Source organism: Schistocerca serialis, chromosome 4 (genome assembly GCF_023864345.2).
Source record: "Schistocerca serialis cubense isolate TAMUIC-IGC-003099 chromosome 4, iqSchSeri2.2, whole genome shotgun sequence".
In the NCBI taxonomy this organism is placed as follows: domain Eukaryota; kingdom Metazoa; phylum Arthropoda; class Insecta; order Orthoptera; family Acrididae; genus Schistocerca; species Schistocerca serialis.
The window spans coordinates 154913831-156030647 of record NC_064641.1 but is presented as its reverse complement, the minus strand read 5'-3'; the positions used below and the strand labels follow the sequence as shown (position 1 = coordinate 156030647).

The 1116817-nt window shown below is 43.7% G+C and overlaps 3 protein-coding genes, 1 non-coding gene and 2 pseudogenes across 4 annotated transcripts in view; 4 read left to right on the top strand and 2 right to left on the bottom strand.

The window, feature by feature from the left end:
- The window catches only part of LOC126473971 (sodium/hydrogen exchanger 8), a gene marked incomplete in the record, with an annotated part of 38660 nt that extends 3522 nt beyond the window's left edge, over window positions 1-35138 (bottom strand). Inside the window, 5 exon segments of the mRNA XM_050101356.1 lie at window positions 5436-5579; window positions 8925-9005; window positions 21171-21313; window positions 26942-27253; window positions 33764-35138. Coding sequence (XP_049957313.1) covers window positions 5436-5579; window positions 8925-9005; window positions 21171-21313; window positions 26942-27253; window positions 33764-35036 — 1953 coding nt within the window.
- A 312094-nt stretch (window positions 35139-347232) lies between these two features.
- LOC126473920 (netrin-1-like) lies at window positions 347233-896376 on the top strand. The gene is made up of 3 exons (XM_050101275.1): window positions 347233-348155; window positions 403206-403659; window positions 896258-896376. The coding sequence occupies exons 1-3, from the start codon at window positions 347361-347363 to the stop codon at window positions 896368-896370; spliced, it is 1362 nt and encodes a 453-aa protein (XP_049957232.1). The 5' UTR covers window positions 347233-347360; the 3' UTR covers window positions 896371-896376.
- On the top strand, window positions 670783-670901 carry LOC126475727 (5S ribosomal RNA; annotated as a pseudogene).
- On the top strand, window positions 774320-774437 carry LOC126475733 (5S ribosomal RNA; annotated as a pseudogene).
- Window positions 896377-957617: 61241 nt separating the features above from the next.
- LOC126474329 (trichohyalin-like) lies at window positions 957618-974015 on the bottom strand. The gene is made up of 3 exons (XM_050101796.1): window positions 973868-974015; window positions 960384-960696; window positions 957618-959574 (listed from the first exon to the last, which is right to left on the bottom strand). Exons 1-3 carry the CDS (start codon window positions 974013-974015, stop codon window positions 957618-957620), a joined length of 2418 nt encoding a protein of 805 aa, XP_049957753.1.
- Window positions 974016-1030554: 56539 nt separating this feature from the next.
- Window positions 1030555-1030629, top strand: Trnat-agu (transfer RNA threonine (anticodon AGU)). The gene has a single exon. It is a non-coding gene; the product is annotated as a tRNA-Thr (tRNA).
- The last annotated feature ends 86188 nt before the right edge of the window (window positions 1030630-1116817 follow it).

Below are 1116817 nucleotides of genomic sequence, written 5' to 3'. Positions count from 1 at the left end.
AAGGGTGGGAGTGGTAGGGAGGGTGTGGAGGGGGCAGAGAGGGAGGGGTGGATAGGGGGCAGGATGGGAGGGAGGGGTGGGAGGGAGGGGTGGGAGGGAGGGGTGGGGGCAGGGAGGGAGGGGTGGGAGGGGGCAGGGAGGGAGGGGTGGGAGGGGGTGGGGAGGTGTGAGTAGGGGATGGGGAGGGTGAGGAGGGGTGGGTGGGGGTGGGGTGGGGAGGGGGCAGGGAGGGAAGGGTGGGGAGGGGGCAGGGAGGGAAGGATGGGGAGGGGGCATGCAGGGAGGGGTGGGGAGGGGGCAGGTAAGTGGGGTGGGAGGGGACAGGGAGGGAGGGAGAGTGGAGCAGGGAAGAGTGGGGAGGGAGGTAAAGGGAGGGCGGGGTGGAGGGGGAAGAATGGGGGAGGACCGGAGGAGGAGGAGGGGTGCGCACGGGGGGGGGGGCAGGAGTGGGTGCGCACAGGGGGCGGGAGTGGGTGCGCACGAGGGGGGGGGTGGGAGAAGTAGGAGAGGAGGAAGGGGCAGTGGATTGGCGTGAGAAGAGGAGGGGTTGGTGGAGAGGGGGAGGGCGAGAGTGTGGATGGACACAGGGGGGAGAGGAGGGGTAGCCACTGCTGGCTGTGAGATTGAAACAATGCCTCATTTATTCAAGGTAAAGTGGTAATTGTTCCATTCTACAATTTTCTTTATTACTTGCAAATGATCCATGACCTCAGCAAAGCCTGATCATTAGACTGTGCATCCACTGGTTGGCAGAAACAGGAAAGCTCATCGGTTGAGTGGCTAAAAGCTATCAGATGGCAGGAGGGAAATAAAATACCTTCTGTGGATCAAGGCTGGAGGAAAAAGAAAACTTGGTTATCAAATTCAAATCGGGAGATTCTCAAACATATTCAGGGGTGAGGTTCAGGGCTGTGGTGCATGTTGTTGGGGCATGCATCCGAGACAAACAAAACTGGTCAATTGCAAGACTAGGTGTCTAAGGATTGCTACAGCAAGTTTTCAGAAAGTAATCAACTGTAAAATTGAAAGCCAAATTTTATACTAATTAAGAGACACTATATGAAAAGGAAGATTGAAAAGGCCATCACATTCCCTAAGGCAAGAATATGGATGCGATAAATGCTAGTGTGTACTTCTTAAACGATGGCAAAATGTGCAGCATTCTGTCATTACAAAAAAGTGCATATTGCTATCTGCATTATTGATACTATGATGGAATGTACTGCTGAATTAAGCATGATTATAGAAAGATGATGTAAATATATGCTGAGTACAAGTAATAAAATGAAAAGGGACTATGTAAAGGTGGACTGAGGAAAATTTCAAACTGATTTCAATGAAACAGGCAAAAGTAAAAATGAAGTCTGAATAATATTGGGCAAACACGTGAGCGATAAAGTGGTAGAAATATTCATAAAGAGTGACCTTCACAGCTGAGTAATGATGTGTCCCTTCTCTCTGGCACTAGTCATGAGGGCCACTGAGATCCTGTATGCTCCCTTGAATACATTGATTCCCTACTCATATGGCACTAGGGGTATCCTGATCAATGCAAGCAGCAATGAATTGATGTCTCAGTGGGGGTGTGGTCTTGCCACCATGCTGGTAGACGTTACTCTTTCTTACATGAAACGTAACATGGTTTTGTCACAACCAGCCAACATAAAATGCGATTTTTGAATCAGAAACCTACTGGATAATTTTCATTTACATAACGAGTGCAGATGATGTTACTTTGACCTACTTTGTGTGGTAGTTTTGGAATGCTACTTATTTGCATATCCAAGCATGTAGAACACTTGTTGCCAATTTGAGATTTGTTGCATACCACCTACGTGCTGTTTCAATTTTGGTCAACTGTGTACATGTGCCTTCGGACAGTACTTGAAATTTTGCATCCTGGTAATAAGTTTTAGCCAGCCATTCTCTCCCCTTTAATATGCATGAATGCACACATACAGGAAACTATCAGCACTGATATATGGAAATACAGAACTATTTGAAAATAATTCCACATATTGGATTGCACCTCAATAAATAGCAGTAACTGCAAAGCAAGAGGGGAAAAGTACATTTAGCTTTATTAAAGTTTAAGTCAGTTGTGTCCAAGCTACGGCCCATGGGCTGCATGCAACCCAAAGCAAGTATTAATCTGGCCCAAGAAGTGAACATCTCTCACATAACTGGTAACAAAAATAAATCCATTTAGTCAAGCTATGGTAAATTGAAACATTATCATAAAGATGGGATGAAATACACTGTCATACTTTTAGACTTGATGCAAGAACTTAAAAATTTATTTCAACATTTTTCAAAAAATACTCAAAATTTTTGTATTTAAGTGATACCTTTTACAAACAATATATCCCTCACTGCAAAGTCATGTGTTACAGATGCCATCTTTTTTTTGGAAGCACATACTTGTGTGAAGAGTTATTTTTAGGAGTAAAGCACACAAAGAGTACAAACAGAAGCAAAATCTCAGACAAACAAGTTGGGAACGCCTTGAAAATAGCAACCACTTCGATCAAACCTGATACTGATAGATTATTTTCCCAAATTCGAAGTCAAATATTACAATACTTCTATTATTTGTAATTACTTACATGTAAAATTATTAATTAAATCTCATAAATAAAATGCCAAATTAATTGCATCTTGCTTGTTTAGAATAAAGAATCATAAATTAATAAACTCTAACTTACTTAAATGTCGTAACTATATATCTCTGACCAGCCTATTTTTCTGGTTATTGTTAGTGTTAAGTATATTACGTGCAGTCCAATACTCATCTTTCAGTGTGCCTCAGGTAAGCTAAAAGGCTGGATCCGTAGGCTTAAGTATTATACCTCTGGAGTCAGTGCTACTGAAAAAGTCCAAAGAGGTAACATCTACAGTATGTAAGTGGAAACACTGGTTTATTGGGCATTCCTGGAAGATGTAACAGGGCCGGTATTTTTGGAAAATTCATATTTTTTTTAATGATTAGATGTATATTTAAAAGGTTTTCAAGCTATGTGTCTGAAACTGTGTTACTTTTCTTTCTTTTTTTATGAAGTGTGGTGATCAGGAACTATGTGACTGGATGTTTACTTTTGCAGAAACTTCGATAATTTTTTTTTTTCGAAAATGGATTTTGTTTTTTTTTCTTTCTTTTTGCTCTATTTTATTCTGCTGAGAAGCAGCAGCATTCTTGTGCAGGTGAACAGATTGCTTTGTTGATTTAAAGTGTTTTTTTTTTCTTTTTTTTTCTTTTCCTGCCCAAATCAATAATTAAAAAAATTGCAGAACATTGATATCTTCCTTTCATGGGCATTCATAACATTCCAACCCATACTCAACAACACTACTTATACAACCAATAAGGTACTTAGATGGAAGTAGAACTTAAATTACTCTATTCGCATGTTAGGGGAAGACTTTTGGTGTGATCAAAGATTGACAGGTTTTGTTACCTGGAGTTTAGTGCTGAGTGTGAACACTATAAACAGGCAATTGGCCATGAGTGTAAACAAACTAGAATTATGACCACCAGAGGAGGAGGAGGAGGAGGAGGAGCAGTGAGGGGAAACATGCCCTACCCCCTCTCATAAGATAGCCAGTCTTCACCTGTGTTGTATGTTTCTGCAAAAGAAAATTGTCAAACAGTCATAGGAATCGCAGATCCTTTCTGGTGTTTAACAATCGTAACAGAACTCTGTGATGGACCAGGATTAGTCTCTTTACTCATTTCAAAAGTGGAAAACAATGATCAATGCACAACAGAAAGCTTTCAGTAATGGCTGCCATGTAACAGCTTGCTAAGGTTGGCTCTGTCAAAAAAACGGCTCTGAGCACTATGGGACTCAACTGCTGTGGTCATAAGTCCCCTAGAACTTAGAACTACTTAAACCTAACTAACCTAAGGACATCACACACATCCATGCCCGAGGCAGGATTCGAACCTGCGACCGTAGCGGTCGTGCGGTTCCAGACTGTAGCGCCTTTAACCACTTGGCCACTCTGGCCGGCCTTGGCTCTGTCAAACATGGTAATTGAGGCCCGACCTCCACCAGTATTAGATGCACTTAAATTGAAAACACTCAACACCTAAACCTGCCATTTTAAAAGCATCCACATTATACTAACTTCTGAACTTCAGAAATCAGACAAAAGTACATGTTTCTTTATACTAAGACACTAGGTCCCATGGCAGAGTCTTATGTTACATTTGATGGAGATTATTCAGCTGGATACAACTGACTTGGCACCAAAGCATAAAACACACTGACCCATTGTTGTATATGTGCACTTTTTTTTCTGCAAACACATTCTTGTGCACATTATCTTTCCAACGTGGGCTGCACCAGATGATGTGCAATACCAGTAACTATAAATTGATCACATTTTTGATACTTATATACAGAAAATAAAGCTATTTCAGACTATCTTTGTTGAAATAGTTTGTCTGCATACATTTCTCTATGAAGTAGGTTTTATTTGGTAATTTTACATTTTGAGACAGAGTCCACATCTATATTTGCATTTATCACAAAAAGTGAATTTTTCAGATTACTAGTAATGATTATTATTGGAAAATTTACAACAGAATCTTTGAACAAAAGACGGTTCTTCGCATTAAAGTTTGTTGATTGAATTTAGACAAATGGTAGTTGAGATAGCCTATAGAATATTTTTGTTGGCTCTACAATATTCTGAAAAGGATAGTTGCTACTCACTATAAGGGTGTCCCAGCTATCTTGTCCACCCAAAATATCTCTGGAACAATAACAGCTATTGGAAAACGACTTTCACCAGTATCAATGTAGGGCTGGGGCCCATGAATGTACATATTTGGAAACATTCTAAAACGAAAGCATTTGTGTTTTTTAACAGAAAATTATGTTTTTTAAATGGACCTCCTATATTTTTTCTTCAGCAATCCATAGCATGACAAAGCACATACACAATGGCATTGATTGCATCGCAATATTCCCATTACATCCCGAGATACTGAGACACGAAGTTGACGCTTGAAACACCCGACATGCGCTGCTAGCGCACGTCCTAAGGCTGAGGCGTAAACCCCATGCTACACAACTTACCACAGTCTGTGGCAGCTGAAGTCACTAAGTCACTGCCTGAGAATGTGGTCGTGTGTTATTTTTCCATCGAGGATTTTCCATTGTTTCATTTTGTTGGCTCTATTACATATCTTGTATGGAGACAGTTAGTTAGGTTAGGACACATACAGAGGCATACAATCAGTGATTCTTAAACCATCCCATTTTCACACGGAACAAGAAAAGGGGGGAGGGAGGGAGGGAGGATGTCGCTTTGTCGACCTCCACACAGTTCGTTATTGTCTGTGCTATGATAAATCAAATTAGTACAACACATACAGGTACTATTAAGAGTTTACAATAGCAGAATAAGAATAATGTAAAAGCAATTACCTGTTGAGTGAATCTGCGGGTGAAAAATGGAATAAAATATTTTATGTCACATTTTGCAAACCCTTTTATCCTAGACTGAATGAAGCTAACTTCCATCTCTTCTTCTGTGTATTCAGATAAATGTTCTGAATCAATTGTTTGTCCCTGAAAATTTTTAAAAAGCTTAGATTATTGTTTCCAAAATACAAACACACACACACACACACACACACACACACACACACACACACACACACACTCTCTCTCTCTCTCTCTCTCTCTCTCTCTCTCTCTCTCTCTCTCTCTCTCCTGATATTTGTCACATATTTTTACATTTCATCAAATAGAGGAGATGGTTGTTTAGCAATGCCACCATACTGTTCCACAATGTATTCAAATTACTTTTATCTTATTACTTCATATTCTTTTGAGAGAAAAATTATTACTTTTTCATAGTATAATTAAATCTGCATAATTTAGAATTACCTCTTTTTATACTCAGTGAAGCTCATGTTTGGTATTAGAACAATGGAAATAACTAGACAGAAAAATTTTTCATAAACTAATGATAGACAATCACTCACTAGCAGATGAATTGTGCATGATGCATATCCACACACAGATAAGGTAAAGGCTTAAGTCATACTTATCTGATCTGTCTGCATGCTCAGTCACCACCAATGATTTACCTATGACAATTATATGGAATTTTACAAATAGCAAAAAAATTCGTTGAAGATAGTTCCACCTCATACTACTATGCCAGCTCCTTCTCCATTTCTCTCACTACACACCTGGGGCACTTTTCAAATAAATTTAACATGCTAGCTGGTTACTGTCTGTACTGTCTCTTGTCACTTATTTCCCTTGAACATCTGTGACTTAACTAAATTATCTTAATCAGTAAGCCATTATATGTGCAGCTTACTGAGTTATTAATACTGGACTTTAGAAGAAAGTATCATATGATCTGTTGCATTTATAGTAACATTAAACTAACAGTTTGTTGAAAGGTCAATTGCATTACAAGATAAACAGAAGAAGAAATTAAGTCCCACTATTAAGCGGAGAAAGGCAGGAGGGAAGGAGGGAAGATTAGTGTTTGATGTCCCATCTACAATGACGTAATCAGAGATGGAGCACAAGGTCAGATTTGTGAACAATTGGAAAGGAAATTAGTTGTTTTCTATCCTGGCATTTACCTAAAGTGATTTCTCTAAATCGTGAGAAACCTAAGTCTGGATGGAGATTTGAATGATCATCATCTTGGATGCAAGTCCAGTGTGCTAACCACTGTGCCAACTCACTAAGTCTCAGTGAAGAAAGTATCATTTCATGCTTCGGCTGACTTCATCTTATGAACCCATTGTACTCATTAATCAGTGAACTAAATCAATCTGACAGTTGTTTTTGTTAAAATGAGGCAGAATAAAAGTAGAAGACAAGACCATCCATGTGCTAACGAGATGCTACCCTACTTGAGGTAATGCAACCTATGTTTCTGATTAGAACAACAAATAAGTGCATAGATAAATATTTGAGCCAAATTTCACATATTATCTACAGTAATGACAATGAAATAAGAAAGTGAGTAACGCTTCATCTCTGACAATTAGTCATGAGCTATAAAAGATGATAAACTCTACTCTGAACACGTCACAGAAGATTATTTGCTATTTTTCCAGATAACACCATCAACATCAATACAGCAAGCAACTGTTTGATATGAAGTGCAAGCAGTTTACAAATAAATACTGCACACACATTGCTCACGTGTATGAGAATGTATACATAAATTATTAAAAGAGCACTGATTCAAAAGCTAATAAAGCCTCTGTGCTGTTACATTTTTCTATGCATCATGCATCCAGCACTGGTTCGTAAATCCACATTTTTGTGAAGGCTACAGCTGAGACTAATGTATTCACCAATTTTTAAAGATTGTTTAATTTTCACTTCTTTAATTACAAAAACCCGTCTACTGATTGTAGTAATAAAGACATGCACTAGTAAAATTAATTTTTTTCTCATAAAATTCATAATTTTTTAGAAATAAGAAATGAAGTTTGGCAACATGTATGTAACCAGCAAATCTTGAAGGGACATTTGTAGCTATTGGGATTTCAACACCTAACTTTATGGCATTTTTATTTGGAGAAATAATATCTTCACACGATTTTTCGCTGCTTGAAATATGCAACAGAAAAAACACTTCATACCGTTAGTTTGTTTTTCATTTTCCTTCATTACTTCTGATTTTCTTTCTTATAATATGCACCAGATAGTTTCTTTTTCTCAGGGATATTTTTGTCAGTTGTCAGGAGCCAACACCAATTTAAAATGACACGCGTAGCACTGAATGACATCAGACGAAAATATTTGCATCGAGCAGTGAGCCACACAAGATTTATAATTTAGTTATCACTGAACATTATAATAAAAATATATATTAGGGCAGATCACAATTAACAGAGAAAACTGACATATGAGAAAGCATATGGTAACAGAAACAACAAAGTTCTAGTAAACATGGATTTACACATGACCCATTTTTTCAAAAAATTATGACTGTGTGGCTAAGAGTCACCACATGAAATGTCCTAGTTAGAACAAATAGATTTGAAATGTAAACTTTTTTCTTAAGTCCCCATATACTGGTAATTGGGTTCAAATTTCAGCCATGGCCTATCTTACCTTGCATATCATTGTAAACTGAGTTATATGCATGATTGTGTACTGGCAAGTTTTGCTGCTGATGTAAAAAGCCAGCTAATGCAGCAATATGATCCATGATGGACATGTCAAGCACAGCCCATTCCCTGACCTCCAAAGTTACCTGACCACAGTCCTCTGGGTTTGTCTCAAAGGTGGAGTGTAATACATTTTAACAGGGGCAGTGTACACTGCAGTCTTGTCAAGATTTATGATGTAATCTGGGCTGTTTGAAAAATTCATAATGCACTGCAGAGATGAGTGCAGTAGTGCCTCCAAATGTGATAACAACACATGAAACACCTCCTTTAACAGGTGTAAGTGCACAGTAAACTGTAACATATAACATGCTGAAGTAGTATTGTACATCTTGTTGAAGTAGGCCATGGGTGAAATTGTAACCCTGTTACATTGTATTTCAAGTAAGTGTATACTAAGTAGGACAGTATTTGATACTGAAGTCAGTGCTGCCCATAACCACACACTTGATAACTTTGCAAACAGCTCATTTTTTGGACCCATGTTAAACTGAAGGTTGAGCTCCTATTATTGTATATTTTAACCCATATCAGTTGTTGGTACAACTTGTGATTTAGTCTGTAAAAAAATTTGCACTTGGACGCCTCTTGGGCCTTAAACTGGCCCTGCAAGCATCAGTCAGTAAGTGGTGAATTTACTCATTCTCTTTTAGGTTTATTTTGATTGTCTACATGCTTGAATTTCCACTAGTCCACTTCATGAGTGATTTACCATTGCCTAATATATATAAATTCAATAAAGAAAAAGAAAACAGCATACCCATTCTCTTGTTTTGCTCAAAGTAATTTCTTTTTCACGGCGTCGACGACGGCTTCGACCCTTCTTACTGGCAAGTAGTAACTGTAAAATTTAAAACAGAAATATATAACATTGAGCAAAATAATATTTCAGTAGTCTTTTATGGGTGCAGGTGAAAGGGAGTGGAAGAGTTTTCTGAGAGAGGTATTAATTATCTAGCTGAAGACACTATAGTGTTTCAGGAATAGCTTCAAACTGGGTGTATTGAAGGATTAAATAAAATTTAGTGATACTATAAAGAAGTATAATTGGAATAACTAAAAATGTGTTGTTAAATATTAGAGTGCAGGCCCAAATAGTTTCATGCTCTCGCACTCACCCATAAAATTATAAAGTGTGTATAAATATCTCTGACTGAACGATTCGATTCTGTAATATGTAACATCTTTGGAATAAATAGCATTACATTTTTTGTTGTGTTTAGCAATTCAAAAAACTTTTCTTTTCTTGCAAAAAACCACATACATTTTTTGACACATACTGCCAGAGAAAAACAAAAGCTTAATTGAAATTTAATTTATTATTACTGTATTATTATTATTATTATTATTACAAATCAAGGTAAGGAATAGCACCAGCAACAAAGGAGTACATGTACACATGTTTACTAATCAGCAAAAAGAAACAACAGGGGCATGACAAATAAAAAATTTAAAATATTTTGAATGAGAGGGAGAAGAAGTATACTGGAAACAATTCAGAAATAAAGCTGGTCAACAATCGATACCCAAATTTCATAACAGAAGGGACAGAGAGCTGTCAGATGTAATCTCTCAAAACTGAGACCTAAACTTTAAATAACTGAAGAGACATGAATGCAAAACAGAGAAAAGCAAACACAAAAAAAAAAGTTGAAAAAAGTGTAGGGTTAGGCCATTTAATGTTGAAAGCAGACCCCAAGATCATTTTGTCAATAACCTTTTTTATTCAGAAGTCGCGTATGACCAAGATTTTCACATACAAAGGGTACTATGAAAGTTTTGCAAATACAGCTTTATTTATTTAACTGTTTTGAAGTAATTCCTGCCACACTGAATACACCTCTCCATCCTCTGACACCAATCCTTCAGTCAGTTCTCCCAAGTTTCTGTAGGGAGTAAGGCACAATCATCCTAAGCCTGCAGATGGTCCTCATTGCTTGAAAACTGCATTCCTTTCAGCTTCATTTTCACATACGGGCAGGGGCGGTGGAAAGTGTGTGTGTGTGTGGGGGGGGGGGCGGTTTATGGGGGCTATAACCCCCCCCCCCCCCCCCCACCAATGGAGCATCATATTACACTGGATAAAATGACTTTAGAAATCAACGAATATATTACTTCAACAGATTAATTTTTTTATAATTATGTAGCAATATAGGTTGCAATATATTTTAAACATATTTTAACAAAAGAATAAGAGCAGCAAATAGTTTACTATCTAAACCCATAAATATCATTTAACTTAAAATGGGTGTCTTATTATTTATTAATACACATTTTTTACCCTGAACTCCAAAACCAGAAACTATCCCCTCTCCCCATTAGCTCCCCTTTGACCGACTTCTAGAATCGCCCCTGCATGTGAGAACAGTGCAATGCCACAAGGAGCAAGGTCTGGGCTGTAAGGAAGGTGCTGAAGAAGTTTCAGTTCTGTACCCCACAAATATTTGGTGCATGCTTTGGTGGGATGAGCTGGAGCATTGTTGTAATGGAGGAACCAAGGTGAATGCCTCCAATAGCATAATAAATTCCCCACTGGCCTGTGTCTGTGGTGTGGTGCGTGTTTCAAGCAGTTATTCACCTGGATAATTTTGTATCCAGGCACAACAATTGACCTGGTGTGACAGAGACATGATTCATCTGACCAGGTGACATGTTTCCACTGACCTGTGGTCCAGTCTCTATGATCCTGTGAGCACAGCAGTCATAACTGATGATGTTATTGGGTCAACATGAGAACACATAGGGGTAGTCTGCTGTGGAGTCCCATATTAAACAATGTGTGCTGAACAGCATGTTCTGAAACATTTCTGCCTATGCCAGCATTATATATTGTCATCATAACTGCTACAGACTGCTGTGTATACTGCTTTACAGGGAGAGCAAGCCTCCAACTTCCACATTCTGTGATGAGATGTGGACATCCAACATATTTCTGCCTGCTCGTGGTTTCTCTGTCCTTCAACCACTCCCACAGATGTTCATTGCACTGGGCCATAATCTGTATGAGGTGTGCTTTGTGTGTGTGTGTGTGTGTGTGTGTGTGTGTGTGTGTGTGTGTGTGTGTGTGTGTGTGTGTGTTTTCTCTCTTATAAAGGGGGCTTTGACTGAAAGCTTGTACATCTGCAACTCAAGTGTGCCATCTTTACAGTGAGTACCCATCTATCCTTTACGTAATATTGTTGCCCTTTGCCCAAGTTGCTTATGTCAGAGGATTTCCCTATTTGTGGCCTATATTGTCACTAGGATGATTCCCCATTGATCTTTGCTTTCCTTAGCATGTTTAATTCTCTCTGATGCCTCCAGGTGGCACCCACTCTTGGAGTGGGCAGTAGTCATAGTGTGTTGGCCCCTCAGTGTCTGTCTCTATTCATATACCAATTATTTTAAGTTGGCATTGAAAATTAAAAGTTGACAATAAAAAGAATTGTTTGAATGACAGAAAATTTTGCTCGATATCAACAAAAATAAGCAACAAAAATATGATTGATTAATAATCTTCAAAATGGAGGAAGGAAAATAAACTTTAAAAATTCACTTATGGAAATTGGTACCATATGTAACATTGAGTTTGTTCACTAAACTTTACGTCACATGATGTTAATGTAATGCAAGTAGGTTGATAAAAAATCTATTCACCAAGTGGCAGCAGTCACATACATACAAAAGGTATTAAAGTCTGCAAGCTGTCAGAGCCAGTGGCTCCTTGTGCTGGCAGAAGAGTTGAAGGGGAAGGAAGAGGGGTGAAGGAAAGGAACTGGTGAGGTTTAGGAAAAGGGGATAGAGTTTGGAAAAGTCACTGGTGTAAGACTTGCCCCATGCACCCTCCTATCACCACCTTTACCGGCCCTGTAACTGGCAAAACATCCACTATCAAAGGAAGAACATCCTGTGAAACAATATGTCATATACCATCTGATCAGCCTTTTACATCGGCATGACTACCATCGAGTTGTCAGTAAGGATGAATGGGTATGGACGGAGGGTGTATACTGTGATCACATAATATCCTGCTGTACAGAATGCTCTACAACATGACAGTCATGACCTTGATGCCTGTTTCACCACACATGCTACCCCCAGACATCAGTTTCTCAGAACTGTGTAGGTGGGAACTGGTGGTACAACATGTCCTTGGTTCTTGTCACCCATCTGGCCTTAATTTATGTTTATTTCTTTGGTCTCAGCAATTTTTCACAATAATTATTCATTTTTTCACTCCCTTTTAGTTTTCTACATCTTTCATTTTCTGACCTTACTATTTTTCACTGCGCCCCCCCCCCCCCCCCCCTCCATCACATACAATGCATGTAGCTTTTCACTCTTAACATCTCATGCACGAAGTTTTATCAGCAATCTCTGTCTTCCATATTACCCTATCTTCCACCTTTAAGCTCTTAGGTTTTCAAATCTCGTGAAGTAAGTCTCCCATGATCTGGAGACCTGGGTGACTTTACCGAACTCTATCCCTTTTCCTGAACCTCACCAGTCCCTTTCCTTCACCTCTCTTCCTTCCACTCCAACCCTTCTGGAAATGGAGTCACTGGCTCCAAAAGCTTACCTTTTATGTGTATGTTCTCCTGACACCACTTGATGAGTAAATTTTTTATCTATCCACTTACATTATACATTAAAATTGTTTTTTAATATGTTGTTAATGGATTTATTTTGTGTCTTCTATGTTTTTATTGCTGAATAGCATACTTAAAACTGAGGAACATGAATTATGAAAGTTTTAGGTTTATTTTGCACAAAGTGTAACCCATGATAAGGGCTCAACTAAATGAATATAGAAAAGCTCCCAAAAATACTTTTCTGGAGTAGCCACAAGTGCCAGAACGAAGAAGAAGAATGCAACACCAGAAAAGGCAGTGAAACAATGTTGGCCAATGGTGCGCTGATTAAGATCGTGCCGCACCAGGAGTGACCTCTGCAAGAAGTGAATATAAGTGCCGCTTCTGCCAGCCTTGGCCGGACATGAGTGGACAGGATTCACAGAGCATTATCAAGGCCTAACACAGAGTGCTATGAGAACAGTTGTCAGTGACATGTGTCAACTTGCAGGAACACTGTGTATAGCAAGGACTAAGATTTACGTTGTATGTTGCCCACTGCTTGTGACACCTTTGTACATTAAAGTTAAGTACTGTCAATCTGCATTATAGAAATAAAACTACTAATGTTATTTGCTTGAATTGTTGTAGAGCACTCTGAGAACGCAGCATCCCTTAGGCACCCTATACGAGACGAGTGGGCCAGACCCAACAACTGCTATGAGAATCCTCTGAACCCAGTGCCCAATGGCCATGAACTTTACATTTATATTGTGCTGGCGCCTTAGTTTTCTCTTGTCTTTACTTTGCTTTTGTCTTTACTTTGCTTTAACAGTTTCTTGTCATTTTTGATAATTTGTGTTTTCAGGTGGGTGTTTCAGAAAATTTCTTTGTATATATTTTTGTCTGTTTGTTGCATTTGTGTCTTTCAACATGAGGCTCCCCCCACCTGTCCCGCCCCCTGCTCAGGCACTGCAGCTGCAAGCATTAGTTGCCATGCAGCTAATGCAGATGTATCAGTTTCAGACACAGCAAATATCTACACTGCTCGACACGATGCAGCGACTACTGGCCGACGCTGCATGCCCAAAGAACAAGCACCACCTACTACAGCTGCTATACCACCTTTTCAACAGTTTTGTGACCAAGAAGAGGAATGGCTCAAGTGGTTATCACAGTCTGAGGCACATTTACTAGCACACAATGTTACAGATACTGTGAAACTACCATATCTATCATCCACGGTAGGAAGTGCAGTGTTCAGATTAATTCAAAAACTCTTTCCTAGTGCCACTCCAAGTGAACCAGCTTACGGCACAGTGGTAGACTCACTATCAAACTATTATGAACAGCAAGTGAATGTGGAAGCAGCTAAGTAACAATTCTTCAATCACAAAAAATGGCCAGAACAAACTTATCGGTAGTGTGTAACAGATTTGCAAGGTATGACACAGAAATGCAAATTCAAATGTACTTGCGGTGCTTTATATTCCCATGTTATGTTGCATGATGCGATTATGTACAATTTACCTGATGTCAAACTCAAGATAGCCAGCCGGAGTGGCCGTGCGGTTCTAGGCACTTCAGTCTGGAACCGCATGACCACTACGGTCGCAGGTTCGAATCCTGCCTCGGGCATGGATGTGTGTGATGTCCTTAGGTTGGTTAGGTTTAAGTAGTTCTAAGTTCTAGGGGACTGATGACCTCAGATGTTAAGTCCCATAGTGCTCAGGGCCATTTGAACCATTTTCAAACTCAGATAGCAAATTCTGAAACAGTCTGATCTACCATTTCAGCAGGTAGTGCAAATACCAGTTCAGCATGATTCTGGTGCCTTTTCGGCTCATATATCTGAGCAGCCAGCTATTTGTCTGGTCGAGTCCCTTGCTTGTGATTGCCCCATTCCACACCAGCGGCTTGTGCTAGCCACACTGAGTAAACAACATTCCATGTTGCATAAGCCGCTCGCTAATCAGGTGGCTATACAGGCGAACAGAATTAAGTCTTGCCCTTGGTGTTACTCATGGCACAAATGCCATGACTGCCCCTTCCGACAGGCTCAGTGTTACACTTGTGGTAGGAAAGCACATGTGCAATCTGTATGTTTGCAATGGAAAAAACATAAAAATTCGGCTCACTCACGAAAATCTAGTCACAAGACCCATGTCATTAATGCAGTATATTCCAAGTCTGCAGCTAGCAAGTGTGCAGTTTCTTCAGTGATACGCCAGTCAAACAAACCTTTTGTTCATTTGCTTATTTGTGAGAACTGTGTGAAATTTCAGTTGGATACAGGTGCCTCTGTCACATTGCTCAATTGTCACAAATGTGAACTGTTAGGCTCCCCACACCTGTCTAAAACTAGCATGCAACTGACGACTGATAATGGACAAGACATTCCCATTCTTGGAAAGTGTACTTTGCCTGCCATGTATCACTCACATATGCAAACAGTGATTTTCACAGTGATTCAATCACGCGACTGTGAGAATGTATTTGGTCTTGATTCTTTTGATTTGTTTGGCTTTAACATTCAGTACAGTGTGTTGTCAGTGTCTGCACTGAATGCAAAAGACAGTGCAGCTAGCTTGCTGAAAGAATTTCCAGAAATCTTTTCTGGAGGTTTAGGAAAGGCTAACAATTTTGTAGCACATATTGCTCTAAAAGACTATGATCAGCCAAAATTTTGCAGGGCCAGAATTGTTCCCATTGCATTGTGGGACAAAGTAATTACTGAACTTAAAGAATTGCAAGGTAATGGAGTTATTGCACCCATATCAGCTAGTCCCCGGCAAGTCCACTGGTTTTGCTCCCCAAACCTTCAGGTCACAGTCGCCTCTGTGTTGACTTTAAGTCTACAGTTAACCCACAAATTGTCATTGATACTTATCAATTGCCACACCCAGAGGATCCCATGAACAAATTAGGCCCTGGACACTACTTTTCAAAAATTGATTTGTGCGATGCATATCTTCAAATACCGCTCAATAAAGAATCTCAGAACATGTTTGTAGTAAATACTCACTTGGGCTTGTTTAAATATGAGGGTGGTTTGAAAAGTTCTCGAAATCACCACGAGAGATTAGCAGTAGCGCAATGAGTTGTTCATGTGATATTCATTGGACTGTTGCCTGTAAACACCTGCCACATCAGTGCTCTTGCAAGAGAGCTGTGGCGGTGATGTGGCTCTGAGGTTGTTCCTGTGTAGAGATTTGCAAAGATGGGGGGGGGGGGGGGGGGCGGAAGAGATTTGAGCAGTGATTAAGTACTTTGTAAAGAAAGGTATGAAACCAAAGGACATACATGCAAATTTCCAGAATACACTGGGAGGGTCTGTTCCTTCATATTCATCTGTTGCCAAGTGGAAAAATGAATTTAAATTTGGTTGGGAGAGCTTAGATGATGATCTGTGCAGTGGTTGGCCAAGATGTGTCACTACTCCAGAAATTGTTACAAAAGTGCACAAAATGGTCATGGAGGATCGCCGATTGAAAGAGCGAGAAATTACTCGTGCTTGCCAGATGTCATCTGGAAGTGTGTATCACATTTTAACTGAAGAATTAGAAATGGAAAAATTATCTCCAAGATGGATGCTGCAACAAGACAATGTGTGCCTGCACGTATGTGCTGTTGCCATGGCAAATTTACACAAACTAAGATATGAATTGTTGCTACACCCACCTTATTCACCTCATATGGCTCTGTCAGACTTCCATCTCCTCCAGAAACTGAAAATTTTTCTTGGTGGACAAAGATGCACTTCAAATGAAGAATTGATAGTCAGAGTTGACAACTATTTTGCAGGCCTGGAGGGAACTCATTTTAGAGATGGGATGAAGGCACTGGAACATTGTTGAACCAAGTGCATTAATCTACAAGGAGAGTACATTGAAAAATAAAAAATGTTTCAGTGATGTAAGTACTTTTTTTCTATTTCGTTCTGAGAACTTTTCAAACCACCCTAGTATGTGCATTTGCCTTTTGGCAGTGCTTCTGCACCCGCCATTTTCCAATGGTATTACGAACAGCTGACTACACAAGTGCCAAACTGTCAAACTATTTGGAAGATATTGTAGTAGCAGGTCGTACACCTGAAGAACATATTGCAAATTTACATGCTTTGTTTAGTGTGTTGTCTGATAACGGAATAAGATGTAGACTGGACAGGTGTGATTTTTTTAGACCTGGGTTGCAGTATCTTGGTCATGTCAAACAGTCAAGGTGTACATCCTCTCCAGTTGCATCTGTTAGCCATATGAGAGTTGCCAGTTCCTCGCAATGTCACAAAATTGCAGTCAGTCTTAGGGAAAATGAACTATTATATATGGTTCATACTGAATGCTGCGCAAATAGCAGCTCTATTGCATCGCTTGTGTCGCAAGAACGTCCCCTTTGTTATGATGGATGAGGGCCAAGTAGCTTTTCAAAAACTTAAAGATGCATTGCTTAGTGATTGATGCTTAGTTCACTTTGGTCCTACCAAAACAATTGTATTGCAAGTTGAACTTCATCTTAAGGAATCTGTGCCATGCTTTTGTGTATTGGTGATGAAGATAGATCTATTGCTTTTGCACCAAAAGTGTTGTCCAAAGCTCTGTGTAATTATTCATAAATTGAAATAGACACTCTGGCTACTGTGTATGGTGTCACCAAATTTCACCACTATTTGTATGGCAGAAAATTCCTTTGCAGTCCTTGTTTCATCCAACGAAACCAGTTCCTGTGCAAACTGTCCAAAAAGTGCAAAGATGGGCTTTGTTGTTGTCTCAATACCAGAACAAGATTGTATATCATCCAACAGCTCAACATGGTAATGCGGAGGCACTTTCCCATCTTCCGATTGGTCCTGATATAGACTTCGACTCTTCTGCTGCATCTTGTTGTCATACTGATGCACAGGAGTCTGAATTGCTTCAGTCTTTTCTGCTGAACTATAAGAAAATTGTTGAGACCACGGGTGCTGATCCAAATTTGAACATTTTGCTCCACTACATACACACATCTTGGCCTCCTTCCTTGCACTGCATAAAGAACTCTGTAGTGCGTCGATACTTTGCATGTTGACATAGCCTTGCTGTACAGAAAGGTGTGATTCTTGTTCAAAATGAAAGTGGACATCCATATGTGTTAACCCCTAAAGCTTTGCAAAATGAAGTGCCGCAGTTGCTTCACCAAGGACACTGGGGGGTTGTACATACGAAACAGTTAGCGTGTCAACACTGTACTTGGCAGGATGTGTACGCCCAAATAGGAAAGATAATATCACAGTGTCACACATGTGTGGAAAATCAGTCCACACCGACACAAAAGTTCTCTGCTTGGCCTAAGTCACAATCGCCATGGCAACATACGCACACAGACTTTGTGGGACCTTTTTGGAACACCTGCTGGTTGATTGGGGTTGACTCATATAGCAAGTTTCCTTTTGCAGTGCCAATGAACTCAATAACATCACATAGCACAATTCAGGTGTTGTCATAGATTTTTTGGCTAGAAGGTTTACCTGAAGTAATCATGTCCGACAGTGGACCTCAGTTCACATCAAATGAATCTGAAACGTTCTGTGAACACAATGGCATACAGCATCTCACTAGCGCACCGTTCCATCCACAGTCAAATGGCAAAGTGGAACATTTTGTCAGAACCTTCAAGCAGCAGATGGCCAAACTTCACTCCGTACACACTAGGGATCAAGCACGGCAACTTTTTCTCGCCTCATATCGTTTGCACCCACGAGATGAACCATCGCCAGCTGCCGCCATTGGACACTGCTCCACCTTCATTAGCATCCGGCACCGAAGGAAGGCTACAAGTATCGCTTTGCGCTGTATGATATTGTCTTTTACAGGGTTTTTAGTGGCAGCAGACGGTGGGCACAAGGCAAGATCTTCCGTCGATTTGGCGCTTGCATGTTTCTTATTTCAGGTCCCGATGGCTTGCAGCACTGCCATCAAAATCAACTTCGCCTCTGTCATGTAGGTGTTGATCTTTCAGTCTCTCTTCCCCCAGATTCATGGGTTCAGATGGCAGTGTGGCCACAGAGGGTATCATCATGAGACATGACACCGCGGGACGACCCCATGGACACGAGGCCTTTGTCGCCTCTTGTCCTACCAATGGAGCTGGACCCATCCACACCACAGCAGTCATTGCCTTCTTCATCTGGTTCATGGCAGCAGGAGGTGGACGCGTACCCTTCTGGTCATTTTCCATGGGACATTTCTGCCAGAATGCAGGCCAGATGGAGGGGTATGGCCGGAAGCTTGATGTCCCCTGCAGCCATAGCTTCTGGCCCGATGATGCCACCCACACTTCTGCATCCCCCGCCTTGGTCGCACTCCCTACAATGGCAGTCCGTTCCTTTGGGGGGTGGGGGGGGTGGGGTGGGGGGGGGGGTGGGGGGAAGAATGTTCTGGCGTAATCTGGAACGAAGAATAAGAACTCAAAATCAGAGAAGGTGGTGAAAAGACATCGGCCAATGTTGCGCTGATTAGGACTTCGCTGCGTCAGGAGCAACCTCTGCAAGATATGAATGTAAGCACCACTCCTGCCAGCCTTGGCTGGACATTAGTGGACAGGATTTGTGGAGTATTAGCACAGCCTAGCAGACAGTGCTACGAGAACAGTTGTCCGTGATGTGTCTCAACTTGCAGGAACATTGTGTATAGCAAGGACTTGGATTTATGTTGCATGTTGCCCATCACTTGCGACACCTTTGTACATTAAAATTAAGTATTGTCAATCTGGTTTATAGAAATAAAACTACTAATGATATTTGCTTGAACTGTTGTACAGCATTCTGAGAATGGAACATTCCTTAGGCACACTACACAAGACAATGGGCAAGATCCAACAAACACCCTTAAATTAACTGACTGACAGAACTGATTCAACAGGCTAGGACAGAACCAAGATGGACCTGTTCCCCTAATCTGACATGTCACTCTGCAGCCATGCAAACTGGGTTGCACAATTTGTAGCTGTATGATAGCAAGTTTTGCTGTGTTGAGCTGCATGAAATTCGAGACAATGCAAAGTCCTGGAATGTACACTTCTTTGAAATTTCAAAATTTTATTCTTTTTCTGTCATAAAAATTTTCTTTATAGCTGTTGTCCTGGTTCCACATGGATGAGCACACCTAGGATACAAAATGACAGAGTCATTTTGAGTCTACTAAAATTGCTCTGATACCTAAAGCTGAATATAGTCTCACCAGGCCACCACAGTTACTGTTTATGCATGGAGAAAAGAGTAACTACTGTTGTGACCAATTTGTGCAGCAGGGAGAAGGGGCATGCCCTTGTGGAAATTGCAAACAAATGACTAACAGGTAGATTATGACAATGTTTATGTTGAAATGAAAAGGGATGAAGGGAATGTCCAGTGAATTTGTAACAGATTCTGACACTCTGTAAGAGCTGTACATGAAGTGGTAGATAAAAGGTGAGTGTCACTATTTCAGAACTGTGATGTGAAAGTTCTCATCAGTATAAACTGCAAGACAATGTCAAAAATGCCGTTGTTTCAAGGAAAGATGATTACGACAGAAAGTATGATACTCCTCAACATCTAAGACACCACTCACACTTTCCCTAAAATAGATGTAGAAACTGGCTGGAAACTATTAGCCAACTATTCACATTACCACAGAAATTGTGCCCAATATTGTATGTGGGTTTAATCTAAGTACAAATAGTTGTCATGTCTCACAGGCTACAGCTCAATTCAGATTTGGGGATCCTAGAGAAAATATCTCAACTCAATTTTTATAAAATTTTATATACTGACTACTGGTGTCTTCCACAGTTGTAGTTAACTGCTACAGCCATTGTCAACTGTTATGTCTCTGATATTATCAACTTATGTAGAAAATTTGAGGCGCAAGCTTCTTTATTGCTTATCTGCAGTTGACTTTGATATCAGTATGATGGCAGAGCCACAGATATTTCTCGTTTGCTGTAAATCTACACATGACATTTCCATACATGACTTTCAGTCCAACATCAGTGCTATTGCTGGTGCAACAATATTATATAACAACCTCACAATTCAACTAATGGAATTTAAATCAGGGCTATCTTGTTCTTTGATGCAAACCACCAAACCACATCAGCAGCAAAAATATCTTTTTAAATTCTTTTCTGGGTCCTCAGCAAAAACACAATTTTCAGAAAGTGGACATTATTCGACTGCTGGCTGATTTTCTAATCTCCTTTCTTGCTACTGACAGTTTTAACTATATTAACTCATTATCTCACTTAAAACACATACCACACAACACACGAATAAAAATATATATATATAAAAAAATTCTATGAAGTTAGCAAATAATAATGGGGAATGGATAACACTTGTGAACTATGAATACACTTTGTGAAAAATACAGTATCCTATGTAGATCCGTAAAATGGACAAAAGTTATACATAAAGATATAGAAGGCTGAATGTGACTCACCTTCATTAGAGGCATAGTTGATCCTCCAAAGACAAGTGTTGTAAAGAGCACTATAATGAGAGTAGTCGTCACAATAACATGTCTAGTCTCATCACTGAACTGCAAATGTAATGAAAGTGCATATGCAATTGCACCACGTAGACCTGACAGAAATAAAACAGAAAAATAATAACAATTAAAAAAGAAATATATTAAAATGGTATGGATTTCAGCAGTTTCCATAGATAATAGTTGATTTTCGCGTAAATACAAATATTTACTTTTAAGAAAAATGTTATAAGTTCAATTAATAATGTATTAGAAGTACCATATTAGCTGTAATGATTCTCCAACAGGCATAATACATTTTTGAGATTGTTACAGTAGGAATATTTTGAAAAAAGAATAAATGTTTCCATTAGGAGCTGAAGAAGAGAAGGTTTGGGTCTGACATTCCATTACATTAAACTTGATAGAAATGAACATAAGCTTACCCAACAAGAATGAATCTGGAAACGGACATCTGAAGGACTGAACTAGGTCCTACTAGAAGTGATTTAGGGAAAATCTAACTCAGGATTGGCTACCTAGGCACCGTATCACACAAAATACTAACGAATTGATTGTAAGAATGTAATATATTTAGCGTTTTGAGGGATGAGACCAGACTGTGAGGTCATCGGTCTGTAATCTATTTACTAATGCTTTTACTAATTCAAACAATTTCAGTAGTTTAAATTAAGACACTTTTACCTTCCTCATTATGGTATGTGTCATCCCCCCCACCCCCGAATGAAACAATGAAACGTGGACTTTTTCATTGGTGGAGAGGCAATACAGATAGTCACATACTGTATACTGTAGGCATAACCACAATGGAGGGATATCTGTTGAGAAGCCAGACAAACGTGTGATCTTTGAAGAGGGGCAGCAGCCTTTTCTGTAGTTGAAAGAGCAACAGTCTGGCCTGTTTAAAATAAATAAATAAATAAATAAATAAATAAAATGGCCCTGCTGTGCTTGTACTGTGAACATCTAAAAGCAAGGAGAAACTACAGCTGTATTTTTTCCCCAGGGCATGCAACTCTACTGTAAGGCTAAATGATGATGGCGTCCTCTTGGCTAAAATAGTCCCCAATTCAGATCTCTGGGCAGGAACTACTCAGGAGGATGTCATTATCAGGAGGGGGAAAAAACATGCGTTCTATGGATCGGAGTGTGGAATGTCAGATCCCTTAATCAAGCAGGTATGTTAGAACATTTAAAAAGGGAAATGGATAGGTTAAATTTGCACACAGAGGGAATTAGTGAAGTTAGGTCGTAGGAAGGACGGGACTTCTGATCATGTGAGTACAGGGTTATAAATACAGAATCAAATAGTGGTAATGCAGGAGTTGGTTTAATAATGAATAAAAAAATAGGAATGCGAATAAGCTACTATGAACAGCATAGTGAATCCATTATTGTAGCCAAGACGGACACAAAGCCCACACCCTGCACAGCAGTACAAGTTTACGTGTCAACTATTTCCGCAGATGATGAACAGATTGAAGAAATGTATGATGAGATAAAAGAAATTATCCAGATAGTTAAGGGAGACGAAAATTAAATAGCCATGGGGGGACTGGAATTTGAAAGTAGGAAAAGGTACTTACTTACTTACTCATTCACTGGTCATACCAGACTCGAGAGTCCATTACCGCAGCAACGTATTTTCGTCATCTGTCCCTGTCTTGGGCTATTTCCTTCCATTCACCTTCAATACCTAGGCTCCTCAAATCAGCCTTCACATTGTCCTCCCATCTACGCCTCGGTCTCCCCACAGGACGTTTTCCTTCTAGGTGCCCTACCAGTACTCTGCGCGCTGCCCTGCCCTCATCCATTCGAGCTACGTGACCTCCCCATTGCAGCCTACGTGATTTAATAATACTGATTATGTCAGGGCTTGAATAGAGTTCGTGAACCTCTTCGTTATGCAGTTTTCATCACTCTCCACTAAAGTCATCCCTTTTTGCTCTGAAAATTTTCCTCAAAATTTTGTTTTCAAATACTCAAAATGGCTTTTCATTTTGCACAGTGAGAGCCCAAGTCTCACACCCATACAGCATAACCGATAGACTAATAGTTTTGTATATTCTAATCTGTAAATTCCTAGACAATATCCGTGATGAAAGTAATCTATTCAGTTAGAAGTAGCATGCATTTCCCGCCCGTAATCTCTTCTTCAGTTGGACTCTTAACATTTCCTGATCTACTGCTGTTGGCATTCTAGTAGTAACCAGATATTTGGTTTTGTCTTCACTTATCCTTAGACATACATCTTCACTAGCCTTGATTAATGCATTCGCATTTGCTGTTACAGATTCTTTCCTATCACTAATGATGTTTAGATCATCTAAAGCAGGAAAAGGTGGAGAAGGAAAAGTTGTAGGTGAATATGGACTGGGGGAAAGGAATGAAAGAGGAAGCCGCATGGTGGAATTTTGAACAGAGCATAATTTAATCATAGCAGACACTTGATTTAAGAATCATGAAAGGAGGCTGTATACATGGTAGAGTCTCGGAGACACTGGAAGGTTTCAGACTGATTATGTAATGGTAAGACAGAGATTTTGGACCCAAGTTTTAAATTGTAAGACATTTCCAGGGGCAGATGTGGACTCTCACCACAATTTATAGGTTATGAGCTGCAGACTAAAATGGAAGAAACTACAAAAGGGCAGGAATTTAAGAAGATGGGATTTGGATAAACTGAAAGAACCAGAGGTTGTAGATTGTTTCAGAGGGAGAATTAGGGAATGATTTACAAGAACAGGGGAAAGGAATACAGTAGAACAAGAATGGGTGGCTTTGAGAGTTGAAACAGTGAAGCCTGTGAAGGATCCAGCAGGTAAAAGGACGAGGGCTAAAAGAAATCCTTGGGTAACACAACAGATATCAAATTTAATCGATGAAAGGAGAAAATATCAAAATGAAGTAAAAGAAGCAGACAAAAGGGAATACAAACGTCTTAAAAACTAAATCAACAGGAAGTGCAAAAGGGCTAAGCAGCAATGGTTAGAGGACAAATGTAAGGATGTAGACGCATATATCACTAGGGTAAGATAGATGCTGCCTACAGGAAAGTTAAAGAGACCTTTCAAGAAAGAGAACTACCTGTATGAATATCAAGAGCTCAGATGGAAAACCAGTCGTAAGCAAAGAAGGGAAAGCTGAAAGGTGGAAGGAGTATATAGAGGGTCTATACAGGGGAAATGTACTTGAGAGGAAGTAGATGAAGATGAGAAGGGAGATGATATGCTGCGTGAAGAATTTGATGAAGCACTGAAAGACTTAAGTTGAAACAGGAGTAGACAACATTTCACTGGAGCTACTGATGGCCTTAGGAGAGAGAGCCGTAACAAAACTCTTCCATATGGTGAGCAAGATGTATGAGACTGGTAAAACACACTCAGACTTTAAGAAGAACATAATAATTCCAATTTAAAAAAAGGAGATGCTCACAGGTGCAAAAATTATCGAACTATCAGTTTAATAAGTCACAGTTGCAAAATATTAAGATGAATCCTTTACAGAAGGATGTAAAAGCTGGTAGAAGCTGACCTCGCAGAAGATCAGTTTGGATTCTAGAGAAATGTAGAAATACGTGAGGCAATACTGACCATACAACCTGTTGTAGAAGATAGGTTAAGGAAAGGCAACCAGACATTTATAGCACTTGTAGACTTAGAGAAAGCTTTTGACATTGCTGACTGGAATACTCCCTTTCAAATTCTGAAGGTGGCAGGGGTAAAATACAGGGAGTGAAAGGCTATTTACAATTTGTACAGAAACCAGATGGCAGTTATAAGAGTCGCGGGGTATGAAAGGGAAACAATGGCTGAGAAAGGAGTGAGACAAGGTTGTAGCCTATCCCTGATTTTATTCCATCCGCATATCGAGCATGCAGTAAAGGAAACAAAAGCAAAAATTGAAATAGGAATTAAAGTCCAAGGAGAGGAAATAAAGATTTTGAGGCTTGCTGAAGACATTGTAATTCTGTCAGAGACAGCAAAGGACTTGGAAGTGCATTTGAAAAAAAATGGACATTATCTTGAAAGGAGGACATAAGTAAAACAAAAGCAAAATGAGAGTAATCAAATGTAGTTGAACTGAATCAGGTGATGCTGAGGGAATTATATTTGGAAATGAGACACTTAAAGTAGTAGATGAGTTTTGCTATTTGGGAAGAAAAATAACTGACGATCACCAAAGTAGGAACGATATAAAATGTAGAGTGGCACTGGCAATAAAAGCATTTCTGAAGAAGAGAAATCTGTTAACATGAAGTCTAGATGTAAGTGTCAGAAAGTCCTTTCTGGAAGAATTTTTATGGAATGTAGCCATGTGTGGAAGTGAAACATGGACGATAAATAGTTTAGACACCAAGAGAATAGAAGCTTTTGAACTGTTATGCAACAGAAGAATGCTGAAGATTAGATGGGTAGATAATGTAACTAATGAGGAGGTACTGAATAGAACTGGGGGAAGAGAGATTTGTGGTACAACTTGAGTAGAAGAAGGGATCAGTTGGTAGGACACATTCTGAGACATCAAGGGATCACCAATGTAATACTGGAGGGAGGCATGTGAGGTAAAAATTGCAGAGGGAGGCCAAGAGATGAATACAATAAGCAGATTCAAACGTATGCAGATTGCAGTACTCAGAGATGAAGAGGAAAAACCAGTCTTTGGACTGAAGACCACCACAACAACAACATAGTACGTGCAATTTTTCTGAGGTTTGACTTGCACTGCCGTACTTCTTACACTGTGCAAGCCTTTCATGAACCACTACGTTAAATAATACAACCTGAGTGTTAAGTCTGAAAGCTATGTTCCGAAGTTTCAGACGAAACAGCTGTAGTTATGGGGGAAGGGGCTAGCTGTAGTCTGATCATGACTGCCCTGTATTTGTCTCTGCTTACCATCTATGATAGGTCACTGCAGAAGCTCTATCATACTGGAAGTGTTCAAGTTTGTAGCTAAAGAAATTTATAGCAATGTGTTTCAAAGTTCTTTTTCTAACAAATCTACTTACCAACATTAACTGTGTAAAACTAGGCATCACAAAACCTCAAATGTCAATCACTTTGCACCAGTCATTTAGAAGGAACCAGCTGAAAATTTCTTTAAAAGAATCATAAAGTCATTCATTCATTATGTTCTTCATATCCTGTCAAGGTGCTAATGCTGTCATGAGTGGAGTCAGCTTTACTGACTACCAGTGTCATTAAAATTAACTGGCAGTCAACAATGACATTTGGAACATTCCTGATTATTTAACTTTATCTGCTTTGCGATCCACTAATTTCAAATACTACTTTCTATTGCCAAATCTTCTAATTTATTCACTGTCTACTGACAACAAAATATTCTGTACATCATTTCTGACCAAATCACTGTTTTATATGTTGCACCCCAGCAAGAACAGTGACACAACTCAAAAAATGCAGTATTTAAGAAAACTCAGCTCATATAATTAATTCTATAAGTCTTATATTGAAATGATATATGTTTCCTTCAAATTTCAAGTAATTATTGTAGGCTGTTAATTCCATTATATTTTTAGTGGAAGTTGTGGCACTTCACATGTATTTATCAGTGACAAACTAAACATTGCCTTTTTCGACCTGTGTCATTTTTCTTGTCAGGGTGCAATGTGTGACACACATAATTCTTTCCTGCTATTTTGTCTCTACTGTTTAAGTTTTGAAGGACAAAGACTGTAACAGGCAACACACGACACTCACCACTGAACCACATAATGAACATCATCTTCTTCGTGATCTGATGTTCACGGAAACGATTGCACAATACAGCCAGGGGAAAAATATTACAAGCTCGTCCAACAAGGCAAAGCACTATGCTCCAAACGACAAGTGCAGGCTCAACACGGTGTCTGAAGCTGAATAACGCAAGACCCAGGTAAGCAAATACACATGTTTCTGCAATGAAAGCCAATGTGCGCATGGTCTGCTGCATTGTTATCTGAGTCACAGTGGACAAATTGTAGTGGGTGTAATGTGACATAACAATCCCACAGAACAGTATTGCCATTATACCTGTAAGAAAAAGTTGGAGTCAGAAAAACATTTCTTAAAGCACTTTTTTTTTGATTCTTAGAACATGCTTTGTCCTGATGATGTAGCCATCATGTATCTTAAAAAGTTTATAAGCAAAATATAAAATTACCACATTTTAAAAAACCATCTCAGATACCCAACAGAAAAACTGAAGTTTTCACCAACAAACACAAAAATCAAAATGTCAAGAACAATGAACCAGTGGCTATGCATATATTTTGCTATGCATATATGCTGGGGATCAGTAACAATTCTCAATCAAATTCTGCTGCAGAATTCTGATGGGGTAATGAAGATGTCAAAACAATATAAAATTACTTTTGAAGGGTGAAGAAGTTATTTCAGATTGTCCAAATGTTACACAAATGTCCAGAAGTACAATGGCTACAAGACACAGAATGTAATATCTGGGGCAATTCAGTTTTGCAGTTTAGTATAATGGTAGCCCTTAAAGATTAAATCTATGATTGGATTATGCTAAGTAAGAAAGTTTATTTTCAAAATTTGTAGAACTGTACACGTGCTCTCGTAAGTCCTACACTCTATCAAACTACAAGGGGAAATATAGTCCAACAACACTACAGCAATAGTATCTATCAGACACCAAATGTATCTTACAGAAAATAAAACCGAATCTCTACATCTCCTAAATGCTGAAAACAATAAAAAGTAATAACAGCCATACACACAATTGAATGCTTATATAATTATTTTTCTAACAATTTCTGGGACTATGTGCACCAAAGCAGTTCAGTCATGGAAGTAGTAATTAATCACACAATACTGATAGAAAATCAAAAGATATAAAAAAAATTAGTGAGAAAAGAAATGAAATGTATTCCATCTATATAACTGGATAACATGCTACAGAGGAACTACTGTGAGGAACTATCGTGAGAAGTGCGTCACAAGACAACTTTTTAACTTCTTGGAACTCTATGATTTATACTTCAAATTTTTCGGCTGTGGAGGAAGCCTGTCAAAAATAATACTTGCATAACTGCTCATCAAATGCAAGGTGCAGTTCTCTTTAAATGACTCTATATTATTAATCACACATCTAATGATAGAAGGCAGAATAAAAATTCAGAGGTAATTGAACAACAGCCTGCACAAAGTTTGTAAATTGACAACAAAATACTTGAACTGCCATTCTGAGGGCTAAGCACAAAGGGATCATGAGGATAAGATTAAAATAATTACTGCATGCACAGAGGCATTCAATCATTCTACCTGTGCTCCATAGGTGAATGGAACTGGAAAAAACCCTAATAACTGGTACAATGGGATGTACCCTCTGCCATATGCCTCATGGTGATTTGCAGAGTACAGATGTAGATTGTGAATGCAGATAGTTGCCCCAAAATATGTTACCATTGGACACAACAGAGTGAAAACAAGTAAAGTAAATAAGCTAAATTTAGTACTGGATGTTAGTCTACACCGGGATTTCGGTGCTGTTGGGGAGCATTTCTCTTTCTTTCATTTGGCAAGGACATTATTGACTACACATCTGCACCACAAGCATCTTGAATGAATTTCTATCTACTGCATTGGAAATTCATTTGGCATTGATATTCATCCTCGTTACATCATCCCAGAAGCTGTACTGTCATTAGCTTCTGGATCTTTCTTGTGTTCCATGTATTTTTCTAGAGAATGCTATACGGTGTATGCTACTCTCTGGTGTTCTTACCATATAAGCAACACAGCATAACTTTCTATTTTAGCAATGTGGAACTTTTCACTGTTGAATAGCTTCTGTAGTTAATCTTTTCCGATCCTCCGTTCTCTTATATCTTAATCACTTACAGATCAAAACTCTAAAGATTTGATTTCTAATATAAATAGATTTTCCTCAACTTTTTCCTGAATGTTGAAACTTCAAACTTCAGTAATACTACCATCATTACAGCAGACTGATGTAAATTAGTTTTGATGTCGGTGTTAAGCTTTATTTTTCTTAGGCTTCTAAATTTGTTATGTTAACAGCTGTAAGGTATGCATCTACACATATACACCAGTTCTGACTGAAGAGACATTAAAAGTACTTAATCAACTCTGTTGAAGGTAATTCATTTACAGCCAAGGGTGCATCAACCAGGTTTGTCTTTATTTGCCACAGATTCTGTCTTCTCTTCATTAGCACTTAGTCCTGCTTACTTAGCAAATATATAATGTAATAGTTGTGTATCATTCTGTTTATACTTGTCTTGCAATTGCCTATTCATCTTACATCCACACAGATGAGTATAATTCGTTAGTTACTTTTCCCACAGATCAAAATCACCATTAACATTATGATTTGGAATGTGCCACACACAAAACACTTATACGTAACTAAAAAAATAAAAGAAAACATTTATACTACTACAAGCTGGTGGCCATTTACAGTTTCTTTTTCTTTCTTTTCTTTTTTTAAGATCAGCTGTCTCTATTCAATAATTCCTCTATAGTTTAGAAGGAGTTGTCAAGGAGGAACATCTTTGATCTACATCTAAAAAAACTTCTGCTATCTGTCACACATTTTATTTCCATAGGTATATTCTCAGAGAGCTTTACAGCTCCATATTTTACCCCTTTCTGTGCCAAAGTTAGATTCATTAAAGGACAATGCAGATCATTTTTCCTTCTAGTGTTGTACTTGTAAATACCTCTGTTACTCTGAAGCGTAGGTGGATTGTTGATAATAAATTTCATAAGTCAATAAATGTACTGTGACACTATGGTTAAATATTATCAGCTGCGCAAAAAGATACCTGCAAGGTGTAAGTATGTGAACTCCAAACATAATTGTAATTACTTTCTTTAACAACAAAGGAAATCCCTGGACAGAAAAAGAATTGAAATTAGGGAAAAGCAACCACTTAACTACAGAGAAGCTTTTGCTATTTTTCTAGTAAGAGTACACACATTCACACACAACCACCGAGGCATGAAATGTCTGTGGGTATGCACATCTGGTGTCTCTCTGTGAGAATGTGTATACGCTTATTAGAAGAAGTACAATAATTCAGTGGCTAGTGTTAACTGTTTTCTACTACGTTTTTCTATGTGCCACATATCGGTTCTCTACAGGTAAGTAAGGTAAGTAGTTGCCTTTCTCTAATTACTTTATTCGGTGCAATGAATACATTTTGCCTAAGCAAAGAGTTACCCCAGATAATAATCCTAAAAGAAAATATGCAAAGTTCATTAACTTACTGACTTTTATATCCCCAAAGTTGAAAGTTCTCCTCATGGCAAAAGTATCTGAACCTAAATGTTTTATCAGGACTATTGTATGGTTTTTTCCTTTTTAAATTCTGGTCAATATGCTGAACCAAGACCTTACAATTTTCTATACTGTTTACATTACTGTTTGTTGGTATACTAGTATAAAAGGATGTGGGATATTTTTTGAAGATACAGAACTTGATAAACTGTATTTTTTTCATAGTTTAAAGCTAGCCCATTTGTGCAAAACCGTTCAGTAACTTTCACAAAAACATCACTTACTATTTTCTCTGTTGATGCTCTATTGCTCAGCTTCACAACAATGCTTCTATCATCTGCAAACAGGATTATTCTACCTCATGATTCAAATAAAATGTCAGATAATTAACATAAAGTGAGAACGGTAGTAGGCTAATGATCGACTCTGTGGGACTCCCATTGTAATTTCTCCCTATGCAGATGATACGGCGTTCAGGGTGAGCACAAAGTCTTGCGCTGATTATAACAATTTATTACAGAATAACCGTTTGACATAATAAGTCACATCTGATGCCATTAGATAGGTTAGTGTTACTAGTTTTTTTTTAAAGACCACTTATGTCAGTAAACCTCAACGTGTGCTCCCTTGGTAGCTCGGAGAGTATCGAGGCGGTATTCCAGTTCCCACCAGGTGTTTCGTAATGTGTTCTGTCGCAGCAGCTTGTATCCTAGCCTTCAGATCGTCGACGTCAGCAACTGTTGTGTTGAAGACTCTGTCCTTGATGTAGCCCCAGAAAAAAAGTCAAGGGGCATAATGTCTGGAGAGGGGAGTAATGTCTGGATCAGTGGATTGGAAGGAACGGTCGAACATCCTGGCCGCCCCGCTCTCCAGACATTACGGCCCTTGACTTTTTTTTCTGGGGCTACATCAAGGACAGAGTCTTCAACACAACAGTTGCTGACGTCGACGATCTGAAGGCTAGGATACAAGCTGCTATGGGTACTGTGACGGAACACATGTTAAGAAACACCTGGTGGGAACTGGAATATCCCTCGACATTCTCAGAGCTACCAAGGGAGAACACGTTGAGGTTTACTAACGTAAGTGGTCTTAAAAAAACTAGTAACACTAACCTATGTAACGGCATCAAATGTAACTTCTTATATCAAACAGTTATTCTGTTATAATTTTTTATAATCAGTGCAAGACTTTGTGCTCACCCTGTATATCTGTATTATTTGCACAGCCTAGGGTAACTTTCTGCACTCTGTTTGTAAAATAAAACTTAAACTGGGTATTTGATGAACTATTTATTCCATAAAAACTTAACTTCCATAATAGAAATTATGACTAACACAATCAAATGCCTCACAGTTGGATTCCTTTCAGGACCAGTTTTAGCAAATACTGTATCAGTCTCCTCTAAATCTAAATAACACTGATGAGATGGCAGACCCTCGTCTCAAAACAGATACACATTTGAAAAAGAAATGTAGCATTCCAAAACTAGTTATGCAACAAATGAAAACATTACTAAGTGTGGGTATTAGAAGTGAATTTATTCTAATTCCTAATACTGTAATATGACAGCAGTGTCATTAGTGTGATTATGTTAATAATATCTCAACTGCAACTCTATGAATTGAAGTGCATAGCACCAGTTTCCCAAACTTTCCAAGGACAAATAAGTATTGGTACTAAATGATGATGTTTACAGAATGCAACAAATAAAGGAGTTACAATTTCAATTAAAGCCATGACAGTGGCACAAATAGATTCTTACTATGAGAGAATTATATGAATAGTGCACTCAAACCTAGTCCACAGATTTCCTGTGCCGTATCCTCACCCTGCTCCCTCCCCAATACTGCCCCCCCCCCCCCCTCCCCAAGAATCAGCTACACATAAACAACCCTCTCACCACCCACCATCACTCTGGACTGGAATAGCTGAACTATATTCTTTGTCAGAGTTTTGATTATGTCTCCTAATGCCCTCAAATGAAGGACATCCTATCCAAGATCCTTCTCACCCCTCTTAAAGTGGTGTTCCATTATCCACCCAACTTACACAATATCCTGGTCCTTCACTATGCCACTCCCACTCCCAACCCCTTGCCAAAGGGATCTTATGCCTCTGGCAGAGCAGGGTGTAAGCCCGGCCCAGTCCACCCACCCAGCAACTATTATTCTGATCCTGTCACAGACTTATCCTACCATATCAGAGGCTGGGCTGCCTGCAAAATTACCCCTGTCATAGACCAACTCTGCTGCAAACACTGCACAGCTTTTTATTTTGGTATGATTACCAGCCAGCTGTCCATCAGGACAAACGGCCACTGCCAAACTGTTGCCAAGAGTAAAGCTGGCCAATTGTTGGCACAACATGCAGCCGAGTATAACATACTCAATTCCAATGGATGTTTCACAAGCCAGACCATCCAGCTTCTCTGAACTGCACAGATGAGAGTTACCCTTGTTACACATTCTTTGCTCTCACGACCATCCTGGCCTCAATATCCATTAACCCAATGTCTCCACACCCTCCACCTACAGTTTCTCCTTCCTCCTCCTTGTTACCTCCCCCAGTTCACACCCCCATGTCATCTCCAGCATGCACCGCTCCCCACTGTCTTTGACAACTGTGCATCAAATGCCTAGACCATGTACCTGCCACTTCTCCCTCATGCATTCCTAGCCAGCAAAGCAGCTGCCTCTCTATGAGCTGCTAACTACCCATCACCAACCCCTTTTCCTACCTCCCACCTACCAACTCCTCTCCACCCATCCCAAATAACACCGTCCCAAATGTTTGTCCAGCTGGCACCATGTATGGACATAGGCTCATGCAGGCGTGTCTCGAAAAAGGATTACTTCACAAGCTAGCACGTTCTCTCTCTCTTTCTGTGTGTGTGTGTGTGTGTGTGTGTGTGTGTGTGTGTGTGTGTGTGTGTGTGTGTGTGTGTTTGTTTTCTGCTTTCTCATTTAAAAAAGCAACCTTACACCCAGAATGCTGAACCTGTTCAGGGCAGCTTACCACAGTTCTTAGGAACTAACAAATGTAATTACAATATGCTTAGCAGTATTACCTTGGGTTATAATGTTTTATCTAATATAGCAGTTTTGCTCTGCAAAGTGAAATGTAGCTCCATACTCTCATTTATAGACGACTGCGTACAGAAATTAAAAAGATATTGTGTGATGAAATTCAATGGCAACCTGCACTCACTAATCATAATATCTAGATATTTATTTTAAAACTAGAAAAAATAGGACAAATTAACTGATACATACCTGACAAGTGAATTCCTTCAGCAAGAGCATATGGTGCATAAGTAAAAACCAACATCATTCCAAACTCAAGAGATGGGTTCTTCCGTAAATCAATATGCTTCAAGAGTAGAGCACTCACAAGTGCAAACACGACACCTATTCCTGCAGATGCAAAGAACATCAAACAAAATCTGTTGATTCCTGTTAGGACAGCTTCTGATGATGTCATTGCTGGATTGTTTGATTCCAAAATTGATGTTGTTAACACAATGGCAACAGCATCATTCAGAATACTTTCACCAAAAACCAACATGTTAAGAACAGGATCCACATCCAGTGCATGGAAAATTGCTACAGTTGCCACAGGATCCACGGCCGATATTAAAGATCCAAATGCAAAGCTTTCAACGAAGCTCAGACGGTATGCCACTTCTGCTAGTCCGAGCAAATAGACTCCTGCACCAATAACAAGTGCAGATATAGTAGTACCAAATATTGCAAAAACAAGAATGGAACCTATGTTTTGAAAGAAATTTCCTTTGTGCAAATTGTATCCTGATTCAAATATAATTGGAGGAAGTAAAACTAAAAAGAAAGCAGTTGGTGAAAATGCTTCTTCTTTTCTCCAGTTTGCAATGTTTTGATTTGACATCAGATTGATTATAAGGCCTATCAATGCCCCAAGAAATACAATAGCGACACTTTCTGGTAAGTACTGGAAGTTGAATTGCAACATAAAATGAATCAATAAAATACCTAAGGCTAGCACGCAAAGCACAAAAAATATTGACATTGAGCTGTTGTGTTCTTCCTCTGCAGAACCTTTGTCGGGGAGAACAGGTTCACCAGGCGACTCTGTGGAACTAACCGTCACATTAGTTGCATTCGTTGGTGCTTGCATGGGTGGCATCGGCGGCATACTGACATTTGCATTTGGTGGTCCCTCTGTCGAAGTAGCGTTCGAGGTTTTAGTGCCATTTGAGCTTTTAAGTAGCGTATCTCCTGAAACAGAATTTTTGTGATTCTCCGTTTTTGCCTCAGACACTGCCGGCTTCACATTACCGTCCTTCTCATCACCAGTTTCCCTTTTCCGCACCACACTAGTCTCTGTTGCCACAGACTGAACGAAAGGTACTTCACCAAATAAACAGTTTATGGTCTCACATTGATGTTTTAAATGTGTGTCCACTTTTTGTGCATCGACAGCATAACAATACAAAATCAAAATGACAGGTATAACAAACGCACGGAACAGGCTAAATGCCCTCGTGTTAAATAAACTTGTTTGCTTCATGTCTGAATACACATATTTCCACGTCACACTAAATAACAACACCAAACTGATCCCGCAGATGTGTTCCACACAGCAGACATTACGCAATTGACAACTCACATGTGTTCTGCTACGCCACAGCCTTCTAGACACATGATTTTGAGTTGTACTGTCAAGTGATGTAATCTGACGCATTCGTGACAGAACCATCGATACCTTCTGAGCTGGTGATATGAAATATAATTCTACATCTCTAAAATTTCAAACATAAAGAAGCAACTCCTTAAACGAATAAAAACACTGGCAAGTATCTGAACAGCTGTTTGCGGTGCATAAATGAAACAGACGGAACGTTAGATCATTCCATAATGAATTTCAAATGACTGCACTCTCACGAGCCGTCAACAGAACTGGACGGAACAGTACATCAACGTCATGTTTCCTCGGGAAGAAAGTTTTGACGCTGAAGGCGGATTTCCACATGCAACAAAAGTGACACCACAGCTAGTCGCATGACGCCTAATACAGCAGGGGGCCCGTGTGGTACTGTTTCCACAAGCTCCTGTTTAAATTCTTGGGACTCTATTTTTCAGGATAGCGTTAACATAGGTTATTCGTATGGACACTTATGTTGTCACTGAGGTTATGGTATTAGAAATGAACTAAGAATCCAGAAAGAAATAGAGGAAGCAGAAATGTTGGAATTGGAAGTGAATCTTATGCAGAAATAACACAGCGGCATTAAACAAACTTATAAAGGCAGCAGCACTCTTAAATCAAGACACTCGTGATTCACTTAAGAATAACAAATGCCAATTTCGAGTATTTGTAGATCTCACTACAGTCTACGTAATCGTCTTGAGAGAATTCAGCAAATATATACGAATTGATACTTAAGATAATGTTCATTTATTGTTCCATCTCAGCTGCACATTCTTTATAAAATTCGATTACATGTTTCGATCTCACTAGATCATCTTCAGATCTAAGTAATTGCATCAGCAACCCGTTTTGTCTACTCAGAACAACATGTATTCTGATATGTTATGCTATGTAGACAAGATGGGTGGCTGATGCAATTACTTAGATCTGAAGATGATCCAGTGGGATCGAAACATGATATCGAGTAAAAATGTGTGCAGCTGATATGGAACATTAAATGAGAATTATCTTAAATATCTACTTGTCGATCTGTGACTCGAGCTGTGTTAGAAAATCCGATACATTACAGATGTACTCCTGGATCGAGTGCAGCTAGAAGTGACACTACGATATTTGATATCTAGTAATTACCTGTCGACTTTCCAACGTTTATGCCGCATTATGAAAAGCACAATTTCAAAGTTCTCGTATAATGTGTTGAATACTATTTACAATGCCCTCAAGACTTGTGGAAGCAGGGTACTAAGTCACACTAGAACCACTGCCGTATGATGCACAACACAGTTACTCATGAGTCGTTCTACTGCACAGAGTGAATTTAAAGATGGTCTACACGCTTACAGCGTCCAAAACGTACTGCTAATCTCGTCTGGAGATCGTCTCCTTGGGATGTTATAGATGTTTCGACCTGTCGAAGCTTTTGATGTTCCCAAAGAACAGGGACTGCAGAGCACATTGAGTTGAGTCGATAGTTGGTCATGGGCGAGATCGCCAGACCGACCATGCTGTGGTTGACGCGTTAGCAAGACACGGTTGGACAGTTTCTCGTTGAGGTGTGTGTTGGATAGCTGCTGTATGATAGTGGGAAACTCGTTTCAGGCCTCCAGCATGTGTATGTACTTGTTGTCTGCCGTTGAGGGGGAGGAGAGTGTTGGCGAACGGTGTACAGATGACATTATGCTAGGTACTGAGGCAGCTGTCTGATGCAGCCATAACGCAATTTGAAGGTGACGTCCAGTGCAGGTGACAGCAGTGGTAAGTCTGTGAGAGGCTGACAAGGTGGTGATGGTATCTGGGTTGAGGTTGTTGGTGTCAGCATGGTCTGTATGCCTATGTTGGGATCGGGTGTCTGAAGTCTGTGAGGGCATAGTATAGTCATCCTGCAGAACACATGCAGATTTGAGCCTTGCATGGGACACTGTTGTTGGTGTGCCACACACTGATCTGTTCACTGTGAGACAACACTTTGTGAGGTCCTGTGTCAGGTGGCTGGAGAGCTGGGAATCATGTATCATTACGAACTAACAGTGGCAGAGGTCCTTAAGAACGAATACTTTCAGTTGCATGTGTGGTGATAATAGCATTATGTTCTGAATGTGTATGTGAACTCGGCCCACTAATGTTGACAGGCCAGTGTGCACTGCATTGAATATATGCTGTGCAAAGTCCATGAGAAACAATAGGGTTTCCCCATGTAGGATCTTGGCAAGTGATGCTTGGAGGTCATCTTTATATGCCAACTGAATGCACCCATGGCAGTGCCATGAATCAGGATCCACTGTGACACATTAGAGCCATCTTCACAGTCCTGTACCACCTCACAACCAACCATTTGCTTTGGGGGTGGTAAGATGTGGTGCATGTGCAATTAATGCTGCGCAGGTGGCACAGGGCTGTGAAGAGGGTTGAATTAAACAGCCAGCCCTCATCTGTGGTGATCTGTTTGGAATTCCATAGTGCAAGGTCCACATTTCTATAAATGTGCTTGCCATTGTTTCCGCTGTAATATTGTGGATAGGTGCCACCATGATTCATCTCAGTCTTCTATTGATGGCTAAAAGCAGGAACTGGAAGCCTTCTTATGGAGTAAAAGGTCCTACAACATCGATATGTACATGTCTTAAACATTCTTTGGTTGTAGGAAATTGTCTGTGGCTGTGGCTGAGTGTATTGGTTGGTTTTATTTCATTGATAGGCTAGGCAGCCCTGTACCCAGCTTCTGCAGCTTTGCTTAAACCCGTGTTTTACGAACCTGTCTGTGATAAGGCTTGTTCTGGTTTCTGGGTAGCTCAAGTTGTGTAGCCTGTTGAACACTTCCCATCACATACTGCACGGCATGATGTGGCATATCCTGTCTTGGGACATGTCACATAGCTGTGTTAGCTCAGTGTTGGATAAGGTTTGACATTCGATCCGGATTGGTCATCCAATATGTCATGAGTTCGTCGATGGAAGGGCCATTAGCTTGTTCTGTTGGCTTAAGTTCATAGCAATATTGTAACTAAAGTGCTCCAGTCCATGAGACGTAATATGTGATTAAGTTGTCTGCCCCTTGGAAGCTGCGAAAATGGCGCAGACTCACGTCTTGAGACGGGTTCTTGATTGTGCCCACAAGCAGCTTATGGTCAATGTCAACGATTACGTAGCGCCCTTCTATGTCCTCTCGAAAACGTTTGATTGCAGAGTACTTTGCAAGCAACTCATGGTCAGAGGAGACCACTTAGACGAGAGAGACGTGAGCTTCTTGGAGAACGATCTAATTTGTAAGCATAGAATTGTATCGTTGACAATCGATAGTCGCCTCTCTGCCGAGCACAGAGCAACAGTGGGGAGTCGTCGCGTAGCTTTCGTGGAACGTGGGTGGAGTGTTGTTTTGATGCCGTGGCTGCAGCACGTACCTTACGGGTTATGGTGAAGTAATTAAAAATATTTGCCACACAAGTTTTGAGTTTAATTTCGGTGTTCACGGCACAGTATCAGTGTTTATCAAAAAGGTGATGCTTCTCGGTTTCGTGTGTCATGCCAGGAGAACAACAATGGCCACGAGGAGTGGCCCAGCGGTTTGAGGCGCCATGTCAGGGATTGTGTGGCCCCTCCCCCTGGAGGTTCGAGTCCTTCCTCGGGCATGTGTATGTGTGTGTTGTTCTTAGCACAATTTAGATAAAGTTAGTTTAAGGAGTGTGTAAGTCTAGGGACCGATGACCTCACCAATTTGATCCTGTAGGAATTCACACACATTTGAACTTTTTTTTTTTTTTTTTTTTTTTTAAGAACAACAATCAAGCGCGTTGCGGCGGTTATGGAAAAATAATGCGGACTGGTATGATCCTAATTGCAAGTTCTAAGTGAAAGAAACACATATCGTTTTGACTGACTGAACATCATGATCGCAGGTACTTTCTCGTTAGTATATCGTACCTGGAATTTTATGGGGCATCCGCGTCGCGATTCGGTCACGCGTACGCTCGTGTTATAAGTTATTGAGTTTTTAGTACTGTTGGAAGAACTGTGCCAATAGTCGACTGATAATATATCCGTTGAACAGTGATTATTTTGTGTTCTATGTACTGTGTTTTTGTATTGGATGTTATCATTTCGACAGCAATCTTATACATCACAAAGGGCACGTATTTGGAGTACAAATACTGATCACGTCCATTGGGTAATAATGTTAATTGTGAAAAGTGCAGCCTCACCCTGTGCGAGTGTTAAACAGAATACAGTGTATTCTACCAGATCAACCTTGGTATTGTTGGTGTGAGTGACTTCTCTCCCTGCTAGACAATAGTTATTACAGGACACATCACAGCAGGCAGTGCAGAGAGCAGCAGATCAACTGCCGCAGGAAGGACCTGGTACATAGGTTTAGGCACACGGTCGTTAAATATCCAGTCCCATTCCTGTGTCTAGGGAGTGTTGTATAGTCTCAAGGGCTAAAGGCTAGCTTTTATTAGTACTGCATATCGAGCCCCTTTCCTCCCGGACGTGTTACACATTGTCGACGATTTACAGCAGAACTGTCGCCACTGCGATGTTGTTAGCATCTGTGGTAAGGGTGAGTCACACATTCATGTCGGGATGGGCTAGGGTGACAGCGTTAAGTAGTGGTTGTTTCGAGGTTTGGAATGTTTCTTTCAGGCTTGCCATTCGTTTGACCTTTTTCTTGCTGTGTTTGCTCTTTATAGCCATTGCATGTGTCAGCAGCAACTGTGAAGCAGCCACGTGTGGTCAGTTGCAGCAGTAAAAGTTTAGTGTGCTGAGGAAACGACGTAAGTCGTGGTATGCCTTTGATAGAGGCATGTTCTGGACCACATGTGTGCCCTCCGCCATAAGGCGAATGTCATCTGCATTCAGGGTGTGGCCCAGGAATGCGACTGAAAATTGTTGAAGTTGAGATTTAGCTTCGTTAATGATAACTCTCCCATTCATGGAGAGCACCTAAGACCTGCTGTAAGTGAACCGAGTGATCTTCGAGATTGTTGGAGTAGATCAAATTATCATCCAAATACTTGTAGCAATGCAGGAGGTGGAAGAGGAGCCTGTCGATGAATGATTGCCACGCATCTTCGAGCCAAAGTCATACACAGCTACTTGAAGAGCCCAAACAGGGCAATAATGATGGTCTTTTCAATGTAATCTTGGAGCTTTGGAATCTGCAGGTACAACCCCTTTTACAGACAATGACATTAAACACTGTGCTGCACGTAACTTGTACGTTACGAACTGGGTAGCTGTCATGGATTATCCTGGAATTAAGAAACCTGTTATCACCACTGAGCTTCAGGGTGCCATCTTTTTGGGGACAAGTTTGATCCTGGAGACCCATTGACTATCTGACAGCTGCATGATTCCCAACTGGAGCTGTTCATTAACGGCGTTCTTCATGATCTGCTGATCTGCTAGACAGAGGTGGAATGGTTTGTGATGGCTGGGTGGACCTTCTGTCATAACAATGCCATGCATTGTGCCATCTTTAACTCTGTATGTGGGTGATATGCGGTGGAAGGTGGGGATAGCGGAGGCAAGCACAGTTTGACAACACCGTATGTTGCCTTGTACTAACCTGGGTGTGACTATTGCCCAGTGGCGACAGTGTTGATGGTGGTGGGGCAGCTCCATTGTCATGAATTTAGCTGGCTGGCAGCCCATTTGATGTAACCATCTGCTGTGAGGATAGTGACCGCGGGTGGTTCTGTGTCAATGCAAGTGCTGCAACAGTGGTTTTGATATGACATGAATGTGAAGAATTCTCGCACCATAGCTTTTGTGATTGTGACTGACATTTGAGAATTTGCTGATGGGTCATTTGGATGTTTACTGTGTGAGTGCTGTCATGAAGAGTCTCTGAATATGCCTCATCGAAGATGTGATGTTCTGATAGGCTGGTTGCATCACATTAGGTCGTAGGCGGAGAGGATGCAATGGCACCACCCACACGATATCCTGTCATATGTTGTGTGAACATGGCTCACATGATGTCTGGCAAAGGTTGATTTTCATGCAGTAAGTCAATTTCCAGGACCAGCTCTGTAATGTCAGTTTCGCAGAAGTCCCACTCACATGTAATATCTGTTACTAGATGAATGGTGGTTGCCATTGTGCTGTGTACCTGGATTTCAGTGTCGGTAGCTTAGTGTAGGTATAAGGTCTACGATGAAATGATGATGTGCTACCGAAGGGTGTGAGATAATGTCTACTCTTGTATCCACTAGGAAGCACATATGGATGGTGAGGTCAAGGATGAAGAGAGAGTCATGTGGCAGTATTGGTATAGTGTCCTGTATCAGTGCGATACCAGAGTGGTATTGAGAAGTTTGGTCCGTAAACAGCTGGACGCTGTGTTGGCTATGGTCAATAGGCTCCAGGCTGTTGTCCTGCGCCACAGTGACATTGGGACACCCGAGGCTAGTGCATTGGCGCCTCTGGAACCTGTAGCATCGCCTGGGATCTCTGATACCACTGCGCCCTCGGATTCGGACGTCCTTGCCAGTCGACACTTGCTTGACGGTGATTGGCGAACCATGGCGGGGTCGCGAATCCCTGCACGGAAGGCGAAAGTTGGTTCTGGCCTCAAGGCTGTACCATTACGCCTCCATAATGGGTTTGAGGTGCAGCCCACTGCTGAAAGTACATCTGAGCCAGCAAGGGCGGCCTCGCCTGTTGCGGCAGTGGCCGGTGTTCCTGAGAGGTCTGGACAAGTGCAGAGGGTGGGATTGCTTGTCATTGGGAGATCCAATGTTAGGCAGGTGATGGAGCCCCTTAGGGATATGGCAGCTAGGGACGGGAAAAAAGCCAATGTGCACTCCGTGTGAATACCAGGGGGAATCATCCAAGATGTGGAAAGGATCGCTCCGGATGCCATTAAGGGTACAGGGTGCAGCCAACTGCAGGTGGTGACTCATGTCGGCACTAATGACGTGTGTCGCTATGGATCGGAAGGGATTCTCTCCGGTTTCCGGCCGCTGTCTGAGTTGGTGAAGACTGCCAGTCTTGCTAGCGAGATGAAGGCAGAGCTCACAATCTGCAGCTTCGTCGACAGGACAGATTGCGGATCTTTGGTACAGAGTCAAGTGGAGGGTCTGAATCAGAGGCTCAGACTGTTCTGCGACCATATAGCCTGCAGATTCCTCGACTTGCGCCATAGGGTGGTGGGGTTTCGGGTTCTGCTAAATAGGTCAGGTGTCCACTACACACAGCAGGTGGCTACATGGGTAGCAGGGGCTGTGCGGCGTGGACTGGGCGGTTTCTTAGGTTAGACAGTCTTGGGAAGGATCAAAAAGGGCTCCAGTCTAAAAGGGTGCAGGGCAAAGAAACGACGAGAATCGACCAAGCAACAGTCGGTATTGTAGTTGTAAACTGTCGTAGCTGTGTTGGAAAAGTACCAGAGCTTTAAGAAAGCACTGAAGCTGAAATCGTTATAGGAACAGAAAGCTGGCTAAAGCCGGAGCTAAATTCTGCGAAATTTTTACAGAGGCGTAATCCGCGTTCAGAAAGGATAGATTAAATAAAGTAGGTGGTGGTGAGTCTGTGTCAGTTGGTAGTAGTTTATCCTGTAGTGAAGTTGAAATAGATAGTTCCTGCGAATTACTATAGGTGGAGGTTATACTCAACAGCCGTACCAAAATAATAATTGGCTCCTTATCGCGTTCCCCTGACTCAGATGCTATAATAGCTGAACGGTTCAAAGAAAACTTTAATTTCATTACAAATAAGTACCTCACGCATACAGTTATAATTGATGGAGACTTCAATCTACCCTCGATTTGTAGGCGAAAATACATGTTCAAAGCCGCTGGTAGACGGAAAACATCTTCCGAAATTGTACTACATGCTTTCTCTGAGAATTACTTTGAACAGTTAATTCATGAGCCCACACGAATTGTAAATGGTTGCGAAAACACACTTAACCTCTTAGCCACAAATAATCCTGATCTAATAGAAAGCGTCATGATGGATACAGGGATTAGTGAACACAAGGTCATTGTAGCGAGACTCTAAACCATATCAACCGAAACCACTAAAAATAAACGCAAAATATATCTATTTAACACAGCAGATAAAAATTCGCTTGATGCCTTCTTATGAGAGAGTCTCCATTCCTTCCAAGCTAATTATGCAAGTGTGGCCCAGATATGGCTCAAATTCAAAGATACATTATCGTCAGCAACGGATAGATTCATACCGCATAAGTTAATAAGAGACGGGATGATCCGCCATGGTACACAAAACACGTCAGAACACTGTCGCAGAAGCAACGAAAAAATCATGCCAAATTCAGAAGAACGCAAAATCCCCAAGACTGGCTAAGTTTCACGGAAGCTCGAAATTTAGTGCGGACGTCAATGCGAGATGCTTTTAATAGTTCCCACAATGAAACATTGTCTCAGAATATGGTAGGAAACCCAAAGAGATTCTGGTCGTATGTAAAGTACACCAGTGGCAAAAAACAGTCAATACCGTCACTGCGCGATAGCGTTGGAAATGTTACCGATGATGGTGCCACTAAAGCAGAGTTACTAAATACAGTTTTCCGTATTTCCTCCACGGTAGAAGATGAAGTAAATATTCCAGAATTCGAAACCAGAACAGCTGTTAGCATGAGTGACGTGACATAAAAGTAGGTATCTTAGGTGTTGCGAAACAACTCAAATCACTTAAGAAAGGCAAGTCTTCTGGTCCAGATGGTATACCAATCAGGTTCCTTTCAGAGTATGCTGACACAATAGCGCCTTTCTTAGCAGTCACATACAACCGCTCACTTGACGAAAGGTCTGTTCCTAAAGACTGGAAAGTAGCACAGGTCACACCAATATTCAAGAAAGGAAATAGGAGTAACCCATTGAATTACAAACCCGTATCACTGACCTCAATTTGCAGTAGGATTTTCGAGCGTAGACTGTACTCGAACATTATGAAACACCTTGAAGAAAATGACTTATTGATACATAACCAACACAGATTCAGAAAATATCGTTCTTGAGCAACACAGCTAGCTCTTCATTCCCATTAAGTAATGAGTGCTGTCGACAAGGGATCTCAGATCGATTCCATATTCCTAGATTTCCAGAAGGCTTTTGATACCGTTCCTCACAAGCTACTATTAATCAAATTGCGTGCATATGGAGTATCGTCTCAGTTGTGTGACTGAATTCGTGATTTCCTCTCAGAGAGGTCACAGTTCGTAGTGATAGACGGTAAATCATCGAGTATAACAGAAGTGATATCTGGCGTTCTGCAAGGTAGTGTCATAGACCCTCTGCTTTTCCTGATTTACATAAATGATCTAGGTGATAATCTGGGCAGCTCCCTTAGATTGTTTGCAAATGATGCTGTAATTTACCGTCTAGTAAAGTCATTAGACGATCAATTCCAATTACAAAATGATATAGAGATAATTTCTGTATGGTGGCAATTGGCACTAAACAAAGAAAAGTGCGAGGTGATCCACATGGGTACTAAAAGAAATCCGATAAATTTTGGGTATACGATAAATCGCACAAATCTAAGGGCTGTCAATTCGACTAAATACCTAGGAATTACAATCACGATCAACTTAAATTGGAAAGACCACATAGATAATATTGTGGGGAAGGAGAAACAAAGACTGCTCTTTGTTGGCAGAACACTTAGAAGATACGACAAACCCACTAAAGAGACAGCCTACATTACACTTGTTCATCCTCTGCTGGAATATTGTTGCGCGGTGTGGGATCCTTAGCAGATAGGATTGACAGAGGACATTGAAAAAGTGCGAAGAAGGGCAGCCCGTTCCGTGTTATCGCGCAGTAGGGGTGAGAGTGTCACTGATACGATACGCGAGTTGGGGTGGCAGCCACTGAAACAAAGGCGGTTTTCTTTGCGGCGAGATCTATTTACGAAATTTCAATCACCAACTTTCTCTTCTGAACACAAAAATATTTTGTTGACACCCACCTACGTAGGGAGAAATGATCATCATTATAAAATAAGAGAAATCAGAGCTTAAACGGAAAGATTTAGGTGTTCCTTTTTCTCACGCACCGTTCGAGAGTGCAATGGTAGAGAAGTAGTATGAAAAAGATTCGATGAATCCTCTGCCAGGCACTTAAGTGTGAATTGCAGAGTAACCAAGTAGATGTAGATGTAGCATATGCTGGGCCATTTAATTCGTCCTGTGATTGGTGTTTGGGTAATATCTACAGGAGGTGGGAAGGACCTTGTGCATGGCTAACTCAAACTGGTGATGAAACCAATAGACTGAAGGTGTCTGTTGGTATGACAGCTGCATGCTGTGAAGGCGCTGGTGGTGAAGAAGGACACGGAGCCAGAGGTGGGGGCCAGGTAGCGTTGCTGTTGTCAGCCATTGTGGAAGTCTGGCACAGTTCATGTGGCATTGAATGTAGAATTTGCTGTGCCTTGTGTGTTAATGGCGTGGTGATAACTGATGGCTGAAGACAGGCAGTCTGGGATTGGGAGTCACTGCTCGAGTGGTTCAATAGCGTGTGTTATCATGGTGAGATGCAGGTCTGTCAGCAGGCTGATGAGCCATGGGGTCCACAGAGCTGTGTTGGATAGTAAGTTAGTAACAATGCTGATTCGTAGCTGGCGCCAGTACTGTGAAGATTTATCGAGTTATGAATGCTGGCTATGTTATGCATCGCAGAGTTGTTGTCCATGAGTGCAGGAAAGTCGTTGTAGCAAGGCCACTTTAGAAGCGTCGTATTTTTTCGTCTGTAGAGGTGCCAGGATGACATCACTGATCAGCTCTGCCTGTTCGCCCAGATGACAGAGGATGTTCGCTATTTTGCAGTGTTGTTGAAGTTTCTGGATGTCACTTTTAGCCATAGCAAACCACATTGTTGGGCGGTCTTTGTCGAATGGAGGCAGTTTCCTGTAGTTAACACTCCTTGAAAGTGAAACTCCTGGGACCGATGTATGTGATTTCAGTGCAAGTGACGACTTCGATGCTAGTTGTTCATACCATGTCCCCTGGTGTTGCGTTACAATATGCAGCACTCCAAGATCATGGCACAAGGATGGTATAAGCCCAGTGGGAGAAGTTTGGGCCTGTATAGCATTTGTGCGCCTTGATTGATAGAGTGGTCGCTGTCTAGTAAAACTGAAGCATACCTCGTGGATAGTCTTATCCAGAATGCGACATGGTAGGCATGGGTGGCACCAAATCAGCAGTTGCACTGAGAACTGCAGCAGAATTGATGAGTAGTGTAGCCCGGCTGATGGTAGTCCATAGTACAAAACAGGTTGGATAATAACAGGATGCGATTGTTTGTAATTTAAGTGCGGCGCAATAGATGCAGATGGTAAGACCCTAGCACATGAACTGTGTAGGATAGCATGCTGGTCGTCCCAGTGTCCAAGTGAACGTTTCCCCGGGCACTGTGTAATAAGCACAAGGCACATGGTAAGATGCCTGCCTAGTGTTCCTTCAACACATAGGGACGTTTTGGTGCAGAGTGCAGGTCCTCATATCCAGTACATGGCACGGAAGACATGGAAGGATGAGTTTTACACTTGATGTATGGTGTGCGTTAAACTGATTCAAAGTACGGTCTATCAGTGTATCCACCTTGAAGTCTTCTCAGCCGGCCGGTGTGGCCGTGCGGTTAAAGGCGCTTCAGTCTGGAACCGCGTGACCGCTACGGTCGCAGGTTCGAATCCTGCCTCGGGCATGGATGTGTGTGATGTCCTTAGGTTAGTTAGGTTTAATTAGTTCTAAGTTCTAGGCGACTGATGACCTCAGCAGTTAAGTCGCATAGTGCTCAGAGCCATTTGAACCATTTTTTTGAAGTCTTCTTAAGAAATCCATTGTCGTGATTCGTCGTTGACACTGTTTGCTGTCATGTTATCTTCATGAAGATAAACAGCGCACACAGTTTTCAGTATGTAATTAGCACAAAAACGATATTGTTCTTCATAGATTGTACGCACATTGCTGATATCATCTGGCACCAACATTATGGTTACTGTAGAATGTATTGGCCCCGTTGTCATGGTGTGATCTAACTGAAATCGTCGAACAGCGAAATGTCGCGTATTTAGACGGAATGTAGAAGTGGGGTACTAAGGAATGGCAAAACCACTACTGAATGATATAAAACACAGTTGTACATGAATCGTTTTACTACATGCAGCGAATTTGCAGAGGTTCTACAGAGTTACAACGTTCAGAATGCACTGCTAGTCTCCTCCGCAGATCCTCTCCTTGGGACATGAGAGAAGATACGATCTTTCGAAGCTCTCGATGTTCCCCAGACCAATTTAAAAGATCATACTGTCTCCCTTACGCTCCGTATTAGTCAAATAAGACACTATATTAAAGTCATAATTTGCTTGTGAAAGCGTGCTAAAAGCCACTGTCATATAGTTGGCGATTTCATTTGTGGGAACAACAATATTGCTGACCAGCGAGAGGTACGATGCTGACTCTCTCTGACCAGGTAGTTTGGTCTGTGACTTTGCAGAGCACAGCTGTTAATTGATACGTGTACCATGTCATGTTATAAAGTGATTTTTCTAGTCCATACCTATGGTGCTCTTTATTACCCATCAACATCATGTAGCAGAGTTTGACAATTGGTGACCCCATCTACTGTGTGCTGTTCATTCATGTGAATTCGTTTATTCCGGTCTGACAATGGGGCCTCCCTGCACCCACTGTGTCATGAACCTCAGGAATCATGACACTATTCCATATTCTTTGCTAACAGCAAACACGGATGGTGTGCCCTGTGCTTTATGAGTGATAAAAAGTGACAGCGACACTCCATATATCACTGTATCGCTGGAGGACGTGATTGCACAACAGTGTGAACAGTCGACAATCCTCTTACTGATTTTGCCGCAGAACGCACCTCTGGTGTGATTTCTGCAGCATAAATGAACATTCGTATTGGAAAGATCCGATTAATCTTCCAACCGCGTTTTATTTTCATTCGCATACACTGGATTCGTGCTCACTTGCCATTTTCACTGACAGTTCAACTTCACCAAACAGAAATAACATTCTTAGGCCATGCAGTAAACCGTCGGTCATTCGACACACCCCCAGTGCACCGAGTTTGTTCACTACCTACTTCCACCTACCACTTACCACGTACTTCCCTATAAATGGTAAATTTCTGCTGTTGCCATCTACAGACCCCCTCACCCAAGCTCTAAATAGCAAGGGCTTATGTAGGCGTTTGAACACATCAAGGACACCCTTCTGCATGCTATCACCTTGTTTCATCCAGTGCTTGACGCTCAGTTCTCAATTACTGCAGATGCTAGCAACCTGTCCATTAGCGCTCTTCGGCAATAGGAAGTAAACGGCTCCCAGAGGCCCTTCTCTTCTTTCCGTGCAAGTTCAAACACTCCCAGTGCAAATGGTCCCTTTATGACAGGGAGCTCTTAGCAGTTTATGAAGCTGTGAACTACTCTTGAGAGGACATTGAAGGACGTCCTCTTGTTGTGTACACTGATCACTGACCACTCGTAGATGCTATTCACAACCCTCCTGAAGACGAGTGCCTTAGGCGATACAGACATTTAGAGTACATTGTACAATACACAACCGATGTACGGCACGTAAAAGATGCAGGCAGCATTGCAACTTTCGCAATGGTACTATTTCCACTTACAATGATTACGAGGAATTTGCACAAGCACGGCACAGCGACCAACAGCTGAAAGAATTTCTTAATGATCCTATGATGAACCCTTGCATCGAACTCAGGCTCATACAAGGTGTGAATCGTCCGGTTCCCTGTGACACCTCATAGAACCTGGCTCACCCCCTTGTCCCTCAATCTTTCCATCACCTGGTCCATGAGCAGTATCACAGTGTTGCACGTCCTGGAGTGCAACTAACCACGCACCTAATCACGAAGCATTTTGTTTGGACGAACATCAAGACAGATTGTAAGCTTTGGAAAAGAGTGTGTTTTTCCTGCCAATGAAGCTAAATCTCACGACACAGCCAGCCATCTCTGGGCCACTCTGAAGTACTGAAGGGTCTGTTCCAGCGTACACAAGGTGAGGCACTTAAATCCAGGCAAATTTCAATTTGTATTTCCCACCATATCGTAGTTCCGCTGGATGCCGCGATTGGTGTTCTTGAGAGCCATAGGCACCTGGTAAACAGTCAGAACCTCAAAATGGCCGAGATGTTACGGACAAGTGTGGAGCACAACCGAAGAGCCGAGATAATCGAGAGTGTCAGCGCTGGGCGTTCGCCCACTGAAGTAGTTCGATTCTTCGGGTACCCGAGATCAATTGTTTACGATGTTGAGGCCACGTATAATGCTTCAGAGAAGTCTGAGGAAGGTTCCGCTAACCTGGCGAGGAATTCTCATTCGGGGAAACGCGTGTCATGAACTGCACCAGTCATCGAAAAGGCTCAGGCGCTAATTTCGGAGGACCCGGGGCAATCGCTCAGGAACTTGGCGTCAGTAATGAATGTCAGCGCGCGAACAATGCGTCGGATGGCAGAGGAAGACCTCATACGAACTGTTTAGTCCAAAACTGGTTCTTGGATAACGCTAACATGTTCTGCTCAAAGGAGTTCTGAGTCCTGACTAGCCTGTATTTAAACCCCCTCGACTACTATATTTGGATTGTAGTCGAAAGAGTTACCAGTAGGACGAGGCACCCTAATGTCGCATCTCTACTCACCACTATCGAAGCAGCACTAGGGGATATGGACAGCGCTGTTTTAAAGAGTGTGTGCGATCACTTCAGAACAAGACTGGATGTGGTCATTGGGGCTGAAGGGGGTTAAATCGAATAATGCTACTCCTGAAAGATATGTAAAAGAATTTTGATTTTGATTTGTATTTTGCTTTAATAAATTTGCTTTAAAAAAGATTCATTTGTTCAGATTTAAGCGCTGCACCGTGTACACGTGGACCTCATTGGGTCCCTATCTCTGTCAGTAGGCTAATGTTACATCCTGTCGGTCACTGACTACGTGACATCATGGATAGAGGTGATCCCTTCCACAGTCTGTTGTGCAGGATCTGATGTCTATTGGTTTGCTAGTTTTGGATGTCCCTTCAAAAAAAAAAAAAAAAAAATGGTTCAAATGGCTCTGAGCACTATGGGACTTAACTGCTGTGGTCATCAGTCTCCTGGAACTTAGAACTACTTAAACCTAACTAACCTAAGGACATCACACACATCCATGCCCGAGGCAGGATTCGAACCTGCGACGGTAGCAGTCGCGCGGTTCCAGACTGTAGCGCCTAGAACCGCTCGGCCGGCTTTGGATGTCCATCTTCCACCATCACACACCAAGGCAGATTGTTTTAATCTCCCTTATTCCTCGAACTTCGAAATTTGTGCAGAATCACTCACTACAGAACGACTTCATATCATCCGCAAAGCGTAGCGCTCGTTAAGAGATGGCACCATACCCTCAAGACAACCCTAATATGTCACAGAAGTGAGTGGACCGACGACCTCCCCTGGGTACTTGTTGGTTTGCTCACGCCTCATAAACGTGGACTGGAACCTCAACTTGCCTAGCTGCTTTATGGTGAGATGTTGTCATTTCCGAGAGATTTCATTTTGCGCCAACCTCCCCCCATGACAACTCCTCTGCCCACCCTCTCTGACTGAGTGAGAAAGCAGATCTCCTATCACAATATACCTTCCCCCTCCTGTCACACTACCCTGAAGGTCTTCCTGTTCAAGGAGCTTGCAAACTGCTAATTTGTCATGCTTAGTGTCAAAATGATAGGTGCAGCCCTTAATCCCCCTTTTTTCAACCCCCCCACAAATTGCTTCATCGCAGAGCTGATACATTTGATATCTTGCAACATGGTAAGCCTGTCACTGTCTCACTCAGCAGACTCAAACTGGCTTGGACACTCAATAACGAACTTGCTGCTATTGATGCCTCATCACCTGCTGCATGCCCCTTGTCTAATGTGAGACTTTTGTCAGACATTCTCACTACCCACTTTGACCTTCTCTGCTTGCTTCAGCAACGACAGCCATCTCGCCATCATTGTGTCATGCTTTCCACTCCAGGGCCACGAGCTTGCCTTGGTACCATCTGGTCCTGATGCATGTACCAACATTCCCTCTTCCCTGCCAGGCACTGCATTTTCTTGCACCAGCTGTGCTATCCATGTACCTGCATAATTATGAACTCTGTGCCTTACAGTCTACACTTACTACTTATGACGACATCTCCCAGCCATCAGCTTACCATCACTTTCTGCAATATAAACTACCATGGAGGGGGGGGGGGCTCTGTGGGAACAACAATATCGCTGACCAGTGAGAGGTACGATACAGCCTCTCTGACTGGGCAGTTCAGTCTGTTACTATTGATACTCATGTATCAAGTTGTGCTTAATAAAGTGTCTTTTGTAATCTGTACCTATAGTTCTCTTTATTATCTGACGTCATTATGTACCAAAGGTCAACACATTTATTAAAAGCTAAAGTGAAGCTGGAATTATACTGCCACCAGAAACCTCCATATTCCCTTTCTAAAAGCCACAAAGTGTTTAAGAGCATTGAAATTGTCAATACTAGACTCTGAATATACTCTCAGTATTGCATTAATTTTAACCATTTATGAAATTATGTCAGAGACAGCAAAGGACTTGGAAGAGCAGTTGAATGGAATGGACAGTATCTTGAAAGGAGGATATAAGATGAACATCAACAAAAGCAAAACAAGGATAATGGAATGTAGTCTAATTAAGTCGGGTGATGCTGAGGGAATTAGATTAGGAAATGAGGCACTTAAAGTAGTGAAGGAGTTTTGCTATTTGGGGAGCAAAATAACTGATGATGGTCGAAGTAGAGAGGATATAAAATGTAGACTGGCAATGGCAAGGAAAACGTTTCTGAAGAAGAGAAATTTGTTAACATCCAGTATTGATTTAAGTGTCAGGAAGTCATTTCTGAAAGTATTCGTATGGAGTGTAGCCATGTATGGAAGTGAAACATGGACGATAAATAGTTTGGACAAGAAGAGAATAGGAGCTTTCGAAATGTGGTGCTACAGAAGAATGTTGAAGATTAGATGGGTAGATCATGTAACTAATGAGGAAGTATTGAATAGGATTGGGGAGAAGAGAAGTTTGTGGCACAACTTGACCAGAAGAAGGGATCGGTTGGTAGGGCATGTTCTGAGGCATCAAGGGATCACCAATTTAGTATTGGAGGGCAGCGTGGAGGGTAAAAATCGTAGAGGGAGACCACGAGATGAATACACTAAGCAGATTCAGAAGGATGTAGGTTGCAGTAGGTACTGGGAGATGAAAAAGCTTGCACAGGATAGAGTAGCATGGAGAGCTGCATCAAACCAGTCTCAGGACTGAAGACCACAACAACATGAAATTAAGTGAGCTATTGTGAAATAAAGAATCGTGTTTCTCTAATTAATCAATAGTTCTTGCTTCCTCACATACAAATTTTATATATACATCATATGACACAAACACCAAATACTTTAACCACAAATTAACCATGATGTGCACATAACTACAGTGGAAAAACCTTTAATTACTAGAAACGTTAAATGCAGAAAGTTAATATAATGTTTCTGTTAAAATACAACCATGTTAAGATGGTTCGTGGCCCATACCACATAGAATAAAAAACGTACACATCATGTTCTCAGAGTTGCTTGGTATTCACCATACATAATGGAATCATACTCCACATCATTTTGTTGTCATGATAGCTGTCCACTAACCATATAGCATAACATGATCAATTTTTTGCACAGTACTAACATTGTCTTTATCGATCTTTCACAATTATCTCAACTGTATTTTTTAAGAAATGTAGAGTTTTTTCGTAAGTACACATGAAAGAAAATAATAAAGTTTTCAAGTAGTCTATATAATTTATCTCATTTACAACTATACAGTCGCTACATAATTTCCAGAACTCAGTCTTTTTGGGCGCCAGATGGACCTGCAGGTTGGACCTTTGTTGTTTCCATTGATGTAGGCTTTGTGTATGCACCTTGTTTTCACTTTTTCAACACATAAATCACAACTGTGAACGTTTTACCACATGCCAACCACAAGTTCAATCATTGCTTCTGTAGCGCTTGGTTTCAAGTTTAATTGCTCACTGTACCATTGAATAAACTGTACAGTTGATGCTAACAACTGTTTTTAGACACCATTTAGTACTGAAAAACATACATGCAACAAAATTACAAACACAGAAATCAAAATATTTCAGTGATGTTTCTAAATTTAGCTATGAGGTGGCAGTCTGATGACACTAATTGGTGGTGGGGGAAGGAAAGTGGTGTCACAAAGTTGAAGTGACTGTAGATTTTTGGCATGGCTAGAGGTGACATCACTCAAGTGGCGCACCAGGAATTTGGGTGTTTACACATCCAACTTCAGTGATGCCACTCAAGTGGAATCACTTTTGTTGCATGTGAAAACCCAGCTTGATACTGGGAGGACAGTGGTGTGTCGTCTGCTAACATCGGAAGCTAACCTATTGCCACCACACTCACTCGTGTTTAACAGTGCATCTTGTGCTTTTGTTACTTCTTAATCTTTACTTTATTGTTTGATTTGTTTTCATGACACATTGCAAAGTTCCCTTGTGGACTTGGTTATGTTTCCTATGAAGTTCGGTTCACATTTACAGAATGGAACACCAAAATATTCCACAATGCATTTTAAATCGCAGCATTCATACAGGCTGTCAACAGATTGGAATGGGACAAGACAAGATGTCAACATCAAGGTTTCTCATGAAGAACTTTTGACATTGTACTGTACTGTAGATGTACCAGTCCAAGTTAAGCACACAGAACAGATTGTTTGGGTGCATTGATTAGGTGAAAATAATGTAACATATCACCATAAGTACATAAAGGGGAAATATTATTAGCAAAAATCTGGAAATGTTCTTCACCAATTTAAATTAAATTACTACACAATACTGTAATAAATATTTGGACAGACGTACTCTATATGTTTTTTGAATAAAAAATGTACAGATTTTCTGTCAAAACCGACTGTGAAAAAGGAAATGCTGTACTATGCTTGGTGTGAAAATATGCAGTTTGTGATGTACCTTTTGCATTTCTTGCTTTTATGTTTTCGTTTTCTTTAAAGGCAAAGAGAAAATGTGAAGCAGTAGCCCAGTGTACAGCCTGCACCTACCGTCATGTATTTTTATTTTCAAGTATTAAAAATCATAAGATGCTTTTCCTGTTCCTTGTTCAGAGGAAGGTCACGCTCTCTGCTAATGAACGATGGTAGACTCACGTTATTTTAGAGCGAAATCGGCGGTAGCCATTTTGGGTATGAGAATACGAAAAAAGTCTGTATTTTTGATGTGTGTAGAAGTAATAATACAGTCATATTTCAAAAGTGAAAAATTGAGTTATTATTCCAAGTAGTACTGTAATATATAAAAACCCAGGAAGGCCACTTGTGTACTTTGGAGTTATTATGAAGATCCGATTATGAAAGGAATGATGGGCACGGTCAAGATTTTGTAGGTGGATACGTCGAACGGACGTAGTATTATTAATTGGAAAGTGTAAGTCTACAAGAGAAAGACTATTTTTTCCTTGTAGAACTAATATAAGAAAATTCTTTACCCATTTACAGGCATAGCCCAGCTTATTGTGCTTGTCTGACACATGGAAAAATTACCTCATTATTTCCATATATCTAAACCTTATTATATTTTTTATTATATTACAAAGTGGCGACCATGACAGGACTGTATACTGTCGGAAATTAGTCTCTTTATTTAGGGAGACAGTATAGGTTTCACTGTCTTCCTCACAGTCGGTTTTAATTATGATAGCAGGGCATTAAAACAATTATACAGATTGTTACTCATATACATTGTTTCTCCACATATGTAATTGTAAACAAAAATTCTTATACAACAATATGCTGTTTTGTTTTCTTCTTTGCGGTTGGTTTCAACAGAAAACCTGCATATTAGGAAAATTGTATCTAGAGGTTATTGGTTAATGATTAGAATATTACTACACAATCTGCATCATTCCAAACTTTGTAATGATATTCTTTTCCAGGTTTAACTATTACAAGTAATGTCATTGCAGCTAGTATTCTCACAGATCCAGCAGCTGGAGAGGTCTGTTTTATACCCCATATACTAGTGATCCCAACTGATTTACCAGTTAGATGTAAGCGAATCAAGGTGTTGTTTGGAATAACACAAAAAGTTGCTCAGTATTGGAAAAGGAACAATACCACACAAGCATGGCTGTATATCTGTTGATGAGAAACGTGGTAACATAATATGGACAACTGATTCTCTAATTTGTAAATTTTATCCTAACATAGATGATCTTTTACAAGATACATATAACTGGTTTTCTGAAAATTTCTGAGTCAGTAACATACAATATTATTTTGGAAAAAATAACAGTCATATGTTCAACATGGCGGCCAACGTGAAAGTTCGACCAGTTTCTTCGTGGAAAAGATTTAATTTTGCTGTTAAAATAGGCGTGTGCAAATTGTAAATATGAAATCACGAAGTTAAACAAAAGTGTGTTCAACTTATAATTTATAATCAGTGCTCTGAAAGTGGATATTTCGAATTTTCAGCTTGGAAAAAGTGAGCCTAATACTCGGCAAGTTCCGCAAAGCATAGCGCCTGCTGGCGAAAAGCTGATTAAAGTCACTTACAAAAACAACACGCAAGAACTACAAACCCTTTTGAAGTGATTTCAGCTGTAGACTGTGATATCTCAGCGAGCTGCATTGGACCACATGGAAAGAAAGACATGAGATACTAAGAATGACAGAGTCGCTTTCAGTCACAGGGGAAAAAAAAACAAAAAAACAATTCAACCGTGAGTGTAGTCGCCGACAGTGAATCTAAATCAAGTGTTCCTCAAGATGGATCATCGACTAATACACACAAAAAAGACAAAACAAACAGTGCCACCGCGCAACAAACAGTGCAACCGCGCAACATCCAAGTACCGGCAGGCCTAAAAACAGTTATCATCAACCAGCAAAAACGTGTAGAATAAACTCATTTGTAGATAGTCAAGGATGGATCATATCAGCCAAATTTCAATCTAGAAGCGGTCGCAAAATAACTAGCATAGTGAAACCTGGCACAAAATTTCAGGCAGTGACTTCCAAGAGCTATGACATGGAAACAGGAACAACAAGTAACGAATTTTTCGTGTTCTTAGCGGGAACAAACGACATAGCAAAAAATGAAACGAAAGACATAGTGATCTCACTTAAAAGAAGGCTACATGAGGTGAGAAGCTCAAACATGATCATCTTCTCTGTTCCACATCGACATATCTTGCCAGTCTGGTCGTGTGTAAATAAAGAAGTGTGAAGCGGGCAAATAAACAGATCCTAAGTAGTATAAGCACGAGATTCGAAAATGTTGCATTAGTTGCATAGGAAGAAGATTCCACACATCCCATGGCTTACATCTCAACAAGCTGGGGAAGGACTTAGTTATACAACGGTTTCAGGAAATAGTGAACATTGAACGTGCAGTGTTGTGCTACAGAGGCCATCCCTCTCAAGGACAAAAAAACGAATGCTTGGGTGAATCAACCACGAAATGCCAGGTCAGTAAAACAATACATCAGCAGGACAAGAGCGATCTTTTTTTAAGACAATAAAACTTTCCACCAGCTCAACACCAGATGCAAGTGAATGTGTTTGATATGTGCCTCAAAGAGATATTAGTCCACACGAGAATAATTTATCACTTTTGCATTATAATGCACATGGTTTAGGAAACAAAACAGATGATTTTGAATCATTTATTGCAGGACTATCTCTACAGGTAGTAATAGTTACAGAACACCAGAAAACAGTGAACAACATTCAATATTGCAAATTGGAAGGCTACAACATAGCTACATTCTACTACAGAACACACAATAAAGGTCGTGGTTCAAAATGGTTCAAATGGCTCTGAGCACTATGGGACTTAACATCTGAGGTCATCAGTCCCCTAGAACTTAGAACTACTTAAACCTAACTAACCTAAGGACATCACACACATCCATGCCCGAGGCAGGATTTGAACCTGCGACTGTAGTGGTCACGCAGTTCCAGACTGTAGCGCCTAGAACTGCTCGGCCACTCTGGCTGGCTGTAAGTTCATAACCACCATGGAAAACAATTTCATTGTTGACAAAGATTTCGAAACTGTAGTTCTTAAAATCACATTTTGCACTGTTCTTTTCTATTCCATAGGTGTGTATAGATCTCCCTGTGGAAACTTTCATGCTTTTCTGAAATCACTTGATGGAATTTTAAGTAAATTAATGTCAGGCTGTAGGAGTGTAAATCTTGTCATACTGGGAGATCTGAACATCAACACTTTACATGATGGTCAGGAAAGCAAACATTTTACAGATTGTATCCTGCCTTATGGGGCTGAAGATCTTCTTGAACCAGTAACCACCAGAATAACTAACACACATAGTAGTTTAACTGATCATGTTACCACAAATTATGACCACATCATCTCAACAGACATAATAAATGGTCACCTCTCAGATCATTTAGGCCAAACACTAGTGCTGAAATGTAACACCAAATTAAAACCAAGAAAAATGTATGAGCACAGGCGAATATTATCTGCAAACAACAGTGCTACACTAAGACATAGTTTAAGACAGGAATCATGGGAATCAGTAACGACTACCATTGGAATCAACAATAAATGTAACATGTTCACAGAAATTGTGACTGAGCACTTAAATAGAGCCATCCCATTAAAAAAGTGAGTATTCAGAAAAATCAACCTTCAAAATCAAAAATCTGTGCCATTAGATTTTAAAACAAACGATGTGAAAGAAAAAATGGAAAACATGTATAGCTTACACAGTCTGACTATCTCAGAGTTACATAAAGAACTCTGCAAGCAGTACAAGTATAAGAACCACAAAGAAGTCAGGAGTTCAAAATAAGAAAGAATCAGCCAACAGATATGAGGTTCAGATAATGTTTAAAAGACTTGCTGCTCCATTGTAAATAAAATCAGAAACAAGGAAACAGAAACTAAAATTAATAATGTACAATTAACTGTGAATGATGAAGATATATCTGATCCCCTTCTAGCAATATTTTTAATAATTACTTCATAGATACTGTTGAAAATGATGTCTCTATGAACAGGATAGACAGCACTCAGTTCAGTCCTGTACCAAACAGAACTGCAGTACATGCAGTAAGCACATATGACGTTCTTCAGCTTATTGATAATCTCAGAAACAAAAAAATCAGTAGGATTAGATGATATTTCTCCATATCTATTGAAGAAATGCAAACATGAACTAACAAAATCACTAGTTCATCTAATAAACTGTGTTCCGTGACAAGTTGAAACTTTCTGTAGTGAAACCAATACACAGAAAGAGGCAAATAAGAATGTACAGAACTTCAGATCCATTGCCTTAATCTCAACTTTCAGCAAACCGATAGAGAAAAAAATATTAAAAAATCTTGTAACATTACAACAATGCTGCCATATTAGGTGATTTCCAGCATGGTTTCAGAAGAGGTCGAAGTAGCATACCTGCAGCAGTACAATTTGTGCACAATGTACCCGAAAAAATAAATGAAAAATCCCAAGCAGGAGGAGTCTTCCTGGACCTCTCAAGGGCTTTTGATAGAGTTCACCATGACATGCTCTTACCAAAAATTGCGAAGAGTGGTGTCATTGGAAAACTCATACAATTGCTAGAAACATTATTAAAGGGTAGACAACAGTGCACGGAGATTATGTACTCTAATGGAGAAATACTGGAGAGGAGAAGGTCCATTATAAGAAATATACATTTTGGTGTTCCTCAGAGCTCCATTTTAGGTTCAGTCCTATTCGTATGCTATGTAAATGATTTCCCAAGTTCTCTTGGCAATAAGCAATTGATCACTATGTATGCAGACAATAGATCTGGTGTCTGCTAAGCAGACAATGATATCAGCCTAGTTGAAGAGATATATAACTTTACTGGAAAGGCAAGAACTCACTTTGAAAGAGAGGACCTAAAAGTAAATATAGAAAAACTAATATTATTCATTTTAAAACAAGTGGTCCAAGCAGACAAAATACTGTGATTGACGAAATTCTACCAACAACCTGTACAGATTGTAAATTCTTGGTTTTATGCATAGATGATCGACTTTCATGGGAGCAGTAAGCTGATTATGTCTGTAAAAAAATAACACCCTTTCTATATGTATTAAGAAGATTATCACTATATCTTAATTCTGAAACCCTAAGGACTGTATATATTATGGATAAGTGTTTCCATTCCGGTGTATCCTTTCTGAGTAGCTGTGATGAGTGTGTATTGTCGTTTTCAAGGTCATTTAAGTGTTACAGTAATCATAGTTCGCTTTATTACGTTTGAAATAAGTTGTTGTAGCTTTGTTTCAAGTAGTGTAAGTTGCAACACAACTTATGATGGAGCTACAACCGATTATTTCAATTGTAAAACATGTTGCGGACCAATTTTTCACCTGCATCATGCTGCAACAAGTTCGTTTTGTTGTATGTTGTGTCAAAATTGTTGAGTTTGTAATGTTCTTTTGAAAATAAAGAATGCTTTAAGATTACGTTGAATGAATGTCTGAACTGTAGAATGGATATAAAACTCGGGTTATCATGTAGGGTGTTGTAACTGCAAGTGGCGTGCTTACTCTGTGTTATTGTTAGCAAAATTTTATACGAACTGGTTGAGCAATGCAACTCCCAAACCAATAAACTAATACAGTCACTGTAAAATACATTCAGCCCCTTAGGCACTGAATCATGTGGCCCTGTTCAAAACTGATAACTTTGGTCCCTGTGCATTTAACAAATAAATTAAATTGTCTTACCTCTAGAGCAGCAATGGAGGAATGCGATATATTCTGGTCTCTCACAAGAATGTAAATATGCTAGCTACAGGTTCAGCAGTGTGCAATCCTGGCCATAATACTTGAAATACACATGGAATTCTTTTGGCAGTCTACTCCTTTCACAACTCTCCAGGGGGGTTTAACAAATTTGACACATATTTGGAAGTAATTTGTACAACAGATGTGGTGTAAATTTACCTAGCTGTATAACATAATTAATATTGAAAGAATTGATAGTGCTCAGGCTCACTAGTATAAATCATAATCTGGATATATTATGAGTAAATTGTCTCATAAACAAAGTTGCTGACAAATAAATCATCTAAAGCAGAATCAGTATACAATCCTAATTGTTAAGGTAATGGTACAGGATTAGGAAAGGGAAAGAAAGAGTCATGGTTGAACCTATGAGCATGTTGAAGTGACTGCATCTTAATGTCCATTTCTTTTTGTTTTGTGCAGGTTCAACAACTTAGTAGTGACGAATGTGTACTGCATTCAGTGTACCAATACATCTGAACTACATATTATTTCCTTCAGTAATGTGCAAAGATACAAATTGCCAATAACCATAGTTGGCGATTACCATAATATCAGTAATGTGATGAGTGGCGTCATCACTGCTCTTCATGGGAGAGATTTTTCTGAGATCCAAACAACATATATAGTCAGTTATGTCGAAGTATGAATACCAGTAGCAAATTGCTCCAATATCATGAGCAGAGTTAGGAGACTAGGTAATGGAAGGTACAAAAAAGTAGCAAACATAAGGTAATTCAACATGACCATTTCTACCTATGTCGGCATCAAGTAATCCATCTGACCAGAAAAAGTTCAGTATCCTAAAGAAGTTACAGACTGGATGAAGCAATAATGCTTTACATCAGAGTGAATAGACAAAATTGAAAGTGAACTCTGAATAAAACATCAATAAGTGTGGCATTAGGCTGCCAATTAGACATAGAATAACCTAACATGACAGAGAACATCACTAGTTCATAATATTATACTGTGGCTCTCAGTGGCCTTGTATATGCAATATTGTGATATAATTACATAAGGAAACCAAACAGTAAAATCAAGAACTGAAAGACTCCAGGTGGCCTTGTAGTTGAAATACATGCAAATCTTAACCAATAAAACAATTGTAGAGAAAATCTCAATCAGATGCTCCAACTGGCCTTTCTACATACATAATCGCTGATCTTAGTAGCCATAAAATGAGTGGGGCTTGAAGTGGCCTAGTTTTACATGAAGTAATTGCTGACCTTGATAACTAAAAGTAACAAAAAATCTTCTTTCAGGCTCTTAGTGGCCTGGTTTTACATAAAATGAATGCTAACCTTAATAGCATATGTGACAGAAAACATCTTTCTGGCTCAAGGCAGCCTAGTTTTACAAAGTATAAACATAAAGCTTAGAAAGTATCATAAAATCTCATTTACCTATAACTTTATATGGCACTCAGAGGCCTATGCATAATTCATAATGAGAATACATAACCCAGCACGTCTTTTACAAGAAAGAAGTGCATAAATAGCAGTATTATATAAAACTACAGCTCTGTATGGCCTGTATGAGTACATATTAGACAAGTAGAATCATAGGGTCACAGTATGATATCATGTGAGTAACATCACAATATTTACAGGTTGTGTAGCACCCTCAGGGCTTCATAAAATTATCTATTAAGTGACCTATAGCTCTACCAATACACATATCTACAGCAAAGGATATGGGCATGATTGATAAAGAAAATGATTAACAGTAAATCGTCATTCATCTTGAGTCAATAACTGCTATGGCCAAACCAAAGAAATAATGTGATTGTAGTATATGCAAAGACAGGAGTACTAAGTGCAATATAGCTTAGTGGCTTTAGTATTTACAGTAAATCATGAGACAAATATGCAAAGATACAAATGAATTACAGGAACAGTGAACCTGGAAATATGATTATTAACCTGAAAAAAAAGACTGTCATGCATATTAACATAAGAAGGCAGTATCATATGCGGTCTCATAAGGAATGGTGGAGAAAAAGTTTAGGTGTAAAGCTTCTCTGACACTCTCATACAAACACCTCCAATTATTTGGCACAAGGTAAGACAGATTTTCCTAGAAGGCACACGTCATACACAAAATACGTATTAACATTATACAGTAACATTATAGAAAAATCATCAATATATCAACATAATTATCATTACTGGAGGGCAGCTCATACCATGAACACTCATTAAACATCAATATTCCGTCATTATTCCAAAAATTTGGTGCAGCTCGCGGCATGAACACTCATCTAACAATACTCTTATACCTAACACAAAATATAGAGAAAAAATATCCTTATTCCTAGATCTTTACAGGCAATCAGTCTAATTTACCTAGTACATTAATAGGAAAATGGTTATAAATGCCTGCTAAGAAACAGTGTGAAAAGTGTCAATGGTATTTAATATTCCATACAAGTTGCTTATGTCATGCTTTCTATGTGCTGCATTTCCTGCTCTTCCATTTGCTTCTATTTATGAGCATAGTGTCTCATTTGGACACAATGAGACTTGGGTACATTGGTTTTGCAAAATATAGGAAATGGATGAGTATATGCAATGGACAAGAGTTACATAGTACATTGATTTCTTAAATCTACGTAGGTGAAACCAAGTAAACTAATCATCAAGTACAAGAGATATATAGCAATATAGAGCACAAGACTAGACATAAATGAAACATGGCAAATTATAAATTACAAAGACTGACTAACCCAACAAAAAATGTAGTAATAATTCATAAGACAATAGCATAAATTTAAGCATGGCGTCATAAAAGTTCAGACATACATTCAATGTAATCTTACAGCATTAATCATTTTCAAAAAAACGTTACACCACTCATAATTGATTCACAAACAGTGAGATTTAAGCAGCAGATTTTATCTACCTTCACTAATCCGACATAAATGCAAATCATCAAATTATATGTAGCTCTGTTAACAAATCTTAGAAACATTACAAAGTGAAATATCTAACTAGCCTTTTTATCAAAACGGTTCATGTACATTCTGGGGTTACTCAACAATTACAAATTATCAGCCAACTCATCTATACCAATGCACTGGCAAAAACAGAAATAATTATTACACACATCAAAAAAAGTTTTGCATCACCTTGGTTCCGAGAGTTCCGGAACCTGTACAGGAAATTGGAATAGAAATCAGCACAAACATCATTTCCGCCCTTTTATTACTCATGAAAACCACACATTGTATGTTGTACCACCATACAGTGAGACCTCCAGAGGTGGTGGTCCAGACTGCTGTACACACCAGTACCTCTAATACCCAACAGCACGTCCTCTTGCATTGATGCATGGCTGTATTCGTCGTGGCATACTATCCACAAGTTCATCAAGGCACTGTTGGTCCAGAGTGCCCCACTCCTCAACGGTGATTCGGCGTAGGTCACTGAGAGTGGTTGTTGGGTCACATCGTCCATAAACAACCCTTTTCAATCTATCCCTGGCATGTTCAGTAGGGTTCATGCCTGGAGAACATGCTAGCCACTCTAGTCGAGCGATATCATTATCCTGAAGGAAGTCATTCACATGATGTGCATGACGGGCGCGCGACTTTTCGTCCATGAAGACGAATGCCTAGCCAATATGCTGCCGATATGGTTGCACTATCGGCCGGAGGATGGCATTCACGTATCGTACAGCTGATACGGCACCTTCCATGACCACCAGCGGCGTACGTCTGCCCCACATACTGCCACCCCAAAACAACAGAGAACATCCACCTTGATGCACTCGTTGGACAGTGTGTCTAAGGCGTTCAGCCTGACCAGGTTGCCTCCAAACACGTCTCCGACGATTGTCTGGTTGAAGGCATATGCGACACACATCAGTGAAGAGAACATGATGCTAGTACTGAGCGGTCCATTCGGCATGTTACTGGATCCATGTGTACTGCGCTGCATGGTGTCGTGGTTGCAAAGATGGACCTCGTCATCGGCGTTGGGAGTGAAGTTGCGCATCATGCAGGCTATTGCGTGCAGTCTGAGCTGTAACACGACGTCCTGTGGCTGTACGAAAAACATTATTCAACAAGGTGGCGTTGCTGTCAGGGTTCCTCCGAGCCATAATCCGTAGGTATCGGTCATCCACTGCAGTAGTAGCCCTTGGGGGCCCTGAGAGAGGCATGTCATCGACAGTTCCTGTCTCTCTGTATCTCCTCCATGTCCGAACAACATCGCTTTGGTTCACCCCGAGACGCCTGGACACTTCCCTTGTTGAGAGCCCTTCCTGGCACAAAGTAACAATGCGGACGCGATCGAACCACGGTATTGCCCATCTAGGCGTCGTTGAACTACAGACAACACGAGCTGTGTACCTCCTTCCTTGTAGAATGAGTGGAACTGATCGGCTATCGGACCCTCTCCTTCTAATAGCTCATGCATGGTTGTTTACATCTTTGGGCGGTTTTAGTGACATCTCTGAACAGTCAAAGGGACTTTGTGATACAAAATCCTCAGTCAACATCTATCTTCAGGAGTTCTGGGAACCGGGGTGATGCAAAACTTTTTTGATGTGTGTATTTAACATATTTACCTTGAGTACACGAAGACTTCTGCTTCCATGTTCAATAATATTGACATACCCAAATAAATCTAACACTTGGTGGCTTCACAGAGCACACAACTAAAAACTGCTTATTTGATCGTCTTTCCCTCACAGACAGATACCTACAACTGAGCACCAAGCGCTCTTTTACTCCAACACTAGCAGTATCTCTGGGTCTGCGATATAAAGCCTATCAAAGACATACATCGATTATAGAATCGTGTTCGGGTGTCACATACCAATGTGCCCCAGTATACTACATTCAAGTTGAGTGACGCAGACATATTAAATTCAGTAATCACAGATAACACGAGACCGTGCTGAAAAGTAATGTCTCCAATTTTTTTTTGCTTAAAGCTTTTTAAATGAAACAAACGTTATTAACATTCTACATCATTATTCTTCATGTCTACATATTTGCAGGCCTCTGATGCTAGAAGGCTCCAAATTGTATCGTATAATTTGTCTGTGTATAATGTAACTATTTCGGAGCATCAGAAACGATGTTCTTTTATCGAGTTTCCAATTCGAAGAGTTCGTTCACACGTGGAGCACCCTCTCCTTCAGCCACACCACACACGAACACTGCGACGTCTGCAGCAATCTGATGCAATGGTTTCACTGTCATTGATAATCTTCCATGCAGTCCCAACTTGGTCCCATCCGATTGTGATCTGTTTCTAAAGCCTTAAGAACTTCAAGAACTTCACTTTGATAGTGATGAAGCGGTGCAAGCAGAGGTGAGGTTGTGGCTCTGTCAATTATGTCAAACATTCTACACAGCGAGGGTATCAAGAAACTTGTCTCTCATTAGGAGAAGTGAGTTCGTGATTTTGTTGAGAAATACATTTGTAGGCATGAAGAATAAAGATGAAGAATGGTAGTAATATTTGTTTTATCTAAAAAGCCTGAAGGTCATTTTGTCGAAAATTTTCAATTTTTTGTTTTTTCATGCTGAAATATTATTTTGAATTTGCTAATTAATTTGGTGTGCGATTTATTAAATTTGTTTGACTGGAAGTATTTTTAATAGTATTTAATCTAATTAGTTGCAAAGGACTTTTTTAGGATTTCGTAAAGCATTGATCAGCTAAAACCTTGTATCTCAAGAACCATAAGGTCTAGAAGGCTGTGATTTGATTTAATTTGTAGTGGAAACTTTGTTGCGTTAGTTGGTAGGACTTGCATGATGGTTGCAAGTCTTGCTTGTGTTGTGCATGCGATATTGTTGGTGTAAAGTTCGTGAGTACTTTATTCTGTTTGCTGTTGTGTTAGTTCACTCTTGATGCTGTAAGCTAATTATTACATTTGACAATGACAAGAGCAAAAAGAGTTTTCAAGACAGTAAAAAACCGAGGAAATCGGGACTGCAGAACTTATTCTCATGTACCAGAGGTTACAAGTGAGGTTAGGAATGATAGTTCAGTCAATACAGGTACAACCCTACCCACTGCTACACCCTCAAGTTCCTCTTCCAAAAAGAAACTTGCGAAATATGATGAAATGTATTCAAATAAGAGAAATGTCAATGATAAAGACGTCAACATCTTTAAAGATATCAGTATTCTCAGTTCCGTGTTCACTGAATTTACAAATTGTAGTTTACGTGGCGGAAAAATAAACGTCACTGAGGATGCCTCAAAGTGATATGGTTTAGTTTGTAGCTTGACAGTTTCATGTGAAAATTGTAAACTTCAGAAGCAATTTTTTACTTCAGAAAAGTGTCAACATAACGAATTATTTGAGACGAACAAAGGTATTTTTATGGACTGAGGTGCATTGGAAAAGGGCCTACTGCTGGGAAAGTATTATGCAGTATAATGAATCTGCCACGCCCCACTACAAGCATATCAAAACACAGAGACATTTTACTAGACGAAGTGGAAAAAGTAGCAGAGGAATCAACGGAAACCACAACACAGGAGGCAGTCGAGGAAAATAGGGACAGTGAGACACCTATAAACATAACAGTTGCATTTGATGGTACTTGGCAGAAGATGTGCCACCAGTCTCTAAACTCCTGTGCACCTGTCACAGGTATTGACACAGGTAAGATCCTAGATGTAGAAATTTTATGCAAACATTAGCATGGATGCAATATTGCTAAGTCAAATGTAGACAAAAAAGAGGCTGCACGAACGAAAGTGCATCAAGAATTATACAGACTCTAGTGGAGGAACGGACAGTACCTCAGCTGTAAACATTTTTCATCACTCTGTACAAAATCGTGGGGTTCGCTATGTGCAGTTCATTGGAGATGGTGACTGTAGCTAATTCAAATCTGTTGTTGATAGCAAACCTTAAGGCAACAATATACCAGAGAAGTTGGAGTGTGTCAACCACGCACAGAAAAGAATGGGCACACGACTTCGACGGAGGACATAGGAGTTGTTGAACACGCCACTGTCTGGTGAGAAGACTATTCGGGGCTGTATACTAGACAAAAACATCAATCAGCTATCGGAGTACTATGGTGAAGCCATAAGAAGCAATCAAAATAACCTAGATGGTATGAAAAAGGCTGTGTGGGCAATCTTTTTCCATAAAATATCAATGGATGACAATCCGATCCACAACCTTTGCTCAGGTGAGTGGTGTAAATATGAAAAATCTGAAGCAGCTGAACTTTAGATAAGTTTACCCACAGAACTCTTTACCTGAGGCTATCATGTTGGCTATAAAGCCAGTTTATAGAGATTTGGCAAATCCAGATCTATTGAAGAAATGTCTAACAGGGGAAAAAACAAAATGTGAATGAGTCATTCAACAATGTAGTGTGGACAAGAGTACCTAAAACTGTATTTGTGGGGTATCATACATTGAAGCTTGGTGTGTTTGATGCTGTTATCACATTTAATGATGGTAATGCTGGTAGACTAAAAGTCTTAGAGGAAGTGGGAGTGAAGACTGGTTGGAGTACACAAGACATACTAGAGGAACTGGACAAGCAGAGAGTCATGAACGCTGAGCTACTAGTTCAAAAAGTGTCCAAGGAGGCAAGATCTCTGAACAGGAGGAAGAGGTTGCATTCTGCCAATGTAGATGAAGATAAAGACTATAGTGCTGGTGCATTTTAGCTGCTGAGTCTATTTTAAAGCGAGTTTTATTTAAAAATAATTTTCACTTGCAGTTTCTGAAAAATAAATTTTTCTAAGACAATTGACCCGTTTTCTCAGTAACTGTAAAAGGTAGACTCTTCATCTTTTTTACAGTTAATTTGAAATACCCTTATTGTATTAGACCTCTAGAATGTTAGAGATAACTTGCACATTTCTGGCAAAATGCACAAAAATGTATAGAAAATTGTAATAAAAAAGTACAACAGAGAAAAATTTCTATATTAACTTATGTAATATATACTTCAATCAAACTAGAGGAGTAAGTACTCAGAGCATGTATAAGTAACCCACAAACGTTTCATAATGTTGCATGAAGTAGTTCTTGAGTGTCATTGTTTAGCAAATTTAACATTGGTGGGATAGGCCATTCATACTCCCCTGAAGATTTTCACATGAAAAATTCGAAGGCTTTACTTTTCAGGACACCCTCGTCTTTGTAACAGCAGGCATGATACAAAACTAGGCCATCGAGCTGCACAGGCAATCGAAGATTACATATGTCACTGCTGTAATCAACTGATTTTGCAGTGAAGTTTGCCCAGTTGGACGGGAGACTGCGTTATTTCAAAATTTTGCAATTTCATTTAAAGCAACTAAATTAATCAGCAAGTGTAAATATTTATTTCCGTGAAATATTTGATTCCTTAATAATTCAACGTAACGAAATATTATAGTTGAGTGAGTTGTCGTTGCCATTCTCGGCCGTGAGTTGCATATGTTTCCCCACATCGATTGGCACATTTTTCCCCATTTCGATTCGGCAGTATTTGGAGCCAATAGCCTTGCTTCCAAAATCCTTAGGTACATGATCACGCGGTAATGTGGTTTATCTGATCGGAGTGTGGCGAACGTTACAAGTTCCATACCAATACTTGATACGAGCAGAGACTTATTTATTAGAGAAAGCTTTTTTCACTTGCAGCTATCTGTTTCCCATAACGTCTTTGCTCCTGATATACCGTTCAATGTAGGTTTCACACAGGAGAATAATTCTATTCATTCTACCAACGTATCGTCCTAAATTTTGATTTGAAGCAACTCCTCTCGAATAGCAAAAGGAAACCGTCTATTTTAGCGTCTCTATTCTACGGCAGGATCTCCATCAATAGCTCAACATGCTCTCATTCCATCAGACAGATATCGTGGAGAAGTACTGATTTCACCCCAGGCTATTGGCGTGAAATCTGGTGATCAAGTATCTCTTTCCCTTCCTGGCCCGATTCAGGTGGTTCCAACCAGTTACCTCCTAATCGAATATCACTGCACTGCACACTGCGTTCGTGACCTCAGGCAAAAATATATTCACTGTCTGTCAGCGCCCTCAATTCACTGGAACGTTCTGAAACGCTTTTATGGCTGCGCAATTTAATCCCGTTTCTGCCATACTAATGTTTATTCCTCTTGTTACCAGTAGTTGAAGGAACTTTATCGCTGATTTACTTGAAAAGTCCTGCCAGATCGGGGCTCGAACCCGGAACCTTGCCTTTGGCTTGCAACGTTCTTACCTGCAGAGCAACCCAGGTGTGACTCACAATTCGCCCCAACAGCTTTAATTCCACCAGTACCTCTCTTCTACTTCCCGACCTCATAGTTTTGCTTATCTTGTGGGACTAGCCCTCGTGGAAAAAAGGATATTAATGTGAAGTGGCTTAGTCACAACCTTGGGTATTTGTTATAAAGTGAATCTTTCACTCAGCGTCAGAGTGGCAATAGGAAAGCTGCCCAGTGCATCAGGTCTCGAACCCGGTTTCGAATCTCATACCAGCGCAGAATTTTAATGTCAGAGAATTAGAAAACAGTGAGTACTTCGTTGTAGAGTAAGATATTAATTCTGGACTAATTTATTTGTTTCAAGCGTCAAAAACACTATTCAGGTTCAGATGTGTGTCATGGTTGAAGAAGTTCCGTAAAGTACGGTTTTCATTTCACGTTTAAAAATGAAACACGTGGCTTGATGATACTCATTTTTCTAGACGATCAGCAACTCAATGGGTCCTCCACTTGCTGGACTAGCATCAGGCACGTTGCTGTTTCATGTAATGCTCATGCCACTAGATGCAGCCACGTAACAGAGTTAACCCTCGCCAGAGTTGCCATTGTATCGTTTTAATTCTCTGTTTACACTAGTAGGTAAGAGCCGTGGGTCACCTTAGATGGTCACATTTTCATGGTACACTGTCACTAATCTAACGAAAGTAAAAAATTACAGTGCTGGAGAGCATCAGTGTTACTCAGAAAGAATGTAGGGAAAGTAAAAATAATTAATTCTTCGATGAAATGACATACACATCCCTCAATGGTATGCATTAATGGACGATCTTCATGGATTTGTTGCCTTTATGTTCGACTTGTGCCTGTGTACTCTTTCTTATTTGTCAACCAGAAGTGCTGTAGTTATTGTTTACAAAATGGAAATCTCACCGGAAGGGGAAAACTTCTGTGTGACATAATCTGCGCAAACAGAGGCGGTGTCTCAGAGTGCAGAGACATTTTTGAGCACAATTTCACAAGAGATCATGGAGTAGGGAAGACGTGACTTGTCAAAAGTATTTAAATCCAGTTCATAGTATGCTCCTCCAGAAGCCCAAGTACTGTGGTATCAGAGATCTTACTGGAATAATCACTACAGATGTGGCACATGGATGAACATTGGATCCGCTGTTGTTCTTGTTATATATAGGTGATTATGATCATGGCTAATGGAGGAAACTTTCTTGAAAATTAATAACTGATTCTTTGAATTGAAGTTATATAAACGAAATACCTTCAGTCTAGTACTGAAAAGTGCAAGCCTGATTGCACCATTATGAATAATACGCGAGGGTAAATCGATGAATGAAACGGGAATATTCTAAATACACCACTGGCTGTTAAAATTGCTACACCTAGAAGAAATGCAGATGATGAACGGGTATTCATTGGACAAATATATTATACTAGAACTGACATGTGATTACATTTTCACGCTATTTGGGTGCATAGATCCTGAGAAATCAGTACCCAGAACAACCACCTCTGGCCGTAATAACGGCCTTGATACACCTGGGCATTGAGTCAAACAGAGCTTGGATGGCGTGTACAGGTAAGGCTGCCCATGCAGCTTCAACATGATACCACAGTTCATCAAGAGTAGTGACTGGCGTATTGTGACGAAGCAGTTGCTCGGCTACATTGACCAGACGTTTTCAATTGGTGAGAGATCTGGAGAATGTGCTGGCCAGGGCAGCAGTCGAACATTTTCTGTATCCAGAAAGGCCCGTACAGAACCTGCAACATGCGGTCGTGCATAATCCTGCTAAAATGTAGGGTTTCGCAGGGATCGAATGAAGGTTAGAGCCACGGGTCGTAACACTTCTGAAATGTAAAGTCCATTGTTCAAAGTGCCGTCAATGTGAACAAGAGGTGATCGAGACGTGTAACCAATTGCACCCCATACCATAACGCCGGGTGATACGCCAGTATGGCGATAACGAATACACGCTTCCAATGTGCGTTCACCGCGATGTCGCCAAACACGGATGCGACCATCATGACGCTGTAAACAGAACCTGGATTCATCCGAAAAAATGAAGCTTCGCCATTCGTGCACCCAGGTTCGTGATTGAGTACACCATCGCAGTCGCTCCTGTCTGTGATGCAGCGTCAAGGGTAACCGCAGCCATGGTCTCCGAGCTGATAGTCCATGTTGATGGAAACGTCGTCGAACTGTTCGTGCAGATGGTTGTTGTCTTGCAAACGTCCCCATCTGTTGACTCAGGGATCGAGACGTGGCAGCACGTTCCGTTACAGCCATGCGTATAAGATGCCTGTCACCTCGACTACTAGTGATACGAAGCCGTTGGGATCCAGCACGGCGTTCCGTATTACCCTCCTGAACCCACTGATTCCATATTCTGCTAACAGTCATTGGATCTCGGCCAACGCGAGCAGCAATGTCGCGATACGATAAATCGCAATCGCGATAGGCTACAATCCGACCTTTATCAAAGTCGGAAACGTGATGGTACGCATTTCTCCTCCTTACACGAGGCATCACAACAACGTTTCACCAGGCAACGCCGGTCAACTGCTGTTTGTGTATGAGAAATCGGTTGGAAACTTTCCTCATGACAGCACGTTGTAGGTGTCGCCACCGGCGCCAACCTTGTGTGAATGCTCTGAAAAGCTAATCATTTGCATATCACAACATCTTCTTACTGTCGGTTAAATTTCGCGTCTGTAGCAAGCCATCTTCGTGGTGTAGCAATTTTAATGGGCAGTAATGTACTTTGGTGCTTCTATTCACAAGATCCTGAACTGGAAGTCGCATCTTACAGATCTTAAACGTCTATGCTCTCCAACCTTTTTGTAGATTGACTATAAAAGAGATTACTTACCTGTCCTCCTTTCATTCATTAATGTCTTACGGCATCATGTTCTACGGATAACTAACCGAGAAAGAAGGTGTTTGACAAGTGTGATAAGGATAGTATGTCGTGACCAAATAGAACTTTTTGGAGGCGGCTCTTCAAACAAGCACACTGACAACAGTGACGTTTGTTGTCAACAATCAATCACCGTTAGAAAACAACAGTAGCATTCGTAATATCTTGCAGTTCTCACCAGCAGGTAGAACGGCCACCAGGACGCATTACTGTTGCTCGCGTTTAGTACACTCCTGGAAATGGAAAAAAGAACACATTGACACCGGTGTGTCAGACCCACCATACTTGCTCCGGACACTGCGAGAGGGCTGTACAAGCAATGATCACACGCACGGCACAGCGGACACACCAGGAACCGCGGTGTTGGCCGTCGAATGGCGCTAGCTGCGCAGCATTTGTGCACCGCCGCCGTCAGTGTCAGCCAGTTTGCCGTGGCATACGGAGCTCCATCGCAGTCTTTAACACTGGTAGCATGCCGCGACAGCGTGGACGTGAACCGTATGTGCAGTTGACGGACTTTGAGCGAGGGCGTATAGTGGGCATGCGGGAGGCCGGGTGGACGTACCGCCGAATTGCTCAACACGTGGGGCGTGAGGTCTCCACAGTACATCGATGTTGTCGCCAGTGGTCGGCGGAAGGTGCACGTGCCCGTCGACCTGGGACCGGACCGCAGCGACGCACGGATGCACGCCAAGACCGTAGGATCCTACGCAGTGCCGTAGGGGACCGCACCGCCTCTTCCCAGCAAATTAGGGACACTGTTGCTCCTGGGGTATCGGCGAGGACCATTCGCAACCGTCTCCGTGATGCTGGGCTACGGTCCCGCACACCGTTAGGCCGTCTTCCGCTCACGCCCCAACATCGTGCAGCCCGCCTCCAGTGGCGTCGCGACAGGCGTGAGTGGAGGGACGAATGGAGACGTGTCGTCTTCAGCGATGAGAGTCGCTTCTGCCTTGGTGCCAATGATGGTCACATGCGTGTTTGGCGCCGTGCAGGTGAGCGCCACAATCAGGACTGCATACGACCGAGGCACACAGGGCCAACACCCGGCATCATGGTGTGGGGAGCGATCTCCTACACTGGCCGTACACCACTGGTGATCGTCGAGGGGACACTGAATAGTGCACGGTACATCCAAACCGTCATCGAACCCATCGTTCTACCATTCCTAGACCGGCAAGGGAACTTGCTGTTCCAACAGGACAATGCACGTCCGCATGTATCCCGTGCCACCCAACGTGCTCTAGAAGGTGTAAGTCAACTACCCTGGCCTGCAAGATCTCCGGATCTGTCCCCCATTGAGCATGTTTGGGACTGGATGAAGCGTCGTCTCACGCGGTCTGCACGTCCAGCACGAACGCTGGTCCAACTGAGGCGCCAGGTGGAAATGGCATGGCAAGCCGTTCCACAGGACTACATCCAGCACCTCTACGATCGTCTCCATGGGAGAATAGCAGCCTGCATTGCTGCGAAAGGTGGATATACACTGTACTAGTGCCGACATTGTGCATGCTCTGTTGCCTGTGTCTATGTGCCTGTGGTTCTGTCAGTGTGATCATGTGATGTATCTGACCCCAGGAATGTGTCAATAAAGTTTCCCCTTCCTGGTACAATGAATTCACGGTGTTCTTATTTCAATTTCCAGGAGTGTATTAACGGGTGACCGGGAAGTAAGGACGAATTTGAATTTTACGCTGTATTGTCATATGATGGTTGGCAGCCGTGATTTTTTCATGTTTGTTATCTGCGATCCTTCCCATTAGTAGCCTGATGGCTTTTGTGTAGTGAGCATTGTTGTTTGATATTTATTTTCATCCTGGAGCAGATGACTACTGAGCAACGTATCCAACTGATAAAAAGTTATTACAAAAACAGTGAAAGTTCTACGGCAAACGTTCGTGAATTGCGTATGACACTCGGACGTAACGCAGCTCCAACAGAATCATCACTTCGGAAGTTGATCCGGATGTTTGAGACCATGGGTTCTGTTTCAAACGTTACGTAAACAGGACGACCGCGTTCTGTTCGAACACAAGAAAACATTGCTAACAATGTGACCGTAAGCCCCAGAAAATCGGTTCGCCGACGAGCTCAACAATTGAATTTATCACCAAGTGCACAGCATGAAATCGTTTCAAAAGAGCCGGCCGCTGTGGCCGAGCGGCTCTAGGCGCTTCAGTCCGGAACCGCGCTGCTGCTACGGTCGCAGTTCGAATCCTGCCTCGGGCATGGATGTGTGTGATGTCCTTACGTTAGTTAGGTTTAAGTAGTTCTAAGTTCTCGGGGACTGATGACCACAGCTGTTAAGTCCCATAGTGCTCAGAGCCATTTGAGCCATTTTTTGACTGATGAACTCACATGTTAAGTCCCATAGTGCTTAAAGCCATTTGAACCATCTGAGCCTTTCAAAAGATCCGAAAATGCATGCGTACAAGGTTCAACTTACACGAGAGTTGAGGCCTGCAAACCATGAAAAAAGACATCGGTTTGCCCAATGGGTCAACAAGCGGAGAACGAGAACTTCACAAAAAGAATCATTTTTGCAGATGAGTCGCACTTCCACCTCGGTGGGTACAATAGTAAGCAGAATTGCAGAATTTGGGGTAACGAAAATCTGGGAGTAACTATGGAAGATGAGACGCATCCACAACGCACGACTGTGTGGTGTGGGTTCTGGGCAGGAGGAGTGATCGGCCCGTACTTTTTTGGACATGATGAGGGAGATGCCGCCACTGTGAACGGCGACTGTTACCGAAATACGCTTTTGTAATTGGTTTTACCCTCTTATTGATGAAAAGAAGGATTTTTGGTTTCAACAAGGCGCTGCGATAGGTCACACATCCCGCGAAACGATTGCTCGCCCGAATGAAAAGTTTTCTCAAAAAAATTACCTCTTTGCATGACAACCAGGAATGGCCTGCCAGATCACGCAACCTTACCCCTTGTGAATTTTTTTCTGTGGGGATTGTGAAGTCAAAAGTCTACGTGATCAAACCACAAATAATGCACCAATTGGAGGATGAAATTAAAAGTGTTATTAACGGCATCCCACCAAGTGTTTGTCAACGCGTCATCGATAACTTCAAGGACTGCATTGCTAGTTACCGCACGGCCTTGGGTGACAGTATGGAAGATATAATTTTTCATACATAAATGGGAGAAGTTGCTTAATGCTTCTGTAAAAAATTACATTTTCAATAAATTTTGTATGTTCTATAGAACATTAATATTCGTCCCTAACCTGTCGGACAGCCTCTATTAGCAGACGTGGCGGAGTGTACATTGTGAAGAAAAACTCCTCATATACTGGGAATAAAAAAATGTGTGTCACAAAATTTCGTCCTGCGCCTATTTCGGGAAGTAAATGGACCTTAAAGATTGGCAATCTGACAACACTGTAGTCACGTGTACGGAAACTACCTCTGTCAGCATCTGTATCAATTCTGTGCAGGTGGTGCGTTAGATAGGATTTTGGTTTAGCATGCAGAAAGTTGAGGGTTCGATTCTGGTTCGAGGCTTATTTGTTTTTATTTTTTAAAAGTAGTCTGTGTGTACGGTATCTGGCGTCTTATTCGTCGGCGCTTAGAGTGGGTCCGCTACAAAACATTTGCAGTTACGTACTACGAACACAGAAATTGAAGTACAATCCTTTTCATTAGTCACCTTTTAAGGAAGCCTTCTGCACGTCGAGGACGCGAATTGTTTCAGCCACTGCTTCTATTACACTACATTAAAATTGCTATACGAAGAAGAAATGCAGATGATAAACGGGTATTCATTGGACAAATATATTATACTAGAACTGACATGTGATTTCATTTTCACGCAATTTAGGTGCATAGATCCTGAGAAATCAGTACCCAGAACAACCACCTCTGGCCTGGGCATTCAGTCAAACAGAGATTGGATGGCGTGTACAGGTACAGCTGCCCATGCAGCTTCAACACGATACCACAGTTCATCAAGAGTGACCATTGACAAGATGTTCTCAACTGGTGAGAGATCTGGAGAATGTGCTGGCCAGGGCAGCAGTCGAACATTTCATGTATCCACAGAGGCCCGTACAGGACCTGCAACATGCTGAAATGTAGGGTTTCGCAGGGATCGAATGAAGGGTAGAAGCACGGGTCGTAACACATCTGAAATGTAACGTCCACTGTTCAAAGTGCCGTCATTGCGAACAAGAGGTGACCGAGACGTGTAACCAATGGCACCCCATACCAACACGCCGGGTGATACGCCAGTATGGCGATAACGAATACACGCTTCCAATGTGCGTTCAGCGACCATCATGACGCTGTAAACAGAACCTGGATTCATCCGAAAAAATGAAGCTTCGCCATTCGTGCACCCAGGTTCGTGGTTGAGTACACCATCGCAGGCGCTCCTGTCTGTGATGCAGCGTCAAGGGTAACCGCAGCCATGGTCTCCGAGCTGATAGTACATGCTGCTGCAAACGTCGTCGAACTATTCGTGCAGATGGTTGTTGTATTGCAAACGTCCCCATCTGTTGAGTCGGAATCGAGACGTGGCTGCAGGATCCGTTACAGCCATGCGGATAAGATGTCTGTCATCTCGACTACTAGTGATACGAAGCCGTTGGGATCCAGCACGGCGTTCCGTATTACCCTCCTGAACCCACTGATTCCATATTCTGCTAACAGTCATTGGATCTCGACCAACGCGAGCAGCAATGTCGCGATACGATAAACCGCAATCGCGATAGGCTACAATCCGACCTTTATCAAAGTCGGAAAAGTGATGGTACGCATTTCTCCTCCTTACACGAGGCATCACAACAACGTTTCACCAGGCAACGCCGGTCAACTGCTGTTTGTGAATGAGAAATCGGTTGGAAACTTTCCTCATGTCAGAACGTTGTAGGTGTCGCCACCGGCGCCAACCTTGTGTGAATGCTCTGAAAAGCTACTCATTTGCATATCACAGTATCTTCTTACTGTCGGTTAAATTTCGCGTCTGTAGCAAGCCATCTTCGTGGTGTAGCAATTTTAATGGGCAGTAGTGCAGATTCCAAGCCTGTATCTGTATGCTCTCACTCAATGATCCCATCGAAATTATTTACAAAGCACGTTGCTAGCCTTATTGATCACGTAAGGCGCTAACGAAATGTAATGTACGTGGAAGTGGCAAGAATATATTGGTATTAATCGATGGGGATCATTCGGGGAGTGTACACACAAAACGAGTTTGGAATCTGGTAGATTCAGTGGTGCGAAACAATTCGCGTCCACGACGTGCAAAAGGTTTCTTTAAAAGCTGACCAATGAAGATAATTGTATTTCCATTTCCGTGTTTGTTGAACGTAACTCTTAACGTTTTGTAGGAGAACCACAGTATCGCTATATGACGATTAAGACGCCAGATGCCGTACCACGCAGAGTACTTTTAACACATAAAAACAGATACGCATCGATCCAGAATCGAACTCTCAACCTCCTGCTTGCTATTCCAAAACGCTATTCACTGCACCAAATTGATCGTTCCCCTGCTGTATCTTGCAGAGGCAGTTACTGTACACATGATTACAGTGTTGCCAACTGACAGTTTTTAACGTTCATTTACTGCCCGAAATACGCCCAGGACGAAATTCTGTAACAGACATTTTTGTATTGCTAGCATGCAGGGAATCGCGCTGCGAAGTCCGAGTGAGTGAATTGTTCTTCACCGTGTGTAAGGGCTGCGAACAGCGTCAAATGTTGAGTGATTACTCTGAAAGACACGGAGGTGGTGTGTACTTGCGCCAGACAGCGTTATCAGCATTGGACAGAATTTGAAAGGGACGTCATTGTGGGTCTGCATTTCGTTGGCTGTTCGAATCGTGTAATATCCAGATCTATGGTGACAGTGGCCTGATGTTGGACTGCATGGGAATATGAGGGCGAGCCTACCCACCGCAAAGGTTCCCATCGACCACGTTTCATCACTACAAGGGAGGACCGCCGTATTGCGCACCAAGCCCATAGAAACCCTTTCCCACCTGTGACTGCCATTCAAGAAATGGACTCCTTGCAACATTATGTGACAACCTGCACCATTGGTGGCAGAGTAGCAGAAGCCGGACTAGCGAATTACCACCCCATATGTACGCTGTCGTTAACATCACAACGCAAACGTCAGCGCCGGCCCTGGTGGCCGAGCGGTTCTAGGCGCTTCAGTCCGGCACCACGCGGCTGCTGCGGTCGCAGACTCGAATCCTGCCTGGGACATGGATGTGTGTAATGTCCTTAGGTTAGTTAGGTTTAAGTAGTTCTTAGTCTAGGGGACTGATGACCTCAGATGTTAAGTCCCATAGTGCTTAGAGCCATTTGTACCATTCTTGAGCAAACGTCAGCGTTTGGAATGGTGCCGTGACTGGAAAGCACAGCTGTCTGATGAACGGCGTCGCACTGTGTTCAGTTCTGAATCGCTGTTGTGCACTGCCCCAGATTACCATCGACAGTATGGTGGCGATCTGGGGAGCAGCAGTGTTACTCCTGCAGTCATGGTGTGGGGAGTCATCCGATATGGCTTCAGGTAACGGTTGCTAGTGACTGAGAGAACTCTGGCGGCACAACTGTATGTCACGGACGCACTACATCTTCATATGTTACGTCTCACTTGACAGCGTCGTGGTGACATTTTCAACAGGACAATGCTCGTCCACACATGTCTCTATGAACTGTCTGCATGAAGCTGAGCTGCTCCCATGGCCATCAACAACTCCACTTCTGTCCTCAGTAGAATACGTGGGGGGGAGAGCTTGGATGTCAAATCCGTCCCAGTTGCAGTATCTTGGATACTGAGGATCAGTTAAAACAGTCATTGGCCAGCTAGCGTCAGGAGAGGATATAACATCTCTATGACTCGCTTCCATAAGGGAATGAGTGTCTGCATCCAGGTCAGAGGTGACATAACGTCACACTGAAAAGCTGACTTATACCACCAATTTGTAAGTTTGACTCGATACTGTAATCACTGGAATAACATGTCGTACCCTCTCAGTTGTGAAGAGTCAATCAGTTTCATACTCTCCTTCCAGAAGCTTCACTTATTTGGTAAGATAGTGTCTTACATACAGGTATTTGGTATGAGCTGGTATTCCAGTTGTGTTCCATTGACAATATAGTCATGGGATGCTAAGGTTTGGCGTTTTGTGAAGTGCGCCGTTTTATGTTTCTGAATTTTTGCAACGCTTTGAGATCTGGATAACCGAGAAAAATTTCACTATAACTACGTCCTCTGTAAAAAGCCTGAGCTTCTATTAATTGAGACCCTTAACAACGATCGAGATTAATTTACGGAAAACACGTGTAAGGTTGGCCCAACTTGATTCATCATTTATCATTCCCAAACAAGTATTTTTATTTAATAACAATTCAATCACGAGCCATCCAATATTATTAAAAAATACATACAATTGGTTACGACTTTTAAATTAAATTCGCAATGCATAATGACATTTACATTGCACATAAAATTACAAACAGCACTAAAAAAATATCAACTGTGCAACACAAAGGTGCTCGGGCTACAAACAGTTAATTAATTAAATAAACCTGTGGCGGCAATCTGCCCTCACAACTAGAACATAACTGTGGGCTCATCCTACAACAGGACTTGAATATACGCTATGTGGTCAAAAGTATCCGGACACCTGGCTGAAAATGACATACATGTTCGAGGTGCCCTCCAACGGTAATGCTGGAATTCAATATGGTGTTGGCTCATCTTTAGCCTTGATGACAGCTTCCACTGTCGTAGGTTCTCAGGTGCTGGAAGGTTTCTTGGGGAATGGCAACCCATTCTTCACGGAGTGCTGCACTGAGGAGAGGTATCGATGTCGGTCGGTGTGGTCTGGCACGAAGTCGGCGTTCCAAAACATCCCAAAGGTGTTCTATACGATTCAGGCCACGATTGTGTGCAGGCCAGTTCATTACAGGGATGTTATTGTAGTGTAACCACTCCGCCACATACCATGCATTATGAACAGTTGCTCGATCGTGTTAAAAGATTCAATCGCCAACCCCGAATTGATATCCAACAGTTGGAACCAAGTAGGTGATTAAAACATCGATGTAGGCTTGTGCTGTAATAGTGCCACGCAAAACAACAAGTGGTGCAAGCCCCCTCCATGAAAAAAAAACGACCACACCATAAGACAACCGCCTACGATTTTTACTTTGGCACCACACACGCTGGAAGATGACGTTCACCGGGTATTCGCCATACCCACACCCTGCCATCGGATCGCCACATTGTGTACCGTGATTCGTCACTCCACACAACGTTTTCCCACTGCTCAATCGTCCCATGTTTACGCTCTTTACGCCAAGCGAGGCGTCGTTTGGCATTCACTGGCTTATGGGCAGCCGCTCGACCATGAAATCCAAGTTTTCTCACCTCCCTACTATCTGTCATAGTACTTGCAGTGCATCCTGATGCAGTCTGGAATTACTGCGTGATGGTCTGGATAGATGTCTGCCTGTTACATATTACGATCCTCTTCAACTGTCGGCGGTCTCTGTCAATCAACAGATGAGGTCGACCTGTACGCCTTTGTGCTGTACATCTCCCTTCACGTTTCCACTTCACTATCACATCGGGAACTATGGACCTAGGGATGTTTAGGAGTGTGGAAATCTCGCGTACAGACGTGTGACACAAGCGACACCCAGTCACCCGACCAATTTGGAAGTCAGTGAGTTTTGCGGAGCACCCCATTCTGCTCTCTCACGATGTCTAATGACTGCTGAGGTCGCTGATACGGAGTACCTGGCAGCAGGTGGCACCACAAAGCATCTAATATAAAAAACGTATGTTTTTGGAGGTGTCCGGATACTTTTGATCACATAGTGTAACTTCAACAAACATTAAATAAAAGACATTACAATGCATGCATCTCCACTGGTTATTCTGCTCTCATATAAAGAACATACGGCCAAGTTGCTCAAAGGTTACTGTCAAGTAAAACCGAAACAACAGTAGTAGTTTACTGATTGCCCACAAGCCTGTTTCACATAATTCACGTCGCTGTTGTTGTGGTCTTCAGTCCAGCGGCTGGTTTGATGCAGCCCTCCATGCTACTCTATCCTGTGTAAGGTTCTTCATCTCCCAATACCTACTGCAGCCTACATCCCTTTGAATCTGCTTACAGTATTCATCTCATGGTCTCCCTCTACGATTTTTACCCTCCACGCTGCCCTCCAGTACTAACTTGGTGATCCCCCCTTGATGCCTCAGAACATGTCCTATCAATCGATCCCTTCTTCTAGTCAAGTTGTGCCACAAAATCTCTTCTCCCCAATCCTATTCAATACCTCCTCATTAGTTATATGATCTACCCATCTAATCTTCAGTATTCTTCTGTTGCACCACATTTCAAAAGCTTCTATTCTCTTCTTGTATAAACTATTTATCGTCCACGTTTCACTTCCATACATGGCTACACTCCATACAAATACTTTCAGAAACGACTTCCTGACACTTAAATCTATACTCGATGTTAACAAATTTCGCTTCTTCAGAAACGCTTTCCTTTCCATTACCAGTCTACATTTTATATCCTCACTACTTCGACCATCATCAGTTATTTTGCTCCCCAAATAGCAAAACTCATCTACTACTTTAAGTGTCTCATTTCCTAATTTAATTCCCTCAGAATCACCCGACTTAATTCGACTACATTCCATTATCCTCGTTTTGCTTTTGTTGATGTTCATCTTATATCCTCCTTTCAAGACATTATCCATTCCGTTCAACTGCTCTTCCAGGTCTTTTGCTGTCTCTGACAGAATAACAATGTCATCGGTGAACCTCAAAGTTTTTATTTCTTCTCCATGGATTTTAATTCCTACTCCGAATTTTTCTTTTGTTTCCTTTACTGCTTGCTCAATATACAGATTGAATAACATCGGGGCCCGCAGCTCGTGGTCGTGCGGTAGCGTTCTCGCTTCCCACGCCCGGGTTCCCGGGTTCGATTCCCGGCGGGGTCGGTGATTTTCTCTGCCTCGTGATGGCTGGGTGTTGTGTGATGTCCTTAGGTTAGTTAGGTTTAAGTAGTTCTAAGTTCTAGGGGACTGATGTCCATAGATGTTAAGTCCCATAGTGCTCAGAGCCATTTGAACCATTTGAATAACATCGGGGATAGGCTACAACCCTGCCTCACTCTCTTCAAAACCACTGCTTCCCTTTCATGCCCCTTTACTCTTATAACTGCCATCTGGTTTCTGTACAAATTTTAAATAGCCTTTCGCTCCCTGTATTGACCCCTGCCACCTTCAGAAATTGAAAGAGAGTATTCCAGTCAACATTGTCTAAAGCTTTCTCTAAGTCTACAAATGCTAGAAACGTAGGTTTGCCTTTCCTTAATCTATCTTCTAAGATACGTCGTAGGGTCAGTATTGCCTCACGTGTTCCAACATTTCTACGGAATCCAAACTGATCTTCCCTGAGGTCGGCTTCTACCAGTTTTTCCATTCGTCTGTAAAGAATTCCTGTTAGTATTTTGCAGCCGTGATTTATCAAACTGATAGTTCGGTAATTTTCACAGCTGTCAACACCTGCTTTCTTTGGGATTGGAATTATTATATTCTTCTTGAAGTCTGAGGGTATTTCGCCTGTCTCATACATCTTGCTCACCAGATGGTAGAGTTTTGTCAGGGCTGGCTCTCCCAAGTCTGTCAGTACCTCTAATGGAATGTTGTCTACTCCTGGGCCCTTGTTTCGACTTAGGTCTTTCAATTCTCTGTCAAACTCTTCAAGCAGCATCATATCTCCCATTTCATCTTCATCTACATCCTCTTCCATTTCCATTATATTGTCGTCAAGTACATCGCCGTTGTATAGACCCTCTATGTAATCCTTTCACCTTTCTGCTTTCCCTTCTTTGCTTATAACTGGGTTTCCATCTGAGCTCTTGATATTCATACAAGTGGTTCTCTTTTCTCGAAACGTCTCTCTAATTTTCCTGTAGGCAGTATCTACCTTACTCCTAGTGATATATGCTTCTACAGTCCTGCATTTGTCCTCTAGCTGTCTCTGCATAGCCAATTTGCACTTCCCGACGTTTTTATATTTTCTCGTTTCATCAATTAAATTCAATATCTCTTCTGTTACCCAAGGATTTCTATTAGCCCTCATCTTTTTACCTACTTGATCCTCTGCTGCCTTCACTACTTCATGTGTCAAAGCTACCCATTCTTCTTTTACTGTATTTCTTTCCCACATTCTTGTCAATCGTTCCCTAATGCTCTCCCTGAGGGTATTTCGCCTGTCTCATACAACTTGCTCACCAGATGGTAGAGTTTTGTCAGGGCTGGCTCTCCCATGTCTGTCAGTAGCTCTAATGGAATGTTGTCTACTCCTGGGCCCTTGTTTCGACTTAGGTCTTTCAGTTCTCTGTCAAACTCTTCAAGCAGCATCATATCTCCCATTTCATCTTCATCTACATCCTCTGGTTCTGACAGTTTATCCAGGTCCCATATCCTTAAATTTCCACCTTTTTGCAGTTTCTTCAGTTTTAATCTACTGTTCACAACCAATAGATTGTGGTCAGAGTCCATATCTGCCCCTGAAAATGTCTTACAATTTAAAACCTGGTTCCTAAATCTCTGACTTACCATTATATAATCTATCTGAAACCTTACAGTATCTCCAAGCCTCTTCCATGTACACAACCTACTTTCATGATTCTTGAACCGGGTGTTAGCTATGATTAAGTTATGCTCTGTGCAAAATTCTACTAGGCGGCTTCCTCTTTTATTCCTTACCCCCATTACATATTCACCTACTATGTTTCCTTCTCTTCCTTTTCCTACTATCGAATTCCAGCCAACGATGTCTATTAAAATTTCGTCTCCATTCACTATCTGAATAATTTCTTTTATCTCATCAAACGTTTCATTAGTCACGTTAAGTACTCAAATAAGCCGGCCGCGGTGGTCTCGCGGTTCTAGACGCGCAGTCCGGAACCGTGCGACTGCTACGGTAGCAGGTTCGAATCCTGCCTCGGGCATGGATGTGTGTGATGTCCTTAGGTTAGTTAGGTTTAAGTAGTTCTAAGTTCTAGGGGACTGATGACCACAGCTGTTAAGTCCCATAGTGCTCAGAGCCATTTGAACCATTTACTCAAATAAATTACTGGTCTCCTAAAACGCAATCAAAATGATAATGACAATTAGCCCCTCAATTTTTTTTTACAGAAATCGAGGAACTCAGTGCTCAGTTTATCCAAAGACTTTCATCACAGGCCCACAATGACCTTGCATTAACAGAAACCTGGAGTCAATTACTTCATAATCCATCTATACGAAACAACAAACAGCAAAAATAATTAGATGAAAAGTAACATACACAGCAATACCCAAACAGGCAATTAAAAATTCAGCTGTTAAAACTTCAGCATGGGAGCGGCCAACTCATAACACTGCAAGGTAATTTAAAAGAATAATTACATAATATACTGAAGAGCCAAGGAAACTGCTATACCTGCCTAATATCGTGTAGGGCCCCCGCGAGCACGCATAAATGCCGCATCACGACGTGGCATGGACTCGACTAATGTCTGAAGTAGTGCTGGAGGGAAAAGACAACATGACTCCTGCAGGGCCATCCGTAAATACGTAAGAGTACGACGCGGTGGAGGTCTCTTCTGAACAAGCACGCTGCAAGGCATCCTAGATATGCTCAATAATGATCATGTCTGGGGAGGTTGGTGGCCAGCAGAAGTGTTTAAACTCAGAGGACTGTTCCTGGAGCCATTCTGTACCAATTCTGGACGCATGGGGTTTGGCACCTTTCTGCTGGAATTGCCCAACTCCGCCGGAATGCATCATGGACATGAATGGATGCAGGTGATCAGTCAGGATGCTTACATGTAACCTGTCAGAGTCGTACCTAGACGTATCGGGTCCCATATCACTCCAGCTCCACACCCCCCACACCATTACAGAGCCTGCATCCTCTTGAACAGTCCCCTGCTGACATGCAGGGTCCCTGGATTCATGAGGGTGTCTCCATACCCGTAAACGTCCATCTGCTCGGTACAATTTGGAACAAGACTCGTCCCACCAGACAACATGTTGCCAGTCATCAACAGTCCAATGGCCATGTTGATGGACCCAGGCGAGGCGTAAGGCTTTGCGTCATGCAGTCATCAAGGGTACACGAGTGGGCCGTCGGTTCGAAAAGCCCACTGGCACTTGATGGTGACCCAACATTGAAATCTGCAGTAATTTGCGGAAGGGTTGCATTTCTATCTCGTTGAACGATTCGCTTCAGTCGTTGTTGGTCCCATTCTTGGAGGACCTTTTTCCGGCTGTCGGAGATTTGCTGTTTTACCGGATTCCTGATATTCACGGTACAATCGTGGATTGTTTGTACAGGAAATTTCCCACTACATCGCCATCACGGAGATGCTGTTTCCCACCGCTGATGTGCAGTCTATAACACCACGTTCAAACTCACTTAAATCTTGATATCCTGCCATTGCAGCAGCAGTAACCGATCAAGCAGCTGCACCAGACACTTGTTGTCTAAAATAGGCGTTGCCGACGGCAGCGCCATATTCTGCCTGTTTCCATATCTCTGTATTTGAATACGCATGCCTATACCAGTTTCTTTGGCGTTTCAGTGTAATTCAAACAAAAAAAAATCAAGGTATGCTTCTACTGGGGCCTCTTAGTAGCTAATAGACATTTTCATTGCGATACGCACCAAATGGTAGATGGCCGGTTATACTGTGTACCTGTTATCCAAAGGGCTCCTCAACACGGAGTAAGAGAGTGTGCAAATCCAAGCACCCACACACACATGACCCACACATGCATACCTGTAGGCTGAGTGCACACAAGTTTAGTTACAGGCCAAATCCAGTAACTCGCCCCAGGAAGGGCCATGAAGTTTACAACAAACAGATATTACAATCAGTAGTATCAAATACTGAATAACAACAAACCATGATTTCAAGTACAAGATTAACATTGCAAAGTACTAGCTTAGCACATACAGAAACCTTCAGATTGAGACTCATAGTCCCAAACGGATCACCGAGAGGCATAAAGAAACGGGATTTCTGGACAGCTCACACAGGGCGGAATTAGGTACATGCACGTGAATGGCCGGAAAAACAGTAACAATTTTCATAAAGTTTATGAGGGTCTAACTACATAATGTGAACTCTGAATGCAAAGAAATTTTAGGACAACGAAAGTGTTTTAAGGATGAAGATTTTAGTATAAGAATAATCAGAATAGCTTTGATGTAAACTGTATTATATAAACATTTATGTCGGTCAGTAATTTAAAATTTTTCCTGCAAGTCTTCGTTTGAAGTCTATATACATATTAACTACTTTTTTTAGATGCTTAAAAATTTGTGCGCCTGTTTATGGCATTGTTATCTAAAAAGTAGACTACAATCAAATAATTTCAATCAATAGTTTTTATACTATAAATACATAAATTCGACAGTCAAAATTAAGGCAACTTTTTTATAATTAATAAGGGTATATTTTTCCTCCTGGTGATAGTAAGCAGGTGTCTGTAGTCCACTTTTCTCCAAAAGGTAGCCTGAAATATCACAAAAAATTTCAGACCTCTGGCTTAAATAGTTTTTTTGCATAAAATAAACATGTCAGAAAATTTGATTCTTGGGAAATTCAGTTTAAAGGTACATTTCATCTGTTAATCACCTCTGTTGTTCTTAAAACCCTCCAGTTGCATAATATTCTTGGTTTGTGTGTTCTCCATCTTCTTTCTTCCTTTTCTTGCTCCTCTTTGCTAGTCTGGCCTCTTTAGTTGCGTCAAGAACCCATTTTTCGCCTTCGGCCACTCTCAAGGAATCAATTGCTATCAGTACTTGTCTCATATTGAAACCAGGAGCTAGTCCCAGCTACTCTAAAATATCACATCTGCTAACTGCTCCATCATTAAAGCAAATAACCGCATCTAATACACCTAATCTCATGGTATTGACCGAGCGAGGTGGCGCAGTGGTTAGACACTGGACTCTCATTCGGGAGGACGACGGTTCAATCCCGCGTCCGGCCATCCTGATTTAGGTTTTCCGTGATTTCCCTAAAACGCTCCAGGCCAATGCTGGGATGGTTCCTTTCAAAGGGCACGACCGATTTCCTTCCCCGTCCTTCCCTAATCCGATGAGACTGATGACCTCGCTGTCTGGTCTCCTTCCCCAAAACCACCACCTCATGGTATTGAAACCAACAGACATAGTTTTAAGCAGGCGTTCCCATATCACATGTTGAAACATTCATTAACATTTTGTGTCTTTCCATGTCAGCACTGTGACAACAGTTTAGTATCACTTAGGCCCCTATATATGCACTTGATTGCTTCCAATACCTCAAATGGCAGGGAGTGATGGTGCGTATAAGTCTCGCCATTTGCTATTGCTTTCTTGTATCCACACCATGTGTCTACACCACTGTCACAGAGAGCATGCTGTGGATGGTCATCTGTAGAAGCTTTATGGAAGAAGGTAGCCCATACTGCTTTCTTCATGGCCTCAATATTGTCTCGATTAAACCATAACAGAGCTGCAGTTTGTCCACCTCTTCCTTAGTAAGACGACCCGACCGACTACCAACTGGTTTGCCATTACTGAGCTTTTTCCCCTTCATATCTTCTATTAGCTTACGTAAACGTGTGCCCATCCTCTTTAGGACATGACCAACAAACTCTAACTTTTCTTTCATAAGGCTTATTTTCCAACACATTTGCAAACCCTGTGGAGTCTCCGTCTCCAAGGTACTTCACATACTTTATACCATAATTCTCTTCTGACATTTAAAATATTCTGAGAACTCCCTCTGATTCCATTCCACCACTTTACCCAGAAAAATTCTATCACCTTTCCATTTTCTAGAGATGTTGCAGTGACAACACCATTCAATAATAGCTGACCATGCTTCTGCCATGTCCCATCAAAGGCTGCAGCTGTATCAGTGTCACCTTCATTGCATAACACAGTTTCTTCTACTGCTTTCTTCATTGACGCAGCACTCACTTGATGAAGACTTTCAAGAAGTAACTGTGTGTACTTCTCAAATCTTGTAGGTGGGGGCAAATTCATCACAGCAAAAAATGTTTGAGTTGCCTTTCTACCCTTCCCAATACACCTCATTCCATATACAATTCTGATATTTGTGTTATAATCTCTTCCTTTGCACAACCCAGAAGAATACTCAGTTTTAGTTACCCCACAGAAATCACAAAACACTTGTAACTTATTAGCCACACCTTTCCTGCCTTCAAAATCTTCGACGATTTTAATACCACCTTTTCCAAAAAGCGCACACGCAGCAGCATTCTTTAGAAGCGAACATAAAGCACTCAATCCAGCAATTATGGAAACACATTCCGTTACAGTGTTTTCATCATATTTAATATAAATGTCACTCTGGGTTCTCAAATATTTTAGCTTCTGTCTTGAGGCACTTGGAGGAGACGACATAACATCCAGTTGGTATGTGGGTGTAATTACACAGTCTCTACTTTGCAACGAAGTAAACCGCTTACCATAAAACTTACGTTTTCCCGTTCCAAAACATATTCCGAGAATGACACAGCACCAACAACTCAACAATGTACAGAAGTTTGAACACAAACAACTCTCGAAAACCTTAAAGGTACAAAAGAAAACAAGGGATCATCGGAAAGCGTGTGTGCTAACAGGGCTGCCAACACAGAAAACGATTACGCAGTGTATCTTTTCGAAGCGGGAAAATAATAATGACGCCATCTGACATCCGACTGCAGCGGAAACATGGTCGTTACTGCATACCGACATATATTTAAATTTGTTTTAAAGTTTTTTCCGATGTCCGAATCGATTCATTTAACTACCATTTTGTTCACAAAACTCTAAATATTGATTAAAACGGGAAAAAATTTAAATTTTTGAAGCAGATTCACTAGCAAGTGACCTTAACAAGCTTTAACTACAATACGTACTAAACAGTCTTCACAAGGAATTTCAAACAAATGCTGAGGGGGCCAGTAGCTTCAGGACCCCAGGTAGGCACCAGATAATACTGCTCTGCTTCTCATGGCTACTAACAAGTTGTTCAGTACGTCTCGGTGTATTTAGCACACCACGGTTGACTGATGCACGTTGTAACCAAGTTGCACTCGACGAGAGCCGCTCTTTGCCCACTAAATTCGCCGGTAGCAACGGTCAACGCTGCAGGAAAACGAGGGCCCCCATAGCCCAACGGTCAACAGCGTCAACTCCCTGCAATCACCAAGACGCCTAATACTCCAGGCACACGCGTCCAGCTCGGTGTCCGACACACCACTCACCAACACAAAGCCCCAGAGGGAACCCATAAGCCAGCAAAAGATGACACAACAAGGGCCAAAGTCGATGGAACGGGCGCACAAGTGGTTCCAGCAGGATCGCGCGCGCTCCCTCACGGAAGCCGCCACGTCCCATTAATATTGTCCACCAGGTGGTCAGTGTACAATGTGAATAGAATGGGTCCGCCTACACTGACCCTGGGTTTCACACGAAGCTATTTCCACTTCCGTCAATGGTTCTCCATACAAGAGAAGATGCTAGTATTACAGGTAATTCCGAAATATTTCTGTTTGTTGATGACACTAGCTTGGGAGTAAAGGATGTTGTGTGCAACATTGGCTCTGTTTCAAATAGTGCAGTTCATGACATAAGTTCATGGCTTGTAGAAAATAAGGTGACACTAAATGACAGTAAGACTCAGTTTTTACAGTTCCTAATTCAACAAAACCTGAAGTTTTAATGTCACAGAATGGGCATATGATTAGTGAAACTGAACAGTTCAGATTTCTAGGTGTTCAAATAGTTAATTGTCGTGGAAAGCTCACGTTTAGGATCTTGTTCAATCACTTAATGCTGCCATTCTGACTATTCGAACGGTGTCTGAAGTAAGTGATAATTCGACTCGAAAATTAGTCTACTTTGCTTATTTTCATTCGCTTTTGTAATATAGGTAACTCGCCTCATTCTCAAAGGATATTTTTCGCTCAGAAACGGGCAGTTTGGGTAATAATTGTTGTAAGTTCACTAACTTCTTGTCGACTCCTTTTCACTAGTCTGGGTATTCTGACATTGCCCTCTCAATATATACATTCTTTACTGTCGTTTCTTGTTAACAATATCACCCTATTCCCAAGAATTAGCAGCTTTCTCTTAGTTCATACTAGGCAGAAATCCAATCTGCATTTTGATCGCATTTGTGTATCCATTTCCAATAAGCTCCAGCAACAATTCAAAAATCTTGGCAGTAATTCACTCGCTTTCAAATCGAAAGTGAAAGTTTCCTCATGGGTCACTCCTTCTATTCTGTCGAGGAGTTCCTTGAAAAATTAAACTGATTCCTATGTTACATTGTTCATTGCGCTTGCTTACACTTAGGGCTTGACGTTTTTGGGTTCATAAACGTTTTATTTTATTTATTATTACTTTTTTGTTGTAATTTCATTTATTGACACGTTCCATGACCTTGGAGATTTGCTCCTCAATTTGGTCCTTCGGAACTAGACATGTAAATAAAATAAAATAAAATTCTTTACCAAGAAAGCCCCAATCAAGTCACAATTTTTTTTGTAACTCTGTTTAACCATAAGTTTGATAGTGGAGGTTTGTGTGGTACCGAGTGAATTTAAGATCGAGTAATTTCGCCCCTGGACTTGATATTTGCCTGGATTCGGTTAGGAAGTCGGTCCACAAGGTTGTACAGGTACGTCCCATCCAGTTTAAGCCATTCACTGAGAATCTGATAGAGTAATTCCACCAAATTACAGGGCTGATGCTGGCAATTTTCTCGCATGTCCCACAAATTTTATGTGGGGTTCTAGTCAGGTAATTTTTCAGGCCAATCGAGATGTAATAGAGTGAGGAAATGTTCAGAAAACCAATCACATATTCTTCCATTCCGATGAATTTTTGCTATTGCCGTCTTGAAAAATAGGGGTATCAAAAGCATACACATCATCGAGATATTGACTGGAAGGTAACACCTGATCATTACAGAAAGCTTAAATAAACCTGGTGGTTCATGATAGTGGTCATCGCAGTGACCGGGCCCAATTCATGATAAGAAAAACACCACCAACATATCACAGACCCATCTCCAGCTTAATCTTGACCTTGCACACATTGAGAATGAAGTGCGTCATCTGAATATAGACAAAATGGTGATTCTTCAGATAACATTACGTTCCACCAGTCAGCTACTGATCACGTTCGATGATTTACAGCCCATTGAAGAAGCGCACCATTATGTGCCTGTGTGAACAACAGCCTCTTGCGAGGTGATCGGAGTCGGTAATTCCATGCAGTTCTAGTCGCAATCTTCTCTCGCTAACAGGTGGGGATGGAACTCCATTCACTGCCTGCGGAAATTTCTGTCGCGTCTGGAAGCGATTTTGATTCTGTGTTTCATTCAGACCTTTGCACAGTCGTTTCCTCCGTCATTGTTGGGGTTACCACGGGGTCCCAACACCTCATACTGAGTTTCGTATGATAGATTTTTCGGATTCCATGCAGATTGGCGTGGAGGAGTGACTCCGTTCGAGATACTTCATCATATTTGAGTCACAATGTGTTATAAGAATTAGTCTCAGCTGAATGTCAGTGGCAGTGAATAGTATGTTTGTGCCCGAATCTCGTGGTCGTGCGGTAGCGTTCTCGCTTCCCACGCCCGGGTTCCCGAGTTCGATTTCCGGCGGGGTCAGGGATTTTCTCTGCCTCGTGATGGCTGGGTGTTGTGTGATGTCCTTAGGTTAGTTAGGTTTAAGTAGTTCTAAGTTCTAGGGGACTGATGACCGTAGATGTTAAGTCCCATAGTGCTCAGAGCCATTTGAACCATTTTGAATAGTATGTTTGTGCATTACTTCTTTTTTCCGTTCTTGTAGACGTATATGACCTACGCTTTCTTCCACCCAGAGGGCATAGTTTATTATCCGAGGGATGTATTACAGCTAAGAGGGGGCTAACTCATTTGCGAATTCTTTATAGAATCTGACTTTGATTCCATCAGGCCTTGAGAACGTTGTAAAGTTTTAGCGGTTTCAGACCTTTTCTCAAGGCAAGGTCACAGACGTCAATACGCTGAAGCGCCAACTGGTATAGACATGTGTATTCAAATACAGGGATACATAAAAAGGCAGAATATGGCGCCGTGATCGGAAACGCCTATGTACGACAACAAATGTCAGGCGCTGTAGTTATATCGTTTACTGCTGCTACGGTGCAAGGTTATCAAGATTTAAGTGAGTTTGAACGTCGAGATATAGAAAGTGCACGAGCGATGGACGACAGCATCTCCGAGGTAGCGATGAAGTGTGGACATTCCCGTACGACCACTTCACGAGTATACCGTGAGTATCAGGAATCCGGTAAAACATCAAACCTCCGACATCGCTGCGGCCGGAATAACATCCTGCAAGAACGGGACCAGCGACTACTGAAGAGAATTGTTCAACGTGTCAGAAGTGCAACTCTTCAGCAAATTGCTGCGGATTTCAGTGCCGAGCCATCAACGAGTGTCAGCGTGCGAACCATTCATTGAAACATCATCGATATGGGTTTGATGACTGCACAACGCAAAGCTTTACGCTTCGCCTGTGCCCGTCAGTACCGACATTGGACTATTAATGTCTGGAAACATGTTGCCTGGTCGGACGAGTCTCGTTTCAAATTGTATCGAGCGGATGGACGTGTATGGGTATGGAGACAACCTCACGAATCCACGAACCCTGCACATTAGCAGGGGACTGTTAAAGCTGGTGGCGGCTCTGTAATGGTGTGGGGCGAGTGCAGTTGGAGTGATACGGGGCCCCTGATACGTCTAGATACGACTCTGACAGGTGACACGTACGTAAGCATCCTGTGTGATCACCTGCATCCATTCATGTCCATTGTGCATTCTGATGGACTTGAGTAATTCCAGCAGGAGAATGTAACACCCGAAACGCCCAGAATTGCTACAGAGAGGATCCAGGAACACTGTTCTGAGTTTAAACACTTCCGCTGGCCTCCGAAATCCCCAGACATGAGCATATCTGGAATGCCTTGCAACGTGCTATTCAGAAGAGATCATCACCCCCTCGTACTCTTACGGATTTATGGATATCCCTGCAGGATTCATGATGTCAGTTCCCTCCAGTACTACTTCAGACATTATTCGAGTACATGCCACGTCGTTTTGCGGCACTTCTGCTTGCTAGCAGTGGCACTACACCATATTAGGCAGGTGTAATTGCTAACGAGTGATGTCCTTACGTAGCCAGCGTCTTTATTCAGATAGTTATAATATTTCCAGGCGAAGAAAACAAATAGGAAATTTGTGCATTCTGTTTGAATTCACATGGAGTTTAGCTCAGTTGAGGAGATGCATTTTCGCGCCACAGCTTTAAAACAGTAGTTTCCTTGTGCCAGACATTTTAAACGTTGTGGCAATCACGAACATTCGAGAACACAAAACGTGCGAGAGCTACAGTTTGCGGTGGCTGTAAACCAGGCAGATAAGCCCGTAACGCCCTGATAAAGAGTTTACTGCGGACTTACGGCTCCGGGCAAGGAACAGTTGTCTCAAGCGAAGAAAATAGTGTTGTGAGGAGCGGCATCACGCGGATTTCCCACGAAATTCGAGCACATAGCTTCCCGCCACAGTTGGCAATCGGTGGAGGCTGTAACTTCGTTTAGACGTGGTAGATGTATCAATGCGTTTCTACGGAACCTATTTACGTTGAAAAAAAAATTAATTCCAGTTTTGGCCACCATGTGCAAATCTGGCTCTAAGAATGCACAAAAGACGTTTGTAAATGTTTCCATATGTAATGGATTAGGAACTGGGCAGAAAAAGAAAATGTTAAACAAGTGAGAAAGGCGTAATGTTGAGTTCATAACTGAACAGCGCCAATGCAGTTTGTTCAGTATGACCACCGGAGACGTGGACGACCTGCTACATCCGTAAAACGACCTAATCATCAGTTGTTCGCAGAGTTTCTGGTGGAACCTAACCAACGTGTTCCAGTATACTGGTCTTCCGGATCAGGTGGGGACCGAACGTGTTCCTGGTAACAGCGTTCATTTAGATGTCCCCAGAGCCAAAAGTCACACAGATTCAGATGAGGCCGTCTTACAGGCCAAGCGAACAAGCAGAATCTCGACCCAATAGAAGCTGCACAGGGCAACTTTTGAATCTCATTCAATTTATAGAGGATGGCTTTGAAACCCGACTAGTAACGGGCGTGGTCTTGGAGGATCTCACAGCAGCGTATGATACTGTTCATCATCGGTTACTGCATGCAAAATTATACACCAAAACCGCAGGTTTTTTGTTGAATTTCAAGGACAACGTAGGCGCTGGAGGGCGCAGAAAAATGGTCTACCTCAGGGAAGCGTCTTGGCTTCACTTCTCTTCAACATTTATACCAACGACCAGCCATTGACCCCAGGCACGGGGAGGTTCTTGTATGCAGATGACCTAGCGCTTGCTACGCAGAGCTCATGCTTTGAAACAGTGGAAAGAAACCTGACAACTGCACTTAGAACACTGTCAAGCTACTACAATACGAACCAACACAGACCAAACCCTTCGAAGACACAAGTGTGTGCTTTTCAGCTAATGAACAGGGAAGCTAGTCGTGAGCTACATGTTGAATGGTCAGGCATCCAACAGCAGCATCATCACGCCACTAAATACTTGGTAGTCACTCTCGATAGAACTCTGACATTCAAAACCCACTGCAAGAACACCAGATTGAAAATCTCCACTCGAAACAACCTAATTCTCAAACTAGCAGGGACACAGTGGGGCTCACACCCACAAACTATTCGCTCTTCTGCAATGGAACTGTGATTTTCTACTGCAGAATATGCTTCCCCAGTCTGTTACGGGTCATCTCATGTCAGAGAAGTAGACACTGCTCTCAACGAAACCTGCAGGTTGATCACAGGTTGCTTAAGACCTACCCCAACCGATAAGCTCTACTACTTGGCTGGAATAGCGCCACCATGGGTGCGCAGAGCAGTGGCTGCCAACAAGGAGAGACTGAAAGTGGTACAGAACAGAGCCCATCCACTGCACGGACATAATCCACCATAGCAACGGCTGGGATCGCGAAAGAACTTCCTAAGGACATCCGAGAAGCTCACCGTTTCACCAGAGAAGGCAAGGCTGGAGTTATGGAGGAAGTCGACGCCTCACCTGCAGACGCCAGAAGCTGATGAACTACCACCTGGACACAACGAGAGCTGGCTGGTGTGGAAATCTTTAAACAGATTACGATCAGGAGTTGGACGATCCAGAGACAACCTGAAGAGATGGGACTTCGTAACAGAAGACAGGTCCTGTGATTGTGGACAAGGACGAACTACAAGCCACATGCTTCAGTGCTCTTGGTGCCCTACATCCTCCACGAAGAATGATCTCCTGCAAGCCACTCCAAGCGCCTTGGAGGTTGCAAAGTACTGGGCACATGTAATATAAATACAACTTGTTTATACTGATGTGTATGGCTACTGTAAATTTGTATGTTTCTCACTCGAGAAAAATAATAGGCCAAGCATCCTAAAAACCTCTGTAGATAACACGTTCGTGGAAGGTTGCTTTAAGCAGATCTTTCACTGGGTGAGTGACATGAGGTGTTACTCCATTTTGTATGAAAATGGTGGTTTCCACACAGCTGCGCTCTTCTAAAACAGGAATCACATGTGTACAAGAAGGTCTCGATAACGTGCAGACGTCACGATTCACCTGACAGGTCCTCTTGACGTATTCCCTTCAAAGGAGAACGGACCGAGAATAAAGTTGCATGTGAATCCATACCACACAGTCACATACCACGAGACTAATGGCTCATCTTGCACAGTGCCCTCCAAATGCGGCATGGCTGTATTTTCATAGCGCTCTGTAATATAACTTGTGTACCCCGTCTCATCTTGGCGCTGTTTTTCATTGTGACAGTCTCCCCAGTAAACTGTTTCAAGTGTTTGTCTGCATTCCTGAGTTACCAAGAAAGCAGCCACACAACAATAAACCCTCTTGTTTGTAATGGGAATGTCTTCGCTTCGTTCATATGCCTCGAGGTGCTTTGACTTGGTGACACCAGTATTACCGTCCGTCAGGTTCCACACTGGGCTATCCTCTCTTGTGCGAGGTTAACAGTCTTGCAGAATACATGACATGGATCTTCTCCCGTGAATGCAGTTTTGATGCGACACTGTTTCCATTGCACGTCAGTTTTGGTCTTGGTAAAATTATATATGTTTTCGCCGCACTCTCAGGCACTGGTGAGTGTCCCAATACGAGCTTAGCACAAGCATTCGCCTTTTCTGCGGTCGCTGTTTTGCAACAGTCCACGCATCGCAATCCAATCTCGCATTATTGTACTCACTGGAATTACAGTCTGTCCCAAAAATATTGACTGTGGGTTCACTTCACGTTAACAATTCACATTTATAAGCAAATTCACAGTTTTTCGCGCGTAATATTGGCGTTCGGCGTCTTCACCACTGTTGAACGTTCAATACTAGCACTTCACTGTCCGTATCACAGTTTCACGTTCACAGTTTTTCACACTGCTTAAAGTAACTGTTTCGATTAGTTCACAACACTAAGGTTTTTTATTCAGTCTGAACTGGATTTTGGCTCGTGCTGGATTTTACCTGTCTCTCGCACTAATTACCTCTTTCCATTTTCCACCAGAGTCGTACTTGCCTTCAAACTTTTGACTATACAATTGTATTTCCGTCTCATCTGAGGTAAGTCCCCATGTCATGTCTACCTACTCAATTGTGTACTTGCCCTCCAGAGCCAGGCTCACTTTACAAAACTTTGCCTCTCGAATTATTTTACACATTTTGTAATCTAGGCCTAGCCTGCAAGTTCCTAGATTAGTGTTAGATTTGTGACTTTTGTTTACATGATAAATTCGTGCAAATCTCTGCCTTAGCAGATGGCATTATATTTTAACAGTGCTTCGCGTTAGTCGCGTTTACTGATTTGCTTTGTTCCTTGTCCACAACACATGAGGTACCTTGGGTGATGTACACCCTGCAGTCATGTTGTATGGTAAATTATGATTGAGCATATTTCAGGATCGGTATAGACATAAATACATGGAATAACATATACACTATAATATTGAATTTCATAAGTTTCTCTACTACTACAGTTCAAAAATATTCATGACGCACTAATGAAAAATTCTTCCATCATTACATGCTGTTGAATTTTTTGAAAATATTTTTAAAGTATTTTTTAAAAATGAAATTTGTAAAATATTCTTAAACCTACGTTCACTTTTCTTTCAAAATGCAATTGCTTTCAAATTACTGATATTCCTTAACATCTACAAAATTGAATTCTCACTAATCTTGGGCGCCTCATTGTCTTTACCTGTTACACTAAAATCTGAACATTTACACACAAAAAAATACACTATAAACTTAACCTACTACTCACATATGTAAAAGTAGCTCTACTGCGCTAACTTCTTTAAGTCTACGGGATGGTGTAGTTTGCGTGACAAAGTATCGTGAGGTACCACTTCGATGTTATAGGTGTAGCCCTCGATAACACCGGGTTTTTCCGAAAACACATTCTCATAATCTGTAAGTAGCTGAGTCAATTCGTTTTGTTGTGTTTCAGTCAAATGTTCTGACTCCTTGACTTTCATGGATATCAATTTCCTTTTTTCCTCTCTGTCTTCAGTAATAAACTCTTTATAATATGCTTGTCTCGTACTTAAGTTCAAAAAATGGCTCTGAGCACTATGGGACTTAACTTCTATGGTCATCAGTCCCCTAGAACTTATAACTACTTAAACCTAACTAACCTACGGACATCACATAACACCCAGCCATCACGAGGCAGAGAAAATCCCTGACCCCGCCGGGAATCGAACCCGGGAACCCGGGCGTGGGAAGCGAGAACGCTACCGCACGACCACGAGATGCGGGCTCGTACTTAAGTCAGAATATAAATTCATTACCTGTATTCCTTCGAATCTAGACTGAAAGCTCCGGCAATATTTACCGTGCACTTCCCGTGTCCTCAACAATGGCAAAATTACACGTGTACCCTCATTCATAAGGGTTACTTACCCCCACAAGAGGTCGATTTTTGCGTCCGTCTGGCGTAAAAATTCCATCCTCAGGATGCAAGCAACACCTAACGCCTTAACTACTAGGAAAGAGCTTTTCATTGCTTCATTTCCTACCGTAAACTCGACTTGCACCTGGTACTTTATGATATGAGATTGTGCACCTATTGCACCTGTTACACGACAATTCTTCACTGGAAATACTGGTATTCTATTATTTTGACTCAAGTACTTGTAAAGATTTGCATTCATGACACTGGTTGACGCACCGGTATCGACTATTATCTGTATTGGTGCTCCGTACATATCTGGTTGCAATATAGCCTGCACAACACTTTTGTCGGTTCGGTTACATTTCTGCGGTGTGTCTACAACTTCCTTTTCTATTTTTATTCCCTCATTGTATCTCAGCAAACAGAGTTTACGGCTGTAATCCGTGAATGTGCCCTCACTACACTATCCTGCAGCCAACAACGGAGAGCGTATTGTGGCTGTCTTTAGTTTAACGGATGAGCATTAGTGGGTTGACAGTTGTCTGTCACTTCCACTAATCTCACATTGTGGTTCTGGTTGTTATTGTTGCTACTGTTGGGTTGGCTGCCCTGCCTCCCCGATGGTGTATTTTGATATTGTGCATGGCTCTGGTTTCGCGGTGGTCGGTTGTAACTTCCTGATACGTTCTGTGATGGACCTGGATTGGTGTTCCATTGTGGCACTGTGTTTTGTTGCCACAACGATGTCGGTTCATTATAACCACGCCACTGGTTTCGACTGTTCCGCCATTGCGGATTGCCGTTACCATTATATGCACTAGTCACGCGTCCATCATGACGTCTCTTCCGATTTTGACGATTATAACCGTTGCCGTTATAACCATTGCCATTGTTTGTGCCTCGATTCTGTTACCGGTGCTCTTCCCTATTCCCGTTACCATTTGGTACTAAGTTACTGCCGTTACTGTGGCTGCCATTGTAATCAGCTTTTTGTTGATTACAGCCTGCATGGTTCCACTTGTTTTCGGTTTTCATGTCTTCGATCAATAAGTCAATAGAATCCACTATTCCCATGAATTGTTCTGTATCATATTCCCGCACATTGATGAAATATCTTTTAATTTCACTGGGCAACTTCATTTTTATTAATCTGATTATGTCACGATCGGACATTGGCTCGTCCCAGTACCTGATTTTGTTTATATACTTTTCAAAATATTTGCGTAACGTTCCCACCTTTGGATTGTACATTTCTGGACTGCACAACTCCTTGCGTAGTCTTTCTTGGACGCTTTCCGACCAGAATCTTTGCAAGAATGCTCCTTCAAACTGTTGCATCGTTAGACATTTTTCGGACACGTCGGTGGCCCACAGTGCCGCTTTACCTTGAATAAAGGAGACCACGAACTGTATTCATTGTCTTTCCGTCCACGTCCTGGGAAACATTGCTGAAGCTCTTAATGAATATCACAGGGTGGACATTTCATTTTTCGCTATTGGAGGGTTGGAATGTCCTGTGTTTCATCACATTGTCCTCCTTTTTGCGCATCTGATTGCTACTTTCTGTGGCATTCATTACTTCGTGATGTGCGCTGCACGGTATCGCATATTGTTTGTGCCCGTAATTCCCATTAGGATGCGGCTGCGCACTCGCACTCTGCATACCGTCAGCGTTATTATAGTAATCAGCACACGTAGTCGGATTCATTACCTGTCCGCCACTGTTTACATTGCTTTCCAACGCAGACAGACTCCGCGCGACCTCCTGTTGCCAATTCGGCAACTCCGCTGTCTCACGGGATTTGATCTGTGTTAATTCGGCGTGTAGTGCGGAGCGCTAGCGTCAATATTTACACTCGCGGCCGCAGTCACTTGTTCTACAGCTGTTTTTACATCGCTTGCAATCTTTGCAGACATCTCGCGATCCTTTACTTCTAGCCAATCATTAAATTCTTTTTCGACTTTTTGAGCTTGCACTTCCAAATATGTATCAATACTTTTCCGTGCATCTATCTCCACATTATCCACGCGGCTGGTTAGTCTGGACATTGTCTTCTAGCCTGGCCTGCGATATCTGTTGTTTTTGCATCTCGCCGGCTAGACTTTGAACAAGATCAGCTATTTCTTTCCAAGCGTCTCGCGTCTCGGCAAGTTCGCTTTGGATACTGTTTAGTTTCGTTTCTAATCTTTGGTCTCGCTCTGTATCTTTCTGCTCAAGCTCATGGAGCTTTTGCGTTAATTTTTTCTCCTGCTCATGTAACATTCGAGCCAGTTCCCTCTGTTCTGACATCCTTTCTTTTTCCCTTTCTTTCTGTTCTCTTTCTTGCTCTTGCTCATAGAGCATCTGAGCAAACTTCTGATCTCTCTACCTATCTCTTTCTTCTAACCTGCCCACAAATTCTGCAAATGGGTCTGCAATCGGTGAGCACACTGGTGCCCCGCTTAATCTAGCACTCGATTTGCCCCCCTGCCCAGGCAGTGGAGTTGTTATTCTATTCCCAATATGCTGTGGAGCGTCATTCACCGTCCACAGATTCTCGCCCCCCGCTCCGGGAATTATGTTATCCGAGGCGGTGGCTTGGGATTCGTTTACGTTTTCCTAATGATCCTCACTTTCCATTTAAACAGAGTTTTGTTCGTCGGATACGCATGCTTTACGTTGTCCTATCTTACCCATAATAAATTCACTTTAAGCCACTGATAAATCTTTAACACTGATACATACACGAATAACTATCCCCTCCAAAAATAAACACATGAACACACAAATGCACACAATTTAATTTGCATTTAACTTACTATTTTTTCACCGAAGGTATCTCATGTGCACATGGGCTCGATATTCCGCACAGAGCTATACAGGACGCTTGCACAATAGGCCTTACATTGTTATTTTTCTTTCATGTAATCCTTTTTCTTTTCTACACTTTTTCTTATCCAGATCTCCTCAGGGTGTGGTTTTGTTGTTGTACATGTAAAAGAACTCATATAGGTATTAATATTTTACAGCAATTAGGCACAAGCATAATCAAATTCATTACAATAGTAAGTATCATATTAATAAATCTCGCATTTTCTTTGATCGGGCCCTAGAGTTGCGGCGCCAATCTCGCGTCCGTCGGCCGTCGTAATTTAATATATTATTTATTGGTAATGTTGATTGTTGCCGACTTACGTGGTGGGCCGTAATCAAAATGATATTTCATTCAATTTTGATTTTCAATTAAACGCTTTTGCGAAGTTCTCGTTTTTTAACAATATTAATCTTCAGTATAAATTATTTGTTACGTTAATGAACGTTAGACTCGCTGAATCTTAAAAAATGAGCATTTAAGTTCAACAATGGAATAAACTTTTCATATTAATTTCCTCGGCTAGTCAGCTCACTTTAAAGCAAAAAATCTTTAGTTATTAATTACAATTGCGACCCACACACGCGCGAGAGTATTTTTTATTACCTCCGTTAACCATTGCATTGTAGTCGGAGTCCTGGCTCTGGCTCTCGGCTGTTGTACTGAAAATAAGAATCTTAAAGCTACGCATTTTCTGCAGCGTCGGGCAGCTGTGAAGAAAAATGTATATTATGTTAACAGCGGGCGAGTTTTTCGCTTCCGCTAAATTTTTTAAGTTAATATCGCAACGTAATGGCGTCGTTGGCTGCATCGGCCGCCGCGATTGTTGCACTGTAAATTACTCGAATGCAGATTAATTCAAGGAAGGCGGACATGAAATCGGGATCACCTCTTACAAATTAAAAGTGAACAATAATATTAAATCAATATATTATCTGCATAATTAGTACAAATATGCTTGCATTTGCCAGCACTCGCAGGATGTCCGTCTACACGCAACCAAGACAAGAGAAGAAAACGACTAAAGAATTAACACAAGAGCGTATCTTGTCGTCTCTTTAGATCATTTTGATCTATTTCTTTGCCCTCGAAACTTACACAGAGAAATTATTATACTACAGATACATGAGAAAAATATATATCATTCAATTTTTAAATGTCTGTTCTTTATAAATGCTGTTTTTAAGTCTTTTCCTATTATTTCACTGGGGACGCTATAAACCCCCATTTTTATTACATATTCGTGTAGTACGTAAAGAAATATGAATGGTTTAGTTGGACCACTTTTTTCGCTTTGTGATATATGGCGCTGTAATAGTCACAAACGAGTAAGTACGTGGTATCACGTAACATTCCGCCAGTGCGAACGGTATTTGCTTCGTGATACATTACCCTTTTTAAAATGGACCGTTTATCAATTACGGAAAAGGTCGATATCATGTTGACGTATGGCTATTATGATCAAAATGCCTAACGGGCGTGTGCTATGTATGCTGCTCGGTATCCTGGGCGAAATCACCCAAGTGTCCGGACCGTTCGCCGGTTAGTTACGTTATTTAAGGAAACAGGAAGTGTTCAGCCACATGTGAAACGTCAACCACGACCTGCAACAAACGATGATGCCCAAGAAGGTGTTTTAGCTGCTGTCGCGACTAATCCGCACACCAGTAGCAGACAAATTGCGCGAGAATCTGGAATCACAAAAACGTCAGTATTGAGAATGCTACATCAACATCGATTGCACCCGTACCATATTTCTATGCATCAGGAATTGCGTGGCGACGACTTTGAACGTCGTGTACAGTTCTGCAACTGGGCAGAAGAGAAATTACGGGACGATGACAGATTTTTTGCACTCGTTCTATTTAGCGACGATGCGTCATTCACCAACAGCGGTAACGTAAACCGGCATAATATGCACTATTGGGCAACGGAAAATCCAAGATGGCTGCGACAAGTGGAACATCAGTGAGCTTGGCGGGTTAATGTAGGGTGCGGATTATGGGAGGAAGGATAATTGGCCCCAATTTTATCAATGGCAACCTAAATGGTGCAATGCGTGCTCATTTCCTACGTAATGTTCTACCGATGTTACAACAAGATGTTTCACTGCATGACAGAATGGCGATGTAGTTCCAACATGATGGATGTCCGGCACATAGCTCGCGAGCGGGTGAAGCGGTATCGAATAGCATATTTCATGACAGGTGGATTGATCATCGAAGCACGTCCCCGGATTTCTTTGTGTGGGGAAGGTTGAAGGATATTTGCTATCGTGATCCACCGACAACGCCTGACAACATGCGTCAGCGCATTGTCAATGAATGTGCAAATATTACGGAAAGCGAACTACTCGCTGTTGAGAGGAATGTCGTTACACGTATTGCCAAATGCAATGAGGTTGAGGACATCATTTTGAGCATTTATTACATTAATGTGGTATTTACAGGTAATCACGCTGTAAGAGCATGCGTTCTCAGAAATGACAAGTTCACAAAGTTACATGTATCACACTGGAACAACCGAAATAAAATGTTCAAACGTACTTACGTTCTGTATTTTAATTTACAAAATCTACCTGTTACCAACTGTTCGTCTAAAACTGTGAGTCATTTGTTTGTGACTATTACAGCGCCATCCATCATTAAGCGAAAAAAGTAGTCCAACTGAAACATTCATATTTCTTTACGTACTACACGAATATGTAATAAAAATGGGGGGTCCTATTTTAAAAAACACGCAGTTGATATTCGTTTGGCCTATGGAAGCGCCATCTTGCTGGCCAACCATAGCGCCATCTGGTTTCCCCCTTCAAGCTAGACAAGTTTCGTTATTTGTAGTTTTTTTCGTTTGACGCCTATTTCGTGAGATATATGGCCCGGTCACGATCAATAGACCACCCTGTATATACACTGAAGAGCCAAAGAAATTGGTACACCTGCCTAATATCGTGTAGGTCTCCCAAGAGCACGCGGAAGTGCCGCAACACGACGTGGCATGGACTCGACTAATGTCTGAAGTAGTGCTGGAGGGAATAGTCACCATGAATCTTGCAGGGCTGTCCATAAACCTGTAAGATTACGAGGGAGTGGTGATCTCTTCTGAATAGCATGTTGCAAGACATCCCAGACATGCTCAAAATGTTCATGTCTGGGGTGTCTGATGGCCAGCTGTCTAAACTCAGAAGAGTGTTCCTGGAGCCGCTCTGTAGCAATTATGGACTTGTGGGGTGTCTCAATGTCCTGCTGGAATATTCAAGTTCGTCAGATTGCACAATGGACATGAATTGATGCAGGTGATCATATAGGATGCTTACGTACGTGTCACCTGTCATTGTCGTATCTAGACGTATCAGGAGTTCCATATCACTCCAACTGCACACGCCCCACACCATTACAGAGCCTTCACCAACTTGAACAGTCGCCTGCTAACATGAAGGGTCCATGGATTCATAACGTTGTCTCCATACCCGTACACGTCCATCCGCTCGATGCAATTTTAAACGGGACTCGTCCGACCACGCACATGTATCCAGTCATCAACAGACCAACGTCGGCGTTGACGAACCCAGGCGAGGCATAAAGCTTTGTGTCGTGGATTCTTCAAATGTAGACGAGTGGGCCTTCGGTTCCGAAAGCCCGTATCGATGACGTTTCGTTGAATGGTTCGCACGCTGACACTTGTCGATGGTTCAGCGTTGAAATCCACAGCAGTTTGCGGAACGGTTGCACTTCTGTCACGTTGAACAATTCTCTTCTCTCGTCGTTGGTCCCGTTCTTGCAGGATGTTTTTCCGGTCGCAGCGATGTCGCAGATTTGATGTTTTACCGGATTCATGATACAGTACACGCATGAAATGGTCACACGGAAAAATCCCCACTTCATCGCTACCTTAGAGATGCTATGTCCAATCACTCGTGCGCCGACTATAACACGACGTTCAAACTCACTTAAATCTTAGACAACCTGCCACTGTAGCAGCGGTAACCACTCTAACAATTGCGCGAGACACTTGTTGTCTTATGTAGTCGCTGCCGATCGCAGCGCCGTATTTTGCCTGTTTACGTATCTTTGTATTTGAATACGCACGCATATACCACTTTCTTTGGCGCTTCGGCTACCACACTCGCTTCGCTTGAAAAACTAAAGGCAGGTACACTTGTTTAGATGATACCGTAGACGACAAGAAAGGTGTTGTTTGTCTGCAGTTCGATTGAGGTACAACACAGTGATGAAGAAACACGTGAAGAATAGTCTTTTCACTTCATAAGCCATAACGAGCACAGCAGTGCCGCAAAGTAAGAGTGGCAGCAGGTACAAGCAGCACAATAAGTAGCAATTTTCCAAATTCTGACGTTCTGTATAGTGTCGAACCCCGTGGGGGGCGAGATGGGGGGGGGGGGGGGGGAGGGCAGCCTCTCGTCGACTTAATTTCATCGTCACAAATACAACACCGACTTGAAGTAATAAGCAAAAACACCTGTTTTTTTTTCATTATTAAACATGTGTTGACTAATACATGTAATCTTACTGAGAAATAACTTTCAAGCAGGCACGCCTTGTCGAACGTGAGCCATTATCAAATGAACTGTGTCAGCAGATGTGTGGTGTGGAGACTGTTGAATCTGTGCCCGCGCCCGTGTTGGCGCTTTTGCACAACCGCGGTCTACATAGAGGATCATCGGTTCGAGGGACAGGATAATTTTGGTATTGCCTCTTTACTTAATATAGAAAACGCCCAAGACGGCGAAGCTTAGCTTGGCTTCCTGGCCTTTATTTCGACTCGTCACTGAAGCCAAGCGGTGGCGTAAGCGTTCTGGGAATCCGCGCCAGTTCGGGCAATCCAACTTGAAGGCGAGAGCTCGGCCGCTGCAATGGGCCAGAAAAGCAGGAACCGTGTAATGTCCCGCTGTGTGCGAGACTGTGAAACGACTCAGAGTAATGGACCTATCCAGACTGCGTCACACTACTCTTAAGACTCCATGTTAATTGTAAATGACGCGACGGAATCGCAAGGTGGGAAATTGCCATAATCCTACCATATAGCTGTCCATTCAATTAGTTGAATAAATCAGTGACCGGAAGGGGATGTGTGCTCCTTCAAATAAAAATGCAATTGAAACATAAATTGGTTATTTTTTATATCAACCAATTACAATGTATTTTGATCAATACTCAATAAAAAACTAAGTTAACTGCTGACACAAGGTCAGCAATCGAAGGATGGCTACCGTATTCTACCTGCACATTAAATCGTTAATCCAGTACAACACAACGATTAAGTTAGAAACTCCAGTGGTCGATTGAATACGACATCAAACGATGCTAAGGCTTGAATCAGATTTAGCGGAGCTGTGGTAACGATACGCGTCATATCTAAACATTATCGTCCACCTGAGAGCTCCTGTATACTGCTGTATATTCTCATCAGTCTGCTGTGGAAGTGAGTCGGAGGACCGTCGTCGTAGTGGGGAATCGGAAATCTCTCTCGTCAGGACTCGCACACCTCCAAGCGCCGCCACATCTCCAACCAGAGACCTGTTTCCATCCACAATCAAACCCGAGCGTCCCTTTTCCTTCCTCCAGCTCCCGACTCGGCAATTTGCGCCGACCTGTCCGCAAACGCCAATCAGGAAAAACGTTACTATTTTCCACCAGTACCATGTCTGTGCTACGTTTTACAGATTCCCACTCCGTAACGTCATCAGTCGTGGGCCAATCAGAGCGCATCTTCCTCGCTAGTTTGTCCCCGAAATTCCCGTCTGACGTCCGCCGGCGATGGGTGAATCAGAGCGTTGTTGAACACTTCTGAATTTCCCGAGGTCTCTGTTCTCACCGTGGTTTTCTCCAACATTTCTGCCATATATTGTCGTGTCCAAGCAAGCACCTAAAACTGTTCCCCTCGGCCATCTCAGGAGGCGATTCGTGCCACAGGCCGCTAAACCTGACTTAGTGAAAAGGACCGATAGGTTCTGTAAAACTTCCGTCGGTGGCCAGTTGACCCGTGCAAACCAGCACAAAGCTCTGAGTGCCCACGACACACCTTCCGCATTCAGAACAGTGTGCGAGCTGCGCATTTCTGACGTATTCACAGACTGGAACTATCACACCCTTTACAGACGATCACTGCAATTTTTATAAAATGCATTTCCCTGTAATAAATCAACGTAATGAGACTTTAAGTAGATGCAATCGAATGTCCTGCCTATCGCCAGTCGTGAAAAGGGGCAGATAAATTTAGCATAAACCTTCTCGTACACCCTAGAGGTGCACTGCAGTTCTTCGACCGAGTCTGGAGAACAGCTCTCCAGCCCATTCCGTTGCAGTTACTGAAGGTGTCGACGTCGTGACGTTCATTGTGCAGCAGTCAACGTCGTTTTGTGGCGAGTGTTATCTTCCATTACCTTGGAAAACAGACATGTGCTAACCATCCGCAAGTTGCTCGGGATGTTTAGAATTACGAAGAACGCTGAAACTACGATGGTTGCTTCTGTACTGTCGTTATGTTTGCAACGCGAGGTACCGGCGCTGCAAACCGACATGTAGCGTTGTTGTAGCTCTGTTGCCCGACCCTTGTCACTATGACAGCATTCTTCACCCATGACTAACTTTTTTTGTTATATCGATTCATATTAATTCATTTGTCGCTCTCTCTCTAGGGTAGTGTTTCCCAGCCTTTCTGAGGAAATTAGCGCTGAGTGCAATCAGTTGTTGCCTAGTATACTACCCCCCCCCCGCCCCCCCGCCGCAGCAACGTGATAAAAATCAGCGCGTAACTAAATTTTAGAATGAAAAAAATTGTGTTTGAACGCTTGTATTTTTAAAATGATGGAATATAATTTCTGTAGGTGTTTTATTACGTTATGAACTAATGATTCTGATTATTTCTAACAACCTTTTTTTATAGAATAATGGAACACTTAGCAGCACACCACGAGTGCTACCTATAACTCCTCTTCAGAAAAGAAAGCTAACTGACCACACTGAGGGTAAAAACTTGTTACACTCATTCCTCTGTAGCACTACTCTCCATAGCGGTTCTTGCTTCGCCTACACTCTACACCCCCTAGCCTAATTAAAATACGTGCGCTACACTTACTGTTTGTAAATTACTTCGCTGTTGGACTCCTTACTGGCAGAAACTGGAAGACGTAAGGCTGCCAAAGTTTTATGTCTGACAACTACAACGAAACGATAACATTTTAAGGTCCTGCATCGATTTAGTAACCATTATGTAATTACTGTTGCGTCGTGCTGTCAGTTAGATTGATTATCTGTTATCAAATGAATAATGAAGCAGTTCGTAGTCTATTGCGGGGACTACCTACAACACAGAGAAGGCATTTTGACGAGGTATTAAAGCATATGTGATGTTTACGTCTGAGTTTTACTTTCATAGATGCGTGGCACAAAGTAAAACGTTTGTGTGTAAAAAATTGACTATGTGAGGAGAAGATGTTCATATATTCATTTCCTAAGCTTTAACCTCAACCAAATTGTGTCACGAGTTAAAACTCGTGTTTGGAAAAAAGGTATGGACTGATGACTTAGCAATTACTACTACAGTCTTACGAAACAGTGACAATAATAATGAACTTTAAAAAAATGATTTAGTTTCGTAACCATAACACAATCGAATTCTTTTTTTTTACCAATTATAAAATTTCATTTTACCCCTCAGGGGGTAGTCACCCCCAGGTTGGAAACGACTGCTCTAGGGACTGGTCCTTATACTGAAGACATTACTGTTTGTGTGAACTTTTTTTCCTTTTTGACTTGTCCTGCATCAAGTCCATTGTTCATCTAGGGGTTGCTTTATTGTGAGTGATACATTAGGAAACTTGCGACAGGGCTACCTTTCATTTATCTGTCCGTTCGTGAATAGATGCATTGCCATATTACACTGATTTTCATTGGTCTGTAGCATCCCTGCTGTCCCTTTAAAAAATTCGTTACTATTCGACGAAACAGCAGCTGAAAGAAACGAAGTCCGATGCTTGGGACAGAAGGTCAGCAGGTGAGTGGTCTGCTAGGGAGCAATGACAGTCGGTACATCTCCAGGGCCATTTCTTCTATCTCCCGACAGTTGTATTAATGCAGACTCTTAAGAGGGGAGATGACAGAGATACCAGCCAATCATAGCAACAGCTATTCACCCAACAATCACACACGCTACATCCAGACTATACTGATCCAGTGTATGGAATGAGAGCACTTAGAGACTTCCAACAAACTTTGCACATAATTTCAGACCTTTACGAAACTTTTCCTCGCTGTCAAATAGGACCGAAGGTGAACATGTAAAAAGGTGTAATAACAGTCGCAATGTTAAGGAAGCTGGAGTATTTAGGATGGAGGCAGTGTTGAGAAATGAAGATATGTGGAAAAATGGAGGCAGCATCAGAGAATTAGAAGAGGGAAATGGAGGCAAAGTTCTGCATCAGTCTATGCAAATTTAAGTAATTTATTTTAGCGGTAAACTTATGAGGAGAGAAATCGTACCACTTTGGCAGCACCGAATGTGAACAGTCAGAGAGTAGAAACAATATCGGCAAGAAACTGTGCAGGCAGAATGAATTTTTGTACAGAGCTGGCTGCAACAGTTCCGGCGGCGGAAGTTTTTGTGACAAGCGTACAAGGACTGAAACGTGACGCGGCAGAAAGTGAGGTAAGGCATTCAAGGTCTTTTGTGTGCTAAGGAAATATCCGCTGGACAGCAGGGTGCTGCACTGAATACTGCAACAGTCACAGTGATTGGTAGACTGGGGTCAGTTCGAAGTTATTAAGAGTCTAAACAAGGCATCCGACCGCCTCCTCACCTGACGCTCGTAGCGCATAACATCAAAACTGTGGCTTCCGAGACGTTAATATTTCTGATATAACCCACTGATATGGTTGGTACCCCTTTTCTGGCACGTCACGACAGCAAATTACGTCTCAAAACCTCCTTTTTTGAGAGTATATTAAATTGTTCACCCCATCTTCAGACGTTTATTTTTATTTACCCGACGTGAACATTGCTGCTTTCCTTAGTTTTCACAGTAGCTGTCTTAAAAACTTCCTTTGTACAACTATGCAATGTCGTTAGAAAAAAAATAACCGTTTACGACACGTAAATAAATGTAAACATCTAAATATGGGACGCCAGGCTTCGTGAAATGTCATCGTGGAAAAATAAATGCGTATAGGAGCAAATGGTTGCAGCTAATTCAACATAAATTACCTTTACTGTCAACAGTTGCAGTATTCTAATGTGTCCACAACGAACAAGCATTATTTATTAATGTTAATGTGAGAAAGGATAGCAAAACAAAATACGTCTCCACAAAATAGACAATTCCGCACGACGAGCAGTTGATTATTTGACTGTTTTCTGGAAATCGGCTTGAACGGTCAGTTATGTCATCTTATGCACATAACATGCCTTTTTCCCTGATGAATTTCAACATTTTTGTTAAAAAAAAAAAAACGGAAGTGAAAGTCAAGTAATTTGAAAGCGCGCTTAAATGCCCCATTTGAGTTATGTGATGCCTGTGACGTCACTGGTTAGCACTCTGCTCCTAATGTCTTAGAGATCATTGACAGTGATTTCTTTTTTTGAAATTTAAGTTTCGGAAAATGGGTTACGAATGGTATGTAGTACCACACTGTACTTATATTTCTATAAAACGCTTGAAATTTGTTTTTGAGTGTTCCAAAGAAGGAGAAGATGCTTAAAATGTGGTTCCAATTCGTTCGAAGAAATCCAGATGGGATAGCTAGTATGCTGGATTTCTAATACAGTGTTCGCGAGATCGATCTTCATTTGGAGCATTTTTTTTCTTTTTCCTTCTAGTCCTCTTCGCTTAATAGTACTGTTTTCTTAAGTTTATTTATAAGCAATACAATTATTTAAGAGCTTTAAATTCTGTATATTTATTACATTTTAATATCTATTTTTCATTTATTAGCTTCATTTTACATGTGACCAATTTGATCTAAATCACGAGGATGGTGGTAAGAAACTATATTTCGTGCCTGATATACCGCTTATGCTGAAGAATGTGAGAAACCATTAACTATTTCCGACCACTTTATGCTTCCCAAACAAGTCGTTGAAGACAATAATTAGCCATTACCAACTCTCTCCAATGAGGCTGCTGTAATACTCTTCGATTTTGACAAAGAGAAAAACTGAACATTGATTGGAACCCAAAAGTAAACGTAATAAGACCAGGGTAATACGATAAAATGAGAGTTGGTCCTGCTTAAATCATAGAGCTTCAGCAGCAGTTAAGTATGCAGTAGAACAGCAGATAATTTAAGGTTTCGCTGCGTCAGATGATATTTTATATATATATTATTTACCGCTGGTTCAAATTAATGACCTAGCAGAAAGGAAAAACAGAAATGTGTAAGGCTATTGAACGCAAACACGGTGATGTCCTGAAGTTCCTCACGAGTGTTCTTAACCGACCTGAGTAACCACAGCAATTAAAAATCGGAATTATCTTATGGTGGAAAAAGTTTCCGCTATGTTTTATTGTGCGGGCTTTCACAAATTGTCCTGAAAAACCCTTTCTGTTTGGTCCCAGGTTCCCCCAGCTTTGAGACAATTCTGCAACTTATTACCGGGCCACTGTACTGCCGTCCAGTCGCAATGCAATGCAGTTTTCACGTTTCTTATTTCCGGAACATAAAAATCTGGGTTGATGTTGAAGAATGAAGAGACCGTAAACGCGTCAACTTTGAGGTGGTTTCCTCTATCAGCCTTCACAAAATTCCTTTCCATTGTTGCTTAAAATAGTAAATGCCTTTTTCATCACTAAATAACAAAACCTTCTGCAGAAAAAGTGCGGAAAAACACGAGTAACTTCGTGTAACACTCCTGTAACACACGTATAGCTTCGTCTTCCTCCTAGGCTGTGAAGGCACCAGGACGTCAACCAATAACAAAGCCTTTTCGATCACGTGACCAAATCCTGAAATTTCAAGTTTTTTAAGATTCTGTCACATAAAAACAACATGTATTTTGCAAGAATATCAACTGAAAATGCTATCTGAATGCTACAGTCATTCGAAATAACAATAACCTGAAAAGTATTTTTAACATAGGAAAATAACCCATAAGAATAACCTAACGATTTTTGGTTACAGGCAGCTCAATTGAGTGTTCGAAATTTATTGTGTTAATATTCACAAAAAATTTAGCAAGCATTTTTGAAATATTTGTCCAAAAATGCTCATGATGCCTGATCGTATAGGCATGAGCTGTTTCTGTAACACTAAATAACTACAATGCGTGTGCCTCACTCTTTCGCTCCAGACTTTCTTTTGTGGGCTGGACTGAAACCAGTCGCGGTCTGGTTGGTTGGCCACCCACCATCTAAACGTTGCTGATAGCCAGCATGAAATCAAAACGTTCATTACTGTTGATAAAAATGAGCAATTTGTTGCCTTTGATTTGCACTCTGATTGGCTTAGTAAAGAGGAGTGTAGAGCCCACCTAATAAATTACGTTACTCAGGCCAGGGTAGAGAGTAGGATGTTACCACAAAGGGGGCAATTGAAAAGATTACGGTAGCCAAAAAGCCAAGCAGTTTAAACAAAAGCCATCCTGAGTTTCGTGCTGCTTTCAACCAAACATTTGGTGAAGATGATGAAGTAGAACTTCCAGGCAACGTGTTCATTAGTACATTATGCTTCGATAGTTTTAATGAAATTGACGATGATTTATTGGCTGTTGTTACACAAAGCTGAAGAAAGAGTGTCCCTAAAAGGTCCAGGCTCTTATAAGTGAGTTTCTCAATTGTGTTGCATTAGATTATTTGTCTCAGGGACTGACATGGGTTGTATCTCTGAATAGTTTTTCAGTCATTTGGATAGTAAGGATGTTGTAGTGTACCCAGTTACTAGTGATAAAATTAAAATGGCTACAGTAGACTGTTTAAGAGTGAAGCCATATTTGAAGTAAATACTGATGGAGCCATTTATGAGCACAGTTTTTTTGTCGTGCCAAATCTTTATATAAATATGTTAGTAGAAACTGATTTTCTAGCCTAGCATACAGGTGATATCAGATAGCAGCACAGATTTCTGGAGTTAAACACTGAGGTGAATCGCAGATATGTAAAGTTCATGAGGAAAGGTTGCACATAGATAGATGTCAAGTATTTTGGAGGTTTTATTTGTGTACATGTGTTTTTATGTATTTATAATTAATGCAGTGAGATAATTTTGGTGTGAAGATATGGCACTGGATTTTGCGTGTACATTAATTTCTATTAGTTCTCAGGTGTTACTTAGGTTTTTTTGTTACGCTTTGCTGTATTGTGACAGCTGATGTGTCAGTCATTTTGTTTCGTGTGCATTGCGAAGTCCTTGATTCAAGTGGGGTTCCGTTCTCTGACATTTGCAATGTTGTGGTCACTTTTTTTTCTGAGTGAAGACGCAGACACACAATCAGAAGTAAGAAACTGGAATTGTAATAGTAATAGTATTAGTTGTAGTAGTAGCTTTATTCATCTGTAGATCTCTTTTTACAAGGATATAGGACATGTCAAAGTATTTACAAGTTTAGACCAATTTAAAACAAGCAAATTCGTATGCACATATATTTGCAGACATCTAGTTAGAGACAATCATTAGACTTACTCCTGCAATACAATACTTTTTTTATGAATAACTTAATAAATAATGTAATGCCACATTGTTCAATCATATCTCACTGTCAGTCACTGCACACACTATAGACATGTTGTTTCATAACACTTCACTCACTACACACACAAACACACTCACAGACACACACGGGTGATCTATGGGCAATTTTCTGTACCACAACTTCCCATTTACTATTCTGAAAAACTGTGTCGGCATCCCACCATAATGAGTGAGATGTTGAGCTCACAAAGAGGAAGAGCTGTTAGTATTGTGTAATGCACAGCTTGGGAGGAAGTCTAGAAAATGGGAGGAAGTCTAGAAAAGGAGAAAAGAAGGAAAAAGACATAGGTGTTATGTGGAATGTTGGATGTTTTACAATCATTATTATTATTTATTTGTATAACTTTTTTTACAGAACCCCTACTCTGTGTTATCTAAGTAATCCTTCAATGTATAAAATGTATTGCATAACAGGTAGTTTTTAGCTGCCTTTTTAAATAAGTGTATTTTTGAAATTTCTTTTATCTCTTTTGGTAATTTATTGTACAGTTTTATTTCTTGTTTTAAGTTTTATGTTTATTTTTTCTTGGTTAAATATAAGCTGAGTCTAACTCTTGTTCCATGGTCATTGACAGAGCTGTTTGTGCAGTAACTGCCAATGTTATTTTTGATATATTCACATGGAGCAGTCAAAATCCCCAATGTTTTGAACAGATCTTTATAATGAGCTTGACTACCATTTTTGGTTATTATTCTTATGGCTTTTGCCTGGAGTTTGAAAATTGTGTTCATACTTCGTGCATTTGTTCCGCAAAAAAGAATGCCATAGCGAAGAACTGAGTGTGCATATGAATAGTATGTGACTAAAAGACACTGCATGTTTCACGCTGATATAGGATTCTAAGGGCATAACATGCTGATGACATTCTGTTTGCAAGTACCTTTGTGTGTTCGTACCACTTCGACTGAGAATCAATATTCATACCTAGAAATTTTGCATTTGTTACGCAGTCTATAGAGGTGATATCTACATTTAATTTAACATTGTCATTTTCCCTCTTCAAACTGAAATTCATGGCATTAGTTTTCTTTATATTCAGAGTCACTTTATTGTTTATTGACCAACTGTATACTTTCTTGAGAGTTCATTTGCTTTCTCTGCAAGGAGTTTCTTGTTTTCTCAGTGACTATAATATTGCTGTCATCAGCGAAAAGAATTTTTTCACCATGAGTAACACTACTGGCAAAGTCATTGATGTATATCAGGAACAGTATTGGTCCTAATATACTATCTTGTGTAACCCCTATATTAATGTATTTTGGTTCTGATAAGTGTTATACTAAATGTTAGTTGTATCTGAAGTATGTGTTATCATTACTCTTTGTACCCTGTCTGCTAGGTATGATCGAAACCAGTCATTAGCTACCTCTCTTATTCCTAATGCTTCTATTTTATTTAGTAGAATCTTGTGGTCAACAAAGGCCTTGGAAAGATCCAAAAATATGCCTGTGACATACTCATATTTATCAAGAGCATCATGTACAACCTTTGTGAATTTTACTATGGGTGACTCCATAGTTTTGCCACTTCGGAAACCAAACTGTGATTCGCTTAAAAGATTGTAATTATTCAGGTAATTCATTACTCTTTGATAATTGCTTCTATTATTTTTGAGAATGCTAACAGCAGGGAACTGGGCTGGTAATTTTCTATGACTTCTGCATTACCTTTCTTAAACAAAGGTACAACTCTTGCCTGTTTTAGCTGTCTGATGTGAAGGTTCCATCCATTATATTTGTTAAGGGGCCTTGTATAATCCCTATGCATTGTTTCAGTACACACATTGGTACTTCATCTAAGCCTACTGACTTTTTCTTTTTTTTGAACCTTTTATTGACTTCATTCTGCCGGCCGCGGTGGTCTAGCGGTTCAGGCGCTCAGTCCGGAACCGCACGACTACTACGGTCGCAGGTTCGAATCCTGCCTCGGGCATGGATGTGTGTGATGTCCTTAGGTTAGTTAGGTTTAAGTAGTTCTAAGTTCTAGGGGACTGATGACCACAGATGTTAAGTCCCATAGTGCTCAGAGCCATTTGAACCATTTTTTGACTTCATTCTCTGTGGTTGGAAGTAACGTGATTGTATTTAGTGCAACATTATTTACAGGTGTTATAGTTGTTTTGGGCGATTTTTGCTGTAACTTCTCTGAAATAGTCGAAAAATGCTCATTTACATATTTTGCTAAATGTTGTGGATCATTTATTATCTTGTGATTTTCAACTTCTCCCGGCGTATTTCTTGCTCGAACAGTCCACGGGTGAACTGCCGGTCCATAGTGTCCAACGGGCACAATATTTCGGCGATCACACGTGTCGCCAGCGTCAGGTGCGCTGACGAACTGAGCTCCTGAAGGCGGGCGGCCGTCCTAAATCCCCTTTCCCCTTGAGGCGTTCTCTCCGCGGTCCGTGCCCGCGGCCGCGCGTCGGCGGAACTGCCTCGTCCGCCCTAGTCGCTCGTTCGTTTTCTTTGCTGAGCCTCTTCTTAATTAGACTCAGTGCTGGTTCCCATGCCTTGCTGAGGCTATAGCCGCAATCTCTGTTGATGAGTCCGTCCCTGTTACGAATTTCGATAGCCTCTCTAACGACGCTGTCCCGGTGTTTAGATGTCTGTGCCAAGACCCTGGTATGTTGGTAGTCCATTTCGTGATATTGAGGAAACACCGAGTAGGAACTGTCTTTTGCCCACCCAATAAAACACGAGCATTATTGGGAAGTGTCAAAGACGATCTCGGTTTGCGGGAGGCCGGCAAATACCAGATTCCCTGTGAGTGTGGGAAGACTTACATTGGACAGACAGTGCGCACCATCGAAGATCGTTGCCGAGAACATCAGAGGCAGACTCGACTTATGTACCCCAACAAGTCGGCAATCGCAGAACACTGTTTATCTGAAATCACGGGGGAAGGTGATTTAGGACGGCCGCCCGCCCTCAGGAGCTCAATTCGTCAGCGCACCTGACGATGGCGACATGTCTGATCGCCGAAATATTGTGCCCGTTGGACACTATGAACCGGCAGTACACCCGTGGACTGTTCGAGCATTTATTACCTTATCCTACTCCCTTAGCAGTATATTATTCTGCATTTCTTTGCCTCTCCCCGTTTCCTTTTTTATAACATCCCAGACTGCTTTGCTTTTATTCTTTGCATTGTATATTATTTTGTCATTAAATGACTTTTTTGCAGCAGTCAGTACCTTCCTATAGATCTTTTTGTATCTATGATAGAAATTTAAGAATTCTGGATCATTGCGACTCTTGTTCAGGGAACTGTGGTATTTAAGTGTTTGGGAGGACTTCTTAATAGCTGCTGCTATTCATCTGTTTTTGTGAGATGTTGATACAGTCATGCATACTTTTGGAAATGCATTTTCAAAGTTCTATTTAAATAATGTGGAGAAATTAGAGAATTTTGTATTCACATTGGTTTACTTAAACACCTCATCCCAGCTTTGTTTTGCTAGTTCCCTTGAAAAATCTTTTATTTTGATTTCTGATAGATGTCGTTTGTAGGCTTGTAGTTCAGGGAATGATTCGAAGCCTGATTTTACTGTTGTTATTTGACAGAGATGGTCTGATAGTCCGAGATCTTTTACAGCTACATCACATTTTTTCCTGTCCATATTTGTGGCCAGATGGTCAATTACTGATGCAGTCATTGTAGTAACCCTTGTTGTACTATTGACCATTAGGGACATGCCAAAACTTCGAAGGATGTTCATGAAGGTGCTGCTGGATTGATTTATGATATTAGTGTTGATGTTAATGCCCCCACACAGAATTATGTTGACCTTTAAATCTGTGATTGTTTCAGTGTTTTTTAAAGTGCTGGAGATATTCTTTAGGCAGAGGAACCTGTTGCCTGGATTATCCTAAAAAAAGACTTACTTTTCCTACCGATGACAACAGGTATTTGACCGTGTGTGGCCCGAGATCCACCCCCTATACCTTCATGAATCAGCTGTACCAATCTTCTCTTCCCAGTCCTGTTTAGGTGTAGGCCATGCCTAGTGAAATCCCATCTGTTGATAGTCCAGACGGGCACCAGAGAAACATAAGCAAAGACGGCTGCCCTCAGAGCCATCCAAAACCCCACATTGATATGCCTCACAGCTCCATCAAGGTGTGGCCGATCACGACGCCGGAACAGCTCAACAAAGTGTATGTCTTGTTCTCAGCATAGTGGCTGCACATGCCTTTATCTCTCTATTCTAATGATTTTTCTGTCGTGTGCGATTGGTCTACCCGGGATGGATTTCCATATCACTGGTTTGCTCCAGACCAATTCATGTTATAGTGGAGTGGACTCAACATGACTCCGTATGTTCATGGTATGTTCTGTATGTTAAGCACTGATGGCATTTAATGGGGCGTATGTACGGCAGTGCAAGTTGCGAATTCTTCCTGTATGGATGGCACCTTATCATACTAGAATAATTATCAATGATGTGTGATTATTTCTCTACTATCTTCCGGGATTTGCTTTCAAATTGAAGAGTAATTAGTGGAGTCTGATGTCTTCTTTGAGAGTACTGGACACGAAACTGTGTTGTGGGCGTGTTTAAGCCAATCTTTTGAATTGTTCCTGAAGTAGGTATGTTTCAGCGAACGCTCCGCACTTACGTAAGTAAACAATATTGTTCATGTGCATAAGGGGCATGGCCAAGGGCCCGACTTCTTATAGGTGTGGATAACCGAAAGTAATAAACACCGACCTGTAAAGCTTCCGAAGCGAATTCTGATTAATTTCAGTGAGAGGGAACTACTACGGATTTGTTGCTGATGTGGCTAACGCAGTGGCCAATGCAGCGATTTTTCATTCCCTTTGGAGGGCTCGAGTTTTAATTAAAGGTGATTTAAAGGCATTGGTCAACATAAATATCATGATTATATTGCTTGACAATGGTTTACTTACGTTGTACCCATTTTTTAAAAGTAATTTCTGGTAAACTACTGATTATAAAGATCTCATTTGTTAACTTAACAGAATAAATTTCAGCAGAGTTCCTTCTCTTTTTTAAAAATTAATTCTTGTTAATTTGTGATAATAGTAAGATATAGTAATGTACGAGGGCAGTTCAATAAGTAATGCAACACTTTTTTTTCTCGGCCAATTTTGGTTGAAAAAACCGGAAATTTCTTGTGGAATATTTTCAAACATTCCCGCTTCGTCTCGTATAGTTTCATTGACTTCCGACAGGTGGCAGCGCTGTACGGAGCTGTTAAAATGGCGTCTGTAACGGATGTGCGTTGCAAACAACAGGCAGTGATCGAGTTTCTTTTGGCGGAAAACCAGGGCATCTCAGATATTCATAGGCGCTTGCAGAATGCCTACGGTGATCTGGCAGTGGACAAAAGCACGGTGAGTCGTTGGGCAAAGCGTGTGTCATCATCGCCGCAAGGTCAAGCAAGACTGTCTGATCTCCCGCGTGCGGGCCGGCCGTGCACAGCTGTGACTCCTGCAATGGCGGAGCGTGCGAACACACTCGTTCGAGATGATCGACGGATCACCATCAAACAACTCAGTGCTCAACTTGACATCTCTGTTGGTAGTGCTGTCACAATTGTTCACCAGTTGGGATATTCAAAGGGTTGTTCCCGCTGGGTCCCTCGTTGTGTAACGGAATTGCTTGCTCGTCATGTGGCTGAGGGTGACAATTTCTTGTCAAAGATTGTTACAGGCGATGAAACATGGGTTCATCACTTCGAACCTGAAACAAAACGGCAATCAATGGAGTGGCGCCACACCCACTCCCCTACCAAGAAAAAGTTTAAAGCCATACCCTCAGCCGGTAAAGTCATGGTTACAGTCTTCTGGGATGCTGAAGGGGTTATTCTGTTCGATGTCCTTCCCCATGGTCAAACGATCAACTCTGAAGTGTATTGTGCTACTCTTCAGAAATTGAAGAAACGACTTCAGCGTGTTCGTAGGCACAAAAATCTGAACGAACTTCTCCTTCTTCATGACAACACAAGACCTCACACAAGTCTTCGCACCCGAGAGGAGCTCACAAAACTTCAGTGGACTGTTCTTCCTCATGCACCCTACAGCCCCGATCTCGCACCGTCGGATTTCCATATGTTTGGCCCAGTGAAGGACGCAATCCGTGGGAGGCACTACGCGGATGATGAAGAAATTATTGATGCAGTACGACGTTGGCTCCGACATCGACCAGTGGAATGGTACCGTGCAGGCATACAGGCCCTCATTTCAAGGTGGCGTAAGGCCGTAGCATTGAATGGAGATTACGTTGAAAAATAGTGTTGTGTAGCTAAAAGATTGGGGAATAACCTGGTGTATTTCAATGCTGAATAAAACAACCCCTGTTTCAGAAAAAAAATGTGTTGCATTACTTACTGAACTGCCCTCGTACTATATAGCTGGAAGCGGTCAGATTGCTATGGTAAATTCTGCAGGAGTTGATGTCTTTGAAAAGAATAAAGAAAAGCTTAACTGTTTTCTAAAAATAAATTGTCGGAATCTTGGTTGTATGTCTATCCCTTTTCCTAATCAGCTACTGCCAATAGGGTATGGTCCCAGTAGCGTGACACAGAGTAAGATAAAAATACACAGGTAGCGGGTACTTTATTGTCTAAGCAACATAAATTTTCAATTTCCTTACAAAATGGAAAGTGCTAGAAGAAAACCAAAATTTCACAAGACTGATAGTAATAATAAAACTAATGCAAACGTAGGGGTGAGTGTTGAAGAGCTTTAAAAGAGGAAAATGTACACTCCTGGAAATTGAAATAAGAACACCGTGAATTCATTGTCCCAGGAAGGGGAAACTTTATTGACACATTCCTGGGGTCAGATACATCACATGATCACACTGACAGAACCACAGGCACATAGACACAAGCAACAGAGCATGCACAATGTCGGCACTAGTACAGTGTATATCCACCTTTCGCAGCAATGCAGGCTGCTATTCTCCCATGGAGACGATCGTAGAGATGCTGGATGTAGTCCTGTGGAACGGCTTGCCATGCCATTTCCACCTGGCGCCTCAGTTGGACCAGCGTTCGTGCTGGACGTGCAGACCGCGTGAGACGACGCTTCATCCAGTCCCAAACATGCTCAATGGGGGACAGATCCGGAGATCTTGCTGGCCAGGGTAGTTGACTTACACCTTCTAGAGCACGTTGGGTGGCACGGGATACATGCGGACATGCATTGTCCTGTTGGAACAGCAAGTTCCCTTGCCGGTCTAGGAATGGTAGAACGATGGGTTCGATGACGGTTTGGATGTACCGTGCACTATTCAGTGTCCCCTCGACGATCACCAGTGGTGTACGGCCAGTGTAGGAGATCGCTCCCCACACCATGATGCCGGGTGTTGGCCCTGTGTGCCTCGGTCGTATGCAGTCCTGATTGTGGCGCTCACCTGCACGGCGCCAAACACGCATACGATCATCATTGGCACCAAGGCAGAAGCGACTCTCATCGCTGAAGACGACACGTCTCCATTCGTCCCTCCATTCACGCCTGTCGCGACAGCACTGGAGGCGGGCTGCACGATGTTGGGGCGTGAGCGGAAGACGGCCTAACGGTGTGCGGGACCTTAGCCCAGCTTCATGGAGACGGTTGCGAATGGTCCTCGCCGATACCCCAGGAGCAACAGTGTCCCTAATTTGCTGGGAAGTGGCGGTGCGGTCCCCTACGGGCACTGCGTAGGATCCTACGGTCTTGGCGTGCATCCGTGCGTCGCTGCGGTCCGGTCCCTGGTCGACGGGCACGTGCACCTTCCGCCGACCACTGGCGACAACATCGATGTACTGTGGAGACCTCACGCCCCACGTGTTGAGCAATTCGGCGGTACGTCCACCCGGCCTCCCGCATGCCCACTATACGCCCTCGCTCAAAGTCCGTCAACTGCACATACGGTTCACGTCCACGCTGTCGCGGCACGCTACCAGTGTTAAAGACTGCGATGGAGCTCCGTATGCCACGGCAAACTGGCTGACACTGACGGCGGCGGTGCACAAATGCTGCGCAGCTAGCGCCATTCGACGGCCAACACCGCGGTTCCTGGTGTGTCCGCTGTGCCGTGCGTGTGATCATTGCTTGTACAGCCCTCTCGCAGTGTCCGGAGCAAGTATGGTGGGTCTGACACACCGGTGTCAATGTGTTCTTTTTTCCATTTCCAGGAGTGTATCATGGTACACATAGAGAGTAAAACAGAAAACTATGTTTTCATGTAAGAAATACAATAATTTCGCAAAAGATTATAATGTTACTGGTATTCATTTTAGGGAGAAATATCAAATAATTTTTCATAAGGAAAATTTTATATAGTTTCTATGCAATCAAATCAGTTGTAACTGATGTTATAAGAAGTGGTTGTAATGTACTGATTACCGAAAATCTCTAAAATATCTCGCGGCACTGGCCGCAACGACAGTTTCTTTGATGTGGTATAAGGCTCATTGTCAGAGATATAGTTGGCGGGATGCCATCGAGTGAAGCACGTATAAGGAAAGTGTGTGCTTTATCTGTTGAGTACCTGCGACATAATATGTAAAGTAAGTAGCGAATCTGTTGAGGCTTTCATGGCCACTTATTTACGTAGTTCCTGTTGGATTGCGTCTCGCGATCCTCAGCCTACGTTTCTTTAATCAGCAACCAGCAATGGCTGGTGAATGTTTGACTGTCCAGTCACTCGTGCTGACGAAACGTCGAAAAAATCATCAAACAAACGTAGACCAAAGATACCGAGGCGAAAGCCAATAAGAAAAAGGTTAATGTAATAAATGAGACGTACTCGCAACTATGCACGCGATGCGAATCACATTTCGCAATTGCACCGGAGCAAAAAGCACCTACAACAATGGCGAATTAGTTACACGATAAATAATGATTAGTAGGTCGGAGCTACATTTCAAGCTGCTGGATTTACTTTTTAGAGGTCTGAGAACCGTTATACACGATTATGTGTATGATGTAAGTGTTTCAATAAACAACCAACACTACTTGGATGTGCTGTTGGAAATCAATAATGCTTATGAGCAGGACATTGGAGGAGGTTTAAGCTTATAAAAATCAGCTGTAATGAGTTTAGGAAAAAGCTGGAACACTTTTAACTCCTAACAGTTTCGGATCAAGAGGGTGAGTGGTCAACCAGAGTTAACCATAAATCCAGTCCCAAAGTCAATATTTCTCATAAACTACCAAAAAAGAGCTTGGTTTTTATGGTGGTATGAAACACATGAAATGACAAACTTTGCTTATCAACCAGACAGGGACCCAAAAGGATGGTGCACAACCTCTTCCCTTCCCCCTCTTTCCCCAACAAAAAAAAAGATTTTCATCGTTACATACGTCAGTTTCCAAAGTTCTTAACTAACTTTCGGAGATGAGAGTAGCATGAGATGTAAGATTGTCGACAACGGCAACGAATTCTAGAAATTACAAATTATGTTCAACACAAGGCACTGTTCAGTTGCTTGTCTGACGACTTGCGATGTGGATCAGTTTGCGACCTGACTCCCTGCAGAGTACAATCCACGCAGGTTGATCATACCTGCTCTCAAGAAGAAATCCATCACAGTCCACGAATCCACAGATAGAACCGGCAAACCACAGGAAGTTGAGTAAGCTAAGACGGAGGTGGAAGGCCCTCCATAACGTAAAAATAACAGAAAACCTGACCTTTTGAACAACTTTCTGAACGTATGTAGAAACGACTGAAAGAAGATGTATTTCTCTTATTTACATGCACACAGGGCTATATATTGCAGTTGTGGGTTTACTAGCTTAGTGGCAAGTGAAATACTCATAATGGTGAGAGCACACTTCGAATTTATATTGTGTAAATTATGACCTAGTTGAAGTTGTGAGAGTGTGTTGCCGTTGTACATTTTGAACAATTACATGATACATGTACTTCTCAAATTAACAGAGGTATGCTTTAAAAATACTGTGTCTTTCTGAGCTATATTTTCTTTGAAGTAATATCAAAGGCATGTACTAAGCACTAATGTAAACAAATTATTATCACGTTAAAACATTATATAAAAGGCAGAGCCGACTACGGTGTGCCATACTTCACGCGTGAAGTTTGCGTTTGACCACGTGAGGGCCGAAGCCCGGCCTGTTACTCGGCTTTCATCGGTCGGCCTCGGAAGTACTCGGAACAGCGTGACGTCTCATTTAGCATTATGGAGCTCTGGTTCGCTCGTTACGATAATGCAGTGTGGCACTTTGCGGTCGACACAACTCTCTGAGTTCGGCAGAATAGTAGTGTCAACGCTGTTTACTCTTCACTATTTGTTCGTGGCATGAAGGACGTTCACAAATTCAGTGGCTGTTTGCAAAAACAGAGACAGTCTAGCGATCTATGGCAAAATCCTTTAAAATGAATGGGAATGGCAGAAGAGAGGGACGAGAATTCTCAGTTCGCATAAGCGACGAGTACTGCTCATTTGCTACGAAACGGCGTTATCCTACGATGCAGAAGGATTTAAAGTTTTAGATGACAATAAAAGAGCAAAAAATTACAAAGATCAACAGATGGGATTCATTTTTCTGTACATCAAGGAGAACTTTGTGCTGAATCTGCAACTATGGAGCATTTGCAGAACTTGGTGGTACAAAAAGTAAAATTTCTGAAGTAGCACCCATTCTTCCATTTTCAGTTGCGCTGGTTGTCAACGGAAGTGAACTAAGAGTATGGAGACTTCACATATTATTGCGAAGTACATTGGCGAAGTCAAGGGACATGCCTAGGACTATTTTTCGATTTAAATCTCATTATTTATGAAGGAAAAAGGAGTGCAGGGACGAAAATTAGAGAATCCAGAATGGACTGCAGCCGGCCGAAGTGGCCGTGCGGTTAAAGGCGCTGCAGTCTGGAACCGCAAGACCGCTACGGTCGCAGGTTCGAATCCTGCCTCGGGCATGGATGTTTGTGATGTCCTTAGGTTAGTTAGGTTTAACTAGTTCTAAGATCTAGGGGACTAATGACCTCAGCAGTTGAGTCCCATAGTGCTCAGAGCCATTTGAACCAATGGACTGCAGACTTCGCATTTTAAGGGGCTTGACTGCACACTGCCCATAGTAAGACATTGCAATGTAACTTCTTTCTGATTTGATGGGGATCCATTTTAAAAGAAAATTGCGTTGTAGAAAGGACACATTCTGAGAAAGACAATTCACTTTCCTAAACTCAATGACATTAAAGAAAGCGCGAGTTCTGAAGAACTGATTGTGATCTTGCAAGAATTACAATATAGTTTTATAAAGGTTTCGAGGACATCGTCAATCTTGCATCTGTTTTTCGAGCTGTGTTTCGGACCGTTTGTCATTTCAGTTGAAAGTGCTCCTGTGAATGTACAGATGTAACTGATTGACCTGAATGGTAATTCAAATTTTAATTAGAAACCCTTTTACATTAAAACTGTCTTGGAAGTCTACATTGCTTTTTTTAGGTAGGTTTTCATGTCTCCATAAGGAGGTTGCAAAAGTGCTACAAGCTTTCAATCAACATATTTGTACAAAAGACCTTCTTTTCGATTACGAAGCTAAACAAGTCACGATTACTTGGCAACTTGAGTGCGAAACTGTGTGAAATTGTCTTTGTCTGTCTGTGTGCTGACAGTTTGTATCAGATAAAAATTATATTATGTGTTCAGCGCACCAAAAATAATTAATTAATACTGAAAGCTTGTTTTGTTTGTAATCTAATTTGTTGAGAAATGTGAAACGTAAAACCAAGTCTCATGGAGTACGACTGTACTGCCGTCTTACCCCTTCTCACACTCAGACAGCGTGGCTTGACGGTGGCGGAAATGTGAAGCGAGACTGAACGCTTTGGCACTCAGGCCTGGGCAAGGCCAGCGAGCTGAAATCTTGGCCACCCCTGATATGGGATGTTTGAAAGTATTCGTGACAAACGTCTATGGGTGACAGATTACATCCTAGGGAACCTCTTTTGTTACAGACAAAGCGTTCATCAACACTTCTCAGCAACGTTAGACATCTACAGTAATTAAATACGCCCCTGCAAGGCGACAGAGCAAACACAGTCTGTAGCATTAGTATGCAGTGTGTGTTGCCTATAAGCCAGTCATCTGACCTACGTGAAAGCCGGTAGTCCGAGCTTCTAAAATGTCCATCTCCACTTAGAGACACTCATAATTAACGTTTTCTTGTAGAAAACCTCAGGTTACTGCGTAGGCAGTATGCAAATGCAGCAAAACTTGGTTAGTAGACACAGTTAGTTTAGTGACATCTCGCCGTCCCAGGGCCGGCAAAATCAATTAAACGACGCCTGGCGCCGCTGGAAAGCTTCAGTGAACATTCTGTCTCTGACAAAAGATGTCCCCCATTATGTGTTCTATCTTCCAAGACATTTGTCGCGAAGTCTTTAAAACACCATGTACATTATATTCCAATTAAAAATTTGTTACTATTATATTAAAACATCTTATAAATTTTGTTGTTATTATTGTTCAGACTGAAGGCTCTTGTGGCATATTAAAAATAATAGACACCAAGCTACAGGATGGACAAAATGCACTGAAGCGCCAAAGAAACTGGTACAGGCATGCTTATTCAAACACAGAGGTATGTAAAGAGGCAGAATACGGCCCTGCGGTCCAAATGGTTCAGATGGCTCTGAGCACTACGGGACTAAACATCTGACGTCATCAGTTTCCTAGAACTTAGAAATACTTAAACCTAACTAACCTAGTGACATCACACACATCCATGTCCGAGGCAGGATTCGAACCTGCGACCGTAGCAGTCACGCGGTTCCAGGCTGAAGCGCCTAGCACCGCTCGGCCACCGCTGCCGGCTACCCTGCGGTCCGCAATCCATGTGTAAGACAACAAGTGTCTGGCGTAGTTGTTGGTTCGTTTACTGCTGCTACAATGGCAGGTTATCAAGATTTAAGTGAGTTTGAACGTGGTGTTTTAGGTGGCGCCAGAGCGATGGGACACAGCATCTCCGAGGTACTGATGAAGTGGGATTTTTCCGTACGACCATTTCATGAGTGCACCGTGAATATCAGGAATCCGCTAGAACATTAAATCTCAGACATCGCTGTGGCTGGAAAAAGATCCTGCAAGAATGGGACCAACAACGACAGATGAGAAGCGTTCAACGTGATAGAAGTGCAACCTTTCCGCAAATTGCTGCAGATTTCAGTGCTGGGCCTTCAACAAGTGTCAGCGTGCGAACCATTCAACGGAACGTCATCGATATGGGCTTTCGGAGCCGAAGGTCCACTCATTTACTCTTGATGACTGCACAGTACAAAGCTTTACGCTTCGCCTGGGCCCGTGAACACCGACATTGGACTCGAAACATGTTGCCTGGTCGGACGAGTATCGTTTCAAATTAAATCGAGTGGATGAACGTTTATGGGTATGGACACGACCTCATGAATCCATGGATGCTGCGTGTCAGCAGGGGCTGTTCAAACTGGTGGAGGCTCTGTAACGGTGTGGGAAGTGTGGAGTTGGAGTAATATGGGACCCCTGATACGTCTAGATGCGACTCTTACAGGTGACACGTACGTAAGTATCCTGTCTGATCATTTGCACACATTCATGTCCACTGTGCATTCCGACGGACTTGGGCAATTCCAGCAGGACAATGTGACACCCTACACATCCAGAATTGCTACAGAGTGGCTCCAGGAACATTCCTCTCAGTTTAAACACTTCCGCTGGCCACCAAACTCCCCAGACATTAACATTTTTGAGCATATCTGGGATACTTTGCAACGCGCTTTCAGAAGAGATTTCCACCCCTCGTACTCTTACGGATTTATGGACAGCCCTGCAGGATTCATGGTGTCAGTTCCCTCCATCTTTGCTTCAGACATTAGTTGAGTCCATGCCACGTCGTGTTGCAGTTGTAGCAGTTTCTTTGGGTCTTCAGTGTGAATTTGACCTGGAAAAGATAAGGTAACTCAACTTGCATCATCCATCTCAGATAATATCCGGATGCGCACTAGGTAACGATAATGTTAGGTGTGAAACTTCCTGGCAGATTAAAACTGTTTGCCGGACCGAGACTTGAACTCGGGACCTTTGCCTTTCGCGGGCAAGTTGTTAGAGCACTTGCCCGCGAAAGGCAAAGGTCCCGAGTTCGAGTATCGGTCCGACACACAGTTTTAATCTGCCACGAAGTTTCATATCAGCGCACGCTCCGCTGCAGAGTGAAAATCTCATTCTGGAAACATCCCCCAGGCTGTGGCTAACCCATGTCTCCGCAGTATCCTTTCTTCCAGGAGTGCTAGTTTTGCAAGGTTCGCAGAAAAACTTCTGTGAAGTTTGTAAGGTAGGGGACGAGGTAGTGGCAGAACTGATGCTGTGGGGACGGGTCGTGAGTCGTGCTTGGGTAGCTCTGTTGGTAGAGCACTTGCCTGCGAAAGGCAAAGGTCCGGAGTTCGAGTCTCGGTCCAGCACACAGTTTTAATCTGCCAGGAAGTTTCATATCAGCGCACACTCCGCTGCATAGTGAAACTGTCATTCTGGAAAGTGTGTTGCCTATCTGAAGGTGCCTGGAATGTTTTCCAGGACAGTTTTGCTTTGCCCACACTGTGTATTTCGAGGGGGAGGGAGGGGGAAGGAAAAGACAGTAACAAAATGTGATCCTCCGCTCCAAAACTACGGCTCTGTGCCCGTTTTCAACAGGTATGTGTTGAAACGAATTACTACATTACATCAATCAGTGGAAGTGATATGCGTACTCGTTTTAGCTTCGGCAGTATAGAAACTCTGGAAATCAGGCTAATTTGTCTCGTGGTTGATTCTGTCACAGTGTCCATGCCACTGTCACAGCCAGTGCGGAACTGACTTGAAGTTGCAGCGGTGCAGGAGGGGTGGATCGTTTTCCTGCAGCCTCGTAAGGCGGCCTCTTGCACAGTAGCGATACGACGCCGCCGCCGCCGCCAGCGCTATCTGCGCGGTACTTCTTCGGCGGGGATTCCCCGGCGCGACTCGGCGGCCTGAGTAAATTCTCCTTTGCGGCGGCAGAGGTCGCGAGGAGGCGAGCAGTCGCTGCTGGCCGCGCCCGATAAAGGAACGCAATCTCAAGTTATGGCCGCACCGCGGAGCGCGGCGCCGTAATGAAGTGGTGCAGCGCCCTAATCCCGCGGGACGGCGAAGGCGCCGCCTCACGACGCCCTGAGGGCCGGCAGGCGGCACTTGCTCCAGAGCTGCAACTTTGCACTATTTGGGCCGAGCACTTCGGGCGCACCGTGTAACGAATAAAGCGATGTGCTCGCTTCTTTCTTTCATTCTTTCTCTCCCCCCTCATTACAAGCACGATGGGTAAAATACACTGCGCAACACAATCACTTTTTTGAAACCCCGTAATTGACTCTTATTGCGATCCGTAAGTTTGAAATCTGGCTCGAAGGTAGCGCTGCTACCTTCCTTTGTAATGGTGCCACAGCATGGTGTCCTGCGACGTCACCTTCTGCATCGACTACGCTTCAAACAGCAAGGTGACGACACATGCGAAGAAAAGGCCACAGCTCAGAAGTTGATGTGAGCTGTAAGGTGGGTTAATGATGTCACATTGGCACCAAATTTCACCACAATTCTCCCCAGCGCCATGTATCACACGATGGGAAGATTGTAAGACATCACCTCACATTTCACCACTACTGTTGACATCTCTGCAATGGAGGTCAGAACCGCGACATCCATTGTTGAAATCACGCAGCTTTCTCATGGACGGCCAAAGAAAACATTCCAGACAGACCGCAGCTCAGTCGACTCTAAAAGTTCTCTTTTGGTGGCATAAAGTGCGTCAATGAAACGACCACTTTCCTTGGGAAATGGTCAGATTCACACCTTACATGAGACCTTTACAAATCGCAATGAGAAGGTGAAGATGACACCTAACGTAAATCGACAGCTATGAGAACATTTGCCTATCAATATGTAATGCAAAAAGGGATGGCAGTCAATCCACGGCAATTAACACACCATTCCTATACAATGCATGTCTTTGAGTGGAAGGTAGAACATGGAACGCGAGTCGAGTCGCTTTTAGTTTTGAAAAGCCAGCTCCGCAATGGCGCACCGAAACCGCGCTGCGGGAGTTATGCCGCAGACCACTTAAGGGAGTGGCAGGAAAGAGGACAGCGACCCCGGGCCAGGTGATTCAAGCTGGAGGGCCGCCTGTAGCGAGGGCATCAGTACAAGAGCAGAGAACAAACTGCATTTCGAAATTCTAACAGGATACAAACAAAAGCAAGAACGCATTTTCGTCCAGCGAGTGCGACACATGGAAAGGTCAATGTACTTTAGGCATCTAGAACAGGCACAAAATATCCGATTGGCGGAAACTTACAAGGAAGGAGAAAACTACTCAAGTTTCGACGCAGTTTGATAAAAAATGGCTCTGAGCACTATGGGACTCAACTGCTGAGGTCATTAGTCCCCTAGAACTTAGAACTAGTTAAACCTAACTAACCTAAGGACATCACAAACATCCATGCCCGAGGCAGGATTCGAACCTGCGACCGTAGCGGTCCTGCGGTTCCAGACTGCAGCGCCTTTAACCGCACGGCCACTTCGGCCTGCCGCAGTTTGATAGAAGGGACGTTGCGATTAGTAGAGGGTGTTTCTACAATATAAGAGGAATGCTCCTATTGGTCGAAAAAAATCCGTGATGTGAAAAAGGAATCCAAGTGGAGGGAGGCAGTTCTGCCATGAGTGGGACAAGAGAGAAATTTTGTGGAGTGGACTCTTCTCTAAGGCGTTAAGTGCAGAACAGAGCACTTAACACTCCGTACGACGCTGAGAAGGAATTGGTGTGGACACTGCGTTCACAGCGGCTGCACGCCAGCTAGAAATTAGCTGTAGCAACGTTTAGCTCCAACTGTGGAGAAACGAACCAGCCATATTAGTTAATTGTTCTTGCGAGAACTGAGAGGGCACCATAATATGCACGCTGCTCCAACCATGCACGTGTGTATCGCCACACAATGAGACTAGGGCTGAGTACATGTTTTCTCGCATAACGAGAAACACAGGGAAAGTTTCTGCTGGAAAGTTCAGCAAAGGCCAGATTAGTTTTGTAGGAATTTCAGTGGGAGAGAGCAGCCTTGCAGACAGCAGCACGTAGCAGCTTAAGGTAAATACCGCGTGCAGAGGCATAAACTTTTTTGGGTCATCAGCTTGTGTCCACTGTAAACTCGAGCGGCCTAGGGTAATCTTGCGCTCAAATTTGTCACTTGACTAACCATTGACCGTAGACTTGATTGTCATCCTAAATAGCACCGAAATTTGAACCGGACTCGGACGATATTCGTAGTACTGACCAACACCATATGTGTAGGAGCTATTTTGTAAAGAAACGTCCAATTAAACTTTCATATTACTGTGCTTAGGGTTAATGTAAAGAAACTTCTAATTAAACATTCATAACATTGTGCTTAAGATTAATGTTATTTCAGAGAGTTACTATTTAACATTGTTGTGTATAAACTTACTTCACTTTTTGATGTTGGCAAGATGCGTTATCCATTGCGCTGTTTTTATGTGGGCGAGTTGACAACTGTGTGAAAAGTTGTAATTTGATGCGAAATATTGCAACATTAAACTTGCCATTTCACCTCACACTGTTGCTCTCAGTTCAATAATAAGCAAAAACAAACCCCCGAAACCTTACACGCCGATTCTAACATGTTTCGCGGTCGAAAATGACGATTCCCTGTGCGATGAGCAATAGGACAACGTTCTTAACAACTTTTGACACTGCTGTTACCTCCTGGGCGTTTCAGGCCTACTGTAAGGAAATTGTAGGAGTGTGGGGCTGCAACCCAATGAGCGTTATCTGACCTCTTTGGAGTGTAGTGCGACCACAATTTTTGATCTGTTACACAGGGTAGAACCAGTAGGAACAGTTCAAAACCATTCGATCCGCAGCAGCAAAGAGTGTTTAGTCTCCGTTGATCCGATGTGGATGGTACAGCGGCTGGTCAAGTATTTAACAATAAAATTATCCAACGGCTGTGCAGTTGAGATGTTATTTTATTTTATTTTTGCTACCAGTTTCGGCATTCCATTATGCCATCTTCAGTACCCATACGCATTTCTCAAAAATAGACGATATGGCATACTGGCATATTGATTGCAATGAAGTCTTCGAAGGATGCGCTTGGGACACGTTTTAGAATTCGCGACATCCAGGAACATATGGTCCAGTATACCGATGTCGTAGTAAAAATTAAACAAAATAACATCACAAGTGCATGGCTGTTGGCGAATTTCATTATAAAATAAAGCAGTGTTTGTGCTTTTTCAACTCTCCTGTTTCGAGTCGTCCTTAGACATGATCACGGGGGTTGGGAGTGGGGGGAGAGGGGCTACAACTTTAACACTTGCTGAATAAAACGGGAAGGGGGCTCTATAAGAACATTCCGTTCGGCAACCGCCTCTGTGCTAATGCGTGTCCCTGAGTTCTTTGGCTATAGATTCGCATCGGTAATATTTGCAGCGTTGGTTGCGCGGCTAGAGGGCGTGCGGGTTCGGGTGAGGACGGGGTTTTCAGGGCAAGAGCGGCGCGCCATAGAGGGAGGAGAAAGCACAGGGAGCAGAGGACGAGTCAGTACGCCGGCCGATGTGGCCGAGCGGTACTAGGCGCTTCAGACTGGAACCGCGCGACCGCTGCGGTCGCAGGTTCGAATCCTGCCTCGGGCATGGATGTGTGTGATGTCCGTAGGTTAGTTAGGTTTAAGTAGTTCTAGGTTCTAGGGCACTGATGACTTCAGATGTTAAGTCCTACAGTGCTCAGAGTCATTTGAACCATTTGATTTGAACGAGTCAGTACACAACACGCGATACGTCGCAGAGGAGTCTGGTTGTGGACTCGTGGACGGCGCGAGCGAACCAACCTATGTGGAGGGCAGCGGCGCTTGGCGCGGTGCTAGCATTGATAAAGAGAAAGCTGCGGAGGACTCTGAGTCGTATGTTAAGCTGACCTCGCGGATGTCGAAAGCAGAATGTTCTCATTATGAGGAGGTAATTCACTCAGGCAACGAGAGCGAAAGTGAAACCGCAGCAGAGGGGCATGCAGGATCTTCAGGCATGGCAAGACGTACTGTTAGTGAGAGTGACGGAGCAGACTCACGTACAAAACGTTACAGATCGATGGACTCGTCTATTCCTGGAGGTACCAGCGGAGGATATCAGTTTGACGCCCTCATGCGATTCAGGCAGGAAGCGGATCGGAAAAGACAGGAAGCGGAGAAGACGATGCAAGAAGCAGAGTGAAAGAGGCAATAGAGAGAGAAAATAGCTACGAAGGAGATGAGGAAATTAATCACTAACGAGACGAAGGAGATGCAGATGGTAGCTGAACAGCTTGGTGGAAGTATAGAACAGGTTAAGAAGGAAATCGCGGGTGTTAAAGAAGAGGCACAAAGCGTCAAGAAAAAGTCTATAGAGACGCAAGAGGTCACGAATGAGGCAAAATGCGATGTCAGGGCGGCAATATTAGTAGCTCAAGGTGCATGCGAGGACCCTGTGTTACCTAAAGAATGAGTAAAACAGGCCAAAACCGAAATGAGCAAAATCAAAAAAATTCTTGCCATTCTCCAAAAACAGGGAAGAAGGATCGTCCAGTAAACGCAAGAGAACGTTAGCAAGAACTTAAAGCGCTTCGAACAGATAGAGAACAAACAGACAGAAATATCAGAGGTTATAAAAGAGCCGACTCGGATCACCTCACAGCAAAACGAGGTAGCAAATGATGTCCAGCAAGCACGTCAGCAGACTGCGCAGTTGGAACGCAGTCTGGTACGGCAGCACTCCTTTGTGATCATGGAATGAGAGAAGAGCATGTATTACGACATTTAGAAACGCAATCTGAGGCTACGTCACCAGCACAAAGGCGAATGCCAAAGGCGAACGCACCAGCCGCAATAGGGCGCACGGCAGTTCGCGTGCCGTCGGTGAAGCAAAGTATGGCAGAAACCGAACCTGAACACAACTGTGTACGTCTTCGGCCGACGGAAACATTACTCCGTGAATCTCATGACACAAGAGGAGGCCTTAGCAGCGCACGAGGGACCTTTGGACAACGATTTATGGAGACGCGTGCTGCAGAAACGGCAGGAAATTCGTTCGTAGAAAATGTCGAACCGTTCGACCACAAACATTTCTTATCCATTCAAAATTTCCAAGTGTACAAAGAGAATAACAACACATTACAACCAAAAAGTTGGATAATTCAGTACGATAAAGTGCTACCGGAATCGTGACCACTGAAATATGGGCTGAAATTCATCTGCGGGTTTTTAGAGGCGGAACACATGCGCAGTGTTGCTGACTGCTGTCGCTCATGCAGAGAAACACATATTAGTCGCAGGACACGCAAGAAAGAGTCAAGCAGAAGATTATGAAGGGAAAAGACCTAGTAGGGTGAGGATTCCGTAGAAATCATGAGACACTGTTACGTCAAATTGCCTCTGCACTACCAACAACTCCTTATCAGATGGTGTAACGATTCCTCTGAATCATTCAAGCGCGCGCTACGCGAGTTAGACCATGTAAACGGAATACAAAACTCAAGAGACAGGAACAGGAACAATGACCGCAATTGGCAAGGCTCGTCAGAAAGGAACGACAGCAGATGAAATGGGGGATATTATCGACCACAGGGAAATAAAATACGAACTATAGAGGGAATAACCACCCACGGCGGGAGAGCAGAGGTAGACGAGCCAATTACAACGAACGGCAAAATGGAACTGGAGGGGACAACGAAATCCAAACCAGTTCCAGCGGGTTACTGGAGAACTACAACAGCAAATAAACGACTGGTAGAATAACAGCCCATGTGATCAGGCTAATTAACAAGATCATACTACCCCGATTAGGCCAGCCAACCCGCCTCAGGGGAAACGCAGCAGAAGTCTAAATAGAAACTGACGCTCGACTGCTGCGGATACAGTTCTAAACCAGGCTGCAGAAACTATCAGAAAGAGCAACATCAACATGCTAATATACAAAGACACAAGATTTGTAGCACAGGTGTATATAGTAGTTCATTGAGGTCAGAGTAAAAAATCAGTTAGTACATAGAACTTCAATGGATAAGCAATTTCTAGGTGATATTGTGTAGCGTAGTCTAGATTATCCGTTTATTGAATTTCTGTAATTGTGACTTATTACTTTACGGTATGACTCTTTGAGGGACGTGATCAAATGAGTTGCGTGGGTGTTACATTATCGTATCAACACGCTCAGTGCCTGCTTGAAAATCAAAGTCGTGATTGAATAGAAATTCGTCATAAGTTTCAGCTCCTAGTAAAAACTGACACATTTTTGTGGCATGATAACCAGTGCACGTTGTCTGAACAAGTTCTGGGTCCAACCAGCGTTTTATCTATGTGACATATGGCCGTTATGTCTTTGGACCGCACTGTCGTTGTCCATTTTCACGCCCCAAGGAGAACAAGAATGTTAGTCAAGAAACGATCGCATTATGAACATCTAATTCAGCTATATAACTCTCGTAATAGTGTATTCTATAATATTACTATGGTCTGTGAGATTATTTCTGATTATCTCTGTATCTGGTATCTTATATACTGCCCAAGAGGCGAGAGTGTGTTGCTTTCTGCTATTACGCAGTGACGAGATTGCGGCCATGCCACTGCGCATGTTTTCTCTATTATCGGCTGTGTTATGAATGGTATCAGGTGCACACGCATTAGGTGCGCGAAGACGCTAATTCTGCTGGGATTCTGGGCCATCGCCAATCGTGCGATGTGGCAGTTCTCGAGATCTTTGTACACTATGTGATCAAAAGTATCCGGACACTCCCAAAAACATACTTTTTCATATTAGGTGCATTGTGCTGCCACCTTCTGCCAGGTACTCCATACCAGCGACCTCTGTAGTCATTTCAGATCGTGAGAGAGCAGAATGGGGCGTACCGCAGAACTCATGGACTTCGAACGTGGTCAGGTGATTGGGTGTCAATTGTGTCATACGTCTGTACGCGAGATTTTCACATTGCGTAACATCCCTAGGCCCACTGTTTCCGTTGTGACAGTGAAGTGGAAACGTGGAGGGACACGTACAACACAAAAGCGTACTGGCCGCCATCGTCTGTTGACTGACAGAGACCGCCGACAGTTTTTTTTGTGGTAAGTTCCTATCGGACCAAACTGTTGAGGTCATCGGTCCCTAAGTTTCCGCTCTACTTAATCTAACTTAAACTAACTTACTTTAAGGGCAACACACCCACCCATGCCCGAGTGAGGACTCCAACCTCTGACAGGGGGAGCCGCGCGGACCGTGACAAGGCGCCCGAGACCGCACGGCTACCCCGCGCGGCCGTCGACAATTGAAGAGGGTCGTAATGTATAATAGACAGACATCTATCCAGACCATCACATAGTATTTCCAGACTGCAACAGGATCCACTGCAAGTACTATGACAGTTAGGCGGGAGGTGAGAAAACTTGGATTTCATGGTCGAGCGGCTGCTCACAAATCATGCAACACGCCGGTAAATGCCAAACGACGCCTCGCTTGGTGTAAGTAGCGTAAACACTGGACGACTGAACAGTGGAAAAACGTTGTGTGGAGTGACGAATCACGGTACATAATGTGGCGATCCGATGGTAGGGTGTGGGTGTGGCGAATGCCCGGTGAACTTCATCTGCCAGCATGTGTAGTGCCAACAGTAAAATTCGGAGGCGGTGGAGTTATGGTGTGGTCGTGTTTATCATGGAGGGGGCTTGCAGTCCTTTGTTGTTTTCTGTGGCACTATCACAGCACAGGCCTACATTGGTATTTTAAGCACTTCTTGCTTCCCACTGTTGAAGAGCAATTCGGCGATGGCGATTGCATCTTTCAACACGATCGAGCACCTGTTCATAATCCACGGCCTGTGATGGAGTGGTTACACGACAATAACATCCCTGTAATTGCTGTGGCCTTCTCCGCCAGACATCACGGCGCCTAGGGTGTCAGCAACCAAACTGACAGCCAGCAGCCGTGGGTTGCCCACTTTGCATGCACACCGAAGCACTACACTACTGACAGGCAATATTGATGAACGGCCACAACAACAACAACACCACAGCAAAGACACCAGCGGCCACCAGGGGCTACTACAGGCCCACATAAGGGAGAGGTCGCTGCAGATTCCGGAACTATTTTCACACGTCAAACCACGTGATGGAAAATAGTTCCGAGGTACTCATCCGCCGAAGCGTTATAAAGGCCTGCGCTCGGCCGCCCATCGGGTGCCGTCGGATTCATCAGTGTTCTGTGCGCCGTGCCAACGTGTTTTCAGTGTTGTTATCGTCACGTGTGAACGACTCCGTGTTTTTTGTGTCTCTGTGACCTCTCTCTTTTGCCCGTCACTATGTTACTTATCATTCTCCGTTCTTATACTCTTGTAAACACTATGGCTGAAGAGCGGCGTAGTGTGTCGCTGCCAGCCTACCTGATTTGTACAGGTATTAAAATAACAATAAAGTAAAAAAAAACCGCCCATCGGCAGTTCATCAACCGCCAGCAGACGTGGATATCTGCCGCCCCGGCAGCCCGGCTTGGATCTTCTCGCTGATCTCTGGATTAGGCTTGGTATATCGGAGAAGTCTCTGGCGGAGACTAGTAGGATATTATTTCAGTTGTTTTCTATATTATTCTTGCATGTAGTTGTGATTCGAAGACGGATCACTGTTTTATGGAGAATTGTTTTGGTTAATTGAACAGTCCAATAAATTGTTTTCGGACTTTGATCGTTAGTTTCTTCTGCTGACGCAGACATAACAGTAATGGACTGGTCTGTGCAGAGTCGTGACCTTAATCCTATAGAACACCTTTGGGGATCTTTAGGAACGCCGACTTCGTGTCAGGCCTCAGCGACCGCCATCAATACCTTGTAAGTAGGTTGTTTAGGTTTTTATATTGGTAACGCCACGTAGCGCTCTGTATGAAAATCACTGGCTGTGCTGTGTGCAGTCTGTGGCTGGTTAGCATTGTTGTAATATTGGCTATTGTAGAGTTGGGCAGTTGGATGTGAACAGCGCGTAACGCTGGGCAGTTGGAGGTGAGCCGCCAGCAGTGGTGGATGTGGGGAGTGAGATGGCGGATGATCTGGACGTCTGTCCATGAGAGAGAGTAAACTTGTAAGACTGGATGTCATGAACTGATTATATATATATATATATATATATATATATATATATATATATATACACTCCTGGAAATTGAAATAAGAACACCGTGAATTCATTGTCCCAGAAAGGGGAAACTTTATTGACACATTCCTGGGGTCAGATACATCACATGATCACACTGACAGAACCACAGGCACATAGACACAGGCAACAGAGCATGCACAATGTCGGCACTAGTACAGTGTATATCCACGTTTCGCAGCAATGGAGGCTGCTATTCTCCCATGGAGACGATCGTAGAGATGCTGGATGTAGTCCTGTGGAACGGCTTGCCATGCCATTTCCACCTGGCGCCTCAGTTGGACCAGCGTTCGTGCTGGACGTGCAGACCGCGTGAGACGACGCTTCATCCAGTCCCAAACATGCTCAATGGGGGACAGATCCGGAGATCTTGCTGGCCATGGTAGTTGACTTACACCTTCTAGAGCACGTTGGGTGGCACGGGATACATGCGGACGTGCATTGTCCTGTTGGAACAGCAAGTTCCCTTGCCGGTCTAGGAATGGTAGAACGATGGGTTCGATGACGGTTTGGATGTACCGTGCACTATTCAGTGTCCCCTCGACGATCACCAGTGGTGTACGGCCAGTGTAGGAGATCGCTCCCCACACCATGATGCCGGGTGTTGGCCCTGTGTGCCTCGGTCGTATGCAGTCCTGATTGTGGCGCTCACCTGCACGGCGCCAAACACGCATACGACCATCATTGGCACCAAGGCAGAAGCGAGTCACATCGCTGAAGACGACACGTCTCCATTCGTCCCTCCATTCACGCCTGTCGCGACACCACTGGAGGCGGGCTGCACGATGTTGGGGCGTGAGCGGAAGACGGCGTAACGGTGTGCGGGACTGTAGCCCAGCTTCATGGAGACGGTTGCGAATGGTCCTCGCCGATACCCCAGGAGCAACAGTGTCCCTAATTTGCTGGGAAGTGGCGGTGCGGTCCCCTACGGTACTGCGTAGGATCCTACGGTCTTGGCGTGCATCCGTGCGTCGCTGCGGTTCGGTCCCAGGTCGACGGGCACGTGCACCTTCCGCCGACCACTGGCGACAACATCGATGTACTGTGGAGACCTCACGCCCCACGTGTTGAGCAATTCGGCGGTACGTCCACCCGGCCTCCCGCATGCCCACTATATGCCCTCGCTCAAAGTCCGTCAACTGCACATACGGTTCACGTCCACGCTGTCGCGGCATGCTACCAGTGTTAAAGACTGCGATGGAGCTCCGTATGCCACGGCAAACTGGCTGACACTGACGGCGGCGGTGCACAAATGCTGCGCAGCTAGCGCCATTCGACGGCCAACACCGCGGTTCTTGGTGTGTCTGCTGTGCCGTGCGTGTGATCATTGCTTGTACAGCCCTCTCGCAGTGTCCGAAGCAAGTATGGTGGGTCTGACACACCGGTGTCAATGTGTTCTTTTTTCCATTTCCAGGAGTGTATATATATAGGGTGAGTCACCTAACATTACCGCTGGATATATATCGTAAACCACATCAAATACTGACGAATCGATTCCACAGACCGAACGTGAGGAGAGGGGCTAGTGTAATTGGTTAATACAAACCATAAAAAAATGCACGGAAGTATGTTTTTTAACACAAACCTACGTTTTTTTAAATGGAACCCCGTTAGTTTTGTTAGCACATCTGAACATATAAACAAATACGTAACCAGTGCCGTTTGTTGCATTGTAAAATGTTAATTACATCCGGAGATATTGTAACCTAAAGTTGACGCTTGAGTACCACTCCTCCGCTGTTCGATCGTGTGTATCGGAGAGCACCGAATTACGTAGGGATCCAAAGGGAACGGTGATGGACCTTAGGTACAGAAGAGACTGGAACAGCACATTACGTCCACATGCTAACACCTTTTTATTGGTCTTTTTCACTGACGCACATGTACATTACCATGAGGGGTGAGGTACACGTACACACGTGGTTTCCGTTTTCAATTACGGAGTGGACTAGAGTGTGTCCCGACATGTCAGGCCAATAGATGTTCAATGTGGTGGCCATCATTTGCTACATACAATTGCAATCTCTGGCGTAATGAATGTAGTACACGCCGCAGTACATCTGGTGTAATGTCGCCGCAGGCTGCCACAATACGTTGTTTCATATCCTCTGGGGTTGTAGGTGCATCACGGTACACTTTCTCCTTTAACGTACCCCACAGAAAGAAGTCCAGAGGTGTAAGATCAGGAGAACGGGCTAGCGAAGTTATGCTTCCTCCACGTCCTATGAAACGCCCGTCGAACATCCTGTCAAGGGTCAGCCTAGTGTTAATTGCGGAATGTGCAGGTGCACCATCATGCTGATACCACATACGTCGACGCGTTTCCAGTGGGACATTTTAGAGCAACGTTGGCAGATCATTCTGTAGAAACGCGATGTATGTTGCAGCTGTTTGGGCCCCTGCAATGAAGTGAGGACCAATGAGGTGGTCGCCAATGATTCCGCATCATCCATTTACAGTCCACGGTCGCTGTCGCTCTACCTGTCTGAGCCAGCGAGGATTGTCCACGGACCAGTAATGCATGTTCCGTAGATTCACTGTCCCGTGGTTTGTGAAACCTGCTTCATCGGTCAACAGGTACAACTGCAACGCATTCTCTGTTAATGCCCATTGACAGAATTGCACTCGATGATTAAAGTCATCACCATGTAATAGCTGATGTAGCGACACATGAATCGGGTGAAAGCGGTGACGATGCAGTATGCGCATGACACTACTTTGACTCGGTCCACTGGCTCTCGCAATGTCCCGTGTACTCATGTGTGAGTTCATGGCAACAGCAGCTAACACACCAACTGCACCCGCTTCTCCTGTGACGGGCCTGTTACGGACCCGTTTGCGTGCTACAACCATACCTGTTGCATACAGTTGGCGGTAGATGTTTTGCAATGTGCGGCACGTTGGATGCTCTCTGTCCGGGTACCGTTCTGCATACACCCTGCAGGCTTCAGCTGCATCTCGTCGACACTCGCCATAGATGAGTATCATCTCCGCCTTTTCAGAGTTCGAATACACCATGGTCAGACTTTCTACAACACTACACTATCACAGACGTCTGGTAACACGGTGTACTACAGTTGGTCTGCGTGCGGAGACGAATGCAGAATAACTATACCAGCAAGCGCTACATGCGGACATTGCGACAGCTAGACCAAACCACAACAGTGCACTACAGCCACACTCGTACACACGGTGGTCATCGTAAACATGTCCCTGCAGATGCTGCTCGCCGACCGTGGCCCGTGTTTGTTACAACACGCAACTGAACGTCGGAGGTTTCAAGCGTCAACTTTAGGTTACAATATCTCCGGATGTAATTAACATTTTACAATGCAACAAACGGCACTGATTACGTATTTGTTTATATGTTCAGATGTGCTAACAAATCTAACGTGGTTCCATTTAAAAAACGTAGGTTTGTGTTAAAAAACATACTTCCGTGCATTTTTGTATGGTTTGTATTAAACAATTACACTAGCCCCTCTCCTCACGTTCGGTATGTGGAATCGGTTCGTCAGTATTTGATGTGGTTTACGAAATATATCCAGCGGTAACATTAGGTGACTCACCCTATATATATATATATATATATATATATATATATATATATATATATATATATAATGACTTTTGAACACTATTAAGGTAAATACATTGTTTGTTCTTTATCAAAGTCTTTCATTTGCTAACTATGTCTATCAGTAGTTAGTGACTTCAGTAGTAAGAATCTTTTATTTAGCTGGCAGTATTGGCGCTCGCTGTATTGCAGTAGTTTGAGTAACGAAGATTTTTGTGAGGTAAGTGATTCATGAAAGGTATAGGTTATTGTTAGTCAGGGCCATTCTTTTGTAGGGCTTTTTGAAAGTCAGATTGCGTTGCGCTAAAAATATTGTGTTTCAGTTTAGTGTTGATCAGAATAAGTAAAGAGGGTAATGTCTGAATACGTTCAGTTCTGCTCAGCTGTTTGAAAATCAAATAACGTAAGGGGTTTACCAGCACAGCAATTCAATAATTTTCCTAAGGGGACGTTTCATAACCTCTCCTCAGTGCACCATTCCGTGATTAATAAGCTGTCATTCCCCAAGAAACCTTCCAACACCTGATTGAACGTATGCCTGCGAGAGTGGAAGCTGTCATCAAGGCTAAGGATGGGCCAAAACCATATTGAATTCCAGCATTACCGATGGAGGGCGCCACGAAGTTGTAAGTCATTTTCAGCCAGGCGTCCGGATACTTTTGATCACATATTGTATTTTGCTCGCGCCTTGAGAGAGCAGTAAACAAAATGTATCATGAGGTGTGAGCACGTACAGTGGCAGTCACGATGGTGTGTCATAATTCAGTCTTAGGTAGAGGCAAGCGGTAGTAGGAAGCGAGCCATTCGTGAGAAGGAGGATCAACCTACGTCGGACAGTAATTTACGTTTTCGTATTTTATTACAGGAGAGATCCTACAAGAGGAAGACTGGAGGCATTTTTGTAACAGTAAAGCAGCATATAAGTGGAAACTAATGACATTTATAAGTTTCAGATGTGCGATTGCAGGAACAGTTGTCATGAGACAGAGCATCTATGGAGACGAATGAGGGCGTAGTTTCAGACCACTTCGGCACTGGATGACAACGCCGCCAGAAGTACTAAGAACAGGAGGAATAAATGTAGCATAGTGATAATCTAAGAGTAGAAAGGGTTTAGAGCTAAAGTTTACATGTGTTGGGTAAACAAAATAAGCCAATACTAAGCGTTATGTGGAATGAGCTTGTTGAGTGATGATTGGATGCAGTGCCGCCTATCATAGGTGTTTGCATGACGGGAGGAACTGAAACAAGTCTCACACACACAGACTGAAACGTCCCCTTTGAACAATTATACACGACTGTGCTTAAACTGACATAAAATATTTTTAGCGCAACGCAATCTGACTATCAAAGATCCCTACAAAAGAATGGCCCTGACTAACATTAAACTATACCTTTCACAAATCACTAAATCACTTACCTCACAATAATCTTCGTTTCTCCCACTACTACAATACAGCAAGCGCCACTACTGCCAGCTAAATAAAAGATTCAAACTACTAAAGGCACTAACTACTGATAGGGATAGTTAGCAAATGAAAGATATTAATAGAGAACAAACAATGTATTTACCTTGATATCATCATATATAAATATAGCAGTTCATGACAAATTACAAATCTCCGCCATCTCTTTCCCCACATCCACCACTGCTGGCGGCTCACCTCCAACTGCGCAACGCTACGCGCTGTTCACAGCCAGCTGCCTAACACTACAATGGCGAGTATTACAACAATGCAAAGCAGCCACAGACTGCACACAGCACAGCCAGTGATTTTTCATTTTTATACAGAGAGCGCTACGTGGCGGCGGCGTTACCAATATAAGAACCTAAACAGCCTACTTACATAAAGAAAACATAAACAGCCTACTTACATAGAGAAAACATAAACAGCCTACTTACATAGAGAAAACATAAACAGCCTACTTACATAAAGAAAACATAAACAGCCTACTTACATAGCCCCCATGCTCCCCACAAAAAATTTTTTACAAATGGTGTTGGGCACTGGCCAATACAGATTTGACAAAAATTTTTCACAGTTACAGTAACAAAGATATAAAATGCACACACTTATTGATACAATGTTGGTCAAAAGCTAAAATTTTCTCACAGTCCATAAAGACAGTCCTAATCGTACATAACAGGAGAATAGCAGTGTTTTTCTCAAAGTCTGAGCAGTAAAAGAAAATGCACACGGAAGTAGTGGATTTCCATGCAGTCTTGAAGAAGTAGTGTTGTCCTTCCAATGGAAAGACAGTGCTGACTCTCGACATGCAGACAGGTAATGGGCCACAACAGAGCAAACCCACAGCAGAGTCAGTCGAAATTTTGAAGAGTATTGGTAGGTAGGTCATCACAGAGCAGACCCACTGCAGTCCTGGTAGAGATTGTGGTATTGGTGGGCCACCAGAGGTGCAGACCCACTGTAGTCCTTGTAGAGATGGCCAGCAGCCATCTGTTGCGATTGTGCAGGTGCACATTCACCATCGAAGAGTCTTGCGGAGAATATAGCAAGTCCATAAACCATCACTTGTGCACTCACAAAGTTTTTGGAATTGTCCTTAGAACCAGCAATGCTGTTATCCAGTCCTTTGCTGAATTAGTAACACACGTGCAAACACGAACAGTCCCAACTTCTCACATATTGTCCATATACTATGACCAACAGAAACGTGTGCAGTGAAATGTAACTAACAAGTTAATAATATCATGAACTGGTGACAATTACAAATTTATAACATAAGAATACAATAACAAAGGTACAAAATACATCATTAAAAACATAACAATACAGAGAACATTTGTAGTACAAGCTTTACAAAAGAATCGAACTAACATATACATCAGTGGAATTATGACATGAGTACATACATAAAAGATCACAATAACTTTTGAAACATCAACTTCACACATGAGCATTAGACAGAACAGAATTAATAATGTCTAACATCTTTACAAAGTAAATAACATATTAATAATGCCAATTATATTCGAGGATAACAGTATTCCTCATCATAGTGAATGGAGCTTAATATTAAAAAAAGAAAAAATTCTATGAAACTACACAGAGACAGGAAGAAAACAAATACTCAAGGGTACACAAACACATAGTGGGATAACACCAATGGGAAAGGACAGGGTTCGTTTTCAGTGTAACATTTGGTACTGCAGTCCAACCCAAAACTTCATATATCTTTCCTCTTATTTCATCCTTTGTTTCCACCAAAAAAATTCTATCTAAGCATGCTTTCTGTATTTATATGTTCACACATTTCTTACCTCAACATTTATTTCCAAGAAAATCCTACCTAAACCTGTTTTCTCAATGCATTTCTTCCACTTCATCGCAACTCATTCTCTTAGAGGCTACCCCCTCTTAAGCTAACTTAAATCTACTGAGCTCAGATGCTAAACTAAGGGACGAGGCAATGCAGCATCACATAACAAATCAACACAAACAGCAATGCAAAAAATGCAAATTGGCAAAGCTAGCAGCATAAATGAGCAAAAGTCAAATTCAATAACACTATGCCTGGCAAACAGCAGCAACTTATACCTAAACATGACATAGCGCAAGCAGAAAAAATATTACACTAAAATGGCCATGTCTAATACCTATGTCACATCTTAACATTAGAGTGATGCATCACAATTTATTCTACAAAAGAAATTACCAAGTACTTGAAAAGAAAATTATAGATGCAGTTACTGGTATTAGTCCCTTCTTATTGTTCTCTCCATTCCAAGAGCTCCTTTTTCGAAGAATGTGGATCAGAAAATAATTATTTAATAGATCTGTTGACAGAAAGTGTTCACATTAGCAAATGCATTTAATTTTATTTTATGAAACCAATGCTGCAACACAGCTGGAAAACAGGTATCAAATGAAATAAGCAATTATGTACAAAGCATAAAAACATCATTCAATAGCTATGTGGCATTTCGTAAGTCAGTAGCTCTCAATTCTCGTAGAGAGACACTTTCATTATCAGGTTTGCAGATGTAAGAATATTTCCGAGGATAATGGCCTCCCCTTTTTTTTGTTCTACCTGTGCCGCTCAAAAGGGCTCGCAATAATGGCTTTTTCTCCAGGCATCTGACACAGCTGGGTGCCCGCGACGCATTACGTGCAGGTGGTCACTTAACTTTCGTACGGAAATATTTACGACAGCAGTTTCTGCTACCGTGGCAGTCTCATATAAAAATATTTCACAGGTCAAGAATTTGCGTTACAAATCTGTAGAAACAAAATGCTATTGATATAACAGTGTCCAAAAAAATTTTCGTCTGCATTGTAATACATTCACGAATATACACACACATTTCATAACTCTTAAAGTACGATTCTTGGTTTCCAACATCCTTTTTCACAAATCAAGAGTCCCTAACCCCTACTCCTTATTCCTTACCTTATTACACATATACATATTCATATTCATCAACACGTCTTCAATATTTCATCATAATAGCTACATAGCATAATCAGATTCCTCATATAGCATCAGCTTATTAATCATAAACATACCTCAGCAGCATAATACACATCGTCGTCGTAAAAATAACATCATAACACCTCAGTCAAATCTCAAAATCGTCGTAACTTCCTCCAATAATTAAAAAAATTCTCTGCTCATGTCAAAAGTGTCATCTGCCTCAAACGTACTTTAAAAATCATGAATCCATACCAAATACATCATTCAAAGCTCTCATAGTATCACAATGGTTCCGAAAAAATATGAAGAGTTCACACAGTACAGACAAAATACAATTTCGTAAGTGTGAAGTTATCCAACTGTGTAATTGCGTAAACATTTGTCACTGATGTAATAAAAAAAGTTTATCTCTCAGTTAAATGATCAGATAGCTGTGTAATTTGTGTGTTAGAGAAATATGGTACCGATGTGTAAAGTTGTATAAGCAAATACCATATTAGCTAGGGTTCCTTGTGGTTGCCACACACATGGTACACAAAGTAGGCGTGTACCCCCCTGAGGATTAATGTAATTATACCCTCAGGTGTTACAGATTACAGCAATGAAATGAAATATATCACGGAAAACTTTCTTTGTAATTCAAAAATCTTTAAAAATAAATGTTCTAAGTATAAAATTAATCACTGAAATGCGTGTCCTGTAGCGCTAAATGTGCATCTTGTTGTAAGATAATCTCTGTGGAAGTGTCGTAGTTATTTTCCTCCGAAAGCTACGTTCTGCAGAAGTCAATGTACTTACCTCACGATAAACAAAAATGAAATGCTTTGCGTATAGATATCGTAGTTATTATGCTTATTGGCGTGATGAAGAAAGTACTGTACAGTAACGTATTGTTATGCCACGAAAAAGGCTGTCTCATTGTTGCTATACCACAAAAGTTACTACTAAAACATATTTTACTTTGCAGAAGAATTCAGAAAACTGTGCAGATATAAAACAGAAACACCGCAAAATCAACATTGTAAATTGTCACTCATTAGTAGCGTCGTAATAAAAATCGTGTAGCTGTCACATAAACTAACACTGTGTCATCTGGTATCTCACAGAAAGTACTTTAAATCCGGAATGTATTTTCAAGTAAACCAAAATGTTGCATTAAAATCTCATTAGCAGTACTGGTAAATGTTCTAAGTATGTGAGTCTTATAGTCGTTACGTAATCGTGCAACAAACAAGCAAGAATGTACAAATACAATACTGTGTCGTCTGTTCACTATAACAATGCATTCGTAATTTCTGTTTAAAATGTTCCCTAGGTTCTAGACTGGATATTGTACTTCAAACATTGTTGTATGTTAACAGTTTCTTAAGCATACTAGTAACGTGAAGTGAAAAGTTATATGGCAAAGACAAAGTTAAAAAGCAGATTATCTTTCAATAAACGGTTTTACATGAGAAATGTGGTGTAAACCTTTACTCTTCCTAGTACGCAGAGTTTGAACTTGAATGCAATTGTCATGCGGTATACGTCGGTAAAGAATACTGGAATTTTTCTCAAGGTTAGCGTCTATGTTATTTTTCTCTGAGCCACCTGGCGCACGCGGCTGCCTGCGGTGCGAGTCATTGTCTGTCCCTTTGTTGGCGCGCGTCGTTATTGGGATTAGGAGACCTAACTTCTACGAATTCGCCTTACCGAGAGGGCCCAGCTCTGTTTAAAGCTCGCCAGTTCTGATGGAATTCAGGTCTGTCGTTTTGTCGGTAGTTTACACAGTTTCTTTCGAGTCGGTCATGTGGTGGAGAGTTTCTCCCTGAATCGTAACTGCGCGCTGGTCCGTTGCGTCTAAAGTTATTCTGTCTCCCTTGATAATAATTATTTTGGTTCCCAAATTGTCTGTTTCTATGGTTATCTCTGTCATATTCATAATTACGGAAGTGCGATCTTTCTCTGTAACTATTACTCTGCCAGTGGTTGTCATACGGGTGGTGTCTGTTTTGGTCACGATTTACGTTGTGAGAATAGCCTTGTCGCGCCCAGTTATTATTTCTGTCGTCACGGAATTGTGACGGATGTGACCTGTAATTGTTGTGTCCTTGTTTTCGCGTTCCGCGATTATCAGTGTCAATTTCTAGTTCTTGTAACAGTCCCTGAAAAGCTTCAATGTCGTCTTTGCAACGTCCTGCTAAAATAATATGTCGTAAATGTTCAGGCAATTTCATTAAGCAAATGCGGATGAGTTCTGAGGGGCTGTATGGGTTTGACAGGTACTGATTCTTGTGCAACATGTCTTCAAAATATTTCACAAGACTGGAAAATTCAGACTGTTCGAAGTGTTTCATCATTATGATGTTATGTTTTACACGGTCCTGTGTAGCTTGAGACCAATACGCTGAGAGGAAGCCATGATAAAAATCTCCTTCACTGTGGCAATCGTGAATTACCGATCGCATTCTTACAGCTGGTTCATTCTCCAGGTAGCCACACATAAATTCTAATCTGTGTTCTAACGACCAGTTGGGAGGAAAACAATGAGAGAATTGATGGAGCCATGCTTGTGGATGAATGTCGTTGCCAGAATTCTTAAATGTTTTGAATTTACGTGTAGTAATGAACAGCTTATAGTCAAAATCATCATGTCGGCGAGTCGCATGTCGGTCATTGTTACGTCGTGTCGGCTGTTCAATCTCAAAATTCGGTGTACCTTGCCAATTTCTTTCATAATTACCGAAATGCCCTGTGTTATTATTTTGTGGCTTTTGCGTATTTCTAAGTTCCTCTTCCCGTGTTGGAGCGCGAGTGTCTTCTGAAATACGTAATTCTTGTATTACCTGTGTCAGCTGATCTTGTACTTCCCGGATTTCTCTTTGGTGTTGCGTATCAATTTGATTCAGATTTTGTTTCAGTTTCCTAATCTGTTCGCTCTGTTCTGTGTCATTAAAGACTACCGGTTTTGCGTCATTCAGATTATCATCTACCTTCGTAGATAAATTATTTAGCTGATCCGAAAGTTCAACTACTTTCTCTGATAATGAACACATTTCCTCAGTGTGTTTTTCTGAACCAAGTTTCAGAATATCTACTGTGTCCTTAAAGTTTTCCTGAGTTTTTGCAAGTTGCGTAACCGAATCGGTAGATGCAACTGAGTCAATTTTAGCCCACAAGGTCTCATGATTTTCATGAACAATGGTTTGCAGTTCTTTTATGGCTGCTTCGTGAGTCTGTAATGCATTTTCATGCCGCGAAAAAATAGGTTGAAAATGCTCACAAATTTGTGTTTTTACGTCATTACAGACTTTTTGACATTTAGATTCAATGTTATGTAACTCAGTAGTTAAATCTTCACGTGTTTGTTCAAGTGTGGTGTCTAACTTTTGAAGATTTTGTTCCATTGCGTCTAACTGTTGCTGTGTTTGTCTCTGGTGTTGTTCCATTGTGTCTAACTTTTTAAGATTTTGTTCCTTACAGACTTTTTGACATTTAGATTCAATGTTATGTAACTCAGTAGTTAAATCTTCACGTGTTTGTTCAAGTGTGGTGTCTAACTTTTGAAGATTTTGTTCCATTGCGTCTAACTGTTGCTGTGTTTGTCTCTGGTGTTGTTCCACTGTGTCTAACTGTTGCTGTGTTTGTCTCTGATGTTGTTCCATTGTGTCTAACTTTTTAAGATTTTGTTCCACTGTGTCTAACTTTCGAAGATTTTGTTCCATTGTGTCTAACTTTTGAAGCTTTTGCTGTGTTTGTCCCATTTGCTGTATTAATTGTAATAACAATGCACTGGTGTCTGGAACATGTTCCTCAGTGCTTTTCGGCAGTGAATTTGCACCGGCAACATTCACATTTTGACAAGCAGAAAATGTGTCTTGACTTATTTGAGAAAACAGTGAGGAACCAAAACCTGAATCTACAGTATTTGCGAGATTGTTTCCTGTCATTTCGGATTCCTGAGGCGAGCTGTTCCCGACCGATCGTTCGATAATGCGTCCCTCTTCACTAATTGTTTCACTGTCCACGCCATTGTTTGCCGCCCGCTCCATTTCCCTATGCACAGTTACCAAATTACTACTTTGAATGTCTGTTAATTCATTACTCTGCGGCGCTAACACACTGCTTTCGTCTTCACTGTCATTTCTCAGTTTACTTTGGAGCCTAGTATTACGTTTTTCACACGCCATTATTGTCACAATATTTCACGATAACACAGAAAAGCACAATTTGAAGAGCAAAAATAAGAGAACACATTAACATAACACTGAAAATAATATCTAGTTAATTGCAGCTGCTAAATACTTGGTGCAAATCTACATGCATGCCACAACTGTTTTACTGTACAACAATGAAAGACTGCAACTACAAAGGAGATTCTCTCTACAGTTACGTGCTAGCAATAAACAAAATCTACACTAATTACACAAACTACAAGAAAAAATCAGAAGATTCCAGTGAGGTATCCTAGGCTAAGGGTCGACATATGAAACGTCCCCTTTGAACAATTATACACGACTGTGCTTAAACTGACATAAAATATTTTTAGCGCAACGCAATCTGACTATCAAAGATCCCTACAAAAGAATGGCCCTGACTAACATTAAACTATACCTTTCACAAATCACTAAATCACTTACCTCACAATAATCTTCGTTTCTCCCACTACTGCAATACAGCAAGCGCCACTACTGCCAGCTAAATAAAAGATTCAAACTACTAAAGGCACTAACTACTGATAGGGATAGTTAGCAAATGAAAGATATTAATAGAGAACAAACAATGTATTTACCTTGATATCATCATATATAAATATAGCAGTTCATGACAAATTACAAATCTCCGCCATCTCTCTCCCCACATCCACCACTGCTGGCGGCTCACCTCCAACTGCGCAACGCTACGCGCTGTTCACAGCCAGCTGCCTAACACTACAATGGCGAGTATTACAACAATGCAAAGCAGCCACAGACTGCACACAGCACAGCCAGTGATTTTTCATTTTTATACAGAGAGCGCTACGTGGCGGCGGCGTTACCAATATAAGAACCTAAACAGCCTACTTACATAAAGAAAACATAAACAGCCTACTTACATAGAGAAAACATAAACAGCCTACTTACATAGAGAAAACATAAACAGCCTACTTACATAAAGAAAACATAAACAGCCTACTTACAAGACAAGAGACACTTCCCACATATTTGGGGATGTCATGTTTCGTCAATGCGATAACACTTATTTCCTCTCTTCATTTTATTAAAATCACTCAGATAATCATATGTGGGTTCATACTGTATTTATTAAAAAATGTTATATTTGTGTTGTTCTATTCGTAAGAAACTATTTGCAAAAAAATCTATGTAAAACCTCGGCACTGAAGCAATTATATGGAATATTGCCCTTCAGTTTCATTCGGAATTTTATAAATATACAGTGAATTTGTATGACGTAATTCTAACGTACGGAATTTTTTACTCCATGGAAATGATATCATTCGCCACCATAACGTGGACAATTTTGGCGAGTGTTGAGTTAGAACAGTGACCAATATTTTTCTATTTCAGTTAATAATATGATGGCAACATCAACAGAGCGAAGTGCACGACGTCTCTGTTTCTCTAGTGAGTGCTTACAACCAAATATTACTCAACGTTTTCATTTTTATTTATAATCTTAAGTTTACCTCACACATCAAATAGATCCGTGGAGCTCCACCTCTATGTAACCAATGAACACAAGCTAAGTGTATGAACGGAAATCGTGGATTTTTATCAAGGGAGCTAGCTTTTCATAAACTGAACGACAAAGTATAGCTAAATCTCAACGGTCAGCTGTAACAATGAAGGCGGAAACCAAAGGGCCATGGACATGGGATTTTGCAGGTGCATTATTCAAGAACGAAATACTTTTAGAAAGGAACTGTATGCTTTTAGCATGGGAAAAGAGGGTATTGTGTAGCAGCAACGAAAATTGCTAACAATTCGACTCGCAAGTCGAAGAATCTGACCTGGCCATTCACCTGCTGTTCGGTTTGCAATGATCATAATGTTGTTTTCTACAGGAGGTACCTGTTTTCCCCTGTCCCTCGCTAACTGCATCGTCAGATTATACGCCCCCCTAAACAAATCTGCGCACGACAGGAAGTTTCAACTGTTTCTGGTGAAAGCTATACGCGATTCAAAGAATTGTGTTTGAACACAGTCTGCCGACAGAAGTGAGGTTGCTGTGCATCCAGTACAGCGTGTATAATGAGAGAGCAAATTCAGAATGAGGTACAACAATTTTTTTCGAAGTGTTCGTTTCACAACCTCCACTTGTGAATTATTTTTCAATCTAAAATCATCTAATATTACTTGACGCAACAGAATGAACATGACCTGCTGTAACCTAAGCTTGTACTACGTCTCTAATAGCCACGTCGCCAACGGACGCTAAACCCACGTAATTTATCATCAGTGCAGTTAGCAGAGCACAGCGCCTGGTTGCTACGCAACTCTCACAGCAGAACTGTGTGCCCCACCGCTGCCAGCAGGCGCCGGTAAGGGACAGTTCAACGAAAAACGCGACATGTCTTCCGCCATCCTCACGCTCGCCGATTTAACATTTGTTGTACCTAAAACTCTTATTTTAACTCAATGCAAAAAATTTAGATCACCTTTGAGACCATCACTTTATAATCTTATACACTGCGTAATTGTTAATAAGTAGGCAACTTCGAGAGTTTTGAATTAGTTCAGGTGGATGAGAGACTGCAGCTGTATTTATGTAAACCATTTTATGGTGTCTGGCAGAGGTCACTTTGTGTATCACTGTTGCATTTCTCCTATCCTGTTCCAGTTGCGACTGGTCTGTGGGGACGACTGTTGGTATGCCTTCGTGTGAACTCGAATTTCACGAACTACACCTTCATGGCTTAACGGTCCCACTATATACGCCGAACATAAGTTTATTTTTGTTTCCTACCTTTTAGGGATTGCGCTAGGTGGATGCACTGAAAACCTTTGCTGAGAAATGGAAGAGGAGAGGATAGTGGGGACAATCCTTTTACTAATGTTTGTGAAAAATCTGTTTCATGTCAGGATCAAAGAGTGTACAAGAATCTACGCTGCACCTTGTACTGGGAAAAACAGAATTTAGCTGGCCAACGAGGATGCAGTGGAGACGTGAAACAAGAATCTGTGAGCAAGCAGTCGTACACAACCCGCTTGTCAATATTTTCTGCAGAATGAAAGTGTTAGTCGGTTTTGACCTGATTAACATAATGCCTTTACTTGCACTAGCTCAGAATGGACTGAATTTAAACGTGATTGAGTCCTTTAAAGAAAGTTAGTCAGGTATTACGAGGCGCACTGCGTGTAATTGTGATTTCAGAATACAGCCAAGATTTCTTTGTACAGCAGTTCATTGTTTTTTCTTTTACGTGACTAGAATATATGAGTGATTATTTGGTGACTTAACTTTTCATTTATTATTATACAGTGAAATTTCCTTTTGACTGAGAGCTTGATACGTGTAATAGGGAGAGCTGCCTACTCCTTAGAATTGTTATGCGCTCGGGGCGATCATACGTGAGAATAAGCGGTGAGATCCAAATTCAGGTCCACTGTAAAGAATTACGAAACTGCCACTGTTTTTCTGAAACTTCGCCACTGCAGCAACGCTGTCAACCGGCTAGAATGTATACAGGCTGTTACAAAAAAAAAAAAAGGTGCCGGTTGCGGTGGTCTCGCGGTTCTAGGCGCGCAGTCCGGAACCGCGCGACTGCTGCGGTCGCAGGTTCGAATCCTGCCTCGGGCATGGATGTGTGTGATGTCCTTAGGTTAGTTAGGTTTTAGTAGTTCTAAGTTCTAGGGGACTGATGACCACAGCTGTTAAGTCCCTTAGTGCTCCGAGCCATTTGAACCATTTGAACAAAAAGGTACGGCCAAACTTTCAGGAAACTTTCCTCACACACAAATAAAGAAAATATGTTATGTGGACATGTGTCCGGAAACGCTTAATTTTCATGTTAGAGCTCATTTTAGTTTCGTCAGTATGTACTGTACTTCCTCGATTCACCGCCAGTTGGCCCAATTGAAGGAAGGTAATGTTGACTTCCGTGCTTGTGTTGACATGCGACTCATTGCTCTACAGTACTAGCGTCAAGCACATCAGTACGTAGCTTCAACAGGTTAGTGTTCATCACGAACGTGGTTTTGCAGTCAGTGCAATGTTTACAAATGCGGAGTTGGCAGATGCCCGTTTGATGTATGGATTAGCACGGGGCAATAACCGTGGCGCGGTACGTTTGTATCGAGACAGATTTCCAGAACGCAGGCGTCCCGACAGGAAGACGTTCGAAGCAATTGATCGGCGTCTTAGGGAGCACGGAAAGTTCCAGCCTAAGACTCGCGACTGGGGAAGACCTAGAACGACGACGACACCTGCAATGGACGAGGCAATTCTTCGTGCAGTTGACGATAACCCTAATGTCAGCGTCAGAGAAGTTGCTGCTGTACAAGCTAACGTTGACCACGTCACTGTATGGAGAGTGCTTCGGGAGAACCAGTTGTTTCCGTAGCTTGTACAGCGTGTGCAGGCACTATCAGCCTCCACGGGTACACTTCTGCGAATGGTTTATCCAACAATGTATCAATCCTCATTTCAGTACAAATGTTCTCTTTATGGATGAGGCTTCATTCCAACGTGATCAAATTGTAAATTTTCACAATCAACATGTGTGGGCTGACGAGAATCCGCACGCAATTATGCAATCACGTCATCAACACAGATTTTCTGTGAACGTTTGTGCAGGCATTGTTGGTGATGTCTTGATTGGGCCCCATGTTCTTCCACCTACCCTCAATGGAGCACGTTATCATGATTTCATACGGGATATTCTACCTGTGCTGCTAGAACATGTGCCTTTACAAGTACGATACAACATGTGGCTCACGCACGATGGAGCGCCTGCACATTTCAGTCGAAGTGTTCGTACGCTTTCTCAACAACAGATTCGGTGACCGATGGATTGGTAGAGGCATACCAATTCCATGGCCTCCACGCTCTCCTGACCTCAACCCTCTTTACTTTCATTTATGGGGGCATTTGAAAGCTCTTGTCTACGCAACCCCGGTACCAAATGTAGAGACTCTTCGTGCTCGTATTGTGGACGGCTGTGATACAATACGCCATTCTCCAGGGCTGCATCAGCGCATCAGGGATTCCATGCGACGGAGGGTGGATGCATGTATCCTCGCTAACGGAGGACATTTTGAACATTTCCTGTAACAAAGTGTTTGAAGTCACGCTGGTACGTTCTGTTGCTGTGTGTTTAAAAAAAATGGTTCAAATGGCTCTGAAGACTATGGGACTTAACATCTGTGGTGATCAGTCCCCTAGAACTTAGAACTACTTAAACCTAACTAACCTAAGGACATCACACACATCCATGCCCGAGGCAGGATTCGAATCTGCGACCGTAGCAGTCGCGCGGTTCCGGACTGAGCGCCTAGAACCGCTAGACCACCGCGGCCGGCACTGTGTGTTTCCGTTCCATGATTAATGTGATTTGAAGAGAAGTAATAAAATGAGCTCTAAAATGGAAAGCAAGCGTTTCCGGACTTATGTCCACATAACATATTTCTCTTTCTTTGTGTGTGAGGGATGTTTCCTGAAAATTTGGCCGTACCTTATTGTAACACCCTGTATAATGCGAAACGATTACGTATTCTGTGAGAGTATGTTGTGGACAAGCACTTTCAAAATGCAAATGAGATCGTATTTCTGAGCTTGTTGTGATGTTATAAATTACAGCAGTTTCTGTTGGATTTCGCGTACGTGGTCGACTGTTATTGTTTACCATGGAGATAAAAATAGCCCAATGCGATTAATTCATGAAACCGCAGTAGTAACCGAAAGAGAACAGAAACTGCATTCCGTGCTAAATACAAAGGAAAATATGTTAGCTGTAGCTTAAGGTGGGCACATAAATAAAAAGAAAGAGTCACAGGTGAACGTGGTGTAGGACTCAATGTTACCGCCGGGACAGAGAACCTTGAAGATATACACACATTTTGATAACTGGGAAGCAGAGTAGAAAAGCATGATAGCTGCAAGCAAGGCATAAAATCAAGAACAAGGCCTGAATGGCGTTTATAAGAAGTGGCAGCGGATCTCCAAGACTGAAAAAAATTATGCCTGGTTTTGAATGTATGAAAATGAGTCTAAAACCCGCAAAGAAACTCGTGAAACGAATTACGATCGGCACAGAGCATCGGAAAGTGCTGCCAAGCAAGCGGATATATTCGTATTCAGTTCCTGAAACACATCAGGTTACAATTCATTTATCGTCTAAAAGGATTTTCGATGGTACGACTTCGACTCTGCTATTGCGAACCGTGGGTATTATTCGTACATTAACAGTAGATGGGATATTACTGTCCATATTGGAAAAATCACCGCAATATTTGATGACTAGGAAATGTGGAAGTAACAGCCATTAAAACAACCAACTTCTGTGTTTATATCACGGCAGTTTTCTGTTGCTACACGCCAGCTTCTTGGTGCACTAGCATCGCTTCAGCTATCATGTCTTTGTCCTATAGAGTTCTGCGAGCGTTTTGCGTAGACTGCGATAAGACTCTGTGTACTGGATCTGTTACTACGAGGGTTGGAACTTTAATAGTAGCAACTATTTATTCACAGCTCGTACAAAATAGATACGTGTTTCAAAGTTTTACTGACCTTCAAAGTAGTCACCAGCATTGTGTATAACCCGTTGACAGCGATGTGGAAGTCGTAGGATACTCTTAGCAGTGCCACTTGTGTTGACAGTTCGAGCGGCGCGATCTGTTGCCCGACGAATTTATAGCAGTTCTGAAGCGAATATCGTGAAGTGTTTTATTCAGTTTAGAAATCGAGTTGAACTCACGAGGGCTTAAGTCAGGGGAGTGCAGTAGGTGGTATAGCACTTAGCAGCCCCATCAGTCAAACAAATCAGTGACAGCTTGCACTGTACGTGCTTGAGCATTGTCCTGCAAAATGATGGTCAGATTCTGCAGAAAGTGTCATCACTTCTGTCTCTAAGCTGGTCGTAGGTTGTGTTCCAAAAATGAACAGTGATGAGAAGCATATGTTAGATTCTACGTTAAGATGGCATTCATGATCTTTTGGTACAAGACACATAAGTAAAGATAAAATTTTTCGCGTATTTTCAAAGTCACCATAACGATGCAGCTTCTTTTTTTTGTCATACAACAATAATAAAACCAACCCGAGGGCATGCAGCTCTACTATATGGTTAATGATGATGGCGTCCTCTTCGGTAAAATATTCCGGAGGTAAAATAGTCCCCCATTCGGATCTCCGAGCGGGAACTACTCAAGAGGACGTCGTTATCAGGAGAAAAAAAACTGGCGGTCTACGGATCAGAGCGTGGAATTTCAGATCCCTTAATCGGGCAGGTAGGTTAGAAAATTTAAAAAGGGAAATGGATAGGTTGAAGTTAGATATAGTGGGAATTAGTGAAGTTCGGTGGCAGGAGGAACAAGACTTCTGGTCAGGCGAATACAGGGTTATAAATACAAAGTCAAATAGAGGTAATGCAGGAATAGGTTTAATAATGAATAAAAAATAGGAATGCGGTTCACAGCATAGTGAACGCATTATTGTGGCCAAGATAGACACGAAGCACACGCCTACTACAGTAGTACAAGTTTATATACCAACTACTTCTGCAGATGACGAAGAAATTGAAGAAATGTGTGATGAAATAAAAGAAATTATTCAGATAGTGAAGGGAGACGAAAATTTAATAGTCATGGGTGACAGGAATTCGGTAGTAGGAAAAGGGAGAGAAGGAAACGTAGTAGGTGAATATGGATTGGGGCTAAGAAATGAAAGAGGAAGCCACCTGGTAGAATTTTGCACAGAGCACAACTTAATCATAGCTAACACTTGATTCAAGAATCATAAAGAAGGTTGTATACATGGAAGAAGCCTGGAGATACTGACAGGTTTCAGATAGATTATATAATGGTAAGACAGAGATTCAGGAACCAGGTTTTAAATTGTAAGACATGGGGCGTGGATAAACTGACTAAACCAGTGGTTGTACAGAGTTTCAGGGAGAGCATAAGGGAACAATTGACAGGAATGGGGGAAAGAAATACAGTAGAAGAAGAATGGGTAGCTTTGAGGGATGAAGTAGTGAAGACAGCAGAGGATCAAGTAGGTAAAAAGACGAGGGCTAGTAGAAATCCTTGGGTAACAGAAGAAATATGGAATTTAATTTATGAAAGGAGAAAATATAAAAATGCAGTAAATGAAGCAGGCAAAAAGGAGATTGGATATCCACTTTTTTGTCTGTTTGCTTCAACATTTTCATTTGTGCCAAATATTTCCAATTCCATCTTAAATATTTATTTTATAATGTAACTGCTATGTTTTTGAGGAATTTAATCTCGTTGGTCTGTAATCTTATTTTATCTTTCCTTCGTTACAAAATTCACTTGCATACAGCAATTACTATTATTGTTGTTGTTAGCAGCAGCATTAGTAGTAGTACTGCTGTTATTGCCGTTATTTTTCTTAGTCAGTACTGTTATTCACGTTTTCATTAAATATATTCAAATCTTGTTTCAAATCGTTTTTAATTCTAGGTCATTTCCTTACTGTGTATCCTATTACAGTTATATTCTTTTCTTACCTAATTACGAAGTGTAAAACCCTGGTCCTACGTAAGAGAAGAAGTGACGACCTTAATCTGATTACGTTATATAACTGAATGAAATTATGTTCTTTAGCCTTCCGAGTCTGTAAATGATGAGAACAAGTGATGTGCTCTTTTCTGAAATTTGGTTTAGACACAGCTGTTATCATCGTATTCTGCCAGTAAATAAGTTCCGGAAACTTCCATGTAGCAGCTGCCATGCACGAACGTCTCTGCTTCTGCAGGTTCGTCTTATTTGCCATCACGCAATATGTACTTATCGTCAACGTTAACGAAATGTGGGATTAGGTCTACCGCGTTCCAAAAATTAAACTTCGTGGCAGATTAAAACTGTGTGCCAGGCCGGGACTCCAACTTGGGACCTTTGCCTTTTGCAGACAAGTGCTATACTTCTATGAAGTTTAGAAGGTAGGAGATGAGGTACTGATGGAAGTAATAGTGTGAGGAGGGATCGTGAGACGTGCTTGGGTACCACTTGTCCGCGAAAGGCAAAGATCCCGAGTTCGAGTCTCGGTGAGACACAGAGTTTTAATCTGCCAGGAAGTTTCATATCAGCGAACCCTCTGCTGCAGAGAGAAAATTTCACTCTAGGTGAAACTTTCTGTCTGCGTACCTACATCTCATCTACATGCAACTGCTCTGTTTTACAGCTTTTTCGACGTAACGTGTCTTATATCCCTACATCATCTATACTTTGCCATCCTCTTCTTACGCAAAGTACATCTTAAAATCTATTGCAAAATTACAAGCATTTTTTGTTGTCATATATTCCAATACTTAAATTGTCGAGAGACAAAACGAAAGCTGGTATTTGATTTATTTTGTAGGCGGACTATCATTTCTGCAGCTCATTTGACATCACATGCCCAGAGGGCAGGGAACTAAAGCACTTTGTGAATTGCCACCAGTGACTATTGAATAGGACAGGCGCTTGTATATAAGGCATAAGATAGCAGGAAGAATCGCAAGCTGTTACTTGCTACGACTGGGCAACTAGTTCGATATTCATGTATTCACACAGGAATACCTTGTTGGCTTGCATGCACTGTTCAGTCGTTCTGAAACTGCTCCAGTTGCGAAATAAGAGTAAGGCAACCACACGCACCGGGTAGTTGGCACGGTTGCCTGCTGTCCAGGAGTCTTGTCGGTGCCACGAACGGCGAAAAGAGTGATCTCTTCCAGAGAAATTCGAAAAGTTTGCGGCTGAATCCAAGGACAGTCTGACAGACTTTATACTACATGCTTTCACAGCAGACTAGGAAGTAAAGTAACACCTCTTGAGCACAATATTTGGGAATGCCTTGTGGAAATGAACGTGGAGGTAGTGGAGCGACAATAACATTACGAGAAAACTTTGAGATAAGATGTCCTTTAGGCAAATGGGATGCTGCGTCATCTTTCAGGCTTCTTCCATATAACATCACACTTACTTACGTTATCATAAGTAATCTCATCAGCATGCACAGCTCAGTCTATCTCTTAACAACTGGGTTGTATTGTTTGGTGATATGCGACACTACTGACCATTAAAATTGCTACACCAAGAAGAAATGCAGATGATAAACGGGTATTCATTGGATAAATATATTATACTAGAACTGACATGTGATTACATTTTCACGCAATTTGGGTACATAGATCCTGAGAAATCAGTACCCAGAACAACCACCTCTGGCCATAATATCGGCCTTGATACGCCTGGGCATTGAGTCAAACAGAGCTTGGATAGCGTGTACAGGTACAGCTGCCCGTGCAGCTTCAACACGATACCACAGTTCATCAAGAGTAGTGACCGGCGTATTGTGACGAGCCAGTTACTCGGCCACCATTGACCAGATGTTTTTAGTTGGTGAGAAATCTGGAGAATGTGTTGGCCAGGGCAGCAGTCGAACATTTTCTGTATCCAGAAATGCCCGTACAGGACCTGCAACATGCGGTCGTGCATTATCCTGCTGAAATGTAGGGTTTCGCAGGGATCGAATGAAGGGTAGAGCCATGGGTCGTAGCACATCTTAAATGTAACGTCCACTGTTCAAAGTGCCGTCAATGCGAACAAGAGGTGACCGAGACGTGTAACCAATGGCACCCCATACCATCACGCCGGGTGATACGCCAGTATGGCGATGACGAATACACGCTTCCAATGTGCGTTCACCGCGATGTCGCCAAACACCGATGCGACCATAATGATGCTGTAAACAGAAGCTGGATTCATCCGAAAAAATGACGTTTTGCCGTTCGTGCACCCAGGTTCGACGTTGAGTACACCATCGCACGCGCTCCTGTCTGTGATGCAGCGTCAAGGGTAACCGCAGCCATGGTCTCCGAGCTGATAGTCTCTGCTACTGCAAACGTCGTCGAACTGTTCGTGCAGATGGTTGCTGTCTTGACTCAGGACTCGAGACGTGGCTGCACGATCCGTTACAGCCATGCGGATAAGATGCCTGTCATCTCGACTGCTAGTGATACGACGCCGTTGGGATCCAGCACGGCGTTCCGTATTACCCTCCTGAACCCACCGAATCCGTATTCTGCTAACAGTCATTGGATCTCGACCAACGTGAACAGCAGTGTCGCGATACGATAAACCGCAATCGCGATAGGCTACAATGCGACCTTTATCAAAGTCGGACACGTGATGGTACGCATTTCTCCTCCTTACACGAGGCATCACAAAAAACGTTTCACCAGGCGACGCCAGTCAACTACTGTTTGTGTATGAGAGATCGGTTGGACACTTTTATCATGTGAGCACGTTGTAGGTGTCGCCACCGGCGCCATCCTTGTGTCAATGCTCTGAAAAGCTAATCATTTGCATATGACAACATCTTCTTCCTGTCGGTTAAATTTTCGCATCTGTAGCACGTCATGTTCGTGGTGTAGCAGTTTTAATGGTCAGTAGTGTATTTTTAGAAAAAATCCTGTGGATCTGTAATTTTTAATATTTTAGAAAATAAGTATTCCACAGCTAGATATCTTTATTCATATATTAATAACTAATTTTGGGGCTAAAGCCTCATTATCAGCTGCACGTGCTCACGGAAAACAGACTTTATGTTGCCTCCGTATTATCCGCTTTATATAGAAGGCCGATCATAGAATTCTGATCAGATCACTCATCTAATCTGGTTCGTACATATGCTCGTAAATACCGGATAATTCTATGACCATTTATAGTTTTGTAGCTGTGGAAGATTTTTCTTTTGCATGTCTTGTATTGTTATAATAAGAGACGAATAACTTACTCAAATGCAGGCCTAATAATTAATGATCAGAAGATGTGAGCTTTGTCTCACAAAGTTATTAAATGCAAAATAGCTGAGTGACTGTTCACCAGCACGCTGATGATATCAGCGTTTCAAGGGTGCGTTCACTAGCTTGAAAGGAACTCTCCTCATTTGACATAAAATGGTTCAAAGAAATTACTTCAAGTTGTATAGGTTAAATACCGTCTTCTGCAACTGAAATGATGGTCTTATTAAGACAAATGCATTTCGCTTTAAAATAAAGCATATTCAATGGTCACTGTAACAATACGGTTTTTTAATCTTACAATGTTGCTTGCTGGGATCATGAACAGTTCGTATGCTTTAACTTACTGCTGTGAACAGTATTAATTCCTTTCGTTATTCACAGTTGTTTTGTTGTTTACGTCATTCATCCTGTTCTTCCACCAATGTGTTAGATTTTAGCATACAGCCCTTTCACTAAAACTAAACATATTCACGTTTTTGTGTTGTGAAGGATTACTGTCATCTCGCCATTTCGTGTTTTTTGTTTCGCTATTGCGGGATACGTTCGTCATTTTTTTGTTTGGTAGTGGAGGGAGCATCTGCTATTGTTCTGATTGTGTCAGTGATTATATTTTCCGCGTAGTGTGTGTGTGTGTGTATAAAGGGAGATAACATGTCTTAACTACTGCCTGTGTAAACGATTGCTTTACTCTGGTATAGTGGTGATTGATCTAGAGTGGGGATATTGCCTAGTTTGTAACATTATTTTGTGTCTCTAAAATATATTTAATTAGTTCAAATTACGTCTGGTTGCTGATGTTTGTGTTTCTTCCCTATTGCTGCTTTTTGAATTCGGCAGTTCTCTCGTAGGATTAGGAGACGTTCCTTATTACTCAATCTATTTTTATGTCCTTTTCTACTGTGGTAGGGTGTTGGCTTTAATGCCGGAGGTGCTCTACAAGTGTTAAATGTCTGGTGCCATATTTCTATGCTCTTTTATATTCTTTATACCTTATTTCAGAAGTTCTGTTCATTTGTCCTAAGTACAGAGCATCACAACAACTATTACGCTGGAGGTGGCAAACGTCATGTTTTTGGTGCATGTCAGTATGATCTTCCTTTTTGAGACATTTCTGTGTATAGTTATCACCTTTTTATGCTATTGCTATTCGTTGTTTCTTGAGGGTGCTCGCAGTCCTGTGTGTGTCAGTCTGTTTCGTCACCTAGTGAAGATATTACCCAATGTCGTAACAGAGTGGTCACTGCGTCTGACTGCCATGTGGAGTACCCGGATTCAATTTCCGCTCCCGGCAGGAATTTTTCCTTGGTGGGAGGGCAGAAACCCCCTTCGCAGTTTTCCCTAGAAACAATGGTTGCTGCCATTACCACCCAGTCTCGTGAAGCCAGCTGAATGGCGTATCACTGGCTCTGAGCACTATGGGACTCAACATCGGAGGCCATCAGTCCCCTAGAACCTAGAACTACTTAAACCTAACTAACCTAAGGACATCACACAAGTCCATGCCCGATGCAGGATTCGAACCTGCGACCGTAGCGGTCGCACGGTTCGAGACTGAAGCGCCTAGAATCGCTCGGCCACGCCGGCCGGCTGCGTATCACTAAAAGGGGATACCGCCTAAAAAGTTGAAAATGCATATGTTGTCGATTTCAGTTCTTTGAAGCTTAGATGCATCGACTGGAACTATAACGGAACACCATCATTGTCTTGCCGCTTGTACAAATGGTTCAAATGGCTCTGAGCACTATGGGACTTAACATCTGTAGTCATCAGTCCCCTAGAACTTAGAACTACTTAAACCTAACTAACCTAAAGACATCACACACATCCATGCCCGAGACAGGATTCGAACCTGCGACCGTAGCGGTCACGCGGTTCCAGACTGAAGCACCTAGAACCGCACGGCCACACCGGCCGGCCCGCTTGTACAGAGTCGATACAATTCTGTAATTGTTTTTGATAGGGGAAACTCCAGGAGTTGCCACATTTTAGAAGTAAACATGATTCATGCCTGGAGTCAACAGTCGGTGATTTTTATTGTAAACGTTTCAGCTATTCCTTAGATAATACTAATATCAGCTGCTCAGAGTTTGAAGTTCAGATGAAGGAACCAAAAGAAAGACCAGCTTGATTATTTTTCAGTGTGCTATGGGTTTTTGATTATGACATACACAACAGGAAAACAGACGAAGGTTTGTTTTATCTGAAAATAAGAACCATGGTAAGAAAGGTCTTAATGAAGTGTACACATTTCTACAACATTACGTTGAGAACATACTCCTGCAAAACGTAAGAGGACTCCACCTGTTCAGTAATGCATGGAGAGGCCGAAATAGCAACCATACGGTTATAATAACGCACTGTTCTTAAGCAGATAGTGGCAGATGTGACAATATATACCACTATTTCTTATTCTTATGTTCCACTTGTCCACGACTTTGATGCCATGAAAAGAAACTTACGCATGCTGCGGAGTGCTTATTCTAGACTGTATTGTATGGAAATGGGGACCTAGAAACGAAGGAGAGGCTTCGTCCCTGCCATAGCCTCAGTGGTTCACAGCCCCACAGCAGGTTACAGCAGTCCACTCAGCTCACCGCACCGCGGCCTCCAGTGGACCCCCCCCCCCCCCCTCCGTCCCCCCTCCCACCTTCCGGGAACGTCTCACACCTGACGAGTGTAACCCCAAATGTTTGTATGGTAGAGTAATGGTGGTGTGTGCGTACGTGGAGAGAGTGTCCGCGCACCAATTGCGAACACAGTGTAACTGTGGCGGAGTAAGGGGAATCCGCCCACATTCGCCGAGGCAGATGGAAAACCGCCTTGAAAACCATCCACAGACTGTCCGGCACACCGGACCTCGACACTAATCCGCCGGGTGGATTCGTGCCGGAGAGCGGCACGCCTTCCTGCCCGGAAAGCAGTGTGTTAGACCGCACGACTAACCGGGCGGGCTTATTCCAAATTATTATATGTCACTAATCACTGAAACCAGCCGCTTTGGTCGCTCTGAAGTTTATACAGCGAAAGAAAGCGAAGTGTTATATTTGAAATCATGGTGGATCGCTTTATCTCGCGCGAAAACATTGTCATTTCAGCTGAAATAATGAAAAGAGACACTTAGAAACAAAGTACCATTTTCTTCCCAGGAGTTTCTGTAATGTGAGCACAGTTCAGAAAACGAAGGGCAAGTTATTGTTAAGCCTATGTCAGAGGATCGGAAGTCCATGCCTTTACATTAGTGAAACCGACGACATGTTTTCCAAACAAGAATATTGGGATTCCTCAATCAGAAGCATATGATGAGAAAGTTCCCATAAAAAAGCGGAAGACACATGATATTGAGAAACTACTAACGTACATTACAAATCCACAGTGCCAAGAGTTTTACAATTGACTGGAGACGTGGTCTACAACAGATGTGGATGAAGATGGCTGAAAACTGACTACAGCCAGTCATGTTTCGGAACATAATTTATATTCGTTTTTGTGTGCACCTAGGTTAGTTTCGTGAACTCATAGAATTATGAAGTTAGTATTAAACATTGTTTAAAAACACTAACTTGTTTTGCTAACATTTAAATGTGCTTAAGCTTCTTCATCTTCCAGTACCTAGTGCAACCTACAACCTTCTGAATCTGCTTAGTCTATTCATCTCTTGGTCTTCCTCTACGATTTTTGCCCTCCACGCTGCCCTCCAATACTAAATTGGCCATCCCTTGATACCTCAGAACATGTCCTACCAACCGATCCCTTCTTCTATTCAAGTTGTCACAAATTTCTCTTCTCCCCAATTCTATTCAATACCTCCTCGTTATTTGCGTCATCTACCCATCTAATCTTCAGCATTCTTCTGTAGCACTACATTTCGAACGCTTCTATTCTCTTCTTGTCTAAGCTATTTATCGTCCATGTTTCACTTCCATATATGGCTAAACTCTACACAAATACTTCCAGAAACGACTCCCTGACATTTAAATCTGTACCCGACGTTAATAAATTTCTCTTCTTCAGAAACGCTAATAATGCCTTTCTCTGTGTAATAGTGCGCTCCAGAAAGAGAACCACAGGGCAGTATCACTTTATTGTGTATCTGATACATCGTAAGCCCTTCATATCTGTGCCAGCAATCCGAGAACAAGTAAGGAACCTCCTGCAGTGTTCTACATTATCCCACACCACTGGTCGGAGACTTGACAGCAGTGCACATGCGTAGGCTGCCGTTAACACAAATGATTTCATTGTCGTGGTGCCATGACCAGCAGCATCAACTGCCGGTAAATGACATCATATTGTGGTCAACGATTAATCGCCCTTCTGCACTACCCTGGATAACTATCTATAGCGAGTATGGCGGCCACCTAAGGAGACGTACCTGTCCGCAGCTCGTGGTCGTGCGGTAGCGTTCTCGCTTCCCACGCCCGGGTTCCCGGGTTCGATTGCCAGCGGGGTCAAGGATTTACTCTGCCGCGTGATGACTGGGTGTTGTGTGCTGTCCTTAGGTTAGTTAGGTTTAAGTAGTTGTAAGTTCTAGGGGACTAATGACCATAGATGTTAAGTCCCATGCTCAGAGCCATTTGAACCATTTTTTTTTTTAGACGTATCATCCTTCCATTGTTTTGGACGGGGCATAGTGGTGTTACTCCTGGCCACATGGTGTATTGAGCCACCGAGTATGATTTCAGGTCATGGCTGGTAGTGGTTGAGGTAACTCTGTCGGCAGGTGTCTCTAATGACCGCTCTTCCGATGGAACGTTGAACTCTTATCTTCGCTCTTCTGCCAGCATCACCGTACGTAACGAAAATCCTGCGTCCTCATGTGTTACATCTTATGTGAGAGCGTCATGGTCCCATATTTCAACAGGACAATGCTCGTCCATACATGGGACGTATATCTATGAACAGCCTGCGTGCCGTCGAGTTACTCCAGAGGCCAGCAAGATACCCACATCTGTCCCCGATAGAACATGTGCAGAACCAGCTTGAACGTAAACTCCGCCCCTGTGCCAGTGACCATGATACCGAGGACCAGCCACAACAGTTGTGAGTCAGCGTGTATCATGAGACGAAACAGCAACTTTATAACACCCTTCCCAAACGAAACAGTGCATGCTCCAGGTCAGAGTGCGACGGTACCTTATGGTTACTGGTTCAAAGGGTTCTGAGCACTAGGGGACTTAACTTCTGAGGTCAACAGTCCCCTAGAACTTAGAACTATTAAAACCTAACTAACCTAAGGACATCACACACATCCATGCCCGAGGCAGGATTCGAAGCTGCGATCGTAGCGGTCGCTCGGCTCCAAATTGTAGCGCCTAGAACCGCTCGGCCACTCAGGCCGGCCCCTTATGGTTACTGCTGAGTAGATGCCTAACAGCATCCCGTACGAGGAAACCAGTTGCGACTTTGCTTGATATTGCTCTGTTTAAAAAGAATAGCTCGATGTCGTTACAGGGTCGAGCTGTGCACGTCCGCTTTCATGCTCCGCAGCTAATTCGCTGCAAATAATAACCTGCAGCTGTGATCCTGCAGTCAGATAGTCCATCCATAGGCTAGAACTGAGAATTAATAAAATACACAGAAACAAAATAAAAGTTAAATATTTATTTTAACAAACAGTGTTCTGTTCTGACATCTGTAATTAATGTAGACGACAGAGAATTATATTGAACAATGTTTGTTCAACAAAGGATACCTAGAATAAACGGAAAGTGATCCTACAATATTCAGTTAAAAAGTAGACAGAAAATGCCCCTATCAAATGCAGTAAAGTTACTTTGAGAGCCGTACAAGGATGGTAACAAAATCCCAAAACTAAATAGTCATAAAAGACTTGTGAGAAGCAATTCCATTTCGTGATCACAACCCACGAAAGATTCAACAGCTCAAAATAGTTCAGAGATCAACATGATGATTGACAGATTATCACGTGTGATACAAAGAATAGTAACTCATACTCTCTCTCTCCTAAGTTGTCCACCCCGATAGCTGAATGGTCAGCGTGACGGACTGCTGTCCTAGGGGGCCCGGGTTCGATTCCCGACTGGTTCGGGGATTTTCTACGCTCTGGGACTGGGTGTTCTGTTGTCTTCATCATCATTTCATCTCCATCCGGCGCGCAGGTCACCGGTCACCCAATGTGGCGTCGAATGTAACGAGACCTGCACCAAGGCGGTCGGAGCTGCCCCGCTAGAGGCCTCCCAGCCAATGACGCCAAACGCTCATTTCCATTTCCCCTAAGTTCTTGATACAAGCGGAATAAGTTAGTCCTATTCTAGAGCACGTTGAGAGTTCTTGAAACATAAAGTTAAGGTATCTCAGCGGCCATTCAATGCCCCGAATGACCTATACGGCTGAATCACGCACGCTGCTTCTGGCAGGTCTGCTTTCTCCAAAAACCCTACCCAGAATCTCTCCCTTGAGCTCTTCACTCAAAAAGTCCCAGTCTCCACTTGACTCCCGCAGTATTCAGCTACTGTTTGCTTTTCCATTGGCTGAAGGCCATCACCCTCGCCCCCCCCCCCCAAAATACATAGTTCTTACATGCAATAGACATGATTTGAATCATTTCACCACTTTCCAGATTAAACTAGTGTATCACAACAACACTTAAATAAAGAAATGTATAAACAGCCTGTAACACTTACATAATTTACAATAGTTTTAAATGAAGGCTTGTCCATAAATAAATAAGCCAGTATTCTTTCGCAAGTGCCCTTACGATAAATGACGGTATATTACCCTTCTACATCGTTTAACCAATTATTTGCGCTGCTTGACAGAAGGGTATTTTGGTTCTTCGTTCAATTATAGCGTCCGCTAACACATGCAACTGATCTCTTTTAAATTAACCACAGTTTTTTTTTTATTAGCACTTGCAGTCAAGACTGAAATAAAGTTACTTGGAAAATAGTAAACTTTTCATCAAATAAATATGCAAGAATGACAAAATATGATGTATTCCTGCTGTATTCATTAGCTATGCAAATGTGGAGAATACGATGTTCCCCAAAAGATATGGTTCAGAAAAAAGTTATAAAACCTGTGATAAGCAAACATACAAAATAGATCCAGATGAGTGGCTTTCAGGTATGGTAGCTATCGAGCAGTGACGTCATATGAGATATCTGTCGAAATCGCATAAAGCAATTAAATCGGTAATTCAGAAGATCATTGTGAAAATGTTTATTCACTGTGAAATTTACTGAACAGCCAAAGAAACTAGTACACTTCACTAATATCGTTTAGGGCACCCGCTAGCACGCAAAAGTGCCGCAACACTATGTGGCATGGACTCGACAATTGTCTGAAGTAGTGCTGGAGGGAACTGACACCATGAATCCTGCAGGGCTGTCCATAAATCCGTAACAGTACGACGGGGTGGAGATCATATCTGAACAGCACGTTGCAAGGCATCCCAGATATGCTCAATAATGATCATGTAAAGGGAGTTCGGTGGCTAGTGGAAGTGTTTAAACTCAGAAGAGTGTTCCTGGAGCCACTCTGTAACAATTCTGGACGTTTGAGGTGTCGCATTGTTCTGCTGGAATTGCCAAATTCCGTTGGAATGCACAATGGGCATGAATGGATGCAAGTGATTAGACAGGACGCTTACGTACACGTAACCTGTCAGAGTCGTACCTAGCCGTATCACGGGTCCCATATCACTTCCACACCACACGCCCCACACCGTTACAGAGCCTCCATCCTCTTGGACAGTCCCCTGCTGGCATGCAGTGTCCATGGTTCATGAAATTGTCTCCATACCCGTACACGTCCATGCGCTCGATACATTTTGAACCAGGCAACATGTTTCAGTCATCAACAGTCCAATGTCGGTGTTGACCAGCCCAGCCGAGGCGTAAAGCTTTGGCTCAAATGGCTCTGAGCACTATGGGACTCAACTTCTGAGGTCATTAGTCCCGTAGAACTGAGAACTAGTTAAACCTAACTAACCTAAGGACATCACACACATCCATGCCCGAGGCAGGATTCGAACATGCGACCGTAGTGGTCCCGCGGTTCCAGACTGCAGCGCTTAGAACCGCACGACCACTTCGGCCGACGCGTAAAGCTTTGTGTCGTGCAGTCGTCAAGGGTACACGAGTGGGCCTTCGGTTCGGAAAACCCATATCGAGTATGTTTCGTTGAGTGGCTCGCACGCTCACACTTGTTGATGGTCCAGCATTGAAACCTGCAGCAATTTGCGGAAGGGCTGCATTTCGGTCACGTTGAACGATTCTCTTCTGTCATCGTTGGTCCCGTTCTTGAAGGATATTTTCCAGCCGCAGCGATGTCATAGATTTGATGTTTCACCAGGTTCCTGATATTTACGGTACACTCGTGAAATGGTCGTACGGGAAAATCGCCACGTTATCGCTACCTCGGAGAAGCTGCGTCTCATCGCTCGTGCCCCGGCTATAACACCACGTTCAAACTCGCTTAAATCCTGATAAGACGCCATTGTAGCAGCAGTAACCAATCTAACAACTGCGCCAGACACTTGTCGTGTTATATAGGCGTTGCCGACCGCATTGCCGTATTCTGCCAGTTTACGCATCTCTGTATTTGAATACGAATGCTTATATCAGTTTCTCTGGCGCTTCAGTGTGTTCTGTAGTTTTAAAGATATTGTTGTGTCATGCATGTGCTTAATTTATCTGAGTCCACCATTGGATCCAGTGTATTTGTGGGGACGGCGGATAGTCGTCTTCGGTTCATCTGTAAAGGAGACTGCTTATAAAACACTAATACGACCTATTCTTGAGTACTGCTCGAGCGTTTGGGATCCCTATCAGGTCGGATTGAGGGAGGACATAGAAGCAATTCAGAGGCGGGCTGCTAGATTTGTTACTGGTAGGTTTGATAATCACGCGAGTGTTACGGAAATGCTTCAGAAACTCGGGTGGTAGTATCTAGAGGAAATGAGGTGTTCTTTGCGTGAATGGCTACTGAGGAAATTTAGAGAACCAGCATTTGAGGCTGACTGCAGTACAATTTTACTGCCGCCAACTTACATTTCGCGGAAAGACCACAAAGATAAGATAAGAGAGATTAGGGCTCGTACAGAGGCATATAGGCAGTCATTTTTCCCTCGTTCTGTTTGGGAGTGGAACAGGGAGAAAAGATAGTTGTGGTACGAGGTACCCTCCGCCACGCACCGTATGGTGAATTGCGGAGTATGTATGTAGATGTAGAAATATATATATATATATATATATATATATATATATATATATATATATATTCAGAATCGCATTAATATTTGATATGAGTTATTGTCGAATTTCAAAGGGCTGTAACTTAGCCTTCTTTTAGCTGGTCTGATGCCTCACCATGTCTTGCAGCATTGTCACCTGCACAAAGGCCATGCGAGCGAAAGCTGTCAAAATTCCCTATAGTTGGATTTTCCCTGTTTCCAGCGACGCTGCTAATCTTTGCACCTGGATTCGCTTGTACTGGTCATCTAGCCTGAAGCCTGAATTGCTGCGGTATATCCTGAGACACGGGGCCCGCTAGCGTTCATCCGTACAAAAATTCATCTTACGTCGTAACCAATATTGGGCGGCCGATCAGCTCGCCAATATACACGTAACTTTAGGAGGCGTGTGCAGCCTCGTTCTAATAACTGGGTGCATACTGTCAAGTTCGTTGTAAATTTGACTCGATATTGTAACCACTGAAATAACATCATGTACCCTCTCAGCTCGTGAAGTTTCATTTCCTTTCCTCCTCTCGTTCCAGCTGCTTCATTGGCTTTGTTAGGCAGTGTATAAACAAAATAAATTTTTAATGTTACTTGTTCTTAAGTGTTTATCTTAATTTCATATTTCCAAATGTGTTCAGTTCAATAGTCAGTCCTGTTTTCCTGCGATTTTAATCGTTAACTATATATATATATATATATATATATATATATATATATATATATATATATATATATATATATATATATTGTTCCTATTACTGTTGGTGCCGGTGACTGAATGGTTCCTGTGCCAACCTCTCTTACACCAGTAAATGGGTTCTAACCTTCTTTAAAGTCAGTATCGCCATTAGACTGTTTTTTTATTTGCAGTGTTACATTTACACAATCATGATTTCGGCTTTAAAGTGCCATTATCAAGCATTTTAAATACGACAGTATGCCATCTTAGGCACTGTATGACATTAAAACACTTGATAATGGCACTTTAAAGCCGAAATCATGATCTTGTAAATGTAACACTAAAAATGATTCAAATGGCTCTGAGCACTATGGGACTTAACTTCTGAGGTCATCAGTCCCCTAGAACTTAGGACTACTTAAATCTAACTAACCTAAGGACATCACACACATCCATGCCCGAGGCAGGATTCGAACCTGCGACCGTAGCGGTCACGCGGTTCCCGACTGTAGCGCCTAGAACCGCTCGGCCATCCCGGCCGGCTAAGTGTAACACAGCGAATAAAAACAGTCTAATGGCGGTATTGACTTTAAATAAATATACTATGACTGTGGCCCCACATTATGAAAAAATTATTAAAGGTTTATAACCTGTTTCGGGTCCTTCTATTTCCAGACTCAAATGTCCATCGTGCGCCATGTCGGATACAGTTATAGAGGCGGCAGGGCATAGACAGCTAGCAATATAAAATTTCCGGATTCGTTTCCAGAGTTTCTTTCTCGGCTTAGACACGCACTCTTAAGGTGACAGTGACTCTGTTAGTTTACTGTGGTGTGCAGTATGCAACACAGCTGATTGGTAGACCCAGCTAGCTCGGTGATATCTCGCCGTCCCAGCGCTGCCGAATACTAGAGGACCCCTGGTATCTCGGGAGATGTCAGACCACTTTTTGTCTCCTTCAAAAGTGGTTCCCCAGGACATGATAAAGAAAATATAATTAGATAGAAAGAACATAAAACGAAGGTATGTAATATAACAAACCAAAAGAAATTCACTTCTCATGTGAATTTCCCTAGCTGAACTTCGGTTTGCAGCTACCTCCATACATCTTCGAATTTCACCTATGATGAGTGGGAAAATAGCCTATACTTCAGCCAGCTATTGATTTCCTGCACAATTATACCTAAACATTTAATCTGAAGCTTTGAAACTGTAACTATAATCTGTTGTCCAGTTGAAACTTCCCGGAAGATTAAAACTGTGTGCCGGAGCGAGACTCCAACACGGGACCTTTGCCTTTGGCGGGCAAGTGCTCTACCAAGGTTCGCAGAAGAGCTTCTGTGAAATTTGGAAGGTAGGAGACGAGGTTCTGGCAGAACTGAAGCTGTGCGGACGGGTAGTGAGTCGTGCTTGGGTAGGTCAGTTGGTAGAGCACTTTCCCGCGAAAGGCAAAGGTCCCGAGTTAGAGTCTCTGTCCGGCACAGAGTTTTAATTCGCCAGGAAGTTTCATATCAGCGCACACTCCGCTGCAGAGTGAAAATCTCATTATTGTCCATTTGTTGGGCCACTCGCCAGAATAATGGGTCATCACAGTTATTTGTAAATGACAAAATCATACTAATATTAATAACTAATGTATTTTTTATATTATTCTGAAACATCAGGTACGCCAAGACCGCTTGTAAATCTTTTTATTGATTACCAGTTACGACGTATCAGTGTTCTTATCTTCTGAACCGAGAGTTTAATAAACAAACACTCAAAGTCAGGTGGCTAATACATACATTATCTCATTTAAACACTGTACGCATTACTTAAGCTTAGAACGTACCTTGTAACACATTAACAGAAGTTCATGATCTTTACAAACTTTAAAGACATGTACTAATGTTCCGTCGTTTTACAATAAATGGTAGCAAGGAACATCAGCATGACAAACAGAAAATACCACAAATATAAGACATACAACATCTTGTGCTGAAGTTCTAGCACGCTCGATCACTTAATACCACAATGGCGACTGAGCTAGTACGATCTTTGCACAGGTAAGTCTGTATAGAGTTGTTTACATTTTGGTACTCGACAAGCGATATGCACTCGCATAAACCTCGAACTGCATGTGCCACCACTATGTCAAAAGTAGCTTTAATAAGACTGGAGTGAAGAAAGAATTTGTGTAGTGGCACATGTCGTCCGAGATTTATGCGAGTAAGCATCGATTGTCGAGTACCGCAAAGTAAATAACCGTATACAGATTTCTCTGTGAAAATGTCGAACTAGCTCATTCGCCGTCGTGGTGTTAACTGAACGAGTGTGCTAGAACATCAGCACAAGATGTTGTATGTTCGGTCCTGAGACTGGTTTGATGCAGCTCTCCATGCTACCCTATCCTGTGCAAGTTTCTTCATCTCCCAGTACCTACTGCAACCGACATCCTTCTGAATCTGCTTAGTGTATTCATCTCTTGGTCTCCCTCTACGATTTTTACCCTCCACGCTGCCCTCAAACGCTAAATTTGTGATTCCTTGATGCCTCAGAACGTGTCCTACCAAGCGGTCCCTTCTTCTCGTCAAGTTGTGCCACAAACTCCTCTTCTCCCCAATTCTATTCAATACCTCCTCATTAGTTATGTGATCTACCCATCTAATCTTCAGCATTCTTCTGTAGCACCACATTTCGAAAGCTTCTATTCTTGTCCAAACTATTTATCGGCCATGTTTCACTTCCATACATGGCTACACTCCATACAAATACTTTCAGAAACGACTTCCTTACACTTAAATCTATACTCGATGTTAACAAATTACTCTTCTTCAGAAACGCTTTCCTTGCCATTGCCAGTCTACATTTTATATCCTCTCTACTTCGACCATCATCAGTTATTTTGCTCCTAGGAAAACTCCTTTACTACTTTAAGTGTCTCATTTCCTAATCCAATTCCTTCAGCATCACCCGACTTAATTCGACTACATTCCATTACCCTCGTTTTGCTTTGTTGATGTTCATCTTATATCCTCCTTTCAAGACACTGTCCATACTATTCAACCGCTCTTCCAAGTCCTTCGCTGTCTCTGACAGAATTACAATGTCATCGGTGAACCTCAACATTTTTATTTCTTCTCCATAGATTTTAATACCTACTCCGAATTTTTCTTTTGTTTCCTTTACTGCTTGCTCAATATACAGATTGAATAAGATCGGGGAGAGGCTACAACCCTGTCTCACTCCCTTCCCAACCACTGCTTCCCTTTCATGTCTCTCGACTCTTATAACTGCCATCTTGTTTCTGTACAAATTGTAAATATCTCGCATTTATAGCTGCTTCTCTCACACAAATAATTATAAAAATTTAGAAATTCAGGGTCGCCACCAGCTCAAGCCCTTCATAATAATAAAAAAAAAACGGAGCTGGAAAATTATTAGTTTAATTACTTTAATAGTTTAATTACAAGTATGCAAATTTCTTTAAGTAACCAGATAAATAGCACTCCATGTCGTGCATGAAGCAATTGATTAATATAGCATTGGAAATCGGAGTAAGGGGGTAAGATCGACACCAAAGAATTTATCTTTCACGTAAATTATTTATTGTAACTAAACATTTGGTTGTACATCCTAACTACACATATCTGGTGCCTGACTCGAAATATTTAAGTAAGAATTACGTGAGAATGTAACAGAGCACAATTTAACTACAGCAAGAAGAAACACAGAAGACGGGGGTGGGAGACCATTAGACTGTCATCTCCTTTGCATTAATACCATAAAAATATCTAAGTGAGATTCGCATTACGATTCCACACATGCTCTATTCTGGACAGATGTTTAACCAATACACAAGGTTGTGCGATAATTATTTAAGGGGCTCCGGAACGCCCCATACTTGCAACGTTAAAATAACGCTTATAAATTACATCTTTCTTCACAAAGTATTTGAGGTAGGAAGTTGAACTTTTTACAGATTATTTATTGGAATATGGGCTACAACTTAACACAGGGATTTTACAAAATTTTAGTTCAGTTATTAAAGATTTTTTTTCAATTGTAATGAAAATTCACAACATTTTTTTGCAATTTTTATTTATATATTCAAAAATATACAGTTTTTTGGAAAAAGGCGTTGTTAAATTATGCAGAAGGTACTGTGTAACATTTACTGAAAGTTTGAAACAAATAGGTTTGGAAGATCCTTAGAAAACATGTAATTAGTATGAGAAAATAAAAGTTTTGGGAATCGAGCGACAAAGATTGGATTAACTTTTTAGTGCATTCCAGGTCCATAGGATGGATTATCTTCATCCTCTGCAAACTCCTCCTCCAGCTTCCTCTTGTTCCTCCTCCTGTTTACTCTTGCTTGTATTTCTAGACTCTTTACAGCCCTGTCTGCAGCCCTAAGGCGTTCCTTGTCTAAAGCAACCATCGCTCGTTGTTGTGTTCGTAGATTTTGCTACCATTTTCTTCAGTTGCAGTTACTGCAACACTGTTCCAAAAGGTGGTCAAGTATGAACACTTATCACATTTCAGTTGTATTTCACTAGCAAGTCCTATGTGCTTTATTATGGAGAGTTCCAGACCAACTTCACTACAATGAATACATCTTACACAGTTTGAAAAAATTCCTTTGAGAACCGACATATCAAATATTTCATTCACATCCGATTCGCCCATAAAACATTCATAGTTTTCACTCATTGAACCAAGCTTCTTCTGTGAAGTATTTTCTTTCCCACTATGACTGCTATGGGCAGGTGTACTTGAGAGGTTAGGTTCACTCACTTGGTTATCGTCTTTATTGTTTACAGTAATAACACATACCTTTGGCTTTCCAACATTTCTCCTTTTCTTAAAAGCCTTCGGAGGATTTCTAATAACTTTACTTTTACTCATTATTCTACTTCAACAAAACAGAGACTCAAGAAACAGAATTAATTACGAATATTTTCGGGATAACGACAGAGTAAATAAACATGAAACAATCGACAATCACACCAGCGATATATATTGAACCATCACAGGTTAGCCACAACACATACTTTATCTCACATCACTAAAATGTACCTGATGAACACGGACGTTAATAATAACACCATTTGACAGCAGTTTAACAGCTCCACAGTGGGTCACGCCCATGTAGAACACATTTCAAAAAACATTTAAAAATAGTTGCAGTCTTCGGAATTGAATAAATTATATATCTATTAAAAGGTAATAGTCTGCAGATTCAGAAAACGCAAAAAAGTAAAAATTGAACTTTTCATGATTTTGAGCCTTTCCGGAGCCCCTTAACATACTAACTGAGTCTGCTGCTTGCAAACGGCCGAACTAGAGCACGTGATGCATTCTGACTCAAACTGTTGTGCTGCTTTGCAGAAAGCGCGCGAAAGAACAGATATTCTTGCAGAAATTGTAGCTCATAAAACAAGCAAACTGTTAAAACAAAGCCTATTGCGGTGCCGTGGTGAACCAGAAGGGTCATTGATTACCAAACATGTGGCACAAAATCGACACACAAAGACAAAAGCAATTTCCACAAAATATAAGATTAAAAATCATTAAAAAAAATGACTCGCTTCACACGCTTCAGATAAGCTAAAGTTCTTAGGTATTTCACCAGTTAAACATAACGAAGTCCTAACTCAACCTGATTCCTATCATCTGAAACCCCCCTTAAGAGCTGCGATCCGTACTCACCAAGCGTTCGCTGAAAAGTGCCCCTTTCTCCTTCCACATTACCTAGCTCCCCGTGCAGCGGAAGCTACCAAAGGGGTAGCCCTCCATCACCAGCCTCACACACAAAAACAGCCTTCGACTAAGATGGGTAAACCTCTCTGTTCAGGTATTGGAAACGTAAGTTGGTCATTCTGTGCTTTCCTTCGAACGAGAAGCAACTCAGCGTTTCCCATAAAACAAAACCGAAACCCCACATTAAAACACACATAATATTCAATAGGCCTTATTTGAGTATTCAGTCTTTCTGGAAGAGTTCATGAATTGAGCTAAAATCAGGTAGTAAAGTGAATAAGTTGTACCGAATTTGACAAGCGTCTTATGAAACGACTTGACAGAGACGTTTCAATAATTCAACCATGTTTCACTGCAGTTGCAGTATTGTCAGTGGGGTATTATTTTATGGTTGTTAAACATAAAGGATCTTCTTTATAATTCGTACACATATAAATATTAGTTTCTAAAACCGTAATTACAAATTTTTGAGAAACCCATAAAATTATGTATTCATACCTTTTTACCACATGCTGTGGTTTTCCTGAGGTATTACGTTTTTATAGTGCCTGTTTTCTTTCACAGTTTGTCATCTGCAACCATATACAACTTAATGCAGACCCCATCCAAAAACGTGAGCAAACACAGACAAAAGAGCGTCAACCTCAAGATGATTATATATAACGTGGTCGCGCGGGATAGCAGCACGGTCTGGGGCGCCTTGTCACGATTCGCGCGACTCCCCTGTCGGGGGTTCGAGTCCTCCCTCGGGCATGGGTGTATGTGTTGTCCTTAGCGCAAGTTAGTTTAAGTTAGATTAAGTGGCGTGTAAGCCTAAGGACCGGCGACCTCAGTAGTTTGGTCCCATAGGAAATTAACACAAATTTCCAGTATGCAATGTATTTACATCAAACTGAATTACAATTACGTATTATAATATTCCAGTTGCGAATACCAGCGATGATGCGCTGCCGTACTTCGCTGCGACGACAACGCTCCTTGATGTGAAAAAAAATCTAGCCTTTTTTGCAATTCTTGGAGATAAGGAACGGCTATTGGAGATTGTTTTTTTGGGGAGGTCAGATAGGTTTGCATATAGATGTAATTTGAAGTGCAGAGGAGATAAACTTGTAATCACAGTTATCATGAATAAAAAATATCTCTTATGAAAAAGAAGGTAAATAACGTCCACAGACTTTTATTCGATGTTGGATCTCCGGACCTTCATAAAAGTATATTAGTGTGTTTAGCAATACAGTGCATAGTGATTTCTTCGCAAATTAGCAATACGAGGCGAACCTGCTACTATCATGGTCCGAATGACGCGCAATATTTCGCCGTAACTTTGTGTGTTAAAGACGTTCCTTAAGCGACCAGTTTGTTAGTCAGAAGATATCAACTGCCACTATTGTTCAACTTTCTCATTCTGAAAGTGTTTCCAGAAAATCTTACGGCGACGGTATTTTAGCTGCCACGAGAGACGGAGTCTTCATCGCGAGAACCGGAGAAACGGAAACCTCCGACCGCCAACTCATCCTGTACCTAACCCGTTTTCTCCTTACAGCAGCTACGAAGAAAACATAATCATCTACAATCAAATTTTTTCACAGATTTTTATCTTAGAGAGGTAAATTTTTTTTAAGTGTATGCATTTAGGCAAGGAAATTAAAAGAGAGTTTAAGTGCAGTACTTGTCTTATCTGTGTCAAAGTCAAAGGTCAAGTTAGTTAGCTCATTGATTTTTTTTACGATGTAGCAGCTCCTACTTGTGATTTTATCATTTCCTCTCATCGGTACTTCATATCTCCCCATCAAGTCCTTTCACTCACACCCTCTCTTCCACTAACAGCTCTTGTACATGCATGTCTGTCACTAATGCCTGCTCTGAACTTCTTAAGTTCATTCCTAGATATATCATTTGTGACTATGTCCAGTAATTTGAACGTGACAGCATTCTTAATTACGAACGTCATTTCATCCTCTGGAAGTTCATGTCTCTTTCCAAAACATTCCTCGTCAAAACTTCCCTCCCCTAGGGCGCCAGAATACCTGCTGTCTGTCTGGCTAACAACTCTGTTGCGATTTCACCTGTGGACAGAGTCGCGCTCAAAGCCGACGAGCACAGAAGAAACTTGAACACGCGCTTTATTAAACCTGTCATTCGTGTAATGTCGCTGTGAAAAACTTACTCTGGCGAACACCTGAATGGTGCGGAGGCAAAATGCAGCAGTTAGGATTCGTTTAATCTCTCGGCGCAGCGGGACGGTAGCGGCTTTGCCGCCAGGGCCTGCGGCCTGGAGGCTTAACGAATCCACTCCGGCGTGGGCCCGCGCTGTATGGCGGGCTTTGTGACCGGCTGGGGCCGTGGGAGAGGCCCTTTGTGCCGGATCTCCGCCGCCGCGTTCGCCACTGTTCCGGGGCTCTTGGCTGCCACACCTGGAAGGACGAAGGTACAGGGTAGGTGACGCACAGCACGGCTATTCAGCGCTGTTTGCGCGGATTACGCTTCTCTCAGCAGTGCCTTGAAATGTTACGAAAAGCTCCTGTCAAGCAGAGCACCCAGAATTTGACGGATCAGCATCACCTTGGTTCCAACAGCCGTCCTCGTAACTTCCGTCCGAAGTTTACCGTGTAATGACAACTGATGCGTTCGCTAGGAGATATGAGGCATAGCCATACACAGTGATGGCGCCACACGGCAAGACTAGGCACCATAGTTATGGTCACTATATTATACTTCCGCCTTAAGTAACCCACATACACTGATGGAAAAATACGTAGCACCCTCAAGGAGAAGGTCATTCTAGAATGAGATTTTCACTCTGCAGCGGTGTGTGCGCTGATATGAAACTTCCTGGCAGATTTAAACTGTGAGCCGGACCGAGATTCGAACTCGGGACCTTTGCCTTTCGCGAGCAAGTAATCTACCAACTGCGCTACCCAAGCACGACTCACGCCCAGTCCTCACAGCTTTACTTCTGCCAGTAACTCGTCTCCTACCTTCCAAACTTTACAGAAGCTCTCCTGCGAAAATCTCATTCTGGAAACATCCCCCAGGCTGTGGCTAAGCCATGTCTCCACAATATCCTTTCTTCCAGGAATGATAGTTATGCAAGGTTTGCAGGAGAGCTTCTGTAAAGTTTGGAAGGTAGGAGACGAGGTACTGGCAGAAGTAAAGCTGTGAGGACGGGGCGTGAGTCGTGCTTGGGTAGCTCAGTTGGTAGAGCACTTGCCCGCGAAGGACAAACGTCCCGAGTTTGAGTCTCGGTCGGGCACACAGTTTTAACCTGCCAGGAAGTTTCATATCAGCGCACACTCCGCTGCGGAGTGAAAATCTCATTCTGGAAACATTCCCCAGGCTGTGGCTAAGCCACGTCTCCGCAGTATCCTTTCTTTCAGGAGTGCTAGTTCTGCAAGGTTCGCAGGAGAGCTTCTGTAAAGTTTGGAAGGTAGGAGACGAGGTACTGGCAGAAGTAAAGCTGTGAGGACGGGGCGTGAGTCGTGCTTGGGTAGCTCAGTTGGTAGAGCACTTGCCCGCGAAGGACAAACGTCCCGAGTTCGAGTCTCGGTCCGGCACACAGTTTTAACCTGCCAGGAAGTTTCATATCAGCGCACACTCCGCTGCGGAGTGAAAATCTCATTCTGGAAACATTCCCCAGGCTGTGGCTAAGCCACGTCTCCGCAGTATCCTTTCTTTCAGGAGTGCTAGTTCTGCAAGGTTCGCAGGAGAGCTTCTGTAAAGTTTGGAAGGTAGGAGACGAGGTACTGGCAGAAGTAAAGCTGTGAGGACGGGGCGTGAGTCGTGCTTGGGTAGCTCAGTTAGTAGAGCACTTGCCCGCAGAAGGCAAAGGTCCCGAGTTCGAGTCTCGGTCCGGCACACAGTTTTAATCTGCCAGTAAGTTTCACCACAGTTATGATGACTATATTATGCTTCCGCCATAAGTCACCCAGATACACTGGTGGAAAAATATGCAGCACCCTCATGAGAAGGTCATTCCGTTGACAAGTGATGCGACAGGTCGTTCATGATTGCAGGAGCGCATGAGAACAAATTCAAACCAAATGAAACACATGTCACAATAAAGGGTGTCCAAACAGTGAAATAAATACACGCCACCGCAGGCGTGTGTTCTACCGTTCAAAGTTTCATAAAGGTCCGAATGGCATCCTTTGATAGACTGACCCCGTCATACTGCGCTTTTTGTTGCAATTCGGCAAGGGTTATTGCACGCTCTGGAGAACGACCAAATTCCCGCCTCATCGTGTCCCACAGGCGTTCAGTTGGTGAGAGATGTGGCGATCTTGGTGGCCAAGGCTGTTTTTTTATTACACGAAAAGCACAGCCTGTGTCGCAGCTGCCGTTTGTGGAAGTGCATTGTCCTACTGAGAATGCGCATCACCTTCCCGCCGAGGAAATGGCAGTAGCACGCTGATACGCGACAGCGAGACTGCGAAATGTATCGGGCACTAGTTACTTCAGCCTGTTGAAACACCAAATGTGACCGCAAGATGCAGCTGATGGTCCACAAACCAAGAAGAATGGACAGCTCTGCAGGTCTACTCCATAAGCGTTTACGACCATCACTCCCATACAGACAGAACCTACTCTCATCACTGACGACGTAAGAACGTTATTCCACTTTCCAGTCGACTCTTCCACCACACCAGAATATCCATGACTAGAGGGTTCGTGGTGTCAGTGGTAGCCTGACCAGAGGGGCAAGTGATCTTAGTGCTGACGCAAGCAATCGGTTCCCAATAGTTCCTGATGACACACCAGGTGCAACGTGTATCCGTATTTCAACTGTGGATGTAGTTCGTTCGACCACAGCTGCTCGCACAGTGCGTCGGTCCTGAAGTGCAACTATACTACGCGGACGAAGTCTTCCAAAGACCACTGTTGAAATGTGCCCAACAAGTGTAGCAATCTGTCGACGCTTCCATTCAAGCTTCCGGCAGATCCACAACATAATCCCATACGAAAGGCTGAAGCTGTCCAACAGGAGTACATACTCGTTAAAGGAACGTGGTTGTAGTCTAGAATGAAAGTTGCAAACACTGTTCACCTCTAGACTCAGCACAGTTACTGCTTGTAGGATCAATACAGAGGGTGGACAGACAGGCCTCCTGAGAGTCTATCTGATCGCCTATGAGTGATTAACACTGTAACCCCTCAGTACGCAAATATTATACCCAGGTCTCACTGAACACAGTCCTTAAAGGTACCGCAGTTTAATTTTTAGGGTAGTGTAATTACCGGGTGAATATCCATCTGCCAAACGTGATTACAAGCGTGTGGGCAGCTCCACTGAGACGGCGAGTGTATCAACAGTTAGTTCGACATTATCAGCACCGTGCCTCAGAACAGCATTAGGACTACCTATAATTTTCGCCCAGAAATGTCGAACTGTGCAACGGCACAGTTATAATTAGCCACCTAAAGAAATTTTCACTCACTTTGAGGGATAGCGCCTTATACCGATCCTGCCTTGGAGGCGGTTAAGTGGGGAATGGTGTCTCAGAGCTGGATAGTGACAGATGGTGACCCGAGACTGGTCGCGCACATAGTTTATGTATCAGCCGATAGAGGACAGTATTGGATAGGGGACTGTGATTTAGTTTCGATTGTGCCCACTAGAATGCACTAAAGTAATAGAATGTTTTTCATAAACTGTTCTAGTATTTTCATAAAGTGTTATTATGTCTTTTTGTGTATGTAAAATGTTGTAAATGTGTTTTAGCAGTACGAATGATGCGTGAGTGTGGTTTAAGGTTAACATGAGGACAATTGTTTAACGAGTTATGTAGTGGGATTTATTGTGGGAACATTTTGAAGAAGTATGGATGTGGACAAAGGGGATTTTTGTAGAATAGATTTGTAAAGTAAGTTTATGGTAAAGGGAAAGTTAATTCAGGTATAAATAACAATAGTGAATAACTTTATGCATAAACAAAACTTCAATATATTAGATAATTACGTCGGTAAAAATTGCAGTCGTCAGGTTTACTATATTGCGATTGGTTATTGATGAAAAGCTCGGACTGACGCGGGAGAACGTTGTTTTACTATTGGCTGTTGAGTAAACTGACCAGTGGTAAAGCAATATTCCTCGCGCGATTTCTCTGCTGGTAGAGAAGACTTAGAGTATTCTAGAGAGGAGTCGGAGCCTAGCCATGAAACAGTTCGGACGTGTGTAGTAGTAGTTACGATGGAAATGATAAATTGCCGTATCTAGCAGTGTTTCATACATCAAAAGTGTTGTAAAGTGACGGTATAATTATTCTGATGGGTGTGCAGAAATTTCGGAATTTTTAAGTGAATTTTGTGACAAGAAAAGACATAAATTCCGCGTGGCGTATTGAGCAAGTCGGTGACTACAAACTGTGGCTGCATTAGGTACCGACACACTTAATATTTGTCGAGCATTCTCAATCAAAAACAATCCGTATTTTTTTTTAGCTATTACGTTTTCGCGCAATGCGACATCATAAACTTGCTAACGTGAGTGAAAGGGATTGTGAGTGACTGTTAAGACTAGCACGGACTTGGCAGTGATACTTGTTCACCTAAGTTTCAGAATATATTAATTAAGGACAAAAATTTCCAATCTTTCATTTCGTGTGAAAACTTTCTCCTGAAACGTAGATTAGTTTAATTGCAGCCTGGCTCACGTCGAAGTACAGTAGGTTTAGCTCGGCTTCCCTACTGATGATATGCTGAGACAATGTTCACAGGTAGGTGCAGGTTGGTCGTAAAGGGTCGGAAGGAACCGCGCCGCGGCAACTTTGCGATTTCTTCTTCTGAAGTCCGGTCCACACACCTGACCTGTTAAAGAATGAGTAATGTTCGTCGGCTAGAGAAAGCTGTAGCTGAAACTAGCCGCACTACACGTCTCTAGGAGTAGCATAAAATGTTTTCTTAGTAATTGGTTAACTGAGCTATTTAACAACAGGTAGTTTGTGAGTGAAGACTTCTTCATATTGTCACTTCCTTTATACAAAACACCGACAAGTACGTGCAAGTTTGAAATTACTATTTCATCACTCACAGGTAGTCAAAATCACTTACACTGAGTTGAGAGAGACCGTGCGATAGCGATATGCACTTATACAGATGGCGGTAGTATCGTGCACACCGGTATAAAAGGGCAATGCACTGGCGGAGCTCTCATTTGTACTCAAGTGACTCATGTGAAACTGTTACCGGCGCGATTATAGCCGCAGGACGGGAATTAAGTGACTTTGAACGTGGAATGATAGTTGGAGCTTGACAAAAATGGTTCAGATGGCTCTGAGCACTATGAGACTTAACATCTGAGGTCATCAGTCCCCTAGACTTAGAACTACTTAAACCGAACTAACCTAAGGACATCACACACATCCATGCCCGAGGCAGGATTCGAACCTGCGACCGTATCAGCAACGCAGTTCCGGACTGAAGCGCCTAGAACCACTCGGCCACGGCTGGAGCTAGACGCATGGGATATTCCATTTCGAAAATCGTTAGGGAATTCAATATTCCGAGATCAACAGTGTTAAAATTGAACCGAGAATACCAAATTTCAGGTATTACCTCTCACTACAGACAACGCTGTGGTCGATGGCCTTCACTTAACGACCAAGAACAGCGGCGTTCGAGTAGAGTTGTCAGTGCTAAGAGACAAGCAATACCATATGAAATAATCGCCGAAAACCATATGAGACGTACGACAAACCTATGCATTAGGACAGTGCAGCGAAATCTGTCGTTAATGGGCTATGGTAGCAGACGACGCCCCGAGTGTCTATACGAACATCACGACATCGCCTGCAGCGCCTCACCTGGGCTCATGACCATGATGATTGGTTTTCAGACGACTGGAAAACAGTGGCCTGCTCAAGTGAGTTCCGATTTCAGTTTGTTGATGGTAGTGTGTCCTGCAGACCCCACGAAGCCATGGATTCAAGTTGTCAACACGGGACTGTGCAAGTTAGTGATGGCTCCGTAATGGTGTGGGCTGTGTTTACATGGATTGGGCTGGGTCCTCTGGTCCTTCTGAACCGATTATTAACTGGAAATCATTATTTTCAGCTACTTGCAGACCATTTTCAGACAATCATTGACTTCTTATTCCTGGACGACAATGCCCCAGGTTACTGGACAACAGTTGTTCGCGATTGGTTGGAAGAATATTCTGGACAGTTCTAGCGAATGATTTGGCCATCCAGATGGCATGACATGAATTCCATCGAACATTTATGGGACATAACTGAGAGCCGGCCGGAGTGGCCGAGCGGTTCTAGGCACTTTAGTGTGGAACCGCGCGACCGCAACGGTCGCAGGTTCGAAACCTGCCTCGGGCATGGATGTATGTGATGTCCTTAGGTTAGTTAGGTTTAAGTAGTTCTAAGTTCTAGGGGACTGATGACCTCAGATGTTGAGTCCCATAGTGCTCAGAGCCATTTGAACCATTTTTGAACATAACTGAGAAGTCAGTTCGTGCACAAAATCCTGCACAGCCAACATTTTCGCAATTGTCGACGGCTCTGGAAACAGCATGGCACAATATTTCTGCAGGGGACTCCCAATGATTTGTTGAATCCACGCCATGTCGAATTGCTGCACTACGCCGGGCAAAAAGAGGTCCGACACGGTATTCGGAGGTATCCCATAACTTTTGCGTGGCTAGCGTTGCTGCCTCTGGATTACGGTGTCCCGGCTTCGATTCCAGGCCGGGTTGGGGATTTTCTCTGCCCGGGAACTGGGCGTTTGTGTTATCCTCATAATTTCATCGTCATCATCATCATTCGTGACAGCAGCTACATCGGTGTGCGAAAAAAATTGGACTGCGTGAAAATTCGGACTTTGTATGAGCGCTGATGACCGCGAATTTGAGCGTCCCACAAACCAAACATCATCATCATCATAACTTTTGGCACCTCGGTATATAATAGCAAGCTTATGGTATTTTAACCGACAGTGTTGCGAAAAAGTTTAGAAAACTGATTGTCAGTGACAGAATGCTCGCTCGGATGCTCCACAACTCGATCCCTTTGAACATTCACTTCTCGGTCCCGACTTGCACAATATGCCAGGCGGATTTTAGTTAATTTAGAGTGACAGTTTACGCATAAAAGTCGAAATTCCCCGTGTTCGTCTTTCTCACCTCCAGAAGTTACTTTGGGGCACTCCACGGTCTAGTTTGGCTCATAGTTTCACAAAATTACCACATTTCGTCAGAGCTCCTTATAGACAAGTCTGAACATGATGAAGAGTGAGGTCCGAGTTTAGACTTTACAAAGCAATTCTTTAGCCCTCAAAATATGCGCGAACGTACTGTCCTCTGAGTGGCTGATAGAAGTCATAGCCTATCCGACATCAGTCTTAAACCACGCATTCGAGCTTCTTTTACATTTGACCAATCACATCCTAATAGCTTTTACTAACAGTTTATTAAATGAACAAATTTAGAAAATCCACAGTTATCAAAATAACTCTCTTTTTAAATAAAAGAATTATCGTAAAATTTTTCTTGTTCTCCAGTCCCATAAACTGGCCCGTTGCACTTTACAAATTTCCCCTCAGAGCTTGATCCACTCTCTCTATATAGACACAGTTCTCACACACTAACATATACTCAGTTAATGGACATAACAACATTCATTTACCTTATTACTGCGAGTTCACACCTTCAGTCACACTAATAATTAAGCTTCTTAAATCAACAACAATTACTAGAAGGCGGCCGGCCGGAGTGGCCGAGCGGTTCTAGGCGCTTCAGTCTGGAACCGCGGGACCACAACGGTCGCAGGTTCGAATCCTGCCTCGGGCGTGGATGTGTGTGATGTCCTTAGGTTAGTTAGGTTTAAGCAGTTCTAAGTTCTAGAGGACTGATGACCTCGGATGTTAAGTCCCATAGTGCTCAGAGCCATTTGACCCATTTGAACGGATAGTGCTGGTTATGGATGACGCTGGAGTCGTTGTCTGATGATGTCCCATATGTGTTCGATGTGGTTATTTAGCAGCCCAATGTAACATGTCGACACTCTGGGTTACAACGGCGGTATGTGGGCGAGCGTTATCCTATTGGAAAACTCCTCCTGGAATGCTATTCATGAATTGCAGCATAACAGATCGAATCACCAGACTGACATACAAATTTATGGTAAGAGAGCGTGGGATAACCACTAGAGTGTTCTTGCTGTCATATGAAATCGCATCCCAGACCATAACTCCAGGTGTAAGTCCAAGTGTCTATAGCACTCAACTGGACTCGTCCTAACCAACACACGGCCATGAATGAATCCGATGCAGAACAAGCTTCCACCAGAAAACATAACCGACCTCCATCCTGCCGTCCAATGAGCTCTCGCTTAACAGCACTGAAGTCGCACATGACAGTGGTACATGGTCAGTGAAATGCACGCTACAGAGAGTATGCCTCGGAGCTATTCTTGAAGTAAACGATTTGTAACAGTTTGTTGTGTCGCTATGGGTCCAATTGCTGCTCTGATCGCTGCCTTAGATGCAGTACGATGCTCCAGAGCCATCCGACGAAGTCGATGGTCTTCCCTCTCGGTAGCGCCACGTGGCCGTCCGGAACCCGGTCTTCTTGCTACCGTACATTTTTGTGACCAGCAATCATGCAGTATCGCGGAAAGAATATCCAGCTATTGAAACTCTAGTACAAGAATCGTTCAAACTCAATGAGGTGCAGATAATGGTGTCTTTGAAGTCTGAAAGGCTTTCTTCACTAACATCAAATCACCACGTCCAGTCTAAAGGGTAACTAATGCTCCCGAAAAGGAAAACTGGTGTAGCGATACTCACTGTATGACTTGAACCACACTACAGCTGGACGTAAATACACTACTGGCCATTAAAATTGCTACATCACGAAAATGACGGGCTACAGACGCGAAATTTAACCGACAGGAAGAAGATGCTGTGATATGCAAATGATTAGCTTTTCAGAGCATGCACACATGCCAGTGGCGACACCTACAACGTGCTGAAATGACGAAAGTTTCCAACCGATTTCTCATTCACAAACAGCAGTTGACCGGCGTTGCCTGGTGAAACGTTTTTTGTGATGCCTCGTGTAAGGAGGAGAAATGTGTACCATCACGTTTCCGACTTTGATAAAGGTCGGATTGTAGCCTATCGCGATAGCGGTTTATCGTATCGCGACACTGCTGTTCACGTTGGTCGAGATCCAATGACTGTTAGCAGAATATGGAATCGGTGGGTTCAGGATGGTAATAAGGAACGCCTGCTGGATCCCAACGGCCACGTATCACTAGCAGTCGAGATGACAGGCATCTTATCAGCACGGCTGTAACGGATCGTGCAGCCACTTCTCGATCCGTGAGACGTTTGCAAGACGACAACCATCTGCATGAATAGTTCGACGACGTTTGCAGCAGCATGGACTATCAGCTCGGAGGCCGTGGCTGCGGTTACCCTTGACGCTGCATCACAGACAGGAGCGCCTACGATGGTGTACTCAACGACGAACCTGGGTGCGCGAATGGCAAAACGTCATCTTTTCGGATGAATCCAGGTTCTGTTTAGAGCATCATAATGGTCGCATCCGTGTTTGGCGACATCGCGGTGAACGCACATTGGAAGCGTGTATTCGTCATCGCCATACTGGCGTTCCACCCGGCGTGATGGTATGGGGTGCCATTGGTTATACGTCTCGGTCACCTCTTGTTCGCATTGACGTCACTTTGAACAGTGGACGTTACATTTCAGATGCGTTACGACCCATGGCTCTACCCTTCATTCGATCCCTGCGAAACCCTACATTTCAGCAGGATAATGCACGACCGCATGTTACAGGTCCTGTACGGGCATTTCTGGATACAGAAAATGTTCGACTTCTGCCCTGGCCAGCACATTCTCCAGATCTCTCACCAATTGAAAACGTCTGGTCAATGGTGGCCGAGCAACTGGCTCGCACAATACGCCAGTCACTACTCTTGATGAACTGTGGTATCGTGTTGAAGCTGCATGGGCAGCTGTACCTGTACACGCCATCCAAGCTCAGTTTGACTCAATGTCCATGCGTATCAAGGCCGTTATTACGGCCAGAAGTGTTTGTTCAAAAATGGTTCAAATGGCTCTGAGCACTATGGGACTTAACATCTATGGTCATCAGTCCCCTAGAACTTAGAACTACTTAAACCTAACTACCCTAAGGACATCACACAACACCCAGTCATCACGAGGCAGAGAAAGAAGTGGTTGTTCTGGGTACTGATTTCTCAGGATATATGCACCCAAATTTGGTGAAAATGTAATCACATGTCAGTTCTAGTATAATAACTTTGTCGAATGAATACCCGTTTACCATCTGCATTTCTTCCTGGTGTAGCAATTTTAATGGCCAGTAGTGTATGTAGCACAACTTCTTCTTGATGGTGCGTCTTTTTTTCGTTAATGTACATATGCAGACTGAAGCAACTGTTGAAAATTTGTAGCAAGGCCAATTTGAACCAAGGTCTCCTGCTGATTAGGCGGATGCGCTAACCATTTGACCACCACGGCACAGTGACTTTGTATAACTGTGCGGACTGTCCTAGGAGCCTACCTCCCCAATCCAAATTCCCATTCTCGTCTCAGCCCATTGGTATTTCCCTAACTCGAACAACATTGGAATAGCACCTCAGCGTCGAACGAAACGGGGGGCCCTACCTGAAACCAAGAAATAGGTTTAATCAAATGAAACATTGTCGTGTATACTAAGAGTCCTTGCACATATGACACAATCACAAACATAGGACGTAAAGTCCTGGAAGCATAAAACCCGAACAGACTTTACAGGCACAGTGTCACCACTAAATGTTGGGGACATATTACTGGACGCTAGATGGACATCTCAAATTGCCATGCTTTGCTTATCTCTTACTATGCACAACAGACTACAGATACCTGTATGGTGTGGAGTTCAGAGTCAACGGTGATACCGAGTGGCAATCTATAGTGTAGAGTGATGAGACTCGCTTCTGTTTGTGTCGGTCTGATCGATGCCAACATGTCTGTAGACGACCTGAGGAAAAGTCACAGTATCATACATGGCTGATACAGTTCGAGTTTCGCCTTGCCCGAGGTGGGTCATCAGCATCGGGGATGTCCGAACTTTCGCTCATCCTCCCTTCAAGTCCACCCCACCTATCCACTACCCAGCCCCACCACCAAGAAGGGTACCGGCTCGGAACAACTGCCCCCTTTGTTGGACAACAGACCTTCTAACTGAAGAGCGCCTTTAGCCACCCTGTAGGGTGCCCACGGAGAACACCTGCTGACGGGGACCCTTTCGCCAGCACTATAGCAGCCGCTTACAGCATGTTCATAATTATAGGGGTGCTTCAGGGGACATCCTGTAGTCCCCAATCTGCTTTGGACCACATGCTGTCTATTACTAGTTGCCCAGGATCTTAGCCTATTTGTTACCATGAGATTGGTTGACCTTACCCTCTGACATAACCTGCTTGCCAATAGCATCCGAGAATCCTCGTAGAGTTATCATAGGCGGTTTGGAAAGGCAGCTAGACACCCTCCACATACAGCCGCAGTCCATCACGTGTCCAAGAATTTAGGGCTTTTTCGGAATCATTTGGGTCCTGTGTCATTTGTTGTGGCTCTGTCGTTAAGATGAGCTTTATTCGGTCGCTTCCTGTATGTTCAGTGACCCCTAGATGATTTTCGCTCGATGTCGTATGCAGTATTCTTGCAACTTATCTTCTGTCGAAAGCTTTCTCAGCAAATGCCTTTATTGCTAAGAAGTTCTCAGTTGTTTGTAGTAGTGTTTCCTTTCTCTGGAGGGAGTCAGGTCCTATTACCACCATAAGCTGATTTCCAGATTCAGCGTACTTGTGTGTAGGTGCACAGTGTATGAAGATTAGATGAAATCCTCTTGTTCTCCGCATCCACAACTGTCATGCCTTCTATGACCAACTCACATACCTTTCTTTTCAGGCCATGGCCTGTCAGGAGACATGTTAGGGAGTAAGGTGGAATTGTCGCCCCACACCGTTCCACCTGCCACACTTCCACGACTGGTACCCAGCTAAAAGTCTCCCTCCCGTTATTTGGCTGGTTTTACCTTTCACGCCATTCTTTCTGTAGCATCTGGTTTGTCTGCCTGCGAGTGGTAGTCTAGGTTTTTGTCCCACAGCAGCTCTTGTAGCCTGGAACCTAGCAACCAAGCCAGCCATACCACATCAGGTATGGTATAGCAAGGCGTTCTTGACTATCTCCAGGTCTAGTGGCATACACCCACTTAATATCTGCAGAGCGCCAGTTGACACAGTTCGACAGGCTCTTGTCATCTGTAAAAGAAATGGCCTTCGAATTAAGTCCAGTGTACTTATTACATGTCAGTGCATTATTCGATCTATCCATGCTGCTGCACTGCACCTGCAAACAGAGAGCATAGACCCTGATATATTACTTTTAGGCAATTATTTTGTAGACCTTACTCTTTTCGGGTTGCCCTCAAAACAGATCCTGAGATTGCATTTAACTTGCTCTGGAAATCTCTCACATGAGCTGTGACCAGAATCTCTGATCGATTGTTACGCCAAGGTACGTAAATTCCGAGACAAATTTTATACTCCCTTTCTCGAAGGTATGGTTGACGGTCTATCTCGATCGAGAGTCCCTTTGATGGTCATGCCAACAGTCTCGTGCTTCGATATTCCTAGTTTGTTCTGTCTCGTCCGTAGGTTACCTCACCTAGCGCCAGTCTAGCCCCGTCTTCTATCTGTTTCCTGCTCTGCCCCTTAATTACAATTGACAGTCGTCTTCATTGGTCACTTTTGTCCAATTCTTGCCGTCTTTTTCTATTACTACCTAATCGAACACGAGATTCCAGAGGAATGGGCCACAACTGTTGAAAGTCATAGGCAACAGCGATTGTTGAGACCCATGCCTATCAGAGATAACAACATGACTGTTTTGGTAGCTATTTAAGGAAGGCTAAATGATCACCAGTGTGTCGCAAGAATGATAAACCCGTAGTCGTACCCTTCATGACCAGCGAACCAAATGGCATATACCAGCAGGATAACTCATGAACACAAATCTGTATCATTACTCCGCAAGTCGTTTGAAGGTGTGTGGCGAACGGTGCTTTTGGTACCACTGAGCGATCTGCACTTCCCTGTTCCACTCGCGAATGGCGGGTATGGAGAATGATTGTCGGTAAAACTCTGTATCGGCTCTAATTTCTCGAATTTTCTTGTCGTGGTCATTTTTCTATATGTACACAGGTGGAAACAGTATGTTTTCCGCCTCTTCCCGGAAAGTACTCTCTCGAAATTTCAATAATAAACCTCTGCGTGATGCACAACGCCTCTTTTGCAGCGTCTGCCACTGGTGTTTGTTGAGCATTCCTGTAACGCTCTCGCGCCAATAAAACGATCCCGTGGCAAAACGCATCGCTCTTCGTTGGAACCTCTCTATCTCATCTATCAGTCCTACCCGGTGAGGGCCTCAGACTGATGAACAATACTCAAGAATTGGTCGAACAAGCGCCTTGTAAGCAATTTCCTTCGTGGATGAGTTACATTTCTTTAAGATTCCTCCTATGAATCTCCATCTGGCATCTGATTTTTTAATTGTTTATTCTATACGGTCATTCCACTTATGGTCACTCTAGAGAGTTACTGCTAGATATTTTACGAACTGTTTTTCAGCAATTTGTCATCAATAGTTTATCTCTACAGTAATGGATTTCTTTTCCTATACATGCGCAACATGTTACATTTATTTACGTTCAGGGTCAACTGCCTGAACCTGCAACATTCATCATTTCTCTGGGGATCATTCTGCAAATAGTTACTATCTACTGTCGTTTCGCCGGCCGCTGGTGGCCGAGCGGTTCTAGGTGTTTCAGTCTGGAACCGCGCGACCGCTACGGTCGCAGGTTCGAATCCTGCCTCGGGCATGGATGTGTGTGATGTCCTTAGGTTAGTTAGGTTTAAGTAGTTCTAACTTCTAGGGGACTGATGACCTCAGATGTTAAGTCCCATACTGCTCAGAGCCATTTGAACCATTTTACTGTCGTTTCTGCTTTGTTGTAGACAACCGTATCATCTGGGAACAGCCTTAGAGAGCATCCGACGCTATCTACAAGATCATTTATATATACCGTAAACAGTAACGGTCTCTTAACACCGAAAATGCACATAAAATACCTTCTGCAACATCCAACATTTTTGCCTTTTAATATTCGTTGGTAACGTGTACTGTACTTTTGATTCTGAAGCTGTATGCTATATTACAGAAACTACGTCATCGAAGTACTAGTGTATTTAATTTTGACTGTATAGAATTGACTGTAATAATTAGCAAATATTGTGAAATGCTGGGTAATAGCCAAGAGAACTTAATTTAATGTATCGATAGCAATGACGAAATGGCAGTAGCTGTGCCGTTGTTTATCTTTCGTGTGGAGAGTCTGTCGCATAGGGAGCAGAGAGGAAGCAGAGCAGCTGGACTGCTGAAAGAGGGCGGAAGTGTTTGTTGGCCGCTCCCGCCGACACGGTGTGTGCAGCTATGCTCGCGTCAGTGCAGACACTCCTGATTCGATAACCTGCGAGTATTGAGAGCTCAAAAAAAATGTTCAAATGTGTGTGAAATCTTATGGGACTTAACTGCTAAGGTCATCAGTCCCTAAGCTTACACACTACTTAACCTAAGTTATCCTAAGGACAAACACACACACCCATGCCCGAGGGAGGACTCGAACCTCTGCCGGGACCAGCCGCACAGTCCATGACTTATTGAGAGCACGGTAGGAGTGGACAGCCGGAGAAAGCTGCGATTCCAACTACTGCCTGTTTCGTAATTATCCGTGGCTCTGGAGACGACTCGGAGTTCTTCTCATCGAGCAGCAGCAGCAACAACTATGGCAACTCAGCATTGTCGTCGGCTACATTCTTCGTCACCCCACAGGTACAACATCGTAAGATTGTTAACTGATAAACAGTAATGTAGAGGCTTCTCCCAGCAACATTTCTTTCACAAAGTATGAATAACTTCAGTAATAACTTGCAGTAGTTAAAACTTGTAGGGCACCTGTGTTGTCATTGTGCTCAGAGGGTACTACCTTTCCTTTCAAAGCAATCACGGAGCTTCATATGAATGTGAAGACAGATTAAATATTTACTGCCAATTTTGTGTATTTGACATTGATCAGTTTCAGTCTAAATTTTCTGCCTCAGTAACTGTTCATTCTTGTATTGCATTACAGAGGTTACTTAAAGTAAGGTAAAATTTCACTGGCAAAACTTATAACTAAATGTTGTTGTTGTTGTGGTCTTCAGTCCTGAGATTGGTTTGATGCAGCTCTCCATGCTACTCTATCCTGTGCAAGCTTCTTTATCTCCCAGTACCTATCGCAACCTACATCCTTCTGAATCTGCTTAGTGTATTCATCTCTTGGCCTCCCTCTACGATTTTTACCTTCCACGCTGCCCTCCAGTACTAAATTGGTGATCCCTTAATGCCTCAGAACATGTCCTACAAACCGATCCCTTCTTCTATTCAAGTTGTGCCACAAACTCCTCTTGTCTCCAGTTCTATTCAGTACCTCCTCATTAGTTATGTGATCTACCCATCTAATCTTCAGCATTCTTCTGTAGCACCACATTTCGAAAGCTTCTATTCTCTTCTTGTCTAAATTATATTTCGTCCATGTTTCACTTCCATATATGGCTACACTCCATACAAATGCTTTCAGAAAAGACTTCCTGACACTTAAATCAATACTCGATGTTAACAAATTTCTCTTCTTCAGAAACGCTTTCCTTGCCATTGCCAGTCTACATTTTATATCCTCTCTACTTCGACCATCATCAGTTATTTTGCTCCCCAAATAGCAAAACTCCCTTACTACCTTAAGTGTCTCATTTCCTAATCTAATTTCCTCAGCATCACCCGACTTAATTCGATTACATTCCATGATTCTCGTTTTGCTTTTGTTGATGTTCATCTTATATCCTCCTTTCAACACACTATCCATTCCGTTCAACTGCTCATCCAAGTCCTTTGCTGTCCCTGATAGAATTACAATGTCATCGGCGAACCTGAAAGTTTTTATTTCTTCTCCATGGATTTTAATACCTAATCCGAATTTTTCTTTTGTTTCCTTCACTGCTTGCTCAATATACAGATTGAATAACATCGGGGAGAGACTACAACCCTGTCTCACTCCCTTCCCAACCACTGCTTCCCTTTCATGTCCCTCGACTCTTATAACTGCCATCAGTTTCTGTAAAAATTGTAAATAGCCTTTCGCTCCCTGTATTTTACCCCTGCCACCTTCAGAATTTGAAAGAGAGTATTCCAGTCAAACTGGAATATATAGCACAAATTAAGAGTGCGCAAATTCATTTATTCTGTATTTAGCTTAGCGAGTGACTTCTGCTGGCTTGGTATGTATTTTATTGTTGCTGATTTAAAAGTATAATCAATTGCTCATTTGCTTTAATTAAATTCAATTCAGTCTTTCAGTAATCAAAAGTAAATTGCTTGCTTTTTTCTAAATTTTGTATTACGTTATTCTGAGGTTACTGAAAGTCATTTTTTTACATAACAGACTTTAAGTTAAGCCAGTAACTCCATTTAAATTTACTTTCAAAATTTGGTATTTCAGAATAAGTAACTGCAAAGCAGTGCTTTCCGATTCATTTATTTTCGAGTGAACTGTTGTGCTGTGGAAAAGCGTGACGACCTCCTGTTGCCACGAAAGTGATTATTTGCTTAACTTTCTTTGCCATTACTTTTCTCAATATTCTGGAAATTCATTGCCCTAGTGGGCTGGCGACCGTTTAATTATCCCTTTTTTTTTTTAGCTAATCAGTGTTTTCTTTGTGTAGTAAATATTACTTGGTACCCTTTTTCCCTCTTGTTCGGTTCGTGAGCGAGTGCACTATATTCCAGCCATTTCAAAATTACCATCAGTCCGAGGGGCGTTTGAAAATTTCGTGCAAAAATAAAAACTACTTATGCGTTTGGGGTAAACCTTTCATGTGCGGCTGGTCCCGGCGGAGGTTCGAGTCCTCCCTCGGGCATGGGTGTGTGTGTTTGTCCGTAGGATAATTTAGGTTAAGTAGCGTGTAAGCTTAGGGACTGATGACCTTAGCAGTTAAGTCCCGTAAGATATCACACACATTTGAACATTTTTTAAACCTTTCATATTTTTCGACATAGTCTCCTTTTAGACTTATACACTTCGTCCAACGCTGTTCTAATTTCTTGATCCTTTCCGAATAAAAGGAATTGTCCAAGTCTGCAAAATAGCTATTAGTTGCTGCAATCATCTCCTCGTTTGAATAAAAACTTTGTCCCGGCAGCCATTTCTTCAAATTGGGGAACAAATAGCAGTCCGAGGAGCCAAGTCTGGAGAACAGGGGAGATGTGAAATGAGTTGGAATCCTATTTCCATTAATTTTGCGACCACAACTGCTGAGGTGTGTGCTGGTGCATTGTCGTGACGGAAAATGACTTTTTTGCGGTCCAATCGCCGGCGTTTTTTTGCAGCTCGGTTTTCAAACCGTCCAATAACGATAAATAATATGCACCTGTAATAGTTTTACCCTTTTCCAGATAGTCGATAAGGATTATCCCTTGTGAATCCCAAAAGACAGTCGTCATAACCTATCGGGCCGAAAAAATGGTCGCCTTTTTTGGTGCAGATTCTCTCTTGGTAACCCACTGTTTCGATTGTTCTTTGGTCTCAGGAGTATAGTAATGTATCCATGTTTCATCCACAGTGACGAAACGACGCTTAAAGTCCTGCGGATTCTTCCTGAACAGCTGAAGACCATCCTTGCAACACTTCGCACGATTCCGTTTTTGGTCAAGCGTGCGCAATCGCGGAACCCATCTTGTGGATAGCTTTCTCATGTCCAAATGTTTATGCAAAATATTAGTACCCGTTCATTCGAGATGCCCACAGCACTAGCAATCTCACGCACGTTAACTGTTCTGTCATCCATCACCATATCATGGATTTTATCAATGATTTATGGAGTCGTAACCTCCACAGGGCGTTTAGAACGTTCAGCATTACTTGTGCCCATACGGCCACCCCGAAAATTTTGAAACCACTTATAAACTGTTCTAATCGAAGGTGCAGAGCTTCTCTTTAGTCTCCTGAGGCGTTTTGCCTTTCATAAAGTAATGTTTAATCATCACACGAAATTCTTTTTTGACAATCGCTCGACTTCCTTGATTCACACGAATGCCAAACACAAATAAATAGACCAATATGGCTGAAACTTGGTGTGCGTTCATTCCAAAGCTGCTAATAACTAAACACGACCTCGATACGCGCCGGTGGTGCCATCTCTCGTACTCTGCAAGAACTTTTCAATGCCCCTCGTATTTAGCTTAAGCTTAGGATAGATTCTTCTTTCAGAAGAGTCTGTTGTACACTTTCCTCCAACTAACCGGCGTAATTTTCCTTCTGTAACGATGGCGTTACTCACTGTAAAAATTCATCAGGCATATGCGATCACGGTCAGTTATATCGCAATCCAGTAGGCCGATTAGGAAGCGGGAGGTTACAGGTCTTACCACACTTCCTTGAAGTACTCCGGAAATTACCTTTACATCTGTCGATTTTGTTCCGTTAACACCGACGTGTTGAGTTTTGTCTGCAAGAAAGTCTTAAATCTAGTCGCAAATCCGCTCCGATACTCAATAAGCTCGTATTTTTTTCACTAAACGGCGGTGCGTGACGGTATCAAATGCCTTTCTGAAGTCAAAGAACACGGATTCAACCTGATCACCGTCGTCTACAGCGCTGTGTATCACATGGAGGAACTGAGCGAGCTGAATTTCGCAAGATCACTGTTTGCGGAATCCATGTTGACTTTTATAGAGCATATTATCGTTCTCTAAAAAGTTATAATTCTTGAGCAGAAAACATATTCCATAATTCTACAACAGATTGACGTCAGTGTTATAAGTCTATAATTTTGTGCTCTGTCCTACGGCCCTCGTTGGAAACGCAGATCCCCTGCGCTTTTTCCAGTCGCTAGTTATTTTCCGTTGTTCTAGCGAACTGCAGGGTGACCCCAAAGTCCGTTAATTATTTGAAACTCTGGGTCAGTTTTTACCATAAGGGGAGCCAGAAAGGGAGCAACTTCTTTCGCGTAATCTTTGTAGAATCTTACAGATGTAAGACCTGTTGTTTTTCCGCTACTATGCGACTGTAGTTGCTTTTCTATTTCACAATCGGTTATCTTGATATATGTTATTTCGACATTAGGACGATGATTGAAAGGAGAGATATTATGATCTTTCATGGAGAAACAGTTTCGCAAGACCGAATTCAGTAATTCGGCCTTCTCATTGTTATCTTCCATTTCGAAGCCAGTATGGTCACTGAGTGACTGAATAGATAATTTCGAACCGCTTACTGATTTTACGTAAGGCCAAAACCTCTTAGGGCTTTTAGTCAGGTCGGTTGACAAAATTTCACGTTGAGAGCTGCACTTTACACCACAAACGCCTCATGGAATATATGGATCCTTGACTGGCGTGGTTGGTCCTCTGATTTGTGACACATACAGCAGATATCGGGTGTAATGGAAAGAGTGTAATGGAAAGACGAATGGCAGCATGAATTCGACAAGAAGATGTTCGAAGGTTGCCTTCGATGCCACGAAGAATAAAAGAGGTGACTGTGAGGTCATATCTTATACTGAAGTTTGTGACGGATCTCATTTTCGAGTGGAATGAAAGTTTTATGTTGTAAACCCGGCCGGCCGGAGTGGCCGTGTGGTTCTAGGCGCTACAGTCCGGAACGGCGCTGCTGCTACGGTCGCAGGTTCGAATCCTGCCTCGGGCATGGATGTGTGTGATGTCCTTAGGTTAGTTAGGTTTAATTAGTTCTACGTTCTAGGCGACTGATGACCTCAGAAGTTAAGTCGCATAGTGCTCAGAGCCATTTGAACCATTAGTAAATCCTTCCAAATATTTGGCTGTTGGTTGATGGTGTAATACTTTCCATTAATGTTAGTGTATCACAGAGACTTTTAAAGGTTCTACTCACCCTGGCCTAGGGCAGTGGTCGTCAAAGTGCGACTCGTGATCACATGAGGCTCTTTGGCCCCTAGAGTGTGAGTCTTCCACAAAATATCACATGCTGGTGCCAAAAAAATCTTTTAATGCTACTGCAACAAAATTAAGTTTTTCCCGTCAGTACTGATATTGATAACTCTTAAAATGCAGTTTCTGGAACTGGAAAACAAAGAATTTTGGAGCTCGAAATCTGAAAGCCTCTGTGCTGATTTTTAAAAATATTAGAGAAAAACACATGTGAACTTAGTTCACCGAACAAATGGTCTACTTTGAAAGAACTGGAGAAGGAAGATGTGATGGTTTTTAACACCTGAAATGGTGTTCCTGACCCACGTAATCAGTTGAGTTATTTCCTTATTCGGGCCTGCATATTCACGTTTAAGAATGATTTTCAAGCATCGGCCTCACGAAGAAAGTCGTATTCATAAAAAGCTGAAATCGCGGCGAAACTAAAAACTACAATATACAACCTACACTCACCCTAACTTTCTAAGGAGATGCAAGGCTACGGTTCACCTAAGTGTTTGTCAGTCATTGTCATGATTTAATTTTATAGATATATCACAATTTAGATTTATCAATAAATAATGTCGTTATTAAGTATAATAAAAAGTCTTATTCAGCGTACCTATTGGTTAACCAAGACCTTAAACATCAAGTAAAGTTTATTGATTTTAGGGAGCGTTGTGGAGTGAAAGAAAATTGAGAGTATTGAGAGAGATATGTTGAGAAAATTAGGACATATAGAGAGGATGAACGAAATGATACAGACGAAACAAGAGTACAAGACGAGTGTGGATGGGAGAGTTGCAAAAGGTCGACGTAAGCGAACGTTCGTCAGTGATATTGAGGCCGTTGTTAGCAAAGGATAGTTTAAGAGTAACCTAAGTTAATAACAGTTAGTCAAAGTTTAAGAAAATTTGGTTCTCAAAAGAAATTTCAGTCGTTGTAATGCAGGTATTTGGCTCTGTTGACTAAGGAGTTAGCCGATTACTGGCATAGGTGGTAGCGTCTTTTGAATAAAATCCATCAGAAAGATCTGCCGAAGACTTCCGGCGAAAGGGGGAGTTCTCGTCATTCCAACTGCTTTTTCAAAGAAGCCTAAGGAGCAGAGAAACGTTCAGGGCACCCTCTTGACCTCGGGATTGGAAACTGCCACTAAAATGAGGAAGAATCAGCAATGATCAACATCATGAGGATGATGGAAATCACTGCATTAAAGCCACGCAGTATGTATCCGTAGGACATCTGGCGTGCAATGAAAACAGTGTCATGATTATCTCCCGATTGTCACAAGATTGGATACTGTATTGTATTGTATTGTATGGAACTGGGGACCTAGAAACGGCGGAGAGGCTTCGTTCCCACCATAGCCCTCAGTGGTTCACAACCCCAAAACAGGCTACAGCAGTCCATTCACCCCACACCGAACCCAGGGTTATTGTGCAATTCGGCCCCCAGTGGACCCCCCTCTCCCGGGAACGTTTCACACCAGACGAGTGTAACCCCAATGTTTGCGTGGTAGAGTAATTATTGTGTACTCGTACGTGGACGTAGTGTTTGCGCAGCAATCGCCTACATAGTGTAACTGTGGTGGGATTAGAGGAACCAGCCCGCATTCGCCGAGGCAGACGGAAAACCGTCTTAAAATCCATCCACAGACTGGCCGGCACACAGGACTTCGACACTAATCCGCCGGGCGGAAAATTTGTAAACACAAAATTTGTATACACAAATGTTTGGCAACTATTATATACACCTTACATTGCCTCAGTGTAATGTTATGTGAGCCTGAATGCCCTTTTCTTAACGATTTTATGCCTAATTTTATTCTGAGAGTCTCAGTAATTTATGTAAATACTAAGTGAAGAGCAGCTGGACAGCTAGAAACTCTTTAGCGCGCTATCCCCGTTACGATAGTAGTTGTGAATCTTTGAGTATGGACTAAAAAAGATACAATTGATTTATTAAAAAAAGAGGACTATTAATCTGTATCTTGTGGAAAGAGGGCGTGTTGCTAGGCCGTCGCTCAGAACGTATTGTTACATTTAATGAAAATTGCTGTTTTAGTGATAAAACGAGTAAAGTATGTGTAAGAGTTGCCAAACATTTATGTATACAAATTTTCTTGAAGTGAAGAATAGAAATATCTTCTTTTAGGAAAAGGAGGTGAACACTGTCGTCACCGGCTATCAATCGACAGAATTGTAAGTGTACAAAAGTCACTAAAATACAGAAAAGAAAATGCATTCTCAATAGTTTTCATTCAATACGTAACAACCTCTCATAATTTCTTAATTGCAGTAACTGGATTATGTTCTTGTATAATAGTATGGTGCTGAACTCCACTGACCAATTTTGACGCAGCAGGACCTGTAGGTTGAAGGAAGTTTGTGTGCCAAGCAATCCCCTTTTCTCACGAAAAGCAGATTGCTGTTTGATCTTATTTACTTACAACAGTGGTCCCTTAGGTATGAAAAGCTTCGAAAACTTGGGCTCAGAGCTATCCGCAATACGACCAAGTAACCAACAGAGTCGTATTTTAAACCTTAAAGAACAATAACTTCCTCCAAATTATAATACGTCACCAACTGGTGCAGAAGCTGATCATTCAAGGAGGCAGCATCCAAAATTCAGGTACCAGTTACGACCTGAAGTAAAAATCTCAATCAAAAATCAATCTCTCTCTCTCTCTCCAAAGACATACATAAATATTCATATTATTAAGATAAAAGTCAGTTTATAAAGGCTTTCTGATGGAGTGATTGAAGAACAAATGGGAGTCGGTATGGAAGACATATGGGGTCCCGCGTAAGGCTCAGAATTTAACAGAGCTTTGGGAAACATCCTATTAAATGAAGCAGAACGATTAGGTATCATTTCTTCTGAATTTCTAAAATCATTGGGGGAAGTGGCAAGTGAAGGACTATTTAAGATGGTGTGTAGAATCTATGAGACTGCAGACATATCATCAGGCTTTTGGGAAAAATAAGATCCACACAATCCCAAAAATAGCTAGCGCAGAAAGGTGTGATAACAGCCGCACAATCAGCTTAACAGCTCATGTTTGAATCTACTGACAAGAACAATGGCAGAATATAAAAGCATATGATGATCTGTTTGGCATTCGGAAACTTAAAGAAGCCAGAGGGGTAGTTCCGACGTTCCGCTTGATAATAAAAGCAAGACATACAAAAAATCAAGATTCGTTCATAGGATTTGTCGACTTGGAAAAAGAGTCTGATTGTCTAAAATGATGCAAAACGATCGAAATTCTGAGAAAATGTGAGTAATCTAAAGGAAGAGCAAAGTAACAAGAGTATACAATACATACAAGGACCAATAGGTAAAAATAATAATGTAAACTCAAGAAAGAAGTGACCAGATTAAAAAGTGTGTAACGCACAGATGTAGTCTTTCGCCCCTACTGTTCAAATTATACATCGAAGAAGCAACGACGGAAATAGAAGAAAGGTTAAAGAGTAGGGTTAAATTCAGAGAGAAACGATATCAATAATAAAATTCGCTCATTAGATAGCTATCCTCAGTCAAAATGAAGCACAATTACAGGACCTGTTCAATGCAACGAACAGACTAATGAGCACAGAATATCGATTGAGAGTAAACAGAAGAATAACTAAAGTAATTAGGAATAGAAGAAATGAGATTATCGATAAATTTAGCATCGAAATTACGGGCCACGAAGTAGACAAACTTATGAAATTTACTAGCTTTGAAGCAAAATAACACATGACCGACGAAGCAAGGAGGATACAGAAAGCAGTTTAGCACAGGCAAAGAGGGCGTTCCTGGCCAAGAGACGTCTGCTGGTGTCAAACACAGGCCTTAATCTGAGGAAGAAATTTCTGCGAAAGTATCTTTGGAGTACAGGATTTTATAGTAGTGAATCATGAACAGTGGGAAAACCGAACAAGAAGAGAATCGAAGCGTTTAAGATGTGGTATTACAGAAGGATTTTAAAAGTAGGTGGACTGATAGAATAAGGAATCAGGTTTGTGGCAGAATGGGCAAAGAAATGGAGGTATAGAAAAGACTGACAAGAAGAAGGGAACGGATGACAGGACTAGTTAGGACATTAGGGAATAACTTCTCTAGAACTATAGCGAGCCGCGAAAGGCATGAAGTGTAGGGAAAGGCAGAGCCTGGAATACTTCCAACAAATAAGTGAGAATTTATGCGGCAAGTGGTATTCTGAGATGAAGAGATTGGCGGAGGAGAGGCATTCTTGGCGGCTGGATGAAACCAGTCAGAAGACTGATGACTCAGAAAGTTAATTTAGAAATTAGATGGACTGATGAGATAAGAGAGGCGGAGAATCCAAGAAACAAGTAACTAGAACGGACAGGACGTTAGGTCAAATTTTAATAGATCGAGGAATAATTTCCCTGGCACTAAAGGGAGCTGTAGAGCAGTGGTTTCCAATCTAGGGGTAATTATACAGTGAGGAGTAAAATGAAATTTTCTGAGGGGTAAAAACTAAACGATTCGATTCTGTTCCAGTCAAGAAACTCAATTATTTCCAAAAGACCATTACTATTATCACAAGTTTGTAAGACTCGAATACTGATTAAATAAGTTATAAATAATTACTTTTTCTCAAAAAAATGGCTCTGATTTCTATGGGACTCAACAGCTGAGGTCATCAGTTCCCTAGAACTTATAACTATTTAAACCTAACTAACCTAAGGACATCACACACATCCATGCCCGAGGCAGGACTCGAACCTGCGACCGTAGAGGTCGCGCGGTTTCAGACTGAAGCGCCTAGAACTGCTCGGCCACACCGGCCGGCAAATGCTAAATATCTCAAGAAAATGTCTTCTCCAAGCTATAGAAAGTACCTGCAGTAGTCCGTAAATTGCCTAATGACTCGCTTCGAAACAAATAAGTAAATTAACTGAAAGCACGACACAGCAGTAACTACATAAGAGCTACTATAGTGCTGTAAACAATTTTATTTTTATTGTTATTATTATTATTCGAGTGGTTAGACACAAGGCATTAACAGCCTGAAGTCGTCCATTTCCTACCAGTTCAGAAGTACGGAGTGCAGTAAAGAGCCATTTACGAATGGTAAGTATAGTGCATACGTCTGAACTTGTTTGATTTTTAATAGTGTTGCAGTGTGCAGGTCAAGCAAATGCCTCAATGGAGAGGAGTAATGCAGGGGAAGCATGATTCGTAGCAACTGTGTACCCTCACTGTGGATAGTTAGCTTTCTTTCCTGAGAAGAAGTTGTGGGTAACACATGCGATGCACCACGAATTCCTTCTCCATTGATTCTAACACACACACACACACACACACACACACACACACACACACACACAGAGAGAGAGAGAGAGAGAGAGAGAGAGAGAGAGATAGAGAGAGAGAGAGAGAGAGAGAGAGAGGGGGGGGGGGGAGAGAGAGAGAGAGAGAGAGAGCGATACACACACACAAACAAAAGATCATTTATCTTTCATCATTTTCAAAATAAAAGTGATCTAAGAAAAGTCTTTCATTCTACAGTTAAGTTAGTTGCTACAGTCGGTGATAATGTGGGGTAGTGTGTGGGGAGGGGGGGGGGGACAGATGGTAGAGGGGGGCGGGAAGGAGGGACTACTAGCTAATGTCTAATTGCAATCAGGGGCAATGGTCTAAGGAACGTTGGGAACCACTGAGAGTAGAGCGTAAAAACTGTAGAAGAAGACATTGGGGTACGTCCAACAAATAAGTGAGGAATTCGTGGGGGGGGGGGGGGGGGGGGAGAAAGAGTAATTTGTATTTTCAGATGAGGGAGCAGTGAGGCAGCATGAGACCAGCCTCAGATGTGGGGCTGTGAGTCTCCGTGGCGGCAGGCGCCGGCCGCGCGCTGTGGGGGCGGAGCGGCGAGTCACGGCCGCATTGTGATGGAAATGTCGCCGCGCGCACACGTGCACACTGGCCGCTACACCCGCTACACTGCCCTGTACGCTCGCGACACCGCCAACCCAGTACTCAGCTGTGTCCCGTTGCTAGCTGCCCAACAGTGTCTCCCTCTGCGCCCCGGCCGCTGAATTTCCTGTCAGCGTTACACGACCATTATATCACGTGTTTTCGGTCATACGTTAAGAGAAAGGGATTGTAACACTACCGCCCCTTACCAAATTGGCAATCGCCTGACCTTGACCATTTTACACAGAGTACGCGAAGAAACTTGCCCCCCTTCTTGGAGCGGTGTACCGTAGGTCTCTAGAAGAGCGTAGCGTTCCAAAGGATTGGAAAAGGGCACAGGTCATCCCCGTTTTCAAGAAGGGACGTCGAACAGCTGTGCAGACCTATAGACCTTTATCTCTAACGTCGATCAGTTGTAGAATTTTGGAACACGTATTATGTTCGAGTATAATGACTTTCCTGGAGACTAGAAATCTACTCTGTACGAATCAGCATGGGTTTCGGAAAAGACGATCGTGTGAAACCCAGCTCGCGCTATTCGTCCACGAGACTCAGACGGCCACAGACACGGGTTCCCAGCTAGATGCCGTGTTTCTTGACTTCCGCAAGGCGTTTGATACAGTTCCCCACAGTCTTTTAATGAACAAACTAAGGGCATATGGACTATCAGACCAGTTGTGTGTGGACCGAGCGAGGTGGCGCAGTGGTTACACACTGGACTCGCATTCGGAAGGACGACGGTTCAATTCCGCGTCCGGCCATCCTGATTTAGGTTTTCCGTGATTTCCCTAAATCACTCCAGGCAAATGCCGGGATGGTTCCTCTGAAAGGGCACGGCCGACTTCCTTCCCCATCCTTCCCTAATCCGATGAGACCGATGACCACGCTGTCTGGTCTCCTTCCCCAAACCAACCAACCAACCAACCAGTTGTGTGATTGGATTGAAGGGTTCCTAGATAACATAACGCAGCATGTCATTCTCAATGGAGAGAAGTCTTCGGAAGTAAGAGTGATTTCAGGTGTGCCACAGGGGAGTGTCGTAGGACCGTTGCTATTCACAATTTACATAAATGACCTTGTGGATAACATCGTAAGTTCACTGAGGTGTTTTGCGGATGATGCTGTAGTATATCGAGAGGTTGTAACAATGTAAAATTGTACTGAAATGCAGGAGGATCTGCAACGAATTGACGCATGGTGCAGGGAATGGCAATTGAATCTCAATGGAGACAGGTGTAATGTGCTGCGAATACTTAGAAAGAAAGATCCCTTACCATTTAGCTACAATATAGCAGGTCAGCAACTAGAAGCAGTTAATTCCATAAATTATCTGGGAGTAGGCATTAGGAGCGATTTAAAATGGAATGATCACGTTAAGTTCATCGTCGGTAAAGCAGATGCCAGACTGAGATTCTTTGGAAGAATCCTAAGGAAATGCAATCCGAAAACAAAGGAAGTAGGTTACAGTACACTTGTTCGCCCACTGCTTGAATACTGCTCAGCAGTGTGGGATCCGTACCAGATAGTGTTGATAGAAGAGATAGAGAAGATCCAACGGAGAGCAGCGCGCTTCGTTACAGGATCATTTAGTAATCGCGAAAGCGTTACGGAGATGGTAGATAAACTCCAGTGGAAGACTCTGCAGGAGAGACGCTCAGTAACTCGGTACTGGCTTTTGTTAAAGTTTCGAGTATATACCTTCACCGAGGAGTCAAGCAGTATATTGCTCCCTCTTACGTATATCTCGCGAAGAAACCATGAGGATAAAATCAGAGATATTAGAGCCCACACACAGGCATACCGACAATCTTTCTTTGCACGAACAGTACGAGACTGGAATACAAGGGAGAACCGATAGAGATACTCAAAGTACCCTGCTCCACACACCGTCAAGTGGTTTGCGGAGTATGGATGTAGATGTAGCTGTAGACAGAACCTAATGACAAGGAATCTGACTATAATTTTGTAATTGCGAAGTAAGTGAAATAGTAACAACAGCAGAGGACACGGGGTTTGATATGAGGTTCTACTAATACGAAATAAACTATAATTATATATACACCCGTTCTCTAGCCTAATTACGGAATGCGGTATCAAGTTTTATGACAAAGAGCAAATAAACGTCACCTAAGAAAATTAATCTGACTTGAGACCCTAACAAATCTCGTCTAACATAGTTACTTTCAACGATACATAGTAACATATCATATCAAACAACACAATAGCTAACCTTTATGGAGAATACAGAATGACCATTAAAGGCAACAATACACACTGTCTCACAATAACACTTGCAACTGGCAAAAAACTACTATGTAGTATAATTAACAAATACAGATGGACATAAGAACCTACTAACGAAGTCTACTATTATTTTAATTAATATCACAAAAAAGTCATGATTTGAAACAGTACTGACTACTATGGGCTTCAGAAATTTGCACATGAAGTTACTCTATAAAATGGGCAGTACGGCTATTATTTATAGGAAAAGTTTTGGCGCAGCATAAGTGATTGTACTGGTTGCTACACTTGCTTAGAACGAGCCTTTACTTTCAATTATCACAAGTTAAGTTGCTTCTGGGATCCCTTAAACGGGTCTGGTTTGAAGAACCATCTTCCGTTGTAAATAGTAATACAGAAAATTAAGAAAATGGCAATTACCTTTAGTAAAAACTTTAAGTTAAGTGAATAATGCAAAATTAGTTCATCAGTTAACAACGGGGCCGATCAACTAGTCTCTCATTGGACTCAAAGTCAAAGTGGCATTGTAAATGACTGCACAACTTGAAAAACCACTTTAAAACAACATATAAAAAGGAGCAAACGATTATTAGTTAAGAAACCTGTTCAAAGTTAAATAATACTGCTGTACTTTATATTTTTGTCATTGATTATTTTAATAGCACCTTTTTGTTTAATGAAAACTTTGTGAACACACTTAGGAAAATTTTAAGAGGGAAAATTATGCAGAGTAAATCATTTCCTACTGTACGGAAAACTAACCAAACTTCATATTCCACAAAGTTGGTAAAAAATGCAAAATGCTTTGCTACCAAAATAATCGGTTTAATAAAAACAGGATACTCGGAATTAATTCATTTGGAAAGAACCCTGCCTAGGAATGTGACGGGGATAATCACGGGTGTGCACACGTAATTTGAAGGTTAAACAAAAAGTTATTATTCAAAACATAACACTTGGTCTATGGGATGTACATGTTTAGACAACAATTCTGCTAAAGGTGGTAGCACTTGTCGTAAATTACAGTGGCTATAATATTGGCGGTAAAGCAACCGTTCTTCTTCATGTTAGCCACGCCCTGATATAGCCTTTCTTGACGTCGTAAATTTAACCAGACAGGGCCAATAATGGTACCATGGTCGATAGGTTACTTTACATTCCATCCGAGGCTAATTTACATGCTGGCAAGCTTTTCTTGCCTCAATTTATGCCAGAGTAGGTGACCAAGGCTCCGCTGACCACTCAGTAACACAGTCAGTACTCGATTATCCACACTCGCCACAAAGGAATCAAGCACCTTGCCCGCCAAGTCCACCTTTTCCAGTCCCGCCAAACCCGTTCCGCAGCGGCAGGGCCTTACTACAGGTTTTACATTTAACTTCCCTACTTATAGACCAACAAAATATACAGAGTTACTACAAATTAATACATTCACAGAGTATTACATTAAAACCAGAGGTTACAATGTAATTTCTTAAAACGCCAAAATAATTAATGTAATTATTACATATTTATACAACCAAATATCTTCACTAAGCAGATACAATAGTGTATAATGTCAGCAGAGAACTTACACGAAAACTTTTTTTGATGAGTGTAGTTTCAATACGGGACGCAAATACGGAAATCCACTGATATAAACGACTTGTTTTTCTATGTTGTTTATGTCAGTGGATTGCCTCATATGCGTCCCGTATCGAAACTATGAGGCAGATTGTTATGGCCCGGCACCTGGGAACGAACAACTCGGTAAAGGCGAACTGTTCAGCTGTTCGCGTGCTACTGTCGGAATCATCTGTGGAAACTGGATTATCAAGATTGTCGTCTTAGAAACATACATAAAACGCAGTTTATACAATTGTTGTTAGATCAACATAGTTTGTATAATCTTTGACCAAAATTTGGCCACTTCGAGAGTATTTTCCGTTGCCTGGTGGAGGTCATCTTCTGTGCAGTCGACACTGAAGAATCATATGTCGAACAGTCTGTTCTTCTGCGGAGTCATATCGGGTTTTCGTTTCTTCACTGTACCCCCATTTTGCCAGGTTGAACCGTGATCTGCCCACTTCAGACCTCAGCCTATTCAAGGACTTCCAGACTGATCAATTCTCATCATGACCAGGCCGTAGAGATTCTGAAAATCTTTTCCAAGAAGGAGGGTGGGATATCTCAGCCATCTATAGCTGCGGCCTGGCTTCTTCATCAGTGGTTCTTAGTTTGTCCGACGTTCTGAGGAAACTTTTCCTTGACTTTAGTCGTTGTGGGTAGGGTTGTTGCCCACGCATGGGATGCGTTTTTTTCCCGCTCCAGTTTTGTTCTTTTGCTGTTTGCTACTATTTCTCTTCGTTCTGAATTCTGACAAAGTCACAAGGTGTGGGACGTCAAAGTGTCATCACGAAACGTAGATGATGGTGGCCTGCCAGCTCTGTAAAGAAGGATAGTGGCGGTATGTGACATACCTGGCGACAGAGTGCGGGCACAAGTGTTTCGGATCTCAGTGTTCAAGGCACTTTGTCGGACATGGAGCTCCGCGGCAGACGACTCCTAGGTGTTCCAGTTCTGGCTGAACGATATCGTCGATTACTATTGCATTGGGAACGGTATCATCGAGATTGGACCGTAGCTCAATGGAAACAGCTTTCTGGTCGGCTAAGTAATGTTTCTTGTTACACCAGGTCGATGGACGTGTCCGGCTGCAGTGTCATCCAAGTGAAGGGGTGCTCGACACAATCACAGCGCTACGGACGCAGTCAGGTGAAGACCGTGTTGTGCTACTGGGAACATTTACTTGGGATTCCATGGGACCTGTCATAGTAATCGAGCGCACCAAGACAGCTCTGGACCAGGCGAACATTATAGCGGACCATCAGCATCTCTTTATGCCTGCTGTCTTCCCTGACACCAACGGCATCGTCCACCAAGATAAATGACCGCGTCACGAGACGCGGTCATTGGGGAGTTTGATAGTGAACTCACGTTGACGTCTTTGCCTCCAGATTTGTCTGATTTGAAGCCGATGGATCCCATGTGGGATGCAATCGGTTGCCAGATCCTCGCCCTCAAACCGCCGACAAGTAATTTACGGTAATTGCATGGCCTGTGAGTAGGCATTTGGTATTATATACCTCCGGAAACTAACAAAGGACGTAATATTTTATCCACCCTCAGCAGCTGTAGTTATATATGTCGAAATATTCAGCAACCAGATGCATAAAAGAAATTCAGTTTCTTTGCCAGTTTCGAGCACTTGGTGCCCTTCTTCAGAAGGTTATACCTATCGCATTATTTGCGAGTGTCAACAATAAGATTTTTTTGTGTAGGCATTGTAACACCCCACCCGTCACTTATCTGGTTTTGGTGTGTGTTCGCCCCAGGTAATTGACTAACAGATCAACAGAGAGTGCAAAACTGCCGCAATGTCGGATAACGCAAAGGAAGTAATAAAAGTAATAAGGCCCTGTGACTCCTGATTGAACTGCGGTGGCAGTGTTGACATTAATTGATTCAGGATTGATCCCTTTTAATTAAAAAGGGTCACATTGGTATTATATTCAGCTATTGAACACCAGATGCAAATGTTGAACATAAAATTAATTAAGAAAGTGACTTGGGATTTCAACTACTTGATTGAAAACAGATGCAGTCGATTAGCACAGATTTATTTTAACTCACTTCCTTCAATCATCCCATTACATGACTCTCCTAACAAGCAGTGGTAATAAATTGCGTTTGCGTGAAGTAAAGCGCGATATATCAAAGGTAATTCCTATCGACTGACCCAGGCGTAATGCGAAGTGCGAGAAGAATTCTACAATACACGGCCCATGAAACCTCGGGAAACTTTGCCGACGTGATCCAAAAAATTAATCAGTGGCCGGAGCGGGCGCAATATCACCGAATTCAGCGCGGCGGGGCGGCGTCGTTATGCGGACGTCGGCCGACCTCGTGGTGCTGCAAGGCTGCGCTCGTCTATTCACTCCTAGCTATTTTACTCAGTACATAGCTGAACGAAAACTTTCTATCTCCAAGCTCAATCGTTCCGTTTGCTAAGTCCTAAACTGCAGAGATGCTCACTCTCTCTGGCAAGCTGAGTAAAGAACGCCACGTCCACACTCTAGGCAAGCTGGGAACGGAAGACCACTATGGAGACTTCTCCCAGTCCGCTCTTCGCCTCGGTTTCCCCTCCAGCAAAAACACTTGCGCCAATTGCAGCGCAAGTCGCGTTAATTATGCGTCGCTTGCCAGCGCCGACCAATGCCTGCTCTGGGGAGGGAACAAATTCCCACAAAATTTCCCTTCTTCTCAACTTCTGCTGTTTAGCTCCTCCCAGGCCACCCATCAAGGTTAGCATCTGCACAAAACACCAATTTTTCCGGAATTCTGACTGCCAGGAGAGTACTTCAATTCCTCGGTCCTACGTTCCCGTCGGAGGCCGGCGTATTTCATTCTGTCGCTCTTCACCTGATTTACTTCAGACTTTGTGGACCGTGAATTCAGCGTGAAGTTGCTATAGTCACGAACACACATATTTTGGCCTCTGTTGACCGCTCCACCGTAGCTTTGCGCGGCTTTCTCGCATGTTTCACTGAAAACGGGACGACGGACATTTATCAACAGGCGTACAAGATCTCCGTCTGCTTCCCAGTACACCAGCATGGGGTTAACCACCCACTCACTGTCACACAGCCCGCATCTCGTGGTCGTGCGGTAGCGTTCTCGCTTCCCACGCCCGGGTTCCCGGGTTCGATTCCCGGCGGGTTAGGGATTTTCTCTGCCTCGTGATGGCTGGATGTTGTGTGCTGTCCTTAGGTTAGTTACATTTAATTAGTTCTAAGTTCTAGGCGACTGATGACCTCAGCAGTTGAGTCGCATAGTGCTCAGAGCCATTTTGAACCATTTTTTGAACTGTCACACATCTTAAGGCAGCTGGAGGCCGCGCACCGTTACCGCTTTCTCAGAGCTTGAGCCACCCTAAGCTGCCTATTGTCGCTTCTCTTCGCCGCTCCCCAGCTGGCCATGGTCAACTCTAATACTTCCCTCCAGTAAATCGACGCGTTTCCACAAAGTTTTCATGTCGTGTGAATTGCTTTAAAACCATCATCTAACATTAATTATTCCAATACGTCCATACTATACCCTCTACAAGATGCATTGTGCATTGTCAGTCATTTTTGTTCAGCCCTACTGTTCGCTCAACGTGAGTTAGGTGATATTTAATGATTTGATGTAAGGGGCATACTTCTTGCCATCTTACACTGTATGCATCTTATTTTTGACATTCGCAAATAATGCGATAGGCGTCTTTCTGAAGAAAGGAACTAAATGCCCAGAAACGGTTAACAAATTAAATTTATTTTATGCCACTGGCTGCCGATGATTTCGACATGCCGGCCGCTGTGGGCGAGCGGTTCTAGGCGCTTCCGTCCGGAACCACGCGGCTGCTGCGGTTGCAGGTTGGAATCCTGCCTCGGACGTGCATGTGTGTTGTTATATCCTTAGGTTAGATAGGTTTATGTTGTTCTAAGTCTAGAGGACTGATGACCTCAGATGATAAGTCCCATAGTGCTTAGAGCCATTTGAACCATTTGATTTTGACATAACAAAGGACTTGTCGAATGCATGCCACTCAGAACCGCTGAAGTTTTGCATTCCGAAGGTCGACCCACATGCTTTTAAGTATGTTTCGGTTTGTCAGTATACATACTATGACATGACAAAAGCCATGCGATTCCTCCTAATGTTGTGTCGGACCTCCTTTTGCCCAGCGTAGTGGAGCAGCTCGACATTCCATGGACTCAACAAGTCTTTGGAAGCCTCCTGCCTGAAATATTGAGCCATGCTGCCCGTATAGCCGTCCATAATTGCGAAAGTGTTGCCGGTGCAGTGTTTTGTGCACGAACCGACTTCTCGATTATGGCCCACAAATGTTCGATGTGATTCATGTCGGGCGATCTGGGCGGCCAAATCATTCGCTCGAAGTGTCCAGGATGTTCTTCAAACCAATAAGGATCAACTGTGGTCCAGTGACATACCGCATTGTCATGCACGAAAATTCCATCGATGATTAGCTGCAAATGATCTCCAAGTAGCCGAACATAAACATTTCTATACAACGATCTCTTCAGTTTGATCACAGGACCCAGTCCACTCCATGTAAACAGGGCCCACGCCATTATGGAGCCACCACCAGCTTCCACAGTGCCTTGTTATCAACTTGGGCCCATGGCTTGCTGGGTTCTGCACCACATTCTAACCCTACCATCAGCTCTTATCAACTGAAGTCGGGACTCATGTGACCAAGCCATGGTTTTCCAGGCATCCAGGGTCCAACCGATATGGTCACGAATCTAGGAGAGGCGCTGCAGGCGATGTCGTGCCGTTAGCAAAGGCACTAGCGTCGGTCGTCTGCTGCCATAGCCCATTAACGCCATATTTCGTGATACCGTCCTAACGGATACGTTCGTAGTACATCCCACATTAATTTGTGCGGTTATTACATGCAGAGTTGATTATCTGTTAGCACTGACAACTCAACGCGAACACCGCTGCCCTCGGTCGTTACGTGAAGGCTTTCGGCCACTGCGTTTCCGGTGCTGAGAGGTGATGTACGATATCTGGTTTTGTCGGCACACTCTTGACACAGTGGATCTCGAATACTGAATTCCCTAACGATTTCCGAAATGAAAGTCCCATGTGCCTAGTTCCGACACCCATTCTGCTTTCAAAGTCAGTTAATTGCCGTTGTGCGGCTGTACAAATCAATTCTACTTTCCTGTTTATTTCTGCAAGTATTCACTGTTTGGTGTTTTCAGTTGACCTAAACGTCAAATTAATCAGCTGTTTCTATAGCTCCATGGACAATCTCTCCTATTCTCCTATTAGTGTACTAATTGGACACTATTTTCTTCTTACTGTAATTATTCCTCAGGCATAGTATCATACATTCCTTGTTCAGTTCCTCCTTCCCTTGCTGAAATTCTCCTGGATCCGAAGAAAAGAAAATAACAGCATCTACAAATCGAAGACGGGTAAGGTAAGATGCGTTTATACCTGCTATTTCTTCATACTGTGACGTGCCCTCTCCCCTTTTGTCGTCGCTGTTGATGTTGAGCCGCTACTGCTACAGCTCGGTCGGTGGAATGGAGACGCGACGCGCAGTGATGGCTGTCCCCGTGGGATAACGTGGAACACCACCTGTAAATCTCTGAAGAAAATTGTTACTCGCGTAATGTATGAAAGTCCGTTTGCGAGACCGCACAGTCTTCTCAGCGATGCGAGCTGCTGATTTTGATTGTCTGTTATGATTTTATGATGATTTGCTATGCCCGTTTAGTTAGTTATTGCAGTATTGAGTGGATCATTCATCACCGCCGTCGTTTCACATCACTGAAGCGAGGAAAAATTCATTTGCGGTTCAGTATCAGTAGTTGTTGTTACGCCGGCCGAGGTGGCCGAACGGTTCTAGGCGCTACAGTCTGGAACCGCGTGACCGCTACGGTCGCAGGTTCGAATCCTGCCTCGGGCATGGACGTGTGTGATGTCCTTAGGTTAGTTAGGTTTAAGTAGTTCTAAGTTCTAGGGGACTGATGACCTTAGAAGTTAAGTCCCATAGTGCTCAGAACCATTTGAAGTTGTTGTTACGTTGCTAGGCAGAATTGTTCACTACGGCACGACGCAAATCCAGAGATAATCTATAATGCTATGTTACTTCGTGCGTCGTAATATTATTTCTGCAAAACACTCCTTTCAATGCTCAACGTTCATCAAGTCACTCTTTCAATTAAAATGTTCACAGTTAATTAATTCTGATCATCAACTATCACATAGTTCAATTAATGATGGAGCCAACACGTGAGATTTCTATTACTGACGAACAATTTTTATTGTTCCTTCTTAGCAGTTAGTTTATAATCATCACACCACACGCACACCGATGGATCAAATCAATTACGATTCTTTTCAGTTCGGTGATCGTGACAATTACGACAATTTTTACAATCGGCGTATTTGTATTATCTTCGTGTGGTCGTATTAATGTTTCTTACTCAAGGCTAATCAGGTATTGCAGTCTTCTATGCTATGTCCATTCTGCGTTATAACTGTTCACTTTGATGAAGGTTGAGTCCAACAAAATATCTCCAATAATTAGAGTTCATTAACTCGTCGTACACTATCAGAATATCATTTCAGTTCGAGTTCTCAAGTCAGAATAACTGAGAACAAAGTCCGCGCATCTCTATCACGCAACAGTACTTTTTTTGAATAGAAACAATCTCGTAGCGTTCCATTTGTAGTACTATAACAAACGGTGCTCTCTCACGACTTGATAGCAAGCAAGCTAGCGAGTGACTAACATTTCCGTGATCGAGCATTGTAGACGCATTGAATTTCCTTTTCGCCGCGTTTACAACTCTCTTCCACAATAAATGTTATCTCTGACCGACATATTTCTTTGGACTTAACTTTCGTCGTACTAATTTGCAGTTATTACTGAGATGTTTGATAACTAATTAAAAATAACCGTTCTTTCTTTCCACCTTCATATCAAGACATACTCAGTAATTATTGAAATTTGTGTTCATCAAAACTTTAAGGTGTTACATTATTGTCAAAGTTGTCGTACCTGTCAGGATAACACTGTTCCCTAATTTAAATTATCATGACATTCTTACTCGGGTTTTCGGGTTTCTTGGGGGTGTTACAATACCCAGTTTACTGATATGACGACCTCTTCCAAGGCCGCCGAAAATAGTTGAGGTAAAATGGAGCCCATTTGCTTAACTTACTTAACTGCTGCTACTACCTTGAATTCGTTAAAACAGCCATCAAGTCAGGCTCACGCTTGTTTACTAAACAATCTCCACTAATAGCGTCTTACAGTGACGTTCCATTAGGCCAGTATTTTTTTCAGAGATCAACACATTCCGACAACGAAGAATCCTTGGAGTTTTGGAATGGCGTCATCAGACGATCAAGTGCTGCTGTGGCAACATTTTTTTGTGTTTAAAATTAGTTGCAGTCACACATTATCATTAGGTCCACCTACACAACTATAGGTATGAAAGCATATGATCTACACCGGTGAACATATTAATAAAAAGGTGTGGTTGCTTTTGTAATGACTATAATGATGTAAATACGTACATACTATTGTAAAATAGTAAGAAAGAGCCGTCCGTTGACTTTAGACGTATAATTGAGATATGACAACTCACTGTGCTTACGATTAAATAATTTAGTTCGTTGGTATCAGACTGCAGTAGCATAAAAGATTGCGTAACCACAGACGATGAAATTACATAACGCAGCCACATGGGTTACTTCATATTCTAGGGCTAACCGCAAATCAAAAACATGTTCGTATATTAAAGTAAGGTCCAAATTTATTTTTGTTCACTTACTACTGGCTATGATTTTGTTTTCCTAATCACAGGTCACCACTATGATCAATGAACCTTGCCGCCGGTGGTGTGGCTTGCGTTGCCTCAGCGTTACAAATAGCCGTGCCGTAGGTGCAGCCACAACGCAGGGATATCTGTTGAGAGGCCAGATAAACGTGTGATTCCTGAAGAGGGGCAGTAGCCTTTCCAATAACTGCAGGGGCAACAGTCTGGATGATTGACTGATCTGGCCTTGTGACACCAACGCTAACGGCCTTCCTGTGCTGGTACTGCGAACGGCTGAAAGCAAGGGGTAACTACAACCATAGTTTTTGCCGAGAACATGCAGCTCTTCTCTACGGTTAAAGGATGATAGCAACCTCTTGGGGGTCCGCAGCTCGTGGTCGTGCGGTAGCGTTCTCGCTTCCCGCGCCCGGGTTCCCGGGTTCGATTCCCAGCGGGGTCAGGGATTTTCTCTGCCTCGTGATGACTGTGTGTTGTGTGATGTCCTTAGGTTAGTTAGGTTTAAGTAGTTCTAAGTTCTAGGGGACTGATGACCACAGATGTTAAGTCCCATAGTGCTCAGAGCCATTTGAAGCCAACCTCTTGGGTAAAACATTCCGGAGGTAATACAGTCCCCCATTCGGATCTCCGGGTAGGAACGACTCAGGACGACGTCCTCATCAAGAGAAATAAAACTGCCGTTCTACGGATCGGAGCGTAGAATGTTGGAGCCCTTAATCAGGCAGGTAGTTTAGAAAATTTAAAAAGGGAAATGGATATGTTGAAGTTATATATAGTGAGATTAGTGAAATTCGGTAACAGAAGGAATAGAACCTCTCGTCAGGTGAATACGGGGCCATAAATACAAAATAAGATGGGAGTAATGCTGGAATAGGTTTAACAATGAATAATAAAATAGGAGTGCGGGTAAGCTACTACAAACAGCATAGTGAACGCATTATTGCGGCCAAGATAGACATGAAGCCCACGCCTACTACAGTAATAAAAGTTTATATGCCAACTAGCTCCGCAGATGATGAAGAGATTGAAGAAATATATGATGAGATAAAATAAATTATTCTGATAGTTAATAGTGATGATGGATTGGAATTCCATAGTAAGCAAAGTAAAAGAATGAACAACAGTAGGTGGATAGGGAATGGGGAAAGGACTGAAGGAGGAAGCCGCTTGGTAGATTTTACACTGAGCATATTTGAATCAGAGCTATCACTTAATTGAATAATCACGAAAGAAGGTCGTAAACGTGAAAGAGACCTGGAGAAACCGGAAGGCTTTGCGTTGATTATATAATGATAACACAGAGACTTTGCGGCGCTGAGTGTCCGCGTGGTTAGAGGCGCCATGTCACGGTTCAAATGGTTCAAATGGCTCTGAGCACTATGGGACTTAACATCTGTGGTCATCAGTCCCCCAGATCTTAGAACTACTTAAACCTAACTAACCTAAGGACATCACACACATCCATGCCCGAGGCAGGATTCGAACCTACGACCGTAGCAGTCGCGCGGTTCCGGGCTGAGCGACTGAACCGCCATGTCACGGATTCCGCGATCCTCCCGCTGGAGACTCGGGTCCTCCGTCGGGCATGGGTGTGAGTGTTGTTCTTAGCATAACTTAGCAATGTGTAAGTCTAGGGACAGATCATCACAGCAGTTTGGTCCCTTAGGAATTTACACACAATTGAACATTTTGAATAGAGATTTCGGAACCAGATTTTAAACCGTAAGACATTACAAGGGCAGATGTAGATTCTGATCACAATTTATTGGTTATGAACTGTAGATTAAAACTGAAGAAATTTCTAAAATGTTGGAAATTAAGGACATTTTGTTTTTGAGTCATCAATCTTCTGACTGGTTTGATGCGGCCCGCCTCGAATTCCTCTCCTGTGTCAAACTTTTCATCTCAGAGTATCTCTTGCAACTTTCGTCCTCAGTTATTTGTTGGGTGTATTGCCAACAGTACTCGGCTGACCGGAAGCTCACCCACGGAAGTGCTAGTCCAGCCCGACAGCGCTTAACTTCGTTGATTTGGCGGGAACCGGTGCTACCACTGCGGCAAGGCCGTTGGCTCTTCGTCCCACTGTTTCCCATTTATTCCTTTCCTTTCTGATTCTGCGGAGAACCTTCTCATTACTTATCTCATTAGTCCACTTAATTTTCAACGTTCTTCTGCAGCACCACATCTCAAATGCTTCGACTCCCTTCCGTTCCTGTTTTCCTGCAGTCCATATTTCGCTACCATACAATACTGTATTCCAAATATGTATTCTCAGAAATTTCTTCCCGGAATTAAGGCCGATGTCCGATACTAGCAGGCTTCTCTTGGTCAGGAATGCCCTTTTTGCCTGCAGTTGTCTGCTTTTTATGTCCTCCTTGCTCCGTCCATCGTGCGTTATTTTGCTACCTAGGTAGCAGAATTCATTAACTTTGTCTACTTCGTGATCACCGATTTTGATGATAAGTTTCTCGCTGATCTCATTTCTTCGATTTACTCTCAATCCATACCCTGTACTTACCAGACTTTTCATTCTATTCAGTATGCGACAGTACCTATCGGTTACTGCTGGTGTACTTGCTCTTCCTAACAGAATCCCATACGAGCAAACCAGTTACATTTTTGCCTGTGTTTACTCGTACTTTAGGTACTTCGGCTGTGTACGGTTCTGTTGAACAGCAATAACTCGACGTAGTCATTGGGTAGAGCCGCGCACATCTGATTTCACGCCCCGCAGCTAACTCGCTGCACATAATAATCTGTAGCTGTGATCCTGTAGTCAAATAGTCTATGTACCGGCTAGAATTGCAAATTAATAAAATACGCGGAAATATAGAAGAAAATATAAATGAATAATTTAATAGCAACGAGTCTATTCTAACGTCTGTGATAGATGTAGACGATAGAGAATTATGGTGGACTACGTTTCTTCAAGAAAGGACATCTCAAATAAACGGGGAACGATCCTACGATTTTCAGTTAAAACAAAGACAGAAAATACCCTTATCAAATCCAGTAAAGTTATATTAAGAGCATTATGAGAATGGCACCAAATTTCCCACAGTAAATAGTCACCAAAGATATGTGAAAACTAAAACCATTTCGTGATAACATTATACGAAATATTCACCAACTCAAAATAGTTCAGAGTTCAACATGATCACTCACAAATTAACATATCCGATACAAATAATTTATGAAGATAGCATCTGTTCTTTCGGACATGTCCGAAAGAACAGATGCCATCCTCATATCGTTAAGGATAGCAGGCTGATGATCTTCTTAAGTGCGGATGCACACGAATTGAACTCTTACGGGACTCGGTGGATTATCTGCTGCGAGTAATGGGTATAATGGCAGGGACACAACGAATGTAGTGTGTGGACTATAAGTTGAGAATATGGGTCTCACGGGGAACATGTCAGTGAATAGTCCCTGCAGTCGCACTATCCTCTGTACCCTCGGTGGCTCAGATGGATAGAGCGTCTACCATGTAAGCAAGAAATATCGGGTTCGAGTCCCGATCGGCGCATACATTTTCAACTGTCCCCGTTGATGTATATTAACGCCTGTCAGCAGCTAATGGTATTGATTTAATTGTAATTACACAAATAATTTAAGTTATTCTCTGAGTGACCGATCAACCCACTACAATTCTTACGAAAAGAATCTCGTAAGCTGTTGAAGACTGATCACTACGAAGTATCTCAGGAACGCTTTAGCCACTAGAGAACTAGATTATCGATCGGCCATTTGCCGTCGGATAATTCGTCATCACTCTCTCTTGTTTGAAGCCTGAAATAAAAATCTATAAGCACAATGAATATTATTTGCATGAGAAGAATTTGGATAGGTGATGAAACTGAAATTGCAGACACGGCAATGTATCAGAAATTACAATGATTATTCAAGTAACTTAGCACACAGAGTGGAAGTTACATGTTGCATACAAAACATCGAAAAGAGAGTGATTGAAATTGGAAGGGTATACCATTAAAATAGGGTTTTCTTCAAAAACGATACAAATTTCAGTTACTTTAAAGGCTATCGACTGAGTATATCGTAACGTTGTACTTAGGGAACTACATTGGAGCGCCAAAGAAACTGGTATACGCATGCGTATTCAAATACAGAGATATGTAAACAGGCAGAATACGGAGCTGCGGTAGGTAACGCCTATATAAGACAAAAAGTTACTGGCGCATTTGTTAGATCGGCTACTGCTGCTACAATGGTATGTCATCAAGATCTAAGTGAACTTGAACGTGGTGTTATAGTCGGTGCACGTGTGATGGGACACAGCATCTCAAAGGTAGCGATTAAGAGGTCATTTCCCCGTACGACCCTTTCACGAGTGTACCGTGAATATCAGGAATTCGGTAAAACATCAAATCTGCGACGTCGCTGTGGCCGGGAAGAGATCCCGCAAGAACGGGACCTACAACAACTGAAGAGAATGATTCAATATGACACTTCTGTCATATTGAAAGAAGTGCAATCCTTCCGCAAATTGCTGCAGATTTAAATGCCGGGTCATCAAGGGTCAGCGTGCGAACCATTCAATGCAACATCATCGATATGCTCTTTCGGAGCCGAAGGCCCACTCGTGTACTTTTGATGACTGCACGACACAAAGCTTTATGACTCGCCCGGGGTCGTCAACACCATTGGACTTTTGATGACTGGAAATATGTTGCCTGGTCGGACGAGTCTCTTTTCAAGTTGTATCGAGTGGATGGCCGTGTACGGGTATGGAGACAACCTCACGAATCCGTGGACCCTGCATGTCAGCAAAGGAATGTTCAAGCTGGTGGAGGCTCTGTAATGGTGTAGGGCGTGTGCAGTTGGAGTGGGACCCCTGATACATCTAGGTACGACTCTGACAGGTGACACGTACGTCAGCATCCTGTCTGATCACCTGCATCCATTCATGTCCACTTTGCATTCCGACCGACTTGCGCAAATCCAGCAGGACAATGCGACATCCCACACGTCCATAATTGCTACAGAGTGGCTCCTGGGACACTGTTCCGAGTTTAAACACTACCGCTGGCCACCAAACTCCACAGATATGAACATTACTGAACATATCTGGGGATGCCGTGCAACGTGTTGTTCAGAAGAGATCTCCACCGCCTCGTACTCTTATGGATTTATGGACGGCCCCGCAGGATTCATGATGCCAGTTTCCTCCAGCAGTACTTCAGTCATTAGTAGAGTCCATGCTCTGTCGTGTTGCGGAACTTCTGTGTGCTCGCGGGGGCCCTACACGACATTAGGCAGGTGTACCAATTTCTTTGGCTCTTCAGTGTATTTCTATACAGAACATTCGTCTCTGAAGTGAAATTGTAATGTAGGGAACATTTTGTTAATGCTGCTGATGTAACCTGTTGTCAGTGTCGTTGAAGTGGAATGTGTACTGACATTCAAATATCCACAATTAGCATGTTTGGGCTCATGTGAATCCACGAGCTACTCTATCTCATGCTCATCGATAGCGATTCGGTGTTAATGTTTAGGTAGTGGGCCTGCATTCTTGGTGATAGGTTGACTGGACCATTCATTCTACCAATCCGCTTTAACGTACGGAGATACCGCATCTTCGTGGAACATGTGTTACCAAAAGTGCTCGAGGAAGTACCTCTGAATGTTAGGCAAAGGATGCACCTCCAGTACGATGGGGCGCCAGCCCATTTGAGCACTGCTGTCCCCTTGCAGGAATTGAGTCGTATCCTAAAAACAGAAAAGACAGTGTCACACTGATAAATGATACGACAGGAAAAGGACTAAATTCTGAGTAGGGAAACATAAAATACAACATCTCACAAGGTCCGGTTGTAGGCCAAGACCTGTTCTTGCGCAATGTAAATTATTTATAATCTAGGACAATGGAGGAATGATCAAAAGCTATGATGTTACTGATGAGGTTGATAAGGAGCCCAAAAAAATCCACACAAGACACAACCGTAAGAAAACAACTAAAAATGGTTTATAGGCACCAAAAATAGAGACCAGTCAATGATGTACACCGTGTAAAGTGGATAAGGTAACTAAAATGCCTAGTTTCGCCGGCTTCGCACATAGAAGTGTCTCTCGTTGTGTCGACTTACAGACGGCATACTTAAGAGTCAATTCTGTACTACGGCACATTCTTGTGGGACAACGCAGCTGAGATCAAAATAATATTTATTCCATGAAAGAGTTCAATAGGGAAACTTCCTGGCAGATTAAAACTGTGTGCCGTACCGAGACTCGAACTCTGGACCTTTGCCTTGCGCGGGAAAGTGTTCTACTAACATGTTTCTTTAATCTCATTTTGTTCAGTATTGATCGTTATATTTGCTCGGGGCGGAGGTCCCATGAGGCTTGTTCATCGTTGATGCATTCACTCAGTTTTTTTTTATTACAGAGGGCAGCTATTGTTCTGACCGAAAACGCAGAGCTGCCGTGCCGGCAAAACTGAGCTATCCAACCACGACTCATGAACCCTCCTCACAGCTCAACTTCCGCCAATACCTCGTCTCCTACCTTCCAAACTTCACAGAAGCTCTACTGCGAACATTGCAGAGCTAACATTCCAGAAAGAAAGGATATTGCGGAGACATGGATTAATCTGACAGGAAGTTTCATATCAGCTCACACGTGCCTGCTGAGTGAAAATTTCATTCTGGAGGCCACTAAGGATTTGTGTAAAATTGATAACTGAACTTGCTACAAAATCCTGCTCACGGTATAAGATTACTAGCTTACCTTTTAGTATTCAATAAAGTGATGCGTCATACTTCATATCTGTATGCTGGATTTATTCAAACAGAACTCTTCAATAGTCGCTATGTTACGTCGCAGATGCTCTGAGTATAAGCAATGTCATCTTTCCAGAATGAGATTTTCACTCTGCAGCAGAGTGTGCGCTGATATGAAACTTCCTGGCAGATTAAAACGGTGTGCCCGACCGATACTCGAACTCGGGAACTTTGCCTTTCGCGGGCAAGTGCTCTACCATCTGAACTACCGAAGCACGACTCACGCCCGCCCCCTCACAGCTTTACTTCTGCCAGTATCTCGTCTCCTACCTTCCAAACTTTACAGAAGCTCTCCAGAGAACCTTGCAGAACTCCTGAAAGAAAGGATACTGCGGAGACATGGCTTAGCCACAGCCTGGGGGATGTTTCCAGAATGAGATTTTCACTCTGCACCGGAGTGTGCGCTTCTGTAAAGTTTGGAAGGTAGGAGACGAGATACTGGCAGAAGTAAAGCTGTGAGGGGCGGGCGTGAGTCGTGCTTCGGTAGCTCAGATGTTAGAGCACTTGCCCGCGAAAGGCAAAGGTCCCGAGTTCGAGTCTCGGTCGGGCACACAGTTTTAATCTGCCAGGAAGTTTCAATGTCATCTTTGACTGTCAGTAACTTTGTCGTTGCGTTTGGCTTTAAACGAGAAATGAGCGATTCGAATATTGGTTACGCTAATGTTTGGTCTGGAAATCTTACAGAACACAGAGATGAAAATGCAGAGGATGCTGCGTTTTGGAAATACAAATTGATAAATATTGATTTGAGAACAGTGAAGATTTTCAAGTAATGTCGCTGAATTGCCTGCTAGCGCCTAATTTATGATGAGTTTTGAAAGGCAAATTTTCGGCGATTTTTCTCTTTATTGTTTAATTGCTCAGGCGTGATGAAACAAAGTTATCTGTTCACATTGCTTGCACTCAGAGCTATAAACTCAACACTTCTTTATTATTTCAGAGTGATACATTTTCGTATGAGTGGTTTTTGTATAGATGGTCGCCTCTGTTAAGGAATCAGAGTTTCAAATCAGTTATTGAATGCTAGTACACTACTGGCCATTAAAATTGCTACACCACGAAGATGACGTGCTACAGACGCGAAATTTAACCGACAGGAAGAAGATGCTGTGATATGCAAATGATTAGCTTTTCAGAGCATTCACACAAGGTTGGCGCCGGTGGCGACACCTACAACGTGCTGACATGACGAAAGTTTCCAACCGATTTTTCGTACACAAACAGCAGTTGACCGGCGTTGCCTGGTGAAACGTTGTTGTGATGCCTCATGTAGCATGGCTGTAACGGATCGTGCAGCCACGTCTCGATCCTTGAGTCAATTGATGGGGACGTTTTCAAGACAACAACCATCTGCACGAACAGTTCGACGACGTTTGCAGCAGCATGGACTGTCAGCTCGGAGACCATGGCTGCGGTTACCCTTGACGCTGCATCACAGACAGGAGAGCCTACGATGGTGTACTCAACGACGAACCGACGAACCTGGGTGTACGAATGGCAAAACGTCATTTTTTCGGATGAATTCAGGTTCTGTTTACAGCATCATGATGGTCGCATCCGTGTTTGGCGACATCGCGGTAAACGCACATTGGAAGCGTGTGTTCGTCATCGCCATACTGGCGTATCACCCGGCGTGATGGTATGAGGTGCCAATGGTTACACGTCTCGGTCACCTCTTGTTCGCATTGACAGCGCTTTGAACAGTAGACGTTACATTTCAGATGTGTTACGACCCGTGGCTCTACCCTTCATTCGATCCCTGCGAAACCCTACATTTCAGCAGGATAATGCTCGACCGCATGTTGCAGGTCCTGTACGGGCCTTTCTGGATGCAGAAAATGTTCGACTGCTGCCCTGGCTAGCACATTCTCCAGATCTCTCACCAATTGAAAACGTCTGATCAATGGTGGCCGACCAACTGGCTCGCCACAATACACCAGTCACAACTCTTGATGAACTGTGGTATCATGTTGAAGCTGCATGGGCAGCTGTACTTGTACACGCCATCCAAGCTTTGTTTGACTCAATGCCCAGGCGTATCAAGCCCGTTATTACGGCCAGAGGTGGTTGTTCTGGGTACTGACTTCTCAGGATCTATGCACCCAAATTGCGTGAAAATGTAATCACATGTCAGTTCTAGAATAATATATTTGTCCAATGAATACCCGTTTATCATCTGCACTTCTTCTTGGCCAGTAGTGTAGATACAATATCCTCTTCACGAAAATTTTATTTTGTAATTGTGTGACGCCACATTGCGACGTGCCAAAGGCCTTGCCGCAGGGTAACACCGGTTCCCGTCATATCACCGAACTGAAGCGCTGTCGGGCTGGGCTAGCACATGGATGGGCGACCATCCGTGTCCGCAGTGCGCTGTTGGCAAGCGGGGTGCACTCAGCCCTTGAGAGGTGTATTGAGGAGCTGCTTGACCGAGAAGTAGCAGCGCCGGTGTCCACATCTGGCAATGGACGGGAGAGCGGTATGCTGACCACATGCCTCTCCATATCCGCATCCAGCGACGTCTATCAACTGAAGGTGACACGGTGGTCGATCGCTACCGCTTGTCGGACGGAGCAAGGCACTGAGTGCATCAGAGCTGCAGAAAAGTAAAAACATGATCTGCTTAGAATAGCTGTTTTTCCCTTGCATTGCACTTGACAAGATTTTCCTTTAGCTCAGGGCCGGACAGAAATTTTGCACGCGTGCGGTGCTCCTGCACATGTGCAACTTCCGGGTCACAGCGTGCACGCCGCAGCCGTCAGCGTTCATGTAGTGCATGTTTCTACGCACAGATGTCGCTTTATCCACTTGCTGGGATACTCTGTACCGGCGCATTCTAGTGCTCTTTCCACAGCTTGCAAGCAAACCGTGGGAAGGTATTTCGCGTATTAAACGTTTAAAATACTGTCACAGTCTACTCATTGCGACGTCTACTTTTATGTTAACAATTTAACCCAGCAAGACAAGTAATACAGTTAACAACCGTGGGTTTTTATTAAGGCAGCTTGACTGAAGGCACGTAAATACGAGTCATGTTTTTGATCAAGTATTTAAGAAGAGAGCACTTAGCGGTTTCAAATAACATTAAACTAATGCAAGGTTTTCTATAACTAATTCTCGGTGCCCTCAGTTACACCCACATAATTTCTGACTCACTGACCTCTGAACAGAATGATAACCGCAGACCTCTCGATGATCACCTGTTATTTCAATACCATTATTGCTGTGTCTCTCATCAGTTACGTCTGAAATCTGCATAATAACCGACAGTTAGATGAATGTTACGTTTTATCGACTTCAGCTGAGCGTAGCCCTTCACACATTAAAAAAAACCCTAAATGTAAGTATACATTGGAACAATCGGTTTAATGACCAACTTTCCTGATAATAATGTAACATGGAGCAGAATGCGGCAATAATGCACAGTTAGTAAACAACAATTTTTAATTATGAAAGGAATAAATCCAGACACGTTTATCACTGGTCATGAGAAATGATAATTGAGGCGATGTGTCTCATCCATTTTCTTAAGGACATTTAATTTTGCTTGTCGTTCTTCACTGTTGAGTACACTACACTCGTCTTTGTGATATGTATTGTAGTGTCTTTCAATTGAAAACTTACGCTGGCCGCCTATTATTCGGCGGCATAGCAAACACTGTGAGTTTTCACCAACGGCTACAAAAAAGAATTGCAGTTCCCAGTCATTTTTAAACGACGGAGAACATAGATCTCCTGCCCTTTTCTTTTTCACAGTACCTGCCATTTCTCAGTACTTCTCTGTTAAGGTTACGGTCACCATGGGCAAACGAGACTGGGTATGTTGCGCTCTTGCTTGTACCACATAAACAGGGAAGCGGAGCCGCCGCCGTTCATTTAGGACACATGTCTAATAACAGATGTCGCTGTCGCTCGCTGTCGCACACGTGCGCACATGTGCTGCACTTCCGCACGTCTGCACACTGTGCAGCGTTTGGCCGGCCCTGCTTTAGCTGGTTTGCTGCTGCACTTGAATTTAATGTTCATCACTTACGAGGGGTACGGAGTTTCCTTTGTCACAAGTAAGCCATGAAAATTTGTTAGGACCAGTTTAACATTTCAGTCAGGACACAGTAAGATTATTCACAGTCAAGCACTGCATTTCGAAATTGTCATCGGGTTGAGGTTGGATAAAGTACAGCGCAGATTTCATTATTTTTACTCTTACAGTGCAGAGTTACATTTGCATATGTGTTACGTAATATTTGGTATTTTATTTAGTCAGTTCTCGTAAGTAAATTTACAGGTCATTTTAGGGAAAGGAGTTTGGACATTTATCACTTCAAAATTCGATTTGCGACTTTAAGTACAGTTTTTACTCTGTTTTGTATGTCGGAACCGCATATTACGCATTGTGATGTCTCGCATTGTAGGGCTTTTCACTGCGCTGGACAATAATTTCAGTTGGTTTTGGCGACTCTTTTTCTCAGATAGCGTTAACGTAATCACACCACTTGCATTGGGTTGGGTTGTTTGAGGAAGGAGACCAGACAGCGAGGTCATCGGTCTCTCGGCCGTGTCCTCTCAAAGGAACCATCCCAGCATTTGCCTGGAGCGATTTAGGGAAATCACGGAAAACCTAAATCAGGATGGCCGGACGCGGGATTGAACCGTCGTCCTCCCGAATGCGAGTCCAGTGTGCTAGCCACTGCGCCACATTGCATTATTCAGGTTAATATTCAATAGAGACATACACGAAAGTCAGAAAATAGGAACCAGTCTAGTTAGTTCAAAACAACAAGCACAAGTTACAACGAACCTAAGGACTCTTACACTTACTTGTCAGCTGAAGAATGGCTTACTCAAGTTTACTTTATGTAATCCTAATTATGATTCTCTGTCAAACTGGCACATTTATAACCCTTAAATTACTCTTCAAAAACTTCAGAAGATGTTCAACAGCCAAATTAAATTTTAATGAGGGACACACGAGGTCAAGGTTACTCAAACAGTGCATGGTTTTGAAAGTAAGAACATCGCAGTTTGGGTTCGCGATTCCGCTTTTAGACGATATGTAAGACAGATCAAGTCGTAACACGGTCAGTCTGCTTCATAGACGCGACCAGACTCTAGAAAAAACTAAGGTAAAGAGAACACTATATTCGAGTGTAGGAAAGGTGGCGATAGCGTCATTATGAGTGGCATTGTCTACAGTAGACTGACGACCATATTGTAGGTATTGGAAAACCTGTCTGGCTAAAAGTGATACCGGTATTTTAGTTCTGAATAATCTGTATTTTTCGGTATTTGTTTGGTCTCGCTTGTAAGAGCTATTTTTTTTTACTAATAATTTTGTAAAAAATAAAAATACCAATTAGTGATAGCAGCAGTGCTAAATTTTTTCGGTTTTAAATAAACCTTTGTAAAAAACGACTAATTTTTGTTAGAATAGATGCACCAAAATAGCTGCTTGTAATAATAAATCTTTATTTACGACAGAATGTTTCGGCATCTATCACCATTATCGGGTACGTGTAGACTGATGTGAGATTCATATTACGTCGTTAGTGAACTGTCTTATAACTGCCAAATTATGTTCAAAAGTTCAAATGTGTCTGAATTCCTATGGGGCCAAACTGTTGAGGTCATCGGTCCCTAAACTTACACACAACTTAAAGTAAATTACACAACACACACACCCATGGCCGAGGTGGGAGGGGCCGCGCAATCCGTGACATGGCTCCTCAAACCTCGCGTCCACTCCTCGCGACACTGTTTAATAAGATGATAAATTGCATAATACATTGAAAATAAAACATCTTTTACGGTGTGACAGTAGTTTGACAGTTCATCTCTTACTACTGTCACTCCGTAATCAATGTTTTATTTTCGATATATTACGTCATTTACCATGATATTAAGACAGTGGCAGTTATCAGACAGTTCACTAACGACTTAATATGGACACCACATCAGTCTAGACGTACTTGACAAAGGCGATAAATGCCGAAACAGACTGTCGGAAATAAAGATTTGTTATTATAAGCAGCTATTATGGTGCATCTATTCTATTAATCATACCGTTATCAGAAGTATATTATGCTGGTGGCCCTAAAGAAGAATAATTGAATAGATTGAGATTTCCACTTTGCAGCGTAGTGTGCGCTCATATGAAACTTCCTGGCGGATCAACACTATCTTCCGGATCGAGACTCGCCTCGGGACCTTTGCTTTTCGCGGGCAAGTGCTCTACCGTCTGAGCTACCCAAGCTTGACTCCCGCCTCGTTCTCACAGCTCTACTTCTCCCAGTATCTCGTCTCCTACTTTCCAAACTACACAGTAGCTCTCCTGCGAAACTTGCAGAACTAGCACTCCAGGAAGAAAGGATATTGCGGAGACATGACTTAGCCACAGCCTGTGGGATATTTCCAGAATGAGATTTCCACTCTGCAGCGGAGTGGGAATCTCATTCTCGAAACATCCCCTAGGTTGTGGCTAAACCATGTCTGCGCAATATCCTTTCTTCCTGGAATGCTAGTTCTGCAAGTTTCGCAGGAGAGCTTCTGTGAAGTTTGAAAGGTAGGAGCCGGTCGCTGTGGCCGAGCGGCTCTAGGCTCTTCAGTCCGGAACCGTGCTGGTGCTGCTGCGGCGGTCACAGTGAAACGTCCCCTTAGAAAAATTATTGAATTACTGTGCTGGTAAACCCCTTACGTTATTTGATTTTCAAACAGCTGAGCGAAACTGAACGTACTCAGACGTTTCTCTCTTTATTTATTCTGATCATCACTAAACTGACACACAATTTTTTTAGCGCAAAGCAATCTGACTTTTAATAATCCCAACAAAAGAATGGCCCTGACTAACAATAAGCTATACCTTTCATGAATCACTTACCTCACAAAAATCTTCATTACTCGAACTACTGCAATACAGTGAGCGCCAATACTGCTAGCTACGGTCGCAGGTTCGAATCCTGCCTCGGGCATGGTTGTGTGTGATGTCCTTAGGTTAGTTAGGTTTAAGTAGTTCTGAGTTCTAGGGGACTGATCACCTCAGATGTTAAGTCCCATAGTGCTTAGTGCCATTTGAACCATTTTTGAAGGTCGGAGACGAGATACTGGGAGAAGTAGAGCTGTGTGAACGGGGCGGGAGTCGTACTTGGGTAGCTCAGACGGTAGACAACTTGCCCGCGAAAAGCAAAGTTCCCGAGTTCAAGTCTCGGTCCGGAACATAGTTTTGATCTGCCAGAAAGTTTCAATAATTGAGTAATTTTTATTCGTAAAATTTGCTTTGCTTTGAAATATATCGTTATTACAGAAAATGAGAAAAGCGACCAGTGCTATTTTAATAACAATGCCGAAAACATGCGGCACAAGAATTGCCACAGTGTTGCTGAGACAATAACGTACCTGTTACGACATGGCGTGGCCTGTTAGATGGTACACAAGTACGTGCTTTGTGCAAGACTTGCCCCATCTGGTCTACATGGTAGTCTCTCGCTGTCGCCGTCGCACATCAGTTGTATTACAGAATGCCACCATCCCTAGTCTGGAAGCATTTTAAGAAGTACGTTATCAATTAAGTACAACACTCCAGTTGCTTTAAATGACTAAAATCTTGAAGAACCGCAACCGGCTTGTGACCCAACATAAGGAAAAAACGTAAAACTTAACATTTCATTAACAGTTTACAAAAAGAATTGAAAGCAGCTGATCAGCTGCCCGTGTCTAAATAGCATGTCTATCTGCTTTTAGGTCTTGAAAACGGACAAATTAACAAGAACAAACAGGGTTCTCCAACCTCGGCTTTCACCCTAAACTAATGACTATTCGTAATATCAAAATAGTGGTATGAACTCCGATTACAACATGATTTTTGATCAGAGTTTCAAAAAATTAGAATCAGTAGGAGCATACCGGTAATTTTTGTACTAGTCAACATCTAGTCACTTTTAGAGAAAAGCAGCGAAGTGTGGACGGACAAATTTTTCTTTTAATTGCATGTTTAATTTAATATTTTGAGTCTATGTATCTTGAAACTGAGGGAAAAACTTTTCAATGTTTGTTTAGTTTCTATGTTTATTACAGAAAATAACGGGAATAAGAAACCGAGAACTGATGATTTGAGAACCGATTATTTTGGGCGGGTTTAATTGTCCGGTTAAACTAGTGTTGGAAAAGACCAATGTAACCGAAAACCGGTCGTTTCAGAGAAAACCGCCGTCCCTACTGTATTGGTTTGTTCGTTTTTATTTTGGCGATCAGTGAGCACGTCCGCTAATTCAGACACGTGGTGATTTGGACTACATTTTTCAAAACCACGACATACATTACTTCGATGGTGAGTAGGGAAGAAGACAATAGTTTTCGGGAATGTATGTACATTTCGCCATCTCGTTTCGGTAATGCTTCAGACACGAATGACGTTTTTCCTACTCTACGGCGGTTCGTTGGTATACATTCTGGGTGTTCAAAAATTTTTAAATTCAGATAAATATGAGGGTGCGAAAATGTATAAAATCCCTAATTCATGTAGTAGTTTACGAATTAACTTTTGGACTGAAAATCAGGCATTCTTACATTATACCCACACAACAACTTACGCTTGTAGTCAGGCTTATTTGATTTCGTTACTTTCTCAGACCTTGGATCTGGTCCGGAACGCTCTAGGTTCTTTGCGCTCAACTTTTTCTGGTAATTTTCTTTCTGTTACTGCTTAATATAGGTACAACATGGTACATGTTGAACTCCACGGGAAAAAGATTCCTGCACAGTAGACAAACACAAACTGCCGTTTGCGGAAATGATTAAATGCAAGTAGTACTACCTACGAACAACGTCACTTTACTAGAACACAAACGAAGCGCTGAGAGCCATAAGGGCCAAAAACACACCGTTTTCGACCCTCATGTTTAAGTGAATATCAGAGAAATCATCGGGACTGCATTTCATGAATATTCAGATATACGTAAAATGTGTTCCTGCAGTACAGATAAACCTGGTCTATCCTTAAAATCAACAGGCGTCAGAAGCGTGAATAAAGGCTACAGTCTCGCAACTGACTGTGATGTACTTTATGGTTCTCAGCGCCTCAAATGGATTACTCTATGATAAAATCCAAAACTTACTGTACTATATCTCACTCAGAATACTACAAAATAAATTTTTATATCAGTATAAATATTACATATACTGATTTGCGATCTAATTTTGCAACGCAGTGAGTGAATTCGCACATCTGTGGAGTGTGCTACCGACTAGTGGGGTTTACGTCGAGCGAGTGTGCTGCTACCTGATGCCATTGACTTAAACTTGTAGTTGAGTGATAAGGGCTAGCAGTGCACGCCGTACACCGTGCACATTGTTTAAATTCAATTGTTTAAATTAATTCCGTACATATTTGGCCCATAAGGTAAATACGTCACGCCAGTTGCGAATGCACAGAAGCTGCTTAGAACGTGCACAAGTGAAGGTGTGCTCGCGACCCTGATGCCAAGTTTCACTGAGTCTAGAGTCCATCCCCGGTAGCTGAGTGGTCAGCGTGACAGGCTGTCAATCCTAAGGGTCCGGGTTCGATTCCCGGCTGGGTCGGAGATTTTCTCCGCTCAGGGACTGGGTGTTGTGTTGTCCTAATCATCATCATTTCATCCCCATCGACGTGCAGGTCGCCGAAGTGGCGTCAAATAGAAAGACCTGCACCAGGCGAACGGTCTACCTGACGGGAGGCCCTAGCCACACGATATTTCATTACTGAGTCTATAGAAGCGGTATGTAGCACAGCGCGATAGATTTAGTGGCGTTTATTTCAGATTACCACAACTACATAACAGAATTGAAAGAAAAAAAAAACAATAAATCCGCAAGGTGTCACAAATTAGGGTGTTCACGTGCTCTTACACAGCAACCGCCACTGTTCCTAACTTTAAGGCTTACTACCACATGAAATTCATAATATAACTGGTAGAATTGTGGAGGGTGAGAGAGAGAGAGAGAGAGAGAGAGAGAGAGAGAGAGAGAGAGAGAGAAGAAGTTGTGCAATTTTTGTGACTGAATCTGGAAACTAGGGCAGAGACTTAGCAGCTGAACCTGCTACGCCGTGCGCTGGCCGCCGGTCTAGTTTCTAGCCTAGAGCAGACGGGGTGGCCGGGCTGCACGCTGTGTTGCGGTCTGCGGCCGCGCCAGCAGCCCCTGTTGCGGTCGCCGCTGCTACCCGCCGAGCCGACGCGTTGCGCGTGTTGACTACACGCTAGGCGCCGACCGCTGCCCGACGCCAGCAGGTGTGCGAAAACGGAAGCCAATGACCACACGGCTGTGGCGCATGTCGGTTCGTAAGCCCACTATTATAGAACAAAAAAATTTAGTCACACAGAATATGTACGCCTGGAATTATTTGCTTTTGGAAAATACTGTCCAATGTATCAAGAGCAATGGGAGGCTGTAGTTTCTGTGTTTGGACCAATTCAGTCGAGACTGAAAAATTAATTTGGTGTGTCATGTGAAAGTCTGACATTTTGTTACATTTTACGGTGAGCGACGGCCGTAGATGTATCAGAGGCCCCATTTCATTCCATGTAAGTATCGATCACATTAATACATGCACGACCTCCATGAACAGCGCTCGTTGGACAACGATGTTGTACGGACTACTAACCATATGGCTCCACACATAAATAATTTTCTTTCGTCTTTACGACTTGTTCGCTCGATATTTACTGTGCATATGCGATGTCTAATAAATATATGCTGTCATCTGTTGACTTCTCGTAAAATACGGAAAGTTCTATTGTAAACTTCCGCATATAAATTTTAAATTTTATGTAATATTTCAGATAAAGCATTTCTGTCAGTAATATGTAAAACAATCAGTGAAAGAAATATTTATAATTATATAAGTAAATCTAAGAAATGTTAGACCTGAGTTTCTCTCAGCTTATACAATTTTCAAATAACTTACGGGAATGTAGATGGATGATGCGACACCCCCGGGATAACAAGGCCGTCCAGCAGTGTTAGCGACGTCACACTAAGCGGCCCATAGCCGACGCAGCAGTCCACGGACACCTCCGTACAGACGCGCCTGATGCTAACGATCTTCTGTCCGTCATTCAGAAAGGAGCGAACTATGATTCGAACCAAATACCAAATTATATATATTCTTGTAAACAGCATAAAGGTTCATAACGAAATACCGTTTACATATAAGGGCAGGAATAGGTTCTAGAACTCCTCTGAAATGTGTTTATCTTCAGTACCAGAATGAACATCAAATTGTCAGGTTTTCTAAATAGAAAAGCACTTTGTTAGTAACAGACAGCAATAATGAGACTTGAAGTTGGTGATTTCTACGTGGAAAAGCTGTAGAGAGATTGAAAATGGTAAGTAAAGAGAGCCTCAGCCTTTTGCTCACATTCTTACATGTAAAGCACTTGGTTGTTTTTCATTTCCTTACCTTTCATAACATTTTTAATATTGTTTCAAGAAGTGTATCTTCAATAGCAGATTGAACTTCAAATTGTCAGGCTTTTCTTAAAGGGAAGAGCAGTCCCTTAATATCACAGTGCAAGACAGAATCTTGTGTTGAGTGTTGTCTATGTTAAAAGGAGAATATTTGATATCTATCTTTCGTTTCCATTCTTTATTACTGGGGATACACTTGTAAAAATTCTTGAAAAGAGCTGTCACAATGAACATATGAGTAAATTCACAATAGTCATGTGTTTTATGAGATAAAGCGAACTCTTGTTACCTTATTGTAAACGGAAGTTGTGGGGGTTTCGCTATGTATGACAGTGTTTAAGATAATTTACTTTCAGTGTAATAGCTTGAAAATGTTAAGTCCTGCTGTCAGTTGGCATTTGTCACCACCTGTATGCAAGTTTTAAAGCTAAATAGTGTTCTGACAATTATAAAATAGTGGCAAAGTTCCTCAATCGATTAAACTTATTCCTGCCCGTATATGTAATCGGTATTTCGTTATGAACCTTTATGCTGTTTACAAGAATATGTATAATTTGGTATTTGGTTCGAATCATAGTTCGCTCCTTTCTGAATGACGGACAGAAGATCGTTAGCATCAGGCGCGTCTGTACGGAGGTGTCCGTGGACTGCTGCGTCGGCTATGGGCCGCTTAGTGTGACGTCACTAACACTGCTGGACGGCCTTGTTATCCCGGGGGTGTCGGATGATGTCGATACATAATTCGTTATTTAAAAAAATAACTACATAAACTACGTTTAGAACTGCATAGAAAGAGAAGCGCTGCTTATGGTATCCATACCGCGACTCCAGCCGGAACATAATGTCATGTTGACACAATATTTCAGTGGTCCACCTGGCCGCCATCTTCAGGTTAGTAAGCCGTCGCACTAATTCACTGGAACTGAAAGCAAACCGCAGCAGCGGCACCTTAATACTCTGGCTGTAGGTCCACCGGGCGTGAGTGAACGTAACTGCTCTCTAGCGAAAAGCACGACAGTGCACTGGTGGTGAAAACTCACCTAGACGATAAATCGAATATCAAGCACTGCTGACGCCCTTCGATAAACGATCAAAGACTTTACTTTTTAACGTCAAGCAAAACAGGGTTCGAAGTATTACTTGGCGGGTACCACTTATCTCTGTTATTGTCAGATAGCCGGATTTCAGTAGTTTCTTTCCCAATAACGCGACTCACGGGCAGCCATTTATGTCTTTATCATACAACATTTTATGTCCTTCAGTAAGACAATGTTGCACAAGCGCAGATTTTTCTGGCGAAAATAAATGCGTGTGGCGATGGTGCTTCTCGCATCGATCCTGGACAGTAAGAATTCTTTGTCCAATGTAGACTTTCTCGCAATGGCAGGGAATGTTGTAGACACCGGGCTTCCTCAAACCCAGATCATCCTTTACTGACCCAAGCAGCGCTCTTCTTAGCTGGCTGACGGAATGCACTTTTAATATCGAACCTCTTTAAAATTCTTCGTATTTTTGAAGAAATGCCTCCCGCAAGAGGAAAGCGCGCCACCGATTTGCTTGCATTTTCTGTAGAGGTACAGTCTGTAGAGCCCGACGCATCTGATTGTCAGTATAACCTTCTGCTTCAGGAGCCACCGCTGCTGTTTGATTTCAATTCCTGCGAGTTAGTGCCACTTGAAGATGGCGGCCAGATGGACCGCTGAAATATTGTGTCAAGATGACGTTATGTTCCGGCTGGAGACCCGATGTGAATGTCATCAGTTACTGCGCTGGGAGAGATTACGGAGCCCCAATGTTCCTATCTAAATAAATGTTACCTTTTCTAAAAAAAAATATTGCTTTCATTGATTAGGTTTACGATTTAAGCAGCAACCAGGTACAACAATAGTTTAAACAAGGTTTTGTAAGTCATACCATAATCGTTTTCGGATTAATTGCAAATCCATCTACAGGTGGCTGTCACAGCTTTCTTTTATTTGGTGCTGGGGCCTTTTGTTTGTTATTGGTATGGCGGATATAGAATGAAAAACTTTTTGTTTAAGTTAGTGCAGCACAGTTGTAACGAACACTACCCAAAGGCTTCAGCAAGAAAAGAAGGAAAGCTGTAAGAAGCCATCTGAAGATGTATTTATAATAAACCCGAAACTAGCAATAGTTTGAGTTGCATAAATTTGTTTAAGCTACACTTTAGCCTGGCTGTTGCTTAAATTACAAACATTGCAGTTGTGAAACTTCCTGGCACATTAAAACTGTGTGCCGGACCGAGACTCGAACTCGGGACCTTTGCCTTTCGCGGGCAAGTGCTCTACCAACTGAGCTACCCAAGCACGACTCACGCCCCGTCCTCAGAGCTTTACTTCTGCCCGCGAAAGGCAAAGGTCCCGAGTTCGAGTCTCGGTCCGGCACACAGTTGTAATCTGCCAGGAAGTTTCATATCAGCGCACACTCCGCTGCAGAGTGAAAATCTCATTCTGATTACAGTTGTATCATAGCTACGTTTCTCACCTCGTCTACTTTTGACAAGTCAGCGTATTCCGTTCACATATTTGTTTGTAAGTTACATAGATCACAATTCCTTTTACAGGTTTCCAGGCGCTGTAGATGAACTTAGTAGATAAAGTTTCGGTATGTAATCCATGTGTGGAAATGTACTATTCTGATAAAAAATAATTTTGAAAATTGGGTCACTTTCAAATCTCCCTCTTCACACTGCGGAGACAATGAGCTGTGACCTGTGTGCTCTACAGGAGCCCACGGAATGGACAGTATTTCGAGTACTCGTTGTCGGGTTCTCTCCTATGTGACGCGGGACGTCCTCTTCAAAGTCGAGAGTGTGGCGCGTCCATGGAGCACCACAGTGATCCCGCCCAGGTGTGAACTTAACAGTTTCTTGCCGTCGTTGTTACAGTCGGACGAAAATGGTATGTGATGTCGTAACTGCAACAGCGCCCTCTTTTCAGTTTGTGTGCGTATCGTGAAGCGGGAGGGATTAAAGTGATCAGCTCTTAAAACTTATGTTATATCCAAATGGTACATTATTTTGTGAGGCGTGTCAACAATTAAGTTTGAGAAGGTCTGAAATTGTGTTTAAATTTTATTGAAAGTCACCATGTGCTCTCATTCTCGAATACTGGATGAATATAATGTGGGTATATCGTGCGCTGTGAATTACGATGCGTTAAGAAGGACACATAGTTTCTACCTTCAATACTTGACTTATTGTGGTAAATCTTATCACGGTACTTTGCAGGCAGGCGTGTCAATTAGCATCATATTAATTAAAATCGGCGAAGAATTAAAAAGGGGAAAGTAATACGAAATTTTAATAACTGCAGTGTATTACTAAGAAGCAATATAATGAAAGGTAATAAAAAGCAAAGTAGCAAAGACTAAGCGGGACAGAAAGATATAGGGGCGCGTTTGTTTTTAATACATATAAAAGAACTGTAACACATTATTCAGCTCTCTACCTTCAGTTATCGCGATCGGGCCAGTCAAGCAAAAAGTGGTACGCGACTGCGAAATTCGTGAAGGAGATTATTTAAAGACTCTTCAAGCACGTTTAAAATACATTACGTGTGACGAAGTGATCACAGGCGTTTATTGTCGGGTGAAGTGAAAATGATTCCGACAACATAATTCGAACTTTGTGTTAGCTGGGAAAAATACTCTTGGGAAACTATTATGGTTGTGGAACCCACGAAAGTTGTACGCAGCGGAAAGCTATAGTTTACGTAATTCTGCATTTTATAAAATTGTAAAACGCGTGTGCGCGGAACATTAAGAGAATCTTATCCTTGGACGGTTGCGGGGTTAACTGATACAAACAACGCGCCAGCATAAAAATAGTTCGCTTATTAACTACCAGATATTAATTAACGGGGACCTAAAATACTAAAAACAGTGCATACATCGTTAAATTGAATACTGAAAAGAAGGATAGGATCATCACCTCCAATCCCGATTCATATTTCATATTTAGTTAGTGAGAAGAAAAGTGATAATAAACAAACTACATTTCGCCTATTGGCTTCTGTCTCGGGTTCTTCGGCCGACGTTCATCTAATGATTTTTCTGACGTTTCGCCAGCACGAGTGGCTGGCATTGTCAAAGCTTCACCCTCCATTGCCGGTGGTGAACTGGAGGCGAGCTCGCGGTCGCAGACTATATGTACCTGGCGCGCCAACGTCCGAGGGCTTCTCCGCGGTTATTTCCGGTGCGGTTCTCCTCTTGCTACCTGCGACGGTCGTTCGCTGCAGTACGGGCAGCCAGTATCCGTTTACCTTAAGGCTTGTTGAAAATGTTCGCGTGTTTTTGTATTTCTACAGCTTCTCTGAACAAGCGCGTGTGATAGTGCTTCTCCACAGCCAGAATTTCCGTGTCGGCGAATTGATCGTCCAGTCATTCCGACATAAACTTTTCCGCATGTGCATGGTATACGGTATATTCCCGACATTGCAAGTGGCTCTCTTTTCTCCTTCGCCGATCTAAGACACTCTTTGATCTTCCTTGTCGGTTTGAAAATCGTCTTTACGCCGTGTTTGCGCAATATACGGCCGATTCTGTCCGTCACTCCGGGGATGTATGGCAGAAAGGCCGTACCCGACATTTCTTTTTCTGGTTCCTTACTTCGCCGAGTGTTTGGCTCTGTTACACTTCTAATGTAATTTGTGGAGTACCCATATAGTCTGCGGCCGGGAGCTCGCCTCCATTTCACCGATCAATTAACACCAGGATCAAAGAGCATAAGCGACATTGCAGGTTGGGGCAGGTGGAGAAATCGGCCGTGGCAGAGCACGCACTGAATGAGACCGACCACGTAATAAAATTCGCCGACACGGAAATTCTGGCTGTAGAGAAGCACTATCACAAGCGCTTGCTCAGAGAAGCTGTAGAAATCCAAAAACACGCGAACAGTTTCAACAAGAAAGAGGAAAGCCTTAAGGTAAACGGATCCTGGCTTCCCGTACTGCAGCGAACGACCGTCGCAGGTAGCAAGAGGAGAACCGCAACGGAAATGACCGCGGAGAAGCCCTCGGACGTTGGCGCGCCAGGTACATATAGTCTGCGGCCGCGAGCTCGCCTCCGGTTCACCACCGGCAATGGAGGGTGAAGCTTTGACAATGCCAGCCACTCGTGCTGGTGAAACGTCAGAAAAATCATTAGATTAACGACGGCCGAAGAACCCGAGACAGAAGCCAATAGGCAGTTTGTCAACAAGTGGCCACGAAAGCCTTAACAATTTTGAAACTACATTTCAGTTTTATCCACGGTTTTGGCTTCATTACGTAGTCTTGACTACATGATAAACGATGTCTGTGGAAGCTGTATACAATGTATCGTCATAATATTTAGCCAACCAATATTGTGGGACACCAAAAATGTAAATGCATGATATTATTCTTACAGCGGATGTATAATGTGTGAGTGCGACGAACTATATTGAAAAACTGAACATCCATTACGTACTTGCATGTATATCGGCGAAAATGGTCCTTGTCGGTACATCAGCATAGAGTTCGAAAAAAATCGCTGGAACATTGCAAACCATTCAGATTACTCGAACATCTAAATACGCATTATGCTGGTATCACCAGGATGTGTTCCTTCTCCTCACCCCCATGGCAGTAATTGAATTAAGAGTCAGCCGGGAATAAAATTTAAATTAATTGACGACCATTGAGCTAGCGTCACGAATTTTCAAACGTCCCCTGCCATGTATGAAGGCGAGTGACACCACAAGTGTTAACGTCGATCGAGGGGTGTCGTCGTGATCGTATTGAATGACATTTAGCGGTCACAATCTTCAATGTACGATTATACTTCCTAACGAGTAGATTGTGACAACATTTCAAATTTGTAAGTTCAGTCAACAGTAAAATGAAATACTGAAAATCAAATTTTTGTTGCTCGTGGTTGAGCAACCTGCAACTTAGACTGTGATCTTGTCACCATTTTAGGCGTTTACTAATAGACATTTGACAATAGTTCAGATGCATCATTTCTGTCACATTCTATTTATTTCACTCCACATGACGTCATTCCATGAATCTGTGCAAACATTCATAAGTGTTATATTTCGTGAAGCTTACATGGTTCAGCTTAATTATGTAATTTTGGCAGCACTTTTTACTTTGGCCTTACTTATTCGTTCTTGACTAATTTTGCACGTAGATCCTGTCGCTAATTTGTTGCTGTCATAGCTATTTTTCGCGTAGACACTACGGTTACTTTTTTTCCTGCCATTACTGGTCAGTCTCAGGTTTTATAACAAGGTTTTATTTTATCTCAGACGTGCCTGCTACATTTAAATTGGAAATTTTGGAGGAATGCGGTAATTTCTGTATACACGTTACAGATCACGTAATTTACATAATTACTCACAAAATGGTAAATACAGTACAAAAAATTATGCAACATATTTTAAAAGTTTTACTTCCCTTCGTAAATGAAGATATTGTACAGAATTGGTGAATGACATCTGGACTATTTCTAAAGAAGAAATTACTCATATTAAGGGGATTTAAGGCTGATATGTCCACCTTGGGTACACGTGCATTTATCTTTTACATTTTCCTTAACATTCATCTCTCGCTAAGCGAAATATGCTGTTGAATTTAGTGAGATTAGAGCAAATGTCATTATTAATTTTGCAGATAATTTGTTGGGGAAGATTTAAAATTAACCACTTGCCATGAGCATGAACGACAAGATACTTACAAACGTTCCGTTAATGTTCAAAGGTTTTGTTGCGAGAATGGGCTGTAGTACCACATGCGTGGGATAACCGGTTCCTCTGATTATAGACCCCAGAGGCTCTACCAGAATTCATGGAACTGATTCAATTACTGTCCCCTAAGCACCGGACCTGATAACTAACTGGCAGGCAGAGTTATACCCCATCACTTAAAAGAATTAGTAATTTAAAAAAAAACACAAAAAAATAAAAGTAAAAAATAAAATGAGAGCCCGATTTAGGCTTTTCGCTTATGAATACTTTGAGCACAGAGATACACTGAAAAGTCGCCTTCTACCTGTTTGCCCTCATCCTAATTGCGTAACTAATAAGAATACGGTACAAATGTCATTAAAGTACGAGTATTCCCTATTTTTCTTGCAAAATTTTGACCCATGAAAGAACGACAATGCAATCAGCTGTCTGTAAGTGAAATGTTAGGAAGTAAGCACGTACTGATAGCGCAACGGAATATGCGAAGGGCACTCTAAGGCTAGGCGCAAATTGAGAAGCGTATAGAACGTGTGACGTGACACGACACTACAGCGCGACACGCACGTGCCGCACGGGTCGCGCGGGTGCAGCGCATATTGCGACGCGTACACCATATAGGCGGTTCCCTCTAGGGCTGCCACGCGTCAAAACCGCGCGTCAGCGGCGTGGTTGCCATGGAAACGGCGTCAGCGGCACGGCGCGGCGGGCTCTGCGTCGCGGTTTGCCCATGTCGAACCGCTTCCGCTGACGCGTGCCACGCTCCAGGTGCGCGCCGCCAATCACAGAACGCGCTGAGTGTGACGTCAGGTACGGAACCCCGGGCCACACGACCTTTCGCCGAACCGCTGGCGCGGACGCGGCGGCAGCCATGAAATACTTATCATCCGATTCCAAGGAAACGACTCGGTAGAAAAATTTGATTCTTGGGAATGTTACAGCCTGATATCTTCTCTCGATGAAGGACCGAATTTCTTTTCGTTATTCGTCGTGGTTACTTGCTGTATCGCATTTACGTAAACCTTTACACGAAATTTTAATAAGTGTGCAGAGGTAAAAACGCATTGCGTGGACTTTGCGTACAGTTCATTTTAGGTAATACATTATTGCGTATGAAATTTAGTCAACATATCGAAATTGTTTTTAAAGCTGAGAGCAGAACGGTAGCTATCACCGTTCTCGAGATATTGAATGATAGGTCGGCGGATGGGCTGTGCGGTGACCGTGCGCGGGTCGCTTGCGACGCGACCGATACTTCGTCCTGCTCGTCGTAAACCATGTGGTTGTATCAACTGCAAATTTTGTAAATGGTTCAGAAATCGAAAAGTGTTTTTTTGGAAACGATAACTTGTAAAAAGTCATGTGTTTCGTCACATGATAAGTATCCAAAATCTTTTTTATCTCCCGAGATATGAAAGAAACTACAGTTTTTTGGAAGGGATTGATGAATTTTTCTAAACGGCATTTAATAGCATGCGGAATTAGAAGTTAAACCGAGACTAATTTACTGGTATGCCATAAGATGTAATTTGCTAAGTATCTACAGCTATTGATTATTCCCTTTGGAAGTAACAAACGTTTTTTTCTTTATCCAGTGTACTTTATTGGTTCAAGACGCGTTTCGCCTTTTACTTTAAGGCATCTTCGGTGGATTCTAGAATGATTCAGTTTTGTTTTGATATGTGATACTTGCAGATTATAAAACAGTTCACATCTTTTTTACGTGAATAACTGATTACTTACAGTGAATCGAGTTATTGGCAGACATCTGCGTTTCCCCTCACCTGGTCACATGCTGTAGGTTGAACTAAAACTTAGATTATGGAACATAAGCACATTTTCATGTTCTTTTTTTTTTTCTTCTGTCACTAGCTGTAGACATTTTACAGAAAACACTGATTTGAAGTCGTAACTACAGTGTGTTCACCTCATGTCGCTTCCTGTTTGGTTTGTTTATGTACATGTTGCCAACCTAAAGAATTATATGCTGAAAACTAATGTTTGTTTATTTCTGTTCTCCTTATATCTGTATGTGTGTGTGGCTAGCCAGTGATAGTTATAGAAAGTTGAAAGTGAATGGAGTAGTTGTCAGATAGTGGTTGAAAGATTTGGTGTTCAGCTGATTTCAGTTTTGGTTTAAATGTTTTGTGGAGGAGTGCATGGAAGAGTAAATTCACTGCTTACATTAATAGATAAAATAGTAGAATAGCATTTCAACAGATGATTATTATCAGAATACTATTACCCAACCCCGTTGTCCTCACTCTTTGACACCTCATAATATGTCCTGTCAACTTACCCGTCTTGTAGTCAAAGTTGTGCCATAATTTCCTCTTCCTCCTCTATTTAATTCTGTACCTCTTCTTTAGTTACACGATCCTCATATCCAATCTTCAGCATTCTTATTGATCACCACGTTTTGAAAGCGTCCACTGTCTTCTTGACAGAACTGTTCATCGCCCACGTTTCACTTACATACAAGGCTGCACTCCACACAAATACCGAACTCCACACAAATACCTTTGTAAAATAGTACCCAGTCATTAGAATTTATATTCGATGTGAACAAATTTTCTTTTTCAGAATGCTTTTGTTGTTATTCACAGTCTTCATTTTATATCCTCTCTACTTCTGCCTTCTCAATTACTGCTTCCCTTTCAAGTCATTGAAGTCTTAGAAATGCAGTTTGGTTTCTGTACAAGTTGTAGATAATCTTGTGGCCCTGTGTTTTATCGATGACATCTCCAGAGTTTCAAAGAATGTTTTAATTAAGATTGTCAAAACCTTTCTCTAAACATGCAAATGCTATAAACACAGTTTGCAGTTCTTCAGTGTGTCTACTTAGCTAAGTTGTAGGATCAGTATTGCCTTTCGAGTTCAGACATCTCACAGGAATCTAACATTGTGCTTATGTTAGTTTGTACAACCCCTCCCCCTCTCCTCTCTACATATTCCTTCCACTTTCTAGCCTTCTCTCATTTGCTTAGTTCTGGATTTGCCAAATGAGTTCTTGACAGTTGTTTCTCCTTTGAGCAAAGTTTTCTTTGTTCTTTCTCATTTTTCATTCCCCTATGTTTTCCAAGAGCAAAATGGCATTGCAATTTTGGACTTTCTGTTAACGTCATATTTAGACATTTCTATTTCCGATGGCCTACTTTATTTGCTACTTTTTTATATTTTCCCGTGTGTCAAATTTAATATATCACGTTTTATCTAACGATTTCTACTGTACCTTCTTCCCGTTCACGTACTCTGCTGCATTCACCACTTCTTCTCTCAAAGATATCCATTCGTATTCTAGCGGATTCCTTCCTCTGTTTCAGTCAGTCGTTGCATTACAGTAACTTTAAAATTATCGAAAAACTGTGGGTCTTGACTTATTCAAGTTCCATTTCCTTAATTTGCTATCGTTTACAGTCTCTTTAGTTGTAAACCGCAGCACGTAACCAATAAATTATTGTAGGTTTGCGTCTGCACCAGGAAATGTCTTAGAATTTAAAATCTGGTTTCGAAAACTTTGTTTCAAAAATATATTATTCTTTCATGATTCTTAAGCAAGGTGCTGGCGATGATTACATTATGCTCTGTGCGAAATTCTATCAGGTGGCTTCCACTTTCATCCCTTCCCCCAAGCCTTTGTGTTCTTACTGTTTTCCTGTATATGCTACTGTATCACATTTTAAATTTTTGTCTCGCTTAACCATCTGAATAATCTCTTTTGTCATACATTGTTTCAATGTGTTAGGAGATAGTGACCAATGAACGGTAGTCATGAAATCTGTTTATGGTGAAATGAGAAAACATGAGTAATGAAATATGTGAAAGAGTACAATGTTCAGAAAATGAAAAATTGGTATGTCTTCACCAACTTCGTCTTTCCTTCATGTAGGTATAAGATATAGTTATTCAAACACACCGGTCGTTTCGGTGGGTCCCACCCCGTACCTCAGTGGCTGTCCGTCGTTGGCTACCGCTAGCGTCTGCCGCTTCCAGATGGGAACGCCAATCCCACGAGCCGCCGCGTCAACGCGGAAAACGCTTGCCGCTGCCGTTGCCGCACGCCGCGCTGCCGCGCTCTAGTGGAAGCGGCAGACGCTAGCGGTAGCCAATGACGGACAGCCACTGAGGTACGGGCTGGGACCCACTGAAACGCGCGGTGCGTTTGATTAACTGTATCTTACACCTACATGAAGGAAAGACGAAGTTGGGTGAAGACATACCAATTTTTCATTTTCTGTACAATGTACTCTTTCACATATTTCATTATTCATGTTTTCTCATTTCACCATAAACAGATTTCATGAGTACCGTTCACGATTGTTCACTATCTCCTAACACATTGAAACAATGTACGACAAAAGAAATTATTCAGATAGTTAAGCGAGACAAAAATTTAAAATGTGGTACGGTAGCAGGTACACGAAACAGTAAGAACACAAAGGTCCACTAGAGCGCGGCAGCGCGTCGTGCGTCGTGCGGCAACGGCAGCGGCAAGCGTTTTCTGCGTTGACGCGGCGGCTCGCGGAATTGGCGTTTCCATCTGGAAGCGGCAGACGCTAGCGGTAGCCAATGACGGACAGCCACTTAGGTATGGGCTGGGACCCACTGAAACGCGCGGTGCGTTTGATTAACTGTATCTTACACCTACATGAAGGAAAGACGAAGTTGGGTGAAGACATACCAATTTTTCATTTTCTGTACAATGTACTCTTTTACATATTTCATTATTCATGTTTTCTCATTTCACCATAAACAGATTTCATGAGTACCGTTCACGATTGTTCACTATCTCCTAACACATTGAAACAATGTATGACAAAAGAAATTATTCAGATAGTTAAGCGAGACAAAAATTTAAAATGTGGTACGGTAGCAGGTACACGAAACAGTAAGAACACAAAGGCTAGGTGGAAGGGATGAAAGTGGAAGCCATCTGATAGAATTTACCACAGAGCATAATGTAATCATCGCCAGCACCTTGCTTAAGATTCACGAAAGAATAATATATATTTGGAACAGTTTTCGAAACCAGATATCAAATTGTATGGCATTTCCTGGTGCAGACGCAAACCTGACTGAAGACTGTCAATAGCAAGAAAAGCGTTCTGAAAAAGAAAATTTGTTCACGCCGAATATAAATTCTAATGGTTGGATACTATTTTACAAAGGTATTTGTGTGGAGTGCAGCCTTGTATGTAAGTGAAACGTGGATGATGAACAGTTCTGTCAAAAAGACAATAGACGCTTTCAAAACATGGTGATTCATAAGAATGCTGAACATTAGATACGAGGATCGTGTGACTAAAGAAGAAGTACGGAATTAAAAAGAGGAGGAAGAGGAAATTACGGCACAACTTTGACAACAATAGAGGTTAGTTGACAGGACGTATTATGGGGCGTCAAAGAGTGAGGACAAAGGGGTTGGGTGATACTATTCTGATAATAATCATCTGTTGAAATACTATTCTACTATTTTATCTATTAATGTAAGCAGTGAATTTACTCTTCCATGCACTCCTCCACAAAACATTTAAACCAAAACTGAAATCAGCTGAACACCAAATATTTCAACCACTGTCTGACAACTACTGGATTCACTTTCAACTTTCTATAACTATCACCGGCTAGCCACACACACACATACAGATATAAGGAGAACAAAAATAAACAAACATTAGTTTTCAGCATATAATTCTGCAGTTTGGCAACATGTACATAAACAAACCAGACAGGAAGGGACATGAGGTGAACACACTGTAGTTACGACTTCAAATCAGAGTTTTCAGTAAAACATCTACTGCTAGTGACAGAAGAAAAAAGAGCGAACATGAAAATGAGCTTATGTTCCATAATCTAAGTTTTAGTTCAACCTCCAGCATGTGACCAGGTGAGGGGAAACGTATATGTCCGCCAAAAACTCGATTCACTGTAAGTAATCAGTCATTCACGTAAAAAAAGATGTGAACTGTTTTATAATCTGCAAGTATCACATATCAAAACAAAACTGAATCATTCTAGATTCCACCAAAGATGCCTTAAAGTAAAAGGCGAAACGCGTCTTGAATCAGTAAAGTACACTGGATAAAGAAAAAAGAAAGGAAATAATCAATAGCTCTACATATTTAGTAAATTACATCTTATGACATACCAGCAAATTAGTTTCAGTTTAACTTCTCATTCGGCATGCTATTAATGCCGTTTAAAAAAATTCATCTATCCCTTCTGAAAAACTGTAGTTACTTTCATATCTCGGTAGATAAACAGATTTAGGATATTTATCATGCGACGAAATACATGACTTTTCACAAGTTATCGTTTGCAAAAAAACACGTTTGGATTTCTTGAAACATTTACGAAATTTGCGGTTGATACAACCACATGGTTTACGACGAGCAGGACGAAGTACCGGTCGCGCCGCGAGCGAACCACGCGGTCACGGCACAGCCCGTCCGCCGACATATCATTCAATATCTCGAGAACGGTGATAGCTATCGATCTGCTCTCAGCTTTAAAAACAATTTCGATATGTTGACTAAATTTCATACGCAATAATGTATAACCTAAAATGAACTGTACGCAAAGTCCACGCAATGCGTTTTCACCTCTGCACACACATTAAAATTTCGTGTAAAGGTTTACGTAAATGCGATACAGCAAGTAACCACGACGAATAACGAAAAGAAATTCGGTCCTTTATCGAGAGAAGATATCAGGCTATAACATGCCCAAGAATCAAATTTTTCTACCGAATAGTTTCCTTGGAATCGGATGATATGTTTTTCATAGCTGCCGCCGCGTCCGCGCCTGCGCTTCGGCGGCAGTTCGTGTGGCCCGGGGTGCCGTACCTGACGTCACGCTCAGCGCGTTCTGTGATTGGCGGCGCGCACCTGGAGTGCGGCACGCGGCAGCGGAAGCGGTTCGACATGGGCAAACCGCGAGGCAGAGCCCGCCGCGCCGTGCCGCTGACGCCGTTTCCATGGCAACCACGCCGCTGACGCGCGGTTTTGACACGCGGCAGCCCTAGTGGGAACCGGCCTTTATTTCGCACGCGCCGACTGGCGACGTTCTGCGCTGACTGTACCGAAGCGCGCGCAACCTCTTTATCTTTCTCAAACGATTTTACAGAAACTATTCTCTGAAAATATATGATTTTTGCCTTACTTGTAGCGTTATATGTCAGCTTCGTGACGAAGTGCCGATCACCTCGCTAATGACCATTCTTACTGTGATGTACACATTTTAGTAAGACACTACGCAAAACTCAAAAAGTTTACAACGAAAATTAGGGGTCACTATGATTTTGCGTTTGGTGCGTATTACACCATATGTTGCTACGTATGAAATTTAGCCCACATGCTGAATTTTTGTTTAGACTTGGGAGGAGATCTCCATCTGCCTCCGATCTAGAGAAAGAGATTCCCATGTAGCGCGCTCACTTCCGATCTCACGCCCGCGAGAATGAAATACTCACAACATCTCTCGTATCTCCTAAACCGCTCGAGACATCGAAACAAAACTTTGGCGAATGATAGCACACAAGGAGGAGAGTGTTTTGCCAATTATGGCGGTATATCACTACTTATACTTCTTTTTTTTATTTATTTCACTCCAGTGACTGTAATTTCTTAAGAGTTATCGACAGCTAGCGAAACAAGAGCTTCCTAGTATGAAAATAAACATGAAATTTCTTCTTTTATGTTACTGCAAACCCATACTATGAGGTTTTTCGTAAGCTATTGAGCTCTGTGATTGCCAATTACTTGTTTAATGAGGCCCTCCGTTTCGGAATTCTGTCTCAATAGCTGCTGTGAGATGAGTTTGGCAAATTAAACTGTGACAAAGGAAGTAAAATTAAACCAGTCACCAAGAGCAATGTGGCCTTTACTCATAAATGGTGATGCTTCTTCGAATGAGAAAAGGTTAACAACTCACACAAAAACAGATTGGCAAGTCTGTTGGAATTTTGGTGGAATCCCCGTAACCCATCGTATTTTTAACACTGAGCGACTGGAATGGAAATTTACCAAAGGCTTTTATTCCTTCTCTTGATCTGAGCAGTATTAAAATAATGACGAACGTTCCTTCAGGCGGAATGATAGGCACATGCCAGACACTGTTTACTCACCTAGGGCTTGCCAAACTGACAATGCGTGATCGCGAATAAAATGGTTGTTAGTGAGAAAAATAAACAATTGATCTGTCGCACAACATAATGGTCAGTGTATTGTCAGCAGCGAAGGATAATGCGCGCGACAGGAATGCATAAGCTAGCCATGTGTGCCTTGTGAGATGGAGTTCGAAAAACATTGTCATGAAAGTAGATCTGCCTTTGTCAGCAGCACATTTCAACAAATTAAATATATCTTATGATAACACTGTTTTAGGATATTCCTACTTTCGTAATAATACCGACCATTTTTTTCATTTGTGTAGCCTGTTGTTGTATAATTACACTCCTGGAAATTGAAATAAGAACACCGTGAATTCATTGTCCCAGGAAGGGGAAACTTTATTGACACATTCCTGGGGTCAGATACATCACATGATCACACTGACAGAACCACAGGCACATAGACACAGGCAACAGAGCATGCACAATGTCGGCACTAGTACAGTGTATATCCACCTTTCGCAGCAATGCAGGCTGCTATTCTCCCATGGAGACGATCGTAGAGATGCTGGATGTAGTCCTGTGGAACGGCTTGCCATGCCATTTCCACCTGGCGCCTCAGTTGGACCAGCGTTCGTGCTGGACGTGCAGACCGCGTGAGACGACGCTTCATCCAGCCCCAAACATGCTCAATGGGGGACAGATCCGGAGATCTTGCTTGCCAGGGTAGTTGACTTACACCTTCTAGAGCATGTTGGGTGGCACGGGATACATGCGGACGTGCATTGTCCTGTTGGAACAGCAAGTTCCCTTGCCGGTCTAGGAATGGTAGAACGATGGGTTCGATGACGGTTTGGATGTACCGTGCACTATTCAGTGTCCCCTCGACGATCACCAGTGGTCTACGGCCAGTGTAGGAGATCGCTCCCCACACCATGATGCCGGGTGTTGGCCCTGTGTGCCTCGGTCGTATGCAGTCCTGATAGTGGCGCTCACCTGCACGGCGCCAAACACGCATACGACCATCATTGGTACCAAGGCAGAAGCGACTCTCATCGCTGAAGACGACACGTCTCCATTCGTCCCTCCATTCACGCCTGTCGCGACACCACTGGAGGCGGGCTGCACGATGTTGGGGCGTGAGCGGAAGACGGCCTAACGGTGTGCGGGACCGTAGCCCAGCTTCATGGAGACGGTTGCGAATGGTCCTCGCCGATACCCCAGGAGCAACAGTGTCCCTAATTTGCTGTGAAGTGGCGGTGCGGTCCCCTACGGCACTGCGTAGGATCCTACGGTCTTGGCGTGCATCCGTGCGTCGCTGCGGTCCGGTCCCAGGTCGACGGGCACGTGCACCTTCCGCCGACCACTGGCGACAACATCGATGTACTGTGGAGACCTCACGCCCCACGTGTTGAGCAATTCGGCGGTGCGTCCACCCGGCCTCCCGCATGCCCACTATACGCCCTCGCTCAAAGTCCGTCAACTGCACATACGGTTCACGTCCACGCTGTCGCGGCATGCTACCAGTGTTAAAGACTGCGATGGAGCTCCGTATGCCACGGCAAACTGGCTGACACTGACGGCGGCGGTGCACAAATGCTGCGCAGCTAGCGCCATTCGACGGCCAACACCGCGGTTCCTGGTGTGTCCGCTGTGCCGTGCGTGTGATCATTGCTTGTACAGCCCTCTCGCAGTGTCCGGAGCAAGTATGGTGGGTCTGACACACCGGTGTCAATGTGTTCTTTTTTCCATTTCCAGGAGTGTAGTTTATTAATGCTGATAATGTCCATGCAACAATTGAAATGCTTTTTCTCATCAAGGCGAAACAATTAAAACATTGTTATTTGTGACTGCTTTTCGACTGTTTCTAGCTTGCAGTGGAAATACGTTGTTCACATGCATGTAGTACAGTGTGTCGTATTACATTATTACATCCATATCAGAGTAATCACAGTGAAACTTCTACACTTCAGATCTTGGACGCTTTTTACCACAAGCACAAAGGGAACACACCTGTGGAGATTATCCCTTTCTAAATTTTTGTAACAGATCGTACAGATACGCTAGCTTACTAGGCAGCGAGAATATAACCTTGCTTTAGTTTCCTGCCTTGATTCTTAATCACATGATTTTATAATATTTCTTGTTTCCTTATTCACTACCCTCCGTCCGTTCTTGCGATCTGAAAACATCGCGGAGGCATATGGTGCAATTCCAGCGGCCAATGGCTCATCAGTCACTGAAGTATACATTTTTCTTGACAGAAGAAAAACAAAACAAAACTATGCAGATATAAATAACAGAAAAGTATAACGTGCTAACGAAGAAAGCTGGAGCGTTTAAATGGCGAAAAACGAAACACTACCCAAAGGCAATAAAATTCAGCACACAGTAAGGCAAATTTTATCGTATTGATAATACTACCGGCCGGCCGAAGTGGCCGTGTGGTTAAAGGCGCTGCAGTCTGGAACCGCAAGACCGCTACGGTCGCAGGTTCGAATCCTGCCTCGGGCATGGATGTTTGTGATGTCCTTAGGTTAGTTAGGTTTAACTAGTTCTAAGTTCTAGGGGACTAATGACCTCAGCAGTTGAGTCCCATAGTGCTCAGAGCCATTTGAACCATTTTTTTGATAATACTACCACTGCTCATATGCGTCGTTCCGATGTGAGCATATGGCCGAGCTACTTTTCCGCTCCCCGCCTCAAATTCCCCACGGTGCTAGCGAGGCAAGCGCGACGTGCGGCGAGAGAAACTGTGCCTCAACCACAACGCCGCGCGACCTGGCGCAGGCGCGTGTCGCGTACCAGTCGCGTCGCGTCGCAATTTGCGCGGTCCCATTTGAACCTGTGATGTTACAAAAACGCGCGCTGCGCTGCGTCGCGCCACACGCGCCATACGCGTCTCAATTTTCGCCTAGCCTAACATGTGTTAAAGTAATGCAAAATTATAACCGAAAATATTCAGTCATTCTAAGGCAATCAATAAGTGTAGGTGCGTCTCCTCTTGTGGCGAAAGCTAGTGCCACGCAGATGTAGACTGCACCTTGTATTGTCTAACTCCTGTCTGTAAGAACCATGAATATTAAGAGCACTAATTCACGATGTACTCAGTACTGCAAGATATGTCTCGATGTTCTCTGCAGCTCAAACCTAACTTGCGTTGGCTGCAAATAGCGTACAAAGAAGAAGGATACTGTACCTGCCGAAAGCAGTGTCTGGTTACATCACCTCTCTGGAGGCAGATTGTTTTCGGTGAACAATGCACGCATCAACTACAGACGTGGGCAAAAGATAAATCGGCACATGTAAATCAAGCATAAATGCCGCAAAGCTTAGAAATATCTACGGGATGAAAAATCTCAAAAGATAGACTTGATATTAATTCACATTATATTCAAGAAGTAAGGTGAAAGTTCACAGAAAAGTGGTACGTACGTCCTCCATCGGACCAAGTGCAAGCGTAGAACCAGGTATTCTTGAAAACAACAGTAAATGAACCGTTTATATTCTCAGATCCCAACAACATTATGAAACGAGTGAGAAAGTAACGTGAAATAGCACCAATATTCACGGATGACGTAATGAAAACCAGACATTGGTCCTTGTACTATGGACAAAGCCTCGATCAGAACAAAGAGATCTAAGCTCGCGTGCAATTAAAACATATTTGTGTGTCTGAAAATCGTTTGATGTACAACCACGCCGATGAAATACTAGCAAACAATACTGTCACCATCAGTCCAGAATACTGCGATTTAGAAATGCCCAGCTTAGTAATACACAAAAGCTATGTCTGAATTTAACAAATAGAATACGATATCTGCAGCAGTAGCCGACCACTCGAAGAAAAATATGGTTTGAGCAAGTACGAACGTCCAGCGCCAGAAAACGAGATACCAGGAAGAAGTCTTTCTCAACGTCCTGCGTCCACATGGATGATGCGAATTCGAAACATAGCTGCTTCACCGTCTGACGTGCCTGCCCACGATACAACGAGATGCGTGAATTAGAGATGGGAAATAATCTCTGTATACTCGCTATGAAAGCACCAGCGGGTTCTGTGACTTCGTCTCCGAACTCGCTGTGTCTGTGTGGTCTGAGACTAGACTTGAGTGTCTCCGCCGCTGCCCGTTTAACCAAAAACTTTTCACTTGAGTCCGTTGTCAGTGTAAGTGGACTATACCAGCGTAGAAAGCATAGCGACTAAACGAGTTCTCAACTACAAAAGAGAACTCGTTTGCCACTACATATGCAACTGCTGGGCATGATGATTGCTATACAGGAGAAACATTAATGAAACCGACAAACTGTGGGGGCGGATTTCTGACTGGAAATGGAGGAAAAAATGTCCTCTGATCATGTGTCCGAAATGTATCGTTGCCACGGAAGCTGGCGCTGACAACTGTAAGTTCCTCTGACCACATGCCGTGTGTTCCTTGTGTGTTGCAGGTCGTGTGATTGACGCAGCGTACTGTAAGCAGCAGAATGGTCCTGTAGTCCTGTCGGGAACATGCCACAATGGTGTTTGTGTACTGCTAAACAGGTGGAAAAATGGTTCAAATGGCTCTGAGCACTATGGGACTCAACTGCTGAGGTCATTAGTCCCCTAGAACTTAGAACTACTTAAACGTAACTAACCTAAGGACATCACACACATCCATGCCCGAGGCAGGATTCGAACCCGTAGCGGCCGCGTGGTTTCAGACTGTAGCGCCTAGAACCTCTCGGCCACACCGGCCGGCAAACAGCTGGAAATGGTCGAGAGGCAGCAGCAAAACAAGTACCCTCACAGATACCAACCACATCATACAACATTTCAAGCCCTTGTTGGGCGTTCGTGTGATCATGGGTCCTTTCAGCCAGACGAACGTGCAGGGAGGCGGTGGCCTGTGCGTACATCAGATTTGGAGGACCGAGATCTACAGGATACTGAGACGAACCCTAGCACAAGCTGCAAGCAAGTGGTCCTCCGACGTGGTGTAAGCCAAACTACGATTATGTGTATTATGAGTGACAACCGCTATTAGGCCTGTCATCTGCAACCAGTGCAAGGATTATCAGCAATGGATTTCCCTTTACGGGAAGGATGTTGTTGATGGTTTTTGCTCTAGACCATTACAATTATGGGATGTCTGTCATCAGTCCTCTTTAAAGACGAAGCAACCGTACGGATCTGGTATCATCAATCTGCATAATCGGCATCGGTGGCTACAGACACGGCATGTGGTCAGAGGAACATTCATTCATCAGCGCCGTCTACCGTAGCAACGATGCATATCCGAACACATGTTCATATGATCTTTTTTTTCCATTTCCAGTCAAGAATTCGTTTCTGCAGTTTGTTGGTTTTATTAGTGTTCACCCTGTCTATCTGTATAATGACTGATCACTTAGGAGTGAATATTGTTCTTCTTATTCATATGACTATGAATGCATTATATATATATATATATATATATATATATATATATATATGTGTGTGTGTGTGTGTGTGTGTGTGCGTGTGTGTATGTACATGTATGTACATGTACATACATATGTGTGTATGTAAGTGTATAAAACATTTTTGAAGACTTCTGTAAGATAATTTCAATATTTAATCCCAATTCAACTTTGTTAGAAACCATCTGACAATTGGTCATGCTAAGTCACGACTTACCTTACAGTGCTGCACGCTGCAGTCAGAGAGAACGAGTTGACGAGTAGGAAGCGCTGCTCCTGATAAAATATCGATATGTCGATACTTTCCCAAAAATGTCGTTACATATCGGCATATTTCTTCCCCGATATACAGGGTGTTACAAAAAGGTACGGCCAAACTTCCAGGAAACATTCCTCACACACAAAGAAAGAAAATATGTTATGTGGACATGTGTTCGGAAACGCTTACTTTCCATGTTAGAGCTCATTTTATTACTTCCCTTCAAATCACATTAATCATGGAATGGAAACACACAGCAACAGAACGTACCAGCGTGACTTCAAACACTTTGTTACATGAAATGTTCAAAATGTCCTCCGTTAGCGAGGATACATGCATCCACCCTCCGTCGCATGGAATCCCTGATGCGCTGATGCAGCCATGGAGAATGGCGTATTGTATCACAGCCGTCCACAATACGAGCACGAAGAGTCTCTACATTTGGTACCGGGGTTGCGTAGACAAGAGCTTTCAAAAGCCCCCATAAATGAAAGTCAAGAGGGTTGAGATCAGAAGAGCGTGGAGGCCATGGAATTGGTCCGCCTCTACCAATCCATGGCTCACTGAATCTGTTGTTGAGAAGTGTACGAACACTTCGACTGAAATGTGCAGGAGCTCCATCGTGCATGAGCTACATGTTGTGTCGTACTTGTAAAGGCACATGTTCTAGCAGCACAGGTAGAGTATCCCGTATGAAATCATGGTAACGTTCTCCATTGAGCGTAGGTGGAAGAACGAAACTAAAATGAGCTCTAACATGGAAATTAAGCGTTTCCGGACACATGTCCACATAACATCTTTTCTTTATTTGTGTGTGAGGAGTGTTTCCTGAAAGTTTGGCCGTACCTTTTTGTAACACCCTGTATAGATAAAAACTGCACCATAGAATGCTGATATTTTTATTTCATATTATATTTTTTCATAATTTTCGTAAAATATTTGAAGTAGTTCTTTTGAAATTGTAGTAGGACATAATTTTACTTTCACTGTGTGAAGGAGTCTTACTACTTTTTGAGCTTTCATCACGTCCAGCCTTTCTCTTTGACCGTGTGAAGCAAGTATATGTGGCACAAAAAAGAAGAAGTCAGATTCCTCGGTGCGGGTGGCGGTGCGAATGGAAAAACATGACTTTTAACGCAACTAATGTGCTATTTCTTCACATCGACGTTCTTCAAAAACAGTTGCTGAAAACTAAATGACAAGATCAGTCGTTGCAGTGGGCGAAGACGTGTGAGGGGAAATGCTGATGTAATCGGCGATCAGCGCTACCAACAGAAAATGCAAAGTTTAGCTTCACTACGCGATTTTGACACTACAACTGCTAGGCCGCTGGCGTTTGCAGAAATTAAAAAAAATAAGGAAGTAGAACTGTTCCGGAGAAATCCGATATGTGACAATCCGAACTATGGATCCAAGAGACACAGCCGTGTACCGCAAGTCTCTAGAGGAACGGAGGGTTCCAAATGATTGGAAAAGAGCACAGATAGTCCTAGTCTTCAAGAGGGGTCGTCGAGCAGATGCGCAAAACTATAGACCTATATCTCTGACGTCGATCTCTTGTAGAATTTTAGAACATGTTTTTTGCTCGCGTATCATGTCATTTCTGGAAACCCAGAATCTACTATGTAGGAATCAACATGGATTCCGGAAACAGCGATCGTGTGAGACCCAACTCGCTTTATTTGTTCATGAGACCCAGAAAATATTAGATACAGGCTCCCAGGTAGATGCTATTTTTCTTGACTTCCGGAAGGCGTTCGATACAGTTCCGCACTGTCGCCTGATAAACAAAGTAAGAGCCTACGGAATATCAGACCAGCTGTGTGGCTGGATTGAAGAGTTTTTAGCAAACAGAACACAGCATGTTGTTATCAATGGAGAGACGTCTACAGACGTCTGGCGTGCCACAGGGGAGTGTTATGGGACCATTGCTTTTCACAATATATATAAATGACCTAGTAGATAGTGTCGGAAGTTCCATGCGGCTTTTCGCGGATGATGCTGTAGTATACAGAGAAGTTGCAGCATTAGAAAACTGTAGCGAAATGCAGGAAGATCTGCAGCGGATAGGCACTTGGTGCAGGGAGTGGCAACTGACCCTTAACATAGACAAATGTAATGTATTGCGAATACATAGAAAGAAGGATCCTTTATTGTATGATTATATGATAGCGGAACAAACACTGGTAGCAGTTACTTCTGTAAAATATCTGGGAGTATGCGTGCGGAACGATTTGAAGTGGAATAATCATATAAAATTAATTGTTGGTAAGGCGGGTACCAGGTTGAGATTCATTGGGAGAGTGCTTAGAAAATGTAGTCCATCAACAAAGGAGGTGGCTTACAAAACAATCGTTCGACCTATACTTGAGTATTGCTCATCATTGTGGGATCCGTACCAGATCGGTCTGACGGAGGAGATAGAGAAGATCCAAAGAAGAGCGGCGCGTTTCGTCACAGGGTTATTTGGTAACCGTGATAGCGTTACGGAGATGTTTAATAAACTCAAGTGGCAGACTCTGCAAGAGAGGCGCTCTGCATCGCGGTGTAGCTTGCTCGCCAGGTTTCGAGAGGGTGCGTTTCTGGATGAGGTATCGAATATATTGCTTCCCCCTACTTATACCTCCCGAGGAGATCACGAATGTAAAATTAGAGAGTTTAGAGCGCGCACGGAGGCTTTCAGACAGTCGTTCTTCCCGCGAACCATACGCGACTGGAACAGGAAAGGGAGGTAATGACAGTGGCACGTAAAGTGCCCTCCGCCACACACCGTTGGGTGGCTTGCGGAGTATCAATGTAGATGTAGATGTTTACCTTTTATTGTGCCACTTACGTGCAGTTACCATTGTTAGCAAAGTGGTTATGGCCAAGCGTGAACGTGCATCGGTTTCCTTTCAGTTCTTGCTCTAGAAGGGATAGGCAGGCTGCCAGTATGTTGATTTATAGAATATCTAATAATAAATCAACACTTAAATACATAGCTCTAAAACCGGCAGTATATTTATAATGTGCAGCCGATACTTTTATAGGCAGTTAAGTCGATATTTCTTCCAGAGATGTATCGAGACATCGATACTTTTTTCGATATACCGAGAGCCGATAATGATATGTTTTAAATATCAATATACCAGAATTCCGATATTTTTAGAAATATCGACAGTCCTGGTAGGCAGCGACTGCAGCGCCACTGTTCTCTGGCTTGGAAACACAGCAGGGTGGAAGGAAACCATTATAGCACTGTCGTAAGAGCGGTGCCTTAATTTACAATGTATGCAACCCTGTACATTAGACAGCCCTGCAGGATTCATGGGCCAATTCCCTCCAGCACTACTTCAGACATTAGTCGAGTCGTTTCTGATCTATAATATGAGTCCCGCAGCAGACGAAAACAGTGAACAAATAGCTTTCACGCCTTGCTAGTGACTTGCTGCGTTTGTGACAGAAGACTTTCAACTTCTATACAGAGCATATATTTGGTAAAAACTTCAGTAACGCAGATAACGCTATTCAGTCCATTAAGTGGATGCAGTACTAGCATTCAGAACGTTCTGTAGTGCCACAAAATTGGAATTTACAATACCACAAGGCAACACTAAATTTGGAGCATCATGTACGTTAATAGTGAATAATGTTACTTTAAACCGTCTTGATTGCAAGTTGTTTTTTTTTTTTTTTTTTTTTTTTTTATTCATATGACCGGTTTCGGTTCATTCAGAACCATCTTCAGATCTGATATTTAGGTTACAGGAGTAACCCGTCCAATTCAGCAACTTTCACATGCTACGTCATATGACGTAGCATGTCTGTTTTTGCTTAATAGTGAATGATAGCTACGAAGGAAGAATAAACACAAGAGAGAGATAAGCGCGGCCGATGTGAGATGCTTGACTGATGATTTTACCTTGCCATCTTCTGAAGCATTTTCGTTGATCAATCGTGTAAGGCTATTGCATCTTCTTCTCATCTGAGTCATCAGTCTTCTGTCTGGTTCGATGCGACGGGCCACGGCTTACTCTACCTTGTCAACCTTTTCATCCCAGAGTCCTCAATTATTTATTCAAAAATGGCTCTAAGCACTATGAGACTTGACATCTGAGGTCATCAGTCCCCTAGACTTAGAACTACTTAAAACCTAACTAACCTAAGGAAATCACACACATCCATGCCCGAGGCAGAATTCGAACCTGCGACCGCAGCAGCAGCACGGTTCCGGACTGAAGCACCTAGAACCACTCGGTCACAGCGGCCGGCCAATTATTTATTCTGTGTACTCCAGTCTCTCTCTTCCCCCTATCATTTATGCGCTGGACAGCTCATTCTAGTACCTTGGACGTTATTCCCTGATGTGTTAATACATGTCCTATCGTCCCCATCTCTGCTTCTAGTCAGTGTTTTCCGCAAAGAGCAATTTTCGCCGTTTCTACAGACTCTCACCTTTCTTGATTTGTGCACTTCATTTTCTTATCCCTCTGTTTACACATTTCAAGTGTTTCAGTTTTCTCACAGTCCCTTAGTCATTTCTGTACAACGTTATGCTCCAAACGTTTACTATCGGAAATTTCTTTCTCAAATTGAGTCCTATAATTGATACTAGCAGATGTCTTTTGAACACGAATGTTCTCTTTGCCCGTATTATTTTCCTTCTAATCTCCCCTGGCTCCATCGTCCCTCTCAGTTAGGAAGCAATGTAATTAGTGAGTGTTATCATTGATATCCTCTCACCTTCAATTTGAAACACACTTCACAAACTTTATTGTATTCCTTTCATTGCTTCTTGGGTGTACAGTTTGAACCGTACAAGAGAAAGACAACGTTCCTATATTGTATCTATTTTTAATTGAAGCACTTCCGTCTTGGTCTTACAGTCTTATTGTTCCTCTTGGTCGTTCTTCTTGTGGTGTATTAACTGTTTTTTCCTGAAACATTTGCCTGTTTTTCTTAGTATTTCGAACATATTGGTCAACTTCACAATGTCGAAAGCTTTTCCCAGGTCGACGGATCCTATGGAAATGCTTGGTTTTTTTGTTAAGTTGGTTGGTTGTTGGGGAAGGAGACCAGACAGCGTGGTCATCTGTCTCATCGGATTAGGGAAGGAAGTCGGCCGTGCCCTTTCAGAGGAACCATCGCGGCATTTGCCTGGAGTGATTTAGGGAAATCACGGAAAACCTAAATCAGGATGGTCAGACGCAGGATTGAACCGTCGTCCTCCCGAATGCGAGTCCAGTGTGCTAACCACTGCGCCACCTCGCTCGGTTTTTGTTAAGTCTTGCTTCCATAGTTAAATGTAACTCCGAACTGCCACCGTGACGCTTTTATATTCCTTGGAGCCGAACTATTCATCACCTTACAGCATCTTCTTCTCTTGGGATGCAGGCAGCGTGTCCATTTGAAAGTTGGGCAGTGAACTCACGACTGAGGAAAAAACAGGAAAAAAGGGCTTTCTGCAGGCGGACGGAAAGTCACCAGGCCGGTGCGCAGACCTCATGCGACGAGCCAAAATGTGTACCGGGCTGGGACTCGAACCCGGGACCTCCTGCTTACTAGGCAGGTGTTGTAACCACTGCGCCATTGGGGACACAGCGTTATCGCAGCTGCACGGAATATCTCGGTACACCTCACGGACGATCTGCACTCCCACCGAGCGCCACCTATACGCAGTCTTTGTCCATTATACTCCCGTTCAAATGGTTCAAATGGCTCTGAGCACTATGGGACTTAACATCTGTGGTCATCAGTCCCCTAGACTTAAAACTACGTAAACCTAACTAACCTAAGGACATCACACACATCCATGCCCGAGGCAGGATTAGAGCCTGTGACCGTAGCAGCAGCGCGATTCCGGACTGAAGGGTCTAGAACAGCTCGGCCACAGCGGCCGGCATACTCCCGTTCGCTACTCAGAGATTCCTGCAGGAGGTCGGGCGTATTTGTGCATTCGTACTGAAGAAACGAGATCCATTGGTCAGCTTGGCTTATCAATTATATGAAAGCGCGGTGTCACTGAAGCGATTCCGCTTAATGTCCCGCTGCAGCTGACAGCATTGATGCCTCTTCACTTTACATATAACGTTTCACAGCCGTGGATTCTGCATGGTGTCTGTTGTCTCGCACAGACACCGCACATTCGTATAATTTTAGGTGTGTGACAAACTGTCGCCAAGTGCACAATAACCCTGGGTTTGGTTTGGGGCGGCGGTGGAGTGGGTGGACTGCTGTAGCCTGTTGTGTGGTTGTGAACCACTGAGGGCTACGGCGGGACGAAACCTCTCTGTCATTTCTAGGTCACCAGTTCAATACACACCATACACAATCTACAACATTCCTCAGATATCATAAACGGTTTGAGATATCGAAATCAAATTTTGGCAAATGATAGCACTCGGATAGGAGAGAGTTCTTCCACTGTCACAGGTTTTTTCCGATGAAAGAATGTAATTTTCAAGGGCCATCGACAGCAGGTAAAACGAGAAATGCTTTAGCTTTTGGAACATCATATGTGAAGATATTACACGTTTTCTGTACTGAGGATGTGCTTTCTCATAAGTTACTGACTTTATTTTTCCTCAGTTCCCTACTTAATGCATTTAATAAACAACTGCTTCAGAATTCTCTCGCAATTGTGTCTGCATACGTTAGTGAGGTGAGACAGTGTAAACTCCGCTGTGGGTTGGAAAAAGAAGCAAACTTTGACATGGCAACCAGAGAAATGTGTAGATTTTACTCAAAATTCGTCACTCATGACACTTCTCTGAAAGTTACAAATGGTTAAGAACCCAGGCGAAAATAAATGGCTGCATCTTCGGCGGAAATCCTTTTAGATAGTGACGAGAGCGGAGGTGACAGCAGATCTTTTTGAATAGTCACCATGCGAGCGTGGGTGTGGAGGTGCCCCAGTTAATATTAACAAGAAATGTGAGTGTAGGCTTCAGTTTATATCGGCACTTTCCCTCCATTACTTGACGTTTCCCCTACAGCGCTCTGAGAGACCCCCCCCCCCCCCCCCCTCACTGCCACTCACCCCGCACTTCCCCAGCCGACTGCACATCTAGCGGCCAGGGCATTTTGCCCATATTATAACATGGTTCAAATGGCTCTAAGCACTATGGGACTTAACATCTGAGGTCATCAGTGCCCTAGAACTTAGAACTACTTTAACGTAACTAACCTAAGGACATCAGACACATCCATACCCGAGGCAGGATTCGAACCTGCGACCGTAGTAGCAGCGCAGTTCCGGACTTAAGCGCCTAGAACCGCTCGGCAACAGCTGCCGGCTATTATAATATGGTATACCGCTCAGTTCTCTATGGACAGTGGGGTACATCGAACTGATATCGTAACATCTCTATTCGTATACTCGTCAAAGGATTCCTCACATCTTGTTCATGACCATAGCGGGTGCCAGTCAAATGTCGTACTAACCTAGTGAGGATTACTTTACAGCAAATTTATGACAAGTGTCAACTGTTTATCGTGATACCATGATCCTAGGCAGCCGCTGTCTTTGGGTGTGCTCACAAGATCTGTAGCATTCCAGTACCCCAGATCCCAAATCTTCATTTCTGTTCACTGAGCGACAGCAAGTAATACAAAAACTGCACAGGATATGCAAGTGTATAGACGGAAAACATTAGTCCTTTCATCATTCCCAAAAGAGGATGAGGCAACTTTGAAAATTACTTGTTTCACAGACCAGTATCTATATGAATACCTGCGAATACCTGATCCTGGCAACCTTCGCTGTCATGCTTCATGTTTACCAAAGCCCTTTTACCCTGTACCAAAGCTACTGGCAACATATCATTCATTGATAATTCTATTTGTGCGGACTTTACTTAAGGACACTCCACAACATCACTATTCTCTCCTTCTTTGCATGCTACAAATAACGCTAATAATTTACATAATGCGCTGCTCTGGCCTGAAAACTCCTGAAATGGGGCTGGGAACGCATTTCCTCTTCCAGAAATTTAATAAATGAATCAGGATCGCTCAAAGTTAAATTACATATTGAATTGCCAGTACTTAGGTCATGTTATTATTGGTATATCTGAACACTTCTTAAATAAGGAGATAATTCAGAGGCTTCCTTTACCAGGATACAGGTTGGCTGGCAGCTTTTCTATGAGCTCTTTGCGGTGTGGGGGAGTAGCCATGTATGTGAAAAACGGTATCCCATTTGAGTCAATTGATGTTTCAAAGTACTACACTGAAAAGGTGTTTGATTGTTGTGCAGGTGTGGTTAAATTTAGTGGAGCTAAACTTCTAACTGTTGTTATTTATAGGTCCCCAGACTCCGATTTCACAACATTTTTGCTAAAGCTAGAAGAGGTTCTTGGTTCACTTTATTGGAAATACAAAAAGTTAGTTGTATGTGGTGACTTCAATGTTAATTGTATAAGTGATTGTGCAAGGAAAAAGATGCTGGTAGACCTCCTTAATTCATATAATCTTATGCAAACCGTATTCTTTCCAACGAGAGTGCAAGGGAACAGTAGAACAACCATAGACAACATTTTTGTTCATTCCTCATTACTAGAAGGGCATTCTGTTAGCAAAAAGGTCAGATCATGATGCACAGATTTTAACTCTAAAAGACTTTTGTGCTGCAACACATGTTAAATATAGTTATCAAATTTTAGGAAAGCTGATCCAGTTGCTGTAGAGACCTTTGTAAACCTTATCAAGGAACAAGAGCGGCAAGATGTTTATAGTGCTGATACAGTAGACGATAAATATAATGCTTTTCTCAAGACTTTTCTCGTGCTCTTTGAAAGCTGCTTTCCGTTAGAACGTTCAAAACAGGGTACTAGCACAAACAGGCAGCCTGGGTGGCTGACTAGAGGGATAAGAATATCCTGTAGAACAAATACAAACTGTATTGTAAGGTGCTTAAAAAAGTTATTAGGAAGGCAAAAAGTATGTGGTATGCAGATAGAATAGCTAAGTCTCAGGATAAAATATGGTCAGTCGTAAAGGAAGTGGCTGGTCTGCAGAGACAGGTCGAGGATACAGAATCAGTGCGTAGTGGGAATGTCCGCGTTACTGTTAAATCGCATATATGTACAGTATTTAATAATCACTTTCTGAATATAGCAGGTGAACTAAATAGAAACCTAGTCCCAACAGGGAATCATATAGCGCTCGTAGAAAAAAGTGTTCCGAGACTGTTACCTGTAATTGTCCTCCATGATACTGACAAGAGGGAGATTGAGTTAATAACTAAATCACTAAAGACCAAGAACTCTCATGGATATGACGGGGTATCTAGCTGAATACTGAAGTATGTTAGCCCAGTACTTAGCCATATCTGTAACTTTTCCTTTAGGAGTGGTCGGTTTCCTGACCGATTAAAGTACTCGGTAGTGAAGCCACTTTATAAAAAGGGAGTCAGGGATAATGTTGACAATTATAGACCTATTTCTATGCCATTGTTGTTTGCTAAAGTTATCGAGAGGGTTGTATATACAAGGTTACTGGAGCATTTAAATTCACGTAATTTGCCGTCAAATGTTCAGTTTGGTTTTAGAAATGGTTTAACAGCTGAAAATGCTATATTCTCTTTTCTCTGTGAGGTTTTGGACGGATTAAGTAAAAGGTTGCGAACGCTAGGTGTTTTCTTTGATTTAACGAAGGCTTTTGACTGTGTTGACCACAAAATATTACTGCAGAAGTTGGACCATTATGGAGTAAGGGGAACAGCTTACAATTGGTTCGCCTCTTACTTTAAGAACAGAAAGCAGAAGGTAATTCTCCGCAATATTGAGGGTGGTAGTGATGTTCAGTCCCAATGGGGCACAGTTAAGTGGGGCGTTCCCCAAGGGTCGGTGCTGGGGCCGCTGCTGTTTCTTGTTTATATAAGTGATATGCCTTCTAGTATTACAGGTGATTCAAAAATATTTCTGTTTGCTCATGACACCAGCTTGGTAGTGAAGGATCTTGTGTGTTATATTGAAACAGTATCAAATAATGTAGTTCATGAAATAAGTTCGTGGCTTGTGGAAAATAATTTGATGCTAAATCACAGTAAGACTCAGTTTTTACAGTTTCTAACTCACAATTCAACAAGAACCGATATTTTGATCAGACAGAATGGGCATATTATAAGCGAGACGGAACAGTTCAAGTTCCTAGGTGTTAGGATAGATAGTAAGCTGTTGTGGAAAGTCCATGTTCAGGATCTTGTTCAGAAACTAAATGCTGCTTTATTTACCATTGGAACAGTATCTGAAATAAGTGACAGTTCAACACGAAAAGTAGTCTAGTTTGCATATTTTCATACGCTTATGTTATATGGTATTATTTTTTTGGGGTAATTCTTCTGATGCAAAAAGGGTATTTTTGGCTCAAAAACGGGCTAATCGAGCTATGTGTAGTGTAAGTTCGAGAACCTCTTGTCGACCCCTATTCATTAGTCTGGGAATTCTGACATTGCCCTCACAGTATATATTTTCTTTAATGTCGTTTGTTGTTAGCAATATTAGGCTATTCCCAAGAGTTAGCAGCTTTCACTCAGTTAATACTAGGCAGAAATCAAATCTGCATGTGGAATGCACTTCCTTGACTCTTGTGCAGAAAGGAGTGCAGTGTTCTGCTGCATCCATTTTCAATAAGCTACCACAAGAACTCAAAAATCTTAGCAGTGGCCCAAACACTTTTAAGTCTAAACTGAAGAGTTTCCTCATGGCTCACTCCCTCTATTCTGTTGACGAGCTCCTGGAAGAGCTGAAAAATTAAGCAAATTCCAGTGTTACATTGTTGATTTTCTTTATTTAAACTTACGAATTGTCGCCTGAATATGTTACTTATATTTCATTTTATCTGTTTCTACTATCGTGTTATAATTTCATGTATTGACTCGTTCCATGACCATGGAGACTTCTCCTTAATTTGGTCCCACGGAACAATAAATAAATAAATAAATAAATAAATAAAAGTTATCCTCCTCGAAGTACACGGGTACGTCTCTAGCAGCCACATCAGAAACAACACAGGAATGGAAACCGCAAATTCACACAAATTTTATTCTATTCTATAGCTACACCGCCCTCACAACACACAACGACACTCTACTACCGTTGACAGGCTAGATTTTGCAGCAGCAGTAGGCTGAGGAGTGGAACTGACTGGGAGTTTTTGGGGGTGCAAATACGAGGGCAGTTCAATAAGTAATGCAACACATTTTTTTTCTCGGCCAATTTTGGTTGAAAAAACCGGAAATTTCTTGTGGAATATTTTCAAACATTCCCGCTTCGTCTCGTATAGTTTCATTGACTTCCGACAGGTGGCAGCACTGTACAGAGCTGTTAAAATGGCGTCTGTAGCGGATGTGCGTTGCAAACAACGTGCAGTGATCGAGTTTCTTTTGGCGGAAAACCAGGGCATCTCAGATATTTATAGGCGCTTGCAGAATGTCTACGGTGATCTGGCAGTGGACAAAAGCACGGTGAGTCGTTGGGCAAAGCGTGTGTCATCATCGCCGCAGGGTCAAGCAAGACTGTCTGATCTCCCGCGTGCGGGCCGGCCGTGCACAGCTGTGACTCCTGCAATGGCGGAGCGTGCGAACACACTCGTTCGAGATGATCGACGGATCACCATCAAACAACTCAGTGCTCAACTTGACATCTCTGTTGGTAGTGCTGTCACAATTGTTCACCAGTTGGGATATTCAAAGGTTTGTTCCCGCTGGGTCCCTCGTTGTCTAGCCGAACACCATAAAGAGCAAAGGAGAACCATCTGTGCGGAATTGCTTGCTCGTCATGTGGCTGAGGGTGACAATTTCTTGTCAAAGATTGTTACAGGCGATGAAACATGGGTTCATCACTTCGAACCTGAAACAAAACGGCAATCAATGGAGTGGCGCCACACCCACTCCCCTACCAAGAAAAAGTTTAAAGCCATACCCTCAGCCGGTAAAGTCATGGTTACAGTCTTCTGGGACGCTGAAGGGGTTATTCTGTTCGATGTCCTTCCCCATGGTCAAACGATCAACTCTGAAGTGTATTGTGCTACTCTTCAGAAATTGAAGAAACGACTTCAGCGTGTTCGTAGGCACAAAAATCTGAACGAACTTCTCCTTCTTCATGACAACGCAAGACCTCACACAAGTCTTCGCACCCGAGAGGAGCTCACAAAACTTCAGTGGACTGTTCTTCCTCATGCACCCTACAGCCCCGATCTCGCACCGTCGGATTTCCATATGTTTGGCCCAATGAAGCACGCAATCCGTGGGAGGCACTACGCGGATGATGAAGAAGTTATTGATGCAGTACGATGTTGGCTCCGACATCGACCAGTGGAATGGTACCGTGCAGGCATACAGGCCCTCATTTCAAGGTGGCGTAAGGCCGTAGCATTGAATGGAGATTACGTTGAAAAATAGTGTTGTGTAGCTAAAAGATTGGGGAATAACCTGGTGTATTTCAATGCTGAATAAAACAACCCCTGTTTCAGAAAAAAAATGTGTTGCATTACTTATTGAACTGCCCTCGTATATTTTAGTAGTCAACACAACCTTATGATCAAATTCAACTGTGCTATATCTCGGATATTTTTATAAACAAGAAACACAGTAAGGGAACAATAATAAGATAAGAATAAGGCTAAATTTAGGCGAGTATACGTTTAAAAGAAAAAAAAAAAGGTTTCAAAATGTTCTGTAAATTCTACAGGAAACGAGCACTACACTACAAATGCACTGCAATGTGTGAATTAAAGTCCATAAAATTCAACATTGAAATCCGGGTGTCATTTCAGAGTCATTATAACAAAACGGTGGGATGTCAAATATGCATGTTTCACTTGGAGAGCCTTGAGTATTGGGTACACATCATAAGAGGCAGTCACTTCCATACACTCTAGCTACAGGCATCTCATTACCGGTTTAACACCAACTGGTCTCTCCTCCGTGTAGTTGGTGGCACTATATGCTTGTCATCCTCCTGCTAAGTCGCCAGCCACAAAGTATCTTCCTTTTGCCGTGTCCCACTTTTTCTACTGCTTCCAGGTGAACTACCTCAGTTGCATCTGTCACTAGATAGATCGTGGTATTGCAAACTTACTATTTTCTTTTTGAATCTGGACTTTAATAAAAATGGCAAGGTACTGTTAATCAGAACACAGGGATAAGTTGTCACCAACATGACAATAGATTTATTCATTCTTAACATCACAAGACAAAAAAAGATTAATGAACCGTCACACAAACATTTTCATGTAACAAACGCCTCCAGTAACATGGGGTCTATGGTGGACAGAGTGAGCAGCCGAGGATAGACACAAGACACTAACCAGAACGCTAATCGCTTTATCTGACTTCATACACGTGAATCTGGGTTATGGCACAAAAACTACCCCACAATCAAACATCTATACTCTACCATTTCAAAAAGAAAAATATCATTCGAAAGAACAAGGTGCTGAGAAACGTATATTGGAGCCCTACGCCGTAGCAGCGAATACTTTACCCTCCTGCTGGTCAGGGCGGCACACCACGATGCTATCAACGACTGAAGTCATGGACGGCAGCAATCTGTTATTAATGGCGCACGCCCGAACAATGCAAGTGCGCGGTCTTGCGTTCGGTTAATTCGGAATGCAGGTACTTTCCTATGAGCCTCTGAAACCCCGGTGGATTAGGTGGACCCATTTGCTGGTCTGCCAAACCAATCTGACTCTGTGCCACAACTATGTGTGACAAAATATGTCACACGTTTAGAAGGCAGACTTAAGAGAAATAAGTACACCCACGCTTCACTCGTTGTGTACGTGATGCCAGAAGCAGTACCTCTGACAGTGCAGAAGGTGACTGGCACAGCCTCTAAGTGGCCCACTAGCAAAGGACACAAGTCTCAGTGTTTAGGTAGAGACCTGTAGTTCTTTACTAGCGAAGTGTGTGTTCTTCCCTTTCTGTCTGCTTTCCTCCTCAGCTCCGTAGCAAAAGCCTATTTACGTCTTAGACTTCCCCCACTTTAACACAAGCCAATCACGAGATGGAGCACGGCACTGGAAGCTCGGAGAGCGCCCCTTGCTCTGCATACACCGATTTAACCAATCAGAGACTTTAAAGTTAATTGGGAGAAAAGGGAAAAAAGATACAGCTTCACGGCCTCTTTCCCACTCGTTTACGCCGTGTCTTTTGCTAACAAAATGACCAGGATGGAACCACAGCCCTCCATAAAAAGCCTGTTATCTCTCCTGTTCCGTCCATTTCGAAGTTCCCATAGAACGGCCATAAACTCGCTAAAACCCTCGTGCTTTCACAAATATGTTTTATTACAGACCCTGGACGTCTGGGCGCCAGTGACCTGTCCCACGGAAATTCGCAGAACGCACACAGATGTCCCGTAGGCTTCCTGCCTAACAAGGCACCATCCTCTGCTTTATTGCTGGTCTACAATGCGCTGGCCATTCCAGCGGCGACTTCTCGGCGCTAGTTAGTCTACCTGGACGTGGATGCCAACCGACTGGCCCCAACCAATGTGTCTACACAATGAGACCACAGAACTAGGCCGTCCGGAAATGTTTCCACCCAGGTTCCACAGAAACAACGCGCTTCCCTCAGCCCATTGTCGCCATGCTTTTACTGCAGTCGTTTCAAATGGCACCCTATTTGTTTGAATGCAGGTAAAGCTTACCTTATTCCTTCCCTAGAGCACGAAATGGTTCAAATGGCTCTGAGCACTATGGGACTTAACATCTATGGTCATCAGTCCCCTAGAACTTATAACTACTTAAACCTAACTAACCTAAGGACATCACACAACACCCAGTCATCACGAGGCAGAGAAAATCCCTGACCCCGCCGGGAATCGAACCCGGGAACCCGGGCGCGGGAAGCGAGAACGCTACCGCACGACCACGAGCTGCGGACCCTAGAGCACGCAGGCAAGAACATTAACTACTGCTCACCATTTCATCATGATGTATCAAGTCAAATTGCAATAAAGATCATATTCCCTAAGAACATGAAGCGGCATAACACCGAATCAGAAGTGAGAGTGCCCTGCAATCTCTCAGTATGCTTTGCCAATCCTACACCGTCGCCACCACAGCAAGAAAACTCCAACCTCGGCGCCAATTGCTGAGCGGAGGTGTATAGGAATTGTACCTCAGTAATCACCGCGTACACTGAGAAACGAGTATTTTACCTCTGTTTTTGCAGCCCTTTGAATGGCACATCTGTTGGAATTTTACTCCACTCTGAGTCAAGAATGGCGTAAACATCACATATTTGTCTCCTTGCCAGCGCTAGTTTCCACAGAGAATAGTGTAAATTTTTTAGGTGCTTTCCCTTCCCTAATTTCGCAATCGTCAAGAAAAGTTACACAAGTCAAAAAAAGGCAATTTTTAGTTTTCGTCATTGAAAAATACTTGCGAAGTGTTCCAAAATACACGGAAAGCGTCACATCTCTATCTTGCGACTTGTCCACTTCAGGGCAGTTGTATCGGTTTTGTTGTGGGCTACTTCACGATTCGCCACTGTATCACTTCAGCGTTGCTACTGTGAGGTGTGCATGGGCCATTCAAGAAGAGTAGCATGGTCTGAGTTTTTGAAACTATTCTTGTGTAAGGGAAGTTAAATGTATTTTTTAATATAACTGATTATTACAATGTATGTATTTATAAGTGTGCGTATCTTACAATAAAATGTCCTGCAGGCATGCATGCATATCTGAAGGAACATTGAAAGGGTACAGTACCGCCCGACGTTGAAAATAGGTACAACATTCTTCGTTATTCTTGTCAGAACAACGTATTTCTTCTAATAATAACTCAATTTCAATTAACACAGCGAAGCCGGATACCAGTGTGGGAAAGAATGACAATTTATTTATTTAATTGATCACATGTGCACTTCCACAAAATAAATCCCTACATCCAGTTTGGTGAGATCTGTGAAATGAATGAATGTATGGTCGTCTGCTAACCGTTGATAGTGAATGTGAATATATGATCATCTTTGAGACTGTACTTGGGTCACCTTTGGTGGGACCAAAGAGATGAAATTTACCTGAACTTTGAGCTCCTGAAATGTGGCTGACCAATACGGTAGCAAGGTGCTCCCCCACTTCGGCAGAGGTTCGAGAGGACCTGAAGAAGAGCCATGTTTCAGCACTCTGCCGCTGGATCTAGTGTTGGTAAAACCTGTCTTAGGCGTGCTCCGTAAGGACAAAAGAGTGGAGACATGGTATGCATGTGAAATACTTAAGAGTAGTTTAGAATAATAATTTCTCTATCTCAGGAACTTTTGTTGGGAGAATTAAATGTCAGGTAGGTAATATTAATGGGATCGCAGTAATCTTTGGAAGTGACCAACCGTCACAAGAAACCACGTGTAGCAATAAGTTGAAATACTTCCGAGTGCATAAGCTAAGCTGAATTACTGGCGTGTGTACTATAAGTTGGAAATATTTAAGAAATGGCGTGTGCAGGACTTGAAATTAGAGACGAGTACTTCCACGTGGTGAGTACTGTGTGAGTCTCAATCTTTGTATGAGACAAAGGATAAAGAGAAGTACTCGTCCATGGTATCAGTTGAGGACTCGCGTGTGTGATGAATATGTTCTTAATATTACTTTGCGTGTTATGCTTCCGTGTGAAGCTTGATTCAAACTATAATACTCAGAGAGAGAAGCAAGGTGAGTCAGCCGTCTATCCAGCAACGCCACTTGGCTTGCATTGCACAGGAAGACGTCCATATATCGTCCAGAGTTCGTAGTAGGAAAGAAAAGTTACGAAGTGGGTTCAAATGGTTCAAATGGCTCTGAGCACTATGGGACTCAACTGCTGAGGTCATTAGTCCCCTAGAACTTAGAACTAGTTAAACCTAACTAACCTAAGGACATCACAAACATCCATGCCCGAGGCAGGATTCGAACCTGCGACCGTAGCGGTCTTGCGGTTCCAGACTGCAGCGCCTTTAACCGCACGGCCACTTCGGCCGGCTACGAAGTGGGGCAGTGTCGTGTGAAACTGGGATGAATTTTAATTGAAGTGGGAAAGCTGAAGGTGATGGGATTATAACGTTGTGACTATTCCTTGTTTTGTATTGTATGTTGCCGGTGTGAAGTATTTCATGAAATTTAAGTATGTGTGGTTTGCATGGGAGAGTAGCAAGGTAGTTTCAGAGGTAGTGGGTCATGCATGTTCCTTTTGTACCGCCCGGTCTTGAGGAAAGTTTCGTGATGATGGTTGTGAGAGTCAAAGTGTGAGATATAGAAAAAGATCCACCATCCTATCCAGAAAGTGCACTGTAGCGTTAAATAACTGTGAGACCATAAGATAGAGAATCACCAATGTAAAGCCATGCCCACTGGGCGGAATTTCTCATGTGTTATTGTTGTAGGTTATAGAATTTGTGTGTTTAGGTTATAGAATTTATCGGAATAAATAAGATAGTGAAAAGAAAAAGACTGGTGGCCTTTTCCTTCGAATTGTATGTTGCCATGATATCCAGAATTTATAATGTGTGCGCCATTCATATTCAGTGCGATGGCCATGTGTTGATCAAAGCCGTTAAATAAAAAAGAAAATGTGGTATTGCCAGTGTGTAGTGAACAGTCAGAGTTGTGTAAATTACTAATAGTCAAATGTGCGTTTCCGTTGCGTAATATTCATACAGAAGAATAATCTGTAACTTAAATGTGAGTACTAGAGTTCATGTTACTCGATAAATAAGAATGAACCCACTCGCTTGGCAGACCACTCATCTTGCAGGCCTGACTGCTTGATGCCACAGTATGAGCAAGGCATGTGGGTGCATCTCATAATTTCGACCCTGCCAGGATATTTTGCTGTTAGGGTTTGCGGTTAAGATTTTTTTTTAATGGAATATATTGTGATAGCGCTAAGAAGTAAAATTTTTTTTGTTTGCAATTTCTTTCTCGATTGGTGAGGATCTTTTATTTTTTTTGTGTAATTAATTGCTATATCGTCCAAGGCTGGAAGATCGTTGTATAATTTTTTTTTAACGTAATGTCCATAGTAACTAGGTCGCAGTCGAAAAGTGTAGTCACCATGGAGGAGAGTGATTCTGGGGTGAACGTAGCAGTGCAGCAGGAAGTAGGTGTCGACCTTGGGTTAATGAGCGAGAACGGCAAACACTCGGGAGGAGCTGAATTGGTCAGCGGACCGTGGCGAGGTGATCCTTTAAGCGGCGGGCTTTGTCCACAATCGGGGGTTTTTCCCGACGACGCGGGCGAGCCGGGACTAGGTCAGGTATGCAGTGAAAGTGTAGCTACCCTTAGCGAAGCTACAGTTTCTCAGGCGAACGAGGTGGGAGCGCCGAAAGTAGCAAATGTCAATGTGCTACTGCAGTTTTTACAGAGGATGGATAGAGATCATAAGGAAAGATTGGAAGCGATGGATATAGATAATAAGGAGAGAGATAGGGAGACTAAGGAATGATTGGAAGCAAATAAGAAAAGATTGGAGGCAAATAAGGAAAGATTGGAGGCAATGGATAAGGGAAATAAAGAGGGTATAAGGAAGCTACACACAGTAATCGATGAGCGTCTGTCTGCAGTTAATAATCGGTTAGATGAGGGGGAGAAGAATCTGGATGCGTTGAAGCAAGTATGTGATGCCGTGAAAGAAAAAGCCAATAATTTGGAGGTACGAATAAGTGCAATAGAGATTGATATTACAGAATGTAGGGACGTGTTACCAGATGAGCGAATCAAAGAGATAGTGGAGGACTTACTTGCAGATAAACAAGGGGCATTAGACAGCGTGGAAGCTCAAGTCACCCGACAAGAAGTGGCGCTAAATAAACACAGGGATGAAGTTGCGGAGGTAGTGGTCAGAATGAATACGATTAGGGCAGATGTAGAAAAGATCAGTATAAGAGGCGAAACAGGCTCTGACAGTACGCAGCGAGAGGTTTATGCCGACCAGGAGGAGATACAATCACTATTACAGTTTAAAGAGGCACAATTAGAAACAAATAGGAAACAGGGAAGAACTAGCACAGTTGCAATTAGCGTGCAGAAGCGAAGGTGAAACACCACCAGGTAGACTGTAGAGGGAGAGTGAGATAAATTCAAAAAACGAAAATAGGCAGAAAGAGGAAGACGAACTCAGACAGTTAGAAGAACGGTTGTGTCGGGTAAAACAGGTGGCAAACCCAACTGGGTATAGTCCAAGGTCGGAAAACATAAACGCGGAAGAAGAATGTAGGAGGCACTTCGTGTCGGTACAAACGTACACTTGTTTTCCGGATCCTGATAATTACCTACATCCATGCCTGTGGCTGTCTCAAATTTCAAGATTCATTACCTTCATCGTGGGGACCGCTCCTCAAAATGAAGTTTGTGTGTAACCATTTGAGGGACGAGGCTAGAGCGAAAATGCAGGAAGTTATTAAAGACTGTAGTAGCTACAAGATATTTTGTGACAAGTTTTTAAATGAATTCTGGTCGAAAAGTAAGCAGGACCAGGTTTAGCAAAGCATATTGATGATGCCAAATTGTAACGAAAGTGGTATAAGAGATCCAGTGGCGTGCTATCAGGAAATGTTGAGACGAAATAGGTATTTGGATGTGCCATACGAAACTGGGGAGCTCATTAGGATCTGTATAACGAAGTTGCCAGTGAGATTGCGCAGAGATATAGTGATAGCAGGCAGAGGCTTAGACGATTCCGCGTCATTTCAGCACTTGTTACAGGAACTGGGTAATGAGAGCAATATTGTGAACGGCGATACGACTCATAGGTCAGACAGAGTCGAGGATAGGAACGGTAGAAACTATCAGAATGACAGGAGGGCATGGAATCAGAGGAATGACGGAAATGGAAGATGGCGAGGAAATAGGGGGCAGAATTCATGGTGATATCGACCGGCAAACCGGGAAAATAGAAGATGGGACAGAGATGGAAGAAGAAGGTAAAATGAAAATGATGGGCGAAGAGAGGATAGGCAGTCATTGGGTTCACGACAGGACAATCACTGTCACAATGACGGAGGGACAAGAAGGTGACTACATGATAGACGGGTACAAACCAGGACTATTAATGATGTAAATATTAGGTATATCGATTACGGAAAACTAAGGGAGAATCTGTTAGAGGAGGTAGGAGATGTGGGGAGTGAAGTCCACCCAATAATTAGCGTAGAAATAAATAATATAATCGTACCTTGTGTCATCGACACAGGCAGTGTAATGAGTGTTTTGACGGAAGATGTGTTTAAGTGTTGTAGTCTTACAAAACCATGGCCAACGTTGCCATTGCAAAGGACAACAGTGAGAGGGGCAGTTACAGGAAAGGGAATTGAGGTGAAGTTACAAGCGCAGGTAGACTTTGTGTGCCATGCGAAGAGGTTTAGTACAGTGTTCATGATTGTGTCATCTCTAACTGTTGAAGGGATATTAGGCGTTAATTTTTTGAACCAATATAAAGCAGTCATTAACATGAGAAATGGTTCGATGGAGTTGAAACGAGATTCGGAGGAAATTACGTTAAGATTCGACGATTGCTTATGTGCTAAAGATAACGCACACTGAGCATTATGTCTGGCGGTGAAATCCGGTAGACAGGCACACAATACGGGGTTCGAACAAGAGAAGAAGGAAATTCATACATGTTTGGAGGAGGAGATCAGGGAGAAAATCTGGCATTTACGAGGGACCACGGTCTACGGGGAATTGCAGAAAATTTTATACGAGAATAGAAAGGTATTTAAACATGCTGCGGGTACAATAAGAAATTTCGTGTATAAATTCAAGGTCAAGCCTCAGAAACAGATTAGGGCCCAAGTGTACCCGATACCTGTTGTGTACAAAGAAAGAGTGGAAGCTGAGATCGAAAGCATGCTACAACAAGGGATTATCGAACCAGCATCCAGTCCGCACAACAGCCCTTTAGTTTGTGTTGAAAAAAAGGATGAGTCAATTAGATTAGTTTTGGACGCAAGAAAGATTAATAAGATAATAGAGCCAGAGACAGATCGGCCGCTGACACTTGACGAATTGCTACTAAAGTTCCACGGGATCAGAGTTCTCAGCTCAGTTGATTTGAGAATGAGTTTCTGGCAGGTGGAGTTAGATAGGGGGTGTAGAAAATACACTGCTTTCTTGTGCTGCGGGAAATCGTATCAATTCCGGTAACTACCATTTGGGTTAAATGTATCATCCGCGGCATTTATCAGAGCGCTAAATACTGTCATTCCTAATGAAATAAAAGATAAGGTAACACAGTACGTGGATGATGTCCTGATAGCCGAAAGAAACTGGGAAGACCACAATAGAACGTTAAGCATATTGCTCGGTGCACTGGAGAGACATGGGGTAACCGTGAATTTGGGAAAGGCAGAATTTGGACGAAAAGAAATCGAGTTTCTAGGTCACATTGTGGCACCAGAGGGAATAAGACCAAATCCAGACAAACTCGAAGCAATCAGAGATTTTCCGGTGCCAAGAACAAAACGTCGGTTACGGGTTTATTTAGGATTAATCAATTTTTACAGGAGGTTCATTAAGATTGGGGGTACAGCGACACCCAGACTATGTCAGCTGACTGGAAAGAAAATGGTATGGAATTGGGACCCTGTCGCGCAGGAAGAATATGAGGCGTTAAAGAAGGCACTGCTATCGGCACCTCTTCTCGGGCATCCAGACCTAGGGAAAGAGTTTTGTATGGCCACGGACAGTTCCCGTAGTGGACTTGGGGTAACATTGTTCCAAGAGCAAGAGCAAGGAGGAGAAGTAATACAACAACCTATTGCATTTGCGAGCCGAGTGCTTAGCAAAGCTGAGAGAAATTACACGGTAACTGAGCTTGAAGCTTTGGCAATAGTATGCGGTTTTAGTAAGTTTAGATACTATTCGTATGGGAGGCATACTAAAATCTATACTGACCACAAGTCACTACAGTTTCTGATGTCGGCCAGACTTAACCATAGACGACTCGCTAGGTGGGCACTCTATTTAGAGGAGTTTCAGTTTACGGTCATGTATATTCCTGAGCCACAGAATATAGTGGCAGATGCGTTGTCAAGGAACCCAGTAGGTCATGGTCAATGCTTTGATGAGGAAGTAAACGAGAACAGATATGACATATTGTATATGCTGGGCGTGCCGTTCGAGAAATACATAGGGGCGGTACTCACAAATATCGCGAAAGAGCGGGATAAAGACGCGTCATGGAGAATGGTGAAGGACAGAGTTAGAGAGAACTTGGATGCCAATATAGCGCGCTCTTATACAATTCAAAACGGGGTCCTTTTCTACCGTAGAAATCCGAACACACAGGACTGGGTGTTGTGTATACCAAATGAAACAGTCAACAAGCTGATGTGGTACACGCACCTAAGTTACGGGCATTAGGGGGAAGGAAATGCTATAAGAATTAAGAGACTCAGTTTATTTCATTAGTATGGAGAGGAGGATCAAGAACGTGCTTGGTAGTTGCAAATTGTGCCAGAAGGCAAAATCGTAAACTATCTCATGCAAAGCACCGCTTTTTCCGATAGTGCCAGGTAGATTGAGGGAATTCGGAGCAACAGATTTGTTTGGCCCGCTACCTAAGTCAGTGCAGGGATATAGATATGTTTTAGTAGCAGTGGAATTGCTGTCAAAGTATATGACTTTTACCGCATTGAAACGTGCGACGGGAAGGACAGTAGCAGCAGCGATCGTTAAAAACTTTTTGCGAGAAGTAGGAACTGTAGAAAAGTTCATAGCTGACAATGGACCGCAATATAGATCCAGACAATGGCTAACCACACTGAAGAGAAGAAGGATAAAACCGGTGTTCATATCCCGATACCATGCTGCAAGTAACCCCAGTGAGAGAGTGGTAAAAGAACTGGGAAAATTGTGTAAGATCTATTGCCATAGGCAACACAGGAGTTGGAGTATTTTTCTCAAAGATTTTCAGGACATCCTCAATGAGCTACCACATGGAGCAACTGGTTTATCACCAGTTACGGTACTAAAGAATGAACCACCACCAGATCGAGTCAGGGAGCTGGTAGATTTTCCGCGATCAGGAAAGCAGAGGCACACAGAAATTGTCAAGGTTGCGATAGAGCGTATTAAGAAAGCAGCTAAGGGTAGGCAGGAGAAGCAGAAAGGAAAGATCCGTAAGATCGAATTGGCAGTAGGAGACAAGGTTCTAATTAAAACTCATCGATTATCAAAGAAGCACAGATTCCTAACTAGCAAATTCTTTACGGTGTATAGTGGACCATTCAGAGTGAGGCGGATTGTCCATGAAAATGCTGTACTTATTGAGACGATCAAAGGAAAACAATCTCGTGGGCTTCATCACATATCTAACATCAAAATATGGAAAAGTTAAGGATTGATTGAAAGTAGGCAATTTATGGTAGATAGTCAGTGTATTTATTTTTGGTGTGTAACGTTGTGCAGGGTCAAATCGAACATAACAATTTTCAGGCGGGATGTCAGGAAGTATGACGGAATAGACTGGTCGAATGAGTCATGAACAGGAGTCGACAGAGTGAGCCTCAGGAAGTGCGCTAGCAGCGCATGTCGGGTGTTTCAAGCGTCAACTTCGCGTCTTAATATCTCGGGATGTGATGGGAATATTGCGATGCAATCAACGCCATTGTGTGTGTGCTTTGTCATGCTATGGATTGCTGAAGAAAAAAATATAGGAAGTCCATTTTAAAAAACGTAAGTTTGTGTTAAAAAACACATATGCTTTCGTTTTAGAATGTTTCCAAATATGTACATTCATGGGCCCCAGCCCTACATTGATACCGGTGAAAGTCGTTTTCCAATAGCTGTTTTTGTTCCAGAGATATTTTGGGTGGACAAGAGAGCTGGGACACCCTGTATATATATATATATATATATATATATATATATATATATATATATATATTGTAAGTAGGCTGTTTAGGTTTTTTTATTGGTAACGCAGTCTGCAGTGTGTGTGCAGTCTGAGGCTGGTCGGCATTGTTGCAATAGTCGCTATTGTAGTGTTGGGCAGTTGGCTGTTAACAGCGCGTAGCGTTGCGCAGTTGGAGGTGAGCCGCGAGCAGTGGTGGATGTGGGGAGAGAGATTACGGCATTTTGAGAGCGGACGATCTGGACGTGTGTCCATCAGAAAGAGTAAATTTGTAATATTGAATATCATGGACTGATATATATATATATATTATGATTTTTGAACACTATTAAGGTAAATACATTGTTTGTTCTCTATCAAAATCTTTCTTATGCTAACTATGCCTATCAGTAGTTAGTGCCGTCAGTAGTTTGAATCTTCTACATAGCTGGCAGTAGTGGCGCTCGGTGTATTGCAGTAGTTCGAGTAACGAAGATTTTTGTGATGTAAGTGATTTGTGAAACGTATAGGTTAATTTAGTCATGGCCATTCTCTTGTAGGTATTATTGAAAGTCAGGTTGCGTTGCGGTAAAAAATATTGTGTGTCAGTTTAAGCACAGTTATGTATAATTTTTCAAAGGGGACGTTTCATATGTCGGCCCTTAGCCGAGGATACCTCACTGGAATCTTCTGATTTTTTCTTGTAGTTTGTGTAATTAGTGTAGCTATTGTTTATTGCTAGCGCGTAATTGTAGAGAGAATCTTCTTTGTAGTTGTAGTTTTTCATTGTTGTACAGTAAAACAGTTGTGGCATGCTTGCAGATTTGCACCAAGTATTTCGCAGCTGCGCTTGCAACTAACTAGATATTATTTTCAGTGCAATGCTAATGTTTTTTCTTATTTTGCTCTTCAAATTGTGCTTTCCTGGGTTATCGTGTGAAACATTGTGACAATAATGGCGTGTGAAAAACGTAATACTAGGCTCCAAAGTAAACTAAGAAAGGACAATGAAGACGGAATCTGTGTGTTAGAGCCACCGTGTAATGAATTAACTAATGTTCAAAGTAGTAATTTGGTAATTGTGCATAGGGAAATGGAGCGGGCTGCAAATAATGGTGCAGAGAGTGAAACAATTAGTGAACAGGGAAGCATTATCGATCGCTCGGTCGGCAACAGCTCGCCTCAGAACCCGAAATAACAGGACACGATCTTGCAAATACTGTAGTTTCAGGTTTTGAGTCCTCACCATTTTCTCAAATAAGTCAAGACATATTTTCTGCTTTTCAAAATGCGAATATTGCCGGTTCAAATGCACTGCCGAATAGCACTGAGGAACATGTTTCAGACACCAGTGCATTGTTATTACAGTTAATGCAACAAATGGGACAAAGGCTACAAAAGTTAGACACAACGCTTGAACAAAATCAGAAACAAATGGGACAAAATCTTCAAAAGCTAGACACGATGGAACAAAATCAGAGACAAACACAGCAACAGCTTCAAAAGTTAGACTCATTGGAACAAACGCATGAACAAAAACGTGAAGGTTTAACTGCTGAGTTACTTAAAATCGAATCGATATATCAAAAAGTCTGTAATGACGTAAAAACACAAATTTGTGAGCACTTTCAACCTATTTTTTTACGTCATGAAACTGCATTACAGAATCACGAACTGAAAACTATTGTTCATGAAAATCATGATACCTTGCAAGCTAAAATTGACTCAGTTGCATCTACCGATTCGGTTACGCAACTTGCAAAAACTCAGGAAAACTTAAAGGACACAGTAGATACGATTTTAACACAAATGGACACTCTGAAACTTGGTTCAGAAAAACACACTGAGGAAATCTGTTCACTATTGGAGAAAGTAGCCGGACTTTCGGATCAGTTCCCTAACTTATCTACAAAGGTAGATGATGATCTGAATGACACAAGACCCGTAGCCTTCACTGACACAGAAGAGTATGAACAAATTAGAAAATTCAAACAAAATCAAAATCAAATCAATACACAGTACAAAAGAGAAATCCGGGAAGTACAAGATCAGTTGACGCAGGTAGTACAATAATTACATATTTCAGAAGACACTCGCGCTCCAGTACAGGAAGAGGGACATAGAAATACGGAACAGCCACAAAATAATAACACGAGGCACTTCGGAAATTATGAAAGAAATTGGCAAGGTACACCGAATTTTGAGACGGAACCGCCGAAACGAAGTAACAATGACCGATATGCGACTTGCCAACATGATGATTTTGACTATAATCTGTTTATTATTACACGTAAATTCAAAACATTTAAGAATTACGGCAACGACATTCATCCACAAGCGTGGCTTCATCAGTTCTCTCATTGTTTTCCTCCCAACTGGTCATTAGAGCAGAGATTAGAATTTATGTGTGGCTATTTAGGGAACGAGCCAGCTGTAAGAATGCGATCGGTCATTCACGATTGTCACAGTGAAGGAGAATTTTATCATGCCTTCCTCTCAGCATATTGGTCTCAAGCTACACAAGACTGAGTAAAACATAGCATCATAATGATGAAACATTTCGAAAAATCTGAATTTTCCAGTCTTGCGAAATATTTTGAAGACATGTTGCACAAGAATCAGTACCTGTCAATCCCATACAGCCCCTCAGAACTCAGCCGCATTTGCTTAATCAAATTGCCTGAATATTTACGACATATTATTTTGGCAGGACGTTGCAAAGACAACATTGAAGCTTTTCAGGGACTCTTACAAGAAATGGAAATCGACACTGACAATCGAGGGACGCGAAAACAGGAACACAACAAGTACAGGTCACATCCGTCACAATTTCGCAAGGAAAGAAATAATAACTGGACAAGACAATGCTATTCTTACAAAGTAAATCGTGACCAAAACAGACACCACCCGTATGACAACCGTTGGCAGAGTAGTAATAGTTACAGAGAAAGATCACCTCTCTGTGGTAATGACTATCACAGAGACAATCAGAGAAACAGACAATATGGAAACCAAAATAGTTATTATCAAGGGAGACAGAATAAAGTCAGACGCAACGGTCCACCGCGTAGTTACGATTCCGGGAGAAATTCTCCGCCACATGACCGACAAAAAAGAAACTATGTAAACTACCGACAAAACGACAGACCTGAATTTCATCAGAACTGGCGGGATTCAAACAGGGCAGGGCCCTCTCGACAAGGTGAATTTGTAGAAGTTAGATCTCCAAATCCCAATAACGACGCGCGCCAACAAAGAGACAATAGGCAATGACTTACACCGCTGGCAGCAACAAAACGTACTTATGAAGCTGACGACGTAGCTGCCGTGGCTAGTAATTACGTAAAAATGGAAGACATTAGGGACATCTTACTCCAGGAACAGGACGTAAAACATAACAACACTGCATATCCTGTGATTCACATTACAGTAAATGACGTAAAATTTACGGCAATACTTGACTCTGGCAGTCCCATTTCAGTAATTAATGATACAGCTTTTAGCAAATGCAACAAATCGAACGATTGCCCCACACTTCCGTTACGTAAGATTAAATTACAGGGTGCAGTCGTTGGAAAAAGTGTAGATGTACGCCAACAAACCAACTTAGAATTCTTTTGTCAAAGCCACAGCTTCTCTATGAACTTCCTTATTGTTCTATTATTGTCGACGGAAATTATATTGGGAGTAGACTTTTTGAATGTATACAAAGCAATCTTAAACTTTCACGATGCTGAAATAAGTTTAGAGAAAGAAGGTAAGTCAATAGCTTTGAAATTTGAAGATTGGCTCTCAAACCATGACGAGGAAATTAATCGACTTTACCTCCTCTTAGACAACAGTTCGGAATTTTCGACAGAACTTGACACTAACAATCACTCTGCAAGTACTGACGGGGATAATATCGAGGGCGTATTTGATACTACTGAGTTAATTCAGAACAAAATTCAAACAATTGAGAATTGTAATGACACTGATAGGCAGGACATTTTGAGATTTTACAAGCACATTCCACAGTTTTTACTCACAAAACAGGAACAATCAAGGGATTTCAATACCAATTTCGTGTTCGTGAGCATACTAAATTTTGTGTTAGACCATACGTAATTCCGGCACAGTATAGGGACCTTGTTAGAACAGAAATACAATCTATGCTTGACGAGGCCGTTATTGAGCCTGCATTAAGCTCATACAACAATCCATTACATGTTGTTGAGAAAAGAAATGGATCGATGAGGCTTGTCTTAGATTCGAGACAAATCAATACTATCATTATTCCTGAAACAGACAGGCCGCAAACGTTGGAAGAAATTCTTCAAAATTTTAATGGTGTAAAAGTGTTGTCTTCCATTGATCTCAGATCCAGCTTTTATCAGATCGAACTTCATCCAGAATGTAGAAAATACACAGTCTTTCTTTGTTATCAGTTTCGGAAACTTGCTTTTGGTTTGATCGTTTCTTCGGCATCATTCATTCGCGGGCTAAATTCCATATTACCTGAGTTCTTAAAATGTCACATCACCTTATATGTGGACGATATTCTGATAGCAGAAGCCTCATGGGAACAACATAATCGCATCCTCAACAGTGTGTTACGTATTTTTGCAGAATCTGGAATTACAGTTAACTTGGAAAAGTCTGAATTCGGTAGGACAAAGGTGAAGTTTTTGGGACATATTATTTCTTCTGAAGGCATTCAGCCGGATCCTGAAAAGTTAGAAGCAATCAGAGCCATCCCAGTTCCATCCACACAAAAAAACAAGTCCGCAGTTTTCTAGGTCTCGTAAATTTTTACCGTCGTTTTCTGAATACGCAAATTCTAGTTACACCAAAACTTTATTCTCTCACTGGAAAAAATACTATTTGGAACTGGGACGAACAGGCACAGCTGCAATTCAATTCTTTGAAAGAAGCGCTATTTAACGCGCCAATACTAGCTCATCCAGATCTGTCACAAGAATTCTGCCTTAGCACGGATTCTTCTTAATTTGGCATTGGTGTCCATTTATTTCAAGAAACCATAGAAAATGACACTACTGTTCAGAAAACCATTGCTTTTGCTAGCCAAGTGCTAACAAAATCTGAAAAAAATCATTCCGTTACTGAATTAGAAGCTTTAGCTATCGTTTGGGCATTTAACAAATTCTGTTTCTTTCTTTCTGGTAAGCACGTAAAACTATACAGTGATCATCGTGCATTACAATTTCTTGTGTCTTCAAAATTAAATCATGGCAGGTTAAAACGTTGGGCATTGTTTCTGCAAGAATTCCACTTCACAATAGTCTACATTCCCGGCAAGGAGAACATTGTTGCGGACGCACTGTCACGCGCACCGGCAGGGCTTGAGAAAAGTAACACAGAAGGCAACCTCGAGAAAAATTTCAGTATTCTTCCCATTCAGAAAGTCGCCTTTGAAAACTTCATCACCACATCTTTAAAGGACATTTCTCATGAACAAGATAAAGATCCGATTTGGAAAGACATCAAAAGTAAATGGAATGAAAAGACACACACTCAGATTCGGCATTATTAACTGGTTAGAAACAACATACTCTTCAAACACTGCACTGTTGATGACAAGCTATGGGTACTTTGCATTCCAGACGATTTTGTTAATAAGCTCATTGGTACATTCATTTCAGCTACGCACATTTTGGTCCACGAAAATGTTATCATATTCTTCGGAAGACTTGTTATTTTAACAATATGGAAAAGAGAATTCGAAGAGCCTTGTCTATTTGTAAACTTTGTCAAAAGGCTAAACCATCTACTGTCTCACATCGTGCTCCGTTGTTTCCCATCATTCCTTCTAAATTAAAAGAATTTGCTGCTGTTGATCTCTTGGGACCCCTTGTCAGAACATCGAATGGATTTTCGTATGTTCTAGTCGCTGTTGAACTTACTTCAAAATTTGTTTCTTTCACACCGTTACATAAAGCCACTGGACGGTCTGTATCCAACGCCTTTGTTAAAAACTTCTTACGTGAAGTTGGACACGTTAGTTAAGTCATTTCAGATAACGGACCGCAAATCAGATCGTGTGGTTTGTCACGCATGCTTCGGAACCATAAAATCAAACCTGTTTTTATTTAATTGTACTCATCACATTGTAACCCGTCTGAACGGATTATGAAAGAAATCAATAAGCTTTGCAGACTTTATTGTCACAGAAAGCATCATCATTGGGACAGATATGTTCACTTATTTCAAAACGTGCTGAATGAAATGCCTCAAGACTCCACTGCTTTACCACCTATTCTTGTACTGAAGAATGAAGAACCACCGAACAGATTCAGAGAGATTGTATCTTTTCCGAATACACGTAAACTTCGACACAAAGACATAATTGATTTGGCTATTAAAAATATAAAATCTGCAGCAGACAAAAGGAGAAAACTACACGGTAAAGCAAATGCAAAGAAATTACATATTGGTCAGAAAGTTCTCATTAAAGCTCATTCATTGTCACATAAGAAGAAACACTTGAGTAACAAATTCTTTCTGATTTACAATGGACCTTACAGAATCCGACGTATACCACATGATAATTGCGTTGAAGTTGAATCTCTGCGTACTAGGAAGAGTAAAGGATTGCACCACATTTCACATGTAAAACCGTTTATTGAGAGATAATCTGCTTTTTAACTTAGTCTTTGCTATAAAACTTTTCACTTCACGTTACTAGTACTCTTTGTCACACTTAGAAACTGTTAACATGCAAGTATGTTCTAAAGTTAACTATCCAGTCAAGAACCTAGGGAACTTATTTAGACAAGTAATTACAAATGCATTGTTACAGTGAACAGACGACACAGTGTTATTGTGTGTGTACATTCTTGGTTGTTAGCTGCACGATTACGTAACGACTATAAAGCTCACATACTTAGAGCATGTACCGGTACTGCTAATGAGATTTTAATGCAACATTTTGGTTTACTTGAAAATACATTCTTTATTTGAAGTACTTTCTGTGAGATTAAAGATGACTTAATATTTGGTTTCTTTGACAGCTACACGTTTATATCACGACGCTACTAATGTGTGACACAATTTACATTGTTGCTTTTGTGCTGTATCTGTTTTATATCTGCACAGTTTTTCTGAATTCTTCTGGAAAGTAAAACATGTTTTAGTAGTAACTTTTGTGGTATAGCTACAATGTGACAGTCTTTTCGTAGCACAACAATACGTTACAGTATAGTACTTTCTTGATCACGGTTGTTGTTGTTGTGGTCTTCAGTCCTGAGACTGGTTTGATGCAGCTCTCCATGCTACTCTATCCTGTGCAAGCTTTTTCATCTTGTGTAATAAGGTAAGGAATAATGAGTAGTGGTTAGGGACGCTTATTTGTGAAAAAGCATGTTGGCTCTGAGCACTATGGGACTCAACATCTTAGGTCATAAGTCCCCTAGAACTTAGAACTACTTAAACCTAACTAACCTAAGGACATCACACACACCCATGCCCGAGGCAGGATTCGAACCTGCGACCGTAGCAGTCCCGCGGTTCCAGACTGCCGCGCCAGAACCGCTAGACCACCGCGGCCGGCAAAAAGCATGTTGGAACCCAAGAATCGTACTTTAAGAGTTATGAAATGTGTGTAAATGCGTTAATGTATTACAATGCCGACGAAAATTTTTTGGACACTGCTATATTTATAGGATTTTGTTTCTACACATTTGTAATGCAAATTCTCGGCCTGTGAAATTTTTTATACGAGACTGTCGCTGTAGTGCAAACTGCTGTCGTAAATATTTCGGTAAGAAAGCCAAGTGACCTTGACGTAATGCATTGTGAGCGGCCAGCTGTACCAGCTGCCTGGAGAAAAAGCCATTAGGTGGAGAAAAAAGAGGCCATTAACCTTGCTATTGACATTCCTTTGTAGAAAGCATCGCAAATATGACACGCTATAACTTGGAAACATATGATTATACTGTGGAGCACGTACTTTGTGCTACTTGCTGATATGCATATGAGTGGATGGGAAATATTCTTACATCTGCACACCTGATTATGACAAGTGTCTTTCTATGAGACTTGAGAGAATTTCTACTGACTTATGAAATGCCACATGACTATTGAATGATGTTTTTAAGCTTTGCTTTACATAGTTGCTTATTTCATTTGATATCTAGTTTTTAGCTGTGTTGCAGTATTGGTTATATAAAATAAAATTAAATGCATTTGCTAATGTGAACACTTTCTGTCAACAGATCTGTTAAATAATAATTTTATGATCCACATTCTTTGAAAAAGGAGCACTTGGAAAGGAAAGAACAACGAGAAGGGACTAATAACAGTAACTGCATATATAATTTTCTTTCCAAGTACTTGGTAATTTTTTGTAGAATAAGTTTTTGTGATGCACCACTTTAATTACATAGGCATTAAGATGTGAATATACATTTCCCTTATCTGCATTGTTATCTTTAGTGTACTATTTTTTCTGCTTGTGGGTTTGTCATGTTTAGATATATGTTATTAGATTTGCTGCTGCTGTTTGCCAGGAATAGTGCTACTGAATTTCACTTTGTATTACTCTGTTAAGCCTGTTTTACTACTGATTTATTTTTCTTTTTGCTGGACATTGGCTCACATTAGTTGTAATGTTGGATTTGCTTTGCTAATTTAGATATACTGCTACTTGCTTTGCCAATTTCCATTTTTTTGTCATTGCTGTTTGTGTTAATTGTTTTGTGCTGCTGCATTGCCTCGTCCCTTAGTTTAGCATCTGAGCTCAGTAGATTTAAGTTAGCTTAAGATGGGGTAGGCTATATAAGAGAATGAGTTGTGATGAATTGGAAGAAATGCATTGAGAAGCTATAAGAAAATGGTGTGGCCAAAAAAGTATTTTGAAAGAGGATATGACCAAAAAAGTAGGGTTTAGGAACAACAGGTTTAGGTAGGATTTTCTTGGAAATAAATGATGAGGTAAGATAATGGAAAATAAATAATGAGGTAAGAAATATGTGAACATATAAATACAGAAAGCATGCTTGGATAGGATTTTTTTGGTGGAAACAAATGTTGAAATAAGATGAAAGATCTATGGAATGAAGTTTTGGGTTGGACTGCAGTACCAAATGTCACACTAAAAACAAACCCTGTCCTTTCCTCCTGTGTTATTCTGCTATGTGTTTGTGTACTCTTGTGTATTTGTGTTTTTATCTGTCTTTATGTGTTTAGCTAATAAGATTTATGTTGTAGAATTTTTCTAGTACTAAGCTACATTCACTATGATGGGGAATACTGTTAACCTCAAATATAATTTCCATTAATAATATGTTATTTACTTTGTAAAGATGTTTAGACATTATTAATTCTGTTCTGTTTCAATGCTCATGTGTGGAATTAATGGTTCTAAAATTATTCCCATTATTTTATATATTTACTTATGTCATAATTCCTGTAACACTGATGTATATGTTTATTTCTATTCTTTTGTAAAGCCGATGTTGCTACAAATGTTATCTGTACTGTTATGTTCTTTAATGATGTATTTTGTACCTTTGCAATTGTATTCTTATGTTGTAAATTTATAATTGTATAGACACCAGTTCTCCAAATTAAGTATCATTTCACTGCACACGTTTCTGTTGGTCATAATATATGCACAGTATGTGAGAAGTTGGGACTGTTAGTCCTTGCATGTCTGTTAATAATTCAGCGAGGGACTGGTTAACAGCATTGCTGGTTCTAAGGACGTTTCAAAAAAAAAATTTTTTTGTGAGTGCACAAGTGGTGTTTCATGGACTTACTATATTGTCCGCAAGACTCTTCAATGGTGATTGTGCACCTGCACAGTCGCAACAGATGGCTGCTGGCCGTCTCTACAAGGACTGCAGTGGGTCTGCACCTCTGGTGGCCCACCAATACCGTAATCTCTAACAAGACTACAGTGGTCTGCTCTGTGATGACCTACCTACCAATATTCTTCAACTTCGACTGACTCTTCTGTGGGTTTGCTCTGTTGTGGCCCATTACCTGTCAGCATGTCAAGAGTCAGCACTGTCTTTCCGGTGGAAGGACAACACTACTTCTTCAAGACTGTATGGAAATTCACTACTTCCGTGTGCATTTTCTTTTACTGCTCAGACTTTGAGAAAAAAAAAAACACTGCAATTTTACTGTGATGAATGATCAGGACTGTCTTTATGGACTGTGAGAAAATTTTAGCTTTTGACCGACAGTGTATCAATAAGTGTGTGCATTTGATTTCTTTGTTATTGCAATTGTGAAAAAATTTTAACAAATATGTATTGGCCAGTGCACAAAACAATTTGTAAAATTTTTTGCGGAGAGCATGGGGGATATGTAAGTAGGTTCTTTAAGTTTTTCTACTGGTAACGCCATGTAGCGCTCTATATCAAAATCACTGACTGTGCTGTGGGCAGTCTGAGGCTGGTTGGCATTGTTGCAATAGTCGCTATTGTAGTGTTGGGCAGTTGGCTGTTAACAGCACGTAGCGTTGCGCAATTGGAGGTGAGCCGCGAGCAGAGGTGGATGTGGGGAGAGAGATGGCGGAATTTTGAGAGCAGACGATCTGGACGTGTGTCCATCGGAAAGAGTAAATTTGTAATATTGGATATCATGGACTGATGTATATATATATATTATGACTTTTGAACATTATTAAGGTAAATACATTGTTGGTTCTCTATCAAAATCTTTGTTTTGCTAACTATGCCTATCAGTAGTTAGTGCCTTCAGTAGTTTGAATCTTTTATTTAGCTGGCAGTAGTGTCGCCTGCTGTATTGCAGTAGTTCGAGTAACGAAGATTTTTGTGAGGTAAGTGATTTGTGAAACGTATAGGTTAATTTAGTCAGGGCCATTCTCTTGTAGGGATTATTGAAAGTCAGATTGCGTTGCGCTAAAAAATATTGTGTGTCAGTTTAAGCACAGTCATGTATAATTTTTCTAAGGGGAAGTTTCAGTATATCCCCATATATATATATATATATATATGGGAAATGAGTATAAGTCAAAAAATTACATTTTTCAGGAGACATCTTTTATTTACTTTTGTGAAATGAATAACTGGAAGAACTTTTTCCATGTTATTAATAATAATGATTTGGACTCATATAATTACCTAGAAGAGCTTTATATTCCAATTAATGTATTTAAAGTTTTATGTAACTTAGCCAATTGTGCCATACTAAGAACAGGACTTATACAACGGTGACCTTTGTCTACAATAAAATGAACATAGTTCTAAATAACGAAAATAAAAAGAAATAATTTCTCACTGAATCTACAGCTAAATGACTGACAGGTTAGCAGCATGAATTCAGTCAACATGGAATTCTTCTGTGTCAGGGTAGCTGTCCATATCCTCAGTTGTTTTGATATCTTAGTATAAGTTATGGAACTGAAGTGGGAGGATATCCAAAAGGTCTTTCTTTTCTTCTTTTGAAATTGGTAGTGTTCCATGATAACATTTTCCAAGTTGCAGTCAAACACCTATCTACTCTACGAATGAGGCTTATTAATTGAAAGGGCTCATTCTCATTGAGAATCTTTTTGAAAAACGCTGCACCATACTCTTTCGTAAAACTAAATATCCTACCACTTAATTTGATTTCCCTGTGTTTCTTTCGTTTGAAAGTCGTAAAGTGTCTTTCAGAACACCAGAAAAATCCAAGAAGTCAGTATGTGACAGTACTACAACTCCCAATTTCCTTTTCTTGACAACTGAGAGTACCACTTGATACTAGTCATATGGGTGAGCCTCTGGTACTTCCAACTTCTTCTTTTGTTTTTCGATTAGGCCAAGGTCAGCGTCACATTCTAAGTGTCTGTGGTCACTAACCATGAATCTATGATAAACTGCATTCAGATCTGGATTTTCCTGTGTGGCGAACAAGAATATTGCAACCTCGTGAGTGTTCTGTATTCTGTCCTTCGCTGGTGTCTGAGTATAGTGTCACTTGTTTCACTTCTGAAGGAATTGACATCAGTTCCTTGAAAACAAACACTGCAATCTGATTCCCACGACGAACACACTCTGCTTCATGTCACATGTAGCAAGTTACGCTGCCTGTAGTGTTTTAATGCATGGTCAAATTGTATGTAGACAGTGACCGTTTATAAAAAAGCAACTGAAGTATTCAGAAACGGTGTCGGCGGGCACTGTTATAGGTCGAAAGTATAACATAGTAACGAACTATCTCAGCTGGAAAGTTTCTAGTCTTTGTCTTTTTGAAGTTACGCGTTGTCTGCCTCAGTGTAAAGAGCAGCTAACTCGGCGTCATTTTCTTCCATAGAACCGTCTTTCAGTGATGCAGATCTCATTCTAGCATGTAGGACATCACGCTTATGACAGCTATCCACTTTAGGCAGTTTAAATGTAAGGTTCAAATTATAGAAATCTCTCGTATATTCTTCTAGAAACTGACCTATCCTTTCCACCGCAGTAGAGCTTGTACGTAGTATGCAAATACAGATACGATAGTAGACAAACTCTATTATCTTCTCTACGTGTGTAGTGCGATTTATAATGAGGAAATGATGAAATGTGATCTCTTAATTCTTTTAGTTTCTCCGGAAAGTGTTTGTTACCGGGCGGTGTTGACCCCCTGTAGTCATTACTTAACATTGCAGACAAATTAGCCTGTCCACTGGTAAGTGCAAACATTATGAACATCTGGGACTCATGAAAAGAATTCATGAAAAATCCCCTGCAAACGCGAAATGGTTCTACTTTTATTCGGAAATGAAACAAATGAGGAACCATGCGGCATTTTGTTTCTTCCGGATCCCATGTCCTTTTCCGTGATGTTGCAGGTGCTTTTGAGTCAATGAGGCTGACCACATAGCTTACTCTTTTGCCTCGATTACCAAGAGCCCAATACGCATTAAGTATTTGTGTCCCACCAACCGTGTTCTGTTCCTCACTCATTTTGTCTAGTTTTTCTTTACATTTCAAACGGCACAATTTTAGTGCTCTAGTTGTGACCTCTTTCCCTTTGGCCATTATTTATTTTTGTCCTGTTTCCCGATTTCGTTTTCATTCCTCTTTCGTTTTTAGAGAATGAATACCTTTCACAGCATTTGGTGCAGACATTTTTTTCTGGTTCAGCAGTTACATAGCCAACTTCCTGTGCAATTCTGTCGATTTTCTTCCTTTCTTAACGTCTTCCGGCGGTCACTAACTTATACACATTTGAATCCTCAGCCTCGGCTACTTTATCTTCCGGTACATAGCCTTTGTCAATGCCACAATCAACAGATATGTCTGCCAAAGTATCACTATAATTGTCTATTGCATCCTCAACATCTTGGATTACTCCTAACAGCTTCTCAGTTGGCTCAGATGACACGTGTGGAAATTTATCTTCCCGTTTTTTTTTAGGTTAGCTACCACCATTCTCCTATTAATTTCATTAAGAGCTGAAATACACTGAAACAAAAAACTTACATACACTGAAACAAGTTCTAAATGACAGGAAATTTTGACCGTGAAAGAACTACTTACGATAATACTGCTTCGTGTGTTCCATACTGAACATTATCAAGAGAACATTACTTGTTACATAATTTTTGTCCTGTGTTATAGATTTCTTTGCACGTTCTAATATTCTTAATGACCTAGCAGATATCATCAAGAGTATATGTCTTCTGTTACTATTATTCTGTCTTATTCATGTGATTTAACCACCAGATATCACTATACTGTACACTAATAATGCTGAGAATTAATACGTTATCGTACTCTGATTAAATGTTCACAACTTCAGATAGTACTCCGAGAGGTAACAATACGTCACTGACATTCTACAATGGTAGCATGCATTGCGCTAGTCATCACTTGTATCACTTTCCGTGACCAGGCCAAAGAGGATAACAAGACTTTTTGACAATTTGCTGATTTATACTCTTTTTCCCTGGTGGCCTAGATATTATTTGGGGTAAAAAAGTGGCAAAAGTATCACATGAAGGGTCATAACAAAAATAGAAAAGTTTTTAGAAAATCAGGAAAAGTTACACGACTCAGAGAATTAATTAACAATTACTTGATAACACCTCACATACGACGAGTACAGAACTACATGTCCACTTCGTATTATCGCGGAATATGGGAGAGAGTGTCACGGAAATGATACAGGATTTGGGCTGGACATCATTAAAAGAAAGGCGTTTTTCGTTGCGACGGAATCTTCTCACGAAATTCCAATCACCAACTTTCTCCTCCGAATGCGAAAATATTTTGTTGACACCGACGTCCATAGGGGGGAACGATCACCCCGATAAAATAAGGGAAAATAGAGCTCGTATGGAATGATATAGGTGTTCATTCTTTCCGCGCGCTATACGAGATTGTAATAATAGAGAATTGTGAAGGTGGTTCGATGAACCCTCTTCCAAGCACTTAAATGTGATTTGCAGAGTACCCATGTAGATGTAAATGTACTGTTGTATAAACTACAATGGAATTTACTGTCAGAATTGTTTCCTTGAAATTTAAAGAACGCTTACACTATTTCAATACTTATGTAGTTCTTTAAGTCGGCTTTTCCCAAGTACTGCATTTTTTAGTTGCGTCATTGATCTTGTTGTGATGCGATTTGATTCGAAGAAAGTATAGGAACTCTAAATCTGGATGGTCCAAAAGGAACCTGAATCAAGGGTCTCTCAAATGCAAGTCCACTGTATTATACATCTAAAAAATGTTATTATCTTTTTATTCAGTTTCTAAGCTGCCTATGTTGTTGTTGTATTAAATTACGTGGAAATGTAAACCCTATAAATATCGTGAAATGAAATGCCCTCTCATATTTAAAGTTTAGTCTTCTTTGTTAAGGAAATGTGACCATGAGAAGGACATACTTGCTCTCCGCAAAGTATTTATAATGAGCATAGAAAATAGTTAAGAGATTTACATGAACCAAATAAATTAAACAATGTAAAAAGAATTGTGCTGTAGTAGTAGTAGTAGCTGTATTCACCCGTAGATGTATTTTTACAAGGATATAGGACATGTCAAAGTATTTACAAGTTTAGACCAATTTAAAATAAGCTAATTCGTATACACATTTATTTACAGACTTCTAGTTAGAGACAATCATTAGATTTACTCCTGGTATACAATACTTTTGCTGATAGCGCAGTTCTGTTGTTGGGACATGCTGGACCCATTTTATCAACATATCCTCCGAATGCAAGACATAAAACAGGCTGCATTTAAGATTATGATGATGAACTCCCATTCTTTCAGCGACGGCAGGAACTAGCTCACTTTACATTCTGAAAAAGCATGCGTAGTATAGTGGATCATACTGCGCGACGTATTCATCGACTAGCTTAAGGATGGTCGTAAAACAGTTCAAGGTAGCTACTGCCTTTGCTGAAGGCAATAAACACCATACCTGAAATATTTTGATACCGACTGCCAAGTGCAAATCGCGCATAAAATCGTCAGAAATTATAAAAATAATGACAAGTATGTGTGAATGATTTTTAGAAAGTTTAAAGAGAACAACGTGTAATTGATCCCAAAATGCCGTCAGTCCACTACGGCATACGCAACATTTATTCTTAGGGCACGTGGTATAAAAGGCCACACTACATGAAAGACTTGAACAAAAGATAATCTATCTTTCTCATAGAATGTGAGAAAAACCTCATTACCCCCGATATTCGGATGGATTGATGGATTCTGTGAATTGCAACGAAAACAACCCACTTTACAAAGCAACGAACGTAACATCTCAACTTAGAATATAGGTTTTAAAGTTCTGAAAAGACCGTGAAAATCACCGTCTAAGCCTTATAAAAGGATTCAGAAAATAGGTACACGTTACCGCTCAGTACATGCTAGTGACCTCAACTGTACTCAGATCTTACACGAGCATGAAACATCTTAGCATATCCACTTCTCTCGAGTAACTATTCCCGACTGGAGCGTCATTGGTGCATTCAATACCGAAGCGTTCCTACGAGCCACGTGCCGCCTTCGACACTGATTGGCTACCATGATTCACCTCTTCAGAGAGCATCGTACAAGCCTCCTACTGGGCAGTGATCGATAGCTATGTACAGACTATATCTTTGTAGTGTTCTACCGATTTCAGAACAAGCAAGAGTAAGTCAGTACCAGAAGTTGTGGAAGTGACAGTCGACTTTCAAGTTTTCAGTGACTGACGTAGTAGCTGTCCTTAAAAATGTAACAATATGCTTATATGCGTCTCAAAAATGTAGGCGACGTAATTATGGTGTAAACTGAGGTTCATACTGATTGAAAGAGTATACAAATGCGATCGTGCTTTCGAATTGTGTCCGCTCGTTACAATTCCACAAGACAAGGGAGAGAGAATAAGCTTTTTTTATTTATCACTTTTCGCCTTATGTTTCGTTGATGAGAAATGAAAATGACTCGAGACCAGAGACAAAGTTTATCCAAGTAAGCTCCTAATCGATTTGCAGTAGACAAAAACAATAACATAATAAGTAAACACATTGAAGTTCCAAAACATTCTGAATACTGTTCTCGACGAGAGTTAATACTGCCCGAAACCGTTGTCAACCCAAAACCTGTTCAGACCGACGCAGAATTTTTCTGTTATTTTAATTATCTTTTGATAAAGGCGTGGTTTGTGAATATCATAAGTAAGCATTGTAATTGTAGGATTTTGCTACTGTTCGTCTGGATAGAGACGATCCTATATCCAGGCGGTTGGACACTGAGACTCAAAGCGACTATTCATGATGTATGGTCATGAACGAAATAAGACAAATTTATGTCTTTTAATATTTATTTGACATTTAGATTCACTACTTACAGAGTATTACAAATGTATGACACAAGAAAAGTACTTTCAGTCATCAATATTTCTGAAATTCTGGTAGTACATCACAATCTCTATTCAGCTGTGGAAGTCAAAGGAACATTTTCTCTCATTCGGACCATATGAACTTGATTTTAGCTACGTAGCTCTTGTTTCGGCATCTCTTCCATTTTTTTTTTTTTTTTTTGCCCGTAATTGGGCAGAGAGGAAGATGTCTACTCTCATTTTTCCTACCATCTCTGATTTCTCGATTATAAACGGTTCTGAAAGCCTGCGTCTGTGAAAACAATAGGTTTGTTTATAAAATACTCATCTGCTACCAGTCACGATTTTCTTAATTTTTATTTTTCGCACGACGCGTTTCGGGAAATGATTCCCATTTTCAAGTGCGTTTTTTGTGTTTGTTATGCCATTTCTATGTGATGATGTCGATGCCTGAGAGTCCGCTTCATTTCGTTGATTTTACTGCAATATATAAGAAAACATGCGATTTTTAGTTGGTTGTCGATCTGTTTGTGAAGTCAAGGAGCTACCTCATGAGATTCAGATTCAGAGTCTCAAGAGTAAATGTCCTGTGGTGTTGCAGTTGCCGCTGAATTCAGGTATTCACCAAAATAAACCTTTAAATCCAGTAGATCCATGACTCAAAAATGGCTCTGAGCACTATGGGACTCAACTGCTGAGGTCATTAGTCCCCTAGAACTTAGAACTAGTTAAACCTAACTAACCTAAGGACATCACAAACATCCATGCCCGAGGCAGGATTCGAACCTGCGACCGTAGCGGTCTTGCGGTTCCAGACTGCAGCGCCTTTAACCGCACGGCCACTTCGGCCGGCGATCCATGACTAATTTCTTGCTAGTACCTAGTGCCTGCTCATCCTTTCTCTACTCAGTCCATGACTTCACAATCGCCATGTCAACGAAATGGAAGAAGATTCATGCAGACCACTTCTTTGTGCCGCCATGACGCAGTGAGCGCAACATTTCAGTGTAGACAACAGCGGAAACCAAATACCACTGAGAAAAATAAATTCTGAAGACAGCTAAAATGTCCAGCGTGCTGGACACATGGTTGCATTGTAGGAGAAACTGTAATTGCACATAAAGAAAAATAAAGACTTAACGTCCAGCTGGCTGGACGCGGTGACAGAAGAAGATAAGGCGATGAGGATACGGGGCATCAGATTGGGAAATCCACTGACATAAGCGACTTTGACAAAGGACAGACTGTTATGGCCCACCAGCTGGAAACGAGGATCTCGGGAATGGACAAACTCGCTGGTTGATCACGTGCGCCGGCCGGAGTGGCCGTGCGGTTCTAGGCGCTACAGTCTGGAGCCGAGCGACCGCTACGGTTGCAGGTTCGAATCCTGCCTCGGGCATAGATGTGTGTGATGTCCTTAGGTTAGTTAGGTTTAATTAGTTCTAAGTTCTAGGCGACTGATGACCTCAGAAGTTAAGTCGCATAGTGCTCAGAGCCATTTGAACCATTTTTTTGATCACGTGCTGCCGTCGTCAGCGTCTATTAAAAGTGACTGAAGGACGCTGAAACTACGAGTAGGCGACAATGTGTTGGACGTCTACGCCTCAGCACGTTATGTGGAGGTCGGGGGCTTGCCACTCTGTAAAGTAGAACAGGTGACGATTTGCGTCAGGTATGATGACACAGTGCAGTGCAGGTATTTCGGAGCACGCCATTCAGTAATCATTGTTGAACATTGGGATCCACACCAGATGACCCCTACGTGTTCGTTTGGTGACTCAACGACTTTGTTAATTATGACTGCAGTGGTCACGGTATCAAAGAGATTGGGCGGAAGAATGAATGGATGAATCACGTTCTTTGATACGCCAGGTGGATGGTCGTGTCCAGATGAGCCTTCGTCATGGAAACGGCTGCTCGAAACATGCATCGCGCCACGGACGCAGACCGATGGAAGCAGTATTACACTAAGGGGGATGTTTACGTGAGCTTCCGTGTTGTTATATGTTGCCTTTGCTTGAAATATAGCACCATTTATCCATCATCTATCAGAGATCATTGGAACATCGGAAAGTTCCACGGGACTGGAAGAATGCCCAGGTCATAGCAATCTATAAAAAGGGTAGAAAATCGGATGCACATAAAAAGAGCGGCCTGAGCTGGCGAGGCGAGCGCATCGCTGCTGTTGCGCGCTTCGCTTACTCGGCCGTTGAGAGCTCGTGAAGAGGTTTTCTGTGCTGTGGGCGCTGCGGAGAGCAAATTGTCGTGCGTTGTTTTGACAACGCGTGCAAATTGTCGTGTTCCGCGCCTCGCAGCATGGGAAAGAAGGGTGCGCAGAGGAAACCTGCCGCTACGAAGGGTCCTTCGGTCGTGCGACTCTCTGAGTCTGCCGACCGTGCAAGGAACTCCAATGAAGACGAGTCGCGGCCTGTCCCCCCTTTGTACGTCAAGTGCAAAGGCGGGTGGACAGCGCTGTTCGACACCATGACGAATTGCGCTCGGAACGAGGTGGTCTACGAGTCTGTCGATACAGACTCGCTGATCTGCGTTCGAGCCGCAAACGTGGCCGACCACAGGGCGATCAAGGTCGCAGTGGCCGACCACATCGTCGACGCGCCGCCGGCGCGTGAGAAGGCACCTTCCCTAGGAAGGATGAAGACGACTAAGGCACTCCTCAGGGGGTTGCCTTGGTGCTGTGACGAGGCAGCGGTCCGGGAAGGGCTGTTGCGAGCCGGGTTTGGTAATGCAGCCGCAAGGTTGCACAACCGGACCAACAGGAAGAGGGCGCCGCTCTATGCCGTGACCGTGCAAACGGTCGACGGCGGGAGCGACATCTTCGACTTGCGGAAGTTGCTGGGCTTCCCGGTTACGGCGGAGGCTCTCCCGACCGCCATGGATCCTCAGCCCCAGTGCTTCAGGTGCCAGGGCGAGGGCCATGTTGCGAAGTACTGCCGCAACGCGGCGCGGTGCGTCAAGTGCTCAGGTGAGCACGACAGCCGCGCCTGCGACCGCGGCAGCAACGCTCTGCCGACTTGTGTCCGGTGTGGCGGCCCGCACGTCGCCAGTTGGCGCGGTTGTGCGGCTTTCTCTAGCCGCAATCGTGCCGGGGGCGGCGAAGCGGCCGCGGCCGCACCGACGCAGCAGCAGAAGAGAAGACGACGTCGGAAACGGCGTAGGGCGGAGAACAGCCCGGTGCAGCTGAGGGACGGCGCAGCAGCAGATCCACCTGCCAGGGGCGGGGACGGCCGCTCGGAAACGGGCAGCCAGGACGCAGCTCGCCCTCCCGCGAAGAGATGTGACCTCGAGCTCGGCATCGCCGTGAAGGAGGCCACAGCAGCCCTCAAAGCCGTCATGGCGGCGGAGAGGGCTGCCTTCGCAGCCGCCGTGGCTGCAGAGAAGGAAGAGGCCTTGAGGCAACTGCGAGCAGTCTTCGCCCAAGGCCTCAGCGCAGTCGTACCTGCGAACACTCCTGCGACCTCGCAGAAGGACGTTCTCGCGCCTGTCCCAGCGGTTGCCCCAGCAGCACCGCAGGTGAAAGGTGCAAAGAAGAAAACCGCCAGGGCAGTCTTCATCGCGCAAGCGTCGCCGCGCTGCCGCGCCGAACTTTTATGTTACAGGGAGTAAGCCACTGCGGCCGGCCCAGGAGACAACGAGGGAGCCCAGCCGCGGCACCGGACTGACCCAGCGAACGACCACGCAGTACATAGGTAACGTTGCACGATACCTCACGCTAACCCCCCTCACCTTGCATGCTCTGTCGCAGCTAGCAAACCGCTACTGCTCTTACTACCCGTCCTACTGTCGCAGAGGTTTTTTTCCCTTGGCGCTGGCCTTGGCACTTTTTTTCCTCTGCTCTTACAACCGCTACCCTTCGATCGCTTTCGACCACTTCTATCTCCTGATGGACCATGTTAATGAGTAGTCTTACCCAGACGCATGGATAACATCACAGCCTGCATCCTGTGACGCCTTGATTCAAAACTAACATGCATACGGAGGTGACAGTAGAACTTTTGTGTTGGTCACCACGTTGGTGCGGGCGTGGAGGGGCCCCATCCTTAGTGAATGCACATAATTACCGGCCAATTTCACTGTCATCGATTTGTTGTAGAATCATGGAACATATTTTGTTCTCAGACATAATGACCTTTCTACACTCTGAGAAGCTCATCTGCAGAAACCAGCACGGTTTTAGGAATTAGCGGTCATGCGAGACGCAGCTTGTCCTCTTTGTGCATGGTATACAACAGGCTCTAGATACCGGCTGCCAGGTTGAAGCCATATTTCTCGACTTTCGGAAAGGCGTTCGACTCAGTTCCGCACTGTCGCTTGCTCCAAAAAGTGCTCGCTTACGATCTATCCGATGACATATGCGGTTGGAAAGAAAGTTTTCTAACAGACAAAGAGCAGTATGTCGTCCTGAACGATTTACATAAACGATCTGGTTGATGGTATTAACAGCGGCATTAGACTGTTTGCCGATGATGCTGTAGTCTACAGGAAGGTAGTATCACAAGAAAGTTGTGAACAAATCAATGAGGATTTGCAGAAAATAAATGCTCAATATTAGTAAGTGTAACCTACTGCATATATCAAAGCGAAAATCCCCATTAATGTGCCAGCACAAAATAAATGCCCAGTCTTTGGAAGCGGCAACATCCGTCAAGTATCTGGGTGCCACTATTCGAAATAATCTCAAATGGAACGATCAGATTACACAAGTAACGGGTAAGGCGAACTCTAGATTGCGGTTTATTGGTAGAATCTTGAAGCGATGCAGTCCTTCAACAAAGGAAATTGCTTACAATACTTCAGTTCGTCCAGTCTTAGAGTATTGTTCGCTTGTATGGGACCCTTACCAGTCTCATTCAAGAGATTGAGAAGGTACAAAGAAGAGCGGCAAGATTCGTGACTGGTACATTTAGCCATCGCGAGGGCGTTACAAACCTCATAGAAAGTTTGAAGTGGGATACACTTGCAGATAGACGGCGCGCTAAACGGAAGGGACTGCTCACTAAATTCCGAAATCCGATCTTCACCGAGGATGTAGAGCATATATTATTACCTCCAACTTTCAAATCGCGCAATGTTCACCATTCAAAGATAAGGGAAATTGGAGCTAGTGCTGAGGCGTTCAGACGTTCGTTTTTCCCTCTCGCGATCTGCGAGTGGAACAGAGAGGGGGAAATATGACTTTGGCGCGAAGTGTGCCCTCCGCCACACACTTCTTGCTGGCTAGCGGAGTATATATGTAGATGTAGATAATCGAAGCCACCGAGATAGCTGTGGACTACGTAAGCATTACTGCGGAGTATCTGCAGCATTTCATGCATGAACCCTTCCTTAACGGCGATGGCATCTTCCAGCCGGGTAACAATGCGTGTTATAAGGCCAGAGTCGTGATACTCTGGTTTGAGGAGCACGGTAGTGAACTCACGTTGGTATCTTTAAATAAAAACTAAACTCCGTCCGAACAGGCTACTAAGGCCCAACGGTACCGACCGGCCGCCGTGTCATCCTCAGACCACAGGCGTCGCTGCATACGGAGATGGAGGGGCATGCGGTCAGCACTCTGCTCTCCAGACCGCTGTCAGTTTGCGAGACGAGAGCCACTACTTCCCGATCAAGTAGCTCCTCAGTTTGCCTCACAAGAGCTGAGCTCACCCCGCTTGCCAGCAGCGCTCGGCAGACCGGACGGTCCCCCATCCAAGTGCTAGCCCAGACCGACAGCGCGTCACTTCGGTGATCTGACGGGAACCGGTGTTCTCACTGCGGCAAGGCCGTTGGCCACGTTTATGTCTTGGCCTCCAATTTCACCATAGCTGAACCCGTTGGAACACGCTATCGAATGCCAGCTAGGCACCTACAAACCACTGGCTCGTAATTAAACGGAATTGCGAGGCTTTTGAATAGACATCTGGTGCCACATACCTCGAGAGACCTGCCAAGAACTTAACGATCCATATCACGCAGAATAGCTGCTTCAATTTCTTCCAAAGGCGGACAAGCTCTCTACTATCAGGTGGTCAGTATGTTTTCGAGCATCAGAAACATCGTGAAAAGCTTGTAAGGGCGTTGCTGTGTATATTGTGCTGGGAAATAATTGTTAAGAAAAAATTCAATGCTTTGCACCGTTTCTGACGTAATTAGCACTGAAGTTACCCAATCAGGCCGTTGCACGCGCAAATTCAACCGGGCCGCCAAGACTGTGTCTCCAAACTTGTTGTTCGTTCGGGTTCCTAAAACAGAACCTGAGAGCGATACTAAAATTGGATATGGGACGGTAATAAGAATCGAACCAGAGCCAAAGGCTGAGCAGTCTCGTGCGCTAACATCAACGCTGTGAGAATAACTGATCCTAATTGTGTTTGGCGAGCCTCTTGAATTTGCGCGCGCAACGGCCTGATTAGCTAACTTCAATGTTAATTAACTCGGAAACGGTGCAACGTATCGAATTTTTTTCTTAGCAATTATTTCTCTGTACAACCTACCCTGAACCGCCTTACAAGCTTTTCAGACTATTTCTGACCGCCAAACTGACGGAAATACGTTACGTCACAACTGAAGGAGTTGTAGCATTACAACTATATTAATCTTTCGATCTTTCGTGGCGCTGACTCGTTATCACCAGTGTTCTCGGGAATGAAATGAGTTCTTCGCTCTAATTATGAGGGCGAAAGTACAGAGACAGTCAAATAATCTATTCTCAAAAGCCAAGAAGAACTAATAAATGGGGAAGGTAAGAAAAGACAAGTTTCTGATACGAATGAGGTAAGGCAAGATAAATACGCACAAGAAAAAATCTGGATGATGCATTTGCCCATCAGTGGAAAAAAAATAGCACAAACCGATGTGTGTATTGTTGGTGTTATTCTGTAAAACGAGTTTCAACTGTTTATTGCATACTCCACATAACGCCGAATTCAGCGTAAAATATTCAAAGCGCTGATTTCGATACAACATGGACGACACGTTTCTGGAGTCACATACTTAACTTCAGAAAATGCACGTATCTAACAATAAGCGAGTATTTCAAAATGGCAGCACAATGCGATCGTCTTGAGAGGAAATCTTGCTTTATTCACCGTAGCGCTGTGTTTCGGCGAACAATGGTTCCAGATTCCTTTGTGAGATACCGGACATTCATCAGGCGACTTTTGCTATATCCACCAAAGTGTACAGCTTACTTTCAGTGTTTTTCTTTACGCACCTGACTGTAAAACCGAAGCCGAAGGAAAATAAGCGAGAGGTCGGTTACGTAAAAACCAGTCTTGTCCAGTGTGCGAAGCACACAGCAACCTAGTTTGCGAAGTCTTCCCTTTTTCAGAAAATATCGTGGAGCCCAAGGGCATAGCTAATGGAAGCATGAGGTAAACTGTGCGCAAGTCAAACAGTTTACTGGATCTCAAACGGGGTACATTATTAATTTATATAGTAGAAAATGCAAGGTGGTTTCTCGATGCATGGGTGACTAAGTACCAGGCTTGGTATTCAACATTTCGGAGCTCGATCTCTGGTCGGCCTTAAGATACTGTTTCTGTCACCTGTGTGAAAAATACAAGTACTGTGCTGAAGTGTAGGTCTCTCTATAAGTGTCGGGCGTTGCATCTCGTCGTACGCAGTGTCGTAGTTTTCACCTAAAATACTTCATCTTCTCCAAGTTTGTTAAACACCAAATAGACAGCAAAGAATATCGCTCAAAAAAGTTCTGCATCCTCTGTTGCATACTAAAATTCGTTACTCATTGATTTATTATTGCTTTTTATTTCGTTTCTTCCTTGTTCCTTCTTTTCTTTTCTTGCAGTATGCTTTCACCTGTTCACTGTGTTTCTTCTTTCTGCCTTCAGATAATTTTGAACCAGTCTTTTTAGTTATCCTGCCTTGGAACCCTTCCGCTCCCAATACTTTCTCCCGAAAGGCTTCTCTGTTGTTTATTTCTTCTGTTTTTATATTGTTTCTTTCTAAGTCATTTTATAGTTCGTTGACCCAGCTTGTTGTGGACTTCTTACCCCACAAATATTTGAAAAGCTTATTAGTTAGTCTGCTGTCTTGCGTTCGAAATAAATGTCCACAAGACACGAGTCTTATCTTCCTCATGACGTTTGAAATATTTTCTATATGTTGGTATATTTCAGCATTAGTTCGTAATTTCCAACTTTCTGTTGTGTTTTGTGGTCCTAATATTTTCCTTATAATTCTCCTTTTTAGTATTTCTAATTTATCTAAATTATAGTTTAATGCCAGGCATTCGCTTGCATACGTGCATTCTGGCTTCACTACTGTGTTGTAACGCCTTATTTTTGCTTTTTTGTATAGGCACTTTTTATTGTAGAGGTCTTTTTTGATACCATATGCTCTCCACATTTTATGCAACGTTTCCTCTATTGCAGATTTTCCCAAATCATTTTCTTGGGTTATCTCCCCTAGGTATTTGAATCCTTTTACCCTCTCTAATTTGCCAATATCTATTTTCAGGAGTTTTGGAGCATCCTTAATGTTTGCTACAAATTTTGTTTTTTCTGCAGAAATTCTTCATCCAGTCCTGCTGGCTATTTTTACAGGAGATTTATTTGTGTTATATCAGACGCCATTATTTCCGGAAATTATAGCAAAATCTGCAAACGCAGGACAGTTGACTCCGATTTTTTTGATCCCTCTTCCTAACCTTGTAGGCGAGATGTTGTGTTCAATAACTTTTTCGTTCCAAATTCGCACTGTTTTCTCTAACACACTATTAAAAAGTATTGGGGATAGGCCGTCACCTTGTCATACACCTATTTTTATTTTGAAAGGCTGTGAAATTTCTCTATAAATTTTACTTTACAGACTGTATCTGTGTTTTATGGATCAGGTTTGCCAGTTTAGACTTTACGTTAAATTCTCGAATTATTTTATCTATAGTTTCTCCGTCAACAGAAACAAAAGCCTTTTTGAAATCCACGAACATAACTACAATGTGCTTTGAATTAAGTAATCTGTGGCGCATTACTGACTTGAGACTAAATATTTGTTCTGAGCATGACCTTCCCTTCCTAAAACGACCTTGATATTCACCTAAATGACTCTCTAGTGCCGGCCGGGATGGCCGTGCGGTTCTAGGCGCTGCAATCTGGAACCGAGCGACCGCTACGGTCGCAGGTTCGAATCCTACCTCGGGCATGGATGTGTGTGATGTCCTTAGGTTAGTTAGCTTTAATTAGTTCTAAGTTCTAGGCGACTGATGACCTCAGATGTTAAGTCGCATAGTGCTCAGAGCCATTTGAACCATTTGACTCTCTAGTGTTGTTTATATTCTGCTTAATAAATATAATATTAATTTCCATTTTGTGGACTGCAGTTTCGGTTTTGTACTAGGGATGGGCGGTTATCGTTGAAAAACCGGTTTTCAGTTACAACGGTTCATTTCGTCCCAGTTTAACGTGGCTGTTAAAATTACTCAAAATAACCGGTTTCTGAAATAATCAACTTTAGGTTTTGGCTTTTATTTCCAGTAACGATCGTAGACTTCCAACAAAGACTGAAACATTGTAATGAAAATGAAGGAGCAGGAGCTCACGACCGATATGGTATTGAAGCTGCTGCAGAAATCGGTTCCATTGTCTCCGGCAAAGATTAAAAGATAAAGGAGACAGGTGAGGTGGCAGTGAGAGCGAAAGATCACGAGTTGATGACTTCCCTCATCGTCACCTTTTGAATGGTATCACTTTTTCACCCTGAAGCAACCACAGAATTAGGATTCACTTATTATCTCAAGTTTGTAGGAAGTCAACAAATTATAGGTATATCAATAGAATTTACCTTCTCGTCCAAGGAACTTAGTGAATGTTTTCACTTTATGTGACATACCAAATGTGTTGTGCCTCGTCCTGTTTTTAATCTTTTAAAGCAAGTGGAGTGCTTTGTTGCTACTGCACTCTGCAAAATACTTCTACGAACTAGGGACGGTGCGGTTCTGCAACAAAATGGGCACTGCACGTTCACGCGTACCGTCCTATTGGCCGCGCCACTAGGTTTGTCAGGAGACCGGCTTTAGCCGGACATGAACGACATTTTACGGTCGCGTTGACCAACTCTGTAGGCCCGTACAGCGCTTGTTAGGCGTTTTGGCGAGGAAGTAGAGAAAGTGCAGCTAACAAGGACAGGCAACCCGCGGTGCGATCAACTACTAGAAACTATCTATACGGTGATGTAGGTTAAGGTCCCAGTTATCACACACTGCAGCCGTTCATTCTGGAGGGCCCTCGTTTCCGGGTAACTGACGAAAAGAAAATTCGGAATTTTGTGTGTTACTCAATAGAGTTTAAAAAAGCAGCAATGTACGGTGTGGTTGTGTGGTGTAATCAGAGGTGTACAAATTCCTCTTGCAGCCTGCTTGCCCTTAGCTCCTCTGCAACCATTCATGCAGGTCAGCCTGCCGCGACGTAAACACAAGAGTGCGCGTGTACTGAGGCATAGTGGGCAATGCGGGCGATACGGGCTCCCGCAAGCCCGGGCTACCTGGGTTCCCACAGGCCTGCCAAGCTTCACGGGACCCGCTCAGCTTGCTGCGCCTGACAACAGGTTGTGCTGTCAAGATACCGTGACTATTGTAGCCAGGTAGTTAGGCCACAGTTCATTTATCGCAACGGTGGAGGCAGCACAATGAATAGGTCGAACTTTAGTGAGATTAAAAAAAAATTGACAACTGGCGAATACATGCTGGTAACGAAACAGAGCACAAGTGCCGCATGGGAAACGTTTTCGTGTGTTTATGAGGCCGCTTCAAATAAATCGGTAGGTGTGTCTCAATGCAAACTATGTAAAAAGCTCTTAAGTACTTATTCGGGAACCTCGAGTATGTTACGACATGTGTGAAAATTTGACAAGCAGTTCCCTCACTCCGTAAATACCTTGAAAGAGGACAAAGATTTAGTGGCCGAAAAGTGCGTCGAAATGTGTGCTAAGGACCTGAGACCATTTAGCAGTATAGAGGGAGAAGGATTTCTTAATTTAGGGCAGACACTGATCGACATAGGTAAAAAATATGGCTCAGTTGATATTAAAAATGTTATGCCTTCCCGAGTGACAGTAGCTAGGAAAGTTCAAACCTTAGCTGATAAAGTGCGCAGCAAAATGCTCCCAGATATAGTGCATGCGATTCGTTCTGGTATATGTGCCAGTACAATTGATCTATGGACAGACAATTACAAAGAGGTGCATTACATGTCCGTGACAATGCATTACATAAATTCAGACTGGCGTTTGAATAAATATGTACTGATGTGCTCTGCGTTTCCTGACTGCCCAAAAACTGGCTCGAATATTCGAAACGAGTTGGAAGATGGCTTAGAAACAATGGGTGTTTCTCGTGAAGACATTGCCAAAATTACGTTTGTCACAGACCAGGGCAGTACATTGTCAAAGCTCTCGAAATATATCAGCGTGTTCCATGCATGGCTCATAGTATAAACACAGTCTGTTCTGAGCGAACAGTTTTTGAAAGAAAATGTTCCAAATATATTAGCCATTCTTAATACAGTGCGGGCTACGGTTTCGTACTTCAAGAGAAGAGGTCTCTGTGTGAGACTGAACTCATCTTTAAAGCAGTGGGTTTCAACTCGTTGGAATAGTTATTTTGACATGCTTGTATCAGTCCATTCTCAGATTGATTCAGTGAAGGCTGTTTTACATAATGAAGGTGCCTCTGATAAAATGCTGGGTTATGACCACCATATAACTGGCCAGCTTATAGAATTTCTTAAGCCGTTTAAAGAAGCCACAGTTGATCTAGAGAGTGACAAGGATCCAACCCTACATTTAGTTCTACCGTGGTTTTATGCCTTAAAAACTCACTGTACCGTACGGGATAACGATGAAGAGGTTTGTAATTTTATTCCATCTGAATATTATAGAACCACTTGTGAAATATGTATGTTGAGAAAATGTATTTTCAGGACATGAAACCTTTGAAACAAGCCGCTGATGCCTTCCTAGAACAGAAAATGTGCGTTAGTATGTTGCATAAAATTGCAACGTTTATGGTGGCTAACTACCGCACATTAAGAAAGTTAACCGAGGATGAAAAAATTGAAGTTTACCAAGCAGCACGACAGATGTGTGCTGAAGGTAAGCTCCTAAGATAATGCATATATTCTTCATCTACATGTACATGGTTACTCTGCAAGACACACGCAAGTGCTTAGTTGAGGGTTCATCGAACCACTTTCAACTTATTTGTCTTCTTTTCTCGAATTTCGCGCGGGATAGAACACCTACAGCTCTCCGTCTGAGCGCTGCTTTTTTGTATTTTATTCTGATGATCATTTCTTCCAATGTATATGGGACTCAACAATATCTCTTCGAATTCGGAGGTGTAAGTTGGTGATCGAAATTTCATATATAGATCGCGCCACGTCAAAAAACGCCATTGTTGTAATGATTACCACCCCAACTCTTGTGTAATTTCCGCGACACTCTTTCCCCTGTTTTACGATAATACCAAACCAGCTGCCCTTAATTAGACTCTTTCGACCTCTTCCGTCAATAGTAAGGCTCTCCAACTTCGTAGCAATGCTCCAAAAGAGTGTTTTGTCATTAAAACGCCTACAGAATTTCTGTGTGTCCATTCCTATTTAAGTAGGTCGTAATTGTAAGCAGAGGTATTAAGTAGAATCTACAGCCTTTAGATTTGATTGGTTGATTTTGTAAACGAAGTTTAACGGACTTAGTTTAGTACACACAGGGATAACCTCGCTCTTGTCATTATTTATTGCCAACTGCTAATTTTCACACCAAAAATATATACCTTATTTAAATCGTCCTGCAGTTAGTTTTGATCTTCTGGTGACTTTACAGGACGATAAATGATAGCATCATCTAAAACCTATTATAATTTCAACTATGTGTAGTACGATCTTCACATTATTCTGCAAATATTAATTGGAACCTGTACAGTTTCAGTACAAGTGCCCAATCACAGCAACCAAGAAACAAATCCAGGGCCGTACAAAATGGCGAAATTTGAGGACTGGGCAGAAGAGCCTCCTCTCCTACATGATGAAGTCAGCAGATACTTGCAAGAACACTGTGTGAACGAGGGAGATATTCTACAGTGGTGGAAAAATAACTCCCAACGACTTCCTCGACTTGCGTGTGTGGCAAGAAAAATATTAAATATACCAGCCACTAGGGCGTCTAGTGAGAGAATTTTTAGTTGCGCTGGAAACCTAATTAGCTAAAAACGATCACGTCTTAATGCAGACAGACTTAACGATCTCGTCATAATTAATTCAAACACTAATCAGCAGACACATTGAAAATACAGTAGAACATTAAACAGGAAGCTGAGTTTGAGCGCAAATTTACTAATTAAGAGTGCAGATTTCTTTCTTGTGCTTTCTGGGCGTCAATTTCTGAGAAAGAAATTTTGTAATGCATACAGTTCATATTTATTTTAGACTAAACTTTTTGATTTAAATCCTCCCAAGTGACATTAATTATTGTTTGTAAACCATTTTCTGTTACTTGGGTTTGCAAAAGTAGCCAAATATTTTTAGGAGTATCTGGTTTGGCCTAAATAATACTTTCAGGGGAACTGAAGGAAAATTTGTAAAGATTTTATGTTGAAAAGTGTTCTGCAAAATAAAATATTCATTTGTGGAGTAAGGCAATACACATTATGAGTTTAAATTACAATTTATTTTGTTGAGTTCCACACACATTGCAAAATGTAATTTTATTCTTTTATTTCTATATTAAGGGGAATCCCACATGCAGAGTCAAGATGCTGAAGACCTATACACTACAAATACTTCTAAAATGAAGAGCGTCTTTTTCCATGAATGTATTGTAGTAGGAATATAATGGAAACTCTGAGCCACTCTCCACAGCGTCTATATCTGCGTCATGAGGATTCAGATTCGTCGTTTAGGTCTGTGTTATGAGGGTCTAGAGTCGTCGTTTAGATTTGCATCATGCAAGTAAACACTCGTCGTCTTAGTCTGCATCATGATGGTCCGAAATATGGTCCCTCATGATGCAGACCTATAATACAAGTATGGACTCTCATGACGCAAACGTAGGAGCCGCAAAAAATGGCTCAGGGTCGCCATTGCATTCCCAGTACTATAGTTTTTAGACGAACTGGATACGAAACAAGTCCTTCGATTTTGTTAAAATGCATTTTGGCAATTTAGAATGATTTTGCCAACTTCGAATGAATTCACAGAACCAGTAAAATACATCCTGGAAACGTAGTTAAATATTTATATAATTGGTGTCATACTTGGCTGAAACATACTAAAGTTAAAGAATCTAGACTTCCAAAATCTTAATTTGGTTCTCATTGCAGTACAGTGGTTAATAGGGGCGTAGATAATTTATTCTTCTGGGGAGGTGACCAATCTTCTTTTTGGGGGATGGAGGTTCACTTCTTTAGTACAAATATCCATCCGTTTCGGTGTTGAAAAGTGCAGCACAGACTGCATTGCGTTGCCTGGGCATTTATTTATTCCATACTCTCGTAGTCCATCTTCCCTCCCGTATTTTCTCTCTATCCATTTAGTCCTCTCCCACTATCTCTTTGATCACCCCCCCCCCTCCCCATCCCTTGGCCGGCCGAAGTCGCCAAGCAGTTCTAGGCGCTACAGTCTGGAACCGCGCGACCGCTACGGTTGCAGGTTCGAATCCTGCCTCGGGCATGGATGCGTGTGATGTCCTTAGGTTAGTTAGGTTTAAGTAGTTCTAAGTTCTAGGGGACTGATGACCTCAGAAGTTAAGTCCCATATTGCTCTGGGCCATTTGAACCATTTTTGAACCCATCCCTTGGCCCATCTCCCCCCCACCCTCTATCCTTCTCCTCGTCCTCTCTCTGTTGGATTCCGCCACCTCAGTTCATCTCCTCTTCACCTATCTATGAAAACTCATATATATCTGTGAACTTTTGTGGTGATCAGTGAATCAGTGTCAAAGTTTATTGCTAGGTAGCATTTATTGTAATACTTTTTGATACGCAGCATTGATAGTTTTGTTTTCTGGTGCGTAAACAAATGAAGTTGAAGGTGTCCCGACAGGGGAATATGCGACATACAAATAGCCATGTGAAAAACATGATTTTCAAGACTGATGCCACAAACATATAACAACTGCCCTTGCGATTTATCTATCGACATGGCAAATGTAAGCTGCACTGGAAATTATAACCGTTTAAAGTCGAATGGCATGTCGGTCGGAATCTTAGTGATACTGGAATCAAACTGTCCTCACCTTTGTACTTTCCTTTTAAAATTGTGGCTTCGATTACGTTGTTCTTTAACTTCTTCCCCGCAAGCCGGGTGCCATTACAAAGACGTGGCTGGTTTACCTTTCGCAACATGATTGCCGATCCGACTTAATTACAGATTGGGAGGCGGTAATCCGGGGAAATCCAGCGAATTTAAAAATTCCGTAGGATAGTTGAGTACATCATCTTGGTTAGTAACGGAATAAACCGACTTGTATGTCAGCAATTCGCCAGGTGTCATATTTTGAATCTGAAAATTCATTTCGTTAACATCAAGGTTTTTTGCAGCCAATATAACACGTTCACTCAACCAAAAATGGTTTGCAACTGTTAAACGACATTTGCTGTGCACGAATTGTCCAACATGATGACTGTGAATGTGTCAGACAGCTCTCAAATTTCAAAAAGATCATAGAAATTTCGTTTAAAAGAAATATATATATATATATATATATACACTCATAGACAAATACATATATATACATATACACACACACACAAACACACACACACACACACACACACACACACACACACACACACACACACACACACACACACACATATATATATATATATATATACATATATATATACGTATATATACATATATATATATACACATTCATATATATATATATATATATATATATATATATATATATATATATATATATATATGCACATGTAAATATTCAAAAACCTTCTCCATGGAAACATGCGTACATAGTGAACTTTCATGGTAACGATGTCAAAATCTTTTGTAAGGTACTCTCTTCAATGTACTGTCCGAAATTTTATGTAGGCAGTGATGTTCCTCTTGATGGTCAAGTTTGCAAAATTTCTTCAAGATCGGAATAAAATTGTAGGTTGGTGTAGAAGTGTGTAAGTAAAGTACCCTCCGCCATGCACCATTCAGAATTTTAAGCAGACAGCGCCCTTCATCCTGCTTTGAATAACAAGTGTGCCAAATTTCATCAAGATCGGAATAAATACGTACAATTTGTCGAATTCCGTTATGTAAAGGAACCTCTGCCATGCACCATATGAAATTTTATGTAGACTGTGACCTTCCTCTTGGTTTCAAGGTACAGTGTGCAAAATTTCATCAAGATTGTATGCAATACAAACACACGGACACAATGAAAACGCACTTTCAGTTTTTGTCAAATTTTCCAATTTTTCGGTCGATTTTCGAAAAATTTGTTTCATAAAAACCTTGTCCTGAGAATTACGAACACAGCAAAAAAAATTTGCCGAACTGGTCAAGGCGTTCTCGAGTTTTAAGCTTATCAACACATTTGGCAATTAATTTTTATTTATATACACTCCTGGAAATTGAAATAAGAACACCGTGAATTCATTGTCCCAGGAAGGGGAAACTTTATTGACACATTCCTGGGGTCAGATACATCACATGATCACACTGACAGAACCACAGGCACATAGACACAGGCAACGGAGCATGCACAATGTCGGCACTAGTACAGTGTATATCCACCTTTCGCAGCAATGCAGGCTGCTATTCTCCCATGGAGACGATCGTAGAGATGCTGGATGTAGTCCTGTGGAACGGCTTGCCATGCCATTTCCACCTGGCGCCTCAGTTGGACCAGCGTTCGTGCTGGACGTGCAGACCGCATGAGACGACGCTTCATCCAGTCCCAAACATGCTCAATGGGGGACAGATCCGGAGATCTCGCTGGCCAGGGTAGTTGACGTACACCTTCTAGAGCACGTTGGGTGGCACGGGATACATGCGGACGTGCATTGTCCTGTTGGAACAGCAAGTTCTCTTGCCGTTCTAGGAATGGTAGAACGATGGGTTCGATGACGGTTTGGATGTACCGTGCACTATTCAGTGTCCCCTCGACGATCACCAGTGGTGTACGGCCAGTGTAGGAGATCGCTCCCCACACCATGATGCCGGGTGTTGGCCCTGTGTGCCTCGGTCGTATGCAGTCCTGATTGTGGCGCTCACCTGCACGGCGCCAAACACGCATACGACCATCATTGGCACCAAGGCAGAAGCGACTCTCATCGCTGAAGACGACACGTCTCCATTCGTCCCTCCATTCACGCCTGTCGCGACACCACTGGAGGCGGGCTGCACGATGTTGGGGCGTGAGCGGAAGACGGCCTAACGGTGTGCGGGACCGTAGCCCAGCTTCATGGAGACGGTTGCGAATGGTCCTCGCCGATACCCCAGGAGCAACAGTGTCCCTAATTTGCTGGGAAGTGGCGGTGCGGTCCCCTACGGCACTGCGTAGGATCCTACGGTCTTGGCGTGCATCCGTGCGTCGCTGCGGTCCGGTCCCAGGTCGACGGGCACGTGCACCTTCCGCCGACCACTGGCGACAACTTCGATGTATTGTGGAGACCTCACGCCCCACGTGTTGAGCAATTCGGCGGTACGTCCACCCGGCCTCCCGCATGCCCACTATACGCCCTCGCTCAAAGTCCGTCAACTGCACATAAGGTTCACGTCCACGCTGTCGCGGCATGCTACCAGTGTTAAAGACTGCGATGGAGCTCCGTATGCCACGGCAAACTGGCTGACACTGACGGCGGCGGTGCACAAATGCTGCGCAGCTAGCGCCATTCGACGGCCAACACCGCGGTTCCTGGTGTGTCCGCTGTGCCGTGCGTGTGATCATTGCTTGTACAGCCCTCTCGCAGTGTCCGGAGCAAGTATGGTGGGTCTGACACACCGGTGTCAATGTGTTCTTTTTTCCATTTCCAGGAGTGTAGATAAGAAGCCCGAATATACGCGTAAAGGAAGAATATACAAATAAAACCAATATTTTTTTACCTGAAATTAATACATATATATAATGTTGGGGTTTGTCTTTTGGTGCTCAGGTAAAACAAAAACTTTTGATTAACGTTCATAATAATAATACGACAATGACGCGCGCAGACTAAACGGCTGCGTAGCGCAGCTCAGCAGTAATATGGGCAGGGAAGCAAGTTTCCCGCAGCCTGCCCGGGTTGGGTTCTGCTTGGCTTGGCTGGGAGTGAAGCAGCCTGCCCGTTCTGTTGACAACGAGCGGCGGCCTGCCCGCCTGGCCACCGGGCAAGCATGGGCTGGTTAAAAGCGGGACATGTACACCTCTAGGTGTAATGGATAGGATAACAGCTTTGTATGTAGGTGGTTGTGTGTTTGATTCTCGTAAATCGCACGATGAATTTTTTTTTAATTTTTAAATCTTTATCGAAACTACTTCGATCATTATTTTTATTCAATTAATTAGTTCAAATTTAATTTTTATTTTTCTGTTTCTTTGTCCCATCATTTTAACCACCGTATGAACTTTTTCATTTGTTTCATTTTTTCTTTACATCATTCCTGATCCAATGGGAATTTTTGTGAATACGAATTTAATTACTTTTATCTGTTATAATAATCAATTATTTGAAAATTGCGATGTATCAGTTAAAAAACAAAAGACGGAATAACCTATTTATATTTGTAAAATGGTGTGAAAGTGTATCTTTGTTACCAGATCCGCAATTTTTCTTTTTGCACGGCAGTAGTCATACAAACATTTAAAAAAATAACCTAAACACCTTTTGCACTATGGGCAAAATAATACAGCTGAAAATTTAAATGAAAGACACGTTTATAAGTAGAACGAAATTCAAACAAAACGAGAAACAGATATAATGAACGCAATAATGTAGACGAAAAAAACAGGGCGATAAAACAAAAAATTTAAATCGAAATTAATACAAAAAATTAGTTAAAACCCATGAACAAAGATTTAAAATGGAGAAGGAATGTCAGGAAGAAAAATGAAGAAATTGATATTATGAATAAAATTTTGTGAAAAAGGAATGGAACTAAAAAATTACCTTTAAATCAATTAATTGAGTAAAAATGATGATTAAATTAGCTCTAAATCAATTAATTAAATAAAAATGATGATTAAACTCATTTCGAGAAAGATTTAAAAATATAGGAAGTGACTTACTACACCTGATGAAATTCGTTCCCACAATCTGTTGCATGCGTAGCTATTGTCCTCTCCATTACATCCACGCAACTAGACTACATGGTGCAACTTTTCAACGCTATTACATTTCGAATTACTTTTTTCGTCAGTTACTTGCAAATGGGGGCCCACCAAGGTGAATGGCTGCAGTGTGTGATACCTGGGATCTTAACCTACATCACCGTATAGATAGTTTCAACAAGTTGATTGCACTAATGGGGACCGCTCCACGTAAGGCCCGTTTCAAGCAACTGGCATAAGCACGAGTAATAAGTAAGAGGAGGAGTAGGGGGATATATTGCAAGGAAAATATACCAACAAATGCTATTCTTACGGCACGACCTGTGGTTTCTTCGTAGGCCGAACGTGCAGAGAGAGTGAGGCGAAGTCGAATGTACCGATCAGCCGATATAAACCCGCACCGTCCCACCATTGAGCATTTATTGCATTAATGTCGTATTTACAGGTAATCACCCTGTAACAGCATGCGTTCTCAGAAATGATAAGTGCACAAAGGTACATGTATCACATTGGAATAACGGAAATAAAATGTTCAAACGTACCTACGTTCTCTATTTTAATTTAAAAAAACCTACCTGCTACCAACCGTTCGTCTAAAATTGTGAACCATATTTTTGTGACTATTACAGTGCCATCTATCACGAAGCGAAAAAAGTGGTCCAACTAAAACATTCATATTTCTTTACGTACTACACGAATATGTAATAAAAATGGGGGTTCCTTTTTAAAAAACGTAGTTGATATCCGTTTGACCTATGGCAGCGCCATCTAGCGGGCCAACCATAGCGCCATCTGGTTTCCCCCTTGAAGCTAGACAAGTTTCGGTCTTTGTAGTTTTTTCATTTGACGCTATATATGTATATATATATATATATATATATATATATATATATATATATATATATATATATATACCGACGAAAGAAAGGAGTACGTGATGTAAAACTACGTGATGTAAGACTATCAATCGATGACCAGGCAATTATAACATCTAGGAAATACGAAGCACCAATTGACCAATTGAGAATCAGTATCTGTATCGTATACCTTGCAACAGCCATCTGACATGATGCAAACACTTGATATATAACGTCCCTTTTACAGCTCGACAGGTCTCTTCTGTAATGCTCATCCAACTACCCATCCGTCATGTCCCAGGCATGTTCTCTTTGGACTCGACTGCAACACTTTCTCTTTTGTGAATCTCAGCACGATGGGGTACAGTAAACATGTTTACGTAGGTTCTCTCTTTCTCAAATGGCTCTGAGCACTATGGGACTTAACTGCTGAGGTAATCAGTCCCCTAGAACTTAGAACTACTTAAACCTAACTAACCTAAGGACATCACACACATCCATTCCCGAGGCAGGATTCGAACCTGCGACCGTAGCGGTTCCAGACTGTAGCGCCTAGAACAGCTCGGCCTCTCCGACCGGCTTCTCTTTCTCACTGAATGCTACTCTTTGATACACTCTCTCATCGTTTGCACTTCACACTTAGACATTGCTTCCATGTGTGTGTACTCGTGTACGTTACAACATTAACCATTGTTCCTTGAATCTCTCCTCACATTCACTGCTGCTGCGTTGTACATTCATGTTCAGGAAAAAACAGAACACCATGAACGACTAGATATAGGACGTTCATATTCACAGGACATGTGCATTAGTAAGTTCTGCAGAAATGATTTGCATTTCAGGCACCTGAGTTCAGCATGTATCCTATTGTCTAGTACGCACAGCGTCCGCCATAGGCCCTGGTGACCTGTTCCACGCGTGACGACATCGACGCATATAAGGCGCTAAAGGCGTCCTGTTGTATAGACATCCGTGCTGCATTCACCTGGTTCCAAAGTTCATCTGTGGTGTTTGGCGTATGCTCACAGTGCTGCACCTGTCATTTCACCACATACCACACATTTTAGATTTGCGATAAGTCTGGTGATCTGGCGGGCCAAGGCAAAAGGCTTACATCCTGTGACACCAAGAAGGCATGGGGATGCAGCATCATGTGGTCGCGCATTGTCTTGTTGAAAAATGGCATCTGCGGTGTTGTGCAGAAAGGGTATGGCTATGGATAGCAGGATGTCATTCACGTAGGTCAAACTGGTCACAGTGCGCTGGACACTCAACAACTGTGATTTGTTCAAAAATGGCTCTGATCACTCTTCTGAGGTCATCAGTCCCCTAGAAAATGTTCAGATGTGTGTGAAATCTTATGGGACTTAACTGTTAAGGTCATCAGTCCCTAAGCTTACACACTACTTAACCTAAATTATCCTAAGGACAAACACACACACCCATGCCCGAGGGAGGACTCGAACCTCCGCCGGGACCAGCCGCACAGTCTATGACTGCAGCGCCTGAGACCGCACGGTTAATCCCGCGCGGCTGTCCCCTAGAACGTAGAACTACTTATACCTAACGAACCTAAGGACATCACACACACCCATGCCCGAGGCAGGATTCGTACCTGCGATCGCAGCGGTCGCGCGGTTCCAGACTGTAGCGCCTAGAACCGCTCGGCCACTCCGGCCGGCAACTGTGATTTGTGGTTGTGCCCAACAGCACCCCACACCATAAGGTATTGAGATGGCGCTGTATGTTTTGTGTGAATGCAGTCACTGCGATGCCGCTACCCCTGTCCGGGGCGAACCAAAACGCGGCCATCAGTTTCAGACAAACAGAACCTGTCCCCAGCGACGTCGTTCCACACACCATTGCCTTGTAGCCTGTTCCTACACATTCATCAAAGATAGGTTGAGAAGTGGGCGACGCGCACGTAACCTATGCCGTAATAAATGGAGAAGGACTGTAACCACTGATAATGTGTGATGTGTCACACTGTTTCACTGTTACGCCAGAGCCAAGGAGGACTCAAATCCGTCCTGCAATGCCATTCGGATGAGGTGTCGAACTTCTGAGAGGGCCGCCTGGGTGGTGTGACCTGACCCACCTTGTCCTGTTCTGCAGCCTTCTACGGCCATCCGCAGACATAACAGTACACTGCCGAAACGCTTCGTTCCACAGGAGCAGAAATTTTCCGGATGGATGCATCACATTCTCTCATGTCAATAATGCTCTCCTTTTCGAATTCAATGATTTAACGGTACATTTCGTGCATACGTCTGCTTGGCAGACTGCACGTCTGTTCAACTCACATTCCCTCATTACCTTGGTTTATAGTGACAACGAGAGTTGCAGGCACGTTTTACCGGTAGGTGGTATTGCAACGCGATATAGATGTTGGCCTTGTACCCGCAGACTGCCATGGTTCAAACGTTAATCATTTCTGCAGAACATACTAATGTACATGTCCTGCGAATATGAACGTCCTATCTCTAGTCGTTCAAAGTTTTTTCTGAACATGAGTGTATTTATCGTTTCTCTGCTCTATGAAAAGCCTGATGTTGCTTATGTGATGCACACCAACTGACTTCTTGGAGTTAATTGCATTTGACTCATAAAAATATGCATATGTAATACATCAGATTCTTAGTGGCCTACTGTACACAGAGAAAAACTTGTGGCACAACCTCTTCTGTTTGGCAGTCGGAATTACTTGACAAATACGTGCTGCCCAACCTTATTCTTCCCCGCCCTCAGCTTCTTATCCACTCTCTTCTTCCTCTTTCTTACCACCTCCCGGATACCGATCAGTGCCTGCCTAATTAGATGTCGAAGTCGTATCCTCGGTCTCGGTGAGTAGTCAATTATTTCTCACAATTTCTCAGAAGACGTCTGATTCTTTAGAATGGTTAATCGTGGAAACAATGCTGAGTTGTGCGGTATCTCGTTAGTGACATTTTGAAATTCCCTTAACGGTATGTCACAGTGTTGTGTCTATGGTGACAGTAGATTTGGCACAAGTTACCTAGGTCCCTGCTGATGCAATCTACAGGGTTCGAACTCGGGAGGTATACTGAGATGTACGTATGCTGCATCCTGTGTCTTCAAACTGAAGTCCATTGTCTGTGATAATATTATCAACTCACCCTACCTCAGGAAGTCCTCGCACAATGCCTTTGATATGGTAAGTGCGGTAGCTCTGCGTAACGGTTTGAGTCACAAATTTTGATATGAGCTCCAGCACAACTAATACATACCGAAAGCTGTGCCGTGTTTCGAGCAATGGTCCCAGTAATACTGCTACCGCAAGGTGTCGCAATTTATTGGCCACTACTGGATACACTGGGGCCTGCATCATCTGAATACTTGGTTTCACCTTTTGGCAAGCCCTGCAGATGGAAGTTCTTCAGTTTCAGAAAATATTTATTTGGCCCAAAATGCATGTACATATCACTTCGTTTGTCAAATCTTCTGCGATACAAAGGGACCACAGTGTATCAGTAATATTCCTACAATGGAACAGAATTCTACTTCTAACCAAATAAAATTGTCTGATTGCGACTATTCCTTTACCTTCTCATTTTTCTTTCAGCTCTCTAAGTGCCAGATCCTTGTACTTCTCCTTGACTATCTCCTATAGTGACACAGCGATGTAAGGCTCAAAGGCCATTGTCCTCAGATAAACTGAAGTGATCATCCTCAACTTCCTCAGTTATCTCTTTCTTCAAGCCTACAGGTGATGGAATAAAGTATCGGTTATTATTTTTGTTACACCTGGAACATACGGCCGCGCGGATTGGCAGCGGGGTTTGAGGCGCAATGTCACGGATTGCGCGGCCCTTCTCGCCGGAGGTTCGAGTCCTCCCTCGGGCATGGGTGTGTGTGTTGTTCTTAGCATAAGATAATGTAAGTAGTGTCTAAGTCTAGGGACCAATGGCTAAACATTTGTGATTGTGAAGTCGAATTCCTGCAGAAGAAGAACCCACCGCGTCAGTCTATCGTGGGTTAATTTGGCTGTCTCCAGACACTCTTGTGCCCTGTGGTCGATATACACTCTGGTCTTGTGTCCGAAAGGGAAATAGCGAAACTTCTTAAAGCCTCGAATTCTCTAACTGGATACTTTTTCTTGCATTTCAATAGCACTCGAGTACCAAACGCTGTCGTCTTCTTTATGATCTCTCAATTTTCCTCAATCTTCTGGAAGATTATGATACTGATGCGTGTCTTCGACCTGTCAGACATCATACAGAAATCAGCTGACAAGTTGGGATGTGACAGTTTCACAGCAGTTGCCAGTGCATTGTCAGTGCCTGAAATTCACTCCTGCGTTCGCATCCTACACCCACAGTGTCTTCTCCTCTGTTAATGCTCAAAGATTCGGTGCTGCTAACATGTCCACCCTGGCACATTTTTCATAGAAATTGACGACTCCAAGAAACCCTCTCAAATCCTTTCTCGTGCAAGGTGTAGGGAACTGATCGCCTCTATCTTTTGTAGGTTCGGTATTATTCCTTCCGCTGACACAATGTCCCAAAAACTCCACCTTTACTGTGCAGAAACAAGATTTCTAGAAATTGGTGGTTACCCCTTTGTTCTTTAGAGCACAAAGCAATGCCTTAGCGCTGTTTTGTGATCTCTCGATGTCTCATTCACAATCAACAGGTCGTCAACGTAGCAGGTGATGTCTTGCTTTACTGATTTATCAAGAATTTCCCTTCACCCACGAATAAAGGCACCGAAGATATATTTAGGCTGAAGGTTAGTTCTCGAAACTGATAGCGCCGACCAAATACGAGAAAAGCAATAAACAGGATGAATCACTTAAATCCTGGACAGCAAATATTGCGGAAAGGGAAAGTACTATTTTTGTGCGGTTTTTCGCAGAACGGATTGGTAGACAGGGGCTCATATTGTTAGCCATTAAACGGGTCATAATAATACAAAGAAAGTGTATTTTTTGTGCAAACATACACTATTTAAATGGAACATTGCCTGTCGACATTAACAAACTAAAAGTAGGGTAAATTAGAATGTCAGTGGTGTTTGTTGTAGGATTTTAGCGCAAGTCGTTTACGGGATATTATATTTTGAAAAGTTTCCACATCGACACTTGTTTGTGCCATTCAACCTGCGTAGTTTCTATGTACGATGCTGTTATCTTTGGTTACAGTGTGCTTGTGTGTTCCATAAGTGCATTGCGAATAGCTAGTCAACTAATGTGTGACAGTCAAAGACGTGGGTCGTGATTGGACGATGGGATTTGCCAATGCAGAAAAAACCGACACGCTCATGGTGTATGATGAATGTAAGAAGAAAACAGTTCGTTCATGTACGGTTTATGCGGCAAGATATCACAATAGACGTCAGGCATCTCAGCAGGTATTTTATCAACCTCTTCAACTAATTACGTTAAAGTAGTAGTGTAACACACACACAACGTCATAGAATGAAACAAGTGACGACAGAAGAGAAGGAAGTTAATGTTCTTGCTGCTGTTGCGCGTTGATTCGCACGTTAGTTCGCGCGCAATCGCACGAGGAAGTGGCACGAGTCAGGTAAGTGTCCTACGCATTATCCATCAACCTAGGTTCCATCCGTATCACATCTATCTCTATCAAGAGCTGTATGGAAGCGACAATGAGAATCGTGTTAAATTCTGTACATGGGCAGTAAGACAGGAGACTTCAGATGTATTGTCCGCAGCTCGTGGTCTCGCGGTCGCTTCCCGAACACGGGGTCCCGGGTTCGATTCCCGGCGGGGTCAGGGATTTTCACCTGCCTCGAGATGACTGGGTGTTTGTGTTGTCCTCCTCATTTCGTCATCATTCATGAAAGTGGTGAGATTGGACTGGGAATTTGTACAGGCGCTGATAACCACGCAGTTGAGCACCCCACAAACCATACATCATCATCATCAGATGTATCAAGTATCTCGTTTAGTGATGAAACCTCATTTACCAATCATGGAAAGGTAAACAGCCGAAGCATGCACTATTGGTCTGTTGACAATCCCCATTGGCTTCTTCAGATGGAAGGTCAGCGTCCATGGAGCGTAAACGTGTGATGTGGGACAGAGAACCATCAGCTCGTGGGTCCGTTACTCATAGATGGAATACTGAACGCGCACAAGTGTTGCAGCCTCCTAACAGACCTTGTTCCTCGGATATTAGAAAACGTTCCTCTGCAGACTGGGAGGAACCTGTGGTACCAACACGATGGCTGTCCAGCTCATAGTGTACAAAGTACTACAGGATTTCACGAATTGTTTTCCAATTGTTTGACGCAAAAGACCTGTATCCTGCCTGGCCCGTTCCCCAGATTTGACGCGTGTAGACTTTTACCTGTGGGGAAAGTTGAAAGACGCTGTCTCTCTACAGGGACATACCAACTACACCCGATGATATGCAACGACGTATTACTGCAGCCTTTTCGGAATTCTCCACTTAAATGTTAGCATGTGTGAAGCAGTCGGTCCACACCGGACTGGAAGCATGTATTGCTGCTGCCTGTGGTCATTTTGATCACAATCTGTTAAGGTCAGCTGTTCTCATTGCTGCTCAGAATCAACACAACTAGTGTACGCACCTGTGTTGTTCTTTACTGTGTGCTACCACAGGTAGCGGGAACTTTTTAAAGTACGGTATCTTGTAAACGACTCGCACTAGAATCCTGCAACAAACACCATGACAATCTAATTAACTCTAGTTTTAGTCTGTTAATACCAATAGGCATTGTTCCATTTAAAAAAGTGTATGTTTGCACAAAAATACACTTTCTATGTATTATTACAGTCTGTTGACTGGCTAACAATACGAGCCCCTGGCTACCAACCTGTTACGTGGAAACTGTATATCAATGGCACTTTCCATTTCCACATTACTGGCTGTCCACAGTTTAGGTGATTCACCCTGTACATGCATGCAGCAAGGCAGGTGCAGCGCTATCTGCCAGAAACCCGGTCTAAGATCGATGTATGAGAAACTTTCACTCTGTAAAATCTTTGTAAGAGTTCTTTTAGTTTCTCTGGCCTGTCCATCTCCGGGCCGGCCGCTGTGGCCGAGTGGCTCTAGACGACTCAGTCCAGAACCGCGCTGCTGCTACGGTCGCATCCTATCTCGGGCATGGATATGTGTGATGTCCTTAAATTAGTTAGGTTTAAGTAGTTCTAAGTCTAGGGGACTGATAACCTCAGATTTTAAGTCGCATAGTGCTTAGAGCCATTTGACCCATCCATCCCCGGCGTGATAATAGTGTTAATCTGTCTTGAATCATATACGAGGTGTATAGACCTGTTCTTTCCGTCAACTCTGAGAGAGCTGTTATACATAGAAACTACATGTTAGATCACTTCATCTCATAACATATGTCCGATTTCTTGGCTCACTTTCGGTCTGTACACTAGTGGAATTTCATGAGGAGGTGCAATGAATTTTCAGTGGTTCAAATGGCTCTGAGCACTATGGGACTTAACTTCTGAGGCCACCAGTCCCCTAGAACTTAGGACTACTTAAACCTAACTAACCTAAGGACATAACACACATCCATGCCCGAGGCAGGACTCTAACCTGCGACCGTAGCGGTCGCACGGTTCCAGACTGTAGCGCCTAGATCCACTCGACCACCCCGGCCGGCAATTTGCAGTGGTCCTTTACGCCGAAAGCATATTGAAAATTATTAATTGTCCCAGTTTTTGGTAGAAATATAACTTGGTAGCCAAATAATATTTCTCAGACTCTTCTCAATCTTCTGCACTGATGCTTGTAATGTGTTCCACATGCTGATTGATAGCCCGACCAATTTCCTTTCTTATCGTTTATCGTCTGAACCTCTCGAACTTCTCCATTCTTGTCCTGTAATCTCCTATCTCGATACTCAGTTTCAATAAGCTTACTAGTATCTGCGCAAGGATGGTCTATTCCTCAGATCGAAAATGCATCTTCTTCCCTTTTTACAAAATCACTTCACCGTGTCATAGACCTTTTGGTGCACCGTAGTCACTGAGGAAGTGAATATCGATTATTAACTCTGTCGCCAATTTAGGAACTACAAGGAAATTTCTTATTAGAATGTGTCCTTGGCACTCCATTCCAGCCACACCTGTCTGTTTTAGTTCTATAACTTTCTCCAAGAGTGTACCCTTTACTCTAATTTTTCTTATCGAAAGTTCTGGCCAATTAAAGTTTGCTCTGCGTCTATCGAATATGGTCTATGCTATCACCAAAATTTGGCTCCCGCTGTCCACGATACCTCACAGTTCGACTTCTCCTATTGTCACATTTATCTCTGGATGGATCTCCTTCGTTCTTATTACTTCCCTCTCTCCTAGTAATAATTTCGAAATGTCATCATATTTGATCCCTTTGATAAGTCTGGTCCCAACTGATGTGACTACTGCAAAATTGGCATATCCCGTATTTTCTAGCACTCAGTGCCAAATCGGGCTGTTTCCTCCCTGGTTTTTGCCTGGGTTTGGTCCCCGAATTTCAATAACTTTGGCCCTTCCTCATTTCATATCTGCTCCTTTGTTATTCTGCACAAATCACCTGTAGTTATTCCTGTGATTATACAATCCTCCATTTTGAGGTCCATTATTATTAATTCTCTGACTGTTCGGCCCTCCATTATGTGGTCTGCAGTTGTTTCTCCTCTCATTATTCCACCATCCGTTTTATGGTCCGTGGTTACACCACCATAGATATATATACCGTATCCGCCGCATGATGCACATGGGAAATGGTACCCTCTGTTTGAGTGTCCGTTTCTGTTATTGTAGTACTTGTAGTTATTTTGACATTTCGGTCTGGAGAAGTCTCTCTCATTATCGTGCCTTCATTCTCGATTGTGCTGCTTGCTGATAGTAAACTCTAACTCGTGCAGTGTGTTGCATCTGCCTGCTAACACTTGCTAGTAATGACACAGAAACTAGTAATCTCCCATGTCTAGGACCTGGTTTTTCTTTCTCATTGTCTCAAGGAATTTCTCAGGACTTTTTAATCCTGACCCCACATTATCTCTGATTACAATCATCTCATGCTTCATTCTCTACTGTCTTTCCTTTGAACAGTAGTTCTCGAGGAATCTGTCTCTAAATTCTTTGTATGAGCAAAACGTAGTTGCTGTGCCTCTCATTTTCTCTGCTACCGTTCCTTCCCGGTGACCATAGTCAAATTCGAGCTTATACATCAGTGACCAAGATGGAGGTAACAGTACATCAAATTGCGAAATCCAATTTTTTAGATGTAGCTTGTTTCCCTTACCTTTGTAATTTTAGAATTTCCTAACTTGCAAGAAGTGCTTATAATCAATCGATACTTCGCTCACTGTGATAGTCCCGATACTCGTTTGACTCTTCTCACATCTGCTCGACTTGGTACATTGTGAGAGTGCCCACTACTGCTAAGCCCAAAGCTATATTCACTGTCACCGTGATCGTGATTTGCAACCGGTGATTTGTTATCGTCTGACTTGCTCGGTCCGGCATCCTCTCCTGATATGGCCCTGTCCTTCTTTTGCAGTTTTACGTAATTTTTCAATGCCTCTTCGATCTTCTTTTCCTGTCAGGAGTCGATAACCTCCTGTCGATTTTTGAATAGGAGAAGTGCCAATCCTTCTTCAGTTTCCGCAACAAGTATCAGGTTTGTCAAATAGGATTCCGTATTGAGTTTCTACATTTCACTTTCTACTTTACCTCAGGTTTCATTCGCTAATGTTTTGTCGCTTCTTCCAACGTCTTGTTTATATTTTTCTCTGTTTCTTCTTGTCACGTCTCCGTGCTTTCGACTCTTTTTCATGTCTTCTAGATTGCCTGATGACTTCGTCCTTCACGTCCTGTGATATTTTCTTCGTTTCTCTCTTTATATCGCTGATTTCTCCTTCCTCTCATCTCGTTATTATCTTTCACTAGCTTTTCTCCCTTGCCGTTCATTTCTTTCCTTATCTTTTTCCCATATCGTTATTTTCTTTCCTTACGTTTTCTCCAATGTCTTTATTTTCTTGCCTTGTTTTCTTTTGTAACTTTTCCCCAATCTCTTTATTTTCTTTCCTCATTGCCTTCAATTTTTTTACGATATTAAATTCTTCACCTCCTCTGTCGCAAATATGGTCTGGTGAAGCTGCACGTGATCCTATCAGAGTAACATCTATCGCTACCTGGTTCGGCTCCTTGCTCTCCTCTTCCAAAAGATTGTAAATCAGTACTGCCACTTTCACATTTTGTGGTGTGACCTCATCTTCTTCTTCACATATACTGCCATTCGCTGTACGGTCCACATTTCCTAACATTGTGGCATCTATTACACCATCTATGTGGGCGCCGCCTATTGGATTTGACTGTTCGGTGGCATGTTATCTGATACTCTCATGACTTACAAGAACCTATAGCTCTATCATGTTTCATTATGCTACCTGTTTTGTTACCATCCTGACTTAATTCAAGCCATGCTTACCTTCCTGCCAGCGTTCATAATTGACGAGATATTAATAAGTGAAACAGAAATTGACATAACTATATCACCACTGATACTTATACTCATCGTAGCCTATCATAGATTCCCTCAACAGAATACATTTCCATCTAAAACCTTGGAATGCTGATTTCCAACACAGATAAACCACCAGACTGGAGAATAATTCACTGAACCACGAGCGTAAATCTAGAGAAAAAGAATTATATGAGTTATTAATTTGCGCCAGCAGCTAGTAAAACTACTGCAGCTGATGTACTGTCTCTTGTCAAGTTATACGATGAACTCAAAATGAATGAATAAAAATAATTCTGATTGGTTCCCAGAAGATCAGAACAATTCTATCCACAGTTTCGCCAATTTATGTGTAACTCCCTGTGTTTGTAATGTTACCCTGACCCAGAAAACTAACTAAAAGCTGGATATGCCTTTAAGATCTAAGCTAAAAATTAGTATACACAACTTTAATGGAGAATAGTAGCTAAGTAGCTATAGAAGAATTTAAAGCCATTTTGTCCATTTTTCGACTTTGGATGTTTCAAGAAATGTGTAAAAGTTTTTTTTTAATTACCGCTACCAGTCACAAACTTTGTCAACGATTGTATTACTTGTTTATTTATCGACATGTTTCGAGGAAATCCCTCACCTTCAGGCTAAATGGCATTACAAAACAACTTTACAGTAAGGTCATACTGATGTTACATAGTCTTTTTGTAAATGCTGTGGTCATCTTTGTTCTTCTGGCGTGGTAGTCTCGTTGTGATGCGCTGAGCTGTTTCCATTTCCGTGATCGTGTTTCCAAGTTACTGTTATGTTAGTGACAATTTGTGAACAGTGACCAAGTGAGCCACGGAAATGGAAACAGCTCAGTGCATCACAACGAGACTGCCACGCCAGAAGAACAAAGATGACCACAGCATTTACGAAAAGACTATGTAACATCAGTATGGCCTTATCGTAAAGTTGTTTTTGTAATGCTATTTAGCCTGAAGATGAGGGATTCCCTCGAAACATGTCGCTAAATAAATAAGTAATACAATCGTTGACAAAGTTTGTGACTGGTAGCGGTAATTAAAAAAAAATAAAAAAAACCTTTACAGATCCCTAGCTATAGATCCTAAAGCGGAGGTTTAATATGAATGGTAGAGGTTTAGCGAAAACAGTCTCTCAATTAACACAGTAATTTATTTAGTAAAGATGTAATTATTCACAGAGATTATGAAACGAATGTGAAATGTTTTACAAATTCTTTATGTAAATTCTAACGAATGGATACGTTCATTTGCAGTGTTACTTGAACTAGCACGAAAATGCCCCTCTGATGCTAATGGCAGTCTGAATTTTTCTCTCAAATCTTGTTAGCCCCAAATGAAAAAAGTGACTGTTAACCGGATGGTAAATGAAAAACTCGTACGTTCTCCACAACAATGCTGAACCCGAGACAGTTGATCGTATTGACTTGTGCAAGTGCGGAGCAGGCAAACGTCCTGTCACGCCAGTGCTGCTAATTATGCTCAACAAAATTATTCACTTGAGAGCGGTGCAGAACGCCACGGTCGTGTGAATGGCTCTGCTTCCGAGGCTGAGTGTTGTGCCGCCGTCACAACAAGTCTGGACCCCGCTCGTATGCTAAGATGCGCACCGCTGTCCGTCTGCAGTGTACACTGCCGCTAAGCTCAAGATGCTCACAGTTCCAAGTCTCCGACAGAACTCTAAAGATGCGCCCACTAGTACATCTAGACACGGACTCTGATCTGCTCTCCCTCGCCTCCTTACTATTTTTAAAGCATCTTAACCCCGGCTATTGCTTCCCACTGGACCATTCATGCCCACCAATAGCAGAAAATGCATACATGGCTGTCCAATAAAGCAGTTTCTTGAAGCACACAAAATACCGGAGGGCAGTGTGTCACTATAAAATGCCAGTCACACTACACATCGCCCGTCTAGACCTAAAAAACTGCCATTTCAGTTCCTTCTGTGTTACATTACTGACAAATTTACTGGCGCATTTTCTCACCCAGCAGCTAGCTTTGAATCACGGATCCCCCGGAAAACAGAAAGTTGCTCTTGAGGCTTATCGTTATTTATAGCAAACCATGTTTCTTTTGAAAACCGTAAGATGCATACCTTCAAAAGGCTCTTTGCAAAACATGAGAAAGTGTCACTCTCCTGCTGCTGGAACCATCTCATGTCCTCAGTTCGGTCGCTGGCCAGGACCCAGTTGTAAAATACATCATGGTCTGTTCCCCCCCACCCACTGTTGGCGTCGGCATCCTGACTTCCGTTGAAACAAACCCCTGAGACTCCAATCTGGGCCGCCGGCAAAAAAGCTGCTTTTTTCACTGCATTCACTGTCCTGCCTGGGCTACTTTTTTTGCTGCACTCATTGTCCTTCCTGTACAAAACCCAGTGCACTGTGCCTTCCCATGCACACAGAAATTATCCACAAAATATCAGAGTCCAGTACCGTGTTACATGAAAGCAAATGATGCTAGAAAGAGCTCAGTACAAACAGTCTAATATCTGATATACACTACTGGCCATTAAAATTGCTACACCACGAAGATGACTTGCTACAGACGCGAAATTTAACCGACAGGAAGAAGATGCTGTGATATGCAAATGATCAGCATTTCAGAGCATTCACACAAGGCTGGCGCCGGTGGCGACACCTACAACGTGCTGACATGAGGAAAGTTTGCAACCGATTTCTCATACACAAGCAGCAGTCGACCGGCGTTGCCTGGTGAAACGTTGTTGTGAGGCCTCGTGTAAGGAGGAGAAATGCGTACCATCACTTTTCCGACTTTGATAAAGGTCGGATTGCAGCCTATCGCGATTGCGGTTTATCGTATCGTGACATTGCTGCTCGCGTTGGTCGTGATCCAATGACTGTTAGCAGAATATGGAATCGGTGGGTTCAGGAGGGTAATACGGAACGCCGTGCTGGATCCCAACGGCCTCGTATCACTAGCAGTCGAGATGACAGGCATCTTATCCGCATGGCTGTAACGGATCGTGCAGCCACGTCTCGATCCCTGAGTCAACAGATGGGGACTTTTGCAAGACAAAAACCATCTGCACGAACAGTTCGACAACGTTTGCAGCAGCATGGACTATCAGCTCGGAGACCATGGATGCGGTTACCCTTGACGCTGCATCACAGACAGGAGCGCCTGCGATGGTGTACTCAACGACGAACCTGGTTGCACGAATGGCAAAAGTCATTTTTTCCAATGAATCCAGGTTCTGTTTACAGCATCATGATGGTCGCATCCGTGTTTGGTTACATCGCAGTGAACGCACATTGGAAGCGTGTATTCGTCATCGCCATACTGGCGTATCACCCGGCGTGGTGGTGTGGGGTGTCATTGGTTACACGTCTCGGTCACCTCTTGTTCGCATTGACGGCACTTTGAGCAGTGGACGTTACATTTCAGATATGTTACGATCCGTGGCTCTACCCTTCATTCGATCCCTGCGAAACCCTAAATTGCAGCAGGATAATGCACTACTGCATGTTGCAGGTCCTGTACGGGCCTTCCTGGATACAGAAAATGTTCGACTACTGCCCTCGCCAGAACATTCTCCAGATCATTCACCAATTGAAAACGTCTGGTCAATGGCGGCCGAGTAACTGGCTCGTCACAATACGCCAGTCACTACTCTTGATGAACTGTGGTATCGCGTTGAAGCTGCATGGGCATCTGTACCTGTACACGCCATCCAAGCTCTGTTTGACTCAATTCCCAGACGTATCAAGAACGTTATTACGGCCGGAGGTGGTTATTCTGGGTACTGATTTCTCAGGATCTATGCACCCAAACTGCGTGAAAATGTAATCACATGTCAGTTCTAGTATAATATATTTGTCTGCATTTCTTCTTGGTGTAGCAATTTTAATGGCCAGTAGTGTATATAAAATAAAACATTGCCATTGAATTCCGCCCCATTGTCTCACTCCAGTATCTGAATGATACTCAAATTAAGTGAAAAAGGAAGGTGAAATGGCTGGCCATGTTTCAAGATGCAACACAGCCCCACTGTATTTTGAGAATTCAAATCTTTGTCTAATGGTAGCACACATGGAACTGTGCACAGATTCAATGGCATCAGACACTTTACGACCTGCTTTGGAATCATCTTATGGAAACTCTCTTCCAAACGTGCTCACTGGCTCCTAGCTGCTATATCTTCCGGAAGTGCAGCGGGAAACACCATGATACATAACGAGCACGACAAGAAGTGACGGTTGAGCCTGCCACCATGACACAAAATATAACAATTATCTGTTTTCGTCATATTTTTTGTTACATTCTATGCAAATCGACACAATTTGTTAATTTCACAGCCTACTGCTGAGCCATAAGTACAGACTCCTGTTTTTGTTACGTTTTATTTGTATTTAGAAGGTACTACTATCACAATTGTGTTTTAGTGTTGCATTACGTGTGCTTGGTCAGTTATTTGATAGCTTCATGGCTCCACTTCTGTATCAGAATAATTGCCTTCTTAAGTCATGAAATTATAGGTTTATTCTAAATGATGGATCCATTTTCAAAACTTCGTATTTATTCACGTACAAATACAAAATGAACAAGCTTTATACCAATGAAAAGAGCAAGTTTCAAAGTCTTTTTCTTAATGTTTGATATCGATTTCATAAATTTAGTAATTTGTAATAATTTGTAATTAATCAGTTTTTAATAATTATTTAATAATTAGAAATGCAGGGTGTACATAAAGCCCCTTTACAACTTCAAAATATTATTACAACGGCAGTTGTTGAAATATTTTAACAAAATTTCTTTTATTGTAATCGCTGTTTACCATGTTTTTATATATACCAAAATTTTGTGTTTCAGATAATCTGTTGATGAAAGCAACTGAACCTCTATAAAATGGCAGCTCCTCAAGAGAAGGCACCATGTGTGTTCTGTTTTATTGAGACAAAATCGGATGTTCAGACTCAACGAAACTTCAGAACGAAGTATGGAAGAGATCCACCACCGCGCCCTTCAATCCGTGCATGACACAAAAAATTTATGGAGACAGGGATAGTGTTGGATAAAGGGAGGAGCGGGCGACCAAGAATATCCGCGAAAAACATCGATGGCCTTTTAAACGTCTCCACTCGTTCACTTACGAAGTCCATCCGCACTACTGCCAGACAGTTGCAACTACCACGTTCAACCGTGCGTAAGATCGTCCACGAGAACTTACGGTTGTACGCTTACAAAGTGCAACTGTTACAGACACTTGAGCCAAATGACAGGCCAAACCGGTCAGAGTTTGCACTCAACATGCTGGAACGCCTTTCCGAGGACCTTTCCGAGGATGAAGCATTCCTCAAGCGAGTTTGTTTCAGTCACCAGCCAACTTTTCATGTTTCTGGGACATTAAACAGACACAATGTGAGAATCTGGGGATCTGAACAGCCCCATGTGACTAGGGAGCTTCACCAGGATAGTCCAAAAGTGAATGTGTGGTGTGGAATCATGTGCAACCGAATAATTGGTCCATTTTTCTTCATCGAGTCAAAAGTTACTGCAGATGTTTACCTCGAGCTTCTGACCGAATATATAGCACCACAACTGATTGACTTACAACCAACTATCATTTTCCAGCAAGATGGTGCACCATCGCATTGGGGACTGCATGTTCGTCCGTTTCTCAGTGAAACATTTCCAGGCAGATGGATTGGGAGGGATGGGCCATTTCCTTGGCCACAGCTTTCGCCAGATATCACCCCCTTGGACTTCTTTATGGGGGTATGTAAAAGAAATCTTGTATCAAACACAGATACGGGACTTTGCTGACTTGAAGCAAAGGATTCGTAACGCCATTTCCACCACTGATTACGTTATGCTACAGCGAACATTGCAAGAAATAGAGTACCGTCTTGATGTGCTTCGTGCAACTAAAGGCGCCACGCCCATATAGAGGTCTATTAAACACTGTCAAAAAAACTTTTATAAACACTGATTACAATAAAAGAAATGTTGTTAAAATATTTCAACAACTGCCGTTGTAATAAAATTTTGAAGTTGTAAAGGGACTTTATGGACACCCTGTATGATAAATGTTATAAATGTTCAATGTGGCCACAGTTGGCAGCACGGAAAACTTCGACGCGGTAGCCAAACTCGACCCACACGCGCAAAAGCGTATCTGCTGTTACTGAGTGCACGACAGCAGTGATCCGGTTCCGCAGAACGCTCAGAGTGGTTGATAGAGGCGGGACGTAAACAGCTTCCTTCACATAACCGCATAAGAAAAAGCCGCAGGGTGTGAGATCATATCTCGGTGGCCAGAATGCAGAGCCAGGTCCTCAAGTCCCCAGAGACCGATCCAGCGTTGAGGAAGGGAATCATCATAAAGCCTCGTACATCACGGTGCCAATGGGGCGGAGCTCCATCCTGTTGGAAAATGAAGTCATTGGAATCTTCTATAACTTGAGGGAACAGCTATTGTTCCAACTTGTCCAGGTACGTGATTCCCGTTACAGTTCTTTCCGCAAAGAAAAATGGTCCCTAAACCTTTGTACGGAATGTGGCACAGAACACGTTGAACTTTGGTGAGTGTCTTTCGTGTTGCAATGGTGAATGTGGAACATTGTGCGAACATTGTGTCTGTTCACTTTTCCACTAAGGTGGAGCGTCGCTTCATCGATAAAAATTATACGCTGCAGAAATGCGTCATTCTCCATCCTCGCAAGCACATAACCACAAAATGCGAGACGCTTCTCTTTGTCATGGGGTTGACAGCCTACACATTTAGTAATCGGTAGGGCTTGTACAGCAAATGCCGTCTCAGAACTTTCCGTACACTTGGTTGGGCTATTCCAAGTTCTCGACTGGCTCTATTGGTAGACTTACTGCGACTGTGCACAAAAATTTATTGAATCCGTCAGAGATCATCCTCTGACACACGCGGTCGGCCTGCGCTCTTTCCTTTGCATACACTCCGAGTCTGTTTAAATTGCTTAAACCAACGGCTAATGCTTTTCCGAGTTGGTGGTTGAATATCGAATTTGGTACGAAATGCCCGCTGCACTGAAATTTGAGACTCACGTTTCTCGTACTCAAGAACGCAGAAAGCCTTGTGCGCCACAGTCGCTGTCTCACTCCCCCGGTAGCTGAGTGATCCGCGCTACAGAATGTCAGTCTTAATGGCCCGGGTTCGATTACCGGCTGGGTCGGAGATTTTCTTTGCTCAGGGACTGGGTGTTGTGTTGTCCTAACCATCATCATTTCATCCCCACCGACGCACAAGACGTCGAAGTGGTGTCAAATCGAAAGACTTGCACCCGGCGAACGGTCTACCCGGCGGGAGGCCGTCGTCACACGACATTTACCACGACATGTCACTCTCAACTGACGTTGGAACGGACTGACGGCCCTATTGCCACGCGAAGTCCACCGGCCGCTTGTGAAACTATCACTGCCCGCCCGCCGCCGTCCGACAAAAACTTTGAAACTTCTTTTCATTGGCATAAAGCTTGTTCATTTTGGATTTGTACTTGAATACATACGAATTTTTGAAAATGGGTCCATCATTTCGAATAACCCTGTATTTTGTTCGGTTTTGTGTTAAGAAGACAGGGTGTCCGTTCTGTTGTAGACAATAGTTCTATGTTTAATTTATCCCTTTTAGTAGGATGTTAAACGATCAGTTTATTCCGCTGTCCTTGACGCAGAATACATGTCAAATATACCTTTCGTTCTCTGTCACGTTTGCAACTAATCCACCCGGGTAGTACGGCATTTACACTCATGACATCCCCAGCCAATGTGCTTTATTCAGTATTTTTCTAGATGTATAGATTTTCTGTTGTTTGAAGTTGTGGTCTTTTGAACTAATGCTATGTGTATTATCATTGCTTAGATATATACAAATGCAGAGCGGTTGCAATTAAACGTCGGCCGTTGTGGCCGAGCGGTTCTAGGCGCTTCAGTATGGAACCGCGCGACCGCTACGGTCTCAGGTTCGAATCCTGCCTCAGGCATGGATGTGTGCGATGTCCTTAAGTTAGTTATGTTTAAGTAGTTCTAAGTTCTAGGGGACTGATGACCTCAGATGTTAAGTCCCATAGTGCTCAGAGCCATTTGAACTATTTTTGCAATTAAACTTTCGTTATCTCAAAAGGCTCCCATAACAAACGAGAGATTGTAGAACAATGAAGCTTTGTGGAAACGTTTGTAAGGAATTGCGGATGAGAAATAACGAATAAACGATTGAAAGAAACACATTTTAATTCCCACATGAGAGGATAACATTTGTTAATTGCGCACCGTCTTTACGTTCCAAATTACAGATGTTGCTCATTGCGACGATCATCTACATCAACGACTGCCTGGAACCTCATTAGAGATTGCTCTACTGCTTCAACAGACAACAGTGGACCATGGAATGTCCACACAGTTTGTGCACTGCTTGAACATCGTACGTTGCGTCCAGCATTCTCAGCCATGGAAACAGTAACTTCTTCAACATTATGCGGCGCAATTGGCCATCGGCCTTTCTCAGGAGCAGTTCCCAAATTGCCATTTAATTAGAACTGCCGAATCATGTTCTTCAGCCTTGGTGCAGAAAGAAGACGTCTCCGTATTCTTGAAATGTGCCGATACTCGCGAAAAGTAGCTGTGCTATTGCTGTTGTTTTGATAAAACTGCTTTACGAGTAAAGTTCTGCTCATCTTGTGCAAACACATATTGACTGTCTGCAACTTAATGTAGAATGACGCTTATATTCAAATCCTACGTCACTCTACCAACTCTAGCGTCTAGCAGCAAGTCATGACTCTAACACTAACACAAATCCTGTAGCACAAACTGTGAACATCATTCCTATAGAGTGTGATACGCATACGGTAGTTAGTTTTCGTTCTACCCTGACTCAAGTAGCGAAAGTTGAATTATAACCACCCTGTGTTTTATTTCTTTCTATTCAAATATTTTCAAAATATTTAAAACTTCATTGCTGTCATCTTCCTATTCTGGCGAATCTATTTCCAGTTACACTTTGCGTTTAGCATTTAACGACTCGACATAGATTGGATTTTGCCATAAGCAAAGACTGATTGTCTTAACTGTTTCTACAGCCAGTATGAAGTTATGATGCAACTACAGTCAAATCGCTTGTATCTAAACTTTGGATATGAGGGAGCGTTGCCACTTAGGGCATATTTCGAACTTACCTTTGTAAGTAATCCATTTTAAAAACTGGACAGGGAGCTACAAGGAGAAATGGGAAAAAGTCATGATCCAGTTTTCAAAATCTTGCACGGCACTTCGAGCATGAATAAGGTCTCTCATCATTCCGCTAGGTTCCGTAACTGCTCACACTCATTCAATAAGCCAGCGGAAGCGAGGCAGCAGCGAAAATGTTGTAGCTATGTTAGGCTAATCCGTGTAACTTCTTTAGCTATCTAGCCACAAAGGCCGAGGGCTGGGTCTATCATTACGACACCGAAACATGAGAGCAAAGCAGTAAATGGGAATTTGAGGATTCACCACCGCCGAGAAAGGCGAAGGTCCAACCATCGTTGGGCTAGATGATTCCGAAAGTTTTTTGGAGAGGGGGGAGGGGGTCTGCCATACTGCAGTGCTAACAGATTATACTCGTAAGGAACATACTAACATACTACCAAAATCTCCTGGCGAGATTGCGGGTGGCTGTTAAGAGGAAGCATGGCGTGAAGCTATCTCGGTGGATGTCTTTCTCCACGATAACTTCCCCATTCATTCTGCACAGGATAATGCTACACGTGCTGCTTCTCTGGGCTGTCGGATTTATCCTCGCCCCTGTATTCTCCTTGCATGGCACCTAGTGTCAACTTCCACGTTTCTCTGATGAAGGAAGGTATTTTTGGGTTGATGACGATCCGATTTCCGAGGTGGAGTGTTTCCTGAACAGTCAAACCAATGACTTGTACAACCCAGGTCTCCGATAACTCTTTCATAATTAGGAAATACTGGGTGTACTGATGAGTGAACGGCAAGAAAGGACAAGCGGCTTCACCAAGTATCACTAATGACTACCTCTTGTGCTTGTGACTTTGGTTTTAGGAACTTGTGCTACAGACCGTTATTACATGAAGTGTACTCACTGGGTTTATCCTTAGCCTAGGCAAAAACAGAAGAGAGTGCGAGAACAGGAGACAAAGAACAGGGCCCGAACAAATCACTGTAAAGTAAGTTCTGCGAAGTCTTAAGCAACCACCACATAAGAAGGCACTTGCAGGAGACCAAAACAAAGCCGAGATGCTCAAGGAACTGCCTCAAGAAGCGACCACACACGATAACCCGCACATTCACCAACGTCATGGAGCAGAGAACATATCGCTGTGCTTGAAAGAGAATCGTTGTCATAGAAATACCAAAGTCGGGGAAAATCCCTACAGGTGCTAAAAGCCACTCTCTACGCCGAGTAAGCCGGCCGAGATGGCCGAGCGGTTCTACGCGCTACAGTCTGGAACCGCGTGACAGCTACGGTCGCAGGTTCGAATCCTGCCTCGGGCATGGATGCGTGTGCTGTCCTTAGGTTAGTTAGGTATAAGTAGTTCTAAGTTCTAGGGGACTGATGACCTCAGAAGTTAAGTCCCATAGTGCTCAGAGCCATTTGAACCATTTTCTACGCCGAGTAAGGCCTTCAAGCGGATTCAGCTGAAATGCTCAGCCTGCAGCTGATCAGCAAAACTGTGCTTCACGATGAGCAATTCGTGTCTGGTGAAGGATGTTCCACGCCTCTCTAACAGCTTCGAATGGTAGAAAAAGTCGTCCCGATGTCTGACTACACTGAGTATTGTGGAAGGATTTTAGTGGACGTCTCCAGCGGATTTGACAGGTTTGCTACCAGGGACTGATTTTAAAATTTTTGGTAATTTTTTCTGTTTTCTGTCTTTCCCTTAGTTGCTTTATATTCGTGGATGTATGTATCATCTATGCATCTATAACTACAGTTCAGCTACTCGCCAGTTACCCGGGAAGCTCTGTCACCAGGTTCCGAGACGCAGATTTTGCGTTGTCCCACCAAGTCAGCAAATACATATATGCAGACGATACCACAGTCATCTGCAGTCATAGACGACGAAATGTGACATCGAGAAGACACGAAGATGCATGCAGGGATATCGAAACATGAGTGAAATATGGGTGCACTAAGTGGCTTTAAAAGTCAGATGATTGTCTTCGATGTATAAAATGTACAGCCGGCCACCATATATAGACTGACGTGGCTTTTTTCTGTAGAGGATGTTAGGCCGCACGTTATTGGTTAACGAGTTAGAGGAAAGGGACTAGTTTTTCTGTAAGAAGCAGTGTGACGGGTCAGAGTTCAGAAGATTTGGAACCGCACCAATCAAAAGTCAATGGCAGACGCAAGAGGTGGAAATGTGCGGTTTCCTTTTAATTAACCCTCGATCAGAAATCAGATTCCGACTTCATCCCCAACCTTCGTGACGGTCCCCGCGAGTCTCTGCCACAGACTCCTACGTTGAGGGACGCTACCTGCTATCGAACCGCCAGAACTGACGCACTGGAGACTTACAAATTTTTTTGCTAATCTCAACTTATCCACTGACGAGGGTCATTGGTTCTGCCAGTTATCTATTCGACACTCTCTTTAGCCACCGCCTGCAATATTATACTGAGATCGGACTGCAACACCGAGACGATGTGTAGGGCCATTAAAATCATTTTAAAGTAATTCGATTACTTCAAGCGTCAATTTCGAGCCATGCATTTTAACTAGATGAACAGATGATTTCAACTGCGTTCACAAATATGACGTTTTGCCTTCTGTATTACTATCATGTTTCAGTTAACATTACGACAATCATTGGGCACTTCATCATTAGTTTACTAGCCAGATTATTAACATATTTTTTCCTGATCAAGTACGACCGATAAGCCAAGATTTTATTAGATAAATATCCATCACTACAATGTTCCTTGCTAATAGATCGTGATCGGTGTATAAAACTTTCTCCTAACGTTTCCTCTACGACTGCGGAAGACACCTTCAGAATTAAAGTGTCCAACTGCAACCAGAGAGAGAGAGAGAGCGTCGAATATACGGGCAGTGTAGAAGGCATTACAGTTCATCACGTGACGTCAGCTACAAGGTTATCTCTGGTAGTGCCAAAATTGTTGACTGAAAGTAATCGATCGTCATTCTTACGTTGCAATCTTGACATCCAAATTTTATCTAATTTAGCACCTTCCTCTTTTCTGTTAAAATTATTACTGTGCTTGTAAATCTCAATAGCCTCTTTATATATACGGCCATGATAATGTGATGTTTTAGATATGACACATGTCTCAGTGAATTTTATTTAATGATCACCGTCTTGCCGGCCGTGGTGGCCGAGCGGTTCTAGGCGCTACAGTCTGGAACCGCGCGACCGCTCCGGCCGCAGGTTGGAATCCTGCGTCGGGCATGGATGTGTGTGATGTCCTTAGGTTAGTTAGGTTTAAGTAGTTCTAAGTTCTATGGGACTGATAACCTCAGAAGTTAAGTCCCATTTGATCACCGTCTTGGTAAAGATGTTCCGCTACGGCCGATTTATCCGCACGTCCCAGGCAGCAATTCCTCCTGCGTTCAGCCAGACGAGTGTCAACACATCTTCTTGTGGTACCTATACAGGGTGGTCCATTGATCGTGACCGGGCCAAATATCTCACGAAATAAGCGCCAAACGAAAAAACTACAAAGAACGAAACTCGTCTAGCTTGAAGGGGGAAACCAGATGGCGCAATGGTTGGCCCGATAGATGGCGCTGCCATAGGTCAAACGGATATCAATTGAGTTTTTTAAAATAGGAACCCCCATTTTTTATTACATATTCGGGTAGTACGTAAAGAAATGTGAGTGTTTTAGTTGCACCACTTTTTTCGCTTTGTGATAGATGGCGCTGTAACAGTCACAAACATATGGCTCACAATTTTAGACGAATAGTTGGTAACAGTGTAACCACTGTGACAGATCACGTTAAAGCCTGTGCTATGGTAAGTGAGCGGGATTCACCTTATGAGAAAAGATTTTCGCATAGATATCGACCGCGTGTACCTGAATGGTGGCAAATCAGACTTACATCCACTCTGTAATGACAATGATCCGTCAGGTAAGTTCGAAATGCAATCACACGTCACGATAGGTCAAAAGCAAACCAGCAGATGCTATCAATGTGACAATACGGTCGCCAGCCTAATTAGGCATTAACTGAGTTTTTTCCCTGTACAAGTTGGTATATATTCATGCAAAACAACAAGTTGTAATACTGCATAATATAGTAGAATTTTAGAACCAGAAAATCTATTGAACTGATAGTTTCACGTTCAGTACTAATATGAAAAATCAGGAATACATAACACTGCACTATAATATTTACTACAAAACTTTATGCTGTCTATTAATCTGATTAAAATCGGCCATAGGTTACCGTAGAAATTGTACTTTCATGCCACACACAAAATGTCAATTTTGATAAAGATAAGACACTGATAAATTTTGACTTTTATATTGACTTTCACTTTTGCTGGTCAAACCAATTTAGAACGCTTCAGAATTCAAATGAATGAAGGAGGGACCCTGAAACTGTTATGATCACTGTATTGAAAAAAATGATTACTGAATTTATTATTCATTCAAGATTTCCGTTGTGTCGTGCAGTGCCCGCGTGCATTTTCCCGTGCTCGCCTGCCATCCACCTTCTACCGCTCCCTGACAGACCGGGTATTCCCCCGAGGTTTTGCATTCTACATATCTTAACACATTGCCTACGTATGGACCAGACGCACAGTTACAATTTTAAACATCTTACAACAGTTTCAACATTTGTTACATTTCAATTCTATTACTATATTACTTGACATTTGAGATAAACATTAATATTCACATTGAAACTTACACTCCTGGAAATGGAAAAAAGAACACATTGACACCGGTGTGTCACACCCACCATACTTGCTCCGGACACTGCGAGAGGGCTGTACAAGCAATGATCACACGCACGGCACAGCGGTCACACCAGGAACCGCGGTGTTGGCCGTCGAATGGCGCTAGCTGCGCAGCATTTGTGCACCGCCGCCGTCAGTGTCAGCCAGTTTGCCGTGGCATACGGAGCTCCATCGCAGTCTTTAACACTGGTAGCATGCCGCGACAGCGTGGACGTGAACCGTATGTGCAGTTGACGGACTTTGAGCGAGGGCGTATAGTGGGCATGCGAGAGGCCGGGTGGACGTACCGCCGAATTGCTCAACACGTGGGGCGTGAGGTCTCCACAGTACATCGATGTTGTCGCCAGTGGTCGGCGGAAGGTGCACGTGCCCGTCGACCTGGGACCGGACCGCAGCGACGCACGGATGCACGCCAAGACCGTAGGATCCTACACAGTGCCGTAGGGGACCGCACCGCCACTTCCCAGCAAATTAGGGACACTGTTGCTCCTGGGGTATCGGCGAGGACCATTCGCAACCGTCTCCATGAAGCTGGGCTACGGTCCCGCACACCGTTAGGCCGTCTTCCGCTCACGCCCCAACATCGTGCAGCCCGCCTCCAGTGGTGTCGCGACAGGCGTGAATGGAGGGACGAATGGAGACGTGTCGTCTTCAGCGATGAGAGTCGCTTCTGCCTTGGTGCCAATGATGGTCGTATGCGTGTTTGGCGCCGTGCAGGTGAGCGCCACAATCAGGACTGCATACGACCGAGGCACACAGGGCCAACACCCGGCATCATGGTGTGGGGAGCGATCTCCTACACTGGCCGTACACCACTGGTGATCGTCGAGGGGACACTGAATAGTGCACGGTACATCCAAACCGTCATCGAACCCGTCGTTCTACCATTCCTAGACCGGCAAGGGAACTTGCTGTTCCAACAGGACAATGCACTTCCGCATGTATCCCGTGCCACCCAACGTGCTCTAGAAGGTGTAAGTCAACTACCCTGGCCAGCAAGATCTCCGGATCTGTCCCCCATTGGGCATGTTTGGGACTGGATGAAGCGTCGTCTCACGCGGTCTGCACGTCCAGCACGAACGCTGGTCCAACTGAGGCGCCAGGTGGAAATGGCATGGCAAGCCGTTCTACAGGACTACATCCAGCATCTCTACGATCGTCTCCATGGGAGAACAGCAGCCTGCATTGCTGCGAAAGGTGGATATACACTGTACTAGTGCCGACATTGTGCATGCTCTGTTGCCTGTGTATGTGCCTGTGGTTCTGTCAGTGTGATCATGTGATGTATCTGACCCCAGGAATGTGTCAATAAAGTTTCCCCTTCATGGGACAATGAATTCACGGTGTTCTTATTTCAATTTCCAGGAGTGTATTTACAGTTTTCTTAACGCAATGGCATGAAACAAAAAGAAATGAAATCAGAACATCAATTACACAAGTTTATCGTAAAATCAAATGAAAAGAATTCCTTATATGTACAACAGTACAGAGTCGTTGTTGGTACAACAGGTACGTTTTTTTAAGTTAAAATGCAGAACGTAGGTACATTTGAACATTTTATTTCGGTTGTTCCAATGTGATACATGTACCTTTGTGAACTTATCATTTCTGAGAACGCCCAATAGTGAATTTTATGCCGGTTTACGTTACCGCTGTTGGTGAATGACGCTTCGTCGCTAAATAGAACGCGTGCAAAAAATCTGTCATCGTCCCGCAATTTCTCTTGTGCCCAGTGGCAGAACTGTAAACTATGTTCAAAATCGTCGCCATGCAATTCCTGGTGCACAGAAATATGGTACGGGTGCAATCGATGTTGATGTAGCATTCTCAACACCGACGTTTTTGAGATACCCGATTCTCGCGCAATTTGTCTGCTACTGATGTGCGGATTAGCCGCGACAGCAGCTTAAACACCTACTTGGGCATCATCATTTGTTGCAGGTTGTGGTTGACGTTTCAGTTGTGGCTGAACGCTTCCTGTTTCCTTAAATAACGTAACTATCCGGACAACAGTCCGGACACTTGGATGATGTCGTCCAGGATACCGAGCAACATACATAGCACACACCCGTTGGGCATTTTGATCACACCAACCATACATCAATACGATATCGACCTTTTCCGCAATTGGTTCAAAATGGCTCTGAGCACCATGCGACTTAACTTCTGAGGTCATCAGTCGCCTAGAACTTAGAACTAATTAAACCTAACTAACCTAAGGACATCACACAATCCATGCCTGAGGCAGGATTCGAACCCGCGACCGTAGCGGTCGCTCGGCTCCAGACTGTAGCGCCTAGAACCGCACGACCACTCCGGCCGGTCCGAAAATGGTAAACGGTCTATTTTACCACGGGTAATGTATCACGAAGCAAATACCGTCCGCACTGGCGGAATGTTACGTGATACCACGTACTTATATACGTTTGTGACTATTACAGCGCCATCTATCACAAAGCGAAAAAATTGGTCCAACTAAAACATTTATATTTCTTTACGTACTACACGAATATGTAATACAAAATGGGGGTTCCTATTTTTTAAAAAGCAGTTGATATTCGTTTGACCTATGACAGCGCCATCTAGCGGGCCAACCGTAGCGCCATCTGGTTTCCTCCTTCAAGCTAGACGAGTTTCGTTCTTTGTAGTTTTTTCGTTTGACGCTTATTTCGTGAGATATGTGGCCCGGTCACTATCAATGGACAACCCTGTATAAACCAGTCTACAAGGAATTTTATATATATACCCGTTGTAGACAAGGATTTCGTATATATTTTGGCTATCTTAATCATTCTTTTATCTTCCTGGTGGGTCTGAAGGTAGTTTCCACACCACACTTGCTCAACAGTTTCCCAATGTGATCTGTAATCGTACTGATGAACGGAAGGAATACTTTATCTTTGTGCGGCTGTCGTTTATCTTCGATTCTGATTCTCTTCTTAGGGCGAAGTTTTCGACCTATCTTCTTGTCAGAAAAACTATTCTTCTTGAATGTCGACCGTAGATGTTGAAGCTCATAAGTCGGTTCACAAATTTTGTGCCCTCTTGTAGTGTCCTCTTTTTTGTCTGTGGTGGCTATTAGAATCTTTGTACAGGTAACGGTCAGTATGCATAGCTTTGCTGTATGTACACCCTATGGCCCAATGTTCCGTCCCCTCGCATGAAAACAGACATATCCAAGAAATTCAGTTGGCAACCATTCTCCGTCTCCATAGGAAATTGTGTTTTGGATTGATACTGTTGAGATGTATCAGGGAGGCATCCAGTTACTCTGCACCGTGTGTCCATACTACGAAAGTATCATCCACATAGTGGTACCATGCGGCCCGTCTTTTACTGGTAGTCGACAACGCCTGTTGTTCAAAGTTCTCCGTAAACACATAGACCACAGCTGGACTAAGAAGACCGTCCGTAGCCACCCCGTCAATCTGTTCATAAAAGTCATTATTTTATTGAAAATAGGTCGTGCAGTGTCTGAATAACGCCACAGTATCTGCTGGAAAATATCCGCTATACGTGAGATAGCTTAGTTCACTGGAATCATGGTAAATAACGACACGACATCAAAACTAGCAGGGATACCAGGTTGGCCCACGTGCATTCCTTTTAATTTGTCAATGAAATGATATGAGTTTCTGATATGGGAGTCAGTTCCATCTACATAAGGTTGGAGCAATGAGGCAAGGTGTCTAGTTAACTCGTGGGTGGGAGACCCATTAGCTCTCATAATAGGCCTGAAAGGAATCTGTGGTTCGCGTACCTTCGGTAATCCATAGAGCGTAGGCGGATCCTCTTTCGTTCTGCAATGTGACTTCTTATCATCAAAGGAGAGTGAAGACGCTTTCACCAATGGATTACTGATTTTTAAAATCTTCGTAATCGGGTCCTTATGAAGTTTTTTTTTATAAGTGTTGCGATCGAAAATATTACTGATATTTTTATGATAGTCCTCACTCTCATCCTTGTCTGCGGTAAGAACGATAATATTTTTATCTCAATTCATATCCCTCAGAGCCATCCTTACATAGGTATCATGGAATGTTAGAATAGGTCATAATTGTGTGCGTAGGGTAGTATCTCCTCTTTATGTTCTGATCCTAATTTCACACTAATTACAAACTTTAAGACTGTCAAAAGACGCGATTGTCACTAGCCTATGTCTGGGAATTAAGTTTGTGAATTACCATTAATAATAGATATAATCTTAAATATTAATCAATATTTCATTAAATAAAGTGGCTGCTCTACGAAGTACAGGATGTTGACACGTCGTTGAAAAACAATTCAGACCTATGAGTTTGCTGGTTTGTCTATAAATTTGATTTTGACAAACATGTAAATTCTATTTCTGTGCTTTGGGCCCTTATGGTTTTCAGTGCCTCAGTTTTCCTATAATGTTACTCCTTTGACAGGAACTAAATTTCACTGTGATCGTGTATGCTAACTGATGTTATTCGGACTGCATTTAGTCACCTGAAGGTTTAAGATTTGAAAACGAGAGACTCAAACCAACGCTGTAGTTGCGCTACGTTCTCAGTTGCGAGACAAAACACGAGCTCCTTGAGACGTCCCCGAAGCTAGTCCAGGGGTCAAGATTCGGAGATCATCGGGCCAAACAGCTGGTCCTGCACGAACTGTCCAATTATTCTGATAAACAATACGAGGTACTCGCTAACCTCCTGGCTGAAATGTGCAAGAGCACCGTCGACGAAGCAGCATCAGTCGGTATGCAGGTGAACACTACACGCCAAAAGCCTGCACTGGCCCATGATGTTAGGCTTACCACAAATGACAGTACGCATCATAACTCGGAAATAAATCTGTTTCAAACAAAACTTTAATTTACATTTTACTCTTGCTTTGTTTCATACATAACTCACGAGAAGTTTGTACAGTCGCTTTTGAATCAATCCGTAGATAACCATAGTCTAACACTCATCACGGAACATTTAAAATTTGCCACAAAAACAAATCAAACAATAAAATAGATTTTAAAAAAGCCACAATGTTCACTACCACCGTCCCACCATCCTCCCCACCCCACCCCACCCCCCTATCCCGTATTGACACTATTACAGCTTTCTTCTCGAAAATCCTTGGCGTTGACACCTTCAGTAAAAGCCGTCATTCGAAATGCACTGTGGAATATTTTGCTGTTCCGTTCCGTTAAGTGTGCATCGAACGCAATTTTTGAGAACTGTTTATAACCTATAGGCACAGTGACAAAAATGTAAATTCAATAGCTGACATATGTACATATTCCAGGCCACAGATGATGCCTTGCAGAAAATAAAGGCGAAACGCGTATGGCACTAAAATTGTGTTTTATTCAGTTGCTGTCAGACGGTCCATAAGTAAAAATTATCAATATACCGTATTATTCAGAATGTTTGGTAATTAGGAGCGAAAACTGACAGGGGAGTCTAAAAACTTCTTTCCACAAATGAGTACGGACTTAGAAAGCGCTCGTGCGAAACTCAGCTCGCCCTTTTCTCGCACGATATTCTGCCAACCGTGACTGAAGACCAACAAGCAAATTCCATACTCCTAGATTTCCCGAAAGCGTCTGACGCGGTGCCCCATTGCAGTCTGTTAACGAAAGTTCGAACGCACCGAATAGATTCTCAGATATGTGAGTGGTCAAAAGACTTCTTAAGTAATAGCAGCCGGCACGGTGTCCTGAGGAAGACAGGACTACGAAAGTTCTGAATAAGTCTTGCACTTGGGCGGCTCCGATGATCCTCTCAGTTCGGCACCCGAAGCAACCGCCCATAGTATCACGTACGAAATCTTGGCGGACCTGACCCGTGAGCTGTCCACCAGCCAGGCGCCCGGTGGGTTCGGCAATCCGCAGGCGCAAGACGCTTCCGCCGCGCCGCGCCTCACCTGCGAATTCCGTGCGGAGTGTCGCGGGCGCGCGCCGAACGCCGCTATTGGCGGGCGGCGGGGCGCGGTGGAGGGGCAGCGCGGCGCGCCATTGGCTGGCCGCGGCCGGGCCGGGGCGCCGGCTCCCCGCCTGCGCGCGCCGCCCCAGTCGCCGTCGTGATGCCGCGGCGAGTGGGTACCGAGGGACAGCCGACGTCTCGCCCTCAGTAAGGCACTGGTCGCCGCGCGGACGACTGCTCGCGCGCGCCACGCTGTCTGTCGCCTACCTGCTCTTCTGTCCTGTCTTGTCGTCGCGATGCGCTCGCCGCCGCTGCTGCTGCTACTCCCGCACCTGCTGCTGCTGCTGTCGTCCTGGGCGGCAGCGGCGGTGCACCACGACTCCTACCTGGACCTGTTCGCGGCTCAGCAGGGTGCGCCCCAGGACCCCTGCTACGACGAGCACCGGCCGCGCCGCTGCATCCCCGACTTCGTGAACGCGGCGTTCGGCGCGCCGGTGCACGCGTCGAGCACTTGCGGCGTGTCGGCGCCGGTGCGCTACTGCGACGCCGACGGCGCGTGCCGCGTGTGCGACCAGGCCAAGGCGCGCCTCCGCCACCCGGCCGCCTACCTCACCGACCTCAACAACCCCAACAACGTCACCTGCTGGCGCTCCGAGCCGTCGCACCCGCCGGCCGGCTCCGCGGGCGACAACGTCACGCTGACGCTCTCGCTGGGCAAGAAGTACGAGATCACGTACGTGAGCCTGCAGTTCTGCCCGCGCGCCGCCAAGCCCGACTCGCTGGCCATCTACAAGAGCGTCGACTACGGCAAGACGTGGCAGCCCTTCCAGTTCTACTCGGGCCAGTGCCGCAAGGTGTACGGCCGGCCCAACCGGGCGACCATCACGCGCGCCAACGAGCAGGAGGCGCTGTGCACCGACGCGCACCGCTTCGGCGACGGCCTGCCCGGGGGCGGCGGAGGCAGCGCCGGGGGCGGCGGCGGCCTGGGGGCGTCGCGCATCGCCTTCAGCACGCTCGAAGGCCGGCCCAGCGCCGCCGACTTCGACAACAGCCCGGTGCTGCAGGACTGGGTCACCGCCACAGACATAAAGGTCAGTCCGACGCGCCAAGCCACGCCGCGTTGTTTGACAGCGCTGGGCGCGCTAGTTCGCTTGGCCCTGCCGTGCGCGTCCACTCGATAACTGCTAGACTTTAACGACACTCATTCTCATTAGGAGAACAGTTTAGCTTGAGCTGGATAGAGATGGTAGTACAAGAAATACGCGGTGTTCGTATCTAAACGCGCGTTTTCAAAATAGTTCCCCCTCCTCCCAGCACCGAAATCGTGTCTACGGTGAAAGACTGAACTACTGGACGGTGACGACTATGAATGAGTCACAGATCTGTGATAATTGATTGAACTATAGCATGGGTCCAAATTTTTAAGCACTTTCCCTTGCAAATAACTAAAACTGCAAGTCACATTCAGAAAGGCTAGTATTAAATAAGACAAATTTTCGGCGAGTATTTTGATGACTAGCATGTGATATAAATATCTCCCTTCCCCCAGCCCGCTGCAAACTTAGTTATCGTCACTGACTAATCTGTAGCGACGTAGCCCGAGGTGTACGTTATGCTGCAAAGTGGTACCATGATGAAAAAGACAGTTTCAGCTGTATGACAAATGTTGTCACCGGTTCGACTTCCGTCTGGGTCGTGGATTTTCTCCGTCCTGTGACTGGATGTTTGTGGTGTCCTCGTCACTTTATCATCATTCGGGAAATTGGCGAACTTGCATTGTGTACGTTGTACGGGCGCTGATAACTACGAAGTTGTGCGACCAAGAAACCAATCACCACCACCACCACAAAACATTTATTTATAATCCAACTAGTTGCGCGACATTAGACCATATCTTCAGGAATGAATGTTTATTTAATTATTTATTTCAAACGATAACTAGTAGAAGACTCGACATTCTTTGTCCCTTGTGATAAAAAAGTTCAACCGCGAAACTAAGTTATACAGTTGTCATGGTGCAGTTCTGCAGCTGTGGATCTCCACAATACAAAAATTGCTCAAAGGTGATAATTTAGTTGAGCGATGGCCAAACAAACGAATTTGAATGCCAAATGGAGATTGTGCTGACAGATAGGTCTATAGTGCAGTCAAAGTTCAACGTTCGCTCACACTTCATCATAAAAACTAAAATTGCAAGATGAATTCAGAAAACCTGTTATATAATGGACAAGTCTCAGACGAATATTTCGATGCGTGCTGTGTACATTTCAGTTACCAACTAAGAACAACGCAGGCAGGCGGGGACGGTACGCGTAACTCTTACTCCATTTGCACGGGCTAAATTTTGAGATAGTTCGTTGCTGCAATGCCCAAAAATAGCTCTTACTTATGTGTTAATGGCCCGGCCACATTATTGCAAGAAAGGTGATTATCTAACAAGGGGAGGCCACGACGTTCTCATCACTGATTGACGTCGAACTTTACGCTTTCGGTAGTCCGTTAAGACAATATAATGTGCAAGTTGAAACGCGTACTACTTAGGCGATTTCGAGAAAATCGCACGAGAAGTCTTACGCCTCGAATAAAAATTGTTTTGCGACTCCGAGCATGAGATGGCAGCGGTCATGTGGTTAGCGTTAAAGTTCCTCAATCGCTGGATCGAGTCCCGCCCATATTTTTGTTTTTTAGATGTGTCTTTCTTCAGCATTGGTCTCATTTCATATATATGACATTTGAAAGCTAGTATAATGAAAATACACGTACATTTGAATGAACTTTTGTTAGATTTCCAATGTTATTTTGCTGTTTTCGGCGTTTTCAGAAAAAACGTGATGCATTCGTTCGTTTACTTGTCCATAATTACAAGTATAATAGTCGTTGCAGCAATTAGAATCGGTAAACAATCAAATACCATCGGAAATGCAATAAAATGTCGTGCAAATACATGTATTTTTTTTATTACGACACTTATAAAATATGACCAGTGGTGGAATAAAATGTACATTTGAAAACTAAGTTCAGGAAGACGCAGTCCATCGAGCCACCGATTATGGAACTCGAGCGCTAACCGCTTAACAGCTCCCACCTCGTGCTCAGTGGCAACGCACTGGTACATGTTTGACGCTTAAAACTTCTCTTGCGGTTCTCTCGATATTGCCTAAGTAGTACGCCTTACTGTTTGTACATTACGTTGTCGTAATTGACTGCTAAAAACGTACGGAGTCTGAAGTAAAAGCATTATCTGACCATCGTGGCCAGCCATTGTAAGTTTTGCAGTTGTGCACGTGGGCTGGACGATATTTCAGGTGACTGAGCCGTACGCGTTTCTGGCTTTGTAAACGCTTCCGTCCCACCCTTTGCACCAAGGTACTTTGCTACTATTACTGTATGCGCTCAAGATTTGGAATCAAAATATTGCAGCTATGTAGATGGTTCATCCTCAGCGAGCGTGAGTCGTTTTCTGCGTCCACTCATTAAATTTTGGAATTGATCAGCGTTGACTTACATGCACATGCTTACTCTGTCACGAAGTCTGTCGCGTTACTAGAAACTTCGATGATCCACTGCGCCAACACAAAAAATAGTCACGAAAGAAACACGGGAAAGCTTGTGACATTGCAGCTTCAGCTAATTATAAAAGACGTGCAATGGTGCTGTAGCTTTTGGTTGAATATGTTCAGTATTTAAGGATACTAAGGCGCAGTACTAAAGACTTTTTCGTAAAATAGTAGTACAACGTTATTTAAAACTTGCATAAATGATTTTCGTTCTTTCACGCAGGCGTTACAAATTTCTGGCAAGAACATGTATATCGACGAACGATGCACTTTTACCGAAACGTCAAACATCTGTGTAAATCACTGGTAGCCAAAAGCCTCGTTATCGCTAATCGATTTAAGGCGTCTACAGTGCCTCATATTAGATAGGTCTTTGCACCCTTTCATTTAATGTCATGTACAAAAGAAATTCAAAAACGTGTTCAGACATTCTGAAAACGAGTTATCTAGCCTCATTTTAAAATTCTGCATTATTTTTCTTTACATTTTTTAGAAATGAGGTTGAAAAAGTATAACAGCCGCGCACCCACTTCCACCTGCTGGCTTTCGTCTATTTTCCGCCGCACTACCGTGGAAAGTTAACTCTTCTGGCCTGGAACTGCGTTGCTGCACTTATTGTCCAGCGGTGTTGCCCAACATGAGGCAACATCTCGTGTTGCACGAAATGCTGATGTCCAGTTCAAATGGTTGTGAGCACTGTGGGACTTAACTTCTGAGGTCGTCAGTCCCCTAGAACTTAGAACTACTTAAACCCAACTAATCTAAGGACATCACACACATCCGTGCCCGAGGCAGGATTCGAACCTGCGACCGTAGCGGTCGCGCGGTTCCAGACTTAAGCGCCTAGAACCGCTCGGCCACAACGGCCGGCCTGATGTCCAACTGTGCAGGGATATATTTTGAGAATTTATTTTGGCCGCATAAACGCACCGTTTTGGACAAACCCAACAACATTCATTATACATATTTCCTATAGCCCACACGAGCGAAGTGTCCCTAATACTAGGGAAATAAGTGTTCTGTTGTGTTTTGGAAGGAAACATGGAATTCGACATTTCTGTACATGGCACCGCGTTATATTGTATAAAACTACTGCTGGAGAAGACCAACGTGTCGGCCACGGTCGCAGCGGCCTTCTTCTTGGTCTAGCTACGCAGTGTCCCTTATATTTTGTTATTACTGTTCACTGCGCATGCTATTACATCATAATGTTAAAATGATAGCTCATTTCATTGGTCACTTAAGGAAGAAGGAGAGGGAACTTTATTTTAATAGGTTACTGCGGTGGAGGGCGAGCGTAACCTTTGTTGTCTATTGGCTCCTGTATTATGTACCATTATGGGTGGTCACCGGCGAATGAGAAGTTGGCTCCTGTTGGAACCTCTAATTGTTTCTGTACTCAAGAAAGAGGAAGCTATAGATTGGCCTCTACACTGTCTAATCAAAGGTGTCCCGACACCTAATAGTGGATGCTAGTATAGTATGTGTCCTCCGCCTTTATGACAGCTTGAACTCTGCTAGGGACATTCTCAGTGACGGGTGTGGGTGTCTGCGGAAGAATGACAGCTCATTGTTCTCCCAGAGGTGAAATCAGATAAGGCCGTGACGTTTGATTCTGGGATCTGGAACGAAGCCAGCGGTCGAACTCATCCCATAGGTGTTTCTTGAGGTTCAGGTCGTGGCTCTGCTGAGACCAGTCAATTCCAGAAAGGCTACTGAAAAAGTACCATTGCCTCACAGGTGATGGTTTATGGCAGAAGAGTAAATCGTCATACTGATACAATCATAATCTCCCAACTGTTCCTCTGTTGTGTCCTGTACACAGTGCTCTAAAATATTGATATCCTTCCGCATTTAGCTTTTTCGTATGCGCAGTGATGGGGAACACACCCTAACAACCCAAATACCGTAATATCAGCTCTTCCAAACTTCACTGTTGGTTCAAAATGGTTCAAATGGATCTGAGCACTATGGGACTCAACTGCTGTGGTCATAAGTCCCCTAGAACTTAGAACTACTTAAACCTAACTAACCTAAGGACAGCACACAACACCCAGCCATCACGAGGGAGAGAATTCACTGTTGGACTACACATGCTGGTAGGGAACGATTTCCAGGTATTCGTCAAACGCAAAGCCTACCATGGAATTGCCATAGGTTACAAATCATTAGTTTCTAGTCATCCACTGTCATGTGGTGTCGCTCTTTACGCCATCTCAAGAGTCAGTATTGACTGCAGGAATCAGAAACGCGTGGCTTATAAGGAGCTGCTCGACCGTTGTATTACATTCCTTTTGAAACTGTCATTGTGATGGCTGGACTGCTCGTCGCACTTTGGAACTAACGAGTGACTGATTTCACGTCATACTCAACGGTCCCTGTCCGCCTGATATTGGTCTAGTTGTAGTTGTTCCTTCACATTTCCACTTCACAATCACGTCATCAACAGTTGATTTGGGTTGAAATGTCCCTGATGGAACTGTTAGATTACAGTCAATAAATAGACCACGTTCGAAGTCAGTCTCTCATAACTCCACTCAACTATTACGGCTTTTCTACTAAAATCACAATACCCCATACCCCTCTTTGACACTGGTTGGTTCGCCTCTCGTGATATCTAATGGTCAATCCCGCTTTACACAGCGGTGAAATGAAATGAGCGCATGGCATTGTTGGCCTGGAGGCCGCATGTGGGGAAGTTCGGTCGCCGAGTGCAAGTCTTATTCCAGCCGACGCCACATTGGGCGACCTGCGTGCCGGTGATGAGGAAGAAATTATAACACAACACCCAGCGAAGAAAATCTACTTGGCCTGGAATCGAACTCTGGCCCGCTGCACGGGAGGCAAGCACGTTACCACCCAGCCAAGCAGGCGGACTACACAGCCGTGTCTGGGTACTATTGATCAAATGGCCTATATAACTTTAAAGTAAACTTCTCGACCCTGGCACAGTGAGGGAACATATAGAGATAATATTATTATATTAAATCGAACGATTACGAGAAATCGGTAGTAGAAAGGGCGAATTGAAAAACTTTAATTTTTGGGAAAATTGCGGGAAAATAAAACGCGGTATACGAGGGTCTAGGCGATAAACTCTTTGGAAGAAAGCCGTCGACGATTACGCGAAAACATGTTGAGTAAGTTTATAAATTTGTATGCGAGAGGGACAGGACAACAAGTCTCGTACCTTATTTTAGGCATCATGACAGGTTATGGAACGTGGCGCGGGATACACACATTCATATTTGTGTTCCTCTACTCCCGAAAGCCTACGTCAGGGAAAGACTAATTCTTCTAGTAAGTATTCCCCATCATACACTGAACACTGATTCCTCAAAGAAATACGTAGATATATCGTCAGGAACATTCTTCACATGACGAGAAATAAGAAGTTAAAGACCCACTCACCCTGTATTCTAAAAATGCACTTCTCCCGTTTGACTCTCTTTTCACTCAGTGTAGCTATAAACAGCAATGCGAAAGTCGTTAACACATCATAGTGTAAAAGTAAATCCTTCTATAAAGTCGCCGATTTTCTCTATTATTTTATTCCATAATTTTCTTATTACCTCGTTACATTTGTATTTCTAATATCCTGTTATCGTTCATGTTCAAATTAAGAAGTTTGCGTTATTCAGTTGAACTGTTTGGTTAATTAACTTGACGTAATATTTGTTACGCCATACAGGAATCAAGAAATTCGCTTACTTTATTACGTTCAGGGAGGACTTCTTTCAGAGCATTATGGATGCTGTTCGTTTCTGTCGTTCCACTAGGCTTGTTTTGGTACATTTGAATTACTTGCACCAGTTTCAAAATGTGCTGTTAGGCGTACATACAACGTTGTGAATTTGCATTGGAAGCTTCGATTCAGACTGTACGTTACGGAAAGGAACATAGAAACATTCCACAATGCTTCTGAAATGGCGACGTTCACAAAGGCAGGCAAGACGTTGGAACTGAACGTCGCCGTCAAGGTTTCCCACGAAGAAAGTTTCGACACTGATGTCGTCTGGCAGCATCGAAGGTTAAGCTATTCTGGCCACTCTCCATCATGTTATGGCGGTGAACTTTTCGCTTTTGGTTCATCTCAGTCACTGTTTCATCGTGTGTTGGTTTTCACGACATATTCCGAAGGTAACAAGATTGTATTTTTCCTGTTCGTGTGGTCCCTCAACCGTGACCAAATACCGGGAAACTAAAAATGAGTTAGGTTTTACAATTCAAGATAATGTAGAAATAGATAAAAGGTTTTATAACGAAAATAGATTCAACAGGCTAAATGTCAGCCCTCTAGAGGAAGAAAGTGTTTTCGAAGTTATTTGGCAATTAGAAAGAAAAGATGCAAAGAACAAAGTAGAAACGGCGTAATATATTGCCATTTAAATATTTTTAGTATGTGTACATGCATATATTTTCTCACGCAAATAAATATCGACGATCTGAAATATTTAGATGGGACTTTCCCTATTCTTTCAGTTTCTAGCAAATACCTAAAGTTTGTCAAAGGCACCCGTTAAGAGTTTTCCATTGGTCAGTAATAAACCCTATTCCGCCTTCTTGTGAGGACTACCCCTTCTTAACCCCACTTTGACCCGACAGGACAGCACAGCACTGAACGACATGCCGGTGCCGCGCGGGATTAGCCGAGCGGTCTCAGGCGCTGCAGTCATGGACTGTGCGGCTGGTCCCGGTGGAGGTTAGAGTCCTCCCTCGGGCATGGATGTGTGCATTTGTCCTTAGGATAATTTAGGTTAAGTAGTGTGTAAGCTTAGGGACGATGACCTTAGCAGTTAAGTCCCATAAGATTTCACGCACATTTGAACATTTGACATGCCGTTACGTTGACGTCCCGGCTGCTGTGAACATCCCACCGTTTAACGGTGACATTTTCTTCCGTGATTTGTGAGTAAGCCGAAGATACGAGGTGTTCAAATAGTCTCTCCGCAGTGCCGTATGATTTTTCGCCTGCCTGGGTTACTACCCTTCAAGCGGACTCTCCCAATATTCCACTGTTTCGTTTATCTCTGCCACCGTCAGTAGTATCGTTGGTGTGTGTCGTTACGTGTTGAGTTGAACGTGTAAGTTTAGTTCCTTTGTTCATTTGCTTCGTTTTTGTCACTGATAAGATGCTAACCATTGAAGAATGTGTGTATTTAGTCGAACAAGTGTTCAAAGCTGGCGGTAAAAACGAAGTTCCAGTTCGTCAAACATTTAATTCAGTTTTCCCTGAGACAACACTCCCACATCGCGAGACTGTGCGAGATCTGATGAACAAATTTCGAAGTAAGAGTTCAGTGACAGATGCACCGAGAAGTGGTCGTACTAGCGTTTTGTCTGAGGATAAACTACTTGATATTTCCGATAAAATGTCCGAGAGTCCGAACAAGTCAGTAAGAAAACTTGCCCAGAAAATCGATGTTAGTGTTGGAACGGCCCACACCGTTGTAAGGAAAAAAATTAGAACTTTTCCCATACAAAGAGGCAGTCGTGCAAGAACTGAAAAATACTGATCATGGCAAGAGACTACATTATTGTCAGTGGTTCAAAAATTTCGTTCAACAAAATGGAAGGGATATTCTTAACGAAAGCTTTTTCACTGATGTGTGATTTCGTTTATCCGGGTACGTGAATTCAAAAAATTCTCGTATATGGAGTTTTGCAAATCCATTGTGTATTCATGAGGAACCACTTCATTCTGTGAAAATAGGAGTTTGGATTGCAATTTCTAGACATCGGATTGTTGGTGCCCTATTTTGTTTTCAACGAAACAATAAACGCACAATGATACTGCAGTGATATTCTGTACGCATTCATAGGAGAAATTGTGTTAAGTGAAATACTGAACGGTTATTTTCAACAAGATGGTGCAACTCCGGATACAGCTTGCGTTTCAATGTAACTGCTTGCTGATGTTTTTGGTGATGGCATAATTTCACAGGGACTTTAGTCTCCACGATCGCCTGACCTAACACCACCTGACTTTTTCTTCTGGGGTGCAGCGAAAGCAACTGTCTATAAAAACCGTCCAAAATCCATCGACGAATTGAAAACTGCAATATCCACTTTCACTGCATCTGTTACAGAAGAAATGTTGCAGCTTGTGTTTGGAAACATGATTAGAGGAATTGAATTGGGTATTCAACAACAGGGGGGACACTTTCAGCATTTAATGTGAAAATTTGTAAGTAAAAATGAACATTCAATAAATTAATAACTTGTATTTCACTGAATTTCATTTCGGTATATTCACTGCGGCATACGTCACGCGCGGCTTACAAACATACAGCACTCCGGAGAGACTTTTTGGACGCCCCATATAATAATAATAATAATAATAATAATAATAATAATAATACACAGAATTACCTCTCACCTGACAAACCTCCACATTCTGCTGCTAAACACCTCACTGGGCTGTTGATGTATCCGGGAATGCACTATTTAACATATTTTAACCCATTTTTACCTCAGTTTTGCATTCTTTATGGAGTCACATTTTATGTACGTACAGGTTTTTTTTTTCTTCTAAGAATTCCTGTTGGTTCGGTTTAGCTTTTCTTATGTTAACAACGTGTATAGGTGTTATTCTCGATTTTTAATCTTGCAGATGCGCCTGAAGATAGGACATAGGTCGTGAAACCTGGATACGCTTTCTTTTATTAGAAATAAATAATTTTTACAACTGTAACGGATTTTATTATTAATGATGAATTCCTATCTGGTTTGAAAGCGATTGTCATTTGATGAGGCTGGACAGTCGTTTCCTGTTACTGTCGATTAGGATTCTTTTACTGTCACTGTTCTTACGGCGTGTTACACGTCTGGGAGTGCTACACCTTTCCCTGCAGAGAGGTCGGCATCGATCAACCAAAAGTTCGGACAACTTCATTCTCGGCGTGAACCTGGGCACATCCAAACATGACAGCGCCTTTACGTCATTGTCACGTCTTCATGTCTGCCTCACTTAACGAGCCGATTCCGTAAAACTGATGGCCACCTACACGTCAGTTCACTGCCACGAACCATCCAGAGTGACCACCAGTGTGCTCTTATAACGGGGTCTGTAGTCCGTTGAGGTTGATTAGTTACTAAAACAAGAGACTCGTTTCTCTTTTTGCCAGTCGTTTAATCTGAATTGAACTCTTAACTTCGTTACGACAACTACTGAAATCGAAATATGTTACAGAAGTTGGTGTTTGTTTTTTTTCCCCATATCTCCTCCTAAACCACTGGATCGATTTCAGCCAAAGATCCCGTACTGTCAGGCAAAAATCGCTGTGGGGGTAAGAACCAGATACCTATCATAGTTCAGGAGATGTGACGTCATAAAGATTGAGGTGCGTGAAAAATTGTCGCATTGTGCATGAATTGTGATTTAACCGCTGCTACTTCGCTTTGCCAGAGTCGTCTCAACTTCAGGAAATTAATGACACCTAGCAGCGCTTTTGGTAACTTTCAACTTCGAAGCGCAAACGACTATAGGTGGAAACGGTACTTTCGAATTCTGAAGAGGCGTTGCTACAGAAACATTTACAAACTCGTTATAGATAAGCGAAACAGCTGCTGCCAACGTACCGGAACTGTCCGGGACCAAGTTTCATAATTTCAAAAAATTTTCAGGAATGTATGGAAATGAATTTTTTTATACTTACTTACAAACAGTTCATTATTTGTTTTCGTTTCTAATAGAAAATTGGCAAAACGAATACCCGGACAATTCCGGGTTGCCCATCTAGTGTACGATAAATAACAAATACAGAAATTCAGAATTGTGAAAATTTTTACTGATGTTTCTGCGCTGATTTTACTGTGCGTTTTGGCTTCCGCAGGAGAAGTAATTTTATCATCAGCATATTTTCAAAATTTAGTCGTCTCTTGGAATTAAACTACCAAGCCACACACGACTCATGTGTGGAAAACGACGTCTATCCTCGCATATAATTTTGAATCTCTTGTGCAAACAAGACTGTTTTCACGATTTTTTTGGTGTACAACAGTAGGAAAAGGACGAATAGTCATGCGTTGTTTTGCCTGAAGTGTAGCTGTAGGCTAACTTGCGACTGATCCATCGCTTATGATAAGTCAATGAATGAAACTGGACTACTCAAGTGTAGTAAGTTACCAGCATACTGTTGATATCTGCAGAAAGAGAACCTCATTCAGATTTTGTTTTTGTAAGGTATGACTTTTGTGTTGAGAACACTAATAATATTTGTTGATTCTTATTAGATTATTGGTTATTTGATTGTACTGTTAAGACATCAGTAGACTAAACAGACCACACAACTGAAAAACACGTCTAAAACAACTAAAAATTTTATCTACCGATATTCTCCAGGTACAAGGGGCGTTCAAAAAGAAACGAGCCGGAGGCATAATTACAGAAATCAGTACCTGTATGTTAAAAGTATTGACCCTGGCTGTTAAGATACTTGTCCCACCGTTACAAAGGCGGTGAATGGCTGTCTCATAAAATTCCCTGAGCTGCAGTGTTAACCAGTTCCGCACCTACAGCTGGGCGTCGTCGTCAGAGTTGAATCGTTTGTCTCTCAGAGCCTTTTTAAGGGGACAAAAAATGGCATAATCACAGGGAGAGAGATCTGGACTGTATGGAGGGTGTCAGAGAACCTCCCATTGCCGCGAGTATGTTGGCCGTATGAGGCTTTGCATTGTCGTGGAGCAGAACGACCCCATGGGTGAGATTGCCTGGTCGTTGTAATTTGATCGCTTGGCGAAGGGTGGTCAAGGTTCGCGAGCAGTGCTGGGCAGTCACCATTGTCCCGTGCTGCAGGATGTGAATCAGAAGGGGGCCATCTTGGTCAAAGAAGAACGTCAACATAACCTTTCCTGCATTCGTGTGGAGGGCCTTGGCTTTTTTTGGTGGTGGTGGTGGTGGTGACCGTGGATGCTTTGTTGGAGACTTTGTCGTTTTGATTCTGGTTCGAAGTGATGACACCATGACTCATCTCCAACCACCACTCGTGCCAGGAACGCATTCCCTTCCCGACCATAGCGCTGCAGATGAGCAAGAGAGTGGACCATTCGACATCAGGAAACATGTCGAATGGTCCACTGTCTTGCTCATCTGACTGAAGACTGTGGGGCACCCATTGGGCACACAGTTTCCACATGCGCAGTCATTCCTTCATAATGGTGTGAACACTTCTGCCGGCCAGGGTGGCCGAGCGGTTCTAGCCACTACAGTCTGGAACCGGGCGACCGCTACGGCCGTAGGTTCGAATCCTGTCTCGGGCATGGGTGTGTGTGATGACCTTAGGTTAGTTAGGTTTAAGTAGTTCTAAGTCCTAGGGGACTGATGACCTCAGATGTTAACTCCCATAATGCTCAGAGCCATTTGAACCATTTTTTTTAACACTTCCGACGCTCAGTCCGACCACGGTGGCTATGGCTTTCACTGTCAGTCGGCGGTCCTGGGTAATGAGTGCATTCACCAGCTGGACGGTGTCATTGGTAATGCAGTGTGGTGCTCCAGACCGTGCATCATCGGCTAACGACTCCCGTCCTTCCCTGAAGCGATTGTGCCACGCCTTGATCCTTGCAAGGGACATACAGTGTTCGCCGTACACTTGTGACATTAGTCGATGAATGTCCGTTCCTGCTCCTCCTCCTCCTTCCGCTGTCAGAAAACGAACAACACCTCTTTGCTCTTCTTTTGACGCCTCCATGTCACTGTTCGCAATGCGACTGGCAGTGATGGACGATTGATGCGTGCTGCTTCTACCTCTGTATAGTCACGTGACGTGCACGGGTGCCATGCTCTGGTCGGAACCACACATCGTTACACATGCCACGACATTACCCTCCTGTCACCGGTTTGCGCATTCCAGACTCCGGGTCGTTTCTCTTTGAACCCCCCTTATATAATATAAAGAATAACAAATATCACTTGAAACCATTTCCTGTCATCTTACCGATATGCTCCATGAGAAATGGGGCAATATTCGGCGAATAAGGTCACTGCGATGAATGGATGCATTATGAAGCTTGAGAAGAGCGATAATATCAAAACATTTTATTTAATTAGTTCCAAATTAGCAACAAAGGCTGTTCATGTTCAGCCTGCCTGGAGCACGATAGCTGTGCCTGGTAAATGCACGTTTGTCGAAGTGTGCCACGCTACGAAAAGAACACGTAGATATGAGCCACTTCAAACGATCACAGGCAATGTAGCCCATGTACAAAAAATCTACCCGTTCTTTGTCTGGACTTGGTGCCGTTTACATAAAACGGACAAATATCTGATGCTACGACGTCTGAGCGGATTGCCAAGCTCACTGTATCGTGTCCGAATGCAGTTACGGTTTCGACATGAAATATAAATATAGTATACGTAAATTGCTGGTGGAGGGGGAGAAACGAAATCAAAGGAATTAGTCACGCCAGTTGCCTCGGGACATTACGCGGAATCAAAAAATGGCTCTGAGCACTATGGGACTCAACTGCTGAGGTCATTAGTCCCCTAGAACTTAGAACTAGTTAAACCTAACTAACCTAAGGACATCACAAACATCCATGCCCGAGGCGGTTCCAGACTGCAGCGCCTTTAACCGCACGGCCACTTCGGCCGGCTTACGCGGAATCAGTGGCGACGAGTGAAAAAGTGTACCGCACTGGGATTCGAACCTGGGACCTCCTGCTTACTACCCAGTTCCGTTAACCACTGCGCCATCCGGGGCACAGCGTCATCGCATCAGTGAGAGTCCGCACGCTTAACTGCCGACCAACATTGCCACCGAGCGCCACCTATCAGCAGTCCCTGAACTTATCCTCGATGCTCGCGACTCGGAGATTCCCGCAGAAGGTCGGACGTACTTGTGCAACCGCACTGAAGTAGGTGGATCCATAGCCCATCTAGGCACACATCAGAAAAGTTTCTGCATCACCCCGGTTCCCAGAACTCCTGAGAGAGATGTTGACATTTGAGACTGTACCACAGACACAGTCCCTTTTGTTATTCAGAGATTTCACTAAACCCGCCCAAAGGTGCATCAGCAGCTCTTATTAGACAGAGGAGGTCCGACAGCCGATCAGTTACAGTCATTCCACCGGGAAGGAGGTACACGGCTCGTGCTGTTCGTAGTTCAGCCACGCCTACACGGTCACTTCCGCGGTTCGATCGCGTCCGCATTGTTACTTCGTGCCAGGAAGGGCTCTCAACAACGGAAGTGTCTAGTCGTCTCGGAGTGAACCAAAGCAGTGTTGTTCGGAAATTGAGGAAATACAGAGGGGCAGGAATTGTCGGTGATATGCCTCGCTCAGGTCGCCCAAGGGCTACTACTACAGTGGATGACGCTACCTACGGATTAGGACTCGGAGTAACTCTGACAGCAACGCCACCATGTTGAATAATGCTGTTACAAATCAAACTGTGCAGAATAGGCTGCATGATGCGCAAATTCACCCCCAACGTCCATGGCGAGGTCCATACTCGCAACCACGACACCATGCAGCGCGGTACAGACGGGCCCAGCAACATGCCGAATGGACCGCTCAGGATTGGCATCACGTTCTCTTCACCGATGAGTGTCGGATATGCCTTCAACCAGACAATCGTCTGAGACGTGTTTGGATGTAACCCGGTCAGGCTGAACGCCTTAGACACGCTGTCCAGTGAGTGCAGCAAGGTGGAGGTTCCCTGTTGTTTTGGAGTGGCGTTTTGTGGGCCCAACGTACGCCGCTGTTGGTCATGGAAGGCGCCGTAACGACTGTACTATTCTCCGACCGATAGTGCAACAATATCCGCAGGATATTACCGAGGAATTCATCATGGTCGACAATTCGCGCCCCCATCGTGCACATCTTGTGAATGACTTCCTTCACGATAACGACACCGCTCAATTCGAGTGGCCAGCATATTCTCCGGACATGAACCCTATCGCACATGCCTGGGATAGAATGAAAAGGGCCATTTATGGGCGACGTGACCCACCAATCACTCTGAGGGATCTACGCCGAATCGCCGTCGAGTGTTGGGACAATCTGCCTTGATGAAATTGTGAATAGTATGCCACGACGAATACAGGCATGCATCACTGCAAGAGGACGTGCCACTGGGTAACGGTGGTACCGGTGTGTATAGCGATCACCACCTCTGAATGTCTCGCTGTATAGTGGTACATCATGCAACGTGTGGCTTTCATGTGCAATAAAAAGGGTGGAAATGATATTTATGTTGAGCTCTATTCCAATTTTCTGTACAGGTTGTGAAACTCTCGGAACCGAGGCGATGCAAAGCGTTTTTTGATGTGTGTATAACACAAATATATGTCTGGAAATTATGACCTGGTGCTTTTACATTCACAGTGTGCGAAGCGGTGTGGAATGCCCGGCAGAGGATACTTCCCAGCTGTATTATACATGAGGGTTTCTTCCCGTTCGATTCACGTATGGAGTGCGGTTAGAGTAAATACCTCTGTGAGAGTTGAAATAAATCTTTGTTGTGCGGCTTTCTCTTCAGACAGTACTCCATCAGCTGCGTCAACTGCAAGACTTCTGCCACGCCCCTAACATTAACTGTCAAAGATGTTTGTCCGAGATAACGTACTGCGTGCTACCTAGCAACGGAAGCCTCATTCCGGTTATAAATTTCGTTTGATAATGAATACGATAGCACTTTTATTAATAAGCGTCTGTGTGGTACTGAGTCAAAAGTTTTTCTGTCTGTATGCTTACTGATGTTGCATATTGACACAATGAGTTTTTTGAGTGAAAAAGAGAATAGAATCTTTGAAGTCTTTGTTAATAAAAGTTTATTGACCGATTCGGAAATCGTTAATAGAGTGGAAATAACAAAAGTCACGAGGTCATGGCTTGTAGAAAATAAACTAACACTAAATCACAGTAAGACTCAGTTTTTATAGTTTCTGACACACAATTCAACAAAACCCGAAGTTTTAATTTTATAGAATGGGCAGATGAGTAGTGAAACTAAACAGTTCAAATTTCTAGGTGTTCAGATTAGATAGTAAACTGTCGTGCAAAGCACACGTTCAGAATCTTGTTCAAAGGATGCAGCCGTTTTTTCTGTACGAAAGGTATCTGAAATAAATGATATTTCGACACGAAAAGTGGTCTACTTTGCTTACTTTCATTCTTTCATGATGTATGGTTTATATTTTGGGTTAAGTCTTCCCATTCTCAGTGTAGCTATTTGGTTCAGAAAAGGGCGGTTCGGGCAATAAGTGTTGTAAGTTCGCCAACCCCTTGTCGACCGCTGTTCACTAGTCTGGGTATTCTGACATTAGCCTCATATATTCTTTACTGTCGTTTCTTGTTAACAATATCAGCTTATTCCGAAGATTTAGCAGCTTTCACTCAGTTAATACTAGGCAGAAATCCAATCTGCAATTCCTTAAATCCTGTGCAGAAAGACGTGAGCATTGCTGCATCAATTTTCAATAAGCTGTCACGAGAACTTAAAAATCTTAGCAGTAATCCACGTGCGTAACAATCGAAACTGAAGTGTTTCCTCACGTGTCACTGTAGAAGAGTTCCTTGAAATGTTAAGCTGATCCCTGTGTTGTATTGTTGATTGCGTTTGCATAAACTTACGGCTTGTCTTTTTGGATTCATAAACATTTTATTTTATCTGTTATTACTTTTATGTTGTAATTTCATGCACTGAAACATTCCAAGACATTGGAGATATGCTCCTCAATTTCGTCGTACAGAACTAGACGTGTAAAATAAAATTAAACAATACAGAGAAGACTGACAGTAGCAAGATGTGGTTCATCCGATAAAAGTAAGACATGAATGTTTACGTACAGTGAACTGAAGTTACTTGTCTCTGTTGATGACTCCCATCCAAGATAGCAGGTTCCGTCCTCCCTACTAAGAAATTTTCAAGTCAGTCACAGATTTCCTTTTGTACTCCCATATGGTCGTACTTCCGTCAGTAAGAGTAACACGTAACGTTTCACAAAAAGTTGTTTAAAGTTACTCCAACCATTAGTCGATTTTTATATACTGTAAAAATAGCGACTTTTTGAAACATTGCCCGCGAACAGCGGGTGCAGATCCGATACACTTTTAATCTACCATGACGTTTCAGAACAATGCACATTCCACAGTAGAGGGAAAGACTAATTCCAAATCAATCACCGCGGAACAGGGCCGGACAGAAATTCTGCGCACGTGCGTAACTGCTGCACATGGGCAACTTCCTGGTCACAGTTTGCACACTTACCAGACGTGTAGACAGGGAATCGGAACAGTTACCGCTCATTTAGTTTTTGTCTCTCAGCACAGGTGCCGCCGCTTCGCTTTACGCACAAGCTGGGATACACTGTACCTGGTGCACTCCCATGCTCTTTTTCACAGTGTGCAATGCAGTCATGGGAAAGTATCGTGTTATTCCATAGACCTATCAGCAAACGTCACGATTCTGTCTTTACGCCCACGCCTTAGGTATCTAAATACCCTTCATCGCAAGCGTGCCAAACATTTCTCTTAATAATTAAAGGATAATTTTTAAGCATTTAACTACACCTTGAACAATTTTTTTCAGATAGCGATATTCACCGATGTAACATGGAGCAGGACGACGCACAGTTAGTAAATAACAATTATAAATTATAAAAAGAAAGAAATCCGTAACATGTTTATCATTGGTGATTAGAAACTATAAAGATATTGTCGGGCGCAAAAGGTCGGCAGATTGATAAACGCAAGCCCTTGCGAAGAGTTTCGTCACTATAGTCGATCGAAATCTTGATTAAATCGTTTTCGTTAATGAGAAAAATCTTCCACACACACACACACACACACACACACACACACACACACACACACACACACACAAGTAGATCCGAACATGGACATAACTCTCGCAGCTTCGTGATGCAGGCGTGAAAATTCTTGCTATGGAAAGTTTTCGTAAAATTCTTTTGTATTTCGTACTGAAAAGAACTTGCCTTCAGCCGTGTGTTGCACTGCAGGTCGATCAATCCTATCTGAAGATTATTCGGAGCATCTTCAACTGATGCTGAAAACGGCCGTACAAAGCAACGAATGATAGGAGACACACTCGTAGCGTCTAAAAATCGTTCTCGAAATTACTCCTTAAGTTTTACATTTATTTACACATATTCTTGAAATCTAGCGCTTACGTGGACCAAACCAAGGATAGAGAAACGTGGAGTGTTTTCAGACGTTCAGGCTGTTTAGGCTGTTCTTTTGAAAGGTAATGTCCATGAGAAATGCAAGATCTGATACCCAGTAAGGGTCTTCTAATTTCGGTTCACTCTTTCCCTTAGCATGTAAGAAATACACTGCAGCCAAATGTAAATTTAAAAAAAAATATTTTCAGCATTTTACCTCGACTGAGCCAGCATACATCGGTACAGTAAGGTATGTTTTCGTACTCCTAATTCCTCCAAGAACTGCCGAAACTGGCGATGCGTAAACCCTTGTGTCTTCATCTAGTTTAAAGTGCGCACATAAATTTTCATGACTTTTCTGACGTTTCTAATTTTCCACAAAGCGGCTCTCGATGTAGAATGTAGTGAATTCCATACAACGTCATTTTTGTGCGTCCTAGCTTTTTGCGCATCAGTGCTATGAATCATCTCTTGCGGCTTCGCATTGCACGTGCTCCAGCGGTTGTCACTTGGTCGATGAGATTGTTTCCAATCCATACCGACACCACCATTCGCTTGCTCAACAGATATGAGTAAAAGTCTACCCCGGTCGTAGTCCCGTTCATAAGTACTAAGTCCAAAACGCCTTCTGTTGTACGCAGAGCATTACCGACTCCTCGTATGTATATCACTACCTGAGGTGCATCTGTTAGATATATTGCTTCATCCAACGCAACAGAGAAAGCAAACGAAGTCCTTAGCCTTATTTATTAACCGCCTGTGCACATCGTCGGTCATAATACGTGTACGCCCTGGTCGACGGAGTTTAGTTTAGTCGACTACTCACTGTTGGTTTCGAAATGCCGATTTCTTGGTACTTGCTAACGCTCGTGGCAAATAAAAGTTCTGCAGCATCAATGAAGCAATCTTTTACAGACTGAAACGTCCCCTTTGAACAAATTATACATGACTGTGCTTAAACTGACACACAATATTTAGTTAGCGCAACGCAATCTGACTTTCAAAATTCGCTACAAAAGAATGGCCCTGACTAACATTAAACTATACCTTTCACAAATCACTTACCTCACAAAAATCTTCGCTGCTCAAGCTACTGCAATACAGCGAGCGCCACTACTGCCAGCTAAATAAAAGTTTCAAACTACTGAAGGCACTAACTACTGATAGGGATAGTTAGCAAATGAAAGATATTAATAGAGAACAAACAATGTATTTACATTGATATCATCATATATAAATATAGCAGTTCATGACAAATTACAAAACTCCGCCATCTCTCTCCCCGCATCCACCACTGCTGGCGGCTCACCTCCAACTGCGCAACGCTACGCGCTGTTAACATCCAGCTGCCCCTCTACAATGGCAGACAACAATGCAAACTAGCCACAGACTGCACACAGCACAGCCAGTGATTTCATTTTCATATTGAGCGCTACGTAACGTTGCCAATAAGAAAACATAAACAGCCTACTTACATAGAGAAAACATAAACAGCCTACTTACAAGACTCCCCTTAGGAAAACAGTTTCCCTGGTCTTGCTATTCTGAATACAATTTTGAAACTTGCTCGCAGTGCAGATGTACTGTGATTGTTATTTTGGAAAATTGGGAACAGTACGGTGTACAGTAAAATACACACATCAAAAGAAGTTTTACACCACGTCGGTTCCGAGAGTTCCGGAACCCGTACAGAAAATTGGAATATAGATCAACATAAACATGATTTCCGTCCTTTTTATTGCACATGAAAACCACACATTGCATGTCGTACCACCATACAGCGAGACATTCAGAGGTGGTGGTCCAGATTGCTGTACACACCGATGGTGACGGTCAGTGTCCTCTTGAATGCAGAATGGTTTTACGCCATTCGCAGGCTACTTCGTTCTACCATCGCGTGTCTGAAATGGAGGAGGAGATCAAGATTTACTGTCGTGAATAGAATACGAAAAAATGCTTGGTGTATCAAATCTATCATTTTATATATTGCAGTTGTGGAATGAAACTAGGTATCAGTCAGATGTGATGAGAGATAGTGGGTACACGTCTAGGAAACGATTAAAAAGGCAGCGTGTGAGGTCTCTTTGTCTTGAGCATGAAACTGAAAAAAAAAGAGCATCATCGAAACTTTTCGTGTGTTTGTCTTCTTTGCAGCATTTTTCTTTTCTGCTAATTTGCCATGGCCTCTCTGGTTAATCTGTAGCCCAAAGACCGAACTGTCGATGGAAGGATTGTATCGTGATTCAGGTGATTCCCGTCACCGAAAAATGAATCCAAGGCGAAACAAACCATGAAAGATGCATCTAGGAAATGTCTTTCGCAGAATGGATCACTATTTCAGCACTAAACGAAACAGTTCAGTTTTGATTTCGGACTTTGTCATAAACTTGCTTTACGCACGTATGTTCCTGTCGTGCATCACGCCACTTTTCTTCGCGCTCCAACCATCTACAGCTATATCGTTCTATTTGCGCATGGATCACGGGAAGACTGACTGCTTTAGTGCCTGCGCGTGTGCTGTAGACTGGTGCAATCTTGTTTTCGCAGGCCATACGAGAACGATGACTAAGGGTGGTGGTGGTGGTGGTGGTGGTGGTGGTGGTGGTGGTGAATGGTTTGTAAGGCGCTCAACTGCGCGGTCATCACCGCCCAGACAGTCACAATTTTTACACAGTCCAATTTCTTTCACTGTTCAATCTAGTCACTGTCACGAATGATGATGATACTTCGGACAACACAAACACAGTCCCCGGGCAGAGAAAATCTCCAACCCGGTCGGGAATCGAACCCGGGTCCCCGTGATCTATAGGCAGCAACACTACACCAAGAGCTTCGGACGATGCCTAAGGGTGTGCGATACATTCTACATACTCCATTTAATACTTGTTCTTGTAACTTTATAATTAGAATTTCGCGGAACAGTTGGCGTCTACCTTTACGCGTGTGCTAATTCGGGCGTTACAGCATTTCCGCCGTGAGTCGTAAAAATCTGTGACAACATTTGCTACTTGCTGCCCTTCTTTATGTTCACTGAGTATCCCCTGTTAGTCGTTTTTGGTGTGAGTCCCTCATACATGATCAATCTTCTGAAATAGGTCGCACGAGTGTTTTGTGAGTAATCTCTTTTATGGACTGAATAAAAAGTTCTCGGGTCTCCAACCGCGTCAAGTAATTAAAATTACACTAGCTTTCGGCCAAGCAATCTGTGGCCATTGTCAAGTGGCATAACTGCCAGCGGGCTGCTGGTACGCTCCTTAGATGCACTAGCTGCCGCGAGGCCATCAGAAAGACAGGCGGCGGCGCGTGCGTCACGAAGGTAGCTCTGAACTCGCTCGCTCAGCTCAGCAGACAAAATGCGTTTCTAAACCTGTTAACTCGCAGCTGGGCGTGTAAGTACTAACGAGAATTGCTTCTTCTACTGGAATCTGCTGTTACGAAGTCTCACTGATTAACAGTACAACAAGAAAATTTAATTTAAGATCAATAATCGATATAAATAGTATAAAACTTTGTTTATTGCATTTAGTCTCATCTGCTTAACAGCTGTCTTTTCATGCAGGAAGTGGTGTGTTACGCAACTGAAATGCTTCTGGCATGATTTTAATTTTATTGTACTACAGTGCAGCCGTAACAAATCATAAGTAGGCCTATGGATTTCTGATCATTGTAGGCTAATACCACTAAGACTCCATAAAAGCGGATTCCACTAGAACATGCAATTATCGGTTGTACGTACGCAACTAGTTAAGAGTTAACAGGTGTAGAAACGTAGTCTGTCTGCTGAGTTGAGCGAGCTAGCGCAGACGTACCTTCGTGACGTGCGCGCCGCGGCCTTTCTTTCTCGTAGGCCTCGTAGCTGCCGGCTGTGACGTCACTGGTGCCCGCGGCATCGCCGCGTAAGGGCATGTGCTGACTCGGCGCTCGATACCGTTCTGAACTCCAGGCCACCCTCTCTACTTAGCACATCAAATGAATTGGCAATTTCGAATAAAGACTACCATCAGCTGTGGAATGAAACGGAGACAATTAAAATTTGTGCCGGGCCGAGACTCGAACCCGGATTTCCCGCTTATCGTCAGCGGTCGCCTTATCATTGGGCTATCCGTGCACGGCTCATGGCCAGATACAAACTTCCATATGTCGTCAACCATGCGTCTACGATCTCTACTCATACATCCGTTATCACTCCACCAATAACCATTTTTATATGAGCGACAGAAGAATAAGCAATTAAAGACTCCAAATCAACCTGACAAAAACAAATAAATCTAACAAAAACCCCGTACAGGCCAGACGTTGTACTTGAAAGTAGCTTGCCCGATATCGGCTGATAAATACGATATTGCTGGGGTTGGGTTGTTTGGGGGAAGAGACCAAACAGCGAGGTCATCGGTCTCATCGGATTAGGTAAGGATGGGGAAGGAAGTCGGCCGTTCCCTTTCAAAGGAACCATCCCGCCATTAGCCTGGAGCGATTTAGGGAAATCACGGAAAACCTAACTCAGGATGGCCGGGCGCGGGATTGAATCGTCGTCCTCCCGAACGCGAGTCCAGTACCTCGCTCGGTACGATATAGCTGTCCCTGTGTTATTCTGATTACAATGCAAAGTTACTTTGGACATGCATGCATGCATGCATGCATGCATGTCGTAGACGCATGGTTGACGACGTATGGAAGTTTGGTTCTGGCCGTGAGTCGTGCACGGATAGCCAAATGGTAAAGCGACCTCTCGCGATAATCCAGGTTAGAGTCCCACTATGGCGCAAATTTTCATTCTCATTTCATTCTGCAGCTGATGGTAGTCCTGGAGCAAACGGGCTAACCATTGCAACGCCATCACTCTGATCGTGATACTAGCCGTTGTTCAGAATATAAGGAGTAAGCGTGTGCCTAGACAACTCGACCATTTAAGTTACAGGTAACTTGGATACTAGGTCCACATACTCTTCGGCAGGCATATTCGTAAACAGTGCCACCACATCGAAACTGGTCATAATGTCACTAAGTCGAAGACAGTTAATTCAGTTGATAAAATCTACTTGGTTTTTAATATGATGTTCGCAGTGTCCCGCCTGTGGAGCGATGGGACAGGCACTTCACCAGCTCGTATGTTGGTGAACTAGTGGTGGATACAGTGAAGCGGCATGGCATCCCGTCCCTGTGGATCTTCGCTACAGCATAAGCAACATGTGGTCTAGGTGCCTGTGGGAGATTATTGACCACACTGTCTTCCATCAAAGAGCGCTTGAGGAGTTGAGATGTCGTCCGTATTATTCTCGATGTTGAGTCGCGTGGGAGTTTCCGATAACTATCCTCGTCCAGTAGCGCTAATATGTTCGTATCATAGTCCGCTTATTCCACAATTACGGCTGCAAAGTTACCAGCACCCAGCATGACCAGGGCTGAGCGCAGTGGCCTGGGAGGACTACGCAATGATGAAAGCATTGTGGTCTGACAAGGGGAGGCCGCCAATTGTGAAATTCAGATTCGATTCATACTGCGCATAATAAAAGCTCATGGCCAGAGGTGTAATGTGGCAAAGCACCAAGATGCACTTCTCAGCCGCTGTCGAGAAAATCGACAGTTCAAAGAAACCGTTGCGGTGAAATACTCTCCACGATTAATAATTTTCTACAGCGTCGTGGCGCAGCGGTAAGCGCTCGGGTTCGTAATCCCTAGGTCGCCGGATCGAATCTCGCGCCATGCAACTTTTTTTTAATTATTTGTTTTTTGTAATTCAGATGTACACACACACACACACACACACACACACACACACACACACACACACATATATATATATATATCTCAAAGGCTGTCCTGGTAACCCGACATGACATGAACAAGGTGACGCATTCGTATACGGCATAATATTCAATCACGATGTCTGGACGAGTCTTGCCTCTTGTTTTCGTATCCCTCCAAGAGTCCACAGGTACGTTTGGACCCACAGTACAGAAGACAGTCGGCGAGTACGCCAAGAAGTATACCAACGTTGTTATGACATCCTCCAAATCCGGTAAACTAACAACGGGTTTGTTCATGGACTTCTTGCGTAATGCTTTGCAACCATACGTACAAAAGAAAGAATTTCTTCTTCTGATCGACTCTTGGGGTGGGCAAACGAACCCGTCGTTATACGATGAGATGTTCCAGGACGATAAGAAGTTACCAACGTGCACTATAAAAGTCATTCCTCCAAAGTGTGCTCCTCTCGTCCAACCGTGTGACGTGTATTTTTACCGGCAGGAAAAAAAATGGATCAAGCGCCTTCAAAATTGTGCTTTTTTAATCGAGCGAAACCGTGACATCAACTCCAGAGACGATTGTATACAAATCCAATCCATCGTCCACCACCAATTGTCTTATCCGATTTTTCCCGATATGATAAGATACGCGTGGTATGTATCAAACCTGACGAACGATGGAACAATTTTTCAGAATGTCAATCAGGTGTGTTTCCCAACAGATAATTTAAAAAACAATTGTTCTTGTAAAAACGCATCATTTATCAGATGTGCTCGATGTCGTGCTGCTTTCTGCTTTCCATGTTTCTATGATAACTATCACTCTGGTTCGTGCGATACTCCAGCTACTTCTGGGCACTCATTGTTAATTATGTGCGAGTGTATACCGAACTTTTCAATAAATTGTATCCACTTGAATATTATTTGTGATATTGTGTTTTATTTCAAGTGTTATTTTTCCACGACAAACGACTTTCAACAACTTATTATATGCATAATTGTGTGTATACATTTGAATTACAAAAGCAAATAATAAAAAAAAAGTTGCATGGCGCGAGATTCGATCCGGCGACCTTCGGATTACGAACCCGAGCGCTTACCGCTGCGCCACGACGCTGTAGAAAATTATTAATCGTAGAGAGTATTTCACCGCAACGGTTTCTTTGAACTGTCGATTTTCTCGACAACGGCTGAGAAGTGCATCTTGGTGCTTTGCCACATTACACCTCTGGCCGTGAGCTTTTATTATGCGCAGTATGAATCGAATCTGAATTTCACAATTGGCGGCCTCCCCTTGTGAGCCGTGGTAAAAATTGCTGTTTTGAAGAGCGCGCCGCAGCGCGTCGTGTGAAGCCGTCGCCCTCCGTTTCTGGCGGTGGCGCTGCTGTAGCAATCGGAGCTTTGGTGTCTCCCTCTGGTGGGAACGGTTGCCTGTTCGCGTGCATTTAAGGGGCGCTATGAGCTCGCCAGTCGGTCAGTCTCTCGTCCCCAGCCTGCTAGTCTGTCTCTCGTCCGCATTTGTTAGGCAGTTAGTGTCTGTCTGTCGTTCAGATCAACCTTTAAAGCCGGCAAAATGAGAGTCCTTCCACTCCACCAGTAAGAGAATTAAGCGAGTGGTCGCCCAGTCGGGGCTTAGTTCCTGCATCTGCTGACAACGACAATGCAGCCGTCATTATGGAATGCGCGGACTGTGGTAAGTAGATCTGCGCGCTTATGGACGAAGATACTTACCGCAGACTCCCACGCGACCCAGCATCGAGAATAAGAACGACATATTAACTTCTCATGCTATCTTTGGTGGAAGAATCTTCCCCCACAGGCACCTAGACGTCCTACTGCCAACGCTGTACCGAAGATGTACAGGGACCATACGCCATTCCGTTTCATCGTATCCGCAATACTTCACCAACATAAGAGCTGGGGAAGTGCTTGGCAGATTTTATCAACCAAATTAACTGTCTTCGACTTAGTGAGGGTGATATTATGGTTAGTTTTGTGACGGCGGTGCTGTTGACGAATGTGCCAGCCGAAGACTGTGTAGACCTAGTATACCAGTTCTTTGTAAGTGAAGTGTTCAAGCTATTAAAGAACACTCTTAGAACTTCTTTCTTTCTGTACAACGGCGAGTATTACTGTCAGACGGACGATACTGGATTAGGTAGCCCGTTAGCTCCAGCTGTTGAAAACATGTTCATGGAGAATTTTGAGAATATTGCCTTATACACCACACCATTACAGCCCAGTTGTTTCTTTCGATACATTGATGACACGTTCATTTGGCCCCACGGGCGTGAGAAACTTGACGAGTTCTTGAAACACCTCAATGATATTAACAGTACAATCCAGTTTACCATGGAGGTAGAAAAAGACGATGCATTGCCTTTCCTCGACGTTCTCGCCACAGAGTCTATAGAAAACCCTGTACTAGCACGCCATCAGCCGTCATCGCTCGGCACTGAAGCACACTGTTTTACAAATATTTGTACAGTGTGCAAGAATGATATCAGACGCTGATAAAATGTAGTTGAAGAAGCCATCGAAATGAAAATCGTCGATAACGCCCTAAATAGAGCCGGTGGCCTGCAGCTCATCACGGCGTGGGATCCAGCGATCGCGTGGTGGAAGCGGGCGCATCGAACGCAGAGTCAACATACGCCCGTGTATGGCGATGCTGACACCAGTGACGTCACAGCCGGCAGTTACTATATATAAGGGACGTGCCAGTAGCCCACTGGCAGTCGTACCACCTAACAATGGCCAAGGAGTACTGGGCCGAAAGCTCGTGTAATTTTAATCTCTTGACACTGTTGGAAACCCGAGAACTTTTTATTCAATGATACCGCTGCGAGACTGCATTATTATATCCTGTATAGACTGATCGCAGTTTCCCCATTAACCTACTAATGAACTGAAATGTGCCCTGATGCTTTACCTAAGACTGAACCTATCTGATCATTTCCATTTAGTACGCCCTCAAATAGTTACATCCAATTATTTGTATGATTCCAGTTGTGAGTCATTCCTATTGTTGTCAGAGGACACAACGTTTTTCGTTTTGTGAAGTGCATAATTTTCGATTTATGGACTTTATGAGCAAGTTGCGTGTCTTTGCACGACATTTAAAGATCTGATCATTTTCGCAGCTTTTTTTCTTGTAATAATGTATCATAGATAACTGCATCAACTGCAAACAGCTTTTGTTAACTGTCAACACTATCTGCCAACTTATTAATATACGAGGCGTGTTTTTTAAGCAAGGTCCGTTTGAACATAAGTACATAACGAAAGTTTATTTCAAAAAAGTAAATTTATTTTCGAAAAGTACACACTTCACTCTACTTCTCGACATAGTTGCCAAGTTTGTTGAACCACGTAACATACCTCTCAACCAATTTTAAAATACCCTCTTCATAAAAACTTGCCGGCTGCTCCGATAACTGAGAGTTCACTGCCGTTTTCACGTCGTCGTCATCATTATAACGGTTGCCACTGAGGTGTTGTTTGAGGTGGAGGAACAGATGGTAATTGCTCGGCGCAAGATCAGAACTGTACGGTGGGTGGTCTAAAACTTCCCAGCCAAAACTGTCCAATAAATCGCGGGTCTGACCTGCAATGTGAGGTCTTGCATTATCATGGAGAAGGACAATTCCCTCTCTCAGCATGTCGCGTCTTTTGTTTTGAATCGCTCTGCCTAGCTTTCTCAGGGTTTGACAGTATGCTTCTGCATTGATAGTGGTTCCTTGTTGCATGAAGTCGACCAACAAAACATCATGCCTATGCCAAAACACCGACGCCATGATTTTGCGCTGGGACGGAGTCTGTTTGGCCTTCACCTTTACAGCCGAGTGTGTGTGTCTCCATTCCATGCTCCGTTGCTTCGATTCGGGCGTGATATGCGAAACCCATGTTTCGTCTCCAGTTACGATCTGACTCAAGAAGCCGTCACCTTCGTGATAACGAGTCAAGAATTTCATGTCACAATCAAATCTTTTGTTTTTGTGGTCCTCTGTTAGGAGTTTCTGGGCCCAACGGGAGCACACTTTCCTAAACTTCAGGTGTTCAGAAACAGTGTTGTAAAGCACCGATCTCGACACGTCAGAAAATTCGTTTGAGAGACATTTTATTGTGAAGTGCCTGTTCTCACGAATCATCGCTTCAACTGAAGCCACCAAATCGTCTGTAATCAAAGAAGGGCGACCGGAGCGGTCCTCCTCATGGACGTTGTCACGGCCATCTTTGAATTCTCGTAGCCACTTACTGTACGCACTTTGATTTCACTCATAACAGTATCACCGTACACTTCGCAAATCTGTCGATGAATTTCTGCAGCAGACAGGTTACTTGCTGGCAAAAACCGTATCAACGAGCGAACCTCACACTCGGCGGACGAGCTGATAGTCTTAAACATTCTGAAAGCACAGAACAGAACCGTACAAGTTAGCTACAGAGATGAAACTGAGTACAGTTGTTCCCGAGGCATGCCGGTACATGACGCACGCGCTCGTTGCGGTATGGGCGCGAACTACTAGTGTCTAAAAAAAATCGGACCTTACTTAAAAAAACACGCCTTGTACAAGTATAACACGTCTACCAAGCGTACATCTGCCGATGACTCTCCGTCCAAAATAACTTACTGCAGCTTCGCTGCGAAGAAACCGCAGTACAGTCACTTATTTAGTTCGATACCTCTTATGATATCATTTTAGCTAATAATCGTTGCTGTTGTATTGACTCAGATACTTCGCTTCACTTACTTCACTGTGTTACAAAATGGTTCAAATGGTTCTGAGCACTATGGGACTCAACTTATGAGGTCATTAGTCCCCTAGAACTTACAACTAATTCAACCTAACTAACGGAAGGACATCACACACATCCATGCCCGAGGCAGGATTCGAACCTGCGACCGTAGCGGTTTCGCGGTTCCAGACTGCAGCGCCTAGAACCGCTCGGCCACTTTGGCCGGTCACTGCGTTACACACACATTTATTGAATGCAGAGAAATAGTCTTCGAATTTGATTGTTGATTATTTCCAAAATGGAAATGATATTAATATCTGCAAACGAGTTTGGTAATAGCATGATGAGGTTGTTCCTGAACGTGAGGATAGAAAACCGATAAATAGCAAACTGCATTCCATGTCACAACATGTGAATGTAATTCACCCATGACTAGACTTCCTGTATTGTGCATTTGTTCATTTTATCACTGACAGGATCTTCACCATTACTGCCGCGATTTTTCTCCGTTATTGACGTAATAATAGCTGGTCGGAGGAAGGGAAGAGGCAACTGCTACCCGCGAAAACCGTATCGATTACACAATTTTGCGTTCCACTTGGCTGCTTCAGCCAGCCGTCAAGTTATTCGAATTCACTTCACACGCCTGCGATGTGGCGCCGTGGTTAACACTGGATGTGTGACCGGATAGAGCCGAGAAAAAAAAATTCTAACCTCTACATCCTAATTTCGCTTATTTCTACATTCCGGATTGTTGCTTCGTCAGTGCTGGGGCTGATTCCTTCCCCATTTACTATCCAATCGGAACTTGTTCTCAGTCGCTAATGAACCCAACGTCGGCATTGCAATTGCGATCAAGACACTGGCACAATCTGTACTGATTCAGCACTGCTAATGTGTTTGGGACTGTTACCAGCTCGACATATAGGTGGATTCAATAAACAGAAAGGAGTGCCGCTATAATTGTAACAAATCTGTTTAGGCAATACGCGAGGCCAATTTACACAGTGAATGCGAGTGAATGTTGGTGTAAGCCGCATTTGGGGATTACAGGGTCGCTGTATAATGCTTTGTACGGACTGTGGCAGATGCAGTTTCGGTTTCAGCCAATGTAGACGCGTTAGGAGCGTGCTCGGAACAAAAGCCCGGAGAATCGTTGCGCCATTTGGCGTTTTAGGCTGGTGCCTGAGTATCATCCACTCACAGAACTGTGAAAAAATTCAGACTGAAACCTTGCAAAACAACGATAGTGCATCGACTGACCGGTTCATATACTTTTGCACGATGTCAGTACTAAAACTGGTCACTGCAGTCGGTGCATGATTGCCAGGTTGCTCTTGAAATTGCTCTTCTCTGGTGAAGCGTGACTGTATTTGCTGGACACACGAACTAGCAGAGCAGTCTACATTGGAGTTTTGAAAATCCTCTTCAGTTACACCAGGAGCCTCAGTCTAGTATGGAAACAGGACAGTAGTGAGCAATTGATGTAACATACCCAACCATATATTCTGTTAGCCATGAGAACAATACACTAGATATACTGGAAGCCCTTTTTTTTTTTCAGAAAAGTAACAACTCAAATTTCTTATGTTGAACTGAGGAGCGATCTCTATTACTTGGTAAAAAACTTTGTATAGCCATGATCACATAGATATTTATTTATTTTAGACGACAGGCTGTGCTGTCATCTTCAGGTCTTCAATTTCTTTTCTTTACAAAACGCGTTCATTGTGAGTTTAAACATAATACCGACTTGTATTAGTAGACAAAACGTACTAGCACATCATGCAACGGTTTGTCGAAAGTAAAACGTTCACAATCAGAAGACACCTTGTAACACTACCGCCCTGCTCGGACGTACGTTAGCTCTATAAAGCCTGTACTGTAATAAGTTCACGGGCTTCACCTTATAAACAAGGATTTTAGTACATTAGTTGACCGCGTGTACCTAATAGAAGCAAAATCGGACTTATACTCAGTCAATAACTACAGTGATGCATCAAGCAAATGTGAAGTATAACCACTCGTTCGCATGGACAATAAGTACACACAGTAGATGCTACCTATAATTAACAATTCGGTCGCCAGCCTACTTAGGCAATGAGTGAGTTTTTCCTTGTACAAGTGGGTGCATGTACAAGCATAGTAACACGTAGTAATGATGCGTTATATGGCAAAGTTTGAAACCGGAAAAATCCACTGAACTAAAGTTTTCTCCCTTTGTACTAATTTGGATGAGCTACATTTACATAACACCACACAGCAATGATTACTACGAACTACATTTTGAATATTGATCAGACTGAAATCGGGCATAGATTGCCCTAGCATTACCAATCTCGAAAGTACACACACTATGTCACTATTAAGGATGGAAAAACACTAATACACTTAGGATTAATATATAATTTAGCTTTACTGGTCAAATCTGATCAACACATTTCAAGGTTTGAAAGAATGGACAAGAGAAGGGGGGGGGGGGGCCCTGAAACTGTGATGGTCGTTATACTGAAACTATTAAGTACTGAAGGCAAATTAACACTCAAAATTATCAATCTCTGGATAACTACTCTTTTGTCTCACTTCTGAATTATTTAACTGTCATTATTTCTGTCTCAGATTAATTAAATAACATCGCTAACTCAATCCAACAAAAACTCTCTTCCAATTTAACACACTTTTGTTCTTTCTCAACATTTGCAATAACACATAGAAATTTTAGGCTCCTTTATGGCATAGATTAATCTGCTGATAATTTTCATTAACACTAACATTAAACTTTCAGTTCAGGATACTCGGATTGCACTATACGAGGTAAGGACCCTGTCTAGGTCAGTGATCAGGATCAGTAATGGCTAAGGCAATTCTGGTAAAAGTCACGTTATTATTGAACAGTCAGAAACATTTTCGACACTGGTCCACACAGATACACTTCTAAAGATGAAATAAATGTTTGACCTGTGCAAGTCGGTGCGGCGGTTGGCGGGCAGCGAGATAGCGGGCAGCACGGCACACATACAACCACGGCTAAGGCTCGCACAACATCGGCACTTTCCATCTTTTTAGCGTCGTAATCTTTCCAACTTTGTGCCTCAGAATATAGCCATGCCAAGTAGTCGTCGGAATCGGTTCATCCGAGGCTCAATGGGATCCACTTTTCCTGGGTAGCCTCCTCGGTACAGTACGTGTACTTCCGACTGTTGCTCGCCTCCCACTGTTATACTGTGCCCATTGTGCCGAACCGCGCCAGTGTGCCTTTTTCCCGCCTCGCCTGCCTCCACCTTTTCCCGCTCCCCTACAGGTAGGGTATTCACCACAGGTTTTCTACTACACATATCCTAATGCATTACCTACGTATGGACCAAGTGTATAAATTACAATTTTCACATCTTACAATAGTTTTAACATTAAATACACTTTCCTTTGATTACCACATTATTTGAAATCTAACATAAATAATAATATTCATTTCAAAAGTTACTCACAGTTTCTTTAACAAGACACGAAAAGAATCGAAAAAGAAATTCAAAACATTGCTTATATTAATTTATCTAAATTCATAAAGAAAAAAAATTATTATATGTACAGTTGTCGTTACAACCTCAGAGGCGATTAAGTCTTAAAAAAAACACAATATAAAGTAAAATTTACGTCTGTGTTAGCTTAACATGTTCCATTAATTGATGAAACACATTAGACGGCATACACAATACCACCATGCCAATACAGGGTGTTAGAAAAAGGTACGGCCAAACTTTCAGGAAACATTCCTCACACACAAAGAAAGAAAATATGTTATGTGGACATGTGTCCGGAAACGCTTACTTTCCATGTTAGAGCTCATTTTATTACTTCTCTTCAAATCACATTAATCATGGAATGGAAACACACAGCAACAGAACATTTGCACTGAAAGGAGGATTGACACATTGTTGGATGAACCATTCGCAGAAGTGGACCCGTGGAGGCCAATCAGCTGCTGATAGTGCCTGCGCACGCTGTACATGGTACGGAAACAACTGGTTCTCCCGTAGCACTCTCCATACAGTGACGTGGTCAACGTTACCTTGTACAGCATCAACTTCTCTGCCTCGTCCATTGCAGGTGTCCTCGTTGTTCTAGGTCTTCCCCAGTCGCGAGTAATAGTCTGGAATGTTCCGTGCTCCCTAAGACGCCGATCAATTGCTTCGAACGTCTTCCTGTCGAGACACCCTCGTTCTGGAAATGTCTCGATACAAACGTATTGCCCCGTGCTAATCCATACATCAAATGGGCATCTGCCAACTCCGCATTTGTAAACATTGCACTGACTGCAAAACCACGTTCGTGATGAACACTAACCTGTTGATGCTACGTACTGATGTGCTTGATGCTAGTACTGTAGAGCAATGAGTCGCATGTCAACACAAGCACCGAAGTCAACATTACCTTCCTTCAATTGGGCCAACTGGCGGTGAATCGAGGAAGTACAGTACATACTGACGAAACTAAAATGAGCTCTAACATGGAAATTAAGCGTTTCCGGACACATGTCCACATAACATCTTTCCTTTATTTGTGTGTGAGGAATGTTTCTTGAAAGTTTGGCCGTACCTTTTTGTAACACCCTGTGTACGTCGTCTAAGGTGATTCATCAATTAGTGGAATATGTCAAGCTAAGGTAAACACATGTGCTATTGTACATTTTACTGTATATTGCGTGTTATTAAGACCTAACAATCGTCTCTGAGCGCTACTGTTTTGACTGTAAACGTTTTATTTTTGACAAACAGTAGCGCAAAGTGCTATTTTTTATTTACTAATACGACAACTTGGCACAAGGTTCTAACTCGCAGTGAACACGTTTTGAAACAAAAAAATTCTTTTTTGAAGACCAGAAGAGGACAGAAAGCCCATCGAAACTAGTTGTCGAAACTAAATATCTATGCGATTTCGACTACAGGAAGTTTTTTACCGAACTAAACAGAGCTACAGTTAGTTCATGCACGGTGACTGGAACATCGCATCTTACACTTCATCTAGAGGCGCAGGAAGCGATAGAGGCAATAATCTTTCTTCGCATTGTCAACGAATTAGTGACGGGTAGCACCAAGTGATTACAGCCGGACGACTTGTCTGGAATGGCGGCAATCCCTCTTGAATCAGTGTATCTATGAGTGAAAATCGCGTCAGAATCCCTACAATAGTTCTTGAGATTAACCTTCAAACATAACTGAAAAACGCGGCGGGGGACTTAAATTTACGATATGTTAACGAACGTAGATGTAAAGACAGATAACTGTATGAAGTACCTATCGCATATAACTGCTCATTGCATTTCGGTGTCATATGTATGCATAGATGGTAGGTATCAGATCTGCTTTGAAGCCTTTGCGTTGTCGTTGTGGTGGGATGCTTGGTCCTCACTTCAAGGAAACAAGCTCCGGGAAGTAAAACCGTTCCCAACTGCTTGGACAACCTCCTCCCGACCATCTCGGCGAGAAGAGGTGCTTCTGACCAGGTTGCGGATTGGGCATTGCCGGTTTAGCCACCGCTACCTGCTCTCCGGTGACCCAGCCCCGCAGTGCCCTTGTGGTCAGGCATTAACAGTGCGCCATGTTTTATTGTCGTGTCCCCGTTTTAGTCAATCTCTTGTTGTCCTGTCTCTGCCATCTACTTTACAGGATATTTTAGCTGATGACGCTCGAGCAGCTGCTCGTGTTCTTCGTTTTATTACTTTGACTGGCTTATCCAAAGACATCTAACTCTTTCACTTATTTTATCTGCATCTATGTAAGAACTTTCTGGTGTCCCCCCCTCCTTGAGTTTTACTAGATTCTATGTGCTCTACCAATTGTGACTGGGCGCTAATGACCTCAGTAGTTGAGCGCCCTTAAACCCCCCCCCCCCCAAAAAAAAGAAGCCTTTGCGTTTCCCACCAGGTTTTGCTACATGATTACTGTGCAATTCACACTTGAGTGCTTGGCAGAGTGTTTCTAGAACCACTTTGGATATTTATGAACCTTCCCATTCTCACATACCATGTGGGTGAAATGAAATGAGCTCTGATTCCTTTCAGTTTGTCAGGATGGTCATTTTTATGTAGGTGAAGACAGTAAAATATTTTCACATTTGTAGATGAAAGTTGGTTAACCCGTTGATTTCCAACAATATTAACATATAATTAAGTATAATTATTTTAATATAATTAAAAAGTTTCACAAAATTAACCTTTACTACCATAGTAAGCAACGAGCACAAAAAGAAATGGGCAAAATGTAAAGAATCTATTGTTTTAATGCTGTGCTTTCACTTTGGAGCCACTGGGACGTATAGTTCTCAACCACCGATCATTTCATGAGAAAGCAGTTTCCCACTTTCTCTAGACACTATCCTACATCTCGAAACTTCTGTGAACTCATAATGTCAAAAACAAAATGGAGTCCTAAATAACAAGTAAATGAGACCAAAATTTAATAAATTACTATCAAAAGTTTATACTGCCCAGGAGGTGTCGTTTCGAAACTACTCATAAAAATAGAAATACAAACTCAAATTTACTTTACAGGAAGTCTAGATATACCTACTTTTACTGTCAATGAGTTCCTCAGTATGATCACCATTAAAAAAGGGCATGTCACAGCCTCCAAATGTCACGTAGCCGTATCTCCGGGCCGACTGGTGCTTTGAGCGCTGTAAATGACTACTACACAGCATTACATTCGTAGAAGCACCTCACCTCAGTGTACCACTAGATGTCTGTCTTGCAATAACATTGGTGGTTTCCTCCGAAAGGCAATAGTGCTTCAAAACAAATTCAATAAAATGCTGCTTTGAGGCAGAAATCACGTGTTGAAAGATTTAATGAAATTTCGTGAAAAAATCTGATCGCGACGTGAAAATACCGTTGTTTTAATGGCTGCCACCCGAACCTGCTTACCATATCCGTACAGTCTCTCTCATTTTTATCATAATACTAAACGACCTGCCTTTCTTTGAACTGTATTTTTGATGTCCTCCGCCGATTCTGTAAGGATCTCATACCGCGCGACAGTACTCCAGAAGAAGACCGACAAGCGTAGTGTAGGCAGTCTCTTTCGTAGATCCACTGCATCTTTTAGGTGCTCAGCGAATAAAATTCAGTCTTTGGTTTACCCTTCCCACAACATTGTCTTGTGATCGTTACAGTTGAAGTTGTTCGTAATTGTAATTCCTAGGTATTTAGTTGAACTGAGAGCATTTAAATTTGTGTGATTAATCGTGTAAAAAATTTAACGAATTTTTAGTGTTCACGTCGTTACATTTTTTATTCTTCGGGGTCCATTGCTCATGGTATAGTGCCTAGCGTTGCTGCCGCTGGATCACGGGGTCCCGTGTTCGATTCTCGGCTAGGTGAGGGATTTTCTCTGCCCAGTAACTGAGTGTTTGTGTTATCCTCATCATTTCTTCTCCACTTCTCCATCGTCATCATTCGTGACAGTGGCTAGACTGGCCTAAGTAAAAAAAAAATGGACTGTGTAAAAACTGGAACATTGTACGGGCGTTGATGACCGTGCAGTTGAGCACCCCACAAACCAAACATCATCAAGGGTCCATTCCTACTTTCCGCATGTCCAAATCATTTTGCTATTTGTTTTCATCTTCTGATGACTTTGCTAGCATCGTCTGCAAACAAGACGGCTGCTAAGATTGCGCCCTAAGCCGTTTGTTCAGAACAGTCGACGACCTGTGACGCTTCCTTGGAAAACCCCAGATGTAACTTGGAGTTCACTAGACGACTTACCGTCAACTACTACTGTGACATTCATGACAGGCAATGTGGAATAAATCCCCACAGCTGAGACGATACTGACACATACGCAATTAGCTTAGAAGCCGCTTTTGAGAAAAAGCGTGAAAAGCTTTCTGGAAATCTAGAAATATGAAATCAGCTTGAGATATCCTGTCAATAGCACTCGTTACTTAGTGTGAGTAAGGAGACAGTTTTGTTTCGCAAGAACGATATTTTCTGAATCGGTGCTGGTTGTGTGCCAATAGGTCCTGCCTGCGACCACTTGGCTATTCTGGTAGTTCTGTCGCCTTGGCTCTGTCACGGCACAGTCGCAGATTGGATCAAAGAGAGGCGGCAAGTCGACGGCGGCGCTACTTTCTCGGGGCGGCAGTTTACTGCCGCAGCTGCTGCGCCGCCTTCCCTCCGCAGGCCTCTCTCCGCCACTGTGTAACGCGCTGTCAGCTGGACAGTTCAGGGTTGCACTGGCGGTGCCAGGATTGACAGCCGCCCGCCTCTTTCGTCTACAGTTACAGCAAAAATCTACAAAGACCTTCGGCCTCTGGATAGGCATGAGAAGACGCCAGTCTGCCGGCCGAAGTGGCCGTGCGGTTAAAGGCGCTGCAGTCTGGAACCGCAAGACCGCTACGGTCGCAGGTTCGAATCCTGCCTCGGGCATGGATGTTTGTGATGTACTTAGGTTAGTTAGGTTTAACTAGTTCTAAGTTCTAGGGGACTAATGACCTCAGCAGTTGAGTCCCGTAGTGCTCAGAGCCACGCCAGTCTCAGCCGCTGTGGCAGATTTAGGTTGTCATGGAAACGGAAAATACGACACGCGTCGTGTAAAAGTAGCCGAGGCCCACGAGCAAGACAGGCCGTGGAGCGTACGTCACAGCACGTGACACTTCAGCTCTTAACCCCTTAGGCTCGATTCACACGGTGGGCAACGTCACGTCAACGTCAACGCGGGTCACGTGACGTCAAAATATTCGTCCAATGCTTTCAAATGGCGAAGTTCACACGGTGGGCAACGTCACGTCAACGTCAGTTTGCCTGCCGGCCGGTATACTTCGAAAGAATAGTTTGACGTTGACGTTGGGTGTCACGTGGTTGGCGAACTGCTTACGATTGGCTGTTACTTTTCTGTCTGTTCTGCGGCTGCTCGCATGGCACGAGTTTGATTCTGCTAACAGTGTTCTCCACATCGAAAATATCTACTGAGATTTTAGTTATAAAATGTTTTTATATAAACATGACCGACCAGAAGTTAATTGAACCTGTTCGCCAAAATGTGGAGTTGCATGACATGAGTTGCAAAAAAATACAGCGACACTTTGTTTAAAGAAGAAATATGGAAGAAAATTGGATTAGTTATCGGTCGCCCAGGTAAATAACTGTATGAATATTGTAGGCCTACTGAAGATTATATTTATTTTGTATGTAATTTATTTAGAAGTATAACATGGCACCTGCATCTATTTATGTATGTATGTACTCACGATTAGGAGGTGAAAACGCTTAGCAGAGGTTAGAGCCTTCCTGCTTTCCAATTTCACAATTATTCGCGAGTCGTGAAAGTTTATTTCGACCATGTTTATATGTAATACGTATCATTCCGAAGCAAATATGAGTATTCTACGCCACATAATCATTTTGGCTAGCAGTTTACTTCTGTATAGTATTTATTTACATACTTTCTGGTACTGAGTCTCGCTCAACATTTCGTATGGTTACAGCTTATTTGAGTACACTGCAGTAAAAGGTTCGATGTTCCACATTCATATACAGTGTGCAGTTGGTTCTCTGCAGTGCCAAAGTTCATGCAGGACGAACTGTAGCAGATTTAGATCTACGTAACAAGGGGCCATAAATTGTGAATGTTTAGCATGTAGATCAATTTGTTGATAGTGTGCAGTATTACAATAAATATTCTGTTCTATAAAATACGTAAAGGTACAGAACAGGAACCATCAAAGGAATTGGTAAAGCTGAAGCATCAGACTCACCTCAAGCAAACCATTAGTTTTTCTCGTGGAGAAATTGCACGGCGCATGTTTGTGTCTGCTTTCTTGATGCTGCTGCTTATCAAAGACAGCAAATTAAAAAATTGCTGTCTCGACATTCGTAAATATTTATAAAATGACGTCTCCTCTTCCTCCAACTCTCTATACAATGTGATATTCGCCTTCACACATTCTCTTCAAAATCATTTTCTTCACCCACGTTCGTTTTGATTGCCTTGCCAATTTCCGCTCTCTTTCCTCATCATCTAAAGCAATTGCAATCGTAGCAAGTTCATCAAGACTAAATATAATGTCCGCCATCCTCTCTCGTGAACACTTCTGCGAGTTTCCAATAACGCGCCAAAACGTGGTTGAAGTATTGCCGTCGCTTGACGTTCCGTCCAGTGTGAATGCAAGTGGATTTGCAAGTGGAATGCAAGTGGAGTAACGTTGACGTGACGTTACCCACCGTGTGAATCGAGCCTTAGCTTACAATGTCGTGTGAGAGATGTAGCGTGCCGACCTGGCCAAACATCACCTTGACGTATCAGAGACGTGGTACGTTTACCGCGCCGAACAAGTGCAAGTCGCGTGGGAGACGTTGTCTGTCATCCACGCCAAATGTAATCAGAACGTCTCTGACACGTTGCGGAGCTGATGGAGTACACGCGGCATACACGAAGTGTTCTTCGCGGCGTTCGGACCTGCCGACATTACAAAAATACTTTCACAATGTTCCCGACGTGTCGCAAACGAGTTCACGAGGTGATACGTGTTACAAACTGGACACAATGGGAAGGACCAGGCCCCTTTGCCTTTTTCTTTTATCACTCATTTATTACATCAGAGAAATACACATTTTAAGACAAAATTTAATTACATGAAATATTGCTCCTAGTAAAGGTTAACATAAGCAGTGACAAAACTTAGTTGTCTTAAGGCTTTCTGCTGGCAACAAATTTTAAGGAGGCAATGTAAGGTTTATATCAATTTAGCTCAAACACGTAGCTAGTGATTCAGTCACGACACAGACACTTCAACAATTTCGGTAACAAATAAATAGCGTGAATTTGTACTCACAGTAACCAACTAATCAACAGCCTTGCCATTGAATAAGTAGTAGGCCATTTGGAACGAATTAGCAACACCCCGCAACTAGGGGAGTTAATACCAACAGTCTTTAAATGTCTTGCTCCCCATTAAATAAACAAACTTACAGTAATTAAATGAATAACAAATCAAACACACTACGCTCCACTCAAACTCTTCAGTGGAAGCCAAGCCAAAATGAAGATTCCCTTAACTGACTAGCACTGAAGTCACACTAAAGCTCATCTCTATGTTCCCAGACACATATGGGGCAAACTTATACAAGACAAGGGAGCACATCAGTAAAAACGGTAGTGGAGCTAACTCGTGCCACTGAAAATTAAGGTACTAGACCGGGGCAAAAGGTGGTATACAATGAGGTTACCTTAGTGCTACACTGCGCTCCAAAATATTAATTCAAATGGCCAATTCAAAATTAAGTACACATAAACCAGCATTAATTAACGAGGAGTGACACCAGGTCGCTCGAAGGGATGACAACACTTAATTGAAAAGACAAATGCCGGAAGCGGCAGTAACATCAAACACCTTCTCCGAGTTTTAACCAGGAGTCACTTCCCGCTATACAAGTAAACATTTAACCAAGCACAAGGAAGGAAAACGCCAAAGAGAAAATTCAAATAAAACCTCCAAAAGATTATAAAGGACAGGGAACCTCAACTATTTAAATTTAAAAGAATTAGCTCTCCCCAAAGACAGTGTAAACGCGAAGGCCACACTTCAGAGGCCACCAAAATTGGTTACAAAAGGTCTTATACATGTGCTCCTTTTCTTTAAAGAAACGCAAGGCTGCTTAACTTCTGCTGGACGTCCGGTATGGCTCGTGTAGGATACACCAGGCAGCAACCTAAGCTAGGCGGTCGCAAGGCAAGGCGAGCCAAAATCAGGAGAGCAGACAGGCAGGCAGCCAACACATATCCTCCATGCTGAACCGGCAGACCGCGTAGAACAAACTCCACATATACTGGTTGCTTCCCACCTCGTACCTCGTACCTCGCGGCGTCTCAGCAGGTAGCCCGAGCAAACGTCAACTGCCACTCGCCCCGCGAATGCGGAAAACAACAAGGCAAGCAAAGATAAGAAATGTCGAAGGATCGATAATGGACATCCAAGAGTCTGGCGCGCCAGTAACGAGCGCTACGGCTCGCGAGGAAAGGGAGACACGTGGTGGCATAGCCACCAGTGATTTTGCAGGATATTTTGACAGCGGCAGTGACAGTGGTAGCGACGTTTTACCTCCTGTACGAAAACAGTGTTAAGTGGTTGGTGATTGAAGATGATACTGACGAAGAAGAGCAAACCTACCAGCAACAACCAGAGTCGTGGATGTGGCAAAAGGAAGTCAATGAACCAACAATCTGGACGTATACGGAAATTCCCGCAATAAAGGAAGTAGCTTTACAGCAAGTGAGTACAAGCACAAGAGAATTAGACATTTTCTATGCAATATTTAATAGTACAATTTTGGAAAACATCGTAACTGAGACGAATAGATATGCACAAGACATACTCAACAATGAACAGAAGAGACGAAAAATAGACCAAAAGTGGTCTCCTATCGGCTGTAATGAAATAAAAATATACATTGCGCTATGTATAATCATGGCTGAAGTAAGGAAACCGTCGATTCAGATGTATTGATCTAGGAGCGCCATTATAGAAACGCCAATATTTAGCAAGACGATGCCATTCAGGACATTTCTGTACATAAGTAGATTTCTGCATCAAGCGAATAACAGTTTAGCCAACACAGATAAGCTGTAGAAACTAAGGCCAGTCATAGATATGTTCAATCAAAAATTTAAGGAAGTGTACACAATGCAAGAGAATATTGCCAATGATGAATCATCAATGAAATTTAAGGGGCCCTTATCCTACAAAAAATTTAACCCCTCAAAAATAGCGAGGTTTGGTATTAAAATTCATAAATTGTGTGAGTCAAGTACAGGATACTGCTATGATTTTAAGATATACACGGGTAATTCTAGAACTATCACAGTCCGTGTTACACAAAGGGCATACTCTATATTTGGATAACTGGTATTCTTCACCGAAACTTTTCAAAACTGTCCTCACCAATAAAACTAACGTGCATCAGGTTACCCTCCATTCAGAGGCTGTTGCACGCGGCGACCGTTATTTTTGATTTGTAAATAATAGATTTCTGGTATCAGTCGTCCTTTGGAATTTTTATTGGCAAATCTAGATTTCGGCTAGCAACTAGCCATTCTCAATGCACTATGCTTTTTTTTGGTCAATGCATGTAATGCCTTTTGGTCTGGCTTTGTACACAGTGCATTGAGGATAGTGCATTGAGAATGGCTAGCTGCTAGCCGGAATCTAGATCTGCCATAAAAAATTCCAAAGGACGACTTATAGCTGAAATCTATTATTTACAAATCAAAACTAACTTGATTGGAACAGTGCACTCAAACAGAAGAAATATGCCCACAGACTTACTGAAGGCAAAATTAAAGGACGGAGAATATACAGTGAGGAGTTGTAATGGAATATTGGCACTAAAATGGAAAGATAAACGAGACGTTTACATGCTTTCCACAAAACATTCAACAGCAAAACTGATTGCCACAGACACATCCCTCCGCAATGCGTCGTGGAAACCTAAATGTGTTGTCGAATACAATAGAGGCATGATTGCAATCGATTACCAAGATCAGATGCTCGCATGCTTCCGTGTGATGAGAAAATGTATGAAAGGGTACCGCAGGATATTCTTTTACCTATTTGATGTTGTTTTATTTAACATGTACATTTTGTATTACAAAATACATTGCGGCAAACGACAGAGCTACGTAGAGTATAGGATTCACATTGCAGGGACGATTAGCATCCGACGATATACCACAAAGACTGCACGCGCAACATTGGGCATATTTTCCCAAATATATTGATCCCAAAAGTAAATCCTGCGAGAGCTTGTGTAGTGTGCAGAAAGCATAAACGACGCAGCGAAACAACGTGGGAATGCAAAAAGTGCAGGGTTGCATTACATGTGCCAGATTGTTTTGAACGATATCATACAATGGAGGACTATGAAATTCGCGTATAGTGAAGACGTTGCGTTTGGAAAAATGTTTGCCAACGTACCGGAGTAACAGGTACCAGAATGTTTTGAACAAAATATTATACAGTCTTAGATCATTGCATTGTTGTGAATATTATTATTAAGATGTATTTCATCAATGTATGTTTGCTTATAAAGGTAAATAAAACGTTTGTGAATATATCGTTGCGTTTGAGACAATTAATGTTTCGTTCCAATGGACAACTAATCGTCATTATTTATGATACCTGTAGAAATGTCACGTTACTGGTATCTCACACACGTACTTACAAATCCCGAGGGCGTGTGCACGACTTCGGACGCCACCAGCCGTAGTACACCGCAACCTTAGCGTGTGTAAGCGCCGGGAATCGTAAGGCGCATCCGTCCCTTGCAGCCACTTACGGCTCACACTAACAGAACTTAAATCGTAAGGCAAAGGGTTTGCCAGCAACCATCTCCGACGGCATGTTCGCGATAGCGATAGCACACGACAAAATTTAGACCTTTAGTGCGTACCTTTTCAGTTAAATATTGATTTCTCGTGGGCCCTGCACGGTGCCGAGCACTCCCGAAGTGTGGCGGATAAGCCTGCTGGTGTGACGTCACAAGTTCGCTGCAGGGCCTGTATATCGAGTGATTCACGAAGATATGCAAATATTTTAATATGTTATTCTACAATTAAAGTTAAAGAAAAGAGTTCATACAAACATAGGTCCACAAATATTTAGTTACGGAGTTACGGCTGATAAAAGATTTTGCATGAAATTTAGCAATTTCGCTAATATGAAGCCATCGCAAAAGTGTAAGAGGTTAAAGTAAAGCACGATTTCCATTTCTTTTGTTGTTATTGGTCTGGTGAACCTAATAAAACATGTCCTAGACGAGTACCTGCAGTAGTTCTTCAGAACATCCAGAGAAGCAAAGATTATTATACAAGTAAATTTGTTTACTTTCCATTAAGAATGTATAAACGGGTTTGTGATTATTGGCAACCGTTAATGAGTTCTTTCAGTCGTTTCCTAACCCTGAAACGAGTTAGTTTTCTGTATTGTTTAGTGAAAGAACACAATAAGTCTTTTTAAGTGATACCACTTAGTAACTGTTGTAGTTTGTACATTATTCATGAAACAAGCATGCGTTTCAAATTTACGACAGAGGAATACGCCGATATGGTGTTCATTTATGACAAATGTGATGGTAATGAGGTACGGACGAAGTCAATACATGAGGCATTACTTGCTCGCATTATGAATAGAATAGATAAAATTACGAACAACCCTGCGAAACTGATACGAGCATCAAAATCTGTTCATACACGTGCAGCTAAATGCTTTGAACTCGGTGGAGACATTTTTCAACATTTATAGTGAACGTATTGTGAAGTTGTATGTACGCTGGACAACTTCCTTAACACTGAGCTTTGTTTTTTTTTCGATTTAACATGAATTCACTTGAGCTATGGTATTAATGAAAGCAGATTATCTCACAAATTCATACAGTTTCAGTTAACGTTATTACCATCATTTTTTCCAAAATTAAACTCTCTACTACTTCTGTTGAAAACTTTGTGCAATTGTCTGGAATTTAAAAAACACATTAGGCCAAGTAATTGATAAATTAAAAGTTGTACGAAATTACGTCTTTGCTTCTCTGGATGGTCTGGAAAACTACTGCAGATACACTTCTGGGACATGTTTTATTAGATTCACCGGACCCAGCAAAATAAATGGAAATTGTTTTACTTTAACCTCGTACAGCTTTGCGATGGCTTCGTATTAGCGAAGTTGCTAAATTTCAGGCAGAATCGTTTATTAACCGTAACTAAACATTCGCGGACCTATGTTTATACGTTTTTTCTTTAGTTTTACTTGTAGAATAACATATTAAAACATTTGCACGTCTTCGTGAATCATCCCGTACGTCATTGTCCCGGAAACTAGCGCAGTAGCATCTTAAAACGGTGCCCCCCCCCCCCCCTCAAAGTTAGAGGTTGCTTATTAAGCGGTTTCCAGGGGCGACTAAAATTTGATTTTCAGCATTTCATACAATTGTTGACCGAATTTAAAAAATTTAAGTGCTGTCATAATATGTTCATTAGGAGATACAATGTCGCGTTGAAGATGTTACACAATACGTCTAGTATTACAGTCAGAAACAGTGTCTACACGTCATGACACAGTGCAGTGTAACTCACGGTAGGCAATTTACCCAGTTGTATCCACCCAGTATTTCGAATGAGAATACTTAACCGCTTTCAACAGCTTACGTGTTATTTCAGACATTTTGCAAATATTTTCTCTCTCATCTTGTGCTATTGCAGTTCTTATTTTCGTGCTTGCTGAGAAAATTAGATGAGGAACTCCGTCTTATGCAAGACACCTTTAGAGTTTTGCTTTACCCAGATATGTTTCAGAACTTTTTGTGCTGTCTTCGGAAGGTTACTTTATTTCCTTTCCGTAAAATTATTACATATTAACATTTTGGGAAAACAATTGGTACAAAATTTCTAAATTTGTGAATGAACTGATTGTTGTCAAATATTACAAGAGTACATGGTTTGTTTACATTTCAGAGCTCAGATACTCATTACTGGTCTGCTGAATTGTATGTTGTTGATTACAGTATGTCTAAATTTCTGATTTTATAGCTTATTTGGAAAAAGGGTGGATGTATGCATTAGTGGCTGTTGATCCAAACCACAATATTAGGCTATTGGGAAGACCAGCGCAACGGATTATGTGCGCAACGTATCTGCTAAAGCTCCCTATGTCATTCTTGGTAGCAGCATTTTCAATGTGTTTTCTATATGAAAGACTGCAGTCAAGGGTGACACCAAGGTACTTAAGGCACTTCTTATGGCAAAGAGGGTTTCCGTTAAGTTTCACTCTGAGCTCTGCGTTAGCCTGATGTTGTTCAAATGGAATGTTTTACTTGTACTGGGTTTAAGTTGCCACTTTCTGAAATACGAGCCTATAACGGCTAGATCTTCTGTGACAATTACCTTCGTTTGTCCGAGATCCTTGGTTCTAGAAGTAACAGCAATATCGTTCGCGTAGCAGAATTTTGTTGACCTGGTATTGGAGAGATCGGAGATATAAAAGTTGAATAAAAGGGAGGCTAAGACGGAGCCCTGTGGTACACCATTACTTAATTTCCTCTCCTTGCTCACATTTTCTCCCAGGTAAACATGAAAATACCTATTGGGTATCACGGTATTGACGAGAGTTAGTTTTTCGGCATCAGTTTGTTTTTAGTAATTTGTATATCATCACTTCCCTCCAGACTTTCATATGCCGTGGTTAGATCCACGAACGCGACAGACGTCTTCAAGTTTTCTTGGACCTCAGCCTCTATGAAAGTTTTTAGGGCCAATACCTGGTCGCAGCAACTTGGCTGAGACCTGAAACCCGCTTTCTCAGCTGGGATAAGTTCGAGAATGAAGCTGCTAATTCTGTTATGATTGAGCCTCTCTAACAGTATATAAGTACAGATCAAAATGGAAATTGGTCGGAAACTTTAAGAGTGGTCAGCTGGTTTACCTGGTCTCCCAATTTCCAGCATTTTTGTTCTCTTTAGCTTGTTGGGCAGTGATCCACTATCTAGGATGTTGGAGAAGAAATGGACCAGCCATTTTTCCCACATTACCCATGCTTATCAGGAATTCCGGGTGTACATTATCCAGACATTTGTTTCAACATGTTTAGTTTGTTTCAAGGTCTCGTCCACTGCAGTCAGTACAATTCGTGAAGAGAAATTTGATTCGTTTGGGCGCTGAGCTTTTAGAGAGGTGAGTTTTCGTTTTATTTTGGAAGTATGTTGTTCATCACTGGATGATCGGGATGTTCTAACCATATGGTTAGCGATTTATTTAACCTGAAATACCAGGCTTCTGCCCGGGTTTATTAGAGGCTCCGCCCAGCTTACGCAGAAGCTTCCATGCCTTTTTACTTGAATGTCTGAAGTTAACATTCTGCATAATCTCACACCGTCGTACTCTTCTAGTAGTGTCAAGACTTTGGAGGTAGTCGTCTGCAATACCGGTGTCAGCCAGTTTCGCTGTATTCTCCGGTGCAATAACTGGGGTACGTTAGGGATACGTGAGTCGCCGAAATGGCGTTCAATTGAAAGACTTGCACCAGGTTATTACACAATCAGAAATTATCATCATTATCTGCCTAATTAAGTTTTTACGGACTTACGGAACCCTTAGAGAGTCTTACTAGCACTTGCCGGGCCTTTTGTTCATTCTCTCACAGCTTTAGGCCATAAACCTGACAGAACATCTGACGAATTTGAGCAGCGCGCACTTCGCAAACGGCGGGAGTACAAATATTCGAAGATACCACCGTTTATCACCCAGACTCGGACGAGTGCTGAAGCAAAATGACTGCTGCTGTGGCTTAGTAAGCAGCCACTAAACTTGCCACCCCCGATTTTGTTAGTCTAACTCCCATGTATAAAACAGCTTCAGACGTCTGATTACTTTACAAATGAGTTACTGTGTTAGATATTTGACCTGAAGCATGTAAGTATCAAAACGTTTAGGGAAGATTTCAGATGTCTAAAGTTACTTAGAAGTGTCTAAGTGCTATAATTCTCAAATACTGGATGAATCAAGCTTGTGTATTTGCGCCGCTGAGTTACGATGCCTGAAGACACATACAGAGTTTATAATTGTAATATTTCTCTTAGTGTGTTACGTCTTGCCTTGTATTGTATTGTATGGAACTGGGGACCTAGAAATGTCTAGGCGTGCAGTCCGGAACCGCGCGACTGATACGGTCGCAGGTTCGAATCCTGCCTCGGGCATGGATGTATGTGATGTCCTTAGGTTAGTTAGGTATAAGTAGTTCTAAGTTCTAGGGGACTGATGACCACAGCTGTTAAGTCCCATTGTGCTCAGAGCATTTGAACCATTTTTAACCTAGAAATGACGAATACGCTTCGTCCGTGCCGTAGCCCGCAGTGGTACACAACCCCACAACAGGCTACAGCAGTCTACCCACCCCACCGCCGCCCCACACCGAACCCAGGGTATTGTGCGGTTCGGATCCCAGTGGACCCCCCACCCCCACCCCCTTCCCCCGGGAATGTCTCACACTAGACGAGTGTAACCCCAATTTTTGCGTGGTAGAGTAATTATGGTGTACACGTACGTGGAGACAGTGTCTGCGCAGCAATCGCCGACATAGTGTAACTGAGGCGGAATATGGGGAACCAGCCCGCATTCGCCAAGGCAGATGGATGACCGCCTTAAAAACCAACCATACACTCCGGACGTAGTCACTAATCCGCCGGGCGGATTCGTGCCTGGGACCATGCTGGGACCGCTTCGAAAGCAGTGCGTTAGACCGCACGACTAACCGGGGGGCGTGTTAGGTGTTAATAAGCACATTATGGTCGCATTTTAAATTATATCAGTAATTGTGTTAAAAATTGAAAATCAAATTTTTGTTAGCCCTGGAAGCTGTTAAATAGGCAGCTTGTAATTGAAACGTGCGCCATTAACAATGAACGTGGTTAGCTATGTAGTAATATACAGGGAATCCATAAATTATCTTTACAACTTAAGACTTTAATACCTTTGAAACTTAGTATATTAACAATTGTTTTTTAACATGTGGTGAGATAACCCACAAATTTTCGTTTCCTCATTTATGCAGATCAGTGTGTGCACCCTTAGTGACACTTAATATGTCTAGTCAAACTTCCATTTCTGTCCATGTAGAATTAGAGATCTGCATGGTCACATGTTCGAATGCATTTCGAATGCGTGCCTTCGAGCCCTTGGTTCGGTACACCAGACCTCTCACAAAACCCCACTGGAAGACGCCTAGTGGTGTGAGATCAGGGGACCGTGACGACCGTCGAATTGGACCATCTCCTACAAACCACCAGTCCAGAAACTTTTTTTCTAGAAATTAACGGACATTCAGGGTCCAGTGGGGGTGGCGCCCCATCGTGCTGGAATACATCAACTTGCAGATGTTCCAGTAATGGCACAGCTAACTTTTGTAACATGTTCGGGTAAAAACCACAGTTCACGGCAGACTCGATGAAAAAGAACGGAACAATGACGCCGTTTTCCCTCGGTCCACAGCAAACATTGACCTTGAGACTCTCCCTTTCCATTTGACATGTAACGTGAGGATGGTGCGAACCCCCATAGAACGTTATGACGGTTCAATTTGCCGGATGCATGAAACGTTGCCTCATCGGGGAAACAAATTTTTTCCAAATAATCATTGTTTGCGTCAATCTTGCCTAGAAAATCCACTGAAAACTATTAGCGTTGAGATTTGTCCATAGGCTTTAATGCCTGAAGCAGCTGCACTTTGTAGAGATACAGTAGTAGCCTCTTATGCAAGACATTGTGCGCTGTTGATCGTCTCATTTCCTACTCTCTGGCCGCCGTAAGCACCGATTTTGTCGGACTTATTGCAAACGCTCTGTCGTACCTCGTCCACGTTGACGTCTAAAATAGATGGGAGACCCACCCCCTTTTCATGGAGAACACTGCCTGTTTCCATAAATGGGTATGCCAAACCTGAACAGTTAGTGGGGACAGTGGTTGCTTTCCATACCGCGTTCGAAAGCTTCGTTGCACTTGGTTATCGGATGTCGCCAGTATGAACCAGGGCACACACTGAGCTTTCTCCTGTGGTGTCCACCACATTCTAACAGGCTTTTAAGTTCAGTTTTGCATCAAAATTGCGGCACCTGGAACGTAAAAAAAACTTCATGGGTTATCTCATAATAAGTTGAAAACAATTTAATATCTAGTATCGTTCTACAGTTATTTAAATCACAATTTATGGGTAAATGTAGATCAGTAGATGTCTCTGCATTCGTACAATTTCGTTCTTTGCTGTCAACAGTTAAATACTACCGAAGGGGCCCATCCTTTACGGGTACGAATCTTAAAAGACGGGTTTTCGCAGCGAACGGATTCTCTGATTCAACAGTAAGACGGCAGAAGTGGAGTGGCTTCTTCGTTGCAGCTGTACCCAGGGACCGGGGTCGATTCCCCTTCCTTTTCCTTCTCCTTCTCCTTGGGCTTCTTTCTTCTTCGTTTTGTCAAGCGAGGATGGAAATACGTTCATAAGCAACGTGCATATCGGGCGTGACTAGCACGTTGCATATGTGTCAGGCTGACTTCGTGGCTGTTGGGCTAGGAAGAGTGTTAAGACTTGCAGTGGCCCGAAGTAACAACAGAGAAAAGCAGTGTTATCACCATCATTGTTTTGTGACATGCGACAGTATTGCAATTTCATCTGTCGATATTTAATTATTATTGCCATTTCATATCCCTGCTAAAGTCTATTCGGCAAATGAAATGACTTAAAACGTTATTTTATACTACGTATCTGTTTGTAAGCTACATTTTTTTATTATCCATTTTCTCTTTCTGCCAGTCACGATTTTGTTCGATTTATTTCTTGTACGACGCGTTTCGGGAAATGATTCCCATTTTAAAGCGCGTTTTTTCGTGTGTTGACATTTACGCGTGATAGCTGCGATGTGCAAGGTGCTGCATTATTCTATTACGTTTCATCTAACGTACAAACACGTGCAATTTTGTAACAATAGATTCTGTTGTTTAACTTACGGCGAATTTTGGAAAAAAACTTTTACTCCTGATTTTCTTGTCCTCTTACGCAAAAACTGACACACATTAAACATCGCTTACACAATTCGGTGCACAGTGCACATTAAAAACGGAAAAGTTAATTATAAACAGTCGAAGGTATTTTATATAACAGAGATGACAGAGATCATGGGATAACGATATGCAAACAGAATATGGCAGTAGTATCGCATATGCAAGGTATAAAAGGGTAGTGCGTTGGCGGAACTGTCATTTGTACTTAGGTGATTTCCAACGTGATTATGGCTCCACGATGGGAATTAACAGACTTCGAATGCGGAATGGTAGTTGTAGCAGGACACATGGGACATCCCGTTTCGGAAATCGTTAGCCAATTAAATATTCCGGGACTCACGGTGTCAAGAGTGTGCCGAGAATAACAGATTTCAGGCATGACCTCTCGCTACACACATAAGACTGACCGGTGGCCTTCGCTTAACGACCGAGAGCAGCGACGTTTGCGAAGAACTGTCAGTGTTAACAGACTGAAATAACAGCAGGAAATGACTGCGGGACAAACAAGGGTATTCGTTTGGACAGTGCGGCGAAATTTGGCATTAATGGGCTAAGGCGGCAGCCGACTGACGCGAGTGCCGTGTCTAACAGCACGACATCACCGGCCGTTGTGGGCGAGCGGTTCTAGGCGCTTCAGTCCGGAACCGCGCTGCTGCTACGGTCGCAGGTTCGAATCCTGCCTCGGGCATGGCTGAGTGTGATGTCCTTCGGTTAGCTAGTTTTAAGTAGTTCTAAGATTAGGGGACTGATGACCTCAGATGTTAAGTCCCATAGTGCTCAGAGCCATTTGAGCACGACATCGCCTGCAGCGCCTCTCCCGGGCTCGTGACCATATAGGTTCGACCCCAGACGACTGGAAAACCGTGGCATGGTCAGATTGGTCACGATTTCAGTTCGTAACCTGCTGGTTGGGTTAGTGTGTGGCGCAGGTCCCATGAAGCCATGGACGGAAGTTGTCAACAAGGCACTGTGCAAGCTGCTGGTGGCTCCATAATAGTGTGGGATGTGTTTACATGGAATGGACTTGATCCCCTGGTCCAATTGAACCGATCATTGACTGGAAGTCGTTATGTTCTGCTGCTTGGAGACCATTTGCACTCGTTCATGAAATTCATGTTTCCAAACAACGATGGAATTTTTATGGATTGCAATGCGCCACGTGACCAGGCCACAATGTTCGCGATGGAATTGAAGAATATTCTAGACAGTTCGAACGAATGATTTGGCCATCTATCGAACATTTTCACAGCGATTTTCAGAGTACGGCAGACTCTTGAAGATAGACGGAATCTATGCCGAGAGAGAATATTTACAAAGTTTCAAGATCCGGCATTAAATGATGACTGTAGGAATATACTACAACCCTCTGCATATCATTCCTGTAGGGATCTTGAGGGCAAGATTAAATGAAATACACCACAGGCAGAGTAGTTCAAACAGTCTTCCAGTGCCAGAATGAGACTTTCACTGTGCAGCGGAGTGTGCGCTGATATGAAACTTCCTGGCAGATTAAAGCTGTGTGCCGGACCGAGACTCGAACTCTGGACCTTTGACTCTCGCGGTCGTGCTCTACCACTGAGCTACCCAATCACGACTCACGCCCCGTCCTCACAGCTTTACTTCTGCCAGTATCTCGTCTCCTACCTTCCAAACTTTACAGAAGCTCTCCTGCGAACTGGCAGAGCGCTTGTCCGCGAAAGGCAAAGGTCCCGAGTTCGAGTCTCGGTCCGGCATACAGTTTTAATCTGCCAGGAAGTTTCAGTCTTCCAGTGCTCCGTACGTAAATGGAATAGGAAAGTACCATAACAACTATTTTATGTATATAGGCTGAAGTGGCGAGTGAAGATCTTTCCCAAGGCCGGGAATCGAAATCGGGTCTCCTGCTTACTATTGCAGGTGCGTTAGCCACTAAGCCATCTCGGCTCACCCAACTGCTCGGATTATCCTGGCACGCCTCCCTCCTCCCTCATTCGCCGCTTCAGTCACCATACCTGTATGAGACCAGTAAAGTCTGTCAAATTGTGTCATCTCATTTGTATGAGTACTTGCACCTGGGTTTCAGGCTGGATCCCTCATTCACGTTCGACGCTGAGGTGCTATTCCAGAACATGGACAGCCTCGTCGATTCTGGTCTCGTGTAAGGGGGAATTTAAAGTAGACTGGGGTGGCAATGCGAATTTAGGTGAATGAGGGAGGCTGCCCAGGTAATCCGTGCAATTGTGCAAACTGCTGTGTCAAGGTGGCTTAATGGTTAGAGCATCTTCCTAATAAACAGGAGACCGGTTTAGATACCCGGACTTGCTACATATCTTCTCTCGCTACTTCAGTCTGTATACATAAAAATCATATCTGTATGAAGCCAGTAAAGTCTCTGAAGTTGTGATTTCACCCTTACAACTTTTATAGTAGGACGTATCCTAGGCCATACACTTCATTGGTTTGCAGAGTATACATGCAGATGTACACCGCGTAAGGGAATTAAAAGATAACGTTTTTGACTCATCTTAATTGTATTCCATTGTGACACACAAGTATGAAATTTAGTGCAAAGGCACCAACAAGCTTCTCCTGTAATTGTGCAAAAGTGTGGCGCCCCGACGAAGCTTCACACAGTGAAGTCTCAGCACATGATGAACAAAGCCCAGAGCTCAGAAGTTCATGTGACCCGTAAAGTGATTTAATGATGTCATATGGGTACAACGCCACTTTGGACCTGTCACACGATGGAAAAGTCCACACAGACCCTCTTAGCCACATTTCACCCCTTCTTTTGACGCCTCTCCGATGGAAGTCAGAACCGCGATGCCCACTGTTTTTCTTGTGTGTGGCCGCGGAAAACTTTTCAGACAGCTCGCCGATCACAACCGACACGAAAACGCCTCAGTAGGTGGCATAAAGGGCGTCAATGAAGCCAACCCTTTCATAGAGACGTGGATCCCCATTCATTTCGCGGTCAAAAATGACAGTTTGCAGTGCGATCAGCTGCAGGAAGATGTTCTTGACAGTCTTTGATGATGTTGACACCAAACCTTCTCTGAGGACATTGTGGTCTAGCAACCCCATTGAATGTGATCTCACAGCTTTGGACTGCAGTACAACGGCAATTTTTGCTCAGGTGTACAGAGTAAATTTGAACGTGACCGGAAGCAGCAAAGGGTGCGAATGCTTTCTCGACCCTCCTGTTTCAAGCACTATTGTGGCGTGATCAGAGAGGGGCGAGACATTGACACCTGCATGAATGCAATGGCAAGGTATCCCCCTGTAAGAATCCCATTTCGGCCAAACCCTCGCTGGCAGCTGTGAAGTACTCCTAGGCGCCTACAGGCAGACAACTGTCACCAGAGATGTGTCAAGTAGCTGCCCTATTGCCGGCGCCTTGTACTACTTTACTTGTTTTATTGACAAAGGCACATTTTTAAAATTCTCAATGTATATGGATGGGTGCCACCTAGAGTTTTTCCGAAGTGCAGGTTGTTAGAGGAACCCTTTGCCATTATGTTCATGCATGTATTAACGTTGCACCCCCTCTGTGATGACACCATAGGAGGATGTGAAACAGGATGGCTGAAAAAGCATAAGGACCCTTTGCTGTTTCGCCTCATGTTCAAATTTCGTCGAATGGTTTTAGATGGTCCCTAATGGTTCTACCCTTTACAACAGAGCAAACATTACGGACGCACCGCACTCCACATGAGTTGCTAGCTCACGGTGTCCTTAAAGAATGGTTATGCATTAGGTGGATGTTAGCAGCATCGAAGATTGTCAAGAAAGTCTTCATTTCGTTGATCACACTGCAAACTGTCGTTTTCGACTGCTAAACGTGTCGGAATACATATCCCAAGCAAAGGGCCGCTTTCATTGACGCCCTTTAAGCCACCCCATGAGGCTTCTTTGTGTGGATTGTCAGCGGTGGTGTGTGTGAAACGCCGTCCTCGGCCAGATATCAGGAAGCTGAGCTGGACGTCGCTATTCTGACCTCCATCGCAAAGGCGTCAGATGAAGGGGTGAAATGTGGGTGACTTGGGCGGTGACGACCTTCCCATCTTAGCCGGCCGCGGTGGCCGTGCGGTTCTAGGCGCTGCAGTCCGGAACCGCGGGACTGCTACGGTCGCAGGTTCGAATCCTGCCTCGGGCATGGATGTGTGTGATGTCCTTAGGTTAGTTAGGTTTAAGTAGTTCTAAAGTTCTAGGGAACTGATGAACTAAGATGTCAAGTATCATAGTGCTCAGAGCCATTTGAACCTTCCCATCTTGTGTCACGTCCGCGGTGGCGTTGGGAAAAATTTTGGTGAAACTTGGTGCCAATGTGACATCATTAACCCACCTTACACGTCACATGGATTTCAGAGCTGTGGCTTCTCTTTTGGTTGTGTCGACTCCTTGTTGTTAGAAGCGTCGTCGTTACAGAGAGTGAATTCGTAGGACGCCACGCTTTTGCGCCATTACAGAAGAAGGTTGTAAGCACAATTGAGCCACATTTCAAACTTACGCGTCGCAATGGGAGACAGTTACGGGGTTTCCAAAAAGTGGCACACTGACTCGCATTCGGGAGGACGACGGTTCAAACTCGCATCCGCCCATCCTGATTTAGGTTTTCTGTGATTTTCCTAAATGACTTCAGGCAAATGCCGTGATGGTTCCCTTGAAAGGGCACGGCCGACTTTCCTCCCCAGCCTTCGGTAATCCGATGAGGCCGATGACCTCGCTGTTTGCCGGCCGGAGTGGCCGAGCGGTTCTACGCGCTACAGTCTGGAACGGCGCGACCGCTACGGTCGCAGGTTCGAATCCTGCCTCGAGCATGGGTGTGTGTGATGTCCTTAGGTTAGTTAGGTTTAAGTAGTTCTAAGTTCTAGGCGATTGATGACCTCAGAAGTTGAGTTCTATAGTGCTCAGAGCCATTTTTTGAACTCGCTGTTTGTTCCCCTGCCCCAAATCAACCAACCAGCCGATCCAAAGAAACAAGAGCCCGCCTCCACGTGGCAGAAGATGGGTAACGGTATGAGTCGAGGCGGGAGCTGGGAGCTGGGATGGTATTACATAGGTATCCCAGAAGCCAGTCACGATGGCCAAGAGGCTCTTATCGACCCACCATAAGCAATTAGAATATGGGTCATTAAATAATTGGCGGCAAGTGAAGAGAAAAAATCTAAAAACTGACCCTTTAATTGTGTTCCTCAGTTCAGGTGCAGAGTGAATGTGTATTTTAATATAAGAAAAGAGTGAGTGACTGGAAGTGTGATGTTGTGTAACTTCCGATGTGTGTGCTTTATACGTATTTTAAGCACATTAATCTCCTAAGTAATATGCTGGTAGCAACGATGTTGAGCGCCGTAAGCAAAGAGAGGAGTGTGGTGACGCGGAGTCTGTTGCGTGTGGCAGGTGGTGTTCAACCGGCTGACGCTGCCGCACAGCCTGGACGAGGAGGAGGCCGCGGGGGCGGCGTCCGGGCCGGCGCCGGGCCCCGGCGGAGAGCCGTCGCCGCTGCCGCCCCCGGAGTCTCTGCCGGTGGCGGCGGCCAGCATCTCGGCCGAGCCGGGCGCCAACGGTCTGCTGGTGTACCGCGGCGGCACGCTCGCCTCGCCGCCCCCGCCGCCCCCGGGGCAGGGCGGCCCGCTGCCGGCCCACTACGCCGTCAGCGACTTCTCGGTGGGCGGCCGCTGCAAGTGCAACGGCCACTCGGCGCGCTGTGTGCCCGTGGGCCGCGACGGCGACGGCCAGCTCGCCTGCGACTGCAAGCACAACACGGCCGGCCGCGACTGCGAGCGCTGCAAGCCCTTCCACTTCGACCGGCCCTGGGGACGCGCCACCGCCACGCACGCCAACGAGTGCAAAGGTAGGCACAGTTCATTTATTTATTTCTCAAGTAGAGACCTGCTAGCCCGACCGGGTGGCCGTGCGGTCTGACGCACGGCTTTCCGGGCGGGAAGAAGCGCCTGGTCCCCGGCACGAATCCACCCGGCGTATTCGTGTCGAGGTTCGGGGAACCGGCCAGTCTGTGGCTGGTTTTTAGGCGGTTTTCCATCTGCCTCGGCGAATGCGGGCTGGTTCCCCTTATTCCGTCTCAGTTACACTATGTCGGCGATTGCTGCGCAAACCAGTTCTCCACGTACGCGTACACCACCATTACTCTACCACGCAAACATACGGGTTACACTCCTCTGGTGTGAGACGTTCCCTGGGAGGGTCCACCGGGGGCTGAACCGCACATAACCCTGGGTTCGGTGTGGGGCGGCGGAGGGGTGAAGTGCGGTAGTCGTCGTGGGGTTGTGGACCACTGCGGCTGCGGCGGGGACGAAGCGTCTCCGTCGTTTCTGGGTCCCCGGTTAACATACAATACAATACAATACAATACAATGACCTGCTACCTGTTATTACAAAGCAGGTCGTACATTGCGTGATTTTGCATGTTATATCATACAAATTCAGTTTCATTAATAGTATATATAATACGAGGTATGTCCCCAAAGTAAGTTCCGTTTGGTTATATAAAACAAACGTGTACATATAGAGAAAAAATATTTATTGTACAAAAATCTACAACAGTTAAACTATATTTCTACATAGCTACCGAAATTTTGTAGGCACTTGTCATAGCGTGGCACAAGTTTTTGTAGGCCTTCCGCCCGCCGCTGTAGCCGAGCGGTTCTAGGCGCTTCAGTCTGGAACCGCGCTGCTTCTACGGTCGCAGGTTCGAATCCTGCCTCGAGCATGGATGTGTGTGATGTCCTTAGGTTAGTTAGCTTTAAGTAATTCTAAGCCTAGGGAAGTGATGGCCTCAGATGTTAAGTCCCATAGTGCTTAGAGCCATTTGAACCATTTGTATGCCTTCTTGATAGAAGGTTGCCGCCTGTGTATTCAACGATGTGGTAACATGTTCTTTCAGCTCGTCATCATCGTTCAAGTGTTGACCACCAAGGACAGATTTTATGTGTAAGAAGAGATGAAAGTCGCTTGGAGCGAGGTCCGCCCTGTACGGAGGATGATCAAACGCGTCCCAGTGAAATTCCCGTAAGAGTTGTTTGGTCACATTCGCCGTGTGAGGTTGGGTATTATCCTTCACTGAACAGCCTGACCCATCTTCTAACCATTGAATCACTCATGGGATTTTGTCCATAAACCTTGCAGATTTGGCGATGAATTTCCTTTGGTTTAGCTTTCTTTGCATTTAGAAAACGAGTCACAGATCTTATTTCACATGCGGTGGCATTTTCAATTCCGGCTGACATTAGAAAGAAGCACTGCGAAGCACTCGTCGGCAGCAGCAATCTGAAAATGGCGTACATGTCTTCTCCTTGAGTCAGAGTAACCGCCGTGCATGGTCGGAACTTCGATCGCAGCCCTGCCGCGGTAAGAAATAGAAAGGGAACTTACCCTCGTATATACACAAAATTCTTATTTGCGTCGAGACTCTGTAGGATCACGCACTGCATTCTGCCTCATTTGAGTGTTCTTTCTAATCTTCCACACTTTGTCCCTGGTTTCTTTGGGACTCCATTCTCTGACCTCACATTCCACTTGTGCATCTTGTCCCTGTATACGGAATGATTATAATTAAAGCTCAACTTTCAAACTGCTGTAGAAATAACACCACTGGTCAGAACGACATGAAATTGCAACGGAATATTATCGGAGAAGGGGGGAAAACGTATGGCACAAGAAAAAAAGGGTGAAACTAGTAGTCTGTTTCTTGACATCGGCATTCTTCAAAAGAAGTTGTTGGAAATTATAAACAAAAATGTAACTGACGAGATTGGTTCTTACGGTGGTCGGAGACGCGCGAAGGGAAATGCTGACGTAATCGGCACTCGGTGGTACCAACAGAAACTGCAACGTTTAGCCGGCCGCGATGGTCTCGCGGTTCTAGGCGCTCAGTCCGCAACCGCGCGACTGCTACGGTCGCAGGTTCGAATCCTGCCTCGGGCAGAATTTCTAATAATAAATCAATACTTAAATATACAGGTCTAAAACCGGCAGTATTTTTACAATGTGCAGCCGATATTTTTACGGGCAGATATGTCGGTGTTTTTTTTCTGTCGATATATCGAGAGATGGTAATGATACTTACTTAAATACAGGTATATCAGCTTCTCGATAGTTTTAAAAATATCAAAAGACCTCGTGTACACACCTGCGTCTCTAATTAGTGGACGTAAATGCTACAGTTGACTTTCCAACAGTATAAAACTTGAGGCTCTTAAATCGAAAATATAAGATTTAAAATATTCACAGTATGGAACTGATTGTAAGATACACCTACCTCTAATCGTAAATGTCGACGTGCTCCAGTGAGAGTTGCAGATATTTATCAAAACAGTTCGGATACTTTTACGATCCAGACATTTCAAAACTGAGAAAGGTTCTAATTTTTTTCAGAACTGACGCTTCTTAAACTATAATTAACAAATGCAGGTCTAAAATTGAAATACACAGGTTATTGCACAATTCTTATTAAAGACTGGTGAGGGTTCTAGAGAAGACTTCGCAGGTACAGTTGATAGGGAACTTTTATCCGGAAATGTGCTGTATGGATGCAAAACAAGTTTGAAGATAGGATCAGTTTCAAATCTCCCTCTTCAGTATATGCATACATTGCAGAAAATTAACCCTTGACATGTGTCCGCATGGGACGGGCAATGTTTCGGGTAATCGTCAGGTTCTCTTCTACGTGATGAAGTATGTCCTCTTCAGAGTAGAGAAAGAGGGTAGCGTATCGCTGGAGCACCACAGACAACCACCCCACCTTCTCGCAGCCGTTCATGTAGTTGGACGGATCTGGTATATGACGTTATAACATTAAAACAGGGACTAACGACAGCGCCCTCCTGTCATTTCGTGTGCATACTGTGAAGCGGGACATTTGAAAATGATACCGTCTTCAAACTAATTTCATTACCAAACGGCACGCTTTTGGGTATAGGTACCTTACCAAAACATTAGTCACAAAGTCCCCTCTACAATCTCTAGAAGCCTGCAAAGCGACCTCTGGAACACGCTTCTTTCCTACAGTATTAATCAGAAACCATCATTGCTGTATTGATATACACTTACATTGTTAAGACTTGTTTCGTTTAAAAGACTATAATCAGGCCACACTGGCAGTATAACCTCTTGTTCTTTTGAACGCAACCGGTCTTCTCAATATAAAAGTGTATCTATACAGTTGAGGTGATTTCTTATTTCAACAGTATTACTGGTTTAGTTTCACTAGTTAGGGTGTTAGAACTACACGTATGACACAACATACGCGTAAAAGCCATGAATTGATCTTTGCTGACATTTTTTGGACTTCCCAATCTCCTCAGAAGAACCTTTGTGTTTCTCTGCTGAGTAAACAACGAAACAGCAGTCATGCAGATGAAAAGGTCATCTACACCATTAATTCTCTAATGAGGCTATGGTCAAATATTTTGCCTCATCTCTTCGTGCCTTCGTCAGATGGGTAAAAATCGTCTGTTTAGGTGTAATCGGAAATTTAAAGGTGTTTCTCAACAGGAAAATCGGGACAAACTTACCTGAATTGTGCTTACTTGGCAATCCCGGCTCCATTACCCAACTGAATGACTCCTCTGCACCTTGCTTCTCTGCAAAGACATAACCTATCTGATCAAAAGTGTTTATTGATCAGATGAAGATTCAAGAGGTAGAAGTCGAAAAAAAGGAAACCTTCATATTTGTAGATCTATATAAGAAAGAACTGCATATTGATAGTATTGAAGTTAATGTGATTTTAAAATCAGAGTTCGATGTTTTGGAGAGTGAGAAATCTGGGCTAGAGTCTCTGTCCGGTACAAATTTTCACTGATGTCATTCCATTCTACAGCTTATGGTTGTCCATATTCGCAACTGCAAATACATTTAATGTATTTCATAACGGCTGTAGTTGCAGCAGTGCATGTTCCTCTGGACTTGCATGGACATGATTGCATGTCCGCAGGAAGTTTGCATCGTAATTCAGAATTACACAGGCATCGCAATATTGAATATCGCCTTCCTAGTTGTGATATGCGGATGAGAGACATGGGTTGTAAAAAAGGCTGGACGGCGTAGCACAGATAGCTTTGGGTTATGATATTGAAGTAAGCTCCTTAAAATTCTATGGATCACAAAGAGAACGAATGGGTCAGTATTACAGTAAATAAAATCATATTGGGAGGGGCGGTACTGGAACAAAATTGGCACACTTTGGGTGTGTTACGAGAAGACACGATTCCCTGGAAAGAGAGATTATGCGGGGAAGATCAAAGACACGAGGAGAAGATGACGGCAGAGGATGAGATAGATCGGTAGCATCCCAGAACTAATGGATTCCAACCTGGGAAGCCGGCCGTTGTGGTAGAGCGGTTCTAGGCGCTTCAGTCCGGAACCGCGCTGCTGCTACGGTCGCAGGTTCGAATCCTACCTCGGGCTTGGATGTGTGTGATGTCCTTAGGTTAGTTAGATTTAAGTAGTTCTAAGTTCTAGGGGACTGATGACCTCAGAAGTTAAGTCCCATAGTGCTTAGAGCCATTTGAACCAACCTGGGAAGTCTGCGGGAGAAGGTGCAAGACAAAAGAAATTGACGTGCTTTACTTCATGGAGCCTCTGATTCAGCACTCCAATTCGCTCGATTCCACTCATCCACTGTTCGGTGTCGTCGCTGTTTACATCACCTCAAGCGTCAATTAGCATTGAGGACAGAAATGGGTGGCTTACGAGGAACTGGTCTACCATTGGACCCCGTTATTTGTAAACCACCTACGTGCAGTCACTGTGCTACCTGGCACGCTGGTAGTATTTCGGAACTCAGGAGTGATACCTATCGCTGATTTCATGTAATTTTATACAAGCACTCTCCGTAACGATCAGTGATCCCCATCCGTCAATACACGAGACCTGCTGGGTCTTGCTTCAGCTATGGTTGCACCACATCTTCCCTATCACATCACCACATCTTCCCAATCACATTACCATCAGTCAAAATGGGCTGTTTTATAAGAGTCGACATGTCCCTGATGGATGTAGTCATGCGACATCCAATGGTTAGAGCACATTCAAAGTCACTCAGCTCTCCTAACCAACGCATTCTGCTGTTACTGCTTCTATATTGACAACTCATTACTCCCCTCTTCATTTCATACTGGTGCGCCACCTGTTGTGACGTCTAGTGGTCAGATGAGAGGAGATCTGCCGAAAGGAGGAAACAAGCAAGGTAGAAACTTAGGTAGAGGGGTACACCGGCAGAGGCGGTAAACGAGTCGTCGTGCAGTAGCGACGCCCTCGCAACTTGCAGTTTGCATAAACGAGGCGCAGCGGTGCCGGAATGGACCTCCTCGTTCCGCTCGCATGTTCCTCGATAATGACGGCCAATAGCAGGTGGGGGCCGAGCCACAATGCCGCCCCCGGGGCTACCGGAGGCGGTGGGCGGCGCCTCACGCCCAGCGCTTACTCCCCGTTTGTGGCCGGCGACGCCCGCCGTAGCAGGCGCGTTACCGGACCGGCTCTCCGTCACGACTCGTTGTCTGCTCCCTGTTCCCTGCTCTCGTTGGAATCCGCTCCTCTCTGCTGTGCTTTGTTCTTCTCCGGACTCTCTCAGCCAGAGAATGGGATGGATGTATCCTCACAGCACTCTGCATTGTTACCGAAAACGCTGTGCACCGGCACTGGGCGAGCTGTTACCCAATCTGGCTCTCTCGGTTCTCAGCGAGGCGCTAGAATTCAAGGTGTACAGAAGTAAGAGATTTTTGTATGAAAACGAAGTTTTTGTAGACGTCAGTCTTGTATGAGATACACCGGTGTCCAAAACATACGCTCGATAAATCACTGCCAAAAAGCTTAACTCGATGAAACTTGGACTACGCATTAAAAGAATTGCTACAGTATGTACAAGAGCGAAGTGAAATAAATACACAATGAGACAAACAGAATAACTACACTACTGGCCATTAAAATTGCTACACAAAGAAGAAATGCAGATGATAAACGGGTATTCATTGGACAAATATATTATACTAGAGCTGACATGTGATTACGTTTTCATGCAATTTGGGTGCATAGATCCTGAGAAATGAGTACCCAGAACAACCACCTCTGGCCGTAATAACGGCCTTAATACGTCTGGGCATTAAGTCAAACAGCCCTTGGATAGCGCGTACAAGTACAGCTGCCCATGCAGCTTCAACACGATACCACAGTTCATCAAGAGTAGTGACTGGCGTATTGTGACGAGCCAGTTGTTCGGCCACCATTGACACGACGTTTTCAATTGGTGAGAGATCTGGAGAATCTGCTGTCCAGGGCAGCAGTCGAACATTTTCTGTATCCAGAAAGGCCCGTACAGGACCTGCAACATGCGGTCGTGCTATGTGATCTGAGGCTTTCCCGGCGAACGTGCTGTATCCAAAGTTCTCGGGTGTCCAGCCGGATCCGATCGTCGACGTTCCACGATATTTCGGCGAATAACCGTTCCGCCATCATCAGGTGGTGCTGATGCAATGATCTGTCTGCGCTGTGTCGGTGGTATTTATGTCCGCGGGGTCCCGAGTCGTACCCCGGCGCGGGCTGCCGGCGGGTTGCCGCGTTGTGGGAGGGGTGGGGGTAGCTGCAGCCACGCTCGGTGGTAGGCGCAGTCCATCTCCGTCCGCTGTGGCGGAAGGATCTCGCGACCGCTCGCGGCGTTGCTCTTCGATGGTGTTTAATAATGGTTTCCAGGCCTTGCTAAGTTGAAACCCGGCGTCCCTGTTGGTGAGGTTATCTGTAGTCGAATTTCTATGGCCTCTGTTACTGTTCCAGTAGGCACTTGTGGCCGTCAGGATTTTTGTCTCTTCGAATTTCGCTGTGTGTCCGGTTTCAATGCAGTGTTCTGCTAGGGCCGAATGGCTGGGTTGGCGTAAGCGAGTGTGACGTTCGTGTTCCTTTTATCGGTCCTCGACCGTGCGAACTGTTTGGCCGATATAGGATTTGCCACAGTCGAACGGGATTTTGTATACGCCCGCTTTCTTAAGGCATACGTCATCTTTTGCCGTTCGTAGTAGGTCACGAATCTTTGCTGGTGGCCGGAAGACTGTGTCAATCTTGTGTCGCCTTAACAGTCTCCCTATTTTTGACGACACGTTGCCAGCAAACGGCAGAAAGGCCAGAGCTTGCTTCTCTTATTCGAGTTGTTCATCATCTCGGTTCTTGCTGCACTTCTGTTGTCGGAAGGCCCTTTGGATTTGGCGGTTGCCATACCCATTCTTGCGGAACGCGGTCTCCAGGTGCTTGAGCTCCGTTGTCGAGTTCTGTTCATCAGAGATCGAGTGTGCTCTATGTACCAAGGTGTTGAGCATTCCATTAAGCTGCGCCGGATGGTGGCAGCTGGAGGCATGTAGGTACAGGTCAGTGTGTGTGGGCTTTCGGTACACACTGTGACCCAGTGAGCCATCAGACCTACGTTCCACTAGGACACTAAGACATCTAAATTCGGTCCACAGTAACATTGTTGACCATGGAGACTGAGAAAGATGGATAACTACCCTTTCTTGATGTCCTAGTGGAACGTACGTCTGATGGCTCACTGGGTCACGTTTCACCAGGCAACGCCGGTCAACTGCTGTTTGTGTATGAGAAATCGGTTGGAAACTTTCCTCATGCGAGCACGTTGTAGGTGTCGCCACCGGCGCCAACCCTGTGTGAATGCTCTGAAAAGCTAATCATTTGCATATGACAGCATCTTCTTCCCGTCGGTTAAATTTCGCGTCTGTCGCACGTCATCTTCGTGGTGTAGCAATTTTAACGGCCAGTAGTGTATTTTATTTAAAGACAATAATATTACTCTCAAGTCAGCGCGGTTTATGATCATTCCCTGGGCATTAAAAAGGTGGGATATGGTGCTTGGTTGGGCGTGTAATCACCACGGACAGTAATCTGTGCTCTACAATCTGTTTCCATGCTGGCCACAAGGTCGCTAAGGCGTTTGTCTTACGACGTTCTATTCCTCAACCAGCGCGGCTTAAAACTTCTGGATGGTAGCCAACTGCTGTGACCGAGCGGTTCTAGGCGCTTCAGTCCGGAACCGCGCGACCGCTATGGTCTTAGGTTCGAATCCTGCCTCGGGCATGGATATGTGTGATGTCCGTAGGTTAGTTAGGTTTAAGTAGTTCCAAGTTATAGGGGACTGATGACCTCAGAAGCTTCGTGCCATAGTGCTCAGCCATTTGAACCATTTCTAAATGGTCGTTGTTGTATGTGTACGTGCTGCAATACGTATTCTCAACGCATCCCTTACGTATTCAATGGGATTTTAGCCTTGGGGAAGGGCAGACCAATTGATTTGCCGGGTATTCCCTCGTTCCAAGAGCTGCTCCACCTACTCAGTTTGATGCGGTTGCCTATTGTCAGCCACAAAGATGAAGTCAGTGCTGAATGCACCTCTGAAAAGATCCACAAGGGGAAGGATTCAGTGTAACAACAACATTGACTGGTCACTGTACTGTCTTCATACACTACTGGCCATTAAAATTGCTACACCACGAAGATGACGTGCGAGAGACGCGAAATTTAACACACGAAGAAGATGCTGTGATACGGGCCTTTCTGGATACAAAAAAATGTTCGACTGCTGCCCTGGCCAGCACATTCTCCAGATCTCTCACCAATTGAAAACGTCTGGTCAATGGTGGCCGAGCAACAGGCTCGTCACAATACGCCAGTCACTGCTCTTGATGAACTGTGGTATCGTGTTGAAGCTGCATGGGCAGCTGTACCTGTACACGCCATCCAATCTCTGTTTGACTCAATGCCCAGGTGTATCAAGGCCGTTATTACGGCCAGAGGTGGTTGTTCTGGGTACTGATTTCTCAGGATCTATGCACCCAAATTGCGTGAAAATGTAATCACATGTTAGTTCTAATGTAATATATTTGTGCAGTGAATACCCGTTTCTCATCTGCAATTGTTCTTGGTGTAGCAATTTTAATGGCCAGTAGTGTAGTTTTGGAGATTAGTTCGCCCACGAAACAATGTGCCTCTCCACAATATATCACTTGCACCACCAAGACGATAATGCTCGACGTACCCTTATATGGGTATAGGTAAGAACATGTTATGTGGCCAGGAACGTCGTCGAACATGGTCGTTTACGTGGTGCTGGTGTTGTGATGTGGGAAGGCAAAATGTTGTCTTGGGGTACAGATCTCGAAATCTGTGAACATGGAGCACTCACTAGTCAACGTTATTGTGACACTGTACATCTTCTCCATATGCACCTTTTAAGGGGTACATTCGGCCCTGGCTTTATTTTTATGGCTGATAATACCTGACCGCGTCGTACTGTGACGGTGAAGCAGCTCTTCGAAAGGTAGGATATTCGGCAAATCGACTGGCCTACCCGTTCCTCCAGACTTCCCATCCCATCGAGCAGGTGTGGGATGGGCTGGGGAGACTCACTGCTGCACATGCAGATGCACACGCACATACGACAATGCAGCAGCCACCAGCTGCACTGGTGGAGCAATGGAACGCCCTACCACAAGAATTTATGAACCTCGTCTCGTGGCCAGCATGGGAGCGCGTTATAGAGCATACATTGTCGCCCACGGTGCTCACACGTCCTAGTAAGAACCAGGTGCCGCGCGGTTTGTGGCACCATGTCACAGATGTCGCGGCCCCTCCTGCCGGAGGTTCGAATCCTCCCTCGGGCATGGGTGTGTGCATTGTTCTTAAGGTAAGTTAGTTTAACTAGTATATAAGTCTAGGGACCGATGGCCTCAGCAGCTTGGTCCCTTAGGAATTCACATATATTTGAACAAGAAACAGGTCCCGCATTTTGAAATGTCCTGGAAACCATAATAAATCGCAATGACTACAGTGTAATTGTTGTCTTGGAGTAAGAGAAATCCGATAAATTCTGGGTGTACGATAAAACGCACAAATCTAAGAGGTGTCAATTCGACTAAATACCTAGGAAATCCAATTATGAGCATCTTAAGTTTGGAAGACCACATAGATAATACTATGGGGAAGGCGAAACAAAAACTGCACTTTGTTGGCAGAACACTTAGAAGATGCGACAAACCCACTAAAGAGACCGCCTACATTACACTTATCCGTCCTCTGCTGGAATAGTGCTGCGCGGTATGGGATCCTTACCAGGTAGGATTGATGGATAACATTGAGAGGGGGTTAAGAAGGGCAGCTCGTTTCGTGCTATCGCGTATTAGGGGTGAGAGTCTCACTGATATGATACACGAGTTGGAGTGACAGTCACTGAAGCAAAGGCGGTTTTCTATGCGGCGATATCTATTTACGAAATTTTAATCACCAACTTTCTCTTCCTAATGCGTAAATATTTTGTTGACACCCACCTACGTAGGGACAAATGATCATCTTAATAAAATACGAGAAATCAGAGCTCGAACGGAAAGATTTATGTGTTTCTTTTTCCCACGCGCCATTCTAGAGTGGAATGGTAGAGAAGTAGTACGAAAATGGTTCGATGAAGCCTCTGCCAGGCACTTAAGTGTGAATTGCAGAGTAACCATGTAGGTATAGATGTACAGTGTCATTTCTGTTTGTGTCACTGTATGTTTCTTTCAGTTACCTTCTGTAATATATTGTAGCACTTCTCTTCCTATATCATCCAAATTATATCGAACAATGTTACTTGGCAGTGACACATCATGCGGAAGTTAATTTCTTCCTTTAGTTTGCATACCAGTATGTTATCGTACTTCTTGCAGTGTAAATTCTGGGTAACACCTCGAACTTTCGACGATAACCACCATCATCCAGGACAGGAACGGTTGACTGTAGCCCCTGCTGCTGTGATGGCGATAGTAATAACAATGGGCAAGGATAACTGCAACCGGGACAGCAGATATAATCTTCATGGCGCTTGGAAGTGCGCTCTCGATGCTGAGAAGAAACAGAAATCTGCCACGTTGTTTACGCTCTATGGCAGCGGCGGCTCCAACAGAACAGACGGTGATAGCGTTTGTGGCAGTATGACGTAATTGCCGATCATCAGAAGTCATCGATGGACTGTATGAGGTTACTGAAGTAGCACATACGACAGTCAGTTGCTTCTGGAAAAGGCAATGGCGGTGATCGTCGAAAGCTTGGGTTTTTATCTCCCCGTGGACTACACGTCTGAGTCGTAATTTGGCAGCTGGCTACCTCAACACACTGCTAAAATTATGAGTCGGTGTCAAACAAATTCTGCTCTCGTTAGTGAGAAGAATCCTATGTCCTTTGTCCAGGTTCCATCCCAGGGGTTCCGTTGCCCACTTTCTAAGCGTACCACGTTGCTTGTTGTTTGTAATGGGCACCCGGAAGCCAAAGTGACCGTGTGGCTACGGCTGCGTTGTCTCCAATAAGGCAACATGCGGTTCTTTTCCTATCTGTTAGGGGTGTGTACGAGGTATAACTCGCAGACAGCTGTCACCAGCTGGTGTTGTTGATAGCAAAACACGTAAGGGCGGTGCAAAGCATTCTTTCAGCAGTTTGTAAACGATAGCTTCTTCCATTTGTTGGTAAGCACATTGGAGACTTTGTATAAGAGCTGTACTGCTATATTGTGTTTATATCGAGTGTAAACAAAAATTTACCCTTCGTACTGGTAATACACAGCGATCCAGAATGTTACGACCAACGTCCATCGCGATGGTGAATGCCGCCTGGTGGTGTTGGGGTGGTGGTGGTGGTGGTGGTGGTGGGGGGGGGGGGGGAGGCGCGGTAAAGAAAACTATATAAGCGGAGCGGAGACAAATAGGAAATCACTGTAGTGACTGTACGAGGCCTGAAAACAAGCTTCTCGGAAACAGAGAAGCTAGTTGGCTGTTTACAGTACTACTTTCGTGAGCATCTGTGGTCGGTGACTGAAGGACGCTGTAAGCAAGAGTGGCCCGCAAGGTGTTAACAGTCCACGCCTCTAACAGGTAGTGGAGGTTAGAGGTTTGCCCGCTCTGTAAGATAGGATAGGCGGCGATCTGTGGCAGTTCTGACGACAGAGTGCAATGCTGCAGAAGGCACGTGTATCTGGGAAGACACCATGCAGAGCACAATGCTGACATATCGCTCCACAGGAGACAGACGCTACGTATTCCCACGATACTCCAGTGACATCGTCAGTTATCACTGCAGGGGGGGGGGGGGCAGAATCACTGAGTTCGGATCTTTTATCGATGGAAACGTGTTGCCTCGTCGGATAACTGTCGTTTCTTCTTACACCCGGTCGATGGTCGTGTCCGGATATGCTATTATCCAGGTGGACGGCTGTTCCAAACATGCATCGCATCGAAGACGCAAGGCTGAGAGAGCGGTTTTATGCTTAGGGGACATTGGTTTGGGATTCCGGAACCTGCAGTAGTAATCGAAGACAGCACGGCAATTGTAGACTAGGTGAACATTATTGCGGATCATCTGCATCTCTCCGTGGTTGATGTCTTTCCCGACGACCGCGGCATTTTCCAGCATGTTAATTGTCCGTGTCACAACTGCAGAATCGTGTTACAGTGCTTTGAGCAGAACTGCACTGGACTAACTTCGAGATCTTGGCCACCTAATTCGTCCGATATGAACCCTATGGAACACAGTTGGCGCCCGCGGTGGCCGAGCGGTTCTAGGCGCTCAGTCCGGAACCGCGTAACTTCTACGGTCGCAGATTCGAATCCTGCCTCGGGCATGGATGTGAGTGATGTCCTTAGGTTAGTTAGGTTTAAGTAGTTCTAAGTTCTAGGGGACTGATGACCACCGATGATAAGTACCATAGTGCTCAGAGCCATTTTTGGACACAGCTGGAAAGCCATCGAGCAACACCGCGTCCAGAAACCAACGGCCCATAATTAATGGAAATTACGTGACACGTAGCGCTAAATACTTCCAGAAACCTATTAAGGGGTATTCGAAACCATGACACGTAGAATCTCTGCTGTATTACGTTGGAAACGTGGATCAGCACCGTATTACGCATGTGCTCATTATTGGTTTTCAGTGTAGTCTGCGGTTGTTTGCCACATTGGTTTTGTACGACAAAGAGGGCGACGCATTGCTAGCCACTGGATCAATCTTAAGTGTTGGTGCGCGCGTGCTTCTGTCTATTGTCCCACGCACCCACCAAGCTATCGGCCGACTGACCGAACAACCGACTTAATAAAAGCAAGTCTTCTGGTCCATACTGTATACCAATTAGGTTCCTTTCCGAGTATCCTGATGCATTAGCTCCATACTTGTCACATACAACCATTCGTAAGACGAAAGATCCGTACCCAAAGACTGGAGAGGTGCACAGGTCACACCAATATTCAAGAAAGGTAGTAGGAGTAATGGTAAACTACACGCCCATATCGTTAACGTCGATATGCAGGAAAATTTTAGAACATATATTGTGTTCGAACGTTATGAATTACCTCCAAGGAAACGGTATATTGACACAGTCAACATGGGTTTAGAAAACATCGTTCCTGTGAAACACAACTAACTCTTTATTCGCATGAAGTGCAGAGTGCTATTGACAAAGCATTTGAGATCGATTCCGTATTCCTGGATTTCCGAAAGGCTTTTGACACTGTACCACACAAGCGGCTCGTAGTGAAATTGCGTACTTATGGAATATCGTCTCAGTTATGTGACTGGATTTGCGATTTCCTGTCAGAGGGGTCACAGTTCATAGTAACTGACGGAAAGTCGTCGAGTGGAACAGAAGTGATTTCAGGCGTTCCCCAAGGTAGTGTTATAGGCCCTTTGCTGTTCCTTGTCTATATAAACGATTTGGGAGACAATCTGAGCAGCCGTCTTCGGTTGTTTGCAGATGACGCTGTCGTTTATCGATTAATAAAGTCATCAGAAGATTAAAACAAACTGCAAAACGATTTAGAAAAAATGTGAATGGTGCGAAAAGTGGCAGTTAGCCCTAAATAAAGAAAAAGTGTGAGGTCATCCGCATGAGTGCTAAAAGGAGCTCGTTAAACTTCGGTTACACGATAAATTAGTCTAATCTAAAAGCTGTAAATTCAACTAAATACCGAGGTATTACAATTACGAACAACTTAAATTGGAAAGAACACACAGAAAATGTTGTGGGGAAGTCTAACCAAAGGATACATTTTATTAACAGGACACTTGGAAAATGTAACAAACCTACTAAGGAGACTGCCTACACTACGGTTGTCCGTCCTCTTTTAGAATACTGCTGCGCGGTGTGGGATCCTTACCACATAGGATTGACGTATTACATCGAAAAAGTTCAAAGAAGGACAGCACGTTTTGTATTATCGCGAAATATGGGAGAGAGTGTCACAGAAATGATACAGGATTTGTGCTGGAAATCATTAAAAGAAAGGCGTTTTTTGTTGCGACGGAATCTTCTCTCGAAATTAGTCACCAACTTTCTTCTCTGAATGCGAAAATATTTGGTTGACACAGACGTACATAGGGAGAAGCGATCACCACGATAAAATAAGGTAAATCAGAGCTCGTACGGAAAGATATAGGTGGTCATTCTTTCCGCGCGCTATACGAGATTGGAATAATAGATAATTGTGAAGGTGGTTCGATGAACCCTCTGTCAGGCACTTAAATGTGATTTGCGGAGTATCCATGTTGATGTAGATGAACCAATTTCGTGGCAGCCTACACAGTGTCCGAACACATGCACACAGCGACTACAGTGCCGCCCTGTTCTTATCGCTAGTTGCAAACTGCTTCTTACTTTCATAGTGGTTATGTTCTACGAGACATCGATTAGTCTTACCCAGACACAAGAACTGCCTTGGCTGCTTCAGAGCTAACAAAGCCAAAAAAAGCTGAGAGAAATCTATGCTCCTGTTGTCGGGTGGTCGTTCCCAACTGAACCCTCGACAAGAAAAATCGGTCGGTCGGTCGGGCAACAAGCCTACAAATCGGCCGACAAACTGGTGCACGTGTAGTGTCGTTATCCAATACCATCGACTAATGTAACCCTGCACATCCTACGGGGATCTTAGAAGTCCTGCTAAAACATCAGAATGTAATCCGTTATTTAGAATACATCGTGTTTCGTAATATATAACGCTTTAGAATGTTGTGAGGGTTCACAATCGACATACGTCGGAAGTCTTCGGCGATGTCCGCGACTCGAGACAATGGGAGGACTGTTGCCTAGTTACGAACGATCAGCGTTGTTTCTCGAGTCGTGGTGATGTAGAAATTTCGATTAACTGGTACCCGTGATGGTGCACATCCCGCGACGTCTCCGCGGCTGAAGGTTAAACGAAACACAAGGTAACAATAGTACTTGGTATCTTGTACTTGTTTTCCTCGCCGCTCACATTTCAATTCGACGCAATTACCCCAGCTTAAGTTCGCGTCCTGCGTGTTGTGTGATGGAACAGTCTAGAAAGGATTTTTGTGACTGAAGCTCACTCCTTGTCCGCAGTTTCTTCGTAATACGTAATAAGAAAATGTGGTGCTGCCTTGAGTAAAAACTACTTCTTGTTTTACCGTCCATATATGCTTCGGAGAAGTTGCTCCACCTTCAAAAATAGATCAAATGGCTCTGAGCACTATGGGACTTAACATCTGAGGTCATCAGTCCCCTAGAATCTAGAACTACTTAAACCTAACTAACCTAAGGACATCACACACATCCATGCCCGAGGCAGGATTCGAACCTGCGACCGTAGTAGCAGCGCAGTTCCGGACTGAAGCGCCTAGAACCGCTAGGCCACAAAGGCCAGCTTCTCCAACTTCAGTGGCTTTTATTTATTATCTGTTGAACAATACACGAAGCATTTATTTGTGCATTATGAGATTTACCAGTTTTTGAGACTATAGTACTTGCAGAAATATTTACATGAAGAATGAATGTACACTCAAGCTGAGTAACTTTTTTACTTCAGTGTGTCTTCGTATCACTTACAATTTTTGTATCAAATGGCTGCTGCCCCACCTACTAACCATATTTTGTGCTAAAGGACAAATCTATTACCTCTGTGCCGGCCGGAGTGGCCGTGCGGTTCTAGGCGCTACAGTCTGGAACCGGGCGACTGCTACGGTCGCAGGTTCGAATCCTGTCTCGGGCATGGATGTGTGTGATGTCCTTAGGTTAGTTAGGTTTAATTAGTTCTAAGTTCTAGGGGACTGATGACCTCAGATGTTAAGTCGCATAGTGCTCAGAGCCATTTGAACCATTTATTACGTCTGTGACTTCTAGTCAGTATTTCAGTTGTCTTTGCAACTTTCTACAACCTGTCTGGAGAGGAGCTGTGCCGTCTTGGAACACAGTATCACCACTGGGGAACAAACAGTCTGTCATGGGATGGACGTGATGATCCAAAACGGTAACACAACCCGTTCAAGTAATGCGACCTTGCAGAGTAACCATGGGGCCCATGGAACACCACGACACGACATCCCAAATCATCACTCAACCCTCGCCATATTTCGAAAGTTAGAAACTGTGTGAAACAAGACTTATCTGACCAAATAACATTTTTCCATTGCTCCACAGTCGAGGTTTTATGGCTTCGACATCACGTTTTCCATCTACAGGAATTTCCGTCAAGGGTGAGTGGTTTTGGGATTCCAGCTCTCCGTGCAGTTCCCTGCTTACGAAGCTGCCATCGTGCTGTTTTGGTACAGACAGGACATTGAGTTCTGCAGTGACCTTTTGCAGCAGTCGTCCTCTTATTTTTCGTCACAATCCTCTTCAGTGACCATCTGTCACTATCACTCAACACAGTTTTGTCCTTGTTACAACTTAGCAGATGATGATATTCCCCTTTCCATGTATGCGGCACAGATCCTCGACGCGGTGCCTCTTGAAATACGAAACCCTTCGGCTCACTTGGTTATAGAATCACGCACCATACGAGCAGCAACTACCTGCATACGTTCGAATTCACTTGGCTCCAACATAATCCTCTCAAGACTAAATAGAAGACTGTTCTGTGCACGACTGGCTCTTGCAACGTGTTGAGTACATCGTACAGGTTCCGTTCGTGGGGAAATACAGCAGCGCAATATGGAGGTTTGGCTAGCACCTACATTTACGATCATGTATATGTTTCTCGCAATGTTTCCTTATTTTGATCCAACCCTTGTACATGGTGATCAAACAGTTCGTATAAATTTTAAAACTTAATAAACCACAGAATAATGTAGATAGAGAGGTAAAAATTGACATACATGCTTGGAATGACGTGGGGTTTTATTAGAACAAAAAAAACAAAGTTCACAAAATGTCTGACAGATGGCACGTGAAAGATCTCTTGCGCGTGTCGTTTGGTGGTGATCGTGTGCTCAGCCAATACTTTCATCATGCTTGGCCTCCCAGGTCCCCAGACCTGAGTCCGTGCGATTAATCGCTTTGGGATTACCTGACGTTGCAAGTGTATCGTGATCGACCGACATCTCTAGGGATGCTGAAAGACAACATCCGACGCCAATGTCTCACCATAACTCCGGACATGCTTTACAGTGGTGTTCGCAACATTATTCCTCGACTACAGCTATTGTTGAGGAATGATGGTGGACATATTGAGCATTTCCTGTAAAGAACACCATCTTTGCTTTGTCTTACTTTGTTATGCTAATTACTGCTATTCTGATCAGTTGAAGCGCCATCTGTCGGACATTTTTTGAATTTTTGTATTTTTTTTGGTTCTAATAAAACCCCATGTCATTCGAAGCATGTGTGTTAATTTGTACCTCTCTATCTACATTATTCCTTGATTTATTCGGTTTTCAAATTTATACTGACTTTTTGATCACCCGGTATATCCGATTCTCTAGAAGCCCAGAAGCCACACTGGATCTCTGGCATTAACTCTGCCGTTAAGGGCACAGTACGATTCGGGAGAATTAGAGTATTTGGCTTTCCCGAGTGAGACAGCAATGATATTCCACGGTATCTGTTGCCGTGTGTGCGATCTTCCTTCTTGAATTCGGAAACTACCAACTGTAACTGAAACCGTGAGGCATTTTCTCAGTATGGGTAGTAAAATTATGGTATTGAGTTGTTTAAATATTTCTTTATCAACCCTGTCCAAGTGGCACGCGGAAAATAATTGATAACGTGTTGTAATACTCACTGAAGACTCAGGCATGGGGCTTCTTGGCGAGACGAATGACACTCTGCCTCAGGACCTGTGTCGTCGTCATCTCTCTTACACCATTTGAGCTACCCAGAGATCTTCTTTGATTTTCCTGCAAGTTCTCTCAGACACTAGCGTAGAAGTGACAGACTCCAGTTGGTTCTTGCGAGTCCTGAGGAGACGATCAGCTTCCAACAGAGTTAAAGAGCTCTCCTTTCGCCGGCGCGGTCGTGTGTCGTCCTTCTGGCGGACATTATTATTCCGATGTGTGAGGGCGATAAGGCGTAAGTAAAAGACCCATCCTGCGATGGCTATCACGCGGAGACAAAAGGGCCAACACCCGAGACGCGAGCGGGGCGCCAACTAATGTGCCCACTGTAACTTCCAGCGCGCGCGCCGGCTCCGCGGGCTTTACTTACACACGATATATATGCAAATTATTTCGGTGTAAATGCATGCATTTAAACGCGGGGGTGCGGTTACTGGGGCGTGTGATCCGGTCGGGTAGTAAGGGAGGAAGAATTTGTTAAGAAATTACCGAGACACTATAAATTTAAAACTGAGATTCTTTTAATATTCGGCTGCGGTGGATAGGAAGGGAATGGAGGGGGAGGGGAGGAGATTATTCTATAGACGGACAGCAGTGAGCGTGCTGTTGTCCTCAAGGGAGTCGTCTAAAGTGTAAGTAGGCTGTTTAGGTTTTTATGTTGGTAACGTCACGTAGCGCTCTGTATGAAAATCACTGACTGTGCTGTGGCAGTCTGTGGCTGGTTGGCATTGTTGGAATATACGCTATTGTAGTGTCGGGCAGTTGGATGTGAACAGCGCGTAGCGTAGGGCAGTTGGAGGTGAGCCGCCAGCAGTGGTGGATGTGGAGAGAGAGATGCCAGAGTCTTGAGAGGTTAATATAAGCGGGCGATCTGGACGTGTGGCCGCCAGAAAAAGGAAATTTGTATGCTTGTCATGAATTGATAGATATATGAAGGACTTTTGAACGTTATTAAGATAAATACATTGTTTGTTCATTATCAAAATCTTTCATCTGCTAACTGTGCCTATCAGTAGTTTGTGCCTTCAGTAGTTAGAATCTTTTATTTAGCTGGCAGTATTGGCGCACGCTGCATTGCAACAGTTACAGTAACGAAGATTTGTGTGAGGTAAGTGATTCATGAAATGTATGGCTTATTGTTAGTCAAGGCCATTCTTTCGGAGGGATTATTGAAAGTCAGATTGCGTTGCCCTAAAAATATTGTGTGTCAGTTTAGTGATGATCAGGATAAGTAAAGAGAGAAATGTCTGAGCACGTGCAGTTTTCCTCAGTTGTTTCTGTATCAAATAACGTAGACGTTTACCAGCACAGACGTTTATAATTTTTTCAGAGGGAAGTTTCAGAAGGTAGGAATATACGAGTTGGGTCGAAGATCACAGACGAGAAATACTCACACTAATCCCGTTTCGGGGGGTGGAAGAGATAGAATGACCACAAGATAGAATTAATGGTGTTACAAAGCCTAATAGCGCATATGAGAGGGGTGAACAGCGTCAGATGTTGAGTGATCGGAGCGCCAGGCGGGGATGCCGCGTATTCGTGTAGCGACGTCGTTATCAGCTCCTGGCAGAGTCTGAATCGGGTCGCATTATGAGTCCCTCATTTGACTAGCTTGTCGAATCGAGGAATATCCACACTTGCGGAGCATTCAGATGTGGCAGAGACTCGATGTTGGCTAGCATGAGAACGTAAGGGCATGCATACTTGGCGTCTAGGTTCCAATCAGCCAAATCTACCCAGGCAACGGAGGATCTCCGAATTGTGCAGCAAGCGCATCGTTAATCCCTTCAAATATTCAGTCACCATGCGAAACAAGTAATGAACTCGCTGTAATAATGTGCCATTCCGCACCCTTGGTCGTGTTGTGGCTGTGCTCCTAATGCTTTGTGGTTCCTGGATGGATGAGGAGAGGGTGGTATGATAGGTGGGTGGCCGTTTCCTCTCACCAAAAAACACAAAATGTACACATGGTTAAAATGCACTTCATTACACGAACAAATTGAGTACTTAGCTTCAATGATGTCCAGTCTGAAGCTCTGTGGTTAACAGCAATCAAATAACATATACTACATACTGGCCATTAAAATTGCTACGCCAAGAAGATGACGTGCTACAGACGCGAAATTTAACCGACAGGAAGAAGATGTGATATGCAAATGATTGGCTTTTCAGAGCATTCACACAAAGCTGGCGCCGGTGGCGACACCTACAACGTGCTGACACGAGGAAAGTTTCCAAACGATTTCTCATACATAAACCGCAGTTGACCGGCGTTGCCCGGTTAAACGTTGTTGTTATGCCTCGTGTAAGGAGGAGAAATGCGTACCATCACGTTTCCGACTTTCATAAAGGTCGGATTGTAACCTATCGCGATTGCGGTTTATCGTATTGCGACATTGCTGCTCGCGTTGGTCGAGATCCAATGACTGTTAGCAGAATATGGAATCGGTGGGTTCAGGAGGGTAGCACGGAACGCCATGCTGGATCCTAATGGCCTCGCATCACTAACAGTCGAGATGACAGCCATCTTATCCTCATGGCTGTAACGGATCGTGCAGCCACGTCTCGATCCCTGAGTCAACAAATGGGGACGTTTGCAAGACAACAACCATATGCACGAACAGTTCGATGACGTTTGCAGCAGCATGGACTATCAGCTCGGAGACCATGGCTGCGGTTACCCTTGACGCTGCATCACAGCCAGGAGCGCCTGCGATGGTGTACTCAACGACGAACCTGGGTGCACGAATGGCAAAACGTCATTTTTTCGGATGAATCCAGATTCCGTTTACAGCTCCATGATGGTCGCATCCGTGTTTGGTCACATCGCTGTGAACGCACATTGGAAGCGTTTATTCGTCATCGCCATACTGGCGTACCACCCGGCGTGATAGTATGGGATGACATTGGTTACACGACTCGGTCACCTCTTGTTCGTATTGACGGCACTTTGAACAGTGGACGTTACATTTCAGATGTGTTACGACCCGTGGCTCTATCCTTCATTCGATCCCTGCGAAACCCTACATTTCAGCAGGATAATGCACGACCGCATGGTGCAGGTCCTGTACGGGCCTTTCTGGATACAGAAAATGTTCGACTGCTGCCCTGGCCAACACATTCTACAGATCTCTCACCAGTTGAAAACGTCTGGTCAATGGTGGCCGAGCAACTGGCTCTTCACAATACGCCACTCACTACTCTTGATCAACTGTGGTATCGTGTTGAAGCTGCGTGGGCAGCTGTACCTATACACGTCATCCAAGCTCTGTTTGACTCAATGCCCAGGTGTATCAAGGCCGTTAATACGGCCAGAAGTGTTTGTTCTGGGTACTGATTTCTCAGGATCTATGCACCCAAATTTCGTGAAAATGTAATCACATGTCAGATCTAGTATAATACATTTGTGCAATGAATACCCGTTTATCATCTGCATTTCTTCTTGGTGTAGCAATTTTAATGGCCAGTAGTGTAATTCTTGAATCTTGTCCGTGTCCATCTCACGACTATAGTCAACGACTAAGGTTCCCTCACGGCTAGCTAAGGTGCGAAGCGACGACTATCACTGTGGAAGACTAGAGTACAGTGCAACGTATTCAGGTGCAGTGCGAACTGAGTGCCGATGCGGTCCTATCACACTTCCCTGGGGCAGCCATGACCGTACCATTTTCTCTGAACTCTCGGGCCGTGGAGATCTATTGCTTAAAAAGTCTTCTAGCCACTCACGTATCTGCGAAGTTACTCCGTTTGCTCGTATCTTCGTTAACAGCCTGCTGTGGGCTAGATCGGCAGAACTGTCGCCGATAGAACGAGTATGTGACCAGCTTGGGGTCCCAGCTTCGTCGAGTGTCACTATCCGGGATATGCAGGACCAGTTAGGACAACCGTGGGTCAGCTTCCCTCAGGAGAGGATGCAACGGCTTTGAAACCCTCCACAAGTGAATCAGTTGAGGCATCCAAACCAGACATGGTGCAAAGTCGTACTGTTAAGTGGACTCATACTAGGAAATCTTTCTAAAATTGACTCGATATTGTGATCACTGAAATAACATTACATACCCTCTCAACCTGTGAAGTTTCGTTTCGTTTCCTCCTCTCTTTCTGGGTGTTACGCTTTTTTCGTCAGGCGATGTTGTTTTGTCCCTTCTAAATGAGAATAGACATGAATCTGATATTCTTTGTCCTCACCAGAGTTCGAAAAGCGACAAAACAGAATAAAACAAATATCATGAATGGCAAACAATAATTCTTGCGCGTCAAAAGGAAATAAAAAAAAATGGCCTACGAAACGTAGGCGTGCCCTGTCGTGGACACAGAGACTGTTGCGATTAATTTTCAAATAAACCGCGACCCATCGTCTATTTGGTTTATTGACTCGTTCCGCTCATCAGCCGTGGGCTTCTTTACGTATTTATTTCCCTGGTGGGAAGACGTGGACAGATTGCACTCAGATTAGTGAGGTCAGTTAACGAGCTGTTAAGGTGTGAAGTGGCGGTCCCCAAGAGAGAAAAATGGTTCAAATGGCTCTGAGCACTATAGGACTTAACATCTATGGTCATAAGTCCCCTAGAACTTAGAACTACTTAAACCTAACTAACCTAAGGACATCACACAACACCCAGGCATCACGAGGCAGAGAAAATCCCTGACCCCGCCGGGAATCGAACCCGGGAACCCGGGCGTGGGAAGCGAGAACGCTACCGCACGACCACGAGATGCGGGCGGTCCCCAAGAAACAGTGACGTGCTGAACCCTGCTCCTCTGTACTGCATCCCAGTGACGCCATTGGCAGAGGATGACGAAGCGGCCGGTCGTTACCGAGTGGCCAGTGAGAGAGTTTGATCGTCAAAGTTTCATCAACCGAACGTTGCCCTTAAGCCACGTCTTGCTACTAAGGCAACGATTACATAGAGGCCCTTTCGTCTGATGATCTAAATCGGTAAAAACAAATCAAATAATGTGCTACCTGTGGTGTCTATCTGAACACTAATCAGTTGATATTATGACTTCTAGCAGTGTTCTTTTTTAACTTCTCTGTCCATAAACCTGAAGTTAAACTGTTATGACTGAATAATATGTAGTTACCTGAATGGAAACTTTAGGGCGTGAGAAGTCTCTTACCCAGTATTTTAACGCAAGTATCTCGCACACTTCCAGGTATAAACTTAATTCCTGTTCGAATTCGCAAGTCATTCCGCATCGACCTCATTCACCTGATCTTGCGCCCTTAGATTTTCACCTTCTCCGTTCTCTGGAGAAAAACTTTCAAGGAAATTCCGTTCCGGACGAAAATGCACTCCGAACGTGGCTCTTCGAGTTCTTCGTCTCAAAACGAAGTGATTTCTACAGTCGCGGAATCGCAAAGTTACCCTACTGTTGGCAGGCTGTTGTGAACTGTCAAGGAGAACATATTATTGATGACCAGAATCTCTGTTATGTGTATCTGCTGTGTTCATTAATTTCACGAAAAACGCTACGAACCTAAGCACCAACCTAATTGACACCGCCGCCCTGGTAGATGTTGTTTTTCTTGATTTACGGAAGGCATTCTATTCATTTCTGGACTGCTGCTTAGTGAACAAAATACGGACGTACGGTGTAACGAATCAACTGTGTGGCTGGACTGAAGAGTTTCTAGCAAACAGAATGCAGTATGTCATTCGGACGCGTCTCAAGGTAGTGTTATAGGACCAGTCCTTACGAGAGTATATGTAAATGACATATTAGTCAACATCGGAAGTTCCATGTGACTTTTCGAGGATAATGCTGTTGTACTGGAAAACTGTAGAGGAATGGAGGATGACCTGCAGAGAATTGATGCTTGCTGCAGGGAGTGGCAATTAGTTAACCCGCAACATACACAAATGTAAAGTGTTGCAAACACATAGACAGAAAGACGCTTTGTTGTAAGATTACACGTTTGCAGAACAATCAATGGAAGCAGGTAGTAATGTAAAATGTCGAGGAGTACGCATTTGGAGCGATTAGAAATGGAATGACCACATATAAAAAAATGGGGGGTAAGGGTGATGATGCCTGACTGAGAGTCATTGGGAGAATAATCGGGAAACGTAGCCCATAAAACAAAGGAGTTAACATTCAAAACACTCATTCGACCAATACTTGAATATTGCTCGTCGGTCTGGAATTCGTTCCAGATAGGACCAATATAGCAAGTGCAGAGCGTTTCGTTACAGGTACATCTGGTAAGCACGAAAGCGTTACTGAGATTCTCAGCCGATTCCATTGGCTGTTTCTAGAAGAGAATCTTTGTGCTTCAGTGTGATCTACATTTAAAATTCCCTGAGCCTGCGATCCCGGAAAAGTCAACAAATATATGGTGTTTTTTGCTACGTACGGGTCCGCAGCTCGTGGTCTAGTGGCTAGCAGTGCTGACTCTGGATCATGGGATCCCGGGTTCGATTCCGGCGAGGTTGGGCATTTTATCTGCCAGGGGACTAGGTGTTTGTGTTGTCCTCATCATTTCAAATGGTTCAAATGTGACTGAGCACCATGGGACTTAACATCTGAGGTCATCTGTCCCCAAAACTTAGAGTTACTTAAACCTAACTAACCTAAGGACATCACACACATCCATGCCCGAGGCAGGATTCGCACCTGCGACCGTAGCAGTCGTGCGGTTCCGGATTGAAGCGCCTAGAACTGCTCGGCCACCGCGGCTCACCCTCATCATATCATCATCATCATCATTCGTGACTGTGGCTCAATTGGACTGCGCAAAAACAATTGAACTGTGTAAAAATTAGAATTTTGTACTGGCGTTGATGAGACCGCGCAGTTTAGCGCCCTCACAAACCAATCATCATCATCTCCTACTTACGGGACCTATTCGGAAAGTAAGATCTGATCGGTTGCAAAATAGAAATCACTGTGAAAATCAAAAATGTTTTGTTTGCGATAGTTACCTACGCCTTCCAGCCACTTCTCTACATAGTCTCCGCTCCGATTGAGACATTTGTCGTAGCGTCCTACCAACTCTCCAATACCCTCGTCATAGTAGCAAGCGGTCTGTGCCAACTCCAGGCGCTGGTCTGCAGCTATTTGTCAGTGCCAGAACGTTGTCTTCATAGCTAGCGGTTCATGTGAGCCATGATGAAACTCAGGGAGAGTCAATTACGGGCTCTATTGTGGGTGATCAAACACTTCCGATCGAAAGCGCTGCAGGAGCATCTTCATTGGCGCTTCAGAGTGCGGCCTAGAAGGAAACATGTGACAGCTACGTTATGTGGGCTGCGTGTCATCAGGCGAAATGTCTCACCAGGCTTTCGTACTTGGCGGGAGACACATCGCTCTAAGCATTTTTACTTGCTCACTGTGCGCCCAGAACTGAAAAGCGCGACATGACGCTATCGACGGGCATATTAGACACACTGCCCAACATATGTGCAAGGTTTCATCGGATTTTCATCGAGTTTTCCATTTCGCACCCTATCGGGCCTTACTTTCCAAGTAGCCCTCATAAATATCGCGAACAGACCACGAAGATAGAATTAGGGAGAGATTTGAGCTCACACGCGACTGGAACAGGAAAGGTGTGAGAGTGACACTGGTACACAAAGTACCTCCATACACCGCAAGTAGCCGGCCGCAGTGGCCGTGCGGTTCTAGGCGCTTCAGTCTGGAACCGCGCGACCGCTGCGGTCGCAGGTTCGAATCCTGCCTCGGGCATGGATGTGTGTGATGTCCTTAGGTTAGTTAGGTTTAAGTAGTTCTAAGTTCTAGGGGACTGATGACCTCAGATGTTAAGTCCCATAGTGCTCAGAGCCATTCCACACCGCAAGTAGGCATGCGCAGTGCAGATGCAGGTGTAGAATGTAAACGCCGCAGCAGGTGCTTGCGGAAGTTACGGCCACTGGGCGCACGCCTTACGGTACATGGACCGATACTCAGGTGGCGCTCCGCCGGTGACGCAGAACAGAGCCGAAGATAGCAGGCCCAGGGCGGACGCTGCTGGCGTCTTCCGCGACAGTGCGGCCACCTGCCCTGGTCTGCCGGGCCGCCCACGCGTGCTGCGCTGCGCCGCTCCGTGCCGTGCCGTGCCTGCTGCCAAGGCCACCCAGCGACCTCGCACCGCGCCCTGTCGCCTTTCTCCCCGCTTCTTCCTATCATCCTCCTCCTCCTCCTCTTGTTTGGGATCACGACCGCACCAAAAGTACAGCCGCCCCTGCCTTCTTCCGAGCGACTGCACTGGCTCGGTTTCTCTAGCGGGCTACCTTGCTGGGAACCTTGTATGATTTCCAGGATAGGTCCGGTGCTATTTTTCTTGTAAGGTTCCCTGCGTGCTGCCTGCGTTGGCCAATCATGAGACGTTTCGTTTGTAACGTCAGACGCGGAAAGCTAGGGCGGAAAGCCTTTGTTGATAGTCGCTTTTCTGCTTTTGTGAGGTGCGGTAGGGAGTTCTTATAATTATTAAATAATGGCACCGCAGTGGTCCAAGGAAGCGACTGAAGCATTGATTTGTACTTACAGGGAAGAACAGTGTCTGTACGTAGTGAAAAGCGCAAACTATTATAATAAACACTGCGTGCAGAAGCACTCGAAAGAGTTGCAAGTGCCGTGTGTCTTGTTCGACCATATACGACGAGCAAAGAGTGCTATAGCAAAATGCACAATTTACGTTAAAGTGGAGCACGCCAAAGTAAAATCATCGAAAAGCAGTGGCGCTGGGATAAACGGCGTAAGTACAAAACTGTGAATTTTGTGTTGAATGTAAAAACCTACTACTTGCAAAAATCGTACACATTGAACACTAGAATTTCCTAGAAATATCACACTGAATATTCACCCGATTTTTGAAAGCACATAATCTTGAATGGTAATGGATTACGATGTAGCTTTCCCACGAACATTTTACTATGTTAATATGAACTTACAATTTTGCGGATATACAAACCATCTTTATGGTATTATGATAAGTTACTGTTTCAGGCGGATCATTGCATGCCAAGAAAAAGCACATCGATTCCTATAAAATTTGCAAAGGATGTACCATCTTATATCCTATAAAATAAAGTCGTATATAAAAGTCATTATTGGTGTATTTAGAAAGTCAAACAGTAATGGAATGGTGATAGTTTTCAAACAAATTTAGGTGTTATGCGAACTAACCTCAACTCTTTATGAAGCATGGAGAGCACACCTTTTCCAGCGTTTCTCCTCTTAACCCAGTTTTTCGTCCATTCTTTCTTTGTTCTTCTCTCATTAGCATGCATTTCTGCATCGTTCAGCACCAAAACAGCTAATAACGCCAGTTTGCTCTGAACATCTGTACCTGAAGCAGCCATCTTCGTTCGGTACAACATGCAGCCGATCACAACACAGCTAGCTGCCGATCTTGCACCGTGGGAGAGCTTCGGCATGGAAGATAAACGGCTTCTTTCCCTGCAAGTCGGCAGGCATGCACGCCACCTCGCAAACTTGCGGCGAACCTCGCTCCGTGTGAACTTCCTGCATGTAGGAGTAGCTGTGGATCAGCAACTTCTCTTAATCAGTAGAAGGAAAAAGCAGTCTAAAGTGCAAATTTTACTTTTGTTTTATACAGTCGATGACTGCTACCAAAGACCATTAACTCAAAATTTCGCCTCGCTGTCCTAACGGATACCTTCTTCGCGCGCCCCACACGGATTTTTGTGGTTATTTCATGCAGTGTTGCTTGTCTGTTAGCACTGGCAACTCAACGCAAAAGCCTCTGCCCTCGATCGTTAATGAAGGCCGTCGGAGACGGCGTTGTCCGTGGTGAGAGGTAATGCCTGAAATATGCTGTTCTCGGTACACTCTTGACGCCGTGGATCTCGGAATATTGAATTTCCTAACCATTTCCAAGTTGGAATGTCCCATGTGTCTAGCTCCAACTACCATTCCGCATTTAAAGTCTGTTTATTCCCACCGTGCTGCCATAATCGCTTCGGTAACCTTTTCACACGCATCACCTGAGTACAACTGACAGCTCCGCCAATGCGCTGTCGTTTTATGTCTTGTGTACGCGATACTAACACCATCTGTACGCGTGCATATCGCTATACCATGAATTTTGTCATTTCAGTGTGTATCGTTAACAATCCCATCACACTGCGCGAGGATCCACGCGCCCACCACAGTCACCAGTATTACGAGCGCACAAATCCTGATCCGCGTTTCTCTCATAGTCGACAATATCTCCCATCTCCTTCTCAACGTGGTTTCCCGTTATGAGGACTACTTATATCCTAGTTGAACATTTTACTCAACTTTGATGAATTTCCTTACAAATTTTATCCCTGTGGAGGAATCGTGATAAGACAGAAAATCCGAAATTGTGGCCTGGTGTCATCCCGTAACCTAATACTGGCGCGCTTTCTTTTGTTTTCAGTTGAGTTCAACAATTGATTTCGTGCCTTACTTTTAGGTGTTTGTGTCCTTCCCATGTCACTTACTCTACGATATTTTCTGACAGAAGCACCTGCTGTGGGTTCCAACACAAATACTACCACGTTAAGATTTCCAGGTCGTCGTCTTTTAGTGTTCAACCCTGAGGTTGGTTTGCAGCAGAGCGCCATTCCTCTCCTCTGTCTGCCTTCCTCTTCATTTCCACGTATGTCTTACATCCAACGTCATTCATGATCTGTTGCATGTATGATATCCTTGGTCGCCCCCGCCGATTCCTTCTCTCAGTAGCTCCTTCTGCTATTGTTCCAATGATGATGTTGTGTGGTAGGATGTACCCTTCAAGTTTGTATCTTCTTGTTTGGATGTGACTTCACAGAGATCTGGTTTCCTGTACTCTTCTAAACTCCTCTTCATTTGTGTTACTTTGTCTCTCCAGCTGATCTTCTTCATCCTTCTACAGCACCACATCTCCAGGGCCTCTAGCCGTCTTCTCTCTTCTCTTCCAATCGTCCAAGTTTCACATCCGTATAGGGCCACACTCCAAACGAAACCTTTCATGACACGTTTCCTTATTTTCAGACTGATGTTGTTGCTGGTAAGTTCCTTCTCCGATTAAATGCCATTTTGGCCTTTTGTATTCTGGTCGTAATTTCTTTCCGGCTTCTACCATCTCTTGTGATATTGCTTCCCAGGTAAGTAAATTCCTCTATCACTTCCATCTCCTCTCTTCCAATTCTCATTCTCAAAGGGTCATATTCTGCTCCTGTACTGCATACAATCACTTCAGTCTTTTTCTTGTTAATTCTCATTCCATACTGATTACATAGAATTTTTCCTCTTGTTAAGAGGACTTCCTCTAGCTCTTCTTTCGTCTCCGTGACTACAGCAATATCATCTGCATAACGTAGCATGCCTATCTTCTGCCCATTAGTTTTTATCCCCACCTCAGTGTATTTCCAGGTAAGCTGTCATTTATCTAAGGACAGGAGTGGAAGTAGTATTTAGGGCAGCAGGTCCAGTTTAAATCTACGTCCACATGGTTACTCTGCAGATCACACTTAAGTGCCTGGCAGAAGTTTCATCGAACCACCTTCACAACAATTCTGTTATTCCACTCTGTAACAGTGACCGGAAAAAACGAACACGTGTGAGCTCTGATTTCCCTTATTTTATTATGATGATCGTTTCTCCCTATCTAATTCAGCGTCAACAAAATATTTTCGAATTCGGAGGAGGAAGCTGGTGACTGAAATTTCATGAGAAGATCCCTCCACAACGAGAAACGCGTTTGTTTTGATAATGTACACCCCAAATCCTTTATCATGTCCGTGACACCCTCTCCCCTGTTTCTCTATTATACAAAACCTGCTGGTCTCCTCTGAAATTTATCGATGTACTCCGTTAACCCCATCTGGTAAGGCTCCCATACTGCGCAGCAGCACTCCAAAAGAGGTCGGACAAGCGTAGTGTAGGCATTCTCTTCAGTAGATCTGTTGCATATTCTAAGTATTCTGCCAATAAAACTCTGTATTTGGTTCGACTTCCGCGCAACATTTTCTGTGTGTTGTTTCCAATTTCAGTTTGTCATAACACTTACGTGGATGACTTCACACTTCTCATTATCTAGTGTCAGTAGCCAATTTTCGCACCATACAGATAACCTTTCTCCATTGTTTTGCACCTGGTTTTGATCTTAGGATGATTTTAGTAGTCGATAAACGACAGCATCATTTGCAAACAGCCTAAGACGGCTGTTGAAAAAAAAAAAGTTCAAATGTGTGTGAAGTCTTACGGTACTTAACTGCCAAGGTCATCAGTCGCTAAGCTTACACTCTATTTAACCTAAATTATCCTAAGGACAAACACACACACCCATGCCCGAGGGAGGACTCGAGCCTCCACCGGGACCGGCTGCTCAAATTCTCTCTTAAATCGTTTATATAGATAATCAGCAGCAGAGGGTCTTTAACACTCCCTCGTGGAACGCCGGAAATCACGTCTGTTCCACTCGATGACTTCCCGTCAATTATTACGAACTGTGACCTCTCTGACAGGAAACCACGAATCCAGTCTCATAACCTTGCAAGGTACACTGTCGAAAGCCTTCTGGAAATCTAGAAATACGGAATCAATTTTAAATCCCTTGTCGATATCACTCAATATTTCTCGTGAGTAAATTGTTAGTTGTTTCACAAGAACGATGTTTTGTAAACCTATGTCGACTGTGTGTCGCCGGCCGGAGTGGCTGCGCGGTTAATGGCGCTTCAGTCTGGAACCGCGCGACCGCTACGGTCGCAGGTTCGAATCCTGCCTCTGGCATGGATGTGTGTGATGTCCTTAGATTAGTTAGGTTTAAGTAGTTCTAAGTTCTAGGGGACTTATGACCACAGCAGTTGAGTCCCATAGTGCCCAGAGCCATTTGAACCATTTTTCGACTGTGTGTCAATAGACCGTTCCCTTCGAGGTGATTAATAATGTTCGAACGCAATATATGTTCCAAAATCCTGCTGCATATCTACGTTAGTGATACGGGCCTGTAATTTAGTGGATTACGCCTGTTGCCTTCTTGAATATCGGTGTGACTTGTGCAACTTTCCAGTCTTTAAGTACGGATCTTTCGTCGAGCGAGCGGTTGTATATGATTGATAAGAATGGGGCTACTGCATCAGCATACTCTGAAAGAAACATAATTGGTACACAATCTGGACCGGAAGACTTACTTTTATTAAGTGACTGAAACTGATTTACTCCTCAGAGGATATCTATTTCTTAGTGACCGTAAGTATTAATTCACCATTTAATCTGACTATATCTTTGAAATCATCCTCCTGAGACACGATACTCGTCATTCAATATTAATTTAAAAGCATAATTTCTTATCAGTCGTCCAACGTTTCCTGACGTGTAGCTCCGAGACACAAAAGCTACATGTTCATTTCTCCCAACATGTCTTCCGAGACTCCTTTACGATCAGTGAGAAAGTTTCTATCGTCTGCGACCCTTAGCATCTGTATCTGTTCAGCTTACACGTTCTTTCCCTCTTCCAAAATATTATATCCCTTCCTTCACTACTGCTTCGACGTACAAGTTGAACGGCAGAAGTAACAAATTGTAACTCTGATTTACATCTTTCTTAATACTAATTCACCTTTCTTGACTTTGCGCTTTTAAAACTCTCACGTGACTTTCGCTAATTTTGTGTATTATTTGTCTCTTTGCAGACTTTTGCCCCATTCTCCCAAAAGCCAGTTAAATACCAGGAAAGCTTCCACTGCCACGCGAGAGAGACCGTCTGAACGCACCACGTGTGCCTCCCTATGCTCAGATGCGGGGGGAAAACCCAGCATCCCTGTAAGGCCACAGACAAAGGGGGTCTACCAGCTCCCTCACAGTTGGGAAACTTTTCCGGACGTTGCTCTGAGACACTCTACGCATGTACGACAAGGGTGGTCGTCGCACCGCAGTTACTGAACTGCCTCTTCTGCACGATCGACTTTGTCTCAACAGACTGCTCGTTACAAGTGAAAATACTGCAGCGCCCCTGAACTTTCTGTATTGAGTCTGTCTAGAGCAGTCGTTTTTTTCCACACGTCAGGGTCACAACTCTATTTTTCGGCATAATCTCCGTTCAGGGTGACGGCCTTACGCCATCTTGCTTGGAGGGTCTGTATGCTGGTATGGTACCACTCTACTGGTCGACCTCGGAGCCAACTTCTTCCTGCATCAATCGCCTACCAATCATCCAAGTACTGCTTCTCGCGGAGTCCATCGTTCATACGGCCAAACGTGTGGAAGTCGGAATGGGCGAGACCCGGGCTGTAGGATGGATGAGGAAGAAGTTTCGTGAGCTCCTCTAGGGTGCGTAGACTTGTGTGAGGCCTTACGTTCTACATCCACACGGATACTCTGCAAATCACACTTAAGTGCCTGGCAGAAGTTTCATCTAACCACCTTCACAAAAATTCTGTTATTCCACTCTCGAACATTGTGCGGAAATAACGAACACCTATATCTTTCTGTGCGAGCTCTGATTTCCTTTATTTTACCGTGGTGATCGATTATCCCTATGTAGGTCCGTCTCAACAAAATATTCTCGCATTTGGAGGAGAATGTTGGTGATTGGAATTTCGTGAGAAGATCCCACCGCAACGAAAAACACTTTCTTTTAATGATGTCCGGCCCAAATCCTGTTCATTTCAGTGACACTCTCTCCCATATTTCGCAATAGTACAAAACGTGCGACCCTTCATTGAAGTTTTTCGATATAATCCGTCAGTCCTATCTAGTAAGGATACCATACCACGCAGCAGTATTCTAAAAGAGGACGGACAGACCTTAGTAGGTCTGTTACATTTTGTAAGTGTCCTGCCAATAAAACGCAGTCTTTGGTTAGGCTTACCCACAGCATTTTCAGTGTGTTCCTTCCTATTTAAGTTGTTCGTAATTGTAATACCTAGGTATTAAGATTTCACACACATTTTTTGAACTCATGTGGATGACCTCTCACTTTCCGTTATTTAGGGTCAACTACCAATTTTCGCACCATTCAGATATTTTTCCTAAACCGTTTTGAAATTTTTTTATCTTCTGATGACCTTATTAATCGATAAACGACAGCGTCATATGCAAACAACCTAAGACGGCTGCTCAGATAGTCTTCCAAATCGTTTATACAGATAAGGAACAGCAAAGGGTCTATAACACTACCTTTGGGAACGCCAGAAATCACTTCTGTTTTACTCGATGACTTTCCGTCGATTACTACGAACTGTGACCTCTCTGACAGGAAGCCACAAATCCAGTCACATAACTGAGACGATGTTCCATAAGCACGCTATTTCACTACAAGCCGCTTGTGTGGTACAATGTCAAAAAGCCTTCCGGAAATACGGAATCGATCTGAAATCCCTTGTCAATAGCACTCAGCACTTCATGTGAATAAAGAGCAAGTTGTGTTTCACAAGAACGATTTTTTTCTAAACAAATTTAGACTGTGTACCACAAGACCGTTTTCTTTAAGGTAATTCAAAATGTTGGAACACAATAGATCTTTCAAAATCCTGCTGCATATCGATGTTAATGATATGGGCCTGTAATTCAGTGCATTACTCCTACCACCTTTCTTGAATACTGGTGTGACCTGTGCAACTTTCCAGTCCTTGGGTACGGATCTTTCGTCGAGCGAACGGTTGTATATGATCGTTAAGTATGGAATTAATGCATCAACATACTCTGAAAGGATCCTTATTGGTGTACAGTTTTGGACCAAAAGACTTGATTTTATTAAGTGATTTAAGTTGCTTCACTACTCCGAGCGTGAGAAAGAAATCACGTTGTCCTGGACAAGGAAAAGTCCGCTTTCATTTTTTGGCAGCGAACAATTGATGGCTTTAAGCACTATGGGACTTAACATCTGAGGTCATTAGTCCCCTAGACTTAGTACTACGTAAACCTAACTAACCTAAGGACATCACATACATCCATGCCCGAGGCAGGATTCGAACCTGCGACCGTAGCAGCAGCGCGGTTCCAGACTGAAGCGCCTAGAACCGCTCGGCTACAGCGGCCGGCCCGAACAGTTGAAGTGGTTTCTTCTATTTCTAGGGTAGCACAATAAACTTCGGAGTTGATCGATCCATCATGAAAGAGGTCATCAGACATAACATCCGTACAGATATCCAGAAAGTCGACGTCTTGACTTTGCTGGCTGAGGATGCGGCTTTGAACTTTGTCTTCGGAGGAGAGTAGGTGTGGCGCCACTCCATGGATTCCCGTTTTGTTTCCAGTTCGAAGTGATGAACCTGTGTTTCATCGCCTGTGACTCTGCCCGACAAAATATTATCACGATCAGCCTTGTAGCTCGCAAGCAACTCCGCAGAGATAGTCCTTCGTTACTCTTCATGTCTTCTGTTAGGTGGTGAGGAACACAGCGGGAACACAGCCTTGCCTTTCCGGCACAGAAAAAAACGAGTTAGTGTCCTAGTGACACGACTGGAAAAGTCGAAGGTCGAGTCATTGAGCGTGAGAAAGAAATGACGAATTTTGCCCTACTGTCGACAGTCAACAAGTCTTAGTATTCTCTCATTTTTGTAGCATGTACGGCAAGCTGGAAAAGAGAGAGAGAGAGAGAGAGAGAGAGAGAGAGAGAGAGAGAGAGAGAGAGAGAGAGAGAGAGAGAGGGGGGGGGGAGGGGGAGGGGGGGGGGAGAGAGAGAGTTAGGAGGCGTGATATATGATAAGACATTTCACTCAATAATATCTTTCTCCATAACTCCTCTGTGTTACCACAGATGACGTGTCACTGATCTCATTTGTACTAAGATCGCAGTACACGCGAGGTGCCTATTTGCTTCCACCGTCCTGGGTGGAATGCACAAGTTCTGATAAAAGTTCACCAACCTGCAGTCTGCGCAGAAAACAGTACGTAGGTCGTGAATCGATGATCTTGAGGCTGTAAGAAATTCTAGTTCTAGAAATAATTAAATTTCCAATCAGTTTGTTTATACGTGATGCCACTCGCTTTTTATTAGCAGAACATACGAAACTGCACAATTACGTTCCTTTCTTGAGCCACAAATGATTTTTATTGTCCAACAAATTAATGAACTGCATATTTCCGTAATTAGTATCACACTGTTCTCAATTGTATGTCTGAATAACCACATATTGCTAATAAAGTCTTAACTAATACTAAACGTGGCAGACCGTATGACTGTCTTCCGACACTACCGAACCAGCTCTGATTTACACACTAGACATTGCCAAGTAAGTCTTAACTGATACCGCGACGGACAACATGTTCGTGCTCAGACACTGCCGAACCAGCTCTGATCGTACAGGCGAACCACTTCGCCCGCCATCCAAGTTAGGCGCCATCCGAAGATCACCGAATTGCGTCTGCCTTTTCCTTTTGCAGTTGTTTATTATTCTGCTGGTTATTAATACTTCTCAAATAATGGAATGATAGCGCGCTATTGACATATGCTTTGATTCGAAATTCAAGCAAATACGCTGTTTAATTTTTCAAATATTAATAATAGAAGATTACTATTTTGGAGCGCAACTCTCGAACTCAGCAGCCAATCACGGACAAGGACCACAATTTAGGCGGTCTTTCTCACGATACCCGAACTGAACAAACCACCTGTCATCGGTACCTCAAACCAATTTCCGTCATTTTGCCACAGCTGCCTCCTCAACTGCTGTAAAAAGAAGTTCTTATAGCCGAGTATGATTGCCGCAAAGCCAGAAATATTACACAAGTATTGGCAAGACAGTTGAAGGTCCATATGAAATCTGTAGCATTTCTCAAGGATGGAATAGTATGAACAGTTCGGTATCAATGGGGCATGGAGAGTCGAGGAGACAGCTTTTCATACGAAAGGTATCCATAAATAAATGTTCAGAAATCTGAAAGAGTGCGTTTCACTAATCGAAATAAACTTAGTATAGTATGACTATAATTTCAGGTTGCCGCAATTGAAATCAACCAACTCCTCCAAATAAACTTTCAGACAAAGGAGAGAGAGAGAGAGAGAGAGAGAGAGAGAGAGAGAGAGAGAGAGAGAGAGAGATGCACAACGAAGAATGGGTCGGAAATCGGTAGATTTACAATTTCAGAAATGTTGGGTGATTTATGCAGGAGAAAGAGTTTCACAAAAAGGAAAAACGCATTAGTTCACCTCTGGCGCTCAGGAAAGCCGGTCGGTGTGGCCGAGCGACTCTAGGTGCTTCAGTCTGGAACCGCGCGACCGCTACGATCGCAGTTTCGAATCCTGCCTCGGGCATGGATGTGTGTGATGTCCTTAGGTTAGTAAGGTTTAAGTAGTTCTAAGTACTACAGGACTGATGACCTCAGATGTGAAGTCCTATAGTGCTTAGAGCCATTTGAACCATACTTCGGTTCATTGACAAGATACTTAGGAACCAGTAAGGAAATTGCTTACAAGTCACTTAAGCATTCAGTGCAAGAATATTGCTCTCGTGTGTGCGTGAGCGTGTGCGTGTGCGTGTGCAATTACAAATTTTCGACACCAGCTTTCAGCGATTAATCTAGGGTTATAGGACAAGTACCTGCGTATCCCTCCCGTAGGATCTACGAATGCAAAATTACACTAATTACAACGCACACAGAAGGACTGAAGCAGTCATTGGTCACACACTACATCTGGGAATGGAACGGGAAGGAGCCGTAGTAAGTGACGCAATGAGAAGTAACCTCTGCCATGGACTTCTCAAAAGTCTGCAGAGAATGGATGTAGACGGCAGTTCATGGCATTGCTGCGCGTGCACAGGTAAACTGAAACATCATACTCACATCCCACAGCTAGACTGATTGCGTCTAGTCGGACTGCGAACACTTGGCGCGGTGTGGGGTTTGTATGTATGTGTCGTGTCCGTTGTTTTGGATTTGTCCACATTCCGCCCGCCGGAGTGGGCGAGCGGTTCTAGGCGCTACAGTCTGGAACCGCGCAACCGGTACGGTCGCAGGTTCGTTTCCTGCCTCGGGCATGGATGTTTGTGATGACCTTAGGTTAGTTAGGTTTAAGTAGTTCTAAGTTCTAGGGGACTGATGACCTCAGAAGTTAAGTCCCATAGCGCTCAGAGCCATTTGAACCATTTTTGTCCACATTCCTACAATCTGATAGGCCTGGCTGGGCAATGGATCCACGTTCTTCAGTGCGGATGCACTAACACGTCCGTCCTTCTATGTGAATCTGAGAGCGAATATGGAGGAAATGGACGGATAGTGCGGATCGCCGGTGAGGCGTGACGAGATAGTCCGCGCAGTTGCAGTAACGCTGTGTCGCTCATGGCGCAGTGTTTAACGTACCATTCTAGTAAAGAGGGGATCCTGTGTTCGAATCCGGTACACGTTTTCACTCGTCGCTGCTGATCCGCGTAGTGTCCGGATGTAGCTGACGACAGTGATTCCCTTCCTTCCCTTTCCTTTCTTCCCCTCTTAACTTTCAGTTCAAATGTAGGGGTGAGGGAAGTGTGTAAAGTAGATCAGATACGCAAGGGGTATCATTCTGGCGACGATACGGGACACAAATGGAGAAGCCTACTGAGCTAAGGGACTTTGACAAAGGGCACATTGTTGAGGCCTGGCACCTGAGAACGAACGTCTCGGAAAGGGCTAAGCTGGTCAGCTGTTCACGTGCTTCTGCTGCGACGGTCTAAGAAAAGCGGCTGAAGGACGGTGAAAGCACAAGCGAGCGACAAGTTGTCGGACGTCCGCGCCTCGTCACGTAACGTGGAGATCGGAGGCGTGCCTTCTCCGTAAAGCAGGGTAGGACGGGATCTGTGGCTGATCTGGTAAGAGTACACCGCTGGTGCAGGCAAAAGTATTTCGGAGCACACCAGCACACCATTCAGCACACATTATTGTACATGGGACCCGGCAGCACGCGGCTGCCACGTGTTCCAGTGTCGAAAGAACGGTGTCGTCAATTAAGATTACAGTCGGCACCGTGTCATCTGGATTCCTGCTTGGATGAATTGGAAAGTGTTACCTGACTGAATCAATTTCATATCAACAATTGACGTAGCACGTGAACGGGGCCAGCCGCTGTCGTTGAGCGGTTCCAGGCGCTTCAGTCCGGAAGCGCGCGGCTGCTACGATCGCAGGTTCGAATCCGGTTGGTTCAAAATGGTTCAAATGGCTCTGGGCACTATAGAACTTATCTGTAGTTATCAGTCCCCTAGAACTTAGAACTACTTAAACCTAACTAACCGAAGGACATCACACACATCCATGCCCGTGGCAGGATTCGAACCTGCGACCGTAGCGGTCACGCAGTTCCAGACTGAAGCGCCTAGAACCGCACGGCCACACCAGCCGGCTTCGGATCCGGCCTCGGGCATGGATGTGTGTGATGTCTGTTAGATTAGTTCGGTTTAAATAATTCTAAGTCTAGGGGACTGATGACCTCAGATGTTAAGTCCCATAGTGCTTAGAGCCATTTGAACCATTTTGAACATGAACGGGAGTCAGTAAATAGGATAAAATGCTCCAAATGTTTGAGTATAAATACGAAGTCTGTTCAAAAACCTTTAGATCATTCGTATTGCAGCGAAATGCGGTTGGCATACCTGCACACACCTGTGTTTAATGTGTAACTCCGGGAGTTTCATTCTTGTATGTCTGTTATTGTTCAGTGCTGTATTAAGTAGAACGTTACGTCGCACTCTTTACAAATTTAGAGATGGCAGAGTTAGAGGAGCAACGGTTCTGCATCAAATTTTGGTGAAACTCAAGAAAACTTTTACAGAGACAGAAAATGCTGCAGGAGGCATGTGGCGATGAGTGCTTAAGCCGCACTCGGTGTTACGAATGGTCCACACGGTTTAAAAAGGGCCGGACGAAGGATAAAGATGACCCTCGTTCAGAACGTCAGAACACCCTTTGTTAACTACCGACTACGCTCATGTCAGGACCGCCAACGAAATTGTGGGTGCCACTGGAAGACTGACTGTCCGAGAGATTGCGGAAGAACGTTAACATTTCAGTTGGATCAACTCATGAAATCCTGACACAGCATATTGGAATGCTTTGGGTTGCCACCAAGTTCGTCGCATGACTCATGAGTCAAGACCAGAAAGATCTACGTCTCGCAATCTGTGAAGAGCTTTTGGATCGCGCAAATGATAATCATAACTGGTGATGAGACGCGGGTCTACGGTTATGATGTTGAGACCAAGGTTCAGTCTTCACAGTGGGCCGGGAAAGGCTCTCCAATATCAAGAAAGGATGGTCAGATTAGGTCAAATGTCAAAGCCATGCTGATAGTTTTGTTTTACTTAAGTATTAGTTAATCGTGAATGCGTGCATCAGAGACAAACTGTCAGTCGATGGTACTATTGGGAAGTGTTGCGACACCTGCGAGAAAATGTGGCAAGGGAACGGCTTGAAATGTGGCGAGACAAGTCACGGCTGTTGTATCACGATGACACACCCACACATTCACCCCTGTTGGTTCGTGACTGTTCAAGAAGGAAAAAAAAATCTGTGTGCTACCTCGTTCTGCGTTCTCTCCAGACCTAGCCCCTGAGGACATTTTTTTTTTTTTCAAAGTTGACAATCTCTTTGAAACGACAAAGATTTGCAACGATAGACGAGATAAAATAAAACTCACAGACGGCACTTCGCGTGATCCAGCAAGAGGCGCACCAAAACTGTTTCCGGAAGTGGAAACGGAATTTGGAGCGGAGCGGTGTATCAGTTGCGGAGGGGAGTATTTGGGAGGAGACCATGCACAATAATTAAAGCGTACGCTCAGAAAACATTTTGTGCACAAAGTTACGGAAGTTTTTGAACAGACCTCGTATTGATGAAAACTTGAAGTGGCACAAGAATATTACTGAGATGCTCATACTACTGGGTTCAGCAGCTCCTGCTCTTCGTGAAATTCCTATGTATATTTTGCGTGTTTCTACTCAATAACGTGTTACTGAACAGTTCTGTGGGATAACTGAACTCTTGCGGTGACGGTACTGATTCCATAAAAGCCAGCAGTAAGAATAATATGTGATGTTCACCGACAGGCGTCATGTAGGAACTTCAACGAGCTAGACATTTCAATTGCACCGTCACAATACAATATATTCGCTATTGAAATTAGTCATAAATAATCCATCACAATTTGAGAAAAAAAATGAGATCCGTTACTACAACACTAGAGGGGGGAAAACCTCCATTATCGCTTATCGAAGCTGTCAGTGGCTCAGTAAGGAGATCAATATGCACCAAGAAAAATCTTTGATCATTTGCCCAGAAAACATGAACTGTAGAGCAGGTAGAAAAGCAAATTTTAAATGTTATCTAAATTCATTTCTCCAGGACAATTCCTTCTATGCCCTAAATTTCTATTTAGAAACTGGGAGACTGTGAGAAGACATACTCTTTAAGTGTAGTTCTGTGAGTAGGTTTACAAAAACTGTTCATTAGTGTTAACACTAATCACGTATATATATGCTGTAAATTTACTAGCTCCACATCCATTCGATAAAAGAATCGTTCAAATGTTCTACCGAACATGTAACTATCTAATTAACTACCTAACTTCTTACACCAGATCGACGATCGTATGCAGATAAGCCGCCTATACAGGCGAAAGGGTACTCGCAACTTGTAACTACGCCGCAGAGGCAAGATGGTGAGTGACTCTACTACGCTATAGCGGACATTAACCAGAACTTTCATGGGACTTCTGGTAGTAATAGAAGGCACCACGTCACCTGTGTACAACGTGAACGTTATTTATTTATTTTTTTTATTTTGTAATGTTCCTTAGGACGAAATTGAGGAACAACTCAGCATGGTCATGGAACGAGTCAGTACATGAAATTATAACAGAAGAATAATAATAGACAAAATGTAACATATATGAACCTTACGCAGACGGCAAGCCATGAATTTAAATAAACATAATCAACAACGTAACAGGGGAATTAGCTTAATTTTTAAAATTTCCCAGGAGTTGCTCGACAGAATAGGAGTGAGCAATGAAGGAATTCTTCGGTTTAAACTTCAAAATGCATGGATTACTGCCAAGATTATTGAATTTTTGTGTCAGCTTGTTGAAAATGGATGTAGCAGAATACTACACGCCTCTGTACAAAAGGGAAGCAGGTGCGTTCCAAATACAGATTGGATTTCTGCCTCTTATTAACTGAGTGAAAGCTGCTAATTCTTAGGAAGAAGCTCATGTAGTTAACAACTACATAAAAATGTACTGAAAGGCCAATGTCAGAATTTCGAGACCACTGAACAGTGGTCAACGAGACGTTGGCGAACTTACACCACATATTGCTCGACCTGCCCGTTTCCGAGCCATATTAGAAGTGGACCACTTCTATTATTACGAACAACTTTCCTTTTTTTGTTCTTCACGTCTTCCGGGATAGAGATGGCGTATTCCAGCATGATAACTATCAGTGTCACAAGGCCAGTATCGTGATGCAGTGGTTTGAGGTGCAAGATGGTGAGCCCACATTGATGTCTTGGTCACTACATTCACCTTATGTTGCTGTGGTCTTCAGTCCAAAGACTTGCTTGATGCAGCTCTCCATGCTCCTCCATCCCGTGCAAGCCTCTTCACCTCCAAATAACTACTGGAACTTATATCATTCTGATGTGTTGGTAAATGTGCCAACACCTTGTAGATAAAGGAGGCCGAAAGGCACGCTATCTAACGCAGACGGGCGTGAATTCTGGAACAGTTTAAGTAGTGAATTCTAATAAGAAAAGTATGCAGCTCCTCGAATACTTACCTTTTATTTCTTGTTGTATACATCGTTCTTCTTGTTGAGACATTTCATACGATAACTATCAAACTATGTAAGGCTAGTGGCGCCTTGCTAGGTAGTAGCCATGGACTTAGCTGAAGGCTATTCTAACTGTCTCTCGGCAAATGAGAGAAAGGCTTCGTCAGTGTAGTCGCTAGCAAAGTCGTCGTACAAGTGGGGGGAGTGCTATTCCGTATCTCGAGACCTGCCTTGTGGTGGCGCTCGGTCTGCGATCACACAGTGGCGACACGCGGGTCCTACATGTACTAAATGGACCGCGGCCGATTTAAGCTACCACCTAGCAAGTGTGGTGTCTGGCGGTGACACCACACATTCTGAATTTGGTTCGTGTATTCATCTCTTGGTATCCCTCTTCGATTTTTACCCTCCAGCTCACCTCAAATACTAAACTGGTGATCCCTTGAACGTGTCCAATCAACCGATCCCTTCTTCTAATCAAATTTTGCCGCAAATTCCTCTTCCCACCCAACTCTATTCAATACCTCCTCATTAGTTACGTGATCTACCCATCTAATCTTCAGCATTCTTCTGTAGCACCACATTTCAAAAGCTTCTATTCTACTCTTGTCGAAACTGTTTATCGTCCATGTTTCACTTCCGAACAGGGCTACACTCCATACAAATACTGTCAGAAAAGAATTCTTGACACTTAAATATACACTCGATGTTAACAAATTTCTCTTCTTCACAAACGCTTTCCTTGCCATCGGCAGTGTAAATCCCATATCCTCTCTACTTCCACCATCATCAGTTATTTTGCTGTGTAAATGGCAAAACTCATCTACTACTTTAAGTGTCTCATTTTCTAGTCTAATTCCCTCAGCATCACCTGATTTAATTCGAATACATTCATTATCCTCGTTTTGCTTTTGTTGATGTTCATCTTATAACCTCCTTTCAAGACACTGTCCATTCCGTTCACCAGCTCTTCCAGGTCCTTTGCTGTCTCTGACAGAATTACAATGCCATCGGCAAACGTCAACGTTTTTATTTCTTCTCCCTGAATTTTAATTCCTAATCCAAATTTTTCTTTTCTTTCCTTCTTGCTCAATAAACAGGTTGAATAACGTCGGGGATAAGCTTCAACCCTGTCTCACTCCCTTCTCAATCACTGCTTCGCTTTCATGTCCCTCGACTCTTATAACTGCCATCTGGTTTTGTACAAATTGTAAATAGCCTTTCCCTCCCTGTGTTTGACCCCTGCCATGTTCAGAATTTGAAACAGAGTGTTAGTCATCATTGTCAATCGCTTTCTCTAAGTCTATAAATGTTTGTTTGTTCTTTCTTAACCTCTCTTCTAAGGTAAGTCGTAGGGTCAGAATTGCCTCGCGTGTTCCTACTTTTATACGGAATCCATACTGCTCTTTTCCCGTGGTCGGCTTCTACTAGTTTTTCCATTCGTTAGTATAGGATTAGTGTTAGTATTTTGCAAACGTGACTAATTAAACTGGTAGTTCGGTAATTTTCATAACTGTCAGCACATGCTCTCTTTGGAATTGGAATTACTATATTCTTGGTGACGTCTGACGTTACTTCGCCTGTCTCATATATCTTGTTCACCAGAGGGAAAAGTTTTGTCATGGCTGGCTCTCCCAGGGCTATCAGTAGTTCTAAAGGAATGATGTCTATTTCCGGGGTCTTGTTTCGACGCTGGTATTTCAGTGCTGTCGCCTGAGATGAACCGCATATGGGACTTTATCGGGCGTCATCTCTGCGTCGACAATCCAGCGTCTGGTAATTTACAGGTATTGCGTAACTGTGCTTAGACGTCTGTTGTCTCGTACCTCCGCTAAGGTAAACGACGACTTGTCGAATCCGTGCCAGAGAACTGCTGCTGTATTGTCTCATTGGCGGCCAGACACGCTACTAAACAGGTGGTTGTAATGTTTTGAATCCTCAGTGTCTGTCGGAGACGGGCGCCGTCGTCAGCTGGTCTCGAAACGTGAGTCGCGAGTATCGTTCAAAACAGGCGAAAGTTCTCGGCCCGTGTGGAGCCGGCTTGGGCAGCTGCTTCCGCCGTGCTGGCGGGCACGCGCCGCACCCATTGTGCTGCCGAGGTGGGGTGGGGGTCCCGCTAGGCCAGTGTGTGTGGTAAGGTGTGGTGTGGGGAAACGGCCGGTAAACAGGCGGGCGCGGCCCGGCTAATCAGCGGCCCTCTGTGGCCCCTGCCCGGCTGCCGGCTCCCTCTGTACTCTACTCAATGGTGAGCGGCGCATGGGGGGAGGAGAGGGGAGGCGAGGCGAGACCGCCTCTCAGTTTACTACACAATAATTTGATGGCAAACACCCATCTGGGGTGCTCGCCAGTCCTTGCATATCAGCCTAGCGGTCGTCACGTACTCGTTTTAAGAAGTGGCAAACTCCCAGTTGTGATACAGTTTCATAGTCGACTATCGATTATTGTTCGAGTCGATCACGACTACCTTAAAATACAATCTTTGACCCTAACCTGAATTTATACTCATTATGATGATGATGATGATGATGATGATGATCATAATCGTCATCGTCATCAGTTTTCTGTTATATTAGCAGGTCCTTTGTGTCCCTGTTTCATGCGATCCATTACATCCTTCCCAATGTCGGTGATTATGGTTCCCTCGATCACATCATCCAGAATCTGAAACCTCTTCCCTCCATCGCCTTCTCTTCCTTTCCACATACCCTTCTAAGACTGTTTTTATAACTCCTCCTCCTTTCTTAATGTGTCGTTTCCTTTTGTTTATTACTCACTCTTCTCAGTACCTCTAAATTTTTCACTTTAGCCATCCAAATTATTCTTTCCATCCTCCGCCATGTCCACATTTCGAACGCCTCCAGTATTCTTCCTCAGTCACCACGTATCAGCACAACACAGGAGGACACTGCATATAAAACATTTCATTAGCCTTTAACTTAAATTTATGTGCGTATTGCTGCAGACAATTCTCCTTTTCTTATAAAATGTCTTTTTGTCCATTACTATTCTAGTTTTAATTTCTGTGCTGCTCTTCCAGTCGGTTTGTATCTCATTTCTGAAGTATATAAAGTTTTGCTCGTGTTCTAATACTTGCCCATTCGGCATTATCTTCACGTTTTTATTTTCTTCCAGTGCCACTACCTAAGTTTTCTTTGTATTTATTTTCATTCCGTAAGTCTTTCCTTTAGCATCAATATTATCCACTACATCCCGTAATTATTTTTGACCTTTGCTAGGAGGACCATATCGTCTGCAGACCTCACACACCATAATGAAATTCTCCCTCTCTAGAAGAGTGTTCGCTGATACGAAGTTTACTAGCAGATTAATACTGTGAGCCAGGCCGAGACTCGAACTCAAGACCTTTGCCTTTGCGGGCAAGTGCTCTACCGATTGAAGTTCGGAAGATAGGAGACGAGGTCGTGGAGGAACTAAGGCTGTCAGGTCGGGTCCTGAGTCTTGCTTGGGTAGCTCAGTCGGTAGAGCACTTGCCCGCGAAAGGCAAACATCACGAGTTCGAGACTGTCAGGCGCACAGCTTTAATGTGCCAAGAAGTTCCTCAGCCACCATATTCTTTTGCTTCCAATCTTTACACCCTTGTCATCTGGTGGGCTGCGGTCAATCACGGGACCCCTATAGTTTGACGTTGCCCACCACCAATTCGTCTTTGTGCCAACCTCTTCATTTCAGACGAGCTCTTGCATCCAGCGTCCGCAGTTATTTGTTGGACACATTCCTATCGCTATCTATCACTACAAAGTTTTACCCTCAGCAGCTCCCTCAAGTAGCATGGGCATATTCTTCAAAGTCTTAACACATCTCCTGTCATACTCTTCCTTCTAATTGTCAGTGGTTTTCCTAAATTTCCTCTCCTCGAGTATTCTGTGGGCAACCACCTCATTTCTTATCTTATTTGTCCACTTGTTTTCCAGCATTCTTCTACAGCACTATTTCACAAACACTCGCCGCGCGCGATTAGCCAAGCGGTCTTAGGCGCTGCAGTCAGGGACTGAGCGGCTGGTCCCGGCGGAGGTTCGAGTCCTCCCTCGGGCGTGTGAGTGTGTGTGTGTGTGTGTGTGTGTGTGTGTGTGTGTGTGTGTGTGTGTGTGTGTGTGTGTGTGTGTGTGTGTGTGTGTGTGTGTTTGTCGTTAGGATAATTTAGGTTAAGTAGTATGTAAGCTTACGGACTGATGACCTTAGCAGTTAAGTCCCATAAGATTTCACACACATTTGAACACACAAACACTTCGATTACCTTGTTTTCCAATTGTCTCACGGCCCATGACCCATAGAACAAGACAGAAATTCCAACAGCAAATTAAACGGAAATTACTACAATATCGTCAAAATCAAAACTAAACAGAATGTGGTTGATATACATACAGACGAAAAGATGGCGTTTGATTATTGGTCAGAAATCTGGACTTTCATTTTGCCAGTGCAAAGTATTTCGTAAGTTTTCGATGCGTTTGTGTCGTTATTTAAATCAGTTACTGTTAATTACTGTATTGTCTTTCTGTTGAAACAAGTTACCTGTATCAGCGTATTTTGAACTGAATTGCTCCAGAATGCTTTTCAAAGAAAGGGTCGATATGTAAATTGAGCATTGCACTCGCGCCAATTATTGCGGGACTGGTTCATGGAAGATATCCTTACAAAACTTATTGCGTCTTGCATATAAGAAGACTTTCAGTAAATGTGATTAACGCTAGGGATAATTTCAAAAAGGGAAACAAAAGGCGAAAATTAGAATCACACGAAGAAAGCTGATATAGCATCTATAAAAAAATGTTGATATGAAAATACTGATAATTTGAAGCCATTTTATGTCGTAACAGAAAAAGTCTATGTTCCATCAGAACGAAGTTTTTTTACATAAAAATTTTGGTTACGCTGAACAATGGTCCTTAAGTCTGAAGCAATCAATTAGTTATAGTATACTACTTACAGTCGGGCTTCGATTTCCGAAAAGAACGAAGAAATATATCGCAGATACACAAAAGGAAAATTCTGATGTTGTTCCTTTTGAACTGTAGTGGGTTATTTAGAACTAACTTGACGAGAAAATGTACTGTGAAGGAATAGCCAAAATGCCGAACTTCTTAAACAGATATCTGACAGATGATAATGGGTGAGCACAACACATTATTCTTACAGCATGTTTTTGAACAACGAACACTTTCTTTCTTAAAGATGGGTTGCCCCAGAATATTAGTCCATACGACACTATTGAATGAAAATACGCAAATATGTCAACTTACTGATTCGTCTTTTCTCCAAGATTTGGAATAATTCAAACTGCTGTGTGGTTTAACTAAATTATTTTAGAAGTTTCCAAACGGATTTTCTAGTTTAAACCTTCTTAAATATCGAAACCTAATGTCTTAGAAGTTTCGATCAATCATTGAGGTGACAAGTCACGGGATAGCGTTGTGCGCATATACAGGTCGCAGCAGTATCGCGTAAACAAGGTATAAAAGGGAAGTGCATTGGTGAAGCTGTCATTTTTACTCAGGTGGTTCACGTGAAACTGTTTACATCGTGATCATGGCAGCCCGACGGGAATTAACCGACTTTGGACGCAGAATGGTAGTTGGAGGTAGATGCATGGGACATCGCATTCCGGAGATCCACAGTGTCAAGATTTTGCTGAGAATACAAAATTTCAGGCATTACCTCTCACCACGGAGAACACAATGGCCGACGGCCTTCACATAACGACCGAGAGCAGCGGTGTTTGCGAATCCTTGTCAGTACAGACAGACAAGCAGCACTGCGTGAAATAAAGGCAGAAATCAACGTGGCACGTAAGACGAAGGTATCCGTTGGGACAGTGCGGCAAAATTTGGCGTTAATGGGCTGTGGTAGCAGGCGACTGGTGCGAGTACCTTCGCTAACAGCACGACATAGCTTGCAGTGCCTCTCCTGGGATCTTGACCACATTGATTGGATCCTAGACGACTGGAAAACCGTGGTATGGTCAGATGAGTCCAGATTTCAGTTGGAAAGACGTGACGGTGAGGTTCGAGTGTGGCGTAGACCCCAAAAAGCCATAGAACCAAATTGTCAACATGCCACTGTGTAAGCTGGTGGTGGCTCCGTAATGCCGGCCGCGGTGGCCGAGCGGTTCTAGGCTCTTCAGTCCGGAACCGCGCGACTGCTACGGTCGCAGGTTCGAATCCTGCCTTTCGAACCATTTTTTGAGCCCCATAATGGTGTAGACTTGGTTTACATGGAATGGGCTGGGCCCCCTTGTCCAAATGAACTGATAATTGACTGGAAATGTTTATATTCAGCTACTTGGAGACCATCTGGAATCATTCATGGACTTCATGTTCCCAAACAACGAAGCGTCCACGTCACCAAGTGACAACTGTTCGCCATTGATTTGAACAACATTCTGGAGGATTAGAGCAAATTATTTGGCCACTTTTTTCGCCCAACACGAATGTCATCGAAAATTTATGGGGAGAGGTCAGTTCGGGCACAAAATCCTGCACCGGCATCACTTACGCAATTGTTGTCAGCTGTAGAGGTAGTGCGGTTTAGAATTTCTGCTGGGGACGTCCAACAACTTGTTGAGTCCATGCCACTTAAAGCTGCTGCACTGCGCCGGGCAAAAGCAGATCCGACACGATATTGAGAGGTATACCTATGACTTTCGTCATCTCACTGTAGTTATTTCCTTAGCATGTGTTACACGAAATGTTGGTGCGGTACCTATAGATGTGCAAAACTGAGCATGCTGTGCCTTTCTGAAATTGTGAGGGAGTCATTTGCGTAAAAGAACGCAATTATATTGTCAAGAACGGTATTTACTATTTCTTCCTGTTGCTTTATGTACGTTGGGATTGATTACAATACTAGCGTCATCCGTGAAAAGAACTAATTCTGCTTGTTGTGTATCGGGTGGAAGGTCGTTTATATGCATGAAACTGAGCCTCGTGGAACCTCACAATTGATTTTTCCTGATTCAGAAGGATCTGTACTGATTACATTGGTAGAAGTTTAATCACAGCTTTCTACATCCTTCTGGGTAGTTGGGACATCATCCATTGGTTGGATGTACTATCATTTCCATAAAGCCTCAGTTTATCCAGGGGAATATTGTGGTTCATACAGTCAAATGCCTTAGCTAGCTTACGGAAAATACGAACCGGTGCTGTTACAGGGTGACAATTACTGAATAAAACGGAAAAAAGTAAATTAGTTACAAACTACGGCGTGCACACACTTCATTCAACACGTAAACTCACTACAGGTATTCGGATTTAGGTTATGACAAGTTCGATATGCCTGCCATCAGTGGCGAAGATGTGGCGCAGACGAATAGCGAAGTTCTGCCTGCATGACCCGCTAAGGCGTCGGAACGTGAACGCTGTCGATGATCTCCTGGTTGGCTGTTTCCACGTCAGCCGTGGTTTTGGGGTTGTTGCTGTACACCTTGTCTTTAATATAGGCCCACAATCCGTCTTGCATGAACCACGTCTTGTCGAAATCAGGGCCATCAAGGAATATCGCAACGATTATTCCGTGATTGGACATTGCACACGATACAGTCACTCGTGGACGGTGAAGAGACCTCTCGATTGCGAAATGCGGATTCTCAATCCCCCAAATATCAGTTTTGATTATTGACGAACCCATTCAAATGAAAGAGGCCTTCGTCGCTAAACCAAACCATATTCACGTCAAAGTCCTATTGGTCAATTCTATGGACAATAGTGTTAGCGAAACACAATCGCTGTTCCACGGTCCTGGGGCTTAAAGGCTGATGGGTTAGAATTTTCCATGGGTCGTCAACAACAATTTGTCACAGTGTCTCCCAGCTGATTCCCACGTGTTGTGCAACTCGTCTGATCTATTTCCTGGGGCTGGTTCGAAACATAGCGCGTGTCTTCTCGATGTTTTCAGGCGTTTTCACCCTTTTTGGACGACTGACATTGCCAGAACTGTCATCAAGAACACTACCCGCTCTCTCAAACGTACGAATCTAATTCTTGATTGTTAGCACACTTGGGCCGGTTGTCTTCAGCTTGAACTCGGTCGCAAACTTCCTCCTTCCGGAGGTGCGCTGTTACTGCTCGCGTAGTAGGCCTTCACAGACACTATACGGTCACGCAGTCTGTACCGTGACATTTTCACGTCCAAATGGCCGACAGCAAAAGGCGCGTGAGCATGCACATACTAAATACCATCGTGCCTAGCGATCTACAGTGCAGTTCGAACGTCCTAACGCAAACCGTTCAGAAGTAATGACGATCTGATTTCATGTAGTTCAATTCGCCCTGTATATTAAACTTCCTGGCAGATTAAAACTGTGTGCCGGACCGAGGCTCGAACTCGTGACCTTTGCCTTTCGCGGGCAAGTGCTCTACCATCTGAGGTACCCAAGCACGACTCACGCCCCGTTTTCACAGGCTTGCTTCTGCCAGTACCTCGTCTCCAATCTTCCAAACTTTACAGAAGCTCTCCTGCGATCCTTGCAGAACTAGCACTCCTGAAAGAAAGGATACTGCGGAGACATGGCTTAGCCACAGCCTGGGGGATGTTTCCAGAATGAGATTTTCACTCTCCAGCGGAGGGTGCGCTGATACGAAACTTCCTGGCGGATTAAAACTGGCTGTGAGGACGGGGCGTGAGTCGTGCTTGGGTAGCTCAGTTGGTAGAGCACTTGTCCGCGAAAGGCAACGGTCCCTAGTTCTGGTCTCGATCCGGCACACAGTTATAATCTGCCAGGAAGTTTCATATCAGCGCACACTCCGGTGCAGAGTGAAAATCTAATTCTCGCCCTGTATGTTGTTTAACGGTTGTAAAATCTGGCGAGTGAATGAGTAAGTCAGGTTCTCACTTGAACAACTCTTCTGAAACGCGAAATGCGTTTGCTTAAGGTGTTATTGTTGCTCAGATAAGTTTCAGAGGCAGAATTCTTCGTCATAATTGGAACCCAAAATATCTTGGTGTCATGCTGGATCGTACACTATGCTTCAAACAACACCTTCTTAAATTAGCTCAAAAGCTGAGGACTCGAAACAACATCCTCCATAAGCTATGCGGAACTACCTGGGGATCTTCAGCAACCACCCTGCGATCTTCAGCTCTGGGCTTGGTGTACTCAAGTGCTGAGTACTGTGCACCTGTTTGGATGAACAGTCATCATACAAGGCTTGTTGATACCCAGCTGAATACGACAATGCGCATAATATCTGGCGCAATCAGATCTACTGCAGTTTATTGGCTTCCACTCTTAACCGGTATAATGCCTCCTGATATACGCAGATGTACTGCCCTTATGAGAGAATTCCACAAGATCTCCAGGAATTCTAACCTACCCGTGCATAGCGACCTGCCACTTTTAAATCGCAAGAGACTGAAATCACGCCATCCAACTCTGTGCGATGCTGCTGACATGGTTGCTAAGAATTTCAAACCTCTTGAAGAATGGAAAGGTCGGTGGGAAGCAGTGGCAGATGTGCGCCTGCATAACATCTTCTCAGGCGCTAAACTTCCAAGTGGATTCGACCTACCACGCGAGACCTGGACTACTCTCAACAGAATCCGTACCGGCCATGGCCGATGCAGGGATGCTCTCTTTAAGTGGAAGAAGCTGCCTGATCCAGCTTGCGACCGCGGGGCTTCATACCAGACTGTTCACCGCATTGTCAGTGAATGCAGGATTCGAGCCTATCACGGCGCCAAAGAGGACTTCCTGCTAGTAACTCCAGATGCAGTGCGCTGGATTGAAGGACTGGATATTCAGTTGTAAAGACAAACTTAAGTTTCTTGTGTGTCAATATGTACATATGTATAGGTAATTTAATTTCATGATATGTCTGTATTAACCATACGCTAAATAATAATGTTGCTCAGATGATATATTCTATAATACTTCACCTTTCTGAGGATTTCGGAAAATGTCGGCGATGAAAAGGTTCAGTAGTCATTGACATCTCTATCACCTCTCTTGTAGAGGTTGTAGAGGGTTTAACAATGGTATATTGTACAACACAGTCACATGAGGGCTAGGCAGTGCTTCACTGCAGTCTAGTTTTTGACTGGGTACCCTGATTCTTGAAGCCAGCCCCACAGGGACGGAGAGCCACAGCCGCCGGGCAGTGGTTTGATGCAGTGGCGTGCCTCCGCCTCCCAGAGGCGAAACGTGGCGGCAGCAGCAGCAGAGAACGCCTGATGTCGCGAGGCGCTGACAGAAATACGGCTGCCGGTATCGGGAGATTTGTGGAGCGGGGCGGGGCGCAAACAACACGGGGACAGAGGCGACCAGGAATAGGACGGGCGAGCCGCGGCGATTAAGAGGCGCAGGTCGAGGGCCGGCCCTTCGTTACGGCGGCCCGCAACCGGCGCTGAGACACACGCTTCTGGGAACGGGCGCCGCAGGTGCAACTCAACACCAGGCCCCGGGGGGGAACGCCTCCGGTTTACATTCCAGCCACGCACTGGGATTACAACTTGTCGTCCGGGCGCTTCATTTGTTCGAGGGAGAATTTCCTACAGTGTGACGTGACCTGTTTACCAATGTCTTCGAAGAACAGTCACAACGCTCTCTCTACTGGTGCATGCTAGCTGGTTAATACCAGTTGATGGCCTACTACTCTGACATCCGGTTTATAACAGAGATTTGGAAGACTCGCGATTAAATTAATCATGAGGGATAGATTATGTTCCTTCGAAATTTCTCAAATCATACGACCAAGCAGTTACCAAGCGACTGTTGAAACTGTCGTGTCAGATTTTCGGAAAAATAACATCCACACAATGTCAAAGATGGGTAGGCAGACGAGTGCAAGAACAATTGGACAATCAGCTTAATGGCTCATGCATCTAAATTACTGACAAGAATAATGTACAAAAGAAAAGTGAGGATCCATCATATGACATTCAGTCCAGCTTTCGGAAAGGTAAGGACACCAGAGAGACCGATCTGACATTGCACTTGTTAACGGAAGCAAGACTAAAGAAAAATCAAATCACGTTCATAGGATTTGTCGAACTACAAAAAGCTTTCTGTAATGAAAAATGGTTTCAAGAGGTTCGAAGATCTGAGAAAAATAGAAGTAAGCTATGGGGAAGGTTGGATAATACAAAATATGCACAAAAATCAAGAGATAACAATAACAATCGAAGACCAAGAATGAAGTGTTCGGATTAAAAAAGACGTAAGGCAGTGATTTAGTATTTCTACCCTGCTGTTCAATCTCTAGATCAAAGAAGCAATGACGGAAATGAAAGAAAATTCTGAAGACGTGTTTGCTTTTAGAGGCCGAACATGCTTGCAACTCCGACCGTAGAGCAAACGCACACTCTTCTTTGAGGTGTTTCATTCTTTTGTACTAAATTTCGGAAATCACAGTACGGCTTTCGTGAACGTAAATGTTTATCTAGATATGCGTTCATTTGAATCATATCCCGGATCCCTTGCCCATTTTACTGAGTTAAATTAGATCTTTGTCTAATTTCACAGTAAAAAGAACTATTTTGTTATTGTTTTAGTACGTAGCTATTTAATTATGAGAGATATAGAGAGCCGTTTTAATATATACACTTAAAGATCAAAATTTCTAAACCACCAGCCCCAACACCCCAAAAATCGGCAGCTTACTCTATCCTCAGTGAAAGTGAACAAGAATTACAGGACATGTTGCTTGGGATGAGTAGTGTAATGAGTATAAAACATGGGCTGAGAGTAAACCGAAGTAAAACGAAAGCTATGAGCTTTAGCAAAAATGTAATTAGCGCTAAACTTACCATCAAAACTGGGGACCCGAAGTTAAGAAATTCTGTTATCGTCGAAGCAGGGACGACATAAAAAGCAGTCCAGCACAGGAAAAGACTGCATTTCTGATAAAGATAAGTTTCGTGGTGCCAAGCATTGCCATTAATATGAGGAAGAAATTTCAGGGGGTGTACGTTTCGAGCGCAGCATTGTACGATAGTGAACCGTGGACAGAAGGAAAACTAGAACAGAAGGAAATCGGAGCACTTGAGAGGTGGTACTATAGAAGGATGCTGAATATTTGATGGACTGATAAGGAATGAGAAAGATCTCTGCACAATCGGCGAGGAGCTTGCAGCTAGCTGGCGAGTGGTGTTCTAGCGAAAGGGGCAGACTTTGCGAGATTTAATGGAAGCCATTAAATCAGATTTGTACCCGCGGAAATTTGAGAGCGGTTTTTTTTTTGTGTGTGGCTCTTTCCATGTTAATACAAACTGTGTTACTGTTTTGTTGTTGCGGTGATTATAGAGGGGAAATATCAGTTGCCAGTCGTAGGCGGTGTACTGAACTCGTAGTCATGAACACGTTCCACTCGAGTGCTCGCATCTCGTAATCTTGCTGCAAGTAGTTGGATCACTTCTGGGCTTTGATAATTGACGTCGGTCTAATGAGAAGCTTAAGCCTGTCTCGCGAGACTGGTGTCCCTTACTTAGAGCGATTTGATAGTTTAGCTGAAGAGAGAATTAACCCGGGACCATCAGCAAACGTTGACGATTAAATCTGCGGAGCATTGCGTCGCATATTTTGTCTAGCGCGCCGCTTACGGCCAAGAGTAAGTGGATTCTGGCAGCGGCCGCGACTGAGATTGTACGCGACGCCACAAAAGCTGAAGAGGACGGACGAAAATGAACGTTTTAGAGCTAGCAGCGACCTTACAAAGAAATCCGAGAAAATCATTGCGACATACAGAACTTCAGACTGGAGTGTCAGAAGCATCTGCTGACAGATATAGAATTATTCTATACTCAAAAGCTCCTCGTAATACCAAGGTTTCAAAAAGAATGGCCTGAGTTTGGGCGGTAATAATTACGTAACGTGGGACGCGTCGGCAAGGAAATGTCTTGTTTGAAAGGGCGTGGCCTAGAGTTTCAGGAAATTTCCGTTAGATGTCAATCAATGCGTCTTCTCAGTTTCTACATCTACATTTATACTCCGCAAGCCACCCAACGGTCTGTGGCGGAGGGCACTTTACGTGCCACTGTCATTACCTCCCTTTTGGTTCGCGGGAAGAACGACTGTCTGAAAGCCTCCGTGCGCGCTCGAATCTCTCTAATTTTACATTCGTGATCTCCTCTGGAGGTATAAGTAGGGGGAAACAATATATTAGATACCTCATCCAGAAACGCACCCTCTCGAAACCTGGCGAGCAAGCTACACCGCGATGCAGAGCGCCTCTCTTGCAGAGTCTGCCACTTGAGTTTGCTAAACATCTCCGTAACGCTATCACGGTTACCAAATAACCCTGTGACGAAACGCGCCGCTCGTCTTTGGATCTTCTCTATCTTCTCCGTCAACCAGATCTGGTACGGATCCCACACTGATGAGCAGTACTGAAATATAGGTCGAACGATTGTTTTGTAAGCCACCTCCTTTGTTGATGGACTACATTTTCTAAGGACTCTCCCAATGAATCTCAACCTGGTACCCGCCTTACCAACAATTAATTTTATATGATCATTCCACTTCAAATCGTTCCGCACGCATACTCCCAGATATTTTACAGAAGTAAGTGCTACCAGTGTTTGTTCCGCTATCATATAATCATACAATAAAGGATCCTTCTTTCTATGTATTCGCAATACATTACATTTGTCTATGTTAAGGGTCAGTTGCCACTCCCTGCACCAAGTGCCTATCCGCTGCAGCTCTTCTTGCATTTCGCTACAATTTTCTAATGCTGCAACTTCTCTGTATACTACAGCATCATCCGCGAAAAGCCGCATGGAACTTCCGACACTATCTACTAGGTCATTTATATATATTGTGAAAAGCAATGGTCCCATAACACTCCCCTGTGGCACTCCAGAGATTACTTTAACGTCTGTAGACGTCTCTCCATTGATAACAACATACTGTGTTCTGTTAGCTAAAAACTCTTCAATCCAGCCACACAGCTGGTCTGACATTCCATAGGCTCTTACTTTATCAGGGGGCAATGCGGAACTGTATCGAACGCCTTCCGGAAGTCAAGGAAAATAGCATCTACCTGGGAGCCTGTATCTAATATTTTCTGGGTCTCATGAACAAATAAAGCGAGTTGGGTCTCACACGATTGCTGTTTCTGGAATCCATGTTGATTCCTACAGAGTAGATTCTGGGTTTCCAAAAGCGACATGATACGCGAGCAGTCAGAAGTAACATGGCGTCCGGTCAACAGAAGGCGTTTTGTGCTCTGTAATTTGTAAGGAGTGAGTCAGTGATTTCAGTCCAGAGTGCTTTTCGTCAGCGTTTTGGCGTTGATCCGGTTGCACTCAACATTCGTTGTTGGTATCACCAATTTGAAGAGAGAGGATGCTTGTGCGAGGGTAGGAGTCCATGTCGACCTCACCCTTCCGATGACATGGTGGAAAGAATTCGGTAGACGTTTGAACGGAGTCCACTTGTGTTTACTCGGAGCACAAGCAGAGACTGGCAATGCCCCATACAACCGTCTGGCGGGTGTTAAGAGGTCGTTTGGTATGTAAACCATACATAGAGTACAATAGTGCTAGCTCTTCGCGTTTGCGATAAAAGGAAACTGGTAGACTTCAGCAGTGCTCCGTTAGAGGACATGGAAGACGATACATTATTACCACGGATTAATTTTCAGTGATGAAGCAGCACTTCATGTTCATACCTCGTGACATAGAAGAACAGAATAACAAAAAAAAAAAAAACTGTTCAAATAGCTCTGAGCACTGTGGGGCTTAACTTCTAAGGTCATCAGTCCCCTAGAACTTAGGACTACTTAAACCTAACTAACCTAAGGACATCACACACATCCATGCCCGAGGCAGGATTCGCACCTGCGACCGTTGCGGTCGCACGGTTCCAGACTGCAGCGTCTAGAACCGCTCGGCCACCCCGGCCGGCGAACAGAATAACAGCTGCCATAACTTCTGCAAAAGCAGATACATTGTGTAAAGCTTGTCTAGATGTTCATGCTGCTGCTGCTGGACACACACACAACGTTTGTAATAGCATAGGTAAAACTTTAAGATTTTGTGACCATTTTGCAGTTCATCCCATGTTTGTAGAATGTTTTTATCAATGAATGAGTTCGGAAATCAGGTCATTCCTTTCTAAACAACCTATACTGTCATATGCACATTGGCGTTGTGTGCACTTTCACTGTCGGGCATAAAGTAGCAATAGTTTATTAACTGAAATATAGGTGAATGTAGGTTTTCCCGGAGTATACTGCAGACGAAACTATCTCAGGCTTTTTCCAAATGGCTGCTTTGAAATTACATTTTGATGAGTGTGACTCTGATCACTTTGTGGAGAAGTGATATGATAATGCAAGTGTCCCAAATATTCTGGGTGTGTCTGGTATAGGGCAAATAATTTTATCGACTGAATACAGCATACTGAACACCACGTCCGTATTTACTCCAGTTGCAGGCTAATAATTACAGCGACCACTAGTCATATGTTTTTAGGTTGGTTAGTACCTCCAAGTACATGCGGCAACAGCAAGCCATTAACGCTTATTTTCCCCTAGGCTGCAGGTCTGATATTGAAGTCTAGACACATAACGCAAAACGGGTAGTCTATACTGATAGGCGTAGTTCACTTAATGGCGAAGTTAGGACTGAAAAAAAAAAAAAAAGCAATTCGTCAGGTATGTGAAGTGTGTGTAGGGGGCAAGAGGGGGGGGGGGGGGGGGGAGGTGATCCGCCGTTCGACTGCTGGGAATGGTCTCGGCCTGTAGCTACGAGTAACATAGGATTCTATGCCGAACTTAAAACTTCAGTTGAGCGTAAAATATTCCATGTGGACAGAGCACATCTAAAGTACATGTGAAGTACTATATTCCCAGTTCTGTGTATAAAGTTATTGAGTGGTCAATCTACAAAAAAAAATGGTTCAAATGGCTCTGAGCACTATGGGACTCAACATCTTAGGTCATAAGTCCCCTAGAACTTAGAACTACTTAAACCTACTAACCTAAGGACATCACACACACCCATGCCCGAGGCAGGATTCGAACCTGCGACCATAGCAGTCCCGCGGTTCCGCACTGCAGCGCCAGAACCGCACGGCCACCGCGGCCGGTAGGTCAATCTACAAAACTGACATGGATCTAACTGAGGTATAGCAGTTCCTCAGCATGTTACCATACCTATTGACAACAAAGATGTTGCCAGCGGCCCCAGCTTCGTCAATGAGCAATTTCACACTAGTTACCCGTAATGCATCTCCACGAGTAATGATATGGGCGTCTTCTCCTCACTTGTAAGAATCTTGATACATCCCATTTACAAAATTCTCAACACTTAGTCACACGTCTGGTCGCATTTGTTACTGTGTGACCGTCACACAGCAAATAATTATTTCAAAAGTGTCATAATACACTGTTGACCATTCGCAATGTAGGTGTTGTCTACAAGAACTTTCTAATACACTCCTGGAAATGGAAAAAAGAACACATTGACACCGGTGTATCAGACCCACCATACTTGCTCCGGACACTGCGAGAGGGCTGTACAAGCAATGATCACACGCACGGCACAGCGGACACACCAGGAACCGCGGTGTTGGCCGTCGAATGGCGCTAGCTGCGCAGCATTTGTGCACCGCCGCCGTCAGTGTCAGCCAGTTTGCCGTGGCATACGGAGCTCCATCGCAGTCTTTAACACTGGTAGCATGCCGCGACAGCGTGGACGTGAACCGTATGTGCAGTTGACGGACTTTGAGCGAGGGCGTATAGTGGGCATGCGGGAGGCCGGGTGGACGTACCGCCGAATTGTTCAACACGTGGGGCGTGAGGTCTCCACAGTACATCGATGTTGTCGCCAGTGGTCGGCGGAAGGTGCACGTGCCCGTCGACCTGGGACCGGACCGCAGCGACGCACGGATGCACGCCAAGACCGTAGGATCCTACGCAGTGCCGTAGGGGACCGCACCGCCACTTCCCAGCAAATTAGGGACACTGTTGCTCCTGGGGTATCGGCGAGGACCATTCGCAACCGTCTCCATGAAGCTGGGCTACGGTCCCGCACACCGTTAGGCCGTCTTCCGCTCACGCCCCAACATCGTGCAGCCCGCCTCCAGTGGTGTCGCGACAGGCGTGAATGGAGGGACGAATGGAGACGTGTCGTCTTCAGCAATGAGAGTCGCTTCTGCCTTGGTGCCAATGATGGTCGTACGCGTGTTCGGCGCCGTGCAGGTGAGCGCCACAATCAGGACTGCATACGACCGAGGCACACAGGGCCAACACCCGGCATCATGGTGTGGGGAGCGATCTCCTACACTGGCCGTACACAACTGGTGATCGTCGAGGGGACACTGAATAGTGCACGGTACATCCAAACCGTCATCGAACCCATCGTTCTACCATTCCTAGACCGGCAAGGGAACTTTCTGTTCCAACAGGACAATGCACGTCCGCATGTATCCCGTGCCACCCAACGTGCTCTAGAAGGTGTAAGTCAACTACCCTGGCCAGCAAGATCTCCGGATCTGTCCCCCATGGAGCATGTTTGGGACTGGATGAAGCGTCGTCTCACGCGGTCTGCACGTCTAGCACGAACGCTGGTCCAACTGAGGCGCCAGGTGGAAATGGCATGGCAAGCCGTTCCACAGGACTACATCCAGCATCTCTACGATCTTCTCCATGGGAGAATAGCAGCCTGCATTGCTGCGAAAGGTGGATATACACTGTACTAGTGCCGACATTGTGCATGCTCTGTTGCCTGTGTCTATGTGCCTGTGGTTATGTCAGTGTGATCATGTGATGAATCTGACCCCAGCAATGTGTCAATAAAGTTTCCCCTTCCTGGGACAATGAATTCACGGTGTTCTTATTTCAATTTCCAGGAGTGTATAAATGTTATCACTGATTTGCTACATTTCTGCGACAAATGGTTTACACGTATAAACGTTACACAAAAAATTAATAACATAATTTACAAAAACTTGAATTTACGCATTTCAGTCAGTTACATATACAGCCAGTAGATCGTAGCACATGAAAGGTCTCTGTTGGATTCCTTTCATGTTAATTTCTTAAATCTGTTGTCATTTACGGCATAAATTCCTCTTGTAAATTTACTGTGGCGTTTCTGAATATCTGGGAGGAGACTGAGCAGTGAAACGTTTTACTTTTACACATAAACAAGAACGATCTGCACACTACTACACTTCAAAACCCAGTTTATATGTAATTCGTGTCACAGAGTCTCATACGGAACCTACATCCGCTTTTTTATATACTGTATATGATAAGATACTGTCATCCCCCTTCCCTTCTGTGTGAAAGGATGAATGAGCAAATGTATTTCTAGTTGCATGCTTGATGGTAGCAGACAAGCCTGTCTGCTAGAGAACAGAAGGACCAACGTCGGAACAGGTAGCTACGCTTTCTAAAAGCAAAGAGGTTTCTATTCTTAGTATGGTTCTGTCCGTCCCTTGTCATGTTGGTATAGGAAGCTGCCCCTCTGGCCACTTCGTATGTATTTGTGAGCCGCCCTCAGGAAGGGACCAGAGCAGTCTGTCCGTGGCGAGCGTCTGAAGTGGTAAGATCTCCGGCTAAGCGCGTCTCTGCTAAGTCCGGAGGACAATGGATTTCTTAAGTTCAGCCTAACTGAAAATTTAATCACCTTTATTTCAGGTTTAGCTCTAAAATATCTAATGTTATCTTAAATTGCAACGCAGAGTAATTCGAGTGTGAAGTTAAGAATATCTTCCAGTAGTTGCTTTGTCACTACTTTGTGAGTAAAGTGGAACCACGTGTTGATCAGTAACTCTAACTAAGATCATCAATCTTAAATGCGAATGTGCGTGAGATTATAACGTCTCGTCTTGGCAATATTTTTCAATATAGCAAATTTTCTTTATGTTCAACCTACGTGGGGTGTACTTTGTGAGACCAGTACCACGTGCTTATACAGTTGTTTGACCCATCAGGTTAATAGTAAGACGATAGTAACCAGTTCAAGGTTTTTCTTTAGTAAAACGCGTTTCGATGTAATTTATTTTAATTATCAAAATTATTGTGGAGTTACACTCTTTGTGTAAACGAAGTTGACCACGTGAAGCATGTGGTGTAAGCATCAAATAGCCCTCAGCTATTCTTTTCGAGAAGATTTCACAGAGAGTTAATATGAATTCAGTATACCAGTGTGTGGTAATTACATGACGGACAGGATTGCGCAACGAACGTAACTTCTTTGGGTGAAAATTGAATCGGTTGGTTGTGGTTAATTTCCTCTTGCATATGTTTCAACGTTCTTCGTGTGTTATTTTATGAATGCAGTGTTGTAAGCAGTCTCCCAATCTTGGCTCCAAATTTGATGTGTTCCGTGAGATTACAAACTCACATTTTCACAGTCCTAAATAAGGCACCAGCTTAGTTATGACTCACGTTTAATATGCTGAAATTTCAATGATCAATGTTAAAATAAATTTCCAAATATAAACTGATTTTTTTCTTTTTATTTAAATTCTCTTTTTTATATATAGATCACCGGTTGTCGTATGACTATTAAAAGATTATAATTAATGTTAGTCTTGTTGGGAATTTGGTAAGCTAGACTGGATTCCTGGTGAAACAGTTGCGCAGTAATGCAAGGTTAACTTCCCCATACAGCTCACAGCTTTTAACCCGCTTTTATTGGCTATCAGCACCGCTTTCACACACCACAAATTAAAGCAACAACGTTACACACAGACCTGCCAAATCGTGTAAATGTACTACCAGTCCAGCAAAAATAGATCAGAAAAAATAAAAATGTTGTATACGTGAATAGCCTTAGTATTAGAACGTGGGAGACGTTTGCCAAGTGAATGGCGTTGGACTTCATAAACTCTACGGACAGGAACGGGCCTGAGGAAGCGAGGGAGTGCTCACATTCATACGCTACACGAGAAACCTTACCGTATGGCGCAGTATGTTCCCAATATCACCAAAATTTCGCCTATTCCTGTTCCACTCGCAAATGGAGCGTGGGACGAACAGCTGTCGATGAGTGTCTGCGCATGAGCTCTAATTTATCTCATTTTACCATCACGTTCGTCTCGCGCGAGACGTGTGTAGGAGGCATTTTTAACGCTTTCCCGGACGGTACCCTCTAAATATTACAGGCTATCCTTTCGATAAACCACGAAAACTTTCCCTCATCACATTTTTGCCTGCGAGTTCATAATATACTTTCGGTTCTAAAGCCCTGAAAACATACTTCATCTGAAATCTGGCCCATAAATGTACAAAAACCCGATCCAGCTAAATGTATTTTACATACTGTAGTGATAAAGTTCTTTTTCATAGCACAACGGAAGTATGAAAGGGGTATTTAACATATGCTAACCCAAGATAAACCGAAATCGTACAACAGATTTCATTTTGCTACTCCCCATTTGTGTTAATGAATCACTCCTAATCGTTATTTGTGCAATGTAAATGTACTTCAATACAGTATCCTACAACAGCTAATAAGATAAAATGAGCTGGTATGCTAGGTAAATATCGACGTCTCCATCAGTGCGAGGACGTGCCTTGAAGATCCACAACAACACGTACACACTTTCCAGATGAGATTTTCACTCTGCAGCGGAGTGTGTGCTGTTATGAAACTTCATGGCAGAGTAAAACTGTGTGCCGGACCGAGACTCGAACTCGGGACCCTTGCCTTTCGCGGGCAAGTGCTCTACCACTGCCGGCTGCTGTGGCCGAGTGGTTCTAGGCGCTTCAGTCTGGAACCGCGCGACCCCTACGGTCGCAGGTTCGAATCCTGCCTCGGACATGGATGTGTGTGATGTCCTTAGGTTGGATAGGTTTAAGTAGTTCTACGTTCTAGTGGACTGATGACCTCAGATGCTAAGTCCCATAGTGCTTACAGCCATTTGAGCTCTACCACTTGAGCTACCCAAGCACGACTCACGACCAGTCCTCACAGCTTCAGTTCTGCCAATACCTCGTCTCCTACCTTCGCAGATCTTCTGTGAAGTTTGGAAGGTAGGAGACGAGGTACTGGCAGAACTGTATCTGTGAGGACTGGTCGTGAGTCGTGCTTGGGTAGCTCAAGTGGTACAGCACGTGGCCGCGAAAGGCAAAGGTCCCGAGTTCGAGTCTCGGTCCGGCACACAGTTTTAATCTGCCAGGAAGTTTCACGCACACACTTCGTTAGCTGAAAATCACTGTGAAAGTATCGTCTGTTCTGAAAGCAATTTATTCTCTCTTGACTTTGAATGACGTAGTTTTTTCATGAACAGAGTTCGTATTAGAACGTGAGTGAGTATTTGAATACACCAGAGGAGTGAAAAATAACTTCGCAAGGATACAAAGTCACCTGAATACTTGAATACATCTGTGCTTATTGTGTACAAAATCTCATAAGAGTGCTCTTGAATGGAGTATCTAATTTTACAAGACGATACATTCACAAAAGACAACGGAAAGTAATAATAATCACATATTCATATTGACGGCCATAATATTATTCAGTGATTGAAGAACAATGTGAGAACCAATTTCAGCTGATGTATATTTCCATCTGTTTTAATCAAGCAGTGAACTCTAATAACTAGTGATGCCCACGTGAAATATAATCGCAAAGTATCTCATGTAAACAAATCTGGAAAACCGCGTAATGCGCAATTACGCAAATACACCGAAACAAGCAATCTTATCACCATCATCTTGGACGATGTCACTTCAGTGTGTGTATTTCAGTATCACAAGACACAGCGTCTACACTAAACAAGTCCATGCGGCAGCAAGCGGAAGAGAAGTTGGTCCATTTGTTCACGGAAAATGCTGCCCTCTCCGATTCTCCACATCAAGGAGTAAAATTTCCTGGCTAGTCTCAGGGCTTAAGCGACTTGCTTAAGGCATGCCTCTCCAGTTTATATACACTTAAGAGCCAAAGAAAGTGGTATACCTACCTAATATCGTGTAGGGCCCCCGCGAGCACCCAGAAGTGCCGCAACACGACGTGACATCGACTCGACTAATGTCTGAAGAAGTAGTGGCTGGAATTTACACCAGGAATCCTGCAGTGCTGTCCACAAATCCGTAAGAGTACGAGGGGGTGGAGATCTCTTCTGAACAGCACGCTGCAAGACATCCCAGATGAGCTCGATAATGTTCTTGTGTGGGAAGTTGGTGGTCAGTGGAAGTGTTTAAACTCAGTAGTGTGTTCCTGGAGTCACTCTGTACCAATTCTGGACGTGCGGGGTGTCGTATTGTCCTGCTGGAATTGCCCAAGTCCGTCGGAAAGCACAGTGGACATGAATGGATGCAAGTCATCAGACAGAATGCTTATGTACGTGTCACCTGTCAGAATCATATCTAGGCTATCAGGGATCCCAATCACTCCAACCGCACACGCCCTACACCATTACAGAGCCTCCACCAGCTTGAACAGTCCCCTGCTGACATGCAGTGTCATGGATTTATGAGGTTGCCTCCATACCGCTACACGTCCATCCGCTCTATACAATTTGAAACGAGACTCGTCCGACCAGGCAACATATTTCCAGTCATCAACAGTCTAATGTCGGTGCTGACGGTCCCAGGCCAGGCGTAAAGGTTTGCGTCGTGCAATCATCAAGGGTGCTTGAGTGGGCCATCTGCTCCGGAAGCCCATAGGTCTATCGATAATGTTTCGTTGAATAGTTCGCACACTGTCACATTTTGACGGTCCAGAATTGAAATATGTAGAAATTGGCGGGAAGGTTGCACTCACGTCATGTTGAACGATTCTCTTCAGTCGTCGTTGGTCCTGTTCTTGCAGGATCTTTTTACGGCCGCAGCGATGTTGGAGATTTGATGTTTACCGGATTCCTTATATTTATGATACACTCATGAAATGGTCGTACGACAAAATCCCAACTTCATCGCTACGTCGGAGATGATGTCCCATCGCTTTTGCGCCGACTATAACACCACGTTAAGATTCACTTAAATCTTGATAACCTGCAATTGTAGCAGCAGTAACGTATGTAATAACTGCGCCAGATACTTGTCTTGTATAGGCTAGCCGACCGCAGCGCCGTATTGTGCATGTTCACATCTCTCTGCATTTGAGTGCGCATGCCTATACCCGCTTCTTTGGCGCTTCAGTGCAGAACGTTGGACTTTAACGGCCTACAACAGAGCTTGAAAATATGAGTACGGTGAATTAATGCTTGTTAATTTTGGGATTGGAACTATTCGCAAAGGAATCCGAAAAACAAGACGCTGGGACGCGAGGTATATAGAAAGAACACTCACACGGATCGATTACCTCCACAAGGAATCAAACCATCATCCTAGGCAAAAAAGAGGTGTCATGAAAACCTTGGTGGACAGAGCCAACAAAATCTAAGAGCCAGCTTACTTGCAAAATAAACTAAATCACTTACGGTCAGCCTTCATGAAAAACGGATATACCAGCAAGGAAATTGATCGAACCCTCCATAAAAGAAGAAAAGAAGCCAGAATTCCAGAGCAACAACGGTCACCTACCGTTCATTAATAAAATCACGGGCCGTATCGTGAAAGTTCTGGGAAAGTATGGGATCGAAACAATCTTCAGACCCACCACGAAGATTAAGGAATATTTAAGAACTGCAAAAGACGCCCGACACCCCCTAGCAACACCTGGGGTATACAAAATTCGATGCAGTTGTGGACAAGTATATATTGGAACAACGAAAAGAAGTGTAAACACCCGCTTAGCCGAACATAAAAGAAACTGTCGCTTAGGACATATCGAAAAATCGGCCGTAGCTGGGCATGTTTTTCGAGATGGGAGCCACGAAATTAAATTTAATGAGACAAGCATTCTAGCACGTACATCCCATTATCATGCACGCATGTATAGAGAAACAATAGAGATTCACAAACACACAATAATTTTAGTAGAAAGGAAGTTTTAAAGTTGGACAAAATATGGATGCCGACGTTGCGGCAGCAGAATGACAATCGATTACTCTTAATCGAGAATGATGACGCTTTCCAAAGATAGGCATACCGTCGGCATCACGTGACGAATGGTGGTGCCCTCTATAAATGCGAGCGTACCTGGAGCCTCAGTGGCAGTAGCCGGACGACCTCAGAAGATGTCTCCCGCAGATGGAGACGAAACGTTGGGTGGAAATTTTATACATCGACCACGGCCTCTCAGCCCGGAAGTTTCAACTGAAGACAACAACGGCCATGAAAGCCTACATTGTATGATTAAACCTTTCGACTGTTTACTTGTTTGCAATGCAGAACTATCAGAAACCTCGTTGTCTGTCCCTAGGTCATTTTTCCTTCTACATTTCCCAGAGGCTAGCATATATAGCTCATGCTGTAGTTCAATATAAAAAAATTAAAGGTGACCGTGTATCTAAGAACACTATGACCAAATGTATCTGGACATCTGGCTGAAAATTACTTAAAAGTTCGTGGCGCCCTCCATTGTCACTGCTGGAATTCAATATTGTGTTGGCCCACCCTTAGCCTTGATGACAACTTCCACTCTCGCAGGTATACGTTCAATCAGGTGCTGAAAGGTTTCTTGGGGAATGACAGCTCATTCTTCACGGAGTGCTGCACTGAGGAGAGGTATCGATGTCGGTCGGTGAGGCCTTTCACGAAATCGACGTTCCAAAAAATCCCAAAGGTGTTCTGTTGCATTCAGGTCAGGACTCTGTGCAGGCCAGTCCGTTACAGGGATGTTATTGTCTTGTAACCACTCCGCCACAGACCGTGCATTATGAACAGGTGCTCGATCGTGTTGAAAGATGCAATCGCCATCCCCGAATTGCTCTTCAACAGTGCGGACCAAGAAAGTGCTTAAAACATCACTGTAGGTCTGTGCAGTGATAGTGCCACGCAAAATAACAAGGGTTGCAAACCCCCTCTATGAAAAACACGACCACACCATAGCACCACCGCCTACGAATTTTATCGTTGGCACTACACACGCTGGTAGATGGCGTTCACCGGGCATTCCCCACACCGACTCCCACACCCTGCCATCGGATCGCCACATTGTGTACCGTAATTCGTCACTCCACACACCGTTTTTCCACTGTTCAATCGTCCAATGTTTACGCTCCTTACACCAAGCGAGGCGTCGTTTGGAATTTACCGGCGTGATGTGTGGCTTATGAGCAGCCGCTCGACCATGAAATCAAGTTTACTCACCTCCCACCTAACTGTCGTAGTATTTGCAATGGATCCTGATGCAGTTCGGAATTTCTGTGTGATGGTCTGGACAGATGTCTATCACACATTACGACCCTCTTCAACTGTCGGTGGCCTGTGTCAGTCAACAGACGAGGTCGGCCTGTACGCTTTTGTGCTGTACGTGTCCCTTCGCGTTTCCACTCTCATCGGAGACAGTGGACCTAGGGATGCTTAGGAGTGTGGAAATCTCTCGTACAGACTTATGATGATACAAGTGACACCCAATCACCTGACAACGTTCAAAGTCCGTGAGTTCCGCGGAGCGCCCGTTTCTGCTCTCTCACGCTGTCTAATGACTACTGAGGTCGCTGGTATGAAGTACCTGGCAGTAGGTGGCACCACAGTGCACCTAATACGAAAAACTTGTGTCCGGATACTTTTGATGACATACCGTATGTCGTAATGGAAAAGAGGTTCTTTCTTAGCGGCACAAGCCTATCTTGCTGCACATATAACGACGCAGCATGACATTTGAGCTCTTCTTGGCGTTGTTTACAACTCAAATACACTACCAGCCATTAAAATTGCTACACCAAGAAGAGATGCAGATGATAAACGGGTATTCATTGGACAAATATATTATACTAGAACTGACATGTTATTACATTTTCACGCAATTTGGGTGCATAGGTCCTGAGAAAGCAATACCGCCTCGTGATGACTGGGTGTTGTGTGATGTCCTTAGGTTAGTTAGGTTTAAGTAGTTACAAGTTCTAGGGGACTGATGACCATTGATGTTAAGTCCCATAGTGCTCAGAGCCATTTGAACCAAAGCAGTACCCAGAACAACCACCTCTGGCCGTAATAACGGCCTTGATACGCCTTGGCATTAAGTCAAACAGAGCTTGGATGGCGTGTACACGTACAGCTGCCCATACAGCTTCAACACGATACCACAGTTCATCAAGAGTAGTGACTGGCGTATTGTGACGAGCCAGTTGCTCTGCCACCATTGACACGTTTTCAATTGGTGAGAGATCTGGAGGATGTCCCGGCCAGGGCAGCAGTCGAACATTTTCTGTATCGAGAAAGGCCCGTACAGGACCTGCAACATGCGTTCGTGCATTATCCTGCTGAAATGTACGGTTTCGCAGAGATCGAATGAAGGGTAGAGCCACGGGTCGTAAAATATCTGAAATGTAACGCCCACTGTTCAAAGTGCCCTCAATGCGAACAACAGGTGACCGAGACGTGTAACCAATAGCACCTCATACCATCACGCCGGGTGATACGCCAGTATGGCAATGACTAATACACGCCTCCAATGGGCGTTCACCGCGATGTCGCCAAACAAGGATGCGACCATCATGATGCTGTAAATAGAACCTGGATTCATCCGAAAAAATGACGTTTTGCCGTTCGTGCACCCAGGTTCGTCGTTGAGTACACCATCGCTGGCGCTCCAGTCTGTGATGCAGCGTCGAGGATAACCGCAGTCATAGTCTCTGAGCTGATAGTCCATGCTGCTGCAAACGTCGTCGAACTATTCGTGCAGATGGTTGTTGTCTTGCAAATGTCCCCATCTGTTGACTCAGGGATAGAGACGTGGCTGCACGATACGTTACAGCCATGCGGATAAGATGCGTGTCATCTCGACTGCTAGTGATACGAGGCCGTTGGGATCCAGAACGGCGTTCCATATTACTCTCCTGAACCCACCGATCCGGTATTCTGCTAACAGTCATTGGATGTCGACCAACGCGAGCAGCAATGTCGCGATACGATAAACGGCTATCGCGATTGCCTACAATCCGACCTTTATGAGAGTCGGAAACGTGATGGTACGCATTTCTCCTCTTTACACAAGGCATCACAATGACGTTTCACCAGGCAACGCCGGTCAACTGCTGTTTGTGTATGAGAAGTGGGTTGGAAACTTACGTCATGTCAGCACGTTGTAGGTGTCGCCACCGGCGCCAAGCTTGTGTGAATGCTCTGAAAAGCTAATCATTTGCATATTACAGCATTTTCTTCCTGTCGGTTAAATTTCGCGTCCGTAGCACGTCATCTTCGTGATGTAGCAATTTTAGTGGCCAGTAGTGTAGTTAACCCAAGCCGGATTGCTTTCCAGCTCAGTGAACTTCTCGAGTTTTTTTTCCGAAAGGTAACAACGTCAATGCCAACAAGCCCTATATTACTGTAATTGTGTTTGCAAGGGATACTGAATGCAGTTATGAAACGTATACAGTCCCAGTAAAACAAAACATACTTGTTTCTTTTGTGTCATCGGTAACACTGTAGAGTTTTGTTCCAGGGGAAGAAAGGGAGAGGACGTTGTTCGGTGGCCGGTATCCCCTTTCTGCAACACAGCTGCACACATGTATTAACAGGTTTCTTTATTAACAAGAACAACAAGCTACTCATCTTTAAACTAGTCCATGTGTTGTGGTACAAGCTCTTCCGTAATAGTCCATTTTGACCTCACTGCTGGTGAAGTACAAGTCCCGCTATAAACACTACACTCCCATAGCTGGTGACGTGAACTGACAAACGCCAACTAGAATAGTGACCGAGCAAGTAACTGAGCTGACTGCGAATGATTCTGTCTGTGAGTGGGTTCACTGTCTCTGACTGGGCCCTCCGGTCCCCGGCGGCGATATGAATACTGGCGGTCGAGAGTGTGTTGATGGCCCTTTGCTTGCGAGTCTGTCTTTGGCCTCTATCCTGATAGGCGAGCTTGATTCAGAGCCTATTATCGGTCTTCTTGCAAGCTCTTTGCCGACCGGTGTGCTGGTGACAGATTACGCCAGCACAGTTTCAATATGTTGGTTGATACCAGAGTTCGGAGCGTTGTCCACAGGTTACGTGCCCATCAGCATGTTATCAACTGGGGAAAACCTCGTTTCGATGTGTTGAACCGTTCATGAAATAAAAGGTGTTATGTGTTACATGGCTCATCCTATATATTCGTCTGGTCCCTACATATTTCCTCATTTTGCCAAACAGACTGAATCTCAGGATTGTACGAAGACAGGACAGGCTGTGAAAAATCTGTGTGTCCAGGAAGTTTGTCGTCTTGCTCGTGACGTGCGTGTGTCCATCATTGTTCTGAAGTTACACGAATCGTGTGAGCAGAGAGTAATTAGGGCGAACAGCTGCTGTGCATGATAGTTACAGGCCGCTCCTGTCGTACGTTTGTTGTAACTAAGAACGGTAACCCACATTCTGGTCCATCCATGTGGTGGTAAAGCAGGCTGAAGCAGGCACAATACTCAAAGGATGGGCCAGTCGGAGAACTTTCGCGTTGAACGGAATTGTTCTGTCGTTTGCTAAAACCACGCTTCGCAGATACTGAGAAAGCTCTTTCGACAAGGATACTGCAGGCTTCGTCCACCCACAATGGCTGAACTTGAACTAGCAGGGTCTCTAATGACCCTGCTGCCAGAAAGACATTAAAGCGCGACGGAAAAGAAAAAAAACAGGTTGGAAAAATCGTGTACCTAACGACTAGGGACGAAAATTTACCGTGTCACACAGCTTTGTAGCTGTTACTAAATAGTAGCTCCCGACTACAGGCTTCTATTTAAAAACATGAGTTTTAGGCAGAGCGACATTTTCGTAGCAGCGACGTAGCGACAAAAAGTAGCCAGTCTTTAATCCCTCTCTAACTTGTTCCGCTCGCTCGTCATCAGGTGTATGACACAGCAGTCGACCGCCGCTGCCACAGAGTTCTCTTCTTTTTTGATTATGCTTCTGTGAAAGTCGTCCTACAGCAGTGTCTCAGAGGAGCAGGTGCCCGCCAAAACAGCGGTGCCCTCTCGCGGCTACCATTTCGCAACAGTTAAATACCGCTCGCTCAGCGGATTCTAAGCACGTCCCTAAAAATTACTGCGGCCATCGTTCAAACGATCACAAACAGCTGATCATTTCTCACTTCCAAATACCGCCTTTCAGCCTATATGCAAATCTCAGAACCGGTTTATCTCTCTACGAAACACGTTCCTATCCTCGGGGAATATTTCAGAAATGGACTGTAAGGTAAGCGGCTTCACAAAAGAAGTCCTGACATATATCCGGTTTTCAGGTGTATATGACGCTGATAATCCATGGGTATTTCGGCGTTATGCTTCCAATGAAATTGATGTCAGTTGCACTTTTCGCAAATAACGCCACGACAGAAATTGCGGTAATGCTACATGTCATTTGATGACTTACATACATTTGATTAAATTTTATGTGCGCGTATTGCTATTTGGCGGGAACTAACGGATAGATAGCAGAATAAAACTAGAGTGAAACAAAAAGGCCGTCTTCACTCTGAAGGCTGAATCGGTCTGTAGAGTCCTTTAGTCGGCAAAATTCTGATGGAGGTGGTACACCCTTGCCTTTGTTCGACTTGATTACCGGCTCGTACCACACGTTATATGGGGAGATAAAATATAACGTGCAATCCAAACCAGTGCACACGATAATCTGAAAGGAGATTACGCAAAACCATGAATTAGATTTGTAGAAAACTAAAACCGACAATAAAAGCTTTCTCTAAATAGTACATCTTTATTATGACACACACACACTTCACTCCACTTCACTTCACTTCACTTCACTTACATGACTTACGCCGCACTGGAGCACTGACACGACCGCTTTGTACCAGTTCCGCACCGCCTGCAACACTCTAATTCGACCCTTCTGCGTTTTTAAAAGAAAGGCTAATACTTTATTAGGTGAACTTACCGATTCAATTATTGAGCCTTTCGTTACCTCTGCAATGTAAATCCTAAAATAAAATGATGATGATGATGATGATGATGATATGAAGAGAGAGCCGGCCAGTGTGGCCGAGCTGTTCTAGGCGCTTCAGTCTGGAACCGCGTGACAACTACGGTCGCAGGTTCGAAACCTGCCTCGGGCATGGATGTGTGTGATGTCCTTAGGTTAGTTAGGTTTAAGTAGTTCTAAGTTATAGGGGATTGACGACCTCAGATGTTAAGTCCCATAGTGCTTAGAGCCATATGTAGAGAGAGTTATTTACCTTATTAAATGTTCTTCCACGTAAATACTTGTAAGCCATGAGTCAGGCACTTAATTTACACGGCCCATAATCGCCACAAGGACTTTTAATAGAATCTACTGCCAACGAATAGGACTGAAAAGAGAGATTTTATGGTCCTCAGAAATGACCAAAAAATCGAAAAATTGTGTACAACGATGAAGTATAATAACCTGATCATGTTTTGAAATAAGCTCTGCAGTATCATATTTGCAAAGATAATGACTGAATGGGATTCTGTGCTTATTTTTCCTTGCTCAGACAAGCCATAATCAGAAGATCTTTACTTCATCTAATAACTGATATTTAAAACTGAATAATAACCTAACTATTGTCGTTTGCAAATTTGGCGCAAACTTAATACTTGGTTTCATCTGCACAGTATTCGTTCACTATGCGCGGTTAGCTTGCCATCACCATCGACGTGAATTTTCTGGATAGAAAACAAAAAAAAAAAACGATAAAAAATAGGCTCTTATTGTCGTAATTCATATCATAATGGTCCATTAATCACACACTACTGGATGGACAAATGCGTCCTCCAGACTTCTCTATGGTTGGCGATCTTCAACTAAATGTTTCCTCCATGTTGCTCTTGGGTGCTTTCTAAACTTATTCATCATCTTCCCTTAAATAGTTGTCTGATTTTCTCATCTCCTAGAATTCAGAAAGGTAGATCAAAGTTTTCTTATAACATGTATCCACCTAAGGTAGTCTTACTTTTGCATATAAAATAGCGCTGGAAGGTAACCACTAAGCTATGATACACTGAATAGGTCAGCTCACAGGACAGACAGGAACGGGTGTGTGCCTCAGTTACGAAACGTGGAACTAACACAGAGTGTGTATCAAAACAAAACAACTTCCTTAAATGGATTTTGCTTATACAACTAGGATTAAAACTTCTTGTGATCAGTAAAAATACCAGTAGCCAGCAATAAACAAAATAATGTGTTTATGAGCCGGCCGAAGTGGCCGAGCGGTTCTAGGCGCTACAGTCTGGAACCGCGCGACCGCTACAGTCGCAGATTCGAATCCTGCCTCGGGCATGGATGTGTGTGATGTCCTTAGGTTAGTTAGGTTTAATTAGTTCTAGGGGACTGATGACCTCAGAAGTTAAGTCCCATAGTGCTCAGAGCCATTTGAACAATTTTTTGAATGTGTTTATGTAAATGTTACTCTTCTGAAAACTTGGTTACACAAACTAAAACCATTTTAGTGAATATCATTTCTTTCTCTTTAATATTTCGCTATTGTGGCATTACACAACTTTATTTCTGGGATCATTTGGGCTATTTTCATACGCACAACATTTTTTAATCAAATTTTCGCTGCTTCCTTAAACAACAATATCGTTGTTCAAAAATGGTTCAAATGGCTCTGAGCACTATGGGACTTAACATCTATGGTCATCAGTCCCCTAGAACTTAGAACTACTTAAACCTAAATAACCTAAGGACAGCACACAACACCCAGTCATCACGAGGCAGAGAAAATCCCTGACCCCGCCGGGAATCGAACCCGGGAACCATATCGTTGTAGAAGGGAGACTATCCACGTACAACGAACAGGTGTTTTGCGGTAAAAAATAGAAATTAAGGTAAAAACAGAAGTTATAATCGCAATACTTGTAGCAAACGCTGAATGCTGATTTCTTTCTAGTAACTTCAGCAGATTTTCTATTCAAACATCCACTGTCTGACAAAAAAAGCCGGCCAGAGTGGCCGAGCGATTCTAGGCGTTTCAGTCTGGAACCGCGCGACCGCTGCGGTCGCAGGTTCGAATCCTGCCCCGGGCATGGATGTGTGTGATGTCCTTAGGTTAGTTAGGTTTAAGTAGTTCTAGGGGACTGATGACCTCAGATGTTAAGTACCATAGTGCTCAGAGCCATTTTGACAAAAAAAAAAAAAAAAGAAAAAGGGAAGCATCCAAAGGACATAGTAGAATGTCAGTCTGACTTCGTACGAGTACACATCATCGACGGGTGTGAAAGTGAATTAGGTGATTGGTTGACTTGGGGGAGAGGACCAAACAGCGAGGTCATCGGTTTCATCGCATTAGGTAAGGATGGGGAAGGAAGTCGGCAGCCCCTTTCAGAGGAATCATCCAGGCATTTGCCTAAAGCGATTTAGGGGAATAACGGAAAGACTAAACCAGGTTGGCCGGACGCGGGTTTGAACCGTCGTCCTCCCGAATGAGAGCCCATTGTGCTTACCTTTGGGCCACCTCGCTCGGTAAAATGATTAGAGTTTCAATTATTTGTGACAGGTAGACCGGCCATCAGTGTACATTGCAGTCCTCCCTGTTTAGTGTCATGAGGCCTAGTAGAATATTTAGGGGGCGTGAACAGTGTCGGATGTTGAGTGATCACTGACAGTAGTAAGCGTGGTCATGTGAGAAAGCGTTATCAGCACATGACATAGTTTGAAAGAGGCGACATTGTGGGTCTCCCTTTTGCCGACTGGTCGAATCGTGCAATACCCAGTCTTCGTCGAGGTTGTTATCGACCATGTCTGACAACCAGAATGGGTAATGGCCGCACTGCACGCCAAGCACATGCTAAGTCTTTCACATCTGCGCCTGTCATCCCAGAACATGTAATGGACATACTGCAACATTCTGTTTTATTCCCCAGCAATGATCGGAGTCCAGCAGCAATCAGACTTGAGAATTACCATCCCGTGCATATGCTGGATTAACGTCACAACGCGAACGGCTGCGTTGCGAATGGTGAGGTGACCGCGAAGTATTGGCAGCTGACACATAGCGTCGAATTGGTATCGGCGATGAATCGCGGTCTTGCGCTACCGTGCTTGACCATCACTGACGAGTATGGCGGCGAGCTGGGGAGAGGTCTCATTCTTGCAATGTTCCGGAGAATCCTCATGTGAGGAGGAACCACGGGTTACTCTCACAATACCTGTTATCTTTGTTCTGATATATTACCGCCAGGTCATCTCCATACCGGATTTTCTTGGCGTTAGTAGCTGGCCTCGGAGAAGATCAGTTTGGATTCTAGAGAAATGTAGGAACACGCGAAGCAATACTGACCCTACGGCTCTCCTTAGATGGCAGATTAAGGCAAGGAAAACCAATATTTACAGCATTTTCAGAATTGGAGAAAGCTTTTGACAATATTGGGTGGAATAATCTCTTTGAAGTTCTGAAGGTAGCATGGGTACAATACAGGGAGCGAAAAGCTATTTACAACTTGTACCAAAACCAAAGAGCCGAGAGTTAAGAGTCGAGGGACATGAAAGGGAAGCAGTGGATGGAAAGGGAGAGAGGTTTTAGCTTATCCCCGATGTTATTCCACCTGTACATTGAGCAAGCAGTAAAGGAAACAAAGGAAAAATTTGGAGTAGGAATTAAAGTCCAGGGAGAAGAAATAAAAACTTTGAGGTTTGCCGATAACATTGTAGTTCTATCAGAGACAGCAAAAGACGTGGAAGAGCAGTTGAACGGAGTGGACATTTTCTTGGAAGGAGGATATAAAGTGAACAACAACAAAGGCAAAACAAGAAGAACAGAATGTAGTCGAATTAAATCGGATGATGCTGAGGGAAGTAGATTAGGAAACGAGGCTCTGAAAACACTAGTTGAGTTTTGCTATTTGGGCAGCAAAGTAACTGCCGATGGCCGACGCACAGAGGATATAAAATGTAGGCTGGCAGTGGCAAGAATAGCATTTCTGAAGAAGAAAATTTTGTTTACATCGAGTATAGATTTAAATGTCGGGACGTCTTTTCAGAAAGTTTCGTGTGGATAGTAGCCATGTATGGAAGTAAAACATAGACTATAAACAGTTTAGACAAGAAGAGAACAGAAGCTTGTGAAATGTGGTGCTGCAGCAGAGAATGATGGAGATCAGATGGGTAGATTACGAAAGTAATGAAGAGGTACTAAATATAAGTTGGGAGCTAAGAAATTAGTGGCACAACCTGACTAGAAGAAGGGATCGCTTGATGTGACACATTGAGAGCTCAAGCGATTATCAATTTATTACTGTATGGAAGCGCGGGGGGGGGGGGGGGGGGGGGTAAAATCGTAGAGGGAGATCAAGGGATGAATATCGTAAGTAGATTCGAAAGACGTAGGCTGCAGTAGTAGCATACAGAGCTGCATCAAACCAGTCTTTGGACTGTAGACAACAAAAACAAGTAGTGGTAGCTGACATGTCGGGAACTTGCAAATGGCAGCTAGGACTGATAACCGAGACAGGTCATTGTTCTTGGTTCTGTTGTGCTTAAACTTATGATAAAATTTATTGTGAGAAATCATTTGTTACAAAATACTCCTCTGAAATCCGTGTTTTTAAGACATTGCTGTCTTGGGAACAGAAGTACTGTATTGTATTGTTATCTGTTGTATTTCTATTTGATCGAATAAATCTCACATGTGCAATACAAGAACATTAGATATTGGAAAAGTCAATACGCACAACAATACTGAATTTAAGAAGACAATTAATACAACTATAGTATTTCAAATCTCCGGTGCCGACGTGTTCCAGTGAGTTTAAAAAAAAATTCCTAGGAGGTGTCGGAAAACCGTTCCGGATAGTTCATCCTGAAATTAAGCCTCGAGGATCTTCAGCTGCTAGCTTTGCCATTCAGAAAAAAAAGGCAATCGTCGATCAGAGAACGTGTTTTGAGTAAACTAGCTAGCTTCTGTCTGTGGAATTACATCAGTATGAGACCTCCCCATATTTTATCGTAAACTGTCCCAGACCCACGAACGTTTCAGCCGATTTAAGGCATGCATCATGACTGGCAGCGTCCAGAATTCAAATAGTAGGTGGAACAGACCCTAAAGATGTCTAGCAGGCTGAAGAGTTTTTCTTCCATGACGTCACACTTACGGTGCAGCCAGAATTCGCACTCCGCTGGCGCTGTGCGGCGTGTAAGACTAGCAGTGCATGGAAACGTTTACTGGCAAACCCGACTGCACCCTCTGCACTGCTAAACTATTAAATCAGTTTAAACTGGGATCGGCAGCCTCGCTTTCACTCGCGAAAAGATCAGGACTGCCACTACTCCAATGTCAGTAATTAAAGACCTGCAGCTATCTAACGACAGAAAGATTCCAGTATCTGATCACCGGACTGGAACTGTACACCGCTATCAGCTTATACCTCAAACATCACCACCAGCTAGTCTCTAGCAAGTTCCATCGATGACCTACACAACAACAAAAGCAGGAAGGCCGTACAACCACAATAGGGAAAAGGACATGCAAAAATACCACTCTCAAATTTCTATGGAAAGAAATGGAAGTTGTTGCATCAACTAAACTTCCCAGGCTCACTCTGCTCAGTAAACATTATCATCCAGCTGGCTAATATCTCCACTCTCTCAATATATCTCCTCGTGTCGAGTATTTGAACGCTCAGTGAAAGTCAATAGTAGCCTAGATAACCGGAAGAGGACTTAAACAAAATTCCACGACCATACGCGGGAAACACAGTTTTGATGCTTGTAGTGTTCCCTTACTGGAAAAGTAGCTCCGATGATCACAAAGTATCGCGAAATCTGTAATTCAGCTACACACATTACGTTACCAACTCTGCCCTTCAGAGCCACGACTGGCCACCCCATATCCAAGCGGGCTGCTGAGAGACTCCCAAACGCTGTCGTGAGCTCCAAATCGTTCCAACCTTCGCCAAGCAGGAATCAGTAGCTGGACGCACCCAAGTTTGCTGGGCAATTCCTGTTCGTTTTAACAACAGCCCACTGCCGCTTTTGGACAGGGCCTTTCAAAACTTTATTTCCAACATTTGCTAAGAAACATCTGTTGTCCTGGAAAAATCACACACCCTTGAACCCACCTCATAGGTTTTTACCAGAAACCATCTAGCGAAATGGGGTAAAGATCGACCTATCACTACTAAGTTGTAGAAAAACTTGCTTCCCTGAGATGCTGGGAACCCAGTTCTGGTATACGTAATAGCCAAAGGACGTATACACAGGCGCGACAAGGAAATGATAATCTACTGGCCATTAAAATTGCTACACCACGAAGATGACGTGCTACAGACGCGAAATTTAACTGACATTAAGAATATACTGTAATATGCAAATGATCAGCTTTTCAGAGCTTTCACACAAGGTTGGCGCCGGTGGCGACACCTACAACGTGCTGAAATGAAGAAAGTTTCCAAGCGATTTCTCATACACGAACAGTAGTTGAACGGCGTTGCCTGGTGAAACGTTGTTGTGATGCCTCGTGTAATGAGGAGAAATGCGTAACCATCACGTTTTCGACTTTGATAAGGATAAGATTGTAGCCTATAGCGATTACGGTTTATCGTATCGCGACACTGCTGCTCGTGTTAGTCGAGATCCAATGATTGTTAGCAGAATATGGAATCGGTGTGTTCAGGAGGGTAATACGGAACGCCCGCTGGATCCCAACGGCCTCGTATCACTAGTAGTCGAGATGACAGGCATCTTATCCGCATGGCTGTAATGGATCGTGCAGCCACGTCTCGATCCCTGAGTCAACAGATGGGGACGTTTCCAAGGCGACAACCATCTGCACGAACAGTTCGACGACGTTTGCAGCAGCATGGACTACCAGCTCGGAGACCATGGCTGCGATTACCCTTGACACTGCATCACAGACAGGAGCCCCTGCGATGGTGTACTCAACAACGAATCTGGGTGCACGAATGGCAAGACGTCATTTTTTTTGGATGAATCCAGGTTTGTTTACTGCATCATGATGGTCGCATCAGTGTTTGGCGACATCGCGGTGAACGTACATTGGAAGTGTGTATTCGTCATTGCCATACTGGCGTATCACGCGGCGTGATGGTACGCGGTGGCATTGGTTACACGTCTCGGTCACCTCTTGTTCGCACTGACGGCACTTTGAACCGTGGACGTTACATTTCAGATGTGTTACGACCCGTGGCTCTACCCTTCATTCGATCCCTGCGAAACCCTACATTTCAGCAGAATAATGCACGAACGCATGTTGCAGGTCCTGTAGGGGCCTTCCTGGATACAGAAAATGTTCGACTGCTGCCCTGGCCAGCACATTATCCAGATCTCTCACCAATTGAAAACGTCTGGTCAATGGTGGCCGAGCAACTGGCTCGTCACAATACGGCAGCCACTACTCTTGATGAACTGGGGTATCTTGTTGAAGCTGCATGGGCAGGTGTACCTATACACGCCATCCAAGCTATGTTTGACTCAATGCCCAGGCGTATCAAGGCCGTTATTACGGCCAGAGGTGGTTGTTCTGGGTACTGATTTCTCAGGATCTATGCACCCACATTGCGTGAAAATGTAATCACGTGTCAGTTCTAGTATAATATATTTTTCCAATGAATTCCCGTTTATCATCTGCATTTCTTCTTGGTGTTGCAATTATAATGGCCAGTAGTGTATTTTGCAAGATGCCCAACTGATATACCTCACTCGATAAAAAAACGTTCATTCAGTACGCCAAGAAAATGTCAAGATGGACAGTTTGATCATTAAGTGATTATAATTAAAGTGCAGCTACTCACAGAGGTCCAGACTGGGCTGTAATTGTCGTGTGGCAGCGAAACTTGGTAGATATTCCAATATGTGAACGCGGAACCGATTTATGCTGGAAAAAAAATTAGTTCCAGCTTTGGCACCAGGCGCACATCTGGCGCTGTGAATTCAAGAAAGACATATAGAGTTGTTTTCCATATGCAGTGGATTAGGAACAGGAGATGGGCAGAAAAGGTCACACAAGTGAGAAAAGCATCCTTTTGGTTTTATAATTAAGCGCCACTTACACAGTTTGTTCAATATAATTACCAAACACGTCGATGAGATGCGGTACGGCGCCAGATTTGCACCTGATGCCCAGTATCGGACCTAATTTTTTTCCCAACGTAAATCGGTTCCTCATTACTGCATTAGCACATCTACCGTATTTCGATGTCATACAATAATTACAGCTCAAACTGGATCTCCACGTGTAGGTGCGCTTTCGTTACAATGGCCCGGCACTTTCTTTAGTATTTCACTCCTGTGAAGGTTGCTCAGAGAGCAGCGGAGAGATACATGTTAGGAACTATTGAAAAGGAGACAGGGAAACAAACAAATGGACCTACGAACGACCTGTGGTGAAAGACGTTATTGTGTCTGTCACGAAAGTGAAACACAGTTAGGAGAGACTTGCAGCCAGGTGAGTGGATGTAAATGGATCAATAGTAATGTTTATTGAACGCCAAAGATAACGAAAGACCAAGACGAGTACCAGACGATGACGTAAAACAATTGGCTCAGAACAGACGAAAGTAACTGAAGACATCTTTATCCCACAGTAGCTATCAAACGGCTGCTGGCAAAGACACTCGTAACGTCACCCCGTTTCTCTACCAGTCATCTGTTCGCGTGCCGGATTAAAGGAAGACATCGAAGCGGGCTGCTGGATTTGTTACCAGCAGGTTCGATCGACACGCGAATATTACGGATTTCACTGGAGGAAAGACGACAATCTTCCCTCGAAATTACTGAGAAACTTTAGAGTGCAGATCTTGCAACTGTGTGCAGAACGATTGTACTGCCAGCAACGTATATTTCACGTAATGATAGCGAATAGAAGACCAGAGAAATTAGAGACCATAGAGAGCTACATAGATTGCCGTTTTTCCCTCGCTCCGTTTGCAAGTGGAACGGGAAAGGAGCTGACAATAGCGGCCGTCACGAAAACAGGCACCTCAAGGTCATCTCGCTATCTTCCAGCATTGCCAGTTAGCGAAAAATTCAAATGTTAGTAAAACTGAAAAAATATGACACCTCTATTTTTAGTATAGAAATTTTGGTAACGCCTGCGGCGTCAATATTGTGTCGTGTGACGTATAAATTCATTTTATTTACGAGAGACTAGATGCGCGGCAGCCCTCGAGATCTACTGTGCAGCGCCAGAATTTTAGTTCTGACGACTGTACTTAATACGACCGAGACTATTCCCTACCTCCCGAAGATTTTCTGTTTAGATCTCTTTCTGACCCGTCTCCACTGCACCCATCATCCAAACCGCCGACGTACCGTATACAAAAGTGACTGTTGTTACTTTCAAGTCAATGTTTCCGTTGAATTCGAGCAAAATATATTTATCCGTACGGTCATGTGCAACCTGAGTTTTATCGAAGTGTACTACAGGATTATTGTTCTCAGCGCGCAGTAAGTGCACTGCACAGAAAACTCCGTTCTTGGTCCTGTAGCGTTCCTGTACTCCCTTAAAAATTTTCGTCCGTCATTACACTTTCTGAATCGAAAAAAAAGTTAGCAGAGAAGGCAAGGAACGGAGGCCTTTGAAGCAAAATATTTAATTTTTTCCACGCATATCATCGTGCACTTTCATAGCCCTCGTATACTCTCCTCTGTCGTCCTATCGAAGCACAGTTGTACGCAGTAATTTATTTATTTATTTATTTATTTTTGTGAAACTCGTAAAAAATTTTGTATATTTCCATTTTCATTTACATCCATTTCTTGGGGAATCAAAACCCATACCCACAGCTAGAGATTCTACCGATGTTACTGCACTGTTAATCCGGAATTCACTGTTGGCCAAACAAATAAGGAACTTCAGTACATTCGGTACGACAATTTTGAATTTTTTTCGGATGTCTTTCAGCTCTTTACGCACACTGAACGAAGCAGCACTACACGTAGACCATTGCTCCTGCATTTCGCTTGCTACCAAACGCAAGTCAACGCACCGTTCCACGGAAGACTGAACCACACGGCGAACACGCGATATAGCACGGAAACTCTGATTATTTAACTGGCGCTGGCGTATTGCACTGTGAACAGTTTGTATGTGGCAACAAAACTGAGACGGGCGAATCAAAGTGGTTGGCGCCTGAGAATTATAGGCAGCGGGTGTGACCTTTAGGTGTTCATTTCGTGACGGCCACTCTTGTGATGGCGCAAAGTACCTTCCGCCATGCACCGCATGTTGGTTTGCAGAGTATGTATGTAGACGTAGATCAACCGGTTTAGTTTCAAGAAAACGATGACAAAGAAGATATTACGAACGCGAGAGAGACCCGGTTCAAAACGCTACGCCGCTCGGGATTAGCTGAGCGGTCTACGGCGCTGCAGTCATGGACTGTGCTGCTGGTTCCGGCGGAGGTTCGAGTCCTTCCTCGGGCATGGGTGTGTGTGTTTGTCCTTAGAATAATTGAGGTTAAGTAGGGTGTAAGCTTAGGGACTGACGACCTTAGCAGTTAAGTCCCATAAGATTTCACATACAGTTGAACATTTTTCAAAACGATGCGCCGACTCTATCAACTGAATCAGTCACGCAGTTGAATAAAGTGCAGAAGGTATTTCCAGCTGACACAGACGGATGGAGAGAAAGAACACACACTTGGCTGCTGCACGAACTGGAATACAATCATTAACTACGGTCACATTGTTTGTTTCTCTGCGGCAAAACAGCGACAAACTGTCCGCAGGGTGTGGAGACGCCGTGCCACTAGTTCAGAAAGTGCCGGCTACTGGAGTTTGTTTTGACTACCTCACACGAAAGCGAAGTTTGTCCGCTTAATTTATTTCCCCTAGAGATAGGCAAAATATGGGCCGGCGGCGGCGGCGGCGCGGAGGAGTTAAAATACCCCACTTTCGAGGAGGGCCGGACGGCGGTGAAATACGGGCCGCGGCTTCGGCCAGCCTCTGGCACTGTGCGTGCCGCACGTGCGTTTGCCAGAAGCCGCCCGCCGTTTGCTCAGCCGCTCGGAGAGGCTGAGGAGTTCGCAGCAGTTCAAACGCAGCCGGCGCTGGTGCGTGAGCGCTGTGCGAAACGCGGCGTCACGAATCGTGCGCCGGGGCCAGTGGCTCTCACCTCTCCACTCATCGCCGAACGAGTCAACAACTGCTCCACGCGGCAGCCGCGCCGTTTCGCCGTGACTAGTCGATTGGTTCGGGCGATTACAGATCGGTTTCGCGTAGCCTGAGACCACTGAAGTTTCCCGGCAAACTAATGCAATATCAAACAGGAGCGTGACTGGGAACAGGAGATCAGAAATAAGCCCCGTATACTCACTTTAAACTCGCTAGCGAATCCTGTGACGTCATCTCCAAACACGCTTTCTCCGTGTGCCCGTAGACTCGGCTCGCCAGTCACCACCACAGTCCACTCGTCGCCGGCCGTTGTGGCCGAGCAGTTCTAGGCGCTTCAGTCAGGAACCGACCTGCTGCTACGGTCGCAGGTTTGAATTCTGCCTCGGGCGTGGGTGTGTGTGCTGTCCTTAGGTTAGTTAGGTTTAAGTAGTTCTAAGTTCTAGGGGACTGATGACCTCAGATGTGAAGTCCCATAGTACTCAGAGCCATTTGAACCATTTTTGAGTCCAGTCGTAACCTAAGTCTGTTGCAGGGCCAAACTAAACTAACCTCAGCCCGAACAGGTCGTGAAGGCGCAACGGTACCGACCGGCCGCCGTCTCGTTCTCAGCCCAGAGGCGTTCAGAATGGTTCAAATAGCTCTGAACACTATGGGACTTAACATCTGAGGTCATAAGTCCCCCAGGCCTAGAACTACTTAAACCTAACTAACCTAAGGACATCACACACATCCATGCCCGAGGCAGGATTCGAACCTGCGACCTTAGCGGTCGCGCGGTTCCAGACTGAAGCGCCTAGAACCGCTCGGCCACTCTGGCCGGCGCCCAGAGGCGTCACTTGATGCAGATACGGAGGGGCATGTGGTCAGCACACCGCTCTCCCAGCCGTATGCCAGTTTACGAGACCGGAGCCGCTACTTCTCGATCAAGTAGCTCCTCCGTTTGCTCACAAGGACTGAGTGCACCCCGCTTGCTAACAGCGCTCGGCATACTGGATGGTCGCCCATCCAAGTGCTAGCCCAGGTCGACAGCGCTTTACTTCGGTGATCTGACTGGAACGGGAGTTACCATTGCGCCAAGGCCCCAGTGCCCCAGGCAAGTGTGGTAGGTCCGATGTTGTTTTCTGTCTACATAAATGATCTTTTGGATAGGGTGGATAGCAATGTGCGGCTGTTTGCTGATGATGCTGTGGTGTACGGGAGCGTGTCGTCGTTGAGTGACTGTAGGAGGATACAAGATGACTTGGACAGGATTTGTGATCGGTGTAAAGAATGGCAGCTAACTCTAAATATAGATAAATGTAAATTAATGCAGATGAATAGGAAAAAGAATCCCGTAATGTTTGAATACTCCAATAGTAGTGTAGCGATTGACACAATCACGTCGATTAAATATTTGGGCGTAACATTGCAGAGCGAGATGAAGTGGGACAAGCATATAATGGCAGTTGTAGGGAAGGCGGATAGTCGTCTTCGGTTCATTGGTAGAATTTTGGGAAGATGTGGTTCATCTGTAAAGGAGACCGCTTATAAAGCACTAATACGACCTATTCTTGAGTACTGCTTGGGATCCCTATCAGGTCGGATTGAGGGAGGACATAGAAGCAACTCAGAGGCAGGCTGCTAGATTTGTTACTGGTAGGTTTGATCATCACGCGAGTGTTACGGAAATGCTTCAGGAACTCGGGTGGGAGTCTCTGGAGGAAAGGAGGCGTTCTTTTCGTGAATCGCTACTGAGGTAATTTAGAGAACCAGCATTTGAGGCTGACTGCAGTACAATTTTACTGCCGCCAACTTACATTTCGCGGAAAGACGACAAAGATAAGAGAGATTAGGGCTCGTACAGAGGCATATAGGCAGTCATTTTTCCCTCGTTCTATTTCGGAGTGGAACAGGGAGACAAGATGCTAGTTGTGGTACGAGGTACCCTCTGCCACGCACCGTATGGTGGATTGCGGAGTATGTATGTAGATGTAAATGAAGGTCGTTCACCCTCGAGAAAGGCAGGCTGTGACTAAACCACTGTATATAGCGGGCTGAACAATCCGCCATTTTGAGTCCCAATCCGAGGACAGTGTTGTACGCTTCGCGTGGCGTAGGAAAGTGAATCAGCGTGTTTTTCTGGATTTTATTGTTCCACAGCGTCAAATGGTTGGGTGTGCAGCTCCAAACTGCTAAAATAGTAGCAGACGTGGTCGCTATATTTCTATCGGTTTCCTTCAGACAGGTCGGTGTAAAAGGTGGCTTGTAAATTCAAGACGTAAAGACTGGACACGCAAATCGAAGAGCTACCTGTGTAATTGCAGAAAAAAAAGCTTTCTTTCTTCTTTTTAGAAACGTGCTCACAGAGCGGTTGCAATGATGTTACATAAGCAAGAAGTGTGTTTATTTTAATCTTGCTGCAGATTGCTGTGTTACCAGCAGAAGTTGAATGCAAGCTTGCAAACTTGCATGCACTGTGTCGCACAGGCGGATGTCAGTTGGTGGGATGTCCTTGAGTGCCTGTCGTACTTGGTTAGTCAATACATGGACGATTCATACTGTGAATCACACAGGAGTTCTCGTCCGATGATGGTCCACGTGTGCTAGACTGGAAACAGATCTGAGAGCATGCTAGGTTACAACAGCAGTACGTGAGCGAGTATTATCCTTTTCGAAAACACCCCCTGTAATGCTGTTCATGAATGGCTGCACAACAGTTACAATTGCCAGATTTATGTACAGAGATGTAGTCATGGTGCATGGGATAAGCAGCGGTTTTCATCAGAAAACACAACAGACATGGGGTTCCGCCACCCCTTTCGACCTACACCTCTTAGGTGTGGTTTGCCTTCCTGCAGACGCTAGAGCGGTCGAGAGGCTGAACGTGTGTTGAAGGTTTTGGCAGGTACATTTTTAACGTGTTTCAGAAAGGGGCTTGGGTGGCACCGAAGATGATGCCGAACTGTGGGGTCCCTTTGTCGTTTTATTCAGCAGGTCTTAATGTTGCAACCCTTAGTGACCACGCCGCAGCAGAACGCAAACTGGAGGCTGAAGAAGTACAAACACTATTTGCTACTTCGGACCGTCAAAGGGTTTTTATCAGTCCCTAGTGGTTCCATCCAGTATACAGGAGCAAGCAGAGCAGTTGCACTACACTCCAAAAGGGTCAGATCAACTTCAATGGTGTTACAGCCCCATGATGTCAGAGTAATGCTGAGACACCCAGGGGTTACAGCAGTTTCGATATCTCAAGAACGTCGTGCTATTGCTGATTGCATTGCGTATTGTCGCTTTCGACGGCGAGATGTGTTGGAATCAATTGCCCATGGGAACCGTTGGTTTTATTGACGCCCTTTGTCACCACCTGAGGTCTTCTCATGTCGATTATCGGCGCCGGTGGGTCTGAAATGTTTTCCTCGTCACCCGTAAGAAAACCGCGTCATTTCAACGCTGGGTGTAATGTGGGTAAGAGAGGGTGTGACGATCTTTGCATCATAAGTTACATCCATGGTGGCGTTGGCCAGAATTGTGGTGAAATTTGGTGCCACTATGACACCTTTAACCCACCTTTCAGCTCTCATGAACTTCTGACCTGTGGCCTTCTTTTCGCATGTTTCGACACCTTGCTGTTCGAAGCGTCGCAGAGCCCGAGGATGGTATGAAGGACGCCACGCTGTTGCATGGTTACAGAGGAAGGTTGCAGACACCGTGGAGCCAGATTTCAAACTTATACGTTGTAATAGAAGACAATTACAGCGTTTTGGGAAAGTGGTACTTTAACTGTGTTGCGCAGTGCAGATTACAGTGGACACTGGAATGAAATGTTTGGAGTGAACACCGAAGAACAGCACGGTAGCATGCCACAGGGTTACAAGTACGTGGAACACACTTGTAAAGCGGATTTCATATGTCTGTCTGATATCCAGATTGACAATATGCAGGCTTTACCACACGATAGCACCAATTCTAATTTTTTGTTAATCCACCCTTTTAGACGGGGGTTATTTTATCGATGACATCTTCGATGCGATTGAGAATTAGCCTCCCCAGTAATTTACGACGTGACGGGTAGACAGAGAAGTTGACAGGTAGCCACATCAATATCTTATTCTCCTGGTTTCGGTAACTGCGATCACTTAGCTTTCTTAAACAGTCTTTGATTTCGGAACACAACCCATTAGTTCCACCGACTTTATTACTGTTCAGGTAGCTTAGGGCTAAGTTGAGTTCATGTATATGAAATGAAATGTCATGTGCATAGTGAGTATGAGGTCCCACTAAAGACCTCTCTGCATACAGCTGTCTCATCACAATTGATGTGGCCTACCCAGTTCAGCCGATGAAACATTAGCCTGGCAGCTACTGCATTTACATCAGGGTTTGCATTTCCTCTCGGTATATGTGGATCTGTTTCCTTATGGTTCTAGCCTTTACTGCTGAAAGGCAAGAAATTCTTTCCAGATGCGGTCTTGTGGCGTTTCGCTTTTGTGTGAGAGCCTTCAGTAGATCTTCAGCTATTAAATCGATGCGTGTTTGGTGCAAACAATTAGGAAACAAGAAGAATAAAACATTTAAGAATATTACATCAGCGATAACGGGCTTTCTTCGTTCCCGCTGTACTTCCGCGAGTACGAGTCTGAGAACTGTGGCACTGCGGTTGCTTCATATGAGTACTCGTCTACTCGTTTTCTCTTACTGAAGAGGTGTAAGGCTAATTGTGACTTATTGTTAATACAGAAAATGAGTACAGGTTTTGCTGCTGGGAAGTACCACTGTCAGGGCCAAATGATGAATTGTCGGGATCAGGTGGCCTCTAAGGAAGCTGTGTTTTGTGAGACTGTGGACGATGTAAGAACAACGTTAATTGATGCGGAGTATACAACTGCAAGTGCGTTCCGTTAGAGGAGAAAAAAGTTGCGCGCTATAGTCCCCGCTTTAAAGGAAGAAGACACAAATTTCGTCCAGCGCAAATCAACAGTAGTCTTCCGTTTAACGACCGAAATTTCGTTTAAAGCTTTTGAAAACGTGGCGCGAGTCTGCAATTATACTTGAGAACTCGTGTACTCGCTCTGCTTTCTGGGCGAGTCGAATCCGCTTGTAGTTGTTAGTGTACCAGCATTTCTCAATGGCTTTGCTCGCACTGCATTAACTTGTGATTTTGCAACGAAAATCACTTAAATAATTTACCTAGACAAATGTATTCCCGATATTTCATTATTTTACATTAATTGTTACTTAGTATTAGGATTTTTTTCCCATCTGTGTATTTATACATCAGTGATACCAAAACGTGCTACTAGGACTAGGGACTGATGAAAACCCTTTGACGATCCAAAGTAGCAGAGAGTGTTTGAACTTCTTCTGCCTCCAATGTGCGTTCTCTCGAGTTATCTACTTACCTTCAGGCGAAGTGTCTGGTCCATGCCCAGTTTGTTCCTTTCTAGCTACTGGACCGCAGACACTTCTGCCAAGGGTCAAAGACGTGGGCCAGTCGCATGCCTCCGAAGAGATGTAGTGACTGGTGGTGGGTGGGAAGGAGGAAGGGTGTTCTCATGAAGGGGAGGGAACAACCTCCTAGCAGGGTGGACAGGAGCTCTGAGCTTCCAGTTTTGGTGCTGCCTGTCTATTCTGCTTGCTGCCTTCGCCGCTTTCCCATCAGTGTGTTCCTGATGTGTTTTCGCTAGCGCCACATTTCCTGCAGAGCTCCGTTGGAAACCGCTGTCCTGGTTGACAAAACTATCATGTAGTTGTTCCACTGCTTCTTTGGTGACTGAATCCCTGAACACAATGAAATGGGATAGCATCTTTACCTGTTTAAAACAAATGTGTGTCCTTCATTGACACTGTGCTCTGCCACAGGAGACTTCTCAGTTTGGCTGATGTACTGCATCCCACACTAGAAACTGATCCTATAGACGCCCAGTAGTCATAGCCATAGTTGGCCTTTGATTACCCAAGCATGTTCATTTTAACCACTGAACGGAAAATGGTTTTTATGTTGTTCTTCTACAATATCCTGACAATCTTGACTGTGGCTGTGTTCGTATCCTCTTGGGCATGCTATCCGAAAACTAGTAGATAAATTGAAACTTGAAACATCCCGGCAGATTAAAACTGTGTGCGGGGCCGAGACTCGAACTCGGGACCTTTGCCATTCACGGGTAAGTGCTCTGCCAACTGAGCTACGCAAGCACGACTCACGCCACGTCTTCACAGCTTTACTTCTGCCAGTACCTCGTCTCCTACCTTCCAAACTTCACAGAAGCTCTCTTGCGAACCCTGCAGAACTAGCCCTCCTGTGTGAAAGGATATACCGGAGACATGGCTTAGCCGCAGCCTGGGGAATGTTTCCAGAATGAGATTTTCACTCTGCAGCGGAGTGTGCGCTGATATGAAACTTCCTGGCAGATTAAAACTGTGTGCCGTACCGTAGATAAATTGTTGCTCTGTTCTGCACCGGCTTTTAGATAGCTGTCTTCCTGAGATTATCCAGTGGGGGAGAATGTGTCTGTGACGACATGCTGCAAGTTTCGAATGGTACCAAGCATTCTCAGCTGGGTCAAAGTTAGCAGACGCCTCCAGGAGGAAGATGTTAAAGGGATGTGAATGATGTGCTTGTGTTTATCGCATTGAAAGACCAACCAGTCACTGAAATGGAATGTAGACGCTAGGGCTGGGCAATAAATTGGAGGGTTCTGTCTTGTACTGCACAGCCCTCAAATTACCCTCAATACCGATGACAGGCCTCCGACATCTGTGATACCAGCCCAAAAAGTTACTGACCCACCTCACTTCTGGACCTGTGGCACTGCATGCCCGGTGTGTGTATTGTTACCTGGACACCTGCGCACATCTCTACCTCAATCGTCAGGCGTCAGAAAAACCCCGCGATCGTCAATGAAGGGAACCTGATGTCACTGACACAGGTACTGTATCAGGTGTTCGGTAGCTCATATTTTCCGTGCAGCACAGTGCTGTGAGCCATCAGATCTTGTGGCTAGTTCACTTCGGTTTGCCACGAATTTCTCTGTTACGGAACCTCTTCATCTCACAGTAGTTCCCCCGCTTTATATCTTCGGTTATTTATTGGATGTACTGTTATTATAGTCTCTGTCTTCCTTTACAGTTTTCACCCTCTGCAGCTCCCTCTAGTACCATGGTAGTTACTCACTGGTGTCGCGACACATGTCCTATCATTCCCTCTTCTTCTTGTCTCTGTTTTCCATATGTTCCTTTCTTAGTCGATTCGGTGGAGAACCTCACCACTCCGTACCAGTCTATCTAATTTCCAGCCACCTCGTATAGCACAACATTTCAAACCCCTCGATTCTCTTCTTTTCTAGCTTTCCCACAACCACGTTTCGCTGCCATACAGCTGTGCTCCAAATATACATTATAATAAATTTCTTCCTCAGATCAAAAATATTTTATACAAAAATTTTTTTTGGCCAGGAATGCCAATTCTGCCTGTGATTTTTATATCCTCCACACTCCGTCCGTCATTTATGACTTTGCTTGCAATATAACAGAATTCCTTAACTTCCTCTACTTTTTGACACCCACTTTTGATGTTTAGTTCATCGCTAACCTCATTTCTAATACTTACTATTTTCGCCTTTTTCGTTTTACTGTTAATTTACATTCTGCAGTCACTCGAATGTTCTCCATTCTCTGCATCCTGCAATACTACTTCACTTTCACTGAGAATAGCAATGTTATCACCGAATCTTATCACTGATATCCTTTAGCTCTGAATTTTAATCCCATTCGTGAACCCTTCTTTTAGTTCCGCCATTTGCTTCTTCGATATATACAAGGGCCGAAAAATTTATATTTTTCTCTCTTGATTGTTGAACATACGGAATATTACCCATATTTTGATATAGTTTACTCCTATTTCTGTGATAATTTTGAAGATTTTGCGCCATTTTACGTTGTCGAATGCATTATAGGTCGACAGATCCTAGGAACGTGTTTTGAATTTTTCTTAAATATATATTCAGTTTTTACTCGCAGCGTCAGAATTGTCTCTCTGGTGCCCTTACCTTTCTGCAAACCGAACTCATCATCATCATACAAATTCTCAACTTTTTCTTCCATTCTTCTGCTTACTATTCTTGCCACTCACTAGGATGTATGAGCCGTTAAGCTGATTGCGCGATAGTTCCCGTACTTACTTGCACTTTTCTGCCCTTGCCGTCTTGGAGTACCTTCGTCATAATTTGCAGGTAGCTACCAGCAGCTGGTGATGTTGACCGCAGGAGACCGCTAAGAGTCAAATGTTCATTGGTTCGTCTCTCACATTGACGGTTGAATGTCCGAATGATGTTGCTGCTCGCGGATGGATGTGGTGTACGCCAATTCGTCGGAATCATTCTCTTGCTGACAACTCCTCTTCCCATAACATGACAGTGGGTGCAAGGTCCAAGCCAGAAAGGATCGTTAGAAGCAACATGACAGACTGTACAGTCAGCACAAGATGCGCACAGAAATACCTCATTACACTGGTGCGTAGTGATTCCCTGTAGTCAAGAGTTGAGAAAGTTTCCGATTTAAAAAGAAAAATAAAGCATCGGACTCTGCTAGCGTGGCGCAACACGGTTTTCAATCAGTTTACTAGTAGAAAATAATCGTTATGCAAATTTAGTTTAGGATTTGTTTGCTGCCTTGATACGAAATGAACAAGGAAGCCTTGGCAGCTTGAAATCGAATCCATTCATTGTAACACTGTTTGCCTAAGAAGTATAGGTAATTGGCAGTGACACTCTCCACACACGGGGCAACTTAAATGAAACTCGGTGACGACGCGAGTTTGTAACTGGTCGCTTGCGAGTAATTTCCTTTGTGGGAGTATAGAACTCTGCAGACGAGCCTGCTTCAGCACATCGTTAGCAACGTGTTAGCAGCGACTAGGCATGCAGTTCAAATGGCAAGTATGTACCGCACTGCACATATACTGAATCTAAAAATCTGGAGTATTCTACAGCGTGACTAGCGGCGCTCATGTCGTCCTGCAAAGTTACATTATCTGTGCAAAAGAATGGTGGAAACGGCAGAAATGCCACAAATCTCCGATTTGCCTAAACACAATGATGTTGACATAAAAATGATTTAAGGAACAAAAACAACAACCACCACCACCACAATTTAGAGTACATACATTTAAAGATATCTGGGTTTTCAAACCAAGAGTAATCGGCTACACCTGATGATGATGATGATGATTACTGAAATTTCTGTGAACGGTGACGGTCAGTGAACGCGAGAGAGCTCGGTTAAAAATGCTTTACACTGGACGCTTTGTTATGACTCAGTATCAAAAATCATCAACTCACAATTGTTGTCAAACGTAACACGATAATGATAGAGAAACGTTGATTCACTGCTCGGTATCATCAATATTCCCTAATCATTCCTTCTCAGTAAACAAAACTCATTATTAGGAACACGATAAATTAGCACTGAATACCTCACTATCAGCAGCAACGGAAACAGGCAACGTCGAAAGCACAAAAGCTTAGAAGCACAAAACAAAGACAAAGTTCACATAACACAGTAGCCGGCCGGAGTGGCCGAGCGGTTCTAGGCGCTTCAGTCTGGAACTGCGCGGTCGCTACGGTCTCAGGTTCGAATCCTGCCTCGGGCATGGATGTGTGTGATGTCCTTAGGTTAGTTAGGTTTAAGTAGTTCTAAGATCTATGGGACTTATGACCTCAGAAGTTTAGTCCTATAGTGCTCAGAGCCATTTGAACCATTTGAACATAACACAGTGGAAATAAATTACGTACTAATATTTTTCCAGAGATAATGATGTAAATGATTTATATATGTATTTCTCAAAAAATGTAATGAAACTAGCTAATTTTGAAAAATTAATCTACATTGTCAGTTAAATCGTAAAACTTCACTTTTCTGTGAACTAACAAAATTTAAGGTTTGCAGTCCGGTTCTTCCGTAAATTTAAATTGGTAGTAGTTTCATTTATGCGGCTCTACGTTATTACAATTATGGTATCAGGATTCTACTGGTGGTAGTGCAACAGTCTCTTCCTTTAGTTTATGAACAAAATTAAATACTTGGGGCCATAAATACACTCGAAGCTCTTCTCAAATAATTATGGTTCAAAACATGGTTCAAATGGCTCTGAGCACTACGGGACTTCACATCTGAGGTCATCAGTCCCCTAGAACTTAGAACTACTTAAACCTAACTAACCTAAGGACATGACACACATCCATGCCCAAGGCAGGATTCGAACCTGCGACCGTAGTGGTCGCGCGGTTCCAGACTGCAGCGCCTAGAACCGTTTGGCCACACCAGCCGGCAATTACGGTTCTGTGTCTCATACTACTACTACTACTACTACTACTACTACTACTACTACTACTACTACTAGAACTACAACTACTCCTTGTTTCCACAATGCCTTGCCCGACATTTTATCACTATGAAGATCACAGACTGTTACTCGAGCGCTTACGCCATTACACACGTCCGATCTTTCTCACTGCCAACGCTATGTGCGCGGTCTCACGTACCAAAGCTGTTAGCGCCACGCCGAGATCAGCTGTGGTCACAGGTTGTTGTTGTACGTTGCGAAAACCTTGACGCTGCCAAAGTGTCTACTGTAAGGGGCAGTCAAATGAAAACGCAACAACCGGGACCATGGAATGGTTCCATTCAAAAGTAATCACCACACACGTTAGGGCATTTATCACACGGAGAGACGAGACTATGATCGGCCGCTGACGGATCCACAACCGCACCACTCTTACACTCCCTATTCCGACTGAAACAGACTTCCACGCGTGCCTCTATTCAGTTAGCTAAAGGTCTGAACATCACACGGTGAAAGATTCGGGCTGTACTGAGGATGTTGCAATGTTCCCCAACTAAATCGCTGTCGCGTAGCCCTCATGCGATAGGCAGTGGGGGGCCGACGTTATCGTGTAACAGAATGGGTCCATCCGACGGCACCTCTGAGCGTTTTGACATTATGGCGCTTCGCTGTGTCTGCAAAGGCAAAGTGTCTTCATAGCGCTGCGCATAGATTGTTATTCCACTCTCTAGGAACTCGGCGAGTAGAGGACTCCAGCATTCGAAAGTCATCATGACCTTACACGCTATCACGCTTACCAAATAACCCTGTGACGAAACGCGCCGCTCCTCTTTGGATCTTCTCTATCTCCTCTGTCAACCCGACCTGGTACGGATTCCACACTGATGAGCAATACTCATGTATAGGCCGAACGAGCGTTTTGTAAGCCACCTTTGTTGATGGATTACATTTTCTAAGGACTCTCCCAATGAATCTCAACCTGGTACCCGCCTTACCAACAATTAATTATATATGATCATTCCACTTCAAATCGTTCCGTACGCATACTCCCAGATATTTTACAGAAGTAACTGCTACCAGTGTGTGTTCCGCAATCATATAATCATACAATAAAGGATCCTTCTTTCTATGTATTCGCAATACGTTACATTTGTCTATGTTAGGGGTCAGTTGCCACTCCCTGCACCAAGTGCCTATCCGCTGCAGAACTTCCTGCATTTCGCTGCAATTTTATAATGCTGAAACTTCTCTGTATACTACAGCATCATCCGCGAAAAGCCGCATGGAACTTCCGACACTATCTACTAGGTCATTTATATATATTATATACTTTTGAATGAAACCATTCCATGGTCCCGTTGTTGTGAGTGTACGGTTTTCATCTGGCTGTTCCTCATACATTCCTTTACAGTGGTAGTTTTAAATGATTTGCAATAAATTTGCGTTACAGTACTCCAGATAATTAGTACTGACCGTAAAATGACAAAATATATACACCTATAATCTGAAATTACTACCATAAATGTGAAGATAAAGAATGTCAAAAATGACTTAAAGTTTTGTAGTGTAATAAGGCGACCGACTTCGCAGTTTCCGAGATAGTCGTTGCCAGGTGTCAGGCCTTAACAATCTGCCCGTTAGACAGTGGAGAAAAGAACAGCAATCGATCACGAAATGAGTCTTTTTTTTCAGCCGAGCTAGGTGTCAACTGTTACGTAGTCATCTTCATGTTAGACTCCTATACACTCTACACCAACCAATATTGTTTACTTCGTGACAGTCATTACTAATGTCACTATTGTTATGTGCACTGAAGATGATTCCGTAATAGTTGAAATCTAGCTTTCGCGATCGATTGCTGTTCTTTTCTCCATTATCTATATTCAACGATCGCTTCTCATGACGGGATCATACAGATTCTAATCTGATTAACTGGCCCTTTGCCAAAGTCGCTTGTGTCGGTGGATTTTCTCATTTGCGGCCATTAAAAGGCGCTAAAGTGATTACTCTTCTTCGCTGCCCCTCTTATTCTCTCTCACCTTTTAACACGCCTACAACACCTTCAGGCGGCAGTGATCATAATTCTTCGGCTCTTCAGTGTAATTTCCTAATACATTTGCAGTTGAATTAGCACAAATTCTCTTGGTTTTCTCGTTAATGTGTACTAACAAGAGTATCAAGTGTCTGTATGTCCCTCTTTTCAGAGATGGTCGCGAGATTCGGCTGTTCGTTACAGGATGTCAAATCAAATACCTTTCAACCGTCTAATTTCCACACTTATTTTATTTGGCTACCAGTTTCGGCGATTTACTACGCCATCTTCAGACTCCTGACTGACATGTAGGAAGATCTTGGTTCTGATCAAAACATGGGCCAGCATTCAAATACTGGTATCTGTAGATTTCTGCTTACTGCAGCGATCACTTCAACCATCTGCCGACTATTTATCTAACGGTCGGTTGATAATGGTTGAATTCATCGTTATAGCAAGCAGAAATCTACAAATACCAGAATGTGAACACTGGCCCCTACTTTGACCAGAAACAAGGTGGAATCTTCATAGAAGTCGGTTAGGGGTTTGAAGTTGTTGTCTCCAGTCCAGAGACTGGTTTGATGCAGCTCTCCATGCTACTCTATCCTGTACAAGCTTCTTCATCTCCCAGTACCTACTGCAACCTACATCCTTCTGAATCTGTTTGGTGTACTCATCTCTTGGTCTCCCTTTACGATTTCTACCCTCTGCGCTGCCCTCCAGTACTAAATTGGTGATCCCTTGATGCCTCAGAATATGTTATATTAATCGATCCCTTCTTCTAGTCAAGTTGTGTCACAAATTTCTCTTCTCCCCAGTTCTATTCAATACCTCCTCATTAGTTATGTGATCTACCCACCTAATCTTCAGCATCCTTCTATAGCACCATATTTCGCAAGCTTCTACTCTCTTTCTGTCTGAACTATCTATCGTCCACGTTTCACTTCCATACATGGCTACACTAAATACAAATATTTTCAGAAAAGACTTCCTGACACTTAAATCTATACTCGATGTTAAAAAATTTCTCTTCTTTAGAAACGCTTTCCTTGCCAGTGCCGGTCTACATTTTATATCCCTTCTACTCCGACCATCATCAGTTATTTTGCTCCCCAAATAGCAAAACTCATTTACTACTTTAAGCCTCTCATTTCCTAATCTAATACCGTCAGCATCACCCGATTTAATTCGACTACATTCTATTATCCTCGTTTAGCTTTTGTTGATGTTCATCTTATATCCCCCTTTCAAGACACTGTCCATTCCGTTCAGCTGCTCTTCCAGGTCATGTGCTGTCTCTGACAGAATTACAATGCCATTGGCGAACCGCAAAATTTTTATTTCTTCTGCATGGATTTTAATTTCTACTCCGAATTTTTCCTTTGTTTCCTTTACTGCTTGCTCAGTATACAGATTGAATAGCATCGGGGAGAGGCTACAACCCTGTCTCACTCGCTTCCCAACCACTGATTCCTTTTCATGTCCCTCGACTCATATAACTGCCATCTGCTTTCTGTACACATTGTAAATAGCCTTTCGCTCTCCGTATTTTACCCCTGCCGCCTTTAGAATTTGAAAGAAAGTATTCCAGTCAACATTGCCAAAAGCTTTCTCTATGTCTACAAATGCTAGAAACGTAGGTTTGCCTTTCCTTAATCTAGCTTCTAAGATAAGCCGTAGGGTCAGTATTGCCTCACGTGTTCCAACATTTCTACTGAGTCCAAACTGATCTTTCCCGAGGTCGGCTTCTACCAGTTTTTCGATTCGTCTGCAAAGAATTCGCGTTAGTATTTTGCAGCTGTGACTTACTAAACTGATAGTTCGGTAATTTTCACATATGTCAACACCTGCTTTCTTTGACTGTCTCATACATCTTGCTCGTCAGATGGTCGTTTTTTGTCAGGGCTGGCTCTCCCAGGGCTACTAGTAGTTCTATGGAATGTTGTCTACTCCCGGGGTCTGAGGATGATGTAGTAAATCGCCGAAACTGGTAGCTAAACAAAATAAGTTTGGAAATCAGACGGTTGAAAGGTGTCTGATTTGACATCCTATAGAGTATCAAGTCCCTGAGCTTGAATCTGTATCCGACGTGCCGAGTGTACCTAAAAGATGCCCAGGTGCAACAATCGATTTTCGCTCTCCTCCACGCTTGCACACGGCAACTGCAGTTTGTCAGCTCGGAGCTGCGCAGTGTGCGGATCTGCGTTGCTGATCAGTCACAGATTTAGTCGCCAGCCCGTTCCGTTCCTTTCAAGTCGCACGGCGTGCGAACGGCCTACTCTGACTGGAGTCCCCGGGAGCCGGCCGGCTTGTGCGAAGTGCGTTTGCGAGCAACGCTGGTCGGAGCCGTTGCGGTGGTGGTTGCGTCACACGGTGATTGTGGACGGCGGCTCTTCATCAGCGCTCATTGAAACAACAACGGGAGACCCTGCCTCATTAGCCGGGTTAGGGACAAGGGAGCGCGGGCACGCGCTCTGCCCACGCTCCTAGGTAATGCACCTGCTGCCGATACGACCACTAGGAGTGAACATCTCGATAGCTTATCCCGACAATCTTCCACAAAATAATGCAGCATTCTTAACTTTAATCAAATCAAACTATTTGGTTACAGAGACTTTTCAACTCTCAAACATCTATGATGTATGTACGCAGACTGAAGCGACGAATGAAAATTTGTAGCAAGGCCAGGATTCGAACTGGGGTCTCCTGTTCACTAGGCAGATGCGGTAACTACTATGCCACTCTTGACTTCTGTTGTCCTACCATCCTCAGTTGCGCCGGCTGAAGTGGCCGAGCGGTTCTAGGCGCTACAGTCTGGAACCGCGCGACCGCTACGGTTGCAGGTTCGAATCCTGCCTCGGGCATGGATGTGTGTGATGTCCTTAGGTTAGTTAGGTTTAAGTAGTTGTAAGTTCTAGGGGACTGATGACCTCAGATGTAAAGTCCCATAGTGCTCAGAGCCATTTGAACCAATCCTCAGTTGCATGCAATATTATGTTGATAATTACAACTGAATAAATAGAATGTTTCGTGCCACACGCGTTTAGACTTCATTATTTGAAAGGCATCATCAGTGGCCTGAAATATTTGGTGTTTACGCTAATTTGTTTTGTATGCTGTACATTGAGGCTGTAAAAAGTTCTGCTGCTTTCCGATTTCTTGTGACGTAATAATTATTTGTTTCTAGTTACAAAGCTTGTACTCGCTGCTCTACATACGTTCGTGTCCCAGTTATAAAACTGTTCCTCTCTTTATTACCATTCTAAATTTAGTTTGTACCGAAATAGGAACTGAACACTAATTTATTTCATGTTATGCATTTGTTGTTCCAACTAACTTAAGTCTCTCCCTCCCTCCGTGAGTGAGTGAGTGAGTGAGTGAGTGAGTGAGAGAGAGAGAGAGAGAGAGAGAGAGAGAGAGTGAGTTTACCACTCATCGAACAGACAGAGCTATTCCGGAAATGTTGATTGCGTGTTTTGCGAAATAAGAGGCGCAAGTTGCCAATTAAACTATTTATGAGAATAAAATAGCGTGGTTGCAATTTAAAATCTGTCGAAATGTGTCTTTGTGAGCTAGAATAAAATTATTACTTAACACACTTTGGAACGAATAATAACTAAATCTAAGCTTGTTGCTTGGAAAAAATTGAAACTTAGTTGGTAGGTTTGATTTCAGGAAGTATTTGTCTCGTTACCACTTATAAAATGACCCCATGATTCATATTAGAGTTATAAATTGTAAAAGTGATTAAAAGCAATATTATCGCTACATTTGTATGCTTTACTTATGAATTTTCTCTTTCGTAGGTAAGTGGCCGCTCTGTGGAAGCTGAAGCGGCTTACGAACTTCGTGGCCAACTGAACATCTTCAAAAACTAAGTATCTCTCATCTTTTTCTTTGTAAGTTATTTCAATGTTTGAGTTTTACAACTTCCGTCTAGTTACTAATATATATTCATGAACTTTTTTGAATTGATCACGTACTTAAACGTAAACTCCTCACGACGTGTGATAGCAGAAACAAAAGTAAAACAGGCTGTAGCTATTTTGAAAGTGCATATATCAGCTGCGAAGGACGTGACTGAACTGGTTGAAAACCCGTCCGACGATCAAACTACTGTGTCACACTATATCAAGAGCCCATCGTGAGATTTACGTTATGCTATGCGACAAACAGGATTAAGCTATTTATAAACTACCTGTTCACGCACGGGGAACGGATTAGGCGTAGTTAGCAATGCTTGTTCCTGAAGTAGCGACTGCGGCAACCTTTATATAACTTTTTGCTGCTTTTTTTCGTCGCCTTCGTCTCTACAAACCTGCTTTTCGATGCCAGTTTCAACCTTGAGAAGGACGTTTATGCCGGCAATCGCTTGCTGTTTCTTGTGTAGACCATCCACGCAAGCTGTGGGTTTTTTTTCCTGATGACATGAAATTTGCGGAGCGAAACAGTTTGCTGCCATAGACCTTTGAATTAATTTCTTCTTCTTCTTCTTTACTCAGAATATTCCAAGTAGACAATTTTCTTACAATGCAGATTTTGCATGGCTAGGAGATAGTATTTTACGGTAATTACATGCAGTTTTCCTTTCTCTGTTGTTTCAAGTCGTACACTAAAGATGGAGGAATTTAGTGACAGGCGCTCTGTTGTAGTCGGCATGTAGAATGATGCAGATTCTATGATCAGGAGCTTCAAGTGGAATGGTATAGCAGAGCTTGACCTTTTACGCAGCGGGTATCATATCATTCGTGTGTATTGAGGCTAGCCATGTGTCCGAAATTGCTTAAGGTACATGATGTAAGACAGGATATGGGTGATTCCTTCCCCGTCCATCTCCAACTGAGATGGTGAACTATATTTCGACGGGCCGAAGGAGAGCTCATCCATATTCCTACTGTGGCTGGTGTTGGTAGCTGTTTGTTATTAAATTTTGGGTGCTGCCTAAATTCGTAATGTCTATTTTTTCGTTGCCACTATAGTGGGTCGCTAGGACTTTCGCAATTTGTCACGGGCCTTTTGTTATCTGAAGTGTTGCACTTTAAGATACCATTTAATTTCGTAGATTTGCAAATTATTTGTTCTGTTTGTGAACTAAAGAAAACTGTATGTCAACTGAACACTTTGGATGTATACATCTTTTTTAGTTTAAGGGACGATCGAAGGCGAAGACTGAGACTCCAAACGTTTGTACTGAAAACTGATAGAATTGGGGCATATAAATACTACTACTACTACTGCTGCTATTAATAATAATAATAATAATAATAATAATAATAATAATAAAACCAGTGGAGGCCCGGGAAAAGAATAGGCCTCCGGTATGTTCTTCCAGTCGTAAAAGGCGACGAAAAGAACAAACCACAAATAGGGCTAACCCCCCTTTCAGTGTGATTAGTTGGTTCAGGACAGAACTAAAGAAGCCTCGGACAAGCGCTGTCGTGGTCGGGGACGAGGCTTGAACCCTATGCCCGTCCACAATGGTAACGACACTGCTAGCCACACGGCAAATGATTTAAATTCAAATAGAGGTGTTTTGCAGGATTTACTTCCTGCAACCACCCTAGAAGGAAAACAGACAGAGGATGAGATGGTCAGATGAAGTTAATAGACACCTCATGTTCTGTTATTACCAGGCAACAAACCTAGGAACCAACACAACTGGATACAGATCACAAGTATACACAACATTACCAGATACCCAGAATTAAAATTTTTAACAGAACAATGACTAGCTGATCAGATCCGTGTTATAATCAAAAATAACCGGATACCCTAGTCAGAATTAGAAACCATCAAACAACAAGTACAACAAATACTGGAACAAAATAATGTGCAATCAGAAGAAGAAGAAAATACAGTAATGGACTCAAACATCCCAGAGCAAACAAACAAAGAACAACACGCATCAATTAAACAATCAGAGGAAAACGAAATCTTAAGACAGCCACCAGAACAAGCACAAATAGAACACGAAGTGACACACATGTTAGATATAGAAGAAAAATTTCAGCTGACATATATAGAATACAAAGACACAAATACAGACATTCGACCATTCTTGCATAGACCGCCAAATAACCCCCAAGTCGAAACAAATATACACACTAGGCAGAGATCAGAACCAACCAACACACAGAAGAAACCCACAAAACCAGCATGGCCACACAGGCTACAGATCAGAATAGAAAAACTGAGAAAAGACGTAGGACAGCTGACACAATTTATAAGAAATGAAATGTCAGAAAAAAACTAAAAAGGTTAGGTAAAATCTCACAACAAGAAGCGATAGAGCAAAGAGATGAAAAGAAGCAGAAATTACAAGCATTGGCCAAACGACTTAGAAGATACAAAAAAAGTGAAAATAATAACAACACATAACTAAACGTTTAAAGTGTTCCGAGGTTTCAAGGGGTCAGTTTTGCTTGGGTGATTTGTCACGTTTACGAAAAATAAGTTTTGATGATCTAAAAATATAAATCCATGCCAGTCCTAGTAAGTCAGTCTGACGTGTAGTAGATGTGATAAACTGTGGCAGTAGCATTCCATAAATAAGGGTAGAAAAATCTAGTTTACAGTCACACCACTCTAAGATGATAACGAATGTTAGCAGATGAAAAACATTGCCACAGATATAAATATTGTTTGTACCTAACAGGATAGGGTCCAGTCCGTGGAGCAGTGGTGTCCACAACGCAAATCAGCTGCAGACAAATTGGACTTCGGCTAGACTGTATTCCGCACACCGGCGTTAACTCTCGGTTGGAGAGAGTGTTGATTTGGAACTAGAGTTGTATAATTACGATCCCACAAAAATTGCGGAAGTAATACAGTTATCCTACGGCAGAATATTACACATTTTTAGGCTTTTGTATACTGCATTTCTGTTGGGTCATCAGCTCTGCATATATTATTTCCCCATGAAGTCTTAACATCGTAAGAAAATTTTGTATTCGCTGGTAACTGATGCTTCTGAAGCAAGTTCTGATGGCCATCAACAGCTTGAAACCATTTTGTATGGGGACCAGTTCAGTGTTCTGTCCAGCTCAAATGGTTCAAATGGCTCCGAGCACTATGGACTTAGCATCTGAGGTCATCCGTCCCCTAGAACTTAGAACTACATAAACCTAACAAACCTAAGGACATCATACACATCCATGCCCGAGGCAGGATTCGAACTTGCGACCGTAGCGGTCGCGCGGTTCCAGATTGAAGCGCCTAGAACCGCTCGGCCACACTGGCCGCCTCTGACCAGCTATCGATGGCTGCTTCGCCAGAAGCATTTTCGTGAGATAGAATAAAGTATGGGGGTTCGCCATCCACTGTGGTGTGATTCGTAATAGTATATTACGGCAGTTGGCGTTCCTCCCATTTTCATCACTGTCCAACTCTGTCTGTGAATATTTCTGAACTTCAACGACTCTCCCAAGATAACTGTATCACTTCTCTAACAATGACTGCATCATCTGCGAGCAAACTCAGCGACTTAGTAACAGTATCTGCGATGGTGGTTTGAAGATTTCTCGGAACGGAATAGAAAAAAAGTATTTACATCACTGAAACTTTTTTAATTTTTGTATGTAATCTCCTTTCAGATTAATGCACCTTGGTCAAACGATGTTCCAGTGTCTTGACCCTATCTCGAAAATGAGTTTGCTCCAGGCCTGCAGAATAGTTGTCAACTCCGGCTATTAATTCTTCGTTTAACGTGTATCTTCATCCACCAATATAAATTTTGTGTTTCGCGAAAAGATGGAAGCTGACTTCATATCAGGTGAATAAGGTGGGTGTGGCGACAATTCGTACTTGAGTTCGTGTAATTTTGTTATGGCGACGGCACATCTTTTGATCCAGCGTCAAGAGTCACGGCACCGATCTTGCAGATAATTTTTTCATTTCTAATTCTGCAGTTAAAATGTGATACACCCTTTTAGATGACATCTGGCAAGCGTGAGCAATTTCATGCACTTCCAATAGGCAATCCTCCATGATCATTTTGTGCACTTTTGCAATGATTTCTCGAGTAGTGACACACCTTGGCCGACCACTGCGCGGATCATCATCTAAGCTCTCCCGTTCAAATTTAAATTCATTTGTCCTCTAGGCAACAGTTGAATATGAAGGAGCAAAGACTCCCAGTGTATTATGTAAATAGGCATGAGTGTCCTTTGCTTTCATACCTTTCCTTATGAACAACGTGATCACTGCTCGAATCTCGATTTTTTACATCTTCGCAAATCACTAAACGGGAACAACAACAGAACCACGTCACCGCCATAGCTCCCTTCCGAGAGCAGTGACGTGGCACGTGTTTACAGGCAACAGTCCAACGAATGTCACGTGACCATCTCGTTGCGCTAGCGCTGACCTCTCACGGTGATTCCGTGAACTTTTCAAACCACCCTCGTATTAACTCCTTTGGAACAAGGATGTTGTAAAAGTAGATGTACATTTGTATTTTGAAATAGCGCTGCAAAACAGGAAACAGTCAAGAGTATGAGAATAGTGGAGAGACTAACTTTCGACGCGTCCGCCAGTTCAGCAGTTTGCCAGTACTTTCATCACTACAGCCGTTCCTCTCTGCCTTGTTGTACTTGCGTGGAGTCCAAATTGTATTTCTATCTGCAACAGCACGCTCATTCCAAGAACATAAGCTGCTGGCAGGCATCGCCGCAAAACTAGGATGACAGTGATGGCGGACAAAGCAGTTTGTTTACCGTATTTTGCAGACTACAAGACGCACCTTCAGTTTTAAGCAATTTCTTTTTTTAAAAAAGCATTTTTACCATTTTTATTATTAGTTTGCAAAGCCAGATTAAAAAATCTCTTAGTTTATAAAATCGAAGTGACCCTTAAAATCCCTGAAAGTCGTCATCTGAACTCTCATCCTTCTTGCTCTCAATCGTCATCGCTGTCCTCTTCGTATATAAGATGGCCTTCACTTATTCCGCAGTACTTACAAGGTTTAGCAATAACGCCTTCTCTCACTCTAGACCACGACTTATTAATCAATGCCACACTTACTTGATTGTAGGTTATTTTAAAGCTTCCTTCAGCATGAATTCATATTGGGTTTCATGCATTTGCTCCATTCCTCTGTCATATACACTTTAAATGGTTTATTTATCGATACATCAGGGGGTTGCAATTATGAAGCAGGTCGTCCCGGAATAACGGCAAGCTCTGTTTCCCTGTCTCAATTTCTGTTTCACAGAATTTTTCAAATGACTGTTAAGCTCATTTAGCCCAAGAAGAGAGCTCTTCTTCAATAAGGCACCTTTCGTTCTCTCCCACATTCTTTTAATCCATAACTAACATAATTAATAAACCAACCTATTCGATCCAACCCTTGTACACTACTGACTATTAAAATTGCTACACCACGAAGATGGCGTGCTACAGACGTGAAATTTAACCGACACGAAGAAGATACTGTGATATGCAAATGATTAGCTTTTCAGAGCATTCACACAAGGTTGGCGTCTGTGGCGACACCTGCAACGTGCTGACATGCGGAAAGTTTCCAGCCGATTTCTCATACACAAACAGCAGTTAACCGGCGTTGCCTGGTGAAAAGTTGTTGTGATGCCTCGTGTAAGGAGGAGGAATGAGTACCATCACGTTTCCGACTTTGATAATGGTCAGATTGTAGCCTATCGCGATTGCGGTTTATCGTATCGTGACATTGCTGCTCGCGTTGGTCGAGATCCAATGACTGTTAGAATATGGAAAGGCCCGTACAGACCTGCAACATGCGGTCGTGCATTATCCTGCTAAAATGTAGGGTTTCGCAGGGATCGAATGAACGGTAGACTCACGGGTCGTAAGACACCTGAAATGTAACGTCCACTGTTCAAAGTGCCGTCAGTGCGAACAAGGGGTGACCGAGACGTGTAACCAATGGCACCCCATACCATCACGCCGGGTGATACGCCAGTATGGCGATGACGAATACACGCTTCCAATGTGCGTTCACCGCGATGTCGCCAAACACGGATGCGACCATCATGATGTTGTAAACAGAACGTGGATTCATCCGAAAAAATGACGTTTTGCCATTCGTGCACCAAGGTTCGTCGTTGATTACACCATCGCAGGCGCTCCTGTCTGTGATGCAGCGTCAAGGGTAACCGCAGCCGTGATCTCCGAGCTGGTAGTCCAAGATGCTGCAAACGACGTCGAACTGTTCGTGCAGATGGTTGTCGTCTTGCAAACGTCCCTATGTGTTGACTCAGGGATCTAGACGTGGCTGCACGATCCGTTACAGCCATGCGGATAAGATGCTTGTCATCTCGACTGCTAGTGATACGAGGCAGTTGGGATCCAGCACGGCGTTCCGTATTACCCTCCTGAACCCACCGATTCCATATTCTGCTAACAGTCATTGGATCTCGACCAACGCGAGCTGCAATGTCGCGATACCATAAACCGCAATCGCGATAGGCAACAATCCGACCTTTATCAAAGTCGGAAACGTGATGGTACGCATTTCTCCTCCTTACACGAGGCATCACAACAACGTTTCACCAGGCAACGCCGGTCAACTGCTGTTTGTGTATGAGAAATCGGTTGGCAACTGTCCTCGTGTCAGCACGTTGTAGATGTCGCCATCGGCGCCAACCTTGTGTGAATGCTCTGAAAAGCTAATTATTTGCGTATCGCAGCATCTTCTTCCTGTCGGTTAAATTTCGCGTCTGTAGCACGTCATCTTCGTGGTGTAACAATTTTAATGGGCAGCAGTGTATTTTATCTTCATACTCTTGTGACATTTTCTGAGATATTCTGGTTTTCATTAGCATGCTAAGTCTATGACGCTTCTTAAACCTGTAGTACCAACCAACTCCACCATCGAGGTCTGTTAGCTGCTATAGCGCTAGCTTATGTTTGTGTATCTAAATCATTTTTCTATTAATTCCAATGCCATTTTGACGGTGTCCTTGAATTCATTTCAATACATCATCTTCTAGTCATTTCAATACATAAGTTTCTAGTTTTGGCCATTTTGCATCCAGTCCTTTATTTCCAAATTTAGTCTTTCTCTTTTTTTTCATTTCCTTTTTACTAGCCCGTCTATCGCGAATGATTCTTTTCTGTTGGTGGAGGGGCGAAATGCCGCTCACTTGCTCTTTTTACGTGTTCTTCATATGCCATTACTTACAATTTATAGATCGCTTCATACGAATACCTTTTATTTTTTTCCATTACGAAACTACCTACTAACAAAAATATTGTACTGTTATCGATAACACAAATTACTTTCAAGTTCACTGGCACCATAGCCTGCACTGACGCATCACAGGCTGGACGGTATCCTGGGTTTCGATGGCGGGGAGGGAGGGAGACTCTGTTAGCAAGTTTGTGATTCACCGCACCTCATGTACGTCGCATCTGTACATTGCTGGTGCTGCCGCCGGTTGCATCCATTGTTTCCAAATTGAGAGGCATCGAATATATAGCCATTTTTAAGACTGGCGGGCCGCGCGAGATTAGCCGAGCGGTCTTAGGCGCTGCTGTCACGGACTGTACAGCTTGTCCCGGCGGAGGTTCGAGTCCTCCCTCGGGCATGGGTGTGTGTGTGTTTGTCCTTACGATAATTTAGGTTAAGTAGTGTGTAAGCTTAGGGACTGATGACCTTACCAGTTAAGTCCCATAAGATTTCACACATATTTGAACATTTTAAGACTGGCGGGAATTTTAAAGCAAACACTGGACATTTTTATATTGATTTTGAATACAAGATACATCTGAATTTCGGAGGCAATTTTTCGAAGAAAAAAGTTCGTCTTACAGTCGGTAAAATACGATAGTGTTGCACGAGAAATCAGAGGGAGTTAACACGCTCTCGTGGCATGGCACTCTGACTGGAGGTAGCCCGGATAAGTCCTAATAAGAGGTGTTAAGGCGCAATTTGTGACCACCATGCTTCTAGCCAATGTCCGAACGTCTCCGTAGTGCCTCGTGGAGAGGGCGGGGTGTATATGCGGACAAGAGAAAATAGAGATCCTGGATTTTTCTCAGATCTCGATGTTAAAAATACACCTTTTCCCGGGTAAAGGTACATTTCTCCTATGTTAGGTGAAAATATAATTTCCCTCAGAGCTGTGAAACTTTGAAAAGTAAAGATTTTATACACCGGCGTAGAGCTTCCCAGCGTTTTAGGAAGCGAAACACAGCAAAAAAAACTACGTGTTTTGGAAAGATCTTTGAACCACAACATCGCGTACGCTGCATATTTTCGTATCACGAAAGTATAAATACGAATTCCATCAAATACAGCACGGTATCTTGAAGCACTGATGTTTGTAACTGGCTGGTCTTCAAAGAGTTAAGTTTCGATTGAGAGTCAAACGCTACGTGATTTAAGAAATTCATCGCACATTATCGCATGTAACATAATTCATCTTACGCAAAAGGAAATTTACTTTGAAAGTAACGCTTCTCAAACCACCATTCGCAATACTTTCCTGCGACTTAAAAATTTAAACAGTTCTGACGTCAAGCTCGTTGAAAGCAGTTTGTTGTTACGAAGTATTGCACAGTCTTCGTTCTAAAGTTTTAAACATGTTTTTACTGTCGGCAGACTCTTGTGTGTGCACTGTGTTTTGTTGTTGCAAATGGCGCATTTTCTTTGCAGCTTACGTTTTATTTTGGTGTTATTCTCTTGTTTATGCTTCATTGATGGAGGATTATCCTACGGTAACGGGCTACAGAAAAATTCTTTGTGAGAGTCTCGGCTTCAGTTCTCACCTGTCAAAGTTTCAAAAGTTTAACAGAAAAATAAAGCAATGAAAAATTTCTGGAATTCTAAAAGTTCCCCGTGTTTTCCCAGATGAAAACTTTCCCGCCTTTTTTCCGGTGTACGCACCTGGCAGCGGATATGTCGGCCTTATGGTGTTTGGTCCGTCAGATAAGAACGCTAAAACTAGAGCGGAATAGGGATTGTGCTCGCAACGGGTATCAGATTCTTCTTTCCCTCAACGACAACACAAACTCAACAGTAAACCGTACAGACAGTACTAAGCTCTTGTGTATCATTGTAGACGAACGACGACACATCGTTTGTACTTCGCGAACAACAGATGTTTGTATGAGCGACGCAAGTCGGTGGCTAAATGACCCTTCAACTGAATCAGTAATACTGACTGATACCATTGCACTGGAAATTCTGAGTCCAGGTGGGTCATGGCTGCCAAAACGTGAATCTGGAAAATTAAAGTATCAGCTAAGGCGTAACTCGTTCCCTAGCTTTACTTTTTCACACCTCGATACGGTGTGTGGCAGTTTTTTGAAGCTTCGTTGTTCGCGAGTCTCATAAATTCCGCATCAGCATTTAGTAGTAAGATACAACCGCATCCAGGATACCATAACAGGTAGAGTTCAGCATATCGTTTTAGATTGGCAGCCTTCATCGGAAAAGAAGTTACCGTCAAATATACTTCGTGGATGTATTGTAGTACTGCCGCTGCAAAAATACTTCATAGTTATAGAATTTCTGACTAAATACTGAAAGTAATGACACACTGCGTACTGATGTTACGTGGTAATATCAAAGTACGATGTAACATACATTTTGCTATTATTAATTCTCTGTCCAAGTATTAGTCACTGAACTTCAGCACTGATTCAAGTTTTTAGTAAAGCAGTGCCACCGGAAAGCATTTTTAACCCTCAGATATCGATGTAGTCGGTGTTAAGACACGCTTCATGAATGGTTTCTTTGGTGCCATCATGTGTGTGGCTTTTACTTTCACAAACGTCTCATTTAATAACGCACCTACAAGTAAATTTCAGCAGGGGTTAAATCGCGGAATCGTCGTGACAGTTCACATGAGACACGTGTACCTATTCATTTACAGCGCACGCCCGCATCTCGTGGTCGTGCGGTAGCGTTATCGCTTCCCACGCCCGGGTTCCCGGGTTCGATTCCCGGCGGGGTCAGGGATTTTCTCTGCCTCGTGATGGCTGGGTGTTGTGTGATGTCCTTAGGTTAGTTAGGTTTAAGTAGTTCTAAGTTCTAGGGGACTGATGACCATAGATGTTAAGTCCCATAGTGCTCAGAGCCATTTACTGCGCAATTCTCACCCAAACAAATCACACATAGGATGAGCATAATCGAAAGATCATCCCTCTTTGTCAAAATAGAAACCCTCTCTGTCTTGAAGCGTAGGTACACATCGAAACATAATTTTCAGCTTCGTCCAGCAAGAAAGAAGTGTTTTATAAATAGTTGTTATGTTTGATTAAATTATTGTTCGGTATTGTAAAGGGAGATTTTCCGTTGGATCATAAAGGCGACAGTGTTTGAGTTCGAAAGTTGTTTTGACGAACAGAACTTTTTAGAATAACGCCATCACCTCGAGCGAGTTCTTTTAAACATTAGTCTACAGAACTGGCCATGATGAGGACGATCAATTTTTTGGTCGATACATAATTACTGCATGATGTGTGTCGACACATGGACGTTATATCACCGTGCCACATAATTTGCGTTCAAGTCACCATGCCCTCCTACTCGAATTTTAGCTGGTTCTCCGCACCAAACATGAAGCCACTTAGACCAAATTTGTCACTTAATCACAAATAGCGAGCTTGATTCGCAGACGTCTCACAAGTTAGTCACTGCCCTTATCCCATACTCTTACACTGTTTGTTGTCCAATGCTCTTTCACAAAACAAATATCATAATTTATAACATATTTATCTTGTACAACAGGAAGACTGTAAAGGAACAAAAGAAACTACTTAGAAAAGCATGCATATCTACTCTTAAGTCCTAAAGAAACTGTTATAGGCATGCATATTCAAATACAGGGACATGTCAACACAGAATACGGCACTGCGGTCGGCAACGCATGTATAAGACAAGTGTCTGGCGCAGTTGTTAGATCTGTTACTGCTGCTACAATGGGACATAATCAAGATTTTAGTCAGTTTGAACGTCGCTTTATAGTCGGCGCACTAGCGATGGGGTACAGCATCTCCGAGGTAGCGATGAAGTGGTGATTTTCCCGTACGACCGTTTCACAAGTGTACCGTGAATGTCAGGAATCCGGTAAGACACCAAATCTCAGACGTCGCTGCGGCCGGAAAAAGATCCTGCAAGAATGGAACCAATGACGACTAAAGATAACCATCCAACGTGACAGAAGTGCAACCCTTCCGCAAATTGCTGCAGATTTCAATGCTGGGCTATCAGCAGGTGTCAACGTGCGAATCATTTAACGCCACACTATCGATATGGGCTTTCGGAGCGAATGGCCCACGCGTGTACCCTTTACGACAGTGTGACACAAAGCTTTACGCCTCGCCTGGGCCCGTCAACACCGACATTGGACTGTTGATGACTGGAAACATGTTGCCTGGTCGGACGAGTCTCGTTTCAAATTGTATCGAGTGGATGGACGTGCACGGGTATGGAGACAACTTCATGAATCCATGGACACTGCATGTCAGCAGGGGCTGTTGAAGCTGGTGGAGGCTCTGTAATGGTGTGGGGCGTGTGCAGCTGGAGTGATATGGGGGACCTCTAGATACGACTCTGACAGGTGACACGCACGTAAGCATTCTGTCTGATCACCTGCAGCCATTCATATCCATTGTGCATTCCGACTGACTTGGGCAATTCCAGGAGGACAATGCGACATCCCACGCGTCAGAGTTGCTACAGAGTGGCTCCAGGAACACTCTTCTTGGTTTAAACACTTCCCTGGCTACCAAACTACCCAGACATGAACATTATTGCCTTACAATGGGCTGTTCTCTACATCCTCGTACTCTTACGGATTTATGGACAGCCTTGCAGGATTTATGATGTCAATTCACTCCAGCACTACTTAAGACAATAGTCGAGTCCTTACCACGTCGTGCTGCGACGCTTCTGCGTGCTCGTAGGGTCCTACACGATATTAGGCAGGTGTGCCACTTTCTTTGGCTCTTCAGTGTAAATACGCAGGTATTCATTTCCTTTAACGGCAGACCTGTGTAAAAGACTTAATAATTAGCGTCGTTAACTCTGTAGGATTCGCCGCAGACGATGGCATTTTTTAGAATCGTTACCTAGTGAGAGTTGTTGAAATTCAGGAATTTTGACAGAAAATTAGGTGCAGCAACTGGTAGTTGGTTCAAAACGTATGCGGAAGTGGCTTAAGTTGCGTAAGTAACCTTACATTTCTCGAATGGAGGAATCGTTCGTGATCTACTTCACTTGTCTCACAAATACTCAAAAGAAATAGAAGTTATGTCTTAAATTTTGGATTCATATTGCTTACGTCATTTTGCGGTAGAATTTTGGAATATATATTGTGTTCTAACATCACGAATTACCTCGAAGAAAACTAACAGCTGGTACGGATTCAGAAACAAAACTAGTTCTTGATTCGACGAAGTAATGAGTGCTATCGACAAGGGATCTCAAGTTGGTTCTAGATTTTTAGATTTCCAGAAGATTTTTGATACCGTTCCTCAAAAGAGACTCCTAATCAAATTGCTTGCCCCTGGGGTATCGTCTGCCAGCCGCGGTGGCGGAGCGGTTCTAAGCGCTTCAGTCCAGAACCGCGCGACTGCTACGGTCGCAGGTTCGAATCCTGCCTCGGGCATGAATGTGTGTGATGTCCTTAGGTTAGTTAGGTTTAAGTAGTTCTAAGTTCTAGGGGACTGATGACCACAGATGTTAAGTCGCATAGTCCTCAGAGCCATTTGAACCATTTTTGGGATATCGTTTCAGTTACACGACTGGATTCGTGATATCTCAAATGTTCAAATGTGTGTGAAATCTTACGGGACTTAACTGCTAAAGTCATCAGTCCCTAAGCTTACACACTACTTAAACTAAATTATCTTAAGAACAAACACACACACACACACACACACACACACACACACACACACCCATGCCCGAGGGAGGACTCGAACCTCCGCTGGTACCAGCCGCACAGTCCGTAACTGCAGGGCCTTAGACCGCTCGGCTAATCCCGCGCGGCGTGTGATATCTCACGAGAAAGATCACTGTTCGTAGTAATCTACGGAAAGTCATCGAGTAAACCAGAAGTGATATCCGAAGAAAAAAAATCAGAACTCGTACAGAAAGACTTAAGTGTACATTTTCCCCAACCTCTGGTCAGGAGAGGAACGGCAGAGAAACAGTCTGAAGGTGGTTTGATGCAGTCGCTGCCGGGCACTTCAGTGTTAATTGCCTAGTACTTACGTAGATGTAGGATAGGACGATCGCTGTGTCTTGAGATCAATGAGACATCACTACATTTCAATGGGAGGACGATCTTGCTTTACAGGTAGACAAATAGCCATTGAACACTCGCCTAATCTATCCTGAAGTAATGTTCACGTTTTCTGAGAACTTCGACAGATCGAAACGAGTGAAGAAATGAGAGAAGCTGGTTGCGGAGCTGCAAGTCAATAAGGAATTTTCACGATTTACGCAAGAATGTTACAGAAGTTCACCTATCTGCCGCAGGAGGCTGCAGGAAAGACAATATACTATATGCCGCAATTGTATAAAGTATTTTGTTCAGTCTTACATTGACTACAGCAGTTGTTTAATTTATACTTCACGAAGATATTCGGCGTTGATCATAAGATACAGTGGCGGAAGGCGCGTTTCGGAACAAGCTCGTAGCCAACCGCCGCGCTGACGATCGCGAGTCGTGTTTTGCAATCGAATGGAGCTTTCGAATCGTGTGACATGCAATGGAAGGTATGTCTCACATAGGCGCGCTCTAAAAGGCAGTGACGTTGGTGGACCATCTTTGGAGTGGCTGTATAAAGTCGAGCCCGCACGAAGTAGCAACCAGGGTGACGGAGCAAAGTGTAACAGGCGCGAAGGTCACGAATTAGTCGGCACGCCGGATACTTCGGTGGCAAAGGCTGATTGAAGCACGACGTATTACAAGAAATGTTGCATTCCAGATTCTTAATTATTCAATGAAGTCTCTCACGACCGGATGTGTTACCTGCTGGTGAATTTTCGGTGTTACATCGTCGTGCTTCATGAAACTTTTTCTTTCCTGACATTTCATACACAGCTGCGCTAGACATCTTCACAAATGCTCTCGATTCCGCTGAGTGTTGCAGACAGACGGTTAGGATATCGGAGAGGCAGTTAAATACTACGAAAATAGAGCGTAGTAGAAGTTTGTGTGAGCGACGGAGATAATCCTTATCAGAAACAAAAATTAACTCTCGAAATGCCTTCGGTCAAAGATAAGAATTTCGATAGTTTCTCTTTGAAACTTGATTTTTGGACGGTAAATGCACGGAAAGAAATATCAGTGTAGCAGGATCTAATAAAAATGTAATTATAAAAAATGAGCACTAAAGAGATGTTACTTAATTATATAAAGGAGAGTATACGTCGGTATTTAAATTTGTTGAATTGGAAGTTGTGATACCTGTAGATACAGGCCTACAGTACCATCATTCAGTCCTCAGACGCTGCGTAGTTAAACCGAATTCCTACAGAGTATGTTTTTTACACAGAACCGTTCTCTACTGTCATAAGTTTTTCTAATCAGTCGTGACAGTACCTCGTATCTCCTATTTCGTGTACGAGGTGGTGATGTAACTGTGATCAAAAGTATCCGGACACCCGACTAAAAATGACTTAAAAGTTCGTGGCGCCCTTCATCGGTAATGCTGGAATTCAGTATGGTGTTGGCCCACACTTAGTTAGCCCCGATGACAGCTTCCACTGTCCAGGCATACGTTCAATCAGGTGCTGGAAGGTTTCTTGGGGAATGACAGCCCATGCTTCACGGAGTGTTGCACTGAGGAGAGGTATCGACGTCGGTCGGTGAGGCCTGGCGCAAAGTCGGCGTTCCAAAACATCCTAAAGGTGGTCTATAGGATTCAGGTCAGAACTCTGCAAGCCAGTCCACTACAGGGATGTTATTGTCGTGCAAGCACTCCGCCACAGGCCGTACATTATGAACAGGTGCTCAATCGTGTTGAAAGATGCAAAGAACAAGGGGTGCAAGCCCCCTCCATGAAAAACATGACCACACCATAACACAATCGCCTCCGAATTTTTCTGTTGGCACTACACACGCTGGCAGATGACACTCACCGGGCATTCACCATACCGACAACCTGCCATCGGATCGCCACATTGTGTACCGTGATTCGTCACTCCACACAACGATTTTCCACTGTTCAATCGTCCAATGTTTAAGCTCCTTACATCAAGCGAGGCGTCGTTTGACATTTACCGGCGCTATGTATGGCTTATGAGCAGCCGCTCGACCATGAAATCCAAGTTTTCTCACCTCCCGTCTAACTGGCACTGTACTTGAAGTGGATCTTGATGCAGTTTCGACTTCATGTGTGATGGTCTGGAATAGATCTCTGCCTTTTACACATTAGACCCCCCTTCAACTGTCGGCGGTCTCTGTCAGTCAACAGATGAGGTGGGCCTGTACGCTTTTGTGCTGTACTTGTCCCTTCACGTTTCCACTTCACTATCACATCGGAAACAGTGTACCTAGGGATGTTCAGAAGTGTGGAAATCTCGTGTACAGACGTATGACACAAGTGACACCCTATCACCTGACCACGTTCGAAGTCCGTAAGTTCCGCGGAGCGCCCGATTCTGCTCTCTCACGATGTCTAAATGACTACTGAGGTCGCTGATATGGAGTGGCTGGCAGTATGTGGCAGAAAAATGCATCTAATATGTAAAACGCATGTTTCTGGGGGTGTCCGAATACTTTTGATCACACAGTGGATTAATTGTTCACCAGATCCTGTGTAGAAGTTCAGTCGTCGTGAAGTTATATGGACTTCATTTCCTTTGTCCAGAATTCGTTTACTGTAAGGCTCTTTTGTGACACAACTTGAAACAATATCTGATACGCATTTTTTATCGTCTGTAACTCACTTATTATTTCACTTCATGGAAGTACACACTTTTAACATTAACTTCAGAACAGAACGCGCAATTTCAAGTATACATAATACTAGGTGACATTACCTCCCATGTCCCCTTAACTGGCAACTGATGACTGACAGTCCATGACGTCTGCCTGTGCTCAACAACCTCAAGAAGAAGAGCTCACTGCAGAGCTATACCTATCTTATTAAAAGATTACCCGTAATTCGTTCTTAATCCGTGACAGCTTGCTTGCTTTTCTCTGGCGTCGTAACGTTCAGGTTGAATATACCTATATACGATTTCAGATTATTTAATTTAACTAGATGTCATTGATAAAATAAAGCCGGCCGGAGTGGCCGAGTGGTTGTAGGCGCTTCAGTCTGGAACCGCGCGACCGCTGCGGTCGCAGGTTCGAATACTGCCTCTGGCATGGATGTGTGTGATGTCCTTAGGTTAGTTAGGTTCAAGTAGTTCTAAGTTCTAGGTGACTGATTACGTCAGATGTTAAGTCCCATAGTGCTCAGAGCCATTTTTTTATAAAAGGAAAGTAATTAAAGGAAGAATTGCGTAGACAATTTATCCTTTAGGTCCAGATAATTATTTCTTGTCATTGAGACCTAAAGTCCCACTTCATCAGTTTTATCTTTGACAGACAACAGTTCTGTAGTTAAGTTTTATCTACGCCGATCCCGTGCAAACTTCTACCATGCCCCTTTTTTACAGTTTTTATGTCGCTATCCAACGTCCAGTCGGTCAGTCGGCAACATTCAGCGCAACCAAGAGCACCTTTGAACACACTCAGCACAGTTCTGGACGGAACGTCACGAACGGAAAAGCTACACTGACCATGATCATACATCCCGTAAGATTCACCAGCAGCTACAATTATTATTATTATTATTATTATTATTATTATTATTATTACACAACTCTGTTTTACTGATTTATGGGTCTAAGGGGGTTGCCATGCTTCTGTGATTTCCCTTCGCTGTGAAAGAGTGCTTTCATAGAATACATGCTGAACGGTGAGTAACATGAAATTGTAACTATCCCAACTCCGACAATTCGTTTTCACGTTTATCCCATGACTGACGTTTTATTGTCACAGAAAATGTCGGAAGCTGCTCAGAGATACTTCCCGACTATTATGGTATACAGGGTGTTGCAAACAATACTTCGAGTGATTCTTGAATCTGCCGATACATTTGTATAAGGGAGCAGTGCACTCTGGTGGCTAGCTACGTAGTAATTGTATTTCGTTTGATTTCTTACTTCCCTTTACCTTTGTATCTGTGATACACTGAAAATTGTGTGCAAGAGTGCAAATGCGGACAAAAACAAACTTACCCCATTCACCCACGGTCCCTGTTGTTGAGAACAATAATGAGCACTTTACTCTTCGCCGCCCCCCCCCCCCCCCTCCCCAGCTTGATTTTCAGCTCTACTTGCTACTTGGGTATATCTCGGTCCTGTTTTTCCGGCAATGATGATGTACGTTAAAAGTAATGGAAAGCAATACTTCGAGTGGTGGTAGTATTCATCAAAACAAAAACACGTTCAATAGGTATGGATCCGGAAATGGATACTATCTGCGATAAACATATGTTTACAGATGGTGTTCAACGTGGCGTCCATTCATAACAACGCAACCCTCTGCCCTTCCAGCGTAAGGAATGACGCATCCTTTGAAGTATACCCGGCTGTTGCATTATCTGCTGGCATGCATTGAAGATGCGAGCCTGCAGTGTTCCCATATCGTTGATTGACGTGCCATAGATTAATTCCTTAAAGTGTCTCCATAACCGGAAGTCCAGGGTATTGAGGTCTTGGGTGTGCCGTCTCCCCCTCCCCCCCCCCCTCCCCCACCCTTCCAACCAATCCAGCGGTCCTGAAGTGTCTGCTTTCAAAAGTTTGCGCACATTGTGACGAAAGTGTGCTGGTGCGACATCATGCTTGAACTACATTTGAATTTGTTGCTGCAATGGCGAAGCCTCCAGCAAGGTAGACAGTACATTAATGAGAGAGTCCGGATAATGCGCTCCAGTTAACCTTTGTGGTATCACGTATGGCCGTATTAATCTATCGCGAAGTGCGCTTGCCTACACGTTGATAGACAGTTTTGGTGATGTCCTCTTCTCTGAATTGCTTGGGGATTTACAACTGGCCATACATGTTGGTTATGGAAATCCACACCATCTCTTGTGAATCCTGTCTCATCTCTAAATAAAATCTTGGATGTGAAGAATGGATCTACGGCACACTTCTACAACAGCCACTGACAGAACGCCGTCTGTCATGAAGATCATGTAGCCTTAGGGCCTGAACGCGTTGTAGATGATTTGGGTACATCAATTGTTTATGAAGTAACCCCCCCCCCCTGCCCAGATAAGATAGTGAGATAAGCCTCCTGTCGCTGCTAATCGTCACACATTGGTCAAAGGAGTTTCTTCTACCGAACGTACCACACGCTCCTCCGTTCAGGCGTGCGGACAGTGGGGGGCCTTCCACTATCAGTTTTCCGTGGTGCGAGGCTACCTGTGTCCCTCAGACGCTGGAAAAGTCTCCGAACAGCTTATCAGAGGGCATTCTGTGCTGTGGATATTTTTCAGCGTAGAGGGCACGAGCTCGCAGGCTACGCCCATTTGCTAAACCATAGCAGAATATCATATCCATCATTTCACTTGTCCAGTAGTAGGCTTCCACTGCTAACAAGAGATGGAAGAGAGAGAATGTAAATGTACTACTCCCTTTGTAAGTAGAAACAACGCAATAACAGTAAACACACAAAAGTGAATCCGCATTTTAAAGAAGGTAACACACTATGATACGTACCCAGGGTTGACAGTATTGTACAACAAGGCAAACAAGCACTACGAAAACTAATGTAACCTACAAGACGACTCGAACCACAGAACTGACTAAAGATCACCTAGTGATACAGTACTAAGAGTAAGACGACATAATAAACTGCCGATACATTTGTATAAGGGAGCTGTGCACTCTGGCGGCTAGTTACGGAGTAATTGTATTTCGTTTGATTTCTTACTTCCCTTTACCTTTGTATCTGTGATACACTGAAAATTGTGAGCAAGAGTGCAAATGCCGACAAAAATAAACTTACCCCATTCACCCACGGTACCTGTTGTTGAGAACAATAATGACCACTTTACTCTTCGTCCCCGCTAGCTTGATTTTCAGCTGTACTTGGTTATCTCGGTCCTGTTTTTCCGGCAATGATGACGTACGTTAAAAGTGATAAATAGCAATACTGTAGATTGATTTATTAATGATAAGTTGGGGGATATGCAGCTGGGTGCTGGGATCTCTGGATGAAGTGGCACAGCCACAAGACGCCCCTATGCTGAGCTGTCCCCCCATTAGCATTACTTTGTGTTTTCTGTTGTATATGGTTTATGATTTAACATGAGTTTGACAATCTTTGTGTTGGCTCCCCCCCACCCCCCCCCCACCCCCTCCTCACCCTTTAGACAATTTCTTGCCAATGGTTAAGATAAATATTTATTCCACTTTCATTTGCTTACCGCCTAAGTTCTTGATGTACGGTTTCGTGTCAAGGATTTCTTTTTTCTGTTCAGTATTCTGTTCGGTTTTTTTATGTCGGAACCCAGCGCTCGCTGTCGTTCAGATGTACGTACAGGTGGACTCAGAAGTTAATGAAGCTTTATTCTTGTCTCCTTTAGCTTGCAATGGATAGTACTACAGATACATTCAATCTCCGCCAGTTTCGTGTCAATACGTTTGTGGCTATCACGGCCCACTTTAGATGCTAGAATTTCGCATCGAAGAACATGAAATTGAGATTCGTGTAAATTAACGATAAACTGCCATTCGAAATTGGAGACCTATGTCTTCTAATAATCACGGCAACAAACTGATATAAAAGTGATAGATGACTTGTTTTATTGTGAAACCATATATAATGTGTGTCTCAGACTGTCCAAAATTCCGGTGTAGAGATAGATGGCAAAGTGAAAGTATCTAGAAAAAGTTTCATCTAAGATTAACTTAATTTCGGCTGCTTTTTCTTCGGGCACCTCTGTCCATTATTAACAATTTTTTAGCTTATTTATTGCACACATGGTTGTTTGAATAGATCTGCTTATTTTTATTTGGCGTAGGGCTACTAACACATCAGAAACTTAACCTATGTAACAGCTTTTCCAAGACGTTAGAATTCACAGAGTTAACATATGCGTGTCTTCCACAGACTTCTCCTTTCTCTTCAATATAGACCAAATCTTTAGTGGTTTCTCAAGCGCTAAAGGACGTACAGAGATCACAGGCATATTGAGCTGTTCTGTCGCTGCTTTATGCCGGCAAATTCTGTCCCTCGTTCACGATTCGAAATAATCTGCAAATGGTCGACACATAATCCTGGTTAAATAAGAACTATGTTAAATAAATTGCAAATGAGACTGTCTCGTGTCGTTACTACATATCTCCCAACTGACAAATAGAATAGGAAGTTAACTAAATAGTACTTACCCTCTTCCTCACAACGTGGCAAACAGTTCTGCGATTATTTAATGCCGGCCGCGGTGGTCTAGCGGTTCTAGGCGCTCAGTCCGGAACCGCGCGACAGCTACGGTCGCAGGTTCGAATCTTGCCTCGGGCATGGATGTGTGTGATGTCCTTAGGTTAGTTAGGTTCAAGTAGTTCTACGTTCTAGGGGACTGATGACCACAGAAGTCAAGTCCCATAGTGCTCAGAACCATTTTTTTAAATTATTTAATGTGTCTGTTGGTGCCCTGATCTATATTTCATTTCAACAAATGACGTATCGTTATACTGCTAATTTCTGTCTTACGCTTTACGAATGAACCGCTTTCATATCGAAAAATGAAAGTATAATTTCCAAATTGTTGCCACAACGTGGGCAACAGAGAATTGTTATTATCGAATGGACTTTAACATCTATATACCGAAGAATATAACCAGTACGCGAATACATCATCGCGAATATTGAACCAGTACCACAATGCGTCTTGCGGCAGGTTTTTTATGGGATCCTTGTGCTCATGTAAACAATATGTATATGACATATGCCGGAGCCATATACATATTACTCGACAAAGCGAACCGTAGAACCCACGGTAGTGCGAATTAACTTTTCACGTCAGTCGATACAGCCACGTTTCAGTTCAAAGTAATGGACGTTGTTACCTCACCTAAAGGAAAGTGATAGCGAACAATGTCTTCGCTGTCATTCCTACAACTTTCTGTTAACGTCACTAAGTTTACTGACGATGCGACCGAGAAGAGAGTGACTGTGCTGATAGGAAGGTTACCGGGACGTGGAAGAAAACTGTTGTAGTTGAGTGAGTCGAAATTACCACTGGAGGAGCGCAAATGCATAGTGCGATGGGATTCAGATATTTACCCCAGTGAAGATACAGTATGGTGCACACAAAAAATATTCCCCTGAGGGTCTCGAAAAAGCTAGAAATTTATTTGATATTATAAAAATACAAGGAAATAACAAGCCTGCGAGCTTTTGTAGCTCATAACTGGCTTTCAAGGCTAGCAAAGAAGCACGAGAGAAACTGTTCTGTCTCTGGAACTGGATTTATAATGTCCCAGAATGAACGAATAATTATATATATATATATATATATATATATATATATATATATATATATATATATAGAGAGAGAGAGAGAGAGAGAGAGAGAGAGAGCTTTCTGTAGGGTTTCCTTTTCGTGTACTAGGTCCGATAATACGCCAAAAGGTAACCGTAGAAAAAGCTATGCGCAGACGTGTTCGAGAGACAGACGGACAAGAACTTGCGCATAAACAGATAAAGTGCAGCAGATTTTTTTCGAAGCATAAGAATTAAAGCATAAGAATTAAAGTGTTTAGTTGTTAATAGAAACGGCATTGGCTTACAGACGTGATCGCATTTCACTTGTAAGGATACTGGAGGGTGCACTATTACTACTTCCCGCTTCCGATTTCTCGACTATACTGCAACCCTGACCAGATCTTCAACTCGCTTTATCAGGTACTACGCGATAACACCACAAACTGTCGCTCCAGCGATCACGCTGTGTTTCCGAACCCACTATGCCCCGTTGTAATGGGTGACGAGCCTGCACCTGGATGACCCTGGCTTTTATGTGTGATCTGTGCCCATGGAATCCAAATGTCTGACATATTACGAGGAATTACACGAATAATGGGTACACTTTCACACGCCAGTCGAAAGCTGCTGGCGTCGGTTTCTAACGAAGTTTTGCCGCTTTGATTTCAACACACGTCGAAGGCCTGTGCTCATGATTTCCAGCGAAGCGTGTTGTTGTGGCTTCAGCACACGTCGAAAGATATTGCCGGTAGCTGCTGCCAGTGTTTTAGAGTTTCCTAGTCAAAATTCAGACTTCATAACATTTCGCCAATATGTCACTGACTGTTGAGAGTGGAATGTGAAATCTATCAAAGTCACCGATGTGGGTGGAATGTGTCTGAGAGCAGCTATGATCATTCCAGTATCATCCACACTCGCCTCTGCTTTGTAAAGCAAATGTCATGGTTCTTGTCCGACCTCTGCATAAGTTTGGATCTGATAGGTGAGTTCTTTGAGGTGCACGCTGCGAACGTGTATGTGGGGATTACATATGAAATAAAGACAAGAATTGGAACAAAACATGGCTAGGTGAGATGTCTAAGTGCAAACGGCCAATAGTTTAAGACGAATAACAAATTGTCGGCGCGCTCAGGAGCGTTAACGCAGTATAGTAATGGGTTTTGTGCTTCTGAGCCTTCTTAATCTTTATTTTACATGTTGATCTGTTTCTGTCACATTTAGCGAAGGTTGCACGTGATATTTTTCTTTAGTACTGTACCACCAGTTGACCAAAAATCCGAATACAAAAAGTGATTTAGATTCCACAATATCTGGCAAAAGAAAAAGCCTACACTGTGCTTAAATAAGAAGATAATTAGCTAAAAATATATGTTATTGGATATTGTCTAAACTGTAATAATTGTCTGAATGAAAAATTTTAATGTAACTGTTTTTAAAACGGACTAAAAGGTATAAAATAATTTCTCCTAAGCCCCATATGACTCACTGAAAATCTATGGTTGTGAATTTTTAATAGGTATGGCAATATTTGTAAAATTCAAAACGACAAAGCGTGAGGCGTCTGCAACAGAAAATGATACGGAACGTAGAGAGTAGCTGTCGTCAAAAAAAGTCACAATAACAGTACGTATCATTTGCTTTGCAATAAAATTCTTTAGTGACTTAGGTGAACTATTCATGCAGCAATTATCAGTTGCATTCGCCCCGTGTTTTTCGTTTTAAATTTTACAACTATTGTCACAGCTATTAAACAGTTACAAGCACAAATTTTCAAGACTGTGTAGGGATAGGAATGTACATGAGGCTAGGATACATTATTTTATGCGCTTTAGTCCGTTTTAAAAACGCGTTATATTAGAAAGTTTTTCATTTAAATAATTATTTTCTGTATTTTAGACTTGCGTGTTTGAAATTTCTCAATAGATTTCAAATATTTGTATCAGATTACAATAGACATGTGTGGCAAATTTCAGGTAAATTCCAGTTTCTCTTCACCTGAGTCAATCAATATATTGGTTTCGTGTGTTTCGCAAAAAGACGGCACAACTGGAATAGAAAAATAGGAAAATAACAATTTTACAGATAGGACACCCCGTCGCACACCGGACAAAGCGAGTTAATATCGCATTATCATTCAGTTCTGAGCCAAATTGAAAAGTTTACAGACTTGATTTTCTGGGAAGTTAGCTTAAAATCAATTACAAAATTTTTTACCGAACAGGAAAAGAGCCAAGAAAGCGACCTAACAAAAATGTGTTTAATAAGTCAACTACTGTGAAGAAGAAAGAATTGTTTTTTGACGTTAGTTGGCAGAAAGAAAAAGAACGACACACACAGTATGATGCAAAAAGGCTATGTAAACTGTGGGAGTGGGGGGGGGGGGGGGTGGAAGTCAGTTCTAAACACACTCTGTCTGTAGTATCTCCTGCTGATAGAAATTGGAAACATTCTACTGCTTACTGTTAGTTCCTGGCAGACAAATGGTATTGCAGACCAGGGGCGATAGGAAAATACCGACCTGTAGTCCCGAAAGTCGCTTGTAGTATTCCACTACACAACAGAGTCGAGGTTTTCCGTACTGTAAAACATTGTGTATGTTTTTAAATGAAATCATTCCCCTTTAGTTTGTTAAAATATTATTCACTGCTGTTCCAGATTCAGCACGTGGTCATTTTCAAGCATTCTGAAAGCAATCAGTCGTCAGATGTAATACACATAACTATGAAACTGACAAATGTTAAAGTGAAGGTTTCGAAGCTACTTACATGGGAGGATAAAACTTAAACTGAACTGACAGTCAGGTTAAAGAGATCGTCATTCCTGCTACTAGTAAACTCTTATTCCTTCTGACACCCCACTCCTTTTTCACGTTTGTCAGACATCAGCAAAAACACCCTGTGAGTACGTTAGCGTCATTAGAATAAATGACTGTGGTTAGGAGTGGACCCTTATTCTGTGACAACACATTTGTGTTCAACTGTATACATTTGTTTAATTTCAGAATTATTGTCAAAGAAGTACACAAATTTAAATAGATTGTGACATAACAGTGTCAGGACAGTTGTCAAGATAATGCATTACGTCCTGTTCAGCAGACATAACACTGAACGCAACAATATCAAATTTAAGTAGAAGGTTCTCTACAAGATTTTTCTTACTCATAAACCGTAAAGTTGGCCAATATTACGACAAATCATCCGATTCCGGCTCTAAGTTCGGTGCTATTTAGGATGACAATAAAGTCTGCGGAGGATGGTTAGTTTTTGTGACAAGATGAGCAAAAGATTACTCAAGGTTGCTCGAGTTCACAATGGACGCAAGCTGGTGAACCAACAAATTTACGCCTCTGCCAGCGGCACTTACCGTTTAGTTGCAATGTGCTGTCGGCTGCATGGCTGCTCTTGCCCTCTGAAGACCCTATAAGAAGCTAATCAAAATCTTTACTGATTTTATCAGCAGAAACTGTCCTATTTTTCTAGTTAGGCGAGAAAACATGCACTCATCCCAAGTTTGGAAAATGTGGCAATATACATCTGCGTAGATAGTGCGGTGTGTATTCTTCAATGCCCTCTCAGTTCTCACTAGAACAATTAACTATGTGGCTGTTCCGTTTCTCTACTTTTGGATCTCAACGACTCTTCAGCTAATTTCTAGCTGAATGTCAGCCAAAGTAACGCAGTGTTCACACAAAATTCCATTTTTGGCGTGGTAAAGAGGCGTGATGCGCTCTGTTCTACACTTGACGCTGGTTCAAAGGAGAGTCCCCGAAGTTTTCAGTCTTGTGTCTTTCATAGCAAACTGTCCCCCATCTGTGACCTTTCGTGCTTCATGTCGTGGCTTTTTCAGACCAATGCGAGCGTTTCTTTCATCTTGTGGAAACTACCTCTACCAATCGCAAAGGGCCTACCTTTAAATTGCGTCGAAATATCGCCCATTTCTTCTCCTTCTGAGTTTATTTCACCCAACAGGACATTTTGTGCTCGCTTCTGATTCCTAAAAGTTACATGCATACATCACGAGCGTACCATGGGCATTTCACGTGATCAGCTGCGTCGCTGGTCTGTTAATAACTTTCATGTGTACAATTCCTTTCCTTGACATTTGTTTAAACTATAAAACAAAACCATATGTTGTATTATAAGATTCCTACGAAAACTTCAACCATATGCTGTCTTCTGTCGCGAAGAAACTATACAGTTACAATATATAAAACAACTTAGTTACCTTAAAATCTGCCTGTTTGACCTACTTCTGTTATATATAATATCGTTTTCTTTCTTCAAAACATATTAGCACAAAATCATTTTTAAATGATGCTGCCTCCACTAAATGGTGGCCCAACTTCCATCCTTTTCAAACCAAGTACATTTCCAGACTGTCTAACACACACTACACTCTGTTATTCTCATGAAAAGAAGGAACCTCTCTGACCAACATCTGTGGTCTCAAGAACAGATTTACAAAGAATATGGTTATAACGACATTACAAATGTTGAGTACATTTACCAAATTCACAATTTCCTTTAAATGTATGGTCAAAACTTCTTGGCAATGGCAATGACAAATAAGACGGCTACCTTTCAGAGTGGCTCAGAAAGAGCGCAGGTCACGCCGGCTTAAAAAAAAGGGAAAAATACTGGATTTACACAATTGCAGGGCAGTGTCATTGACGTCCACCCATTGCAGGTCCATAGAGCTCATTCTAAGCGCAAACATTATGATGACACTGCACAGAAACAAGCTTCTCAAAGAATCAGCGCGCATTCACTCGAAGTGAACCATGGTTGCTTCATTCTTACATTGTGTGTTCCAAACAATGGAAGTAGGTGAAGGGTAAATTCCGTCGTCTTACATTTTCGAAAGGCGTTAGACACTTAGCTGCACCATCGGCTACTAAAAATGGCACATATCTTCGCAGATACGTCATTTGTTCTAGATCTATTTCGCTGATAGGACCCAGCATGTTATATTTCCGACGGTGGATGTCCCACCGAAACGAAAGTACCATCTGGTGTGATCCAAAAATGTATAATAGGATATCTAATGTTCACAACACACACTGTGTCATCAGAAGTGTCCGAACACTCCTATGAAATGTGGAACTGGCCATTAGATGTCACGAGAGGCGGGCCCGCCAGAATAAAAGGTGATGTTGGAGTATTGTGTTACAGTACAGTAGAGAAGCGGCAACATATCGTTGTGGATAGCTCAAGGACTTCGAGTGTGGACTAGTCACCTGACAAGGGAAACACACTATCGCACATCCTTCAGATTTAGTGGTAAGAGGGCCCAGTGGACAGCCGGTCAAAATCTGAACACAGAACAAGAACGAAAACAGCAAGAAGGTGCAGTGAACTCAAAGAAACAGTGAACGGTCCTGTAACCTCCCCACAGGTAAATCATACGTCTAATAACCTCCCAACAGTAAAAATTTCGTAACCTCCCAACAGTAAAATTTAATTACTTATATAATTCACGTTCAGCGTAACCTCCCAATAAAAAAAAATTCCGTAACCTACCAATAATACAATGTGACTAATCTCTCAGTAGAATTGTGGCTCACTTATAACCTTTCAATAGTTGACTGTGAATTTAAACTGGTAAATTTTGGACGTCAGCAGTGCTGCGTCATGGCCCTGAAAGATCATTCTGAATAAATTGAAAATTCTTACCTCAATAAGGTCGCCGGATAACGCATATATATCTGCTCCTATAAGAAATTTTTTCTGGCACAGCCGAGTGCAATGCTGGCCGATAGATTTGTCATGGATAAAAAGAAACAACTGATTTTTCTTTTCAGTAATCGGGATGACCAAGGATTGGAGAATTAGTAAATTCCTTAAATTGAAATGAATGATCGTCAAAAGTTAAATTTTATAAAAAGGATTATTAATAAGAGATTTTTTTTAAACATTTAGTTGGGACTTGGTATAACAATACTACATACGCGCGAGGCTGCTTTTACCTTACACTACAACGGTCAGGCACCGCCATCGCTCCCCCACGACCGGCCCAGCCAACTCCATACACACGACTGCCAGCTACTACTTGCTCCTGCTGCTACAGACACTGCTCTTACTGCATACAACACTGCTCTCTGGTCTGAGATTCTCTTACAGCTTACATATTTCAGGCAGCGCGTGAGCAATACATCGAAATTACGTCTGCTCGAGTGCACTAGCAACAAATTCCTTAATCATGGACCTCTTACAGTCCAAAGGCAAGAAGTAAAATACAGAGCAGGCGGCAAGGGAAATGGCGTCGTGGTTAAGTGGTTATGGTTCTGCACTGCAAGTGGGTGAGATGTGTTTAAATATCTCCCGTACCAATTTTTTTCCGCTGTTCGTTTTATTCAAATTTATGCCTGTATCATGGTGCAACGTCCGTTAACAAGAGCGAGGTTTAAGATAGGACCTATGACAGCTGATTCTGAGCAACTACTTTATTAGCAGCCGAAAGGAAGTGGCTTTCGAATGGGAAACTCAAAAGTTTGATGACGAGGCTACAAGTCAACCGAATCTTCCACCGGAAAACACGTGTGCTGTGTCATACACAGGATTACTGACAGTACGTTTGTCATATGAGGAATCTCTTATCGACGCACCTAATTTATACGACTGGGAAGTGAGAGAGATATGCCTCCTTGCCCGATTTAGGTGTTCGTTTGAATGTGATACTGATCACTATCAAGGACATGATAACATAATAGTTCGTCACATAAGCTGCAACAAATGAACGCAACAGTTTCACAATCACATAGTTTCTCTGTGCTCTGTCAAAACATACGTTTTTACGTTTTTTGTGGTGTTACCGCCAGACACCACACTTGCTAGGTGATAGCCTTTAAATCGGCCGCGGTCCGTTGGCATACGTCGGACCCGCGTGTCGCCACTATCAGTGATTGCAGACCGAGCGCCGCCACACGGCAGGTCTAGTCTCGAGAGACTGCCTAGCACTCGCCCCAGTTGTACAGCCGACTTTGCTAGCGATGGTTCACTGTCTACATACGCTCTTATTTGCAGAGACGACAGTTTAGCATAGCCTTCAGCAAGGTCATTTGCTACGACCTAGCAAGGCGCCATATTCAGTTACTTTAATTACTTCAAGAATGTATTCTGAACAGATAATATTGTGAATCATGTACCGTCAAGAGCGACGTTCATGATTAACGGATTACAGTTAAGTATCAAACTAATTACGTCCGCTTTCTGAACCTCACGTCAGTATGGTTCTTCCCTTCTCAGGCCAGCCTGCGTGAGCTAAAACGCGTGCATTTCGGCCTCCACTCGTAACACGGTGTTGGCTCTTCTGCTAACACAAAATTTTTGAAGTTGCGTTCCGTTTTGGAGATGTTGACTCTTGAATTGCTTTGTTCTAACATGATTCACCCCCGTTTATTTGTTGTTTTCATTTCTGTGGGACGTCAATGTGGTATCTCTCCTGCTCTCTCTATCAATCACCTGTACTTGCGACGGTAACATATTCTTACCACATGGCTCATATTCTACACACACCAAAAAAAGTTCTGCATCACCGCAGTTCCCAGAACATCTGAAGATAGACATTGACTGTCAATATTGTATCACAGACACAGTCCCTTTGACTTTTCAGAGATGTCACTAAAACCGCCCAAAGATGTAAACAACCATGCATGAGCAGCGCCTATTAGACAGAGGGGGTCCAACAGCCAATCAGTTCGTCATTCCACCAGGAAGGAGGTACACGGCTCGTGTTGTCTCTATTTCAACCATGCTTAGACGATCAATACCGCGGTTCGGTCGTGTCCGCATTGTTACTTTCTGCCAGGAAGGGCTCCCAACAAGGGAAGTGTCGAGGCGTCTCGGAGTGAACAAAAGCGATGTTGTTCGCACGTGGAGATGGTACAGAGAGATAGGAAGTGTCGATGACGCCTCGCTCAGGCCGCCCAAAGGCTACTACTGAAGTGGATGACCGCCGCCTACGGGTTATGGCTCGGAGGAACCCTGACAACAATGCCACCATGTTGAATAATGCTTTTCGTGCAGCCACAAGACTTCGTGTTACGACTCAAACTGTGCGCAATATGCTGCATGATGCGCAACTTCACTCCCGAAGTCCATGGCGAGGTCCGTCTTTGCAACCACGACACCATGCAGAACGATACAGATGGGTCCAGCAACATGCCGAATGGACCGCTCAGGATTGGTGTCACGTTCTCTTCACCGTTGAGTGTCGCATATGCCTTCAACCAGACAATCGTCGGAGACGTGTTTCGAGGCAACGCCTTAGACACACTGTCCAGCGAGTGCAGCAATGTAGGGGTTCCCTGATGTTTTAGGGTGGCATTATGTGGGCCGGACGTACGCCACTGGTGGTTATGGAAGGCGCCCTAACTACTGTACGATACGTGAATGCCATCCTCTGACCGATAGTACAACCATATCGGCACCATATTGGCGAGGCCTTCATCTTCATGGACGACAATTCGCGTCTCCGTCGTGTACGTCTTGTGAATGACTTCCTTCAAGATAACGACATCGCTCGACTAGAGTGGCCGGCATATTCTCCAGACATGAACCCTTTCGAAATGCCTTGGATAGATTGAAAACGGCTGTTTATGGACGACGTGACCCACCAACCACTCTGAGGGATCTACGCCGAATCGGCGTTGAAGGGTGGGACTGGACCATCAGTGCCTTAATGTACTTGTGGATAGTATGCCAAGACGAATACAGGCATGCATCAATGCAAGAGGACGTGCTACTGGGTATTACAGGTACTGGTGTTTACAGCAGTATGGACCACCACCTCTGAAGGTCTCGCTGTATGGTGGTACAACATGCAATGTGTGGTTTTCATGAGTAGTAAAAAGGGCGGAAATGATGTTTATGTTGATCTCTGTTCCAGTTATCTGTACAGGTTCCGGAACTCTCGGAACAGAGATGATGCAAAACTTGTTTTGATGTGTGTATAATCAGTGTAGTGTATCACAACTGCCAAGACTGGAGAAAGGGAACAAACATTTCAGTGACCGGACGGACAGTTCATACTGTTGTGGAAAATAAATAAATGGCACTAAGTAATTCGGAACACGATTCGCCCGCTTGGCAGTCCAACACCATAACAGCTTACCCACGACGCCGTTGCTATTTTACGCTGCTCTTTATTGCTCCTCTTGTAATTGGACCGTTCACTTTTTCACTTTTCTGTTTTGCTTTTTTTCAAAATCCAGTCCACCTTCTTCCTGTTATCAGGCGTGATCTGTGTTCAGTTTTTGACGGGCTATCCCATGGGACACCTTACCACTAAATCTGAGAGGGGTGCGATGGGGAGTTTCGCTTGTGAGTAACAGGTTCATGAGAGACATTTCAGTACTTCTAAAACGGGCCAAGTCGACTGTTGGTAATGTTACCATGAAGAAGAAACGTGAAGACAGAATCGCAACTATACAAAGAGTAGGAGAATTCATGAACTAACGGACAGGAACCGTACAGTATTGCGGAACATGGTTGAAAAAGATCGCAAGAAACGGGCGTAAGGAATAACTGGAGCATTTCAGAGTGCCATCGGTAGTGCAACTGGCACAATGACTGCGCGTTGGGAGTTAAAAATAATAGGGTACAACGGTGAAGGAGCTCCACATAAACCACAGATTTCTATAATCAATGCTAAGGGACGCTTGAGGTGGTATCACTGAACACTGGACGATTGGAAACGAGTGATTTGGAGCGATGAATCACGCGATACCTTCAGGCAATCCGATGGTAGAATTTGGGTTGGGCGAATGCCTAGAGAGTGTTGGCTGCCTTCTTGGGTAGACGTTTATTTTTTAGTTTTTAACCATGTTTTCCATCTAACAGGCTGCGTCAATTGAAGTTATGCATGTACACATACTTTTTAGTTAAATACATACAGTTTTTAAGACATTTACAAATTGATATTTCTCGCTACATAATATTCATTCTAATATATATCATTACATATCTACATATCATACATAAATTAACGCAGAATTTCTTCTGTGATATATTATATGCATAATAATTACAGAAGTACACACATGTTCTTTTAAAGGTCGGTACCATTAATAAAATGGTTTATTGGCGATTGATAAATTGTATGCTTCAAAAGTAACTGACCACAACTCCTGAAGTTCCTCAAATAGTGTAAGACAGCCGTTTCATTGCGTACATGTTTTCTCCCCATCTTCAGTAATATGACCGAGCGTGGTGCCACAGTGGTTAGCACATTGGACTCGCATTCAAGACGACGACGGTTCAAAACCGCGTCTGGCCATCCAGATTTAGATTTTCCTTGGTTTCCCTAAATCACATCAGACGAATTCTGGGATAGTTCCTTCGAAAGGGCACGGCCGATTTCCTTCCCCCATCCTTCCGTAATGTGAGCTTGTGGTCCGCCTCTAATGACCTAGTTGTCGACTGGACGTTAAACACTAATCTGCCCCTTCTCCAGTAATATAAAATAACTGCTTCTATTTCTGCTTTTTACCCGTTACCAGTCATCTAGGGCCATTCAAGACACGTTCATCAACTGCCACCTGACACCCACTATTGAGTGTAGGTTTTCTCCATTCACTGTGGTCTTCAGTTATAGAAATCCGTGTTGCTCGTGTATGTTCTCTTATTTCACCAATCCATTTACTTATAGACTGTATACTCAGTCTTTGCTTGCCTTTTGGAATCCATTAAAGAGCATCCTTGTTCCAACTAACAACCAATTTTACCTGGAGCTACAAATTTCACCGCCCTAGTTTCATTTTCACTATAGTTACACTTATCTCTATCGTCCCAGTCTGTATCCTAACACATTATTGTAGTGCAGGCAGAGTAGTATGGAGGATGTGATATTACGATATGCGTCTGCTTTCTGTGGTTAGGGTACAGTCCTCTTATTGCGTTCAAGAAAAAAAAAGCTAACTGCGGAAAGATATGAACACGTTAGACAGCGCAATGTGCTGTGTGTGGGAGGGGAACGATACAGAAATACTGTGCGACCTGCCACAAAGCACTGTTTGTGAGGCAATGGTTCAAGGATTCTAACAGTCCTAAAATGGACTGGCCTGTGCAGAGTCCCGGCATTAACTCAGTGGAATACATTTAGGATGTGTTGGAACGGCGACCCACTCGTCCAACATCACTACCTTCTCTGGATCAGCCTCGTGAGGAAGATTGGGCCACCATTACTACACGGACAAGCAGACACCTCGTTCCCCCGCAGAGTTCAGCCCTCATATAGGCGAAAGGTGGACACACACACCATATCAATGTCCGCTAATAATGTCCAGACACTTTCGATCACATAGTGCACCTGTGTTTGTGATGAGGATGATATTTGGTTTGTGGGATGCTCAATTGCGTGGTTATCAGCGCTCGTGCAGTTACCCAGTGTTTACACAGTCAAGTCTCACCACTTTCACGAATGATGACAACGCAAACACCCAGGCCCTGGGCGGAGAAAATCGACCCGGCCGGGAATCGAACCCGGGACCCCGTGATCTAGAAGCAGCGACGCTAGCCACTAGACCACGAGCTGTGGACGTGCACGTGTGGACGCAAGAACGGTTATACGGAAGGTGCTGCTGTCAATTTCGCAGAGTTTGAGTCGCAGAGGACCCGTGTTTGTGTCGTGTGCAGGGGGTCGGTGCGCACTTTGCAGACTAGTTGCCTGCGGCCACCTGCTGAATGGCTGGAGGCGAGGTACAGAGCTAGTAGCTTGCTAGCTAGCTCGCGCGCGCCAACAGGTTTATTTAGGCGTCCGCTGCCGCTGCCGGCCGCCGGCGCGTTAATGAGCCCGCGGCTCTGCCCGGCTCTCGCCTGGGCGCGCGCATTTGTATTCTATTTGCGTGGCTAATAGCGGCGCGCCGGCTATTCCTGGCGTTCTGCCCGACACCGCCGCTGCCGTCCTGTTGTTGTCTCCTCTCACCTCTCCTCTCCTCTCGCACCGTGTCGCTGTCTGCCCTGCTAACGATGCCACCTCGCGAAACAAATGTCCGCCGCGCATCGCCTGTTAGCAGGCGCGTAGCCAGTCGTGTGTGTTGCCTCCCTCCCTTCTCCTCCCCCCCCCCCCCCCCCCCCACACACACACACACACACACACACACACACACACACACACACACACACACACACAGAGAGAGAGAGAGAGAGAGAGAGAGAGAGAGAGAGAGAGAGAGAGAGAGAGACGGTGATTTTGATAAATGAGGAGAGGAGGAGGAGATGATTACTGTTTAACGTCCCGTCGACAACGAGGTCATTAGAGACGGAGCACAAGCTCGGATTAGGGAAGGATGCGGAAGGAAATCGGGCGTGCCCTTTCTAAGGAACCATCCCGGCATTTGCCTGAGGCGATTTAGGGAAATCACGGAAAACCTAAATCAGGATGGCCGGACGCGGGATTGAACCGTCGTCCTCCCGAATGCGAGTCCAGTGTGCTAACCACTGCGCCACCTCGCTCGGTGATAAATGGGGAGAAACTGCAAGAAACGATCTCTGAAATAAGGAGAAAAAGAAGTCATATAGACGGAACGGGAATGCGTTCCAGGGCGGTCTATCCACTTGAAGGTGAAGATAAGATCTTAGATAGTTAAGGTCTGTGATACAGTGCCGGAAAGAAAAGAAAAAAAAAATACTACGCCTGGAAAGATGACGTCGAATTTGATCCAATGATGGCATATGTAGACTGGGAGATGGTAGATGCACTGTTAATACGAGGGTCACTCCAAAAGAAATGCACACATTTTTGTAAAAATAGTTTTCATTCTGCATGTGTGAAAGATTTACAGTGTATAGATACGTCTTTCTCGCTGGTTTTCAAACTTAGTTCAACCTGTTCCCGTAAGTGGCGCCGTCACAGCATGTCTTCAAAATGGCTGCTATACTTTGACGTTTGTCAGAAGCAACGTGCGCTCATAGAATTACTGTGCTGTGAAAACGAGACAGTGGGAAACATCCACAAGAGGTTGAAAAAGGTGTATGGAGATGCTGCTGTCGATCGCGGTACAGTTAGTCGATGGGCAAGCAGGTTAAGTGATGAAAGCGGGCACGGCAATATTGAGGATTGTCCTCGCAGCGGCAGGTCTCGTACTGCACACACTCCAGACAATGTGCAGAGAGTTAACGAATTGGTGACTGCTGACAGACGCATCACAATGAACGAATTGTCACGGTACGTTGGGATAGGGGAAGAAAGTGTTTGCAGAATACTGAAAGTGTTGGCGTTGAAAAAGGTTCCCAGGATGTTGACAGTGGCTCAGAAAGAAACAAGAAAAACGGTATGCAGTCAACTTTTGGAACAGTAGGAGAATGGTGGAGATGAATTTCTTACAAGAATTGTGACACGTGATGAAACATGGCTCCATCATTTTTCACCAGAGACAAAGAGGCAATCAATGCACTGGCATCATGCAAATTCACCCGAGAAAAAAATAATTCAAAACCACATCTTCTGCTGGAAAAGTTACGGCTACGGTGTTTTTCGATTCCGAAGGACTCCTGCTTGTGGACTTCATGCCATGTCGAACCACCATAAATTCTGATGCATATGTGAGGACACTGAAGAAACTTAAAGCTCTACTGAGTCGTGTTCGACCACATCGGCAAAAGCAGGATGTTTTGCTGTTGCGCGACAATGCACGGCCACAAGTCAGTCAAAAAACTATGGAAGCGATCACAAAACTCGGATGGACAACACTGAAACACCCGCCTTACGGTCCTGATCTGGCTCCTTGTGCCTATCATCTCTTTGGGAAACTGAAAGACTCTCTTCGTGGAACAAGGTTTGAAGATGATGACTCCCTTGTGCACGCTGCCGAACTGTGGCTCCAACAGGTTGGTCCAGAATTTTATCGTGCGGGTATACAGGCGCTGGTTCCAAGATGGCGTAAGGCAGTTGAGAGGGATGTAAATTATGTGGAGAAATGAAAATTTTGTTCCTAAAGTATGCATCTACACACTGTTAAACTTTCAAACACGTAGAATAAAAGATGGATTTTTTAAAAAAAATAGTGTGCGTTTCTTTCGGAGTGACCCTCGAACTTTTGACGTCGGCCGCCAACAGATTGCATAGTGGCGTTGCTACCAGAGCGCTGTCTGTGGCTACCCTTCAACAGGGAATGTTCACAGCCAGAAGGCTCAATGTGGTGCGAACGTGTGAAGCAAGCAGGCAACCATGCCACAGAGGCGCATTCGTCCTTCCTACAGCCAACTGGATGAGTTTGAAAGGCGTCTAATTGTAGCATTTCTAGTGGCGGAACCGTCCTGTCGAAAAATTGCCACACAAACTGGATGTGTGCTGCGTCAGTTGTGCAACGACGATGGTATCAATAGTCACGTGAACATTTTCACACACGTAGACGAAGTTCTGGACGTCCACACCGCACAGACGCCCGCCAGAATCGTCGTATCGTAACGGCAGCTGTGCCAGATCGTACAGCTACCACAACACAGATAAGAGGGCTAGTGAAGCCAGGTGTATCAATGCGGAGTTCTGCGGAGAAGTTATTGGCAATGAGACTACGGGCACGCACATCTCTACCCGTCTTCCACTCACACCAAACCACATCAGCGACTGGTGCAATCAGAGGAATACTTAGAAGATTGAATGGCGCAATGTGGTGTTCAGCGATGAAAGCAGCTTCTGCCTGCACGCAAGTGCTGGTTGTTTGTGCGTACGACGTAGACCTGGTGAGCGCTGCCTCGTAGAGTGCATTCGTCCAAGACACAGTGGCCCCTTCCCGGGCTTTATGGTCTTGGGTGTGATAAGCTACAACTCTCGTTCATCTTTGATGTTTCTGGAGGGGACGTCAATCAGCGCTCGGTACATGCTGAATGTTGTTAAACCAGTTATTTCGCCGTTCTAGCAGTAGGAAGGATAATGCTCGTCCACACACTGTTCGTGAAACTGAACGTGCTCTGCAAGTCGTGCAGCAGCATCCGTGATTAGCACGATCTCCGAACTTGTCTCCAATCGAGGAGGTGTGAGATATGGTGGGATGGCAAGTGACTTGTGCGGCTCATCAACCAATGACTCTTCCATCTACAATTCGAGCAGGAGAGAAATAACATATCCCAGGACAGTAGTCGCTGTCTCTACGATCGACTGGATGCCAGAATCAGCGTCTACATCTACATCTACATCCATACTCCGCAAGCCACCTGACGGTGTGTGGCGGAGGATACCTTGAGTACCTCTATCTGTTCTCCCTTCTATTCCAGTCTCGTATTGTTCGTGGAAAGAAGGATTGTCGGTATGCCTCTGTGTGGGCTCTAATCTCCCTGATTTTATCCTCATGGTCTCTTCGCGAGATATATGTAGGAGGGAGCAGTACACTGCTTGACTCCTCGGTGAAGGTATGTTCTCGAAACTTCAACAAAAGCCCGTACCGAGCTACTGAGCGTCTCTCCTGCAGAGTCTTCCACTGGAGTTTATCTATCATCTCCGTAACGCTTTCGCGATTACTAAATGATCCTGTAACGAAGCGCGCTGCTCTCCGTTGGATCTTCACTATCTCTTCTATCAACCCTGTCTGGTACGGATCCCACACTGCTGAGCAGTATTCAAGCAGTGGACGAACAAGCGTACTGTAACCTACTTCCTTTGTTTTCGGATTGCATTTCCTTAGTATTCTTCCAATGAATCTGTCTGGCATCTGCTTTACCGACGATCAACTTTATATGATCATTCCATTTTAAATCACTCCTAATGCATACTCCCAGATAATTTATGGAATTAACTGCTTCCAGTTGCTGACCTGCTATATTGTAGCTAAATGATAAGGGATCTTTCTTTCTATGTATTCGCAGCACATTACACTTGTCTAAATTGAGATTCAATTGCCATTCCCTGCACCATGCGTCAATTCGCTGCAGATCCTCCTGCATTTCAGTACAATTTTCCATTGTTACAAACTCTCGATATACCACAGCATCATCCACAAAAAGCCTCAGTGAACTCCCGATGTCATCCACAAGGTCATTTATGTATATTGTGAATAGCAACGGTCCTACGACACTCCCCTGCGGCACACCTGAAATCACTCTTACTTCGGAAGACTTCTCTCCATTGAAAATGACATGCTGCGTTCTATTATCTAGGAACTCTTGGTCTGATAGTCCATAAGCTCTTACTTTGTTCATTAAACGACTGTGGGGAACTGTATCGAACGCCCTGCGGAAGTCAAGAAACACGGCATCTACCTGGGAACCCGTGCTATAGCCCTCTGAGTCTCGTGGACGAATAGCGCGAGCTGGGTTTCACACGACCGTCTTTTTCGCAACCCATGCTGATTCCTACAGAGTAGATTTCTAGTCTCCAGAAAAGACATTATACTCGAACATAATACGTGTTCCAAAATTCTACAACTGATCGACGTTAGAGGTATAGGTCTGTAGTTCTGCACATCTGTTCTACGCCCCGCCTCTGCCTCCAGCATGGCTCGACACCTGGTGCCTAAGAACCTCTTGTACTATTGATCTGTAAACGTAATCATTTCGCGTGCACTGTTGCAACAGAAAATCTTGACTGAGCTGGAAACCTCTAAAACGCAGTACTGTTTTTTCCGGCGGTGTAGTTAGCATACATCAGATGATGACCAGGCAGTTGGCAATGTTCTGCCTGCGTAAAAGTGTCCGGCCGCTGTGGCCGAGCGGTTGTAGGCGCTTCAGTCCGGAACCACGCTGCTGCTACGGTCGCTGGTTCGAACCCTGCCTAGGGCATGGATGTGTGTGATAGGGGACTGATTACCTCAGATGTTAAGTCCCATAGTGCTTCGAGCCATTTTGTAAAAGTGTTTCACACCCATACTCCAGACAGCATGTCTCGTGTAGCGCAGCGCTGAGTGGCGACGACTCAGTATACCAACCAGGAACAGACGTACCTGTTCGTCGAATTCAGACAGGCAAATGACAGTGATCGGGCGGCAACACGACTATACCGGGGAAGGTGTCTATACCCGCCAACAGCAACTTGAACATTAACTGTCTGCAACAGTGTTTCATGCTTTGTATGGCACAGGCTCACTTACGGGAACAAATGGGATAACTTTCGAAAAAGACGATCGTGTGAAACCCGGCTCGCGCTATTCGTCCAAGAGACACAGAGGGCCATAGACACGGGTTCCCCAGTAGATGCCGTGTTTCTTGACTTCCGCAAGGCGTTCGATACAGTTCCCCAAGTCATTTAATGAACAAGGTAAGAGCATATGGACTATCAGACCAATTGTGTGATTTGATTGAAGAGTTCCTAGATAACAGAACGCAGCATGTCATTCTCAATGGACAGAACTCTTACGAAGTAAGAGTGATTTCAGGTGTGCCGCAGGGGAGTGTCGAAGGACCGTTGCTATTTACAGTATACATAAATGACCTTGTTGATGACATCGGAAGTTCACTGAGGCTTTTTGCGAATGATGTTGTGGTATATCGAGAGGTTGTAACAATGGAAAATTGTACTGAAATGCAGAAGGATCTGCAGCAAATTGACGCATGGTGCAGGGAATGGCTATTGAATCTCAATGTAGACAAGTGTAATGTGCTGCGAATACATAGAAAGAAAGATCCCTTATCATTTAGCTACAATATAGCAGGTCAGCAACTGGAAGCAGTTAATTCCATAAATTATCTGAGAGTAGGCATTAGGAGTGATTTAAAATGGAATGATCATATAATGTTGATCGTCGGTAAAGCAGATGCCAGACTGAGATTCATTGGAAGAATCCTAAGGAAATGCAATCCGAAAACAAAGGAAGTAGGTTACAGTACACTTGTTCGCCCACTAATTGAATATTGCTCACTAGTGTAGCGTCCGTACCAGATAGTGTTGATAGAAGAGATAGAGAAGATCCAACGGAGAGCAGCGCGCTTCGTTACAGGATCATTTAGTAATCGCGAAAGCGTTACGGAGATGATAAACTCCAGTGGAAGACTCTGCAGGAGAGACGCTCAGTAGCTCGGTACGGGCTTTTGTTGAAGTTTCGAGAACATACCTTCACCGAGGAGTCAAGCAGTATATTGCTCCCTCCTACGTATATCTCGCCAAGAGGCCATGAGGATAAAATCAGGGAGATTAGAGGCCACACAGAGGCATACCGACAATCCTTATGTCCACGAACAATACGAGACTGGAATAGAAGGGAGAACCGATAGAGATACTCAAGGTACCCTCCGCCGCACATCGTCAGGTGGCTTGCGGAGTATGGATGTGGATGTAGAGCTTCATACCAAACACAACTGTACTTGAGAAGACGAAAACGATTAGTAGACTGTAGAAGTCACCGTCGTTGGCCACCAGGTCTGATGGATTGCTGATCTCCTGCAAGTGAGAAACGAGGCTTCCTCGACAATTTTTTTTTATAGTGAAGGAAGCACAGGTCACTTGGTGCTCTCCTAAAGCACTATGAGGATCAGTTAAAGAGGAACCTAAAGAGACTAAACGCTGACCCGAAAAATTGGTGCACTGGAATTACATTTTGAGCAGGAACGTAGAAAACTGGAAATTGAGAGACCAGAGACGATAAGTTAGTCAGGCCCAGTCATGCCCTCCGTACTATATTATACGGCCGCATGTTTTATGCCAACATTGCTCTGCTAAGCCATCAAGCGCAAACCCACACTTGAAATGCGATGCAGTAAACGAAATAAAAGAGATAAATGAAAACTCGGATACGAGTATCAGTCAACTACGTATGTCTCAGAAGTTCTCGTCGTTGTTATACTCGGGCTACCGCACGTTACTATAACAGTTACAGTATTTCAGTAACACTTAGAGATATTGAAACAAAGTGTTGGGCAAGTGACACATCTCAGAGCTGGCTGGTTTTCTGAGTTATTACACATCTAATTTTGATAGTTACCTTGACACGGAATCACTTCCCCATCTTATTTTTGTATTCATACTCTGAAAACTACTTATGCTGGGGAATAATGATTGACTCCATCCTTCACCGCAATCTGGACTTTCTCGGATCGTCACTGTCATCTTTTCTGGGCGAGATGTAAGTAGGAGAATCCTGATCCTCGACTCTTCTTGGAATATACGCGTTAGGAACTTTCAACTCCATAACGCACAACGCCAGTCGTGTAGAGTCTGTTGCCCACACTGATGAAACACATTCATGAAACACTGCATAGCTGTTCTCCGCATCACATCCGTTTCTCGTTAATTCAGTCTGGTGAAATTAGCTGACCGACGGATAATTCTAAATTGAAGGGGATCACTGCTGTCGGCTGTAGCGGGACATTACTCGGAATCAGCGGCGACGAGTGAAAATGTGTTTCTCTGCTCTGCTCCACATTTCTACCGAGCGCCACTTATCTGCAGTCCCTGTCCATTATACTCCCATTCGTCACTTCGAAATTAACACAGGAGGTCATATGTATTTGTGCATACGCACTGAAACAGGTGGATCCATTTTCCTGCTAGGCATATCAATTATATGAATGCGTGGTGTCTGTTCTTTCGTACATGTCCGAAAGGCCCTTAACATAAACAAATGTAATGTATTGCGAATACATAGAAATAAGGATCCTTTATTGTATGATTATATGATAGCGGAACGAACACTGGTAGCAGTTACTTCTGTAAAGTATCAGGGAGTATGCGTGCGGAACGATTTGAAGTGGAATGATCATATAAAATTAATTGTTGGTAAGGCGGGTACCAGGTTGAGATTCATTGGGAGAGTCCTTAGAAAATGTAGTCCATCAACAAAGGAGGTGGCTTACAAAACACTCGTTCGACCTATACTTGAGTATTGCTCATCAGTGTGGGATCCGTACCAGATCGGGTTGACGGAGGAGATAGAGAAGATCCAAAGAAGAGCGGCGCGTTTCGTCACAGGGTTATTTGGTAACCGTGATAGCGTTACGGAGATGTTTAGCAAAGTCAAGTGGCAGACTCTGCAAGAGAGGCGCTCTGCATCGCGGTGTAGCTTGCTCGCGAGGTTTCGAGAGGGTACGTTTCTGGATGAGGTATCGAATATATTGCTTCCCCCTACTTATACCTCCCGAGGAGATCACGAATGTAAAATTAGAGAGATTAGAGCGCGCACGGAGGCTTTCAGACAGTCGTTCTTCCCGCGAACCATACGCGACTGGAACAGGAAAGGGAGGTAATGACAGTGGCACGTAAAGTGCCCTCCGCCACACACCGTTGAGTGGCTTGCGGAGTATAAATGTAGATGTAGATGAAAGAACACATACCACACTTTTCATATGAAGGATAATTCTCAGAAACGGATCTGCTGGGAACTTTGCAGGCTTAGTGCCTGGTGTGTGAACTAAAGTTTCTCTGACTCTTTAAATGAGTTCCTCTGACGTCAGCCTTCCGCACGAGTGTTTCACATGATCGTTCTTCAAATTATTTCAGTTGAAGCCCCCTTGGATAAAAATCGAAAGGGGATGGGGAATAGCATGTACGGAGTTGTCAAAATAAAAGTAACCCAGAAAATATTTGCCATCGGCCTTGCCGCATTGGTAACATCGGTTCCCGTGAAATCACCGGAGTTAAACGCTGTCAGGCTGGGCTAGCACTTGGATGGGTGACCATCCGGTCTGGCAAGCGCTGCTGGCAAGCATGATGCACTCAGTCTTTGTGAGGTAAACTGAGGAGCTACTTGATTGAGAAGTAGCGTCTTCGGTCCCGGAAACTGACATACGGCCGGGAGAGCGGTGTGCTGATCAGATGCCGCTCCATATCCGCATCCAGTGACGCCTGTGGGCTGAGGATGAAACGGCGGCCGGTCGGTACTGTTTGGCCTTCCAAGGCCTGTTCGGACGGAGTTTTAGTTTAGAAAATATTTACTACAAAACTGATGAGGGATTGAGCAACATTAGTGAACTTCATAGAAGATTCTAGGAATGGCTGCGTTTAACTTCGATTCAGCCTTGTGCTCAGTTTATCAAACTGTGACCCACACGTAGGTACTCTGTGCGAGGGATAGCAGAAATAGCATTTCCATTGTTATGGTATAGCTCTTCGTGTGTGTGTGTGTGTGTGTGTGTGTGTGTGTGTGTGTGTGTGTGTGCGTGCGTGCGTGCGTGCGTGCGTGTGTGTGTGTGTGTGTGTGTGTGTGTGTGTGTGTGTGTGTGTGTGTGTGGAGTATTTGAGTACACATGACCCTTCAGTTTAGCCCACAGGTAAAAAGTACGGTGGAGAGGTGAGGCGATCGAAATGGTGAGGAAAGTAATCTGCGTATGCTGATTAGCCTCTCATCACCGAACACGTAATGCATTCGCGACGATGTTGCCAAATAGGTGCTCTGTCTAGCTGAAAATAACCATTCGGCCGTTCATCTTCTGTCAGTTGATCTACATATGGATTAAACAGTTCCTGGACATAAGGGTTAGCATTAACAGTGTGGTGAAAGAATTGTGTTCCTGTGCGGACGCTAGAGATCGTGCGCCGTATACCAACCTTGAGATTATGCAACGGCTCTTCAAAATACTGATGGGGACTTTCTGGTGCATAATGGCGCATGTATTGTGAGTTCACATTCCCCGACAGGCTGAACCAGACATCCTCTGAAGAAATGGAAAAACTAAGGACCTCAGTAACCACCAGCAGACGTGTGACAGTGACGGGTTGGGGCATGAAATCACGGTGCCCCCCATTTCTCCTGTTTGTTAACAAGGGACAGTTCGGCGTCAGTCTTATAAGTCCTAGGTTGAGGCATAAGTTCGTAGTGATTTTGCTGGTATTCCGGTTGCCAAGTATTTATTTTTCGATTGTCACTTTTTATTTGTAGTTCACGCTTGCCATATGAGATGACGTATTTTGTCGTTTGGATATAGAGGAGCTGTGGACGCTAGAAGAAGGAGTGGCAAATGGAGAAATTGGAACAATTCTGACATAGCGAGTTTGTTTTTATTTCAGTTTGTTTACAAAACAAATATTTCCGACATACTCTTCTGTTCGAGTTCAGTAGAAGGATGATAGCAGTGGAGGAAGCCAGAAACATTTGCGCCGTGTATTGGAATAATGCCCTTGGAAAGGGCACGACAAATAATGGTTTTCTCGCTTGAAAGAGGATCATTCTGACATTAGTGACTCTCCACGTACAGGAAGACCTTCGCATTTGATGAAGATCATTAATCCACAGTGATGCACTTAAATGTACTCGAGAACTGAGAAAAACGGTGAGCTGTGATCATTCCACCATCGTGCGACATTTGCATGCAAAATGGGGAAGGTTCAAAAATAGGTTGAAGGGACACCGAATGCTCTAAGCCAAAATTACAAAAATCAGCTGGTGGCCATATTGCGTCTCTGCTGATCATCAATTGGCTCGTGAACAGCACCCACCAGCCGGCCGCTGTGGCCGAGCGGTTCTAGGCGCTTCAGAACGGAACCGCGCTGCTGCTACGGTCGCAGGTTCGAATCCTGCCTCCTTAGGTTAGTTAGGTTTAAGTAGTTTTATGTTCTAGGGGACTGATGACCTCAGATGTTAAGTCCCATAGTGCTTGGAGCCATTTGAACCATTTTGAGCACCGAACATTGCTGTCTTTACTCATCATCATCATCATCATCATCATCTTGGACAGTTTCCAGCCACTGGCTGGGTCTGTCGGGAACACAAGCCTCTCCATCGTGTTCTGTCTTTCCACCATTCCCCCTCTTCCACTTTCGTCCAGTTCTCTCCTCTTCTCGTCACACATTCCTTCACTTCCTTCACCCATCTATCTCTTGGTCTTCCCCTGGGCCTCTTCCCCTCGAGTTGCAGATCAAACATCCTCTTTGGAATTCGTCCCTCATCCATTCTCTTCATGTGTCCATACCACTGCAGTCTTGATTTTTCTATCCTGTCCTGTACTGGTTCCTCCTTTAGTCTTTCCCTCACATACACATTTCGCAATCTGTCTCGTCTTGTTACACTGAACCTGCTCCTCTGGAACTTCATTTCACTACCCTGTATTCTACTTTTGTCGCTTTTGTGCATTACCCATGTCTCACTTCCGTATGCCAATATGGGGACAAAGTAGGTTCGGTATATAATTCCCTTGGATTTCTGTGGCACCTCCTTGCTCCAAATAAGCCCCCTAATGCATTTGTAGAACTGCCCTGCTTTTCTGCACCTTTCATGCAAAGGAAATGCATGAGCTCAAAAAGATTTGGAAGGAGTACTTTGAAGATCTGTTGAATGCCGCCAAGCGGGTAACTAACAGGGATGGAGAGCCTAAGGCAGCAGACGATTATAATAGTGGGGAAATTGATGATCTAACTTGGAATGAAGTGGAAGAAGCCATAAAGAGGATGAAAGGGGGCAAGGCACCAGGTTGGGACGAAGTAACAGTGGATATGATACGAGCAGCAGGAGAAGTAGGTACCCAGTGGCTATACAGAGTGCTGAGGGTGGTGTGGAAGGAGAACAGAATTCCTGAGGATTGGAAGAAAGGAATTATAGTCCCGATCTTCAAGAAAGGGGATAAAAGGAGATGTGAGAACTACAGAGGAATCACCCTGCTATGCCACTGTGGAAAAAATCTATGAAAAGATCCTGGAGAAGAGAATAAGAAGCAATATTGAAAGTAGACTGCAAGAGGAACAGTATGGTTTCAGACCAAGATCAACAACGGACCTCATATTTGCGGTAAGGCAACTGCAGGAAAGGCACTATGAGTACGGGAAGGACTTAATCATGGCCTTTTTAGATATTGAGAAGGCGTATGACAGTATCTGTAGGGACAAGCTCTGGGATGTGCTGAACGCAAAAGGGATAGATGAAGAGATAACACGAAAAGTCAGAAAAATGTATGAGGGAAGTGAGAGTTGTGTGAAAGTGGGGAGGGAACGTACTGCATGGTTCAAGCTGGAAAATGGGCTGCGACAGGGAAGTGCACTTTCGCCTTTATTGTTTATTATTGTTATGGATGAAATCCTACAGCAAGTATCAGATGAAATTGGAGATCATAAAATGAAAGCAGTGCTTTTTGCCGATGACGTGGTGTTATGGGGAAATTGCGAGAAGGAGGTGCAAGAGCAGTTAGATGTATGGGAGGCAACGGCAGCACAATATGGAATGCATTTCTCTGCAAAGAAAAGTGAAATAATTGTCACAACAAGGAAGAAGAATAGGCCAAATGTGGATATAACTTGTGGAGGGGAAAAACTACAAGTGGTAGAGAACTTAAAGTACCTGGGAAGCATGATTGAAAGTAAGGGGGGAAACGCAATGGAAATAAATGAAAGGTGCTGTCTTTACTGACGACGGAAAATAATACAAAGACCTGCGCTTATCCACGAGAGATAATTTTGTGCGTCTAGTGGAACAGCGACGTGTGGTGTATTACAAATTGTTTTTCCGAGGTGTAACCATCACTAATGACATTTATTGTCGACAAGTGAATCGTCTTGCAGACGCAATCAAAGCGCAACGACCCGGAAGACTGTGTGAAGTAATACTACTCCACGATAACACCCGCCCGCATTCTGATAAAATGTCAAACGTCATACAGGAGCTGGGTTGGAAAGTCATTCTGCATTCAGTTCATCTTGTGCCCTCAGATTTTCACCTCTTCCTCTCTCTATCGAACAGCCTTCAGGGAACTTCTTTTCCGGGTGAAAATGCGCTCCGTACCTGGCTTAGCGCATTCTTCGCCTCAAAATCAACGTGATTTCTACAGCCGCGGAATCTAAAAGCCACCCTGAAACGTCCCCTTTGAAAAATTTATCAATTACTGTACTGGTTAACCCCTTAAGTTATATGATTTTCAAACAGATGAGCAAAACTGAACGTACTCAGACATTTCTCTCTTTACTTATTCTGATCATCACTAAACTGACACACACTATTTTTAGCGCAACGCAATCTGACTTTCAATAATCCCTACAAAAGAATGGCCCTGACTAACAATAACCTATACCTTTCATGAATCACTTACCTCACAAAAATCTTCGTTATTCGAACTACTGCAATACAGCGAGCGCCACTACTGCCAACTAAATAAAAGATTCAAACTACCGAAGGGACTAACTACTGATAGGCATAGTTAGCAAATGAAAGATTTTGATAAAGAACAAACATTGTATTGACCTTAATAATGTTCAAAAGTCATATATATATCAGTTCATGACATCCAGTCGTACAAATATGCTTTTTCTGATGGACACAGGGCCAGATCGTCCGCTCTCAAAACTCCGCCATCTCTCTCCCCACATGCACCACTGCTGGCGGCTCACCTGCAACGTGCTGTTCACATCCAACTGCCCAACACTACAATAGCGACTATTCCAACAATGCCAATCAGCCACAGACTGCACACAGCACAGCCAGTGATTTTCATACAGAGCGCTTCGTGGCGTTACCGACATAAAAACCTAAACAGCCTACTTACAACCCCAGCGTTACAAGACTGTTGTAAATGATGGAGAATATATTACTGATGAGTAAAGTGTCAGTTACGTGTATCTGCTGTGTTTATTAAACTTACGGAAAAATGCTACTAACTTACGCACCAATCTAATACTTTTCAGGCCAGATTTATTTCGCTAAACCTGCATTAGGAAGGAAAATGAAATGTTTCGGCATATAGTATTGTTAAGTGACTGCGTTCTCTCTACAATATTCGCAGTTTTTACGAATTCTCAGCGATAAAAGCCAACTATCGAAATCATCTTTTGGGAAGACTGGTATGTTGGTGTTGGAGCGTGTCTAGCTCCCAATTTTCTGCTGACGCGAATCAAAGACGAGCTTAAAATTAATGAGAAGGAGATTAGGTCGTTTGTCACGAAATCAAGAGAAGCTCGCATACGGAGCAGGATGGGCCTGGTGCACAAGGCTGTCTACGACATAGTGGCCTCAATAATAGAGACTGTCACCTTGCACACAGCCCCGTGAGTTGGAGTTGGCACCGCAGCGCGAAAATGATATATTACAGTCCTTCCGAGAGACCTCGGCAGTAAAGATCGGCCAACAGGCGACTGCTAAATAAAGCGCGGAGGAACGCAGGAGTGGAAGGCATTTCCCGGAGGCCCTGCTGTCAGCGCGGCACCGCTTGCTGTGTTGAGGAGCGGCGTGGAGCGGTTCCGCCAGCTGGCAGCGGCTCACCGTGCCGGGCCCAGATGACGGGGTATGCAGGCCAAAGAGCGAGTCCAGCCTCCAGGCGGCGGTCAAAAGTGTAGGGGACGAAGAATTTCTTCTAGACAACCGTGGGTACGGAATGCACCCATCTGCAGCTCTGGCCGTAAAACAAAGGACAACCGCGCAAATGTTTGTCCGGGAAGAGAACGTGTTTGGGTGTGCGTATCAGTGAGGTTTCGTCTGACTAATTTTCTGCTCTATTTCTCGAGATTATTATTATTATTATTATTTTGTTGTTGTTGTGGTCTTCAGTCTTGAGACTGGTTTGATGCAGCTCTCCATGCTACCCTATCCAGTGCAAGTTTCTTCAGCTCCCAGTACCTACTGCAGCCTACATCCTTCTGAATCTGCTTAGTGTATTCATCTCTTGGTCTCCCTCTGCGATTTTTACCCTCCACGCTCCCCTCCAATACCAAATTGGTGATCCCTTGATGCCTTAGAACATGTCCTACCAAGAAGAACGGACCCCTTCTTCTTGTCAAGTTGTGCCACAAACTCCTCTTCTCCCCAATTCTGTTCAATACCTCCTGATTACTTATGTGATCTGCCCATCTAATCTTCAGCATTCTTCTGTAGCACCACATTTCGAAAGCTTCTATTCTATTAGTGTCTAAACTATTCATCGTCCATGTTTCACTTCCATACGTGGCTACACTCCATACAAATACTTTCAGAAACTACTTCCTCACACTTAAATCTGTACTCGATGTTAACAAATTTCTGTTCTTCATAAACGCTTTCCTTGCCATTGCCAGTCTACATATCATATCCTCTCTACTCCGACCATCATAAATTATTTTGCTCCCCAAATAGCAAAACTCCTTTACTACTTTGTGTCTTATTTCCTAATCTAATTCCCTCAGCATCACTCGACTTAATTCGACTACATTCCATTATCCACATTTTGCTTTTGTTGATGTACATATTATATCCTCCTTTCAAGACCCTGTCCATTCCGTTCAGCTGCTCTTCCAGTTCCTTTGCTCTCTCTGACTGAATTACAATGTCATCGGCGAACCTCAAAGTTTTTATTTCTTCTCCATGGATTTTAATGCCTACTCCGAATTTTTCTTCTGTTTCCTTTACTGCTTGCTCAATGTACAGATTGAATAACATCTGGGATAGGCTACAACCCTGTCTCACTCCCTTCCCAACCACTGCTTCCCTTTCATGCCCCTCGACTCTCATAACTGCCATCTGGTTTCTGTACAAATTGTAAATAGCCTTTCGCTACCTGTATTTTACCCTTGCCACCTTCAGAATTTGAAAGAGAGTATTCAAGTCAGCATTTTCAAAAGCTTTCTCTAAGTCTACAAATGCTAGAAACATAGGTTTGCCTTTCCTTAATCTTCTTTCTAAGATAAGTCGTAAGGTTAGTATTGCCTCACGTGTTCCAACATTTCTACAGAATCGCAAACTGATCTTCCCCGAGGTCGGCTTCTACCAGTTTTTCCATTCGTCTGTAAATAATTCGTGTTAGTATTTTGCAGCCGTGGCTTATTAAACTAACAGTTCGGTAATTTTCACATCTGTCAACACCTGCTTTCTTTGGGATTGGGATTATTATATTCTTTTTGAAGTCTGAGCGTATTTCGCCTGTCTCATACATCTTGCTCACCAGATGGTAGAGTTTTGTCAGGACTGGCTCTCCCAAGGCTCTCAGTAGTTCTAATGGAATGTTGTGTACTCCCGGGGCCTTGTTTCGACTTAGATCTTTCAGTGCTCTGTCAAACTCTTCACGTAGTATCGTATCTCCCATTTCATCTTCATCTACATTCTCTTCCATTGTAACCTCCCCGTAAAAATACAAAAATGATAAGAATTGAATATAATTGCGAATAGTGCCAAATGTTAGCTTTCCACAGTAACAATACTCAATGATAATAAAAATGTGCAAAAATGTTAAGCCCCCACAAAATTAACGTTAAGGTGAACCTGATAAATTTTATAAGGGCAGCTGCGCTGACCTTAGGCCCTGTGCAATAGTTAATCTGATAAATTGATTCTGAGAGGAAAAGCATAGGAAATATTGTTTCAATTGGAATGATTATTTTCTTAAAACGATTGCTTTGAAAACAAAATTATTATTGGGGCATTTCTTGAACAAATTAATTACAATTAACATACATTACATTATCAGATGTGCGCAATGCTGCTTCATTACCTTATTTAACAATATACCTCGTCCCGAACCTTGACCAGAGACCCATGTCGACGCCCGCCGACTCCTCAAATACAACTCCGACTCGCAACTGAGTCCAACGCGCAACAGCGTCCAACTCTGAACTACATGCTCTCGCGACTCGCTATGTACAACTACCTTCTCGCAACTGTACTCTCGCGCGGTCAAGCGCAGACTAGCAACGATAAATAACTCTCTGGTCAGAGATTCTGTCATGCCTCGCCATCGCTGCTACTGAATACATACGTGTTTCACCATTTCTGTAAAATTGTCCTCGAAAACATCGCCCTTGTGTAGACCCTCTATATACTCCTTCCACCTTTCTGCTTTCCCTTCTTTGCTTAGAAATGGGTTTCCTTCCGAGCTCTTGATATTCATGCAAGTGGTTCTCTTTTCTCCAAAGGTCTCCTTAATTTTCCTGTAGGCGGTATCTATCTTACCCCTAGTGAGATAAGACTCTACATTCTTACATTTGTCCTCTAGCCATCCCTGCTTAGCAATTTTGCACTTCCTGTCAGTCTCATTTTTGAGACGTTTTTATTACTTTTTTCCTGCTTCATTTACTGCATTTTTGTATTGCCCTATGCACATATCAGAAACTAAAACACTTGGCTTTTAGATTTCTTCATTAACAACATTACAGCTACAGTACAGCATGTCGACTACATTACGGCAGTGTTATTTCTGCACTACAGTTTATTATCTTCACAAATTAATGGCAGCACGGTAATTTTAGTGTAGTTAATTTAATAGGTAAGCTGTACCCAATGAACATTACAGAAAACTGGCTTCCAACGTAATGAGCAATGAATAGGAATTCAAAGTATGCCTGGCTTTGATTGTTAAGCTGAAAGTATTATCTTCACCTCCTTAGCATAACACGTATTAGGTGTGGCATGGTAGTTTAATTGCACACCATTCCGCGTGTTCGTCGCAGATGGGCTGTCGTTTTATGGCCTTAGCTCCACACGGTGCTTTTACGACTGGTGGTCATTTCGAAAATTTTGCCTGAGTCGAGGCCCCTCTAGTCGGGCCTAATCTTAACAGGCTGTTTTTCTCCAACTTGTAAAATACGTGATGCAAGTTTGAAAAAGGCTTCCCAGTGTTAAGGAACGCTGAAATGGCACAGCTTGTGGCGAGAGCTGTAACGTGCTGGGAAGTATAATTGGACGTTTGCACCAGAAAATACACTTACTTGGAAACATCAGTTCAAATGAATTACCATTAAAATTCACATATTTCACTTCGCTTTTTATCAAAAAAAGACATCTCATGGGAGCAGAATGAATGCCTCTTACAGCTCAAAATTTTTTTGAAAAATGTAGAGGTTGAGAATGCTACTTAGTGAGTAATATTAATTTAGCGAAAAGACTTCCCTGTTAAAACAGTATTGAAGCAAATGAGCAACAACTTAAAAACATTGAGATATCAATAACATAATTACAGGAAGTATGTAAAGGCGAAATTTAATTAGCTGTAGTGTTCGCTGTCCCCTGGTTCCATCTGTTTCAGAAAAACAGTATTAAAGCAGAGAAAAAAATTAGACATATTGATGAGGAAAAGCATTCAGGAAGGTTTAAGAACTGGCTCAGATCAACCAGTGAGCCATCACACCCAACGATTACAACAAGTGGACACAGTACGGATTCGGAAGGAGGACGGTTCAAACCCGCGTCCGGCCATCCGGATTTAGGTTTTCCGTAATTTCTCTAAATCGTTTCAGGCAAATGCCGGAATGGTTCCTTTGAAAGAGCACGGCCGATTTCCTTCCCTAATCCGATGGTACCGATGACCTCGCTACGCTATTTGGTCCCCTCCCCTAAATCAACCAACCAACCAACCAACCAACCCAAAACAACTTATAAGTACGATTACGAAAGTGGGACCCCAGCTATTTCACTAACAAGTGTGCTCAAAATACTGAACTTCAAAGTCCAAGAATCGTGAACTTCAAGTAAATGCCCATATTGTGTTGAGAAATTTAAAAGTGACGATTATTGGTCAAATAAAATGTGCATTAAAAATTTTTCTGTTTAAACAAATCAGCAACATTAAAACCGGTACCAGTGACTTAGTGACTGAAAGACTCAGCTGCCTCCTTAATGGACTTAAGAAATACATGAATGAATAGTACGTAAATAAATAAAAAAACTAGGGACCTTGATTTTACCCTTGCACTGTACTCGTCTAGCAGACACTTGTTAAAGGCATGCACACTAAAAGGCAAGCGCTACTGTTGCACGTCGGTAAAATAACGCAGTAACATTGCTGCTAGTACACCTCCCTTTCAAGTGAGTGCGCTTGGCAACTGAGAACAAGCACGCCATAGGACCAAGGAAGAAGCTCACGTAACATACCCATATGCGTTCGCTATTGCACTCTACCCGTATACCCACGGACCAAGCTGAAAAGGCGAACCAAGGCGTGTTGGAACTCCCGCGTGATGCTTCTCAGACAAGTGAGCTTAGCAGTCCAAGATCCACTCGCAAGACGGCGAAGTGCCAAGAAATGCTGGTAGGTTCACAGCGCCACGGAATGACCAATCGCGACTGCTCAGGAACTTTCTTCTTCCTAGCGGCAAGACGGAACTGACTAAGAGATAAAGCAGCTCGGTAACAGAGTCACCACGCGCGCCTTCTGGAGAGACGCCAAAGATGTAGCGTCGCACTTTCGATGAGCAATCAACAGTTGAAACGGTACACTTCCGCTGTGGTAGCATGCCACGGTGCTTAGTACGAACGCGAAATTACGTACTTCATTTACGTACATGTATTCGGTACGAGACTAACTTCTGCAAACATTAACAATAGCGATCAGATGGTTTACCCTGAAGGAACTTTTTTATTCTACAGTGTGTTGAAAAAGGGAAACTTTCATAAGGGAGCACCTTGATAGAGCGACCAATATTAGGAGAGTGAATGTACCGTGTGGCTATAACTAAACTTTCCGTATTTAATACGTCATAACACGAAAACTAATTACGATTAGATTACCAAACTTCGTAGCATTAATTTTCAGAATATGGGGTGCATGATTTTAATGCGTCACATCGCCACAATCCGGTTCCAACTATAGCCACCAGGTCCCGTGATCAGTCATCGTGATACACCTGACCAGTCTCCGTACACTTGTTGACGTGTCAACATGAGTTTGGACAAAAGGAGCAGGGCATTATTGGCGAAGCTCTATTAGCAAAGCGACAGTAATGCTCCAGCTGTAGTTCCAGAATACTGCCGTCTGAAAAGATCACTGAAGGGTCCTCTTTCTCCACCTGCTGTGCGGCGCATGATGAAGTAGTTCGAATCAACAAGAAATTTAGAAATTTGTGGTACGGGTTTACGGGACCAAACTGCTGAGGTCATCTATCTTAAACTAACTTACGCTATTTGCACAACACACACACACCCATGCCCGACGTAGGACTCGAACCTACGACGGGGGGGGGGGGGGGTGGGGGGGGGGGTGGGGGGGGGGTCGCGCGGACAGTGGTAAGGCGCCTCAGACTGCGCGGCAATCAAAAGGAGAACTGGCCGTCGCTCCGGGAAGAGGCCGATGACCGGTTGCACCGCAGGTGACGGATGAAATCGCTGTTGCTGTCGCAGACAACGCTGAGCGAAATTCCCGATCGTCAGGCGGTGCGTATGATGTGTCACGACAGTTGAACATCCCATGGTCCACTGCACGGAAGGTGCTTCGAAATATTCTCAAATGGTATCCGCACAAGATCGACATCATACAGCACGTTGCACCACAAGATGCACAACGACATGTTGACTTGGCTCTCCACATTCTCGCAAGGATTGAAGTTGACGAGGACGGGCCCTGGACCATCCTGTGGACAGACGATGCTCATTTATCTCTGACGGGTAGGTGAACACACAGAACTGCCAAGTGTGGAGATTTTCACCTCCAGTCACTGTGCATGAAGTTCCTGTGTATGGTGAACGTGTCACCGTATGGTGTAGCTTCACGTCTACATTCATCATCTCCCATTTTTGTTGAACAGGTTGGCGATCAAGAACCAAAGACGTGCAGCGTGACTGGCTAGCGTTACTATGATATGCTTCGCCAGCATGTCATAGCTTTCCAACAGGAGAGACGCATTGAACTCAACAGTTTTCATGCAAGATGGGGCCTCACCGCACATCGCTCGTGGAGCTCACCTTCCCTGAAACACATTTGAAAACGATCGAATTATGAGCCGATCGTTTCCAAATGCTTGGCTGGCACTATCACCTGACCTCAATCTCTGTGATTTCTGGTTGTGGGGCTACCTGAAGAACAGGGCTTACCAGGGAAAGCGCGGCATACCTACAAACATGCTTCGTTCCGCTGTGCAGAATGCAATCCTGCATATTCAGACTCTTCTGGTCACTGAAGGCCGCCATATTGAGCCCATTTTGTAGCAGTAATGGTACAGGTTCAAAATGCTTCAAATGGCTCTGAGCACTATGGGACTCAACTGCTGTGGTCATAAGTCCCCTAGAACTTAGAACTACTTAAACCTAACTAACCTAAGGACAGCACACAACACCCAGCCATCACGAGGCAGAGAAAATCCCTGACCCCACCGGGAATCGAACCCGGGAACCCGGGCGTGGGAAGAGAGAACGCTACCGCACAAATGGTACAGGTATGTAATGGGAAGATGTAACGTAGCAGCACATTAAAAATCTTTCAATTGAACCGATTCTGCATTATTTCTCTTCCCCGTCTTCCTTGACATTAATGCTACCAAGTTTCGTACTCGTACGGTAATTACCGGGTGATCAAAAAGTCCGTATAAATTTGAAAACTTAATAAACCACGGAATAATGTAGGTAGAGAGGTAAAAATTGACACACATGCTTGGAATGACATGGTGTTTTATTAGAACAAAAAAAGTTGACAATATGTCCGACAGATGGCGCTGGACAGCAAAAAGTCAGTGACTGCGCATGACAATCGTGTATAAAAGGAGCTGTAATGAGATAGAGAGAGAATCAGCCTGGCTGATAAACACCTGCTGGAACGTACAATGTTTATGCTGGACGGCGCTCCGCCCTATATTGCTAGACGCGTGAAAGATCTCTTGCGCGCGTCGTTTGGTGATGATCGTGTGCTCAGCCGCCACTTTCGTCATGCTCGGCCTCCCAGGTCCCCAGACCTCAGTCCGTGCGATTATTGGCTTTGGGGTTACCTGAAGTCGCAAGTGTATCGTGATCGACCGACATCTCTAGGGATGCTGAGAGACAACATCCGACGCCAATGCCTCACCATATCTCCGGACATGGTATACAGTGCTGTTCACAACATTATTCCTCGACTACAGCTATTTTTGAGGAATGATGGTGGACATATTGAGCATTTCGTGTACAGAACATCAACTTCGCTTTGTCTTACTTTGTTATGCTAATTATTGCTATTATGATGAGATGAAGCGGCATCTGTCGGACATTTTGTAAACTTTGTGTTTTTTTTTTTTTTTTTTGTTCTAATAAAACCCCATGTCATTCCAAGCATGTATGTAAATTTTTACCTCTCTATCTACATTATTCCGTGATTTATTCAGTTTTCAAATTTATACTAACTTTTTGATCACCTGGTACTTTCCGTGTAATAACGTTAAATAGAAAAACTTTAATTATAACCACCCGGTACACTGAAGTACAGAGTATTTCACATGTGATGCAAGCAATGGTGGAACAGCTCTTGGTAGGTAGGCGCTGAGCACTGCATGACACTTTGGCCAGTGTCACTGGTAGCATATCGGTTGTAGCCAACATGGAGAAAATCGTTCAACCATGCAGCTCTACAGGCTGTTGCCATTAGCACCTTCTCACACTGGTGTGCAGAGACCCAAACTGAAACCTCAAAAAGTATCGACTGACCGATTCAAATGATATTGCTCGACGTCAGCACTGCATCTGGCTGTTGCAGTCTTTGTGTGATGGAGAGGTTGATGTGAAATGTTCTTTTCATATCTTCATATCTTTGTCAGTCACATCAAAAACCATTGTTTAATGTGAAAAGTGGGGTGCGGTGTCCAGTTACTGGACAGAACATTTTCTACTAAATCAGAACATCTTAAAGTACGTGAACAACATAGGGCAGCCATTTTTAGAGAACTAACATATAAAGAAAAGTCCTACGATTATTTCATGCAGACCAGTGCAAGAGCATTCACTTTCAGTGCGTCTGTGACATTACAGACTCGGAAAATACCGACACATGCCACAGTATCCGGCAATGTCAGAGCAACAACTGTAGTAAGGTGATGCAGTTTTACCTGCTGGTCTGTTGCTTACATACAACGCCGGAAATGGCGCTTGTGATGTCCGTGAAACACCTACTGTATGGAATCATTCAAATGTAGAAACTATCTAGAAACTAAAACGATGGTGCGAAACAAAGTAACAGTTCTGTCGATGTAGCGTCTGCGAAGCCAGGCACCTCTAATGATTATTGCGACGTATTGAGTTATTCACACTTCGCAAATACCAACAGAAAACAATTGCAGCTACGACTGTTGTAAAAATTACTTCGTTGCTGATGCAACTCTACATCGAATTATGAAGTTAGTACTTCGGTAAAAACGCTGCCTGCCACAAACCTGAAATACGCAGAAGACAAGGTCGGATGTTAATGTAACTTCGTACACATAGACATCATTGACGGGTTTTGAAACGATTAGACTTCCAGTTTTCTGTTATTGCTGATCCGTCACCAGCTTGAATTAGCGTTGTTCACCACAGTGTGGGTCTCCATCTCAGATTAATATCGCCGGCGGGTAAGGCGGAGACATGTGTACATTTCTCATTCGGCCAGTGTTCTAGAGGGGCGCAGTGCAGTTACTCCTTGCCTTAAGGTGTGAAGAGCCATCGGGTATGACTTCAGGTAACAGCTGGTAGTGTTTGAGGGAACTCTCGCGGCCCAGAAATTTGTGTCAAGTTCTTATGGGGCCAAACTGCTAAGGTAATCGGTCCCTAGGCTTGTAAACTACCTTATCCAGCTTAAAATAACTTATGCTAAGGACAACACACACACACACACACACACACACACACACACACACACACACACACACACACACACACACACCCACACCCATGCACGAAGGACGACTCGAACCTCCGTCGAGGGAGCCGCGTGGACCGTGGCAAGGCGCCTCAAACCTCACGGCTGCCCCGCGCGGCGCTCACGGCACAACGGTATCCCGCGGACACTCTGCGTTCTCATGTGCTGCATCTCAAGCGACAGTATCGTGGTGCCAGTTTTCAACAGGACAATGCTCGTCCACACACGGCACGTGACTTCATGAACTGTCTGTGCGATGTTCAGATATTGCTGTGGCCAGAAAGGTCTTGAGATCTGAACCCGATACCACATGTGAGAGATAAGCTTGGGACATCAGCTCCGCCACAGTGCAATATACACTGCAGAGCCAAAGAAACTCATACACCTGCCTATATCGTTTAAGGCTCCCGCGAGCACGCAGAAGTGCCGCAACCCGACGTGGCATGGACTCGACTTACGTCCGAAGTAGTGCTCGGGGGAATTTACACCATGGATCCTGCAGGACTGTACAAAAATCCGCAAGAGTACGAGTGGGAGGAGATCTCTTATGAACAGCAAGTTGCAAGGCATCCCAGATAAGATCAATAATGTTCATGTCTCAGCAGTTTGGCGGCCAGGGAGCCATACTGTAGCGACTCAGAAGAGTGTTTCTGGAGCCACTCTGTAGCAATTCTGGACGTGTGGGGTGTCGTATTGTCCTGCTGGAATTGCCAAAGTCCGTCGGAATGCACAGTGGACATGCATGGCTGCAGGTGATCAGACAGGATGCCTACGTACGTGTCACCCGTCAGTCTTGTCTAGACGTATCAGGTGTTCCATATCACTCCAACTGCACACGCCCTACACTCTCACAGAGCCTCCACCAGCTTGAACAGTCCCCCGCTGACATGCAGGGTCCATGGATTCATAAGGTTGTCTCCATACCCGTACACGTCCAGCCGCTCGATGCAATTTGAAACGGGAGTCGTCCGACCACGCAACATGTTTCCAGTCATCAACAATCCAGTGTCGGTGTTGACGGGCCTAGGCGAGGCGTAAAGCTTTGTGTTGTGCAATCTTCAAGGGTACACGTGTGCTCCGTCGCCTCCGAAAACCCATATCGATGACGTTTCGTTGAAAGGTTGGCACGCTGATACTTGTTGATGGCCTAGCATTGAAATATCGGCATTTTGCGGTAGGGTTGCACTTGTCACGTTGAACGATTCTCTTCAGTCGGCGTTGGTCCCATTCTTGCAGGATCTTTTTCCGGCCGTAGCGATGTTGGAGATTTGACGTTTCATCGGATTCCTGCTATTCACGATACGCTCGTGGAATAAAGTACGCGAAAATCCCCACTTCATCGCTACCTCGGAGATGCTGTGTCCCATCGCTCGTGCGCCGACTATAGCACAACGTTCAGTTTCACTTAAATCTTCATAACCTGCCGTTGTAGCAGCAGTAGCCGATCTAACAGCTCCGCGAGACTCTCCTCGTCTTACAGAGGCGTTGCCGACCGCAGCGCCGTATTCTGACTATTTTCATATCTCTGTATTTGAATAAGCATGCCTATACCAGTTTCTTTGACTCTTCAGTTTATATGAGACCGGGGCCAGATACAACATTTGTGGGGCAGTTTCTCTTTAACATTCGCCCCAAACGAATGAGTGACGTTTGCATTCAGTCCAGTCCGGAACCGCGGGACTGCTACGGTCGCAGGTTCGAATCCTGCCTCGGGCATGGATGTGTGTGATGTCCTTAGGTTAGTTAGGTTTAAGTAGTTCTAAGTTCTAGGGGACTGATGACCATAGGTGTTAAGTCCCATAGTGCTCAGAGCCATTTGAACCATTTTTTTGCATTCAGGCCATAGGGAGTGGAACGTCACACTGGTAAACTGTCTCGTGCTGCCATCGTCTTTGTAAATCACTGAAATAACAATTCATACCATCTCTATCAGGGAAGTTTCATTTTATTTCTTCCCCCCTTTCTTTGGTGCTTAACTTTCTTTGTCAGGTGCGAATTTTTTCTATAAAATATTAAACAATTTCCGTTTAGTAATCATTTTTCGTTCCCTGTTTCTCATTCAGGTGACGGTAAACGACTCGGATGGAAAAATTCCGTCGGTTGCTTCTGATAGTTTCATATACAGCTCCATGAACTGACATCATTGTTTTAGGTATCGAAATAATGTCACCAATTGCGTACAATTCTAAAATTTATAGGACCCTCGTAACTGATTAGATCAAACAGCTCAAAACTTATAGAGAGGCATGGGTATACCATCGCCCGCCAGGACCACACATAATAAAGCTCTACAGTGCTCAGTCCGTTCTTCAGATGGAGGACAGGTTTACTTCAATAGTGAAGTACAATTATATACGTCGTATGTGGTCGGTATTGTACTACTACAAAAGTTTGTTATTAATGACCAGCTTGGTGCCCACTGCTTAGCTCGCATAGACTGTACGGTCTGCAAGGATTTTTTTCCTTTTCTTTAATGGAATTTTTATGTTGTTCACAAGTTGCAACATCATATAACTTTTCGCGCTAATGGAGGCCACAAAAGCTTCATCTTTCCCGAATGTACTTCTCACCAAAAAGCTGTTGTGGCAGCTGACGTCGAAGGTCTTTGTTAATACTGCCTTTAAGAGTTCTTTTGGTGATACTTCCATAGAAACTTATTTCTTCACAGGACAAACACCAACTTTCATAGATTTAGGTTCAAAAATATTTTAATATAACGAAATATTTTTATAAAAATTTTCGTCCACTATTTCAGTTCGTTATGGGTTGAACTTTCAAAAATACTGGAACACATAATTTTCCATTTCTGTCGAAAAGCCAAAATCAAAGTTACATAGATTTACCTTTAAAAGTGATTTCATAATGAAATATTTTCATGAAACGTTTCATCCCCCTTACAGGTTGAATTTCTAAAAACACTGTAACACATATTTTTTAATTTCTAATCGAGAGTTCAATTACGTTTTCTTAACTGTAGCTTCAACATGCTTTTTTAGTTCCTCAGGAATTATTCATTAAAAACCTCATCCACTGTTTCGCCCTCATGGGATTTTAATTTCCAAGAATGCTGAAACATGTAAAACTTTATTTCTGACCGAAAAATCGAACACCAGTTTGCGTAGTTCTAGCTTCAAAATAGCCTTAATAGCGACATACTTTCAAAACAATCTTTCATCCCCTATTTCACCACCTTATGGGTGGAATTTCGAAAAATCCTGTCTCAAACGATGCTCGCAGTATAAGATAAACGCCCTTTCTAAATTTCAAGTTTCTGTCCTTCGCGTTTTGGGCTGGGCTATGATTACCCAGTAAGTCATGAAGTTTCCTTTTATATGTAGAGACGGATACATAAGGGTTGTGATCAATTTTTCACAGGCTTAGCTGAGACGGTATTACTCACCGGAAACGTTGCCTGCATCCAAGTGCTGGATACTTCTGCCGATGGTTTTCACCTTGAAAAGAAATTTGCATCGATTAGTCATTTGGTGCATACCAGTTATCCACTCTAATCCGAACTGCCCTCCTCCCCCCCCCCCCCCCCAAAAAAAAGGTTCAGTTTATTAGTAACACTTCTGCAAACACGGATGATTCTTTTAGTAGCAGCAAATGGCTATGCAAAAAATTACGTTCAGTGCGTCTTGATGTTTTCGTGGCGCAATAAATGGTATTCAAAATTTCAGGAGTGCAACCACAGAAACTGTGCTTCTTCTTCTTCGTCTTCTTCTTGTAATATTTCGTCCTTTACTTTTCTGCTGTCTCCAGACGGAACCGCTTTCTACAGTACTCGTTTCGCCATTTTAAATCAAAGGTCGACAAGCGCCAGAGACGTTGATCGTAGGCAAAGAGCCTGCTTAAATGGGATCTGTGGTTATGCGGTCGACCACGCTAGGTTATCGAATCCCTGTTAGCTGCGCTGTAGCACAGTCTTTGCGAGTTCATTAAAGAAAACGTCGGATTCCGTGATCTGTCCAGAATGAAACCACTTCTTCGCCAGTGGAATTTCAACTGCTTCTTTCACCACCCAGTCTCGAAAAGATGAAATCAAACCTACAACTTCGAAATTTTCATACAGCATCGAGTGACCGGTGTCAATGCAGTGCTTCGCCACAGGTGATCTATTGTGCTGTAGGAGCTGGGTGTTCTTAATGAACTCAACGCATGTTTAATGGACTGTGCGAGTCAAAAATCGCATTTGTCAGGGCAGTACATCGCCACTGGTTACTCTGTGCGGTATAAAATTGTAGCGTCGACTTGTTCTTTTTGGACTTCGTGGTGAAAAAAGCAGTTACGAAGTGTTCAATTAATAGAGACTGCGGTTTCAACCTGTAAGACTCATGGAATCGGGCACTTTCTTCAATAAACTCGCAAAGGCGTCGCTGCAGTCCAGCTACCGGTAATAATGATACCTCAATATCGCAGTATGAAACGACCGCGTAGGGATAAATTAAATTTATGCGTACTCTTTCCCGCCGATTAACGTCTCTGGCTTTTGCATATCTGTAGCTTAAATATCGTAGCTAAAGTCTGTCGGCTCGCGCTCAAAATGACCGATAGGTATACGATCGGAATATCAGATGGAGGAGGAGGAAGAGGAGAAGAAGAAACGTTTTTCTGGTGCTGCACTTCCGATGCTTAATGAATCAGTTATTTTCTGACTCTTTTTTTGTAACTAGCTACTGAGTGTAATTATTATCTTCTTTCCTTTCTCAGACCTTAGGTCTGGTTAAAAATGGAAAGTGACGCGGACCTTGATCAAGCGTGACTTCCTTTTAACTGTACGGTATATGTTATATTGCATTTAGGAACTTTCGGGTGATTGAACATGTATCAATAATTACGGATTTCTGTAGCTGTATATATAAGTTTGGATGTAGCTGTATTGCATTGATGTACTGGTGGATATTGTGTGGTATGACTCCTGTAGTTGATAGCATAATTGGTATAATGTCAACTTTATCCTGATGCCACATGTCCTTGACTTCCTCAGCCAGGTGGATGTATTTTTCAATTTTTTCTCCTGTTTTCTTCTGTATATTTGTTGTATTGGGTATGGATATTTCGATTAGTTGTGTTAATTTCTTCTTGTTATTGGTGAGTATGATGTCAGGTTTGTTATGTGGTGTTGTTTTATCTGTTATAATGGTTCTGTTCCAGTATAATTTGTATTCGTCGTTCTCCAGTACATTTTGTGGTGCATACTTGTATGTGGGAACATGTTGTTTTATAAGTTTATTTTTGCTACATTGTCATGTCTTCTGGGGTATTCTGTATTTGCTAGTATTGTACATCCGCTTGTGATGTGATCTACTGTTTCTATTTGTTGTTTGCAAAGTCTGCATTTATCTGTTGTGGTATTGGGATCTTTAATAATATGCTTGCTATAATATCTGGTGTTTGTTTGATCCTGTATTTCAATCATGAATCCTTCCGTGTCACTGTATATATTGCCTTTTCTTAGCCATTTGTTGGATGCGTCTTGATCGATGTTTGGCTGTGTTAGATGATACGGGTGCTTGCCATGTAGTGTTTTCTTTTTCCAATTTACTTTCTTCGTATCCGTTGATGTTATGTGATCTAGAGGGTTGTAGAAGTGGTTATGAAATTGCAGTGGTGTAGCCGATGTATTTATATGAGTGATTGCTTTGTGTATTTTGCTAATTTCTGCTCGTTCTATAAATTGTCTACCTGTCCATAATGTAGGTTTTTGTGTCGATAAATCCCCTTCCTCCTCCCTTTCTGCTTAATGTGACTCTTTCTGTTGGTGAATGTATGTTATGTATTCTATATTTGTGGCATTGTGATCGTGTAAGTGTATTGAGTGCTTCTAGGTCTGTGTTACTCCATTTCACTACTCCAAATGAGTAGGTCAATATTGGTATAGCATAAGTATTTATAGCTTTTATTATTATTATTATTATTATTATTATTATTACTGTTATCCGATTTCACAATATAATATTTTACGTTTTCCGATACACCAAGACTACACATCAAATTTGATTTGCATTTTCCATATTTGTCTATCTGTCCATAAATTTTCTTCAGTATTTCTTCTTCTTCTGATAGATTCCTTGAATCCATATGGTCGGCGGTCTCACCTTTTCTTCTTCCAGGTGGCTCCCATTCCATAATTCTCTGTGGTAATCTCACCTTTGACATCCTTTTTGCATGTACATACCATAACAGTTGTTTTTCTTCTATAAAATCTGGTATTTAATTTTTAACGTTCATTTTCTTCCTGATGATTTCATTTCTGATTCTTTCTAGTCTAGATATCCCTGCAGACCGCGTCCAAAAACCATCTCCGTTGCCGTCAACCTTCTTACTGTTTGCTATTTAAGTGTCTATACTTCAGATCTATGTGTCATAATACTTCTGTGAATAGTTATGGTGTGGAATTCCCAACCCGGGTATTCCGATTTGGTGTCGTCGGTTCCAGAGTGTGAAGTCTCGATGACAGCAGTTACTCATTATGCAGCACTTTTGTGAGGTCTCGGAATAATGTTCATTATGCGGACTACCTTTTACTTTTGAAGGTGCCTAACAAAGTATTTCCGAAATACATCGATCAGAAACAAGAACTCCTGTCGGAGAGATCAGGGACATACATGCCAAACTGGATTACTATGGAGATGACAGCTGTAAACACTTGTTAGACAACAAGAAGAAAATTGCTCGTCCGTCGTCCTTCTCGGAACGAAGCCACGCGATCGGCCATATCCATGAATTCATATCCCCTCGCTCGTCGTCGGGTGGCCCGGAGACGCGGGCAAACGGTTTAAAATTAACCGTGCCGGAGGATTAAAGGACGGCGACGAAGCCAGCGTACTCCAGGGCTTAATAACGGTAGCGTACGCCGTGACGTGACCTCTCGGCAGCAATTTACATGTTTTATTTCCAGCAGAGATTACAGCAATTCATTAGCCGCAATCATCCAATTCCAAACCTGCTTCTTACGGCGGCAGACTGATTTACATACTCCAATAGAGATTCATTTGTCAGCATCTCCTGCGGCTAATCGATTGTCTCGAAACTGATTGCGTTCGAGCAACGAAGGCAGTTTATCATTGAAGTGCAGTCACAGGCACGCGCGCTAGTCTCCTCTCCAGTGTTGTAAATAAACTTCCCACATTCTTGGAGACAACTCTTTTTTTTTTTTTTTTTTTGCATTTTGGCTGTACTCCAAACCACATTTGAATGCCTGATGTTTCGTCTCTCGTTGCTGGAGAACGCCTCAGGTCCTGTGGACAGATAGTTCGGTTATACGACGTGAAATGCCTTAAAAAGCCAAGTACAATTCACGTTTTTGTTTCCACAAAAAAAAAAATTGCGATCTATAAATATATTTTGAACAAGTCGATAGTGCAACAGTCGACTGTAACTTCAGATGGCGTTCCGATACTGTATCTTCTTGTATTGTGACCTAACGGAGATGTACAGTCTCAGCTGGAATTTCATTTCCCTAAGACTTCGCCGGTAATATGCTTAAGAAGAAAGATGATACTGCAAGTATTGAGACAAAACATCAGGGCTTCTGTTTATTTTGTGTGGTAATTTGTGCCCTTCTCCTGAGTACGCGTGAAAACATACGCATTCTGCAGAGGCTAATAAATTAATTTTCATACTATAAATAGTGACTGACTGCTGTAGATCCTTCTTCAATAACACCATTTTTTTCCGAATATGGCCAACTGTGGACCGTATAGAACATTTGGCTTCGTGAGCTTACTTTTGCTGTCTTCCCAGAACCTTTTCATTATTTCGCTTCTTTTCTTTCTCTTCTCTTTGGAAATGTAACGTATGGACCACTCTCTTCGTGGCATCTCTTCAAATAATTTAATGCTGTTGACTTTGCTCCTGAATTCGACTCTGTTTTGGATTGTCTCTAGTGTAACATATGTTTCTTATGCATCTCTTTATACCTCTTCTGCCCATTTAGAAGTAAACTTTATTGATCTGATTTAAGTGAATATCTTTTTGCTCGGTCGATTTTCGTCCCTTTAAAACTTCAACCGTCGTTTTTCATTGTGGCCACGATCTTTCCGATGTTCTTGTTGAGCTTTTTGTTTTCCTTCATCTTCAAAGTCTCAGCAATAGTCTTCTGAGTTCCCAGTATTTTCCCGACAACTGTATTTTCCTTTTCAAGTTCACCCAATAGTCCTTTTTTTTATTTAAAACGAGACTCTCAGAATCCTTCGGGTTTTTAACTGAATTATAGTGCCTAATTTGGGATTCTCAGAATATCGCTCCTTTATTATACCTGTTCTGTGTTAGTAAGCGAGTTCTAATTCTGGCTCTTCCTTTGATTGGCTTTTTATCCAGTCCACTGGGATGGACCCATTCTCCTAGTTATTTGAATTTCTGTCTTATTAACCTTCCCATACTTTACTTCGAAGTACGCTCTATGAGCAAAAGTATCCAGACACCCCCAAAAACATACGTTTTTCACATTAGGTGCATTATGCTGCCATCTATTGCCAGGTACTTCATATCAGCGATCTCAGTAGACATCGTGAGGGAGCAGAATCGGGCGCTCCGCGGAACTCAAGGTCTTCGAACGTGGTCAGGTGATTGGGTGTCACTTGTGTCATCCGTCTGTACGCGAGATTTCCACACTCCTAAACATCCCTAGGTCCACTGTTTCCGATGTGATAGTGGACATGTGAAGGGATACTTACAGAACAAAAAGCGTAGAGGCTGACCTCGTTTGTTGACTGTCAGAGACCGCCGACAGTTGAAGACGGTCGTAATGACTAATAAGCAGACATCCATCCAGACCATCACACAGGAATTCCAGACTGCATCAGGATCCACTGCAAGTACTATGACAGTTTGGCGGGAGGTGTGAAAACTTCGATTTCTTGGTCGAGCGGCTGCTCGTAAGTAACACATCACGCCGGTAAATACCAAACGACGCCTCGCTTGGTGTAAGAAGCGTAAACATTGGACGATTGAAAAGTGGAAAAATGTTCTGTGGAGTGACGAAACACGGTACACAATGTGGTGATCCGATGGCAGGGTGTGGGTTTGGCGAACGACCGGTGAACGTCATCTGCCAGCGTGTGTATTGCCTTCAGCAAAATTCCGAGGCGGTGGTGTTATGGTGTGGTCGTTTTTTTCGTGGAGGGAGCTTGCACACCTTGGTGCTTCGCGTGCCACTATCACAGCACAGGCGTACATTAATGTTTTAAGCACCTTTTTGCTTCCCACTGTTGAAGAGAAGTTCGGGGATGGCGATTGCATCTTTCAACACGATCGAACATCTATTCATAATCCCCAGCCGGTGCGGAGTGCTTACACGACCCTAACATCCCTGTAATGGATTGACCTGCACAGAGTCCTGGCCTGAATCCTGTGGAACACCTTTGGGATGTTTTGGAACGCCGACGTCGTGCCAGGCCTCACCGACCGACGTCGATTCCTCTCGTCATTGCAGCACTCCGTGAAGAGTGGGCTGCCATTCCCCAAGAAACCTTGCAGCACCTGATTGAATGTAGGCCTGCGAGAGTGGAAGCTGTCATGAAGGCTAGGGGAGGGCCAACATCATATCCGATGGAGGGCGCCACGAACTCGTAAGCCATTTTCAGCCAGGTGTCCGGATGCTATTGATCACATAGTATATTTCTCCTTTCGGTGTCCGTGTTTTGTATGTTCCGTCTTTTCATTTGAGATTGACTCGTTTGTTCAGGGATTTCATACAAGATCTGCAGTATTCTATGCGCATCTTTACGGTTTCTGGCTAAAAGGGCAAGGTTATCGTCAAAAGCTAAACGCCCGATTTCCAGGTTTTTTCTTTCCTGCCGAAGACGTATTTCAGTTATTCCGTCAATCTCCTGAGATTATTCCCAAGTTGTCTTTATTTTCTCCAGAACGATACTGAGGAAAATTACGGTCAGTCCGTCCCATTGTCTGACCCTGTCTTTATTTCAAAGAGCTCAGAAATTTCTCCAAAACACCTTCAGGACATGTCCGTCAGGGTTTGTTTTACGATTTCCCTCCTTTTCCTATAAATTCAGAATTCCTCTAAAACCGTAGGGGAATTTTTTCTTTCGGTAGAGTCGAACGCTTTTTTTTATTTTTTAAGCCTTCAAACCCTTCTTAATTATTACAGATACCGCTCAATTGTAAGGTCTTGGCTGATGAGTATTTCGTACGTCTGCAGTCTCATCCACACCCATCTCTGTGGAACAAGAGGATGGTACAACAGCGAAGAAAAAAAATTATAGCTCAGGAAATAAAGACCGTAGCATAATTCACTTACGCCTAGCGTTTATTGTGGGTGCATGTTTCCTTCGTGGATAGTGGACTGAGGGGGATGGGGGGTGGGGTGGGGAGGAAGGGGGGTATGTAGCAGGTTACAGCGCCGAAGTTTAACGGACAGGCACAAGTTGCGTAAGGTAGTAGGACATAAAAGGCTAAACCCAGTGGTGATGGGTTTGTTGAGCAGTTACTTGCATGTATTCACTCCATGGAGATCATGCTTTCAAAAAATAATAGTACCTTCATGTGTTTGTGGCCGAGCTGGCATGGAGGTTTCAGACACTGCATTCACGCTCGGCGGAATAACGTTTCTATCAACCACCTAGAAAACATTTCCCTAAATTATTTCAGACGAAAGCCGGAATTGGTACTTCGAATAGCTCCCGTACGATTTTCTGCCGCATCCCAAACCAACTGAGTTAATGCTCCGTCTCTAATAAAGCCGTCGTCGACAAGACGCCGCTGTCTGAAATCTTCATTACTTTCCTGCTTCTCTCCATTCAAATTCTGTGGTAGTATGATGTCCAGTTTATGATGTAATGGGGCGAGTGTTTAATGCAACGTAAGCGGACTAAACTGCCCCTGCTAACTACTTGATCGATCTGCAGCGAACCATTAACACTTCAAGTGATGCTACTGTAAACCTGTAATCTGCAAAGCAGTAGCATGCTTAAGTGGGAAGTGGGGCTCAGTTAGACTGTAAGCAGATCATGACCGTGGTCAATCTATGCACCGGACCAACCACTGTACAAGCTAAACTATTCAGTTACTGTAGTCCGATTTCGTCACTGAAACAAAGTGTAAATCAGTGTTTTAAAGTTACGAACCTCAAGAAAATCTGCAACGTTATACTGTCTCACTGTGTTTTAGCTCCTTTGTAATTTGATAATGAAAAAAATGGTTCAAATGGCTTTGAGCACTATAGAACTTAACATCTGAGGTCATCAGTCCCCTACACTTAGAACTAATTAAACCTAAGTAACCTAAGGACATCACACACACCCATGCCCGAGGCACGATTCGAACCTGCGACCGTAGCGGTCGCGCGGTTTCAGACTGAAGCGCTTAGAACAGCTCGGTCACAGCGGGCGGCTTTGATAATAAAGAAAAAGAAAACAAAATAACGCTGAAAATTTGCTGAAGTTTACTAACAGAAGCAATCACAACAAGAAATTCCATCGGACGAAGCAACAACGATTCGTTCACGATCCGACGCGGATTTCAGTAAGAAACCGACAATCGTGACTAAAATATAGACAAAATGAAATTTCGCAGTCATTCATGTCAACATTACTAAAAGACATATAAAATCGGCAATAAAACGCAAGGTATACCTGACAGAAACGTTTATCATCCACGACTCGATAGGGTAATGACTCGAAACTTTTCAAGATTATCTGGAGGCCAGTATAAAGAAATTAATAGGTAGCGGTACTCTTACGTTGCGAATCTGATACTAGTTCAAATTAAAAAAAAATTTTTTTTTTGGCAGTTACAATGAGCTATTCGCACAAGTGATTGGCAAAAATACGGTAACAGCAGAAACACTATAGATTACCATGTCTAATACCGTTGGCATTGAAAACAGCTTCCGGTCGTCCAGGAATGGATAAATAAAGGTCCTGGATGGTTTTCAAGGGTATCTCTTCCATTCTTTTTGCAAAATAGTGGGAAGTTTAGATAGCGATAACGGGGGACGCTATCACACACAAACACTTCTCTCCAAAGCGGACCTCACAGCCTCAGTAATGTTGATATCTGCCGACTGTGGTAGCCAACACGAAAGCAACAATTCATGCCCGTACTCAGAAAAACAGTCCTGCGAGATGTGTGATTAGTGGCTCTGTTGTCTTGGAACTCAGAATTACTATTGGGAAACAAACATTGTATAGTGGGATGGACGTGGTCAGTCAAAATGATTGCGTAATCCTTGGCAGGAGTGCAACCTTGAAGAGTAACCAGAATTTGGAAACAATATGAAACAAAACACATCCGACCAAATTACATTCTTCCATTATGCTTAGTCCTAGTTTATGGCTTCGGCACCGATATTTTCTGTTATGGGCATTTGCGTCACCGATGAACAGTTTTGGAATTTCAGCTTGTAACGCTACGCTACTGCGCACGATACTTATTAAAGCCTGTACTATGGTAAGTTGACGGGCTTCACCTTATAAGAAAGGATTGTGGTATATATGTTGACCGCGTGTACCTGAATGGAGGCAAAATCAGACTTACACCCACTCAGTAACAACAATGATACGTCAAGCAAGTCTGAAGTGCAATTACACGTTAGGATGGACAAGAAACAACACAGCAGATGCTACCAATTTGTTAATAAAACGATCGCCAGCCTAATTAGACATTGAGTTTCTTCCCTGTACAAGTTGAAGTACGTGTATGCAAAACAACACGTAATAACACTGCATAATATGGTAAATTTTAGAACCAGAAAATCTACTGAACTAATAATTTCACTTTCTGTACTAATATGAACAAGCCATAAATACACAACAATACACTATAATGTTCACTACAAACTTCGTACAGTCTATTGATCCGATTAAAATCGGGCATAGGTTACCCTCGAAGTAGCACTTTCGAAACACACATACAATGTCAATTTTGAAAAAGGTAAAACACTAATAACTTTTGGTTTTATCTTGACTTTAACTTTGCTGGTCAAATCAGTTCAGTACATTTCAGAATTTACATGAATAGAAAAGAAAAGGGGGGGGGGGGGGGGGAACCCTGAAACTGTTATGATCACTGTACCGAAATTTTTGATTATCGAAATCGTTAAGCACTCAAGATTTCCAATATATGAGTTACTACTCTTTTTGTCTTATTTCTTGCTCATTTAACTATCATTATTTTTGTCTCAAATTAATTAGCCTTCATTACTAAATCAATTTCAACATTATCTTCCAACTATGTCAGACCTATATTATCTACCTATATATTCATTAACAACAAAGTTCTTTAAACATCATTCTAACATAGATAGGTCTGCTGGTAATTATTATTAACATAAACTTTAAATCTTCATTTCGGGACACTCGGGTTGCACAACATGTGGAAAGGACCCTGTCTAGGTTAGTGATGAGGATAAATAAATGATAGGACAGTTCTGGTAAAAGTTAAGTTGTTATTGAACAGTGAGGAACAAAAGTAAAACTGGTCCATACGAATACAGTGCTAAAAGTTTCAACCCGTTCGTATCGATGCGGCGATTGGCGGGCGGCGAGATGGCGAGGCGCAGAGCACACATACAATCACAGCCATGGCTCTTTATGCATCGGCACTTTAATGCTTCATAGCGTCGCAATATTTTTCCATTTAGTGCCTATGTAATTTTGCCATGCTGTATAGTCGTCGGAAACGGCACATCCGAGGCTCAACGAAATCACGTTTTCCAGGAGAGCCTCCTCGATCCAGAACGTGTTTCTCAGACCGATGCCCAACTCCGACTACTACAGCTGAGCCCGTTATGCCGTGCAGCGCCCGTGTGCATTTTCCCGCGCTCGCCTACCATCCACCTTTTACCGCTCCCCTACAGACAGGGTATTCACCCGAGGTTTTGCATTCTACATATCCTAATACATTGCCTACGTATGGACCAGACGCACAATTACAACTTTGACATCTTACAATAGTTTCAACGTTTCTTACATTTCAATTCTGTTATAATATTGCTTAAACATTTGACATAAACATTAATATTCACATCGAAAATTGTTTACAGTTCCTTTGACATAATGGCATGAAACAAAAAAGAAATGAAACCAGAACATCGATTATACTAATCTATCGAAAATCAGAAAAAAAATTATTATATGTACAATAGTATAGCGTTGTTGTTGTTGTTGTTACAAGCTCACCCTCTGCATTCCCTGCTAATGGAGCCCCCTTCGTGTTGTTTTGGTGTTGACACGATTCGCGAGTGCGACATTCAGTCCTACAGTGACTTTCGCAGCACTCGTCTACCTATTTGTAGTCACAGTTCTCTTCAATGACAGTCCGTCACGATCACGCAACACTCTCTTTCGTCCACGTTGTGAGTTAGTGGATGACTTTTCCCGCTTTCCCTGTATACGGTGGAAATCTTCGTCACAGTGCCTCTCGAGACGCCACACACTTCGACTATCTTGGTTAACGAAGTACTCACCATATGAGCACTAACAATTCACCCACGTTCCAGTTCACTTGTCTGGAACACAATGCACTCCCAGTAACACAGCAGCGCCAAAGAAACTTGTACGGGCAAGCGTATTCGAATACATAGATCCGTAAACAGGCAGAATACGGCGCTGCGGTCGGCAACGCCTATATAAGACAAGTGTCTGGCGCAATTGTTAGATCGGTTACTGCTGCTACAATGGCACGTTATGAAGATTTAAGTGAGTTTGAACATGATGTTATAATCGGCGCACGAGCGATGGGGGGGGGGGGGGGGGACAGCATCTCCGAAGTAGCGATGAAGTGGGAATTTTCCCGTACGACCATTTCACGAGTGTACCGTGAATATCAGGAATCCGGTAAAACATCAAATCTCCGACATCGCTGCGGCCGGCAAAAGATCCTGCAAGAACGGGACAACGTCGACTGAAGAGAATCGTTCAACGTGACAGTAATGTAACCCTTCCGCAGATTGCTGCAGATTTCAATTTTGGAGGAGGAGGAGGAGGAGGAGGAGATTAGTGTTTAACGTCCCGTCGACAACGAGGTCATTAGAGACGGAGCGCAAGCTCGGGTGAGGGAAGGATGGGGAAGGAAATCGGCCGTGCCCTTTCAAAGGAACCATCCCGGCATTTGCCTGAAGCGATTTAGGGAAATCACGGAAAACCATAAATCAGAATGGCCGGAGACGGGATTGAACCGTCGTCCTCCCGAATGCGAGTCCAGTGTGCTAACCACTGCGCCACCTCGCTCGGTTTCAATTTTGGGGCGTCAAAATGTGACAGTGTGCGAACCATTCAACGAAACATCATCGATAGGCCTATGGACTTTCGGAGCCGATCACCCACTCGTGTACCCTTGATGATTGCACGACACAAAGCTTTACGCCTCACCTGGGCCCTTCAACACCGAAATTACACCGTTGGTGACGGGAAACATGTTGCCTTGCCGGACGAATCTCGTTTCAGATTTTATCGACCGGATGGAAGTGTTCGGGTGTGGAGATAATCTCGTAAATCCATTGACACCGCATGTCAGCAGCGGACTGTTTAAGCTGGTGGAGGCTCTGTAATGGTGTAGGGCGTGTGGAGTTGGAGTGATATGGGATCCCTCATACTTCTAGACAAGACTGACTGTTGACACGCACGTAGGCGTCCTGTGGTTCAAATGGTTCTGAGCACTATGGGACTTGACATCTGAGGTCATCAGTCCCCTTAAACCTAACTAACCTAAGGACATCACACACATCCATGCCCGAGGCAGAATTCGAACCTGCGACCGTAGCGGTGGCGCCTTTCCAGACTGAAGCGCCTAGAACCGCACGGCCACAGCAGCCCGCTACGATTGGTCAATAAGCAATAAAGTGACATTGGGCATAAAGAAAACTAATACCATGAATTTCAGTTTGAAGAGGGAAAATGATAATGTTAAATTAAATGTAGACGACACCTCTATAGACTGTGTAACAAATGCAAAATTTCTAGAAATGAATATTGATTCTCAGTTGCAGTGGTATGAACACACTTTCAAAGAGAATGTCATCAGCATGTTATGCCCTTAGAATCGTATCATCAGTGCGTAACATGCAGTGTCGTTTAGTTACATACTGTTCATATGTACATTCAGTTCTTAGCTATTGTATTCTTTCTTGGGGAACAAATGCACAAAATATGAACACAATTTTCAAACTCCTGATAGAGCCATAAGAATAACAATCACAAATACTAGTCGAGCTCATTGTAAAGATCTGTTCAAAACACTGGGAATTTTAACTGCTCCATGCGAATACATTTACCAGTCAGTTGTATACATAAAAAATAACATTGGTAATTACTGCACAAACAGCTCTGTCCATGACCATGGAACAAGAGCTAGACTCAACGTGCATTTACCAAAAAAAAAAAAAAAAAAACATAAAACTCAGAATAGCATTTTCTACCAACGAATAAAATAGTACAATAAATTACCAAAAGAGATTAAAGAAATTGCAAAAATACGCTTATTTAAAAGCCAGCTAAAAAGTACCTGTTATGCAATACATTTTATACACTGAAGGATTACTTAGATAAAACAGTGGGGGTTCAGTAAAAAAATAATAAATAATAATAATAGTGATTATAAAACATCCAACATTTCACATAACACCTTCACACTATGTTTATTCCTTCTTTTTTTCCTTTTCTAGAAAACCTTACCCTCAAGCTACGCATAGCACAATACTAACACCTCTTCCTCTTTCTGAGCTCAACATCTCACTCAGTAGAAAGGGATGCTGACTCACTTTTTCAGACAAACTGCCTACTGGCTTCTGTCTCTGGTTCTTCGGCCGACGTTCATCTAATGATTTTTCTGACGTTTCGCCAGCACGAGTGGCTGGCATTGTCAAAAGCTTCACCCTCCATTGCCGGCAATGGAGAGTGAAGCTTTTGACAATGCCAGCCACTCGTGCTGGCGAAACGTCAGAAAAATCATTAGATGAACGTCGGCCGAAGAACCAGAGACAGAAGCCAGTAGGAAGTTTGTCAACAAGTGGCCACGAAAGCCTCAACAATTTTGTGTCACTTTTTCAGGATAGCAAATGGGAATTTGCGGTACAGAAAATGGCCCAGTGATCACCAGTGTGTGTGTGTGTGTGTGTGTGTGTGTGTGTGTGTGTGTGTGTGTGTGTGTGTGGTGTGTGTGTGTGTGTGTGTGTGTGTAAAGTGTTATGAAATAATGTGGGTATAGTGGGTATAGTGTGTGTAGCGACTGATTACCTGATAAGTTATTTGTAAAAAAAAATTGTATACCAGGAGTACATATAATGATTCTCTCTAACTAGAAGTCTGTAAGTGTATGTTTACAAGAATTAGCTTATTTTAAATTGGTGTAAACTTGTAAATACTTTGAGATGTCCTATATCCTTATAAAAAGAAATCTACGGATGAATAAAACTACTAATACTACATCTATAGTAAATACAGGCCAGTGCAATGAAACAAATTTTATACGAAGCTCGGGTACAAATTTTAATTCCTTGCTTCAGCGTGTATTTGTAATTAAAATAAATAGCTTTTTACCGTTCATGAAACACAATTGACATAGACTCGCAAAAATTTTAACTGAAATAATGGTAGTAACTGTTAAGTGGCAGTCCACAATCAGGAATGTCATTTGGCATTGTTACTATGATGCCCCTTTGGGATTTTTTAATTAGGCGCAAGAGTTCACCCTTGTGTCTTTTGATTAAGGTAAGACGTAGCAGCCAAGAACAACTTGAAGTTGTTCTAAACTCCGATGCAATAGCATCCGAGATAGTCAAAGAGAACTGTCGTACTTACATTTGCGAGATGAAGAGGCGACGTCCAACTACATGCGTGGGGGCGGGAGGGGGTGGGGGAGGGAGGGACTGGATTCATACCGCCTAGAAAAGACCGACGTGGATGTACCTGGAAGAGGCTTCCGTCCACAAGTGGACAGTGGCTCTGAGGACTATGGGACTTAAAATCTGAGGTCATCAGTCCCCTAGGACTTCGAACTACTTAAACCTAACTAACCTAAGGACATCACAAACATCCATGCCCGAGGCAGGATTCGAACCTGCGACCGTAGCGGTCTTGCGGTTCTAGACTGCAGCACCTTTAACCGCACGGCCACTTCGGCCGGCTTCCAGTTAAAAACTAAACCTTGTTTCTCTTCTTATTTATGAAGATTGTGCAATACAGGTAGTGGCAGTCATATATACTGCTTTCATTCCTCATGCAACGTTTATAAAATTTATTTGGTAGTTGTGTTAATGAAATGGGTTTCGACGCCTTGTGAAAATTCGTGTCCCTGACAAGCGCGGGAGGGGGAGGTGGTGGTGGTGGTGGTGGTGGTGGTGGTGGTGGTTGTTGTTGTTGTCTAGAGTGACTGGAACTTTAGCGAGGGAGTGGAGTTTACTCGTGGATCTATTTGTTAAGGGGATGTGTACTCGGTTGGCAGTGTTCGAGGTACCAGAGTCGACATCAACACTGGCAGGGCGCAGGCATTGCGGTCCAGCCGCACAGCTGCGAGATGCGAGCTGGGAAGCAGAGGCCGCACGCGCGCCTTCCGGAGGCGGATGCCCGGATGACGTCACCAGGAAGGCGCCCATTTCACGCTAGTGTGGACCAGCCCGAGGGAGGGAGAGGGAGAGAGAGAGAGAGAGAGAGAGAGAGAGAGAGAGAGAGAGAGAGACGCATTTCTGTTGTGGCCGACGCCCCATTTCCCCTCTGCCTGTCAGTATACAACACACCGCCATTCATCCTAAAGGCCTCTCCACCATATCCTGCCGCCCGTCGTCTTATCTACTGTGCATGGTCTTTCCTTATAAAAACATAATTATTCTGTATTTTCTGCTCTGTAAGTATTCCGATTGATGAATTCTCTCTCTTCTGTGTGATCCACACAGTATGTGGCAGTACCTTCTTCCCACGGGCGGGGAGTGGGTGGAAGGGGGGGGGGGGGGGCGACAGGGAGCTGCTGAGAGTGGGTAGGCAGGTACGGTCTGGGCGCAGGCATTGCGGTCCAGCCTTCATTGTGTGGTGTTCCGATTATTTAATTACCTGTATTTGCAACACGCATAAATAATTTCTTTATACAGGATGAAAAAAAAATGGACGCACTCTGACTACGCAGCGCGATTCCTCACGTAGTAGCAACACAACAATGTCTGTCACAAACTCTCGTGCTGCTCATATTTCCAGCAGTAAATGGACGTTAGAGACAGACAATCTGGCAACACAGTAACCACAGGTACGGCAACTACCTCTGTCAGCATGTGGAAGTAGCGCTATGCAGGTGGTGCAGTGGATAGTGTTTTGGGTTAGCATGCAGGAGGTTGAGGGCTCGATTCTGAGTCGAGGTGTGTTTGTTTTTGTTTACCAATTTCGTTCTGTCAGATAATAATGTAGTGTACACCTTTACTCAAGCCACATGTATCTGACTTTTACACAGTACATTCCTAACGAAATACAGTGGACCTGAACTTGGTAAGAATATTCGTTGGTACTAATACACGCGACCATTAGACGAAGGTGCACAGAAAACAGGTTTCGAATCTAGTAGATCCAGTGGTGCGAAACAATTCGCGTCCATGACGTGCACAAGGCTTTTTCTAAAGCTGACCAACAAAAGCGATCGTACTTCTATTTCTGTGTTCGTAGTAAGTAAGTGCATATGTTTTGTAGAAGATTCACTGTAATAGGCACGGTACCACGCAGACTACATTTAGCAAATAAAAATAGAATCTCCTCGATCCATAATCGAACCGTAGACCTTCCGCCTACTAACCCAAAACGCTACCCACTGCATCACCTGCACAGCACTATTTCCACATGCTGCCAGAGGTAGTTGCCGTACATGTGATTACGGTGTTGCCAGACTGCCAATCTTTGACGTCCATTTACTGCTGGAAATACGCGCAGGACTAAATTTTATGGCAGATTTTTTGTATTGTTAGTATGTGAGGATCGCGTTGCGAAGTCAGAGTGCTCGAATTTTTCTTCACCATGTATACAGGATGTCCTAGGAGGAATAGTCAGTGTTCAGGGACATGACATGAACGAGCATTCGAAGCAAGGAACTCCAGTAAACATAGTCTAAAATGCATACCTGAAGAGCTATGAGCACTTGTCCATCTTCGCTACTGTGAAACAAATCTCTTCTGCTGCAAGCTCTTTCCGTTCTATATTTTCGGAGGATGTTTTTGTGTGTCATACTATGGACTGATCTGACGGTAAACCAGTGGTCTTAATTTGTGATTCTGGTTAAGAATAGGCAAAAATGTGACTCGAATACGTGATGACTGGGTGCTGTGTGATGTCCTTAGGTTAGTTAGGTTTAAGTAGTTCTAAGTTCTAGGGGACTGATGACCATAGATGTTAAGTCCCATAGTGCTCAGAGCCATTTGGCTCGAATACATTAGCCACTAATCCCTATTTTTTTATTGCATCCACTGAAGCTGGTGTTACGTCCCGTAAATGCAGTGGCCACACAGTGGTTAATTAAAGTAGGAGGAATTTCTGTCCTGAAAGCATGTTAAATAATTTCTTTACCCCAACGCAACAGAATCAAGCAGCACAGAATGGCCTTATGGGGACGACACCAAGTTGAGCATCACCTCAAATAATTCTTAATCTATTGCCTGATGCAACTAAAAATGACCTGGGAGTCTTGAAGTAAAAGATTTAGTTTAAAACCTTGGGATTTAGTACAGTTATTTGTACCTGAATGTCAACTGCCTTGCCGCAGCGGTAATACCGATTCTCCACAGATGACCGAAGTTAAGCGCTGCTGGGCTGGGCTATCGCTTGGATGGGTGAACATCCGGTCTGCCGAGTGCTGTTGACAAGCGGGATGCACTCAGCCCTTGTGAGGCAAACTGAGGAGCTACTTTATTGAGAAGTAGCGGCTCAGGTCTCGTAAACTGACATACGGTCTGGAGAGAGGTGTACTGACCACATGCCCCATCGCATCAGCATCCAGTGACGCCTGTGGGCTGAGGATGACACAGCGGCCGGTCAGTTCCGTTGGGCTTTCATGGCCTGTTCGGGCGGAGTTTAGTTCAATTTACTTGTACGTGAATGAAGTTTAACCGGAAAGCGGTGCGTTAGACAGCACGGCCAACCGGCAGGCCAAGTTGTTGTTACCCGTTCACAGACTTGATAAAGTGATCTGCATTGCGGGTGGGGCAGAGGGTGCCTCTATGGGAACGAGGGAAAGGATTTTATAAACTTGTGCGTTTTCCAATAGGCTGCTGAGGACAAAGAAGAGAGAAAGTTGTTATTGTATGATGTTTTGTATGTTAAGCGGGGACCTAGAAACGACGGAGAGGCTCCGTCCCCGCCACAGCCGCAGTGGCCCACAACCCCTACGACGACTACCACACTCCATTTGACCCCTCCTCCGCCCCACACCGAACCCAGGGTTATTGTACGGTTCGGCCCCCGGTGGACCCTCCCAGGGAACTCACACCAGAGGAGTGTAACCCGTACGTTTGCGTGGTAGAGTAACGGTGGTGTACGCATATGTGGAGAACTTGTTTGCGCAGCAATCGCCGACATAGTGTAACTGAGGCAGAGTAGGGGGAACCAGCCCGCATTCGCCGAGGCAGATGGAAAACCGCCTAAAAACTATCCACAGACTGGACGGTTCACCGGACCTCGATACAAATACGCCGGGCGGATTCATGCCGGGGACCAGGCGCTCCTTCCCGCCCGGAAAGCCGTGCGTTAGACAGCACGGCCAACCGGCGGGCCAAGTTGTTGTTACCCGTTCACAGAGATTCGCGATGCTGACAAGTGAAAACCTCGTTAACCGATTTTCACGGGACAAGCTAATTACAGTCATTGAAAGAAGAGTACAAGCACACTGCTCAACATAAAACAAAGCTGTGTAAAGAATTTAGCACACGACACACGTGGCAAAAACTTCAGAAATTTGGAAGGATGTTGATACAAAGAATTGTGACTAGGAACAAGCTCTGATCGCGACAAAACTAACGGTACGCCATCAAGCAGTTGCGTTGTCTCTGACCGATATTACCGCGTGGTACAGATGTACAGCGTGCCCCTATCGGTCAACAGCATCTCCAACCGTCCAGCCTGTAACACGTGCAGTCTTAAACTGCTTGTTCGCTTCCCCACAGCCGTGAAAGGGCCCACTTTCTAACGCACCTTATGGCCAATCACAGCTTTAGCTTCCAGGCGCAACATGACGACTCAATTAGTCGCGTCCGAAGTGCGCCTTATGGATTCTTTGTCCGCTCCTTTTAGCGGACACTCTCGAAAGGTCTCGAAACTTCTACCGCAAACATCCAGCAACCAATGGAAAAACCCGCCCACGTATGAAACGGGAAAGATAGTTTCACCTATGTGTCCTAAGTCTAGCACGCCAAGACAGAAAGGGCTAGTGTCCTCTGGCACCATCTTTCTCCTTGTTCATCGTCTCCTCCCCCTGCTATTGTCCTGTGCATTCAAACGGTTCAGCCCACCGTTTCTAAATGTGGAGAGAGCAAAATTTCTCCTTAGCGCACAGCCTGACGAAGAGAATGAATTTCATGGAATACAGGAGACTGTTGATCATAAGACGAAAGTTAGGATTAAATAAGACATATCCCGCACATCACATGCTATAGGCATACGTCCGAGTAGAAAATAATAAAGAAGACACACGAAAATGATAAAATACTTTATCATAACATATAAGCTTTCACGGCCGGCGTCTTCATTAATTAAAACGTCCGGGCTGAATTGCCGTGGTCCATATATAAAACTGCTTCTCCTTCCTGACGTTTCGTTGCCTACTGCGCGCAACATCTTCTGAGGTGAATCAGCGACTCACCTTGTTGATGTTGCCCGCAGTAGGCAACGAAATGTCAGGAAAGAGAAGCAGTTTTATATATGAACCACGGCAATTCAGCCCGGAAGTTTTAATTAATAAAATACTTTATGTAATTGACAGTCTGGACTCCAATAAAAACTGTACTCAAATGAGCTTCTTTCAAAATGTCCAATTCAAATAGACTGTAAAGTGCATACGTTAACACTTGCGAGCACCTTATGTTCGCTACTGCGAAACACGTTGTGATATAACTTGTCTTAAATCAGCTTGTAGTTCCCCGGTGGCAGTGATCACAGCGAAAAATTGACTGTAAATACGGGTGGGTACAGCAATACCTACGTCCACACACACACACACACACACACACACACACACACACACACACACACACACACACACACACACGACCAGTCCGTGTCTTGATTACATAGTAAAGTCTCATTTACCAGGTATGCACAAACTGCACCTTCCAATTATACGACAATAGTCTCTGTGCAGTATAGTCTAACCAACCTACAACAATGTCACACAGATGAAACGATAAGTGTTTCACTTTAATATCTAAGTTAATCAGTAATCATTGTTAACTGCCATTCTTAACTGTCCATTTTCTTATTCACAGCAACACATCATCGCACCATTACATTATTGCTGTTTTGACTGGCGCGCGTTCCCCGAACGAAATCTCGGAACACATTGCCTCTCATGTTCAAGACAATCCGCGTATGTTACCAACAGTTCTAACTAACAGTCCGGTTTCATGTTATGTTAAAAATATTATTGTACAGAAACAAGCTCATTATGGCTGTTTTGGCTGACACGGGTTCCACGCTCAAAATCTCACAACAGACTGACCAAAAACTGGCTACTAAAGTCTCACATTGTTAAATACCTAATTTACAATTAGGATTTTACATTTCATATTAACTGAACAGAGCAGAAAAATTGATTTTGGTCTAGACTTTGTTACAATAAGAGTTTCGACTGAGAGAAGCAGTCTTCGATGATAATAACTGCAGATATAGCTAAATAAACAGTACCATACACAGAAGTGTTCATTACCCGAAACTAATTAAGTGCCAATGTTCTTACCATATTTTGTAAAACAGCTACGTGAATACTTCAAGGATTTCTATAGGTTATTATCTTAACTTTATCAGTAATATGGTAATTACATCTGTTTACATGTCAACAATGTGACTACAATAGGAAGTAATTACTGTTAGCTGATTGGACTGATCTGTAGGAAAACTAATTACTTGGAAATAGCTCAAATTAATTAGAAAATTATTGTGACTAATGTAATTTAGCGAAGTTGGGCCTGGTCTTAAATTCCGCATTACAGAATGACAGCTTTATCTTCTGGCATATCTCTTACTAACCCCAATGATAATTAAGAAAGCAAAAACACATTTAATGAGGCAAATAACAATGGGTCCCTTTTCTGCAACATCTTTACTACTGAAAAAGTTTTCGTAGATTTTAAGCTATTCATTTTATAGCCCATGTTTAGTAGACAATTTTTTTTTCTTCTTTTGGTCCGCACTACCTCGTCCCAAGGTATCCAAAGCAAAGCGCTTGCAGTAGAAGTGATTCATGTCACAGTATCCAAGACGAACATGTTCTCATAGCTCTTAAGATATGCATTTTAGAGCCCTTGTTTACTAGACATTTTTTCCCCTCGAATGATCGTTCCTGTCGTATTCCTGAATACAGGTCTTCCCTCCTAGGACACTGTATATTCTCCCTGCTTCTGTCCAAACTCCCTTATAAATTAATTTCAAAAGACTGTTGTAGTTTCTTTTATAGAGGCGAGAGGGCAAATTTTTCAGGAGGAAAAACAGGGGATGACGACAGTGCTAAAGTTCTTACACAGGTGCTGCCGTCAGTTAAATCAAATGTCTCCCTCTGATCAGCACAAACTGCCCACAACGTTAAGTAAGAAAATTTAAACTAGTTATTTTTTGTTTTAATGGTTCAGCTGTTCTCCCACTTCAGTACGATGCAGAGAACGTTGATAAACCATGTGAAACTCTCATAAAAGTCGCGCGCTACTTTGACTTCAATGTCGGTTATGTCGTCAAAGCGTTGAACTCTGATGTGAATTTCTTCCGTTTGTCGTTTTGTGGTAGGTTCGTCGTTTTAACACAGTGTCATCCGCGTTTTGCATTGCAATCGAGTCGCGCCAGGGCCTCCACTCCTCGTTTTTGGTCGGGAGCCAAAGCGTCAGGGACAAACTTTGCACACATTTTTCTCTTCTGCTAAACGTTTTGAAGAATCCCTTGAACACTTGATTTAGAGATGTTCAGCCAGTTGCTCCTTTGCGAATTGTGCCACACCGCCTGCTCACGACTGAGTGGTCGAATGCACATCTGTTGCTTGGAGTTACTGGCTCTCGCTGCCTCTGTAGTTTTACTGCGTTAACATCGCCTATACGCCAGGAAGAAAATTATTCTCGGAACTTTTTGGACCAACGGTGTATGTAAAACTCAACAGAAAATTCTCAGTAGTAAAATAAAACCTCCGCGTAAACATACGGTTACACTCGTCGCCAAAACAAATCTTCACTTCAAGTTAAAATGTTCCATAAACCTTCCTCCAACTTCCAAGCAGGCGAAACCATAAATAAATCATTTGAATATTCTGCACATACATGAACATCATGAGCTCTAAAATCAATACCTTAAGAGCTATGAGTATTAAATCTGCTATTTGCATTTGACACGAACTTTTATTCGTCTCGAAATAAATTTGTTTACAGCTCAACAAGATCAGTCATCACTCAGTAACCTTTCTCTATCAGAGAACTATAAAATGTATGTATATATAACATTGTCATCAGAAAATAACAGTTAAAAGTTTTAATAATGAACGGAACTTCCGAAGACACCACTCACTTGCTTATTCGACGAATGATGGTCTCGGTCGCATTTGCGACAGGTGACCACGTACTCGACACTGTTCGCTTTTTGGAGACATCACGTATTCTCCCGGTAATCGCCAGTTACATGCGAAAGAAACAGAGCACAATATTTTTTGTGGTTACAAAAGAAATATACGTCTATTTTAAAACAGGATACTCCCATTAAAATGGCTGGTACATACACTTGGTCGGCTGCTGCGGAAACAAGTGTTGCAAGAGTTTTTGGACTTTGTTGTTTGGACAGTGCAGTTTCTCCGATCTTAGAGCGCAGCCGTTTTCAAGAGTATAGCAGGGTCGCATTTAGCGGCGCTGCCTAGGGACCCGCACCAAAAAAATTTTAAATAAAACATTTGCTCAGTAGTGTCCTGTGGGACTCTGTATGGACTTATTCGGCTGACTTTTTCAGTGGACAGAACAAATGAATTCAGTAAACATTCACCTATCAAATCCTACGCTCCCGTACGTGAAAAGTCCAGTGGCACCCGGTCAATCGTGTGGCACTTCAGTTTCAGAACCGCTAAGACTTTTAAAAGGATGGTTCGCGGAACTTTGGTAGTCGAAATGAGTTTGATTCTCCGAAAAGCTTATTTCTTGCATCTACATCAACATGATTACACTGCAATTCTCAATTAAGTGCCTTGCAGAGGGTTTATCTAACAAACTTTAAGCTATTTCTCTACCGTTCCACTCTCGAGCAGCGTGGAAGAAACTAATGAGATCTTTTCGTGCGAGCTCTAATTTTATTATGGTGATAATTTCTCTCTATGTACCGGGTGACCAAAAAGTCAGTATAAATTTGAAAACTTAATAAACCACGGAATAATGTAGGTAGAGAGGTAAAAATTGACACACATGCTTGAAATGACCTGGGGTTTTGTTAGAACCTCCCCATATTGCTAGACGTGTGAAAGATCTCTTGCGCGCGTCGTTTGGTGATGTTCGTGTGCTCAGCCGCCACTTCCGTCATGCTTGGCCTCCCAGGTCCCCAGACCTCAGTCCTTGCGATTATTGGCTTTGGGGTTACCTGAAGTCACAAGTGTATCGTGATCGACCGACATCTCTAGGGATGCTGAAAGACAACATCCGACGCCAATGCCTCACCATAACTCCGGACATTCTTTACAGTGCTGTTCACAACATTATTCCTCGAGTACAGCTGTTATTGAGGAATGATGGTGGACATATTGAGCATTTCGTGTAAAGTACATCATCTTTGCTTTCTTACTTTGTTATGCTAATTATTGCTATTCTGATCAGATGAAGCGGCATCTGTCGGACATTTTGTGAACTTTTGTGTTTTTTTTTTGGTTCTAATAAAACCCCACGTCATTCAAAGCATGTGTGTCAATTTGTACCTCTCTATTTACATTATTCCGTGATTTATTCAGTTTTCAAATTTATACTGACTTTCTGATCACCCGGTAGGTGAGTGCCAACAAAATATTTTCACACTATGAGCAGAAATTTAGTGTTTGAAATTTCATGATAAGGTCCTGCCGCAGCGAAAAACACCTTTGCTTTTGAGCCTGCCACCTGATGTGTATCACATCCGTGGCGTTCTCTCCATTATTTCGAAATAATAAAAAACGAACTGCCCTTCTTCGAAATTTTACGGTGTCCTCCGTCAATCCTATCTGACGTGGATCCCACGCTGCACAGCAATAATCCAGAAGAGGGAGGACAGGCGTAGTGTAAGCAGTCTCTTTAGTAGACCTGTTAAATTTTCTGTGTTCTGCCAAACATCGTAGTGTTTGGTTTGCTTTCCGCGCAGCATTACCTGTGTGATCGTTCCAGTTCAAGTTATTCGAAACTGTAATTCCTAACTGTTCAGCTGAGTTTACAATCTTTAGATTTGTGTCATTTATCGTCTGATTGAGGGCTCCTGTTTAGTGTTTACGTGAATGACTTCCACTTTTTTATGATTTAGAGTCAGTTGTCACTTTTTGCACCATACATATATCTTGCCTAAATCATTTTGCAATTCGCTTCGATCATCTGATGACTTTGCATGACGGAAAAGACAGCGTCATTTGCAAACAATCTAACAGAACTGCTCAGATTGTCTCCTGAGTTGCCGGCCGCGGTGGTCTAGCGGTTCTGGCGCTGCAGTCCGGAACCGCGGGACTGCTACGGTCGCAGGTTCGAATCCTGCCTCGGGCATGGGTGTGTGTGATGTCCTTAGGTTAGTTAGGTTTAAGTAGTTCTAAGTTCTCGGGGACTTATGACCTAAGATGTTGAGTCCCATAGTGCTCAGAGCCATCTGTCTCCTGAGTCGTTTACATAGATCAGGAACAGCAGGGAGCCTATATAACACTTGCTTGGGTAACGCTAGATGTTACTTCTGCCTTACTCCATGACTTTCCGTCAGTTACTACGATCTGCGACCTTTCTGAAAGGAAATCACGAATCCAGTCTCACATCTTAGACGATACTCCATGGACACGCAATTTAATTTGAATTCGCTTGTGAGGAACGGTTTCTAAAGCCTTCTGAAAATACAGAAACACGGAATCAATTTAAAATGTCTTGCCGATAGCACTCAACAACTCGCGTGAATAAAGAGCTAGTTGTGTTTCACAAGAATGATATTTTCTGAAACTGTGTTGGCTATTTCTCAATAAATAATTTTTTTCGTGGTGCTTCATAATGTTCGAGCACAGTATATGTTCCAAAATCCTACTGCAAATCATACGGGGTCTGTAATTCGACGGATTACTTCTACTTCCTTTCTTGGATACTGGTGTGATTTGTGTAGCTTTCCAGTCCATCTTTCTACCAGCCAGCGGTTGTATATGATTGCTAAGTACGGAGTTTCCGTATCAGCATACATTGAAAGAAACGTTATAGTTATACAGTCTGGACCGGAAGACATGCCTTTAAGCTGATTCGCTACATTGAAGGTATCTACTTGTAAGTTACTCATGTTGGAAATTGTTCTTGATTTAAATTCTGGAATATTTACTTGGTGTTCTTTTGTGAAGGAATTTCGGAGAATCGTGTTTAGAAACTTTACTGTGGTGGCACTGGCATCAGTAACATTAATATCGTTATCGTGCTGTGAAGACATTGACTGCGTCTTGCTACTGGTGTACTCTACATACGACCAGAATCTCCTTCGCTTTACTGCCAGATTTCGAGACAGAGTTTCGTTGTGGAAACTATTAAAAGCATCTCACATTGAAGTTCGCTGTAAATCCTTAAATTTTTCTGTTTTCCTAATTTCTAAATGACTCAAAGAATGCATCTTTGACATTGTGATCATAAACAAAGGTAGGAAAACATCCTTTTCAAAATTGTAGGTAACGAAAAATGGTCATCGACACTTCCGTGTCAGATGACGGGTTGTAAGTTTTGCTTCCCTCGGTATTGAAACTGCCGTTTTAAGACAACTAGGTTATGAAAAAAATTCAAGTAGCTTCATTAGTATGACGTATAGGCACAAACCAATTAGCGGATAAGATTATTTAAAACTCGCATTATGAGTGGGCTTTCTTGTTGTTGTTGGAAAGTATTGTATTTCAATTAGATACAGATAAAATTCGCTTTTGTGGTATGTTCCTTTTTATGTTGCATATGACAGAAACGTTCGCTCATAATTACGTAACATCATTTTTGAAATTGGATGTTACTTGGGCGTATTATAAAGATACATACACTGCCTGACAAAAAAGATGAAGCACCCAGGAGACATGGTCGGATGTCAGTATAGCATCTAAATGTACACACGATCAGCTGACGTGTAATTGATTGTGCTTGCAGTTCTCTGTGACAGGTGGAATGGCCACCAGAGTGCATTAATGGTGTTCATGTTCAGTGTCGTTACCAGGCTTTCATAGGGTTGTATGGGGCATGAACAGCGTCAGATGTCCAGTGATGGCTGCAAAGGGCAGGGACATCTTGCGTTGTCGTCTGAGACAGCGTTGTCAGCACCTGATAATTTGAAAGGGGACTCATTCTGGGTCGCCATTCGGCCAGCTGGCTGAATCTTGCAATGTTTGGTAATCCATCAAGGAAAGTGGGCCTGCAGTCGGATACGAAGTATTTTAATATTGAAGCAAAACCAGCGGCTTTATTTGAATCCACGTCGTTTGTTCTTTTTAACACCTGCTACCTGTTTCGACAGCAAATTGTGTCATCTTCAGGTCCAGGATGGCAAGATACGCTTGGGGCCTGAAGATAACATTTGCTGTTGAAACAGGTAGCATGTGTTAAAATCAACAAACTATGTGGACTCAAATACAGCCGCTGGTTTGTTATTATTATTATCTTTCCTTTCTCAGACCTTAGGTCTGGTTCGGAATGAAAGTGACGCGGACCTTGATCAAGCGTCACTTCCTTTTAACTGTACGGTATATGTTACATTGCGTTTAGGAACTTTCGGGTAATTGAACATGTATCAATAATTACGGATTTCTGAAGTTGTATATATAAGTTTGGATGTAGCTGTATTGCATTGATGTACTGGTGGATATTGCGTGGTATGACTCCTGTAGTTGAAAGTATAAATGGTATAATGTCAACTTTATCCTGATGCCACATGTCCTTGACTTCCTCAGCCAGTTGGATGTATTTTCAATTTTTTCTCCTGTTTTCTTCTGTATATTTGCTGTATTGGGTATGGATATTTCAATTAGTTGTGTTAATTTCTTCTTTTTATTGGTGAGTATGATGTCAGGTTTGTTATGTGGTGTTGTTTTATCTGTTATAATGGTTCTGTTCCAGTATAATTTGTATTCATCATTCTCCAGTACATTTTGTGGTGTATACTTGTATGTGGGAACGTGTTGTTTTATTAGTTTGTGTTGTATGGCAAGTTGTTGATGTATTATTTTTGCTACATTGTCATGTCTTCTGGGGTATTCTGTATTTGCTAGTACTGTACATCCGCTTGTGATGTGATCTACTGTTTCTATTTGTTGTTTGCAAAGTCTGCATTTATCTGTTGTGGTATTGGGATCTTTAATAATATGCTTGCTGTAATATCTGGTGTTTCTTGTTTGATCCTGTATTGCAATCATGAATCCTTCCGTCTCACTGTATATATTGCCTCTTCTTAGCCATGTGTTGGATGCGTCTTGATCGATGTGTGGCTGTGTTAGATGATACGGGTGCTTGCCATGTAGTGTTTACTTTTTCCAATTTACTTTCTTTGTATCTGTTGATGTTATGTGATCTAAAGGGTTGTAGAGGTGGTTATGAAATTGTAGTGGCGTAGCCGATGTATTTATGTGCGTGATTGCTTTGTGTATTTTGCTAGTTTCTGCTCGTTCTAGAAAGAATTTTCTTAAATTGTCTACCTGTCCATAATGTAGGTTTTTTATGTCGATAAATCCCCTTCCTCCTTCCTTTCTGCTTAATGTGAATCTTTCTGTTGCTGAATGTATGTGATGTATTCTATATTTGTGGCATTGTGATCGTGTAAGTGTATTGAGTGCTTCTAGGTCTGTGTTACTCCATTTCACTACTCCAAATGAGTAGGTCAATATTGGTATAGCATAAGTATTTATAGCTTTTGTCTTGTTTCTTGCTGTCAATTCTGTTTTCAGTATTTTTGTTAGTCTTTGTCTATATTTTTCTTTTAGCTCTTCCTTAATATTTCTATCATCTATTCCTATTTTTTGTCTGTATCCTAGATATTTATAGGCATCTGTTTTTTCCATCGCTTCTATGCAGTCGCTGTGGTTATCCAATATGTAATCTTCTTGTTTAGTGTGTTTTCCCTTGACTATGCTATTTTTCTTACATTTGTCTGTTCCAAAAGCCATATTTATATCATTGCTAAATACTTCTGTTATCTTCAGTAATTGGTTGAGTTGTTGATTTGTTGCTGCCAGTAGTTTTAGATCATCCATGTATAACAAATGTGTGATTTTGTGTGGGTATGTTCCAGTAATATTGTAACCATAATTTGTATTATTTAGCATGTTGGATAGTGGGTTCAGAGCAAGGCAGAACCAGAAAGGACTTAATGAGTCTCCTTGGTATATTCCACGCTTAATCTGTATTGACTGTGATGTGATATTATTTGAATTTGTTTGGATATTAAGTGTGGTTTTCCAATTTTTCATTACTATGTTTAGGAACTGTATCAATTTAGGATCTACTTTGTATATTTCCAATATTTGTAGTAACCATGAGTGGGGTACACTATCAAAAGCTTTTTGGTAATCAATGTATGCGTAGTGTAGCGACCTTTGTTTAGTTTTAGCTTGATATGTCACCTCTGCATCTATTATCAGTTGCTCTTTACATCCTCGTGCTCCTTTGCAACAGCCTTTTTGTTCTTCATTTATAATTTTGTTCTGTGTTGTATGTGTCACTAGTTTCTGTTTAATGACTGAAGTTAATATTTTGTATATTTTTGGTAGACATGTTATGGGGCGATATTTAGCTGGATTCGCTGTGTCCGCTTGATCTTTAGGTTTCAGATATGTTATTCCGTGTGTAAGTGTATCAGGGAATGTGTATGGGTCTGCAATGTAACTGTTAAATAATTTAGTTAGATGTGAATGTGTTGAGGTGAACTTCTTTAACCAGAAATTTGCTATTTTATCATTTCCAGGGGCTTTCCAATTGTGTGTAGAATTAATTGCTCGGGTGACTTCATGTTGCAAAATTATCACTTCAGGCATTTGTGGTATCATCTTGTATGTGTCTGTTTCTGCTTGTATCCACCGTGCATGCCTGTTATGTTGTACCGGGTTTGACCATATGTTGCTCCAGAAGTGTTCCATGTCTGTTATGTTTGGTGGATTGTTTATTTTAATGTGTGTGTTATCTATTGTCTGGTAAAATTTCTTTTGGTTTGTGTTGAATGTTTGGTTTTGTTTCCTTCTATTTTCACTTTTTTTGTATCTTCTGAGTCGTTTGGCGAATGCTTGTAATTTCTGCTTCTTTTCGTCTAATTGCTCTGTCGCTTCTTGTTGTGAGATTTTACCTAACCTTTTTCGTTTTTTTTCCGAGATTTCATTTCTTATAAATTGTGTTAGCTGTCCGATGTCTTTTCTCAGTTTTTTATTTTGATCTGTAGCCTGTATTGCCATGCTGGTTTTGTGGGTTTCTTCTGTGTGTTGGTTGGTTCTGATCTCTGCCTAGTGTGTATATTTAGTGTAGTGAGTGCTCCTATATAAACCAGTAGTTGTAACTCTTCCATAGTTGTGTTTTCATTTAATTTGTTGTGTATGATTGTGTTGATAGTTTTTATTGTTGTTTCGACTTGTGGGTTATTTGGTGGTCTATGCAAGAATGGTCTAATGTCTATATTTGTGTCTTTGTATTCTATATATGTTAGCTGAAATTTTTCTTCTGTATCTAACATCTGTGTCACTTCGTGTTCTATTTGTGCTTTTTCTGGTGGCTGTCTTAAGATTTCGTTTTCCTCTGATTGTTTAATTGGTGCGTGTTGTTCTTTGTTTGTTTGCTCTGGGATGTTTGAGTCCATTACTGTATTTTCTTCTTCTTCTGATTGCACATTATTTTGTTCCAGTATTTGTTGTACTTGTTGTTTGATGTTATCTAATTCTGACTGGGGTATCCTGTTATTTTTTATTATTACACGGATCTGATCAGCTAGTCGTTCTGTTAAAAATTTTAATTCTGGGTATCTGGTAATAAATGTTGTGTATACTTGTCATCTGTATCCAGTTGTGTTGGTTCCTAGGTTTGTTGCTTGGTAATAACAGAACATGAGGTGTCGATTAACTTCATCTGACCATCTCATCCTCTGTCTTTGTTTTCCTTCTAGGGTGGTTGCAGGAAGCATATCCTGCAAAACACCTCTATTTGGATTTAAATCATTTTCCAGTTGGCTAGCAGTGTCGTTACCATTGTGGGCGGGCATAGGGTTCAAGCGTCGTCCCCGACCATGACGGCGCTTGTTCGAGGCTTCATTAGTTCTGTCCTGAACCAACTAATCACACTAAAAGGGGGGTTAGCCCTATTAGTGGTTTGTTCTTTTCGTCGCCTTTTACGACTGGCAGAACATACCGGAGGCCTATTCTTTTCCCGGGCCTCCACGGGATTTATTATTATTATTATTATTATTATTATTATTATTATTATTATTATTCAAGGAATCGCGCAATATTCAGATTTGCGGTGCATTCCGAAGTGACAGTGGTCCGATGTTGGAGTGCATCGTAACTTGGGGGCAGACATACCTGTCGTTAAGGTTCCGGTCGATCACCTCTGACCACCACAAGGGAGGATCACCGACTGAATCGCTTCCAGCCATGACGTGCAGTTATATTCGTTTGCAGGCCGCACCATCTCACCAGGAGTAATGCTGCTGCGCCCCTCCTTAACACTGGATGAACAGGACTTCTCCCGAAGCCGCCGCCAGACTCGAAGACGATGGTCATTCGAGGTAGCGTCGAAGCGCGATTCGTCTCTGAGCACAGTGCGACGCCATTAATTGCAGTCTGTACGCAGGCCTATCCTGGACTCCATGCCTTTTAGTGAAGATTTTAATCCTTGGTAACCATACCCGTTTGACTTTCTCGGAGAAGAATAACTTTTTTTAGACTCGCACACCTTCTTGCATTCTCTCCTGAACTATGATTTCCAACCGTGTATTTCTTCTAAATGTCGTTTTGTAACTCTTTTCCCCAAATTCTTCACAGCATCCCTCCTTTGACTTCCGTTTTTGTAGCCTTGGAATGTCACATCCCCAAGACATGAGAGGGCCTGAAAGTCTTATCTGCAGTGTTGTTTTCATGGCAGACCAGTAGAAACTGATTTGGTAAATGTGCTGACTGCGTATTCCCCTTTTCGGTGGAGAACCGTAGACTTGCGAATTTTGTTTCGCGACAGAAATATGTCTAGAAATATGTTCCAGAACAATTCGTGTTTCGCGAACTTGTTACTAGATGTGTACGCGTGGCCAATGGTTGTACATGCCAAAAATTTAACGTCATTATGCCTGTTTTGTTGTCGACGCATGAAAAAATTTGCTACAAGACGTTCGGTGTATTTCCTGTCCCCTCCCTTCCCCCTCTACATCCACCCACTACTTGTCGTTATCCAACTCATCGCTAGGTCTTTTTATCCTCCTGTTTTTGTAATGGGTAAAACGAGAAAGAGACACTGAGCTACTGTTGTTTTGTAGCTGCACTTGGATTCCAAGCCGAGTGGAGTGTGAAATACGATATGTTCTCGCGGAAAATAATCGCGCCTGCAATCGAATACGAATTAGAGGATTAATGAGACTGTCAGCTGGAAAAATGAAAGCAAGATGTAGTACACGTCGACCAGTTTTGTGTGGCTAATCCTCTTAAAGGATTGGCAGAGCGCCGTGCGTTCCTCTCTGATGTCGCAACCGAGTGGTTTGTTGGTCGCTGGTGCGGAAGACGGACTCTCCGAAAGTCCAGCCTCTGGCTAGCAGTGCATTGGACGCCGGCTGCGCCGGAAGCTGCGCGGGACAAAGAGGCGTTCACCACCTGCTCTCTTCTTCCTTTCTGCATCCTGTCACATCATCTATTGGTAACCAACAGCAGCGCTGCCGATGACACGACCACTTTCGGTGTCAATACCACCGCAAAAATGACGCCTAGTTTCAGAATGAATCTTTTAGTGCAGAATATCAGCTCTTGTTGAACATAACGACAGCACACATTTCGCTGTAGAGAAGGAGTCTGGAAGCGTGTACATGGTTCTATGATTCCCGCTGTGTTAAAACATTTAACTGTGTTGGTGTATATCCATATATGACACTTTACGAAGTAATTAGGCTGTTTAGGTTTTTATGTTGGTAACGCCACGTAGTGCTCTGTATGAAAATCACTGACTGTGCTGTTTGCAATCTGTGGCTGGTTGGCATTGTTGGAATATTTGCTATTGTAGTGTTGGGCAGTTGGATGTGAACAGCGCGTAGCGTTGTGCAGACGTGCGGTTGGAGGTGAGCCGCCAGCAGTGGTGGATGTGGGGAGAGAGATGGCAGAGATTTGATAGCGGCCGATCTGGACGTGTGTCCACCAGAAAAAGGAAATTTCTAAGACTGGATGTCATAAACTGATATGTATATATACACCACTGGCCATTAAAATTGCTACACCAACAAGAAATGCAGATGATAAACGGGTATTCATTGGACAAATATATTATACTAGAACTGACGTGATTACATTTTCACGCAATTTGGGTGCATAGATCCTGAGAAATCAGTACCCAGAACAGCTACCTCTGGCCGTAATAACGGCATTGATACGCCTGGGCACTGAATCGAACAGAGCTTGGATGGCGTGTACAAGTACAGCTTCCCATGCAGCTTCAACAAGATGCCACAGTTCATCAAGAGTAGTGACTGGCGTATTGTGACGAGCCAGTTGCTCGGCCACCATTGACCAGACGTTTTCAATTGGTGAGATATCTGGAGGATGTGCTGGCCATGGAAGCAGTCGAATATTTTCTGTATCCAGAAAGGCCCGTACGGGACCTGCAACATGCGGTCGTTCATTATCCTGCTGTAATGTAGTGTTTCGCCGAGATCGAATGAAGAGTAGAGCTATGGGTCGTAACACATTTGAAATGTAACGTCCACTGTTCAAAGTGTCGTCAGTGCGATCAGGAGGTGACAGAGGTGTAACCAATCGCAGTCCATACCATCACGCCGTGTGATTCGCCAGTATGGCGATGACGAATACACGCTTCCAATGTGCATTCACCGCGATGTCGCCAAACACGGATGCGACCATCATGATGCTGTAAACAGAACCTGGATTCATCCGAAAAAAGACGTTTTGCCATTCGTGCACGCAGGTTCGTCGTTCAGTTCACCATCGCTGGCGCTCCTGTCTGTGATGCAGCGTCAAGGGTAACCGCAGCCATGGTCTCCGAGCTGATAGTCCATGCTGCTGCAAATGTCGTCGAACTGTTCGTGCAGATGGTTGTTGTCTTGCATACGTCCCCATCTGTTGACTCAGGGATCGAGACGTGGCTGCACGATCCGTTACAGCCATGCAGATAAGATGCCCGTGATCTCGACTGCTAGTGATACGAGGCCGTTGGGAGCCAGCAAGGCGTTCCGTATTACCCTCGTGAACCCACCGATTCCATATTCTGCTAACAGTCACTGGATCTCGACCAATGCGAGCTGCAATGTCGCGATACGATAAACCGCAATCGCGATAGGCTACAATCCGACCTTTATCAAAGTCGGAAACGTGATGGTACGCATTTCTCCTCCTTACACGAGGCATCACAACAACGTTTCACCAGGCAACGCCGGTCAACTGCTATTTGTGTAGGAGAAATCGATTGGAAACTTTCCTCATGTCAGCACGTTGTAGGTGTCGCCACCGGCGCCAACCTTGCGTGAATGCTCTGAAACGCTAATCATTTGCATATCACAGCATATTCTTCCTGTCGGTTAAGTTTCGCCTCTGTAGAACGTCATCTTCGTGGTGTAGTAATTTTAATGGCCATTAGTGTATATATTATGACTTTTGAACACTATTAATGTAAATACATTGTTTGTTTTTCTATCAGAACCTTTCATTTGCTAACAATGCCTATCAGTAGTTAGTGCCTTCAGTAGTTAGAATCTTTTATTTAGCTGGCAGTATTGGCGCACGCTTTATTGCAGTAGTTTGAATAACGAAGATTTTTGTGAGGTAAGTGATTCATAAAGGTATAGGTTATTGTTAGTCAGGACCATTCTTTTGTACAGATTATTGAAATTCAGATTGCTTTGCGCTAAAAATATTGTGTGTCAGTTTAGTGTTGATCAGATTAAGTAATGAGAGAAATGTGGTGTCACCTCCAGACACCACACTTGCTAGGTGGTAGCTTAAATCGGCCGCGGTCCATTTAGTGCATGTCGGACCCGCGTGTCGCCACTGTGTGATCGCAGACCGAGCGCCACCACAAGGCAGGTCTCGAGATACGGAATAGCACTCGCCCCAGTTGTACGACGACTTTGCTAGCGACTACACTCACGAAGCCTTTCTCTCATTTGCCGAGAGACAGTTAGAATAGCCTTCAGCTAAATCAATGGCTACGACCTAGCAAGGCGCCATTAGCCTTACATAGTTTGATAGTTATCGTATGAAATGTCTCATCAAGAACGTTGTAAACCAATGACGGATTAAAAGTTAAGTATTAAAGCAGCTACGTACTTTTCTTGCTACCATTCATGACGTATCCTGTTTCAGACCTCTATCTAGCTTACGTGTGATTACGCGTACCTTTCGACTACTTCAGTGTGGCGTAGCTGTCTTGTTACGCCACAACAAGAAATGTCTGAGTACGTTCAGTTTTACTCAGCTGTCTCTACGTAGAAGTTCACCAGCACTGTCATTTATAAAATTTTCAAAGGAATCTTTTAACTCATCTCTGAATGTTGTACACATCGTTTCTAAAACTGTGAGGTATTATTCGCGCAGTATAAATTGACATTCGGCGCAGATACCGATGGGAACTGTTGCAAACGGGGAAACGCTTTTGGAGTGGCTTCCATCGGCCACCGCGCAGTGTGTTGGTTTGGAATGCGCGAATAGTACGTGAGCAGTACTGCGAATTTCCGTCTGTGTTTCACAAGTTCAGAAACAAGCTCGAGTACATTCTAACAACGCTACAATGAATTCAGCAAATTACACCGTACTTGTTAAAACGATTACGATTCCATTACACAGTTAATTATGCGTATGCAACCAGGCGTATTAGTGATCATTCAGTGAACACGTAAGCGCCACTTTGCAACTTTGCACCGAAATATTTCGTATAAATGCCGAGATCGTACTGTTGAAACATCCGCTTTGAAAAATTATGAATGACTTTGCAGGTAAACTTGTACGTTATATGATTTTCAAAACTCAACGTACTCCAACAGTTTTCTCTTTACTTATTACAATCATGATCAAACTGACACACAATATTTTTAGCGCAACGCAATCTGACTTTCAATAATCCCTACAAAAAAATGGCCCTGACTAACAATAACCTATACCTTTCATGAATCACCTACCTCACAAAACTCTTCGTTACTCGAACTACTGCAATACAGCGAGCGCCAATAATGCCAGCTAAATAAAAGATTCTAACTACCGATAACATAGTTAGCAGATGAAAGATTTTGAAATGAACAAACAATGTATTTATCTTAATAATGTTCAAAAGTCCTTCATATATCTATCAATTCATGACAACCATCTTTACAAATTTCCTTATTCTGGCGGACACACGTTCAGATAGTCCGCTTATAGTAACCTCTCAAAAGTATGGCATCTCTCTCTCCACATCCACCACTGCTGGCGGCTCACCTCCAACTGCTCAAGGCTACCTGCTGTTCCCATCCAGCTGCCCAACACTACGCAAGCGGATATTCCAACAATGAGTCCAACTAGCCACAGACTGCACACAGCACAGTCAGTGATTTTCATACTGAGCGCTACGTGGCGTCACTAACATAAAAACCTAAACAGCCTACTTACACTGTCAGCTGACGTTTTCTATTCCAGAGGCGCGATTTAATCTTATATTTCTGAACGATCGCGTACACATTATCAATGCGGGCGAAAATACTCCGCAGTTATTAAAGGATACACCACCATGCAAAGATTATTTCACACGGTTCTTAGTAGTATTTAATTCGTACAGAAACAAAACGCGTTATTAACAGAAACGCTACAACTCGCGCATAATGCGTTCCACGTTTCGATCAGCACTGTCTCGCTACAGACCCACATCGACTGCCAGCGAAAATTCGTTTTGCCAGTAAAGACCGGCTTTGACAACAATACTTCAAAAATACAAATTCCTAACGTCTGCGCACTGCGTCAAATGTTAACACTGAGAAAGAACGAATTATATTACGCTGATACAATTCATTTCGAAAGGAAAAAAAGACACTTTACGTTGTGGTTAAGCCATTCTTCACTGTATCATTCCCGTCAGTATTGTTAACGTAGCAAAGGGAAGTAGATGCACTTCTGGAGGCTTCCGAGAGTAGAAGAGAGACACCGGCAGAACTGAAGCTGCAACAGTAATTCGCGAGTCGTTCCAAGATCGCTGTCTGCAAGAGCTATGCCCGCGAAATGAGAGTGTACGGATTGCAGTCCCTCTTCCAGGCATAGCTATTACCTTTTTGTGAAGTTTCAGTTGCCATAGTCATCGGAATTTTTATCCTTCTGCCCCTTCTTCCATGTGCTCACGCTCTCAAATTCCGTGTCTGTTTTTGAAATTGTAGTGTTTATCGGTTTGTTGCACTATTTTTCCCCTTTTTCTCCATTTGTTTTCTATACTTCCTCCTTAATCGTCCACTTTGTTGTTTTTAGTTTTCGATTTTTGTCCTTTCGGCCTTCTCCCACTCTTCCGCAGTTTTCCGTCGTTCTCGATGTTAATTTTTCCCTCGTTCCTCTAAAGATACGACAAAACGAGGAATTCATGTAATTTTACGCTTGCATGCTTTTTATGAGTTCCATGAAGTCATCTAAAAGCCCCTCTGCCATTCCTCCACTCCGCAGATGTATTAACAACGTTGAGAAGGATATGTTCTGGGTTGAATGTTCCATGTAGAGATTACAAATTCTATCTAACACAAAAAGTCTTTATTTTTGTTAAGTGTAATGATCTACGCGTAAGATACACGAGCAGTACTTCCCTTTATGAACACTTCGAATCCCATCACGATATGTGATGTACCATTAATATCTGTGTATTTCATACTTAATTTTTTCTTTGGTTGTCATATTCACTTATCACGTGACGATGACATAAGAAACCGAAAGTCACCTCATGACTACATAAATATAATTTCTCAGTTTCATTTTAAATTTTGTAGCAATGTTTTGTCAAGCATCCACAGAAAATTCAGTTGATCTGTATAGCAGTTTCGCAAATTAAAAGTTGGTTTAAACATAAGGTTGTTAAATTAAATAGTAATGAGGCAAACGCATGTATATTTGGCACAGCTTCATCGCTACCCTAATGTCGGAATCGCTTGGTAAACACTCTGTCTCACTGAGCGTGTCTGAGACACAAATGGGATCTGGATGGCTTCTGAACACTCTAGAGTCCACACCATATCGTGTTGCCGCCGTAGTCAAGGTGAAAGAGTGCGCCACTAGTTATAAGAGAATTGTTTCTAATTCAGCTGCTCAAGAGTATAGCCAAAAGTTATCATCATTATTATTATTCTTTTATAAGAAATTTCTGGAAACGAAAATCTTCGGCTATATTTATGGAGCAGCATAACAGGATAGGCGAGGGCAACAGTCATTATGCCGGAATCCGCTGAAGCATTAATTCGATGTGCTCTCTCTCACGCTTTTTAGCGCGCTAATGGAATGGAAATGCAATCAACAGACTATTTGATAAATTGTACACAGACACGTATGCTAAAAGGCACCTGGCTCGCGAACCATTTTGCATGCAGTATCGGACACTCACGAACTTCAAGCCAGGGACCTGGAAGTACTCTGCAATATGTCCGCCCTTGCATTCAAACAAAGGCCGCATTATTTTTTTTTTATGAACTGATTCGCGTTTGTCGTACGGACTGCTTGACAACGACATAGAGATGGATCATTACTTCAGTTCTTGTGGGGATGAAAAAAGGAGGTAGTCACGTCATTACGAAATCAAAGAGGAGTTAGTCTCTCAAAGTAGACACGAAATACCGTATATCAGGGAGAGAAAATCGAACGTAGAACACGTTTCGCGAGGGTTAAAATTAAGGGTATTCACTACTGGAATATTAAGGCATTTTGATGGAGAGCCTGGTGAAAGAGGATTAGAAAAATTCATTAAGTTTTGCTCGTCTACTAGAAACTGTTCGTTGTTATATATTTGAGTTAAACTTTATGGCAGGTTAGTGTGTGCTCTGGACCAGGATTAGAACCCAGGACATCCGTCTTTCGAGATCAAGTCCTCTCCCAACTGAGCTACCCGAAGCACGACTCACGTCCCATCGTCACAGCTTTACTTACACCAATACCTAGACTTCTACCCTCCAAACTTCGCAGAAGTTCTCCTGCGAAATCGTGGGATTAGCATTACTGGAAGAAAGAACATTGCAGAGACATGGCTTAGCCAAAGTCTTGGGGACTGTTGTCAGAATGGATTTTTCACTCCGGTGCAGAGTGAAAAGTTCACTCCGGGAATTTCTTTGTGTGTTCGACAGTGTGCTATACTAGGTGTCTGAAAAATTGCTCAGAGTTTAGTTTTGGCCAATATTAGAGAAAACTCGTATCTACATCAATCTGGAACAGTAAGTGTTCATCACAGTTAGTGTTCATTGTGGTCACTACCTATACCCACACAGCCCTTTTTTCTGAAACAATAACGAACTCATGCGAACACACATGTCTGGCCACACACAAGGGACAGGCACCGGTTCAAATATTTGCCCAACCATTCTGATGTAGGCGTTGTGTGGCTTCACTAAATCACTTAAGGCAAACACTGCAAATGGTCTTACCGACATGACAGGGCCGTTGTATCTCCTCATACTTCTCCAGTTGGAACTTACCCTACCTTCTTTTCAGTATCTTCATAATCAGAAGTCGACAGGAATATAGTCCAGGTGAGTCAGTAGGCCATACAAATGGATTTTCACGACGAATCCATTACTCATCGTGTAAGTAGGCTGTTTTGGTTTTTTATTGGTAACGCCACCTCTGTATGAAAATCACTGGCTGTGCTGTGTGCAGTCTGTGGCTGCTTTGCATTGTTGTAATACTCGCCATTGTAGTGTTGGGCAGCTGGGCTGTTAACAGCGCGTAGCGTTGCGCAGTTGGAGGTGAGCCGCCAGCAGTGGTGGATGTGGGGAGAGAGATGGCGGAGTTTTGTAATTTGTCATGAACTGCTACATATATTATGACTATTAAGGTAAATACATTGTTTGTTCTCTATTAATATCTTTCATTTGTTAACTATCCCTATCAGTAGTTAGTGCCTTCCGTAGTTTGAATCTTTTATTTAGCTGGCAGTAGTGGCGTTCGCTGTACTGCAGTAGTTCGAGTAATGAAGATTTTTGTGTGGTAAGTGATTTCTGAAAGGTATAGTTTAATGTTACTCAGGGCCATTCTTTTGCAGGGATTTTTGAAAGTCAGATTGCGTTGCGCTAAAAATATTGTATGTCAGTTTAAGGACAGTCATGTATAATTGTTCTAAGGGGACGTTTCAATTGCACTTTTGCGAGATATTCCGTGTTAGCAAGCGTAGAAAAAGGAATGGTGCCTCGTCGTCCATAAACTGTCCTTCGCCTTTTTACTTTTGTCACATTTTCAAACAGCGCGAATAAATTGCCGAAGTGCATCTTCATGTTACCGCAGTGCAGTAACTGATGCACTAAATTTTAGAAGTGCAGCCTCATAAACTCTTCCTCTTCCTCTTCTTCCTTATTATTCTTCTTCTTCTTCCTCTTCCTCCTCTTCTTTATTCTTCTTCTTCTTCCTCCTCTTCTTTATTCTTCTTCTTCTTCTTCTTCTTCTTCTTCTTCTTCTTCTTCCTCCTCTTCTTTATTCTTCTTCTTCTTCTTCTTCCTCCTCTTCTTTATTCTTCTTCTTCTTCTTCTTCCTCCTCTTCTTTATTCTTCTTCTTCTTCTTCTTCTTCCTCTTCTTTATTCTTCTTCTTCTTCCTCCTCCTTATTCTTCTTCTTCCTTCTTCTTCTTCTTCCTTCTTCTTCTTCCTCCTTCTTATATTGCCTCCGTATACTTTTCGACCACCTTCAGAGTGATCCGACAGACTTAAGCTACAGTACTCGTTACGTCGTTTTAAGCACAGATACACAAGCGCCAGAGATGCTGATCGGCGGGAAAAAGTATGCATAAATTGACTCCGTGGTTACGCGGTCGATCGTTATTCGCAAATCGAGGTACCATTATTAGCAACAGTCTAACGACGTGTTCGCGAGTTGTCAAAGAAAGCGCCTGATTCCATGAATTGTCTAGATTGAAATCTCTGCCTCATTCAGCTGAGACACATGGTAATTAGCGACGCTGGCTGCGAGTGGGCATTGATTGAAATCAACGAGGAAAGTTGAAAATTTGCGCCGGACTGGGATTCGCACCCCGGGTCTGCTGCTTACTAGACAGATATTCTGACCACTGAGCCATCCAGTGGTCATTGCGACTGCATGGACTACCATAGCACTCCTTCCATCAGACCCAAAAACCTCAACTTATCCACACACTACTGACGTAGTGTTCTTGACTATTATCCTCGCCGGCCGAAGTGGCCGCGTGGTTCTGGCGCTGCAGTCTGGAACCGCGAGACCGCTACGGTCGCAGGTTCGAATCCTGCCTCGGGCATGGATGTGTGTGATGTCCTTAGGTTAGTTAGGTTTAACTAGTTCTAAGTTCTAGGGGACTAATGACCTCAGCAGTTGAGTCCCATAGTGCTCAGAGCCATTTGATTTGAACTAATATCCTCACTGTTCGCAGTATTTTGTCGATGGTGTCATCTGACGGATGCTCACCAAGCACAAAGTTGAAGTGATATTTCGTTCTCCACAGAAGACAGCAGCACTGTAGTGTTCCGTCAAAGAAATCTTGATGCTCTGCAAAGCTCTGCGATTGTGGACTTCCATACATTGGACAGACGACTCACTGAATCCATGAAAGATGCATTGAACGCCGTAGGTACACCCGGCTATTACAGCCCAGTAAAACGGCTGTGTCAAAGCACATGCGTGGACACTATTCACGCTGTGCAATACGACAGTGTCGAAATTCAAGCACCGACTTCATGGGAATGAGGTTTCATGTGCCATTCACAATTTCTTTACGCACTTTATAATCACAAGTGTTTATTTGTTCGTTACCGTAAGAGTTTGGCATTATCATTCTTTGTTTAATCAGAAGAACTCCGAAGCCATCCGGGAAGCGCCATTGGCGTTCGTTCTTGTGCTCAGGCGATCGCTGACAAGTCGAAATTCAACTCCTTAAAATTTTATCAGCGAACGGCGTCGATACGCAGCGTCGCGCCCGACTGCCCATATAGTTTTTTATACCGATTAAAAAAGGTAGAAAGACGAGCAGAGAACTTGAACCGCTGTCTGCTCTCGAGTATCATTTCACTACACCTTACGGTGAGTAGCGGATGGTAATTGGGGTGCCATTATCTTAGTCCACCCCACCCCCCTCCCCCGCCTACCTGCTCCATCTCCTTCCCTGTTCAGTTCAACAATGGTGCGTGGGAAGAATGATTGTAGGTAAACCTTGGTATGAACTCAAATTTCTCTGATTTTCTCATTTCAGTCACTTCGCGACAAGCTCCTATGTGGGAGGAAGTAACAGGTTGCCCTACTCTTCCCGGAGTGTACGCTCTCGGAACTTTAAAAGTATGCCTCTCCATGGTGCACATCATCTCTCTTGCAGCGTGTGCAATTGAAGTTCGTTGACATTCACCCCACCGCTCGCGCGCTAAACGAACGAACCCGCGAAGAAACGAGCCGCACTTCGTTGACTCCTCTGTCTCTCTTCTTTTAATCCAACTTCGTAATCGTCCCAGACAAATAAGCAATACTAAAGAGTTGCGGATGTTATTTTTCATTCACATTTCTAGGTCCGAAGAGAAGTGGCCGGCTGAATGGTATATTGGCTCGGTGCATACAGGCGTGTGGAAGGTCACGCTTTCCTTTGCCCATAGAAACCCAAGTGGAGCGAATCGAGACATTAGGTATCCTACAAAAGCCATCATAAAATATCAGACAGGATTATGTTAGCTTTCTAAAAACAGACTAACTAATAAAGAAAACGAAACATCTGGAAGATACGACCCGATGTCCGTGTAACTTCTACACACACTGATCGATAACACATCGCAATATCAAAAAATAATTAATTTGAAGTAGTGAAATTTCAGGAATACATCTGTCTAGGTAAAATATTTAAGTGATGGCAAAATCACAGGTTAATGTAAGCGCGAGATCAGCCATTGCAAATGTCAAATGCTGGTACATTAATAACAGGTGCAATCGCCAGAATGTTGAACGTAAGCATCCAAACGTGCATACACTGTGTTGTAAAAGTGATTGAAATCAGTTTGTGGGGTGGAGTTCCGTGCCTGTTGAACTTGGTCGGCGAATACAGGAACGGTTAATGTTGTTTGTAGACGATGCAGAGTTGTCGTCCGATGATATTCCACATATGACGTACTGGAGATCTGGTGATCGAGCAGGCCAAGGTAATAAGCGGACTCTCTGTAGATCATGCTGGATTACAACAGCGTATGTGGTAGTGTGTTATCCTATTGTAAAACGCCCCCTGGAATGCTGTTTATGACTACCAGCACAACAGGTAGTAGCACCTTCTTTATTTTCTTTACGTTATCATAAAACACTATTTATCGTCGCCAGTAACGATACAGGATAGGAATGGTCGATGTTGTTCACAAGCCAATTGATGACTAGCAAGCAGATATTCTCTTATGCCCACCCGCCGATTTTTGCGATTTTGGCTTGGAACAGGCGTTACCCGTACACCCGATTTTTGAACCTTCCCTACTGCGTGCAAATGTCGCACAATCTTACATTTGCCAGTTCTCGAGTACACTGACGTGAATTCTTGTGAGTTAATGCGTTTAAACGATGTTCAAGCCCGAAGCTCTTCCTGAACACGGAGAGTCACTGATATCGAAACGATCCTCCTTAAAGTGAGAAAACCATTTCCTTGCCGTGCTCTGTCCAATGGCATTATCGCCATACACGGCGCAAATGTTCCTGGATGCCTCCGCTCTTGTCACCCCCCCCCCCCTCCTCCCAATTGAACTCAGTTATAAGTATGTGTCGGAAATGTTCCGATTTCTCGACTTGGCGGTCCATTTTCTGTCGTTCAGAGCTCCACTCACTGTCTGCAAATGGCATAATGACAATATGTAATTTCAAATAGCAACAGTGAACTACAAAAAAAATGACAGTCGATAAATAAACCTATAGCAATCGGAATGCCAACCCGCACAACAAAAACGCTACTGTAGCGGCACCACCGTTTATGATAGCGAAAGTTAGTTTCGTGCTATATTCTGAGCACAAGTTACAGCCAGGTGTGGGCTGTGTTGCAGTGGGTTATGCATAGCAGCAATTGTGAAGGCAAATAGAGACCACAGGGGCGTAGAACTGCAGGATAAGGCACACACAGCAGTTCGCATGGCGCAAGTCACAAGCAGAAGGGGCCACTGGCCAACCTAAGTGTTTTGAATACGTGACGCAAAGCGGTGTGCTTGGCAAAACAGGCGCACAGCCGAGTATAAATAGGTGCCGTTTTCCAATGAGATTCATTCAAGTGTGGCAGCTCTCCTGGACGGTGGGGTGTGTCACACTACCGGCTACACACAACAACAGATGGGGCGCCAGTGTCACAGTCCACGGCAGGTCGTTGGTCGACCCCCTGAGGCCGACGCAGGGTCTGTAGCCAGCCAGCGGCAGGCAACTCCATGGCTCGGTGGCACAGGCAGTCGTCTCGGCTCCCGTCACAAGCCGTAGACATCCTGAGGCAAGGACCGCAGATTCGGATGCCGGATTGTGGGCACTCGTTGATGTCGCGATCTCAGCCACGCTGGCGAGAAGAAAGACGCGACTGGCCGCCTGCAGCTCACACCGAGCGGCGGTGAGTCGGCAGGGGTGCAGACCACTGAGCCAACTCCCAGCTTCCTGACGAAGTCGCAACTCCACTGACGTACAATGCCTGCTCGATACAGCATTGCATTACACGGGCCACTGGGGTGCTTCCTCAGCATTGCGGGGCCGTGTGACGCAGACCAAGAGGAACGAGGGCACTGTAGCTGAAAAAACAATAAATCACTTGGAAAGTTCTCGCCGAGTTTTAATACGGCACCTCCTGGCACCCATCTTCTACACTACAAACTTGGGCAGTACCAGACAGCAAGAAACCAGCTTACGTAAAGAGTTGTAATGTTGTTGCTTTAATTTGTTCTGCAAGCGGTGCTGATATTCAAGACCATAAAAGTGGGTTAAAAGCTGTGAGCTATCTGAGGAAGTTAACCTTGCATTACTGCACAACTGTTCCACCAGGTATCCAGTCTAGCTTACCAAATTCCCAACCAGGCTAACATTAATTATAATCTTTTAGTACTCATCTTACGATAACCGGTGATATATACAGGGTGTCCCAGCTATCTTGTCCACCCAAAATATCTCTGGAACAATAACAGCTATTGGAAAACGACTTTCACCGATATCAATGTAGGACTGGGGCCCATGAATGTACATATTTGGAAACATTCTAAAACGAAAGCATGTGTGTTTTTTAACACACATGTTTTTTTAAATCGACCTCCTATATTTTTTCTTCAGCAATTCATAGCATGACAAAGCAATTACACAATGGCATTGATTGCATCGCAATATTCCCATTACATCCCGAGATATTTAGACGCGAAGTTGACGCTTGAAACACCCGACATGCGCTGCTAGCGCACGTCCTGAGGCTCAGGCGTGAACCCCATGCTGCTCGTAATCGCGATGTGATTGACATGTGTAATCACACGTCCATACTTATCAAGAGGTCCGAAACGAATAATACGGTCTGCTGCCATCAACTCTCTTAAGCACATAATGGTTTCCCTCTTGCACGTTTTACGTATCTAAGTACACAATATGAACCAGTACCTATCGGTGTACACCCGTCAGGTTGTCTTATTTATCCTGCACACCCAAAATAAGGTTTATGTAACGCGTTATATGACCCATTGTTCCTGTCGCGCATGGCCTGGCTCTACCTAGTCAAGTGTCCAACGTAGTTCCCACTACTGCCACAGTTACCACTTCGCTTTGTTTATGATTTGCGACCCATCCAAACTCCTGTACTCCACCACCCTCCGAGCATCCCATTTGTTGTTGCTTTGGCGTGCAGTACACCGCTTGCCAGTGTAGTCGTGCATCAGAGTAATCTAGTGACGGCACGGAGGTAGTACACATTGTGAATAAACGTTGTGTTGTGGAACTTATACTGTACAGTATAATGTACACACATGAAGATATGGTAGAAATGCTGCTGATCTATGGAGAATGTACGTTGACGGGAAATACGTTATGAGATTGCTTGTTTGTTGATAGTACTGTTAGCTAACATTATGATTATTAAGTTAATATGTCTGTTTTCTACCCTACCCTACTCTGCATACCTGTACTGTACCCTGTTGTAGGTGGACGAAATGCTGTTCAGGCAGAACGACTGTACAGAAGACGATTCCCTGACAAGCCATCGCCTTCGCGCCGGATGTTTGGTTGTCTCATGCCTCGTCTACGTGAAACGGGAAGCTTGAATCCAAGACCTCGACATCGTCCTAGAACACGCACAGATGAACGTGCTAAAGTTGCTGTGCTCGCTACCATAGCTGTGAATCCTCAAATCAGCACACGTCAAATTGAACGTGAAGTTGGTGTGTCGAAATGAAGTGCACAGCGTATTCTTAAACGTCATAAATTTCATCCTTACCATGTTCATTTACACGAGGATCTTCATGGAAATGACTTCCGCAATAGGGTAACATTTTGTCGGTGGGCTCAGCAAAAACTTCTGACTAATACAAATTTTTTTGCAGATGTTCTCTTTACCGACGAGGCATCATTCTCCAAGAAAGGAATTGTCAATATGAGCAATATGCATTATTGGTCCGCAGACAATCCAAAATGGCTCCGTCAGGTAGAGCATCAACGTCCGTGGAAAGTTAATGTTTGGTGTGGGATTATTGGAGATACCATTATCGGACCTTTCTTTGTAAGTGGCATGCAAAATGGCAGACAATACTCCAGATTTATACGACACAATCTCCTGTTCTCTTGGACACCGTACCTCTGAACCGGAGAATGGTCTTGTGGTATCAGCATGACGGATGCCCTGCACATAACGCCTTACGAGCACGACGACTTCTGAACCGTAAGTTCCCTGGTAGGTGGATTGGAGGAGGTGGCCCAGTTAGGTGGCCTGCCCGATCTCCGGACCTTACACCGCTGGATTATTTTCTTTGGGGAGCAGTGAAGGATGCTGTTTACCAACATGAACCAACAACACCAGAGGACATGAAGCAACGCATTATTGATGCTTGTACAGCCGTCAAAGAGGAAACAGCAGCACGAAGTAGGGCATCCTTCATCTGCAGAGTGACCCTATGTATGCAAGCCAATGGGCATCACTTCGAGCATGAGATGTGAACGCTATGTTTAGTATGTAGTGCTGGTATCACAGTGGAAATTTCTACAAAGGGCCATTTTACCCATTGATGTTAAGAAACATTTGTTTGCAACAATTTGTCATTTAACGCATTAGATAAACATAACATTGATAATTATGTGATAATAAAACTAATTGGTTAAACATGTTTACATTCATCTTCTATGTCCTACCTGAACTTCCCAAATCAAAACATTTTTACCTAAACAACGGTAAAACTTTTAGTCCACTTGCTCGTTCCACTAAAATCATCAACATGATTTTTACCATTACGAGTGAATGATTAACTGTCACTTGCGTAGATCTACAGTAAAGTAAAGTTTTAACGTTGAACGGCATTACCTTTTTAGTAACGGATTAACGATAAGCGAAGTTAGCTTTGCGACTAACGTTGCGGTGCACAGATATGTTACAGGACCGCTTCACCCCTAGCCTATGGGATAGATACCTGCTGGAATGTACGACGTTAATGCAGGATGGCAGCAGACCGTATTATTCGTTTCGGACCTCTTGATAAGTATGAAGTGTGATTACGCATGTCAATCACATCGCGATTACGGGCAGCATGGGGTTCACGCCTGAGCCTCAGGACATGCACTAGCAGCGCATGTCGGGTGTTTCAAGCGTCAACTTCGCGTCTTAATATCTCGGGATGTAATGGGAATATTGCGATGCAATCAACGCCATTGTGTATGTGCTTTGTCATGCTATGGATTGCTGAAGAAAAAATATAGGAGGTGCATTTAAAAAACATAAGTTTGTGCTAAAAAGCACATATGCTTTCGTTTTAGAATGTTTCCAAATATGTACATTTATGGGCCCCAGTCCTACATTGATACCGGTGAAAGTCGTTTTCCAATAGCTGTTATTGTTCCAGAGATATTTTGGGTGGACAAGACAGCTGGGACACCCTGTATATAAAAAGACAATTTAAATAAAAAGAAATAAATCAGTTTATATTTGGACATTTGTTTTAACATTGATTATTGTTCCGTTAAAATTTCAGCACATCAAATTTGATTCATAACTAAACTGGTGCCTTATTTAGGTTTGTGAAAATGTGAGTTCGTAATCTTACGGAACACATCAAATAGGGAGCCAAGATTGGGAGACTACATACAACACTGCATTCATAAAGAAGAAAGTTGAAACATATCCAAGAGGAAATTAACCACAACCAACCGATTCAATTTTCACCCAGAGAAGTTACGTTCGTAGCGCAATCCTGTCCGTCATCAAATTACCACACACTGGTACACTGAATTCATATTAACTCTCTGTGAAATCTTCCCGAAAAGAATAGCTGAGGGCTACTTTGATGCTTACACCACATGCTTCACGTGGTCAACTTCGTTTACACAAAGAGTGTAACTCCACAATAATTTTGATAATTAAAATAAATTACATCGAAACGCGTTTTACTAAAGAAAAACCTCGAACTGGTTACTATCGTCTTACTATTAACCTGATGGGTCAAACAATTGTATAAGCACGTGGTACTGGTCTCACGAAGTACACCCCACATGGGTTGAACATAAAGAAAATTTACTATATTGAAAAATATAGTCAAGACGAGACGTTATAATCTCACGCACATTCACATTTAAGACTGATGATCTTTGAGTTACGGATCATCCACACGTGGTTCCACTTCACTCACAAAGTAGTGACAAAGTAACTACTGGAAGATATTCTGAACTTCACACTCGAATTACTCTGCGTTGCAGTTTAAGATAACATTAGATATTTTAGATCTAAACCTGAAATAAAGGTGATTAAATTTTCAGTTAGGCTGAACCTAAGAAATCCATTGTCCTACGGACTTAGCAGACACGCGCTTAGCCGGAGATCTTACCACTTCAGACGCTCGCCACGGACAGACTGCTCTGGTCCCTTCCCGAGGGCGGCTCACAAATACAAATGGAAGTGGCCAGAGGGGCAGCTTCCTATACCAACATGACAAGTGACGGACAGGACCATACTAAGGATAGAAACCTCTTTGCTTTTAGAAAGCGTAGCTACCTGTTCCGACGTTGGTCCTACTGTTCTCTAGCAGACAGGCTTGTCTGCTACCATCAAGCATGCAACTAGAAATACATTTGCTTATTCATCCTTTCACACAGAAGGGAAGGGGGATGACAGTATCTTATCATATACAGTATATAAAAGAAAGTGGATGTAGGTTCCGTATGAGACTGTGTGACATGAATTACATATAAACTGTGTTTTGAAGTGTGGTAGTGTGCAGATCGTTCTTGTTTGTGTGTAAAAGTAACACGTTTCACTGCTCAGTCTCCTCCCAGATAGTCAGAAACACCACAGTAAATTTAGAAGAGGAATTCATGCCGTAAATGACAACAGATTTAAGAAATTAACATGAAAGGAATCCAACAGAGACCTTTCACAGTATGTGCGAAAGTAGAAGTTGATGGCTCGGTACAGCCTGGCACATTACACCTTGCTTCGCTGACTGAAACATAAATGGAACGTAACCAAGGACTTCATCAGTTCTGTTGTAAAATTATTTGAGCCTGCTTCTGGTTTTCGAAAAGTGGGAGGGAATCCAAGATGTTGTGGCGGTGGCTGTAGGCACCTGTTGTCGGCAGCGACGGTCGCGACTTGGCGACCAAGTGGCGGCGTGGGTGAAGCCAGGCAGCCGCACAGATCCAGGCTTACTGCAGCGCCGCCCCGGTAGGGGACGGCGTAATTAGCGGCCGCTCGTAAACGCGGCTCGGCGCGCCTCGCACCATTACCGGCGCCGAAATTACGTGGGACAAAGCCGGCAGGCCAGACCGCGACCACGCGCTGCTGCAGCTGGCGCTGCCGCGCCGACGTCCGTCCGTCGTACGACCGAAGTCTTCGGCGGCAGTCAGACAACTACCGAGCTCGGCTGGTATACACAGTGGTTATAACTGAAGTGCAGCTACTCGTGGAAGCCCAGTGTGAGATGTAATTGTCGAATGACTGCGTAGCTTGGTAAATTCGCTAATGCGTTAGTATGTAACCCATTTATGCTGGGAAAAAAGTAGTCCCAATGTTAGCCACCAGGTGCAAATCTGGCGCTGTAAGGCATCTCGTCGATGTGTCCGGTGCTCATGTTGAACGAATTGTCTGAGGACGGTTGATAATAAAATCAAAATTATGCCTTTCTCACTTGTATATCTTTTCTGCCCGCATCTCATTCGTAATCCATTACACATGGAAGCATTTCTACGCGTCTTTCTTGCATTTACAGCGCCAGATTTGCACTTGGTGGCCATAACTGGAACAAATTATTTTCCAGCGTAAATTGGTTCCGCGTTAACACATTAGCATATCTGCCAAGTTTCGCTGTAACACGATAATTACAGTCTACACTGGACGTCTGTGAGTAGTTGCACTTAATTTATATCTACCCGGTACTAACAGAGTGAGCTGGCGCGCTGGAGTCGCATCCGAGAGGGCGGCGGTATGGATAAGGGATTCAACGGACCTTCTCCTCTGACGGAAAAGCTTGGAACTTCCGACTGAAATTTGACCTCTGGTTCCGAAATTCATAGTTTAAAAATCTAAGTACCAAGCAGTTGCCGTAGCAATAGCACCAAAACCACCACCACAACAACAGCAAAAACAACAGTCGTCCACCTCTTGCTGGACTGCCCACTTTTAGCCGATCTTCGGCGGACATTTAACTTTCCCAGCTCCCTACCTTCTGTGTTGGGCGACGATGCCTCAGCAGTAGCTTTAGTTTTACGTTTTATCCGTGAGAGTGGGTTTTATACTTCTAGTTTGCTCCCTTCCCCCCCTCTTTTAAACCAACAACAACAACAACATTGCGAACCTTATGCGTCAGACAGTCAAAGGACGTTCTTGTTACTTCCAGAACTGCCTCAGCCTACCACATAAGAATGCCGTTGTTTACAAATTGTCTCAGATGTGTCTGCTTGTGAAACTACGTTTATTTTATTAGGAATTGAGGTATCCATGTCTACACGATTTTTCTGCAGTTCACACTTAATTGCGTGGCAGAGGGTTTATCGAACCACTTTAAAGCTATTTCTCTATCGTTCCACTCTCGAACGGCACGCGTGTGAGTTCTGATTTCACTCATTTTGTTACGATAACAATTCCCATATAGGTGCGCGCCAACAAAATATTTCCGCAATCGGAGGAGAAAGTTTGTGACAGAAGTTTCACGAGAAGATCTAGCCGCTACAAAAAGCGCCTTTGTTTTAATGATTGCCATCCGAATTCACGTATCATGTCCACTGCGGTCTCTCCCCTATTTTGCGATAATACAAAACGAGCTGCCATTCTTCGGAGTTATTTTATGTCCTTCTTCAGACCCATCTAACGCGGCCCCGACAGTGCACAGCAGTACGTAAGAAAAGGGCGGACAAGCGTAGTAAAAGCAGTCTCTTTAGAACATCTATTACATTTTCTCGGTGTTTTGCCAAGAAGTCGCAGTCTTTGGTTTCGATTCCCCACAATCTTATCTACGTAATCCTTTCCAGTTAAGTTATTGGTAACTGTAATCCCTAAGTATTTAGTTCAATTTTAGACCCTTTAGAGCCGGCCGCGGTGGTCTAGAGGTTCTAGGCGCTCAGTCCGGAGCCGCGCGACTGCTACGGTCGCAGGTTCGAATCCTGCCTCGGGCATGGATGTGTGTGATGTCCTTAGGTTAGTTAGGTTTAAGTAGTTCTAAGATCTAGGGGACTGATGACCATAGATGTTAAGTCCCGTAGTGCTCAGAGCCATTTGAACCATTTGAAGACCCTTTAGATTCATGTGATTGACCATGTGACCGAAATTGAGCGGATATCTTTTAGTACTTACGTGGATGACTTAACAGTATTCATTATTTAGGGTCAATTCTTACTTTCCGAAATGTACAGATATCTTTTATAAATAATTTTGTAATTACTTTGATCATCTGCTGACTTTACAAGATCTGTGATCTAAGTTTGGTTAAAACAAATGTCGAGATCGCAATAACATTTGTTTTTTATGACCGGTTTCGGCTTACGTTAAAGCCATCCTCAGATTTTTTGAGCAATGCAAAGGTAGGAACAGCAAAGTTACAAACAGTACTACTGTACCCCTGGCTGGTGCTGGCGCCTTTTCGGTTTTCCGCGTGATACCACGATCGTGTACTGTGACTGATAGCTGTGGAGCCACAGGTTAAATATTGTCCAATTCCCGCACCGGCTATGGATTACGTTAGCATCAGCCAATGGCAAACCCTTCACAAGAACTGAAATGTCATTACTGCATGAAATCTGCAAAGAAAGTTCTCATTGACCAAGTAATAGTACATCATCATCATCATCATCATCATCATCAGTTATCTGCTGTATTAGCAGGTCCTTTGCCTCTCCATTTTCTGCGATCCATTGCTTCCTTCTGAAGGCTGCTGTATGTTGTACCGTCCATCATGTCATCCTGTATCTGGAATCTCTTCCTTCATCTCTTCCTTCCTCGCTTCCCTTTGCCTTCTACATAACCCTCTAAAACTGTTTTTATCAGTCTGTCATTATTTCTTAATATATGCCCAATCCAATTTCTTTTCCTTTTCTTTATTACATCTAGTAACTGTCTTTTCTCTCCCACTCTTCTCGGTATCTCTTCATTTTTTACTCTGTACATCCAACTTATTCTTTCCATTTTCCGCTATGTCCAAATCTCAAAAACCTCCAGCCTTTCTCTGTCTTTCTTCCTCATAGTCCATGTTTCAACGCCATACAACAGAACATTCCATACAACACATTTTATGAGTCTCTTCCTGAGTTCTCTGTCCAGACCACTGTAGAAAAATTCTCCTTTTCTTATAAAACGCCTCTTTTGCCATTGCTATCCTTAATAGTATATAAGAAGTTAATATTTGCTTTTCACTTCCTGCATTTTACCTCTGCTACTCTCAGAATTTCAAAGAGAGTATTCGAGACAACATTGTCGAAATCTTTCTCTAAGTTTACAAATGCTATAAATGTATGTATGTCTTTCCTTAACCTATCTTCTACGATAAGTCGTAGGGTCAGTACTGCGTGCTCCTACATTTTTCAGGAATCAAAACTGATCTTCCATGAAGTCGTCTTCAACCAGTTTTTACATTCTTCTATCAAGAATTCGTGTTAGTATTGTGCATCAACGACTAAGTGAACAATGGTTCGGTAGTTTTCACACCTGTCAGTGCTTGGACGGAAGAGTTTTGTCATAGCTCCCAAGGCTACCTCTAGTTCTAACGGAATGACGTCTACTGCCGCGATCTTGTTTCGACTTAGGTCTTTGTCTCCTTTTGTATTCTTTTTGAAGTATCATGTCTCCCATCACATCCTCATCTGTGTCCTCTCGTATTTCTATAATACTGATTAAAAGTTCATATCCCTTGTATAGTGTATCTACTGTAGATATTCCTTCCACCTTTCAGTTTTCCCTTCGAACTGGTTTTGCTACTGTGCTCTTGATATTCATGCAGGTGGATCTCTTTTCTCGAAAGGCCTCCTTACTTTTCCTGTAGGCTGTATCTATCTTTCCCCTAGAGATATACGCGTGAGCTAGAAGTCCGAAACCGCTCCATACTTAATCGTCCAACATCAGTACAGGGCCTGGTTTCGGCTCTTTGGGAAGAGTGGACTGCCAGTCTTCCATAGACATTCAGACACTCATTGAATGCGATCTTACCAGAGGTGAGGCCTTCATAACACGGCCATTGAATACATCACATATGCACTGAAGTGCCAAAGAAACTGATACAGGCATGCCTATTCAAATGCAGATAAAAGTAAACAGGCAGAATACCACGCTGCGTCGACAAAGCCTATCTAAGACAAGAAGCGTCTGGCGCAGTTGTTAGATCGGTTACTGCGGCTACAATGCCAAATTATCGAGATTTAAGTGCGTTAGAATGTGGTGTTACAGTCGGCGCACGAGCGATGAGACACAGCGTCTCCGAGGTAGCAATGGCGTGGAGATTTTGCCGTACGACCATTTCACGAGTGTACCATGAATATCAGGAATTCGGTGAAACATCAAATCTCCGATATCGCTGCTGCCGGACGACTGCAGAATATCGCTCAGTGTGACAGACGTGCAACCCTTGCGAAAATTGCTGCAGATTTCAATGCTGGGTCATCAATAAGTGTCAATGTGCGAAGCATTCAACGAGAAACATCGATATGAGCTTTCGGAGCGGAAAGCCCACTTGTGTACCCTTGATAACTGCAGGATACAACGTTTTACGCCTCGCTTGGGCACGTCAACACCAACATTGGACTGTTCATGACTGGAAACATGTTGCTGGTCGGACGAGTCTCGTTTCAAGTTGTATCGAGCGGATGGACGCGTGTGGATATGGAGACAACCTCATGCCAACAGGGGACTGTTCAAGCTGGTAGAGCCGGCCGGATTGGCCGAGCGGTTCGAGGCGCTACAGTCTGGAACCGAGCGAACGCTACGGTCGCAGGTTCGAATCCTGCCTCGGGTATGGATGTGTGTATCAGGTTAGTTAGGTTTAAGTAGTTCTTAGTTCTAGGGGACTGATGACCACTGCAGTTAAGTCCCATAGTGCTCAGAGCCAAGCTGGTGGAGGCTCTGTAATGGTGTAGATCGTGTGCAGTTGGAGTGATACGGAACCTCTGATACGTCTAGATGCGACAATTACAGGTGACATACAGGACGTAACTATCCTGCCTGATCACCTGCATCCATTCATGTCCATTTTGCATTGTGCATTCGGACGGACTTGGGCAATTCCGGCAAGACAATGCGACACCCCACACGTCCAGAATTGCTACAGGCTGGCTTCAGGAACACTCTTCTGAGTTTGAACACTTCCGCTGGCCACCAGACATGAAATTATTGAGCATATCTGGGATGCCTTTCAACGTGCTTTTCAGAAGAGATCTCCAGCCTCTGGTATTCTTATGGATTTATGGACGGACCTACAGGATTCATGGTGTCAGTTCCCTCCAGCACTACTTCAGACATTAGTCGAGTCCATGCCACGTCGTGCTGCGGCACTTCTGCGTGCTTGCGGGGGACCTACACGATACTAGGCAGCTGTACCAATTTCTTTGGCTCTTCAGTATAAATGTCCAGTAAACCAACATAAGGAATGTTACATAGAGGTTACGTGACATGCGGCCGTCGTATCAGTTGCGACGCTGAGGACAAGGAAAATTTCAGACTCTCTGGCTATCTCAGAGACCTCTTATGACGTGAAGAGCACACACGGGAAAAGGAATAAAGAAAAGGAAAAAAAGTCAGAGGTCTTCTTGTAAGGAAGCAGCCTGCCGCAATTCATTTGGGTAGCGCACGAAGTGGGATTGGCAGCCACGTGTTGTGAATTAAGGCGGAAAAAACAAGAAACTCGAGACACATCTCGGCAGCCGGAGGTCAGGAACTACAGTGTGGCGTCTGTATGAGGCGCGGAGCTGCGGCGCAGAGATGAAGACGTGGCATGGCACGGCGCGGCGTGGGCTGACCGCTAGCGCCTGCGCCTCGCAGCGCGCAGGGCGTCAGCCTGTCCGCCGTGTGGCGTGTGGTGCGGGAAGGCTGTGGGTGCGGTGTTAATTAGGCACCTGTTGTTAGCGCCCCGTCCCTCGCTGCCCCCCGCCCCACTCTCTGCCCCCCGCCCCCCTCTCTGCCGCTCATTCACCTGCTAATGCCATTCATCCGGTGCGGACCCGACCCGGCCCTGCACGTCGGATACTATCGGAATGTACAGTCGCGCGCCGCAACACGGCCCACGCACCGCGACGTTCACTCCCCACCCACTTCCCCCCTCCCCCCCCCCCCTCATTTCCGTGCACCACCACTCACCGTCATCCTCATCGTCGACAACGATGGCGTATCCCACGTCATTGGAGACCCATATTCATATGTTTTTCCTCTAGCCGGAAAATATATTTTGCTGTAGAGCTAAATCTCAACTATCTACAACTACATACACATTTAATTGATGATTTTGCTATTCACAATAGTGTCTGGCATAGGGTTCAGTGAACTGCCTTCAAGCTGTCTCACTACCGTTTATAATGGTCGCCCAATCGTTGATATTCCTATATTCGCACTATATCACTCCAATATACGAAGCTTATTAGCGCTTGATGTAGAGAAGTGGGTTGGCGCCATTAAATTCTATTGTAGTACTTGCTGCTGCTGCTGCTGGCTGGTTCAATGTTGTATCTTGATGTTAATGTTGGCTCTATATGTATTCGTCTAGGGGTAAAAAGACGAGGTCCCGTGTTGTTGCCGGCCGCTGGTGGCCGAGCGGTTCTAGGCGCTTCAGTCTGCAATTGCCTGACTGCTACGCTCGCAGGTTCGAATCCTGCCTCGGGCATGGATGTGTGTGATGTCCTTAGGTTAATTAGCTTTAGGTAGTTCTAAGTTCTAGGGGACTGATGACCTCAGATGTAAAGTCCCATAGTGCTCAGAGCCATTTGAACCAGCCCGTGTTGTTGATGTGCTTGTTGATAAATAATGCACGACATCATAAGTGAACTCCAACTATTTATTGGCATGGTAGCCACCTTAACTCTGCTGACCACCCAAAGACATTGTCACAGTACAGAGTAACACTTATTTTACATCATCTTTGCATTGTTTTTCCACATAACACAATAACATACACACTTTACAACAGTTCTATCAAGACTGAGCTGACGTGGCTCTTGCTGCTTGTATTGATAACCTTGTCAAAGAACTGCTAAGAAGAGATGTGGTTTATAAGTCAGGCATCTATCTGTTTTCGTAATTTGTGCAAAAAAGTTATTAATTTACATCGAGTGACATAATTTAACAGGTCATTAAAATGACAGACAGATTTGTCAACTTGTCAGAACAATTTTTTGTTGCAAAAAGGCCGTTTTTCAAAGGTACATCGATTGACTTCTCTCATTTGCATACATAAGTAAATAACGTGAATGAATGATTAAAAATTACAGTGGTTCTCGTTTAAAATAGATGTGTTTACGTGAATAGTGAGTGAAAACAGTCCTAGTGAATAAATAGGTTTCACTGGGTAATTCTTATTTAAGGAGATCCAAAATACGTAAGCTGACCAATATTATTCATATTAATTATTTCAGATGAATATAGCGCTTTTACATAATGATATCTGCTGTATCAGTGTTCAAGTGACGTTAACTTTTATGTGGGTCAGTTATTAACTATATTTCAATGGGTTGACTGTTTGTGTAGACATGTTACGCAATCACTGCTAACATACGCACTTACTTTTCTATTATCATAATTGCTAGTTAAACTGGTTGAATTAGGACGGTATCGCATACGACGTTATAATAAAACCTTTAATAGGTTCCGTTACACGTTCCACTCTCGAAAGGCGAGCGGGAAAAACGAGCACTTAAATTTTTCTGTGCGAGCTCTGATTTCTCTTCCCTTATCGTGAAGATAATTTCTCCCTAAGTATGTAGGTGCCAACAGAATGTTTTCGCTAACGGGGGAAAAACTGGTGATTGAAATTTTATGAGAAGATCCCATCGCAACGAAAAACGCCTTTGTTTTAATGATTGCCACTCCAATTCACGTATCATGTCTGTGGCACTATCTCCCCTTTTTCGGGATAATACAAAACGAGCTGCCCTTCTTTGAACTTTTCGATGTTATCCGTCAGTCCCACCTGATGCGGATGCCACACCGCACAGCAGTATTCCAGAATAAGGCGAAGAAGAGTGGTGTAAGTGGTCTCTTTAGTAGACCTGTTGCACCTTCTAAGTGTTCTGCCAGTGAATCGCAGTTGTTGGTTTGCTCTAATCACAATATTATTTATGTGATCGTTCCAGTTTAGGTTATTTGTAATTGTAATCCCTAAGTATTTAGTTGAATATACAGCCTTGAGATTTGTGTGACTCATAATATAACAGTATTCTCGGAAAAGACATTAAACGGAGTGTCTGATACCTGACTAGGAGACCTGTACTTCCGTAACATAGCACCACAGAGATTGCAAAGTTTTCATATTGTGGTTACATTACTGCTGACTATTACAGACGTGCAGCAGCAAGCACATATTCCAATCCATTGTTGTGTCTCGCCCATATGTGTCTCAGGTATATACGAGTAGCTTTGACAATCTCATACTTAGCGTGGTGTTACAAAAAATGGATGTATCTAAATAGCAGAAACGAGCTTAACAACCTGCTAATGTCCCTAATGGATAAACGGGGAGAAAGCACCAGAATCTGTCTCTGAACGCCAGAGGAACCAATTGTTCTCAAAGAAAGTGATGTACAAGTGTTCCCCTTAACAATAAGCCTAGTATGGGCAAGAAGGTGGTGTCAATGACAGCCTTCCACGCGTCATATATGGTTGTTAAGAAGCTAGACTACTGACTGTGTAACATGCATTACTAGCCAGTAGACACTGCGTATAAGTGTTGCATGCACGTATGTTATTCGCTGTATTTCACAATTCTGACTTACGAAATTGTAAAACTGACTGAGGTCTCGGAGCGGCGCTGTTCTGCTTTCTCAGAATTTCTGTGATGTGCCCACACATGCTGGGAGATGAGTGCCGTTATTAAGTGTGTGTGTATTGCATACAATAGAAGTGGCATTGGAAAAAGGTGTACTCATCTGCATGATTACAGATGTAAATAAGGACGCAGGGTAAAACCAATTAGCACTGCATTATTATAATGACTGTTGTATTCCGCATGCACAAGTTTACAATCACTGGAGCTCTTCGCAGAATCATCAAATGATTTCGGCATCAAGACCACGTGAGAACAATTCAGACCACCCTGTTTCGGAACAGCTGAAAACTGACTTTAATACTATCTATAGTAGCTTTCGAAAATTACAAGGCGACATACTTGCGACAGCCGCATCTACACGAGACAGTTTCAAAAGATAGCATGGATAATACAAGACGAGACAACGAGTATCATATTCGTAAATGAGGAATAACGAGTTAACCAGAGTATTTCTGTAATAATAATGATCACAAAGCTTTATACAGAAACCTTCCTTGCAATTCTTTATTGCATATACTGTCAGTATGGCACTCTAGGACAGCCACCAATATTGATTCTTGGTTTCCTGTAACTTGACAAGCTTACTATTGTTGACTTCAGTCAGAGTTGCTGCTCTGCTATCTCTCACATAGTCTGCTGATGCATTCTTCTCCTCTTCCAGTGCCTGCCTCAATCGAAAGAATCTGTGCCTCACTCGAAAGAATCCTCTACCTCACTAGAAAGGATCTTCCACTGCCTGCTTGCCTGGGGAAATGCAGCCCGTCGACGTCACTGCGAGGGTGGAGTGCATGGTGAACTGTTTTGAGTTTTGCCGGCCGCGGTGGTCTAGCGGTTTAGGCGCGCAGTCCGGAACCGCGCGACTGCTACGATCGCAGGTTCGAATCCTGCCTCGGGCATGGATGTTTGTGATGTCCTTAGGTTAGTTAGGTTTAAGTAGTTCTAAGTTCTAGGGGACTGATGACCACAGATGTTAAGTCCCATAGTGCTCCGAGCCATTTGTTTTGAGTTTTATTGTTTTTCTGCCCAGATTGTCAAACTCTACTTTGATGCTCAATTTTCCCAGTGTATTTGATGACGGATATACCCAGAAATTAAGTGTGTTGATGCCGCTATTCAGTTTTCTTTAAAAAAAAATTCTGACCATTTGAGTGTACTATTTGCTGGCCACATTTTTTGCGTGTCCGTGGCTGATGTTGCCAACTGCAAAATGCTTAGATATTTGTAGGCTTCTGGTTGGTAGCACTTGATGGTTTGTCCATTTGGCCTTTAGATACCTCCACCTCCTGAGATTTTGCCCGTCTTTAGTGCCAATGGGGTGTACTTAGCTAATCTGAATTGCATACTGCTGTCGTTACTGAATATTCATACTGTTATTTTCAAGGACTAGATTTCATTTTCAGGCTTTCCAGAGAGCTTCAGGTAATCTGTATGCGGTAAGTGAGATATTTTCTGAGTTTTCAAGGACTAGATTTCATTTTCAGGCTTTCCAGAGAGCTTCAGGTAATCTGTATGCGGTAAGTGGGATATTTTCTGAGAATTTCTCACTGTTTGATACCTCAAGTTTAATCTCTTTAAGAGAGTTGACAGTGGTATAGAGGCAATGATGAGGAGCAATGGCTTCAATGAGTCCCTCTAGAAAATACCTCTCTTGATCTTGATCGGTCCGTAAATTTTTTTTTTTCCGAAAACTAGTGCTGCTTTCCGTTGTTCGTGCCGACACATCAAGCAGTCGTAGACGCTTGGGAAGTGTCCGACTAGTGATAAAATACGAAAGGCATCATAATAGACTCATTGGCTTTGTTTGCTGTTGTTACAACACGGCAGTTTTCTTCGATCCATCGCATAACAAATTCCTTCTTCCATTTACATTTATTAATCACTTTGGTGTTGATTACGTGATCTTTCTTGAGATTGTCGTTGATTTTCTCCAGAAATCCAACTCCAATACTTCCAACGTTTTTATACAGTACGTCTCTGATCCGTAGAGGACTGTACTCTATAGTATCGACTTGAATAGGATGTTTTCGTTCTATTCATCACATTCCTGCTCCATAAGATAGAGCTAAGTATCCAAATGACATTGCTTCCATTGCTAACTCTTTCACTAATTTATAAATTTCAATTTCCCTCTTCTTCTAAAATGGACCCCCAGGTAGCAAAAACATTTGACCTTTGTGGTTATCCTCCCCTCTACATACACCTCATCCAGGTCATTGGTAAGATACTCTGTTTCCTTGTAATTAATCTGCAGGCCGCAGTTCATATATTGCACACTAGCCGATAAGTTATAGGGCGATTCAGGTACCCCTAGCGCTCTCGTTCTATGCAACCCGCAATGTAATACGCCTTCATAAATCACAATCGAGATATTCGTATTCCCTCGCTGTACCCGCCAGGTTAGCCGCCCATTCCGCGCGGTACGTCCTCTTTTTTTGTCGTGGAGAGTGTTTTCACTGGCAAAATCACTTCTTACAGTGGCTCGAACGGTAGATAAAGATGTAAGCCTGATATTGTGAAAAGAAGTCAGTGATACAGAAGGAATAGGTGCAGGATGTATAACATTACTCCAACGTATGATGGGTCCTTCTTCCGTTAAACCAATGAAGCGGCTGACGAGTTTCATTACACGCCCTGTAATCCATCACAAACACCATTCAACGAATAATTAGTGCCAAGCAAGTAGAAATGGTGCATCCACCTCCCCCCTCCCCCCCCCCGCACCTTCCCTCGCCACGTTGTTTGTCCCCTCCACCACGTTCGCCCGTTAGAGATGCTGCTCATTAGCTACACTGAATCATATTGCTGCTTCTCGCGTCATTTCAATTCCCACATTTTATTACGTGATTACCTCGCCTTCATATAGTCATTAATTTAGTAACTGACTATGAAAGCACTCACTAGAAAGATGGTCGCAAGTACTGCGTATTAAAAGGCTTTTCCATTCTCTTCTCACGTTCCGTGACCACCCATGGGGACTACATTTACGGAGGCGTTAACGAGAAATCGTAAACGCCGAAGGCATTAGTCTGTAGTGTCGCTATTACCAGCGTTAATACTGCCACCTAATTTTCTCGAATATTTACGCCGTCGAGCTATCGAGCATTTTGACTGTCCATTTCAAATTCTACGATTACTCCGCCGTCATCGCCGCGTATTTTACAACCCTTCCGGTTGCCTCGTTACTGCACGCGAGTACTTTGGATGTTTCGTCGAGCCGGTTCCCAATATCCATTGCTCAGAGTGTGTGGGGCTACAAGATATCGCGGCCGGCAGTTAGTCTGGGGGAACAAGATGGTGTTCGGCGTTGTAGGCGCGCTTGTATTTAAGGCCTGTGCGCAGAGGTTAACAAGGTGGCGAGAAGGGCGGCAGGGCCCGGCCCTTATAAGGGCCCTCGGCGCGCCGGCGCTCGTAAAGCGGCGCGCCGCAACTACCGGCAGCCGGGCCACAAGCACCCTCCGCCACTCGCCCGGCGCGGACCGGTCGGGCCGCGGCCGGAATTTCTCCTCCGTCCCGATAAATCATCGCCGCCGTCCGGATCGCACGAACCACGGCAGAGGGGCGGCGAGGGCTCTGCCGCTCTGGGCCAGAGAGAAACCGTTCGAGCGTGATGCACAGCGCAGAACGCGCGGAGGGACGCGATACCCAAACAGAGCAGCACGACACCGTAACGCCCCTACACGGCTCAGACAGCAGGCGCGAGCCATTCGTGGGCCGTCGCGGCGGTGCTGGGAACTGGGACGAACCGCTCAATGAGAGTGCGTAGGTGCTAGGTATCAGCGTGAATACACTGACACTACACTACTGGACATTAAAATTGCTACACCACGAAGACGACGTGCTACAGACGCGAAATTTAACCCACAGGAAGCAGATGCTGTGATGTGCGAATGATTAGCTTTTCAGAGAATTCACACAAGGTTGGCGCCGGGGGCGACACCTACAACCTGCTGACATGAGGAAAGTTACCAACCGATTTCTCAAACACAAACAGCAGTTGACCGGCGTTACCAGGTGAAACGTTGTTGTGATGACTCGTGTAAGGAGGAGAAATGCGTACCATCACGTTTCCGACTTTGATCAAGGTCGGATTGTAGCCTATCGGGATTGCGGTTTATCGTATCGCGACATTGCAGCTCGCGTTGGTCGAGATCCAATGACTGTCAGCAGAATATAAAGTCGGTGGGTTCAGGAGGGTAATACGGAACGCCATGCTGGATCCCAACAGCCTCGTATCACTAGCAGTCGAGATGAAAGGCATCTTATCCTCATGGCTGTAACGGATCGTGCAGCCACGTCTCGATCGGGTCAACAGAAACATCCGATCTCACGCGTCGGCTTTGACCCGTGACGTAAGGGTGTTGTGGTGTGTGACGTCATTACGGCGCGGAGTTTGGTTTGTGAGTGTGGCGTGTTTGTAGATGTTGCCTCGTTGACGTTACCTTAGTAGGAGTTTTAGGGCCTGTAATATATAGTTTACCTTTTTACTGTACTTTTTGTTTTAACGTCGTCTATGAGGCTTTTATCAGTTTGCCATTAGATTGTTCAATCTTTATGGTCTATATGTTTTGTCGCTACTCGTTATGTCTAATGAATCAATATTGTTTTTTTCTTTTTTTTTTATTTATTTCTTTTTTTTATCTTTTGATTGACCTACACATTGATCTGTAGCGTAGCCCTGCATACGAGGTTAGGTTGGGAGGTTTTTTTTGGCGGGGGGAGACAGGGGGGGGGGCGCAGCCCCCCCCCCCCTGCCTGGCCTTGAGTACCACTTGTTTATTATTATCTTTGTTTGCTATCAATGTTAGCAGATTGTTCTTGTGAAACCTTTGTGTGTGTTGTTTTTCTATGTTTTTTCGTCTTTGTGATACGTATGCAACGTTTCTATATCCGCCATATTGGAATTGTCGTTTCCGCTATATTTGTGACGTCATGGGTCAAAGCCGACGGGTTAGATCGGACGCTTCCGTATTTCCTCTCGATCCATGAGTCAACAGATGGGGACGTTTGCAAGACAACAACCATCTGCACGAACAGTTAGACGACGTTCGTAGCAGCATGGACTATCAGCTCGGAGACCATGGCTGCGGTTACCCTTCACGCTGCATCACAGACACGAGTGCCTGCGATGGTGCACTTAACGATGATCCTGGGTGCACGAACGGCAAAACGCCATTTTTTTCGGATGAAACCAGGTTCTGTCTACAGCATCATGATGGTCGCATCCGTGTTTGGCGACATCGTGGTGAACGTACACTGGTAGCATGTATTCGTCATCGCCATACTGACGTATCACCCGTCGTGTTGGTACGGGGTGCCATTGGTTATACGTCTCGGTCACCTCTCGTTCGCATTAACGGCACGTTGAACAGTGGACGTTACATTTCAGATGTGTTACGACCCGTGGATCTACCCTTCATTCGATCCCTGCGAAACCCTACATTTCAGCAGGATAATGCACGACCGCATGTTGCAGGTGCTGTACGAGCCTTTCTGGATACAGAAAATGTTAGACTGCTGTCCTGACGAGCACATTCTCCAGATCTCTCACCAATTGAAAACGTCTGGTCAATGGTGGTCGAGCAACTGGCTCGTCACAATACGCCAGTCACTACTCTTGATGAACTGTGATATCGTGTTGAAGCTGCATGGGCAGCTGTACCTGTACACGCCATCCAATCTGTGTTTGACTCAATGGCCAGGCGTATCAAGGCCGTTATTACGGTCGGAGGTGGTGGTTCTGGGTACTGATTTCTCAGGATCTATGCACTCAAATTGCGTGAAAATGAAATCACATGTCAGTTCTAGTATAATATATTTGTCCAATGAATACCCGTTCATCACATGCATTTCTTCTTGGTATAGCAATTTTAATGGCTAGTAGTGTAATTACTCTACGACTACCAAACTTCGTAGCATTAATGCCCAGAGTACGAGGTGCACGATTTCCATGCGTCACAGCGCCACCGTCCAGTTCCAACTTTGGCCACCGGGTGCCGTGGTCAGTTATCGTGATTGATAGTCTCACACACCTGACTAGTTGCAGTACAGTTGTTGACTTGTCAACTTGAGGTTGGACAAAAGCAGCAGGGTGAAGCTCTATTATCAAAACAACAGTAATGCTGCAGCTGCACGTTGAGAATATCGCCGGCTGGTAGGATTGCTGAAGGGTCCTCTTTCTCCATCTGCTGTGCGGAGGATGATGAAGTAGTTCGAATCAATTGGAGGACTGGGCGTCGCTCCGGAAAGAGGCCGACGGCCGGTTGCACCACATGTGGTTAATGAAATCGATGTTGCTATGGCAGACAACGCTGCGCGCAAATCCCGATCTTCAGGCAGTGCGAGAGCTGTGTCACGACAGTTCGACGTCCCGTCGTCCACTGTACAGAAGATGCTTCGAACCATTCTCAAATGCTATCCGTATTGTACAGCAGGTTGCACCACAGGACGCACAACGACTTGTTGACTTCGCTCTTCTCTTTCTCTCAAGGATTGGAGTTGACAGGTCTGGCCCTAGACCATCCTATGGACAGACGAAGTTCATTTTTCTCTGACGGGTGAGGTGCACACACAGAACGGCCGAGTGTGGGGATCTTCACCTCCAGTCACTGTGCATGAAGTTCCTGTGTATGGTGAACGTGTCACCGTATGGTGTGGCTTCACGGCCACGTTCATCATTGCCCCATTCTTTTTTGAACAGGTCGGCACTCAGGGACCATCTACATCTACATGGATACTCTGCAGATCACAGTTAAGTACCTGGTAAGGGGTTCATCGAACCACCTTCACAATTCTCTACTATTCCAATCTCGTATAGCACGCGGAAAGAACGAACACCTGTATCATTCTGTATGAGCTCTGACTTCACTTATTTTATCATAGTTTCTCTCTATGTAAGTCAATGTCAACAAAATATTTTCGAATTCGGAGCAGAAAGTTGCTGATTGGAATTTCGTGAGAAGATTCCGCCGCAACGAACAACGACTTTGTTTTAATGATGTCCACCCCAAATCCTGTATCACTTCAGTGACTCTCTCTCCCCTATTTCGCGATAGTAGAAAACGTGCTGCTCTTCTTCGAAATTTTCGACGTACTCCGTCAATCCTATTTGGTAAGGATCTCACACCTCGCCGCACTACTCTAAAAGAGGACGGACAAGAGTAGTATAGGCAGTCTCCTTAGTAGATCTGTTACATTTTCTAAGTGTCCTGCCAATAAAGCACAGTCTTTGGTTAACCTTCCCCACAACATTTTCTGTGTGTTCCTTCCAATTTAAGTTGTTCGTAATTGTAATTCCTAGGTATTTCGTTGAATTTACGGCCTTTAGATTTGACTGATTTATCGTGTAACCTACGTTTAACGGATTCCTTTTAGCACTCATACGGATGACCTCACACTTTTCGTTATTTAGGGTCAACTGACAATTCTCGCACCATACATGTATCTTTTCTAAATCGTTTAGCAATTTGTTTTGATTTTCTAATGACTTTATTGGTCGACAAACGACAGAGTCATCTGCAAACAACCTAACACGGCTGCTCAGACTCTCTCTCTAACCGTTTATATAGGTAAGGAACAGCAAAGGGCCGATAACACTACCTTGGAGAACGCCAGATATCACTTCTATTTTACTCGGTGACTTTTTGTCAGTTACTACGAACTGTGACCTCTCTGACACGAAATCACGAATCCAGTCACATAACTGAGACGATATTCCATAAGCACGCAATTTCACCACAAGCCGCTTGTGTGGTACAGCGTCAAAAGCCTTCCGGAAATCCAGGAATACGGAATCGATCTGAAATCCCTTGTCAGTAGCACTCGGCACTTCATGTGAATAAAGAGCTAGTTGTGTTTCACAAGAACGATGTTTTCTAAATTCGTGTTGACTGTTTTTCAATAGAACGTTTTCTTCGAGGTAATTCATAATGCTCATACACAATATATGTTCCAGAATGCCGCTGCATATTGACGTTAATGATATGGGCCAGTAATTTAGTGGATTACTCCTACTGCCTTTCGTGAATGTGGGTTGACATGTGCAACTTTCCAAAGACGTGTAGTGTAACTGGCCAGCGATATGCTTCATCTGCATGTCTTACCCGCCCTACAGGAGAGAGACGCAATCAACTCAACAGTTTTCATGCAAGATGGGGCCCCACCGCACAGCGCTCGTGAAGTTCACTTGCTTCTCCGAAACACATTTGGAATCGATCGAATTATCAGCTCATCGTTTCGAAATGCTTGGCTGGTACGATAACCTGGTCTCAATCCCTGTGGTTCCTGGTTGCGGGGCTACGTGAAGGGTAGGGTTTACCAGGGTAACATTCGCGCATGTGCTGATCTGGAGTGCAGCGTATAACGAGATGTAGCCAGCATACCAACGGTCATGCTTCGTTCTGCCGTGCAGAATGCTATCCTGCACTTATTGTACCGTAGCAACACATTAAAAGTGTTTCAATAGAATTGATTCTGAATTATTTCTCTTCGCCATGCCCTTTACATTAATGGCACCAAGTTTGGTCTTCGTACGCTAGTTAGTTTCCGCGTTACAACGTTTTAATGGAGAAGCTGCCCAGAGCAGATAAATTGGTTCTGGAATACTACAAAAAAAGGACAAAACAACAAACAGGTCATAACTTTTGTAAACTTCAGAAATCTTATGATTGTATCCACTCAGTATCCAGTGATGAAGATAGTAAGGAACTTCTGTTTTCATCCCAAATTAATTAAAACCATAAATTTAGTACTAGCACACACCAAATCTTAAAGTAAAGTTCAAAGATTCTTCTGAAACATTTACAATAAAAACAGGTTGAAGATGGGGGGGGGGGGGGGGGTAGTTTATAGCCAACACTTTTCAACTGTGCTATGGAGTACCTGATGAGGGAACGGTACGAGGAAAATCGTAAAAAGTAAGAGTTCAGCCCAAGGAAGATAAAATAAACTGAATCTGCCTGGGATTTCCAGATGACTTAGCATTACTAGCTAATAACATTCAAGAAAGCAGAAGTCAAATAATAAGCCTACAAAATATAGCACAAAAAACAGGACTCCAGATACCATTCGAAAAGACTGAGATAATGGTAGCAGATCCACGAGTAATCAGCCATGTAACACTGAATAACAGGAAAGTAAAAATAGTGAAACAATTTAAATACCTAGAAGAAATTATCACACACAATTTGGACGGGAAACCTGCATTTCAAGAACGAACGAACAAGACAAGACCTCAAAAATTAAATTGTCTACATACAATAAAAACGTCTATCAATGAAAACCAAATTAAAACATTACAAGACAGGCGTTCAACCAGAGATGACATAAGAAAGTGGACCTCTTTTCAAAGTCATTCAGAAAAAAAAGAATCTACAAATTTCTCAAAGCAGAGAGAGGAATAGCTAGAACATGCATAAATAAGAAATATCAAAAAAGTGGACAATGGTGGACAGTGCCAAACTAAGTGGTGTACAGTAAACTGGAGCCCATTACAGATAGTACACAAAAAGGATTTTTTTAATCAGAGTAAGAGGACACAAAAAACCAGATTCCCAAGAAAAATTGTACAGAAACTTTGGAACATGAAGCAACAAGTAGGATGGTTAAAGGAAATTAGGGAGGATATGAAAGAGATGGATTTACAAAACAAAACAGAAAATGTAAAGAAACTGAAAAACATAGAAATGAGATTCAAACAAAAATAGACAAAAGACAAACATTGAGAATTGTGTTTACAGACGAGGAACGACGAAAAAGATCAGTACGAATGATAAGATACTGGCAACTCGGAAAGAAAACGTAATGAAGGTGGCCACAAAATGATTGACAGAAGTGGTTCAATGATGCCGTAAAAGCGCAAGCATGTTTATGATGGAGACACTTAACATTTATAATGTCATCTCTCTTGGACGCCTATGTGCTACTTACGACAATTTTGTAAGGCATGCGTGTTATAGGCAACTATTAATATCACCATTGTTTGCCTTGATGTTGCAACCTGTATGTGTCCTAAGATCAGATGAAGTCGGCTTTAGTTTCGCCGAAACCGGTAATTATGGAATAAAAAGAATTCGTGCCATCTTGGCTACCAGTTCATTCTTTTACAAGCATCTAGATCGCTCACACATGTGCTCCCTACATTAAAAAATTGAGTATACGAAAGGTGTGAGCTGGCACCCTATGACGAAAAACGTAGCCAAACATCGAGACCGGCCACGTCTCTGGGCCACTCAGTTAAGCTTAGTGTAACAAACATATATTTTTTCGTACGGTAGCACATGGGGGCTCGAGCAAAACTAGTCAGACTTCAAGGTTTAGTGCCCAGTACCGTCGTAACACGAAAATCGTTTTGTAAGTCTTTGCTGTGGTTGTGATGGAAAAACGGAATGGTAAAACGGAAGGCAAAATTCTAAAGTAAGGAACGCTAGTCCCGTATACATATTTGGTGTGGTAAATTTATGTGGAAATTTTTCATGCATGCTAAAACCACACAAAGACCTAAAGAGATTTACACTCCACGTTATGATGACATGAGACCCTTACCGCAAAACCTGGGTGCGATACGGATATGAGAACGTCACAGCAAATTTTGTTGCAGCAGTTCGAACATTTCTGGATCCAACTTCTCTGGAGGGTTTCTCTGTTCTTGGCTGGGGATTAGAATAGGCCCGCGGTATTCCTGCCTGTCGTAAGAGGCGACTAAAAGGAGTCCATCCCCCTCACGGGGGTAGTTAGCGCCTGCGTCCGGAGACGGACGGTTCCACGATCTATAATCGTGGTCTTTTTGGTTTTTCACTTCTCGTTTCTTCCTTCCTTTTGTTGGTTCCTTTCCTTGCTCTTCTCGACCTCACTGTCTTCCTTACTCTTTCCCTTGACTTCTCCTTGCCTTCTCATTGCCTTTTTCTCCTTGCCTTCTCATTGCCTTTTTCTCCTTGCCTTCTCATTGCCTTTTTCTCCTTGCCTTCTCATTGCCTTTTTCTCCTTGCCTTCTCCTTGCCTTTTTCTCCTTGCCTTTTTCTCCTTGCCTTCTCATTACCTTCTTCTCCTTGCCTTCTCTGGTCTCCGCCTCGGCGTTTGAGACAGTCTGTCCTCTTTCTCCCTCTCTCTCTTCTTTTTCCTCTTCTTCCTTCCTCCCTGTGCGTGCCTGAAGGCCGACCCACGCGTTCGCACGCGTAGCCGGTGACGGGGTAACGCGTAATTCCCCGCCCTGGGTAGACATGTAAGGCACGCGCGTACCCCCTGGTAAAGGCCAGGCCCGGGGAGGGGTGATTGCCTGAGCTGATACCTTCTGCCCATGCCGATTGGTCCCTCCGTCTGTTTCTCGGGAGGTGTGACCTGAGGTGTAAACATTCACCTAAGGCGGGAGTGCCCTCTGAGAGGGTCCCCACAAGGAAGGAGCGCGCCATCGGAGACGCTGGCAATCATGGGGGATTCCTCCGCAATGGATTCTACTCCATCTCTTTCGACTTCGACTCAAAAACGGAAACGTGACCAGCCAACAGTGACAAAAGTACTACCGCCTGCCCCACAGTTCCTCGTAGTTTCTCGATCTGAGGACGGAAAGGATTTTTCCTCTGTCAACCCTTTCGTTATTCAGAAGGGCGTAGATGCCATAGCCGGATCTGTCAAATCTTGTACCAGGTTGCGAAACGGCACCTTATTACTAGAAACTGAGAGTGCCTTTCAGGCACAAAAACTGCTTCGGGCCACACTCCTGTACAAGTTCCCTGTCCGGGTGGAGGCCCACCGAACTTTGAACTCGTCTCGTGGTGTAGTCTATACTAGCTCCCTCGACGGATTGACTGATGAGGAGCTTCAATCATTCCTCGCTGAGCAGGGCGTGACGGCTGTCCATAGGGTCATGAAAAAGGTCAACAATGACCTTGTACCGACCCGGACAATTTTCTTGACCTTCGATAGTGTTAAGCTGCCATCGCGCATCAAGGCGGGCTACGAGGTTATTTCTGTTCGCCCCTATGTCCCGACACCTACGCGCTGCTACCAGTGTCAGCGTTTCAATCACACTAGACAGTCTTGTTCCAATGCGGCTAAATGTGTCACTTGTGGCAGGGATGCCCATGAGGGTGACTGTCCACCTCCGTCTCCTCGTTGTGTGAACTGTCAGGGTGACCATGCCGCATCCTCCCGCGACTGTCCTGTCTATAAGGAAGAACGCTGTATCCAAGAAATTCGGGTCAAAGAGAAAGTGTCCACCTCGGCTGCTCGCAAGCTATTGGCTAGTAGGAAGCCCACGCTGCTCCCAGCGGGGAAATACAGTACTGTCCTCGCCTCTCCTCGGACTACCCGGGAGGTAGCAACCCAGACATGCGATCTGACCTTCAGCACCACGGTCGTCCGTTCGGCCAGTGCTAAGATCGCGCGGTCGACGTCTCCTCTTCCTCCCATCACCCCACAGACACGAGCACCTTCCTCAGCTTCTGCTAAGACGAAGACATCGAAGTCAGATGCACGGGCCTTCAAGAAGGAACCATCCCGTGCAGACTTCCTCCGTACCTCGACCTCCCAGCCTTCGACCGGTACTTCCACTACACGTCCTTCCAAAAAGGCGCATAGGAAGCACTGTTCTCCTTCTCCGCCACGGCGCATTCCTTCTCCTGCGCCACCCAGCGGTTGCCGCCCCAGGCCGTCATCTGTTTCGCCTGGCCGCACTGCTGGTAGCCGTACATCTGGCCGTTCACTGGCGGAGGAAGCTCCCCCTCCCGGCCATCCTCCCGAGATGGCCGATGACCCTATAGACGACATGGACGATGACTGTCCGCCTACTGATAGCGGCGGCAGTGCTCGCTCGAAGCCAGGCCCTAAGCGGCCTTCGAGGTGACCACTTCTCTCATCTTCCTTTTCTTACGATGGCACTTATTCACTGGAATATTCGCAGCATTCGCTCCAACCGAGAGGACTTGAAGTTGCTGCTCCGCTTGCACCGTCCGCTCGTCGTAGCCCTCCAGGAAACGAAGCTACGCCCATGCGATCAAATTGCCTTGGCACACTACACCTCTGTGCGTTTTGACCTACCCCCTGTGGTAGGTATCCCAGCTCATGGAGGGGTTATGTTGCTGGTCCGGGATGATATTTACTACGATCCCATCACGTTGCACACCGGCCTGCAGGCAGTAGCCATCCGCATTACTCTCCCCACTTTTACGTTTTCCTTTTGTACCGTTTACACTCCATCGTCATCTGCCGTTACCAGGGCAGACGTGATGCAACTTATTGCTCAGCTACCTGCACCATTTTTGTTAACTGGAGACTTCAATGCCCACCATCCCCTTTGGGGCTCTCCAGCATCCTGCCCGAGGGGCTCCTTGTTAGCAGACCTTTTCAACCAGCTCGATCTTGTCTGCCTCAATACTGGCGCCCCTACTTTTCTTTCGGACACATCTCACACCTATTCCCATTTAGACCTCTCTATATGTACTCCCCAACTTGCACGCCGGTTTGAGTGGTATGCACTTTCTGATACATATTCGAGCGACCACTTCCCATGTGTTATCCATCTCCTGCAGCATACCCCCTCTCCGTGCTTCTCTAATTGGACCATCTCCAAGGCAGACTGGGGGCTCTTCTCTTCCAGGGCGACCTTTCAGGATCAAACCTTTACAAGCTGCGATCGTCAGGTCGCACACCTCACGGAAGTCATTCTCGCTGCTGCTGAATATTCCATCCCTCACCCTCCTTCTTCTCCACGTCGCGTACCGGTCCCCTGGTGGACCGCGCATGTAGAGACGCTTTACGTGCTCGTCGACGTGCTTTACGCACATTTAAACGCCACCCTACAGTGGCGAATTGTATCAATTATAAACGATTACGTGCTCAGTGTCGTCGTATTATGAAAGAAAGCAAGAAAGCCAGCTGGGCTGCTTTCACAAGCACCTTCAACAGTTTTACTCCTTCTTCTGTTGTCTGGGGTAGCCTGCGCCGGCTATCTGGCACTAAGGTCCACTCACCAGTTTCTGGCTTGAAGGTCGCGAATGACGTCCTTGTAGCCCCTGAGGCTGTCTCCAATGCCTTCGGCCGCTTTTTCGCAGAGGTTTCGAGCTCCGCTCATTACCAACCTGCCTTCCTCCCCCGCAAACAGGCAGAGGAGGCTAGGCCACCTAACTTCCGCTCCTCGAATTGTGAAAGTTATAATGCCCCATTCACCATGCGGGAACTCGAAAACGCACTTGGCCGATCACGGTCCTCTGCTCCAGGGCCAGATTCTATTCATATTCAGATGCTGAAGAACCTTTCTCCTGCGGGTAAAGGTTTTCTTCTTCGTACATACAATCGCATCTGGATTGAGGGACATGTTCCCGCATGCTGGCGCGAGTCTATTGTTGTCCCGATTCCTAAGCCGGGGAAGGACAAGCACTTTCCTTCCAGTTATCGACCTATCTCGCTTACCAGCTGTGTCTGTAAAGTGATGGAGCGAATGGTTAACTCTCGATTGGTTTGGCAGCTCGAGTCTCGACGCCTACTTACCAATGTACAATGTGGATTTCGTAGGCGCCGCTCTGCTGTTGACCATCTGGTTACCTTGTCGACCTTCATTATGAATAACTTCTTGCGAAAGCGCCCGACCGCGGCTGTGTTCTTTGATTTGGAGAAGGCTTACGACACCTGTTGGAAGGCGGGCATTCTCCGCACCATGCATACATGGGGCCTTCGCGGTCGCCTTCCTCTTTTTATTCGTTCCTTTTTAATGGATCGACAGTTCAGGGTACGTGTGGGTTCTGTCCTGTCCGACACCTTTCGCCAGGAGAATGGGGTGCCACAGGGCTCAGTCTTGAGCGTCGCTCTCTTCGCCCTCGCGATCAATCCAATAATGGATTGCCTCCCAGCTGATGTATCAGGCTCCCTTTTCGTGGACGATTTTACCATCTATTGCAGCGTGCAGTGTACACGTGTCCTGGAGCGCTGTCTTCAGCGTTCTCTTGACCTTCTTTACTCCTGGAGTGTCGCCAATGGCTTCCGTTTTTCTGCCGAGAAGACGGTCTGTATTAACTTCTGGCGCTACAAAGAGTTTCTCCCACCGTCCTTACGACTCGGTCCCGTTGCACTCCCAATCGTGGAGACAACCAAATTTTTAGGCCTTACATTTGACAGGAAACTTAGCTGGTCTCCACATGTGTCATATTTGGCCGCCCGTTGTACCCGTTCTCTAAATGTCCTCCGTGTTCTCAGTGGTCTGTCGTGGGGAGCGGATCGAACCGTCGTACTTCGTCTATATCGGTCGATCGTCCGCTCCAAGCTGGATTATGGGAGCTTCGTATACTCCTCTGCACGGCCATCCATCCTACGCCGCCTCAACTCCATACAACATCGGGGTTTACGACTTGCGATCGGAGCATTTTATACCAGTCCCGTAGAGAGTCTTCATGCTGACGCTGGCGAATTGCCACTCACCTACCGGCGCGATATACTGCTTTGTCGGTATGCCTGTCGGCTACTGTCAATGCCCGACCATCCGTCTTATCGTTCCTTTTTTGACGACTCTCTTGACCGTCAATACGGGTTGTATGTCTCTGCCCTGCTACCCACTGGAGTTCGCTTTCGTCGCCTCCTTCAACACCTTAATTTTTCACTCCCTGCAACCTTTCGAGTGGGCGAGAGCCGCACGCCACCTTGGCTCCAGGCTCAGGTCCGCGTTCACCTTGACCTCAGCTCGCTCCCAAAAGAGGTCACCCCCGGTTCGGTCTACCACTCCCGTTTTTTGGAACTTCGTTCGAAGTTCATCGACATGACTTTCATTTATACAGATGGCTCTAAGACCAATGACAGGGTCGGGTGTTCCTTTATTGTAGGGGCACAAAGTTTCCAATACCGGCTCCATGGCCATTGTTCGGTCTTCACAGCTGAGCTCTTTGCCCTCTACCAGGCTGTTCTTTACATCTGCCGCCACCGACATTCTGCTTATGTCATCTGCTCAGATTCCCTGAGCGCCATCCAGAGCCTCAGTGATCCGTACCCGGTTCACCCTTTCGTACACTGGATCCAACGCTCTCTTCAGCAGCTGGTGGACGTCGGTTCTCCAGTTAACTTTATGTGGGTTCCTGGCCATGTCGGTATCCCTGGGAACGAAGCTGCAGATGCCGCGGCCAAGGCTGCGGTCCTCCAGCCTCGGACAGCTTCTTGTTGTGTCCCTTCGTCCGATTTTAGCAGGGTCATTTGTCGGCGCATCTTATCGCTGTGGCATGCCGATTGGGCTGCACTTACCGACAACAAGCTTCGGGCCTTAAAACCTCTTCCCGTGGCTTGGACGTCCTCCTCACGCCCTTCTCGGCGGGAGGAGGTCGTTTTAGCCCGGTTAAGAATTGGACACTGCCGGTTCAGCCATCGCCATCTGCTGACGGCTGCGCCGGCGCCGTTCTGCCCATGTGGGCACTTGCTGACGGTTAGACACATTTTAATGTCCTGTCCAGATCTTAACACACTGCGCCTCGATCTTAACCTGCCAAATACTTTCGATGCCATTTTAGCGGATGACCCACGAGCAGCTGCTCGTGTTCTTCGTTTTATCAATTTGACAAACCTCGCTAAGGACATTTGATGATGCTGTTTTTTAATCCTATGCCTGTCAGTCCTCTTTTATCGTGTTGTCCCTTTTAGTTGTTGTGGTCAACTTGTGCCTCGCGGTGTATTCTTAGAGTAGTCAGGGCGCTAATGACCATTGAAGTTGTGCGCCCTAAAACCACAAAAAAAAAAAAAAAAAAAAAATCTGTTCTTGGCTGATGTTTCGTTGACAAGAGTTGTCGTCTTATGGCAGAAGCAATATATAGTGTAATGTCAGATTACTCGAACGATCAGGTAAAAAATAGGATGTCTTCCTCCTGTACGCCTTCATTGACGAATATAAGAGTGGGAAGGGGGTGGGGGGCTGGTTCATTAATTAGGGGAGCGCGCTTCTCCTACACGGGGCGTACCGTGATACACTCAAGGGTAGAGGAGCGGATACGGGCATATGAAGTAGCAAGTCATTAAGCACGCCCGCATGTTGATAGTTAAGTAAGATTAACTGTTGGTTGCTTCTAGCTGTTCTCACAGTTGCCCATGAACGGCTGCTTTCACATAAATTACTCGACCGATGCGATTGGATATCCTGATCGGTTACCTCAAATCAGTGCTGCAGCATTGCTTTATCGTCTGTTTAAATTTGTGACACAAGCAGTCACTACATTACACTTTGTAAATTTAGGCGTCTTCAGTTGCGCAACACTAAGACACATACAGCAATAATTAAATAAAAATAAATAAAGAAATAAATGTTATCACAACAGTGTCTATAAGGAGGGAAAAAATTGCCCTTACGTGCCGTGCCATTAGCCTTTCACTGTATTCGTCACCAAAATGGGGCAATAATTGCGCCTCTGTGATCTCCTCTGCTCCTATTACACTCGCGCGTCGTGAATAATGCAGCAGAAGACTGACCTCCGTACAAATTGGAATTCCTGTAATTAAAGTCATGATTGTTGCAAGAGACGTACGTTAGAAGAAATCACGTAGTAATTGAACGTCTTGGAACTTTCACTGTTGGAATTCAAAGTGCAAACTTACCTGTGGTGTTTGTCTTTTCCGTAGCATCGTCCACTGGAGCTCGTTGAACAAAGTCTTGAAGCTTCCCAGTTTAGGGAAACGTAACTGTATGCTCTGGACGTAATGAACAGCGCAATTTGAACGACGGACTGAAAGGAACGTAACTTACTAAATTATCACAAAGGCAGCAGGTGGTAAAATATTCCAGGATTTACATAAAAAAAAGCAGTCAGCATTACTAACTTCCAAGGACAGTAGTCTTAGTCGGTTGCAACAGTCATACAAGATTCATTGTTAGAAAAAGGCAACCAAACTCTTCGGGAATTGATCTTATAGTAAATGGCGGTACAGAAGAGTAGGTAGTATTTGATAAAGGAGAATGATTTTGCGAAGTTCGAATAAAGCTAACACTCTGCAATGTGAAAGTACGGCCTCCTAATTTGGCGAGGAAAGAAAACGAGGAAGGGTTAGACCAATTGGGATTTGGCACAGTTCATTCACTGGTACAACATACAAATTTATTTTGCACAGACTGAATTATATTAAACCCAATTACGAATTTAATAAAACAACAATTTGAATACTGAACAATACTCAGTGATGGCAGAAAATGTCAGGTATAACTTGCACGAAATCACTTTGCCAGACCGTAAGATAAAGGAATAATGATTCAAACTTGTGCCAAATTTAAACATATGTAAAAAATTACCAAAACTTCATGAGCAGAAAACACCAATAAAAAATTTAATAAAACTGAACCGGGCACATAATAGGCCACTGCCAAAAACTTCTTATACTCAAAATGACCAAAGTAGGACAAGAAGCGGACATTATAGCAAGGCTTACAGGATTCGACAGTGATATTCAAATAATTATTATTCACATTAAATAAGAATGACCGTAGAGATCTCAATATCTAGTGAATCGTTTAAGTAATTTAAAACAAACGATAAGGTTATGAAAAAGGAGCCTCGTTTGATTAACAAATAGAATGACTCAGAACTGCTTCAAAATATCAACTTATTTTTTCCGAGCACTGCGGTGGCCTCCAGTGCTGCTGTTTAAAATTAACACTGCAGAAGGAGGACAGAGTGAGCTTTTGCTGCCCAAGGCTTGTGCACAGAACCGCATGAACAGGCGGCTGTGTAAACCAACTGGGCACAGAATGATTGGGCCTGACAAGGGTTGATAAACAGTTCCGACGCCAGTGCACAAGCAGTCTTCGCAAAATTCCCTTTTTAGCACACACATTCTTGCTCATAAAATTCAGCCTGCTAATTACATGGAGGCGCGAACCTCAGTACCAATAAACAGAAGCGGAGCATCCTGAAATTACGGTAAACACGCCTCTGACAGCTCGTCGGGTTTTCAGTAATCCACTCCAGAGATTTCTCGGCACTGCAAGCTAAACGCAGTCAAATATAATCCCTGCATATGCCTCCCATTTCACACCAACACAGAAACAAATGGGTGGCAGCAAAAGGCCTCCTTCGCGCTTTATTGTTCAACTGATAATCCCATCCATCATCATAGTAACTCTCGTATTGCCCCTGCGGGCCCACCAAGCCTCCACTACAGGCCACGCCGGGGGGCTAGTAATCTGTGAGCCAAATATGGAAACATATCCATATCAATACAGTACGACAAGCCGCAATTCTGCATTTTTTTCTCGTACAGTCCGAGCTGTTTCAATTTTGTTGTCACTCTTGAGTGTGTGGCGTGCGAGTATTGTGGTTTGACTGCGTGTTGTACAATTTCAGCAAGATTACAATAATACTAGTTACTTATTATCAATGTAACATGAGGTTTTATTTAAACACTGCTCCTGGGAACGTGTAGCTATGTTGTCTGTCAAGCAGTGTAAATGTCACTAAGTTGCAGATCGTTTATCGAATTTAACGCTACTGTTATTCGAGGTAGCAGCACGTCTCTTTAAGCAAAGTGAACACTTTTGTCACACAATACTACACGCACACAACACTAATGTATTTTTCCTGTGAAAATATTTCATAAAAGTTCTTACGAAATAACCAGGCTTCTTACATCAACGGATAAAAATTCATATCACGTAAGATTCGATTTGCACTATATTTAAAGATTATTCACAATCTAAGTCGAATTTACTTCCTCAAAGTGAGTTCCGGGCCACCAATACACAATTATTATCGCACTTATGACCAACATCATTTATGTCCGTATAGAAAATCAATTTAAAACTGTCGCTGCAATATTTCACTAAGATGGCGGCTAACATAAGACAATCACTTATCGATTCTGCTTTAGGGCCCTGTTTTACTACTAACAAGTAATATATATTAAATCATTTTTATACCTTCACTATATGCATTAACATTTGAAAATATTTCTCGATGTTAATCGCTTATTATTCAGCACTTACCGATGAACTGCGCTGTATATCAATAGCGCTAATGACTACTCTGTTTTGTAGCTGAGCAGAAAACTTAACGTTTATATAGGACGAGAATTACAATGAAATAAAACTTTAAACAAAGAAAATTCATTTCAATGACACAGAAACTTTATTTTTCAAATATTAATTAACAAAGTAACACAGCTTTTCTACAGACCTCAGTGTTACAAGACATCAACCACGTTTGATCACTATAAAAGTTCGAACAAAAAGAAGAATTATTCTAGAAGAATCACAGATAACAAAAGATCCCAGAGTATATGTACTTGTTTCAGTCAATCGGTCGAATTTTGGAATCGTTGGACTGTGGTTACGTGGGTGCATGTGATCTTGGAGTACGTAAGCAATCGTGAACACGATAAATTTTGTTTGTTTATTTTTATTCAATTATTGCTGTATACCTCCTACTGCTGCTCAGGCGGAATATTCCAGCTGACAAGCTAGGTAAAAAAAAACACACACAAATATCCTCACTATCCCAGCATATTGCATGACATTAATACAGACTAGTGATCAATTTAGTTTGACATCCACATGGCATACACAACGTAAAAAAAGAAATTACAACTGCTTATGTAATCTAAACAACGAAATAAAAACTCTATCAGCATATTTTTTTCCTAATCCAGGTAACTTTTTCAAACAGAGATATCGCAACTGTGTTAAACATGTTTGGCGAATAAAACGTAATTGTGTTCCTGCAAGAAGGTGGGATGTTTTAAGTAACCGCGGAGTGAGAAAGTAAGTTGTTGGTGATGAGACTTCGTACTATTAAGATCAATCTCGCGCAGCTGGAATTCGATATTGATCTCTTTAAACTTCGTGCCATACATTACTAAGAGGAAATTAACAATGCACTGAATTTTCACTGTGTTACTTTTTGTCGAAGCGAACTTTATTGTCATCAGTTGTTCATAATATCGACAAGGGTGAGTTTAAATGCTTCTCAGCAATATGACAGTAACGTGTAGTGATTATTATCCACATCTTCACGATTCGCGTCATATTTGTTTAATAGTGTTACAGTATCAACTTTAGTGACAGTGGCGTTGCCCTCGATCATCAGGATATCAAAATATCGACAAATAGGCGAGCGGGAGTGTTAAAAGTAGCGACTGTTTCAGCACAATCTCGCAGGTCAAAGGCTGAACGGTGACTCTCGTGAAGAAGTGTGACAGTGCAGCGAGCAGATCCACCATTTCCTTCCTGATCAGTGATGCAATAATACCCATAATTTGTCTCGCGCGGCGTAGAACTGCGTAGATTTGGGATGCGGACGTGCGTTAGACTTCGTAGACGCTACGACATCTACGAGAAAGCATCGACGTGTCCGGAAAAATGTCGAAACCCTGTTAGCGAGCACTCTTCAGCGACACTGAAGAAAACCACGTCTACTTTCGCGTTCAGGACGCCTACACCCTTTGGCAACCAACCACGACGTGCGTACAATTACGCATGTAGTTAGCTCTTAAGCTCTCACTTAGTCGCACACATAGTGCGGTGTACGATGCTTAGAATACGTCTAATACATCTTATTAAGTTGCCTCGTCGTTTCAGCGATTCGATTTACTTTTATATTGCGTTTAAAGTTAGTTGCGACTTTCGTCGTTTGGTTCACCGGAGGGGACACACACCGTTGCCCAGTTAACACCAAGTGCGAGCCGGCTTTCCCTACCAAGCCACCAGCTTCGGTTGGTAAAGCGCTCGTGTTGCCACGCCGTAGATAAACAGTACCACATGGTGTCATGCATTAGAGGCACCTAAGTTCATTAGCTCTCGTTGTAAAATGATATTTGGTGGCCTTGAAGTGCTGTACTGTCGTCAGGTATTGTGAACAAATGTTTCGTGCGGCGCTGCATTAATAACAACAGTGCAGCACGTCTGGACACGAGACTCGCAATAAAAGTGGTCGTCCAAAACATGTTCACCTTGCGGGCTTTCAAAAACACTACGCACCCTCCTACTCAACGTTGCAATATTAAAAATTTTGGCTGGTTTCGTTGTCTAGGGGTTGCCGCATTACAGGCCAAATACTGCTGAGTCTACAGTATACGATAAAAATACACACATGAATCGAATGGTCGAAGGTTTCTATCACTCGGCAATTGCGAATTATGAATGTAGCATATAAATTTATAAATGAAAGATTGCAATTAAATAAAATCTGCAGGTTCTATCTTAACGACTTCAACTGATGAGTACAATACTGGAAGTACTTTTGAGAATGCGGTATATTTCTGCCAAACACTTATTGGTGTCGATGGTCCAACAATTAAATAAAATATAGGTTAAATAACAGGGAAACAATAGATTCCGACTACACGTAATTAGTTATGAACGACAACATAGCTTGCGAGATATTCACTTCTAAACGCACACTACGTCTCCAGTGTAGAAGCCACGGAAATCTCACAAGTGCACAAGTCGACACTCCGAAGTATTTCTATCTGTCGCGAACACGTGAAAACCACTCCACACTCTCCAAGTCTCTCCGCGACTGTCCCTCGCGCCGCACTCCCCCGAACTAGCGATGGTCCTCCCCAACCTCCATACGTCTGTCTGTGATTGGCTAGAGCGCTCCCTCCATGTCTCCAACCCAACGTACACTCACAAATATATTGAAACACATATCTAATACTGGATTTACATTTAAGTAACTTGAAATTAAATAAATATTCCTACGGCTGGACCATAGACACGCTCTAACACACATATTAAATACATAAACAATTAAATAAACATACATCAAAAGAAAAGAAGCAAAAGGTAGGCCACAAGCCTATTGTCTCTATGCTTTCTAACACACAGTAAATATTTAACCAATTTCTTGATGAATAGTCTATATCAGATATAAACAAAGACGTAGATGAATAAACGTGTCTATAAGCATGCTGCTACCGTTTTTTCGTGTAACTCGAGTACTCATGGCCTGACGCTATCGATAGAAATCGGCCACTTTGACCTCCAATAAATCATGTACTATTTAAGTTACATGCCTGTAATTCATACCAATAAGTTTACACTAATAGCTTTCTAAAGACACGTAGATCGACGAAATCGGATGAAACTTTTAGATTTTGGAAATTCGTTGCTGGGTGTTATTTGTATAATTTACCGTCAGATACTAAACTTTAAACTAATAAAGATATCGAAATTCTGTTTACACTATCAGAATCGTCGTACAAATAATAGAAATGTACATGTTTCTGAGTCATCGTTCATGATTCGTCTGGCTACTGTTAATTTCTATATTTCGTTATCCGTCATACTTAGTGCGGTGCATCAAATTAAATAAAACATTGCACGAAATTTTAAAGAGCTAAGAAAGGTAAATACGCTTTGTGTGAAGTCTGCTTATGGTTGATTTTAGATCATGCATTGTAGCGAATGAAATGTAGATACGACACAGAAATTTTATTTAAAATTGAGAGGAGAAGGGTATCTCATTTCGCTCTAGAGTTAACGGGTTTTATATCCGAATGACGTTCGCACATGATGCGTCTACTCAAGTCGATGCGCATCGTGAATCATATATGGTCATAACGTCATATTTCATAAACACTTCAAGATAACGAAACGAGGCTTTTTGCAAATGATAGCGCGCAATGGCTCTCATATGTTGTATGATCAATACTCGAAACGTTTTTGTTCACCGAGATGTGGAGGTAACTCGGCCGCAGCATTGAGAGGTCGGCGGCATTCAGGCGTCCATAGTGGTGTGCCGAGTCGACACAGGTGCCTCTCGCGGTTCGCGACTTCACCTCCGGCGGGCATCGGGTTCGTGTCCGACGCAGACAGAGGACGCGGCTATTCACCGGTGCGCGGGGCGTACAACGAGACGAGGAAGGCGGTGGGACGTTGCGCCTCGACCTCGGTTACCATGGCGCCTTGGACGAACTCGGATTGTTCGTGTTTGACAGTTTCTGGATTGGAACATGCATTGTGGACTACGCGCCCAAGCTCTGATTATATCCAAGGGGATAGGCTGTGCCGCTGATGATGCTAAGTGTTTCTGATATCTGAGATTGTCATTGGTCGCGGTGTTATAGTAAACCACTTAAAGCGCTTATCGTGCTTCCAACGAAGCGGCCTTGCGGATTATTGTGGAATTAGCCCTCTTTCAACATTGTTCCTGAAAGTTATTAACTCAGTTTTGTTACAGGCGGCATTTTATTGTTCTGTGATGTTCCCCAAGCACTAAGGCAGATGTGTATGAATGTGTTGTCTGCGACAGAAGTAAGAACTAAGAGGAAAGATTGACGTCGTACCTAAGTATTTGACTCCGCAGCAACACACTGATAGAAGGAAGACACGTTGCTTTATTTCGTTATTAGTTGTATCATAGTGTTTTTTTTTTTTTATACAGGGTGGTCCATTGATACTGACCGGGCCAAATATCTCACGAAATGAACATCAAACGAAAAACTACAAAGAAAGAAACTCTTATAGCTTGAAGGGGGAAACCAGATTGCGTTATGGTTGGCCAACTAGATGGCACTGCCATAGGTCAAACTGATATCAACTGCGTTTTTTAAAATAGGAACCCCCATTTTTATTACATATTCGTGTAGTACGTAAAGAAATATGAATGTTTTAGTTGGACCACTTTTTTCGCTTTGTGATAGATGGCGCTTTAATAGTCACAAACGCATAAGTACGTGGTATCACATAACATTCCACCAATGCGCACGGTGACACATTACTTCGTGATACATTACCCGTGTTAAAAGGGACCGTTTACCAACTGCGGAGAAGGTCGATGTCGTGTTGATATATGCCTATTGTGATCAAAATGCCCAACGGGCGTGTGCTATGTACGCTGTTCGGTATCATGGACGGCGTCATCCAAGTGACCGCACCGTTAACCGGATAGTTACGTTATTTAAGGAAACAGGAAGTGTTCAGCCACATGTGAAACGTTAGCCACGACCTGCAACAAATGATGCCCAAGTAGGTGTTTTAGCTGCTGTCGCGGCTAATCCGCACATCAGTAGCAGACAAATTGCGCAAACATCGGGAATCTCAAAAACGTCTATGTTGAGAATGCTACATCAACATCGATTGCACCCGTACCATATTTCTATGCACCAGGAATTGCGTGGCGACGACTTTGAACGTCGTGTACAGTTCTGCCACTGGGCACAAGAGAAATTACGGGACGATGACAGATTTTTTTTGCACGCGTTCTATTTAGCGACGAAGCGTCATTCACCAACAGCGGTAACATAAACCGGCATAATGTGCACTATTGGGTAACGGAAAATCCACGATGGCTCCGAGAAGTGGAACATCGGCGACCTTGGCGGGTTAATGTATGGTGCGGTATCATGGGAGGAAGAATAATTGGACCCCATTTTATCGATGACAGTCTAAATGGTGCAATGTATGCTGATTTCCTACGTAATGTTGTATCGATGTTACTGCTAGATGCTTCACTGCATGACAGAATGGCGATGTACTTCCAACATGATGGATGTCCGGCACATAGTTCGCGTGCGGTTGAAGCGGTATTGAATAGCATATTTCATGAGAGGTGGATTGGTCTTCGGAGCACCACACCATGGCCCGCACGTTTACCGAATCTGACGTCCCCGGATTTCTATCTGTGGGGAAATTTGAAGCATATATGCTATCGTGATCCACCGACAGCGCCTGACAACATGCGTCAGCGGATTGTCAATGCATGTGCGAACATTACGGAAGGCGAACTACTCGCTGTTGAAAGGAATGTCTTCATACGTACTGCGAAATGCTTTGAGGTTGACGGACATCATTTTGAGCATTTATTGCATTAATGTGGTATTTACAGGTAATCAAGCTGTAACAGCATGCGTTCTCAGAAATGATGCGTTCACAAAGGTTCATTTATCACATTGGAACAACCGAAATAAAATGTTCAAACGTACAAAAGTTCTGTATTTTAATTTAAAAAACCTACCTTTTACCAACTGTTCGTCTGAAATTGTGAGCCATATGTTTGGGATTACTACAGCGCCATCTATCACAAAGCGGAAAAAGTGGTCCAACTAAAACATTCACATTTGGCTACGTACTACACGAATATGTAATAAAAATTGGGATTCCTATTTTAAAAAATGCAGTTGATATCCGTTTGACCTATGACAGCGCCATCTAGCGGGCCAACCATAGCGCCATCTGGCTTCCCCCTTCAACCTAGACGAGTTTCGTTGTTTGTAGTTTTTTCGTTTGATGCTCATTTCGTGAGATATTTGGCCCGGTCAGTATCAATGGACCACCCTGTATATGCCTATTTGCAAGATTTCGTTTTGTTCAGTGCTAATGATACTGTTTCTCTTGAACTGATTTTAATGCACAGTAATTAGATGCTGTTCTGTATTTAATGTGGTGCTGTTAATGGTATCATTCAACGTACATACAGTGGCTGACTCTTGCACAAGGGAGCACTTCCTCTGTCGAGTTTTGTACTGTTATTACGTTTGATTATGCAGAAATCGCCAAGTCATTTCAGGGAGGACTCTGTGTAAATTTTCTTATTGCCAGCTGGCGATTTTTCATGCAATATCAGTTTATACTTAATACTTGGATTATTTTCTTATTTACCATTTGCGGATGTTGACGAGCCTGAGGGCTGAAAGTCTATTGTTTAATAGAGATGGGTTTACTGTTGTGTTTTTCTAAAATTGTGGGTGATTTTTGTTAATGAATGATTTCCGACACTTGCATGTTGAATGTTATTGATTTTTGGAGTGCCTTTTTTTTTTAAAAAAAATAAATACATTGATAATTAAAGACACCCTAATCGTTCGGCCCCTTTACTTAGTTACCCCGTTAAAGTGGAACGACGTAGCAGGACTTGTATACACGGCCACGGCAGTGAAAGGGCCACGACTGAAAAAATACAGTCCCCGTCTCCTCAATTGGATTCCTAGTTCTGCGGTCACATCAAATGGACTGATTTTGCAGTGTGTTCAAAAACTTGCGGTCTACAATAAATGGCTCTGAGCACTATGGTCACTGTTGTGATTACTACAGCGCCATCTATCACAAACCGTAAAAAGTCCCCTAGAACTTAGAACTACTTAAACCCAACTAACCTAAGGACATCACACATTCATCGCCCGAGGCAGGATTCGAACCTGCGACCGTAGCAGTCGCGCGGTTCCAGACTGAAGCGCCTAGAACCGCTCTGCCACAACGGCCGGCTGCGGATTATATTTAGGCAATGTTCTGCGAAGCTCTCCGTCCTCCATGACTAGAAAACGGTGCCAAAATCGCGGCCCCGTGCCTAGGTGACGCTATAATTTACCGTAAACTGTCCGACAAACGAACGAACGCAAGTTATTTACAGCTCACGACAGACACAATGCTCCCCGTCGCTCTCGACACTCCTAAATCATTGGTTTAGTCGCATCACACGCAATCAGTTCTACAAAAGAGCGATAATTCTGTAATGAATAAGGGTCTGTATTCCAGCAGGTGGCACTTGGCTCCTCTTGGATCCCTCCTCACCCCTCTCCTCGGAGACGGCCGCGGTCTCGGATTAGGCCGTCCTTTCGTGTCGACGGCCGCGCTGTGGCTGGGATCGGCCGCTCGCTTGTGCGGCCGGACTGCTACGCCGCCATTTGGTAATGCCATTATAAATTTCCCGGGCGGCCGGCCGGCAAGACGGCCCTAATCCGTGATTTTTATCGGCGGCGTGTCGCCACTTGTCGGGCGCCGCATTCCTAATTGTCGGCCCGGCTCGGTCGGCCGGGGCGCTCCTTTTTGTTCGCTTCCCGGTTCATTACCGGCGACGCGCCCGCGCCTCGCACGCTAACCAAATTACCGCACCGGCCGCGCTTCGCCATGGCCAGCTTGTTGCGGCTACGAGCCTGGCCGCTTTAAATAATATCATCACGCAGACACACGTGTGTGTATGTGTGTGTGTGTGTTTGTGTGTGTGTGTGTGTGTGTGTGTGTGTGTGTGTGTGTGTGTACTGATGTGTGTGTATTTGTACTGATGCGTGTGTATTTGTACTGATGCGTGTGTATTTGTACTGATGCGTGTGGATTTGTACTGATGCGTGTGGATTTGTACTGATGTGTGTGGATTTGTACCGATGCGTGTCGATTTGTATTGATGTGTTTGGATTCGTGCTGGTGGCTGCTGGTTTCTGGTGTTTACTGGTGGGTGTTCGTGTGTCCATGTGTACTGGTGTTGGTGTGTTTGTTAGCAAGCTGGCACATTTATGTGTTGATTGTGTTTATTGTGTCTCTGTGCGTGTTAGGCCCGTTTCGCACTGGGACACTGGTGATGGTCACCAGCGATGGTCACCGACAGAGATATATTCGTTTGAACTGGAGCGTTCACACCGGGGCACTACACTGCCTCACAGAGCCACTGTGACCCAGCCGTGACTCACAGACAAGGTCACTGTCTTTACAACAGTTACTGCCAGACGTGCATTAGTTCGAATTGGAGCGTTCACACTGGCATACCGATCACAGACACAGTGCTGCAGATTTGCCAATCGACAGGCAGTCATTTTTGAGAGAGTGATGCGAAACATTCGTTGTACATATACTGTACACATTGTAGTCATGAGTTTGGATTTGATTAACACAGAAGATTTTGTAACTGAAGTAGAAAGTCGTCCTGCTATTTGGGATATGAAAAGCGATGAGTATACCAGCAAAGTGATGAAAACGAATGTGTGGCAAGAAATTATAATGAAGTTTGTGCCCGTTTTCAATTAGAAGAGCATGGATGAGAAAACAAAACTGGTAAGTTGTATGTTCATTCTCAAATTTAATACCTTATTTTTCGGACCATAAAAGACTCGCGAAATTTAGTGTTTGCTTCACCGACCGTTCCGTAGTTACAACACATACCGAACTCAAATGTGTCATTTCTGGAACCAGCGAACATTTATAAAAGACTTCACTCCGAGAAGAATAACAATTTTGCACTGGATACCCCTCGTTTTAAAAATGTGAAGTACTTATTTTATCAGAAAAGGAGCGAAGTCTCGATTTCCTTCAACATTAAATCAAGTTAAAATATTAATACTACTACTCACACGGCAAATATGCTCGACCTTTTACGTTCAATGTCACCTCCATTGTCTAGACGGTTCATACATTCATGGTTTCGTTTCCACTGGTTTCCGCTGTAAGTGCTTAACCTCACCTAAATTGTGAAGCGACTATCTCGGAACCAGTATATCAGTTGCAGGTTGCCAAACTAACGGATTCCATGGCCCACAAAAATTTAATTTCCAGTATTTCTCGTAACTACTGACCAAATTCAAAAGTTTAATCTACTCATTAAGGCCCGCATCTCGTGGTCGTGCGGTAGCGTTCTCGCTTCCCACGCCCGGGTTCCCGGGTTCGATTCTCGGCGGGGTCAGGGATTTTCTCTGCCTCGTGATGGCTGGGTGTTGTGGCTGTCCTTAGATTAGTTAGGTTTAAGTAGTTCTAAGTTCTAGGGGACTGATGACCATAGATGTTAAGTCCCATAGTGCTCAGAGCCATTTCTACTCATTAAGAGGTGCAACAACAGGATAAGACAAGTAATACAGTTAGGAACTGTGTGTTCCCCTTACGGCAACGCAAACTGACTGTGCACAAATACCCGAAATTCATTTGTCGAGTATTTTGGAATGAAGGCATTTAGCGATTTCCAAAAAACTTTGCACACAATTTCAAGTCTTCTTGAAACTTTTTGCCGCTCTCAAACACCTCCACCCACCTCTTCGCGCCTTCCCCGCCCCCCACAAAATGATTAAAGGGAAAAACTTTATCGGCTATTACATTTTCGCTGTTCATGCAGTAAAACTGCAGCGTAGGACATGACGTTTTAATTTAGTGCTTCTTCACTATTAAGTGTATTCGCAACACAGTTTACACAGAGTGACTACATATATCCTGCAAAATTATAACATTGTACGACACAAAGTTCAGGAGATAAGATGTGATAAAACACTGAATGCGTCAAGAACGCGCTTTTTCTTAAAATGGAGCTCAAATTAAATTACCCAGATATATTGATTTAGTGTTTCAAAATGAGAGCACTTACCGATTTCCAACGATTTCAAAAAAAAAAAGAAAAAGTCTGTTCACAGGGTATGTATATATGATTTATGTTAAAATTAATGAACACATTCTTTTACTCCTAATCATCCAACTGCATTAAAAAGAAGCTTTTTATTACAGCCTATGAGTTTTCAAATAGTTCATTAATGGTATAGGAGGAGTCGTCCAGAAGAAGTGATTTTAGGGTAGATTTAAAACTTTTGATAACTGTGTGACTGTTAGATACAAACCTGACTTTACTAGGCGTTCATGCAGGTCAAATATTGCGAAAATTGTGCGATAATAATGACATAGCCAACTCGGCATTTCTCTAAAGTGAGACGACTGGTGTGCGAGACAACTCATTGATAGCACGTTACTGTACTTCACATCAAAGAAAGAATTGAGTTGCTGCTCCGTTTAATTTTCTAATGTCCTTTTTCTTTCTTTTTTTCCAGGTAAGTGCTGTGCCTTGACCAATTGCGTGATTGCTGCCAGTCACGTTCTATTGCGGGACTGGAAAATGTGGTAAGTGTTACGCCGATCTTTAAGCAATTACAAACCACGAACAGACAAGTGCTCGGAAATGTGATAGCTCATAATGTCGACTCAGTCATCCTAACAGTATTCCTGAAAAAAGTGCAAGATGTTAATGAGTTCGCGACGGAGTACTCAGAAAAGACCTGAAAGACATTAAGCATGTTAATATACGTCGTATGTCAAACATACTTCGTATACTTCCGGATGTGCAACAGCTTCATGGTATTACAATTGGCATTTCGACTACTGTAGTAGACACCCTTCATCAGGGTGACTTCTTAGTGTTTTTCGGTTGGTGATATACATGAACTATTGCGTTCCTATTCCTACTTTTGTAAGTGACTGATATTCCTGGAGTACTGCATGGTGAGATAGCATCCTGATTTCTTATGACATTATGTGAATCAGAATTTTTCAGAGGCAGTTAGCTGTCGTTGCAACTCGTTCTTGACAGTCTTGCTTTCAAACACAAAATTATTTTATGTCGTACAAATTTAGTGGACCGGACAGCCATAGCCATATGGTGATTCTGATTCTTACGGGAAGTGAAAGACGTTAATTTCGAAGACATAATTTTGATCATCGAAAAATAGGAAAATGCTAACCATACTGAAATAAAACTGTAGAGTTGAGATATGAGGGGGAAGTATGGCACTTGTGACGTTACTTACGCTGGAGTCGATAAAAATAGTGTTAGCTGCCATTAAGTCTTGCCAGCAATCCAACTTATGGATTTCATCTTCGTCGTGCGATGTAATGACCTCAATGTCTGTAGCTTATACCAGGTCTCGGGTCTCAAACTTCACTTGTACTACCAGGTACTTGTAACCAAGGACAGTATAAATATTGATAAACAAAAGCATGTCTTCGCATCACAGTATTTATTTCATAAACAACTCACAAAAGACACTCATAGTCACAACTGACAAAGGACATGTGTTTGTACCGTTATCAACCTACATTTCATTGGCATTCAGGAGAATTAAAAGTACTGCATGTGTACAAGACAGAGCGCATCATCAGTTCACTCTGAAGCGACGCTTGGTGTCTAGCAAAGACATATTTAACCCTATTTTCCTAAACCCTCGTAAAATTTAAGGTTGCAGTAGGGTATAAAACAGAATATTTCGTACTTAATTGGCTATGTAACATAGCTTTGGAGATCTAATAATTGTAAGTGACTAATGCATAAACTGTAAATTATGACTTCCTCTGAATAAATCTGGATCAGTACAATTTACGATGGTTCACTAGCAGTGCAATATTCCCCCCTCCCCCTTTTAGTGTTCAGAGTCAGGCGTCTCCCCCCCCCCCCCCGGTCAGTGAAGACAAATATTTAATAACAGAACTAAGCTGCCGGAAGGCTACCGTTATTTTGATTTACAGAGAGTTATGCTGTTGCACATTAAATTGTTTGAATGTGTATTGCAACAAGAACCATACTTGAGTGTACTATAATTTCCAACAACTTGTCTGATATCTTGGCATAATAAAATAAATGCAGTTTTTATGAAAGTTAAAAGGGATAGAAATGACGTGTAAAGAGCCTCCATCTTGATTCCAAAACTACTATAAAATTTGGTGAGCCTGTAATGTTACTGAAGTTACGGAGAATGTAATGTTACCATCCGCCGGGCGGATTCGTGCCGTGGACCAGGCGCTCCTTCCCGCCCGGAAAGCCGTGCGTTAGACCGCACGGCCAACCGGGCGGACAGGAGAGACATACTTAGAAACTACACTGTGGTGACAAAACTCGTGGGACACCTCCTGATGTCGTGTCGGATCTACCTTTTCCCGGTGTAGCGCAGCATTTTGACGTGGCATGGAGGCCACAAGTCGTTGGAAGTCCCCTGCAGAAATGAGGCATACTGCCCCTATAGCCGTCCCTAATTGCGAAAGTGTTGCCGGTGCAGGATTTTGTGCACGAACTCATCTCTCGATTATGCCGCATAAATGTCCGATGGGCTTCATGTCGGGCGATCTGGTTGACCAAACCAATCGGTCTAATCGTCCAGAATGATCATCAAACCAATCGCGGACAACTGTGGCCTGGTGACATTGTTGTTTGGGAATATGAACAAGTAGTCGAACATAACCACCTCCATTCAATGATTGGTTCAATCCGACCAGAGGACCCAGAACATTCCATGTAAATTCAGCTCACACCATTTTGGAGCCACTAACAGCAGTCACTGTCGCTTGGTGCGACTTGCGTCCATGGTTTCGTGGGTCTGCGCCACACTCCAGCCCTACCATCAGCTCTTACCGACTGAAATCGTCTCATCTGACGAGGCCATGATTTTCCAGTCTTCTAGGGCACAGTCAATATGGTAACGAGCCCAAGAGAGGCACTGCAAGGGGTTTTGTGCTGTTAGCAAAGGCACTCGCGTCTGTCGTCTGCTACTATAGCCCATTAACGCCAAATTTCGCCTCACTGTCCTAACGGATACATTCTTCGTACGCCCACATTGATTTCTGTGTTTATTTCACGCAGTGTTGCGTGTCTGTTTGCACTGACAACTGCTCTAGGACGTTAAGTGAAGGCTGTAGGCCACTGCGTTGTCCGTGGTGAGAGGTAATGCCTGAAATGTGGTATCCGAAATGCAATATCCCATTCATCTAACTCCAACAACCATTGTGCGTTCAAAGTATATTAACTAGTGTCGTGCGTCCATAATCACTTACGAAACCTTTTTACATGAATCACCTGAGTCCAAATGAGAGTTCCACAACGTCTCTCCCCTTTTATACCTTCTGTACGTGATACTACGGTATTTTTACATGTGAAAATCGGTATCCCATGGCTTTTGTCACCTGAGCAAATGGAGCGCTGTGATGGTTGTCCACAGACACCACTTACCACTACAACGTCGTATCTTAGGACGTTAAATGTCAGGTGCCAGTTAATTTAGTCTAGAGAACTTGGCATTTTCGCAACATACAATTCCCGACGTACGTAACTGACTGAGCTGGCCTATTAAAAACGACACAGTTTGCATTGACGGTTATCTTTTCGGATTATTAGCCGAGTCGTGACGTCAAGTTGACGTGACGTTTCGACGAGTTTCCTACATGTCATTTTCAGGTGAAATATCGGGTTTGTGTCGAGTTCGTTCCTTACAGCAGCTGGACCGCAGATTCCGTTGTCAAGGGCGTAACGGGGTTTCAATCCCACGTATCCAAGGCTACGCTATTGACATATTCGTTGGGCTCTTGGCAAAGTAGTCTGCGGTCAAGCCGCTGGAAGGAACGAACTGGACACAAACCCGATATTTCGCCTGAAGATGACATGTAGGAAACTCGTCGAAACGTCACGTCAACTTGACGTCACGACTCGGCTAATAATACGAAAACATTACCATCAACGGCAGGAAACTCGCGGAAAATTTCGACAGCACGACTCCACGGGTGGACTGACAACCCGCGAAGATTTCATCGATGGAATTCAACGAGAAAGCCTACTTTGCCATATCGATCCCATTGTAACAAACAATTTCTTGGCCGCAACATTGTGCGCATCCTGTCTGTTGTTGTGGCCGCTAGAGCCTGTCTCCGGTATCTAGGGACAGAGGGTTTTGTTAAGTCTGGAGATGATGGGCTGGTGTTCTTGTTATTTCTTCTAAGAGGTTTGTGGTCAAGACGTACTAGCCTGGCTAAAATGCTTAAGACTTTCCCATGATGGCCGATGTTTTCCAATACCTGTTGGAAAGAAACTTCTGAAAATCCTCTCAGGAAGGCGAGGAAGAAGCACTTCACATAACAGTGCTATTAATGAGGGTGGGCCCGGTATTCCTAGAAACTATCTGCACACTAAGGCAGGGCGGAAACGCTCCTTGGGCCCGCAGTGAGGGCTATGGCGCTCTATCCGGCTCGCGTCGAGGTCGCCAAGCAACTGACCAACAACGTAAACACCCTGCTGCCGTAAGAGGGTCACCACCACTGGTCTACATGACGTTCTACGTCATGTAGCCTCTTACTTCTTACACTGATTCCAATGTTAAATCCTGCTTTTCCTTATTTTATGATGAATGCTCTGTCCTATCGTGTAACTGTGTGATGGTTGCGCTGTTGTTTTAATGTACTATTTTGTAATTGTCATCTACCTTTCACTTGGCAATAATGATAATGGAATGGAGAATTATAATTATAAACAAAACTATTTTCATGGTTTGAAGACACATAGAGGAGAGTTGCAGGAGAAGCTACGTAGATACACGTTATATTACCTACATGCATGTATAATCCCGCCCTCTTATTCAGCACGACAACGCTTATCATGTACATAGACAAATTTTTAAAAAAAATCGCAATACCCAGCAGGAGTTTGTGGCATAAACGAAGATTGGTAGGCGTGTTTCTACATCTGAAAGATGGCGTCTCTTCATACTAGTAACACCACTATGAGGATGGAAATCAGGTTTGCTTTGAATATACTCTGTAATGGTAGTAGTGAAGAATGCTTTTAAGGCGACAAGACACCATTATCAATGTATCACAGAGTTTCAGCGAGGCCGTGTTAGAGGGCTACAAGAAGTTGGATGTTCCTGTTGCGATATTGCAGAAGGACTTCGCAGGAATGTAGACGGTGTACGTGGTGGCTGGCAGTGGTGTTACAGGAATGTACGGTCGCAAGAAGACCAGGCTCCCGGACGACCAGTTGGCACTACCGAGGGGGGAGACCATCGTTTTCGGCTTATGGCTCTGTCGTATCGTAATTCATCTGCAGCAGCGATTTGAGCAACGAACTGTTACAAATCTGCTACTTGAAGGGCAGCTCCGAGCCAGAAACCCTGTAGTGCGCATGCCACTGACGCCAAACCACCGCCATTGGCGAGTTCAGTGGTGTCAAGCGAGAGCTCACTGGACGGCAAGGTGGAGACCTGTTATGTTTTCTGATCAAAGCTCGTTCTGCCTCGGTGTAAGTGATGGCCGTGTCTTGACTTGGAGGTGGACAGTTGAGGGCCTGCGATCAACCTGTCTACGTGCTAGACGCGCTGGACCTAAACCTGGAGTTACGGTCTGGGGTGTCGTTTCGTATGACAGGAGGAGCTCTCTCGTGGTTATCTCACGTAACCTGAACGCAAATTTGTACGTCAATCTGGCGCGTCCGGCCGGAGTGGCCGAGCGGTTGTAGGCGCTTCAGTGTGACACCGCGCGACGGCTACTGTCGCAAGTTCGAATCCTGCCTTGGGCATGGATGTGTGTGGTGTCCTTAGGTTCCTTGACTTCCGGAAAATCGTTTGACTCGGTGCCCCACTGCAGACTCCTAGCTAAGGTTCGAGCATATGGGAATGGTTCCCAAATATATGAGTGGCTCGAAGACTTCGTAAGTAATGGAACCCAGTACGTTGTCCTCGATGGTGAGTGCTCATCGGAGGTGAGGGTATCATCTTTAGTGCCCCAGGGAAGTGTGGTAGGTCCGCTGTCGCTTTCTATCTACGTAAATGATCTTTTGGATAGGGTGGATAGCAATGTGCAGCTGTTTGCTGATGATGCTGTGGTGTACGGGAAGGTGTCGTCGTGAATGACTGTAGGAGGATACAAGATTTGTGATTGGTGTAAAGAATGGCAGCTAACTCTAAATATAGATAAATGTAAATTAATGCAGATGAATAGGAAAAGGAATCCCGTAATGTTTGAATACTCCATTAGTAGTGTACCGCTTGACACAGTCACGTCGGTTAAATATTTGGGCGTAACATTGCAGAGCGATATGAAGTGGGACAAGCATGTAATGGCAGTTGTGGGGAAGGCGGACAGTCGTCTTCGGTTCATTGGTAGAATTATGGGAAGATGTGGTTCATCTGTAAAGGAGACCGCTTATAAAACACTAATGCGACCTATTCTTGAGTACTGCTCGAGCGTTTGGGATCCCTATCAGGTGGGATTGAGTGAGGACATAGAAGCAATTCAGATGCGGGCTGCTAGATTTGTTACTGGTAGGTTTGATCATCACGCGAGTGTTACGGAAATGCTTCAGGAACTCGGGTGGGAGTTTCTGGAGGAAAGGAGGCATTCTTTTCGTGAATCGCAACTGAGGAAATTTAGAGAACCAGCATTTGAGGCTGACTGCAGTACAGTTTTACAGCCGCCATCTTATATTTCGCGGAAAGACCACAAAGATAAGCTAAGAGAGATTAGGGCTCGTACAGAGGCATATAGGCAGTCATTTTTCCCTCGTTCTGTTTGGGAGTGGAACAGGGAGAGATGATGCTAGTTGTGGTACGAGGTACCCTCCGCCACGCACCGTATGGTGGATTGCGGAGTATGTATGTAGATGTAGATGTAGTTACGTTTAAGTAGTTCTAAGTTCTAGGGGACTGATAACCTTAGATGTTAAGTCCCATAGTGCTCAGAGCCATTTGAACCAATCTGGCAATTCAACCTGTTGTGCTCCATTCAAGAACAGCATTACAGAGGGTGTTTCCAACTGGATAACGCTCGCCCACAAGCCGCTGTTGTAACACAACATGCTCTATTGAGTGTCGTCATGTTTCCTTGACCTACTCGATCACCAGATCTGTCTCCGATCGAGCACATATGGGACATCATCAGATGACAACTCCATCGTGATGCTCAACCAGCATCCTGTGCTGCAACACTCGTAGACCTCCATCGCAGAAACTGACGTCCGACATCGATGCACCACAATGTATGCACGTTTGCAAGCTTACATTCAACGTCCTGGCGGTTACACTGGTTATTAATGTACCGGCATTTCACATTTGCAATGGCTGATCTCGCGCTAACGATAACTTGTTACCTTGCAATCTTAATCAAATATCTTACCTATACATATGTATTCCCGAAATTTAATTACTCTACTTTAATAATTTTCTCCGTCAGTGTATTCAATTACTTGTACTACACGCTGATCCACGGGTATTGTCCATATTTCATTTTACATTAATATTAAAGTGTAGTTTGCCAAGTAAAGGAGAAACAAATTTTAAATTCCTTATTTTTAATTTGGTTTTCTTGTTTTAAATTGCAGTTTCTGAAGAAAGGGGCAAAATCAAAAATTTTGTAATTGCGCCCGACAAACTAGAGCAAGTTGACGACTTCCCACTGAAAAAAATTTTGCCTTTTAGTTCGTATTCGAGAATCTCCAGCCCTCTTCACTACCAGTACACGACACCTCAGCTCTTGCACCTGCTGGTGAAGTTGCCAAGTTAGGACGAAGAAATTAATGGATCCCTTCTGGGGAAATATTTCACTAGAGGCAGTTTACAGAACACCCTTGGCTTTGCCTGAAACAATTATGTTTAGCTGATTTAATTAGTAACTGCGCTCTTTAACACAACAAGCGCTGGCCGGGACAAGCTGATTTAAATGCACTCACTTCCGCACGCTTATTGCTGATTGGCTAACATTGTATGGGTATAGTTCTACATCGGTTGATTTCTGACATACAGTTATCCAGAAAATTTGCCTCAATTCGATGTCCCCTACCTTACACTGAGTGGTAATGTTGTTTTCCTCCATTCTCTATGTACAGGATGACCCAAGTAAAACTGGTGCGGAAAATATTTCATGAACCGTAAGATACGCAACTCACCTTACATCATCCATGTCGTCCGCTGGGTTGTCTGTCTTAAGGTGCATAAAACAATTTCCGTGCCTCTTTTCTTTGGACCATTGTGTTCACTGACCAGCCAGTACATCATGACAACCGACCTACTACTGACATAAACCTGTCCTGGCAATAACAGCCTCACCTGGTGACGAATGACTGCTAGTCAGACACACGCACGGTGCATGTAGGATCAGTGAGCGTGCTGTCCGTGTGTAGAATGGGGAAGGTGGGCCGTCTATCTCAGTTTCATCGAGGGCAGACTTTGGTGACCCGGAGGCTCGGCACGAGAATTTCGGAAATTGCAGACTTGCTGGGTGTTCCAGGAGTGCTGTGGTGAGTGTCTTCAACATGTGGCGAGATCAAGGTGAAAACACTTACAGACTCGTGGGGTTGGGCGACCATCCCTCATTAGAGATGTTGGACGTCGTAGACTGGGCTGACTAGTAAAATGGATAGGCGGCGAACTGTGGTGGAACTAACATCAGACTTTAACGCTGGCCATAGTACAAATCTATCTCAACACAAAGTGCACCCTAAGACTCCTAACAGTGAGCCTTTGCAGCCAAATAGCACATCGGCAATTAAGACTCAAATGAGCAAAGGGTTCAAATGGCTCTGAGCACTATGGGACTTAACTGCTGTGGTCATCAGTCCCCTAGAACTCAGAACTACTTACACCTACCTAACCTAAGGACATCACACACATCCATGTCCGAGGCAGGATTCGAACCTGCGGCCGTAGCGGTCACGCGGTTCCAGACTGTAGCGCCTAGAACCGCACGGCCACAACGGCCGGCTCAAATGAGCATGTGACCACTGGCACTGGACGTTGGTGCAGCCGGCCGCGGTGGTCTAGCCGTTCTAGGCGCTCAGTCCGGAACCGCGCGACTGCTGCGGTTCCAGGTTCGAATCCTGCCCTGGGCATGGATGTGTGTGATGTCCTTAGGTTAGTTAGGTTTAAGTAGTTCTAAGTTCTAGGGGACTGATGACCACGGTTGTTAAGTCCCATAGTGCTCAGAGCCATTTGAACCAATTTCGTTGGTGCAGGGGCATAGCGTTCCATGGTCTGATAAATCCCACTACCTTCTTCATCATGCCGATATGAGGGGTCGAATCCGTCGTCTTCCAGGGGAACAACTCCTCGACACCTGTACTGCAGGACTGAGACAAGCTGGCGGCAGCACCAGTACACTCCACAGGAAACATTGATACCCACGTCAATGTTCCCCGAAGGCGCCATGCCGGCCAGTGAGTGTCGTACACTGGTTGCAGACCACGTACGCCCCTTCATTACGATAATGTTCCCCGACGGCGTGGCATTTTTCAGCAAGATAATGCCCCTGTCACAAGGCCAGGAGTGTGATGGAGTGGTTCGGAAACACTGTGGCGAGTTCCAGTTGGCCGGCCGGAGTGGCCGTGCGGTTCTAGGCGCTACAGTCTGGAGCCGAGCGACCGCTACAGTCGCAGGATCGAATCCTGCCTCGGGCATGGATGTGTGTGATGTCTTTAGATTAGTTTGGTTTCATTAGTTCTAAGTTCTAGGCGACTGATGACCTCAGAAGTTAAGTCGCATAGTGCTCAGAGCCAATTGAAATTGAGTTCCAGTTGGTGTGATGGCTCCCCAACTCGTCGGACCTGAACCCGATCGAACACATCTCGGATGTGATTGAATGTGGCGTCAGGCTTGTATGTGCTGTCTATCAGGGCCTCGTTGGTCCAATGCCAGGGCGCGTCGCGGCTGTTATCCGTGCGAGGGTGGAAGTACGGCAATTAGGAAGGTGGTCTTAATGTTGTGGCTGATCAGTGTATAGTGGTCTGCCCCCGGTAGCTGAGTGGTCAGCGCGACAGACTGTCAATCCTAAGTGTTCAGGTTCCATCCTCGGCTGGGTCGGAGATTTTCTCCGCTCAGGGACTGGGTGTTGTGTTGTCCTAATCATCATCATGTCGTCCCTATCGACGGGCAAGTCGCCGAAATGGCGTCAAATCGAAAGACTTGCACCAGGCGAGCGGTCTACCCGACGGGAGGCCCTCGTCACACGACATTATTAGTGTATAGTGAATTGTAAGGGTCCTGTCGCCATTCTCTCAGCTACACTCGATGCTACTTTGGCGCGTGGCGCTTTGCGACATGGCGCACAGCTGGGCCGCAGTATCGAGCGCTGGTCCCGCAACGCCGGTGCTGTCGTCCTCCCAAAACACGTCCCGTGCCTTCCCTGAGCGAGGCGCGGCGCGGAGCGCATGCAGATCCCGCCATCCGCCGCGGGAATGCAGAGAGAAGGCCGCTGGGCCGGCGGCCGGATCGCGGATCAAAGGCCGCCATCTCGTCCCCCGGTCCCGTACGTGACGTGACGCCAGTCGCTGACGTTTCGCTGGCGCGCCACCGAACTGTGCGCGGCCCGCTCTGGCGCGCTGCCCAACCCCGGAGCCAGCGGGGTTCTGGGGAGAGTCGCAAGTGCCACCATCATCGCAACAGTTTCCGTATCAACATGTGACCACCTCATTTCCCCCCCCCCCTCCCCTCTCTCTCTCTAATCCTTTCCTCCTCCTCCTCCACCCCTCCACCACCGCTTCATTCTCGTTATCCATACCCCCTCGCTTGTCCCTCCATCCCTGTCTGTCAGCCCCTCCCTACAGTGTAAGATTACCTCCGGAACCTAGCCGCCGGATTGCAGAGCACATTGCGTCAGAAACAGCAGCAGCTAAACTCCCTGCGCGCAGTCAGATGTGCTCCTTAGTCTAGCACTGAGTGAGGTGGCGCAAAGAACTCGTATTCCATAACATTGGAGTCTTAATTCCTATAATAATACAGTCCCATTTCTTTGACCGTTGTGATCCTAATCTAGATCTCCAGTGCCCTCCAGGCAGTGGAGATATGGAAATTTAACTATCAGTTGAAGACATAAAGCCATCGACTATGACACTGGGCCTTACTCCGTCAGTTCAACTGCTGGAAAACCAGAATGTCATGCAGAGAAGGAACGACCCGCCGCCATTGAGATCCCACTCCAGATGTATTACCGACTACAGATTTTTAATTTTTTAATTAAATAGCCACTTTTCGTCAATTACCTTACACTTACGGTTACTGTAATTCTTTGTCATGCTGGAAGATTTGGTTTTTAGGTGTGATTGTTTCCTTAACTTTTTATACTGGCTTTTACACAATTGTATGTTTTACTTTGCCAGGCTAGGAACTTCATATTATTAGTATTTACACTTCTTATGTAGGTTTTAAGTATGGATCTAATTCCACTTATAGTATGTCATTTACATGTTTTATTGTCAGAAGCTCGTTTTGCCATGTGAAGTAATTTTAATTAATAACTACGCATACTGCATTTTAAGCATTACATTTGCGACACTGGTTAATCATACACCCTAGCTATAGTGCCCTCTGCCGGCCCCAATTCTTAGCATAAATACCAGGCGCAGTCTGATCATCACCAGCACTTACTCCGTATCTACGTGTTTAGTTTGACGTTGATACTACATCAGAATAATTTATAGTATGTATGGTTGTATACATAGATGTTAATCGCGTAAACACTTTCTATCCTTCTCGTGTAGCACCAGGCCTTCTATAGATTTAGCGTCAGCAAACTGAACTTAGCTAGTTACACCCTGTCTTTGTTCGTAACACATTTGAACATCGTAGAAGCCGATACCAGTAATACAGCCGTGTAAAAGTATGTGTGATCAAGACAGGCCTGTAAAATAAAGTGGAAATTGAACTTCGACAGTTATTCCTTCCAACTTCCCTTTCTGTCGGTGGCTTTCGTACAGTGAAACGTTCTGCATTGCTTCTGTATCCGACAACGACGTTTATGATGTAGCATAATTTTTTTTAGTTTCGTTTCCCTTGGTTTTGAGCTTTAACTAATTTTCCACTGCACGAATAAGTATATATCAAAACTCACGTGCCATGCACATTTGTCTCAGCGACACAATCTAAAATCTATTACGTGCGGAATATGCAGTATGTACGGGAAAACAGCTGAACTACGAGGGTTGCCCAGAAAGTAATGCACTGAATTTTTTTTCTTCAACAATTCTTTGTTCAACATAAAGAGAATTACACACACAAAAGAATGGTGTTTTATCTACACAACCTATTTTTCCCTGTAACCTCCATTCCATTTTATGGCCTTTCTCCAGCACGAAACAAGGGCGCGTATGCCGTTTCGGTAGCAATCCTTGCCCTGGTGGCGGAGCCAGTGCTTCACTGTGTGAATCGCCTCCTCATAATCGTCAAAATGTCTTCCACGAATGGCATCCTTTAATGGTCCAAACAAGTGAAAGTACAAGGGTGTTAGATCAGGTGTGACAGCCGTGGATGGTCTCCCCGACCGCTGCAAATCGTAGAGCTCCACGGAACCGCTTTCTGACGACCTCACTATCCGTGCCCAGCGACTAACTATACTTCTGTCGACAGCAGATACTCCGTAGGCTTTGCACAAGCGTTTGTGAGTATTCCCCACAGGTTCTTTCTCTGCAGTGAGAAACCCAAAGTCGGCACGTTGCTTGTAACGTACATCACCCACATACGCCATTTTGAAAATGTCCTGCAGCTACACTATCTGAGGAAACGTTAGCGACAGCCCCGGACATTTGCACAAGCCCCGCCCATTTACCCCCTACACACCTACCCCCGCCACACCAGCCAAGAGCGCATCAATATGATCTTTGGTAGTCCTCGTCGCTGTCGTGTTTTTGTTCGTCGTTTTTTGTTTTACCGCGGTTTTTCATACTAGCAGTGTTGTGCTGTTAATACTTCTTAGTAGTTTGTGTAATACCGTCAAAATGAAACACAGATATGCACTCTCAATAAAGTTATCATTCACAAAGTACCTAATCTTGACTCTTGTGGCCAACTGCTCTCAAAACTGATATCTAACAGACATTAAAGTACGATAAGATGTGTTGGAATGACACTGAAAAAATTATGTACATATGTTTAACAATAGGCAGCTCTAAAGCTCTCAAACACTGAGGAAGAACTCAAAGTAATCTCGTGTCTGCTATAAGCAAGCAGTCATAAGAGTTCACAAGTAAAAATTCACCCATTACAGAGGCAAATATTAATGAAGAATGTCACTGTATAAATATCTGACTGCTTGTATTAGGCATTTCTACATTATCCCACTCTTATATTCTTCAGTCTTAATGAGGTAATCAGAAACAAACCAAGACATCGACTTTACCTTGTTTATGCACAACATTGACTTTAGACAATCGAGATAATGGACAGCATCCTTGGCGATACTACCAATTAATATTTCCCAACAGAATTTCTTACACTACGCGATGTGACGGAAATTTGCGCTCACTGCAGTTAACAAATATCACATTTTTTGATATAGTGCAGATGAAAGCTCATGAAATAAAAAGGACAGTGTGGATACCATTTTTATTTTTCTTTCTTATTGATGAACATATTTCTAATTCTTTTCACAATGGTACCGGAAAAACTGTATTTCTTACTAACTACTGATTTTCTCCCTTGTTACGACTGGCATATCTGTGATACGAACAACTTTGATGTTGGAACATACGGCAGGTCATGGGCGGAGCTTAGGATATGGATTGGTGTGGAGGGGCGTGATGGGGCAGGACTTGTGCACCGTCCGGGGCTGCCGCTAACGTTACGTCACTATCTGTCGGAAGTGACGGAAACTTGGCGCGCTCTCTGAGACTTCAGATAATATATACGTAACGTTTCGCATTCGTTGCATTGTTTTCGGCTGATAAAAAAATGCGCTGCATTACTTTCTGGGAAACCCTCGTATATAAAACCGAAATAACAATCGCCAAAAAAGCGAGAAATAAACTGATATAAAGGCACCATTTCAACCAGACGGTTGTTCTCGTACCGACTACATAATCCGTAAATGTTGTATTTCAAATTGTGTCCGTTGATGACAGTTATATCGGACCTACATTTCATATTAATTCATATTTTTTAAACGACACGTGCACCTAATGTTCTCTATTGTTAGGTAAAGACATCCATTCCGAGGAATAATGGAAATCCAGGTAAGTGCAGGTACCGTTATAACCGTTATCGCGTGACTAATTTTGCAAAAATTGACAAAAAAAGGAAAAAAAAGAAATAGATAGTGGAATTCAGAGTAAGTAAACTGAGTCTGTTACAATTTTAGACTGCAAATTACTTAAGAAAGGTCGCCAGCTCACCGCGTGAGCAAAAATTACTCTATTATTATTAATTGTCTATAAACTGTAATTTCGAACTAATCATTGAATTTTAATCTGGTGAGAACACAACCAAAGAGACTGACTCGAGCTCAGACGTAAAAACTGGGACAAGTTTTATCCTTTTTCGGTAGTCTGTGCTCCGTTTTCTACAAATACACTGACTAACTAGAAATTTGTTCCAGTTCACACTCCAGTAACACAATACTGTTCCGTGCACAAAACCACGTCTGCGTTCTTTACACGCAGTTTACTTGAAATTAGTTTTACTACACTCACTGGAAGAGAGCAAAATTTGTCCCTGTACATTACATCTTAACTTTGTCCACTTCGGAAACCAGTTATCACACACTTCAGTAACCTCAGTATATTCCTAACCTTTCCATGCATACATTGCTCTACTTTTCACGCCACATTCCTCTATGCAGAAATTACGGCTGCAACAATGATTCTTGTTCTCTCGTTCCACATTACAGTAAACCGAATACACATACTTACTGTATGAAACAATGAGCATACCTTAAAATTCAATTCATTACAGTTTCGAATTATATTAGATTTCCCTACTTATCCTTTTTTTATAAAAAAAGTGTTCTTTGCTAAAATACCAGTTGGAGTTCGGAGTTGGCATAAAAATTGGTCAGGAAGATGTCGGTATCTGTTATACAGCTTGCCGTATTAACTGTTTCTTGGCCCTAGAGAGGACTGTTGTTCCATTCCAATTTTCAGTAAATGTGAAATACGCTATACAAGAGCATTCAGATAAAAGAATGAAAACTCAAGCTACGTCTACATGACTCTCCTTCAGTTCACACTCCAGTGCTAAGCGGAATGGTCATAAAACCACTCTGACTATTTCTCTGCCGGTCCACTCTCGAAAAAACGATCACACAAACATTACCGTGCGAGCTCAAATTACTCTTATTTTATTACGATGGTCGTCCTTTCCTATGTAGGTGGGTGTCAAAATATTTTCGCGTTCAGAGGAGAAAGTCGGTGACTCAAATTTCGTGAAAATATATCACCCCACGGAAAAATGCATCTGCTGTACCAACACGTGTATCATGTCGGTGTCACTCTATTCCCCTTTTTCGCAATAAAACAATACAGGCTGCCCTTCTCTGAACTTTTTCGACGTCTTCCGTCAATATTAAGGATCCTGTACCACGCAGCAATTCCCTAGCAGAGGAAAGACAAGCGTAATTGTAAGTATTTTCTGCAGCTATATTTGTTGCATCTTCTAAGTGTTCTGCCAATAAAATGCAGTCTTTGGTTCGTCTTCCCCACTACAATTTCTGTCTGTTGGTTTAAATTTAATTTCTTCGTAATTGTAATACTTACGTATGTACTTGAACTTGTCTTCCCATGTAACAGATGCTTAACGGTTTCCTTTTATTACTTAGAAGACCCTTACACTTTTTATTGTTTAGGGATCAAATGCTACATTTCGCAACATGCAGATAACTTGTCTAAATCGTTTTGTAATTGGTTTTGATTTTGCTATTACTATTCACAACAGTAAACGACGGCATGATCTGGACGCAATAAGAAAAGGGTTGCTCATATTGTCTCAGAAATCGTTCACATGCAGTCAGTCAACAGCAGAGGGCCCATGACACTTCCCTGAGGGACCACAGATATCACTTCCGTTCCACTCGATGGTTTCCTGCCAATTACTACGAACTGTGACCTATGTGAAGGGAAACAGTTTTTGATGTTGCTGATCAGCAGTCAAACAATAATTTTTAAATGAACATACCGCCATTTGACTGTACTGTTGTTTATTTAAATACGACCCAGGTTTTGGTCTTTAATGCCATGGGATTTCGCTATCATTACGACTCAAGGATGTGTGTTCGTCTTTCATATACAGCAAAGTAAACCTGTTTCTGCTAAACATGACGTGCTCCCACTATTATTTACTGATCTTTTTACAAGATGGTGATTTTACATCTGGCATTTCGTGGGAGCCAATAATTTTCTAAATTTGTGGGAAATTTTGAGCTTCAGGTCCTGCAGTATATGTTAATGATACGCCATAAAAGGCCGAAAATAGCGTAGAGGGCCGAAACCTGGTGCGTAATTAAATAAATAATAATACAGTCAAAAGGTGGTGTGTTCATTTAAAATATATAATAATTGAGAGGAAATCACGAGTTCTTTCTCAGAAATACGTCAGTGTTCTGTAGGCACGCAATTTGATGAGAAGTCGCTTTTGAGGTACAGCGTCAAAACCCTTCTGGAAACCTAGGAATATGGAATCAGAGTTCCCCTGTCGATTGCAATCATTACTGCGTGTGAATAGTCAGTCAGTTAGTTCTGTTTAGGGGGAACGATGGTTTATGAATCTGTATCAACCGATCGTTGTCTTCGACGAATTGAGGGGAAAGGAACGGAAAGGAATCTGGATGGGAGGGAGATAAGAAGGAAATAACGACTTCCAGCCGCATGGGGCATTGTGGCAATTCAACGGCGAAAGTTAAAAATTTGCGCCGGGCCGGGGCTCAAACCCGGTTGCTCCGCGTCTCTAGAACGGTTCCCTTAACCGCCTCGGCTATCCGGACACGCTTCCCGTCTGACCCAAATTCCCAACTTCCCGCTCGCCACACGACAGACGAACCCCGCCCATTAATCACCTACTCGCAGATTTCTGATTGTCGTAGGAGTTCCGACATTGGTCGTGCATCCGCGCTGAAACATTGAGACATCCGTCGCGCCCGTAGAATTGTACAGGGTATTTCCGTAAGAGCGTGCAAAAATTTAACAGGGCAGATAAAATGCTCCACTGAACAATTTGAGGTAGGGAATCTGAGGTCGGAGAAGCCAGATTAAGGAGATAATAGGAAGAAAATCACATTACTGTGTACTTTTTTATTTACATTAATTACAGTTACCTACAAATACCACCATTCTCACAATGAACGTACCGTTAGTACTGTACCTTACTAAATGTGCTGAAACTGATAGCCACTAGCCTCAATGCAGGCATCACATCGGCGAACAAGATTCTGACGCACCCTGACAAATATCCCCGCTGTGTTTCAATTCACCTCACAGGCTGCTACAATTCTGGCAACTAGTCCCATCTCCGTATCCACTGGGGCCTCACAAACAACAGGCTTTGGATACCCCCTTGGGAAATAATCAGGGGAATTCAGGTCGGGTGACCTTGCAGGCCATAGAGTAGGACCTCCCCTTCCAGTCAAACGATCAGGAAGTACAGCAGTGAGATGGTTTCGGACATCCACACTGAAGTGAGGCGGTGCACCGTCCTGTTGTTGATTCATAGCACGTTCTGTCATGGGACAATGTAAATACGATACAAGACAGCCACCTTATGGAAAAGTAAAGTAAACAAAACCTGCATCATGACTTCCTAGTGATCAGGCTCGGCCTCTTCGGTACTTTACCGGAAACAAAGAACGTACATGTAAATAAACAGTACAGCACGTGTAAACTTGTGCGCTTGTGAGTTAAAAATAAGCTGGAAAACAGTAATACTAGGCAAAGCGGTAGACAAGTTTACTTCCATACCTCTTTAAGCTGGCTTGTCCGACCCCAGGTTTCCTACCTCAAACTGTTCAGCGGGACATTCTCTGTGGGCTGTTACATTCTTTCACGCTCTTACAGAAACACCCTGTAGATATGAGTTGTGTCTGTACTGTCGTACATTTCCGACAGAACAGAAAACACTCGCACCTCAATATCGTAATGTTAGAATACAGTAAATGTTCCAAAATCTTACTGCAAATTGATGACATTGATATGGGCCTGTAGTTCAAGACATTACTCCTATTTCCTTCAAAATGTTTAGATGTGTATGAAATCTTATGGGACTTACGTGCTAAGGTCATCACTCCCTAAGCTTACACACTATTTAACCTAAATTATCCTAAGGACAAACACACACACACACACACACACATACACACACACACACACCCATGCCCGAGGGAGGACTCGAACCTCCGCCGGGACCAGCCGACTCCTATTTCCTTCCTGGTGTTATGGTGTAACCTGTGCAGCTTTCCAGTGCTCAGGATCTTTCGTCGACGGAGCTGTTATGTATGATAGTTAAATATGGAGCTATTACATCAACATACTTCGAAAGCAACCTAATTGGTGTACTCTATGGACCAAGACTTCCCTTTATTAAGGGGAGGTTTACGGTCTTTGGCCCGAAAAAAACATGATCTTGGAGAATTTTTTTTTCTCGGGCTGTGTTACAGATATCAATGTCAAATTTGGTCAAAATGTTTATTGATTTTTCCTCTACAAAACTGATTTTTTTGACCGGAAATATCGAAGAGCAAAGGCGGAAGTGCCGTCGCAACGAAACAAAATTCCGATGTAGACCTCTACGCGCGGTATGTCACAGGTTAGCCGGCTCTACTGAAATCAAAATTGAGATGACGATAGCGAAGTACATTAGATTCTTTAGGAGTTGTACCTCGCTTAAGTTATTTGGACCATAGGAAACAAAATGGCGGCCATTAGAAAAAAATAGTGGTTTTTTTTTCAGCGATTTTTCGACTTCGTCGGACAAGTAAAAATACTTATTGTTGATGGAACGGAATAAAAGTGGTACAACTCCTAGACAATTTAGTTAGCTTCGTCGGAAACAAAGAATCATGCCAATCGGTTCAGTTACCATATCGCGCGTTAAAAATGCTCATTTAGAGAAAAACGCGTTTGAAGTTGTGACTACATATAAAAGCAATATTGTGCAACGTACGTTCAACCTGCTATTTCGGGTCCATAAACTAGTCCTTCCTCTTCCTTGTAGAGGGCGTTCTGCCCGATCTGGGCCATCCTGCGCTGCTCCACAGCCACTCGTATGGTCGGCCGGTGACAAGAGGTTTTCGGCCGCTTGAATCCGGTAGTCGTCCGAATGCTTGGCGAACTGCGTCGAACAGAATCCCATGGTGACATTCATCGTTGTCATGGTCTTCAGAATTGCTGAATACCCTTCGTTGAAGCTGCTCACTGCCAGGAAAGTCGCAATCTCCACAGTCTTCGCACCAGAATGCTAAAGCTTGGTGGCTATCTTCCAAACACATGCGTTCAAACTTCCTTTTGAATTTTGTGTGTTTCCTCCAAAGCACCGGTACAATATCTCGTCCTCCGAAAGAAAAAAAAACTTGTGCGTGAAAAAGGCCGATTTCAGGCAGGTGCATTTTTTTGTTCAACCGCGAATAACAAACATTTCCGCTCCGTATTCCGAAAAACCGTTTCAGGGGTGGATTCTAAACACTTTTATGAATCCGAAAGTGCAATTTTTAAAAAATCGATTTTTTAAACCAAAGATAGTAAACCTGTCCTTAAGTGATTTGAGTTGCATCACTACGCCGAGGGTATCTATTCGTAAGTTTGTCATGTTGGCAGCAGTTGTCCATTCAAATCCTGAAATATTTACTTGGTCTTCTTTAATGAAGGAATCGCGAAAAATTATATTTAGTAACTCTACCTACGACCTTGCCGCAGTGATAACACAGGTTCCCGTCAGATCACCGAAGTTAAGCGCTGTCGGGCTTGGCTAGCACTTGGATGGGTCACCGTCCTAGTCTGCCGAGTGCTGTTGGGTTGCGGGCTGCACTGAGCCCCTTTCAGGCCAATTGACGAGTTACTTGATTGAGATGTAGCGGCACCAGTCACGAAAACTGACAACGGATGGGGGAGCGTAGTGCTGACCACATGCCCCTCGGTACCCGCATCCGGTGACGCCTAAGGACTGAGGAAGACACGGCGGCCGATCGGTGCTTTGGGCCTTCAAGGTCTATTCGGACGGTGTTTGCTTTTTAAGATTAGTAACTTTGCTTTAGTGGCACCTGTCGTCGGCAACGTTACCACCACTATCGCGCTCTGAAGGCCTTGATTGGACACTACTGGCCATTAAAATTGCTACGTCACGAAGATGACGTGCTACAGACGCGAAATTTAACCGACAGGAAGATGATGCTGTAATATGCAAATGATTAGCTTTTCAGAGCATTCACACTAGCTTGGCGCCGGTGGCGACACCTACAACGTGCTGACATGAGGAAAATTTCCAGCCGATTTCTCATACACACAGAGCAGTTGACGGGCGTTGCCTGGTGAAACGTTGTTGTGATGCCTCGAGTAAAGAGGAGAAATGTGTACCATCACGTTTCCGACTTTGATAAAGGTCGGATTGCAGCCTATCGCGATTGCGGATTATCGTATCGCGACATTGCTGCTCGCGTTGGTCGACATCCAATGACTGTTAGCAGAATATGGAATCGGTGGGTTCAGGAGGGTAATACGGAACGCCGTGCTGGATCCCAACGGCTTCGTATCACTAGCAGTCGAGATTACAGGCATCCTATCCGTATGGCTGTAACGGATCGTACAGCCACGTCTCGATCCCTGAGTCAACAGATGGAGACGTTTGCAAGACAACAACTATCTGCACGAACATTTCGACGACGTTTGCAGCAGCATGGACTATCAGCTCGGAGACCATGGCTGCGGTTACCCTTGACGCTGCATCGCAGAAAGGAGCCCCTGCGATGGTGTACTCACCGACGAACCTGGGTGCACGAATGGCTAAACGTCATTTTTTTTGGATGACTCCATGTTCTGTTTACAGCATCATGATGGTCGCATCCGTGTTTGGCGACGTCGCGGTGAACGCACATCGGAAGTGTGTATTCGTCATCGCCATAGTGGCATATTACCCGGCGTGATGGTATGGGGTGTCATTTGTTACACGTCTCGGTCACCTCTTGTTCGCATTGATGGCACTTTGAACAGTGGACGTTACATTTCAGATGTGTTACGACCCGTGGCTCTACCCTTCATTCGATCCCTGCGAAACCCTACATTTCAGCAGGATAATGCACGACCGCATGTTGCAGGTCCTGTACGGGCCTTTCTGCATACAGAAAATATTCGACTGCTGCCCTGGCCAGCACATTCTCCAGATCTCTCACCAATTGAAAACGTCTGGTCAATGGTGGCCGAGCAACAATACGCCAGTCACTACTCTTGATGAACTGTGGTATCGTGTCGAAGCTGCATGGGCAGCTGTAGCTGTACACACCATCCAAGTTCTGTTTGACTCAGTGCCCAGGCGTATTAAGGCCGTTATTACGGCCATAGGTGGTTGTTCTGGGTACCGATTTCTCAGGATCTGTGCACCCAATTTGCGTGAAAATGTAATCACATGTCAGTTCTATTATAGTATAGTTGTCCGATGAATACCCGTTCATCATCTGCATTTCTTCTTGGTGTAACAATTTTAATGGCCAGTAGTGTATATTTAGTAACACGGCCTACTGCCTTGCCGCAGTGGTAACACAGGTTCCCGTCAGATCACCATAGCTAAGCGCTGTCGGGCCGGGCTAGCACTTGGATGGGTCACCGTCCAGGTCTGGCGAGTGCTGTTTGGTTGCGGGCTGCACTGAGCTGCTGATAGGCCAATTGACGAGTTACTTGATTGAGAAGTAGCGGCACCAGTCACGAAAACAGACAACAGACGGGGAAGCGGTGTGCTGACCACATGTCTCTCTGTATCTGCATCCGGTGACGCCTAAGGACTAAGGAAAACACGGCGACCGGTCGGTGCCATTGGGCCTTCAAGGTCTATTCGGAGGGTGTTTGATTTTTACGTTTAGTAACTTCGGTTTAGTGACACCTGTCGTCGGGAACGTTACCACTGCTATCGCGCAGTGAAGGACTTGATTGTATTTTGACGCCGGTGGACGTCACATACGACCAGAATCTAAGAGCATTTAAGCCAAAGGTGAAAATCGTGACACCAGGAGGATTTCCGTCAGAAAATGACGTCATCGACGGGACGCGGAACTCTGATCTAGCAGGTGTACCGGTACGAAATGAGCGTTTTTTTGTGAAAATGAAACACTAATTTTGACTTTAAAAGTAAAAACATTTTATTCAAAGTACTGGCAATTGCTTTCTACACATTTTGACCACCTTTCTGGCAATTTGTGGACACCACGCCAGTAGAAATGTTTGTCTTTTGAAGCAAACCAATCAGGCACCCAATTTTCGACTTCTTCGTAGGAATCGAAGTGTTCCTCGGTCAATGCGTGTCCCATTGATGAAAACAAATGGTAGTCGGAAGGGGCCAAGTCTAGTGAATACGGCGGATGGGGTGACAGCTCCCAGCAAAGTGTTTTGATTCTATCCTGAACCAGTTTTGCTTTGTGTGCAGGTGCATTGTCGTGTAAAAAAATTACTTTGCCATGTCTTCTGGCCCATTCTGGTCTTTTTTCGACCAATGCATAGTTCAAATTGATCATTTGTTGTCTGTAGCGATTATTATTCAGTTTCGCCGGATTTTAGAAGCTCATGATACACCATACCTTTCTGATGCCACCAAACACAGAGCATTGTCTTCTTGCCGAATCGATCTGGTTTTGCAGTCGATGTTGATGGTTGTTCCGGAATAACCCACGATTTTTCCAGTTTAGAATTCTTAAAATAAATCCATATTTCATCGCCAGTAACAATTCGATGCAAAACTGATTTTCTTTCATGTCTTTGAAGTAAAATTTGACAAATGGTTTTTCCGTTTTCCATCTGTCTTTCATTCAATTCATGTGGCACCCATTTTCCACACTTTTCGATCTTTCCCATAGCTTTCAAACGGAGAGAAAGTGTTTGTTGTGCAACATTTAGCATTGATGCCATTTGCTTCTGACTCAAAGTATCGGCCCATTCATCCAATATTGCTTGCAATTCGGCATCTTCAAACTTTTTTGGTGGTCTTCCACGTTCTTCATTTCTTACATGAAAATCATTATTTCTGAAGCGTTGAAACCATCTTTTGCATGTTGCTTCTGATAGAGCATGATCACCATATGCCTCGAGAAGCATTCGATGCGTCTCTGCAGCACTTTTTTTCAAATGAAAACAAAAAATTAATGTTTTCTGCAAATCATCACTTTCTGGTACAAAATTCGACATTGTTAACACGATGAAAACATAGGATGTTGTTTGTTCCATGACTTGATGTATACTAAATATCTTTGACAGATGTCATACCAACCAAACAAAACAAAAAATTAAGGCTCGTTCACAACAAATGTTACCTATCGACATGTTTGTACCGGTACACCTGGTACCTTCGGACGGGTAAGATCGTACGCGGCGTCGATAGCTAGGAGTGAGTGCCTCCTTCGTTGTCGTAGTTCACTAGCGGCCAGCTGTCAACACGCTCAGCCCAGCAGTCGTCGTGGTTTCCTGCGGTCCCCGGCAGCCGCGTCGACAGCCGCTGTCACCGGCGTCGCGCGCTCAGCGCCGGCCTCGCCGCCGCTCCAGAGGTCGCCCGGCCGCTTTCTAAGGCGACGCCGTGAATGAAGTCCGGCTTTCCACGGCCGCGGGCCGAGGCGCGCAACAACAACAACGGCGCCGGGCCTGTCCGTCTCGGGGGTCGGACGCGGTACATCCATTAGGAGACGGGCGGCGGAACTGCTCCATCACTCTTATCGCTAACACGCTCATCTCGACCGGTTCCCTGTGTTCTACTTAGACACAGCTGACGCAACTCATTCAAACGGCTCTTTGTTCCTGAAGGTGCTGCCTCGTGTTTACCACCGCTGCCAAGTCAGTTTATGTCTTGTAGGGAGGGGGGCGGAACGGAGTCATTAATTTTTCTCATTATTAATAAAATTTTCTCGGGCCCCCAGCCGCGTCAGGTGGTAAAAATACCACGAGCTTTCGACCGAGCTCTCCCCGGTCATTGTCAACTCGTAAAACTGACTGCTGTGTCGCCGTGGCCGCGTCGTCACATAGCCGCACTGCTGGCTATGACGTCACTGGTGCTCTTCCTCGCCTTATATGGTAATGTTTTCATTCTGCGTCCATCGCGCCCGTTTCAACATCGCGATAGCCAGGTCTCAGGCTCTGCTGAGCGGCAAACCTCCGTCCTTGTTGATGGTGTTTTCAGAGGTTTTTATTTCATAGCTTCTTTCATGACGTTCTCCCAAAATCCCTTCGTCTTCACAGCGACAGATGTTTCGTTGAATAGAATTCGGTGTCCGTTTTCTAAGGCGTGTTCTGCCACGGCTGATTTTTCTGGATAGCTTAAGAGTAAGCACCTCTCGTGTTCCGTCCGGCCTTGCTACACCGTGCGTACTGTTTGGTCGACGTAGTAACAGGCACACTGACATGGCATGTTGTACACTCCAGGCATTCTAAGCCCTAGATCCTCCTTCATAGACCTCATGAACTGAAGAATTTTTTGCTGGGGGCCTCAACACCAATGAAATGTTATATCTCTTCAGCACTCCGTCGTCAGGCCACGAGTGGCGTACCGGGACCATCCGACCGCCGTGTCATTCTCATAGAGGATGCGGATGGGAGGGGCGCGGGGTCAGCACAACGCTCTGCCGGTCGTTATGATGGCATTCTTGACGAAGCCGCTACTGTTCGGTCGAGTAGCTCCTCAATTGTCATCACGAGGCTGAGTGAACCCCGAAAAATGGCAACAGCACATGGCAGCCTGGATGGTCACCCATCCAAGTGCCGACCACGCCCGACAGCCCTTAACTTCAGTGATCTCACGGGAATCGGTGTATCCACTGCGGCAAGGCCGTTATTTTCCCGACACTGTACCACAAGAAGGCAAAAAGACAAGTTTCTTGCTTTCTTCTTCGGTGGTGTTCTCTTCTCTGTTGGTGTGTTTCTTGCGTGTCACACCAGATATAAGCCGGCCGGTGTGTCCGTGCGGTTAACGGCGCTTCAGTCTGGAACCGCGTGACCGCTACGGTCGCAGGTTCGAATCCTGCCTCGGGCATGGATGTGTGTGATGTCCTTAGGTTAGTTAGGTTTAATTCGTTCTAAGTTCTAGGCGACTGATGACGTCATAAGTTGAGTCGCATAGTGCTCAGAGCCATTTGAACCATCTGAACACCAGATATAGCCTGTGACACCTGTCTGTGGCTGTACCCGTTTTCCCGGAAGACTTTTCGGGGATTGCTCAGTTCTAGTGGCAGACTTTCTGCGTGTGAGACGACTTTAGCACAATGGACGAGGGTATTCAGGACGTCACGTTTTTGTTTTTCTCATTATTGTCTGTATAACAGTGGGAATGAAATGCGTGCATTCCCTCAGGGAGGCGCTCAGCTCAAAACCAGTATCAGCGAACACTAACAAGCAGTGGTCCCCCAGCAATGGGATCGACTTTCTGAAACCGAATGTACGGTGATGTCGGTAAACATACCAGGTATCACATCCTTCAGCCTTTCGCCCTGGTGGACCCTCGTTTGTGAGTGATCGACGAAAACAATTCCAGGATTTTGCGTGATGCTCAATAGTGTTAAATAGGTGGTGTTACATAGACTGTTTTCGTGGTGTAATGGGTAGGATAATAGTTTCATTTGCAGGAGGTTGAGGGGTACGCATCTTGTGCAGTAGATTTTTATATTCTTTTAACTTTATCGAAATGACTTAGATCATTATTTTTATTCTGTTAATTGGTTTAAGTGTAGTTTTTTACTTCTGTTCCTTTGCCACGTTATTTTAATCACTGTATAAACTGAAACTTCCTGACAGATTAAAACTGTGTGCCGGACCGAGACTCGAACTCAGGACTTTTGCCTTTCGCTAGTAAATTCTCTACCAACTGAGCTACCCAAGCACGACTCACGATCCGTCCTCACAGCTTCAATTCTGTCAGTACATCGTCTCCTACCTTCGCAGAAAAGCTTCTGTGATGTTTAGAAGGTAGGAGGTAATCTACTGGCAGAATTGAAGCTTTGAGGACGGGTCGTGAGTCGTGCTTGGGTAGCTCAGTTGGTAGAGCACTTTCTCGCGAAAGGCGAAGGTCTCGAGTTTGAGCCTCGGCCCGGCACACAGTTCTAATCTGTCAGGAAGTTTCATATCACCGCACACTCCACTGCAGAGTGAAATTCTCATACTCTAAAAACTATTCAATTCGTTTCATTTTTTTCATTATATCATTCTCTTTCCAATCGGAATTTTTGTAAACGTGAATTTAATTACATTTATCTGTTATAATATTCAGTTATTTGAAAATTCCGCTCTATCAGTTAGAGAAAAACAAAAAACGAAATAATATTGTGAAAAGGAAAGTTGCCACTCACCATATAGCGGAGATTCTGACTCTCAAATAGGGACAACAAACATACTGTCACAAATAAAGCTTTCGGCCAGAAGGCCTTCGTCAGAATTAGACGGCAAACACATACATACAAATTCACGCAAACGCCAACTCACATTCACACATGACGGCAGTCTCAGACAACTGAGGCCACACTGGCAAACTAAAATACTCAATGAGGAAACGAGGTGATCGTACCAAAATGAGCTAACAGACCAACCTGGACAAAGTGAGAGCGAGACACTATTGTCTCTATTACTTGTAGATTAATACAAACAAACGAATTCTAATCTAGAGTATTCTTAATCCTTTTCTCTCTTAGGATTATATTGTATTCCGTTTTGTAACTATTAGTATTTCTACTTAAATATTTGAATTAAACTAATTAAAGTTTTTTTTATTAAAATTACGTCTTAAGGCCGTCAAAGTGGGCTACACCATCCACCCATGTGCGTCATTCATCGATGAGGCGTATCTTAAACGCTTGACGGTTGTTTTTAACAGTCTGCATTATCGCTCTTTCGGCAATGATAATCCATATGCGATTGCTGTTGAAGCTGACCTGCGATCATTTTCCGGGAACTTTAAACCGGAACGTTTTGTAATGGCTTAACATCTACATCTACACGTCGCAAGTCAGCTTTCTGTGTGTGGCGGAGGGTACTTCGTCTAATAGTGTCACTTAGCCTTTTTCCCAGTCCCATATGAACAATTACTGGTAAGTGTCCGTGTGGGCTCCAAACTCTCTAATTTTGTCTTGATGGTTTTTTTGCGAGATATACGAGGTGCGACGATAAAGTAACGAGACTGATTTTCTTTGCAAGTTGTGGCAACCCTGCAGGCTTGCGTAGGCACAATATCTTTGAGCTTGGTGTATAAGCTGCTTCTAGTCCAAACGGCACATCGATGCAACTGCTCAGTAGTGAGTTGTGATGTAATAATCTAACATATGTTTGTGTCTCTCGTCACAACGGTATGCGATTTCTTTTTGCGTTAAATTGGGTGAAAACGCGACGACAACTTCCAGTAAGCTTCAGAAGACTTTTGGAGAGGAGGTTGTCAAGAGTCAAGTTATTCGTTGGCATAAAATGTTTAGTGAAGGCAGAACGAATGTTGAAAATGAAGACCGCACTGGACGACCATCAACCTCATGGACGAATCTCAACTTGACCAGGGTGGGTGAACTCGTACTATCTAATAGAAGATTATCCGTGAAAATGATTGCAGAAGAACTGAACATCAATCGAGAAACGGTTCGTGTAATGATAACTGAAGATCTTGGTATGAGAAAGATTTGTGCAAAAATGGTCCCCAAAAATCTCACACCACAACAGCTAGAAACACAGAAAAATGTGGCAGCCGATCTGTTAGAGCAAACTGAAATCAATCCAGAATTGTTGTGCCATGTAATCACTGGTGATAAAAGTTTTTTTTTTCTGTACGATCCAGAAACAAAACGCTAAAGTTCGCAATGGTTAACCAATATTATTACAAAGAAATTTTAGAAAGATTTCGTAAAAAGAGTTCTTTGTGTCCGTGCCAACATTGCTGATAATTGGATTCTGCATCACGATAATGCGCCATCCCTTACTGCTCTGTCAGTACACCAATTTTTAACCTCACAACAAATTTCAGTACATACAGTAACCTTATTCACCAGATATCGCTCCGTGTGACTTTTTTCTATTTCCAAGAGTCAAAACGGCGGTTAAGGGACACCACTTTCAAACAACGCAAGATGTCCAAAAAGCTGTGACGAGAGTCTTAAAGGATATTACAGAAGAAGAGTTCCAGAAATATTACCATCAATGGCATCAAGCGCTGGAAAAAGTGTGTGCAATCAGAAGGGAACTACTTTGAAGGAGACAACACTAATCTTGACTAAAACTGTACGCAACATTTTTTTTCACATCAGTCTCATTACTTTAGTGTCGCACCTCGTACATAGGAGGAAGCCGTATATTGATTGACCCCCTCGGCTTCAGTTAAGGCCTGAAGATGGTGAACTGAAGCACCTAAACTGGTAGCCTTACAATAAATGACTTCCTAAGGACGGCTGTAGGTATCCCATTTTATCACATAAATTACGACAATTTTGCGTGAGCGTTCTAAATCCTCCCAGAGCGCTAAATAATAAGTATGTTAGTTTTGAATCCCGCCATTACGCGTGTCGTGCTCGAACATAGGGAGATATCTCTCAGACATATTAAGACGCAATATGTCAGATCAAGGAGATTACGATTCAGCTGCTGTGGTCTCTCGAGCGACGCGTAATGTAACCAAAACAAATCAAGTATCCGGACACCCCAATGTAATGCGGATCTGAGTGCTTGATAGTACGGGAGTCGGATCTGCCAGTATAAAATGGGGCGGTGTGTATCGTGTTGTCAGCAGAGAAGCAGTGCCAGCAGAATGGGTGGGTCAGCAGAGCTCACTGACTCCGACATATCGATAGTCAAAGAAATTATTATTATCTGTCCGCGGTAACTTATCGATAGATCTACGGAAAATATCGACGTACCAGCAAACAAAAAAAAAAACAAAAAAAAACCAACTTACACAGTGTTAAATGTACTGCCAGTTTTAGAGATGTATATTTAAATATTGATTTGTTATAAGATATTCTTTACATCCCCAATCTATCAGTCTGCTTACCCTCTTAGAGCAAGAACTAAAAACAAAACGATGCTTGGCGATAACCACTTCGTTAACAATGGTAACTGCGTGTAAGTGGCACAATAAAAGTTGTCTTTTCACATATCGGAATTGTCTGTAACACTTCACGTCGACTTCGCTGTTTTGTTTCGTTTCTGCAAACGCCGATGACCTAGCAGTTGTAGCGCCAAAATTGCGAGGTCTTGTTGGACGTTGTTGTTTCCGTTGGTAAAACCGAGCGCCGATTACGCCAGAATTTCCCCACCCACTGCAAAGACCAATATTGTCATTTAGATTTGTGTTCATCAGTTTCAGGAACTGTTTGTGAAGAATGCCGATGTGAAGAAATAGCACACTAGTCGAGCTAAAAATAGTTCTTTAACGCAATTTGTGTACTATTTCTGCACATGGGATACCTTGTTACTTCATTCACACTGCCACCCGCCAGTGCAATCGGACTTGTTCTTTCGTCCATCCATACTTGCTTCAGAAAGTGAAAAAGAAAGACCGGGCCCGATGAAAGCTCAAAAAGTAGGAACGTCCTTCACACAGTGAAAGTAAAATTAAGTTCTGCTACAATTTCAGAAGAAAAATTTCAAATATTTATCGAAAATTACGAAAAAATAAAATGTAAAATAAAATTATCTCCACTCGATATTACCATTTTGATATCGATATATTGGAATAAGAATACCGCCGATATACAGAGTGTTTCAAAAAGAATTTACGTATTTCGAATGCATATATTTATTAAACTGTATGACATACAAATATGAAACTTAGCACACACATTTACGATCCTGTCAAGTTCAGATTACAGATCTTCAATACGTCCTCAATCAGCGACACGAACAATATCACATCCATACTCAAATTCGTCCCATACTCCGGCACGCATGTCCGTACGGATTCGGCTCTTCAACTCTTCCAGGTTCTGTGGGAGTGGTGGTACATAAACGTTGTCTGTAACGAAACCCCAATGGAAGAAGACAGAGGCCGTCAAATAGGGTGACCATGGAGCCCAGCTGAGACATGCTAAGTCGCCAGCTCCTTGACGGCCAATCCAACGGTTCGGTGGAGTTTTTCACATATTCACGCACTTTCCGACTCCAGCGAGTGGGTTCCCCCTTTTTGTTGAAAAATGAATTTGTCTTCGTGCAGCCTCGGAAACATCCAGTTTTGTAATATAGCGAGATACTGCTTAACGATAACCGTGTTTCCATCAAAGAAGAATGGGCCGTAAACAGATGATCGGGATACCGCACAAAACACATTGACTTTGGGCGAATCTCGTACATGTTCAATGACTGCATGTGGATTCTGTAGGCTCCAAATTCAAACGTTGAGTCTGTTCACCTGCCCACTAACATGGAATGTCGCTTCATCACTGAATACGATGCGTTCTGCGAAAGTGTTATTGTCAATAGCATCAAGAATCTCGTTACAAAATTTGCGTTTGTCATCAGAACGCAGAGCTTGCAACAGCCGTATCTTGTACAGCTTTGTAACCAACCGATGTCTCGAAACACGCCAAATTGTTGTTGTAGGCAGTCGTAACTCCCGACTGGCGCGACGAGTTAATGTTGAAGGATTACGTTGGAAAGCAGTTTGAATTCGTGCAGCATTTTCTTCAGGAACATGTGGACGGCCAGGACTCTTTCCTTCACATACGCATTCTGTATCTAGAAACTGTCGATACCATCTGCGAGTGTTCCACCCATTCGGAGTGTGGGGCGGCGGATAAGTGCTGTATAAAGAAATCAAATTAATTGCTGGATAAATGCTTGCATGTTGAATCAGTTTCTGGCTTTTAGAATGTTGTTAATGCTGTCTTTCGCCGTTCTCAACACTGGCTCTCTATTTACTTTTTGGCACCCAGAAAGTGATTTAATAAAACATGGAACCAGTAATTAGAGATCCTAGTGCCCACTTTATCTGAGAATGTTATTACAGCTGCAGCTTATAGCTCTGAGGAATTAGGAGATTGTCCGGGATTTCTAATCAAAAACGGTTTTCCAAAATAGTTGAGTATATTCTGAAATTCACTGATAAAAAACACAAGTATCCCTACAACCTAACTAACAGAGCAGTTCAGAGTCTAATGCGCTGATGCAACTATAAATGTCCGAATTAAATGTTAAAAAGAATGCTCGCCATAATTTGATGAAAATATTTCATCAAACGCCACGCTAAATAATTGGTAGAATGTCTGTCCCGCGACGGCACGTGAAAATACGACAATACGCAAACCGAATATCGATAATTAAAGTCAACCCAGAATTAACACTATACGGCATCCGAGGCTGTTTGTAGCAGTGACACTGATGCGACGCGACTCCCGACACAGATTGCGTGTCATTCAGCGTCTGGAGAGAACTGGGGCCTTGCTTCCTCGCGCTGCGTTCTTATATACACTCCTGGAAATTGAAATAAGAACACCGTGAATTCATTGTCCCAGGAAGGGGAAACTTTATTGACACATTGCTGGGGTCAGATACATCACATGATCACACTGACAGAACCACAGGCACATAGACACAGGCAACAGAGCATGCACAATGTCGGCACTAGTACAGTGTATATCCACCTTTCGCAGCAATGCAGGCTGCTATTCTCCCATGGAGACGATCGTAGAGATGCTGGATGTAGTCCTGTGGAACGGCTTGCCATGCCATTTCCACCTGGCGCCTCAGTTGGACCAGCGTTCGTGCTGGACGTGCAGACCGCGTGAGACGACGCTTCATCCAGTCCCAAACATGCTCAATGGGGGACAGATCCGGAGATCTTGCTGGCCAGGGTAGTTGACGTACACCTTCTAGAGCACGTTGGGTGGCATGGGATACATGCGGACGTGCATTGTCCTGTTGGAACAGCAAGTTCCCTTGCTGGTCTAGGAATGGTAGAACGATGGGTTCGATGACGGTTTGGATGTACCGTGCACTATTCAGTGTCCCCTCGACGATCACCAGTGGTGTACGGCCAGTGTAGGAGATCGCTCCCCACACCATGATGCCGGGTGTTGGCCCTGTGTGCCTCGGTCGTATGCAGTCCTGATTGTGGCGCTCACCTGCACGGCGCCAAACACGCATACGACCATCATTGGCACCAAGGCAGAAGCGACTCTCATCGCTGAAGACGACACGTCTCCATTCGTCCCTCCATTCACGCCTGTCGCGACACCACTGGAGGCGGGCTGCACGATGTTGGCGCGTGAGCGGAAGACGGCCTAACGGTGTGCGAGACCGTAGCCCAGCTTCATGGAGACGGTTGCGAATGGTCCTCGCCGATACCCCAGGAGCAACAGTGTCCCTAATTTGCTGGGAAGTGGCGGTGCGGTCCCCTACGGCACTGCGTAGGATCCTACGGTCTTGGCGTGCATCCGTGCGTCGCTGCGGTCCGGTCCCAGGTCGACGGGCACGTGCACCTTCCGCCGACCACTGGCGACAACATCGATGTACTGTGGAGACCTCACGCCCCACGTGTTGAGCAATTCGGCGGTATGTCCACCCGGCCTCCCGCATGCTCACTATACGCCCTCGCTCAAAGTCCGTCAACTGCACATACGGTTCACGTCCATGCTGTTGCGGCATGCTACCAGTGTTAAAGACTGCGATGGAGCTCCGTATGCCATGGCAAACTGGCTGACACTGAAGGCGGCGGTGCACAAATGCTGCGCAGCTAGCGCCATTCGACGGCCAACACCGCGGTTCCTGGTGTGTCCGCTGTGCCGTGCGTGTGATCATTGCTTGTACAGCCCTCTCGCAGTGTCCGGAGCAAGTATGGTGGGTCTGACACACCGGTGTCAATGTGTTCTTTTTTCCATTTCCAGGAGTGTATAAAGCCGCGGTGCGGACGGCTAAGGGAACGCCTGATCTTTTCGGCTCTCCCGACTAGCCGCTGGGCTAGTAACGCACCACTTCAAGTTACATAATAATTTATAGCTTCTTTTGCTGATGGCCGAAGAAGCTCTTAATTTAAACGTGCATTCAGCACGCAGGTAAGTATTGATAATAAAATTTTGACGTGGCTAAGTTAAATATTCTGGGCGAGAGAATTAATTAAATTACACTGTACGCAGTAGATGAGCTCTGAACTGGCCCTTTTGAGATCCACTATCGCTATAATTTTATATGTATTCAAAAGAAACTTTACACATCTTCATAATCATAGCGGACCTCCAACCTATTTAAATCTAAACATCCTAGCCTTATTTACTAGCCTACTTAATCTATCTTGCTTCCTTCGGTTTTGAGACGAAAACCACAAAATCACGAATTTCCACTAAAATCTTAATATGTGAAATCCAAAGTACTATTTTTATTAAATCATTATGAAAGATGAATCTAAATATAAATTTTGAAGTCTCTAGCTCTTTTCTGTTGCGCCAATAATTTTTTCAGAAAAACGTCCAAATTTCGAAAATGGCTGAAGTTATCGAACTGATATTTAACACACATTAATTTAGTATTATTTCTGACATGCTAGAAAAGTTTTAGGTTCTTTGCTTGATTTTTACAGTATTGCGCAACATTTATGACGTCAGAGCTAGTTACAGCAGACTGGCTGGCACACAATGGAAACTGATGTGAATTTACTACAGCGTGAGTAGGCTGCTTCCCTACAGGAGGATCAATTTGGTACCTCTACCTGAAACGTCTTTGGACTGCAACCACGGAATTGCACTTCGCACACTCGAGAACACAAAATGATTTCTGCTGCAGAGTAGCCATTTTAGACATATGACGGTTACCAAGCAAAACAGAAGACAACTGACATCTAGCGGCTATTAATATAAACTAGACTCTGTATTTGCTTCTCTAGTAGCCGAGCCGAGGCATAGTGATCGATAGTTTGTACAAAATAATACTTTGTAATATGTATATTGTTTTTGATACACCCTGTATATCGATATTTTTTGGAAAAAGATGTTGGTATATCGATATTTTATCTTTTTATCACAGCCCTAACTGACAGACGGGGACCGTCGAGCATTGTGAAAGAAGATTATAAAGAATCGTATGATTTCAGCGGAAGGAATCACTCGAGAGATCCAAAGTGCTACCAGAACTTCACGTAGTACACTGCCTGTGCGTAGGGAGTTTAAAAGAATGGGGTGCAGTGTAACAGCAGCTCCCCATAAACCACACATTACTACAGCCAACGCTAAGCGACTCTCAAGAGGGGCGTCCTTAAACAGTGAACGTGTGCAAACGAGTGATACGGACTGTTAACTCACTCTGTCCCCTGTGACAGTCCGATGGAATATTTAGGTCTGGCCAGTGGCGTCACCTTCCCTTACGCCTATAGCAAACAGTGAAGTAGGGACGACCTGGTGTTACAGTGTGGAGGTGTTTTTGATGCTTAGGTTGGGGTTTCTTGTTCCGCTGAAGAAAACGCTGAATGCGAAAGAATATGAACGTATTTTACAGAATTGTGTTCTGCGCCGGCCGCTGTGGCCGAGCGGTTCTAGGCTCTTCGGTCCGGAACCGCGCTGCTGCTATGGTTGCCGGTTCGAATCCTGCCTCGGGCATGGATGTGTATAATGTCCTTAGGTTAGTTAGGTTAAAGTAGTTTCGTAGTCAAAGTAGTTCCAAGTCTAGGGGACTGATGATCTCAGATGTTATGTCCTATAGTGCTTAGAGCCATTTGAACCATTTTTTTGTGTTCTACTTACAGTACAGGAACAGTTCAGAGACGATGACTGTTTGCTTCAGCATGACAACGCACAATGTCGTAAAGCAACATCTCTGTGGCAATGTTTTGTGGACGGTAACATTCATCAAATGACTGGTCTTCCCATAGTACTGACTTGAACCCAACTGAAAACCTTTGGGATAAGGTAGAACGCTGAATTCTCCCCGGACCCCCGGAGTCCAACGTCACTACCTTCTCTGGTCTCGGCTCTTGAAGAACATTCCTCCACAGACATGCAGACATCTCGTTGGAATTGTCCCCAGAAGTGTTCATGCTATTATAAAGACGAGGGATGGACACATCGTCTATTAATGACTACTGTAAATGCCCCCACACTTTCAGTGTATGCTTATTGAAAATCTCTGTTACCTGTATCGTGCTCGAACAAGGGGATATCTAGCTCCAAGGCAATAAAACACAGAACATCTAATTGGGCTTCACGGTTACCGCAAATTATTCACTGGATGCGACTTTCTCTCTCGTGCGACACGTAATGTATAAAAAGCAAATTCTGCTAATTTGCTGATGTAAACTACGTGAGCCTGAAGAGATCAGTTTTTGTAACAATAAATAAATAATCACAAAGTAATATGTCAGTAAAATTTAATTGTTGACAACGCGTTTCGAATGCTGGACTCCGTCTGATTGTAAGCTCCCCCCTGACTAATCGCCTAATGTGATATATAACCACAATCGCGCGTGCCTAACGAATTTAATTTTTTGACCGGTTAGATTAGAGAAGTACACAACAATCGTTATACGTAATGAACAACGTGTTCTACTCCTGAACTTATTACTTATATGGATTATATTTAATATTTAAAGCAGTGGTATTACATAAGATCCGAAACGAAAGGGGGTACAACATGACTCAGAGTCCACAACGAAACTAATTGAAGTAATACAGCGATTAATTAATACGGTCGCCATCTCAATTGGACAATGTCTGTCCACTATCTCACCATTAAAGCGTACAACAATAAATACTTAATCATTTGGCTGTCCGTGTAGCAACGCAATACGCTACGAAATAATAATGAATAAAAAAAGAAATGGTCTTATAACGTTTATACTTAACTGTGCTAATTTGGAGACATATTTAAACTCGTTATTGATAAGATGATGAATGATCGGAGGTAGCTCTCTTGTTTCGATAGTAATTTACTTAACCTCATATTAACTTTTACTTTAGTGCACTACATTCCTTTACATGGCAAGCTAGGTAAATTAAATAGATTGGAATTACTACGAGAATTTACTGTATGAAATAAACAACTGTTGGCGTCCAACAGACTGTCAACGCCAACATACGAATCATGCTAGTACACAAAAGAAATTTTACAATAGACATTGCTATGAAATACGTGAGCTTAATGTATTCTTTCCTTTGATTTGAAACGTCCAAAATTACTTTAATTTTAAGTTATTTTACTTTACGTTGTCTTCGATATACTATTGAACAATAATGATAACTTATAGAAGCTTCGTTATTAATTACTTTCAGTTATTATTTTAGCAAAGAAAAAAACCGGCAATGATTTTTAGTACTTCCCTTTTAGTTATTTAAACAATGACACTCGGGAAAGGAAGAGGGCGCTAAGTGCGTGAAAATGTCTGAAGATAAAGACAGGATCAGTTACCTGCATTTTTTACGTACAACACTCACCATTGTAATAAATTTCACTGAGAATATCACTGGGTAATGCCTTGCAAAGTTTCTGACATTGACGAAAACAAAATAACCTTACAATTCGTTGCAGATGTTAAGCTGTTGTCTTTGTTGTCGTCTACCATGCTCCCATTGCTCCATGTCATTTTGTGGACGCACTTCGATTCGCAATGAAAAATTACGGGGCAGGATGTTAACGTTGTTGAAGCCTCTCATATATTCACGCTCGTCACGCTCCTAGTGCCTCGCTAGTAACAATTCCGACAGTGCACGCCACTTGCTTGTGTTCGCTCGTAAGTCTCACAACCAAGCCAGTTGCGCGCTCTACTCTGACGTCACACTTGGGTCCAGCGATAGCACTCCCAGACAAGTTTTTTTTCTCTCAGCCAACGATATTGCTTTCCCTAATGACATTATACCAAAATAAATACACCATAATACAAAATAACGCATACGGGTCACAGCACATACCACATTTGTAATTAACACACAGAATCAAAATACAATGAGGCAATAAAAGCCATGGGATAGCATTGAGCAGATATACAGATCGCGGTAGTATCGCGTAGACAAAGTATAAAAGGGCAGTCCGTTGACTGGCATGTCCTATATCCTTGTAAAAAGAGATCTACGGATGAATAAAGCTACTACTACAACTAGCTATCATTTATATTCAGGTGGTTCATGTGAAAAGGTTTCAGACGTGAGTTTTCCAGGAGTAAATGTGTGGTGTGGGTTGTCTTACCGGGGCTTGATTGGGCCATTCTTCTTTGACAGTACAGTTACCGGTGAGGTGTACCTTCAGAAGCTTCAGACATCCATTTTACCTGCCATCCGAGACTGGTATGTAGACGGAAGAGTTTACTTTCAACAAGCTGCTGTCCCAGCCCCCACTACCAAAATCGTGTTAGGGCGTATCTCGACGAAAATCTACCAGGATGATGGATAGATCGTAGAGGTGCTGTGGAGTATCCACCACGTTCCCCAGACCTAATTCCTTTGGACTTTTTCCTGTGGGGAACACTAAAGGACGTCGTTTATCGACAAAAGCCACACAAATTGGATGAACTTCGAGACTCCATCGTACATTCATATGCAAATATCCAACTGAGCACGTTGCAGTCAGTAGTTCGTGCTGCTGTTCGGCGGCATCGTATGGGTGTGTATGTTAATGGTGACCATTTCGAACACCTACAGTTATATCTTTAAGTTGGACTTTAAGCTACACTTTCACTAAAAATGAGACAACTCCGTCTATTAGTTTGCAAGTTATGGACTTTTAAACAGTGGATACATTTCTTTGGACCCCTCTGTATTTATTAAATGGTTCAAATGGCTCTAAGCACTATAGGACTTAACATCTGAGATCAACAGTCCCCTAGATTTACAACTACTTAAACCTAATTAACCTAAGGACATCACACACATACATGCCCGAGGCAGAATTCGAACCTGCGACCGAAGCAGCAGGGAGTTTCCGGACTGAAGCGCCTAGAACCGCTCACCCACAGCGGCCGGCAATATTTCTTAACATTTGGGGTAGAGCAAGAGTTTTGTTAGTCATCTTGTGAAGATAAATTAAATTGACTCGGTATCAAGGGTCTGGTGGTTGATATCTGTGGATTTCGTTTTGCTGCTGTGGTGAAGTGAGCTGGAACCCATCAGGAACATTGTACCGGCGATGGACGCCCAGAACGTTGGTAGGAATCCGAATGAGTAGACTGGTGGTTTGGGCTGACGATTCCAGTTCTCAGAACAGCATGGCTGTGTTCCAAAGGGATGTCGTGCAGTTCATCAAATTGACGGGATACAAAAGACCTTGACGTGGAATGGTAGTTCGAGCTAGATGCATGGAGATTCCATTTTGGAAATGGTCAGGGACTCCAATCTTCCGAGATCCACAGTGTCAAGAGGGTGCTGAGAATACTACCTCTCACTACACACAGGGCAGTGGCCAAGGGCCTTCACTTAACGACCGAGAGCAGCAGCGTTTGCGTAAGGTTGTCAGTGATAAGAGACAAGCACCACCACTGGAACTAACCGGAGAAATCGGTGTGGGATGTACGACTAACGTATCCGTTACGACAGTGCGTCGAAATTTGGCGTTAATGGGCTATAGCATGAGACGACAGACGCGATTGCCTTTGCAAACAGAACATCGCCTGCGGGGCCTCTCCCGGGCTCGTGACCATATCATTTGGACCTTACACGACAGAAAAATCATGACCTGATCAGATGAGTTACCATTTTAGTTGGTAAGAGCTGACGGTAGGGTTCGAGTGTGGCGTAATCCCCACAAGACCATGGAGCGATGTTGTCAACAAGGCACTGTGCAAGCTGATGGTGACTCCAAAACGGTGTGGGCTCTGTTTACATGGAATGGCCCGGGTCCTCTGGTCCAATTGAACAGAACTTTGACGGGAAATGGTTATGATCGGCTACTTGGAAACCATTTGCTTTCTTGTACTTCATGTTCCCAAACAACGATGTCACTGCGCCAGAGTTGTTTGCGACTGATTGGAAGAACATGCTGGACAATTCGAGAGAAGAATTTGGTCACCCAGGTCACCCGACACCAATCGCAACGGATATTTATGGGACATAATCGAGACGTGAGTTCGTGCACAAAATCCTTCGCCGCCGACACTTTCACAATTATGGACAGCTATAGAGACAGTATGGCTCAATATTTCTGCAGGGGATTTCCGACGACTTCAGGAGTCTATTCAACGTCAAGTTGCTGCGCTACGCCGGGCAAAAGTAGGTCCGACACTATATTAGGAGGTGTCACATGACTTTCGTCACCTTGGTGTATTTAAAAGATAAAACTAGGATACCATATTTGAATTGATAAAATCAGAAACTCCTTACGTCCAATACCACAAATTTTTCAGAAGAAGCAAAAATTTGATTATCAAAAGGACAAATAATTGAAAGATGTTGAGAAATATCCCACATTTTCTACTACATGGTACGTTATTGTAGACCCAAAAGGTTGTACATACCTGGTGCAGGAGCCGAAACGTTAATAAATATGTATACCTATTGGACACGAGATACGTAGGAGTTCAAACATCAAATAAATTGCAACAAATGGCGTTTTCGCGCGATTCGTTAACGTATTGATAGCAAACTAGTGTACAATACGTGCTGCAATGTAAACCTCGAGTTTTGGGCGAAACGTACTTGCCCTTGCAGTTTATGTATTTTCTGTTTTTCTGTCTCGCTTCCTGTATAATATGACATTTACGTTTGATGCGAACGCGTATACTTATCTCTCTCTTGGTGGTTCTGCATCACACATATTAGAAATGCCTTAACAACAGAGAAGCAATAATTAAACAATGTAATAATGCAATGAAAACAGAGTATGATAGTAGTTCCACTATATTCACATAACGTGTATATATATATATATATATATATGTGTGTGTGTGTGTGTGTGTGTGTGTGTGTGTGTGTGTGTGTGTGTGTGTGTGTGTGTATATGTGTATATGTATATGTATATATATGTATGTATATGTATATATATGTGTGTATATGTATGTATATGTGTGTATATGTATGTATATGTATATATGTATATATGTATATGTATATGTATATATGTATATGTATATGTATATGTATATATGTATGTATATATGTATATGTGTATCTATGTATATCTATGTATATATGTATGTATAGTTTAGCAGTCAGGTACAGCAACCTTAGAGAAAAAAGTAAACTACGGAGGAAAACAATGAGAAATCAAAGGGAGTGATATCTCCACCCATTAAGTGCAGAAATGTCACTGAAGATGAGGCCTTTCTGAACAAAAGAGTAAAATTTACCATCTCATAACATGGAAACCATTAAAAATGGTTCAAATGGCGCTGAGAACTATGGGACTTAACATCTGTGGTCATCAGTCTCCTAGAACGTAGAACTACTTAAACCTAACTAACCTAAGGACATCACACACATCCATGCCCGAGGCATGATTCGAACCTGCGACCGAAGCGCCTAGAACCGCTCCGCCAGCACCGGCCGGCTGGGAACCATTAAACCGCCATGAGGTATTTCTGTCACAGTCAGTATTGCTAGCTACAAAGATACACAATCCGCCATTATCTCATTTTGATGATGATGATTTGTGGGGCGTTCAACATCGTGGTCATTAGCACCGTTACAAGTTCCCAGTCTTTCCATTTCCAGTCTCGCCACGTCTAGAATGATGATGACATGATGAGGATTACACAAACACCCAGTCCCCGGATGGAGAAAATCCCCGACCTGGCCGGGAATTGAACCCAGGACCCCTTGATCCAGAGGCAACAACGCTAGCCACTAGACCACGAGCGGCGGACATCATCCCATTTTGCAAAAATGAGGGGTTTCTGATTTTTATCGATTCATATACAACAAACATAGGGGACAAAATATGTTAGTTAGCACCTCTATATTATGATGTTGCAAGGCGCTCGTTTCGATGTGCAGCTCGCTGGTAGTTCTACAGAGAAGCTGGCGATTTCGAAATTACAGCAGTCCTCTGCACCGCCGTCGAGTACATTTCTCGAGAGTGCTGCGTTTGAGCTTTACACACACGTTGTGTTGTTTGATAATACGGTGGTGATGGTGTAACTCGACATCGTGTAGACGCCCGTGTGGCGCGGCATGAATGAGAGTAAGTAGAGTCTGCGTATCAGATGTCGCCCACCGAGACGGACCACCACGGACGGCCTCGCCCCCGCCGCCCACGCTGGCCGGCGGCCGCGTGAGAAGGGCCGGCACGCATCTGTCTGGCCCTGCCCTGCTCTGCCCTCTATCTGGGCCCTGTGATCTCGTTAGGGGCATCTCTGGCGGCAACTGCTGCCTCCGTCGTTATGGCGGCGCGCAGTTTTCGTTTAGCGGCCGCGATCGCCGACCGATATCCAGGGCCGCTTGCCTCCCAGCCGCGTAATTGGCTGGCTGGCTGTCGGTATTGTGCCGTTCTTCAGGAACATCTGGGCACAGCTTCTGACGTGCCGCTGCCAAGTAGTCAGTTCCTAGCTCACAACCAAGCGGCGAATTTATTCGTCTTACATATCTACGTGGATCCTGTGCAAATCACACTTACGTGCATGACAGGGGTTTCATCGAACCACCTTCACAATAATTGTGTTCACCGATTCTTCCGTCGGTTCTTGTTAGAACAACATTATAATACATGGAAAGAGCTACTCTGCTTTTGTTCTACAGTATTACGGTACTTTCAATTTGTTAACCGCTTTGCGGGTTACAAGGCCATATTCAGACATTTACTGAGTATTGTCACCAAAGAAGTTAGAATGTTTGTAAGCAACATTGTAAAAGAAGTTACACGTCTGGATTGAAGCGGAAATACACAGTAAATAACATCTTTGATAATGTGGTAATAATCCATTGTAAAAAGTAAAAGAAAAGAACAGTAAATAAATAAAAACGGAGTAAACAAAAATAAAATTTAGTGAGACAAACGTGATAGTTAGGACCTCACATTATTATACCCTCACGTATAGAGAAGCTAGAGAGATCTACAAGCACGAAAATAATTTTAATAAAAAAGGAGGAGGATTAAAACTAGACAAGATATGGCGGTCGCTTCTGTACCAACGAAGTGACTATCGATTACCTATAATCGAGAGAGATGGCACTAGCCAGAGATAGTTTTAAAGTCGGAAGCACGTGATGAGTTGTGGAGCCATCTAAGCGCTCTATATAAGCGGGACCTACAGCACCTAGCAGCCAGTCGCCGACTCCCCTCAGATGATGCTGCCCGCAGTAGGCAACGAAACGTCAGAAAGGAGCAGTTTTATATATGGACCACGGCAATTCAGCCCGGAAGTTTTAATTAATGAAGACGCCGGCCGTGAAAGCTTACATGTTATGATTAAACAAAAATGGTTCAAATGGCTCTGAGCACTATGGGAATTAACTTTTGGGGTCATAAGTCCCCTATACCTTAGAACTATTTAAACCTAACTAACCTAAAAACACTACACACATCCATGCCCGAGACAGGATTCAAACCTGACTGTAGACTGTAGCGCCTAGAACCGCTCGGCCACTCCGGCCGGCACGGAGTAAACAGAAAAAAACTTCAACACAAAACAGGAACAGCAAGCCTACATAACAGTTTATATTAAGAAACAAAATCAGTACTGTATTGGTTTTTTTATTAATATAAACTGTTATGTAGGCTTGCTGTTCCAAGGTTACGAGCCTTGTCAAGTACTTATTTTATTTTATTGGTTTAGTTTAGTAGTATAAAATGTTATGTAGGCTTGCTGTTCCTGTATTGTGTTAAAGTTTTGCATCTTTACTCCGTTTTTATTTATATACTGTTCAATTTTTTACTTTCTACATTGCATTACCACCACATCGTCAAAAAAGTTGTTTACTGTGCGTTTCTGCTTCAATCTAGACTTGTAACTCCTTTCGCAATGTTGTTTACAAACACTGTCATTTTGGTGAGAATACGCAGTAAATGCCTGAAGATGGCCTTTTAAGCCGCAAACCGGTTAACACAATAAAAGTAATACTGTAGAACAAAAGAAAACTAGCGCTTTTCATTTATTCGGCAACATACTTCCGCATTCGGAGGAGAAAGTTGGTGATCGAAATGACGTGAGAAGATCCCGCCGCAATGAGGAACGCCAGAAATCAGTTCTGTTGTACTTGATGACTTTCCGTCGGTTGCTACGAACTGTGATCTCTCTAACAGGAAATCACAAATCCAGTCGCACAACTGAGACGATATTCCATAAGCACGCAATCTGATTACTAGCCGCTTGTGAGGTACAGTGTCAAAAGCCTTATAAAATCTAGAAATATGGAATCAATTTGAAATCCCTTGTCAATATCACTCAGCACTTCGTGTGAGTAAGGAATTAGTTGTGTTTCACAAGAACGATGTTTAGAAAAATAAACAAACGTTACAGTTACTCAACACCTCAAACATGGCTGACTCAAGGCCTCAATCATGGCTGACACCTATTGCAAAACTGGCATTGGACAAAATTAAATTGATGCTCACTTAACACAGCGCGACAAGAATTCCGCTTCCTTCTCTGCCAGGGGTCACTATACCGTGGCGCGCGGGCTGCACGCTGTCCGAATCAAGTATTTATGCGGGTCACGTTTCTCAGACATACTTTATAATAATTTTCATCTAACAACGCGTAGCATAAAAAAATGTCCACTGAAGTTAACACCTTCTTAAGGACGTGGCTTTACTGCTCAGTAAAAACGGAAGACCACTAGTTTAACATGTGTCCAATTTAAATAGGCGTTTGTGAATTCGGCCCCAAACTAAGTAAATTTTTCCTTTTATCTCAGGGGCAAAGGGGTACGTGGCGCGGCCACTGTGGGGTCAGAGGAAGTGAGAGGGCATGGGGGGAATGTTTTATTGTTGGTCTTGTGCACTGCTGTCAGCTCATAGACGTGTCTGCCTAGTACCAAAGAGGTGCTGTAGTATAAATTTTGACACATAAATAACTTGGATTTCTGAACGCACGTTACAGAGGCAGTGACTTTAAAATGCGGTACTTATTTGGCCGAAGGAATATTAAATTAATTATGGCTATTGTAATCCAGCGGAGTGAGTAGATGATAACTGGCACTTAAATCAATTATAGAACTTCTGTGATTGTGCGTCATAGTTAACAGTGCATTTAAATACAAGGAAAAATATTATTATTAATGAAAGTGATTCGTAGACGTAGCAAATCCACAAATACCTCTCAACACATCTCTACTATAACTGCTGTTTTAGAGGTTGGCAGCAGTCCAAAACAGAGAACAGTCGACACGAACTGTTCCGAATGGTGTCGACTTTCAACGATCAGTATATGGGGGCCGGCGGCCAACTTACCGTGCCCTTTGTATAGCTAGGCTATTTGGACTCATAACACACTAATATACACACTGAAGAGCCAAAGAAACTGGTACACCTACCTATTATCGTGTAGGGTCCCTGCGAGCACGCGGAAGTACCGCAGCATGACGTGGTTTGGGCTCTACTAGTGTGCGAAGTTGCGCTGGAGGGAACTGACACCATTAATCGTGCAGAGATGCCTATAAATCCGTAAGAGTATGAGGGGGTGGAGATGTCTTCCGAACAGCACGTTGCAAAGCATCACAGATATGCTCCATAACGTTCATTTCTGGCGAGTTTGGTGGACAGTCGAAGTTTTTAAACTCAGGAAAGTGTTCCTGGAGCCACTCTGTAGCAATTCTGGACGTATGTGGCGTCGCATTGTCCTGCTGGAATTGCCCAAGTCCGTTGGATTGGAATCCACAACGAACATGAATGGATGCATATGGAGCTGATATCTGTACAGATATCAGTGGTGATCGTGCAGCTCTCGAAGAATGAATTATAATGAAATCTAGACCTTGATATTTATCAACGACTGTAAGGAGCGAAAGGTCTAGATTTCATTATAACTTCATGAATGGATGCAGGTGATCAAACAGGATGCTTACATACGTGTCACCTGTTAGAGTGGTATTTAGACTTATCAGGGGTCCCACATCACTCCAACTGCACACACTCCACACCATTACAGAGCCTCCACCAGCTTGAACAGTCACTTGCAGACTTGCGCAGTCCATGATCCATGAGGTTGTCTCCACACCCGTACACGTCCACCCGCTCGATGCAATTTGAAACGAGGCTCGTCCGACCAGGCAGCATGTTTCCAGTCATCAACAGTCCAATGTCGTTGCCGATGGTCCCAGGTAAGGCGTAAAGCTTTGTGTCGTGCAGTCATAATGGGTACACGAGTGGACCTGCAGCTCCGAAAGCGCATATCGATGAAGTTTCATTGAACGCTACGCACGCTGAGACTTGTTGACAGGCCAGCATTGAAATCTGTAGCAGTTTGCGGAAGGGTTGCACTTCTGTCACGTTGAACGATTCTTTTCAGTCGTCGTTGGTCCCGTTCTTGCAGGATCTTTTTCCAGCCGCAGCGATGTCGGAGATTTGATGTTTTACCGGATTCGCCGGCCGGGCTTGTCGAGCGGTTCTAGGCGCTACAGTCTGGAACCACGCGACCGCTACGGTCGCTGGTTCGAATCCTGCCTCGGGCATGGATGTGTGTGATGTCCTTAGGTTAGTTAGGTTTAAGTAGTTCTAAGTTCTAGGGGACTGATGACCTCAGAAGTTAAGTCCCATAGTGCTCAGAGCCATTTTACCGGTTTCCTGATATTCACGGTACGCTGTGAAATGGCCGTATGGGGAAATCCCCACTTCATCCCTACCTCGGAGATGCCATGTGTCATTGCTCGTGCGCCGATCATAACACCACGTTCAAACTCGCTTAAATCTTTATAACCTGCAATTGTAGCAGCAATAACCGATCTAACAACTGCGCCAGACACTTGTTGTCGTATATAGGCGATGCCGACCGCAGCACCGTATTCTGCCAGTTTACATATTTGAATATGCATGCATATACCAGTTTTTTGGGCGCATCAGTACGTAAGTTACCAATTAGTAATAAGATCGGAGGGCCTCTCGAGGTGGCCACTCAGACTAATGTATTTCATAACGGCTGTCGCCGGAGCTTTACGTCCTAATTCAGAATAGCACAGGCACTGCAACATCTTATTTATGTTACAATTACTTATAAGCACTGCATTTCATACAGGAGATAATGAATAATTCGTAGAATACCTGATTAGATGTCCTAATCTTGGCAGAAAAAATAAATAAATCGTATGGTGTAGGATTAAATTTGGGGTAGTCCTTTAAGTTGATGCATATAACAAGTATAGCTTCTCACAACACACACGTGATTTGACACACCGGCCTTTCACCGGACTTGGTACTTTTAGAGGCGGTATGGCCTTGCTTCCCTTCAACCTTCGAATAGATGTAGTCGGCCAGTTACAGGAGAATGTGCAATTTAACATGGATTCGGAACCAGTGCAAATTGGTGTTTTAACGTCGACAAATCATTGCCAGAGAGGAAAGAAGCGATAAAAGACAGGAAAAAAATCAGATGAACGAATGGAAATCCAACCGTCTGCTTTTGGTTTCATAGTCTGCATTACCACGGGGCTTACAAACTCCCAATAACGGTCGGTGGGATTTCATGTCATTCCTCGAAAATAAACTGTTCCACTTTGACATGATGATCTTAGTTATTTTTGAAAGATGATTCTGTCTCATGTTCCTTGCTGAGAAAGTAGTTCTTTCGTAAATACAAGTTCCACAGCTATATAGTGATTTTATTTATTTATAGATGTCAGTTTTTCTCGCCTAGTTTCAGGGCTGCAGCTCATATTGCTGTTCACAGCCTGACTGCAGCTTGACACCTTCGTTGTGGCTGTGGAAAGTCTATTTTCAAAACACGTATCGTAGATGCTGGAGAACAGGAAGTTCCTTAGTAGTTCTAGCATTGCAGTAAAAACTATTTTTTGAAGTAGGCACTACGTTAACTATGCATTTAATGACTAGTTATGTAACAGTGAGATGGCGCGATAATTGAAGCAGTTTTGTAAAAACTCTACCACTATAGGGCAAACAACACAAAGGACTAAACACGCCTCGTCAAAGTTCATAGCCAATCAAGCTGATCACTTTCTTCCTCACTGTTCGCAATATGACTTAAAATAACAATATTTAAATTTCACGAAGGCTTTCAATCGCTTGCAAAAGAGTAATACGAGGGTTATTCCAAAAGTAAGGTCCGGTTATAAAAAAGAAATCAAAACTAAAATATTTTTTCAAAACAATTGTTTTATTTACATTCCTTACATCTTTATCTATTTTTCTACATAACTTCCATACTTATTTAAACATTTGTCACATCGTTCAACAAGCTTTTGAATGCCCATGTTATAGAAATCGGCCGCCTGTGACGATAACCAGTCCTTAACTGCTTCTTTCACTTCATCATCTGTGTCGAAGCGCTTGCCGCCGAGAAACTCCTTTAAGTAACGGAACAGGTGGAAATCACTTGGCGCCAGGTCCGGACTGTAAGGAGGATGGTCCATCTGTTCCCATCCAAATTTCTTGATCAGAGCTTGCGTTTCATTTGCAGTGTGGGGTCTGGCATTGTCATGCAACAACAAGATTCCAGACGACAAAAGACCACGTCGCTTATTCTGGATTGCACGTCGAAGTTTAGTCAGGGTAGCGCAGTAGGCGGCTTTATTAATCGTTGTTCCTCTCTCCATAAAGTCGACTAACAATACTCCACGTCTATCCTAGAACACAGTCGCCATAACCTTACGTGTTGAGATTGTCTGCTTTGCCTTGACCTTGACTGGCGATGACGTGTGGCGCCATTGCATTGACTGACGTTTAGACTCTGGAGTGATGTGAGAAACCCATGTCTCATCCCCTGTGACAACATTGTCTAAAAGACTGTCACCTTCCTTATGATATCGCTCCAAAAAATCAAGAGCAAAAGCCATTCTTTTCATTCGTTGGGGCTCAGTAAGCAGCCTGGGAACCCAACGGGCACACAATTTGTGAAACTTCAAATGTTCAGACACAATTCTGTACAAAGTTGTTCTACTCACATTCGGAAAATGCATGTCTACGTCTGTAATAGTGAATCGGCGATCTTAACGAATTTTTTTGTCAACCGCATTGACCAAATCGTCTGAAATCAATGATGGTCGGCCACACCGTGGTTCATCGTGCACATTATCCTGTCCTTCATTAAAAGCTCGCACCCACTTGCGCACTTTACTGTCGCTCATTATGTTAGGACCGTACACTTCAGTAATCTGCCGATGGATTTCCGCCGCTGAATTGTTTCTTGCAGACAAAAACCGTATCACTGCCCTTACTTCACAATCGGCGGGCTGATCAATTGTCTTAAACATTGTAAAGTGACACTGTAAACTACACTCAGCAACAGTAACAAAGCGAATGGCGGCGTTTGACGCGCAAGGCTTGCCGGGAGTCGGCGCGCATGCGTGTTTTGTCATTGGCGCCAAATTTCAATAGTTACGGCGAATCGGACCTTACTTTTGGAATAACCCTCGTATATTGCAAGCAGTGGCATTCGAACTCGACAGCACCCAAACTGACTGTGATCTGAACGCGCTACATCGTCACCACCTCAGTCATCATGGGCGCTTCTGCCGAAGTATATACGCAACGGATCAAAATCATTAAATCTTCCATATCTCGGGAACTACTAGGACCTGGTAGTGTAAATAAAATTTCCTTGTTTTCGAGCCTTCTAACTATTCGACCTGGTTTGAAACAAGTCCTATAACTGCATCTTAGATATAGAATTTTTTTTCAAAAAATTCGAGCGTACTTGCTTTAGTGCCCCCCGAATAGTAACCCGAAGTTCGTCGAAAGCTGTGGATGGCAGGAATTCGGCCCTTCTTGTTAGCCAACACTATATTACACGATACGGAAGCCTTCAGCTGTAGTACGCTGGGGATGAAAGATTAATCCATTGAATCGTACAGCGTTAGCGTATAGTGACTGAGAAATCTGGATACGAAAACAGCAAAAAGGTATCCTAAGTTGGAGACACATTTCTCGTTCTCAATTGAATCCAGTGTGGAAGCAGCTGTGGACGAGTAATTTAGTGATCTCCGAATACAGGGATAATAAGATGCGTGTCACACAAAAACGTAGATTGTCTCGTGATGTGCAGCGGGACTTGAGCCAGGTAATAATAGAAAGCCGGCCCCCAGAGAAAACCAGAGTGGGCGGCTGGCTCTGGAATTCATGAATACGTAATAGGCGGGCACCTAGTTGCGCTGTAAAACAGATCGAAGTCATCTGCGGGAGAAACCGAGTGAACTCTATCCGACTGAAGCTATCGGAACGTGATCTCACGAAGCAGACGCGAACTGCATATTTAGTCAACCACAGACTTGCAACGAAAATAATGGGCGAAACAGTTCTTCACTTGACATATTTCTATATGGTGTGACATTTGAAATCGATTTCATTCAGTCTTTCTTCTTTTAAACGTGTAGTAAAGAACAGAGGACAGAGGATTAAGTTTATTTCTTCGCACCAGTAACGTTATCAGTGGACGTAACAAGCCGATGTACGTAATATACGAGGGTCGTTCAATAAGTAATGCGCCACATTATTTTAAAAAAGTCATTAATGTACATAGAAAAACGTCCTTGTTGGTGCTTCACACTTGATGTTTGTTCTGTGCGCCGGTGAAGTTTCGAACTGCTCTGGTAGATGGCAGGGTCGTAGTAGAGCGTCAAAATGGCGTCCACATACGACTCACGTTACGAGCAGTGGGCTGTTATTGAATTCTTGAGCGCAGAAAAAGAAACCGTGGTGAACATCAGTAAACGTTTGTGTGGAATGTATGGCGATGCTGAAGTTGATAGGAGTACAGTTAGGCGATGAGTAAAATAAGTGACAGCCTCAGGAAGTGCAGAAACAGAGCTCCATGGTCAGCCAGGCTCTCGGAGCATCCTGTCACAGCCACTGCTCGAGACATTTTGAATCGTGCGAATGCCATTATTCATGCCGACCGGTGGATCACAACTCGACAATTGGCTTTACAGTTGTCGGTCAGTACTGGAAGTGCGTCTGCAATGATCGAGACTCTCGGATATTCAAAGAGGTGCTCACGCCTCATCCACCCTACAGTCCAGAACTGGCACCCTCGGATTTCCGTCTCTTTGTTCCGCTTAAAGATCCTCTACGGGAAGCACACTTTAAATATGACGAGAGCGTTGGTTGGTTGGTTGGTTGGTTTGTGGGATTAAAGGGACGAGACTGCTACGGGACGGGTGTGTCAGTCATGCAGAGAAAACATGACTTTGCCTACAGAACAAGAGCTTTTACCAGCAGGGAATACATGCTCTTCCACAACGTTGGCGTACGGCCATAGAATGTGATAGAGACTACATAGAAAAATGGGACATGTTGATGTATATTGTCACCAAATTCTGATTCTTAACAATAAATATGTTCTGAGAAAAAAATGTGATTATATACGACCCTCGTATATAAACAGGCAATTGAATTAATCGGTGATGTGGCCTCTTTGAGTCGGTGTGCAACATATGATAACAGCATTTCTTCAATTTCTGCCGATCTTGAGCTTATTGTTGCCAATTGAATCCAGCTGTCTTCCGTAAGTTTCTGTCCCATCTCCCCGGTGGCCTTTTCCTCGTTAGTGTTTGGTAAATTGGGCACCAATCTAGTATTTCTTTTGACCATTTGCCATCGTTGTTTCTTCGAGGGACATGACCAGCCCACTGCCATTTCAAAGTGTTTGCTCTTTCCATTATCTCAGTGACCTTTGTTGTACATCTGATATCTACTGATTTCCTTTCTTTGTGTAGCCCACCATCTTTACTGTCCTCTTTGAGCTATTAGGAGTTCTCTGACAATGAACTCATTTAATGCCCATATCTCACAGCCATAGGCTGTTACTGGCGGTATACATTGGTAAAAACCTGTTGTTTCAGCTCAGCAGACATCTTGCATTAAAAAATTGGAGAGTATCTTCCGTCAGCTTTCCAGCCTAATTTAATATGTCGAGATATTTTTGGTTTTAAGTCTCCTTTCATATTTAGAAGTTGACGCAGAAAGACACATTCCTGGCCCTTCGCAATCATTCATCGTGATCTTGGTTTTGTCATAGTTCATTTTTGATGAACTTCAGAGCAGACATTACGCAAGTTCGTTGACTAATATTTTAAGTTCTTCTGTACTGCAGTATTTGGAAATATAATAATATGAACACCAAATCTCCGGTTATTTAACCTCTTTCCCTGAACTTGTATTTCCTGTGTTTTCTAATTCAGTTCAGAAATTACTGTCTCTAGGGCTGCTGAAAATACTTTTGAAAATACGGAGTCACCTTGCTTTACACAATTTTCGATGGGAAATTCCATGGTTTCTTCAGCAACACTCACAAAAACTTTGTACACGTTGTAGAAGATTTTTATATTGTCACGTCTGAATCACAATTGAGTCCAAATTGGAAGAGAGGGTCGGCATTGAAGTTCAACTGCTAGTACTGAAAGCACGTTTATTGGGGACACCAACGTGCAGCTTGATCAGAACTGACCAGGAAGGAGTCTATTGCACCCGTCAAGATTTATTTTCATCCATTTGTGCCTGGTCACGTAATCAGAATTTTAATTACATAGGCTACTGGGAGGTCAAATGGTTTACAGTTTAGGGGAACTGATTATGCTGCGGAAGCCTTTTGCTGGAACAAGTCAGACTGCTTGCTAGACTGCCGGTACCACTACAGTACCTGCCCTCTACAGCGAACGCCATGACATGGAGGCGACAATCCGCTGAGAGTTAAAGAATGCTCTGCCGCCTAAACCGAGGATAATTAAATGCCTTCTAATCATGTTACATGTTCAGCACTGTTTTGGATTATTTCATGAACGAGTCTATGCGCCTAGCCAAGGCGTGTTTTTCGTTTTATTAATCGATCTAAAAACTTGAGATTAGGCAGGAAAATAAGGCGCAGTCTCTGTATAATTTCATGACGAATATAATATCCACTTTACAGCAGAAAATTTATAGTTCTTCTTACAGCCAGAGTTTTTGAGTGTGATTTGATTATTGTATGATGGTCAAGGTATTTGTGATTAACCTGAGATAAGTTATGTTAAGCGATTCGTTTGCACAAAAAGTGATTGATTAGTTATCCTTAGGTTTTTATGAAAGTCGCGTGGGTGTTGAAATTTTAGCAGTTGTGGGCTGAAACTAGCTCTAACTCGAAACCCCATGCAATCAGATGCGAATAATTTATTAGGGTTTGTTAGATATTGGATATAGCGTAAACAGGGGATTTAGTTCATGTCCCTTCTGTGGACATTTTGCACTTGGGTAAGTATGAGAACTACAGTGCAGTCAGTTCATGGTTGCAAGAAGGTCATCTTACAAACTATCGCTCCGTATTATTTAAGACCCCACGATAGGCAAAGTCGCCACAAGAGTGCAGGTTTTTATACAAACATTAAATATTCCAGAATGCTATTATTTGTACAGACATAGAATATATAAGCATTACAAACACAAGATATTTCAAGAACCGTCCGGAAATAATAAATTATAAATAACAAATAATTCTTGGATATTGGGTTTGAACTGGCAACATACAGCACGCCAGCCAACGACGCTAACCATTACACCAGTTCACTAGCACAACAAATCGGGGCACTGTAGCCGTGTTCTGCTCTTTATTCTCTTGCAACCTCAGACACAGCTGGGTGAGTGATCAAATTGAATGGCTTTTCAAAATATATAAGGGCAAGACAAAGAGGTAGATCGTACTCATTTGTTCTACTAATTCTTTCGCATAGACTGACGATATTGTCGATTATACTAAATCCTGTGCGAAACCCAGCTTGCGCAGTGGGTGATTCAAAATGTTGCGCACAAACTGAAGGGGCTGGTAGAGAAGTCGAAATACAGCAGTTCTGGAATACGAGTGGTATTGGAAGTGATTCTGAATCGCTAATAGCTTTAGAATGTCAGAAACAAGGACAATCAATGCACACCGCCTTAAATTCAGGAAAGAAAATGTACTGGTTCTGTATACGCAAGGTTAGATGCAACTAGATAGCGCACCTACACACTTTTCTGTGCAAGTACATGATGTACGCAAAGCCACAGTTCGTAGCCGTTTGATCGGAAGGGGAAGTCCAACTGCATGGCCACCTCTTCGCCCTCATCTGACACCTGTTGATTATTTTCTACTTCCTGACAAAGACACACTTCCCGGCGGGATACTTCCAGCTTCTAAGGAGGTTCGTCCGATTCCTGGTGTATTTGAATGCCCTAGAATTTTCGACGAATATGTTATGCCTGTACTGAACGTCGCCATTTTGGACACCTTCTTCAACGTACAACATTCATGAGTAACATGTACATTGTCTTTGATGAACTTACGGCGAGTGTGCATTGATTATCCTTGTTCTTCCTGACATTCCAAAGCTTTCACTGGATGGGGACTGTTTCCGAGGCCACAAATTCCTATGACAAATCTGTTGTATTTCAACTTTCCTGTCAGCTATTCCATTTGTGCGCACGCTCTTGAATAACCCTGTATATTATCTTATCCGTGTTATATTTTGTGAACACCGCGGCCGTTAGTGATTGTTGTGGAATAGCCCAACCATCGACAAATACTTTTACAATGCTTCGTTTCAATGCAATAACTAGTTGCGGCCTACCGTGCCAATCTTCAAGGTTGTTGTGGTCAGTAGCATTTCGTCTGCTCCTGAATTAAGCGAACAAATAGTTTCCACTGGAACGCGTTGTAGGAGCAGAAGACATACTGGTGGCTAAAACATCAATGTAATAGGAAATGTCGGCCATCAGAAGATAGGCATGATAACCTGAAAGTGATTATGGCATTGAAATAAAGCATTTTGTGGCACGTGGTGTTATTAAAAACCATGTTTCGTAAAATAAAATTATCTCGAGATTCCAACCGCGTCATGTGCATTAAATTCACGATGGGCCGAGTACTTCGGCCATTGTCAACTGGCGACTGTCTTTTGGTTGCAGCTAAGTCACTTGGCACGGCTGGAAGATCGAGAGAATTTTATCAACACGTATCGCAGCCAAACCATGCTTTTGTATATTCTGTATATATTTCGCAAACGTCTGTTTTGAACATGACGGCGGATGCTTTGTATCAAAGCTAGCTGTTTAGGCCCTATTTCACTAGTACGTTGAGCATGGGAAAAATAACTGAATGTGTATTGACTAATAAAAATTCGTGCCACACGCTAACTATAACCAGGATATCCTGCTTATTCCAGGAAGTTACCTTAACCGTTTAACTATCTAAGCACGCTTCCATATCTAACTTCAATTTACATCGTCAGTGATTTTTTTTTCCATCTGTGATTAGCGAACATTATATCCAAATCTTCTCCTACAGCGTAGATGGGACAATGGAAGAACGGAGTTTGTAGAGGAGCGTGGCTTACCGTGACTTAAGGTACCAACTGAATAATGCTCGCTCAAGTAAAATAAATGAATCAATGGGGAGGAAATTAATGCAGATGCTTGACATTGAATGTTACCGATGAAGAATAGTTACACCTGCTGAATCTGCAATAAAATGAATGAATCGTCGTCTTGTTCAAACAGTATAATCCTCTGTTTTGAAAAGTCTTCGGAAACATTAACAATTCTCAAATAACTACGCTCCAATTTTCTAAACTCCCGATTGAAGTTGAAAAACAGTACATAGTGTCATTTGAGGTTACCCTCCATCTCGGGAGATAAAAATGTTATTAATCGTATGGAAAAATACTCTTTTGTAGGACGTTACTTTTGGAAAACTTTGCGGCAATACCATCAGCAGCGGACGTTACCTGCTGCAGTATAAATGTTGAAGAATCAAACATTTGGTTGTTAAAATCCTTTTTTAAGGACGCTAACGGAAGAATAAAGTCACCAGAACAGCTGAAAAAAAGTATACGCGAGACGCATTTTTTCATTTGTAATAGTGGGCATAGTTTTGTTTTACTCCTGCTGTGCACGTATTAAAAATCACACGGAAACATTCGAAGGTAATAACTAAACGCATTTAGTTTGTCTTTGTCATCCCGTATCCGCTGAGTATCACCGAACGCCAAGATCAAACTCCAAAGCACCTTGTTGGGGTTAGTTTCGAGATTCTAGCCCCGATTAACTTGATTTATTCCAGTAGTAAGGTTCTAAATCTCTCCATCTTGATAGCTCAGATGGGTAATCAGCGACGACACTTGTAGTTCTTTTAACCGAACCTGGTCAGAGCTATCGCTGTTCTCGCCTCTTAGGACATCAATTGGAAGCAGAGATAAAACTCCAAACATGCGCAGCCTAACCGTTAACATTCATTGAAACCACGCCCCATAACAACGTAGCCGTCTTGTTTCCCACGTTGACTTCACATCTTACTTCCGTACGGACCAAGTAAGGACAGACGCTCGTTAATCCTCACATTTTTTAGGAAACTCGACTTGTCTTGGAATTCTGATTACGAGGCCATTGTACTTCCTCCTCGGCGCCTCCCTTAACGACAGTGATACGTGTCAAGCACTTGCTTCCAACACGAGGTAATGCGCCAAATCTAGATCAGATACGTGTACCAGAATCTTCATCGATGGTTTGGTAGGCAGGTGACGGTAACGGCGAATGCAGGTCAGATCCTACATTTTTGTGTAACTTACATATATCGCAGACACAACGCGAAATTCACATAGTGATAGGATACATAACGGCTTCGCTAGAAAGAGCAATGTCGGGTTATAGGCAGGTATAACCACACAGACTAGTCTTTAAATTAAAACTAAACACGGTTTTCGTAAGTAGCGATAGCGTTAACCCCAGCTAACTCTGGCAGTTCATGTTACCAGAAAGGCTCAACTCACATTAATACTTTCTTATTTTTTCCCTGAATTTCAGAGAACTTTTGACACGGTTCACACCTTCCCATAAAAATACTTACATACTGGCAGCTACTCCCTACCGAACAGCCACTAACGTACAGAGAATTTCATATTGCACTCACTAACTAAACAAAAACCAAATGGATCATGTTAGTGGATTTGGGCAGCAACATCAAAGGGACATGATACTGGACGATAAAGCAATACATTGCACTCCACTTTTGATTCCTCATATCGGAGCTCTCGAGAAAAGGAGTCATTACTAAGTTCAGGTCAAAACGAGACATTTGTAAAAATGAATACCAACCCGCTCCCCCCTCCATCCCCCCCCCCCCCCCCTCAAATCTGCAATTTCTGCCTCATTGAAGAGCGCACTGGACAAATATTAGTGATATTAGTGGAATGTTGTTATACAACCATCCATTTTTTTTATTCATTCGTATAGCTCACATGCAGTTTAAAAATAGGGGTATATAACATTGGTATAGTGTACAACAAGAATACGAAAACACAAAACTACATGTAAAACTAACTAAATGTGAATATCTAAGTCTCTAATCCATATAAGACCTGTATCGTTACTTTCATGAGGTCGCTCCGACTCCCCTGATAGGAACGCAAGGGGCATTCATCTCTAATGTGCTTGATTGTCTGGTTCGGAGCTCCACAGTCACAAACCGAAGACGCTGTAGCACCTCATTTGTAGAGAGAGTCTGACCCATAGTTTCTTGTTGAGTTATGTGCTAGCACTACCACAGTTATACTTTCGGAGCCACTCATGCTCTTCAGGATTTTCAATAAGTTGATATTTCTGATCCCACAGGTCTTTCGCCCAATGTTATAAAATCAGTAGCACTGTACAGTGCTCTAAAAATTAAGAGTAATTTTTCTCTTGCAGTGCAACTCGGCTGCACTAGTAGGTCCGTTGCCATTCCATTGATTCCTGAGAAGTTGTGTCCCACAGGACAAAGTCGTACTAGGGATATGACAGGAACGATCATTCGAAGCAAAACATGTCTAGCAAACACGTGCCCTCAAATGTGTTTCTTAAGAACTATAAGCAGTACTTCATCTTCGATACTATGGAACAAATCTTTTTTACTGCAAACTCATTGCTCTCCATATGTTCGGAGGAGGTAAGTAATAATTGTCTAGGAAACATATGTTCTAAAATGCTTGCCTTAAGAGCTCCGAACGCCTGATCGGTAGAAGAGATGTCACAGTGGCGAAGATAAGCTCGTGCTTATAGCTCTTAATGTATGCATGTTCACTAGATTTTTCTATTTCGGAAGATCGTCCCTGTCATATTCCTGAATACAACATCGTCCCATAATGAATCACTAATGTAGACTTCGTTCTATGGGACATGACTCGTGAATCATCCTGTATTTAATTAAGTTTTAATGTAAACTGGCCTTTCATTGTAATGGTGCAGCCAGAGTAAAGTAATTTTTAGGCTTATTGCAACACGTAATTGTTCGCATACCTTTATATTATTCGGTTTTCTACAACACGGTGTGTGTTTTTTAATTATGACCAACACATACTTCTATCTAGTCGAACGGGTTTTGCCTGAAGACAAAGAAAAAAAAGTAAGGTATACATACCGACATTTGAACATCTTTGTAACAGACGTCCGGTGGTGCTAGATCACGTCACTGGGAGCAACTTCTGTTAGAGACAAAATGTTCACTGCTACTTCCCGGCAATGCTAAGCATCATTTAAGACCACTTACGCCCCTGAGAGGCGGCACGGTGTAGGCACTAGGCGCCGTTCGTGTGCAATATGTGATGCCTGTCATCCAGTCATCTGCTCCGTGTGAAAGAAGCTGAGTAGGGCAAAATTAATTATCCTGATTCTCTTTTAGAATAGCTTCCTCCGCTTAGAGACACTCATTCTTTTGGTTTTCTTGTTGAAAAATATCTATCGATTTAATGGAGTAGGTGGCATGGTGCACACCTGGTTAGTATACCCTGCTAATTTGGTGAAATCTCATCGTCCGAGAACCGGCGAATACTAGTGGATGCCTAGAGTCGTTCGAGCGCCAGCGAACATTTTTTCTGTAAAAAAAAGTTGTTCCCCATGACGTGATCTATCACTCCTAGACCTTTGTAAAAATGGCTTTCAAACATCCTGTATATATATATATATATATATATATATATATATATATATATATATATATAATGCCTCATTGCGCTACGTCGGTAACGCAATGAGGCTATAATATATATATCATCTGTAAATAGCCTCATTGCGTTACCGACGTAGCGCAATGAGACTACACTCCTGGAAATTGAAATAAGGACACCGTGAATTCATTGTCCCAGGAAGGGGAAACTTTATTGACACATTCCTGGGGTCAGATACATCACATGATCACACTGACAGAACCACAGGCACATAGACACAGGCAACAGAGCATGCACAATGTCGGCACTAGTACAGTGTATATCCACCTTTCGCAGCAATGCAGGCTGCTATTCTCCCATGGAGACGATCGTAGAGATGCTGAATGTAGTCCTGTGGAACGGCTTGCCATGCCATTTCCACCTGGCGCCTCAGTTGGACCAGCGTTCGTGCTGGACGTGCAGACCGCGTGAGACGACGCTTCATCCAGTCCCAAACATGCTCAGTGGGGGACATATCCGGAGATCTTGCTGGCCAGGGTAGTTGACTTACACCTTCTAGAGCACGTTGGGTGGCACGGGATACATGCGGACGTGCATTGTCCTGTTGGAACAGCAAGTTCCCTTGCTGGTCTAGGAATGGTAGAACGATGGGTTCGATGACGGTTTGGATGTACCGTGCACTATTCAGTGTCCCCTCGACGATCACCAGTGGTGTACGGCCAGTGTAGGAGATCGCTCCCCACACCATGATGCCGGTCGTATGCAGTCCTGATTGTGGCGCTCACCTGCACGGCGCCAAACACGCATACGACCATCATTGGCAACAAGGCAGAAGCGACTCTCATCGCTGAAGACGACACGTCTCCATTCGTCCCTCCATTCACGCCTGTCGCGACACCACTGGAGGCGGGCTGCACGATGTTGGGGCGTGAGCGGAAGACGGCCTAACGGTGTGCGGGACCGTAGCCCAGCTTCATGGAGACGGTTGCGAATGGTCCTCGCCGATACCCCAGGAGCAACAGTGTCCCTGGGAAGTGGCGATGCGGTCCCCTACGGCACTGCGTAGGATCCTACGGTCTTGGCGTGCATCCGTGCGTCGCTGCGGTCCGGTCCCAGGTCGACGGGCACGTGCACCTTCCGCCGACCACTGGCGACAACATCGATGTACTGTGGAGACCTCACGCCCCACGTGTTGAGCAATTCGGCGGTACGTCCACCCGGCCTCCCGCATTCCCACTATACGCCCTCGCTCAAAGTCCGTCAACTGCACATACGGTTCACGTCCACGCTGTCGCGGCATGCTACCAGTGTTAAAGACTGCGATGGAGCTCCGTATGCCACGGCAAACTGGCTGACACTGACGGCGGCGGTGCACAAATGCTGCGCAGCTAGCGCCATTCGACGGCCAACACCGCGGTTCCTGGTGTGTCCGCTGTGCCGTGCGTGTGATCATTGCTTGTACAGCCCTCTCGCAGTGTCCGGAGCAAGTATGGTGGGTCTGACACACCGGTGTCAATGTGTTCTTTTTTCCATTTCCAGGAGTGTATTTTCAGTTGATGCGTTAGTTTAAAAGGAAATGTCATCATTCAAATCCGTTAAGAATTCCAGAAAAGTTTGCAAATTGTCAGTGCCTGGTGCAAGTATTGGCAGCTGACGAAAATAAATGGTATGTAATGCAAAGGACCAGTTTGGCCACATCCTAGGGCGGACCTTTCCAAATTGAAAAACATGTGATAAAATAACACAAAACAACCTTCTCTTCGCTTTATGTAACAATATATGATGTATAAAACGATGAATGCTGTGCAGCTCTTGAGCTTTGCCGGCGATCTATTGACATCTTTAAGATTCCGTGCATGCTGTCGGACATCAGCGTCGTTCTTGCACGTATTTCGATAACGTAACACATCGTCTTAATCAGCTGCTACCTGCGACGTAGCAATCTCTGGTAGCACATGATTAATGTAACGAGTTACGTTACTGAAATATCGTTCAAGAACGACGCTGATATTCATCAGAATACCGCAGTCATCGGTAATGAATGAATCCCGCTATTTTGTGCATGTAACTCTCAATTATGGCGCTAGATGACACTCTTCTGTCGCTATGGAAATGAGCGTTTGGCGTCACTGGCCGGGAGGCCCTTTACGGGGCAGGTCCGGCCGCCGTGGTGCAGGTCTTACTGCATTCGACGCCACATTGGGCAACCTGCGCGCCGGATGGGGATGAAATGATGAGGAAGACAACACACCACGCAGACCCTGAGCGGAGAAAAGCCCCGACCCAGCCGGGAATCGAACCCAGGCCTCTGAGGACGGCAGTAGGTCACGCTAACCATTTAGCTATCGGGCGGACTCTGTCGCTGTAAATTAGCGCGATCTGTCAGTACCAAAACTGAAGTGCCGCAGAAACTGGTATAGGCATGCGTATTCAAATGCAGAAACATATAAACAGGCAGAATGCCGCGCGGAGTGGCCGCGCCATGTCACTGATGGCGGGGCCACTGTGTGTGTGTGTGTGTGTGTGTGTGTGTGTGTGTGTTGTTCTTAGCATAAGTTAGTTTAAGTAGTGTGTAGGTTTAGGGACCGACGACCTCAGCAGTAAGGTCCCTTAGTAAGTCACACTCATTTGAACATTTGAAACAGGGAGAATACGACGCTGCGGTGTCTGGCACATTTGCTAGATCGATTACTGCTGCTACTATGGCTGGTTATCAAGATTTAAGTGAGTTTGAACGTGATGTTATAGTCGGCGCACGAGCATCTCCGAGGTAGCGATAAAGTGGGGATTTTTCCGTGCGACCATGTACCGTGAATATCAGGAATCCGGTAAACATCAAATCTCAGACATCGCTGCGGCCGGAAAAAGATCCTGCAAGAACGGAATCAACGACGACTGAAAAGCATCGTTCAATGTGGCAGAAGTGCAACACTTCCGCAAGTTGCTGCAGATTTCAGTGCTGGGCCATAAAGAAGTCTCAGCGTGCGGACCATTCAACGTAACATCATAGATACGGGCTTTCAGAGCCGAAGGCCCACTTGTGTACCCTTTATGACTTCACGACACAAAGCTTTACGCCTCACCTGGGTCCATCAACACCGACATTGGGCTGTTGATGACTAGAAACATGTTGCCTGGTCGGACGATTCTCGTTTCAAATTGTATCAAGCGGATGGACGTTTCCGAATATGGAGAAAACCTCTTGAATCCATGGATCCTGCATGTCAGCAGGGGAGTGTTCAAGCTGCTAGAAGCTCTGTAATGGCGCGGATCGTGTGCAATCGGAGTGATAGGGACCACTGATACGTCTTTTTACGACTTTGACAGGTGATATGTACGTAAGCACGCTTCCATTCATGTCCATTGTGCATTCTGACGGACTTGGCAATCTAGCAGAACAATAAGATGCCGCACACGTCCAGAATTGCTGCAGAGTGGTACCAGGAACACCCTTCCGAGTTTCAATACTTCCGCTGGCCATCAAACTCTCCAGACATGAACGTTATTGGGCATATTTAAGATATCTGTTCAGAAGAGATCTCCACACCGTCATATTCTCATGGATCTACGGACAGCCATGCTGGATTCATGGTGCCAGTTCCCTCCAGCACAACGTCAGGCGTTAGTCGAGTCCACGCCACGTCGTGTTGCGGCACTTCTGCGTGCTCGCGGGGGCCGTACAAGACATTAGGTAGTTGTACCAGTTTTTTTGGCTCCGCAGTGTATTTTCGCGGTTTCCAGTACTCCTGAACTTCACCTTGTGGAAGAGGTGGAACTGGCAAACCGGAGCAACTGCACTTGAAAACTTGAGTACCACTAATCATATTTATGCAGTTGCTGGGATTCTTGTACAACAAGATTACCCTCATATAAGTAAAAGTGCACTCGTCGTTTTGCTGCTATTTTCTGCACCGTATTGGTATGGAAGCGTGTTTTCTATTTGACTAGATGAGGAAATGCGTGTGAACGTGTCCTCCATCCATCTAATACAGGTCAGAATTCACTGAAAAGTTGTTTATTTGTGAAAGGTAATATAATTTATAACTGTTCTGTAGTTAGAAATGAACTGTGAAAATTAATATTCCTTTAAAATATTTTTACAGCATAATCGCTTTGATTAATATTAGTTAAGTGTGTCTCGTGAAACTGTATGTATTAGAAGGTTGTGTTGCTAGGAGGAGAAGTTTTGAAAGCTCTGGCATGTGGGATTGTTTCCAGTCAGTCTTGCTCAGTGCAGTGGACTGTGCAATATCCTTTCTTCCACACGCGCGAGTCCAGCGACGTACCCAGGAGAACTTCTGCGGAGTTCGGAAAGTAGCGACGCCTACGAGAAAGATAGTGTGCCGCGTACGTCAGAGCACGTGACACCGCAGGTCTTATGAGTGCCAGCAACCGTCTCTGGCGGAGACCAAGAAACAATTTGAGAAGAGTTCGATAATTCTTGACTGCGTGTCTAAATGTAAGCAAGTTCTCGATAGCACACGACGGAATTACGACCTTTAGTCCTTACATGTCCGATTAAATATTGATTTCCCGTGGGCCCTGCACGGAGCCGAACGTACCTGAAGTGCGGCGGACAGGCCTACTAGTGTGACGTCACAAGTTCGTTGCAGGGCCCGTATATCTCGTTGGCCCCAGGCAAGTGGGAGATGCCGTGGTGGCGAAATTAAATTTGTGAAGGCGGGTCGTCAGTGGTGCCTCTGTAGCTCAGTCGGTTAGAGCATTGCCTACAGAAGGCAAGGTTCAGGGTTCGAGTCCCACTACGATTCACAGTTCTAATTTCCCAGACCATTTCAAGTTGCGAAAAATTAGCACAAACACCTAGCTAGGTAGTGTGTCAAAGCACCCTTTTGCTAAGTAAGCTAGGGGATTAAGGCAGAACATTTCTAAACTGGGTAGTAAGCAGAATCTCGCCGTACACTGTGGTCTGTGCGGTATGTATGTCCGTGTGCAAGTAGACGTGGAGGATTTTACTTTTCGTTAAAGCAGTGTCCAGTGTGCGGCTTATGAATACTAGGCCTTTTCGTTGACCTAGGGAAAGGTTTACGGATGGGAGGAGGCCAATAACGCATTGCTAATGCAGTCGCCAGAGGTATACATGGTTTTCCGCGACCCCAGCGCTGAGTGCGGCCGGCAGCGGCGACGACGACGCATTGTGTGAACGGCTTTGTCCCGTTTTATTAGCCCTCGCTGTTGCCAGGGGAATAAAATCGCGCTGCCATCGGCGGCGGACAACTGTGGACACGAAATTGCGCGCGACATTTCTGCCTCACAATTTGCCCCGCGGCTGTGTCAACGGCGCGGGGGCCTCTTTTATTGAATCACTGTGCGCCGCTGGCCATTTACTGCCGTGATTACGCCGCCATTTCCGGTGGCTCCCCTGGACGTCGACCGCGCCACACGGCGAATTTTTATTTCTGTACTTTCGGCGTATTCCTGGCAAGTCAGAGTACAGTTCCGCCTTATCAGCTGGAAGGCACGCGTTGCTTATCGCGGCACTTACAATGAACGGCAGAAAATTATATTTATTTGGCGCAAGCTGTTCAGTTTGGCTTTAGTTGGACGGCTTTCGCTATGTCTCTGATGTTACTTTATTCAAATAGACCCTCAATTGGTATCTTGAGAGTGCGAGGTCCTGATACAGACATTTTCGTCCTAGAAAATTCTGTAGAAGTCTCTGGGAATCGAACTCAAGGACTCTGATGCGTTATATTTTTCTTAGCAACTGAAAATGAGCAAAAAATAAATTAAAAAAATCAAAAATCAGAACAGAACACATTGAACGACTAGAGACAGGACGTTCATATTAACAGGATGTGTACATTAGTATATACTGCAGAAATGATTAGCATTTGAGTCATGTCGCCCCACTGGTCAACATCGGCGTACAGGTAGAATGTGCCTGAGGCGCTTGTTGTCGTTATCAACCAAAGATAACGGATCAGTGTGACTTGAGCAGTCTGCAGGATGCCTCGTAGCGTTTGCGCGAATCTCACGTCAGATCAGTGAGTTCGGAAGAGGGCGCATTGTTGGCCTGAGAGCATGTGATGCATCCATCAGGGAAATTGCTGCTCGTGTAGGACCAAATGTTTCGGCAGTGCAATGCATGTGTGCAGAATGGTTCACGGAAGGCCATAGAACACGACGCGATGGGTCAGGTCACACCAGCCAGACCACGCCCCGAGAAGATCGACACCTCATCCGAATGGCATTGGAGGACAGATCTGCGTCGTTCTCGGCTCTGGCGCAACGGTGGAACAGTGGAACACACATCGTAGATTGTCAAGGATGACAGTCCGTCGCATTCCTGCCGGCCGGGGTGGCTGAGCGGTTCTGGGCGCTACAGTCTGGAACCGCACGACCGCTACGGTCGCAGGTTCGAATCCTGCCTCGGGCATGGATGTGTGTGCTGTTCTTAGGTTAGTTAGGTTTAAGTAGTTCTAAGTTCTAGGGGACTGATGACCTTAGAAGTTGAGTCCCATAGCGCTCAGAGCCATTTTTGAACAGTCCGTCGCAGTTTATTATGGCACGGGTAACGTGCATGTCGTCCTCTTCTCCACCTACCTTTGACGAATGTGCAGAAACATGTTAGACGGAAATGGTGTATGGAACAACATCGCTGGGGACTGGAATGGAATCAAATAGTGTTTTCGGACGAATCCAGGTTCTCTATGTTTGAAAATGATCGCCGTAGTTTGGTTCGCCCCAGACAGGGGGAGTGGCATCACAGTAACTGCATCTGCACAAGATGTACAGTGCCAGCTCAAGGCCTTATGGTGTGGGGTGTTACTGTGAACAACCACAAATCACAGTTGGTGCATGTCCAGAGCACTATGACCAGTGTGACGTTCGTGAATGACATCCTGCAAACAGTAGCCATACCCTTTCTGCACAACACCCCTGACGCCATTTTTTGGGAAGGCTAGGTCACCAGACGTGTCGCCAACCGAAAATGTGTCGAATACGGTGAAACGATGGGTGCAGTGCTGTGACCTAGTGCCGACCACCATAGATGAACTTTGGAACCAGGTGAATGCAGAATGGATGGCTGTACCACAGGACGCCATTCGTGCATTATATGCGTCGATGCCATCACGCATGGAGCAAGTTATCAGGGACTTTGGCGGACCCTGTGCTTACTAGGCAACAGGATACATTCTGAACCGAGGTGACTGAGAAGCCAATCATTTCTTCAGAACATAAGAATGTACATGTCCTGTGAATATGAACGTCCTGTCTCTAGTTGTTCAAGGTGTTCTGTCTCTTCTTAACGTGAGGTAAAATTGCGTGTGGCTCGGCGGCCTGGTGCTAGTTTGTAATTAGCCTCCACAGTGATGTCTTGGGTGTCCCTACCCTACACCACTAATGCCAGCGGGAAAAGTGTGTAACGTAATACATTGAGAAGGCAGTAGTGAAGAAGTCGATATTCATTTAGTACACAACACGATACGATGGCGGGAGTACTGTAAAACATTACAACTTCTATTAATATTCTGTCACTCATCAGTTTATGCTGTACGAGCTTGTAAATGGTGTTAACCTTAAAATTATTTTAAAACACAATTGATTTACGTAAAATTAATTACAGAATAACATACGACCAGTTTAAAATTATTTACGATCATATAATGAAAAAATCAACTTTACTAAGATATTCAGCTTCTGTATGAGACCATGTGAAAATGTTAGTAATTAAAATAGTGTAATTAAAAAGTAATCTAAAGTTACTGTAAGCTAACCGATAACAAACTGAATTACGGAAAATAGCATTCAGAAAACTAAACTTTCGTCAAGGTTTTATGTAAAACGTATTTCTGTATTTTGTAAAGCTCATGCTGTATCTGAACATTTGTAAGTTCATAATTGTTTATTATTCTTTAACTACTGTAAGGGTTTAAATCGTGGATTGTATTGTAACTGTTGTGTCTAGACAAGACAGCCTAGACACAATGAGAGGAAGCCGAAAGGCACGCGCTAAGCCAAAGAGGGTGCGTGGGGTCTGAAACAGGATACGTAATGATTGCTATAAAGAAAAGTACGTAGCTTCTGTAATACTTAACTTTAATCCATCCTTTTGGTACATCTGGAGATTGTGGCGATACAAGTGAGTCTCTTTAGATTCATGCAATGTTACTAATGGCGCCTTGCTAGGTCGTAGCCATTGACTTAGCTGAAGGCTATTCTAACTATCTGCTCGGCAAAGGAGCGAGGCTTCGTCAGTATGCATCGCTAGCTACGTCGTCCGTACAACTGGGGGCGAGTGCTCGTCAGTCTCTCGAGACCTGCCTTGTGGTGGCGCTCGGTCTGCGATCCCTGACAGTGGCGACACGCGGGTCCGACATGTACTAATGGACCGCGGCCGATTTAAAGCTACCACCTAGCAAGTGTGGTGTCTGACGGTGACACCACAGTAACAACTTTATTATATAGTTGCTGCCTCCACCAAGTTAGTTAACCTCGGACTAAGTAAGTTTTACTTTGTAAGTACAAGGTCGCGTGTGTCGTTTCGTGAAATTTTTAGTCAAGAATTATTTAAGCTTATTGTAGTTGAATTTTAGGTACGTCGTTTCAATTAGAATATCGCCGTTTCCCAAATCCAAAAAAAAATTGAAAGCTGCAGGATGCTGACTGATGCCGAAATTCGATGTCGACAGCAAAAGGAAAGACTAGAGAAGAAAAATTTTATAATTTTCTTTAATTCTGCTGTTGTGATCACGCTTCATTATTAAGAACAAGCAGTACACTACTAAAAATAAACTTCTACGAGTCGTCGGTTTATGGGCGCGAGATTTACTTCTGGACCACGAAGCCATACGAAAATGTTGAGAGACTACGCAAACACATGGACATAGCTCTTTTCACTACGCTATGGATGACGCATACGATGCAGCTTCGTGGAGGAATAATCAGTGGTACTCTACGGGCCACGCCGCATTGGCTGGTGGTTAATTAGCTCTGAGAACATATCTTGCATTGTTCCCTACCCTCCAGAAATTCTGGAGGCCATATTTTTCGGTATACAAAACAACGTCCCTGTGCCCCGGCACTGACACTCCACACTAGACACGTGTTCGAGAGAACGGAGGTTCCAATCCCATCTGTCTATCTGGACTTAGGTTTTTCGTGATCCCAAAAATCGCTTAAGGCCAATTCCAGGATGGTTCGTGACAAAGGGCAGAGACGATTCCATTCCTCAGTCAGAGACTGTGCTCTGTCTTTAACCGCTTGAGACCCACCAATATGAAAAACTATAATTTTAAAATTGTTCACAAAATTAACCTTTATTATTATGGTAAGCGACGGATACAAGAAGAAACTGACATAAAGTAAACAATCAGTATTGTTTTAAAGATGTGGTTTCACTTTGGAACCACTGTGACATACAATTTTCTACCACCTGTCATTTCATAAGACACATTTGAGAGCAATTTCGCATTTTTCTTAGACGCAATCCCGTATTTCGAAACTCCCATGAACTCCTAATGCCTGAAAGGAATTATAGTAATCAGTAGCAAGCAAACATGGGTCTGAAATTTAATAAACTTTCGTATAAGTACGTATTGCTCCAGTTGTTTCAGCTCAAAACCATTCATAAAAGCAGTAGCACAAACTTATATTTACTTTACAGTAGCTTTAGACGTACTTACTTTCACTGTAAGTGATCACCCCAGTACGATAAAGATACAAAAGGACCACGTGCCACCGTCTTTTACAACCCATATAGCTCAGTCTACGACCCGACTGTTGCTTTGAATCCTGTAACTAAATATTATAGTGTACTTCATTCATAGAAGTACACCAGTAAACCGCTAGATGTCTCTGTCCTGGAAATGGCAGCGGTGCTTTCATGCGAACTGCACTGGTACATAAAAACAAAATTAATTAGCGGTTTAAGGCAGGAACAACTGGTGATCAAAGGATTAATGACCGTCATTGATGGATCGTTAAACGCTAATCTACCTAGTAAGTGACTCAGTCCACCTAACTTTATAACTCTTCCCAGGAGAGAGAAATCTCCATTGAGGCTATTAAACCACTACGTATTTTCTCGCTGGAATTTTACAAATTTTCCACTACCTTGTTATCTGGAGAGCGGCCATATTTATCCACCGCCGAGTCGTCAGAATCGGGAGAGCATCAACATGTGACGAACTCCTGTCTTGGCCTGTATCCGAAGGAAACGGCTATCACTGGTGCTCTTGCTGTAGCCACGGCATTGTGGACTTGTAAATATTGTTTCTGCATATGACGTCACTGCCAACGACGTGATCCTGCTAATGTTTGTGACAGTTCTCAGGCACATGTCGATTAGTTATGATTAGTGTCCATCTCGGAGCTTCTGCGATGTCCCTTATCGCAGCAGGCAGCACGTGGTCACAAATGCGTAGATGGCACACCTTTGGCGCTAAGTTGATCGCTAAGAAGATGAAAGTTGTCAATGATTCAGCTAACCGTTCAGGACACCGATGCACTTCTTATTGAGGTGGATTGTAAAAATTAATAAAGCTGTTCGCAATGACGTGGTTCTTGTAACACACGGTTTTGACACGTCCACAAAAGAAATCTTAAGATACGGATCCACAAAATAAATATTCATGTACATTCATCTACTTTGTTAGCAGATCAACGACCCTCCTGGCGTAACCACACCATATAACTATAACTGTAAAATCTTGTCTCCGACCATTTTTTTTTTCATCAGCATAAATAGGGGCGGCTGTCGTTTCTCCTATAGCCAACTAGAAGCCAGGTAAAACTACGCATCCTTATAAGGTGATGAAATGTGTGTCTCCGCGCCCTCAAATCTACCAAGGAAATGTGTTATGACGCTATACGGCAATATCATGCGTATTATCACGCTGTTACCGAACTACTGCCGCAAAGGGAACATCTTGCAGTCGCTCAAACGGTTTACATTGCACTGTTGCATAAGGGGAAATTGTAACGCCATGGACGAACCCGTGTTTAAGCTAAAAAAGTGTTATCAGGCCCCCTCTTAACTATGCAGTTCCAAACAGGATGCTCGACTTTGTCCCGAGAGAGAGCATTTTGTAGGTCACAGACGTTTTCTACGCCCTTGCCCCTGCCAGAGCAACATGACGAGAATTACCATATTCATTTGGCATAAAGCTCAAGAAACCATGATCAACACCATAAAACATTTCTCTTCTGTGCTCTATGGCTGCTAGTGATAGGATCACCGGTTCTGAAGTTCGTGCCACGTGAGGCATTACGACCAGCTGCTTCTGGTGTGTTGGTACACGTTCCCAGAGCAGTAAAACAAAGATTCTGCGTGATTTGGATTAGACACGTCCTTGGTAAGTTGACAAATGCCAGTAGGAGCAGATGGGTACGCTCAAGGTCGAACAGTTCCCATAAATTGTGGGCCAGTGGTTCGTGGGCATGGACCCTGTCCCCCTCGCCCACCCCCTCCCCCTCCTCCACCTTAGCGTTCCAGATGTGTTCCATCGGTTTGAGGTCAGGCAGAGTGTGTGCTCATGACATCAACGTGAATTTACTGTCACGCTCCTGAGACAACAGCAGCACCAGTCTTGCCTTACGCCACGTACAGTTGTCATGTTGGAAGATACCATCGCCGTCGGAGAACACTGAAGCATGAACAGCTGCAGGTGTTCCTCATTAACTTTTGCGTAGTTCACAACTGTTATGGTGTAATACATTACTACGACAGGTACGATGGAAAATCAAGATGATGTCTCCCACAGTATAATAGTGCCCTCCCCCTTCCCCCACCCCCTCCTCTGCCTGGGCCCGTGGTGTGGTGCGTGCTTCGACCAACCGCTCGCCTGGATAATGGCGTAATGTTTTGACCATCGATATGGAGCAACAACACGATTCATCCGTACAGACGACACTGTTCCACTGATCCACGGTCCAATATCGATGATCTCGTGCCCACTGCAATCGCAACTGACTTTGTTGTCGGGTCGCCATGGCAACACGTAGGGCAGGTCTGCTGCAGAGAGCGATCTTCAACAATGTGTCCTAGTCGGTAAGCTCCGAAACATTTGTGCCTGCACCAGCATTGTACTCTGTTGGGAGATCTGCTGGAGACTGCTGCCTGGCCGGCCGGTGTGGCCGAGCGGTTCTAGCCGCTACAGTCTGGAACCGCGCGACCGCTGCCTCGGGCATGGATGTGTGTGATGTCCGTAGGTTAGTTAGGTTTAAGTAGTTCTACGTTCTAGGGGACTGATGACCACAGATGTCCCATAGTGCTCAGAGCCATTTGAGCCATTTCAACCATTTTGAACTGCTGCCTGTCCTGCTTTACAGTATGTGACCTCCGCATTCTGGGATGAGACATTGAAGTCTATCATCTTGTCGGCCGTCCGTGGTCTCACTGGCCTTCAGTCACTTTCTTCTTATGATCACGGCAGTAGCACTCGAACAGCCGATGGGCTTTGCAGTTTCAGAGTTGCTCAGTTCCAGGCGCTGGGCAGTAACAGTACGCTCTGTATCAAGCTGACTGCCGCGCGGGGCAGCCGCGCAGTGTAGGGCTCCTTACCACGGTTCGCGCCGCTTCAGTTACCAATTATTAATAAGTTCTATGAGCCTCGCGAGGTTGCCACGCGGTCTAGGGCGCCTTGCAATAGTTCGCACGGCTCTCCCCGTCGGAGGTTTGAGTCCTCCCTCGGGCATGGGTGTGTGTGTTGTACTTAGCGTAACTTAGTTTAAGTTAGAATAAGTAGTGTGTAAGCCTAGGGACCGATGACCTCAATAGTTTGGTCCCACGGGAACTTACCACAAAAAAAAGCGGTCTGGAATTGTGTTTTCCTGTTCAGTGCTTAGCTATTTTTTCAGTATTACTTTATTTTTATGATTTCGGGACTAAATATTGAGATTTATAGTTATTTTTAGAATTTTTTCTTCCAACGAGAATCAGTTTTCGTCAATGGCGCATTTATGGGAATTAAATAAAAAGTGTAAATGAAAAATCCTGCAGGGTGATGATGGCCGATGGCGTGCACGTACAGATCGACGGGGTGTGTTTTTTATGGACGCTGTGTGTCCAAGGCATCCGTTTTGTTCGCGGCGGACGAGGACGTGAATGAGTGGCAATGCGCTGTATTTTTATTCCACCATGCTGAACTGGAAGTTACTGTTAATGCTGTTCAGGAACTCAGGTTTCTGATGTCCGTGGGGTCAAATGACGAACATGTCGCCAGTGTATCGAAAGAAGCAACTGGGCTTTAATGGTGCCGTGTCGAAGACAGTATCCTCAAAATTCTCCACGAAGGAGTTTGCAGCAGCTGGAACTAACGGTGTACCCACTGCGACGTCGTCCGTCTGATCGCAATACTCGCCGTTGTACAGAAAATACGAAGACGTAAGAATATGCCTTACTGCCTCGACCACGACCTTAGAAGGAACTAGGATAGTAGATCCAGAGAGTCTTTGATAGGCGCATTCGTAAACTGCTTCACCAAATCATTTCTGACGATAATGTCAACGTGACTAACTCGCAGAAGTGTAATTCGGCTATTAAAATATGCCAAGTTTTTAATATGATGTGCACCGAGGAGATTGCTTAAGTACTTCACCAGCTTATATGTCGGTAAACGAATGGTGGGATTCAGCGACCGCGTCGTTGATGCAGGCACATCGAACGCAGAGTCAACGAGTGCCCATATATGGCGATGCCGCGAGCAGCAGTGACGTCATAGCCAGCAGTGTAAATAAGGGCGTAACAGCAACCCAATGGCTGTCATACCACTCGACAATGGCCAAGGAGTGCTTATTGGAAAGCTAGCATAATTTTAATCGCTCTGGTGCGGCTGAAAATCCGAGATGATCTGCTCATTTTCATATCCCCCCTCTTCGCGGTACGGGCACAAACTGAAAAGAGGACACCGTCACCAGTGGCTGTCTTAGTTATGACATCACACACAATTTTCCTGCAACTACAACAGCGGCTGTGAGAAACTGGTGCGTTCGCAACCAGACGAGTTCATTGTAGTGTCACATCCACGTGTCGCACTCTTCTCCTCACGCAGAAGATAAACCCGCAACAAGTACTTGAAACATTGCCTTAGTCATGGGCTCCTGTAGGGCGTACAACTCACAGCTCATTGTCTCCTCTGCATGCGAATCGTGATGCGGGAGATTTGAAAGTGATCCGATCTTCAAAATTATTTTACAACCAAACGGTACATTTCAGGACATCAGTTCCTTATCAGAACTTTCTCTGCTAAATCTCCCCTTCAACTTTTAGAAGGCTGTAATGGAAATAGTAAAACACTCTGTACGTTGAGAATATCAGAAATATTACTCTGTACATTATTCTGTGACATGGGCCCAAAATTCTCTGCATTTATGATTTTACCCTCCCTGTAAACGAGAGTGAACTGCGTCTTTCGCAGTCCACCGAATTACTCGCTGCGCAAGGGATTCTCACTAAATATTAACAAAGCAAGGGGCTAACTACGCAGCGTACTCAATTCAGAACTTAACTGGATTTCCGTCAGGATCTGGTGCGTTGTTGACTCTTAAGTACTCATAATAATTTTACAATTTTGGGGGTATCTGTATGAATATCTCTCATTAGACAGTCTGTGCTGCGATGAAACACTGTTTGTTGAGTATGCTCAGGTGTAAAATACGTTTTTAAATGCGAAATTGAATGATTCTGCTTTGTCTCTGCTGACTTCAGTATCAACAGTAGACATGTGTTCGACGTTACATAGCGCGTCTTGATAGGAAATGTGTATCCGAATGTACGCAATTTTAAAAGACGTTGCTGTTTTGATATTGGCCAGTCTATAACGTATCAGTCATGATTGAGGATGCTAGAGACCGTTTCTCCTATTCTTGTGGAAGAGGATTATGTTAATTTGGGAGCTGATGAATTGATCTTTTTGCAAACCGTGTAAAGCTGTTTGAGATCCTACTCTACCATGCTGTCTTAAGGCTTCATAACTATTCTATGAAGACGAGTGTTTTCCCACACTTGTTGGACATAAACTTCTCAAAAGTGCAGACAGGGGAGTGGTATTAGCAGGAACAACAGGAAATGACGAACGGGAGCGCCTGTCCTTCAGCTGCTGCGGCTGACTGGCTGAAAGGCTTAGATGTTAAAACAGTCTCGTGCAGTTACCTGGGGCTCACTACACTGGGGTGTCGTCTGAGAGCCCCCACGTGTGCATGGGACAAGTCGTGGGGCGGATGTGGAGTCTTGGAGAGGCCTTCATAGGATATCTGACCCTAGAAAATGTCTTCTAACAACATGTTCGAAATTCCCAGAAAAAGAATTATAATTAATCAAGAAGGAAAAATAAGAATGGCTGAACAAAATTAAGTGCTTGGATTAAAAACAGTATATGGCAGATATCAACTTCCTCTTCCTCCTGTTCAGTCTGCACGTCGAAGAAGCAATGACTGAAATAAAAAAATGGTTTCAGTAGCGGGATTAAAATTCAGGGAGAACAAATACGAACGGTAAATTTCGCCAATGACAGTGTTATCAGAAGAATTACATAATATTCTTAATGGAATGAACAGTATACTGAGAACAGAATACGGATTAAGAGTGAAGCGAAGAAAAACGATAGAAATGAGGAGTAAAAAAAATGATAATCGATACGTTTAACATCAAATCTGTGGACCACGAAATACGCGAAGTGCAGGAATTCTGCTACCTTGGAAGCAAAATAATGTATCATGAACGGAGCAAGGAGGAGATAAAAATGTAAACTAGCACTGCCCAAGAGTGCATTCATGACCAAGAGAAGTCTAATAACATCAAACATCGGCCTTAATTTGACGAAAAAATATCCGAGAATACACTTCTGGAGCACAGGTAGTACGGCAGTGAATCGCGAACTGTGGGGAAAAACGGAAAAGAAGAGAATCGAAGTGTTCGAGTTGAGATGCGACAGAAGGATGTTGAATATTAGATGGACAGGTAAGGAATGACGAGGTTTTCTGCAGAACCGGCGAGGAGAGGAAGATACGTAAAACAATGACAAGAAGAAGGGGCAACGTGATAGGCATGTGTTAAGACATCATGGAGTAGCTTGCATGGTACTAGAGGGAGCTGTAGAGGGTAAAAACTGGAGGTGAAAACAGAGATTTGAAAATATCAAACAAATTGAGGACGTGCTGTGCAAGTGCTGATCGGAACTGAAAATGTCACCGGTGAGGAAGTCGTTGTGAGCCGCAGCAAACCAGTCAGAGGACCGATGACCCAAAGAAAAAAAAAAAGTCAAGAGTTTTTGCTCATTCATGATCGATGAAGTTTTTTCATTATCGAAAGGCGTTCCAGAGTGCGGGCTCTAGGTCACAGGAGTTTTAAAGAGACTGTCTTGGCTAGGTGTTACTCAGGGAAATAAAGTAGAATAATTTCCGCCGAGCGGTCTAAGGCGCTGCAGGCATGGACTGTGCGGCTGGTCCCGGCGGAGGTTCGAGTCCTCCCTCGAGCATGGGTTTTTGTGTTTGTCCTTAGGATAATTTAGGTTAAGTAGTGTGTAAGCTTAGCCACTGATGACCTTAGCAGTTAAATCCCATAAGATTTCACACACAGTTGAACACAATAATGTCCGTAGAAGCTAAGTGCGATTTTTGATGAGTTCAACATTCTGATTTTGAACTACTATCCTGTTTTGTTTTGTGGGCTGTGACCGCTCAAGTTGCTAGAAAGAAGGTGGATGTGGTGTGTAGACTCTTAGTGGTGTACATTTTCGAATCCGATGGTCGGAGTCTTGGGATATTTCTGAATTCAGTTAAACAGCTACAGGGCGTAGACTATTAGTTTTCGAGCAGTGACACATTTAAAGGTGTGTCACAGGTTAGAGTGAAGCTGATTAATAGCGTAGCAGGGCAGGAAATCTGTTACAACTAATTCGTAATTAATTTTTGGAGCTATTAGTCACGTGACTCCTCTCGCACACTTCACATTCCAAAGAATGGTTAGATGCTGACTGCGGCGGGCTGTGAGCCTTCGCATGACGTTGCCGAAGCTCCAAGTCGTAAGGAACATCCCTCGACGGATCTTGTGTATCCAATATTCATATTCCATAAATTCGTTGTTTACAATAATTACTATTCAGAGTGGCAAGGACTTTTGATTTACAGAAGCGTTGTTTGAATGTGTTAGCTCTGTGCTTGCACATCACGATGTATGTGTTGAGACCTTGGATTCGTCGCTCCACGCAGGCACTTAACTGACGTCAGCGGACTGGGCGTAGGGATGCAGCCACTGTGTGGGAACCGACTAGAGCAGCGGTCACCCGGCACTGTGGGTACACGGGACCTCAAAGCGCAGCCTCGCGTGTCCTTTGAGGGACGAGGAGCTACGTAGCGGCAGCTGCTGCCAGCGGACCGCCGCACAAACACCTCAGCGGCAACTGCGAGGTACACAGACGCTGGCTGGCCGGGCCGGGTCGCCTGTTACTGGCGGTGTGAGTACCCGACACCTCCGAGAAAACAAGGCCAACCAACAGGGGTTGTTACGTCACTGTGACGTCACGACAAGCGGCCCAATATGGCGATAGTATATTGCTGTGAGTGGATGGCCACAATTCCACAACATTTTTGTAATATGGCTTAAAATACATTGCTCCCTCCCTGTCACTAACGTCCAGATAAGTAAACTGCTTTTACCCTTTAAATGAGTGATGTTATGCTCTGTCAAGTGTTAAACCAAATGTAAGTGCTCTACAGTTTCCTGAAAATTGTAAGAAACAAAACTGAGTCTTTTTGGCACAGCCTTAACATCTTATTTTATTGCTTAGCATGAATTGATTGCTAGCTGTCATTAGCCTGCATCTGAATCCATAGTAAAAACTTCTGACTAACAAAGTAAGGGATATGTGGTACAATTTACTGGATAGGTTCATTACTTGGTTGGACAAATGTAGAAGTTTAAAATTGCAGAATGGTAAATTGCCCCTAGAGAAATATACAGCACATATGGCTTAGCGAAGATAAATTATTACTGCTGTGGAGAACTAAATATGTCATATATCCTGCAAGGAAAATTTCAAACTGACTCACTAGATATTGGTAGCTTGATTTGAACTTTACTGGCTATTATGTGGAAGTCAGTATCATATATCATGTAGGTAGTTGTTAGAGTCAGAAAAGAATTTAAGACTTATGAGTATCTTAGAACTAAATGTGCACCCACATAGGAAACTGAAACTTGTGCAGATGAATGGTGATGATTAGAATCCAGCAATGTGTATGTTGATGGTGCTTCATTTTGTGATATGTGTCAGTGATGATGATTTAAAAAATATTGAAACAGACGTACCAGTTTTAACATACATTGCTGGTTTCTGTTGTCACTGATTTCTAAGAAAACTCCATTGTTTAGAGTGCACAGATGTCATATTCTGACATCCAATGTTTTGCTTCTTCAGTACATTGCTATGTCAGGCAAAGAAAGGCTTAATAGTTTAGTAACACATCAGGTGGCCTTGGTTGTTCAACATTTCTTACTATATGTGATGTATGCCTACTTCTAGAAGTCCTTTGAAAAGTGTTTATCTTCAGTACATTCTTACATGTAATGCACTTGGTTGTTTTTGATTTCCTACTAATCTTAGCTTTCATAACATTTTTAATATTGTTTCTAGAAGTGTATCTTCAACAGCAGAGTGAACTTCAAATTGTCAGGCCTTTCTTAAAGGAAAGAGCAGTCCCTTAGTATCATAGTGCAAGACAGAATCTTGTGTTCAGTGATGTCTATGTTAAAAGGAGACTATTTGATGTCTATCGTTTGTTTCCCTTCTTTATTACTGGGGATACAGTTGTAAAGATTCTTGAAAAGAGCTGTCACCATGAACATATGAGTAAATTCACAATAGTCAGGTGTTTTATGAGAAAGCAAATTCTTGTTACCTTATTGTAAACGGAAGTTGTGAGGGTTTTGCTACGTATGACAGTGTTTAAGATAATTTACTTGCAGTGCAATGGCTTGAAAATGGTAAGTTCTGCTGTCGGTTAGCATTTGTCACCACCTGTATGCGAGTTTTAAAGCTAAATAGTGTTCTGACAATTATAAAACAGTGGCAAAGTTCCTCAGTCGATTAAACTTATTCCTGCCCGTATATGTAATCGGTATTTCATTATGAACGTTTATGCTGTTTAGAAGAATATATATAATTTGGTCTTTAGTTCGAATTATCGATCAGTTCGCTCCTTTCTGTATGACGGACAGAAGATCGTTAGCATCAGGCACGTCTATACGGAGGTGTACGTGGACTGCTGCGTTGGCTATGGGCCGCTTAGTGTGACGTCACTAACACTGCTGGGCGGCCATATTATCCCGGGGATGTCGGAGTACCCGGGCTGCGATGCAGAGTCAGTGTCTAGTCTCCTGGCGTTACCACATACTCAGGAGTTCGCTGCTCTGGTAGATCAACGTTTCGACTCAACTTCACGAAAATCTGTAACAAAACGGAAAAAATTTATCTCCGACGTCAGCACAAATGTCTAGGAACATCATATCGCTGCGTCATTAGTCGGAGGAACAATTCAGGAAGTTACCTGTTGTCAAGCCATCGTACAACGGACAGGATGAGCAGCAATCTGCGGCTGTATGCTGACGTCACTGTGGTGAACGGAAAGATGCCGTCGTTCAGTGTCTGCTGGTGGACACAAGATAACTTTGGCAGCGGGGTCAGGGATTTTCACCTGCCTCGAGATTCATGAAAGTGGCGAGATTGGACTGATCAAAGGTTGGGAATTTGTACGGGTGCTTATAACCGTGCAGTTGAGCGCCCCACAAACCAAACATCATCATCTTCATCGCTTGTACAGAATTTCTAGTTGGTGTGAGGAATCTCAGTTTGCTCTATATGTAGGAAAGCGTAACGTAACGCAGATGAGTGGGAAAAAGAATAGCGTAGTGCTCGATTACAGCACTACTAGCGTGTTATCGGACTCAGCATGTCCATCGAATATTTTGACGTGACGTTGCAAAGTGTTATTGTAACGACCACGTAAGAGCGGTTGTAGAGAATACGAATGGTCTACTTCGGTTTATTATGAGAATTTCAGGGAAGTGTAGCTCATCTATTAAGGAGACGGCGTATAGAACACTAGAGCGAACCATTCTTGGGTACTGCTAGAGTGTTTGGGACCCCGACCAGGTCGTACTAAAGGAGGACATCAAAGCAATTCAGAGACATGTCGCTAAATTTATTACTGGTAGGTTCGATCACCAAGCCAGTAATGCCGATGATTCGTGAACTTAATGGGAATATATGGAGCGAAGTTGACGTTCTTTTCGCGAAATGTTACTGGGAAAATTTAAAGGACAGGCATTTGAAGCTGACTGCAGAACGATTCTTTTGCCGCCAACATTCATTTAGCATAGTGGCCACGGAGGTAGGAGAAATTAGGGCTCTTACGGTGGCTTACAGACAATTGTTTTCCTTCGAGAGGAGCACGATATAAAATTACTAATACAGGTCCAAGGTACCCTCCACCATGCACCGTGTGGTAACTTGCGGAGTATGTGTGTAGATGTAGAAGTACAACTATGTCACGATTCAGTTATTATGCACGTTATTATGCATCTGTTATCGAAAATGTGTGATTTATTTAAACACAACGTGTTCGGGACTACATAACGTCATTATCAAGTTCTATAAAACAAAAAATCGTTGTAACTTAGTTGCAAGATTGTTTTTATGATTTGCTGTTATTCTGCACATGAACGTACAAAAAATTTAATGTCAACAGCAGCATCGTTGGTGGCTATGACACACACTCCCTGAGATAGTACGATCTTTGATAATGAGGACAGGTGACAGCAACTAATAAAGTGGGCTTTGTGAGAGAGTTGTGTGCCACAACAAAAAGTACAAAAAAGTCTTATATGCTTGATAAGGCATCTTCGCTGCTTGCTTTTTATTTTTGAGTGTGTGTAACGGCATACTAATTTTAAGATTTGCAATACTAGAGGACAGTATAGGTAGATTAACGTCATGTTTGTGTTAGTACGTGTACTAATACGAAGAAATGATTACTTGTTTCATAAAACTTGATAATGTAGTCCGAAAACATGTTGTATTAAATAAACCACACATTTTTCAAAAACTGGTGCGTAATAATATCGATACTAACTTAGCAGATAGTCTTACCATTCACTTTTTCCTTAAACTGTCGCGTATCTTCGTTTCTTTTTTATCTCAGTTATCATGTGAATGATACGTGCAGTCTTTATTTAAATAAATATTCATGCCTTTTTGAGCATGCGATTTCAGAGTGTAGAGATATAACATGCTATTTAATTATACAGGGCGTTTCAAAAAGAAAGAGCAGATTTCAAACATTTATTTCTCAAAAACTACAAATGATAGAAACACAATTCCAACGGTCCTTCACTCAATATGAGTACCAAATGTTACACAACAAATATCAAAACTGTACCTCAATATGAGCACCATTTGTTACACGACAAATATCAAACTGGTATCTCATTTCTTGCCACACACGACGCAACTGGTCTTTAGTTACCGAATTCACGGCCGCAACAATTCGATGTCGTACCTCTTGAAGAGTAGCGGGCATAGGTGGGACATAAACACAGTCCTTTATGTACCCCCACAAATAAAAATCGCAGGGAGTAAGGTCTGGTGACCTGGGAGGCCACAGACGATGACATTGATCTTGTGCTCCTGCTCTTCCAATCCACCGTCCTGGAATGGTGTTATTTAGGTACCGTCGTACAGGTTCAGAGAAGTGTGGTGGGGCGCCATCTTGCATGAAGATGAAGTGATTTGAATCTTCCTGAAGTTGAGGAAATAGCCAGTTTTCTAACATGTCCAGGTAAATGGTTCCTGTGATAGTTTTCTCCATGAAAAAGAAAGGTCCATAAACTTTGTTTACCGAAATTGCACAAAAGACGTTAACCTTTGGTGAGTCTCTTTCATGTTGAATAACGTCCCTCGGAGTTTCACTCGCCCAAATTCGTACGTTATGCCGATTAACTTTACCAGAAATGTGAAACGTTGATTCATCTGAAAAAATTAATCGTTCGGCAAAATTGTCCTCTTCCATGTCCTGTAGAATTGCAGTTGAAAATTCGAACCTTTTGTTGTGGTCGTCAGGACGCAATGCTTGCAATAACTGCAGTTTGTACGGCTTCATGTGCAGACGGTTACTCAGAACGCGCCATACCGTTGTTTTAGACATGTTTAGTTCGTGACTTGCCCGTGCCGTGGATTTTCTAGGGCTCCTTTCGTAAGCTGCACGGACACGCTCGACATTTTCATCCGATGTGCGTGGACGACCCGTGCTTTTTCGCTTGCAGATGCAACCATCTTCTACGAATCTGTGATGCCACTCATAAATTTGCTTATGACGAGGCGGCTGTTTGTTGAATTGACGGCGGAATGCACGTTGCACACCAACAATGGACTCTAACTTTGCAAATTGCAGCACACAAAATGATCGTTCCTGTGGTGTCGTCGCCATTTTCCTACAAACAAACGCCAGCGCCACTGCGGATTTGCATGGAACTTCTGCGCGGACCATTGAAAAACTTTGAACCTTTCTCTGACAAGAAACGTTTGAATTGTGTTTCTATCATTTGTAGTTTTTGAGAAATAAATGTTTGAAATCTGCTCTTTCTTTTTGAAACGCCCTGTACTTTACTGTATTCCAGGCCTTTCAACAAGCGTATTAGAAAGGGCCGTGTTTACAATGTAGGTAAAAGTAATTTGAATTTAAGTACGTAGAATCACATATGTGTGCTACATTTTGTCGAGTCTTTCACGTCGAAGAAGGTGGTGGAACTGTTGCCTCACTGGTCCCGCATTTTGAAGGAGTGGTATTAACGTCTCCGTTTGACCATCCAGATTAAAATTCTCCTCTTGCATGGACGTAATGTCCGTAGTTGTTTCACATACCTTAAAGGTATTTAAGTTCTGTCCCTAAAACAACCAGAAAATGCGCATTTATGTCGCCATTCGTGTTACGTTTTATTGATATAAAACATCGTCAGTAGTTTGCAATGAAACGTATTTACAATTTTGGTTCACTTTCTAAATCTAAGAACAGTTCGTTGCAGAAGATACTGAGGTGTGTTTTTCTTACCCGCGGCACTGTATGTCGGATTATCGATTACATCAGAAAGTGCCGTCAGCTTGCACATTTTTGAGGTATTCCCTCGTTTGGCACTGATATGTGAGTTTTTTTTTTTTTACTCTGCGTTGGTTTGCAGCACTACAGGTATCTTGATGTGAAATAAGACAAAAATAGCAACACGATTGTTTCCTTTCATACTTATGGCTAAACGCGTTTCTATGTATTTTTGTGCATGAAGTGTTGCCAATTTAAGCACTATTTTCGGTTTTCAGTTGATCTAAAAATGGTCTCCTCGTTTCGAGTTTGCCACATATGTATTATGCCATTTTCAATATGATAATATTTATTTATTTATTTAGCCAGCCGGTGTGGCCGAGCGATTCTAGGCGCTTCAGTTTGGAACCGCGCGACCGCTACGGTCGCAGGTTCGAATCCTGCTTCGGGCATTGATGTGTGTGATGTCCTTAGGTTACTTAGGTTTAAGTAGTTCCAGGTTGTAGGGGACTGATGACCTCAGGTGTTAAGTCCCATAGTGCTCAGAGCCATTTGAACCATTTTTTAATTTATTTAGTACGTAAACGAAATGGAGTAAGGGGGGGGGGGCTGAAGATGTAAATGGAACAGCGAATGCAAAGTACGGGGAAGCAGAGTAACTAACTAGAGCGAGAGAGAGAGAGAGAGAGAGAGAGAGAGAGAGAGAGAGAGAGAGAGACAAAGATGTAAATGGAGAGTAAGATTGGGGGGGGGGGGGCAGCAGGGGGGGCTAATACGAGTACTGGTAGTATGGGGAGGGAGAGGAGAGGAGAGGAGAGGAGAGGGGAGGGAGGGTGAGTAGATAGATAGATAGATAGATAGATAGGGACAGACATACAGACAGACAATTTTTTCTGACGTTAATTTTCAATTTCGTCCTTCCTTCATTTCTTCCAGACCTTTACGATCTCTAGCAAAGGTCTTTGCAAGTTATCTGTCGAGTCACGCGTCACAGTCTGATTCAAGTACTGGAAATGCAACTAGGCCTACCTTTCCGCAAAAACCAGTATGTAAGTATTTATCCCAAAATGACGAAACAAATTCATGCCTCTGTTCAGCTTTACAAACTCAGCAAAGGCTTCATCGATTTGCTTGCAGAACTATCACTAGAAATGTTATTGCGGATAGTTCCTTAGTTTATGGGTTCCCTCCACAATGCAATTTTCCCGCTCACAAAGCATCGTCATTGTGTGCATGAGGAGTGTAGCACATCCCTAAGGAAATCGACACTCGGGCACTGGAGGTAGCTACTGACAGTGTACGACGCACTGGTATAACCACGATATAATTACATATAAAATCTTTAAAAAACAACAGCGAAGTTCATTCGTGTGTAAGGAAGTAGATCCTCACTGTGTTGAAGAGGAGCGGTGTTCCGTTTGTCGGAAACCGTTACGGAACGGCCGAGGTGCAGAGAGCCCTGGCAACTCGTCCGCGGAGGTGAACCGCAACGGCGATGAACTGAGGGCAAGAATTGGTCACGTCCCGCGGTTGTAGAAAAGGTCAGCTCAGATCTGGCCATAAAGCGGGCACCCAGCATCCGCCTCCAACTGCGAAGGATGTCGGTGATCGTTGGCGGCCGAGTACCGCTCTGCGGCTCCCACAACACCGAGACCCTCATCTCTGAGAGCCTAGGGGAAAGTAGCTACCACTGCTAGCCGACTGGGAAACGAGTAGCGATACCGTCTGTCCTGAACAACAGCTGCTGAGGCAGGTCCATTTTCAGTACACTGTCTGGTGAAAAGTATCCGGACACGCCTATGTAATACCGAGCTCACTACACTACTGGCCATTAAAATTGCTACACCACGATGATGACGTGCTGCAGACGCGAAATTTAACCGACAAGAAGAAGTTGCTGTGATATGCAAATGATTAGCTTTTCAGAGCAAACACAAGGTTGGCGCCGGTGGCGACACCTAAAACGTGCTGACATGAGGAAAGTTATCAAACGATTTCTCATACACAAACAGCAGGTGACCGGCGTTGCCCGTTTGAACGTTGTTGTGATGCCTCGTGTAAGGAGGAGAAATGCGTACCATCACGTTCCCGACTTTGATAAATGTCAGATTGTAGCCTATCGCGGTTGCGGTTCATCGTATCGCGACATTGCTGCTTGCGTTGGCCGAGATCCAATGACTGTTAGCAGAATATGGAATCGGTGGGTTCAGGATGGTAATACGGAACGCCGTGCTGGATCCCAACGGCCTCGTACCACTAGCAGTCGAGATGACAGGCATCTTATCCGCATGGCTGTAACGGATCGTGCGGCCAAGTCTCGATCCCTGAGTCAACAGATGGGGACGTTTGCAAGACAACAACCATCTGCACGAACAGTGATACGACGTTTGCAGCAGCATGGACTATCAGCTCGGAGACCGTGGCATCGGTTACCCTTGTCGCTGCATCACAGACAGGAGCTCCTGCGATGGTGTAGTCAACGACGAACCTGGGTGCACGAATGGCAAAACGTCACTTTTCGCATAAATCCAGGCTCTGTTTAGAGCATCATGATGGTCGCATCCGTGTTTGGCGACATCGCGGTGATCGCACATTGGAAGCGAGTATTCGTCATCGCCATACTGGCGTATCACCCGGCGTGATGGTATGGGGTGCCATTGGTTACACGTCTCGGTCATCTCTCGTTCGCATTGACGGCACTTTGAACAGTGGACGTTACATTTCAGATGTGTTACGACCCGTGGCTCTACCCTACATTTCAGCAGGGTAATGCGCGACCGCATGTTGCAGGTACTGTACCGGCCTTTCTGCATACAGAAAATGTTTGGCTGCTGCCCTAGCCAGCACATTCTCCAGATCTCTCACCAACTGAAAACGTCTGGTCAGTGGTGGCCGAAGCAACTTGCCCGTCACAATACGCCAGTCACTGCTCTTGATGAACTGTGGTATCGTGTAGAAGCTGCATGGGCAGCTGTACCTGTACATGCCATCCAAGGTCTGTTTGATTCAATGCCCAGGCGTATCCAGGCCGTTATTACGGCCAGAGGCGGTTGTTCTGGGTACTGATATCTCAGGATCTATGCACGCAAATTGCGTGAAAATATAATCACATGTCAATCCTAGTATAATGTATTTGTCCAATGAATACCCGTTTATCATCTGCATTTATTCTTGGTGTAGCAGTTTTAGTGCCAGTAGTGTATTAGATGTCATGAGAGGTGGAGCCACCAGTTTAAAAGTTCGCCAGTAAACAAGCCGTAACAGCAGAATGGGCCGGTCAGGATATGTTAATGGCTTTGGACATGGACTAGTCACTGGATTTCACTTGAGTAAGAGAAAACGCAGCAGTGACGTTTCAGTCCTTCTAAACCAGCACAAGTTGACTGTGGCTGATGTGACTGTGAAGTGGAAAGACGAGGGAAAAACCACAGCTGAACCAAGACCATGCGGATATCATGTACTGATGAACAGGGAGCGTCAAGCATTGCGCAGAGTGATTGTGAAAATAGCGCATGAAATTAGCGGAAAGAATCACTCGTGAGTTCCAAAAGTGCTAGCAGCAATCCAGCTATTACAATGACTGTGCTTAGGCCGGTATTACACTATCAAATTTCTTTGTCAAATATTTGATTAAAGATGTGATCAAATATTCCTCAAATATATTTGACAAAAATCTTTGACGCGGCGCTAAAAAGGGGCGTTACACTGTCATCACATTTTTCGTCAAAGTTCAAGATGGCTGACAACAACAACTTGTTGCCAACAGCAGTTGCATGTACCACAATTGTACTGTGTGCATATGCGGAAGAGAAGCGGGGAGAAAAAAGGAAACGTACCTGTATGAAGCCGTGGGTTTTACGACGACACGATAAAAGCATTCAACAAAACTTGTTACGTGAACTCATACTGGAGGACGTCAAGTCGTACATCAATTACTTAAGATCGGATGAGCATACATTTCTGTATGTGCTCAGTGAAGTGTATCCTCATATCACAAAGCACAATACTCACTTAAGAACTGCTACATCTGCAGAAGACGGGCTCACTGTCACACTCCGATTCTTTGCTACAGGAGAGGGTTAGGTTAGGTCTCCAATCTTCTTAATCTATTTTTGTATTCAGGGTGCCTCACGTTGTAAAGCGCCTCATCAGCTTCATAATCTCTATTAATATTGTAGTTGTCGGTACACACTAAATGTACACTCCTGGAAATTGAAATAAGAACACCGTGAATTCATTGTCCCAGGAAGGGGAAACTTTATTGACACATTCCTGGGGTCAGATACATCACATGATCACACTGACAGAACCACAGGCACATAGACACAGGCAACAGAGCATGCACAATGTCGGCACTAGTACAGTGTATATCCGCCTTTCGCAGCAATGCAGGCTGCTATTCTCCCATGGAGACGATCGCAGAGATGCTGGATGTAGTCCTGTGGAACGGCTTGCCATGCCATTTCCACCTGGCGCCTCAGTTGGACCAGCGTTCATGCTGGACGTGCAGACCGCGTGAGACGACGCTTCATCCAGTCCCAAACATGCTCAATGGGGGACAGATCTGGAGATCTTACTGGCCAGGGTAGTTGACTTACACCTTCTAGAGCACGTTGGGTGGCACGGGATACATGCGGACGTGCATTGTCCTGTTGGAACAGCAAGTTCCCTTGCCGGTCTAGGAATGGTAGAACGATGGGTTCGATGACGGTTTGGATGTACCGTACACTATTCAGTGTCCCCTCGACGATCACCAGTGGTGTACGGCCAGTGTAGGAGATCGCTCCCCAGACCATGATGCCGAGTGTTGGCCCTGTGTGCCTCGGTCGTATGCAGTCCTGATTGTGGCGCTCACCTGCACGGCGCCAAACACGCATACGACCATCATTGGCAACAAGGCAGAAGCGACTCTCATCGCTGAAGACGACACGTCTCCATTCGTCCCTCCATTCACGCCTGTCGCGACACCACTGGAGGCGGGCTGCACGATGTTGGGGCGTGAGCGGAAGACGGCCTAACGGTGTGCGGGACCGTAGCCCAGCTTCATGGAGACGGTTGCGAATGGTCCTCGCCGATACCCCAGGAGCAACAGTGTCCCTAATTTGCTGGGAAGTGGCGGTGCGGTCCCCTACGGCACTGCGTAGGATCCTACGGTCTTGGCGTGCATCCGTGCGTCGCTGCGGTCCAGTCCCAGGTCGACGGGCACGTGCACCTTCCGCCGACCACTGGCGACAACATCGATGTACTGTGGAGACCTCACGCCCCACGTGTTGAGCAATTCGGCGGTACGTCCACCCGGCCTCCCGCATGCCCACTATACGCCCTCGCTCAAAGTCCGTCAACTGCACATACGGTTCACGTCCACGCTGTCGCGGTATGCTACCAGTGTTAAAGACTGCGATGGAGCTCCGTATGCCACGGCAAACTGGCTGACACTGACGGCGGCGGTGCACAAATGCTGCGCAGCTAGCGCCATTCGACGGCCAACACCGCGGTTCCTGGTGTGTCCGCTGTGCCGTGCGTGTGATCATTGCTTGTACAGCCCTCTCGCAGTGTCCGGAGCAAGTATGGTGGGTCTGACACACCGGTGTCAATGTGTTCTTTTTTCCATTTCCAGGAGTGTAGTTACCAGCGATGTTTATAAAAACACTATAGATGACAGAACGCTGCAGCGATGCTAGCGCTCCACGTGGTAACATACCACATTGCAGTGAACAGAAGACAAGCGACTTCTTTGATCAAATCTACAGCGATGCCCTAGATTTGATCAAATATTTGACGATATTTGACAAAGTTCCCTATTACACCGTCAAATTCCTTTGACAAAGATATTGGGCAAAGAAATTTGAGTGTAATACCGGCCTTAGCGACTTAAAAAGAATGTGGTACAAAGATCGAGCAGCTCCGCATAAGGAAACAGTTTTGTCGTCAGTGCTAAGCGACGCTTGAGATGATGTAGAAGACGACGCCACTGGACTTGGGATGAATGGAAACGAGCGACCTGAAGTGAACCTGTGGCAATCCGATGGAAGGGTTTGGATTTGGTAAATGCATGGAGAAATTTACCTGTCCCCAAGTGTAGTGCCAACGGTGAAGTATGGCAGAGGGGTGTTTCGGTATGGGTGTGTTTTACGTTCTTAGGATGTGATCCCCTTATTACCATTCAGAAGTCTCTAAATGCGTAAGGATATGAACATATTTTACAGCATCGTGTATTGCGTATGGTAGAGGAACAGTTCATGGGCGATGGTTGAATCAGCATGGCAACGCACCCCGTCATAAAGCATCATCTGTGAAGCACTCCACCTACATCTACGTGATTACTCTGCTATTCACAATAAAGGGCCTGGCAGAGGGTTCCTTGAACCACCTTCAAGCTGTCTCTCTATCGTTCCACTCTCGAACGGCACGCGGGAAAAACGAGCACTTAAATTTTTCTGTGCGAGCCCTGATTTCTCTTATTTTATCGTGATGATCATTTCTCTCTATGCAGGTGGGTGCCAACTGAATGTTTTCGCAATCGGAGGACAAAACTGGTGTTTGAAATTTCACGAGAAGATACCGTCGCAACGAAAAACGCCTTTGTTTTAATGATTGCCTCTCCAATTCACGTATCATGTCTGTGACACTATCTCCCCTGTTTCGCGATAATACAAAACGAGCTGCCCTTCTTTGTACTTCTTCGATGTCATCCGTCAGTCCCACCTGATACGCATCCCACACCGCACAGCAATACTCCAGAATAGGGCGGACAAGAGTGGTGTAAGCAGTCTCTTTAGTAGACCTGTTGCATCTTCTTAGTGTTCTGCCAATGAATCGCAGTCTTTGGTTTGCTCCACCCACAATATTATCCATGTGATCGGAACGATGTAGGTTATTTGTACTTGTAACCCCTAAGTATTTAGCTGAATTTACAGCCTTCAGATTTGTGTGACTTATCGCGTAATCGAAATTTAGCTGATTTCTTTTAGTACTCATGTGAATAACTTCACACTTTTCTTTGTTCAGGGTCAATTGCCACTTTCCGCACCACACAGATATCTAAATCATTTTGCAATTCATTTTGGTCATCTGATGACTTTGCATCATCTGCAAATAATCTAAGAGGGCTACTCAGTTGTCCCCTATGTCGTTAATATAGATTGAGAACAATAGAGGGCCTATAAGACTTCCCTGGGGAACGCCGGATATTACTTCTGTTTACTCGATGACGTTCCGTCTATTACTACGAACTGTGACTTTTCTGACAGGAAATCGCGAATCCAGTCGCACAACTGAGGCGATACTCCGTAGGCACGCAGTTTGGTTAGAAGACGCTTGTGAGGAACGGTGTTGAAAGCCTTCCGAAAATCTAAAAATATGGAATCAATTTGACATCCCCCGTCGATAGCACTTATTACCTCATAAGTATAAAGAGCTAGTTGTGTTTCACAAGAACGATATTTTCTGAATCCGTGCTGACCATGTGTCAATAAATCGTTTTCTTCGAGGTACTTCGTAATGTTAGAATACAGTATATGTTCCAAAACCCTACTGCAAATCTACGTTACTGATATGGGCCTGTAATTCAGCGGATTACTCCTACTTCTCTTTTGTTTTGTGGACAGTAACATTTCCGGAATAGAATGGACTGGCCTGCCCGGAGACCCGATCTGAACCCAATGGAGCACTTATGTGATGAGTTAGAACGTTGACTTTACTCCAGATCCCAGCGTCCTTCATCACAGCCTCCTCTGTTTTCGGCTCGTGAGCAACAATGGGTTGCCGTTCCTAGACATTTAGTCACCTAATTGAAAGTGTTCTCAGAAGAGTTGAAGTAGTCAATGCCAAAGGTGGACACACACCATATTAATGACCACTAATAGGTGTCCAGAAACGTTTGATCGGATATTGTATGTTTACAGCTTTATCTTGGTCTGTGTCCTCGTCACAGTAGGATCTTCAGAGAGCCCATAAACTCCTTACAGCCTGATATGAAATTTAATATACAGTTTTTCAGAAACACAATATTGAGAAAATGGAAAAATGATCGTATGGCATTGATGGCCAGGAGTTCCCTTCTGGGGAAGTTCGGTCGCCGAGTTGTAAGTTCAGATCAAATGGCTCTGAGCACTATGGGATTTAACTGCTGAGGTCATCAGTCCCCTAGAAATTAGAACTACTTAAACCTAACTAACCTAAGAACATCACACACAACCATGCCCGAGGCAGGATTCGAACCTGCGACCGTAGCAGGCGCGCTGTTCCAGACTGTAGCGCCTAGAACCGCTCGGCCGCACCGGCCGGCGAGTTGCAAGTCTTTTCAATTGATGCCACATTGGGCAAAGAGCATGATGACTATATCTTCTAAATGAATGAAAACGGAAACTTCCAGTTAATTTTTAGAACCTGAGTCTACTATCATACTGTTTTGGTGAGTGACGTTTCTCATTACAAGGTGCCCATTATCACTCTTTTGGCCCTATTTGTTTCAGTCGCAGTGATATACTCCCGTTATTGGAGAATGAGGTTTGGCGCTTCCGACGGCGCAAAAATATTTGTCTTTAAGTATCTCATATTATTATTGACCGAAATTTTAAAATTTAAGGTGCTGTCCATAGTTTGCACATTAGGAAGTATAATCTTAACTCAAATGTTTAACACAATAATTGAATTGTTAGAGCCAGAAACTGTTTGTGTTTCCAGGCAGCGTAACTCGGGGTGCTCAAATTACCCAGACTACAGTCGCCTAGTATTTGAGAATGAGAGCATTTACCGACTTCCAACAAAATTTTCACATAATTGCAAACCACTAAGAAACATTTTCTTGCTGACACCCCAACAAAATAATGGAAGTAAAAAGTTTATGGCTTACAAAATTTTCACTGATTTCCCCTGGAAGCCGTTAGATAGGCAACTTGCAACTGGACTCGCGTGACGTTTTAGCTGTTTAAGTGGCACCGACGTGGTCAATAATATCGACAGTATTTCCCTAATGCGCAATGGTATTGATAGCGCAGCAGTGAGGTAGAGACATTGCGCAATAATATTGAAAATATCAAAAACTTTGAAAATAGATTTTACTGCCTGGAAATGTTGTGGACCATATTGTCAATATTCTTGGCAGTCTCTCGCGTCCTACACAGACGAAAGACGTTACGCTAGATTAGTTGTTATTCTTGTCATTGTTGCTGCTGTTGTGGAGTGGAAAATGAATTCGAAACAAGATGAAGCTTTGTTATTGCAGTGCGTCGAAACGTATAAATATTACCGTCATCGTGGAATGTTAGCATAAACGAATACAAAAACAAAGTTTTAAGAATGATGAATCGTAGGCCTAAAAGTCGTTGCTCATAAAATGTAGGGAACAGCCACGAAAGATGATATTTTGAAAAAATGTAATAAATGCAAAGTTATGAATAAACGTAGGTACAGATATTTATCTCTGTGTATACAGTACTTACCCGAATATAATCCTTTTGTGTGTGCATGTTGTAATGGAACATCCTCCTCCAGCATTACTTTTCCTCAGCAGTAGTTGTCGATACCAGTATTATTTTTGAAATTTTGGACGGGCTAGTATTATTTCAGTAGCTTTTCTGAAAACTTTCACATAATTTTATACAGAGAGTGTTATATTTCACGCTAAAATTTATGAAAATGAATTACTTTGTAAAATGATTGTCTCGATGTTATAATCGATAAGTACTAGTTCTGAACGTGAAGTTAAATTATGTTTTAGAAACATTTGAAATTGCAAACTATTGGCACACTTAAAATTTTTATTATTAACCACGCAATACTGTACTGGTTACTACATTTATTTCTGGATTCATTTATGAAATAATAATCGAAGGTAATAATGTAACAGAAGCTAGTAGAAATTCTTTTTTTATGAAAAACTGTAAACCCTTTCAGATATGGTTACTTACTCAGAATGTGAGAGTCGTAAACATGCCTCTGATGTGATCGGACATATTTTTAAATTTTATGCGAATGATGTAATTTCGGCTTTGTTAATGGGGAAAGTCAAAAGACTGTATGATATGCTAAAATGTGAAAAAATATATTTACGTGAAGGCAAAAGTTCTGCAACGACAGTCTTCAAATTTATTTAGATCAATACAATCGTGTAGACCTAAAAGTGACATTTTCAGCTTCAAGAATCAGACCCCTAGACAAGAAAAGCCGGAGCCAACTCTACATGGCGAGCTAAGTAAACTAGAAAATTTATTGTGATCTTCGCTCCCCTCAAATCTTCATAAAAGACTTTGCTTATCGTGGGAAACAGATGGTGGGGGCATTACAACGTATTACTACACGACACGTTTCCATAGCTGTTTTTCATATGCTGTAAGGTGAAACTGCAGTGGAAGAAACTTCAAATCTTCGAAAGAATTGCAAGTAGCAATGTATCGTAGCGTAATAGATAAGCGCTGACTAAGTGAAACTGCGTCTCTAACTGTATTATTTTGTTCTTTGAAGATGGGGATATGGACATCCGCCGAAATTTATCCGGGGTGGGGGATGGAGGGGCGGGGGGGAGGGAGGGAGGGAGGGGAAGAAAGAGCGCATGCATGGGGACATCAACGTATAGGGAGAATCATTTCCAGAAATGAATCATATGTTGGACCATCAAACTTAGTTCGTTACTGATCTTAGTCGCTTCCTGAACCATTCTTGATCCACCTCTTCTCTCTGCTTGCAACAAAGTAGAGCAATTATGACCGCACCAGCGTCTTTATCCGAATCACACTATTATTACACAATATTATTGAATAGTCTGGGGAGAGCGTCAGTAATTAAGCAAGCATTATTATCTAATGTTATTGACTTTCTAGGAGCCGATTTAGTAATATTGTAAGTAGGCTGTTTAGGTTTTTATGTTGGTAACGCCACGTAGCGCTCTGTATGAAAATCATTGACTGTGCTGTGTTTGTATCTGATGTTGTTCCATTGTGTCTAACTTTTGAAGCTATTGCTGCGTTTCTCTGATTTTGTTTGATTTGTTGCATTAATTGCAATAATAATATATTAGTGTCTGGAATCTGTTCCTGTATGCTTTTCGGTAGTGCATTTGCACCGGCAACATTCGCATTTTGAAAAGCAGAAAATGTGTCTTGACTCAATTGAGAAAAAGTTGAGGTCGCAAAACCTGAATCTACAGTATTTGCAAAATTTTGTCCTGTTATTTAGGAATTCCGAGGAGAGCTGTTGCCGACCGATCGATCGATAATGCTTCCCTGTTCACTAATTGTTTGATTGTCTACACCATTATTTGCCGCCCGCTTCATTTCCCACGTGCACAATTACCAAATTACTACTTTGAATGTCTGTTAATTCATTACGCGGTGGTGCTGATAAGCTACGCTCGTCGTCACTATCATTTCTCAATTTACTGTGGAGCCTAGTGTTACGTTTTTCACACATCATAATTATCACGTATTTCACACGACAACAAGGAAAGCACAATTTGAATAGTAAAAATAAGAAAACACATTAACCTAACACGGTAAATAATATCTAGTAATTGCAAGCGCAGCTGCGAAATACTTGGTGCAAATCTACATACATGCCACAACTGTTTTACTGTACAACAATGAAAAACTACAACTACAAAGGAAATTCTCTCTACAATTACGCGCTAGCAATAAACAATAGCTTCACTAATTACACAAACTACAAGAAAAAAAATCAGAAGATTCCAGTGAGGCATCCTCGCCTAAGGGTCGACATATGAAACATCTCCTTGGATAAATTTATGAATTACTGTGCTGGTGAACCTCTTACGTTATTCGATCTTCAATAAGCTGAGCAAAACTGAACGTACACAGACATTTCTCTCTTTACTTATTCTGATCATCACTAAACTGACACACAATATTTTTAGCGCAACGCTATCTGACTTTCAGTAATCCCTACAAAAAAATGGCCGTGACTAACAGTAACCTATACCTTTCATGAATCACTTACCTCACAAAAATCTTCGTTACTCAAACTACTGCAACACAGCGAGCGCCACTACTGCCAGCTGAATAAAAGGTTCTAACTAGTGAAAGCACTAACTACTGATAGGCACACTTAGCAAATGAAAGATTTTGATTGAGAACAAGCAATGTATTTACCTTATAGTGTGCAAAGGTCATGAGATATATATATATATATATATATATATATATATCAGATCATGACATCCAGTCTTACAAATTTCGTTTTTCTGACGGACACACGTCCAGATCGTCCGCTCTCAAAACTCTGCCATCTCTCTCCTCACATCCACCACTGCTAAAGGCTCACCTCCAACTGCGCAACGCTATGCGCTGTTCACATCCAACTGCCCAACACTACAATAGCAAATATTCCAAATATTCCAACGATGCCAACCAGCCTCAGACTGCACACAGCACAGCCAGTGATTTTCATACAGAGCGCTACGTGGCGTTACCAACATAAAAACCTAAACAGCCTCCTTACAGTATGATTACCGAGCGAGGTGGCGCGGTGGTTCATCCCATTGTTAATGGGACTAGAAAGCCTAACCATACTTCGCTATTGAATGAGTTAATAGTAGCCTCACAAAATACCAGCTACATGTTAGTGACTTACCACCACTGTCTATCATGCGTCAGAGCAGTTTCGTTCTCGTGTAATGACGGTTTCATCTGACTGTCTGTCTGGAGACGATGGCATTTTTCTTTGTGTCGAGACCATTGGGAATCCGAGAATTCATAGAGATAACAGCATCGTTGACGCATTTGAACGAAGACATATATGTGACCAGATGAGGTGAATTCTCGTAGGGGACCGAGGCACGACTGAAATAGCTTACCTGAACGTTGCATGTATCTGCGCTGCGTCAGATAGGCTTCCTTCAGCTGTGTTCTGAGGAATACAGTTGCAGGCAGAGTCCACAGTGAGATTGCGTTCTAAGAAACTCGCAAAGTTAGAACAGCGAATGCGGCAGTTTTCGGAGCCGGATGCACGCCGGCATGACACGGTGTAAGTGGCCGCGCGCTATCGGAGCTTTTATCTGCTCCGGATTGCAGCGCAGCCCGCAGGTAGCACACATCTCGCTCTCGGCTGGCCCGGGGATCTCGCGACGTACCCCACTCCCCTTGGATATCTCAGTAGACGCGGAACGCCGAGGTTCCACTGTTTGTAATGTGCGTGTGCTGACGCGTTTAGCGCTCTCCAGAGGCCGTTAACGACCCCCGGGTGAGAGCAGCAAATTGGACGTTCACTTTTACTGCTCTTTATCGCTGCCGTAATTTACGCTGTCAGTGGAGGTAACGAAACTGAAGAAGTAATAAACTTTAATTCGTAGCCACTTTTTGTCTGCAACGACATTTTTATTTTTATCTGGGACTAGTCACAAATATCACTTCCGCTTGTTCGTTTTGAGACTTGACAGAATTTTCTTATTTTGTGGTTCGAACGAGGGACAGAAAGTCAGTCTCCATGGAGGTCTATATTTACATACGAGGAGACTTAGAACAACAACTCTCACATTATTGCGGCAGGCCAAGTAACTTTTAATGCTCTGCAATTCTAAGTGACACAGAAACAAACACTATTTTTCAGCGTTGTCACCAGGGCTTTGTAGACAATCGCCGGAGCGCCCTACTAATCTTGCATTTCCTCGACAACAGAAATCCCCTTCTTGGTCACGGAAGATTCAAGAACCGTTACGTCAACATCTTCGTCGTTGGAAAATCTCTTTCACCAGAAGTCCTCTGAGCTTGCCGAAAAGATTTATATCCAGAATGAGATTTTGACTCTGCAGCGGCGTGTGCGCTGATATGAAACTTCCTGGCAGATTAAAACTGTGTGCCGCGAAAGACAAAGGTCCCGAGTTCGAGTCTCGGTCGGGCACACAGTTATAATCTGCAAGGAAGTTTCATATCAGCGCACACTCCGCTGCAGAGTGAAAATCTCATTCTGGAAACATCCCCCAGGCTGTGGCTAAGCCATGTCTCCGCAATATCCTTTGTTTCAGGAGCGCTAGTTCTGCAAGGTTCACAGGAGAGCTTCTGTAAAGTTTGGAAGGTAGGAGACGAGATACTGGCAGAAGTAAGGCTGTGAAGACGGGGCGTGAGTCGTGCTTGGGTAGCTCAGTTGGTAGAGCACTTGCCCGCGAAGGGCAAAGGTCCCGAGTTAGTGTCTCGGTCCGGCACACAGTTTTAATCTGCCAGGAAGTTTCGGATTAATATCGCTTGGTGCAGGATCTGGAATGTTTCGCGGATGGTTCCAAACCTTCCATCGAAAACGTTGAAACAAACCGTATGTTGCGCTCGTTGATTGTGATTTTGCATTCACATACAGGAGAACAGTGCGTTTGCTTTCCCACGCCTCTTGTTCTTTGTGACCGTAAACCTCGCGCCTGTATGTCTGCGTGAGAGTGATCGCATAAACCAACGTGACCGCAATATCCGATACTGCAGAAGATCTCGGCAGATGGAGTGAGCACTGCCTGTTGAGGTGCACATCTGCTGACAGGGGGACCGTCCGAACTTGCCCCTCACCGATTTGGCTCACATTGATACTGTATTGTAGGGTACGACTAGGCCTTTCACGTATGTAAACAGAAAGACACAATTCTGAACCGTTTTCGAGAAAATATTTCATTTATAAATTTCTACGTTACATTCGCAATTGCCAAGTGCCCTTCGACCATTCGATTCATGTGTATATTCAAATTGTATACTGTAGACTCAGCAGCCGGCCCGGGAGGCCGAGCGGTTCTAGGCGCTACAGTCAGGAACCGCGTGACCGCTACGGTCGCAGGTTCGAATCCTGCCTCGGGCATGGATGTGTGTGATGTCCTTAGGTTAGTTAGGTTTAAGTAGTTCTAAGTTCTAGGGGGACTGATGACCTCAGAAGTTAAGTCCCATAGTGCTCAGAGCCACTTGAAGTTTTTGTAGACTCAGCAGTATTTGGCTTGCAATGCGGCAACTACGTATCCCGGCCCCTAGACAACGAAACCAGCCAAAATTTTTAATATTTCAACAGTGAGTCTGAGGGTGCGTAGTTGAGGGCCACCACACCATTTCATTCGTTATTTGAAAGCCCGCAATGTGCGTGATTTTTTTCTAGTGTGTATATCATAAAACAAGCTTGTTTGCATTCACAAACGGTTCTCGGTCATGACACAATTTAGTGGTGTTGCAGGCATATCTGCTGAAGGCGGATCGAAGCTGGACTGCTAGAATTGCTGTAGTCTCATCCGAAATGTTCTGCTGCAGTTCTTGAAGACTGTGAGGGTTGTTGCGATACATATTACACTTGAGGGCTCCCCACACAAAGTAATCGCACGCCGACAAGTCGGGTGACCTGGGTGGGCAGCTAGGGCCACGACCGGACTGACCTCTGCCAACGACTCTGTAAGACGTGAAGATTGTGTAAATGTGCTCTAAGGTTCGGCCGCCTGTATGTACAGTTGCTCCATCCTGTTGGAAGTAACTGTACTTTTTCTCCTCCTCCGTTAATGCTTCCAATCGTATCCACCCGTCCATGCCACTTTTGTTAGACCCATCCTGTAGTTGAAGTCCTAGACGTGCTCTACACTCCCTCACAATAAGAATAAAATCAATGTAGGGAAGTTGTCCGGTTCACTAGCGAGAAATCTCCGCAATACTGACTCTGCTATAGTTACGAATCAGCTCCTTGATTGCACTGACCTATCTTGTAAGGTCTGCTACTGGAGTTCGTTGAGCATCTTTTAGCGCTCTGGCGCCGACTAAACGCTTCCATGATGAACCGTAGCGCTCTCCGTTGGCTCTTCCTTGTCTGTTTCATCTGTCGTAATGGCCCCAGACTGATGGACAATACTCAGGAATCGGTTGAAAAGGCGCCTTCTAAGCCACTTCTTTAGTGGATGAACTACACTTCCTTATGATTCTTCCTGCTACGCTATCAGCTCGTCTGATAATTGGCTGAATGGAACTGGGACCATTTCATGGGCCGGATCTGCAACAGCCAACTCTACTACCTTGAGTAGATAGTGAGGAGATTAAATAAATAAATAAATAATAGAAAACAAAAAGGTCGCTCCAGATAGGTACACTTAGATATTTTACGGTGGTTACTGTTTCCAGCAGTTTGTCATCGATAGTGAGTTGTTTAACAGGGGATTTCTTTTCCTATGTATGTGCCGGCCGCGGTGGTCTAGCGGTTCTAGGCGCGCAGTCCGGAACCGCGCCACTGCTACGGTCGCAGGTTCGAATCCTGCCTCGGGCATTGATGTGTGTGCTGTCCTTAGGTTAGTTAGGTTTAAGTAGTTCTAAGTTCTAGGGGACTGATGACCACAGTAGTTAAGTTCCATAGTGCTCAGAGCCATTTTTTCCTATGTATGCGCAGTATGTTACAGTAATTTATATTCAGGGGCATCTATCAGTCCGTACACAATTCATCATTCCACTGCAGGTCCTTCTGCAAATCTTTACTGTCTTCTTGCGCTGATACCTTCTTACGGACAACCGCAACATCGGCGAACATCTTTAAGGAGCTTCCGAAGCATTCCACTAGACCATTTATTTATATATATTGTAATCAATAACGGTCCTATCCTTGTCGTACATCCGAAATTAAAACACACACACACACACACACACACACACACACACACACACACACACACACACACACACGGTGGTCCATTAATCGTGACCCGGTCAAATATCTCACGAAATAAGCGTCAAACGAAAAAACTACAAAGAACGAAACTTGCCTAGCTTGAAGGGGGAAATCAGATGGCGCTATGGTTGGCCCGCTAGGTGGCGCTGCCATAGGTCAAACGGATATCAACTGCGTTGTTTTAAAATAGGAACCCCCATTTTTTATTACATATTCGTGTAGTACATAAAGAAATATGAATGTTTTAGTTAGACCACTTTCTTCGCTTCGTGATACATGGCGCTGTAATAGCCACAAACATATGGCTCACAATTTTAGACGAACAGTTTGTAACAGGTAGGCTTTTTAAAATTAAGATACAGAACGTAGGTACGTTTGAACATTTTATTTCGGTTGTTCCAATGTGTTACATGTACCATGTACCTTTATGAACTTACCATTTCTGAGAAAGCATGCTGTTACAGCGTGATTACCTGTAAATACCACATTAATGCAATAAATGCTCAAAATGATGTCCGTCAACATCAGTGCATTTGGCAGTACGTGTAACGACATTCGTCTCAACAGCGAGTAGTTCACCTTCCGTAATATTCGCACATGCATTGACAATGCGTTGACGCATGTTGTCAGGCGTTGTCGGTGGATCACGATAGCAAACATCCTTCAACTTTCCCCACAGAAAGAAATCCGAAGACGTCAGATCCGGTGAACGTGCGGGCCATGGTATGGTGCTTCGACGACCAATCCACCTGTAGTGAAATATACCATTCAATACCGCGTCAACCACACGAGAGCTATGTGCCGGACATCCATCATGTTGGAAGTACATCGTCATTCTGCCATGCAGCGATACATCTTGTAGTAACATCGGTAGAACATTACGTAGGAAATCGGCATACATTGCACCATTTAGACTGCCATCGATAAAATGGGGGCCAATTATCCTTCCTCCCATAATGCCGCACCATACATTAACCTGCCAAGGTCGCTGATGTTCCACTTGTCGCAGCCATCGTGGATTTTCCGTTGCCCAGTAGTGCATATTATGCCGGTTTACGTTACCGCTGTTGGTGAATGACGCTTCATCTCTAAATAGAACGCGTGCAAAAAAAAATTATCATCCCGTAATTTCTCTTGTGTCCAGTAACAGAACTGTACACGACGTTCAGAGTCGTCGCCATGCAATTCCTGGTGCGTAGAAATGTGGTACGGGTGCTATCGATGTTGATGTAGCATTCTCAACCGCGACGTTTTTGAGATTCCCGATTCTCGCGCACTTAGCTACTGATGTACGTATTAGCCGCGACAGCAGCTAAAACACCTACTTGGACATCATTATTTGTTGCAGGTCGTGGTTGATGTTTCACATGTGGCTGAACACTTCCAGTTTGCTTAAATAGCGTAACTATCCGGCGAACGGCCCGGACACTTGGATGATGTTGTCTAGGATACCGAGCAGCATACATAGCACACGCCCGTTGGGCATTTTTATCACAATAGCCATACATCAACGCGATATCTACCTTTTCCGCAATTGGTAAACGGTCCATTTTAACACGGGTAATGTATCGCGAAGCAAATACCGTTCACACTGGCGGAATGTTACGTGATACCACGTACTTACACGTTTGTGACTATTACAGCGCCATCTATCACAAAGCGAAAAAAGTGGTCCAACTAAAACATTCATATTTCTTTACGTACTACACGAATATGTAATAAAAATGGGGGCTCCTATTTTTAATGGCAGCGCCATCTAGCGGGCCAACCATAGCGCCATCTGGTTTCTCCCTTCAGGCTAGGCGAGTTTCGTTCTTAGTAGTTTTTTCATTTGACGCTTATTTCGTGAAATATTTGGCCCGGTCGCTATCAATGGACCACCCTGTATATAGTTAGTTCTAGTGGCCGATTAACGGAGTTCACTGTGTACGTCATCTGTGGCTGTCAGTATAGCTCAGAGATATTCTATTTCCTCCCTTTTCCAGCTTAGTATGTCCTCATTAACGTGTGCAGTTGCTGTTCTAATGCTAGCTAGCAGTTACGATGATAATTTCGTCGTACGTAGGTTGCTGACAACAGAATATTTTCACCTTCAGAGGAGAAAGTTGGGGGCTGAAATTTAGTGAAAAGGTCTCCCCGTAACGAAAATCGCCACTGTTTTAATGACTGCCACCCCAACTCGCTTATCACAACCGTGACATTCTCTTCCCCACTTCTCTGTAATACAGAATGAGCGGCCCCTGTTTGGACATTTTCGATGCCCTCCGTCAATTCTGTATCGTAAGGATCGTATACCGCCCAGAAATAATCCAGTAGAGGACTGTTAAGCGTAGTATATGCAGTCTCTTTAGTAGATTTTTTTGTATCTTCCAAGTGTTCTGCCGATAAATCGCAGTTTTTGCTTTGGATTCTCCACTATATTTTCTATGTAAACCGTCCAATTAAGTTGTTCTTAACTGTAATTCGCACGTATTTAGTTAAAGTACCAACCCTCAGATGTGAATGATTTAACGTGGAACCGAAATTTAATGGAGTTCTTTTAGTGCTCGTGTGGATATCCTCACCTTTCTTCTTACGTAGGGTCAACTGCCACTTTCCGCGCCGTACATAGAACCTGTCTAAATCTTTTTGCAATATTGGTTTTCATCTTCTGATAACTTCAGTGCACGATAAATGACAGCATCATCTGCATACAATGTAAGAGGTTGCTCACATCGTCTCCCGAATCGTTTATGCAGATCAGGAACGGCAGAAGGCCTGTAACACTTCGCAGTGGTTAGACACTGGACTCGCATTCGGAAGGACGACGGTTCAATCCCGCGTCCGGCCATCCTGATTTACGTTTTCCGTGATTTCCCTAAATCAGTCCAGGCAAATGCCGGGATGGTTCCTCTGAAAGGGCACGGCCGACTTCCTTCCCCATCCTTCCCTAATCCGATGAGACCGATGACCACGCTGTCTGGTCTCCTTCTCCAAACCAACCAACCAACCAACCAACCAACCAACCTGTAACACTTCCATAGTGGCCGCAGATATCACTTCTGTGTTACTCAATGACATCCCTCAGTTACTACGAACTGTAACCTTTCTAACAGGAAATCACGAATCCAGTTGCAGAACTGAGACGATAATACATAAGCATGTAATTTGATTAGAAGTGTCTTGCGAGGAGCGGTGACAAAAACCTTGTGGAAATCTTAAGAGTAGTACATGTTAATGCAGATACAACATGTTATCGTTCAATGTCGAAAGCAGACAACAGGTGCAATTTGATACGGACAGCTCATACTACTGTGTTTGGGATGTTCGATTTACATTCTAAGCAAATTTTCAGGCGGTTGCGAGCGTTCAGATTGACGCACTTCACTTGTTACAAGAATAGTGACAAATTATCATTCATTCTCTGTAGAATGAGACATAGATGGTGGCGCTAAGCGTGTTTCCAGTGTAGTTTCGGGTCGGGGATTTTCTGCGCTCGGGGACTACGTTTGTGTTGTCCCCATCATTTCATCTTAATTCGTGAAACAGGCGAGACTGGACTGTGTAAAGATTGGAAATTTGTAAGGCGGAGTTATTGAATTCTGAATACAACGTCGCTGATTTCTATGCGACTGCCTCCGTGCTCCCGGCATGTACGTTTCTTGTATTTTCACGAAAAAATGGAAAAAAACCTCCGACACAAAAAAGGGGTGTAATTAAAATCTTGGTGGACTTGTGAACTGACTTAATTAAAACATGAGCTTTGGCATTGACGGTAGACATTGAAGAAGAATGGGTACTGGAACAAGGAGGCAGATCGAGCTCTTCGCCCTAGGGAGAGAATCAGGATCGACGAGGAAAAGATGGCCGCTCAAAGGGTAAGTTTTCCTTCCGTTCGTCAGTACAATTACAGATTGCATACGGGAAGTGTTGAGCAAGTATGGAGTGGAACCTATCTTCAGACCTACCAGGAAGGTAAAAGAATGCTTAAGATCTGCATCCTCTGGCTATAGTGGATTTATATAAAATTCCTTGTAGTTCTGGACTGGTTAATGTTGGTACCACAAAAACAAAGTGTTAACACCCGTGTAGTGGAACACAAGAGGAATTGCAGCCTGGGACCTACGGATAAATCGGCCGTAGTGCAACATCTATACCAAGCGGGTGATCCTGAAATAAAATTCACTGAGACGAGTGTCATAGGGAAAACGTGGCATTATCATGCGCGTATGTATAGAGGGGCGTCCGCCTGTGTAGCTGAGACTCGCAGGACTAAATCCTCATGAAGAAATTAGACAAAAAGTTTTTATTTTTTAATCAGCTTATGTGATAAGGAGAGAAGTTTTATGATCTACAAAAGTTTTAACGTCAAGGGGATACAATATTTTAGGTTTTCCTTATGAAGATGAGCGACTTCACGTTCAGTTTATATTAATATACTTCTCTTTCCATTAAAGTCCGCCTGCTTAGCTGGATGGTAGCGTGCTTGCCTCCCATGCAGCGGGCCCGGGTTCGATTCCCGGCCGGGGATGGAGATTTTCTCCGCTCGTGGACTGAGTGTTGTGTCGCCTCATCATCATTTCATCCTCATCACCGACACGCAAGTCGCCCAATGTGGCGTCACTTGAAATAAGACTTGCAACACGACGGCCGAAGTTGCTCCTTATGGGGCCTCCCGGCCATCAGTGCAACACGATAATTTCAGTTTCGTCTCGTAGCCGACGTCACACGATGGACTGTGGCGCCCTCTGCATTGCCCATATATTCGGCGCTCGCTAGAGCTTTGGTTGCAGTTCGCCGCTGTACCTCTGAAGATGTCTGTCCCAGTCGGGGAGGAATAGAGAGCCTGTATAGGGAGAGAGTGGCCAACCGGAGGATGCGGCGGCCGTTTTTCTGCCAAACTGGGGGGCGGGACTATTGAATGGCCAGTAGTGGAGTACACACTCACCGAAACAAAAGCACAAGACAATATGGCGAAATCATTCGTGAAATGCCTTTCTTTACAGCTATAATATACTCATAGTAGCCTACTACGTACAGCACAGGAAAATTTGACACACTGGCTGTAAAAATTATTCGTTACTTGCATTTATCTCCTTTAAAGTTCGTTTACTAGACATACTGAAATAGAAGTAACGTAAATAAAAAAAATAGCGTATAGCATTTGTTTTGTATCGGAAGTGCATAACGCTAAAGATTTAACGTACCTGTATTACGTCAGATGAATGAAAGTCGTAAGCAGTTCTTTACTTGTGACACACAAAAAGTGTGAGACGTATTAGTACTTCTTGTCATGTCTTCAAATATTTTGCATGTCACTGAATACCTCTCGTAGATAACAAACGCAAAAGATTACAAAAATCAGGTAATGTTAAATGTAGGCTACTGTAATAACGACCAAATATAACAAGAAAACTACCGTATCCCTTCTACCCCACAGTAAGTAGGCCTATTAAAAACTGTCTTCAAGAGTACCTATAATTATTTACTACGAATAATGTTTCAGCAACCACGACAATTGCGGAAAGCGTGCTTACAACTTGCCTGCGTCAACAGTCGGGCAATAATACTGAAACCAAAATAATGCATAGTGTTCTGATTCGGAACTAAATAAAGTTTGATGCTATAAAGTCGAATGAGCATGGCACAACAATTACAGGAACTTTCCGTTTCCAGTAAGGACTGTCAGATATTGGCTACAGAAAAGCTTGTGATGCTACCAGTATGCACCAAACGTTAATTACGTACTAAAAACGATATACATCTTAATCGAACATGCATGCACAACGCATAACAAGTCTCTCAATAATTCAAATACCTTGTAAACGTTTCCAAAAGTCTTCTGAACTTGAGCTCAACTCAAAAGCACGGCGTCGGCCGCGGTAGTCTCGCGGTTCTAGGCGCGCAGTCCGGAACCGCGCGACTGCTACGGTCGCAGGTTCGAATCCTGCCTCGGGCATGGATGTGTGTGATGTCCTTAGGTTAGTTAGGTTTAAGTAGTTCTAAGTTCTAGGGGACTGATGACCTCAGATGTTAAGTCCCATAGTGCTCAGAGCCATTTTTCAAAAGTACGGCGACCATAGGAAGCGCGAGGGACGTTTGGCAGAAAAATGGCGCCAAAGCTAATCAACCAATCCCGGGCAACGTCACCTATGGCCACTCTCTCTGTATACAGGCTCTCTAGGGAGGAAACGTTAGGAGAAAGCTTTATACATCGACCACGGTTCATTAGCCCGTAAGTTTTAAGTGACGTCAGTGCGAGCCGTGAAAGCTTACATTGTTTGAGGAAGAAAACCTTATTAATTTGCTCTACACGGCAGGTTACAAACTGCACACTAGCCATCAGTGAAGAAGTTGTCGTAGGTTAGCCGTCACGCCCCCGGGCTTCATAATAAGCAGTTTCCGCGCAGTTTAAGCGTCAACGCGGCAGGGTCGCGTGACGCTGGCGGTACGTGCACGCCGGCAGCCTACGTGCAGCGGGGGCGTTCGATAGGCCCTGCACGCAGAGCGCGCCGGTGCACGTCGCGGCGCGAGGAGCGAGGTGGCAAGTGCAGCAGATGCGATCGCGCACCAACACCACCACCACCACCACCACCAGCTGCTTATCGATGAGTGCCGCGCGCGCTGCAGCGGCTGTCTGTCTGTCCGCCTCGTGATGGATCACCGCGACACGGCCGCGACTGAAAGCGGCCGCTCCCACAGGCGAGGGCGTCGTAGGTGCCTGCTAAACGTCGTACACGAGGCTCTGTCCACGTACGTGCCGACTGAGGTATTCGTAATGGCACCACTTAGAGTCGCGAGGCAAGGCAGTTACGCAACACTCCTGTTTACACCAAAGGCTGTCCATCGCAAAAGCTTCCACAGCAGAATCGAAATAGCTTCGGTGTGTCCGCTTTTCCTTTGTTTGTCGTACTGTAGCCTCGTCCCTCATCAAAACTGCAGCCGTGTGGGAATCAAGGAGTGATAATTAGTCGAAATAACGAACATTTCTGTGTTAAGTTATAACTCAGTCCTTCTAGAACAAGAATATCTACGGGTTTCGTATGTTTGGTGTATATTAATAGGACGTGTCCGCTTTTTTCTGTTTTCATACCTTCATCAGAACGTTTTACTTACAGGTCAATAGCATTGTTATTGCAGTAGAAATCAGGATGGCCGGACGTGGGTGTGAACAGCCGTCCTCCCGAATGGGTGGTGGTGGTGGTATTATAATAGTATGATAATGATTAAAAATGACTATATAGTATTTCAGAAACTTCAGTCTTTAACTGACGTTGTATTAATGATTTGCTGACGATTTACTAAAAGAAATGGGCAGCAGTAGCTCAGGAGGAATCAAATCTGGAGAAGAAGTTGTCTCTTCATGGGAAAACAGAGAAATAGTACGTTTAGTTTAGCGCATGAGATGCAAGAAAGAAAACGAAAGTACATATGAAGAAAGGGAGGAGAGTGTTGACGTTATGATGGAAATAAACTATCGCTATTGGGCAGAGGGAAGACAGCTACACTGTCCAATCATATTAACGTGACCACTTTTCAAGAAACTGAATAAATCACCTTCTGCAGCGCGGACCGCTACGAGACGCGCAGGTAGAGAGTGAATGAGGTTCTGGAAGGTATCAATATGGATGTGGAGCCAAGCCGACCCGAGTGCTGTGACCGGCTGCGTTATGTTTCTCGCTTGAGGTTACACGGCGCGAACAGCCTTGTCGAGGTGGTCCCACAGATTCTCGATTGCGTTTTAATCCGTAGGTTATGGTGGCCAGGAGAGGACGGTTAAATTCATCCTGGTTCTCTTCGAACCACGCACGTACCCTGCGAGCTGTGCCACACGTAGCATTCCCCTACTGGTAGATGCCGTCGTGCTGAGGGAAAATAAACTGCATGTAGCAATAGATACAGTCCCCAAGGATGGAAGCGTCCATTTGTTGATCCATTGTGCCTTTCAGAATGGCGAGATCGCCCAGCGAATGACAAGAAAACATTCCCCAGACCGTAAGGCTCCCTCCTTGTTCGCTTTCAGACGTTTCAGCCGTACGCGTCAGTGGCCTTCTGTACGTTGGAGCATAAAACGTGCTTCATCTGAAGAGGCCACCTGTTGCCATTCAATGAACGTCCAGATGCGGTACTGGTGAGCAAATTGCAGCCTACGTTGCCGACGAACAGCAGTCAACATGAGTGCATGAACCAGGCGCCTACTGCGAAGGACCATACGCAGCAACGTTCCTTGAGGAGACACTGTTGGTAGTCCCTTGATTCATCTGGGCGGTCACTTGACGACAGTTGCACGTCTACTCCCTCGTACACATTTCCGCTGCTGTCATTCATTCTTTTCATCTATGGCCCGTATTGCACCACAGTTGGCTAAAATGGTTCAAATGGCTCTGAGCACTATGGGACTTAACTGCTGTGGTCATCAGTCCCCTAGAACTTAGAACTACTTAAACCCAACTAACGTAAGGACATCACACACATCCATGCCCGAGGCAGGATTCGAACCTGCGACCGTAGCGGTCTCGCGGTTCCAGACTGTAGCGCCTATAACCGCTCGGCCACACCGGACGGCCACCACAGTTGCCTCAACGCCAGTTTTGGATAGCGTCATTTTGCCGCGCACGGCATACTTTTACTACGACGGCACGCGAACAGTTTACGAACTTAGCATTTACGGAAACGCTTCCACCTTAGCCCGAAAGCCAGTTATCATGGCCCTTTCGGACGTCAGATAAACCGCTCCGTTTCCGCATTACGGCAACGACTGCACAGTTTCCGCGTCTTCCCACACGCTTTGTAGAGGTACCCTCCACTGCTAGTGCTGCCACTCACCGACTGTGCGTGGTTATTGCACATGGTCGTTGAACATAAGCGATGATCAGATTGTCACTGGATTCTGTGTATATGCGGAGGAAGAAGCTACGAAGGTAACTGGGAAGCTGTAATCTGGTCTTGGCTACGATTTGGGTTTGGATAAGACGCAGCTTACTGTGTAGTTTGTTCTAAAATCGTAGGGGTGCAATGGAGAAAGGTATAGTGTTGTGCATAAACTCAGCCAAGACGCTAGACGTATCAGATCTTGTGTTACAAAAATGAAGTGATGATGGATGTGCAAGGAGAGGTACTGAGGACACAAGTATTTAAGAAAGCGATGAAGAAACAGAGCCTGTTACAATCACTGGACCTATCTGACAGCATTCAACCTAAATGACCATGGGAAGGACTGCAGTCATCCTTGCGTAAGCACTAACGGCTACAGCGCAGCGTATTCATTTTTCACTATTTTCATCGTGTTGAGCTACATCATAGAAGTAAAGGAACAGTTGCACTAAACACGGGCTAGTTTTTGTTGTCGCTGTCTGAAGTTGCAACATTCTAATTTCACACAGCTTAAACCTAAAAGCACTTAAAAAAAATTGTGCAGGAGAAATATGCACAAGTTTTGGAACAGGTTTTTGCGATACATTGAAACGTCTCTGTGAAGTCGTTTCATAAGACGCTTGTCGAACTCGGTACAACTCATTCACTTTACTACCTCATTTTAGCTCAACTCATGAACTCTTAGAGAAAGACTGAGCACTCAAATAAGGCCTATTTAATAATATATGTGTGTTTTAATGTGGGTTTTCGGTTTTGTTTTGTGGGAAACGCTGAGTTGGTCACCGTCCGCTGGGAGCAGACGATGTTGCTTCTCGTTCGAAGGAGAGCACAGGATGACCAACTTAGGTTTTCAATACCTGAACAGAGAGGTTTACCCATCTTAGTCGAGGGCTGTGTAGAAGGCTGTTTCTGTGTGTGAGGTTGCTGACGGAGGGCTACTCCTCTGGTAGCTTCCGCTGCACGGGGAACTAGATATCCTCGAAAAAGAAAGGGGGCACTCTTTGGTAAACGTTTGGTGATTACGGATTGTAGCTCTTACGGGTGGTTTCAGGTGATAAGAAGCAGATTGAGTTAGAACTTCGGCTTAACTGAAGCGTGTGAAGCGAGTTATTTTTCCGAATGTGCCATAATTATATTACTTTAAATAGCCGATTTTTGCGTGTTTGATTTAAAAGTGTGGAAGCTACTTTGTTCATTTTGAACAACGATGAAGTGTTCTTTAGTGCGCTTTCTACAAATCAGCTTAACATTTTGATTCGGAATGCACCACGTGCTCTAGTTCGGCCGTTTGCAAGCAGCACACACAGTTAGTATGTTGAATAATTATCGCACAACCTCGAACATTGGTTAAACCTCTGTGCAGAACAGTGCATGCGTAGAATCGTAATGCGAATCTCACTGAGATATTTTTATGGTATGATTGCAGAGGAGATGATAGTACCATTGTCTCCCAACCCCGTTTTCTGTGTTTCTTCTTGCTGTAGTTAAATTGTGTTCTGTTACATTCTCACGTAATTCTTACTTAAATATTTCTCGTCAGGCACCAGTTATGAGTAGTTAGGATGTACAACCAAATACTTACATACAATAAGTAATCTATGTGAAAGATAAATTCTGTGGTGTTGATCTTATCAATTACTCCGTTTTCCGACCCTGCATTAATCAAGTTGCTTCATGCACGACATGGGGTGCTATTTATCTGGCTACTTGAAGAAATTTGCATCCTTGTAATTAAATTACAAAAGTAATTAAACTAATAATTTTCCAGCTCCATTTTTTTCTAAATGGTTAGGAAGGGCTTGGGCTGGTGGCGACTCTGAAATTCTGAATTTTTATCATTATTTGTGTGAGAGAAGCAGCTAGAAATGCGAGATAACGTATATGGCTCGATGAGAAACGTCATAAAGATGTAATACGTTACAACATTGTCTCATCAAGAGACAATGAATAGCACTTTAACGGTATTTCATGAGTCACTTAAAGCTGGTAGAGCATAAACTGAATCGAGAGCGAAGCACAGAATGTGGCGGATAAGTAGAACCATAGCTAATGAGGTTCAAATGGCTCTGAGCACTATGGGACTTAACTTCTGAGGTCATCAGTCCCCTAGAACTTAGAACTACTTAAACCTAACTAACCTAGGGACATCACACACATCCATGCCCGAGGCAGGATTCGAACCTGCGACCGTAGCGGTCTCGCCGTTCCAGACTGAAGGGCCTAGAACCGCTCGGCCACATCGGCCGGCGGCTAATGAGGAGATGGGAACATGGACTCTCACTACCAGTTAGGGAAAATTGGTCCACTCTCTCCTTTTTACAATGGCCACAAATACTAGTCTGTCCACCGTGGATCAAGACTTCGGATAAGGAAGGAAAGAAAGTAGGTAAGGGTTTAATGTTCCACCGACATCGAGGTCATTATAGACAGAAAGCAAGCTCGGAACGTTTCAAGGATAGGGAAGGAAATCGGCCGTGCCCTTTCAAATGTATCCTCTCGGAATTTGCCTCGAGTGACTTAGGAAGTCATGGAAGACCTAAATCTGGGTAGTTGGACGCGGGTTTGAACGGCCGTCCTCCAGAATGCGCGTTCCGTGTGCTAACCACTGCGCCACCTCGCTCAGTATCAGGACTTGATACGAACCACTTGCCAGCACTGTTGACGTCTTTCATACGCGTTAACTGGGTGAAATGTGTGGGGAAGCAGTTATTGCCGCTCTATTGGAAATTACTGCCAATGTTCGTTAACCAGAATGGCCTTCTCTGAAGTGAAGTGGACAACCTTAGACGGCGAGCAGTTTTAAGGGGAAGGGAAGCTCCACCCACAGCGAGATCTGTGCGCTGGCCGAGAACAGTCGCAGCTGTGGAGGCTGCGGGCAACTACTGTACGTGGAAATAGCGTACTTTCTCAACGTGTAAATAAAAAGCAAAGAAAAACAACCGAACAGTTGTTAAAACGCCATTGCTCAACTGTCTTCGCAGCATTAATGTGTGCACGTCATGAGCATGCCTTGCGTTTAAGAAAGCAGAAAATCCAGAGAAGTGCATAATAACCGGCTCATTACACCTCTTAATACTGGGCTGTCTTTTATAAACCTAGGGGATCCGTAGATTTAGCTGTAAGAATTTACTCTCCGGTAGAGCGGGAGACAAAAATGTCATGGTGTACAATAAACTTATATCCCTTGTTATCTAAATTAACTAAACTAATAACCCCCCCCCCCCCACTCTTGATCATTTAAAGAATCAAAGTTCCATGTATCAAACAGCTTAGAACGGCTGACTACTTCACAAAGAAATTATTCAACATCGAAAATTTAATATGTGTTAAACTTTTTTGCTTTGAAAGTTTATTGTAACACCTAAACTCGTGTTTCTAAGTGTCAAGTTCATATGCGACGAAGGCGTAAAACTTATTTTGATACCGAAACGTATAAATTTCGGCGTAGCGCAACAGAACTACATGAAATTTTAATTTTGTACGGATTTACATGGAACTCACGATACACGATGCGAAATCCAGACTAACCGGTACATCGAACAGTTCGTGTGCGTGAAAGAAATGAAATTTGTGTATGCCATCTGACTGCAAAGCAAATGTCTCAGATTAAAATGTTGGCCGTGAATATAGCTAATCTTTATCTTTAATCTTGCAAACAGTCACTGTATGAGAACTGTTATTGTAATTACAGAACAAATGAACATAAAACTTAACGCATCTGACTTTCTATTACAACTACTTGAAAATTCACAAGATAGAACGTCACTGAAATGTTTTGTTGATAAGCCTCTCAACTGATATGATTTTACTGTCACAAATACACTCCAACAACCACTGTTCCTTACAATGGACATGAATTTTGATGATTATTATATTTACTGGCATATATGTACGCATGGAAAGCTCGCCTGCACTGCAATCTGGTGCTATTACGAATGTTGATGTGACTGTCAAAAAATCAAATTTCATTTGCCGTACTTGCTGTTTACAAGTGAAGACGGTATCATACCAATTTTCATAATATGCTTCTCAGTACACAACTCGCGATATGCAGTGCGAATGTGCAAACAAAGGTTGAAGCTAAATGAAAATAGGGAACAGATCTTAACGAAAAGAGAACAAAGATTCAAAGTTTAACTATGATTCATTAAGCCATGACAACAGTACACCATTTTCATAAAGCTCTCACTCCTAGACAAATTATCACTATCTTTCGTAATAACTTTCGTATGTACAATTGCCTTCCTTGACACTTGTTTCACCTACAAGAGAAGACTATATGTTGCATTATAAAACTTCAACCATACGCAATGTTTTAACAATAAGAAACTACACGGTCACAAATAAAAAAAAATTGATTACCTTAGATGTAGGCTTTTTCCATTCTTCCATTCATATCATCTCATTTCCTCAATATTTTTCCTCAGTACATATTATTACAAAATCCTTTTTAAGTAATTCTTCCTCCAGTACACGGCAGGTTCACTTCCACCCTTCTCAAACCAAATACATAGCCAGACTGTCCAACACACACTGCTCTCTTCAAAAGAAGTAACCTCTCTGACCAAAGAAGATAATATTACAGAGGTTGAGAAGATTTATCAAATTCGCAACTTCATTCACATTAACGGCCAAACCTACCTGGAAAATCGTCATGGCAAATAGGACCGTCCCTTTTCAACTTCCATTATTTTGTGTGAAGGGGGTGTCAGCGAGAAAATTATTAAAAAGGTTTGAAATTATGTGTAAAGTTTATTGGCAGTCGCTAAGAGCTGTTGTTCTCGAACAATGGATAAAAATAGTGTGGATAATTTGCGCGCCTCAACTTACCCTGCCTCGAGCCATACACAGTTCCCAAGTGAAATACTTGACTCTCAGTAAGTCGATAATAACAGCATTATAACTTTCGAATCCGGTCAGTAATTATACGAAATACTTAAAACAAAATTTTGTTGCCGGTGGAAGCCATTAGACAGGCATCTTGCGGCTGGAGTTGAGTGACGGTTTTACCCCTTTAGCGATATACCCTCTGCCAGACACTTACTTGTGGTTTTGCAGAGTAGCTATGTAGATGTAAAGAGTGGTTGTGCAGGATGTGGACAAACCGCAGGAAATTACTGAGGAAGTAAGGAGCAAGCAGCGTCATTGCGACCCTTCCATTTAACAAAATTATTCTGTAGATCGTCCCTACCCGCCAGGGTAGCCGAGGGCGCTAAATGTGCTGCCTCCTAGACTCGGCTAGGCGCGCCGGACCTGGATCGAATCCGCCCGGCGGAATAACGACGAGGGCCGGTCTGCTGGCCAGCCTGGATGTGGCTTTTAGGCTGTTTTCCACATCCCGCTAGGTGAAAACTGGTCCCCCAGTTCCGCCTCGTTTATATGACTCTCAGACATTTGAAAAACGTTCGCACTATTTCATGACTTACACGAGACGCAGACAGCTGGGGTACACTACTCCCGTCCAGGGGGGGGGGGGGGGGGGGGGGAGTTCGGGGTGGCGGCAGGAAGGGCATCCGGCCACTCTCTGCAATCAACACTGCCAAATCAGTCATAACAAAGCCGACCCCGCGTTGGAGCGGGGCAAAGGCCTGAGAAAGAAAGAAATTCTGTAGATTGTCCCTATATCAGTAACGATGGGGATGGTTCGAACTAAACCTCTGGAACTGCATATCGTTTGAATGTCTACAGTATCCAATTCTAAATTACTAGCTGAGAGTCCTCATCAAGTAGACGTCACAACAATCATCGAACAAATTCAGAGACGTATTGCTAAGGTCGTACTGGTCATTACAGTCCTTACGAAATAAACTGAGAATATCTGGAAGAAATAAATAAATAAATGTCGGGGAGACAGCTCGCCTGGTGCAAGTCTTTCGATTTGACGCCACTTCGGCGACTTGCGCGTCGATAGGGATGAAATGATGATGATTAGGACAACACAACACAAAGTCCCTGAGTGGAGAAAAATCTCCGACCCAGCCGGGAATCGAACCCGGGCCCTTAGCATTGACAGTCTCTCGCGCTGACCACTCAGCTACCGGGGGCGGACTATCTGGAAGAAAGGCGACGGGTGTCTCGTACAGCCCTGCTGAGCAAGTTCTGAGCACCGGTAGTGCAGCACGACTGAGAAACTAATCCGCTGCTTAGGGGTCATAACAATAAGGTTTATGGCGCGTACAATCGCTAATATTGACACGGAAGTGACTACCGATTGTGTAGTGGCTTACAGTGTGCGAATGTAGGCAAAGAAATTTGACGCCGTGAATAACAGATTTTCCAAGTAATGTGGTGGTGCTTGAAATACATTATTTCATCACTTTTGATGGAGCCACTGTGATGTTTATGCGGGTTCATGGTCACGTAGGTCTGACAGTAATCGAGACCCCTGACGCTACTGGCAAGGCTACAGTCCTCGTACCTCAGGCCGCTAGTTCTTACATTCCGTCCGATGATCTCTGTGTTGCCGTCTGTCAGCAGGTGTTGTCACTTTGGTATCATCACTGGTTCTCTATTCATGGGAGCAAGCTCCGGGTTTTAGCATTTCCCAGCGGCTTGGACGACCTCATCTCGGCCCCCTCGCCGCGATATCATTTTAACTAGGCTGCGTATTGGGCACAGTCTTTTTAACCATTGCCATTTGTTAAGTGGTCCTCCCTCACCATTTTCTGTAGATTGCGCCCAGCTGTTGACGGTCCGTCATTTCCTGGCGTAAAGCCATTTTTTTTAACCGCTTACGTTTTCGTTGTGTTTGCCGTATGCATTATCGGCCGTTTTAGCGAACGAAGAGCGGGCTGTCAACCGCGTTTTACTTTTTATCCGTCGTAGCAATATGGCGAAGGCCATATAATTTTAGTTCATGACCTCCGTTTCTCTATGGTGTATTTTATAGACCTTTCTCCACGTTCCTGTTTTAGCTCTCTTCTCTTCCGTCGGTTGGGATCCACGTGTAGTCGATTTTAACTCCTCTATTTGTCTTCGTGTCCTACAGTCTTGACATGGGCGCGTATGACCCCAGTTGTTTTTGCGCCCTAAAACAAAACAAAATTGACTTAGGAGGACCGCCCAGCATTGCGGTGGCTCCTTCTAAAGGCTCACATGATATCAGTGGAAGGAATCACTCGTGAGTTCCAAAGTGCTAACAGCCATCCAGCTAACACAGTGACTGTGCGTAGCAAGTTACAAGAATGGCCCACAATGCTCGTGCATTTCCTCATGAGCCACAGATTTCTGTTGTCAGTGCTAGCCGACGCTTGAGGTGGAGTAAACAGCGACGCCACTGTACAGTGAATGTCTGGAAGTGAGTGATCTGGAACGGTGAATGGCGCTGTACCGTGTGGCGATGAGATGGAGCGATTTGTGTTCGGTGAATGCCTGGAGAGCGTTACCTGCTATCATGAGTAGTGCCACCAATAAAGCATGGATGTGGTAGCGTTAAGGTATGGAGGTATTCTTCATTTTTAGAATTGCCCCCTTATTTCGCGTAAGAAAACTCTAAATGCTGAAGAATATTAAAGCATTTTACAGAATTTTGTACTGTGTACAGAAGAGGACTAGTTAGGAGATGATGATAGTTTGTATCGCCATGACAATGAACCCTGTCATAAAGCAACATCTGTGGGACAATGCTTTGCGGACAACGACAGTCCAAAAATGTACTCGCCTGAGTAGAGTACCGACCTGGACCTGCTGCAACACCTCTAAGATGAGGGGGAACGTCGACTTTGCTCCAAACGCCAGCGTCCAAGATCCCTACCTTCACTGATTTCGGCTCTCGAGGAAGAACAGGGTTCCGTTCCTCCACAGACATTGAGAGACCACATTGAAAGCGTCCCCAGCAGAGTTCAAGCCGACATAAAAGCGAAGGTTGGTCATATCCGATGGTATTGGCTCATTACCTAGCTTGCATTTATGGCAAATATCTTGCCCAGCGCAAAGTCCCAAGCGACTGATAAAAAAAAAAAAGCACAGGTGACTCTTGTATACAGAGTGAAAAGTATTTAAACCGACAAACTCGGGGAGGTTGTAGGGGACCTCAAAACAAATATTTTTCCCTAATGTCATTTTTTCCTATGAGGATTATTCAAACCAGTGGAGGCCGTATTACGCTCGTCAGTTTTTAGAGGCCGTATTACGATCTTCAGTTGTAGGGAACTGCTGTCCACCACTGTATTAGTGAAGTGTCTCTGTTTACTAATGGAGCGATACACCTGGAGTAAGTACACTGATATGGTTGGTGCGTACTACGTAGCGCACCACAACGGACGAGCTGCACAGCGGGTTTATCAACAACATTATCCTAATCGCCGTGTCCCTCATCATACGACCTTTGCTGCTGTATACCAGCAACGTCTGCGTGAGACCGGGTCATTTAGCAGATTACCTGGACAGGGACGCCGTCGCACGGTAAGAACGCTGCAATTTGAGAAAGCTGTCTTGCAGCATGTGGAGCGGGATCCTTCAATCAGCACTCGCGCAATTACACGTAACATGGGGGCGAATCAGACGAATGTAAGAACAGTCCTTTGAGAGCAATTGTTACGTTCATTTCACTTACAGCGTGTCCATAACCTAGAACTAGCTGATTATCCACCCAGAGCACAGTTTTCGCAGTGGTACCTGGAACAGTGTGAAATGCATCCTACATTTCCATCCTCTGTGTTGTTTACCGATGAAGCAGTGTTCGGGCGTGATGGAGTCTTCAACATGCACAATTTGCGAATTTGGAGTGAGGATAACTCACATGCTACAGTTACTAGCGCTCAAGTGCGGTTCTTCGTAAATGTGGGGGTCGGTATTGTTGGGGACTGTTTAATTGGGCCGTATCTGCTACCTAGGCCATTAAATGGCAGGCACTATTACAGTTTTCTCGCCAGAGCATTGCCAGCATTGCTGGAAGACGTCCCGCTTCCTTCAAGACAACGCATGCGGTTCCAACATGACGGGGCGCCGGCACATTTCAGTCGTGTGCGTTGATTCCTGGACCGACTGTTCCCAGAAACGTTGATTGGGAGAGGTGGTGCTGTCCCATGGCTTGCTCGATCCCCAGATATGTCCCCTCTGGACTTTCTTGTGTGGGGAGAGATGCGCAACCTTGTTTACGCAACTCCTGCTGCATCAGAAGAGGATTTGGTTGCCCAGATAGAAGCAGCAGCAGGAACAATTCAGGATACTCCTGGGGTTTTTGCCCGTGTCAGACAGAAAATGATCCGATTGTTTAACCTTTGTTTATGTGTCAATGGAGGCATTTTTGAAATACTACTGTAATTGAGATGGGGTTGTGTTAATGTGTTGTCTCTTGGTCATAAAAAAATTGAAAAGTGTTTGTTGGTTTAATTAATTTGCCGCCAGAGAAATCTTCCTCTACCGGTTTAAATACGCCTCATAGGAAAAAATGACATTAGGGAAAAATATTTGTTTTGATGTCCCCTACAACCTCTCAGAGTTTGTCGTTTTAAATACTTTTCACCCTGTATAAGCAGGATAAAAGAAGGAACCGGTAAAATTACAGACCAATATTCCTAACTTCGGTATGCTGCATAATCCTTGAACATATATTCAGTCCGAATGTAATAAATGTTTCGGCGTAACATCAAGCGCTGACACGTCGGCCCGTAACGTTGCAACAGAGGGGGCTGTGAGACAACGTCAGCCAATAGAACGCTGACTTGGACGACACCACGACAGGAGCGGCACCCATACGAAGAGAATATAAGCACCCCTCCAACTAGCCTCGGCCGCACTAGAAAAGGAGCCGTCTTCTTAACTCTTTAGTCGTGCCTTATCTTTTGCTTGCATGGAAATTATACATATCGAAGGACACTGATTATTTCCTTGTCGCCAATTACTTGCAACACCTTTTTGTAAAAAGGATAAGTATTGTCAATTTAATTTGCTGTAATAAACTCCATTAATATGATTTGCTTGAATGTTGTCTACCAGGCCGAGAGAACAGCTTCCTATGCACCCTGTACTAGACGAGTGGCTAGGATCCCAAAATACGTTTTCTTGAAACAGGGAAATATGTCCACAAATCAGCATACTTTCAGAAAGCATTGCTCATCCAAAACTCAGGTTGCACTTTTCTCGCATGATATACTGCGAACTATGGATGGAGGGCAACAGGATTTCATATTTCTAGATTTTCGAAAACCATTTGACACAGTGCCCCATCGCATTGTGTTACCGAAGGTATGAGCATATGGAACTTGTTCGCAAATATTTGGGTGGCTCGATGGCTTCTTAAGTAATTGAACCCATTATATAGTTCTCGACGGCGAGTGGTAATCAGAGACAAGGTTATCACCGGAAGTGCCCCAGAGATGTGTGATAGGACCTCTTTTGTTTTCTGTACGCATAAATGATTTGGCGATCCTGGTGGACAGCAAACTGCTGTTGTCTGCTGATGATGCTGTAATGTGTCGAAGCCGAGTGACTGAAGGAAGAATCCAATGACTGAGACAAAATTCATAGTTAGTGTGATGAGTGGCAGGTAGCTGTAAATGTAGAAAAAATAAAGTTAATACGGATGCGTTGGTAAAACAAACCCATAATGCTCGAATATAGTATTAGTAGTGTCCTGCTTGGCACAATCGTCGTTTAAATCTCTGATCGTAACACTGCAAAGCGGTAAGAAATGGAACGACACTTTGAGGATTGTGGTAAGGAAGGCGAGTAGTCGCCTTCGCTATATATGGAGAATTTTGGAAAAGTGTGTTTCATCGGTAAAGGAGATCGCATGAAGGACAGTAGTGAGTACCGCCCAGAGTGCTTTTGATCCGCACCATGTCGGATTAAACGAAGACATAGAAGCAATCAAGTGGCGGGATGCTAGATTTGTTGCCGGTAGGTTCGAACACCACACAAGTGTTACGGAGATGCCTCGGGAACTCAAATGGGAATCCCTGGAGGGAAGGCGACGTTATTTTCGAGGAGCATTACGGAGAAAATTTAATCAGCTGGAATTTGAAGCTGACTGCACAATGATTCTACTGCGCCAACATACAGTAAAGATAAGAGAGATTCTGTCTCATATGGAGGCATATAGACAGTCGTTTTTCCATCGCTCTATTAGCGAGTGGAACAGGCACCGTACGTTGGCTTACGGAGTATGTACGTAGATGTGGATGCAGAAGCGACATCCACTAATGTACGGTACTACACAGGCCCGCTCTCCATCGAAGAGCACAGTTGTTGCCTATTACTCCCTGTGAAACAGAATAACTATCGTTCGCCATAAAGCACAGTCGTTAACTTTTATTACTTTGATCGTCCCAGGCGATAGCGCGAGATTCCCTGCTTAAATTACGGAGGAGGCCGTTTAATCCCAGCTCGTTTTCCAATCTCCCAGTTTGTCTAGCGCCGTCGGGACGATAAGGGTAAAGCGATTACAGTGATTTACACTTCACAAACAAAATTGAAAATACATACACGCTCTTCAGAAGCTGTGTATCGTCTCATATTGCATTAGATCGATAGCAAATTTATCGTTGTTGGATACTATATTCGTGGCTGTATTTCATAACTGTCCGATTCTCCTCAACCAGATTGGATCAGGACACACATCATCTAGTGAATGCTTGGAGGCTCTCGTGGGTCCATACGGAAGAGAAGGTAAGTTGCGTAACAAGCATATCAAAATCTTTACAAATTTAATTACACACTACTCATAAATACAAGTTTTTACAGTATCGCATAAGATTTTCAAGGCTGATCGGATACAATTCGTACTTTTTCCGTCAAAGTGGTCAGCATTTGACATAAATATTACACTAATTCGCAAAGAAACACGTATTTCTGAAATAACAAAGTAAGTCTGAGTTACAATACGCACCGGGATCAATAGTTACCTTTGTTCTTGTCTTTTTAGTTACTGTGAAACCACATAAAAATGGGCTGCTCTTACACTGCTGTATAGTGAGAACTAGTTCGTAAATACTTGTCAGTTACGATTAGGGAGCGAATTACTGCATATTGGTAAGGATGTCATATACTGGATTTCAACGCACAATTTTTTTTTATAAATACCTAGACTGAATGATCTGGCAAAATTTTCTCTTTCACTGAGCGGATCTTCAAAAACATGCTCCATTTATGAAAAGAAAGTAGTTGCACAGTAGTGTTGATGTGGTCACATAAAATGCAGAAAAAAAATTAGTCCACCATTTTAGAGGTTTTTAGTTAACTCAAGATTTATTGTTGCAACAGTTCATATGGATTACATGGGGCCGGCCGGAGTGGCCGAGCGGTTCTAGGCGCTACAGTCTTGAATCGCGCGACCGCTACGTCGCAGGTTCGAATCCTGCCTCGGGCATGGATGCGTGTGATGTCCTTACATTAGTTACGTTTAAGTCGTTCTAAGTTCTAGGGGACTGATGACCTCAGCAGTGAAGTCCCACAGTGCTCAGAGCCATTTGAACCATTTTTGATTACATGGAGATCAGAGGTACCAGGTATCGACCCGTGCTGGAACACCCATATTAGTACGTGGAGTAGCCTCTACGGGCCGCAGTTTAGACGCTGACTCTGACAGCCAGTAGATCGTACAGATGGCGAATGCTGTCCTGGGATACGTTATGCCACTCCTGCTCGACCTGTTCACGTAGTTCTGTAACAGTTGTTGGTCGACCAGTCGGACGACTCACTTCTCGTCCCATCGTATCCCACACGCGCTCGATTGGAGACAATTCCGGAGATCGTGCTGACCAGGGAAGTCCTGAAAAACGCGTAGAGTTTCACGGACAGTGCGTGGGCATTATACCGCTGGAACAACACGTCACCTTTTTGTTGCAAGAACGGCAAAAGCACTGATCTAACAACACTCTGCAAGTACCGAATTCTGATTAATGTTCCCTCCAGAACCAACAGAGCTGAACGGTAGCTTACCGCACCCCAGACCGTAAGGCGTGGGGTGGGGCCAGTATGTCTCCAACGAATGCACTCTGCGAGACAGCACTCACCAGGTCTACGTCGCACGTCATCTGCGTGCAGGCAGAATCTGGTTTCTTCGATGAAGACCACGACGCACCATCATGTAGCAGCCTCATAATCCTTCGAATCATCAATGGTCCTTCATCCAGCAGGGGAGGCAAGGTCCCTTGCAAGAAACGTTGGTAGTTCCTGCCTGTTAGGCGACGTGGAAGGAAGACTGGTCCCAAAGTACGGTTGCCAATTATCCTGCCCCCACACATTCCGGCTGGACCTATGTTGAAAATTCGCTGTCACCATACGACGGGGGTTCTGCATACTATCACACAGACGACTGTCATGAAAGCTGAACATACCTCTCCGCCTAAAGGTGGTTTCATTTGGGGATAGGATGGATGACACAAATCCCGGAATCGTGGTTACCTGGTGGAAAAACAGTGATGAAACTGCTCCCGATGTGGAAAGTCTGTCGCTAGGTAGCCCTGCACACGCTGTAAGTGATAATGATAGTAAAAATTGTCATGCAGAATGTTCCCCACGGTCGTCTGGTTTACCTTGTTCTGGCGGGCCAACTGCCTAGTACTGACAAGGCGGTCACCTTCCACAGTGTTAATCATATTTGCCTCCAGGTGTGGTGTCCGGGCTGGCCGAGCAGTTCTAGGCGCTACGGTTGGAACCGCGCGACCGCTACGGTCGCAGGTTCGAATCCTGCCTCGGGCATGGATGTGTGTGATGTCCTAAGTTCTAGGGGACTGATGACCTCAGAAGTTAAGTCCCATAGTGCTCAGAGCCATTTGAACCATTTTTTTGTGATGTCCGGATACGTCCTTCATGATTTTCTGCTTCCTGAAACGACCCTGTGTCAGACAAACGGTGAAGCACTGTTGGAAACACTGAATGCTGTAGTGGTTGTCGGCGGGGATAGGTCTCCTGATACAACCTTGCTGCCTGTCGCCCGTTGCCATTTGTCTTTCCCTAAGACAACACCATGTCGCCGAGCTCTCGATTCGAATACGGAGCAATTGTGTACGACGCTGTATCACATCCACTACGAGGTCAGTCAGCAAGATATTTAATATTACCGATTACTTCGGCAAGAGAGGGAGCTAGGACATGACGTATGAGGATAGGAGGAAATTATGAATACTGTAACTGGCTGCATGGTACAGCGATAATTATTAGACCGCAATCTCTGTAGCTATATATGATTGAGTAAATGATTCTAGCATGGAAACCATGCATATCCAGACATAAGTTCATTAGACCTTTTTTTGTTTCGTATCCTCTTATCGACCAATCCCTAGAGTTTTTACACGGTGGAAAAAATCACTCTGTATGATCACACAACAGAATGCTGCACGTCCATATCTAGCTCCAGTGTTTCGGAATTGTCACTATTTGTGTCATGTTGAACTGCAGCACAGTAATAAAGACTTGGCATGACTAAAGATAGATTTCATTTTGGTGTAATTTAAGGTGGAAATATTTTCTTGAATTTTTGGATAGCAGGTTGTCAATATATTTCCTGATTATACCAAGGTGTTCTACTTTTCTGAATGTTTTAAAGGTAGTTACGTATTTTCAGAAGAATACTGGAGGCACTGATCTACGAACTTCATGATAATCAAAATTATCTGGTACATTTTCTATGCTTTTTAACTCCTTTCGTATATCAAGGGATTTGATTTTTAAAAGTTAGTCATTTCGTAACACCTTCTCGTAGTACCTTTCAGTGGGGTGGAGTTGTTCCCTAATAATTCAGTGACAAACCACATAAGTCGTTTTGGAAATTTCTGTTTTATGTCAAATTTATTTTATAAGAAATGAAGTTCGGAGAACTACAGTTAGCATTGAATCGGTCAAGACTTTTATGAGAGATCTAATTTGTGAAGGACCAACACTACCTCAGTACGTATCTCAGCCTGTCAATGATTTACTCTCCAAATATTACATTTCTGAGGTGAACGACAGAAATTAAATTTCTGTTTCCTGATACTCTTGCAGAGAGAGTGTAAAACAGTGTTCTAAAAACTGTCTGATTTGGAAGCCACCCGTGCCGGAACAAGGCAACAAGGCTGTGGGAAGATCCGGGAGAGACAGGCAGGCAACGTGTTCTTCCGAGGGGGGGGGGGGACTGGTTTGTTCTGAGAACCCTGGATGCTGGCTGGCTCTCAGCCGCGCTATTGTCGCTGCGCAGATTACTCCTGAAATTGCAGCCGTAAATCTGAGGGCGCACGAGCGCGAGGCTCCGTTTCGAGTCCCGCGGAGAGTAAAAACGCGCCCCTGCCATCTGGTCTCAGGTGCCTGACGACCGCAGCGCCGCCTTCAGTCTCTGCTGGTCTCGAGGTCGACGAGACGCTACTATTACAGCCTTCCTTCTGTTCTTTATAAAGTTTTATTCGTAAGTTACCACGTCTGCAGCTATAAGTGCAGCACTTCATTGCCACTACTTTTTACGTTCCTAGAACCTCCTCAGACGATGATTGTCTATCGTACCAGAGAGTGCTTTGAAACGTATCTAGGCCACAGTAATCTATATCAGCGGTGTGACGCCTTGTAAATGTTGAGCAGATAAAGAAATTATTACAAAAAAGTGGCTATTTAGATGCTTATTGGCCTTAGAAGACCTAGAGTAAATTTAAAGTTTCCTCATTTTCCTTCTAACTTTCGACCCCGTAGCTTATAGGGTTTCCTCTCTGAAACTGACACATTTAGTCTTGTCTGAATCATTATCACATAGTCAGCCACTGTGTTGTCGTCTTATGCGATAGTGCTACTGAGACTTTCTCGCACAAAGAATGCAAAACATTTGCGTCCTGCACCTTCTTACTCACTGCTGCATTGATACCAGCAAAAGTACAAGAAAAAGAGATGACTAGGACTTCGCCATAACACCTAATAAATCTGTATTAGAAAACGACGTCGTCAACAATGAAACTGGTGTTTGTCATTTATGATGGTGATGGTCTTTATGATGGTGATGGCCTTTTGTGATGGTGATGGCCGTTTGTGATGGTGACGGTAGCTGCAACGGTGGCGGCGATATTGAAGGTGTCTGTGGCAATACTGATTGAGTGATCATCGTATGGCACGGTTGCCTGGGAGACACTGAGAAATAGGTTCAGCTGCCAAACTGAAAGGTTTGTCTTTCCTGTACGTAGTGTCACCTGTCATTTGATAAATGTGGATTTGGCAGTTAAGGACATCAATTAAGTGTTCCTGTGATTGGTGTTTGTGGTTTGGTATTTGTTTGCATTGTACCATGGTGGGGAAAAGACGGTCGAACCCGACAGAGGGAGGTGGCGCAGTGGCTAGCACACTGGACTCCCATTCGGGAAAAAGACTGTTCAATCCCGCCTCCGACCATCCTGATTTAGGTTTTCCGTGATTTCCCTAACTCGCTCCAGGAAAAATGCCAGGATGGTTCCTTTGAAGGGGCACGGCCGACTCGCTTCTCCGTCCTTTCCTAATCCGATGAGACCGATGACCTCGCTATTTGGTCTCCTCCTCCCAAACAACCTAACGGTCGAACACATTGCCAGCACATAGCGTACTTGTCTCGAATAGCAAGAAGGGGGCTGTCGGCCTTAACGCCCTCATCTGATGGGCGTTTCGTCACTAACAGTGTCACATGCCCTCACTCCATGAGGCACTGCGGGGAGGTTTAGAATTTAACGCAAAACACCAGTATTGGATCAGGCTTACCTCAGATTCGATCACCACTGCTTAGTTGTGCGCTGACGACCTAGCCTGTAGAGGCAGAATGGCGATACTGATCCTTAGTATGCTGATAGTGATGGCTATTATAATGGTACAGGTACTGATATTCAAGATATACTAACGATGCTACTGGTACTGATCCAAATGGTGTAGATTCTAATGGCGGTGGTGGTGGTAATCATGATGCTAATGATAATAGTACGGCAACGGCCTTGCCACAGTGGATACACCAGTTCCCGTGCGATCACCGAAATTAAGCGCTGTCGGGCGTGGTCGGCACTTGGATGGGTGACCATCCAGGCCGCCATGCGCTGTTGCCATTTTTCGGGGTGCACTCAGCCTCGTGATGCCAAATGAGGAGCTACTCGACCGAATAGTAGCGGCTTCGGTCAAGAATACCATCATAACGACCGGGAGAACGGTGTGCTGACCCCACTCCCCTACATCCGCATCCTCCACTGAGGATGACACGGCGGTCGGATGGTCCCGGTAGGGCACTCGTGGCCTGAAGACGGAGTACTTTAATGATAATAGTACTGGTGCTGCTACAAATTATGGTACTGATGCTGCTAATGATGATGACACTTCTGATAATGATTGTGACGATGATGAGGTTGGTGAGACTGATGCTGCTGATGACATAATGGTGTTGATGCAAAAGCTGATGACCCTGAGAATGATGCTAGTGACGCTACTGCTGAAGCTGACGGCGACACCGGTACCGTCGGTGCCGAAGTCCACGATACTGATACCGATACTGTCAATGATAAAAAATGTAATGTAAGTCAATGCTGCGATGATATGCACTGATTTGGTGAAGCTGCGCGACAAAGCTAACGCGCCCGAAGGCCCCGGCATGCGTCGTGTTGGGCGCGGCAATTTCTCGAGCTGCCGGACCTCGGTGCAGGTGGACAGAGCCACGCCGCTCGCCTCTACTCGTCTCCCGAGTGTCCGCGCGCCGCCGGAATGCAAATGCTCGGTCTGGGGCCGTGGCTGTGGCGGCTCATGAATATGTAAGCGGCGCCTTGCCTCGCCTCGCGACGCCGCGGACCGCCCCCCCCCCCCCCCCCGCCCCGCCCGGCTCCCATCACTGCCATCCGCGTAATCGCGGCTCGCTCTCGGCCCACATTCGCCGCCACCATTGCCACCGCGGCGGTCGTTCGCGCAAATTGAACTGACCCATTCACGCGCCTTCCTCCCTCTCGGCGATCTTTTGCTGAGTACGTGTGCCCTGCCCTATCGCTTTGCTTCGGGTCTTTCCCTTCGCACTTTTATTTGGCGGATTCGGAGATGTAATCGGAATATTCCACTCGTGCCGGAGGATAATGCTAAAAAGGAGCACACTCCGCTGCGTGGTTTCCGGACTCCTAAATCGCTAATCCAGCTCACATTTCACACGTTATCAGAACAAATAACTGTCGTTCATGAAAATTTCGATCTTATGAACTCAATTTTAGGAAGCGTTTCTGGTGTTGAAGATACTGGATGTATCGAGAAGAACGTCTGACAATACAGTGTGGCTCACTGATCGTGACCGGGCCAAATATCTCACGAAATAAGCGTCAAACGAAAAAACTACAAAGAACGAAACTCGTCTAGCTTGAAGGGGGAAACCAGATGGCGCTATAGTTGGCCCGCTAGATGGCGCTGCCATAGGTCAAACGGATATCAACTGCGTTTTTTTAAATAGGAACCCCCATTTTTTATAACATATTCATGTAGTACGTAAAGAAATACGAATATTTTAGTTGGACCCCTTTTTTCGCTTTGTGATAGATGGTGCTGTAATAGTCACAAACATATGGCTCCCAATTTTAGATGAACAGTTGGTAACACTTAGGTTTTTTAAATTAAAATGCAGAACGTAGGTATGTTTGAACATTTTATTTCGGTTGTTCCCATGTGATACATGTACCTTTGTGAACATACCATTTCTGAGAACGCATGCTGTTACAGCGTGATTACCTGTAAATACCACATTAATGCAATAAATGCTCAAAATGATGTCTGTCAACCTCAATGCATTTGGCAATGGGTGTAACGACATTCCTCTCAACAGCGAGTAGTTCGCCTTCCGTAATGTTCGAACATGCATTGACAATGCGCTAACGCATTTTGTCAGGCGTTGTCGGTGGATCACGATAGCAAATATCCTTCAACTTTCCCCACAGAAAGAAAACCGGGGACGTCAGATCCGGTGAACGTGCGGGCCATGGTACGGTGCTTCGACGACCAATCCATCTGTCATGAAATATGCTATTCAATACCGCTTCAACCGCACGCGAACTATGTGCTGGACATCCATCATGGTGGAAGTACATCGCCATTCTGTCATGCAGTGAAACATCTTGTAGTAACATCGGTAGAACATTATGTAGGAAATCAGCATACATTGCACCATTTAGATTGCCATCGATAAAATGGGTGCCAATTGTCCTTCCTCCCATAATGCCGCACCACACATTAACCCGCCAAAGTAGATGATGTCCCACTTGTCGCAGGCAACGTGGATTTTCCGTTGCCCAACAGTGCATATCACGCCGGTTTACGCTACCGCTGTTGGTGAATTCGTCGCTAAATAGAACGAGTGCAAAAAATCTGTCATCGTCTCATAATTTCTCTTGTGGCCAGTGGCAGAACTACACGACGTTCAAAGTCGTCGCCATGCAATTCCTGGAGCATAGAAATATGGTACGGGTGCAGTCGATGTTGATCTCAACACCGACGTTTTTCAGATTCCCGGTTCTCGAGCAATTTGTCTGCTACTGATGTGCAGATTAGACGCGACAGCAGCTAAAACACCTACTTGTCCATCATTTGTTTCAGGTCGTGGTTGACGTTTCACATGTGGCTGAACACTTCCTGTTTGCTTAAATAACGTAAATATCTGGCGAACGGTCCGGACACGTGGATGATGTCGCCCAGGATACCGAGCAGCATACATAGCACACGCCCGTTGGGCATTTTTATCACAATAGCCATACATCAACACGATATCGACCTTTTCCGCAATTGGTAAACGGTCCATTTTAACACGCGTAATGTATCACGAAGCAAGTACCGTCCGCACTGGAGGAATGCTACGTGATACCACGTACTTATATGTTTGTGACTATTACAGCGCCATCTGTCACAAAGCGAAAAAAGTGGTCCAACTAAAACATTCATATTTCTTTACGTACTACACGAATATGTAATAAAAAATGGGGGTTCCTATTTTTAAAAAAACCGAAGTTGATATCCTTTTAACTTATTTCGTGAGATACATTGCTCGGTCACTATCAATGGATCTCCCTGTATATTTTGTACGTTGGATCGTGCTTCTTCCTGCGTCCCCCTTGGGAGAGGTGTGGGGACTGGCAAGTTTGGTGGAATATGAACTGCTCAAAAGTAACCTAAAAGTCATCATCCATATTGTTTGTGTCCTCTTTCATTACTGCTACATTCTCATCCTCCAATCCTATCTATTCCCTGATTCATTATTTTGTTTTCCTGTCTTTAATCCTTATTCCCAGCATGTTTCTCACTATTACCTGTTGACCAATACTCAGTTCTTGGAAGGCTTACATGTTAGAAGTCCATGTCTCATGCTATAAATCATAACTGTTAGTAACAGCCAATGGTGACGGTATGAGAATTCGTTCCAAAGCGAGGGGATTGTCAAGGATCTAAAACGTTCGTCATTTCGGCCTCACTTGAAACTTCGTTTTGAAAACCCAATTTAGTTTTTCAAAAGCATTCCAATAGATTCTATTTCTTTTCGTATCCATTCAGTCGTCCCCCAGCTCCCTAAACACAGAAACTCTTGGCCGCTGCTGTGACTGCGGTTTTAAAATTGCACCATTTTACGGCTTGAACCATTTCACGTACAACTCCATCTTCAGGTGGAAATCTTTTATTCATAGCCCGAGTAGGTCTGTATACCTCACTTGGCATTACTTGCTCAGTGTTTTTTTTTTTTTTTTTTTTTTTTTTTTTTTTGCTCAGTGTTTTTTTTTTTTTTTTTTTTTTTTTTTTTTTTTTTTTTTTTATGCAGCAGCTGTGTTTCTGATTCATCTACTAAGGTATGAGAACATTTAAAGAGACCGCAGTGTACCCGTAAAATTTTTCTGTATTGTAAGCTACTGTTCTATCCATCAGTTTGAGTGATGAAATGCGCTTGTCTACCCAACATGAGTTCATATTTTGTTTTCTTCGCGTTTTTATTATTTAGAATCGTCTTTATAAACAGATTGCAACTGTATATTCTTATATCCTCCCTAGGCATTTCCCAATTCGTTTGTTCAAATACGACACGTTTTATCGTGTTGCTGTTTCCTTTTGCTAGAAACTTCAGCCGTGAGGTATCCTAGAATAAATGTTGTCTGGTGTTCTTGATGAAGTATCGCTACAAAATCCATAGTCTGAAACGGAAAGTCATTAGTCTGAACCAGAACATTGCAGTCAGCTTGCATAGATGTTGGCAGGACGTAAGGTGAGACGATAGCTCAGTGGTTCATTCTCTCAGCATAACGCGTACAGTGCCATGTACTGTTCTAGCTGTATAGTTATCGAACAAAGGAAAGTGGAGGATGGAATCTGGTGTTGTATACCATCTGCAGAGTGTAACGGACAGGTCATTATCAGCAGTGTCAAGTGTCGTGACTCCGAGAGAGACCGTGGAGGGATTTGGAATTTAACCCACCTACAGAGCGAAGTCTGGTGGTCATGGAAATGACGCCACACTTACAAACTGCCAGACTGTGGTCACGATGGCAGCGTCTGTCACGTATGGGGACAATGTTGAGGTGGTACCGGTGGCGAAACTGTGGACTCGCATTCAGGAGTGCGGTGGTTTGAAACCCCATTCCACCATACCGATTTAGATTTTCGGAGGGAAGGAAGGAACGAAGAAAGAAAGAAAGAAAGATAGATTTGGGTTAAACGCCCGTTGAGGTCGTTCGAGGCGGTTAGATTTTCCGTGGTTTTCTTACATCGCTGAAGACAAATCTCCGGATTGATTCCTTTGAAATAGATGCGTGCATTTTCCTTCCTAGTCTTTCTATAGTGATCTAGTCGTCGACATCGCGTTAAATCCTAATCTTATGTCCTTCCTTCAGGAACGCAGGACTACCTGAAGAGGACTTGTCCGAAAACTCAGGAGCAACGGTGTTCACTCTTCTTGTGGTCTGAGGAGCTTAGCGTTCCTTTTTTGGACATTCGACGTCGAAGTGTGCGGCCAGTCCATCCCGCAGCAGATAGATTCGAATCGTCGATGCCGACAGGTCCACATCTGTTAATGTGATCCAGTACCGTGACAGAATTGTGAATTAAGATACACGATCTCTTACGGTCAGGCGAACAAGAGTACAGTATCCATCCATCAGTGGTCAAATTCCACGGACTAAAACGCTGCCGTCGTGGGTATCACGTTCTTCTATCCACTCATCACACACACGAGCGCTTGCAAGCGTGCTCGCGTGCGTGACAAAACCGTTCTTATGAGAATGCATCCCCAGTAACAGACGAAATTTTACGGCGATGCAAGGCCGTTTCTCGAAGATCGAACATTATTCCTAGTTCCAAATTATTCTCACATTCTGATGTGTTGGGCCCTACCAACATCACCGAGACATGCCTGTACTTACTCTCGCGTTTCCACATTCGCTTAACTGGGCTCCTACAAAAGGAGACGCTGCTAGGTCTTCGTCTGTCCTATTTGACTGCAACCTTAAGACGTCATTGCCGATACGCTATACTGCGGATAGAACGACTCTCTAAGATTGATCTACCGTATTCCTCAACATAAGACTCGTGTCACAACTTCGATCTGTACATCCACTTTACACTGAATGTTAATGAATTGTGTTGTTGTTGTTGTGGTCGTTGTGGTCTTCAGTCCAGAGACTGGTTTGATGCAGCTCTCCATGCTACTCTATCCTGTGCAAGCTTCTTCATCTCCCAGTACCTACTGCAACCTACATCCTTCTGAATCTGCTTAGTGTATTCATCTCTTCGTCTCCCTCTACGATTTTTACCCTCCACGCTTCCCTGCAATACTAAATTGTTGATCGCTTGATGCCTCAAAACGTGTCCTACCAACCGATCCCTTCTTCTAGTCAAGGTGTGCCACAAGTTTCTCTTCTCCCTAATTCTATTCAATACCTCCGCATTAGTTACGTTATCTACCCATCTAATCTTCAGCATTCTTCTGTAGCACCACATTCCGAAAGCTTCTATTCTCTTCTTGTTCAAACTATTTATCGTCCAGGTTTCACTTCCATACACGGCCACACTCCATACAAATACTTTCAGAAACGGCTTCCTGACACTTAAATCTATATTCGATGTTAACAAATTTCTCTTCTTCAGAAACGCTTTCCTTGCCATTGCCAGTCTGCATTTTATATCCTCCCTATTTCGACCATCATCAGTTATTTTGCTCCCCAAATAGCAAAACTCATTTACTACTTTAAGTGTCTCAGTTCCTAATCTAATTCCCTCAGAATCACTCGACTTAATTCGACTACATTCCATTATCCTCGTTTTGCTTTTGTTGATTTTCATCTTATATCCTCCTTTCAAGACACTGTCCATTCCGTTCAACTGCTCTTCCAGGTCCTGTGCTGTCTCTGACGGAATTACAATGTCATCAACGAACCTCAGAGTTTTTATTCCTTCTCCATGGATCTTAATACCTACTCCGTATTTTTCTTTTGTTTCCTTTACTGCTTGCTCAATATACAGATTGAATAACATCGGGGAGAGGCTACAACCCTGTCTCACTCCCTTCCCAACCACTGCTTCCCTTTCATGCCCCTCGACTTTTATAATTGCCATCTGGTTTCTGTACAAATTGTAAATAGTCTTTCGCTCCCTGTATTTTACCCCTGCCACCTTCAGAATTTGAAACAGTGTATTCCAGTCAACGTTGTCAAAAGCTTTCTCTAAGTCTACAAATGCTAGAAACATAGATTTGCCTTTCCTTAATCCATTTTCTAAGAGAAGTCTTAGGGTCAGTATTTCCTCGCGTGTTCCAACATTTCTACGGAATCCAAACTGATCTTCCCCGAGGTCGGCTTCTACCAGTTTTTCCATTCGTCTGTAAAGAACTTGTGTCAGTATTTTGCAGCTGTGGCTTATTAAACTGATAGTTCGGTAATTTTCACATCTGTCAACACCTGCTTTCTTTGGTGTTGGAATTACATAACTTATTTTGACGACAAACACAACACAAAGAAACTTTCACACTAACCATCTCAAATTTTGACACCCTCAGTGTCAAAAACCACACTTTTCAGACAGGAGTTCCCACTAAAAAAAACATTTTTTCGCCCTGTACAACATACCACCCAACCGTCTTAACAACGGGCCGGCCGGAGTGGCCGTGCGGTTCTAGGCTCTACAGTCTGGAACCTAGCGACCGCTACGGTCGCAGGTTCGAGTCCTGCCTCGGGCATGGATGTGTGTCCTTAGGTTACTTATGTTTAATTAGTTGTAAGTTCTAGGCGACTGATGACCTCAGAAGTTAAGTAGCATAGTGCTCAGAGCCATTTGAACCAATCTTAACAACGGAACTGCAAGTTTCCCTGAGACACCGATAGCAGTCGTGCGGGATCCGGTGGACCCAGTGGAAAACGCCCGCTGAGCCACGCCCCTAGCAGCTCTGTACCACGAACGCCCTCTCACGCCGCAATAGAGGAGAGCCGGCGGCGGCGGCTCTCCCCACTCACCGCTATGCAGACACCGCCCAGTCGATACCATAGTTCGTAGTGTTGTGCAGGGAGCCTCTTTTTTGTGGACTCTGTGAGCTGGATTCTATTAGTTGTCACAATATTTGTAACCAATCTTCGTAAGTTGGGAGAAATAAAAGTTAAGAAAATCTTTTGTTTGCTGTCTAAGCTATTCACTAATCATTACTGGTCCTGTCCAGCTTTCCTACGGTCACAGTAGGACCACTCTGTAGACCACCTCTCCTTACCGTTGTGTGCGAAGTCTTCGAAACAGTTCTTTTGTTCTTTTTCTTTTTTTTATTTGGTGAATACGACTATCAGCAATACATCTCCATATATCGTCTTTAGGTTTGTGAATAAATAAGAAATACAGGTCAGCGACACTCTGTTACTGGACGGTTTAAAGATATGGTTTGCCAGAAAGAAGAGTACTTTACCGTCCTGTACCCAAACTTCTGCACTATAATTATGTAGTTCACAGCGATGGAGCCATATTTAGCATACATAGCATTATTTGATGCTGTAAAACCGCTTACCGAAATTTTGGAAGATTCGCCGTGTTTGAGAACGTGACTTAGCCAAGTGAAGATTTTTAGAGAATTCTTGTGGTTGTGGGCACAGACCTGAGATCGTAAAAACATAAAGCGAGGAACACGAAATCAAAGCCGGGCGCGAGCCACCCTCAAGTCCACCTCGCACGGGGCAACATTACCATGTTTTCTCGACGGAGCGCGTGACTGTTGACTTCAGGGCCGCGCGGGCTGGCCGTGCGGTCTGGGGCACCTTGCCCCGGTTCGCAAGGCTTCCCCCCGTCGACGGTTAGAGTCCTCCCTCGGGCATGGGTATGTGTGTGTTGCCTATAGGTTAAGTTTAAGTTAGATTAAGTAGTGTGTAAGCCAAGGGACCGATGACCTCAGCAGTTTGGTCCAATAGGATCTTACCACAAATTTCCAATTTGCTGTTGGTTTTAGGCATCAGGGGCGACCAGTTCCCCTATCGTAGCTGTCGGCTGTCCCAGGTCTGCGACATGTTGTTCGATGGTCAAATGGTCATCTCATGTGTCAACGTTCAGATAAAAATTGCGATATTAGGTATTTTGGTGATGTCAGGAAAATGAAAAAAAACGAAAAATTCGGAATAATGTACTCTGTACCATTCAGACAGAGCTATTGTTGTCAGCATTCGAATGAAACTTAGTCTTCCAAATTGAAGCATCGTGTTGATTAGTACCATCTTGAAATACTCGTATTATGAAGTTTTACTTATTGTGCTTACACTGTACAGCAAGAAGGCTACGTAATTAAATTTATAGGCTGGTATACAGTAAAAAAATTTAGTACACAGAGCTGCCACTTCTCTTGCCGTCGTACTTGGCTGGGCATCAAGTGAAATAAAAACAAACAAATGTGTGTGAAATCTTAATGGACTTAACTGCTAAGGTCATCAGTCCCTAAGCTTACGCACTACTTAGCCTAAATTATCCTAAGGACAAACACACACACCCATGCCCGACGGAGGACTCGAACCTCCGTCGGGACCAGCCGCACAGTCCATAACTGCAGCGCCCAGACCGTTCGGCTAATCCCACGCAGCGGCATCGAGTGATGTTGAGCTTGGAAGACAGAAGCTGCTTCAACTCCATGGCGGAGCTGATCAAACGCAGTGGCTAGAGAGTGGTGGCGTACCAATCATTTGACAACCCGTGAACAGACTTTTTCAGTGGGAGGAGATTTGTAGTGTGTTTTGGCTAGGACAACAGTTGAACATCCTTTATATCGTTCGTCGGAACAGCACGAGCGGTCTGCGATCCTAGATCGTCTTGTTGAAAGATAATGTCAGGGAGAACATGTCAGGAATGTATCATCTATTTTCCAAACTGTTGCTATGTGAATCGTATATCCGATGACATCTCGAATCATCGTGCTGGGTACTGCGCCCTTTTGATCACGACGAATGCGATCTGGCAATGTTCGCTCCCTGCGGAACTGCAAACAGGCGCGACTAATCTGAAAATACGACATGGTGCCACTCCTGTTACGTGGCGCACCGCTGCGGGCGCGCGTCCTGCTGCAGTATCAGGGGAAGTCATATAATGATCACCTTATTGACAGTTGGTGGTAGTCCACACATCGTCATACTGTTTGTGTGGACACTTGTCTCGTTGCAAAAAGTCCGTTTCATTACTGAAGGTACGTGACGTGGCTGTATCTTGCACAGCCGAGCAAACATGTCTGCATCCTCTGGCGGTAGTGACGTGAGGCCATTCAGATCCTGCATGACGTTGAACGTGGCCCTCCTAAACTCAACAGCTCAACTCAAATTCGTGTAACAGCCGTGAGATCCTGATCAGTGCTATCAGCAATGTCGCGGAACGATAAATTGCAGGCTCGTTAGGCTGTGTAGTGTCGCGACCCACTCTCTGGACGGAAATGTGATTAGTCTTTAACAAAAGTAAGGCATGGAAGCGCCGTACAGCATTAACAGCCGCGTATCGTTAGTCACCAGTGGAGCGACACGTGAGTCACAATAACTGACACACCAGTGGACTGCGAAGCGAGGATAGTCGAGAACAGCGGTAAACGGCGCCACACGGCGGTAATCGTGTCGCGAGTGGTACAATGTCCCTACGCCAGGGTGAGGCTCTTCTTATGGCAATGGGACGAGGCGCCAGGTTTTAGTGAAACAAATAGGCACCAGAGGCATATAAATAAGCCTGAATATTGATGATTGCTTTTAATCCCCGGAAGCCAACAGGACTAGCACGACGTCAGCCAGCCAGACGAGTAGGCACCCCCAGCAGAAGCCACGGTTTCGAGACCGAACTGCGCGTACTGCCATATGGACTATCAGACCAATTGTGTGATTGGATTGAAGAGTACCTAGATAACAGAACGCAGCATGTCATTCTCTTTGGAGAGAAGTCTTCCGAAGTAAGAGTGATTTCAGGTGTGCCGCAGGGGAGTGACGTAGGACCGTTGCTATTCACGATATACATAAATGACCTTGTGGATAACATCGGAAGTTCACTGAGGCTTTTTGCGGGTGATGCTGTAGTATATCGAGAGGTTGTAACAATGGAAAATTGTACTGAAATGCAGGAGGATCTGCAACGAATTGACGCATGGTGCAGGGAATGGAAATTGAATCTCATTGTACACAAGTATAATGTGCTGCGAATACATAGAAAGAAAGATCCCTTATCATTTAGCTACAATATAGCAGGTCAGCAACTGGAAGCAGTTAATTCCATAAATTATCTGAGAGTAGGCATTAGGAGTGATTTAAAATGGAATGGTGATAGAAAGTTGATCGTCGGTAAAGCAGATGCCAGACTGAGATTCATTGCAAGAATCCTAAGGAAATGCAATCCGAAAACAAAGGAAGTAGGTTACAGTACACTTGTTCGCCCACTGCTTGAATATTGCTCACAAGTGTGGGATCCGTACCAGATAGGGTTGATAGAAGAGATAGAGAAGATACAACGGAGAGCAGCGCGCTTCGTTACCGGATCATTTAGTAATCGCGAAAGCGTTACGGAGATGACAGATAAACTCCAGTGGAAGACTCTGCAAGAGAGACGCTTAGTAACTCTGTAAGGGCTTTTGTTGAAGTTTCGAGAACATACCTTCACCGAGGAGTCAAGCAGTATATTGCTCCCTCCTACGTATATCTCGCGAAGAGACCATGAGGATAAAATCAGAGAGATTAGAGCCCACACAGAAGCATACCGACAATCTTTCTTTCCACGAACAATACGAGACTGGAATAGAAGGGAGAACCGATAGAGGTACTCAAGGTACCCTCCGCCACACACCGTCAGGTGGCTTGCAGAGTATGGATGTAGATGTAGATTTACTAAGTCCTCCGCGGGACCTGATGCCACAGCCATGCCGCCTGTGCATGCCGCCACCGATGTTGAGCTCCTGGTGGGACTTGGCGCCGCAGCGCCAGCTGCCAACAGGCACCCGTCCGAGGGCGCCGGGTTGAGGCCCGCACACAGCACACAGCACACTCACTCACTCACTCACTCACTCACTCACTCTCACTCTCTCTCTCTCTCACACACACACACACACACACACACACACACACACACACACACACACACACACACACACACACACACACACACACACACCGCCACCGCGCGAGAAGAGGAGGGGCCGTTCCTGGGGGATCGCCATCGCTGCAGAACACGTAGCACCGCTGACGTCAACGGCCGTGGCCTCCAAAGGCTGCCGGTCTCAGAGGCGCAGCGCCCAGCATGGCAGCTGTGGGCGGAAGCCACCGCCCTTTCATCAGTACCAGCCAGGGGCAACGGGAAGAAATGAGCCTGCCTCACTACCCCACGTATTTCTTTTTTTTTTTTTTTTTTTTTTTTTTTTTTTGAGTCGTCAGTCAGTAGACTGGTTTGATTTGATGCGTCCGGACAACGAATTCCTGTACTGTATCGAAATCAGAAATCGATAAAAGTTCTCCACCGAGCGAGGTAGCGCAGTGGTAAGCACACTGGACTCGCATTCGGGAGGACAACGATTCAATCCGGCTTCAGGCCATCATGATTTCGGTTTTCCGTGATTTCCCTAAATCGCTTCTGGTAAATACCGGGATGGTTCCTTTCAAATGACACGGCCGACTTCCCTTCCCCTCCTTCCCTACTCCGCTCTTTGGTCTCCTCCCCCAAACAACTCCAAAAGTTCTTCGCAAATTGTGTGCCCTGGGCCCCACGGCCTGTCGCCAGCACTCACTCCTCACTCATCTCTTCCCCCCCCCCTCCCCCCCCCCCCCCCTCCAACGTGTGCTGCAGCAAGCCACAGCCGCTATTCTGTCACCCTCCAGTTCCGACACATTCTGTTAGTCGCTTCGACTTCTTATACCAGCGATAATACGATCTTCTCCCAAGTATACAACATTCATTTTTTAATGAGAAACCCGCGGGATAGTCGTTCCACACATGAGTCGCTGAGAGCCAAAGTGGTAAACACAGTTTTTACCACTTCCGAGAAATGAAAGGTTTTGCGTTTCGTTTAATGTATAGTTTACAGTAATCCGTGATTACTTCGATGAAATATACAAATGAAAGATTATAATTAGGTTTACTACAGACATTTTAGTTACTTGTACATTAAATTCATTTTATGGTTCCCAGAAGTTGAAGTATCATTCTTCCTCTCAGAAATTTTCTCATATTGAAAGGTAAAGTGGTATAAATCAACATGTTTTGCTACCCTTCTTATAAACGTTTTGGTAAAGTTGAATCCCTGAGAAGGAATACGCTGTCTTTTAGTCTCCATAATTGCAATTACTTTCTAAAACATAAACGTAAAGTGATAGAGTAAATGTGCGTCTCCACTTATTGCTCCCGTTACGCAATTTTCTCTCACAAATTGGGTTAAAATAATTGCATTATTGTCGTTAATTACTAGAATGATACGTACTGAGCCTGTCTAATAGTTCAGATGTGCGTTCATCTACGGACTATAAATAAGTTGTTGTTTGTAAATATCGAGATTTCTTAAAATGCAATTCTTGTCATGCTGATACGTAAAGAGGCTTTATAATGGAGCATATCTGTTTACTTGATTTCACTGTCCACATCACCTTCCTCTGCCAGAGGGTCAACATGTCCCGGTCCAGATTCCTGAGCCGAACTTGCAGCTGTCAGTTGGTTGCAGAAAGCGTGGTACACCGGAGGGATGTCCGGGAGAAGTGTCATCATATCTTTCCTTTTCGCCGCGGTGACAGATCGCACAGCATTGTTGAGAGGATGAGTTTTATGGTTTATGTATGAGAGATACCATTGCTTGATTCGTGTAGCCTTTACTTAGACATCGACACGGAGAGCAAACTTCCATTATTAACACAACTGCTGCTTTAATAATATCTGGATACTACAAATCTAAAGAAAGACAACAATGATCATACATAATGACACTATTGAAATGTCTCTTTGATTTTAGAGCGTAAATAAACACGCAAAACAACACAGAACAACAAAACCACACGGCCTCGCCGCTTGACTTACATCACTATTGCCGCGAACGCACTTGCCCCTAACCGTGAGAGGAAGAATGCATTTGGAGCTCTCAAGTGACTACGGTGTGAGTTATCGCTATATCACTTCTCCACAACAAATTTCCGTGCATTGTGAGTAAACTGAATGGTACAGCACAGAAGCCAATTTTTTTTTTACTTATGCCACTCTGGTTCTCTGCGGCTCGTATACAGAATGAACCAGAACTCTACTGCCTAACTTCCGGACGTTGTTCAGGCACATTTTCTGAGTACTTTGGTATCAGAAACTGTAGGTTTACGGTGGCACTCAAATTGAATTTAGTTTGGTATCTTACCCCAATTTATTTTTGTATCTGCATTGCAGAGAAAATATCTGCACAATAGCGCAAATGTCGACGTCGTGCGCTGTCTGTCTTGTTTGGAAACAAACTAGTTCTGTTCCCTCATGGTACTTGCTGTTGACAAGAGTACTGTTCACTCTTCGTCCTCGATTCTGGCTAGGGTTCGTTTTTCCGTCAGTATTAGTTATGCACTAACAGTAATTTACAGCAGTGTAGATGGGTTTACTGGTCTAGAGTTGGCCTATAGACACTTCATGTACGGGTTCATTTTATGCAGAAGAAGTGCTGTACAGTGATACTACGCTCAGCTATTCCCGCAGTAATAGTAATCACACCACATCTGATGATATTCCATTACTCTGTGTTCTGTGTTGTACATTTTTGTGATTGTATATTATCGGTTTTTTCGCTGTTGTAAAGGCATTTTGAGAGAAACAAATGCAATTGTGCTAAGAAACCGAATAATTCAAAATTAATTTCTTACTCCCTAAGGATCCAATATTCAGTAAGCATCCCTGAACAACCTCCGAAAGTTTGTCGCTAGAATTCTTGTTCACTCAGTATCTGTAGATGGCTTCAGTTCCTCCTGCTTCGTGTGGCTGTACTGAAATACTAATCACTTGAAGATCCAAGCATGTAGTACAGTTCATGCCAATTTGTCTTCATGTCGTTGGAATCAGTGACCAACAGTGTAGTATTTGACACTCTAGCAATAGTTGTAATGGTGGAGCATTTAAGCAACACTCTCTCGCAAGTGCTTCATTTTTCCATTGTGACACCGTAAAGCCAGTGTGAGGTTAGGTCCCAACCAAGCGTGTTTCTAAGACAGCTACTCTTAAGGCTATGGAGTCAGACGCCGATAGAACTCGAGGTTGACAAGCGCAGATTGTGTTGAAACAAAAAAATATGAAGAAAATAGCACCGCGGCTATCGTCCGAAAACATGCTAATCTCGCTGCAGGTAAGCAGATGTACGCTGTAAACAAGAAAATGACACACCACGAAGAAATCATACGAATGGGTCGGAACTCGGTATATGTGATGTACATGGACAGACAAACAAATCATTACAATTTCAGAAAAAAATGGATGATTTCGTCAAGAGAAAGAGCTTCGCAAGTTGGGTATGTAAGTAATGTGTTGGTCAACCTTCGGCTCTTCTGCAAGCAATTATTCGGCTTGGCATTAATTGACAGAGTTGCTGGATGTTCCACTCAGCGATATCGTGCCAAACTCTGTCCAATTGGCGCGTTAGATCGCCGAACCCTCAAGATGGTTGGAGGGCCCTCCCCATAATGCTCAAAGTGTTCTCAATTGGCGAGAGATTCGACGACCTCGCTAGCTAAGTTAGTGTTTGACAACCACAATCGCTGTGTGCGGGTGGGCATTATCTTGCTGAAATATAACCCCAAGATGACTTGGTATGCAGGGTATGCAAACGGGGAATAGAATATCGTCGACGTACCTCTGAGCTGTGAGGGTGCCACGAATGACAATCAAAGGTATCCTGGTATGAGAATAAACGGTAGCCAAACGATCACTCCTGGTGGTCGGCTGTATGGCGGGTGACAATCAGGCCGGTATACCGTCACTGTCCGGGGCGTCTGCAGATGCATCTTTGCTGGTCATCGGAGCGGAATTCTAAGAGCGACTCGTCACTGAAGACAACCGTACTCTAGTAAATGAGGTTCCAGGCGGAAGACGTCTGGAGACGCCCCGGACAGTGCTGGCACAACCAGGAATGATGGGCTTGGATTCAATCTCATTTTATAGCAGGAGTTCTTTGGTTGTCATCCGCGGCACTCTTTACAGCACAGCGGTACGTCGACGATATTGTAAGATCCGTTTTTGTGTCCTTCATGACAAGCAGTCCTAGGTCTACATTTCAGCAAGACAATGCCCGCCCGCACACGGAGACAGTTTCTACTGTTCTTCTTCGTGCTTGCCAAACCATACCTTGGTCAGCAAGTTCGGTGGATCTCTCCCCAGTTGAGAACGTTTGGAACATTATGGGTAGCGCCCTCAAACCAGTTCGGTATTTGGCAATCTGATTCGCCAATTGGACAGAATTTGGTACGGTACCCCCAAAATAACATCCAACAACTCTGCCAAGCCGAGTAACTGTTAGCATAAGGGTTCCAGATGTACCGACATGTTGTTCGGTTCCTCAACATGTGAAGCGCTTTCTCTTGAATCAATAATTCAATTTCTGTGAAAGTGTAACCATTTGTTTAAGGGTCCATGTACGTCACATCTACCGATTTCTGTCCTACGAGGTGCTATCCAAAATTTTCGGGACTAGTGCTGCCATCTGTTGAAAACCTTACCTTTGGACTAATGGTCACCATCACCCTCGAAGTAGTTCCCATCCGCACGTACACACTAGTCCCAGCGCTTCTGCCACTGGTAAAACGTTTTCTGGAAGTCCTGCTCTTTGAGGGTGTTTATCACCGCCAGCGATGCTTCTTGTATCCTCTCTAAAGTATCAAACCGACGGTCCTTCAACTTGAGTTTCAGTTTTGGGAATAGCGCGAAGTCACAAGGTGCCATATCTGGCGAGTATGGTGGGTGGGGTACAACCGCCATGTTGTTTTTCGCCAGAAAGGTCCTGGTGAGCAAGGACGTATGACAGGGCGCGTTGTCGTGATGCAGCAGCCGGGTCCCTTGACGCTTTAAAGTTCGGGCCGTCGTCGCCGCACGTTTTCACGGAGCCGTCACAAAACGTCACAGTAGTACGCGGAATTCACTGTTTGGTTGGGTAGGACGAATTCTTTGTGCACAATTCCCTCGGTATAGAAGAAAACGATGATCATGCTCTTCACTTTGCCTTTCTCCTGTCTCGCTCTTTTGTGTCTTGGAGAGTCCGGGCCCTTCAAAAATGGCTCAAATGGCTCAGAAGTTAAGTCCCATAGTGCTCAGAGGGCATCAGTCCCCTAGAACTTAGAACTACTTAAACCTAACTAACCTAAGGACATGACACACATCCATGCCCGAGGCAGGATTCGAACCTGCGACCGAAGCGGTCGCGTGGTTCCAGACTGTAGCGCCGGGCTCTTCCACTGGGACGATTGCTGCTTTGTCTCTGGGTCGTAACCGTAAATCCAGCTCTCGTAACCAGTGAAAACCCGTGACAAGAAGGTTGGATCATCAGATGCGGTCTGACGAAGGTCCGTGTACACTTCAACATGCTGTGCCTTCTGATCGGCAGTCAAGATCCTTGCCACATATTTTGCGGCGACACGATGCGTGCCCAATTCATTAGTCAACATTCGTTGAGCATATCCCATAACCAATGCCCACTTCATCAGTAAGGTCTTAAATGGTTCGACGTCGATCCGCACGACCAGTTGTTGAAGTTTGGCGACAATGTCTGGCGTTGTGCGGCTAACGGGCCTTTCAGTGTGAGCATAATCTTCGACGTCTGTACGGCCGGCCCTGAACACGTGCGTACGGCTCATGCTCTGTCCCCCAAACACTTGCTGAGTCATTGCAAGGGTCTCTGTAGCACTTTTCCCGAGATTCGCACAGGATTTGATACACACGCGCTGTTCCATCGTAAAATCGCCACACACGAAACACACAGTATTACGGAAATCACTGTGGACACGCAACACATCCTCCCAGCTGAATGCCACTCCACACACCGACTCTTCAGATATGCAGCTCTCGCCACCTAGCGGTGCAAATATCTACTATTTTTGCTTTCCAGATGGCAGCACCAGTCCCGCAAATTTTGGATTCCACCTCGTATTCGTATATTCCTTTGTGGTCCATCGTATTTATCTTGGCTAACGGCGTCTGCTTAGGAACATACATTGGGAGTCACCTTTTAGGCCTCCAACTGATGTTTTTAACTCGGTGCGTCGCGGCCCTTCACTGCTGGCTGACGCTCCCAGCGAACTGGCCTGCAGGAGTCGTCGGCGCCGCGCCGGCTGAGAGGATCTGCTGGAGCAGCGCAGCTCTGAGCTGAGCAGAGTTTTTGCAGTTACTCATCAGGGCAGGCGTCTGATGAGCGCGCCGGACGGCCGCGGCCACTCCCTGCCCCTGCCAGTGCCTCGCTCGCGGAAACCAGTTACGAACACACACAACGGCCTCATCTGCCCGCGGGAAATGACGAACAAACAGCAGCGATTTCTTCGCCAAGCGCTAGTTACAGCGGTCCGTACTTGCTGCTTCTACGAGAAAATAAATAACTGTCGAGATATCACAGCGATATCATCCACCCACCATGCACGACTGCTGCTCGATAAACAATTATCGATCTTAAAAAACTAAAAACCCGCCTCGATTGCGAAAAAAGCACCTAGTGTTAACCCAGGTTTCGGCGTAGATAACTACACCTTCTTCAGAACAATAAAACCCACAAGTGCCTAAGAAAACCTTTGTCAATGATTAAAAGAAAACCATAGCTATACATTTATAAACGAAAAAGAAAAGGAAAACACAAACAGTACATATGTACAGAGTCATAACCATTACTTAACTTAATAGTGTACGCTCCACCTCACACTGGCCTATGTTCGATGGGCCATGACCCGCCATAAACTGCAACTACAAATGGTCGCTCACTTACAAGCCACCCCCCACCCCTTCCCCCAGGCTTTAGGTATAGTCTTTACGACTCCCTTCTGTTGTCATAGGTAGCTTCATATGAGTTTCTTTCCTAGCATAACCAACCGTGTGCGGTTATTTTTGGGTTTCATCTCCTATTTAGCTCGTCACTTATTCTATCCATTCCATTTTTTGATATACGTTGATCCACGGTTGGGAATATATGGGCTATTTAACCCCGACCCATGTATAAACTTTCTCGTATGCGCATGCCCATTCAAGTAACTTCGTCCTCCCGAATGCGAGTCCAGTGCCTAACCACTGCGCCACCCCGCTCGGTGACAGTTACGTAGTGGTTTTGACTCTGTGCATATGTAATGTTTGTGTTTTCCTTTTCTTTTTCGTTTATAAATGTATAGCTATGGTTTTCTTTTAATCATTGGCAAAGGTTTTCTTAGGAACTTGTGGGTTTTATTGTTCTGAAGAAGGTGTAGTTATCTACGCCGAAACCTGGGTTAACACTAGGTGCTTTCTTCGCAATCGAGGCGGGTTTTTAGTTTTTTAATATATTAACCAACGATTGCTGACGCGCTGCGATGTTGAAGGTTCTTAAATTCTCGATCTCAGCGATTACAAATTTTCTGTGATGAAAGGAAGTAGGAGGTTAACTCAGCCACATGCAAACATCTTAGGAACTACTTCGAGGTGAAGAATGGATTCGCACTCGGAGCGACGACTGTTCAAATCCTCGTCCGACAGTACAAATGTAGGTTCACCGCGATTTCCCTACATCGATTAATGCAAAAGCAGTCATGGGTCATTTGATAAGGACATGGCAGAATTCCTTCTCCATTTTTTCCTAGTCAGAGCTTGCGCTCCGTCTCTAATGACCGCGTCCAGGACGGTTCGTTAAACTGTAGTCTTCCTTCATAGTTCGTGAAGAAGCGCCGTAGATGTCGAAAAGAGACATAAGAAGGGTGAGAGTCCTACAGTCATGAGCAGTTACATTCAATTATATTTAAAGCTAACGAAGCCACCAGCGTTGCCTGTGTATGTATTTATTCCAATTCTATTAGCCCATTTCCATCTTCCCCCTCTCTTTGTCCATTTACTCCACCCTTTCTTCTGTCCATCTCCTCCCTCCTCCACTCTTCACTATTCATCTCCTCCTCCACCCCTTATCAGTCCATCTCTTCCTATTATTCTTTTTACTGTCCATTTCCCCCTGCCTCTCACTGTGTCCATCTCCTACTGCCCCATACCTGTGTCCATGGTCCATGTTGTTCGTCCCCCTCTCTCCATCTCTTCCTCCCCCTTCTGTCCCCAAGTTGCCACCCCCTTCCCCCTCCTAAATAGGATGTTGCTGGTTCTTATCCCCACCGAATTTATTTCTTGTGTCGGTACCACGTTTACTAGAAATAGATCTGGGAATTCAGCAGGAGCTTATTAACCATATCTTTCACAGAGTACAAATCACATATATTTGACATACACTACGTGATCAAAACTATCCAGACTCGTGGCTGAAAATGACTTAAAAGTTCGTGGCGCCCTCCATCGGTAATGCTGGAATTAAATACGGTGTTGGCCCAACCTTAGCTTTAATGACGGCTTTCATTCTCGCAGGCATACGTTCAGTCAAATGCTGGAAGGTTTCTTGGGGAATGGCGGCCCATTCTTCACGTAGTGCTGCACTGAGAAGAGGTATCGATGTCGGTCGGTGAGGCCTGGCAGAAGTCGGCGTTCCAAAACATCCCAGAGGTGTTCTATAGGATTCAGGTCAGGACTCTGTGCAGGCCAATCCATTACACGGATGTTACTGTCATGTAAGCACTCTGCCACAGGCCGTGCATTATGAACAGGTGTTCGATCGTGTTGAAAGATGCAATCGCCATCCCCGAATTACTCCCCGACAGTGGGAAGCAAGAAGGTGCTTAAAACATCAATGTAGGCGTGTGCTGTGATAGTGCAACGCAAAACAAAAGCGGTGCAAGCCCCCTCCATGAAAAACACGACCACACCATAGCACCACCGACTCCGAATTGTACTGTAGGCACTACAAACGCTGGCAGATGAAGTTCACCGGGCATTTGCCTTACCCATACCCACACCCTGTCATCGGATCGCCACATTGTGTACCGTGATTCGTCACCCCACACTACGTTTTTTCACTGTTCAGTCGTCCAATGTTTACGCTCCTTACACCAAGCGAGGCATCGTTTGGCATTTACCAGAGTGATAAGTGACTTATGAGCAGCCACTCGACCTTGAAATGTTAGTTTTCTCACCTCCCGCCTAACTGTCATAGTACTTGCGGTGGATGCTGACGCGGTTTGGTTCAAAAATGGCTCAAATGGCTCTGAGCACTATGAGACTTAACTTCTGAGGTCATCAGTCCCCTGGAACTTCGAATTACTTAAACCTAACTAACTTAAGGACATCACACACATCCATGCCCGATGGCCGATGCGGTTTGGAATTCCTGTGTGATGGTCTGGATAGGTATCTCCCTATTACACACTACGACCCTCTTCAATTGTCAGCGGTCTCTGTCAGTCAACAGACGAGGTCGACCTGTACGCTTTCACCATATCTAGTGACTACTGAGATCGCTGATATGGAGCTCCTGGCAGTAGGTGGCAGCACAATGCACCTAATACGGAAAAGGTACGTTTTTGAGGGTGTGCGGATACTTTTGATCACATAGTGTATATTTGGCATACTTCACATACCTTGTTTGTCTTGTATCTGTAGAGAATTTCGTCCTGCAGTTTAGATTTCACGCATCTCAATGTTTATGACGTTATACCTCCTGAACTGTGTCTCGTACAATGATGTTACATTCAGTGGTATATGTGTATACCGCCTGCAAAATGCATTGCTAATAAAGTTAGTACTAAAAAGTTGTCAATTGAAGCGTCATTGCTGATACGGCAGTCTCGCTACATGAACAGCCAAAATGCATTGAACAATAAACTTTCCCTGTTTCATCATTTAGTGGCGATTTTCAGCGATTAAAAGCTTCGTAAAGGTTTGAAATTATGCGCAAAGTCTGTTGCAAGTCTCGAAGTGCTCTCATTCTCAAACACGAATGAACTCTGCGAATTCGCGCATAGTGAGCTACACTGCTATTTTTCCCCCGCCCTCTCATAGGTAGGTCGTTCTTTTAAGCCCAGAGATTTTTTCCAGATATTCGCAGTTTCGCTTTTGGAGTGTGTAGCTGGACATGGACTGTGGGAAACTGGAATAAGAGAGAATAGGAGCATTTGTGTTGCTATGCTACAGAACAGTGTTGAAAATTAGGTGGACTGAGAAGGCAAAAAATGAGAAGATTCTCCGCAAGATCGGTGAGGAAAGGAATATATGGAAAACACTGAGAAGAAGAAGAGACACGATGATAGGATTTCTGTTAAGACGTCAGGTAATAGCTTCCGTGGTTCTAGAGGGAGCTGTAGAGGATAAAAACTGTAGACGAAGACACAGATTGGGAGACATCCAGCAAATAATTGAGGACGTAGGTTGCAAGTGCTACTGTGAGACGAAAAATTCAGCATAGGAGAATAATTCATGGTGGGCAACATCTGACCTAAAACCAACCAGAAGATTGATAACTCAAAGGAAAGCTGCACTCAGCCCTCACAGATATCGATCATCAAGCCAGTTTGTTACGATTTAGTGATAAAATGATTTTTCAAGCGGAATTTTACTTGTCCGATCAATAGGGAGATGCTAAATTGATCTAGTGCCATATTTGTTTATGGAAATTCATTAACACGGCAGTAAAACACGATAAATAACCAGTACTCGAGGAAACAGACACTTTCTGTTAAAAGAAATGATGAGCGGCTTTTTTTCCCACTACTCTTTCAAGAGACACCTTGAATATAAGTGATGTTTTAATTTTATAATAATAAGCATAACTTACAAGAATACTAATTTAGACTACATATTATCGAAGTGTACATACACCATCATTATTATTAGTTTACTTAGGACTAAGATTGTGAACGCACATTTGGCGACGATGACAATGCCTGTGTGCAAATGAAAGAGTACTATTTCTTTGAGTCGCTTTCGCTTATGGTAAGAAAAGTCAGTGTTTTTTTCCTCTTAATGCAAGACCTATCCCTCTGTCTTGGCTTACTCAACTTCTTGTGGTTTGCCTGTCATAACCAACTATTTTCTTTAATTATTCGTTTATCTTTATTTAATGTGTGTGTTTATTTTATTGATGCGCAATTCGAACCAATGCATAAATAATTTCACTGTGGCATCACAGCTACAAGTTGTTATTTGCAGCGAGTTAGTTGCAGGACAACAAAGCAGACGTGTGCGGCTCGATCCTGCGACGATATCGAGGTATTTTACTTAACAGAGCCGTGCATTGCCCAGTTACCTTAGGCGCGACCAGCATCAGGCAAAGTCGGAACTGGTTTGCTAGTATGGACTTATGCTTACAGAGCAACCAACCAGCAGAAAACAGTTGGGTAGCGTCGCAAATTCTTTGCCATTTTTTCAGAAAATTATCTACGAAACTGGTGAACCACAAATGTAAAAAGTAAACGCTTTTAGTCAAATCTTGTTCGCAGGGCGTGATCGTGAAGGGGTGGTGAGATGGCATATCTCCAATTGTTTCACCCTTCCCCGCCCGCCCCCCCCCCCCCCGAATCTCCATTTGGCTCTGCCCCTGTATCATAGGTTTGATGAAAGTGTAAGTAGGCTGTTTATGTTTTCTCTATGTAAGTAGGCTGTTTATGTTTTCTTATTGGCAACGTTACGTAGCGCTCAATATGAAAATCACTGGCTGTGCTGTGTGCAGTCTGTGGCTGCTTTGCATTGTTGTAATTCTCGCCATTGTAGTGTTAGGCAGCTGGCTGTGAACAGCGCGTAACGTTGCGCAGTTGGAGGTGAGCCGCCAGCAGTGGTGGATGTGGGGAGAGAGATGGCGGAGTTTTGAAATTTGTCATGAACTGCTATATTTATATATGATGATATCAAGGTAAATACATTGTTTGTTCTCTATTAATATCTTTCATTTGCTAACTATCCCTATCAGTAGTTAGTGCCTTCCATAGTTTGAATCTTTTATTTAGCTGGCAGTAGTGGCGCTCGCTGTATTGCAGTAGCTTGAGCAGCGAAGATTTTTGTGAGGTAAGTGATTTGTGAAAGGTATAGTTTAATGTTAGTCAGGGCCATTCTTTTGCAGGGAATTTTGAAAGTCAGATTGCGTTGCGCTAACAAAATATTGTGTGTCAGGTTAAGCACAGCCATATATAAAATGTTCAAAGGGGACGTTTCAAAAGGGAGAACCATTCACTATCGAAAATTGTAACAGTGGATGTACGGGTCACAATGCAGCAAATTACTAATCCAGTTCTGCGTAACTATGAGAACTAGTGAACGTCCACACCACTGAGAGACACCCTATCTTTGTGAGGTTCACAGTATTTGCCCCTCTCACGTACCTCTTCTCTCTGTGAATCACCGATCAGTAAGATTGGTATGGGTGCCAAAACACTGCTGATGGACGCTTTAAGACTGGTTCGAGGTCGCCCATGCTGACGACACGTGCGACACACCAGTACCCCCCGATGGAAGGGTAGCAGTACAATGAAAACAGCCTGGGGCTATGTAAGCATCCTGCGTGCAAACAGGACTCTGCTGAGTCGCGTGGTGGAAGTGTTCTTGTGCGAGTTACGTTTACATACGATGAACCGGAACTCCTCGTACTACTACCATTCCATTTCATGAGTGAAAGATAAAAGAACGTAGAGTCCTATAATTCTCTTCTGTCTGTTCACCTACGGCATTCCTCAAGTGACCGGTACCTTCGGAATATTCTTATAAAGGAGGCAGGATCATAAATAACGTTCATTCGCGCGCCGGCCATTTCCGAGTTATAGCCTGTTTTATACATCTCAGATAAATACTTTGTTTGTTTAGCTCCTTTATGCCACTCGTCTTTGGTCTACACATTTACCTTCGATCGATGAGATGATGGTTGTTAGTTGCGGTATTACGTTGCCGTTGCCGAGGACGGTAAGGCAAGCCTGTGCGGTGCTGGTTTACAAGTAGGTACACCAGTTGATTGTGGAAGATTCTGACTGCCAGTATCTGGCCGCGAAGAGGAGGCGACGTCGTGCGTCAAGGGCGTTACGACAATGTCCGGCATTACATTACAAACCTCTCCGCATGAAGTGATGGCATTTGACACTGTCGATGATGATCCGTTCGTCGGATGGAGACGTTAACCTCGGTCTCCCCACTGACGATATTTGAGACGAGTAGGCGATATGCCTTCCCTTGAATCATAGCAAAACAAGCGCAACATTACACCGTACCAACACTCGTCACAGTCATGCATACTACACAGATACATGTTGGATGCTTCGTAACAGGTCGCAGGAAGGCAATAGCGAACCACCTCTCTTAAAACCTTGCCAAGAGTGGCGATGCAGGATTCCTTGCATCCTCCCCCCTACACTCATTTTCTGCGTATGACTTCGATGTTGCCTTTAATCTTTGGAAATAGTTGTACAGGTTACGGCGCTTAAATTTTTCTAAAGAAAATTTGTTAAAACAAAATACAAATGAAAACGACAATCCTTTTACATGTGAGTAGTGGCAGCTTTCTAGAGTAACATCACTAATGTAAACCTCTTCAGCCGCAATGACCGTATCCAATCTTGTTCTGAAGCTATCGCACGCACTCTTTAAAGCAGCGCTGTCCGTATTCGCGAGTGCTGCTTCCATAGCGGTGCGTAGAGGTGCGACATTAGCGTACCTCGTCTTCCTGGTAACTCTTTCGACTGTGCTCCAAAGACTGTAGTCGAGGGAGTTCGAATATGCCATAATCGGGGACCAGAATTCCTTTGACCAGAACATGTCAACGTCATCAGAGATCCAGTTTTGGACCAAATGGCTCGTATGAGGTTCTCCTCTGCCATCCCACGCATTGTTCGCACGCTGTCATTCAGTACTGACGCCAATTTCCTCAGCGATTGCCTCGGGTCCTCCGACATCAGCGCCTGAGCATTTTCGATGACAGCCGCTGTTTCTGACACGCGTTTCCTCGAATGGGGTAGCATAACCTTCCCCAAACTTCTCCGATGCAGTATACTTGGCCACAATATCGTAAACAGTTGATCTCGGGTACGCAAAGAATCGAACTACTTCAGTGGACGAACGCCCAGCGCCAAGACTTTCGATAATCGCGGCTCTTCGGTTGTACTCCGCACTTGTCCGTAACATGTCGGCCATTTTGAGGGCCTGACTGTTTACTAGACGCCTATGGCTTTCAAGAACGCCAGTCGCGGCCTCCGGTTGAACTACGATATGGCGGAAAATTCAAATTGAAATTTGTCCGGTTTTAAGCGCTGCACCCTCCACAGTTGCTTCCGACATTCTTAATGATCTCGCTGACACTTGTCACTCTGAAATATTGCCTGCCTACAGTAAGCAAGTGCAATTTGATGCAGGTTTCAGTAGTTTTATAGAGATGAGGTCTGCGCAGTTATAACAGCGTGCTGAGCTGTATCAAATCAGTCTTCGACTGAAGATCACAATAATTGTGCACCATTTCTTGTCTGATAGTTCGTTGCCCGCCAATTACCTTCATTGTTTCGACGGTGCGTTTTCCTTTTGATCTCCCTGCCATGTGTCACCTGTTCTACTGCCTTTGTCACAGTATACGGTATTAGTTTCTTTGTAATATCTGATATTAACGGTTATCTTATGATTCGATTTGTACAATTATGTTTATGCACTTAAAGTGTGTTACGTATGCGAGCAGACAGTATTTCATTAGAAACTGAACGCCATTAGTTGTTTTGTTTTTTGAACATTTATTATAATTTTGGTAGTAACTGAGTCATTTCATTTAGAAACCGTGAAGTTGATTTTTTATATTTTACGTAATGGTTCCGTTATTGCATCTGAAAATTTAAATATAAAATTTAATTCAACCTTTTCTTCTGCACTCGTGCTGGGAGCAGTGATAATATTGACTGACTTAAAGTCTCCGTAAACGTATACAAAGATCGATGTAACATGGCGACTAGCATGTTACATGCACAATGGGTGTAGCATCACGGTCACGTCACTACCTTTAAGTGTCTCTCGTACCTTCTATCACGAAACCATACACATTTACGATCATTTTTGTATACGACGTGCCTGTTGCACTTCCCCCTTTCTTGCAGCGGTGTGCCGTAGGTCTCTAGAAGAGCGTAGCGTTCCAAATGATTGGAAAAGGGCCCAGGTCATCCCAGTTTTCAAGAAGGGACGTCGAACAGATGTGCGGAAATATAGACCTATATCTCCAACGTCTATCAGTTGTAGAATATTGGAACATGTATTATTTTCGAGTATAATGACTTTCCTGGAGACTAGAAATCTACTCTGTAGGTATCAGCATGGGTTTCGAAAAAGACGATCGTGTGAAACCCAGCTCGCGCTATTCGTCCACGAGACTCAGAGGGCCATAGACACGGGTTCCCAGGTAGATGCCGTGTTTCTTGACTTCCGCAAGGCGTTTGATACAGTTCCCCACAGTCGTTTAATGAACAAATTAAGAGCATATGAACAAATTAAGAGCATATGGACTATCAAACCAATTGTGTGACTGGAGTGAAGAGTTCCTAGATAACAGAACACAGCATGTCATTCTCAATGGAGAGAAGTCTTCCGAAGTAAGAGTGATTCCAGGTGTGCCGCAGGGGAGTGTTGTAGGACCGTTGCTATTCACAATATATATAAATGACGTTGTGGATAACATCGGAAGTTCACTGAGGCTTTTTGCGGATGATGTACTGTATCGAGAAGTTGTAACAATGGAAAATTGTACTGAAATGCACGAGGATCTGCAACGAATTGACGCATGGTGCAGGGAATGGAATGGCAATTGAATCTCAATGTAGACAAGTGTAATGTGCTGCGAATACATAGAAAGAAAGAAAGATCCTTTATCATTTAGCTACAATATAGCAGGTCAGCAACTGGAAGCAGTTAATTACATAAATTATCTGGGAGCAGGCATTAGGAGTGATCTGAAATGGAATGACTATATAAAATTAATCGTCGGTAAAGCAGATGCCAGACTGAGATTCATTGGAAGAATTCTAAGGAAATGCAGTCCGAAAACAAAGGAGGTAGGTTACAGTACACTTGTTCGCCTTCTGCTAGAATAATGCTCACCAGTGTGGGATCCGCACCTAATAGGGTTGATAGAAAGGATAGAGAAGATCCAACGGAGAGCATCGCGGTTCATTACAGGATCATTTAGTAATCGCGAAAGCGTTACAGAGATGATAGATAGACTCCAGTGGAAGACTCTGCAAGAGAGACTCTCAGTAGCTCGGTAAGGGCTTTTGTCAAAGTTTCGAGAACATACCTTCACTGAGTAGTCAAGTAGTATATTGCACCCTCCTACGTATATCTCGCGAAGAGACCATGAGGATAAAATCAGAGAGATTAAAGCCCACCCAGAGGCAAACCGAAAATCTTTCTATCCACGAACAATACGAGACTATAATAGAAGGGAGAACCGATAGAGGTACTCGAGGTACCCTCCGCCACACACCGTCAAGTGGCTATAAACGTGGTCTGATTTATGACAAATTCTTAGTAAGGTTCTTCACTTTAGTCTACAAAACTGACGAAAGTTATCTCTCTCTCTCTCTCTCTCTCTCTCTCTCTCTCTCTCTCTCTCTCTCTCTCTTTCGTCCTTTGTTACTTTGTGATCTTTTCTCTTTCCGTTACCTTTCTACCACTCGCTCTCACTGCGGAAAACTTGAAATGAAAATTTATTTCGTTTCATTTCTTCTCTACAGTCTCAGAGCTCAGATTAACAACGTTGTTTCAAAACATATGATGAAATTAACATATCCGCTCCAAGTTGAACAGGACGTTCCGAAGGCCCGGCACACATGTTAGCCCAGGACGCGACACGACTTTCTCAGCGCTGCTACCGAATTCGTATAACAGCCGCGGCTCATGCAGCGCTCAGAGCCTCATTATTCCTCTTGTCAGGACCGACAAGGCAGGATTCCTCAAATTTTACCTCGCATGCCGACACACTTGTAACCAAATTAATGTGATTATGTAATCTGACATCCGCTTCTCGGCTTTAAGAATCCTTCCGCTGTGATCTTTTTTTCTGTTGACTCGCCGTAACGGTGATGGTTGTAACCTCCCCACCGAAATTTTATAAGAAAAGACAAAGACAATACTTAATAGAAATGGGAGCCGAGTGTAACCTCCCCACAAAATTTTTAAAGAAAAGACGATACTAATTAGAAATGCTAATGGTCATTGCTCTATGCGTAACCTGCCCACAATGAAATGTACTGACAATGGCAACAAAAATGTGAAATACGCAATCTGACTCAAATATAAATTCCTCATGAAAAATCAAAGTCCATTCAGTGATAAGAAAATTTAATTAAACCGAAATATCGGTCTTTGGCCCTGTGTAAAACAATCAGAATTAAAGTCTTACCTCAGAATACATAGATGTCACATATCTGCTCTTGTTGTTGCGCTGCTTGAAGGAACTGCATTACAAATAATAATATTCTCCTTTTTTTTGATTCTAGTGAAATTTTTCTTCAAAAGAAGTGGAATGAAATGGGAAGTGCAACGAGATCTTTAGTTCAATAAAAAATTAAATTTTTGAAAAAATGCTTTTGAAATAAAAATTATTATTGGGGGACTTGTTGGAGAATAATTACAATAAATAAATTTTTACATTATCAAATGATTATATTAATTAATGGTATACCTTATTCACCATCTTGACCAGTGTTGCCGACCGCCTACATCACACAACCGCACTGGGCTGCTACTACTGACCGACCGCTCTGCATGACGACTACTGACTGAGTACTGCTCTCAACTAGACAGAGCTACAGACTCGCAACGACTGAACTGACAGACTCGCAACGACAGACTGACCGACTCGCCACGTCTACTACTACTAAACAGAGAACCGCTCGCAACACTCGCGCGGTCAAGCGCATACTCTCTGGTCACAGATGCTACAATGCCTCGCCATCGCTGCTGCGTTACATACGTGTTTCATAACCCTCCACTGGGGGGGCAAAAATTTGGCAGCGATGGTGAGTCATTTGGACTTGCCAAGCGCGGCAAAATTTTTCTTAAACTAACAAAATTCTACAACTTACAGAATATTTAAATGTTGTGCACACGCACTAAGTACAAAATATATCAGACAAAGACAAAATGTGAATACTAAACATAGTAGCAAATCAGAAAAAAGTATATACAAATTTTTTGACAGATAAAGTGCACAGGCACTGAAAAAATTCTTTAGCATATTCAGAACAAATAAACAGACTGGCAAAAAATATTATGTTGACAAGTGACATAAGTGTACTCGCATTGGAGTTCAGCGAATCGAAAAATGTATAACCTATGAACATAAATGATGTTACCAAAAAAATTTTTTCTTTATGTGACAAGAATCAGGATAGGGAAGGGAAGGATTGCATCATGGTTGTAGCACTTTAGATTGCACACAGCTGCTCTGAAAGTCCATATCTTTCCACAGAAGTACAACACCCAGTGACACAACTTGAAGTTCTTTTCCCATCAGAATTTATCAGTGTAGCCAAGACACTGAACTGTCGTAGTAATGTTCCACGTTTTCATTTTGGCAGTACATTAGGTACACCAAACAGTTCGACCATAATAACGTCTTCATCGCTCATGGTGGTGGACAGCATGTCGTGTCAACACCACGCTCTTACAAGGCACACCAACGTAGAATTAGTGCAAAACCAAATATAGTGCTCCATGATCACTGGGATAAACAGGACAAATGGACATTGCAGTAATTCAGGGTAGTCAGCTTATGAGGTGAAGGACATCAAGTCACATAATATTGACAATTACAGACTTAATTAGTAGTTTGTGGCATTCATAGCCCAGTTATTGAACATTTCTGTACCAAGTATGTAGTATTACAGAAAAATGTTCATTAATTGTTGTACATAGAATCAGTAGCCTTCTTTTCCTGGTTACAAAGCATTACGAAATAATCGCATTCTTTTCAGTTACAGAGTATAATTAAGAATCATTAACCTTCTCCTAATTACAGTTAATTAATCATTTGTCATTCCAATAATCATTAGCCTTTTCCTAATTATAGTTAATTAATCATTTGTCATTAATTAATCATTTGCCTAATTACAGTTAATTAATTAATCATTTGTCATTTCAATATAGTAAGAATTATTAGCCTTAATTAATTACAAAGCATTATTAAACAGTACCATAGTTAATTAATTATGTGTCATTCCAATCTATTAAGAATTATTACCCTTCTCCTAATTACAAAGCATTATTAAACAGTAATTAAGATTCATTAGCCTTCTAATTACAAAACATCCTAATGACAGTTAATTAATCATTTGTCATTCCAATCTATTAAGAATCATTAGCCTTCTTCTAATTACAAAGCATTATTAAACAGTCACATTCTTTTCTGGTTACAAAGTATCAACATTGGAAACAAGAGCTAATCAATGGCATAATTAATCACAATTCTTCAAGTGACATTAATTATTGGCACTCAGTGGCCAGCAAGTATTGAATAGAATCATCATTCAGTATTATTCAGATTATTACGAAGTCATTATTAAAAATCAGTTAATTACAGTCAAATCATTAATAATCACAGGCATTATAAGTGGTATCATTACAATAAACAGTGGCAGTTATTAGCTAGTGACAAAGCATCATTTTGAATATAGTCTCATTAAGAGGTCATTACTCAAGTGACATGCTATTCATAGTTGATCAGTATTATTCAGAATTATCATAAACTAGTGACATTATGTGGGACTGGTAATACATTTTTTTGGTAGCAATGCATTGCGTCGGGATCGATAATTAATTGCTGAAACATAACACTATTTGCTTTTGACCTATTGCAGCAAATGAGGATAGGTAACGTCATTCGTCATGAGTCAGCTGTAGCAAGATTATGTAACAAGGCAGTACATGTGATCACATTTATAAACGATAGACACAAATGGGTAAAAATATAAAAATGCAAGTACTAGAACAGGTATAATAAGTAACAGGTTTAGTAAGTGTCATGAAAAACTTCTCCTGGAAAAAAAATACAAAAACGGATTATTGACCTGAAAGAAGAAACGCACACTATGCTGAAAAGTAGTGAACTTCGAATTAACAAGTAGTGAAATGTGTATAAAATGTGTTCCATAGCTGTCCTTTCAAAAACTTTCCGTCATCCTACTATGCAATATAACACCTGCTGTCAAAGCAAACTGCAACAAATACTTAAATAACTACGTAGCATAAATACATTACTTCAACATTATCCTCATCTGTAAAGAAAAAAACTTCATTATCCGTATCATCATAACTTCACCATTATCATCACCTGTAAAGAAAAACTTCATTATTCATAATACCATTTCCTTCATCATTATTCATCAGTATTCACTATCATCTGCAAAAAATCACTTCATTACTCATTATACAACTATTCCTTATCTCTAGCATATTTCATCACTAAAACTAAGATGTGTAGTTCAGTCTGACAGCCCGCATCAATCACCTTGTATTCTGAAAGAAAAAATTAGTTAAGACTGCTATTCTACGATGAGTATAGTATATTCTTGTTAATGCTTGTTAATCCTGATCCATTTACTCTTCCTCATAAAGTTATTGCATCTTCTTTCGTTTATTCCGTAGGTGAAATTCCCCTTCCTGTTGAATTTATTTCTTACATACATCATTTCTTTCTGAAATTGATGAACAGAGATTAATGTCTTGCATTTAAATCATATACCCACTAAATAATGACTGGTTTATGGTGACACAATTAACCATACAGCATAACATGACAGAAAACGTAATATGTTAAAGACGTTGACAGTGTTCAGATGCAAAAATGTACACAGAATAATACAATGCAGTAGCAAAAAAAATGTTAAACATTCACGATCTTGAGGTGTCATATGGCAACAAAAAATGTCAAAGTCGACTGGTGTGTGTTATATCTTAACTATTTCATAGTGCATACAAACAAAACTGGAGTACAGTCATATACACAAAAAAATGGAAAATGTGCACGGTCTGATGTGTAACGACAAGAAAAGCGACCTGCTAACCTTACCTTGCCGGGCACTTGCCAAGAAAAAATACGATAATCATCAATAAGTAGTCACATAAATATAATTGCAGAAATAGTCATAAATGTGTAAATTCATCTGGAAAAATATGCACGGTCTGATGTGTAACGACAAGAAAAGCGACCTGCTAACCTTACCTTGCCGGGCACTTGCCAAGAAAAAATACGATAATCATCAGTAATTAGTCAGGTGAATTAATTGCATTAGTAAATGGCATCATAGTGTGTTGAATCATACAGTGGTTTCACTCAATAAACGGTTTAATGTTTGAGATATGGTGATTGCCTTTCGATTTTCTGGTTCTCAAAGTTTCGACGTGTACAACATTGGGGTGAGGGATGCTGCGAATCCGATACGGACCTGCGTATAGAAGTTCAAATTTACTGCACTTACCTTTTAATTTGCTGGATAAATAGTGTGTACGTACTAATATCTTCTGTCCAACGTGAAAGTCGCGGCGTGTACAAACCTGTTTTTGCTGTCTTCTCCGGCGCTCTGCGGCACGTTTAATGTTGTTCAGCGCAATGTTAATTATTTCGTGGTGTCGTAGGCGACGACTTTTGGGAAATTGTATTAATTCTTTAATTTTGTTCGGTGGTTCAACGTTTTTCAGTATAACATACGGAGATAGCATAGTGGATTCATTTGGAATGGAATTAATTACATCTTGGAATGAGAGTATGTGTGTATCCCAATCAATATGTCTTTTGTGGCAGTATATTCTACACAGTTTACCAATTTCCTTCATTAATCTTTCACAGGGGTTCGAAGAAGCGTGGTACTTGGATATATAGATCGGAGAAATGTTTCTAGCTCGTAACATGCGTGTCCATACGCTACTACGAAATTGAGATCCATTGTCAGAAATTACTTTCATTACATGCCCTACCTGAGATAGAAAATGTTTTACAAATGCTTTCGAAACAGTTTTAGCAGTAGCTTTGCGTAATGGAGTGAAAGTAACAAATTTTGAAGTGAGCTCAACAGCGACAAAGATGTAGCAAAAACCTCTGTTAGTTCTCGGAATCGGACCAAAAATATCTACTGCGGCCATATGTCTTAATTTAACAGGTATAATGGGATATAAAGGAGGAATATGTGAAGTGGTGTCTGATTTAGCTTTCTGGCAAATTTTACAAGACGCTAAAACTCGTCGTATACGTTTTTCCATGTTAGTAAAATAACAGTTCTGTCTCAGTATAAGAAAACATTTTCGTGCTCCGTAATGTGCGTAGCTTAAATGAGTGTACCAAATTAATTTGTTGACCAGTTCGTCAGGAATGCATAATAACCAATTGTTGCTGTCAGGATGAGAGCGGCAAAACAGAATGTCATTGCGTACAGTGTAGTGGTTTCTAACCGTAACATTATTCTTATCTTGCCAAAGGTGTTTAATTTCTTTCCACACGTTGTCTTTATTTTGCTCCTTTGCTATGTCCTGTAATGACGATGAAATAAAATTTTCAAATGCAACTTGCTGAATGTACATGACACTGAAATTTGTTTTGCAGAAGTTGGTTGCTACGTCTTGCTGATTGTTGCCGAGAGAACGCGATAGTGCGTCTGCTATAACATTTTGTGTGCCGGGAATGTGGACAATCGTAAAATTAAATTCCTGTAAATAAAGCTTCCATCTACTTAATCTGTCGTGCGTGAATTTGGCCGAAAGTAAAAATTGTATCGCTCTGTGATCTGTGTAAACTGTGGTATGTCTGCCATAAAGAAAGTGCCTAAATCTCATAAAAGCCCATACAACACATAACGTTTCAAGTTCTGTAACAGAATAATTTCGCTCAGCAGGTGACAAAATGCGACTTGCAAATGCGATGTTTTTAATTACTGTAGAACCATCTTCTTCAATTTCCTGGAAAATGTGTACGCCTAAAGCTGTGTTGGAACTGTCGGTGGCAATGGAAAAATTTCTAGTAAGATCGGGGTGCGATAAAAGTGGAGCATTCAACAGAGCATGTTTCAAATAACATTCTCGTGAGCAAAATTCTGCGTGTCAAAAGTAATGTTTACGTTATTGTAATATGCAATCTGTGCTGTATCTGGTTAAAATCTATCGTACGTGTTATTATTTACGGGCGAATGTTGTGGCATATCCACTATATGAACTGTTCTGTTATTTCTTACTGACGTATTACGCTATCGATGACACCTATTGTCTGGATCATTCATGATAATGTGTTGTTGCTGATGTTCTTACTGCTGAAAAGATCGACTGTTATTAAATCTACGCTGAAAATTGTGCTCATCATTTTTTTTTTTTACGTCTGTCATGATAGTAATTTCTATACGGCGCATTGTGATATGAGTTGAAATAGAGTGTTGTCTGTACGTAGTTATTTCTTTGCTGACATGCGTTACTATTTGTTGGAGCTGGGACTATACGTGCACGCGGCGAAACATTAAAGTTTGGTTGACCTTGTAGACTGCATTGTTGGTTACGTATGCTAAGCGGCTGACTTTCATGCTATTGTGGTGGAAAACGTCTATTGTTACAAAAATGTGGTTGCGACTGCCGAAAATTTTGTACATACTGATGATTACGATTTTATCTGTTATTAAAGTTCTCGTGATTCTGGAGTGCTTAATAAAATTGTCACATTCTGTAAAGATTTGTCATATCCGGTTTTCATTACACGTTTCTTAATACTAGGTAGAGCAATAGTTAAAGAGCAGTTTGGATAGATATAAAGGATAGTAGAAGAAAAGGCAGCAGTGCAGAAAACTAAAGATGAAATAGCACTACTACAGCTCGGGGCCCTATGCTCGCTACGGCACATATTCATTAAAGCGTAATGAATCCCCTGAGGTCTTTTACACACTGCAAATAAATTTTAGCTTTTGCGTTGCACGCAATAGCGGTAAAAAATCAAAAGCAGATTGTTGTATTCTTGCTAATTCCAGTTTCTGCATAATACGTAATGCTGACGAAAATACAATAGCAAATTGTCGAATCTGGTTCAAAGCTAGTTTCTGCATTACAGATAATAGCGGTGAAAGCACAAAAATAAATTGTCGTATACAGTGCAAATCGTGTATCTGTGTTCTGTCATTATTAAATTCTTTACATTTTCTGGCGGATAAAAATTGCTCGTAATCTACGTTCTCGTCATTGAATTTGAAAACACGTTCGGGTTTGTGTGTGAATCTGTTCGTCTGTGTCATTTCGGATTTCAAGTTGCGTAGTTTTTCAGATTTTAAGTCGCGTGGCTTTTCGGATTTTAAGTCGCGTAGTCTCTCTAAATTGTTCACATTATACACGCTGCGTGAGTCAGGCAAATGCTCGCAACGTGGCGGATTCTGTGACGTATTGGTGACTGAAATAGTTTTCAACTCTGTTACTGTAACACTTTCGACATTTTGGTTGTTCTGTCGTTCACTCTTATAATTGACTTCCGTATTCGCAGTGTGTGAAACTTCCACTGACTCTAAATTAACTTCGTCGCAAATCTGTACTGCGTTTTTAGGGCATTGTTCAGTGATTGCATTAATTTCGTGTACCTGTGTTTCGTTCGCTGAACATTGTTCGGTGACTCCAAGAATCTCGTCTTTATGTGATTCTGTTGTGCCTACACGTGTGCTACTTAATTCCTGTGCAACAGTGCCAACTTCTTTATTACTGTTTTTAGCACAAGCCTCAGTATCCTCACGTAAATGTACTTTATTGTCCCGACATTGCACGGTAACAGCTGTAATCTGCTCACTAACTTGTTTGTTCTGTTCTTTAAGGTCGTCTTGTTTTTCGTTCGTCAGTTTGAAACTTTCATCAATTGTTTCGCTAAGTTGTTTGTAATGGTTGTCGAAACTTTCACTCTGTTGTCCGATCCGTTCAATAAGTTTGTCTAGTTTCTTGTTCCGTTCACTAAATAGTTGTTGTAACTCTTTACGACTGTTGTCTTGCTTTTCTATCATTTGGTTAATTAGTTGCAGCAATAGTGTCATACTTTGATCCGAACCAAAATTAGCATTTCTATTCTCTGTGGTGTTTAATGGTGTACCTGCAGTTGTCGCACTTTGTGTGACCATTTGGTCATTTTGCAACTTACAAAAAGGATTATCAGTCCGATGTACACTGTCACTCACTATTTCGGAATTAAATAAATCCGTCTTACTTTGTGTATCCTGTTTATTTTCATTAGACAAATTCGTCTGTTCGTCACTTAAATTTTCCAAATCGGGTGTGTTAAGCTCGGCAGCGCTCATTACCATAGAGCATTCTGCGTCATCAATTGTCGTCAAGTTAACAGACGAGACAATTGAGTTCGTTTGTTCATCATTAAGGTGAAAGTCATCATTAGTGGTTGGAATGCACTGATTGTTAGTGAACGCAGGATTGTCATCATTACGTTGCGTATCACAATTACTATCGGTCACGTTGTTTAAGTCGGTAATTTCATTCACAATACTTCGCGATACACTATTCACAGTCTTTCGCGGCATTTTTACAATAGTCAAAATTTTTCACAAAACAAATAAACACAATGCAAAAGCAACACACAAATACAACAAAGCAACAAATTGCCGTTAACCTGTAGAGAGAAAGTCACAAGATTAATAAAAGCGTAGCGCCAAATCCTAATTATATCTAAGTAAACAAGAGCAGATATCTGACTGTTGTTCAAAAGACTCTCAACGAAATACGATCCTGGACTGGGTGTCGCCAAGTGTAACCTCCCCACCGAAATTTTATAAGAAAAGACAAAGACAATACTTAATAGAAATGGGAGCCGAGTGTAACCTCCCCACAAAATTTTTAAAGAAAAGACGATACTAATTAGAAATGCTAATGGTCATTGCTCTATGCGTAACCTGCCCACAATGAAATGTACTGACAATGGCAACAAAAATGTGAAATACGCAATCTGACTCAAATATAAATTCCTCATGAAAAATCAAAGTCCATTCAGTGATAAGAAAATTTAATTAAACCGAAATATCGGTCTTTGGCCCTGTGTAAAACAATCAGAATTAAAGTCTTACCTCAGAATACATAGATGTCACATATCTGCTCTTGTTGTTGCGCTGCTTGAAGGAACTGCATTACAAATAATAATTTTCTCCTTTTTTTTGATTCTAGTGAAATTTTTCTTCAAAAGAAGTGGAATGAAATGGGAAGTGCAACGAGATCTTTAGTTCAATAAAAAATTAAATTTTTGAAAAAATGCTTTTGAAATAAAAATTATTATTGGGGGACTTGTTGGAGAATAATTACAATAAATAAATTTTTACATTATCAAATGATTATATTAATTAATGGTATACCTTATTCACCATCTTGACCAGTGTTGCCGACCGCCTACATCACACAACCGCACTGGGCTGCTACTACTGACCGACCGCTCTGCATGACGACTACTGACTGAGTACTGCTCTCAACTAGACAGAGCTACAGACTCGCAACGACTGAACTGACAGACTCGCAACGACAGACTGACCGACTCGCCACGACTACTACTACTACTAAACAGAGAACCGCTCGCAACACTCGCGCGGTCAAGCGCATACTCTCTGGTCACAGATGCTACAATGCCTCGCCATCGCTGCTGCGTTACATACGTGTTTCATGGTACAAGTCCTTAATACAAATCAAAGTGTTTTTGTGTACAACAACGATGAGAGCTGAACACGGCATCTTACGCAGGACTTACTACGCATGTTTTTCTGATCAAAATTACAGGGATCGTGGCATATATCTACCTCTGCATATTTTACGTCACGCGAGTTGGCGCTGCGGCTAAGCCTCCGGATTTGTGACTCAAAAACACTTAGATTCGAACGCCTGTCCGATTAGACGGATTTAAGTTTTCCGCAACTTCAATAAATCACTTGAGGGTAATACCGGGTGGTAATTCCCCTTCTTCGCCAAGCGAGCGCTCCATCAATGTGGACGAAACCTTAAAAAGTTTAACCTATCTTTTAGATACAGGGTGTTTCAAAAAGGACTTTAGAACTTTAAAAATTCATATAAATTTATTGAAAGAAGACATAGAGCAGGGTTTAGTGTTATTTTGTAGGAAAAGTCAAGTTTTTTTTTTTTTGGCCTTAAACTAAAGATGTTGTATGTGGCTTCCGTTGGTTATCCTGCACACATCCCTTAGGAAATCAATTTCTTCCCAAACTCGCTGCAGCATTGCAGGTGTAACTTGCTCAGTGGCGGCGTGCATTCTTGGTCTAAGTTCACGTAGAGAAGCCAGCACAGGAGGGAAAAACACGATATCCTTGATGAATCACTAAAAAAATTTAAAAAAACAGAATGGTGTCAGGTCGGGGGAACGTGGGAGTCATGCAATTAGCGCATCACGGCCGATCCATTGACCTAGAAAGCGGTCACTGAGAAAATCCCGGACATCAGCCAGATAGTGTGGTGGTGTATCATCTTGCATGAAGTAAATATTTCATTCTTGGTCATCCTTATCGATCTGTGGTATCAAAAATTGTTCTAACATCTCCAGGTACACTATACCTTTGATGGTTCTCTCACGAAAAAAAGGGGCTGTACACTTTCTTTCTCAATGCACAAAAAACGTTAAGTTTAGGGCTATCACGAACATGTTGCAATGTTTGATGTCGATTTTCGTGGCCCCAAATCCTACAGATGTGTGTTAACCTTGACACTTAAGTCGACTCGTCAGAAAAGATGATTTTGTTCAAGAAATGTTCATCCTCACGTAATCAATTTCACACATCCGCACAGAAGTTCCTGCGAGAAATTTTATCAGTGTCTTTTACTGCTTTTACGAACGTTAATCTGTACGGTTGTAAATGCAAACTGTTTCTCAACACATGCCAAACAATCGTATGTGGGATTTGCAGTTCGCGAGATGCACGCCTGGTCGATTTCGTAGGGCTGTTGACAAAACGTTGTCTCACTCGCTCAGCGATGTCGTCAGACGTGCTTGGACGACCTGATGATTTCTCGTGTCTTACCGAGCACCCTGACGCTGAAACGTTGTCGCCGACTTCTATTCACCAAACCATAACACACAGCTAGCACGCTCGGATCCAGTGAAGGCAGCCATCTTTAACGTAACTGCCGCTGGCGCTCCTTACGGAGCGATTCAGCACTAGCGAACTACGAGAGACAAAACTCGATGTATTTCTCTACAGATTGACACTACAGTCAGATCTGTAGGTACTATGAATTTGTTTATATGAATTTTCAAAGTTGTAAAATCCTTTTCGAAACACCATGTATTTCACTAAGTACAGGGTTATTACAAATGATTGAAGCGATTTCACAGCTCTACAATAACTTTATTATTTGAGATATTTTCACAATGCTTTGCACACAAGTACAAAAACTCAAAAAGTTTTTTTAGGCATTCACAAATCTTCGATATGTGCCCCTTTAGTGATTCGGCAGACATCAAGCTGATAATCAAGTTCCTCCCACACTCGGCGCAGCATATGCCCGTCAATGAGTTTGAAAGCATCGTTGATGCGAGCTCGCAGTTCTGGCACGTTTCTTGGTAGAGGAGGTTTAAACACTGAATTTTTCACATAACCCCACAGAAAGAAATCGCATGGGGTTAAGTCGGGAGAGCGTGGAGACCATGACATGAATTGCTGATCATGATCTCCACCACGACCGATCCATCGGTTTTCCAATCTCCTGTTTAAGAAATGCCGAACATCATGATGGAAGTGCGGTGGGGCACCATCCTGTTGAAAGATGAAGTCGGCGCTGTCGGTCTCCAGTTGTGGCATGAGCCAATTTTCCGCGGGCTACGCGTGAAACTTGCCCGCACGCGTTCAACCGTTTCTTCGCTCACTGCAGGCCGACCCGTTGATTTCCCCCTACAGAGGTATTCAGAAGCTTTAAACTGCGCATGCCATCGCCGCATGGAGTTAGCAGTTGGTGGATCTTTGTTGAACTTCGTCCTGAAGTGTCGTTGCATTGTTATGACTGATGTGAGTGCATTTCAAGCACGACGTACGCTTTCTCGGCTCCTGTCGCCATTTTGTCTCACTGTGCTCTCGAGCGCTCTGACGGCTCTGACGGCTTCAGCCGAACAAAACTTTGAGTTTTTCTACGTATCTGTAGTGTGTCGTGACATATGTCAATGAATGGAGCTACAGTGAATTTATGAAATCGCTTCAATCATTTGTAATAGCCCTGTATATACGAAGACCCATAGATGTTCACCAGGCAGTCGCTGAAAGCTCGTGTTAACCATAGAAAAAATATTGGTTTACCATGATTTGTCATTGCAGGAGTTAAGACACCAAGCAACACAGAGCTTAGCTCTCGTCAGTCACATTCTTTCTTGCTCGCTCATGCCTCGTCATGGAAATACACGCTTGTGTAGAAGAATGCTATGCGAATGTATACCACAGCAGTGAGAAAATTCCTAAGGAGGATGGTTATAGAGAGGAGCTGTATCATCAAAATTCTATTTTCAGTGTATCAGTAGTCTGTTTTCTATGTCGTCAGTCTCTGGAGATCAAACGTATGGTCGACTTTCGGAATTAAAACAGGATTGAGAATGTGATGATCCAATTTTATCTTAGTGGATTGTAGCTGCGAACAGACGAGCTCCAGTGTCGTAGATTATGAACCAGTTCAATAATAAATAAAACCAACTGCAGGTACGTCACGGGTCCCAGTCATATCATTCAGAAACATTTCCATTACTATTCGAATACCGTTAAGCGTGCGTTATAGGATATAAACGTTGGTGACCTAAGCAGGAACTTTACAAACACAGAAGAGAGGAGAAGATTGCGTGAAGCGATGAGTGGTAATAAGTCCTACATGTTGCTGTATGTCAACGGCAGAACACAGTTACACGGAATAGCAGGTGAGTTGATGGAGCGCTCTTGGCAAAAAGGAACAGTTACTCGTACAGGTAATGATCACGTGATATGATCTGCCTGTCACTCATTCTTCACGTCCGAATAACTTAAGGTTTGTAGATCATGGCAAACCGTTTTTTGTCTCTATAGCATGGCTATGGAGACAAATATGTTCAACAGTTCTCACATGCTTATACTATTACACTATGTGAGTGTACCTGACTGGCTTCTCTGGTTACCTCACATAAATTCTATTGAAAATATGTAGAAATGTCTCGAAGCACGCAAATGTGTCACACACTCTAATCCAATCAATTTCCGTCAGGTGTCGTCCTTGTTTCTAAAATTTTTCTAGAGTGGAAATATCCCATTACGCTAAATACACTCTAAGACAGAAAAAGACACTCCACGAAGGAATTATCCAAAGGAGACGAAAATCAGTAGATGTGATGAACATATACAGAAAAAACAAATGATTACAGTTTCAGAAAAGATGAATGATTCACTCAAGAGAGAGAGCTTCACAAACTGAGCAAGTCCACCTCTGGCCCCTATGCAAGCAGTTATTTAGCTCTATTGAGTTACTGGATGTCCTCCTCGGGGATATCGTGTCAGACGCTACCCCATCGAAATGTTCTCAATTGGGGAGAGATCCGGCGACATTGTTGGCAAAGTTAGGGATTGGCTAGCACGAAGACAAGCAGTAGGAACTCTAGCTGCATACAACAGGGCAATATTTCGCTGAAATGTAAGCCCAGGATGGCTTGCCATGAAGTGCAACTAAACAAGACATAGAATATCGTCGATATATCGCTGTGCTGTAAGAGTGGCGCGAATGACAGCCGAAGGTATCCTGCTATGAAATGAATTGGCACCCCCGACCATCACTCTTGGTTGTCGGGCCGCATGGCGGGCGACAATCAGGTTCTTGAAAATTTCTCGTGTATTCAGCCGGGTAGCGTCGTCCAAAAGGCGCAATGTTTCGGCAAGCCGACTTCTTGCCATCTTCAGGCGTTCTTGGAGTCTGATCTCTAATGGATGCCGACTTTATATAATCTCGACCCCTCTCCCGCAGCCTCCGTCTGGGCGCTTCCGGAGGCTGCGGGGGAGGGGTCGAGATTATATAAAGTCGGCATCCATTAGAGATCAGACTCCAAGAACGCCTGAAGATGGCAAGAAGTCGGCTTGCCGAAACATTGCGCCTTTTGGACGACGCTACCCGGCTGAATACCCGAGAAATTTTCCAGATTTCTGTACGCCGGGAAAACCTCAGATCAAACGACGATCGGGTTGGTTTCCGGGGCGTCTCCAGACACGTCTTCGATGCTTCTGATGGTCAGTTTGAAGTGGGACTCATCACTGAAGACAATTTTTCTGTAGTCAATGACAGCAGTGGGATACCAACCAGACTGTCGGCCGCAATGCGGCCCAGCTACCAGAAATCACGGTCTACGATGACATTGCTTTTCATCTCAGGAACCCTTTCGTTGGCATCCTTACAGTACAGCGGTACATCGACGATATTCTACGTCCCGTTTTGTTGCCTTTATGGCAAGCCATCCTGGGCTTATATTTCAGCAGATAATGCCAGTTCGCACACAGCGAGAGATTCTACTACTTGTCTTCGTTCTTGCCAAACCCTACCTTGGCCAGCACGGGCGCCGAATCTCTACCAAGCTGAAAACTTTTTAAGCATTATCGGCAGGGCCCTCCCATCATCTCGGGATTTTGACGACCTAACGCGGCAGTTCAACAGATTTTGGCGCATCTCTCAGAAGGAAACTAACAAATCGAATCAAACAATTCCAAGCCGAATAATTGCTTGCATAAGGGTCAGAGGTGGACCAATGCGTGATTAACTCGCTAAATTTGTGAAGCTCTTTCGCCTGAATAACTCAACCAATTTTTCTGAAATTCTAATCATTCATTTATCTCTACATGTATATGACATACAACGATTTCCGTCCCATTCAGACAATATCCTTCAATGTTTTAATTGTATCTGAAAAACAGATGGTTATTAGAGTATGTTCAAATTACAGGTATGAGAATAGTTCCATTGAATTTCGAGAAATGAAGCAGTGCATAATTTCAGCTCATAACTGGAGACAATCATCTTACGAACTATATAGTTTTGTTTCTTTTTTGGTCTAATAAATTCCGTGAGGCTGCCTCATTTATATAAATTTTTCTAGCAACGATCAAACTTGTCACCTCCAAGACAGATGTTCGTTTTCTATAAATTTTAACAATAACGGCAAAGTTGTCATACGAGTAAATTGTGCCTGTATGCTTACAGCTTCACATTAATTTTTCAATCACTTTCATCTTCAGCTGATTCCTTCCTCAACAAGATCATGTTTCAATGGGAGGATGCGATGGGGACAGGGAATTCTTGGAAACAAATACGTAAGTGTTTTGCATGAAAGTAGCTTTCATCTGAAATAATGTGACATAATATGCCTTTCCCTACATACATTTGCCTTTCTCAGAAATGTTCAAATGTGTGTTAATTCCTAAAGGACCAAACTGCTTAGGTCATCGGTCCTAGACTGACACACTACTTAAACTAAATTATGCTAAGAACAACACAAACACCCATGCCCGAGGGAGGTCTCGAACCTCCAGCGGGAGTGGCCGCGCAGTCCGTGACGTGGCGCCTCAAACCGCGCGGCCACTCCGCGCGGTTAGTTACCTTGCTGTTGAGGCTCACAACCATGAGTCAGTGGACACAGGAATGACTGCAAATGACAGAATTTTCGTCGAGCCAAAAACTATGACATATTTCGCATCCTCTCTTTAGGTGAGGGCAAGAGCTCTTTGCACAGCTGCGAACGGGACACAGTTCGTCAGTGCATGGATCTACTCTCTACCAGAAGTTACACTACTACTTCAGTTTGTTGTCTTTCTACTGTTTTGTATTGTTTTGGTATTTATCTACCATATTTGTCCCGTAAAAATTAAATAGCTATGTACCGTGCAACCTCTGACTTCGGACTAAGAATACAACAACAATAAAATATTTCGTTGGTCCTCTGTGGAAAACTCATTTGTGTTAATAATATGTAGAAGAAACCTGATAACTTTTCAAGTTACCTTAGTGATTTTATTATCCTTCGCACATACAATTATTCCAAGTATGTACTTGTATTTACACATTTCCCCGCTAGTAACTTTAAGTACGGTGCCATTTTTATATACATCGTTCTAATTGCGGGTACCTGACAATGGCGGACCGATTAATAAAGAGCGTCCTATTGGTTTCAATGAGAAACAGGAACTAGCTTATCTGGCATTATCTCTGTCTTCGAAAAGAGGGAGACAAAAAATGTATAGAGATTAATGGGAATATTTGCCCTACTTTATTGTAGGTGGCAAAATCCATACAGGGATATGTAGATACGTACATGATTTGTTACTACAAAAGTATCAACTCTTGTGCTGCGCTGGTACGAAGGATTAAGTTAGACTTTATTACAGTGACTGACTGTTCCGTCGGTTCTTGTACAATATTTTGTACGTCCTGACTGAAAACCACACGACACTGGTGTAATATTCTACAATATTTATTATTTGTTACACGAGCCGGTTTTCAACTGTTACGCCATCATCAGATACAGAAATAAGTATGAGGTGCAGTGAAATTTTGTTGGGTCAAAGATTATAAACCAGACTATGTACAGAGTATCTCCATTCCCAGAGATGAAAATGTTAATGTTAGAATAGGAATAAAACAAGCGAGGTTGTTTCAATGTAAATGGGATGTAAGATTATTTAACAAAGATAAAATACGTGACACATTAACTAATGAATTATATACCAATTACAGCAATTGTCCGTAGAATAATATAATTGAACAATAGCTTTGGTGAGAAATTTCAAAGATATGGCTGAACAAGCTAGTCTTGACTTTAATAGGTCATAAATTCCAAACACGTGAGATATAATACTGATATTAAGCAGGTGAGCGATGCAGCTGTCATTATACAGTGTAAATTTTTTAACACCACAAGAAAATTTATAGGAAGTGAAATAAAGGAGATGGAGCATGTAAGCAGGAGTGATAATTTACAACGTGGCCTGGATGGGATTACGAGTAGTACTTGCAGTAGAAGTGGTGAGTAAGGGAAATGGCTGGTAATTAAATAGTAGGCTTGGGTTGATGAACATGTGGTTATTAGTTTACGTAATTTCGAGACAGTTTATCGTCCTTCCTTTGTGGATGTGATGTAATAATTCATTTTTCACCATGTAACTATCGCCTTCTTTAGTTTCAATGCGCCACATACTTATCATTGTGTCTGATGATGGCGTAACAGCCAAAAACCGGTTCGTGTAACAAATACATTACTGGCCATTAAAATTGCTGCACCACGAAGATAACTTGCTACAGAAGCGAAATTTAGACCACAGGAAGAAGTTGCTGTGATATGCAAATGATTAGCTTTTCAGAGCATTCACACAAGGTTGACGCCTGTGGCGACACCTACAACGTGCTGACATGAGGAAAGTTTCCAACCGATTTTTCATACAAAAACAGCAGCTGACCGGCGCTGCCTGGTGAAACGTTGTTGTGATGCCTCATAACGAGGAGAAATGCGTACCATCACGTTTCCGACTTTGATAAAGGTCGGATTGTAGCCTAACGCGATCGCGACATTGCTGCTCCCGTTGGTTGAGATCCAATGACTGTTGGCAGAATATGGAATCGGTGGGTTCAGGAGGGTAAAACGGAACGCCGTGCTGGATCCCAACAGCCTCGTATCACTAGCAGTCGAGATGACAGACATCTTATCCGCATGGCTGTAACGGATCGTGCAGCCACGTCTCGATCCCTGAGTCAACAGATGGGGACGTTTGCAAGACGACAACCATCTGCTCGAACAGTTCGACGACGTTTGCAGCAGCATGGACTATCATCTCAGAGACCATGGCTGCGGTTACCCTTGACGCTGCGTCACAGACAGGAGCGCCTGCGATGGTGTACTCAACGACGAACCTGGGTGCACGAATGGCAAAACGTCACTTTTTTGGATGAATCCAGGTTCTGTTCACAGCATCATGATGGTCGCATCCGTGTTTGGCGACATCGCGGTTAACGTACATTGGAAGCGTGTATTCGTCATCGCCATACTGGCGTATCACCCGGCGTGATGGTATGGGGTGCCATTGGTTACACGTCTCGGTCACCTCTTGTTCGCATTGACGGCACATTCAACAGGGGACGTTACATTTCAGATGTGTTACGACCCGTGGCTCTACCCTTCATTCGATCCCTGCTAAACCCTACATTTCAGCAGGATAATGCACGACCGCATGTTGCAGGTCCTGTACGGGCCTTTCTGGGTACAGAAAATGTTCGACTTCTGCCCTGGCCAGCACATTCTCCAGGTCTCTCACCAACTGAAAACGTCTGGTCAATGGTGGCCGAGCAACCGGCTCTTCACAATACGCCAGTCACTACTCTTGATGAACTGTGGTATCGTGTTGAAGTTGCATGGGCAACTGTACCTGTACACGCCATCCAAGCTCTGTTCGACTCAATGCCCAGGCGTATCAAGGCCGTTATTACGGCCAGAGGTGGTTGTTCTGGGTACGGATTTCTCAGGATCTGTGCACCCAAACTGCGTGAAAATGTATTCTCATGTCAGTTCTAGTACAATATATTTGTGCAATGAATACCCGTTTATCATCTGCATTTCTTCTTGGTGTAGCAATTTTAATGGCCAGGAGTGTAATAAATATTGTAGAATATTGCACCCATGTTGTGTGTGTTTCATTCATAATTACATTTTATTACTGCAGGCCATGTGACTGTTTTTAAATACTGCATTGTGACGCAGATCCACGACGTTATCTTTCATCAAGCAGAAATACTTTGCGAACAGCGGTGGGAACGACAGATGAAGCGCTGCGACCGGAAGTGTGGAGATGGACTGAGTGTTCAGTGTAGGATGCCGGTGTTTACGCTGAGACGGGAGGCGTCCTGCGACCAGAGATTCTTGTAAACGCCAGGACTGACCGACGCTGGTTACGCGTCCGTCATCGCATCTGTTTCTACACAGCGCGCCACATGTTTAACGCAGGAGATCGCGGCCGTTGACAGACACATGTCAGATACGATTTCCACGAATTTAAATCTGTTCTCATTATGACTTGCTGAATGCCGTCTGAATACTTTGTGCGTATCGCGTATGTTTCTTCGAAAATTCTCAACAGTTTTTGCCCAGAGTGTATGTTTTGGGTATACTTTACTACATTTACAGGATACAATATTTTCACATTGTTTGGCGCCACAATAAGCCACTTGAAATTCGCAGCAGGCTGAAATCGATAGTGCAATAGTTCATCATACCTTAGGCAGCCATGTGACGAAAACGTTGCCATTCCGTTTACAGGATAATGCTGAATCTTTTAGCTCTAAAATGTAAGTATCACGCGTGGAGAAATGTTTAGAGTGGGTAGATATAACAAGAAATTTAGAACACGTTGAATGCTTACTAAATGTGCAACTGACGAGATTCTCGTCTGTGAGCAGCTTCAGTAACATGTCATCAGACACGAAAGGAAAGTTTTTACTTTCGTTTGGTAACTACAAACCATGTTAAGCTGTTGGCGAATCAGAAAAACACTGATAACTTTGGAAGCTAAGTACTGTCTTCATTAATATCAGCAATTCAAAAAAAATTTAATTACTCGTAAATGACTGCAGCATTTTTTCTGGTAGGCCCCAGTAAAAAGGATTGCGACTATTACTTATGTAGTGACAACAGTTAACCTTCGTAAGCGCAACAGAAAGCTGACTCATGACTCTGACTCCCCTAAGTGGGGAGCAAAGTTGAAGAAACTCTTAATCTAATGGAGGTCGCCTTACAGACGTCCTCCTGGGCAATGCGCATGTCTATGCAGTTTGTATAATCTGAAACAATTACCAACCTTACAATAAATGCAAAAACTGTGACCGATGAATAATTAAACAGCTTTCCTCCGATCATTTGCTAAGAGCTGAATTGCAGTGTACACTGGCTGTGTTGCTACATTTGCCGTATGTCTGTTGTACAAGTACTGAATGATGAAAGTACTGAATGATGAAAGTACTGAATGATGAAAGTACTGAATGATGAAAGTACTGAATGATGAAAGTACTGAATGATGAAAGTACTGAATGATGAAAGTACTGAATGATGAAAGTACTGAATGATGAAAAATCACACATTACAGAATAGTATTCACGCTGCTCTGAAATGCACAACGTATTTATTAGTGCCGGTGCAATTAAACAGGGCATGTGGTCATTGTGACCTTACATAAGCTCGTGGTTACCAGAAAAACACAAATCAAATGGCTCCAAGCCCTATGGGACATAACTTCTAATGTCATCAGTCCCCTAGAACTTAGAACTGCTTAAACCTAACCTAAGGACATCACAAACATCCATGCCCGAGGCAGGATTTGAACCTGCGACCGTAGCGGTCTTGCGGTTCCAGACTGCAGCGCCTTTAACCGCACGGCCACTTCGGCCGGCGTTCTTTGATTTACTCTCAATCCATATTTTGTACTTACCAGACAGTTCATTCCATTCAATAGATCTCTTCGTTCTTGTTCACTTCCACTGAGGATGCGAATGTGATCATCGAATCTTATGATTGGTATTGTGAGGGTACGGTCCTTCAAACGGCAAGATATTTGACCTCTGGTTTAGACGATGTCAGAAGCAGGAAACATTCTGTGGTCACAGACAATGCTTTGCAGGGTACGATCGTAGTTTCACTTGACACGTGCATGAGTGTTGTAGCTGTAGTGACTCAGTCTGGGAGTTGAGTCGAAGAAGTGCAGTATCCGGTACTGTTACGTTAGTTTGCTAACGAGTTGTTAAAATGGTTATTCGCGCCACAGTCAGTTATCGTATAAGTTTCAGTGTGATTGCGAGTAGTGACACATGGTGCCATGTGGAATGCGGCTTAGCTGTTTGTATTTGAAGGTGTCCATAATTCCTGACCATCCGTAATACAGTTCATGATTACTTAACAATGATTATTCTCACTATATTCCGTTATCATCCGCCTCTCTAAGTGATCAGCACTTTCAGTCAGTTAATTATTAAATTCATGCAGAAAGGTGAAAAAGAGATCGTCGTGATAAGACTGCCCAGATATGTTGCAGTACACCCCTTCCTTTGAATTTTAATCTTATTCCTGAATCTTTCTTTTACAATGAAGAGTCAAAGAAACTGGTACACCTGTCTAATATTGTGTAGGGCCCCCGCGAGCACGCAGAGGTGTCGCAACACCACGTGGCATGGATTAGACCAATATCTGAAGCACTGCTGGAGGGAATTCACACCATGAATCCGACAGGGCAGTTTATAAATCCGTAAGAGTGCGAGGGAGTGGAAGTCTCTTCCGAACAGCACGTTGCAAGACATCCCAGATATGCTCAATAATAGTCATGTCTTGGGAGTTTGGCGGCCAGCGGAAGTGTTTAAACTCACAAGAGTGTTCCTGGAGCCACTCTGTAGCAATTCTGGACGTATGAGGTGTCACATTGTCCTAATGGAATTGCCCAAGTCCGTCGGAATGCACAATGCACATGACTGGATGCAGGTGATCAGACAGGATGCTTACGTACGTGTCAGCTGTCAGAGTCGTATCTAGACGTATCAGGGGTCCCATACCGTTCCAACTGCATACGCCCCACAACATTACAGAGCCCCCACTAGCTTGAACAGTACCATAATCACATGCAGGGTCCATGGATTCATGAGGTTGTCTTCATACCCGACATGTCCATCCGCTCGATACAATTTGAAACGAGACTCATCCGACCGGGCAACATGTTTCGAGTCATGAACAGTCCAGCGTCGGTTTTGAAGGGTCCAGGTGAGGCGTAAATCTTTGTCTTGTGCAAGGGTACACGAGTGGGCCTTCGGCTCCGGAAGCCCATATCGATGATGTTTTATTGAATGGTTCGCACGCTGACACATGTTGGGTTGCAGTTCTGTCACGCTGAAAGATTCTCTTCAGGCGTCGCTGGTCCCGTCCTTGCGGAATCTTTTTCCGTCCGCAGCAGTGTCGGAAATTTGATATTTTTCCAGGTACCTGATATTCACGGTACACGCGTGAAATGGTCGAACGGGAAAATCCCCACTTCATCGCCACCTCGGAGATGCTGTGTCCCATTGCTCGTGCCCCCACGTTCAAACTCACTTAAATCTTGATAAACTGCCATTGTAACAGCAGTAACGTATCTAACAACTGCGGCAGATCCTTGTTGACTTATATAGGCGTTTCCGACCACAGAGCTTATTCTGCCTGTTCACATATCTCTGTATTCGAATACGCATGCTTATATCAGTTTCTCTGGCGCTTCAGAGTATTTCGTCATTCCTTCTTCTGTGTATAGAGTGAATTACAGGGACGAAAGGACCTTTATAAGACTAGCAGTTCGTACTTAGCATTTCATTCTTATTGTTTCTTTTTGGTTCTTGCACATATCAGTCATTCCATATAGCTTGCTCTTATTTTTCTCAGAATTTGGAAACTGTTTTTCGGACTAGAAACAAACTTATGTAATGTCTGTAGGAGCTTTGTTTACCGTGGAACCTTCCCGTCTCCTCTATATCTCTTTTGTTGCGCAACCTTCCCTTCTACAATAACACATGAAACCTTCCCTTAGGATTTCTATCTCTCGCTTGATAATAAGAAATGAAATATTCACTTTGAAATTAATTATCTTTCTCATCCTTGGCATACAAATTTAAATGCTGCTTATTAAAAGTGATTTTCTGATTATTTCGACGAAACGTAGAATGTGTCGTCGTCGCGGCCCTCACTCGTAACCTGCAACAACCCAAAACTGTTCCTTACCTTTCTTACTGTTACTGGATCGCCATCTGACTGCTACATCGAACTGCGAAATGAATATACTTACTCTGGTTTACTACACTCTATTAGCTGCTGGTGGGCTGTCATTATAAGTGGCTGTATTTATTACCAAAGCTGACGTTATTCTTTGATAGCAAACCTGACGTTATTCGTTAATTAATTTGACTCACGTTACGTAATTCATAAACTTTTTCTTGACAACAACAAAATTTTGCAAAGTTTTACGTTGATAGTTTTTGGGATGGATTATAATCAGTAATGCAATATTACTGGCAAAAATTAATTATATTCTGAATGAAATGATTTTACAAACGTTCAAATGGGACTTACTTTTTACAATAATCTTACAAGTAGCATTGCACAAACATACCTTCAGTAGTCTTGAGTTTCTCAAAAAAAGTAATTCAATAATATTAGTTCCTCTTATGATAATAGTTAGCTGATGTCTCTGTACATCCGTTTATAATCTCTTGTAAATCACAGCTGGTGGCTGGCTGGCAGGCACACCGCTCCTCTCAACCTCTCGCTTCAGACCTGCTACCGACTCGCTTCACATCTCGCTTACTACTTACTTCCTACGAACGCTGAAGTGCGGTCTCTCCCGCCAACAATGCTTTCTGGTGCAGACAATCCCTGCTACCAATACAAAATGTATCATTGCGCGATCTTGCCGCTCTTTTCTTAAAATGTATCCATGCGCGGTCTCTCCCGCCCTTTTTAAAATTATATCAATTAGCGGTCTCTCTTGCCAACAATAGTTTGGTGCAGACACTCCATGCTACCACAATTATTTCCAACATGACAAATATTAATTATTCCTACTTAATCTTATTAATAAAATATAAACATCTTTCATAAATTGTGGTTTGACAATAGAAATATAGACGTCTTACAACGGTACCATAGAGTAAATATCTCTGGAGTGAGCATTCACATGCGCAGAACATATTTAGTGTTGGCAACATACATTGCCGGCCTGGTCACGTGTTCTCGGGACGTCATGTGTTTGTCCTTATAGCGCCCTGTATATTTAGAATGCCACTACATCCCTAGTACAGTCGGATTCTTTTCGTACGTTTCGTGGATTATTTACATATGTTGCGCAGACATTTTAACAGTATCCATTTGATACCGGGAATAAACCAGCTACGTAACTTTTAAGGGCAAGTGCTATTGCATTCTGCTTCTTTGCGATAGGTGTCACAGTTCAGATGCACTCGATTTTTGGCAGTTTTCGGTATGATACGACACTTTATAGTATTACAGAGCCAGACGTAAATTTTTGCAGTGATAGTCTTGCAAAACGACTTGACAGTACGCTAGTACTATTGCAAGCGTCCGAGAAACTCCGAATTTGCCACACATTGGCGATTATATCCCTGCTAATTCGTCCTTTTTTCTGCTATTTCTGCGTATTTATTTTCTCGTTTCTGCGAACTAAAGCACAATGTTTCTTACTGGTGACACTTTGATGTATTTATTTAACGCATTTTACGTACTTGCTCCCAGTTTATTAAATAAATAGTAGACTGAGTAATCTATATACATAATCGATAAGTAACTGATAAATGCATGAAGGATAGTATTTGCTGAAACAACTAACCATTCCCTTTCCTGTTCCACTAGCAAATTTACGAGAGGAAGCGATTGTTTGTAAACTTTTGTACGAGCCGTAATATCTGTCATATAGGAAGGGCAAACCTACGTTTCTAGCATTTGTAGACTTAGAGAAAGCTTTTGACAATGTTGACTGGAATACTCTCTTTCAAATTCTGAAGGTGGCAGGGGTAAAATACAGGGAGCGAAAGACTATTTACAATTTGTACAGAAACCAGATGGCAGTTATAAGGGTCGAGGGACATGAAAGGGAAGCAGTGGTTGGGAAGGGAGTGAGACAGGGTTGTAGCCTCTCCCCGATATTATTCAATCTGTATATTGAGCAACCAGTGAAGGAAACAAAAGGAAAAATTCGGAGTAGGAATTAAAATCCATGGAGAAGAAATTAATTCTTTGAGGTTTGCCGATGACATTGTAATTCTGTTAGAGACAGCACAGGACCTGGAAGAGCAGTCGGATGTAGTGGACAGTGTCTTGAAAGGAGGATATAAGATGAACATCAACAAAAGCAAAACTAGGATAATGGTAAGTAGTCGAGTTAAGTCTGGTGATGCTAAGGGAATTAGATTAGGGAATGAGACATTTAAAGCAGTAAAGAAGTTTTGCTATTTGAGGAGCAAAATAACTGAGGATGGTCGTAGTAGAGTAGAGAAGATATAAAATGTGGACTGTCAATGGCAAGGAAAGCGTTTCTGAAGAAGAGAAATTTGTGTACATCGAGTGTGTATTTAAGTGTCAGGAAGTCGTTTCTGAAAGTATTTGTATGGAGTGTAGCCATATACGGAAATGAAACGTGGACGATAAATAGTTTGGACAAGAAGAGAATAGAAGCTTTTGAAACGTGGTGCTACCGAAGAATGCTGAAGATTAGATGGGTAGATCACATAACTAATGAGGAAGTATTGAATAGGATTGGGGAGAAGAAATGTTTGTGGCACAACTTGACTAGAAGAAGGGATAGGTTGGTAGGACATGTTCTGAGGCATCAAGGGATCACCAATTTAGTACTGGAGGGCAGCGTGGAGGGTAAAAATCGTAGAGGGAGACCAAGAGATGAATACACAAAGCAGATTCAGAAGGATTTAGGTTGCGGTAGGTACTGGGAGATGAAGAAACTTGCACAGGATAGAGTAGCATGGAGAGCTGCATCAAACCAGTCTCAGGACTGAAGACCACAACAACAACATCAGTCATAAAATCGTAGAAAAATAGGGCTACAGAATCAAGCCTTAATTATGATGCGTCTCAAATTGATAAACATATACAGTGTCTCTCACTGATATGATAACTACAATAAGAGCTACATGGTATGTAACCATGAAAAGTTACTATCCCTCCTTGCACATATTTTTCTTTGCATCTGTAGCAAGAACAGTAATTCACCATCGCTATTACACTATCAACAAACGGTGAAACACAACAAAAACTCTTGATATTATGAACTTCAAACGCTGCGGAAAGCACACACGCACAGCGAAGTCCCGAAAAACACGTGACAATCCTGGTTTAATGTTGACAACATGCGCAGAACGCAATGCTCACTCCAGAGATATTTACTCTATGAACGGTACAGCTGGGTATTTGGTCTAATTGCATGGCTCGAGTTCGCATAATGCCAAGTGTTGAAGGGACAGTTGTGAGAGGCGTAGGGGGCTGAAGGGTGGGGTAAGGAGCGCTCCAGAAGCAGTAGCAGCAGAGGCGGCGGCAGCGGCTCCCGGCCGGCACTGGCTGCCAGCGACTTGCCTCGCCTTTCCTCCCGGCGGCTCGCCAGGTGCGGCTCTGCTCGGCAGTCTTTGTACAGCCGGCTGAACGGCGCTTCCTTTTGCGGCGACCGCCACACCCCGTTTTGGGAGGCCTGGCGCAACCGCAGTCGCCGCCAGAGCAGCCGCCGCGGCGTCTGCCACTGAACGGGACGTGGCTCGCACAGTCCTTTCCTCTCATTCCTGCGTCCGTGTTTACCAAACTCTTCACCGCGGTACCGGCCTTAATGTGCTAGTACTTTTCTTAGTTATAGTCAATGTAAAGACTCGATTATTTTTGGCCATCTCCTCGCAGAAATTTGGGTAAAGTACATACAGAGAGACAGTTATTGAACTGTACGAAATACAATCGTCATAACTTCTCAACGGCTTTCTTTAGGAAGTTCAAACTGCATCATTGGCCGCAGGGCATCATAGGAATTAGTATGAGTATCATAAAGCGGTTACTGCATCGATACTTTAAGCCGTAAATAGAAATATTAAAAAAAGTAGGAAGATTTTACTGTTTAGCAAAGGCGACAAAAAGCAGATTTCAGAGTACTTGACGGCTCAACACAAAAGTTTTGTCTCAAGTACAGATAGTGTTGAGGATCAGTGGACAAAGTTAAAAACCATCGTAAAATATGCATTATGTGCCAACCAACATCGTAAGAGATGGAAAAGAGCCACCGTGGTACAACAACCGAGTTAGAAAACTGCTGCAGAAGCAAAGGGAACTTCACAGCAAACATAAACATAGCCAAAGCCTTGCAGACAAACAAAAATTACGCGAAGCGAAATGTAATGTGAGGAGGGCTATGCGAGAGGCGTTCAATGAATTCGAAAGTAAAGTTCTATGTACTGACTTGGCAGAAAATTTTAAGAAATTCTGGTCTTATGTCAAAGCGATAGGTGGGTCAAAACAAAATGTCCAGACACTCTGTGACCAAAATGGTACTGAAACAGAGGATGACAGACTAAAGGCCGAAATACTAAATGTCTTTTTCCAAAGCTGTTTCACAGAGGAAGACAGCACTGTAGTTCCTTCTCTAGATTGTCTCTCAGATGACAAAATGATAGATATCGAAATAGACGACAGAGGGATAGAGAAACAATTAAAATCGCTCAAAAGAGGAAAGGCCGCTGGACCTGATGGGATAGCAGTTCGATTTTACACAGAGTACCCGAAGGAACTTGCCCCCCTTCTTGCAGCGGTGTATGGTAGGTCTCTAGAAGCGTTCCAGAGGATTGGAAAATGGCACAGGCCATCCTCGTTTTCAAGAAGGGACGTCGAACAGATGTGCAGAACTATAGACCTATATCTCTAACGTCTATCAGTTGTAGAATTTTGGAACACGTATTATGTTCGAGTATAATGACTTTTCAGGAGACTAGAAATCTACTCTGTAAGAATCAGCATGAGTTTCGAAAAAGAGGATCGTGTGAAAACCAGCTCGCGCTATTCGTTCACGAGATTCATTGGGCCATAGACACGGGTTCCCAGGTAGATGCCGTGTTTCTTGACTTCCGCAAGGCGTTCGATACAGTTCCCCACAGTCGTTTAATGAACAAAGTAAGAGCATATGGACTATCAGACCAATTGTGTGATTGGATTGAAGAGTTCCTAGATAACATTATCAATGGAGAGAAGTCTTTCGAAGTAAGAGTGATTTCAGGTGTGCCGCAGGGGAGTGTCGCGGGACCGTTGCTATTCACAATATACATAAATGATCTTGTGGATGACATCGGAAGTTCACTGAGGCTTTTTGCGGATGATGCTGTGGTATATCGAGAGGTTGTAACAATGGAAAATTGTACTGAAATGCAGGAGGATCTGTAACGAATTGACGCATGGTGCAGGGAATGGCAATTGAATCTCAATGTAGACAAGTGTAATGTGCTGCGAATACATAGAAAGAAATATCCCTTATCATTTAGCTACAATATAGCAGGTCAGCAAGTCGAAGCAGTTAATTCCATAAATTATCTGGGAGTACGCATTAGGAGTGATTTAAAATGGAATGATCATATAAAGTTGATCGTCGGTAAAGCAGTTGGTAGACTGAGATTCATTGGAAGAATCCTAAGGAAATGCAATCCGAAAACAAAGGAAGTAGGTTACAGAACACTTGTTCGCCCACTGTTTGAATACTGCTCACCAGTGTGGGATCCGTACCAGATAGGGTTGATAAAAGATATAGAGAACATCCAACGGAGAGCAGCGCGCTTCGTTACAGGATCATTCAGTAATCGCTAAAGCGTTACGGAGATGACAGATAAACTCCAGTGGAAGACTCTGCAAGAGAGACGCTCAGTAGCTCGTTACGGGCTTTTTTTTTAAAGTTTCGAGAACGTTCCTTCACCGACGAGTCAAGCAGTATATTGCATGAGGATAAAATCAGAGAGATTAGAGCCCACACAGAAGCATACCGACAATCTTTCTTTCCACGAACAGTACGTGACTGGAATAGAAGGGATAACCGATAGTTACTCAAGGTACCCTCCGCCACACACCGTCAGGTGGCTTGCGGAGTACGGATGTGGATGTAGATGTGCGCGGGTGAAGTTTGGATCCGTTCTGGCTGATGGCAGAGCCATAGTACAGCGTCAGAGTGGCGTCTGCATGCGACTCACGTTACAAGCAGCGTGCTGTTATTGAAGTCTTTTGTGCAGAAAAAGAAACCATTTTGAACATCCATAAACGTTTGTGTGGAGTGTATGGCGATGCTGCCATTGATAGGAATACAATTGGGCGATAGGTAAAGAAAGTTATAGCCTCAGGAAATTCAGAAACAGAGTCCCATGATCAGCCACGCTCGGGACGTCTTGTCACAGCCACTGCTCCACACATGCTGAATCGTGCGGATGCCATTATTCGTCCCGACCATCTCTTTGGTTCGCTTAAAGATTCTTTACGGGGAACACAATTCGAAGGTGGCGAGAGTGCCAGTCACGCAGTGAAAACATGGCTACGCCTACAGTACAAGAGCTTTTACCTGGAGGTAATACATGCGCTTCCACAACGTTGGTGTACGGCCATAAAACGTGATGAGATTACGTAGAAAAATTGGACATGGACAAAGCATGTTGTGTATATTGTCACCAAATTTTTCTTAACAATAAATATGTCCTCAGAAAGAAAAATTTGGGGCATTGCTTAATGAACGACCCTTGTATATTTACGTATTTCCCCAATCTTTCAAAAATGGCTCTGAGCATTATGGGACTTAATTCTGAGGCCATCAGTCCCCTAGAACCTAGAATTACTTAAACGTAACTAACCTAAGGACATCACAGACATCCATGACCGAGACAGGATTCGAACCTGCGACCGTAGCAGTCACGCGGTTCCTGACAGAGGGCCTAGAACCGCTCGGCCACCGCGGCCGGCCCCAATCTTTCGTCAGTACCACGTGGACTGTCTAGGACCGTGTAACCAACTATAAGAGGCAGTCATTTGAAGACGACACAAGTGGAAAAGACAGTTATAGACCATTTATTATTTCAAAAGTAATCGGCATAGCTGTTAATACGTTTATCGTACTGTGAGACAAGAGGGTCAATAACTTCACGGAAAAATGTTGGTGGTTCCCTTTGGAATCATGATTGTACCCAGGTGTGCATCTCTTCGTCCGAAGCGAACCAACGGCCCTGACTGGCTTTCTTCAGAGCTCCAAAAATATAAAAATCGTATAGGGAGAGACCGGAACTTTGTGGACATTGTGTAAGGGAGCTAGCGAAACTTCTGCAGAACAATCAACACAACCGGTGCGCCATTTCCGGGAAGTCATAATGACCTTATTACTTGACTGCAAAGGCCAGCTGCTCATTGACTTTCTGGAACACGGTGCCAAAAATTAATGCACAGCGGTACGTGGACGCTTTGAAAAAACTGAAGCACGCCTTCAGGAACGTTAACGGGTGGTATCATTCTGTTACAGCGTGACGCCTGCCCACGTGTTTCCAACGTTATTTTGACTACGCTACAGAATTTTCGCCAGGAGACTCTTATATATCCTCCATCCAGTCCTGATCTATCCATATGTGATTTTTGTATTATTTTTTCAGCCCTGAAGAAAGATAACGGGCTTTGGATTTGCTTCGGATGAAGAGATGCTGGTTTGGAGACAATCAAGGTTCCGTAGGCAACCGCAAACATTCGTCATGTAGCCGCTGACCGGCTTGTCTCATAGTGGGGTAAATATGTTTACTGTCTTGGCGATTACTTCTGAAATAATAAACAGTTTACTCACTTTTGGCATGTGTATCGTTTTCTTTTGATTCCCTCGTACATACAGGGTGGTCCATTGATCGTGACCGGGCCAAATATTTCACGAAATAAGCGTCAAACGAAAAAACTACAAAGAACGAAACTCGTCTAGCTTGAAGGGGGAAACCAGATGGCGCTATAGTTGGCCCGCTAGATGGCGCTGCCATAGGTCAAACGGATATCAACTGCGTTTTTTTAAATAGGAACCCCCATTTTTTATAACATATTCATGTAGTACGTAAAGAAATACGAATATTTTAGTTGGACCCCTTTTTTCGCTTTGTGATAGATGGTGCTGTAATAGTCACAAACATATGGCTCCCAATTTTAGATGAACAGTTGGTAACACTTAGGTTTTTTAAATTAAAATGCAGAACGTAGGTATGTTTGAACATTTTATTTCGGTTGTTCCAATGTGATACACGTACCTTTATGAACTTACCATTTCTGAGAACGCATGCTGTTACAGCGTGATTACCGGTAAATACGACATAAATGAAATAAATGCTCAAAATGATGTCCGTCAACCTCAATGCATTTGGCAACACGTGTAACGACATTCCTCTCAACAGCGAGTAGTTCGCCTTCCGTAATGTTCGTACATGCATTGACAATGCGCTGACGCATTTTGTCAGGCGTTATCGGTGGATCACGATAGCAAATATCCTTCAACTTTCCCCACAGAAAGAAATCCGGGGACGTCAGATCCGGTGAACGTGCGAGCCATGGTAGGGCGCTTCGACGACGACCTATCCACCTGTCATGAAATATGCTATTCAATACCGCTTCAACCGCATTGACTTCCTACATCCATCATGTATGAAGTACTTCGCCATTCTGTCATGCAGTGAAACATCTTGTAGTAACATCGGTAGAACATTACGTAGGAAATCAACATACATTGCACCATTTACATTGCGATCGATAAAATGGGGGCCAATTATCCTTCCCCCCATAGTGCCGCACCATACATTAATCCGCCAAGGTCGCTGATGTTCCACTTATCGCAGCCATCGTGGATTTTCCGTTGCCCAATAGTGCATATTATGCCGGTTTACTTTACCGCTGTTGGTGAATGACGCTTCGTGGATAAATAGAACGCGTGCAAAAAATCTGTCATTGTCCCGTAATTTCTCTTGTGCCCAGTGGCAGAACTGTACACGAAGTTCAAAGTTGTCGCTATGCAATTCCTGGTGCATAGAAATATGATACGGGTGCAATAGATGTTGATGTAGCATTCTCAACACCGACGTTTTTGAGATTCTTGATTCTCGCGCAGTTTGTCTGCTACTGATAAGTGGATTAGCCGCGACAGCAGCTAAAACACCTACTTCGGCATCATCATTTGTTGCAGGTCGTGGCTGACGTTTCACATGTAGCTGAACACTTCCTGTTTCCTTAAATAACGTAACTATCCGGCGAACAGTCCGGACACTTGAATGATGTCGTCAAGGATACCGAGCAGCTTACATAGCACACGCCCGTTGGGCATTTTGATCACAACAGCCTTACATCAACACGATATCGACCTTTTCCGCAATTAGTAAACGATCCATTTTAACACGGGTAATGTATCCCGAAGCAAATACCGTCCGCACTGGCGGAATGTTACGTGATACCACGTACTTACACGTTTGTGACTATTATAGCGCCATCTACCACAATGTGAAAAAAGTGGTCCAACTAAAACATTCATATTTCTTTACGTACTACACGAATATGTAATAAAAATTTGGGTTCCTATTTTTAAAAAAATGGAGTTGATATCCGTTTGACCCGTGGCAGCGCCATCTAGCGGGCCAACCATAGCGCCATCTGGTTTCCCCCTTCAAGCTAGACGAGTTTCGTTCTTTGTAGTTTCTTCGTTTGATGCCTCCTTCGTGAGATATTTGGCCCGGTCACTATCAATGGACCCCCTATATAGTGCGATCCATTGCAGTTCAAAGACCCCCACCGCGATTGGGAAATACAGTTAGAGAAAGTGCTGCAGTTTGTGTAGATGTCAACGGCAGAGTCACAGAGGACTGCTATAATGCCTCCGCTGGTACAGATAATAGTAGCGGAGTTGGCCTTGGAGCGCTGCGCGTCTCGAGCCTTCATTACCGCCCGGATATCGTCGTGTCCATCGGCGGCCACCGTATGAACTGTGACGCTGGGACACTCTTTCGCCCACGTTGCAGGTGTTCCGCTGAGTCACTCTTCGCTCCCAGATCGGCCTGGACGTGTCTCCCCGGACGTGGGCGTCCCGCATCTGTAATTCAAATGGCCGCCTTATTGCGCGCTACGAGCAGTTTTCCATAAATTGAAATGTAATTTTCCGTTTATCCGGCGGGACGTCCGCACGCGGCTGTTTATCTCGGTACCGTGGGCGAGCGAGCCGACTGCGTCGTTACCTTTCAACACGGGTGCGCCCAGCGACTGGCGGCAGCAGGTTTATGCGAGCCGCGCTGTGCTTAGCCCGCCGCCCGACATGAATTCAGGAATCTCTGACGTTAATGTGTTCCCAATCCGTACAACATACATTCTGACCGCCGCCCACCGGCGCTGAAAGAAGCTGGATGTCTCAATCTGTAGCCACCTTGCGCAGGAAGGCAAACACATGTCGCTTCTGAACCTCTGCAGGAGTCCGTAAAGAAGGTGGCCGCTTGTTGCGGAAGCTGTTTCTGCTTGTTGCAATATTTTTAGAGTGACACTAGCTGGGTGGCTTGCGTCTTACTGCGCCGGAAATTTCAGGCTCGACAGCACAATTTGGAGACGCCTGTCGTGACCTAAGCTTTACGAGCAGCGAATTTGCTTTCATAACGGCTCCGTTTCTGACTTAGACTCATTCACATAACTTTTTAGGCTCGATAATGAAAGTGAAGGAAGAAATTAAAGCATTTTATCTAATCTAGAATGGAGCGTCTGTAAAGTTTGGAAGGTAGGAGACGGGGTACTGGCGGAAGTAAAGCTGTGAGGACGGGGCGTGAGTCGTGCTTGGGTAGCTCAGTTGGTAGAGCACTTGCCCGCGAAAGGCAAAGGTCCCGAGTTCGAGTCTCGGTCCGGCACAGTTTTAATCTGCCTGGAAGTTTCATTTTATCTAATTTCGCCAAAGAAACACTCTCGTAATCAGTACTTTGGAACAGCATATGGCTGCGCAAAATACGGCACATAATAAGGGAAAGAGCTATCTATTTTTCTTTCCTATTCAGACTTTCCACACGTTTCAAGAGAAGTGGCCTACTAGCAGTGGGAACAGCGTAGCAAACAACGCAGCAGGAGAAGGTCTGTACCAATGATCAGTGCAGTTCGCAATTAAAAAAGAAAGTTTTGTATCTCAACCATGTGATATTGGAATGTATTAAACAAGCTCCACAGCAAAATATCTACACCTACATCAATAATCCGCAAGCCATCACCTGTAGGTGTGTGGCGGAGGATACTTCTGGTACCACTGTCTCCCCCCCCCCCCCCAACCCCTCACCCCCTCCCTGTTCCATTCGTGAATGGCGCATGGGAAGAATGATTGTCAGACAGGCCTCTCCATTAGCTGTAATTTTCTCGTTGTCGCCATTTCGCGAGACGCACGAGTATGTGGATGGAAGTAATACGTTGTCAGACTCTTCCCGGAACGTACTATGTCGAAATATAAAAAGTAAACCTCTCCGTCATGCTCTTGAAGTCCGCCCCCTGTAGCTGAGTAGTCAGCGCGACAGAATGTCAATCCTAAGGGCCCGGGTTCGATTCCCGGCTGGGTCGGAGATTTTCTCCACTCAGGGACAGGGTGTTGTGTTGTCCTCATTATCATCATTTCATCCCCATCGACGCGCAAGTCGCCGAAGTGGCGTCAAATCGAAAGATTTGCGCCCGACGAACGGTTCACCCGACGGGTGAAGAGTCTGCCACTGGAGTTTGTTGAGTATCTGTGTAACGCTTTCGCGCCGACTAAAGGAAGCCGTGAGGAAACGCGCCGCTCTTCGTTGGATCTTCTCTATCTATCCTGTCTGTCCTACCTAGTAAGGATTCTATACTGATGAACAGTACGCCTGAATCGGTCAAACAAGCATCTCATAAGCAACTACCTTCATGTATGAATTACGTTTCCTTGAAAATTATTCCTGTGAATCTGTCTGGCACCTGAGTTTCCTACTTCTTCCTTTACGTGGTCATTCCACTTAGTCACTCTGAATTGATATTTCTAGATACTTAACGGTAAAACCTTGCAAAACTTTTCATGCGCTTAATGACATATTGATGACGATAGTTCAAAAATGTTCAAATGTCTGTGAAATATTATGGGACTTAACTGCTAGGGTCATCAGTCCCTAAGCTTACACACTACTTAACCTAAATTATCCTAAGGACACACACACACACACACACACACACACACACACACACACACACACACACACACACACACACACACACACACACGCCCGAGGGAGGACTCGAACCTTCGCCGGGACGAGTCGCACAGTCCATGACTGCAGCGCCTTAGACGATAGTCAGTTATTGTCTGATGATACCATTGTGAGCCAGAAGTTATTCACAATACGAATGAATACCATATAAAAATCGTAATTTTTGTGGTCATTGATATGTAAATAAACAGGCCACGTCACGCAAGATTGTCATATTGTCACGTAGAAGAAGGTGTAAGTAGATAAATGACGAACGCTAACTTAACGAAGGTTTATTCAGCACTCGCACATACAAGAGCGTGGAGCGAACTGCCTCTTGCCAGAACACATACAGTATATATACAGCTACAGAACATTCCAGTACAATGATTTTTGACATTTGTGGATAGTTCTAGAATGCACTCGAACCGAATATAGAAATTAAAATGGTATAGTACAGGTGAGTTTAGAAAACACGGCCTTCCATTCAACAGTTTAATATCATAACCACCACACCACGGCACTACTCAGCTTCTTCTGCGACAATATTAAAGCCTAGATTTCTACCAACTTAAATAAAGAATGTTTGGAAAACTACCTTACTACAAACTTCGGCTATGTGGAAGTGCGCTACCGCCGAGTCTGGCAAGATAGTTGAGATCAGTAAGTTCACAACCATAGGTATCTACTCTCTCAGGTACGGTTAGTAACTATGAGCGAATAGGGATGTGTTCATCAAAATGTTGCTCATTAGTATGAAATCAGTAAATCCCCGATACTTCGAAGAATCAAACTCCCATGTGTCTGATTACTTAACAAATGAATTAATCTGTTAAACATTTGACGCTAATCATGTTAGCGAGAAAAAATTTGTAAAAGGTTCGAAATTACTCTTAGTTTGTTTGTAGTAGCTAAGTGTGTCGTTCACATAAAGCTGCATGAATACAGTCCGGGTAATCTGAGCTTAATTTTAAGCGAAAGCTAGTTTTTTTACGCATCTCAGTCTTTATGACATAGCTCCTGAAATATCTGGCGTGAAACGATATAATTTTGCAGGTACATTCAGTGGTACGAGGGCAGTTCAATAAGTAATGCAACACATTTTTTTTCTGAAACAGGGGTTGTTTTATTCTGCATTGAAATACACCAGGTTATTCCCCAATCTTTTAGCTACACAACACTATTTTTCAACGTAATCTCCATTCAATGCTACGGCCTTACGCCACCTTGAAATGAGGGCCTGTATGCCTGCACGGTACCATTCCACTGGTCGATGTCGGAGCCAACGTCGTACTGCATCAGTAACTTCTTCATCATACGCGTAGTGCCTCCCACGGATTGCGTCCTTCGTTGGGCCAAACATATGGAAATCCGACGGTGCAAGATCGGGGCTGTAGGGTGCATGAGGAAGAACAGTCCACTGAAGTTTTGTGAGCTCCTCTCGGGTGCGAAGACTTGTGTGAGGTCTTGCGTTGTCATGAAGAAGGAGAAGTTCGTTCAGATTTTTGTGCCTACGAACACGCTGAAGTCGTTTCTTCAATTTCTGAAGAGTAGCACAATACACTTCAGAGTTGATCGTTTGACCATGGGGAAGGACATCGAACGGAATAACCCCTTCAGCGTCCCAGAAGACTGTAACCATGACTTTACCGGCTGAGGGTATGGCTTTAAACTTTTTCTTGGTAGGGGAGTGGGTGTGGCGCCACTCCATTGATTGCCGTTTTGTTTCAGGTTCGAAGTGATGAACCCATGTTTCATCGCCTGTAACAATCTTTGACAAGAAATTGTCACCCTCAGCCACATGACGAGCAAGCAATTCCGCACAGATGGTTCTCCTTTGCTCTTTATGGTGTTCGGTTAGACAACGAAGGACCCAGCGGGAACAAACCTTTGAATATCCCAACTGGTGAACAATTGTGACAGCACTACCAACAGAGATGTCAAGTTGAGCACTGAGTTGTTTGATGGTGATCCGTCGATCATCTCGAACGAGTGCGTTCGCACGCTCCGCTCCGCCATTGCAGGAGTCACAGCTATGCACGGCCGGCCCGCACGCGGGAGATCAGACAGTCTTGCTTGACCTTGCGGCGATGATGACACACGCTTGGCCCAACGACTCACCGTGCTTTTGTCCACTGCCAGATCACCGTAGACATTCTGCAAGCGCCTATGAATATCTGAGATGCCCTGGTTTTCCGCCAAAAGAAACTCGATCACTGCCCGTTGTTTGCAACGCACATCCGTTACAGACGCCATTTTAACAGCTCCGTACAGCGCTGCCACCTGTCGGAAGTCAATGAAACTATACAAGACGAAGCGGGAATGTTTGAAAATATTCCACAAGAAATTTCCGGTTTTTTCAACCAAAATTGGCCGAGAAAAAAAAGTGTTGCATTACTTATTGAACTGCCCTCGTATATGCGGATACTGCCTGCAAACTGTGCTGCAAACGGTGTCTGTAGTACAGGAGTAATAAATTGAAACGTCATATCCGAAACATACCTACAGAATAAATGGCTAAAAGAGCATAAAATCGTCAAAACATCTGTCTCAATTTAAACGTCTGCTTGAGTGCGACAGGTGGAGGCGCAAGACAGATATCTTGTATGAGAAGTATATGTCACTCAATGAGCCAGTCAACCATAAAAGTGTACTGAAAGCCGTTGGATGAAACTATAACGCCTTAAGAGCGGACACAGTGTTTTTGAAGGTAGAGTGATAGTTTCTCATCCTCTAGGAATTGGTAAGCATGTTTCTCAAGCGCGACTTTGCTTGAAGATTTGCTGCCACATGCGATTATGTACAATCTCTCCTCCTTACAGCCTCTACAGAAACGTTGGATTAGAAATCCTCCTTGGAGGCACTTAATGCACCGCTCATCTCTCAACGTCACGTCCCTGGGTTATTATTTCACGTGATTTATATGAGTCACATGTGAGCTGAAGCTCGGAATGATTCATCAGAAACTCCGTGGGAGGTCTCTTACCGGTATACAACCATCCATCTGGGACAACACACATCATCGAAGCTTCAGTGCGGTACGTAAATAAATTAACTGCCAGGAACAATTCCGTCGCTTAGGTAGCATCCAAAATAACGTGAAATTTGTTCCGTATGTCACTAGTACTGATCAACATGAAAATGAAGTGTGCTTCAGACCAGTGCATTATGGTACAGAAACAAAAATGTCATTACAAATAAACTGTTCAAAGTTTCCGGTGAGTGCAAGATAACGGAATAATTAAATATTTTTAAGTAGGTACCCAAATTTCAATTGATTTCATCTGAATTGAATTCATGGTCTCGCTGCATATAAACAACTTTATAAAACTTAAAAACAATACAGGAAACTACATAAATGGTGTAAGCAGACCACGTACACAAATTTTAGTGTGTTCAGAGGCGATAAAAAGCCACATTTGCTGTGTGACACAAAAATCATCAGACTGTTTTGAGCGTGTTAGTCATTAGCAAGCAGATGCCAATTTTGCATTAATGTAAATGGACGACGTTTTAAACAATGTTTCGTAAACAATATTCATTCAACGGAAGTTTGAACGCCATCTCTAGACATCACTAGTTTCAATATCGTCATGGATTCACAGGGGGAAACGCTGTTTTTGTGACAAATCTCACATAGAGAAGCGTTTCTTTTTATCTCCTGTAAATATACTAAAATTTTGTATACGTAACTTCCCTCCCCTCCCCTCCTCCCCCCCACCCACCCCCCACCCCCCACCCCCCATGAACCATAGATCTTGCCGCGTTGGTTTAGAGCTTGCGTGCCTCAGCGATACACATAGCCAGACAAACGTGTGGTTCCGGAAGATGAGCAGCAACCTTTTCAGTAGTTGCAGGGGCAACAGTCTGGATGACTGACTAATCTGGCCTTGTAACATCAACTACAACGGCCTTGCTTTGCTGGTGCTGTGAACGACTGAAAGCAAGGGGGAAACTACAGCCGTAATTTTTCCTGAGGGTATGCAGTTCTGCTGTATGGTTAAATGATGATGGCATTCTCTTGGAAAAATATTCCGGAGATAAAATGGGCCAATTCAGATCTCCGGGCGACTACTACTCAGGAAGATTTCATTATCAGGAGAAACGAAACTGTCGTTCTAGGGATCGGAGCGTGGAATAACAGACTCCTTAATTGGACAGTTTAACGAAATTGCTTTTATTTTCGTTAAAGATAGTATAATAATTATTATTGCTTTTAGTCACTTAATTTGCCTTTCTTTAACTTTCTTCTGCAAGTACGAACTTTGTTGTAGAACCTCTCTCTTATTTACGTGTGGTAATAAAAAAATTCACTTTCAAAAGAATTACGTACATTTAAAAATTACGTGAACTCATATTGACTGATTAAGAATATTTAGTTGAGAATTAAATCCTTTACATCATTCGGCCTTGGCACACATTTTCTAAATGCAGTGGATTTTTTGTTAAATATTTACTGAATTCTATCCCGGCGTTAACTATGGAACACAAGATTCTCTCTATTAGCAGAAAATGGTTAATTATTGCCAAGCCGACATTTAATTATCACTGATCAAACCTACTTCGCTATACATTTAAGTTATTTGAAAGAACCAAAATTGTTAAATTTCAATGTTAACTAACATTAACTATCCGCCTACGAATGCACAAACGTATAATTAGTTTAAAATTCATCAGTCTCACGATCACTGTAAAAGAAGAACAATTTTTTAATTCACTGTTAATTTTTATCTATCTGTTCCCGATTTACGGGTTTGGTTGATTTTCCTTTAGCGGAACAATTTTTTAAATGTGCCGCCGCTGCAAATCGATCGGTCGCGGCACAGCCCAGCAACACCGCTAAAAATGCTGAAAATTCTTTAAAGAAATTTTATAGCTGACATGGGCAAGCTAATTTACATTAATAATACACACTTTTGATAAATTCTGATATATTTAGATCAAACAATAATTCAACTCACATTAATTTGTAACTTCTGCTCTAATGGCGGCTAAATCTAGACATAGACAAAAGAAGTCTACCTATTCATAAATCGCTTCGACACAGCTTCCTCTCGCATTCAGCTCTACACAGAGAAGACCAAAGAATACACTGTACATGGTTCTTTTATACTACTGCTGACTATTAACATTTCTTTGTAATTTGACAATATTATTCTCCTCTGGCTAAATTTCGCATCTCTGTTATCGCAGATACTGACACATTTCACAATCACATAATAAATATAGAAAAATTACTATCCTAAATACAGAGAGAATATTACTACAAAAAATATTACGATAATAACAAATGTCTTTTACACTAAATTCAGTAATGTTTTTTGTTCAATAATTACGGTATATACAACTTGCTCAGAGCGGCGTATACGGTACAAATAAACTCTTGTTCATTAATATCGTGAGTTTGCCAAGGAACGTTACAACAGGTAGGTTAGAAAATTTAAAAAGGGAAATGGATGGGTCAATCTTAAATACAGTGCAAATTAGTGAAGTTCGGTGGCAGAAGGAATAGGACTTCTAGTCAGATGAGTACGTGGTTATAAATACAAAATCAAATAGGGTAATGTAGGTGTGGCTTTAATAATGAATAAGAAATGGAATGCGGATAAGCTACTATGAACAGTGTAGTGACCGCACTATCGTAGCCAAATCGGACACGAAGCCCGCACCCACCACGATAGTACAAGTTTATATGCCAACTACCTCCGCAGATGATGAAGTGGTGGGAGAAGTGCATGTTGAGATAAAAGAAATTGTTTATATAGTGAAGGGACACGAAAATATAATAATCATGGGGGGCTGGAATTCGATAGTAGGAAAAGGAAGAGAAGGAGAAGTAGTATGTGAATATAGATTGGGGGAAAGGAATGAAAGAGTAAGGCAGAATTTTGCACAGGGCATAACTTAATCATAGCTAACACTTCGTTTAAGAATCATGAAAGAAGACTGCATACGTGAAAGAGACCTGCAGACATTGGAAGGTTTAAGACTGATTATATAATGGCAAGACGGATGTGGGACCCAGTTTTAAATTGTAAGTCATTACCAGGGTCAGATATGGACTCAGACAACAATTTATTGATTATGTACTGTAGACTAAAACTGTGGAAATTGCGAAAAGGCAGGAAATTAATAAGATGGGACCTGTATAAACTGAAAAAAGCAGAGGGTGTTGATAGTTTCAGAGGGGGCATTACACAACGGTTCACTAGAACAGGGAAAAGGAATACTGTAGAAGAAGAATTGGTAGCTTTGAGAGACGAAATACTGAATGAATGCAACAGGAGATCAAATATGTAAAATGATGGATGATGGGGGCTAGTAGAAATCAGTGGGTAACAAAAGAAATGCTGAATTTAGTTGATGAAAGGAGAAAACAAATGAAGCAGGCGAAAGGGAGTACAAACATCTAAAAATGGATATTGACAGGAGTGGCTAGAGGACAAATGTAAGGACTTAGAAGCATATATCACTAGGAGAAAAATAGATACCGCCTGCAGGAAGATTAAAGAGGCCTTTGGCGAAAAGAGAAGTATGAATCCCAAGAGCTCAGACGGAAAACCAGTTCTAAGCAAAGAAGGGATAGGTAGAAGGTGGAAGGCCAACATAGAGGGTCTGTACAAGGGAGATGTACTTCAGGGCAGTGTTACAGAAATGTAAGAGGACGTAGATGAAGATGAGATGGAAAATATGACACTACGAGAAGAATTTGATAAACCACTGGAAGACTTAGGTCGAAAAAAGGCACCAGAGTAGACGACATTCTGTTAGAACTACTGATAGCCTTGGGAGAGCCAGCTGTGACAAAACTGTTCCATCTCGTGAGTAAGATGTCTGATATACCCTCAAATTTCAAAAAGAATATAAAGATTCCAATTCCAAAGAAAGTAGATGCTGACAGGTGTGAATGTTACCGAACTACTCGTTTAATAAGTCGTGGTCGCAAATACTAACACGAATTAACTAGTAGATTTTGTAGTGATCAGCACTTAAAAGTGTGTGCTTGTGAATTAATGCTGAAAAACAGTTCACTTTTAATTGTAACAGTATGCAGATCTCCACTGGGAAATTTTGAATTATTTATGAGGAACCTGCGTTCCTTACTGTGCTGTCTGTCAGACATCAGCAAGTAGTTAATAAGTCTGTGGTGACCTTAATGTAGATTTTCTATAGGTTTCGGATGGGAAAAACGATCTGGAAACATTATTTGGATTCTACAATTTGCTATCAGTAGTTAAAACATTCCTACACGGGTGGATAAAGGCAGTAGGTACCTAATTTATAACGTTTCCTTTGATGAGGAACAAAGCAAGAAAACAGCAGTTTACCCAGAAACAAATGCTCTCTCCGATCGTGATGCACAGTTAGGATAAATGACATAATGCATGCACCTCAGTGAAAGTCAGTTCGAATCATTAATGACTACAGGGAAAATGTTTTCAAGAGTAGTTCACAAGAAACAACCTGGGATGAAATTTATAAAGAACCAAATGCCAATATAAAATTTAATCTATTCCATGATAAATTCAAATGAGTATTTGAAAATAGCTTTCAACTTTCCCTAATCAGAAGGGACATTAAACACCTATGTAAAAAAACCACCTATTACTAAGGGATTAAATTCTTTACAGAAGAATGAAATAAAACTGGTAGAAGCCGACGTTGGGGAAAATCAGTTTGGATTCGGGAGAAATGTAGGAATATGCGAACAATACTGACCATACGTCGTCTCATAGAAGATAGGTCAAGGAAAGGCAAATTTACGTTTATAGCATTTCTAATCTTAGAGAAAGCTTTTGACAATGTTGAGCGGAATACTCCGTTTCAGTTCTGAGGATAGCAGGGGTAAAGTACTGGGAGCGAACGGCTAATTACATCTTGCACAGAAACCAGACGGCTGTAATAAGAGTCGAGGGGTATGAAAGGAAAATAATGGTTAAGAAGATAGTGGGACGTGGTTGTAGCCTCTCGTCGACGGTATTCAGACTGCACATTGAGCAAGTATTAAAGGCAACCCAAGAAAAATTTGGAGAAGGGATTAACGTCTAGGGAAGAGAAATAAAAACCTTGAGGTTTGTCTACTACGTTGTAATTCTGTCACAGGAGGACTTGGAAGAGCAGTTGAATTGAATGGACAGTGTCTTGAAAGGAAGCTGTAAGATGAACATCAACAAATGCAAAACAGTGATAACGGAACGCAGTCAAATTAAATCAGGTGATGCTGAGGGAATTAATTAGAAAATGAGACACTTAAAATAGTAAATGAGTGTTGCTGTTGAGACAGCAAAGTAACTGATAATGGCAGAAGTAGAGAGCTTATAACGTGTATGTTGGCAATGGCAAGAAAAGCATTTATCGAAGAACGGAAATTACTTAACATCGAGTATAGATTAAAGTGTCAGGAAGTCTTTTCTGAAAGTATTTGTATGGAGTGCAGCTGTGTAGACGTGAAACATGGACGATAAATAGTTTAGACAAGAATAAAATACAAGCTTTCGAAATGTGCTGCTACAGGAGAATGTTGAAGACTAGATGGGTAAGTCCCGTAACTAATGAAGAAAGTATTGAAGAAAATTGGGAAGCAAAGAAATTTGTGGCATAACCTAACTAGAGGAAGGGATCGGTTGGTGGGAAATATTCCGAGACATCAAGGGATCACTAGTATAGTTCGGAAGGGAAGTGTTGAGAGCAAAAACAATAGAGGGAGACCAAGAGATTAATACAGCAAGCAGATTCAGAAGGATGTAGGTTGCAGTAGTTACTCGGAGAGGAAGAAGTGTGCACAGGATAGAGTAGCATTCAGAGCTGCATCAAACCAATATTGGGACTGAACACAACAACATCATCATTTTTTTAACACCTTGCATGTATAGCAGAACTTACGATCTACTCAGATTTGGGAAACTGCGTCTACAATTAGTGCATCTGAAATCTGCGCTACTGTCGTCGGATCATCTCATCTTACCTGTTGCGTTAGTTATTGCTCGACGACACCGGGATAACACAAAGTGCGTGTGTCCCCCTGCGTTTCTGTCAACTTGTATGTTATTGCTTCATTCATTGACGTACAAATGATGTGTTGTTCTCCTTTGAGGTGCTTTACCTGTTTACTCTTACACAGGTTTGAAACTGATGCATGTCGAGCAAGTGACAGATTTCACTTGTTACAAACACACACACACACACACATACACACACACACACACACACAAGCGCGCGCGCGCGCACGCGCGTTCATATTTGTATCTGAAAGGTTTCGTTCCAGAAACACATTAAAAATAGCTTCAGTCGTCCGGTGTGGGCCAAGGCTTGATTGCATGAAAAGATTCGAAACTGGAATTTTCCCATCTCCACCCCGTCCACCCTGCTAAGAGCTCGTGCGGCATTTGTCTGAAAAGAAGAAAGCTGTACAGATTTCCAATACGCTTGGTAAATGAAAAAGAGAGAAAACAAAAGGTCTGAGTGCTTTACGGCCCAGCTGTTACTGTTTAAATTGCTATGCGTTACTTATGTATGTATTCTCTTCGATATGTGTGTCATCTGTTTGTTGTTACCATAGCCATTTGAATATGACTATGCAGTGGACATTTCAGTTGTGAACAATGATCATATTTACAGTCGCATGTGGAAAAAGGGATCTTTTAGAAAATAATCGATTTTGCCACTCCGTGCACAATCGAAAGACAAAATGTCTGCTCCTCGGCTGTTACTCGTCTGGTCTTCGAATTAAGCCTATAATTCAAATCATCCTTCGCAAGTTATATTAGCTGCATATTAAACCAATGAAACTGTATTGTGAAGAATGAATATCATTCAAAAGAGAAGTTGTTGTATCGGCCTGGCTCATAAAAGTTTGCTACTTCGCAGACAAAACGAGGTTAACACGATGTGCACCACTCATGAGGCATCCTCACAGCTTTACTTCAGCCAATACAACTGCCCTGCGTTACAGACTTCACGGAAGCTCTTTTACACCCCTTGTTGAACCAGCTCTCTCCCAAGTAAAGATGGCACGGACAAATGACTTGAGCCACATACTAGCTGCTGTCTGTGGGATGAACATTTCACAACAGACAACCGCCTGCTGCAGAGTGAAAGTTGAATTCTGGATCTGTGAAGTCAGTTGTCCTGTTGAAATATAACATCCGCAAATAACGTTGCTCGAATACCAAAGACTTCTTCACGACCTAGTGGATACTTGTCACTCACGATCCGTTCATTTGTGTCCTGCAGCGGTCAATAACCTGAATGAGGAATGAGATTCTCACTCTGCAGCGGAGTGTGCGCTGATATGAAACTTCCTACCAGATTAAAACTGTGTGCCCGAACGAGACTCGAACTCGGGACCTTTGCCTTTCGCGGGCAAGTGCTCTACCATCTGAGCTACCGAAGCACGACTAACGCCCGGTACTCACAGCTTCAGTTCTGCCAATATCTCGTCTCCTACCTTCCAAACTTCACAGAACTAGTTCTGCAAAGTTCGCAGAAGAGCTTCTGTAAAGTTTGGAAGGTAGGAGACGAGATACTGGCAGAAGTGAAGCTGTGAGTACCGGGCGTTAGTCGTGCTTCGGTAGCTCACATGGTAGAGCACTTGCCCGCGAAAAGCAAAGGTGCCGAGTTCGAGTCTCGGTCGGGCGGACAGTTTTAATCTGCTAGGAAGTTTCAATCTGAATGAGGATTAGAACTGACATGTTGGAGAAAAGTAGTAGTAAAATTTCCGCGACTCATCAGGGTAGTGGCCATTAAAGACAGGTCACTGGCGTTATGAAGATTCGGAATAGGAATTCCGAACTGGCGACTGCCTGTAGCGATTTTAGGGACAGTCTATAGATTTCGATGGCCAGAGGGGGATTTGCAGCCCTTTTTTCGGAAGATGAGTCCAATGCCTTCCGTAATACACCCAAAAGAACTTACTGAGTCGTAATTCTTTATCACGACAAGGAAACCATTATTAGGGCCAGTGGCAAACGTCACGCTGTACTGCTACAGTGCAGTACCTTTGTTCTGCAATTTCTACGGTGGATGAGAATTTACTTCCGTCAGATGGCTCTAGACAGGAACATCAAGCGTTTGTAAAGAAGGGTAGCGCGAATGATTTCGGGATTGTTTGGATTTCAAATGTCGATTAAACAAATAATTCAATAACAGAACAAGTAGTTCAATAACAGAACGAGCAGACACTGGAGAAAGTCAGTAACAAATAGCAAGAACAAGTTTTGCTGGTTTGATCTGCGAATATTCCGCAGCTCTTTGAATATAATTAGATTTTAATATCTTCTCCTGAGACACAAAACCCATCATGCGTTCCATGCTATGTCGGCAAACAAGTGATGTGACAAAAGTCATGGGGTATCTCCAAATGCTGCGTCGGACCTTCTTTTGCCGGACGTAGTGCACCAGCTCGATGCGCCATAGACTTCACAAGTAGTTGGAAGTCCTCAGCAGAGGTATTGAGCCATGCCGCCTGTATAGACATTCAAAATTGCGAAAATGTTGCCGGTGCAGAATTTTGTGCACGCCTCTGTCAGGCGATGTGGGTGGCTAAATTATTCGCTCGAACTGTCCAGAATGGAAACAACTATCGGCCGGTGACATGGTGCATTGTCATCCATAAGAATTCCATCGTTGTCTGGGAAAATGAAGTGCATAAATGGTGTAAAAATTTTCTTCAAGTAGCCGAAAGTAGCCATTTCCAGTCCAGGATAGGTTCATTTGGATTAGAGGACCCAGTCCATTCCATGTAAACTCAGCCCACACCAAAGTTCCCTAGTTCGAGTCTTCTTCAGGCACACAGTTTTAATCTGCCAGGAAGTTTCATATCAGCGCACACTCCGCTGCAGAGTGAAAATCTCATTCAGCCCACACCAGTATGAGGGCACCACCAGCTAGCACAGTGCCTTGTTGACAGCTTAGGTGGCAGACGCGCCACCCTCCAACCCTACCATCAGCTCGTCTAGTGTCCAACCGATATAGTCACGAGCCCAGGAGAGGCACTGCAGGCGATGTCGTGCTGTTAGCAAAGGGAATCGCGTCGGTCATCTGATGCTACAGCCCATGAAAGCCACATTTCGAGGCACTATCATAACGGACACGCTCGTCGTACATCTGACATTTATTTCTCCGGTTGCCGACCGATGTGACCGAGCGGTTCTAGGCACTTCAGTCTGGAACCGCGCTGCTGCTACGGTCGCAGGTTCGAATCCTGCCTCGGGCATGGATGTGTGTGATGTCCTTAGGTTAGTTAGGTTTAACTAGTTCTAAGTTCTAGGGAACTGATGACCACAGCAGTTGAGTCCCATAGTGCTCAGAGCCATTTGAACCATTTGAACAGCTGACAACTCTACACAAACGCCGTTGCTCTTGATCGAAAAGTGAAGGCCGTCGCGCACTGCTCTGTTCATGGTGAGAGGTAATGCCCGAAATCTGATATTCTCGGCGCCTTGGACGTCGGAATATTGTTTTCCCTAACGAGTTACGAAATGAAATTGCCTATGCATGAGCAACGGAAAAAGCATACGAAGTTCAGAAGAACGCTAAATCCCGAAGATTGGCTAAAATTCACAGACGCGCGAAACTTGTCACGGACTTCAATGCGAGATGCCTTTAATAGGTTCCACAACGAAACATTGTCTCGAAATTTTGTAGAAAATCCGAAGAAATTCTGGTCGTATGTAAAGTACACAAGCGGTAAGACGCAGACAATACCTTCGCTGCGCAGTGCCCATGGCACTGTTACCGACGACTGTGCCACTAAAGCGGAGTTATTGAACGCAGTTTTCCGAAATTCCTTCACCAGGGAAGACGAATGGAATATTCCAGAATTTGATACACGAACAGCTGCTAGCATGAGTTTCTTAGAAGTAGATACCTTAGGGGTTGCGAAGCAACTCAAATCGCTTGATGCGGGCAAGTCTTCAGGTCCAGATTGTATACCGATTAGGTTCCTTTCACATTACGCTGATACAATAGCTCCCTACTTAGCAATCATATACAACCGCTCGCTCACCGATAGATCTGTACCAACAGATTGGAAAATTGCGCAGGTCGCATCACTGTTTAAAAAGGGTAGTAGGAGTAATCCATCGAACTACAGACCTATATCATTGATGTCGGTTTGCAGTAGGGTTTTGGATCATATACTGTATTCAAACATTATGAATCACCTCGAAGGGAACGATCTATTGACACGTAATCAGCATGGTTTCAGGAAACATCGTTCTTGTGCAACGCAGCTAGCTCTTTATTCGCACGAAGTAATGGCCGCTATCGACAGGGGATCTCAAGTTGATTCCGTATTTCTAGATTTCCGGAAAGCTTGTGACACCGTTCCTCACAAGCGACTTCTAATCAAGCTGCGGGTCTATGGGGTATCGTCTCAGTTGTGCGACTGGATTCGTGATTTTCTGTCAGGAAGGTCGCAGTTCGTAGTAATAGACGGCAAATCACCGAGTAAAATTGAAGTGATATCAGGTGTTCCCCAGGGAAGCGTCCTGGGACCTCTGCTGTTCCTGATCTATATAAATGACCTGGGTGACAATCTGAGCAGTTCTCTTAGGTTGTTCGCAGATGATACTGTAATTTACCGCCTAGTAAGGTCATCCGAAGACCAGTATCAGTTGTAAAGCGATTTAGAAAAGATTGCTTGGTGTGGCAGGTGGCAATTGACGCTAAATAACGAAAAGTGTGAGGTGATCCACATGAGTTCCAAAAGAAATCCGTTGGAATTCGATTACTCGATAAATAGTACAATTCTCAAGGCTGTCAATTCAACTAAGTACCTGGGTGTTAAAATTACGAACAACTTCAGTTGGAAAGACCACATAGATAATTTTGTGGGGAAGGCGAGCCAAAGATTGCGTTTCATTGGCAGGACACGTAGAAGATGCAACAAGTCCACTAAAAAGACAGCTTACACTACACTCGTTCGTCCTCTGTTAGAATATTGCTGCGCGGAATGGGATCCTTACCAGGTGAGATTGACGGAGGACATCGAAAGGGTGCAAAAAAGGGCAGCTCGTTTTGTATTATCACGTAATAGGGGAGAAAGAGTGGCAGATATGATACACGACTTGGGATGGAAGTCATTAAAGCAAAGACGTTTTTCGTCGAGGCGAGATCTATTTATGAAATTTCAGTCACCAACTTTCTCTTCCGAATGCGAAAATATTTTGTTGAGCCGAGCCTACATAGGTAGGAATGATCATCAAAATAAAATAAGAGAAATCAGAGCTCGAACAGAAAGGTTTAGATCTTCGTTTTTCCCGCGCGCTGTTCGGGAGTGGAATGGTAGAGAGATAGTATGATTGTGGTTCGATGAACCCTTGCCAAGCACTTAAATGTGAATTGCAGAGTAATCATGTAGATGTAGATGTAGCTTCAACTAAAATTTCGCTTTAAAAGTCCACTTATCCCGGTCGTACGGCCATAATCATGTCGGAAACTTTTCGCATGAATCACCTGAGTACAATTGATAGATCGGCCAATGCACTGCCCTTTTATACCTTCTGTATGGGAAACTACCGCCATCTGTATACGTGCATGTTGCTATCGGATGACTTTTATCGCCTCAGTGTATAGTGAATATGACATTGTACGTCAGTCTCGTTTCAGTAATGCTACGGAAGAGGTCCTATGCCGTCACAAACATTAGTCTGCAAAAGTTTCCACAGATGAAGACAATGAGTAAAAGTTTTCCTCTTTACAAGTCGTGGAAATTAATTAGAAAATGTCTATCTTTCGGGTACTACCCCGTTCCCGACACTAGGAATATTAACATTAAGTGTGTCTCCCGTGCTGGTGTAATGCAATTTACATGGTGGCTGTATACGAAACAATGAAACATTTACTTTGTTACTATATATATCTCTGACATCCGTAAATGAGAAAAAAGAACTGCAAGAGAATAGCTAACTTCCACTTAGAGCCTATACTTTTGACGGGGTGGATGTAGATATTTACTGGGCGCTCGAGCTCCCTTAATGACGTGAGTGAGTTTCTTTTCTCAGCTGCCGCAGTAATAAAGACTTAGACTTAACGACATTGCTGCAGAATGTGCTTACAGATACGTGTATGTCATTGAAATTCTTGTTGCTGACCAGCATTCCGCAGGGCTTTAAAAGTAACAGCTCTCGGCCCGTTTACGGCGTCCCGGCTCCAGAGCGCATGCTTCTGATGTGGCGATTTCGGAAACCTTTCCGCGTCACCGCCCGCGAATAAACCCGCGCCTTCACATAGGCCGCTACGGCCGTGCAACCAACCGCTGGCCTTGTTCCGCGAGCGGCACCGCTTCCAGTCTCCAGAGTCAGCGACCGACCGAGGTTGCGCAGTCGCGACACTCCTGTCGCTTTCTGGCGGGCCAGCTTCGATCCCTGGTGAGGCCCTCACTCGTACCAAGGGGTAACAGCAGCTCCAGGGCACGAAGAATGACGACGGCCTGGACAGCGATGTGCTGAACCCTCCCATCCCTACTCTCTCCTCTCACCCCTCACCCCCCCTCACCCCTCCTCACCCCCTCCCCCATACCACAACCGATGACGCCATAGGCAGAGGATGACACGGCAGCCGGTCGGTTCCAATGAGTCCACCAGTGTCTGTCGACTGAGTTTACGTTTACGCAGCAAAGGAATATTGTCTTAGTTTCGTGACAGACGGCCTTTCGATGTCGACTCCTTGCACTGCCGTTATGACGCTAACCTCGAGACAGTTATAACGTATTTATACTCTACATTGTACGTAAGATTTTATTGTGACACATGTACCTAATGAAACTTCCTGGCAGATTAAAGCTGTGTGCCAGACAGAGACTCGAACTTGGGACCTTTGCCTTTCGCGGGCAAGTGCTCTACCAACTGAGCTACCGAAGCACGACTCACGCCCGGTACCCACAGCTTTACTTCTGGTAGGAGACGAGGTACTGGCAGAAGTAAAGCTGTGAGTACCGGGCGTGAGTCGTGCTTCGGTAGCTCATATGGTAGAGCACTTGCCCGCGAAAGGCAAAGGTCCCGAGTTCGAGTCTCGGTCGGGCACACAGTTTTAATCTGCCAGGAAGTTCAATATCAGCGCACACTCCGCTGCAGAGTGAAAATCTCATTCTGGGAACATGTACCTAATGTTCCATTGTTTGTGGAAACAAGGTATCGAATCCAAAGATCTACGCTTACCACTAGAATACAGATAGTTACGAACTGATTGCTGTCGCACGAGTGTTTGTTACTGCGTACAACTACCAAAATGTAAAAAACGATAGTAAATTGAAGTTCACTGTAGGTAGCCGTAATTTTTAATGGCGAAATTTGTTTCGAATTCAGATTGCAGCATAAGACTGTCGCCTGCTCCAAACGAACAAAAGTTAAATTTAGTAAATGGCCGTAATTACTTTGAAATCGTGTGACAAAGGGTGTGGAAGGTAGGAGACGAGGTACTGGTGGAATTGAAGGTTTGAGGATGGGTCGTGAGTTGTTCAAATGGTTCAAATGGCTCTGAGCACTATGGGACTTAACATCTGTGGTCATCAGTCCCTAGAACTTAGAACTACTTAAACCTAACTAACCTAAGGACATCACACACATCCATGCCCGAGGCAGGATTCGAACCTGCGACCGGAGCGGTCACGCGGTTCCAGACTGGAGCGCCTTTAACCGCACGGCCATACCGGCCGGCCTCGTGAGTTGTGCTGTAGCTCAGATGGTAGAGCACCTGCCCGCAGAAGACAGAGGTCCCGAGTTCAAGTCTGGCACACATTTTTAATCTGCCAGGAAGTTTCACAAAGCTTGACAAAATGGACACGCGCTAGCTTACCTGTAGGATGGACGCGTCTACCATGAACACAAATAAGGTTAATCTGGCATGTAATGATGTTAGTTGCCATAATCATCGCCAATAGTAATCAAACACTAAGAACCCTTTATGGAAACTATACTGTGTTAAGTAGTTCACGATAACGCTGTGTGTCAGAAAATATACGTAAACGTGACAAAAACCGATTCTCGTTATTACTCTGTCACTGACTGCTTTTCAAATAGACAGTTAACTAGCTGACAATAATCATTCCGACAAACTAGCTGCACGGTGCTGCAGTCTTACCTCAAAGTTCTCCTCTTCAAAAATAAAACCTTACTCGAAATTTTCTTGTCCCCCTACCAATATCACATTTATCCTTGCTGCCCTTTTCAATAAATCTTTCTTCACCTAACAGATACGATCAAAAGTTAGCACAGCACTACTGAATACGTCCATCACGTATCACACTTCAACTAAGAATGTAAGAGACTGCTCAGAAGCAAAGACTGTGCCGCAAAAACGTAGTCTTACAAATTTCCTTTTTCTGACGGACACACGTCCAGATCGTCCGCTCTCAAAACTCTGTCATCTGTCTCCCCACATCCACCACTGCTGGCGGCTCACCTCCAACTGCCCAACGCTACGCGCTGTTCACATCCAGCTGCCCAACACTACAATAGCGAATATTCCAGAAATGCCAACCAGCCACAGATCGCACACAGCGCAGTCAGTGATTTTCATACAGAGCGCTACGTGGCGTTACCAACGTAAAAACCTAAACAGTCTACTTACAGTTTTAACACATGGTGACGAGGCCTGCAAACCGAGATTTTATTGAATATAATAAAGAAGCGGCAGAAAATTCGCCACAGTTACAAGATGCGAATATTTAAGAGTAACTGATCGGAGATACTCCTGTAAGGATGTGATTAGTGGAAAATGGCTGAAGAACTGACGAGAGAAATCTCGACCTCCTTGTACACATGGCTTGGAAACCAGCTACAAAGTAGTGATCGAACGTACGAATAATAAGCAGTATCAGGTCTTTGGTAGCTGTTAGGCAGAGACAAAAAGAGAAACTGGTCAAGAGGGAACGACGAAACGTATGGGACACATTGAGGAGAGGGCATGTTTAGCAGTGAAATAGGCTGTTCATTGGAACACCGAAGGCTGAGGAAACGAGGCAGGCTTCGTGTTATGAGGAGGGCTCTAATGGAGTGACAAGAACACTCTTCGTGGAGGCCTGACGTTGCACTAGAAATTACGAGACTTAACTGTTACTCTTCAGCTCACCCGCGAAAACAATATACATCTTACATACGTGACCCACCAGTACGTTAAACACACGATAATTGTAATCCTAGGCCGGCCGGAGTGGCCGAGCGGTTCTAGGCGCTTCGGTCTGGAACCGCGCCCGCTACGGTCGCAGGTTCGATTCCTGCCTAGCGCATGGATGTGTATGATGTCCTTAAGTTGGTTAGGTTTAAGTAGTTCTAAGTTCTAGTGGACTGATGACCTCAGATGTTCAGTCCCATAGTGCTCAGAGCCAGTTGAACCATTTTTGTAATCCTACTTATCGTTTTTGTGACACAGATAAACCACAGATGTTCTTTCCTTAGTGTTGTGCAGTGTAACAAAGTTAAGATAAAATGCACACTGAAGAACGATTCACATTTATTTTAAAATCCCACACAGGTTGATATGGGTAAGTATGAATGGAGAGTACTTGAAAGGTTCGCGATCCGCAAGATTAATAAACACAGATCGTTGTTGATGATACCGCAGAGCGCCCAAAAGCTGTACTTGCGTTATATCAGACTTCACTAAGGTATTACCACCAGAGAATGAATCACGGAATGGCGTGTAGCCAGAGACAAAATACTCAGCTGCTGCAAGCTCAGTGCCAGTGTTAGATATCTTCGTAACTGTCGAACGAGATGACGCAGTGGATCAGACAGTAAACTCCTATTCACTAGAAACACTACTGAAATTCTTATCGTGCCATTTTGATTAAAATTTTCTGTGTTTTCGTTACATACCTTCAGTTGAAAAATTGCTTTCATGCCGTGCGTGATTAGCCGAGCGGTCTGAGGCGCTGTAGTCATGGACTGTGCGGCTGGTCCCGGCGGAGGTTCGAGTCCTCCCTCGGGCATGGGTGTGTGTATTTGTCCTTAGGATAATTTAGGTTAAGTAGTGTGTAAGCTTAGGGACTGATAACCTTAGCAGTTAAGTCCCATAAGATTTCACACACATTTGAACATTTGAACAATTGCTTTCATGAATCTATTGCGGAGTTATTCCCTCAGCCAAAGCCGATCAAGGAAATATGACATGTGCAATAACTTTGGAATTGATAGAACATTACTTTCTAGCCATTGTACCTTTTACGATATTGCGATGCTTCTGGTGTTAAGAAGGACGATGCATGTATGTCCGAAGCAACATTTCATCGTTTGTCTTAACAACGCATGCACTGTAAAGTCGTAGCTATCCGCCGATACCAGATAGCGGTTTGCAATTAAAATCTCCTTCCTGTGCGGGAATCTCACAATGTGTACAGGACAGGTTGTGACGCAGGAACGACGATATATGGAAGTTTGTGTCTGGCCATGAGTTGAGCACGAATAGCCAAAGCGGTTAAGGTGGCTTCTCGCGTAAAGTCGGAAATCTGGGTTCGAGACCCTCTCTGGCACAAATTTTCATCGTCGTCATTCCCTCACACAGCTGATGGTCGTGCGTATTTTTACCTGCGAATAATTTCATGCAATTGTACTTTCTGTTTATATCTGACAATTTAGTTCACCCTCTGAGTATGGCCAAAATAGAGGAAAGAAATGTTTGATAGCCACTTTGTAAGTCCCTGCATCTCCTTTCCCCCTTTCTCTGTTTTTTTGTTTACTTTGCTTGTTTCACTCCTACCCCTCCCCTCCCTCACCGCCCCCTTCCACCGCACTTCTCCCAGCTTCGACCAGACACACATACGCACAAATGTCGTTCCTTACAAGGATCCGCAAGTAAACAAATTATAACTGACAAGAATTGTTCAAAATGACGTTTTTGAACACATTCTCCGTTCGCAACATCCTCTGCAGTAATAATCCACCTTTTATTTGGCCAGTTCCTATCCTCGGTACTCCGCTATTTGAGCAACGCATCTCTTGCATCGAATCTCACCTTGGCTGTCAAGCAGAGTGAAACTGTCTGCACCTCACATGCAGTACGAGGGAAACAATTTCTACTCATTATTCTCTATCAACTGACGAGGAGAAGCACGAAGTTCGACAAAAAAGGGACGGGACTTCTCGCATTACTAATGAACTATATCTCACGGCGTTTTAGTACGAATCGTTTTCCGATTTCGAACAACATTCTCACCCTGTGATAATTTGCATATTTGTATGAAAATGGATCAATTTGGTGAGAATGGACGATCACTTCAGTGAATTCGTGTTACTGATCTCCGCCAGAAGACCAAAACAGTGAATTTCCTATGTAGCACCAAGAAAAACAGCTTACAGAAGTAAATTGCGCAATGGAATGGCTGAATGAACACCTGTGTGTACTCAGTGGCGTTCTATTTTGAAGGCGACCACCAATAACCCAACACCCTGGCAAGTATGCACATTTGCTCTAGCAGTTTAGTTTGTGCCAGGACTCGTATACATTTTCCGGCGGAGCGCAAGAACATGTCTACTACACTCCTGGAAATTGAAATAAGAACACCGTGAATTCATTGTCCCAGGAAGGGGAAACTTTATTGACACATTCCTGGGGTCAGATACATCACATGATCACACTGACAGAACCACAGCCACATAGACACAGGCAACAGAGCATGCACAATGTCGGCACTAGTACAGTGTATATCCACCTTTCGCAGCAATGCAGGCTGCTATTCTCCCATGGAGACGATCGTAGAGATGCTGGATGTAGTCCTGTGGAACGGCTTGCCATGCCATTTCCACCTGGCGCCTCAGTTGGACCAGCGTTCGTGCTGGACGTGCAGACCGCGTGAGACGACGCTTCATCCAGTCCCAAATATGCTCAATGGGGGACAGATCCGGAGATCTTGCTGGCCAGGGTAGTTGACTTACACCTTCTAGAGCACGTTGGGTGGCACGGGATACATGCGGACGTGCATTGTCCTGTTGGAACAGCAAGTTCCCTTGCCGGTCTAGGAATGGTAGAACGATGGGTTCGATGACTGTTTGGATGTACCGTGCACTATTCAGTGTCCCCTCGACGATCACCAGTGGTGTACAGCCAGTGTAGGAGATCGCTCCCCACACCATGATGCCGGGTGTTGGCCCTGTGTGCCTCGGTCGTATGCAGTCCTGATTGTGGCGCTCACCTGCACGGCGCCAAACACGCATACGACCATCTTTGGCACCAAGGCAGAAGCGACTCTCATCGCTGAAGACAACACGTCTCCATTCGTCCCTCCATTCACGCCTGTCGCGACACCACTGGAGGCGGGCTGGACGATGTTGGGGCGTGAGCGGAAGACGGCCTAACGGTGTGCGGGACCGTAGCCCAGCTTCATGGAGACGGTTGCGAATGGTCCTCGCCGATACCCCAGGAGCAACAGTGTCCCTAATTTGCTGGGAAGTGGCGGTGCGGTCCCCTACGGCACTGCGTAGTATCCTACGGTCTTGGCGTGCATCCGTGCGTCGCTGCGGTCCGGTCCCAGGTCGACGGGCACGTGCACCTTCCGCCGACCACTGGCGACAACATCAATGTACTGTGGAGACCTCACGCCCCACGTGTTGAGCAATTCGGCGGTACGTCCACCCGGCCTCCCGCATGCCCACTATACGCCCTCGCTCAAAGTCCGTCAACTGCACGGTTCACGTCCACGCTGTCGCGGCATGCTACCAGTGTTAGAGACTGCGATGGAGCTCCGTATGCCACGGCAAACTGGCTGACACTGACGGCGGCGGTGCACAAATGCTGCGCAGCTAGCGCCATTCGACGGCCGACACCGCGGTTCCTGGTGTGTCCGCTGTGCCGTGCGTGTGATCATTGCTTGTACAGCCCTCTCGCAGTGTCCGGAGCAAGTATGGTGGGTCTGACACACCGGTGTCAATGTGTTCTTTTTTCCATTTCCAGGAGTGTATTTCTATTAAGTTGTACAGTGTTGGTGAACATGTCATAAGGTAAGGATGCAATTCAAGGTCAAAACAGTCGCATTCCAACACGTCACATACTTCCATAGCGGTACGAACAGATTTGTGGAAATCGGAAGGTACGAGATCCAGGCCGCAGGGTGGATGAGGGAGGACAGTTCTGTGTTTCGTGAGCTGCTCTACGTGAGCCGTGAGGCCTTGCGTTGTTATGGAGAAGTTCGTTTGCATCTTTGTGGTGACGAACACAGCTGAAGTCGGTTCTTCAGTTTCGTGTGGGTAGCACAGTACGCTTCAGAGATGATGGAGGGAGGACATCAGGCGGAACTACCCTTCAGAGTCCCTGAAGATTGTCGTCATGACTTTATCTGTTGAGGGTGCGGCTTTGAACTTTTTCTTAGGAGGACAGACTCTGTGGCGCCATTCCATGGATTGCCGTTTCGTTTACGAATCGAAGTGATGAATCGTAACTCATCTCCTGTGACGTGGTTCGACAAACAATTGTCATGGTCAGCCTTGTAACGTGGAAGCAATTCCGCGCAGATGGTGCCTAGTTGCTCTATTACGGTCTTCTGTTAGGTGATGAGGAACCCAGCGCGTACACTCGTTTGAGTACGACAACTGGTGAACGGGTGTGTCGGCATTACCAGCAGAGACGTCCAGTTGTGCAGCGAGGTGCTCGATTGTGATCCTTCGATCATTTTGAATGAGTGTGTCCGCACGTTCCATCATTGCAGGAGTCACTGCTGTGTGGGGCCAGCCGGCATGCGGGAGATCTGACAGGTTTGCGCAGTCTTGTTGCGATGGTGACAGACGCCTCGCCCGCCAATTCGCCGTGCTTTTGTTTGCTGCCACGTCAACGTAGATATTCGGCAAGCGCCTACGAATATCTGCGATAGACTGGTTTTTCGCCAGAAGAAACTCGATCATAGCTCTCTGTTTGAAACTCACCTTCGTTAGAGACGCCATTGTGGAACGGTAGAGAGACAGCGTGAAGGTGGTTCATTGAACCCTCTCCCAGGCACTTCATTGTAACTAGCAGAGTAATCACGTAGACGAAGACGTATAGCGCCGCCACCTACGGGACTTCATGACACTACAGGGACTGAAGCGGGAATATTCGACGGTGTCCCACAACAAATTCCGCATTTATTCAACCGAAATTGGGCAAAAAAAAAAGTATTGCATTACATTACATTCTTCTTTGTATGATTGCAGAGGGCATTAGACTGTTCTGTAGGTCATCTGAGATTTCCTTTCATCCTGTAATTGTTGTGGCTAGTGCTCCTCGGTACAAAAAGTGTGACTGAGAACCTCGACGATGTGTGTGAATTAATCGTTGCGTATGTTGATTACTCTCAGCTGCTGGGACAGGGTGAGGAGTTTCCTCCTCTCTGCCCACCTAATCTGGTACGCCGACAGCTGCGATGTCGCTGTCGATGGCACGCCAGCGAATTGTAAGCAGAGATTAAACGCCCGCAGAACGCAGGCTTTCGGAGCCCCCATGAACAGAGGCTTTTAAGGAGGGGACGCCAATTGCAGGGAGGACATTCGGTGGTCAGCCGCAGACGGCTCGCTGCGGGCCCTGGATTATCCGCAGCCACGCGCCGTGTCATCTGCTCTTGATGTGGAAGGAAAAATGATGAGCAAGAGCAGGACTCCCCGATAACCTCTTGTTGCCAAGGATAGAAATTCCTTTTACTTACCTTCGGCATGTCCAGCAGCAAATAATCACATACTGTATACTATGTGATGCCCTATCGCGTGCCGGAAAGAATGAAGCAAACACTACATGAAAAACAGTTCCCTTACCCTTATTTTCTGATCGCCCGTCTCACTTTGTTGTTAAAAATTCGATGACGGGTTCTCGTGAGCAAAATACACTACTGCGCCACGAAGATGACGTGCTACAGACGCGAAATTTAACCGACAGTAAGATGATCTGTGATATGCAAATGATTAGCTTTTCAGAGCATTCACACAAGGTTGGCGCCGGTGGCAACACCTACAACGTGCTGACATTAGGAAAGTTTCCAACCGATTTGTCATACACAAACAGCAGTTGACCGGCGTTGCCTGGTGAAACGTTGTTGTGATGCCTCGTGTAAGGAGGAGAAATGCGTACCATCACGTTTCCGACTTTGATAAGGGTCGGATTGTAGCCTATTGCGATTGCGGTTTATCGTATCGCGACATTGCTGCTCGCGTTGGTCGAGGTCCAATGACTGTTAGCAGAATATGGAATCGGTTGGTTCAGGAGGGTAATACGGAACGCCGTGCTGGATCCCAACGGCCTCTTATCACTAGCAGTCGAGATGAGAGGCATCTTATCCGCATGGCTGTAACGGATAGTGCAGCCACGTCTGGATCCCTGAGTCAACAGATGGGGACGTTTGCAAGGCAACAACCATTTGCACGAACAATTCGACGACGTTTGAAGCAGCATGGACTATCAGCTCGGAGGCCATGGCTGCGTTTACCCTTAACGCTGCATCACAGACAGGGGCGCCTGCGATGGTGTACTCAACGACGAACCTGGGTACACGAATGGCAAAACGTCTTTTTTTCGGATGAATCCAGGTTCTGTTTACAGCATCTGTTTGACTCATTGCCCAGGCGTATCAAGGCCGTTATTACGGCCAGAGGTGGTTGTTCTGGGTACTGATTTCTCAGGATCTATGCACCCAAACTGCGTGCAAATGTAATCACATGTCAGTTCTAGTATAATATGTTTGTCCAATGAATGCCCGTTTATCATCTGCATTTCGTCTTGGTGTAGCAATTTCAATGGCCAGTAGTGTATACACTCTAAGAAAAAAAGAATAAAAAGGAACGACCCGCCATGAAGGAGTTATCCGAATGGGACAATTCGAAATAGACTGAGTGATGAATAGAGAGAACGTCACATACTGAGCAAGTCAGTAACTCATTTGCCCACCTATATCCCTTGTGGAACCAGTTCTTCGGCTTGGTCTTGATCGATAGAGTTGCTGGATGTCCTCGGGATGTTGTGTCAAATTCTGTACAGTTGCCGTGTTGATCGTCAAAATCCCGAGCTTGGAGGGCCCAGCCCGTAATGCTCCATACGTTCTCAACATTGAAGAGGTTCGCTACCCTACTGGCCAACATAGAGTTTGGCTACCAAGTAGAGAAACACTAGAAACTCTCACACTGTGTGGGCGGGCATTATAGTGCTGATATTGCCCTCCTTGACAAGCCATCGCGGACTTACATTTCAACAAGATAATGCCTGCTAACACATGGCGAGAGTTTCTATTGCTTGTGTTCGTGCATGCCAAACCCTACCTTGACCAGCAAGGTTGCTGAATCTTTCCCCAATTGAGAACATATGGAACATTATCGACAGGGTTCTCCAGCCAGCTCGGGATTTCGACGATCTAACGCGCCAGTTGGACAGAATTTGGCACGATATCCGTCAGAAGGACATCCAACACGGTATCAATCAATCCCAAGCCGAATAACTTCTTGCGCAAGGGCTATAGGCTGACGAAAGCTTTATTAATAGCTCAACCTGTGAAGCTCTTCCTCTTGTATAAATAATTAAAGTTGAACATGGAATTAACCGAGCGAAGTGGCTGAGTGGTTAGCTCATTGGACTCGCATTCTGGAGGGCGACGGTTCAAATCCACGTCCGGCCATCCCGATTTAGGTTTTCCGTGATTCGTCTAAATTGCTTCAAGCAAATACCGGGATGGTGTCCCTGAAAGGGCACGGCTGACTTCCTTCTCCATCCTTCCCTAATATGACTTGTTCTCCGTCTCTAATGATCTCGTTGTCGACGGAACGTTAAACACTAATCTCCTCCTCTTCCGCCTCGAAAAATCGCACGAAATCACAAGGAATAAATGAACAGACATCAGCTTTTCATTCCATCGACGTGAAGGTCATTGCACAACGAGTGTTAGCACAGATAGAATGACAATGGGAAATGGGAACTACCCATGCCTTTAGCTTGTTCAAATGGTTGAAACGGCTCTGAGCACTATGGGACTTCACTTCTGAGGTCATCAGTCCCCTAGAACTTAGAACTACTTAAACCTAACTAACCTAAGGACATCACACATATCTATTCCCGAGGCAGGATTCGAACCTGCGACCGTAGCGGTCGCACGGTTCCAGACTGTAGCGCCTAGAACCGCTCGGCCACTTCGGCCGGCTTTAGCTTGTACGTTTAATATAGCGTGTTGAATAATATGAACTATAAGTCTGCAGTTCAGTTGAACTGGTTTCCCGTCTGCAGCTTCGTGTGTGAATCGGTGTGTAATCTTCAGAATTCTGATAAAATGAGTCACCAAATTAATTACAAAACCCAAGGCAATAAACCAAAGAATCGCTCCTGTGAATCTCTGTACTATGTAGTGCAGGGAACATGCTTCAATGCGTGAGGTAGAAGTATATGACTTGCAATTCTAGCACACAAAACTGACAGAATACAAAAGCTACGTAAAATTGCAAATTGCAAATCGAATTTCGAAAGAAAATTTTTTTTTGTGAAAATGCCCATTAATTTTACGAATCCATAGCGACTAAACAAAATTCCAAACACTAAATGATGCACACGTAAATGTAGCTCTGCACGGTTAAGAATAAGAGTGTCTGCACGGCTATTAGGCGCAAGGCAGACAGGTGAAGAGATACCTTAACGTTGCAGCTCCGAATAATATCTGCACAGAACTTTATCCGAACCGAACTTAGTGATATTTTTGAAATGCAGAGCTTAACTGAAGGATCTAACTATGTTCCGAGTGTAATGTGGAACTGGCCCTGACAAACTTTCATGGCTTACGTGTGGAAACGAAAACTCGATACTGTTCGAAAGTGACGAACAAAAAAAAAAAAAAAATACAGCACAACAGCAAACCAGCTAATGCCAAGCACATTAAGCTTTAGTTTGAACCACTGTGTTCCGCGAAGTGCAATTGTGAGTGGCGACACACAATTAAAAATCATCATTTTCGTGAGAGGACGGAGGAGTTAATTTAACTGAATGATGTAAAAGAGACTACCATTCAAAAACTATACTAAACCTCTGACATCTTAACAGTTGTCATCTTTTCAAAAATCTTTTACGCAAAAATATATTACTTTGTAACTAGATTAGGTACTGAAATGGTAAAGGAGTTGTGTATCTGAAACTGACAATGCAAATTACGTGAGCAAATAACTTCGTTTAATGACTTATGAATAATGAAACCAATAAAGAAAAATTCCACTAAAACTTTCCCTGTTATGAACACCTCATAAGTTACATGTAAGCAATGCAGCAACAACAATGCCTGAATATCATCACAGATCTCAAATCGGTCTTTACCAAATCATATCCCCAAAATCCAATATCCTCTGCATTTGTATCTATGCGCTCTGTTAGAAATTTCTAGTCCGCTCAGTAGTGCGACCAACATCAGACTCAATTACTTCTCACAGAATGCAACAGCAATGCTACTGGCAACCAGAGATCACAGTGTTTGCCCTCAGAACGTTTGTCGCGTATCAAATCGGCTACTGAAGAGTATTGTTTGAAAAATGTCCAGTGTACAAGTAAGTATAAAACATAGAATTAAAATAAAACATCACATTCCTTGAATACCAAAAATAAACTAGAAACCTTAAAACTTAAATAAATAAGAGAAAGCACAGGAAAGCTAAACAAGATAGACTGATTGAGATTTTAACGCTGCTCCATCCTGGTACGGCTCCACTGGCTTTATCATTCAATCTTTTTGCTAGTTCTATTTACTATTATAATTGATATTTTATTATTCTCGTTGGCCTTTATTAAGATATTTTGTAGATCTGCCTACATACTCGAAAAGCCACTATAGGGTGCATTGTGGAGGATAATTTGTACCACTTCTAGTCATTCATTTTCCTGTTCAACTGGAAAATGGAACAAGGAAAAAAGGATAATGAGTACTGTTTGGAACGAGCCCTGATTTCTCTTACCTGGTCTTCGAGGTCGCTACGTGAGATGTACATTGGAGGTAGCAGAGCGTTCTGTAGTCTGTTCCAAATGCCGGTTCTCGTGAATATAACGTCTTTTTCCATCCAAGGATTTCTAAGCATTTCCGTTACACTCGCATGGTGCTCGAATCTACCGATAACAAATTTTGGATCTAACTTGGTGGAGATCCCAAACACTCGAGTAGTACTCAAGAATGGGTAATCTGGGTGTTGTGTAAGCGGTTCCCTTCATAGATAAGCTACAATTTTGTAGAATTTTATCAAAACTAGACACGATTGTCTTATTGGGATTGCTACGATCGTTCTTTGAATAAAAATGTCATTTCAGTCTTTGATCGCTACTTTTTATTTTCAATGACCGATTTCAGGCTGCCCATCTTCAGATCATATATTGCAGTTACAGCGTAACTTGTCAGTACAGAACTATGATCTGAAGATGAACAGCTAGCCTGTAACCGGTCATTGAAAATAAAAAATATCGATCAAAGACTGAAATGCCATATTTTTATTGTAGAATTTTTCCAATAATCCTAAGTCGACCATTCGACTCACCTACAACCGACGCTACGTGCTCGTTCCATTTCTTGGGCATTGCAGTGTTACGTCTAGATATTTAATCGACACTACTGTGTAGAGTAACACGCCACTAGCTCTGTAATCGAATATTACAGTATTTTCTTCCATAGTCATCTGAATTAAGACACATTTTCTAAAAGTGGCTTCCCCCCTTTGTATGGAAAGAGTAAGATTTCTACGTCAGCTTGGTAACGTAGATAAATTCAATCAATAATATTACACATGGCTGATCACACACACACACACACACACACACACTCTCACTCTCACTCTCACTCTCACTCTCACTCTCTCTCTCTCTCTCTCTCTCTCTCTCTCTCTCTCTCTCTCTCTCTCTCTCTCTCTCTCTGTACGCTGTCAAAGAACTAAATTTATAAACCTTTGGGTTTCCGGGCCTCTAATTCAGAAAATACATCTGAAAGTACCCTCCGCAGCTGGAGAATACCCTTGTTATGTGTGGCAGTACTGATACCCTAGTGCTTCTTGGTGAACAAATGAAGATACCCTAATTTTGGTTGCTATTTTCATATTTAATAGTATTCTGTACGCAGTAATCTTCCTAAAAGAGAATTCTAATTGTTCAAAAGTAAGCACTAAGCACAGAATGCGATTCTACTCTCATCTTGTACGCTTCTGAAGTATCTAGCCATGCTGATTGTATAGGGATTGAAGGAAAATATCGAGACACACCGAGAAATGCATGCTTGAACGTAAATACAACCGTTAGCTAAGCCCGAAAGTGGCGTTTTTGTATTTGACATTGACAGTTCCCTCAAATACGTTGCAAGCGTCAGTCGTCGTCATAACAGTGCTATATGTAGTTGTGTGCGCGTTATGCCGGAGTTACGGGAGTTCGAACTAAGGCAAACTGTTGAGGCTTGCATGGTGGGTGTTTCCATAACCAAGGTACCCGAAACATTTGGTGTCGCAAGAACAACCGTATCGTTTCGTATTCGGCACCTGAAGCTGACTGCCGAAGATTGTACTGCCGCCAACATACACAGCGGACCACGAAAATAAGATATGAGAAATTAGGGCTCATATGAAGTCATACAGACAATCGTTTTTCCCTAGCTCTATTTGCGAGTGGTACAGGAAAGAAAATGACGAGGAGCGGCACAGGACATTTCCGCCACGCACCATAAGGTGGGTTGCGGAGTATTTATGTAGATGTAGAAGATTTATACCGCGTACAGGAAAGCTGAGAAACATCATCCGCTAAGTCACAATATGGACGAAGGTGTGTGTTGCGTCATGGTGACGTAAGGTCATTGAAAAGGATTGCGAGGAGAATAAGACGGCGACAGCTGTAAAAGTCACTGCAGGACTGAATGTTGCACTCGCGAATGCTGTCAGCACCAAAACAAAACGAGGGCAGCTCCATCATCAGGGAATTTTAGGGGGGGTTGGAATTCCAAAGTCACGCATAAAACCTGGACTATGGAGCTGTTGAAGAAATTCATTTGGTGGTTAGTCTTTCTTCACACTGTTCCCAAATTCTGGCACAATTTACGTTCCAAGAGTAAAACATGACTGGCTTCGGTGATGATTTGGGCAGCAATATCGTGGTATTCCATGGCTCCATGGCTGCTCTGCAAGATCGCATTACTGCCAAGGACTATGTGACCATAAGACTGATCATGTCCATCACATGGTACAGTGTATGTTCCCGAATGTCAATGCTTCGCTCACACAGGACGCATCGTAGAGGTCTGGTTTTGTGAGCACGAGGATCAAGTGTGCATCTTCCGTGGCCAACACAATCACAGAATCTCACTATTAAGCCTTTGTTGTCTACTGTAGACAGCAGGGTACATGATCGCTATCCACCTCCATCACTGTTGCTTGAACTCGCCACTGTATTCGAGGAAGAGTGTTACAAGATTCCCCTGAATATTATACAGTACCTATATTACCCTTTCCGAGAAGACTGGAAACTATTTTGAATGCCAGCAGGTTTCGCACACCTCATTAGGTACGGGAATATGTAGTGTGTTTAGTGTTTATATACCGGGTGTTCAAAAAGTCAGTATAAATTTGAAAACTGAATAAATCACCGGATAATGTAGATAGAGAGGTACAAATTGACACACATGCTTGGAATGACATGGGGTTTTATTAGAACCAAACAAATACAAAAGTTCACCAAATGTCCGACAGATGGCGTTTAATGAGATCAGAATAGCAATAATTAGCATAACAAAGTAAGACAAAGCAAAGATGTGGATCTTTCCAGGAAATGCTCGATATTTCCACGATCATTCCTCAACAATAGCTGTAGTCGAGGAATAATGTTGTGAACAGCACTGTAAAGCATGTCCGGAGTTACGGTGACGCATTGGCGTCGGATGTTGTCTTTCAGCATCCGTAGAGATGTCGGTCGATCACGATACACTTGCGACTTCAGGTAACCCCAAAGCCAATAATCGCGCCGACTGAGGTCTGGGGACCTGGGAGGCTAAGCATGACGAAAGTGGCGGCTGAGCACACGATCATCACCAAAAGACGCTCGCAAGAGATCTTTCACGCGTCTAGCAATATGAGGTGGAACGCCATCCTGCATAAACATCGCACGTTCCAGCAGGTGTTAATCAGCCAGGCTGGGGATGATGCGATTCTGTAACATATCGGCGTACCTCTCACCCGTCACGGTAGCAGTTACAAAACCAGAATCACGCATTTCCTCGAAGAAAAATGGCCCTATAACGGTAGATGTGGTAAATCCAACCCATACCGTGAGTTTCTCGTCGTACAATGGAGTTTCCACGACATTTCTAGGATTTTCGGTAGCCCAAATTCTGCAGTTGTGGGTGTTGACAGACCCTCGGAGCGTGAAATGAGCTTCGTCGGTCCACAACACGTTACTCAGCCAATTGTCATCTTCCGCCACCTTTTGAAACGCCCACACCGCAAATGCCCCCCGCTTCACTAAATCGCCAGATAACAGTTCATGATGCCGATGGATTTTGTACGGATAGCATCGGAGGGTACGCCTCAGTGCCAACCAAACAGTAGTGTATGGAATGCCGGTGCAACGTGCGACTGCACGAGCGCTGACTTCCGGTGCATAGACGAACCCGCTTCAGTCTCCATTTCTTCCTGAACTGTCTCAGCAGCATTACGCCTTGTGCTCGGTCGGCTACTACGGGGTCTATCGCCTAAACAACCCGTGGCTTCGAACTTCGAAATCTTTCTCGCCACAGCTGCATTTGTCAACGGACCTTTACCCGTTGGAATCCCCTTCCTATGGCGATAGGATCGTAACGCTGAACTAGGACATTCCCCATTCTGATAATACAGCTTCACTAAAAGCGCCTTTTCAGGTAACGTCAACATGCTGCGACTGCTAGCGCATCTGATTCTCTCTCTGATTACAGCTCCTTTTATACATGATTGTCATGTGCAGTCACTGACGTTTTGCTGCCCAGCGCCATCTGTCGGACATTTTGTGAACTTTTTTTGTGTTATAATAAAACCCCATGTCATTCCAAGCATGTGTGTCAATATTTACCTCCCTATCTACATTATTCCTTGATTTATTAAGTTTTCAAATGTATAATGACTTTTTGATCACCCGGTACATTTGTCCAACCCCTGAAAGTACCCTCCGCAGCCGGGGAATACCCTTGTTGTATGTGGCACTGATGCCGTGGTGCTTCTTGGTGTAACATGCGTCCCACGAATGCGGAGGAACAACGAAATTAAGATACTCCACCGGTGCTTCATTTCTATTAATCACAAGTCACGTCGTGATTAATGTGATGTGTTGAGACGGGTTGGCTGTGACCGGATGTTGAGATAACGTGACAATGTCGTAAAGCTGAGCGTTAGAATTGGAATCTTTTCAGGTACAGAGGCGAGTGCGGCGTTTTTACAGTTATCTCCTCCCCCAGGACAGCCATAAAGGGGGTTGGCGTGCCACCGACGCAACAACACTCGGCGAAACAGCAATTATTGCCGCCTCGTGCGGGCGCCGTCCCGTAATTCTTGGATTGCGCACAAAGCGGTGGTATCTGTACTGCCATAAACGTGCCAGCCCCGGGACACAAAAGAGCCAACGTGTGCTCGAATACGGAGTACAATAGTGTCTCCTCGCTGTGCTGCTGCTGTTTTACATCCAACTTTAATTAGACATTCCTCGTGACTCCCAAAGCACACAAGTGTGACGCTCCACGATTCCGTAATTAAACATAACGCACCCCAGCTACGAATGAAACGACGAACTTCATTGACACAGTTGCTGTATTTCATTAACGCACCGACTGTACCCTATAAACGCAAACCTAGGGCAGATCTTGACAGTTCTTTATAAGTATAGTAATTGGTTAATTATTAATTACATCATTTTAATGTTCATTTAATAATGTCAGCTACGTTTCAGTGCTATAAAACCCGCAATGACGACTAAAAGTGCTGTGTCTCTGACATCCGTCAGCGACGTTCATGACGTGCGATGTCCGCTATCAACGATTCCTGCAGCAGCTGGTGGGCCAGTACACCGCAAGACACTCGAATCGTGTTGCACTCACGTTTTTTCCTCGCTTACGCCATACTTTCCTGATTTTTCTGTTTACTGGATTTCAGCTGGACTAAGTTTGAGATTGCTGTTCTTCAGATTAGTGACGCTTTGGCTTGACACTAGACTATCTGAATTATCTCGCGATGCTTTCTTCCAATTTACGACGACCTGAAAGGTGACAGCAGTTGTGAACTATCAAGTGATTACAATGCATCCATGTCGTTCAAATGGTTCAAATGGCACTGAGCACTATGCGACTTAACATCTGAGGTCCCCTAGAACTTAGAACTACTTAAACCTAACTAACCTAAAGACATCACACACATCCATGCCCTAGGCAGGATTCGAACCTGCGATCATAGCGGTCGCTCGGTTCCAGACTGAAGCACCTAGAACCGCTCGGTCACAACGGCCGGCTTCATCCATGTCGTCTTTGCAATAGTGTGTGTGGCATCGCGGCAGGTGCAATAAAAGACTATTTAATTACCCCTTTTATTCCAGTGTGTAAGGCGTGTTTATCGAAATAAAACGGTTACTTATTTTGTCAGTGTGGGACATACGAGCAAGAAGGGTACTTCAGATATTTTATGCGTAGAAGTGAAAGAATGTTACGCAAGGTAAAAACTGAACTGACTTGTAATGCTGGTTCCTTTTTGGATAAATTCATTTTCGCTAATATTTTTCCAATGATTAAATTTCACTCCTGAAATGACATACTGACAGTTACGAAAAAAATTCATCTACAGCCACAATAATTTCTAACTTGAACGTAAATGATATTAAAACTAAAGTTTATTTAGATGTGGAAATAGGAGGAAACCAGATAGTGGCAAATATGACAGACTGGATGTTTCAAGGATTCCTATATCAAATCCCTCAGTTCTCTCATCACCAAAACAGCTTGTAAGCAAATGGTTAATCGTCTTTAAAGTTTTTGTAATCCGTAAATCTTCTCATGTATTTTTTTCATCATTTTCTCCAGATGCTTTGAGAAGTGTGACAATGATGTACGCCAAGGCAGTGAATTAAAACATGTACTAGCGCCGGGATCTGAACCTGCGACTCCTTATTAGGCGGATGCGCCATCTGTTACGCCGCACTGGCACTACAGATATCACAGCTGCACGGACTAACCTAATACGTCTACCTCACAAATACAAATTCCAACTTGTGCCTCAGCCCATTGCCATTCACTTTCTAAACTCCCGTCAGTAGTATCAAGGTTCTCCAATACTGGAATAGAACCTTAGCAGTCACCGAATTGGGGTAAATCCTGCCTGTATCTCAAGCGCAGATGGTATATTAATCACGTATGCAGTAGTTGGTACTTCTGAGATATGGATAAAAGTGAGACTCAGTGTGCCTCAGGAGTACCAAGAATTGAAAGGTGTTTGCTAGGAATTATTTGTTTTTCTGATATAGTAGTTACTACAAAATTTTATTTGAATTAGTAACACAACATTGCAAAACTGTAGGATCACCAGGAATAACTTCACCCTCTGAAAAATATCGAATGCGATGACAAGTGGCTAAGACGCTGGACTCCCACTCGGAAGAATAGCATTTCAAATTCCCTTACATCAATCCCGATTTCTTTCTTTCGGTGTCTTTACTAAATCACTTACTGCAAATGTCTGTATCTCTCCCGTGAATAGGACAATGTCCGTCTTCTGTCTATCCCAGTTACAGCTTCTCCTCTTTCCCAAATTAAGCTGTCAGTACCGCCATTAGACTGTTTTTTATTTGCTGTGTCATTTACACGATTATGATTTCGGCTTTACAATGCCATTATCAATGTTAATGTTATACAGTGTCTAAAATGGCATAGTATCGTATTTAAAATACAGTATTAGACACGTTGTCTAAGGGTCAATATTTCTAGTAAAAGGCTACTGCTTTGTTTTATCACTGAGTATACCATCTGCGTGGTGACGATGAAAGTAAACCTGGTGTTGAGTAGAGAGCGCTTTCTACAGTGTGTACATAAGGATAGAAACATTTCGCTAGCCAGTATTCAGCTACGCTGTTCAGTACCACCTCAAGTGTAAACAGAAGCCGCCAACGTTGATTAGGTCAATAGAGAGTCGCTTGAATCTTCTCTGTAACAATGGTGCAAGAATGTAATGCTGGATAAAATTCAATATCGACTTGATATGCATCATGCATCGTAATTTCACCGTAATGTTGCAGAAACGTGGCACCCTGCGACGTCACGATCGGTCGCAGTGGCACTTCAAACACCAAGGTGCTGACTAATGCGAAAAAATGGTCACAGCTCCGATGTTCATGTAAGCTTTAAGGTAGGTTAATGATGTCACATTGGCACTGAATTTCACTATTTCTGCACAATGCCACCGCAGAGGTGTCACGTGATAGGAAGGTCGTCACACCCTCTCTTCCCACATTTCACCACTTATTTTCCCTGAGGGTTACGCTACGCCTTCGACAAAGTTTAGGTGCGGTTTGCCTACCGTCAGGCGTTAGGGCATCCGCAAGACTGAGTCCCTGCCGAAGTTAAATTCCAATGTTCAAATGTGTGTGAGTTCTTAAGGGACCAAACTGCAGAGGTCATCGGTCCCTAGACTTACACACTATTTACGCTAATTTAAACTAACCTATGCTAAGAACAACACACACACCCATGCCCGAGGGAGGACTCGAACCTCCGGCGGGAGGGGCCGCGCAGTCAGTGACATGACGCCTCTAACCGCGCGGTCACTCCTCGCGGCTCTGTCGAAGTTAGCCACGGATACATTTTGAAGTGATCAACAAAGGTGCTTGGATGGCACCGAGGCTGTTGCCGAACTTGCCATCGTGTGACACGTCCACGGTAGCATTGGGCAGATTTGTAGTGAAATTGGGCGGCAGCATGACATCATTAACCCACAGTAGAGCTCACATGAACTTCTGTGGTATGCCCTTCTGTTGCATTTCTCGACACCTTGGTGCTCCAAGCGTTGCTGAGCCCAAGAATGACGTCGCAGGGAGCCACGCTTCTACACTACTACAGAGGAAGGTTGTACGCACTTTTGAGTCAAATTTCGTACTTACGCGTTGCAAAGGTAGACAATTACGGTGTTTCGAGAAAGATCCTATAATTTCAATGCGTAATGTACTTTCCCGACCGGTTTTTATTTGTTCACCCTGTGTACGTAAGTACTAAAATCATGCAAAACATTAGCAAAAATCGGCGACCCCTTTGGCATATGCTTCCATTGTTAGATTCAAGACTGCCCATACAACATTTCTTACTCCACATTGTGTCTTCACATTGCCACGAGTCAGTTTATACGTGCTTCGTTATTGGTGCCCCTTGCTTCTACTTTTACTATCGTCTCAGTATCAGTGCACTGGAGCGTTATGTAAAAATCGCATATGATACGTAATATGCCACGCTCTAGCCCCATATAAATGAAATGTTTGTATGGTATATTTCGTCGGGAGGCCCGTTCTGGGGATTTCGGCCGTCTGATACAAGTCTTTTTATTTGACACTACTTCACAGACCCTTGAGTTTGCCCGTTTCTTCTCGCGTGTCATTGGTGATATCTGGATTCTAAGGTGGTAGATGACGGTTGTAGAAATTGATTTCGAAGCCACTCAGTTGTAACAATTCTCGTACCCCGTGGTCGACTAGAAATCTCTGATCGACATTCTTTATTCGCCTTGTCCTTCAGAAATTGTTAGATCAAAGGCCGTATTTCCCTTACATCGGTCGCACGTCCGTTACTTAAAGCAGTTCGTGTTCCTTGGCTTTAATTACGCGCGTGTCGACAGGACATGTTTAGACACGTACAAAAGCAATATTAGAGCGTCGGCCGGCGCTGGAGGTCATTTGCGAGGCAGATGAACACGTGGGGTGGACAGGCTGGTGAACTTTGGTTGCACAGTGACTCAGAGGAGGGGTCGCTCGTAGGGCTCGTGGACAACGGCGTCTGTGGAGGAACCGCGGACGAGGCTCCGCCTGCGGCTGCAGCTTACCTCTGGCTTCGCAGTTTCATGGAAATTCTGCTCCGACTACTCTGAGAAAATACAGTCTCACGCGTACATGCTAGACTGCTTATAGGAGCTTATAGTTCACTTTAGTAGGATTTCATACGAGATTATGCAGTTCTAAAATTACTTCTTCCATAGTATCTTAGAATTCATTATGTAACCCACGAGATTTAAATTCTGCTGATATGCAATTGAAAATATATTCGAGATTATTTCCCAAATGAAATTAAAAAATAGTTCAAATGGCTCTGAGCACTATGGGACTTAACATCTGAGGTCATCAGTACCCTAGAATTTAGAAATACTTAAACCTAACTAACCTAAGGACATCACACACATCCATGCCCGAGGCAGGATTCGAACCTGCGACCGTAGCAGTCCCGCGGTTCCGGACTGCAGCGCCTAGAACTGCACGGCCACCACGGACGGCAAATGAAATTATCTACTGCGTCTAGAAGACATAACAAATAGACTGTTGGATTTAGTCGTGTGAAGTCTTCGTCATTAGAAAGCTGTTAGCATAAGGTTATGTAGACTTTGAAACAGAAATTAAAGTGGAAAACTGAAAAGAATATGGTTATACGGTCATAAATCACAACAAGCTCTCCTCCAAACACCACAATATAACTTGCGGACTTCAGGTGTATGTAGAATAAGACCCCTTAAAAATACTGAGGGTGCCGATCACGAAAACAATACAGTAAATGGAACCGCACGGATGAGGTTACTGAGGAGGTAAAACATGTTTGCGTGAAAATACAAAAATCAGAAATTTTTTTTCTGGATTTGGTAGGTCTATCCTTAACTCAGTGTAGAATTACGTGAACGAGAATAAAAAGACCAAAGCCGCTTACTAGATGACAACTGTTTCGGAGACGTCTTTATCCTCTTAATTTTTTCTGTGTATATAATCCTCTTTGTTACATATTTCCACTGTACTGGAATATAATTTACATATTACAATGCTAAACTACCGGTTTAACTTTTGTCTGTCATCTAAATTCGCAAACGTGATCTACATTTTCTCTAAGACTAATTATTGTTGATTTTTACTAGGAAATTTTCCGAATTTTGATATGCAGCTGTTTGCTGATGTTCCGGAGCGCAATTCCAGTTCTGGAAAGTATTAGACGGCATACACATGGAAAAAGGTATCGAAATGAAGAGGCTCACGTGACAAACTTGGATATAATGGGTGTTTCAGAAAGAATGACCTGATTTATAAACTCCATATTTATTGATAAGAACATATTACAAACATAGGCTCAGTTGCAAAAAATCACAAAATCGCAAAGCTTCAGTTATGCTGTTACAAACGCTCAGTGTGCCCACCAGCAGCAGGGTGGACAACATGTATTTACATTTTCACCACAGTTCATTTTCAGCGACGAAACATCTAATGTTAGCAGTATCGTGCGCATATGGGGACTCAGAAGCCACATGACACTACTGAGCACGAAATTTACTCACATAAAGTAAACACTTTGAGTGAGAAAAAGTGTACGCTTCCTTCCTTCTTGAGGAAAACACAGCAAGTGGAATGAGCTATCTTCAAATGGTGCAGAATTGGCTTTTTCCACAACTTCAGGAGGACTCCGATGACTTAATTTTCCAACAGGATGTAGCTCTACCACACTGACGCAACAACGTACGTCAACTTCTGAGTGAGGCTGCCTCAACGCTCGATAGCGCCCGTGGGACCCCAGGGACACAGCCCTGCATTCTTGGCGTCTAGGGTCGCCAGACATGACCCTCTTGCAATTTTTTCTTGTGGGGATACCTGAAGGAAAGTGTGTTCATATTCCCTTTACCCCGTGAGATAGAAGAAGTGAAGAACAGAATAACAGCCGCCATAACGTCTGTTACAGTAGATACATTGTGTAAAGTTTATGACGAATTTAACTATCGTCTAGACGGTTGTTCGTGCTGCTACTACCGGTGGTCACATAGAGCATTTGTAATAGCATAGCTAAAATTTTAAGCTTTTGTATTTTGTAATTGATTCCATGTTTGTAGTATGTTTTTGTCAATAAATATGTAATTTTGAAATCAGGCTATCCCTTCTGGAACACCCTGTATTTTACTAACGACACTGGAATTCGTTTGCAAGTCGAGACAGTTAGACCGTAAATTATTGGTACATTAACTCAGTCCTGTATTAGATGCTCCATCTTTTTCCTGCTTAGTTTCGTCATTATCAGAATTACAATAAGCCGAACTTTTACTTGCATTCGCCAAGAGCTGTGGAAGAAGTAACATAGTCCTCAGCTCCGAAACAGTTGCAGAATTTCCTGACATCTGGAGGAAACCAAAACAAAAGAAGGTGATATACATAATTTGGCTCTTCTCTATAAATCTGCAGATCGATAACGATAAAATCGTAAAGAAACGTTACGTAGTGGGTCGTTAATAATGAAATCATTGTTGATAGAGAGAGGGTACAGATTCGAAAATTTTGATTGCTCCGACGAATTCCTATTATTCATTTATTTTCACTTATTTTACTTGCTGCAATTTAGCTTTAAGACGCCGTTCAGTTACCACCATAATTTCAAACTATTCATTTGCATGTGCTTTACTGTTTATTGTGAACTTCATTCTGCAGCAGATCTATTTTTAATACAGCTAAAATCAGAATACTGAACGGTAAGACTAAATAGTTTTAATTAGCTACTAAAAGGTAACCCATTTGTTTTGTAAGATACAACGAAACAACAACCAGAAGACATAGCTGTAGAAAATAGAGGAGGTAATTCCATTATAACCGCCGTGCTGTCTCGCTGTTTTCTTGTGTTACAATTTTCACGCTAGACAGCAGAGCTTCGTGGACATCTGATACAGTTTTACTGTCCGCTAGACCATTAGCATAAAATCTAGTGCTATTGGTGATACTAGTCTTGAATAGGTTTAGTGTATCATCATTGTGGCGATGGCGATAGGAGAAACGCGTAAAATTCTAGTAGTACAGCCCACTCTGAACATTGGTTATAAATACTGAAATTGGTCACTGTCCACTACACGAAATTTCTGTGATGTATTGTGTTTTATATCATGCTGGTCAGGAGACATAAACCATTAGTAACACGAATATACGAGTAAAATCCAGTGAGTTACAATTTTCAGTTTTACCGCCCAAATTTATGTGCCTCGCTGGTTTAAATGCCTTAGGATGCTGAGAAGTTGGCCTGTTCATTAGAGCGGGTTTGGTAACACCGTATTCCTCTCTTCATTCAAATTTATGGCAGTAGCATTTTATTCGAATTGTGTAGCCAATGTTACAGGCAGTGAGCAACCGTTGCTAAGTAAAAATTTCAACAACGAATTTGCAACTGTTGTCAAGTGTTGCACCCTGAGAGTTCTGCGCTGGCTGTCTTCTTAATATACGTTATGGAGGTAATGAATTTTGGTAAAAATTAGGAAACCACATAGAAGAACACGGTAGGTGACACCGTCTCTGGCGGGCCCTTGAATTTGCGCGCGCATCGACCTGATTGGTTAAAGTCAGTGCTAATTAACTCAGAAACGGAGCAAAATATCGAATTTTTTTGGTTCAAATCGTTCAAATGGCTCTGAGCACTATGGGACTCAATTTCTGAGGTCATTACTTCCCTAGAACTTAGAACTAGTTAAACCTAACTAACCTAAGGACATCACACACATCCATGCCCGAGGCAGGATTCGAACCTGCGACCGTAGCGGTCTCGCGGTTCCAGACTGCAGCGCCTAGAACCGCACGGCCACTTCGGCAGGCTCGAGTTTTTTTTTCTTTTCTGTACGATTATTTATCATCGCAAACTACCCTGCAGCACCCTTACAAACTTTTCAGACTGTTTCCGATCACACTGTCTAACCGACATACTCGTCGCGAGAGAAATCGGCAACCATACTGATATTTAAAACAATTTGATTGGGCCTGTAGTGAAATATATGTCTTGAAAAGAATAATAGTAAGTAAGGTACCAGTAACCCTGCTTAGAGCCTTCATTGATTATTACGACAGCTGTTTCGGAAGATTTCCATTTGCAAGTACGTCTACATTGTCTTGGCGTATGTATATGTGACATCTTGTGTGACTGTATCTGGTGACTGTTTTAGTTATATTTCACGTGAAATTCTAAGATACCGATTTCACGTCGATTTTGTATTGTTTTATAAAGTGAGGCGTACTGTTACTATGGAAATTTAATACATCTATGGTGTGAACTGCTAAAAATTATAGGAAATATCTACAATATTATATCAAAATACACTACTGGCCATTAAAATTGCTACACCAAGAAGAAATGCAGATGATAAAATGATATACATTGGACAAATATATTATACTAGAACTGACATGTGATTACATTTTCACGCAATTTGGGTGCATAGATCCTGAGAAATCAGTACCCAGAACAACCACCTCTGGCCGTAATAACGGCCTTGATACGCCTGGGCATTAAGTCAAACAGAGCGTGGATGCGTGTACAGGTACAGCTGCCTATGCAGCTTCAACAAGATACCACAGTTCATCGAGAGTAGTGACTGGCATATTGTGGCGAGCCAGTTGCTCGGCCACCATTCACCAGACGATTTCAATTGGTGAGAGATCTGGAGAATGTGCTGGCCAGGGCAGCAGTCTAACATTTTCTGTATCCAGAAAGGCCCGTACAGGACCTGCAACATGCGGTCGTGCATTATCCTGCTGAAATGTAGGGTTTCGCAGGAATCGAATGAAGGGTGTGACCCAGACGTTTAACCAGTTGCAACCCATACCATCACGCCGTGTGATGCGCCAGTGTGGCGATGACGAATACACACTTCCAATGTGCGTTCACAGCGATGTCGCCAAACACGGATGCGACCATCATGATGCAGTAAACAGAACCTGGATTCATCCGAAAAAGTGACATTTTGCCATTCGTGCACCCAGGTTCGTTGTTGAGTACACCATCGCAGGCGCTCCTGTCTGTGATGCAGCGTCAAGGGTAACCGCAGCCATGGCCTCCGAGCTGATAGTCCATGGTGCTGCAAACGTCATCGAACTACTCGTGCAGATGATTGTTGTCTTGAAAACGTCCCCATCTGTTGACTTAGGGATCGATACGTGGCTGCACGATCCGTTGCAGCTATGCGGATGAGATGCCTGTCATCTCGACTGCTAGTGATACGAGGCGGTTGGGATCCAGCACGGCGTTCCGTACTACCCTCCTGAACAAACCGATTCCATATTCTGCTAACAGACATTGGATCTCGACCAACGCGAGCAGCAATGTCGTGATACGATAAACCGCTATCGCGATAGTCTACAATCCGACCTTTATCAAAGTCGAAAACGTGATGGCACGCATTTCTCCTCCTTACGCGAGGCATCACAACGTTTCATCAGGCAACGTCGGTCAACTGCTGTTTGTGTATGAGAAATTGGTTGGAAGCTTTCCTGATGTCATCACGTTGTAGGTGTCGCCACCGGCGCAAACATTGTGTGAATGCTCTGAAAGTTAATAGTTTACATATCACAGCATCTTCTTCCTATCGGTTAAATTTCGCACGTCATCTTCGTGGTGTAGTAATTTTAATGGCCAGTAGTGTATTACGCCTCACTGGATAAAACACCAAGAAATCGACGTAAAATCGTTATTTTAGAATTTCACGTGAAATATAGCTACAGATACAGTCACGCCAGATGTAACACATATATATGTCAGGACAATGTAGACGTAATTTGTGGTGTCACCGCCAAACACCACACTTGCTAGGTGTCCGCGGTCCGTTAGTATACGTCGGACCCGCGTGTCGTCACTATCAGTGATTGCAGACCGAGCGCCGCCACACGGCAGGTCTAGTCTAGAGAGACTCCGTAGCACTCGCCCAGTTGTACAGCCGACTTTACTAGCGATGTTCACTGTATACATACGCTTTCATTTGTAGAGACGTCAGTTTAGCATAGCCTTCAGCCACGTCATTTGCTACGACCTAGCAAGGCGCCATATTCAGTTCCTATAAGTCATATCTTCAAGAATGTCTTCTGAACAGATAATATTGTGACTCATGTACCGTCAAGAGCGACGTTCAATCATTGATGGGTTTAAGTTAAGTATCAAACTAATTACGTCCGCTTTCTGAATTCTCATTCCTTGTCATGTTCCACACCTCACGTCAGTATAGTTCTTCCCTCTTCACGCCAGCCTGCGTGAGCTAAAACGCGTGCATTTCGGCCTCCACTCGTAACACGGTGTTAGCTGTTCTGCTAACACAAAATACTTAAAAATGGAAATCTTCCGAAACCGCTATTGGAACAATCAATAAATGCTTGCGTTGATACTGGAACCTTACTTTCAATATTGTTAAAAAACGTGTAACTAGGACTGAAAAATAAACAATATGTTAAAACTGTTTTAAATGGGGTGATACGTTGGAATTTAGAAGCAGGGAGCAGAGGGAGCGGATGCAAATTATTCCAAGTACACGTCATATGGGATCCACAGCAATAATGGGAGAGAGATGTCCGTCAGAGCAGAGTGGTGCAGGAGACGCCGTGACGTGTGTCCATTCAGCGCGATCAGGCCGCGACATGAGGATCCCTTTCAAGCCGCGCTCATCAGGCGGCTGTCAGCGCGACCCGAGCACAGGTGTGGGTGGAGGGAGGAGCAGGAGGTCACTTTGAGGCGGCGGCAGGACAGGTGGTCTGCTGCTGCGTCGCTTTGAGGTCCGGCGTGATTGCGCGCTGCCTGCCGCTGACGGCGTCCGCGGGGGATTTAAGGCGCACACATTATTAGCCGCACACACGCGTGCGCGTGCGTCTGCCGGGATCAAAGGGCGCGCCGCGGGCGACGCCGGCGTCACGGCCACGGCCACGCCCCGCCCGGGGCCGTCTCATCGCGCCTGTCAACAGACCCCATCCGTCCTTCCAATCGGCGACAAAGGCCAGCAGTTTCTGAGCTCTCTCTCCCAGATGCGGGATCGTCCACTGTTTTGCAATCACTGTACTGTCCGGCAGTTGCTCCCCAAATCTCTCGCAAGTCACAGATTCTCGGGTCGGTTGAAACTACATAAACAGACGTCGGCTTCGTTCCGTGACTTAATGATACTGTGGCGTGTGACATTCTAAGTGCTCGGACAAAGACTAAATACAGTTACTTATTTTGCCTCTGTACTTTTGTAGTCAGAAGCTTTGTCCGAGCTTTATTTTTGTTTAGGAGGTGACAGGCTTTTTTACGTCATCCTCAGGCCTTGCAACTAGTATCATAATTGGTTTCGAAATATAACGAAGGCATCAGCACGTGATCCGTTTAGTGAGAAAGAAAAAAAGGATCGTAAAATATTTTCTGAATGTAATGCCTGACACCTTAAATGTTTAAAGAACGTCATGGTCTAACCGCCAAGAGCTGCCAACTATTCTTCTATATTCACACCCCCTTTTAATTTTCAGATCATCATGAGGCTGCGATTTCCAGAGTACATGAGAACTTCAATAAGCATTTAATATTCTAAGAGTTGTTGTGTAGATAAAATGCAACAGAATATTAAAGAACGTAATCTATAAAAACAATCGTCGAACATCATGCGCAATGACATCCTCAATAGAAAGAAACGAAAAAAATGCTAGTGATGGCGACATTTGATAACACTACGAGAACAGTCTGCGGTTACACGTTTGTAGCTCGGCTCCAGGTCAGAGAGTCATAAATCACTGTCGAGTTAAAACAAAAATAAAAGAAAATAAAATCTTTCCGTACCTTTTCGGCAACAATTCGAAAAAATACTTTGCCAATAAAGTGATTTATTGCTTTTAAATCAGTCACTTACAAACAGTGTGAAAGGTGGAACATAATTTTTTTTTCTTTTAATTGTTCCGCATTAAGATGAAAGACAACAACAAAGGAAAACAGAGCGCTGTTAATAATAACTTTATCTGACTAACTTTATTCTTTTGTTCGGTAACTAATGGATATTAATATTCATTTCCGAAATAATGTCTGCAAGAGAATGACAGAATATAGTTCCAGAAGAGCATTTCTAAACAGCTTACCACACTGTACAATTCAGTAGCATAACAACCATTATAAGGGAGTATGTCTGATTTAAACACCGCTATTCTTTCTTTCTTTCGTATCTTCTTTAAAATACAGTTTGCGCGTATAATTACATACCTTTTCCACAATATTACACTACATTAACAATCAACAAAGATATCGACATATCTTTGTTATAACTGTTTATTTTCTTTGACGCTACAGATTGAAGGTCTACTGAAAATGTTAGTCTTCGGAGCTCCATTTATTCTTTCAAGTTTATATTTATTTCGTTGACTTTTAGCTACTATGCTGCCATCTTGGGTCTCTGATCACACACTGCCTTCTCAGCTTCCATTAGAAGTTACCATTTGTGCCGACACGAGGCGCCACAAAAGTTCCTTTCCGTATTGCTTGACCGGTTCGAATCACTTGAGTGACCGTGATCATACACTAATCTTGTATGGGGAACCATACCTTGTTAGCATAAGAAAATACAAGGAGAAAAAAAATAAGTAGATGAAACGAATTCGAGTGAAATGTAATAGACCCTCACGAGGTATTCTGTGTGTCAATGGAGAGAACAAATGAAATGTATTTCATATTTAACTGTCAACGCTATCTGATGAGTACGTTCACGAAAACTCTCGTAATACCATATGACATACTCGCTTGAAGGTTTCATGTTGCCATGTAAGCTGTTAAAATGAGTTTTAGTGAGTATGTGACATCGTATTACGAGAGTTTTAGTGGCCATGTACAAATAGCGTTGTATTGACAGTTAAATACGAATTAAATTCCATGTGTTCGCTCCGTTAATGTGCGGAATACATGATAATGATCTGAATACTGAAACTAGTTGGAAATAACGGAGTATTTATTATCAGTTCTTCGTTGTTGAACTACGATGTTAAATTTTGCATAGTAAAATACTAAAAAAATTGATTGACTATTTGATTGTCATTCCACTTCATGTTGCACCGGGCCGTTACTTCAGGATGTGTTAGAGTTAGTACTGTTTCCAGTTATTTATCACCATTGCCGTAATCGCACGGTGATGAGTCTTTGCACTGATTTGCGCGCATTGTTGTTGTTGTTCGTTGTGGTCTTCAGTCCGAAGACTAGTTTGCTGTAGCTCTCCATGCTGCTCCATCCTGTACAAGCCTCTTAATCTCCAAATAACTACTGCAACCTAAATCCTTCTGACTCTGCTTACGGTATTCGTCTTTTGGTCTCCATGTAAGAGTTTTACCCCACACACTTCCCTGCAATACTAAACTAGTGATCCATTGATGTCCCATAATGTGTTCTATCAACCGATCCCTTCTCCTTGTCAGTTTGCGCCACATATTTCTTTCCTTCCCAATTCTGTTAAGTACCTCCTCAGTAGTAACGTGACCTACCTATCTAATTTTCATAATTCTCCTGTAGCACCAATACTTTTTATTTGTTTACTCTGAGCGTCACCTATTATTCCAAGCATGAACCATCGATTCTCCACACGTCTTACATGTCTGGCTACAGTTGTCTCGAGTCGATAGTTCTCTGCATACTGTGTGGATCACAGAATCGGGAACTTTGAAAGCTGATGTTGACAGTTATGTAGATATTCAATAAGAAGCCGGCCACGGTGGTCTCGCGGTTCTAGGCGCGCAGTCCGGAACCGTGCGACTGCTACGGTCGCAGGTTCGAATCCTGCCTCGGGCATGGATGTGTGTGATGTCCTTAGGTTAGTTAGGTTTAAGTAGTTCTAAGTTCTAGGGGACTGATGACCACAGCAGTTGAGTCCCATAGTGCTCAGAGCCATTCAATAAGAGTGAGAGAGTGAGTGAGAGAGAGAGAGAGAGAGAGAGAGAGAGAGATGGGTGGGGGGTGGGGGGGTGAGGTGTTGGAAGCGGACACCCAGTTGTCGAGCGTGCAGTGGAGCGGAGCGAAACATGGGGTCGCCGTGAGTGCGTATTACCGACGTAGTGACTGTGTGACAGCAGCACACCACAAGATTCCACCGTCAAGAGCGACGTTCATCATTAATGGATTAAAGTTAAGTATGAAACTAGTGTGTCCGCTTTCTGAATTCTAATTCCTTGTCATGCTCCAGACCTCTCGTCAGTATAGTCCTTCCATCCTCACGCCAGCCTGCGTGAGCTAAAACGGGTGCATTTCGGCCTCCTCTAGTAACACGGTGTTGGCTCTTCTGCCAACACTACATTAGGAAAACATCCTCGACATCCCGGAGGACACATTGCGCCGCACCGTGCAAAATCTTCAGTATCGGCTTACTGAATGTATGCAGCGAAACGGGCAGCACTCACATACCATAATTGTCGAACAGTGATCCCCAATGAAATTTCTACTCTTATAGAGCACACATCTCAGTATCAAAGTTTTCTTAAGTATCTTTAATTTTTTCTAATTATTTCAAATTTTCCCGTTTCTCTGCGCTGACCTCTAGAACAGTGTCATCCACTGAGAGCCTTACGGAACTTTCGGCGTTGTCTATCAAATCATTTCTACACGGCGTAATTACATTCTCCTTACATATTTTAAGAACAGATTACTTACCATTTTTTAACATGGACTCTACAATGCATATTTTATGAGCTATGAGCACTGGTTCAATAGAAGAGATGTGTTTCACAGTAGCGCCGATGATCAAGTACACATAAACCTAAAGGTATGCATTTTAGAATCAACGCTTATGGGATTTTTTCTTTTTTTGGTCAATATTGAAAGCAAAGAGATTGCATTAAAGGAGACTCATTTTACAGTATCGAGGATGAACAAGTGCTCATAGCTCAGAGCCTACGTTTACTAGAAATTTTTTTCTTGTTTTGGTGTAAGGAACCTGTCCTCAAAACTGCAAAGGTAATTTTGTTACACCCTGTATACATTGCGAACAGTAACGACGTGTTTCACTTCATTTATGACCTCGATTCCCGCAGTTACTTTTCAAACTGTCCAGTTAGCCCCGTTAAGAATCATGTGTTGAGTTCTATCTGCAAGTTAATTCTGAATAGTCACAAAGCTTGTGGAATATTCAGTTATTCGTACTTTGTTCAATACGCGGCAGTGTGGAACTGAACTGAACGCTTTCGGGTAGTCGAGAACACGGCTACGACCTGTAAATTTTTTCACACGGCGTTCTGGGTCTCACCGATCAACAGATCGAGCTGTCTCCTTCAAGATGTGGAAAAAGCAACCTTTCCGAGGATGATTACTGTATCCTGCGATCGTTGCCGGCACAGTTGAATGGAGCGTGTCACGTACACCGGAGACACGGCGCCTCGCCCACACACACCTTTTATTAGGTCTGTACAGAGACCCCCTTCGTTATTAATTCAAACATTTTAATTGAACCGATATGCTAAGTAAGGCGGGTAGTGATGGCCGGCGATGTAAGCAGCGAGTGGGTACACGACCCGAGCCTGATGAGAGGCCTTAATTAAGACGTGAACAGTAGAAAGCGTTCCGTTCGGAGAAGCCACGGGGAATAAATCTGGGCTCGGCAGCGCGCATTAGCCGCGCCTTGTGAAAGCCACGCGGTCGGAACCGCACTCCACTCCACTCCCTAAACACCGTGTACCCTTCTACTGACCCTCCCTCTTCCCCTTCCTCTGGCTGATCCGACATTCGGCAGACCAAAGTCAGCAGGCGGACAAGGTCTCAAGGAACTAACAATCACGGCAACTTGTGGAAGTCCGTCGTTCTTGCGGACGTGGGACAGAGGCTGATGTAAATAGAGATTTGATTCAAACTCATAGTTTCGGCGCAACACTTGCGCCATCTTCAGGTCCACTGTAAACCAACAGGGTACTTCCATTCTGTGGCCCATGTATTGGAGTCATGGATGATGGCGGTCGATTTTGGCTTGTTCTGCGCATCTACGTCGCGCGTTCGTCGGCAGCAGGTGAGCGTCCAGTAATGTTCTCAGCGCTGTGCTGGGACCGTCGTAGCCAATGCGGGCAGTATACCTGATCTTAGTGAGTTCTTCAGTGAATTTTAATTGCTTTTGTTGTGAATTGTCACAGCTGATAGTGGTGATAAGCGACACATTGTGCACAAGTAAACACGACACATACAGGTTGACAATTATTGAACTATATGAAAAAAAAACGTAAATTAGTTACAAACTATGGCGTGCACACACTTTGTTCAGCATATAAACATCACTACAGATATTCGGACTTAGGTTGTGACACGCCTGCTATCCTTGGCGAGTTTGGCGCAAACGAATATCGAAATTCTGCTTGATCCGCTGAAGTGTCGGAACATCGATGCTGTCTACGACTTCCTGAATGGCTGTTTTCAGTACAGCAATGGTTTTGGGGTTATGCTATTCACCTTGTCTTTAATACAGCCCACAAAAACGTTTCGCATGTGTTCAGATCCGGAGAATACGGCGGCCAATCGAGACCCATGCCAGTGACCTATGGGTACCCCCGGGCCAGACTGTGGTCCCCAAAGTGCTCCTCCAGGACATCAAACACTCTCCTACTTCGATAGAGTCGAGCTCAGTCTTACGTGAACTACATCTTGTCGAAATCAGGGTCATTTTGGATAATGGGGATAAAACCATTTTCCAAAACCTTTACGTACCGTTCGGCAGTCACCGTGACATCAAGGAATATTGCACCGATTATTCAATGACTGGACATTGCACACCACACAGTCGCCCGTTGAGGGTGAAGAGATTTCTCGATCCTGAAGTGCGTCCCCCGAATGCGCCAATTTTGCTTATTGTGAACCCATCCAAATGAAAGTGAGCTTCGCACTAAAGCAAACCATGCATACGCACATTAATCCCCGTCAGGTCCCGCGGCCAACTGTGCTGTTTTAATGTCCTAACGCAAACCGTTGGAAAGTTATGACGATTTTATTTCATATACTTCAATAATTGCCCCCTGTAATTTGAAGCATACTCGCGCTTTCTTCAAGCTCAGTGTACGTGTAAACGCTTACGCAATTGTCGCTTGGAACCGGCAAAAATGCAGTAATCATCCTTGTCTCGAGCTGCGCGAACCGCAGTCTTTCGTAGATTGCACTACAATTGTAGCGGATAGCATCCATCAGTAGTGTGTACTCCTCAACGTGTTGTCACCACGACAGTTGTAGAGTGTACACTCCTCATGTAGGCAATCCGCGACAACTGTTAATACACTACTGGCCATTAAAATTGCTACACCACGAAGATGACGTGCTACAGACGCGAAATTTAACCGACAGGAAGAAGATGCTGTGATATGCTGATGAATAGCTTTTCAGAGCATTCACACAAGGTTGGCGCCGGTGGCGACACCTACAACGTACTGACACGAGGAAAGTTTCTAACCGATTTCACATACACAAACAGCAGTTGACCGGCGTTGCCTGGTGAAACGTTGTTGTGATGCGTCGTGTAAAGAGGAGAAATGCGTGCCATCAGTTTCCGACTTTGATAAATATCCTATTGTAGCCTATCATGATTGCCGTTTATCGTATCGCGACATTGTTGCTTGCGTTGGCCGAGATCCAATGACTGTTAGCAGAATTTGGAATCAGTGGGTTCGGGAGGGTAATACGGAACGCCGTGCTGTATCCCAAGGGCCTCGTATCACTAGCAGTCGAGATGACAGGCATCATATCCGCATGGCTGTAACGGATTAATGGATCGTGCGGCCACGTCTCGATCCGAGTCAACAGGTGGGGACGTTTACAAGACGACAACCATCTGCACGAACAGTTCGACGACGTTTGCAGCAGCATGGACTATCAGCTCGGAGACAATGGCCGCAGTTACCCTTGACGCTGCATCACAGACAGGAGCGCCTGCGACGGTGTTCTCGACGACGAACCTGGGTGCACGAATGGCAAAACGTCATTTTTTTCGGATGAATCCAGGTTCTGTTTACAGCATCATCATGGTCGCATCCGTGTTTAGCGACATCGCGGTGACCGCACATTGGAAGCGTGTATTCATCATCTCTTGATGAACTGTGGTATCATTTTGAAGCTGCATGGGCAGCTGTACCCGTACACGCCATCCAAGCTCTGTTTGACTCAATGCCCAGGCGTATCAAGGCCGTTATTATGGCCAGAGGTGGTTGTTCTGGGTACTGATTTCTCAGGATCTATGCACCCAAATTGCGTGCAAATGTAATCACATGTCAGTTCTAGTATAATATATTTGTCCAATGAATACCCGTTTATCATCTACATTTCTTCTTGGTGTAGCAATTTTAATGGCCAGTAGTGTATAATATAGGTTGTAAGATACATGGGCCATGGAATGAAACTATTATTTTGGTTTGTAGTGGACCTTAGCGGACCTGGAGATAGCGTTAAGTGTTGCGCCGAAACTAGTTGCTTGAAAAAAACTTCTTTGATACGGACGTCTTGGTTCGTTTTCTTTATTTAATGATCATGGCTGTCACCACGGCGCTCATCATTGGGCAAAGTAAAAGGTACTGAAGATCGCCAACAAGGGGCCGCAACGGCGGCTGCATAACACACAGTGTTTCATTGGGCAAAGTAAAAGGTACTGAAGATCGCCACCAAGGGGCCGCAACGGCGGCTGCATAACACACAGTGTTTCATTGGGCAAAGTAAAAGGTACTGAAGATCGCCACCAAGGGGCCGCAACGGCGGCTGCATAACACACAGTGTTTCATTGGGCAAAGTAAAAGGTACTGAAGATCGCCACCAAGGGGCCGCAACGGCGGCTGCATAACACACAGTGTTTCATTGGGCAAAGTAAAAGGTACTGAAGATCGCCACCAAGAGGTCGCAACGGCGGCTGCATAACACACAGTGTTTCATTGGGCAAAGTAAAAGGTACTGAAGATCGCCAACAAGGGGCCGCAACGGCAGCTGCATTAAACACACAGTGTTTCATTGGGCAAAGTAAAAGGTACTGAAGATCGCCACCAAGGGGCCGCAACGGCGGCTGCATAACACACAGTGTTTCATTGGGCAAAGTAAAAGGTACTGAAGATCGCCACCAAGGGGCCGCAACGGCGGCTGCATAACACACAGTGTTTCATTGGGCAAAGTAAAAGGTACTGAAGATCGCCACCAAGGGGCCGCAACGGCGGCTGCATAACACACAGTGTTTCATTGGGCAAAGTAAAAGGTACTGAAGATCGCCACCAAGAGGTCGCAATGGCGGCTGCATAACACACAGTGTTTCATTGGGCAAAGTAAAAGGTACTGAAGATCGCCAACAAGGGGCCGCAACGGCGGCTGCATAACACACAGTGTTTCATTGGGCAAAGTAAAAGGTACTGAAGATCGCCACCAAGGGGCCGCAACGGCGGCTGCATAACACACAGTGTTTCATTGGGCAAAGTAAAAGGTACTGAAGATCGCCACCAAGGGGCCGCAACGGCGGCTGCATAACACACAGTGTTTCATTGGGCAAAGTAAAAGGTACTGAAGATCGCCACCAAGAGGTCGCAACGGCGGCTGCATAACACACAGTGTTTCATTGGGCAAAGTAAAAGGTACTGAAGATCGCCACCAAGAGGTCGCAACGGCGGCTGCATAACACAGTGTTTCATTGGGCAAAGTAAAAGGTACTGAAGATCGCCACCAAGAGGTCGCAACGGTGGCTGCATAACACACAGTGTTTCATTGGGCAAAGTAAAAGGTACTGAAGATCGCCACCAAGAGGTCGCAACGCGGCTGCATAACACACAGTGTTTCATTGGGCAAAGTAAAAGGTACTGAAGATCGCCACCAAGAGGTCGCAACGGCGGCTGCATAACACACAGTGTTTCATTGGGCAAAGTAAAAGGTACTGAAGATCGCCACCAAGAGGCCGCAACGGCGGCTGCATAACACACAGTGTTTCATTGGGCAAAGTAAAAGGTACTGAAGATCGCCACCAAGGGGCCGCAACGGCGGCTGCATAACACACAGTGTTTCATTGGGCAAAGTAAAAGGTACTGAAGATCGCCACCAAGAGGTCGCAACGGCGGCTGCATAACACACAGTGTTTCATTGGGCAAAGTAAAAGGTACTGAAGATCGCCAACAAGGGGCCGCAACGGCGGCTGCATAACACACAGTGTTTCATTGGGCAAAGTAAAAGGTACTGAAGATCGCCACCAAGGGGCCGCAACGGCGGCTGCATAACACACAGTGTTTCATTGGGCAAAGTAAAAGGTACTGAAGATCGCCACCAAGGGGCCGCAACGGCGGCTGCATAACACACAGTGTTTCATTGGACAAAGTAAAAGGTACTGAAGATCGCCACCAAGAGGTCGCAACGGCGGCTGCATAACACACAGTGTTTCATTGGGCAAAGTAAAAGGTACTGAAGATCGCCACCAAGAGGTCGCAACGGCGGCTGCATAACACAGTGTTTCATTGGGCAAAGTAAAAGGTACTGAAGATCGCCACCAAGAGGTCGCAACGGTGGCTGCATAACACACAGTGTTTCATTGGGCAAAGTAAAAGGTACTGAAGATCGCCACCAAGAGGTCGCAACGCGGCTGCATAACACACAGTGTTTCATTGGGCAAAGTAAAAGGTACTGAAGATCGCCACCAAGAGGTCGCAACGGCGGCTGCATAACACACAGTGTTTCATTGGGCAAAGTAAAAGGTACTGAAGATCGCCACCAAGAGGTCGCAACGGCGGCTGCATAACACAGTGTTTCATTGGGCAAAGTAAAAGGTACTGAAGATCGCCACCAAGAGGTCGCAACGGTGGCTGCATAACACACAGTGTTTCATTGGGCAAAGTAAAAGGTACTGAAGATCGCCGCCAAGAGGTCGCAACGGCGGCTGCATAACACACAGTGTTTCATTCGGCAAAGTAAAAGGTACTGAAGATCGCCACCAAGAGGTCGCAACGGCGGCTGCGTAACACTGTGTGTGTGTGTGTGTGTGTGTGTGTGTGTGTGTGTGTGTGTGTGTGTGTGTTCAAATTAATTTATGGAATAAAGGCCTATATAAAGACACAGCACACTTCAAGGGCGTCGGAACAAAATGATCGGCTATTAATAAAAACACGATTGGCAGATGCCAGACCAGAAGGATGTGAAGCTACTGAAACCTCGCATGCGGGAGTTCTTGATATAATGTTTATGTCTTAGCTTTTAGGTTATTTGCATCTCTGTTTTGGGGCGTGCTATTATCTTTCTCTAACAGTAACCAAATCTGAGTCGACAATGTTGTGTGCGGCTGGTGAGAGAGCTGCAGTTCAGTACAGTAGCACAGGAATTCCCAAACTCGGCGAGTCAATAAGTGCTACCCGAAAGTTTTTTTTCGATATTTTGATGGTACTAACTATATTTAAAATCTTAGGCTGATTTATGTGTTATTAGTTATTATTTAAAATTGAACTAATCCCTGAATAAAACAATTCTCCTTATTTTCTACAATATCGTTCCAGCAAAGCACCAGAATTCTCAAAGTAATCTGTCTGAGGAAATTCGTGGGAACCAGTGCATTACCTTTCGCATATCCAATGTTTCTGCCAGCCTTACTTTCGAGTGAGAGGAAATAACAAAAATACACAGTTGACAACAATCAGAAATACCTGTAAGCATTAAAAGTAAACAACTGTAAATGTCATTCTTACGATGTAAATATTTCAATATTAAAAATAAAATTGAGTTTCTGTATTATGATTAGATGATGAAAATAATAATACCAGATTATATTGCCACGCAATATCAATATCACCGATTCACTCGGTGGACAAATATCGATTAAAAGATAGCATAATATTCTAATATGTCGATATTTTTATATATTGCTGTCCGATATCCCAACTCCAGTACAGTAAGAGCCTGTTCGAAGAAGTAGCAAAGTTCAGACTGAAACTGAATGACGATGATAGTTCCCATATGGAGCGTTGTTTATGAGTATACCCTAGTGTGCTGCTATATTTACTGTAAATAATTGCGATTGCGCATCATTTATAAAACCGATCTGAATATCCTTAATAAGGAGAGTCATAGTAATGGAAAGGTAAAGTGAGTCAAGTTCGATAGTTGTGGAAGTGAAGGAATTGTTGCAGCGCTATCCAGCTTTTAATAGAGTCGGGTAGCGTTATAAGGACAATTTGTAAGACCTTCAGCGATTACTGTAGTACTAACGCAAGATCTTTTCCATAACGTTGCCAAATGAATTAAATTACTTTCTGGACCCTAGACATGCTGATGCGAGGAGAAGCCTGAAATTGTCTCCAAAACATATTCTGGTAGTTAGGACTCCATTTAAATGTCTCTGCATAAAGGAAAGGTAAATTACAATGTTACTTAACTATCGTTCTATCCATCAATGATTTTGATGTTACGTCTGTGTGCAGTTGAATAAATACTGTTTGTTTGACCATGCTCTTTCCGACTCGGTCTACTAAGGCAACTTCGGCGGGGACTGAAATATATGCACATTTATACTGACATAAAATACTTTTCGATTAAACATTCTTACACGGTATTTTCGAGCTATAAACACTTCCGGCACTTCTACGGTTTCCTCTAGCAGTGTATGTTGATGCTGGTCTACGTGTATGTTGCTCTTCTGCTGTTCTGTTTCCAGCACTATAGCCAGCTTTCAGAACAGCACAAAAGCTGTTCGTATACCATCCCAACATGTTATTGTTCTTTGTTATCAGTAGTGCTGTTAATGTATTTGATGGCGTCTAGGGTTAACTATCCTCATTTCAGGATGTGTGTGTGTGTGTGTGTGTGTGTGTGTGTGTGTGTGTGTGTGTGTGTGTGTAACTTTGTCCTGTCCTATATTTATATGACGTTTACCATGCTGTTTTAAGTTCTCGACGAAATATTTCATATTTATATTACATGACACTTCTTTATGCTTCATTTTATAAATTCGGCTGTTTCTGTGAGCGAGAAGGCTTTACTTCCATGATTCAACCGTGAAAGAACAGAAACAAACTTTCCATGTAAGCTGCAAAATAAAAAGAGATTCCCTTTGCTCTATGCTTCAAAAGAACTTGCGGGGTGTCAGTAAACACGTAATATAGTTCATGTTCGAGGTTAAAGTCCATTGCAACTTTTAGTCGTAGTTGATTTATATTTATTTTTATTTCTTTTTTGGCTCTGTTCAGAGTTCTAGACTCAAATTTCCGAGCAGTTTCCATTTCTGCAGATTGAGAACATTGCGTTATACACACAATCACATAGAAAGCTGTTAATTTCTTTATCTGTTACTTACACTACCGACGCCTTCGTAACCAAAAGATTACTACGGAAGAACCCGAGTTCGATTGTGGGTATCATCTCGGATTTTTCTGAGAAAAGTAGGTCTGAAACGGGTCAAATCAATCTTGTGAGGAGCAGCTTGAATAAAGCAGCGGTGGCATCACCAGGATAGATACATCTACTGGCAATAACAGCTGGAGGGATTGACGACGTGCTCATCACATGTCCCACGAACGTAGATGGCTCCTCGTACTGCCTTGTAGGTGAAACAGCCTTCCAGCCTAACGAGTTGTGTATATTTTTTACGTGTATCTCCAATTAGATTAGGCTGTTTCTCTACGCGATAAATCGAGAAATTTTACTACCCAGGATTTAATTATTTCGAAATTTCATACCACGTTTCTTCTCACTTCCAGCATCGTTCTGTGCTGACACAGTGCCTTGCGCATTTCGCAAAAAATAAAAAATGAAGTTTCGCCGACGACGCTGTCATTGGACGGAGCATAGCTCGGATTGGACAGAAATGGGTAACAGAATCATCAGTGTGTTTTAAGACGGAACGATGAGGCATTTACTTTAAACGATTTATGGAGTCAAAGTAAAATCTAAATTTGAATAGCTGGATGTAGATTCTAAATCCGCTCCTCCAGATTGCCAACATTTTATTTTAGGAAGTTAGATTTTATCTAGAAAATGTGTTGCCTCGCTTCACATGAGATGACCGACAACATCTTAACAGGCGATAAAACAAACGAAATGTCTATTTATACGTTTGTTGTGCTCGACGTTTGACTCTTCAGATTTATGGAGATTTTTCTACGAGAATTGTCAAACTGAGCAAAATATCGTCATGCGCACATGTTTTTATTTCTGTATCGTTAGCAGTATTGTTCTCATCCCAACAATATGAAATGACCTAAAAAAAGACACACAGCCGCGCTATGGCTCACGAGAGATACTGTCTTATAAATAATACCTGCAAGACAAGTTTCAGTAGTCACTTTTCTTTGGAGTTAAAAAGTGGGTAATAACTTGCTATATTTTTCGTATAATCGAGCTAAATGACTCCCAAAAAAAAAAAAAAACCTTCCTTAAAAGGAACGTCAGGAGAAATAACGCAGTTCGTGCACATAATTTGTCATATGTAAGCTGAAAGGCAGAAACATTGTAATTAGCTATGCGTTCTTGTTCTACAATCATAAAAATGTTGGGCGCTTCGACGAATGTGTGCAGAAAACAGATGAAGTTTTAGAATTGCACAATAAAGGTATAAATACATGTTAACGACAAATAAAGAACTTAGTATACGGACCTGCATGCAGAAGTGTTACATTTAATTCTAATAATGGGTCAGCTTCCGTGAACGCCAGTGCATGAAAAACATTGAATGAAAAGCTATTCTGCTCCGCAAGTAGTGTCTTTGCTATAGAAGCTAAAATCATTTACTTTCTAATCGTGCCTTGTATGGAGAAAACCTCTCAAATGACTGTTGACGTTTAATATAACAATTCCAAACAGACTGTAATTACTGCAAAGCAGTATATTCTAATTTTTCAAAAGAAGAGAAAATGCTCCTAATGTAATTTCCACTTACCGTTCGATGTTCGACGATCTTCTGTAATCATTTCTGAATTCACGGGGTCGCATAAGGTGTTTCTTTTGTAAAATAAAAATGCACTGCAAACGTTATACGATGGCTCTGAGCACTATGCGACTTAACTTCTAAGGTCACCAGTCGCCTAGAACTTAGAACTACTTAAACCTAACTAACCTAAGGACATCACACACATCCATGCCCGAGGCAGGATTCGAACCTGCGACCTTAGCGTTCACTCGGTTCCAGACTGTAGCGCCTAGAACCGCACGGCCACTCCGGCGGCTACGTTATACGAATTCCGAACATTGTCATCAGGTAGACCAAAGATCTTAATTGCAATAGAACAAGTAAATATCTTTCTGACAACGTTATTCGCCGACTTTAAGTAATATGGTAGTGAATTAATCATTAAGTACACAACAATGTTATTCTTTTTGAAAATATTGTCTGAGCAGTTTTCAACAATCACAGGTCTTTTCTAGCGGGTATTATAAATGGAGGAAAAAAATCACTATGATTCTGAGTCACAGTACTGAAAACCCATTTTGTATTTTCCACGGATTGTAAAAAAAAAAACTTTCTTAGAACATAATGTTTCAAATCAATAGTGTTTCGTTGATTTGAATAGGCAACGAAGGATTGTGTTCAGATTTTCTGATGCTTAACGAATTATGGTTAAGAATTACTATAGTACGCTTCGGTAAATCAGTTTATTGTTTTTCCAGGTGCTTATTTATTAAGTAATATGATCGCCATCTTTCAGTTAAAATTCTCTCTCTCTTTCAGCCGGAACTTATGCTAAAGTCATTTATTTCAAACGAGACGTGTTGCTGATTTATTAGTATACTACCTTTATAACAAACGTACCGAAATCAACTGATCCCTTAGCTGCAGTTACTAACATATCATTTTCTTTTTCACAGGTAAGCTGCCTTCCTTCATCATCCCTCTATGCATTGCCATCCAGCATTCCACGAGGAAAAAGGTAGTACTAGTGATACGCCAACTTAATTTGAGAATATTCTTTGCCATATGAACATGCAACAAAGTGACACTTTTTTACGTAGAAGTGTCGTTCGATTATGTATTTTTTGAAAAGTATCAACACAAAATCTTGCATTTGTTGCAGATGCTTGTGAATGTTATTTTAGTATTTCACTTATCTATGTATTCAGTGAAACACATTAATGATTAGCATAGCGCGGAAGACGAGGCCAATGGAATTAGTTTCCTGGCAATATTAGCTTTTTAAAAAACTTAGTAATTTGGCTCGCGGAATACGTAAGAAAATACAGACCTGATCCAGTCAAGGTGTGTTCCGTTGCCTGTGGTGAAGATGTGAGTTGTACTATGATGTGGTGGTACTGACAAAGCAACACTACATATCTTGAAAATTCTGCTGAAGAAAAAACGTTCACCACTCATTTTGAAGAACATCGGTGGTTTTAGCAGTTGCAAATGACTTTGTGTTTACTACAAGCTCACTTCCGTAACGATGCAAACTTCGCCAAAGGGTTTAATTTTCCTTTCTTAAGTATACATGTGTCTTGAGTTACACCACATTATCACGTTTAAAACACCGCGCCTGTTTGTTTCTTTTGTGCATAGCGCTTGTTAATCGCTGCTACACGGATCGTGCGCTGTAATGATGACAATGCACTGTTAAATATCTCAATGTTTATACATGTATGTATTGTGTCACTAATGGATCACGTATGTATTATTTCAAGATTCTGAATGAAGCTTCAATATCGTCAATCTTCGTGTTCGAACGGTATCGCATTTATGTACTTTGTGTTTGGAACAGATTTTCCACCATTTCTCTGATAATGCGTTCTGTCATGCTACTTCCACTTTTCCGAATAACTGATTCTGAACTCCCCACATGTTAGCTCCAGCGGTTTTGCTCTCGCCGCTTCTCGCATCCTTGCCACAACAAACAGACAAGCACTTATAGTAGAAACTTTTGATCATATATATGTTACTTGCTGCGACAGCAGCCAGCCAAATAGCCAGCAAATTAGTTTGGTTTCTGACGAACGCATTTCGTATTGTTTCATTCGTCTGCATATTTTACAGACAAGGATGTGTGTTGTGACAACTATTAAAAGACACTGAAGTTCTCATTTTTAGGTCCAGACTGTTGTTTTAGTACACGCGAAGTTGTTACGTCTCATTTATGGCATTCTCTCTTCAGCTACAGTTGTAAAATATGTAGGTACTGAATTTCATACCAGCTTATTATTTTCCTACCTAGCGAGGTGGCTCAGTTTTTAGCAAACTGGACTCGCATTCGATAGGATGACGGTACAAACCCGCGTCTGGCCAAGCAGATTTAGGTTTTCTGTGATTTCCCTAAATCCTTTGAAAGGGTTGGCTGTTTTCCTTCCCCATCCTTGACGCAATCCGAGCTTGTGCTCCGTCTCTAATGACCTCTATATCGACGATACGTTAAACTCATCTTCTTTTTATTATTTTCGATCTTCATAAATTGGTTTTATTCAGTTTAGCGACAAAAATGTCATCGCATTATTTTACAGATAATCAGTGTATCTCTTCATAAGGTAATGCTTTGCACCAATTGTTACCTGCTTCCAAAAAGGAAATATTCATCTTTTATAAGGTTACAACGTGGCCATAACGAAGTGTATCAGGGATCTGAAGTTACATACATCTCAGACGCCTTAGAAGACACTGGTAATAGCTCTTTCTTCTATTCGTGACCGAGCAAGGTGTGTTGATGATGTTGGGGTTGTGGGGCGCTCAACGGCGTGGTTATCAGCGCCCGTACAATTATCCAATCTTTGCTCAGTCCAATTTCGCCACTTTCCTGGATGATGATGAAATGATGAGGACAACACAAACACCCAGTCATCTCGAGGCAGGTGAAAATCCCTGACCCCGCCGGGAATCGAACCCGGGACCCCGTGCTCGGGAAGCGAGAACGCTACCGCGAGACCACGAGCGGCGGACTACCGAGCAAGGTGTCGCAGTGGTTAGCACAATGGACTCGCATTCGGGATGACCACGGTTCAATCCCACGTCCGGCCTCCTGATTTAGGTTCTCCTTGATTTCCCTAAATCGCTTCAGGAAAATGGCATGATGGTTCCTTTAAAATGTCACGGCCGACTTCCTTCCCTAACCAAACAAGACCGATGACCTCGCTGTTTGGTCTCTTGCATCAAATCAACTCAACTCTTTTATTCGTGGAAGTACAGTGGACGTACACGTCCGTCTTTCTTTTGTGTGGAATAATGTGCTTATATTCTTTTGATTTCAACAGTGTGAGCTGTAATCATTTGTAAGACCATTGACGATAATCTGTTCTGATGTCGGACCAGCGATTGAGAGGAAAACGTTTCGTAGAATTCTATGGAAAGTAAGCTGATTCTTATGGCGTATATGGCGCTCAGCAACGGCCAGCGGCACTTGGAGCGCTGTTGTCGCCATAGTTGATAACAGTGTGCATGGAAACAACGTGTTGTTTCTCGACCACGATGCCTTGCCACCGTTTTCTTGGTTCACGTCATGATAGGAAAATAAACGTTTCTCAGAATTTTTCAATGTTGTGATGGCTTGCAGCACTGTCTTTGACTCTAAAAGGTTGTGAATATGTCAGTTTCTTTAATAATGCTAACTGGGTGTTCAAATTACGCTATTTGTAAGTTATATTTAAGAGACGAGCAACGAACTGAATGTATATCCAGCACCCCGTCTTCAGGCCAAAAGTGGCCCATCGGGACCATCCGACCGCCGTGTTATCCTCAATTGAGGATGCGGATAGGAGGGGCATGTGGTCGGCACACCGCTCTCCCAGTCGTTATGATGGTTCTCTTTGACCGGAGCCGCTACTATTCGGTCGAGTAGCTGCTCAATTGGCATCATGAGGCTGAGTGCACCCTGAAAAATGGCAACAGCGCATGGCGGCTGGATGGTCACCCATCCAAGTGCCGGCCACGCCCAACAGCGCTTAACTAAGGTGATCTCACGGGAACCGGTGTATCCACTGCGGCAAGGCCGTTGGCGAATGTATATCCAGGGAAAACACGAATATATTCACGCTGTCTATGTAAAAGTCTGCTTTTTGAATAAATTAAATTAAAATTTGAAACGTTTTGACATAGTCAGTTTTATTGTTGAGAATATGTTCGATTTTGATTTATTTAAGCATGCCATAATTAATCATTTAGTATGTTTTGAAAACAATTTTTCGAAATATTTTCTAGCAAAATTAAACATTCTGTTAGACTGGTTTCTTTTGCCTTTCTCCATAGAAACGTAACATGTAAAAACATCTCAAGGAGAATATGCAGACCTGCTCTGTGATGCAAGTCACAAGCTCGAATTTTTGGCTTCGTGTTGACGCACTGTCGAATGTGGCAGTGACATCACTTCTGCCATTTGCTACCACATATATAAGTCTACATCTCCTGATTTGGAAAATACTATTTCGGCCGTTTGTATGCTAATTACATTTGCAGCGGAAGATGGGGGCCGCAGAGACATGTGCCTGTACAAAAGAGACCGGCGACGAAGTAGTTTCAGCCCTTTTCTAGCTTATACAGGGTGTTACAAAAAGGTACGGCCAAACTTTCAGGAAACACTCCTCACACACAAAGAAAGAAAATATGTTATGTGGACATGTGTCCGGAAACGCTTACTTTCCATGTTAGAGCTCATTTTATTACTTCTCTTCAAATCACATGGAATGTAAACACACAGCAACAGAACGTACCAGCGTGACTTCAAACACTTTGTTACAGGAAATGTTCAAAATGTCCTCCGTTAGCGAGGATACATGCATCCACCCTCCGTCGCATGGAATCCCTGATGCGCTGAAAGAGCCCTGGAGAATGGCGTATTGTATCACAGCCGTCCACAATACGAGCACGAAGAGTCTCTACATTTGGTACCGGGGTTGCGTAGACAAGAGCTTTCAAATGCCCCCGTAAATGAAAGTCAAGAGGGTTGAGGTCAGGAGAGCGTGGAGGCCACGGAATTGGTCCGCCTATACCAATCCATCTGTCACCGAATCTGTTGTTGGGGAGCGTACGAACACTTCGACTGAAATGTGCAGGAGCTCCATCGTGAATGAACCACATGTTGTGTCGTACTTGTAAAGGCACATGTTCTAGCAGCACAGGTACAGTATCCCGTATGAAATCATCATAACGTGCTCCATTGAGCGTAGGTGGAAGAACATGGGGCTCAATCAAGACATCACCAACAATGCCTCCCCAAATGCTCACAGAAAATCTGTGTTGATGACGTGATTGCACAATTGCGTGCGGATTCTCATCCCACACATGTTGATTGTGAAAATTTACAATTTGATCACGTTGAAATGAAGCCTCATCCGTAAAGAGAACATTTGCACTGAAATGAGGATTGACACACTGTTGGATGAACCATTCGCAGAAGTGTACCCGTGGAGGCCAATCAGCTGCTGATAGTGCCTGCACACGCTGTACATGGTACGGAAACAATTGGTTCTCCCGTAGCACTCTCCATGCAGTGACGTGGTCAATGTTACCTTGAACAGCAGCATCTTCTCTGACGCTGACATTAGGGTTATCGTCAACTGCACGAAGAATTGCCTCGTCCATTGCAGGTGTCCTCGTCGTTCTAGGTCTTCCCCAGTCGCAAGTCATAGGCTGAAATGTTCCGTGCTCCCTAAGACGCCGATAAATTGCTTCGAACGTCGGGATACCTTCGTTCTGGAAATCTGTCTCGATACAAACGTACCACGCCACGGCTATTGCCCCGTGCTAATCCATACATCAAATGGGCATCTGCCAACTCCGCATTTGTAAAAATTGCACTTACTACAAAACCACGTTCGTGATGAACACTAACCTGTTGATGCTACGTACTGATGCTGTGCTTGATGCTAGTACTGTAGAGCAATGAGTCGCATGTCAACACAAGCACCGAAGTCAACATTACCTTCCTTCAATTGGGCCAACAGGCGGTGAATCGAGGAAGTACAGCACATACTGACGAAACTAAAATGAGCTCTAACATGGAAATTAAGCGTTTCCGGACACATGTCCACATAACATCTTTTCTTTATTTGTGTGTAAGGAATGTTTCCTGAAAGTTTGGCCGTACCTTTTTGTAACACCCTGTATAAGGAGTTCTTGATAGTTTTGCATCTGCAGTTGTCCTGTATAGTAGTTCACGTATGTTATTGGAGCGAAGCTTATGTCGGTCGGTTGTTGAAATGAAATGTAAGCGCTTTAAGTGTACAGTTTGTGGCTTATCGATTCACTCATTGAGGCCATAAGAATAATAAAGAGGAAAAATTTCAGTGTGCGATATTCTATTCTTTTTGTGATGATTTTTTTAAAATTATGCTGTAGTGGTAAACGTGTTTGAGATTATGAGCTTAAACAACAATCAAAACAGTTCAGGGGAAAGGAGCACCTGCGAATATTGTTGAAATTACACTGAACAGGATCATAGTTCTGTAGCACATCAGTCGGCAAATGTAGGTTAGGATATTTTATCGATAAAATCCGCAGTGAGTAATGTTCCACGAAAACACAGAAATGTAGGATGTGTAGAAGCGATATGGCTGCAGTAACTTTATAAAAGGAATGCTCTGGTATTTACTAGGCTGGCGGGAAACATTAGTTCACGTAACAACAGACCTTGATTCTGCATCAACAGAGACAATTACTAACGACGCCGGTTTATCTGGATGCGAGGCGTTACACAAGCCACGCGCAACGGACGCGTCCTATCTGGACGTAATATCCCCGTCTCCTCCCTCATAAATATTTAAATCGTCCACCCTGTAATTATCAGTAGTGACTGGTGCCGCGAGGACAAAGGAGAAGGAATCGTGTTAGCGTCTCCGCGTCCGAGATAATCCCGCATTTCGTATCACAGACTGTCAAAATAAATTAGGGCTTCGGGAGCAGATGGTGAGAGGAGAATTTGTTTGTCGCCTCGTCAGCTCCTACACAGGCTTATCCGGGAAGGGCACCGTCAGGCGCGCGCCACTTCCTGGGATCCACCGCCATGCCAAACGCTCTCGTCTTGTCTCACAGAAAAATGGAAACACCAAAAACACAACACATTACACTGGGCAACAATGAAAAAGGTTTCGGGCTTAAAAACAGTAAATTTACACGTATTTTCATCTGCTGAATTCAATGACAGATTAGCTCTTGTTTTGAAGATAAAGTGACATTTCATTTTTTAGAGTGAACATTTTAAATTTGGGGGATTTTTTTTTTTTTGAGAGTTGGCACACCTGTGAAATAACAAAACAAATGCTCTTCAGCTGTTTGTAAGTCATAAACAATAGATACTGTTGCTGTGACTGTGAATTACATGCAGTTTCTGCTCAAATTAATGCAAAATTTCTGGTTCGCGAGTGCTTTTTGAGTGTAAAATTTGTAAAAAAAGCCACGAAAATGTGTAAATATGGTGAATAAATTTCGTCATATTTGTGGTGAAATAACATTTTCCTCGCAGAAACGCAACCTGACGCCTCTTGTAAAGACTGCCTATCAGTATTATTGTGGTATGAAAGTGGGGGACCGCCGGCCAGAGTGGCCGTGCGGTTCTAGGCGCTACAGTCTGGAGCCGAGCGACCGCTCCGGTCGCAGGTTCGAATCCTGCCTCGGGCATGGATGTGTGTGATGTCCTTAGAACTAACTAAACGTAACTAACCTAAGTTCTAGGCGACTGATGACCTCCGAAGTTAAGTCGCATAGTGCTCAGAGTCATTTGAACCATTTGAGCCAAAGTAGGGGACCAGGATAAGTCTTGGGCTCGACATATATGTTGCAACGCATGTTGAGTTACACTGCGAGTATGGCTGAAAGAGAAGAAACGATCTACAGCTTTCGCTGTGCCTATGATTTGGCGGGAGCCTACAAACCATATAAATGACTGCTATTTCTGCCTCACTCCACATATAAAGGCAGGATTGTCTATGAAGAAAAGAACAGTTCAGTACCCGAATCTTCCATCTACTATTCGACCCATTCCACATTCAGATAGTTTACCAGTTCCTACTCCACCCGAAAATTGTGTGTTTGAAGTAGAAAATGAAGAAAATGTGGAACAAGAAAAACGAAACAAGGCTTCCACATCCCATGATCCTGATTTTGAGGGAAAAGACGATAAACCGCACAGACTGAGTCAAGCGGAATTGAGTGATCGCATTAGAGACCTTGGCCTGTCAAAGGAGAATGCAGAAATTCTTGGGTCTCGACTACAGCAATGGAATCTTCTCCAAAGTGATGTGAGAGTCTCACAGTACAGAAAACGTCACGTGGAACTGCTTCCCTTTTTTGAGAAGAAAAATTATCTTGTTGTTTGCTGCGATATTAATGGTTTGATGAAATCTTTGAATTTGAACCATTATCCAACTGAATGGAGGCTGTTCATAGACCAAGCTTAGTTTGAAAGCTGTGTTACTTCACAACGGGAACCTTCTTTCATCTTTTCCTGTTGGTCATGCTATTCACATGAAGGAGACATATGCAAATGTGACAGCTCTCTTTGACTCAATTAAATATCATGAACACAAATAGAAAATCTGTGGTGATGTAAAAGTCATTGCCATACTCTTAGGAATGCAACTGGGTTCCACAAAGCATTGCTGCCTATTATGCATGTGGGACAGTAGAGATAGGAAATTGCATTATATTAAAGAAGAGTGGCCTGCAAGAAATCTTCACCTTAGCGAGAAAAACGCCGTTGCCAAGCCCCTTGTGGACCCAAAAGACGTTCTTCTTCCACCCCTGCATATCAAGCTGGGTTTGATGGAAAAACTTTGGCAAAGCTATGAACCGAGAAGGACGGGCCTTTAAGTACATAAGAGAGAAATTTTCGAAATTAAGTGATGCAAAAGTTAAGGAAGGCATTTTTGTCGGACCACAAGTAAGATAACTTATAAAGGATCCTGCATTTGACCAAGTTTTGGAGGGGAAAGAAAGGAAGCTTGGAAAGCCTTCAAGGGTGTTGTTCATGGATTTTTAGGCAGCAAAAGAGATATCTACAAGCATTTGGTAACAGTGCTCCTGCAAAAATACCGTAACCTTGGGTGCAACATGTCCCTTAAGATTCATTTTCTCCACTCCCACCTAGATTTTTTCCCTCCTAGTTGTGGAGCTGTTACTGATGAACAAGGCGAGATATTCCATCAGGACATTTCTGTTATGGAACAAAGATATCAGGGCCGTTGGAATGAAGTAATGCTTGCGGATTACTGTTGGTCTTTGTGTAGGGATTCTCCGGAACTCCATTACAAGAGGCAAGCTAAAAGACGACGAAGTTAATAGGCCACCACAGGATTCTCTTCAGACACGACCATCTGCGAAGTATTTTTCCAGCAATTTAGAACTCTTAGCATGTAATTACCAGTTAAAAAATCAAATGCACTTTCATTGTTGTTAGCATGTATGTAATTAAAATGTTTCTTTTTCTTTCAGTCCATTAATATGTAATACTTCCATCTTGTGTATATCATAGAAACTAAAGATAATAAAAATTTTTCATTGTCATATTTGTTTTTCTCACCCCAAAATTAGTAGGAGTTGCCTCATGAAGTGCTCGAAACGTTCAAAAATTACTTTTTTGTTGCCAGTGTTATCATGTCTTATAAGGAGTAGGAAAACCGTTGCTATTCAAAACAATTTCCAATTCTTTCGGAGTGGATAAGTACAGGTTCTGTATTGTTTTCGCCGGCCAGTGTGGCCGAGCAGTTCTAGGCGCTTCAGTCTGGAACCGCGCGATCGCTACCGTCGCATGTTCGAATCCTGCCTCGGGCATGGATGTGTGTGATGTCCTTAGGTTAGTTAGGTTTAAGTGGTTCTAAGTTCTAGGGGACTGATGACAACTTATGTCAAGTCCCATAGTGCTCAGAGCCATTTGAACCATTTACGTTGGCCACAGCAGGTAAGATGTTTGCTTGACCTCTCGTTTAAAAGGGTCACCTACAGTTGTTTTCTCGTAGGTCTTCTGTTCAAGCGCACGCCACGTATTTCCATCTTGGGCGGATATGGATGTTCTCCAAGCGCTTTAAAATGAGTCTAAGGTTAAGCGGTCCCTGGACAAAGATTCTGTCGTACTTCTGGAGCGAAATCGTGCGCAGTCAAATGCATGGTAGCGAGCACAGCAGAACTGGACGCCAGCGGCGGCAGGCAAGTCACTTGTCTTAGAAGCGAAGTGTGTTGGTACCAGAGCAGGATCTTGAGGTATTCAGTTTTTTTACTGTGAACTATTATGTTATGCCGAACAATACAGAAATTGGACGATGGATGACTATTGGAGTGATGTAGTGTTGTCCGACGAGTCGCAATTTTGCCTTTTTTTTCATATGATGCTAGGTGTCGAATGTACAGACTCCCCAACGAGGTGTTCAACCCGCAGAGTATGGAAGGCGTAGTTCAGACTGGAAGTGTCAGACTTGAGTTTGTCCCGGCGTATAAAATGTTCAAGCAGCTTATGGGATTGCCGCCGGGTGACTTCTTTGACAACCGTCAATATTTCGACCCGTGCACACCCCTTCGTTTTCAAGGCACGAATGCAACGATGATTGTTAAATACGCTGTTTCCAAACTAACTCATGGTGGTACTGAGGATGTTAGGAGAGAAGTGTGTCTTGTGTTGACTGGGGCACTTCCACCCAAGAGTGGTATCACTTAAGTTGAGAGGGTTGCTTCGCTTGGTATTGTTACCTTACCTGCGGACAAGGGCAATGCTACGATTGTGTTGTACAAGCAGGAATAGGTTAAAATGGAGCAGTGTTTACTGTCTGATCCGGGGTATCACAGACTCAGTGCTGAACAGACAAAAAGGGTCGAGAGAGACAAAGAACCTTTTGAAGGAAAGTTCCATGTCGCAGGAGATTATCAATCGTCTTAATTCTTATTGTGCTGCCGTCTCCCCTCCCCCTACCCCACAGATTATATGGCTTTCCAAAGATACACAACGAAGGGGTCCTCTTAGGCCTATTTTCAGTAACAATGGAGCTCCGGTATACTGTGTAGTAGAATATCTCGCTTCTCTGTTCAGCCGATTAGTAGATCGGCGTGCAGAGCACATTAAGAACTCCACAGATTTCTTACTTTGATTAGAGGGATCCCGTTTGAACATCTCCGATATTTTGGCAGGTGTGGATGTGATCGCTCTTTTCACTCTTTTTCACTTAACTGACTTTACACTTGTGTTGAACTGACAACCTATTTCGACATGTGTTGATTTCCACTTACTTTTTATTCGGTTGCCAGTTCTATGAACAGTTAGATGGGCGCATATTGTCACCTATAAGGGGCAGTCAAACAAAAACAAGACATATGTAAAAAAGTAACTAAACTGTTTATTATTTCAGAAATAATCGCCATAACTGTCAATAAATTGATCTCGCTGTGAGACAAGATGCTCAGTACCGCCAAGGAAAAATGTTTGCGGTTGCCTGTGGAACGACTATTTCACCAGGCGTACACCTCTTCGTCCGAAGCTACTCGCCAGCCATACATGTATTTCTTCACAACACCATATCGCATGGGGAGAGGTGAGAACTGTATGGAGGAAATGTAAGTACTACAGGTACCACACAACAGTACGTGGACACTTAGCAAAAAATGAAGTGAACTGAGTACAAATGCCCAGGAATGTTAATGGACGGCGTCATTTTGTTGCAGAATAATGCCTGCCCACATGTTACCGAGACTGTTTCGAGTGCACTGCAGACGTTTTGCTGCGAGGCATTTACACATCCTGTATGCAGCCCTCATCTCTCCTCATGCGATTCCCGTATTTCTGGAGCCCTGAAGAAAGACATTCGTGGCGGTCAATATGCTCCAGAGAGAGAGGTCCACGCCAGGGTACAAACATAGTTCTGTAGACAACTGCAAACATTTTTTCATGAAGACATTGATCGTCTTGTCTCGCATTGAGAAAAATGTATTAACAGCTGTGGCGATTACTTTTGAAATGATGAACAGTTTACTTACTTTTTTCTATCTGTCTGGTTCTTATTTGACTGTCCGTTACATTATCTCCAGGAGGGACGAGCCATTCGCGGCGTTCGCTGTCCAGCCTGGCTTCCGCGAAAGTTGTCCACCCCGTTGAGGGTTGCTTCACCTAAATAGACTCTTAGACTTGAAAGTCTCTTCGGGCTTGCCGCTGGATACTAAAATCAACTCGATTCAATATGTCGGCAATCCAACTGTTTGCCATCTTCAGGACAACGCTGCTTCTGCCGCTGAGTCCCACTGAGAATTGATGCAAGGCTGCAAATCGACGTCCTATAGAGGCCTGCGTACAGTACACGGCGCATGCGCTGCCCATCACGTTTGCTGCCCTCCAAGACTAGTAAAACACCGGCGGCAACGATATACCGCGCTCAGGGACGATTTTCGAACACTCGCACAGGCCGCACCGAAGAACGTTCTGTTTTGATGCGGGGCAGTACAGGGCTACATGTCTTGCTAAGTGGAAACCCATTGTCTCTATTAATCAAATTATCCGCCAACCTATTTTCAATTTCCTCTGTATAAACGCTGTTACAAAAACTGGAAATGTTGGCAACTATCACAGTTTCGTCAAATTTCATACCGTGTCCCTCGTTTGGGCAATGTTGCACCGATTTTTCCGGCCGTTGAACCCTCGTATGACGGTGATGTTCCACGCACCTGTCATGAACTGTGCGAATCGAACGGACGATGTAAGCCTTCCCACAGTGATACGGAATTTTGTATGTACTAGGCTTCCTAAGCCACCAATCATCTTATACAGAGTCGAGTAGTGCCCTGATCTTGGAAGGTGGACGGAATACACTCGTAATGTTAAAATTCCTTAATAAAGGCCACCGATCTATGCTCCTCATCATGTACCTCCGACGACGGTTCAAACTTCATAGCCCGACGAATCTGCTTTTCAGAGTATCCTTTTTCCTTAACAATAGCCGTCAAATGCGCAAGTTCTTGGGTTAAACTGTCCACCTGTGGCCGAGCGGTTCTAGGCGCTTCAGTCCGGAACCGTGCTGCTGCTACGCTATAGAAAGTAGTTTGAGTGCAATGATATTCTCCCATCATTGACTGTTGTGAATAATTGTTTATAACGGTACACCGAAGTGAAGCAGTATGTCACTTTGCAACAACCGGTATTTCCGTGAGCAAACTAAGGTAAACTATCTGACGGGACTGTTAGGAAAATATTTACAAATGCGGCAGCGGAAAAGGGAAGATCTGTTAGAACTGACAGTACTATTGATAACATTATAGACGAAAACTGTAGTCCACTCGTACAAGGATGAATACTGTCTCTTGAAAGGATAGTTTGGCGTCCGGAATTTAGGAATGCCACGCAAAGCTTAAATAGGCATGAGCATTTTTAAAACACAGCGCCATAACCTATGCACCATTTTGCTCGGTGTCATGTAGTGTTATGTTTCGCAGGAGATCAAATGCCATAGTCCGACAAATCAAAACCAACAAATACAGATTTTACAATGGACTGTCGCAGTTTTCTCACGCTCATTCTCTGTAAATACTCCTTTGTTGATAACAGTACTTCATGACCCCACTGATCTGCAAATAATCGCGAATACATTTTCGTCCATTCAGTTGTATACTTCGATAGAGAAATACGATTGTTCCGAGACATGTGAATGGTACTTTGAAACGTCATCTTTCATAGGGCAGAGAGAAGGGGAGTAATCATTATCCAAAACGAAAGTTCCCATCTACAAAGAACAAGCCAGCTAACATAAGAATACAAAGTACATAAAATGGGGAGTTGAGAATGATCTACAAGACTTCAGCTTATCGAGCACAGGCGAAAGTTCTCGGTAGGCGCCTGCTTTGACGTCTGCGTCCACGAATGCTACAGAGTCAGACAGTACCGTCCGAAGGTAATATATACTTACCAGTAGAGCTGACACTGCCGGCCGCTGTGGCTGAGCGGTTCTAGGCACTTCAGTCCGGAACCGCGGTGCTCCTACGGTCGCAGGTTCGAATCCTTCCTCGGTCATGGACGTGTGTGATGTCCGTAGTTTAGTTAGGTTTAAGTAGTTCTTAGTCTAGGGGACTTGTGACCTCTGCTGTTAAGTCCCATAGCGATTAGAGCAATTTGAACAATTTGAAACTGTCCGTGTCGCAAATGGCATATGCTCTGCATATGATGTCCTAAGGACGTCACTGCGTTGGTATGGTGGATGATAACTCCTAGGACTCAGCAGCAGAAGCAGCTTTCTCCTGAAGATGGCGAGCGGTTGAATCGCCGAAATATCGAATAGAGCTGATTTCACTATCAGGCAGAAAAACCGAAGAGATTTTCAAGAGTTATTATGTCGGGAAAACATACGGAGTCTCAGATTCACAGACTGCCCTCTGCAGACGGGGGAGATCCGGGATCCTTACCGAGGCTCACTTGCATCGCTAGGAGGGCGTGGGTTTCCTCTCCAAAGCACACATTTCCAGTGTCTACGATTGTGAATGCAAAATACTGACCGAAAACCTAATTGCTAATGCATAGCCATGTGTGGCAGTAATTTTACACTGTGATACTACTGCGTGACCCTTATATAGAATCCTTTTGAATAAATTAGAATATTATACTGTAACAGGAAATGCTGTAAAATGGTTCAAATCTTATATCTGTGGCAGGAAACAAAGGGTGTTATTAGGAAAGAGACTTGTATCAAGCTATCAGGCATCATCCAACTAGGAACTAATTACATGTGGGATCCCACAAAGTTCCATTTTGGGGCCCTTACTTTTTCTTGTGTGTATCAATGACCTTTCATCAGTAACATTACCAGATGCCAAGTTCGTTTTGTTTTCCGATGATACAAACATTGAAATAAATAACAAATCAAGTGTAGTCCTAGAAATATCAGCTAATAAAATATTTGTGGACATTAATCACTGGTTTCTAGCCAACTCTCTGTCACTAAACTTTGAAAAAACCACACTACATGCAGTTCAGAATTTGTAAGGGGTGTCCCATGAGTATATGCCTGACATACGACGACAAGCAGATAGAAGAAGTGGACAGTGTTAAATTCTTGGGATTACCAGCTTGATAATAAACTCAACTGGGAGGAGCACACCACAGAACTGCTGAAGCGTCTTAAAAAATCTCTATTTGCAATGCGAATTGTCAGACATAGGGGATATAAAAATTAAAAAGCTGGCATACTATGCTTACTTTCATTCCATAATGTCATATGGGATTATTTTTTGGGATAATTCATCAAACCAAGGTTAAGTTTTCCGGGAACAAAAACGTGCAGTAAGAGTTATATGTGGTGTGAACTCAAGAACATCCTGCAGAAGCCTGTTTAGGGAACTAGGGATACTAACTACTGCTTCCCAATATATTTGCTCCTTAATGAAATGTGTCATTAAAAATATATCACTTTTTCAAACCAACAGCTCAGTTCATGAAATCAATACTAGAAATAAGAATAATCTTCACAAGGATTTAAAGTCACTTACTCTTATACAAAAAGGTGTGCATTATTCAGGAAAACACATTGTCAATAACTTGCCAGCAGCCATAAAAAACTTAACAACCAATGAAATTCAGTTTGCCGCGCGAGATTAGCCGAGTGGTCTCAGGCACTGCAGTCATGGACTGTGCGGCTGGTCCCGGCGGAGGTTCGAGTCCTCCCTCGGGCATGGGTGTGTGTGTGTGTGTGTGTGTGTGTGTGTGTGTGTGTGTGTGTGTGTGTGTGTTTGTCCTTAGAATAGTTTAGGTTAAGTAGTGTGTAAGGTTAGGGACTGATGACCTTAGCAGTTAAGTCCCATAAGATTTCACACACACATACACACACACACACACACACACACACATAAAATCTAACTTCTGCACCATCTCAGTGCAGTAATGTGTTCATTGTAAATAGGTATTATAGTAGTTGTATCAAATGTTTATTACCTTATAAATAAATAAAAACGCTTTTTTATTTTAAATTCAGTGCATTAGCATTTGTAAAATGACTCTTTCATATAGTGTTCATTAAAAAATGACGATCATTCCGCTTGGGACCTGTGGAATGATACATTATCTTATTTGTTTTAGTTGTAAATATTTGTCACGTATTGTTGTTTTTCTGACATGTTCTACATCCTGGAGGACCTCCTCACTACGGATCAATCGGAATGAAAGTAAAATCAATCCATCCATCCATCCATCCATCCGTCCGTCCATCGATCTATTCGGAAAGAAAATACGCGCCTCGGTGTACTGGAAAGCTCGTGGGGTCTGGACGTGCGACAGGAATGTGTACCGGGGCTCCGGAAGCGCCGCCGTCATCGCTCACCGCCGCCGGCGATTTATGAGGCGACGCCAGCCCCGAGACGGCAGCCCGCTGGCCGGTCAGTGGGACGGCGGGCCGCGACGCGGTGCGACGCCGCCGTTGCGCCACGCCGCGGCGCTATTTATAAACAGCGTCGCGCTAAAAATACGCGTTACGTGCGAGGCGGCCGTCTGCCGGCGCACCGCTAAATTTCCTGACTTCCACACTGCACGCTCCCCCGCCCCTCCATCCCCCCCCCCCCCCCCCACCGCCCCCCCAACCTCTGCGCGAACTCGAGCACCACACTCTGAGCGTCCAGTCAACACACACACACACACACACACACACACACACACACACACACACACACACTCACACTCTATCCAAATCTACATTCCGCAAGCAGTTTTATGATGTGTGTTGGAAGTTACTTTTGCGAGCTGGTCGTGTCGAGAGGGTTGTAGCCTCTCCCCGATGTAATTCAATCTGTGTATTGAGCAAGCAGTAAAGGAAACAAAATAAAAATTTCGAATAGGAATTAAGATCCATGGAGAAGAAATAAAAACTTTGACGTTCGCCGATGACATTGTAATTCTGTCAGAAACAGCAAAGGACTTGGAAGAACAGTTGAACGGAATGGACGGGATCTTGAAAGGAGGATGTAATATAAACATCAACAAAAGCAAGACGAGAATAATGGAATGTAGTCGAGTTAAATCGGGTGATGCTGCAAGAATTAGATCAGGAAATGAGACGCTTAAAGTAGTAAAGGAGTTTTGCTATTTGGGGAGCAAAATAACTGATGATGGTCGAAATAGAGAGGATATAATATGTAGACTGGCAATGGCAAGGAAAGCATTTTTGAAGAAGAGAAATTTGTTAAGATGGATTATAGATTTAAGTGTCAGGAAGTGGTTTCTGAAAGTATTTGTGTGGAGTATGGCCATGTATGGAAGTGGAACGTGGACGATATATAGTTTAGACAAGAAGAGAATAGAAGCTTTCGAAATGTGGTGCTACAGAAGAATGCTGAAGATCAGATGGGTAGATCACGTAACTAATGAGGAGGTATTGAATAGAATTGAAGAGAAGAGAAATTTGTGGCACAACTTGACTAGAAGGAGAGATCGGTTGGTAGGATATATACTGAGGCATCAAAGGATCACCAATCTAGTATTGGAGGGCAGCGCAGAGGGTAAAAATCGTAGAGGGAGACCAAGAGATGAATACACCAAACAGATTTAGAAGGATGTAGGTTGCAGTACGTACTGGGAGATGAAGAACCTTGCACGGGATAGAGTAGCATGGAGAGCTGCATCAAACCACAACAACAACAACATCTTATCGATGTGCACGTCTGACGGACAGAGCAATTTATATTATTGTTAAACAATCTTTGATCTTGTCGTGTAACACTCTTTGCTGTGCGTAGTCTGATACTTTATTAGTTCAAGTATGGTAGATGATGGACGAATTTAGTAGTGCTGTCGATTGTATCCGTTAGATGAAGCAAGACGAATTGTAAAGAACAAATGGGTTCAAATGGCTCTGAGCACTATGGGACTCAACTTCTGAGGTCATTAGTCCCCTAGAACTTAGAACTAGTTAAACCTAACTAACCTAAGGACATCACAAACATCCATGCCCGAAGCAGGATTCGAACCTGCGGCCGTAGCGGTCTTGCGGTTCCAGACTGCAGCGCCTTTAACCGCACGGCCACTTCGGCCGGCTGTAAAGAACAGCAAGGATGTGTAAAATGTATATATTAGACAGCGAGGAGAATATACATTTTGGATAATGTCATTATTTTTGTAGGGAAGTAGTTTGCGGTAAGACTGCAGCACAGCGCATCTAGTTTGTCAGAATAATTATTGTCAGGTAGATAACTTGCTCAAAGCTGAGAGAAAGACCACACCCTTGCCTGAGTTATGCATTGACGTATTAACTGATTAAGCTCTTTGATTTTAATAGAAATTCTCTGTTAACATTGTACCCTCTTTAAATGACAGTTCTCTTTGTTAATCATACTACTGCTCAGACCTATGTTACGTGTGAAGACCACGCGAAGTTTTACCCTGTCATTCAAATATACTTTATTCTAAAATCGGTGTCTTGGACTATCATTTGGTAGGAATAGTCACTCTCCCCGTTCCACTGTTTATCATTACACATTATCACATTGTTCCGTGCGGTATAAAACTGTTTGAGCATAGTTTGCAAAAATTTTGTTCAGAATAGCCGCTGCTTGCTTGCTGTCGTGCTTTCGAGAAATCAGCAACAATACTGTCAAGACGCGAGGGGAGTGGATATTTCATTAGGGCCAGATAATGATTTCGCTTCCGTTGCGTATTTAATATAAAGACAAGGTGCATTCAGATCAGCTACAGTTCAGTTCAAATTAGGCTCTGTTTAGCCAAAGATTAGCATAGGAGTATCAGTTGGATAAAATTTGTGACTAATAGCTTTGGCAACACGTAGACTTTTATAGAGCGGGAGGTAAAATTGGTCTAAATTTCACACAGAAACAAATATAGTGCGGAGGTTACACTTCATGTGCAACAGTGACTTACCCCTTTCCTGTTCCAGTCGCTAGTCGCACGCAGGAAAAAAGACTGTCGATATGCCTCAGTTTCAACTCGAATGTATGTAATTTTACCTTCGCGCTCTTACCTGCGACACAAGTAGAAGGAAGCAAGTAGAAGCAAACACCCTGGGCCACGGGGTATACAGGAAGTAAACGCACACCGACCTGTATATACATGCGGATAGCTGCCAACACCCTTCGCAGAGGAATGGGGTGCTATAAACACTGGTACACAGGGCGCGCACCATCTCTGACGCAGTGAGTCTGCCCCCCATGGGCTGGAACACTTCAAAACTGTATTCCGGAAAAACGGGTACTCGGAATGGCAGATTAGATGCGCTCTCCGCCTCACCTCTACAGTACAGCTTGTGGGGACGGAAGAAGTCACGGAGGAAGAGAGAGCCACTGCCTATATACCCTATACTGGCGCACTATCGGGGAAAATAGGACGAATAGTGAGGAAACACCGAGTACGAGCTGTCTTTTGCCCACCCAGTAAAACACGAGCATTATTGGGAAGTCTCAAAGACGATCTGACAGTGCGCACCATCGAAGATCGTTGCCGAGAACATCAGGGGCACACTCGACTTAAGTACCCCAACAAGTCGGCGGTTGCAGAGCACTGTTTGTCTGAAAATCACGAAATGGACTACCAACATACCAGGGTCTTGGCACAGACATCTAAATACTGGGACAGCTCGTTAGAGAGGCTATCGAACTTCGTACCAGGGACGGACTCACCAACTGAGATTGCGGCTATAACTTTAGCAACGTATGGCAACCTGCATTGAGTGTAATTAAAAAAACGCTCAGCAAAAAAAACGAACGGGAGACCAAGGCGGACGAGGCAATTGCATCGACGTCACCACAGACGCCAGCGTCTCAGCGACCGCCGAAGCGCGGCCGCGGGCGCGGACCGCGGAGAGAACACCTCGCAGGGGGAGGGATTTAACATGGCCGCCCGCCCTTCAGGAGCTCAGTTCGTCAGCGCACCTGGTGATGGTGACATGTCTTAACCCCGAAATATTGTGCCCTTTGGACACTACGGAGCGGCAGTACACCCGTGGACTGTTCGAGCAAGAAATACGCGGGGAGAAACAGAAGAATTACAAGCAACATATTGGTTGACTCTTTTAGGAACGGAAGCTTTCTTAAGTTCAACCATATACAACACCGTGATGCAGAATGCCTCTCTTGTAGCGTCTGCCATAGTGTTTGACAAGCGTCTCCGTGACACTTTCGCACCTCCTAAATGAGCCTCTGATCAAACATTTTTCTCTTCGGTGGATTTTTTCTGTTTCCTCTGCGAATCCTATGTGGTAATACTCCTACACTAATCGGCAATACTCAACTAAAGATCAAACAAGTGTTTTGTAATTTACATACCTCCTTCGTGGCATTGCATTTCTTGAAAAGTCGTACAGTGAATCTGTCTGACTTACCTACCATTTGTGCCAAGTGGTCGTTCCGCTTTAAATCGCTCCATAGGCGTATTCCCAGATACTTTATGGATGCATCCACTGACGCTTCAGCAAAGCGTGTGATCATGCAGTAATGCGCATTTAGTCCCAAATATATCTATGTTGAGGGTCAACTGTTAAACGTGCGCCAAGTGTAGATTCTAAGCAGATCCTCCTACAGTTACCTGGTACTTTCTAAGAGTTGTGACACATCTATAAACAACAGCGTGTTCAGCAAATGACCCAATTTTTTATCTATTTAGCCTGATCAGATGAGGGCCATCAGTCCCTCTCTCACATCAGGCAGGGTCTCACACATAGACTACCTTTCTTTACGTCATAGTTACTTAAGAAATAACAACTTTAGTACGACAAATAGCATTAAAATAATTTTAGTATCTATAGCGGCAATGTGACTAAACAATAGTGATTATGAACTGATAAAGCTGCTGCTACTGCTGCTACTAGTAGTTATGACGACAACAACAACAACAACAACAATAATAATCAAAATATCCACGGGTGTGCTGCCGGTCTATAGTGTCCAACGGGCACAATATTTCGGCGATCATACATGTCGCCATCATCAGGTGAACTGACGGACTGAGCTCCTGTGAACGTGCCGGCACGGAGATCCGTACACTATGGCTGCTCAGAGGGAACTGGGTTCGGTCGCGGCGGCGGCCGATTTAAATACCCTCCGCCCGCGGCGCGCTCCCTCCGCCGTCCGCGCCCCGCGCCACGGTCGCGCGGTGGAACAGATTGCGACGGCGTCTGAGATGACGTCGGTGTGATGGTTCTGTCCGCCGTGGTCGTCACAACTATACGTTTGCTCGATTTACTCTTGATTAACCCGATCGCTGGTTCCCAAGCCTTGCTAAGATTATAGCCACAGTCACGGCTTATGTGGTCGTCATTGGTGCGAATTTCGATGGCCTCTCTAACAACGCTGTCCCAGTATCTCGATGTCTGTACCAGAATCCTCGTGCGGTCATACTCCATGGCGTGATTTTCCGACAAACAATGTTCAGCGACCGCCGACTCGCTCGGATACATCAGTCGAGTGTGCCTCTGGTGTTCACGGCATCGATCCTCGACGGTACGCATCGTCTGACCAATATACGACTTACCACATTGACACGGAATCTGGTACACGCCGGCCTTCCTTCCTCAAACCGAGGTCATCTTTGGCGCCCCCCACCAGTGCACGAGTTTTATTTGGAGGACAAAACACAGTTCCGACCCGGTGTTTCTTCAGAATGCGGGCGATTTTCCCCGAGATTGCGCCTGTGTATGGAATAAATGCAGTGCCTACCTCCTCCCTCGTGACTTCATCCATCTCAACAGGTTGTGCTGCAGTGGTTGGGTGGAGAGCACGTTGAATCTGCCACTCTGAGTACCCATCTTTTCGAAATACAGTTCTCAGATGTTCCAATTCCTGGGGTAGACTCTCTGCATCAGAGATAGTGCGCGCCCTATGTACTAGAGTTTTAAGTACCCCATTCCTCTGTGAAGGGTGGTGGCAGCTGTCTGCGTGCAAATACAGATCAGTGTGCGTAGTCTTCCGATACACCCCATGACCTAGGGTCCCGTCAGCCCTTCTCTTGACCAAGACGTCAAGGAAAGGTAATTTACCCTCCGTTTCAGTCTCCATAGTGAATTTGATGTTGGGGTGTATGGAGTTTAGATGTGTAAGGAAGTCAAGGAGTTTATCCATACCATGTGGCCAGATGACGAACGTGTCGTCCACGTAACGGAAAAAGCAAGTAGGTTAAATCGGCCGCCGCCGCGACCGAACCCACTTCCCTCTGAGCAGCCATAGCGTACGGATCTCCGTGGCGGCACGTTCATAGGAGCTCAGTCCGTCAGTTCACCTGATGATGGCGACATGTATGATCGCCGAAATATTGTGCCCGTTGGACACTATAGACCGGCAGCACACCCGTGGATATTTTGATTATCAAATACGCCGGGAGAAACTCAAGAATCAAACAACAATAATAACAATAGCCATAATAACAACGATAATAGTGGCAGATATCAAAAGAATTTGTGGGTGCACAACGTAGACGTTTTGTGATTTATCGAGTTCCGGGGAAAGGAAAAGTAAGTACACTGCAACAGCTAAGAATACTCCAAAATGAGGAAGATCTGGTTCGACAGACGGATGTAAAAGGGTAATGAGTGCGTACAGTGGTAATAGTAATTATTATTGTTGCTTTAATAGATGTCATGACTGTCCCTCTGAGATTATCCACTACGTCATTTATTTACATGTTGAATAGTAATTGTTCTATGACACTCCCTTGCAGTACGGCAGAAGTTTATTCTGTGCCTGTAGATGGCTTTCTGTTAAAAGTGTTATCTTGTGTTCTGTCTGTAGGAAGTTACAAAGCTGGTATGGCGTATTTAGACGTGTAACTTTTTTGTTCGTAGGACTGTTAAAAGGAGAAATTCTTGTAAAATATTTCTCGCTGAAATAAGTTTGGGAAAGAATATTAGCATTTCGGCCTTCTAGTGCGAGCGCGCGCGCGCGCGCGCGCGCGCGCGCGCGCGCACACACACACACACACACACACACACACACACACACACACACACACACACACACACACACACACACACACACACACAGGCAGAAGGAGAGACTGAGATTGAGAGGGGGGGGGGGGGGGGGGGGAAGGGGATAGAAGTAGGTAGATTTCAGGATTATGGAGAATCATAACGTACAAATGTCGAAGATTCCCAAATTTAACACTTTCTTTATTCATTTATTTTTATACAGACAGACGGAAAAAAGTCGCAACACCAAGAAGGAGCTGTGGGACATAAACGAAAGTTGGTAGGCCAGTTTCCACGTCTGAAAGATTGTCTCTTCAAATTTCCTACCACTCGAATAAAAGTGAGACGAGGCAAATGAGGTCTGTTTCAAATACGCATTGTAACGGTCGTGCGCGTTTGTTACCATTGAGATTGGGCGTGGAATGCTGATGTTAGTAAAAAATGCCTTTAACGCGACAAAGACGCAATCAGCGACACCTCACTGAGCTTGAAAGCGGTCGTGTAATAGGGTTACGAGAAGTTGGATGTTCCTTCTGCGATACTGAAGAAAGACTTGGTAGGAAAGTAGCCACGGTACATAATTACTGGTATCGTTGATAACGATAATGTTCAGTTCCAAGAAGACGGGGATCCAGATAGTCTCGTGGAACTACCGAGAGGGAAGAACATCGTGTTCGTCGTATGGATCTGGCACATCGTACTACATCTGCTGCAGCAATTTGAGCAGCAGTCAGCACCACAGTGGCGCAACAAACTGTTACAAATCGATTATTTCCGAGCCAGTCGCCCTGTATGTCAAGCAAGAGTTCATTGGAGGGCTGTGTTTTCTGAGGAAGCCGGTGGAGGGCGTGCAACCAGCCTGGACCTGAAATTATGGACCTGGAATTATGGCCTGGAGCCGGCCGCTGTGACCGAGCGGTTCTAGGCGCTTCAGTCCGGAATCACGCGGCTGCTACGGTCGCAGGTGCGAATCCTGCCTAGGGCATGAATGTGTGTGATGTCCTTAGGTTAGTTAGGTTTACGTAGTTCTAACAAGGGGAGGCCGCCAATTGTGAAATTCAGATTCGATTCATACTGCGCATAATAAAAGCTCATGGCCAGAGGTGTAATGTGGCGAAGCACCAAGATGCACTTCTCAGCCGTTGTCGAGAAAATCGACAGTTAAAAGAAACCGTTGCGGTGAAATACTCTCTACGATTAATAATTTTCTACAGCGTCGTGGCGCAGCGGTAAGCGCTCGGGTTCGTAATCCGAAAGTCGCCGGATCGAATCTCGCGCCATGCAATTTTTTCATTATTAGTTTTTTGTAATTCAAATATATATATATATATATATATATATATATATATATATATATATATATATATATATATATATATATATATATAAACTATTAATGAATTGCTTATGCATGTTGGTGATGGAGGATCGCTCTCCAATTGTACCACCTCCATTTTTCCGTTTGTTTAACAGGGTGTACCAAAGCTCTCACGTCCGCTCTGATTTTCGACGATGTTATAAGTTGCGCTAGGGACCGCATCTGCCTTCTTTCGAAGTTAGCAGGCAACTACGCTGTTATGCGGCGGCTCGTTTCGGCCCATTCAACATCTGTCCTTCAAGTGTAACGAGCGAGTAACGGAGTTTATATTTCATACCTGCCGCAGCAAATTTGTGTTCGTGGGGTCTCTATTCTAATTCGAACGTTTGACTTACGCTATACGTATTCGTTTCGGAATATCGTTTCTACGTCTTCCGTTAACTATACGTGGTTAACATTATGAAGACAATTAATAGCATTTGTGAAATACAACTTTGTTTGCGAAAACATAATGATCTTCTAAGTCGCCAGTTTTTCCACGACAAACGACTTTCAACAACTTAATATATGCATAATTGTTGCAACTGATTGCCGGGAAATATATATATATATATATATATATATATATATATATATATATATATATATATATACACATTTGAATTACAAAAAACAATTACTAAAAAAAAAAGTTGCAGGGCGCGAGATTCAATCCGGCGTCCTTCGGATTACGAACCCGTGCGCTTACCGCTGCGCCACGACGCTGTAGAAAATTATTAATACTAGAGAGTATTTCACCGCAACGGTTTCTTTTAACTGTCGATTTTCTCGACAACGGCTGAGAAGTGCATCTTCGTGCTTTGCCACATTACACCTCTGGCCATGAGCTTTTATTATGCACAGTATGAATCGAATCTGAATTTCACAATTGGCGGCCTCCCCTTGTAAGTCTAGGGGACTGATGACCTCAGAGGTCATCATCGGACGACGACTCCAGCGTCATCCACGAACAGCGTCAACTGTCCCTGTATTGACCGACGAAGTGCAACAGGCATCGAACTCCATTCCAGAAACTGACATCCGGCATCTGTACAGCACAATTCCTGCACGTTTGCGTACTTACATTTAACAGTGTGGCAGTTACACAAGTTATTAATGTACTAATACATCACGTTGCCAATGGCTTTCCTCACGCTTACATTAACATGTGATCTTGCAATGTTAATCACTTGTATATGATACCTAGACAAGCGTATTCACGAACTTTCATTACCCAATATTAATTATTTTTTGGTGTTGCGATTTTTTACCGTCACCTATGAGCAGATCGTTTCACAGATCTGACATGGGTGAAAGAGTGCGATGGAGGAAAGGGGGGTGGATGGGCGCAAAATGAGGGAAAATGTTCTCTAACCGACCTTGTGTTCAGTGATGATTATTGACCACGGAAGCAGAGTGATGTTACAAAAATAGACATATTTTTGAAGCCATGTTGATGATAATGGGATCATAACAATTAGCGTGTGTGACAATCGAAAATGAGTTTATTTATAAATTACTCAGAAACTGTGCAGCACGATAGGCGTTAAATAAAAAATAAAGGTCTCCGAGAGTGAGGTCCTTAATAGTTTTAAAGGAAAAATAGAAGTACTGGAGACAAAGTTGTGACAGAACATTGAAAGAATGTGAGAATTTCTAAATCGGCAGGTATCGCGTGTATTGCTGAATATACAGGTGTGGATTATTTTTCGGCAGCACGACGTCTGGCTTTAGTAATTTCCAGTCTCTATTATTCGAAATACTCGCAACCATGAGTGCTGCGCAATTGAGGCGATTCTTGTTATCAGTTGCGAGCCGTATTTCAGTCTAAGCTACAGTGTGTAATTCTGCTGGACAGCTTGGCTGCATGTTGAATAGTTGAGCCGTAAAGTGGAAGGAAGAAGTCTTTCGTGCTGGGTTTCATTTTGCTACCAGATGTTCCACGTAAGACGTGGAACTTTACGAGGGAAGGCTCCAGCTGAAACAAAGTTTCTCCGATCGTACCACGGTGTTGCCGAGGCCCGGTCGTTTCTTTACGGCTAATATTGTCTGGTGACAAAAGCATTGCGTAAACAGCACAAAAATACGATACATCTGTGACTACTGGCCTGACACTTGGCAAATGTTATTCGTACCGTTACGTGTGCCGAAAACCCTACTCCTCATGTAACTCCCCAAAAGCCAGCTAATTACTAATACTAATTCAGTTAAGGAAAGCGGGGAAGGAAAGACCGTAAAACAACTATCTCATGATACAGAGATATTTTACAAAAAGGAAAACTGGTGTAGCGATACACACTGTATGACTTGAACCACACTACAGCTGGAGGTAAATACACTACTGGCCATTAAAATTGCTACATCACGAAGATGACGTGCTACAGACGCGAAATTTAAACGACAGGAAGAAGATGCTGTGATATGCAAATGATTAGCTTTTCAGAGCATTCACACAAGGTTGCTGCCGGTGGCGACACCTACATCGTACTGGCATGAGGAAAGTTTCCAACAGATTTCTCATACACAAACAGCAGCTAACCGGCGTTGCCTGGAGAAACGTTGTTGTCATGCCTCGTGTAAGGAGGAGAAATGCGTACCATCACGTTTTCGACTTTGATAAAGATCGGATTGTAGCCTATCGCGATTGCGGTTTATCGTATCGCGACATTGCTGCTCACGTTGGTGGAGATCCAATGACTGTTAGCAGAATATGGAATCAGTGGGTTCAGGAGGATAATACGGAACGCCGTGCTGGATCCCAACGGCCTCGTTTCACTAGCAGTCGAGATGACCGGCATCTTATCCGCATGGCTGTAACGGATCGTGCAGTCACGTCTCGATCCCTTAGTCAACAGAAGGGGACGTTTGCAAGACAACAACAATCTGCACGAACAGTCCGACGACGTTTGCAGCAGCATGGACTATCAGCTCGGAGATCATGGCTGCGGTTACCCTTGACGCTGCATCACAGACAGGAGCGCCTGCGATGGTGTAGTCAACGACGAACCTGGGTGCACGAATGACAAAGCGTCATTTTTTTCGGATGAATCCAGGTTCTGTTTACGTCATCATGATGGTCGCATCCGTGTTTGGCGACATCGCAGTGAACGCACATTGGAAGCGCGAATACGTCATCGCCATACTGGCGTATCACCCGGTATGATGGTATGGGTTACACGTCTCGGTCACCTCTTGTTCGCATTGACGGCACTTTGAACAGTGGACGTTACATTTCAGATGTGTTACGACCCGTGGTTTTACCCTTCATTCGATCCTTGCGAAACCCTACATTTCAGCAGGATAATGCACGACCGCATGTTGCAGGTCCCGTACGGGCCTTTCTGGATACAGATAATGTTCGACTGCTGCCCTGGCCAGCACATTCTCCAGATCTCTCACAAATTGAAAACGTCTGGTCAATGGTGGCCGAGCAACTGGCTCGTCACAATACGCCAGTCACTACTCTTGATGAACTGTGGTAGCGTGTTGAAGCTGCATGGGCAGCTGTACCTGTACACGCCATCCAAGCTCTGTTTCACTTAATGCCCAGGCGTACCAACGCCGTTATTACCGCCAGAGGTGGTTGTTCTGGGTACTGATTTCTCAGGATCTATGCACCCAAATTGCGTGAAAGTGTAATCACATGTCAGTTCTAGTATGATATATTTGTCCAATGAATACCCGTTTATCATCTGAAATTTTTTCTTGGTGTAGTAGTTTTAACGGCCAGTAGTGTGGGTGTGTCTGGCTGTTGAGCTGCGCTACTCAGCAGTTCTGCAGTGTAATAATTGTTCAGTGAACAGAGAATAGACCTCCCGGGTCTTGTTGCTAACGAATATGTGTTAAGTGAACCGCCTATGATACATTTAGGAACATTTACGGAATCCAACCCCCATGAAGCACCCCCTTAGTTGATGGCTTTAAGAAAAGCTAGCTTTTTACACATCTCAATTTAATGGCGTCATATCCCCTGAAGTATGTGTCATACAGTGGTATTTCAGTGGTTTAGAGGGTGTTCAAATGGTTCAAATGGCTCTGAGAAGTGTGGGACTTGACAACTGTGGTCATCAGTCCCCTAGAACTTAGAACTACTTAAACCTAACTAACCTAAGGACATCACACACATCCATGCCCGAGGCAGGATTCGAACCTGCGACCGTAGCAGTCGCGCGGTTCCGGACTGTGGCGCTTAGAACTACTCGGCACCTCCGGCCGGCTTTAGAGGGTGTCTCAGGACGAATGGTCAATATTCATTGATAAGACAAGAACGATGCAGTGAACATGGGCTCTAAAAATCATACCTTAAGAGCTATGAGCACTTGTTCATATCTTCGCTACTATGATACACATCTCCCCTACTGAACAACTGCTATGCGTTTAAGAGCCCATGTTCACTAAAACTTTTAGCTACAAATGATCGTACCTGTCATGTCCCTGAACACTGATCATTGCTCATGGGCCACCCTGTATGTGAATACAGTCTGCAAACATGTGTTGTGACTAGTGTTACTAATGAGCCTGAGAAAGTAGGAACCTAAAACGTCAAGCTGGATGCAGAAGTTTTATTTCATGAACAGCGAAAATGTGGAAAACGATAAACTTTTTTCCTATCATTATTTTGTGGGGAGCGCCTGTGAGGAAAACGTTTGAAATTGTGTGTTAAGTTTGTTGGAAGCCTCTAAGGGCACTCACTCTCAGATACTAGGTGAAAGCAGTCTTAGTACTCTGCGGGTCGTGAATTAGACTGTCTCGAGACAGTGTGTTGAACCCATAACATATCATATGTCGTAATGAGAAGATTGGCCAGCATTTTAAACTTTTAAATTACATCGATAAATATATGAAATACTGAACATAATATTCTTGTGGGCCGTTAGATAAGGCGACCTGAACTTCGTCTGGCTGTGTGGGTGATCGTTTTTACTGCTTGGTAACATACATCACTGTGAAGATAATTTGGTTTTAACTATATGAGGAAGTCTGCACTGCTGTGAATTACACGCCACGTAACATTTTTAACAGGAGGCGCTAGTCTACTTGGGGCAAATGGATTTATTCTCATTTTACAATGTGCCAAATGAAATCCCAGTCAGAAGTCCATATTCACAAGACCTGATTCTGTTCTTTTGCACTACTGGCGATAAATCACTGGAGAAGCAATAATACTAAAATATCTCAGACCATCTGTTAAGAATAACAGAAGTGGAACAAAGGCATAAAAGAATTATTAGGAGAATCAGATGCTTGGCTGAGATTCAGTGAACTAATCACAAGGGAATGTGATTCATTCACGAGAAAGGCGGTTTACAAAAGACACGTTTGAACGATTTTAGGGTACTGCTCGTCAGATACGTACAGAAAAAGTGTCTGGGTGCTGTATCTCTTTAACTAGTTGCTTGTCAGTATGGGACACTTTACAGGAAGGAGTAATACGAAAGTACACTGGTGTCCAAAATCACAGAAACAAACGTAAATTTAGCAAGGTTACGCTTATTTTGCTACAAAACAGTATAAACAGGTGATAGCGAAGTAGAAACAATGTAAAGAATACAAAACGTAAACAAGTGCGACATGCATAACAGTAGACGAAAAATTCTTCGTTTTCTCCAACTTAACAGATTTGTGCACACATTGCGACAGTTAGTTAATGTGCTAGCTAAGGGGTTTGACCACCTCTGGAGCAAGACAGGCCTGACAACAACGGAGCTGTGAATAACATCATCAGTGTCATTTTGAGACAATAACGGCCATTCTTCCTGCGGAGCTGCTCATAAGTCTTGGAGAGTGATTGGTGGATGTTGACGTGATAGAACCCGTCTCCCAAGTGCATCCCAGACATGTTGTATGAGATTCAAATCAGGAGAGCGAGCAGGTCACGCCATTGCTTCCAAGAAAACATCAACCACTCGTACTCTATGAGGTAAAGCGCTATCATCCATCAGTATGAAGTTTGGGCGCACAGCACCTCGCAAGGACAGTACATGAGGTACTGGCAGTTAAACCTTTCCGATTCACCGATAAAATTTCATGGAGAAGTGTTCGAGTGGTCAACATAATCCCAGCCCACACCATTAGTGATCCTCCTCGATATTAGTCTCTTTCCACAGTGTTCGTGTCTCAAAATCTTTATCCACATTCCCTTCAGATGCGAATTCGTCGAGAATCACTCTCCATACCAAACTGAGACTCATCTGTGAAAATAACATTGGCTCACGATCCGACGGTCCTGATGCCATGTTGACCACTCCACTCTAGACGTTCCCTTTTGTGAATACGCGTCAGAAGCGCACATACAGGAGGTCTCCGACAATAAAGTCCACTCTGTCGAAGCCTTCTGTACATCGTTTAACACGTCCAGTGGATGCTGCGGGGTACGATGCCAGTCGCAGAGTACTACGGCGTTACCGTCGTGCCCTTGCAGCCGTGGTCGGCCCCACCCTGAAAGTCGGGATACAGTTTCGGTGTTTATGAACTGTCGCCACATCCGAGAAACAAAAGAACTGTTCACGTTAGGCCATCGGGACACATGAGTTTGCGACTGTCCTGCTTCCATTCTTCGTGTGGCCCTCCACTGCAGAGACGCTCGTAGGCGTCTTCTCTGTGCCATACTGTGCCGTCTGTGACTGTGTACACAGCGATTGTCGATGAGGGACTACCCGACGAACACTATTCCGTCTGATAGGTGCCTTGACGTCATCGCTGGCGTGGTTTTTCGTTGACCGAACTGCCATCTTTCGTGCAGAACACGATCGTACGGACATCTGTTGACAGTTTGTATTATTATATCGTGAATTAACAGTGGTTCATTGCTTTAATTTTGGACACCAGTGCAGAAGATCCAACGAAGAGATGTGCGTTTCGTGTTGGATTTGTGTAGTAAGTGCGAGAGATGTTACGAAGAGATTAGACGTACTCGCACTCTACTGGGAAATGCTACAAGACTGGCGTCGTGCATCACAGCTAAAAGACAAGTAACATCTCCTTCACACAGTTGAAAAAGTATTAGTTCCCCACAAATGCGTCTCATACTTTGACCACGACCTGCAAATGAAAGAAACTAGAGCTCGTACGGAAGTTTATGCACAGTCGTACTGAACTTCCAAGATGCATTTCGGGAGGGGAACAATAAAGCGGGGAGGAGGTTGGAGATAATAGTGGTTCCAGAAATGCCCTCCACTACACACCATATGGTGGTTTGAGTAGTTTAGAAGCGATCCTCTATCCCGTTAATAAGTGTCAGCTCTCAAAAAAATGGTTCAAATGGCTCTGAGCGCTATGGGGCTTAACATCTGAGGTCATCAGTCCCCTAGAACTTACAACTACTTAAACCTAACTAACCTAAAGACATCACACACATCCATGCCCGCAGCAGGATTCGTACCTGCGGCCGTAGCAGCACCGCAGTTCCAGACTGAAGTGCGTAGAACCGCTCGGCCACAGGGCCGGCAGTGTCATCTCTACTGGTAAGTATATATTACCTTCGGACGGTACTGTCTGACTCTGTAGCATTCGTGGACGCAGACGTCAAAGCAGGCGCCAACCGAGAACTTTCGCCTGTGCTCGATAAGCTGAAGTCTTGTAGTTCATTCTCAACTCTCCATTTTATGTACTTTGCGTTCTTCTGCTAGCTCTCTTGTTCTTTGTAGACGGGAACATTCTTTTTGCCTAATGAGTACTCCCCTTCTCTCTGCCCTATGGAAGATGACGTTTCGAAGTACCATTCTCATGTCTCGGAGCAATCGTATTTCTGTATCGACGTCTACAACTGAATGGACAAAAATGTGTTCCCGAATATTTGCAGATCAGTGGGGTCATGAAGTGCTTTTACCAAAAGTTGTATTTACAGAGAACGGGCGGGAGAAAACTGCGACAGTCAATTGTAAAATCTGTATTTCTCGGTTCTGATTTGTCGGACTATGGCATTTGATCTCTTGCGAAATATAATACTACATTAAACCGAGCGATATGGTGCATGGGTTATCGCGCTGTGTTTTTAAAATGCTCATCCGGTCAAGCCTATTTAAACTTTGCGTGGTATTCCTAAATTACGGACGCCAAAATATCCTTTCAAGAGACAGTCTTCATCCTTGTGCAAGTGGACTACACTTTTCGTCTATAATGTTATCAATGGTACTGTCAATTCTAACATACCTTCCCTTTTCTGCTGCCGCATTTCTAAATATTTGTCCGAACAGTCCCGTCAGATAGTTAACCTTAGTTTGCTCACGGAAATACCGGTTGTTGCAAAGTGACTTACTGCTTCACTTCCATGTACTTTATAAACAATTACTCATAACAGTCAACGATGGGAGAATATCTTTCCAATCGCGTTATCTTGCACTCAAATAAACTACTTTCTATAGCGAAGACCATTATAAACGTCATGTCGGCTTTTTCAAAATTATTAAAAGGCGACGGGCAAGAAGCTCAGTTTTAGACCTATTCTTCGTCATATATCTAAAGAAGAGTGTGTAGATACCACCAGAAATACGGTGACAATCAGGAATTTGCCGATTTCTGATCGGTACAGTTGTCGTAGTAAATCACTGACAGAAGAATCAGAAGTGGAGTTGGTATTCTCTTTACCTGAAAACGTTGCTCAGATAGTCATAGCAACGAACTGTAGTCTCCAAAGGACACCTGCCACAATTTCTTACTCCAGATTGTGTGACTCCACACTGAAAACACTGCAGCCATATACAACGGGATTTTGACATTATGTGGTCATTCAAAATTAAAATAAAAACATAAAAATTATTTCTGCCGTATGTAGTTTAATGATTGAAAACTTTTGCAGGGCGTGCTTGAGGTGCAAAGAGAGGTGACAAATCTTTAAAAACTAGCCTTCTAAGGTACTCAAATGCGTGAAATGCGTGTCATATTTCAGCAGTCATCCGTGACAGTCAGACAAGCGTTTCGAGGGACTAGCTAAAATAGTTAAGTTCAAAGTACACAGTTATTTTGTCCCTTTACAAAATTACAAGCCATATTTCTTACACATTAGAGATGATCAAAAAAGTGGTTCAAAGGGCCCTGAGCACTATGGGACTTAACATCTGAGGTCATCAGTCCTCTAGAACTTAGAACTACCTAAACCTGACTAACCTAAGGACATCACACACATCCATGCCGGAGGCAGGATTCGAACCTGGACCCGTAGCGATCGCGCGATTCCATACTGAAGCGCCTAGAACCGCTCTGCCACAGCGGCCGACAGATGATCATTTGTTTGTGCGCAGGAAACGGTGTTATTGTATGATTAATTTCATACTTCTGATTCATTAAGGTTTATATATTCGTTGGCGGAAGAATCCATGGTTTAATTAGGTCTTTCAGCAGTTTATTTGGGTGCAGATCATACTAATGCATTGCAATAAAACATCGTTTAGATCTGCCATTATTTGCATGTTTAGTGTCCCTGGGACAGTCTTCTACTTAGATTCTTCGGACAGCAGCTTGGGTTAACAACCGTGCCTCAGACTCATTCGGATAATTTGTCACATGTCTCTTCGGAAGATTCATCAGGCTGTAGCAGAGTTTTATTCGCGAAGTGGGATGTATCGAAGCGTACCTCAACTTTCCTTTCAGACTAAGATATTTTACACTACTGTTTTCATTGCAGCTGTGTCTCTTTTCTTAAAATTTGGTGAAAGACAGGAAATTGAAGCTCTATAAGTTTCAATTTACTTTACTTTATTTGATGCCGTCTGTTGGGAGCCACCTACTACTTCATTGTCCTTTTAACCACTTTAAATGGATATTTTCGTTTGTGGTACGTCTCTAATTACCTCGCTGTTGACGGGACTTTAAACTCCAGTTTTCCTTCCTTTGCTTATGGTTCAAATGCCTCTGAGCACTGTGGGACTCAGTCCCCTAGAACTTAGAACTACTTAAACCTAACTAACCTAAGGACATCACACACATCCATGCCCGAGGCAGTATTCGAACCTTTCGTTTTTAATACCACAATTCTTAAGAACAGCTTTTGGTATAAGCTTCCCACTTGCGATGATCTAATTGTTTCAAAAAACTCCTGGTGTTAGTAAAACTTAGTGTTATGCTAAATTTTTTGCCACGAAACATAATGGGCTTTTTAAATTATAATAATTGATCACCATGGATTTATCGATTATTAATAGAAGTTGGTGGGCCCGGCTTGAGTAATGAAACCAGAAATGTGATTATAATACAATTCGAACAGTTTTAGACAAATGCTGAAGGACAGCACATATTGCCGCGCGGGTTGAGGCGCCATGTCACGGACTGCGGGGCCCTCTTGCCGGAGCTTCAAGTCCTCCCTGGAGCGTGTGTGGGTGTGTGTGTTGTTCTTAGCATACGTTTGCTTAAGAAGTGTGTAAGTCTAGGGACTGAAGACCTCTGCAGTTTGGTCCCTTAGGAATTCACACACATTTTAACAGCACATGTTAATTGTTAGTAAAAATCTGATATAAATACCCCATACTCAATGGTTTCTCAAATCTAAGCATATATTTAATGGATTTTCTTGCACAACTAATAAATCTTCTACAAGAACTCTCAAGCATTGAAGTATATTGTCCGTCTATAAAACTCCCCCCAAAATTTGTATGCGCGTGATTGAGAAAGTGGTAGTGTAAGGCTTCCAGAAAAATGTAGACATTCTTTGATAGTTAATATCTGTGGAGCAAAATGACATCGTTGCAATTTTGCACGGTAGCGTCGTCCATTGTTTTCTCAACAGATCTTGGTACACGTGTTCCAGCAATGGCAGTGCAGCAATGTATGAAGTAAGTAATGAACACAAGGGTGTTTTGAAGTGATACTGGAAGTACGAAAGCAGGATGGCAATGGCGTGATGTGTACTGAACTCCGAACCAACAAGTACAACAGTTCATCGTATTCGGCATAAATCTGAAGCCTACGGTACTTTTCAGGATGTTCATAAGGAAAGGTCTGGCCGAACAAAAACATAAAGAAGTCCAACTTCCAGCGCTGCTGTGTTGCAGCATTTTACTAGGTCACCGCAAAAATCTGTGTAGCAGGGTGCACGTGAAAGTGGGATAAGCCGATCAAGCGTACAACGAATTCTGAAAGCTGCAGAGTGGGAAGTGTACATTCCAAGACCACTGCGCGCTATGAATGAGAACGACCTAGATCGAACGATGGAATACTGCGTGTGGTTTGAAGACATGCTTTGCGAGGATGAATGGTTTGCAAAGATGATTATCTGGCCTGACGAGGCGCAATTCGAAACGGTCACTAGTGTCAACTGCCACAACTGCTTGTACTGGGTTCCTGAAAATCCTCACGTTCGCGTGGACGAACATGTTAATCTACCAGGTGTTTGTGTGTAGTGTGGCCTGTTATCACGCAGTTTGATTGGCACATTCTTCTTTGAAAGTACCGTAACTGGAGAGGTGTATCTTCATATGCTGCAGACATCGATTTTACCTGCCATCCGGGATGTTTCCGAAATGAAAAATTTTTCAGAGCCTACTTGGTTGAAAATCTACCTGGGCGATAGATGCGTCGAAGAGGAGCTGTTGTGTACTCACCACTGTCTCTAGACCTCACACTTCTTGACTTCTACCTATGGGGGACCTCGAAAAATGTAGTTTACCAACAGAAGCAAGCTACGCTGAACGAGCTACGAGAAACCACCGAGGCGTTTTTCGTGGCTCACATCGGTCACACTGACAGCCGTAGTTCATTGAACAGTTCAGCGGCATCTTTGTTGTCTGGTTGCTAATAGGAGTCGCTTTGAACACACAAAATAACTTTCTTCTCGTGTAAGAACTGTAACGGTATGTCATTTTATTCCATTAATATTAACTGTCAAAGAGTGTCTACATATTTCTGGACCCTTTGTATTTTAAAAAAACCTTGAACAAGACTGTAAACAGCAAGTTTTCCAAGTTTAAAGTGTGCCGCACTAGTAGTAACTGTTATTAACCCCGCGTATGTGTATATTTTCCTCTTTCTTTGAAGGTCAGTCTTAAAAAAGAAAAATGGCATCTTCAAGACAAATAGCTAATAAAATAGTTCAAATGGCTCTGAGCACTATGGGACTTAACATCTGAGGTCACCAGCCCCCTAGAGCTTTGAACTACTTCCACACCGGTCGGCGACAAATAGCAACGCTGCAACGTAAGGATGTGCTCCACGCGCATTGAGGGGAAAATAAAAACAAGTAACACTAAAATATATCGACGTCTACCTCTGTAGTCACTGGCAGTGGCAGGATGGGATTATATCGTCTTGCACCCGCCCTCATCATATCACCACTCGTGTCACAACAGACGGCAAGTTCCGACCTAGCGTAAGTAAGAGCCAGCCAGTTGTCTAGCAGGTGTCTGTCTGAGCTCATTCCTTGGCATCTGTCGGCCTCTCGGCTTGTGCAAACATCCCGCAGACGAGCTGTTGCCCTGGTGTAATCGCCGTCTCTTCGTCCACATCCTGTTTAATTTAAACCGCTGTCGTTGAGATCGTTGTCCGACTTCAAAGACTGGTGCCATATCGCAGTAATGCGAACGACTGCTTGCGGGTATTTTTGCCCGGCATGACTGTAACATTCGTGGCACCCTGCCAATACAAAACCGCATGTTTTCACTTGTGTCGCAATTATCTCTCTTGATACTGCAGTCACGTATTTCAGTTGACAGCGGCCGGTGGCTCTGTTATCGTTAAAGGTGCCAAAATTGGAGTATGCGTGACTGCAGTTTTCGAATTTACTAACAGTCTTCTTTTCTTAATGCCCTCCTCTTCTTTTACGTTGTTGTTGTGTTCTTCAGACCGAAGAACCGTTTGATCCAGCTCTCCACGGTACTCTGTCCTATGCAGGCGTCTTCATCTCCGAATAACTAACTGCAACCTACATGCCTCTAAACCTACTTACTGTATTTATCCCTTGGTCTCCCTCTACAATTCCCCTCCCCCCTCCCCCCCCCCCCCTCCACACACACACATCCCTGTAATACCAAACTGACAATTCCTTATATCTTTCGTATCAACAGATCCCTTCTTTTAGTCAAGTTATGGAAGTTACGGTAATACAAAACGCGACATCGTCGCAAATTCCAACTTTAACCCTTTAAGTGACAGAATGTTTTATCCAGCATAATAATGAAATACATGTCAGTAAGTACTATTCCGAAAAAGTTCCTACTTGAGAAGAGGCAAGTAAGACGATTTGCGCTACGAAAGTGATAACACAGTGGGAACCGACAGTGCCAGGCTTTCCATTGGTGTACTGGACCAGCCCGCCAACTGCTATAGAAGTGCTAGCGGTTTGGTGTGATGATGAACATCAACTGGAGAGATGACAGGAACAGTACAGGGAAGTAGATCTGTAGGGAGTCACATACGAACAACAAGCGACTAACTCGGACAACACATTTTAAGGCAACAACGTCTAAGGATAGTCTCACCCAAGTTCGAAATACTTTCAGGTAATTCAGTCAGCCTTCGAGGAACAAACTCCACACTCACTGACTGTTAAGCTACCTACATTTGAAGAGGAGAATTTTAAGGGGAAAAAATACCTATCTACCCACTGAACGATGGACAATGCCAAGCTAGAGGCCAGGATAACACGCAACGTCAAACGCGCTCAGTTGCATAACCCGAGCGTTATTTGACCGGACGTTAGCCTGCTAATTGTACCTTGCAAGCCATCCAAGCAGAAAAACGAGCCCACTGAGCCGTGTGATGTTATCATTACAGCTCCGTGATTCAGAAATCATCGGATCACCGAACTGACTAGTTATGACCGTTCGACGCTGCCCCATAGATCGGCTGCTGCGAATACGCGGCACTGTAAACAATGTAACGAGCCGTGAAGCACAGTTGTCATGTACCATCTTTGGTAACGGCATTTCTCGCGGACCTCTGCAGAGGTGGCAACTTTTAAGTGAAAGTATGTCGAATGTGAATTTCAGGATATCTGACCCACCGGAATTACTCACAAGGAAAGCATATGCCCAACGGCATATTGTTCATCCTTTGCACGATCGTAGTAAAGTAACGAATGCACCTCTAGTAGGGTGCATTTCTCAAGCATTTTCGAGAAATCGAGGTTCAGAGTTTTACTAGCTAGTTGAATATCATACGAGAACGTCAGGCAATCGGCTAAGGCGGCAGACTGCAAGCCTACAGTACTGTGTTCGAATGGCGTTATTTTCTTTCTTTGTTTCCTAACCTTCCAACAAACACTTGTTCCGTTACACCTAATCGTGTTTCTTCGGAAAAGAAAAAATGATGATTATGATGGTTGTGGTGATGGTGATGATGATGATGATGATGATGACGGCAGTGGTACATTCCTAGCCAAGTATACAAAGAAACTTGTGATGTAATGAACATTTGTTTATGGGTACATACATGCGCCTATTAAAAACTTTTCACAATGAAGTCATTCCACTTAAAAGTATAAATCGTCACTAGTATGCCGATAGTATTTGGAGCGAAATTATATTGTAGAAGCATGGAAAAGACAGTGCAGACTTACGCCAAATGTATCTTGTGAATGCCACTTTCTCTACACTGACGTTTGAGTGCCAGTAATGGTAGCGGACTACACACCTCATTAATTTAAAAGTGGACACAAATAGTTTCGACAGCAAAAACATTTACTTTGATGGTAACCAGTTTCGGCCAGTTTTTACCACCCTCACCCCCTCATAACATGATGGCAGGCGGTGGCGGTGAATGGAGGGCAGTTGACCGTCGTGAAGACACCCACCCGCTCCATTCAGTGCCACTGCCTGCCGTCATGGTATGAGCGTCTGAGGATGGTCAAAAACTGACGGAAACTGTTTACCTTCAAAATAAATGTTTCTGCGGTAGAGACTGTTTGTATCCATTTTTAAAGTTCCTTTTTCCAGGCCTCTGTTCTCCACGAGAAATGTTCTCAAAAATTAAGCCTGTTTAACATCTGCGTTACTAAGCGAATATCCTGGAATCCAGTTTCTGTTTCGGTTGCCCATCTAACGGTTTCCAGGAGCGACAAAAATTTTTATTTTAAATATTTCGCCTAATTATTGACCGAATTTAGAAATTTAAAATGCATTTCCGAATGAGAGCACTTAGCTATTTCCAACAGACTTTCCACATAATTTCAAATCTTTATCAAAATTTTTCTCGCTGACATCCTGCACGAAATGATGAAATGAAAAATCTTTATCGCTCACTACGTATTCTGTGTTCAATAAGTAAATCTTCAGCATCAGACATGACGTTCAGTTTAATACTGTACTTCTTTACAACCGATTCGATTCACAACTCATTTCGCAGACAGTATCAACTTAAGTCACTGAATGTACCTGCAAAATCATATCACTGTACGACACAGTTCAGTACATACGATGTCATAAACATTGTGAAGCGTAAAAAACTAGCTTTAGCTTAAAATTGATTGCAAATTATTCGAATTGTGTCCAGCCAGCATTTCATAGTGACAGCATTTAGCACTTCCAGCAAACTTGAAGCATAATTTCAAACTATTTCTAATTTTTTTTCTTGCTTACGTGCTAAATGTCAAATATTTAACACGTTAACTTATCTGGAAAGTAATCAAACGTTTGATGCTGTTTTATACATGGGAGCTCCAGACAGTTGGAGGTTTACTCGTTTGAAAAGAATGGCCACACAGATAGAAGTTTTAAGGCAAACGGCAGGTATTGATGGTAACCAGGTACGAATAGCGGAGCTGTCAAGTGTTCACGCTCATCCGATCGCTTTCACCTGTACTGCTTTTCTTTTGGTTGCCCTGATATAATTTCCCATTTGTCTACTTTGTGTCTGAAGGTGTCTCTTTCTAGGATATCCGCTGGTCTTATGTTTACATTATTTAGGCACTTTCGAATTTCATCCAGCCAAGCTGTGGAATTCTTAAGTGATGTTACATAATCTACGCACATAAAAGAAAGTTTTGTATCACCTCGGTTCCGAGCGTTTCGGAACCTGTACAGAAAATTGGTCTAGAGATCAACATAAACATCATTTCCTCCCTTTTTATTGCTCACCAAAACCACACATTGCATGTTTTATCGCCATATTGCGAGACCTTCAGAGGTGGTGGTCCAGCTTGCTGTACACATCGGTACCTCTAATACCCAGCAGCACGTCCTCTTGCATTGGTGCGTGCCTGTATTCGTCGTGGCATACTACCCACAATTTCATGAAGGTACTGTTGGTCCAGATTGTCCCACTCCTCAACGGCGACTCGGCGTAGATCCCTCAGAGTGGTTGGTGGGTCAAGTGGTCCGTAAATAGCCCTTTTCAATCTATCCCAGGCATGTTCGACAGAGTTCGTGTCTGGAGAACATTCTGGCTACTCTAGTCCAACGATGTCATTATCCCTAAGGAAATCATTCACAACATGTGCACGATGGGGGCGCGAATAGTTGTCCATGAATATGCTGCCGATATGGTTGCACTATTTGTCGGAGGATGGCATTCTCGTATCGTACAGCCGTTACGGCGCCTTCCATGACCACCAGCGGCGTACGTCGGCCCCACATAATGCCACCTAAAAACCGCAAGGAACCTCCACCTTGCTGCAATCGCTGGACAGTGTATCTAATGCGTTCAGCCTGACCGGGTAGCCTCCAAATACGACTCCGACGATTGTCTGGTTGAATGCATATATGACTCTCATCGCTGAAGAGAACGTCTTGCCAATCCGGAGCGGTCCATTCGGCATGTTGTTGGCCCGTTTCTACCGCGCAGCAAGGTGTTGTGGTTGCAAAGATGGACCTCGCCATGGTTGTCGGGAGTGAAGTTGCGCCATGCAGCCTATTGCGCACAGTTTGAGTCGTAATACGACGTCCTGTGGGTGCACGGAAAGCATTATTCAACATGGTGGCGTTGCTGTCAGGGTTCCTCAGAGCCATAATCCGTAGGTAGCGGTCATCCACTGCAGTAGTAGACCTTGGGCGACCTGGGCGAGGGATGTCATTGACAGTTTCTGTCTCTCTGTATCTCATCCATATCCGAACAACATCGCTTTGGTTTACTCCGAAATGCCTGGGCCCTTCCCCTGTTGAGAGCCCTTCCTGGCGCAAAGTAACAATGCGGAGGCGATCGAACAGTGGTATTGACCGTCCAGGTATGGTTGAACTATAGACAACATGAGCGGTGTACTTCTTTCTGGTGGAATGACTGGAACTGATCGTCTGTCGGACTTCCTCCATCTAATAGGCGCTGCTCATGCATGGTTGTTTAAATCTTTATGTGGGTTTTGTGCCATCTATGAACAGTCAAAGAGACTGTTTCTGTGATAAAATATCCACAGTCAGCATCTATCTTCAGGAGTTCTGGGAACCGGCGTGATGCAAAACGCTTTTAGATGTGTGTATTATTCTCTTCATCAATTGATTTTCTGGTTGTCGGCTGAGATGGCCAAAGAATTTCATTCGCCTTTTCCTAATATGAATTTCGATGTTTGAAAACTTTTCTATTGTTTCAATTTATTGTAGCACATAACCGTCTTGGGTATGCCTTCCTCCTAGAACTTTCCTGGTGATGTTGCTCTCTTCTTTTTTGATGTCTTCAAGCTGTTGTTTTCTGTTACAGGTTAGTGCTTCACTTGAGTAGAGGATTGCTGGTTTTATGACAGTATAGCAGTGTCGAATTTTTGCCCCTCTTGATATTGATTTTTTGTTTAAGAGGTTTTGCGTTAACCCTAACCCTATCTTAATTTTTTGGAGGCGGCATTGCTGAGAGTTTTTCTCAATACCTGTCGGTTCGATGAATTCTCCAAGGTAGCTGAAGTATGGGACCCTGTTAATTTAACCACATTTTGTTTTTCAGCTTGCAATTTCTGTTTTTGAACAACAGAATTCAGTTTTGTCAATTGAAATTTGTAAAGCTACTTTTTCTGCACACTCTTTGAGTATTGGCAGATGTTTGACTGCAGTCTGATTATCCTCTGTTAGTACCGCCAAGTCGTCCGCAAATGCAAGATATAATATTTAGAGGTCGCTTTTGGCAACGCCCAGTCGGATTGGTTTCCAAACCCCACATTTCTTAAGTTCTGTCTCCCATTCTTCCATAAATTTGTCTAGAACTAAGTTGAACAGAATAGGAGAGACTCTGTTATTATTATTATTATTATTATTATTATTATTATTCCAAAGCGAGTAGAAGCTTTTCTGTTTTTACGTTGATCTGTCCTTCACTAATTTTCAGAAAATTATGAATCCTTTTCCTCATCATCTACAAATCTTATTCTCGGTTTTTTTAGTGAACCCCTTCCACCTCCATGAAACTGTCTCCTTCCGTTCTCTTTACGCGACTAATCCACTTAATCCCTTTAAATTTTATTTTTGCTTTTATTTAAGGTTCTCTAAATAGTTTGTACACTTCTATCTTCATTCGTACTCTACATTCTCTGCTCGCAGAGCCCTTCACTGCTCAAATTTTCGCGTAGTGTCCTGAGGCGCAACTCTCTCTCTTTCTCTCTCTCTCTCTCTCTCTCTCTCTCTCTCTCGTCTGGCTACCTTGGGCAGCCCCTCCTCTGCGCCTGCGCAGGTGTTCTGAGTAATCATCCGTGCCGCGTGGCGTGGCAGCGCCCGGGCCGGCCTTGGAGTGGTGTTCCTTATAGTGCAAGTTGTAATACAAACATCACAACAAGAGGCTACTGCGCAACGCACGTCAGCATTAATGCTGCGCCCCGGCGACTTTTCCGGAATGCTGTCCCACGATCCTCCCCGGCAGTCGCCGGCTGGCTCCGTCGCCGCGTCCCACACATTACAGTGGACACAGATTAGCAGCACGAAGGGCAGCACTTGTCCCGGAGTTTGACGTCTGGCGTAAATTTACCGCCGCCGAAGTGACATGCTCTGAGCCACATCACTCTTACTTACTAAAAATATACGCTCCACAAACACTTGTGAATTTTTTTGAGAATATATTACCACACTACCGCGTGCACGCGACGTGCCCGGTTTTTCGTAACGCCCGTAATTTTCTATGAGTTGCCTCAAGGCTAGCGCGAGTTTCGGCACTGTTGCGGCGCGGAATGACGTTTTGGGTTTGGTGTGGTCGTGCTGGAGGAGGAGACAGTGAAGTGGTTCCATCGAATACGGCGTTGTATAGGGGAGACGTGGAATCAAGCCGCGAATATTTTTCGTAATGATTTGTACTTCCGATAACATAAAGTGTATCAAGACTTCAGTAAGAATAAAATTAGAGTTATATATTAATACCTTCAGCTGCAGACGGGCGTTGATATATATCAACGGGGACAGGTGAAAAATCTGTGCCCCGACCGGGACTCGAACGCGGGATCCCCTGCTTACATGGCATACGCTCTAACCATCTGAGCCGCCGAGGGCACAGAGAATAGTGCGACTGCAGGAATTATCTCACGCACGCCTCCCGCGAGACCCACATTCCCATTTTATACGTCCACACACTACATTCGTGGTGTCCTTACCCAATCCACTCATTACTCGTGGGAGACATTCTTACCAAGTCCCGTAAGATTTCGGGTAATATGTGTGCATCCGCACAGAAGAAGGACATGGCCGCTATTGTCAGAACTATATACTTATATGGATATATGGCGTCTGTTCTTTCGGACATTAATACACACATTACCCGAACTCTTACGGGACTTGGTAAGAATGTCTTCCACGAGTAATGAGTGGATTGGGTAGGGACACTACGAATGTAGTGTGTGGACGTATAAGACGAGAATGTGGGTCTCGCGGGAGGCGTGCGCGAGATAGTCCCTGCAGTCGCACTATCCTCTCTGCCCTCGGTCGCTGAGATGGATAGAGCATCTGCCATGTAAGCAGGAAATCCCGGGTTCGAGTCCTGCTCAGGGCACACATTTTCACCTGTCGCCGTTGATACATATCAACGCCCGTCAGCAGCTGAAGGTATTAATATATAATTCTAATTTTCGAGAATGAGATTTTTACTCTGTTGGAAGGTAGGAGACGAGATACTGGCAGAAGTAGAGCTGAGAGACTGGGCGTGAGTCGTGCTTCGGTAGCTCAGATGGTAGAGCACTTGCCCGCGAAAGGCAAAGGTCCCGAGTTCGAGTCTCGGTCGGGCACACAGTTTTAATCTGCCAGGAAGTTTTAATTCTAATTTTGTTCTAGACGGGTTACGGAACACGGTTATTGTTAGTCGTGTTGTTACATTAAAGGAGCAAAACGTGTTAAGACAGAAATGATGGCTCTAATGTGTTCCATATCGTTGTCTTTTAATCACTGGTGTACTTTGAAAAGGAAGTACTAATACCCTGCACAGAGTGCGCAGTTCATGTTTGTAGGAGAAATCTAGATGGTAATTTACGCTGAGAGCCCACCTTTTTCTTTTCATGTTTATCTCTTTCGTGATTTAGCGTGTCGTTTGAAGTGATAACAGGCATGTAAAACAGTCATTCAAATATATCTAGCACTCTCGTATCATTATGAAACTAGTCTACCAGGACTGTTGCTTTGGTAGACGAGAAACGCCGACAGGGCAAATGAATCACATACGTGTTGTAACTTTCAGCTTCTCCAAGTTCCTTCCGTCTGCTACATACGGTGACGTACGAACTGTGACGTAACTTGGTACGTTACGTAAAATGCAGCCACTTTTACGTAGAACAGAAAGCGCTACCCGGTGGTGGGAACACACACACACACACACACACACACACACACACACACACACACACACACACACACACACACACACAGAGAGAGAGAGAGACGGAGAGAGAGAGAGAGAGAGAGAGAGAGAGAGAGAGAGAGAGAGAGAGAGAGAGAGAGAGCCCAATGGAGGCCCTGGAATTTCACGTTCACACATGGGCTCTTCACGCCACCGTCTTTCAACTCATTTCGCTGATGAATTCTTTTACTAGAACATCCTTTCCACACTTCCCTTCAGTTTGCTCTGAGACGCACACAACGGCGACTGAAGATGACTGATGACGGTGTTCCAGCAAAACACGCGTTTCAGAGCGAATATGATTGACATGATCTGCTCAATCGAACGAAAGATAGTTCTTACGGGAGTTCGGTCGCCATGTGTGTTACTAATAAACTACATATCTTCCATGTAGTAGTCGCTGAACTCCCGACCAGATGAAATCTTGATTCGACGTCGACATAAAAGTCTGCTAAATCAGTATTCCAGACTTTATTGCACATTGACTATACATCGGACAAGAGACTAGCATGCATCTTTAAGTTAGACTGAGATTCTGGTCAGACTATGACATTCAAACAATTAAACAAAACACTGTTATAAAAGATTCAATATACATGTTGACATTATTACTATGTACTATGTTAGAGTTGTTCTTATTCCTTCCTGCTGTCTCTTTGCGGTGCTTGCAAAGACGTCAGGCGTGGTACTACTGTTAACGTCGCCGCACGAAGTCCATACGAAATGCCTCATGTAAATAAACAAAACAACCGCAACAGGACGCGCTCTCTCATAAACCTTCACACATAATATAGATACTTCTAACTCTTAAAATGATTTTTCTACTCAACTTTAACGAAACGCACCGTTGATTTATGTATCAGCCTTGTACGGCTTATTTCTGTTTCCTTGACGATAAAATAGCGGAAAAACCTGTACCCCGTCCAACTTTTTGTCCACGGAATACGTTCTTTACAGAATATTTACTGGAGCAGATACTACATTAAAGCTAAATAATGATAGCAACATCTACATTTATACTCCGCAAGCCACCCAACGGTGTGTGGCGGAGGGCACTTTACGTGCCACTGTCATTACCTCCCTTTCCTGTTCCAGTCGCGTATGGTTCGCGGGAAGAACGACTGTCTGAAAGCCTCCGTGCGCGCTCTAATCTCTCTAATTTTACATTCGTGATCCCCTCGGGAGGTATAAGTAGGGGGAAGCAATATATTCGATACCTCATCCAGAAACGCACCCTCTCGAAACCTGGCGAGCAAGCTACAGAGCGCCTCTCTTGCAGAGTCTGCCACTTGAGTTTATTAAACATCTCCGTAACACTATCACGGTTACCAAATAACCCTGTGACGAAACGCGCCGCTCTTCTTTGGATCTTCTCTATCTCCTCCGTCAAACCGATCTGGTTCGGATCCCACACTGATGAGCAATACTCAAGTATAGGTCGAACGAGTGTTCTGTAAGCCACCTCCTTTGTTGATGGACTACATTTTCTAAGCACTCTCCCAATGAATCTCAACGTGGTACCCGCCTTACCAACAATTAATTTTATATTATCATTCCACTTCAAATCGTTCCGCACGCATACTCCCAGATATTTTACAGAAGTAACTGCTACCAGTGTTTGTTCCGCTATCATATAATCATACAATAAAGGATCCTTCTTTCTATGTATTCGCAATACATTACATTTGTCTATGTTAAGGGACAGTTGCCACTCCCTGCACCAAGTGCCTATCCGCTGCAGATCTTCCTGCATTTCACTACAATTTTCTAATGCTGCAACTTCTCTGTATACTACAGCATCATCCGCGAAAAGCCGCATGGAACTTCCGACATCAGTCAGTTACATCGCCAGTAATGTGTTATTATTTATTATTATACTGACCTCGGAAAATAGACATTATCAACACAAAAGAATAGTTTTTAGTCTCATTTTTAGATAATAAATGAATAATTTATTATGATTTCTTAGTTACTACAAATTCCATGCACGATATTGTCCACGTCCCAAGCTGAGCGGTGGACCTGTGTCTGAGTGTGGATATCTCAGCCGGTAAGAGCATTTCCGACAAATGGCGCCGTTGCGGTTTCGAATCCCAGTCAAGCATTCGGTTTCAGTCTCTCTGGAAGTTTAAAAACAGTGCACAATCCGCAACAGAGCGAAAGTTCATTTTGCAACATACAGTAAAAATTCGTCGCTGTGCCCCTTTATTTCACAGGTATGTCTACCAAGCGAATTATGGCTAGTTTTAGAAATAGTAGACCTACTACTGTACTACCATAGTAATATGCTACACTCTGGTAGATACGGTCTTGCTGTAGGTTTTGGTTGAGTGACAAGGACATAAAGCGCTTAGTTCCATTACAATTACTTAACGTCTGCCACTCGTCGCTACAGTGTTGACAGTTTGAGACATCGGCTGCCGTTCGGTTGAACGCGACACGCAAACTCGGCCGGCTACTTTACCAGTGCTGAAGTGATGTTACACGTAACGCGGAGCTGTGTTCAAAGCGACTGCCGTCAGGTACAACGGGAACGCCATACAGCTGATTTAAAGTGACGAGTGACTCAACTGCGGCAGATGACCTGTTTTGTAGCCTTGATTTTGCGGTCTTGTCTTGAGGTATCCACAACTTAGTGATATGCAATGTATCTGAGAAAAAGGCGGTCAAGAAACTGCGGTCTATTAATCACGATCGCTTTGTACATGGTGATGAAAGCTGACGTCTACGAACAAACCACAGAACAAAAATTTCAATTGAAATTTATTCCTGAAATTCACCTCACCTGTAACAGGCTTAGATGTATTACCTAAAGCTACTCGAATCGCATTTCCCGCTTATCGCGAACGGTCACTTTACCACTTACACTATCTGATTACGTTCCGCAGAACGACCCAAACTTCCATTGTAAAATTGCAATGAAATCCAGACCTTTAGCTGCTTACAGGCGTTGATAAATATCAATGAGGACAGTTGAAAATGTGTGCCCCGACAGGGACTCGAACCTGGGATCTCCTGCATAAATGGCAGACCCTCTACCTGAGCTACCGAGGACACAGAGGATACTGCGACTGCATGGATTTTGTCACCACACTACATTTGTAGTGCCCCTGTCCACTATATTCATTACTCGCAGCAGTCAATCTACCGATTCCTGTAAGAGTTCAGGCAATGTGAGTGCATCCGCACTATAGGGGATCAATGGCCGGAAAGCCTTATCTATATGGAGGTGGTGTCTGTTCTTTTGGACATGTCCGAAAGAAGAGATACCATTTTCGTATACAAACTTCAACATTTCACACACCTACCTATTTGAAACAGTTCGACTCCAGGTCTGGTATAAATTTGGGAATGTCCGTTTAGGTAGTTCATCTATACCTATTACAGGAATAAATTTCAGTACTTGAATCTGAGGATCGTCATCAAACAAAAAGTAACGAAAATTTCGCTTTCAGCCCTAAAAGCGAAGCCGACCGCGGTGGCCGAGCACTTCTAGGCGCTTCAGTCCGGAACCGCGCGACTGCTACGGTCGCAGGTTAGAATCCTGCCTCGGGCATGGATGTGTGTGATGTCCTTAGGTTAGTTACGTTTAAGTGGTTCTAAGTTCTAGGGGACTTGGGACTGATGACCTCAGATGTTAAGTCCCATAATGCTCAGAGGCATTTGAACCTTTTTTTTTTTTATGAGACACCCAATCATGTATTATGCTTGTGCTGGATATGAGACGTGCGTATTTCATTGCCATTGTTTTGTGTGTGTGTGTGTGTGTGTGTGTGTGTGTGTGTGTGTGTGTGTGTGTGTGTGTGTCTGTGTGTGTGTGTGTGTTTGTAAAACCGGACAAGGAATTGGAAGTGTCACCATTTGTTGTAGCAGTTCGGCAACGGCGAACAGTTCGGGTGTGATCTTTGAGCACTGTGATCGGGGGAAATAAGTTCCAGTGCGTGAAGTGTCAACTGACAAGTAATTTTAATCAGGGTATATAAAGTAGAAACACGTTAGAGGAGCATAAGTCGTTCCTGAAGAGACAAAAAAGCCCCTAAAGTAGGAGAGATCGGAATGTTTAAACGCGCTCTGATATTGTGGCGTGTGAGCACGCATGTGGAAAAGTATGGTGTGGATCCGGTGAGACGGGAGCGCGGAGTCGTTAGGAGGCGCACACACACACACACACACACACACACACACACACACAGCACAGGTGGCAACATTCCGTTAGCCTGGCGATGGCTAGCTGCACCTGTGGCCTGGACGCCTGGCGGGAGGGGACGCGGCGGCTGAATCCTGGCTACTTGACGCCCTTATCCCTCCCATATTTTTAGGATTTTTTTTTTTTGCTTTTTGCTGCGAATTAGTCAGTTTGTATTTAGAGCAAGCCAGGACGGAACTTAAGGAGGGATTTCGAGAACTAACGAAAGTTCTAGGTTATTGATGAGATTGTAATTCTGTTTAAAAAAAACAAAGAACTTGCAAAAGAGATTCATAGGCGTTATGGAGACCTGGCAGTGAACAAAAGCACAGTGAATCGTTGGGTGGGGTGTCTGTCATCGTCATAACAAGGTCGCACAAAGCTGTTAGATCTCCCACATGCCGGCCGTCTGGACACAAATGTGCTACCCTCAGGAAATTGAAGAAACGATTTCAGAGTGTTCGTCTCCACAAAAATGGAAACGAACTTCTCCTTTTCCATGACAACGCAAGGCCTCACACAAGTCTGCGCACGCTAGTGGAGCTCTCAAAATTTGAAAAAAAAAAAAGTGTCTGTGAAATCTTATGGGACTTAACTGCTAGGGTCATCAGTTCCTAAGCTTACACACTACTTAACCTAAATTATCCTAAGGACAAACACACTCACCCATGCCCGAGGGAGGACTCGAACCTCCGCCGGGACCCAAAATTTGATTGGACTGTTATTCCTCCTCATCCATTCTACAGCCCTGATCTCGCACCTTCCGACTTCCATCTGTTTGTCCCAACGAAGGTTGCACTCCAAGGAAGGCAGTATGAGGATGATGGGAAGAGCGAGACGTCGGCACCTACATCGACCTGTGGAGTGGTACGATGCCGGCATACTGGTCCTCCGAGTAAGGTGGCCTAAGGCCGTCGCATTGAACGGAGATTGTGTGGAAAAATTGGGTTCTTTAGCCAGATGATTGGGGAATAATGTGGCATATTGAAACCCTGAATAAAACCAATCTGCTTTCAGAAAAAAAAATGTGTTGCATTACTTACTGAACTTCCCACGTGGAATCACTTTGACTTGTGTAGGAGAGTGCAACACGCCAGGCATTGAAAATAACAAAAATTCTCTTAGTGATTGCTGCACAATGTTATGTAAAACAAAGGCATGTGGATTGTGTATTTTATAACCGCGCGCCGAAATCACATACGCGTATTCGATCGGCGGTTGTCCTCTTGCCGCTCCAGCTAAAGCTAAAATCGTGTAATGTTCAAATGGCTTTGAGCACTATGGGACTCAACTTCTGAGGTCATTAGTCCCCTAGAACTTAGAACTAGTTAAACCTAACTAACCTAAGGACATCACACACATCCATGCCCGAGGCAGGATTCGAACCTGCGACCGTAACGGCCGCGCGGTTCCAGACTGAAGCGCCTAGAACCGCTCGCCCACACTGGCCGGCGAGTAATGTTCGTTATATGGTAGCAGGTTTCGGTTGCACTCACACAAAAGCAACTGGTAGATATTTTAATGTACTTATCTGATAGTTGCAAGGTAAAAATGAAACATATTGTCGTGCTAATAAAGTACTCACGTTGACTACTGTCATCACAGTCCGACAGAAATTCAGTATCTAACTACTTGCCCCGAAGTGAAAGTCATTAGAGAAAGAGCACTAGCTGTTGCACATGATGGAGCTATCTATAATGATGTACCCTGAAAAAAATGTGCACAAATTTACAGAAATGTAAGACCCTGCTCCTCAAAAAATGCAGTACACTAGAGTCATATAACTACAATATGAATGACATACAAGTGGAATCACTGAAGTCATACAAGTACTTGCGTGGGACAATTTGTGGCGATATGAAATTCAGTGAAGACCAAACAAACTGTTATTCGTGTTCGAATACATAGATTTGTAAACAGCCAGAACATGGCGCTGCGGTAGGCAACGACTATATATGACAAGTAACAGGGGAAGATGTTAGATCGGTTATTGCTGCTACAATGGCAGGTCATCAAGATTTTAGTGACTTTGAACGTGGTGTTATAGTCGGAGGACGAGTGGTGGGACACAGCATCTCCGAGACAGCGATGAAGTGGGAACTTTCCCGGACGACCATTTCGCGAGTGCACCGTGAATATCATGAATCCGGTAAAACATCAAATCTCCGACATCTCTGCGGCCGGAAAAAGATCCCGGAACAACGGGACCTACGACGACTGAAGAGAATCGTTCAACGTGACAGAAGTGCAACCTTTCCGCAAATTGCTGTAGATTTCAGTGCTGGGCCATCGACAAATGTCAGCGTGCGAATCATTCAACGAAACATCATAGATATGGGCTTTCGGAGCCGAAGGCCCACTCGTGTGCGCTTGATGACTGCACGACTCAAAGCTTTACGCCTCGCCCGGGCCCGTCGACACCAACGTTGGACTTACGTTGATGACTGGAAAGAAGTTGTCTGGTCGGATGAGTCTCGTTTCAAATTGTATCGAGCGGATGGACGTGTACCGGTATTGACACAACCTCATAAATCTATGGGCACTGTGCATGTCAGCAGGGGACTGTTCAAGCTCGTGGAAGCTCTGGAATGGTGTGCAGCGTGTGCAATTGGAGTGAATGGAACTCCTGATACGTGTAGATACGACTCTGACAGGTGACACGCATGTAAGAATCCTGTCTAATCAGGTGCATCCCTTCATGTCCATGGTGCATTCAGACGGACTTGGACAATACCAGCAGGACAATGCCGCACCCCACAAGTCAAGAACTGGTACAGAGTGACTCCAGGAACACTCTTCTGAGCTTAAACACTTTCGCTGGCCACCAAACTCTCCAGAGCATATGTGGGATGCCTTGCAACGTGCAGTTCAGAAGAGATCTATCCCCCCCCTCCGTACTCTTACTGATAGCCCTGCAGGATACATGGTGTCAGTTCCCTCCAGTTCTACTTCAGTCATTAGTCCAGTCCACGCCACGTCGTGTTGCGGCACTTCTGCGTGCTCGCGGGGACCCTACAGGATATTAGGTAGGTGTACCAGCTTGTTGGCTCTTCAGTGTATCACATACTGAGCCGCCTACACAGATGTAAAATACATAATTTCCGTGGTAAAGATGTTAATTAGCTCATCAAAATACCGCAGTTTGCGCTTTCCAACTACGATGTCGGCACTGCACGTGACCCTAAACAACCACACACACACACACACACACACACACACACACACACACACGCAGGGCGCGGAAGCTGAGCCAGGACTTTCGACAACGGTTGTCTGTGCTCTCCACAGAGACGAGTAATAATACTGACGCAGGATAGGCAGCTATATTACAGTATGCCTACATGTACATGATACACACAAGAGTCAGTCAAATAAACCGAGAGAGGTGCAGAAAAAGGAACTACATCTTACGAACTAGCAGCATACTGCACCTGAATAAAAGGTCCGCAACTTGTCTTGTAATTGAAACAAATGGTTGAAGCTTCGCCATAAGTTGCATTCAGAAGTATCTAATTTTTATTTCTTGATGGTAACGAGTTCCACCTGTGTCCGTTTTCAAACCATCCATGCTGTAACGGCCGAGCCGCAGTGGATACACCGGTTCCCGTAAGATCACCGAGATTAAGCGCTGTGGGGCGTGGCCGGCACTTGGATGGGTGACCATCTGGGCCGCCATGCTGTGTTGCCATTTTTCAGGATGCACTCAGCCTCGTGATGCCAATTCAGGAGCTACTCGACAGAATAGCAGCGGCTCCGGTCAAAGAAAACCATCATAACGACGAGAGACACGCCCCACCTATCTGCATCCTGAGCTGAGTATGACACGGGTGTCGGATGGTCCCGATGGGCCACTTGTGGCCTGAAGACGGAGTGCTCGCTGTAAGTGCGACAAATACAGCCGGTAGCCCATGTAGACAAACTGCCCCTGGAGTAATCAAAGCAGTATATGGCCGACTTAACAGCAGCATGCTATCGCCTGTATTTGTCACACTTACAGAACGGATGGTTTGAAAACGGACACGTGTCCGAAATTAATGATCATCAAGAAATAAAAAACAGGTACTTCTCCATTCAACTTACGACGAAGCTACAATCATTTATTTCAAGTAAGTAAACCTTTTATTTTGTAAAAAGTAGCCGCCGTAATTGTTAACAGATTTATCCCGTGGTGAGAAAAGACGGTCAACACCTTTATGGTGGCTATGGTACCATGGTTCTACCCAGGCGCACAGCTCTTCGTCCGAAGGAAATCGATGCCCACGGATTCTCAGGGGCTCCAAAAAATTTAAATCACGTGGGGAGATATCGGGACTGCTTGTAGAACGTGTAAAGGCCTCCCAGACAAACGTCGGCACCGTAGTCGAAACTACCTTGGCAACATCTGTGCGGGTATTAACCCGCAACAGAACGATGTCGTCCGTCAACTCGCTGCTCATTGACTTCCTATAACATGGCACCACAATTAATTCACAGAGGAACGTGGACGCTTTGCAAAAACTGAAGCGCGCCGTAAAGTCCAAACGCCCTGGACTGTTGACCTCTATCATTCTGTTGCAGAATAACGGCCGCCCGCATGTTGCCAAGGTTGTTTCGAGTACGGTGCTGAGGTTTCGTTGAGAAGCGCTTAATTACATATCCTCCTTACAGTCCCGATCTCTTGCAATGCGATTTCCTTATATTTGAGGCCTTCAAAAAAAGACATTCGTGGCCTTCGTTTTGCTTCGGTGCAAACGTGGTTCCGCAGACAACGGCAAACATTTTCCAATGAAGGCACTGACTGTCGTGTCTCATAGTGGGATAAATGTATCAACAGTTGCGGTGATCACCTTTAAAATAATGAACAGTTTACATGCGTTTTTTATGTCTGACCTTTTCATTTGATTGTCTCTTAAATATCTCTCCCTTGTTTAACGTAATTTTTGAATACGTATTGTAACTTTACTCGTTATTGTAGTGCCATTACATGAGGTTTTTTTAAATTAAATACACTTCACATTATTTCACATAATATTACGGTTTGTTTAGATGTCATTTAACAACTACATACACTGTATACCCCTGCAGATAACTGTTACAAAAAATTCTGTAACTCAGCACTCGTAATTTGGACAGATACTTGCACCAGCTACTTCAAATTTTCCCAATACTTCCAAAAAGCTGCTAAAATTGGTATTATGATGCAACTATCTTCATGGTTTTTCACAATCTGGCAGACTTTAAATTTTAAAATAGTGTATGCCATACGTACATTATGGTAAAATATGTTTCACATATGGTTAACACTGTGAAAGCAAGTGGGCAGATGTATGGCATATCCTTCATCTTACTGTACCTAAAGAAAATGTCCACCAGTGCGCTAGCTTCCATCAGAATTCTTCAGTGTAGAGAGAAATATAAATCAAGAGAAGAGTGGCATAAAGATGCCACTCAGTACCACACCACCACTTATCTGCCCTAGAGAAAGCTTTTGGGTACTGAAAGTATTAAAACTAAGCCATAACATGTTTTAATGCAACACACGCGAACTGCCATAATTTTGTCACTAATACTGTAATCTTCACGCAGATAATCTAACAAAATGAATCGAGGGACATGAGAGAGCAAGTTCCAATTTCCGGCGAATGCCGAGAGGTAAGAAAATACCGGGACGACTATTTAATGACAGATGCTGGTGACAGCAGTGGTTCAACTCTGAAATGCATGAGGGATATCAGTGGGAGCTCTATCCGGGAGTGGATACGAAATGGCGGCTGCTGCTGCTAATCCTCGAAGTGAACTGACATAATATTTACAACCGCAACTCTAATTCTCCACGTTCGCCCGTATTTGTTCTGTTCAGTCCTCTTTACAAGCCTTTTCATTGTCTGTTTCGGAATTTTTCTTGTTTCAAACCAAGGCACAACCAACACTTAAGAGTCTTTAATTATCGCCACGCCATAGAGTCTATATGAGTTAATCACTTTTATAATATTGCTACAATCGCAGCACCTCAGAATTGTTCGTTTCTTGCAGGTAAAACTACAGTTTACACTGTTAACAAAAAACTGACATAAAGAAACCAGATAAAATTTCACCGTATTTTGTGTTCTTGGAAATTCTCCTTCAATCTGGAATCGAAAAACAGACGTGATGAATAAATAAAATCAGATAGCTTTGACTGGCAGGTGGCGTAAACTTAAATATATTTATTACGAGCGGTGGAGGTTTGTACATGCACCTAGTATGGTTTTGATTCAATGACTTTTATACAGCCTTTGAGTTACCCGCAGCACATATTTCACGCAATTTCGGCAACGAAGACAGAGTTTCCTCAGTGATTTTCCTTGTTGCCATATCTGCTGAAAGCTTTAACTGAAGGCTGCTGTAGATGGACAGAACTTTTGCACGCCTCAGGCAGGGAATAAGCAAGTAGTAGTCTTTCCGTAGCAGAAAAGTACCGGACAGGTGAAAGTTCGCCTTATACAGCGGGCACAGCAGTTGCGCGACCGGGAAGTAGTAACACAACTCAATCCACTAAGCCGCCCAGCAGCGGTCTGATCAAAGCTGTTACATCGCTCAGTGAGAGGTCGCATGCTGCTCAGAAAGTGCCCCATAAAAGTTCTGCCACTCTGAAGAGGTTATCAATTATTAGGGTTTCCCCCCATTCCATTCATATATTAAGCGCGCGAAAAATAATTGTTCAAGTGCCTTTGTGCAGTCTATATAATTAATCCAATCTTATTATCACGAGTAGGCCGGTGTGGCCGAGCGGTTTTAGGCGCTTCAGTCTGGAATCGCGAAACCGCTACGGTTGCAGGTTCGAATCCTGCCTCGGTCATGGATGTATGTGATGTCCTTAGGTTAGTTAGGTTTAAGTAGTTCCAAGTTCTAGGGGACTGATCACCTTAGATGTTACGTCTCATAGTGGTCAGAGCCATTTGATTTTGTCCTCACGATCCCTGTATGAGCGGTAAGTATGTGGTTGTAGAACGTTCCTAGAATCATTATTTAAAGCTTGGTCTTGAATCTTAGTAAGTAGGCTTCTTCGCTATAGTTTACGTCTGCCTTAAAGGATCTCGCACTTCAGTTACTTCAGCGTCTCAGACACTCGCCCACGGATCAAACAAACCTGTGACTATTCGTACTGCCCTTCTCTGTATACTTTCAGTATCTTGTATTAGTCCTCTTCGATACGGGTCCCACATATTTCAACAATATTCCAAAATGCGTCGTAAGAGTTATTGTAAACAATCTGCTTTGTAAACTGATCGCATTTTCCCAGTGTTCTACCAGTAAACCAAAGTCTACCATCTGCTTTACCCTCGACTGAGCCTTTGTGATCACTCCATTTCATAACCCTACATAGTGTTACATCCAGGTACTCGTGCGAGTTGACCTTTTCCAACTGCAACTCACTGATATTATACGTTTCTGAACGTTTAAAGCAAATTGCCAATCTTTGCACTACTTTGAAATCTTATCAAGATCTGACTGAATGTTTATGCAGCTTCTTTCAGACAGTTCGCCACTGTAGACAACTCAATCATCTGCAGAAAGTCCGAGGCTACTATTGATATTTTTCGCAAGGTCATTAGTATATAACATGAACAGCAAGGGTCCCATACACTTCCCTGAGGCACAGTCGAAGTTACTTGTCCATCTAACGATGACTCTCTATCCAAGACAACATGCTGCGTCCATCCTACCAAAAAATTCGGAATCCACTCACAAATCGCTTGATATGAATATGATCATACTTTCGATAAAAAGCGCAGCTGTGGCAGGAGTCAAACGCTTTTGGATGTACCTGGTTGCTGAAAGTTGCAAGTATTTCGAACACATGGGTAGTAAGTTGTTGGGAAATAAAGCAACTGATGGAAGAAATCGCACTTCGGATGATTGAATTCCACTTTTACTCTCCCTTCAGCCTCCTATAAACGTGCTGTACCACCATACTATTATACAATTTGAGCTTTGTTTTCTGTATATAGAATGAAAATGTAGTAAGTAGACGACTGGATCCCGTGACACTTGTTTGTTTACAGTCTGACGTTACTGACATATACACCGTGCGATATTAACTAATTTTATACCATTATTTTGCGATTATTTTAGCGACTATACTGGAGCAGTGTGGCCGGCCGCGGTGGCCGTGCGGTTCTGGCGCTGCGGTCCGGAACCGCGGGACTGCTACGGTCGCAGGTTCGAATCCTGCCTCGGGCATGGGTGTGTGTGATGTCCTTAGGTTAGTTAGGTTTAAGTAGTTCTAAGTTCTAGGGGAGTTATGACCTAAGATGTTGAGTCCCATAGTGCTCAGAGCCATTTGAACCATTTGGAGCAGTGTGTTTGGAAAGGCAGCCTTGCACTCGCCATACTGAGTGTGACAATCGAAACTTCTTTGCAGTTTTTGTTGGCAGAAGACAGCCTGCATATCTCATTAGGTCAAGGAAGCCTCCGCTGGGGATACGAACAATTTCAGAGAATTTTGAAAAGTGACTCACTTTGCAGCTATTGAATGCCGGGCCGGCATCTGCTCCCTGTGTTAGTGAATGCTGCGATACTTCAAAAGAGTCAGGTCCTGTGACACCGTCCGTCCGGTGTGGGAGAGTCAGTTAAGTTTGCTCAAAAAATTTGGTTCAGCCATTGATATTGTGTTGCTGTGGACAGTGTTCTTCGTGCATAGGGTTCACTAATTATGGAGATTCTGCTTTGGCCCAATACCAACTTCGTACTTAAGATTGTGCGTCTTGTATGCAAAACAAGGGACGTTACGTGTGCCTTCCTCCTCTTATTATTTTTTTTATGAACTTAGCAGCAGTTCTCGCCCGTCACACTGACAACAGCGTGGAATCATCCCCTACATGTCGAGTTTTCTGGAAGTAGAAAGCTGAGGGCTGTGAACTTAGATTGTGGCATTCTACTCCGGGGTAGATCACCTTCGGGCGCCGTCTGGTGCTGCTCGGCTCATGCTAATTGTTTAGGGGAATATACACTACTGGCCATTAAAATTGCTACATCAAGAAGAAATGCAGGTGATAAACGGGTATTCATTGGACAAATATATTATACTAGAACTGACATGTGATTACATTTTCACGCAATTTGGGTGCATAGATCCTGAGAAATCAGTACCCCGAACAACCACCTCTGGCCGTAATATCAGCCTTGCTACGCCTGCGCATTGAGTCAAACAGAGCTTGGATGGCGTGTACAGGTACAGCTGCCCATGCAGCTTCAACACGATACCAGAGTGCATCAAGAGTAATGACAGGCGTATTCTGACGAGCCAGTTACTCGGTCACCATTGACCAGACGTTTTCAGTTGGTGAGAGGTCTGGAGAATGTGCTGGCCAGGGCAGCAGTCGAACATTTTCTGTATCCAGAAAGGCCCATACAGGACCTGCAACACACGGTCGTTCATTATCCTGATGAAATGTAGGGTTTCGCAGGGATCGAATGAAGGTTAGAGCCACGGGTCGTTAGACATCTGAAATGTAACGTCCACTGTTCAAAGTGCGGTCAAAGTGAGCAAGAGGTGATCGAGGCGTGTAACCAATGGCACCCCATACCATCACGGCGGGTGATGACGAATACACGCTTCCAATGTGCGTTCACCGCGATGTCGTCAGACACGGATGCGACCATCATGATGCTGTAAACAGAACCTGGATTCATCCGAAGAAATGACGTTATGCAATTCGTGCACCCAGGTTAGTCGTTGAGTACACCATCGCAAGCGTTCTTGTCTGTGATGCAGCGTCAAGGTAACCGCAGCCATGGTCTGCGAGCTGATAGTCCATGCTGTTGCAAATGTTGTCGAACTGTTCGTGCAGATGGTTGTTGTCTTGCAAACGTCCCCATCTGTTGACTCAGGGATGGAGAGGTGCCTGCACGATCCGTTACAGCCATGCGGATAGGATGTCTGTCATCTCGACTGCTAGTGATACGAGGCCGTTGGGATCCAGCACGGCGTTCCGTATTACCCTCCTGAACCCACCGATTCCATATTCTGTTAACAGTAATTGGATCTCGACCAACGCGAGCAGCAATGTCGCGATACGATAAACCGCAATCGCGATAGGGTACAATCCGATGTTTATCAAAGTCGGAAACGTGATGGTACGCATTTCTTCTCCTTACACGAGGCATCACAACGACTTTTCTCCAGGCAACGCCGGTCAACTGCGGTTTGTGTATGAGAAATCGGTTGGAAACTTTCCTGATGTCAGCACGTTGTAGGTGTCGCCCAGCGCTAACCTTGTGGGAATGCTCTGAAACGCTAATCATTTGCATATCACAGCATCTTTTTCGCGTCGGTTAAATTTCGCGTCTGTAGCACGTCACCTTCGTGGTGTAGCAATTTTAATGGCCATTACTGAAGGTGTCGCAGTTGCAGTAGCGCGATCCATATTATGTGCAGCTCGCTACTGGGTTACTTTGTCACCCAACTTGCGTTAGTAAATTTGTGCCTTGTTGTATCATTAACTTTTATTTCGCGAGCTGCCCAGATGAACATATGTGGTCGTGCTTTCTCCGTACTGTCTTCAACACTTACTGGGACCCCCCCAATGTGTTAGCGTCATTTTGTAATTTTATTGGAACTACATAGAAATTAGTTTTGTTTATTTCATTGCGATTTATGTCAATCATAAGAGCAAATAATAACTGTTGCTTTAAGCCTTGGCTTAATTTCAATATCCTTCAACTTGTCTTACAACTTTTCGTCGTTAGCCGACTTTAAAAAATGATGAATGCAACTTGTATAGCCAATTGTTTCATTTTACTGTGCCGGTGTTGTCCTTCTGCACAGTGGCCAACTACGAGGATAATTTACTTATTATTTTGTGATAGCAACGAGCATTGCTAGTACTAGTCTCGCACCAGTACGATTTGGTTTTTCTCTTGTATTCTGTGACAGTAACGAGCGTTGTACTCGCTCGTCTTGTATCGCTACAAGCTAATTTCATTAACTAAGGGGTGAGGCGACTCAGTTGTTGCAACAATCGTAAAGACTCACGTGCGAAAGTGTTCTTACAGAATCCTCGTTCCACCGTTTCCTGCGTTCTGTTCGTCCGTTTGGGCTCTGCTAGCGGAGTTGAAGTAGACAGACGAAAGAGTTACAGAAAGAAACAACGAAAGAAAGAATGAAGGAAAGGAGGGTCAAAGGGTACTGTCATATTGCTGCACAAGCTACCAGACGATGCAGCCAGTGATTAAAACACTGGACTCGCATTGAAGTATAGCGGCTATCGATCGTTCCAGAAATGGATTGCAACGAATGCTGGGGTAGTTCTGTAGAAAATGTTGTGGCCGATTTCCTTTCCGTTTCTTGTTAACTCTGAGCTCCGTCGCTAATGACCTCGACGTCGATGCGGAACTAAACTCTAATGTTTGTCTCTCTGTTTGGCTTTATATAATTTAATCTTACTACTTCGTGTCATTTCGTCGACCGAAAAATCACAGGTGCTGCACCTTCATTTCTCTTCGAATCTGAGGAAACCTTGCAAATTCATCGTCAGGTCTTCGCAGTTTCAAGTAGGTACCATATCTGAAAACTTGGACCTTCAGAAGCAAGTCTGTGGAAGGAAGGGGGAATTATACAGGCTGGTCAGCGTGATAAATGTGAATCGTGGCGCAATTCAAATTGGAAATTTGTGGTAAGGACTATGGGACCGAGCTGCGGAGGTCATCGATCTCTAGGCTTACGCACTATTCAATCCAACTTACACTAACTAACGCTAAGGACTCGAACCTCCGGTGGGGGGTGCCGCGCAACCCGTGACAAGACGCCTCTGACCGTACGCTACCCCGCTCGGCTCGCAATTCAAGCACGTTGATCACGGCGCATGTACACTGAGGTAATAAGTCATGAGAGGCCTACAAGTATAGTGTCGGAGCTTCTCTTGCCTGCGTAGTGCCGTAGTGCAGCAACCCGACATGGCATGGAGTCAACAGATCGTTGCGAGTCCGTTGCAGAAATTTTTGAGCTTTGTGGCTTCTATAGCTCTCCATAATTGCCAAAGTGTTGCCAGTGCAGGATTTTGTGCACGAACTGATCTCTGGATTATGTCTCATAAATTTTGTAGGGGATTCATATGGGGTGATCTGGGTGGTCAAATCATTCGCTCGAACTGTCCAGAATGTTTTTCAAACCAATCGCGAACAACTGTGGCTCGGTGATATGGCGCATTGTCATCCATAAGAATTCCATCGTTGTCTGGGAACATGAAGTCCATGAATGGCTGCAAATGTTTTTCAGGTAGCCGAACATAACCATTTCCAGTCAATGATCGGTTCAGTTGGACCGGAGGACACGGTCCATTCCACATAAACACCGCCCACACCATTATGGAGCCACCACCAGCTTGCACAGTGCCTTGTTGACAAAGTGGGTCCATAGCTTCGTGGGGTCCGCGTCACACTCGAACCCCATAATCACCGTTTACCAAATGAGATCTGAACTCATATGACCAGCCACAATTTTCCAGTCGTCTAGGTCCCAGGAGAGGCGCGGCATGTGACGTCCTGCTGTCTGCAAAGGCTCTCGCATCGGCCGTGTGCTGCCATAACCTGTACCAGCGGATACGACGGCCGTACGTCCTTAATTGATTTCTTTGGTCATTCCACTCAGTGTTCCTCGTCAGTTAGCACTGAATACTGACTGTATGCAAACAGTGCAGCTCTCGGTCGTTAAGTGAGGGCGGCCGGCTACTTCGTTTTCCGCGGTGAGGGGTAACGCCTGAAATTGGGTATTCTCGGCACTCTCTTGACACTGTGGATCTCGGAAGGTCGAATTCCCTAACGATTTCTTAAGTGGAACGTCCCATGCGTCCAGCTCCAACTCGTTCAATGTCTGTGGAATCCCGTCGAGCGGCCATAATCACGTCGGCAACATTTTTACATGAATCACCTGAGTACAAATGACAGCTCTCCCACTGCACTGATCTTTTATGCTTTGTGTATGCGTTACTACCGTCATCTGTGTATGCGCGCAATGCTGTCCCATGATTCTCGTCACCACAGTGTATAATGTACCCGTTAGACCCCTAGCACTGGAATCATCAAGGCAGAGACAGCGTGCGTATGGGCATCACTAAAAGTCGGCTCGTATTGAACCTCTCAATAATATTGATTCAGCGAAATTTACCATAAATTGCCTCTGCAGAACCACTGAGTGGAGCCACGTACGAGCTGTTACTGGTAAGTGTACCAGTGCGGGAGGAGAATATTTCGTGTTAAGCAGGCGAGCGCGGCGTTGTCGGTTGGCCTGTCGTGGCGGCGGTGTAGAGAGACGGGTCGTCGCCGCCGCCGCCGCGTCTCCTGGCTACCGGCCAGCCTGCCAGCCAGCGTGGGGCCGGCGGGCTGTCGCCGAGCTGTCTGGCGGCGCGGGTGAGCAGTTCATCCTGACTGTACGGCGCGGAGCGCCGACCGGTCACGGCATGCGGTTTTACAGCAAAGCCTGACTGTGCTCTGCGCGCCTCACCATCGCGGGCGTTTCCACCTTCGCAGTCTGCACTTCTTGCTGGAGATCCTTCGTCGCCTCCCTCTCCTTCGGCTCTCTGCCTCCCTCTCCTTCGGCTCTCTGCCTCCCTCTCCTTCGGCTCTCTGCCTCCCTCTCCTTCGGCTCTCTGCCTCCCTCTCCTTCGGCTCTCTGCCTCCCTCTCCTTCGGCTCTCTGCCTCCCTCTCCTTCGGCTCTCTGCCTCCCTCTCCTTCGGCTCTCTGCCTCCCTCTCCTTCGGCTCTCTGCCTCCCTCTCCTTCGGCTCTCTGCCTCCCTCTCCTTCGGCTCTCTGCCTCCCTCTCCTTCGGCTCTCTGCCTCCCTCTCCTTCGGCTCTCTGCCTCCCTCTCCTTCGGCTCTCTGCCTCCCTCTCCTCCGGCTCTCTGCCTCCCTCTCCTCCGGCTCTCTGCCTCCCTCTCCTCCGGCTCTCTGCCTCCCTCTCCTCCGGCTCTCTGCCTCCCTCTCCTCCGGCTCTCTGCCTCCCTCTCCTCCGGCTCTCTGCCTCCCTCTCCTCCGGCTCTCTGCCTCCCTCTCCTCCGGCTCTCTGCCTCCCTCTCCTCCGGCTCTCTGCCTCCCTCTCCTCCGGCTCTCTGCCTCCCTCTCCTCCGGCTCTCTGCCTCCCTCTCCTCCGGCTCTCTGCCTCCCTCTCCTTCGGCTCTCTGCCTCCCTCTCCTTCGGCTCTCTGCCTCCCTCTCCTTCGGCTCTCTGCCTCCCTCTCCTTCGGCTCTCTGCCTCCCTCTCCTTCGGCTCTCTGCCTCCCTCTCCTTCGGCTCTCTGCCTCCCTCTCCTTCGGCTCTCTGCCTCCCTCTCCTTCGGCTCTCTGCCTCCCTCTCCTTCGGCTCTCTGCCTCCCTCTCCTTCGGCTCTCTGCCTCCCTCTCCTTCGGCTCTCTGCCTCCCTCTCCTTCGGCTCTCTGCCTCCCTCTCCTTCGGCTCTCTGCCTCCCTCTCCTTCGGCTCTCTGCCTCCCTCTCCTTCGGCTCTCTGCCTCCCTCTCCTTCGGCTCTCTGCCTCCCTCTCCTTCGGCTCTCTGCCTCCCTCTCCTTCGGCTCTCTGCCTCCCTCTCCTCCGGCTCTCTGCCTCCCTCTCCTCCGGCTCTCTGCCTCCCTCTCCTCCGGCTCTCTGCCTCCCTCTCCTCCGGCTCTCTGCCTCCCTCTCCTCCGGCTCTCTGCCTCCCTCTCCTCCGGCTCTCTGCCTCCCTCTCCTCCGGCTCTCTGCCTCCCTCTCCTCCGGCTCTCTGCCTCCCTCTCCTCCGGCTCTCTGCCTCCCTCTCCTCCGGCTCTCTGCCTCCCTCTCCTCCGGCTCTCTGCCTCCCTCTCCTCCGGCTCTCTGCCTCCCTCTCCTCCGGCTCTCTGCCTCCCTCTCCTCCGGCTCTCTGCCTCCCTCTCCTCCGGCTCTCTGCCTCCCTCTCCTCCGGCTCTCTGCCTCCCTCTCCTCCGGCTCTCTGCCTCCCTCTCCTCCGGCTCTCTGCCTCCCTCTCCTCCGGCTCTCTGCCTCCCTCTCCTCCGGCTCTCTGCCTCCCTCTCCTCCGGCTCTCTGCCTCCCTCTCCTCCGGCTCTCTGCCTCCCTCTCCTCCGGCTCTCTGCCTCCCTCTCCTCCGGCTCTCTGCCTCCCTCTCCTCCGGCTCTCTGCCTCCCTCTCCTCCGGCTCTCTGCCTCCCTCTCCTCCGGCTCTCTGCCTCCCTCTCCTTCGGCTCTCTGCCTCCCTCTCCTTCGGCTCTCTGCCTCCCTCTCCTTCGGCTCTCTGCCTCCCTCTCCTTCGGCTCTCTGCCTCCCTCTCCTTCGGCTCTCTGCCTCCCTCTCCTTCGGCTCTCTGCCTCCCTCTCCTTCGGCTCTCTGCCTCCCTCTCCTTCGGCTCTCTGCCTCCCTCTCCTTCGGCTCTCTGCCTCCCTCTCCTTCGGCTCTCTGCCTCCCTCTCCTTCGGCTCTCTGCCTCCCTCTCCTTCGGCTCTCTGCCTCCCTCTCCTTCGGCTCTCTGCCTCCCTCTCCTTCGGCTCTCTGCCTCCCTCTCCTTCGGCTCTCTGCCTCCCTCTCCTTCGGCTCTCTGCCTCCCCCTCCTTCGGCTCTCTGCCTCCCTCCCCTTCGGCTCTCTGCCTCCCTCTCCTTCGGCTCTCTGCCTCCCTCTCCTTCGGCTCTCTGCCTCCCTCTCCTTCGGCTCTCTGCCTCCCTCTCCTTCGGCTCTCTGCCTCCCTCTCCTTCGGCTCTCTGCCTCCCTCTCCTTCGGCTCTCTGCCTCCCTCTCCTTCGGCTCTCTGCCTCCCCCTTCTTCGGCTCTCTGCCTCCCCCTTCTTCGGCTCTCTGCCTCCCCCTTCTTCGGCTCTCTGCCTCCCTCTCCTTCGGCTCTCTGCCTCCCTCTCCTTCGGCTCTCTGCCTCCCTCTCCTTCGGCTCTCTGCCTCCCTCTCCTTCGGCTCCCTGCCTCCCTCTCCTTCGACTCCCTGCCTCCCTCTCCTTCGACTCCCTGCCTCCCTCTCCCTTCGACTCCTAGTCTCCCTGTTCTTAACCTCTCACTCTCCCTTTTTCACTTTCGCTTCCTCCTCCCCTTTCTCTCCTTTATCTTTTTCTCTCTCTCCTTTCTCCTCCCCTTTCTCTCCTTTCTCCTTTTCTTTCTCTCCTTTCTCCTTTTCTTTCTCTCCTTTCTCCTTTTCTTTCTCTCCTTTCTCCTTTTCTTTCTCTCCTTTCTCCTTTTCTTTCTCTCCTTTCTCCTTTTCTTTCTCTCCTTTCTCCTTTTCTTTCTCTCCTTTCTCCTTTTCTTTCTCTTTTTCTTTCTCTCCTTTCTCTTTTTGTTTCTTTCCTTTCTCTCTCAGTTCCTCTTTCTCCTCCACTTGCCGGCCCCAGTGGCCGAGCGGTTCTAGGCGCTTAGGTCTGGAACCGTGCATCTGCTATGTTTGCAGGTTCGAATCCTGCCTTGGGCATGGATGTGTGTGATATCCTAAGGTTAGTTAGTTTTAATTAGTTCTATGTTCTAGGGGACTGATGACCTAAGATGTTAAGTCCCATAGTACTCAGACACATTTGAACCCCATTTTATTTCTCTTTCACTTCCACTTTCTCTCTCTCTCTCTCTCTCTCTCTCTCTCTCTCTCTCTCTCTCTCTCTCTCTCTCTCTCTTCTACTACTACTACTACTACTACTACTACACCGCCTTCGAAAACTAAGGGATATAATGAAGCTTATCCCCGAGTACATGCTGTCATTATTTGTTGAGCATTGACTTTTGTATTGCAGGGATTCTGGTCTTCATTACACGACTTACTTGATTTTTGACTATACACAATTGTGTCTCGACAATTCGAAGATAGAGGTACGTCCGAAATATTGAGGGTCCCATTTAAAGAAAGTGTTGCTCTTCAAGGTTGAATCAAGGTAAAGTACAAAATTAGTATCCCCTACAAAAATGAAGTTATTTATAGTTCCAATTATGTTTGTGTACATTTATAAAAAGGATTACGTAGTAACAACAAGAACTAACGAATGTTGTCTGTCTCTGCTTTTTATTAATTTTAACGTTTCCAGAATAACATAGATCTATTCTTTACATATATATATAAAAACATTGATACTCTTGTGTTTGAGTGACCTACAGCCGGTTTAGACAAGCACATTTTATGCTGTAACACTGACTGAAAATACCTCTTACTAGTGGCGAACCCTTCAGTGTCCAGAAAACTGCGTCTGACATATTCTTTCCCACCATGAAGTATCCTCCGGCAGGTACACTATGTGATCAAAGGTTTCTGGACACCTGGCTGAAAATGACTTAAAAGTTTGTCGCGCTCTCCATCGGTAATGCTGGAATTCAATATGGTGTTGGCCCACCCTTAGCCTTAATGACAGCTTCCAGTCTCGCAGGCATACGTTCAGTCAGATGTTCGAAGGTTTCTTGGGGAGTGGCTGCCCATTCTTCACGAAGTGTTCCACTGAGGAGAGGTATCGATGTCGCTCGGTGAGGCCTGGCGCGAAGTCGGCGTTCCAAAACATCCCAAAGGTGTTCTAAGGGATTCAGGTCAGGACTCTGTGTAGGCCAGTCTATTACATGGATGTTATTGTCGTGTAACCGCTCCCGCCACAGGTTGTGCATTATGAACACGTGCTCGATCGTGTTGAAAGATACAATCGCCATCCCCGAATTGCTCTTCAACAGTGGGAAGCAGAAAGGTGCTTGAAACATCACTGTAGGCGTGTGCTGTGATAGTGAAACGCAAAACAACGAGGGGTGCAAGCCCCCTCTATGAGAAACACGACCACCCGTAACTCCACCGAATTTTACTGTTGGCACTACACCCGCTGGCAGATGACGTTCACCGGGCATTCGCCATACCCACACTCTGTCATCGGATCGCCACATTGTGTACCGTGATTCATCACTCCACACAGCGTTTTTCCACTGGTCAATCGTCCAGTGTTTACGCTCCTTACACCAAGCGAGGCGTTCAAAATGGTTCAAATGGCTCTGAGCACTATTGGACTTAACTTCTGAGGGCATCAGTCCCCTAAAACTTAGAACTACTTAAACCTAACCAACCTAAGGACAACACACACATCCATGCCCGAGGCAGGATTCGAACCTGCGACAGTAGCGGTCGCTCGGTTCCAGACTGTAGCGCCTAGAACCGCTCGGCCACTTCGGCCGGCGAACGAGACGTCGTTTGCCATTTACTGGAGTGATGTGTGCCTTACGAACAGCCGCTCGATCATGAAATCCAGGTTTTCTCACCTCCCACCTAACTGGTATAGTACTTGAGTGGATTCTGATTCAGTTTGGAATTTCTGTTTGATGGTCTGGATAGATGTCTGCTTATTACACATTACGATCCTCTTCAACTGTCGTCGGTCTCTATCAGTCAACAGACGAGGTCGGCTGTACGCTTTTGTGCTGTACGTGTCCCTTCACGTTTCCACTTCACTATCACATCGAAAACAGTGGACGTAGAGATGTTTAGGAGTGTGGAAATCCCGCGTACAGACATACGATATAAGTGACACCCAATCACCTGACCACGTTCGAAGTCCGTGGGTTTCGCGGAGCGCCCCATTCTGCTCTCTCACGATGGCTAATGACTACTGAGGTTGCTGATATGGAGTACCTGGCAGTAGGTGGCAGCACAATGTACCTAATATGAAAAACGTATGTTTTTCGGGGTGTCTGGATACTTTTGATCACATAGTGTATCCAGAATGTGATTTTTCACTCTGCAGCGGAGTGTGCGTTGATACGAAACTTCCTGGCAAATTAAAACTGTGTGCCGGACCGAGACTCGCACTCGGGACCTTTGCCTTTCGCGGGCAAGTGCGCTACCATTTGAGCTACCCAAGCACGACTCAAGCCCCATCCTCACAGCTTTACCTCCGCCAGTACTTCGTCTCCTACTTTCCAAACTTCACAGAAGCTCTCCTCTAGGTGGCGTTGGCATTGGACACCTGCAGTTCTGCTCCCTATTGCAATTAGTAGCCGAAATCGTGGTTGCGTGGTAGACAAAGTGTGAACCTCGAATACCGTCAACATCATTGGTCATTTGCGACCCCGCCCTCGAGGGGTTCCCTGTTGTATGGTAAGTGGCTCGAAGCTCTGCACTGCCATAATAAAACGATGAACTCCTAGAGAATGATTGCTGTCGTCGCCGAATAACTCATAATAACAGTAAGAGCTGTGTGTCTCAACTGAACGTTAAACTCAACCTCAAACATAAAAATTTGTGTTATTAGGTCTGGCGCTATAGAAGACATTTAGACGCGCCTTTTAAAGAAATACACGTATAAAACAGCGAGAAAGAGACATGTACTGACTTACAGAGTCTAAGTTAATAACATACTCGTAGCTGAGTGGGTAATGAGGATAGTTCGCAGTTTCGACAGTGCTGTATGGGGAATGGTTTTCCCGTCGCTTTCCTCCTACATGTGAGTGACTGCGACAGCGAAGCCTGCTTTTGCACGTACAGTGTAGTGTTGTGTTTGTGTTGTTAGGGAGGAGTTTGGCGTGAGAGGAGAGGCGGGATGAAACTTGATGTCGGCACGTTGGCTGCTCCTCTACAATAACGCCCAGCACGCTGCGGAGCTTAACGACCCCGTCCGACGACGGATACCACAGAAAACACCACGTGCCCTACTTCAGGAGACGCAGCGGAGACCGTAGAGTTTAATCGAGCAGATCAGTGCACACTCTGGTGACCAGGAAATGAACCTCACAAAATACCGTCTCTTCCTCCGGAAAGATACGTGATGATTCTTGTTTTGACTCATCTTCTCATCTGACGAGTAAAGATACAGGTAGGAAACGCTGAAAATTGTATCATGGGCTCTGAAGCGAGCCTAAGGAACGCCACCCATCTATATTACTTAACCTTATCATACAGAATACTGATAGGAAATCTGTTGAAATTGATTGCAAACGACTCCAACTTTAGGACTTATAGTAAAGTGCCAGACCCGCCTAAGCAGATGTCTTCTTAATGAGAATTTCCAGGACAGAATCAGAGTGATACAGAACAATAAAACAGGACTATATTTTAATGGGAAAGAAAGGAACCCTGGTAGCAGGAGTGAAAATCCTAACTGATGCCCTTTGATTTTAGACGGATTGACTTTCAAGGGAGCTTAATGTACTTCGGGAGGCTCTTCACGAAGGAGAGTAGCGCATATACAGAAGCACATGCGAGTGTAGCAGCTGCTACCAAACGTTCTAAGTTACACCATAAGCCTAAGGAAAAGAACGCTCAGCACGAACTTAAAACTTCGCCTACGGTAATGCCGGTTTTGTTAGACGTGAAGCTTTAAGATTTCTGTACGTACGTACATACTCCGCAAGGTACGTACGGTGCGTGGCTAAGGGTACCCTGTACCACTACTAGTCATTTCCTTCCCTGTTTCCCTCCAAAATAGAGCCAAGGATAAACGATTATCTATATGCCTCCGTACGAGCTCTGATATATCTTATTTATTACACGAGAATTACGTTGGCGGTAGTAGAATAGTTCTGCAGTCATCCACAAATACCAGTTCACTAAATTTGTTCAGTACTGTTTCGCAAGACAAAAAACCGTTTTTCCCCGCAGTGAATCCCATTTGAGTTGACCAAGCATTTCAGTATCGCCTGTTGATCGAACCTACCGCAACGAATGTAGCAGCCCTCTTCTGAATTAATTCGACCTAATGTGGAGATCTCAAGCGTTCGAGCAGTACTGCAGTATGTGTCGATGGGGTGTCCTGTATGCGGTCTCCTTTACAGATGAACCACACTTTCTCAAAATTCTCTTAATAAACCGAAATCTACCATTCGCCATCACTACCACAGTCCTGAAATGCTCGTTCCATTATATATGGCTTTGCAACATTAGGCTCAAATATTTAAACGATGTGGGTGTGTCACGCAGGACACTACTACACTGTATTTTAACATTAAGGGATTGCTTTTCCTACTCATCTGCATAAACCTACATTTTTCTACATTTAGAGGTAGCTGCCATTCGTCACACCAATTAGAAACTCTATTCAAGTCATTTTGTACCCTCATGCGGTCATTCAACGGCGAGATCCTCCCGCAAACCACAGCATCATCAGCAAACAGCTGCAGAATGCTACTCACTCTGCCCGTGAGATCATTTAAGAAGACAGAAAATAATAGCGCTCCTATCACAGTTTCCAGGGGCAAACCTGACGATACCCTTATAAGTAGCGTGAACAATAGATGGCTATGTTTAAGAAGCGTTAAGCGCACTTTGAATGTATCCAGATGGCTAAAAGAGGCACGCGCACTTTGAATAAGAAAATGCTGTCGGACTGTGAAATCAAGGTAAAAGATTGGGTCGCCACCACCTCTAGCCACACGACTAAGAAGAGATTGCGCTGAGTCGCAAAAGTACTTAATTTATTCATAAGAAAAACTCACAAAAGAACATTCGTGGGAAAGTCACTGATAAAGAATGGGATATAATTGTTAGTATGATCCAGGCATTGTTCCCGTGAATCAAATATTGAATGAAGTAAAGAGTGCACGAACGGTGTGCATAAGTGCAGCTTGCAGCAACATTCCTGAAAACAAGATCTATTCCAAAGCATTTGTTTTAAATAAAACGGGACACTAATTATTGGACCTGTGCGCATGGAAACGCTATGGATGGGCTAACAAGGAAAACTAAAAGGTAAATGACGTAGGTAACGGAGACGTAACATAGGTACACTGGATGAGATTGGAGGCAAAATTATTTATTCCTTAAAACATTGATGTAATGCATCCATAGAACTGCTGTTGCCTGGTACTAAATACAATTGCTTGTGAAGTTTCACTACAGACTCGTGTGCCCACGTCGTTCGCTGAGAGACAATATCTACGTGCTGTGGCCAAATTTTAGTTACATCAAACCACGCAGTCACGAACAACTAACATTTTACGGAGGACACATTTGAATAGACAAATGATAATGGAAGAGGGCCAACAATCTCTAATATTAATCCATGTGGATGGTTTCAGCCGGACATAAAGTAATGAGACAAAGAAAGTTCACAAAGAAGCGAAGATTACCAAGATTCGGAAAAGATTAGAATGCATACTCACGCAGTTGCAGGCACACAAACATTCACACTGAACCGAGGGCGCTTCAACACATGCAACACCTTTGTGCTACATTCTTCTTACGGATCAAAGCCAAGTCTACATTAGGAATAAAACTGAAAGTCTTCAAAAGCCTTGAATTCCTTGCTGCGACCCAGCAAATCAATCTTTATAAGATGAAACGCGAGACCAAAAGCTAAAAGCTCCCCTCTTGCTATGAGATAACATGCCACGCTGTTAAGTCAACTCACCCTTCTTCGAAAGGACTTCGGCTGCAGACCGTCGGCGAGCTGGAAGCAGACTGACCGTCTCTCACACTCCAACGTCTCCCACGCCATCCCGTGGCCCGGAAAACCCATTGATGAGGCTTCCGCCACCAACCTAACACCGGTAACTTTCACACAAGGCAACCTCTTTGCCTACCTGAAAACTACAAGGGTTGGCCATTCTGTACGACTACCGCTGATTCTGTGCAGCAGACTAAACCACCGTATAGCAAAACGAAACACACCCACATTCATTCACTCACACATGCCAGAGAGTTCTGTATCACTGGAAATCAAATAAAATGATAATGAAAGGGGACTACAGGACCCTTTCACCCTTGTCTCTGATGAACACTCGCCGTCGAGGACGACTTACTGGGTTCTATTATTGGAGAAGATTTGGTGACACTCATATATCTGGGAACCTATTCCATATGCTAGTACCTTCTTTAACAGTCTACAGTGTGGCACGCTGTCAAATGCTTTTAGGAAATCTACGAACATGGAATCTGACTGTTGCGCATCATCCATAGTTCGCAGTGTATCGTGAGAGAGAAGGGCAATCTGAGTTCCGCACGAGCGATGCTTTCTAAAATCGTGTTGATTCGTGGACACAAAGTTTTTTGTCTCTATGAAATTTATTATACTGGAACTCAGAATACGCTCTATAATTCTGCAGCAAACCTATTTTAAGGATATTGGTCTGCAATTTCTTTTACCCTTCTTATATACAGGAGTCACCTGCACTTTTTCCAGTCGCTTGGCACTTTGCGCTGATAGAGAGATTCGCGATAAATGCAAGCTTAGTAAGGTGACAATGCCGTAGAGTAATTTTCGTAAAACCGCATTGGGATTACATCCGGACCTGGCGACTTATTTCTTTTCAACTCCTACAGTTAATTCTCCAAGCTAGGGATGGTTATTACTATGTCGTACATTCGGGATCCTTTGCGACGGGCAAACGACGGAATGTCTGTACGATTCTCCTACGTGACGATTTCTTGAACGCGAAATTTAAAATTTCGGCTTTTGTTTTGCATTATTCAGTTGTCACACGTCAAAGACTGACTGGATGGGAGCCTTAGACCCGCTTAGCGATTTTACATAAGGCCAGAATTTTCTCGGGTTCTCGGCCGGATTTTTCGCTAAGGTATCACGGTAGTAGTTCTATGCTTCGCGCGTACATCTTTTTACATATGCACGAATCTCTACGAACCTTTGCCTATCATCAGTTGCACGTTCGCATTTGAACCGAGAGTGCGACAGGCTTTGCTTCCTCAGCAGTATCCGGATTCCGTTGTTAAACCACTGTGACTCTTTCCCTTCCTTAATCCACTTACTAGGCCCTACTTCCCCAGAGTCCGTTTAAACTTAGCACATAATTCCTCTACGTCCACCATACTGGAACTAAATGTTCTCAGTTCGTCGTCCGTGTGAGATGCTAACAGCTATTTATCTGCTCGTTTTAGCAGAAACACTCTCTCAGCCTTTATTAACTTTCGTAACCATAGTCGATATGATACCATAATCACTAATTCCCGTCTCTATACTGACGCGATGGATAAGGTCCAGCCAGTTTGTAGCTACGAGGTCTAAGATTCTTCCATTGCATGTGGACTGCCGAACTAGCTGCTCAGTATAGTTTTCGGAAAACGTGTTAAAAAGAACTTCACAAGACTGTCTGCACCCCCCCCCCCCCTCTCTTCACTGAATCCAAAAACGTCCCAGCCTATATTCGGTAGGTTAAAGTCGCCTCCAGCTATTATTGCATGATGTGGGTATTTATGCGCTACTGGCCGTAGGCTTTCTTTGAATGACTGTAAAACTGTCGCAGCGGAATCGGGTTGCCAGTAAAAACAACCAAACATTAACTTGTTATGAACCTTATTGCCATCCCTTCAAGTTTGATGTCTTTCCTGACGGCGATGGGATTTTCCAACAAGATAATAGTTCATGTCACAATGTCATCGCTCTACAGTGGTTTCAGGAACGTGGTAGTGAACTCACCTTGATATCCTGGCCACCAAAGTTCGCCTGATCTGGTCCCTAATGAACACATCAGGGACTTGTCGAATCTATGCCACGCAGAACGCTGCTGCATTGCGTTCCAAATTTGGACCAACACGCTAGTAAACAGATGGTCGTAATGTTTCGGCTTACCAGTGTGTCACCTGATTTAAGTCTCTGTATGGGTAGGCGGAAGAGGAAGATCCAAAAGTGGATGGCGGAACTCCATTCACCATGATACAGAAATATATTGTGGAGGATGCCCGCGACACAGAGATCGTCACATAAAGGATGGTGTAAGCACAATTTCAGTCTATATTGTTCAGGATCAATGTGCACTTCCTTTCACTCCAGGTCACAGACTACAATGTGTAATGGTCTCTAGAGGTTTCCCTGAGTGATGCTAATGCGTAGTGTAAGCACGACTAGTAGTGTGTTTCAGATGCCGCGGTTTCTGCTGAGTGTGTTCGTGACTAGTGATGCGAGAAAGCTGCTGCAATGAGAATGAGAGCAAGCGTTCCAAACGTAACCCTCGTCTCACTGTAGGGGAAGCAGACGGAGCCACACGGCGCACACAGTACTCTGGCTCAGCTCTCGCTAAATAATTGGAGCGGAGCAAACTCGGTCCTCTAATGAAGATTCTGAAGGTATTAAACTTGCTGTGTTCAAAGCTTTGCTGTCATAAAGCTCAGAGACAGTAATAATGTAACGGGCTTACTTGGATTGTGTTGTTATGTGGTGCACGTACTACTACTGATCGTTGTTCTGTAGAACGTTAATGAAGTCTGTGTTTTTTTCTTTTTTGTGTTAACGTTACTTGTCTTTGATTATAATTATTTCGTATGTACACATCCAATGTAATGTATTATGTAGAATCAGTATTATTATTTATGGTGTGATATTGTTCCCGCGTATAATGTAATTTCGTTGAAATTCGAGGAGCCTTGGCCCGCTAGAAAAATTAATATCTGTGGAAAGTGATAAAAACAGACAGCTGAGGAGCGATAGTGAGCGATGGTATGTTGCGATTAGGAGTAATGCTGAACACTACGAGTGAGACGCATTGTTGTCATTTCAGACGGTGAACTGTGTATGCTTAGGTTCCGTATACTCAAAACCGTATCTGAAATTTATGCGAGGGCCGAGTTCCTAAACAATTTAATTCTGACGTTGTGTTATGAACGCGAGGTTTGCCAGCGGTGGATATTCGGCCAGCCATCCACTGCTGTTTTCTGGAAATCATCTCGTGTTGTTACCTTTAAACGTACTCGATCGGCCTGTCCCCTTCTTCTGAAACAAGGAAAGTTGATAATGGAGTGTTTCGACGGTCAGCGAACAACGAGACAACGGAACATCGACACCAGAGATCCTAGAGCATTCGTTTCAGGTAGGAAGCTGTAGCATGCACTTCTCTGCAATCACATTGCCGTTTATTAACTGACATTACATTACTGCGGTTTGTCAATACGAATACCCATCGATAAAGTGCTTTAGTAACTTCAAGATATTTTTTAATTTACGGTTCAAACAGATCTCAAATGTTCAAATGTGTGTGAATTCATAAGAGACCAAACTGGTTATGTCATCGGTCCCTAGGCTTACACTCTACTTAAACTAACTTATGCTAAGGACAACACACTCGAACCTCCGGCTGGAGGGCAAACAGATCTTCTCCAGTAACGCCTCAGATTAAATTTACGCTCTGTGCCTCGAAAGGCTATTTCAAATGCCAGAACTTTACGTAGTTCTTTCATAACAAGGTATGTTATAATCAGTTAACCACGACTTGAAATCAAAACTCCTCACAGACAGCTTGTCTAGTGTCACTTCACCACTCAGTCTTTATTGCTAACATGAACTTTATTCCAATCAGGGATCATTTATTTGGATGCTGATTGCTCTGGTTAATAATTAAGTTTTCACACATACTTAAACTAACTTACGCTAAGGACCACACACACACACACACACACACACACACACACACACACACACACACAGGTTCGAATCCTGCCTCGGGCATGGCTGTGTGTGATGTCCTTAGGTTAGTTGGGTTTAATTTGTTCTAAGTTCTAGGCGACTGATGACCTCAGAAGTTAAGTCACATAGTGCTCAGAGCCATTACACACACACACACACACACACACACACACACACACACACACACACACACACACACGTCCGAGAGACGACTTGAACCTCCGGCGGGAGGGGCCACGCAATCCATGACATGGCGCCTTAAACCGCGTGGTTGCTACTCGCGGCAAGGACATTTTGAATTCTAACCGATCTAAACTGCTAACAGTAATAAGCCAATAGGGCTATACATCAAATTAATTAGCTTAATAAAGGACTTTTCCGTATAACAAACTTTCACTTCTTACTCACATTTCCAGAGTTATGTATTGCTACAGCATCTCTTGCTAAATAGTACTTCATCCTTTCATGTGTTTCACTTAAATATATTTATTTTGTATGTGAATTAAACGTGCTTGTCTTCCGTATCTGTGATCTCAGTCAATCATTCTTAGAGACATATTACCTAACAGATCATTAGCCTTAGTAGTTCAGGATAGAGGCAGTATGTTTAGGAGTTGGTTTAAATGGACTGGTGTGTGACGTTTTAATGACAACAGTTCACGAGGTGTTTTGCTGAACGTCTTGCTACTGCATCTTTACGTGTTGAATGCAGCAAGGTAATTTCAAATTTTACGACCTCATTGACAAGATGGGAGGAAGGTAACAGCTCAGTATTTACTTCTAGTACACTGTGGATATCGTTACAGAACACATGGGCGAGTGACAGTGTCTGCAACTTTCTCATAAACAGTCTTAACCGAACATCAATACTAAGAATACTTTACGAACCTTTCAGTAGCACACGAATGTTGGGTCAGATGTGTACGGATGTCACGATAATCTAACGCGAGAGTAATCAACTTTCTTTTACCTACCGCCCACTTTTTTATCTCTTCTAGCAGTAAATTTTCTAATCGCCCACCTGTTCTGCAGTAATGGTTATTTATAGAGTAGAAAAGTAACTTTACTTTATTAAATTTATAAAGCAGAGTTACAGGAAGTTCAGACATACAGTAATAATTACTTACGATTTACCGCATCAATAATATATGAAAACCTAATGAAAATGTTTATCAAATCTGTTACTGTGTGCCACCCAGTATGAAAGCTCGGAGAACCCACTAGAGGGCGCTAGGGAGCAGGTTGATTACCACTGATGTATCGGTTTCCTTACGCCGTAAATACGCTCAGCGTTTTTCCATGAAAAAATATGTAATTAATGCAATAAACCGAAAGAGATTTCACTTTTCGCGCTGTAAATCCACAAACGGTAATCGTTGGTGACAGGTGAAGTACTCTCTTGTGAATAGGAGGCAGAAAAAGGGGATATGGGCAACATGGAGTAGGTGGTTGTCAGAGGCGACTGAAAGTCATAAATTCAAGTCTCGATTTACAGCGGGCTCCTCCAGGGTGGATGGAGTTATTCCATATGCCAGTCTTATCGGCGACAGGAGTGGATGGGAAATGTGTTTGAAAGGAACAGTGATATTTAAGGGCAAATGCAGAATAACGGAGGCAGGGATAGATGCAAAATACAAGAGAGGCTCAGACAGACGGCCTGGGCCATCTCTGCAGGTTATTGAAAGAATAGTGGGCCCTGCTAATTTTAGTAAACTTTCTGTGCTACTCTTCCGCTTTGTTCCATCGATGCAGCACTCATGTAGCGACACGTGTACTTTGCTGGAACGACTAGACGCGGAAAGTCAAGTCTTAAAGACAAACTAAAAGATAATACAAATCATTAATTTGCAGTGATTCACGTTAAAGAGTGACGGGCTGGGAATGTATATTTGCTACTCGGCCTTTGGCTACAATAAGGACACTGGACTACGGGTGGGAAAAACCGAACGCTTAAAACCGATACAGGTATCTTAGTTCTTTATAACCGGTATTGTCGATACTTGCTTGGTCCCGGTTATAACAGGTGTTTTAACTACTAACCGGTCAAAAAACGGAAAAAATTAGCCATAGCAGCAGTGGTAAAATTTCTCGTTTCTAAGTAAACCTTTCTTAAAGAACGAGTACGTTTTATTCGTAAAATTTGCATTGCCTGGAAATATTGCGTTATTATAGAAAATCGGAAAAGGGATCAGTGCCGTTTTAATAGCAATTCCGGCAGAAGCGAGAAACAAACAAATGGTGTAAGAAATGGTACAGTTACGCTGAGACGGCAATCTACCTATTGCCATGTGACGCCAGCCGGTGTGGCCGAGCAGTTCTAGGCGCTACAGTCTGGAGCCACGCGACCGCTACGGTCGCAGGTTCGAATCCTGCCTCGGGCATGGATGTGTGTCATGTCCTTAGGTTAGTTAGGTTTAAGTAGTTCTAAGTTCTAGGGGACTGATAACCTCAGCTGTTAAGTCCCATAGTGCTCAGAGCCATTTGAACCATTTTTGAACCATGCGACGTGGCCTGTTAGATGGGACGCGTGTAAATGCAGCGTGCAAGACGCGCCACATCTGGTCTTCGCAGTAGTTTCTCACTGCGTTCATTGACAGCACACGACACTCACCTCCGCCTCCTGTGGTTAGAATCGTTTTATGAGCGCTGTTACACGTGGCTGCCAGTGGTACCATTTTTTGCAGACACGTCAGACAGTTCGTAATTCTCATAGGTCTCCACTAAGTTGAATCCGCGCACGCACGCACGCACGCACGCGCGCACGCGAGCACGCGCACACGCGCGCGCGCACGCACGCACGGACGCGCGCGCGCGCGCGCGCACACACACACACACACACACACACACACACACACACACACACACACACACACACCTTACTAACATGATAATGGACGGTCACGTGACTGAATGGTACCAGCTGTATAATGTGTACGGCGCTCGAAAGCGACGAGTGCGCCGTTTTGAAGGGTGTGATTAATATTTTTGTGGGTGAGCGGTCTTTAAAATTAAGAAAAAAGTTTTCAGTTAATTAACTTGCAAAATGACAAACGGGAATAGGAAACATTTCACGTGAAGTATTATTACATTTAATTCCGTTTTGATAGACGTTTGGCTTGTTTCAAGCTGTTATTAGGAACTAAGTAGCTCGTTGTGGATGAAATAGAGAGTTCTGCAAAGGCGTTCGACCATGCCGGAGTACATGGAGAAGCGTGCTGGACGGCTGCCCGCCCTTCTGAGCAGTGCCAGCGAGTGTCTCTTTCCACAGTAGCTGGGTTCAGCGGCCACTAAATACCGCGGCAGCTCTTCTCTGTTGCTTGGGATGCCGTGGATGGCGGCCATATCGCTACATACACTGATGAGCCAAAACATTATGTCCATGTGATTAGTAGCTTGTTTGTCCGCCTTTGGAACGAAATACGTCACTGATTCTGCTGATTAGGGATCAGACAGTTTGTTGGCTGGTTTGTAGAGAGATGTGGCATTTGATGTCTATGCACGGGTCATGTAATTCGCGTAAATAACGGGCCGTTGATTTGCGTTCGCGGTGGCGACACCCGATAGCAACCCAGATGGGTTCCATGGGATTTGCATCAGACGAATTTTGTCACAGAGATATCAACTCGAACTTAACACAATGCTCCTCGAATCACTGTACAACGGTTCTGGTTCCGAGACACGGACAACTATACTGCTGAAATATGACATCGCGGTCGGGGAAGACATCAAGCATGAAGGGATGCAGTTGGTTCGATGCTGTCACTGTGTCTTCGACTACACCACAGGTATCATGCAAGCGCAGGAGAATATCTCCCATAGCATAATATTGGTTCCACCAGCCTGCGTCCGTGGCGCGCCGAACGTTTCGAGCCTCCGTTCACCTTGATGACGGTGTTCATGGAGATGACCATCGAACTGGTGTAGCAAAAATGCGATACACCCAAAGAGCCGATACGTTTCCATTGCTCGACGGTCGAGCCCCAATGGTCCCGTGCTCACTGCAGTCGTAATTGAAGATATCTTTGGGTCAACATGTGAACTCATAGGGGTGGTCTGTTGCGGAGCACCCTTTTCAGTAATGTACGATGAACGGTGTACTCCGAGCAGAAAAGCCTCCGAACTCCACGTTCTGTGAACAGTCGTGGACGTCCAACCATTTAGCGCCTAGTGGTGGTTTCACTGTCCCTCCACCTCTTTCCGTAGATGCTCACTACGGCAGCACGTGAACCAGCTTCCCCGTTTTCGAGACACTCGTCACAGGCTCTGCATAATAATAACAATCTGCCCTTTGTCAGAGTCGCTTATCTCAATGTATTTCCCCGTTTGCAGCCCATATCTTCGCTGGGGTGATACCCCGTCCGTGTCTGCTCCGCTTACATACTTTGGTTGCCGCGTCACGTGCTCGCGGTGTCACCAGGCAGCATCCAACGTCGCGGTTGGCAGTGGCCATAATGTTTTGGCTTGTCAGTGTATAACAAGGTCTTTCTGCGGACTTACCCTGTGGTCGCCATTTGTCACTAATTTATTTCTCTGACTGTTACCTCGGAGCGTCATCACGGTGTTATCCTCGGTGGTGTATAGTGTTGACTCTCACTCATGAAAGACTGTCATAGCTGACGTGTGTGTGTGTGTGTGTGTGTGTGTGTGTGTGTGTGTGTGTGTGTCAAATTGGACACGCATACGGCACGAGGCCAACCAGATTCATGTTTGTCAGATTACATTAAATTAATCGCAAATGACGCAGATGCCAGATAGAGCTTCACTGGAAGTGTAGTTGATCCACGAAGGACGTAGCTTACGACCAGTATTTAAATATGGCTCGTACCAGATGGGACTGAGAAACGACGAGCAGCTTGTTTTGTCACAGGTCAGGTTCATTTAGTAACTGCGAAAGCGTCCCGGAGATGCCCAGCCAACTCCAATGCCTGTTTCTGCAAGAGAGGAGTCGTGCATCACATTGTGGCCGGCTGTCAAAATTCCATGAGATTACGTTCCTAGACAACACATTGCTTCCTTCAGCGGATATCTCACGAAGTCAACACAGAGATGAGAGTAGTGGTATTCCACGCAGACGCACATAACTGAGAAGTGCTAGCGCCTCTAGGGCGCTTCTCCTTCTGGCTTCATGTGGTGTGGAGGAAATGACATGGTGGTGCTGAGTGAGACTTGGCTTTGTGCTGTTTCTTTTTAAAGATAAAAGAATAGTTAGAGGGATAGTAGAAGTAGCAGGAAAACGAACGGCCTAATTGACTGGCCATCGTAGAATTTAAAAATGACAGACGAAACGACAGTAGAAGGAACGGTAGGAGAGTGAGGAAAACGAACGGCCCATTGGCTAGCCGGTGGCTTACAAGTAAATGACAGATTAAAGGAAAGAAGGAGGGACAGTAAGAGTTGAATGAAAACCAAAGGCCACTGTCCTGGCCTCATCTTCATCGCGGCGTCGGTGGTGATGGTGGCAGACAGTCTTGAGGGGGTGAAGTGGGGGGGGGGGGAGGAGGGAGAAAGAGAAAGAAGTCGGAGCGTGACAGATGGAGAAGCGAAAAGGGAAAGGCCTGTAAGGATTAGGCCGACATCATTCGAGGGGGGGGGGGAGGGGGGGAGGGGTGGCGTGAGGGCCGGTGAGAGGAGGCTGGATGTCATGACGTGGTGATGAGATGGAGCGATGATATGAGAAAGATAAAGTGACATGAAATGAAAGTGGCTAGTGAATGGGGAGTCATGGGGGGCGGAAGAGAAGGTCAGGTCAGCGGGTGGTGGCCAGACGGTGGACACGGGTGCCCAGGAAAGGATTAAAGGAGTGGGAGAATGGTGGGTTTGCTGGTAGAAGGAAGTGGCTGCGGAAAGGATGCGGGAATGAAGGAGTGGCACCTCGGCCAGGATGTGGAGATCTTGGGTATGGAAGTCGAAAGCGAGGTAGAGGGCACACAGGAGAGCCCGATTTTGGACGGTTTGGAGTCGGCGGAGGTGGATGGGGGCAGCATTGCCCCACACCATTACTGCGTATTCAAGGATAGGACGAACAAGGGAGGTGTACAATCTGACGGCAAGGTGTGTAGAGAGTGAAGAGGTGAGATTGATGAGGGGGTAGAGCAGGCATTGCTGCCCCATTGCCTTTCGACGCACGTCATGAATGTGGGGGCGCTATGTGAGGCGTTGGTCCAGGGTAACGCCCAAGTACTTCGCAGTACTAGGCCAAGGGATTGGGGTACCGACGGACACCTGTGGGAGCCGAATGGGAATATGGCACCGGCAGATGGTAAGGCTTGGGTTTTGGAGGGATTAAATGCCAGACGCCATGTACTAGCCCATTCGGTAAGGGAATCTGTTGCCTCCTGGTAGTGGTATTCGAGCTTTCACAGAGGTTTACCAACAATCTTTCTGCCTGCAAACCATTCGCGAATAGAACGGGAAAGGGGAGAAGTGACATTGGTACACAAAATACCCTCCGCCACACCTCACAAGGTGGTTTGCGGAGAGTAGATGTAAATGTCATTGTAAGCTCTACGGCGAATTCCTTCGTAGCGGAGATGGTGAACGCTTGCCCGTCTGGAGGAGCTCGGTTAGAAAGTGAACTTCTCTCATCGCGGTGCTGCAACAAAACTGTTTACCAGTACTTGGTTGGAAACGGAGGTCAGGTAACGGAAGAAACTTTTTCATCACAAGTCTTTGCGACAGTGTACTGGGTTAACCCCATCTTACAGTCTCTCGTAAGGGTACGATACACACTGACTGTCAGACAGACAACTATACCGCAGTACGAGATACACCTTCCGTCCAATAGAGCACGATAACTGTAGTAGTAAATGGAAGTGAAGAAGATTCGGCGACTACTGTTGGGAAGGATGTGTATAAGGAAGCTGTGAACGCGAGTGTTTAACTTCCAACCCCGTGAAATTGAAGTTAAATTATTATGACTACTAATTTGAATGGAAACTTTGGGCGAGAGAAGTCGCTTCCCCAATATTCTTACACAGTTATCTCCCACTTCCAGGTAGACATTTTGTTACTATTCTGAATTCTCAAATCTATAAAAGAAAATGATTAGAAGTTATAGTTCATAATCATACCCTGTCTGGCCCTCGTCGAAGTCAGCACCTGGAATAAAACCTCTGTGCCTCCCCAGAATGCCGGTGATCGTCGACTCCGAAAATTCTTAAAACGGTCGGAGGCACAATCGTACGCCGTGGGGAAGTCGTCTTGAATGCTACGACGTACTCATTCTGCAGCATGGGGATCAGTGTCCGAGTTGTGTATTAATTTCGATCAAGTCCAGAAATGAATCTCTCAAAATAGAGCATACACGACCGTGGTGCAGGCTTTGCTGACTTCCCAAGACAAAACGTTCCCTACGAGTTAAGACACGCCAAATAATGTTCCGAGCCACAGACAAGGGAGAAGTTACAATAGCCAAAGAATTGAAGGTATCTTTTCCATTCATGAAATTATATTTTTCCGTAAATTATCTTCGTAAATACATTTCAGGATACATCATCTTCTTGTATGAGATGAAATGTTATAATTAATCAAATTACATTCCGATTCAAAATTGCAGCCTACAACAGTGCCGCTAATTACAATTCCACTGCAATCCTACTCTCCGAAATTCTCAGTTGTCCACTGTACACGTAATGTTCCACATTCTATCAAGAGTTTTTATACTAAGAGTCAGAGATAATCTGTGTTTCGCAGTCGTAAGGAGTATTTGAGTCATATAAATAATTTGCTCGGTTACGTTCTGATTCGTTTCGAATATTGTGGAACCCAGACAGATTTGGTCTTACGCTTACGAAAATCTTATTATCTAGCTATATAACATTATTTTGTCTACTGTTGTTTTTCAAGTAGCATTGCGTATTTGCTCTTCAAGTGTGATCGCGCGACCTTGACCCTATGGATGTGAATGAGATCACTCCTAATGAAATGCATGTGTAAATGATTGTCACATAAGCGGCAACAAATGTAATCAACGGTTTCACAATCATAGTTTTCCCTGCGCTCTATCAAAACACGAGTTTTTAATGTTTTTGAAGTTGGATTCCGTTTTGGAAGTTTTGAATTTCATTGTTGAAAAATAGTTGACATCCGTTTATTTGTTACTTTCATTTCTGTGAAATGTCTGTGTTATCTCGCCTGACCTCGCTATTCTTTGCATTTACTTGCGACGGTAATGTAGTCTTACCACATGATTCATAGCCTATAACCGATGTGTAGCATGATAATTCCCAAGACTACCCAAAATGCACAAACATTCCTGTTACCGGACGTACAGTTCATAATTTTGTGGAAAAAAAAAATTGACAGGAGGGAGTTTTGAACCCGGCTCGTAGTCAAACACCGTGACCACTTAACGACGACGCCATGGCTCTCCTATATCTCTCAATGGCTGTTAAGCTTGGACGGTTCACTGTTTCTGTTTTGCATTTTTCCCACATTTCTGTACATCTTCTTCCTGTTTTCATACTCGAACTGTGTTCAGTTTTTGACTGGCTATCCATTGGGCATCTTATCACTAAATCTGAGGGAGATGCGATGGAGAGTTTCTCTCGTTAGTAACGTGCATCGGAAAATACGGGCGCGCTCCATGTGACGTAAAGAGTCCTGGCCACCGCAGGCGACATTCCTTGACAGGTGCGGTGATACTCGCTTGCTTCACAGTATTCAGGTACGTCTCATTCGTCACATGGCCCATCCATGTAGAGGTTAGAATATTTCATAAGCGATGCAAACAAAGGATGTTGAGCTCGGTACCATGCGCTCAACATACATGCTTGATGGACGAGTATTTTTGCGGCTACCGTTACTTGGTTTCTGTCCCATACTCTTGTGCGGACCTTCCCAGAAGAATTTGCAGCTTTGCCAATTCTCGCGTATTTTTTTGTCGCCCAGAGAGAGATCTTCTGACACTAACGAGTTGAGTTAGCAGAATCAGTTGACTGCATTCAACTGGGAATCATCCAATATTCTGCCGCTCGGTGTAGCCGCGCCGTCTTCGGCACCTTGCGCGGTTCGCGCGGCTCCCCCGTCCCAGGTTCGAGTCCTCCCTCGGGCATGGGTGTGTGTGTTCTCCTTAGCGTAAGTTAGTTTGAGTTAGATTAAGTAGTGTGTGAGCCTAGGTACCGGTGACCTAAGCAGTTTGGTCCCATAGGAACTTACCACCACTACCAGCCAATATTATGGCAGCCAACGCCATGTGCCTTTGGGCCGTAACCGCAGTTTTCTTTACATTTACAGAAGTAGAGTTTCTATGCAGTAGCAGACGCGTCAATAAGCCTCTGAAGGCCATTTTGAGAATGTACTATGAATGCTGCAGCGTCTGCGAGTAAAAGGTTGTTCTACAGTAAGTGCTCAGGTGGCGCTTGGATTTGAGTAGCGACATGTCGTCAACTTTCCAGTTGGGCCTGGTACGTAGACGGATGCCCACGCTTGTTCCGCAGAAAGCAACTTTGACAAATGCTGAGAATAATACATCGGGCATGTTATGCGCCGTTATAAAGCCTTGTTTAAACCATTGCACACACAGTCTCTTCCTTAGCCAGTTTTGTAAATACTGTGTGTACTTACCCAAAACTACGATTTTATAGCGAAATTTCATGTATTTAATATTAATTTCTCTTCAGTTTTAGTCTTTTTATTTATATTCTCTATTTTTAACGAGTTCTTATTTTTTAGTTTCATCTATTTTGTGGATTATTATATATTATTTTTACATGTATCCAAGTGACTGACAGTAAATTTCCTTTTACTATCTGTCATTTATTTATTTGTTCTGGGGTCTAACAGCCAGGCCATACACCCTACTTCAAGTGTTGATACTCTACAGATCTTGCATTTCGCTAAAGTTTTCTGACGTTGCTACTTCCTTGTGTCAACAGTATCACGAAGCTTCTGACGATATAGGCAGCACACCTTATCGTAACAGCAAAACACCGCGGCTAGTCTGAATTGTCACCCAGTGCCAGAACTAAGGACGGATACGATAAACTGTCAGTGGCCGTGCGGTTCTAGGCGCTACAGTCTGGAGCCGAGCGACCGCTACGGTCGCAGGTTCGAGTCCTGCCTCGGGCATGGATGTGTGTGATGTCCTTAGGTTAGTTAGGTTTAAGTAGTTCTAAGTTCTAGGGGACAGATGACCTCAGAAGTTGAGTCCCATAGTGCTCAGAGCCATTTGATAAACTGTCATTAAAGTATCTGACTTTTTTTCTGTGTATCAACGAGAAAATAAGTACTCGTTTTAAGATCAGATACTCTGTCGCCCAAAATGAATTTCAGGATTTAGTTCTCCGAACGAGCGATGAAAGTTGAACTATTTTGATGGAAAGCATATTATCGTATTATAGTTTCCCAAAATTCGGGCGGCAGCCTTTGAAGAGGACCTTACGTGACAGGTCCCCCTGAGATTACTTCCGCGTTTATCCCAAAAGTGGAAAGGCTGACGCCGCCACAGAGTGGCACTTAAATATGATAGCAATAATTATCGGCTGTTTTGCATATTAAGAGATCGCCATCTTAAATTAAGAGACGGAGGAGCTGACGGCGGAGGTTAATGAGTGGAGTTAATATCTATTTCATTAGCGAAAAGTCTCTGAACATAAGAGCGTACAGAAAATGAACGAATCTTAAATGCAGTCGTGATACAATGGAGGCTCGCAGACCGTGGAGAGAACTGGCGACGGGCGGAACGGTTGTCCATGTGAAGAAAGACGTCTGCAATATCATCATCTTATTTCCAGTCACTAATCACAAAACTATAACAGATAGTTAGTTTCGGCCTCAGTGATCATCTTCAGACCTGATAACAGGAAAGAGAGCCAACACATACGAATAAATTACGTGAGTTCGGTACAGTCAGCCACGTTATTTGGATGTGTTAGCACTCCTTCCTGTACTCATGACTGAAGGCAGTCTCTGTAGCTCTAAATTAATTACCTGTTAAAGTTTTCTGATCACTATCTGTAATCAAAGAAAGTAATAAATATTCCGGGATCATACTGCCTAATGCACGATTATATCACAAGTCGTGGAAATACTTACGTAGTTTTTCAACAGTAAACCGTCGGCCTATAGTTACTATCGTTTTCTGCAACTTAATTACCTTAAGTATCGGGTATTCAGCACTTATACACTTTCAGCGAGGTACATTCCTCTTGTCAGACAACGTATTGAAAGAAAATGAAATACATATTACAAAATAGGCTAATCTTTCATTCCATAATCAGTGATTTAGTGAATAGGTGTCAAACTAGGAATCCAAAGGTCTAATGTTGATTTCCCAGTCGGTCCTACGACTGTTTCTGTCACTTACAGCTTTTTTTCACATCCGCCAATGATTTTTAGTTTAAAAAATTCCAAATCACACTGTGATTCAAAGTCCGCTTTAAACTTTTGCCCCCCCCCCCCCCCCCGTATAAACTGTCTAAATTAATCAATTCAAAAGTTGGAGAAAAGCAAGAGCGTACCATTGGACGACGTTTAGTGTGATACGCTGTTGTGTTCAAACCTACCTTCAGGTTGATGACAGCTTTATTTAGAATTACTGAACCTTGGTAACACGATCATGGAATATACCGTCATATTAAGTCTATTATTATTATTATTCTTTCTTTTCTCAGACGTTATGTCTGGTCAAAAATGGAAAGTGACGCGGACCTTGATCAAGCGTGACTTCCTTTTAACTGTACGGTATATGTTAATTGCATTTAGGAACTTTCCGGTAATTGAACATGTATCAATAATTACAGATTTCTGTAGTTGTATATGTAAGTTTGGATGTAGCTGTATTGCGTTGATGTACTGGTGGATATTGTGTGGTATGACTCCTGTAGTTGTTAGTATGATTGGTATGATGTCAACTTTATCCTGATGCCACATGTCCTTGACTTCCTCAGTCAGTTGGATGTATTTTTCAATTTTTTCTCCTGTTTTCTTTTGTATATTTGTTGTATTGGGTATGGATATTTCGATTAATTGTGTTAATTTCTTCTTTTTATTGGTGAGTATGATGTCAGGTTTGTTATGTGGTGTGTTTTATCTGTTATAATGGTTCTGTTCCAGAATAATTTGTATTCATCCTTCTCCTGTACATTTTGTGGTGCATACTTGTATGTGGGAACGTGTTGTTTTATAAGTTTATGTTGTAAGGCAAGCTATTGATGTATTATTTTTGCTACATTGTCATGTCTTCTGGGGTATTCTGTATTTGCTAGTATTGTACACCCGCTTTTGATGTGATCTACTGTTTCTATTTGTTGTTTGCAAGGTCTGCATTTATCTGTTGTGGTATTGGGATCTTAAATAATATGCTTGCTGTAATATCTGGTGTTTGTTTGATCCTGTATTGCAATCATGAATCCTTCCGTCTCACTGTATATATTGCCTTTTCTTAGCCATTTGTTCGATGCGTCTTGATCGATGTTTGGCTGTGTTAGATGATACGGGTGCTTGCCATGTAGTGTTTTCTTTTTCCAATTTGCTTTCTTGGTATCTGTTAATGTTATGTGATCTAAAGGGTTGTAGAAGTGGTTATGAAATTGCAGTGGTGTAGCCGATGTATTTATATGAGTGATTGCTTTGTGTATTTTGTAGTTTCTGCTCGTTCTAGAAAGAATTTTCTTAAATTGTCTACCTGTCCATAATGTAGGTTTTTTATGTCGATAAATCCCCTTCCTCCTTCCTTTCTGCTTAATGTGAATCTTTCTGTTGCTGAATGTATGTGATGTATTCTATATTTGTGGCATTGTGAACGTGTAAGTGTATTGAGTGCTTCTAGGTCTGTGTCACTCCATTTCACTGCTCCAAATGAATAGGTCAGTATTGGTATAGCATAAGTATTTATAGCTTTTGTCTTGTTTCTTGCTGTCAATTCTGTTTTCAGTATTTTTGTTAGTGTTTGTCAATATTTTTCTTTTAGTTCTTCTTTAATATTTGTATTATCTATTCCTATTCTTTGTCTGTATCCTAGATATTTATAGGCATCTGTTTGTTCCATCGCTTCTATGCAGTCGCTGTGGTTATCCAATATGTAATCTTCTTGTTTAGTGTGTTGCATAGTCTTGACTATGCTATTTTTCTTACATTTGTCTGTACCAAAAGCCATATTTATATCATTGCTGAATACTTCTGTTATCTTTAGTAATTGGTTGAGTTGTTGATTGGTTGCTGCCAGTAGTTTTAGATCATCCATGTATAGCAAATGTGTGATTTTGTGTGGGTATGTTCCAGTAATATTGTATCCATAATTTGTATTATTTAGCATGTTGGATAGTGGGTTCAGAGCAAGGCAGAACCAGAAAGGACTTAATGAGTCTCCTTGGTATATTCTACGCTTAATCTGTGTTGGCTGTGATGTGATATTATTTGAATTTGTTTGGATATTAAGTGTGGTTTTCCAATTTTTCGTTACTATGTTTAGAAACTGTATCAATGTAGGATCTACTTTGTATATTTCCAATATTTGTAGTAACCATGAGTGGGGTACACTATCAAAAGCTTTTTGGTAATCAATGTATGCGTAGTGTAGCGAGCTTTGTTTAGTTTTAGCTTGATATGTCACCTCTGCATCTATTATCAGTTGCTCTTTACATCCTCGTGCTCCTTTGCAACAGCCTTTTTGTTCTTCATTTATAATTTTGTTCTGTGTTGTATGTGTCATTAATTTCTGTGTAATGACTGAAGTTAATATTTTGTATATTGTTGGTAGGCATGTTATGGGGCGATATTTAGCTGGGCTTGCTGTGTCTGCTTGATCTTTAGGTTTCAGATATGTTATTCCGTGTGTAAGTGTATCAGGGAATGTGTATGGGTCTGCAATGTAACTGTTAAATAATTTAGTTAGATGTGAATGTGTTGAGGTGAATTTCTTTAGCCCGAAATTTGCTATTTTATCTTTTCCAGGGGCTTTCCAATTGTGAGTAGAATTAATTGCTTGGGTGACTTCATGTTGCAAAATTATCACTTCAGGCATTTGTGGTATCATCTTGTATGTATCTGTTTCTGCTTGTATCCACCGTGCATGCCTGTTATGTTGTACCGGGTTTGACCGTATGTTGCTCCAGAAGTGTTCCATGTCTGTTATGTTTGGTGGATTGTCTATTTTAATGTGTGTGTTATCTATTGTCTGGTAAAATTTCTTTTGGTTTGTGTTGAATGTTTGGTTTTGTTTCCTTCTATTTTCACTTTTTTTGTATCTTCCAAGTCGTTTGGCCAATGCTTGTAATTTCTGCTTCTTTTCATCTAATTGCTCTATCGCTTCTTGTTGTGAGATTTTACCTAACCTTTTTCGTTTTTTTTGTGACATTTCATTTCTTATAAATTGTGTTAGCTGTCCGATGTCTTTTCTCAGTTTTTCTATTCTGATCTGTAGCCTGTGTTCCCATGCTGGTTTTGTGGGTTTCTTCTGTGTGTTGGTTGGTTCTGATATCTGCCTAGTGTGTATATTTAGTGTAATGAGTGCTCCTATATAAACCAGTAGTTGTAACTCTTCCATAGTTGTGTTTTCATTTATTTTGTTGTGTAAGATTGTGTTGATAGTTTTTATTGTTGTTTCGACTTGTGGGTTATTTGGTGGTCTATGCAAGAATGGTTCAAAAATGGCTCTGAGCACTATGGGACTCAACTGCTGAGGTCATTAGTCCCCTAGAACTTAGAACTAGTTAAACCTAACTAACCTAAGGACATCACAAACATCCATGCCCGAGGCAGGATTCGAACCTGCGACCGTAGTGGTCTTGCGGTTCCAGACTGCAGCGCCTTTAACCGCACGGCCACTTCGGCCGGCGCAAGAATGGTCTAATGTCTCTATTTGTGTCTTTGTATTCTATATATGTCAGCTGAAATTTTTCTTCTATGTCTAACATGTGTGTCACTTCGTGTTCTATTTGTGCTTGTTCTGGTGGCTGTCTTAAGATTTCGTTTTCCTCTGACTGTTTAATTGATGCGTGTTGTTCTTTGTTTGTTCTGGGATGTTTGAGTCCATTACTGTATTTTCTTCTTCTTCTGATTGTACGTTATTTTGTTCCAGTATTTGTTGTACTGGTTGTTTGATGCTTTCTAATCCTGACTGGGGTATCCTGTTATTTTTGATTATTACATGGATCTGATCAGCTAGTCGTTGTTCTGTTAAAAATTTTAATTCTGGGTATCTGGTAATAAATGTTGTGTATACTTGTGATCTGTATCCAGTTCTGTTGGTTCCTAGGTTTGTTGCTTGGTAATAACAGAACATGAGGTGTCAATTAACTTCATCTGACCATCTCATCCTCTGTCTTTGTTTTCCTTCTAGGGTGGTTGCAGGAAGCATATCCTGCAAAACACCTCTATTTGGATTTAAATCATTTTCCAGTTGGCTAGCAGTGTCGTTACCATTGTGGGCGGACATAGGGTTCAAGCGTCGTCCCCGACCATGACGGCGCTTGTCCGAGGCTTCTTTAGTTCTCTCCTGAACCAACTAATCACACTAAAAGGGGGGTTAGCCCTATTAGTGGTTTGTTGTTTTCGTCGCCTTTTACGACTGGCAGAACATACCGGAGGCCTATTCTTATTATTATTATTATTATTATTATTATTAGTAGTAGTAGTAGTGGTGGTGGTGGTGGTGGTGGTGGTGGTGGTGGTGGTGGTGGTGGTGGTGGTGGTGTGTGGCAGCTTAAGATGTTAATTTAATGTTTGCATTGACAAAAATGAATGCAAGGACTGTAGATGAAGTGACAGTACACTCTGTCGTAATGTCGTAAAGCAGCATCTGTGAGGCATTGCTTTGTGGACAGTGACTTTTCTGAAATGGAGTGGCATGCACAGACATCCAAACTCAACCCAATGGAACACCTTTGAGATGAGTTGGAACATCGACTACGCTGCAGACCTCAGCGTCTAAAGTCACTACCACCCGTGGTTTCGACCAGTAAGTAAGAACGGGTTGTCATTCCTACACAGACATTCAGACACCCCATTGAAAGTGAGCCCAACAGAATTCAAGCCGTCATAAAGGCGAAGGATGGACACACGCCATGTCAATGTCCACTAATAGATGTACAGGTAGTTTTGATCAGATAGTTTGTCGCTGTTAAGTAATTAAAATATGTTTATTTCATTGGTGTACTCGTTAATTCTCTTCCGTACGTCTTCACAAATATTTCCGCAATTTTTCATTTTCCTACGATCATTAGTATTCCAGGGGGGCTGTCTCAAGAAGGGAAAGATTAATTACAGCCACCCTGTGCACGCTGATGTGACGGAAGTCATGGGATAGCGATATATACATATACAGATGGTAGTAGTACCGCCTGCACAATGTACAAAAGGGCAGTGCATTGGCGTAGCTCTCACTTCTACTCAGCTGATTGGTGTGAATGGGTTATCCCCACATGCGTAATTACAGCCGCACGACGGGAATTACAACTTTGGACGCGGAATGGTAGGTGTAGCTGAACGCATGGGACATTTCATTTCGGAATTAGCTAGGGAACTCGATATTCCGAGATCCACAGCGTCAAGACTGTGCCGAGAATACCGAATTTCAGGCATTGCCTCTCACCAAGAAAAAACGACGTGGCCGACGTCCTTCGCTAAATGACAGATAGCAGCGGCGTTTGCATAGAGTTGTCAGTGGTCACAGACAAGCAACACCACGTGAAATACCGCTGAAATCAATGTGGAACTTAGGACAAAAGTATCCGTTACGACAGTGAGGTGATATTTGGGGTTAATGGGCTATAGTAGCAGACGACTGACGCGAGTAACTTTAACACCCTGACATCGCCTTCAGCGCTTCTCCTGGGCTCCTGATGGTATCGGATGTGTCCCACATGACTGGAAATCCATTGTATGGTCAGATGAGTCTCCATTTCAGTTGGCATGGTTCGAGTGTGGCGCAGAGCCGACGAAGCCATGGACGCAAGTTGTCAACAAGGCACTGCGCAAGCTGGTGATGGCACAATAATGGTGTGGGCTGCGTTTACATGGAATGGAATAGGTGCTCTGGCTCAACTGAACCGATTATTAGCTGGAAATTGTTATGTTCGGCTATTTGGAGACCATTTATAGCCTTTCATGGACTTCATGTTCCCACATAACGACGGAACTTCTGTGGATGACAATGCGCCATATATCACCGGCCACAATTGTTCTCAATTAGTTTGAAGAACACGCTGGATAGTTCGAGCGAATGATTCGACCACTCAGACTGTCCGACATGAATCCCGTCGAACATTTATGTTACACACTGGCCATTAAAATTGCTACACCAAGAAGAAATACAGATGATTAACGGGTATTCATTGGACAATTATATTATACTAGAACTAATATGTGATTATATTTTCACGCAATTTGGGTGCATAGATCCTGAGAAATCAGTACCCACAACAACCACCTTTGGCCGTAATAACCGCCTTGATACGCCTGGGCATTGAGTCAAACAGAGCTTGGATGGAGCGTACAGGTACAGCTGCCCATGCAGCTTCAACACGATACCACAGTTCATCAAGAGTAGTGACTGGCGTACTGTGACGAGACAGTTGCTCGGCAACCATTGACCAGACGTTTTCAATTGGTGAGACACGTCTAACCAATGGCACCCCATACCATCACGCCGGGTGCTACTCCAGTATGGCGATGACGAATACACGCTTCCAAAGTGCGTTCACCGCGCTGTCGCCTAACATGGTTGCGACCATTACGATGCTGTAAACAGAACCTGGATTCATCCGAAAAAATTACGTTTTGCCATTCGTACACCCAGGTTCGTCGTTGAGTACACCTTCGCAGGCGCTCCTGTCTGTGATGCAGCGTAAATGATAACCGCAGCCGTGGTCTCCGAGCTGATAGTCCATGCTGCTGCAAACGTGGTCGAACTGTTCGTGCAGATTGGTTTTGTCATGGAAACGTCCACATCTGTTGACTCAGGGATCGAGGCGTGGTGCACGATCCGTTACAGCCATGCTGATAAGATGGCCGCCATCTCGACTGCTAGTGATACGAGGCCGTTGGGATCCAGCACGGCTTTCCGTATTACCCTCCTGAACCCACCGATTCCATATTCTGCTAACAGTAATTGGATCTTGACCAACGCGAGAAGCAATGTCACGATACGATAAACCGCAATCGCGATAGGCTACAATCCGACCTTTATCAAAGTCGGAAACGTGATGGTACGCAATTCTCCTCCTTACACGAGGCATCACAACAACGTTTCACCAGGTAACGCCGCTCTACTGCTGTTTGTGTATGAGAAATTGGTTTGAAACTTTGCTCATGTCAGCACGTTGTAGGTGTCGCCACCGGCGCCAACCTTGTGTGAATGCTCTGAAAAGCTAATCATTTGCATATCATAGCATCTTCTTCCTGTCTGCTAAATTTAGCGTCTGTAGCACATCATCTTCGTGGTGTAGCAATTTTAATGGTCAATAGTGTACATAATCGAGAGATCAGTTCGTGCATAATGTCCTGCACCGCCAACTGTAACGCAGTTACGGAAGGCTGTGGAGGCAACGTGGTTAAGTATTTCTACAGTGGGCTACCGTCGACTTGTTCACTCCATGCTACGTGGAGCAGCTGCGGTATAGCGGGGAAGAGGAGGTCCGTCACGATACTGGGAGTGACTTTTAGTGTACGTGCTACATGTCCAGCGTGAAGGTATTTCCAAAGGCACAATTTTCTGAATGGCTATGACCCTGTGGGGATGCCAACAATGGGTTTTTCGGAATCTCTCAGGTGTGTTTCGTCTCTGCGCTCACAGCATCATCAGCCTCGAGCACTGCCACCTTGTCCGCCCGAGCAGCCGACCGTTGCTCGTCGTGCGGCAGCCTCTTGCTGCTGACGTAGGGCGAAATGATGTGTGATAGGGAGTCGAGATGGACAATCGTCCCGTAATACGCGCGACGGACGGGCGGCCGTTAAGCCGGCTCAGCGGGGCCCGACCGCCGAGAGATGTGACGCGTATCGCGCGTTGGCTGGCGGGGCTCTACGGGAGTGTCACGGCGCGAGGCGGCGGCAGCAGCAGCAGCTGAGAAATGTTAACGACCTCAGACGTCAGGGTGCGTTAACCGCAGCGGCCGCAGCCCAACACACCGTCTGCCCACGAGCTGTCCACCTGCTTCCGTTCATCCGTGCTTCCCAGTCGTGGCACCAGTCTACCGCTTGTGTTGTGTTTTTTTACGACAGCCTAGGCAAGGGACGTTAATTCCCTAGTACGGCTGCTGATAGTCTCTGACCAGTGATACACAGGACATACCCACCACCCCTAGTTGTGTCTACGTGAAATAAGTTATTAGGGGCGTTCAGTAAGTAATAGAACACTCTTTTTTTCTAAAACTGCTTGATATTATTCAGGATTCCATTACACAGTAATGTTACCCGCTCTTTTGGCTACAAAACCCTATTTTTCAGCATAATCTCCGCTCAGTGAGAGCCCTCGTGGTACCACTCTACCGGTCGACGTCGGAGCCAACGGCTTGCTAAATCAGCAACCTCCCATCATACACGTACAGCTTCCCGCACATTGCATCCTTCATCGGGCAAACAGATAGAAGTCCGAAGGTACGAGATCCAGGCTCTAGGGTGGATGAGGAAAAAAATTGGAAATATGTGGTAAGGGCTTATGGGACCAAACTGCTGAGATCATCGGTCCCTGAGCTTACACACTACTTAACCTAACTTATACTAACCTACGCTAAGGCGACACGCACACACACACACACACACACACACACACACACACACACACCCATGCCTGACGGAGGATTCGAACCTCCGACGGGGGAGCCGCGCGGACCATAAGAAGACGCTCTAGACCGCGCGGCTACCCCGCGCGGCCGTTGGATGAGGAAGAACAGTGCAATGAAGTTTTATGAGCTCATCTCGGGTGCACAAACTTGGGTTGTCATGGAGAAGGAGAAGTTCGTTTGCACTTACGTGGTGCAATTTCGTGAGGGTAGCAAATACATGTCAGAGTTTGTCGTTGCGCCATGAGGCAGGACATCGAACAGAATAACCCTTGCGAGACCCGGAAAGCCGGCCGGAATGGCCAAGCGGTTCTAGACGCTACAGTCTGGAACCGCGCGACCGCCACGGTCGCAGGTTCGAGTCCTACCTCGGGCATGGATGTGTGTAATGTCCTTAGGTTAGTTAGGTGTAATTAGTTCTAAGTTCTAGGGGACTGATGACCTCAGAAGTTGAGTCCCATAGTGCTCAGAGCCATTTGAACCATTTTTTGTAGACCCGGAAGACGGTCGTCATTATTTTCCGGCGAGAGAGCGGCTTTGAACGTTTTCTCGGGCGAGAGGATGTGAGGCGCCACTACATGATTGACGTTTTGTTTCCCAGTCGAAACGATACATCCATGTTTCATCGCCTGTGACGATGTTCGTCAAAAAAATCGTCATGATGAACCTCGTAAGGCGCAAACGATTTTGCACAATGGTCCTTCGTTGCTCCTTTATGGTCTTCCATTAGGTGGTAAGGAACCCACTGGGCACAGACCTGTGAGTACCCCATTTGGTGGACGAGCGTGTCAGCACTACCAACAGTGACGTGAGGCTGTGCGGCGAGGTGTTTGATTGCCATTTATCGATCACTTTGGATGAGAGTGTCCGCACGTTCCAACATTGCAGGGGTCACTGCTATGTGCGGCCTTCCGGCACGCGGGAAATAGAACAGCTTTACTCGACCTTGTGCCTATGATGATAGACGCCTCATCGACGACCCACCGTGGTTTTGTTCACTTACAGGTTTCCATACACACTCTGGAAGCGCCAGTGAATATCTGTCATGCTCTGGTTTTCCGACAAAAAAATACGGTGGCAGCTCTTTGCTCGGAACGCACCTCAGTCAGAGACGCGGTTTTGAAGGCCATTTATAGCTCCGCCACTTACCGGAACTTCATGAAATCACAGAGGCTGAAACAGGAATATTTCATGATGTCCCACAGCAAATTGCATAGTTTTTCAACTCAAATTGGCCGAGAAAGAAAACGGTTTGCTTCCTTACTGACCGTCGCTCGTACACTGACGTCCGACCATGCCTCTAGGTGTTTCACTTCTTTTGTCAGATGTGCATGTTACAGGGCATTCGATTATTTCCTCGAGTAAAGTCGCATTATTCCGCTGTAACTGGGTTGGACACCGGTGAGGACCGATCGGAGGACGTGATGGACGTCCGTTGGATTCCCACAGCCGGCCCACAACTGTGGTGCCCATCCACTGCAGCCTCAAGCTGTGTAACCGAAGCCATCACAGCCTGGAGGGGAGAGCAAAGTGTCACCAACTCGGCTCGCATCCGCACACAACAATCGCAGTCCCTGTCCATGCTAAAGACGGTGGAAAACTAAACTATGCAGATAGACAGACTATCGGCGTGGGCTGCGCAACTCTACTGTAGACCCTGAAAAAAAAACCACAGGAATGTGTCTAATAATAGGCAGATACTCAAAAACGTAACTACCGAAGCACTGAGGGGAAACTACATAATTCGCCCCTCATTAGGAACTTGTGTGTGGTATATCGAGAGGTTGGAACAATGGAAAATTGTACTGAAATGGACCCCTACGGTCGCAGGTTCGAATCCTGCCTCGGGCATGGATGTGAGTGATGTCCTTAGGTTAGTTAGGTTTAAGTAGTTCTAAGTTCTAGGGGACTGATGACCACAGATTTTAAGTCCCATAGTGCTCAGAGCCATTTGAACCATTTTGTACTGAAATGCAGGAGGATCTGCAGCGAATTGACGCATGGTGCAGGGAATGGCAATTGAATCTAAATGTAGACAAGTGTAATGTGCTGTGAATACATAGAAAGAAACATCCCATATCATTTAGCTACAATATAGCAGGTCAGCAACTGGAAGCAGTTAATTCCATAAACTATCTGGGAATACGCATTAGGAGTGATTTGAAATGGAATGATCATATAAAGTTGATCGTCGGTAAAGCAGATGCCAGACTGAGATTCATTGGAAGAATCGTAAGGAAGTAGGTTACAGTACACGTGCTCGCCCACTGCGTGAATACTGCTCAGCAGTGTGGGATCCGTACCAGATAGGGTTGATAGAAGAGATAGAGAAGATCCAATGGAGAGCAGCGCAGGAGAGTCGCTCAGTAGCTCGGTACGGGCTTTTGTTGAAGTTTCGAAAACATACCTTCACCGAGGAGTCAAGCAGTATATTGCTCCCTCCTACGTATATCTCGCGAAGAGACCATGAGGATAAAATCAGAGATTAGAGCCCACACAGAGGCATACCGACAATCCTTCTTTCCACGAACAATACGAGACTGGAATAGAAGGGAGAACCGATAGAGGTACTCAAGGTATCCTCCGCCACACACCGTCAGGTGGCTTGCGGAGTATGGATGTAGATGTGGATGTAACATGTCACAAAATTGGTTTACTTTCCGACGCAAACGAAAACGCGAGAACAGTGGATATTAGATATTAAATTTACACGCAGAAACTCAAGAAACTAAACTATTGAAGCACACAGATGAGGGATCAGCCTCAGTGCGAGCAGTAACTGGGTTGGCCACCGGTGAGGATCAATCGGAGGACTCGGACGTGCTCCTGGTTAGGAACTCGTAAACGTCACAAAAGCAGTTAGTTCCTTGTTGCTGCGTCTGTCTTTGTCAGCTACTACTGCCTGACTGACTCAGAAAGTGGTGGATGGGGGGGGGGGGGGGGGGGCGGGCGGGTGGCATTTCCCTCCCTGTTGCTCCCACACCACCTACTTCGGGAGCTGCCCTATCTGCGTGTATTGTTTCAAGGGTGTTTTTTGACGTAGAAAAATAAGGCGTCACTCCGAACTTAGCTTGTGCTTACTCATTCCGAAACCGTACACGGTCCACGTCAGTAACAGTATTCAGACTCGCTGCATCCATAAGAGAGGTGCATTCAATGTGACGGGGTATAGCAGTTAGTTTGTGTCCGAAGTAGCGGTGGAACGAATGGAAGAGGTCTGCTAGAGCCGATACGAGGGGACAGCGAGCAGTGTGGCCGAGTGCGCGGACTAGCAATGCTAGCTAGCTGGCTGGCCCTGCTCGGTCCGTTTATCGCCGCAGCATTTGGGAGTGAAATGAGGGCCGCCTTGTAGCCGCCGTGTCGCCGGCCGGGCGCGCTCTCTCGTGTCGGCTAATAGCCGCCCGAAAACACCGGCCGTGATGAGCCGGCCGTAAACCGGCTGCCGGCGCAGCTGCCTTTCTGCGACACGCCGCCGCCGCCTCTCCTAAATTAACGTCTTCGGCACTCGAACGTGTTTACAACGGAAGCGAGGATTCGTAGCGGTGTAACACAGCTGGCCGTCTGCACAGGTCTCTTAAATTTAGCACGACACTGTACAGTGTCTGAAAGACTGAACCCTTGACATGTTACACTTTGTTTTCTGCGCGAAGCTGTTTCTTTATACGCCAGGATACTATTTCTGTGTCTCATTAACACTCGGCAAGCCACCATTCTTCCTTCCTTTACTTTTTCATTCGCGTCTGGTGTGCGAGAAAAACGATAATTGCTAAGCCTCTGCAATAATTTCTAATTTCTCTGATTTTCTCAACGTGGCCATGTCGCGACATTTATGAGGCAGGAAGTGATTATCTGTCTGACACTTCTTGGAAAGTTGTTGTTGTTGTTGTGGTCTTCAGTCCTGAGACTGGTTTGATGCAGCTCTCCATGCTGCTCTATCCTGTGCAAGCTTCATCTCCCAGTACTTACTGCAACCTACATCCTTCTGAATCTGCTTAGTGTATTCATCTCTTGGTCTCCCTCTACAATTTTTACCCTCCACGCTGCCCTCCAATGCTAAATTTGTGATCGCTTGATGCCTCAGAACATGTCCTACCAACCGGTCCCTTCTTCTTGTCACGTTGTGCCACAAACCCCTCTTCTCCCCAATTCTATTCAATACATCCTCATTAGTTATGTGATCTACCCATCTAATCTTCAGCATTCTTCTGCAGCACCACATTTCGAAAGCTTCTATTCTCTTCTTGTCCAAAATATTTATCGTCCACGTTTCACTTCCACACTTGGCTACACTCCATACAAATACTTTCAGAAACGACTTCCTGACACTAAAATCTATACTCGATGTTAACAAATTTCTCTTCTTCAGAAACGCTTTCCTTGCCATTGCCAGTCTACATTTTCTATCCTCTCTACTTCGACCATCACAGTTACGTTGCTCCCCAAATAGCAAAACTCCTTTACTACTTTAAGCGTCTCATTTCCTAACCTAATTCCCTCAGCATCACCCGACTTCATTCGACTGCATTCCATTATCCTCGTTTTGCTTTTCTGTCCATTCCGTTCAGCTGCTCTTCCAAGTCCTTTGTTGTCTCTGACAGAATTACAATGTTATCGGCGAACCTCTAAGTTTTTAATTCTTCTCTTGGAAAGTATGCGCTTGTAATTTTGAAAGTAAATCACGCCACGATGAGGCCACCGCTTCCCTCGTACCGTCCACCTCTGGAACTCTTCCAGCCACTATATGGAGCATGGCTTAGCGGGTACCTTGTACCACTACAAACTGGCCGTCACGAAATTAGACACCTCTACCTGCAGTCCACAGGCGCTAAGAGCTGTGATTCGCCCGTCGCACAGCTTTGTTGCCATACCGTTGGCAGTGCAGGAGGTCAAGGCCAGCCGAGTGTTTCGTTTTTCCGTGCGATATCGTATGATACACAATACACACTAAAAACACACTACATGCAGTTCAGAACTTGTAAGGGGTGTCCCACGAGTATATGCCTAACATACAATGACAAGCAGATATAAGTAATGGACAGTGTCAAATTCTTGGGATTACAGCTTGATAATAAATTCAAGTGGAAGGAGCACACGACAGAACTGCTGAAGCGTCTTAACAAATCTCTATTTGCAATGCGAATTGTGTCAGACATAGGGGATATAAAAATGAAAAAGCTGGCATACTATGCTTACTTTCATCCCATAATGTCATATGGGATTATTTTTTGGGGTAATTCATCAAGCCAAGCTAAAGTTTTCCGGGCACAAAAACGTGCAGTAAGAGTTATATGTGGTGTGAACTAAAGAACATCCTTCAGAAGCCTGTTTAGGGAACTAGGGACACTAACCAGTGCTTCCCAATATATTTACTCCTTAATGAAATGTGTCATTAAAAATGTCACTTTTTCAAACCAACAGCTGAATTCATGGAATCAATACTAGAAATAACAATAATCTTCACAAGGATTTAAAGTCACTTTGTCTTGTACAAAAAGGTGTGCATTATTCAGGAACACACATTTTCAATAACTTGCCAGGAGCCATAAAAAACATAACAACCAATGAAATTCAGTTTTCCGCGCGGGATTAGCCGAGCGGTCTCAGGCGCTGCAGTCATGGACTGTGCGGCTGATCCCGGCGGAGGTTCGAATCCTCTCTCGGGCATGGGTGTGTGTGTGTGTTTGTCCTTAGGATAGTTTAGGTAAAGTAGTGTGTAAGCTTAGGGACGATGACCTTGGCAGTTAAGTCCCATAAGATTTCACACACACACACACACACACACACACACACACACACACACACACACACACACACAAAAATCTAACTTCTGCACCATTTCAGTGCAGTAATGTGTTCATTGTAAATAGGTATTATAGTAGTTGTATTACATATTTATTACGTTATAAATAATTAAAAACGCTTTTTTATTTTAAATTCAGTCCATTAGCATTTGTAAAATGACTCTTTCATATAGTGTTCATTAAAAAATGACGATCATTCCCCTTGGGACCTGTGCAATGGTACATTAGCTTATTTGTTTTAGTTGTAAATATTTGTCATGTATTGTTGTTTTTCTGACATGTTCTACACCCTGGAGGACCTCCTCACTACGGATCAATTGTAATGAAAGTAAATCTAATCTAATTATCAGGTGTGGTTTCAGTCTTCCGTGGAATGAAGCACTGATATAAGTTCAGTAGTGGGCAAAATGCACGAGCAAAGGCCTGCGCAGAGGGCGTAGAAACATTCGAAAATAATTTAAAATTTTCGTATCGAATGTACTGAAGTTTTTATTGGTCTGGATAACAGTGAACAGATCAGAAATAATATAACTTTCGCGCCAGTTCATAAAATGACAACAAAACCTTTTGGTATTTCGAAATCGACTAATTTCATATTAACAGTGCACTAACGTTGGCAGAATCTCCAAGAAAGGGGGACAAATGAAAATGGAAGTCTATGGAATTTGACGATTTTCATAAAAAAGTTAGTGCACAGAACTGGACCTACATACCACGACCGATGAGAGTATCCCGTGACTAGAAAAAATACAAGGTGATCATGGTGAAAAGAGTTTCATTGGCTCAGAGACCTCCGTCCTTTGTCTTCTCTGCTCACTTGATTTCAGAAAGTGTAAAGGTAGACAAAAAATTTTAATGGAATGCAAAGACGCTGCAGCAGCAAGAACGAAGTTATCTGTACGCAGTGCATTTACTGCGTGCTGGAGACGATACTGTTGTGGTATTCTTCGCTGAAGCTTGGGTTTCACAAAACCATACGCAAAATATATTTCGGTCGACTTCAAATGAAATATTTGCTTGAAAGAAATTAGAGTTCCTTTTGTGTAGCGTTTATCGGGGATTTGGGAGATGGGTGTAGTGACGAAGGGTCAGTAAGGGCTACAAATAAAAAATATTTCCGAAGATAGGGAATATGCTCGGTCGCATTAAGGCGAGCCATCTGGACTAAAATCTCTGCGGCGGTATACAGTTCTACCGCACATGAAGTCTCATGTTAAATAAATTGCGTTCATACGTGACGCGGTACGCTGATGATGCCTCGTATGTTACCAAAATTAATTTCCTAGTTTTCTTAGCAACTTTCTCGCCGGAAGTTTCTACGAGGTCCAACAGAAAGCATGTTTATCAGAGGCGGTATTTTTCGTTACAGAGACGGAACAGTTTCGCACCTCCACCGTATCTTATCTTTTACCTCGTGGTACTTCTATGGTTCCACAGTAAAATATGAATCACATCCGTCTATAAACTCTGAAACTTTTCAGTCCAAATAGGTCTGTGATTCTATTTTTTTCCACATGATGAAGTAAAAAAAAATTTTCTTCAAAATTTGTTGTAATGATAGTTCTTATTTTTTTCGTAGCAGCTGGCAACAATTTTCTTTCGAAAACACTCCACCATATTCTAGACTAAAAGTGGAGGTGTCTAATATTTTTTTCGGAATTTTTACTAACATTTGAACTATCACCAAATGGCGATGCTGTAGGACGGTGAGATGACCTTGAAGTGCCAATTTTCGTGGCGGCCACTACAGTTATTCTCTTTACTTTTCCACTAGCAAATGGAATGCGAAAAAAGCGAGTATCTGTATGCCTCTATATGAGCCCTAATTCCTCTAATCTCACGTGCTTACGTGAAATGTACGGTGAATCGTTCTGCCCTCAGCCGCAAATAGCGATTCTCTAAATTTTCTCATTAGCGTTTCGTGGGAAGAACGTCGTCTTCCCTCCAGGGATTCCCATTTGAGATCATGAAGCATCTCCGTGATGCTCACGAACCTACCAGTAGCTAATCTACCAGCATCCCTCTGAATTTGTTTAGTGTCTTCCTTTAATCAGACCTACATGGGTTGCAAAATACTCCAGCGGTAGTCAAGAACGCGTCATACTAGTGTTGTGTACTCAGTCACATTTGTAGATGAGCCACACTTCCCAGAATTCTCCCAATAAACTGACCATTTGCCATCGCCACCACCGATCTTACTTGCTCGCCCATTTCATATCGTTTTGCAACATGACCGCTTAGCAGACCTAGATCGTCGTGACTGTCGAACAGCGCACCACAGGTACGGCATTAGAACGTTACAACTGGTGTTGGATACGTATCCCCGTGACCCTTTAGTAATTAGTGAATGAACCGGTAATGAAATGGACTGCTCTTCGTTGTATCTTCTCTGCCTCTGTAATATAACATGCTTACTGTACTATGTGTATACAAAATATATAAAATGCATGGTCAGATACGAGACACTGCCTGACGGCCATAATTTTATCAGGTTAAATAAATGAATAAATACTTCTTGTAGCAATCCTGTCTAGTAATGGTTAAAGAAATTCAGTACTCAAATATGGTTCAAATGAGGGTTTTGTAAGCTGCGTCTCATCAGTGTGATTCTCAAAGTTGAGGTTGAGTTGCCGTTCAGAGGCAGTTACATATTAGATCGCGGAGCATGTAGATACCTATAGAAGATGCGTTCGAATAAGCGGGAAGAAACTGTATTCATTTCCGCGAAACTGGAGTGTGATTTTGTTGGTATGATTTCCCAAACTTCATAATTTTGAGTTGTTACCCGCATATTTTTCTATTTACTGACGTTTGCGAGGACGCTGCAAAGAGTTAGTTGGTTGTTCACTAGAGCATTTTAGCACGGTGTGCTTCCAGACCAGTGGTTACATCTTCCTATTTCTCTTACAGGGGAAACTCCCCATCCCATCCCCCTCTGCTTTAGTTGTAAAATGGCCCAGTGGAGAGCCCGTAAGATCCTGAACACAGGTCAAGCATGAAAACTAAAGTGTACTGAAATGTGAAAAAGGAAGCAAAATATAAAGTCAACGGTCGAAGCTCGTGATGTACAACATCCAGTGCAGTGCAAGAACAACGGCGGCGTAGTTGTGTGGTCGCGGTATTGGACTCCAAAGCGGGAGATGCGTCTTCAAATCACACTTGTGTCCACCTTCTTTTTCACAGATTTGTGAATCATCTTCCAGCCATCGACATGACTGTTCTCCTTCTGAAATCTTGTCAATTGCCATACTATACACTGGTTATATAATATGAGTCATGTCGTAGGAATATATTACCGTCACAAGTACATGTATTGGACAGTGAAACCAGGCGAGATGCCGCATAGATCTCTCATATAAATAAAAACAAACAAACAAATCGGTGTGAACTGTGCTACAAGAAAGGAATTCAAGAGTCAAAACTTTTGAAACGTCCTTACACTTGGCTGTTGCAGACGGACGTTACACCACGTCACAACTACAAATTTGAATACAGTGAACAGACACGCCAATGACCGGACGGATAGCCGTTAATTTTGAGAAAAGAAATGGGGCACGAGGGAGGTTTTAACGCGGATCTCCCCCTTCGCAGTCTAACACTGTGGCCACAGAACCACGACGCCGTGGCTGTTCAAATTCGCTCGATATTGCGTAGCTCGAGCTTGGACCGTTCATTGTTTATATTTTTCTTCTTTCTTCACAGTTCAGTATACCCTCTTCCTGTTTTCATGCTTGACCAGTGTTCAGTTTTTGGCGGACTATCCATTCGGACATCATACCACTAAATCTGAGTGGGGTGCGATGGGGAGTTTGCCTTGTTAGTAGAATCGTGTCCCTACAGAGCAGACTCTGGTTCCTACAGGGCAGTAATTAGTTGTCAAAGCTGAGTCTTTGTAACCTTGTCTCTAGAGTTAAATCAAGGCTAGCGACCGTAATCAAAGAATATTTATCTAATACAGCAAAGGACACTTGTCAGACGATGGATTCAAATTCGAGCGAGCGGTCATTAAAATTCTCGTCCGTCAAGACGACATAGGTTTCCCTTCGTTACTCTAAATCCACAAGGGTGAACGTCCGGATGGTCCCCTTCAAAACGGCATACTTGATTTCCTTCCCCATTCCGAACTTCATCTCTGGGTCTAAGGGCCCGGTGTCAAGGGGAAATCAGGCCCTAAGTTTTTTTTTCTTTTTGGATTATAGCAGCGCAAACCCATCGCGCTGTAGCGCAATTACTTCTAGAAGCGGGATCGAGTGTGTTGCAACGAACAGGGTCAGTGGGCCGCTGGTTGGACGTGATTTCACGACACTGAATACTAGAACAAGAGCCTTATAACGGGACGTACCACAATGAAATAAATGACCATATTGCGGGCTTCAGATCAGTGTAGACGTATGGCCATTCGTGGTTCGGCTGATCCAGCATTCTTGGAGAGTGGCGTACGATGCTCACCCAACGCCCTCGCTCTGCCAAAATTTGGCGGATTTTCCCCAGAAGAAGCAGAAGAATGCATTCGCGCCCACGTGGAATTATTACAAGAAAAAAACTGATATTCATCAACGGAAGGTTGGGGCCTGCAACACAATTATACCTCTGGTAGCACTATATACAGTAGAAACAACGTAAACTCGTCAGACAAAAATTAAAGAAATATAATATAAGGAACGAGTAAATACTTAGAATAGTTTTGGAACCAATAATTAGTGAGATAATTTGTACCAAGAGTCCAACATCAGAACTATAGAAGCACACGGATAAAATTACGAACATTTTCAGTAAAAGAAGAATGAAATTTTGCTGACACATTCACAAAATAAACGAAAACTGAATCTCAGCAAAATATCTCGAAGTCGTCCATGCTGTCAGGGAAAACCAGGTGGATAAAATAAAGTGGAGATGGCCTCAGATAAGTCGGTACGACAGCAGATTATTTGAAAGATGGAGAGCAGTTTAGGACTACCGTGAAAAAACACGAATTTGTAACCACAGGACAAAATAACAGGGCTAAGTGTAAGATCGCAAGTGACCAAAAGATACGACTCAACGAACGCGTGAAGATAATTTGGGAAGAGAGAAATATGTAACCATACTAATCGCTGCAAACTCCCCGCTGTTAGACTGAGCTAACTCACGACTCTGACTTCCTTACGTAGCGTGATGGGTTCATTAGCCTTGTTTATCTACGTAAGTGATCTCAGACGCCGGCTGGCTGGCTGGCTGGCTGCGTGTTTACCCGTCCTCCAATGACGCTGCAGTTGTTTGCTCTCCGAGAGGCTCGTGCTTGCCCATATATTTTGCGTTCAGTTAGGATCACTGACAAACATGACAAATTTAATAAACTGTACAAAGAAACCGCTGTCCAAGATACTTCCTGTGGTCTGTGAAACAACGGATGTTAGCCCAAACAAGTGAAGCTTTGCAATGAGGACCGCTCTATGCTGTATTGTGTTTCAGAGGAAAACAGACCAACTAAACCCTGGTTACACAGCAAATGGGAAGTCACCAAGCGTAACAGTTGCAGAGATTGACATCCAGTTAAGACGTACAAAAAATGCAAGACCGAAATACATATTTCGCTCTGCATTGACGTGTGCACGGCTATGAACCTACAGGGCGACAATAATTGAACTAGATGAAATAAAATTGATGTGGGTTAGCTCCAGTTACGTTGCCTCCAGATCTTTTCCCGAATCAGGGTAAGTGGATATCATCAGTTTCCACATTTATAGCTACTTGGAGTGCTACCGTGTCAGTCTTCGAGCGTGATCCTCCCACGTTAAAACAGCTTCGTCGAGCACAAGCTCAATTGGCTCATTCACTTCAGTCTTTGTTAGATTTAAAATCAGTTGGGGTCCAAGATGCGCATAGAGCAGCTTTTAATCAAGCCTTGGCGGGGGTGGAGGGCCTGAATTCGCGCCTCCTGGCGCTTGCCTTGGGGGGGGGGGGGGGGAGGAGAGTAATATCGATCACACCAGGGGTCAGCAAGTTAAAAAAACAATAACATGACATAAAAATACAATAATTTAAGAAAATCACATCATATGACTATGAGCATAAGGTCTTTCGGTAATTAACAGATTACGAAACAGGTAAAGGGGCATGTGCCACTATTAAATCTTCCGTAATTACACTACAAAATTTCTCAGTGCCCAAGTTGCAATGAACGCAACAAGAATTAAATCATTTAAGTGATAATGTTTCTTTAAATTAATAATAAAATCATGGTACTCCACGGCTCCGAGCACACAACCCCATACAAAATGCAACACAACCACAGCGACCCGGCGTACTACCACAACCACCAGGCAGTAAACCAAAATCGTACTAAGCCAAAACAAGGACCGACCTCTGAAATAACGACACCTAGCCCGGGGCGGACAACAGACCAAATGCCGGGAAATCCATAAGAAACCTCAGCCAACTTAATACCAAAACAACAATTTATGAACAATGTGCAAAACACAAGACCTCCCAGTCCAAAGGCTTCCGTTTAGTCGCGAAGGTGGCTCCGACCCGCCTACTGAGGTGCCAAGCGTCGTACGGAGTGCCGAATCAGGCTTAACCTTCGTTAACGGAGATCGGAAGCACCACAAGACAAAATAAACTCCAATATAACTGCGCAAGGCAAACTCTAAGGAGTGCCACTCGAAGACTATGCACTTGAAGATCAAACATAAAGCACCCAGATTAACGTGCCGCTGAACGACGCACTTTCATCACCAGCTTCTAGTAGAGTACGGAGAGCACCGTACCCCATCGATATACATCCACGGGACGGTATACGAGAATAGCAATCCCAGCGGCGGAGAGACAGGAGGATGAAATGACATCCCGCCGCACCTAGAAGGTATTTCAAACACAGGCTCGACAAACTCCAACAGGCGAGATTTTCCTCCCCTTGCGAATCAAGTTAAACGGCACACCACGCCGCTGTCCACACTATTAACCGTAAAATCACGGTCCGTTCTTCCCATCGGCCCCACTCGACGTCCACACGCAAACAACCCCCAGCCGAGCCGAACTGTCTCCACGCCAATGCAGCCACCTCTTTCCTCCTCACACGCCTCCAGCTAAGCTGCGGCCAGCGATCACACACGGAAACAACCGCCTAGCGCCAAAGCGCCGTCTCAGTGAAATCTCAGCAGTAAGATCGATACGGACTTGGAAATAAGCGAGCACCGTAACAAAAATCGTCGTAACTTCTGAACGAATTGCGTTAGGACGTTCAAACTGCGCGGTTGGCCGCGGGGCATGATGAGAATTAGTAAGCGTATGCATGGTTTTGTTTAGCGACGAAGCCCATTTTCATTTGGATGCGTTCGTCAGTAAGTATAATTGACGCATTTGGGGGACTGAGAATCCACATTTCGCGACCGTGAAGTCTCTTCAGTCTCAACGGGAGACTATGTGGTATGCAGTGTCCATTCACGGAATAATCCGTGCGATATTCCTCGATGACATCGATCGGTACGTGAAGATTTCGGAAGATGAAATCATCCCCATTATCCATAGCGATTCTGATTTCGACAAGATGTGGTTCATGCAAGACGGAGCTCGACCCCATCGAAGCAGGAGGGTGTTTGATGTCCTGGAGGAGCACTTTGGGGATCGCATTCTGGCTCTGGGGTACCCAGAAGCCACTGGCATGGGCCTCGATTGGACGCCATATTCCCCGGATCTGAACACATCTAACTCCTTTTTGTGGGGCTATATTAAAGACAACGTGTACGGCAATAACCCAAAAACCATTGCTGAGCTGAAAACAGCTATGCAGGAGGTCATCGACAGCATAGATGATCCGACACTTCAGCGGGTCATGCAGAACTTCGCTATTCTTCTGCGCCACATTATCGCCAGTGATGGCAGGCATATCGAACATGTCATACCCTAAATCCGAATATGTGCAGTGACGTTTACATTTTGCATGAAGTGTGTGCACGTGGTAGTTTGTAATTAATTTGCGTTTTTTTCATATAGTTCAATTATTGTCACCCTCTATTTTTGACTGAAGCTGTGTGCTGGATCCGCATTTGAATTCGGACCCTTACTGTGAAGGGGTGGTTTGTGAACAGTTTGTCACGGTGGCTCAGTTGGTAAGACTGTTGCCAGCAAAAGACACGGGTCTGGGGTAGAGTCAGGTTTGCTACATAATTTTAATCAGTTAGGAAGTATATATGTGTTTCTGGTTTTCTGGAAATGTCCGAAAGAACAGACACAATTTTGATCCTGCAGCCACTATGAATCAAGACACAGAAAGATTCAAATGGCTCTGAGCACTATGGGACTTAACTTCTAAGGTAATCAGTCCGCTAGAACTTAGAACTACTTAAACCTAACTAACCTAAGGACACACACATCCATGCCCGAGGCATGATTCGAACTTGCGACCGTAGCAGTCGCGCGGTTCCGGACTCAAGCGCCTAGAAGCGCTCGGTCACCCCGGCCGGCACACAGAAAGAATTAAAGACATTAGCTGCCAATGGGCATTGATTTATATCAATGGTGAAAGTTGAAAATTTGCGTGGGTCATGAATTCGACCACCACATGTATATAATTAAGCACACCAAGCTTGAACTCTTATGGGCATCGGTGAAATGCTGCTGCTCGCATAGTCGCTACATTGTAGCCACAAACGTTTGTCTTTTGTCACTCGCAGGTAAATTACGAACATTCTATTTTCTGCTCACTACTGACTGTTCACGTGCTCTAAAGCTTTTCTTTTTCACGCTTTAGATAATATCTTTAACTTTATAAAATACCACCCTAACATTTCCAATGTGTCTGTTTTACGAAAGTTACAAAATCTGTTTTTAAAATTATTGAAATTGACCTTGCGGAACAAAGAAACAACGAAAAAATTTACATGCGTGAAAAGGAATAGAACTTAATAAAACAAAGTAATTCTGTGTCAAAGTGTGATATGCTTCGTTGTTGTTTCACAAAATGGCAACTTGGCTCAAAATTTTGCGGAAATTAAAATGGCTAGGCAAGAGATAGCGCTAATAGGATGTGTGCTGACTTCGTTTTTCAGGTTATAACACTTATGATTCTTATTTTACTTTGATCTTAATTACACACCTGATGACAGCAGACGAAAAGTCGTCATAAACGATAATACATGAAGCGACACAAAAATCCGTAATGATAATACACTTATTCAAGGAATTTATTGATTTGATTTATTACACAAAAAATTCTGCAAACTTTTGCCGTCGTCGTTTGGTATTTACGCTATGGTTAAATTTTTTTCTGGAGTTACCTCTTAATTTTTCTGTTTATATACAAGACTAGCCGGCTTGTGTGGCCGAGCGGTTCTAGGCGCTTCAGTTTGAAAACGCGCGACCGCTACGTTCGCAGGTTCGAATCCTGCCTCGGTCATGAATGTGTGTGATGTCCTTAGTTTAGTTTGGTTTAAGTAATTCAAGATCTAGGGGACTGATGACGTCAGATGTTAAGTCCCATAGTGCCCAGAGCCATTTGAACCATTTTTGAATCTTTTCTTTCTTTCTTTTTTCTCTCCTTCTGGCATTGTTTCACAGCCTCTAGCAAATTTACACAATGTACTGTACAGCTCGATTTCTCACAGCTCTTAATTTTTTATAGTGTTTGGTGATCTTGTCTAGTTACAGATTTATTTATTTATATTTGCCTTTGGTAGCACTCGTACAGTCCAAACGTACAACCTCTCAGAGTAATACTGAACTAAATACACTGGTCCCTTAAATTAACAATCAGATTTTATATTCCTTTTTTTACCAGCCGTTAACTCTTCACTCTGCACGTTCAAACATCTCTCCGGAAATTTCGACCTGCTGCTTACCTTGCACATATTCAAATTTACTTATGGCCTTTAATCATGGCCATCCACTCAGTAACGTCACGTCAAACTGTAAAGCATTTACATTATGTTCTGCTTTATATTTAAGACTGCAAAGAGAAACATATGTAACAGAAGTTTCTTACTTTATTTCTATAGATGCATTTTAATATGTCTTTCCGTATTCTACATTAAATAAAATCCTGTTCTGCTTATAGGCTCTTCGATATAACAAATCTCTTGACACAAAAGTGCGTTTTCTCAAAAACGGTGCTGGAAGAAGTCGACTGTTTTTCTCACAAGGGAACCTCCCCATCGCACCCCCCTAAGATTTAGTTATAAGTTGGCACAGTGGATAGGCCTTAAAAAACTGAACACAGACCAATTGAGAAAACAGGAAGAAGTTGTGTGGAACTATGAAAAAATAAGCAAAATATACAAACGGAGTAGTCCATGCGCAACACAAGCAACATCAAGGATCGTATGGGCAGAGGGGCGCCGTAGTACAGTCGGCTCTCAGCCGTGCTAGCGTGCGGAGCTGCTCCGCGCGCCGTCCGACGCTCCGCTGTCGGCGGTGTTTACTTCCGCGTCGCGGTGTTTGTGTCTATCGAGTCCAGTACTAACGTACACCATGGCGCTCTCGTACCGCCGTGCAACGATCAAAGTAACGTTTCAGGCCGAACATCCACGACCCAGAGCTTTCGAAGTCGAACAGTTCATACGTGAGGATCTACGTTTGAACCCCCAGGACGTAATCGGCATACATTTTTCCATCACTGGAAGTTTTGTCTACATCAAGATGTCGACGGAGGAAATTTGCAATGACATAATTCACCGTCATGCCACCGGACTGAAATTTAAACACTCTGATGGACATATGGGTGCTGTGACAGTCGCCCATGCTGGATTCGGTCTCCGGACATTGCGGGTGTTTGAGCTCCCGTTCGAGGTGCCTCAGGATGTGGTCATTGCCGCTTTCCAACCATATGGTACCGTCTTGGGTCACGTCGCGGAGAAGTGGCAAACATTTACGACCTACCCCGTATTAAATGGCGTCCAGAAAATAAAAATTGAGCTGACGAAACATGTCCCCTCGTACCTGCTGATTGGCGGTGTGAGGGCCATCGTCATGTACGATGGACAGCCACGAACGTGCGCAGGATGTGGCCAGGAGGGACATGTACGTTCCGAATGCTTACACCGCCGTTTAATACAGACGCCGTTACGTGAAGAGACCCAGGCTTCGACGGTCACGTCCTTACCCATCACCTACCCCAAGGTTGCACAGGACCCCGTCGTACCAATCTCGATTGCGCCAGCAGCATCGTCAACGCCACCCGCCGCAGCACAACGCGCCGAGGACACAAGCACGGCGTCGCTTCCAGTGCTCGCTTCAGGACCGTCCGGGTTGCAGACCGAAACCGATGTTCCTGTTGGAACCATGGACGTCGACCTCGGTGTCGTGACGACGTCTGCCTTTGTCCAGACGGGTTCGGCGTCAGACGACGGGCGACCACATTCTGATTCAGAAGGCTACATCAGAAAACAGCGGTCGCCTCGCAAACACAGGAAACGATGACGAACGCCTTCCGATGACGCCCTTTCTCAGACGGCCCCGCGAGAAGTCGACCTGATGTCTGACGGTGATCTCCCACATTGCGTCCAGTCACGCGATGTGGCAGCAACAGGCGCCCCTCTTGTGACTCCTACTCGCCCAGCCAGGGACGTGTCCTCGCCGTTGTCAACGAATGATGACGGCGGTCCCCCTGCCACTCATGTTGCGGAATCCACAACACCCGTTCCGGAAGTACGTGAACGTCACATGTCCACGTCGTCAGCTTCCTGGGCCGACGACGTTGAAGAAGAAGTGGAACAGACTGCCAGCGTGTCTGCACAGGAGTCCACCTCGGCGACACTGGGGCTGGCGCCCCGCCAGTAATTATCACCACTGCGGGACCACCGGCGGGTCTCCACCTGCCGGCTACTTCTACCGCACGTTCTGCAAATACTGAGGATGGCCGTACACAGCAATATCGTATCGCCACGATGAATCTTGCCACCATTCGTGCCCCCCATAAACTGGCCATGTTCAGAGACACTATTTACTCTGCGGATGTAGATATAGCACTCTTACAAGAGGTGTTTGTGGCTAACTTCCTAGTTCCCACCGGATACAACGCCCATGCTTCCCCCGCATCCGATACCGGTAGCGGCGTCGCCATCCTGCTACGCGACGGACTCCCTGCAGAGGACGTCATCTACCTCCCCACAGCGCGAGGTATGGCCCTCACAGTGTTCGGCGTGCGTATTATTAATATCTACGCTCCGTTCGGCACTGGCCGCCGTCATGACCGACAAACTTTTTTTGCCGAAAGCGTCACACCCCTCTTCACCGGTCCGCAGGACGATTTGGTACTCGGTGGGGATTTTAACTCGACACAAGAGCCCGCGGACCAACTCCCGCGACATTCCCCTTGTGCATCTCTCTCAGTGGTCATCGACCGTCTACGACTTGTTGACACATGGAAGAACCTCCACGGAATTCAACCGGGCTATACATTCTACACCTCTCACTCGTCAAGCTGCATAGATCGCATCTACGTTACCCGCTCCCTTGCTGATGGCACACGTCATGCGGAAGTCTGGCCCTTGGCCTTTTCAGACCATGATGCATACCTCTGTGACGTCACTCTCGCCCGACAGCAAGTGTGGCATAGTCGTGGTCTGTGGAAACTCAATGTCGCTCACCTGACCTCCTCAGACTGTCGCCGTATGGTCGAAGAAGCGTGGGCACGCTGTCACCATCGTCGAGAAGCCTATGACTCCACCTTATCATGGTGGCTCTCCTGTGCAAAGCCGACCCTCAGGGAGACTCTGATGAGTTATGGGAAGGAATTAAAGGCGTGGCAAACTAATACCCTGCACTTCTACTACACCATTCTACGTGACTGTACGACGATGCCATTCTCGCCAGCCCGGCAGTCGATGGTCCATCGCACGAAGGTGCAGATCTCCTTGATCATGCGGCGTAACTTGGAAGGCACTGTAGTCCGTTCTCGAGCTTCTAATCGAATCCCTCAAGAACGTCCGTCGATGTACCACCTCCTTCAGGAAAGACAACGACGACGACGAGCTCTGATCCAAGTCCTCACTGATGTGGAAGGCCGCCGGCACGACACCCAACAAAGCATCGGTCGTGCTCCCCATGCTCATTTTGCCCGACTATACGCAGCTGTACCGCATTCTGCAGCACTGATCACAGAAGTCGCTCAGCTTACTACGAACACTCTTCCGGAGGATGCAGTGCATGACCTCCAAGACGACGTAACCACAGATGAAGTGGTAGACGCTATCAAGGCGGGTTCCGATAACAGATCTCCTGGACCTGACGGTATACCCACCGAATTTTATAAAAGTTTTCACTATTTGTTGGCTTCCACGTGGACGGCAATCGCACAAGAGCTGATGTCACCGATGACAGTGGTCCCGAGCGTCTTTCTAGAAGGCATTATTATCCCCGTACATAAACCGCGCGGGTTATCGAGGGTGCAGGACTATCGAACACTTACTTTGCTCAACAGCGACATGAAAATATTCACACGGCTACTGGCATCGCGACTCAAGAAGGTCGCACGTTACGTCACATCCTGCGACCAGACTTTCCTAGGGGGCGACAACAACATCCGTACGGCCCTTTGCCGTTACAGAGACATGATAGCATTAGCGCATTATCAGCGTTTCCCTGGCGCCTTCGCTTCACTGGACTTTAGCCAGGCTTTCGACCGTGTTGACCATTTCTATTTACGGACAGTTCTTCAGCATATGGGTCTTCCTGGCGGTATTGTCACAGTGGTTATGCGCCTGTTGAGTAGTGCAACCTCTAAAATCATGTACAATGGTCGCCTTACACCGTCCCTGGTCATCGGACGATCTGTACGACAAGGATGACCTCTTTCCACGATTTTGTATGCTTTCGCCTTGGAACCCCTGCTCCAGGGCATGCGCCAACGTTTGGAAGGCATGGCTGTGCAAAGCCACCGTTTTTGTTGTACAGCCTACGCAGACGACATAGTACTGTATCTGCGCAGTGAAGATGAAGTACGAGCAGCACTGACATGGGTGGCGACTTACGGCGAAGCGTCGGGGATCTGCCTCAACGTGTCAAAATCCGAGGTCCTGCTCATTGGTGAGGGCTTGCCGGAAAGATGCGCTACCCCCCTTAGTGTCGCCGCCACCATACGGTGTCTTGGACTTGATTTCACAGCAGACCTGCGCCGCTCAGCGACTATCAATGGTAGACGCTTGCTACAGACAATCAGAGCAGATCTCGCAGATCACCGGCTACGAGCTTTCGACGTTATCCAACGCGCGCAGTACGTGAACATGTATCATGCTTCCCGTATACCACACGTGGCTCAAGTACTACCAGTCCCAAATCTCCTGGCGCGACGACTGTTGATGGCTTTCGGCTCCTTCGTCAGCTCGGGGATGTTATTCAAGATGCAGTATGAATCCCTTGCACTGCCATGAGATCGCGGCGGGGTGGGACTCATTGCCGACTCGTGTCAAGGCACTATACGTCAGCTCCCAACTAAAACTTTGGCATCGTTGCCCGCAGAGCCTTACTAGCCTCCTGCTTCACAACTTTGCACCGGCCTCCTTGTCCGCCCCAGTACTGGTATCGACCATTCCAACCCCATTTTATTGCATCCAACGATTTTTCCTGGAGTTCAGTTATATCTACCGGTCCTTACCACTTACACGTTTGTACCTCACGAAAACAGTCTCCGAATTGTTACAACAGTGCCGCCCGTCCAACCCCATCGAACGTAAGTATCCACACTACGTGTGGCGACACATATGGGGGGCGATCCATGCGCGTTTTCTCGAATCAGACGTTCAATCAGCGTGGTGCATCACCTTGAATGGCAAACAAGTTAACCGAGATCGTCTGCACCGCATCCATCTCGCCGATTCATCCCTCTGCACCCACTGTGGAGTGGATGACACGGGTGTCCACCGGTTCCACTGTGGCACAGCGTTCGACGTCTGGACACTTGCGCAGCGAATTTTGGCGTTTCTTACTCGCCAGACACCGGCTCAGATCGACGTCCACATGCTTTTGTACCCCGATAGGACTTTCTACCCCTCCGCCAAAACTCGATCTGTGAATTGGATCTGTGGCCACACGATCTTTTTACTTCTGGCGACAAGTCTACGCTAGGATATTGGACTTAACGAACGACACTGCGTCCTGATACGCAACCCACGCTATAAACAATATTTTTCCAATTTCTTACGGAGCACTTTCGATGACCCACCTAATAGCTGGAACGTCCAAGCCCTGAGAAGCTGAAAACTGTATAAACCGAACCGAACTGAATAGATCTGCTACCCAGAACCCACGCCTACGCCATGAGAAGACACGTTTGGACGAGCTGGCATGCTGTAGGCGGAGACACTTCAAGAGCTCCTGAAAGAACTGGACTTTAACTACAAGTCGCACGACGACTTTAATTAAAAAATAAATAAAAAATAAAAAAATAGTCCCGTGGTTAGAGTGAGAAGCTGCGGAGTAAGAGGTCCTTGGTTCAAGTCTTCCGTCACGTGAAAATTTTAATTTTTTATTTTCAGACAATTATTATCTGCCCGTCCGTCCGATGCGAGGGAACTGCGCCGTAGTGTGGGGACGTTACACCTAAGCAAACATCGAAACACACGACATCAGGCGACTACAGCGCACGGAAGAGAGAGTATTCCTGCTAAAGAGGCTCCCTGGCTGGCAGTTGCATTCATTTGTTGCAGTTTGTGAGACTAACTCTTATGTTTTCATCACTTTTTCGGGAGTGATTATCACATCCACAAGAAAACCTAAATCGGGCAAGGTAGAAGAATCTTTTTACCCATTCGCCAAGTGTACGAGTTAGGTGGGTCGACAACATATTCCTGTCATGTGACGCACATGCCGTCACCAGTGTCGTATAGGATATATCAGACGTGTTTTCCTGTGGAGGAATCGGTTGACCTATGACCTTGCGGTCAAATGTTTTCGGTTCCCATTGGAGAGGCACGTCCTTTCGTCTACTAATCGCACGGTTTTGCGGTGCGGTCGCAAAACACAAACACTAAACTTATTACAGTGAACAAAGACGTCAATGAACGAACGGACAGATCATAACTTTACGAAAATAAAGAAAGGAAACTTTTCACTCGAGAGAAGACTTGAACCAAGGACCTCTCGTTCCGCAGCTGCTCGCGCTAACCACGGGACCACGGCGCTCCTGCGCTCACATCACCCTTGATGTTGCTCATCTTGCGCATGGGCTACTTCGTTTCTATATTTTGCTTATTTTTTTCATAGTTCCACACAACTTCTTCCTGTTTTCTCGATTGATTTGTGCTCAGTTTTTCAAGGCCTATCCACTGTGCCAACTTATAACTAAATCTGAGGGGGGTGCGATGGGGAGGTTCCCTTGTCAGGACAAATGATCTTATCAATTGCGTGAAATTATTTAGGGAATCCGTGGAAAATATCAATTAGTATAGTTGTGGAGGGTCTCTAACATAAAATCAGAGTCTAATTTGTTTTGGATTTCACTATTTCTCTTGGTGCGCTGTTCGTCTGGCTTCTGGTGACTTCGATGGAATCGGAATGATACAGGCGAGAAATTACAAATATTTCGGAATGTTAGTGTTAAAAGGAAGAAAGACAGAAAGAAGATTGTGTTTAACGTCTCGTCGACATCTAGGTCATTAGAGACGGAGTACAAGCTCTGATTGGGAAAGATGGGGAAGGAAATCGGCAGTGCAGTGCCCTTTCAAAGAAACCATCTCGGCATTTGCTTGGAATGATTTATGCAACTCACGGAAACCAAAATGTTTATGGTCGGACACAGGTTTGATCCAACGTCCTCCCGAATGCGAGTCCAGTGTGCTAACCACTGCACCGCCTTGCTCGGTAATTTTAGCGTTAGCGACAACCTTGAGCACTGGAAAATTCCCTGATCGACTCTTCGGACATACTGCCTTCGCAGTTCACCCAACCACTATTTGAGAAGGGGCATATTTTCTTTTGCGCTTGTTGTGTTTCTTCCATCGATGTGACTCGCAGACAGCCTTCTAAAAGTGGCATCATTAAGAATCTGTTACAGGTGTGCTCTTTAAGCAGCCAACCGTTCCGAGGAGCACAGCAGTGAGTTGTGATATTCTATTAAAATTCCAGGAGCAGAAATAATGTTCCAGTGGACGACTACTTAGCTGCATCGCGCCGAGGTTCTGTACGATTTCGTTTACCTGACAGCGAGGAAAAAACGAACGGTATCAACTCCATCCTTTAAAAAGAAGAGAGAAACCTGAATCAGTTCCCGCTTCTAAACCGGTCGTTGCGTTCCTCTCACCTGAGATGATCGCGTCTGAGGTGGGAACGGTGGCATCTCGCGCCGATCGACATAACATTTCCGCCCCCTTACGTGCTGCTGGCTTGTAAGGGCACAGGTGCAATGTGCCACGTGAGACTCCTGTCCCGAAAACGTTGCACACTTTGCTCATCTCGTCACACTGAGGGCAGCTGAAATACTGGATGGAGACATCAAGCCCAGCTTGATTCTCAGAATTGCGGGAGTAGCATCAACAATCTAAAGTGCTCCTCTCATTGATATCTGAAGAGCCGAGGAATTTGTAAAGTCACTGACGCATGGATTAGAAGCTACTAATCTCTAGGGGGCAATGAAGTTGCTGGCGTGACGCGTGGTGCTTGCTGCGGAAAAGGAGACACGAATTAAATTCAGTACCGTTTTTATAGTTGTCGCGTATTGCAGTGTAATGACGCGTATGGCTCAATGATTTTTGTTTGAAATATGACCATGTGCAGACTTCGTCACCTACGTCGTTTACAAAACACTTCAAAAATTATTTAAATTCTTTTAAAGTTCTCTATAACGATTCTTGAACGAAACTGTAATTAAAACACCTTCAGTTGAGTCGTTTGTGCCAAATTAGTCACTCAGTCCAACTGGTTTGCGCTAACTTTTGAAATTTAGATGTCGTTTGTTTCTTCTTGGAAATTATATTGAAACGTCCCCTTTGAACAATTATACATGACTGTGCTTAAACTGACAAACAATATTTTGTTAGCGCAACGCAATATGACTTTCAAAATTCCCTACAAAAGAATGGCCCTGACTAACATTAAACTATACCTTTCACAAATCACTTACCTCACAAAAATCTTCGCTGCTCAAGCTACTGCAATACAGCGAGCGCCACTACTGCCAGCTAAATAAAAGATTCAAACTATGGAAGGCACTAACTACTGATAGGGATAGTTAGCAAATGAAAGATATTAATAGAGAACAAACAATGTATTTACCTTGATATCATCATATATAAATATAGCAGTTCATGACAAATTTCAAAACTCCGCCATATCTCTCCCCACATCCACCACTGCTGGCGGCTCACCTCCAACTGCGCAACGCTACGCGCTGTTCACATCCAGCTGCCGCTGCCCAACACTACAATGGCGAGTATTACAACAATGCAAAGCAGCCACAGACTGCACACAGCACAACCAGTGATTTTCATACAGAGGTGGCGTTACCAATAAAAAAACCTACTTACATAGGAACCTAAACATCCTACTTACATAAAGAAAACATAAACAGCCTACTTACAATATTCTTGCAAGTTATCTTATTTTTCCCATATTAAAATCAGACTGTAAAACCCTTAAGATTCAAAGGTCGAAATAAAACTCTTCTGAAAATTAATATCTTGGAAAAATTAAGTAATAATTCATCCTCAATATAACTCTTCATAAATAATTCTCGAATACGTATTTAAGCTTTAGAGCATACACTGTTTTATTGTCTTCGTATACGCTACATACAGATGTGAACATCAGGCTCGACAAAAAAAAAACAGAACTGAACAAAATACAACATGAACTAAATATTCTGTGGCGTCATTACAGTGGAAAATTACAAATTTTTATTTATTTGAATGTTGGAGGTTCGCGACGTCTAGTGGCCAGCAATTTTCTTCCTGGTTCTGGCAGTGAAGATGCTGTTTCCGCGAGTTGCGCTGCTCTCTCCAAATATGAAACATACAAAACGAAAATACAAAAGTTTAAATATTTTATAAACATAACAAAATATTACAAATACATAAACATAACACTAAATTAAACTTATATTTACCTGCAAACTGAGCTGATCCTTGTGGATGGGTGACGCTTTAATTTCGCGTCCCATTACAGTATCCAGCCGGGTTCAGCTATTTACGAAACATGATATTTCGACAGCGTACCATGGCGTCATCTTCTCGTGATGCCTGTAGACTGAGTGTGTTGCTACATTGTGCCTCCTTTATGCTCCTATCGCTCAACACCTGTCATTATCGGGTCGCACGCCGGGCTGAGGGGGTGGTGGTGGTGGTGGTGGTGGTGGTGGTGGTGGTGGTGGTGGTGGTGGTGGTGGTAGTGGTAGGGTGGGGGACGGGGGTGAGGCCGGAAGCAATAGCCAAATACTAGGCGCTAACTCCGATCCCTCAGTGCTTCTATTGCCTCGTCGGGTGCGAATGTATCGGAAAGAATGACCAGAATCTTTTGCAGATTTTCTCTGCTCGTCGTACAAGTTGACTTTTCTAATCGAATGCACTTCCCCAAACGACAAACATATTGTCACTGTCGCACTGAATTGTGATTTACGTATTGCTATTAGGCCTAACGTGCTTACTGTAACTGAAAATGTTTGTCGAGTTGAAGATAGAGGTTATGTGCCCCTACTGACAGTCCCTGATCTCTGCCTGTCGTACAAGCCGGGAACCAACATTCCGAATGCAAAACATATTTTGGACACAGAAATATATTTTTGTAATTGGTGCTTCTGTAGTGCACTTACGTGTTGCAGCAACATCATAAAGTACGAAGTGCATCTAAAATCTCAAAATACAGTCAGAGGTTATTGTGGCTAGTGTTATACCAGGTACGAAGCGAACACTACGTTCTAACATAAACATTTTGCAGGGGGCAAAAGCTTCGAAAAGCGGATTGTATTTACCGAGTTCCATCTTTACTCACGAACAGTTGTATACAAGCTTTTGAAGGGTAACTAAATCAACTAACACATTTGCAACCCTTAAAGAAAATAAAAAACAAAATGTAAGATTACATTCTTACGTCAGATATAGAATGGTAGACTTTGGTTTATTGGGAGAATTTTAGGAAAGAGTGGTTCAACTGTAAAGGAGACCGCATATTATTCGTGAGTACTGCTTGAGTGTTCGGGATCCGTACTAGGTCGGATTGCAGGAAGACATCGAAGCAGTTCAGAGGCGGGTGGGTTCGAACAACGCGAAAGTGTTACGGAGATGCTTCGGGATCTCAAATGGGAATCCCTGGACCGAAGGCGGCGTTCTTGTCGAGACACGCTATTGAGAAAATTTAGAGAACCGGCATTTGAAGCTGATTGCCGAACGATTCTACTGCTGCCAATATACTTTGCGCGTAAGGACCACGAAGAAAGGATTCGAGAAGTTATGGCTCATACGGAAGCATATAGACAAGGGTTTTTCCCTCGCTCTTTTTGCGAGTGTAACAGGAAAGGAAATGGGTAGTAGTGGTACACGGACCCTCCGTCACGCAGAGTGGCTTGCGTAGTATCTTTGAAGAAGTCGGTGGAGATGTAGATGTACATCGTCTACACCGAGGTATTGTAAACACTCGGTGAAGAATTTTGTTCAAAAATATGTGCATAGAATTACACATACAAAGATGTAGCCTAAATTCTTGGTTATCATTATCCGTCGTTCCATAAAAATAAGGGAGAACTGCCGGATATCAGTAACGTCCTGCCACGATATTTCAGCCCAGAGTCTTCTGGCCATCTTCAGGTGAGTGCCACTGTAGTAGTACTGGCGAGTACGCGCTGAGCTCCGCTATTTAAAGCCATACTGAGGCGACATTGCGCATGCACTGCTCAGCGTGTGCGTTCATAACAACTCCGTGCGCTGCGCCTCGCGCCCTCCACGGTGAAAGCTTGGCGTATCAATATCAGGTCGATTTTCATCTTTATTCAGATAACTAAGTCGACTACGGAGTTTCTCTATAACAGGATTCGAAGCAGAGCTTAGCTGATAGCCGCTATGTCGATTGATGAGAGTCTCGTTGTCAGACAATCTTATTTCCACAGATTCATTGATAATCGAGCTCCAAAAGTTTGATATATGGGACAAAATTTTTATGTTGTTGTAATTCATGGAATGGTCTGTGGAAATACAATGTTCGGCGATTGCGGACTTCGTGGGTTGGAGAAGGCGAGTATGCCGTTGGTGTTCCACAATGTGTTCCTGCACAGTTCGTGTTGTTTGCCCTATATATGATTTGCCGCATTCACACGGAATTTTGAAAACACCTTATTTACGCAGGCCCAGGTCGTTTTTAACAGATCCCACCAGTTATGAAATTTGGGAAGAAGTCATCTTTCGCCCTCTCCTTCTCCAATCCACCAAGTCCGCAATCGCCGAACATTGTATTTCCATAGACCATTCCACGAATTACGACGACACAAAAATTTTGTCTCATACATCAAACTTTTGGAGCTCGATTATCAATGAATCTGCGGAAATAAGATTGTCTGACAAAGTGACTCTCATCAATCGATATAGCGGCTATCAGCTAAACTCTGCTTGGAATCCTGTTGTAGAGAAACTTCGTAGTCGACATAGTTATCTGAATAAAGATGAAAATCGACCTGATATCGATACGCCTAGCTTTCACCGTGGAGGGCGCGAGGCGCAGCGCACGGAGTTGTTATGAACGCGCACGCTGAGCAGCGCATGCGCAATGTCACCTCAGTATGGCTTTAAATAGCAGAGCTCAGCGCGTACTCGCCAGTACTACTACAGTGGCACTCACCTGAAGATGGCCAGAACCTCCTCAACGTCCCCCCCCCCCCCCCTTCCACCTTCACCTAAACGGAACCCAACTCCCCTGGCGCAGAACTGCCAAGTACCTTGACGTAACCTTGGACTCTCGTCTTACGTGGAAACCCCACATAGACGAGGTCCACAGGAAGGTCTGCGCCAGAATGTCCATCCTATACCCTTTCCTGAACACAACCAGCTCCCTTCCCTGCTCAGTAGCAGTAAATGTGTACCAGGCCCTGATCCGGCCAGTAATGGAATATGCGTGCCCTGTCTGGGGATACGCGGCAAAGCAGCACCTGGACAAACTCCAGAGGCTGCACAACCGCGCCCTCAGGAGGGCGCTCCATTTACCTCTTGGATTCCCCATAGATGATCTGCACGCCGCAGCCGAAATCCCACTCCTGAGAGAGCATTTCCAAGATCTGGCAAGGGCCTTCTATGAGCGTTCTTCCAGATCAGGAAACGCCCTCATCCACTCCCTAGGTCGGTATGACATGTCACGCGACAAGCACAAGCGCCCTATGACGATCTTCGACGATTGAGTCGAAGAGAAAATCCCAATACCAAATCCCAATTCCTGCTCCTTGCCCAAATAACACAAAATATCTCGCCAACCTCAGGCAAATACCAGACACATACAGAACAGTCATCACAGACACCAAAAAAGTACAGAAAAAAATCATACACACACGTACACAGGGAAGTAAAAGCCTAAAGGCTACGAACTCCCCCTCACACTTCCCCAAAGAGGGGAAAGTTAAAGATGAGAGCAGGCAGGAAGATGGCCAAAAGACTCCGCGCCGAAATATCGTGGCAGGATGTTACAGATATCCGATAGTTCTCCCTTGTTTTTATGGAACAAACAGTACGCCGGGAAAGCTTTAAACATCACATCATTATACGTCGTTCGGTTCATTTGTAAAGATATTTCCTCTTCTTTGCCTCAGCTATCCTTATCCCAGAGACTACACTTATTCCAAGTACTGTTATTATTTAGAAAAATGAAAATGCGATAGTTTCAAACTGGTCCTCTGCTCTTTATTGAAGTGTGTATACATTTTTTAAAATCTTCACTGTATGATGTACATGCACATACGCAAAAATACGCCCTCAATTTTTTGGCATACAACTCTACTAGGCGGTCTTTTGAAGAAATGACAGACATCTCACACACTGCCGAAAGTTAACTCGTTTGCTTCTGTCTTGGTGTGCGCTGGTTGAACGTTTACGGAGAATTCGAGCGGCCCGGCCAGTGGGTTCGGCTGTTCCATCCCGTCCCAGTAACGAGCTCCAGAAACGGGTCGTCCTGTGGCCGGTGGCCGGTAATAAAACGACGCCTCGCCACCTCGCCCGGCGACGCCAGGTGGGGCCCAGGCGGCGGCGTCCATTTTTCATCGTTAGGCGCTGGGAGAGACACAGCTGGACGAGCAGACAGCTACACGCCCCACAGTGGACGTCTCCACTTCTGCTGTCTGCGCCCGCGTCCTCACACCCGGATTTGCTTTCGCGTCATTGCAGCCTGCACCGGCCGCAGCTCGCAGGCTCTCTGTTCACAGGATAGTCGTAGCTACTGCAGAGCTACCGCGGGCTGTCAGCTCTGCTACAGACATAACAAAACAATGTCGACACGTTTCTAATACATTACATCATCAAAAGTATCTGTACACCTATTAGTGGACATTAATATCGGTTATATCCACCCTTCACCTTAGAGGCGCCTTGAACTCTGCTACGGACACTTCTAGTGAGGTGCCTGATTATCCGTAGGGGAATCGTAGCCCATTCTTTCTCAAGAATGAAAATGAGAGAAAGTAGTGATGTTGGTCGCAGGGTTCTGAGGCCAAGTCGAATTTCTAACGCATTCCAAAAGCGCTCCTTTCGATTCAGGTCGGGACTCTGGACAGTCCAGTCCATTTCAGGATTGTTCACGTCCACAGACCATTTGCCTCACAGTAGGTTTACTCTGGTGACGCAGGGAGTTGTTGGCACCTTTTCATTGATTTCCTGATCTCTTTTACCATTCGGTCAGTATTACAAAATTTCTTTGATGTTCTTCTTTCTTGCGTTGAGTACAGGTGTGAGAGACATTTTTCTTTATTTTGGTTATTTCGTTTATTTTCTCCATTCCTGTTTCAAAAATTTTCAGTTCTCTTCGCAGAACGTAATTTTTCAACCTCGGAGATCAGAAATTTTATTTCTGATCCCTTCATCTTGCCAAGACACAAGTTCGTGGCGCCCTCCAACGGTAATACTGGTATCCAATATGGCGTTGGCCCACCCGTAGCCTTGATGACAGCTTCCACTCTCGCAGGCATACGTTTAATCAGGTGGTGGAAGGTTTCTTGGAGCATGGCAGCCCATTCTTCACGGAGTGCTGCACTGAGGAGAGGTATCGATGTAGGTCGATGAGGCCAGGCAGGAAGTTGCCGTTCCAAAACATCCCAAAAGTGTACTTCTGTGTGACGTAACACTGATCATAGTGTCGATCAGAAACTGTAAAACATTTAAGAAAACAAGAAAAGGAATACGAAAGAATTACTGTTAAGTGATGCCTGTGTCAATTTTGTTCTACATCTCAGACACATGTAACATACACTAAATACACTACGTGATCCAAAGTATATAAACACCCCCAAAAAGATAAGTTTTTTATATAAGGTGCATTGTTCTGCCAGGTACTCCGCATCAGCGACCTCGGTAGCCGTTAGACATCGTGAGAGAGCAGAATGGGGCGTTCCGTTGAACTCGCGGACTTCGAACGTTGTCAGGTGATTGTGTGTCACTTGTGTCATACGTCTTCACGCATTGATGTTCTAAGCACCTTCTTGCTTCCCACTGTTGAAGAGCAATTCGGGGATGGCGACTGCATCTTTGAACACGATCGTGCACCTGTTCATAATGCACGGTCTGTGGCGCAGTGGTTACACGACAGTAACATCGCTGTAATGGACTGGCGTGGACAGAGTCCTGACTTAAGTGCTATAGAACACCCTTGGGGATGTTTTGGAACGCCGACTTCCTGCCTGGCCTCATAGACCTACATCGATACCTCTCCTCAGTGCAGCACTCCGTGAAGAATGGGCTGCCATGCTCCAAGATACCTTCCACCACCTGATTGAACGTATGCCTGCGAGAGTGGAAGCTGTCATCAAGGCTACGGGTGGGCCAACGCCATATTGGATACCAGCATTACCGTTGGAGGACGCCACGAACTTGTATCTTGGCAAGATGAAGGGGTCAGAAATAAGATTTCTGATATCCGAGGTTGAAAAATTATGGTCTGCGAAGAGAACTGAAAATTTTTGAAACAGGAATGTAGAAAATAAACGAAATAACCAAAATAAAGAAAAATGTCTCTCACACCTGTACTCAACGCAAGAAGGAAGAACATCAAAGAAATTTTGTAATACTGACCGAATGGTAAAAGAGATCAGGAGATCAATGAAAAGGTGCCAACTCCCTGCGTCACCGGAGTAAACTTATTGTACAACTGAAGTTTTAACTGAAATGACCCTCTCGTATAGTTACACCAGATTTTGCGGCAGACATGGAGAGGTATCATACTACTTCAATCCAGCTACTTGCAGACGGGGTGTGTATCATCTCTGTACCGTGAACCACAAAGTTGTAGTTAATTTCACAAGACAGCCTCTACAGCTCTACCACTTGTTATACAGCCTTTTGACTTGGTACTCTCTGTATTATACGCGCATTTTTTCCTTCCATGTGCCTCATTTTCTAGACGCACAGTGCTGCATTGTTATAATTTTCGAAGTTTAAAACTGTTTTGATTTATGACACTTACGTGACGATCATCGGAGACTGAAACCGGTCATAATAAAGATGGGTTTTTCACGAATTTTCCCATGTAAACATGGTTTGGAGTCATCGTTGAAATGTAACCCCCCCCCCCCCCCCCCCTTACCCTACAACTGCATTGGTACGACATACAAAAGTCCGACGAAGTCAAGGGTGTACAACTTCCAGTAGGACCACGCCCAGGAAAGGACTACGGTGTTCAAAACAGTCTTGAGGTAAAGGTCAGCTTTTTTCTAATTATACATTTCTTAGTCCTCATATATATATATATATATAAGGCGTGACTGAAAGTACGTATTCCAAGATGTATCAAACTTTTAAGGAAAATCAGAAAATATTGCCATCCACGACAACCATATGAAGTTATCTCGCATCCTCTTCAGCTGCAGAATGTCGGAGTCTCCTACAAGGGTGCGAAGGCGTTATCTAGCCGTGTTCACGGCGCGTGTCGTATCCAGCAGCATCGTAACGTGATCCCTCGCATGCTGCAGAAGCGCCTTGTTGGTTGCGCGGAATTCCGGCCTCTAGAGTCGTGAGGTGAGGTGAGGTGAGGTGGTATCCGATGACGCTTGTGACTGGGAATGCGAGAGGAGTCATCTGAATGAGTCAACTCGAAATACGTTCTATCTCCAGTTTATCTTCCACCTGATCGGTGGCACGGCCCAGGACGATCGGAAAAGTCAAACAAATGGAGAATACATGTGCGCTCATAGCAAATCATCAGGAGGAGACTGGTACACAGAGACTTAGTCAGCTCTTTCACCTCGCCTTCGTTTATCTTTCCGTCGTAAGGTAAGTCAAAATTACATCCAGTGGAGGAGGCGACTTTGCCCACAGGTTTTGCAGTAATGAGCCGCCACACAAAAGCACCGTTATCCGAGAACCTCACCAAGCCAGGCAAGGCTGGTTCTAAAAGACTGTACACTCAGGAACTCTCGTTTTTTATAACTTAACGTGGAGACGCTCGGAGTTGTTTAGTGCACTACCCGAGGATTATAGGCTTCAGAGATTGTGTTCTTAAGTCCAGTATCCAGGCAACGATGCTTAGGATATTTCGGAAATTGACTGTCCACAGGAGATACGTTAACGGTATCTGAAATTACGTATTGTACACTCTACACTGCTTTCTGATCGGAATGTACTTTTCCTCTTTTGGATCGCGTGTTTCTAAACTACCACAGTGTTCCCAGGCCATACAAAATAACGTAATTACAAGGAGGCGATCACAGAGTTTCCCTTTGAGGATGTTGCTGCAGCGTGTATGCAACCTTGCGTGATTTCCATGCGGGTATATAAGCACCGACATGTAGGCAACGGATTACTCTGACTTTGTCTTTCTGACGTGCGTGACGTAAATGCGTAAACGTGAACTATGGCGACGTTATTGCAAAATGCGTCCAAACAGGACGAACGTGTTGTCATTCTTTCTTTACACCGATAGACGTCCCAAAGAAAGCAGGTGTTGACAGATGTGAAAATTACCGAACTATCAGTTTAATAAGGCACAGCTGCAAAATACTAACGCGGATTCTTTACGGACGAATGAAAAAAATGGTAGAAGCCGACCTCGGAGTAGATCAGTTTGGATTCCGTAGAAATATTGGAACGCGTTAGGCAATACTAACTCTACGATTTTATCTTAGAAGAAAGATTAAGGAGGGACAAACCTACATTTCTAGCATTTGTAGACTTAGAGAAAACTTTTCACAGTTCTGAATGGAATACTCTCCTTCAAATTCTAAAGGTGGCAGGGGTAAAATACAGGGAGCGAAAGGCTATTTACAATTAGTACAGAAACCAGACGGCAGTTATGGGAGTCGAGGGGCATGAAAGGAAAGCAGCGGTTGGGAAGGGGGTGGGACAGGGTTGTAGCCTCTCCCCGATCTTATTCAATCTGTATATTGAGCAAGTAGTAAAGGAAACAAAAGAAAAATTTGGAGTAGGTACTAAAATCCATGGAGAAGAAATAAAAACTTTGAGGTTCGCCGATGACATTGTAATTCTGCCAGAGACAGCAAAGGACCTGGAAGAGCAGGTGAACGGAATGGACAGTGTCTTGAAAGGAGGATATAAGATGAACATCAACAAAAGCAAAACGTGGATAATGGAATGTAGTCGAATTAAATCAGGTGATGCTGCGGGAATTAGATTAGGAAATGAGACGCTTAAAGTAGAAAAGGATTTTTGCTATTTGGGGAGCAAAATAACTGATGATGGTAGAAGTAGAGAGGATATAAAATGTAGACTGGGAATGGCAAAGAAAGCGTTTCTGAAGAAGAGAAATTTGTTAACATCGAGTATAGATTTAAGTGTCAGGAAGTCGTTTCTGAAAGTATTTGTATTGACTGTAGCTATGTATGGAAGTGAAACATGGACGATAAATAGTTTGGACAAGAAGAGAATAGAAGCTTTCGAAATGTGGTGCTACAGAAGAATGCTGAAGATTAGCTGGGTAGATCACATAACTAATGAGGAGGTATTGAATAGGATTGGGAGAAGAGAAGTTTGTGGCACAACTTGACAAGAAGAAGGGACCGGTTGGTAGGACATGTTCTGAGGCATCAAGGGATCACCAATTCAGCATTGGAGGGGGGCGTGGAGGGTAAAAATCGTAGAGGGAGACCAAGAGATGAATACACTAAGCAGATTCAGAAGGTTGTAGGTTGCAGTAAGTACTGGGAGGTGAAGCTTGCACAGGATAGAGTAGCATGGAGAGCTGCATCAAACCAGTCTCAGGACTGAAGACCACCACAACAACAGACGTCCTTTGGAGAATGAAGAATGCATATGGAGCAGGATGTCCGTCGAAAACCACGGCTCTGGAGTTGTGCACTAAGTTCCGTGCTGGCCGCCATTCGGCCCAAGACGCCGGTCGATCTGTAATGGCAGCATCACTCAAGTGCGGGACACTCGGGCATCCACCTTGTAGTACAAATCTCCCCCCATGCGATTATCACGCTCCGGTCCGTTAAAAAAAGGCCTTGAAGGGTCGACGGATACTGTCGGGCGAGGATGTGCAGCAGGCAGTTACAGACTTCTGCACGCAGCAGGACACGTTGTTTTACCAGACGAGTATCTTCAACCTGTTGCGTAGGGAGAATGATTGCCTCAATGTTCACGGCAATTTTGCCTGGTTGGCATGCTGATTCTGGACTGTACGGCCTTCGAACGGAAACTTTTAGATTGTCTTTAATGCTTTCTCAGGCCTCTTATTTTCAAACACCTTTCCTATCCGGAGGTGGTGTACAATGACGGGAAACTTCCAGCAGAAAAGGAGGTAGGTTCTGTTTACGGGATATGCACAAGACATCCCCTCAGTCAAGACAATTAGCAATTTCTTGTGGACAAGTACTCTTACTGTTGCCACATGAGCATCTAGTCCAAGAATGGAGAGAAGCTCATGGTTCGGGTTGCGGTCGGACACTGAAGTTTCTGTCTGCGGTGACACAGCATGTGCAGAGGACACCACGATCCTGCAGACGGCGCCACCGTAGACTGACGTCAATCGGTGAACGGGGTGATGTCCATCAAGGGATTAAGTCCCCTTTCACACTGATAGTTTGGGTGAAATCGAAGCAGCTACACTACTGGCCATTAAAATTGCTACATCACGAAGATGGCGTACTACAGACGCGAAATTTAACTGACAGGAAGAAGATGCTGTGATATGCAAATGATTAACTTTTCAGAGCATTCACACAAGGTTGTCACCGATGGCGACACCTACAACGTGCTGACATGATGAAAGTTTCCAACCGATTTCTAATACACAAACAGCAGTTGACTGGCGCTGCCTGGTGAAACATTGTTGTGATGCCTCGTGTTAAGGAGGAGAAATGCGTAACATTACGTTTCCGACTTTGATAAAGGTCGGATTGTAGCCTATCGCGACTGCGGTTTATCGTATCGCGACATTGCTGCTCGCGTTGGTCGAGACCCAATGACTGTTAGCAGAATATGGAATCGGTGGGTTCAGGACGGTAATACGGAACGCCGTGCTGGATCCCAACGGCCTCGTATCACTAGCAGTTGAGATGGCAGGCACCTTATCGGCATGGCTGTAACGGATCGTGCAGCCACGTCTCGATCGCTGAGTCAACAGATGGGGACGTTTGCAACAACCATCTGCACGAACAGTTCGATGACGTTTGCAGCAGCATGGGCTATCAGCTCGGAGACCACAGCTGTGGATATCCTTGACGCTGCATCACAGACAGGAGCGCCTGCGATGGTGTACTCAGCGACGAACCTGGGTGCACGAATGGCAAAACGTCATTTTTCCGGATGAATCCAGGTTCTGTTTACAGCATCATGATGGTTGCATCCGTGTACGGTGACATCGCGGTGAACGCACGTTGGAAGTGTGTATTCGTCATCGCCATACTGGCGTATCACACGGCGTGATAGTATGGGGTGCCATTTGTTACACGTCTCGGTCACCTCTTGTTCGCGTTGACGACACATTGAACAGTGGACGTTACATTTGAGATGTGTTACGACCCGTGGCTCTATCCTTCATTCGATCCCTGCGAAACCCTACATTTCAGCAGGATAACGCACGACCGCATTTTGCAGGTGCTGTACCGCTCTTTGTGGATACAGTAAATGTTCGCCTGCTGCCCTGGCCAGCACATTCTCCAGATCTCTCACCAATTGAAAACGTCTGGTCAATGGTGGCCGATCAACTGGCTGTTCACAATTCGCCAGTCACTACTCTTGATGAACAGAGGTATCGTGTTGAAGCTGCATGGGCAGCTGTACCTGTACACGCCGTCCAAGCTCTGTTTGACTCAATGCCCAGACGTATCAAGGCCGTTATTACGGCCAGAGATGGTTGTTCTGGGTACTGATTTCTCAAGATCTATGCATCCAAATTGCATCAAAATGTAATCACATGTTAGTTGTAGTATAATATATTTGTCCAATGAATACCCGTTTATCATCTGCATTTCCTCTTGGCGCAGCAATTGTAATGGTCAGTAGTGTAAAACGGTCGCCGCACGCGTGTGTGTGTGTTCTGTCAACCTCCAGACAGCAGGGACGCAAGCAACAGGGCTGGACCAAGAGATGCAATGCGACCACTGTGCGCGCTCAGTGGTCTAAAATTACGTCCACACCGATTGAATTACCCTAAATTAAATCAATTGCAAATTCCTTTTTTCTTACTCTGAACTAGACTCCTTTTATCTGACAACAGTTATTTATTGATTACTGAGGGGAGACCAATATTCACGTAAAACGTCGAATAAATAAGAACACCAGTATTGTTCCCCGCAATCAGTTAATTGATCTGAATTGTTTTTATCCTACATTTCACCAAAGTTGCTTACCTAACCTGTTATTCCCTATACGACTGAAAATTTGCTGTGCGTTGTCGTGGCTGAATCTACGTAAGTCGTTGGTATGAGTAACATTGTTTTTTCGTGAGAGGTATTTCTGTATTTTGTGGATATTGTCCTCGTAAGCTACCAATAAATTAATGTTGTCCACAATTGTTCCGGACCGATTGCGCTAACGCAGTGGTGAGACACTGGACTCGCATTCTGGAGGACGACGGCTCAAACCCGCGTCCGGTTATCCTAATTTAGGTTTTGCGTGAGTTCCCTATATCAGTTAAGGCAAATGCTGGGATGGTTCCGTCGAAAGGGCACGGCCGCTTCCCTTCTCTGACCTTCCCTAATTCGAGCTTGTGCTCCGTCTCTAACTACTACGATGTCGACGGGACGTCAAACACTAATCTCTTCCCATTTGTTCCGGTTGCTAGCAGTTGAATTAGACGTGTAACTGCTGGAGTTAACACTGTAGCAGGTCCGTGCTTTGCAGAATTTTAGTATAAAGACGCGTTAGTAATGATATTTCTACATATCTGATCAAAAGATATATTGCAGTTCGAGTTAGAGGCCTCCTTAGATATGCGCACCCGATAATAACGTCGTCGTGGTTCAATATCGTGATCCTGAAACGGCTGTAGACTTATTCTGGCCTTGTGACACGGACAGCGATTCTGCTGGGGGCTGCCGTCGCTGTCGATGAAGACGTCAAGCGGGAAGTCATGCAGGTTGTCAACAATAATGTTTCAATCGTGATGGTGCCTTCGAATTTTACCGCAGGTCCCATGGACGTCCAGGTGAATATCCCCAAAGCATAATACAGCTCCCGCCGACCTGCTTTCGTGGAGCAGTGTATTTTCGAGCCAGATGTCCGCTTGGATGAACGTATATCCGTGCACGATCGACGACCCGGTGTAACAAGTAACGTGATTTATAAGGCGACACGTTTTCATTGATCCAACATCCAGTACCGACAATCCCGTGCCCACTGCAGTCTTAATTGACGATGTCGTTGGGTCAGCGTGGGTTCAAATTGGTTCAAATGGCTCTGAGCACTATGGGACTTAACTTCTAAGGTCATCAGTCCCCTACAACTAACCTAAGGACATCACACACATCCATTCCCGAGGCAGGATTCGAACCTGCGACCATAGCGGTCGCGCGGTTCCACACTGTAGCGCCTAGAACCGCTCGGCCACCCCGGTCGGCGTCAGCGTGGGAACACGGAAGGTTTCTGCCGCGGAACTACGTATTCAGAAATGTGCACTGAACGGTGTGTTCCGAAACTATTGTACTTCAGCATTGTGCTCTGTCGTCCGATCAGCCACAGTCACAAATATCCCTCATAACAGACCGGGCAATTCTTCGACCTCCACACTCTCTGATGAGGCTTGGATATGCAACAATTTTTCGCGGGCTCCTGGTTTCACCGTCCTTAAATTTTCCATATATGGTCCAGACTGTATCATGCGAACAGCCGTTCAATATCGCCGTTTTAAATAGGCTCATTCCCAGGCCCCGTACCTTACGGCAAGAAAAAGGAATAAAAGTGAGATATTGTTAATACTTTCATCCTTCTTTACCTCCTGTGCATTACCGCAGATGACGTGTCACTGAGCACGCTTGTACTGTGCATGCAGTACACGTGAGGTGTCTAGTTGTTTCCACTGTCCTGTGTGGATTATTTAAGTTCTTGTACCCTTCACTAACCTGCTGTCTTCATGATGATGATGTCCTCAGCGTAGAAAACAGCACGCAGGTCGTGGATTCTTTTTCTTGAGGCTGAAATTAACTTCACATGGAACTGCTGCTACGAATAAACTCTAACTCATTTGGGATGCCACTCGCGTTTTTATTGATATAGACACGAGAAACTATTCTTGATCACAACGTATTGAACATATCTTTCCAGAGTCTTTAGATCTGGCTAAAATAACATGAAATACATCCTGTCACAGACAACATGTCTGTCTGCTGGAACGGTCAGAACTGGAGAGTAAAATTACATGAATCAAATACTTCTATTACAAACAACATGTCTGTACCTAGCGACGGTCGGAACTGTAGTAAATAAAATTGCATGAAACAAATACTGCTATAACAGACAATATGTCTGTCTACTGGAACGGTCAGAACTGTAGAGCCGGACTGCCCGAGACACTTCGTGCGCCAAGCCAGCAAGGCGTGACCCGAACGCCACCGAAGTGCATCGGCAGTAATATCGTCAGTCTTTTGTTTTAGTAATACTTTGATTTTAATAATTTTGAAATGACTGACTGATAGCTGGCTGTTGAGAGATGTTTCTTTAAAAAATGAAGTAATTTGGATTACAGGTTTAATTAATAATAGTAACTAAAGTTTAACGTTTTGGCGCCCTACCGCCGAAAACAGCAGCAATCACAGAGCAGCAGCATTATGCAGGCGGTCTTTCTCACGGGAATGGTACCGAATCTAACATCTGTCACCGGTACCTCATCCCACATTGCGTCATCTCTATGCTTCTTGCATCTCCACTGCCCTGGGAATAGCTTTCTGGAGCCTAATATGATGGCTGAATAAGCCAGAAATACTACAGCCTTAACAATCTTCCCTTTGTCAGAGTGACTTATGTCAGTGGATTTTCCCGATTTGCTGGCTGTACCGTCGCTAGAATGAAACACCATTCGTCTCTAGTCCGCTTCAGGAGCTCGCAAAGGCACCAGCGTCATTCATTCTCGCAGTGGGCAGTGGTCATAATGTTTTAGTTCATCGGTGCGTGCTGTGATGGTGATTCTCAGCTTTGTCTCGTAACTTGTAGGAAAACTACAGCACGCAGTAGAGGCTCGCAAGTGTCAGAAGTGTGGTGCTCGCCGAGAGGCTGGCCGGTAGAGAGGGACACGGAGGTGTGGGAGGAGAGGTGGAGAGGGTGCCGACCTTCCGGGTGTGCGTCCAGTCCAGTCCAGTCCAGTCCACCTTAGCCCAGCCGACGCCGGACGGGCTGTTGTAACGAGCCGGCCGACAAGTGCGATGTCTATCACCGCCGGACAACCCAATAAAGTGCGGCCTGCTCCTTCCACCCGCGCGACCTGCGGCTGGGAACAGCCGCGACGAGGAAGACCTAGGACAGGGCGCGGGGCTCCCCGCTATAAATCTCCCTCTTATCTCACGAAATGGGCGGGGCCGTTCTCACACACGTCTCAGTTACCTCAATGACGTCTTTCGGACACCGGGATACAAAATTTTCGCGTAGTAACTCCCCAAACTGGATGGAATCCCCAAAATTAAGAAGATGAAACTTAAGTATTTTTTTTTCAGAAAACAAGAAATACCGATACGTGAAACGTATTTACAACAAGTATGTCGCAAAACAGTAACTACCTCATTATAGGAATGCGTGGTGTCTTGTTCTTTCGGACAGATAGGTGGCGCTTGATGGGAATGTGGATCGGCTGTGAGACGTGCCGAGACAATCAGCGCAGCTGCGATGAAGCTGCGTCCGAGATGGCGGAGTGGTTAACGCACCTACCTAGTAAGAAGGAGATCCCGGGTTCGAATCCCGCTCTGGAACACATTTTCACTCGTCGGCGTTGATTCCGCGTGATGTCCCGATGCAGCAATAGCAGTCATTCCTTCCCTTTCCTTTCCTTTCCTTTCCTTCCATTTCCTTTTCTTTTTCCTTTTCCTTTTCCTTTTCCTTTTCCTTTCCTTCCCTTTCTTCCCCTCTCCACCTTAGATTTACATACATAGTAACTATCTCAACGGTGTGAACAAGATTGAGCTGATGAGGCTTAATTAAAGCCAATAAATTATACAACGTGTTGAAAAAAATATTCCACATTTCGGGACGTGGTAGCATATACCAAAACAAATTAATCACATTTACTCATTTTCGCTACTGTGAAGCACATCTCCTCTGCTGCAAGGTCCTAGCCGTTACGAAAGACTGAAAAAATGCAGCAAAGAAACGAGAACACATTATTCGGTAACGGTGGTATTTTTCAACATTCACAACGCGAGCGAGACAGTTGCTTCCATTTGCCAGCCGCAGCAGAGGGTCATATCTGACATTTCCATTGTGGAATAATAGGTTCCCATTACGCCTGTATGTGCAAAGATAAAACTAGAATGTATAAGGATTTCACAAACTTTTCAAAACACAAACTAATACATGTGCTGCACTCACCCGTAAATGTGGTACGGTTTACAGTAACAACACCAATAGATGTTTACTGGATTGTGGAGATCGTCCGTAATAGTAAGCAGCCTGCAGTAGAAGATGAAAGTAGCGAAGATGAGAGAACGCTCATAGATCTTAAGGTATGTAGTTTCGGACCCATGTTTATCGAACATTTTTGTCTTGTTTTCGTCCATACTATGACCATATCAAAACTTTCATAGCAGCGTAAATTTTTTTTGTGGAAAACTAAGTATCGTGTTTTTTTGTGTATCTTTCGCTATTGACTTTGAATTTTATTGCTGAGTCGGGTTATCGCATTTTCCCCATGTTTCGACGAGTTTCTTACTTGTCATTTATGCCTAAAGATAACGAAAAAGTCGTCGGAAGGTAGCGGCAACTCGACTTCACGACTTGGCTGACGACACGAGATTTCACCCATGAAATTTGCCGAGAAATCCTGTATTATCCTATAAATTTAATCTTGTGTTGTTGTTGTTGTTGTTGTTGTTGTTGTTGCTGTTGTTGTTGGTCTGCAGGTTGTCTGCGTAAGTTGCTAGAAGCCAGTTTGGAGGCCTGTATGAACAGTTAAAAGCTTCCATCGTACCGACCCATTTCGATGCCTCATAAGTCTCGTAGATATTCTCCGTACATAATGTTGGGTTTGTAGAGATCTTGTACTTACGGATTTCTTTTTCTCCTCTTACGCAAAAGCTCACACTATTGTATATCAGTTACACGATTTGCAGTCGGTAATACACGTCAATAACAGAAACGTCCATAAAAAATCTTTGTGACTGTTTCTTGTTATATGTTTCCGCTTTTAATGTCTACCGTGGAATGACAGTTGTGTAAGTGAAGCGTAATATGGGAAGGTTTCAGTTTAAGAGGATAACAAGAAATCCATAAGTACAAATTATTTTGAATTTTTTCGTTGTCTGTACCGAAAGATTATCCATTAATTACAAAATTTCACGTGTTTATACAGAGAGCCGCAGTTTTAATGGTCAGTATTCAGGGATATGACAGGAACGATTACTCGAAACAAAAAAGGCCAGCTTACATGGGCTCTGAAACGCGTGTCTTAAGAGCTATGAACACTTGTTCACTTTCGCTGCTGTGATACAGATCTCTTCTACTGGACAAGTGTTCATAGCCCTTAGGTATGCATTTTAGAGTTCATGTTTCCTCGCCTTCTTTTGCTCCGGAAGATTATTCCTCTCATACCTCTGAATATTGAACATACCTCCTGAGACACCCAGTATTTTGCAATAAAGGCACCAGTTTGGTGCTGCAGTCATACAATGCTAACATCACGCATAAATACCATAACAAACGAAAAATACACTTGTTAATGGGAGTCATTCTTCGAACACGTCGAGCAACAAATAAATACACTACTGGCCATTAAAATTGCTACACCAAGAAGAAATGCAAATGATAAACGGGCATTCATTTGACAAATATATTATACTAGAAGTGACATGTGATTACATTTTCACGCAATTTGGGTGCATAGATCCTGAGAAATTAGTAGCCAGAACAACCACCTCCGGCCGTAATAACGGCCGTGATACGCCTGGGCATTGAGTTAAACAGAGTTTGGATGGCGTGTACAGGTACAGCTGCCCATGTAGCTTCAACACGATACCACAGTTCAACAAGAGTAGTGACTGGCGTATTGTGACGAGCCAGTTGCTCGGCCGCCATTGATGAGAAGTTTTCAATTAGTGTGAGAGCTGGAGAATGTGCTGGCCAGGGCAGCAGTCGAACAAAAGCCCCGTACAGAAACTGCAACATGCGGTCGTGCATTATCCCGCTGAAATGTAGAGTTTTGCAGGGATCGAATAAAGGGTAGAGGCAAGGGTCGTAACACATCCGAAATGTAACGTCCACTGTTCAAAGTGCTGTCAGTGCGAACAAGAGGTGACAGAGACGTGTAACCAATGGCACCCCATACCATCACGCCGGGTGATACGCCAGTATGGCGATGACGAATACACGCTTCCAATGTGCGTTCACCGCGATGTCGCCAAACACGGATGCGACCATCATGATGCTGTAAACAGAACCTGAATTCATCCGAAAAAATGACGTTTTGCCATTCGTGCACCCAGGTTCGTCGTTGAGTATACCATCGCAGGCGCTCCTTTCTGTGATGCAGCGTCAAGGGTAACCGCAGCCATGGTCTCCGAACTGATAGTCCATGCTGCTGCAAACGTCGTCGAACTGTTCGTGCAGATGGTTATTGTCTTGCAAACGTCTGTTGACTCAGCGATCGAGATGTGGCTGCACGATCCGTTACAGCCATGCGGATAAGATGCCTGTCACCTCGACTGCTAGTGATACATGGCTGTTGCGATCCAGCACGGCGTTCGGTATTACCCTCCTGAACCCACCGATTCCATATTCTGCCAACAGTCATTGGATTTTGACCAACTCGAGCAGCAATGTCGCGATACGATAAAACGCAATCGCGGTAGGCTACAATCCTACCTTTATCAGAGTCGGAAAAGTGGTGGTGCGCATTCCTCCTGCTTACACGAGGCATCGCAACAACGTTTCACTAGGCAACTCCGCTCAACTGCTGTTTCTATATGTTTCCTCATGTCAGCACGTTGTAGGTGTCGCCACCGGCGTCAGAGTTGGGTGAATGCTCTGAAGAGCAAATCATTTGCATATTACAGCATCTTCTTCGTGTCGGTTAAATTTCGCGTCTGTAGCACGTCATCTTCGTGGTGTAGCAATTTTAATGGCCAGTGGTGTAGATTAATATGGAAAGTCTCAAATGGGAGCAGTAACTATTGTTTTGAAACAAATAAAACGATTATTTTTACGGTGTCAGGTTGTCGCCAGTCATTCCTAACGGGTAAAATAAAAATAACATTTCAATAGGTAACATTTCTATTGCGGGTGTAGCTTTAATCTGTCTAACCCGATAAAAAATTGTGGGGAGAAGACGAGCAGCGTCAGGGGAAAATACTTAGTACGCCAGAGTCGCTGGACACGCGTCTGTGTTGTCTCGTGGTCAGCTCATGCTATGTCAGCACGTCGGCGACGCGCTTATCGCAGACGGACTGTAGACGTTACCTCAGGGGTCGGGGAGACGTAATTGTGTGGGTGCAGAAGGCGCCCAGACGGCTGGCAGGGCAGTTAGAGGTACTGGTTTAGGTTTTAGGTACACGGAGGTGGGTGGGTAGACGGGCAGGCAGCAGACGGCGCGGTGTGAATAGCGGCTGCTGGCGCTGCCCGCCACGGCCGCAGCACTTTATCACCGCGCAGGGATGACCAGCCGCGCCCTAGGCGCCAGGTATCCTGCGATGCGCCCAGCACGCCAGGCTCTCTGCTTCTCTGCACCTCAAAACGCACGCACACACACACACACACACACACACACACACACACACACACACACACACACACGGAATTTTGTGAGGCTCGAAATTGCAAAGGGAACATGCCGCAGTTAAATGTGTCGCATCCAGTGAAAAGTATTGCTGACACACACACACACACACACACACACACACACACACACACACACACACACACACACACACACACACACACGGAATTTTGTGATGCTCGAAATTGCAAAGTGAACATGCCGCAGTTAAATGTGTCGTATCCAGTGAAAAGTATAGCTGTCTCGAGGCATGGCAGTAATAGGTACTAACACAGATTTTGCTCACTGGCGATATTCTTATTGTTGGAAGCATAAGAACTGATTAAGATGAGGAATACGTTGGAACAAATGGTGTATGAATACGGTCGTTTATCTCAACTTCAGCATTAGTGAGGAGTGGAGGGGGGTGGGGGAAACAACAACAACAACAACAACAACAACAACAACAACATCACATTGCTACTAAACCAGTGTCAGCAAACCGCTGAAATCGTGCAACAAATATTTCAGTCATGGTTAACAACAATGTTTTCCATGAAGCTACTCAAGAGCACGTGTCACTCGTGTGTCCAGATTGACGGGAACATCAAACAGACAGTCACTGCAATCGTAAATTTGGTTGGTTGTGTGACGGTATGTCACATAAATGGACATTTGGAGAAAGGGAAAGGAAGATTTTGTTATGAGACGTGTGAATTATAAATTATTTCAAGACTGTGTACGTGTGCACGATGTATAACAAATACTAAAGAACGTAAGTTATTATTATCAAAACACAAATATCGATGTAATGAACAAAACACAGTTTGTGTGGTATAATCTCTGTGTAACGTAGGCCATGAAGATCAGAGAAAATGCTGTTATTGAACTCTCTCTCCTGTTTTGTTTCATCTAGCGACAGGCCGCCATTGTAGTGCTGCCTGTTAATTAATGTAAGCTTTATCTGTATTTTTGAAAAATATAATAGAAATTATTAGAAAGTGTATATTATTGACTTAGTTGTCTCTTCTCATGATTGCAGCCATTAATTATAATTAACAAAATTTTTACAGAACTTCGTAGTGCAGGGAGTTCATCTTCCCTAGCAGGATTTAGTCGCCCATTACGCTGATTGTATTATTTAATTACAATTTCAAGTCATAATATTAAATGTAAATGCGAGAGACTTCTCAGTTTTCATCTTTCATTAATTTCGAAGTTAAAATTAATTTCAGTTATCAAAATTCGCAGCACTGAATGAGTTCAGTATGTTTCATTTTGGCCGCCTAATAGCAGACGGGATCTCTCCGGTTTTGCCTTGCAAATAATGAACAAGAAATACTGAAAAGCATTACGTTCGGCAATATCTCAGTTAATCTTTGTGTAATTTGGTACATAAATAACCAGTAGCCCCTGAGACCCATGGACTGTGCGGCTGGTCCTGGCAGAGGTTCGAGTCCTCCCTCGGGCATGGGTGTGTGTGTTTGTCCTTAGGATAATTTAGGTTAAGTAGTGTGTAAGCTTCGGGACTGATGACCATAGCAGTTAAGTCCCATAAGATTTCACACACATTTCCTCACATCTGAGACCCATATTCATAATTACAGTGTGCGTAAGAATACGCATATTTTCTTTTCCAAATAGCAGCGCTCACGCAAACTATTTATTAGAAGGCGGTGACTCTCACGCTGTGTTTAAATAACATCATATCGTACATACTTCGGGGCAGCCGATGCCCGTACAATTGTTATCGCGGTATAAGTTAATTAAAAGTTTCATGCTAGTCCACAATATTTAAAGCCACCCCAACCAAAAATCATAAAATATATAATTATAAAAATAAAAATATACACTTATACCGTGATGGTTGTTTGATTCGGGGGAGGGGACCAAACAGCGAGGTCACCGATCCCATCGGATTAGGGGGGGGGGGGGGGGGGGGGTTGGGAAGGAAGTAGGCGGTGCCCTTTTAAAGGAACATCCTGGAATTTTCCTGAAGCGATTTACTCAGATCACGAGAAACCTAAATCAGGATAAACAGGAGATTCAAGGTATCTCTGAATGGGAAAACAAGCAGCTACAGGACACTACAAAATGGTCTCCCCCAAGGGTCTGTGCTGGCTCCATGCCTTTTCAATTTATACATAGCGGACATCCCAAACCTGGAATCTCGTTCTTTTATGTATGCAGATGACATCGCTATCGCGGCTCACGCCAACACTTTCGAAGAACTGGAAGAAATTTTAAACAGGGATCTGGAACGACTACAACAATATTATGACAACTGGCACCTCAAAGTAAATCCGACTAAATCCGTGGCATCAATAATGCACTTGTGTAACAAAAATGCAAATCGTGAGCTAAAAGTGCAAATAAAAGGTAAATTGTTGAAAAACGATAGAACGCCAAAACATCTGGGTGTTAAGCTAGATCGCACTGTCACATATAAGAGCCACCTGTACGAAGTCGCCCAAAAAATGAAAACAAGAAACAACATCATAATGAAACTGGCAGGAACAACCTGGGGATGTTCCACTGAAACTCTACACACATCAGCACTGGCACTTCTGTATAGTGTAGCGGAATATTGCGCACCCGTCTGGGCCCGCAGTAGGCATGTCAGATATATTGATGTGCAGCTTAACGAGACAATGAGGCTCATAACAGGAACAGTAAGACCCACCCCGAAACCTTGGCTGCCCGTCCTTGCCAATATCGAACCACCCTCGATTAGACGTGAAAGAGCAATCCAGAGGTACAAAGAAAAGTTCAGGGACCTACCTCCTCCCCCTGACAGATTGATGTCAAGAAATCCCTTCTGGAAAGAACTCAAACAACAGATTGATATCGATAACCTGTGGAAACAGCAATGGCAGGAAAGCAAAGTGAATAACAGTTTCCTTATTGAGGACCCATCTCAACGAGTTCCAGGCTTCCAACTCCAACGTAGAGTGTGGGTAACTCTAAATCGTCTGCGGACAGGTGTTGGTCGGTGCGGATATTTGTTGAAAAAGTGGGGTTTCTCCCAGGACCCCAATTGTGAGTGCGGAGAGAGTCAAACCATGCAGCATATAGTTGAGTGCGATGTACACGGACTTAAGGGAGGAAATCTGATGGACATACATGTGATAAGTGACCAAGCACTTTTGTGGCTGGAAATCCTGAAAATTTTATTGTAAATCATTGTTAATGTTAATTTAAATTTTTTTGTTGATGTTTGTAAGTGTATCACGCTTTGCCTGTAGCTGAACGAGAAATAAAATAAATCAGGATGGCTGGACGTGGGTTTGATCCGTCGTTCTGCCAAATGTGAGTCCAGTGTGCTAACCATTGCGCCACTTTGCTCAATGTGGGTTTAGCAATCTAGGGTTAAGAGCGTTTGGTGCAAACTCCACGGTGATCAGCGTTATGGATCACGAGATATTTCAGTTTTAATTCAATACTGATATCAGAATTCGTGTCAGTACGCGGAGGTCAGAGTAATCCATTGCCGCGAGGTGGGGCGACAGAGCGCCCAAGGACGACAAGTCGTCATGGCGGGGATTAGAGTGCCGTGTCAGGTAGTTTTCGCGAAGCCAGCGTAAGAGTACTCAGGACTTCGCAGTTTTCGAGATTCTCGTTCTCAGGAGCAGGGCCGTAACTATTTTTGAAATCACAGGTTAAGAAATTATTATCCAAAATTCTTTTTTAATATAAACCATGGAGCAAATGCTTCGCTCCATCAGCGTGGATGAATGTGTGTGTTGCCGTATATACAAAGAGAATCAGAACAAAATTTACAGAAGTGAAAAGGTACGTCTGTGAAATAGAAACAAAACATTGGCCAAAGTAAAAGCAGCCTGTTTATAGAGTGTACATCTTCCAAATGAAAATCTGCTGGTGGGTAACATTCAGTACTATGTTGCTTCATCTTGTATACTATAAAGTGTTTGGATCCTCCATGGCTTTGTGTAAACAATGTGGTAGAGGCTTTGCAGGTGAGCCTGCACCAATATTCGACGGCAGCCCTCCTAAGGCCATCTGCTGTGAGAAGGTCTTACGCAACTCACACTGCAAGTTCCGACTTGCCCCAAGCGTGGAGTCAGCACATACCTATATTTCGCGTGGTGAAAGAAAAGTCCTGACAATTGTGGCATTGGAATGTCTGGTTCATGTGTCTAGAACAGCCAGCCACATAATGCATTTTTTGTATACATCTCTATGGAAAGTGCTTCGTGCTGTTGCTGATCTAAAGACGACTTCCGTATCGCCAGCACCCTTTTTCACTTCACAGTTATAAGGCAGTTACACATACAAACTACTACAACTCCTTCTAGTATTGCTAGGTTTTGCATGAAGTTATAAATCTCGTGAAATGTTTGAGGAAACTGCAACATGGAGTGGTCTCCATACTCGAGTCGACAGTCGGGAGACTAAAAAACTCATGGGGTGCAACTGGTGCTCTTACAGTACACCTGACTAACAGGATGGGGCCAACGACGCTGACTCTGATGAATTACTTCCCCATCAACGGGAACCCAGAATGAGAAAAGGTGACGTATAAACTGTGTTGGAAAATCGGTGGTCAGGAAGAGGGATACTGGCGAGGACGTCCTTGATGCCAATGGTGCAGTCATCATAGAAACTCATACATTCAAGATAGTCAGATGTGATATATGTGGAGGACTGTCTACAGATCCTGTGAGCATTTATTTCAGATCGAGGTTGTGATAGCGATAGTCAAGTTGATCCCAAATTGCTCGCTCACTTCGCGAAGCTCTTTCATCCATTTTCAGACGTAAATTCTCCTGCACCGCAACCACAGCACTTTGCAAAGTCGGGCCCGCTACTCATGCCGAAATAAACACGTTTGGTCGGCTTAGACCCTTCGCAGGTAGTTGGCGCGACTGGGCCTGGCCTGTTAACGAGCATCGACTGTATTGTAAGAGACCCAGTTGCATCACAGCAGTGAGTTAGTCCCCCGACAGTTGGTCTTGGTCCGTGTGGGACGTCACATTGGGTGAGTCGGATCCCACAGCCAATATAAGTATAGCCGTACACAGTGGTCTGATGATGTCACGAACTGACCATTGCGTGGATACATGTAATCAGTTCAGCTTGCTGAATTTGTCTGAATCTCTAACTGCTTTATGAGACGTTAAAGCCTCTCTTGTCTCCAGCACAAGAAGACGAAACGTTAGGCAGAGAGGAGCGTCATGGACTATGCCCTTATGACATAAAATAAATATCAGTAATTTTATCAATACTCACTTCCCTGCTTAAATGGGGAAGACCAAAGTCCAATAAATCTATCTATCGTGTGTGTGTGTGTGTGTGTGTGTGTGTGTGTGTGTGTGTGTGTGTGTGTGTGTGTGGAGTATTAGCACTGTTAGGTTTATGAGCTAGCTCCAATAGAAGCAGAGATATGGGCAAAAACGTTTTTCTTTCCTTTTCTTTTCTGTCCCTGGTGTATAGGCTGCCCTGCATGACAGTGGCTTGGGTGGGAACACTATCAGCCTGCCTTACCACCCTGCTTTTGCAGTACAAATTATGTATCAGGGATAAGAAATGTAAGAAACAGTTTTCCAGCCCCAACTTATATGCTAATGTGCATAACAGGCTTTTTGTCTGGTGGTAGTATCACCTACTTTATCGATCTTCTTTCCTAGCGGAACATGTACAGATTGGCACAGTTGAGCAGGGAGATTTGGGGGAGGAGGTACATAGAGAGACAGGGGAGGATGAGTTGCCTAGATGAATAGAAGTGGAGGAGATGGACAGAGAGAGAGGGCAGAGGAGATGAACAGAAACTGGGGCGATGTGGGGATTAAGAGAGAGTGGGAGGAGGAGTTACACATTGAGAGGGGAGATACAAAAAGCAGATGGAGTGGACAGAAGGGTAGTGGGCAGGTGGAAAAGGAAGAGGACAGGAGGGTATAGACAGAGGGAGGAGAGGACAACACGGACAAAGGGAGGGGGAAGAAGATATGGTCAGAGAAAAGGCTGGAGATGGCTGAGGGGAGAGAGTATGGAAATGGAGAGTGGTCAAAGAGATGGGCAGAGAGGGAGGAAGAGGAGATGGATAGGAAGAGGGGGAGTGCACGAGCAGAGAGGGGGGAGAGTGCAGGTAGAGTGTGGGAGGAGATGGACAGAGGATGGCAAGAGGTGAAGGGAGCTGTGAGGGTGTGAGAAAGAGACGTGCAGAGCTGGGGCCAGGAGAACATGGAAGAGATAGGGAGAGGAGGAGATGGACTGAAATAGTGGTTTAGGAGGTGTGTGCAATATATATGTTGAACATGTACATGAGTGAAGCCTTGGGGAGATGGCTAATATATTATATATAGCAGACTGTATGTATGTAAGTCCAGGATCACTCCCCAAACCTCAAGATCGATTTCAAGCAAATTTGACATAGGAACAACAAACTTCATGAGTAGCAGCACTGTTTGATTTGCATTCTCCTACTTGTAACTGGATTCGATATCAGGAAAAGAATGTGCTTTTTTTTTAAGTCTCTACTGTATAGGCTGTCCCACATGGCAGATTTGTTTTCTGGGAATGATATCAGCCTGCCTTGTCGATCTACTTTGCAGGGCAGCCTACATTTCAGCATCAACCTCCCAACAAGTAGGCTGCCCTATATGGCAGCCATGTTGTGGTAGTAGTATTGGCCTGGTTCATTGACCTATTATGTATGCTGATAGGCACGCCTTTGCGAAGTGTAAGATACACAGTGGAGGAGACAGGCAGGGGCATCATAGGGAGAGATGGTGGTAGGAGATGATAGACACAGAGAGCTGGAGGGGCAGAGGGTTTGTAGTAGGAGGGGGGACAGAGAGAGGAGGAGGAGAGAGGGAAGGAATAGTGGACAGAGCAAGGGAGAGGACAAGGTGAATAGGTAGTGGGGGAGGAGGAGATGAATAGGTTGATATGACACTGAAGAGGTGTAGGTAGTGGGGAGCAGGAGGAGATGGACAGAGAGAGAGAGAGAGAGAGAGAGAGAGAGAGAGAGAGAGAGAGAGAGAGAGAGAGAGAGAGAGAGAGAGAGAGAGGAGGGGAGGAGGGAGATGTGCGCCAAATATATGTCCACTAAAGCTATGGGGAAAAGGCTAACAAATAAATTTTAAAAAAATGCGGTCTCTATCATCTGAAACAGAATCTTCAGATATCAAATAAATAGCTGATGCCTCGATATGGTTGTCCTGAAAGTTCGCTCCCATCTGCCTCACGCAGGCGGATGTAAGGATTATTCCTATGTTGATGTTGATAAATCATAGTATTAATAGACATAAATTGTTGAAGAAGTCGTTTCAAACTTAAGCTGCAAACCATTCATTTTAATGGGTTTAGTGGCAACTTTTTGTTAAGTTATCGGTCAACCAGAAGACAGATTTAAAAGTCAAGTGCTCTGGCAGATATGGCCTTTATACATGTCACTTCGTCATGCACTGCCTTGCATAAACTGTCAGTAGGTGAACACTGGATAACCTCGCACTCCTTTTCTCATTTAAAGCCTTGTTAGTGATAAACTGAAGACATCTACCTCTGTCTCCCATCAAACCTCCACCACGCTTTCCCATTCTGGCTATTCCTTCGTCTTCTATCTCACCTTCACTCATCTCGCTGCTCTCCTACACCCCTCTTTCTTTCTTTAACCATCCTTGTATCTTTTCTTTCCTCCCTACCTTCCTCACTCCATTTCTTCTCACCTACCTCCATCACTCCATTTCTTCCGCCTTGTTTCCTACCTACGTTCTTGTCTTGTTTTCCCACCTATAAATAGGTACCAAGAATCAAAACTCAGACCATCTTCATTTTACACGCAGAAAATCAATATCGATTCGTTTCGGACAATTTTACTGTAAATGGGTCTGCAAATATGTGCAGTCTGGGAAATGAGTAACTCGAACCATGGTATGTCTGGCGGAATGCGGTCTCTATCATCTGAAACAGAATCTTCAGATATCAAATAAATAGCTGATGCCTCGATATGGTTGTCCTGAAAGTTCGCTCCCATCTGCCTCACGCAGGCGGATGTAAGGATTATTCCTATGTTGATGTTGATAAATCATAGTATTAATAGACATAAATTGTTGAAGAAGTCGTTTCAAACTTAAGCTGCAAACCATTCATTTTAATGGGTTTAGTGGCAACTTTTTGTTAAGTTATCGGTCAACCAGAAGACAGATTTAAAAGTCAAGTGCTCTGGCAGATATGGCCTTTATACATGTCACTTCGTCATGCACTGCCTTGCATAAACTGTCAGTAGGTGAACACTGGATAACCTCGCACTCTTTTTCTCATTTAAAGCCTTGTTAGTGATAAACTGAAGACATCTACCTCTGTGGCTTGGGTATCAGCATCGTTGACATCTCGTAATAAGAAAGTTGCAGCTCACATTCTATTTTCGGATGGGGGCTTGAGCTTTAGATGTAGCGATACTTCACCTATGCTATTTATATATTGAACATGGGAGAATATTATGGGTATCAACCACTATAACATAAAATATAAGTATACAAATGTGATACGTGATAAATTGTGTTCAAGCATTGTTGTGTAGCAATATCAAAATAATAGCTGTTCAACTGAGAGACAAAACCAGTAAGTAGTAGTAGTAGTAGTAGTTTACATTTCGCAGGCGAAATAGCTGTAGCTGTGGAGTTTGAAACATCAATAGAACAAATTAATATGCCCAGTAAAATAACAGAACAAATTCACGGGCTCATATTTAAAAAAAAAAAAAAAACGAAAATAATGTAGAAATTATCTAGGACAATAGAAACCAGTTAACCCCAGATACGGATTTATAAAGAGTCTGAATAATTTTTGTAATCTTGTCTTGTTCCTTATGCGTCATGCTAACGACACTTTACAATCTCTGCGCCTGGCGTAATCAAATAATTTTCTAAAAATATAATAGATTTCAGTGACGACCAATGAGATATTCTAATCCTTTTCTACTTAAAGAATTTTTAGGTTCTTTAATTACAAGTAACACTGCACGTGCCATGAATTACTGAATGTCTCATTATTTTGTGTGCAAGCTACTGATACGAAACGCTTCACGCGTGCTCGAACATCGCTCTAGGCATTCTCTTGTCATAATTAAATTATTTGATCCCTAAGCAGACAATATTGGCTGATATCCGTGTAACATGAATAGTTTAACTAAAACTTTCCAGTACACTTAACAGGATTTCAGCTCTCTAATGCGAGACGGCATTGCATGCTAAATAATTATACATAAGAAATAATACTTTCACCCCAGTCGGATTTGAAATAGTGTGCTTGCGTGTATGAACTGGTAGATTCACCTTGTTAATTAATATGTAGATATGTAACGCAGATTGCACATGCAAGTGTTCAACAGTCCAGCTCTTAGGTGCTGCATTGAGGTAGTGTAAGAACAATAATTAACAGTGGCTGTAACAGTGATAAAGAAGTAACACTATGCAAGATGATTTTTTGACGTTTTCGTAACTTCCGCTGTACCCGAAGCACGTTTTTGTGCTGATTTCAGATCTGATCCTAGTTTTTTCCTATCAAGTACAGTTTTTTCACAAATCAAGTATAACATTTTTCATTCATTTGAACGTTAAATTCCACAGAGACAAATTTTGTTGAAAGTAATGGAAATTTTACTGTAGTAAGATGGAATATTTCACCACACTAGTGACACTCATGTGTTTGCTAGGCAGGGAACATTAATTCATTTTTGACATGCCACAGTGTTGTAAGGTTATGTTTGTGCTGCTTTTTGCAGTGTTTTAGAAATGAGTTCCCGCTAGTGTTTGAATAACCCAAACGGATTGTAATATGTTTGTTTGGTGTAGCTACGTAATTTCTAAAAAGAGGCAGGACATTAAAAGTTTCGTGAATAATGTGTGCTAAGCATACTTCGTTATAAGGCCTGGTGATCTAGGCGATGGAAGGGCACCGCACAAGGTATGCCGCACATGTGTTGAGAGATTGCGACTGCGAAAAAATCGGAAGAGGAAATCAATGGCTTCTGAAATTCCCATTGTTTGAAGACAGCCACAAAAACATGAAGAAGACAGGCATTTTTGTATGTTGAACATTGAAGGTCATAAAGCAAAAGGTATCAAGGGTATAAAATATCCAAACATTTCTTCAGCCTTACGATCTGCTACGTCTGGCGAATCTGTCCCTGTTATTATTCCACTTACCGCTCTTGAAGATTTGCAACAGGAGTGCAGCTCAGAATACCATTGGGACAATGGTTATGATTACATACCGGAAGAAGATTCTGCACCAGAATTGTTTATTCAAAACGAACTAAAAGATTTCACTTGAATCTGACAGAAGATGGCGTCGAATTCCTTGTGTCAAGATTGGAAGCAAAATACATTCTAGTGCCCAGAGTATCGTTCTCTTGGTACAGGGGCAGAGAAAAGCAATTAATAAAATTCTATAAAGAAGAAGACCATATGGTTGTTTGTTGTGATATTGAGAGAGTATTGCAATTGTTTAATGTCACTTTCGAAACAAGTCAGTGGTTGTTGTTTATAGACTCGTCATAACGTAGACTGAAAAGTTTACTTCTAAATAAAGGAAACTTGTTGCTCTTTCAGTACACCATCAAGAGATGTACGACAGCCTCAACGCTATGTTGACATACTTGAAATATGAAAAACATTCTTGGACAGTATGCGGGGATTTGAATGTAGTGGGCAAAGCAAGTACTACTACCGCCTCTACAAAATCAAGCTTGGATTACTAAATATGTTCACTAAAGCACTTTCAAAATGTTTTGACACCTTCCTGGACTTGGTAACAACATTTCCGAAAGTATCTTAAGAGAAATTTGAAGAAGGGATCTCTGTGGGGCTGGACATGAGAAGTTTAATGAAAGTTTGTTTGAAAGTACAATGAATCCAGCGGGAGAAACGACTTGGTTTTATTTAAAGTAGTGGCGGCCAATCTTTTGGGGAACAACAAACATCCAGATTATAAAACCACTGTTAAAACAGTGTTGTAGAGTTTCATGAAATTAGGATGTAATATGAGAGTGCTGGAGCTGCGTAAAACATCACGTTTTTAGTTTAATATTTGCACGTCTTATGCAGGACTGACTTTCCTAACTACCATACTCTCTTACAATCTTCACAGCGCAATCAATCTGAAGATGGGCTACTGTATGTGTCGAAATTGGCCAATTTAATTAAATGATATTTTGCCATTGTGATTGTGATTGTTTCTTCATAAGTAATTATCACATGTAAGATCGCTGACGCTCCCAACCGTGCTGGTTAAAATCACTTATGGTTGCATCAGTCTGGTTAGCGATCGATCAAGTGTGTAGTGTTTAAATGGCGAGCCAAATACAGGTGTCTATCAAAGTAAGTATTTTACACAACAGATCATCCATCCATGTAACTAAGATCACTTGTTGACTGTCCAGTCGCCTCGGAGGCGGCTGATGAAATATCTGCTTTTGGAATCTCAGTACACCATCAGTATTCCGCCAAGAATGCGAGAATAAGCGGTGCCGTGCAGTTTCTAAGACCTAGGTTAAATCCAATACAGTCTGTAGTTTCACATGAAGTGAGGGCATGTAGCATCTGTTTATTGGTCTGGTTGATGGGAACTTCATGCGTAGCAGCCCACTTGTTATTATTCGTAAGTGTCAGCCTACGTAAATGCATACTTTTTTGCCTCTGAACCTTCTTTTTACATTCATATCTGTAACAACATAAACACAAACAAAATTCTGCACTTCAGTCAGTAAGAACCCTCAGATTCACTCATCCATACATGTGACGCTTCCTGACAGGTAGCGAAGGACGGTAAACTACATGTATTGAGATCTTACACAGGATAGCAACGGGAGATTCCTGCGTTGTTTCCAACGCAGAAGCGGCTTTCACCAGAAGCACATTGTTCAAAGCTGGTAACCTGGCAGGGCAGAATGATGTTGACATTCATTACCATGTTCATCAGATCACACCTGAACAGAGGTATCAGCCGAGACTGTGGCGATGTCATCCTGGAAGAGTCTGTCCTTTTTAATTTTTCACGGAATTTTTGGTCATCGTTCAGTGTTATAAAGTAACTGTAGAACCACGAAACTCATGTCCACATTGTGTTGACGATAGGCAGCAGAAATCGTAAGATCCTTCATGCCTCCACTGTGTACGTAGTGTCAATCTATCGTTGGAGAAAGTGAACGATGATTCATCGAACCATATTGCTGTCTTCCAAACACACATGATCTAAATTGTTCTGTCTAGGCACTATGTGGATTGCGTTGCATTATTTTTGGTAATAAGGTGTTAAGAGATAGTCGTTCGGTCACAGACGGGAGCTGGGTGCAGCTGCAAGGTGGCTTGGTTTTTTAACTGGAAAGAAAGCCCAGCAGGTATCTCAATAATACGGGAATGTCCTCCAAAATGATGACTGGGGAAGCTGATGAATACTAAATGAAACGTGCGAGGTGCCGGTGTTAGCAGTGTATTTAACACTAAATTCTTCTAGAGTCTTCATATGTAAATGATGCTCTAAGCCCCCCCCCCCCCCCCCTATTCTAACTCCGACTTTTGCTGTTGCACATGGATTAGAAAGAAACGCGGACTGACTGTAATCGACCCTGCAAGTGGAGTAGAAAAGAGTTTGGCACCTGCAATAATTTAATTTGATAAATATGTTAAATAAAGGAAAATTTATTAACGTAGTGAGAAATGATAGGGTTGCTCTACCAATTAACAGAATGAAAGTGTTGTCCAAAATAATAATATGATTTATTATGACTAAACTCAAAATAATAAACAAAACACATGAAACATTTACAATACATCAAATTGGCTCAAAGTGGATACTCAAATAAATGCTGTGAAGGTGAAGTTGTCCCTAAACTAGATTGTGACATTTACGACGAAGTGGTATGTGTACCCAATTCCTTGCAACTCAAATCTTAAGAGAAACACACAGCCAACCCAACATTAATTGCTGCTACAATAGTGAGAACTCAGACAATGAACATCCAAGACAGAACGAAGTTAGAAAAGACGAACAGGCGCGCTCTGCTGAGCTCTGATTATCACCTAGCAAAATTGCCTGCTTTGCTGGTGCTGCAGACGTACATTACTAAGCTGTCTTCTTAACTGCAAGGACACGATCTGGCGTACCGGAGGCGATGGCTGGTTGGCTCGACGTCCCGTCGTGGTGATGATAATGTCGCGAGTATAGCCCGAAACAAATTATCCTGGTCTGGTTGTTCTAAAGACATCCTAGCAATACAAATGCGTCTCTGAGGGAGACGAAGAAGGCTCGCCACACAATCACTGACGGTACAGTGATTGATTTTAACAAGCGAAGTCACTCAGTAACTCCGATACAGTCAACTTTAGCCAAAACTGCTCAAGACAGACAACATAGGCCGCTTGTACGCAGAACGCTCAATTGCCAACTGTACTCGGAAAGTTACGTTGAAGTCGAAACTTCAGCAACTTCGCCAAACAATTACAATTAAATAAAAGTATATTAGGCAGCGAACGGAAGGCAGGCTGTCCAGAGCAGCGAGAGCTCAGTCTTGTGACCTACTCCGACTGAAAGGCGAGGGCGACTCCCATCAGAGCACCCGTACAAACCGAACACAGAACATTCCCGCCCCCACGATAGTGGCCATGGTTAAACGTTCCAATCAGCAACTCGGAAACCAGCGGAAAATTCCACTCTATTGCCAAAGCACTACCATTCCACCAATGGAGATTCTTGGCGCCAATTTCTGTGCCGATTTTGCTACGTCACGGAGCTATGCCCTGAGCAAGCCAATCACAGTTACAATTTTGCAGAAAACACGGGAATTTGCCCGCCAAGGCTGCATGGGAACACAAGTCATTCCCAAGCCTCGCTGGTAGCCCGCCAGAAAGTGTTTTCGCTAAGTTTCTGCGAAGTAGTGGAATCTCTAGCCCAGCCGCTCCTTCAGGCCCCTGCGGGCGTGTCTCCGCCGCTATTATGACAATATCGGCGTCTGGAAAGCGTTAACTCGACTCCCTCACACCCGTCGGCTTAACCTTTTCAAGATCCGCAGAGCCTGCCTGTCACCGGACCACGCGGGTGACGAGAGACGCTGCGTGAGAAGTCCGCGTGTGAAGGAATATCAACTTTTCACCGCATGCAATTAGAGAGGAAAATCGAATTACTCGGAGTAAGATAGAAATATGATAGGGGGCTTCTGCCACCTCTCAAACGTACATCATAATTACTTTCATTTATTCCAGTAACATTATTTGCAAAACAAATGGCAAACAGTGGCAACATTAATATAATAAGGGCTGTGGCCTGTCTGGAATATGAGTCACGGGAAAATATCCTAATAATCGCGCAAGTGGATTAGTTGTAATCACAAAGTGCCTGTGATAGTCGTAATGTTAATTGAAAACCGAAGGTATTAGAGAAGGGTATGCATCACACACGTGATCGGATTTAAAGCAGACTATTCACTGAAATTAGAATAAAAGTTTTCAGATTGTACCTTGAAGTAGGCAAATAGAGACAAAATGACTTTAATGTCGGTACACCTTGTCTCACTGCTGTGGCTCGATTTCACTATAGTACTGCAGGTGGAGGCTGAAGAGGCTGCAGGACCAAACACTGGTAGAGCCAACGACACTCGCCAGCGGTTAAGCGCAGATCAGCTTGGAACTTTTCTAATATCGCAATACTTCAGCTTAGTCGTTGTGGCAAGCGGGCAGAGTAGATTGCGGCTCTCATTGTGGAAATCAGGCGGCAGAGGCTCCCGAAGAGCAAATGATTTCTGATCGAATGTTAATTAAAAGGAAACCTTGCAATTCCACGTTTTGCACACTTCCTAAATTCAGATTTGCTGGACTCCAGGTCTTCCGACCACCGACCGATAAAAATTCTCTTTGGAAAACACTAGTCCCCTTCTTCTAGCTCGTTAACCACTAAGGTTTGACCTACCATCTTCCACAGAAAAAACCTACTGGGTGTATTACTATGTACAAGAGCTAACCGGAAAGTATTATGCGATCGGTCGCGAAATGGAAACCATAGTGAAAATCAAGAACGTTTTATTTGCAACAGATAGCTACACCTTCCAGCTACTTCTCTACACAATCACCGCTCCGCCTGAAACACGTCGTAGCATTGTACCAACTTTCCCATACATTTGTCGTATAAGGCAACCGCCTGTATTTTCCACCAATTGTATATGCTGATCTGCTGCTTGTTGTCTTTGCCAAAACGCTGGCTTGATAGCCAGAGGTTCATTTGAGTAGAGATGAAAATCGGAGAGAGCTAAGTCCGGGCTGTATGGTGGGTGATCAAACACTTCCCATCTAAAACGCTGGAGATGTGGCCTCAGTGCTCCTGCAGTGCGCGGCCGAACATTGTCATGAAGAAGGAAATGCATGACAGTTGCATTGTGTGGGCTGCACGAAATTAGGCGAAATCTCTCTCAGACTGTCATACTTGGCGGCAGACACTGTTTCCTATGCATCTTTACGTGCTCACTGTGCGCTCAGACCTGAAAAGAACGTCGTGATGCGATCGACGGGCATACACGGACACAGTTCAACACATTCGCGCGAGACTTCATGGGATTTTCACTGTGGTTTCCATTTCGCGGTCGATCGGACCTTCCTCTGCGAACAGCTCTCGTATACGTAATGCAACTCCAGGCGAATTTCAGACTGACTTCTTTATCTGCAATAATGATAGTCCAAAAATAATCAGTGATATCAGTTCAAAGATGCACTGGTTACCTAACGGGTTTTCTATTAATTTTCATAAATAATTGTGTATAGCTTACAAATAAGTGCTAAACATGTAGCTTGCCTGCCTTTAAGGGTACTGGACTTGGGTGACAAGGTCTTGTGATATTTCACATCTCTGTCTATTACCATTATTACCAGTTTGGTAACCATAGAAAAATTACGTACAGAATGACACTAACACAATGACACTAACACAATGACACTAACACAATGACACTAATACAATGACACTAATGCAATGACACTAATGCAATGACACTAAGGTAACGTCCAGCTCTTAACCGTTACGTAATAAGCAAAAGATAAGTCTGTAATTCTTCAAAAGTCACAATAAATTTCTTTCTTTCAGTTTGTGCTAATTTTTTTTCCATGATTACTTACGCATTATATTTGTCATACCATAATTTATTTTGAACTCTACTTTCACACTTTCCGTTTTAAGTTCCTCAATTCACAATTCAACTTTCTCTGCACTATAGACAAGCATTGCACCACCACAAAAGGAAAACAAAGGTGGTTCCGATACATTCCATCAAGAAGTGCCTCATTCTAGTTTTCCCAGTTTAACATTATGAATGGAGGCAACCAAGAATAATTTTGATGTTATGGAATCTCGATGGGTTATTAGTCTGTAATTTCGTAATTTTTGTATTTTAGTCGGCCAGTGTGGCCGAGCTGTTCTAGACGCTTCAGTCTGGAACCGCGCGACCGCTACGGTCGCAGGTTCGAATCCTGCCTCGGGCATGGATGTGTGTGATGTCCTTAGGTTAGTTAGCTTTAAATACTTCTAAGTTCTGGGAGACTGATGACTTCAGAAGTTAAGTCCCGTAGTGCTCAGAGCCATTTGAAAGTATCTACAAAGTACCTGTCTGGTTGCCTGTCTGTTCAAGCTTTCGTAGTGGCAAGATTACAGTCTGAATTTGACACTGTGAATCTTTAAACTGATAAACTGGCCCTGGAAAAACTCAATGTTCCCTTTTTTATTATTTAATTTTGGCTTGCATGTTGCGCGATGGAAAAACCGTGACATTGTACTTCTGTTGGAAGCGCGTCGCATTTGCTGAGATACAACTAAGATGTACCCGGTGCAATGCGCCTATCTTTTAAAAAAAGACAAAACATACTTGCTTCATAACAAATCTGAATAAATAAAAATTATAACTCTTATGTTGGCACGGACTTTGGCTGCTGACAGTGACTTGCGATAAATTATAACAACAAATGTAACTAGTTTTCTGAGTGGAAAAGTTCTATGTCGAAAATTATCTCTTTTTTGCTTCACAGACAGTAATACATAAAAAAATTACCGTTCCTGAGGAACAGACTTCAATATTCTCCAACAGCAAATGATATCTTTCAAAAAAATCCAGCTCGTAAAAATGACTTTAAATGTTCAACAGTTATTCCTACCCCGAAATTCAAACTGAAAATTATGCGTGGATGTTCATCTTTCCCTGTATTCAAGTCTCTGGATGTCTGAACCAAGAATGCGTAATTCCAAGCTGCCGCAATAAAATACAAAATGTGAAATCAATTACCTTATATGAAATGATTTTCTATCACTCTTCAAAATAATCATAATAAGATATTTTCTAAGAATACTTGAATCACTTTCCTCATCTTAAACAATTAGTCACTAAATAAACGCGTTCCACTTCCTCGGACTATAAATGCGGCTGTACCGCTCGGCCTATGTCATACTTACTATTCGTGACACACCAATGCCCTCAACTCTCTCCTTCTCTCACGATTAACAATGCGCATCATCTTCCGCGCATTTTGCAAAGCAGAGATGGTCCAAGCAAGCCCGCAGAAGACACCGCATCACTAATGAGACTGCGTGCTTATAATTTCAAACAGTACAAAGGCGCTGACGCGTTCGTGACACCCAGATACCAAAGAAATGCCTATGAAATTATCTACAGCCCCGTATCAGTGTACTGAAGATACAAGGTTTTGGAGCTTGTCCCCCATAGCCGGCCGCGGTGGTCTAGAGGTTCTAGGCGCTCAGTCCGGAACCGCGCGACTGCTACGGTCGCAGGTTCGAATCCTGCCTCGGGCATGGATGTGTGTGATGTCCTTAGGTTAGTTAGGTTTAAATACTTCTAAGTTCAAGGGGACTGACGACCACAGATGTTTAGTCCAATAGTGCTCAGAGCCATTTGAACCATTTGTCCCCCATACTATTGATGTCTTTCTATGCCGTTTCGTCTCTAATCGTATTTTATAAGTCCTCGTATACGGGCTCTAGTCGTCTGAATTGTGTGAGAAGTCTGCAGTGTACTGCGACAGGCTCTGTAGGGCCTATCTTCCGACAAGTACACTACTGGCCATTAAAATTGCTACACCACGAAGATGTCGTGCTACAGACGCGAAATTTAACCGACAGGAAGAAGATGCTGTGATGTACAAATGATAAGCTTTTCAGAGCATTCACACAAGGTTGGCGCCGGTGGCGACATCTACAACGTGCGGACATGAGGAAAGTTTCCAACTGATTTCTCATACACAAACAGCAGTTGACCGGCGTTGGCTGGTGAAACGTTGCTGTGATGCCTCGTGTAAGGAGGAGAAATGAATAACATTACGTTTCCGACTTTGAAAAACGTCGGATTGTAGCCGGTCGCGATTGCGGTTTATCGTATCGCGACATTGCTGCTCGCGTTGGTCGAGATCCAATGACGGTTAGCAGAATCTGGAATCAGTGGGTTCAGGAGGGTAATACGGAAAGTCGTGCTGGATCCCAACGGCCTCGTATCACTAGCAGTCGAGATGACAGGCATCTTGTCAACATGGCTGAAACGGATCGTGCAGCCACATCTCGATCCCTGAGTCAACAGAGGGGGACGTTTGCAAGACAACAACCATCTACACGAAGAGTTCGACGACGTTTGCAGCAGTATGGACTATCAGCTCGGAGACCATGGCTGCGGTTACCTTGAAGTGGCATCACAGACAGGAGCGCCTGCGATGGTAAACTCAACGACGAACCTGGGTGCACGAATGGCAAAACGTCATTTTTTCGGACGAATCCAGGTTCGCCGGCCGGAGTGGCCGTGCGGTTCTAGGCGCTGCAGTCTGGAGCCGAGCAACCGCTACGGTCGCAGGTTCGAATACTGCCTCGGGCATGGATGTGTGTGTTGTCCTCAGGTTAGTTAGGTTTAAATACTTCTAAGTTCTAGGCGACTGATGACCTCAGAAGTTAAGTCGCATAGTGCTCAGAGCCATTTGAACCATTTTTGAATCCAAGTTCTATTTATAGCATCACGATGGTCGCATCCGTGTTTGGTGACATCGCGGTGAACGCACATTGGAAGCGTGTATTCGTCATCGCCATTCTGGCGTATCATCCGGCGTGATGGTATGGGGTGCCGTTGGTTACATGTCTCGGTCACCTCTTGTTGGCACTGACGGCACTTTGAACAGTGGACATTACATTTCAGATGTGTTACGACCCTTGGCTGTACCCTTCATTCGATCTCTGCGAAATCCTACATTTCAGCAGGATAACGCACGACCGCATGTTGCAGTTTCTGTACGGGCCTTTCTGGATAGAGAAAACGTACGACTGCTGCTCTGGCCAACACATTCTCCAGATCTCTTACCAATTGAAAAGGTCTGGTCAATGGTGGCCGAGCAACTGGCTTGTCACAATACGCCAGTCACTACTCTTGATGAACTGTGGTATCGTGTTGAAGCTGCATGGGCAGCGGTACCTGTACACGCCATCCAAGCTCTGTTTGACTCAATGCCCAAGCGTATCAAGGCCGTTATTACGGCCAGTTGTGGTTGTTCTGGGTACTGATTTCTCAAGATTTATGCACCCAAATTGCATGAAAATGTAATCATGTCAGATCTAGTATAATATATTTGTCCAATGAATATCCGTTTTTCATCTGCATTTCTTCTTGGTGTAGCAATTTTAATGGCCAACAGTGTACTTTGTTGGCTTTTACATGAGACATGTGAGGTATAATGCATTGTGTAAGGTCCATGGTCAGGAAGTAGACCGTGCCTCAGCGAAGCGAATGTATCTCATTTCTAACCGCTGATGTTGTGGAATAAGGTATAAACTCTCCGGCGCTTATCACTGCTGCTCCACTGCAGTTACCTGCTATCTCACTGCCACTTGTGTTAAGTGCATTCGTCATAGTTAGCTGCAAATTCTCTGCCCTCGCGCCGCGACTTCTGCACTAACCGCAGTCGCGTGCCTGTTTTCGGGTCCCGGGCGCACGCCCGCCAGGCCGCCGGTCCGCGGCGCGCTGTACACCCCTGATCAGAACGCGTGGGGCTCAAATCCCTGCGGCAGCGGCGGCGGCCCTGAATGGCGGCGCTGGCAGGGCAGGAGGAATGCGACCTTTAGAGCGCGCCCGGCCACGCGGAAAATGCGACCGCGTGCGAACCCTGCCGACGATCCCGCAAACACCGCCCGCTTCCGGAGCGGAGCGCGCTACAGGCGCAGCCAGCGCCAGGTGGCCCCAGAACGACGAGACGCGATCCCGACCCCTACCCGCCTCGCCTCGCCTTCCGCTAAATTGAATCCGAGCCATAGCCGCTTCCAGATGACGGGTCTGACGTGTCTGCAGCCTTGCGCTTCGTGGCTGTCACTCGTCGCTCCTCCCGAGACCCTCCTACCGCGCTTTGTAGTGTGCGTGATGTCTCGGTACTTGCAGGGCCATCTCTAACATTGGGCAAGTCTAGGCAGCCGCCTAGCGTGCCAAAATTTTAGTGGCGGCAAAGGGCGGAAAAATTAATTTCAAATCAAATAGTGAAAAAATGGAGGAAATCAGAAAATTTGAAAACGAGTAGAAATTAAAACATCGTATTATTTTCAAAAGCATACTGAAAGTTACTTAATAACTCGTTACTTACTTTTGAAAGATTACCGTCAAACCTCCTTGGCTAGGGACGCCAGATGAAAGTTGATGTCGTCAAGCCCTGAATGAAAATTGCGCAACGGATAACTGGGGAGGGGAGCTTGAGAGCGCTACCTAGAGAGCGTGCCCTTTCTGTACGATACTAGGCATGGGGCTGGAGGGCTCACACGCTGATGTGTGGGTCCCTGCATTCTATATCTTTTATTTTAAATAAATTCCTTTAACTTGACTTCTTTGTGATTTTTAAGGTATGTTAATGATTGATGACAGTTGATTACCTATTTATTTTAAACATTATCACCCGACTTTACAGCGATTGCAACAATTGTTCGGCCGGCCGAAGTGGCCGTGCGGTTAAAAAGCGCTGCAGCCTGGAACCGCGAGACCGCTACGGTCGCAGGTTCGAATCCTGCCTCGGGCATGGATGTTTGTGATGTCCTTAGGTTAGTTAGGTTTAAGTAGTTCTAAGTTCTAGGGGACTAATGACCTCAGCAGTTGAGTCCCATAGTGCTCAGAGCCATTTGAATCATTTGAACAATTGTTCCAGTTTACAGACATTACAATTTTACAACTTATAGCTCGGGTATATTATATACTAATCTGCACGCACATTTCTATGGGCAAGACGGAATTGCGTTGGCCAAATGTATACCACCAAAGTCTCACAATATTTTACATAGGACATCCACTATGTGAGGAGGATAACGGGCAAACTGGGGACCAGACACATTAACACAGGGAGTCAAATTTCCGAAATTAAACGAGAACATTCATTTCCTTACACAATCCGAAGCTTGAAATAAAAGAATTAGTAAAAGTATTAAAATACCTCTGTTCCAAGCGTGAACCTTGAGACAGACGCACTGAGGGCGCGTCTGCTCACTTACCCGTCTCCTGTAACACTCCTAGAATATGGCGGGCACACGGAGGTCTTCCTGGGCCCCGGTGGAGGGGGTGGTCGAACCACTTGGCCGTGACAATCCTCTCCACCCCAAATCTTGTTACACTGGAAAGTCTTTGACTTTTACCTGCCTGCGCTGTCTCTCTGATCCCCTACCCAGGAGTAAGGTTGTCACTACTATACTACAGAACTACTTCCCAACTAAGATTTGGCCACGCTTTACGGAAAGGTGTGAGGAGGATAAGGAAAGTTCATGTGTACATTCACGTACAAGAAATGCATAATACACGACACATATAAATACGTATTATGAAGCCTGACACATTTCTTTCCACCCGTCCACATGGGTTCTGTTGCACCCGTGGCCGGCCGCGTCGTGTAATAAAATTGGCGGCGGAGCCGCCTCCGTTTGTATATCCCGGTGCGAGCGAGCAGCGAAACCTGCTGCTTACGGAGCGGAAACTACAGTACCGTTTCACTTTGACGGATGCAAACAAATTTCCTGTACCTACCTCAAAACTAAAGCAGTCGTGTTACGAGTACAAAGCGGAAACAAACATAACTTTGATTCATCTCTGCCGAGCACTGGAGCGAGGCACGTGAGCTGGCTGCTTCTCCTCCATCTACAGCTGTGCTCTGCAAGCCACCGTGAGGTGCATGGCAGAGGGTACGTCCACCTGTCACAGGTATTACGGTTATTTTCCCGTCCCATTCAGGTATAGAGTGCGGGAAGAATGATTGCCTGAATGCCTCTGTGCGTTCAGTAATTATTCCAATCTTATCCTCACGATCCCTATGTGAGCGATACGTAGGGTGTTGTAGTGTACTCCTAAAGTAATCATTTAAAGCCGATTCTTGAAACTTTAACACACTTTCTCGGGATATAAGTACTTGCTTTGTAAATAAAACTGCCTTTTCCTGCTGTTAGTTAATTTATTTGTCCCATACGCGTTTCGCCTTATCTTGTTCTAAGGCATAATCAGTGGGATATATAAGGATACAGTTTTCTTAGTTTTAGATTATGAAACCACGTCGCGATTATTTTGTAAAAAAGTAATTACTTACGATTTTTTGATCTGCGTTTTCTCACATCTGGTCTGGAGGTCGCACTACCACTTTTATTACTGCATCTAAGGACAAATTTGCGTTCTGACCTTCTTCACATTGTTCACCATGTTTCTCATTCTTTCCTGTGGTGTACTATGTTCTTTTGCCACTCAGTATAACTTTTTCGCCGGACACTGCTTTTCACAGCCAGGCGAAGTCTACCACCTGCTTTACCCACGACTGAATATATGCGACCATTCCATTTCGCATCCCTGCAAAGTGTTACATCCGGGCTTGCGATTATCTCCCAGTCCCTCTTTTTTTATCTTTGCCGATCGTTTGTCAAGCATCAGTTGTATTGAGTGGTTCTACTATTATTTCCTGAGGACACTCGATTACGAATTCACAAGCTAGGTTCCGTACTTCTCATTCAACCTATCTAAAGATGTAAAAGGTAAGTGCAGTTCGTTGTACCCATACGTAGAAATGAGTTGGTGTATCTCTGTAATTCTCTCTCTGAGTGAGACTCGCAACACGAGAAAAGAACTACGAGGGCTATCCACAAAGTACATTACGTTTTGGAATTAAAAATAAATAAAGTTGTGGAAATTTTTTTTATTATATACAGATGAGAGCCACACTTAAATACTACTTTTCTACATAGTTGCCATTTAAATTAAGGCACTTATCGTAGCGATGGACGAGCTTGGAAATTCCTTCGCCGTAAAATTCGGCCGCCTGCGCCTTCAACCACGTGGTTACCTCTTCTTGAAGCTGTGCGTCGTCATCAAAACGCTGCATAGCCAACCACTTCTTCATTGCTGAGAATAAGTGGAAGTCGCTTGGTGCCAGGTCGGGACTTTACGGTGGATGACGAAACAACTCCCACTTAAAAGATTCGAGAACTTCGTGAATGGCATTTGCCTTGTGGGCCCGGGCGTTGTCGTGAATCAGCAAGATTTCTGAGCCCAACTTTCCCCTGCGCTTGTTTTGTATTGCTCTTCTGAGGTTGTGCAGAGTTTGCAAGACCTTTTAGAGTTTATTGTAGTGCTTCCTTCCAGGAAATCCACAAAAATCACACCTTTTCTGTCCCAAAAGACAGTCGCCAGGCGCAGGCGGCCGAATTTTACGACGAAGGAATTTCCAAGCTCGACCATCGCTGCGATAAGTGCCTTAATTTAAATGGCAACTATGTAGAAAAGTAGTATTTAAGTGTGGCTTTCATCTGCATACAATAAAAAAATTTGACACTGCTTTATTTGTTTTTAATTCCAAAACGTAATGTACTTTGTGGATAGCCCTCGTACATTGTCTTTTCTCTAATAAATGAACCGTTGTTTTCATAAAATTTGATTTACAGGCAAATAATTACAGGGAAGAGAGTGTCATGACTTGTTTATCGACGGGACACAATTGTAGAAACTGTATGCCTTGCACTTGTAAACTGTTGTCTCAGTATAATTTTCACATTAGTGTATACTGCATTTTCTTGCAATTCAATAAATAATTGATGCCAAATTTGGTTGCACTTGCATATTGTGTTCTACTTTAAATTGTTCAGCACGTTCTTTCTACTTCAGTTATTTTGGAAAACTTCAAAAACTGAGGACAAAAATAAAATGAGGACATTTGTTGTCCTCAATCAGCTTCAAAACAAATGTGGACAAAGCATGAAAAAAGGACAGTCCTTAGAAAATGATGACGTCTGGTCACCTTAATTCAATGATTAAAAATTCAATAGGAGATCTGCATTGTTGTGACGTAGCACGCCGCTACCCCTGTGCTGTGATTGGCTGATGGAGAACTAATGGGAACACGCGATAGTTGGTTTTGTTGTTCTTATGGAATAGTGTCATATTTGATGAGTTTTTGTACTAAAATTTCTGTGATGCAAAAAATCTTTTTGTTGCTTTCTTTTTTTTCTTTTTGAGTCATCTGTTTTCTGACTGGTTTAATGCGGCCCGCCACGAATTCCTCTCCTGTGTCAACATCTTCGTCTCAGATTAGCACTTCAGCCAACGTCCTCAATTATTTGCTGCATGTATTACAATTTCTGTCTTCCTCTACAGCTCCCTCTAGCACCATGTAAGTCATTCCCTGATGTGTTAATATATGTCCCATCATCCTGTCTCTTCTCCTTGTTACTGTTTTCTATATATTCCTTTCCTCGCAGATACTGCACAGAACCTCCTCATTCCTTACCTTATCAGTTGACCTAATTTTCAATATTCTTCTGTAGCACCACGTCTCAAAGGCTTCGATTCTCTTCTGTTCCGGTTTTCCCACAGTCCATGTTTCACTACCATACAATGCCGTGCTCCAAACGTACATTCTCAGAAATTTCTTCCTTACATTAAGGGCTATGTTTGATACTGATAGACTTCTCTTTGCCAGGAATCCCCATTTTGCCAGCGCTAGTCTGTTTTTTATGTCCTCCTTGCTCCGTCCATCAGTGGCTATTTTGCTACCTAGGTAGTGGAATTCCTTAACTTCATCTACTCGTACTTAGTGGCCACAAAGCCTGATAAGTTTTTCGTTGCTTTCGTCTTTATTCGGTTTGTTCTCAGTCCATATTCTGTAATCATTAGACTGTTCATTCCATTCAGCTGATCATGTAATTCTTCTTGACTTTCACTCAGGATAACAATGTCAACAGTGAACTGTATCATTGATATCCTTTCAGCTTGAAATTTAATTCCACTCCTGAACGTTCCTTTTATTTACATAATTGCTTCTTCGATGTACAGATTGAACAGTAGGGGAGAAAGAATACGTCCCTGTCTTACACCCTTCTTAATCCGAGCACTTTGTTCTTGGTCATCCCCCCCTGTTATTCTCTTTTGGATCTTCTACATATTGTATATTACCCGTCTCTCCATATAGCTCAGCCCTATTTTCCTCAGAATTTCGAACATCTCGCACCATTTTACACTGTCGAACGCTTTTTCCATGTCGACAAATACTATGAAGTTAGCTATCAGCGCGTAAAAGATCCATCTAAAACTCGACTTCTTTACAAGATTCCAGCGTGAGATTCGAAGGTGATCAGATCTTCAAACTTATTTTATGTCCCAAGTCTTAAGATTCCACCGATGAGTTCGCTATCAGAACTTGATCTATTGCGTTCTCTCTACATACACTAGAAACCATTAACAGGTATTTGGAAACACGCTGTCGATCTAGCACTGCGATCCAGAAACGGAAAAGTAATACTGAATCAGTGGACGGAAGCCCATAGGTGAGCGTCAGAAAGGCCAATTCGCCTGCAGCTGCTGAGAGACCAAGGCCAGAGTTTTAAAGGACTTAAAATCCACTTGTTGACTAACTTGCAAACGGTCTTGCGGATGCGGTATTGAGAGACATGTGGTCAGCACACCGCTCGTAAGACCGTTTCGCCGGCTTTCCAGGCCTTGCAGCTGCTACTTGTCATCCAGGTACCTCCTCATTTGGCATCAAGAGGCTCAGTTCACCCCTTACTAGTTCTTCCAGCAAGAAAAAGTCCTTGGCAGTACTGGGAATCGAGTCCTGCTCCTACGCATGATAGCTGTCTACGCCGACCACTCGGATGCGGAGGCGGACTGCTTACCTCCAGTGGTTTAGGAAAATCGTGGAAAACCTAAAGCAGTATGGTCGGACGGGGTGTGAACTCCACTTCTACTAAGGGCGAGTCCACTGCGTCACTTAGACGGTACACAGCAGTGGGGTTATAGCCCTGTACAAAGCCACAGTAATTTAGGTGTTCGACTGTTCCCATAAATCTTTTCAGGCAAATACGCCACGGCGGCCGGTGTGGCCGAGCGGTTCTAGACGCTTCAGTCTGGAACCACGCGCCCGCTACGGTCGCAGGTTCCAATCCTGCCTCGGGCATGGATGTGTGTGATGTCCTTAGGTTATTTAGGTTTAAGTAGTTCTAAGTTCTAGGGGACTGATGACCTCAGATGGTAAGTCTCATAGTGCTCAGAGCCATTTGAACCATTTTTTGAAGGCAAATACGGGTAATGTTTCTGGAACAGCCATTTTCGAATTCTTTTCTGATTAGTCCGGTATAAGTTGGTCCACAGTCTCGAATGGCCTCGTCTTGGACTGGAAGGCTAACCGTAATCATCCATTTGTCTGGGGAAAAAACTTTAAGGGATCAAAACGCATTCCAGAATAGATTCGTATTAAGAATCAGGGCGGCGCGCTTATGGACATTAGTTGGAACTGAATGCGGTTATAAACAAGCTGCCGCGGAAGTTCTGTGTAATTCAATTCCTTCCCACATCCCCTCCCTCACCCACACCAACTCTCACCATCACAGTACTCCTACCGTAGTTGAACCACAAAACAGCCAGTGGGGAAGGGGCAGGGGACGGTTTCTCACTACAGTTTCCACCGCCGAACCGTGAGTGGCGCGATGCTGGAGTTCAGAGTGCAGAACTTTTTAATCAGGCTGTCTGGCGCTTTCCGCCTCTCCGCGGGGTACGATGGGGTTGCTCCCCTAATAGCTCTAAATGCCACCCACCTCGATTAGCTAAATATGATAAATGAGTTTCACTTTCTAGGCGCGGCGATTACAAAGTTCCGCCCCTGCAACTTGAGAACGCCCGCTGCCTCCGGGCGAAGACGAGACGAGACAAGCGCTCGGGACTCCACGTCCAACTCTTGCCAAGGCTCTGCTGCCGACGCAGAGCGACGAAGGGTACGGCGTGAACTCGTGACAGCTCCTTTTCATCATGTCATTATATTACGCGGAGAAAGTAGGAAAATTCGTAATAGACAATATGTGATTAATACATACATGGTGATTAATACATACGTGGTGAGCAAGACGTTATGACCACTGCTCACCGCGAAGTACAATACCGATTGGTGACGCTTGTGATACGTGATGTGGTGAGGAAAGGACAGGAAGACTTAAAAAGAAAGAACAGATTTCAGTTGTTCATTACAGAGAAACTGTGAAAGACAGAAACACTTTGCGCATGTCCCTGTATACAGGAAGGACCAGATTTTTACATTTGCTCAGACACTACACCATAAACTGAACATGAGCACCATCCGTTGCTCGAGAAACATCACCCACGAGTCAACGGATGCCTGTGTACTGAATCGACGGCACTAACAATTCGATTTCTCAGTTCTTGTAGAGTAGCACCCACACAGAAAAAATTCACAAGGTGTGAGTTCTAGTGACCTGGGAGCCCAAAACCAATGAACAAGTTCTTGTTGCCTACCTCTTCCAATCGAACATTGTGGAATGGTGGTGTTCAGAGAACGAGGCACCTCAAGGAGAAAGTGAGGCGGGGAGCCATCTAGCATGAAAATGAAACCACTGAAATCCTCGTCAATCTGAGAAACAAACAGATTTTGCAACATGACATTCCTGTCAGTTTCCTTCGCAAAAAAGAAAGGTCAGTGAACTTTGTGAACAGAACGGCACGAAACACATTTAGTTTCTGTCAGTCTCTTTCATATTCTATGACGACACCAGGATTTTGTGATCCCCAATTTCTTACGTAATGGCGGTTTACTTTACACTACAGGTAAACATCGATTCGTCCGAAAAGATGACCCGTTCAGAGAATGTGTCCTACTCCATATCATGGAGGACAGAAATGCAAAATTCTTACCTTCTGTTATGGCTAGCAAACGCAGTATCTGCAACTTGTAGGGCTTCATATGCACGAGTCGTTTCGGAACTCGCCATACCGTTGTTATAGGAAGTTAAAGTTCCTGGTCTGCCCATCTTGTGGAACTCTGAGAGCTCCGCGTGAACGCATCTCAGATACGCTCGACACTTTGGTCGGACGCTCCTGGTCGAGCAGTGCTCTTCCCTTTGCATATGCACAGCTCTCCGTGTCTCAAGGCCAAAATAAATTAATGCACCTCTGCCTCCAATTAAAACTGAACAACAGTTTTGTAACATGCTTAGAGCTTCTACAGACGTCTGTACCACAGGTGAATGTGATTTTTTTTTTTTTACATGTTTATATAATAAGGTCAAAAATTTGAAGCGATTTTCTATCGCCGCGCAGACAGTACCTGTCACGACAAACGTTACCACTTTGAACCTTAAACGTCAGAACCCCCTGATTTAAATCAGGTTATATTCCGTGTTAACTCCTATGTCATGCATACCTGATATTAAAACACTCATTAGTGGACTGAAGTCAATACGGAAATTACAACACCAGAAATGTAGAACTGAGAGTAAAATGTCCTGTGACTAACAGCGAAGAGGACGACCTGGCGGCGTGGCTGCGAGTGGTACACGGGGTAGTTCAGCTGTCCCTACCAATGTCGTCTTATGAAATCTGCAATGATATATCTGGCCTTCACAAACCACGCACAAGATTTTTCATATTCTCTCGCATCCTAAGCGCAAACTATTATTCCCACAGAGCAGGGACTTAATGACAGAAATCTAATAGATAAATGTTACACTGGGACACGTTTTCTCTATAGGCCGTAGTTTTTGAGTTATCCAAGAAAAACACACAAAAGCGACAAGCGACCTTCAAACGCACCCCCACCTTCACTCCTACACTCAGCCTCCACCGGTCAGAATTTACAGCACGGCATTGGCCCCTACCACTATTATAAAAAAATTGCGGCTGTAACAATTATTTACCACATACAACCTTTCGTGAGTTTCATTACTCACCTTATTACGCCACCAGCTTAGTCGAGCACTTACAAATTGTAAAAATGACGTTTGTGTAAATTTTACCTAACAATTTTGTGAATTCGTCAGGCGTTCTAACTACGAAACCACTCTGCTTGTAAGGATTAAGTTTGGATCGAATTGCCAACGTACTTAGTATTAGCGTATCGTTCACAAAACTCGTTTTTATTTCATTACCCCCATGGGCAATTTTAAATTAATAATCTTAATGAAATAGCCGACTATGCTCATGGGATAATAGCCCAGTCAATAGAGACCAAAAAACGTCGAATAGAATATCGGCAGTAGCTCGTGTAGTCGGAAATGTACAGCGATAGGAAGGAGGTGAGCCTGAAGGTCACTTTTGTACGTTTTTCGAATTCTAAAACCTTGATCTCCAGCGAAAACGTATTCCAGTACAAAATTAAACTACAGGGTGATTCAAAAAGAATACCACAACTTTAAAAATGTGTATTTAATGAAAGAAACATAACATAACCTTCTGTTATACATCATTACAAAGAGTATTTAAAAAGGTTTTTTTTTCACTCAAAAACAAGTTCAGAGATGTTCAATATGGCCCCCTCCAGACACACGAGCAATATCAACCCGATACTCCAACTAGTTCCACACTCTCTGTAGCATATCAGGCGTAACAGTTTGGATAGCTGCTGTTAATTCTCGTTTCATATCATCAATGGTGGCTGGGAGAGGTGGCCGAAACACCATATCCTTAACATACCCCCATAAGAAAAAATCGCAGGGGGTAAGATCAGGGCTTCTTGGAGGCCAGTGATGAAGTGCTCTGTCACTGGCTGCCTGGCGGCCGATCCATCGCCTCGGGTAGTTGACGTTCAGGTTTCATAACTAACCTTTTTCGTAGGACTTTCCATACAGTTGATTGTGGAATTTGCAGCTCTCTGCTAGCTCTGCGAGTCGATTTTCCTGGGCTGCGAACAAATGCTTGCTGGATGCGTGCTACATTTTCATCACTCGTTCTCGGCCGTCCAGAACTTTTCCCTTTGCACAAACACCCATTCTCTGTAAACTGTTTATACCAACGTTTAATACACCACCTATCAGGAGGTTTAACACCATACTTCGTTCGAAATGCACGCTGAACAACTGTCGTCGATTCACTTCTGCCGTACTCAATAACACAAAAAGCTTTCTGTTGAGCGGTCGCCATCTTAGCATCAACTGACGCTGACGCCTAGTCAACAGCGCCTCAAGCGAACAAATGTTCAACTAAATGAAACTTTATAGCTCCCTTAATTCGCCGACGGATAGTGCTTAGCTCTGCCTTTTGTCGTTGCAGAGTTTTAAATTCCTAAAGTTGTGGTATTCTTTTTGAATCACCCTGTACATTAAATTTCCTACAAAAAGGTCGCGTTCATGTTTTCTGTAGTGCTAATAGCTCGCGTGTAGCGAATGAAAGAATATGAAAACGTAGTGTGTTGTTTCTGAAGGCCAGACATAACGTTCCGGGCTGAGTAAGAGGACATCAGTAGGGGCATTCTGGTCACTGACGCCCTCCTCAAAGGGTGTAAAACTTATGTCTCGTTGTCTTTCCAGTATGCAAATGAAATTCCAAATTAAATATCAAGTTTCCACTAACCAACACTGCCTTTTAGATGGGTCTCTGTTACTGGTCCGCCGTTGTGTTCTTAGACCGTGAACGAACCTAACAGTGTTCTAGCCGGCTTACACTTACCGGTAATGCAGCAGCTGCCAGCGGCACGCAGCAGATGCGACTCGTTGCAAAGAAGCAAACAGAAGGTTTGCGCGCAGGGTCACGGTGGTGCCCGCCGTCGCCTGCCGGGGTCACGGGAGACCTATGAACTGGACGCACATTAAGCCGCCAGCAGCGACTTGTTTACGTCTCTGTGGTAGCCGGGATGCGGGGCGTGTGTGCATCGGAACGTGAAACCTCTCCGGCGCCCGGTCAACATTCCCGCTTTCCCATGTGCCAGACATACCGTGTGGCTGGTTTGCGAGCTAACATCCCAAAGATGTATGGGCTCACATGCGGTGACCCTTTGGTTAAATTGTCTGGCTGATGGCAAGTTTGCGAGATTGTATGAACCATACAACGTTAATACAACAGATAACGACAGCACTAATAATATCGGGAACTAGATTAACGATCCATAAATGATGTAGGCCACACAGTTGCGATTTGTTTAGAATAATGTTTATTCAGAAAGAAAACTAATAGCGAAAGAGGTCGTATTTAGAATTATTGTTACGCTCGAGAGCATATACATTAGACTCAGTTCGATCATTGACAATCTCATCGCGTATTGGATGTCCAATACTTCACCTCCTTAACTACGCGAAAAGGTAGAGCTCACACCAGGCGCGAGAGTCAGAGACCAAGTCCCGCGATACCACACAACGCGACATTTTCTATGTCGTTTCACTTGCTAGCTACCTAAAGACCGCCCGTCCGCTTTCGCGCCTCCACCAGCACTGTACCCTTTGGCGTCTAGACCAGAACTGCCCTGTCCGCTTTCACGTCTGCACCAGTACTGTTCCTCTCTGCCCGTCCCCGGCCGCGTTTCCCGCCCGCCGAACATCCTCGCTCAACTGCCTAGGGCAGTTCCCTTTGCTGAAGCCGTCCATCTGATTGGCTACAGCTTATTCTACATTGTTGTTGTTGTGGTCTTCAGCCCATAGACTGGTTTGATGCAGCTCTCAGCCGGCCGCGGTGGTCTCGCGGTTCTAGGCGCTCAGTGCGGAACCGCGCGACTGCTACGGTCGCAGGTTCGAATCCTGCCTCGGGCATGGATGTGTGTGATGTCCTTAGGTTAGTTAGGTTTAAGTAGTTATAAGTTCTAGGGGACTGATGACCATAGCTGTTAAGTCCCATAGCGCTCAGAGCCATTTGAACCATTTTTTGATGCAGCTCTCCATGCTACTCTATCCTGTACAAGCTTCTTCATCTCCCAGTACCTACTGCAACCTACACCTTTTGAATCTGTTTACTGTATTCAGCTCTTGGTCTCCCTCTACGATTTTTACCTCCACGCCCCCCTCCAATACTAAATTGGTGATACCTTGATGCCTCAGAATATGCCCTTGCAACCGATCCCTTCTTCTAGTCAAGTTGTGCCACAAACTTCTCTTCTCCCCAATCTTATTCAATAGCTCCTCATTAGTTATGTGATCTACCCATCTAGTCTTCAGCATTCTTCGTAGCACCACATTTCGAAAGCTTCTATTCTTTTCTTGTCTAAACTATTTATCTTCCACGTTTCACTTCCATACTTGGCTACACTCCATACAAATACTTTCAGAAACGACTTAGTGACACTTAAATCTATACTCGGTGTTAACAAATTTCTCATCTTCAGAAACGCTTTCCTTGCCATTGCCAGTCTACATTTTATATCCTTCGACCATTATCAGTTATTTTGCTCCCTAAATAGCAACTCATCTACTTTAAGTGTCTCATACCCTAATCTAATTCCTGCAGCATCACCCGATTTTATTCGACTATTTTCCATTATCCTCGTTTTGCTTTTGTTGTTCATCATATATCCTCCTTTCAAGACACTGTCCATTCCGTTCAGCTGCTCTTCCGGGTCCTTTGTTGTCTCTGACAGAAGTACAATGTCATCGGTGAACCTCAATGTTTTTATTTCTTCTCTATATTCCTACTCCGAATTTTTCTTTTGTTTCCTTTACTGCTTGAATAACATCGGGGATAGGCTACAACCCTGTCTCACTCCCTTCCCAACCACTTCTTCCCTTTCATGTCCCTCGACTCTTATAACTGCCATCTGGTTTCTGTACAAATTGTAAATAGCCTTTCGCTCCCTGTATTTTACCCCTGGCACCTTCAGAATTTGAAAGGGACTATTCCAGTCAACATTTTCAAAAGCTTTCTCTACGTCTACAAATGCTAGAAACGTAGGTTTGCCTTTCCTTAATCTACTTTCTAAGATAAGTCGTAGGGTCAGTATTGCCTCACGTGTTCCAACATTTCTACGGAATCCATTACATAACAACCGTTAAACTTTTAGATAAAACCAATACAATTTCCTTCTTAACTATGAATGTCATAGGCAGTAGCCTTGCACCAATGTGCTTTCTGATAAATAAATAAAGAACAAAAGTAACTATTATGCACTAAACTTTACAACAAATATTCTATTATTCATTAAGGAGACTTCGAGTGTGTGGACGTCTTCCATGCGGGCCTCTCGCAGGGATTCATTTGTCCTCTGCCGGCTCCGCATTGGCCACGCTTGGGCGACCCACGGTTACCTCTTGCTTCTGTGTCGGTGCGGCGCCTGGTTGACAGTGGCCCAAATTCTGGTGCACTATCTTACTTTGACTGACCAGCGACGAAATATTGTGTTTCCGGACTCGATACCGCTCATTTTATTTGACAACCCCTCATTGGCTGATTTGGTTTTACGTTTTATTCTTGTGGGTGGGTTTGATAATTTGATCTAAGTTTCAGCGCATGTCCTTTGTCCCTCTGTGTCCTCCACCCTAGTGCTTTTAGGATGGAGGTTTTAATGTCTTGCAGAGCGGCTGGCTTTTCCTTTTCATTCTCGTGGTCGGCCAGCCACTGTAATCTGCTTTCTTGTTATACTTCTTCTGTTTCTAGCGTCTCTGTTGTTTTCTTGTCCTCTGTTGTTTTCTTGTCCTCTGTTGTTTTCTTGTCCTCTGTTGTTTTCTTGTCCTCTGTTGTTTTCTTGTCCTCTGTTGTTTTCTTGTCCTCTTTTGTTTTCTTGTCCTCTGTTGTTTTCTTGTCCTCTGTTGTTTTCTTGTCCTCTGTTGTTTTCTTGTCCTCTTTTGTTCCTTTTAGTGTTCGTTGCCTTTCCTTCGTTCTTGTGGTTTCTCCTTTCTTTCCGTTTTGTGTTATGTGTCTCGACTGCTTTATTCTCACACTTCTGGCATTATTTTATTTGGAGCAATGGACCGTTGACCTCATAGTTTGGTCCCTTGCCCCCTATTTTAAACCAACCAACCATTCTAACGATTTAGTAAGATGTCATGTTGTTATCGTTCAATGTGTTTTGTGTGGAGGAAATGATGATCTGATGCCTAACTGAAAATATTGATAATGTAAATTTACTATATCTTGTAAATAAATAAAGTTACAGAGTTGATATTTACAACATCTGTCGTTCTAATGATGCGCTTCTATATGAAACGTGCGTTCAGATTTTAGCATTCAGGTCATTGTTACAAAACTTCTTAATTTCACTTTAACATTAAATCCTAAACTATTGTATATCGATATTCATGTTTTATCGGGTTCACCATGAAAATTTATGAAGGATGGTAGATTAAAATTACTGTAGCTTCATTCCCTGAATTACTGCAGAATTAAATAGTTTTCATAAATGTTTCCCTTTATGGCCGATCTTAGGTCCGCCATATTTAACACTGCTACATCTCCCTGGCCACAAAGGCTTCTACGGAGTTTCCCTATGACGTAGGTTCTCGTCTGTCTCACTCGCACAGTACAACACCTAGGCCTCTTTCAGTCCAATAGACGCCTGTGAATTTCCCCATCTCGTGGCGAATCTGCGCTCTTTGTAGCACACGCTCCTGGACGACAGGGTTCGTTTCACAATTGCTGAAGGCTGACTATTTCCGCCATATATTTAAATGAGAGCGAAATTCTCGTTAACTCACATGGTGCGGGATTTACGGGCCAGGAAGTGAAGTCGACAGTAGATGTATCTTATGTGCTCATTTTGCGCGTCGCACCTGGACCTACAACACACAGTCCAGTTACATTAATGTGACGACTGCCTATGTTCGACACTAACCTGCAATAACCACTCACACAAATGGGCATGGTCGTTGGCTTTCGGGCCGAGGGTGGAAGCATTTCCGAAACAACAAAGTATGCAAACTTTTCGCATGCCACTGTGACTCAAGTACCGGGTGATCAAAAAGTCAGTATAAATTTGAAAACTGAATAAATCACGGAATAATGTAGATAGAGGGGTACAAATTGACACACATGCTTCCAATGACATGGGGTTTTATTAGAACCAAAAAATACAAACGTTCAAAAAATGTCCGACAGATGGCGCTTCATCCGATCAGAATAGCAATAATTAGCATAACAAAGTAAGACAAAGCAAAGATGATGTTCTTTACAGGAAATGCTCAATATGTCCACCATCATTCCTCAACAATAGCTGTAGTCGAGGAATAATGTTGTGAACAGCACTGTAAAGCATGTACGGAGTTATGGTGAGGCAGTGGCGTCGGATGTTGTCTCTCAGCATCCCTAGAGATGTCGGTCGATCACCATACACTTGCGACTTCAGGTAACCCCAAAGCCAATAATCGCACGGACTGAGGTCTGGGGTCCTGGGAGGCCAAGCATGACGAAAGTGGCGGCTGAGCACACGATCATCACCAAACGACGCGTGCAGGAGATCTTTCGCGCGTCTAGCAATATGGGGCGGAGCGCCATCCTGCATAAACATCGTACGTTCCAGCAGGTGTTAATCAGCCAGGCTGGGGATGATGCGCTTCTGTAACATATCAGCGTACCTCTCACCCGTCACGGTAGCAGTTTTGCTGTCCAGCGCCATCTGTCGGACATTTGGGAACTTTGTTTTTTTTTTTTTTTGTTCTAATAAAACCCCATGTCATTCCAAGCATGTGTGTCAATTTTTACCTCTCTATCTACATTATTCCGTGGTTTATAAAGTTTTCAAATTTGTACTGATTTTTTGATCATCCTGTATATAGTGCGTAGGGAAATGGCTCTGTCCAAAATCTGCGCCGAGACTACTGTGTTGCACCGCAGGCCACAGATGACAGGTGTGAAAGATTGCTGTGGAGATGTTTACTGGTGAATAGACGTGGAGCTGTTGAGCAACTGCCCACCCAGATGAATCAAGGGCTACCAGTAGTGTCTCCCCAACTGTTCAGCGAACGTTGCTGCGTATGGACCTCCGCAGAAGGCTCCTGATTCATACACGCATGCTAACTGCTGTTCATTGGCGACTCAGGCTGGAATTTGCTCGCCAGTACTGCTCCGAGCGAGGTGGCGCAGTGGTTAGACACTGGACTCGCATTCGGGAGGACGTCGGTTCAATCCCGCATCCGGAAATTCTGATTTAGGTTTTCCGTGATTTCCCTAAATAGCTCCAGGCAAATGCTGAGATGGTTCCTTTGAAAGGGCACGGCCGACTTCTTTTCCCATCCTTCCCTAATCCGATGAGACCGATGACCTCGCTGTCTGGTCTCCTTCCCCAAAACAACCCAACCCCAACCCCAGTACTGCAACTGGACCGCCACCAAGTAGAGACAGGTGGCCTTTCCAGATGAATCACATTTTATGCTCCACCGGACAGATGGCCGTTGGCATGTACGGTATAAAGCGTCTGAAAGCAAACACTCTGCAACAATCGTCGGGGTGTTACGGTCGTGGTATTCGTTGGCTGATCTCGCCATCTTGGAAGGTACAATAGATCAACGTAAGTACATACATCTATCCTTGGGGACCATGTTCACTCCTAGATTTTTTTTCTCTCGGCACGATGTCATCTACTAGCAGGACAAGGCAACGTGTCACACAGCTCGAAGAGCACCAGAATTTTACTTCTCCTTCGTGGCCGCTAAACTCCCCGAACTCAAACCCAATTGAGAATTCGTGGCCTCATCTGGATCGGGCCGTTCGGACCATGGATCCTCAGCCGAGGAATCTAATGCAGCTGGTCGCGGCGTTAGTGACGGTATGGCTCCACGTTCCTGTTGGTATCTTCCAGAACAGCGTTGACTCTATTCCTGCACGTTCGAGCTTTAACAGATGCTTATTTAGGCTTTTGACTGATTGGTCACATTAATGTGACTGGACCGTGTATATCGCTTTGTAGCCGCGCCTTTGTGCTCGTCATGTGCTTTGTGTATAGTAGAGCCAGTTTTCAGTGTCTGGAGACCTTTCTCTAGCCCGGAGATATTGGGATCCTCGTCCCCAAATCATCCTAAATTGGTCGTGGAGGCGGCCGTAGGACAAGATCGTTTTCCAAGGATGGCAGGTGTCGCCCTGCACTTGTTTGGAACTAGAGAAGGGGGGCAGTCGGCAAGCAACACTCGTGCGGGTTTAGAAGTCATGTGTCGCCTGGGGCAGTGGTTGTGTTTTCTTACAAGGGAAGTGCATGATCTCGAACACTCAAAACCTCAAGAACATGTACTCAGAATACAAGTCGCTTATCCCAAAAATACTGGTATGAACAATTTGTAAGAAAAGCAGTGTGTTTAATCACGAGAGCTGTTTGGATGATAAATTATTAAGTACCTAAAGAGGAACTTCAGTAAGCGAAGAAACAAAATACCAGTATAACAGGATCAAAAATTCCCAAATTATACACTGACCTATTGATACATTTCCCTCTGCTTAAAATAATCACGCTATTTGAACAATCAACTTTTTCTAGTGACCTGGTTGTCATCGACAGCTATTCAGCCGTCAAAGTTTAGGCGTGAAATTTTTATAGAGTGGTCAAAGCAAAGTGGAATAGAACAATATGCACCTCGGGCTAAAGCCACCTCTTCGCATCCAGCATCACTTCATTCAACCAGTCCAATATCAAACGCCACACTAATTACACATTCGAACGATGATATTCGAATGCTTAAGTTCTGCAGAAACTGATTACACTCAGAGTGTAAGCGTGTCTGTTATAACTATGGACATGGTACTAAAATTTTATAAGAGTATGATGAAGTTTGTTTGGCTGATAACTGTGACTACCTGAGGAGCGTTCCGGGCTGTATGGCCGCGGTTGAAGAGATTTTTCGCTTCCTGTTGCTTAGTCCGGTGTTGCACTTAACATTTCCTAGCGGCGCTGACTCCTGACGACTAAGCTGGCAAGACTCAGCGTCGCCAGGAGCACCTCCGAAAATGTCAATCGCCGCTCTGGAAGAAACGTCAGGAACGGGAAAGTCTCTTCGAACACAACCATAGAGCCCGAAAGACTCGTCTGCAGCTATGACATCCGGTCGTGAAAGGCTTCATTGTATGTGACTGTTCCATTTTTACATGTGCCGACTCAATGTGTTAACACCGGTTCCCGTTAAATCACCAAGCCGGCCGCGGTGGTCCAGCGGTTCTAGGCGCTCAGTCCGGAGCCGCGCGACTGCTACGGTCGCAGGTTCGAATCCTGCCTCGGGCATGGATGTGTGTGATGTCCTTAGGTTAGTTAGGTTTAAGTAGTTCTAAGTTCTAGGGGACTGATGACCATAGATGTTAAGTCCCGTAGTGCTCAGAGCCATTTGAACCATTTTTTAAATCACCAATATTAAGCGCTATCGGTCTTGGCTAGCATTTGGATGGGTTACCGACCGGGTCTGCCGATTGCTGTTGGCGAGCGGGGTGCAAATGACTCTGAGCACTATGGGACTTAACTTCTGAGTTCATCAGTCCCCTAGAACTTAGAACTAGTTAAACCTAACTAACCTAAGGACATCACACACATCCATGCCCGAGGCAGGATACGAACCTGCGACCGTAGCGGTCGCGCGGTTCCAGACTGTAGCGCCTAGAACCGTTCGGCCACCCCGGCCCGCGAGCGGGATGTACTCAACCCTTGTGCTGCTAGCTGAGGAGCTACTTGACCGAGAAGTAGCGGCTCCCGTCACGAAAACTGACAGCGGCCGAATGAGCAGTGTGCTGACCACATGCTGTGTATCCGCATCCGGTGACGCCCAAGGGCTGAGGATGACACGATGGCCAGTCGGCACCGTTGGGCCTTCGAGGCCTGTTCGGGCGGTGTTCGTTGGTTTGACCCAAAGTGATAATCATACTGCGTATACTCAGGTCTCATTTGTAAATATTTTTGTGGTCAGTTATTGGACTAAAAAAAAAGTTGAAACATTTTTGTGCATTTCCATATCTAAAGTCCAAGCCTCATTGTCATCAGTCAAAACTAGTAATACACACTAACAGCAAACATTCCTTTTCAAGCATAACGGACGTCGAACAAAAGAACTACCGCCACCTTTTATTCTCCTGTTTATGTCTCTGGGTGTCCATCAAATCTTCGTCTCCAGCTTCCTGAATACAAATAGCTATCAACTGGCTGTTTGAATTGATTTTCAGTTGATAATGTTTTTCGAGATTGTTGTTATTTTAGTATTACTGTTATTGATCTTCATGCTTATTGTCAAACTTCTTCTATTAAATTGTTCCATTCGTTGTGGAAGTTTGTGCTACACTTTTTAGAACAAATTCATGTAAAGAAACAAGCTACAGTTCATTTCATCCAACTTTTTTTTTTGAAATTTTCGTATCACGGTTTCATTCGTGACAAACTACTACGCCATCAGCAGAGTGAAGGTGGTTTTTTCGGTTTAAAAATACGAAAACTTTCTCTAGAGCTTCAGAGGTTAGTTTAAATAACAATAATAATAAATAATAAATAATAATAATAATAATAATAATAATAATAATAATAATAATAATAATAATAATAATAAAAGAAGAAATTAACACAACTAATCGAAATATCCATACCCAATACTACAAATATACAGAAGAAAACAGGAGAAAAAATTGAAAAATACATCCAACTGGCTGAGGAAGTCAAGAACATGTGGCATCAGGATAAAGTTCACATTGTACCAATTTTGCTATCAACTACAGGCGCCATACCACACAATATCTACCAGTACATCAACGCAATGCAGCTACATCCAATCGTATATATACAACTACAGAAATCTGTAATTATTGATACATGTTCAGTTACCCGAAAGTTCCTAAATGCAATGTAACATATACCTTACAGTTAAAAGGAAGTCAAGGTCCGCGTCACTTTCCATTTTTAACCAGACATAACTTCTGAGAAAGGTAAGAAATAATAATAATAATAATGTACCTAAATGTAAATTTTGCTTCAGTTCATCAATACATCGTTCTTCATATACACTCATGCTCATAAATTAAGGATAATGATGAAACAACGCTCTGGTGGACGGTTTTCGGGTTTAAATCACCTCGGGGTATGACATGCGGTGCATTTTACCTGCGGTCGTCGCCGGGTGGCGCTGGCAGCAGACCACATACGCAGACGTGTGTTGGTGCATGTCAGAGTACGGTGCAGCGAGTAAGTGTGCAGATGTTTTCAGACGTGCTAATGGTGACTGTGTGTTGAAAATTGGGCAAAGAACACATATGATGACGTTATGAGGGGAAGAATACTAGGGCGACTGGAGGCTGGTCAAATACAGCAGGTCGTAGCGGGCATTCCGTGTGCCACAAAGTGTGATCTCAGGATTATGGTAACGATTCCAGCAGACAGGAAACGTGTCGAGGCGCTACAGTACGGGACGTCCACAGTGTACAACATCACAAGAAGACCGATACCTCACCATCAGTGCCCGCAGACGGCCACGGAGTACTGCAGGTAGCCTTGCTCGGGACGTTACCGCAGTCACTAGAACAGTTGTCTCCAGACACACAGTCTACAGACGACTGAACAGACATGGCTTATTCGCCCGGAGACATGCAAGGTGCATTCCACTGATCCCTGGTCACAGGAGAGCCCGCAAAGCCTGGTGTCAAGAACACAGTACATGGTACTTGGAACAGTGGTCCCAGGTTATGTTCACGGACGAGCGCAGGTATAGTCTGAACAGTGATTCTCGCCGGGTTTTCATCTGGCGTGAACCAGGAACCAGATACTAACCCCTTAATGTCCTTGAAAGGAACCTGCATGGAGGTCGTGGTTTGATGATGTGGGGTGGTATTATGGTTGGTGCACGTACTCTCCTGCATGTCTTTGACAGAGGAACTGTAACAGGTCAGGTGTAGCGGGACGTAATTTTGCACCAGTATGCACATCTTTTAAGGGGTGTTGTGGGTCCCGCCTTCCTCCTGACGGATAACAACTCACGGCCCCACCGAGCTGCCATCGTGAAGGAGTACCTTGTAACAGAAGATATCAGGCGAACGGAGTGGCCTGCCCGTTCTCCAGACCTAGTCCCCATCGAGTGCATCTGGGATGCTCTCGGTCGACGTATCGCTGCACGTCTTCAAACCCCCACGACACTTCAGGAGCTTCGACAAGCACTGGTGCAAGAATGGGAGGCTATACCCCAGCAGCTGCTGGACCAGCTGATCCAGAGTGTCTCAACCCGTTGTGTGGCCTGTGTACGTGTGCATGGTGATTATATCCCATATTGATGTCGGGGTACATGCGCAAGAAACAGTGGCATTTTGTAGCACATGTGTTTTGCGACGGTTTTGTCAACTTATCACCAATACCGTGGACTCACAGATAAGTGTCGTGTGTGTTCGATATGTGCTTTTACTATTAGCTCCAGTTTTGTGTAGTGCCACGTTGTGTGGCACCACATTCTGCAATTATCCTTAATTTATGAACATGAGTGTATTTGTGAACAGTTTTATGGCTTTATTCTAGATTTGTTATATCGTCAGTTGGTAATCCAGTATCAAGTACCGTATTTTACATTAATATTATTTGTGAAAAATTTTGCATTTAGCTGTTTAAATAAAGTGATTTCTATGTCATTGGAATATTGTTGCTGGAAGAAATTTCGTTTACGGAAGATTAGGTTATAATGTCCAATTGAGCCGGCACTCGAACCTGGCACCTTCTGATATCTACATCTACATTCATACTCCGCAAGCCACCTGACGGTGTGTGGCGGAGGGTACCTTGGGTACCTCTATCGGTTGTCCCTTCTATTCCAGTCTCATATTGTTCGTGGAAAGGAGTAGTGTCGGTATGCTTCTGTGTGGGCTCTTATCTCTCTGATTATATCCTCATGGTCTCTTCGCGAGATATACGTAGGAGGGAGCAATATACTGCTTGACTCTTCGGTGAAGGTACGTTCTCGAAACTTCAGCAAAAGCCAGTACCGAGCTACTCAGCGTCTCTCCTGCAGAGTCGTCCACTGGAGTTTATCTATCATCTCTGTAACGCTTTCGCGATTACTAAATGATTCAGTAACGAAGCGCGCTGCTCTCCGTTGGATCTTCTCTATCTCTTGTATCAACCCTATATTGTACGGATCCCACACCGCTGAGCAGTATTCAAGCAGTGGGCGAACAAGCCTACTGTAACCTACTTCCTTTGTTTTCGGATTGCATTTCCTTAGGATTCTTCCAATGAATCTGTCTGGCATCTGCTTTACCGACGATCAACTTTATATGATCATTCCATTTTAAATCACTTCTAATGCGTCCAGTTGCTGACCTGCTATATTGTAGCTAAATGTTAAGTGATCTTTCTTTTTATGTATTCGCAGCACATTACACTTGTCTACATTGAGATTCAATTGCCATTCCCTGTACCATGTGTCAATTCGCTGCAGATCCTCCTGCACTTCAGTACAATTTTCTATTGTTGCAACCTTTCGATATACCACAGCATCATTAGCAAAAAGCCACAATGAACGTCCGATGTCATCCACAAGGTCATTTAGGTATATTGTGAATAGCAACGGTCCTACGACACTCCCCTGCGGCACAACTGAAATCACTCTTACTTCGGAAGACTTCTCTCCATTGAGAATGACATGCTGCGTCTTTCAGTCCAATCACACAATTGGCTTTCCGCGGGCAAGTACAGTGCCGACTGAGCCATCTAAGTACGCCTCACGACCCCCTTCTATAGCCGCGATGTTAAGGCGCTACGCTTCAGACCGAAGGGTGGCTTGCGGCTTATAGATGTAGATGTACGTAGCGTTGCTGCAATTCTCCCGAGGAAGTGTTGCCAGTGGAACGACGTAACGTGAACGTGGCGCGACGCGATAATGACGCGGCTAGGCAGCCACAGCTGGACGAGGCGACGCGCCACTGGTGTACCCGTGGTCACGGCTCGCCGCCGTTACCTTTGTGCGCGTTGCGCGAGCGCGCGCGGCCGAGCCCACCCCTGCGTCCCGAGCCGTGAGACGCCGCCGGCTATTGTGGGCGGGGCGCGCCGCATCGGTGAGGCGGCCCGATTTTTACTGTGCGCGGAGATCTCCCCACAATGGGATTCCTGCCCTGAAAGCGAGCGGCCGTGACGTGCTTATTGAGGCCGGGCGGCCGGCCCGTGGCGCTGGCTCTGCTGCGCCCTGTTTGAAGTGAGGCGGGCGGCCTGCGTTTTGTCCGCCGTAATGGGGGAGTCCACACACACACACACACACACACACACACACACACACAGTGGCCGCAGCCGTCCAGGGCTCACGCTTTGAACACGGCTATCTCTTACGTATCACACCTCGTGCGCGTAGGTACGGTCGAGTCACACAGCTCATTATTCAGGGTAACTGAATCCATTTGAAGCTCACCAATGTGGATGCTCTCCTTTCTTTACTACGTTTTTAGTTGCGTGTTCGGCGATTTGAGTGCCATACCAACTACTACTTTTTCTCTTTCTTTTTCTCCTTGCGTCACTTAGCGAGGAGACGCAGTAGATAGCACACTGGACTCGCGTTTGAGAGGACAGAGGTTCAAAACCCCGACTCGCCATTCAGAATTAGATTTTCCGTGATTTTCCTAAATCGTTTAAGCCTTAATGTAGCGACTTTTTTTTAAAAGAAAAACATTGAAATTCAGCATTAATGGAATTTTGTAATTGTGTTCCATCCCCACAGTTTTCAGATTTACATAAATTCGCCCGTGGCTTTTTTTTCCGCTTTTGGCACTACTTATTTGTGTGAAAAAGCTTTCTCCAAAATGAAACATGCAAAAAGTATTTACAGATCAAAATTAAGTGATGAGCATTTGAAGTCGCTGATGATTATCTCTACCAGTAAACTTGATCAGCAACTGGAGGTAATAATGAAAGGAAAGTTACAGCTACATAAAAGTCACTAATTATCACTAAGATCTTAAATTTCTTTGCGTGAATACTCTAACACTGTGAGTTTTCAAGATATAAATTAATTACAGTTACTTTTATACATCAGTTACAACTAAAATATCCAATATCATTATGTACACAAGGTATTGTATTTTCTTTAAATTGCCTTTAAATAAAAATATTTTATACGATTTACTTGCTATGTGTATTTTACAACGTAATGAAAAGAAAGTGAAACCTCGTTTAAGAAGTATCTTTCATAATGATTGATTACTAAGGCTAGTCGCCGAAGTGGCGTCCATTTGAAAGACTTGCGCCAGACTCCTGAATAGAATAAAATGCAAAGCATTGTTTACTTAAAATGGTTTCGCCAAACTAGTCTGTTAACCGTTCTTTTTTTTCACTATCGCACAGAGTATGGTCTGTCTGTTTATTGTGGATAGCCACAAGTTTAACCATGACCTTCCGCTTTGTAAAGATAGAGCTCCGACAATGTCGCGATGTATTGGTCGCGATAGGCCTCGAAACTCAGTTGTTGCCAGTACAGGCACCACCTCAAATATTTGGCGGGCCGGATACCGGGGATGTCCGGCCAGCTAACACGGGCATGTTTGCCAGCCCTCGCGGGCCGGTTTTGGCCCGCGGGCCGTAGTTTGGAGACCCCTGGCTTAAGGCTAATGCCGGGATGGTTCCTGTGAAAAGACACGGTCTATTTACTTTTCGGTCCTTCCCTAATCTGTTGTTTGCAGATGACGCCGTTGTTTATCGACTAATAAAGTCACCAGAAGATCAAAACAAACCGCGAAACGACTTAGAAAAAATATCTAAATGGTGCGAAAAGTGGCAGTTGACCCTAAATAGCAAAGTGTGAGGTCATCCACATGAGTGCTAAAAGGAGCTCGTTAAACTTCGGTTACACGATAAATCAGTCTACCTAAAAGCGTAAATTCAACTAAATACCTAGCTATTACAGTTACGAACAACTTAAATTGGAAGCAACACATAGAAAATGTTGTGGGGAAGGCAAACCAAAGACTGTGTTTTATTGGCAGAACACTTAGAAAATGTAACAGACCTACTAAGGAGACTGCCTACACTACGCTTGTCCGTCCTCTTTTAGAATACTGCTGCGCGGTGTGCGATCCTTACCAGATAGCACTGACGGAGTTCATCGAAAAAGTTCAAAGAAAGGCAGCACGTTTTGTATTATCGCAAAATATGTGAGAGAGTGTCACAGTAATGATACAAGATTTGGGCTGGAAATCATTAAAAGAAAGGCGTTTTTCGTTGCGATGGAACCTTCTCACGAAATTCCAATCACCAACTTTATCCTTCAAATGCGAATTATTTTGTTGACACCGACCTACATAGGGAGGAACAATCACCACGATAAAATAAGGGAAATCAGAGCTCTTACGGAAAGATATAGGTGTTCATTCTTTCCGCGCGCTATACGAGATTGGAATAATAGATAATTGTGAAGGTGGTTCGATGAACCCTCTGCCAGGCAGTTAAATGTGATTTGCAGAGTATCCATGTAGATGTAGATGAGCTTGTGCTCCGCCTCTAATGACTTTGCTGTCGATGCGGCGTTAAACAATAAGCTTCCTTCCTTCCTTTCTTTTTGTGTCGTCTATATAAAGGGTGACAATTATTGAACTATCTGAAAAACAAACATAAGTTAGTTACACACTACGGTGTGCACACACTTTATTGAACATGTAAACGTCACTACAGATATTCGGATTTAGGTTACGACACGTTCGATATGCCTCCCATCATTGGCGATGATGTGACGCAGACGAATAGCGAAATTCTGCATGTCCGCTGAAGTGTCTGAACATCGATGCTGTCTATGACTTCCTGATTGGCTGTTTCCAGCTCAGCAAAGGTTTTGGGTTTTTTTACTGTATACTTTGTTTTTAATATAGCCCCACAAAAAGAGTCGCGTGTGTTCAGATCCGCAAAATATGGCGGCCAATCGAGGCCCATGCGAGTGGCCACTGGGTACCCCAGAGCCAGAATGCGGTCCCCGAAGTGTTTCTCCAGTACATCACTCTCCTGCTTCGATGAGGTCGAGCTTCTTCTCGCATGAACCATATCTCGTCGAAATCAGGATCACTTTGGATGATGGGGATGAAATAATGTTCCAGAACCTTCACGTGCCGTTCGGTAGTCATCGTGCCATCAAGAAATATTGCACCGATTATTCCGTGGCTGGACACTGCGTACCGCGCAGCCACCCGTTGTAGGTGAAGAGATATCTCGATTGCGAATAGCGGATTCTCAGTCTCCCAAATGCGCCGATTTTGCATATTTACGAACCCATCCAAATGAAAATGGGTTTCGGCGCTAAACCAAATAATAATACGCATACTAATTCCCATCATGCCCCGCGGCCAACTGTACAGTTTGAAGGTCCTAACGGAAACCGTTCAGAGGTTACGACGATTTTATTGCATATAGTTCAAGAATTGTCACTCTGTGTTTACACTCTTCTTTCGTCTTCAGGCGGAACCTCACTCTTATATCCATGTTTGCTTGGAAATAAATTTCTTTTTGACAGACTTGAACAAACACAATTTTTGCTTTTTTTCTACCCAGACATTTTTCGCTGAAGTTGCAGCAAGGTCAGTGGAGCTTTTATTTTCCTTCTATTAAACAACAGGAAAAATCGAGTTTTAATATCTGTACATATACAAATCCAATTTTTAAGTACAATATTCACAATATTACAGTATGATCATAATTTTTACCTTTGGACCGTCTAATTACAACTGAATGAAACATAATTTTCGTGCCATATGCGTTTCGCCTTCATTAACTGCAAGGAATCTTCAGTGGCATGGAATATGTACATAATTTTTGTTTATACTATTTAGTTTGCACTTTGGGACGATTTATTCATAGATTATGAACTACAGAGTGTAAACAAAAATTATGTACGTATTTGAGGCTGCTGAAGATGTCTTGCAAAGAACAAAGGCGAAACGCGTAATTCACGAAAATTTTGTTTCATTCAGTTGTAATTAGACGATCCGAAGGCAAAAATTATCAGCATGCCGTAATATTGTACGCAGTTGAGAACGACAGGGCTACAAAAGGTGAAGGTGTTACTACCGTATTCACACATTGGGAAAACAGAAAAAAATGTATATACATTGTTAACACATGCTGCGGTTTCTATGGTTTTCAGCACTTCGCGTGATCCCTATAGCGACTTCTCTTTTTCGGTTTGTCGGTTTGTCCTCTGCACCAATAAAGAACTTCATATTATAAAAGAAGTCTTATTTTCATCAAAAATTTAACGCTATACCATTTCACGAGACATGCTTTCACTAATAGTACCAAAGAGGTTCTAATGTAACAAACTATTACTTTCGTATTTAATTTCTAAGTTCATTATAATTATACGTTAAACACCTTTTCACAGATACAGAACTTTTCAGTAATTCTATGAATTCAGTGACTCACATGGGCTTAACGAAGATTACAAATCCGTCTTCACCTCATCTTACTTTCTCAAGCTTCCACGAGCCGGCCGCGGTGGCCGAGCGATCCTAGGCGCTTCAGTCCGGAACCGCGCGACTGCTACGGTCGCAGGCTCGAATCTTGCCTCGGGCATGGATGTGTGTGATGTCCTTAGATTAATTAGGTTTAAGTATTTTCAAGTTCTAGGGTACTGATGACCTCAGATGTTAAGTCCCATAGTGCTCAGAGCCATTTGAACCATTTGAAACTTCCACGTTTAACTGTTTTCTCATTGGTCATAATAAAAAATGCACTTTCACACGAATTTGTTACAGAAAACTGCACAGCAAAACTATGAACACTCTTTCGAAGTGGAATTCAAGATAACAATTGTTCATTTAATAAGTGATCTATAGTTACATTCAACAAACATAAGGATGTTCTGTGTTATATTATCACAAGTTTTTCATTTGTTTCACGCTCTGAATTTCCTAGTCTTGCGACGCCCTTGCTACTGTTTCTCTACACGTCGGGGGTGTTGGGACACCCAGTTTGGAAATATCTGGTGTGCGCAGTATGGGTACTCCTACATCAACAGGTTTCCACACCGTCTTCACTTCAAAACTTGCACTTGTGCGTGCACCACCGCTCTTGTCCCTCCCGTCCCAAGAATCTTACTGTTGACAGGAGTCTGACAGTCCCAGTCGTGAATTTTCAATGTGAATAAGATATCTGCTAATAAGTTCTCTATTCTTGCGGATAACAAATTGGGAAAACAGCTATAACACAAAATATTAAAACCACAGAAACCGCAGCATTTGATAGCGAGATACTTAAAAAATTTTTCTGTTTCTCAAATTTATGAATACCTTATTTAAAAACTGAAATACCCTTGTTTGCCCAAATTCTTTAAGAGAACTATCAGGGTGGTTCCATAGAAACGGACTGGAGTTTTCTCCTTTCCCATACTTTTCTGTTCGGAGTTTGTGTTCTGTGTGTAATGACCTTGTCATCAACTGGGAATTAAGATCCTAATCTTTCATACTTTTAAAAAATCATGATTTGGTCCAGTTGTGTTTAAACGCTTCCAGTGTCTGTCAAATAACGGAACATGGTCAGACATTAATAAAGACATTAATTAAGCTCAGGCATTAGAACCCGATCATTTGTATCGAAATCATTGTTACTAATTTGCTTTATCGAAATTATAAAATGTAGTAAAGTAACAGAGCGACACATGAGTGAATGTGTTGTCAGGGTGAAGAGCAAGAATTAATGTCGTTCTTAATGCCTAAAGATCGGCTGCTGTTTGACCGAAAGAAGTAATGTTTTGATGAAACAATGACATAGTTCTTGTGTCAAATCATGATTTTTGAAAAAAATTGAAATGTATAGATCTTCGCCTCCTAAGTAGTGTCCCTTATTTATGCTTAAAGAAAGATTACTTCCATATTCTATTTTTATTTATATGAAGGAAAATACTATGTATTTTTTTTTCAAAAATATTTACATGCCTGTCTTGATAACTGATTCTCACGCATTTTGTAGAAATTTCTAGGAGAGACCCATCTACATTTTGTCATTATCACTGATATTTTCTGAATATTTCAGTAAATTTTCGCAATATTTCTCATTTACCACTCATTTTCCGCCAGTATCTGCTGGTTGTCATCTATCTGAACGTTATTTTCCTGTACAGGTGTATCATACAGATATCAATCAGCACCTACTACTGCTACAGTGCTATACTCGAAAGCTGCTGGAAGAGTCTATTACTGACATGCATTATCCAGCATTTATTAAATGTGTTGGATTAACGGTTACTCTCTAAAGTATTTATTTTGTCTAGCCCATAATACATTTAACAAACGAAGATAATTTACTACATACAATACAGTATCAGAAAACAGTCTTTCTGAGAGATCGTTTAACCTATATTGAGAAGAAGATAGATGATATCACGAAGTAGTGGGACACTGCAGCCGTTACATTTGTTTCTGATTAGCCTTCTCCCTTCTGACCTAGTGGATAGTGTCGGAAGTTCCATGCGACTTTTCGCGGATGATGCTGTAGTATACAGAGAAGTTGCAGCATTAGAAAATTGTAGCGAAATGCAGGAAGATCTGCAGCGGATAGGCACTTGGTGCAGGGAGTGGCAAATGACCCTTAACATAGACAAATGTAATGTATTGCGAATACATAGAAAGAAGGATCCTTTATTGTATGATTATATGATAGCGGAACAAACACTGGTAGCAGTTACTTCTGTAAAATATCTGGGAGTATGCGTGCGGAACGATTTGAAGTGGAATGATAATATAAAATTAGTTGTTGGTAAGGCGGGTACCGGGTTGAGATTCATTGGGAGAGTGCTTAGAAAATGTAGTCCATCAACAAAGGAGGTGGCTTACAAAACACTCGTTCGACCTATACTTGAGTATTGCTCATCAGTGTGGGATCCGTACCAGATCGGGTTGACGGAGGAGATAGAGAAGATCCAAAGAAGAGCGGCGCGTTTCGTCACAGGGTTATTTGGTAACCGTGATAGCGTTACAGAAATGTTTAATAAACTCAAGTGGCAGACTCTGCAAGAGAGGCGCTCTGCATCGCGGTGTAGATTGCTCGCCAGGTTTCGAGAGGGTGCGTTTCTGGATGAGGTATCGAATATATTGCTTCCCCCTACTTATACCTCCCGAGGAGATCACGAATGTAAAATTAGAGAGATTAGAGCGCGCACGGAGGCTTTCAGACAGTCGTTCTTCCCGCGAACCATACGCGACTGGAACAGGAAAGGGAGGTAATGACAGTGGCACGTAAAGTGCCTCCCGCCACACACCGTTGGGTGGCTTGCGGAGTATAAATGTAGATGTAGATCTCCGCCACTTACCTGTTCCTTCACTCTGCCCCTCCCCCCCCCCCCCCAACCTCGCGATAACGACCTATGTTTCACCAGTCGTAAACTTTTTAAATCACACATTCACAAAGGCTGTGCCTCCAATTGCCAGAGTAGTTTTGCATCAAATGCCTTTCAGAAATCAACACCTCTGGAATTTAACTGTTCACCCGAGTCCATGTTTTCAAAATGATAAATGTCAGACAAGCGTTTGCATTTATCATGAGTGATACTTCCAAAACGGGTGCTGATTTTAGGACTTTTCCAGTCTGTATGATCTCGATTGTATTAAAGATCCAGCATCGCACAATATATGCATATATGCGTGTCGATACTTCGGACATTGTGTGACATTAGGGTTGTCATTTGTCGATGAATTGGGGAATCTTATCGTGTTGTTTTTGAAGTGATTTCTGTAAGTTTCACTAAGTAAGAACATGCTCCCAGGTAGACAAATAACCACAAATGCTTTATTAGAAATAACACACAAAGACAGTTCTTATCAAACAACAAGGGCGGCAGTTAATGAAGTCACTGAACAGAGCAAGACTTCTTGGATCACTATGAAGAATGTCACACTGTTCAGACTTGTATAATCGCTGACAAGTCTGACTGTTACAAGCTCATAGAGAAACACTGTAACGGTGAACCTGACAATACGTTCTATGTCCTGAAGAACCTTTTTTCAGACCTATGTCTACAATTCACAACCACAGGAAAGTCTAAGACCGCTGAATACCAGGTCCTGGTGCTGGCGTCCATGATGCCCAAGTTCGCAGAGTCGACTGCTGGTGGCTGGATCGTCATGGCTCCTGAGTCGATGATCCAGGATGGTGCATTAGCTTCGACTGGCTTGGCAGTGGCAGTGCAGCATCTTAAATACAGTCGCGGCGGACGGATATGCCATGTGCCATCGCAGACGGAAGTAGGGCCACGATAGCCGCTCCTTCTAATGGCGATGGGGATGCTATTTGTAAATTGGATGTCCTGCTGCAGCTGACAACAGTGATTCCCTTCAATTTACATGTAATGTTTCATAGCTGTGGATTCTGCATGGTGTCTGTGCTTTCGGGCAGACACTGCGGATTCATATAATAGATGGGGATGCTGCCTATTGGCCAAGTGGGCACTTCGGATCATAGAGGTGGCTGTCTGAGTTCAATATGACGACAACCCGTTTGTGTTGTCATTCTTCGGAAATGTTTGTTTTTGGCTTATAATAGCGTGGCGCCTAGAGGGCCAGGTTTCGGCTACCTGCCTCACTGTCCTGGAAGCAGTGTTGGCCCCATCGTGGTGCTGCTGATGGATGCATTTTTGGGACCATACGTTCTCCTGCAGCTGGACTTCCACCATAGGTCTGCTGAGAAGGTGAGTGAAGTGCGCAGACGCCCAGTGACAGTTGCCTCTTGAAAAAACCATTGTCCCCATATCGTGATGAAGCCTACAGTGATGGTGTGATGGCCTTGGAGAGGGGATATCATGGACTACAGATTTCACCGTAGAAAGCTGCGATTGCTGAGGTCCGTCTTGCAACCTCTCCACTGGGCTTGCCGCATCCTACAGAGTAGATTGATATGATATCAAAACTAGTGTGGGCGCATCATCGGCATTGTGCCCTTCAACGGTTGTACCGTTTGAAATCTGAGTCTGAACGAAACGTTCTGCTTTACCACTGACGCTGGATACAAGGGGCTATTTGCACAAGTTGAATGCCGTTAGTTTCACACAATTAGCGGAATTCGTGAGACATGAATTGAGAACCATTGGGATAACAATAATTTCTAAGACCCTATCAGTGGTAAAACTCCTCGTCAGAGCTTGGGTGGTTTTGGCCGTGGTTTTCAAATGCATTCGAGAAAAATAAGGAAATTTACTTCCCGCATCTCCTCGTATGAGCCGATGTGATCCCAGGATTGCGTTTGTAAAGTCAAGATCGAACACGGATCACGGTTTCGTTGCTGGAGGCCATAAAAAGTACTTGGACGCGTAGGTGCTTCATCATGCTCGGACTGTTGAGAAGTTGCCAGCACACGTTCAATTTCCTTATCAATGCCCTCCCAGATCACTAGTTCACGAGAAGTCCGTTTTGTGACAGCCAAACCCCAATTACTTTGATGAATCAGAGTTAACACATGGCACTGTAATGCTTTCGTGTTAATGACCCTGCTTTTCCCGTTTTCCTTGGGAAGGAGGGGCAGGACCCCATTTAACATAGATTGTTCATGACACCTATGTACTAGGCAAGCAATCGTTTGTTTTTCGGAAGTTTCTTATCCGCTGGGAAACTGTGTTGGACATACCGCCTGACATCTCTGAGGGCGGCGTCTTCTGGCATCAGTTTCGCAATCAACTAGGAATTGATTGGAAATCGTGCGACAAGCAATTGCGATTCGCGATCTATGTGGAAACAAACTTCAGGTGTGTTGTCGAAGTTCGAATCTTGCCCCACTAGGAGTCGAGAAAGATCGTCTGCGTTGACGTGTCACATCGTGGAATGATTTTGAATGTCATAAGTGTATTTCGATGAGAATATGGCCCATTGCGGGTGTCGTCATGCCGTTTAGGTAGGTACGACCACAGTTACACTGAACAAGGACGGTGGTGGTTTGTGGTCTGTAAGGAGAATAAATCATCGTCTATGTACATAATCATGAAACTTTTTTAAGGCGAATATTATGGTGTATTGACCACTAGGGTGTGCTTGGATTCCTTGTCCAGTGGGAACTCAAAGTACGACTCCTAGAGGTCTGTCTTCGCGAAAATGATGCCTCTTGATAAATGTGATATGATATCTTCCACCGTTGAAGTGGTATAGGCATCTGCCACTGATTATGTGTTCACCGTTGACTTGAAATCTCCACAAATACTTGAAAACTAGTCACGTTTTCGGATTAGAACGATTGGGGTAGTTTGCGGTCATTTTCAGGATACTGTCGTTGCCGATAAATCTGAATGTAAGACGTTTATAGAGTAGCACTAACAGTAAGTTCAGTGTGCTGAAGGACCACTGTTCGGACGGCTGTCCGGAGTTCACAATCGCAGTAAACTCTAAGACCACTGAATATAATGTTCTGGCACAGGAGTCGATGTTGCCAAGGTCGCAGAGTGTCGCTCGTGGTGGGCTGCTGGTGGGTTGTCATGGCTACAGAGGAGATGATCCTGGATGGTGCGTTGACTTCGACAGGCTCAGCATTGGCCCTGCGGCATCTTTAGTGCAGCCGCGGCAGGAGGATACGGTGCGGTCTATTTGCGTCCACGTGCCATCGTTGACACAAGTAGGGCCGTAATAGCCACACCTCGTAACAGCTATGGGGACGCCCCCTGTTGGCAAAGCGGGCACTTCGTATGGTGAAGGCGGCTTTCGGGGTTACACATGACAGCAACCTGTTTTTGTTATCATTCTTCGGAAACATTTTGCGTTTGGCTTGCAAAACTATGGCGCCTAGAGGACTATGCTTCGGCTACATACGTAACTGTCCTGTTATGCTGGCAGACTACAAATCCGGACACAGCAGTTCTATATTTGTGTTTCAAATTACCTACATGTTGAAGATAAATATCTAGAGAAAGTAAACTATGAAATTTATATAATAGTATTTTGCTACCTAGATCAGAACTTCTGAGGTGCCTCTATCATCATATTTGACACACAAGGCTTCTATTTATTATTATAGTTACGTAGTTTATGGCCGGCCGAAGTGGCCGTGCGGTTAAAGGCGCTGCAGTCTGGAACCGCAAGACCGCTACGGTCGCAGGTTCGAATCCTGCCTCGGGCATGGATGTTTGTGATGTCCTTAGGTTAGTTAGGTTTAACTAGTTCTAAGTTCTAGGGGACTAATGACCTCAGAAGTTGAGTCCCATAGTGCTCAGAGCCATTTGAACCATTTCCTAGTTTACGTGGGGTGTTGGTGTGGCGGCATAGGTTCGGACAGACTGCATTCTTGATGCTATTGCACATCGTAAATTCGTGTAAATACGTTATTAAATTTTTAGCAAATGTGACTTTTCGAAATCGTCTATAAAGCTGTTCCTGAAACTGGAGGGATATTATTGTGGATAAACAGGAAGTAACCTTATGGGTCCTGAGAGTTCTTGCTCTGGCTTAAACTCAACATTCGTCGTTTTTCTAGCATTCATTGTGAAACCAGCAGATTACGTGCCATGTACCATTTAATTTTGGGAGGAAATAAATGTTTGGCACAACGTAACCACAGGGAGGAGTCGGTTGATAGGACATACATATAAGACCTCTCAAGCACTGCAACCGAGATGGAGTCTTTCTGTTTTGTGATGTCTCGGCGTCAAATGGATCCTATTAATAATTCCTGGTGATAGGGATTATGGGAGTTCGGTAATACCGATCTATAAATTCAAAGTATTACATAATTCAGTCACAAGAAATTTATTTTATAGGAGTTACAAGTGGAAGTTTTTGAGCTCTGCGACTGTAGATTAGAATTTCATCCAAAGAGCAGAGTACTAGCTGCATGAGCAGGTTTACTACCGAATAAATTTAGCAGAACCCATTTCGGCGCCACTTTCACTACATACGTTTCATAAAAAGTAGCCACGCTATTATTTACACTTGTAATCTGTGTATTATTTGTATGTGCATCTCTTAAGTGAAGATGTTGTGTCATAATTTGTTAACAAATATGTCGAGCTCGTGCTTGTATGGATAATTTTAAGTGAGCAAACACATTCAGTTGAGTCGTAGAAATATTGTGGAGAAAGGTTCAGAAATGTCCTTATTGATTGACCCGGATTTATACCATACACGACTGGCAAATGTAGCTATGCCTTTTCAGAACGAATTTTCACTCTGCCGTAAAGTGATCCCCTAGGCTGTGGCTAAGACATTTTTCCGCAGTATCCTTTCTTGTAGGAGTATTAGTCCTGAAAGTTATGCGGTAGCACTTGGGCGAAGTTTGGAAAGTGGGAGGGAAATAATGGCTGGCTGGTCGTGGATCGTGCCTGGGTAGCTCAAGCGGATTGGTCACATATCGCGAAAGGCAAAGTGTCGGGTCCGAGTCTCGGTCCGGTGGACAGGTTTAATCTGACAGGAAGTTTCATTATCTGTTGAGACTGCTTTAGATCTGCAACTTCCTGCTCAATATTGACTACCCGTTTTGGTGCACATCATATGCTTGCGTGTCAATCATTAGCCAATCATGTCGCGAGGAGGACGGTGACGTCAGTGGTCGGTTGACTATACAGTGTGTGGAGTTCTGAGAACCCACGTATGTAGCAGACTTCACCATGCTCAGAAGCAGGGGACTGGCGGCGTCAGCTGGCATCGGAAGTTAACGTATTTTCGCGGAACAACAAAGATTTTGAAATCTTGTTTTTGAATGTTTTGTTTTACTCGAAAAGAGTGCGTATTATGAAGTTAAAATCTTCTGGGTTGTTATATCGCGTCATATTTCCTGCTTTCTCCTTCAGGTACTTCTCCTTTTGCGACAGTAGCCACTGTGCATGACTCTGGCAGCGGTGGTCACGAAAATGTACAGTGCAAGAAGACGACTCCGGACAGCCGCGTGGCACTACGGAGAGGGAACACCTTCGTGTTCGGCGTATGGCTCTGGCGCATCGTAATGCATCTGCAGCAATTTGAGCAGTAGGTGGCACAAAGAACTGTTACAGTTCGGTTACTTCAAGGAGAGCTCAGAGCCAGAGGATCTGTAGCGTTCATTTCATTGACACCAAACCACCGCCATTTGCGACTTCAGTGGTTTCAAGCGAGAGATCATGGTAGAGCAGGATGGAAGTCTGTTGTGTTTTGTGACAAAAGCTTGTTCTGCCTCGGTGCCAGTGATGGCTGTGCGTTGGTTAGGAGGAAGACAGCTGAGAGCCTGCAACCAACCTGTCTGTGTGCTGGACACACTGGACCTAGCCCTGGAGTTATGGTCTGGGGTGCGACTTCGTACGACAGCAGCAACACTCTCGTTGCTACACCACGCACCGTGACTGCAACTTTGTACGTCAGTCTAGTGATCTGACCAAATGTGCTGCCATTCGTGAACAGCATTCCTTGGGGTGTTTTCCAACAGGACAACGCTCTCACACATACGCTGTTGTAACCCAATATGCTCTTCTGAGTGTCGACATGTTGTCTCGGCCTGCCTCACCAGATCTGTCCCCATCAGAGCACATATAGGACATCATCGGACGACAACTTCATCGTCATCCACAAACAGCATCAAGCACCCCTGTATCGACGAATTGTAACGGGCTTGGAACTCCATCCCATAAACTGACATCCGGGACAACACAATGCTTGCATGCTTGCAGTCAACAGTCTGACGGCTACACTGGTTATTAACGAAGACGTAAGACAGCAAGGTCCAGTTATGTAATAACTTTTACCAACGGCCTCTTTCGTTTAGTATGAGGCAGTGGTACTAGTTGTCTGTTAAAACTGGTCTTCTCTCCAGGTTATTTCTGAAGTCATCTTAGACAAGCCTTCCAGGTGTTCTACTCTGCATCTACACCACGACGAGCAGTTTCTGCATGTTCAGTTCCACTAGTACTTTTATTGCAAAAAAATGCATTAACACACACTCTCTGAGTTAATTGTATTAGATGTGTTCCTATAGGGGGCGTTCAAAAAGAAACTAGCTGGAGGCATAATTACAGAAACCAGTATATGGACGTCGTCGAACGAGGTGAATCGTTTGCCCCCTCACAGCCTTTTTAAGGGGACCAAAAATGGCGTAATCACAGGGAGAGAGGTCCGGACTGTATGGAGGGTCGCCGAGAACCTCCCATTTGAATTTCTGTAGGAGTCCCGCGACTGTGTTGACCGTATGAAGCTTTGCATTGTCGTGGACCAGAATGACCCCACGGGTGAGATTGCCTGCTCGTTTTGATTTGATCGCTTGGCGAAGGGTGGTCAAGGTTTGCGATTAACGCTGGGCATTCACTGTTGTCCCGTGCTCCAGGAAGTGAATCAGGAGGAGGCCATCTTGATCAAAGAAGAACGTCAGCATAACCTTTCCAAACTCGTGTGGACGGCGACGTCCAGCTGTATGTGCGGAACTGGTTAACATCGCAGTCCCGGGAATTTCATGAGACATTCCTATACCGCCTTGTGCCACAGTGGGACAAGTGTCTCAACAGCCAGTGTCAATACTTCTGACATACAGGTACTGGTTTCTGTAATTATGCTGCCGGTTCGTTTCTTTTTGAACGCCTCTTATATATATTTGGAATTTTACATTTTGCTTTTTATTACTGTTACGTTCCACCTCTTACTCGCATAACTGTCTGCTTATCTTTGACTTATAATTTTTAGCAATCAGATATTCCTTCACCTGTTTTGAAACACATTTTTGTATCTATACAAGAGCTGACCAGCTGTATCAACATTCTTTTGATCTTCTTTTCCTCTTTTACAGCCCGATATTATTGATCTAAATTTCTTTAGCGAACTTGTAAGTATTTGTAACTTTTGTTCGCAGTAGCTTGGGATGAACTAAATTGATAAGATCGTCATGAAGTCACATTTTGTCATGGGACGTTTATATCCTGTAGATGGGTTGTGAGGGAAATAAGTTGGATTTTTATAGACTGTAGGTAGTTTGTGAAGGAAATAATTGCAAAGATGGACTTAAAATACCTACAAAAACCAAACGGAAGTGATAAAAGTAAAAAACAGACATGTGTTTCTGTTGTGAAAAACATAGCAGGGTTACAGCATATAGCCATTGTTGTATAGTTAATATGTGGAAGCAGCATCAAGGAACTGAAAGCAAATTTTAGAACAAGGTCATCGCGCAAGATGACATGGTTAAAGAAGACAGAAGAACTGTTAACTCGAATTGGTAGCCCAAAATTTAGGGAATGTAGATTAGGTGTAAAAAGAAGAGTAAGATAGCTGTAATGAAGAATAGTAGAAAAAATATTTGAATTAAAAACAGTCTTTATGGCAACTGCGAAGACATTAATAAAGACATACTACTCATACCAAGGCCTCTGCAGTTTCATCTGATTAGACGCATGCTTCACTCTAGCAAGAGCTGTTTTATTGCTTTTAATATGTTGTCGAAGGAAAATTTTAAGCTATATTTTGGAAATTTGTGTTAAGGTCTTATGTGATCAAATTGCTGAGGTCATCAGTCCCTAAGCCTAAACACTATTTAATCTAGCTTAAACTAACTTACACTTAGGACGACACACACACCCATGCCCGAGGGAGGACTCGAGCCTCCGACGGGGGGAGTCGTCGCGCGGGCCGTGATAAGACGCCTGAGACCGCGCGGCTACCCAGCACGGCAATTTTCAGCTAACCTGAAGCGAAGGCGAAATGTGGTGTTAATGAAAGAATAAGTTGCACCCAAAAGTGTTTTTATGGTATCATAGATCGAGATCACCCTCAACGGCGTCTCACAGTTGACAGACAGTCGCCGATAGCGAACGCGCGAGCACCCGGCGAATCTAATGATGCTCGCCCGCTGCACCACGCCTTCAGCGGCTCTGTCTACGAGCGCCCTCTGCCGCTGCGATACAGGCTGGTTGACAGCAGCTACACGAATGGCCTGTCACAGTCTTCAACAATCTTCAGTTTAATCAGCCTTTGACAGTTCGCCCGTGCATTAGGAACGCGAGCCTTCCACTGCACGATGCTCCTAATTTGCTTACTTGTAAGAGAGGGACTTTATTGTTGTTTCTCCTTTTGTACAGTTTCTTCACAACGCTTTGGAAAGCTACAAATTACGTAAAACTTATTGTTTATCATAATCACTTCTGCTGATGTCGAGGAAATCTTAATGTTTACTGTATTTACGTTTTTGCTAATTATTTCTGTTGATGTCCTGTTTCCTTACGATGATAGCTGTTGCACCAGTCTGTAGCCCACCTCTTCTTACCGTTGTGCATGAAGTAGTACACAGCATTTTGAAATCAAATACTCCGCATACAGTAGCCAACAGCCTCGCCTCAATGGTACCACCAGTCCCTGTCAGATCACAGAATTAGGCGCTGTCGGGCATGGCTAGCACATGGATAGGTAACTGCCTAAGTCTATTGAACACTGTTGGCAAGCGTGGTGCACTCACCCCTTGCGAGGCCAATGGAGTAGCAACTTGACTGAAAAGTAGCGGCTCCGATCACGAAAACCGACAACAGCCGCGAGAGTGGTGTGCTGATCACGTGCCCTTCGATATCCGCATCCAGAGACGCCCATCGTTGAGGATGACACGACGGTCGATCGCTCCCATTGGAGCTTCCGAGGCCGGTTCGGACGGGGAGACAAGAAAGAGAGAGAAATACGGTTGCTGTACCTGACGGCCTAATGTCGTGGAAGAAATTTTACAGTAGAAAGAATAGTGAGGAGTTAAACATCGAAGAGTTGGGGACGATATGGTGAAAGACGCTACAAGGTTCTGCCCTGTAGAAACTGAGGTTACTACGAGACGTAGACATAAGATTTTAATTATCATCTCGTTAAAATAAAGTTTAGAATAATTTTTCTTCAGGTACGTGACTGCAGCTCTGGTACACGATCAAATGCTCTGGTAACAGTACCGTAGCAGGCCGCTGAAGAAGCCCAAAAATTGTCCAGACCACTGACGAAGGGGACAGAGGTTGCGCCATTTTGTTTTACGTGTACCAGGACAGCCGATATGCATCAAGAAATAAGAGAACTTCATTTCTTCAAGAATTTACGACTATCTTTCGCAGTTAGAAAGACACTGGCGCCGGTTTGTAGAGCATTCTTCAATAAAAGAGTCCTACTGGTATCACGTACTGACAGCGAATTATATCTAGAGCACAGTACTGATTAGAAGTGATATGTGAACAGTGGAAAAACCGTAAAAAGAAGGAAATAGAAAATTGTAAATGTGCTGGCAATCAGTAATTTAAAAATTGAGCGGATTAAGTAAGAAATAAGGAAATACTACACACTATAAATGAAAAGTCTACGGGAAACTTAATACAAAAATATCTTGGCGTTGAAAGGAGTAGCAAAGAAAAAAATATCGTAAGTGTAGATCAAGTATGGAATGTGTAAAACACGTCATCCATCACAGTAGGTATCCCCGGATAAAGAGATTGGGATCAGATAGGAAGACAAGGAGGGCAACCGCAAAAATAACCGAAAGAGTGTTGAGTATTTGGAAGAAAACCGAGCTGGACTGCTGATTTCCATTACAAATATTTCCCATGTCTTTTCGGGATGCGACTTATTTTAAGACTGACTTGGAGACCATGATGGAAAAGTCGTTTGGGAGTCTGTGTATGTTAGCGCCGCTGTAATCTGCGAGTGCCGAGCTGATGTTCCAATTTGGACCCAGATAACGTTGCAAACGGAGACCACTCGGCCCGCCACAAAAAAGGAGACGCGGCAGCCAGGGATCGCTTTAGGCCTGGTGCGTGTGCGCCTTTGCGGGCAGCCGGCGCGGCTGGAATCCGGTTAGGAGCGACCCTTGTTTTTCCAAGGCAGCCGTCACCGCCGCGCCACCAGTAGAAAGTGTTGAAAGAAGAGCGGAACGTGGGGGAGGGGGGGGGGAGGCCCTGGGGAGGGAGCGTGGCCTCTGAGGACAGCTGGGCTCTAGCGCAGCCAGCAGGTGGCCGGGTCAAGGACCACTTCATTTCCAGCCGCTGTGTATACTGCACTCTACAGCTAAGCTACTTGCGGCTCACTCCTGTGTCACTGCGCCCTCGTACAGACACTATTTCCGGGAATCTAATGTCCCTTTTCAACGATCGACTTTCCTGTCTCAGTTGCCTATTCGTGACAAGCCAGTCTACCACAGCGCCCCTGGCGTTTTATTCCTGTACTGACAAGGAAACATCACCAAATTAATCTCATATTTTGAGGAGAAAAAGCGCACTTGCAAGATATTGGCCCCAGCAATCAATAAGCGAGAAAATCCAGGCCATAATTCTGATTCTGAAAATACAGCTTTTAAACTTTCGTGCGCACCGATTGTAACTAGCTCCACCGGACTGAAACCGCCTAGTGCCCGTTAGCGAATGAATAAGATGTTCTTGTTCATAATGTCGGTGAAGCAACAAGTGATAGTGCTTTGCTCGCTGTGTCAAAGTGCGCAGCTTCCACCCTGTACCTGCACCAGTTGTCTCTTTGTTCTGAACCGCTTCATGTTGCGATTCATAAATGCAATGCAAAGTTAACGAAATGAATGAGTTTGTCATTAAAGTAGTTGCATAGTGCTAATCAATTATTAGCGTGATTGTTGCGCACTATTTCCTTTTGACTGAAAAGCTGACATTATTAAGGCGAAGTTTTGCAGGAGAAGCGCTATTCTTCAACGTGATTGACCAGACTTAATTGTAAATCGCAAATCATTAACTCCACTTCGTAATAATTTTTCAGTTACTTGCGTTTATTCAGTTTGAATTCGTGGCATTTATAAAATAATACTGACTACAGAAGTGCGTGAGTTTGACATATTACGCAAAATATAGGTCTGCAGGCTTTCGTTGAAATCTTCTGAGTTGTTAGGTCGCGTCATATTGCTGTAAACATTCGTCATTTTCACCCGTTTGCTGGGATCTTCTTCAGGACTTTGTAGCGTTTACTGTAGATTGGACATTCAATGCCCAATCTACAGGGGACACCACAAGTATCTGAAGGAGAATGCAGGAAAAAGGCGGCATGACTTCGATATTGCTTGGGATACTACCGAGTTCCTGCACCCCAAAGTTGCGTCGCCGATAATGAACCACTATAGCTTTCAGAGCTAAATTCGCACCCTACCCCTCCAGAGAGAGAGATCTTAATGGTTTTCCCACTGGTGACTCTTTATGTTAGTCCCATTCCTAATCGCTAAGTTCAGTTCATTATCTTGCAGTTATCCACATTACACGAAGTAGAAATTTGATCTAAGTTATTTTTGGTGTTTTCTTTTGATTGTACACCGTCGATGCTTTGTCGTAGACAACAACGTCGTCAGCAAACGCTGACACTGCCTTGAATGGAAACGGCCTGCAGCCTGCAGTAAGTTGTGCTCCACGTGACAGTGTCGTGCAAAAGCCCGAATTCAGAAGACATCGTTAAGGGCGTGAGCGAGACGCCGGCGTACGTAGCGCCGTAGCGGTAGGCGGCTGTCCGTCCCGCGGTGCCTGCTTTGTTTTCGCAGCTGGGACACAATGGCCGCCACTGCCGCCCACGCACGCTAGGATTCCTGGGGCGTCCCGTGGTGCTCTCCTAGGCGCGCACCCAAACAACACGAGGTGCGGTCGAAACAACACACAGCACAGCAGAATGCCTAACCGCTTGCGTGGTCCTTGACAGAATTCGAATCACTGCCACCAATAACCGCTGCCAGAGGGTGCCAACACTGAGGCGCATTGAAATGGCGCTTTCGAAAACGAAACAGGTTACTTCATGGATTAACGATCATTTTATATCATTTTTAACAAATAACTTACATTAACACTGTTTCTGTAATCTCTTTGAGATGAAAATACATCACATCACAATCATTGCTGTCATCATCATCATCATCATCATCATCATCATCATCATCATCATCATCAACATCGTTGTCGTATCGTCATCTTCGCGGTCGTCATGGTCAGTGTCACCACCGTCATTGCTGTCACCGCCACCCCTACTTCTACTACCACTGCTGTCACCACCACCACCACCACCACCACCACCACCACCACCACCACCACTTCTACTAACCAGGTGACATCCACTGCTGAATAAACGCCACCTCTACACTTTTCCACTCGCTTCAGTCTTCAGAAAACATTTTGTTCCTCTGATATTCTCCCAGGTGATCTATCCACCTTCGATTAGATCATCATCGATGACTTTTTCCATGTCTCGGAAACGAGCGAAGAACGTCCTTTGACCATATATCGTCTACTGCATATCCCAGAATGACTTGTAAAATTTACGAACTGACGTTGAAGAATCTTCGCAAGCGCCGAACGGTATTATGTGTGTGTGTGTGTTTTTATTTCTTTAATTAACGCAAATTGAATACTATGCATACATACTCCTTAAACAAAGTCCAAACGTGTCTTAGACTTAGTTAACCAAATGGGCTCAGTTCCCGCAAGGCAATCGTGCTTGCCGTACGTTGTAGTTACCACTAGCAAAATTACTGAATAGTGAACTGTGCTGGACCTGAAAATTATCAAACCACTACTCAAGCAGCATCTCAGGAACCGCGGCGCACCATGCTTCCCTTATTGCTGAGAACTATTACGAAAGATAGCTGGCTCGTACATTGCAAAGTGAATAGGTGCTTTGTTTTCAGACGAGACTACACAGGAATATGGAGCTACGTCCCAGGTGGCTACCTCGTATCAGTGTGAATGAACGGAGCCACGTGGCTGTATGGGGTGTTTCCATAAGAGCGTGCAAAAATGTAACAGAACGTAGACGATGCTCCACTGACAAATTTGAGATACGGAACCTAGGGTCGGATAGGCCAGCTTAAGGAGATATTAGGAATAAAATCACATTACTGTGTACTTTTTTACTTACATTTTTTAACTCCAAATACCGTCCGCTCCCGGTAGCTGAGAGGTCAGCGCGACAGAATGTCAATTCTAAGGGCCCGGGTTCGATTCTCGGCTGGGTCGGAGATTTTTCCGCTCAGGGAGTGGGTGTTGTGTTGTCCTAATCATCATCATTTTGTTCCCATCGACGCGCAAGTCGCCGAAGTGCCGTCAAATCGAAAGACTTGCACCCGCGAACGGTCTACCCGACAGGAGGCCCTAGTCAGACGACGTTATATTATATACTGCAAATACCATCATTGACACAATGAACGTATCATTTGTACTGTATCTACAAAACGTGCTGTAACTAACAGCCATCAACCTTAATGGAGGCATGGCTTCGGCGAAGAAGATTCTGACGCAACCTGACAAATATCCTGGTAGGTTTCGAATCACATCACAGGCAGCTGCAATTCTGGCAACTAATTCCATCTCCTTACCCGCAGGGGTCTCACGCACAAGTGACTTTAGGTATTCCCATAGGAAATAATCAAGGATATTCTGGTTAGGTGACCTCGCAGGCCATGGTATACGACCTCCCCTTGCAATCCAGCAACCAGAAAGTACTGTACCGATACTGCCCCATCGTATTGTGATGTTCGTCTCTGAACAGCACTGAGTAATGAGTGGGTCTGTCGTTGAGTCATAGCACGTTCTGTCATGGGACAATGTAAATACGAGACATCAGACCTAGCTTGTGGACAAGTAAAGTGAACAAAACTTGCATCATGACTTCCTAGTAATCAGGCTCGTCCTCCTTGTTTCCTTGCAGGAAATAAAGAATGTACGTGTAAATAAGAAGCACAGTATGTGTAAACTTGCAAGCATGTAAGTTGTAAATAAGCTGGAAAACAGTAACGATAGGCAAAGCTGTAGACAAGTTTATTTCCATATCTCCTTAAGCTGGCTTATCCGACACGAAGTTCCCTACCTCAAATTGTTCAGTGGAGCATTCTTTATGTCCTGTTACATTTTTGCACGCTCTTACGGAAACACACTGCATGTGTGTCAGCAAAGTAAATTCTCTACTGAAATGGTATTCCCACGTGGGCAGTATAAATCATTAGTGCAAGCGAAGCACAAGTTAGAAAATAGTGTACTGTAATTAGATGGTGAAAGCCATAATGAAAGCCGGCAGAAGTGGCCCTGCGGTTAAAGGCGCTGCAGTCTGGAACCGCAAGACCGCTACGGTCGCAGGTTCGAATCCTGCCTCGGGCATGGATGTTTGTGATGTCCTTAGGTTAGTTAGGTTTAAGTAGTTCTAAGTTCTAGGGGACTAATGACCTCAGCAGTTGAGTCCCATAGTGCTCAGAGCCATTTGAACCATTTTTGAACCATAATGAAAACTACACAATGTTTCTTGTGTGTTTTAAGAGACAGGGATATTAAAAGACATTTACATTCACAAATGGAACAGTTATAGCTGGATACCGCCACCCACGTGCGCATGTGGATCCGAACGAGTCACCATGGAATAACGAAGTCTTGCTGCAAATTATCAATACATGACAAGAAAAGCTGTTATTTTGAATAATAATTAATGGAAAACAAGTCTGAAACACAGGAACCATGAAAAGAACGCGAATGAATTGCACGGATAGGGGCTGTAGGAGGCGGAAATCGCACCCAGTTGTACTAAACAGCGCACTGAAGCACTGAAACACCACTGTCTTTCGCCGGAACATCTACCACTCCAAAACAGAACCCAGAAGCAAGTGTAAAATCTCGTTCATGTCATGCCGTTACAACTGAATTCTAGCGGCCTGCGTTCTCATTGGCTCTAATCAGTCCACACTACCACCTTCTAAAATCTTTGCTACCAGCTGAGTATCCGGCGTAGTGTATGTATTTATTCTTATCTTGGCTCTGAGCGCTATTGGACTTAACTTCTGAGGTCATCAGTCCCCTAGAACTTAGAACTACTTAAACCTAACGAAACTAAAGACATCACACACATTCATGCCCGGGGCAGGATTCGAACCTGCGACCGTAGCGGTCGCACGGTTCCAGTCTGTAGCGCCTAGAACCGCTCGGTCATCCCGGCCGGCATTCTTATCTGCTATTAGTCCATCTCCTCCTTATCCCTCTGTCTGTCCACCTCCTCCTCCCACCCCTCCCTGTCCACTCCTTGTTTCCTCTCTCCATCTCCGTCTCCATCAATCTTCTCCTGGCCGGCCGAAGTGGCCGAGCAGTTCTAGGCGCTTCAGGTTGGAACCGCGCGACCGCTACAGTCATAGGTTCGAATCCTGCCTCGGGCACGGATGTGTGTGATGTCCTTATTTTAGGTAGGTTTAAGTAGTTCTAAGTTCTAGGGGACTGATGACCTCAGATGTTAAGTTCCAGAGTGCTCAGAGCCATTTGAACCATTTGTACCTTGTACCACTACTAGCCATTTCATTTCCTCTTCCACTTGCAAAAAGAGCACAGAAAAAACGACTATATATATGTCTCCGTACGAGCCCAAATTTCTCTCTCTTACCTTTGTAGTCCTTACACGAAACGCACGTTGGCGACTCCACCTTTCTCTGTCTATCTCGCCCTCCTGTTACTCTTCATCTCCTCTTCCCCTCTCTGTCTCCATCTGCTCTGCCTCCCTATCTATGTCCATCGCCTCGTTAACCCAGCTTAGTCTTCTATTTCCTCTCCTCCACCATTCTCTATCAATCATCCGTACCCCAACAGAATGTTGGACATTCTTCCCCCAAGTTATTTCTCTCCAGACAGTAAGTAATATGTGCACCAAGTTTGGTTGAATTCTATCCAGGGGTTGAGGAGGACTTTATTGCTCATGGCTTCACCCATGTATGCATAAGTCACTAGCAATTTCGTACTGCAGTTCCGAGTTCCGTTTTGGCCCGTCTCAAGGTTTATGACATTAAATCTCTTGAACTATGTGTCGTGCAATGACATAATTTTGTAGATATATTCAGCGGCATACGTGGATACTGTTTAATCCGCCAGGACAGCTGGGTAGGCGCGCCGGCCCCGGATCGAATCCGCCCGGCGGATTAACGACGACGGCCGGTGTGTCGGCCAGCCTGGATGTGGGTTTTAGGCGGTTTTCCACATCCTACTAGGTCAATACCGGGGTAGGCCCCGCGTCCCGCCTCAGTTACACGACTGGCAGACATTTGAAAAACGGTCGCACTATTCCCTGACTTACACTAGACGCAGACAGCTAGGGTACAGTACTTCGGTCCCGGGGGGTTTGGGGTAGCGGCAGGAAGGGCATCCGGCCACCCCTTAAAATTAACCATGCCAAATCCGTACTTAACCCTGCCGACCCGGCGCACAATGCGGGATAAAGGCGGTAGCGAAAGAAAAAAAGAAAGAAAGATACGTGGATACTGTTTGTCAAATGTGTTTGCGACTTCAGGTAGTTGCAAAGAAGTAATAAATTGAAACGTCATGCCTGATGCGGCAGTGTTAAAGCGAAACTGTAGTAAGAGATAAATTTAGTTGTGTTAATGATTTTGCGGAGATCATCAGCGAAGGTAAGTTTCGTAAGGGTTTGAAATAATGTTTGAAGTTTGTTAAAAGTCGCAAACTGCACTCATTCTCAGATACTGGTCGAATGAAGTCTGGGTATTGTCACGTCATGAGCTACACTTCTTTTTCACCTACGTCCGCGTCCCTATGCTAGACACAGGACGTCAGTTAAATACCTTTCAGCCGTCTAGTTTCCAGTCTTATTTTATTCGGCTATCAGTTTCAGGGTTTTACTACGCTATCTTCAGGCCTCTGACCGACGTATAGGAAGATTAGAATATTCCTACACGTCGGCCAGGGGCCTGAAGATGGCATAGTAAAACGCTGAAACTGATAGCCGAATAAAATAAGATTGGAAACTAGACGGCTGAAAGGTATTTAATTTGACATCCTGTATCGAACAGCCGTGTCCCGTAACCATCTCTAAAAAGATGGACATACAGAGCTTTGATAGATATGTTGTTGTTACTGCCGCGCGGGATTAGCCGAGCGGTCTATGGCGCTACAGTCATAGACTGTGCGGCTGATCCCGGCGGAGGTTCGAGTCCTCCCTCGGGCATGGGTGTGTGTGTCTGTCCTTAAGATTATTTAGGTTAAGTTGTGTGTAAGCTTAGGGAAAGATGACCTTAGCAGTTACGTCACATAAGATTTCACACACATTTGAACATTTTTGTTGTTTATACTCGCACAGCGCTTCTCTCCATACATTAAGTGATTTGTGTACCACAACTGGTTGAAATCGTTCAGATTGTTTAGGAGGAGATGTGGAACATACGTACATTCATTTCCATGATATGTATGGATTCCTCCTGAAACACCGTGCGTGTCACAAAGGCAGCTGGACCTCGGCGTACTCCGCAAGGGCCGGCTTGTAGCCGGAGCGGCGCTGCGATTATAAGGAGCGGCGCGTGGCCGGTGTCGAGAGAGACCGCGCTGATTACGGTGGCCACGGCGGCTGCCGACGGCTCGAAATGAGCGGCGACCCGCCCCCGGCCGCTGCGCCGGCGGGCAGCCACGCCCACTGCACATGGGCCGCCGCCGCCGCCGCCGCCTCCGGCCGCTTAGTATGCCGGGGGCGCGGGGCCCCGCGCCGCTGCTCTGTTTATTCTGCCTAACGAGTTCGTTTCACTTGTTTGTCACACACACACACACACACACACACACACACACACACACACACACACACACACATACACAGCAGGATAGTGTCGGGAAGGGACAGGGGCGAGATTGGTAGGACAGACGTATCTTTACCTGCCCAAGGACCCGGGAAACTGAGTCATTTTTTTGTTGTTGGGGATCCAATCGCAGCTCAACTGTCATGTGCATTTCTTTTTCTTTTACGATCAACGTTTTCTCCTCAGTAGCCACTGCCGTGAATAGGTGTACGGCGCGTTTGCTTGCAGCTGTTGAAGAGCTAAGTGTAGTTGTCATCTAACCAGTGTACGACGGGTGGTCACGAAATTTTCATTACCACCACGAAAAAATATATTTACGTAATAAATTTTTTGTTGAGTTATATTCAGCAAATACTCGTCTCAAACGTAAATATGTGGCAATAAGAGAATCCTATACTCCAACCCCCCCTTCCTAAATAGTTGCTGTTAGGATTATTGCATTAGATGCACCTGCTTATAATAACTAATCTTTATTCACGACAGGCTCTTTCGGCTTTATCACCATTGTCAAGTCCGTCTAGATACAGGCTCCCAGGTAGATGCCATTTTCCTTGACTTCCGGAAGGCGTTCGATACAGTTCCGCACTGTCACCTGATAAACAAAGTAAGAGCCTACAGAATATCAGACCAGCTGTGTGCCTGGATTGAAGAGTTTTTAGCAAACAGAACACAGCATGTTGTTATCAATGGAGAGACGTCTACAGACGTTACAGTAACCTCTGGCGTGCCACAGGGGAGTGTTATGGGACCTTTGCTTTTCACAATATATATAAACGACCTAGTAGATAGTGTCGGAAGTTCCATGCGGCTTTTCGTGGATGATGCTGTAGTACACAGAGAAGTTGCAGCAGTAGAAAATTGCAGCGAAATGCAGGAAGATCTGCAGCGGATAGGCACTTGGGGCAGGGAGTGGCAACTCACCCTTAACATAGACAAATGTAATGTATTGCGAATACATAGAAAGAAATATCCTTTATTGTATGATTATATGATAGCGGAACAAACACTGGCAGCAGTTACTTCTGTAAAATACCTGGGAGTATGCGTACGGAACGATTTGAAGTGGAATGATCATATAAAATTAATTGTTGGTAAGGAGGGTGCCAGGTTGAGATCATTGGGAGAGTCCTCAGAAAATGTAGTCAATCAACAAAGGAGGTAGCTTACAAAACACTCGTTCGTCCTATACTTGAGTATTGCTCAACAGTGTGGGATCCGTTCCAGGTCGAGTTGACAGAGCAAATAGAGAAGATCCAAAGAAGAACGGCGCGTTTCGTCACAGGGTTATTTGGTAAGCGTAATAGCGTAGTAAACTCAAGTGGCAGACTCTGCAAGAGAGGCGCTCTGTATCGCGGTGTAGCTTGCTGTCCAGGTTTCGGGAGGGTGCGTTCTGGATGAGGTATCGAATATATTGCTTCCCCCTACTTATACCTCCGGAGGGGATCACAAATGTAAAATTAGAGAGATTCGAGCACGCACGGAGGCTTTCCGGCAGTCGTTCTTCCCGCGAACCATATGCGACTGGAACAGGAAAGGGAGGTAATGAAAGTGACACGAAAAGTGCCCTCCGCCACACACCGTTGGGTGGCTTGCGGAGTATAAATGTAGATGTAGATGTAGTCTGATGTGACGTCCATATTACGTCGTTAGTGGACTGTCGTATAAATGTTACTCTTTTAATAAGAGGGTAAATGATGTCAGTATGTTGCAAAGTAATGTTAATTACGATGTGACAGCAAATGGTTCAAATGGCTCTGAGCACTATGGGACTTAACTTCTGAGATCATCAGCCCCTAGAACTTGGAACTACTTAAACCTAACTAACCTAAGGACATTATACACATCCATGCCCGAGGCAGGATTCGAACCTGCGACCGTAGTGGTCGCGAGGTTCCAGACTGTAGCGCCTAGAACCGCTCGGCCACTCCGGCCGGCGGATGTGACAGCAGTCTGACACTTCCACTCTTGCGACGCTATATGGACGACTCGTCAATCTAGACATACTTGAAAATGGCGATAAATCGGAAACAGTCTGTCTTGAATAAAGAATAATTATTATAAGCAGCTACTTGGTGCATCGAAAGTAATAATCATGTCGTTATCACACATACATTATGCTGCTGACCCTAAAGAAGAAAAATTTCTGTTGTTAGGCGGTTTCATTGAACATTGCAGCTATACAGCCTCATCACACGGCTACATCGGATTAGGTAACATTATGGGAAACGATGGCAACGCAGTTTATCAGTAATTTATAGATGACGTGCAGTACAAACTCAGAGTTCACTTGCACTTACGTCTTTAATTCTGCTGTAGCCGTGAATCCAGTGAACGACGACTACAATCACTTGCAGAATGTCCGATTTCTCTCTTCCTGGCGGTGACTGTAGACCCGATGGCTGATGCTGTCTCGATGCTGTGCGGATACTGTGTTGACTGGAGCCAAGTGTGTGCTTACATCCGTGTTCGGCGGTTGTATGTCCACTGGGGAAATATTTGTGCGACGTAGGGCAGAAGCGTAAAACAGGTCTTGCTTTGGGCGCCCTCTGTTGGATAGTAGCCGCCTCTCCCTCGTACCTGAGTGCTAGGCAGCACTCTTCCACGTACGGCTGTTTCGTACCTTCTGGAGAACATAGTAAATTTATTGGCAGCTACATGCCTGCAATATTGGTTCACATTGAAATCCGTGCGACATCTACCATAGCACGCAGCTAGAGGACTCAAAACAATACGGCGAAACTCTTCTCCACTTTATTCAACTAATCAATCTTTGCAGTTGGACTTCTTGGATTTTTAGCTTTATTTACTAAAATATCTGTTGGGTATATTCCATTTATGGCAACGGCCTTGCCGCAATGGTTTCACCGGTTCCCGTGAGATCACCGAAGTTAAGCGCTGTCGGGCGTGGTCGGCACTTTGGTGGGTGACCATCCAGGCCGCCATGCGCTGTTGCCATTTTTCGGGGTGCCCTCAGCCTCGTGATGCCAATTGAGGAGCTACTCGACCGAATAGGAGCGGCTTCGGTCAAGAATACCATCATAACGATCGGCAGAGTGGTGTGCTGACCACACGCACCTCATATCCGCATCCTCTACTGAGGATGACAAGGCGGTCGGATGGTCCCGGTAGGCCACTCGTGGCCTGAAGACGGAGTGCATTTTTATATTCCATTTGATTGTCTCTGTTTATGAAGTTAAAGGTGCATTTCTCTATTCAATTTAATTGTCTCTGTTTATGAAGTTAAAGGATATTGCCGATTTTGCAGTCACTAACTCTATCCTCAGACTTCCATCCGCACCTAATACGTGCCGTATGAGCTATTTAAAATTTTCGGAGTACTTCTTGATTTCTAAAGCCATACGAATGCCCAAGAACGCGGTCGTATAATTCTGAAAGCGATAACATAACGTAAACGTGATCCTCATAATTAATGTCTGCTGAACGGAACATTCCAAAGATAAACTAAACAGTTATCCTCGTGTGTCCAGTGTTGCAAGTCGAGCGCGTGCAATGCTCATTGCTTTCACACGCCACCACTTAACACTCTGGACTCGCATTTGGGAGGATGACCGTTCGGCCATCCAGATTTAGGTTATCCGTGATTTCTGTAAATCGCTTCAGGCATATGCAGCGATGGTTCTTTTGAAAAGGCACGGCCGACTTCCTTCCCCATCCTTCCTAATCCGCTGGGACCGATGAACTCGCTGTTTAGTCCCTTTCCCCGAATCAGCCAGTCAACCAATACTTGAGAACATGGTATACTGATACAGGATGAAAAAGTACAGTGCTTGTTGCTTTTGCTCTGATTTCTCAAAGACGGAAGTCACACTGTACAAGACGAACGGGAGCAATGCTCGTTGCTTTGAGAAGGTAATGTTGTTGTTGTGGTCTTCATTTCTGAGACTGGTTTGATGCAGCTCTCCATGCTACTCTATCCTGTGCAAGCTTCATCTTCCGGTACCTACTGCAACCTACATCCTTCTGAATCTGCTTAGTGTATTCATCTCTTGGTCTCCCTCTACGGTTCGTTTGAAAGGGCACGGCCGACTTCCTTCCCCGTCCTTCCTTGATCCGATGAGACCGATGACCTCGCTGTCTGGTCTCCTCTCCCAAACGACCCACCTCTCCCTCTACGATTTTTACCCTCCACGCTGCCCTCCAATACTAAATTGGTGATCCCTTGATGCCTCAGAATATGCCCCACCAACCGAACCCTTCTTCTAGTCAACTTGTGCCACAAACTCCTCTTCTCCCCAATTCTATTCAATACCTCCTCATTAGTTATGTGATCTACTCATCCAATCTTCAGTATTCTTCTGTAGCACCACATTTCGAAAGCTTCTATTAGCTTCTTGTCCAAACTATTTATCGTTCACGTTTCACTTCCATACATGGCTACACTCCATACAAATACTTTCAGAAACTACTTCCTGACATTTAAATCTATACTCGATGTTAACAATTTCTCTTCTTCAGAAACGCTTTCCTTGCCATTGCAGTCTACATTTTATATCCTCTCTACTTCGACCATCATCAGTTATTTTGCTCCCCAAATAGCAAAACTCCTTTACTACTTTAAGCCTCCTATTTCCTAATCTAATTCCCGCAGCATCACCCGATTTAATTCAACTACATTCTATTATCTTCGTCTTGCGTTTGTTGATGTTCATCTTATGTCCTCCTTTCAAGACACTGTCCATTCCGTTCAACTGCTCTTCCAGGTCCTTTGCTGTATCTGACAGAATTACAATGTCATCGGCGAACCCCGAAGTTTTTCTTTCTTCTCCATGCATTTTAATTCCTACTCCGAATTTTTCTTTTGTTTCCTTTACTGCTTGCTCAATATACAGATTGAATAACATCGGGGAGAGGCTACAACCCTGCCTCACTCCCTTCCCAACCACTTCTTCCGTTTCATGCCCCTCGACTCCCATAACTGCCATCTGGTTTCTGTACAAAATGTAAATAGCCTTTCGCTCCCTGTATTTTACCCCTGCCACCTTCCGAATTTGAAAGACAGCATTCCACTCAACAGAAGGTAATAAGTAAGTTATTCTCGTAGTTGATCACCAGTTCAGAAAGTGTTTTATACATATGTGGTGGATAAACTCGCAGAACATGAACGACTGTTAAGAATATTTTCAGGAAGACTTAGCAATTGCGCACACTGCCTGGACGACCTTGTCACGAGTGCGTTAGGCGTTCGGCGAGGAGATGAAACTCAGCAGAGACAGTGTAATCTCCTCACCATTTCAATTGCCTGATCTCCCTGCCTATTGTTTTTACCAGTGGGGCACATTGACGGGTCAGTTGTAATAAAATAATCTTTATACATTGGAACAGCTGCAACAGATCACTCAAAAAGCTAGTGCTGCTATCCCTCGTGCAGACGTGCTTCGCGTGTCTTTCAGTTCGATTAGAGGACACAGAGCTTCATCGATGTGAACGTTGGCCATTTCGAGCACTTTCTGTGATATTCATTAACAAGGTTGAATCACGCCTTAATTTTACTGTAGATATTTTCCGGGACAGTTTTATTTTGACCACCTTAACTTCTGGCGAGTGGCAGTAAAATTAGGTTTGCAACCATAAATTAGGAAAAATAATAAGAAAGTAATATTTTCTGGTAGCAGCTCTTTTCATGGCTGCGTTTTCATGAGGAAATATGGTTCTGCCTTGAAGAAACACAATTTTTTTTGTTTTACTACCCAAACATGTTTCGGAGAACTTTCACCATCTTCAGTAGGTTTCATTTATCATCTGTTGAACAGTGTAAAAGGAATTTCTGCAGTTAGATATTTCCCGGTTTTTTGAGATTGTAGTCTTTATATTATTATAAGTATTGACAGAAACAGAAACATGTAGAACCCTCTTACTACATATTAGCGTTACCAAGTCTGTCTGTTATTTTCAGCAGAGCTACTATCACCTTCCTCTACGAATTGGAAGGCGATAATTCAAGGAGACAATAAATAACATCCACTGCAGCAAATAGTAAAGAAAACCCACTAAAGATGAAAGTACTTCAAAGAAAATGTATGGTAGTAAAAAAAAGAAAAATTGTGTTTCGTTAAGGCAAAACCACATTTCCTTATTGTATAAAAAGTAAAGCGTAAGATTATATACTGAATATGCTTGTAAGACACTTTCTCACCAAATTAAACGCTACCTATTATACTGGGCTTCATTCTGAAGGAGCAGAACTGAAAGAAACTCTCCCTCTCATTCTTGCCTCTAACTTTGTAAATGGTATATACGTTTCCATAATTGATAAATATCACGTGATTAGCAAGAGGCACCATGTTGTTCCATCATGATGACCTTTTTATTTATATTCTATACTTACGGTCGGACAAACAGCTTTGCTGCGTAGATAAGCGTATATTTTATATCGTTTCCTTTACGCAACATGTTATAAATCAGCGTGCGCGTAGCAAAATTTGTATTCGGCGTCTTCCAAATCAGCGTCTGATATTTCACGACTCTAACAGCGGACATCTTTGTACACCTAAATTGTCGCTAACGGTAAAAAGTAACTGACAGACTTTCCGTTAATAGAGCGTCAGCAATTGCGGCAGTGACTGCCCTCGACTAAGCCGGCTAATTCCAGATCACCCCACTCAGCAGGGCGAACTCCCGCAGTGCGAGGCAAACATATACAGCCGTTTATTTACTCGATCAACAGTGGCTGCATTGCGCCGCTCTACAAATGTTTACGCCGCGTGCATTAAATTTTGCGCTTGCGATTTACCGAGCGATTGTTTGCGAATGATCTTTTGTTTGCTGGCTATTGGTTTACCATTGGGAGACGTGCTTCATTGCGGCGTTGTTTGCCCGCCACTACCACGATGCGTTAATGGCAACAGATTGTCTGCTGTCCGAGCTGTACATTAAAGTTGCGCTTTAACGAGTGGAGTGACCATGAAAACGAGAAACGATTCCTCCTGTGGAACATTTTTTAGCGATAACTGAGGATAGTAAACAAAAATGCTGATTTCACTAAACTTGAAGTACATACGTATTTCTGTCTTTTACTCAACTGACCGTAGACCACATTCTTATAAGCTAAGAATATTTATAAAGAAAATGATAGCAATGTGAAATGGTGAAGTACGAAACTGCAAAATGATAGTAACAGTAACCATAAATATTCGACATAAAGCTTGCTTCATTCTTTGAAAGGTTAACAGTACACAATGAAGGGGTAAGCATCGACCAGGAGCAGTGAGTAGTAACCGTTTCAGTATTCACCCGATTTAATTTCATGACAAAAAAAAAAAAAGTCTGGGCAACCCAAAGCAGAATGGCTAGTTAACACATAGCCCGCCCGGTTATCCATGCGGTCTAACGCACGGCTTTCCGGATTGGGAAGGAGCGCCTGGTCCCCGGCACGAATCCCCCGGGCGTACTTGTGTCGAGGTCCGTCGTGCCGGCCAGTCTGTGGATGGCTTTTAGGCGGTTTTCCATCTGCCTCGGCGAATGCGGGCTGGTTCCCCTTATTCCGCCTCAGCTACACTAATTCGGCGATTGCTGCGCAAACAAGTTCTCCACGTACGCATACACCACCATTACCCAAACATAGGGATTACACTCGTCTGGTGTGAGATGTTCCCAGGGGGGGGGGGGGGGGGAGGGGGGGGGGGGGAACGAACCGCACAATAACCCTGAAAGAATGGTTCGAGGGGTGAAGTTGACTGCCGTAGTCGTCGTGGGGTTGTGGACCACTGCGGCTGCGGCGGCGACGGAGCCTCTCTGTCGTTTCTAGGCTCCCAGTTAACATACAATATAACACAACACTTAACACACAAAGACCCTCTCAGAAATCATTACAGTACTTCTACCACGTTGTAAGACATAAATAACCTCATTTTGAAATATATATATTAATATCCAAATGTAAATGGAAATCTTAATCATCGTAATTTTTTTTTTTTTTTTTTTTTTTTTTTTTTTTTTTTTTTTTTTTTTTTTTTTTTTTACAGTTTGGTGAGGAAGTGATACGCCTTTCGTTTCGGTTCATATACAGTGTGGTCACAAACAGTCTGAAAAGCTTAAAAGGATGTTACAGTGCAGTTTGTGCTGAAAAATAATTTTTAAGAAAAAAATTCGGTACGCTGCGTCGTTTCCGAGTTATTTAGCACTGAGTTACCCAGTCAGACCATTACGCGCGCACATTGAAGCGGCTCACCAGATACAATTAGTTTCTGTTTGCCCCTCTTTTTCAGAGACGGTTGCGGGACTCGGCTTTTCGGCATAGGATGTCAAATAAAACACCTTTCAGTCGCCTAATTTCCAAACTGTTAGTATATTCGGCCACAAGTTTCGGTGATTTATTACGCCATCTTCAGGCCCCCTGACCGACGTGTAGGAAGTTTCCAACCTCGGTTTCCGTTGAAGTGGTCGCTGTATGAAGGAGAAATCGACAGATACTAGTATCTGAATGCTGGTCCCTATTTTGACCGGAACCGTGTTTGGAATCTTCCTACACGCTAGTCGGGATGTCTGAAGATAGCGTAGTAAATCGCCGCAACTGGTAGCCAAATGTAATAACAGTTTGGAAATTAGGCGGCTGAAAGATGTTTGATTTGACATCCAGATACAATTAATATCAGTTGTTCTCATAACATAGATCATAGTGCGCGAGACAAGTCAGCCTTTTGCTCGAGTTCGATCCTTACTACCGACCCATATCGAGTTTTTGTATAGCTCTCTTGTTCGGTTTTAGGAAACCAAAGGAAGTACACGTTTGACGACACCGTATCTGGCGGACAGCTTGAATTTGCCCGCCCAGTGGACTGATTGGCTAACTTCAGTGCTAATTAGCTGGGAAACGGCGCAGCGATCAGATTTTTCTCTTAACAGATAATTTTCCAGCACAACCTATCGTACAACATTGTTTAAATCTCCAAAGTTTTCAAGCTGCACTCCTCTTAGATCTATTTCCTTTCTTCACTTAACTTGCTCCTTGGCTCGTTGTTGACTTCATTCTCTGACACGTTTGCTAATCTTTTTTTTAATATATATATATATATATATATATATATATATATATGATTGTCTGTTGAAATTATCTGATGGACATGTATGACCCTTTCCTAAATTCTTCTTGACCTGCTGGATCCAAGCTAAGGGTCCTATGTAGCGGTACTTAGTATTCTGTGTGTCGTGTTGTTGGGAGTCTGCGGATACGCCCGTAACATTTCAGTCTCCTTTTTCTAATGTGGGCCGCAAGATTTGATACTTTTTCGGTTGCTTTTAGGGACTGTAGTCTGTATCTATCGTCTATTCCGTTGGGGCCTACTACCTCAGAATTTTGTGTTCTTTTATGGTACCTTCGAAAAGACCTTTTCTGTGGAGTGTAAAGCATTTCACTAGCGTACAAGGATACAGGGTTTTTATCGGTTTAGTAATTAATATTCAAATAAACGTAGGCTCTACTTGCGTAGTCATTCTTGGGTTCAAATGGCTCTAAGCACTATGGGACTTAACATCTGAGGTCATCAGTCCCCTAGGCTTAGAACTACTTAAACGTAACTAACCTAATGACATCACACACATCCATGCACGAGGCAGGATTCGAACCTGCGACCGTAACAGCAGCGCGGTTCCGGACTGAAGCGCCTAGAACAGCTCGACCACAGCGGCCGGCCTCATTCTTGGGATTTAGGAAATCAGAAAAGAGATATCTCACGAATCTAATCCTACGAGTACCTTGAACTAGTAAAATACGACCGGTATCTTTCAACACCTGTGAAAAAAAATCAGTCTCGGTTTTTGTTGCTGATCAACGCTCATATATCGTGAGCCCCGCACTGTAGAAGCTACAACCAGAAAGTGGCCATTATTAATGTGACTCGACAATGCCATAGCTGTACTTGGAAGCAGAGAAGTCCGCGGCCTCTATACCTCGCTGCACTGCGTGCGGCCGGTCGCCGGCGGCTCCAACAACCAACAACCAGCAACCAGCTGCCGGCTGCAAGGCACTGGCGGCCACCCAGCCGGTGACGAATCATAAATCGCGACAAGCGGCCGCAGGCACGTGGCCGCGCGCGCCTCATCTGCATACGAGCCCGGCCGGCCTCTTACATTTACATAACGCGCGTGAAATGTGAACAGGTTTCGCCCTGATGGATGCATAATGGCTCCTAATATATGGCATTCTGCCGCGCGCGGACACCTGCTCCGGCGGACTCGACGCGACTCTGCGCGCCGCCTTGCGCGTTGCAGCCGGTCGGGGCTCCCCACAGCTCGCGACAGGCAGCCAGTCCAGACGGGCTCCGAGCGCCTCTGCGGCTATCACCACCACATAATCGTAAATATGTGGCCAAGCGCGTCTTTCGTTGCACCATCTGCTAATGTGTTCGGCAGGGAGCTGCAGGCGGCTTGTTCGTATCAGCCGACCGGGGTGTGCCGAGCGGTTCTAGGCGCTACAGTCTGGAACCGCGCGACCGCTATGGTGGCAGGTTCGAATCCAGCCTCGGGCATGGGTGTGTGTGATGTCCCTAGGTTAGTTACGTTTAAGTAGTTCCAGGTTCTAGGGGACTGCTGACCTCAGAAGTTAAGTCCCATAGTGCTCAGAGCCATTTCAACCACTTGTTCGTATCACACCGAACAATGTCACGCAGTGGTTGTTACACTGGAATCACGTTCAAGAAGAGTGCGCTTCAAATCTGCGTCAAGCCACCCAGATTTAGATTTCTAGTAGTTTCCCTAAACTGATTAAGACCGGCGCGTTAATACTTTGTTTCAAGTGGTCACTATCGATTACCTTCTCGATCCCTATCCATTCCGAGCATGTAGTCTCTGAGCAGTCCTACTCGTACTGCTGCACAAAAAAACTTAAGCACGCTCAGTTTTGTCGTGGAATAACACACAAATTGTGTAAATTTATTCAACAATTAATTACCAGAAAATAAGTCTGGATGGTTCACAAAATTTTGAAGTGACAGTGACGTTGGTACACAACGAATGGCATAGCCTCCAAAGAAACAGCCCCTGTTCAAGTGGTTCAAAAGGCTCTGAGCACTATGGGACTTAACATTTGAGGTCATCAGTCCCCTAGAACTTAGAACCACTTAAACCTAACTAACCCAAGGACATCACACACATCCATGCCCGAGGCAGGATTCGAACCTGCGACCGTAGCGGTCGCGCGGTTCCAGACTGTACCGCCTAGAACCACTGGGCCACTTCGGCCGGCTTGTAACAAAAAATACACTTTTACATTAAGGTACAGTTTTAACTCTTGGAAGTTATGTAAACTCAGTTTCGGCTCAGTGCAATCAGCTGATAGAAAGACACAAGGCATTACGAGCTAGATGTAATCTTCCGTAGCCGGCCGCAGTGGCCATGCGGTTCTAGGCGCTACAGTCTGGAACCGTGCGACCGCTACGGTCGCAGATTCGAATCCTGCCTCGGGCATGGATGTGTGTGATGTCCTTAGGTTAGTTACGTTTAAGTAGATCTAAGTTCTAGGGGACTGATGACCAAAGAAGTTAAGTCCCATAGTGCTCAGAGACATTTGAACCATTCAATCTTCCGTAATTTGATTCACGCATCATAGCCATTTAAATTAAAACGAACTACAGAAAGTGTAACGGCACTAAAATAAGTGGGCCGACGCCATAAGAACGTTTAAAAGGTATTTTCTCAACAAATACATAATGAATTTAACACAGTTTACCTCCATTGTCAAAACAACAAATTCTTAAACCAACAAAAGCCTTAGGACAAGTCGAACTCAGGAAATTCAAGGCCCAAACACACACCCGAACGTTCAGAGCACAAATGAGACTTTTGTCCTACTGCAAATGAAAAAAAATTTGCATGCGAACATGACGCTCACCATATACTGAAGTGCTCTTTCGTTTGCATTAGCTAACATATTTCGGGAAGCATCCACAGCAGGCAGCTATTATGGGAAGTGGCTGACAAGTCCCTCTGGTGTTTCTAGTTGCCGTTGTGCTGGGCCTTCATTAACACGCCGTATCCGGCTGCCATCCACTATGGCTGCCACGGTTACTCCAACGCAAGGCACACTACGTCGGCCACTGTGCGACACCACGTATGCAACAGCCAGAACCCCATCGCACAACTTCTGCAGGAGCTTCTCGCAACTCAACAACAACAGACCCGGCGGGACAGAGAGACCATAGCCGGGACGTGCCTGCTTCTTTATTTCGCAGAGTTCCGACTCTCTCAGCTCCAAGCGAAGCGGCAAGATAGCGCGGCCCGAGATCTTTGACAATCGATCACGTACCGTCTCTCTCTCTCTCTCTCTCTCTCTCTCTCTCTCTCTCTCTCTCTCTCTAATGAGCACCTCTTCTATGGGACGTCGAACTCTTAACATTTTTCCCATTTTTGCGGTATTCCAGTCTCTACAGTCAGGGATAAAGGAAGCAATGTATCAGATTTGTAAGGAGAGAAGAAAAAAAAAAGAGGAAAATGCGGCAAGGTCTACGTAATGATGTGAGAAAATGCCTTGAAATCATCCATAAATTCAGTAGCCCATGTGGAAGTACTTTTATCCGATTTGGTTGAGGAATCACGTTACATCGTACACTACGGTAGTTTTCAGAAAGAAGGATAACTTTATCCATCAAGACAATGCCCTTTTCTACCTGACAGAAAGTGTCCACAAATGCCTGCAAGAGCACAATCCTGACCTAAAATGAATCTTCCCCCGTCCCCCTCCGCCAGAATACGCTGGAAAGTGTAGAAGAGAGCAGCGTGTAACTTCATTTATTTCAGAAATAATATTCGTAATGTCTTTTACTTACATGGAACATGCCTCACAAATGTAAACTGAGCTGTTACTCCAGTGTCGAGATTTTTGGTTGATACAATAAATGTTTCACTTGTAACTTATTCAGAAAATTTTTATTAGCACACTTGCATAGCAATTTGTAGGTTCTTCACTACCTAATATAGGCATGACGTAACTGGGTACTTTTCTTGGAGCGGAGGAATCGCTGGTAGTCAGATAAGGTCCGGTATTATGCCGGGAAAGTCTACTGAGTCACTACAAGCTCCGGTATGGATTGTTTTTCTACATGGTCTTCCTTAACTTGGAAACAATACACCATATCGTAGTAATTTAATGTTGTAGTAGGCACTGCGAATGCAATGGTAATTTCAGTATGCTACCTGCCCAGTTAAGAGGAGGCAGGAATTGTTACTCCTTCTGAAAAGAGTCATCCATTATATAATTTAAATAATTTACGAGTATGAAAAATACGACCGATGTCTTCAGATTCGCACTGCTATGTGTTAAGCACTGCGTCGCCTCGCTTACATTTCTCGGAATAGTCAAGTTGTGGCTTGGATTTCGTTCTTCCTCACTTCGGTTCAGAGCTGCCTTATTAATTACCCGATCTACACACACAATCTTCAACATTCTTCTGTAGAACCACATTTCACAATCTTCTATTGGATTCTTATATTCTACGGATATGGTTTCCGAGCTAGTACTAGACTGCGTTTCACACTAAAGCGCCAAAGAAACTGGTGTATTCGAATACAAAGATATGTAAACAGGCAGAATACGGCACTGCGATCGGAAACGCCTATATAAGACAACAACTGTCCGGCGAAGTTGTTAGATCGGTTACTGCTATTGCAATGACAGATTATCAAGATTTCAGTGAGTCTGAATGTGGGGTTAC

Bases quoted from the DNA above. Each gene is read 5' to 3' on its own strand.
- LOC126474329 (XM_050101796.1), bottom strand. From the start codon at position 974,015: ATGGCCGCCATCCACGGCATCCCAAGCAACAGAGAAGAGCTGCCGCGG. The intron at 960,697-973,867 runs GCATGGTCGAAC...GGGGCCGGCAAG, and splicing joins ACGCTTCTCCATGTACTCCG to TGGAGGAGAAAGAGGAACTG. The intron at 959,575-960,383 runs GTGAGAGGTTAA...AGAGGGAGGCAG, and splicing joins GCGAAAGTGAAAAAGGGAGA to AGAGCCGAAGGAGAGGGAGG.
- LOC126473920 (XM_050101275.1), top strand. From the start codon at position 347,361: ATGCGCTCGCCGCCGCTGCTGCTGCTACTCCCGCACCTGCTGCTGCTG. The intron at 348,156-403,205 runs GTCAGTCCGACG...TGCGTGTGGCAG, and splicing joins TCACCGCCACAGACATAAAG to GTGGTGTTCAACCGGCTGAC. The intron at 403,660-896,257 runs GTAGGCACAGTT...TCTTTTTCACAG, and splicing joins GCACGCCAACGAGTGCAAAG to GTAAGCTGCCTTCCTTCATC.